Source organism: Lutzomyia longipalpis, chromosome 2 (assembly GCF_024334085.1).
Source record: "Lutzomyia longipalpis isolate SR_M1_2022 chromosome 2, ASM2433408v1".
In the NCBI taxonomy this organism is placed as follows: Eukaryota; Metazoa; Arthropoda; class Insecta; order Diptera; family Psychodidae; genus Lutzomyia; species Lutzomyia longipalpis.
The window spans coordinates 36,956,442-37,839,092 of NC_074708.1; the positions used below are offsets into that span (position 1 = coordinate 36,956,442).

General features: G+C 34.7%; 44 protein-coding genes and 1 non-coding gene across 79 annotated transcripts; 25 read left to right on the top strand and 20 right to left on the bottom strand.

The window, feature by feature from the left end:
• The first annotated feature begins 2,586 nt into the window (after positions 1 to 2,586).
• On the top strand, positions 2,587 to 55,764 carry LOC129790544 (toll-like receptor Tollo). Its single transcript, XM_055828102.1, has 9 exons — positions 2,587 to 2,620; positions 10,486 to 11,884; positions 48,489 to 48,628; positions 50,599 to 50,789; positions 50,893 to 51,600; positions 52,419 to 52,721; positions 53,717 to 53,879; positions 54,261 to 54,386; positions 55,448 to 55,764. Exons 3-9 carry the CDS (start codon positions 48,490 to 48,492, stop codon positions 55,606 to 55,608), a joined length of 1,791 nt encoding a protein of 596 aa, XP_055684077.1. The 5' UTR covers positions 2,587 to 2,620; positions 10,486 to 11,884; position 48,489; the 3' UTR covers positions 55,609 to 55,764.
• A 42,734-nt stretch (positions 55,765 to 98,498) lies between these two features.
• On the bottom strand, positions 98,499 to 144,224 carry LOC129790529 (disintegrin and metalloproteinase domain-containing protein 10). Of its 3 annotated transcripts, none has more exons than XM_055828060.1 (13): positions 144,109 to 144,224; positions 142,735 to 143,164; positions 120,636 to 120,656; positions 110,097 to 110,290; positions 109,442 to 109,703; positions 107,241 to 107,590; positions 106,998 to 107,168; positions 105,724 to 105,884; positions 105,420 to 105,654; positions 104,589 to 105,353; positions 102,334 to 102,615; positions 100,525 to 100,729; positions 98,499 to 99,071 (listed from the first exon to the last, which is right to left on the bottom strand). In XM_055828060.1, exons 2-13 carry the CDS (start codon positions 142,793 to 142,795, stop codon positions 98,947 to 98,949), a joined length of 2,832 nt encoding a protein of 943 aa, XP_055684035.1. In that variant the 5' UTR covers positions 142,796 to 143,164; positions 144,109 to 144,224; the 3' UTR covers positions 98,499 to 98,946. The 3 variants fall into 3 exon arrangements, with proteins under 3 accessions (XP_055684035.1, XP_055684037.1, XP_055684038.1); XM_055828062.1 differs by having other exon boundaries at positions 100,566 to 100,729; positions 144,109 to 144,216; XM_055828063.1 differs by lacking the exons at positions 98,499 to 99,071; positions 100,525 to 100,729 and adding an exon at positions 101,677 to 102,154 and having other exon boundaries at positions 144,109 to 144,196.
• Positions 137,694 to 140,232, top strand: LOC129790577 (uncharacterized). Its single transcript, XM_055828141.1, has 2 exons — positions 137,694 to 138,103; positions 138,379 to 140,232. Exons 1-2 carry the CDS (start codon positions 138,083 to 138,085, stop codon positions 139,177 to 139,179), a joined length of 822 nt encoding a protein of 273 aa, XP_055684116.1. The 5' UTR covers positions 137,694 to 138,082; the 3' UTR covers positions 139,180 to 140,232.
• Positions 144,225 to 144,988: 764 nt separating the features above from the next.
• On the bottom strand, positions 144,989 to 204,041 carry LOC129790530 (centaurin-gamma-1A). Of its 2 annotated transcripts, none has more exons than XM_055828064.1 (9): positions 203,433 to 204,041; positions 154,651 to 154,883; positions 149,314 to 149,455; positions 149,071 to 149,205; positions 148,540 to 148,997; positions 147,779 to 148,457; positions 146,572 to 146,814; positions 146,026 to 146,504; positions 144,989 to 145,952 (listed from the first exon to the last, which is right to left on the bottom strand). In XM_055828064.1, exons 1-9 carry the CDS (start codon positions 203,602 to 203,604, stop codon positions 145,677 to 145,679), a joined length of 2,817 nt encoding a protein of 938 aa, XP_055684039.1. In that variant the 5' UTR covers positions 203,605 to 204,041; the 3' UTR covers positions 144,989 to 145,676. The 2 variants fall into 2 exon arrangements, with proteins under 2 accessions (XP_055684039.1, XP_055684040.1); XM_055828065.1 differs by lacking the exon at positions 203,433 to 204,041 and adding an exon at positions 165,932 to 166,842.
• A 1,621-nt stretch (positions 204,042 to 205,662) lies between these two features.
• LOC129791277 (uncharacterized protein DDB_G0284459-like) lies at positions 205,663 to 207,299 on the top strand. The gene is made up of 4 exons (XM_055829348.1): positions 205,663 to 205,795; positions 205,907 to 206,163; positions 206,417 to 206,929; positions 207,123 to 207,299. The coding sequence occupies exons 1-4, from the start codon at positions 205,663 to 205,665 to the stop codon at positions 207,297 to 207,299; spliced, it is 1,080 nt and encodes a 359-aa protein (XP_055685323.1).
• A 1,769-nt stretch (positions 207,300 to 209,068) lies between these two features.
• Positions 209,069 to 260,925, top strand: LOC129790546 (angiotensin-converting enzyme-like). The gene is made up of 7 exons (XM_055828104.1): positions 209,069 to 209,295; positions 209,353 to 209,937; positions 210,659 to 211,001; positions 251,093 to 251,233; positions 253,152 to 253,596; positions 258,577 to 258,703; positions 260,711 to 260,925. The coding sequence occupies exons 1-5, from the start codon at positions 209,076 to 209,078 to the stop codon at positions 253,474 to 253,476; spliced, it is 1,614 nt and encodes a 537-aa protein (XP_055684079.1). The 5' UTR covers positions 209,069 to 209,075; the 3' UTR covers positions 253,477 to 253,596; positions 258,577 to 258,703; positions 260,711 to 260,925.
• LOC129790555 (uncharacterized) lies at positions 213,439 to 215,628 on the bottom strand. Its single transcript, XM_055828114.1, has 2 exons — positions 215,453 to 215,628; positions 213,439 to 215,037 (listed from the first exon to the last, which is right to left on the bottom strand). The coding sequence occupies exons 1-2, from the start codon at positions 215,462 to 215,464 to the stop codon at positions 213,748 to 213,750; spliced, it is 1,302 nt and encodes a 433-aa protein (XP_055684089.1). The 5' UTR covers positions 215,465 to 215,628; the 3' UTR covers positions 213,439 to 213,747.
• Positions 229,204 to 233,196, bottom strand: LOC129790557 (skin secretory protein xP2-like). The gene is made up of 3 exons (XM_055828116.1): positions 233,053 to 233,196; positions 230,629 to 230,974; positions 229,204 to 230,522 (listed from the first exon to the last, which is right to left on the bottom strand). Exons 1-3 carry the CDS (start codon positions 233,062 to 233,064, stop codon positions 229,606 to 229,608), a joined length of 1,275 nt encoding a protein of 424 aa, XP_055684091.1. The 5' UTR covers positions 233,065 to 233,196; the 3' UTR covers positions 229,204 to 229,605.
• On the top strand, positions 257,333 to 262,313 carry LOC129791278 (uncharacterized). The gene is made up of 5 exons (XM_055829350.1): positions 257,333 to 257,466; positions 258,577 to 258,703; positions 260,711 to 260,931; positions 261,003 to 261,370; positions 261,664 to 262,313. The coding sequence occupies exons 1-5, from the start codon at positions 257,333 to 257,335 to the stop codon at positions 262,110 to 262,112; spliced, it is 1,299 nt and encodes a 432-aa protein (XP_055685325.1). The 3' UTR covers positions 262,113 to 262,313.
• A 95-nt stretch (positions 262,314 to 262,408) lies between these two features.
• LOC129790571 (epidermal growth factor-like protein) lies at positions 262,409 to 266,800 on the top strand. The gene is made up of 2 exons (XM_055828132.1): positions 262,409 to 262,824; positions 266,210 to 266,800. The coding sequence occupies exons 1-2, from the start codon at positions 262,460 to 262,462 to the stop codon at positions 266,772 to 266,774; spliced, it is 930 nt and encodes a 309-aa protein (XP_055684107.1). The 5' UTR covers positions 262,409 to 262,459; the 3' UTR covers positions 266,775 to 266,800.
• A 1,406-nt stretch (positions 266,801 to 268,206) lies between these two features.
• Positions 268,207 to 283,270, bottom strand: LOC129790526 (protein son of sevenless). Its single transcript, XM_055828056.1, has 14 exons — positions 282,962 to 283,270; positions 282,826 to 282,899; positions 282,693 to 282,738; positions 282,479 to 282,619; positions 282,247 to 282,411; positions 278,529 to 278,729; positions 277,993 to 278,453; positions 277,791 to 277,918; positions 275,384 to 275,948; positions 272,865 to 274,377; positions 271,851 to 272,233; positions 270,416 to 270,952; positions 269,150 to 269,214; positions 268,207 to 269,068 (listed from the first exon to the last, which is right to left on the bottom strand). The coding sequence occupies exons 1-14, from the start codon at positions 283,061 to 283,063 to the stop codon at positions 269,022 to 269,024; spliced, it is 4,428 nt and encodes a 1,475-aa protein (XP_055684031.1). The 5' UTR covers positions 283,064 to 283,270; the 3' UTR covers positions 268,207 to 269,021.
• An 88-nt stretch (positions 283,271 to 283,358) lies between these two features.
• Positions 283,359 to 287,751, top strand: LOC129790552 (probable dolichyl pyrophosphate Glc1Man9GlcNAc2 alpha-1,3-glucosyltransferase). Its single transcript, XM_055828111.1, has 5 exons — positions 283,359 to 283,535; positions 283,615 to 283,887; positions 283,963 to 284,332; positions 286,548 to 286,915; positions 287,025 to 287,751. The coding sequence occupies exons 1-5, from the start codon at positions 283,477 to 283,479 to the stop codon at positions 287,467 to 287,469; spliced, it is 1,515 nt and encodes a 504-aa protein (XP_055684086.1). The 5' UTR covers positions 283,359 to 283,476; the 3' UTR covers positions 287,470 to 287,751.
• A 1,709-nt stretch (positions 287,752 to 289,460) lies between these two features.
• On the bottom strand, positions 289,461 to 296,144 carry LOC129790543 (72 kDa type IV collagenase-like). Its single transcript, XM_055828101.1, has 10 exons — positions 295,806 to 296,144; positions 294,191 to 294,343; positions 293,931 to 294,055; positions 293,619 to 293,780; positions 292,728 to 292,858; positions 292,368 to 292,529; positions 291,969 to 292,222; positions 290,384 to 290,681; positions 290,112 to 290,225; positions 289,461 to 289,844 (listed from the first exon to the last, which is right to left on the bottom strand). Exons 1-10 carry the CDS (start codon positions 295,914 to 295,916, stop codon positions 289,534 to 289,536), a joined length of 1,821 nt encoding a protein of 606 aa, XP_055684076.1. The 5' UTR covers positions 295,917 to 296,144; the 3' UTR covers positions 289,461 to 289,533.
• A 743-nt stretch (positions 296,145 to 296,887) lies between these two features.
• On the top strand, positions 296,888 to 320,145 carry LOC129790558 (uncharacterized). The gene is made up of 7 exons (XM_055828117.1): positions 296,888 to 297,181; positions 310,044 to 310,722; positions 316,551 to 316,623; positions 317,243 to 317,401; positions 317,933 to 318,195; positions 318,296 to 318,388; positions 319,950 to 320,145. The coding sequence occupies exons 2-7, from the start codon at positions 310,153 to 310,155 to the stop codon at positions 320,049 to 320,051; spliced, it is 1,260 nt and encodes a 419-aa protein (XP_055684092.1). The 5' UTR covers positions 296,888 to 297,181; positions 310,044 to 310,152; the 3' UTR covers positions 320,052 to 320,145.
• A 106-nt stretch (positions 320,146 to 320,251) lies between these two features.
• Positions 320,252 to 356,309, top strand: LOC129790567 (uncharacterized). Its single transcript, XM_055828128.1, has 4 exons — positions 320,252 to 320,871; positions 341,514 to 341,551; positions 353,340 to 353,595; positions 354,392 to 356,309. Exons 1-4 carry the CDS (start codon positions 320,811 to 320,813, stop codon positions 355,099 to 355,101), a joined length of 1,065 nt encoding a protein of 354 aa, XP_055684103.1. The 5' UTR covers positions 320,252 to 320,810; the 3' UTR covers positions 355,102 to 356,309.
• Positions 356,310 to 356,679: 370 nt separating this feature from the next.
• On the top strand, positions 356,680 to 357,685 carry LOC129790575 (DNA repair protein RAD51 homolog 3-like). The gene has a single exon (XM_055828138.1). The coding sequence runs from the start codon at positions 356,744 to 356,746 to the stop codon at positions 357,584 to 357,586; it is 843 nt and encodes a 280-aa protein (XP_055684113.1). The 5' UTR covers positions 356,680 to 356,743; the 3' UTR covers positions 357,587 to 357,685.
• A 208-nt stretch (positions 357,686 to 357,893) lies between these two features.
• LOC129790580 (uncharacterized) lies at positions 357,894 to 377,696 on the bottom strand. Its single transcript, XM_055828143.1, has 4 exons — positions 377,459 to 377,696; positions 368,981 to 369,015; positions 362,015 to 362,204; positions 357,894 to 359,668 (listed from the first exon to the last, which is right to left on the bottom strand). The coding sequence occupies exons 1-4, from the start codon at positions 377,523 to 377,525 to the stop codon at positions 359,181 to 359,183; spliced, it is 780 nt and encodes a 259-aa protein (XP_055684118.1). The 5' UTR covers positions 377,526 to 377,696; the 3' UTR covers positions 357,894 to 359,180.
• A 7,794-nt stretch (positions 377,697 to 385,490) lies between these two features.
• LOC129790568 (lysosome-associated membrane glycoprotein 1-like) lies at positions 385,491 to 390,404 on the top strand. Its single transcript, XM_055828129.1, has 4 exons — positions 385,491 to 385,732; positions 386,315 to 386,689; positions 389,468 to 389,683; positions 389,754 to 390,404. The coding sequence occupies exons 1-4, from the start codon at positions 385,690 to 385,692 to the stop codon at positions 390,092 to 390,094; spliced, it is 975 nt and encodes a 324-aa protein (XP_055684104.1). The 5' UTR covers positions 385,491 to 385,689; the 3' UTR covers positions 390,095 to 390,404.
• Positions 390,405 to 391,904: 1,500 nt separating this feature from the next.
• LOC129790576 (basigin-like) lies at positions 391,905 to 441,821 on the top strand. Of its 2 annotated transcripts, none has more exons than XM_055828139.1 (7): positions 391,905 to 392,863; positions 419,590 to 419,704; positions 419,955 to 420,118; positions 420,804 to 420,914; positions 424,898 to 425,086; positions 426,551 to 426,686; positions 431,756 to 435,897. In XM_055828139.1, exons 1-7 carry the CDS (start codon positions 392,788 to 392,790, stop codon positions 431,802 to 431,804), a joined length of 840 nt encoding a protein of 279 aa, XP_055684114.1. In that variant the 5' UTR covers positions 391,905 to 392,787; the 3' UTR covers positions 431,805 to 435,897. The 2 variants fall into 2 exon arrangements, with proteins under 2 accessions (XP_055684114.1, XP_055684115.1); XM_055828140.1 differs by lacking the exon at positions 431,756 to 435,897 and adding an exon at positions 437,986 to 441,821 and having other exon boundaries at positions 391,907 to 392,863.
• On the top strand, positions 398,229 to 414,806 carry LOC129790565 (uncharacterized). 2 transcript variants are annotated; one of them, XM_055828125.1, is made up of 3 exons: positions 398,229 to 401,388; positions 401,692 to 406,196; positions 409,417 to 414,806. In XM_055828125.1, the coding sequence occupies exons 2-3, from the start codon at positions 406,097 to 406,099 to the stop codon at positions 410,484 to 410,486; spliced, it is 1,170 nt and encodes a 389-aa protein (XP_055684100.1). In that variant the 5' UTR covers positions 398,229 to 401,388; positions 401,692 to 406,096; the 3' UTR covers positions 410,487 to 414,806. The 2 variants fall into 2 exon arrangements, with proteins under 2 accessions (XP_055684100.1, XP_055684101.1); XM_055828126.1 differs by lacking the exon at positions 398,229 to 401,388 and having other exon boundaries at positions 401,643 to 406,196; positions 409,420 to 414,806.
• Positions 441,822 to 443,887: 2,066 nt separating the features above from the next.
• Positions 443,888 to 450,631, bottom strand: LOC129790591 (thioredoxin reductase 1, mitochondrial-like). 2 transcript variants are annotated; one of them, XM_055828156.1, is made up of 5 exons: positions 450,451 to 450,631; positions 448,979 to 449,324; positions 448,547 to 448,776; positions 445,569 to 446,328; positions 443,888 to 444,300 (listed from the first exon to the last, which is right to left on the bottom strand). In XM_055828156.1, exons 1-5 carry the CDS (start codon positions 450,464 to 450,466, stop codon positions 444,171 to 444,173), a joined length of 1,482 nt encoding a protein of 493 aa, XP_055684131.1. In that variant the 5' UTR covers positions 450,467 to 450,631; the 3' UTR covers positions 443,888 to 444,170. The 2 variants fall into 2 exon arrangements, with proteins under 2 accessions (XP_055684131.1, XP_055684130.1); XM_055828155.1 differs by lacking the exon at positions 450,451 to 450,631 and adding an exon at positions 449,812 to 449,927.
• On the top strand, positions 450,263 to 451,467 carry LOC129790592 (C-factor). Its single transcript, XM_055828158.1, has 2 exons — positions 450,263 to 450,391; positions 450,774 to 451,467. The coding sequence occupies exons 1-2, from the start codon at positions 450,263 to 450,265 to the stop codon at positions 451,389 to 451,391; spliced, it is 747 nt and encodes a 248-aa protein (XP_055684133.1). The 3' UTR covers positions 451,392 to 451,467.
• A 959-nt stretch (positions 451,468 to 452,426) lies between these two features.
• LOC129790593 (insulin receptor substrate 1-B) lies at positions 452,427 to 599,053 on the bottom strand. Of its 9 annotated transcripts, none has more exons than XM_055828163.1 (10): positions 597,882 to 599,053; positions 569,716 to 570,249; positions 479,669 to 479,975; positions 479,426 to 479,577; positions 475,706 to 475,843; positions 468,014 to 468,667; positions 463,732 to 464,026; positions 461,665 to 463,286; positions 460,605 to 461,196; positions 452,427 to 460,420 (listed from the first exon to the last, which is right to left on the bottom strand). In XM_055828163.1, the coding sequence occupies exons 2-10, from the start codon at positions 570,179 to 570,181 to the stop codon at positions 459,832 to 459,834; spliced, it is 4,815 nt and encodes a 1,604-aa protein (XP_055684138.1). In that variant the 5' UTR covers positions 570,182 to 570,249; positions 597,882 to 599,053; the 3' UTR covers positions 452,427 to 459,831. The 9 variants fall into 9 exon arrangements, with proteins under 9 accessions (XP_055684138.1, XP_055684135.1, XP_055684136.1 ...); XM_055828160.1 differs by lacking the exon at positions 475,706 to 475,843 and adding an exon at positions 477,688 to 477,864; XM_055828161.1 differs by lacking the exons at positions 475,706 to 475,843; positions 597,882 to 599,053 and adding exons at positions 477,688 to 477,864; positions 585,610 to 586,196.
• Positions 599,054 to 605,656: 6,603 nt separating this feature from the next.
• On the bottom strand, positions 605,657 to 612,858 carry LOC129790595 (protein argonaute-3). Its single transcript, XM_055828168.1, has 6 exons — positions 612,617 to 612,858; positions 612,196 to 612,541; positions 610,770 to 611,159; positions 608,092 to 609,481; positions 607,618 to 608,017; positions 605,657 to 606,209 (listed from the first exon to the last, which is right to left on the bottom strand). Exons 1-6 carry the CDS (start codon positions 612,758 to 612,760, stop codon positions 606,123 to 606,125), a joined length of 2,757 nt encoding a protein of 918 aa, XP_055684143.1. The 5' UTR covers positions 612,761 to 612,858; the 3' UTR covers positions 605,657 to 606,122.
• Positions 612,859 to 613,393: 535 nt separating this feature from the next.
• On the bottom strand, positions 613,394 to 687,423 carry LOC129790596 (cGMP-dependent protein kinase, isozyme 2 forms cD4/T1/T3A/T3B). 11 transcript variants are annotated; one of them, XM_055828173.1, is made up of 10 exons: positions 678,049 to 678,371; positions 677,922 to 677,983; positions 670,127 to 670,910; positions 642,897 to 643,063; positions 618,971 to 619,190; positions 615,620 to 616,006; positions 615,223 to 615,427; positions 614,953 to 615,155; positions 614,466 to 614,867; positions 613,394 to 613,716 (listed from the first exon to the last, which is right to left on the bottom strand). In XM_055828173.1, the coding sequence occupies exons 3-10, from the start codon at positions 670,855 to 670,857 to the stop codon at positions 613,551 to 613,553; spliced, it is 2,481 nt and encodes an 826-aa protein (XP_055684148.1). In that variant the 5' UTR covers positions 670,858 to 670,910; positions 677,922 to 677,983; positions 678,049 to 678,371; the 3' UTR covers positions 613,394 to 613,550. The 11 variants fall into 11 exon arrangements, with proteins under 11 accessions (XP_055684148.1, XP_055684147.1, XP_055684149.1 ...); XM_055828172.1 differs by lacking the exons at positions 677,922 to 677,983; positions 678,049 to 678,371 and adding an exon at positions 686,669 to 687,423; XM_055828174.1 differs by lacking the exon at positions 678,049 to 678,371 and having other exon boundaries at positions 677,922 to 677,996.
• Positions 638,527 to 640,462, top strand: LOC129790599 (probable cytochrome P450 6w1). Its single transcript, XM_055828181.1, has 3 exons — positions 638,527 to 638,875; positions 638,963 to 639,726; positions 639,791 to 640,462. Exons 1-3 carry the CDS (start codon positions 638,580 to 638,582, stop codon positions 640,213 to 640,215), a joined length of 1,485 nt encoding a protein of 494 aa, XP_055684156.1. The 5' UTR covers positions 638,527 to 638,579; the 3' UTR covers positions 640,216 to 640,462.
• Positions 646,304 to 648,806, top strand: LOC129790598 (tektin-3-like). The gene is made up of 4 exons (XM_055828180.1): positions 646,304 to 646,441; positions 646,692 to 647,411; positions 647,846 to 648,366; positions 648,436 to 648,806. Exons 1-4 carry the CDS (start codon positions 646,304 to 646,306, stop codon positions 648,662 to 648,664), a joined length of 1,608 nt encoding a protein of 535 aa, XP_055684155.1. The 3' UTR covers positions 648,665 to 648,806.
• Positions 687,424 to 689,628: 2,205 nt separating the features above from the next.
• On the top strand, positions 689,629 to 694,824 carry LOC129790600 (trypsin delta-like). Of its 2 annotated transcripts, none has more exons than XR_008750577.1 (2): positions 689,629 to 689,755; positions 694,112 to 694,824. XR_008750577.1 is itself a non-coding variant. In XM_055828182.1 (2 exons), the coding sequence occupies exons 1-2, from the start codon at positions 693,992 to 693,994 to the stop codon at positions 694,810 to 694,812; spliced, it is 753 nt and encodes a 250-aa protein (XP_055684157.1). In that variant the 5' UTR covers positions 693,965 to 693,991; the 3' UTR covers positions 694,813 to 694,824. The 2 variants fall into 2 exon arrangements, 1 of the variants encoding a protein (XP_055684157.1); XM_055828182.1 differs by lacking the exon at positions 689,629 to 689,755 and adding an exon at positions 693,965 to 694,043.
• A 2,267-nt stretch (positions 694,825 to 697,091) lies between these two features.
• Positions 697,092 to 697,164, top strand: Trnar-ucu (transfer RNA arginine (anticodon UCU)). The gene has a single exon. It is a non-coding gene; the product is annotated as a tRNA-Arg (tRNA).
• A 2,957-nt stretch (positions 697,165 to 700,121) lies between these two features.
• On the top strand, positions 700,122 to 745,450 carry LOC129790603 (homeobox protein ceh-37). 2 transcript variants are annotated; one of them, XM_055828184.1, is made up of 8 exons: positions 700,122 to 700,595; positions 720,510 to 720,633; positions 727,198 to 727,307; positions 727,404 to 727,505; positions 734,288 to 734,586; positions 734,942 to 735,097; positions 743,821 to 743,945; positions 744,232 to 745,450. In XM_055828184.1, the coding sequence occupies exons 2-8, from the start codon at positions 720,537 to 720,539 to the stop codon at positions 744,660 to 744,662; spliced, it is 1,320 nt and encodes a 439-aa protein (XP_055684159.1). In that variant the 5' UTR covers positions 700,122 to 700,595; positions 720,510 to 720,536; the 3' UTR covers positions 744,663 to 745,450. The 2 variants fall into 2 exon arrangements, with proteins under 2 accessions (XP_055684159.1, XP_055684160.1); XM_055828185.1 differs by having other exon boundaries at positions 727,216 to 727,307.
• Positions 745,434 to 756,420, bottom strand: LOC129790601 (chromosome transmission fidelity protein 18 homolog). The gene is made up of 4 exons (XM_055828183.1): positions 756,220 to 756,420; positions 754,171 to 756,152; positions 751,517 to 752,017; positions 745,434 to 745,667 (listed from the first exon to the last, which is right to left on the bottom strand). The coding sequence occupies exons 1-4, from the start codon at positions 756,296 to 756,298 to the stop codon at positions 745,506 to 745,508; spliced, it is 2,724 nt and encodes a 907-aa protein (XP_055684158.1). The 5' UTR covers positions 756,299 to 756,420; the 3' UTR covers positions 745,434 to 745,505.
• Positions 756,421 to 756,588: 168 nt separating this feature from the next.
• On the bottom strand, positions 756,589 to 785,472 carry LOC129790604 (frizzled-4-like). The gene is made up of 6 exons (XM_055828186.1): positions 784,848 to 785,472; positions 783,176 to 784,118; positions 766,114 to 766,310; positions 757,990 to 758,062; positions 757,662 to 757,915; positions 756,589 to 757,475 (listed from the first exon to the last, which is right to left on the bottom strand). The coding sequence occupies exons 2-6, from the start codon at positions 784,099 to 784,101 to the stop codon at positions 757,162 to 757,164; spliced, it is 1,764 nt and encodes a 587-aa protein (XP_055684161.1). The 5' UTR covers positions 784,102 to 784,118; positions 784,848 to 785,472; the 3' UTR covers positions 756,589 to 757,161.
• Positions 785,473 to 794,032: 8,560 nt separating this feature from the next.
• LOC129790606 (INO80 complex subunit C) lies at positions 794,033 to 795,075 on the top strand. Its single transcript, XM_055828191.1, has 2 exons — positions 794,033 to 794,265; positions 794,332 to 795,075. Exons 1-2 carry the CDS (start codon positions 794,124 to 794,126, stop codon positions 794,529 to 794,531), a joined length of 342 nt encoding a protein of 113 aa, XP_055684166.1. The 5' UTR covers positions 794,033 to 794,123; the 3' UTR covers positions 794,532 to 795,075.
• On the bottom strand, positions 795,076 to 801,265 carry LOC129790605 (nucleoside diphosphate phosphatase ENTPD5). Of its 4 annotated transcripts, none has more exons than XM_055828190.1 (7): positions 801,093 to 801,265; positions 800,370 to 800,490; positions 800,156 to 800,299; positions 799,997 to 800,076; positions 798,006 to 798,744; positions 796,596 to 796,759; positions 795,076 to 796,533 (listed from the first exon to the last, which is right to left on the bottom strand). In XM_055828190.1, exons 1-7 carry the CDS (start codon positions 801,120 to 801,122, stop codon positions 796,441 to 796,443), a joined length of 1,371 nt encoding a protein of 456 aa, XP_055684165.1. In that variant the 5' UTR covers positions 801,123 to 801,265; the 3' UTR covers positions 795,076 to 796,440. The 4 variants fall into 4 exon arrangements, with proteins under 4 accessions (XP_055684165.1, XP_055684164.1, XP_055684163.1 ...); XM_055828189.1 differs by lacking the exon at positions 801,093 to 801,265 and adding an exon at positions 800,598 to 800,962; XM_055828188.1 differs by having other exon boundaries at positions 795,076 to 796,759; positions 801,093 to 801,231.
• Positions 801,266 to 801,667: 402 nt separating this feature from the next.
• Positions 801,668 to 806,619, bottom strand: LOC129790607 (ADP,ATP carrier protein 2). Of its 2 annotated transcripts, none has more exons than XM_055828192.1 (5): positions 806,376 to 806,619; positions 804,255 to 804,424; positions 803,861 to 804,122; positions 802,515 to 802,749; positions 801,668 to 802,431 (listed from the first exon to the last, which is right to left on the bottom strand). In XM_055828192.1, the coding sequence occupies exons 2-5, from the start codon at positions 804,415 to 804,417 to the stop codon at positions 802,189 to 802,191; spliced, it is 903 nt and encodes a 300-aa protein (XP_055684167.1). In that variant the 5' UTR covers positions 804,418 to 804,424; positions 806,376 to 806,619; the 3' UTR covers positions 801,668 to 802,188. The 2 variants fall into 2 exon arrangements, with proteins under 2 accessions (XP_055684167.1, XP_055684168.1); XM_055828193.1 differs by having other exon boundaries at positions 804,487 to 806,508.
• Positions 806,620 to 808,587: 1,968 nt separating this feature from the next.
• LOC129790609 (uncharacterized) lies at positions 808,588 to 809,712 on the bottom strand. The gene is made up of 2 exons (XM_055828195.1): positions 809,638 to 809,712; positions 808,588 to 809,501 (listed from the first exon to the last, which is right to left on the bottom strand). Exon 2 carries the CDS (start codon positions 809,455 to 809,457, stop codon positions 808,699 to 808,701), a length of 759 nt encoding a protein of 252 aa, XP_055684170.1. The 5' UTR covers positions 809,458 to 809,501; positions 809,638 to 809,712; the 3' UTR covers positions 808,588 to 808,698.
• Positions 809,713 to 809,817: 105 nt separating this feature from the next.
• Positions 809,818 to 810,950, bottom strand: LOC129790608 (mannose-P-dolichol utilization defect 1 protein homolog). The gene is made up of 3 exons (XM_055828194.1): positions 810,750 to 810,950; positions 810,269 to 810,672; positions 809,818 to 810,184 (listed from the first exon to the last, which is right to left on the bottom strand). The coding sequence occupies exons 1-3, from the start codon at positions 810,835 to 810,837 to the stop codon at positions 809,903 to 809,905; spliced, it is 774 nt and encodes a 257-aa protein (XP_055684169.1). The 5' UTR covers positions 810,838 to 810,950; the 3' UTR covers positions 809,818 to 809,902.
• Positions 810,951 to 812,999: 2,049 nt separating this feature from the next.
• Positions 813,000 to 817,952, top strand: LOC129788328 (carbonic anhydrase-like). Its single transcript, XM_055824296.1, has 5 exons — positions 813,000 to 813,064; positions 815,492 to 815,855; positions 816,441 to 816,486; positions 816,578 to 816,851; positions 817,363 to 817,952. The coding sequence occupies exons 2-5, from the start codon at positions 815,505 to 815,507 to the stop codon at positions 817,826 to 817,828; spliced, it is 1,137 nt and encodes a 378-aa protein (XP_055680271.1). The 5' UTR covers positions 813,000 to 813,064; positions 815,492 to 815,504; the 3' UTR covers positions 817,829 to 817,952.
• Positions 817,953 to 819,354: 1,402 nt separating this feature from the next.
• LOC129788329 (carbonic anhydrase 2-like) lies at positions 819,355 to 821,497 on the top strand. The gene is made up of 5 exons (XM_055824297.1): positions 819,355 to 819,452; positions 819,772 to 819,975; positions 820,048 to 820,087; positions 820,155 to 820,431; positions 820,498 to 821,497. The coding sequence occupies exons 2-5, from the start codon at positions 819,781 to 819,783 to the stop codon at positions 820,961 to 820,963; spliced, it is 978 nt and encodes a 325-aa protein (XP_055680272.1). The 5' UTR covers positions 819,355 to 819,452; positions 819,772 to 819,780; the 3' UTR covers positions 820,964 to 821,497.
• A 539-nt stretch (positions 821,498 to 822,036) lies between these two features.
• On the top strand, positions 822,037 to 823,431 carry LOC129791448 (carbonic anhydrase 1-like). The gene is made up of 4 exons (XM_055829630.1): positions 822,037 to 822,306; positions 822,370 to 822,412; positions 822,478 to 822,757; positions 822,837 to 823,431. The coding sequence occupies exons 1-4, from the start codon at positions 822,136 to 822,138 to the stop codon at positions 823,303 to 823,305; spliced, it is 963 nt and encodes a 320-aa protein (XP_055685605.1). The 5' UTR covers positions 822,037 to 822,135; the 3' UTR covers positions 823,306 to 823,431.
• A 497-nt stretch (positions 823,432 to 823,928) lies between these two features.
• Positions 823,929 to 828,305, bottom strand: LOC129788333 (N(G),N(G)-dimethylarginine dimethylaminohydrolase 1). The gene is made up of 7 exons (XM_055824299.1): positions 828,084 to 828,305; positions 827,674 to 827,748; positions 827,467 to 827,611; positions 826,915 to 827,017; positions 826,644 to 826,741; positions 824,778 to 825,002; positions 823,929 to 824,698 (listed from the first exon to the last, which is right to left on the bottom strand). The coding sequence occupies exons 1-7, from the start codon at positions 828,119 to 828,121 to the stop codon at positions 824,573 to 824,575; spliced, it is 810 nt and encodes a 269-aa protein (XP_055680274.1). The 5' UTR covers positions 828,122 to 828,305; the 3' UTR covers positions 823,929 to 824,572.
• A 284-nt stretch (positions 828,306 to 828,589) lies between these two features.
• LOC129791467 (uncharacterized) lies at positions 828,590 to 836,844 on the top strand. Its single transcript, XM_055829663.1, has 8 exons — positions 828,590 to 828,752; positions 828,849 to 828,992; positions 829,068 to 829,202; positions 830,233 to 831,386; positions 832,244 to 832,313; positions 835,532 to 835,662; positions 835,751 to 836,382; positions 836,456 to 836,844. The coding sequence occupies exons 1-8, from the start codon at positions 828,743 to 828,745 to the stop codon at positions 836,490 to 836,492; spliced, it is 2,313 nt and encodes a 770-aa protein (XP_055685638.1). The 5' UTR covers positions 828,590 to 828,742; the 3' UTR covers positions 836,493 to 836,844.
• Positions 836,845 to 837,791: 947 nt separating this feature from the next.
• On the bottom strand, positions 837,792 to 859,971 carry LOC129791455 (uncharacterized). Of its 4 annotated transcripts, none has more exons than XM_055829642.1 (23): positions 858,502 to 859,971; positions 857,871 to 858,270; positions 857,526 to 857,596; positions 856,450 to 857,455; positions 855,611 to 855,711; positions 854,956 to 855,168; positions 854,686 to 854,887; positions 854,263 to 854,609; positions 854,042 to 854,195; positions 853,831 to 853,954; positions 850,844 to 851,948; positions 850,021 to 850,768; positions 848,984 to 849,198; positions 848,794 to 848,910; positions 845,980 to 847,022; positions 844,324 to 844,703; positions 842,809 to 843,140; positions 842,129 to 842,737; positions 841,822 to 842,061; positions 841,077 to 841,156; positions 840,875 to 840,966; positions 840,212 to 840,518; positions 837,792 to 840,097 (listed from the first exon to the last, which is right to left on the bottom strand). In XM_055829642.1, exons 1-22 carry the CDS (start codon positions 859,100 to 859,102, stop codon positions 840,245 to 840,247), a joined length of 8,454 nt encoding a protein of 2,817 aa, XP_055685617.1. In that variant the 5' UTR covers positions 859,103 to 859,971; the 3' UTR covers positions 837,792 to 840,097; positions 840,212 to 840,244. The 4 variants fall into 4 exon arrangements, with proteins under 4 accessions (XP_055685617.1, XP_055685616.1, XP_055685615.1 ...); XM_055829641.1 differs by having other exon boundaries at positions 844,324 to 844,715; XM_055829640.1 differs by having other exon boundaries at positions 848,689 to 848,910.
• A 3,309-nt stretch (positions 859,972 to 863,280) lies between these two features.
• On the top strand, positions 863,281 to 868,462 carry LOC129791456 (tubulin glycylase 3A-like). The gene is made up of 3 exons (XM_055829643.1): positions 863,281 to 864,828; positions 866,501 to 867,013; positions 867,067 to 868,462. The coding sequence occupies exons 1-3, from the start codon at positions 863,499 to 863,501 to the stop codon at positions 868,035 to 868,037; spliced, it is 2,814 nt and encodes a 937-aa protein (XP_055685618.1). The 5' UTR covers positions 863,281 to 863,498; the 3' UTR covers positions 868,038 to 868,462.
• Positions 868,463 to 869,358: 896 nt separating this feature from the next.
• On the bottom strand, positions 869,359 to 873,427 carry LOC129791457 (UPF0430 protein CG31712). Of its 2 annotated transcripts, XM_055829644.1 has the most exons (5): positions 873,220 to 873,427; positions 873,008 to 873,143; positions 872,726 to 872,926; positions 870,362 to 870,445; positions 869,359 to 870,234 (listed from the first exon to the last, which is right to left on the bottom strand). In XM_055829644.1, exons 1-5 carry the CDS (start codon positions 873,309 to 873,311, stop codon positions 870,067 to 870,069), a joined length of 681 nt encoding a protein of 226 aa, XP_055685619.1. In that variant the 5' UTR covers positions 873,312 to 873,427; the 3' UTR covers positions 869,359 to 870,066. The 2 variants fall into 2 exon arrangements, with proteins under 2 accessions (XP_055685619.1, XP_055685620.1); XM_055829645.1 differs by lacking the exons at positions 869,359 to 870,234; positions 870,362 to 870,445 and adding an exon at positions 871,090 to 871,483 and having other exon boundaries at positions 873,220 to 873,408.
• Between the last annotated feature and the right edge of the window lie 9,224 nt (positions 873,428 to 882,651).

Below are 882,651 nucleotides of genomic sequence, written 5' to 3' on the forward strand. Positions count from 1 at the left end.
GAAATTGGCACAAAAAAAAAACTTCTTAGGAGAGCATAAAATAAATTACAAATTATGTGAAAATTCCTAACAACATCGTAAGCTTTAATGATTTCGTTGACACCCAAAAGTGCTTGAAAAAATGGTAAAAATCCTTGCCAAAAGTTGGTAAAATAACCCAGAAATAGGGACATTCCAAAGAAGTGCCAAAGTGATAAAATTAATCTTCAAAAAGAATTGAAAAGTATTTTATAAAATTTTAATTTTTTAACTGGATTTTTAATTCCGAAAATGCTTAATTTTGGATAGTAAATTTTAATTTTTTGAGCTAAAACCAATACATGACGATGTCTTTATGCTCTTTGAACATTTTGAGAACACAAAAGAACATCTCCATGGATTCACAGGATCAGGAAGGACGAAAAACAAAAAAAAATATAAAAAACGGAGTTTTGGCCAAAAATGTCTTATTTAAGCCTAAAGAAACTCCCAAAAAATTATTTCACATCATTCCCCTCGCTAGATTTCTAATGGTCCTTAAAGGACTTTGCTGAAAAATTGCAAAATAGATTTCAATTGTTTCTTAAAACGTAAAAACTCGAGAATAGGTTCTGTAGAATACAAGAAAAAAAAATCATTTCCAAGAACGCAAGATCCTAATATTAATCTCCAAAAAACTTCGTAAAATATTTTATAAAACTCTAAAAAATTTTTAAATCTTTAAAATGATTTTTTGAACGGATTTTTAAATTACTTTGGTGAAAAATTGCAAAATAGGTTGCATGAATCATAAGAAACTAGAAAATCGTTTCTAAGAACGTATGATTCTAATATTAATCCAACAGAACACGAGAAACCAGAAAAAGGCAGTTAAGAAGTTTTTTTTTTTAAACTTTTCGTATTTTTAACATTCTGTAAAATGATTTTCCGTTTATTTATGTTTCGCGGAACACGAGAAACCAGAAATATCGACCCTAAAAGTTTTGCTAAACTACTTTAGGATTTTTTTTCCTTTTACAGAAACATTTTGTTGTGGCTCAGTCGTTGTGTGAGGTATGCCCTGCATACAAGGATGTAGACCATGTCTTGTTCTTCTGTAGTGTTGCCTGTGTCGGTCGAGATGATTTGTTACTGAAATGTGGTGGTTCTGTGTGTTCTAGAGATATTTGTGCGGTATCTCTCGAACAACGTTCGGTTGTTGCGTTGCGTGCAATTGATTGTTTTGTCCACGTTAATGAAATCAAAGTCTAAGTGATGTCCCTCTTATTTTTGGCCTCGTCGTTATTTGTTCACTCCCTTGTGTTTTTTTTTTCTGCTAGTGCACTTGGGGTAATGCACTAGCGGGCTAAGTAGCCATTGCGGCAATGCCTCGGTCCGAAATCAGCTCTACGAGCTGAGGACCTGAGGGGTGGAGGTGGGTTAAAAAAAAAAAAGAAACATTTTGTATTTTTTTTTCTCAAGAAACACGAGAAACCAGAAGGTTTTTCTCAGTTTCTCGTGTTCTGCGCAACCAAATTTTTATATAAATATTTTATTTATTCACGAAGCGTCGTGAATTTCCCTCCCACACTCACGTGTATTGAGCCCTTGATTTTTTTATTCATAGCAGGACGAAACTTTTCCAACTGACAATTTTATATACACCTCAACTAATCCTTGGGAAATTTTGCAAAATTTAACATTTCCTCATTGGATATTCATAGTTATTGCATGTTCAAAGGAAGCTCCGTTAGAAAGTTGGCAAAAGGAGTTTTTCAGCAGCTCCCGCTACTTCGTGTATTATCAAACATTTCCTTTAAATGCCATTGGGCACTTGAGCTGTACCAATGATATTTTCGTAACAGACTGAAGAGTAGAGAAGCATGAGGAGAGACGTTCGACATAAATTTGCATAAAAGACTGTGCGATTTCAAGGGGTTTCACACGTGATTGAGGACTTTGGTATGAAAAATAAAGGAAAACGCTTCAAGGGTTTTTTGTCAACCATACGCCGTGTCATTTTGCAGCTTAAATCCGCATGTGCCGCAGACTAATTGCGGCAGGAAAAGAGATCTCTTCCCTGAATCTCTTTTGGGGAAGAATGGTGCCCTTCTCATACTTTTTTTTGCTTGCTTTTGCCGCACGCAATGTCATAAAGAAGCGCACAAAACCTCTTATGGCACACCACAAGTAAAAAGGGGAAGCGAACATTTCCAATTTCCTTTTTTGGTGAATATTTATTAGTTTTTCGGCAAAATGCAAAAATAAATATTTACGACCGGCATGAAAAATCGAGAGCTGTTCCTCCAAGAGGGTGGTTGGTGTATGAGTAATGTTGTGCACCCAACAACAGGATTCTTATTGCCCTGCATAATTTCACAAAGATGTGTGGGCTTGTAAAATAATCTATTTGTTGCAATATTTGTATAATACTTCCAAGGAAAGCCACACAAGGAGATTACACACAGCTCTACACTGAAAAATATTGCGTTGAAGATAATTTCCCACAATATCCTTTAAGGGATGTAGGTCTCTTTCCTTTCTTGTCGCATTTTCTGTTTATTTTCTTTTCCCTTTTTGTTTTTCAAGGGATTTCCGGACACGTTGAGGCGCCTCCGATAGACACAATTCTTCCTCTCTCTCACAGCTAAAAGAAGTTGAGGTAAGTCACTATAAAACTAATTTAATTGCAATTGCGCTCTCATCCACAAATCCAATTCCGGTTGAAGTTTTAATGGCTTCAATTACAAAGTTTATTCCACCTATCAAAGTCATTAATAAGACAATTTTGTTTAAAATATCAATTTTGCCTCTACTAAAGGACATTTTTGGGGAGGCGAGTTGGATGGGAAAAGCTTTAGCACACATAGTAGCTAAATTGCCCTCTCTGCATTAAATATTCCTTTAAAGTGATTTTCATACAGGTAGAGTGTGTACCTGTGAGGGGACCGTGCGAATGTTAGTCAAGCCATTGATTAGAATGGTAATTAATGTGTAGATAGGGGAGTATGGGGCAAAATTGTAGGAATTTTCTTTGAAGAAAAAAACCTTTTTTGTTTGATTCTTTTTGAGGGATAATAATAATATTTTTTTCAAACTTTAAAATGCGATTTTAATAATTCTTTTCAAAGGAAAATAAGAACTTTTCAAATTCTAGGGAATTTCTTCTGTATATTGTGCGTAATATCCTTTTTGCGTTATATACTTTTGAACTTCATAGAGTGGGAAAACTTAATTTGAAAACAAATTAAAATTTATTTGAGATTTACGCAATCCAACAGATCTTTATAAGCTACATTAATCTCTCAAGCTTTGCTCTTTGTGAAAATTGATCAACTATTAGTTTGTTTTTAATTAAATTCAATTTTACAATATAGAGCCAATTTAATCCCTGAAAACGATTTAAAAAAAAAGAAAATTCCATGATTATTTTTTAAAATCAAAATTGAATAATTTAGTTAGGGCTTTTCTGTTGCCAGTCAGATGGAATAAATTATTGTGGATGGACGTGTAATAAATCAAAATCAATTTTACGAAGTCCTCCATCAATTTGGTCAAATTTCCTTTTTTTATTTCCGCATGTAGTTTGTGTATTTGTCAAACATTTCACTTTAGTTATATTTTGACTTTCATCCATAAAAAAATCACAGCTAAAAGGGACATAAATGGGGGTGGATTTACTACCAAACATTCGCGTAAAAATGTACGGCGTTTGGGTGTCTATAAATGTTTGTAGCAGTGTAATCCCACGGTGTGTTTTGGCGGCAAAAAGGCACCCTCCGCGGGGCGCGTGTTCTAATGAGAAAGACAGGCGCAGGGTAAAGAAGAGCCGTAGATATTCCGCTGTGATTTTTGAGGAATTCATCCGGATGTTGATTATTTTAATTAGGCACTTGAGCAATGGGTTATTATTCACAAAGTGCGATGGGACATGGGTGATAAGGGAATGAGGTAGGTAGTATACGAGAGAAAGGGGCAGAAGGGAGATTTTATCGCACCCCAGGAAGCACACACACACACACATGACGTCTGTGAGACGTAAAATAGGCCCATTCGCATGACGATGATGCCTTAAATATTGTCTCCTAAAACATGGTCATAAAGAAGGCCAAAAAAGGGGGTTTACCAGCATGAGGGGGAGGGGTCGTAGGAAAAAGGACTGGGAAATTATTCATAGAAATATTTATGGCCATTTATCGCCATGGTTAGTTTTAAATGCTCCAATAAATTATGCGAATTATTTACGGCAGGGTAAGGACAATTTGGCCCAAAATTCAATTTTCTCTGATTTCTCTCTCATTCTCTCGGGCATTCACCCCCACCCCCCTCCCTTGAGGCACACCCAGAAGTTCTCATAGACTTCCTGTCCAGGAGAGAAATTTACGTTTATCTCCATGGGGATACTTCCTGATGATATAAATTTTCTCTCTTTGACTTTAATTAAATGCACTTTCTCGGTTTTCAATTCCTCAATAAATAAATTTTCACTCTAAACTTTCTGCGTGATGTTTCGCCCATTAATTTATTATGTGAAAATTCCCAAATAGAACTATACTTTAGAAGTGATAAAATACAATGTTTTTGGAATTAGGAAAATATCATTTGGCTCCTAAATAGGGTTACCACCTCTAGGGATTTTACCCGGAGACGTGAAACGGTTTTAATTTTTTTTGCTTATATTTGGCAGTACAAAAAAAACTTTAAAAAATCCTAAATTGGAACAGATGCTGTAATTTAGGAATTTTCGTTTTTTTTTTTAGTTAAAGAAAAATCGTTTTAAGTCAAATCTGAATTTTTCTAAACCAGAATAAACCTAGTTTTTTTCAAACTGGGTTTAGGTTTTTAAGGTCAGTTCTAAGATTTTTATGCAAGCCTTTGTTGTAGACTAGACTTAAGTTTTTTAAGGTCAGGCTTTTAAGATTTCAAGGTTAGATCAGGCTAAGATGTTCACTGTTTAGGATATTTAAGATAAAGCTTTTAGGGTTTAAATGCTCTTAATCCTACCGAAGCACGACTTAGGAAACTTAAGCTCAGTTTAAAAAAAAAACTAGGTCTAGTTTAAAAGAAGTTAATATTTAACTTTAAAAAAACTGAGATTTGGCTTTATGGAAATTAGGCTTCGATTAAAAAACTTAAGCTCAGTTTATAAAACTGAAGCCTGATTTAAGTAAATAAAGCCTGACTTAAAAATAATTCAAATCAGTCCCTTATGCTAAAAAAGTTCGCAAAAAAAGCGACCTAGTTTTTAACATTATAAAAAAAATTTTAAAAAATTTTAAAGAAATAATTTTTAAATTAAGAATAATTATTGCCTATCGAGATATCAACGTAATTTTTTAGTATTACGGACATTTAATCTTCCACTTTCATTGGTAATTGAGACTAAAGAAGAGCAATTATTGGTTAATTCTAACTCAATTTTACTTCTCCACGTGGTGGAGCTTTAATGCAAAATTGACTTAACTAAACTCTATTTAATGTTTCCTATTTTTATCCTCAACACTTTGGTGTTAATTATTTTCCACTAAATCATACATTATAAAAGCCTCAAAATGAACAAAATTCCCCCAAAATCTCTGCCAATATGAGCAAAAAACCACGCAGCGTAATTTTGTGATAGTTCCATATCCTAGAGGCCCTAACAATTAATTCCGCGAATGAATTGAGATTTGCAATGCGTGTGCGTGTAGGTGGTGGGTGTCAATAAATTTTCCACAAATATAGAGTAGAAAATGTAGTTTTGTGGTGATGTGACGAGATTGCCGGAGTATAATTCGTCGTGCATGATGTGCACTTGACACTAAAAGTTAATTAAATAAACGATAAGCGCACCACAAACAATTTGGGCTGAAACTGAGCTCCGCCATTTGGTGGAGTTTTGCCTCAAATTGATGAATTGGGATGCACTGGCATATATAGTCTCAAATTGTTGCCCAAATGATCATCAATGATCCCTCGAGGAGGGTTAAACCCTTCCCGGTGTGTTACTTCATTGTCAATGTCCGGGAGAAGTCTCTGAATTATATTCTCTTTTTTTTGTCTTCTCCTTCCTTTTCCCAATTTATTGCTCCGTGTGTACGTCCACAACAAATGTCGGGAACAATGAATATTCAACACGGTCGCTTATTGACGAATATTTATATTGATAAATGATGGGACGGACAGATAAGGGCAAAAATGTTGGGAGGAAGAGCATGACGGAAAGAAATGCACTGTCGGACGTCTCTTCTTTTTTGCTATTTCCGATCAACGGTCTTCCTCCACACACTGCTTGCCCATTCACAGAAGTTGCCTCATTGATAATTCCACACTGAAAATACGCGCGTGCTCAAGAAGTAAAGAAGAAGAAAAAAACAATTATCCATGTTCATTGTACTGTCGAACATCTTGTGCAAAAGAACAATTAATGGGGCATTGATGTTCGGCGAATGCACTTTGTAATAATGTGAAGAACATTCATTGATTTCAAATGCAGAAGCAAGTTTTTTTTTTCAATAAGGAAAAGTTCTAGAGAAGTTTCTTTGACTGTTTTTTTTTTTAAAGAAGATCCAAAATCTTGAAAATATTCTAATTTTTACTTTTTCTTTAAAATTAGAAACTTAATAATTCAAGGGGTGTTTATCTGGCGAATATTTTGTTTTTTTTAGCGAATCATTAGAATTTCTTTGAAAATCTGAATATTTTATTTCACATGATTTTGTTCTGCTAAAAATCGAAGAACTCAAAACCAGGAAAAAATTGAAAAACGACTTAGAACTTTTCGGCTTGAATTTGCTCATTTTTTAGCTTTAATTCAATATTTTTCGTTTTGAATTTAGTCTTTTTCTTAAGACTTTAATTATTCTTTTTCTTTGCAAGTCTTGTTTCCCAATTTAAATCGTTTTAGGACTGAAAACTAAATATTTTTCAGCTTGTATTTAGTCTTTTTTATACTTGAAGAATGTACTACTTTTAGGCTTGATTTAAGTCTTTTTTTATGATTGAATTAAACATTTTTTAGGCTTAGACTAATATTTGTTTCCCTTAGATCATCCAAATATTAGAGAATAATCCGAAGATCTGAATAATTTCGTTCAGATAAATCCCCCTAGGAATAATTTGAAAATGAAGATTTTCTTATTTAAAAAAAATTCAATGATAAATCTCTGAAAAAAAACGACAATTTGAAAATTCCAGCGACATTCTGAATAATTAAAAAGATGGAAAAGTTCGAAAGTTTGATAGGATTTTTATTCTAAACGAATTAATATATCAAATAATCACAATTTTTTGTCTAAATAACTAATAGAGACAAATAAAAAAAATATTCAAAGGAATATTAATCATTTCCAGAACCACCCTTAGGTGTGGTTCAGCAATGGTGCAAAAAAAGAAGTATTACGTGAAGTTTTCCAACCTTTATTCCTTTCAGTTTGTGAGGTTTTTATGTGAATTTTCATTCCTGAATTGAATACACATATTTTCCCTTTCTCACTCGCAAATAGTTCGAAGGGAGCTCTAAATGTCAAAGACACTCAATGTTCCTTGAAGATTCCCACTGTGTGAGTTTCCAAATCCCACAGGATAATCTCTCAATCATCAAACATTTACTACACCCCATCGCAGGGATGGAGAGAGAGAGAGAAATCGATTGAAATGCTGCTTCACCCCAATTGCTGCGTGCAATGTGCAATGTACTAACTTGAAGACTTCTTTCGCATATAAATTTTTAATCCTACCCCACGGGAGGTCTTGTGTGAGTTATTTCGCAATTAAAATGCCAGACTTGTGCGTTGACAGAAAAAATATCACTTTGTAACTCTTGGCAAAAAAAAGAGAACTATATATGGCACTTTTGCCCCCATTTGGTTACATATGTATTTTTTGCGCGCCCCCATTGCGTCATTCAATGTGAAATTATGTTAATATACTTGCACGACGACAAGACATTAGATGCTCAATATGTCGTGCAGACAATATGGCAAAATGGGAATTTTCTACACGGTTGGAGTGACTGGAAGAGCTGGAAAATCACAGTGATTGCCATGGGAGGAATCACAAACCGCATCCTCGCTTTTTTTTTCTATTTTAAACTCACTTTTACCACGCTCTATATGAAATGTTTTGCTGCAATTTCCGTGCAAGACGTCCAAACTGGTGAATGTTGAAAGGCATTGTGTCCCGAAGATATGTAGCGGGGGGTGGAAGATTATGTTAGAATATTGCTTGTGCTTCTTCAAACACAGCAAAGTCGCATAGAAAGATGTTGGAAAAAAATGCGCATTCGCACCGTCATGACATCCAACTATTTTAATACAGAAAAAAAACTCCAAAAGAAAAGAGATGAGCTTTCTTCCTCACGCATTGTGTGGTGGTGCCATCGTATATGAAAAGGATTTGTCAGGATGCTTTCTGGGCGCGTGTGTTAACAAAAGAATGAAATGAGCAGAAAACTGGAAATTTAAGTTCTCCCCAGCAAACGGCTGATTTCCACCACAAAAGGCATCACAGAGGAAATCGCATTTTCAACTAAAGGGAAGGTAGATGATGTGCTCACAACGACATAAAAGAATCTTTTTTTTGCAATGACAAAAAATTCTCGCTGAATAGAAAATTTACATTTCCATCTATTTCATTTCAACACCAGATGCCTCCACCTTATCATTCTGCCCTCTTGCGGGAAAATTTTACTCATCGTAACGATTCTTCCTAAAAAATGTAAACTTTCCAAATTACATCATTCTGCGTCAGTGTTGTGACGAATTTTCTCATTATAATACTTCCTTATCAGAAAATTAAAGTCTAACGCGCGGATCACGACTTTCTACACGGGATAAATTAATTTGACGCCATGAAAGAAGTCCATAAAACTGTGTGTAGAAGAGGAAAGTAAGTCCCTTTTCCCAGGGAACTTTTAATTAATTTTCCCCTATACAGATAATTACTGAATAATTAATTGTTTCGTCTCTTTGGAGGAAAGGTTTTGCCAATTGGAACCTCCATGGTGGGACCTTCTCCCCTTATTTTATTGCCAAAATGAAAAATCAAGGCATTGTGTGAAAATACCACAATGTTGGGAAGAATAATTTATAATGCACGAGAATGTTGTGCGAGAGTGAAGCTTGTTGAAGGTGCAGGATATTAAAAAATGCCGCTGCATCCTCTACGTCGCTTGTAAATGAAGAGAAATTGCAACAGTTGTTGAAATTGCAAAAGAATTGCTTAAAAATTAATTACAAAAGGAAGGATTTTTAATATAAAAAAATATTTTTGATGAGAAAAACGCCAAAATGTGTTTTAGAATGAATTCCAGCAACGTTTTGATTCATTAATTTTGCTAAGAATAAATTTAAAAGTGAGAATTTTATTATCAAAAAAAATATTGTTGGTATCAGCATCCAAAGAGTACGGAATTTCTAGCGCTGTTTTGATTAAATATTTAAAAAAAAAAGTAGAAAAGATTTTCAATAAAAGGAGAATTCTAGTTTAACCCTTTCGCGTTTTTTGGGTCATACGCTGACCCAAACGTGAAACATTTTATTTTTCAAATATATTTGTTTTTCCAAGTTAAAAATACATAAAATTCATGCAAAAAAAGGTCAAAGAAGACGTTTTGACTGAGAAAAATTCTCTGAAAACATCCACAAAATATAAAATCGTGATAAAAGAGTGCATGTTTCAATGTTCTTATGTTTCACATTGAACGCGAAAGGATTAAAAAATTAAAAATAATAATTTGCAAAAAGCCCCCAAAATTAATAACCACGTTTTATGTGCTATTGATGATTTTTATTTGCTGGAAAAAGATGTGAAAATTCTCTAATAAAAAAAAGATGATTCCCAATTAACTGCATTCAAAATGTGCAACGAATTGAGATTTAAGAGGAACATTCTTTTATTTTTAATTGACTCCAACTACGAAAAAAAATGCTGTGTGCTTAATTATGTGGTAATTGCATGGAATTCACAACATTTATGAAGCTGTGGTTGCATTGAGCTTGCGAAAAAAATTTCGTTGAATTGAAAAGGATTAAATTTCGTGATTTTTTGTGGAATTTTCATTGAAATTTATCTTGTGAAATAATTCTAATTAATTGATTTGCAGAAAATTATTTGAGGTTTAATTTGAATTAAGAAGATAAATTCCTTATGCTTTAGCACGTATAGCATTGAAATTAATTCGATTTTGAAATAGTTTAATCGTTTTAAATTGAATTTTCTCGTTATCACATAGAGATGACCATATCACCCACACACATTTAATTTCATTGGGAAAATTGAAAGCAAACACGTCTTGCAATGCAAATTGAATGTCAGCCTTCAATGCAGGCAAAATTCCCACAAAGATGTTCTCGTGCTGTGGAACATTTTGCTTTTAGAGCATAAAACTATGTTGCGTACGTTATGTGATGACTGTTGCTGCGCTGAGAAAATCTTCAATGAGCCCTCTCTTTGTCCGCTCTCTCGCAGTGTTGTGCCGCTCTCAGTGTGCTCGCCTTCTTGGCTACATAGAAGCATTCACCAACTGTTCTGTTCAACTTCCAGCAGCAGTTCCACGCGAGACCCCTCGGTGAACGGATGGTGCGAGTGTTGCTGATGCTGATACATCCCTTGGCGCCCTTTCGAACGCAATACGACGACCTATAACCCCGTGTGTTCAGTTGCACATTTCCGCTTTTTTTGTGTGCCTGCTTCATCATCCCTTCGTGGCAGAATTTTTTATTGTAACGTGTGACCCATCCCCCGTGTAAGCGCGGGATTGAATTGCGAACGTCTCACAAACAGCAAAAATCTTGCGGATTTTTGTGAGACAGACGAGTGATTTCTGTGTCGCGAATTTCTTCTTCTTCCACTGTGTTTGCAAAAGGGGGGTTTTTTGTGGAGCAAAAAGTGGTTTAAACACAAGGAGGAGCGACTAGTTTGTCGTGCGGCTGAGGGACTTGGTGAGAGAGGTCAGGAGGGGTGGTGGCAAAGTGATGGAAGGCAGAAAGAAAAATTACAGAGTCTGTGTGTGCAAATTTTATTGAAGACTTGGTGACTTGACGACGGAAGTGATTATATGTGACTCTTCTTTCACCCACAGAGTTACAGACCCACCTCTTCCGCCCCGAAGTCTTACAACTGTTGTGTTAGGGTTGTGCTGTCTGTGGGAAAAATATTGTATAAAAAAGTAGGTGAACGGGGTTGATGTTCACAACATAAAAAAATATCCACCGCGAGTTTTCACTTTTCAATTTAAAACGACAAGACAGCACAGGGATAAAAAAAACATCCCTCTCCCCATTGGAGACATACATAACCATTTCAGGCTCCCCCTAAAAGTGAAATACAAGCACAAATGATGGGAAAATAAAAATGATTGCTGTACTTTAAATTATCCCCCGAGAGTGGATAATTTTTTCTTTCTCTGAATGAGTCAGTGAGAAGGGAGAAAAAATATCCGCAATAAATGAAAATATAGAAGGAGTGTATGAGCTCTAAGAAAAATCGTATGAAAAATATTACTGGAAAATACTTTGCCGGAGGAACAATATCTGCGGGAGTGTGAAGTGTAGTAATAAAAAAAGAACAGTGGAAATAGTTGAAATAACTCAAGTGTATCAGATTTTATTTCCTCTGCCATTTTCAAACTCGCCCAGTTTTCTTCATTTTGACGAAGACGCTGCCGGCTAAAGAAAACTTCCATCTAAACATTTTCTTCTCTTAAAAACAAGAAGAAATTCAAAAAATTTCCTGCAGTTGTGTAATTCCATATACATACATTTGTCTCCTCACCACAACATACCCCCCACGAAAAAAAAATACATTGAGTGCTAAGGGTGCAAAATAGTGTCTGATTGCGATAAAAAACAGTGAATAAAGCGAATAAGCGTGAAGAAAAAAATAATAATAAAACTCCAGGGAGTACTTCTGAATGGATAATTGCAGACAAAAGAGCCACTAGAGAGTAAGTTTTAGCCTGTTTTATATAATTTTCCTCTCTTCTATGCGAAATAATGCAAGAAAAAAACTCCCATTTCATTGACTTCTTTTTTGAGGCCAGCTTGCAAAGAGAAAATCCTTCAATGTCCTTTTCGCAAAGTCGTAATTACAATGAACAATTGCATTAAGTCAATTGCAGTCCCTTTTCTTCTCTATATATCGAGGAGACTTTTGCAGCACTATTGAATTCGCCATAGCAATTGATTACTCGTTGAAATTGAATTTTTCACTTCCCGCCCGTAAGAAATGGAAGGAAAGAAGGAGAATTTTCTCAATATAAATGCGGGGTTAGAGAGAGAAACTTTAATTCAATTGTGTGGAGAAAAGTTTCAAGAAATTCCAACGGCAGACTTGTATGAGATTTATGAAAATATTTTACAATATTGCGAAAAAGGATATCCTTATTTGAATTGGTATTGTAGGGATTGTAGGTTAAGAAAAGGTCATAACTATGTCAAGAGAAAATTTATCACAATTAAATTTATTCTTCTTTGGATTTCTTTAACGTCCTCTACTAAATAAAAGAAATTGAAAGGAGTTTATTCATTTTTGGAAATCTTCAGCAGAGCCTAAATCACAAATGCCACGCCCCCAATGTACCTCATTTGGCGTTTTATGCGTGAAGCATATGCATCATTGCTCAGATTGTTTTTAAATAATTTCCCCTTGATAAAAAAATATAATAATTGTCATTTAAATCAGACGAAGAAATATTCGTCATAGTTCGTTGCTTTTCCACACAACATTTTTTTTTACAACAATTCTGAAATTGTTTTATGCTGTAAGATCAAATAATAATAATTATGTGAAATGTTAATTTTTATAGCAACATAATTCGATATGGCTTTGTAAACACCGACAATTTTAATGGCAATTTAAAACGCTACATGAATGTGCAGATTTTTTTTTCTTCTAATTCCGCAATTTATCTTCTTCCACTATTAGTTTTAGTTCATCTTCAAGTTGATTTAAGAGCAATTACGTTGTTTCTTCGTGCCAATGATGAGTGAGAAACTATCGAAATGGGTTTAAAACGTGCATTACACTATTTTGCAAGTTGTTAACTCCCTTTCTCAGCATGTGTTTAAAGGTTAATCGATTGAGGAAGAATTTGGCAAGAAGTATTCGAAAGTTAAATTAACCCACCTGCCGTGTGTAATTGCATTTCCTTTCCTTACCTACAATGTTTTGCCAAAGGACATTGGAAAAAAAAAGAATGTTTCCTTCGCGTAGGACAAAGATTTTTGAATTGTGCCTTTCCGTTTCTCAACGATAAATCATATGAAAAATAAATTTTGAATGTTTTCCACCAGGAAAAAAATCGTCAGAAATAAATCATGGGCAGATTAAGGAAATATTTCGTGGTTGAAGGAATCTATTTTATCCATACGAAGAAGAATAAATCCAAAGGCGATTGGGCGTGTTTTTGGGCACACATACAGTGCTTCCTTCCGAACCCATGAAATTGCATACTTTAGTAGTTTTCCTCTGAATTTCGATACATATACATATAAGTATGTTGTGTGGTGGGCTATAAAGGAAAACATTTAACATATTACATTTACGATAAAATAATACAAAATAACCCAAAAACTGAGAGCAACAAATTCGCATAACTTTCCCGCAGCATAAAATGTGCTTTGGAAATAATTTGAGTTATTTTGTACTTTGGAAATTTATTGATTGAAAACTTTTTGTGGGATTTTTGTGAGTTAATTTTGTTGATGATCCCCACTGGACTAAGCTGTACGAAAAGAGTTGATTACAATGAAGAATTTCTGCTTACCCAGAATAGCTCCACACCACATAAAGAATATACAATTGTGCAAGGAAAATTGCAATAAACTTTTGGAATTTTCTCTCGAGGAATTTGTCAATATCATTCTGTGGGGGATTTTCTAAATCTTTCAACAAAGTAAAAGATGATAAATTGCATATTGAACTTTCGCCGGGAATAATTCCATGACCCAATAAATTCCTCCTATATTTTTGGAATGAAAATTGTGTCCACTCGTGCCAAAAACTAAATGGAAATTGAGGATTTTTAGAGATAAGTTTTAGAAATTTGGCGGGAAACATGGAAAAGATTCGTTTTTGCAAAAATCTTTTCAAAGTTTAATGTGATGTTTGGAGCCCTTATGTGTTCCTTATTCAACTCCAAAGACTCAGCATAGATAAAAGTTTTAGAATTTATGAGATGGTCCAATATTTTGTCTTAACTTTGGAACTTTTCAAACTCTTTTTTTTTGAATAATTTTGAATCAATAAATAAATGTAATATGTAGTAAAAATGGGATTGTCAAAAGGATTGCCAGATATTGACAGTTTAATGTGACATTTCGTCAAATTTACAGGATTCCTCAGGCAATAGATATAACAGAAATCGTTAGTTTACTTAATTATACAAATTCACATTTCATCTATGTCTCGTCAACCCCTAAAGCTAAAGTAGTTCAATTGAACTTCAGTTACATTCTTAATGCTTATGTTTCTATATGCAAATCATTTAATTATACTATTTGATGATCTTGACATGCAATGTTGTCTTTTCCATAATATTATTTCATTCAATAAGTTGCAGTTTCTGATAATTTCCTTCAAATCTGCATGACAATAGGCTATTGTCTCAATAAACTATGAAAGCCCAGAAGGTGGTTAAAGCATTGAAATGATTTTACCGAATAATCCAAATCACTTTGAGAAGATTTAATAACTTTGAATTAAATCATTCAAAGCCCAATATCCAGGTCAAAATGTCTTTTGAATAAATCTGGGAATGTAAGTTGAAGAGCTTCTTATCAGGCAACATCGACATACATACCCCTGAAGTCAATTAAAGCCATATTATTGTGACTCGATCAATTTCTCACGGGCGCGCTTTTTTTTCGGGAAAATTAGTTACACAATAAAATTGTTCTTTGATAAAGTGAGACGTTATATGTGGAGAAATGTGGTTTCGTATATAATTCGTTTCCTTTTTTTCTCTCTTACCTGCTTATTTGGCGCCTAATTGATATGTGACGGAATCTTCTGGTTCTGCCAGGAGGATAATCAAGATTAGATTAATGTGTTTCATTCTCACATACAACGCAAGAGCTACCAGTCCCATGTGCGGCGGATGGTTTGTACCGAGAGAGATGTTCACAGTGTACACATAAAAATTAACTGGATGGAATCAAGAAGAAAATCTCTTGCCATTCATACGGAAAAGGCGCGTAGGGAGGTGCGGCGGGGGGATATCGCGTTGGTATAAAAAAGAACAAAAAAAAGACGCTGAAGAATCAGAAGCGACGGAGAGGAGATAAAATGAACCGGATTAATGACACTGGGGTTCAAGTGATCAATTTTTTTCTCCATCCGAGGCTCACTATCTTGGCGCTTCGATATGTATAACACAGAAAAATTCACCCAATTTTAATACATTTTAAGCTTCCTCCCAATTGAGAGGCAAATCCACATTTTTTTCTGACGTTGGACAGGGCGAAAGATGATGATAAAAGAAGTTGAAGAGAGTGAAGGAATAACTTCTGTGGATTTTGATTTTGTACATCCTGTGAACCAATGTTTCATGGAAATTTTGAAACTGCGAAAGATTTCAAAAAGTTTTTTTTTAATTTCAATAAATTTTCTAATATTAAATCGTTAAAACGTTTTTTTATCAAATGATTAAGGGTTTAAAAATTTTTTAAAAGATTTTTATGTAAGTTTCATGAGAGACAGAACAGTTAAACGTTAGATTTTGATGAATGAGCATTAAATCGCATTACGTTAAAATCTTATAAAAATTTTTTAAACCCTGAATCATTTGATAAAAAAAAATGTTTTAGCGATTCAATTTTCCATAAATTAATTAAATAAAAAAAAACATTTTGAAATCTTAAATATTAAATATATTAAAGATATAATTCTAATAAGAATTTTTAGCAAATCTTTTTAATAGCACTTTATGCAAAAGGATGCCTAACATGAAGAAATTCTCATTATTCTATTTCATATAGACACAAAAATGAAAATTCAATGAAAATTTCCAATTGAAAGTAAATCCCTACCGTATCTATGCCCATCTGACGAGATTTGATTTTTTCCTCTTTCACAGTATATCGCATCATTGTCCCTTTTGCCTTCTGCAGAGGAATGTTATTATATATGAAATTCATTCGTTCACATTGGTTTGAAAAAAAAAAGGAATCTCTCCATGGGATTAAAGAAGTGAATGGCGAGCGTGACAGAAATTGTTCAAGTGCTACATTTTGTGAACGTGTCCATTTGCGGTGAATCCAGATTATGAATTCCCTTTTTCATTTTCCCAAAAACGAAACTCTCTTGAAATTCAATTTGATATGGGGACTACACCACACACAGTCAAACAAGGTGAAATTTTACGAAAACTGTAACGGAGTTGTGTCCTGATTACCTCAAATGGCAACATTCACAGCAGGGGCATGGAAGACCAAAAAGTACTACATATAACTCGGTAGCAAACCCCGAAGAATCAACATTGCGATGTGGGATTTTGAGAAGGTGATGGGGCGAAGTATAAGAGCTTGCGAGCAGATGTCCTTCCACGTGGGAATAACCATGCACACGTAACACGTACAAGCAAACCAAACCAAATAAAAAAGGACGGGGTTTTTGAATCGACATTTCCATCGAGTGAATGACTTGCGAGGCCCTCGGACTTCTTTTATGCTCACATTTTATTTTATTATAACATCCCCCTTGTATGTGCGCCAAAAAATTTATACAAGAGCATCACCGTGCTATGTATACACTACATTATGTATATTTATATATTTATAATGTAATTCTGTTTGAACAATTGATTAAGGGCTGCAATGGGGGAACACAACACGGAGATTCTTCAGAGAGGGAGATTTTCATAAAACGTTAAAAACAAGGGGTGAATGACGCACAGATTTGAGCACGGAAACAATGCAAACTTGCATTTTTGCGTCATATAAATCTTCACGTGTCTTCTCTCCTTTTTCCTGAACACGCGACTCCAAATCCCACGATATCCGTTATTTTCTCGAAAAACTAACGAAGCTTTTCCTCATTCCATGATGTTTTTTTTTGGTTTTATATAAATACGATAAATAAGTGAACGAATGGGAAATCTTTTTGATTTTTCTCTATTTTTATTAGTGTTAAAATTCGGAGATTCTTGACTCTTTCCTCAGGTCTTAGAGTATTGCATTCCCTGATAAAAAATCTATAAAAATATCTTAAAGTTTTTCTAGATTGAACATAAATTAATCCAATCATAATCCTTTGTTTTTCTTTAAATACATAAAGCTCAAAAATATCTTATTTTCTTCTTTGAAAGTTTCCTTAATAAAATAAATATTTTATATCAATTTCCACAAATCTATTGATCAATTGAAAAAGAAAAAAAATTAAATATTCATATCTTCTGGCAATGCTAAAATTCTTCTGGTGCTTTTCTTATAAATGCTACATACATACAAATACAATTGAATAAATCCAGAGCAAAGTCCCACCCACAAAAGCTCAACAGAAAAAGCTAAAAAATTATGAGAAACATTTTAGAGTTTCGTAATGGTGTCTCTTTTGTATATCTGCGGAATTTTAAGTCACATTTGCATCATGTTCCTCTTCAAATTTAACTTGCAATTGCAATAGTTGTATTACGTATCAAAATCCACTGGATTTTTCTTCTTTCCACCGCACATAGGGAAAAAGTTTTTGATAAAGTTGCACAATGGGGGAAAAACTTGCATATATGTTGGGAGGGAAATAGATACTTATTTACATTCATGTTTATCTTTCGAGTCTTGTAACTTTTAAATCTCTTTTGAGACGATAAGATAAGTTTAGTGGAATTTTATACAATGTAGATTATAGTTTTATATTAGTATAAAATATGTATACTCACAGTGTACTCCTTGTGTAAATTCAATTATATTCTACACGTAATTAATTGACAATGTGCAGAGGTAATTTTCCGGGGTGGTTTTTCCCCAAAATAAGAGGGCTCTATGTGTACAGAACACATATATTTGATACAGGGGAATATGAGTATGTAAATATTGTTTGAGATGTGGAATTTTGTCGTTGAAGAAAGTTCTTTTTGTCGTTGAAATTGTGAGAGACAATGTTGGAGAAAATTCGGTGGTTTGAATTTTCTTTCTGGGCTATGGCTGAGAGTGAAAGAAGCCAACCACCCTCCTCAATCTTTATTGCCACTAAAAGTTATCATTTATATTCAAATGTTATACATTGCCAACAGGAAAAGTTTTCCTTTTTCCTGGGCATTTTCACACAGAGAAAGAGAAAAGCACTGCCATGGCTACACGTCCCAAAATGATGTTGGCCAGATAGGCAGGGTGGTGGTGGGGGGAGTTGGCTTGTTTAGAAGGAAAAAGATGAAGAAAATCGCTGTCGACCAGAGTATTATAATTCTAGAATTAATTTAACATCATAACACTCTCCTCTACTTTTGCCTTTTCTGCCTTTTGGTTGAGGTTCCACCTTGGAGAGCCACCCATAGTACACAATTCCCATCGCATGGTACATCTCATCCAACGACAAAAATACATTTCAATGGAGCCATTCCCTTTTCTCTTCTCTTTGTTGGATAAAATGGAAATTTTCCCGCCAGTTGCCGATAAGGGATGCAAATTTCGTGCCTTTGTGATTTTAATTCGCTCAACTTTCTCTCTTTCACACACACTTATTATTATTATTATTATTTGCACAGTGAATAAAAAGGGAAACTTCACCGCGAAAAAGGGGATGAATCTTCAACGGAAAAGTATATAAAATGCACGAGGAGCTCTGAAAGTTTTGAGATTTTTTTTTGCTCATTTCCTCTGTTTAGAGAATTAAAAAAAGTTTTTTTTAAATCGTTTATAACCAAAAGATATTGAAATAATGGGAGGAATTCACTACTCACTCCGTCGGGTTTAAATTTTTAAGTCGGTTTATAAGTCGATCTTAAGGTTTAAAGTCAGTTTTTTTAAGTCTGACTTTAAATTTTTAAAATAAATAAAATAAAATAGTTCTTTAATCAGGGGACAACTCAGGAAAATCCAAGGCCCGACTTAAAAAATTATGTGTAAGATTTTCTGATTAAAGAACTATTTTATTTTATTTTATTTATTTTTTTATTTTATTAATTTAATTTAATTTTACTTTATCTAAAAATTTTTAAATCAGACTTTAAAAAAACTGACTTAAAACTTTAAGATCGACTTAAAATTTAAGACCCGACTGAGTAATGAATTCTTCCCAATAATAAAAAAAAATTCGCGCAGCAGGAAGGATGTTTAAGTTTCTTAACGCTTTGAAAATTATAGAATTTCAATATTTTCTTCAAAGATTAATTAGAAGAGTTTTTTCTTATGTTAAATTTTACATTAAAATGCCAAACCTTAGAAAAAAAAATACGTTAAACGTTAGAATGTTAGTTTTCAGATTCCAACCCCTATTTCAAACAAATAAAATCCATCCCTTAAAGAAGAGTATCAAATTTAATGGAGCACCATATGATATAAAATTCGATGGTATTCACATGATAATTTCTCTTTATTCTTCTCACTATCAAAATAGATTGCGGAAAGTGTAAAATGTGTTCTGTGTGGCTTTTTATTGTGTGTCGAAAAACGAATTGAGGGTTGGTGGAAGAAAAAAAAACTGCGTTGAGGGGTTAGTGGTGAAAATTAACGAAAATTTCTTTTACGATATTGCGGGGAGAGGAGAATTTTTTGAGAGGAAATTGCGCAATTGCACTACACACAATGTGTCTATATAACATCCACTCGTCCCTTTTTGGCTTTTTTCCTTCTGACTTGGGTGTAAAGGGACCAAATAAAAAACCACCCTTTCAGCGTCCTATCCCTCAAAATGTGTCCCTTTCAATTCTTATCGGTAGCACACACCAATATATGAGAGTCCAAACAGGATGGGAGCTAAATGCGACAAATAGGAAAATATTGTTTGGGAGACAATCGAGGGGTTAAGAGCTCACTCTATTTGCTCAAACACACATAGAGCGAATTATGCTGCATTTCCCAATACAAAGTCCCTCTATTAATGCTCCCTAAATAGTGGATTTTATTTATCTTGATTTTATTCCATGCATTTGATATTAAAATCCATAACACAGGGTTAATTACCCCCTCGTACAAAGAGAGAGAGAAAACTCGAATGCAATAAAATCTAAATTTAACAGTGGACGGTGTAAATGAAATAAAATTAATTTGGGAGTTTATTAATTAAGAGAATTCTCTGTCATTCTCTCGGAAACTTTCCACGACCCATTTCTTTGAAGAACTCCCTTAGGAAGTAATTTGAAGATGAGATTTTACTTTAGAGATGTGACTTTCATGTTCAGTCTGCAGAGCTATTGTTGTTATATTATTTAGGTTTAATGTACAGTGACATCCCGGAGTAAACATACGTCTTTATACAGGGGAAATTTTTTATGCAATATTTTCCATAAGAATTTTTGTAAATATTATGTTTGGATTAAAAATTCATTTTTGGATTTGACTCAAATTCTTAAGTATTTTTTTTAAGAGATTAAAGAAAAATATGTTTTTCATGCAATATTTATTTACAAAGTAATCCTATATCTTGTAAAAACATTAGAAATATATAGAAACTAATTGGGGTTAGAATGTTTTTCTAAAAAAAATCTAAATTCATTGAATGCACACTTTTCCAATAAAAAACGTTTCATTTTACGTTTATCCAATTTTGCAAAAAGAAAAATTATGCATTCATGTGACGGAATATTTTACATCACACGGGGTGAAGTAATTAAAAGGTGCGCAATGTAATTTAATAGAAAACACCGAGGAATTCTAATATAACTCTAGCGCGAGGAATTTTGTGTACGTGAATAGATGGAAAGAAGGGGTTGCTGAAAATGGCCAGAAAGAGATATTGGACAACTGGCTCGTCGTTCTTTTGTATTAAATTGCGTTTCATTCCGTATATGCAGGGATGAAAAATCCCTCAACTTCCACACAGAATGAATATGCTTTTTGATTTTGGGGTGAATTTTGCCATTTTTTACGTCCTCGCACATCTCTCCGCTCTGCTCTGTATATATGTATGTACTGTACATATTTACAGGGGTTTTCGGGGTTTACCCTTCAACTAACATACATCCCCTTATATCTGTGAAGCTGGAGGGCACCCCGGAATTCTTTTCCATCTCTCTCTCACTGTGTATACATTTTACGCGTAGATTTTTCGGTGTGTTATGTTGGGCCTCAGAGAAGTGGGATATGAGGAAAGAGGATTTATCATGACACCCAGGGAGAGTAAAATCAAAAGACAGGGAAAATATTTTCCATTTTCAGGGAATGGGGGAATAAATCTGGCACTTTATACAAGCATTTACCCCAAAAGTACTTGTTCATCAGACGCGTGTTGAATGATATTAAATAAATCCTTCTCCCGTTGAACCCTGAATCCATGATTTCACACGACACACACCACCCAAAAAAAGAGGGTGAGTACCAAAGCACCCAGCAAGGAAAAGAGCAAAAGGAAAAAAAACTGAGGGGGTGCACATGATATGAGGAATGATTTGAGATTTGTGCTTCGCAAAATGTCTTACATTATCGCATTTTTATGTGAGAGACAATAATCACAACGGGAGGTTCGCATGCGATATTTCTAATCGCACAACCACCCACAGATCAACAGTCATCATTTTGTCACTTATCCAACCATACCACCAACCACGCAGAATAAGAAGAAGCAAAAAAAACCTACATAGCACGTATAGCTTTTCCCTCGTCGCCTCCGCCCCATACTAACCAAATCGATGGACCATTTTTTTCCCAGGCCATCAACGAAGGGAAAACACCCCCCTCCGGGAAAGTTTTGCGTCAATGGATGAAAAGTCTGATGAAAGATGTTTTTTTTTCCTCATCCTTCGGAATGTCCTGAGCGCACAAAAATAACATTATCGATTAATTAGTGAAGTGGCGACGGGAGTTTTTCGCACCGAGAGGGAAGTTTTATTTCTTAATTTTGCGAAAGAATTTTTAAGAAAAAAAATTAATGTATTTTTCTCACGGTAAATTCTTCTTTAAACTATTTTGGCAAATAGCAGGAGATGTTGAAAAGTTCGTGCACAGAAAAGTAATTTTCCTACAAAGAATTTTCACAATCTTCCCAAATAAATCTTCAACAAAGTTAATTTCAGCTTATGTGCGGGAAAGTAGTTTTTAAACACCTTGGAGTTTGTTTAAAAATTAAAATTACTAAAAGGAGGTTATTCGTTTTTATATAAGATCAAAGCTTCAATCGTGGAAATAGGGACACGCTTTAGTTTGTAGAGAAACTAATAAATCGAAATGAATTAGAAAGAAATCTTCAAAAGAAACTTTCAATTTTCCAGTGAAATTAGCTGGAGAAAACGTTAAGAATTTGCCAAAAAATACGAATAATGACGTCACTGTTGCTCTTTTTTTGATAAAATATTGTAAAAAAAACAAATAATCGAAGTTAAAAAGCTTTCACAGTAAAATAATACGCAATATTTCCCTTTACTTCTTCAAAAAGTTCTAAAAATAAATTCTTTTCTAATATTTTATTCAGTAGCCTTACAACAACAAAAAAAGCCTTGTCATTAATTTAATCTGAAAAGTGTATTACTGATGGGATTCCCATAGAGAGGGAGAGCTTTAGTTGTGTCGCTCTGTGAACTTTTGGGATGAGCTTGAACGAGAGAAAGGTTCATGATCTTTCCACCCCAAAAAGTTTCATGAAAATATATTCCATCCCCCATCGCCGCCCCCAAAAATATTCTATTCAAAACATACACTCTCTGTACTTTCATGATGTATGTTGTGGGTACAGAAAAAAAAACATTTTATTACACTTCTGCCACACTAATGTATAAATTGATTAAATAACTTCGATACATTTTGCGAGTGTTTCAGTTGGGCTTTTTTTCCCCCAAACTCTCTCTCTGGCTCACTCATAGAACATCCCCGTAGCATTTGGCATAAATAACTTTGCACTCCCTGTACATGATTCATATTCATTGGGGGCTGTTTTCATCTGCTGCTCCCCCCATATGGATGGTATATACGTACTCTTTGCTAGCAGCAACCCTCCAGCTTCCACCGTACACTCTTTATTCCCACAATTTCCCCGCATTCATGGTCGTATATATTGTGATGGCTTGGGGCAAAAATTCTCACCGATGGCAACGAGTGTCAAGTTGAGGGGGAACTTTTCGCCATTTAACCACGTAATTCCAACCCCCCAAACCTCATTCGCTCAGCTGTGTGGAGCTTGCCTATATAAATCCCCACATATGTGTGCATTTTGTGCTTAGGATGGAGCTTTCTCCAAACCAGGGGGCTTGCTTCGGAAAAAGCTCTCTCCTTGTGCCCACCCTCACCCCCACGGGAATGCGATGGGGTGGGGAAATATCCCAAACAGCAGTTTTCAACTTTTCCAATATTACAATCCATTAGAACATGACACATAAATGGAAGTTTCCGCTGGAAATTATCCCTCACTATACACTGAAAGAGATGTACCACAAACTACACGCTCGATGGCATATATAGGTAGTGTTACGTATAGTGTGTACAATTAATTTACGTAAGAGACACAACCATCCATCTACTGTGAAATTCAAGATAGTTTCATTCGAAAGCTTTTAAGCTTTTTCATTTTCTTTTCTGCAAAAATTTCAAATAATAAAATTAGGAAAAGCTCATTAAAAGCTCCTGATTAGACCAAGATGTTTCATCTAATTAAGAATATTTCTTTTAATTCAATAAAATATCTTCTAAAAATTGTATTTTCTGTGTCCGGAATATCTTGGAATCCCTCAGTAAGCACCCACTTTTCTATTATGTTTTTGGTTAAATTTTAACCCGACCAGTTCGCATAAATAATTTCTTAGTCATTAAGAAAGTTTTATACATAAAATGTGAAAATGCGGGGATGGTGGTGGTGTTTGAGTTTTGGCCATACATGGTATAACCTTCAGAAACTAATGCTGTCTCAATTTACAGTATGTGCCCCATAATTTCTGACAAATGCTTCATAACTTTTGAATATTTTTTGAAAACTTTCACATAGTGTGGAAAAAAACAAGAAGTTGATGGATTTTTTTGTGCAATTATGAACTTTTCTAATAAAAAAACTTAATTCATCCGTCATATTCTACAAGTGCTGGATTCATTAAAATTTCTTTCATTTTTCCTCATTTTTTGTCAACTACAGAAAAATGTTGATTTTGCATAGATTTCACGCAATGTGCTGTTAAATGCAGACAAGTTGATTAATTTTTAATGAATTCAGCAAAAATTAAAATTAAAAATTATGAATGGGAGCTTTCAGAAAAGTTTAGGTTTTTGAAAAAAATCCATCAACTCTTTTTTTTTCTATTCTGCAAAATGCAATTCCAAAGAAATGCCCAACTTAGTGAGCTTTCCAAAGTTAATGGGGACATATAACTGTATTATCCCGAAAAAGCTTAGTGTGTGTGAGAGGACTTATCCCAAAAGCTTACACACGTGCTGAAACCATGAGACTATCATCCATTAAGATGCACAAAGATTTACAGGAATACTTTTCCCATTAAAAATGGAATACCAAGTTCCCTAAAGAATGGGAATTCAGTTTAGAGTCTCCCAGCACTATCCTGTGTGTGTGTGAAGTTGAGAAAGCATAAATTGCGCATCAAGGGAATCCCCATGAAATTTATTAATGCTACACTAAAATTTTCTATTAAATTTTAATACAGGGCACATGCACATTGAATTAATGCTACAAAATTATTCATAAGTATTTTCATTAATATAATTCATCTTGTTCTTTCATCCATCCTCTTTCACGGTGACTACCATGGGTGAGGTTAGTGGGAGTGGTAGGCTTTTGAGGATTCCCTGACCTTCCATCGTGTTGTTTATGTTCATCTTTGTGCCCCAATTAAAAGTCATCCTTTTACGGGAGAATGAGGGTGGTAGGGGGTGTATCTGAGTGCGGCTCGGAAGTGTTGGTTGGAAAACAAAGAGCTTTCGGAGGCGTACATACAGCAAAAGAGATGCTTTATGAATAATTTTATTTGTTTGGCCGAAAGTTTGTCCACGTGAGTGAATCAATTCTGTGGTTTTGTGGTTCCTTGTTAACCACCTTTTTTTAACTTTAGTTTTACATTATTTCATCCTTTTGTTCAACTTTGTAAATAGATATTTTTGTTGTTGAAAAATCACAAAAGGAAAAAAATATGAATTAATTTTTTTTTGAAGGGAAAGTTGTGAAAGGAGCTTATTTGTTTATGTTTAGAAAAGCTTCTCATTCAAGGAAACAATCGGGCCATCCTTAAGGGAATCAAAAAATAGAAATATTCTCAAGGAAATTTTCAATTTTCCACAGGAATGAGTTGAAAAATTTCTAGCAAAGATTCTATGTAATTAGTTTTCCTTGATTTTGATTTAATTCACAATTAAGATGAAAAACCCTTAAATTTTAATTTACATAAAATAGAAATTAGCGAATAATAAACCCTCTTTACGGAATTAGTTTAGAATAAAAAGGGGTACTAGGGGATAATTAAAATTTGGGCAACATATGTAGTCAAGTGTGGGTGGAAACTATATATATTCTGATCCACCCCAGGTTATTATTAAAATAAAAGGTACAAATTTAAGGTACAAAAGTTAATTCAAACAGATTATGTATTATAGTATTTTACCAAAGTGAGTTTACAGTTGAAAAGGTCATTTACTCGTAGGAAAATTCAGAATTATATACAATTTTAATACATCCATTTCCTCTTGCTGTCCGAGGATTTAAAGTACAACATTGTTGTGAGAAGTTTTGGAGAGGATTTCAATTTTCAAGTAGATTCCGACTAGACAGTGATTGAGCAGAGGAAGTATGGAATGGAAAAGCTGCGAGAAGGGGTGGGTGGGGGAGGAACAAAACCAACAGTTGCAGTTAGTTTCCACCATCAATTAGGGTGAGTGTGTTTTGGCGAGGAAAATGAGTGAAATGTGAAAATTATTGTTTTTGATACAAAATCCACCCCCAATGGTGTTATACACGACCAAAATCATCCAACATACAAACCCAGAGAGAGAGAGAGAGAACAATAAAATGCAAGACAACCTAGACGAGTTTCCAAATGCAACCCATCCACCCCCCGCGCATCCGTGGGGGTGAGGTGGGAAGTTTCAAGACTTTTCGATGGAAAACTTTTCAGTATGTTTAATTGAGGAAGAGTCATACGTCGTACATGGAAACTTTTCCCACACACATATTGAACATTGGGTAACCCTTTTTGTTGCGGGGGGAGATATATGTATTTACAAATCCGAAAAACATAGAGCAGGTGGGGGGCTCGAAAATTTCCCTATAAACCCCACTCGCTCAAATTCTAAACTGCACGCCATCCATTAGATTATCCAATTATGATTTCGATATGTTTCCCAAATGGTATCACATATTTCAATGTGGATCAATTTTATCATCAATTCGAGAAATGGAATTGTTTCACTTTTTTTTCCTCATTCTTCCCTTCATCTTCCTCCCATTTTTTTCCATTCCCATTCACCCACATTTTTCCCGGCACATGAAAATTCCTCGACAGTCGCGTCGTCGTGGAAATAAGAAATTTAACCTCGTATTAGATCACTAAACGAGAATTCCTCGGGCCCAGGGATATGTATATCGAGGGGGTGTGGATAAAAAGGCGAGGAAGGAGTGAAAAGAAAATGTTTCACATTGGTGGAAAATCGTGTATTAAAATAAATCGTCTCGTCGGGGGAACAACACAATTCTATCTTAGAGATGGTGCGCTGAGGTAGATTTTTTTTTGAAAAAACGCACCGACATTTTCACAAAAATTGGGTTGATCAGCTGAATTCTAAATTACGTCATATACCCTACAATACTACGCTTCGAAAAGATTTACATTTAAAGGTGGGAAAATTTCTGGGAAATTTTTGAAAAGAAAGAAAAGAATTTGCAAGAATAAATCGTTTAGAAAGTATTTGGATCGTCAGTTAGAACTTTTTTTTTTGGTTTAAAGAATTTATTTCAAACAGTTTAAATCCAATAAATTAGTCATTTAATAACCTGAGGAAGGACTGAAAATTCTACAGGCCAAAAAAATAATTCTAAGCGAAAATCCAAGTTTTTTCACAACTTTTCCACAATTTCCTCAATACAGAGCTTTTATCGCACGGTTGCCCCATCAATTTTCCAATCTCTAAAATCTTTTCTTTCCCCAAAAACTTTCCTCCGAAAAAAAATCTCATAAATTGCATGTGAATAATTAAAGTATATTACGCAGGATTCTATTTACAGGAATTTTCTCCGAAAAATTCTTACATAGTATTTCACTTAAATTGCAACAACTACCCCAGGCGAATAAATTACACGTCGTGATTTATTGCAGTGAATTTTTTCGCTTAACTTTCTGAAATATTTAGCACCCCTAGCACTATTCACAGAACCATGAAAGAACTTCTTTTAGTTTTCCCAACACCATCGGCTAGATGTGCGCTCTTACCCTCATTTTTCCTCATTCTCTCTCTCCGCCAATGTACCATCATCTCCCATGGGATGGCGGGGGTGAAGAAATCCTGAAATTCCTCCACTCATCTCCATGACTCTTCACACTCTGTTTGAATCATGATGGGTTGGTGGTGATTCCCGTGAGGGATTGATTTCGCATTTAGCTCCCCAACAATTCGCTGTTCGGGCAACAGCTATCATTTGACTTCCACACATGGATTTATCACGCACGTGGCTAAATCTGTGAGGTAGGAAAAAAAATTAGAGCAAGACGCTGGAGGACTATGGGCAAAAGGAGCCGCCATATGAGGGGAAGAGAGAAAAAAGATGAAATTAATCCAATAAATTCACAAGGCACCACCCTAATTTATGTCCTGTGCGCACACGGTATTTCCAAAGAGAGAAGATCTGACTTCTGCTTGCGTGAGAGATTGATTTTCCATCTTGGCACGGTGGGAAAGTAATATCCCCTGAGAGATGGAACAAAGAAAATTATCACGCTTTGTTCTTCCACTTCACAGCCCACATTATCCTCAAGTACACACTTGAATACTTTGAAAATTTGGGTCTCCACAGCTTCGCACCCGCTCCTGCCCACCCTGAGCAAGAGGCAGCCTTGTGGTGGATGACTACTCAAATGGACAAATGGTAACCAAATGCACAGAATGGGACAACCATGTACATCATATCGTTATGCTCGGGAGAGGAGAAGACCTAATAATGTCTAACTGGTGTGTACATTATATCTCATTCAGCAACATCCTAAACACGGAACAGGGCAGAGAGGGGGGGGGGAGGAAATGGGAAAATGGTACAGAGTAGAGAGAACGAGTATATCCTTATACAATTTCATCTTTGTGCACAAATCATTTCAATTTTCAAATAATCCATGCGAAAACTATTTAAAACTTTTCACACAAGAATTCCATTTAATTTTATTATATAGACGATGATATATTTTGGCACTGAATTTGGCATTATATTCGATTTTTAGTGCAAACAGGAAACTTCTCTATCTTTGTTGAATTTTTATTCTTTAAAAAAAGAATAAAGTTTAGTAAATATTTTGCAACAACTAACAAGTCAAATTAGAAGTCATAAAAAAGGATTTTTTTTTGTAGAATTCAGTCTTATTTTCTTGTGAATTCTTGCTAAAAAATTATAATTTCTGGGAATTCTTTTGTATATAATTTGTAGTATATTACAGAATTACTTCAACATCAACAAAAGTATCTGTGAGATGGAAAGAAAAAAGCTCTTCTTCATTCTCTTTCAGAGTACACACATCTTTTTACTCGCAAAAGATGTGAGTTTTAAATTTTTCTTCTATTTCAAACTCAATTTGACTCGGTGAACTCCTTGAAACTTGGCAAATAGCCGGAAATAATCTCACCCACAGCTCCATCTCTCACTTCCAGAGAGGTGTGGAAATTGCTAAAGTGATTTGGAAACACTGTGAAGAGTACCGCTGAGCATCCGCTATGAGTACCAAAGCATCTACTCCCCCGCACATGAGAAATTGATCCCTAAGGGGGGGTTTGGTTGAAGTATCAAATGGTATATAAGGAGAGGAGCCAATTAGATAATTTTGCAATTAGAGGGATGACTTTAATTTTAGAGTATCTCTCTCCTGTGTCGGTGGGGCCCTTTGGGTGAATGGAATCGACCTTTCATTTCTGCCAAATAGATTTCTGCTTTTAGTGGGTTGTTGTAAGGAATAGGAGCTTTAAATTGGATTTAATTACACACCGTGTCTGGTTGGACTCTCTCCTTCATTTTGCCCACACCCCACCCGGTTGAAGCTGGAAAGCCAAATGATCTAATAGGTGCTTGTCAAATTGGTGGGTTCATGGTTCTGAAATCTCATCCATCTAATTGTGTGGAGGAAATCCCCACCGAGCTTGAAGGCTGATTTGGTGAATAGATTGAGATGATTATGACCTTTTTTTTGCCTTGTTTGATATGGTGGGAGGGCTTCTCTTTCAAAACATACTGCAAAGGAAAATATGGGCACTCCGAGTGCGGCTTCTAACCACACAGCATCCGTTTTTTTCTTCTTCATCCACAAATTGAGCTCATTCTCGTTTGGAAGTTGGTGGAAATGCGCGCCCATCATCTCCCCAATGCCTTTGGCTTCTATCAATCTAATAGGACTCGACGACGAGAGTCTGGTGGTGCTGAGAAGTGAAACCAACATTTTATTGATCACTCCGTTGAAGCACTTTTTATCCCTTATTTCACGTCACTTCGCATGAAAAGTGTGGTGCAAAAGTTAGTCTTTTTTTATTTTTTAATTTCTTGTAAACTTTCAAGGGAAATGAGGAAACCTCTGAACTTGTTTGTTCAAATTGAAAGTTTTTTTTATTTTTTCTTCCCAAGAGCATAATTTAATATATAGTTTTGCATGTTGCATTTGGTAGTCTCTCACTTAAAGACTTTGTATTTTCCGGTGGCAAGAAAAGTATATATTAATAAAACATTAAAAAAAAGGAGTCTATTCATTTTCCTTCTTGTCATAGAATTTTACAAACTTTGTGAAAACATACTGATTGATTTTAAGAGTTTATACATAAAATCATGCTTTTTTGCTTGACTACCTTGTACCGAAACATCATGATGAACTCAGAGTGGTGAGAGTTTTAACAAAACATCACACACGCACGTAGCAATTTCCTGCACACAAGAATTGCTTAAGCATAAGAGACAGAGCGGAAGGAGAGGAAGATGGGAATGGGTTGGGATTTTCGGGTGTTCGGCAAACAGTGGAAACATAATAAAAATAATACAATAAGAATAAAACGAAATAATTGAAGTCTCGCTTCAGGTTTTTTTTTTGCTGTATGTTGAAAAAAATTACACGCTTCAGAGATCTAGAAAATCCGTCCCCACCGAAAAATTCTCTGTTCGAGAACTCTTTGGGGGCGCACACTCTCACAAAATTGTAATCTCATTCGCTTCGAATTTCCTTGCGCCTTAGTGGTTGCATTTTGTAAGGCTGACACAATTCGCGGAATTTTCTCCCAAAACGACCTCGAAAAGCTAAGGAAGAGAGATGAGGATTCGTTTGCCCTAGATAGGAAGTTGAGCATCCCCCCAAAAGAGAAGCCTCATTCATATACTGTAGCACCGCAACAACTGATAGGATTTATACGGAGTGTAGCATAGATTTTAATGCAGCAACAAATTCAATGAGATATTGAGTAATTTTTGCCCTTAGGGATTTTCCGCTCCCGCACGGAATTTTCCTCTTTTACCAGAACACACAGTGAGAAAGTGGAGAGATATAGTTCCCCAGCAGCTATGGGGCGGAGGGGACTTTCATTATTATCAGATTCAGCGACACAGAAATCCAATTTCACTGTGAGAGTCTTCCTCATTAGTGCAAATAATGGGGGACAGCTAAGGATTAACTATCTACACTACCACCATAGAATCCACAAAACCCCCAAAATCTTATTCACATTCCTGACTCTCTTTTCATCAACCATGTCAAAATTCCTTCCAAAAATATTTGTTTCTCTCCTCGAAATTGGGTTCTCACACCCCCCATACCCCATCTCATATATAGCTGCTATATAGTGAAACGACAATAACAGGTCATTATGGAAACTTTCTTTATGTACTATAATGTATAATACATAAATGTAAGACCCCCAAAATATCCTCGGGGTTTTAGTGCTGTCTCTCTTGTACGGAAAAACATTCTTTTCTTTCATGGCATGGAAATTAATTTGCTAAATGGCTCAACGATTTTATTGATTTTTAAATTCAACCTCTGAAAAAAAAATACCCAATGCTACTTTTATAAGGAAAACTCTTTAATGTTAAAAGGAATTCAGTTTGTGGTGCGGAGTTCATTGCAAAGTTCATTCGGTTCATTGGATGATTGAGTGAAATTGAGCCAGTGCTATTACACTTTGACTAGACCACTGGAGATTAATGAGGCTGCACAGGGAATGCAAATTGAGATCATTTACCAAAGCTATATTACTCCTGTGAGGTATTCCTGTAAAAGGGTTAAAACTGCAGGAATTTTTGAAGAATAAATGAGAGACACGTGGGAATTACACTAATGTTTCGATAAAGAACATTTTATTTTGTCTTTTTTAACCCTCAGACAGTCTATTGGTTTTTTCTCGTCGAAATCAGTAGTACATCAGATTTATTTAAACGTGAAAAATTCAGTAAAACTTTTGGCATAAAGTTGAGGGCAAAAATTCAAATATGGGCCATTAACCCTTTTACAGCATTGTAATCATTAATTTCACAACATAACAATTTTGCATCACTACTTAAACCAATTTTACACCACAAAAGATAAAATTCACGCAATCTATATCTAATAATTAGTTTGAAAATATTATGTATCGATGTGGGCACAACATAGCATGTACACACGTACATTACACTTCACTTTAATGCATATCCCATGTTTTGTAAATTAGGCCAACAATTTTGGGAAATTTGTTAATTCGGTGCGCGATAAATCCTTTATTTCGAGCACGTTTGTGAATTTCACAATTTTCCCGGGAAATTCAAAAAATAATCTAATTCAATTTTGGCATTATGTATTATTTTTATAATTCTTTTAGACATTATGGGATGAACTTGAAGGATTTTCTGGGTTCTTGGCCGAGACGTGAAAGGCACTTTGAAGTGCCTTCCGCGTGAAGAGTCTGTGAGAGATGCTTTTCTATGGTAGTGTTGCATGGTAAATTCGAGTGAAATACAAGAAATGCTTGGTTGCAGCTCTCCCTGCTGTGAATGTCTATGTTGATTAAATTTCATGGATTTTGGAATAAAATGGTTTTCTCGTTTGAGTTGCGAATAAACCATTGTATATGCTCTTTCTATGTTGCATATCCTTTCTTTTATAAAAGAGAAAAAAAAGAAATAAAAGAGAGGAAGAATTTCCTTTTTGCGCAAATTTTCTTCTCATGAGTTTTCTTGATGTATTTTTTGCATTTTGAATACAAAAGATGCTTCCTCTTTGACTCGTGGCTTTTTTTTGGTTTTCTTCTATGCAATCTCGGGGTATTTTATGAGGTCACAGTGTATGTATGGGGGGGATCCATTTGCACATTTGAGTGGTTTGTGCATCAAACACCCTATGAAGGGTTAAAAATACCACCCAATTATTTAAATTAACCCCCCACTGAGAGTCATATAGTTACATAAATGTGTGTGTGTGGGGGGTGGATGAATGGGCGGGAGGTAAAAGCAGAGTATAATTGTATGTATTTACATGGAGATGCAAATATATGGCTAGATGTATGCAAATATTTAGATAGTGTCTCTTCACAAAACGACAACACACAGAATGGGGTTCTCTCGTTAGTTATACTTTTTCATACATTCGCTATTTGATCTTTCAGATGAAACTCTCTATTTTCCAGGGGACTTGAGAAAACATTTACTCCCACCCATCCCTCTGAAAACCTTCTTTCACGTTGAGAAATCCCTCCCTTTCCCCCAGGGCTCTCTCTCTCAGGAGCTATAGGTTCCTCCTGTGCTGCTTTACCTAGCTTTTATATGTTACCTACTATTAATTTCTCATATTTACACAACAATCTCTTGCACCCCTTAACCAAATCAACTTACGTTGTTGTATGTTCAATTTCAAACCGAGACGTAAACTTCTTTATTTTATGTTTTTTTAGCTTTTGCACTTGATCTCCTCCTCTTCAAGACCCCCATCCTCTCGTAACTCAACTGTATCAACAGACAATTAAAAATCATCCACATACCACCATCACTAATTGATTGTAATTGTTTCCCATCAGCTGCTAACTTTTATTTCCACACAACTAGCCAAGATGTAAAGAATCTTCTCGTTTTCTTTTTTTTTACTCTTCTCTTCTTTTCTGGGCAGTTTCCCGTAAACAAATACCGCGTGTCGGTATGCCTTTCATCTCGCACAATGATTAAATGCATCGAGGAGCTTTCTGTTCAATTTTGAGAGCATTTCCCGCGATTATTTGAATAGTCCTCCCAATGAAAATTAGCATTTGAAATTTCTGTATTTGTTGGTCAATTTGATGGGGAATAATATTGATTGCAAGGATATAGTTTGTGCACAGTTGGTGATTTTGTCTTCCTAAATACATTCATTACATTGTACTTCTATACATAATACAAACCAGTGGCGTAGTCAGGGAGGATGTTTTGGTGTTTAAATGTTCTAAAAGCTCAAGGGATCCAAGTATTTATTCACAGGTTAAAATAAATTATTTTTATTCTGAAAATTAAATGAAAAACAAAGTGAATTTTCAGATAAAAAGGAAAAGAGAACGAAAATCGTTAGAAAAGAATTTATCAAACTTTATAAGAAAGAAAAATGTTAAGATAGATTGTTAGCAAAGTATTTTCAAGCGTTAGAAATGAACCGCCAATCGTTAGAATAAATATTGAACATCGAACGTTAAAAGAGACACGTCAAACGTTTAAATTGTCCAAATTATACGTCAAAAGCAGCTGATTCAAATATAACAGCCGTTCGAACAGACGTTAATTTTGATTTAATAATCTTAATTTGCATAAATTTTGAACTCTCTGCCCTTATTATTTCTTCTTTTTTTTAGAATATCTCCTTGAATTGATTTTAAGTTCTCCGCCCCTGATAGTAGTCACGAACCTATTATGCTTAATATCATGCTTAAATATTGGTTAATATTTGTTGGAGAATTATGTTAAACACTCATAAATTATTTTAGTTTTAAGTATCTACTTTTACTAATATTTAATCTCAAAGAGTTTACCAACCTTTAACGAAATTTACCAAGAATTGTATATACTTGTTATTCATAGAGATTTAATTTGAGCAATTTTACGAGGTTAATAGCATAATCCATTGTATTCCTGGAACATCCCAAAGCTCCCAAAATCCACCCCTCTGCAAGTATTTCATTGTAATTTACTACAATAATTCCCCCTTAATATACAAAATCCGCATGTTTTGAAAATTCAAAAAATAAAATGCACAAATATTGTGAATGTTTGGCGAAAATGCTTTCACGAGAGATTCTCAAGCTTGTTCTCCAAGCCACCAAATTTCAATACATCCCAATAAAATTTAATGTAGAATCCCTGTCAACATTGGCATGGAATTCTCATTATAATTCCACCCCCCATTTGGATGCTGCTGCATATACCCAACATTAAACTCCTCCCAATAATGTGCTCCTAGTTGAGGAGGGAGGCCATCTCAATTGCACACACTGTGGCAAAAGCACTTCTTGGCATTGCAATAAATTAGAGAATGTCTCACACATTTAATGCCACTGTGTCATAATATGTTTTCATCAGTTTTAAATGAAATTCTCATGACCAATATTTACCACTAAAATTCCTCTGTCTCACAGCACCACGCATCGTTCATTCCCGTCCCATATGATTGTTTTTTTTTTTTCAAATTGCAAATTCAAACCGTCCCCCGCCAAAAAATGCACACTCTGGCAGAAAATATGGGGGGACTTGGTCTGAAAAAATAAATGAAAAGAGAAGAATTGAAATTGAGGGATCGATTGGATTGTGGAATTGCAGCAAAAATCGGCGAGTGTGCTATGAGGAAAAAATGCGGGAGAGAATTATGGGCGCAATCGGAAGCGTTCTGGTCTAGTGGGTCTTACTCAAAGCTTCCGGATGGGATATCTCTGGGGCACATGGTAATGCTAGAGTGTTGCCATCCTAATAATTTGTGTGTATTTATTGTTTGTATTTTTGTTGTTCTTTTCTTTTTGTGCTCATTCCACGGTCAGACGAGGGGAAGAAATTTAAATTTTTTCTTTTTATATTTTTTGCTTTGTTTCTATACAAAATCTCCTCCGGGGGGTAAAACGTCTTAGAGAAAACCATATAGGATGGTTGGTATATAATCTATATAATAAATTTCAAATAGAAGATTTCCTCTTTGCGCCCCTTTTGGGCTTCTTGTGTTGTAGCATAAATACTTGGGTGTGCGATAAAAATCACGGTTGGAAATCACTCTTCATTCATTACTTTTTGGTGTTTTGTGCTTTGTGTGAGGGGTCAAAACGAGCGCGTGTTTTTAAGTCATCCCAAAAAGAAAACAGCGCCAGGGTATAAAAAAAGGGAAAATAAAGAAGTTGAGTCCCCTCATTGAAACGCAAATCACGATTTGCGTTTTAACACAATTAACATTTCAAGATTGATGCCCTTATACTCACTCAATTGAGGGGGGGTCTCGTTCGTTGGAGCCATGAGGCTCATTTTCTCCCGTATTGTACCTTCTTTTATTCATTGCTACACTGGCTCTGTCTTTCCTCCTATGTTGCGGACTCTTCTTCGCTCACTATGCTAGCACACTGTCCAATGAATAATTCAACCCGAGTACTACTTCCCCGCATTTGCCACAAGAATTGCTCGATGTATTGTGTGCGGGAGCTCCATATTTGTGTATTTGCCCATCCTCGGGCTTTTTCAATTTTCTAAAGACTCACCCAAACTTCTGTGTGCGGGATGAGGTAGCACACGGCAGTTGATTTGGAAGCTAGAGAGCAAATACACACGAGCATGTAAAATCCTCCCATGTGAGTGATTCCTTCATATTCACCCGAAAGCTTGACCTCTTGAACTGCGAACAAGGAAGCGTCAAACACCCAGGACACAGATGTCATCCACACCACACTATGCCAAAGGGGCCATTTATTCTGTGGTGGGCGGTAGGAAGTTGACCTACCACCGGAGGAAGACTAAAGAATCAATTGCCAAATCAACAAATTCTCAAATGGCACACGATTAGTTTCTACGGATGGATACCCAACCCCATACAGCCTCCGTTCTGCCACCCCCACAAAAGTCCCCAGAGAAAATCCTTTACACTCCCCACAATTTCGGCTCGAACAGCGAATGCGGAGAGCTTTTCCATTAAAGCATATTGATTTTTAATTTTCAACCCCGTGCAGTTTGCACCCATGTGTAAAGCTTTGATTAATTTGCATTGTAGTTTTGACCCAATTTAGCGCTACGTGTGTAGATCTGGGGTTTATTTTGAAAAGGATTGAGGTGGAATTCGTTGCTACAATATGATCGATTGAGAACACATCGAAATATTAATACATACACTACATTTTCAGCGCAGATAATTAGGCTTTTAGGCTCTGTTCATTTGGGGCTCAAATTGTTTCTAAAGCCCATCGAAAATTTCTAATTAGAACTCAAAAATATCTAATGTTGCCGAAACAGTAGTTGTCGGTATTTGAATTCTGTTTTTTTTTTTACGTATTATGAATGGCAAAATATCTAAAACAGACGCTACTTATATCTAAAAGGAGACGCGATATTTATCTAAAAAAGGACTCAAAAAGCAGAAGAACAGAATTTAAAAAAAATATATATATAATTTTTTTTTCTTTTAATCCAATTATCTGAATATTCCTAAAACGTATTCTAAATTGCCTAAATTGAGATTTATACAGAATTCGGTTTTTTTTTCAACTTCAAAAACTATTCGTCAAAATTATTATTTTCAAAAAATTAAAGGAAATTTGAAAAGCAAAAGCTTCAGTCTACTTAAAGGGTGAAATTCATACCAACTTAACTTTCTTATAGTTTTCTGAAGATTCATTAACTTTTTTGAAGAATACCTTAAGTTTTCATAAGTTTTCTTAAGGTTCCTTTAAAACAAAAGTTAAGAGTTCTTAGGAAAAATTTAATATTTTTACGTTTTCTTAAGCGAAATTTAAGATTTCTTGAGTAAATCGAACTAATTGCATATTTTTTATGATGTTTCGAATTTCGATGCCTAAAGGCGATCAGAAAAAATCATCGAAAATTGTTCTTTTAGCCCGATTTAGGTTGACTGAAAAAATCTTATGTTTCGCTTAAGAAAACTTAAAAATCTTAAATTTATCTTGGAAGCTCTTAAGTTTTTTTTAAAGAATCTTAAGAAATCTTATGAAAACTTCAAGCATTCAAGAAGAATCTTTAGAAAATTTAAGTCTGTCTGAGTAATGAATTTCACCCCCAGATAGAACCACAGGTAAAAGAATCAATTCTAGAAAGATTTTCCATATTTAGAATTGTCTTTCCTGATTTAGAACTTCGTGTTTTATTCCCATTGATTATGTACTTTATTGCTGAAAAAAATTTGCATATTTACATGAATGTCTTGTTGTTAAGGAAATTGAGTTCAAATATTTATTTATCAACGTCATTTGGTAGTCAAGTAAAATTTCAGTTAGACAATAAAGCCCTCTGAGAAGGAGAGTCATAGTTCATGGCAAGGACCTCCTTAGAGATTTCTCTCACACTCTCATATTTTCCAATTAAATTCATTGTTGGATGAGCATAAAATTGCGCAGGGAAGTGTTGTCCACTGCAGAGAATGTTGTACATTGACTGGAATTGATTGATGCTCCATCTCTATTTGCTGAGATTGGGGTGTGTGGGGGGCTATGTCTATTTCTATGATGGGAGAGGGGATGACGTATAGGGAGAATAAAGGGCTGTATGTTGGAATTTCGTGCAGAAGTGAGTGTCGATTTAACCCCGAAAACGTTCATCTCCCTCCATGACACCCTATTCATTAGCAAATTTACACACGCCACCGGTTTGAGCTGAAATTGGGGAGCCTGAAGAGCACACGCCACATTCATCAATTTATTTTGTCATATACACAAAACTGGGTTATTGGCGCTGTGACGAAGGGAGCGGGGGAACACCCTTTTCTGTGCCGCAGCGGCGCATACCTGCGAATCACGGAGCAAATATCGCAATTTCCATGCCATTGCTACAGCGAGATATAAATGCTCCTTTGACGCACAATGTTTCCTCCACGAGCAATGCTACTGCTGGAAGCTGTCGGTAATGAGATTATTGAGGTGGGTGGTTGAGTAGCGGTGTCGCCACGTTCATTGGGCAAAGCGTGGGTGACAAAGAGTTGCGGGAGGGGGGGTGTTTAGTTCGATCCCTTTTTGCAATATGGCTGTATATGAGGGTGCTCTTTGACATGAGGATGGTCTCTGAGCGAGAGGGCTTCATCGCATGTACGACGTGCCATCAATGAGTTCAGCTGACACATCTCCCTTCGGGGATTTTAATCCATGTGCGGCGCGTCCTTTTCACAAAGAACGACCCACCCCCAAAGCGCTCCACATACCATCCGGATTAAAGTCCTCACACTCCTTATAATCTGGTTGTGAAAATGACATTCGAGGAGATGACCAAGATCGCACCAAAAACCCAACCACCGTCCATTGAGGCCAACATGATGACGCTAATAGAGTCCAGCAGAGATGCATCTTCATGCACTTCGTGACTCTCGAGTTAAATGGAGGGCTTTGGTAGAGAGCGGAAATGCATTGGTCGGAGTTTTTTTATTCTACTTGCTCCAAAAACTGCTGCGGCCATTCTTCTCCCACAGCCATCGTATTAATTCCCCTCAATGGAATCGAGAGTGTGTAATCAAATGGAATAGCACCCGAGTCAATTTCCATCTCTAAACTACTTTTTTCTTCTTCCTCCTTCTCTTTTCCCTTCAACATCTCTCAATTCAACATCATGAAGAAGTTGAAGGGATTAGAAAGAAAGAAAGATGAAAAAAATACTCTTCAGAGTCACGATATTGGATCATCTTTCTTTTGTTCACAATGCAATCTCACGTTACGCGGCGCTCTCGAAACTATATAACTTTCTAGGTACACATATAGAAATTCCACTGCCGGATACATTTTCGGAGCATATGGATGGGAAATTAATACGTCAGTTGTCTCGTAGGGCTTGCAGAGCATGGAAATATTTTGTTAGACGATCTAGAATTTGTTGAAAAGAAGAACTAACTCGAATGTAGGGGAAGATAGTTTAAATCAGACCATTTGCTCTTGAGCAATATTCAATTAAAAAGGCTCTAATTTAAATATACTTTTTATTAATTAAATACCAACGTTTTTCCAATAATTTCTTAACGAATTTCTTATTAGAAAAAAATTGAGGTAGATTCTGATAAAAATCTTTTCTTTTCTTTTGGATGTTTATAAATCGTTCTATTGGTTCTATTGTAGTTCTAGATAAAAAAACAAAGAATTTGCAGTTCAGAAAAATTATCAGAAAGACCTCTGAAGTGGCCTGGAAAAGTAATTTTCCTTCAAAAATCCGACTGTCAAAGTCTTATAAGATTTTTCCCAGAATACCAAAAATCTTATAACTAATGAATTGTAAGAAAACAAAAGATTTATATCGGAATCTACCCCAATATTTGAAATAATATTTCAAAGGTTCGCTATGAGACATCTACCTTTGAACCTATATAATTAAAGCACATTGAAAATGTATAGGGGAGACCGGGGTTAAAAAAGTCACTTAAGGGTTTAGAAAAAGCTCAAAATAACATATTTTCCAAATAGATAAAGCGAAATGTATAGCTCATTTCTTTAGGAAATTTACTGCTCTACAACTCTTTCTCAGATCATTTTGTTCTATCTAGCTAGGAAGTATGATATTTTAGGCTTTTTCCAAACCTCTAAGTGACTTTATTAGCCCCGCCCTCCCCTAATTACATAAATTTTTACACGAAATGGTAGAGCATGAAATTTTCTATCTGCACCAACATTTCCCATCTTGGGGTCCCCCAATAAATTCATCATATTGTGACAGAACTGATGACTCGATATTATATTCGAAGGATTTAATTGAAAGTCCCGAGAGTGCAAAAAGTCGTCTCAGTCGTGCTGAGAATTTTAATGAAGTTGGTTTGAGGAATTGTGGAAGGATTCAGCTGTGAAAAGTGGTAATGCCTTTAAAATTTCTGCAATGACGAAGAGTCAGGAAAAGTGTTCGAATAGCGTTGAATTTTCTTGGAGTGGGGCAGAGTGGTAAACATTCCCAGGAAGATGATGTGCATACAAGAAGAAAAACCAAAAAAGGCAGGAGGTACATATACACAGCATAAGATGAAAGATCGACATGTGTCTAAACAAATCACTTGAAGTCAGATCCCATATTCCGTGTGTGTGTTGACGCTCTTTCAGCTTTCCCGCGATTTGGTGGGAAAAAAGGGAAAAATGCTTTCGTTGGGAATTCTTTGTTGATTCACCTCCACGTAGTTTTTGTTGTTTTCTTTCTCCCCTTGGCTTCTTTTTTTGTTGCTCGTGCTGTGCTTTGCTCCACAAGCCCACAGAAATCAACTCACGCGCGTACCATGGCTCAACGAACCATCAATGTACCTTTTTCCGATCGGGCGAGAAGAGAATGCAAAAATGAATGCCTCACCTCTGCACACCAGCCAGCAAGAGAGTGATACATGTGCCCCAGAGCGAATGAAGAGGAGAAAAAAATCAGCAGGTGTTTCCTTATGGATCTGAACAACAAGTTTCGCGCTCTCATGGCAAAAATAAAAATCATCCGTGCTGAGGGCAATCAGTGCACAAAACGAACGACAGAACCCCAGTTCCTGCACTTAATGATGCATTAAATTGTCAAGAATCCATTCCAGTGTGCACACACCACTCCATTCCAATATGCGCAACAATATGCCGCGGGAGTCAGGTGGATGGAACAAAAAAGGTTGGGCAGAGTACCACCCTCTAACAATGGCCCATGTGTGTGGGGGTGCTTTGGCAAATTCCACCAGAAAAGCAACCATTTCCATAAATATGCCGTCAGTGTTTTATCGACATGACATTGAGCGTTATGGGAGAGAAAAGGCTTAAACATAAATTCAAACCATATCCTAGATTTTTTTTGAAAAGCACTTTCATGAAATCTTTATTTCTTCACGATTCAGAAAAATCAATTCACAATATTTCTCAACATTTTTTGTGTGGAAATTCAGAGATTCGAAATTCTCAATTCTTTCTATTCAATTTTGAAGGAAATAAGAAAAATCTATGCAATGCTTTAAAACAAATTGACAAAGGAATATTCAGGTTAAAGATGTGGTTTTCGTATACCTGCTTTGAAAATAATTAATTTGTGTTAATTTATCTCATTGTTTTGCAAGAAAAATTAAAGAAGAATTCTTAGAAAATGTCTATAAAGGAATCTATGCAATTTAGGATTTTTCTGTTATACCTTTGAAAAATTATAAACAAGAAAAAAAGTAATAAAAAATTCAATTGTTTTCCTGTTACTTAGGTACTTTTAAGTATAATAAGAAAACAATTGATTTTTTTTCCTTGTTTATATATTTTTTAAATGTATAACAGAAAAATCCTAAATTGTATAAATTCCTTTATAGATATTTTCTGAGAATTCTTCTTTAATTTTTCTTGCAAAATAATGAGTTTTTAACACAAATTTTCTTTAGGTACTTTTAATAAAATTAAACTTATTATTAGGTTTATTTTATTAAAAGTACCTAAACCTAATAATAAATAATAATTCTTTTTACTTTTTACTTAACGAAAACTGGAAAGGTCCTGAGCATTTTTCGATCCTCTTTATCATTTTTTTTTAAATAAGTATTTGATTTGATAATTAAAAATTATAAAATATAAATGTACATAGACTCCTTTTTGCAATGAGACTATAAAAATAAACTCTTTTCTTTTTAATATTCTATGACTAAAATGCTAAATTTCAAAAATTATACCAATTTATGCGAATATTGCAAATAGCATAAAATTATGCGATATATTTTTTTGAAAAACATAAATATTTTTACTTCCTCTACAAATGCAAATATTTTTAGAAAATATTCGCAAATAGCGGAGAGGATAAATATAAAATTATCATCCTTTTCCCCTGAGTGAGGTGTGTGTAATACCAGCTAAATCATTGGTTTGAAAAATAAGTCGTCATCAGTGGGAATTTGTCGATGACTTGGCGATAATTCCGACACATGAGATAAAGGCAAATCTTTGTGGGATCAACTGTGAAAATCATCATCAACCTGCAGCATATATTTGGGGAAAATATGATGCTGCCACGCTACATATAATATGTGTTCCACCACCACTGCTGTGAGGCATTAAGAGAGACACAAGTGTGGTTTCAGTGCCAAAAGGATGGGGGGCGTGGGAACTGTGAATCCTTTCCCATTTCATCCGCATAAGACATTATATCAGTCAGCGACCGCGGAGATTTATTATTTTTCACATTATAATCATTTTTTCTTTTACGGCATGACTCCCCATCGTATCATAGAGAACCCCGAGGTTTCCACATCTGGCCATGCGGAAGGAATAAAGAAGAAAAAAAACGAGGATGATGCTGCGGGGTTTGGGAAAAGTGGTTAGAGGAAAAATGTGTGGTGGAGCCCTCTAGCACTACATTAATTTTTTACTCGTTCATCGCACTTCTCTCGCTCGCACTGCTTTGTCCCATCTCGCCAGTCCGCTCGGTACCGAGGGGATGTTCTGACGGCATTTAAGTTACTTATGCCCAGAGAATCTGGTGCACCAGCAGAGAAGTAACATTGTGGTGCGCTGCTTTGGGTAAATTGTACGATGATGTATGAAATACATACACCACCATCCTCCTCGTCTGGCCTTCTTGCTTTTCTCTCGATGGTGCATTTAGCACCATTTCCCACCGAGTCTCCTGGCGCTCCTTTCAGTCATGGCGTCTCTCACAGAATTAAAACATAGGCCTGTTGTGGGAAAATTAGTTTATGTGTTTCGGCTGGTGGAGGAAGCAGGCACATAATGATGGCTATAGCGATAGAGCTTAAGAAAATAATTACAATGTTGTTTGCTTGTCATGAAGAATTCTTCTCACAGGACTAACATTTCCCTCCTATGTTGCAGACATATTGGGTATGGAAGGTGGATGGGATGGATTGTACGTGGATATCGGCTTTCAGATGTTGTGTCCAAAAGAAACAACATTTTGTTTACTTTCCTGTATGTGTAAAGCTATTCTTTCGGCTAATTTGTTGTCAACAACACAAATTTTACACCATCCCAAACATTCTCTGACTGGGGGAAGGGAATGGGGAACAGTAGCGCTTTTTACTTTTCACTCAGAATCCTGAGCCAAGGGTAGTCCTTGGGGCGGCAAAAAAATTATTATTTGCTTTCTTTGAACTATATTATTAATTTATTTTCTTTGTGAAATATTAAAATTTTGAAGATTTTTCGTTAAAACTGAAAATTCTTAAAAGACAGAATTACCCAACGTTAGAATTTCAAAGTTGAAAAATAACAATTCGTTAGAAATTTAACAATTGGGCAGTAATTGAATGAAATTTAAGATTAGAGCTGCTAAAAAAAATAATCACAGCTAATTAGCACGGCTTAGGACTCTCCTCCACAGAGTCCTTGACACAAGAAGGAAAAGCTTTTGGCAAAAGCTCCTGCTGCTTAGGAAGTCTGAGAAAGTTCCTTTGGGATTTCTCATGAGATTTTTCAAATTACATTAGTCACGAGGCATCAAAGAAAATTCCGCTGTGTGGGAGTGTCTTTTATCGGGGTTTTCCTCCAGTGAAGACATCATGGTGTGTGTACACCCTCAATGCCCTCTTGTGTGACCTCGAAACGGACGCACTTTATGTTGGGGAGTTAATGCTTGAGAAATCGAAAGGAGCGATTTGGTCCTTTTACTGCGTGTGACCGGTCACTTGTAAATTTTGTCTGAGATGGGAAAATGATGGGGATTTTATGACAATTTCGGCAGAACCATTTTCCTATACATACATATATATTTGTATAAATGGGGGGTGGATGCTGCTCAGCTGCGTGGTTTGATTCGGACAAAGTTGTGGCGGAAAAAGTACTTTCGTGCTTCCATAACGACTAATTGATGGCCCTTCAATTCGACCGGAAGCATCCAATCTCTAATTCTCAATTTCCCACCATACTGGGGGTTGATTTTTCCCTCGACCTTTCGCACTTTCCTCCCAGGGATTATCCTTTTTTGTGCACGCTCTCACACCGACTCAAGATGAAGATGGGGGAAAGAATCAAAAGGAGGAGGATGGGTAGGATGGGGAGCAAGAGAAAAAAAGCCAAAAGAGGAGGAACTTTTCGAAGACAGAAACTTCTTGTTGAGATTTACAACACGCTAAAGGAGTTCTTGGGGGTTTGTCGTGCATTTTGTTGGAACACACAGCCCCTGTGTGTGGGTCCCCCGCAAAACTCTGTCTGAATACAAAATTAGATGAGGTAATTTATGGTAAATTTTATATGCTATTACTTATCAGAATTATTTGAAAATCTCGTGCCACGAGTCACAAAAGCCAAAAAGAGTGGAATAAACATGTTTTATACTTTCAAATTAATACGCCGGCATTATATCAAGAACAATTCATACAAAATATGTGGAATCACAAGTGGAAGGTTCTTTTTTTTCGTCTTCTTCCTTTCGCCTCGCAACTTCTCATTTCAACCAAATAGTCTACTGTAGTGTGTGGTGAGATTTGGCGATTTAAAGGGGATTTAAAGGGGGTTTCTTATCAGGAAAATTCTCCAAAATTCGCCATGTAATTATTATTGGAAAATCAATTATTTGTCAAGAATAATTCTTTTAGTTTAATTAATTATTTACCCCAAAAGTTTAGAGAAAAAAAAGTTATTTCAGGAAGTGTGAGGAATAAAAGGGAATTAACCCCAGCTGACGGTATGGAAGAAGAAGAAGGGAAAAAAAGAGGCACATAAACTCCACTTGAGAATGCAGATTTGTGTAATGTCTTTCTTTTCCCCCCACATCCACCACGGCACATTTCATAAATGATGGAGCGTGGAAAAATGATGAAAAACCTCTTGAGATTTTGTTGGTTTTTTTTTGCAGGCAACCCACCCCCTTCAACACCACGCAAGCCAACGTCATCATGGCTTTGGGCTCGTGGTGTATTAATAAACGATGATATGGCTTTTAATTTTAACTATCGAAGCATTTAATTAGTGCTTCGTGGCACCAAAAAACTAATATGAAACCCTCTTGTTTTATGGGAGTTTTCATGGTAAAAGCAGCATGGCAGGGCAGTGGTAAAAAAAAAGAAGTGGAGCGAGCCTGTAGAGCGTTGTGAGGGAATTTCATTAAAATCTCATAGTATTGGATGGTAAACAATTAAAAGACACGTCGTTTGTCATCCGAAAGAGATTAACACGCTGGACTTAGATGAAGCCACATGATTGCCCGTTGAGCCGTAAATCTTCTCACAATTTTCTGATGATGAAGACAAAAATTTTCTTCGACACACCATTTCGATGTGCTCGTGTCCCAAAATGGACACACGGGCAGACGGGAGGCTATGTGGCTGTGAGATGGGAGAGAAAATTAAATGGTGTAGTGGAGGTGAAAGAGAAGAATTTGTGAGGTCAGGACGTGCACTTCATTAAAAAAAAATAACCAAGTGGTGGAGTAATGATAAAATACCAATGAGAGGGGACACATAAAATTGCGACCTATCTATTTCCCATAAAATTCACCCCCCAACATTATCCCGCAACCCCCCCTCATACCCTCCTACAAGAGATAGAACAATGCGGGGATATCAGTGTGTTTTCCATTGATGTCGAAAAATCTCAGGCACAGCTATTTTATCAGGATCAATCATTCTTTCAAAACATTTTGACAATATAATGGAAAGAACTTTTCTTTTCTTTTTTGGGAAAATTCAAAATGTGAAGGGGGAACAATCGCTTGGGGCGAATTTTTGATTTTCTGTCAATGAACCCTATTAAAATTCTGCAAAGCGGGATGAAAGAATTTTCCTATATATAGAAAGGGTTTTGTTTGAAAGCTCTCGTAATTGGAGAACATCTTTTGCCTTTCGAAAGTATTAAATTGTTTTTTATTGTTCTTTAATGTTCTAAAATTAAAATATTAATTTGAACATTTTACTATTGATTCTGGCAGAATTAATTGAGCCACAGCAAGATTTTCCATTACTAAGTGGTTTTGAAACTGCCAAAAATATTAAATTAACTGTCAAAAGTTAAAAAATTGCATTATCGATTAGCTTTTAGTCAGATTTCATTGAAAATTAATTAATTTATCATGTTAATCGTGCGTTGTGTGAATTATTATTTAATTTCTAACGTGATACCAATTATTCTCTGAAATTTGATTAACACCTCTACTATTTGAAGTTCCAATTTCATTCACATTTTTCATTTAATTTAAGTGGCAAGTCAATTAAGAGAGAACCCCTTTTTAGTCAATAAATTACCATCGATAAGTTCCAACTAAAAAAATATAATAAAATCTGTATACGTCACATATTTTCCAATTAATGACCAAATCAAATTAGAATTTTTACAGCAGCAACCATAAATAACACCCAAGATTAATATATTCCACTCTTAATAAAAATGTCAAATGACATAAAAAATTGTAATTTAGAATGGTTAACGAAGTTGAGGAAATTTTTTCTTGTGCTTCACTTCCTTTTTTCTTGAGATTTTGACATTATGATTTAATATAACGCGGAGTCTTTGCATAATGTGCTAAAATATGCAATCGTTGCACAACTTTCTTGTTATAAAAGTAACGTTTAATTTAATCTTTCTCAGAGCTTACCATAAAATCATGAAAAATTAACGAGGTGACATGGAGTCACGAGAACTTTTGCATGATACGGCAACAATCTATATACGAAAGTTACTTTACAAAATTCATATGAAACCCACCTGTTTACCCAATATACCGTCAAGGTGGTTGAAAATGCCAAGAAGGGATTTATTCATTTCAGTTTTGGGTTATGAGTTCATCCGAAGAAATAATCAGAAAAAAAAGATTCCAAAATCTCTAAAGAAACTTTCCATCAAAATCAGCATCACAAATTAGGTTAATTTTACTCAAAAACGTATAAAATGACGTCACTTTTGTGATTTTTGTATCTTTTAACGCATTGAGCATTCCTGCTTGATTTTATTTATTTTTTCCTTCAAGGGATTTTCAATAAAAATTCTCTAAATGTTTATCAATAATTTTAATAAAATTTCTAAATAAATTCTTTCATTTAACTTTAGGGGAGGGCGGGGTTAATTAAGTCACTTAAGGGTTCGGAAAAAGCTTAAAATATCATATTTCCTAGCTAGATAGAACAAAATGATCTGAGAAAGAGTTATAGAGCAGTAAATTTCCTAAAGAAATGAGCTATACATTTCGCTTTATCTATTTGGGAAATATGATATTTTGAGCTTTTTCTAAACCCTTAAGTGACTTTTTTAACCCCGCTCTCCCCTACACCTAAAAACATTGTGTCTGGAGTATCTTGGGGGGAAGGAGAAAAGTAAATTTTCCTTTTCTATCCGCCCTTCAGGGAATCAATCCATTTTGCATTCAATTTTCATAACCCTTTATTCCGACAAAGAAAGCTCAATGTATTTTAAGGATTCTTTCATTGTGAAATTGTTGTTCAAATAGTAAAGCAATAACTTTTTTTTTTTCAATTGGGAGAATAAATATTTTTCATTCATTTGCAATTCTATTAATTTGCTTCAAAGATTTTTTTTATAAAAGAAAAAAATCAGATCAATTTCAATTTAAGAGAAGGTTCAAGAAGTTCTTGAGAAAAGGAGTAAATGTGATAAGAAAGCTGTCCAGCACTGTATGTACCATACGCTCCTCGTAATCTATAAAATTGTAAAATTTGATAAAAACATTCTCTTGTGTCGTCTCCCGTGGAAGGTTCCCAAAAGCTTAAAATGCACTAAAACGAATTTATCACCCTTTGTGTGCGACAAACGAGAATGTAAGTGAAAATGGTGATAGCGTATAGGGCTTTTCGGCGAGATGGGAGCTTTCCTATATATGTATGTATGTATATAGCACGAAATCCGATAAGGCGTCGCCCCCACGGAGTCGCGTGTATGTGGTGAAATTTAAATACAAATGCGCCATCGAAAGTATTGCTCGTTTTTGCAAAATGTGTGGGGGTGGTGGGTGAGAAACAAACTTAAATTGCACATTTGATCATTTCCTCCGCACAATTGGGTGATTTGCTTGCAACTCTATTGGTTTAGAGATAAAAAGACTTATAATGGAAAATGGGTGATATTTTACGTCTTTTTGTAGGACAAAAATTTCTGTCGCAGAAAAAGCTTATTTTTGCTGACTTTGCGATTGAAATTTCTCTTGCAATGCGGGGGTGGATATGCATTAATTGAAGATTTTCAATTCTCTCATCTCTCTTGCAGAATGCCATTAACCCAATTACTCGTCGTTGGAGTTTTGCTGACATTCAGCATTGCTTCGGGGAAGCAGCCCCTAAAATGCCCATCAGAATGTGCCTGCAGCTTGGATTTCAAAGGACGCCATCAGACCGTTTGCACCAGAGGTAAGCCCAAAGAGTCCTTTTGTTTGTAGTGCATCCACCTCTTGACGTGCCTCTTCTCTGGTTCACCAACGAGGGGTTTTTACGCACCTCCAATTACCTTCCGTTCCAATGGAATTTTTGTTCTTGTTATTCTCTCCATTTAGAATTCTTTGACAAAGCTGAAAGCTTTTTGTCTCTGCGTGGGAGAAAAAAAGCGCGTAGGAGAGATTTCTGTTTTGGAAATTCTGAGAATCTTAGCTTTGTTGCCAAAAAAAAAGAGAGGAAATTAACTGCGGAGTTAATCTAGCACGAAAATTCAGTAGAAATCAGCATAATATTAAATTGCAAGATATGGATGAATAATGATAAGAAAATGAATGTTTGGATGAGATGGGGAATTTAAATATTTTGATTGAAGATAGAGAAGCACAAAATTTGATATGCAGAGCGATTTGAGCACGCGACAGCAGTTTTTCAAAAGATAAATCGAGCGCAGTCTTCATAAAATATTACATTTCTTCGCAGGTTTACTAGAAATCCAAGCAAAGAGAAGAAAATTGGTTGATTTTATCTAACAGACTTTTGATGAAGTATGCAATTTTGATGCCTTTCTCACAGCCCTAAAATTCTCTCTGTAATAATTCTACCTAAAAGGAAAAGCTTTTGTGCTTTTTAAGAAGGAAGATGAAATGCTGGGAAATTATTTACAAGACGTGTTTAGGAATTATAAAGAAGGAATATAAAATTTATTTGCATATTAATTTTAGGAATTTAAATTCAAACAGAAAGTTGTTTGATGTCCTTTAAAGAGATTCAGTTAAATTACCTAAAATATGTTTATTTTCCTTAAAAAAATTAACAAGCATTTCATAATTATTTTTTAATCATTTTGTATGTAATTTGATTCTTTTTCAATTTTAAGAAAGAAAATTCTCACAAAACTTCCATAAATACTGCCACTCAACTCTTAGAGAAATATCCTTTCAATTACAACGCTTCCGCACATCGTTTCTTAACTTTTATGAGAGATTGTTGATTACAATATTTTCACTACTTGAGAAGAAACTTTTGCTTTTGCTTAAGACAAAACTTTCCTTGCATCGTGTGTCTTCAGAGCTTTTGTACAAGGCTTTGTATATCGCGAATGCTTTATCCTCTTAAGGCATAAACTAAAGTTCATGTGGCTTTAGTTCTGGGGGGGGAGTTTTTGTTTAAATTATAGTAAAATATTAATTTATGGGGCTTTGTGGGTTTTATCAAAGAACATTTTCTGAGATAAAACCCATTAATCATCATGCGGATTGTCGCCTTGTGTGTTAATTTCCTATAAAAACGATGTAGTTCTTTCTCGGAGATTGAACGACATTTTCTAAAGGGAAATTGAAGAAAGTTTTAAGATCAAGTTTTAGGTAAATCTCAAGATTGAATGAAGTAATAAAGTTTGAAAAGATTTAATTAAAGATTGAGAAGCTTTCAATTTAATTTTTAATTTTCTTATGAGTTTAAAATTTTCCAAAAGCTCTGCTAGAAAAATCATCAAAATTAATAGTTAAAACGGAATTAAAATGGTCAAGATTTTAAGAGGGACGAAGAGAGAAAAATGCAGCAAGTAAACGGTGAGAAAGTTTGAATATTTCATGAGTGCAGGAAAAGCTCTCGATCTCTTGCTAAGTACATTCCCGCCCTATATATCCAATTAGGAATATCAAATCAGTCCCCAAATCCTTAAAGATATCAGTGTGGGTTCTACCTCACTTGTGTGCTCGGTGAAGCAATAAAAATCAAGTTGAACACCCCTCGTTCGGACGAACCATTCCTTTTTGGGCACATTTGCAAATGAAGGGGCGGAAATGGGGTATATATACATATCCCATAAATGCTAGAGGGGTGCGAGGGGATGAAATGGGTGGGAAAGACCTCAATTTTCACACCTTATCAATTTCCACACTCACCATCCTGTGGTTTTGGTATCATTTCTTGGGTGAAATCAGGTGGAATGACTGGGTTTCCTGTGACGTCAATCGACAATGACACTCAGGTGATTGTCATTCAAGGCCCAAGGAATCACATTAGCATCGGTCCCATCTTTGAGAAGTTCCACTACCTCGAGGTGTTCCGTGTGACGGATTCCAATGTTCCAGCCATCGGACAACACACCTTCTGGGGTCTTATCCATCTCAAGGTTTGTTGAGTGATTTCCCAAAAGACTCTCCACTCTTTCCTCCCTTCCTTTAATCGGAAGCATCACGTCCGGGATTTTTTTTTTTGCTTTTCTTTCTCTTTAGGTAGTTGATCTCAGTCGGAATAATATTACATTGATACGGGAGGATAACTTCCGGGGGCAGGACAATCTACTCGAGTTAGATTTGTCAGGGAATAAATTAATACGAATACCCAGTGCTACCTTTTCCCACCTATCTGACTTACGAAATCTCAGCTTAGCGGATAATTTTCTCGTTGAGCTTATGCCGAGACAATTTTTAAATCTTGCTAATCTCAAGCATCTCGATCTGAGTGGTAATCCTATTGTGGACTTGAAACCAGAAGTCTTTCGGGATATCCAGAAATTGAAGACATTCCGCTGTCGACGGTGTCAACTGGAGAAGGTCAACCCAATGCTCTATTCATATCTACGGATGCTCAATGTGCTGGATTTGGGGGATAATCATTTTCGCTACTTGGATAAGGAAGAATTTCAGCACCTAAAGCTCCTGCATACACTTCGTTTCGATGGGAATCAACTATCGGTTATTGTGGACTTCCTCTTCTCTATGCAGCGCAATCTTCAGGTCTTGGACATGGCACACAATCGTATTGTAAAGGTGGCAGGAAGTGCTTTTGAGAATCTCGTCAATCTCACGCATTTGGATCTGTCGTACAACAAATTAATGAGCTTGGATATGAGTAGTGTGAAACCATTAGTTTCACTCCAAGTGCTGAATATCAGTGGGAATAAACAATTGGATCTCGATGAGAGCAAATATGCATTTGAGGTGAGAAATTTTATTAATTTATTTCGGTAATTCTTTATTTTTTTTTTAATTGAAATAATTAAGTTAAAAAATAAGGAATTTAATATTTTCTTTTGCCACGAGGGAGATCCAATTTGGATTTAAATAATGGAAAATTGAGAAATTTAAAGATTTAAACACCGAATTGAGTATTTTTTGTTGTTGTTTATTAATTTTAATTAATTATTCTTTATTCTGTTCTTTTTTTTAACTTTCTGGAGCTTTCAGAGAAAAGCTTTCTTTCTTTACATTAATAAGAAAACAATTTATTTAAAGCTTTCTCTTAATTTATTAAATTTTTATTTTAGAAACTTGTCTTGATTTTCTTTTAGTTTTGAAGTTTTTCTAAAATACTCAAAACTTATAAAAAATTTGAAAAAAAAACATTTTCACCTAATTTTAATATTAAAAACAAAACAAATTATCTCGCAATTTTGGGAAGCTTTTGCCAAACTCATTTCAACTTTGAAACATTTCCTTATAATAACTATGACTAAACACTGCTGTTTTAAAATCCCCTTGAAAGCTCTCGAAACTTTTGAAATATTAATATGAATTTACATAGAAAACTATATACAATGTTGATGCATTGAGGAGAGCTTTCATCCTTTTTGGATATTTCATTGCACCCCACATTGCTCGGATATTGGGGATTTCCCAACGTGATGGGGAGGGAGTATGCAATGGATAGTGTCCATTATGTAGTGATATTGTCAAGTTAATATTTAATTTAACCTTTACATTTTGACCTGTTAAATTGTAATTATTTCACAAAGAAGCTTTCATTCCTCTCCCCGAAGGAGCTGAAGACTTTGACAACACTGTCTGTAGCTGACATGGTGTCTCTCCCATCAAATCTCCTTGCCACCTTCCCTAACCTGAGAGAGCTAAACATTTCGGGGAATCATCTTCGGGATGAGAATTTGCAAATGTTAGTGCCGGCAAAGCATTTGGAACTTCTTGATTTGTCGCGAAATCAAATCAATGGGATTGATATGCGCATCGTGAGTCTCCTCACCGAGATTCAAGATGTCAATCTCGCCAACAATCCCATCATTTGCGATCGATGCCACATGGGAGCTCTCATTGATAGAGCTCACACGGTAAGATTCTTTTTTATTTTTTTCCTCTTTTGGTTTTGTTACTTTACTGTGCCTCCTTGCGCCTCTGTCGCCACCTTCTCATGTCCTCTATTCCACGCGGTGTGATGAAGTTTAGAGAGAGAGAGAGAGGCTCATGAAAAAATTATTTACAAGTCCCATTTCATGTTGAACGTGAAGAGCTGGCGGGATGTACGGGGGAAAGATGGTCAATAAAATACGCGCACATTGGTGGATAAAGTGGCACAAAAAGAGAGATTTTTCTTGGAATTTTCTTCGTGAAAATTTACGTTTCTTTTTGCTGTTTAAAAATTTAAAATCTTCCTTTTTTTGAACTGACAATTTTCTCAAATAATTTAAACAATAAAATATCAACAAAGAAATGAGAATTTTAATAATTAATCAGTTGGGGTTAACAAGAAATTACTTCCGGCAATAAATTATTAAACCATTGAACCCTCATTAAATAATATATATTCTAATTAAATTCTATCTAAATGCGGATGCAGAATGACTTAATTAACGTATTCAAGTCATTAAAAAGATTTTATTGCTCTTTTTAGCATTTTTTTGTAAGAAAAAATTTCCATTTTGCAAACATGAAATAATAAAAATAATTTGCCACTTTTACCTTCATGGCGTGTTTACTCGGAAGTACCTTTCTTCACCTGGTGCTCCTCCACCATGAAGGGGAGGTGGGAGGACTTTAAAAAAAACCAGGTGGAACTTTACTGCATTTTTACGATTAATTTGAACGAGAGAAAAGTTTATGAATATGTCATAATTTAATTTGTAAAATGAAACTTGCGACAGTGTCACTAAACAACCATCCTGTCGCTCTTCACTGTGTGGTGGTCACGGTGGGTGGTTTAACGGGGGTGGCGGATGACTAAGGAGGTGGTGGCTTGAGGGTGAAATTGAGAAATTATTTACAGCAGGGAATCCTTGTCTTTCCTTCACTTTTTTTTACCTACTTGTTTAATACAACCATTTTACAGCTCAAGTGGAGCAAACTTCCCAGTTGTTACCTCCCCGAGAGCTACAGGGGCACACAAATTTCCAACATTGATGGCGGTGGACTCGACTTTTGTGTGTCTCTGGACGATGAAGAGGATGAGGATACCAATGCCGCAAGCACGTCTCGGAACATCCTCAGTCAAGGTATGTATACACCAAACAAGAATTTTGCAACCATAAAGGGTGGGTGGGTTTGCTATAGGGGATGAGGGGAGGAAGAACCCATAAAACCCGAAGGACGTTTTGGGTGAGAGTATAGAGTGAAATTTGTACATAACACGCCCTCTGGTCGTGTGTGGGGGCATAGAGAGAACATTAATTAGCTGGGGTGTTGAATAAATTAATTAATTAATCACGACTTAATTAAGAATATACATTGCTTGAGTTCCAACAGTGTTCTCCTGGCAGTAAGTGTGTGTGTGGGCGCCTCCCCAAATGGGCATCTCATCCGATGGCCAAGCACTATGGCCACATGCCCCACATGCTCACTCTTTGTGCTCACCACGCCACTTCTTTTCCCCACAGGCAGCCTCAATATTTTAGCCCTAATGGCGGGATTACTGTTCATCATCCTCGCGGTTCTCATTCTTGGCATCGTCGTGTGCTACTCCCGGCACAGAGCACGCTACTACACTCACGAGGACAAGCGAGGTGGGTACCCCCAACATTTTATTCATCATTAACTATTGCATTAGCATGCGGCAACAAATATATTACCTCTCAGTGGTCTCTCTGGGTCACCACAGGAGAGAGATTCTGCCGCTTCAAATTGTTCTAATCAAATTAACCGCAAGAGATGGAAATTTTCAAACCACAAAGGGGTCTATTCATTTTGCAGCTGTTCATGGAATAATTGAAAGCAATAATTCAAGAAAAAACCAAAAATATATTTGAGAAAACTTAAAGGAGCTTTTCTTTGAAAAATATTTCAACGAATACTTCAATTTTTTAATTTTTATAATTCTAGTTCTTTTGCTTCATGAAATAAGTACAAAAATAAATTTTAAAGACATTAATGATTTTCCGGATTTTTCTTCGGTTAAAAGGGGGCTCTCAACCCTTAGTGAGTGGAAAATTGTCTTGTTTTTGTAGGAAATGTTTGTAAATAAATTCCTTCTCTCTGTAGCAACTGAAGAAGGCTCCAAACGGAGCCCAAAGCTCTGCAAAACGTGAGTTTTTCTGGGTGAGAACCCCCATTTAACCGACGAAAAACCTGGAAAATCATTATTGTTTTTACACGTCGGAAAATCAAAGGTCCAAAGGTCCACGCAGAATGAAAAAAAATGGTATAAAACAAAAAGCAATATTCTTAAATTTGGTACCATTTTAAAGCCCATTTAATGCTATTTTAACTCACATAACTTTCTACATTTAAAGTTTTATCAGTTTTAAGTAATAGCAGATTGAAAAATGCCTTAGAAGGTCCGAATTGGGCCACGTTCCCCTAATTATATATGTTTGCTATATATGTATATTATTTTTAACCAGACAGAGAAGCAATATTCAATTTCAATTTGAATAGGCACACGGCAAATGGAATTTCTCCTGAAATTAATAAGCATAAATTAATTATTCAAGCACAAGCGTGCTTAATTAGTATATAAGGAGAAGCAAAAGAAGTCTCATATACTAATTTAATTCATCCCAATTTCCGGGGATTTATGCAAGCTCTATATCTCTCTCTTCCCATTTTTTGCTGCACGTGTATGTAGATCTGGGTGCTACGGAGAAGACCATCGATCCACCGGCTACAATCACAAGCAATGAGATTAACTTCAAATTCCCCATTGATGATCACGTGTGCATCACGGACGAATTGTGCCTGCCACCACCGCCACCACCACCCACAAAGCAAGCCCCAGTAATGGGATGAGAAGACCCCCAAGCCGGACATTCTGGCGATGGGCAGGAAAGATCCGGATAAAAGTGGACTTTTGCGGTGAGTTTTTGACGAAGGATGAAAACGTTGCGTGGTCAGCACGAAAAGTAAGCAAAAAAGAAAAGAATTCACGTGATATGTAGGTTCTAAGAGGAAGTATTTTTCATGGGCATTATTCCCACGTGGAAAATTGTCATATACTCATTGGAGAATTTTACTGCGGAAGCAATTCTCACGGAATTTCGTCAAGAGGGCTTCTTTTTTTTTGGACGTGGTATGTGTCGCATAGCTTTTAAAGGGGTGTGGGAGCTTTCAATTGGATTTTGTCTACACATAGTTGCCACACACATAGAATATACAATTTGATTCAACTCAAAAAAGGTGGGAAAAAATCCTCAACAATGACGCAATCGTGGGAGAAAAGAATTTTCAGTGATTTAGTGCATTTGTCACTCAACGATGGTACCTTGCAGTTGTGCAATGGGGGTGGGTTTTGTGTATATGTACATATATGCACAACATACACAAACATATCTCTGATTTAGGATTTATTTTAAATCAATTGCACGAGTGTATTTTAACAAGTTTCAAAGCGAGAGAATTTCTGCAAGAGCTACAAAATGCGTGTATTTGCGGTTGTAGCAATAATTTGTTTTATATGGACGTGTATTTATTTATTTTTTCTCTCTCTCTCTCTAGAGGAAAGAATTGGTATTTATTTTAAAACTCAATTAGAATGTGACGGGTTTTCCAACAAACCACACACGAGATTTTTTCTTATTCATTCTATTTGGGATGATTTTGAATACTTATTTGCGACAAAAAAATCAAAAATTCACGTACTTGTCAATTTTTAATATAAATTTCAAATTTCTAACGTTTAATGTTTGTTTTTTGAACGTCTGATATTTTATAAACTGTTTGAAATTCAATAGAAACTTCAAACGTTTGACAATCAATAAAGACTTCAAAAGTTTGACATTCAAAAGAAACTTCAAACGTTTGACATTCAATAGAAAATTCAAACGTTTGACATTCAAAAAAAAAAATTTAAACGTTTGACATTCAAAAGAAACTTCAAACGTTTGACATTCAATAGAAAATTCAAACGTTTGACATTCAAAAGAAACTTCAAACGTTTGACATTCAAAAGAAACTTCAAACGTTTGACATTCAATGAAGACTTCAAACCTTTGAAAATCAATAGAAACTTCAAACTTTTGACATTCAATGAAGACTTCAAACTTTTGAAATTCAATAGAAACTTCAAACGTTTGACATTCAATAGACACTTTAAACGTATGGCATTCAATAGAAGTTTTAGACGTTGACGATCAATACAAACTTTAATCATTTGACATTTAATAAAGACTTCAAACGTTTGACATTGAATGAAGACTTCAAATGTTTTAAGTTTTTATCTAACCTGTGACATATTCTCAAGTCAAATGATTTTAAAGGATTAATTATCCTTAAAGTAATGTTTGAAAATTTAAATGTTTGATTTTTTTTCAATTTCTAACAAGTCATATAAATAATACGATTAATAATAAAACAACCTACTCCATATTTTTTATTCGTTTTACTACAAATCATCAAAAATATTTTTTTTTACATTTCTTCTTCTTTTGATTTTTGCAATAACAATTCTTCAATTATTGATATTTAATTCCAATCAATTCCAATTGATCTATAACAAGCCACTGCTGTTTGTTAGAACTTTGCGACAAAAGCACCATTAATTCCGCAAAATGCCTGAAGGTAATATTTTATCTTACCAATGGTGTGGACTTTCCGTACATACAAAAGCATAATCATCGCGATAACTTCCACCCACATCCGTCCCTGTGAGAGAAGGGCTAATGGGGGATGGAGGAAGGAAAAAAATTGAGAGAACTTCATGAACGTAAAAGAGAGATTTAGATGGAATTCACAGAGAAAATTGATCACAATAGTTTAAAAAGCTCTGAGCGCAATTTAATTGATTTCTTCCATCTAATGGGGTACTCCGTGGTAATTGCTTCCCTTCAATTTCTTTCAAAGCTTTTCTCTAACCAAAGTCTCCATGCTGTACGTACAGTACAGTATGCTCTTTATGTTTCAAATACTCTGGAGGGAATAATGCCCGCGTGCATTTTCTATGTATAATATTAGATTGTAAGTCAAATGAAATTTATGAGACTCTATTTACTTTATATATATACCTTCATCACCACACACATTACATATAATTTAGGATAGGTAGTTTTTTTTTTTTTTGACAACACTGCAATTATCTTAATTGTAATAATTTTCTACGATGGAATATGTTTTTTTTTATGTAGCGCCGTGTTTCAGTTCACATCTTCTCTACAAATAATGACCGAGTGTTCTTGTAATTAATATTTTGGAGTCTTTATTCGTGTCTTTCTCTGGTTTTGAAGCTCCCCTTTTTGGAAATGAAAAAAAAAACCAGAAGGTGAATGATGTGTATTTTCTCTGTTTTCTGAGTCAATTTGAGGTGCACACCTTGAGGACATGAAGAAGGAAAAAGGCATATAGGTATTGTATAGAATAGAAGAGAGAATGCGAGAGAACGTTGAAGCGCCGTGGAGAATGATTTAATGAGTAGAGCGTGGCCGAGAAGAGGGACTCACATAGAATGCTTAGAATGCATAACCCACTATCACATACTTTTATTCTTATTGACTCAACATCACCGATAGAGTTTATTAAAGTGAGAAAGAAAAACGTTAAGTGGTACAAGGAAAAGAGGAAAATGAGAGAAAAATTCTTTCCCCAGGTGTATAATATCAAAAGCTAAACATATAAAGAAATATCTTTTTTAGTAATAAGTGTATAGAGAAAGAGAAAAGAAATGGGAGCATTTTAGAAAGAATAAAAAAAAATTATGAAGGAGAAAAAAAAAGGAAGAAGTTAAGAATGAAAAAAAAATTACGAGGGATCTGACCTGAAAATTGCTGTACAGCGGCAATGAAGAATAAAAAAGTCAAATAATAGAGCAAAGTGGACACAAAAAAAGTGAAGTGAAGACATAAAAGGAAGATGAACAAGAAATGAGATAATGATGATAAAATATGTATTGTAGAATGAAGAGAGATTCAATTTTGAAGAATGAAAAATTATTGTTAATTGTTTGGTGCCTTTTTCAAAAAAAAAAAAAAAATGAAGAAAGATCCACGATGACTCGCGCGAGTTGGGAAATGTTCAAACCACATTCACAAATTGCTCTCCATTCCTGGAAGGAATGAAGAATGAAAAGAAGAGAAGAAGTCACAAATAGGGGTGCAAAAGCTCACCCCACAATTGGGAGAAAATTCTTTTCCCATGCACCATTTCCCACCACAAAACCCCAAGCAGAAATCTCCCCCCCCCCCCTTCACTCACCCCCTCACAAAAGAACAAAAAAAAACAGAGAAACTTCATTCATAAAAATCATTAAGAAAAAAATGAAGAAATGATAGCGGAAAAAATAATTATTAAAATTAATTCAAATAGTAAATAATGAAACACGAAAGGACTCGATAAAAAATTTAAATGGAAGCATTCTCATTCAAACACGAATCATCCCAAAATCACACAATGTGTATATCTTGTGTAGGTTAAGGAAGAAGCTGAAATGGCGAAGAAGATGATAAGAAAATATTTAAATTAGAATAAGGGATGTTAAAAGATTTTAATTTTTAATAACACCAAGAACCGTGTGCTGGTACTCACTCACACAATTCCCAATTGTGCAAGATTCTTGCAGAGAACCATACCACATTTACATTTTATCCCCCTTCCGCCCCCGCAATCCCCATTAACGTACAAACTCTCAGTTTTCCACCCACTTGGCATGAAAAAAAAACATTGTCTGCACTATAAGGGTGTGTCGGAGTTTTTTTTATTCTTAAATTTTTGGTGATTTTTTTTTAAAGAAATTAATTCACTTCTTTTTTTAAATAAATTATCAGTTCAATATTACAGATCCGTGCCGAAAATAATGCAAAGATTTTTGGAGAAAAAATTATTGAATTCAATTTTACTTTTTGTCTTTTATTTATTCTTATTCTGACATTTCTTTCTTGGATAGCATTAAATTCAGAAAAATCATTTTTTGTAAATTGAAGAAACAAAAATAAAATCTAATTCGGCGTACAAGTTAAATAAGAAAAATCACTAAAATTAATTAAATTATTTTCCCTCTCACTTTTAAATCGATTTTTCATTTGTTTTGGGTGTTCTGTCAACAAAAAAAAAAGATGATTTTCCTAGACTATTCTACGACCTTAATAATAAAGCAACTAAAGGAAATAACCCTTTCAAGTCCATTGGTTACTATTGGGAGATATTTTCATGTGATTTTTCTCCGTTAAAACGTCTTCTTTGGTCTTCTCTAAACTTTAAAATGTATCAAATTTGAGTCTTATTTTACCCAAACGGTCCTTAAAGGGTTAATGCAATCTGAAAGAAACGAAAAATTATACAAAAATCATAAAGAGACTTTTCATAAACCCATTCGGATTAATTTTTGCACGGATCAGTAAATTTAATTAATTTTTTTAAGTATGATAACATTATTTTATTTAATTCTCAGAATTTTTTAAAATAAATAATTTATTTTTCAAAGAGAGAATTTATTTAATTCCGGAAATCTTCAAAGCTTTTCTTAAATAATTATTATCTTTCCGCGGTATATTTCTATATAATTTCAACGGGAGATGTTTAAAAAAAATAAAAGAGAGTAATGAAAACATTGAATTTTTTTAGAGTCATATAAAACGCAGCTAAAAAAAAACGGACACACCCCCACCCACATTGCACCGTTCACTGTAACTTTTTTTTAATGCGATAAATACCATGTTTATTTAAATTTAAACAGATTAAGTGGGAGTCCTTCTGCTGGGCAGCACGTGAGATTAAAATTTCCCACTGAGAATGTTTTTTCCCTCCACCCTCCTAACCTAGATTATATGCATACATATAAAAAATAAATAAATAAAAAAACAGAAGCACGAGAGGGTGGAAAATTGTATTAAGTAAAGAAGGAAAATGTGGAGGAGGAGTGGAAAAAATTAAGTGTGCCGAAGAGAAGCGTAACTGTTAAGAATTACATTATACATAAATTTTATGTTTTTGAGATGTGGCAGATATAATGGAGTGTTTTTCTAGGTGACAAACCATGAGATTATAGGTACTTTGCTGTATATGGAATTTAAGTCCTAATAAAGAATATATAGCGATAAAAAAGAAGAAAAGCATCACGCAGTTTTTTCTTTTTTTTTCTCCAATTTTAATTTCACTTTTAACGACTTTCCTTCCGCCTCCGTGTGCACGCAAAATTTATTAACCTCGAGAGGTGAATTTATCTCTCATCCCCAAACATGACTTTACTTCCTTTTTTCCTTTACTTACTCTTCCTTTTTTTATTTTTTTTTCTTGTGGGGAGATGGGTGTACTTGTAGGTACCTTCTGCTTTATTCATTCATTAGAAGGAGGGGGAAAACCCGGTTGACCAGAGATAGTACAAATTACCTACATACAGCACTGGGTAAGTAAGTTCAATAAAATATTTAATTTTACCTATATATGTTGTTATGTTGTCCTGAAAGATCTTTTTTCAATGAAAAAAAAATTGTAAAAATAGAATTAAAGCTTCTAATTATTTAACAAGAATGTAGACAATTTTCTACAAAATTACATATTTCTTTACACCTTGCGTAAAAAAATATTTTATAAGTATTATATGTATTACTTCTTAATCTTATTAAAAAAAATCGTCGCAATGTAAATTCTCTTCTAAATCCTTCGTTAAGGATTTTACTTCCTTTTTTTATCAAACTTTATAACTAACATAGCTGATCCCTTTACTGTGCTATATCCCATTCATAAAAGCTTCAATATGCATATTTCAATATTCAGAGAAAAGCTTAGAGATCCTCTAAGAAATTCCACAAAAGATTCCCTATTTAAATTTTCAATTTTTAAGCGTGATATAGAGGAATTCTTTTTGCGGAAAAAATGTCCTTTCAAAAGCTCTTCCTTCACACCTTTTTGAGCTTTTCACGTGAGGAATAGAAAAGGAAAACTTGGAGAGAATTACCTGGTAGGCTTTTTGACAAATTGTGCACCGTTTAGAAGGCCTCCACAGCACACACAAAAATGCCCTGGATGTCTTTTTTAATCGTTCTAAAGTGAGAAGAGGTGCTAAAAAAAGCCATCACATCGCATATAGCAAAAATGCCCGAGGAAGGAAGCAATATCTCATGGATTTCGGAAATTCCTCAGCGTTTGTCCGCCGGGTTTTTGACATGGTATTTACCGGGAGGACATAGCGTGGAAAGTTATGTGGTGTAGAGGACGAGGGGCAACAACTCTATATTTCACGGCATTTTTCCCTTTTTTATGTAGCGCCTTTCTCTCTTCATATATAACTTCTTCCTCAAGCCAGCAGAGCCTTAATGGCAAAAGGGTGTAGGTTTAGGAGGAAGAGGTGGTACACACTCGGCAATTTTCACGATGAAATGATGAATTTTTTACTCAAGGGTAATGCATATGCGAAAAAAAAAGAAGAGGAAAGGATGGGATGCCTGGTTTGGCCACTCTCTGCTGCTAAACAGATGCTGTGTGTTGTGTAGACCCAACCATGTCTCCGAGGCGTTAGCAATGAGGGTGTGTGTGCAGATATTGCCATCAACACCACACTTGTGAGCATCACAAAATGCCAATATTTGCACCCATGATTCGCCAATAATGTTCCCCAACGTACAACCCCCGTCCTTCCCTCCCACGACCCTCTCCCACCACGGGCAGGCAGGCACACAGAGCTTCCTCCCTGTGGCCATATCAGTGCCATTATCATCGTCTCCGTCTCCCATCTCACAGCACCCGCAGAGCACATACAACATACAACATATTTTGAGTCAGTAAATGCTCGCACATAATCACATTACCGCAGTCACGCATTTATCGGCAGATCAAGCAGATGCCTAAACAAATCCATTTGCATTATTATGTATATTTATAAAACAGCCTATCACTTTGCGCAACCCAACAACGCCACACACTGCGTGTGGTTCTCTTTGGTATATCTTCAATGGCAATTTTTGGTTGTGAAAGACAATCAACGGAGGTACATTATTGCTCCATTCATTGGACACACACACCGTCTAATTTGGGATTCTTTGGAGTGACTGCGAGGAAATCCCTTTTCCTCTTCTTTCTTACTTCTTGTTTTCTTTTGGTGTTTTGTCCATTATGGAGAAGACCACCATGTGCTATATAGGCAGCGGGAAGTAATCAAGACATATAATCAATGTAATCAAGTGAATCAAGCTCATCATTTTGCTTTATCTGATGCACTTCTATGTAGAGAATTAATTTAAAGAAAATTCTATAGGTTATACATAGGAGAAACTGGGATAATTCGGTGAATTTTTGGGAGATAATTTTTCCTGAGTTTCATGGAAATATTTGAGATTTCCCATGAGAACTATCTTATAGGAAATTTTCCGGGCTACAACTTTGTCTCAGACGATTTCTCTCTATCTCAACAGGAAAATGCATGTTCAGCCCATTTTCCAAACCCTTGTACTTTCACCGTTTTGCCCCAACCCTGGGGTAAAATAGTGAATTGCTTTTTTTGTTCGCTAATCTTAATTTAATGAAATTATTTTAGCAAGGCACTATAATATCTAATGAGAATGAGAGATTTGTGTACCAATTAAAACTTTCTTTTAATAAAAAAAATACAAAAAATTAAAAAAACGTTAAATTTAAGAAATTACCTTTTTTATTTTTTTTTAGTTTATAAAAATTGGTAATAGTAAGTGGTTAAACATTCCAAAATGTATATAATAGTTATACTAATTAGGGAAAATTATTCTTTCAAAAATTTAAAAAGTTATTTTAAAAAAAACACCAAATTCACCATTTTGCCCCAAGCGGTACTTTTTACTATCAGTGTTTTACGGGAAAACTCGGAAAATTTTTTCGGAAAATTCAGATTAGATTGGTTTTTAGCAATAGTTACTCTTTCTAAAAATGCATTTGGATCAAAAAAATTGCTGAGAATTTCGTCAAAACTTAATTTTTAGTTGAGAGGTCAGAGTAACTTTGAGGTTCGAAAAATTTGTTTTTCAAATAAAAGCCAAAATATTGGATCAATTATTATGAAACTTTCTAGGTTTAGGCAGGGGTATAAAGTGCAACTACTGACAAAATTAGACAGATTAGCTCTCACTGCTTCTTGAGTTATTAATTTTTATTTTTTTTTTCAAATTCACCATTTCACCCCAGTTACCCCTACATATTTTATTTATTTTTAGACAAAAAAAATGGCAAAAATTGGTACGTGATAATTACAATAAATCTTATTTGAATTAAAATTAAATAACGAAATCAACGATCTAGCCAAGCTTTCCGGGGAAAAAAAAGCTTTCATCAAGAATCATTTTCCATGCTTTAAAGCTTACAAAATAAAACCTTAAAATTCCCCAATATAGGTTAGCAAAGGAAGCACAGAAGCTTGACTAATATTTAAACCAAAAAAAAAATGTAAAAATGCCAATCTCTATTTCCTTTCTCTGCTTTTCCCGCTTTTCCTGTGTTTTGCGTCAACAACGACACATTTTGAGTGTCAACTAAACAGCATTTATCTCCCAACTCCTTTTGTCCACACTTTGTCCGTCATACTTTTCTATTCTTTTTTTTTCGGGGAGTGGAAATTCTTTTCCTCCTCGCACACCAAAACGTTCTAAACTGAGCAAAAGTTGAATGAGGGATGAACCAAAAAAAGAGAGTATAGAGTGGGGGCGTACATGTGGAGTGCAGTGACGGGGGAAATGGGGAGTGGAAATGGCATTTTCCCAAAGATTTATCCATGCGAAGGAGCATGAAAAGAAATTCCATGGCGTGGATATAGCTATGATCTAAGTGAATTTGTCCTTCATCCATTTAATACTCAAAACGATGAGACTTTTGCTGCGCTCTTCCCCCGCCCCCCCCCCCTCAATGAAAAGGGATCACCGGGAGAAATGTTGTTCTGCTGTTGCATTCAGAGGAGGGAAGAAAGAAAAGCACAAAAAAAATGTGGAATAAAGAAAATAGAAGAAGAAGCTCTCGGTGCGCATTTGCAATTTGTACTGCGAATTGCATTGAAAATGAGGTTGATTTGGTATAAATTGAATAAAAAAAAACGCCCGAGTCCCGAAGAATTTGCAAAAGAAAATTTTATTTATATAAAACTGGGACTTTGGCAACAAAAATTGTCCTTTTTTAGGGCACGTGTCAGTAGTGATAGCACAAGTCAATACATTTCAAATGTACCAGTACACAAAACCAATGGGAAATGCCCAGAGAGCGAAAGGAAAATCCCCAAAAGGTCTGCCTAAAGAGTAAAATAATTTTCCATTGAGAATTTACTGGTGTGTGGATGCGGTAGACGGTGCATTTCCCCGAATCCTGGAGTTGCTATGTATGTACTTTTAGGTACTACACCAACATACATATATTTCCCATTTCGAGTGCTCAATAAATTAAGTGATGAATCGGCCGAAAGGGTAATTTTTCAGCATTTTCATCACACAAACACACAGCTGAATTGCATGAACCACAATCAGCAACATTTTCTCAATGAATTATTTCCTGTTCCCGTGCGTGTATGGGTATTGAAAAAATATTATTATTTACCTCCCTCTCCATAACATTTAGTACCTATATTGTTTATTTAGGCTCCATTTTTTGTCATGAGATGTTATTGTTAATTGAGACATGGGATTTTTACACCCACACACCCCCAATTACCATCCCTCATAGAACAAAATTCCTCCCCATTATTGCAGTGGAAAATATGTATAAATAAAAAAACCAAAAGCAATGTATTTTGTTGCCTCGGGAAGAGTTTATTTGTTTTTTTTTATTGTATATTGATACCTACATAGAATTCCATTTCGACTATTCATTGATTGATTGAAATAATTGAAATTTTATGTCCACTTTGTGTGTTTTAATTTATTTTATTGCCCTATAATAATGATTGAGTTAAAATATATTTAAAAAATTGGCTAGTTGAGAGAAAAACAGAGAGAATATTCCCAAATCGCGCGCCCCGAATTCGTGCAAATATTGAGCAATATCTCTAAAATTTGTACTCCCCCCGGAGGAAATCATGTTTCACGTAGAACTAATAAAGATTCAAGGATGGGGGGTGGTTTTTGTGGAGATAATTTATATGAAGTACATACACATACACTCCATTGGGAGTCATGTTTTGCGGGCGGGGGAGTAAATGTGAAGGAATAAAAGTCAATAATTGGGTCATTTTCACCGTAGCACGCTCAATTATGAACTTTTATTGGCTTTTTTTTTACAAAAAGAAAGATAAATTTCACTGAAAGGAACACTTTATTGGAATCACCAGTTAAAAGGACTCTGATTTAATGTAAATTATCATATTATTACGATCATTTCCACTGTGAAATGTTAGATTAATTCAGGTTAAAGTTTAAAAGCTTGAAAGCTTTCTTTAACACTTCTTAAGATATCTTTTAGAATTTCGTGAGAAGGGTTTTCTGGAGATCAAGTAATCAGTTTTAGAAATGTCGTAAGAATTGTTACAAGATAAATAAATTTTTACAAGCCTCAACTTTTTTCTATCCAAAAATCTCTTTCATAGATGAATGAATATTGAATTTTCTTTAAAATGTTTTCAGTGCAATTTTCAAATTTATCTTCCAATAAAACAGAGCTTTTTTTTCAGTTAGAATATCACATTGAATCGTAAACTTTCCGTGGGTGGGAGGAAACGATCAAAAACCTACAAAATAAGAGAATGAGAGAGATTCTCTATATTGGGGGTAGGTTTTGTGGAAATGTGTCATGTGAGTTAGTAACAGAGAGATTGGGAAATGAAATTGATACATATTGTGCAGACTTTACCCGTGGGTGTGTGTGTGACCCCAAATTTGTGCAGGTGATACACGAAACTCTGCAAAATGTTATCCAATATATGTTACCCTAGAATTATCTCAAATGTACGCCCTGTTATTTGGTGCTGCTGGCAAAAACTTTTTGCTAACCCACCCACCCTTTTTTGGGAAAAGCTCCCTCCTCGATATAATTCGACCTAAAGTGACTTTGAAACTCAATTGACAAACTCCCCGCAATTGCCGGGGTATTCATCAATTCCTGTGACGATTGAATTAAATGGTCACAATGACAATTCCTCACACCCTCTCTTGCTCTGTTGTATGAGTGACAAATGGTCATTGTAAATTAATTCGCCGCCCCCTCACAAAACCGAGAATTGTTTTCCTGAGAAGAAACATTGCAAAATATAATTTTACTAAAATTCAAGAATGTATATAGATGATGGAAGTACATGTATATATTGTGAGAGAGGTGGAAGGAGTAATACACAACAGAGAGGGAGCCAGAATTTAAGCCACATAAATCACCGTGTGCCACCTTAATTGGCAAATCTTTGTCAACTAATTAATTTATGTGAAACATTGCTCAATTAGCACCTCTACCGCCTCCACTATCTGAATTCACAATAATGCTCCAACTATGAAGTTGTTTCACATTTAAATTAGTTAATAGTAGGTTTCTTAGCTTATAGAGCTTTCCACGGAATAATTATTATATACATACCTCTCTCTCTCCTCAAGAAGCTTTTTTCCCTTCAGCCTACACAAAAGCTCTGTGTAGGCTCTGTTTGTGTCTAATCAAGAGATAATTGAATTTAATGCTATTGGAAGTAATAGTATAGTGTTGATGGAATTTATATGTAGGTATGTAGAATAATTTAGGGTTTAGATAATACACATAGTAATTTACCTCAAAGATAAGAAGCTTTCAGGGAGCTTTTCAATACACATTTAATTCGGGAAATGCTTCAAAATTGAATTTTCATTTTTAACACTTGGAGGACACGAATTTTTAACTTGAAAACTTTGAGCTTAATTTTCTATTATAAAGTAAACGTTTTTCCAAATTTTCTTTTGACGAACTTTCTCGTCTACACGTAGATGTAGAATTTATCAAGATAAGTTGGATATGATTTTAATCTATGACGGTTTAACCCTTTCACGTCCACGTAAAACATTGAACCATTGAATCATGAACTCTTCTTATCACGATATTTATTCTGTGGATGCTTTCAGAGGACGTTTCTAGATCAAAACGTCTCCTCCGGCCTCTTTTACATGAATTTGATGCATTTATAGCTAGGAAAAGCAATTAAATTCATAAAAATTTAGAAAAATAAAATGTTTCATGTTTGGATCAGCGTGTGACCCAATGAACGCGAAAGGGTTTAAAAAGGCAAGTTGGCAGCGATTACCAGTTTTATCCTTCAAGTGTAAAAAATAAATTAAGTTATAGAACAAAATCTTCTTTTTCCTTCATCAAATGATTTTTTTTCTATTAGGAACTTTTCTTTAAATTTTCATAGCAACGCTGACCATCCATGAATCTATTGCGACTTATCCAATGCTGGACTGCGAATAAATTAACTTTATGTAAATATAAAATAAAATGATGCTGCATTTTTCAGTTGAGAAAAATAAGCAACAGACACTCCTCTATAAACATTGCGACTTGGTGCTAAATCACTCGGACGTTGTAACTCTTCTTCATCTCGGGGATTTTTTTCCCTTTGCTCCTTGGCATGGAATAAAAGATAAATTGACTAAAGAAAAACAAAGTTAGAGCAAAAAAAAGAGTCGAGATAAAACTTATTGTGGAGATAAGCTAAAATAAACAACAATCTGCATGAAGAAAAGTTCCACAGAGGGGCACGAAGAGTAGTATTTAAATATTATTACAACAAAGTCAAGCCACGCGGTGAATTCTTTGAAGAGGGTTTTTTTTTTGTTAAGTTCTATAATGAGAATAGAGGTTGTAGGTGAGTTGGGGTTGGAAGATGAATAGCCAAAGGAGAGGATTTCCTTGAAACACCAACGAATCCTTTTTCCGCAGTATCACCCACACACGCGATGTTAAATAGAGGGTTGACCTGGGGTGCTCATTTCACCAGGTGAGGGTGGAAAATTATATTTAAACATTTATTTTCCAAAAAAAAAATTATTTACCGTCGTGCAAATTTATGTAAATTAATTAAAAAATTAAAAGTAAATAATGCACACGTTTCGGGGAAAAAAGGGAAATGGCAACAAAATGAATATTTTCCCAATCAACGAAATATGAGGGGGTAATTATCGTAAATTCAGCTGAAAATGGGGAAAATCCCTAAAATCAATTTCCCACCACACAAAAAGTCTTTCCGGGAAATCTCTGACAAATATGAACGCGTGTGGGGGAGGAGGGTTAATTTTAATCATTCAAAAAGGAGATTATTTTCGTGTTTAAATAAATTTCTCAAATGCGGACGGAAGTAAACGGCGCAATTCCTCGTCGCGAACTTGAAATTGCAACAATCTTCTTGGCCCTGTAGCCTCGTGTATCCAGCATTGGTCCACAAATTGCCAACATTCCAAGACGAAGAAGGGTATTGGGAGTCATTTTCATTGAGAAATAAAATTCAATATCTCTTCTCCATGGTATATAGACATTCTTCACATTCTCAACCCGAATTTTCTTATTTGAAATTTCAAGAATTCCTCCCGACAATAGTGAGAGAATAAATGCATTTTTAGCATTTTTACGGGGAATTTTATGTTTTGAAATACAAATAATTTTACTTTTTGATTATTCTCATTAAATTGTTCTAATTTTTTTTTATTGTTATTCCTCACCCCGAGAATTCTTTATAAATTGCTCCATTTCACCCGCACATTCTTCAACCATTTTATGGAGTTTTATTAAAAAAATATTATTGAAAATTTGAAATTCTTTTTTAAAATAAATTTCACCCAAAAAAGAACAACTTGCATATTTGCATAAAGTTTTTACTAAATATATTATTAATAATAACTCTGTATTATGATTACGCGTTCAAATATTATTATTCGGGTCTTTTTGTTTATTTTAAAAACATTATCCCTTCCATATGTGTGCGGCGGATCCGTTTGGTGTAAGCTTATGGTTCTAATGAGCATTTAATTAAATGCTGGATTGAAACAAAAAGTATATAATGCAGAAAATATGCACAGTATTATGGCAAAATTTAATATATTGATTTTAAATTGGGAATATTTGCCACGCGAACGGCATTTTCGGGGGGGGGGGGGGGGGTAACAAAAATGCTTAAATTAAAATATTGTATATTCCCAATAAACAAGTGAATTTTAATTACAATCATAATTAATTCGAGCTCGTACAGAGACAACTGGCACGTTTTCTGTGACATCCGCCAAAATTACAGAGCGCACACACACCACCACCCGTCATGACTTTAAAATGTTAATTAGAGAATGCTATTTAACAGTGGAGAGACCTACATTTTGGTGAGGGTTCTGGTGTATACACCTACTTTTTGAGAAAGACCAGAAGAGAATTTCATTTATTCTTCGTTAACTTCTTGTGAAGCATGCATATTTTGCACCTTCTCACGAGGTAAGAGTCTGTTCGTGAAGTGTGCGATGACAGTTGGAAGAAATTTTAAAGAATTTCTGAGAATTTCTGTGGTTTAATTATGCAAAATTGGCAAATATTTGATTAAAAATTGAATGATAATTGCATTAACAAAATGAGGGGTAAATATTGATCAATATTTGATCAAAAACCATTAATAAACCAAATAAATAAATGGGATTTTTTTTTAAAAAAAACGATTTTTGATTGTTTCTTGACGTGGTTAATTTTGTCCATTGATTGTAAGAAAATAATGTCATGTAGGTTTTTTTGAGTCTTATGTGTTCTTTTATATTGTTGTAGGCCCTGAGGAAGGACTAAAATAGTCCGAAACGTTGGCCAGAAATAAATATTAATTAGCCGAGAAGAAGACCGAAAATCCGTTTTTTAAAAAAATCCCATTCATCACCCACGGTCGTCCCTTTACAAATCAAATAAATAAATTGCAATTTCAGTTTATTTTCCAAAAATATTTTGTGATGATTTTTTGTCCTTTATACAAGTCTCCAAAATACTTAATTTTAATTTTAATTAAAATAAGTGTCTTAGTCTAATATTTGAGCTGAAAACAAAAATTCTTTTTATTCTCATTAGCGATCTGCTGAGAGCACTCAAAAGAAGTTTGACTAAAAAAATAGCTTATGAAGAAACTACGCCCCTATTCCTACTTATTTAAAATATAATTAATTTTTAATAGGTATAAAAAAAAACAATTTCTCTAATTTCTGAAACTTCTTAAAGACGATTTTTTATTTAATTTTTTATGAAAAATAATTGACGGCAAGCTTATGTCTTTTATGTTTTCAATAAAATTTCTCCCGATTTTGCTACCTCATAGGTTTAATGTCACGTACCTCAATAAGGACTTTCGAATCAGAGTTAAATTAAGTAAAACACAAATTTTCACAACAGTTCTGAAAGGAGAATAAAAAAGACATTTTCAGTCATTCTTTCAATGAATTATTTATTATTTTCTAAACAACCTGACACACTCTTGTCAGTTAGACTGTTGGAAAGGAAAATATGTATATAACTAGAAGATTATTCTGATCTTGGCGCGGGAAAACTTTGCATAAAGAGAAACGAAAGGTCTTGAAAAGTCCACAAAAGTGCTGAGAGAAACTTTATAACCTACACATCAATTTTCACTTAATATTTGATCAATTGGTCCAACGCTCCTCTACAAAAGAAATCTTCATTCTCTTGCTTTTAAACACTTTCAACACACAACTTTTCCTGCTAAATAAATTTTCCTTTTTTCTTCATGGTTTATTCGGGAAAACACTTTGTAAGTGATTGCACTAATTTTCTCAAAACACTCACCACACACAGAGATTCTTCAGCCAAAGTGTGAAGTGCAAGGAGTTGATGAGGAAAAAAAAACTTTCACTCTGGCTCTTATAAATTAAATTATATACTTTTAATTTCTTTGAAATTCTCCTCAAGTCATGGCTATGTACACACACAGAAGATTTGCTGTGTGTTGCTAATAAACTCCACACTGTGAGAAGAACTTTCAACCCGAACTTCGCAAGCTTTCACGCCATTCACGTGAATAATTAGAAGCCGGAAAATCGCCAAAAACTGTTGAGGATAAATTGAGTGTGTTTAAACTTCGCCAAAATCAATTGAGGTGCGGGGGCATGGGGGAGTGTTGGGAAAGGCAAGCTTCCATGAAATTTTCTTCTGACACTTTTATCGTTTGGTTTGGGCAAACAGTGAAAAATTCTCCCTTTAGCACTTTCGCGCAAAAAAATTGATTGTTAAACACGATAATACAGTACGACAGCACTCAATTTTTCAAGTGAGTAAGAAAAGTCCTAAATGCAAATTTTCACCACCCCTCCTACCCCCAATTCGCGTGCGATTCCCCCCCATTCTTGCTCTTTTGGACGAAAAGAAACTTTCATTTGGACCCTCAATTGAACTTCAATTTTTCATTTCAACTCCCGTCATTTTTCACATTTTTACCGAACATTTTGGCGATGAAAAGCTCCCCCCACCACCTCCCCAATGGCAGACGAGGGTGAGGTGGAGGGAATGAGAGGAAGTTTGATAGAAAGGAAATCCTGTCGCATGGGACAACATTTCAAATTATGAATTGACACTCCCCGAGTGGAATTCGACTTTGCTCTTTTGCAATTTAAGGAGCTTAAGATCAAATTTCTGCAGTCGCAGAAGGACACTCTTGGGATGAGAAACTAACCGAGTATCTCTCACTGCTGCCAGGTTGATAGGGATATGTGATATGTAGTCTATATGTTGTTGGTAGTTTGAAAATCTTCATGATATGGGATATATATCTTTCTATGCTACAAATTTTTGCATGTTCTGCTTTGCATTCTTTCCTTTTTTTATTCCTGATACTTCATATTGTTAAAGCGAGAGCTTTTGAAAGCTCCGTAATACTTGTGCAAATCCACCTGAATACTATTCAGTTGAGAGAATTAAATTCATTTGTGCAGAAGAGGAGTAAAAATGCGAATAAATTTCTTTCTATTCAAAGACTAAAAGGAATTTCTTATTGTCAATTTAACCCAATTTTACACCTAAGCCCTGCCTTGTGATAGAATTTAATCCAATTGAATAATAATTGAAAATTAATAGGAAGATTTAAAATTTAAACTAAAATCTCTCTGATTAGTTGATAAAAACGCAAGAAAAGCATTCTTTTTGCTACCTTTTCTCATCTCCTTTATCCCAACGTAATTCACCTTAAGGATAGAGCTTTCAGTGTAAGAATAATTTGAACAGAGGATAAAGATAATAATTAAAATCTATTATCAATTAAAATTAAGCAAGATTAAATTTTAGAGAATTCTCCCTTGGCTCACCCGCAAGGGCTTTCATACACCGAAATCCTTTAGCTTTGTGCTTCAACAAAATGCGAATGTTGTGCAAGTTTGTAGCTCATGAGGAGTGTGAAATATACGAGGCAAATATTCTCCTTAAAAGGCACACAAAATATATATGCGGAGTTTGCGAAACAAGAGCGGTTGTGAATCATTTTAATAATGAAGAAAATATAATTTAATTTCCCTTCAAGTTGCTTTTTTTGGGAGGCTAACTTTTTCAATATATTCTCCACCCCCATTCGCATCATAAACTTTTTATCTTGTAACAGTGTTCATTTTTTTCGCAGCATAGGTAGTTCCCCCAAAGTATGTAGGTATATAGTTCCACATATTGGAAAGGAAAGGAAAAAAATCGAAATTTAAATTGCGCACCGAGTTAGTTTGTGATTAAATTAAATTTTCTTCTTATCCGTTTTTTTTTTGGCAAAGATGTATATTTGCAAACTTGTGTTGAGGGAAATTCATGGGAAAATCCATCTATTGTTTCACAAAAGCTCAAAAGTGGAATGAAAAGAAGAAAAAGCCAATATATTCCATATGGAAAATCTTCACAACATAGTGCATTGCTTGATTTTTCAATTCTCTGGGAATTGGGAATTTTTCTTCTTTGGAGAGCAAAAAATTGGTAGAATACATATCGTGAAAATGTTGTTGCTTCTCCCGGAGAAATGTCCTCAAAAAAGCTTCCAACGAAATTGAAGCTACTCTATGTGTACAACAAGAGACTCAAGCTCATGACTGCAGCGATTGGCACGTGAGAGAGTCTCTGTTGAGTGAATAAAGGAGCTTTTGGTGCGGAAAAGAAGAAAAGAAATCACTCCATTTAGTATTTCGTCGGCAGGGTGGAGGGGAGAGAAAATCAAGTTCAGGGAGAGAAGAAGATTTTATCTCTTCTCAAAAAAAATCTATCAACAGAATCAACATCAAAGACAGAGTCAATATTCTCGGTACATGCTGGCGCCGGGCAACACGACGATGTAGGTGGAGGACTTTGGGGGAGCTTTTGTGAAGCTTTTATAAATGGCACAACCCCTCCCACCAGCATAGCCCACCTTTCGGGGTACGGGGAAGACTTTTCATGGGAATCAATTAAGAGGGATTCCTCTCCTCTAATGAATCTCTCTCCCCAACATGCTGCTTATCGATGAAATCTCCACAAGGAGTGATTTCTCAATTTAGTTCTTCTACTACTACTTGGCTTTCTTCATCCATGCTGATGCCAACAATTCCTTCTCCACACTGAGTCTTTACCAAGCAATTACGATCGAGTGTTTTGGGAAAGAGAAAGAAATGCATTTTTTCTTCTACTATTCATGAGAAAATTCATCACTCTCAGTGCTGAAACTTCTTTTCGTGTTCAGAGAAAGGTCTGTGTGTTTATTGGAATTTGTTGCAGGTGTTGTTTTATTAAAGCTTCCTCCTGTGAGGACACCCATATACAAGGAAAAGTTAATTAGACTAGAATTTCAATATGCAGCTTCAATTGAATTGAATAAAAAAGGAGAAAATTTCATAAAATATTGATTTTCCTTTTTTAATAAATTTTTTCTGAGACTTGTTTAAAATTGTATTGGCTTTAGATAAGAATGGAATATTACATATTGATTGTTTAGAATTTTATCACTTGTGATATATAGCCGGGACAGTCAGGGTAGTTTGAGTATGTTTAAAAGGTAAAAAAAAAATCTTAGCCTAATAGAATTCTGAAACGTTAAAATTTAAATATTGAGAAAAAAATTTCAAACGTTAGAATAAACTTCAAACGTTAGAATAAACTACGGTTAGAATTTGCATAAACGAACTATCATAAGAATGCAATAAAACGCTCTTTATAAAAAGAAAAATATTTTTTTTTATATCTCTTTGAATAAATTTCTGATAACTACTCCCATTAAATTTATCTCAACAAAAATCAACTAATAATTAATTAACTAATCAACTAACCAATTTATTTTCAATGTTTTCAAATAATTGAACGTTAGAATAGTCGTTAAAGTTTAAGGATTAATATGCAAATTAGATGTTTGGCAATTTTAGTATTAGCAGTAAAATATTTATACAGAAATATATAACATTTTATGTCTTTTTAAAACTCCGAAGAGTCTTCCAATGAACTAATAAAAATGCTGAATTTATTTTCTATTTTTTGTAAAATTCTATTTCATCATTCTAAAAGATTTTTTATTATTTTTCGAATCTCTCCTTTGAAATAAAGTGTTAAAAAAAAGAAAATACCTTTAAAAAAGTCTCCCAGCTAAATTAACTTTCCCTCAGGGAGAGAAAGGGGTGTGTAGTGTATGTAGCACACAAAAGGGTAGATCGGTGCGATAAGACATGAGGGTTGCATTTCAATGAAAAGTCGTGCAAAAAAAGACTCACGCCTCTTGGCACGTTTTATTGCAATTGCCGGGTTGAGGGAAAAAAATCTTCATTAGCCCTTTAATTACAATATTTATGAAGTCTTAATTGTTCTGTTGTTTTAACTTTACTCCAGTTCATGGCACGGAGTTTCGAAATAAATTGAAGGGATGGGAGAAAGTGTCTCGACACCTCGCATGGAGTTTGCGAATTGAATAAGAGAATCATTTTAATATCTTCATCTATTCATGTTAGTTTTGAGGGCGGAGGGATGTTGGTGGAAATTTCTCAAACTACATAAGCAGCAGCATTTCCCGGACAGACATCCCCGAGACTTTGGGGAGTATACAATTTAATTTCCATGGCTTTTAGTGCAGCACGAGAACTTGTGCAAGAACCATGTCATCCTCGGGAAAATCTCTCTGTGGCGAATAGACGGCGCAGGTGGAATCAAGTGGCATCTGCTATGGACTTTATTATGCAAAATCCTCCCACCTTATGGTTTTCGAGAGGGAATTGCACCAGGAGGGAGTAGTAGGGATGGGTTTTATTCATCTATATAGAACTACCTGGAAGTTGGAGCAAATGGGAAGAAGAAGAAGTAGAAGGAAAAAAGACAACAAAACAGCCTGACGCTGCTTCTAACAGCGTAAATTATTTTATGCAGCAAAAAAAATTATACCCCAAAATACCATGAAGATTACTTGTTGGCAATCTTCCCGCTAATGCATCATTCTTGCCCTAAATACCTTCCCACCCATTGTCCACTCTTGCCCCATGTACATACATAGCTATGTGCGAGAGAATTCTCGTGAAAATCCTTCTATTTCGATTGATAAATTGTTCAATAAAAAATGGAATTTTTTTCATATGAATTCTGCTGAAAACAAGTCGAGAAAAAAAAAGAGTTTGGTGAGGTGAAATTGGCGGTGCGAGGGTTAGTTGTGGGTTTCAGTGCATAAATTCACATGGTTTTCCAATCAACATTTCTCTTCCAATGAACGCGGGGAATTTTAGAGCTTTTCCCCCGCGAGGAAAGAAAACTAATTCCCATTTTTAGTTTTACAGTTTAATAACAATATTTTCTAATCAACAAAATTGGAGGAGAGTTGCGCGTGGAAAAACCCGCAACAAATATACGAAGCATTGAGGAAAGTCGTTCGGTTTTGGAGATAAATAAGTGGAAAGATAAACTAGAAGTCCTTTTACGTGAAAAATAAATACAATGGTGGCGTAAAAATATATTTCTTGACTTGTTCTATGCTTGGAAAATTTTATTTGTTAACTTTGAATGCATCAAAATTGCATGAAAGATTTTTATTTTCACAAAAATCTATTAGAATCAATTTTAGGAAGAATTTAAGAGCTGTTCTATGCAAAATTTGAAGAATTATCGGTTCAGAATTAAATTTTCTAGACGATTTTGAAATCAATCTTTGTGAAAGTTCAAAGAAAAAAAATCTTGAAAAAATCTAAGTTAATAAAATTTTTTCAAATGTTTTAGGCAGTTGTAAAGACGATTGTTAAGGAATTTAACATTTTCCAACCCCTTACCTTTTTGCAAACTCCTCGCACATTCGTTTAAAAAACTGATAATTCAGGAAAATGTTTAAAAAAAAAAGAGAGAGAATTTAATTTCATATTAAAATAGATGACATATTTTGTCTGGCTATGCGGTAATTTAATCGCACATATTAAATATATTATCCAATATTTTTAATTTAATCTTCAACCCTATAAATTTTGTAGGTAACATGAGATTGTTTTAATTTAACAAAAAAAAGCTCACGTGTGCAATCTCGTGCGGATAGCCAGGAGAAAAATGTTCGTTATATATTTTTTTTATCTTTTGAAATTTTCTATCGATTTTTTTCAACCTCTTTGCCTTTGGGAATTGTTTTTTTTTGGAGTAGATCTATGTATATAAATTTTTCATTTGGTTTTGGTTATTTTGCTTTGATAGACAATGGTGTGATAAATTGTTCATCTGGCTGTTGTTGTTTTAGAAGAAGAATGAATGAATGTTATTGTAGAGTGAGAGAAAAAAATCAACCAAAAAAAATTGAAAGAATAAAAAAAAGAACTTTTTGACCTAAATATGATTCAATAATTTCATTAATTTCTTTCCAAAATATTATTTGAAGAATTTCTTATTTTTTTTTTTAAAGTTTTTCGAACTATTACTTCTTCTGATTAAAGTTTACATAAATAGAGTGATTTTCATTGAATTTTAGTCTTTTATTTTAAATTTAAATTATATTTTTAGCACCTCCCCAGAGGAGTTGATCATGCGTTTAAAAATACATTAATTTTATTGAGCAAATAGTACTTAATCCCTTGATAAATCCACAATAAAATATTCCATTTGTAGTGGATAATACGTACTTGCTAAAAATAAAACTCCCTCCTCTACATATTGTTAGGCCATTTGGAATAAAAACAAAAAAAAAAAGCTTCGCGTATCTGGATGAAAAAAAATTAAAGCAGATCAAAAGCATTATTTTTTATATGCCTGAGGGTAATTTTAACAAATTGAAAGGATTAAAAAGCATTCGTGCGAATTTAAATTCAAATACAGTCATGTCCTTTTTTTCTCTTCCTCTCCCTCTTTCCTTATTTTAATTATGTGGCAAAAAATTTCAGATGGAGTGAGGTAATTCCCTTTTTTTTGGCTGATCTTTCTGTATGTGTAGTTGCTTTTGGGGGAAAACTGCTTTTGCTATTGCAGTGAGAGAGAGGAAAATCCACCGCCAGAGTACATTTGAATATTTCTTTTTTTTTTTCTTGCAATTCCGGAAGGCAGATTACTTCACTAACTTTTTTTTTCCTATAAAAAGCCTCTTCTCTACTAATAGAGTTAGCATGCATTACACTCTCTCTGTGAGGAAGTTTTTTTTTTACATTAAACCTCCTCCAAATGTTGTGAGGAATAAATAAAAAAAAGAACTTCAAAAGGAAAAAAAATGCAAATATTGCACATCAAAATTTAAATTATTATGCTCCCTATTTGGCGATTCACCAATTCCCCATCAATTCTACAATTTCCGTCCCATAAAAGGACGGAGGGGGGTCGTTTTATGTAAATAATGACGTTTGATGTGAAAATAATCGCCTCATTGATGGTTTTTCCCATGAAACTTCATTAAAGCTTTTTGTCTTTTAGAGAAAGTTGTGGAAATTTATTATATAGATTAGAAAAAAGGAGATTGAGGTGCAAATGAGTTACGCAATGTTGCAGGAGAAGCTCAAAAAATTGCATTTCCTCTTTAAAATTGAGGGAAAACTCGTAATTATGAGGAAAAGTTACTGTAGAGAAGGAAATTTCCTATATATAAAACTATTCTATTTAGAAATTTTACGTAATTTTCCAGGGAAAAGAAGCTTTAGAAATAAATTTATAAATTGCAACAGAATTTAATTGAACTTGTTCTACCTGTAAAATTTTATAAACTCAGCTATTTGGAAAGGAGTTTATTCATTTCTGTATGGGGTAATACGAATTTATAAAAATTTAATTTTTAACGACTTTTTCGCGTCTCTTCAGAGGAAACAATTTAATAAATTTAATATCTATTAAGAAATAAAATTAAAAACTATATAATGAAAATAATTATTTAAATGCAGACAGAGCATTAGGGGAACATGGCCCAATTCAGACCTCCAAACGTCTGTTTTTAGTGGAAGAAAAATGGTATTAAATAAAAATTGATATTCCTTAATTTGAGGTGATTGTAAAATTCATTTCTCCTTCATCTTAGTTTTGGTTTTTTTTATGGCCAAAGTTATAGTCAAAGTTTTTTTTTTAATGTCCTTAATATTAAAGTAAAAGTTGTTAAAAAAAATAGACTGAAAGGTACAAATTGGGCCATGTTCCCCTACGTACATACATAAATATTCTCAGCTAATGGCCAAGGCTATATAAATGGAGGAGCCACCACCGTGCATTGGGCATGCTAATGATGATGGCGAGAGACTTGGACATCCGGTCCAAGATTTCATCTCTCATTCCTCTTTGGCGGCCACACCAAATGCCGACAAGATGGGAAAACAATGCTCCCCACAGTAACCGCCACCATGCGAGTGGAGTAAAACGATCGATGGGTAAAAGTTTTGTTTGAAAACTTGACCACCATTGTGCTTGAAAATTTGTACCCCATAATGAGGGCTGACAGGGCAAAAATAGTTTGATTTTATGGTGTGATGTGTGAGGAAATTAGTTTCCCTAAAAAAGGATCTTCTTCAGCTGATTTTCCACATGAATACGCATATCGCTTCGAAATATTATCTATTGAAAAGCAATATAGATAGATGCGAAGATAGTTTTTGGCACACAAATTTTCCATCATTGATTTATGACTTTGAGAAAAGTGCTTAACCATCTCACTGGGAAAATTCTTCTTGCATTGTGATTTATGGGAAATGCATATTTTTGAGTAAATCCCGAATGTCTCCAAGGGGTTGAGAAATAAACATGAAGCATCTTTTTCGGGGGGGGGAGGCTAATACATTGAATGTGCTCTCCCGATTTTCCTTTCTCTCCCTGTTTTGTATATACAAAAGAGAGCCTTCATTTGCAAAATCCCATTTTAGCAATTTGGGATTAATTCAATTCATTGAGCTCCAGAAATAGCAACTCCTGGTTTGTCTACAAACAAACCAAACACAAGTCTTGTTCGCCTATAAAAGACCGAGGCTATATAGAAAACATACTAATTAAAATACTCCAATAAGTAAGTAATTTATTTAGCAATATGTATGTGCATCTTTATGGGCTTTTCCCAGAAGCAACATCAACTAATCCATACAACACTGGTTATTGTATATAATTTTGCAAAACAATACCAGTACTACACCACCCCCACCCCCATTGTTATGCATCTTCTGCAGACATTTGAATATTTATGAGATTTTTCATAATTTCCCAGTATTATTCATGAGCTTTTTTGCATTTAATTATGTAAGAAAAAACAAATATTTTGCAAGAAACTATTAAATGCAAATTAAAATTCCATTTAACTAAAGTCCCACGAGGAAAATGATCTCTACTGTCTGTCTGTTGTATGGTGAATTTCGAGGAAGAGAGGCTTTGTGGAAATTCAATAGATTACAATTTGTATGTTTCAACCAAAACTTAACTTGTCTTCTGTACTGAGATTTTACATTGTGAAAGTTTATGCAAGAAAGTTGTGGGGGCGGTGGAAAAGTAATTGATTCAGGTGAAGGATTGTCTTGAGGAAAAGGGCTTCCACAAAGTGATGTGGTAGAGAGCAACCTGTATGGTAAAGACTGTCCTTTCCATTAGGCAGACATTTCTCATTCACACCCCCGTAAATAAATGGAGGGTTTTCCCCTCTTGTCCCAAAGGGGGTTCTTTGAAGAGTTTGACGGCACTTTTAGCCACACTCCATGTCAAAACTAAATTGCAAGAAACTTTCAAAAGCAATGCTGACAAATCCGAATTGCCCTACGCCTTGTGCAAAACTATTATATGAAATGCCAAGAAGGATTTTACAAGCAGAGGATCCTTCTGGGAGCATTACACTTCCCTCCGAAAAAAAAAGAAAAATTTATAGGACTTTTGGGGTGAATTTCCTTATTTTCTTCTCTGAATTTTGATTTTATTAATTTAATTTTTTGTTCAAAGCAATTTAATTTTTTTAATCAAATTTCTCTTCTTTGAGTTAAAGAATGAAAGATTCTTCAAAGATTTTTTTTGTTAAAAAAAAGAAATTTCCTAAAAGAAAGACTTGGTGAAAAACTTTTTAGAGAACTCTCAACCCCAAAAAAGCTCATTTGAATAAATTATTATTTTTTTCACAAGAAAAAGAAGTGGTTTTAGTAATGCTGAATTCAAAGGAATTCAGGTCAAAGCAAAGCCAGAAAAGAGAATTATCCTAAAACGGGGAACAATGAACTCCTTAAGAATTTAATCCAGCAAATGCAGAGATAAAGGAAAATGTACAAAATAAAATTTTATTATTATATTTGTTCGAAATTCACTTTGAGAAATTCCAAAATATTAAATGAAAAAGTTTTTTATTAAATTCCTTATTCTATTTTAATGGAATTTCCATTTATGCCACTTTAATTGTCTTCTCCTATAAATTGCGTTGTCTCCTTGCAAGATGGAATGAATTAAAGATTTTTTATTAATTAATTTTAAGAATTTTCCTCTTCTAAAAAAAGATTTCTTTTTAAGAAGCAACAATTAACACAAATTATATAATTTTCCTGGCTAAATCTTCACTGTGTTCTTGAATGAGATTGCAATCATTAGCTCTCATGGAATTTTTCTTTTGAAAATCCTCTCAGCAGCAATATCATCCGCACATTATTCCCAAGAAAATGTCCATTTAACATTTAAAAAAAATGTAAGTAAAATATTCTTTGTTGCTCTTTATTCTTTCTGCTACATGTCGCATAAAAAAAACAGACGAATAAAAGAATCTCTGTAAGAGTTTCCGAGAATTTTAACAAAAAAAAACTGAACAGAACACATCGAAAAAAAAAGAAAATCCTTGGAAAATTTCGTTTCCGAGTACACTTGAGAGGACGGATTTAACATTGAAGAGACAAAAAAAAAGAAGCAGAGAGTGTAAGAAAATTCTCACGATTAAAAGGAAATTGCAAAGAATGGAGAGGAAGTGAAAAATATTTCACTAAATATACTCATTCTCCATTTCCTTAACGCGCTCGCGTCTTCAAAACTAATTCAAATTTAAAGTGTTATTTTGGAGGAAAAATCGTAAATCACATGGATGGTGTGGATGGGTTGAGTGGGGGACCAGAGGATGAAAGAAAGAAAAAAAAAAAAAACAAGAAATGCTGGGAACGATGGGAAAAGAGTTCCAATAAGGAATAAAAAGGGGTTTTCACACACAACTGATACCCAAAGCAATTGGCGAGTGGGGGTGAGGGATGAAATGCCTTTCGTTCGAGGATCCTTTTCGTCTCTCTATACCATTATTAAAATGTCGATTGGAATCCCTCGTCACTCGTCACATATCTCTTTTCTCCACATATAGCTGAAGAAGCATCATTCCCATTGGGAGAGCATTGGGAAAGTAAATAAATGTTATCTCTCTGTCTCAAGTGCGCGCGCTATCTCCGGGGGTGTATCGATGACAAATCTAAATATTGCGATATAATGAGGCGTGAAGTGTGAAGAACTCAACTCAATTTTATCGTGAAAAATGAGATGAATCTCTTCCACGTTCCTCATCTCAAGAACCTTCCCTCCTCCATCAACGAATGATTTATAATATTAGATTATTGCTTTCTTTTGTCATCAAACTGTAAATCAACATTGCAGCTAAAGGAGATGCGCGCAATGTTGTAGGCAAAAGTCTTCATCTTCAATGATGGCTTTGCACAAAATATCATCATGTTGACACACTCACGAAGGCAAGAGAGAAGGATTTACCGAACATGTTAAGCATCTTGGCAATCGTACAGCGCAGCAGGAGGAAAATTCAATGACAGGATAATTGGATTGACTTAATGTTGAAAAAAAAAATTCAATATTTGCATTTTTATCATGCTGATCATACCACACGCAATTCCAACTTTTATGCTTCTGTCAGCAATATGTAACAAAAAAAATATATTTTATAAATTATGCCCTTGTCAAAAAAAGCACACGTGGACATTTTAATGTAACGTTGGGGGTGGGAAACTTTTACCAAATAACCGCCAGGATGAGGGATTTTTCAACCTGATGTAGAGGTCACATAGGTCAAATTAATCGCCAATTACTTTATTTTAATAACTCTTTGTTTGGGAAATTAAATTGATAAAATTGTCCCGATTTTTCCTTCATATAAGTAATTTACCAAAACAGAAACGAATAAACTCCTTTTTCAAATCATTCCCCAAAATGAGTCTTATTAATAAAGATAAAATTCCAGAGAACATTTACAAATTCTCGCTATTTAATTTCACCTTCACCCACAAAAAATCCTCTTTTTTCCACCCCCATGCGCCCTTCTACACCCAACTTAAGTACGCTAAAAAGAAATAAAGAAAAAAGCTTCCGCATAATTTCACGTAAGTACGGAGTGTTTTCTGTGTGAAAAAAAATCGCTGCTGTAAAGTATTTGTGCCGTGCATAATTAACGAAAATCGCGAAATGGTGTAGGCCATCACCTAATTAATTGAAGCTACACATGCTCTGTGTCGCATTAATTAAATTTAATAGAATTAAATGAGGAAGGCCACATGGCTCTTAAGTATACATACCTACCCGCTACGAGTAATTGATTTTGGTATTTTGCTACACACATCAACCTTTCTCACAGCGCGACCTACAAACTAACGCAAATGCATGAAAGTACATAGAAGGATATTGTGGGAATTTTCAATGGGATAATTAATTAACCTCAAAAATATAGGAAGAAAATTCAAAAATATTTCTCAATGAAGCGAATAATTGCAAAAATTCGTAACAGGAAGGAGTTTATTCGTTTTTTTGGTTTAAAAATTATTTTCTTAGCTATTTAATTTAAGTCTTTGAGATATCTGGCGAATCTTTCAAGATTTTTGGCAAATCTTAACGAATCATCCGAATTTTGGTGAATTATCCGATTCTTTGGCGACTAATCCGAATTTTGTTGAATCATTCGAATCTTTAGCGAATAATCAGAAGATCAGATGATTTTCGTTCAGATAAAAACCCTTTGGGTTTTCCCCACAGGAAGCAGGTAAACTCCTTTCACGAAAGCTTCTAAAATTTATTTTAATAAATTGGAAAATTTTGGAAACTTTACGCAGCACCCGGGGGAGTTTATCTGAATGAAAATCTTCGAATTTTCGGATTATTCTTCAAAAATATCAAAGGATTCGTCAGATAACACCCCTATGGAAAACCCCTAATACGAGGAGTCTATTAGGACGCACGTAATTTTGTAGAGGATCAAATAAGGAGTAAAATATCGCCAAAGAGATTTAACATTTAACACTGGAAGAAGAATTGAGTTTTCCATTTATTCCTGGGGCTGTATTCTCTAAGTGTGAAAAACTCTCGTGATAAACTCCCGAAGGCGTTTTGCGGGGAAAAAGTGAGGAAAACTTCACGTAACCGTGATCATCTAATAACAATAATGCATCCGTGATAAACTCCCGTAAGATTTTCTCGGTTCTCACATTTCTTTTAAAGCGCTAAAGCTTTCAGGAGTTTAACACGAAAGTTTTTCACTCTTAGAGAATTCATACCCTGGTTAAAAAAAATCCCCTACTGACGAAGACCGGATCAATAAAAAATAATAAACACCCACGTCAGAATTTAAAATAATTAACACTGAAATCAGTTGGGAAAAGCTGGCAGAAATTCTTAATTTTTTCATTGATTATTCTTTTACTTATTTGCCCCTTTTTTGGTAGAAGATCTTCAAAGAAGATTCACTTTTTTCTGAATATTTTTCATAATTCTTTTATAATAATGAAAAAAAAATCACAAATGGGTGTTGTGGGTGGAATATATTCCGGGAGAAATGGGAAACCCAAATATATAGTTCCTGTCTTATTGCATTTGAATGAGGTGCTTGTTCTTCCCCACAGGAAATGCAAGTGAAAACTTATGATAAGGAAATTTCCTTATGGTGGGAAATACGAGAGAGGAGAGAGAGAGTATGGGAAAGACATGAAAGTGACATGGTTCATATGAAAATACCATTAAATCCACTCTCATGACAACATCCCTGCACCAGTAACCACCATCCCCATTGGAAAGGCAGGAAAGAAAGTTAAAAGGAAATACCGACTTACGAGTGACTTTTCTAATTAAAAATCTGACTCATTTCATTTTTGAAAAGCAGAAAAATCAAAAAATATAATTTCTTTGAATTAAATACAGAAAAAAGGGCCCCTGATGAAGCATAAATGTAGACAAGATGTGCGAAAAAATTGCGAGCTTCACCACCATGAAAATACTCTGTATGTACACAAAATTCAACATAATCTAATGAATAATGCAAATTTAATCGAAACACCTAAATAGATAAATCATAGTTTTGTCGCTTATACCCATAGCTTAGGAGTTTTGATTAAAGTGGAATTTGGATTTAATTTTGGATTTAGTCATGAAATGCAATTTCATGCTACAAATTCAGACAGATTTGTCTATGGCATAAAAATACATTTAATTGCTTCCGATTATATTTTTCAATTATTATCATTTTTTGAATAAATAATAATTAATAGAAAAGAAATATATTTGGGAAAATTGATTAAAAATGACATAAATTAATTTTATTATTGAATATTTCATAATTATATTATTACATTTGAATGTTCATATGAGTGCCAATTAGTTTTTCATACTGTTTAGGTTTATATACATACATATTTTGCCTATGTTATATGCATCGTGTATAGTAGAGTATATTATGATGGTACATCATGCGGAATTTAATTCAATTCCCATATCGATTGTCGGCGTGGGGAAATTGAATTTTTGCACAATGTGGCGGGTGTTGCTGCATTAATAATATTTGAAAATGTTGGTAGAATGCATTTACGGAAGATCCTTCTGCATAAATGACTTCCAAGGAGTACCATTCGGATGCACAAAAGTGCCAACAACTTTAATAATATCACTGGCACGTGTTTCAAATATGAATAATGAACCAATGGCGGTGTTAAGTCATCTCCATCAGTTATTGTCTGCGGGTTTTTCATATTTCAAAACTTCAAAAAAAAATTGAGATCTTGAAGCTATTTTTTAAAAATCTTCAAAATGCAGAAGGATGAAGAATTTAAATTAAAAAGCTTCTCAAAGTCTAGCAAGAGTTTAATTTCATTTACGTTTAACCGATTTTAACAAATCAAAAAATATTTAAAAGCTTCTCTCTCCTTCTCTTTAAAGCTTTCAGAGTGATTAAAATTGGCTATGAGACTGATTCTTGACAGATTTTCAAGTAGATTCTTTAAAGAAAGAATAAGTAGAAGTTTTAGAAAGAACATTAATGAAACTTTCAATAAAAAAATCTTAAAAAAATATACTCAAAGGAATATAATTTTCGAGATAGAAAATTTCTTTCAAATACCTTTGCAAATCCTTTTGAGAACAGACTGTAATTTATTAATTCAAATCGGTAAATTGTTTGAATTATCCTTGATTTATGGAGATAATTAGCATGTTTGGAGATAACTTTATTTGTTAATTGACCAGCAAACATATTAAACCCATTTATTAAAACCATATTAAAATTCCACTAATTAAAATAATCAAGAAAATAATTAATTAATTAAATTTTAGAACATTTTTTTTAATTCTTTACGAAGGTTTTTTGGTGCCTTAAATAACTTTCCAACTCGAAAGGATTTCGATCATTAAATTCATATATTTTAATAGTTCAAAAATCATAAAATAACGTATCAGTATTAATGTTTTAATTACCTATTTGCATTCGGTGTGACAAAGTATAAAAAATTCGCATTAATCCCTGTACAAAATGTAACTAACAAATTGAACTGCAGCACGTGTTAACCAGGTGAAAGCCTCATCAAAGGGACCGCAGGACATATTTTTTATCTCTATAAATTCCACAGTAGGGATGTTCACCTAATTACGGTACACCTGGTGCACGTATGTAGGTATGTATGAATTAATTAAATTAATAATAATTTAATTAATTCCACCCCCCACGTGAATTAAAATTCACAGAGTTCATCCCCAAATGGTGACACTCCTAAATGAAAATTTTTGCTGATTTTATGCTAAAAGGAGACTTTATGTACCTACTACGCGTACTTAAGCCTAAATGACCTCCTGTGTACTTTAGGTCATGTCCTTCCCCGGAAGAAAAAAAATCTCTCGCGTCTCTCTCATGATAGGCCATCATTATTGAATATTACACCCGCATTTCCCCAAGTAAAATTCACTTTTATGCTATCGTCATACCTCCCCTGGGGGGAATTTTCCAGCGTGTTTCACGTTGTTGTTGCAAAAAGAGGAAAAATTTCAAACCAAAGCTAAAGATTTCTTTTTTATTTTCCACTAAGCGGGAAAAGGAAGGAATAAATACGAAAAAAGGAGGAAGAAAAAAATAAAAGGAATTGTATTTCGTGTTTTGAGTCCCGTGTGGCTCAACCCAGGTACGAAGTTCGCATTTCACGTAAAGAAATTACGTGAAGAAGAGTCCCATGTGGGGGCCATTGACAAGCATTTTGCAATGCGGGCAGGGAAGGAAAAGTCCTGATGGGAGGTGGAGAAGAAGTAGTACAAAGTGTCCTGCTGAAAAATCTATCCCACAGCGAGGAGATTTTATCTCCCATAGGGTGGTTTCCTCCCTTTCGTGTCAGGACATCTCCCGTGAGTGGCAATAATCAGACAGGAAGCAATAAACCCCCAAACTCTTGAGGTGGATGTGCCAAGACCTCATGATACGGAAGGGTGGGGGATAGAAGAGAGGGCATTGGGCAGCTTCTTGAAGCAATGAGAGGTCAAATCTACACCCCAGGAGGTAATTTGCTTGACACCCAAGATAATTTGGAGTGTGCCTAAATTATTTATTCTATGAACAAAATTCTTTTTATTTCCCATTAATTTGTTTTGTAAAGTTTTTTTTTAATTCATTTAATTTATTTGTTTTTCTTTTTGATAAATTTCCTCTTTCAATGTATTTATGTTATTTAAATCAGACATTTGAGTATAACTTTCTTTACAAAAAAAATTGATTAACCCTTTCGCGTTTTTATGAAACACAGAATCATGGAAATATTCGATATTTGCTTCCGAATATTTATTTTGTTTGAGCTCTCAGAAAACATTTCTTAGCCTAAATATTTTCTATGCCCTCTTGACCTTTTCTAGAAGTATACTACTTAACGTTTTTTTAACATAGAAAAGCAAGGGGCTTTGTATGAATGAAAATATTCGGATGATTCACCAAGGAAATCAAAATATTCAACAGACGAATATTTCTTTTTTTTTTAGTCTTAAATTGAGATTAAGTAGCAAATGCTTAAAGAGTACTAAATTGTAGCCAAAGAAGTGAAATTCAATTTAGTACTTAATAGGCTTAAATTTAGTACTTTTATCCCATTGTATTCAATATACTTTTTCAGCTAGAATTTACATTTTTTTGGCTAGAGTATGTTTTCGGCTTGAATTTATTACTAATCTTAAGAAGTAAATTCAATTATTAAAAGTACTAAATTCTAGCTAAAAATATGTATATAGTAAAATTCTAGCTGAAAAAGTTGTGAATTCAATCGGAAAAAAGTACTAAATTAAGGGCGAATAAGTACTAATTTCAATCCTGAAAAGTACTTTAAAAAAAAACAGTAAATTTAAACTGAGAAAGAAGTAAATTATTCGCTAATCTTTGGATTATTCGCCAAAACAGTCAAAATATTCGGCAGATAAATACCCCTTGTAGAAAAGTCAGCGCAAGTTTTAAAATATAAAACATCCCATAAGCTATAGAAATTAATTTATCCAAATTAATTTACTGAATTGAACCTTTTAAAATTTTTTTGTTCAATAAATTAAATAACATTTAATATAAATTATATTTCAACCCCCTCAAAAGGATCAATCAGCTCAATAAAATTTATTTAGCAAATAGAAAATTTGATTTTAATTAATTACATCACCGGAAGTAATTAACATTGAATGTATTTTTCTCTCAATTAAAGAATAAACATTTGAAAATATTTTCCTTCAATCAATTTCCATTTATTTGAAGGTAATATGTAGATTTTTTTTCTCCAACAAGAATCAATCATACGGTTGGAAAAAAAGCCTTTCAGATGAGATTTTTTCAAAAAAAAAACAAAAAAAAATCATGAAAAGCAATTTGTTAGTTTTGAATAGCAGAATTGGCGAGTTTTGATGATTTTGATTACACGATCAAACACACTCGCGTAGTGATTTGTTAAGAGTGGCACGAGGGAGGCAGTTTTGGGGGTAAAAACCACCAAAGTTCATTAATATTTCTGCAAAACCCGCAGTTCATAAAATTTCTCCATCTCTGTTGGAGGCAGGAGAGCACCTCCCCCCTCTCGTTGCCTCCACCCCCATCTCCTATTCAAAAAAAAAATCAGCCCCGAGTGTTTTCCACGTGTGCCCGAAAGTTTTTACTCGAAAAAAAAAATTTAAGTAATGTGCGGGAAAAATTTTTGATCTACAGAAGTGCCTCAAATTCCACCCATCCCGCCCCTAAAGAAAAACTCTCGACGACTAAATAAACCATGTTGGAAAATATGCTTTTTTCCTCGTGAAATATTATCGACGAAATTCCCAAAGTTTTATCCCAATAAACCTTCTCAATGACTCTCAAGCCACCAATTGACAGACTCATTTTTTTCTTTTAAAAAAATCTCTCTCTTTGGGGATTCTTTTGCCTTCAATTTGGCAAGAGAGATTCCACCAGCAGAGCTTTATCAGTGAGAAAGGCGATGAGGGCAATTTTGATGATGATTTTTTTTCCATCAAAAATTTGAATATAAAATCTCTTTTTCCTCTGTAGGGAAAAATTGACAGATTTGTTTGAGCTTGAACCTTTTTAATGGTGCTCTTGCACGCATTTTGTGAAAGCAAAAATAAATGACTATAATTAATGGTGATGATTGGCAACAACAAAAAATCGTCACAATTTTTTTTCATCCTCCTCATTTCAATCCACAACGCATATGAATAATCCAATTATGCAATCACAAAGCGGAAAATGCACATAGTTTTGCACTTTGCCTATTTTGTACTGGATCTTTTTTTTTTATTCAAATAAATTTTATTTAACTCTCTCACGGGGCGAATAATTGGTGCAATATTAGGTTGATGAATAATGTATCGCAATGTGAAATAATTTACAAATTTCTGAATGAAAATTCATGGAATTATAATGCAACGTTAGGTGTGTGCGGGGGTGGTGTTTGCAAAAGGAAATTCGTAAGCTGATTAATTTGCATTTCAATTGAAGACTGATTCGCCGCAAGTTGTTTTCTTTTAAACAACACATTCCGCACGAGGATGAAGATCACGGGAAGTTTGTCTTTTAATTAAGAGAGAAATAATTGGAACTGAATGTGCAAGATAATAGTGAAGATTTTCATGAAAATATTAAGTTTTTTTGCCTCTAAATTCACCAACAAAGAGTGCTTATATGGATAAGAATATTCGGATTTTCATATTCGAATTATTAGTCAATATCCGGATGATTTGTTTAAGAAATCAAAATATTCAGCAGAAGAACACTTTTTGGTTTTTAGTCCTGAATATAGATCAAATTGAAGAGCAAAAGCCTAAAACAAGGGTTGTTTATCTGCCGAATATTTTGATTATTTTGGCGAATAATCACAATATTTCTGAAGATCTGAATAAATATTCTTATTTTCAGGTAGAATTTAGTACTTCTTCAGCTTGAATTTACTACTTTCTCGATTAGAATTTTTTTTATGTACTTTTTCGGCTTAAAATTAATACTTTTCCTATTGAAATCTGAACTTATACAGTTAGAATTTACTATATTTACGGCTAGAATTTAGTATCTTTTCGATTAGAATTTAGCACCTACTTTTAATTATTGAATTTTCAAAAGGACTAAATTCTAGCAGAAGCAATAGTAAATTCAAGCCGAAAAAGAACTAAATTTTATCCAAAAACATATATAATATATAATAATAATTGGTTTATTCACATTCCATTTTTTTGATTACACATTTTCCCTATACATTTTTAATCTACAAATTCAATTTGCGATGTATGATGTAAGAGTGGGCGCGTAGATCATCTCTGGAATGGATACGCCGCACCGGAGTCTGTAGTGTAGACTGTGTTGGCTGCGGGGGGGATGTAGATTATCCCGTCTGCGGCAGAGGTCCGGCAACTGGAGGAGGATTTCACAACTTAGATGCAGTCCGCTGACAATCGATCTTTTATAGCCACCGGGAGACAGTTCAGGGCACTCGATCACTATAGTTGCATCTTTCGCCAGATAGATGGTGCTGCAGTTATGCTCCGCCTCAAAGTAACTCAAACGTGCGTTGGAGCAGGAAAGGATGAACTGTGGAATGGAATGGAGGATAGGAAGCACGGGCCATGAACGGCGAAAAAACCGCAGGGGGATTCGAACCCTCTACTCCGGGGAGGTATGACCAAGAGTCATGCTTAAACCCTCTCGGCCACATTGTAAATTTTAGCTGAAAAGGCCTGTAAGATTTAAGCCTGTAAGTACTAAAATGTGTTTTACTTCTTCGACTAGAATTTAGTACTTTTTAGGCTTTTGATCCTCAGTCTACCGATTTAAGAATAAAAAATAATCCGAATATTTTTATTCAGATAAACACCCTTTGGCCTAAGAAATACTAAATTCAAGCCGTAAAAGTACTAAATTTAAGTCAAAAATATTTCTTGGAATTTTTATTCTAAAGACGATCAGATTAAGGAACAAAAGCCTTATAAATACTAAATTCAATCCAGAGAAAGTTATTCGACTTTAACCCTCAAAAAGTTCAGATTGAACAGCAAAAGTCTTAAAAGCACTAAATTCAAGTCTAAAATGTACTAAATTATAATAAAAAAAAAACTTCGTTTTTCCGCTTTTGACCTGATTTTTTATGAAAATATTCAGATTATTTACCAACGAGGTAAATTGTCGCTTCGCTCCAATTTACCTCGCCCCGCTTCGCGGGGATTTGTTGCGCTTCGCGCAAATTTCAGAGAGAAAATAAATTATGATGGTTTAAAGGCAGATTTGGGCCACTTATCGATCCCAAAAGAAAAAATTTGCAAAGAGAAGAAATCATTTTCATACAACATATCGGGCGCGAAATTCAAAAATTTGCAAAAAATGCATGACTTTTATATGGGGGCTACCTGAAGGGGGGCTTTGGGGGGAAAATGAATACGGCCATTCGAAAGCGCCTGATATAAGGAGTCTCTGTACCAAATTTCATCACGATCGGTCAAACGGTGTAGATTTGTATAGCTGTACAGACACGAAATCCTTTCTTTATTATATAGAAGATGGAGAGCTCTCATCAAACCCAAAGAAAAAAATTTGCAAAGAGAAGAAATCATTTTCATACAACATTTCAGGCGCCAAATTCAAAAATTTGCAAAAAATACATGACTTTTATATGGTGGCTACCTGAAGGGGGGCTTTGGGGGGAAAATGAATACGGCCATTCGAAAACGCCTGATATAAGGAGTCTCTGTACCAAATTTCATCACGATCGGTCAAACGGTGTAGATTTGTATAGCTGTACAGACACGAAATCCTTTCTTTATTATATAGATATTTAGACCATTTACCAATATTCAGATGATTCACCAAAAAAAATCAAAATATTCGGTAGATAAACTCCCCTTGTTAAACAATTAAATTTTTTATTTAATTTTTTTTAAAAAATTATCAAAATATTATTTTATGCTAAAGATCCATTACCTATTTAATAAAATAAAAATTTGTAGACAGCGAATTATTCTTCTTTTAATAGAATAAAAGAAACGCTTCAGTGAACGCGCCATGGTAATTACTTAAAAGCCCCCTCTTATTGCATTTTTACGAGATTTTTTTTTGATGTTTTTGTAAATTCTTCCCAAACCATATGGATGGGAAAATAAAAATCAAAAACTCAATCTAATTTTAATGGCCAAAGAGGATTTTTTTTGCTCATTTTAAAAATAATTATTAATTGTTTTTCAAATTAGGAAGAAATTCCGTGATTTGTGCTAACAGCACGCGAACGCCACGTGTTGGAGTTTTCCTCTCACATCCCACCAATTGGCGGGAATTATTTAAAGTATTCTCTGCACAGTGAGAGAAACGTGCGAGGTAATAACAAAATATCACTTATTGCTTTACTAATAATTGCATGTCGATTAAATTATTTTATTATTTTACAAATAGCATTGAGTGGCGGAGAGAGAGAGAGAGTAGAATCCAATTGAGGACGTTTCAGGAAGTGTGGGTGAGGTGAAAAATTCAATTAAAAGGCACGAAGAGGGCAATTTTCAGCCAATTGGTCGTTCCGAATGGCGCGGAAAAGGGGCCATAAAAATGATTTGCAAGAGAAATTGCGGGGCAAAAGGTGCGAGAAAGGCTCGTAAAAGACTTTTTCATAGGCCACCAAAAGAGCACAACGTCGTAGCTCCCATTTTTTTCTGCTACAGAGAAGATTGCTCACAGAATAGGCAATCTCTGCTATATACAAACGAAGCTCTAACTTTCCCCAACTTCACTATACAAAGTCAATGAAACTCCCCCGCAGTTGCACGCAATTGACAATGCAACTACAATAAAAGAATTTTTGTTTCTTTAAAAATTCTTTTATTTCTCAATCACTTTTTTTTTACACATTCCCTCTTCATTTGATTTCCATCCACTTTCACATCCCAAATTAATCATTATATCGTTTGTTCTCTCATTTAATCAGCAGAATTCTCAATCACAAATAACACATTAAATTGTTTTTTATTATCTAATTTTTATTTTCTTCATTATTTCACTAAAATTTCTTTATATAATTTTCTTGTCTCTTCAATCAAAAATATCAGGAGAAAACATTTTTTCTTTTCATTCAGTTTTCTCTCCTCTTCTTCGTCATCCGTCGCATCATTGTGTGGGGGTGGTGGTGGGTCTTTTGCACATGGTGGAATCTCCTCTGTCGTCTTAATTTCCCATCAAATGAAAAGCAACAAAATTTCCAGAGAAACTTTTTCATCACGAAAAATCATTCACTTTATACCCACACAAATATATGTTATTTTAGCACGCGGAGGTGGAAAATTAAGTAAACAGCAACAAAATAATTATGCTGCTCATACTTTTTTTTCGTGTGAGCGGTTTTCCATGGAAATTCTCCACAACACTTTTGTGAAAATGTTTTCTTTGTGTCAACAAAAACGTACCAAGACTTTTTGATATTGCGCAAGTTGTTGGAAATTCATTTAAATTAAATTAATTTAAATGTTTGCAAATCAATTGATTGATTTGTTAGGAAAATTCTTCTTTTATTTTTTACGGACAATGCCCATATTGACTTCTAAATAATTTTGACAAATTTCAATTTTTCATTTTAAGTATTTCCTGTGAATTTTAGTTAAAAGAAAATTGCCTGAATTTTTTAAGAAAATTTTATCGATCAAACGAAAGAATAAAATTGATTAATTCACGCAGAAAATATCAATAAAGGTGTCTATTCATCATTATCTCAGGAGTTCCTTTGATTCTTTGCAAGATTACGCATAATATCGATTAATAAACTCCTTTTATTCTTGAAAACAATTAGATTCAAAAGTTTGTTAGCACAGTGATGGCCATAATAATGGAAACGTAATTTTTCTGAATTAAAGTCATTTTTAGGAACATTTTTTCAAGGATTCTTGAAGTATTTTCAAGAGGATTCTTCACGGATTTTTGAAAAAGCTTTTCAAAAGTAATTTTAAAATTTTTTGAACGTTTTTTCAAAGAATTCTGTAAAGAATTATGAGCTATTTTAAAAATAAGATGGATTTAAGAATTCTTTCAAAGTTTCTAAATACTTATATAAAAAAATCCTAAGAGATTTTTGAGTGTTCTTCTAGAAGTCATAAAAATTTTTTTTATAGCGGTTTACTAAAGAAATCTTTAAAGATTTCTCATAATTAATTATTTTTTTAATTCCTCACAAGATTTCTGAACGTTTTCCAAGAGGATTTTCTTCAAGGACTTTTGAAAAAACTTTTTAAAACAATTTAAAAACAATTTTGAACTAGAAAAGTCATAAAAGCTGTTTTTTTTATAACGGTTTCCTAAAGAATTCTTTAAAGGTTTTTGAAATTAATTATTTCTAAATTCCTCACAAGATTTCAGAACTTTTCCCAAGAGGATTCTTCACAGACTTTTGAAAAATATTTTTTGAATTTTTTTTAAAGAATTCTGTATAGAATTATGAGCCTTTTTAAAGATTCTGTATTGATTTTGAAAAATATTCTTTACAGATTTTTGAGTGTTCTAGAAAAGTCATAAAAGTTGTTTTTTTATAGCGGTTTCCTTAAGAATTCTTTAAAGGTTTTTTGAACTAATTTTTTTAAAAAATCTTTTCAAGTTTTTGAACTTTTCCCAAGAGAATAGCTCACACATTCTTATAATAGTTTCTTCCAAAGAATTTTCTTTGGATTTCTTTCGGATCAGCTTTCTAGAACTGAGACAAAGCTATTTCTAATAGAAAAATCGTTAGAATTATATTTTTCCTGAATTCTATAATAAGGCTCCTGTAGGTTTTAGGCGCCGATTTTATTTGCGAAATTAAAGATTTTTTTCAAAAGAAATTTTATCTTTTTTTTTTAGCATTTAACTCATTTAATGAAAGTCTTTTAAAAATACCTGAAAGGCATTGTCAGTGTTGATATTAAATTGCGCAAAATTCCACCATTCATTCCCACCGTGTTGTTGTGTAGCTTTGAAATGAAAATTGTTTTCTTGGAATTAAATTCTATATACACTCACACACAATTCTGTGAGACGAATTATTTGCCTTTTTTCAACTTCTTCAAACCCCATCAGTTGTCTTCCCCGTTTTTATACAATTTTACACTTTACATACACTTGAAACAATTATTGGTCATTTTCTTCTCCTTCAGCATCTCCGTAACTTGTCTTTCTCATTCTTTCTTGTTTTTATACACAACACATTCCTCTAGATTGAAAGTTTCTTCTTTTTTTTCAATTTTCTTTTCTTTTTTTTTGTTTAATTTTATCTCTGTCGCGAGAAAGATTCTAAAATAAATCTTATTTACAGACTTTTCTTACTTTTCTTTTCTAAATTTATTTCTTCTTTTAGAATTCTAAGAATGTTTTATATATATTTTTTATCTCTCTTTTTTTTCTTAGTTTTTTCAATATCGTAAAATATTTCTTGTTTCATGAGAAAATCATGCATTTCTTCTTCCTATTATTTGTCACTAGAACCATTCTTGTTTTTTGCCCCCATTCTAACCCTCTTCAATCACTGCAAAACCCCTTTCTGAAGAAAATGCAATCGCGATGTTTTTTCTCTTTCTATTTACAACCCCCGTTTTTTTTTTTCTTTAAGTGTTAATATATATTTTTTAAGGGAAGTTACCTAGATTCTATCAAATGTAATCTCTTTTTTTTTCTTTTATACAACGTCTATTTATACCGTCTTCTTTTTTTTTCTCAGTAAATATTTTTTCAGTGGAAGAAGTTTGAGAAGAAAATCGGAGAAGTTTCTTCTTGATTTTCTCTTTTAAATTCTCCGTAAAAGAAACTTTAATGTTTTAATTTTCTTCTCCTAATTTAAATGCTTTGTAGACTATATAATGCAAAGAGGTCCATAATTTTTGGAGAGAATCGTTAAGAATTTCTTTCAAGAGTAACATTGTCACATTTATCATTTTTCTTTGCATTTTTTATAGAGTTCACTTATTTTAATATTTTTTTCTTCATTATATCTCAATAAATTGTAAAAATCAATTTTTTTCGATTAATATTCATTAAAATGTAAATATTTTTTTCTTAATTATTACCACGAGATAAATTCCTTATTACAAATTATTTATTTAAAAAAAAATAATATAAATCTTTCAATAAAAGAGGAGGGGAATGAGACATTCACTCAGACTTGTACATTTTTTTTTATTTAAAAAGGTTTTTTTTCTGTTTATTTAATTCGTTCCTAAACAGAACTTAATTATTATTCTTACGACTTGTTAACGTATCAAAATTATTATAATAAATCTAAAACAGTTAAAAATTCTTTTAGTTTTTCCTATTAAAAAAAATCATAGCTTAAAAGTAATTTCGAAGTTTTTCGTTTGTTCTAAATGTTTGTCTTAAAAAAAAATTCAAAAGAAAAATGATGGAAAAATTTATAAAAATCTATTTATTTTTAAAAAATACAGAAAATAATTTTTTTTAATCTCCGGATAAGAGTACGTCCTGTTTATTTGAGGGAATAAAATGAATATAAAATGCTTTGGAGTTATCGATTTATTAGAAAAGAAAATGTGCTAAAATTCTTAAAGTTAGAGCGATTAATTTGAATTAAATGGTAAAAAATTGAATAAACAAAAATGGAAAAAAATGGTAAACCTGTGAAATAATTAGTTTTAGTAGAGAAATTGAAGTAAAAAGATTTAGTAAAGATTTTGATGGAGAATATAGAAAGTAAATTCACGTGATTTCTGTTTTAAACTTCCTCCATTTAATTAATTTTCTTCACTTCTTCGTTCTAACTTCACTTTAGCACATTCTTTCTCTTCGTCTTTCTAACGTTTGAGATTTATGAGAATGTTTTTTTTTAAATATAGTCATCTCCTTGATGATGGAAATAGTGAATTTTTTTTAAATTTCAGTTTACAGTCATTTTGTTTTAAATTTTAATCATCTTCTACTAAAATATATTTTTGGAACATTAGTTTTTTCTTCTTTTAAATTTTCTTGTTCTTAATAATCTCTCCATTGTGTTTTTTTTTTTGTTCGTGAAACCAGATGAATTTCGTACAAGATTTTCTTTTTAATAATTTATTCATCAAACCCCATTAATTGCAAAATTTTGTTGCAGTGTGTGTGTGGAATTTTGGGATTTTCTCTCATTTTTTTTAATTTGAATTTTCGAATGAATTTGGCAGTTTAATGACTTTTGGCAGTTAAATGCACATTCATTTTGCACACACATACATAATCCCCCCGAAAAAGCTTTTTCATGATTTAAAAAAAATTTCATAATATTTTAAAATCATTTATCCTGCACATAAAATACGAAATGTTCAAAAGAGAGAGAGAGGGAGAAAGAGAGAATTTAAACAATTAAATGCAGCATTGAAAGGCTATGGAGTGTCGATTTCTTTTCTCCAAAGAAAAATAAAAAAAATAGAACAAGTTGCAACGGAGAAAAGGAAATGAAAAGTTTTTCTTGCACATTCTCCATGTAAAAAAAAATGTTGGATTTTCCGGGGAATTTACTTGTAATTCTCCCAGCGAACAGAACTTTTTTTTCCTTCATTTTCCAAGAATATTTTCCTCCCTGAACTTTGTACGATAATTTGTAAAGAACGTCACGAGAGTAAAGTTGTATTATGTATAGTATTTTCAATTGCTCTGTGAAAGGAGCTTTTAACAAGCTTTTCAACACCAACATCCTGCGTGAAATGAACAAGAAATTCTTTGGGGATTCTTTTGTACATAAACAATTAAATAAAGTGAAAAGTCCACTTAAAACTTTTTTTTTTAAATAGAACCTTAAAGTCTCCCTCAGTGAAGCTTAAAATTGCTGAAAAATTTTTAAATTATTCCCCTTCTCTCTCTCTCTCCTTTTTCCTCTTGAATATTTTATTCTTTTAAAATGAAAAAAAAAAATGTTTTGTGAGATCTTTTATGGAATTCTCATTTGCAAGAGAAAAAAATTGCAAAAAATCATTCCAGATGGATTTTTTTTATATTGTGAAAATGACGCGCGCAAAAAGCAAGACTTACCCATCATTTTCCATTCTCTGTGTGACATTTTACAAATTTTAATCAATTAATTAATAATTTTTGTTTGTATCACTCCCTAAAAACTAAACTCAATCACCCACAACGGACAAACGAGACGAGTAATAGCAAAATACAGAAATATAATAATCTCCTGGCGAAATAAAGCTGATGATGTCGTCTGGTCAGACTTTAGTGTTTGGGTGACGAATTGGCATTTCATATGCATGCCGCGGATCAGGCGGAAATGCCTCCGAGTACACTTCCGGATGATTGGCGCGACTATAGTTCGGTGCTGGTGGAGCGGTGGCTGCAAATTTTATTTTATTTTCTTTAATTATTTTTTTTTCAAATTATTTTACTTTACATTCATTGAAAATTATTAAATTTTAATAAAATAGAATTACTTTGTTAATTTCTATTTGAAAAAAAAAGTTTAATTTAGAGATAAAAAAAATTCTAGTTAAACCAATATGTTAATAATTTACTAACAACAAAATTATAAATAAAAAAGAAAAATATGTTCTCTAAGCCTTAGGCACTTGTTTTTGCAAAAAAAAAAACTAAATAATATGTTTAAAAAAAAAGTTTTAAACAAAGCTTCTCTCGAGGGAATTTAAAACTTTTCTACTATGGAAAAAAATGACAATTAAAAATGCAAAAGAAAAATATTTGCATAAGAATTAAGGAAAATTCTTTCGAGGGAGATGTTCTTGAGTAAGAAGACTCTGAGAATTTTATTTTTTGCTTGCCACTGAATTAAGATTTAATTGTAGAAGAACTTGAGGATTTTTTTTGCGATTTTTTGCCTAAATAAATATTTATTTGTTAAATGAAAATTAAGGAAATTTTAGCAGAAAGTTCTGACAAGAAATTCTCAAAGAAGCGATAGAAAAACCATTTGAAGATAAATATGAAAGAACTTAAAGAAAACGGATATTAGATGTTCGGAAAACTTTTGAAATAAAATAATATTTGAATTTGGCGCGCACTCGAAGTGGTGAATTCGAGTGGTGAAAATAGAGAATGTGGGGTAAAAGGAAAGATTTGGCGGCAAAAAAGACAGATCGAATTTAGAAGGCAAGATGTACGGATGCAAACGTGCTTGCTCCGTAATAAACATTAGAGTAATCCAGTTATCTGTCACTATTTTTAATTTATTCAAAATTTAATTTTAGTTTTATTGAGAAGGTTTATTAAATTAATTTATCTATTCAAGTTATTATATTATTGTAAATCCTTCAGCATAAAAAGACAAATAAATTAACTTTTTCTTGTACAACAGGAAGCCATTATTCTTCAACTTATCGGCAATGCCGTTAATTTTAAAATCGCATTAAAAAGTCAATTTCTTCAGATAATTAAATCAATGATATTTCTCAAGATCACATCTTCCCCACTTTTTCCACAAAGGAGTAAAATATTTAAAACAAAAATTAAAAAAAAAGAACTTCCGGAACTAAAAAGTCACTTCACAGAAATCATGCGAATGGTGGCAATGAAAAGGACAACATTGCGGACATGACATAGTGCAAAAAGAAAAAAAAATAATCAGGGAGAGGGTAAAACAGGAAGCTAAATTAGCAGCACAACAAAAATTGACAGACAAAATTGGACAAGAAGCATCAACAAAATGAAATCTAAAAAAAGAAAATGCAGCGGAAATGGACGAGACAAAAAGATGGGGAATTTAGTGGCAAAGACACCATTCCCGCTGCTGCTGCTGTCAAGGTTTCACGAGCGCACTGGCTTGTAGAACACACCTTTCGGGGGATAGTACTGCTGTCCCCTTCCCTCACCATACCCATGAGCTGGTGCACGTGATCCACTTGGCCCACGACCCGATGATGGCGGTCGTCTCGGTGCTGGCTGAACGCCACTCCGATTCATCCCGCCTGAGCGTCCTCGTGAGCGTTCACGATGTTGCGGTGGTATGCTCCTTGAAGCACCGCCACTGTGATGATGGCGCTGGAGGAGAAGGAGCAACAAATTACATACAAAAAGGACTTTTTTTGTTGAAAGAATTCAAATGTCCTCGTGAGTGCCTAAATCAGATAATCTGGTTCTATAGGCTGTTTTGGGAGTTCTAAACAAAGGACTTTTAAGCTTTCTTTTAAGGACTTACAGTCGATCTTACAATGCTATAGTACTCTAGTTTGAATAACCTTTGCACCGAAGCCACGCCTTCGAATAGAACGTTATGTAATAATGAATAAGAAAGAGAATATGAGGATGAAGCAATGTTCACTAGTTAGTCAGGCTTAAATTTTAAGTCAGTTTTTTAAGTCGGGCTTAAAATTATAAGTCAGTTTTTAAGTTAGGTTTAAAATTTTAAGTCGGTCCTGAAATTTTAAGGAAGTTTTTTAAGTCGGTCCTAAAATTTTAAGTCTTAAAATTTTAAGTCAGTTTTTTAACTAGAGTTTAAAATTTAAAGTCTGTCCTAAAATTTTAAGTCATTTTTTTAAATCAGTCCTTAAATTTAAAGTCTGTCCTAAAATTTTAAGTCAGTTTTTTAAGTCGGTCTTTAATTTTAAAGTCGGTCTTTAATTTTAAGTCGGTCCTACAATTTTGAGTCAGTTTTTTAAGTTCGGTTTAAAATTTTAGGTCGGTCCTAAAATTTTAAGTCAATCTTATAATTTTGAGTCATTTTTGTAAGTCGGGTTTATAATTTTCAGTACGATTTTTAAGTTGAGCTTTAAATTTTTGGTTCGTCTTAAAATTTTGAGTTATTTTTTTAGGTAAGACTTAAAATTTTAATTTTTCAATAAATGCTAATTTTGATATCCGGAGATTGTCTGATGCACTTTATAGAGCTCTAATTGACTGATCAAAACGGTTTAAGTATTTTCATTGGCTAACCGTTTTATGAGGCAAAAAACTTCGGTGCAAATTTCATTTTAACAGAGCAAATCTTTCATCTTCATTCATGGACAAGTTTAACGATGAGTTTAACAGAAAATCGTGTTAATTATGATCTTCAGTGGTTTTGTTAGTCATGAGGTTCTAACACAATTCTAACTCTACTAACTATTTCACATTAGATTTCATCCTAATTTCAATTTTAGTGGACAAAGGTATAACACAGAAGACGTTTATCTTGAGAAACTATATAGAAGCCTTGACGAAACTTTTCTAAATCTAACAAAGAATATAATTTCTGAAAATAAGAAAACTTACTTAATATTTTGAATAAAATCAAATGCACAAGATATTTGTTTTTTTTTTTAAGTAAATTCATGCATGAATAAAATTGTGATTTTATGATGATGAAGATTGTCCAGAATTTTTCTTTGGCATTTTTTTCTTTTTTTTTTTTAAATCTTCTTTTATTCACATAAGAAGATTTCCCGGTCTATGGGCGGGATATTCATATTCATAGAAGATCATTTGAGACTGAAATTAAATATTAAATTCATTGTTTTGGCGTGATGGTGTGTTATTTGTAAATTAATCGTATACTTCGGAACTTAAACTGTCAATTAGATTATGTAATATACAAAAGAAGGAAGACCTTAGATCTACCCTTAAAAATGAAATGAAAAGAATAAATAAATAAAAGATCATTTACTCACCATTCGCCTAAGCGTGTTCATTGGTCCACGCAGAGTATCACTAATCCTCCTTGCTGGTGGCTTCTTAGGGTTAGAACTTGGCGTATGTACGGCACAGCATTTAATGAACATCCCCATGAAGATTATAAAGCCAATGCCAATGAGGATGACAGCGTACCAGTTGTCCGTAATCCACTGTGCCACCGTAAACAAAGTCTCTTTGTTGAATAAGAGATTTTTCAGTCTCACCAATGGACCCTCGGCATCCACGGCGCGACATCGGAGAAACACGTCGCAGTATCCCTGAGAATGGGGAAAAGTGGTTGAACAATTAATCAACCAACTCTCACCCTGATGTGACCTCATTTTTTTTCCTTCTATTTTTTTTAAACTTTTTTTTTTTAACTTTCACCCCAGTCGGGGGTAGAGCTAATTAATTTATAACTCCCTCTATGCTCCTCCACTTAGCCTATACGAAGGATACGAAGGAAGTTGGAACAATTTAGACGTAACAACAACAACAACTGGATGGAGAGACCTCCCTCCCCCCAAAAAGCCCACCGCGTGTGCCTTTTGCAAGAGAGACGCAAATTATTGTTGTTGTGTAATTTGAGGAATGATTTTATAACTTTGAAACAAAAAAGAAAGTTTATAACGCGAAGAAACAAAGAGAACATACATACCTACCCTCTTGAGACTATTTAGAATTTTTCTTTAAAGACATTTCAGACAAAATGGGAGAAAGAAAAAAAAGTTTAAAACTTTTCAAGTGTGTTGTGTATTGCCCACACCACCCCCATGTGAAGTCTTTAAAAATGACCTCATTCGTTATATTTTGCACATAAATTCCCCTCCCACCCCTTAGAAGACTACAGAGGGGGTGTAGAACTTTTTAAGTGTTTTATACTTTGGAATATGAGCGAACTATTGGCCTAAATATCATGTCAATAAATCAAATAAGAGAGAAGGAAATTCACTCAATTATTATGAAGTTTTGTTATTTAAATATGAATTAAGGGTTAAGGAACTGTTAGTTTACAATTTATTTCTTGTAAGAAAGGATTCCTAAAAGTAATAATAAATTCCTAATAGTATAAAAAAGTATCTTTCACATTTATTTTTCTCTGTGTAATTTCAACTTTCTTCTTCTTTTAATTCAAAAGTTAACCCGTTAAACCTTTTAAATCCGTATGATCTACGGGTCTAAATAGGTTTTAAATGTACACAGAAGCTGTGCTTCTTTGAAGAAAGAATCACAGCTAAAAAGGAACATTTTATTATCACCACTAGGATTTTCACCCGGAGACTTCGGATTTCGGTGTATGATCCCTGGGCTGCGGGTTTAGGATGAATTTCACCGGGTCATACGTTTTTAATTTTTTTTTGCTTTAATTTTCGGCAGTATCAGAAAACTAAAAAATCGAAAATGAAGACTCTGTAATTTAGAAAGTTTCGATTTTTTTAGCTAAAGGAAAATTGTCTTAAGTCAGCTCTGAGTTTTTCAAAACCAGAATAAACTTTTTTAGACTAAACTACAGTTTTTTTTTTTCAAACTAGGTTTAAGTTTTAAAAGTCAGTCCTAAAGTCTTAAAGCAAGGCGTTTGCTGAAGACTATGTAGACTTATGCTTTTTTAAGGTTAGGCTTTTAAGGTTTCAAGGTTAGATCAGGCTAAACTGAGGCTAATTGCGTCTTAAAAGTCTGATCTAAAGGAACTAAGGTTCGGCTTAAAAGAAAATAGGCCTGGCTTAATAAACGGCTTAACTTTGTTTCTTAAGTGAGACTAAGTTTTTAAGTCAAACTTGAATTTTTTTAAGGTCTTATACAATTTATCTTACAATTCCCTAAAACGAAGGTTTTAATAGTTAAAACAGGCTAGATCTAGAATGGTACATCAGCATGACATAGGAGACTTAAGCTCAGTTTAAAAAAAAATAGGATTTAGTTTAATAGAAAGACCTCGATTAAAAAACTGAAGTTCACCTTATAAAACTGAAACCTGGTTAAGTAAATAATGTCTGGTCTAGAAAAAAAAACTCAAGCTGAGTTGTATAAAAAATTTCTTGCCTATCGAGAGATCGACGTCATTTCTAAAATTACGGACATTTAAAAATTTAGGGGGGTGTAGGTAAAAGCTCCGGGTCATAAATCTTTCAAACGCAAGACATATTCTTTTTAGCAACCACAACCTCGCAACCAATTGCTTATGAGTTGCATGAGATTATCGCTACAACCAAACATTAAATTGCACGCAACTAAATTGAATTTGCGGACTCACCTGAAAATTATCACATGGGGATCCAGGACGCAGATTGATCCCTCCCGCGGGGAGACCAATAAGGTGGGCAAATTCACTGGTACTACGACACGTGGTGGTATCATTGCCATTCTGGCACGCCAACTCACACAGCTTCCTCTTGTCAATGTTGGGAATGATGGAGGACGTGAGGAAGCACTCAGTCATGTTCCACAGCAAACAAATGGAGCCCGAACATTCCCCGGCAATGCACAATTGAGTCCCATTGTTGCATTTTGTCTTATCATCACGCGGCTTCGGTTCGGGGCATTCGGGTGTTGTGCCATTGCACGTGGAACTCCACGAGCATTCAGTCTCCCCGCGGCATTTAACACCCAAATGTGCCGGCACGAAGCTACACGTCTCACTCTGACAGCACGGCCCCTGGCTCGGGCTACACTGTGTCCTTGCCCGGCGTGTACATCCACGCGCCGTGGCATTCATACTCAAATCACGCTCCCCAATTTGTCGTGGGTAGCAACAGCGATCCTGGCATTCTTCATCGTTAAACCCACAATCGCACTCTTCGCCACTCTCGACAATTTTATTGCCACAGAAGGCACCTTCGCTGGCCAGGAAGCAATTTCGCTTCTTTGTATCCTCAATGGCATCGAGAACATTGGAGATATTGCGTATGGAACACGTGGAGAATTTACTATTATTCGGACGATCACCACTTGTGGCACTCGCGAACATTATGTAGTTCCCATGGAGGCCCCCTGGACGGCATTCCTGAGGGTAATCATGCTATTTCGAAGGCAGCAAAAATTAACATTTCAATCTTCTTATTTATCTAACCCCAAAGAAACTTACCGGTGAACCAAAATTATGCCCAATCTCATGGGCTAGCGTCAATTGGGACACTTTTGGCGGTACCCTACTGTTGTAATTCACAAAAGTAATAATACCCGTATTGAGGGATCTCTTTGTGCTCTGATACAATCCCCCAACGGTCTCCGTGTACGTCTTGTACTTCTCACAGATTCCACCAGAAGCCCCCGATGCAGATGCAACCCATGCCAGCCCCAAAGTTCCTCCCGTAAAGTCCCTATTTTATGCCAAAAAAAAAATGATTTTTTATTTCAGAAAACATTTTTTTTTAATCCTAAATCTGTACCTGTATGTGAAAACATAAGCCAAGCAAAAGTCCTCGTGATTTCCAAGTGAATGAATATTGAGGAAGTTGGATACATCGATGTTTTCCATGCAGAATGGATTAGATTCGCCATTGTAGGCCTCACTGCAGGCGGAATCATCGTCGATTTTTATCCTTTGAACCTACAATTTTTTTTTATTTAAGTACAAAAATTGCACACCGATTAAAAAAGAAAATGGCGGAATTCACTACTCAGTCAGGCTTAAAATTTTAATTTGGTTTTTAAGTCAGTCTTAAGGTTTTAAGTGAATTTTTTTTAAGTCTTCTGATTAAAGAACATGAATTTGATTTAAATCTTAAATTCCATTGAATAGAAAGAGAAATTTTAATTTGTTATTTTATTGTTTTTTTTTTAAATTTTATTTATTGTTTTATTTTATTTATTTTATGCATTCTGTTTATTTAATTTTTTATATTTTTTATTATATGTAATTCTTTGTATTTTATTGTATTTTTTGTATTTTTTTATTTTATTGATTTTTTTTATTCAATTTCATTTGATTTAATTTTTTTATTAATTAGTTGTATTTTATTGTCTTTTGGTTGTATTTTATTGTATTTTTTGTATTTTATTTTATTTTTTTTATTTAATTATTTTATTTTTTATTTAATTTTTTTATTTTATTTATTTTTTATTTTATTTGATTCATTGCAACGCGACAATTTTCACGAGTTTTCTTGTATGATTATTCCAAATTCTAAGAATTTTTTGGAACCCCAAAAAACAAAAATAAATAAATAAAATAAAAAGAAAAATAAAATAAAAATAAATAAATAAAATAAGATACAAAAAAAAATAAAATAAAAATATTACAATGAAGGTAAATAAGTCATAGACTTATTTTTTTTTATAAATTTCTTACTCTATTCAATGCAATTTAAGATTTATTTTTTTATCAAATTCAAGTTCTTTAATCAGAAAATTTTACATATTTTCCAGGATAACTCAGGAAAATCTAAGCCCCTCTTAAAAATTTTAAACCGACTTAAAAATTTTAAACCGACTTAAAAATTTTAAAACCGACTTAAAAATTTTAAGTCAGACTTAAAAAATTGACTCAAAACCTTAAGATCGACTTAAAAATAGAATTAAAATTTTCGCCAGATTTTCCTTCTTTAAAATTTTAAGTCTTACTCAGTAATGAATTCCTCCCTTAATCTCCATAAAATAGTTCTTTTTTTTAAACCCCCCTACCCTGTAGGTCTTTGGTCTATAAAATAGTTCTAAAACTCACTTCAAAGCGAATATTTCGATGCTCAACTCTCCCATCGAATTTTGTATTCCTGTAAATGTAATTTACGGCAGTAACATGATGAGCAATCAGCGAGAGGATCTCTTCTCTTGTCTTCTCGTCAATTTCGTGCTTTCTCCCACGATCGTGCTTTATTTTGGGATTCAGGGCACGCTGATAAGCAAAAACAAATAAATAAATAAAATTAAAAACAATCCAACAAATTTTCTTTTCATTTTTCCTCACATCTGCAATTCCCTCACGGATATGGCGCCAAATGAGAGGATCTGTTTGAATGTACAACGAGCAGGTATTGCGATTCTCCTCCTTTGGCCTCGTTGCACGCCTCACACGTTCATGCGCCTCCTCATGGTGATTTTCCTCACTCCTGGCATCCCCATTTGGTCGCCAATTCGCTTCCTTGGAGTACTTTTGATGCGGCGGCCATTGGAAATCCTCATCCTTGGCCTTTATGGGCACACCGGGGTTCTCCTTCACAGCAGCGGGCTTCTCTTCGGGCTCCTCAACAGCGGAATTTTGTATACTATCCATCCAACTTGATATCTCATCAGTTATGCCACAGCCACCACCATGACCTAGGTCAACCATAAGACAATTAATCATTTCTCTGCAGCGGGAGGGGGGGGGGCTTTCTCTTAACACATTCTTTTTCCGTGGAGGGGATGTGATAATTAATGCGGAAAAAGTCTCTCTGGTGGGCACTTTTCATCTCGAAATCATTCGCTCATCTGAATAATTTCATTTGGGAATAATATTGGGTTGAAATGAGATCATAAATCATACAAGGAGTGAAACTCTAGTGAGAGACCTACAGTGGAGCTGAAAACCTTCCAGATTGAAGATTTTTTTTAAAGATTAATCTCAACAAAGGGGTAGATTCTAATACAAATATTTTCTTTTCTTTTTTTAAAAATTCGTCAGTAATAAGATTTTTGATATTTAGGGAAAAATCTTATAAGATTTTAAAATTTTATTTCTTTTCTTAATTAGGATTTAAAAAAAAAAACTTTTTCAGGACTCTTTTAAGTTCTTTCTGATTATTTTCTGGAGCAACTCATTCTTTGTTTTTCTTTTATAGAACGACACTAGAACGATTTAAAAACACCATCTGTCAAAATCTTAAAACTTTTAATTTGTTAGAAAAGAAATGAAAAGATTTTTATCAGGGACGTATTCTAAAGTAAATCTTGAAATTTCATTTTAAATTAATGCGATACAAATTTCAAGATTTTCAGAAATTAACCTCAAAATACGGGTTAGGTCTTTGAATACTTTGAAAGTGAATTCTCCGTTCTTTTTTTGTAGAAATTTAAAAAAATTATTAAATTAATTTAATTAATAATTAATAAAATTAACATAACTTCTGTTAAAATCTTTTTCTTTACAATTTTACCATTTCAAAGATTCATGAAAATTTTAATGATATTCCATAAATATTTCTTGAAAAATAAATCTTTTGTTCTGAAATGTCAAAATCTTGCAATAGTTTTAAAGTTAATAAAATTCATCTAAAAAATCATTGAAAATTGTTTATTTGGAAACTTTTTGTTAAATTTTTTTTTATATTAACTGTAATAAAAAAAATTAAATTTATTATGAAAAATTGTAAGTAGATACTCTTCAGTATTTTGATTCTTTTATTTCCGCACCATCTCAAAATGTAAAAAAAAAAGATCAGACAGTCAAAACTTTTGCTCTGCTAAATCTACTATTATCTTTTATTTAAAAACAAATTAATCTCATCTTTTATCTAGAAAAATTATGCATAAAAAATGATCAACTCTGGTGTAAAATTGGAATTTCTATATTTCACAAGAAGGAGCAACGGAGCATCCACTTTGGAAAATTCCCCGTAAGAAGGTATAAAGCAAAAGTCAAATCATCATTTTCTCATGTGCTAGAATTACTTTGTCTGCTTCTGGATGACGTCTCCTTCATCCCCTTTTGTGGATGAAGAAACTCCAGTCGGTGTGAATACAGGGTGTTAGGGATAAATATAAAAAATTCTGAAGAGATATTCCCTCCTTTTGCTCTCACCCATGAGGGTGGAATTATTCGGGGGCGGACAGGAATTCACATTTCATAAATCAATTCTTCTCCTGACCCCTCACGTTGTATTCACATGAATATTTTTCAATGTGCTACGCAGAGAGCATTTAAGGAGGGATTCACACCAAAATATTTTTAAGGTGGATTATTGCAATCTCCCTCATCCCCTTTGTTGTCTTTTTTTTTTGTCTTGTCTATTGGAAAAAAAGAAATCACCTCAATCGAAATCTCATCCGTACACAATAACACCCAAGAAAATATTGAATTATGCATGATGTTTGACGACGAGAAAATATATAGAAAAAAATAAAATAGCTCTAATATGAGGGAGGAACTTTAAGAGGTTGAAGGGGAGATCAAGTCTTTCCCACACTTACCTTGTCTAACATCCTCGTATGGATCCGAAACATGGCTCTCTTTGTAAATCACAGAATGAAATCCAGACTCGTCTGTATGAGTTTTATTTGGAAAATAGTGCTTTGCATTCTCCACAAAATACGATTCACGCCCAGTTACTATTCGACCCTCGAAAACACCATCAATTACCGAGCCGAATACATGACTTTTTGGTACATTTAGCAATTCACCCTGATAGATGTGCGATGTATCTACTGCAACTGGACCATCTGAACCGTCAATCTGGAAATTGAGCAGAGAGAGAGACGAGAAAAAATTTAAAAACGTTGATTGATTGATTGACCGAAGGTTTCACATCCTTGACACATTTGTTCTACTTTTTTAGAACTTGAAAAAAAAATCCCTGTGGATCCTGTGGATTGTGTCTCAGATAATTTAGATTCTACAAACGTTTTAGACCGTTCATTTCGGCCATTTTGAAATTTACTTTTTTAATACAATTTCCTCAATATCTCAGCTTCTGTAGGAGATATCTAACTGAATTTTTCGTTATTTTTTACACAATTCATCCCTCCATTTGTGTGCAATAATAAATCATCTCACCACAATTTACCGACAAAAAACAACAACAAAAAAAAAGAAGAAAAAAAAAGAAAATTTATATCATAAACTTACCACTAAATTATCACTGAATGTGGTCACATCTCTCTTGAGTCTCATGTGAAAATTTTCCCCGTGGGCGTCAAATCTCAGATACACGTAGGGATCTTTGGTGACAGATCGTTTTGCACGATTGTGACTCGCATGGACATGCTTTGTATCATAACTCAGTGTCTCATAATGCGATATGTATTCATTAAGGCGTCTTCCTGCGAAAAGAAAAGAAAAAGAACCACTCATAAAATTCATGCGTGATTAGAGAACTAAAATGATGTTCTTTTTGATGAGGAACTCGCAAATGGCATTGACATTCTATTTTATTGATATTATTCTTTTTCAAAAAATTTTCTTAAATGTCTAACCCTCCTCTTCGGTGGATGTCTCTTGGTGCCATTTAACATATTCTCTTCACAATATTCTCCATCTGGTATCACACTACGCACAAAAAAATTGGAAAAGGAGGAGCTTTTTTTACGTAATTCAATGGAAAGCTTTCAAAAGTCGAAAAAGAGGATATTCTAGAAAAATATATAAGGAAGATAAAACAAGCTTTTCTACGAAAAATATAGCAATTTCCCTATTTTCCTGTCTCCACTCAAACCCAAAAATACCCACGAATGGTATTCAGATCAAATGGTAGAGACACAATTGCGAGGAAAAAGAAACAGAATTTTTGCCTTGAAGAATTCCAAGAAGTAGTGAAGCAGCTCCAAGAAATTGGTATAATATAGCGAAAGATGTTATCCTTTTTTTATTTTTTTTCCCTCTGCTTTCCTTATCATCCCTCGCTTGACGTCCTCCAGCTGAAATATTCATATCAGGCAACAAAAGAAAATCCACATACACACCACCAAAAGAAAAGAAGATTTATTGATCACCACAAGAGAGACTTTTCGCATTGAGGGTTGGTGGATAATCCGCCCCCCATTCCACTGGGGGATGCAACGCGACAATTATTTCAACAATATATTTTGGCAGTCAACAGCGCAACATTCTCCCTTCTTTTTCCCCATTGCCAACACAACACCCACATAAGCACGTCCTTCTGTGACTTTAGCTCATCGTTCTGATAAAGTTCTTCCTTTTATTTATTTCTCTCAATGTTATTTGCATAGTATAATGACAAATGTCGGGTAATTTCATTACTATTGTGCTCCTTAACTTTGATTTATTTTGGTCATATTTTACGTGATATACATACATACATATGAACATATATTATGTCTCTTCTTTTGGTTATTATGTATAGTATGTAATGATAATAATAAAAGGGAAATTCATATGTAGTTGCAATCACAGAGTTATTTCAATATAAATCTTTCAGAGAATTTGTTGCAATTTGTTCTTATTTTCTTAAGCAGACAGATAGGTTTTTTTAAATCCTCTTTTAAATTAACCGAAATGTCGCTGAAAACAGTGCCAATCGAGCTTTTTCAAAGGGGGCTTCAAGCCTTAAAATTTTGGGCTAAAAAGGAAACATATTTTTCATTTAAAACATATTCAAACTGGGATATCTAATTACTCACTGAGGGAATTCTTTCCCTCCTAGATAAGACTTGATCCCTGAATCCTTTCTTCTCGTCCCTATTTCTGTAATAAACATAATCCTTCTATTAGTTTTTAAAAATCATAAAAATGTGTTTTCTAACCTCTATTCTTATTCTGCCTCTCGGCAATGTTTCCCTTGTAATTTGCCTAGTTTCTCCGCTTATTTTTCCTGGAATATAAATTCTACTTATTTCTTTTCTAAATCTTCTTATTTCTGACCTACTTACTTCAATATTTACGTCCCAAACTAATAAAATGTGAAAAGGAAAATTTTCTCTACTTGCTCAAACGTGACTAATCTTCTTCTTACTTTTTCTCACCTACTACTCTAAAGTTACTACCTTTTAACATAAATTTAAATCTTCAATACAATGAGGATCGTTTCATTGATTATCTTTAAAAATAAAAATGAAAACTTTCAGCTTTTAATTTGAAGTTAGACTTCTTCTTGATCTAGAAGAATTCATTCTTACAATTTTTCTTTTTTTAGAAACTACAGAACTTTAGATTTGTTAACAATGTCTAAGTACCCTCGTTCATCCCTGCAATGCACATAAAATACTCTATAATTGACATTGCTCCTCTCTTAGCATTCTCTTCTTACATTACTTGTCTCATCATTATAATTATGCTGCGGGAATTGTACACATAATGCTGATGAGCATCACATAAACTTATCTTCTAGACAACAACTCCGTGTCCAGATGCATTTAATTGTTGTCACTTTCATAAACCATTTTAATCCCCCCCACACACACCGTATGTTTCTAATTGCTACAATTGCTCCACATCACGGCCCTTGAAATTGTTACACATTCAATTTAAAGAAGTAAAATGCTCAAAGCTCTTTCAGTTTTCATGATGTTCTAAACTCGTCTTTTTTTCTTTTTAAACTCTCACTCTCTTCACAAAATCTCAGATTTTCCCTTTTTATTTCGGAATACTTGTGGTTTTTATCTACACAGCCTCTATCTCTTTTTTTCCTCATCCCACGTCCAACATAATGAGGCGAATGCTGATGATGTTCTCGAGGACTATTAAAAATGTTTAAAATTTTCCGAGACAACTTTTTAAAGGGGGCGAGATTGGGGGGTTGAAATGTGCGCAACAAAGGACATCATCCACACATAAACCTCCTTGTCGTTCCCTTTTGTCTCGACAGCTTGAAAATTTTGTGACTTTCACATAAATCCACTTTAACTTTTCCACCACCATCAGCTCTTCATTTTCGTGCCAGGCTTCAATCTTATATTCCACTCCGCCTCTTTGGGCTGCTGCTTGAAAATTTTTATCTTTCATCCCCCCATCACCCTGTTTTTATCCATCACACACAGGGTGGAGAAAGTATTTTTCTGCGGCATACAGAGTAACTTTTTCTCTCTCTCTTGTTTTCAAGGAAATCTCATATACTACAATATGTGGGAGAGGAGGAAGGGGATGGGATGGTTTGGTAAGTTGTCTGTGCATGAACAAAAATAAAAACTGCAAAGATAAATATTAAATATAGCATGGATGGAACAGTATAAAGCGAAAGAACGGTAAGTAAAACTTACGGGCTGTGATTCTTTCTTTGTCAGTGAAATGTGAAATTGACGGAAAATTGAGGATGGGCAAATTTTGAGGAAGGCTTTCTCGCGCACCGAATCACAGCCAACGCTCAGAAATTTTGTGAAAAGCCTTAATCGTGGGCGTTGGCTGTGATTCGGTACGCGAGAAAGCCTTCCTCAAAATTTGCCCATCCTCAATTTTCCGTCAATTTCACATTTCACTGACAAAGAAAGAATCACAGCCCGTAAGTTTTACTTACCGTTCTTTCGCTTTATACTGTTCCATCCATGCTATATTTAATATTTATCTTTGCAGTTTTTATATATTTATCTTTGTATTTTTATATGTATATACAATGTATATATCTATGCATTTATATATATTTTATTTAATTTTATATGTGTATATATAAAACGCCCCGCTTCGCGGGGCGTTGGACTTATGCAACTCAAGATATGACATGTAAACTTTAAAATGCGATATCTCCGGAACGGCTACATAGATTTTCTTCATTTTTGGTATGGTGATAGATATTATAGTCAACTATAACATATCAAAATATGAAGCAAATCTATAAAGCGGTGCTCGAGATATTCATCGAAAACTCATCGAAAATTTTGTTTTTGATTTTAGCGCCACTTGCGGTCATTTTTTGAACTTGTGATGTTCCGAGCAGTTGTAGGGCTTGTTAAAATCTTTCATTTGAGCCTAAGTTGATCAAAATCGGTCAAGCCGTTCTCAAGTTATGACCGATTTTCGATGAAAAATTGTGACGGCCATATTTGCTAAACGGCTTGACCGATTTTCGAAAATGAGCTATCGCTGGAAAGGTCTTGATGGCCTCTACAACATATCAAAATTTCAGCCCTCTAGCTATAATAGGGACTGAGATATAGCAAAAACAAAATCTAGGGGTTATTCAAAATGGCGGACGGGGGGGTGGGGGGTTGGATTTGACTTCATAATCGGATGTCCTCCACCCAATATATGAACTTTGCCGTTGACCGCAAGTCTCTATCTATCACCGTTCTCTTGTAATTTAGCGAAAGGTTCCGGCCGGCCGGACGGACGGCCGGCCGGACGGCCGGAAAGATTTTTGGCGCATACGTTTTTTGGAATGTAGGGACCCTAATTCGTGCTTATCCCAAGTTTGAGCCCGATCTGACGACTTTGCATTTTTGAGTGTACACAGAAGCTGTGCTTCTTTGAAGAAAGAATCACAGCTAAAATATCAACATGTTTAACACGAATATTCTGCAAAGTGAAGGAATATCACGTATCCGTGTAGCCTTCGTCATCACTTCTATATGCTTGGAAATTATGTACATTTTTCCTTTCTTTTTTGTTACACAGTGTAAAAGAGCAATAGGTTCGCAACTTTATACAATAGCTTAAAAATCCCTTCATCGCTGAATACAAAGAAGCTTTTAATTTTAACAATAAATGAAAGGTTTTCCTGAAGGAAAATAAAGAATTAAAAAATAAATAAATAGACGTGTTGTAATTTTATAGAGATTCTTTGCGTAAAAAAAATGATTTTTAAAAGAATATTTCCTATACTTCTACTACACATTAGATAAATCAAAACGTCGCTGTAATTCAGAAGTTGTTTTGTTTTTTCTTCAAATTTCCTAATTTTCTTAAAATATTTTAAAGAATCTTCTAAATAAATTTTAATAAAATTATCCTTTAAAATTGAGAAAGATAAAATAATAAAATATAACCTGTTCATGTTTTCTTTTCTTTGCGTGTTGATTTATAAGATGAATTTAAGAGAGAGAGAGTATACACTAAATGACGTGGGAATGTATAGTACCTTCTTATATAGATAGAATCCACCGCAGAATAAACTGAGAAAGTCAAGAGAAGCTAAAAAAGTTTTTTTTTCTCCTCTCCCTTTTTAGAAGGTTAGCAAGCTTGAAAGTAAAATTTTTCTGCTATATGCAAATAAGAACAAGGACTAAAGATGAGAGGATTAAGGGATGTTCTCTCTCTTTTTTTTTCGTATGTTTGTGGAAGATCTGTGTGGGTGGGTGTGACTTGACGAATTTCCCACCATCATGTGGAAAAATGGAGGCAGAAAGTGAAAAAAAAAACGGAGGAAGAGATGAAAAAAAGGAGGGTTGATTTGTAACAATATATTGAATAAAAACGGATGTTCAATAAAGGAGAAGTGCGACAGTTCTCAAGATCATTCGGGTGCGGGTGTCAATTTTCTAACCCCTCTCGGTGTGACTAGTCAATTGAACAAATTTAGAAGGGTGTTATTTGGGGTTCTTTCTTGTTGTGTAAAAGCCTGTATGTATGTATTTCTCTCCGTAACATCCCCTTTCATTTCCAAAAATTGCTCAAACGCTTGATGCGACATACTTCAAATCTAATCGAATTCATGTTGCAAAGACTCCCCAAACCACCATCCCTCCCACCACCCTTCTTCGTTTTTTTTATGCGAGCAATACACAACAACAAAATCCACCCTTCAATCGGGTTGTGGCATGCTTTCCCACAATCGCAACACAAAGTATCTACCTACCTATTCCCTTTCGTTCTACAGTCAGTATATAAAGTAAGAAAGTGATGTTAAAGGGGGAGAAGAGGTGGATGCGGAGTATCCTTTCTATTTTATACATACACATGTTTGTATGTAGGAGGAAGTGCGAGAAAATAAGCTCAAATGATGGGAGTTGATCTCAAGCAGAAGCACACAGACACACACAGCTCTTTTCCTACCACCTCCGCAACGAGTAAATCTTTCTATACCTCCAAATGACCCCAATAAGCCAAAAAGGGATAATTGCGGAAAGCGGGATCCAACAGAGTGGAGCACTCAACACCCCCTGATAAAGGAGGAATTCCTCCACACACACATAGAGGGAGATAGACACAGAGAGCAAACGATAGAAGAAGCTAACTCATCCCCATATAGTAAAGAACGATATTTTAATGTAATTAATGGGGCATGTAATTCAACCCTTGGCGATGGTGTACAGACATGAAGGAGACACACTCTCTCCCTCACCCCCCGCGCCAGTGGCAAAAGGGTGAAAATAATGATGATGGGAACAAAGAATAAAACCCATCGAACCATCTACCTTATGGAGACTGATACACTCTGTGTGTCTGCTCTGTGCAATGCACCCTTCATTGACAGTTTTCACTTGAAAAGGAAATCCCATGGGGTGAATTAACAAAAGCTCTGTGTGCTTTTTGTCTCTATATAGCAACATATACATATGTATGTACATAATATATATATATATATATATATATATATAGTGTTTAATTTTAAGCATCTGACAATGTGTTTAGTTGAATTTTCTCAAACAGAGGAAAACTTTTGATAAGCTCTTTTGGTTTGTATTTGCCATTTTGTGGTGGATATAATTGAAAAATCTCATGTTCAATCTCACAGCAGGTTGTTCACCGCATTGAAAATCAATGAATCAATGTTGTTAACTACATAAGTACACATAGAGCAATGGGGTTACTTTGCTACATTTATTTTCTTATGTATCTTTGTAGAAGTTTCTTGAACTTCTCAAATAATTTAACATATTCTTATGCAAATAAAAATTAGAACTTTATTGCAAATTCTAACAAAATAAACTTTCAATAAAAAGTATCTTCAATATTTTCAATTAGTCTGATATTCTCCAACTTGTAGTCTTCTGGTAAATTATATTTTTTACAGTTCCCCCACCATTTAGAGAAGAAACAAGAAAATGCAGCTGCACCTCAAGGTGCTACCAATAAACAGATGAAAAGTTCTTTTTCTTCACAAAGCAGCAAAAAACGCCAGTTCATTCACATTTACAGCAGCAGGTGTCCAGAAGCCATCGTTTTTATTCTTCATCTCCCTTTTTGTTTAATTATCAAAAAACCTACATATATAGATCCAAATAAGCCACACTTTGGAGCAACATCTTCACCCATTGTAACATACTCTCTTCCTCCACTGAAGCATAACATCGCGAAATGACTTTTTTTTTCCTATACATCGCAAACATAAAAGACGAATGTCGCAAAGAGAATGATTAATTCCTATGAAGGTACATGAGAGAGTGAGCAAAAAGCCAAAAAGATCCATTGTTAATTCACTTAAATGAAATATTGTGGCAATTTGGAATGTCTTGATAATTGAAAATATATATTTTAAGTCCATGAAAGATGACAGACTAAGATGGAAAATGGGAGGAGGGTTCTTTTCAATTAAGATTGAGAATTTGATGACAGAGAATTTGTGTGATCTTCTCCTCAAAATGAAGTATTATATAGAGAATTTTGGAATACTTTCTCTCAAGTTAAGAAAAAAAAAGGTACAACAAAGAAATTCTTGGGCGAAATTCTCAATAGCCATGCTTCTCTTGTGACTTTGGAGGGGATTTTCAGAGCTTCAAATATACATATAAATAAATTGAGAGGGTAGGTATGGAGCAAAGGGATTCTGTGTGTTGTTTATTTCCTTTTGAAGTTTCTTTGCTAAAATAGGCTAAAAGGTACTCTTTTGCTCTCTCTCCCTTTGTGTACGCGCTGCAACCTTGAATGTTGAACCGAATTGAAGCTTATTGCTATGAAATGTAAATTAAATTAATTCCCATATATTTTTCCAATTTATTTTATTATTCTTCTGCTATATAGCTACCTTCCTTTTCATTTCTTTTTTATATATTTTATTACAATGTAAAAATTCCAAGAAAAAGTAATTGATTTTTAGCAATTTTCTATGACATCAAAGTACTGATATTTGCATAGCAAGTACAACATGAGTATTGAATTGTGATGCTTACGCATTTATGTTGTTTGAATTACATACATATGTTGCAGATAGGTATGTAAACATTCATGTGAAATACAAACTCAGGAATACTTGAATTCAACATGCATTGCATTGAAATTTCGGTCATTGCTTGGAAGATATTCTCTCTGTGAGAGGAAAACTCTTCAGATTTAATCAGAGAATCCCCAAATAAAATCATTCCTTGAATTCATCAAAGCTCCTCTTGAGAATCCTGAAGGATATATCTAAGCAGTAAGAATGTAGTTAGAAGCTTTCTTCCTTATATTGTTTGGTACCTAATTAAATAAACAGTTACTATACCCATATTATAGAGTAGAAGAAATGCAAGAAGGAAGAAAGAAAAGTATAGAAAAAGCACTAAAACATCCGGAATATATTTACAGGAAACTCTATCAACATCTAAAAATGGAAAGATTAATTGATTTGCAAAGAGGAGTAACAAAAAAAGCACACGAGAAAAGCTCGTCCAACAAAAAGCTCCAGGAAGAAAAAAAAAAGCATTTGAAAGCAATTTTAATGTATAAAGTTCAATTGAAAATTTTTCTCTGTAAAAATCCATTACTCTTCATTCTATTTTTCCTTTTTATTTAATCCCACATATACATACATATAAATTCATTGACCTCACTTTACTGATGAAAAATACCCCCTTGAGCTCACACAGTGTTGTTGCTATTGAATCTTTGGAAAATTTATCCTCTTTGACCTTTTGCAAATATCACACAAAATCAATTAACTCCCCTCTCCCAACATAATTTTCCATCAAAATATTTAATTTTCTTCTCACCCTCATCAATTTAGCAAATATTCATTAAATAAACTCTGAATGAGTTTTTTCTGGGAAATTTTCAACTCTAATTCCAATTTTAATATCACACACATACACCCAAAATTCATTATCTATTTACTCTTTGATTTTTTTTCTCGCGTGAAATTGAATAAATATTTACCTTTCAGTCAAAACCCTAAATATGAAACCTCATTAAATCAACACTTTATGTAATGAAATCTACTGCAAATAATGTTAAAAAAAAGTCGCAAAAAATTTTCAAATTAAAATAAAACAGAAAAGTTTTGTAGGTAAATGCTGCAAATTGTTCAACGAAAAAAAAACTTCCTTCCGTTTCAATTACAAAATGCAGTAAATTATGCAAATTATATTTAACTCTTTGCATTAATATAAATTGTTTCTTTTTGTGTAGCTAATAATTCTACCTCACATAATAATCATAAAACCGCACGACAAAAAATTATTTTATTATTTAGAATAGATTTTCTGTTTAGATAGGTAATTGTAGGTATTTATTTCTAAAAATATCGCAAGCTTTTTTCCAAGGAAATAGTTCTTATTTTCCCCCTCAATTGGCTGGAATAATGATAATGACCACGTAATACCTACTATAAATAATAATCAATGACTATTCTCTTCTTTTTTTTTCAATAAACAAACCACCCCCTTTCAGTTTATTTTTATCCTCTTCACAAACTTTTCAAAGGAGGTTTACTTTTTTCCCCAATTGATTCATCGACCAATATCCGAAAGGGTTGAAGAGGAGAAATGAAATGAAGGAGTTTATTTGTAAAGTTCAGCACAATGAAAATATGTTTCCAAATAACCCCCCATCGTATTCAATAGCAGTCAAGCCATGCTTGTAAGGAGTAAAGTAAATAAATAGCGATTAAATTTGGATGATCATAAAAAAAACTTTCTCTATTCGCCATTATGAAAGTGAAAGGGGTGGCTGTTTGTTTGTTTATATCGAATAATTTGCATAATATGGTAAGAAAATAAATTTTAACTGTTGTATAGCTTATCTGAAAATCATGAATGTTGGAGGAAATTTTAGGGGGATCCTCGAGCCTTTTAGGAACTTGCTTTTCGCTGAAGGATCTTTCATCACATCTTGTTTTTCTTTCATTTAAACATCATCCTTTTGAATTCAAGCTCCTGTGTAGGGGGTTGTTTGATTTTAAAGGAAACCTTGATAAAAGCTCCAGGGTTTCTTATTGTACATAGAATGTTTCTCTTCCTCTCCTCTACGCAATAAGATATTCTTACAAGACGATGATATCTCTGTATGCTAACAGACAAATGAAATATCTTTCTCTTATATTTTTCCTCAAGATCTTTTCATTTCAATTTTTTTTTTCTAACAAGATATATCCCCAAAAAATCATCAAATATTAAGGAAGGAAAAAAACACTCATGAGGAATAAAAGAAATACGCTAAAGCTCCAGACTATATACATACTTTTGTAGGTACCTACATACATTTTTCTATTTAAATAAGAATAAATGTCTGGGGTATATAGCAAAATTTCTCTTGGCAGTGAATGAAAATTCTCTTTCTTTGATGTTGTGTCTGAATTTTCTATGTTGTTTTGTGAGACAAAATTTCCCCCCAGAAACCATCTTTCTTTTCAATGAAGATGAGCTTTTGAATTCTATATATCCTTGACTGTCTGAGGAAAGATATTGATAGAGATATATAGTGATTTGTCACAGGAGAGGCATCCTTTTACACACGAAAAAAAAAAACGAGGAAGAATGATGAATTCAATGCAAGATGCTCTCTTTAAGATTTTCACAGGGGAAAATGTCCCTCATTGATGGACGAGACATCATTTATGAAGAAATAGTACTTATATACAACACTTACCTCCAATCTCTCTTCCGTGGCCTGAAAAGACACAGAAAAAAAGGAATATTAGTACAAAGAAGATATTTTTGAATAAAAAGACGAAAGAACATTTGTGAGAGATCAAAAAGTCTCAAAGGATACTTCAGAAAGATATTTATTTTCCAAGAAAAAAATTATAAAATTCCCTTTGCATCACATTGTGACAATAACAATAGTTCAGAGAATACTCCTTTCCCCCCCAAAATTGATCAATATTCTTCATTTAAACCCATCACATGGTCTCTACAATATAATTTATTATCCTTCTTATTCCCATATGGATGACAATTTGCTAATACAATGGATCTTTGAGTTAATCAAATAATTAATTATACTACCTTAATTATTAACCCCTTTTCCCCCTAACAAATAGCACTCTCATTTGTGAACTCAAACAGACGCTACACAACATAATATTTCAATGAGATTCTCTCAAGCGTGCAAATATGAATCATATATTGAATAAATCTATAATTATATAGGTACATACTCCAAAGGTGATAACAACAACTTGACAGGGACTGATCACAAATAGCTGTTTGTATCTTCAAGATGATTTACCTATTTTCACTAACTCTACTTGCCCTTTAGTAGTGCTATGTACATTTGATTATATATGAAATGTATGCTTAGAGAATGAGAGAGTATCTCCAGGTGAGAGGTTCCCAACATAAATTTCCCTCCTTTTACCCAACCCATATTTGATTTTCCCACAAGTATACCACTTTAGCAGGAATTTTCACCCTTTGTCTCCATAATTTCTCTACCCTTTGTTGAGGGATACCACACACATATATACATACATAGCACCCCTCTTCCTGTATGTTTATAAATAATTCAATACACCACACACAAGTGCTCCGAATTCAATTGGTTATTATTAAATATAATTATAAATGCATTTAAAATTTCATTTAACCTTCCCTTCCCTCCACCCCAAAATGTCAATGAAACTCCATTTCCTCCCTCCAAACTCCTTCCTTCTACCCAATTACCTCGCTAAATATAAAATACCCCACGTGCAAGAAATTTTGGTGAAGGAGAAAATTGTGAAATTTCACAAGGGCAGGATCTTAATGCATAAATTCATAACAATTTAATTCAATTTCACCACCACCTCCCGCATTAATCCGCGACTTTGTGTAATAAAGTAGCTCCAGTGTAAAGTGGTGGGTACCATTGTAAGTCAATAAAGTTGAGCAAACGGGCAGCAATTAAATACATTGTCTTAAGCCTTGTTGTATACATATAGTTCATGTCTTATCATCTGGGAAAATTAATTCCTTTGCATTAATAGCTGAATCTACTGTGTAGGGAGATTAATGTTATATTTAGTATCAGAACAAATTGTTGTAACTTTCATTCCACGTGAATTGTTTAAACAAAATTTAAAGCTCAATTCTCTATTGAATATTTACGTCGTTCACAAAATAATTTTCTCTTGTAAAAATTATTTATTTTATGAGAAAAAAACATTCACTGTACCACCCTGTATTTTACAAATAAAAATCAATTGAAATAATATGCAATTTGTTTATCACACACGTTTAAAATAAATTCATAAATGCGCTGTAATTAATTTCAATATTTCTCACAAATAAATTTTCAAAAAATAATTTGTTTGGATAATTAAAATTTAATAAATTATTTTTCAAATTATATAAATTAATTTATATATTGTTGATTGATGTATTTAAAATAATTTGATAAATCTATATTACTAATCAAAGAAAGTTTATCAAATACAAATTATTTATCTTTCATTGAATAAAGATCAACAGTAAATTGCTGCATTTTTTTAATGACTGATAAATGTTGTTTTCAGAAGCTGCGAAAATATTGTTATATTGAATGATTTCTGTAGCTCTGAATTGTTTGTTTTAAAAATTAAATTAAAGCTCAAATTAGTCATTAAAGAATATATTAGTCATTGTTAAGTCATTGACTAAAAATAGCTTTAAAAACTCTCATGTAATTATTTAATGGAAAGTTTCTTTGAAATAAGATAAGATTAAGGAACTAGAACTTTACTGGATATCAAAAAACATATTATATGTTGCTGAAACTACTTTAACTTATATATATATTGAACTCATACATTATGGTGAGAGTGTCTAATCAATCAAAATTGATGCAATAAATGTTATATACCGCCCATGAGACATATAGCATAAAAATATCCAAATAAACATTTTCTGAATAAATTCATTTTTCTCTAGTATTTTATGAAAGCTCTCTCTCTCTTCTATCATAAAAGTAGAATTTATACTTCTCCATGTATTATGATTCCTAAAAATATACTTTCAACGTGAAAATGATTGTTCTGTCGTTCATACAAAAGGAGGTAATATAAAAAAATGTTTTCGTGGTATAATATCCAATATAAAGTGAGCGTGATAGCTATTTAATACATGGAGAAGCCGGAAATGTTATGCTGAGAAATATATCGCTGGCAATCACTATAAAACTCGCTTTGTGAGAAGAGGTGAAGACGAATTAACACGATTATTTAAGTTGAAATGTAAGTCAAGGTTACTTTTATAGGCTCGCGCATGTATTGAGGCATCTATAACGTGCATTCATCAAGTGTATGTATGAAAATATATAATTATTTATAAATGGATGAGAAATAAAACATATTTACTTCAATGTTTTCTCATCAATTTCACGATTTCGGGTTGAAAAATCTTTAAAGTTTCTTTTTCTCTTAACTTTAGCCATGTATAACTCTCCGTCACAGGACTAGGAGGCATTTAATTCATAATGTGGGAAAGTTTTGGACATTTTCACTACATACTTTTGTGATAATAATCCTCATTGTGGTGACAACATGAAATTCACATTAATTTTGACTTTTGCTTTACAAATTATGTAGATAAATTTCATTCATATTGTCCTTTCACCAGCATTTAGTAAAATGTTATAATTTTAAGTACATTCATAGCTATGCTACATATGTATAGTTAAGTTCAGTTACCTTTTTGTTAAAAATGTTTTTTTTTCGAGTGTAAGCACATCCCTCACATTCATTGCAATTTGCACAAACATACCCAAAATAAATTTTAGCATAATGTTGTGAATAACTATGGCAAATATTTCAACACGATAATTTCCCATTATTTTGTACCTCACCAAACTAAATAAGAGATGTGAATTTTGTGTGGCAAAAGGGGGCATATAAATCCCATTATTTGGAACAACTAATGGTGCATGTAATTTTCAGTAGAATATATTGTTAAATCAACTGCAAAACAGTTAATGGTTTGATTTTCGGGGTAAATGTTGGGAATCTCTCGCAACTTTTCACATTGAAATCCATTTTACTTAAATTCACCACAAACTCTCACCACACGTTATATAAGTATTAATCCTCCCCATTAATGGCTCCCCCCCAATCCTCCTATTTCTCATGAAAAATCAATAATCTCTTCACACTTTCCTACTTATACAAAGAGGTAATTACGTTTAATTCATATAGTAAAATCAAACTGTGATAAATTTATTCTAAATTATAAATCATTTCAATGGAAGTTGAATCATTAAAATTTATGAAAAAGTGCATCAATGATTGAGAGAGATGTATACCTCATCATAATTTATGTAGAGCATGGCATGAGTTATAAAGTGTGGGTGTATTATTGTTAACAAAATTGTTTATTAACACTTTTCAGTCAATCACAGACACACAGATAAAAATATTTCTTTTATTTTAAATTTTTAATATATTTTTTTAGAGAATTTTCAAGAGAGAAAAATCCACACTGACCCACTTCTTCCCACTCATGACTTTTCTTTCGAAATCATTCAATGTAAAATGCCAAAAGTTTAACTAATTTTCCCACAAATTGTCATTTAATTTATAATATTTTACACTTTTCGAGCTTTTGCATGCAAAGCTGTTTAAAATTGCCGCCAAATGTGGATAAGGCTATTATATGTAGGGTAGCAGTGGGTCAATTAATGGAGGTTATTCTTAAATAAAGTATCTAAAAGAAATCTACTTAAAATGATAATTTCTTATTAAAAAACCTTTATTAAAACAAAATTCTTCAATGTGATTAAAATAAAATAGAATTTTTAGACTAATTTCCCAAAGAAGTTCTAACCCCATTCTCCCCTATATACACAGTAGATGGAAGTTATTTAATGGCACAAAAGTTGGGGAATTGCATTGGTCAGCCATATGGTGCACATGAGGAGAAAATACCACCCACACACAGCAACGATAATGTCACACAAATTTCCCTTTTCCTCCAAGTTTTGTAATTGAAATCATTCATTTGCGTGCAACAGCGGCATACAACACATGCCCCAAGAGGAAGTTAAATATGACGCGAGTGATTTTCAATTTGACTTTATTCCATGTGTGAGGTCTTCGTACTCACAATTGAGAGTTTTTTTTGTTATTAGACGATCGTGTGTGTTGATGAAAGTCAATTGAGGGAAAAAGGGTTCTTGACGCAAAAAAGGGCATTTTCTCGACCTTCGTTGACCCTTTTTTTGCTATCGTTGAAGGCTAGGAGCATTATACAATGACTCAATGGATCAATCTGTTGGGTTGAAAAGGAGGAAAAGTTGAGTTTTTTTTTTGGGAAATTCCCAGAGAGAACGAGAGAGCGTGTCACGAAGAAAGGTTACAAAAGGTGAGTGGGAAATACGACAGAGATATGCTTGGAAAATACAATTAATCACCTTTCTCTTCTACATCACAATTTTCAATATATTTTCCACGTATTTTCCATTCACACAAGTTGTGGACAATAAAGTTCCTCTATATAGCAAAATGACTAAAAAATTCAATTGACTCCAACCGTATATATAAACCCTTTTATGACCACACTTCTATCACCCATTTTACCATTTTGTGGATTCATTCCATTCAGACTCACGCTCTCTCTCTTTCTCACTCTCTTTACAACACAACTCAAACCATTTCCCATCTAGGGAGGGAAAATCCATAAAAATTCAACATTTACAGAATACCAATTACAGAATTTAATACTGACAATTCAAATAGTCACTATAGGTATGTAATAATACTGAATGAAACACGAGGGGCATGGTTTGATGATGTATAAATTGAAGTTTGGGAAAGTTTTTTTTTGTTTTTTAATATGTAATAGTTATATATGTTAGCAAAGTTCTCTAAAGGCGGCTTTTTATTCATTTTTCTTTCAGATCCAATGAACATATAATTCACCATCAATTGCGTTAAATACATTAAGGTCTTTTTTTTTTTGAAGTTGAAGAAATCGAACAATAATGTGTTGAAATTTCACTTAAAGTATTCCATTGAAAGTCCAATTGGGAAAATTAATTTTAATTTCAATAAGAAATCGTCGTAATTTTTTTTTTCTTTACTGAAAGAATTTAAGTATATTTAAAAACGATGAATTAACATGCAAAGAAAAGTACAAGCATAGTTTGTAACAATCGCTCTATTTAACCCTAAAAACTAGGGTTCGAATCTCACGAATTTCCTTTCAATCTTTAATAAAAATTTAAATATTTTGGCAGAAAATTCAATTTCATTTATAACGTGTTTTGTTGTCAAACAGACTGTTACATTTTCTTGCTCTTTTTGTTTGTACCATCATCATACATACATATGTATATGATTCACGACATTTCAATTATTATTTCCTTTTCTCGCGAAAATTGCATGAATCTCAATGTTTGGTGGAAAAAAAAGAAAAAGTAATTTTACGATATCCGTCTCAGTTCGTGAACTTCTATAATGAATCAAAATCTGACAAATTTACAGTAATATCACATTTTTTGCCAGCCAAATGAAAAATACGATGGAAGTGAGACTGAAATTTTCATTCTGACTCATATTTTAATGGCAGTGCAATAACATTTCAAATTTCTCCACAACGACGATATTATATAGCGTGCGCCCCAAACCAAAAATTTCATTGCAAAAGCCCCCAGACTCGTTCAACGACACATACCCGCCAATTTAAACTACATATAACTGCATGACTCTTCGTATTCGCGAATGATGATACATCATCCACACATAAAAAAAAAGTTCCCCACAGAGGAAATAATCACTGTGCTGCTATTGACCCCTCAGTATCATTATAGCATAAAAATAAATATATTTTTCTTTTCAACCGAACGAGCGTTAAATAATAAGTGCAGACGACTGAAAAAAATGTATCTCTAGTGAGCAATTCCAAAGCGCCCCCAAAACGACATACAAGAATGTCAAGTGGGTGGAAAACAAGAAAGATTTTACAGCTTTCGCCATATAAACAATTTATGGACATCCCATGCACTGTATTTTACTACATTTTCCTTCTATATAGCCACATATATATGTGGGAAATTCACTACCGAGACACATTTTCTTCCCACACTGCCTATTCACTGGCTGATGGTGGAAAATATCCATCTTGGCGGAAATCAATTTTATTTCTTCAGGGCTCCATATCAAACCGCCATCCTCTCCTCCCGTCTCCCCTAACCCCTCAAGGTGACCTAACTCACAAAATCGACATTTTCACCATCACCGCACCGGAGAAAATGTAGCACACATTTTTCACATTCTTCACCACACAATTTTCTCCGTGAAAAACTCCCTACAGCAGAATGTATACATACATAAAACATTACAGAGTGATGAGAGAATTTTTGAATGAAATTTCATTGCATTTTGGCAGCATTGAAGAATTTTTTGGGAAATATACTTTTGGAGATGAAAAATGAAAAAAAGCAGAATTATTATTGTTATATTGGAATTTTGACACCCCAAGACACAAGCTTTAAAACTTCACGTCTAGATTAGTACCTATATAGTAATTTTAGGGGGAAGGAATGTGTTTAAAAAATATATAATAAAAAGTAAACAAAGAAAAAAGAGTTGAAAAGAAAAATTTATTCAATTTTTTTTGTTGTATTCGAATTAGCAGCTCTGACAATTTATTTGACATTTTATTCAAACATTTGACGTCTCATTTCTAACGATTTACTTTTACTCTAAAATTGATAGACGAATGTGGCCCAATTCCAACCTCCAAAGGTCCGCGTAGAATGAGAAAAAAAAATAGTATAAAGCAAAAAGCAAAATTCTTAAATTTGGTACCGTTTTAAAGCTCATTTAATGCTCTTTTAACTCCCATAACTTTCTACATTTAAAGTTTAATCAGTTTAAAGTAAAAGCGGATTAAAAAAGGTCTTAAAAGGTCCGAATTGGGCCACGTTCCCCTATATTTTATCTTTATTTTTTTTTTAGATTTATCATAATGGTTTAACTTTCTTCTAACGTTAACGTTTATTTCTAACGTTTGAAAGTCCTTCTTTGTAATTTTTTCCTAATAGTTTTAGACCAGAAAAAAAATATTATTGATCTTTAAAGTAAAACATGAACTGCTTGAAATTTTAACGTCTTTACACAACCAATAATTCTACAAGTTTATATAAAAAAATCAAAACATTTTCCCCGTAAATTAAAAACTCTTTCAGTTTCACACAGAATTAAAAATCAAGCACCCTTTTGCAACACCCTGTGGGAAAGTTTTGTAAAAAATAATCCTGTGTAGTGATGAGAGTTAACATTTAAGGCATGAGTGAATTTTACTACTAACATGACATACAGAATCTATAAAAAACGCTAAACAGGAGAGAAAGTTTTCTTTTATTTTGCTCTAAAAAAAGGAACATCTTGCTGCATTATATACCTACCTACATAAAGCTTTAAAAGATGCGAATATCAGTAATTCATAAATACAAAAAAAAAACCCGAAGAAATGAGATGAAAATGCACGAATGAGAGAGATGTTTGAATGAGGAGCAACTTTCTTTTTCAAACTATCTCTTCTTAAACATCCAAAAGGTCAGCAATAATATTGCAGTGTAATCACAGTTGAAGCAAAATACTCTTCTTACTTTTTTGCTCACACATCTCTCAATAAACGTTCATTAAGCCATCTCTATAGAGAGATTTTCTGCCAAAGTATAATTTCCTGCCTTAAGAGAAGTTGCTCCAAAAGACATTTACGGAAATTCCTTATCAAGCATATCATTCACGTCTAATTCATTCACTGCAGGCCCAGTTGCAATTAAAAGTACTATGCTGGATTTATAAACATCACACATATGTGTTGTCCGCTCTCCCCCATTCATGCTTGATTTTTATTAACCTTGACGTCGTCGTTAGTTAGCGTGGAACAAGTGAGAAATATCATTGAACTCTCGCGTTTAGTTTTTTCATTTGTTATTTTTTTTTGCTTCCTATACAATATGATGCGAATTCAAAAGCTGCGCGAAGAGACAAAACAGTGTGGAATAAAAAAAACCATAACGTGATGGAAAAAAAAATGAAATATAGTAATGAAATCCCAATGCCAACCAGAAATCGCACAACTTTCATATAAATAGCAAAGTCGCATTGTTTAGTGTTTGATCAACTTTTTGCACTAATCACCAAAATAAATTTTATAAAAAAGTTCAATAGTTTTTTTTCTCTCACACTAAAATTGAATTCAAGTATAATATTTTTCATGTTGCTAAATAAAATCCATTTTGAGATCAATGTGGGAAGTATGCGAATGAAAATCAAGAGCTTTTGGATAAATCCACAAAAAAATGTAAAAAGCAGAGAAGCCAGCAAATTGTTAGAATTAATTTAGCCAAGTTTTGTGATGTTTGGCACGAAAGCTTTGGTGGGAAAAGCTTCTAAATGACACCCACCCTCCTCATGAAAGAAACTTTGTTACAAAATACCCCCCCAAAAAAGGAAAAGCTGTGAGAGACTTTACAGACAAACACAAAATTAGTACAATGTGAATTACTTTGGCCAATTTTCGCTCTTTTATTATCCAAATAATGGCGTCATCTCCGAGCCAAGAGCATCGCCTGCAGAGAATCTTCTCTGCAAGAGAAACATCTCCTATCTTCTATCCTAAATTTCTGCATATATAAGTAGTATATATAGATAGTAGAAGAAACAATCAGAAAATTGAGCAAAATATACTACAAAACACAAATATACACAAAACAATTTAGAGACAATTCGTAAATTAAGCCAAAATCTCAATCTCATCTCCTTTGCAACCAAACTCGACGACACAGCCAATCTTGTTCTTAAGGAGTATTCTGTGCTGTGTGAAAATTTATTACCATTGTTTGTCTCTCGTTCCCCTTATTTTCATTCGCTTCTTGTGACAGAAAATTCTCCAAAAACATCTCATAAAACACGCGCACAATCTTTAAGGTATTATAAATCACTGAAGCCAGAGCAATTTTCCACGACAAAATTACTTAAAATTAACTTCAAAATATTTATATAATTTTTTTGTATTCTTTTGGGATGAAAATTGAGAAATCTCTCAAGCTCAAGGAAAGTTTTGTCAATTTAACTTTTAACTCTCAAACACTTTGTTAATTTTCCTCTCTAAACTGTCAACATTTTGGTTTTTCACTGCCATTCACCCCAACTGAGCTTTTCTTCACAACATTCCGAGGGGGTGACTTTGCAATGTGATTTACTTACATCACCAAACTTCTTGAATGTAATTGGATATATAAACCAAAACTTTCAAAACTATTGATTTTCCTTTAATTTCAAAGGAATAATTTATAAATTTATTGTTGTATTAATTAAAAGTTTATGTAAAGAGAGATTTTGCATTATCTTTCATTTTGTTTTCTTTAAATTGAAAGATAATTCCCCAAAAAATTTTGTCAGAACTTTCGTTGCAACCAATATTATATATTTTTCTTTCCTTAAACTTTCCACCCCCTCTGTTTGTCCACAGAGAAGAAGTATATCCCATCCAATCTACCAAATCAAAGCTATCAGATGATGAAGCACAAAATTGAAGATCAAATATTGATTTAATCTTTCACTTTGGCACTCATATTTCATTTCTATTTAACTATATATAAGTACATTGTGGAGCTTTTCCCTCCTTTTACCCCCGAATGTGAATTGATTGAGTTTGGTGACACTAAATTGTAAGTTTTCCAAAGAAAGTTATTGAAACTTTGATGGTGAGGTGTGTGTATACTTTGTGAGATGTGCTGCAGAAGTTCTGCCAAAGTTAACCACTTCAAAAGAAGATTTAACTTTTGACTTTATCTTCTTGTTTAAAATGATGATTAAGCTCTACTTGAATTTTTGGTCAATTACTCAGAGTAAAAAAATATAGATTTTTGCTGTGAAAGCTTCATTTTCAAGAACTCATTAGCACTTGAAAATAATAATTTCCTTCACATTCAGACTCTTGAAATTTCTCTAAAAATATATTTTCTGGGTGTGCAGAAATACCAAAAAAAAATTATTTTTCTTTGCAACACAAAAAAAAAACATATTCTCAACGACTCGTTAAACGAAATGAATTGTATTCCCCTTAATTGCTTAACTGTGTAACCTATATTTGCGCTTTTTTCCACCCTCTTTTGCACTACACCCCACCCTCCGCAGAGTGGGCAACCCACAGTGGAGTAATTGACACGAAAACCCTCCGCGAATTGCTTTTTATGGAGGAATTTTTCTAATCCACTTAATGTGTGTTTGTGGTTATAAAAACTTACAACAGAGAGTCTTCTTAGGTATATTATATATTGTTCTGTTCTGTCGCTACTACAATATTTTCCTCATGGAAGAATCCCATATATATAAATTCTAAAATTAAAATGAATTGGTGGGTAACATAAAAGAAAATTAACAAAGAGATGCTTTTAAAAATTCTACAGGTTGTGTACTTATTTGCAAAAGAGACATAAACAAAGTTTTATTGAGTGATTTTCAAATTCAAAATTTTTTGTGATTCACGGAAGAACCATTAAGAAATTTAATTAGTTAAAAAATGTTTGACATTGAAAGACAATTTATCTGATTTTTTTTTATTCTTTCGAAGATTATATTGCTAATTAGAAAACCATACAGAATCTAACATTTCATTGTTTAAAATGCTAATTCTTGCAAAAAAAAAAAATATCCCAGACAATTCATGCTCATTTTCCGGGAAAATGTCATTCTCTTTGTGTTTTCCATCTGAGCGAAAAAAAAACGTTTCGTCGTATTAAACGAAGAGGGAAAAAAGTTTAAAGAGGTTAAATCACTTTGATGCATGTGTCAGGAAAAATAATTTATGTACCATTCCTTTTTAAATTAATTGCTTTAATTAAGCATATAAAGTATTGCAGATTATTTTTCTTTTAGAGAACAAAATATATATTCAAAATAAATAATTAACTTTTTCATAGAAATTTGTAAAAAAAAATTGGTTTAATTTCTGCAACAGAAACATTACGTAAATTATACTTTTTCACATTTAGCACACACACACCCAGTCTTTGCAAAACCCCCCCATTTGCAATGTGTCGAAGTTTCATCCAGGGGAATTACAGCAAAGTAAAAGAAGAAGAAGAAAAAAAGCAATAACCCAACACGAGGCGAATTAAAAAGAAAAACAGTCGAATTATTGCCACAATTTGGCCTACATTTGGAGCATTCTTTTTTTATTTATAAAATGCATGCACTTTGTCTGAGAAGTTTTTCTTCACTTCTGCTCATGACGATGGTGAAAAAAATTTTGTACAGACGCTTTGAGTCATTTATGTATAAACGAGAAAGGAATATATAATTATAAATGCATACATAATATGGAAATGAGCCGCATGAAAATGCCTTTAACACTGAAAAACAGTTTTAGTAATACATAAATTTGACATAAGACGACTGGTGGTTGAGTTGAATGACCCAGAAAAAAAAGAGAAGCAAATCACACTTAAACTCTTCGTATAGTCTACCCGATAGAAGCTTCTCTCTCATCACCCAAAAATATCTTACTTTTAGACACAAAAATTCATCTCATGGATAAACTTGACTGGAAATATTTATTTTTAATAAAATATTTTAATTTTTTGTTGAACATAAAAATGAATAAACTCCTTTTTTCCCAATCTCTATCCAATAAAGCATTAAAATTGAGATTTTTCCACCCCCAATGCGACTATATGATCAAAGCCAGGGGCGTAGTCAGAAAGAAATTTTGGGTGGAGTTATTTTAAGTTAAGTTTGGGATTGAAAATTACATGCATGACCTAAGTTTTTCATGTATGACATTCATTTTTAGATGCATAACCTAAATTTTTTATGCATGCCATTGATTTTGTCCAGAAAGCATCATCCCACGGATGTCTAATCCGGTTTTTTGGGTAAAGAAAATCATGATAAGTAGCATTGATGAGATATTTTGCAAATTTGAATTTTTTGGTCAATCTGTTCTCAAGTCAATTTGGCTCGAGGAGGGAGTTTTGATCCCCAAAACTTCCCCTGGATACGCCACTGATCAAAGCCTTAAGTAATATTCTTAAAAGCTTTTCTTAGAATATCTAAACTTTCAGTATGCGTTTTATCTTTCACACAGATAATGCCTCAAGAGCTGAAGAGGAAAATTCTTCTGCCAGATTTAATATATTTTTGGCACAGAATTCACAGCTCTTTCAATTAACATGATACAGATTGCTTCTTCACAGCTTCTTCTTCATTCATCCCTAATATTCCACATGAAGAGGATTCATTAATAAGTTAGAAGCAAATGGCGAAAATTCTAATTGATTAAAATGATGAAGAGGGTTTTGTGCGTGAATTAATGATTATTGAGAATGGACGGGGATGATTCTCTTCAATGCTAGCATCATCCCCTTAAGTGGCATTCATTAAATATTGGTGATAATATTTGGTGTGCTATATATGACCGTATATGTAGTGTTATTGTTTAGTATATACCCAACGCAGATTCATTTAGGAGAGAGAGAGAGAGAGAGAGAGAGAGAGAGAGATCAAGAGGACGAAACTGTCAAAGTGAACTCTTGTTGTCTGCTGATTTGGAAGGTAAAATGCCTAATCAGTTAAGTGGCTTCCCTAAAATCTATTTGGCATCACAGGAAGAATTGGCAGAAGAGAGGGAAAATTGGATAAATACTCACAACTACAGACCGAAGTTAGTCGAGTTGAAGTCGCGACTAGTGACTAGTCGATGGATTTTCTTGAGTCGTCGTCGTTGATCAATTTTGTCGACTAGTCGTAAGTCGTCGTAGTCGATCTCAAGTCGACTCAAAGTCGACTAGTGCTCAAAAAATAATAATAATTTGATCATTTTTAGTTTTTCAATTTATGAAAAACCTCAAAATTTCTTATGATTTAAAAATACAATTTACCTCTAAAAAAACTTTTTTATAATAAGTTAATTTTAAGCGCAAAGTGCACTTTGAAGAGAAAATTTTTTTTTTTCTTTTCAACTTATTTTATAAAAAGTTAATGCCAAACGCGTAACAGTTGACGAAGAAACAATCTTTCTTAAAATCCTTTTCTAACAAAGAAACGTTACAACTTCTGTAAAATATTTGAACTGGAGTTTCACTCTAAATGTGTTAAAATAATATTTAATTGAGCGCTAGTTATTCAAGGTAGTTAGAAATACAGCAATCAAAATTCAATATTATTTTAATTATTTTTAGTACAACTCCGATTCTTTATAATTAACACAAGTTCATCTTTTTAAAGTAAATGTTTCGCAATACAATTAGACTGATTTCTGCAATCTTAAGAAATTCAAGGTGAAATTCACTAAAAGTAAATCTGTCATAAAAAACTCAATTCTAACTCAAATAACTTTTTTTGTATCTAAAAACCTTGCGACTGACTTTAAAAAACCTAAATCTTACGTAAAAATGCTGACCTTAAAAATTCAATCCTATGTAGCTTATGAAACTAATAATTTTGATTAAAAACTAAAATAATACTGACTTTAAAAACTTAAACCTGACTCAGGGAATTTCACCCTAATTAATGGATTTTTAGTCAATTTTCATAATTCAGCTTTTTGGCCAGTTTAATTCTAGCTATGTATGTAAAGACCTTACTATGGGTAAAGGGGTAATACCTTTAAGGATTAACCTCTTATGAATAATAAGGAATCCAGTGGGTGGAACAAAGAAATAAAAATTAACTAGCCAGAATTGGACATTTTCACAAACAAGGTGTATAGCGAAAACGTCCCATTGGTCCTTGGTTCTTAAGGGGTTAAATAACTCTGGGTAAAATGCACTACTCAGTCGGGCTTAAAAATTTAAATCGGTTTTTGAGTCGGTTTTAAGGTTTTAAGTCAGGTCTTATTATAACCAGGATTTTGTCTGCCGACAAAATCCAGAATATCTTATTATAACCAGGATTTTGTCTGCCGACAAAATCCAGAATATCTTATTATAACCAGGATTTTGTCTGCCGACACAATCCAGAATATCTTATTATAACCAGGATTTTGTCTGCCGACACAATCCAGAATATCTTATTATAACCAGGATTTTGTCTGCCGACAAAATCCAGAATATCTTATTATAACCAGGATTTTGTCTGCCGACAAAATCCAGAATATCTTATTATAACCAGGATTTTGTCTGCCGACAAAATCCAGAATATCTTAATATAACCAGGATTTTGTCTGCCGACAAAATCCAGAATATCTTATTATAACCAGGATTTTGTCTGCCGACAAAATCCAGAATATCTTATTATAACCAGGATTTTGTCTGCCGACAAAATCCAGAATATCTTATTATTTTTATTCTTTTTTTTTTTAATTATGCGAAATTTGATTGTTTCATCGAATAATTCTTCCCATACAAAATTTGGTACTCCTTAATTTGGCTAAAAGCATATTAAATAAATATTATGATCATACTCATTCTTTCAGAAATATATTTTTTATTAAAAGCTTCCTTATGAGCTTCATTGTAACTCTCTTCGGAGTTTTGTGCAAATTTAAGAAAAACCTATTTCTAGAGCTTTCAGAGCTTCATTATGCCATTCTCTAGGGTAAAAAAAAATAGAATCCAAAAAAAGCTCCTGAACATTCCAAAAAAAATGTGATAAAAAAAAACAAATTAAACATTTAAATTAATTGAAAATTCTTAATACTGCCTCAAAAGTATTGAATTTTTCGCAAAATAAGAAAATTCTTGCCGTGAAATGAGCTCACAATAGACCTCTTGATACACTCAAAGAAGTATATATTGACTACTTTAGAACACAAAAATAATGTTTAAAATGAAACTGATGGCCCCTACAACATATCAAAATTTCAGCCCTCTAGCTATAATAGCGGCTGAGATATAGCGAAAACAAAATTTTGAGGTTATTCAAAATGGCGGACAGGGGGGTGGGGGGGTGGATTTGACCTCATAATCGGATGTCTTCCGGTCGATATTTAAACTTTGCCGTTTACCGCAAGTCTCTATCTATCACCGTTCTCTTGCAATTTAGCGTTAGGTTCCGGCCGGCCGGACGGACGGACGGCCGGAAAATTTTTTTTTGGCGCATACGTTTTTTGGAATGTGGGGACACTAATTCGTGCTCATCCCAAGTTTGAGCCCGATCTGACGACTTTCGATTTTGCTCGGTACACAAAAGCTGTGTCTGAAAGAAACACAGCTAAAATATTTAATTATAAACTTTATGCTCTGTATAAAAAATTTTGTGTAATTTTCCTCTATAAGTCGACTAAGTCGTTGAGTCGTCGTCGACTTATGCTCGACTGACTAACTCGACTTAGTCGTCGAAGTCGATGCAAACTTTGCATCAAGTCGTCGTCGACGAAAAGTCCATCGACTTCGGTCTCTACTCACAACAGTCTGATCAGCAGCAAAGGAAATGGTAGGTATATGAGGGAGTTTTGTATCTCGCTTTTAGGTCAACAGTATTCAGTGTACTTTTTGGAATTGACAAACATCGAGATTTGTCAATTGAGAGGTCCATCCGTACTTTGAATCTGATTTAATCCAATTCCAAAATGGTCAATTTTGCTTTAAGAACATTCCCAGAGGGAGAATTGATCGCAATAAATTCAATTACAATGTTTGAATTGAGAAAAGTTCGTTATTTTAAAGTTTTTTTTTTTACAAAAAAAGCAAATATAATTTTTGCTTCAAAATTGACTTGAAAATCGCCCCAAAAATCCTCGATTGTCCAAAATTATTTAACCTTCCTTTCATTTAACCTTTGGATGATCGATAATTCTAACCTCAAAACTTTGACCTTAATTTTCTCTCATGAAGAAAATGTTTTTCGTGTTTTTCCAAGCTTTCTTTTGACAAACTTGAAGAACTTTGACAAACTTAAATTTTCCTAAACGCAATTGCAAAATTTATCGCAAAATATTAGATTTAAATTCTCAAACGATTTTAAAACATCGAATTGGCCACAGCGGCCAACAAAATCTTCCAATGGTTAAACATAGAACCTAATATTTATTTTTAAACAACTACAACTGCTTAATGTCATAACACCTGATGAAAGGGAGATTCAATCACCCAAAACGTCACCAACATAGGTAATAGAGGAAGAGTTTCAATCCCACTGTGAACAATACTTCTTCTGAGAAACATATTCTCATGATTTTCATGCTTTTAGTTTGTAGTCCTAATTTTTTCCAGACCCTAGTCTCATGGCTAATGGGTGGAGGGAATGTGCGAGCTAAATGTCCTAGGCTATGCGGGTATGTGTTAGCAACCTTCGTATGCACGCTCCGGTATGAGTCAGTCTATTGCTGAGTTTCGTTGGGAGCGCATGTGGGGCATTTAGTTGGCTACGCCCTACCGCTCAAATAAAATCTCTAGGTAGTCCAACTTAATTGGACTACATATCAGAAGTGCGATAAGATCCCTAAAGAATCGCAGAAGTAGAACTGCGATAAATACGCGAGTGAAAGTGAAAAAGTTGTGAAAAAAAGTGTGAAAAGCGGCACGATCGATGAGGATCGGCGGAGCGACGCAAGATGGCGGACGGCGGAATTCTCGGAAAGAGAATTTCTTTCTCATCGAGCAGCGAGATTCCGGCAAGAGGAAGCCATCAAGGGCCCCAAAAAGGGAAACTGTGAGTAGAAATGGGGGGTGTTCCGCCCCTGGGGCACGCGGAAGAGACCATCGCCGAAGAAAAAGTGGCAGATGGGGTGCCCATGAGTAAGAAAGAGAAAATAAATGGAAAAAAAAGAGAATTAAATACATGCGCATTTTCTTCATTTTCTTATGAAAAACTCTATATATGTGTATATATATGTAAATGTTGCAACAAAATCTACCCCTGGGGTGTATGAGTGTGTGTGTGTACATGAGAGATCTCTCCGACACGAATTATTTCCGATTGTTTTCGATGACGTCACGTCAAACAGAAATTTCGAGAATTTATGACAAAGTGACAAGTAGTTGCGCGGAATTTCTTATTTCTGGCAATTTTATCAGCAAAATATCGTGTGAAAATCAAGGAGAATTCCTAAAGGTAAACAAAAAGGGCGATAAAAGCCGCGAAATACGTGAATTCTATCCCAATTTGGGTCATTTGCAGTGGATACTGTGTGCAGTGCAGGGCAACTGGTGAAGACACATTGTGTGAAGAAGACGAATTTTTGGGTTTTATGCAAGAAAAAGGAACCAAAGTGAGTACAAGAAGGTAATCCATGTGTGAAAGAGGATGACTAAGTGCAGAAGGAACGTGGAATAGAGCCGCAAGGGGTGATAAACAAGCACAAAAAAGGACAACATGTTTTGAGGTTATGTTGTTATTGTTTCTTTTTTTGAGCAAAAATGACCGGATTTGCGAGCATTTGTCCATATTATTTCTGCGAATAACCTCACATTAGTCATCCTTGAGCACCGGGGGTGCGAGATGTACCATTTTATGTACTAAATATTGTTGTTTTGGGGTTTTCAGACAACAATGACTACTCCTCCGACTCAACGTCCGCGGCTGACAGCGGTCGAAATGGAGGCACTCATTCCGGCCTTTGATCCTGGGCAGAAAAATGGGTTGCTCGCGGGAGAATGGCTACGAAAGGTGGATGATGCAAGAATGCTCTTCGATATGGATGCTCAACAGTCGTTGGTAGCTGCCGTATTTCGGCTTAAAGGTGCTGCGAAGGACTGGTACGAGGGAAATCAAGGAGCTATCAGATCATACGCGGAATTTAAGAAGGAACTTCTTTTAAATTTTCCGGAGAAACTCTCGAGCGTCCAAATTCACCATGAACTGAGGATGAGAAAGCGAAAGAAAGAGGAATCAGTGGAGGAGTATTTTCACTCGGTGGTGAAGCAGGCCCGGAGGATTAACCTACGGGATGATGATATCCGGGAATACCTCATCGAAGGAATTCCAAATGTGATGGTTAAAGGACTGTTGTTGTCTGCTCCGGCTGGAAAACTTCCAGACTTTCTTAGCTACATGAAAAAGGTGGATAAAATTGTGACAAAGGATCGTGAGGAATCGAGTCCCTCAAGCAGCAATAGTTCATCGGAGGATAGAAAGTATCATCCGGACAAGATGGTGAACAAAAAGAAAGAGACAGAAGATAGCTCTAGTGAGGCATCCCAAGGGGAAGAGACACACGAAGTGAACGTGGCGAAGGACAAGAAAGAGGGGGAGACAAAAACTGGAGCACAGAAGAGTGGAAAACGCCGATGTTTTGCGTGCGGTTCGGAGGATCATCTAGTCAAGCAGTGTCCCCGTAAGGAGTAATGTGATTATGAAGTTAACCATTGACCATAGTGAGGTCTCGTGAAGGTTGTATGTCCAAGTAGGGGGAGATATTTTGATGTAGATGATTTTGAAAACGCACTGATGATGGAAATTAATGAAATCTTTTGGAAAAATTTCATGTGAATCAGGGGGAGCTGACTGTGGTCGCAGCCCGAAGGAAGAAGAAGGAAGATGTTGGGGAAACTTTTTTTTTGAAATAAAGTATTTGAAGTATTGACATCTTCTGAGCTCGATGGGTCGTGTCATTAGACTTTAGGTCTGTGGTTGTGTGTCCCCTTGTGTTATCTCATGAAGGCCCTGAATTAAAGAATCGAAATGAATTAAAATTCTCGGGGGGTTGGCTCTTGTGAGGGGGGTGTCGCTATCTTGGCACAAGCATTTTCCTTGGGAAGGTACTTGGAGTCACAGTAGCGGGGAATTATTCTTCTAATCGAGCTTGCTGCGTTGGTGGTGGGTTGGATAAAAGAAGATAATTCCGTGTTCAATGGCATTTACGGTGAATGTCGTTGGTGCTGGCAATTATGCCGTGTTTTCCACATAATTGTGGGAAAGGTCCTGTGTCATACCATCCGTGGGTGGAGATTCACTGACCTTGGATCAGTAAATCTGATCATTTGGCAATCTTGCCGTGTCGACCGCGCTGTGGTACGGTCGGGTCGATTTATTCGACTGTGGATCAGTCAATCTGGTCGTGTAAGGACAGCCGAGCTGATGTGGGGAAAGAACGAATTACGGGTGAGGTGGCGTGTTCCAAAACTGTGGACTCACTACGCTCATCGGTGACAAGGGACGTCACCACATCAGTATGGCCGAATGTAGTCCTAATTTTTTCCAGACCCTAGTCTCATGGCTAATGGGTGGAGGGAATGTGCGAGCTAAATGTCCTAGGCTATGCGGGTATGTGTTAGCAACCTTCGTATGCACGCTCCGGTATGAGTCAGTCTATTGCTGAGTTTCGTTGGGAGCGCATGTGGGGCATTTAGTTGGCTACGCCCTACCGCTCAAATAAAATCTCTAGGTAGTCCAACTTAATTGGACTACAAGTTGGAATTACATTATTTTTCTCTCTCTTTTTAATAATAATTCGCCGCAGATGACTCATGATTGTGGCTTGCCGCCACCGATATGTTTTTTCTTCTTTCTCGTTTTAAATTGCATTGAATATGTGTATGTTTCCATGCAAAGAACGTGATGTCTTCTCACCACAACAGGTAGTAAGAAAAAAAAAATCAAAACCTGTGTGTTTTTGTGTCGAGGACAAAAAAATCAAGAAAATCAGCAAAAGAATCTCACAGAAATTGTAGTTTCTTTGCAAAAAAAAACTCCCACTAATATGTAGAAATTTCCCTTTTTAAGAGATTCTTATCGTTAGAAAAAATCGCTGAACAATGAAGGTTACAAATTGCAAAGAAAAACTTCTTCTTAATTTTCAATGCGTGTGGCTATTGTTGATTTTTTTCGGTGTGTATTTGTTGTGCTTGAAGGAAACGCATTTTTGATCATGAAAAAGAAGGTTTTTATATGAAAAAATTAACTATTCCACTTATAAAATTCATAGCAAGGAAAAATCGAAAGCCCCCAAAAAACACGAAAATGTAAGAAAATTTGTAAAGAATCTTTAATTTTTTTTTGCTACAACAAACAGCACAACATCCTGAAATTAAATGCAATTATCTACAGTTGAGTGCGCAAAATATAGTGCATATTGCGCAATTTTTTGTCTGTTCATTTCGGTTGAAAATATCATGCATTTACATAAATTTCCATAATGTCTCTATATACCTTTATGTATTATTTTTTCGTTTGTTTTGACGCATTTTTATCAATTACAAGCCATGAAATTGCACTGTGTAAAAATTTGTAACATTTTTCCCTTCCTCCATTCGTTCAATTCTTTTTTTTTCCCACCTTGGCACAGCAATTTCCCATTCAATTGCTCTCGTACATAAAGACAAACCGCGCACACAGGTGATTGTATAATACCTCACAGAGATACCCCCAGTATTACCTCTATTTCTTTTTATCAGAGACGACTTTTTGTTTTATTGATCATTTTAAGATTATCTTGTGTGTGAATTTTCCATTCATTCAGCTCCGTGTTTTTTTCTTTCTTTACCTCGTCATGAGTACGCGTATCAGTGACACAATATTAGACATTTTATACAACCCATAATGTGACATTTTATGATAAAAATTTCTTACGCACAATTCATATCAAGGAAGATTCTTCATTGTTTTTTATAGCATTTAGGTAGTCTTTTATTTTAAGACACAAACATATAGAAGGACATGGGGCAAAAAATTAGTTTTTTTGGGAGAAAAATTTTCCTAATTTCCCTGAAAATATTTGAGATTAAAAAATGACGACTATCTTATAGGAAATTTTACAGGCTACAACTTCTACGGGAAAACCCGGAAAATTTAGACTAGGTACGTGTTCAGCAATAGTTACTCTATATAAAAATGCATTTGAATCAAAAAAATTACAAATAAATACGCCAAAATACAAGGGGATGGTATAACCACATTTTCTGTGAAGAAAAGTCACTTTTTGTTGAACAAAATGTATGAGGAATTCTCGAATCTCGATCAATCTCGACCGATTCCCGAGAAACACTTTAATTTTTTTTTATATTAATAAGTTATTTCGATAATGAGATAGGGATCAATCAAAAGCTAATTAAATGTACTTTCGATTGCAAGTGGAATTGTGGAATTTGATCCCTTCCTCTGATCGGAAGAACCTGCTGCTTCACGAAAAGTACTGATTTCTCGGGGTTGGGCATCTCCCTGCCAAAATACGATATTGAAATGAAAGGTCAAAGTAACTTTGAAATTTGAAAAATTTGTTTTTTAAATAAATCCCAAAATATTAGATCAATTATTATAAAACTTAATAGGCTTAGTTAGAGTTATAAAACCTTTTGACTAAATTAGAACAGTTACGAAATAATATTTACTGAGATATTGGAGATGTCTTTCTAACTTTTTGCCCCAGTTACACCTATTCTTCTCATATTAAAGTAATTCACGTTATTAAAAATTGAAGATTTGCGTAAGAAGAACAATTTTTTGAGGGTAGAAAATTAGATAAAATCAGGAAATTAGAGCAACTATGTGATAAGGCAATGAGGGGCAAAGCGTTGGAGAGCATTGCTGCAAATGCTTCTTCGTGTGACATTTCGGAGAATATTAAGTATCCTTCCTCAGGCATTAAAACCATCAAGCATGGACACAATTATCCCTGAAACTTTGCGGAAATTAAATGAAAAGATCATTCCGTGTTTACTTCTCATTAGAAAAATTCTCATAATTTTTATAATTTAAATTTTTAACGAACTAGAAAGGTTTGTTCTTCCCCCGAACCTTGGGGCATGCCTGTATGAGACACGCGACGCTCATGATGGCAACACCACACAAGGTAGGAATATAATTGAATTTTCTCCCTTTCTCACGCACAACACCCCCCATTTCCACCCCCAAAACAAGAGAAATTGTATGTAATGCCCAGAGAATGATTAGCGCACGACTTACCATTTGCTATGAATGGAACAATCAACAGGAGAAATATTAATCCACATTTCAGTGTCATCATGAAGTGAAAAAAAAAATGCTGCTGCTAATCCTTGGACGCTTCGTCTCGGTGAATGGTGTGAAAATTAAAATTCCTAACTAAACAATACACTGACCACGAAAATTTCATGAAAAAGAAACTTATGGGTTCTCTCTTCTTCACTTTTTGGCGTTGCACACACAATTTCAGTGGGCCATCACCATTTTCTTTGAGATTTCTCTTTCACTAATCACATCACAACGAACCATCATCATTTACTTTCCTTTAGGGCGCTCGCTTGCTGTAGTTCTCTGGCACTTGTTGTTTTTTTTTCTTCTGTCTCACACACTAAACTTAAGCATCCACCACCTCCGGAGATTCTCTTGCATCCTTATGGCAGGCTATGGGCAGCTGAGGAGAGAATTTGTTTTGTTTTTTTAAAAGACTTTTAAATCAAAACAGATTTTTTAAATGAAAAATGTGTTTGTGGGGGCTGGGAGGATTTCTTTGTCTGACAAAAAGGGGGTTGATTTGGTGTGTTTGGGGGAGACTTTGATGGCGCATGTCACCACCATTCCGGACGTTCGACGAGGTTGCAAAACAACTTTTTCGGCTGGCCCTCCCGTGAATTGTTGCGCCTTCCCTGCTGCACACACACTGACTGTTGCTGCGCTCCTGACACCCTCCCTGGACGTCTGGGCGTCTTTTCTTCTGGCCACCACCGTGCCAAAACAATGTTGTTATCAGCTGTTTGGTGTTTTGTAAACACATCCCCATCACCCGAAGAATTGTCAGAGGATAAACAAGGGACATGTCGCTGGAGAATCTGGAGGTCATTATCCAGGACATCACGGTTGTTGGGACATAGAAAAACATAAAGAAATCCTTCCAAGGACGGGAAATCTTCCCAAAAACTCCAAATTCCCCAAAATTAGAGCAAAGAAGGGCAGAAAGACCCCCTGGGGCGTAAAAGAAGCCCCCAAACAATGAGAAAAGTTCCCATTTTTCCCACTTTCTCCACAGAAGTGACCAACAAAACTCTTCCAGGTTTCCACGCAAAATTCTTCCCAGCTTCCACAAATTCTTAAAGCTCAATTTCTCCCTAAAAGATCGCCTTCAGAAAACCTCCCTCCCTCTCATTTCCTCCCAAATAAATCCAAGAAAATTGCAATTTATTTTGCAATCAGCCAACATAATTCGCGAGTGTGTGTGTGAGGAACAAAATGTCGTTTTGACTGTATGCGTGTGTATTGATTGCGAGAAAACATTCCCCAAAAAAGAAATTCCTCCTTTTTAGCCCTTTTCCCCACAAACACACCATCCACAAAATGCACAAAACACTCGCAAGAACTCACTGCAATGGCCGTTGGTGCAAAATGTCCATTTTTGTGGGTTATTTTGTGAAAAGTCTTTGCGAGAAAAACACATCCACTCCGGGGCACAAATGAGAAAAAACTGACATTGTTGACACGAATACTTCCAGGGATTTTCCAGTGGAAGTGTCAATGCCACTTGGAGAACAGCGCCCTCTATGGAAGATATTTTTGGAGAAACTTTTTTTTCTTACGTTAGAATTTTATGAAATGCGTGAAATTGCGAAGACTTTTTACCAGGAAAATAATTCTTAACAGTTCTAAACGTCTTACCTGAGTGTCTGGTGGGTGTAATAGAAGAGATTCTTGAAGAGAAAACACGTAAGTCAATCTTATTTCTTCAATATTTCCTTGGGAATAACGTCGTAGACGTCGTATAACAATAATTAAGATTCTTTCGATTTCAGTTTTAATTTTATTATTTAGTCAATTAATTAAAAATAAATCGGTAATAATTTTCTTGTAATCCACACTAGAAAAGCTCAAAGAATTAATTTTTAGATAAAAAAATCATTTGAAAGCATAAAAGCATAAAATCGCGATTAAAAATGTTTCATGTTTTATGTTTCATGAGTTTTTAAAGGAAGCTTTCGTGGAAAAAAGCTGCGGCTGCTTTGATTTTTCTGTTGTTTTCTTGCTATTTTTTGACGCTTTTCCCGCTTTCCCGGTTTGTATTTATGCGCTTCCGGTGACCTAGCAGCGTGTCCTGTTCCTTTAAATCGTAAAAATCCTTATTTTGTAGAAAAAATCAACAGAAATTTGATAAAAATTGCGATGAAAAACAAGAGGTGAGTGAAACAAAATGAAAAAGGAGTTTACCCGTCTTTGTATGAGAAAACTTTGTAAAATTAAAAAAAAAATGTTTTAATTTGTCTCATTTTATATATTTTATAATAATATAAATACTACAGCACATTCACATTAGAATAAATTATCGAGTATACATTCTATATACACAGGGTGTAAATTAAGGAATTAAGAGAAAAAAAGGGAATTAAGTTTCTGGGAAAGCGCATTTTAAGGATATTTTCTGGTTTTCTTTTTTCCTAAATTTTCTAGCAATACTTTTTGTTTATTTCTTTGCATAAATGGTCGGGTTTCGCTACTTTTGCTTGTTGCTAATTTCCTCAAAGAATGATTAATCTTACATCTTTTGCTTCCTAATTCTAACGTTCATTTAACGGCTAATTTTACATCCTTTTTTTTAATCTTGCATTCAAACATTTATTATTATGTGGTTGATATAGGGGCTCCCAGCGGTGGTCAAGATGGGGGTAGTTTTCTTCTTCTAACGAATTACAGCAATAAAACTGGGACGAATGAGTTCTAAAAGATTTAAGGAATTTACTGGAATTTTAAGTAGTCTCTATTAGAAGTTGGTTGTAGTCCTGCCACCACCGCTTTAGGAGCATCCTGTGTCACTATGTATAAAATATAGAGGGTTCGGGGAAACAAGAAGGGCATCCACTGCAAAGTATCGGCAGACGGGTGCGAAAGGGAGTGATCACAAAGGTAGTAGAGCCTCATATTTGAAGGACTCTGTGGTGTCTCTAAATAACGCTCGAAGGGAGCTTCTCGTATGCCGGACCAAATGTCTCCCGACGCCTTGAGAGCGTTCCTCCCGAAGGTACAACCGTGTCCGGGCATCCGAGTCCCACCAGCAGCTCCACGAGAGCTGTGGTAGCCTCCAAGGAGTATTGATGGTGATGCTGCTGCACACCGCTGCTGTTTGCCTTAACAGACGTTGCAGCCACAGCCAGGGCTTCACGGGCATGCGTTAAGCACGATCGTCCATCCTGATCGATTTGCTTTATGTTGGCATTGTACTGTTCAAAGCAAAAAATAAAATCAATTAAAGTTCATTTAAAGGAACAAATCCTTATTATACAGGCTACTCACCCAAATAAGAAGCTGCACAATGGCGAGATTTCCAACGCCACATGCCACATGGAGCGGTGTCCGGAGATCTCTGGCATTGATTGGTGCATTCACCTGCTCGGGTGTTGCATGAGCCAGCAAAAGAATGATATTCCGCATGTCTGGCCGGAAGATAGCCTCAGTGAGCTGTTGCGCCACATGCCCAGCTTGCGGGGGTGCCGGAAGGAATTCCTTCCCCTCATACTTGCTCCTAATCCAAGCTTCCTTCTCCTCACGCGAAGACCCCGAGGTAGGTTTTACGCGGCCTCGCGGTACATTTGCCTCCCATACGGAATTAGCGAGGGAATTGCCAACAGCCAGCATCACACTGAGATGCCCCGGAGGCCACTCATCGAGTCCCAGGGAACGAACTTTGCTGATATGCGATCCAAGATTTCGATGAACACCTGAGCATTCAATGCACATCACAATACCCAAGTTGAGACTCGCCCATTCGGGATCTATCAAAAAGAAAGAAGCGTTTGATTGAGTTTCAAGAAGATGCGGAAGAAGGGAGGTTCCTCTTACTGGGTGCATCACAATCAACGCAGTGACTATTTCCAGGAACCCGATTTCGCACAAGTTGCATTGAGGCCATATCCGTGCTGCTATTCTGCTGCTTTGACTTGGTTGACTCATTGCCCTGCAGTGTCTTGAAGATTTCCTGCTCAATGGCTGTCACCCATTCATCGCGCTCCTCGGAGTTGGCTGCCTCAAAATGCCACTGCTTATTCCCAAGTGAAACAATGTAGAATTCAAAGCCATCGGAATCTGTTTTTAGGAGAAAATCAAAGACTTTTAAAATTGACTTCATTGGTGAAAACAGGCGTCGTTACGTCAGATCTCTGTCATTTACGGGATAAGAAGTTTCCAAAGTAAAGACTTTTAAAAATTAAGCTTCTAGGAATAGGCTTGTTATAAAAAAAACTAACAAGGCGTCGTTACGGCTGATCTCTGTTGTTTACGAGAGTAAATTCAAGCCCAAAAGTGTAGTCACTTCGGTCAATTCTTAAAAATAGGCTTCCTAAAATTAACCAAATCATTCTCTAGATATTGGCTTTTCAAAAAATATCTTCACAAGGCGTCATTACGGCTGATCTCTGTCGTTTACGGGATAGGAAACTCAAATGTTATAAACTGAATCTTCTAAATAAAGCTTCCAAAGTGAAGGCTTCTAAAACAAGCCTTACAAAAGCTATCGCTTAGAAATTGGTTTCTCTGAAAAATCCTACAAGGCGTCATTACGTCAGATCTCTGTTGTTTACGAGAGTAAAGACAAGCCCAAAAGTCTAGTCAATTATCAAAACGGACGGCCGGCCGGAAAGATTTTTGGCGCATACGTTTTTTGGAATGTGGGGACCCTAATTCGTGGTCATCCTAAGTTTGAGCCTGATCTGACAACTTTGGATTTTAGAGTGTACACAGAAGCTGTGCTTCTTTGAAGAAAGAATCACAGCTAAAATGGGCTTCTTCTTCTTAAAAGTAATCAAGTTATTCTCTATTAGCTTCTCAAAAAACATCCTCACAAGGCGTCATTACGCCTGATCTCTGCTGTTTACTAGAGTAAAGACAAATTTAACATTTTTTTAATCTACAAAAGCAGGGCCATAAAAGAATACTTTTAAAAATTAGTCAAATCATTCTCTAGACTTTGGCTTCTTAAAAGCCTTGTTAGGCGTCATTACGCCAGATCAGGACATTTTCTTTACTTGAGAATAGAAAGAGGAAAACTCACCGTCGTACTCATTATTCTTCACACCACTACTCTTCATGCGTCGATGTCGCTTCTTAACATTCGGCGTTTGAGCCTCTTTGGCGCTATCGCTGTTGATGAAGGTTTGCGAATTGCTATTGCTCAGTGCAATGCCCTCATCACCGCTCGTCTGAGAATTACTCTTCCCAGGCTCCCTAAGTGTGTCGTATGCTGTGAGAAGAACCTTCTCCTTCTTCTCTTTGGCCAATGATAGTCCCCCTAGGCCCTCGGTGAGTCCATTTGCGTGCGCCTTTATTGCCGTTAGGGCACTATTGGTAATGATGGATTTGGAGCCTCTGGGTTTCTGTCCGGGTACCTTAACTGTTACCAGTTGCAGTTGAATCTCTTTCCCGTGAACGTCGTCCATGTAATCATGCAGCGATGGGTGGTAGGTTAGTCGGCCATCATCGCACAGCGTCACGTACTTCTTCTTCCACTCCTTATTTAGGGATTTACTGCTACGCTTGTAGAGGTAGCCTTGTTTCAGTGGGATTGCCCTCCCACTTCCCAATTCACCGCCATTCTTCAATTTTTCATCACTCTTCTTCGACGATGGTATGAAGAGATTTGAGCGGCGTCTACTCTTCCTACTTGTTGTGGGTGTGGATGTTGGTGTTGGGAGTTCCTTCGGGGTAGCATCCTTAGCCACAGCAGTGCCAACCTGTTAAAAGATTCAAATTATTTTAAATATAAAGGTGCTTTGAATAAACCACTTTAGGAAGAAAATAAGAAATTAAACAAACCTGATGGAAGTTATCGAGATCCCGCGTAATTGCTTGTGGTGCAAATTTGGTGATGTTGTTGTTTTCTGCTGTAATTGCAACGAGAGCCTGCTGTGAGGATCCATGTGAGATCGTACCCCATTTCCCGTGATCCGCCACAGCGCCATGAGCTACCAAATCTGCACTAATGCGAATCGGGATGTGATGGCTTGATGCTGAAAGGGTGTGATGTCGGTGGGGTAGGGTGAGGTTGCCGTGTGAGGCTGAAATGTGACTTGGTGAGGCCGAACTTAGGGTTGCATTGCTAGCTGGACTCCCGGATGAGGTGGTGAAGCCATTTGTGGGGCTCCCAACACCCCCATGGTAGCTGGCTACACCCAAACGTGTCCCCTGGGGGGTTGTTGGCCTCGAATTGGTTGGTGTGATTGAATGTGGGGGTTGTGGTCCACCCAATCTATGCTGTACGATCTTCTGGCATGCTGTTAAGAAGAAGAAGAAGGAATTTGAGGATCAAACTCTCGCAATTTTTTTTTAAATAAGGAATTTCCTTACCATCGTGAAAGACACGCTCCACATTGAGACCATATGTTGCACATGTTTCATAGTAGGAACACCACTTTAGGTCACTCGCCAATTTCCTGGCACGAACATCATCAATCACACGGGGATTCCTCTCACTGATTGCATCTGCAATAAGTAATAAAAATTCCTGTTTAGCTCTAAAGAACTCGATGACCGCGTTCTGCCAAATAAGGCAGGTAAAAGGTACTCTCCTCACGCAAGAAAAAATCTTACCTTGAGTCCCAACGAGAATTATGGGTATCTCTGAGCTATTCCTGAAGTGGGACATCTTTGTGAAGTAGTTGTACACTGCATTGAAGCTTGCCTCATTCTCCAGGCTGAACACAAAGATTACAGCATCCACCCACGCTGCAAACTGCAACCAAAAGTGCAACGAGAGAGAGAGAGAAAGATCAATTAATGGGTTTTTTTTGCACGATTCCACCTTGATTCTATTCCCTCATTTGGGAAGACAATGGAAATCTCTCTTTCTTTCTCTCAACCAATATCCACATTGGAAAAGCTTTAATTGCCCCCGAATGCGGTGAAACTCTCCGTGCAGAGTTGATCGAATGTTGATAAAGACTTTTATTGGGTCAACAAAACAGAATTTAGTAATAAAAAAATTGATCCAACACGAGCTTTCCAAACAGCATCAGCAAATCTAACTAAAGGGGAATGTAATTTCATTTTTTTGCTGTACTTTTTTGTGAATCTTCTGTACAAATTTCTGCAAAGCTTGCGCGCAATCATAAACTCTTCTCGGAGGGAAAAAATTGCACATAAGTAGAACCACTAGGCAACAATTTTTTCCACGTTCTTAAACACCAAATGGGTTTTTCTGGGAGAAATGTATGAGGGGGTGGCTGTGCGGGGAGGTGAGTGTGTAAACAAGAGACACCCCTTTGTCCTCATTTCATCTTTTTTTTTGTACCCTCATGCCCACATCTCGGCAACTTTCCTCAAAATAAACAACCCTGTGGCGCTCTTCTCAATAATTCAACGGAAAATGCATTGCTTTCCCCGTTTTCCCAGCTTTCCCGGAGCTGTATGTGGGGAGTTGTGGTTAAAAGAAGATTTCACGCGAAGAAAATTACTTAGAAAGCTTTGAAAGCTTTTTTAGAACTATGTATGTACAGTACATATATAGGAAAGGAAGAAATATTTAAAGGATTTAAAGAGATGATGAAAAAGCTCTTGAAAAGTTAAAGACATCGTTGAATATTATCGATATTATTTATTTCTTTTAAGTTAAAAAGGATTTTCTCTTCTTTTTTATTCATAATATTTCTTCTGATGATTTATAATTATATATTTTTTATATTGAACGAAAAAAGGATTTTCTAATGAATCTTTTTATTATTTTTTTTATTTGATATTTTATCGATTCTTTCTTGACGTTTCTTTTTTAAATTAAATCATTTTCCGACTTTTCCTTGGTAAAATAATCTCACTGAAAGTTTCGAAATTTTCAATAAACTTTTCAACCCTTAAAGCAGCCCTTACAACTAGCCGAACCCTTAGAGCTAACTGTGTAGCCACACTGCCAGAAGGAAATAGAGAAAATTTCTCTCGTTGAATTTCCTCCTCGTGTACATTTCAAACATTGTTCATGTGGTAGCTTTTCTTCTTTTTCCCCGCATTCAACATGAGAATTAAATCGAGAAAATGTTGAGAGAATGTACATATCACTGTGTCTACCCTTCTTCACATCAGGGACAAATTTACAAAAGTAGCAAATTGCATTTGATTCCCTCCATCGTCACCGGGGGCTGTGACTTAATTTTTCCCAATTGCTTCCTTATTCCCTTTTCACCCTTCTTGTTTGTAATTTTTTCGAGAGAAATTGTCCTTTGATTTTTTTTTCTCCTTCTTGTACATCAAGAGATTTAGAAGATGAGAGGAAAACGAAAGAATATGAAAAAAAGCAAAGAAAAGCAAAATTCATGTTGAGAAAATCTGGAAGGGATGAAATCACTTTTTTTCTGGGGATTTTCCCTCTTGCATAAAAAATGTAATATAATTGCTTTCCCTTGTCGTGTTGTAAAGTGCTCGTGGTGCTCGTCATCCCCATCAGCAGAGGCAGCAGCAACAAACATCCTCTCTTGGCATTGCGCCTCTATATCGATTTTTCTCTATTGTTTCAATGAGGGATTCATGGGATTTCTGTGCATTTCATATTCAACACTTTTCCTCAACCAAGAGAATATTATTTGCATAATAGCATAGGGGTTGGTTGGTTGGTGGTAGTGGTTCAAAAGAAAACACATTGGGGTTGAAATCCTCCTGCAGATCTATTTAATTACGACCCGGCGAAATATCATATTTATTGCTAAAGCTTAAGAGAAGTTCGCGTTCGTTGTGTGAATGCGTTTGATGTAATTTTTCTTTAATAAATCGTTCAATTGGAGCTTTTAGAGCTTTCTTTGTTGTAAAAACTCTAGCACTGACCTTAGTTCTGTTACTTTTGCGTACCCCTCTGTTTACTTCAAGAAAATTCAATGAGATTCATGTCAATATTGAAGAATGATTCTTATATTGAAGGAATCTGAAAGAGATGTGTGACTCACACAAACCAGCATCTTGAGCATCATTCTTGTTCTTTTTGCGCGGCATATTTTGCTGATCACCAAAGTGGTTTGTAGCAGAGATTGTTTGAGCAATTTACACTCTTAAAGCGAGAGTGATTGTTTCAAGAATTTGTACGTCTATTTGGAGTTAATTTTCAATGTTTCGCATGGCAAAGAAAAGCAATTCTCACATTTTTATCAACGTCAAATAAGTAGGTAAATATTTGCCAATCATCTCACTGGTTAATCTACACGCTATAAGAGTTTAAATCTTCTACGCAAAAAGTCTGTCCCCTAAATACAGATTATTTGGGGATTTTAAATACCCCTAGTTGAGAGAAGAAGAATTTATTGGGTACAGTACAACCCTCCTATATAAGAGAACCCCTAAATTGTGATTTATGATGAGAGGGAGTCAATCACCCTTTGCAAATCCAACATTTTCCACTGCTTGAGAGAGGGGGTGTTAAAGTGCATCGCCCTGAAGCATTTTTGAAGAGCTTTGTATGAATTTCTCAGGGGTTATGCCTTCCCTTCTCATACAAGATGTGAGCTTATCTTTATGATTTTGGGCATTAAGGGGATGATGGTGGGTGTATAAGGAAAATTTTCAATGGATCTCCCCCACAAAATCTTGTATGTATATCGATTTATGATGTGAAAATGTTGGAATTATATCCCATTTTCACAAATAAAATGGAAAATTGGGTCTTTTTGGCACACATCATTTCATCAAAATATGCGATTGGGAAGGAAATGTATTGAGGGGGAGATGATACGGTGTGGTAATAAATTAATATTGAGAGATCATCGAAACTTTATTATGTAGGTTTATATGGAGAATAAAGTTTCATCCTCCAATAAATTCATCCCAAAACTATTCTCATAATTTGCCCTTGAGAACACTACTGCCATACAAAAACTTTTCTCTCAACATGCCAAAAAGAGAGACCTTCGAAGAAAATTAATTGCTGCAGACATATGAAAAGTTCATTAAAACTTTTCTCACCCTTTAAATAACTATACCTATAAGGACTAGGGGGTGTAGTTGGAAAGGAAAATTGAGTAAAAAAGAAACGTTTATTTAACGTTTGATGATTCATATTGTAGAAGGCCGACGTGTGACTTAGATTGATTAAAAATGGGGAATTTTTGAAATTCTCCTTCCGGTGAGCGTTGATTTGTTTTGATTCAGCGATTAAAACATTCGAATTGCCAGAATTAAATAAAAATCTATCCTCCACAGCCACTGAGGATGACACGCAGAGTGTCGAAAGCTCTGGCAATTTGAATGTATTAATTGCTGAATCAAAAAAAAAAAAACAAATCGACGCTCACCGGAGGAAGAATTTCAAAAATTCTCCATTTTTTTTCTCAATTTTCTCAAGTTTGATTATTCTTTTCTTACGTTTGACATTCATCTTAACGTTTAATATTTCTTTTCTTACGTTTGGCAATATTTTTAACGTCTGATGCTTCTTTTCTTTGACATTTTCTTTACAACCTTGAAATTCTTTTCTTACGTTTGGGATTTTTTTGTTTTTAACTCGTATTTTTCATATTTTTACAAATAATTTTTAGCTAGAAAATATATATTTTTCTAAGCTCTAAAGAAAAATCTAAACTGCCTGGCTACGTCCCTGCTTCAAGACTTCTTTCCCCCAAAAGATTTTCCGTATGAAAAATAGTTTTCTCCCCTTTATTTCTTTCTCTTGTAGGCGGAGGGGGCTGTTCCATTAATTGAGGTGAAATCTTAATTTGTTTTTAATGAAAGTCACAGCGAGGAAATTGCCAGTTTCACACAAAATGAATTTATTGCTTTCCTACTTCTGGTTTTTCTGACCCTCTCCATTTCTTCCATCAAGAAGAAATTCAGGTGAAAAAGTTACTTTAAATGGGAAAGGATTTTTCTTTTCATTGCTGTTCGATTTGTTTTTCTTATGTATTTTTGCTTTCATGACTTTCGATTTTTTTGTCGTACCATCTTCTTGTCATTAACTCCGTTCTGTCATCCATGAATTTATACTGTTCGTACCATTGAGATACTTTTTTTTCTTGGACTAACTAAAAATAGTGGGAAAGTGTAGTTTTTGCTCACATTTCCCTTCCACAAAATTCCATTCAATATTTATGAGAATCATTCACAAATGGCCCAAAAGGATGAACATTGACTAAATCCTAACTATTGTGCGCAGAGTTTTCTCTCCTTCCTTCAGCTTGGATCCTTTCCTATTTTATTTCCCAACATTTTCACATTTCTATGCTACAGGAGCTTTTTTTGCCATATCCAAAAGGTCTCCGGTGTGGTACTTTGGGGGGTTTTCCTTATTATTATGTTACAATATTATGAAAATTATTATATAAGAAGTAAAGAGATGGTGGAGGGTTTATCGAAAACGTGAGATTATTAGGAGAAAGTGGTGACCTCATAGTATGTGTGATGCCATAAATAGTTGATTAAGAGAAATATTTCTGAATCCTGATTGTACTTCAAACAACCTTCGTGAAAGTCAAAAATCCAATTTGAGGGTTTTCTTCTCATTTATTCTCTACTTCACTTAACTAATCTTTTCCCGTGTTTTTGATGATACTCCGTGTGAGTTGAATAAATAATAAAATAGGGAAAATAATTTCACCCCCAAACAAGCTCTCTGTGGTGCTTCATTTCGCGGAACTACAAACAGCCCCTGCTCTCTCTCAAACCCAACACGCGAGGGTTGGGAATGAAGGTGTTTTTTGAAAAGTTTTCTATGAGGAATGTAATTTAGCCACTGCGCTGGATGTTGATAGAATGCCCTTCCGCGCGATGAGGGGTTTGGGAGGCGACAAATGTAAGGGGGGCAATAGCTCACTTTTAAACAAGTATTTCGTGACGCCAGTCGACGCCACGCTCGATGGCGTCACTGTGGCGCCAAAAGTTGACGTGTTTCCGTCAAAAGAGACCCTCCTCCCCCACCCTTCTAGACATTAACGTGAGTCATGCATTTCCTTTTATTTTTACCTGCATTTCAGGTGGTCCACCTTCATCGCGTATGAGCAACAAATAGCTCTGATTGTCAATGAAGACTTCCTTCTTGAAGCGCCCACCTTCCGGTGATTCTTCCTGCATGTACGATCCCGTGAGGTAGCGATGAACAAGGGCGGATTTCCCGGAGCTAAGTGATCCAACGATACCAAGTCGTAAATCCGGCACCGATCTCGAAATTGTCCATTCTTGGCTGTTGACGAAGGAATCTGCAATAGGAGGTAAAGTAAAATTCACAATTGAATGCTATTCTTGTTCAAAAATTATTTATTATTCATAAACAGAGTTGAATGAAAATTTAGAAAATTCAGATTAGTGATTCATTTCCTAGGATTTTCCTTGAAAGAATTGCAAAATTTTCTTTAGGGAAAAGAATCAAGGAAGATTCTTATAAAAGTCTCTGTTATGACACAAGAAATCAAAAAAGGAAGATCCCCTAAAGAAAATTAAAAAGTATTCATTTCAAGAATGGTTTTAAATTTCAATTATTTTGCATGTAATGCGATACTAAAAACATAAAATGTTTTATGCAAAAAAATATACCTTTATCAGACTATCTCAATCTCTATGGAATTATTCTTCTATCTCATACAATTCAACTTGAATTTAAATGAGAAATCAATGCTTGAACTTCACTGAGGAGTTGCAATTTCATATTTCACATAATATTTATTGTCTCTCTTGCACTCCATGTAAGGATTCTTCTCGTCTTTTACTTCCAAGAGGTTGAGCAGACGAACTCGTTATACGTCTTTTTACATGTCAATCAAAATGCGATTCTCTCCTCTCATCATGGCCTCGTTTTATATGTTCTTCCTCTTGCTATATATCGCGAAAAATTATATACATAACGTACGTAACGTAAGACTATTAATTTGTGAATTATAAAGGGGTTAAAGAGAAGAAGAGAGAATTCGCGGGGCGAATCAGAGAGACATTAAGTCAATTGAAAGGCGTTGTTGCAGAATTGTCGTGAATTTGCGAATACGGTACCATACCCAAGGAGAGAAATCGCTTGAAAATAGGGAAAATTTTCGAAAATCCGTCGGCAGGGATAGGGCGAGAATTGGTCAAAATTTCGACGCCTTGACGAAAATGGGGAATAAAAATCCCAATTTTTCTGTCGAAAGTTCGTCGAAAGCATCTTCCCTATTTCTGCCCAATTGAGAAGCTGATGTCGAAACGTGGCCGACCATATTTCGACGGACCGTCGAAATAGGGCAGAAATAGGGAAAATTTTCGAAAGCATGTCGACATGTACTGCCTTGATTTCCTCATTATTCTTCTCTTTCTCTCCAATGATATTCAATTCAAACAACATATTTTTTCTGCTCTTTTCACACATCACATGATTATATTGGGGCCTCCATGGCGTTATTTTACATGACAACAATAAAATGCCAAGACAAAATGGAACACGATATTAATAAATATTAATATTTTTATATTGCGACTTATCCAGACGCTTGGTCTTTGGAAAACCATGCCACACCCTTTTCCCGACGGGAATATTTGCCATAGGCGATAAAATGCCATTGCATTTCACAAATTTAATTTTTAATTATATTTTAATTGCACATAAAAAATGAAATTTTCCAAAACCTTGTTGAAAGTATTTTTAAAATTTCTTTACACATCCTGAAACATGTTGGTCAACTTATTTTGGATGCAAAAGTATCAGATAATTAATAAATCGAATTTAATTTTAGCAAGTAAATTTTTGATTTGCCGCGCACGAATAAGTACGCCATTGAGCTCATTAACCTCTAAACCTTAAAGTCCATCTGTTGACAAAATATGAAATCAAAAATTTGGAGAAGGGCAGAAATTGGGAAGAAATAGGGCAAAAATTGGGAAGATTGTCGAAAGCATGTCGAATATTAGTCGACAAGCGGCCTAATTTTTTTCCCAATATTAAAGGAAATGGAGGAAGGAAAAATTTCGACAGACTGTCGACACCCAATTCCCTATTGGGAAGAGGGTCGAAACTTTTTCGAAATATTTTCCACTTGGGCTGCCCAATTTTTTTACTTAAAAATAAGGCAGAAATTGGGCTGATTGATAGGGAAATATCCCGAATATATTTCGAAAGATGATTTCCTTCCAAAATAGGGCAGCTACTTTCGACATATTTTGGAAATTATTTCGAAATAGGGCAGCATTTGGGAAAGTAGTTCTCGTTGGGATATGGATGAAGAAGATAAAAAAAATAAAAGAAGACCAACCGCAAATTGATATTCAAAACCTCCCCTGAAGGGTTCTCTTCTCTTCTTTTCCTCGAAGCCTTTAAAGGCTGTTGCGCACCGATTGACAATCTCCAGTTAATCAAGGTGCGTATTCAATACCCCATATATACCTCATTGTCACCATCAAGACCCTTTTTGTGTCTTTGGGATCTTCGGGAAGTTCTCCGTGTTTTTTTTTGTTGTTCTTCTCCCAACATTCTGTCAAGCCACTACGCGCTATTCACGTCCCTTTTGACATAGTAAGAAGCATAAATTCCCAATGGAGGACACACCAAACATCCTGTCGCACCCTTTGCCATCCATTCTTCATCAACACTACGCACGATTATTGTCTCGGATTTCAAGTTTAATGTAAACATCATTTACAAGACACCATTTGGTGTGTGCGAGAGTGGATCAAAAAAAAAGTACGAAATTTTGGGGAGATTGAATGCCAAAATATTTTATTTTTTCGACATACATGGCGAATCAAGGATTTTGCACCATATAATCAATTTTTTCTCCTTCTCTCTCAATGAAGAAATATAATAAAATTAGGCAGTGGAGTGAGGTCATTGATGTTGCATAAAATGCGTAAAAAATTTCCCAAAAATGTCTGTGGAAGAATTTTGAGAAATTTATTATATTTTAGAGTTTTTTTGAAAGCAAAAGAGCACAAAGGGGCGTACAACTTGGCAGAATATGTCCATTTTCTTCATATTTTACGAGAATTATTCGGAATATTAAGAAAAAAATCTTCAGAAAAATGTAAATAGATAAAATATTTGACTACCAGGCGCCTCCATCGAATATTTTCTTAGATTTTACCGGTTTTATTCGAAAAGGAAATTTCCCTGTTACGTTACTTCTTCTTTTCACAAAACCACCATCATCTAATAACGATAAATTCACACCATTGTGTGAGGTAAACCACAAAACTCTCGAATTAATGAGAAACTCTCTTGAAAAATTATTTTGAAATAACTCTGTACACATCAATCGATCGATAGATGCCAATTTGAACGCGAAGAAAATTGATTTTTTACACACAAAATTGATCATGAAGATTGAGAAACGTGCAAAGTGAGAAAAATGTCTTCCTCACAACAAAACGTTGGTGGAATTCATCTAACCTTGTCAGAAAAATTGGTCAAAGTGTCCAAACAAAAAAAAAATGTAAAGAAGAAAAGACTCCAGAAGAACTCATTGAGATGAAAAATTTCATGTTTGAGGCCCTCTAATGAGAAACGAATTTAAATGAACGCATCACTCGGGAGTTGAAAGAAAAATTACCATTTGTGTTATTCTCATGTCTTGTTTACAAGCCAAAAAAAAAAAGAAGAAGATTGAGTAATTTTTAATTTCCACCAATTTGGGGAACTTCTTTTCACTTTTGTGTGTGTCCTTCTAATGACAAATGCTTCGTGTTTCAACCCCTTCTTCTTGTCGTCAATTACCATCGTATTTTGCTTTGGAGAGTAAAGAAGCGAAGAAAAACTTGCCGGAGCTGTTTCCGGGCTTAATTACTCTCCGTCTTCCTTCGGGGTGCTCCATCTTACTCCTTGTTAATCAAAATCATGTTATACCTTCCACGGATAGATGTGAAAGTCAACCCCATTTTGGACGTGGCGAAATGATAAATCACATGCAAATTGCCACAACCAAACACATACTATATACGCATAAAAGTCTTCAATTTATATGCTCGCATGTCACGAAATGCATTGCAACTGATTGATGAGGTATTGCGCAAGAAAAAAAGGATATTCTGAATGCATTGAAAAAATCCCCGAAAGGGATTCGTGAGAATTCTCAGGAGGAACATCAAACAATGCACAACGCATTTCAACTCTCATACTTGACCTCAGAGATCGTTATGCAAATTTGTAATTGCTAATTTGCTGGATGAGATCATTTGGAAGAAGGCAATGCTCGATTCTTACAAGGGGTCAAATTGCCAGGCTAAGCTGTTAAAACGGTTCATTGAAGTGGGTTTAATTAGTGAACAATCTCACGTATTTATGTTCATTTATGCTCAATGCTGAGATGCCATTGAAGAACATCTTGTAGTAATTTTTTTTTGGATATCATTCAAAGTATTCTCGAAAAGGAAAACAATTCTTTGATAAATATTTTGCAAAATCATTTTTAACAGAATATTTATTCCAAAAGAAGAATCAATTTATTTTTCTCTGAGTGTAGTTGCCTACACAATTAAGTCTCATTCAATTCAAAATATTTAACATTGAGCTATATATTATTTTTTTCCTCACAATTCTCCTATTCTTCCACGACAAATTTCCTCGTCAACAAAACACGTTTTATTCTTCCGTGGAAGTTCATGAAATGTGACCCCCTCTAATTGAGATTTACACCTACAACGGCCACAAACTTCCACATATATATTTTCTTGTCGTTTAGTGTTCGCATCGGAGCACATCGCAATTGGACGTATGTATAAGATTTTTTTAAGGTGCACACAAATACTGAGATTTTCATTTCCAAGACATTGAGGGAGCGAATTTATGTCTGACCTAACATAAATTGACCTCCGCCCCCGTACATACATATATATATAGGTATGCATTAGAGAGCAGGGAACGTGCTATTTGTGCAAAAGAAGGGAAGTTAAGAGCCATATAGTATAGCATTAATTAAGGGACCTCACGTGCTTGACTCGATGCCACGGTGGTTGAAGCCAATAATTGATGCAACACACACTCGCATATATATTTTGTTATTTTTTTCCGCAAAGGTAATGTAAGTTTATAGGTAGGTAGGTGGATGTAATTGTCCTTTCGTGTGTGAGGTAATTTTGTCAACAAGGGTGGCAACATTCGAGCACAAAATTGCTGAATTACAGAAAGAACAACGCTGCTAGTTGTCTGGCTGAGCACACGCCAAAGAGGCTAAGAAAGTGATTTTTCTTGTTAGAAAAAGTTACTTTATGGATACTTTTAATGAAAAAAGAACTTTGAGTTCTTCCCTATTAGTGGGAAAAGGTGTTTGTTCTAGGAAAGATTCTCAATTTACTCTAAACTAATAATTAAAAAAAAGCCTTTTTATTCCTATTTAAAAAATAATGCAAACCCGATTTTTTCACGCTCATAATCACATTAAACTAAATTTAAATTTCAATAATTTGTCTCTTAAACCGAAACTGACTTGAAAATCCTTCTATGAAAGAGCAAGAATCCTCACCAAAAAAAAGGGATCATAACATAAAAAATTCATGAGGAATCAGAGCAATAAATAAAACCCTCCCCTGATCAAAAAAAAACTCAGCCTTTACTATCTTTCTGCACAAAGATGCGTTAAATTGCGAAATATTTGCATAAATTTGTGTACACAGGAACGTGTTAATGTGTCCACATTCATGTCCTCGGCAATAGTATTACCCGAAAAAAAAAAAAGGAATGGGTCTTATATGGGTGATAAATGAAAATCTGGTTCACATTCATCTATTGCGCGTAACAATATATATTATAGTTTTATAATTCGATATGGTTTAGCCCCCTTTCGAAAACATCCTCGCGCATCCATAATTTGCGCATCTTTCAGCCAACAATATTAATTTCAATTTTATTTGCGGCTATTATTGTGGACAATGAATGGACACTGGAAGGATATCTATGTCCACTCTTTTTTTTTTCATCCAGCTCATGTGAGTTTTATATCGTATTTTTCGGGGTTGAACTCTTTCTCATTGGGTAATTTGAAGGACCCTTTCGTCCTTGTTAGGGGCTCTTTAAATCTCCTTCGCATCAGACAATAATCAACGCAGGACGACACAAACCGGGAGGATTGCACGGCGTAAAAAAGGACGAATGAACTCAATTTGCATATTTGAAAGAGATTCCTCGAGTGCCAAATTGTTTCACTGTGTTTCGCGCAGTGGGGTACCTACCATTAGATCAAGAACCAAGAAGGATGCTCAGGGGTGGGCAACTTTTATACCAAAAAGGGCGCGATGTCCTTCTTAAATAGAATTTTTCTTACATGAGAGAAGAGCAATGATATATTTAATTTATTTCATTAATTTCTTGATATTTTGGTGACTTTAAAAGGAAGAATTTTAAAAGAAAAATTTTGAAATTTTTCAATAAATCTTTCGATAAGAATTCCAGCAAATTTTTCATTTTCTTTTCAAAAAGATATTTTATATTTTGCCCTAAATCTTTGGCAATACTGTGTAGGTCCTAGAAGGCCCCTGGATAGTCGCCATGAGCCTCTGTGTCTTGGTCTTTTTCGCATTTTGCCCCTTGAAAGCATGCCTATATTGCTAATTTTTTCCCCTCCTCATATCGACATTGTTATTGTCCATTGTTGGCCTTCCTTCAGAGGCAGATCCACACACAATACCTTCTTCTCCCAGAGACTGGTTTTTTGATACATCTTGTCCTCTCTTCCATATATGTATTCTCACATAATACATAAAATTGCATAAATATCACTCATTTCTGCAAGACTTGCAATTCGTGAATTGAGAGACATTTTTCAGGGTGGGATTCCAATGGGACATTTCCGAGAATTGACCCTCTTCCTTCCACTCTCTCGTGGCGCCCGTTTTGGTCACTACTTCAGGACGTAAAGGACGTGCTACCCTGTACAGTACATATTTTTCATTTCTTGATATTGATACCTCGCTACAGGACATTCTGTCAACTTTTATGTTCATTTGAACATGCGAGGTATCCTTTTGTTAAAGACCTCCTCTTAAATCTCTCTCTCGTCCCGTTTTCCCTTCTCCTGGCATTCTTCTTCACTCTGCCATCTTACATACGTAGCGTACAATTTATGCGCGGGCCTTGTACATTTGCAGAAAATTTATTAAAACGACCATCTTCCGCTTTTTGCCGTCTCTTCAACTTTCGCTCCGACAAAACACTCGTCATTTATGACTGTATATTTTTCATAAATTGCCGTGGAACAATAAATTTTATATTTTACATTTTACCAACTTCTTTTGCATCATCAACATTTGGTCATAGATAGACTTGAGTGAGAGAGGAAAAAGGAAAAGAATTTCTTTCATTGTATTGTTTCATTTCCTCATGAGCAGAGTTCATTTGCAATTTTTTTTCTTTTAATTTCATTTAAACTAAACACGTTTTAGTGCTAAAATAGAGACGCTGTACAGTGCAAATCATACCCAATTTCACCTTTCTAACGTAAAAACAACTCAATCTCTTCACCTTCCTCATTTACCACAAGAAAGGTAGAGAAGAAGTAAAATAATAATAAAAAAAGCTCGTGGGCGTTGATGTTGGTTTCTTCGGGGGATTTGCACACAGATATATATAAAATGGGAAAAGGAAAAACCATTTGGCAGCTATGAGTGACGAAAACAACCAAAATGTGACCCCTTCACGCACACACAAGGTCTTTTTTACGAGAGGTACGTACTATTGGTTACGCAAGGGACCATTTGATGCGGAACATAAAAATTATTAGTGACGGTCAGCTGATTTTGCACATCAAAACACCCCATGTTCCCATTATAGAGTAAGATACCTACCTATATTACATAGGTACGACGACAGATGATCGCTTTGCCAACATCATGTTCTGGAGCATAAGAAAAATCACTCAAGAACACCACAGTTGGTGGGGAAACATCAACGCGTGTTGCCAGAATTAAACATACAAGTTGTAATTACCAAAGCGATAGGAATCAGCCAAAACATTTGGACATAATATTTTGCTAATAAGCGTGGGCGGTTGGGTGATTTTATTAATCATTTGTGTATACTTTGGTGAGAAGTAGCTGAATCATTCATTTTTCAATTGCAAATTAAATTTTGATTTTTTTTCTCTCATGCTGAAACTTGTCAATGAGGAGTTATTAAATTTGAAATTAATTTCGGCAGTATATCAAAGAAAAAAACCAGGATGTTATTCAAATTTTGTGACGATCATTTTTTTGTGATCTCTGGATCTTAATAAATTTTTTTGTGCACAAGATTCAGCCATTAGTTGATGAGAGAACGCCTATTAATGGAATTTTCTTTGTGATTCAAGATGGAGACGCCTGGTACTACCAGGCGCCTCCATAAAATTACAAAATTTGCAAAACGAGTTTTTATTTATTTTCTGCTCATTAATTTGGCATTTAATTAATGGGAAAATGGTCAAGTAATTGCATTGACCTGGAAATTGAGATGGAGACGCCTGGTGCTACTCGGCGCCTCCATTTTCACTCAAAATAAACCCAAAATCTTAACCAAATTACAAAATTTTCATCAACCTCTGTGAAACAATGAATTTTTAAAAGTTTTTTCCTCTTTTCGAAAGTCTCAACAACAAAAATCTTCACCCAAAAAATATTACACAACCTTTTAGCCCACAAACATTAAAAAAATATGAAAATCCACCGTGCATGACTCTTCATTTTGCATTTTTCATTAACACAAAATTTATTAAAAGTAAACATTTGCTGCACTTTCTATTTTTTTTTTCAAATGTTCATTTATGAAAGATTATAGCCTAGAGCTCTTATATAGATGAAGGACTTTGCTTTTATTACTTACACACCCCCTCTATTTGACGAAAAATGATTAATAACTCGGAGCGTTGTCGCATAAATCAATCTTCATATAATATTTCAAAAGTTAATACGAGAAATGTTTCGGAATTTCTATTAATTTATGAATAATTCGTTTATCAATTATATTGAGAGCATCGAAAGAAAATTAATGAAAGTAATGAAATGAATATTTAATAAATACTTATTGGAAGAAAAATTCGGGCTTAAGGCCAATTGGATGGATTAAGGGCAAGAAGATTAAAAACGATGCTCTAGATTTTTTTTTTTTCAAAATAATTTCCTACAAGAGAAATAAATATCATCCCTGTACTTATGGCTCTATATATGAGGAAAATTCGAGGACATGAAGTTGGCATTATCCTTTCGTGCAGAAACTTTTTGGCACGCATCCAAAAACTCCCACAGATAGAGCACAACAAAACCAAATATTGCCTCTTTCTTTTATCGATAAAAACCGGAGAAAAGTGTTTGACGTCAAGTGAATTGCAAGATGTTGTCCATAGAAAGGAGGTTTTCGTGCACAAAATCTGAGGGCATTTGCAATAAAAAATAGAAAATCTCTTAAGTAAAAAAAAATATTCTGCACGTTTTTGCATTTTCAATGTTTGTGTAAAATGTACTTTTCACCTAAAAAACCGCAATGAAAGTTCAGCTGGAAAGCTTTTTACTCTAAAATATTCTCACCCTGTCCGAAATTTATGTTCTGTGGCTGTGTAGAGAGGGATTTATTAATTCACTGCATCATTCATTCTTACCATTCTTGCACACATTGTACAAAGCATAATTTTGAATTCATGTTGATTTCACACAGACAATTCACATACAAATAATATAGTAGTTTTGTATTCCACATTGGTATTTGCAACAAAGCTTTTTGGGGCTACCCATTTTCCGATTTTCATATGTATTCAAGCAGTGAGAGAGAGGAAGTGATTTTGGTGACACAATTTCTCAATTATAATCCTATTGTGTTTTCGGGGCAGAATTTGTTACCATTCTGGGGCAGAATTTGGTTACACATATTTGGTAATGGTGTTTACTTAACAGTGAATGAGACGTTTATGTGGAATTGTAAATTTTGTAATACACCCAAAAGTGTCAATTACAATTCGATATTATCGTAACACTGTTAAGGAGTGAACTCTCTCTGAGACATTTCCGGTAATTGCTTCGACACACACAAAATTTTATGTATGCGTATGAGGAGAAGACACGAGCTCCATAAGGGGGTATTCACTTGACCCTTTTACTCCATTGTAAATGTTTTGCAATGCAAATTTGATGCACCTGTGAGCTTTATGGCTATTTTACTAACTTATTAATTCATATTTTACGTTTATTCTTTACTAAAATATTTTTTATTTAAAAAAAATAAAGAATTCAGAATGAAAACAAGAAAGATGACGTCATTTATTGTATTTTTGAGTAAATCTTTACTGGTCTTCCACAGCTGTGTGCTTCAGTTAAATCTATCAAGTATCTTTTAGAAGCCGGCAGAAATGGGTTAATGATGAAAAGACTTTACAAATTTTTAACGCAAATTACTCTTGTTTACGCTTTTTAGCACTTGGAGGATTGAAGTTTCTAACCTCAAAAGTTTGAGCTTCATTTTCTCTCATGAAAAAATATTTTTCGAAGTTTTTTTTCGACGATCTTGAAGTAATTAAACTTCCCTATACACAGATTATGTAAAATTTATCACAAAATGTTAAATAAATTTTGATTCTGTGGCAATCGGAAAAAAGACGAATTGACCACTTTGGCCAGCAGCAAAATCCTCCAAGTGTTAATGAATATTTCGAGCTTTAGTTCAGAATGATTTTTCTTATAAAATGCTCAATTTTAAAATAAAAATCATTCAAACATTTAGTACAAAGTGAGTAAATGCATTAAAAAACGATACAAAAAGTATGGTGAAACACCCTAATGGTCTTGTCGTGTGTATCATCTTGTGGTTGGAGGTAGGAGAGTGTGAGAGATAGGAGAACACCAGAAATGGTCACGGCGGCTCTATTTTGGGTCATTGCTCCTCCATTGCTTCGGTTAAACCATACACAAAAATATCTATCTACCTTTAGTACACACATTGTTGGGCTCATAAGCATTTTAACTCATTCTATTCATTGTTTCCCTCCGTATCTCAATATCAATATCTTTTTCTCTCTACTCGAAAGTCTCTCCTTCTCCGCGGCGTGTTATTCACCCGCAAGAAGTATTTGAATTTATCGACTTCTGGGGGCTCTATGGGAGTGGGGGGCGCTTCATACCATCTGTGGCAAAGATATGAAAGTCCTCAACAATCGGTGGGAAAATTTATCTTTCTCACTCTCGATTTCTCTGCCAATTGTTATCATCAAAACTGAACACTAAAGTGCAATTAAGATGCAATTTTCAGTGAGATGAATGGCGTTGCTCCCTTCCGAAAATTTCTCACATAAATCGAAAAGTTTTTTTTGCTATATATTAAGATGATTAATATGCATACCAGACTTTCGCTTTTCACGTTCAGACGCCACCAAGGATTTTGTCCTCTTCACACGTAGGGACCTCCGACGGATTGATCGAAGAAAAGTTTCGGGCATTCGGGAGAAGCGTGGAGTGGCTTCCGGGGCCTTCCTTTCGGGAAGGAAGAAGTTCTTCACAGCCAACATCTTAAATGTGGTTTTTTGCTTTATGTGAACACAGCGCGCACACAAGAAGAGAGGAAATTTATTCAACAAGTCACAACACCAACAAGAACTTTATCATGCCCCAAAAGAGATTAAATACAAAACTCGAGTTATTTCTTCTCCCTTTGAGCACTGTTGTGCACAAACATCGTCTAAAGTGTATAAACTCGTGATAAGATAGTCATCGAGAAAGTGTTGATTGTCCAACCACACGATTTTCCAGGGACCGGGGTTTTTTTTTATTTAGCGGTTCTAAGCTTAGGTCGTCTGTTGTGTTGATGATTCCTTCACAGAGTGATGACAATATTATGTATTTTTAGATAATTGCACACACTAAACTTCGCAGAATTTCTTCACAGCAATTTTCTTTTTTTTTACCGCACTTTCGCTTTCGGCGCGAAGAAAGAGGAAATCCGCAAAAAAAAATCGAGACTTCTCTGAATCAGATGATTAAATCACAACGTGTGAGAGTCTCTTTAACACTTTAGCATAAAAAAAATCCACGTCTTTTCAGTGTGGGTGGGTGGGTTGATGTTTCACGCTGAATTTCCCAAATCACCCATCATCGACTGATGCGATGGATAAATCAGAGCATTGATTTCACCACCAGAGAGAGGAGAGTTCCAATCCAAATCAATTGCACCCACGAAATGTCCATCAGTCGCTGTGTATTCCCGCCATCGACGAAAGCGGTTCTTCACTGACTGACTGTCGTAACACAACTGCCGGAGCTTCGCGCGCGCGGTACCCCGGAGAGGTTCCCAACATGCTGCACAAGAAAATCCAAACCAAGTGGTTACCGCACAATCTCTCTCTCACTCTCACCTTCTGGTATACGGTCTTTTAGCTGCCGTGCCTGCCTTAGTCCTCGACGACGAAGAGCCCAAACATACTCATTTTCTTGGCAGCATATCATGGCGCAGTACATGCGGCTTTTCCACTCAATGCCAAAACTCCTCGTCTTATGCTTGAGCATGAAACTTTTCGAAACTTTCGGATGCAGTTAAGCATCTTTACAGTACATAACTAGGAGAGATTGATTGCTAACGAGGAAGTGTTCTCATAAATCTTCAAGAAAGTGCTGCCGCGAGAAAACTTATTAATATAAATTCCTTTTTGGGTGAATGTATAAAGTTCAAAAGAGGAACTTTATAATAATTTAAAATTATATATAAATTCCAAATTATATATAATGAGCTTTGTGAGGAAATGCATTTCTGCTTGTTTAATTCATTCCTTTGATGTAATTTTGATGGCTTTGCTTACTTCAGAGGGAATTTTCATTTTGAACTGATTTTTTTGGATTGTCAGTGGAAATTTTTAATTTATTAAAGACTGAACTTTTTTCATCTGTTTGAATTTAGTACTTTTAAGGCTAGAATTGAATTTTTTGAGGCTATAATTTAGTAACTTTCGAGGCTTGAATTAAATACTTTTAAGACTTGAATTAAATACTCTCGAGGCTTGAATTTGAATACTTTCGAGGCTTGAATTGAATACTGTCGAGGCTTGAATTAAATACTTTCGAGGCTTGAATTGAATACTTTCGAGGCTTGAACTGAATACTTTCGAGACTTGAATTGAATACTTTCAAGACTTGAATTGAATACTTTCGAGGCTTGAATTGAATACTTTCGAGGCTTGAATTGACTACTTTCAAGGCTTGAATTTAGTACTTTCAAGACTTGAATTGAATACTTTCGAGGCTTGAATTGAATACTTTCGAGGCTTGAATTTAGTACTTTCGAGGCTTGAGTTGAATACTTTCGAGGCTTGAATTGAATACTTTCGAGGCTTGAATTTAGTACATTTTATTATAGAATTTAGTAACTTTTAGGCTTGAATTGAATGTTTTTGAGACTAAAATTTAGTATTTTTGCTCCTTAACTCCTCAATTTAAACATTATCTTAATAAACGTTCAAAAAACGTTTTAGGTTCTAAAATCTCTCATTTCAAATGAAAGCAATGAAATTCATTTCATTTCATTTAAATTTTCAATGGTAAACTAAAACCCATATATACACAAGAACATTCTCAAAGCAATGGCAAAGCGCATGAATTACACATTGAATGCAGGAAGACATAGAATTAGCCGAAAAAAAGAGAAGAAAAGAAAAAGAATATTTCACCAAAAGGTATTCCACCGTTCAACTTCACCACACTCAAGTGAATTTTCATTCTATTTGTACAGTCTTATGAATTTTAAAATATATCCACGAAATTTCTGCCGACTCATACCAAATTGTAGGTAATATAAAGCTTTTGGTAAAATGTACTTGCAGCAGGAGGGCTTCAAAATGGATTAACTTTGGTAATACCATTCAGAACTTTTCCCCAGTAGTTTTGTCCTATTATTAGTTTTGGATTTTATTGGTAAAAATTCATTGCTCAGTACGCCAAAAACTTCCACCTACACGGCAATTAAAGAAGGAAAAAAAGAGAGAATGAAAAAAAAACTTTCGATAAAGGGCTAAACCACCTTCGTACGAAGCAAAACTCGTCTCTGTGGGGGGAATTTAATTAATTTGTGTATAGTTCTCGCTTCTGATTTTCTTATGCCATTCACGGTGACATAGTGATTGAATTCCCGTGGGAGGAAAAACTTTTGCGTGGCAAGTGGCAAAGCATTGATCCGTTTGCGCTGTACGCTTCATCAACGTCTCTGCTGTGCCAGACACACACCGTTGTGGCAGTACATTAGTCTTGAGACGTGCAACAAGGTGCAAGTGGGTTTAATCAACTTTTCTCCCTCTCTCGCGAATGGCACTGATTTAAAACTCTCAAAATACACAATCAATTAAAATTCGTGTCATGCCACTTTTATTTTCTGAGACACTTCTTTTTTTCTGTTAACCCTCTACATGGGCCATTGGCCATCAATTCCTGCTTCTTTTTTGTCTCTCTTTTGCTGCACCATCTGCAAACATTAAAGATTTATTTTGGAAAATCTCCAAGTATTCAATATTTTATTGCCTATCCACTGCGCAAATAAATCTCTCCTCATACACTGTCTCCAGAGGGCAAAAAAAAGACTTTCATTAAAGAGAAATTAAGTGTATTGTGTACATAAATGTTTGGGTTACATACGTGTATTTTAATCACACGAAGTGCCCTCGAAGGGTTAACCGCACTTGAAGATTCTCAAGAACCCTGCAGCATATAATAACCCCCCAAACCCACTTCACAAATAATAATAAAAGAAATTCAATATTCTTTCCTTTCTGTGTGTATGTCATTCCATTCTCAATATCATCGTCTTTTGATTGCGGAAGGAAATTAAAATGTAGTCAATGAAACATTTTTCGGGGGTTGTATTCATAAAAAAAAACTTCATTTCATACGTAGCACCAACAATGACTTTTTGGGTCCCATTCAGTTGGCAAAAAAGGATCACTTTTCCCATTTCTTGACTCCTCAACTGCCATCTCCTCTCAATGGAGTTCGTACAGGAAGAAAAGAAACTTTATTTCGTCATCTTGTGCGTCTTTTTTTGATATGGAGGCACACACAGAAGATCATTTTAATGTACAATTGTGCGGTTGGTGGTTTTATATGAGACGCACAGCATACAGTTTTTGGTTATTCAACAACATGTACGACAGTCACAAGTTCTCTAAGGAAGTGGATCCTTTTTCATGTTCTTTTTTTTCCTCATCTTCGGCCTTTTACCGTGAAATTCAATCCATTTTGGTTTTTTTAAACAAACGATGGCAAACAAAATGAATAGAAGGAAGTAAAGGCTAAAAAATTGTATATCATTTCTGCACGTGCAATTTTTTTCATTTAAATTTAACTATACCTTTTACCCTTTTTGCGACATTAAATGTATACAGAATTATAAGAGTTTTGTACTAAAATTGCTTGAAAAAAAATTAGTTCCAGACTGGACTCGAACTTAAGAAAAAATAGATAGGTATAGGGTAAAATTCACAAGTCAGACAGACTCGACAGACTTAAAATTCCTTAAGAAATATATAAGTTTTCTTATGACTCTTAAAGTTTTCTTATAACTCTTTAAGTTTTCTTAAGAATTTCTTAAGGTTTTATTGGATTTTTATTAAAATTCCTAAATAAAAAAATTCAGATTTTTAAGTTTTCTTAAAGGAAACTTACGAATTCTTAAGTAAATTGAGCGAAATGCATATTTTTATGATTTTTACGAACTTTGATGCCCGAATGTGATCATAAAAAAAACTTCGTAAAATTCGCTTTTTGCCCGATTCAGCCTGACCGTAGAAATCTTAAGTTTCCCTTGAGAAAGCTTAAAAAAATTTTAATTTTTCTTAGGAAATCTTTAGATTTTTCTTAATGAATCTTAAGTAATATGAAAAATTAGGATCTTCTTAAGAAAAATAAGAAACCCTTAAAAAAACTGAAGTCTTTTTTAAAAAATTTAAGTCTGTCTGACTAGTGAATTTCACCCATAACGTTGGCGTTTTAACTGATTGCACCAAAAACATGTTAAATTTTATAAGAATCATTTATATTTTTTAGACTTTTATTCAAGAATTTTATTGAATTACAAGAAACAATCTTCTCTCTTTAAGCTTCTGAACAACTTAAGAGAGGAGAGAGAGTTTTCGCTTTAACCCTTTCGCATTCTTTGGGACATATCTAGACTCAAGCGTGAAACATTTTAATTTTCCAAATACATACTTATAAACTTAATTATTTTTCAAAGTTAGAAAATGTATGGAATTCATGCAGTAGAGGCCGATTTAGACGTTTCTCCTGTTTCAAGGGCACATTTCTATGTTAAAGGGTTAACAGACATTTTATGTTAGGTTTTACATAGAACTTTAATACGATTTTAGCTGTGTTTCTTTCAGACACAGCTTTTTCGTTTTATTCTAAATTGGAAAATCCACATAGAACTTGCTCAATTCACATAGCAAAGAATTTAAATTCTTCTAGACAATTTTATGTTATGTACTCAGGTGAACTACATATTTACTGAATGTTTTGAGTTTGCATAAAAATCCACATGAAATGCGTACACATACATACATTTGATACTAAATAAACTCGTGGTTTCTCGCTTTAGCAGCGAAAGGTATAGAAAAAAACGCGAATAAACACAAGAAAGGTGATTGAAAAAAAAACTATCTATTTGAACACTTTATCGTCTCTTTGAATATTTATTTCTTATACTTCTCTCAAGTATTTTGTCTGTGTGCGCCAATCTATGCAAATATTTTGCACAATAATTCGCTTTTGAAGAACATTTTTGATGACTTTGCTGAAAAAGAAGGGGGTTTAGTTGAGAGTGAGAGGGTTTTTAGCAACAATGGTCTTGTTGTGCGAAATTGTGCGCCTTTGCATTTAATTCTATTTCAATTCATTAGGGAATTTTTAGATGGACATACGCTCATGAAATGACCTCATGCTGGGCTGGACATCATTAATGCTGATGTGGCATATTTCGGACAAAATAGAGAAGTCAATTTTGCCGGGAGTACAAATTGATTTACCCTGTTCAGGGATATTTTACCGTGTTCGCCTTGTGGGTGAACCCGAGAGGTCTGAGTAGTGTGTGTGCAAAAATTACAAGAGGGATTTTTGTCCTAAATTAATCACCCTCAACACCCCATAGAGGAGAGACTCCTCAATGGAACTGAACAATCAATCATTCGGTTGTGCGCCTAACTCCATCGGTGTTTGACTTTATGGTTTGCAATTAATGGATATAAAAATCCCTCCTGCTGACTTTTTCCAACACGTGCTTGCATGTGGCGAAAAATCTCCTATTTCACAGACACACCAGAAAATGTTATTTGTCAATGAAGGAAGAGACCAAAGAAGTGAGAGAGCGGTGAAATATGGCTTAATCATTGATCTTTTTTTGCACGTTTTTGCGTAATTCCATTTTCTCTGCATTTTTTTCGCAACTCTGCCATTTTTAAAGTTGCAATTTTCTTACCTCGTCTCATAGAGGTGAACAGACTCTAATGGAGGTTTTTTTTGTGTGCAAGGCTTGATTAAGAATTTTACTGCAAGCATAAGCATAAAAGAGTAAATGAGTGATGCAATTTATTTGTCAAAGCATTGTTATTAAAATAAATTCATGTAATTTCTTTTCTTTGCAAAAATTCTGTGTCAAATTGATTACAAAATTATCCAAAGATATATTTTATTTTTATTTTAATTCAATTTCTTTGCCATTTCCAGATGAGAAAATCTTCTAATGAAATTCTCATGATTTATGAAATTTTCTTCTTTGCTTTGTAAGAAAGGGGTAGAAGTTTGCATCACCCTTCGATTGACAAAAAAAGGGTTAATATGTGATTTTTATCTGTCGCTTATTCCAATCATGTGGAATTAATTGCATTTTCGATACTGGTGGGACACAATGCACAATTCCTTAAGTTGTAGGTACCCCAATGCCTCTCCTTTGCCTGCATCCTTTTGCGCCCTCGAAAGCAATCGAGTATGAAATTGTAACTCTTTCACTCTTGGACTAATTTGTAATTTATGCTTTTCTCGTGGTATAATTGCGACACGGGATATCTTTCATGATTAATTGATTGCAGCATAAAGATGGAGAGAAAGGAAGAAAGGGAGAGAGAAAGAGAAAGATTTTTGTTAAGTTTGTTTAAATGAAAATTAAAATATGTATAAAAAAAAGCAGAATTCTCTCTTTTTTCACACGTTTTATTTCCCCAAATTGCCGACGTTTTATTCAAGATAGAATTTTCCTTAGGGCCTATTTAAGAAACTTAAAAAGAAAAGAAAACCGTTTTTTTCTTAAAATTTCCAACAGTCCAGGAAAAGTCTAAATCTTTTACAATTATTTATAGACTCAGAAAGAGCTCCAAACAGTTTAGAAAGTTTTAATTTTCTTAAGGCAGCAAAGGATTAAAATTTACAGGATATGGAAAGAGAATTTAGTTGTAGCGTAGGCCAGAGCGTCCTAATCTCTGCAGGATTGAAGCATTCTGAAAAAAATCAGCAAAGAATTTTTCAGTTTTCTCCTAGCTTGAAAATTTCATGAAAATTACAACTTTTCCATTTCCCAGTGAAAATATTATATATCTCATTGCTATCTATGTGCCACAACTATATATAAAAATTAAACATATTCCAATATTGTGCGACAGATGCAATTTTACGTTCACTTTTTTTTACACCGCGTGACATTTTACTTCGCTGTGTTAAACTTCTTATCTTTTCACCATATAAACGGACGTTTTGTGACAGACAGTGTGGCTTTTTAGATGGGCAAAAATGGCACACAGCTCCGACTTTTCTGCATGCAATACCAACCAACCATGGCGTGTGCACTTTTACCCTCTCCGAAAAAAGGGTTAAAAAAGCAAAAATTACGTAATGCTATTTTTAGACGGAGAATTTATGGAAAATTGATGACATTTTTCCGGATAATTTCCCACCACAAGTCCCAGTGAGATCAATGCTATTTTTGTAATGGATTTTGCAGAAGCAAATTGAGTGCAAATTCACTTAAAAAAAAAGAAGGCTAAATATAGAATTTAAATTTAAAGGCTATTTAATTAATTTAATCAACCCCTGGGCAAGCAGATGCATGCATAATTTTCATTTAGGCTCCGCGCGTCAATTTTTCTGTGACGTCTGCCGCGTGCACTCATTTTTGCAATTTTTACACAATTACATCACAATGCAAAAATTCAATTACTATTCATAATTGCAATTGCATGTGTGCAAAAATTCCAATTGGTGAATGGGCAGTGAAAGAAGAAGCATATAAGTATAAAACGACCGGAGAAAAAGTCGTTTTATCTGTTACAAAAAGAAAGAAAAATAAAATAAAGGAAGCAAGAGGAGGGACGTCTTTTTAGATACTGGGTACCCATCAAGGAAGTCTGTTATTTAATGAAGAGGAAAACTTGCACAATATCCTTTGCATAATTTAAAGGAACAATGTGACAAACTCTGTAATTTGCAAGAGATTAGATGAAGGAGTTTTCTGTGCAGATTTCTCCATGAATGGGATGCTGAGTGTAGACGATATTTTGAGCTAGATGATTCGCTATCCCAGGGAGAGATCCTCTCCCGATTCTTTCTCACCACGTGAGATCATTTTCCATTGAAAACTTGAAAAATCAAACACACGAGTCCACAATTATATTAGTCAGAATTGTGTCAAAATGCGTGGGTGTTACACCAATTGTATATGACTTTCTGAATGAATTTTGAGTCGTATGATTTGCATACAGCATAGTATGAACGCTGCATATATTTATAGCTTTTCACGGCAATGACTCATCACGTCACGTTGCGCTCTTCCCCCAAAAATATGTATAAGCAAGTGCCTCTGTGGAAAATCGATAGTGCCCATTCAAGTTAGATAATAACCCTCATGTTGCTGCAACAAAAAAAGAAAATCGGGGGTTCCACCATACATACAAAAGTTCTGTGTTGAATGGGAGGGTGAAAAGTCACCCTCTCTATGCTAGATAGAAGACATTTTCCGAGGGATAGAATTTTAACGGCATCCCTGCACGCGTGAAATTAAATCCTAAACAACCCCATCTCGACTTTATTATCGGTCCACTGAGAATGCAGTGCAACCCCTCGCGCGTATATCGGCATGAAATCAGCGCCAGTGCAGGCGTACACATTATTGCTTCCATCATTTACCATTCTGCACGTGAAATGGGCCAAAATGAGGGTGGAACAACCCTCCGTGAGGGGTTTATCAATCACATGTGGTGGCTTCTCCGTCAAATACAATTGAATATTCAATTTTCCCGACACCTCTCACTCTCTTCCCTCACTCTGCCTGTCTCTCTAATGGATGCGCTTTGAAGCTCTCATGTTGACTATTTTGTTCAGAAAAGGTCTCACTTTGCATAGAAACCGATAAAATGTTACCATCCAGAGGATTTTCATGCTTCAGTCAATTATTTAGAGATTATTTTCTCAATAGATGGCATTGTAAGTGTTCGGAAAACTTATGAAATAAAATAATATTTGAATTTGGCGCGCACTCGAAGTGGTGAATTTGAGTGGTGAAAATATAGAATGTGGGGAAAAAAGGAACGATTTGGCGGAAAAAATGACAGATCGGATTTGGAAGTCAAGGTGAAAGGATGCAAACGTGCTTGCTCCGTAAAAAAGTTTTATTTATCGCATAAATGTTCGCGAAATTTACCAAATTATACGCGATAAATTACACTTTATTACGGAGTAATCACGTTTGCATCCGTTCACCTTGCCTTCCAAATCCGATCTATCATTTTGGCCGCCAAATCGTTCCTTTTTTCCCCACATTTTATATTCTCACCACTCAAATTCACCACTTCGAGTATGCGCCAAATTCAAATATTATTTTATTTCATAATTTTTTCGAATAGTAAGCATGTGATTTAGATGTGATAGAGCGGTAAATTCAATCTTTTTATTTTTTTAGATTAAAACTCCCAAATAGGCAATTCCACCCTCAATTTCCTGCACCCTCTGTAGCCTCTGGGTGGAATGTGAAGCTCTTTATTGATTAAAATGACATTTTGCAAAATGAATATTCCGTCACATGTTGCCATCCATGGAAGACATGCAAGATTAGGTGCGAGGGTGTCTAATTAGTTTTGCATCGAGCGCTATGGCTTCCACTTAAGTGCGCGCGTTCTCTTCCCTCTTCTCTGCTATCTCTCTCTGGGTGTTATAAAGTATATGGGCTATAATATCATAATTCAGGGTGTCATGGTACAAAAATTGCACACAAGGATAAGAGTCCTAGTGCTCTCCAAGATACAGCCCCCTTTTGTCCCTTATTCAATTGAAACCAACAATTATAAATCATGAGGAGAATTTTGAGGAAGGAGCTGTGCTGTCATAATTTCCAACAATGGCACAGCAGGAGTTGAGAAAAATTATTGGCTTCAGGGATCAAAGGACATTAAAAATATAAGAAGGATGCGGAGAATCATGCAAAATCACGATGAAAAGCGGATTAAATGTGAAATGTTTTTCACCCAGGAATTTCTCCATGATTCCTCGTTAATTGGTCTCATCTTTGCATTATTTTTTCCCTTTAATTTATTAACCCCCAATGCACATTTTGCTGCAATATGGAAGTTAGGGGTTGCCAGGATAAGCCCCCGGTCTGCAATATTTATTCCGTTGCCCATAAAATAAATAAACCATCTTTGAATGTTCCTTTTTTTCCATCAACTTCAACACCTTTTCCCTCATTATTGCCACCTTTTTTTTTTACTAAAGCGCCGAAAGTCTCTTTAATGCGCCAAACTTCTTGTTCCATTCCCATCTCTCAGTTAATCTCTCATGTGTCTGATATTGCAGGAAATCTCTTCATTATCCATGTGCAATCGCATGTAAAATGTAGTGTACCTTTTCTTCATGTTTATTCAGCACATTGTTGCCAAATGTGTAAACTTTAAACATTTATCTTGCATTCAAACACAGAATCTTTAGTGCTAATCCGCGGTTGTTGCAAAGGGAAGAACTTTTTACCATTTTTTTATTCATACTTTGAGACTGTGAGATAAAAGCTAAAGAATCCTTTTTGAGATTCGCGCAAAAAGATTCTTTTTCTTAAAAATATTCTTGTTTTTATAAGAAATTTTCCTTGGATTCTTTATCTTTTTTGAAGGAGCATCTGAGTTATTAGTTGCAGCAACATTGTAAGTCTCAAAAAGTATGTTTCTCATTGAATATTTGAGCACGAAGATGAGAGCTAAAATGAGAGCATCGCAGGACCTTCAATTTCCGTTCCTTTTGGGAATGTTCAAGGATATAAAATTGGTTCAGGGAGCGAAACACATGATTTTAATGATGCTCTTGCCTCACTGAATTTGGTGCAACATGGTGAATTCCCCTTTGCAATATGAAATGGAATTAGCTATAGAAAATCCGTTGGTATGGCACATGCTTTCGCAGGGATCCTTTTCTTCGTCAATGTGCCTTTACCCTCCTTGTTCCCATTGTATGTCTCTCCGTCGTCTTTTGAGTCCGCATGTCTCTTCCCCCCGCCTTGAGATTCAACCGAGTTTGTATTTTTTTTTGTAGGTCGCTTTTGCAGTGATTTCCAATGTGGATCGCGCAAATTTTCATCAAACAGAGGGTGCACGCAGACAAGCATGAAGATTTTTCGGTGGTGGCTGCAGCATGTAAGATTGAGGAGTGTTGGACAGACTTCTTTTCCAGGTATATGAGGTGAGATTTTTTTTTGGGAAATGGAGGGATTCAATCTTTGCACGATGAAGGTCCTTTTTGGCAAGAGTGAGAAGGATTCCGAAGGGACAATTCTTATGTACTTATACGGGCAAAATCTGCACATTGTTGCTACGAAAAGTGTCGTGCACATAGATTATGTATGTGCTACATAGTTTGATACACCCCAAAAAATTCATTGGAAGGTGAGACGGGGAGGGTACAAAATTCAATTTGCTTTATTTTGTCCTTCTTCCCCAATTCTCATGTTATTTGCTCTCCTTTCCTTAAGACTCTCTCAAAAAAAAATGAAACAGTTTTCTTATTTATGTAGTGTGCAGAAAAATGATGGATGTAAGGAGATTTTCAAATAGAAAAATCCTTTTTCCTCTAAATCTAGGAATATATCTGTGGGACACGCTCTGTTTCTTTGACAGAAATTACTTTAAAAATGAAACTTCTCTACCTTTGTTAATAATTTAACCCTCTGTAGGCCAAGGAGGAGGAGTTTACAGATCGATATTACTATTTTCTCCTAAGAATACATTTTTAATTTATTTAATACTTAACACTATCAATGCCTAAAAAGTAAAAACAGAGCTTGCTTGGAATATTCCTGGAAAATTGCTTTCTCGAAAATTCAATAAAAAACATTCTCTAAAAAATCACTAAAACTCCTTTAAAATTTAAAATTTTGTAGAAAAATAGACAAAAAAAACTTCTAAAAAATATCAAAACGCTATAAAACATCATTTAGTCGCATTAATTGATTTAATTTGCGAGAAAAAAAACCTTTTGGGTCGGTCAAGTACCCCCTAGCCAAGCGTGTGAGTGCTTCACTCTTAGCCGACAGAGGGTTAAAAAAATCCAATGCCAACAACTTTGCAGTCAAAATCTTGCTGTAATTTTTTTTTACTTCACCTCAACCTTAATTTTTTCCTTCCTCACATGCCTCAAATTAAACTTTTGTCCTGCATTTTCTTCCTTCAAAAGATTCACAACAGAAATAACAAACCGTGAAGGGAAGTCCTCGGAAGTATAGAGGCAACAAAAAAACCTCATATAATTTCCGATAAAATGTAGGAAAGAAGGAAGGAAAAAAGTCACCAAGGAAAATTAAGGACAAGAAAAAAGCAGTTGCATTTTTTCCACATTGCAGTGTCTCTTGTTCTTCTTCGTGACTTCGACCCAACCACACACAATCATCCCTTAATTTAATGTGATAGTGAATGGGTCATAAAGTATGATAAAATACGATGTTGCTACCGAGACAAACCCACCTCATTTCTATTTTAATTTACAAACTCGCATTTCAAGCAAATTGAAATATGTTTACATGATATTTCACTCTCAATATTTATTCGACATGCTTTTTTTTTTTCAAAGCAACAAGAGCACTTTGAACCCCGGGAAATGATGTGTTGTAGTATAGCCAGCCTAGCCCTTAGTCATTGAAAAATAATCAACAAACAATTTCCCATGATGGTGGGGAGGATTTACCTTTAATGATACGAGATATATGAATAATTAGTGGTCTTCCTCAGGTGTGTTAAATGGAACTTCTTCTTGTACCTTTAACGATACGGAACGATAAGAGATTAGTGACTGAATCTTCTTCTGTCTTGGGAGGCTTCTTTGTGTACCTGTGAATTATACAGCATGGATTAGTAAGATATCCTCCGGATTGAAGGCGCGACTTCGTTGTCCGGCTGTTCACAGGCCCAGTAGCACTTAAACACGTGGATTTTACTTTCTCTCAAATATCTCCTTTATTCACTACCCCAACTTCCCACAAATTCTCATATATATTTTTCACACTCTCCTTATTTATTTCCTCCACCTTTATTTACGAATTTCTTTACTTTTCTTAACAAATATTTTATTTTAAAATTTTCAAATCATTCCCACGACTCACTAAGATAGCGGTGATACCAAAAGTGCCCTTGATAATTTTATACTTCAATTTTCTACACGGAGCTCGGCTCAATCTCGGGCTATATAGATTTCGCCGACTTGCCATAATTCAATGTTCAAATTCAACTGTAATTCATTCTAATTCTCAACAATGGCAAATGGGATTTTTTTTCAATTTGATTTACTATCATTTGAAAAAAAAAAATGTAGAGAAAATAATTAATAGAAAAATATTCATTGCATAGAAACTACATTAATTGGCTTATTTTGTTAAAATTGATTTTTTTTCCTAAAGAAAAAGTGGAAATTGTCCATCGATATGCCTTTCATATAGATTGAAGTTTCTATTTACCCTCAATTTATTTATTGCTCAATTTTGCTTTAAACTCTCCATGAAAAAAAAACTCTTCAAATGTTTTTTTTTATTGAAAACTTTCCTACTTCCTCTCAAAACCTTTGATGTCTCTATCTTTAACAGAATGAACGGAAGTGACCAATCTTCCTTCTTTTGTCTATGCAATTGTCTTTTGTGTGACAATAAAAAAATCAATGTATTGATTTCTTTTGAAGAATTTATAGAAGCTTTCTTTCAATTTGAGGGGAAAGCTTGCAATTCTACGAAAGGTAAACTCGCGCGGAGGATTTCGTGAAGGATTTGTGGGGTTGTTTTCTTTGAATTCACCATTTTTTTCCAACTAAAGGTATATAAATTTTTGATAAAACGCCAGGTGAGGGGTCTTGCACGAGAATGTGAAAATTTCATGTGTGTGGTTTCCTTATAAAAATGAGATTAATAGAGATAGAAATGGTGGAGGGTCGACCAGGAACAAAAAAAAAGAGAGAAGAGAAGAAAGTCGGGGTAAGGAAATAGAGTAGAAATTGCATGTCAAGAAAAATTTATTCTATGAATATCATAAAAATTCCTTCTTCAATAATGAAAATGGGTGTTGAGGGAATTGTAAAGAGGCGTGACATGTTTTGCCACATCGTTTATACAATTTTGTCACCCTTCTATGGGTCTCACTGTTAGAGCCTTGACGGCCTAGCTCATCCCATCTCACTCCAATTCGCCAGTTAAACATGTGAAATCCTCGGTTTGGTCGTCTCATGTAGGCTTGACATTGAAAAGAAATTTCCACGCGGCGAGGAAAGAAAAAAAAACTTACATGTACACAGCCTATAAGGTACCTCCTAAGGGACCACTTACTACTAGGGTGTAAGAGCGAGGACTAAGGGATTAGATGGAATTACGTAACCATTCTTAGGCATGTCAAATTTATATAAAATATTATGCAATAATTGTCGCAATGAGATAAATGTATTTATTGGGTTGCCGCTCTGCATGCAATGCGCTACAAAGTTTTACCTTCGTCTTAAGCTATATGCAAGAGAGCATTTAACACAATTGTATGAATGTGAATTAATGTCTTCTAGATGCAAAACAGGGATTTTCTCTCATTCTCCTTTTTTTTATCCCTTTCTTCCCTCTCTAACCTTCCATGCAACTCGCGCGTAGAGACCTTTTAATAAAAATAATATTAAATCATTTTTTCCCATGAAAAGGGCGCAACAGGATCACACTTGCACCACAATATTTACACACTAATTCATATAGAATTTCCAACTCACATGATAATTATTATTCACCTAGACACCATACACATAGATCAAATATTATGATTAAAATAGACACACTCTCGCGACTGTGAGATTACGGTGGGATTAAAAGTGATTAAGAGTGTGCTTTATTCAATATGAAAAGCACTTTAGTTAAATATCCTCACAGAGAGTTGAGTGAGAGCTTTCAGCGAGCTTTCTAGCCTCATTGAATTTCCTTCCTTCTTGTTTAAGAATTTTATTTAATATTTTTCTTAAATGCAACGTACGATGAAAATTAAATAGGATTTGCAACAAAAAAAATTCTCTTGGTGGTTTTTTGTTTCAAAGGATATTTAAAAAATTTCTGAATACCTATGTATGTATATAAAACTTTTGAAAATGCAAAACACTTTCACAGAAATAATTGAATTAAATGTTTTTTGATAATCCTTTCCGTATATTCCTCTAAAATTGAATACTGTAGCAAGAAAAAAAAACTCTGTTTAATGAAGAAGACAAGCAAGGGGCGTTTATCTGGCAAATATTTGGAAATATTCTTACCGAATATTTCAGAATAATCTGAATATTTATTATTATTTTTAATAATTTCATAAAAATAATATAAATTAATTTGAAGAAGAAATTTTAGAACTACTTCTATGAAATTTCATGAATTTTAATTGAGAATTGAGGTATTTTTTATTCCCAATTAAACAGAGCTTTTTCTTACATAACTTTAAATATTTCCTACAAAATACGAATAATTTTTAATCAGATACTCACCCCTTGGAGACAAACAACCACGCATAGAAGAGAGTCAAAAACAATTAATGCAAGAGCTTGCGATGAATTTTAATCTTCTAGCAAACTCCATGAAGACATCAGTAAACAAAGGATTTTCAACTTTTTATTCCATTTTCTCATTTTATTTAAGAAGCACTGAGAAGAAAAACAACAAGAGAATTTTCTTGTGAGATCCCTTTGCCACTTTTTCTCTGATAAATTGTGTCTATACGTACACCTTTCCTTCGTCACAGCCCCCGACAGAGGCTCTGGGGCAAAAAGCGAGTTGTTTAAATGTGAATTGAGAATCACAACAATGTTAAACAAATAGATAGAGGTACAGGTAAAGGAGAGAAAAGTAGATGTCTCGGCGAAATTTCGTTGAATGAATTTGAGAAAGGAGAAAATGTGCCACGATGGCAGGACATTGATATGGGCTAATTATTCTAACATGAGAGGTAACACAACAAAACCTATATAAAATGAGAAGAAGGACAATAATGAGGGGGAAATTTCCTTTTGCAAGAGCTACTCTGCAATTTAAATTAATGCATTTGACTCCTCTTCATCAACTTTCTTCTTTGGGAATTTCTTTGACGAGGGTATATTATATTATTTTTCAAGTCTCTCTCTCGGTATTTCAATTATGCACCAAAATGGGGTTTGTATTTTAATTTCTTCTTTTTTTTACCACTCTCTCTCTCTCGTACTTCCTGTGACCTAAAACTTTTGCTCACTTTCCACACAGCAATTGCTTGACTTTTGTTCCCTTTTTTTTGCATAAAGTTCTTCCCTTTTGGTGGAAGGGAAAAATTAGTGTGATTAAAATTATGCCAGAGAGGCTCTGGAAGGGATGAAAGAAACTCTTTTACCAGCCCACAACTCAAATATTTACCGAGTGTTTGTGACAAGGCAAATTTTGAGGAAAATTTCCACACAAGAGCAATGAACTTTTCACTTTGTAGGCAAAATTCAAGAGAGATGTATTTGGAAACTTTTGAACTCTGTTTCACCTTCTTCCGGTGTGCTGCCTTTCCGTCACAGCATGATGGTGTTACCTTATTTGTAGGTAGTTCTGCAAGACTTACCCCCTACACGAAGCAGGTTTTTGTTAAACTGGAATATTCTCCAAGAACCATCCCTTAAAGATAAAGTTTTGTCATGAAGATCTCTCCTCTTACCTGGAAAGAGAAAAGATAGAGAGGTGTGTGAATATTTAATTGGGCGAAAGGAAACTTTCTTCCTGTCATTGTTTCATTAAGAACTTCTTAAGGAAATCATTCATTGATTTCTAATTTATTTTAAAACAAATCCCTTTATCATTTTATTCTTTCCATGAATTTATAGAACTAGAAAATCTCTTTTCGATCAATTTATATTTTTAGCCTCCCATAAAAGGTTTCTTGCAAAATTCTCTATTCTGTTTTCCATTCGAAGAACCATATCTCGTGCTGAAAAGCAATTGATATAAATTATATTGGGGATGTGTGAAAGGAATAAATTTATCTTCTCTACTACTATTCAATTCAGTTTTGTGGTGAAGAAAAACATCTTTCGATGGTCAATTTGGTTTCTCCTTGGAACAATTTGTGGACAAATACACAAGGCCCTCCAGCGTCTTGAGGAGCACACGAGAGAGAGGAGAAAAAAGAGCTGTCAAGACATTGAGAAACATTTTATGTGGTTTGATGCCATCTGTTTGAGCACCCAAAATGACCCACATTTATTTTGTGAATTTAAGTGCGTACAACCTTATTTGTCTCATCGCAATCATCCATTTCTCCATTTTCAACCCCATCTTTTAGGAAGTTTTTTTTCTCCTTTCTTACTTCTTACATGACAATGGGGGCAATGATGGCGAGACCGCAAAAGAATTCCTTGAAAATTGCACAAACACACATGTTCTTCTCTATCACGGATGGGTTTATTGACCTCTTCTATCCACCCCTACACATGGCGAGTTCTTTGAAGAAAAATTCCCGAGAACATCGAAAAAGGTCTCCCTTTGGGATTTTTCTTTTTTGGGAAATTGGCGACATTTAGATACCATTCGATTTGCCACACCCCCGCGTAGGAAACTAAAATCATGTTCCAGGACTTTGTTCTTCATCCACTCTCATTCTGCCCATAGCCGTACGAGTGGACGGGGGAAAAGAATAATCGTGAACAAACAATACAATTCCCTGATTGTTTTTCCACCCCACACTCCCGGCAATTTGAAAGGGAGGATATTTTGGAGCCACACAGCGAGTTCATTCGGAAATATTTCGTCGATTAATTGAATTGCCCATAAAGTCTGGGTATTGACTCTCTCACAAAATTCCCTCGATATACTTTGTTCTACAAACTCTATAATCTCACACCCTTGTAGATGATAATCCCAAAGGGGTGTTTATCTGGGGAATATTTGGAAATTATTCCGAATATTTGAGCATTGAAGTGAAGAATCTCTAAAATTCTGCTAAATGCGACGAGCTATTACAGACTTGAAGAACTAAAGATCTAAAGACCATATTAAATGATCGCAAAATGATTAAATACTCTTCTTAAAAAATATTTATTTAAAACAGAATTCTTTTTCTTTTGAATTTCATCATTTTATTCTTCAAGCTTGGGATATTAATTTAGCTTCTTTTGCTGCAAATTTTGAAGACTTAAATACTTCGTAGATTTATTGTGATTTCAGTTAAAATTTATTTAAATTTTCTATATTAATTCCGGATAAATGAATATTTTTCATTCACTTAAACACCCCTTGTGAGATTTATCCACTTGCAAAGGGCGAGTAATGGTGGCTGGGAAAATAAAACTGCGGGGGAAGTGAAAAGATTCATCATATATAGTGCAAGTTGAATCATATGTTCAAATATTTGCTAAACTGTAGAGAGGATACCAATTGAAAATATCGATCAGCCTAGCACACACCCCCATCAAAACCCAATTAGAGAGTAGATTATTTTTGGAAATCGCGGAAATTCACAGAGTGAACCACTCCTTTGCCACCCCCACACAAGTGCACAGTTGCTAAAAGCTCCGGAAAATTGTTTGCAACAAGACAGGGAAATGCTTTCAATTCGTGAATTGATAATTTACAATTCTGATTGGGGCAAATGAGAGAAGAGTTTGAAGAACTATTAAATAAAGAAATAAATTATTTTAATCAAGATAGAAGTTTCAACAGAGAAATATTCCTTCAAACTCTTCTCAAACGAAAGAAATCTCTCAGCTGCATAAATCCCCAACAATTTCCCTCAAATGTAGAAGAAACCACACAAACACTGATTGTTTTCTGGCTTTAAAATTGCACGGGCGCGAAAGGAAAATCAATAATGAAAATGGCAAAAAAATGCTTTTCTTCACTCTAGTGTGCATTGACCCATGAAATGGTATTAGAAATTTTTATAAGCCATCTGCATGCTGCTACCTTTTGCGTCTTGTTAAGAGTTGAGGAAAAATTGCGAAAAGCATGCATTTATATGTTTATTGCATCTCCGTTCGCGATATAAATCAATTTTCCACGTGTATTCATCTTGAAAATTCACCACGAATTTCCCAAGAAATCACTCGTGAGGATTTATTGGATGACTTTTCACTCCTGTGCTTGTGTGCCTGCAAAGAAGCTTCACAAGACGAAATCACCCCCCCCCCCCCATTCGAAAGGAGAAAAAACCTCTTTAGGAAAATATATTTTTCAATCTTCAACTTCAACATCTCTTATCATTTTTCTCTTTTCTCCCCTGACGCATGATATCATCTTAACTTAATTTTATTTTCCCTCAAAGTGCTTCCAATATTGCTTTTTTTTCTGTGTGGAAATTCACTGCATTTTCTCCTTGTTCTTCAATAAATTGAATTTAACATTGGGGAACATTTGCAACAAAATCCTTGATGAATGTACGAAGATTTGCAACAATGAAATCTTTTTTTCTTCTTCTACTTTCTTATCCTTTTTTTTGCAAAATTGATGAGGATGACATGACAGAGTTTTGCTACATTTTTACCCCCAGGACATATTTTTTTGTCGTCCTCTTCATATGCTTTTTGACATGTGAAGCCAGAAATTGATATATTTTGATCAATTTCTCACAACAATCCTGTCAATGAAACCTCCTTCTGTATCCCTCTCGGGGCAATACAGCAGCGGACAGAATCTCCAGAAGATTTAATTTATTTTTTTTATATCACATTGTAAATATACGAGAAACATTTTCCCAGGTATATATTGACGTAATAAATTACCCCAACGTTACTTTTATAATTTTCACGAGACTGAGTCAACAATTTCTCGGATTTTCAGTGCATGAAAAAAAATCTAATAAAGATAATTTCATTTTTCCTCACTTGAATTTTCCGCTTTGGGTGTGTGCTTTGAGAGCTTTTGTGAGCTTTCACGAGCATTGATTGTATATAAAAGTCTCCAAAAATTGTCTTTGCTAAGCTGTGAGTACATATCACGTTTGGAGACTTTTAAATCTTGATTTTTCTTGATTTATTTTCAAATGTGCGAAACCGTTAAAGTCTCCAAAGCATTTCCCCTTCTTTTGGAGACTTGTTCGACTTGTTCACAATTTTTCGCATTTTTGAGAGAAAGAAAGCAATAAACAGCCTGAGAAAAAATGATAGAGGGTGGATATTTTCACGCTCCCAAATCTCATTGAATTTTCCAACATAAATTTTTGAGGAAGATCCTCAAATGTGAGTAAACTCCCCAAGATAAAAAAAATGAAAGGGGATGATTCTATGATGGTTTAAGATTGATGGATTAGATTAATTTCTTTTATACACCACGAAAATTGAATTATTCCCCAATTTATTGTCTCAAGTGAGAAAATGTGTTTTCCATTATAGAATAGCGGTGGAGATAAAAGCAAAATGTGCGATAAATCTACTTTGATATCATTCCCATGCAACCATTCTCTTTCACATACGCCAATTTTCCATCCACCCTCACAGATAATTGCACAACTGAGAAGCTTTTGACACTGTGAAAGCTCCTGAATTCCCTTTTATTCCCATTTGAAAAGAGAACAAAAAGCACAAGAGGAAAATTTTCCATGAAATGGTAAAAAAAAGTAAATTAGAATTGGTTCAGAATGTCCATCTCTCGTTCTCAAGAGAAATATATTCAATGAAAATTATTTTCAACATTTCCATGTCAAACGAGAAGCAAGGGAAAATTGCTGTCGCGCTGAAGACACAAAAAACCAACCTCAATGCATCTCCAATTGCGAAGATTCATCATTCTGTCAGGGATGTCCAACCGTGTTGACCTTTCAATCCTTTTTTTCGCAAATTTATTTGAATAGAAAATTGGCCATTGAAAAGTTTTTCTTTCACGAAGTTTTTCTATTGAGAAAACTTTTCTCTATTGGTGGGGCGAGAAGAAAAATGTTTGAGGGAAATTGGAGTGAGGGGTAGGGAAAAACTTCAAATCCGGAAGAACCTATATATTTGGCAATCTTGTTAAAATTTTTGAATGGAAAATGTGAGGAGAAAATTCAAAAGCCTAAGAGATTGAATTTTCTTTAAGGCGTTATTTTTGATTTATCGATGGGAAAAAGGTAACTTTTTGAGAAAGTTTTGAATGAATTTTATTCTCATTATCCGCTATAGAATTTTTCTCGCCAGAGGGCTTTATTGTACAACATCTATGCCATCTAGTGGGAAGAATTGATTAACGTTTTTTTCACCTTCTATTTTTCAACATAAAACGTACAAAATAAACTCCAATAAAGGAGCATAAAATTTATAGAGATATCAAGTCCAGTCGACGAAAATGTAAATCACAATGAATGTCCGGGTTCGGCGGGATTTTTTTCGTAGCATCAACAAAGGGTGAGAAGACGTATAAAACCGCAGAATATCAAATGGGATTAGTGGATAAAGAGGATGAAGTGGATATTTGAGAATATGCTGGAAGGAGTGAAGAATGAAATCAAAAAAGGAGAAAATAGCATTTTCATAGTCGTATGTGTGTAATAATTCAATTTTTTTATCATGCAACCTTTTTTGCTTCACTTCCACGTTTTTTCTTTATTTCTTTTTAACTCTCGCTGTATCCCCAGCACATTTTCCATGCATTTTTCCATCTTGCAAGCTATAGCTGGGGCAAATGCGCTCATTTTTTTGTCATCATCATACAGGATGTTGAACATTGGAGCTACAAATCCACGAACATTCTCTTTTTTTCACGCTCTCTCCCTCTCATTCATGCTTCCTAACATGTGCTAGATTTTGGGGTTGATTTTTTGCACTTTAGCAAACTGTGAGGGTGTAAAAAAACTTCATGATTAATTTGCATTCACCACGAAATGCTTTCACAGAGTGACACACACAAAAGGGAAGCAAGACAGGGTTTCCTCGATGCGGAAACTACTTACTTTAGAGAGTTATAATTTAATATGAATTTCAATGCAATCATCTTCTTTGAAATGTGCCTCAAAGGGAAACTGTGCAGGAGATACTCTGAGGTATCGCAACACACACCACAAACTTTGTCCAAAGAGGAAATTATATTTTGAAGAAAATTCCGAAGGTTTTCTTCAATAATTGAGATTTCACCATGAGAATCTCCATTGTTTTCCACAAATTTCCAAACTCGAGACGAAATGAAAATCAATTCAGTGGTGTGGCAAAATTTATCCTTGGGCTGTGTTTTTTGGGTGAGATTGGCGGAAAATGTGTGCCACTGTGGCATATTTTTTGTCTCTCTAACGTTGCGAAAAAATGTTTGCACAGTGTTTGGGTGAAGTTTGAAAATCACAATGAATTGTTTATGTGAATGGGGCAGAATATAAATTTTAAATGTACATCCACAAAGTCCCCGGAGGCCAATTTTCACGCCAAAACTTATTGGAAATATTTCAATAATTGCTTTTTAATGTAATGTAGTAGATTTATTTCAAGTGCACATGTTGCGTCACTAGATGGCGGTAGTTTGTTAAAGTTCTTATGTTATTTTTACAGCAAATGATTTACAGCAAAAGATAAGAAAAAAAATATTTCTTATTAATTTTCTTTATTTTTTTTTGTAGAAATTAAATAAATAAGATGTCTAAAAAAAAGATTTCAGAAGAAAATTTAAATTGATTCATCAGAAAATGTTATAATTAGATTAAAATGAGGGGTGTGTCTTGGATAATTCAAAAGAAAATGATGGCAAAATAATCTTATTTCTTTTCCTAAAAAAAACGACAAATTTCAGATAGAAATCCATGCCAAAAGAGAAAAGAAAGAGCAAAAGAATTATTTATAGAACCTTCCGTGTGGTGTCGAGAAAAAAATCCAACCAAAGGGAATTGTAATGCGATTAACCCCAGAGATTCCGTGTGTGTGCCTTTCTTCTTCAGAGTTCAGGGTAAGTTCTAAAGGCGAACCCGTCATACGAAATAAAAAATGGGTAATTGTAATATGATGAGAATATTACCACGCGTCACGAGTTATCATAATAACACGATGTATATGTCTCTTTGTCTCCCTTTTTCACGTGTTAAAGATCTTCTTTGCGTGTTTACCGCGTCCGCCCCTTTGGCACACTTCTTCATATTATATTTTCTTGTCATTTCTCTTTGGCATTGCGATAACCTTTTGCGAGATTTTCTTTACGTTTCTTCCTTTTTTTCTATTCTTTGCTAAGAAAAAAAAATAACAACAAAATCTCTCCATATCACAAAGCGGAGAGAGCAATTTCCTGAAGTCACATGTTATATGTACATATGTATGTAGAATAGATACATAAGGGGCCAATTTTGTGAGAGCGTTAGTCTGGAGTGATTTTCGATTTCCGGCCCTTTCGATAGCTAATCTCGCACCAATGCTATTTTGACTGTATCAAGTGTAATTTATACGTTTGGTGCATTTCAAAGTTTGCCATTTCACATTCCCCGTCTTTTCGCTATATGGATTCCCCTTCAATGCTTTCACGCTGGGGGAATGCATGATTTTCCATTTTCACCTCCCCCAAGAGAGCCAATATTGATGAATTTTGTCTCGATATCCCCCGAAAATCTCCCCCTGAATTCTGATGCTTGTCACTTCTCTTTCGCTTTTTGGGATTCACCCTTTTAGCAGCACAGGACTTGTGTTTCTCGCTCGTAGTAGTGGGTGTGAGGGAGGTTTTTCCCATGGGGTGGCTTGTGGTTGATGAATGACGATTCAATCGAAGATGAATTACATCGATCAGACATCCACAAACTTTACCCCACGGGCTCAAAATGCCCCGAGAATAATCTTTTTAGTTTGGTGGTAAAGTGATGGAAATTTGCAACTGTCGAGGATGCTAAATGTTTGTTAATTTAAATTCTGATCACATCCTGCCATCTATTGGGAAAATTAGTCTTAGGCTACGGGGCAGATGTTTGATGATGAGGTTAATATGTTGAAAATTGTGGAGATTGGGGCTAAAAAGGTCAATCAAATATTCAGGAAAAACTTAAAATAATATATTTCATGTCTGAGAAAAAATCCTAGAGTAAGAATTTTCCTTTAAGAATGCCTTATTAGATTTAACTCTGTGTCATTGGGAAATATGATATTTTGAGCTTCTCCCTGGCCCTTAATTGACTTTTTTAACCTCCGCTCTCATTTTGTAATTTTAAGGGATTGAAAGGGTTAAAACGTATCTAATTTAAAATTCATAATTTAAATTCAAAACTCATGATAAGTAATTTAATAATTTATATACCTGATTTCTGGAAAATTCTTCTGTGTGCGTGTGTTTGTGCAAAAATGCGTTGAAAAGGTGAATTATTGTAGCATTTTGAGAGCAACCAGGTTAGCAATAATAAACAAGAAGTATTTTGTCAACAGAAATTTAATAATAAAAGCAAAGAAGAAACATTAATAATGAATGAACACCCAGAGGAATGGAGAAATAATCTTCCACGTGACTTTATCATGTAATTTACGAGCAGCTAGAAGTCTAATTAGATTCATCAATATTTGATTTAGTCACTTCTTCCTAGAGCTTCACTCATCTGATGTGAGTTTTACTCCCAACTTCACATTATAATCTCCGAAGGTATTAATTATTCAAGAGTGATTAAGTGAAATCTTGCAATAAGAGCCGCACTGTGTAGTGAAAGAAATTGGAAATTTATCCCTCTCATTGAAGCTATATAGCGATGAATTTCCCCCAAAAATTGCGGATTTTCTTCTCAATTGTTTGCAAGTCACGCAGACTTGTAGTCAAGTGTTGGGAAAAGTGGAAAAAAGTCCTCCGGAGGGGATCAACCCATGAATTTTCCTTCGTAAGTTCTTTCACCTTCTTTCCCAGCTTACATATATATAGGAGTGCGTCTGTATGTATATATTGAATGACTGTAGCATCGTGATATCTCGAAATGTGAACTTTGTGACGTCTCTAAAACTCGAAGCTCTACTAAATCCCACACGGAGCTATATAGCTCTTCTTCGCCTCCGCACCAAAATTCACTCACTTACAATAATTATTGGATTATCTCACAGAAGCGACCTTAATGCCAATGGCTCTTGAGATGATTCTCGCACACTGCCAGAGTGTAGAGGAAAATTTTAGCCCATAGAGAGGCTCAAAAGCGACACATTTAAGGCAAGAAAAATTGCTCACATTTGACCTTCGTAAGAGGTATAAATCCACATAGTTTGTGGCGAAGGTTAAATTGATTTTCTCATTCCACATTGGCCCTTACTATATACAAAATTGGATGATTCTTCCGGTATATGGTAGCACTCATAAATTCCAATAATTCACTTACATTTGCATAATCAATGGATTTGCAAAATATTTAGCGAACAATTTCCCAAACAAACTCCCCTGAAAATTTCATCCAAATTCGATATTTCGCCGTAATACGATTATATTTTGCAAGCAGGTTTAACTGATAGCTATCATATTTAGTTGTTATCCTGATGAATTAAAGTTTTCGATTTAATTTAAAAGTTTTAGTCTCAAGGAAAATAAAAATTTTGTCTTTTTTTTTTAAATATTATTTCTCATTAAAATATTTGCATTAATTAATTTATAAGTTTTGTAAGTTTTCATTTTCTCAAAATTTATGCAAATTTATTAAATCCAAAAATGATAATTTTCTGTGTTTCTTATTTCATTTTCCCTTCAGCATTCGCAACATATTTTCCTGGCATTGAAAATTACATAATACCTACATAGCGCAAATAAAAGTCCAATATTAATTAAACTTTTATTTCCAACTGAATTATTTAATTTAAAAAAATCTCCATATAAACAAAAAATCAAATTAAGAATTTTCAATTCCGAAAAACATTGTTTTCCCATCAATTTTTTTTATTTAAAATGAAAATTCTCCATTTTAGGGGCTTTTCATTGTTGTGAGGGTGGAAAATAAACTTTTTCTCATTGAAAAATTCGTGAAATATAAATCATTGAATAATTTAATTATTCATCCAACAGGATAAATTACCTTCATTGACATGTGAATAGTATATGGAGAGAGACCAATTTGATTGGTGAAATATTGACGTGGAAAACTCTTCAAGTGTGATTAACATCAATTTCAGAGCCTTTTCAGCGTTACATATTGAATTATGTGCTGTGAAAAATCAATTTGGGGTTAAATCCTTCTTGACTGTAAATCAATTGCGTGAAATTCTTTTATTTTCCATGGGATAGGCATGAAAAATGAGGGGTTGAGGGAGGGGGAATCCCAACGCGATAAGGGTTGACGTTAATTCAAAAATTCTCAATGAAAATTCTATTGGAGAGGTTGAAGTATTTTGCGGATATTCTCTTTTAATATGTATCATTGTATATTGTGTCAATCAATTGGGGTCAATATGGGGCGTATTTGTACCCAACTTTGATCCCATTTTTTTTCTATTTATTCACCGTGGTCTTCAAATAACACAGCGAGGCCGCAAATTTATTCAATCAATAATTTCACGTTGAAAACTTCAAGTGATGATTCATCAAACCATAATAAACCGTCCACTCTGCTGTGTGGCTTGAAGATACCATATTCGATATTTCTGGGATTAATATTGAGAGCTGATTTAGTAGTGCTCTGTGGTGGTGAAGTGATAAGATGAATAGGGAATTATTATCCATTCTAATGCAATTCTCCCGATCAATTGCACAACCCTCCCAATCCAAAAACCCACCCCAATTTCCCTGTAATTATGTCTGATCATGCATTCATATATTCGCAAAAGGAATTGGAGATGGGGATGAGAGGGAATGATGGGAATTTGAATTTCTATGACCTCTTTCCCATCTATCTCTTGTATTTTGTACCATCATCTATTTTAGTCAAAATGTCGATAATGGATGTGAATTAATGTCCATTAAATAAATTATATATTCCCCACATAGGGTGCCCGTATTATTCCACGTGGATAAGTAGTTCTATGTTTTTGCCTCTCAGCATTGAACGATGCTTACAAACTCACGGGAAAAGGGGTTTCCTTTTGTCTTCCAGGTATCCGCCTTCAACTTTCACTCAAACTTTTGAAGAAATATTTGGATAGGCTTTCCTTCCACTAAAATATATAGCTTGTTTGGATAGTAAAGTGAACATTACGATGGGCACTATAACTATGTATTATTTTTAATTAAAATTTAAATATTTATCTTGGAAAGAATTTATGAAGAATAAATTATTAAAATTTATCACAGATACTATAAAGAAAAGTTTGAAATTAAATCAAAACGTCGCTGTTATGCAAAAACCATCAAATGGCAGCTTTATTTAAAATACTTGACAGTTTGATACTCATTTAAATTTTAATGTTTTGATTGTGAAAAAGTAATTTAATTTCTCTTTGATCATACTATTATGTTCTTAATTATTTAAAACAAACCCATAAATGTAACTAAAAATCCACATAAATTGGCAAAATTTTCACCACGTGAGAGGATTAATTTCATACATATACATATATGATTGTGAGAGAATTTAAATTGAATACGATGCAAAACGTGTTGGGTGCGAGTGAACGTTAAATTTGGTAATCCATCGAAAATCCACACAATTACTCATCTTTCAAAGCTTTCAAGTCTCCCGAAATTTTCACTCCCAAAAACCACCTTCACTCACCCACAACATATAGAGGAATTATATACGAGAGACATTGAGTGATGAAATGGAGAAATTACCCTATTAAGAACCATCTCCATCAACATGGTGTAATGGTAAAAGGCGCGAAGGAATTATTTTGAAAATTCACTTTTCATTGCGTTGTGCTAACAAAGAAGCTCATCAACATGTACTGGCTTGTATATAATACAAACTTTGGTCGTAATAGATGGGAAAACATGGTGTGATGACAAATAAGTCAACTTCTAATTTACATAACTCATAATATAAATAATTTTAAAAGGCTCTCATGGTAGCCACAAATGGTGTCTGTTTGCAAATAAATTCTCTTCTACTATGCCCCACAAGAATCATTACAGTGCCAAAAAGAGCGAGCTTAAATGACAAATTCGTCACACCAACAACACTATATATATATTTCACGTCAGCATTGCTATATGTACAGTAGGTACATTCATATATAATTCAAATAACGCGAGGGAACTCCATAAAATTAATTTTTCATTTGCAACTAGAATTTTATTTTTACTCCACCATTTCCCATTGCAAATGATATAGCACTAATGATTTTTTTTCTTCATCATTTTCTCACTTTGATCATCATAATATCATTGTTCTGTTACCATTTTTCGCTGCATAGTTCATGTTTTTTTTGCATATCTCAAGCTCATCGCACTTATTAACCCATTATGCGATGAGACAAGAAGAGTAAACGTGATGGAATTTGCGCATTCTTATCTTCTACTTGCGCGCGGCTTCTCTTTGTCCCCGTCCCGCGTGCAAGACCCTCCAAAAAGAAGGTATTTGTGATTAGAAATGAGGAAGATGAGGCACGCAAAATTCATCAAGTTCTTCACATTCCCCATGAGCATAATATATATTAAAAAAATCCACACTACTGCTGAAACCTTTGACGAGTGGAATAGCAATTGTATGAAAAAAAGCCGTTTGTTTTCGTCTTAATCTCCTCATTTCTTCAATTGCACGCACACTTTTTTTTGTCTGTAATAACAATAAAATAGCATCAAGGTAGAGCATTCATATATACACAGTCTGCCTTCAATTTAAACGTGAGTTTTTGTATAGAACGAGTGATTAATTCGAGGGGGTAATCATGAGCAGATGTTGAATGACTTTTTACAATTTTTTTCTGTTTCTGAAAAAGTACTAAAGGAGCAGATATTTCAATAATCTAATTCAAATTTCAAAGTTTTTAGACAAAGATATATGATTAGTTTTTCCGCCAATTCAATTACCCAATAGGTGGCGCCCCAATCATTAGGTCCTCTATTAAAGAAATTATCCAGAAGATCCAAGCTAAATGAATTTTCTAATAATTCTTTTAAAGTTAAACCCTCAAGAATGAAATGACAAACCCCTTGTGATTTAATACAATTAATAATACAACTCTGGAATACAATAAAAAACACCCTTCCCTTGTTGATCTCGCTCTCTCTATGTGTGTATTATGTATTTTGTGTGCCCAGAGAGACATGGAAAAATTCACATAGTTGATCATTATTTTACACAAGGAATAATCATTGCATTTCTATCACAGAAAGATTCTTACAACTTTATTCCTCATACGTGCACGTTGAATAATTTAGCAAAAACATAGAGCACGAGTTTGTGAAGAAATTTGCCTCTTTTACGAGCACCTACACACGGTGGAGAGCCTATGCTAGGAATGTGAAAACAGGGTAAAATTCAATTTCCTCCGCGACACTCGGGAAACAAGATCGTTTCACGGAAGAAAATAAGAAAATTGGGGTGAGGGGGGTTGGCAAAAAAAACGTTCAAGCTAAGAAGTGAGAAAAGTGGTGAGACAAATTAAAGGGAGAAAAGTTTTTCAATATAATTCCGCCAATTTGCTTCGCATGCCAAAATTAGATTTCCACCCATTTCCACACATTTCGAGGATTGCTCCTCACCACCTCCCGCACCCAAAATACAACATTGTGGTCAAATTGAGAAAGTTTTGCAGTGCAAAGATCTCCACAAAGGGCGATGAGAATTGTGCAGCATATATTTTAAAAGTTTCTTGATTGATTGACTTTTATTGTCAATTTTGGGTGACACAGTGGCAGTGAAGTAACATTTTACTGCATCAATTTTGAGCCACAAGAGTATTTCCTCAAGATAAGAACAAGTGTGGCAAATAAACTCCATTAGTGAGTCAGCATAATTTCATGTGAGAGAATACGCAAATTTTGAGGTGTCATGTCTTCTGTTTGAAGTAAAGGTTGAACTAGAAGAAATAACCGTCTTTTTGTAAGAAAATGCCGTAGTTAAGGAGAAAAAATCTCAATAGATATTGCCTCAATTATGTAAAATTAATGATTAATCACAAATGATTTTAGAATAGAAGTTTTGAAGTAAATTACATCGATAAATAAGGAATAATGATTAAGGAAAGACTAGCCAAGTAAGGCTAAGAAAGAATTTAAACAGACTTGTTTTAAAGCAGCGACATCTAGTAGCATATTTTCAATGAGATAATTCACGGAGAATTCATTACATTAATATGAAATCATTTCTATTTTAAAACAAATAAAATAAAACCATCAGAGAAAATCAATAAATCAGACATTTCATTTGCCACAACCTCTTGTGGCAAATACGATGTGAATATGCCCGACTATATACATATATAGCAAGTGTGGAGAAGTGTTAAGGAATGAAGGGAATGCTATATGAAAATATTTATATATTCCAAGTGATATTCATGGCCATTAGAATATTCCTCAGCAGGCTCTCTCGCTTGACTCTCTAAAATGTGATGCAATAAATTTTTTAATTGAAAGAATTTGGCTTCTTCACACTTGACTTAATAATGCGCAAACGAGACATACGTATACACATAAAAAACAACTTAAGCTCTGTTTATTTACATTTAGCAGCAAAAATATGAGTCAAGACGAGAATGAAAAAAAAAAATGATCAAACTGTAGGGAAAACCAGGGTATACGTGGAAGAGAAAATCTAATTGGAAAATTGCTGACCTGAATTTTTCCAACAATCCCTCCGTAATTCCTCCCTCATTTATCTTCAGTGGCACCTCTTCTTCTTCATTTTTTTTCACTGTGTGCCAAGCCTATATATAAAATGAGAAAATGTGGGTCTTGGGGATGAGAAAAATGTCAGACATTCTTTGTTTTCTCTCTTGCATGATTTGTTGTTTAGCATGCAAATTCATGCGGCGATGTGAAAGGAGAGTCATCCCTCAAGGCAACCCTGCCCCCGCCCCTCAGTTATTGAAATATTTATAATGCAGCGATAATAATCTTCAATTTTCTTTACAATTCTACTCCATTTATTGTATAAAGTTGAAAATTTCATTTTCCTCACATTTAATTTGGGGAGCTTTTATTTCCAATTTTCCTCCAATCTACCCCAAATCCACACCCCATACAATGGCTCTTTTTGCCTTTCCTTCGACCTTAATTGACTCTTTCTCTCGCATATTTTCCATTGGATTGTTGGGAAAATTTTATGAGAGATTTTTCATTTCCTTAACTTCCTCAATGAATTTATTAATCAAATTATTTGCGCGCCATTGGATTTGTTTGACAAATGAAATACGTTTATTTTTAGCAAAAGATTCTGGGCTTTCTTCTTGGGTTCTAAGCATTCAAATGGTGGGGATTATTTAACCCAATTTGTCCAATTTTGGAAAATAACAAAAGAAATTTCGTAACAATTTACCGAATTTGGAGAACAAACGAAAGAATTTATTTTCCTAAAGAATTTATCAATAAAACTTCCTGTTGAGAAAGAAAAAGAAAAGAAAATCCTCCGTTTAAACAATAAGATCATCAGTGCAAAACTATATTCTCTTTGACAAAGAACAATTCATTATTCTTTGAAATAATTTATCATTATTCTTTGAGTTTTTTTAAGTCATGTTCATGATTGAATTCTTCATTTGGGCAGAACATTATTTGCAGCAAAATCCCCAACATTTTATGCATTCACTGCACACAATTTCGTTTGTCATTTCCAAGTGTAGTATACCCTTTCCGTTTTCTCATGTCTCTCGAGACACTAAAAGCGGAAGACAGCCGACAAAGTTTGCTCCAACCAGACAATAATAATAATTTATTTTTCCCTCCACAGCGGAGTTTTTCCGTGCTGGAAAATAGTTACAAATTTTATGGGGAGGAGTATGAGGAGACAGCAGTTGAAGTTCTTTTTTTAGGGGGGTGTGGGGGGCTATACCTTTCATGGCATCGTAAGAAAATTCCGAGCAATCGTAAGAAGACGATGAAGTCAGCACAAGTACTTATTTCTTACTCTCCTTTTGCCCAGGAACTCTTTTAGGGATTCACTCCTCCATTTAGGAATGCAGCAGTGCCAAATTGTCTAATTCCTATTCGCGTGGGAATTGCTATTCCTTTAGCGCCATGAACGAATGAAAATAGCATGAAGAAGCAACTTTTTTTCCACCACCAATAGGACACGTATAATTTGCTTGTGCATTTTTTACCAACATCATAAATTTATCTGTTGCTCAAATTCACTACACTTTTACACGCTTCGTTTGTCTTTTATTGCTCCACGTTGCCTTCCGTGAGTGGTGTGTCAGCATAAAAATACTTCCTCGCCACATATCCTTTTTATGCGCCAAACCCATTTGGTTTGGGTGGTGGTGGTGAAGGGATAAAATTTTTAAGGAAAAGAATAAAATTAACTTTGAAAGACCAGTTGAGACAGTTGCTATCCTCTTTTATTTTATTTTTTTTACCTGGACACGTATGCAAATATAATATGCGGGACTATTTATTAAAATGATTCACTCGGTGAGGAGAACAATATGAAAATTTACAGAAAAGGTAAATATTCTTGGAAATGTTGAAAGAAGCCAAAGAAGAGTCATGTGCAATTTGTGTCCAGAGTTGAAGGATTTTTTTGAGAATAGTTTTCAGTTTTTGTGCTGCAGCAAAATCAATCATTAGTTTTTAATTATAAAAAATATACTTAATGACAAAAATTAGTCAAAGCGTCGCTGGAAAGAGTAATAAAATAAAATCAGAGATTAAAATAATCTTTGATAAAATAATAAATTTCATAATGTTTCCTATGTTTTTCGGTTTTATAAGAGACCTTCTTCAGGCCTTCTCATAATATACTAACTGTTTGATTATTTTGAATAATTTTAAAAGATTTTTTTCTTTGCAAAATTATCTTTTTTCTTAAAAATTCTTTTAAAACGAAAACCAATATTAAAATAAATTCACAAATTAATTGAAAACAAAATAAACCATCGGATCATCCAATCATTAATCTTTAATCTCTCTCTAAAGCAACTCAGTCTAGAGACTGATGGTGACATTCTATATCTCATTGCATGTGGTGTGGAAAAGACACAAAGCATAAGAAAAAAAGAACACCACAGAAACATCAGGTGAAATTAAATTGTGTAATGTTGTTTTGGGAAATATGTACATCTGCGAGAGAGTTCCAATTCCCGCAGTAAGCGGAAATTCCCCCCAAAGCCATATGAGAATAATAGAATTTCACTTTCTTCGGCGACGTCTACCCAGCAGAAGGCTCGCTCCCACACTCTGCACTGAAAGTGACACGAAAATTCATCTCAATTTGCGACAAAATTCTCATTTTCTTTTTCACTGCAAAAATCATCTCGATGTGAAGAATCAAAAAGGCAAACAAACTCCCAGAGGTTGATAGGAAAATATTTGAAAGCAATTCACACGAGTTTTTGTGCAAATATTTGACTAGAAAACCAACTTAATTTGTCATTGACGACGCGTCTTTATCAGAGGCGTTATGGGGTACATACACAGCACACACAAAATAGAAAATAAGCTCCCGCCTTATCAATTTCTGCACAATTTGCAAGGTGGAATAAAAAGACATCAACCACCACACAGGTAAATATAAATCAAACGTGACAACTTTGCCATTTTTACGAGCCAGCAAAAACACCTCTATCTACCTTTATTATTTTCATTTAATATTTTAACGATCGAATCCACCTCTTTTCCATGCCTCCCGTTCTTCCCCTCCTAATGGAGCTCACGAGACCCCATCCGTGTGTGGGTGTCTCTCTGCAAAAAACCCATGAATTTTGTATCAACTCTCTAACCATTTTTATCTAAATTTATTGATTTTTCTTTCCCTGAAAATTTGCTTAAAAAAACCACAAAATTAGTCACAGATAATGTTGGTTACACACAATTTTTAAAAGAGGTTTGTGGAACATTTATCACAAGCTTGGAATAACTTTATGAGTTCAGAAGCTCTTCAATAAAATAAATTATCTATTTTTTCGTATGATTCTCAGTCAATGTATTGTGCGAACAGATGTCACAATATCGCATTTCATTCCATTTTATAGCGCTAAAGTCGCTAAATCTGTTTTCACATGGTTTTCAGGCAAAGAAATTCTTTCCAGTATGAGAAGGAGTTGATGAGTTTTATTTAGAAGAAATAATAATTAATATTTAAAGTCGTAGCAGAAAGGGGTGAAAACAAAAAAAAATACATTTCCTTAACTTTAAGAACCCTTAACCCTTTAACGTCCAACGTGAAACATAAAAACATTGAAACATGCGCTCTTTTATCGCGATTTTTATTCTATGAATTTTTTAGAGGATTTTTCTCACTCAGAACGTCTTCTTTGACCCCTTATTCGTGAATTTGATGCATTTGTAACATGGAAGAACAATTACATTCATAAATAATTGAAAAAATAAAATGTTTCACGTTTGGGTCAGCGTATGACCCAAAAAACCTTAAAGGGTTAAAATGGGAATAAAAAGAACGACTCAGAAGTGAAGTTTTAAAAAGATTGAACAAAAAAAAAATACTTTTAGAATTTTTGAATTCGGGTTATCGGCTTTGGATGAATTCTAACGTTCGACATTACTTTTGTATCGTCTGACGTTTATTTATTATTTTTCATTACATTTCTTGTTCAGCGTTTGACCTTTCTTTTCTAACTTTACACGTTTCATTTCTATCGTTTAAAGTTTCTTTTCGCCAAAACTCAGAAATGAAATAATTTCAAAATGATTTACGAAGAAACGTCAAACGTTAGATTTGCGCCAACTGTCAAAAGCTATTAATTTGAAATGGAAGAACCGTTTATAATTGATTTAAAGACCAAATGTCAATCTTCTCACTGACCGTTTTTTATTCTCTTTTTTATTATCCTTTAAAAATAATTTTATAATTTTTTAAGAAGTCCCCTTGGGTAGATTTCTAACTACGCTCTACTCCAAGATTTTTTGTGCCTCCTTGTGACACTTTTGCACGGCATGTACGTACCGTATGGATTCCAGGAGAAAGACAGAACGGAAAGAAAGAGCAAAAGGGACTCTTCAACGCGAACAAGGTCCAAATAGGATAAGAAAAAAACCTCCCAGAGTTTTTTTTCCACCGAAAACACTCATGCTGTTGAGTTTTCTCACTTCTTCGCTCACTTATATGATTATGTTGGAGGAACGAAAAAAAAATGATTGCGCCTCATAACTATATTTGAGTGGATGTTAAACATATTTGTGGGTTGATCTTTGGGTGAGCTCTGTGTGTGAAGACATCGTGTCTGTTGGCAGCGATGACGATGTTTTTTGCTGGTTCTCCAACCAAACCATCCGCGGGAATTACTCAAAATAGCAACGTACGTCATTGTTGCTTCTTGCACGCGGCGCGGAGAACCGAAAAAAGCATCGCGTACACCCATGTTTTTGTTTATAAAATGCTGAATTTTATTGGTTGGACGAAAATTGAATAAACGCCACAATTGATATTGTAAACAACCGTCTTCTCGAAAGAGAAGAAAAAAATTCATTGAGAAGATTGATTTAGTTTATTTATTGTACGTTTTTTTCACACCCAAGAAGAATGAGTTTAATGGGTTGTTTTGGGTCGTTATGAGCGGGTGGATGGGATTCTTTAAACAAGAGGGTTTGAGGGGTCCCATGAGGATCTCTGTGCTGTGCACAAACCAGACAAGGAACCCCCGAAAAAATCTACTTTATCATTCTGAGTTTCTTTCTTTTACTTCTTCTGCCCTTTGTTGGGTATACCTAAAATGTTTTCTTTCTTCCACGAGATGAATATTTTCTTCTGTTGTGGCCTCTTCATTTTGTGTGGAGGTAAGGAACTGTGAGTAGAGATATTGTAGGTCCTTTTGTTACAGTGAAAGGATCTTCTAATAAATTCACAATCTAACACACTCTTGCGCGCATTCTTCTCCCAAAACGTTCACCGTTTCAAATGCAAAGTGGTTGTGTTCACGGGAGGGACAGTGTACGTATAACAACAGATATATAGAAAATAGGTAAATATAGGGGGTGGAAAACGCAGCAGAGGAAGAACCCCTGAAAGCATCAATTTATGTTGAGTGTGTTGTATGTACCTGGGCTGAATGTATTCAGGTGTATTTAATATTTCATTTGTATGGGGGCGATGGATTGCGCGTCGGCTGTTTTTAGAGGTGCTCAATTCACAGAGGGCTCAATATATGAAGGGCAAACACACTGAGAGGAAGGTGTTTAGGGTTGAGGGTGTGTATGTATGTATTAGAGGCCTCCTTGAGCATAGATAGCATATCCTAACTCGCATGTTGTGTACCAAAAAAAAACCCGATGAGGGGAATAAGTAAAGCGGAATAACAAACAAACCATTTTCATGTTGAACCTTTTTATATGGCTCAGCTCTCCCATATGGAATTTAATTGTTATTCCCTGCTTAAACTTTAAACAAACCCTCCCCCGCATTTGACTTCCAGTAGTACCATGCGTGGGGATTTTATGACATTAAACTCCTCACTTTTTTCCCGTTTTTTTTTCTTGTGCAACACCGGAAAATGCGATAATTGCAAATTTCTGGGACAAAGATGCGTTGCAGCATGAATATTATTCATTTTTCATACATTAAAATTAATGAAGAACTTTAACAAGAAGTATTTTTTTAAACGAGAAGTCTTTGAAATAACTCTACATCAACTCTACATTTCTCCTGATAAGATAAATCATTTTATTTATGGAGCATACATTTGATATAGAAGACTGGTACAAAACCCCAGGAAATGAGAGCTAAAATTATGTTTGAAGAAATTAAATTTATAAGAGAAATCGAATAGAAGGTTAATAGAATTTCTTCCAATTCTATTTTTAAAACAGAAAAATATTATGAGATGACGTGATTATGTATATAAAGTTTGATAAACAAATAAAATGTAATTAATTTTTTATCGGTGGGATTTAAAGTATTTATATAAAAAATGTGATGATGCCACGATTAATTCGCGATATGCTCTCATTTAATTAATTTTTTTGAGATTTGAAATTTTATTCTTATCTATTTTTACAAAATTAAAGAGCAAAAATTTAGATTTTTTATAAAATAGTAATTTATTCCATAAGGTCGAATTTCAAACATTTTTTAGGGTATTTTTTTTTTAATTTTCATGAAAAAAAAGAAAGAAAAAGCCTCAAAATTAAATAAATTCATTCACAACATTCCTAAAAATTTGCATTCATCAAAATTAAGACTAAAAATAAGCTAAAATACCCTAGAACTCCTTCAAGGTCAGAACGAATTCGAGATCAGCTGCAGCAACAACAATAATGCACTCTTGAATGGACTACGCCTCATAGAAAAATGAATTTACAGCATTGCCTCAGTGTGAGGCTCTTTGAATTGATTTTCTTTTAATTTAATAAAATGGGAGCAAAAAAAATGAAGCAACTACTGCTGCAACAAAGATTTTGCTCTTAGAAGTAGAGAATCGTGCGCTCCAGAAAGGCGTGGAGGAGGCGACCGGGGCACCGGAAAAGTGGGTCGCGAACTCACCTTCAATGCAAACGACGTGGTCACGAATTTGCTGTGCTATCTGCTGATCCTGGATGAGCTCAATTAGGTCGTAGATAGCATAGATGGATGGATGGACACTCTCGAAGCGCTGAATTTCCTGCCTAATGGCCAGGGAATTGGTGAGAAATGACTGCAGTGGCCGGGAGTTCATTCTGCACTGCCCTCGAACTCTTTTTTTTTTATTAACACTTCAACTTCTTCTTCTTTTCTTTTAACACTTTGAAAACTTCCCCCAGAAAAACATACCAAATGGGAGTTTAATTGAGCATCAAGCACAAACTCAAGCACTTCCGAATCATTTTTGCATTTCCGGGAGCCCGGAAGTATGTGTGTGGGTAGTGAGATGTGCAAACACAGGGCGATTTTGGTAAAAGCTGAGTATGTGTGACCTCAAAAAGAAAAACGTAATCACATCAAAATTCACGACAGACGCTTCACAATTTGGGGTTCTCGTCACGGGGTAGTTGGCACAAATTGCACTCCATCGCTTTTCGACGCGACGTCGCCACAAACAATTTAATTAAACTTTTCCCGAGGGACACGATGCGAACGAGGTTTTGATTTTTAGTTCGACTAAAAATAAGTGACAACGTAGATGGAGATAGTGTTTGCTCAGCGATGAGCGCAAGAACGCGAGAAATCGCCAACATTCGCGCCGAAAGCTTTGAATTTGAACTTATAGCTGAGTTATTGTGTGCTTTTGATCGTTTGCGTTTGAATTTGAATTGCATTTAACGGTAAAAGCTCAGGGGCTAATAACTGTCGAAACTTAAAGCACCTTAGAACCCTTAGAATATCTAGTGAAATAAGTTGGTTTTTGTTTATTTTTATGCTATGATTTATTTGTTGTTTGATAATTTTTTAATAAAAAATTTAAAAATGTTTATTGTTTTTCATTTAGTTTTTACAGTTTATACTTTAAAGTCTCTAGAACCGTTAAAAACCTAAAAAAAATATTTAAATGAAGCAATGATTTTTTTTAAATATGCTTAGAAATTGATTCTTTTTTATTCTTTTATGTTTTTATTTTATTGAAATTAATTTATTTCACTTTAATTATCTAAAAGTTAAAACTACAAAACATATTAGTAAGCAAAAAATAATATTTATGCATTTTTTAAATCATGTTTCGTACTACGAACAATTTTAGTAAGATATGTACAGTAAAGTCTTACTGCGAGGTCTTACTGTAATGTAAATGAATTTGGGGAAAAAATGAATAAATGATAATTAATTTAAAGAATTTCATGCAAGATTATTAAATAAAATGAATATTACTATTTAATTCGTTATATGTCTGCATTGAATTTAAATGATTCATTGAGATTTAAAAGGACAAAATTTAATCTTTAAATCTTTATCTACAAAATTGATCCATAAATGAAACATTTTATAAATCATAAATCAGTTTAAACAGGAGATTTTATCTGCAATCTCCTTTGGGTCCTTCAGTGACCTCCCCTTGGCTTCTTAAGCGTTAAATTTTGAGCTATGATGCCCTTTTCAAACTAAACTATTCAATGTAATCTTCAATACAAAATTAAAGCACTTTCCCTTTAATTTGGCAATAGTATTTCAATGTTGCCGAAAAAAGAGCATAGAATATGCAAATTTTCGTGAAACTTCCATTACATAACGAACCCTCATTGGCTTTTGCAAAAAAAAAATAGATAATTTCGCGCCTCAATGCTGGTGCAGAATAAAAGAAAAAAAAATGTTGAGATGGAGAACTTTTGTGAGACAAAGTCTAAAAGATGATTTCAATGGGCCCCGCGTTGGCTTCTTTTGTCGCATAATCACGCTAATTGTGCTGCAGTACCAGGGCGAGTGCAACTACTGAAATTTGCGGCAAAAGTGACCTTCCTCCAATCTCAAGATTGCACAATATATGTATTATCTTCTAACGGCTCTGGAAAAACTCCAAACAGACAATATTCTCGCGGGGCTTGTGGGAAAACATTGAAAAGGCCTGAATGGGAGAATCTGACTGAGAATGAATTTCCACCACACGCGTGGTCTTTTTGAGTGTTTCTAATCACCCCGACATTCCCAAGTTGTTGGTGTATTCGTGGAAATTTGTTTGTACCTTTTTCCATATATGATATAGGTAGACAATAAATGATAAGTTTTTGTGGGTATGTTGCCGTTTGTTCTTGCATGAGGAGTCAGAGTGAGATGGCGAATTAACATAAATATATAATGTATATGCATGGAAAAGGAGTTAACAATTGCTACCCGCATTTGTGCTGCAAAAAGTACCTACTGCTGGGAAATTCGTCGTCAGTACGTGCTGGTGATCCGTGACCGACGGACAGTTAAATCCTCGATAGTTCCTGACCCGCGTGAGTGACTTGTGGGTTGTGCAGTGAATAGAAGTGAAGTGAGAATGAGGGGATTTATCAGTGCAGGTGCAGTGATTTTTTTCGTGCTTCTTTGTGACCCAATTACCACAGTGGGTGAACCAACACCCAAACCACAGTTGGATTTACCACCCCTGCCACCGGGAACGAGTACAACAGAACAACCACAACCCCCACCTGTCCCAGCTCCTGCAGGTGATCCCACCATCTTACCAAATAGCTATGCTGGAGAACCCGATGAGGAGGGTAGATCGTCACGAGACTACGACAGCGATCGTAGTCAGAGATACGGTCCACCCTATGAAAGTGATGATGCATACTACCGCGATCGAAATCGATATGGCGATCGGGTAAGTGATTAGCACGCGATCCTCAGTTGAAGGACGATCATCATTCATTCATTCGCATATTTTATTTAATTAACAATTTCTCAGCTGAATTTTTCTTATTCAGCTGCCATTCAAAAAAAAAAAGATGAAGATGATCTATCCGAAGAAATTCATTAATGATCACATTAATTACCGCATGAAAAGATCTGCGATCTGTGATCATCAGTTGGCAATTTATTTTTCATTAAAATATTATTAATTTGATTTTTCTCAGCCCTACGATGAAAATTACGACACACCTGTAAAGTACAGCAAGGATGATGATCGTTACTATAACTATCGCGGTCAGGGAGGATATCCAGGAGCAGGGCCGTACAATAATGATGATGAACGTTACTACAACAGTCGGGGACGCTATCCAAACCCTAATCCCTACAGCAATGACGACGATCGTTACTACAAAACAAATCCATACAATGATGATCGCTATAGGGATGATCGCTACAATGACGATCGCTACAGAGATGATCGCTACAGAGACGATCGTTACAGGGATGATCGTTATAGGGATGATCGTTACCGAGATGATCGCTACAGAGATGATCGCTACGGAAACGACGGCTACAACCGGTACGATGATCCTGAGCGAAAGTACCAAGCTGCCAATGATCGTCTAAGTCGCTATTTGGCTGAAATTGATCAAAAAAGCTCCGATGAGTGCTTCCACAATGTTGCAGCGCAGTGGAACTTCGAGACAAACGTCAATGAGGCGTCGCAATTGGAAGCAGTAAGTTTGTGTCGCACACGTATGACATTGACATGAAAAATTGCAAATTGAGAGTTCATTGTTTGTACAACCCCACCCTATGTGTGATCTGTGGGAGCCATTGTGTGTCTGCGTGCACAAGAATAAAACAATGTCTTATGCGTTTTCAGATATTTCTCATATTTTATTTAAAAAAAAATATTACTTTCTGTAGCTCACCGCCCAGCAGCGCTATTCTGAATTTCAACGTGCCATTTGGGACAGGATGCGATTTGTGGATAGAAGTACAATTTTCGATGATCACCTCTATCGTCAAGTCAATCTTATGAGTATCATTGGGGCTAGTGCTCTGCCACCAGATCAACTTGATCGGGTAATGAAGAATTTTTAGCTGCGATCATTTATTTTTTGGTGATCATGCAGTTTTTATGATCATTTAATTTTTTTCGAGATCATTTAAAATATTTTTTGATCATTTAATTTGAGATCATTTTAAATTCTTAAATGATCATTTAATATTTTGGATGATCATATGGAATGGATCACTAATTATTACAAAAAAATTCTTTTAAATAATTTGTGATCATTCAAATTTTTAATTTTTTTTTAGCAATAATTTAAAATTTTTCGCGATATTCTTTTATATTTTTGTGATCTTCTAATAAGTATTTCTTTTTTTTATAAAAAGAAAAATATAATTTTATAAATATCAAAGATCATGAAAGTTTAGCGATCATAAAAGTTGACCACTGCATGAATTTGGACAAGTTTTCAAAAATAAAGAAAACTCAAGAATTTTTCTAATCAGAATCAATCTTTTTAATAAAAAGAAATAATAAAATCAATATAAATTTATTTATTTTTGGTGTTGTAGGATTAATCCTACCGTCCGTTGGCTGACGCAATCGGAAGGATTAATCCTACAACACCAAAAACATTTAATTCCGTCAGAATCAACTTAAGTAAATTTATTTACACAATAAAGAAAAATATTTTTCCGAAATTTAAGACAAAAAAAAGAAAAAGGATAAGCTACATATCCACGAAGGGAGAATAAAAGATGGCGACGGGAGGAAACATTCAAAGCGTCATGCTCAATGAAATAATGCACATGCTCAATGAAATTGCTACCAAAAATGAAGAATACTTCAAGGCACTTAATATAAGACTAGAGCTTAAAGAACTTAAGGCCAAGGTTGTTGCCTTTTTGATAAATTCATTGAGGCGGAGAAGTTCCCGATCTCTTTTGGAGGATCTTGAGGAATTCGAAACAAAAATGAAAGAGTCTTCGAGGTTAATTATTAAAGCTGCCATCAGAAAGGTCGTGAAGAAGGGTTATAAGGGATGTATCATGGTGGTCATACACCCCCATGTCCAACAGGAACTAAATTTTAAGAGTGTCCAAGAAAAGGGAGACTTGTCGAAATACGAGGTAGTGAAATATACTATTAAACACGCCGAGGTGACTCAGCAGGAGGCTGCGAAGGAGAGCGCAGGAGGATCGGATTTACCAAAAAAAGAATTACGCGAAAAAGACGGGAAGAAGAGGAAGTGAACGAGAGTAATCCAATTATCTCTCTCAGCTCAAAAATTTCAATAATTTTTGTGGCGATCTCATAGGGTTTTTTCTCACAAAAGTTTTTAATATAAATATTTATAATAATAAATGAAAAGATCATTATTTTGCATGATCAAAAGTATGATCTCTAAGTGATCTTCATTACAAATATTTATTAAATGAATAATGATCATGATCTTTAGTGTCTTAAATTCATCCAGTGGAAATAAAGTAATATTTAAATTCTCGCGATCGCGATCTTTTCTTTAGTAATTTCTCTTCTTTTCATGGATCTTTTGAATTTATCAAATTCAGTTATATTTTTTCTTGCAAAAATTTCACTTTTCGGCAAAACATTAACCAGTCACGGAATAATTGGTTGATTTTGATAAACCTGAAAGTTTTGGAAAGAAAATTAATGTTAACTTTCATTAAAGTCCAAAATCAAAAAATCCATCAACTATTTATCTATTTTTATCCAATTCCATGAATTTAAAAGAATTATTTTTTTTAAACTTGAACGCTTTTCAAAGTAAAATAGCTTGCATGTTTGATTTTTATTAATAAATTTTTTTTATTTAATTTTAGTACAATCGCTTGATTAATGATATGTTGGTGATCTACAACGGGGCATCAATTTGCGCGTATGAGCAACCCTTCCACTGTGGATTACGCCTTCAGCCTGAATTGAAAGAAATAATGGCCAAGAGTAGAGACTGGGATGAATTGACGTGGACATGGCTTGAATGGCGACGAAAATCCGGGAGAATAATGCGAGAACTCTTTGAGCAGCTCGTTGATCTCACAAATGAAGCTGCCAGATACAACAGTAGGGATTTTTCCTTCTCAGAAAATGAACTTTTTTAATAAAATGTCTTCATTGCAGACTTTACGAATGGAGAGGACTACTGGAGTTTCCCATTTGAATCTCCATCCTTTAGGGGTGAAATGGAGCAAGTGTGGAATGAAGTTCTTCCTCTTTACGAAATGATTCATGCCTACACGAGGAGGAAGCTGAGGGAATTCTATGGGCCAGATAAGATTAACAGGAATGCTCCAATTCCTGACCATGTGCTGGGCAATATGTACGGGCAGAGTTGGTCTAATATTTTGGATGTTATTATCCCCTATCCTGGACGGAGTTTCCTCGAAGTGACCCCTGCAATGAATGCTCAGGGATACACTCCCCTCGTGATGTTCCAACTTGCAGAGGAGTTCTTTGTCTCACTCAACATGACGCCCCTTCCGCCACAATTCTGGATTAATTCCCTCCTTGAGGAGCCTCCAGATCGGCCGGTGCTGTGTCAACCATCAGCTTGGGATTTCTGCAATGGACAAGACTACAGGATAAAAATGTGCACGACTGTCACGCACAAGGACTTGATCACGGCTCATCATGAAATGGCGCACATTCAGTATTTCTACAACTACAGGCATTTGCCGAAAGTTTTCCGCGATGGAGCTAATCCAGGTAAACGCAAAGCAAAGAAAAAATCTCGTAAAAAAAAGCTCAAAGCTCTTTTTATTTGTTTTTTTCTTTGTACTAAAGACCCAGTTTATGTGTTGAATCATATTTTCTCACTTTCAAATGAGCTACCAACCTTTTTTTCTCGCCGCTTGATCATCTCAAACAGCTTTTGGGTGTAATGAACTGACTGTAAGATCCATAAAAGCCACATTTGAGATATGATCGGTTTTTTTTCCTGATACATTTTCTTATCTGACGATCTTCAAATCATTATTCAATTTATCGCGGAAATGATTTAGACTTTCATTGCGCAATGAGATAATTTACACCTCAGCCTATTTGAGGCACATTTGCTGCTGTAACAACTTTTTGTTGTTGTTGAAACTATTTTAAAGAAAAAATAGAAGTAACAAATATTTTAAAAAGTTCGGGAAAAATTATTGAAATTATTATGCGTAGAAATAATTTCTTTTTTTTCTCTCTTGGAATAACGATTAACCGCATTGATGGTGTTTGGTTCAAGAACTTCCCTAGTGATCTCCATCTAAGAGAATCAACGCAATATATGTGGAAGTAGGCTTACAGCCAAAGCCACCCAATTAGAGGCTACAAAACGCCTTTACCGGTCGCTGCACTTCCATGCGCCAAATGAGGCGCACAGACATAGCAAATGAGAGTGAAAGTTTACCATAATATTGCGTGCGTTTCTCGTGTCTTTTTGAAGGTTTCCACGAGGCGGTGGGAGATGCAATTGGTCTATCGGTATCCACACCACGGCATCTCCAAACACTGGGCTTGGTGCACAAATCCGTCGATGACACAGCGCATGACATTAACTTCCTCTTTGCCCTGGCAATGGACAAAGTGGTCTTCCTGCCCTTCGCCTTGGCCCTCGAAGCGTGGCGGTATGATATTTTCAGCAAGAAAATCTCCAAGGAGCAGTACAATTGTCACTGGTGGCTTCTCCGGGAGCAGTATGGTGGCATTAAACCACCTGTGCTGCGATCTGAATTGGATTTTGATCCAGGTTCCAAGTATCACGTCCCAGCAAACATTCCGTATTCCAGGTGAGTCTATTTTCTTTTTTATTTAATTATTTTTCATATGATCCACATAAGTGATCTTTTGGAAAAACAAAGATCACGATCCTTTTAGAAAAATTGTCAAAAAATTTAATTAATTTTCATTTAATTATTTCTCTAATGTGATCTTCGCTTATCTTGTAAAGAACGATCGCGATCTTTTCACAAAGAAAATTGTCAAATTTACCGGTTAACTGTTACGAATATTTTAGCCATTCTTTAGCGATCTTTTAAGATCAACACTCACCGTTATTAAAATTTTACAAAATGCTTAACAAGATCTGTTGTCAAGATTCAACATCAACTTCCGGCTTTAGAGAATTTTTACCGGAAATTTATATAAATGCAAGGCGATCTCTTAATTGATCGAGGATGATCTTCAAGTATAAAATTTTCTTCGGTTGGGAATTATTCTTTGTGCTATGAAAAAAATCAAATTAGTTAGATTTTTATGAGATCTTTAATTGATCCTCTAGCTAATAAGGACAAAATGTGATCTTAAAATTCAATCTTCAGCCGATCCTTTCCTTCAAGGTTCATGCAAAATGTGATCTTCAAATGATCCTCCCACTAAAGACTAATACAAAAGCCGATCTTCAAACTCAAGTGATCCTTTCACTCAAAATGCGATCATTAGTCGATCCACCTTCCCTTCAAGGGCAATGTAAATTATGATCCTCCCACTAAAAATAACCACAAAATGCGATTTCTACTTTGCCAGAGATAACAAATGAGAAAAAGTAATCTTACACTGAATTAGTTGCACTCCCTCTGCGATCTTTGGTGCAACAGGTATGCACAACCAGCTGATTTTTCAGTGCTTCGGTCAAGGCTCATTCCTTCGCTGACCAGGCAGTGTGCAAAGAAATTGAGAAAACAACCCGCAACAGAGAGCCATGTACTGCCAATCTCTTGTGCAATATGACTTTGTTTGGCGCTGAGAAATGAGCAAAAATATGATTTTTTTTCGCAACATAATCTCCCCATTATGAGGAAATCCCACCTGAGTGGTGCACGGCGCTAAGATGATCAATTTGGTGAGAAATTATCCCAAATCCACCGAGACGTTTTGTTACGTAGGTTTAAGGAGAAAAAAAATAATATTAAAGTGCAATCCTTTAAGACGGAAATTGGCTCGATCACCTTTTTTTGTTGATTGCAATTAAATGTGAAATAGCCAATAGCACGATCGGGGGAAAAAAGCACAAGAGGGGCAATTAATTAAAAGGTGTGCAGAGTGTGGTTTGAAGTCAATTTGGCGATGGTTTGTTGATGTGGTGTGAGCTCAATGGGAATTTCTTAATGTCTTTCAATCATTATATTATGTTATGCCGTGTATGGTGAATTGATGGATATAAATTCCACTCAGTTGGAAATAACAATATGCAAATATATTGGAAGAAAAAAGAAATAATTCATCTTTTGCTGTTGAATTTTTTGGTTTAAATTCTTTCACTTTTGTAAAGTCAAACGAGAGTGATCGAGAGTGATCGTACAGATTGCTCGCGATCTTCAACCAATCAATATACTCTCTCACAAAGTCAATGAAGAAAGTACAAAAGCATAAAATATTCTCATAAATAGATGAAGGGATTATGCAATATAAAATTCTCTTCACACTCTCTCACATGGAGGGACGACACCCAGTTTCAACAGCTAATTGCATGCCGATTGCACAATTACTGCAATTGCGATCGCGATCATTCATGTGAACATGAACTTATGCGGCGAAATGATGTGTCTTCCCTCACACGCGGTGATCACTGGAGCGCGTGGTTTTTATGTGTGCGGGATTCGCAAAATGGCACACAAAAGCCCATCGCGGCGTCTCATTTTAAATATGCGGTTACGTGAAATTTTAGAAATTCAACCCATTCGCTCGATCGCGAGAGAGAGACCTCATGCAACGAGGAAGTGTTTGTGTTGCACTTTTATTTTCTTTTTTGAAATGAAAAGGAGAGAAAGATATCTACATAAAAGCACATTCAACGTCCAACGTTGCAACGACGACGCTGCTGGTATTACGAAACGGGGCAATCACAAAATACAATCATTTTTCATCATTTTAAAATAATAAAAAAATTATATGTTGCTGCACTTAATTCTTGGATAGATTAATTGCAATTTGCAATGCATTGTGATTCAAAAAATTTGATTAATAGTTGGTTAGGTGCTCAAGTCCCTTTATGGAATGATTTTTGAGCAATAGATGGCACGACAATCTACGTATAAAAATTAAAAATGCTCATAGATGTCGTTAGTTTTCAAATAAGAATTTTTAAATGTATAAATCTCCTCTTCGTGAACAAAGAATCAATTTTCCTGAAGAATTCTTTCTAGAATTGCTAGAAAATAAAATCTCGAAGCAGTCGCCATCTATTGTTAAAACTCCACCAGCCATTTTGGCAAATGAAAAGCATAGTTTTTTTTTGGTATTTTCAGCGTCTTGTTTTATTACAAAAAACAAAATACTATTTTATAGTAACTATTATACAAAAAAACAGTTTTACAAATTATTTTTCTTTACACAAAAAAGTGGACTTGTTTCTTCGCTTTTGCAGCACACAGTCGATGGTTGTACGCGAAATTCGAACGAAAGATGGTCTCGATGATCAATTAAATAGGTACTGAGGTGTGGAGAGGCGATGTATGCGAAGGCAGGGGAGGTATGTGGGGGTGGGGGGTTGATGAAGAAGACAAGTTGACAAAATCACAATTGTTTGATAGCGCCTTAATGGTGCGATCCGAAGTCATGGTGTCCATGTTCTTGATGTTCATAGCCACCGGACAGACCGTGATCCTCGAAACCTTGATGATCACCGCCAAAGTCTCCACCATGTCCTCCGAGGTCCCCACCGTGACCTCCGAAATCACCACCGTGCCCACCGAGATCTCCACCGTGTCCTCCGAAGTCGAGGGTGTGGTCTGAGAGGTGGGAAGACAGTCCATGACCACCATCTTCGTGGTGATGATGATGCTCCTCATGGTGCACGGGCACATGGATCTTCACGGGGTAGGGCACATGCTTGGTGTGCACAACAGGGACGTGCTTTTCAATGTGCACGGGCACGGGGCGCTCAACGGGCACCTTGACGGGGTAGGGCACGGTCTTCTCAACTGGGTAGGGGATGTGCTTCTCAACTGGGTAAGGATGGGGCACGGGTACCTTAACATGAACTGGCACAGGCTTCTCAATGTGAACGGGGACTGGTCGGTCAACGGGCACATGAACTGGGTATGGGACCTTCTTCACAACTGGATATGGGACAGGCTTCTCAACGTGCACAGGCACGGGCTTGGGCACATGAACAGGCACTGGGCGATCAACGTGCACCTTCACGGGCACATGGATGATCTTCTCAACTGGGTAGGGCTTGGGGACGTGCACGGGCACCTTGACGGGGTAGTGGACCTTCTTCTCAACTGGGTATGGAGCTGGCACGGGCACCTTGACTGGAACATGGACCTTCTTCTCCACAGGGTATGGCTGTGGCACGAAGACCTTCACAGGCACTGGGCGATCAACGTGCACATGAACTGGGTATGGGACCTTCTTCTCCACTGGGTAGGGTTGGGGCACCTTGTATGGTACTTTGACGATTTCCTTGACTGGGTAGTGGACCACCTTCTCCACTGGGTAGGGATGGGGAACAGGAACCTTCACTGGCACTGGCACATGCTTCTCCACTGGTACGGGGATGTGCTTGGTGACGGGATATGGGACGGGGACCTTCTTCACCACTGTGATGGTCTTCTCGTGATGATGATGGGATTCATGGCCACCGAAATCGTGGCCACCGTCGCTGTAGCCACCAAAGTCGTGGCCACCATCGAAGCCGCCGTGGCTACCGAAATCACCGCCAAAGTCATGGGATCCATAGCCAGACCCAAAGCCATGCAGACCGCGCTTGTCCTGCTTCTTCTCAGCAGCACTCTCTGCAGGCTTGCTGTCCGCCTCCGTCACCTTCTTTGCATCCTCGGCATGGGCCAAGAGCACCAGGGCACAGAGACACGCGATACCCTATTTTGTTGAATTGAACAACAAAATGGAGAAGAAGAAAAAAAGAAAACAAGCAATTAGAACAAAAGACTTCAACGCACGCATAAGCGACGAACACTTCCTCGCGAAATTTATTCTTCCGATCACACAATATGAATTTTTAAAAGCTCTCCACCACAAAAGGCCATTCACACTTTATTATTTTCCTTTCTTTTTTTTCGCACACTCCAAAATACAAAAAACACGGGATAATCTTTTACTCTCTCTCGAAGTAAATTAATTAATAAAAATGTAATTCACTCAATGGGCAAAACACAACATCTCCCTTTCACTCGCGTCCTGATTTTTTTTCTGTAGGTACTTTGTTCACAAATAAGCGCGAAAAAATCCACAATCCTAATTTTGAATTTAAGAAAAAAAAAAAGGAAAAACTCACCAAAAGTCTCATAGTAGGAGAATTAATCCGTTTTGTGTGCCGTGTGTGAAACCAGCAAGTTCACTGATGGTGCCTCAATGGATGTCTTCGACTTTTATACGACGGTGGGCAAACCATGAGCAGCTCAGTTCCACTCCAAGCAACACACACCACTTTCCCCAATTCTCTCACCACACACATTTCCCTCTTCTGTTTGAATATTAGACACTGATCGACATCAATCATTCGGGGCTGCCCCTTCTTAAAGGCTATGTGTATGTATGCTACTTTATGCTGTTTTAGCCTTCATCGAGACAATTGGGCAAATTTCTGGATGTCCCTTTGGGGAAAACTTTCTTGTAATTTGTGCACAAAAAGCCATTTCTTTGGCGTTTTCGTGCAAAAAAAAGAGAACTCACTGCAAAATCCATAAAGTGCCACATTGCACAATATCCCTTGTCTTAATTAACACCTGTTGTTTAGACAATGTGCTGCTATAACATATATACCTACATAAACTCATTAATTTCCTCGCATTTATGCCTCACTTGCACTGGCTTGACAAAAATCCCCGCCAAATGGGGCTAATGCAAAAATTTTGGGCAAAAAAAAAACTTTTTAAGAATAATTTTTAATTTTGAGGAAAAATAAAATTTCAATTAAATTTTAATCAAAATAAATCAATAAAAAATCAATAAATTTTTCTAGGAAATAAAATATGAAAATTTGGTGATTATTTTCACTGTTTTATGAGATTTATTAATTAAAAATTTCCAGAGTTTAAATTACGCTTCATTCAATTTTAATTTGTAGGCATTAAAATTGAAAACGGCTCTGTGAGATGGTGTAAAAGGAGTTTATTCACTGTTGTTTAGTTCATCTTTCTTGTTTATGTAATAATTCTTTTAAAAGTGGAATAATGAAAAAATCCTTTACGTTCAATTTTTAATTGTGTTTTTAAATTAAATTATTTATTAATAAACATTTTATTTATTTATTTATTTATTTATTTGAAATTATATATTATGAAAATTTAATTTAATAATACAAAATTATTTAGAAGATTTTTTCTTAAAATGATTTTTCAGTGCTTGAGGAATTTCTTTGAAGTGGGCGGTTGATTTTGTCAAAAGTTTTTTTCTTTTCTTTCCTTTCTTTCTTGAAAGTTGTTGTAAGATTTTGACAGTTAAGCTTTTTAAATATTTTTTTTATTGTTCTTTAAGAAAAAAAAACAAAAAATTTGCTTCCCTAGAAAACTTTCAGAAAGGTCTTTAAAGATTTCTAGAATAGTTTTTTTTTTCATTTACTATACGATTAAAGGGAGAAACAAACTGTCCAAATATTGAAAATATTTTTCAGTAAATACCACAAATCTTGCAATTCCCTTATTTCAAGAAATGAATAAAAAAGATTTGTAAGAGAATCGACTTTAAGCTCTCAAGATCTTTTAAGAATAATTTTAAAAGGAACCTCTCATTACCAAAATGGAAGATTCTTTTATTCCTTTCACAAAATATTCTTTCACTTCAAGTTTTATCACAAAGATATAATTTTTTGATGCCTTCTTTTGTAGAAGAAAAAATACATAAATAAAACATAGATTTAGTTTTTTCGTGCTGAAATATCTAAATTCCATCTAGATAATGGCATTGAATGAATTTTGCAGATTTTCTCCACATGCGCACAAGAGAGGGTCAACAGACAAATTTCATATTTGAGACATCTAAAGCAATTATTTTTGGTTATATTACAAAACTACATAACTTTACAAAGAAAAAATTAAATCTTCTCCATATGAGTGAGTATACCTTTTAAAATTTTTATTCCTCAATGCCTCAATTATGAAGACATTGCCCCGCATTGTCCAATTGGAAAGTGCATAAAAAATGATTGAATGACTTTTGAGAGCAATTTTTGGTGGATTAAATCCACAACTGAAAAAAATCTTCCTTTTGGAGCATGTGTGGCTCATTAACAATTTAATGTGTCCATAGCATGAAGACATATTTTGTGGCAATGTTTTTTCGTGTGTGAAATGTGCAAAAAAAAAGTAAATAGCGGAAATAGACGTGTGGATAGCCCGTGTTCACATGAAGATGATTCACTCTTTCTGTCTAACAAGACACCTCTCTATATGCTAATACACACCTCACCGCATCTGTTTTTATTCCCATTATGCCATTGGACTTGTCTCTCGTGCATATATAGCATCAAAATGCACCGCCATTGATGAGAAAAAATTATCCTACAATTGCTATATATGTTTGTATGTAATTTGCAGACACTCACACTCCACATTTCCATATTAAATATGCGATTAATAGCGGCATTTGTCTTATCAAATTGCCCTGCAAGGTGGGAAAAATGTAGTGGGAAGAAGAATTGTTGAATGATGCTCAAAGAAGTGGGAGGAATAGCAAAAAAACAACATCAAAATATTTATTGCAAAGTGAAAGAAAAATTATGTGCAGACGAAGATTAATAATAATATAAAGTAATATTAAAAGAAAAATCGTGCAAGACGTTCTTCGCGGTGTTGTGACTTTTCTTTGCATAACAGCGCGCGTTGAATGAAAACGAAAAAATCCACATTAAAAAAAAATAGTGAAAAAAGAGGCTTTTCCTGAATTAGGAAATTCATCATGATGGTACACATTTTTGTGATTCATTCAATACTCAAGCATGGATTGCCATTATATTTTCCATCACACCGCCAGTTGCAGTCACTTTAACTTCATTAAAAGTCTCTATTAGACAGCATTGTTACCGCTTGTGCTTTTCTTAATTATATTAAATATCTCTTATGTAACCGTCAAATGCAATAAAATTTCATATTTTATCCACCAACCAATATTATGCTGCGAAAACAGGGACAATCGCGGAAAATGCTTCGTTTCTAGGTTTTTTTGAAAATTATTTTTAAATTAAATAAAATCTAAAAGAATAATTAAAGAAATGGAGAAAGGGGTTTTTGTGAAATTATAATAAGAAGATTCCTTAAGAAATAGTTAAGGGAGACTGGGGTCATTTTGCATCATTTTCAGTGTAGAAAAAAAAAGGGAAAAAATCTTGAAACATCACCCGAAATGTTCAGTCAATTCAGAATTTCCATTAAAAAGAAAAAGAAAACAAAAATATTTCTTGGCTAAGAACTAGATTATAGCAATTAAAAAACATAGTACGTAAAAGAAATGTCAAACGTTAGAAAAAACGCTAAACTTTAAAAAAAACTTTGAAAGCCAAAAAAAAAACAAGTGTATAAACATGAGTCTAACAATAGAAGAAAAAACTACAAATTTAAGAAAAGAAATGTCAAACGTTAGAAAAAATAAGCTTTACATCTTTAAAAATTAGGCAAGTGTTTGAAAAAAATAACCAAATTCTAGAAATGAAACGTTACACATTTTAAAGTTAACTTCAAACATTAGAAAAAACATCAAACATCAGAAAAGAATTTTCAAATGTTAGAGAAAAAATTTCTAACGTTAGATTTTTTACAAACAAACTGCTAAAAACTTCGAATTTGAATACAACAACTTTAATATAGTTTTTAGAAATCTCTTAGTTTGTTCTTAATACATCTTTAGCGTTCTTTAAATTACTAAAAAAAAAAAGCAAGAATTTGTTAACTAAAATCATTTCCATGACTTTTCTAACTCTCTGGACCAATAGAATGGTTTTTAAAGGTCTCAATATTTCTCTAAAAGAAAATAATTTTGCCCCATCTTCCCCTAAAATAGTTCCAACTACAAATTCTCACACAAACCCTGTTTAAAAATTTATATATTATTTACAACGTGGGGAGTGTATTTTGCAAGATTGTACGCCATGGTGGTGCTTCAAAAGTGTGTGCAACACAATATTGTAGTTATTTCAAATAATGTATATAATTTACCGAACTAACCGTGAAGACAGACAATTAAGCGATCTTCGGCTGATAGGAAAAAGAACTTCAATGACATTTCAATGAGAAAACCCTTTTTTTATTGAGAAATGCATTTTATTTTTATTTAATTCTTTTCTCTAAATTTCTCCCCCTGAAGCGCGCAATAAAGTGGGTGGTTCCGATAGAAAAAAAAAGTTGCAGCATAACACCACGCAAATGCCACAAAATGCAAGCACAAAAAATAATATTTAGAGGACATGGGGCAAAAAATGAAACACATTTCTTGCGCACACGGTAAATGGTAAAAAAAAATACAACAATATAAAAAGAGTTTCATTTCTGGGGTGATGCAACATCAATTTTTTTTCTTTTACTTCGCCAAATCCCCTTTCGTCTCAGTTGAATAACAAAATTATGTTCATCTTAATCGCTTACAAGATGAGATGAATTTATAATTTAGATCATATTTCTGTCGATCAACGCTTTGAGCATCATCCGGCACAAGGTGAAAAAAAAAGCAACAAGAGAGGAACTAATTGGACCTCAATGGGAAGCTTATGAGGCATGTGAAGCATTTCCCCGTGGAGGCGCCAGGTAAAAGCTTACGTGCTGCTTGTGCTTTTTCCTCAATACCGTCGTGAATGTTGTGCGTAAGAGAATTTAGCTTCTTCTTAGTCGATCTTCTATATAAGGGCTTAAAAAGGTGCAAAGTAAGTGACGCGTGGCATTAAATGTTTTGAGAAAATCTCAACGCGATTCTCTCTGCTTAATTATTATGCTTTTTATTACAGCATTAATGCTAGGCCGAAGAAGTTGGTGGATTAGTACACAAATTAATCTCATTTTAATATTTTTAAAAAATATGTTTTTGCGGCTTTCTCCTAAATAGAGACCTGACTACATTATGTACAAAAAGTCGTGCATTATATGCATGTATATGGCGCATAACATTATGAGATAGTGCCAAAAGAAGTGGACAGATTTACGACAACTCACGTGTGTTCAGTCGCGATGGAATAGTAAACACAAAATGATGGCTATAATCGTTATAATTTATTCAAAAGAGACCCCAATTATGGAAGAATTCGAACCAAGAAACGGAAGTGGCGCATTTTTTCGCTCAATATTTCAAAGCTGAAAGAGCAAGAGAGAATTATTATGTAATATACTTCCAGTTTGTTCCTCACACACTCCTCATCAAAAATGGAAAATTGTAAAAATTTGTTTGAAAGAAAATGCGCAAAAGAAATGAAAGAAGTGTGAAACATAAGAATCGCATATAACATACTTACAAATCAAATAGAATTTGCAGAAAAATTATGAATTGGTAATAAATTTTCATTACAAACTTGATGGTATTGTGTACATAATTAACAGACCATATCGACTATTAATTGTTCATGTGAGATTTTATACCCTCACAGTACCCACCACAAAAAAGTCTCTCATCTCCGCAGTAGCTCTCTGTGTGTAAGAAAGAAACTTTTTGAGATTTTAACTGAGATTCCTTCGCGAAAGGTTGAATCTGCAGCTTCTTCTCTTTGTTTTTTTTTTTCTTTTGGTTAAACCGAAACTTGTAATTTCTTTCACTTCACTTAAAGGCCAATATTGTGACGACATTTTGGCAAACGATTAATGTTCATGCGCACGTAATATTACTCCATAATCGCAAAATGTGTTTTAAAGATGTTTAATGCTTGTAAATACATTTCAAACACACTTCCTGGCATTTGTGCAACAAAAAAGCGAATTATTTAAGCAAGAAAAAAATAATACTTTGCGTTATTAAGTAAAACATTAGACATATAAAGTGATTTTGGGGAGATATAACATGTTAACATGTAATTCCAAAGGTATAACCATCTAACGTGCTAGCAGATAAATCAAGTAACATCAAAAAGTCCGGCAGAAATGCTTGATAAAAACACGATAATTACTAGGGAAATGTGCCCAATTCGAACCTCCAAAAGTCTGCGCAAAATCAGAAAAAACTGAAAGCAATATTCTTAAATTTGGTACCATTTATTTTAATGCTTTTTTTAACTCCCATAACTTTCTAAATTTAAAGTTCTATCAATTTTAAGTAATAGTGTATTGAAAAAGGCCTTAAGGGGTTCCGATTGGGCCACGTTCCCTTATAAAAAGTATTTTGAATTTGAAGAAGTGTTTCTCTTATGAGTTTTTGAATTAATTTTATATTTTGAAAAACGGAAAAGAAAAGATAGTTTAAAGTGGATTAGGAGATGCATTTCAAGGAAGGATAAACACCTTTAAAGTTCAAACTTTTCTAATTTTCCTATTGAACTCTAAAAAAACTAATTATTCCTAAGCTAAAAATTTTTGCTCTGAAGCGAAAAATTAGCTCAAAAGTTTCTTATAAAATTATAATAATTTTATTTTGATTAAACATTCAATGAAATTATTCTCATTTTATTAATAATAAAAATTAGCCCTCCAGCTTATCGAAGCTGGATTACATAACAATTTTCCCGCGCAATTTTCGTGCTTTATTGGGTGAAAATTCCTCTGAAAAAAATAGATAAAATTACCAATTTATTTATAAGTTGCTTCACTGTACTAAAAAAAATGTACAAATGCAAGCAATAAAGATTTGGCGATAACAGGCTGTTGCAAGTTTTTACGCGCGGTAGAAGTTCCAATTAGACGCCTAATATTTTTTGGCGGAATACCTTTATTCAATGACCCATCGGTGTGTAAAGAAAATTGTATATAAATGTAGGTAATGTTAGCTCTTGAAAATGAGGTAAATGCGGGGAAGGTGCTAATAAAATAATAGACCAAGGCGTGCGTTCATAGCTCCCACCCCTGCTATATGGGTTAGGTGAAGCCCAGCTGAAGCTCTGTGAACACCTGTTGAGGTGTTAAGTATTTTCCGTCATTTGTTGAACACACCACGGGGCAATGTTAGGTGATATAGATGTACAACACACAATATTTCCATTTAATTGAGACCACATCGACATGGACACCGTGTGTGACACAGCGTGCATTAATTTTGCCTCCTGGCGCCAACGCATTTGGCAAAGCTCCTCAAAGAAATCGTGCAAAACTCCGCGATATAGATCCATTTTTTTTTCTTTATTAATTCAGAGAAAATTTACATCACGTTGGCTCTATACCTTTCCATCATTTTGAGACGCAGCACTTTTGCTTTCTTTTTGGCACTCACAATGCCCTACTTGCCACACATTGCTAATGGAATGCATTGAATTTTGCATTGATACTGATGATGCAAGAAAATCAGCAATAAAAATCACAAAACTTCCCAATAAGAGAGTGAAATGCATCTTCAACATCCATTGAGATGTACGATGGAGATTGCACCATCAGACACTAAAAATCTCTTACCGGAGAATTCACCGGAAAATTCACCACGCATTTTTCACTTTATGCTCCGTCGCGAAGAATCTCCTCACATAAGATGCATGCATAAGGTGGGCAATAAATGACCATACTTTTTTTTTTGCACTCTCCGCATCTCCAGAGCTAATATCAATTAATTAGCATTTCATGCCGGCATTGCAAGTCACATTGTGTGCATGTTGTGCAATTAAACTTTTTTTTTTCGCCATGTCCATTCACTTTGTGCGGGAAATGCTCTCTCTCACGAGTGAGAGAGGAGTTTCCACCCCTCCGTCAAGGAAGTGCATCAAGCCGTAGCTGAGCTATTTCCTCCCTGGCTAAACTATCATTTTTCGGAGCTAAACTTGAAAAACTATAAGTTTAAGAGAGAAATCTACACGAGAAAGATACAGAAAAGAGATCAGATAAATCGTTAAACGTGTTGTCAGAGTTGAAATGTTTTTGCGGGGAATTTTCATAGATAAAAGATGAAAGTTCACTTTAGTTTCTTTTTATAAAATTTTGTATTAAAAGAAATTTATTTTTTTAAAAATGACAATGCTTTTATTTATGCTTCAGATAGTTTCACAAGGCAATACACAGAGAAAATTTAAACAAAAAATAAAGAAATTACTTTCGGTTGCGGAAAAATATTTTTTTACGATTTTACCCCGGAAAAATTTCTTGAATAACCAGAAATTAAGGATTTTTGAAGACTTTAATTTAGCTGACTCTGGTTAATAAATTTACGAAAATCTCCCGGCTTTGGAATAATACATTCCACACTTTTTCAAGAATGAAGATTTTTTGTAAAACGGTCAAGCCGTTATTTTTTGGCAACCATTTTCTGCCAATGAACATTTTTTTCAAATCTTTAAAAAGTGTTTAATCCATTCACCGTCTTACGGGGCTATCACACTTAAGCTCCAAGTGCTTGAGCATCATAATCTCTATGTGAGTACGAGAGAGACAACAATGCTGTTTTTTCTCGTTTTGTCACATGTAAAATCTTAAGCATCAAGCGCTTAGAGCTTAACTGTGATAACTCCCTTACATATTGTTCGATTTTGATAAAATCAGTTTCAAAGATGGAAATAAATTACCTTATACTAAAAGATCATTTGTTAAAATCGGCACACTCTCGGCTTGGTTAAAAGATTGAAAGAGTTAAATGAAAATTTACAAAACTTTATGAAAGTTATGTAATTTTGTAATTGGCAAATATTTTCTGACTCTTTTCTGTGACTCCATGTGGAAAATAAGAACTCTCTTTTTGTAATCTATTATTTTATTTTAATCCCGATTAATTTCTCAAATTACTTTCTCGGGTAAATTCCTTTATGAAATCCTCTAAAAACTTTTCGATTTTTTCTATCTCTCACTTAATCTTTAATCTACAATTTTGCCGGGATTTCAACTCAGCTAATGTTTATGGTTTGTTGCATAATGTAACATGAGCATGGCTAGTTGAGGAGCGAAAAAGTGAAACAACGCAGATAAGTCGATGGACATGGAGCTTGCAAAGAACTTAATTGAGAGGAAAACTCCAAATTGGAGGCAAGGTCGAAATGTTCAATGATTTATGGGCGATTGTATAACAAGTGGGCTCCCCAATTTCTCATGTTAGGAAATGAGACAAAGTACCTAAAAAATCCAAATTTGAAGGCATTAAAAAAATTTCTTTTTTTTTTCAACACCTTCTCTAAACCAATAAGGTCAGTGACCAAGTTGAGAGTTTTCTTTCTAATGTTTATGTGCAGTTGAGGCGCCAGTGGAGGGAAGATTTAACCACTGAGCGATATTCTTTAACCTTCTTTTGGTTTTTTGCAAAGAAAATAAATTGGGGCATTCGCTGAGGGAACTGCGTGGGGGGAAGTTTGTTCTTAAATAAAGAGTCAGGTACAACAAGGAGGTAAATGTTAATTTGCAATTAGCAAACAAGAGACTCAAAGAGATTATAAATCTCGCAACATATAATTTGCTCAATTTTTTTTTCATCACCACACTCCGGAGACTTTTGGAAGGAATTAGTCCAAAATGTTTGTTGCATAATGGTGCGCTGTGCCACTAATATTCCACGGCTCTTTCAGTTGACTTCTGTGCACGCTATTGAGCACCTATTATTACTTTATGGTACCACACCGCGAAGAAATGTTGATGGATGATGACAACCGTAGTTATTTGCTTTTGAAGGCATTTTGTGACCAAAGATTATTAAATAATCACTTCTCTCCCATTCGTGAGGCGAGTGTCTCTATATGTATGTATATATATATGAATTGAATTTGGAGCAAGTGATGCATGAAAAGTGACGATCACCAATTTAATGTGCGGATGGAATTGCTCTTTTACGCAACCCCCGTCTCCAACATATACCTTTTATTTCATGCAATCAAGAGATGTTACAATAAAAACTAAAAAAAAAGAAATCAAATCACCTGCCATACATCCTCTCCAATTAAGGTAGTGTTTGTACGATTTTTTCCCCACTGAGTCGTTCATCTCAATCGCATTTTTCACAAAATCAACATTTAATTGAGTTGATTGGAAAAGGAGTAAAAAAAAGCACGCCCAAAAGAGATATCAAAAAGAGATCTCTCGCCATGATTGAATCGATCTCGATTTTAGGATTTGTTGTACATACATTGCAAAATGATTCAACAAGAAGTTGTGACGATAAATCGTGAGGTTCACTTAACAGTTGATTTTATGTATGATTTGGTACAAAAATAGCTCATAGAAAAATCTCTGTGATTGTTAAAGAATTGAGAAGAAAAAAAAATAACAAACAATTTTATGCAATTCAACCTTGTCAGTGAGCTTTTTAACCCGACCACTCACTGTTGCACCTAATTTTCTTTCTTGTCTGTCTATGAAAGAAAAAGTTCGCGGATTTTGTGCTTTTTTCCACCAACTCCGTGGGAATTTCTTTTGTAGTCTCACAGGTGTTGTTGAGTTTTGGTATGAAGAAAAAATAGCGCCGACAAGTAGAGGAATATTTTATTGTTGTCTTCAAAATGGAAAAAAAATTAGGATGAGGGTTTTCGTGAAATATTCATGAATGAAATTTTACTTTTTATTTCGTATATTTTTTATAAATTGTTCTTTGGAGTTTTTATTTGAAGGAGTATAGTTATTTTTGGGACTATATATCACGATATAAAAGGCAGTTAGATTCAAAATCTAATATTTGACATAATTTTTTAAGTGTTTGACGTTTGTTTTCAACGTTAAATATTTTGTAAAGAATGTTTTTTTGCCAATTTTCATGTTAGAAACCACAATTGTGCTAAAATGAATAATCTCCTTTCTAATTTTCTATTATTTCACAAATTTAAGGATTGGAAAATTTCTCTATGGAAAATGAGAAGAAAATTTATTCTTTAACGATTTTTATCGTACTTTCTGCAAATTTTGTTTAAATTAAAATTGGTAAAGCTTTCCAAAAAGCTCACAAACTTTAAAAGAAAAACTAGTTGAGCTTCCTTTAAAAATACATGCTGCTGCTATGTAATATGTTAACAAGTTAATCAATTTTATTGACGCAATAAATTCAATTTCCTCAACATTGTTGCACCTGTTCGTTAACAGCAAAAATTATAACATTCAGTGTGATTCGTGTGATTTTCCCTAATTGCTCTCAATTGGAAAATGATGAATTTCCACGAGTAATCACAAAAATGTAACAATCCTACATGAAGAGATACACAGAAGAGGTTAATTGCGACCAATATGAGAAATTCTTCTTTGCAAATTTACCGGAGGATGTTGTGTAAGAAATTTTTAAAGTGTCCATAAAATCAATTCTTTAGCAATCACCTAACTTCTCTCAATTGTTTTTAAATTCAACACCTGTGCAGTGAAAATTAAGAAAAAAAAGATGTCTCGCCAGAGAAGAGATTTACTTCAAATTATCGAATTGATTTTTCCATTTGAGTCCATTTGGTGTAGTGGAATGTGCTGGGCAAGAACCATTGTAATTGATTTTCGCAATTGGGCAAAGGAGCTTTTCTCTATAGCATTCTTTTGATGGGAAAATTGCTAATCAAAGTCATATTGCGGGAGAGGGAATTACAAATTGAGAATGATGGCTAAATTTAAGTGTTGTGGAGGTTTCCTCACCTGTGATGGTCGGTGAGAAGACCTCAATGCCCAACGCTGCGACGTTGGTGTCTCTCAAACAAACTTCTCACAATAAAATGCTCAACAACCTGGTAAAATCCGAGGAATTATGCGGTGATGTTGCAAAAAAGCCATAATATACCTACATACATAACATACTTTCCTGCATATCCAATTGAATTAGCGCGCTTTTCATAAAGCTCCGCGCGACTTTATTAGTATCTTTCAACAAAAAAAAAGCTCAACATTTTACGATTATTTGGCGCCATTTTTTGCGCCCACATTTCAAATGAAAATGAATCACCCCACAAAAATTCATAAAAGTAAATCATATTTTTGCATAATTATATGCGCGAAATCTCCCCAAGTTTTGTGGCTTATTTACCGCGATAAATTTGCTTGCAACTTTGTTGTGTGCATTACTTTAGAGTCAGCCACTGTGTGAGCATTTTGTGGTGCAGGAGAAGAAAAAAATGAAACGCTAACAACGTTAAATATTGTAACATCTTATGACAGGTAAAGAGACAAACAAGTCATTTTATTGTGCTTCCACTTCATTATGGGTTAAAGCGAAGAGAGAAAAAAAGTGGATTTGCACATATTTATGCTGTAACATGTTATATTCACTTAAATAGGCAAACGTCTCTGTTTGGCATACATTTTGCATGGAAGATACTGAGGGGTTTGCAACTTGATGGCATTTTGCGGGAAATGCAAAAAAGTTCTTTAAATGAATTTTATTTACTTTTCTCATTTTTTTTGTTTTATATGAAATTGATTTGAAATTGATTTGAAAGAATCAGAGGAATTTATAGAAATTTTTCTTACGAATTTTTTTATTTATTGGAAAATATTAAGTTCCTCTTGTTTTAGCACCCCGAGAGCCCCCATATTATTTTTCTGCTTGAGAAAACTAATGAAATTAAAAGAGTTTTAAACATTTTCTTTTAGGAATAATTCCTAATTTTCATATGAATGTTTAATTTAAAGATCCAAAAGGTAAACTTGATATTTCAAACATTTTCCATACATTGTGCGTAATGTCCTTTAAACAAATGTAATAAAAAATTCAAAAGAAATCAACATTTATGTCGATGTAATTCCTAATGTTGGTTCAAACATTTCATTCTTTAACTAAAATACTAAATTATTAAGATTAAAACATAATTTATGCAAAATTCTGCAAGAGAAAAGTTGCAGAAGAAATTGAAAAATATCCAGAAATATTTTCATTGTTGGTTTAATTGTGGAAAATCTTTAACAAAGCTCACAAAGCTTAAATATCCTTCTAAATTACTATTAATATTGAGAGCTTTCTCTATATTTTATGCGCAAAATCTTTAAAAGAATTTTTTAAAAATCCTTTGAATGCTGTAAATTGCTTTTTGACTCAAGATGTTTCTCCATATATTCTGCTATAACGTCCTTTTTTTTATAAAAAAAACCAAAAGCAATCGAAAGAAAATATCTAAATATTAGTCTAAGCTCTTTAAAGCTTTCAATCATTCTCTCAATGATCTAAATTCATTAAAACTTTAATAAATGCCGCTCTTTGTACATAACGTCCTTTTTAATAAAAAAATTAAAATATCGAGGATTAGATCCAAATGAATCGTATCTTCATAATCTTTAAACAATCTTTAAATATATTTTTTTCCAAATTAATTTTCTAAAGCTTTCAAGTTACCCACTAATGCGCAACAAAAGCTTTGTGTTGTTAACCCCTTCGGTGGGCATTCTTTTGTGGTAAAGAGGTGCGAGGAAGAAAGTGATCTGCAAAAATTCCACATTCCACGGAATGTGTGATAAAATGATCAAGCTTAAGCTAAAAATTCCTCATCATGAAATCAACTTTAGATGGCTTTTGAGCCAAATGATGGTTTGAAGAAATAAGCGCGCGCTAGCATTGACAAATCGATAAAAAGCGAAACTTTACCAATAAAGTCAGAGCATTGCGTTGCGCCACTTCCTTTCCTTATAAATTAGTCGAGATAGGTAGATACATACAATATAGGATGGAGCGTACGACATACACCTGACTCGTCCACAACCATACACAACTAAAAGCAGCATCGAGCGAATGATTCACATTAGATGTTTTTTAGCTCACACACGGGGCCAATATAATTGCATATCGGGTACGCGCGCCGTGCACCTTGAGACACAAGAAGAGGAAATCTCACGGAGTGTAAGGCTTTCGCAATGCTCCCTCCTCTTGTGATTGCTTGCAAACACAAATGGGATGTGAACTAGAATTTTGCAACAATATGCTCTCTGTGTGTTGTTGTTGTATTTTAATGAGGTTACCATCCAAGGTGGTTTGGGCCATGCACTGCACTCCACTAATTCTCCTCAAATAAAGGGTTCCAAATGAGGGAAAAATGAATGAGAAAATTAATCATTTCATTCTTTCAACTTTTATTTCATTTTACATCTCTTTTTTTTTTCATACAAAAAAAAACTATATAGGTACACAAATATATAAATTATACACAAAGGTAGCGGAGGGTTTCAGAGGGGGGACGAGATAGAGGTCAAATTTAGGCATAGGATCAGGAAGCAAAGATCGCAATTTATATATATAATTCTTTCTTAAGAGAGAGTGTGAGAGAAAATGAAAGAGAATTGGTGGTTAATGCGTAGCAAAAGAAGAAGGTTTTATGTCTCTTTCACATCTCATTGTGGCAATCTTAGGGGCTATAATGGGACGAGAAGGGGGTTGGTTTTGTTTGTTGTTTTTTTTTGGGGAATTTTGGTTGCCGCTGCATCCCCCTGGAAGGTGAAGCCAGGAGCGTGCACCTTCTTAGTGGTGGTAGGAGTATTCTCCACCCAAACCGCTGAAGCTCGTGTAGCTACCATCATGGTAATCCTGGTGGAGATCGTGATGGTGCACATCTTGGTGGAGATCGTGATGATGGACATCATGGACATGATGGACATCTGTGTGCACGTGCACGGGGACCTTTACGGGGACTGGGACGGGTTTCTCATGGATCACGGGGACGTGCTTCTCATGGATCACAGGTACGGGACGATCGACGGGCACCTTAACGGGGTAGGGCACGTGCTTCTCAACTGGGTATGGGATGTGCTTCTCCACAGCATAGGGCTGGGGAACGGGCACCTTCACGGGCACAGGGACGTGCTTCTCGTGCACAACGGGCACGGGACGATCGACGGGAACATGGACTGGGTAGGGAGCGGGTTTCTCCACAATGTATGGAACGGGTTTCTCAACGTGCACTGGGTAGGGTTGGGGTACGTGCACGGGGTATGGACGATCAACGGGCACCTTCACGGGGACGGGAACTTTACGTTCAACTGGGTATGGAGCTGGCACAGGAACCTCAACTTTCACAGGCACTGGGACATGACGCAAAACTTCATAGGGTTGGGGTACGGGAACTTTCACGGGGTATGGGATGTGCTTCTCCACGGGGTAGGGTTGTGGAACGAGAACCTTGACGGGGTATGGGCGATCGACGGGCACATGAACTGGGTATGGGACCTTCTTCTCCACTGGGTAGGGTTGGGGCACATGAACGGGCACCTTGACGTACTCCTTAACGTGCACGGGGACATGCTTGACGACCTCATAGGGTTGTGGCACGGGAACCTTCACGGGCACTGGGACGTGCTTCTCGTGGACAACTGGAACGTGCTTCTCAACAACATGTGGCACTGGGACACCCTTAACGAGTGTTACGGTCTTGGTAACATCTGGTCAAAGGAAAAAGAAAAATAAGAGAATTTTGCGTTAGAAATTCTCCCCTAAATCGATTTAAAAAAAAAACAGATTTTAGGAATCATTAAGGGTTCAATTTACCTGTGTGTCCTCCCAGAAGGAAGCTGTTGTGTCCACCACTGTATCCACTGTGACCCAGGGAATAACCACTGTGTCCCAGAGAGTATCCTCCATAGCCACCATGAGAGTATCCCCCATGGGAGTATCCACCACCGTGAGAGAAGCCACCGTGGTAGGCTCCACCCAATCCGTGACCACTGCCAATGTAGCCCAAATCGAGCCCATTAATTCCATACCCATACCCCAAATTGAGAAGACCACGCTTGTCGAGCTTCTTCTCAAGGGGTTCAGCCTTCTTTGTCGCCTTCTTTTCCTCTGTCTCTCCGGCGCGAACCGTCGACACCAGGAGAAGGGCGCAAATACAATACTACGGAAAATAGGATTTATTTTATTTAATTTTCAATTTTTTTAATTGAGAATTGATTTTTGAGAAATTAAGAATTTTTAAGGTTTAACTGGGTTTTTTTATTTGTGTGCTGATAGTTTACAAGTTCGTTGATTTAGATCAGAAAAGAAGAAGAAAGGATGTAGAAGAAACTTGTAAAGGATACTTTTCTTCTAAAAGATTCCAAAACATTCCTTCACAAAGTTCTAAAAGATTCAAAAATTAGGTCTCATATTAAGGTAAATTAAATAAATTTGAATAAACTTTTTGCAAAAAACGATTATTCTTCAAATTCGGAACAAAATTCGTAAATCTGATTAAGTTTAAACTTGTAAAACTCTTGAACCTAAAGAACTACAATTCACGTTTTTAGATATTTAAATTATGTAGGATATTGGGCCTAATTCAGCGACCAAGAAACCCTTGAAATTCACTTGAAATCTTGAAATTTCAGTACAAAATTCAAAGATTTCAAGGGTTTCTTGGTCGCTGAATAAGGCCCATTATTGCTTTAAAATAATTAAAAAATCTGCATAATTTCCCCTTGAATTTTAAAATGAAAATTATCACAAAAATAAACATGATGAAAGTATTAAATTAATATTTAATCACGAAATAAATCATGCCTTAAATACACTTGAAGTGATTTTTTATAAGTTACTAACCAAAGGAAAATTAAGTTTTTGATTAATTTTTTTAAAATAATCTTTCTGTTTTCTAAAATTTTAATTTATGAATATTTATACAAAAAATCCCGATTTATCAGAAGAATTTAATCTCCGTTCAGCAGGTTTTATAAAATTCGGGCTGTAATTTTTGGCTTAATTTCAAAGCCTCGACACGATAGACCTTTTATCTTCAATAAAAATTTATTTAATTTAACCTAAAACAAAAATCAGGAACAATTTAAATTATTTTTTATAGCTCTATTAAACCTTTACTAAAGCTTTGGCCATAAAAACTAAACGATAGAAATTGTCTTGAATTAATTTAATGATCACTTATTTTATGACTTTAGTTTAATCGAGCAAAAACTTTATCTCAATTTATTTTTTAAAGAATTCATCTATATTTTCTTAAGATTCTTTTGAATTCATTTCTTTAAATAATCAAACTATGACACAACTTTACCGAGAAAAGAGAGATTTTTCACAGGAAAAGAAAATCCCAAATTTTTAAGAAAATAATTCGAAAAGTTTTTGGGCTCAATTAATGCTCGCATTCCAAGGGGTTTGATCGCAAAAAAAAATCAAAATTCACGTCCCAAGTTAACAATAAAAAATTTCACTTGTTGTCAATATTGTCACGCATCGTGTCGCATTGATCATTCGCGCGCGCATTTTGTTATCGCACGGTGAAAGAAGTCACATGGCGGGAATAAAAGTGAATTTATTGAAAATAAAAGAATGAAGAAAGAAGTGTTTGTGAGAAATGTGCACGCGGGGGTGGACGCGAAAAAAAAGTAAAACAATGACCGGAATTTAATGGGAAGTGTTGAGGAATCGTGAAGAACTTCATGAATTTTAATTCACTCTTTATCGCCAAATTCACTCTCGGTTATGTGAAAGAAAAATAAACAACGAAAAAGAAGAAGAATTCTTATGATCGCGCCATGAATGCATAAATCCATATGATTCATTTTAATTTTTCTCCCATTTAGCGCCTTTTTACATCGGCATTTGCATTAAACACATGAGGGGGGTTTCACTTTCATTTGAACGACAAGAAGAGATAAACCTTCTTTTAACAGCATGTTTTAAATCCCATGCAGGTAATTTATGTCCCACAGAGCTATTAATTAGATGCCGTATCATTTTAGTGAGGAAAGGTTTTCTTCACGTATCTTTCTTTCTCTCCTCTCTTTACAAAAACGCGGAAAACATCGCCACACTTGTGTTGTTATATATTAATGCATCGATCCCGCAGATCGCGATCGCGCGTTCCGAAAAAAAATTGCAAAGATGCAAGTAAAAAAAAAAAGTCGAAAAAATCAGCACACAAATGTTAATCCTCAGTTGCTCCCTCGAAGTGGTTGTTGATGATGTAAAAGAACTACTCACTATTGTTTTCATTGTACTACTCGCGTGCAAAAGAACAATGATGGAAAAGGCGACTGGACGATTCCAGACGATATACTGGATGCTGAGATTGGCGCACCAGCCGCTTTTATACCACCAATGAGTTCACTTTCATTTCGCGCGCGCGGATCCGCAGACTTGGCGCTCGCGTCCCCCGCCGTGGACGCCGATGACGCCGAAGATGAAGTTTGGGGGGAAACTTTAAGAGTCAAAAGAAAAACTACTACTGCCATATGGATTTTCCAATATACACACAAAAAAGCTCTTTGAAGAAGCCAAAGAAGTGCTGCACGAGAGGATCGCGGTGATCGCGATCGTGCCAATCCAGGAAATTCTCTTTCCTTCACAACAATAAACTATTAAAGAACAATTTCACGCTCATGGCATTCAAAAGTAACGAACACAGAGAAGGATATGGAGCGACAGATTATTGGTTTGCGCAGAGAAATCCATGAGATTGCCTTATTTTGGCCAAGTTTCATTCCAATAAAACTCTTTGCTCAATGGAGATTTTTTGACCTTCTCGCGTGCATTTTTTCCCTCCGGAGTGTGTTAAGAGAAAAAAAGAACGGACAGCTGGTTAAAAATAGTCAAAACATTATTTGGCAATGACTCAATTATACAGTGGGAGACTTTATTTAGTGAGACTGCAGGGTTAATAAGATTTTTTGCATTGATGTAAAGTGCCTAAGAATTTGCTCAGCTTGTATTTTAAGATAGATTCAAGGGGCCTAATTAAATATTTATGTTAGTTGAAGAAAAAAAATCATGTTCTGAAGAAGAAATAATTCAGAAACTACAAGAAAAAAAATCAGAAATTTAAGAAATTCCGCACTGAAGAACAAATTCAGCAGCTACAGAATCAATTCAATACCTGCAAAATTTATTAAGAAAGTAAAGAACTAAATTCAGCAACTTTTAAGAAAATATTTAAAACTGAAAAATAAGAAATAGAAAAGCAATTCAGCAATTTATGAAAATATTCAGAAATTGGAGAAACAATTTTTCAAACTAAAGAAATAAATCATAAATTGAAGAATAAGTCAGCAAATAAGGAAATAATTCAAAATCAGTTTAATTTGTGAAGTTTTGCTGAATTTGTAAAATTAGTCGTTGATTTTTTATTTATTTTTTTCATTTATGATGAAACTCATAATTATTTAAAATTCAGCACAGGAAAAACAGGAGCTTAATTGAACAAAAATCATACCCTGACTATACAGCAACTCAGAATTAATTCCGTATTAATTCTTTCTTAATTATTCTCCTAACAAAGCACTTAGAATTAATTCAGCAATTAATGCAAAATCAACTTAGTTTTGTCAGCTTTGTAAAATTTTATAAACTTTTGCTGAATTGTTTTTTTATTCTAAATTCTTGTTTCAATTTTAAATTTTTTTAAAGAATTTATGCTGAATTGCCTGTAACTTTTCCTACCTTTATTAATTTTTACTTGGATGAAAGATTTTTTTTCACAAAAAAAATGAAAGGTTTTACAAACAATTTTTACTTATTAAAAAATTGAGAGAACTAGGAAAAAATAGTTTAAGGTATTTAGAACACTAATTAATATTTTTCAACACCGCAAGAAAATTCTTAAAAAATTATTCTTGTGGTTTATGAATTTTTATTTAATATTTTCTTTTCATTCAAGAGAAGAATTAAAATATTTTTGATCTCTTTTCCTGTTGTATTCTATATTTTGTAGTCACAAAATGAATGAGCTCCTTTTTTCTAAATTATTTCTAAGTGAATAAAATCCTTTTCCTATTTGAATTAAAAATGAAATTTCAATCTAATTGCATTTTCTTTGCAAATACATTTCTTCTGAACAACCCTATAATATTTCTTGTGCTCACTTAATTCCCGAAGAACTTACCAGCAACCAATTTGACTTCACCTTCGCTACATTGCGAGCAGTAGCAAAAGCCATCGCCATAGCATAAATTGCACCAAAAAGTGTTGGGAGACGCGTGTTGCTGGTGAAGAGTAGCAATTTCAGCGTCCTCCACTTTATGTGAAAATGCAATGAATGTGGAAAAATCTTCCACTATACCGTGGAAAGTCTCTTGTGCATCTCTTTATGCGTCATTCAATGGCAATTAGTACGTCCATCAAGTGAGGTGCCTTCGTTTTTTTTTTCTTTACTCCTTTTTTTGTTGGAATTCCACAGAGTCATTCCAAACTCACCAAAGATACTCATTCTTTCCTCAATGAAATGAATCAAAAAATCTCTTGCAAGACACATGCAATTCGCATGGAAGACCATAAAGTGGTCCCTCATCATCAGAGATGGTGAAGGAGAAGAAATCAAGATGAGAAAAAATCTGCATTTTACAAGAAACATTTGAGTAATAATTAACTGCAATTCCTCGGCGATTTTTTGCGATCTTGAGACAATGGGGGGAGTCTCAATGGGCTAAACAATGATCTGGTGCATTTGTGTGTCAAATTGTTTGTTCATTTTTTTTTTGTTTTTGAGGAGCGTGAAAAATATTTCTTGTAAAATACTCGGCTCCACCTCCGCGTAAAAGAAAAATGAGATTTTTTTCTCATAAATTCATTCCAATTTTGGTGGTAATATTGCAGGGCAAATCTGCGGCAGTGAAGTCGTCGTGACTTTGTGAAAAATGTGCCTGCACGAGGGGGGAAACACATTAAGTTCAACACTGTATTTGTCTTATTGATCAATATGCAAATTAGGGGCAGATTTTGAGGTCACAACACTTTGAATGCCTTCTAGGAGAGCACCGAAAAGTTAATTCAAAAAGCGACACATTGCATAGCTTAGAAGCATGGCAGCATCTAGTAAATATATCCTCTCATCGCTGAATTTGTTGCAAAATAAAATAGCAGAAAAAAACGAGAGAAAAGAACTAATTAAAAATATACTCTGTGTCTTTGACTAAATCCGCGCGCATATAAGCTCCAAAAAAAAGCTCTAACTCTGCTTTTGATTTATGTACATTTGTGGACTATTTCTTCGCGTTCTTGACTCCGTTTTTTACCTCTTCTTTTTCTCATATTGCAATCTTGTCCATTTTCCCATGCAACATACCTATATAATTTAAAGTAGGTAGATAGATGGAAAGAGCTGTGATCAATCAATTTCCTCACTGCGTTTGTCATCTTTGGGGCTGGTTTAAGACGTGGTGCGACTTTTCCGGTTTGTCACACACACAAGAGCTTAATAAATGAGGGGATTTTGCAAGAAAATTATCAATTGAGAATTTCTCGATGACCGCTCGATTTGTAATTGCGCGCGGTACTTTCATTTTCTCTCTTCCACCAGCAAAGCACCAAAATGTATGACAAGATCGTTTTCCGTTTGTCACGTCATACATTCTTGAGATTTTATTGACACACGCACAGTTTTTTTTTCTTGTTGAGAATGTACCAAGAAATTGAGATCAAGTCAGAGGATTTTTCTCTCTGAGAATTTTAATGATGGCAGAAGACGATGAAGACGCTAATAGACTCAATGATTTTTTAAGATCGAAAGAATTTTTTTGTAGACTTTTAAATAAAATATTAAATTTGAAATTAAATTTTGGACGGAAAGTTTATTTTAATTATCATTCGAAATTGAACGTCTAACGTTAGAAAAAAAAAAATGTCAAATGTCTGAAAAAAATACCCTTAAAATTAAAAAAAAAAATACCAAAATTTCAAAATAAATTTTAAATGATAGAAAAGTTCGTTAAACGGTAGAAAGAAATACATAATAAATATTAAGATCAAACGTTAGAACTTTTCGGATGGTTAAAAAATTATTAAAATCTTCTAATTTAAATGTAAATTGGCGCTAATTTGGTTAAATAATCAAAATAATCTTAATTTGAGATTCGAAAGGAAAGTAGAATTTCAGCGTCTGGTTAATTTTTAAGCTTTCCTTTCTCTAGATTGAAGATTTTAATATTCTTTCATTAAAATAATCTAGAACATAAGACAATTCGCAAATTTAAATTGGTTTTATCAAAAAATCTAGCCTGAGAAGATAAGAAATTTACCGAGATGTCGCTGGAAAATAAAGAACAAAGACGAAGATTTTTCTTTTACTTCTAAGCAGAAGATCTCCTTAAGACTTTTAAGAGAAATAAATTATTTTGAATTCTAGAACTTCTCTGCCAAAAATTCTTCCTCAATAGAATCTTAAAATTTAATATTTCCCCTGAAATTGATGACAAAATTCAAAAGAAAAGAATAATCTTGCACAGAGTCAATGAGACAGAGAAGTCACGACGAGATATCTCTTTGGGGATTCTGTCTAAAAAATTTCGCAATGTGCGCATTTCTCGTGCGGATTGGCGTCCCCCCCCCCCTCCCGTGCGATGATCGCGACTGACTTTTAATGCGGCAAAGACGATTTCTGGTGGATTTTGGACACGATCTCCACAAAATGTCAGTGAAAATATGCTCCCATATAGCTTATCTCTCTCTCACACTCTTATTCTCCTCTTCCTTTTACCTTACCACCCCCGCGGGAATACATATAATGGTTAAGGAATATATGATGTGTAATTCGCGCAATAAAGCACACCTTTTCTGCAATAGGCCGCATCGTGGTAACAAGTTGACTCTCTTTGCGCGTGATCTGTACGTTACGTGATGATGAAGATCACAGATAGTGTCTTTTATTGTCCACACCACAGCCTACAGCAGCAATCGTGTGGTATATTGTGAGGCATGGAAAGCTCCCGCTCTGTAAGATGATGATGATGGCAACTAAATGCACCATTTGAAAGAGCAAGAGAGAGAGAAAGAGATGGGAGCGAAAGAAATGTATAAAGTAAATCTCCAATGGTCATTGCATAATGCGGATTGCCTCTTGAAGTGTTAAAAATCATTTGATTGGGAGATTGAAAAGCGCTCAAGAAATGCATTAATTACCACCTCATTCCCCGCCTTGTTTGTACACCTCACACATTATATATGTATGTATGTGGGGTCAGGCGCATTTCTCTCTTATCACCTGTTTTCCTCCTCTCAGGTGGAAAAGAAAAAAAAAATGTTTGTAATATATTGTAAAGCTCACCAAAAAAAAAAACTAATTTTATATGAATTTATAAAAGAGAAAAAAATGAATGCAAATTAAGTCACAAACACATAATACTAGCATTTGACATATCTCCTCATAGAGCTGGTTTTTGTTGTTGTTACATAAAATTGGATGATTTCAATTAGGAATTTCTTATGTATGTCATTTCATCACATAAATTACATTGTTAAATACGCATTTTATAAAGGTAGAAGCGAAAAAAACGGATAATGTCGATGAAAATAATTACAAGTGTCGTGAAAAGTCATTTATAAGAAAGTTGTTTATATGTTGCTCCATATGCAAAGCACTGCACAATCTGTGGGTAGGCCTCTCTTGTGTGGCAGTTAGGAAAGATCTCTTTCATTTTTTTTATACATTTGTTGCTGTTTGTCGAAGGAATGCAGCAAAATGGGATTGTAAATGGTGGAAGTCGTGTCGTTCTTTCACCATTAAAATTACTTAATTTCCTTAAACATTGCAATGCGCTGGGTTATTAAAACAAGCAAAAATTAAATTAATGTTTCAACTTTTTTTTCTCTAAGAGAATCTTCCGAAGAAAGTTTTCTTGTTGCAAAAATGTTGTACTAAATGATTAAAAACAATTTGCCACTAGATGTCGTTAGCAATAGGCTAAGACCCCTGGCGGATTTATTTTTAAGAGTCTTTTAGAATTTTTTTAAAATAGTTTTAGGATTGTTGATCTTCATTCATTTTATTTTTATTTTTATTTCTATCTTAAATTCTTTTTTATTTATTTGTATTGTTTCAAAGTTCATTTTCTGAATTAAAGATTAAACAAACTCTTTAAAACTCTTTAAAAAAATAGAAACTTTACACAGAAGCTCGTCAAACCCAAAACCTCCCAAAAAAACATAAAATTCAAGCCAAAAAGCTAACAAAGGGCACCATTTAGACCTACTAGCGACGTTTTGATTTTATTAATTTCTTAAGACCTTGTTAGATCTCAATATGTTTGTACATATTGACAGAGCAATGGAAAAAGATAGTTATTTTCCCCAAGAGCTAGAGGCCGTGTTGAATGGAGAAAAAGTCAATCAAAAAATATAGATCGATTACGGAAGGCGATTATTAAGTGATCACTTATTGGATGATGGACATTGATTGCTTTGGTGCGACATGGGGGATTAAATTGTGTGATAATCTCCCATCAGTGTGTGAGATAGGTGAACCACTTAAATTTTTAGGTGAACACCATCTAACCATATTGAGTTTCTTTGAGTACCTTTGCGATCTGCTCCAAGAAGGTCGTTTGCAAGATTGTGGTGTGCAAGAAAAGAAGAAAAAAAGATCCTTCGTTCCCACCGTATATGATCATTCGTTGCCGCTCTAATTGCACAATTAATAACGCATTATTGGGAATATAAAATTATGCTAATGGATGTTTTGACGACGACACACCGTATAGCAGCAATAGCAGCGTGTATGAATCACAAAATATCATTTGAAAAATGAAAGTGGAAATGGACGCGCATTGCTGCAATAATAAATTTCGCATAGACATGACCGTACTCACTTATTTGCCATTGTCGATGCATATGGACGCATAGAATCACGGTATTTTGATCTTCTCCCCGAGCGTGATTGATTGCATTTTGTATGTGCGGGGAGAAGCTCCATTTTATGTAACAACAACAACTGGGTGTGCAGAGTGTACGCCGTGAATTCATCATTTGAGGAAATTGGTAGCTAAACGTGTGATGTCATCAGCTTCGAGATTCTCAAACGTTAATTCTCCCATTTATCGCAATTTAATTGATCATCAATGTTGTGTGCTGGCTAACTTGCGGGGAAATTATGCTGCACACACAACATGTTTGCAAGAAGAGAGATGTTTTCCATATGGACCACGCAGTAGTACAAATGCGGGACTATATGCAAGAAAGCCTATCTATATGTAAAAGCTCCTCGCGTTATATGGCTTCTTTTTCCACTTAAATATGTAAACATTCGCACGGGTCAACTAGATGTCAGCCAACGCGCAGATGTTTTGCTTAAGAAAATTCTCTTTTGAGAAAGTAATGTTTTGTACATAACTAATGGGTTGAGGGGATAGATACCTGTGTACAGGTAGCGCGAATTATGCAAGAGCTCACCTCATTCATTTACCTGAAAACTAAAGTCTAAAATGACCTAATAAAATAATAAGATTTTACTATTATGAATATTATTTTTAAATGCCTTGAAAAACTTGTTTTTTTTCTAATATGTATGTATATAGCAAAACATAACTAAGGATGTACCTTAACGTTAAGCTTATTCTAAAAATTATTTTTTTAGAACAAGACTTTTAAGAGATAATAAGAGGGAGTCAATTGAGCTACACCCCCTACTGCAAAAATTAAAGTTAAAGAGAAATGTTTTTTTTGCAAATTAAAAGATATCAATTTCTATGATTCTTTTTGTATATATTTAAAAATATTTAAGAGATTCATAATTAAATTTTGTAAAATATCGGATGCGGGGTGTAGCTTGATGAACCTCAAAAGTCCCCAAAGAAATTTTCAGGAGTATTTTTTTCTTTCGCTCTTCTTTACACAAAAGCCATAATAAAATGTTTGTGTTAATTATTTAACATTTAGTCATGAGTTTTTTTCTGCATGAAATTCCTGCATTTTCAACATTCCTAATTGCTTTAAAATTGATTATCACGTCTGAAAATTGGTATTTATCGTCCAATTTCACGGTTGAATAGTTTTCTTTTCGCACGTTGTGCACAAATTCCCCTCGATATATTGAATCATTTAATTCTAATGTAGGATCAAATTAAAATCCCATCAGCAACATATAAGACACACATAAATACGCACAAATACGATTGATTTTATAACATCCTCCGCACTAAATGATGAACCAATTTCCATGACATAATAGTGCTGCTATTTGATAAGATGGAATGTTGTGTGTATCATACTCTATGCTATACCAAACAACCATCCCAAATTATTGCTTTCACCATTTCCCGGGCACATAATAATCTTCTTTTGAAAATGATGAATAAGAAGTGGAGGCAAAGGAAAAAAAAAGCAAAGAAGAAGTAAAACATCCAGCTGTGAGATCGCAAGCCAATCTCTTGGGGTTTTTATTTTGACTGGAATGAAGATCATGTGCGGCATAAAGATTGTCGATCACTTTGCGTGAGAAAAGGTGATCTACGGTGGTCCGCTATGGTGAATTAATCTAATATTGAAGTGTGTGTGGAGTAGCATAAAATTGCCAATTGTGCAATTTCACAGGTATTTTTGACGCCACGGATGAGATCTCAATTCTTGATTGATCACTCGACAAGTGAGGATCACGCGCGCGCAGGGGGGAATTTCTCTGGCGTGGACCCAGAAAGAGAAAGGTCACGTCTTTGGAGGTTCAGTGGGGCGATGGGTTGAAGAATTAAGAAGGAAGAAAAGACGATAAATAAAAAAAAACGCTCCATATGTGGAGTTACCTAATTTTTTGAAAGATCATGTTGTTAATTTTTTTTATTGTGATCTTATTACTTAATTTGTGGTTTTAATAGTATGTAGATCACTCGTATGGTACCTTCTCTCAGTGTGTCAATTTCACTCTCTGCTGCGGGGAGGCTTATTTTTGCCAACAAACACTAAATGAGGGGGAGAAAGGGGGGCAGAAGTGGATTTTTAGATGAGAGAGAGATCGCGCTGCACGAGGAACATATCAGACACCTGTGCTCATATGGCGATCGTGCGGAGAAGTAGCAATAAGAGGAAAATTGATCATCATAAGCGATTGGATAATATGAGATAATTCCATTACATAAAGATCAACGTTGTTTGAATTGCACGAATGCATTAAAAATGACGACGCATCGAATGACATCAAATTCATTCCCAACTGAACGACTGAACTAATATCATTCATTATACTGACCAATTTCAGACCTAAACACTCAATCAATGGGCTTCTCTTTTTTTTTCTTATGGCTTCTCCGTCATACTACATATTATATTGGTTACCTATATATCTTCTCATTCATTCAATTTTCTTTTTTTTTATGTAATTGGACACCTTGAAATTTTCCCCGCACAATCACTGCGAGTACATTTATTAGTTTAAACCTTCAATTGGATGGTTGTTGCACAATCAACCAGACAGACAAAGATACACCACACAACTTCTTCTGCAAGTTTTGCTCTTTCTGCATCTTCAACCGTGGCCAATTGTGGCCCTCATCTCCCCGTGAAAAATTCTTTATCCACTTCTTACGTTAACCTCTCTCTCTCTCTCTTCTTTCCGCGATCTTTTTTTCTTATTTTTCATCTTATTTCATTTTTGAAAAAGAGAAAAAAATTCACCTTATTAATTTATTATGCTTCTGCCATATGATGCAATAATAATGTACCTTCAATACACGTGTTTTACTCGCACCTTCCCAACCACCGTTGTTCTTTCCTCTCTGTGCGCAAGAAATCCCGCGCGCAGATTTTACCTCCTCTATTGTAGACACTCCACTCAACACACCATAATATACAAGAAATTGTAACAATATTTTTCTTCTTTCGGCAAAGAAAAAGATGAAAAAAAAAACGAAAATTCCCACCGAGATTACAGATAATTGCACCGGTGCGGGTGGATTATTTAATATTTTGGGAAATATTGTTACATTTCGTTCCGTTTCATTACCATTCAATTGAAATTTTTGTATATCTTTTCGCGATTGAAATGTGTACGACTCCCACAAAAAAATCCGCAAAGCCACAATAAGTCATACAATAAGTACATAAGACTCATAATAATAGTAATATAAAGGGGAGCAATATATGCGCCAATGCATCAATCTCTTTCAATTTCTGCATGGCATTTCTTGCAGTCTCTCAACATTGTTGCAATTTAGCGTCTCCCTGGGAGTCAATTTGTGCTTTGAGGCACACTGAAAACAAATCAAGGGGAAAAGTGCAATTCATTTTCAACACTGCCACCGCACCATTATGTTGGGATTGTTAATGCTGATATATATGACGTTTGTTTTAATGGGAATTAAATAGACTACCCAAGATAGCAATTATTTTGTAGGAGGGAGTCTTCGTTTTTCAGCTGATATATCGGGTAACCCGGTTAACGCGGTTAACCGATATATCGGTGTAAACTGAAATGTCAAAGGCTTTTGGTCATTATTGTCTGAGCGTTCGAGTGAATCACATGTTAAAGTCTGAGCTGAAATAAATGAGTTTTTTCTACTGAAATATAAAAGTGGCGACGACGATAAAAGTGTGTATAGATAATCTGTACAAAAGTGCATAAAAGGAGTATAGAATGTCGGCGTTGATAGGCTCCATTGAGCCATATTTGCCGGGGCAAAATTTCGTACATTGGCGAAATCGTATGAATCATCTAATGGCCGCCAATCGCATTGATGACGAAGCAAGAAAGCAATCGCTGCTCATCACCCTGATGGGCACTGTTTGCTATGAGAAGTTGGTAGCACTTCTTTCCCCGGACAAGCCGGATGCAAAGACGTACAAGGACATTATGGATACTTTGGAGGCACATTTCAAAGAGACAAACAATGTGATTTCGGAGAGATGTCAATTTTTTATGAGAACTCGCCATGAAGGAGAAATGATTGACGATTACATCATTGAGCTTAAGCACATGGCAGAGTCTTGCAATTTTGGAAGCTTTCTCCAAGAAGCTCTGCGTGACCGATTGGTGAGTGGTATCAACGACCAGCAAATTCAGGCGAAGTTGATCATCCAGGCGGATTTGACGTGGGAGAGTGCAAAAAACATATGCATCGCGGAATTTCGCACTCGGAAGAACGTTCGTGACATGCAATCGGCAATCGGGAAAGTCAATGTGGCCGACTCAAAAAGCTCGCAGCAGCGGAAGTGGAAGAGAGGACCAAAGCAGCGTCAGGAATCGCAAGCAGAGGGAAATGCGACAGCTTGTGGCCGCTGTGGTATGATGCACGACAAGAATGAGTGTAGAGCAATCAACAGTACGTGCCGTCTCTGCGGGAAGAAGGGCCACTGGGCCGCTGTGTGCCGATCGATCTCAGAGCTGGGAGAGATAAGTATTTTTGGATACCATCACAGTCTTCAGCTAGCATCATCATCAGAGGCAACTTCTAACCCCAAATTTACTAACCCCATGTTCATTTGTCTTAGGTTGAATGGCACACCTGTCAACTTTGAGGTGGACACGGGAGCTGCGTGTACAGTGATGGCGCATGGTATGTACGAAAAACTATTTCCAAGTAGACCACTGGCGCCCTCTGATGTTCAACTAAGACAAGTTGATGGTAATGCTGTAATTGTGAGGGGAAGAGTGCCGATTAATTTGGGAAACAATCATCTTTTTCTTTATATAATCGATTCAAAATCAAACGCTGCTCCATTGTTGGGTCGGGACTGGATGGATGTATTGTTTCCGGGATGGCAAGAAAGAATTCTAGAGTCACGGGCAATTCTCGAGTTGGGACAAAATCATAAAATTCAAGTTGATCAAAATCAAGTTATTGCGGAAATTCAGAAGAGTTTCCCCAATATTTGCAATTTTGCGGATAATAATCCGATTAAAACGTTTCAAGCTCAAATCACTTTGAAAAACAATGCAACGCCTGTTTTTGTTAAGTCAAGGGTTCTCCCCTTTAAACTGCGGGAAAAAGTCGAGCATGAATTGGAGCGATTGTGCCAAGAAGAAATTCTCGAAAAAGTCCAACATAGTAATTGGGCAAGCCCTATTGTTGTCGTGGCTAAGGGGGAAGGTATTCGCATGTGCGTGGACTTTAAGGTCACTGTGAATAAATTTGTAGAGAGAGAGCATTATCCGCTACCGGAGATCGATGATTTGTTGGCAAAATTGTGCCATGGGAAAGTTTTTTGCGCCGTAGATCTTAAAGGGGCGTACCAGCAAATCGCGGTAGATGAACGTTCACGGGAGTACTTGACAATCAGTACTCACAGGGGTCTTTTTAGGTATAAACGGCTCCCATTCGGTATTTCCTCGGCTCCTAGCATTTTTCAATGCATAATTGATCAAATTCTGATGGGAATTGAGGGAGTACTCGTGTATCTGGACGATATTTTGATTTTTGGCGAGACAGAACATGAAGTTAAAGATACCCTTTTCAAAGTATTGGGGAAGCTGAATGATTTCAATGTCAAAATTAACACTGAGAAGAGTGTGTTTTTTGTAAAGGAACTAAAATTCCTGGGGCATGTTATTTCGGAGCAGGGTCTTAGACCGAATCCGGACAAACTACATGCGGTAGAAAATGCCCCACAGCCTAAAACACTCAAGCAGCTCCAAGCTTTTTTGGGATTGATTAATTACTACGGTAAATTCATTCCGAATCTTGCCACCCATTTGAGGCCACTATACGATCTGTTGACGAAAGAAAATCATACGGGACAAAAGTTGAATTGGGAACCGATACATTCAGAATGTTTTAAGATGTGCAAGGGATTGCTTAAGAGCAATACCATCTTAACGCATTTTGATCCCAAACTACCTTTGATTGTGGCAGTAGATGCGTCACCGGATGGATTGGGGGCAGTGCTTTCTCACGTATACGAAAATGGGGATGAGAGACCAATTTATTTTGCCTCGCGAAGCCTTAATGATGCAGAGTACAACTACTCTCAGCTAGATAAAGAAGCCGCGGCTGTGATTTTTGGGATCAGGAAATTTTATAAATTCCTGTACGGCAATCAATTTACCGTTTATACTGATCATAGGCCTCTAATATCCGTCTTTGATGCAAGGAAAAATGGGGGGACTCTACTTTCACCGCGTATGATGCGCTGGCAGGCGTTGATATCGTCAATGGATTGCGAACTCAAATACAGACCGGGTAAATCACAAGGGAATTGTGATGGGTTTTCAAGACTCCCAGTAGACGATAGTACGGACGGGTGTTTAGATTTTCATTGGCTCGGGTTCGATGAGATTAATGAGTTGACATCGCTGCATGAGGTGGGGAGTCCAGTTAATTTTGCAATAGTTCAGCAGGCCTCTCGAAATGATCGTGAGATCGCACGAATCAGGGAAATGATTATAAAGGGTTGGCCGGAAAATCCCACTCAACTTCCAGAGTCGCTAAAATATTATTGGAAGTTCAGAAATGCGTTGTCAACGGAAGACGGGTGCGTATATTACGGCTATAGGCTGGTGATTCCGCGAAAATTGAGAAGGAAAATTCTATACATTCTGCACGAAACTCATGTTGGAGTTGTGAGAATGAAAATGGTGGCGCGATCGCTGGTCTGGTGGAAAGGTATAGATGGGGAAATCGAGAAATTCGTGAAAACTTGCGAAGCTTGTAGCGTAATGGGGAAGTCTAACGCGGAAAAGACGGTACCTTGGAAAAAGTCGACGGAACCTTTTGAAAGAATTCATCTCGATTTTTTCCACTATGCAGGGAAACAGGTGTTGATTGTAATTGATAGTTACAGTAAGTGGGTAGAGATGTTCATGATGAAGAACACTACCGCGAATGATGTACAAGAAGCATTGGATCAGATTTTCATGCGCATGGGGACACCTAAAAAACTTGTGTCAGATAACGGTCCTCCGTTCAACTCGAGACAATTTGTTGAATATTGCCAACAGAAAAATATTGAAGTCCTAAAGAGTCCCCCATACCACCCACAAAGCAATGGATTGTGCGAGCGCGCGGTACAAACCATGAAAACAATCCTTCGGAAAGAGATGGTTGAACAAAATTTTGCAGCACACAAACTACCCGAAATATTGCGGAAAATAATGACGGGATACAACCATGCACCAACCACTGCTACACAGCTCTCACCGGCGGAATTAATGTTTAATTTTGTGCCAAACACAAAGACTAACATTATTAATCCCCATTTCAAGATTTCGAGTAAGGTTAGGAGTAGCTTAACTGATAATAAGAAAAAGCTTGTAACACCTGATCTGCCGAAGCCAAAATATAACAAAAATCAAGCGGTGTATTACAGAGTAGTAGGGAATAGTTTTGCTAAATGGGTACCTGCAAAGATTGTGGAAATTTTGAGCTCCGTGCGATACACGGTAGCAGTTGAAAATTCATTGCTGCAGGCCCATCAAGATCAACTTAAATTGAGGGAGGAGAGGGTTGTTAGACCCTCAATTACATTTAAAGAATCAAGAGAAAGTGATAGGGCTGAAAGTGATGCTTCGGATTCAGATTCATGGCAATCTGCTTCCGAGGGTCAGTCAAGCCCAGAAAGTGGTAATTCAAGCTCTTCAAGAAGAATTCCACGAAGATCACAAAGAGTTCGCCGTCCACCTCGAAGACTGACATACAGTTTCTTTTGATGTACTTATTTCTTTCAGAACATGGGAGACCAATAATGTTAGTGATAAGTTGAGAAACAGAATGAATTAATGTGAAGGCAGATCTTATAAAAAAAAGGAGTAATGATATATCGGGTAACCCGGTTAACGCGGTTAACCGATATATCGGTGTAAACTGAAATGTCAAAGGCTTTTGGTCATTATTGTCTGAGCGTTCGAGTGAATCACATGTTAAAGTCTGAGCTGAAATAAATGAGTTTTTTCTACTGAAATATAAAATCAGCCTTTCGGCATTTCATTGTATTATTAAATATTTGAATTATTTGTACTTTTAAAATCCATTCTGGGTGTCAAAAAGAAGATCTATTTTAGCTTCGAGTATTTAAACATAATTGTCTTTCTCCAATTGCTAATTCGTAACATGAATAAGAATCACAAGAATACGAAAAACCTGGGCATGAATTCTCTAAGAGTGAAAAACTCTCGTGATAAACTCCTGAAGGCTTTAGCGCTTTAAAAGAAATGTGAAAACCCGGAAAATCTAAAATCAAGCTCATGTAAAGTTTCCCTCACTTTTCCCCGCAAAAAGACTTCGGGAGTTTATCACAAGAGTTTTTCACTCTTAGAGAATACAGCCCCTGGAGAGAAAGCATATCAAGGATGTTTATGATAGTCATATGAATTATTAGAATATAAAGAATAAGAATCATGTAAGAACTTTTATGATGTGATTTTCCCATACTTATCATGTTAAATTTTATTTTATGCTGGGCGGTACAACTCAACTGATCTTCTCTAACCTCTCTAATCAAACTCTGGTTATTGTAATCACCATCAAACAAATGAAATTTATTCTTTAAAAAAAAACTTACAAAGAAGTTCTAAAAAATATTTTTTAGAACAGAAAAAAATCCTTCCTTGAGGTAAAATTTAATAAATAATAAACTAAATTCTATGAAAATCATTACAATGTTAATAATTTTTCAACTTAATATATACTAAATATCCCACAATTTGTTTAATCTCTTTTATTGATCAAAAACATGCACTTCAAAATGCTTTTATGTGCATAGTTCAGCGGTATCTCTCTCTTTCGAAATGCATATTAAAATTCCTCTGACTTTTTACTCTACATAGATTGGTACAAAAAAAAAACACTCTAATTTAAAATGATTATCCAATGCTGGAAGGTAGATATTCAAAGAAAAAAAAAAGTGTGGCATTTCTCAGGCAAAAGCAATCTTCTTGGCGGATCACTTATTTGCATTTAGCCTGTGAAAAATCTTTCGCCGTTGAGCTATATCTCGCGCAGAGCGATTGCCCGCGTGCGATAGAAAGGAGATCACTTGATCTTACATAAATATGTGGTAAAATGTTGTTTCCAAAATATGACAAAGACTTGAATTTTTTATAATATTGCATAATCGTGTATGTGGCTGCAGTGGTAGCTGCAAAATCTCCACGATGGAGACAAAGCGAGTGAGAAGATGGTGGAACAATTGAAGAGGATCTCAATTCAGCTGCAAATGGGCGCCTTGACATTTTCAACATATACCGCACAAAAGATCACATAAAGCCACTAATTTGCTAACTTTTTCATCCATTTTGTGCGCGTATTGTCTTACCAAGACACATTGCGGACTCACTGAAAATTCTTTCAAGAAGTTCACACCTTTCACTCCTTCATCATTCACCTCCAATTGTTGCGCAGACATTTTTTCTTTTGTATTTCCCATATCTTGTGCCTTCTTTTGGGGCAATCGAGTCTTATTTCGACTTGATTGTTTTTTTTTCTTGGTAGGTAGGTAGCTCAAATAAAAGCTCCATATAATGTAATCGAGCAAAAGCCTGCAGAGCTTCCGTCAAAAAATCCCCCGTCTCGTTGGAATTTTTGTAAAAGCACCACAGAAGAAAATTTGAATTGTATATCAGACAATCGGTCGTTTAATCAGTGATCTGGGGAGCGAGATTGCATCACATGGCCAAATGGTTGGTATTTTGTTTGAGAATGCATGCGGGGTATTCAAATAAAATAGATTTCGCCGTCAGACATTTCCACCACAACAGGGGCCACAAATGCATGCGGAGACGCGAGGGCGGGTCCGTTAATTGAGAAAATATTATAAGGAAGGGAAAGGAGGAACAACAGCTGAGAAGTGATCTCTCTCTCGTCTTTCTGCTGTATATGTTTTAATAAATTTTCCTTCAATTCACCACCCATTTATCACTTTCCCGCACAGACACAGAATGCTGCAAGTGCAATAAATAGCACACTCAGGAACTTTTTAAGACTTTACTGGATTGTAAATGGGTGGAAAATTAAGAGAAATTCGTCGTATGCTGGCTTTTCATGTTTCACGGAATCACGGGGATTTATTAAAATTAAACTAAGAGCCTGATATAGTTTTTATGTTTTGGATAAACAAATTACAAATTTAAGGAATCTTCATTGAAATATTTTTGAGAATAAAAAATTGTATGATCTTTTTAAATAAAAACAAGGAGATCGCAAGATTTTCACGTATGATCGCACGATTTTCGAGTTAACTCAGAAGATATCGAGTTAGGATCTTAAGTTTTACTGAAAAAGATTGCATTACATTCAATATTACATTCAATCAATAACGATCGCAAGTTTGAGAAATTTTTATTGAAAAATAATTTGATAATACAGAAACGTACGATCTCTAAAAAAATCTCAAGATCGTATAATTCTTAAATAGAATCATAAGCATTTAAAGTTAGAAAGATTTTGAACTAAAGATCAAATGGTTTTTGGATAAGATCGAAATTCTAATGATTAAAACTTTAAAAAATTTCATTTAGAATCGTAATAATTCAGGATTAAATTCTGAAAACTTCAAGTAAGATCCCACAGTTTTTTTTTTTAAGTAAGACTTTAAAGTTATTGAGCAGAATTCCAACGTTTTTGCGTAGATCAAGAATCGTTTTTGGGGTAGATCGTAAAATTTTAAAAAAGGATCGCAATATTTTTTTGTAAGATCATAAGGTTTTTTTTGCATAGGATCGTGAGATTTTTTTTCACACGATCGTACGGTTTTTAAGTCAAATCACAAAGTTTAATGAAAGAACCTTATTTTTCTCTAAAATCGCTAACTAAAACTAAAAGTCTTAAACATTATCAATCCACAAAATTACATAATTTGTATGATCTTGCATAATTTACTCTTCTTTTTTTTCATTTTTATAAAATCTAATTAAAATTAGAACTGATAGGAGAAAAGTAATAAATTTTACAGAAAAGATCTCTGCGTAGAGCTACGAGAAATTTTGCTTTTCATTTTCCTAATTACTTTAGCCTAAAGTCTCGCACAGCGATATCATCGGTTAATTCGCATTGCAACCTCCTCTTAAATCCTCTACTAAAACGTCTCTCAGGCATAGACTATATATAATACATAAATAGTCGCGCTGAGTAATAAAAGAAGCCCATTAGCTGGCACTAAAGCGGGTTGAACCGCCTCTTTGTTCACTTTTTGAAAAAGCATCCGCGCACCATGAGATTTGTATGCGGAAAGCTCACCCGAAAGTGAACTAGTTTTAGGCTATATAATATTGGTGATCTGGTGATCATTTATATTTACCATATTATTTCCGCATAGTTCAACAAATATGATTCAATCGCCAATTTGCCGCAAACATTTAATTTCTCTCTCTCTCTCTTATCCTCTGATTATTTTTTTGCAGATACTTTGTGGGAATTATTTTACAGTTTCAACTACATAGAGCCATGTGTCTTGCCTCGCGACAATTTGACCCAAGTGATCCTGAGAAGCCACTCCACAAATGTGATATCTATCGTCATCCACAGGCGGGAAATCTCCTCAAGTGAGTTAGCCCATTATTTTATGTTTGTTTTTTCACCATCAACAAAACCATTGGTTGACTAATTAGGCGGGACTTTTCTTACACATATCGCACTCAGGAGAGTATTTTCTCAAGGGATTTCTCACAGTTATATGTACCTATGTACATTTGAGACAACCACGTACAATGGGAGCAAAGAAGGTGGCACTTTATGGGCGCTATGTACAAAACACAAACTCAGATTAGAGTTGAACAGTTTTCAAGATTGGGATCATTTAAAAAAGAGTTGTAGAAAAAAAAGTTTTGATAATTTGAAACTAATTTACAATTTTTCTAATCATTTTTGATTAATTTTTAAAGGAGTTTATGCATTTTCTAAAGGGAAAAGTCCTTATTCTAAGGTTGAGAAATTGGGAATTTTTTGAAATTCTCCTTCCGGTGAGCGTCGATTTGTGAATGAGCATTTCTCTCCTCTCTTGTTGTTGAATTAATTTTTTAAAAAATCGTCTATTGTAAGACTTATAAGTTCCATGCCTTCAGCATCCTCAAGTTGTATAATTAGCATGCCCTCACATTTCTCACTTATGACGTGATTCACACAGCAATAATTCAATAGTTTTGTACCACTGAGTATGACATGCAGAGTGTCGAAAGCTCTGGCAATTCGAATGTTTTAATTGCTCATTCACAAATCGACGCTCACCGGAAGGAGAATTTCAAAAAAATCCCAATTTCTCAATCTAAATAACACGTCGGCCTACCACAATATCGTTCGATTTTCAAGGTTCCCATAAAGCAATTTTTTCTTGTTATTTAGTCCATTTATAAGATTCAAGTCGATTTAGACTATCGGAAAATTATAAAATAGAAAAAAATACTGATTTTCAAAGTGATGAAAATCGACCAATTTTTCCCAAGTTTGATGCAAAAAATCGACTATATAGGAATTAATTGGACGAATCAAAAAAATATGTCTTGAAAGGTTGATCCTTTAGCTTTATACTGGCGAAGAAAGCATCCAAAAATATTAACTAGAAGTATCCTTAAAAAATCATTTCCGTTTTGGGTCAGGGTATGACCCAAAAAACGTTAAAGGGTTAACAGACGGAGCATTATTGCTAATGCTCGAAGATTTTGCACAACTTCATGCAATAAAAAAAGAAAAAAATCAGAATAATGACGTCTTTGTTACAATTTTTAGATATAACTTTGTTATATCTTTTCCAACTAAATCAGTTGAATTGATCCTTACTTGGAAATTAAAAGTTTCTTTGGTGATTTCGTATTCTTTATTAATTCTTTACTGCAAGATTGCTCATATCGCGATTATTTCCTCAAATAAGGACTTTCCTCATAGAGAAACGAATAAACTCCTTTAGAATCTTTATCTAGAAAAAAAAAAACAAATAATTCTCCTCTCAACTCTGATCTCATTCAAATTGCGAGATTACACAATACTACTCTAGATCTATTCAAATCACTCATAAAGCACCTGGCGGGTATATTCAAAATCTCACCTCTCCTTGTCTTCATTATGTATATAGATAGGTAGCATTGGTACCATTATGTGCACGAGGGGGGAAAATTGGGAAATTTACTAATTAAACAGAACTCGAGCAAATAATGTAGTTTAAACATAAGTTTTTTTCTCTTTTTATGGGTTACAAAGATGTTTTGTTTTGTGGTATGCATGAGTTGCAGCATAATTATGCTTAAATAGTCTCTTTAAATTGTCTTGTGTGCGCGTAATTTCAATTACAATTCGCAGCAATGTGGGGTGGAATTTATGCGAAAAATGTCGGAAGCTATGTGCTGGTGCTGAACAAAAGCCTATTGAAGGGTATTGCACAATGGTGTGAGGTGTTGGGTGAGCAGAAGAGATTCATTAAAATCAGGGATTTATTATCACTTTTTCTTCTCATCTTAATTACGTATACAGAGATTTAATGTCAAAGGGAGCTTCTAAGCCATGGCGAGAAGTTCTTCAGGAGACTTTGGGTGAGGGACGGTTGGATGGATCAGCTTTGCGGGAATTTTTCAAACCACTCGAAGAATGGCTGCGGCAGGAGAATTTGCGGAATCAGGAATTTGTTGGATGGATGTATGATGGGGATTACTGCAAGCATAGCATAGAGACGGCCAATCTTCAGGTCATTGGAGGCTTTTACAACACCGCCATGAATCTCCGTTTCACTCTAAGCGTGATCATTTTAACGCCCCTCGTGGGAATCCTTGGCATTCAACGACTTCTTCTGCTCATTTAAAGCCTGCACAAAACACTCATCAAACAGTTTGTTCCACATTTCATCCGTGGCCATGATCGCACAACGAAGAGCCAGAGATTACACCCAAATTTTATTTATAAAATATTCTGCATTAATGAGGTAAGAAGAATCGTGCGCGCGAATTAGAAATGCCCCGTTTTGTCATCAAAAACCATTTAAGAAAAAAAAATTAAAGAAGGAAATAATACGAATTCAGTGACCTTTCAATCGGTGTGCGAGATAAGAGCCAAGAAAAAGATCACGTTAATATTTATTCAAGAAGCACATCAATGCATATTAAATTCAGGATTCAAGGAATTCTACTACTCTATATCGTAAAAATAACCCCACGATGTTTTACAAATACCATCGTGGCACCAGAATAAATTTAATTTATTTAATTTAGTGATGAGATTTTATGCAAATCATTCAGCTCGTGCTAAACTTCCTCACCAAAAGATCACAAATTTTTGCAATAAATGATTAAATAAATTATAAGTTAATTTGTGTGGAAAAATTTACGAAGAAGATGTACTCCAGATAAAATAAGATCAAGGATTAATATTGGTTGAATTTAATCGGAAATGAAATGATAAATTAATGTGGATCGTTGTTGTTATGCAATTTGGTGATCTTCATTCAGCGATCTCATCTAAAATGCAGAGATTTGATCTTTTGTGATCATACATTGGGACAGGAATGGAAATCTCGCGATCTTGCGATCTTTGTGTGTGAAAAAGTGATCGAAATTTTTTATTTATTTAAAAACTTCATTAAAATATTTTTTTTTAAATGAATAAAAAAATATTATTTACAACAACAGATCAATAAAAACTTGAAAATAAATGATCAGAGAAAAAAAACTATTTAAATTTCTTGCGATTGATGTTTTTTTTTTCGAAGGAAAAGACCAATAGAAAGATGTTGAGAATGATCAGAAAAAATCTTTTTAAAAGTAAAAGAGATCTCTGTGATCTTGTATTAATAAAGAAAACTAAGATCGATTTTCTTTAAAAGATCGTTACTAATTTTCAAAAAAAAAGATTAAATATTATTCTTGATTTCTTGATTCAAAAATTAAAACAAGAATAATCAAGATCTTAAATTCTTAACTTTTCTTAATTTTATTCCATTAAAAGTAAATAAAAGATTTAAAATATAATAACATTTTTCTACAATCTTAAGCAAGCATAAATTTCCAACAAAAAAAACTCCAAAATTAACGCAAACAAACCATAAATTGCACAATATAACTTAATAATAAAATCAACGCATTTAAAATTCATTACCCAAACAAACATTTCAGTGAAGAAATTAAATTTCAGTAATTTTTTTCCGTGAAACAATTAAAAAATATTCATTTTCATAATTTCTATTTGTTCTCTCTTTTAAATTTCTTTCAAAAATGTTTTTTTTTCCCTACAAATTCTTCCAAAAATTCCTTTTTTTGGTCATAATCTTAATTTCTTCCTCAAAAAAAAAAAAGACAAACAACAAATTTTTGGCGGGAAAACGCTCAATGGATCTTCACGCCAAAAAAATGTATAATAGCATGGGAAGTAATATTAAAAGTAAATTAATTTCTCACACGAAAGTGAATTTATTCCCGTGAATTATGCTCCGGCCCCCACAGCGTGAAGAAACGATGCAATTGTGGGGAGCATGGTGAGAAAAATTTCGCTTTTTTATGTCTCTAAAAATGCTTGAAAATTGTGGGAGTTTACCTTTGCGGCCACCTGCATTTGATGACTTTTGCAGTGTCGCGCGAGTCAATGAAAAATATTGCAATTTAATCTTTCTTTTACTTTAGTTACCTCCACACTTTTTATTGTCTTGTTGATGTGCTTTTAAGTTAATATAATAAGAATAAAATAAAGAAAAAAATAGAAGAAATTCCATTGCCCCTGATTGTCGCGTGAGGTCACAACCCTGTTGTCCTTCTCAAGTCGTTTTGTTACATACAAAGTAAAAAAAAAAAAGAAAAGCTTCGCAGAAATAAAAGCTCAACGATGTTCTGCGAGAAACATCGAAACGTTTATTTAATTTAATCTTTCTCTGTATATTGTTTATGTATTTTTCTGTAATTTAAACAAGATATTATATTATGTACAATTATACGAATGAATTGGAGAAATAAATAAAATTTACTCCAGAGTAGAGGTGAATTCGTAATGGAAGGAGAGTGAGTAAATAAAGAGATGAAAAGAGGAAAAAATCAATTTCAATGCAATCCTCGGCGCGTTGATTTCATTAACGAGACGTATATTTTGTGATTTTCTCGTATCATTTCAGTATGTATGTAATGTGACTTTATTGAACTCTCTTCAAGTGAATTGCACTTCCAAACACTTTCATTTGCACCAATTTAGCTCAATGCTGGAATTACTCTTTCCCACCCACACCAAATTACAAGCAGACTAAATGAGGATTTATTTGGTCAAGATTCCGCATTTTATTTTGTTGATTTTCTGCGTTTATTCTTCGTGGAATTTCTTCAAGGAATTTGACTTCCAATGAAGCAGAAAAGTGGAAAGGAAGAGAGGAACTGAATTTGAAAGAATTTAAAGGGAATTTTTGAAAGTTCAAATGATTTTTTAAGCGTTAAAATAGCTAAAATAGCATTGGCTAAAATTGATACGAAATTACTAAAAATATTTTTACTTAAAGCTTTGTTAGATTTATTTTAATTTAAAAATTAATTAATTGAAAGTCAATTTTTTAAACTCTATTGATTTTTTAAGACTTCAAAGTCAAATTATCCGACCTTAAGCTCATTTGTCATTTAAATAAAACTTAATATTCTTCAATAAATGAATCAACCTACGCATCTTATCAAATCAAGTATCAAATGGATCAAATGGATTTATTCTTAAGGCCTTTCTGCTATATCAGATGAAATACTTTCGAAAAATGATCTCCAAATAAACTTTTCAGATAAAGTAATTTAGGCCAAGGGGTTTGTGGAAATTTCTTCTTTTTTTCTCTCTCATTTTAATGCACCCACACTAAAAGTTCTGACATCCAGCAAGGCTAGTTGTGCGCAGCATGAACGAATGCATATATAGGAAAAGAGCTGAAATGTATAATCTTTATGTACAATGATCTCGTGAATGACACGAGAGATTGAATGAGTCAATGGGATTAATTTGATTGTGTTGTGCGACACATAAAATTGTATAATTTGCTGTTTGGTTGGAAGGTACTTGACTGGTCGTCAATTTCATGATCATACGTCGTTGGGTTTGTTTGCTGCACTTCCAAAAGGACGCGGGGAGTGCAATTGAAAGTTCCCCTCCGGGTTTTGTGCCCACTTAGAATGATCTTACTCGAAATTATTCTATCTCGGCAGTTGTGTTCTGAACGCTCAGCGAGAAGGATCGTTCTTTCCCATTTGCGAGTGTTTGTTAAAAAGAAACATTAATCACAGCATAAAAGAAGGAGATTTGTCGGTCATTTATGAAATCCAACAAGACAGTACATACATAATTTAATTGCGCAAGGAAGCAGGAAGGTATAACGTAAACGCCCCGGCGTCCGTGTGTGTGGCCCCCTTGGGGTACAACAGATCACGAGGAGAAAAAAAAAGCAAAAGAGAAGTGAACGAGATCCCTACGCGATGTGGCTCTCTGGATGAGCGGAAGTGTCTAGTTGACAAATTTATGTTTCATGCAGCCCATAATCCCCTATAATTGGATAATGTCAATGTGAAGAAATACTGCGTGTGAAGTGGGTTTCGAAAGACAAGCAAGAGTGGTAAAACGGAGAGTGATCACCATGTCCATCGTGCATTTGTGAAAATTTAAAGAGAGTGCAAATCTCGCCTTAACGCGCGCGATTTTTTTTTGTGTGTACATAAATGATGATCTATCGGGGTGTTCTTGTGCCAATCGCTGTCGCTCTCCTTGGACACTTTGTGACGAATGGTGATGAGGGGCTTTCCACGACAACACACAGAAATGTTCTCGATCACGTATGCTACCGCGAAGAGAAGTGAGTTCATCAAACATTAAAATAATATTTCTTTCTCTTTCTTCCATATTTGGAGAGCTTTTGAATGTAGGTACATAATTTATGTAGGTACATAATGCACGTATGTATCTGATCTTACATTGTCAACCATGAGGTGATCAAAAGAGTTTCAAAAAGATTTACAAGAAAATCAGTTATGTAGTCTGATGAATTAGTACAAAAATCGAATGAAATTGAAGGATTTTATTTTCAATGAAAATTCGCCTTTTCCCAAAAAAAAAACAAAATAAAGGACATTATGCACAATGCATTGAGAATATTCAACTTAGAGGTAGATTCTGATAAAAATCTTTTCTTTTCCTTTTTAACAACTTACGGATTAAAGATTTTGATAGATGGAATTTTTAAATCGTTCTATTGTCATTCTAAAAAAAACAAAGAATTTTTATTCATGGAAAATAGTCAGAAAGATCTCTGAAGAGGCCTAGAAAAATAATTTTCCTTAAAAAATCCGATTCAATATATAAATAAAATGTGAAAGATTTTTCCCAGAATACCAAAAATCTTACAAATTACGTATTGTGAGGAAAGAAAAGAAAAGATTTGTATCAGAATCTACCCAATAATTTTTTATTTTGTTTTACAATTTTAGGGAATGTTTGTGGACAAAATTAAATAAATAATCGCTATAATTTTTTCATAGACTGGAAAAAAATTAAGGAATAATTCAGTGGGTCTAATGTAAAATTATTTTTAATATTTATTAAATATTTTTCTCAGAGTCTTCCTCAAGGCAGACAATTTTTTTAAGATTCCAATTAGGGCTTTAAAACAAATTTAAATAATAAAAAAAATCTTGATTTTTTAGTAATTATTTCCCTCATATTGTACATATAGAATCCTTTAATGTATGTCAATGTGTCAATGGAGACGCCTAGTAATTACCAGGCGCGTCCATCTCTGGCTTTTTTAATTTTCTAAACAAAGCAGAATTAGATTTTCCCACAAAGAAAGTAGTTTAACTTCATTTTCCTTTAGAAACTCCGAACCAAAATATTTTTCTTTGCATTTTCTTCGTTTTTAACAATTTAATTTAAAAAAATCCTCTCCCATCATTCTCCTTCTTCGCAGCTTCACCGAACTTGAGGAGCGACGTGTGACGCAGCCTGTGCGAATTCGATCTCATGTGTGGTGCCTTGAATTCCCACCAAGATGTGCGCACTACCGCACAGAAATGAAGGAGATCATCAAATGGCAGGTAATATTATTGTTCGTGATCATCAAGTTCTACATTTTTTTTCACCTTCTTTTTGCCTCTTCCTCCCGTATGACCGCAATCCGATATTGCGACGATATGGAAGCGTTTTCTTCTTTGCAATTTCTCGCGTAACAATCTCACCGTGGCAACAACAACTTTTACTTTTCATCCCGGCATTTGGTTTCTTTGCAAACTACTACACTACATTTTGAATAACACATTGAGATCATTGAGAGAAATTCTCTTTCTCTCGCGAGAAGGAATTGCGGGCAAAATACGGGCTGAAAAAAAGCGAGGGTGTTAATTTGCAAATTTCGCACCCAATTGAGAAAATTTGCTTTATAAAACGCGCCGTGGGTGTTTCTGTGTCCAGACAACCAAATCATTCATCATGCCGGCAAATGGGGCTTTGTTGTTTGGAGCAATAAGGAAGATTTTATTTTCTTCTTTCAATTTTAAAAGGGGCTTTGATTATTTTTTTTCTTAAGATTTTCCTGAAACATTTTTTGTGGTAAGAAGTAGGATAAAATTATTGAAAAAAGAAGCGATAAAAAGCGATGAAAAAAGAACTTTAAAGACTTTCTGGGAAGATTTGCGAATTATTCAATTATAATTAAACAAAAACTTCTTTAGCCGAGTTCTTTAGGATGATTTTAAAAAGTAGAAAAATACTATAAAATACTTAGAAATTTTCGTCTAATTTCCGCCTAAGCTTTTTTTTTAAACTTAAGTCCTTCCAAATCAATTCTAGATTTAAGTGTTTTAGGCTTGGCTTAAGTTTTTCAAGCCTAACTTGACCGAATTGTTTTCATAAATCTTAGACTCAAATTTTCTAAATGAAGTTTTGGATTTCAAAACTAGGTCTATACTTTTTTCAAGATCAAGCTTATTTTTTTTAACTTTTATTTGTTTTATTTTTTCTTTATTCTAGGTTTAAGTTTTCCTAAATCAGGCTTTAGGTTTTTAAGCTAGGCTTAAGTTTCTTTAAGACTTCTTTTTATAGGATTTTAAGATTAGGCTAGTTCTGATTAAATATGACCATTAAAAAACCATAAAAATTAACCTTAAAAAAACTTAAGTCCGGTTCAAAAAGAACTAAAGCTTGACTTAAGAAACTCTAAGCCGAACTTAATTGTGATTTTATTTAATTTTATTTTCTTATTAGATATATGTAGGTTAAAGATTTGATTTTATTGGTTTGTTCAGTATTTATTCGCATTGAAATCCATAAGTGAAAACTTTAATTTTATAGGAAAAATCCTACAGTTTATGGTACAATCCAATAATTAATTCACACAACAACTTCTAAAGAACAAATTCTTCAAAAAAATACCTCAAATCAATAAAGAAATATTTTTCACAAACAATTTTAATAAAAAGAAATCAACCTATTTCAGTAGGTAGGTAAATTAATTCAGTAGTGAGCACCCCCTTATGGTTTTGAGCAGCAGCATTGAGCCGAGTCTCCGGGGCGACATTTGAGAGCCAGTTAGTCTGCGGGGCATTACACAATCAAGAGTATTTTATATTTTGGAATCTCTGGGCAATGACTTAATCCATTTATTAAATGCCCCAGCATCTCTACCGGAACAAAAGTGAAAGCATTTTGAGAAAAATAAACTATATACGATCACCGAGGCAGACTCTTTGGAATATATTCTTTTCAGTGATCCTCATGAGTGATTCAGGTCTAAAATGGGCATGTAGATGAAGGTGCGAAAGGGAGATGAGAATAAATACAGAATATTGGCAAATATTTATCGAATTAAAATTGTCACGAATGTTGGGAAGGGAGAAAATATTTTATGTTGCAATATCGGTGGGATCTTCCCATAGCAAACGGAAGCAAAAAGACTCGACTATTTTTTGCATAACATCTCTCACTCTCTTCATTCGTGTCTGACTTGAGATGGAATTTATCTCGTGGTCGATGCGGCTCGTCAATTTCTCACGTAATTAGAAATTGTAATTTTCTCACCACACCGATCGTCTCCAATTTGTGCACAGAACGTCACGAAGACACGGCTCGTGGAGCACTGTTGCGATGGCTACGAAGAGGTCACCGAGGCCAATGAGATCATTTGCAAGCCCATCTGTCCCGATGGCTGCCGGCGGGGGTTTTGTCATCAACCTGGGATGTGTGTTTGCAATCCCGGATGCCAAAATGGGGGTTACTGCGACAGCAAGAAGGGGGAATGTCGCTGCCAGGAGGGATGGAGTGGAGAAGGGTAAAGAGAAAGGAATTCTTTAAATTCCTCACACTCCTGATAAGCAACTAATTTATTTTTTTTCGTTGCAGCTGCGAAGTTTCTTCAACGGGAACCTCACCTGTGTCCCAAATTACCCCAACAACACCCCTTAAACTCCTTCCAGTCACAGAAATAATTCCCAAAAGTACACCATCGACCATTGAGGAGCTAAATTCAACCCTTGTAGACCTCGCTGATAACATTGATAAGCTAAAACAGCAGCTAAATACAACACAGACAACACAGAGCGATATAGCCCTGTTGGAACTACACACAACACTTCCGGATATTGTTATAGCGCACCAGGAAGTTGTCCCAGCTGAGGATCATCTTGTTGAAATGGGAACAGGCTCTGAGATTCTAGTTCTTAGCAATTGGGACTTGAATGGAACGCTCATCAAGAATGCCAGCGATGCAGGTAAGAAAGAAAAACAAACTTGAGAAGTCTACGAAACTGTTTTGTTGCTAGAGGCTTCCGGTGTTCGTTTCAGCCACTGAAGAAGAGCCACTATTGGGCTCGAAAGCTTTGGCATAAATTGCTGCTTTTCCTTGGGTGAGCGGGAATTTTCCTCTGACGAACACCGGAAGCCTCTAGCAACATAATCAATACGTCAGAAAAAGAAAGAAAAAAAAAAAAAAAATAAATAAAAATTAAAAAAAATCTACGAAACTCATCAGAACATTAATCTCTTTTTTTTAATTTCAAATTAGGAGCGAGTGAAAATGGCAATGAGAGCAGTACCATTGCCCTCCTGGCCACAAGCGTCTTCCTATCCGTTGTCCTGCTCCTTCTCTTCGTCGTCCTTCTCTACTGGAAGCGCAAACTCGAAGCCCATCATGCGAGACGTTCTAGTACCGACAGCAATGCAAGTATTCAGGGAAAGGACACCCTAAGTGGGAAGATTGTAAACAAACCCCTTCCGGAGATTCCCTTCACGGACATAAATAAAAGCAAAACGTCGCCTCATCGAAAGAGCGTCCAATTCGTCGAGAGTCCCATCCTGCACTACAAAGACTCCGCAGCAGAGCAACCAAAGGACGCTACTCCTACGTACAGCTACCCATCTACAGCCTCACAATCATCCACACAATCAACGAGGGAACATTTGTATGATGAAATTAAATATCCCATCTTCACAAGTGACGTCATACACGTTTGATAAGCATTTTCGTGCATTTCTCAGAAAAAAAAAATCTCCTTTTGGTGTTTAATCCCTCCATGTTGATTTTTTCCACATTCTCAGAAAAAAATGTTCTTTTTGATTAAAGTAAAAAAAAAGAAGCCAGAATAAATCCCGAGAAAATTGCAAATGACTCTTATTTCTCTCTGGTATGAAGCAAAGAAGCGATAAGGCTTTGGAAGGAAATCGCGGAGCGAACTTGGAGATTAGAGGAAACCACGACGAGATTGACCCACAATTCTTCCGCTTTAACTTTCAGCGTCTCTCAGTTCTTCATTGGATTTCGGTGTGAAGAGAAGTGAAAAAGAAATACGAAAGAAAAAACGATGAAAATTCTCTACTTTGTTGTTTCTTTGGCATTTTTGTGTGTGGTTTTGGGCCATCCACAGGTGGGTGTGAAGACGCACCAGGTGCCAATTAATCCTTTCGCCAATTTGGTCCTAAATTCAACAAACAGTACAAATGGACCACCACTGGCTACTACTACCAATACAACATCCCTGTACCCTCAGCTACCACAACTACCCCACCAACTACCCCAATTCCCCCCGCAGCAACTCCCACAAGCACCGCTGCAACCACCACAGACGAATGTTTCAGACAATTGGCGCAATACTCTCACTAGAACCCAAATGTTCCTCAACAAGACGCGCTCGGAGATGTCTCGAGGAATTTGCTACCAAGAAGTGCCGTAAGTAAAGCATAATAAATGGGAAAAATTTGAGTTTTTAAGTAGAAAAGGTTTTATAGAAACTTTTGATGGATTTTTTGTGTAGTTAGCAGTGAAAAATCTCTTCGAAATTCTATCTAGAAGAGATTGTGGTCATATAAAACAAGGGATGTTTATCTGGGGAATTTTTTGGCTTTTCAAGCGAATCATTCGAATATTTCTAAAGATCTAATTATTTGATTTTACATGAATATGTTTTACTTAAAACCGAACAAATCAAAACCGTAAAAAATCCATAAACGTATTTAGGAATTTTTGGTATGAATTTAATCGTTAGGTATTGGGATTCAATTTACTACTTTTTAGCATAAATTTACTACTTTTCGGTTTGAATTTAGTCCTTTTTTAGGCTTAATTGGTTTTTTTTAAAGTTTTGTTCCTCAATCTGTGCTGTTTTGGGACTGAAACCCAAATATTTATCGGTTTGTATTTATTCTGTTTTTTTGGGTTTAACTTATCTTCGGCTTGAATTTACTATTTTTCGGATTGGTTTAAGTATTTTTATCCTTGAATTTTCTTGGCGAATCATGCGGATAAATCCGTCCAGATAAACCCTCCTTGCTGATTTATAATTAAAATTGTTTAAACTCATTTTTTTTCAAACATTTAATATCTATCTATCACGTTCATCAAGCTTAAAATATTTTTACGAATTCTATTTCAAATTGTTATTTAAAATTTTTAAGAACTAGAGTTTAAGTTTCCTTTACAGTGGGACCCCAGTACAACGACCACTTGGTTGAGCTACTCTCGCGCATTGAAAATAATGAGTGTGAAGAGTACATCCGAGTGGTCGTTGTACTGGGGTCCCACTGTATTCTACTCTACGATCTACCTTTTCAACGTCAATTTTCTTTAATAATTTCACAAATAAAACAATTTGGTTTCCTTAAATGAAAATTCTTCTTTCAAAAGCTGTCTTACTATACGAATTATCTGTATTTTATTATCCAAATAAAAATCTAAACTGGGACTTTTCTGTTGGAGAAAAATTCAAAGACTTGCTGTCTTTAAAAAAATCAATCAGATCCCTCAAATTGTAATAAAACCATTTCAAATTTTAATTAAAAAAATTGCATAAAATACTGTAAAAGATTTCAAAGAAAAAGAAACATTTTCACAATTTCCATAATTATTTTTCAATTTTCCTTTCATACCTTGCAAAATTATCATAATATTCCTCACTCAAACTGATATTTAATTTTTTAATTTATGAAAAAAAAATGCAATTTTAGTATGGAATTCAATTTTTCACGCCTCTGATTAATTTCCCTTCTCAATGTCGTTTTTCTTGCGATAATTTGTTGCCTGTTTTTGACATAATTATTCGTCGCAATTCTTTCAACAACAACAAATATGCCCCCTGCAACGGCAATATAATTACGATAAAGACATCTTGGGACAGACCACAAGGCGGCAGATCGTCGCAACTCTTTACATAGTTTGGTTTCCTTATGCAAACAGGCAGTGTTGGGCAAAAGAAAGAAAGAAAAAAAATAATCGTGACCTCGAAATTGCGTGATGATAAAATTTAACTTGAAAAAAAATTGTATTATGTTTATTTTTGCCGTCTAGAGAGCATGACAATTGGGTCAGGAGGCCCCAAAAGAGTTTTGCAGAGTAGCAATAATCTCATGCAGAGCACACATTCCTCATTGAAAATAAGAGTGACGGGGCGTCGTGCTATCGAAATGTGATAAATGAGTGATTTAGGCAATTTTTCCCCATCATGACAAAACTATTACAAAATCTTTATGATATTTTTATGAAAATATCTCATTGCGAAACGAATCATTTTCACTTGAAAGCAGCCAAAAAACCGCACAGATGTTTAATTGAAATAAATTGCTTATTAGCGTCGATAAAATTACAAAAAAAGATCTCCTTGCAATTTTTTTTCTTTCTCTCTCAACTCGATCGAGATTCTTCATTGAGATTTCTCCTTTAATCTATTTTATTAACCCGACAGATTGTGGCACAAAAGCTCCGCGCCTGTTTTAAATGAATTTCATTCACACCGCCTCGATGAGAGTTTCTTTTAATCCATCCACCCATAATCGCATTCACATCAATTTTATGATATTCAAGAGACTTTTGGAATAAATACTTTGCGTTGAATTTAAAATAAAAGACGAACATATTGAAAGAGCTTTTTTGGGGGGCTTTTGTGGGCACTTCTTTCGCAATTCTTTGGCATTTTCTCAGCGCATTGATTTGAAAAGAATTAATTGATCTTTTTTTGGTTTTGAAATCTCTTTTTGAAATATTTAGAATGCATTTTTTTTGGTGGTCTTAAAAGGGAAGTCCTTCGGAGATTTGGATTCTTTATCATTTATGTAAATTCTATTCATTGAGGAATCAGAGAAGGGGCTAAGACACGTATGGAAATAGATCCAAAATGTTGAAAGTTTTTATCTTGATGGAAATTATTTAAAAATTAATTCTAAAGGATTTTTTTGCTTAATTCTAGAAAAGTTTCTATCAAGAAAAACTTTTTTTCTTATTATTAATTTCTTTTTTTTATTTTGTTTTTTTTTTTTCAAATAATTTTTTAATTAATAAGAATTAGTTATTCAAAATTTATTTAATTATAAAAAAAAAACTTTTTAGATTTTTCTCAGATCCTATCATTTCCAAAATTAAGGAATAGGGTAACCCTTTCGGGTTTTTTGAGTCATACGTAGACCCAAACGTGAAACAATTTTTTTTCCATTTTTTAAAAAATGAATTTAATTGTTTTTCAACGTTAAAAATGCATCAAATTAACGCAAAAAAAAACTAAAGAAGACGTTCTGCCTTAGAAAAGTCGTCTTAAACCATCCACAGAACAAATATCGTGATAAAAACAGCACATATTTCAATGTTTCACGTGGACGCAAAATTATTTATTTATTCAAAGTAAATTGAGAAGAAACTGTTAAAGTTTCTTCTATAATTTTGGACAGTTTCTTTATCCATTTTTAATAAATTTTTATTTGAAAAATATGTCATAAAAAATTCTTTAAAAGAAAAAAATAAAAAGACAATAATGGGCCTTATTCAGCGACCAAGAAACCCTTGAAATTTTGGAAATTTGTACTGAAATTTCAAGATTTAAAGCGAATTTCAAGGGTTTCTTGGTCGCTGAATAAGGCCCAATATCTAGTATTGATAGCCCCCTGAAAGCACCTATTCTAAACTTTTTAATCTCAATGGCATCAAGGCTGGATGCTTCCACGTTTGAGCATTCAGCTAAAGTGCGCTACGTGTCAAAAGTCAAGATCTCGTATCTATCACCTCCTTATCTCTTTATTCTTCATCTCTTGTATGTACGATTAACGCGTGATCTGCCTTCTTTCTTATACAGCACTGCAACACTCGTGGCTAATCCACGCGGCAACATACCCACTGGCAATGGATCAAACCCCTCCCTGAGTCGCGTTCAAGTCTGCTGCACGGGCTATGAGAAGAATCCCCACAATTGGCGCCTCTGCGATCCCATCTGCCACACACCATGCCTCAATGGGCTATGCGTTGCCCCCGATACATGTGCCTGCTACCCTGACTATGCTGTTGATCTCGATGGGAAGTGCATCCCCGTGTGCCCCATTGGATGCAGCAACGGACAATGCCAGCCCGATCGAAGCTGCAAATGCAACAAGGGCTTCATCCTCGATCCCTCTGGAAAGTTCTGCATTGAGGGCGTTCAATGCGACAGTCCCTGCCTAAATGGATACTGTACGGGCTACAACAAGTGCACCTGCCACGCTGGCTACCTTCCACACCCCACAAATCCCTACATGTGTATGCCACACTGCCCTGCTGGCTGCCCCAATGGCGTTTGTTCTGGACCAAGCTTCTGCATTTGCAATTCGGGCTACGTTAAGGATAGAAGCGTCAAGGGGAGTCAAGCTTGCGTACGTCGTATTTAAATGTAATTCTCCAGAGAAAATTTCAACTAGGGGAGACCGGGGTAAAAATAGTCAATTTGCGTAAATCCTTATCTGCAGGATTCCCCAAGGTCAAGAAAATTTCCTCAATAGGTTATTCTTATAGGAAATTTCCTGGCCTACAACTTTGTCTCAGACCACTTTTCTCTATCTCCACGGGAAATATGAGTTTTCGAGCTTTTCCTAAACCCTTCCGCTTCTGACTTTTTTTAAACGCGGCGGGTAAATATAGTCACCAGATGGCTAAATAAAGTCGGTCGAATTTTCCGGCATTTCCAATGATTTTCCACCTGAGAGATTGATAGTAGTTGATAGCTAAACTTCTCACCTTTTGATCCGCGACAAGGAATTTCACTTTTATACGCACTAAAACAGAGAATTTTGCGATTTTCTCAATCACGTCATTTTGCAACAAATGGATGGAAAATATGCCAAAAATTTCGATCTCCCATATGATTTACATGGGATGACTAGATCTACCCCAAGGGGTATGTTTTGATTCAAAAAATTGTAGAGAAAAATCATTAAAAGTTATTGAAGAATACACCTTGGCAACATTTTCTGCACTAATCCAGCTAGTGAGAAAAATTATCAGATGGGAAAACTGCTGAAGGAAATGTTCGGAAAACGCGTTTTTCTCAATACGCAAAAGTTTGGGAAATGGGCCAAAAATCTATTTTCATTTTTAACTCCTAAAGTACTGATCGGATAACCTCCAAATTACTGTCAAAAATTATAGGTTGATAGGGCTTTGTACCCTAATTTTTTCCGATTTTTCCGATTTATATTTTGGGAGAAATTGGCATTTGAAAATTCCAAAATGACTATTTTTACCCCGGTCTCCCCTACATATTTTCTTTTCAAAGCTCAATGTTGGCTTTGAAATAACCATCACTACGTTAGAATTCTTTGAAAAATTCTTGCATTGAAATTCGCTAATTAGATTCCCAGTTATGAGCATGATTAAGGGAAAGGTTGAAGCTTTTTAATTTTTGATTTAATTGAATAATTTTCCGACATGAAACTGTCAAAAAAGGAAATCCTTTATTATGTAGAATCGAGACTAAAATTTAATTTAAATTCCGTTTAAACTGCAAAAAAATAATTAAAATCACGAAGCTAATACTTAACCTTTGGAGGATTTTGCTGGCCAAAGTGGCCAATTCGACTTTTTTCAATCGCCATGGCGTCGCACCTAAGATGGCGTCGCATCCAAGATGGCGTCCGATCCAAGATAGCGAAAAGTGATTTTCTTACCATTCAATTAATAGTCTTTAAATGTGGCCAAATACCGGAAAACCAAGCTCTCAATAAACACCCCCCTTGTTCCCAACTGAAGTTCCTTCGCTGTGCAAAATCCTAAATTCCGGCTACAAATTTTAAAAAATAATTGAAGCTTAAAAAACAATCCCAGTTTGTTTTTTTTTCCATTATATTTTGTCTCTGTCAACTATAATACATTTTACAACAAATTTACTTCTTTTTTTTTTTACTGCGAATGTTCTTTTTTGCAAGAATTTTCACTTCGCACAATTTACAATTAATTATATATAATATACTCATCATGTTTATAATCTCTCTACAAATACATTGACAATAAAATGCACATTTTTTCTCAAATTCTCACTTTTTTCTTTTATTTATTTTTTTAGTGTATCCTCTATTTATTTATTTTTTTTTAGATACTTGGCATTTTTTTTATCAAATCTTTAACATTTTTTGTTTAATTACTTTTTGCTGCAACTTTTTTTCTTGTGAGATTTAACAGCGGGATTTCCCAAGATTTTCATTTTAATGAAAATAAAAAAAATCCCTGATTAACATTTTTCACGAAATGTTTCATTAAATGCATTTTACTATCTTTACCCACATTCCCCTTTTCACAATCATTCTACAATCCTAAATCTCTCTAAAATCTTCTTTTTTTTTACAAACACTTTATCTGTGCTAAATTCCCATTCATGTCCCCTCCCCATTAAAATTTTCACTAATCAATCACATAGTAATCCCTTAAAAACTTTCTATACAATTTTAAACTCTTCATGATGATCGTGGAGGGAATTTATTTAATTTCAAACTCCACTTTTCATCATAAATTGGTCTTTCTTCTGTAAAATTTTTCTTTTTCTTTTGAATCATTTCACGATTCTTCTGACTTTTCCTCTTTTTTTTTCGTGAAAAAAAAATGAAAATTCTGTGCGAATTTTTTATTCGGCACAAATTATTCTTTTAGTCAAATGTTGTTCCAGGATATGAAAACATCGTTTGACGATCCGCTGAGGAATTTTTTGGGAGAAAATCTCATTTAAGAAAAAAACAATTCAAATATTAAAGAAAAAAAATAGTTAAGGACTTACCGGAACTTGGTGGTTTAGGCTTCGGAGGTAATTTTGGTATCGCCGTATGAGGTGAAATGATTGAGCTGCAGAAAAATAAAAATAAAATATTTCTATCAACAAAAAGGGAGTAAAAAAGGAGATTTAACTTTCAGAAATTCTTCAATTTTATTAGGTTCAGGTCTGTAATCTAATTAAGGATATTTTTGCAATTTTAATTCAATTTAAGCAAACCTGAGGAAGTAGACATGCGTCCGCGAAATGTCATATTAATTGTCAAAAATATAGAAATTCTCAACATAAAGAATTCTTCAATATAATGGTAACTTGTGATACAATTTCTTATTTTTTTTGTTTGAAAGGTTTTGAAGTCAGCTGTGACATATCGAAAAAAGGAAAAAATAAATTGTCGCCATTTTCGAAAAATTCGAGTTCGAATTTTTCGTTTAATTTTTGATTTTAGCACCTCTCGTGGTCATTTCTCGAAGTTGCAATGTTATAGACATTTGTAGGGTTTCACGAAACCTTTACTTTGCGGTTGATTTGATCAAATTCCGACTTGTAATTCGAGTTATGACAAGTTAACTTTGGAAGGCTATATCTCCTAAACGGATCTACCGAATTTTATATTTTTTTTGTTCGAAAGGTATTATTGTCAGCCATAACATATGTTCTAGACATTTGTAGGGTTTTACGAAACCTTTCATTTGAGCTTGAGTTGATCAAAATTGGACTTCTCAAAGATGGAACTCAATATTTTCAAAATTACGACATATTTTTTTTTTATTTTTTTTTTTAGTAAATAAATGTTATAGTAGGCTATAAATATATCAAAAAAATGAAACAAATAGATTATGGCGTTTTCGAGATATTCATCGAAAACTTATCGAAAATTTTGATTTTGATTTTAGACCCTTTAGTAGTCACTTTTAAAACTTCCGATGTTCTAGAGAGCAGTAGAATTTGTTGAGATATTTTATTTGAGCCCGAGCTCATCAAAATCGGTCAAGCCGTTTTCGAGTTATGGTCGATTTTCGATGAAAAATTGTGGCGGCCATATTGACTAAACGGCTTGACCGATTTTCGAAAATGAGGTATCGTTGGAAAGGTATTGATGTTCCCTACAACATACCAAAATTTTAGATTTTTAACTATATAAGGGGTTGAGATATACTGAAAACAAAGTTTAAAGGTGTTTAAAAATGGCCAGAAAAAAACTTGTGCTAATTCCAAGTTTGAGCCCGATCTGACAACTTTTGAAACACAGTTTAAGAAAAATGGTCTTACCTTGCACTCTTTATTGACCCCCCAACGGCACCTTCCACAGCTGGTGGCGATGGAAGCCCTGAACTCTGTGTCTTCCCATGGCTGCGATCAAGCGCTGAATTGCGCCGCATCATGATGGTACTCGTGTGTGGCAGCATTAGATGATGCTTGGGCGTTGTCTCCACTGAAGACGTGGAATCACCACGTTCAAAATTATTGTACAGCGATCCCATTTGCTCCTGTTGCTGCTGCTGCTGCCCACGTGCTGCTGCAAGATGATGCCGCGGCGGCAATGGGGGTGGACTCAAGTCACGTGGTGGTAGCTGCGGTGCATCCGGAGCCTGCTTAACCTGCGCACTCTGAGCCCCCTCAAGTGGCTCACGACGTCTAATACGCGGTGGTAGCGGGGGTGGAACGTGATTGAATGTCAGAGTATTCGGGACATTGACATGCGGTGAAATGGGCAAAGGACCCACTTCTGTAGCCACCACTACGTCCGCCGTTGAATGAACCTTCGGACTACCCGGCAACTGTTGCCCTTCAGCTTCTGAATTTGTTCTGCAGAAATTCCACGAAAACAAAACAATTCGAAATAAATCTTTTTTTTTTTAGTTATTAATCTCAAACTTTGAGCCAATAAACCTCCTGCCAGCTGCAAAATAAATCACCGCATTCACGTACAAAATTCTCACACAGCACATTCATGCCAATGTCAATTGCTCTTAAAAGTCTCTCAAAACAAACCCAAATTGACCTCGGAAGTTGCATTGAACGATCAGATCTCACACTGATTGATTTTTTTCAATTTAGAGACACATTCTTAACTTTTTCAGACCTCAATTAGGCGTTAGTTTAAGGAAAAATTATTAATACTTCGTCTTAATTTATTGTGCAGCAATCAAAATATAGTGTTTTGAGAAACTAATCAATATGCTATATTATTAATATTTTCTTCTCTCTCTCTCTCTCCCCACACACAAATTCACAACTTCCAACTACAGATGAAAGTAGAGAGATTAATAATATTGGAAGAAAAATGGTCAATAAGCACTCACAGATACTTATCAATATCTACATAAATAAATTTAATCTTCTTGCAAATTATATGGCATTTAAAAGTAGTTTTATAATCCGTATTATCGATTACTCAACGTGCATAATATGCCATTATTATTTTTCTTGTTGTATTTTTATGAATATTTAATAAAGATCACCGCATAATAAAGATAGATTAGTTCCGAAATAATCTTCATTCATGCAATAATAATTCAATTCATTTACATTTAAATTATTTAATCAATCGATGCATTTTCTCCCCATAATAATATTGATCTTTAACCAATTATTTCTGAAGAAATTTTATTATTTTTTTCATTCAATTTTCACTCAATAAATTCCCAATAAAATTGTCAACAAAATACTAAAAGAAAGCCATTTTAAAGAAAAAACGACTCACGTGATGCTTGTGGTGCTACTGCGAACACAGTTGCGGACAATTGTAGTGGTAGAAGCCCCCTGGAAGGGTGTCCGGAAGCTCTCTTGCTCCCCAACACTCCTGTGCATGACCCCAATACGATCACTCCTTGGACTCAGCGTTGGCGCGTCCCCATCTTCCCGGAAAGCCGGAAGAATTTTGGGACTAACAACGGGTGAACTTCTCGTTGGTAGAGTGTTGCAGTTGACCGTTGCATCCAAACTCCGTGGACTGAGGATGGGCTTAACTGTGTCAATGACGATATTATTGCAGCTCGCCATTGAGATAATACTGTTTGACCTCTTTGGCAACTCGGGCACACCCGAAGATGGCACATTTGTCCCGGCAACACTTGTGACGCTCATCTTTAATGAATTTTTCAAATTAGGCGTCTTTAAATTTAAAAGATTCCTTAATTGTCTTAAAAAAGAAAGTTCAACACAAAAGTGTCCCCTTTGCTGACTACTGCGCCATAACACGAAAGACACATAATTGCATCAAGAGGGCGTTGTATTCCGCAAATGGGGCGCTTTAGACGCCATTTATTGATTTTTAACACTTGGAGGATCGAGGTTTCTAACCTCAAAAGTTTGACCTTCATTTTCTCTCAAAAGAAAATATTTTTACAAGTTTTCTTTCCACGATCTTGAACTTTTCTTTACACAGATGCAGAAATTACCACGATATGTTTAATAGATTTGATTCTGTGACGGTTTAAAAAATGTCGAAATGGCCACGGTGGCCAGCAAAATCCTCCAAGGGTTAAAGAAAAATCATAAATTTATTTTAAAAATGGTCTACACAAAAGCGTCCCCTTTACTGACTACAGCGCCATAGCACGAAATATAAAGAATTGCACCAAGAGGGCGTTGTAATCTGCAAAAGGGACGCTTTAGACGCCATTTCTTCATTTTTAACGAAATTTCTTTTGATTCAAGACGTTTCTTTGGGTAATTTGGACACTTTAAAAAAATAAGTAATTAAAAGCAAACAAACCTGATCAGTTAGGTCAATGCTAGAGGACGTTGGTAGCATACTCAGGGACGTCGATGGCTGTGAGACATTCATGAGGCTACTGTGATGTGCCCCAGAGAGATTCACATTGGCAAACACCGTGAATTCCTGGGAAACTTGAGAGATACTGCTTGTGGGTGACCAATCACCTTCACTACTCATCGTGAGACTCTTATGGCTGTACGGCAGAGAGCCCGGGAGTGAGATCAAGCTCATTGAGCTTCCGCTATTATTGTGCCTCCGTGGCTTTATACCCGGTGACTTAAGCGTCAACTCGGGCCAGCGTCGTGGAAACTTTGGGGCTTGCTTGCAGCCACGTGGTTCAATTCGTAAGCTCTCATTGTACAGGTAGTTGCTGATATCGGTGTCATTTTTCCCCTCAAACGGATCCAGTGTCTCCAAGAAGCGCCTTATCTTGGGGTCTGTCTTCAGGCAGTACGGTTGATTCTGATACTGCTGAATTTCCCCCGTGATCTCGGCAACTTTTCGCCTCTTTGAGAAATTAATGAGTTCCGTATTGGGCAATAGATCGGGATTACCTTCCTCAATGTGAAGGATATTGGTCAAGTACATGCCAAAGAAGGGAACGCACGGGGGATTAATTGAGCGCAATTTTTCTTGATATTTCCTGAAGTGATCCTTATTGAGCTCCCTACATTCCTCCAGGCATTTCTTGTACCTCTCCGGAATGACTTGATACGTCAACTTGAGCCGATATACCGATGCACTCCCCATGGCTGACACCACAGATAGCACCCCGTTGAAGTTATTTAACTCTAGTAGCACCATCATCACCTCAATTGCCCGTGTTACCATTGCCACGCGCTCCTCAAAGTTTTCCGACTCAATTATTGACTTTTCCAACCATCTTGTGAAATTTGTCGTGTGCTTAATGATCTTTAGGAGATTTGGACTTGTTAACTCCTTATCCCGCTTCGTCCACACGGACCCCACAAGCTCTGATGGCTTGACATTCTTGTAGAATTCAAATTCAAGCAATGTCAGCTGCCGCGCAAGCTCCAACGGGTGCAACGTGAGAAGATTAAATTCATTCTCCGGCACTTGGAGATGGTACTCAATGGCCGGAGGACTATGACTGAAGGTGATCTGTTTGTGATTCTCCTCCTGCTCATTCTTCCGGTGAACAATCTTAAAGAACGGATCAACCCATTTACGCATTGATTTATCATTGACTGTCATGAGGAAGGCCAGGAGATTTTCCAGCAATTCCACATCCCGTTCAAAATCATAAAAATGATGATCAACCCAATGCCGAAGAACATTCAACACGCGAAATTGCACTGGTTGCATAAATTCCTTCTTGTAGCGCTTGTAATCTTCCCTTTGGGAGCATTTGTGCAATTTATCTGTATCTGTTGCCTCACCGGTACCACTTCCGGTACCTAAACCACTACCATCGTACACAATACTTGGATCAGGAATGTTAAAGCGCTGAATGAGCAATGTCAGCAGTTCCCGTGGTGAGCAAAAGGATCTTTAAGACAAAGCAATAAGAGATTTTCCCAATCAAAATTCTTCCCAAAAAAAGCCCTAAAAAATGGGGCCGTGTTATTTGAGTAAGTGTCATTTGAGTAACTTCAAAAATTCGTGTCGTTTGAGTAACTAAGGATCATAAAGGATTAAGCAGGTATGGCTATTTTCATGCGTGTCTTTTGAATAACTTTCGATTCTTAGAGTGCGTTAAGATAATCTTAATATTTAAACCAAATTCTAGAGCAGCGCGGCCTGCTGCGTGCCCGTCCAGTTTGAAATCTATGAGCGATCTATCAAATTTTTCCTTGACATTTTGTGATGACTTCCAGCATATTTTTTCGTTGACATTTTGGAATTTTCCAGTGACCACCACTGGAAAGTTCGAACTGTCAAATTGCGCCAATTTATTTGAACTTATTGAGACCGTTTGTAATTATTCTAACATAGTGTTAGAATAATCGCGCACTTTATAAATTAAATTCTAGAGCAGCGCGACCTGCCGCGTGCCCGTTCACTTTGGAATCTCTGAGCGATCTGACAAGTTTTTATCATTGACACAAAGTCATGATTTCCAGTCTATTTTTCCTTTGACATTTTGGAATTTTCCAGTGACCACCACTAGAAAGTTCGAACTGTCAAATTGCGCCAATTTATTTGAACTTATTGAGACCGTTTGTAATTATTCTAACATAGAGTGTCTTTTGGTTAACTCCTCGGAGCAGGTAGATTCCTCATAAACAACTGTGCGGTTTTCATAGCAAAAGAATTTTTATGGATGTTCCTGGGTTTGATTCTTTTTAGTTTGGTTGATTCGGAAGTGAGGTTATGTATGTTAGTTTTAGTTAGAGCGGTTAGAGCCATGAAAATTGGCACAAATGTTCTTTAGATAATTCTAAATAGATTGGTCGACGGATTTTTTTTTTACCTTCATCTATGACCCTTAGTTATTCAAACTACACTTACTCAAATAACACGGCCCCAAAAAAGAATTTGGCGCAAAAACAAACCTGTAGGTTGTGAGGAAGGTGCGAACAAACTTGAGATCAGCATAAATGTGGTAGGTTAGTCTCTCAATAAGTTTGCACAGTGTTGCCCCCTTAATCAGGGGCACCCCCGTTGATTCCCGCTCCTCCAGCACAATATTATTCGGGCTATCGGGCACGGCAAACTTATAAATCTCCTGACTAGGTAACTTAAGTGGATGCTTCTTCTCAATATCCAACAAAATACTATCGAGGATACGATCCAGCATTGGCTTTGTGTTCACCATTATCAAATCCGCCATCCAATCATTCTTGTGCTGCGTACTCTTCGCCATCAGCACCACTGCCTGCTGGACACGCGGCGAAATCTCAAATGCATGCTTCAACTCATCCGTATCCTGCCTATCAATCACTTCGACTTTTCGCATAAAAAATCTCTCTTTCATGCGAAAATCATAACTCTGTGTCGCCCCCACGGACACCGTTTGTCGCCGCGTATTCGCCTTGCACAGCACAAACAGCCCATCAAACAGGTAAACCTTCCTTTCGGTGATTCTCTTTCCCGAACCAAATTTCGCCAGAGTATCCTCTGCAAATGCCCGCGAAAAAATTCCCTCCCGTTAATTAGTCACACAGAAAACATTTCCGGATGATTTTTTTATTAGTCATTCATTCAGTGACACATCACGAAAAAAAACTTTCAATCCCTCATTTGTTGTGTGATTTATTGGGTGTGCAGATTTGTAATAAAGAAGCTCAAAAAAACCCCAAAAGCTAATTAATTATTAGCCTCTGCAAAAGCCCACAGAAATATCAATAAGGAAGATATTTTTCCTCACCTAATAAGCTTCATTTTTCGTTTGAATTTATTGTAAATTTTTTCATCTTCTTTGAATCGTCTTCTTCAACACTCACTCACACGTTTCTTTCACTCTTAATAGTAATTTATATTCCATTTTATTGGTTTGAATTTGATTGAGAGTTTTGTGTGCAACTGAGAGCCAAAGCGGCTAAATGAATAAATTATACAAAATTATGGAATAAAATAATTAAAATAATATATTTTGGGGTACAAAGGGTACAAAAGTCCAAAAAAGGAACATTTTGCCTATTTTTGAGGGTAATTGTTTCTTTTTCTTAGTAGGGAGCTTTCAGGGCTATATAACGCGGAGGCATATTAACGGTTGAGAGACAATTACTCTCTAACTTCAAGACAAATAAAATTTTGAACTGAAAATCGATTATTGTTTCAAGTTTTAACTGAATATTCAATTCATTTTTGATTTTGATTTAAAAATTATTAAAAACAAAAAAAAAGAAAGCTAATTTATTGATGTAGAAATATGTATGAAAAACAAATTGAATTTCCCAAAGAATTTTGACCTGAAGAAAGCAGCGAGCGTAATCAGAAAACTCTTGAATAGGATGTTTAAAGGAAAATATTTCTTTTTCTAATAAAAGAATGCTAAAAATGGATGAAAAAAGACAACTTAGGAGATGAAATAAATGGTAAAGGAACCATAATAAAGGATATTGCATTAATTTTGATAGTTTGTCAAATTTCTAAAGTTTGACAGTTCTTTTGTAACTTTAAATTCTTTTTTTTTTGACATTTACTATTTCCAGACGTTTGATATCCTACCAAAAACTTTAACTCTAAAAAAATTCTAAAGTTTGTTATTTAATGTTTTAAAATTCCTTTAATTTTTTCCCTGTAATTTTGGTCTGAAAATGATTCATTTTAAGGCTTTAAATTTGCATTAAAATGGCCTTTTATACACCCAAATATCCTTCTCCACAAAGGACAAATTAATTCATGAAAGTTAGGACCATTTCTGCAAAATTTTCAAGAGGTGTTTATCTGGCGAATCTTTTGGCATTTCAAGCGAATAATTCGAATATTTCCGAAGATTTTTATATTTGACTTCACAAAGAACATTTTTTGCTAAAAATCGAACAACTCAAAGCTGGAAAAAATCCAAAAACGTATTTAGGACTTTTTGGTTTAAATTAAATCTTTTTTGAGGTTAAATTTTTTACTTTTTAGCATAAATTTACTACTTTTCGGTTTGAATTTAGTACTTTTTTAGGCTTTTGGTTTTTTTTAAAAGTTTTGTTCCTCAATCTGTGCTGTTTTGGGACTGAAACCCAAATATTTATCGGCTTGTATTTATTCTTTTTTTTTAGCTGTGATTCTTTCTTTTTGGGGTGGAATTTACTGCTTTTTGGTTTGATTTAAGTCTTTTTATGCTTGGATTTATCATTTTTAGGCTTAGACGAATAATCTGAACGAGCATCCGAATAATCTGAATATTTCCGAAGATCCGAATAATTTCGTCCTGATAAACCCTCCTTGAAGATTTTCTTACAAAATAAAGGACAAAAGGGACAAACAAAACATAAAATTTTTTAATAAAATTCTCTTTCTTACCTCTTATAAATTCATTGCAGCACTGCCCAACATCTTTATCCCAATGCTCAACTGTAGTGTGGAGCTCTCTTGTCTTCTCAAAGGCAATCTGTCGCCTCTGTCGGCTGTGCATCCTCACCATTGACTCCCTGACAAAGAAATAAAACATCCCAAATAAGCCACAAAATCCACAAGAAAAAATCCTTTTCTCAGCTTCACTTACTTTGGCAATGTGGACACAATATACTGCAGTTGGCATTGGAGCGGCTTCAGGAGTCCCTGAACCTGCTCAAAGCTCTCCTGATCATCGCGCGCTGGACTCTTCTCCATGAGAATCTTAATGTAGTCTAAATACAAAAATGCATGCCAAATGGGTCCCAAAAGTAGTTTTGGTAGGTAAAATTTCACCGCCTCCCGGAAACCATGCCCGGCGGCCATTAAGGAGTTGGATTCAGGACGTGCCAGGAGGTTCGCCAGGGCTTCCCGTGACTGTGGTGAGGTAACTTCACGTGCATACTTGGCATACACATCAAATTCCGCCGCTTCGGCCAATTCCTCGAAGCAACTCCCAACGCACGGTGGTGTGTGCTCCTGTGACATCTCAATCACATCCTCAAGGGACCCCAGGAGGGTCACCGTAACCTCGTAGATGTCGATTATATTGGAAAATATTGCATCTAGTTCCTGAATTTAAAAAAAATCAATTCGCGATGTTTAGCGAACGTTTAATTCTCAAAACCTTTCGCTGGAAGCCCTTACCTTGGAATCATTAACGATTTTGACTAGTTCCTCGCGAAAGACACGGATTATCATGTGCAAATCGCGCTGATATTGTTTCTCGTCGTGAATTAACTCCTTAACAACTTCCTCATACGACAAACTTATCCGTGGTGTGGGTGGCAGAGGACTCGGGGCTGCAGATCCCGATCCATCGCCCTGATAGAACATATCCATGAGCACCTAAAAGAATTCCACCCCCGGGGGCCACATTAGTCTCTCTCGCGCTCTCTCTCTCTCACTTTCTCACGTCATAATCATCACAAAAATAGAGAGAAAACACATTTCTCCCTGACCACAGAGATTAGGGTTACCACCCCTCACATTACATTCTGGCCCGGAGATTTTACCTACCCCCCTCTAAATTTTTAAATGTCCGTAATATTAAAAATTCCGTCGATCTTTCGATAGGCAATACAATTATTTTTATATAATTAAAAAAATATTTAGATATTTTTTATTTAAAAAAAAATTAAGTCGGTTTTTGTTTGTACGTTTCGTTTTTTTCGCTAACTCTTAGCATAAAGGATCAGCTTGATTTTTTAAGCCAGGCTTAAGTTTACTTAAACCAGGCGTCAGTTTTAATCTTAAGCTTCTTAATCGAGGTCATGCTGAGGTAGTGTTAAGTGCATTCAAGACCTAGCCTGTGTTTAGATTGGTAAATTGTTCTAGCCTGTGTTTAACTATTAAAACTTGTTAAACAATTATAGGGCAAATTGTGTAAAGCCTCAAAAATGCTAGTTTGACTTAAAAATTTAAGCCTGACTTAAGAAACAAAGGTAAGCCGTTTATTAGGACAGGTCTTTTTTCTTAAGCCAAACCTTAGTTCTTTTAGGTCAGACTTTTAAGACGTATTAGGACTCAGTTCAGTTCAACATGATCCAACGTTGAAACCTTAAAAGTCTGACCTTAAAAAAAACTTAAATCTAGTCTACACCAATAGCCTTGCTTAAAACTCTTAGAACTGAGTTTAAAAACTTAAACCTAGTTTGAAAAAAAAAACTGTAGTCTAGCTTAAAGAAGTTTATTCTGGTTTAGAAAAACTGAGATCTGCCTTAAGACAACTTCCCTTTAGTTAAAGAAAATCTAAAATTCCTAAATAACAGAGTCTTTTCAATTTCCGATTTTTAGTTTTCTGGTACTGCCGAATATAAAAGCAAAAAAAAAATAAAACCGGAGAAATTCATCCTAAACCCGCAACCCGGAGATCATACCCCGAAACCCAAAGTCTCCGGGTGAACCCCTAGAGGTGGTAATCCTAACAGAGATTGCAGCAGCAGCAGAGAATCTCCTGCAGCGAATCATTTATGGCCAGAGAGGACAGACAAAGTTTTTTTTTCAAATATATTTACATTGGATTTTTGAAAAGAGATTAATTTTATTAATTAATAATATATTTTCTAAAACACGGCAAAAGCAGAAACTTCCTTTTTTCTTGTTCATTTTCTTTTCTCTTTCTACAAAACTCTATTATGGCAAAAGAAAATGACAATGCAAAGGAAAAATGCATGAAAAGCGACAAATGAAGGGACAAACGGTGAGCATGCTTGCAAAAGAAAATGTTAGTTTATGATAAAAAAAAAGAAAACCTAAAGAAGGAAACTTAAAAGCCAAGAAGAAGGACCAAAAAGGGATCACATGTGGAAAAGAAAAAAAATCCTCAAACATCTAATGAATTTTCTTTTGCGGAATTTAAGGAAAAATGTTAATGAAAATAAAAGAATAATAATAAAAAAACAAGAAAAGGTATTTTTGGTATTTTTTTCTTAATAAAAAAGAATCGTTTTTCCACCTACCACCTGTTTGTGAGTTTTATTTTTGATTTTTGTGGTAATTTTGAGTTTGTTTTTTGATTTTTTTTGATAAATAAGAGGACAGCATGAAAAACATAATGATTTTTGCAACATATATCGTATACAAATAAATATATTTACTTTATATCATTTTTTTTTATTCTTAAAACCAACTTAAAATTAGTAATAAATTAATTTTATAAAAGTCAAAATGTGTATAATGTGAGAATGTGAGACACGTAATAAAAAGCAGTTCTAGTTCGTTTAAAAAAATTTCTCTCTTCTCAATTTTCCTTAAGAAGGATTCACTTTTCAGTTACAGGATTGTCCGTCAAAGGTGTTCCAAAAAATTTATTTTATGTGGTAAAGGAATTTATTAAATCCACGGTGAAATTAACTAGTATAAGGCTGGCTTAAAATTCTAAGTTAGTTTAAAATTTTAAGAAATTTTTTTTAAGTCGGACTTATAATTTTTATTTTTCAATGAAATTCTGACTTAAAGTTTTATGACCGATTACAAAAAACTGACCCGAAATTTTCAGACCGAATTAAAAATGAATTTAAAATTTTAAGTCCGAGTTCAAAACCGATTTAAACCGTTAGGACCGACTTAAAATTTTAAGACAGACTTAAAATCTTAAGCCCGACTTTCTAGTGAATTTCACCGCATATCTTTGAAGAATCAACATGGTGAAAATTAAAAAAAAAAACTTCAAATTTTACTAAAAAAAATGCAAAGAATGACGTCACAAATGTTTTTTTTTCTCTTTCAGTTCTTAAAACATCGAAGCTTACGCTTTATCAATGATTTTGTGATAAAGTGTATGGCTCCACTAATTAAAAGTTACGTCATTTTCTGCATTTTTCCCAACGTTTTTAATCAATATTTCCCAGATAATTGTAATGGAATTTTTTTATTTTATTTTATTTTTTCAATTTATTTTAATTTATTTTTATATATATTTTTTTAATTTTAAGTCAGACTTGAAAAAACTGACTTAAAACTTTAAGATCGACTTAAAAACCGACTTAAAATTTTAAGCCCGACTGAGTAGTGAATTCTGCTCACGATTTATGTTTTACCTGTTTGTTTTATTTTCGATTCTCTACAAGAAAGCTTGTGATCTGAATTTTTTCTTCTAACTAGAGTTAGCTTCTATACTGGATTGAAACGTTTAAAATAGATTTAGAAAACTTTCTTCTTTAGGTTTACTTGTTTGTAAAAATTGTAAAAGTTTGCAAAATCTTTTAATGATTTAGGGATAAAGTTTTGAGAGGTTCTATCCCAATTTATTCTGTTTAGAATCATTTATTTTTTGATTTTAATCAAGGATTCCGTAAAGGTTATTCAATTTTTAAATTAAATACACTAATTTCATTAATTCTTTTGTTAATTTTTCAGAAAGATTTCTTTCATTTTATTTAAAAAGAAAGTTAAAATAGATTGAAGGAAAAGGCATCAAAATTAGTCTTTTAATCTGAAGAAGTAAGAAATCTTCCCCGAAATGTCATTAAACAATAAAAAAAAACATTTTCCATTATAAATTCCAAAAAATTAAATAAATTATGCTACGAACACCAGTAACATGATCACCCTGTGCGTGAATCCTCGCAGGAATGACGAAGGCAGAGAGTAAAAAATGAAGCTGCGAAAATGAGGATGAAACAGAGAGTGATACCCAAGATCTCAAAAGAAGCATCTTGTGTGTGGTCTAAAAGAGAGATTTGTGACTAATCCTGGTGATCTGAGTCTTCCTCAAAAGCTACGGCCGAAAAGCACTTGAAAGACCCCATTTGAGAGCCCCTTTCTAGATGTTTTCTTTACTTTTTTTTATTACTAATTTTAACTGGTCTGTCTGTGAGTTGTTTTTTATGTGGTGGGGATAGGTGGGGTAGTGAGGACTCACCTTATCTGCACACATGGCAATCTCAATATCCTCACGGGATATCTCGATGTGCTTGATGTTCTTCACGTAGTTCCCGGCCAGCTTGAGAATATCGGCTGAGATGTACTCCAGCACGGCCACAAGGAAGACGCACACGGAGATGTCAATCTTGTACTGCAGCACTTCCTACAGAGAAACATTTGCGCGCGTGAGTTGTTTCCGGAAAGACTTTCCGGGAGTTGGGTAAACTTACTTTCTGCAGCATTGAATGGACCTTGTCCACGGGGAGGACTGATTTCTTCTTCTTTGACTTATCTAACGTCTCGAAGGCCTCCGTGAGGGCCCACTTGTCAATTGGGGTGGGGAATGTCTTGCCGATCCTATCCTCAATGTCCTGCAAAAGATGGGAAAAAGGAGATTTTTTCTCAGATTTTAGTGACTCCTCCCTCTTTTACGTCGTGCCTCACCTGGATCGTGTGCGGGGGTGGCTTCGCGCACAGCATCGCCAGCAGCCTAGAGTACAAAAGCCCCGTGTTTATTGGGTTGTTTTGGTGCACAGAGAGCCCCAAATGGGGCACAAAAACACTCAAAAAAACTCACCTCAAACAAAGGCTCTCGACGTAGAACAAGGCCTCGTCCTGAGCTGTCATATTGGGATGCACTTGTTCCAGCACCTGCAGTGACAAACCCACATAAATACCCATTCTACACGATGCCTGGACAGGCAGGGACTCACCTTCCGCAGGGAATTCACGAAAACACCTTTCCATTTCATGGCATTTTCGAATTTTTCAAAATTATAATCACTGCCGTCACTTTCGTGTTGAGCTGAAAACATTGTGGGAGGCAGCGCCTTTAGCACGTCACAAACACCTTAAGCACGTTCTTTGGGACGCAGAGATGACTTCTTCGGGGTAATTTGCACGCTCACATGGTGGAAAATTGTGAAAACTCACGGGAAAACTTTTAGAAAAAATTGATACCTGGAAGGAAACATTTTTCACGCACACCAACAACAAAACTTACACACCTAACCCTAATTTCTATGTATTTGTTTTCCCAACCAAAACTGTTCCCAATTTTTCCCATTCGTAAACTATTCGGGAGCTTTCGCTTCACGTTCGGGTGTTTATGAGTTTCTTAACCTCAAAAAAATCAACCCCTTTCGCGGAATCTTTTGATCTCCGGGAGAATTTCTTGCAATTTAACCGGGTAATTGTTAATTAATTTAACAAGAGACTAAGAAAAAAGATGCTGTGGACACTATTTGCTCTGGTATCATGTATAAAACTCCTCTTCATCCCTGCATAGTGAGTAAATTGGGATAATTCTGATATCAACGTCAGCAATTCCGGTAAAAATATTATTTGTGGATTTATTTTTATGCAGCCGGTCGACGGATTTTGAGGTTCACCGAAATTGGCTGGCAATAACACACAGTCTCCCACTTAGTGAGTGGTACACGGATGACACGAGCGAATGGACATTGGATTATCCACCATTCTTTGCCTATTTTGAGTGGATTCTCTCCCACTTTGCGAAGCTTTTCGATGAGAAGATGTTGATTGTGAAGAATCTGGGGTACTCCTCCGATGCCACGGTGTTCTTCCAGAGAATCTCAGTTATTGCCACAGATGCTGTACTCTTGCTAGGCGTTAAATCGTTGAGTATTGTCCCAAAAGAAAAATATTTAAGATTCTTTCTAGAAATTAATTTTGAATAATTTCCTCCCTAAAGCTGCCTCCAGGGAGTGAAAGACTGGTCAGGGAAGCAAAAGAACATCGTGGCTGTTCTTCTAACTTTCAACGCGGGACTTTTAATGGTTGATCATATACATTTTCAGTACAATGGGATTCTCTTTGGGCTTCTTCTCCTCAGCATTGGAGCAATAATTGAGGAAAACTTCCCAAAGGCTGCACTTTTCTTCTCAATCCTCCTGAATATGAAGCACATCTTCATCTACATTGCCCCCGTGTACATTGTCTACCTCTTCAGGCATCACTGCATGCAACGAGGGAACTTCCTGAAGCACCTCGCACAGTTGGCTGGAATTGTTGGTGTTACAACATTCATCTCCTTTGGCCCCTTCTACGCTCAACTCCCACAGGTGAGGCCACGAATATCAATCAAGCGTGTCACGCTTTCCCCCATAGCACACAAATTGACCCAATTAATTGCATTTCAACTGGATATTGGGTTTGTGAGCTGCGATATAATGTTTTATTTATTTATATTTGGCCCTTCCTGTGTTTTTGGGGTCGATTTGCATGAAAAATTTAACCAAAATGTGGAGCGTTTGATGGCATTTCGCTGTCGCGCTGTCTTCCGCGATGTGCATTCAATTTGCTGAAGCGGAACACGATTCATTTGCATAGTAGAGATTATACCTACAACACAGCATAGGTATCTTTTTGCTGTGTGGCAGTTGCACCAAAATTGCCTCATTCACATTTTAAATGCACCCACAGATCATTCACACCCTTACTTTACCTTCTTTTCTGTCTTTTGTGAAGGGAAAAGGGTTAAAGGGCAAAGTTTTCTCGTTGTGGATATTGTCAGAAATCAATGCTGTGGAAAAGGAAGTCAATCAAAACGCGTCCAGTTATAAGAGTTGGTATACCACAACGCGGATGGGTCAGTCTATGCGTTGTAATTTAATTTCTGAGTAGTATTAGTAGACAAAGTTGATTTTTATGTAAAATTCAGCAATTTGAAAGACAAAAATGCTCATATCTCAAGTTCTATAACACCTATAGAAATTTCGTGGCTAGTTATGGAAAGCTATTGAAATAAGCTATAATCTGACATATAATATGATACTTTTCAAACAGTTTTTTGTACTTTTTGACCTCAAGGAATGGCTTAAGGGATTTTAAATGTTCTAGAAAGTTGTAGAGAATTGCAAAGCCTTTAATTTGATACCAAGTTGAGCAAAATCGGTCAAGCAGTTAAGGAGATATGACTCTTAGAACTTTTCAAATTCAAGAATTTTTCAAATGCTCATATCTTCTAAACGGCGACATAGATTTTCTTCATTTTTGGACTGATGAAAGATATTGAGTCAGGCTACAAGATATAAAAATTTAAAAGAAATCTATAACAGATGTTGGGAGATATTGCCCCTTAAAGTTAGGCAATTTTTGTTTTTGATTTTAGTGCCTCTTGCGGCTATTTCTGAAACTTGAAATGTTCTAGACAGTTGTAGGGCTTCTTGAAACCTTTCATTTGAACCTAAGTTGGTCAAAATCGGTCAAGCCGTTCTCGAGTTATATCGAAAAAACACTTTTTGCTTTAGGCCGCCATATTTGCTAAACGGCTTGACCGATTTTCAAGTATGAATTATCGATGGAAACGTCTCACTGAGCTCTACAACATACTGAAATTTCAGACCTCTTGCTACAAGGGAACTGCTTGACAGTAGTTCAAAATGGCAAACAGCGGCCATCTTGGATTTTGAAAATGTGAAAAAATAAAATTTTACACCCACATTTCTATAGAAAACTTCAAATCGGAAGTCTCTATCTGTTACCGTTCTTGAGCTATAAGCCAAAGTTTGGGTCACCGGACGGCAGGCCGGCCGGATCAAAAATTTTCCACCACCATTTTCGTAATGTGGGATGTCTAAAACGTGCTCATACCAAGTTTGAGCCCGATCTGAGGTGGTCGGTTTTTCCGACGATTACAATACTGCCACGATTGTGGTATACCAACTAATTCAGGCAAAAGACAAAAAGTTCCTTTTGTCAAAGGGGTCAAAGGAAATGCTTTGAATGTTAAAAAAAAAATTAAATGATTTGAAAATGATTTCCATCTTGTACTGATGGAAATCAAATTCTAAACTAAAGCTTAAATAAATTAATTTACTAAATATCCTTAACTATTAAGGACCCGTACAAAAAAATTTCCTCCAACTCCAAAAAATGAAATATTCGTCATTTCTTCTGCCCCAATTATTTCACAATGATTTTTATTTGAAAAAAATCCAACCAATTATCCTTTAAAAATCATTGGCCATTGGGTAGGGAAATGTCCTATTGAACTAAAAAAAATCCTCTCCAACCATGAAATGCAAGAGAAAACTCATTTCAATTTTTCGGTGATGCGGAAGGAACAGTGTAGTGGGTGGAAAAAAATTGGCCAATTATTTTCCTCAATGATTGGGGGTGCTGCTGCACACAATCTCCGTCTGTAAAGGGGGTTTGGAGAGGAGGAGTTAATTAAAATCCAGGAAGGATCACCCCCGTGTGTGTGCTGAAAGAATTGATAGGGAAGGTGGAATAATTGGAACTATTTTTTTGAATTTTTTTTGGCAATTTTTTTAGGTTCTGTCGCGTCTCTTTCCCTTCAAGCGGGGCCTCTCCCACGCATATTGGGCCCCCAATTTCTGGGCAATGTACAATTTCGCGGATAAATGCCTGGCTGTTGGGTTGAAAATTAAAACAGAAGGCTCCTCAACGTCTAGTGGGCTCGTTCAGACATTCCAGCATGTGGCACTACCGTCCATTACGCCGCTGACCACATTCATTCTCACGGCGCTTTTCACCGCCCCTTGTGCCGCGAGGGTGCTCCTGCAGAGGGATGGGAAGTGGCAGGATTTCGTCCGCGGCGTCATCCTGTGTGCACTAACATCATTCATGTTCGGTTGGCATGTCCACGAGAAAGCAATCCTCATGGCAATAATTCCACTCAGGTAGCTTGGTAGTTCGCACAGATTGTTCTCTCTCTCTGTGCCAATGCTATATGGATGGCAAATTGATAGATTTTTCACCCTTCCCCCCTCCTCCCCTTTGTCATTGCAGCCTCCTGTCCGTCCACACAGCACTCGATGCCAAATATTTGATTCTGATGACAATCACAGGTCTGTTCTCTCTCATGCCACTCCTCTATCCACCCGAACTCACCCCGGTCACTGTGACACTCTGCCTCGTGTACGTATGCCTCACCCTCTGGAGCCTCACATGGTTGCACCCGAGCATTGGATTCGCCGCAATTGAGAAAGTCTACTGCAGTGGTTTCGTGGCATTGTTCCTCTACAATTACATCTTCCACTTCCTCCTGAAGATTGACGGGAAATTACCATTCCTCCCACTCCTCCTTACCAGCATCTATTGCGCTCTGGGTGTCACGACGCTCTGGCTTTGCTACTACTGGCACTTCATGCGGGGCAGTCATCAAGGGAGGGGTACCACCACCCCAGCCCCACAACCACCCACTAAGCCAAAGAAGAAACTTAAGAGTAAATAATGTGCGCATCCAAAAAAGCTCTAGCTCTCTTCATTCCACCATTAACCCTTCGAAATGGGATTTATATCGAGTTATGCATCTTTCTCTGTGAGATGCAAGAAAAAAGCCATCAGGCACAACATTTAGACGCCTGGCTGAGAGAAGAAAATATTGCAGTGAGCGCAAAAGGATGGGATTTGCAACACTTCAAGAGACAAAAGGAGCTTTTCCTTAAAAGAGGATTTTGTACAAATTAATGAGATTTTTTTTGTAAAATAAAAATTAAATTCTTATTAATCTCGATTTTTCTCTTTATTTTCCCCTCGATTTTCTCTTGGCAGTGAATCCCGCTTCATGGCAAATCCATTTAATTAGCTAAGAAAATTAAGGGAGCACAGTTATACTAACTTTAGTATTAAGTTTGAGGTACCACTCAATAGTGTTTCTCCGTGAAAAGACGCACGGAATATTAATTAAAATTAATTTTCTATTAGAAATTCATCGGAAAGTTTTGATGGGAATGCAAGAAAATTAACTTTTCTCAATGATTCCTTTAGCAAATTAATTTTTAAGGGAGTTAAACGTTACAATAAGGTACGTTCTACATCGAAAAAAAGGTCAAACAAAAGAACAGATAGTCAAAGTAGCGTAAAACTTTTTTTTTTGAATATCTTCCCTTGTATTTGAGATACCGAAAATCCCGTAGTAGATTCAGAGGACAAAAGGCCAAAAGGTAATATTCCTGATGTATTTTCAAAATGGCCGCCATCTTTTTTTTTCCTATATGGCATTTTTTAGCCTCATATATTTATTATTGTTTAGTAGATTTCTTTTTCACTCAATCAATTAATTGAAAGACATTTTTTGACTCAGAGGTGATAGAAGAACCTGGCGGCCATCTTGAAAATTGTCAAAATTGGAATAAAAACCCATCGTTAGTTTTCAAGATGGCCGCCATGTTATTTCGCAACCTTCAGACAGGGAATCAGTCAATAAATGCGCCCAAATCAAATATGTACTGATTTTATGAAGAAAAATCTACTAAACAATAGAGAGGGCCCAGGGAGCAGTGGATAGAACACTCGAGTTGTGTCCATAGAGTCTCTGGTTCGAATACAGACGGTACCGCCCGTAAAAGGGATAGGATGTTTGTATCTCGATAGGCAAACATCGTACTGTGCTCGCCGAGAAGGCATGCTGTATTCACGCTGGGTGTCCACAGCTGTGGGTATGTCTCTCTCAGGCACACGGAAGCGAACGCCGAAAAACAGAGATGAAAATGCCCCTGCCTGGCTAACGTTGTAGTGGTACACGTTGGTCAGATTGTTGGATTGAGAGAAAGAGATGATGCACTCTCATCCACAAAAACAATGGCCCTCTTGCATCAAATACGGAGAACGAAAGTAACACCTAGATGACTTTCCAATCTGTACACAAATCCAGTTTCACAAATGATAACCCTCTGAGCGCTCTTTGTTGATTCTGTGATAGGGTGAATGGAAACATTTGCCTACCCTTTGGCGATCGATTCCGATCAATGAGGAAAGAAATTGCCGCGAGCTGTCGTTCGGCTTGGGCAATATCGATCTTCAATATATATCAGATAATGATGATAAAAGAACCGAGGACCCTTCCACAATAGACCTTTCAGGTCGCAGTGGGATGAAAGCGACTATACGCATTCGCCTCAAATAAAAATCTGAATACTAAACAATACTAAATATGAGGCTGAAAACGCCATTTTGAAAAATAAATAATAAATTAATTGAATTAGAAGGACAATGTTAAAATATTTTTTTGCTTTATGCAAAAGAGATAATGGAGATTGAGGGGATTTAATAAATGATTCTATAGTTCGGAATTTACAATAATCTTCACATTAGTAAGTAAATTCAAATACAATTTGCCATGCTGTGTACAAATTGAGCATCAATTCCTGGGGAGATCTAATGCATGAGGAGACATCTTTGATGATGTTGAATTGATATGAGAGAGAGAGGTGCACAAGACAATTTCCAGATGAATTAATTTATTCAACATTAAATTAATTGATTAGTTTATTGTGGTTGTCCTTAGGTTATTTGTCTACCAGGGATAAGCTATTGTTTCCATCCTCAAGGCATCGTGGTTTGATTGTGTGTGGCAATGCAGGAGGGAATCAATTCTCTTTGGGTATCCAATTTCAGGTCGAATCCAGAAGTTATTGTACAACCAAACTTGATCACCGCGAAAGAAAATACTCTGACCATTTTCAAGTGTTGTGGCTGCATCCAAATTGTCGGAAATTCCATGCCAGCGAGCAATACTTTTGGGATATCCGGGATCTAGGGTAGATGTGTCCTCGTTGTACCGCCAAAAAATATCCCCAGAGAACAAATAAGTTCGCCCGTTTTTACCTGAAAAATAAAGAAAATTTAATTTGGAAAAAATTCTCCCTTCAAATATTTGTGAGAAAAATTAAATCATAAAATGGATTATTTTATGAGGAACTTCGTGTGCCTCATGTGGAGCTTGTGGGTGGATTTATGGGGGAATTTAAAGGGAGAAATGGAGCTCAAGGGATTCATTTTTAATTCACCCCAAACTGTGTGGAAAGGGATGAATGATGCGGGAATTTTAAATATTCTCACATGAATTGCTGAAGGAGAGAATACTTCGCTTACCCCAAACTAGAGCAGCATCGATTGAGGTAACTTGAGAGTCAATCCCATAATCCGTTAAAAGTCTCGGACTTCCATCGACAAAGTGACTACCATTGTAGAGCCAATATTGATTTCCTGTGTGTGGACAAAGGGATTTCTTGGTGAGGCTTTCTCCTCTTTAGTCAAGCAGTTATAAGTGATCCACATATATGTAATTGTGCCACCCACCCCCTCTGCCTGCCAAAAGGGAGGTGGGTTGGTGCGGGAGTTCTTGGAATGGATAGAGAATTTACCTGAGAAGAGAACAATGTGCCCATCGGTATGTCTCTCATAGGCAGCATCAATATGCAGGGATGGGGTGCCTTGGGTGGGAAATACCTCAGCCACGTCGACAGGATATCCCGGCAGGATGTGAAATCTATTTGTGAGACGCCACAGAAATCTGCCACGGAATATGAATATTTCACCACGTAGCAGTGAGACAGCGTCGAAATTACCTTCGCACAGATTGGGCGGCGGCGGTAACTCCCGCACCAATGTTCCAGCCGCCCTCTCACTCGTCATTAGGGATGCTGTCGTACTGAATCGTGTCTATGTGGTACAGAAGGAAAATTAATATCAAAATTGCCACTTTTGTAGCAGAAATTGCAATTTGTACGATGTTGTGTGTATGTGGGTGAAAAGATATTCATTCAAATAAATGTAAAATTTTCCATACCACCCATTGCATTTTGAAACAATCAAAATACCTTTTATAACCAATTAATTCTATTAACTATATATTTTACATACATTACATACACCTACATATTTCTGTGGGAACTCCACAACGTATATAAAAGCTCTTTTGTGTGAACCATCGATGATGGTACACCGCTTATTTATTTTCATGGTGCGTAAATTAAAATATTCCGCACATTGAGTATTTATTAGTAAATCATGAGTGGAAAATTTTAATTATTTGCCTAAATTAGAAATAATTTGGGGGTAGGATTCAATGTGATTTTTGGTATACCTAAATTGAAATATTCGACATTATAAACATTTCTCATTAGTCAGAATGCGTTTTATTGCCTTTGCTAATAACGAAATAAATAATTTCGGCAATTTTGTCCCCTTTTTGCCCACTATTTGTATATTTAAAATCAATATAGCAAATATTTCAATAAAATGACCGTAAATTGAATATTTGGCATGATATTTATGCAATAAAAATATAAACATGTTGACAAAATGTAAAAAGAAATAATTAACGTTTTTGGGAAAATTTAATTTCGAATTAAAAAATTGTTTATTTTTATTATTATTATTTTTTGTATTTGAAACTTCCCTTTGGTACATATCGATCAGGCTCATCGACGAACCTGCGGGTGCGGGATGACCCAAAAATCCATTCAGATTTGCTCTAAAATCAACAGGGGAGCCAGAAAATGTGAAAAACTGATTTCAGTCAAAAATATGCCTAAACTTCAAGGCAAAAATTGAAAATTCTTATTTTTTGTATTTGAAACTTCCCTTTGGTACATATCGATCAGGCTCATCTACGAACCTGCGGGTACGGGATGACCCAAAAATCCATTCAGATTTGCTCTAAAATCAACAGGGGAGCCAGAAAATGCGAAAAACTAACAAATTGGAACATTCCCCTTCGAATTGGAACATTTTTCTGACCAAAAAGGAATATTTTTCTGATCAAAACATGGAACCCTGAATTTTTCAAGGAATTAACATTAAAATTAAGAATATTTAGAATCAAAATTGATTTATATTTATTGGAATAAAAGAAAATAGAAAGCACATTCAGCATGTTCTTTTCAAATTAAAAAAAATCCTTTTAGTCATTTTAATCCTCTTTCAAAAATAAACAAAAAAACTCACCTTGTGCTGTTCTACAGTTTCGTAGTCTCCGTGAAATGAAAAATAATTTTCTGGTAGTGTGGTAGGCCTCTCTTCACGTTCAACACTAATCGATTCAGTTGTGAACGATGCGTTTTCCCTATCATTCGAATCGATCACGGGGGATGTATCCGGGATGATTGTTGTCTCATACGTGGATGTTGGGATTATATCCGTGGTTGTGAATGATGGTGGAGTTTGTGCCATCTCGTCATCACCCGGTAGGTGTACTCTAACTGAAATTTATTCACACAATCGCGGGGAGAGAGATGGTGGAAATTCAATTAATACCGGGAGAATAAAATTGTACTGCATGCGGGGGGAGAAAACTTTTTTTGGGGGTTGAAAAAAAGTCTATATAATTGTAGAAGAACATTTTACCGTAGAGATTATACATGGCGAGGATATCGTCAAAATCGAGGGTGATTGGGGTGCTGTGGGTGGGCCTATAGTAGGGGAACATGATTGAATTGTAAATGGGAGAATGTCCCAATCCGAGTGAGTGACCCAATTCATGGACGGCCACAGAGAGAAAGTTGATTTCTGTGAGATAAAAAAAAAGGATTACATTGGCATTTTCCTTTACACAGGCTCGTTGCCGGAGAACGATGCGAAAATGTGACAACGATCAATTGTGTTGTCGGTGAAAATGTCCCATGTTGAATGAAGGGGGAGGGATATTTCCATTTTCAACCACCATCCGCATTGGTTGAGGAGATAAACTAATTGAGGGTATTTTACCTCCATTTGTGATATTTTCGCTTCTTGTCCAATTTTCATCGCTGTCGAAGTGAATGTCACCACCATATGAGCCCATTTCGTATGGATAGAAAGCATGTGCTAGAATGTAGCCAGGTCCATCGAAGGGATAGCTTTGAGTCGCATTCCATGGGAAGGGATAAAAGGAGAGATTGATAAAATATTCCCAACACTCCCCTATAATGGATGTGTGTGTTGTCCTCCCACTACCATCCCTTAAACCCTCATCATATATAGATGAGATGGAGAAGCCCCTGAAGGGAAAATATCCATCGATGCTGCATCATTGCTATCTATACTTCCACCCAAAGTCCATTATTCAATTTTGAGGGACCATTTGCACGCATAAATTGCATTTTCATAAAGTGATTTTCAATTTTAAATTAATTATTCAAAAACCAATTAAATCAAAGCTCCATCGGGAAGCATTAAAAAGCTCCCTCGTTTATTTTATGTTCCCTGAAATTCCTTTAAAAAATATCTTTTAAGCATAGAAACTTTGTTGACTTGATTGTGTGTAAAATGTACTTCCGCTATGCTTTACACATAAAAAAAAGAGAGAGAATTCTTTTCATGCATAAGCAGGTAGTATTATACCTTTCAAATGCAGTAGAGGAGATTGAATATTCTCAAGAGAATTTCCTAGAACGTTCGTTGGGTGAATATATGGTAATCAATTGAGAAGCTCTCTTTGTGCTCCTTCATGTCATATTTGATAACATTTGCAAGGACTCAATTCCTCTTTGAAATGTCCCTCCCTCCCCAAGTTATTTTGCTATGGAGTACTGCATCGGATATTTCTCCCTTGAGGAAGTCCCCACAATATCCTGCTCCCATCCCACCCACCCACATAGAAGACCAATTTCATTTTACCTGTCGCCGTGGTAGTAGGTGCCAAAACCAACCACAATATCAGCAGATGGATCGAAAACTTGAATAAAGTTCAAATTGGCATACTGACCCCAAAGCTCAAAAGCTCTCCCCATATCCTCCGTCACTTCCTTCTCATCGAGTTTTGCTGACCAATTTGCAATGCTGCTTATGATACCAAAAACCGAGAAAGAGAAAGAAGAAAAAAAAAAAGAATATTCTCTCATGTTCTCCCGGGGTCGATCAATATAGGTAGCGCGTGCAAATTCCCAAAGATCCATTATTTGCTAATTTTCTTCCCTCCCACATTCTTACAAATACGTAATTTGTCTCTTCTGCCACCCACGTCCTCCGACAACAAAACGCTTCCGTCTCCATCCACTGCGGGTGTTGCTTCCACCATCTAAATCCCGTACACCACATCTTGGCGATGTCATTAACTATCATTAAAGTGATATTAGAGGAGGAAAAATTCATTCTCATGGCGCTTTCTTGTGGGGAAGGGGGTTGGGGGGAGTGTAGAGCGGGAAACGGAAATCCTGACGAAGAGAAAGAATGGAAATTTTTGCTCATACTTTGAGCGTTTTATCATCAACAGCACCCGTTTGGGGGATTCCACCATATTTCTGGAGCATCTTAATGGCATCAATCACAGCATCTTCACTGTAGAGAGCTTCCGAATCCGATGGATTTGCATCTAAATAGCCAAATCGCCTCATAAACGCAAACTGTTGACGAGGAAGGAAGAAAGAAGAGAAAAAAACATATAAAGATGATGGAAAAAATATTGTTTAATAATTTTCCTCACAACCCATAAACACCTTGCCCAACACTCTAGGGGAGGATGTCTACGCAAATTATTATATTTTTTCTCTCCTTACAAAGGGAAATTTCTATATTAGGGAGTCACGTAGTAGGTATTCCTAAGTGGATGCAGAGCTACAAAAATCAGCAAGGATAAATGTTAAAGATAAGAGATAAAGGGTAAAATTCACAAGTCAAACAGTCTTAAGTTTCTTAAATTTTTCTCAAGATTCTTTAAGTTTTCTTAAGAATGTCTTAAGTCTTCTTATGTTTCTTTAAGAAAAAACTTAAAATTTCTCAGGAAAAATTAAAGATTATTAAGTTTTCTTAAGGTAAACTTAATATTTCTTAAGTCGAGCAAATTGCATTTTTTTATGATATTTACGAATTTCTATGTCTAAAAGCAATCAGAAAAAATCATCGAAAAATGCGCATTTAGCCCGATTAAGATATCTTAAGTTTCGCTTAAGAAAACTCAAAAATCTTAAATGTTTCTTAGAAAATCACAAGTTTTTTCATAAATAATCTTAAGAAATATTATGAATACTTAAGGCATTCTTCAGAAAACTTAATGAATCTTAAGAAAACTTAAGTTTTTCTTAAGGAGTCTTAAGTCTGTCTGATTAGTGAATTTCACCCAAAGTTGGAAAGAGAATTAAAGTTTGAATTGAAGAGTTATATGCAAGTTATATGAAGAGGTCTCAAGATATAAATAATTTTTTTCACATTATTGTATGTCGCAGTGCCAAAGAATCAAGAAAAATGTGACCATTTTTCGGAAAAGCGATGGAAAAACTTGTAATTTAATGATTTTCCAAAAACTAAGAATATTCTTAAGGGTCTGAGTTTTACTCTAGAGCTTCATTAGTTCTCCTCTTTAAAATAGAAAATTCATAGATTTCCATGCGTTTTCCCGGAATATGATTAAAAATTTAAAAAAAAACAATAAAATAAAAATAATTTTAAAATGAAATCATAAACTTCTTGATTGCAAATTCATTTATGAACAAATGATTTTCCGACGTGTAGAGACAATAATAATTTTCTTGGTTTTTCGACAAAGAAAATGTTTGTAAACAAATTCCTTCTCTCTGTAGCCACTGAAGAAGGCTCCAAATGTAGCCGAAAGCTCTGGAAAACGTAATTTTTTCTGGCCCCATTTAACCGACGAAAAACCCGGAAAATTATTATTATTCATTTAAGAACTTCCTTAAAAACTTTCCAATAACTCGAATAATTCTAATTTTAATTAATTAACATAAATAATCTATTTTAATAGTATCCTCTATCTATGTTTCTTGCAACTCTGCAAGGGAAGTGCGAGGAAGACGGTGGGAGAGAGATATAAATTGTGCTAGACCGAGGGACGGGCGTGAAATTCAATACCATTTCGGGTGATGGGGGCTTCGCCGGTGGGATTGGTGCTCCATATCCAACTGATCTCATGCTACCGACCGACCACACGATGGTGTAGGCCACCACAAGTCTTATGGACATTTTTATGCCTTTTCCCAATATGTACTCCACCCTTCTCCCCTTGAAAAGGCGCACTTATGTGTTCCAATATCACACAAATCAACCTATTAGATGGCTAATTTTCACTTTTATCTTATACGTAGGGGCTTGATGAGGGTTGGTTTGAGACGTTTGAGATAAAGAGAGCAAGGGGAAGCCCTGAATGGGGTTTGATTCTACACACAGAGACTTCGGACGGGGAACTAAATTCAGTTGTGATCGTTTGAGGGTTTTTGCCACTTTGTCGCTTTAGCATATTTAAGATTTTCTTATCATTTATAGACGACGTCTTAATGCTATGAGAGAGCATATACATACATACAATTGAGAGCGCGGTCATGATTTATTGTCGGTTTTTAGCTATCTCGGCTGTGTGTACATCGTGACGTTTTCTTGATCTTCTATGTATTATATGCGGCGAATGCTCGGGGCACGTCACATTTATATGGCTGATAGTGGTGCTGCCTGGAATGGACATTTTCATTACGGGCTTGCGAAAATTCCCCCACAGGAGGAATAAACGGAGAAACTTTTGTCTGTGCCGGTGCTCCACCCCCGCGCGTGAACTTTCCCCATTTATTGCGATATCGGGGCAAAGTTTCTTCAAAGGTTGAGGTGTGCAAGAAGTTTTATTTTTTTTTTGGTACAATTAACAAACACCTTTCCACATCTGCTCTCTGTGTGAACTCTCTGGTGGATCTTCAGCAGCAAGTTATAGTGCTTTTCACCTGGAGAGATCGTACCGGTACGTATGAGGTGTTTCTGAGGGGCCGCCGCAAAAAAAACCACCGTGTACTTACCTGGTGTAGTGTGCAGCAGAGGAATAAGATCTCGCACACAGTTGTTGTTGATCCGAATAGCGTACGATCGTCTGGCGGAGCTGTTCGAAAAGAGCGATTCAACGTCGTTCCACCAGGTAAATCAACAGGTCAATTTACCGTTCTGCCGCAGTATTAGTTGAGTCGTGGTCTCAAGAAGGTGATACTCTCTTTCCGGCAACGTCTTACCTGATCCCATCCTGTGGCACCTATATAGTGTAGCAAAAACCCACCATTGTTTTGCTCGAGTTTTTCTTTTCAACCGCAGTTCCGCAGTGGAAATTTTTTTACTACCTACATATTGTGTTGCTTTTTTGGTGGATTTTCTGTGTGGCCGACAGCACCCAAAAAAAAAACCACCAAAGTTTGATAACATTTTAATTACTTTCTCCGGAGATTACGTGAATTTCGCTCCACACCAGGCATTTGGTGAGTCAAAAAAACACAACCATTACATAGGAGAGGGTACCTACAAAAAAAAGAACGTGGAAACGAGATAAGAAACTCTCTACATATAGAGCGAAATGTTTTACGTGGATAAAAAGTGGTGGAAAAAAGTGTACAATTAGTTGCAATTATTACACCTATTTGTGAATTTTCTCCGCATCATTTTTTTTGAATGTTTTTTAGAGGTGGTTTCAGTTGGTATACATACATATCTTACGTGTTGTGTGAAGAAAAATCCTCCATCATTCATAATTGCACCTTTTTGCCCTTTTTCTCTACCTCCCATGGCCATCCATTCACTCGCATCTTCGTCTAAGCTTCAACCATCTTCCTGTGGTTCAGCATGGAAGAAGTTAATTTTCTTGCACTATGTAACATTCAAGTGTAAAATTGCAGTTTGTTGGACTGGCTAAAGGGAAGCTAGAAGAAGGTCTGAAAAAAAGAAAATCACAGCTAAAAAGGTGCAAGAGAAGCAATTTACTCGAAGAAGAAGAAAAAAAAGTGGGTACTTTTTAGTTCTTATCCGCATCTTTGAGCAATCCTGCAAAGAGTTTTCAACAAAGAAAAATCCTTTGTAAAAAAAATCAAAGGTCGGCATGTTGCTGTACTTTTACTTATGTGACATTTCGCTTTTTTATTGATTAACTACATAAAACTTATTGCTCAACTTGTGCTCCATTTCCGTTTAATTTCTGATTCACGTCAATCAATAAAAATGATTGTCGAATTTGCTCCTCAATGCAATGCCTTCAATCGAGAATTGCCGCAAATTTCGGCAGAAAAATGACTCATAATTTGCCTAATATTTGACGAAATATTTGCTTGAATTTGAAGTCAGAATTCAATACATTCAAGAAGTTTTTATTCTTAATTTTTTGAGAAATAAAAAAAAAGAATTTCTTGTAAAATTCAGCTTTTAAAAAATATGTACATCACAATGGAGGCGCCTGGTATTGAATTGAAGGAACTTTCCAAGGGGTGTTTATCTGACGAATATTTTGGTTATTGTACCGAATCAACCGAATATTTACGAACATTTTGAATATTTTAATTCTAGTAAACATCGCTTGCTAAAACTCACAAAAAAGTTAGCCCTTTACGGCTTGAGTTTACTATACTATTTAGGCTTTAATTTTAGTCCTTTTTAGGCTTTAATTAAAAACTTTTTAACATTTTTGAGATTGAACACTATGCTTTTTTACGGTTGAATACTAAATAGAATTTTTCGGTTTTAATTTAACACGTTTCAGGTTGATTATACTACTTTTCAGCTTCAATTGATTTCTTTTCGTCCTTTCTAGGCTTGAAAATCTTTAGGTTGTATTTTGGTCATTTTTAGCCTTGAATTTAACACGCCTCGGGTTGAATTTACTATTTTCGGCTTGATTTTAATCCTGTTTTAGGTTTGTATTAAATATTTTTCAGGCTGATGCTCCTCAATCTTAGCCGTTTTAAGACTAAAAAAAAATATTTTAATTTCCTTGGTGAATTATAATGAATACGAATATTAACGAATAATCAGAATATTGGCGAAGATCCCAATAATTTCATTCAGATAATCACCCCTTGGAACTTTCTTATAAGACTCGCTTATTTAGAATCCATGGAAGCTGCATAAAGGTAATCTAAATAGCCCTAAAATCTTTCTTGGTCATTCTTAAACATTCCACTTTGGCAAATTTTCTCACAGAGACATGTTAATGGTTTTAGCTCATATCGCTCTTTAATCTCTTCGTGCTGCATATCTTCTCCTCTAAAATATTGAAACATTCTTTTGATGCAAGTTTTATAGCATCAAATTGTTCCCATTCCCATCCCGTACAAGTCTCCACACTCCCATTTTCATACCACACTGGGTTTCTTTTATTGCTGAAAAATTCTCAAGTTCCCCCCGAAAAGTTCTTGGTGAAACTCGCGCGCGGTATATGCTCATAATATGTTAATTGGACTTGTGAAGGTTTCATCATCGCTGTTTTCCAGCTCGTCATACTTTTTTTTTGTTCTTTTCTCATACCTTCATCTTCACTCCATCGGCACCCATCATCTTTTATCCCCGCATGTTTAATTGACGAAAAGCACACCAGAGAATCGGCACTTGAGTACCATCGTGGTGCTTAAATACCTCTCTAAAATGCTACTTGATGTTGTTTAACCACCACACTAATTTTTTTCTTTTTCTTCTTCTCTGAAGACATCTTGTGGGACCCCAAAAGGGGCGACCCAGCAGCTAAAAGAAATGCACCATGCGAGTGTAATTAGTTGTCCATTTATTCCACCATAATACAACACCATTGCTTTTAATGTACCGTGCATGAAATTTTAATAACAGTAAATTATATTTTCTTCTCTTCTTCAGTTTTTTTTCTCTTTGCTCCACCAAACGGATAAATTCTCCACTTTTCTTGAAAGCATCCAAAAGTAACTTCTTCTTGTTTTTTCTTACACTTTTTCTCCCCCCATGTTGGTATTGTACGCGTACAATGTGGATGATGGGCTATTTGCCCCATGGGGGTACATTGAGTTACATGAAGAATTGCTGCGTGAATTGCAGCGTGAAGATGAGTTGCGGGGAAAAATGTTCTAAGAAAATTTATGAACTTAAAATTTATAAAATGAGTTGTTCTAGAAGTTCAAGGAGGAAGGTACTGTACGTGCCAGGAGGCAATGAAGTTGAATTAAGGATCTTTTGCTCACTACAGTGGAGGCGCCAGGTAGAACCAGGCGTCTCCATTGCAAAACCCTCTACAAATTTTATTCTGATCCACAAAACGTCTCAATCTAAATCTAATTCCCAAATTTAGAGCTCTAGAACGACGACATTTTCACTTTCCCATCGTATGTCTTTAATCCCGCGCACCTTACTCAGGTAGATCAGGTGCAAGCAAAGAACTTTCGTAAAGAAGAAGAATAAAAAAAATGGTTTGAATTTATTTTCCAACCTTATCACTAAAACAAATCAATCGAATTTATTATTCTGAAAATACAATTCTTTCAAGCTCTGGGGGAATGATCCGAAAGCTTTATGAGCCGCAGTGTTCCCCCAAAAGAGCTGATCCAATGATGCGGTGCCAAAGAGAAGATCATAAACTACGCGGGAATGGAAAAGAAGTCAATGGGAGATCGTGTTGATTAGCGTTTGAGCCGAAGACGATGAAGGAAAAATCTCTCAAAGTGGTCATTCCAGTTGGAGAAGAGAACGCGTTCAAAAGTCTTTGTTTGATGGATCATATAAGACAATGAGTGCGCGATGTAAGATACGCAAAGAGGGAGAAAAAAAACGATTATCACGTAATCAAAGAAAAACCCGGAATAGGTGAATAGCGCGATAGAGGAATTGTATTAAATCAGAGCATTGAAATCTCACTGTTTGAAATTAATTCATATATGATGGGAGAAAGATCATTGTTGGATCTTATAGCGATGGTGCGAAAGAAACCTTCTCCATGAACAAACATGGGGCGATGGTGGAGGGCAAAAAAACAACGAAGAAGTTGAACTACCACAGAGATATGAGAGAGAATTGAATGTTGGCCGAGTCAGTGATCCATCAAGGAAGAGCAGCTGCAGTTTGATCTCCATCCAATCACATGGAATGATCATGCCGACAATTGTTGCATCTTCTGGCCATTGTCGATGCTGCGTTGTTGTTATGTTGTGTGGCGAAGAGTGAGGCTAAAAGAGAGATGGGTGATGAAAATGTGTGTTGGCAAAAGGAGAAGCGGAGGAATTGGGAAAAGAAGCTGAAATTGACTTTTTCATGCAACCAGGTACAAACATTACACTTGAAAAGTCTCTCAGGTCGACATCTGAGCTTCTCATCTTTGGCGGTATTTCAACTTTTTTTTTCTTTTACTTCGCATCTTCACCTCTCCCTTTGCCCATCTTTTTCGGTGTTTTTTTTCTTCTTCTTCTTTAACTTACCTCCGCCACCCAGCAGAGGCAATGGAAGATGACGCACAATAATTTTTCTTGAATAACAACATAAAATTTGTTGGATAATGTGAACGAGAGGACGATGTTTTTTTTTCAAAAGCAGAGCGAGTTCTGAAAAAAAAATGGTGAGGGGGAAAAAAGGTACATTTTGGGAGAAGAGAGAAGATGGGAAAAAATCACCTCGAGAATTTCAATGTCCAAAATTATATGGTTGAGGAAAATTGTTCCCATTTCTTGAATCAATTCCCTTTATGCTCGCGTAAGGGTATGCTGGGATTGTTTTTGAGTACCTACCTACCTACATATTGTGCCGAAGGGGATATTTTCGAGACACAAGGTGTACACTGAATGCGTTGAACCGTTGAGCTACCACGAGAGACACTTTCACACTCAGACCCACTCGGTTGTTTTTTATGGAAATTGTAGGGCCATCGATTCTTGGAACTGTTAATAAGAAAAAATCTTTACAAGAAAGACGGAGAAAATATACAAGAAGTTTTAAATAATTAAGTGATTTGCCTAATTGAATGATGTTTTCAAGGTATATATGTGGGGAACAGGTTCTCTTCGTCGTATGCAATGATGAAGAATTTTCAAGTTCTCTCTCTGTGGATTTTTATTTGAATTCCATGGAAAGGAGTTTTTTTCTTCTTGAGAAAATTACCTCCAAATGTGTACAGGTGATTTGTCAACTGATTGAATGTAGATAAAGGTGAAATATTGTTCCTCAATGGCTTTTCTTTAATCGAAATTTTGGGAAAATTTCCTCAGAATTGATTACTTCTCCCATTCCCAATCACAAGAAAATATTTATTAAGATAAGAATTCTGCATTTAAGAATACAAATTAAGACATCTAGAATTTCTTAATTTAAATAAAATGAATTTCAATGCATTTCTCAGTTTATTTATTTTAAAATATTCCCCACAAGACGTCTTATCCGTGACTATATGGTGTGCATTAAATGACCTAGATTCTTGAACTTCGGTCAGCATAAAAAGTCTTCATAAAATATCCAAACATATTGTCTAACATTAAATTTCTTTCATATATATCGTGAATTTTATATGAGTCTCTGGACACACAAAACATCCATTCATAAATCACCGTTCATAATGACTTTTCTCGCTTTTAAAACATTGGTAAATCACTCTGTAGAACACGATTTTGCAATGTGCTTCACATTTATATTTCTCTCTCTATTAATATTTTCATATATATGTGATGTTTCAATCGTTTTCTTTTTTCTCTTTTGAGAACAAACCCAAAGTTGGTGAGATATTTTAGTTAATATCAAAGGCAAGGCACGTGTTTGGAGATAAATGAAAAAAAATCGTTTCTATTCGCCGCACACGGTGTATGCAAATGATAAAGATTTGGGTAAATAATTTAGATAAGGAAGTAAAATCATTAATAAAGTTGAAAGAGATTTTTTTTCTGAAAAAAAAGCAAATGAGTGAATCAAAGAATAAATTGTGCGGAGAACAATTAAAATATTCTTATAAAGACCATTAGAATTTTTTCCATATAAAATATTCATAGGCGGATGTTTAAAAAATGTTTGTGACGTTCTTAAAATATCTCAGACAATTTATTCTCGAGGATCTTATTTTTTTTTTGCTTTTTCTTCAAAAATATTTTACCATTTATTTTTACTTTCTTCTTGTAGTCTATTGCCTAACTTACGACCGTTTCTTCTGCATCAAAATTTTTATCTTCCCCCTTATGGGCATTCTTGTTAAAACTGTTAAAAGTTCAAATAAAAATACAAAAACTGCTCTAAATTGCTCTTCATTGGAAAGATGACAGCATAATTGCATACATTTCCTCATGTCCAACCCCTCTTTGAGTATTTTTTGCAAGACGTGTGCGAATGATGCGTGAGACTCTTGCATGCCTGTTAGGGCAGGAAGGACACAAATTCTCGAAGGGAAAAGGTGGAATTTTGGCATATTGAGAGTGAGAAATAGAACACGTAATAATATAAAGGTATTTTGATGGTATTTTACACACATAACAATAGAGGGGTGAGGGTCACACAGGGGTTGTGGACCGCACAGTTTTAATTTCCGGTTCGAATTTTCACCACGAACAGGAGTATGTTTGTCCCACGGTTTTGTAATTAAATTGCTCTAAAAGGCTCTCACCTCTATATTGATTTCCTCATCTATGTGGGTGTTTGTTGAGAACAGAAGAACGTTACATTTTGTTGTACAATGTATGAATATTTTTGTTCTAATTTTTCTTTGATGAATTTCGTGTGTAAATTTAGCGAATATACCGCCATAGGTTGGCTGTAGCAAGATAATAATTAGTAAAATAAATATAATTAGAGCGTCAGTGGCGCCTACAAATTCCAAATGGTTTAGCTTTTGATACAACTATAAAGCGACTCCAAACAATGTGACTCTTTTTTGCTATGTTTAATGTTTTTTTTCTCAAAAGATTATTTTACATACATACATACCTATAAGTATGTAGATACTTACTTTGTACAGCAATGTGAAGTACATGACTAATTATTTCTGCACGGGATTTATACTTTTCTTTTTAATGAAAGCAACGTGCTTTTTTCCACTGTTATCTCATGTTTGCTTTCTGGACTTAGCCAGGCGGGAGTGCCAATGGCAGAGGCATGGGCAGAGGTATTCAGGTGCAGTATGGTATGGCTTTTTTGGCATGGGATCCTAAACTTGTTGTAGGAGACGCGATGTAATTAAAAACATGAGTTAGAGAACAGTAAGGGAATTTAATAGCGAGTACCTTACCTTGTAAACGTGCTTTGCCACCTTGTCTAAATTGCACAATTAACTTTTAGCATAGACGGCACTTTGGTTCAACCTCTCCTTTTCTTATAAGATTGTATATTTCCCATTGCACAGAGCCAAAGAAGAAATTACACGGGAAGGTCGAAAGGTATGGCTCTTCGGAACTCTCCTCTACAACATACAGCTGAAGATTTATGCGGTAGTGATGCTTTGGTATTTTCGCAGAACCATGAGAAATTCCCTCGTCTGTGCGTACCTTCGAAAGGGACAATATATAGATCCTTTCTCCCCATCTACCAAATGCCATGCGTTGTAGCACAGGAAGAGCTATGAAATAAAATTCGCCAAATGTCCCACAAAAAAACGAGAGAGAGAGAGAGAGATTATCGACCCTCAAAGCGATGGGAATGCATTTTATTGCGTTTTTCATGATGCTCATGCGATTAAAAAAAAACTGTCGTGGGAATTTTCATGTGAATTTTTAATAAGTGAATGAGGGAGTTTCATTTGAAATCTACCTGTCACATGCACAAGAACATTAACAGAGGTGACCATATGCCATTAATCTCATTTACATATTTGTTTTAATTTCCAAGGATATTCTGCTTAAAATTTTAATTTTTTGTTCCCTTTTTTTGTGAAGTTTCTCTTTTATGTTGACTCTTATTACTCGCAAAAATAACTAAAGGGTTGTGTTTGCTATAAAAGTATTTTTTAGGATTATTTTTAGTGAAAATTTTGCTGCAGAGATGGTGGCATTAGAATGACTTAAATTTGTTTATGAAATAAATCAAATCGTCGTTGGAAAGATAATTTTTCTTTCTAGAAACTTTTAATGAAATCTTCACAGCATAAGGCAATTTTTTGGTCAAGTATTTGAAAGAAATAATCATGAAAACTAAGAAAAATTCAATTGAAAAAATAAATCATGCCAAGTGGATGACAGAAATAGATTAAAAAATTCTTTTCTCATTGTCAGTAGATTCAAGCATTACGCAGATTGCGAAAAAACAAACTAATACACTTTGTGCACTAATTTAATAAGCCCCTGAATTGATCCCTGAAGCATTTCCTGGCTTTTCCTTTTCATTCTTCTTACTCTCATTCATTAAAACATTCTCTGTTTTTCGCAATTTTCTCGCTATCGCATACCATCACCTCCCTCTAGGTATTAACCAACCACTCGATGTAGTAAATGATTTGATATCTTATAAATGGGAGCTCTCAACCATCTATGGGTTAGTGCAAATAGACATTTTCTTCATCAACCTTAATTTGTGTGCAGACTTTTTACAACATGCTCACAACTTCTTATGTTGGCAGCACCATACAACTCTCTGTGAGATGAATTACACCTGCTCATAATGCACTTGTCGCAATTTTATTTATCTTTATTTTTTTCTCCGCTCCAAGCACTTTATTGCTGAATTTCATCACAGAGATCTCATTAAAAAATACCTACCATGTTGCTGGAGGAATGTTTGGTTGATTAAAAATATATTTTTAATGTTTTTTTTGTGAAACATTTATGGTTGGTTGGAGCACGAGCATTGTTTATAGATGATGCTGTGTGTGGTCCCGCATGAAATTTCGGAGGGTGAAATTTACGTTAAGATTGCAGCTTTAAGTGGAAAGCCAGAAGGGTTTTATGTTTGCGCCATCATTTTCCTTCCACCATCAGATCCCTGCCATGTCCGTGGGAGGTATTAAAATTTGCCTATGCAGGACCTTTTGGCTGCTGAATTTATTGGCATATCTGACGAGGATATGTAGATGGGGGGCTCTGTAGGGGAAATATATGTATGTGCCGAGTTGATAATTCAATATGAGGTGAAATTTGCAAACGATGTCAATGGATGTGTTGGAGAGGGGGAAGGAATGAATTAACATACGAGAGAGCTTGATGATCATTTTGTTGAGCGTACATGAGGAATTCACCTGGAAGGTATATTTTCTACTACACCACACCGAAATTGTCATAGAGAGTATCCCTCTTGGGGTGTCTATGATGAAAGTACCATACATAATGCGATTTTCTTTGATAAATAATCACATAATTGAATTTAAAACATTCCTTCACTTTATAATTCACTTTTATATACCCCCCGCCCAAATGTCTTTTAATCCAAACACAATCTCAAAATTGTCTCTGTCGCCTCAATCAACCCCTATCTCTCACATTATATTTTCCTCTTCATCGTTAACGACCTCCATTAACGGAAATTCCGCGTGGAAAATACCTTCTATCTCCGCCACATCTCCGCCATTCTCTAACACTATAATCTACAATGCCGATAAATCCGTAATATGAATGAAATTTGTATTTTTGGAGATTATGTCGCCTAATTACTGATTTATTTTATAGTCTCCCACCCACCCCATTAGGAGATAACTATTTGTCTGATTCATGCGCATTAGAGCAATTAAATAGCGCCGTAGATGAGCCGGGGGTGTGAGGGATTAATCTTGGGATTTATTTGCAATCACATTCAGGCCCCGATACTCGCGTGTGCGGAATTATAAAATCAATTTCGGAATTAAATGAGAAAAAAAACCAATTTGGGAGTACCTCTACGCAAATTAATGGGTCTTACTTTATCAAAAGAAATAAAATACACTGCTGTAATTTAGTATTGGATCAAGAGCAATTAACATGATATTTATGTGGTGCAGAATATTCTGTCTCTGGTGGATACTTCCCTTGAAAATTCCAATCTGGATCACAGCGTGATATTTGTGTGCAAAAAAAGAGCAAAAAATCACCGCAATGATTGTAAAGTTTTATTGAACGAATTTATCGCTGAATTATCGCGATTTGTTGCATTCGACTTTCTTATAATGATTTTTACGGCACATGAGGGTTATTTTTATGTTTGTTTCTTTGGAATGTGAAAATTGGGGTTAAATTGCAGTGAAATTGAGAATAAATTGAGTCAAATTGAGTTCAGAATAATAAATTTAACGAATAAGGCGCCAGTTTCCGCTTAAAAAATCCTCCGAGTTGACGTGGATTCGAACCAGAGATAGTTATAACCAAAGGGATGTAATCAGAATCTCTCGGCTATTAAAGGTTCATTTTTTCCATAAAATTATGCTTTTTTATGAATTAAAATAATTTTAAAATCTCTTAAATCTACATAGAATTCTTTGTCGATAAAAAGGATGTTTATGACATGGTTATTTACTTAAATGACCGTTTGTTATTGCAATCAATCACAAAATGATGTTGTGTGGATAAATTTTATGTTTTTCATCACATTCAAAAATTTATTGGCTATATTATGCCCTCGGAATAATGTTTGTAAACTTTTGCCACACACTGTCAAATGATATGGGGGGACCTCAAATGCGTATATAAAATGCAACGTTTTGCGAGAGAAGGTGAAATTTTATTATATGAGAAAGATCAAAACCTTAAATAATAATAAAAAGGGAGAGAGAGAGGATGGAAGATGTTTCATTATAAATGTGCAATACCTGTTTGAACCCAAAAGGTGATGAAGAATTTTTATGATTTTGAACGACTTGATGCAGGGAAATGTTATATGTTGACTGGTGAATCATTAAAATGTTGGTAAGCAGAAATATACTGTTTGACGATGGAAATGGGTTTTCTGTGCAAGAAGGAAAAGAAGAGAAAAAAAGTATAGAAATGAAAGTTGCACGATGATGATTGATGACGGAATCGTTTAGTAGATTGCAACTAGTCGATTGGTTAAGCATGTAATGTACATATGTATGTATGCATAGTGGAAGGTGAGAGAATGCACATGGTGAGACTCTTTGGGGGTACCTACATATACACATTAATTGGATCTTGATTAAAGTTAGAGCCGGCGATTTCAATTTAACCTTTTTCGCATTGCAACAAAATTTATGTGAGTTGGTGCGCATGGTGCAAAAGCATCCGAAGGTGCAGCCATGCACCACCAAGAAGATTTAATATCTCCTTTACACACGGCCCCAACTTATCGGGGGACTTTTTGAAATTTGTTTCGATGCATTTAATTGGAAAAGTCTCCTCTCAAATTGTGATTTTCTCTTCGTTTTTCAATTTCTTTCTCTCTCTCTGTGTACGGAGGTATGTTGTAGGTGTTGCGGCTTATGCGCCCCATTGGGAGCAATAAAATGAGCCCAATATAATACTCAATTGGACACTTTTGGCTTAGAGGCGAGATTGTGGGCAATTAAATAAAATGAATTTTTGCGCCAGGTTGTATGTCCCACCATGTTTTCACACTGTGAGCAACACCACGCACCTTATCTTATCGCACAGGTGAATGTGATTTAATCACTCACACAAATTCTCTATATGACAACAACACCATGAATTCCCAACACGAGAGAAATTGACGTTGCACTCACGACCATGTGACTATGGAGGGATTTTATATATACATTTTGTAGATACCTACTTATACACATAATTTTTTTTCTTCTCCTCCATCTAATGCCTTCCAACTCACCTAGGCGTGTGTTGCCCAGTCTATGCACGCAAAAAAATAGACGAATTGCGTGTCTATTTCGCATTTAATATCATTTGCTGTATTACATTCCATGTCTCGCAATTTGTTGTCACTCTTTTACATTGTTGTGTCACATTTTGTAGGTGGCACAGGGAGAGGGGGCGGGAGGCAATTTAATTATACATTTCCCCCATTGCACGCTGTGTGAAAAGGAAAAGCGAAAGAACAACTTCTTCTCTTTGCTTGTTTAGTGAATTAATCTCCTCTAAATGATTTTGAAAAGAAATAGAAAGTGCACAAAATCGCTCAACTAAAGGGTGATACGGCATCAATGGAGCTTTCTGAAGAATTCAATGAATAGGGATTTTTTTACACATATAGTAGATATACCCAAGTAGCAATATTTTTCTCCCTGAAATTATTTGATAATTATTTGTATTTTTAAATATCCTTTTTTTCTCCATAAAATATTAAGGGGTTGTTGTAGAGCTTTTCTGCTCATAAAAATCTCTTTAAAACATCAACTTTTAACCATTTCCTTGTCTTGTCAGATAGTCGGTTTAAAAGACATTTTCCGAGCAATAGAAAACCACTGAAAGCTCAAAAAATAAGCCCTCTGCAACATTGGAGCTTTCTGAACTTTAGAAGAATTTCCTTAATGTCTCATTAATCTATTAAAAGCTCTTCCTTTGTTTAATTTAATAATTTGTTCAATTTCTCAACAAGAACAAACTAAAAGCTCACCCTTTGCGAATTTATAGCCGCGCGATGGTGTCTTCTGCAATTTTCATGTCATAAACTTTTCTCTTTTGTAAACTTTAATTAAATACATGTTAAAATATGCAAAGAACTTGTTACATAATCAATTTTCCTAAATAGTACTAAAAGTCGTGCAAAAAGCAATTTATTTCGCGTGTTAGTCAGTTTGTCAGATGATGCTTTTGGTGCTACTTGGGTACATCGCAGACACACCTCATCCCACCAAGGGGGACGAATGCAAAAGTTTTCAATGGAAAGTTATATCGTTGCCTTTTTCCATCCTCCCTTCACATTGTTTTCATCCTTAAGACTTCCGTTAAATAGTTTTAAAAGAAAATTCACAAAAGTAAGCATTAGTTGAAGCGTGGGTAATTCACTTTCATTCGGAGAAGAAGCAGAAAAACACTTTCAAAGGAATTAAACTCCATTTGACCGTTAAACTACTAAACTGATTGAACTTCTCATGGGAAATTCTCTCAATGGGAAATGAGTTTATTTTTTTTTGCTTAATGAGTTTATGGAGGTTTATGAATTGCGCAGGTATTGTTCTAAATATTTTATGCAATTTTCCTCAAGTGGAGGTCATTGCGAAAGTAGCATTTTTTTCTGAGAAAACCTCTTCAGCGTGCTAATTGCAAACAGCACTGAGTGGAATATAATTTATTTTGCGGAATGAGAATCTTGCAGAGTGAAAATTGATGGAAATATTGTGCAAAAATGGGAGCCTTGATCTTGACTATGTACAAAGAGATTTCACTGCGGTGTGGTAGAAGAAAGTTCTCCAACCATTTGGAGGATTTTATAAAATTTAGAAAGTACATTTTACTGTGAAATTTTTAGCAAAATATCGTGGGAATGATTTTACTTTCATTCGCAAAAATCATTTATCACAATTTTTTTCATTCATGTCTCTTGCAGGCGCAGCAATTTCGTGTCGCTTTGGTGTTGTCTATGGGGAGGAATTAAATGGAAATGAATTGCTGACTGCCAGCCAGTACCTACAAGTGTGCTGAATTGTGTGACAAAAATGCCCGCCAGGGATCATCCGTTCAATCAATCTCGCCGCCCACTGCTGGAACGATGCCATCCACAGCCACAAATGCTCCCAAAGCCCGAACGAAAGATCTACAATGGTTTCGATGATTTCAACTCCATTCCCCGCATCCATGCGGCGGAATTCACGGTGGAGAGTGGTTATCCGTATGGGGAGAGGCACTGCAGTCAAGACTCCACGGCGACTGAGTATGAGCCTCGTGGTCTGATCAGGCAACAGCAGCAGCCACCAGCAGACACGGTCTATGGGCAAACCACATTGCCTACCCAGAGGAATGGTGGTGGTGATGGTTGCAATTTCGATGACTACGCGTGGCGTCCGTTGCCCCGGACACCCAGTCCCGCAAGACCACGACGTCTCCTGCGGGCAACATCTTCTCAACGTCGACCACCCGTCCATGTCTTCGGCAGTGCGGTCAACTCCCTTCAGCATTCGTGCTGCCAGCAAGATTGCACACCTGTGATATCCAAATACTCCAACTCCAATTGCTGCAGTAGCAACGACACGAGCACCTCATCCACTGGACTTCCATTTGCCTTTCAGGTGAGATTTTCTCTTCCATAACACTTTTTTTTCCTTCTCATTCCCTCCACCTTGTGACGATGTTCTTCCACCGAGAAAGCATATCCAGTTCACTGAATTTAACTTGATTGAATTGTAGGTACATATGGAATCCACAGACCAAGAAAACCACCATGTTGTACATTTCTGATTATGTATGCTTGCTATATACAATGCGTTATGCTATATAGCACACTTCTTCTCTCTCAATTCTTGCCCAGTTCTTGAGAATTTAGAAAATAGAGCCATTTAAGATTATTTATTCAATTACTCAGAACATCATGCTGAACGTTACATTCAGTTTATTTCGAAGCAATGAAAGGGCAGCAAAGTGAGAAGAAGAATATTCAAAATTAATTCTTTATGTAAAAAAATCCTTTTTGAAGAATCTTATAGGGGAGCAAATGGTCATAATTATGAATTAAATAATCAATTTAAAATCAAAACAAGATAGAGTTGTATAAAAAATGATTAATCTTATCAGAAATTAATCTGGGACAAGTACTTACATCTTTAATTTAATTAAAAACACGACAAGTGCTCTCTTTTCTTCAATGAATAATGAGAACGGCTTGACGGTATTCCCTTTCCGCACCAACATAAACTATGTTGAACTTTTGAACACCTGAATGTCCTATTTCTTTTGAAAGGTGATCTCCCATTGAAAATGGAAACGTCTGCAATTCATCGGGGGACTATGAAAGTGAGAGATTACTAAAAGAATTATCTCCTTGTGAATGTTGAGATGTGTTGTATTAAATGATCCAAAGGCACTTTAACTTAATTGCGTGTAAGAGATGCGAAGATCTAATTACATGAATCTATTTCTCTTCGTATAAGACACTTAGAGTCTCTCTACTAACAGTAGGTTATCATCTCAACCACTTCTCTCTGCTATAGAGTTGATTATTTCACTCTCACCCCACACACATAACATAGCAATGCAAGTCCTCAGCATAAATACTAAAAAGGAAGGCAAAGAGAGAGAGAGAGAGATTGTGATGGAATGAAATGCTAGAGTCACGTAGAGACCATGAATAAATCTTCCATTAATAAACGAAATATTTATCTCTCAATCGAACCTCTCACAACCCCGATTTACACAACATCTCATTGAGAGGCACGCAGAAGTGGCATAAACCACAAATACCTCCGCATATTGGAATTCAATCACGGAGCAATATTATATATGTGATAAGATTGGTATGTTTTTTACTCTTTTCTCACTCTCAAGAGCTTTTTTTTGGGATGAAATAAAAATAATGGGCAAGGTTGAATATATCAAAATGTTTATAGCCGGTGAAGCAGCATCCAATTTAATCTTATGATATATATTTTGGGGATTTTTAGTTGCATGGAGGGATTTGCTTAAAGTTGTCAACTCGACACAAATGTTCTGTATTGTCGAAAATTTAGCTCCTCCATCCTGAGTGGGCCAAACTGATGATGCTGCGGCTAATTCTCCGTATTGTGTCACATGATATATGCGTATGCATTTACCATTCAAATCCTTTATTTGTGAATTTTTTCCTCTGCACGAGATACAACATCATTCGCATTTTATCGATGTGAAGCTTTGCAGCAGCAAAAAAAACATATTCCAATATCCGAAAAAAGGATTTAATTTCCACATTCGAACTATAATCTCCTGAAATTTATCCAACCATTTTTTTTCGGTTGTTTTTTATGCTACTGATGACGTTTTATTTTATGTGATAGTTTTGATGCATCAGATACCTGCAAATGGCTATCTGAAACACGTCAGAATTGATTGATTAATCGAAGAAAAAATAAACTTTACATGGTTTCAAATGCGTTTCCTTTTAGATCAACTGGCAAGGAAACGTACTTCTCAATACTAACGATACAGGTTCGAATCTAGGTCGTGGAAACTTCATTTTTTTTCTTAAAGAAAATATCATTAGAAATTAATTTGATGCATTTGAAAACTAACTTTTTACTAATCTCTTCGAAACTAAAAACATTTTTGAATTTCTATAGCTAATTTGTGACCCTTCAATGGATATATTTTTCTATCCATTCACATTTTGTCACAGAAAAGCACTTCACATTCATTCACACCTCTATCAAATGAATAACTTTTTTTTCATGCTGCTTTTTGCAAGACTTGACATTTAAAATATGTAAAATGCCAACATTTGGAGTCTTTTATGACACCCAAAAATTGCTCTCAATTAACTGAATTGACTTTCCGGGTTGATTGAGTTTTCGAATTTCATTCCCCAAAATTGCGGGTTATTTCGCATATATGCATGTATAGGTTATGCTGTGGAGATGGAGGCTTTCCAATATCACAAACAATGCCCAGTTATTATATTTCTGTAATTACGGTGTGCTCACTGGCTGAATACATTCGTTTTTTTTTCTCAACTGTTCAGCATAAACCAATTTTCATGGCGGCTCGCTTTGAAAAAGGAAAGTTTGATGAAAATTATCAACTGCGGGTAAATATTTTGTGTTTATTTCTCTGTGTACAAAACTGCCCGTGCTAAATTAGAGACTTAATGCTTCTTCAGTTCAATGTGAAAGTCATTTGCAAAATAATTTAATTTTGAATGAAAAAATTCTCAAAGAATAATTTAGGGATATTTTGCAACCAAACGAATTGATTTTTTTTTAAATTATCTAGTTATTCAATAAAAAGTTAATATAGGGCCCCTTGGGGGTCTGATATATATTTTTTGCCCTCCACGTATCTATTTAATTGCCCAATAAAAAAATTATCTCTCAGAAAATCCAAATGGTTTTATGATTTGAGCATCGTTGAGTGATGAGATTACAAAAAAAAATCTCTCCTATTAGTAATCTTATCGCGGAGAATCTTTATGATCCAATTTGCACCAAAAGCTCAATCAATTTTGTGAAAATTTAATTTTCATCCACAAGTATTATTTCGTATTAAATGAACTTTAATTTCACGCGCTCTTCAACAATTATTCGACTTTCTTGTAAAACTTTCTTGCATCAGCAACTAATTTTAATAATAATTTCATGTTATCCCATGGAAGTTCTCGCTGGAAAGAAAATTTTGAGTTAGTATATATAATTAGGGAATCTTTCCTTGGTGCGAGGAGTCTCCGTGGTACTGTTGTGTGGATGAAGAGGAACTCTGTTAAAGTTTGATAGCTTATTTTTTTCACCCTTCCTCAGCGGAAGTTCTTCATCCTTTTCCAATTTTCTCTCTCGCGGCATTTTCATGAATTTTCTTGTACAAGGAGCACTTTGTTGCGGCAATTGCATTGAAGTTGGAAAAGTTTGTTGTTCACTTCACGCCTTGTGCATAAGAATCTTATGCGCTCTTGAGAGGTGGTGCATGTTTTTCCGAAAACGAAAGAGAAGAAAAACCGAACTATATGGGACAAAGTGGGATTTGCAAAATTCTTACACAGAGAGCTTTCACGCAAAAACCCGGAACGATGCATGCAATCGATTGGGAGCTTTTAGTTGCGTTTCATAGAACATAATTGCTTATTTTATTAAACCAACACCGCGGGAAACACGTGTTTAGAGTGATGTTCATTGGGTTGTGTAGTAATAGCATACGCGAGGGAATATTTTAATATTACATTTATAGTCATTATTTTATTAATTAATTGAATAGATTTTATTTAATACAATGATTAATGAATTTAAAGGGATTCCAATGCTCTCTCAAACGTAAACACACTCCGTATACGTATACTCTTGGGCTCACAGCATATATTGGGAAGCTCCTCATTTAGTGAAAGCCATTAATATGAAAATCCTATTAACTCAATGACCTCAACATGAATATTTCATTTCTGTTTTTGCATTAACCTCTCACATACTCTCTCTCTCTCTCCTTAAATTCACTCTGTGGTGCAACCTCTACGCAGTAAATTGAATCAAAATTAATGGAATTACTATGCTTTGGTAAATTAGTTGAGAGGAAAAAATCGTCATGTTTTTTTTCTTCTTTTTTTTTTAACATGATGTTCATGTAATTTATCCCAAAATAATATGCTTCCATCGAAATTTTACATGAGAAAAAAGCATCATAAAAAACATCTCTTCGAGTAAAAGTTGAGCTTTTTCGGTGTGGGAAAGTGACAAAGTTTCGTTTATGATGGGGCGAAAATGCAATAAAATCGGGGCTTTTATTGCCATTTAGAGTTGATGCAAAAGGAAGTGACAAGAAGTGCGGCAGACCACCAAAGATGCTCTCATGTGAGAGCTACAATATAGACGGAGTGATGGAAAAACCACATCAATTTTCATTTAAGTTCAACGATGGAGGGAATATTTTATATAATTACCACTGGTAAACGTGGTACGATCTCTTGAATGCACAGAGAGGGTTGAAAATCACAAAAGGGGTGAAATACTTTATCAAATAGTTTTTCCTTCCATACATTGCTGCAAAAAGTTCATTTTGACTTGCACAGAAAGTGCCACAGCGTCATACCTTAAAGGTTTTTGTGTATACAGAGAGAAAAGTTTGAGGGTGAAGAAAGTTATTTGAAGAATCAAGCAAGTTGAATTTGCAAAACAGACAATATTCACTGAGAAAACAATAAAAGCTTCTCAGAAGTCTTCTCGGCACTTTCACCGCCACCACCACAGTATGAACTTTTAGTGTGCTTTAATTGCATTCCTATTACGCGTTTAGGGCTTCCTTTTGGCACCGCTTCCCGGAAAACACAAAACCTACTGTAAGATATGTACATTAACAAAGAGAATTTGTTGGAATAATATAACTATGTTTATTCTTGAGTAGGAGTGTTTGTGACAAAATTGCATTCATTGCAGGATTTATCTCATCCCACAAAATGGCGAGTTATTTCTAAGAAGAAGGGGGGAATTTAAAAAAAAATGTGGATGAAAATGTTGCATTCAAAGCTGCAAAAAATGAATGAAAAACAATGTTTTATGTATAAAGTTACGGTGGAGAAAATAATAGCAACAGGAGCTTTCCGTAGAGATTATCAAAGCTTCTTTTCCGTATTATCTCTGCTGCTTTGGATCATAGAATTTGTAAAGCTCTTGAAAGCTCTCTTCATCCTGCTTTTCTAAAATTGTATAATTCCAAACATATTATTTGTCATAAATTCATTTTCTTTATGATTCTGGACATTTCTTTTTTTTTTTAATTTCTCCGTGTATGAGGTGAAAAGTTGAAAGTTGATGGGACAGCAGACACTGAGTAATAAACAAAAAAAATCTCATTTTATGGCAAAAGCACATGAAAGAATAAAAAAGCACCAGAGAGCTTTTTTTTGCACAGCTTCTTCCACATGACTTGTCCGCTAGAAAATGTGATGGTAAAAAAAACTCGCGACAATCACTCACAACAAATTAAGTTTATTCATGTGGCAGGGACAATAAGCCACACATGAAGCCACGTAAATTTGAGATTCATAGAAAAACCACAATGACATTCTTAATCCATGATTTAATTTACAAAAGAAGGCAAAAAAACAGAAGTATTACATTGCGCATTGCACAAGAACGCGATCTTGACTTATTTTTCTTTTATAAATTTTTAATAAAAAATGTAAAAAATGTTAAGAAAAAGCTTAAGAGGAAATTTATGTAGTGCAGCATAAAATCATAAAATGGGTTAGCATAAATGACATTTTTTTCTTTCACATGGTGGCAAAATAAATTTCCAGAAACATTTGAGATGCTATGTATGTGCGAAAGCTCAGCAGTGTAGCCCAAAAGCTCTCTCTCCCGTGAAAACTGATCCCCAGAAGACCACCTTTTCCATTTCCTCGTCTCTCTCTCGTCGTATTATGCTAACAAAATGTTCTCTGTTTTCATTGCAGACACACCAACACCATCCGAGACTGAGTGACAACCTTGCAAAAGGTGGTGTCAAGGAGAGAAAATCGAAATCGAGTGAGTTTTAATTTACATTCACACATAGCAGGGGTGGGGGGTGGGAAATTGGTTTGAAAATTGACACGGCAATTGATCGAAGGGGGTGTGTGGGTGGATGGTGATACCCGAGGTTTGTATGTTGGATTCTCATAGCTTTAATGATGGGTGTTTGATGGGTATTCAATGGCAATTTTGTGAGGACTCTGTGAGCTTTTCCCTCCGCATCTCATCGACATTTCTCCCTGAAATTCAATCCACAAGAACAAGTAAAATGAGATGGATTTGTGCGGGGGAATTGATCCTAAAAGAACTTCCCACACACACACATTAGAATATGAAGAGTGGAGAAAACCACGATCTAGCGCTATTTTTCCCCTCGTTCGTATGTCTTTCTCTTGAGTGTAAGGTGGAATTTTTATCGATAGAGGGAAAATATTTGCTTTCCATCTATTAACTTGTTTACCTCCACTCAAAGATGACACGCTGATGGGGCGGAGGTGTGGAAGGAGACGAGACGACAAGAGGCCCCACAATACTTGGAAGAAATGTTGAAGAATCTCCCTTTTTTTTTTTAGGAATATTTGCCATGTAATGTTGACACTATCATTCATGCATGTTTGTTTATAATTTAATGCAGATCGGTGTAACAAGGTGAATAACAATAAAGACGCCGTACCGTCCATTAAGTGTGTCGTCGTTGGTGATGGCGCCGTGGGGAAGACCAATTTGATTATTTCGTACCTGGAGAATCGATTTGTCCCAGAGCACAATCCCACAGCTTCGGACATCTACAACGGTAAGGAATCTTCCTCTCACAGAATAAATATTTATTAACTTGCGCTCCATTTCTTGCAAGAAAGCTAAAATGAGAACAGATGTGGTCTATTTTTTTTTTTGCCTTCATTCATCCCCAAAATGCTCCATTTCTGCAGACATCAAGATCTTAGAAATTTGAGATATTTTCTTCACAGAAGAGCTTTTTGTTAAGTTCACAGACTCTTTAAAAAGACAAGAAGGGTGTTAAGAATAGAAAAAGGTTTGGGAAGATAATGGCCATTTGGTTCATTTTATTCCTTTTTATTTAACATCAAAAGATCTCCACCCCCGTGAAATGTCTTAAATTTCTCTTCTCACTTTTTTTCTTAACATCATTTCTTGTAGAATATTGTCTCTATGAATTTCTTTTTGCTAGCCATGTCCATTTTCATTTTTCCGACAACTCCTCAGGGCGACTTTTCACATTTTCCCATTAAATTTCCGTTTTCAATGCTTGTGGTGCAGAAAAAAGGAGAATTTCTCGAATTTCACGTCTCTTTCTTTCTTTCAGTGGATGTCCAAGTGGATGATGCACCGGTGAGAGTAACAATCTGTGACACCCCCGGTCAGGATAATCTCGATGTCCTGCGGGAGCTGTCCTACCCGGATACCAATATCTTCCTTCTCTGCTTCTCGGTCGTACACCCCGAGACATTTCATTCGGTGAAGACAAAGTGGCTGCCACGCTTGTCGCAGTACCAGGATGCAAGAGTCGTGTTGATTGGGACACATGCTGACCTCCGCAGCGACCGCAGTACAATTATCCGATTGCAGGTAAATGTTGCTCTTGCCACGACAGAGGGGGGAGACTTGACGTGATTCTCTCCATGATTGCTAATGAACATAAAATTCATTTTTACCTTTGCACACACAGTGTCAAGGTGAGAAACCAGTTTCACTGACGGACGCATGGGATTTTGCTAGATCCATTGGAGCCAAATACATTGAATCATCGTCTCGTACAAAGGTTAGTGAATGAAGAGAAATGAAATTCAACAAAATAGATACATTGTGAATCATGGGGCGGCTTAATTCCTCCTCACTCTGTGCTCCATGATTTTCCAATTTCCTGCCTTATGGAGAAATCGCTAAGGGGATTTTTCTATGTTATATAAAAGTACAAGAAGAAATTGAAAGAGAGATTACAGATGAATGAATTTTCGACAGCTTCAAAAATTTCAACACAGATGCTTCACTTTGGGATTTTTATAAGCGGCTCTTGTCTTATTTCCGGACTGAATTTCTTTAGCTTTTTTTTCTTCTCTTCAAAAATTATTCGAAAATTATGCTTTCAATTTATGATTAAGTAACAAATTGAGCTGTAATAATCTTTCATGCGCACATTAATGACGGCAGATTAGCTTTTAAAGACTTTCCGTTGCAGCAAAAGCTTTAAAAAATTCTTTAAGCTCAAAAAAAACTTTTTTTAGAGCTTTTCAAAATGTTTTTAGGAGATTAAAAAAAATCATCAATACATTCTATTCCAAAGAATTCGCGAAACAATTTATGGGATTGCGTTGAAAGAATTTATGAGACTTTAAAGAATTCCGAAACAATTTATGAGATTCGATAAAGAATAATTTATGTGACTTTGAAGGTTTCCCCAAAGCAATTTATTGTATTAGTCTACAAAACAATTCAAGGGTTCTTTAGGGCTTCAAAAATGCGTTTACAACAATTTTCCAAACCACAAAAGCCACACGAAGAAATATTTTATTACATCATGTAATTTATGTAATTAATTGCAATTAAGACGTATTTTTCTATGCCTCAAAGAAGCTTAATTTCCGAACTGCTTCAGTGAAGATTTTCCAATTTATTTACTTGATTAATATAATTTAATTCAATTAAATCAAGCATTATTGCTCTTTTCTCAAAATTTGCATAAGTCGAAGTGCTAAAAATTCAAAAATTATATAGGGCGGAGTGGGGATTTATTTATTTTTTAAAGCTATAGCTATTTTAATTTTTACAGCGACGTTTTGATAAATTTCTTTTTTTTTTAATCTTTATAGTCCTTATTTTACAAGTATTTCTTTTCATAATTTTTTAATTTAATAAATTAACTAAAAAATTAGTAAAACACTCCCGTTTTTCCTTATTTTCTTCTAACTCTGAAGAATCCAGGAAGATTTATAAAATTTATAAAAAAAAAAAGAATCTCTCAAGACGTGCCTCAAGTTCTTAGAACTGAGTAAGTGAAATTTACCAAATGGATTGGTTTATATTTTATTTATTAAAATCAAACGTGAAGACACAGCTGAATGTCCCGCATTGCCGTCATCTTGCTGCAAAAGATGTGAATGAAAATATTTTCCTTTGAGTAATTTTGGGGTGAACTTTATTAATTTTTCACGGTGGCTTTTCCTGAAATATTCACTGAAATATCTTCTTGTTGCCCCACGAGGAGGGTGAAAAAGTTTGAGTATATCCTTAAAAATTCATTGATAAAACGCGATGAGGGAGGAAAATTGTTCTTCCAAAAGTAAAAAAAAGGTGACTAATTGATAAAAAAATTCCTCTTCCAGGACAAGGTGAAGGAGGTCTTTGACACGGCAATTTGGGATGCATTAACAGCCCAGAGGACCGAACCGAAGCCACTTTGGAGGAAAATGCTGTGCTTGGCGTAGGGTGTGCACTGTGCAGCATTATAGATTTAAGGATCTGCATATAGGATTTACTTTTACAATTTTCGGATAAAGCCTAATAAATCAACTAAGAGAATCTGCAAAGTTTCAAACTGGCCTTATGCTTACCACTAGCACTGTGTTGTGGAGCTTTCTCGGTGGATTCTCTTCCTGCTCCTTCAGGCAATTCATGAATCATTTACACGCGGCAGCAATAAAAGGGAAATCTTGCGATGGCTACTTACCAGTAAGATTCTTCTTCGTACTTTTTTTTCCACCTGTGGGGGGCATTGCAGGGGCTGGAAAAATTACCCTCCTGAGGGTTGATAAGCGCACGCGTGGGCAGGGGAAAGGCCGTGTGAGATTTCCCCTCGAGAGGAAAACGTGTTTATGAAAGAGCACCAAGTATTCGTGGTGAATTCAGTGAAGGAAGTGAGCCTGATACCGACACAGTGGACAAAATTTTTGAGGCAAATTTTTAAGTCGGAAGTCATGGTTGGAACGCACCGCGTGTGTGGATTGGGAATTGATGAGAGTACACACTGAAAGGGAAAACAAGACTGGAAGTGGTAGAAAAGCGCGCCAAAAATCCCTTCGCAGAGAGAAAGCTCGACGGAACATTTTGCTGGGTAATTGTGGATGAGAGGAAAAACATAGAAACGGGAATTTTCTCGTTGTGTTTACACAAGCCGGGGTTGTTGTTTGAATTGGAATATAGATAAAAAAGTAAACAGGAAGTGCCACAAGAGTTGGGTGCCCGCAATGAATTTGCCACTGTGCATCCTCCTCCTGCTCCATTGGTCACAGGTCCGTGGAATTCCAGGTAGGTGATATGCCAAATGTATGTATGTGGCTTGTAATTCTCCCTGCCTTACCTTACATGTTGGGGAGGAGGGGGCACTCAAGGCGATTACATGTGCCTCACAAAGTCGCAACTGAAGTCCCTTAAAAAGTCCCATATTGAGTGGATGTGGGTTGATATCTCGCCACTCCATCAGCAACATGTGGACGTGTGGTGGTGGGAGAAAGAAGTCTTTATGAGGAAATCTCAAATGAAATATGACATTCCTGGTGCTTTTTCCACATCCCCACCACCACCACCCAATGTTTATTCACCCAGAAGACCCACAAGCAAGCAAGCAAAAAAAAAGCCACAGAAAGCTCTTCCCAAATGGACTCCTCGTGGGGGCCTGACTAAGCATATGGCCCACACAAAAAAAGCGACACTATAGAGGATATAAAACACTCGGAAATCCATCATTGTTGAAGCTCTTTTTGGCATTTTTTGCTCCACCAATTTTTGCGCACTCCCTACGCTACAAAATAAGTATAAAAAGCTCACCGGTTGCAAAGTATTCGCGAGCATGGACAAACCACCCCCACACACACATTAAATCCCTATTCTTACCTTCTCACAGCTCTCTTGCAAATTGAACTGCTAAATGTTGCAACATAGCATGAGAAAATTAATGGGGAAAGTCAGAAAAAGTTTATTCCTTTCGAGCTTATTAGGTTGTTACGCCAATTTTCCGTGTTTGGGTTTTTTTATTTTATATTTTTCTTGTCGCAAAGATGCAATCGGCTTTTAAATACAAAATTCAGAATTAAACTCTTGACTCACAGGCTAAAAGTTATATGAAAGTTTTAATGGAAACTACATGCATATTTGTTGGAAAAGCTGGAAAAGTATTCACTTGGAATTATAGGTTGGTTTCTAGATAAGACTTCTTCTAATTTAATCCTTCTGGCTAAATGAACTGTACTCTGTGGGGAATATGAGAATGTTTCTCTTATGAAAGAAAAATAATTAAACTTTAATTTTAAAAAGAAGTTTATTCGTTTTTTTGTATGGGAAAATCATTCATTAGAGAAAATAAAATCGGGATATGCTTAATTTCATAGAGAAGAGATTAAAACGGCCGGAACATTTATTTGGCGCATACGTTTTTTGGAATGTGGTGACCCTAATTCGTGCTCATCCCAAGTTTGAGCCCGATTGCATTTTAGGTGGTAGACAGAAGCTGTGCTATTCTTTTCTTCGAAAGAATCACAGCTAAAAATGAATAAAATATTACCAGACTTTTCCTCTTTTTCACCGAAATCAGCTAGGAAAAGTAGTGACTAAACTCCTTTGTTAAAAATACAATTAATGACGTCACATATTGCATTTTTTCTCTTTTTTATTTAATCCATAAATAAAAAAATTTTGTTATCTAAAAGATTTATTCTGTATTTTGGAAAAACGATTTGATATTTTAAAAATTTTTAAAATTAATAAAAAAAAATATTAATATAGAAATAATTGTGAAAAAATAAAGAATTCTTGCAAATAAAAATACAAAAAATATTTTATTGAAACTTATGGCTTTAAGAGAACAATTTTTGCACGGGAACCATGCAGAGAATAATTAAAAAGTATAAAAGAAAAAGAACAATTTCATTTTATTTTTATTATTTCCCGAGCAATAGCTGAAAAAGCTGGAAAATTCTCTCTCTCTTTTTCACTTTTTTATTCGTTTATATGGTATATGTATGTATATTGTTTTTTTTTTAGAATGTTAATTGTTAATATCTCCGTGTCGACGTGCAGTCGAGTGGGTTTTGTATTTTCAAATATAGAAATTGCCAAAGTGTTTTATGCATGAAAATTTTCCCATCGTGAAAGAAATGTGTTTTGTGTATTTTCCAAGCCCACACCAAATAATGCAAAAAGAGATTGAATATTCGGGGAAAATTTCATATTATTTCTTCGTTTTTTTTTCGCAGAGAGTGCGGAAAAAGACATGCTCACAAAGTAATAAAATGCAAATTTGATTCATGTTTTTGCACAAATTTCTCATCTCTACCACCCCCTCGTGACGCCCCCAACTCCTCGCAATATTTTCGTATTCTATTGTCCTGGAGCCTTTTCTTTCTCATTTCTGCCGCAAGAATGCTCCTCTTGTGCCGACGGTCCGGGGGTTTTTTTTGGGTATAATTTAATTTCAATTGGAAAATGTGCATTGTGTTGAGAATCGAAAATAAACTTTTTTGTCTCTCTTGCGGGGGTGGATAGGCTTTTTCACAAGCCACCTACATAGATACGTTTTGTATGGTGTATTTTGTACGTCTCTTTGAGGGTTGATGGGGATGGCAGTATTGCCATTAAAATCATCTTCAGAGGCAAAAGTTTAAATTGGACATTTTAGGACAAAATTTATTTGGCAATTGAATTCTCGGTGTGTGTGCGTTTATTTTGATAGAAAACTTACCCAGAGACACCAAAGCAGAGAGACAGAGAATTTATTATGGTTGTCACTAGAATCTAGGGAAATTCACTGGAAAATTTCAGAATATTGCAAGTGGTGCAGGGGGAGGGCAACTCTCTATGGTAGCATTTAAATCATCTGCGGGAGCTTTTATCCTCAAAAAAGGAGGTCGAGTGATTTACTAACACTCCCCGGGGCATACCGCACTTGATTTTCCTCTTTTATGTGTGACAACATATCGGGAATTTGTTACTCTTCTTCATGCACAATTCTCAGCTGGGTATGTTGCAAAAATGCCACTAAATTGCAAAAATGTTGGACTAAATTATGTACTCGAAAGAAAAAAGCTTCCTTGCATTAATTTTATTTATTAAACTTTTCAAATTGAAGGAGAGAAAGAATTCGATTGCTGAGAGTGATGGAGGCGCCTGGTAGTTAAGATTGTTCAACTGAAATTCTTATTTTCAACATACAATTTTTTTTTGAGTACAACATTTTTCTTGCAGAAACATCCAGAAGTATGTCATCACCCAACAGTACAACACAGCTCTTTAGTCAAATTCATCCTATGGGAAGCTCAATCATTTTTCATCATTATATTCGTTATATTCTCACAGAAAATACCCCCTGCAAAGGAAATTCAGTGCACTTTTGTCAACATTTTGACAATTTTTCTCGCTCTTCTCGTCCAACGTTCCACTTTTGCGCTCCATTTTTCCCTGGGATGTTGTCTTTTCCAGCATCCTGTACATTTAATATAAATATATAGGTAGATGTATGTAAGCATGCTTTCCTTTTGGCATCACATTGCGAGCAACACTTTTGGGATACTTTTGCAAGTGGTAGAGAGAATCCATCTCTTCGGAAGATTATTGGTTCTTGTGAAGTGGATAATAAATTCCATTTTCACACCCTCCTTGACCAACACGAGGGTTTCGGCGTCAGAGGGGAAACTTTGAAACTTTTCCCCGGGAGTTTTCGGGGTATGTGTGCTCTCTTATGCATCCTCTACCCCGAGGGGGACGGATGGAAATTTTTGTTTTAAATCTTTTGAGACTTTTGATGCCTTCACACGTCTTTTTCGAGTGGCCCTCTCCCTCCCAAATAAGGGTAGCTCCTCTCGAGGAAATTCAATGCCTTCAATACTGGTGATGCGTGCTGGGGAGGAGGGATTTTTTGAGGGTGGAAAACAAGACTCACAAAAAAAGGCTTATCTCGCAAGTGAGCAAGTAAAGAATAAACAACGTCTTCAGCAATTTTTTTCCAGAGCCAAGGAAATCTTTTTATTTATTTTTTTATTACTTCACAAGGAAACTTTAAATTAAATTTTTATTAATGGCGAATGTTGATTTTTTTTAGAGAGAGAGAAGCTAATTATATTTTTAATTCAATTCGAAACATCTTTCTGTGATTTATTTATTCTTGACTTTTTTTTCCTTTTAGAGAGAGAGAGGAAATATCAAAGAGAAATGAGCAAATCAATTTATTTTTCCATTTTAATTTTCTTTAATTGAAAATTATATAAATAGCAAATTATACATAACGAAGAGCAATGAAGAGATATTTGTTTCTTTTGATACTAATGAAAAAAAATTCTTTGAATTTACCTTGCTCAATTTTTTTTTAATTCATTTTAGCGATTCATTTGTTGGAGATTTAATTTAATATTCTATATTTTATCTTCTTAAAAAAGGCAACCCCCAAAAGGTGTCAGCTGCAAAAGTATTTGAAATATCTCAAATGAATAAGATAAAATTCCTTTTTTTTTGCTGCGAAATCTTTATATCGAAAACATCCCCGCAAAACCTTTTCTTATTTACAGAATATTCAATGAATGGATAAAGAATTTAAATAAAATTCTTCTTGGGGCCCCATTCACAAGAGACGAAGAAAAAAGTTATGAGGAATATTTATTAGGAATTTTTGGAGAATAGAAAATGATCGTCGGTCGTTCCCTTTTTTTTCTCCTTTTGCAATTCCGTATGTGGAAATTGGAATGCATTCTTGTGTGAAATGTTTGGAAAATTCCAATGAAAGAGAGCCCATCGTGTTCCCTCTTGAAATTCGAACATTATCACCCTCTCAGGGGTGAAAGCATTAGGTCCTCTTTCTTCCATCTCTTCCCCCATGTATCCCCGGAGCTCTAGGGCTGGGCCAAATGCCCCGGACCATCGAATAGGGGATGTTGGTGAAACCCCCAAATAGTCGGAACGGAGAGAGAGGAATCATAAAGCTTTCAGTGTGGTACTCTTGGGAGCTAAAGTGAAGGCTTATCCACCCACAATTCGCTGTAATGTTAAAATGTTGTCTGTGCTTTCTTCCTTGGTGTGTAATGCGGGAATGGGAGGTGGTGTCCTCGCCCTGGCGTCCCTCTTTTTGGATTTTTCCCGTCGGATTACCGTGAAATACCGACACAAGTCAACGTTGAATTGTGAAAAATATCCATGAGCTTTTTTCTCCTTTCATCCATCTTTGGCTACGCAGTAGGAAAAATTCTCCATCCACTGGGGACGACAGAATAATCGCTCTGAGTGGCAACAATAATGTCATGTGGATGATGTGTTGCTGATATTTCATTCCTTCCCTCCCTCCCCACATCCCAGTGGCATCACAGAAGTTGTTGTGAAATGCTGAAAAATTGCGCGAAACTCCATGATGTTTAATTTCTTCCATAACTCCCACTTTGCACCCTTATTTCTTAGACCCACCCACCTTGTCAAAAGGAAAGGAAAAAAAAAGCAAAAGAAGTGCTATAGTTGAGGAAGATACGAAGGTGAGATGTGTCTCAGTCAATTCACAGGAACGTGATCCCACTTCATGGACATAAAGTAATGTTTTTACAACCCCCATCCGGAGTGTCGACCACCGGGGGGATTACACGAAATATCCCATGGGGCAGACAAATGGTCATTTTATGGGCACTCCTTTTCTCTATTTATCGTCACACTCATGTTATCACATACTTCATGAAAATTTCACATCACTTAATAAAAATTAATCTTTCTCTCTCTCTCTCTCTTGACTCAATTGGAGATGAGTTAAATGCCATGTGGGAATAGTTAAGGGTTGACCAGAAGGTTTGAAAAGCTTTTAATGGCTATATGGATCCGGAAGGAATCCAACAGCCGTACAATTTAAAGTGCAGAAGAAGAAGAAGAAAAGCTTTTATACTATCTGAGGAAAAAATGAGCTTTTCAAGAAGCTTTTTTTCGATTTTTTTTATAAATTTAAAATTATCCTAAATACTTGACCATTAATGAATAATTTTATCATGAGAAGAAACCAATAAAAAGAATAGAGAACAAAGAATACGAAGAAATTTTTTTTATACCGAATTTAGTACTCTTTGGCTTGAATAAAGAATTTCTTAAACTTTAATTTAGTACATTTAATTAGGATTAAATTTAGTTCTTTTCCAACCTTTTTTGGTCAATCTGAGCCTTTTAGAACTGAAACCGAATAACTTTTTCTTCAGCTTAAAAATATAGTACCTAATTATTAGGCTTGAATTTAGAACTTTAAAAGCCTTTATATATTTAGATCTTTTAAAAATCAAATTTAGTACTTTTGAGGTCTTTGTCCCTCAATCTGTTTAGAACTGAGAATCTAGTAACATTTTTTAACTTAAATTTAGTACTTTTGGGCTTAAATTTAGTTCTTTTGGGCTGGAGTTTAGTACTTTTTCAGCTTGAATTTAGTACTTACTGTAAGCTTGAATTTAAAGCTTTCAGACGTATTTTCTCATCAATCTGAGACTGTTTAGAACTGAAAATTGAATAACTTTATGTATTCTGCTTGAATTTAGTACTTATTGAGCTTGAATTTAGAACTACTGAAGATTGAATTTAGTACTTTTCAAGCTCTGGTCCTTAATCGGAACCTTCTGATGAGGACTAAAATCCAAGAGCAGTTTTCTGTCGAATTTTTGAATATTTTCAAAGATCCGAATATTTTCATTCCGTTAAAACGTCCATTGTAAATTATCTTCTCTATCACTATTCGTGGTTGATAGAAATTCAATTTTCTTCAGCGACTTTTGTCCTCTAAAATTTCCTTTTAAAATTAAATTCTTGACGAAATTGAGCGCCTCTCGAAAGCTCTCACTTTCTCACTGGTTGTTCGCAATGGCCTTACACTGTGTATGCAAAGCTCGCGTGTTCCTTCTCGCATAGCTCCATCCCTCCCCACGAGCAAACATATTAGAAGGGATGGTTGGTGTGGTAAATTTGCATATATCACTCTTAAAAATACTCTGGTGGAATAAAAATCTAGCTACAGTACTTCAGTCAAAATAGCCTCATTTGGCTGAAGTAATTAGCCAAAAGAGCTAGAGACTCCAGCGACATGGTTCAAAAGGCTGAAGTAATTAGCCAAAAGAGCTAGAGTACTCCAGCGACATGGTTCAAAAGGCTGAAGTAATTAGCCAAAAGAGCTAGAGTACTCCAGCTATATGGTTCAAAAGGCTGAAGTAATTAGCCAAAAGAGCTGGAGTACTCCAGCTATATGGTTCAAAAGGCTGAAGTAATTAGCCAAAAGAGCTGGAGTACTCCAGCGACATGGTTCAAAAGGCTGAAGTAATTAGCCAAAAGAGCTAGAGAACTCCAGCGATATGGTTCAAAAGGCTGAAGTAATCAGCCAAAAGAGCTGGAGTACTCCAGCGACATGGTTCAAAAGGCTGAAGTAATTAGCCAAAAGAGCTAGAGTACTCCAGCGATATGGTTCAAAAGGCTGAAGTAATCAGCCAAAAGAGCTGGAGTACTCCAGCGACATGGTTCAAAAGGCTGAAGTAATCAGCCAAAAGAGCTAGAGTACTTCAGCGACATGGTACAAAAGGCTGAAATAATTAGCTAACAGAGCTGGAGTACTCCAGCTATATGGTTCAAAAGGCTGAAGTAATTAGCCAAAAGAGCTAGAGTACTTCAGCGACATGGTACAAAAGGCTGAAGTAATCAGCCAAAAGAGCTGGAGTACTCCAGCGACATGGTTCAAAGGCTGAAGTAATTGGCTAAAAGAGCTGGAGTACTCCAGCTATATGGTTCAAAAGGCTGAAGTAATCAGCCAAAAGAGCTAGAGTACTTCAGCGACATGGTACAAAAGGCTGAAATAATTAGCCAAAAGAGCTGGAGTACTCCAGCGACATGGTTCAAAAGGCTGAAGTAATCAGCCAAAAGAGCTGGAGTACTCCAGCGACATGGTTCAAAAGGCTGAAGTAATTAGCCAAAAGAGCTGGAGTACTCCAGCGACATGGTTCAAAAGGCTGAAGTAATCAGCCAAAAGAGCTGGAGTACTCCAGCGACATGGTTCAAAGGCTGAAGTAATTGGCTAAAAGAGCTGGAGTACTCCAGCTATATGGTTCAAAAGGCTGAAGTAATCAGCCAAAAGAGCTAGAGTACTTCAGCGACATGGTACAAAAGGCTGAAATAATTAGCTAACAGAGCTGGAGTACTCCAGCTATATGGTTCAAAAGGCTGAAGTAATTAGCCAAAAGAGCTAGAGTACTTCAGCTATATGGTTCAAAAGGCTGAAATAATTAGCTAACAGAGCTGGAGTACTCCAGCTATATGGTTCAAAAGGCTGAAGTAATCAGCCAAAAGTGCTGGAGTACTCCAGCGACATGGTTCAAAAGGCTGAAGTAATCAGCCAAAAGTGCTGGAGTACTCCAGCGACATGGTTCAAAAGGCTGAAGTAATTAGCCAAAAGAGCTAGAGTACTCCAGCGACATGGTTCAAAAGGCTGAAGTAATCAAAAGTACTTCAGCGAAAGGGTGAACTATTTCTTCCACCAGATTACTTCAGCCGAAGAGTTCTTCCACCAGTGTACTTCAGTGAAAGTTTTCATTCACTAAAACACTTCAGTGGAAGATTTCCTTCGCCAAAGTAATTCAGCGAGATTTTTTCAATCAAACTAAACACTTCGGTGGAACTTTTCTTCCACCACAAAACTTAAGTACAAGATTTATTCCACCAAAGTACTCCAGCTATATGGTTCAAAAGGCTGAAGTAATTAGCCAAAAGAGCTAGAGTACTCCAGCGACATGGTAAGGCTGAAGTAATCAGCCAAAAGAGCTGGAGTACTCCAGCGACATGGTTCAAAGAGTGAAGTAATTAGCCATAAGAGCTAGAGTACTCCAGCTATATGGTTCAAAAGGCTAAAGTAATTAGCCAAAAGAGCTGGAGTACTCCAGCGATATGGTTCAAAAGGCTGAAGTAATCAGCCAAAAGAGCTGGAGTACTCCAGCGACATGGTTCAAAAGGCTGAAGTAATCAGCCAAAAGTGCTGGAGTACTCCAGCGACATGGTTCAAAAGGCTGAAGTAATTAGCCAAAAGAGCTGGAGTACTCCAGCTATATGGTTCAAAAGGCTGAAGTAATTAGCCAAAAGAGCTGGAGTACTCCAGCGACATGGTTCAAAAGGCTGAAGTAATTAGCCAAAAGAGCTGGAGTACTCCAGCGACATGGTTCAAAAGGCTGAAGTAATTAGCCAAAAGAGCTAGAGTACTCCAGCTATATGGTTCAAAAGGCTGAAGTAATTAGCCAAAAGAGCTAGAGTACTCCAGCGACATGGTACAAAAGGCTGAAGTAATCAGCCAAAAGAGCTGGAGTACTCCAGCGACATGGTTCAAAAGGCTGAAGTAATTAGCCAAAAGAGCTAGAGTACTTCAGCGACATGGTACAAAAGGCTGAAGTAATCAAAAGTACTTCAGCGAAAGGGTGAACTATTTCTTCCACCAGATTACTTCAGTCGAAGAGTTCTTCCACCAGAGTACTTCAGTGAAAGTTTCCATTCACCAAAACACTTCAGTGGAAGATTTCTTTCGCCAAAGTAATTCAACGAGATATTTTCAATTATACTAAATACTTCGGTGGAACTTTTCTTCCACCACAAAACTTAAGTACAAGATTTATTCCACCAAAGTACTCCAGCTATATGGTTCAAAAGGCTGAAGTAATCAGCCAAAAGAGCTAGAGTACTCCAGCGACTTGGTACAAAAGGCTGAAGTAATCAGCCGAAAGAGCTGGAGTACTTCAGCGACATGGTTCAAAAGGCTGAAATAATTAGCTAACAGAGCTGGAGTACTCCAGCGACATGGTTCAAAAGGCTAAAGTAATTAGCCAAAAGAGCTGGAGTACTCCAGCGACATGGTTCAAAAGGCTGAAGTAATCAGCCAAAAGAGCTGGAGTACTCCAGCGACATGGTACAAAAGGCTGAAGTAATCAGCCAAAAGAGCTGGAGTACTCCAGCGACATGGTTCAAAGGCTGAAGTAATTAGCTAAAAGAGCTGGAGTACTCCAGCTTATGGTTCAAAAGGCTGAAGTAATCAGCCAAAAGAGCTAGAGTACTTCAGCGACATGGTACAAAAGGCTGAAGTAATCAAAAGTACTTCAGCGAAAGGGTGAACTATTTCTTCCACCAGATTACTTCAGTCGAAGAGTTCTTCCACCAGAGTACTTCAGTGAAAGTTTCCATTCACCAAAACACTTCAGTGGAAGATTTCCTTCGCCAAAGTAATTCAACGAGATATTTTCAATCAAACTAAATACTTCGGTGGAACTTTTCTTCCACCACAAAACTTAAGTACAAGATTTATTCCACCAAAGTACTCCAGCTATATGGTTTAAAAGGCTGAAGTAATTAGCCAAAAGAGCTAGAGTACTCCAGCTATATGGTTCAAAAGGCTGAAGTAATTAGCCAAAAGAGCTGGAGTACTCCAGCGACATGGTTCAAAAGGCTGAAATAATTAGCTAACAGAGCTGGAGTACTCCAGCTATATGGTTCAAAAGGCTGAAGTAATTAGCCAAAAGAGCTAGAGTACTCCAGCTATATGGTTCAAAAGGCTGAAGTAATCAAAAGTACTTCAGCGAAAGGGTGAACTATTTCTTCCACCAGATTACTTCAGCCGAAGAGTTCTTCCACCAGAGTACTTCAGTGAAAGTTTCCATTCACCAAAACACTTCAGTGGAAGATTTCCTTCGCCAAAGTAATTCAACGAGATATTTTCAATCAAACTAAATACTTCGGTGGAACTTTTCTTCCACCACAAAACTTAAGTACAAGATTTATTCCACCAAAGTACTCCAGCTATATGGTTCAAAAGGCTGAAGTAATTAGCCAAAAGAGCTAGAGTACTCCAGCTATATGGTTCAAAAGGCTGAAGTAATAAGCCAAAAGAGCTAGAGTACTCCAGCGACATGGTACAAAAGGCTGAAGTAATCAGCCGAAAGAGCTGGAGTACTCCAGCGACATGGTTCAAAAGGCTGAAATAATTAGCTAACAGAGCTGGAGTACTCCAGCTATATGGTTCAAAAGGCTGAAGTAATTAGCCAAAAGAGCTAGAGTACTCCAGCTATATGGTTCAAAAGGCTGAAGTAATCAGCCAAAAGAGCTAGAGTACTCCAGCTATATGGTTCAAAATGCTAAAGTAATCAGCCAAAAGAGCTGGAGTACTCCAGCTCTGTTAGCTAATTATTTCAGCCTTTTGAACCATGTCGCTGGAGTACTCCAGCTCTTTTAGCTAATTACTTCAGCATTTTGAACCATATAGCTGGAGTACTCTAGCTCTTTTGGCTGATTACTTCAGCCTTTTGTACCATGTCGCTGGAGTACTCTAGCTCTTTTGGCTGATTACTTCAGCATTTTGAACCATGTCGCTGGAGTACTCTAGCACTTTTGGCTGATTACTTCAGCCTTTTGAACCATGTCGCTGGAGTCTCTAGCTCTTTTGGCTAATTACTTCAGCCAAATGAGGCTATTTTGACTGAAGTACTTAAGCGGGTTATTTATTCCGCCTGAGTGTTTTTAAGACACTGAAGTACTCTGGTGGAAGAAATATTTCGCTGAAGTACTTTGGTGGAAGAAATTGTTCGCTGAAGTACTCTGCGTTGATACCACTAGCTCTACTGAAGTACTTTGGTGGAAGAAACAGTTCGCTGAAGTACTTTGGTGGAAGAAAGCCTAAAGCGTTATGACGTGTGTCTATATAGAATTCAGATAATGCTTCTTCCATATAAATCTTTGTGTTACAATATCTGATTAAGGAATGAATTAAATAATTAATTTTTATTTTTATTTTAATGAGCATTTAGAGACGAAGGCGGGAAACTATGTTTCGAACGAAGAATTTTTCATTTTAAACCAAGTTAAATTAAGAAAAATAAATTTTTCTTATATTTGTATAATTTGGCGCATAGAAAAATCTCCCCCCTCCTCCGCTGGTTGCACAATCACCCACAATTTTTCTTTAGGATAATCTGCATTCATTAACGCTAATGTCTGTGAAATTTTCTGTCCCATTGAGTACTTAAGTTCGCTAAAATCGCGAATTAACTTTTGCCATTTTGATCAAAGGATTTATATTGACCAAAAATAAAAAAAAATTCTCCTACTACCCTTTTGCACAACTTTTTGTGCATAAAATATATGCATTTAATCCATTTTTGATTTGGAATATCATTTTAGAAGTTTTTAATAAAAACTCGTGTTCTAGCATATTTTAAAGATGGTTATATCGGTTTTTCTACTATAGTTTTGAGCAAAGGTTTCGAGCTGTCCCAGGCTGTAGTTGAACTTGAACGGTCAGTCGTATGTGGCATTTCTCGACTTGGTTAATATGACCAATTATATTGGTCAAAATATGAGTTGAGTATAAGAGAACTTGGAGAGTAAAAGAGAAATATGTGGAGTATGAGAGATGGTTTTAATGGCACAAAATAAGAGAGAATATGCGATGATTGATTAAATGAGAGTAACTATGAGATGGTATAGCAATTTATTGCTATTAATGAGTATTTGTTTGAGAGAAATATATTGCAAATGAGCTGGTTGCATTTGATAGTGGTGCATGAATATCCCCATGTTCTTTAACGTAATGTTATATGGACATGGGGATTTTTTTTGCTTTTTCTTTAAGATTATTGCTATTGATGGATGTCTTTAAGAAAAGCAAAGAAAGAGAAATGGTTTTATCAAGAGGTGTCGTGTATGGCTATACTACTTTTAGTAGCTATTCAAGAGGGCAATCAAAAGGACGTTATATTTCATTGATTTGGAATATTGATGTTCATGTTGATTTCAGATTTTGCATCTGTCAACCTCATTGATACAGAAAGCTTATAAACTAAAAGATTTGTATAGATATAGAGTAAAAATAATACACGATTTTAGATTAACTATAAAGCTACTTGTACGTAGCTTTATTTATCTAAAGAAGTATTATATAGAGCTATACTACTTTTAGTAGCTATTCAAGAGGGCAATCAAAAGAACGTCATATTTCATTGATTTGGAATTGATGTTCATGTTGATTTCAGATTTTGCAATCTGTCAACCTCATTGATACAAAAAGCTTATAAACTAAAAGATTTGTATAGATAATAGAGTAAAAATAATACACGATTTTAGATTAACTATAAAGCTACTTGTATGTAGCTTTATTTATCTAGAGAAGTATTATATAGACTCTATGGTTGATGGTAAACGGCTTTCGAAAATAGGGTGCCAAATGTGCAAATCGGCTGCCATACCGTGATGCACAAAAGGCATATCCCTATCTCGACATTTTTTCCCAAGTATAATAAATCATGTAAGAGAGATACATGATAAAAAGCTAAGTAAGATTATGTTGTGGTTGTTGTTTATGAGATGGTATAGCAATTTATTGCTATTAATGAATATTTGTTTGAAAGAATATATTGCACAAATAAAATAGATATAAATCTAAATACATGATAAAAAGCTAAAAATGTTTTTTTTTATTTTTTTGAAAATTTATTGGCTCCAATGGCAAAATTTTTCAAAAAAGAAATTGGCTCCAGTGGCAAAAATTTTTAAAAAGTAGCTATAATTGACGTGTATCATATAGCACCTATGCTGTGTTGCTATTACATATAGCTCTACAATACACGTCCAGTACAGTTACTATTCTAAATTTTACCATTGAAATAAATAATTCTGTTAAAACAATTGACCAGTTAATTTTCGTACTCCAGCTCTTTCGGATGATTACTTCAGCCAAATGAGGCTATTTTGACTGAAGTGCTCCAGCTCTTTTGGCTGATTACTTCAGCCTTTTTATCATGTCGCTGAAGTACTCCAGCTCTTTCGGCTGATTACTTCAGCCAAATGAGGCTATTTTGAAGAAATATTCCACTGGAGTACTCTGGTGGAAGAAATAGTCCACTGGAGTACTCTGGTGGAAGAAATAGTCCACTGAAGTGATTTGGTGGAAGAAATATTCCACTGGAGTACTCTGGTGGAAGAAATATTTCACTGAAGTACTCTGGTGGAAGAAATATTCCACTGGAGTACTCTGGTGGAAGAAATAGTCCACTGAAGTAATTTGGTAGAAGAAATATTCCACTGGAGTACTCTGGTGGAAGAAATATTCCACTGAAGTACTCTGGTGGAAGAAATATTCCACTGGAGTACTCTGGTGGAAGAAATATTCCACTGAAGTACTCTGGTGGAAGAAATAGTCCACTGAAGTGATTTGGTGGAAGAAATATTCCACTGGAGTACTCTGGTGGAAGAAATATTCCACTGGAGTACTCTGGTGGAAGAAATATTCCACTGAAGTACTCTGGTGGAAGAAATAGTCCACTGAAGTGATTTGGTGGAAGAAATATTCCACTGGAGTACTCTGGTGGAAGAAATATTTCACTGAAGTACTCTGGTGGAAGAAATATTCCACTGGAGTACTCTGGTGGAAGAAATATTCCACTGAAGTACTCTGGTGGAAGAAATAGTCCACTGAAGTAATTTGGTAGAAGAAATATTCCACTGGAGTACTCTGGTGGAAGAAATATTCCACTGAAGTACTCTGGTGGAAGAAATATTCCACTGGAGTACTCTGGTGGAAGAAATATTCCACTGAAGTACTCTGGTGGAAGAAATAGTCCACTGAAGTGATTTGGTGGAAGAAATATTCCACTGGAGTACTCTGGTGGAAGAAATATTCCACTGGAGTACTCTGGTGGAAGAAATATTCCACTGAAGTACTCTGGTGGAAGAAATAGTCCACTGAAGTGATTTGGTGGAAGAAATATTCCACTGGAGTACTCTGGTGGAAGAAATATTCCACTGAAGTACTCTGGTGGAAGAAATATTCCACTGGAGTACTCTGGTGGAAGAAATAGTCCACTGAAGTACTTTGGTGGAAGAAATAGTCCGCTGAAGTACTTTGGTGGAAGAAATAGTCCACTGAAGTACTTTGGTGGAAGAAATAGTCCGCTGAAGTACTTTGGTGGAAGAAATAGTCCGCTGAAGTACTTTGGTGGAAGAAATAGTGCTCTGAAGCACTTCAGTCAATTAAAATTTGACTGAAGTACTCTGGTGGAAGCTTTTGGCTGAAGTACTTCAGCGTTTTTTCATATATTTTAGCTAGAGTATTTTTAACAGTGTATGTGTGTTTTCTGGCCAATTTCGACGTTGTTTTATAACAATATATACCATCACACTAATATAATTTCCCAAACCCCCTTTTGCACACCCTGTGAAGCCCCTTTTAGCACTATTCGAGACACGTTTTGCTTCTGCATACACACCCATTATGTATGTGTTAGCCCCCCCATCCGAAAAGCTTCAGCGAGGGACAATTTACAACCCCTATACACACGGCTGTGGTGTGCGGAGGAATCCGGAAAAAGGGGAGATTTTCACCCGCTGAATAGCATGGCTATTTATTGTTGTTTTACAACACCATGAAAATTTTTCTCTCCCAACACTATTCGACCAAAAAAAACGGGACTCTTTTCCCTAAAATGCAGTGCAATTGTCTCGTGGCAGCACGAATGGCTTTTTGGGGGGTGGGTTAGGGGGGATGGTGAAAAAACGAATAGTTTGAGGGGTATACACAATGGCAATTTTCGCTTTGTTCCTACCCATTGGGGAGATAATGACCGAGTGAGTAGCACAAAAATGCATACATGTTGGAAGGAGAAAATATAGGCGGAAGGAGGTGCATTGCAATCCGGATGTATAAATTGCATCAAATGGATGTGTTGAAAAGAGAGAGAGAAAGCAAAAAAAAAAAACGAGGGCAATCAGCCATTGCAGAATTTATGTTATTTATTGGAAAGGACAAAGAGATGGAAAATTGGAAATAATTGCCTATGATTCCTTTGAAATATTTTTCCAATTAAAATGCAATGATCATTTTTGTTTTAATAATGTAAAAATGTAAAGTCCTTTATGTCCTTTTAATTGACCACAAATTGATAGGAAGTTCCTAAGTACGATAAGAGACTTGTCTGAAAACGGAAAAAGAATTAAAAACTCCTCCTACATAAAACTTTCAATCATTCCGGAAAATTAAATCCTCAATGAAAATACTCTCAATTTCATTGATTTCCGCTCTAAATCTAAACCCCAAACATGTGGCAATTTATTGTTTCTGTGGGCTTTTTGAGTCCCTTTGATTTTGTAAAGCACAAAATACCCCATATCATGTCGCCACCACCCACCGGATGGTTTTCAATTTTGTGCACAAAGGCTGCAACTCTTGTGGGGTCAGCAGAGAGGTGCAATTACCAGAAATTTCCTAACATATAACCTTTCCCCCCACAAACAATCAATGCTGAAGTTACGGCCCCTATTTTAGCAACTGTCGATCACACTAATTGACTATGTGCTACTGCCCACCGTTGTAGGGATGAAACCTACCTATTTTCGGGGTCAGACGTTAGAGAAACTTTTACACACACCCACCCACAATGGGAGAGAATTAATGGAACAAATTACACGCATTGAATCAGAAAAGACCTCTCACAATATATAGGATCTACCAGCTTGAGCTTTATCATTAAATTCATGATTATTGCAACATCCATGGGAGGTGTTTGAATGTGTTGTTTTCCAATGAAATATTGAGCTACATTTTCATCCCTTCTCCACAGCAGGAAATATACTTCTACAAATAGCATTGAGGATTTAGGATGAGAAAGCTTTCCCTCTGTTAGAGACTTCTCCCAGAGAACACACACCCAGAGGCAAATTTTCCACTTTGAATATAATTTTGAGGGAATGAGAACGTAATCACAACTAATTCGGTATTAGGAAAATTTTGGCATAAATTGTAAAGTATATATTTTAGTGAAATTTAACTTTATTGCTTAAGATGTTCTCAAATACATCTATTTTGTGTTTAAAGTTTATGTATTTTGAGCACGTGCTATGTTTGTATAAGTTAACATAAATTTTATTTTTATTTTGATGCAAGCTTTGAGTGCTCAAAAATGGTATAAAAACTAATCAATTCAGTTAAAGGAAGAGTTTTAAATTTCTTCCACGGAATTTTACGAATTTTTGTGGAATCCGGGGAATCCACGTTAAGATCAATTTAAGAAAACATCAAATTAATTATTTTTCCGACAAACTTTTGCAATTATTTTAATTAATTTAATTTTACTGATTTTACAGGTAAATCAATAAATTAATTAAAATTAAACACAAGTTTGTTTCTACAATGAAACCTTCTACACCAATCCTGACACCAATGAATCATTTATCTTAAACCTCGCTCTATTGCACCACAAAAGTATACTCTTCACGTTGATTTTGATCCTCCCGCAAATCTCATCTGTAACTTTGGCTGTTATTTCATCGCGCGCGCGAGTTTGACTAACACCCCCACACCCCACTCCACCCCTTTGGAAAGCAATTCACAATTTAATAATAATTCTCCTGCACACACAGTGGGGTGCATGAGTATTGAAACGTTTTCGGAATTCCCATGAGATTCCTCTAACCAAGAGCTTGAGGAATTATTTCGAGAATGCTTTTCAAAATGTTATTTCAACAGATGAAGAGTTAGAGGAGATCTTATGGTGGAAGGTAAATACCGACTTTGCAGGTGTTTCCTCAGGGCATTTTTCATCCTGTACACACATCTTAAAGAGAGAAGTGCAATTTTACGGTATAGAGTCCTCTTTTGAATATTGTTCCTGTGAATTTTCATCTTCAACAAAATGTTCTTTGATGAGAGAAATTAATTATTATTCCCAGAATATTCTTTCTAATTAATTAAGCATGTCTTTATTATTTTTTCTTCATAAGAAATCTCGTTTATGTGAAGTTTCTTTGCTGAAAGTTATTCTTAGCTAAAAGAGTAAAGTATTCAAACTAATTTACGCCATTCAATGCAAATTTTTTGCAATTAAAACACTCACAAGAATTGAAGGAAGCTTTCACCATAAGAAAAAAAAAGCTCCATTCAATAAATCACCCCCAAAAATTCCCCATAGTGTTAATTCAGCCTCTTCTAAATTGCTCTCTTTGCCACAATTAATTCTTACAAACATTCCTCTCCGTGTATAATTATTTTAATGGGCAATTTGTGGTTTTAGCGAAAGCTCTCTATGACGATGTATGGCTGTAAAAATGAAATGCTCGCTATAGCGCAGTATTATTTCCCTTAATCACGCACATTTGAGGGGTATAGTTAATAATTATTTTCCCAGCGTGACTTTTCGCTCATAAATCCTCTATTTTTCCATTCATCCGTGCACAATGTTATTTTTTTGCATAATAAACTTCCATTTTTTTTTACCCATTGTTCGCGACTCTCTGCAAGGGACTTGGAATATATCCTTTTAGTTGTGGTTTTATTGATAATATTTTATGCAAATATAGTGTGTGTTAGAGCTGTGTGTACGTGATTGGGGCTGAGAGCTTTAATCAGCAATCAAATGATTGCACAAACTTCCACGCGAATACCATGGACTCAATTGCAATGACAAACATTCCGCGTACACAGAGGATGTTCAAATAGTATTAATGAATGTGTTCATGAAATGCAAAAGTTTCAACTTTGACCTACGGGCTATTGCCAATTGCATTGCATTCTATATGCGGGGGATGCAGTGCATTTGATGAGGCACTTTTTAGCAAAAGCAACCATCAATTTTATAGAGAGAATAAAATTTTATCGGATGTTCAAATGGAAAATCTGGATAAAAAGCTTTTCCGGAGCTTTTTCTTGCTGAATTTATTCGGATAAATTTTACGGGGGTACACCTTATTATTTCAAATTATTTTTGGCAAATTAATTAATCAAATTTATCCAATGACTTTCCTTTTGCATTAATCAGTGTGTTTGACTTTGTAATTGAATTTAATTTGTTTGATTAATGTTTGGACCTTGTGGGGGTGGTGCGGGCGTTCTGTTGACGGCACAATCACGCCGCCAAAATCCCTAATTCGTGATAAACAAGGTCGCTTTATCCACGCAATCTTTCGAATAATCATTCCTCATTCCCCCGCCCAAAGGGAAAGAATTTATGATGCGTGCACCCTCTGAAGCAAGAGGATAGGTCTCTGTGTTTATTTCCCAAAGCTTAATGAACTTTTTTTGTATTTTTTTCTCATGCCCTTCACCTTCGATAAATACAAGAAAGCATAGAACCCCATGGGGAGCTTTTTAGAACCGACAAAGGTGAGAAAAGAAGAGGGTGGTGCGGAGCAAAAAAAAATACTTTTGTGAGTTAAGGAAAAGTTTGATGAGATCTGATTGATTTGAGGAGTGTTTTTTTTTCTTGGTGAAAATCTTTTAAGGCCGTCTGGAAAGTTTCTTTTTCTGTTTTTCATTCAGAAGAATGTCTATTGAAATTCAATGAGAAAATCATTCAAAGAGTCAATGAAAATTCAACAACTTTTTTATACATTAAGGGAAGATTTTATTGGGATATTTCTTAAAGTTTTCTCCTATTTTTTGTATTTTTTATTTCGCAATATTTTCTTCTTTTATTTAGCAACAACAACATAATCAAAAAAAGAGCTTTCGGAGCTTTTGTGTTTTATTTTTATATATAAAAAGGGATTTCTTTGTGTATTTTCTTTTAATGTATTTTCTGAAAATTAATCTCTCTCTCTTCAGCTCCGTTTATCTGTGCACAAATAGGGGTTTTTTTCCACAGAGCTAATGGCTCGGTCCTCTTGGAGGAGGAATTAAATTTCTTAGCTGTGGGGGATGGAAAAAAATACCCCTAATTGTCATCAAGCTTGTGTTTACTTACCCTCAATTTCATCGATGATTAGCAAATTCTCAAATAACCCTGACTGAGATGACTGGGAATTGCCCGGGAATGCTTTTGCTGTGTTTGTGCAACGACGGAGTCCATTAGCGTGTCCATTACACATAAAAGCTGTCCTGCCCAATTTAATGATGGTGGAGCCACAAAATTTAGATATGGGGGTGGTTTGATGTTATTTCACCAAAGTGAAATACAATTTGTATGGGAATGGGAAATTGAACTTTTAGAAAATACACACGAATAGTCTAAATTATCGAGAAGAAATCAAAGAGCTTTCAATGGAGACGCCTGGTAGCTGAAGTTTCAGAGAATTTTCTTCTCTTTATACATTTCTATGCTAAAGTTCTATTTCAGGTAATCAAGATATATATTATTTTATGCAGAAATTAGATATCTTTCGAAAATTGGAAAGTTCCCATTTCTAATTTAAAAAAAAAAAATATTGAATTCGAAAGTAAACGAGATATTGAATTGAAATAAATTTTAGGGGGGTGTATATGTTCTCCCATCGTGTGCTTGCTGTATATATTGAAAATATTTATTTACTTTCAGCATGTTCAGGTTTATTTGCATAATTAGCTGTAGTGCAATTAAATTCAATATTTTGATTTGATTGGAGTTTTCCAGTAAAATCAACAAAATGATTAAAAGCTTTGCATTTAAACTGTACAAAACTTCTCTCATACACACAACATAATTTTGATGGATATAATCTAACACTAAAGCACCCTCTGGGGGTTATCTAAATTACTTCAAACTCACCCCCGTGTGATGGAAGAGAAAAAAAATTCAAAGTATCATGAGTTTTCTATTTGAAAAGCTCTCACAAAAGAAGAAAATGCCCCATCGCGTGCTTTGGGGGTATTTTTTTCGAGTTCTTGCGGCTTCAATCTATTAACTTTCACTTCATTGAAAATGTGCTGAAATGGTTTTGGGGCGAAACTTCCTCTCTTCATATGCAAATTGAATGAGAAGTCGGGTGTCCTCTTCTTCCCAGCGACTCACTTCCGCCGCCACCACACGGTGAACTAATTACCCCAAATGACCCCATTTTGGGGCTCATTTGCCGTGCATGTACCCCCACCCCCGTTGTGGCTCCCACTTCAAAGCTTTTCCTCGTAGAATTATTTATGGAAGTAGTTGATGGGGGACAGGCCTAAAAATGATCGACTCTGACTTTTTCCTTCTTTACAGGAGCCGCCACTGCTGAGGCACGCGATCACAAGGATAATGTGAGTATTCCTAAATACGATGCTTTTTCACATTTATTATCTTCACAATGAGCTTCTGGCGTGCCTCGCAATTTATCCATCCCCCCATTTGCGAAGAAAAGCTTTCTAATGGGAAGTACGATGGATTCCAATAAATATCCATCACGCCGTGTGAGACCAAATAGATAATTTTTCTTTGCAAATTTTCCTAAAATTTAAATAACTAAAAGCTTTCAGAGTGGATAAATTAAAGGATAATTGGGGGAGAATTTGTCGTGAATTGGGAAATGGTGGAGTATTAATTAATTGAGCCATATAATAAAATGACTAAACCTATAAATCAAAATGGATCAAATTTCATCAGAAATTAATGCAGAATGATAAATCAATTTAATAAATTAGTTATTATGGTTGTTAGGTCACACTAATTTGGCTTTTAGTCACATTAATTATTCAAATTGTATTGCTAATCGATATGATTTTAGTATCAGCTCAGATTTTAGCGTTAGTTCCGTGTTATCACCTTCATCGAATATTATATTAAAAAATATATTTTAAGCGTTGGAGAGCAGGTATAATCCAGATTTTCCCAGCAATTTTTTTTAAATTCTACAAATTCTAATTTCAATGTTGTTTAGAAAAACCAATTAAAAAAAAAATCTTGAAATTTCGCACAGAAAGTTCTAAGTCTCTCTTCGACCGAATTCACTTGAATTTAAGAAAAAATAATTTTTTAAACAATAATTTTAGGCACTTCAAGTAAAATGGGTAAATTTAGTTTCTTAAACTAGACTATATCTTCTAATTTACGAACTTTTAAAACTTTAATTTCGATTGCTCTATTATCCATCAAGAAAATCAAAGGGAAGAAGATAGAATTTATAATTTTCTCACAAATATACAAATTATGGGCCTAATTCAACCCTTGAAATCTTTGAATTTTGTACTGAAATTTCAAGATTTCAAGCGAATTTCAAGAGTTTCTTGGTCGCTGAATAAGGCCCTATATTCAAGATTTTCAATTAAACTCAACTATATAGTACACATGCTATATATGTAATTAGATTTATAAAGTAAATTCCAACGAAATTCTCCTTTATTTAGCTTTTACAATGCAAATAAGGAAATTAATTTGGAATTCCGCAATTAATGTAATGCGAATATATTGATTTTCCCTCACTCAAAAGCTCTCATGGTGAACCAAATGCATTCGACCGTAAGGGTCTTAAAGTGCATGGAGGAATTTCTAAAGGAATGTCGAATGGAGAGGGGGCGATGTACACATAGAACGGAAAATTCTATATAGAATGTGGGGGAGTGCCTTTGAGCAAATCACCCCCAGCAAGAGCTTTCTCTGTGGTAAAGAAAAGTCAGCCGAGAGGGTGGTAAAAAACGTTGGGATTTGCGATGGGGGGAAATGGGGTATGTGTGGGGAGAAAAATATTGAAATAGGATATTGTTGCTGACTGACAAAGGAAATCGATTGGGTGTGTGTGTGAAGAGTGGGTGAAGAAAAGGAGTAGAGTCCATGAATGCGAAATCACACCAATTACTCCTGGTCGGAAGCACCATAAACGTGCGGAACATGCTTGACTCACAGCAAAGTACCCACTCATTGCCTTTCAGCTCCTTGTGAGCTTTTTTGTTCTCCTCCTTTTGGGATTTATTGAAGAAGGAAGCTACAGATTAAGTTACAAACAGTCAATCTGTCACAGGGATTCATCTGGTCCTTATTTGATTTCATCATTCCACTCCATTGGCCATTGAGACTCTCCTCCACCCAAAGAGGAGGGGAGGAGGATGCGAACTCAATGTCGAGGGGTGGCTTTATTAAATTTCTTTGTGGCCTCCTGTCGTGGAGATTTCCCAGATCTTTTTTTCTTTCTTCCTCTCTCTCTCTCCGCATCTCAAAGGAATCTTTCAGCATGTTGAATTCCCTCAGATTAGGGTTCCTCCAATATGGCTTTGAGTGAGAGAATATTAAATACTGGGCGTGTGAAAATCCTTCTTCAAGATATATTCGTATGTAAATCTCGCTTCTTCCCCATCACCTTTGCTTTACGGATTTAGTCCATCCCCAAAATTTCACCCTAATCTTACCGATTTCATGGTGAGAAAAAAAAAACTTTTCACAGACTTTGGAGCAAAATTCTCATTTCTTGCATTATTTATTCAATCTCATTGATCCTTACCGTGGTCACAAAAACAACTCAAATATTCATCCCCCTCATGAAAGAGAGAGCGGGAGGGAAAGAAGCAAATTAAATATCACCCCATTATTAATATGATAGAGAAAATGCCAGTCAATTTAGAGAGAAGAGAAAATCCCTTGTGTCGCAACAATAAGCTCATGTTGGGAGCAAATTGCTGGCAATTATTCACCTCATTTCATTCTCGCCCCATTTGCAAAGGAATATAGAAGAAGATTTCTTTTTTTGGGGGGGAAGTAGAATATTGTACCCCATGGAGGGGAAGAATTGCTCTCCGGATGATATTCTTGTGTTCTTTAATATCCCGTGAAATTGTGTGTTAATCAATATTGACACAAAAGCGTGTCAAATTGAACTTTTGCTCTTCGTCAGGAGAATTCCATTTTGGCTGTGATTTTTTTTGCACTGTTTTGTGTGAAATATAGATTAGCAGCAATTTATGGTAGAAAATGGGATTTTTTTGTGTGTGCAAATTGTCAGGAAAACTTTAGAAAAATAGAACTTTTCAGCAGCATAAAGCATAAACTTTTCCATACATATGACATTAATGGGATTAAAGATTTCAATAAGTTTGTGTAGAAGATATGGATCAATTCCAAGATATTTCTCATAAAATAAATGCTAAATTGATTCTATAATAGTATGTTATGAAAGCTCCACTTTCCGTAAAGCTTCAAAAGTCAAAATTAATAATGCATTTTGTGTGTTGAAAATCAAATGGGGAAAGTTTTCAAATCAAAAGGATATTATGGCATTTGTCGAGTAAAAACATTAAAATGTAAATTTAAATTATTTCTCTATAAATTCTCCATGTTTTGCATGCTTATGTTCATGGAATTATATGATAGTTCTCTATGCAATGGAATAAAGGAGATTATGGAAACAAGTATAGTGCAGGAAAATCCAAGAAACGCTCTTTGATAAATAATTCTTAAAAAAAAAACTCCTTTAATTAATAGAAATTCATTGAAAAGCTTTTTAAATTGAGCTTTTATTCTAAGAGAATTTTAAGTTCTTTTTAAGATTCTTTTTATCCCGTTCATTATTTTATTTGCCAAAAACGGATTAATTAATCGATTTTGGCCTAATCTATCAATTTTTCGGAAAGGGAATAAATTTTCCTTTCAATCAATTCTGCAGAATACTTATCAAAAACTTCCACAGAATTCCCGCCCTAAGAAGTTGAAGCGAATTCCCAAACCTTATCAAACTTTCCAGAGTAATTGGCCACATGTACAACACATAGAAAATTGAACGAACATGTTGCAAAGTCATTGCCTTTATCACATGGAAACGACTTTATTTCATCTTCAATATATTCTTAGAATCTAATAATAATAAGAAAGGCGCACAAAATGAAGTAATGACAACGTATGAACCATTCCCCTTTTTGCCAATATTGCTATACAACACCCCCACTCCCCATGTCTTTGTTCACCCCGCTATAGGAGCTTTTTGGACGATGTGGTAGAGGGTGAACAAAGGTGAAAGTTTCCGTCGATTTTATGGCTGGTTTATTGAGCAACGAACGCAACAATAAATGGGATTTGCGTGTGAGAATCATGGTTCTATGCTCAGCACCAATATTGGGTGTGTGTACACGACGAACAAAAGAGGATATCTGCAATATGAATTTCTATTTCACCAAATATGTAACTACTTTATTAACTTAAAGCTCCACCGATACCCTTGTGCGAAAGCTCTGCTTTCTTCTCTCCATATATAGCGTATGGATTTTGTGCCTATTGGTAAGAGTTTTACTTAAACAAGGATTTTGAATTTAAAACTAAATATCTTTAGTGAGAATAAAATTACTTCTGGTAGTCGTAAATATAAATCTTCAATCTCCATGATTAAAAATCAAGAAAAAAAACTTTTGAGTGATTTTGTAAATTCAGCATAAAATTAATATTTTTTTCTTATTTCAACATAAATTTTCGAAGAAAGCGCTTTTTCTCTCAGCATGAAATGAAGCACCTCAATTTTTCTTTTCCTCCGTGAGAAGAAAATTCAATTGACATATTCCAGGTGACTTTTACTCACAACCCACCCCTCATCATCAAGGGAGAGATGGGTGAAATTCAAAACGAGGTGTTCCAGAGATGTGGGGGCTGATTCATTATCTCGTGCGAGTGCGAAAGAAAAGACAATCTCACCCCCTATTCCATGTAAAAGTTGTCAGACAATGTGCACGAAAGATAATGACGATGATGAGAATGGGTTGGAAGAAATGAAACAATTTGCGTGCTCTCATCGTCACGAAGATACGAGAAATTTTTCCTTCAACGATCCATGGGAATTGAGCTTTTGGGAGTCGGAGGTGGGGTAGTGTGGAACGGTGCGATCCACCCCCCACCTCCAGAATGAGAAAATCGATATTCATGCAAAATTCCTGAAATGTGGATTCAATGTTGGTTAATTGTCAGTGTGATTGGCATTGCACCACGCAATTGAGGTGAAGCCCATACAATATAGTTTGGGGAGCTGAATTGACTCATCTTGAACCGCAATGAGTCTGTAAACTGTCTAATGTTTTGGTCATGATTGACAAATAAAGACCACTTCCCGAAATGTATTCAACATTAATTGAGGCCTAAATGAGCATGTGAGAACAATGCACATGATATTTCAAGAGATTGTTATGCAATGAATGAGGAGGGGGGTGGGGGTTTGCATAACAAAAGCTCCCCTGAAAGCTCCCGCGCTAAGGAGAGTAGAGAGATATAGAATTGAAATTCTTTATGAGATTCTAAAGCACTCAAAACAAGCCCCACCTCCGTCTGGAATGTTAAAATTGAATCATGAGCGCAATATTGGGGAAGTTTTCGCGGGGGAAATGCACTTTAAGTACTTTCCTAGATGCTCTTTTTTTTAACATCACCACCCATCTACATCACTTCATATTCATAAATTCGGTCACAAAGCAACATGGAGTGAGAAACATTAAAATTTATTCACATAAATTTCCGTTACGTTTAAATAATATAAAAGTCACACCATATATAGTGTTGTGGGTGAACCTCAATCCACATTTTTTTTTTAGATAGGTAACCTTTTTCCCTTCGTCCTGGTGAGATGTAATTAAAGAGATAACACACTAAACTCCCTTATCAATTAAAAAAATATTTAAATTCTTTGGGATTTTTCATGCCATTTCGAGGGCACGAAGGGTAGTTTAGCAGCAACAAAAAAAAGTTTGTAATTTATTCAACTCACACGTTAGTATAAACTTTTTATTGAATCACCCGAGTGTAAGTTGATTAGTGCAAGTGTGCAGGATTAAAGTATTTAAAAAGCATTGTTCTGATGCAAGAATGTGGTAAATTTATGTATAACAATGTTGTTGCGAATAATTCTCATTTGTTGAACATATTGTTGCACCATTCACTGCATCTGAATACCGTGAAAGAAAAGCTTACAATAAGGCAACATAACTTGCTAAAAAGATGCTTTCAATCCTTTCAAGGAACTTTAAAAACAAAATTATTAAAGGAACTTACGTTGAAAAGTAAAAGAATGGGTAAGAAATTAAATAAAGCAATATTTTCATGTCAAAAAACAATTTTTTTAAGGAAAAAACTCCTGCAAAAATCACAAAACACAGAGAGAGATACACCCGATAAATAATACAAAATAATTCATTCAATTCAAGTACACTACAACCCCGTAAATTCACCCACCTTGGCAGTCATGAAATTTCTTCTCTCAGTGAACAAATCAATTTTTAATAAGCACCCGCACCCGAATTGGTTGCAAACAAAACTTCCTCAATGGTTTTTCCTCCTCCAATGGTTTCCGATTAAAATTCCACGAGATTGCAAAATTCACCAAAATTAGTTCCTTTAAAATTTCGCCCAATACCCAGAAGTGGGAAAATGTAAATCAAAATGCTTTTTTATGCGAATAAATTTATACATTTTACATTGTATTAGAGTTTGGAGATTTCTCGGAGTTTCTAGGAACTTCCCTAAAGAGATGGATTGCTACTTAAAAATTCGCTCGTGTATTAAATTATTTCCATAGAAAAAAATCCATCTCCTAGGGGAGATGTAAATTAATATAATATAGGTAGCGAGAGTAAGGGATTTTTTTTACAGCTGAATGGGAAAAATGAAAAAATGGGTTAGGAATTAAATTATGCAAATTGTGGGAGATTTTTAATTTTCTCTTCCCATGGCAAATTTGAAATGTAACAGAATATCCGGAGACATACAATGTTGATGGAGCTGAACAAAGAAATTCCAACGTGGGGGTGTGTATGGAAGGGGTGGGTGGTGGTTAGTCATCCTGCAAAAAACCACAACAATTGCTTCAGTAATTGACCATTCTATGGTGTGTACGCCAGTCTACGTTGAGAAGGAGTCATTAAATAATTTCCATTGTAGCATTGGGAGTTGAAGTTGTATGCGGGGGTGGTTCCTGGGCAGCTTGGGAAGGGGTGAGAGATAAACAAAAATGGTTCTATATATTTAAATTAGTCCCCATACTTCCATGTAAGAGGATGGGGCATGAACAAATTTCATCATAATGCACACACACCCTGGGTGAAATATGAATCTCTGCTTGGCATTGCTGGCATCGCAAAGCCACAGGAGTCATATGAGGATGTCTCCTCTGTGGCTTCCACGGTGGGAGATGAAGAAGGTGAAGGGAGAAAAAAACGATGGAACGCCGGACAGGAAGGGATTCAGCATTTTGCAAATTGTCCGAGGTTGTGTATGTGACGATGACACGAGACTTCACAGAATTAGCTCCCCAAACCTCCATTGCTTTGTTGGTTTCCTTCGTCCCCTCTGCATCAAATTATCCCGTCTGCAGGACGCGCAGCTTCAGAGCTTCCACACATAGTCCACATAGTACTTTTAGTGTTTTGCATTTCCTCTGCTGCTGGAAATAATTTCCAAGTACTCTTGAGCCAATTTACACAGCTCGCATGAAGGGAGATTTTCTGTGAAAAAAAATCCTGCAAAAAGTTGGAATTGCACCCACTCTGTACCCCCCTAAAAAATGGGTTTGTTTCGTATGAGGGAAAATCCAGTAAAAGGATGGAAAATGTTTAGGGTTTTTGCATTGAAAAGGAATTTTACATCGGCTTAGAGTCATTAACAGCGATATGAAAACAAAATATGTTTTAATACCTGACCTATGTCCCTTTCTACCTTTGATGTCAGCCTTCCGAGAGCTTTAAAAATTTTTTTAATCCACGAAAGTTTTGTTATTATGAAAAAGCTCGTGCTAAGAGAGCTTTCCCCGGATGTAAAGCAGATTTTACAGTGATCACATTTACACAATTTTATCCCTATTCACCCAGTTTTATTCCTTTTTACCCTATTTAGCTCCTATTCACCCCATTTCACAGAGAATTATATTTATTCCACAACCTATAATTCTATTTTACCTGCAAAAATGTCTGGGGTACGTTCTGAATGAATTTACAGAAACAGAATATTTCGTTGGAAAATATCCATACAATATGCAAGTGATTGTGAGTAAATTTAGCGCTTTCCGAGAGCCAGTGGGGAGGTCAAACAGTTGAGAACTTTGAACTTTAATTTATGCAAAATGCAATAGAATAATTGATGGTGTTAATTTCGTAGAATTTCCCATAGGATTGATTTTACAATTAAAAGCCAAATTGCCTGGGAATATCCTTTGCCATAGTCCAACGTGCCACCCTGTATGTAGCGTCAGGAAGTCATCGTATTTGCTGGATGAGTTAATTAGTACGAGGTGAAAATTATGTTGGGAACTTGATCAAGAGGAATGTTCAGAGGAATCAATTTCTGGTGGCACACAGAACTCCATTTGTCGCTCTCACTTAATTCCAAACGGAAATGGCCACATTACGGTCAAATTGAATTGGGTAGAGCTACAAACCAGGATATGTGCTCAATCATTCATAGTGTATTGACTGGGGCATCCACGGACCTATCACAATTTTCATCTCCAAAATGCAATCCATTCCTCTTCCTGGAAAATTTCCCCATACACAGCACGGGGTGCACGCAGTTCTGCACGAAGATGGTGTGAGGGATGATTCTATGTAGGGAATGGGGGTCAAGTCATTTCGGGTACGAGCCTTGGTGGACGAGGAGGATTTCCAATTGAGAGAACTTCATTATGCCCGTCTTCATTCCTCGCCCATTCACGTGCGCCCATGCGAAGTTGGGGCTTTCAATAAATTGGATCCCATTGTGGAAGTTTAGCGAAAGCTTCACCCCAAACCACCCACCCCCATACATACCAAAAGCTCTCTCTCTCTTATCCAAGTCTTAGTCCATGTAATAGAAATGCGATAAAGTCCCTCGAGGATGTGACTCGCCTCCGGAAGTGACTCGGCGAATGGATTTTTATCCAAAAAAGAAAAAAAAAAGTTCTGCGATGTTACTCCCAACAGCTGCGTGGCCCACAAGGGACAGTTTATAAATATTTTTTCGGAACTTCTTTCCAACACGACAAAACCCCCGTGAAACTACTTTTTATTATCATGCTAAATTTCCTGTCCAAAACATAAATCCGCATGTAAGAATGGAATACTTTTGAGGATTGGGCAGGAGGTGGTTTTCCTCCAAAAATGGCGCCACATCTTGGAAGGAATCTCCTTCCAATTTCTTCCTAACATTTAGAGCATTTTGCAGTGTGTCCCACATATATTTCGGGTTACACATTTTCTTTATTCTTGTTTACAATGCATGTGCTTTTAAATTGAAATATCTGTGATAAAACTTTGCAAATTTATTGCGAAGCTTTTGGAACTTTTACTGAAGTGAATGACGGTTATGTTTTTTTTTTAATTCTTTTTCTCTACATCCTCTATTTTGAGCTTTAAAAAATTGATCAATGTCCTTTAAACCAAATCCTTAAAATAGAAAAGAAATGGATAAAATAAAGGAAATTATTTTTAGACATCTCATCCCTTGTTGAAGATGTTTAATGCTCCTCCAAATTAATCAATCATTCACCTCCTTCTCTTTCTCTTTGAGAAATTTCCCTCTTTCCTTGCGAGGATTCTTCGGCGTCTGCTCCCAGAAGTGTTTGATACGGTGATGAACCTGAAGGTGAGGATTGTTTAACTTTCGACACTGCCTGTCAGAAGTTTTTTATTTGTGGAGCAATTGGCGCGGGTGGGGTGAAAGATAAAGCTTCATTGGAAAATCTCAACGACAAACATCGTTGGGTGTACTTTGGGGATTCTTTTTTTTCTCCTTCTTTGTGGGGTTTGTGCTCCGGTCTCTATGCCGGAAGTTTTTACCTTCCACATGGTACAAAAATTGTAATTCTTCTGCTCTTTTAGATATTGCAAATGGGTGTGGGTTGAGCAAATGAACGCATATATACGTAGTTTCTTTTTCTTTCATTTTTCAACTCTTCGTTTATTTTTTTCCTTCCCCCTTTATGGTCCCTTTTTGTCCTTCCTGTATAAGCTTAAAATAACCGAATGCTTGAGTTGAAAAACTCTACTTGGGGATTTTCAATTGAAATCCATCTTTGTGCTTTTGGAGCTTTCGGAGCTTTGCAATATCTACATTTATTTCCAACTCTAAACATCGTGTAATGGGGGAGGGTGTTATTCCACGCTCCAGTTGATGGAAAAATACTCGACATCCACTTTTCTGCTGTACAAAAATACATTGCTCAACTGACCCATTCGAGCGCTACGGGGGTGTTGGGGGCAAAAATAACCAAAAGAACGACGAAAATGTCGCTGAAAAACATTATTGCTGTAAATGTACTGCGAAAACTCATTAAAAATTGGGACACTCTCCCCTCAATTTGCAACCCCCCGAAATACTACTGGTGCAAATTGACTTGAATACTTCCCGGAAAACCGCAGAAAAAGGTCAAACACACACATTTGTAGGAATGGAAGAAAAACAATTTTCCTAATGCGCCATAACCCTCGTCGACATATTTAATAATGTGAGATAAATTTGTTGTATTTGGCCAAAAGTATTTTAGCAGTACATGTTCATTCGGTTTGAAAATGCCATTAAGTCACCAATTATACGGAATAAATGGATCGCACCAAAAGCATCCACTCCTGCTCCCCTTTTACGCGGCCCAATGCTCTCTCTTTTCCTATTCCTTCCCCCCTAAAATTGTACATTTGCCCCCACATTTCAAAAGTCTGGTGGGGATGGGAAGAATTTTGCCAACATCGCGTAGTATTTGTTACTCGTGTTGTTATTGTAATTGAAATAAATTAAATTGATGGAGCCCTCCTTCGCATGAAACGAAGACCAAATTCGTGGAGGGCTAAAAGGTCGCCCCACAGCGTGCGCCTTAAACACACCCCAGCCACATTAATCTTCGTCAATGCTAGAGTTTCCTTGAGAATTGATGAAATAAATCTTTCCACCATACTTTATCCCTTCTTTTGCGAGTGGGGGGGTGAAGGAATGATTATTGTTTAATTGAATATTTCTGATGACATTGAGAAATTTACGAAGTAACATCACAGCAATTGTGGGGCTTCTTGGGAGCAACAATAAAAGACGAGGAAATTCCCATGGGAAAGTCTCACAGAGATTCGTCGTTTATTACATTTGAAAGCTTTGTGAGCTTTTCGATGAAATAAATTCACAGAAATTTCCTGAAAAGTAATTGAGCTTTGTGAACTTTTCAATTACATATAAAATAATTGTAGGTATTTTGTTTATTTGTTTTTGAAAAAAAAAATATTTAGTATAAAAATGAATTCTGTTGAATTTGAAGAAAAAAATGTTTTTCTTCTTCAATCAGAATAAAATCACAAAAATTCATTGAAATTTGTTTTGGAAAAGAATCAGAGGTTTTTTTTTCTTAAACCAGACAATCCAATTATTTTTATTGATTTCTTTTCTGCATTGTTCTCGGCGGAAATTGTAAGAAAATATTATTTTATCAATAAATAAAAGAGGAAACTATCGTCAACTTGATTGTTTGAACGACAATTGATTGAAGAAAGTCCAAATGCATCGATTCATATTGAATTTCAAAGTAAATATTTGAAAGCTCTCTGACTTTATCTTTGAGTTTAATCAGAGAGAAAAGAAATAAATCCACCGCAATGGAATGAGCAAATAAAATTAAAACTAAAACTAAAAGCCACAAAAATGAAGATTTCCCTTTATTCTGTGGTCAATCATAACTCTCTTTTCTTGGAAAAAATATTTTCACCTGTTTCTGTAGAGACTTGTGGAATATTTCTTTTTTATTGTGAAAAGCTTGCAAAATATACATAATTCTAAAAATATCTTTGGCAATGAACAGAAATTCTCTTCGTAGCTTACAGTGTCACGTTTCTCTTGCCATATATTTTCAATTCTTCTTCCTGCTCACCCAAAAAAGGGGGGTTGGTGATGGGCTGTGTTTGTGGGAGGGTGAATGGTTTAGTTAGAAGAGAAGGGAAGGTGCGAATGAAAGCTTGAAAGCTCAAGGCGGAAAATTAAGCTTGAAAATGCTGTAAAGAGACCGTGAAGGTGAAAAACACAAAGTCGGCAATTAAAGTTGATATTTCAGGTGCAAAAGAAATCATATTTTGATGGAGTTTTAAGCTTGTCTCCCCCTTTAATTTCACACCCTCATTGCCTTTTTCTCTTCCTCCCCCTCCATTGTAGGTGGATGAAGCATCAAATATGGAGGAGAATTTCATCGCCCTCGTCCCGGATCAATCCACGGTGGATGTGGTGAATGATGAAATGCGAAGTAATGAGATTTCCATCAATCCAATCGCAACATTAGTGTTCCAGTCTGAGTATCCAGAAGCCCTCGAAGGGGGTGATTATATCAGAAATGTATCGAAATCCACCCCAAGAGGCACCACAACCACCATCAAGACACCCAAATCCCTCACAACAAGTCAAGAAGCAGAAGGTAAATTCTCTGCCTTTTCTTTCCACCACCTCCACCCTTTTTTTTTTCTTCTTTTATGCTCAAGACTCACTTCTTCACAACATAAGAACCTAATTGCACAGTCACGCTACACTTACGCGATTATCCACCACACTGGAGTTCAAATGCTACATAGCAATGGCCTGCAATTGAGTTCAAAAGCATTCTACTCCCTCTACCCCCAACGACTGATATGAGGGTGAATTGGAATTTTTCTTTCAAACACTTTGCTATAGGTGAATGTGTTGAGAAGAATTCCTTTTCTTCACCAAACTATTACTTTAGCCACAAAATGTACTTCTCGAAGAAATTTTCACGAAGAAAAATGTTAAAAATTTGAATATTCTTGAGAAATTCTTAAAGAAATTGAAATCATTTTTATTTAATAATTTTTGGTATGAAAAAAAATTGCAGAGAATCTTTTCAATTTTTTTAAAACCTAAATTCTTTCTCTAAAAAAATGTAAAAAAAATCAATTTAAATTAGGAGCTTAATAAAGTATTAATTTAAAGGTATTTTCTGCTTATTTATGATAAATATTTTCTCCCTATCTCTTTATTTGTTAAATAAATCTCAAAAGCTTATTATGTTATGGCAAATTGGAATAACACCCGTGGGAGTTGATCCCATAAATTGACCTACCCTCTAATTTGGCATAAATTGTGGTTGGGCCAAAAGCAGCCCTAATATAATGTTGTGTAGTGAGCTTTCCTCCAGGGACCTTCTCCCAAATGTTTCTCTGTGTGATTATGCCAAAAATTTCCTCCTGTACACACAGGCTCATGGTCAGCTGTGGACAGGGTTGCGAGCAAAGGTCGTGGTTGGGGTAGCATAGCCAAGCAACAGCAATACCACTCAAGGGGGCATCGCGCCAAGAAGCACAGACATCATCATCATCATCGTGATAACCGCGATTTCGCGCGTAATCGACTTTTGGCTAAGAAATCCCGCTCAGAGGGGAAGTTGGACTACTTCGAGAGCAATGGGAATCAATTTAGGGATCCTTTCAATCGCCACAACGACAAATGGACAAACTTTGTGCGCCTCCAGAATGAGCTGCAGCAGGAGCAGGATCTACCGCCGTACATGAAGAAAATCAATCGTCGCACAAAACAGCTTCGATTCCTCATGGAGGGTACAGTTCCACCGCGACGTGCTCGAATCCCGCCCCATCGTCACCTTGTGAATGATAAATTCTTCAAGGAGAATGTCTTTGAAGATCAACGATCGAAGAAGTTCCCATCGCGGAAAGCTCCCGAGATCACAAGAAATTCCCTGGGAAATTCTTTTCCTGGCGAGGAATCCGACGAGGATGTGGGGCAGGAGCCTTCAGCAGTGGTGAAAACAGCCACAAGAGCGGGTAATTTTATCTACCATCGTATCCCATCTGCAAAACCCAGCTCAGGTCCAACATTTGGGCGAGTAATCCGGAAGCAGGGACTCCCCTTTGTTGCCATTACAGATAGGCGGGCAAAAGTTCACACATAAAGTATCATCCCTCTCTATATAGCAGCAACACAGACTATATATACATATATATTGCATTATATAAAAAAATCTAGTGTGTAGACTCCAAGGCCTTATATTTGAGACAGAAAAAAAAGATGATTGAGTAGGAAAAAATGTAGATCTATCATCCCAATTGAGACGTAACATATCTCTCCCATAAATTTCTTCTGTAGATAATGTCACCAGGTATATTTACAAGTTAAGATTCTATAGCAGGGTGTGGGGCTATTTGCGTCACTTTTTTTTTTCTTAAGTAGATGGTTTTTAAATAGAAAATTTTCTGCCTTAAAACTTTCTCTCTCAATAGAATTTTCTCTCTCAACTGGAAAAGTGAGCTTTTCCTGAACTTTTCTTGAGCTCAATTTCAAATTGCAAAAATAAGTGATTTAAATAGCCCCATTTACCCATAAAAAATATATATAAAAGGTTCTAAGGACACATTATCAGGGATGTGCCGATTTCTAGAGGTGCTACATTATATATTTCAAAAGCTGCTGCAGAATTTTCTTTGAAAAACTATATAAAAAATATTTTATGATTTTAGAAAAAAAAATAATTTGCACACAAGACTGCGCATAATCACAAAAATTAAACAGTTTAGATTTATTGATTTTTATTTTTACCTTTTTGCGTCCGCCATAGACTTCATTAGTGGATGTCTTTAATGAGAAAATCAATCCCATTTATGCGTAAACTTTCTAAATTTACAATTCACAAAGTTGAGATGGCAAAAATGTAGAAAATTATTGTTAATAGAGAAAATAAGATAAATTAAGTTAGTAAAAATGAAAATAGAGTAGCTTTTAGGCTTCCATTGAGTATAAGTTAAATTCGTAAGAAATGTTATTTACTTGACAGAATCATTATAAATTATGTTATGTTAAAAGGAAAACTGTTTGACGATGTTTGAAATTAATTCAGTGAGGAATGAAAAAAAACTCTTTATTTTTTTGCTTTGTTAATTTACTAAATTCTTTAATAAAAATTATCTTATAAGAAAAACTCTAAAAGCTCGTAGTAAACCTTTGTTTTGAATTAAAACGTTAATCATTTAATTGAGAAAAAGTTTAAAAAATACAAAAAATAAGAGTTTGTAATTTTCTCAACAAGATTGAATACAACGCATGTTAATTTATTATATTTCAACTGTATAACCACACGTTAGCAAATAAAAAGGAGAAAACAAACAATTAGGGGAGAGCGGGGTTAAAAAAGTCACTTAAGGGTTTAGAAAAAGCTCAATATATCATATTATCCAAACAGATAAAGCGTAATGTATAGCTCAATTCTTTAGGATATTTCTTGCCCTACAACTCTTTCTCAGATCATTTTGTTCTATCTAGGTAGGAAATATGATATTTTAAGCTTTTTCCAAACCCTTAAGTGACTTTATTAACCCCGCTCTCCCCTATATTTATTTTTTCCCTCTTCTAAGTTTTGAAACTTCAGCAAGTCCAGGAACGTCGCAATTCATTTATCCGCGCGATCCGCGCCATCCCATCCCATAACCTAACTTTTTCTTTTCGCGCTCAATTTTGACATTTGCTGTTTTAACGTAATGATCGCAGTTGATTTGTGCTCAGTGAAAATTTTTCAATTTTTCCCAGTGTTTTAGGAAGAAATGGAAGCTTCCGGTAGTACAGTAAATGATATTGTGTGGGAATTTTTCGGAGAATCAGTTTGGGATAGCCTCTGCAAGGATAATGGAGCAAAACTAAAAAGCTACAGAGGAATTTTCTTCTACATCCGCGAATTGGACTTTGCAACGGAATTTGGTGTCCTTCCGGGGTATTTAACGGAAATCTGTGGGGTGGCGTTTTCCGGTAGAACGCAACTATGTGTAAAATTGTGCATAAATGTCTGCATTCCTGCTGCCCTGCATGGGTTAGATGGGGAATCTCTGTACATTGATAGTAGACAGAAGTTTCATCCCAGGATGATTGAGCACCTTGTTGCATCCACTAATACGGTGATGAAGAAGCAATTTGTGAGGATTAATTTCAAATTAACGGCTGAAGAGGTGCGCAGGAGGATGCATTATATGGATATTATCAGTGAGAAGGAATTCCTGACCATGCTGGGAACTCTGAAGGATTACCTGAAACAGCATCCGAGGATTCGTCTTGTTGTCATTGATTCCTTGATTGCATTCTTCCACAACTACGCAGGACGCAGCATTCAACGGGTTAAGCACCTCCTTGAGATCCTCTTTCGCCTTGACGCCATTGCAGCGGAATGTGATGTGGCAATGGTAATTGTCAATGATATGACCACAAAGATTGCACCCGATGGACGATCATCGAAGGTCATACCAGCCCTCGGGACGTACTTTGCCAATAAAATTCCCTTCATCCTCCAACTCTCTCCAACATTGAATGGAAAATATATGGCATTGCTGCAGAAAAACTATAAAAATTCCGGGAAGAGCATTTGCTATGATTTTTGCCGCCCAAATGAGAATTGAAAGGGAACTAATTTAATTATTGGAATATTCTGTGACAAATTGAATTTATTTATGAATTAAAAAACTTTGAGAATAAAGAAAATTTTCATTCGAAAAAAAGCTTTTTTTTATATTTTAAAGAAATCCAAAATTTTCATTCAACAAAAAATTCTTATAAATAGTTAAACCTTTTCAATCAAAGAAAATATTGATGGAAAATTCTCAATTTGAACTTCCACCCCCACACATGTCCAATCCAATTTTTTTAGGCACTCGCTCTGCAAAAAAAAATGTGTGATGAGGTTTTGTTGGAAAATGAAACAACACGTGAAAATCAATACAAATTTACTATTCATTTATTTTCAGAGCAGAGTTTTTTTTCTGCTACCATTCTACAATGTGGTGTGTTTTATACATTTTTAACGCCATTACACGGAAGGACAGAACTCTTGGTAAGTTTATGTTGTGTTTCTATTTTTAATGCATCATATGGCTTTTGGCCAATGAATGAGGGAAAAAATGTTTTTCTTTTTTTTTTAATGAACTGAAAATCAACTTCAATGGGAGAAAAAGTTGAATGAGTTGAGTAAAAATTAAATTCAACAACAGATTTTTTTATTCTAGAGACGTTGAACTGAAAATTTTGCTTTTAAATACAATTTGAACTCTTTTAGCTATGATTTAATGCTAAAAGGAAATAATAGATAGAGAAATTAATTTAAAGAAAAAGTGCCCGAAGAAGAAGATAAAATTCTCCGAAACATCACAACAGTTAATAAATCAATAGAGCTTATGCTTCAATCAAACAATAATTCTCAATTAAAATTATATGACATGATAATTTTCAATTAAATATTTGATAACATTTGATATTAATCTATGTATTTTAATTAATACAAATAATGAAATTTATTTGCCTTTTATTAACTCAATTATTACTCTGTTAAAAACTTCAATCAAATTAATTATTAATTAAAAAAAAAAGAAGCAACTGACCATACTCATTTTAATGAAGTTTATATTGTCAGGGCTCATGAACACTTTCATTTTTCTCATTAAATATTTGTCAATAAAATAAATTGCCGTAATAATGAATTTATTGTTAATAAAATATTTTTGATGATGAATAAAATATTCGATAATTTGCAATTTTATTTTTTAATAGCAATTTATAATCATACAAAATCCGTACAATTGATTTTGTTTGTTCATTTTATTTTTAAGAGCTTTTTAGACAAATTGAAAAAAAGAGAATTTATTATTTTTATTAAATTTTAATAATATCCAGGCGTAAAATTAAAAATATCAAATCCCGATTAAAAGAGATTACAATTATACAAAAAAAATCATGAATAAAGAGCTTTAAAAGCTTATTAAAAATTGTTTTTAAAATAAAAATCCTTGGAAGCGTAAAAAATTCAATTTATTTATTGAATAATTTTTTGAACAAATAAATTCTTATGTCCTTTTCTCCCGGAAAAGCCTGTAAAAGTTCCTCGAGCTAAAACTTTCAGGGGCAAAATCAAAAACTTTTTTTTTCCTTTTTTCCTGCCTTCAGTACACACAGAGAGTTTTATTTGAAAAGAAAGGAAAAAAGACTACCCCCATTCAACCCTTACGACGACACTTCACTCTTTGGGGGTGGCGATTTGTGCGCAATTCCTTCGCGTGGTCGTGGGTCAGTGATTGCGACAAAGGGCAGAGCATGACCCTCCCCTTGGTGACTAATGTTGCCATCAGATGTGACACGATGGTAGCGGAAGTGATCAATTCGGCTGCTGGTCAAATTCATGCGGCTCTCCTGCGAATCGGGGGTTGTTTTTGTACACGGTGCATCGGTATTCATTGGGGGAATAATGTTGGGATTGTGAGTCTCCTGATCGAAGAACATCTCCTCGAATTGAAGCTCCTTCTTGCGCTTCCGCCACCATCTCCGTTCCTCACGCGCCACCTTCTTCCGCATCTCATCCAACTCCTTTAGTCGGGCTTTTTTCCGCTTCCGCTGCCGTCGGTGCTCCAAATGCCGATGATGGTGATGCTTCCGCGAATGACGCGACGGCACCTTCCGTGGATGGGCATCGACAAAGGGTGCTGTTCCACCATCTGCAACACATACAGGATAAATTGTTATGTACAATGTCCCATTGACCTGTTTTCTTCTCTTCCAAGATTTTTTTTTTTTGTTTGTCCCCTCGCTGAAGACTTAGAAAGTCATCCGGAGGAAACATCCTCATCGTTCTATACAAGTTGAAATATCATCAATGCCAGTTTTATTTCTTCTTCAATCCCCCCCTCACCCCTTGGAAGAATTTATGCACGCGCTGGCATTATTCTTTCAAAGATGTTACGAGAGGAAACGGAGTTTTTTTTCCGCTGAGCTTTCAAATAACAGAGTTGTGCCAACTCCTTAAAGAAAGAAGATTAGGAATGGAATTCTTTCTTTTTTTTTTTTTGCTGGATTTGCGAAAAGATTTAAGACTATGTAGGAATATTTTATATCTGTATGTATGTATAGTAAAAAAGCTTTTACTCAATATTATTTTGATTGATTTAATTATATTCAATTTGAAAAGAAGCTTTTATATAATCATTGATGTTAATGAGATTTTAGAAAAGCAAAATAAAAGATTTTTATTTGTTGTTTAAAGGAAAATTTTCTTTTTCTTTTTTTTCAGGAAAATGCAGAAAAATTCATATGAATGAGCTTTTGGTAAAATTGCAATTTTCCATGGAATTTTCGGGAAAATCAAATTATTAATCCCTTTACGCTTTTCAACCTTATTAGAAGAATAATTTTCCAATTTTTGCTTTAAAAATAATTAATGTTAAATAAGAAATTAATATTTGATTAAAAGCTGTGTTTAAATTACTCCAACACGTGGGGGCGGTTTATAAAAAATTCCTGAAGCTCAACAATCCTCAAAATTACCTTCCTCTGTATCCTGATGGGATAATGAATGACAAATATTTTATCGTATTTGTCGAGGGGGCGGCGTGTAGAAGAAGGAAAGGATGAGAAGCGCTGAGAAGTCTATTAAATTGCTTTTCCACGATTGCTTTTCGATGGAATTCTTGCAAAGTATCGCAAAAATTGATTTACAATCTCAACTCCCTCTCAATCCCTGACAACGGTGAAATTTTTGCAAGGAAAATCTTGTGGAAATGTTAATGGCTTTTCTCCTTCCAGTCAAGAGCTTTTTTGAGAGGAGCGTAGTGCATTAAAATTGTGTGTTGAGACAAATGAGAAAAGTCTCTTTTTCCTCCCGAAATATTGGCAATTTTATCTGTTTTTATCAATCTTCCCGGTGATGGCAATATATCACTCTTCCGGCCTCCCCCACGTGGAGGTGGTAGATGGTGGTTTTTCTTTTTGAGCACACACAAGAAAAGCGAGAAGAAGTCAAACTGTTAAAGTTGTATTGACACGAAAATGGAAGCAGGAGCAGGAGGAAGGAAGGCGGAATAACATGAGTTCTTTATTATATAGATTTTTGTTCGTCGTCCTCCACGAAAGGGAAATCAATACTCGCAGTTGTAATTCACGAAAGACATGATAAAGTTTTAATGATTCCGTCTTCCGTCATTATTCTTCTCTCCATTTTGTGTGGAATCAAACACACGCAGGAGGAGTTTGGGTGTGCTTCGTCTGTCGAAGGGAAAATGCCGCGTGGAAAAGTTATCTAAATTTATTATCTTCCAATGAACGAAGAATATGTAATGCGCCGAGGTGAGGGTCTCTCACTAAATGGAAGGAAATTAACTTAAGTCATTATTGAGAGCAAAGAGCAATGCGACAATTTCCAATGAAATACATTTATATATAGAGTTATGTAGGTAGATATATACGAGAAGATGTGCTTGAAACGGAATTTTCAAGTGAATTCCAAGTTAAATTAGATAGTTAATTGAAATTTGACAAATCTCCTTCTAATTTTCTGATAGAAATAACATTGCAAATAAACTTCTACATTCAATTCAATTGCAAAGGAATTTCACGCTAAAAGTGTAATGAAATTTAAGCTTTTACCCCTTAATTAGATGCAATTAAGAAGTAGTTTTAACACACATTAAGTCAGAGAAGAAAAGCTCGAAGGAACTTAAAGAAAAAACTTTAGCTTAAAAGTTAAAATTTCCTCTATTTTAATTATTTCTTTCAAATTAACGTTATAACTTAAATTACTTCAACTTCCGGGAAAGTTCATCGCAGGTAATGACACTGACTTTGCAAAAAAAATAATGATAGAAAGCTCACACAAAGAAAAAGCTCCTTTCACAAGCTCCCTCCGTCATTCATTTATATTGTGAAAATTGAAAAATATCATTTCGTGACCCGCCTAGGGCTACAATTACATCGATGATGAGGCAAGCAGATGCTATATTACCTCCTTCCGTACAATATTGCCCCATTATCCCCAACTCTCAGATTGCTTATGGATAATAATTTCTCACCTGAGTCCTCTGAGGTGGTAGCAAAGTGGGTGTGTAGTAGCTCCTCGGTGGAGTGTGGTACATTGATTGGCTCCATGATAATCTCATTGTCGATATCAGTGGCCTCGTAGAGTGGAATCGATCTTGGTTCTGAGTCCTCCACAATACGACCCAGTTGCAGTACCCCTCTGTGTCGATGATGTCGTCGTCTCTGCCAAATGAGATAAAATGTCTCAGAAATCAAAGAAGGGGGTGGCTTTTATACGAATTTTCACACCACCACAACCCCCTCAATTGCGAAGGAGTCTTCTTGTATCCATGGAAGATTTATGTAGCTCCCGCCACGCGTATAAAGGTCGCATTGGAAGGGGCTTTTTTGGTGGCATAAAACACGCGAAGAATAATTCATTTATCAAACATCATAAACTTCTTTGTGTTATTTAGTAAGGTGTGGGGGATAATAATCCTTAGCCGCTCATTACGCATTTATGGGCCGCCCAGGAACATAAATTAGACAGAGTTATTTTCGGGGGTACATCGGGGGATCATTCCTTTCCGGGGTATGGTAGTCACGTTCGCGCAGGGAACACACAAAATTGGGATATCTCGAGGCAAATTAGACACACACACACAGAAAATGATGGAAGAGAGATAAATCATAACGAGGAGCTCAACCAGTAAATAGAATGATTTGGGTACAGAGTCTCCTTTAGTCAGTATACACACATAAAGCTCTCGACAGGATAACTAAAATCCTTATTTAAGGTCTTGTGCTTTCACTTTGAGAATAAATTGTCTGTCTGTTTGGTTTCTAAACATTATGATAATTTAGTGTAAGAGTCATTAAAATAAATTTAGCATAGAAATATCTTGTTTTAAATTCAATTTACCAAAGCTTCGACACTTTGTACATCTTCATCAAAAGCTAATGAAGTTCCGGGAAGAAGCAAAAATTCTTAAGGATTCTTTTCATTGCTCTTGCCCAACAATTTACCTTATATAGCTCATTTCGGACCAGAAATGTGCCACAGCATTCATCTTCTCTTCTAGGTAACCCAAAAATAATCTAAAGCTTGCAGACAAACAAAATGAATAATTACTTTCGCAAAGATACCAATTTTCCAAAAAGTTCACCATATACATCACTGGGGAATAATTTATAGAGAAAGCAGAGATAGAGAGAGGTCCAGTCTTGCATCGGTGACAGACGGATAAATGAACAGACATCTGGATGGATGTTTTGTGAAGTTCATCCAAATAACTCTTCAGGAAACTTTTGGGAAATTCTCTGGAAATCTGTGAATGCAACAAAATTGCAGTGAGGAGAGAAACCCAATCAGGGAAACTTCCATTTTCGGCTCTTCGTTGTGTCAGGAAATGAACATCTTGCTGGTGACATCCTGCGGAAAATCAATTTGTTCGCCTTTAATTTGGAAATCACATAAATGGTGGGGAAAATCCCATGAAACTTTACACCCCATTTGCCATCCAATAAAACTTTACAATAAAAACCCTTAAGAGAGATGATTGAAATTTACTGGGGTTGTTCATTTTCAAACATAAAATGAGAATGCATGCCAAAAAGCTCCCCCCTTCCCAAACTCTTTGCAATGGAATCTGCCAAAAATCTGTGGGTGGGCGGATATCGCCCAAAACTTGAATTTTGTGACTGTTTCCGTGGCCTTTCCGGGGACCCATAAAATCTTGTTATGCATTTCCAAATGGCCTCTTCGTGCTTCCATTGTACACACACACGATGGAGAAGACTTTTAGGAAATCTTTATCTTCATGTCTCGTACATGCTTTGCTTACATCTTGGCACACAGAGCTTTTCTCTTTATCAGAAAATTTATTCTATATAAGAAAAAATAAAAAAAATTTCTTAAAATGTTGAATAAACATTTAATTGCTATATATAGTACTATTTCCGGTTGCTGTGTATATAGTAATTTGCCGGAAGCATAGCGGGAGGACGTATTGAGACTTTCCACGTGCGAATTCACAATGTCAGAACCACAATAGCGCATGTTGAACAATCAGTGGGATTTTGTTGGAAATTTCGGTGTCTGTCGGCGGCTGCAGCAACTTTCCCAATTAATGCTTTCCATCCCCACCCTGCGGGGGTGGTGGCGCAATTTATGTCGGCAATTCTTCGCCATGCCACATCTGCTTAAACATGGTGTCGTCCGTGCGAAGAAATCGCCCTCGCACGTTCCATTCTTCACAACCCCAAAACCACCCCCTCAACATTGTGGAGATAAAAACACTTGTTACCACACTCTGGTGTGGTGCAGCTAATTGGAGTGCCTCACTTCGTCTTGTACGTCGTCTCCTGTGGGCTACACAGACACATCCACCCTCTCGCACAAGCACCCCCACGAGCACCCAGAACATCCCCCATTTTCCCACTCAATATGGGACAGGAATCTGCAACGGAGACGAGACATCCTGTGGGTTGGAACATTCTTCACTCAACAAAAGGTTGATTCTTTAATAAAAGGAATTTCGGTGTGTGAAGAACAAGATATAAAATAACTTCAAGTCCAGAAGCATCCACCACACTGTATTAAAGTCTTTCTTCTTTTGTGTAAATTCATGGGTTTTATGTTTTAATTTGAGTACCTTGCCTCAAGGATTTAATTACTCTCTCTCTCTCAGTCTATTTTATTTAATTTTCTTAAATAAACTCCCAGCTAATAAATTTAATTCTTCAGCAATGTGGGAAAGATAAAAATTTATGGTGCAGCTTTAACCCTCACTGATGATCAATTTTATTATTTACAACCAATTTTTGAGACTTTTCCTTATTGCTTTTTGATCTATGACCGCCTCCCGACCACACTCCATCTAAATATTATAGCCAAAAAGTCTTTGTATGTCCTGCAAATCCTCTTTCTTCTTGCTAGTTGGTGGGGGGAATTTTTCCATTAGACTATGAAAAGAAAGCTCCACAGCCTAAAAGTTGATGGTCGGAGAATTTTATAGTAGGGCATAAAATTTATATGAATATTCTTTACCCCCAATCCATCTTATTTTCTTCCCCAAAACCCCCGAGACAAAGATATGCAGAGGCCACTAAAGACGCTGTCTGGAGGATCTTCTTAGTGGGGCAGGGGGTTGTTTCGTGTATATATGTTGGGTGAAAGTGGGCCACCACACGTCTAAGAGACCAATTTTCTTTTCAAGCATCGTGTGGCCACAAATAGAGCAGCAGACCAGCGGGGGCCCGCTTATGGCTTAGCTATTAAATGAGGTGGAAAATGCACGTGATTATCTCATGGTGGACGGTGATGGATTGTGCCGAGACTTCCAACTTTATTACACACTTCCTGTGTCTTACAGGGATGAGCCGAGGGGGTGATCTATGGGTGTCGGAGGAAATTGCTTGTGAGAATATGCTTCTATGTGTGTGCGCTGCCGGAAAAGACATGCGAAGCGATTTATACGATGAAAAGTGATTCATATTGGAGATTTTCCAAAAAGGGAAAACAACTCAATTCAGAGCAAAAAGCCATACATCCGCTTTTTTGAATTTTATCTTGACTTTCTCATGGATTTACACGCATTTTACTTCCCAAATCTCCCACATCATAGTGCGCAAAATAATTCTAAAGCGATTCCCAACCATACAAGCATGAAAATCACACATCAGTGTCCTTTTGTGATTGAGGAAAATCGAGGGTGGAAAATGAAATTTCAAAAGGGAATGTTTGAGGGACTATATGATCCAATATGATGGTGTTGTTGTTTGCAGAGATAAGAGATTGGCCATGGTTAATCCTCTGCCCCAGAAAACAATCATTTGCAACATCCAAAGGTAAAATATTCTCTCTCTTGTCCTACGACGTATTTTCCTTCACAAGGATTTTGGTCCTTGTTGTGTGTTGCCTTCACCACCATCGCCCATGCAAAAGGAGCCACAAATAATGTTTGCTACCTGTGAGTGGATAAGGCGCCCTCTCAACAACCTGATCGCCCCAAGGGGTGGGTGGGTGTGGGAAGCAGCAAAAGAGATGAATCTATCGTCTCGTGTTAGACCCTATTTTAATATTTGATACCCTCCTGTCGTCTTCTCGGCATTGTCTTATTTGTCGACATATCTTGTTGGGATGTGTATATGCAGGGAATGGCTTTCCAATGAATAAGACACGATGAGAGGCCAATTTGTGTCAGACCATGGGAGATAAGTTCATTTGCATGCAGAGAACCCCACATCAGTGTGACGTACCAGTGCGAGGCAGTTTTTGCACTACATACAGCAGGGGGTTTGCAAATGGCAAAAAAATTATAAAGATTTTTCTTCTGTTTCTTTTATAATGATAAATTAACCGATTTTATACGATAGCAAAATGAATGATTACTTAAGAACGTTAAATTCAAATGTTTATAACGTTCAAACACCCTAAACGCCCTAAACATTCAGGCTAATACAGATTTTTCTCTAAAAATTTAAAATAAATTACTTCCAGGCAAAAAATTGCTTGAAGAAATTTCAAAATAATAATTTTCTAACGTTCTTAAATAAATTTCAAAATTTAAAAAAAATATCAAAAGTTACAAATAAAATTATAAATACTTCTGTGTAATTATTTGTTTTAAAAAATTGTTATCAAAGAAATTTAACATTTAGAAATTGCAAACCCCTTGAAAATTCGTTAAAGCTCTGACAAAAAAAAACGTTGTCTTCTATGCCTTTCACGGAGGGCGATAATCGATTTTCCCGGGGGACGTTTATCGCAATAAATTGGTGGTTAATTGTGTGCAAGGGCTGTATCCTCGAAAATTGATTGGGTGTGAAAGATCCCAAAGGGTGGATTAAGCAAACAATATTCGTGAATATGCGCCATTCTCCTTTCTTTATGTCCTCTTTTATGTCGCCCCCATGGACCTCCCTTCGTAGCATCTACGTTGGAATCAACCTCCTTAAAATCGTTTTAATTAAAATTCAACCTAAATATATGCCTCTTCGGCTCTTTTCATATGGCTGCAGCTGCAAGATTTTGGCTTTCTGATATAAAAAAAAACTGACAGAGAAAAAAACAGGAGAAAAACTTTTTTCTATAAAGCATATAAAATGTGCTTTAGCATGAAAACCATATCAGGAAGAAGAGTCTCATATATAATGCATATCTTTTCAAGGGAAAAGATGTTAAATTTATGATGATGCCATAGAATATATGTCTCATGGGGATTTTCCAATCACGTCTGATCTATCCATGGTGTAAAAGGCAATTCTATCGCATGTAGTTTAGAAGGGAATTTAATTCCCAACTTGATGCATTAGCTAAATTGGACAGAATTCTCCACACTCCCGCTAAATTTGATTACAACACACATACAACCTATATCATCTGAAAGTCTGGTGGAGTTTCTGCTGCTGGAGCAACCGACAAGGCGCGTCGCAATGTTCCTTATTCAGTAAAGATGTGACCTGAGACTGATTGAATACACATTCCAGCACCAAGTACTACATACATACTACACATAAGTATATGATACAGCTGCTACCACCCTTTGCTGGGATAAATTGATCCATTTTACGGCATTTGACGACAAATTGAATTTATTGTATGGCGATAAGGAGTAATTTATCGATTCCACTCGGGGCTCAATGCAGGATGATTTTTTTTTTGGCAAGGAGATTTGCCAATGATACCCAAAAGAAAGAGGCTTTATTTTCAAGCTCAAGTACTTTGACTCCCTTTTCTCAATACTGATGGATGCATAGACAATTTTGATTCATTCCGGAATAAACTCCGCGTAAAGCCCATGGAAGCTTTTTGGTGGCAGATGGTAAAAGCACACAAAATTCATTTTGTGGGGATTTTTGAGTGAAAATCCCTCGAAACGAGTGGTTGAACTTCAATCTCGAGTGCCTTTTCAATTTAAACCGAGCGCGAATTTTCAGTGAATTCAATATATGGCGAGATTTATTTCAAATTAAATGATAGATAATTAACTAATTTGAACTGATTTAATTTCTCTTCATTTTAGAACAATTAGATTGTATGAATTTGCATTGATTTTAATTGATATTCACGTGAAAATTTATTGTAAATCATAGAGGGGAAAGTTTTGTTAGAACTCACTAATTATAATTTTTTTTTAAATTTAATAATAATTAATTTTAAAAAATCCGTTGGTTGTGCAAAGGAATTACCTTTAAATTACAAAGAATAATAGCGACAAACCCTAATAAAAGAGGAATAAATTAAAATAAACTATTATTAAGGACGATAAAATATATCACAGAAGAAGATAAGGATTGAAAATTGAGAAAATTGTACGAGACAACTCTCCAAAATGTTCCCTACTTCCATTGATCCTTGTTAAATCCTTTTTCCTCATTACATCTCCGACTCCTTCCACCTCCGTGACATTTTGAACTCTCGAGGCACCATCGATTGAGCCTTTGGTAATCTTCACGTGGTGCGGTGGGGCCGGAAGTGAGAGATTTCGACCATTTCGGAGGTATTTCACGTTAAGGCTTGAAAATTTAATGGGAATTGGCAATTTATGATGGAAACTTCTTCCTTTAGCCTCGTTCACGATGTTTTTTTTTTTTTTACTTTTTGTTATTTGGCCTCTTACCACCGAGGAAAAGTACTGAAAAGACGAGACTTTTCCATTTTATTTTACTCGGAAAGGAAACATTTCATGTTCAAAAAGATGCAATCTTCACACAGACTTTTCATTCTGAGGCGAGACTGGTGCAGAACTCTTCAAATTTCTTTAAATGTGGCACTTAGGGATGTGGAAGAAATAAGAATATGATGGCCTCTCAGTTGAGGAAAATAATAAATCAAGAAAAAAAGTGGATACCTACCCTGTATATTGGACGTGGTAAGAAACAAGGGTTGTTTATTTTAAAATATAGAAATTCTGCCAAATTTATTGCATTTGCCAAAAGCCTCGTTATACAACGTGTTATGGGGGTGTGGGGGTGGTTGAATGGGGAAATATTTTATGGGAATGAAAGATACTCACATTTGTTCGGTGCTGAACCACAGTGTCGGGGTAATCTGCAATGAAAGAGATAGAAATGGGGAATGTAAAGCATTTTTACGGGGATTTTTTTCAACTCTGTGTTGATAAAAAAAAACAACCCCCACCCACCACCGTGAAAACTCTCGCAAATATTCAGTGCAATCCAACAGAATTTTTTTTCCTCGTGAAATGGGTGAAAATTGTGAAAAATTGAGCATGTTGCCCCCAAAATGACTAATGGAATTAGCAGGTCATTTAGCTATGAGAACGGGGGGAGGGCGAGTTGTATGTGCGGGGTGTGGGTGGATATCAAAATTGTACCAAGCCACTACCATGAATAAATACTCAACAACCATCCTGGATAGCGAGTGTTTGCTCTGGAATACGTAATCACCCTATACAAACTTCCTGATTTAATGAATATTTATTTAGCGCAATTTTTGTGTGTTGTATTTTCTCCTTCGCCACAAAACTTTTGAACTTTTGTTATCCATTATTTTATGTCGCTGTCTATCTACCCAATTATGTCTTGTTTATCAATTAATGGTGAGTGGTATGTGCACAAGACAATGTAATAATAAATACGTATATTGTACCTAATAGTAAATCAATTAGTTGGTGGAAATTGATAAAATGAAATGTTGGGAAAATTGGATAAATTGTTCATTAATTTACCGTTCAAGTGAAAATGCTAAATTGTCAGTTTAATTTAACTGCAAATTAGAGAGCTAAAACCTCATCAAGTAGATTGGCAATTTAGAGGTGTTAATGGGAATTTCAAGTATACAACGAACTCTCAATGGAAAAATTAATTGGAGGATTTTTTTTTCCAATTAATTCTCAATATTTTTGTTTTCTTTAATTTAAAAATAAACCTTTGTTATGTACGTATGTAGTACATATTTAATAAAACATAAGAATTTATATTCCAAAAGAAAAGAGAAAAGATTTCATATACATATTTGTCACTTCCGGAATTTTCAAGCTTGATGATAATGAAAATCCTTTTTGGCTTGTCTTGAATATTTAATATAATAATCGTCTTGCTGTGTTTCCGTTTTTTTGAGTTTATCCAAAAACGAGGTTACTCCTTTTGTACTTTCTGAATTTAGAATTAAACAAAAATATTTACTTAAAATGTTTCCAAAGTCTTTGTTTTATTCATTTTTTTCATTTTAATTTTGAACTCATAACTCTTTTATAAGTTCACCTCGTTCACCTTCCGTATTTGACTTCCAACTAACCAAAGAAGACTTTCCAATTTAAACCTTTTTCTTCCTTATTTTTACACTTCCTTCATTTTTGGTTTGTTTACTTAAAAGATAATAATTCAGCATCGTATAAAACCTCTTGCTGTGCAAGGAGATTTAGTGAATGAAATTTTCCTTAACTTCCCCCTCATAGAACTCTCTTTTAGTTTTCTTTTGCGCATTTTCTTCACAGTCTGTGTGCAAGAATAATGCGAAGAGTAAGTTATTCAAACACCAAGAAAAATATTTATCGATTTTCATGGGGTTTGCATGCAAATCTGCTCGTGGAATTTCCGCTATGGAAGGCACACAGGCGAGAGCTAAAAAAAAAAGACCAAACAATTTTCATTGTGAAACTATGGAGAATATACCCCAAAGGGTTTCTCTCTCCCTTACAAACTTTCACACTTTCCAATCTGAATGGGTGCGGGAATGGGGTAGTGGATGGCATAACGCGCGGTGAGGCCGATTGGAGAATTCCAAACAACTTAACCCCCTTGAACGATATTGTGTTGTGTAAGTAGTTACACGGCAATAAAACTTATTGATTGCCCCGATTTTACACACATATATAGCAACTTCAGGTCGTGACGAGGAATAGAAGGTGAGAGGACGGAAGTTGTCCACGCAGAGTAGGTAGATAGGTAGGTATATAAATACCAAACTATATGTGAGCTTTTGCAATGCTTGACAAGGACTTTTGCCTCAGTAAGGATGCATGCATAAGGGTAGAGCTTTGCACTGTGCGCACACAAAGAGAAGCTTGACAGGTAGAGATTTACAAGGTGGAAAATCATGAGGTACACTAGCTTCCGATCGATTCTATTTACCCACCATCACCCACACACGTACACTATGCCCACCCATCCCCTCAGGCATTCACTTCAATTCAATCACAGCGAACTGATCTTTACGAAGAAAATCCTACCGCAACCCCATCAACTTGTGGCTCCAACAGTACTCGGCATCTGCTGCTTTTTCACCCTTCGCACTTAATTGATTAATCCTTCGGATGGTAGTGTGATGTCTTGGCGTCCCCATCAATCCATTTCTCTTAGGATACTTGGCCATCCCCTCTCTCCCTCCCCCTACTAAATCCACAAATGCGGGGACACAGATTGAACAGCTAAAGTGAAAATTAATTACATCTCATTTGAATGTATAGAAGTCATCTCAATTATTGCTCATACTGCGGAATATTGTGTTCAATCTACGTGATTATCAATTAGTATAATAACACGAATATATACCTATAGAGTATCCCCTCAAACCACCCCCTATCCTGTGTACCCGCTCTTCCCCGAAAAAGCTCTCGGAAAGCCTCAGACAAATTAATTATATGGAAAATCCGATTGGTCCACGATGAAATGCTTATAAAAGGAAAATTCATTTAATTGGCAACGTGACCCAATTAGGGGGGAACTTTTCTGCCTTCCATGCCAAGTTTTCCTAACGGTGGACCTCGCGCGAGTTATTTTTATCACGTTCCAAAAGTAAAGCGGGCAATATAGATGCACCCTTAGACCAAATAAAGTTCATTTTGAACTCAATATAAAATCTGTCATCGGACCAAATTCACCGTGAAATCCTGAATATTTTATTGAAAATGAAAAAAAAAGAAATTGAGTTGAAAAAAAAAGAGATGATTATTTTATAGATGAAGGAGGGATTTTGAAGAAATCTTTATCTAACATTTAAAAGTTTTCTCGTATTTTTTGTTCTTTTTTTTTTAAATCTTTAACGGTTTTTTACGTAAGTTTCTACAATAATAATTTTTCGGATTTTTCGTCGGTTACAAAGGGGGTTCTCATCCAAAAAAACTTACGTTTTCCAGAGCTTTTGGCTCCGTTAGGAGCCTTCTTCAGTGGTCAAGCATGGGGAAATTTTCCCTATCTCTATTAATTCATGTTAGTCTAAGGTAAAAGAATCTCTTCTGCAGCATCTCAACTCTACATGTGGGCGAGGATTATATAGGTACATAATTGTAGTGCAACAGCTGAAAGAGCATGTTCTATATCATCATGAAAGTGAGCTTAAAGCACGTTGGAGGTGCTACTCAGTCAATTGTATCACCTTTATTGTCTGCTGCAACAACGCAATCACATTTCCCACCCCCTCACGTTGTATATTTAGAGAAAGTGGGTGGATGTGTGGGTGGGTAAACAGATGAGGCACATGGTGCGAAATGGACATTCGATGTCCACATAATTACACCATAGATATATTTGAGTTATTCGTCAAAATGTCCTGTGTGCCTCTCTCTGATGGTGGAGTATTTAATTAATTATGTATTATTATCCAGGAGGCACAAAACATAAACTCTAATTACAAAATCTACGATTCTATGTACCTATTCTCTCTCTCTTTCTCTTCTAATCTAATTCCATCCATCCGCAATGTATCAAATTATATACTGATGGGCACCATTGGTGTTCGCACCAAAAATCACATTAGCCCAATTGAATATTATGGTGGGTTGACCAGGACAATGTCCTTTCTCACACCCCAATTTTCATGTTAATTAAATCAAAATGAAAATACATCATCCCAACACATCAATTATCATAAAGCGAGGATGGAATGTTGTGCAAGGAACTCATTTCACAAGTGAAACCACTCCAATTTCATTGCAATGGTCCCACCCGGGGAAACACACCAACGAAGGACTTTCATCCGTGAAAAGCTCCCGGGAATATTTTTGTTCATAGTGCGCTTGAATTCCCCACAGGAGACTGACCACGTATATAGAGCGGAGAGAGCGAATGCACAATTCTCTAATAATTGAGCCAACTGTTTGGCACTTTCAGAGGAGTTGGGGATTGGAGGTCGAGGTGTGGTACTACACGACACAAAGAGTGCTGACACTGCCCTCCAACCGACATAAATTTATACAGCAATTTGCATTTGAATTTGATACACTTTTAGACTCTTTAACTGCGTATGGGGGTTGAAGGTAAGGTATGATAGTTTGTCAGAGACTTATAGCAAGTCACAATTGAGAGCCATGTAAATGAGCATAATAAACCACGCTTAACACCCACTAATGATCTCTATGAAAGTGGAAGGAAGTTGATTAGAATAGAGGAAATATTGAGCTTTTGATATTTACAATGAGCTTTCATCAGAAGATCTTTTAATTTGAATTATTCAATTAATTTTTCTTCTAATTTTCGCGAAATTTAACTTCAAAATTGTCTAAAAAAATCAATTTTCAATTAAAATTCTTGAATTTTTCTAAAAAAGTCTCTAAATAATTTTCTTTAATCAAATCTATATTTGAATTTAAGGGAAAGAAGAGCTTTTTGTGCCATTTTTATGCACTCACAGCAAACAAAGAAAATTTTCTAAAACCCGGCAAATATGGGTTACTTAAAAATTATTATTCTTTTTTTTCTTAGAAATTATAAATAATTCAGACGTTTTATCGACAAGTTTTGAAGATGAATAAAATGCATTCAGAATCCCTCAATGATGAATAGTTTATTTATTTTCACTGCATAAGGAAAATGATTTCAATTTTTGAACTTTTGTGGGAAAATCTCAAGAAATGTTTGAAATTTTTCCTAAATAAATTCCCATGATATTCTTATAGTAGAAGCAATTGGAGGAATACCAATGTGGAGTTATTCTCATAAATCCCTTGAAATTCCAGCATCAAACATGAGAAAAATTCACTGAGAGCGATCAAAAATACTTCGCTTTCACCAGAATCCGCACTTTTATATTCTCTCATGGGGTATGGTTGAATGGATGAGGAATTGTTGTTGCACAAAGAAAATGAAACAACAATGAAGGGAGCCTTTTCCATGAAGTTTTCCAACCTCAAACCCCACTACACTGTACTATTTCAAACTATTTGTGTTTTTTAGTTGTGAAGGAGTCCTTCAGAGTAGAACCTTTGTGTATGTGTGTGGGGGTAGTACACCCTCATGGGGACCACAAAAGGACTCAACTTTCATTCATCAAATTGTGTAAACATGGAATTGTTGAGAAATCCCACTCAGGGATCCTTCTTGTTGATACCACATGGCGCGTAATCAGGAAAATCATGGACTTTTCTTGAATTCCTTGGCAAAAATAACTCCCACAAAAGGGATGGTTGGGTTGTGAAGTAAATTATGCCCCAATGATAAATGAAGCTACAAGGAGAAATTCTCATTTGCAACCATCCCCGCATCATCGTTCTCATTGAGTTTCTATGAGAACCTTTCATTCGTCAGTCTCACAGGGATATAGAGCTTTTCGTACATAAAGAAAAGGAATAGAAGGATCAACTTGCTGCAGTCTGTTGCAATTTCCTTGCACAGAGAACGTGATTCACCCCCTAAAACAGGACGTTTTCATTTTTTTTTTGTTAGTTCATACCCTACAAGGAAAATTATTTCATTTTGTGCACCATATTTCATATTTTACAGGATATTTTCTTTTCTTATTTCCTTCCACGAACGTACAGTAGAACTTCCATGGTGTTTTACACTCGAAAAAAGAATAGAAAAGAAGTTGCAGATGTCAATAAGATTTTTCCGAGAACATTCCATAGCAGATATATAGCAATTTCAATGCACTCACCAGCAACAAAATACCACGAAAGCTCTTTGAAAGCTCTTTGTTCTTACATTTAAAATGAAGAGTCAGTGTCATTTTGCAAGTCTTCGTATAATTAACAATTTTAACAATTGAAGAAAATAGAGTGTGATTGTAGAAATTACAGCGAGAAAGAGAGAAAATCCACAATAAAAATTTCTTAGAATTTCTTAGAGTTTCAAATATATTCTTCCATTTAATTGCAATTAAATTGCATCTTGATGGAGCTCAGCAATGCTCAGCAAAATATAGCTGTTGCAAAAAAGAAAATTCAAACCGTTATTGCGCAGAGAATTGATAAATTGGAAAATAAATGAGGGTCTCAAAGAATGCAGAAACGTAGAATATTAAATTTCCTTTTGATCATCTGTTCACGTCATTCAAAGTAAACAAATATAAATGGGGAAAAATATAAGGAAAAAAATCCCAAGACAAGATTGATTCACTATGAGAAGGAGTTTTCTTCATTTTCCTTGTTTTTCCAGCTCTGCCAGGGAGTTTATCATAAATCCCAGACGCGCCATTGAGGGAAACTGGGCTGTGGGGAAGTCGTACAAAATCGATTTCAATTAATCTCACCCAACGCGGTACAAATTACATTCATCTCCGTGAGAACTTCTTCCGAATGAATCAATATAACGATACAAGTGAGGCTCTCCTCATACTAGGGGATGAAACATTGGGAAGGTGGTGTACTCGTTTACAAAAAGAGCTACAAGTTTTAGCTTTAAAAAAAAGCATTTTCTGATTAATTAAATACTTTTCTCTTGGGAAAAAATTATTTCTTTTATTTATTTAAATTTATTTTAAAACTTTGTGGTGCAATTTTGTAAAAAATGAGCCGTTTCACTGTAATTTCAATTAAAACAACAATTCCCCTTCTTTTTTTTGTATAAGTTATTCATCAATGCAAATCTCTTGCAAACATTGCTTATTATTTTCTACAAAAAAAAAACTTTTCATAAAAAATAACATCTGTGGGTGTTTTAAAAATCTCCCAATTATTTTGTTTAATTTTGCGTGTTTGCAAAGAAAGAAAAAACACCTTTTGAAAGTTTCTGAAAAGCCAAGAAAAAAAAGAAACAAACTTCTTGTCTTTTATATATTATTCTTTCAAGGTAAACGAAGGTAACTGTGTGGGTGTTTGAGTGAAAGACATCAAGTTTGAAAATCCCCACGGTGAAAGGAAGTTTTCATTGGTGCAAGAAAGTTTGCCAAAAGTCTAGACACTCGAGAGAATATCATAAGACAAAGTCCTATTCGGAAGATGAAAAGCCTTTGAGGCTGATATTTGCATATCCTCAGCTTGCCGCATGTGTAGTTTCATGGGTGGAGAGGAGGTGGTGCCATAAATTCTCAGCACGTTTTTTGAAACTATAGCAATTCCCACCGATGAGAGATGTGACGGTTGATGGAGTTAAAAAGAGCTCCGAGTGCTATTTACAGCCTTTTTCACACATTCCCCACACTACCCTATATGGAATATCTCTCTTTCTGCACTTTCCTTTTATTGTACGGACTTGCATGGCATAAATCTCGCTTCAGGTGTGACTACCCCCCAAAAAAAAGGAAGAAGAGGATGATCTTCTTTTATCACTCATCCGAGAAAGAATATTATGAGCTTTTTATTTCCTGCCCCTTGGGGTATTTCTTTTCTCATACAGCAAACCTTAAGTCTTTCCATGCAATTTATTGATTTCCCTTCTTCGCATTTTTTTCCCTTTCCCTTGAGAAGATTATTTAAAACAAAAGTATGGAAAATCTTTAAAAAGTCTCTACAACATATCTATTTTTTCTTGATCAAAAACAGACATTACAACGAGGAAGGATTCTTTTAATCTGCCGTGTTTGATTAAAAAACTTTTCGCACCTTTTAGTTCACGAGGGATTGGGCAATTTTGTAATATACTTCCAATGAATCCTGAAAGTTTATGGGATTCAATGAAATGAATACAAAGAAACATCAAGCTAGGGGGAGGACAGGGGTGAGCTTGTGAAATGAAAACAGAGAGAGCTGCAAGTAATTATTTACAGTATGATGCAGGAAATCCTCCTTCGGCAGATTGAAAGGAAAACTTTCACATTGAAGGTTTTCCTTGATTTTCCTCACTTTTCAACTGAATTCTCCTCTCTTAAGAGATAAACTAAAGTTTTTGGGGGCTGCTTCCTCATTAAAACACAATCTGTTTGATTTTCTAAAGATAGCACAACTGAAAGCGAGATGCCTCATAGATCACAAAATTCCCAACCCACTCCCCAACAGCAGAAAATGTATGGAAAGAAAATTCGCATGGGGGACACAAAACCACAAACAAGCAGAATGTATTTTCTCTCTCTTGCAGAAACTTGAATTTATAATTTACCCTCCATTGTTTAACTTTTCTATGTTAGCATTGAAGCTCGCTCGTGGAAAAGCGCGGGATTCTCAACCCCATGGAGGATTTGTGGATAAATTTAATTTTCACATCAAGTCCGGTCAGAAGTTTAGCCAGCCCCGCCCCCCCCCCCATTTCCCTCTAGAGGAGGATGTGGAATTTGCGGTGGAGATGCAAATACAAATAAATCAAATAATCTCATGATGCTACGTATTTTCCACCGTGCGGAATCTCATTGTTATTGGACTTTAAACATTAAACAACATTACCTTGTCCACAGATAAAATCCACCACTATGGCGAGAATAAAGACAATCTCAGGTAGTTTCTCCCTCATCCTGCTTCCTCTATTTTCACACGCAGCAGTGTTGGAGTTAGCACAAAAATCACATAAAGTCAGATGGACACACAGGCTCACATTGCAAACTTTCACGTGCTGCCCGCTCCAAAGTCTTTGCGAGAGAAAATAAGTCTCTGGAGGACGTCCGATGTGGATGACTTCTGAATATTTACTGACTCCTACAGGCTAGAGTTCTCTTATCAGAACATCGAATATTCTTACTGTGAAATTTTTCACCCCTTCTGTGCCACCCCACTGAAATATTTCGGGGGAAATCTCCCCTCAAAGTTGGTGAGTTTGCGCCCGCAAAAGCTTTCCAGGAAACTTTCCCCCTCAATTTCACCCCCAAAGCCCCCAATTCAATAGATTTGTACATATCATGGCAATTTTCTTTCCCTCACAAATTGCATATCCAACACACCACATTAATGGAAATATCATTTTACAAACTCGTGTGTATTTTTTTTGACCTATCACCTGCAGCTGCAAAAAACGCATGCAATTTTATACATAACATCAGTTTGGTCCATTTTCATATATTAATTTTAGACCACGAGAGAAAATTCAATTAGCAGCTGTCACTAGTTAGTCCTTTACACATGAAATAAAAATTTAATGTTGCAAAATAGATTGATATATTTATTGGAAAATGTTGTTAACTTTTTTTTGGGCAAAACAAAAAATTGAATTTTGAAATTTCAAAGAATTTGTTTTATTTATGAAAATGTCCAAATTGGAATATTCGTTTTATTTAATAATATTTTATGCTGTTAATTTTTAATTGCATTCATTCCAACATTTAAAATATATACACAAAATTTGGGTAAAAACCACAAAATAAATTTGAAGCTTTTCTCTACATAAAATTAAAGCTTTAATTTTAATGATTTTTTAGTAGGGGAACGTGGCCCAATTCGGATCTCTTAAGGCCTTTTTCAATCCGCTATTACTTAAAACTGATAAAACTTTAAATGTAGAAAGTTATGGGAGTTAAAAGAGCATTAAATGGGCTTTAAAATGGTACTAATTGCTTTTCATTTTATACAATTTTTTCTCATTTTGCGTGGACCTTTGGAGGTTGGAATTGGGCCACGTTCCCCTACCTAAACTTCTGAATGATAACACGATAATTATTTTAATTTGAATCCCCATCGAATGTGTTGAAATAGCACAGGTTTTGACTAATGCCATTTTCAATCAATTCAATTAATTTCTGCCATCAGTGCAATGATATTATCTCTCTGCTCAAATACAAATCAGCATACATACATATATCGCATTTCGGAAAATTTAATGAGAATTTCCATTCGCATATTGCGGGTAAAAATAATGCGAACCCATATTCCGTGCGCCGTATTGAGAAAATGGAAATGTATTCAAAAAGAAATCTGGCAAAATAGGAGGATGTGGAAGAGGAATTGTAGAAAAGGAAAATAAATTAAATTTTCCCTTCTTTGATTTTTTTTTCGTGGAAAAAAATTTACTCTCTCTCTCGTCATCTTTTGATACCTTTTCATCAATATTATGTACACCTTTCCATCCCGCAGATGGTGCACGATGAAGCGAACCTACCGCAGATTATATTCACGAGGAAAGCGCGGAAATACAACAAAGAGTTTTCCTTCTTAAAGGAAAATCCTCCTTTTTATTTAACTTTGTGATTTTGCTATTTGAAAATTAAATTTTTAATGGAATACGATAGTTTTCCCTTCAAGTCTCCATCCGTCCTCATCATGTTCTTGTCACATATTTCCTCATTTTTCCATCGCAAACGTGCGAGCAGTCCTTGAGGGATTGCTGAAAATTGCAGTTTCACGTTGCGATTACTATCACACCCACCCCCACTCCCTCGGCACAGGATGATCCACATTCTTTCTACACCATCCTTATCCCCAAAATGCTTCTTGAAACGTGATTTGATTTTAATGCTTTTCCCTATACCATGCAGTTGCTTTCCTCATTTCTCCGGGGAAATTGTTCTTCTTTTGCGACTCTAAAAAAAAAGGAATCGCACCCCCACCCACACACCCCTTAGCTTCATCTCAACGGATCTTTTCGCAGTTGATGTGTGCATCCTTTTTTGTTATCGCACGTATGAGTTTTCTTTATAAAGTTGTATGATTTTTCAATCACTCCTCTCAACATAAAAGCTTTCACGAACTTTCTTACTTTCTTCGTACTTTTTCTTCTTTCGCGTTTATTTTTAAAAACATTTTGGAAGTTACTTGGAAATTAATTTTCCTGTGTCCTATAGAAGACGATTCTTTCTATAAATAAAATAAAAATCACAGCTAAAAGGAAGTATATAATTTTGTCAGTGGAGACGCCTGATTTTCTTTTTCATTTGAGGAATTTTTTTTTGTAAATTACACAAATTAATTTTGAGAAAACTTTTCCACAAAATGAATTTAACAAAAGGGATTAGGAAGAAAAGTTTCAGGATAAGGGTGACCCAATCAATATTTAAACACAATCAGATAACATGAATATTCATTGATAAGAAAAAAAGCTCGTTGATTTTTCTAATTCAAAAAAAGAGGAAAAGTTTGATTTGATTTTTCTTTCCTCCCTCTCCACCCACCCTTTACAAACCCTCTTTGAGAATGTTGAGAAGGGGATCTTGTATAGAACTTCCGGGGAGAAAATTTTCTTGTACAAAAGTCATTAATTATGGATAATTCAGGGGAGAGAATTGGCTAAATTTAGGCAAGGGGACAATCTCGCAAAGTTTAATGCCAATCAGCGACATGAGGAATGAATTGAAAATCCCCAAATTGGGACAAGTTAATAAAATCTCCCCAAGAGTAATTCAAAAAGGGAAAGTTTTCTTCCTTCATTAAACATTTATCCCCCCCCGTACATTGTTTGTCGCGCAAGTGTTTAAGGAACACGACATTGAAAATTTATCCTTGTTAAATTTTACCCGGAAAATCGTACAGAGAGGAGGGGTGAGGTGTGCAGAAAACATGGTCGTTAAATGATGCGGGATGGGGAGAGGGAAACCCTCAAAATTGATACTTGTTCGAAAAAGGTATGAGAGGAGCGAAAACATAATCTCTCCATTCTGCAATTAATCATTAATTTCCTTCTTATAGCCATCTTTTGCACACTTTTCCCCCTAGATTGGTGGGAAAAATGGTTTTCTTTTTAAGGTAATTGAAGTGGAGGAGAAAAAATTAATTACTCCATGGGGAAGAGGATGTTATATCAGGGTTTTATCGGTATACTTATAGCAACAAAGTACCTTGTGTATGAAATCAACAAGGGGATTGTTTATTCAATCTGAAGAAAAACTTTTTTTTTCAATTTTCTGATTTATCTGTAATAAATAATTCTTCTTAAACCAACAGAATTTTAAATGTTTTAAATAATTCTTAAGCAAGGTAAAAGTCTCTACAAAACTACCCCAATTCTCAGTATTCTCTAAAAATAACTTTAAAAAAATATCCTCCCGTGTGACTTCATTAGAAATTGTGAAGAATTCCCCAAAGAGTCCCAGAAAATTCCATGGAGTTTCTAGTACAATTTATCTCTCTGTAAACTACCACCCACACACCCTTGTCACCCCTTTTAGAATCACACTCAAAAAATATTCTTCAAAGTGATTGAGATTTTCGTATTTTCGTTTTCTTTTCCTCGTACGCCGTGATTCCTGTTTGAAATTCTATGAGGATGCTAGTACTCGTTTTCTCGAGATATATCGTGAATTGTGTGAAAATTGAGGGTTGGTGGAGTGTCACGAAAAAAACGTGGAGAAGGAAAAAATTGAAAAGAGAAACATGGGTGAAAAGAGTTTGACAAAATGAAAATCGCATTCAAATTCTCACCCCTTTTTTCCCATCTCCACACACAGAAAAAGACTTTTTCTTCCTAAAAATATATTTAATACGATCACGGAGCTTTTAACTACATACTTCCTTATGTACAATATTAGGTGATGGTGTGTACGTACAATTATTCTATGCCACCCATTCTTGCTCTGCAACACCCTTTCACGACGCCATCCTTGTGAGGACATCCTGCAGAAGGAGGCTTGCAAAGGAGATAAAGTGCAAAGATGGTGAAGATCCCACCCTAAATGGCTTGGTCGTAAAAATTCCACCCTCACACCCACATTCATCTGTCTTTTTGGGAGAAGGGGTGGACACGGAGAGGGGGTCATTCTTTCCCAAATTGGAAAATTGACCACACAGAGAATTCTGATGGGGCTAAATTTTCTTTTATACTCCCAATTTGGCATTTATGAATGGAACACGGGGGCGGAGGGGTTGTGGATGTGAGTGAAATTGAAAAAGAAAGAGGAAAATTATATGATTGAGTTTTCCCATTGCACGTACCATAGCGCAATTTACTCATATATGTGTGTGAGAATGGGGAGCTTTGCCCTATAAAACACCTGACACACACTCCACAACTCTAAAATACCCCATATCATGTTGGGGGTGGAGGAATTCCACATGTGAGATACGTAACGTACATATAGAAATATTGTCTTTGAGAGTATATTATTTTACAGCTCAGTGATTCTATAAATTTTCTAAAGAGCAAAATCCACTCAAGAAATGGAGCAAAATATTATTGAGAGGGTTTCACAAGTGGCTTCCTGGATGTATAGCATATGTGAAGAAAAATTGCAAAACGTCCCTCATATGATATACAATTTATATGATGGGAAAAATGGGAGAAAACTTTGTAATTTCATTTATTGAATTTCCATTTTAAAAAATATTTTTATTGTTAAAATTATTCTCATAAATCTTTTTGTGAAATTGTCTTTAAATTATTCATTGACCAATTTAGAAATGTTGCCAAATAATAATTACCTATATAGAAACATCTATAAAATACGCAAGAAAATCAATATAGAGGTGCTTAGATCTACCCGGCGTCTCCACTATCTTATTTTACTTGATTTCTTTTAGCTCATTTTTTACCTGGATATACTCGGAGATTTTTTGAACTTTTGTGATCAAATCTGACTTTGATACATTGAAAATCAGTTTATTATTTTTTGTTGATCCGGTCTTCGTCAGTAGAGGCTTTTCTTTTTAACCAGGAGTTAAAAGGAAAACTCAATTCTTCTTCCAGAGCTTTCGGCTCCCTCCGAGCTTTTCTCAATGACTGTGGTGAGAATTTTCTTTTCATTGATATTTTCCGAGAAAATTTTTTACGATATTTATATGAAAATTAATTTCCCAAAAGATCTAATCAAGCTTAAAAAGCTCAAAAACTTCAACAGAATCCTTTTATGTGTGGAGAAGTTCCTTTTGAAAAAAATCCCATATAATACATTTTCTTTCTATATTTCCTTTCAATACGAGAAAAGCGTGAAAAGTGGGTGGAAATTGTCGTCGTTCCACTTAAAATAAAATACTGATGACTCAAGAATGTGGGAATCATGTCGAGAAGCTGCATCATTCGACATTTCCCGCCCCCTCATAATCTTTTGGTGTAGCCATGAGGCAGTATGGGCGGACATGAGGATGGCAAAGAAGCAGAAGAAGCTTCTTGGGGAAAAGAGAGAAAAGTGTCGAAGAAAAGGGGATGTTTTAAATAAAAAGTGAAATGAAAGTGCTCAGTAAGCATTCAGTTTGGTCATCATTATTCCTACATATAGTATGTAATGCTATGTGCGGTGAAATGCGACAAAGGGGATGTTCCTGACACGAAGAATTCTCTCTTTTGAATTGTATTGAGGAATGGGTTGAAGTGGGTGGAAGAAGGGGGTATTTTTTTACATTGCGTGACTTTCTGCCACCGCACAGAAAGAAAAAAATTCGGGTGGGATTTGTCGGAAGAAGGAGCTGCGACTCTAAAATGCAAAATATCAAGATAAAGCTCTCAAACTGGGCTCACAGACTTTTCCTTCTACCACAGCATAGCACATGTGCTTCTTTGGGACCTTTTTTTTGTGGGTGGCAGAGAGACTTTTTGATTCCATTCAGAATCACATTCCCCGCACCCTCCATATAGTGGGAAGCAACCACCCTCCTTTCTCCCCCAACCCCAGGAAAAAGCTCCCATTGCGTATTATGTATAAAAAAAAAGAGGAGGATGAATGCGAGAAAGTTTTCATGTTTGAATGCGGCATTTGTGTGATGTTTACAACTTTTCACAAGTTTATTCGGATAACCCCCAAGCCCCCTCCCCCCATTCTCATGCGGTGAGCTTACCACAATAAAATTTTCACATAACTCTAGTATAGATATTTAGGTACATACAGCAGAGGTATACGCGCTGAAAAGCTTGTTGGGATATAATTTCTCACGTTAAGTCGTATTATTGCGCTTGTGAGATTTTCATCCGGAGAGACCATCCCCTCCCTCACTCCCATCCACCCCCATCGTTTTGTGCATAATGAATGAAGCCCTCATCGTGCCAGGCTAAATATTATTATACCAACAATTCCCATAAATGTGCCACAATTTTCTCAAGATCTCTCCATTCTGCTATTTCTCACACAGGCAAAAAGCTCGCTCCGACGTACATTCTTCAATTCAAACTTTTCATTCTTGGCGAAAGCTTTATGTATTATAATTGTGAACAAACTTCCGCGGAAATTCATGTCAAAAATTCAACAATGTGCTAATCCGTACAAAAATTCTTCTCTCAACAGCAAACATCTACATAATATTTTACATAATTAACATCCTAAGGAAGCACCTACTTACTTTCATAAATTAATTGCATTTTATTGTTATTCTCATGCACACAAGTTAAGTGCATAAGATCTTACCCTTGAATAAATCTTGTAGCGCTTTCTAGAGAGAAAATTTAATTAATTTAAAATGAATCATCAGACAAACTAAATATTAGCCAATGAAAAAGGAGAATAGAATGTCGTCAAAATAATGCTTTCAATCAATAAATTGAAATTTGAGTGGCAAATTCGTGCGGCATTTGTGGCACAAAACCACGTGAAGATTGAAAGATCAAATTAGGGCTCCGCACACAAATGGAAATAAACCCTCTCTGTGCTCAAGTGAATTAAATTGTAAAGGAACGTGAAATGTGTGGAGAAATTTGATAAATTAAATAAAAAAGAAATAAGGCAGACTCTTGAAGAAAGAAAAGAAAAAGAGGATCATCCAAATTGCTTCGTTAATGAAGAATTTGGCTCTTTGAATTCTTTTCTTCTGCATCCATTTTATGTGAGAAGAAAGAATGATGCAGTTGTGTAATTGGAAAGAAAGCATTCAGCAAAGTACCCCAGCACTGAAAGCTCAGGAATGAATGTGTGTGAAAAAATGTGCTGACTTGCTTTTATTTCTTACGCTGCTGCAATTTTCTTTTCTATCACACATCTCCCGAAACTCAATGCAATTTTAGCACAATGAAAAATCTTTAATTGGATACTTCATGAAGTCAATTTGGGGATTTTCTTTTTACTCCTCGCATTGCTGGAAGGAAATTGTTAACAATTCTCTTTTTGCTGTGCTTTCAGCATTTTTCTGTGTATTTTAAATTGTTTAATTGACAGAATTTTACTTTAAAATAAAACAGATTTTTTTGGATTCATTATTTTTTAACAAAATTTTACATTAATCATAAAATTAAATTATGTTGTAGAGGATAAATGCAACTCTCCAACTGAAAATAAAAAGTTTCTTTGAACACTGAAGCTTTCTTGAATTTGCAAAATCATTAAACAGTCAAAAATCATTATTTTCAAAGGATCAAAATTCCTAAAAATCACTAAAACATGTTTTTCTTACAAATATCTTAACGAACCGAATTCAAATTCAAATCACTTTGTCGCTCATTTAACACTTTAGCATTGTGGAGATTATTTTTTGCAACAATTTTCTTATTTTCTCATGAATTTTCCCATCTTGCTCAATCCCTAAGACTTTCCTACGAAATTCATAAAATTCCTAAAATTCACAAGAAGAATTTTCATTAAAATTTTCCTAATTTCCCTAAAGTCGCAAAAGCGCTGAAAAAGTCGCTCAGTTTTAAAGTGTTAAAAAAATTCCATCAAATTGACAGTAAGTGTTAACCAAATGTCAGATTGCTAAGATTTTTGCTCACAAAGAATAAATTTTTCTGGGAGAATTTTCTGTGAAAATCCATCTGCAAAAACATCGTGTTTGTGAAGTAAAAGACATCCCGTGTATTTCTTGAAGTAATTCCCATTGTGATAGACATCCGCCCAGACAGGATGGCATACAGAAAGATTGCAATTTTGCTGCTTGTCTTTGTTGGTGAGTACCATCAAGTTGGGAAGGGAAATTTTCGAGATTTTTCCTCGCCACGAGCAGGAGGGGTCACGGCCTGATAAGAGGGCACAGACAGAGCTGTGAGAAAGCTCCGGGAATACCGTATTCTGGGTCATGTTGATCAGCACGTCGGCATTTTATTGATTTTTCCACCGCTAATGTCGTCGGGGCAGGAGAGAAAGAAGAAAATGGAGAATGCAAAATGCAGAAGGAAAAAAAAACCCAAATTACGACGCAAATTCCTAAACCACGAGTCATTTTTGTCGGTACTCCGTCAGCTGCCAAGGTCCCGCAGCCACCCAATTACGGGGATTTTTTTATAGCCTGCCAGAGACACAAAAAGACGGGGGGAGGGAACTACCGTCATGGCTGATAAGCGAAGAATGTTGTTCCCGGCGCAAAAGTCTCCGGATCTCTTCCGGGAATATCTTCTTCTCAATTTCATTAGTCTGGCAATTTTTTTGTTTATTCTTTGGAGCTCAAATTAGCCAAATGTTTTAATTTCTGAGATAGCACTGGAATTAAATTTCACTGATAAAGCTTTTCTAATTCTTTTTTTTTTTGCAGCTGCTCAGCAAATTCATGGAGCGGACTCAAAAGCAGACACCCCCGTGGATCCTCCTACAAGCAGTACCGTGCAACCCCCGCCGGAAACAACGACTGATAAGACATCTACAACCACAACAACCACGGAGCCCACAACAAGCACGGAATCCACAACAACCACGACAACCACCACAACGCCTCCAACAACTACCACCACCACCACCACGGAGGCCCCAACAACAACCTCCACAGCCGCTCCACCAGCCCCCACACCCAAGCCGGGACCCCTGCCTAAGCCGGATATGGGAAAATGGCACTACAGGAACTCCACGACCAATCAAACCTGCATCATCGTTCAGATGGCTGTGCAGCTCAATGTCACCTATGCCCTTAAAGGTAAGTTCTAGCCTAAGATTTTTATTTTAACCCTTTCAGGTCCATTGGGTCGTACGCTGACCCAACAGCTCGATTTTAAAAATGTTTCATTTTCTAGTTATTTATTTTTTTTAATATTGAGTCTAAATTAGTACAAGACTATGTCTTTACAATCCCTGATCATTTTATGACCACAAAAGGACATAAAAAAATATTTTTATTGGTTTGCCCAATATTTACACGGATTTCTAACCTAAAATATTCACATAAATTCAATACAATTTTGATTTTCTGTCCCATTCACTCCTATTGAATGTAATGGTAAAAATGTTAGGTTAGAAATCTGGATGAATATTGGACAACCCAATAGTTCAATCAATTCGCTAGATAAGTCGCGGACATTGAAGGGTTAATACGAATAACTTCTTTTATTTTCCCATTTTTATTCCCAATTATTTTCTCAGAATAGTTTCACAAAAAGAATGTTTTAAGAAATTCAATTTATTACTCAAGTTCTGCCTTTTAGTTGTGATTCTTTTTTTCGCCTTTCCCCGTTTTATTCACTAAAGTAGTCTTCAAATCATTAAAAATATATTTCTTTGGTTGAAATTAAATGTATATAAAGCGGTTTTTTGATGAGTCAGACTCGCTACAAGTTTTGTATTTCTCACACAGCGAATTCATAGAGGGAATATCACATGATTTTGCTCTCTCTCTCTCTATTCATCACTCACAGAGCATTCCAATTCATTCCGATTACAGCATTAACAAAACAATTTCTTTCTTCAGAAAGAAAATCAAGTAAAATGAACCATCCCGCAGTGATGATAAGGGATGGTGGTGCCGAGTCACACGACGGGAAGAATTGGATGAATAAGAAAGCAAAAATAAAAAATAAAATAACCCGCATATTTGCGAGACTTATGATTGAAAATATCTCTCTCCCCTCGCGGCTCATGCGCCAGCGATAATACTGCATGAATAAATTGCATTTTTGCGCAAAGTTTTAATAAGAAAGTCTCTCTGTCACAAGGGAGCTACTTAAGCAATTTAATGCACTTTTCTTATCACTTATCGCTCGTACCCAAACCAACAATCACTGTCAAGTACGAAAGTCAACGGAAAGAACAAAGAAAAATGTCTTTATTGCGCATTTTTATTATGTTTAAGTTGTGATTTTTTAACGTTTTAAGGAGGGTTAAAATTGAGGTCTAATGTAGCATTTTTAATGGAGTTTTAAGGGAAAAAATAGTGTCTATAAATTACTTTTTTTTACACACAACTTCAAAAAAAAAGTAAATACTTGAGAATTATTATCAAGTTACTTTATGAGTTTTATTGTCTAAAAGGGGAGAATATCTGAAAAAAAATTAGAAGTTGTTTAATAAATTTATTTGAGAATTTTTGCGAGGCTTACAGGGGAGTAAAAATTATGAATTATTAATTATTGTTTTTTGGCGAATTTATTCAAAATCTGATGCAACAGTCAAGGGCATAGCTAGAAATGTGTTTAAGGGTTGCAGCTTTTGATAGTTTGGCATTTTTTGACATTTCTTAGTGATTTTTAAATTTTTTGTTTAATATTTTTTTACGTTTGTCATTCATCCTAACGTTTATCATTCATTCAAACATTTGACCTTTTATTGTTTCTTTTTTACAGTTTGACGTTCATTTTATTGATAAACTGTCTTTTTCAGCCATTGTTTTATCTTTATTCGTATGATTTGACGTTTATTAGCGTCTGACATTTCTTTGTTAACGTTTATCGTTCATTTTAGCGCTTAATGATTTTTTTTAACCTTTATCATTTCTCTTCTAAAGCTTACTCTAACAAGTGAACTATCTTTCCTATTGATTGACGTATCTTTTAACGTTTGACGTTAAATACGTCAGGTCGTTACTTTTTAATTTTTTTGTTATATTTTATCGTAGAAATAATTATTTTTGACCTTTAAAGAGAAACCGTAAAAGCTTTAAAAGTTTTTAGAGTGTTAAACCATAAACTTTTCCCCTCTAACTACGGAACTAGGAAATATTCGTTTTTCGTTTAGTTTTGTTTAAAGAACATTTTGAATGTTTTCAAAATATTTTTTTTAGTGTTTTACATTTTTTTTTTTCAAATAATCTGGAGCAAATTTATTAATTTTCTACGAAAGAAAATTAAAAACTTAACTTATTTTCTTTGCAATAGTTTGCCCTTTTTTGGAAGCTTTAAGACTTCATATAAATGCCCCTTTTTTGCCTCATTGCGAAGAATTATCTTTGAATGTCCTCTGGAGTGTATCCAACACATTTTCTCGTGTTTCAATACTTTTCCAAGGAAACTATCGAGTTGATTTGTTTTTCTTCTTAAACAAGAAAAAAATTGAATTACTTCCAAGAATGTTGAGAAATTTCCATTCAATTGATCTTGAAAGTCTTGAAAAGAACAAACTATACGTACAAGTTTTTTATTTTTAAGTGAGAAAAATCGATTTTGACTGAACAAGAGGTGAGGTGTTTGGGTGTGAGAAGCAATTTCAATTATTCAATTAACTCTCTCTCACTCGTGTTTGCTATTTTAAATACTACCTAAAGGTACCTTACAAAGCTAAAAAATCAATAAAAGAGGATTTTTTTCTGTTTTTCTTTTTGTTGAATAAAAAATATGGAAAATAGAGCCTTAAGCTGATTCTAAAATTGTCTCTCAAGTCATATAAGATTAGATCTGGTGGAGAGATGATCAATTTTGCAAGCTATTCATGCTCCCCGTGAGTCATGTTTGAAGGTGAAATTCATTCTCTCTCTCTCTCGTTCCAGACAACACTTTGAAGACTATTTTGTACAATTTGCCGGCAAATGATACAACTGTGGCCTCTGGATTTTGCGATGGTGAGAAAAATGTCCTCCAGCTTGTGTGGAAGAAATCCAGCTGGGTCAGCCTTACGTTCACCTCCAATAGTACAGTGAAGGAATACAAATTGAATGAGCTTCGATTTGATCTCAATGCATCGGACATTTTCCCAGATGCTCAAGGTAAACAAGATCAAACTTTTTTTTTGGCTTTTTTTTTATCAACTTTCGCCTTTCTAATAATTCTTTGCAGCTAATCAAACGCTGACATTGGTGCACAAGAAGAGTGAATTCACAACACCCATCACGATGTCCTACCACTGCACTCGTGCCCAGACGCTGAATCTCACATCGGCCGATGCCACCGAAGTCACCGTCCTGGGTCAGGCTCTTGTGTCTCGCCTCCAGCTCGAGGCATTCCACACACGCGATTCAGATTCCTTCTCAACCGCCAAAGATTGCGATGCCATCGACACACCGGACATTGTACCCATTGCCGTGGGATGTGCCCTAGCTGGGCTCGTAGTTATTGTCCTCATTGCCTACCTCGTGGGGCGACGTAGGGCTCAGGCTCGTGGATATTTGAGCATGTAAAGGAGCGTCGTGTCACGCAAGAGAGAGAGAGAGTGGAAGCTGGATTAGTCGCCCGTCATACCCTTCAAATAATATTTCATCCTCAATTGCTGGATTTTACGTTTTTCTTTCTTTTTTTTCGTCTTGAATATAACGCGAAAAGGCGTGTTTTTTCCGTCAATTTTAACAATAATAAAAAATCCCCGATTTAAATGAAAATGAGTAAATTTAGTACATATTTACCACAAAAGAGTTTAAAATAAAAATGATTGGATGCTGTAGGTGTAGATTTTTTAAAAGGAGTCAATAAAATTGGTTGGATTTACTGAGAGAGAGAGAGTAATTTTTAAGTATTTTTCATTTTGTTTTTGGGTAGTTTCTTGTTCCGGAAGTGATGCTGACGTATGAGATAAATATTAAATGGATGATTTGACGTACACCCTGTAGCTATGCCAAGGAAACCCTAAGATTCTAAGAAAACGAATCCCTCAATTTGCTGACAATCCGGACGTTAAAAAAATTAATTACTTACGTTTTAATCTTCAGCTTCAACCTATTCAGCGGTCTTTAAATTCTTCCTTATTCTTGACAAGAAAGATATAGTTTATTTTCCATTTGATGGAGAGTCTACAAAGACGCTGGAGAGATCATCCGGGAGCACTACATCTTCCGGCTTGCTTTTGTGACGCCTACAGGATATTTAAATCAATTTTTCAAAGAAGAAATTAGTTGATTTGCACAAAAAATATAAAAATAAGATACTTACGAGGCTATTGAGTGATTTTAGCTTGAATTTGTTTGGAAATAATTAATTCTTCAAGCTTAACCTCTAGGCCGCCAAGCGGGGTCGTTGAACGACCCCAGCCCTATATTTCGTGCTATAACTTAATAAATATAAAAGATACCATTCCCATCTTTTGGAAATAAGTTCTTTGGTTATCTGAGGAGGTTGTGTAAAAATTTCAGCGCAATCCGTCCACCACAAGAAAAGTTATTAAGGAAAATGTAGAAGAAGGGAATTCAAAAATTGGTGTAACGGCCATGCTGCGGAAAATTTCTTAGAATGAAGTTAGTCACATCATAAATGATATGGTTGAAGGGGGTTGAAGGGTTGTGTTTACTTTCTCACTTTACCTTCTCAGTGTCAAAATTATCGCGAATAAGTAACATAAACAACATAAAACATAATTAGAAGCATATAAGTGTGCAAAACAATAAAGAATATTCGAGAAATATTGTCATTTATCAGGGTGCGGGAAGTGAGGGGAATGTGGGGAAATGGTGAAAAAAATAGCAGTTGCAGTCAACTTCGTGGCAAATTTCTCAAGAAGAAATTGTGAAAAATGAGTGAAAAATGTTTTTCCCTAATATCTTCTTCTGCGTGTTTCCGGGTGGCGAATTTGTGATGCAAGGGGCAAGAGGACTATATAAGGAGTCTAAAGGTAGTGACCCGACAGTTCCCGGTTTTATAGTTTATGAGAAAATCGACTTCCTTCTTGGGGTCGTTCAACGACCCCACCTTGGCGCTCTAAGGAAGCTCCAAGGTCTTGGCGGCCAGCAGGTTAAATCACGTGAGAAGTTTTGTGATGAATCAGCCATCTTTTGGACTGCGTTGAATTTGGCGCCCTAAGTAGTTCCAGAAGCCACCACTACTGCTTCCCTCACATTGTCAGTTTTTCGCGATTTTCTCGCGTTTTCCGCCAATTTTTCCTGGGAAATTCTGCGGAAAATTGAAAATATAAATAATCAATTTAAATTTAAAGTTTTCGGCGGGCAAAGGCATTGGGAACGAGCATGGGAGAAACATGCCATGAAACGTCCATGATACACTGACCGGGAAAGCAGCGCCAAAAGGTCATAAAGTGAATCAAAAATCGCGACGTGAGCGCCGCACACGACGAAAGGTGGAAAGAAAAAAAGTCTTATCAGAAAGAATTTTATTTTTTTGTAAAAAAGGTGCGAAAGTGAAAATTCCCAGGCGCTAAATGCATCCATTTCGGTACAATTAGTGCTCGTGTGTCCACTGTGTCCGGCTGGCTTTGCAAGTTTCCGCGCGAGAGACAAGAGAAAAATGATTGTCTCGTGATCCCCGAAAAAGGCAGTCGAAAAATTCGCCATTTTGTGTTCTTGTTTTTTTTAAAATAATCACACAGTTTATTCGGGTTTTTCGTTGGTTCGCCGCTTCTTTTTTTCCACCTCCGTTCATCACCCTCATTTCACACACCGTACTTGTGCCCGCCCCAGCATTTGTCATACCCACCCTCAATCCGGGAACGCACAGCAAAGGGAAAAAGCGACGTGTGTCACCCTCTAGTTCCATCATTCTCACTGACTGGCCCCCACTTTCCGGGACGACACGCGGGGCTGTTACCGTGGTGTTTGTGTTATTGTGTGGATGTACCCCGTGGGACACATTGGACGACGACTACTCTGAGACAACAGCAGCCCCCGTGTTGTTTTGCCAAGGCCACACAGGGCGGCCCGCCAGGTGAGAACGAAAAAAACGACGTCGACGTCAAAGTTGGGAGGAGAGTCACGTCGCGGACGACAACCCCTTCCCATCCCGGACTACACGCTCGCGGAAGGGATAACTAACCGGATTCAGTGGTAGCCGATAAATACCCCGTGGGCCCCAATCAGACGGCGCCGCTCCCTTCCCCCCACGGACACGAGACTCTGCATGACCACGATATAAAATTGGGTCAATAATCAAGATGGAGCACCACAAACTGATTCCATTTCTGCGATATTCACTGGCACTTTTGCTATTTTTAGCGATTTCGGCACAAGGTATGTACTATTCATTTATTACTATCATCCCGCGAGCTTCCTCCTCCTCAGCCTTGCTTCCTTCCCTTCCCCATTCCCCCGTTTCTTTCTCTTCTCCTCCACATCCCGCAAAGCACGTGCGTTCCTTTCCACCAAAATCCATTCCTTCAGAAGAAATCTTTTTCTTGTATCGCGAAGGATAAACACTCTGTCTTGTGTCCGGGCAGCGTGTACTGCACATTTTCCGGAACTTTTACTCAGTCAGGATGTGTGAGTGAGTGGGTGGAGGTGTGTGTGTGTGTGTTGTCCCTGTTGTAGGTGACATCCTTATCACCAATTACTCTCTCTCAGTGTTGTTACGTAATTCTCGTTGGCATTGAATGCACCAGCGCGTGTCATTCGTCTCAGGGCCTCACCCCACATCCTCCCCCACCCCCCTTCCTTAGTTCATCGTTGGGCAAAAGCAGCCCCCCCCCCGCTTTTGTGGCCCCGCGCGGTGTGAGATTGACAATCATTCCAGGGTCGTGGCAAGCAAAAAAAAAAACCACTCCCAAGAGCCATCTACTAAACTACCTGCCACACGGCTCCTAAAAGCCACCCACCTCATTGTCTCCCCAATAAATTCTTCTTATCAACCAATCTCCGGCAACAACTACTGGGTACACACATAACTTCATTAGCTGTACAAACTCATATAGGCCAGAGATTAGGGTGCAATTCATCATTTTCCCACGAGAGATCCGTCTTGTTTTTTTTTCTTATCACAAATGCGCTCTTAAAAAAAAGCTGGGATGTTTGTCTCAGAGATAAGAATATTTTAATTTTTTTCTCTAGGTTCCTTAGAAGTAGTTAAAGGTGAGAGAATGTACTGTAAAATGGGGTAAATTGGAGCAATTTTTTTAGTTTAACCCTTTAACGTCCAACGTGAAACATAAAAACATTGAAACATGCGCTTTTTTATCGCGATTTTTATTCTATGAATTTTTTAGAGAACTTTTCTCACTCAGAACGTCTTCTTTGACCCCTTATGCGTGAATTTGATGCATTTGTAACATGGAAAAACAATTACATTCATAAATAAAAATAATTGAAAAAATAAAATGTTTCACGTTTTGGGTCAGCGTATGACCCAAAAAACCTTAAAGGGTTAACCTTCCGTATGCACTGAGGGGTAGGTGACCGACCCCAGAGCGATATTTTTCCATTAATTCCGCCTTAATCATAAAAAAAACTATTTAAAATTTATTCTTAAATGGTTTTAGGAGTCTATTAAAGCTCATTTAACAGAAAGAATTTGCTTTTTTTGCGAAAAATTCTATGAGGTTGGTTACCTATCCCATAGAAATGCGCATAAGTGTTTTGGTCACAGTATACGGAGTGTTAAAAATACTCAACTTAAGAAGTTATACTGATTATTACTAATTTAGGGTAATTTCGAGTCTACAACGATGAAGGAAATAAAATATAATGAATTAGATTAATAGACTGTTTAGTTACACTCCCTTGAAATCACCCCTTTCTGGTATCATGAAATACTCTTAATTATCTTTGAAATTCATCAAAGAAAAATTATTGTCTCTTATTCCGTTTTTTTTTTAGCCTTCTCTTCTTATTTTTGTCTCAATGACTAATGAAATCATAGATCGTATAATTTTTTTTTAATAGTTTTGAAAGAATGCATTTCACTATACAATTTCCGAGGAATGAAGTAATTATTTCTCACAGAGAGTCGTTGAAAATGTAAATTGAAAAGATAAAGATTGTTTGTGATTGAAGGTCACATTCCGTTGTGCAAATTCCAAAGTAAAACCTTAACTGACTGCGATAGTGATCTACTCTTTCAATATTAATTTCTTAATTGTTAAGAGCTTTAAATGGTTGAAGAGCTCTTTTGACCGGAAACTTCCAAGCATTTCATTGATAAATTAGCTGATTCATTTATCTTATTAACTTCATTTTATTCTTGGAAGAAAATGATTTAATTACTAACATTTAATTCTCTTTCTAACTAAAATTTGAAGGGTGTCTGTGCTGTCTACAAATTTTGGATTATTTTAGAAGCTTTTTGAATTCTTTTTTGTATTGATTATTAAGTCGAATATCTTCCTAAATCCCTAAATATTCCCTGTTCCTACAAAAAATTCTGCGGTGAATTAGGGCATATTTAGTAGAATTTTTAAATCTATAGAGAAATAGAATATTTTAATTTCCTATCGAATATTTTACAGGTAAATTTTAAATAAAACTTCAAGCCTTTTTATGGTTTCAATTTAAAGAAATAGACATTGATTTTTTATTTGCTATAAATTCATGAATTTTCAGACAAAAAAGAATTTATAAAGAAGCTAAAGAAATGATAATTCAGAATTTAATAGATTAAAATTGAATTATTTGAATAATTTTCTTAAATCAATTATACAAGTTCTCTCTTAGTCAGGTGCATGGATGACAAATTTATGGTTTAACAATATTCTACCTACGTACAGCTCTCCAAGTATCTTAAATTAACTTATGAGATTCGTCATGAACATTAATTCTGTCATGTATATAATTTTCTGTGGGGAAATACTCTATAATTACTTATCAAGTAGAATTAGTAGAGTTTCTTAATAATTTGTAAGAAATCTGTGATAAAAGGGAAAAATTCTTTCTTTAGAATTTATCATTCTATTAGTAATTTTGCTAAAATTTTAAAAATAATATAAATCAAGTTTCTTAACAACAACAAAGAAAAACTTCCAACAATGACGTGGTGTGTCAGTTTAATTTACAACGTGTCTCTCTATACAAAAGTTCCCGGAAAGACGTGTTAATTTGCTTTTTCTTTTTCATGAGCTTCTCTTGGTTTCTCTTGAGCAATTTTGTCTATTTGGTGGGTGCGTGTAATTAACTTGCAATTGAGTTTTAAGGTTCACGAGCTGTTTATACAGATACACCACACTATGTGGCGGCTGTCCATCCATCCTGACAACAAGGGGTACAACGTCAAAATACTCTCTAAATGCGCGTTTCATATCTCTCTCTCTCTATCTCTTTCTCTACATACAAAAATTCATATTGATGCTTATTCGATCGTGTTTGCTGATGGATCATCTTTCACGCGATAGTGGTGTGGCCAGCCTGACGATATAATATTGTTCTATGCGGGTGTTCTCCTCCATTGTTATACTATGTGGATTGAGGAGGGAGCCATGTGAGAATTTTCTGCTGAATAGCGTGTGACTCACAACAACCATTTGGGTGTGATGGTGGAAATATTTTTTTTTGTTCAATGAATTTTGTGGGCTTTTCGGATGAGATGAGGAGAGAAACAATTAGAGGGATTAAGCTTTGGATTGGCATTTGCCCCTTCTCTCTCTCTCTCTCTCTCTCTATCTGGTGTATGTACGAATATATTTAATTTTAAAAATAGTTGTTCAAAAATAGTTTTTGATTCTCCTGCAAATGAAACAATACGAATGAAGAAGCCAGAGAGAGTGAGGCTTTTTAACTCTCTCTCTCTTTATTCCTTCGTTAAATACTCTAAAATCTATGTGGCTACTGTACTATTATGTGTTGTGTATCTTATATGTATATAGGTAAACGTCAGGTACGTACACAGAGCTTTTTGGGGGGAGATGGGAAAAGTTTTAAAATCTCTCCAGCAGGATGAAGGTGAACCAGCTGCTGTGATGGAAGGTGTGAGGTTATTTGCAAAATCTCTCTTGTACTCTTCTCCACATATAGGATGGGCTGTGGGTGGGTGGTAGAAGGGTTTATGCTTCAACTCTTTGGGATTTCGATTGGTGATTTGTTAGGGTATTTTACTGGGATGACTTCCCTTTTATAGATTGTCTCCCATCCTCGTATATACATATGTAGTACATAAAACCATTGAATTGGGAAGATTCCACAAAACAATTGTGCAAATGTAATTGTTTCACTCGTCATTCCACGCCATCGTCTTTTTGTTTCATGCATTTTCATATTTATTCCCAAATTGTTTTGCACGAGAATACTCTCTCTCTCTCTTTCTGTCTGTGTCTCAAAAGGTATTTTATGTGACATTATTTACAATTTGGTGGAGGCAGAATTTTGTTGCAACAACAAAAGTCATCTCAAAAGTGCAGACATACTTTTCTTCTTGGCTTTTCCAAGTCATGAACAACGCTAACAAAAACAACCTCCTCCCCTTAACACCCCCCGCAATTGCTCTTGCTGCTGTTTTGTTTCTCTCTCTCTCATTCTCTTTTCGCTGTATTTGGGGAATTAAATTGAAAAGGAGATTCAATTTACATGCGGCATTTTAAAATAGATATTGCCACATGAATGTGGATACATCTCCTCTCCGCAACTATTTCTGGTATTCTCGTATATAGTTGGGTGGTTTGTATCACTCCTTGTTAAATGCCTCTGTCTGTCGGAAGTTGGGGAAGAGATCGCAGAAAAGTGTACACCAGGGTGCTTAACTTTTGTTTCTAGGGTTGATGCGAATACATTTTCCTTACTTTTCTTTACTTTTGCTCCTCAATTATGGAAATTTAAAAGAATAAATTGTTTTAACAAAAGTAGCACAACATTAACTTTTCAAATTAGGTCGCTTTGTTTGCAAACTTTTTTTTTAGCATAAGGGATCGGCTTAAGTTTTTTTTAAACCAGGCCCCAGATTTATAACATGAGCTTAAGTTTTATAATCGAGGTCTTTCTATTAAGCTAAATCTCAGTTTTTTTAAGTTAAATATCAAGTTCTTTTAAACTAGACCGACTAGATCTAATTTTTTTAAACTGAGCTTAAGTTTCTTAAATCATGCTGAGATAGGGTTAATTGTACTCTAGACCTAACCAGTTTGAAATATAAAAACCTTAAAAGCTTCATCTTAAACAATTGTAAGGAAAATTGTATAAAACCTCAAAAAAGGCAAATTTAACTTAAAAAAAAACCTCAACCTGACTTAAGAAACAAAGTTAAGCCGTTTATTAAGCCAGGCATTTTTTTTTTAACCAAACCTTAGTTCCTTTAGGTCAGACTTTTAAGAAGCATTTAGGTTTAGTTTAGCCTGATCTAACCTTAATATCTTAAAAGCCTGACCTTAAAAAAATTTTCAGTCAGGTATTGGTTAGCGTCACGTCGGTTGTACTCTTTCCTAATTAATTAAGTAATAAAGTAATTCAAGTCTACAACAAAAGCCTTGCTTAAAATCTTAGGACTGACTTTAAAAAATTAAACATGGTTTAAAGAAAGCTGTAGTCTAATTTTAAGAAGTTTATTTTGGTTTAGAAAAAATCAGATCAGACTTAAGACGATTTTGATTGATCTAAAAAAATGAAAATTCCTAAATTACATAGTCTATTAAAACCGCGTGACCCGGAGAAATTACTCCTAAACCCGTAATAAACGATAAAAATTATTTTCCGCTTTCAAACTTATTTTGTTTTAGTTAGATAATTTTGTTGGTACGTGTAGAGAGAGAGCATTGAACAATTAAAATTGTGTTATTTCGATGGTTGATGGTGTAAATAGTTTTGTGTTGTCGTTCTCATTGGTTGTGGAAGTCACTTCTTCTTGTTTGTTACTCCTTCATCCCCTGATGCGCCTCTTCTCCGGTCAAATCTATATGTATATTTTCTGCTTGACTCTTTGGGTGTTGTTTCACATTCAAGATGATGATGGGCAGGTTGCCAGGGAACATGGCATACACATAAAATTCATACCCATTGGTCAAATTACTATTTTGCACACAAGCATCGCAATTGAAATTGAATTTGCTGCTTTTGCAATGAAAATAGAGAGAATGGAAAAATTTTTCACGAGAATGGCAAAATTTAATTTTGTACTTTGAAGAATGTCCTGACAACTTTTCGGGGATGCTCTTTTGAATAAACTATTTTTTTTTTGTGTTTGTGTGGAAATATTGATGGTTTCTGCAGATGCATTCGATATAGGGGAAGATTGATTGATAATCTCCCCCAGATACTTTGGAGATTTTTTTTCTTTAGGGGAAAATTTTTATTGGAAAAATTATGAGAATTATTTAATTGCAGAAAATTTATTTTTGAACATTTTAGAATAAATAATTCTCTAATTTATTGTAAAGTTCTAGTCCTATGAAAATAAAATCAAGGATTAGTTCTAGATTCCTCTATAGGCTGTTTAAAAATTTCTTTAACGATTTAAATGAATTTATTATGTACGTGAAAAAAGGAAAATTTAGTGAAATAAACCCCTTGATTTTAGCTGTGATTTTTTGTGTGTTATTGCATTAGCAATCGATTAAAACTATTTTCACATTAGCATCCGCGTTTTTTTCTCTCGCCACCTCCTCCTCCTCCTCCATTCAATGGGTCTGTAATAAGCACAAACTAAACACCACATAAAATAACATATATATGTAGCTGTGAGGTGTGTGGAGAGTTAGAATGAGGAGGAGGTATTAGATGAAGTGAGAGAGAGAAAAAAAGTGAACTACATAATTTTCTTCCTTTCAGTTTGTTCTTGTTGAATATTTCACAAATATCTCCAATGTTTACCTTCATCGAAATCTCTCCTTCACTCAAAAATATAAGGTATGGGTGGTTTGGGTGCTGCTGCTTCTTCTGCTGTGCTATATAGGAAATGTGAGGCGAGAGTTGATTCTTCTTTTTTTTTTCTTCATGGCACCTCTCTCGTAAAGAAAATAAGAAAAGATACGAGAGATGTGTGAAGAAAAATTGAAGGAGTAAATTGTGAAGAGAGAAGTAAAGAAGAAAAAAAAAACGAAGCAATTTAAAGAGTTACCAGACACTGAACACGCGGTGTCAATTAGAAGGAGGGGAAGTTTTTAGCACAAAAAGACCATTGATATATACATGTAATGTATGTAAAAATAAATATTAAAATAACTTTTTCTCATACAACAACAAAAAGCCGTATGAAAAAAAAAGTTCAATTTGAACATTTTTTTTCTCTCTCCACTTTAGCTCGGGTATAAAAAGATTGCGAGCTATTGTAATCGATGACGTAAAAGAGATTTATAATAAAATTTTCATTCTAGAATAGTGATTTCTTTTGGTGCATAACCAGAAATTACTGGTCAAACTGACTTTCACTGCTTTGAGAAATTTTTACTTTTTCTTTTTTTTTCATAAACAAACTCAAAAGCTATTTTATTCACCAACCAAATGACGACAAAACCTCTTTTACACCGCTGGGCTCTTTCTCATTTTAGCATCATCATTTAGCCAGGGAAATTTTCTATTAAGTTTTTAGAGTAAAAGATAATCAATGATTTGACCTCTATTGGAGAGGGTGTTTTTTTCTCTTCAAAACATCTTGTGAATTCTAGGAACAACTATTCCACAAAATCTTGATCTTAATCTAAATCTCTTTGTAACTTCATTTGAGAGAAAATTCTAAAAGGAGACATAATTTTTTTTCCCATCAAGAAGTTTATTCTACATATATGACAGGAAATTCGATAAAAATTCATTTGAAAATCTCATTTTTATACAAAGAATAGAAAATGTTCACATCCTTGAATGTTTTCACAAATGTATAAGAATTATAAATAGGAAAAATTGAGAGCACATTTCTCCAAGGGTATAATGTATTGATATATAAATATAGGTCTCGATATATGTATAAAATTCACATCCTTCCTCGCGAAAAGCGATTCCCCTGTGTCCGTTATATAAAAAGGGTTTTTTCTGTTGCCTGTGGATGGAATGGGAGAGAAAATCTTTGACAATTTGATTGAAACTCCTTCCGGATGAATTTCGCATGAATTTTCTCCTTCATCTGACTCTGAGGTGTGTGTGTGTGTGTGTGAGTTTTGTGGAGAGGATAAAAGAATGTTGCGTGTCAATTGAATATCCTCTTTTGCATTTTTCACCACACACACCCCTCTATCCTCACAGGCCAAGGGGAGGGTGGATTTTTTTGCTACTCTCCCACAACAAGGTGTAAATATCTCATGAAGAATCATTGGAATTTTTTTTTCTTCAACAATTTTGTGTCACTTTCGTGTGAATATTGCATTAACTTTAAATACAGTATACATATTAGAGTACACACCATGATGTTATGGTGTATTTTTGGAGGTTATTTTCATTGAAAATTGTTAGTAAAAAACATGTTAATGTAATTAAAAACTATTTAATGTACTATATTACATAACATTACAGCACACGAAAAGGACTTTCAACTTGAAAAACGTTTTTTTTTTAGTGACTTTTCGCGTTTATTCTAATTATGTTATAGTTTATAAATATATTTTAGAAAGGAGAAAATAATTTACAGTTTAAAGACTTTAATCGAGCAAATTATAAAAGGATTTAATATGTTTTGTGATATACTATATATTTTTCGAAGGGGTTATAAATGTGTTTGCCAAAAAATTTTTGGCGCTTCGTTATACCTCATTTAATTTCAAAACTAACTGTGGGAAAATGTAATCTATTTCCCAACCGAGTGAAAGTGACCTTTTTTGTGCATAATCAACTAAAAGTTTTTCAATTTAATTAATTTATTTTTAGATAATTTAATGTTTTAATAAAATATTGTACAATATAAATTGAATTCCCAACAGTTGGTAGATGTAGATTTTGTAGATTTGCTGACGTCCTCCAAGTAGTGCTGGGGATCACTGAGCCTCTAAGGCCCTTCGTATCCCTCAAGGCGGTATGACACCCCCTTGACTGTTACTTGGATTAGTGGGTTTGGGTGGGCATCTTTATGGAGTCATTATCATACAACCATAAATCAATCCAAAAACTTCCAGAAAGCTAGGAGAGTGTCTACCTTAAGTTCGGCAACACTTCCCAGATTCAATCAATTCCCAGATAATTTAATGTTTTAATAAAATATTGTACAATATAAATTGAATTCCCAACAGTTGGTAATATGAAAGAATTTTATGTAGGCACATAAATTCTTTACTATCACGAAAAAAATTGCAGATTCATCCCTTAATTTTTTCGTTGTTGTTACTCTTTTATGCACAAAAAAATATAGATTGTGGGGTTGCAAGAATTCTTCTTAAAGCATTAAGAACATGAGAATTTTCCTTTGTGCAAAATTTCCAAGGCATTCAGAGGAGTCAAGGAGTCTCTCTCCATCTCACTCGTTGTTTTCTCTTTTAACTCAATATTTATCCCCTCAAAGTCGTTGTACTTAAAATTACTCTTTCTCTCCAAGTTATTTTTTTTGCCTTTTTCTCCGGGTGTCTGGCTAAATATTTTCTCTTTTGTGAATTTTCTCTCTCTTTTGGTGTTCTTCTGTGAGTTATATATGTGTCAGCATTTGTTGGAATATTGTTTTTTTTTTTCTTCATTGCTTTCTCACAGCTACGACCCCCATATCGTCTCCCCGCGTGACCCCCATACAAGACGCGGCGCAAAGAGAGAGAGAGAGAGAGAGAGAGAGAGAGTGAAAAAAAATGAGGGTGAAATATCATGTCTCCTCTAAATATGGGTGTCAACATGAAAATCTTATTGTTGGGCTGCTGTTGTTAAGCAACTCACACAATTGTGATAATAAAATTGTGTACCATGTGTAATTCCAGAAGAAAAGACGCGCGCGGGGGAGACGACGATGGGAGTGAGGAGAAAAAAAAGTCATACACTCTTTCGGATAAGAAAATTGTATATGACGTGGAATGGGGCACGAAAAAAAAATAATAAAACGAGTACAGCTAAAAGGGGGTAACCAGGGAGGGGAGGGGAAGGCACAGATGGAGTACTATACAAGAGCCTTTAGCACTAGAATTGAAATATAAATTACTAAAAGTCTATCTTATCGCAGAGGATTGCTATGAGAGGCACTTGACTTACAAAATATAATTCACTCTGATAACAATATATAACAATCTGACTTTTTTTTATCATTTTTTCCTTTGCCTTCAAGCTATACAATTTAGCCAACCATGCACACACATGAAGATGACAAAATTGTAATTTATCTCTCATTTATGACTGACGGATTCCATTCTAAAAGGAATTTCGTACTAGTTTCATACAACAATTATATCTTAATATTAATAAATAGCAAAATGGTGGTTGTAAAGAAAATCTCTTCGTCGTGTGCAACAAATTCTAAGAGAAAATTTGTGCAAAATTTAATGTGCAAGACAATAAAATTAATATGCAGAATGATTTTGAATAGAAGACAAGGATGAGGGGTTGCCTTGGGCGGGATTATGCACGCGAAATGAATATAAAATCTCCCTCTTCGACATGTGAAAAGAGCAAGAGATTTATTTAACGCAAAAAGGCAAAATATGGGAGGTATTGGGTGGATATGTAATGTGTTGTGGTAAAGGAGAAAAATTGATATTGCAGCACATGAAGTATAATCTACTTTTCAAACCCCCAATGCCATTCAGCAATAATATTTTCTGTTGCTATATACAATTGTATAGTGTTGGTAATAAAAAAAAATATACTACTTGAACATCTCAAATCATCAAAAAATTGCGAATGAGTGCAAAATTCATGTATGGGTATAAAAAAAAATTTGCTAAAAGCGCAGAGAGAAAAGAATGAAGGATTTTGCCACACTCTGGCAAAAATTGATTTATTTTGACGATTCTGTGTTTAATTGCTAATTGGTTTTTCTTTCCCAAATCAACAATGATTCGCTTTGCATATACATATTTAATTTTTATTACATATTATGTTTTCTGTGTGAAAAGGAAAATTATTTTGAAAATAAAATGATTTGTTGGCAACATTTTCCCCAAATTCAATTTAAGTTTATTGTGAGCAATTTGCTTTGCCATTGCTTTTCTTTTATTAATAGTAAGACATTGTGGAATGTTTTGTGTAGCATTCAATAGATGGCGAAACCGATATTTTACAAAATAGCCTCATTTTCATGCGTTTAAAAACTTTATTTTCCTTCTAAGAAATATGAAAAGTTTGCAAAATTTTCAAATTTATCTCTTGTTGGAAAATCCCCAAACATTCCGTATTTCTTCTCTAAATAATGATAATGACCAACTGACTCATTAAGCAATTTTATATGCGAAAAAGTATGTATATTCAGCAGTATTTAAACAGTGAAGGAACACATATTTGCACATGATTGACCATTTCCTATTGTCAAATATAATAAAAACCCATGTTTGAGGAAAATATTTGGAAAATGTATGCAAAGATTACAAGAAAAAATTCCAGAAAATTTCCATAAGAGGAGACCAAAGTATCACAGAGAGAAATATTTTTCATTGAGAGAGAATTTGAAACATTTTATGGGGTTTATCTTATAGGGTGAATTGACAGGCTTGTAAAATTCTATAAATTCATACTACATATATGGAAGAAAATTGAGGTTTATTTTTTTTTAATCAAACCTGATTTCCTAGAATTTTTTCTTTGGAATTTTCAAGAAGTTTTCTTTCAAAATTGGGCTTTATTCAGCGACCCTTGAAACCCTTGAAATTCGCTTGAAATCTTTAAATTTTAGTACAAAATTCAAAGACTTTAAGGGTTTCTTGGTCACTGAATAAGGCTCATTGTCTAGAAAAGTCAATTTTTTAACCAAAAATTCTTGAAAATTGATTGTAAGATGGTTTAAAACTTTTCTTATAAACAATCATTTTCACTTTTATTAAAATGAAAAGTTGTTATGCTTCAAAGGACATTGAAGCTCAAAAAAATTTATTTTTGACTTTAAGATTTTTTGCGTCTAGAAAATTTTTATTTTTACATTGAATTTTAAGCAGAAATTATATATTTTATGTGTTCGTTATTTGAAACATTCTATTGAAGCTTTTTTTTTGTAGTGTTTTCTCCCTCACCAATGGTAAATGCCCTGAAATAACCTTTTTATCGTTCTCAAAGCGAGAATTTAGGGGGTAGTCGATTGGTTTTTTATATACATACAACACTGACTAAGAGAATGATGAGTGACTATTTTTTTTGTTGATCAATGCACATTTGCACATTTAGGAGAATGAGAGAGACGTATAGTGGGTGAAAGATTATGATGTGAAACCCTGAAATATGATGATGAATAAATAGTGCGAGGGTGGACGAAAAGATGATGCAAAAAAGCGAAAAAAAAAGAGATTAGAGATTTTTTTGGGCGGGGGTGGAAGGTAATTGACGAGATGAACTTTTCATACAAAATATATTCTACTCTTGGCGCAGACATTGCCCTCTGAATGAGTGTCTAATATGCTGCCTAGTTTTTTTTTTACCCTTGATGATCTCTCTCACTCACAGTCACTATGTACATAAAATTGGAATGACCTGAGTGATGGCGAATGGGGGTGGCAGGAGGAGTGTGAAGGGGGCTGGAAGGAAAAAAAATTAATGTGGTGTGACTGCTGCGGTCCGCTGACCATGTTGTGAGATATGGGGGTTTGATAAGAAAATGAGCCAATATATAGAAATCTCTGCGCAACTATTCATAGCACAGAGAGAACGATTTTTCGTCTTGTTGACCATTTTGGGTAACTATATACTGTATATGTTACATTTATGTATGTAATGTAGACTTTTAGGGGGAGGGTGGAAAAATATTTATTCATGGTACACGGTTTGAAAATTATTATTTATTTATACCTTAATATTTTGCTTAATGATCTTCTCAGACGATTACGTGTTGACACTGTGTTGTGGAATTTTCTCTTTGGGGCATTTTTTATCAAGATTTTTCCGTGTGGAAAATTTATTTATTTATTTTTTTTTATAAAATGCAACGGAAACTTGGGGTTATTGAGGCGAATTTTTCTCTATTTTTGACCCTTCGCAAACAGATGTTTCTGAAATAATCTTAAAATCACATGGAGTTGGAACAATTTTTATAAATTTACTTTATGACAAATGTCTTCTTATTTATTTCCTCTTGAGTGCATTTGAATTCTCAAAAATAGAACACAAAGAAATGTAGCATCTATGCCTTGAAAAATGCTAAAATGGCATTAATTCTTCAATGCACAGAGAAGAGAATACAAAAAAAATCATGAATAAAGAAAGTTATTTTGAGGCTCTCCTCTGCCCTAAATTGTATTAAGGATTAGATGGGATATAGTCTTAGATATTTTGGTAAAGGATATTCCTCCTGTATTTATGTATATTGATACCACCCACCCAACATAATATACATAAAATGTTGCATTAAAGGTGTGAGACAATGTACAATGTGTGAACTCTTCCTCTCTCTGACATGCAGCAAAAGGAGGATATAAAACAAATAATCTGTACTCAACGGTCTACATTGGGCCACCGTATGTAAATGTGGGTCAACCTTTTTCAATAACCTGCACTGTATCGATAAGTGAATCCATACAGTGGATGAAAGATGGTGAATTAATTGAAAAATATAGCAATTTCATTGGGAGGCATCATGTGAAGGATGAAAATTCCTATGTACTCACCGAATCTGATATTGAAGGTATTGCACATTGTACAGAAAAAAACAAATGTTTTATTAAAAAAAAAATGATGATGATAAGTTCTTCAATGTTTAAAAGCTTTTTATGTTTTATATCATAATGATATAATTATTTATTTCAACTTGTTGCTCAAGAGAAAATATTTTTTTCTGGTTAAGACAATTAAAAAAAAAGAATAATTTTCACGTTAAAATTGGACCTTTTAAACATGTTGATGTTGCATCAACAACAACTTTTCAATATTATTTTCCCATAAAATCATATTTTCATTTTAAAGGATAATTTATGTTGGTTTATGTACAGTTCATACAATAAATACATTTAGAATAAAGCTGATATAGAACTTTTCCTGTGCCCAGGCGAGCTTTTCCTCTTTCTCACGCATAAAATAATAACTGAGAAGAGAAAAAAATGATGTTTATAATATAAATTCTCCATTAATGCACTTTTATGGTAGTACCAGACGGTAAAGATATGCTTACCATCGTCTGAAAGACATAGAAGAGAAAAAAGAAAAAAAATCTGTCGTGGAAGCATCAGAAGAATTTTTTTATACATATTAGGTAGGATAGTTAAATTATTCTAGACTGCAACAATGTTTAAAAAAAAAAAAGTTGCATGTGAAGAAAAATTATGAATAAGTTGAGGAATTTATTTTACAAATTCCCTCTCTTTCTTTCATATTTTATCTATTCGATTTTATCGTTTTTTTTTCTATCTGAAAAAGTAAAAAAGAAAGAAAGAAAAAAAGGTATGTTGTAGCGCCTTTGTAGTTAAGAATGCAATGAATCTTAAATGCATTTTTAATCATGTTTACGTATGGGTTAGACCGGATGTGGGAGAAAATAAACTTTCAATTTTTAATTATCTTTTAACAACAACTTCATCGGACGCCAGACATTGGTATTCTCTCCAAACACTCTTATATGGTGCTAAGAGGAAGGAAGAAGCAAAAAATAATTTTCTCATATACACAGCCGAGGCATGTAAAGGGGAAAATGTTTATCTATGCAAATTTAATGGAGAAAATCCTCTGATGTTTAGTTAATTAATTAGATGTGGTTGCTCTATGGCTGAAAAGGGTTATTAATGGGATGAAGCTTCTTATAGGAAATTTTCTTTCACGAAAGGATTTAATTTTTAATTCTTTTCTAAAAAATCTTTACTAATATAAAAACTTTTTTGTTTAAATTGGCGTAAATTTTTCATGCATGAAAGATGAAAAGAAAACACAAACGGAAGGGCTTCCGTAACTGTATTAAAACTATATAAGAATGAGTCACATGTAGTGTTTACTTAATAATGTCAGAATTTTGTATGAGAAAATCCAGAGAGGAAGAGAATTTTCTCAAGAATTTTCGCAAGTTGAAGGGAAAATCTTCGATGGTTGGGTAAGAAGGTGCGAGGATACTTTAGATAGTCGGTGATAAGAGATGTTAAGAAATATGTATATACATAGAAAGGAAATTTGCAAACTCAGGAAAATGGGGTTGTGTGCACAAAAAGAAAACTGTGGGAAATTGCTGGAAAATACACATAAAATATAAATATATATAAAAAGGAGATTATAACGAGAATAATAACCTTGTCTCACATTAAAAAAAAATCTATAGGTAAAAATGAAAAATTTCATTCCAATTTAATCTCAATCTTTAATTTGCAATTAAAACCATGTCACGAGCACTCCAATGCACTCAGCAGATAGACAAGCAAACAAAAAAAAGAATTAAATGATTTTTTTAAAGCACATATGTGAAGAGGAAAAAAGAAAGATCCGCGAACTGAAGGGGGGTTGAAAAATAAAATGAATAATGCAAATTTTCTAACTGAGAGACACATTGAGAATATTTATCACATTATCACATTTATTACCAAGTTTTCTCTGCTTAACGATAATCCTGCATTAGTCCCGGGGAGAACATGTCGTCAGCACTGACACATACTCTCTTTCTTTCTTCTTTCCTTTCCATCACAACCCATTATTTATTTTCGTCCTTAAGACCATCTATTAATAATTTTCAGACGAGGGACAAATTCATTCATCCTTTTCTCAAGATTTTCTTCACCCCTCCCCCTTTCTTCACTCATCAAAAACCCACCCGCGTGACTTTCTCTTTTCACATCGTGTGTGTGTCTACGGTGTCCTCGTGCAGCGGAAGTTGATGGATTAAACGAAGGGGGGAAACTTCAATGACAAATCATTTCCATTCGATTTAGAATTTTGTGAGACAAAAAAATTATATAACCCCAAAATTGGGTTTAAATTGGAAAAGAAATTATCTTCGGAAACAAGAAAGATTTTTTTTTCGTGAAAAAAGGAAAGTTTAAAAGGAAGTTTAAGGGGGAAGAAAAGTTACAGGAATGAAAGTATAATGCATAGGGATTTACAGGACTAAAGGGATTCGCGGGATTCAAGAAGAAATATCTGTGAGATTTATAGGGTTTTTTTTTTAAATTCGCGAAGAGATTCTTCGTTTGAAAAGAAAAATAAATAGAAATTAAATTCTATATTTTTTCTAGACTGAAAAACACATGATAACATAACAATGTAAATTAATAAGGAACAGTGTTGGAATATTTACTTAATTCCAACTTTATTTACATAGTACAGAAACTTCTATTTGTACTAAATTTACCTAATTTAATTCTCATACAAGTTCACATGAAAAGGATACTCACTTACTAACAAATTAAGAGTCTATTGTTCACTTGAAATAAAGATAATGCCGGTGCTAATCTATTTGGATGCACCTGGTTAGGCTTGTTGCAATGTATTAATGGCTTTGTGAATGGAGAAGGAAAGAAAAAAAAAGAGCGAGAACTAACAAAATTTATTATCTTACACTGTTGGTAAGCGAGCGAACCAGCACGTGTGTTGGAGAGAGGAAAATGCAAAAGTTTCAAGTGGGTAGAAAATTAGAGGGAAAGTTCTATGCTAGTTTTGGTGAAAGCACAACATAACATTGTGTGGAATAATATGCGGAGTTGTCTGTGTATATATATTTTAAAACTTAATGGTTAAAATTTAACAATAACTAATTGATGTTTCTCTCTTCTCTCTCTCCTCTCTTTCTTTCTTTATTATTTTTTTCTTTTGGAATTTCTTGTTTTTTTTTTTGGGAAAATTTTCTTTTCTTTGGGGGAAAAATTTTGTGAAAAAAAAACTCTGTGCGTTGATGGTAAAATACAACCATCTGGGATGGATTGGTTTGGGTCAAGAAGATGGTGAGAATGTAATTCAGGCAACATTGGGGGTGAGTCAGGCACAACCATGGCACGAAGGGAAGTACCAGTGCAATACACTTCATCCGAATTATCACTATTTGCGAGTCGTGGTGAATAGTGGTGGTGGTGGCGGTGGTATGGGTGGAAAGTGGGAGGATTTGCATAGACATCGTCAGCGGGAGAAGCATGGGAAGGCAAGGACAACGTCGACGACGACGATGGCCGCCGAGATTGATGTCGTGGCGTCGCAATTGACGTCGTCGAGGCCGGCAACGACGACACAAGAGCTGGACACTGAGGATGGTACCACCAGTGAAACTAGTAATGATGATGTCGACAGTCAAATTGACGCCGGCACGAGTACGACTGGGAATGGGATGGATGCCGAAGATGCGGATGAACGTGAAGAGGAGAAAGTAGTGGTGGAGGCGGATGATGGTGAAGATGGTGCAGAAGAGGAGGCCGATTTGGAGGAGATTGTGGAGAGAGTGAATAATGGCGACGACGGAGTAGACGATGATTTAGTGGTTGATATTGAGGATGATGGGGGAAATGGGAGGAAAATTGAGATGGAAAATGTTCATGTCAATGAATTAGGTGAGGATATATGGGGGGTATCTACTGCTGTGAGTGAGACAACACACCGCAATCTCATACCCATTGCGATACTCGATGTGGTTGAGGAAGTTATTGAGAAATTATCGATGACATCATCCACGGCTCGTGCCATCACTCACGGAAGTGAGAGTGATGTCAGAGGATACAGCGGGAAGGTGATGACGATGACGACGACAAGAGTGGATTCAAATCGTGTGGAAAATACTTCTGGGAAGAAGGCACAATGGGGCAGCACACGTGGGATGGAGCCCACTGTGGTGGGCATCATTGCTGAAAAAGATAAACAACTGGAGAAAATTGTCAAGAGCAAGGGTGAGAGATTAATCATCATCAAAAGAACATCTTACACACAGGGTGGTCTTATTTTTCGTCAAGGAAAAAAAATCAATTTTTTCTCTAAAAATTGTGGGTCAAAAAAAAAGAGAATTCTTCCCATAAAGCGTTAAATAGGAAAATAAAAAAAAATCTTTAATTCTCTCTTTGATGAAAGAGAAGAAAATTCCAACTGTTGGTTTGACTAAAAAAAATCTTTGAATTTCCTCTGCAATATATTTTGCCATTTTATTCGGGAAAATTTAATCATACAATTGACGAGACCTGCAAGAGGGACACCCTGTGTGAAAGTTTTCTCCAAAATATACAAATAGTTGAGCTTGAAAAAAAAATCTACATATGTATGGTGTCTTCCCAGAAAAAAAATCATCTACAGCAAAAAAGATTGGAAAAGAGAATCATAAATATGGGCAAAAAGTTGGAAATCACATAAAACCCCCATCTCGTCTTCCTTCCTCCCCTCAAAGCTTTTCTTCTTTTTTTTTTCTTCTTCCAGCATCGCTCATGTTTTTTGATTGAAATTGTTTATTTTCATGAATTTAGTGCATTTTTTTGATTAATTGTTCCGCATTAAAAAATAATATTTATAGCATAGCTGTGCTATTTATATAAACTATCTTACAAACAAAATGTTATTTTTATAAAATAGTCTTTTGTACATATTTATAAGCAGCAATCTTCCTTACTATTATTACAATAGTTTCATACTTTGTTAACAACTCTGCTATCGAATGAATTTTGTTAGTCAATTTATTCTAATTCCCTTTTTGTGTTTTTTTTTATTAGAATTAATTGGTTTGTCTGAAAAGTTTCCTCTTCTCATAGTCAATTTGTCTCGTCACTTTGAAATATCTATTGCTTGCGGGGCTCTTCTTGATGTTGTGTAGCATTCCCAACATCATTGTGTGACCTCTCTCGATTGATTTTAATTGATTGGAGCGATGGGGAGACACAAAAAGTCGACTCATTTCACTTGAGCAGCACCCACCACCCCCTACCCACCGCTATGTGTTTCTTCCTCCTTTTTAAAAGCAACATCGATAGTCATTGAGAAGAATGAAGACAAAACTTCTGTGTGCGTGTATTTATATGCTATGTGTGGATGTTTGCTGGGAGTTGATAAAAAATTAAAAATTATAAACTCTTTGTTAAAAAAAAATCTGAATTTTTCTTTGTCAAAAGAATTAATTTAATTTTTTAACCTAAATTGATCTATTAATAATTTTAATTTTATAAATAAAAAAATTGCCTCACCCTGTGCTCCTCTCTCGCTATATATAATACGGCAAATATGTCCTCCATCCATTGTACTTACTAAAATCAATCAATCAGTATAGGTAATTAATTGATAAATGTTCTAAATATATTAATAAAAAGACCAATAAGGCGCGCAATATGAATGGGGGTCTATTTGAGGGGGTGGCATGGGGGTTGTGTGCAAGGCGCACACGGGCGGGGGTAACTGACCAAAGAGGGATAAAAGTAGAGAAAAAAGCTCGAAAATAAATTAATGTTTGTAGTTCACTGAATTCCTCCGTGTCTAGTTGTTTGCCTTCCACTGGTTTTACTATACCTATATATATTGAAGGAATGTCGGAGCATCGACACAAATTCCACATCATAAACTTGAAGCAGTTTTACTTTTAATTTATGGATTTTTTTCCACTTCTCCCCTTACCATTCTTTTATTCTTTTTCATTATTTTAACACAAACACGTTCATCGGAGTTAATAGAACAGCTGAAAGCTTCTTCTTTTTTTTTCGTATTTCCATTGAATTTATCGATGGGTAATCTAGAGTGGAAATGGATACCTACATTTTATATATGTAGGTAACAACCTATAAAATCATTTGGAAAATAGAGAACGGCTGCTGTGAGGGAAAGTGATTTTTTGTACATATGCGGACTTCCCGTGTGACGCCCTGCAAAAGGAATATTGTCGGCTATTGCCTCATTTTTCCGATTTTTCCTTCTCTCTCTCTCTCGCACTGTCTCTCTCTGTGTGTGAATTGCAAAATTGACGGAGAATCATTGGGGAAATGCTAAAGTGCTACAATCGATGGCTCTTGCAGCATTCATTGAAACATTTAGTTTGTGAGTTGGAGGAGGGAGTGAGGTATATATCCTACCCTACATAGTGCGAGTGTTTTAAATTGCAAAACAAAACCTTGAAGATCTACAAGTGTTCTAATTTGCAAGAATTATTTGTTGAATATAAAAGTGATTGGACTTCTTGATGAGATTCACGCCGCTGTCATTGTATTTAATTTTGATCTACTTTATGCTGTTTTTTTTATTGAAAGAAAATATTTCAGAAAATTTATTAAACTTCTTTCTAAGAGTTAAGACGTATAAACTTCTTTTCTTGATGTTAATTTTTTAATGCAAAAAAAAAATTAATTCACTATGAAAAGCGTCTCAGTAGGATAGCCACACATTGTGAAAAATATTAAAGAATTATAACTTTTATAATAGAGTTTTTCTTTTCAGTGCCAACGCGTCATGAAGAAAAAAATGGATTTTTTCATTTATATTCATCAAAATTTTAAATGATTTTTTTTTCGCTTGAAAAATCAAATCTTTTTCTCTATAAAACAATTAATTCATTAAACATTGAATGAAGACAAACAACTATAAATTGAAATATTTAATAAAGTAATTAACAATATACCTAAAACTTTGTTAAGAAAGGAAAATTTTCTTTTGAGAGAAAGAAAATAGAATTTCAAAAAGAAATCTGACAGGACATATCGGGGATTATGTATAATGTAAAAGTTTTCCTTTTTCTTTTTGTCTGTCAAAAATTTCCAACACATGACTCATATGTATTGTACATAAGTTGTTGACAAGATCTCAAATTTCTCCTCGACTATACTACATACAACCCCTTTTCTTAGGGGGGATGGCGTGCCGAAAAGTTCAGCACCCAATGTCTTAAGTGGTCGAAGAGCCCCAACGATTGTATGTGAGGGAGCAAGAAATGTGGATGATTTTCTCTTTGAGGAGGATGTATCGACGAGAAGGGGGGATGTTTTGGGTAAATATTGTACTACTATATACATACATGTGTCTGTGTACATAGTTTTGGCCAAAAAGATGTGGCTAAACGAGAAGAATAGAATGGAGAGGGAGTGTGGAGTGGGTGAGATTGAATTGAATTCACAAGATTAAATTGATGAGAAAAAGTTAATGTGTGACCATCAATTGGGGGTAAATCGCCTTGCCCGATGAAATAGAATTTGCTTACATTTAGGTCATTAAGTTTGCAATATCCATCAAAAAAGTAGAGGAGGGGTGGGAAAGAAGGGATTGATTTTTGCTTTTATTGATTTTGTTGAAAGCTTTTTGGTATTCTTATTACTAATGTTTGCTCCAAGGTTTGATTTAATTTCAATTAAAATTAATTAAATAATTAATGTAGTCATCATCAATTGGCAATGCGTCCACCGCTGTCTCAGTACTGACTACCGAAGCTCTAGCGCAAGAGCTAGAGCGTTCTTTTCTATTTCTCTCCAAACAAAAAGCATTTTCTTTGAAAGTTTTCTTTGAAAATTCTTGCCAGAAGGATTGAAAAAAAAACCTTTCAAGGTAGAACGGCCATTTCAGGTTTCTTTGCCAAAAGAGAAAAAAAAATGGCATGTATTGTGAGGAGTTTGCTTCATTTCTCCTTTCTTACCTATATACCTCCATTTCCTTAATTTTGCGCAACAATATAAAAAGGAAAAAAGAAAGAGTGAAAGGCCATTCATCGCAAAAATAAATTATAACACGAAATTTATGTTTTACGCATCATTATTATGTATTTTGCCAATTAATATAAACCATTATGTATGTAGGTATATATGCTGTATATCCAAAATGGAAAGAAAGAAGTCAAGGACTTTGTAATGGGAACTTATAGAAGAATTTGATGAAGAAGAAGAAGAAAAAAAAGTTATAAGTGATGAAAGGATGAAAGTATATTTATTAATTGTGGGTGTGTGTATGTGGTTAGAGGATAATATGTTTGATATGTGGATGAAGGCAACTTTCACCTAAATATTCCACTAACTATACTATACATATAATGCTATATATGTATGCTATTTTATGTAGGTATTTAGAAGCGTCTATTTTTCGTGTGCCATCCACATAATTATAATTTTGCGGAGTAAGGGAAGTTCCAATGGCCAAACCTGTGAATCACTCTCGCACATTAATTTATCCACTGAAATTTGTTGTGTGATGTGTGTTGCTCATAGGGGGTTGTTTCGAGTTATATACATAGCATGGTGGTAATGTAGTTGAGTGAGAGTGAGAGTTTATTTCATACAAACCAGGCAGTTGGAATCACCCAACCTCAACTAAAAACCCCCATCCTCTTCTTTCTCCCACAGTAAGCACCCACAAAATAGCATTATGGGGGTGTATTTTGTATTAAAAAAAAAAGAAATGAGAAGTAAAAAGAGAGACAGGTGGGTGCGTGCTAACTTCGTGACGCGATTAAATAAATTTAATTTACTTTTAGTTTTTCGAGGATATGTTTGAACTTTGTGTGGTGTGGCACTTTTAATGACAACGTGTCCAATTAATATAGATTATCCATGTGCTTAGGCATATATTCTTCATACATAAATATAGAATGTGGGTGGGAAATTCCATTGACCATAGTTCGATGATGTCCTTGATGCTCTATCCTGTATTCATATACATATATATTCCATCCACTATATATACAACAGATTTTATTGCTTTCTCATTCAAAGGCAAGGCAATATGGCATTATTTCTCACGCGTCGCCTTAAAATGCAATTGCCGAAAGCATGTGGTGTAGCCGGGGGGGGAGGGGGTAAGAGGGGCAAGAGGGGGAGTTGAAGGGAGATCTCATAAAAAAAATCTTCGTGAGTCATGTGAGGCGAATGCTAAAATGGTCTGCATGGAATTTCGTCAGAAATGGAATGTTTTATGATTTATCATATGCGTGGATACATTAGTAAGGCATTAGATTAATGTTTGACCTAAATAAAATATAAAGAATTTGTTTTATATGTACTTGTGTGTTTAATAAAAGATTATTTCTTTTTGCGATTAAAAAGAATTTAGAGCGCAAACGAAAAGAATTTGCATTAAAAAGAATTTTATTCGTCCCGGGATTTGAACCTGCTGCAATAAATAAAGGAGTCAGAAAGCTTTATCAATCAGCTCTATTTAACATGCTAAAAGAGACACAATGTGAATGCTAAAGATGTATTTAATAAACTGTTTTTGTTTAGTTTATTAATAAATTTAAAAGAAAAAAAAATTATAGTAAACATATACAAGAGAGTGAAGACTTAAAATTAATTGACGAAGAAATTAATTATAGTGCTTCCGACGAGTGTTTTCATCACTCACCATCTTCTCATCATATACATGCATAAACTAACAATATGTGAAAGAGATGGAGAGAAAAGAAAGTAAAAAAATATATTAAAAAGAAGGAGTAAAGTGATGAATAAAAGGGAAATTTTATTGACTTTTTTTTAAACTATTTTATAATCGTTAAAGTTCATTTTATGATAATTATTATTTGTTACTTTAGAACGACGATGGAGGGAAAAGTCTAGTAAGAATGTGACAAAGAAAATCCAAAAGGGGCGTACATATAGTACATAGAGGAGAGATTTTTTTTGTCAGATTAATTTTCAAATATATACTCTTCAGGGCGTTGTGCCAGGAGGATGATGTTTGATTTTTGCTCAATTTAAAAATATGGATCGCAGACAGAGAAAAGCGAATGTGCTTAAAATGAAGTCGACTTTATTATATACCTACTATAGATAGTACATTGTATACATATATATTTGTATATATTTCTGGGGCTTTGTGCTTTAGAGATGAGAAGGAAGAGCAGCTAATGTGTCTGTAATGGTTGAAAATATATTTTTATTGTGGAAAATTTTGCACTTTGTCTATTCTCTCGTCTTTTTTTTTCTCATTCATGCGGGGAGTATAAGAATATCTTTAGCGGTGAAAAAGAAAGGAAAGCCATAGTATTTCACTTTCAAAAGGGTTTTTTAATAGGAATTCTTATTGGCAATAAGGCATTGTATTTGAAAGGTGTCCAAGGAGGTTCTCTCTGGAAAAAATTTCTAAGAAAATCCTTCATCGATAAGAAAATTCTTCTTCGTGAAAAACTAACAGTTTATAAGATTTGTCTTTAACCACTTTTTTTTCTCCATTCTTCGTGTTTTTTTCTTGTGTCTTAATATTGTTGATTGGAAAAGTATGTTCCTTGTGAGACGGACTCTCCCTTTAATATACACCACCCAGTTTTTTTTTCACAATTTTCCTTCTCTATGTGTTTTTTCGTAGTATTTTTCCATTCAACCATTGCGGTGTAGGGGTCTTTCATCAATTATAATCATAATTGCATTTTCGCTGTATATTTCACTCGAACCCATACCTACATATAGTACAATTTTCTTATCGAATTTGCCATATAAAACAGAAAGGCAATTTGGACCCAACATTGAGAGAGAGAGCGGAGAAAGACATTATAATTTCATTCAACTCTTGTGGTTTTTGTGGGAAATCAATATTTTTTCCACATGGCAAAAATTTCATTCTCGAAGAAAGAAATTTTTAAAATATAACTATTGTGGTAGGTTTTACTGCTAAAATATTAGGGGAGAGCGGGGTTAAAAAAGTCACTTAAGGGTTTAGAAAAAGCTCAAAATATCATATTTCCCAAACAGATAAAGCGAAATGTATAACTCATTTCTTTAGGAAATTTACTGCCCTACAACTCTTTCTCAGAACATTTTGTTCTATCTAGGTAGGAAATATGATATTTTAGGCTTTTTCTAAACCCTTAAGTGACTTTATTAGCCCCGCCCTCCCCTATTTTGCATAAATATTAATAGTTTGGACTGTATGCTGGTATAGTGTGAAGGAAAATATGTACAGTATGTATGAGGAAATAAACATAACATTTTATGCGCGAAACAACCTATCTAATGTTTTTTCAGCAGGACATTAGTTTGCTTTTGGCATGAACAAGGTTTAAAAAAAACCCCTAGGGGGTCTTTTTTAATCCATGTTCTAGATATTTTTTAGCTGGATAAAAAATTCAGTTTTAATCATTTTTTTTAAAAGCTTCTCTAAAGCTCAGAATGAGAAATCCCTTTTTTTTGCTTTTGCAAAATTCTCATTTATTTTCTAAATATAATTTTTTTTTAATTATTTAACTTCATTTGGAACACAGAAGTTCTTTGAAATATCCAATACAGATGAGTATTAATCATCTTCAGGTTCTCTCTCTACTACACATTGGATGTTCATTTTATGTACACGTACAGGGAGAATATAGCAACAAAATGATGTTGCATCAATTTAACTACATAGACAAATATGTTGCAATTCATACAAAATGAATGCATTTTAACCTCGCCGCCAAAACAACCGCACAAACGGATCGATTTTCCACTCAATTGCACCCAATATTTCTGAAGAAAAGTGCGTGTCAATGTGATATTCTCATGCGAATGCAATATAAATTTATACAAAATGTAACTTTATATCAAACTCAATTGCATCGCGGTATTGACCTGATTGTCTTGAATTGATTGCTTTTTTTTTCATTTGATTCTTATTCGTTTGAAAAACATACAACTCACGGTGACGACAAACACACCATATAATTAGTGAGTAGTTAGATCAATTCTGTGGAATTATCGTTTTGTGGCACTGAGAAACAAACCACTGATGAATTAAGAGGAGAAATGTTACGTTAGCTTGAAAAGTTCGTTAACCTTCTTCTATGAGAGAAATCACCAATGGAACTATTTACAAAAGGACTTCATGCACTGGCCATGAAAAAACTTCCTCTGTCGCAGAACAATTTTGCTCCATTTCATCTTGTAGAGAATAAGAAAAAATAGAAAAATCCTGAGAGAAACTCCCCAATATTCACTGGGATCACAGAGAAAAATGTAATTAAAGATTGCCAAAAAATGCGAAACAATATGTAGCCATTTGCAGTTTTTGTTCCTCTAAAAAAATGTTTCAAATCTCTTTCGTAGACTTGTCGCGCAATTCCGCGGAGAGTTTTCCTTTTTCAAATAAATAATAAAACAATTATTACAAGAAACTTGACATTTTTATTGATTATGCAAAATGTCTGTGTGGATGTCGAAATAACGTCCGGCCCTGAAAAACATAAAAAGAAGAAGAAGAAGATTATGCAAAATTAATTTAAAAAGATGAAAACCTACGCGGAAAATGCGCGACAAGTCTACAAAAGAGTTTTGAAACATATTTTAGAGGGACAAAAACTGCAAATGGCGACAAAATGTTTCGCATTTTTTTTGCAATTTTTATTTGCATTTTTCTATGTTATCCCAATGGATATTGGGGAGTTTCTTTCGCGATTTTTCATTGTTCTTTTATTCTCTTTAAGATGGAATTGGTTAAAATTATTCTGCGATAGAGGAAGTTTTTACATGGCCAGTGCATGAACTCCTTTTAATAGCAGTGATATTTTCATTGGTTCCAGCACAAGAAAAATGCATCACGAACTTTTCCTACCACCCACATAAATTGTGGGATAGAAGCAAAAATAAAGAAAGAAAAAAACGTAGGAAGATGTAGTAGGAGAAGTTGAATCAGTGAATAAGAGAGGCAAACACAGAGAGAGAGAGAATGGTGTGATTCTTTTTCCATTGAGACTCCATAAAAATCATTATAGACATCCCACAATGTTTCTTTTTTCCTCGTATTGTTTCTTTCTCTCTCTTTTCTCTTATGTAAAAAAATATACATATTATAAATTTTTTATGGCTTTCGGTGTGAAATATTATGTAGTTGAATTTTTCTTCTCTTTGCGAATTATTATTAAATTTAGTTTTAAAAAAAATGTGTGGCTGTGTTTTACTTATATTGTTAGTTTCTTTGTTTTTGGACTCCTTCAGATAAGCTCGCTCACGAAGACTTTTACCTACCTCCTCTAAAGGGCAATGACATTTAGTACTTTCAATATGCTAAAATTTATTATAGGCAATTTTATTTCTCGTTGTATTTTTTTTATAGCCAAACAACAATTCCTTTTTCCTTTCCTCACAACATTACAAGAAAAAAAAGAACAAAAATGTAACCAATATTCCTCTAAAAGTAGTTTGTATTTTTTAAATTAAATATTTAATATTTTTATTTTTCTAACGAAGTAATTGTTTTTTCTCTTGACTCTCCTCTTTCAGGTGATCTAGTTCCAAATTACGATCATAAAGAAGCTAAATTAAAAGTATTTGAAATAAAACAACCACTGGTACTATTCTGCAATGTAACAGAGCCAGGAGACCACGAAATTCATTGGTAAGTGTGGTGAAATATTTTCTATCTCTCTAGTTCTTTTTTTTTTTTTTTATTCAACCAATTCCACGAGAAAAAAGCAATCTGAGAGCTTTTTTTTTCTGCAAAATGCGTTTTCCTATATATTTGAGAGAGAACTCAATATGTGTTGTGGTTCTTTCATTAAAGCCGCTTTCACATTGTTTTTATTTTTTTTCCTTCCTCCCCTTTTTGCGTAAATCCCTCCAACAACGTGCAAAAACCGATTTTTTAGGTCGAGAAATGGCACCAGTGTGGATAAAGTGGCGGAGTTAAAGGGCAGACACACGATACTTAAGTCTGAATATAAACTCGTGATTGATCGAGCCCAGGAATCCGATGCTGGATTGTATACGTGTAGCCTCCCGCGAGGACAAAGTAAAGATATAAATGTAGTCGGTAAGTATTAAATTATATCATTCACTATGTAATGGAAAAGGAACGTGAGGGGGGGGGGGTGAGTTGGGGGTGAGATTTAATATATATAAAAAAGACAATGGGGGTTGCAAATGGCCAATTCTCTTTCCCCCAAAAAAAAACATCAATACTCTACTAATTGGACACCTCACACTGAGTTGAAATTGAGTGGAAATTAAGGGGAAAAGGGGTAGTTTGCAATTAATTTACCTACACGATTTTTTTTTAAATTTATTTACCACCCTATCAATGTCGTTGAATTGGATTAACTAAAAAACTTTTTTCACGTGAAAAATATTCGTAATTTTCATTCATAAATCATGTTTGATGAGATAAAATTGACAATTTATTTTGGGATAAAAAAAATTTAAATATTCACAATAATCCATTTCAAAAATAAAATGAAAATAAAACAAAATGTTGAATTGGTAGCTTTTTTTATTAGATTCATTCATTAACAATTGCTAGCCCCTAGAAAATTTAATTTGAAAGTGAAATTTTGATACATATGTATACATAGGATTCAATATTTCGACAATTTCATGGAAAAAAAATTTAATTCTCCGTAATTCCCGCCCTATTGTTGTCGTTCTTTCACCTCACCCTCAATTGATAAAAGAAACGTCCATTTATTAATTAATTAAAAAACAAAAATCTTTCTTTCTAGCAAATGTCGCTGTTAAATTACCATCTAATATGGCTGTAGTTGAAGGAGAAAGATTAGCAATTCAATGTATAGTCGTTGGAACGGATCCAATAATTAATTGGACAATTCTCGGTGAGTTGTGGGTACAAATACGTTTGTGTGTGTGTGTTTTTGGTTTTTGTGTATGTTTTAGAAATTTGAAAATTTAATTTAATTTTAATTAATCTATGTCATTCATCCCTATAACACCAGTGTTAATTGTTTTGCTCTCATTAGCATAATTTATCATTCCCGAACATACTACTATGCTAAAATCATCTTCAATGTATTACGTTTATTTCTTGTAAGAATGCACATGTCAAGGCAAAATAATTTATGGTTTATAATTGTAATTTGTAAAATATTCTTGGTGAATGATAAGAATTTATATGAAAAACCTGTAAATGGGGGGATTTTTTTTGTTGCTTTATTCTGGGTTTTCCATTAAACCTCTTTAACTCATTTCTGTTGTGATTTATTAGTTGATAATAGGGTATGTATTATCTATTTGAATGTCTGAATAAGTTGTTTGAGTAAATACAGAGAGAGAAAGAGAATAAATAGGACTTATTATTCACTTACCAGATTAGCAATAAAAAAAATTATTTTATTAAGTCTTTACCTCGTACTCGTTTTTTCTCTCTTCTCTTTATTTTTTTTATTTTTTTTAGAAAATGTATGAACAATAAAACTATGAGTCATCGAAATTATATTAGTTTATTTCTCGTTGTACTATCTCTGTAAAGCATAAAAAGCTCTGACATATAAAAGTGGTAATTTAATGTTAGAGCTTCAAATCCAAGTATAATTTTCTCGTATATTTTACGCAATAAAGTGACAATAAATTCATATCATTTTTGTGTACTCAAACACGTGCAATTGCAGGTGAATAAAATTATTCTTTTGACAGGAATCATTCAGAATGACTCAAAACTTTATTTATTTTTTCATAATAATCATATCCTTTTCTAGCTATGCTTTGGAATTTTTTATTAACAAATTTAACTTAAAAAAAAGTTATTTAGAAAATGAATATTTCGTAATTTATAACTACTACTATCTGGCGAATATTTTGGTTTTTTTTTAAGCGAATCATTAGAATATTTCTGAAAATCTGAATATTTGACTTCGCATAAACCTTGTTTTTTTGCTAAAAACCGAACAACTCTAAACCGAAAAAAAATATCTAAAAACGTATTTAGGACTTTTTGGTTTTACATTTAGTCGTTTTTTGGGTTCATTTTACTATACTTTTTAACATAAATTTACTACTTTTCGGTTTGAATTTAATCCTTTTTAAGCATTAATGATTTTTTTTAAAAAGTTTTGTTCCTCAATCTGTGCTGTTTTGAGACTGAAAACCAAATCGAGGGCTACATTGTAATAAAGGCCTAGTCGGTTCGGATTCCATACAAAGTTAGCCAACTTAGCCGTTTTTACAATGTATTTATTTATTTATTATTATTTATTTAATTAATGAAGGGGGTGCCATCATTGCTGATGATTCCCCTGATTTTACAATTTAACCCTCGAAATATTAATTGACTTGAGTTTATTCTTTTTTTTTGGGTTGAATTTACTATTTTTTGGCCTGAAATTAGAACTCTTCGACATAAATTTAATACTTTTCGGTTTGATTTAGGTGTTTTTATGCTTGAATTTAGCATGTTTAGGCCTAGATTCATATTTGAATTTCCTTGGCGAATCACCGGAATATTAGCAAATAATCCGAATATTTCTGAAGATCCGAATAATTTTGTCCATGTGTTAATCCCTTTTGATGAAGTATTTCGTAATAAATCGTCATCCACAATATTTCATGTAAAATCATACAAATAGTATATGATTAAGTAGAGAAAAAAATGAATGAAAAAGAAGAGCAGCAGCAGCAGTTAAATCCCATTTCTCTTACTCATTCACTCAGTGAAGAAAATTAGAGAATTTTAACTCAATCATTCTTGCAGTAAAATGTGAAGTTGAAAAATTGCTCAAATTTCCTCATTGCAAAATTTTCTAAGTACGTAGCTTCTTTCACCCTCATCTTGCATCCCCCCACATAGAAAGGAAGTGGATGAAGAAAATAGTTTTCTAAGTATAAGGGATAACTCACTTTTTTCTTCTTTTTCAATGAAAGTTTTTCTTGTACATGTGGTAAAAGACAAAAAAAAACCACGATGAGACACCAACCATATTTTTTTTGTAAAAATAATAAATCATGCAGTTAATAGCTTTAAAAAAATCAGATAAACTATCATGAAATTTATTAGTCTGTCTGCTTTATAAATCCACCTACCTACATACATTTCAGTATTATGTGGCAAATTAAGCGTGAATTTATGGAAATATGTTGTGTTTTTTAGTAGGGAGGTAGTATGTCTACCTCTGCCACCCTTTTCACAGGAAAAAGAACTCCTCCCATTGTTAATGATTATTTTGGGGGCAAAAAAGTACAAATTAATGTATATTTTACGGGGATTTTAAATTGTCTCGTGTTTCCATTTAAATTTATCATTCTTTTTTGCATTGGAACATGCATTTCCACGTAGAGAAAAATGAATTTTTTTCCCCTTTAAATGTGAACTTTGAACAACGTACAGAACAGACAACATTTTACGACAATTTTCGTGGATAGGTAATCAATGAAGTGGAGAGAAGAAGAATTTGGGTCACACACTAAAGAGAAGGAGCGAGACTCGATATATAATCTATTGCAAAAAAAATGGGGTTTATGTTGTACATATAGTAAGAAAAAAAGAAAGAGAGAGAAGAAACCATTTGTGTGACCTTTAATTGATTCTCTTTACTATTTTTTTTATGCCAAACAATTTTTGGATAATTTTTCTTTCTTTCTTGATAAAATACTTAGAATTTTAAGAGAAGAAATTCTCTCTTTGTACTTTTGCCTAAGCTAATCAATTTGTGGATTATTTTCACGAGCTTTCGTGTTGCTATATTTTTTTCCAAATGTTTCCACACTCTGATAAGCTTTTGATAGCGTGATAGATAGAACGTCAAGTATGACTGTCTTTGCGTATGATACGATGTTATTAAATGAGACAGAGACGATTAATTTTCTCGTCTGTATGATTTTTTTGTGGAGAAATTGCTTTTTATTGTTGCAACGAGAAAAAAAATTTTGGGGTATTCACAAGAGGAATGTATTTAATTTGTAAGTTGAGTAAGATTATGCAAATCCTAATAGTTTCCATCCACTAGAATTTATAGGTTATTAGAACATCTGATGATTCATTTTTAATCCTTTAGGCGCACCAACGCTCACTTTTCTAAACAAAAAATTGATGATTTTTCACGAATTTTCCTGAACAAGATTCTTTACAAATTCTAGCTGGGTGTGACTTTTTAGATTCTATAGTTATCCTATAGATTCACATTCATCATGGAAAATGGGATATCTTGTAAAAAGGATACGTTTTTCCCGCAATTACCTAACCTCCACACTTTTTTGACTGACTCTTTTATCCGGGAGTTTTTGTAGTAAAGTCCGGTAGTGAAATTGTGGAAAATTGTGAAAATTTTGAATAGGTTTTTTCCGGGAGTTAAATATCTTGAGAACGGCAAGTCAAAAAAAAGCTCTACAAAAATATTTCTTTGATTTAGGAAACGAATCCTCTTTGACTATGTAAAAACATTTGCAAAATTACAAAGGGATCTAGGGGCGAGAAGTAATGGGTTAATATCTACTATACCAGCTCTTTTTTACGCTTTTCACAGTGAATTCCCCTCTTAAAGCGAATATTAAACTCAACGAAGAAATTCTCTATTTTAATTAAATTTTCTTTTCTCATCTGCATGTCATTTTTATTTTTATTTCTTTGCATTTATTCACTCACTATATATGCAAGAATAAATTGTTCTAATTTTTTGTGATTGTGAATGTAGAAGAGAGAGAGAGAGAGAGAGAGAAAAAACATTAAGGACTGTTGCATTTTATTGCATAAATTCTTTTTTTTATTTAACTCTTCATTCTTTCTCTCAAAGCCAGATGACAATATTATTTCTACCGAGAGCTATTGAATGCATTTTTTTACTCAATGTTACTCTCTTATTTTCTGCAGATAATTTAACGTCATCTGAAGGTGTAATATCATATTTACCAGATGAGAAAAATGTTAAAGATGCAATTTTAGTGATTGAGAGTGCCCGACTCACGGATCGTGGGAATTATTCATGTGAAGCAAATAACCTTGCGACGGAACATCGCATTACAAAGCCCGCGGTGGCTGTAACGTATGTGCGAGTAAAAGGTAAATATTTGTTTATAAAAGTCCATCTCTTTCCCTCTAAAAGGATATTTTTTTTTCCATGGAGTAAAATTTTTACTGTTAAATGTGTTTCTTCTTCTTCTACCGGAAGAAGGATTTGGGAGGGAAGGATGGGATTTAATGTCTCATCACACAGCCAAAAGAACAAGAAAAAATGTACGGGTAAGCTGACCAAGCTTACGAGAGCTGTGTTTCTTTCAGTGTACCAATTTTGTGAGAGCAAACTAGAACGCGAATTTGTTTAAATACATGCAAAATCGGGAAAAGTTGAAAAGTCATCCCCCAAGAAATCTTTAAAATGCCATATCTCGGGAACGGCTCCATAGATTTTCGAGTTTGAGCTATCGTTGGAAAGGTCTTAACCTCAACTATAACATATTAAAATATGAAGTAAATCGATAATGGCATTTTCGAAATATTCGAGTTCGAAATTTTCGAAAATTTTGATTTTGACTTTAGCGCCTCTCGCGGTCATTTTTCGAAGTTGCAATGTTCTAGACATTTGTAGGGCTTCACGAAACCTTTCATTTGCACTTGAGTTGATCAAAATCGGACTTGTAGAACCCGAGATATGACATGCCAACTTTGGAAGGCTATATCTCGAGAACGGCTACATAGACTTTCTTCATTTTAGGCATGGAGCTAGATAATATGGTCAACTATAACATATCAAAAAATGAAGCAAATCGATAATGGCGTTTTCGAGATATTCACCGAAAACTCATCGAAAATTTTGTTTTTGATTTTTGGCCCTCTTGCGGTCACTTTTGGAACTTTGGATGTTCTAGAAAGTTGTAGGGTTTGTTGAGATCTTTCATTTGACCCCGAGTTGATCAAAATCGGTCAAGCCGTTTTCGAGTTATGGTCGATTTTCGATGAAAAATTGTGGCGGCTATATTGACTAAACGGCTTGACCGATTTTCGAAAATGAGGCATCGTTGGAAAGCTCTTGATGGCCCCTACAACATATCAAAATTTCAGCCCTCTAGCTATAATAGGGGCTGAGATATAGCGAAAACAAAATTTTGAAGTTATTCAAAATGGCGGACGGGGGGGTGGGGGGGTGGATTTGACCTCATAATCGGATTTCTTCAGGTCGATATTTAAACTTTGCCGTTTACCGCAAGTCTCTATCTATCACCGTTCTCTTGCAATTTAAGTTTATAATCCGGCCGGCCGGACGGACGGCCGGCCGGAAAAAATTTTTTTTTTGGCGCATACGTTTTTTGGAATGTGGGGACCCTAATTCGTGCTCATACCAAGTTTGAGCCCGATCTGACGACTTTCGATTTTGCTCGGTACACAAAAGCTGTGTCTGAAAGAAACACAGCTAAAATGAGACATAAAGTTTTCAACAGCCAACGATATATAATACTCCTTTGAATTTGGAGGAGAATTTCTAATTAAAATCTACATTTTTAATGTATCAAATGAATAATTTTTCAGGTAAACTCGCCGCACTTTGGCCCTTCCTAGGAATTTGTGCTGAAGTATTCATTCTCTGTGCCATAATTTTAGTCTACGAAAAACGACGAAATAAGGCAGATCCCGATGAGAGTGATACAGATCAGAGTCCTGAACAGTGAGTACAACAAGTTTCTTTTTTTCTCTTTCTTTTACTATTTTTTTCTTCATTTTGTCGTTTCTCTATTTAATTTTCTTTTAAATGTAAATAAAAAAAATCTTGTTCGTTTGTGGTGCTTTTACTATGTATAGTGGGGAGTGCGGGGGAACGAATAATCGTAACAATAAAGGTTGGGAAATGTTCATTTTGTGCACTGAAATTCACCACAAATTTTTACAGTGATGGCAGAGAAAAAAAAAGTGAGAAAAAAAAAGATGGAAAATGTGCTGAAAAGTTAGAAAATTGGGTCGGAATTGTATGAAAGATAAAGCTATACAAAATAATATACCACTAAAAATGCCATAAAGATATAAAAATCTTTTGAATTAAAAGACAAAACTTTACTAAACTTATTCGTCTTTTTTCGCTATATATATATTGCTCAAAAGTTCAAAAGCTCCATTATATGGCACCCATAGTCTCCGCGAATGATTATTTCAAACTATTCTTTTATAACTTTATCAACGCAATTTTCTAAATTTTCTCCCACCCCAAAACTCCGTGAATGTGGGGGAAGGGGGTGTTTTCCACTGATTAGCCATTACTTTTGAACTTTCATACTTTCTGCTTTCTTTCCTTAAAATTTATATTTCCCTTTTTACCCCATTCTCTTCGTCTGGCTCCTCCACCTCACTCACAACCTTTCCCTATCCCCTTATCGATTGCCATTTGGGGTGAGGGTGGCACTACGGAGGTAGACGTTAAAATATAACAATGCATTTCTCTCATGCCAAGCTTTAAATGGACATTTGAGGACAATGGAACTTTGAGCTTTTATTCTCTTTTTTGGTTTAAAAAAAAATCTTTGCAGGATATTTTTCAATATTTCCCCTTTGCTTACCTTTTTATTTCTTAAGAAAATTCTGATTAAATAGAGCTGATAGAATTTTCCTATTTATGTCCTGGAAAGTTTTGCCATGATGAGAAGATAAAAAGAATGAGTTTTTGTGAAAGCTTCAATTTTCGCGTCAGGAAATTAAAAAAAAAAAAAATAAATAAGCCAATGAAAATAATTGAGAAGCAATGTCAAAAACAGAGGAAATATCTATTTAGTTTGATGGGAATTTTAAATGAAAGAAAATAGAGAAAGTTTCATTTATTGATTTTCTTTTAATTGGAATTAATTTTCCAAAAAAAAAGGATTAAAAGGTGGAGTCGGTTTGTCAAGCTTTTCAGCGACGTTTTGGTATTCTTATTACCTGTTTTAATTTTGAAGGAAAATTTATAAGAACTTTTTTGAGCTTTCAAATGATATTTTGAATTTCTTTAGAGAGTTTTTTTTTGTTGTAAGTTTTTAGCAACGTTCGGGTTCTTTTTTTACTTTCTGTATTAGTAAAGGTTTTTTATGGAATATTCCAACGACATTTAGGATCCCGAGGATCCCTTTTCCTTCCCTATAATGCAAAGAATTTCGTTAGAAAGCTTTTCGGAGCTTAGTAGGGACGTCTTATTTTTCTTTATTATTTTTATGTATAAAGAATTTAAATGAGAAGCTTCCTGGAGAATTCTAGTGACATTTTGGTCCTCTTTACTTTTTTTTTCAAGTGCAAAGAATTTTTATAAAAAGCTTTTTGAAGCTTTCTAGCGACCTTTCGGTATTTCGTCAGACTCAAGGAATTAATAAGAATCCTTCATACTTTTAGCTATATTTCAGTTATAAATTTATTTATTCAATTAAAATTTTGATACATTTCAGAAAATTTTCCATTCCATTGTCTAATCTCTATTTATCCGGAAAACTTAATTTCATTTATTTCTTTACGTTATTTTTCAATTATCTATTATATAAGAGATATTTTTCATTAAAATCCTTTTGTTTGATTTTTTTAATTGTATTTTTCTTTCTTAAATAAGCTCACAGATTTCTCTTTGCTATTTTGTTATTGTGTTTGTGTCCACTCTTTTCTCTGTGTCTGATTAAATGGAAAATGTATTGTGATCACGTTCGAAAATTCTCAACGTTATAGCTTCTACTGAAAGTGTTTCTTTTGAACTTTCACAACCAACATTTATTTATGATACAAATTTCTCTTTCCTGGGTTGGGATACTTATTTAAAAGTATCCCTTTAACTCTTCTTCTTATCTCAATGCGTTCGTTTTTTGCTCTTTAAGAGTGAAATCAAAAGATTCTTCTTCTTGGATAATAAATGAGAGAATTAAGGAAAATTTGCATGTTAATAAAAAAAAATGGAAAGTTTTGTAGGAAGAATGAAAGGAAAAAAAATTAAAAGAAAAAGAAAAAGAGCAACCGCTATGGTAACCGCTAAACAAGCAATTTGAGCAAGTAATTTCGTGGTGGATGAGTGCAAGAATTAATATTTCCCAACAGGTGTACAAGTGCTAGAGGGGGGGGGCAGAGGTAGAGGGTGTTGTGTTTAATTGTTTAATGCGCCCATTCCCTACCCCTTCCGAAGTGGGTGCAGGCAAGCTTTGGTTGGATGCAAGAAGAGTTGCAAACTAAAGGATTTGCCGTGTGGCAAAAGGGGATGAAGACGAAGGAAAGCCAAAAAAGATTGGGGTTTGAGGGGAGTTTTGTGTGTAAATATAGTTGTATTTGTTGGAAGTGCTTCGTTTGAAAAGAAAACTTTTACACTCTTCGTGGTGTCTGATGAATGGGAGTCACGTGCCTAAAATGTATTTGGATTGCTCCTTTAGCTCCTCTTATACTTCTTTTACTTCCACCACATACACATATACATAACAACAACAAAGTATAAAGGAGATGCGCGAAAGGTGAAAGAAAGCCTCAGGTGGAGGAGGAACTAAAGGGAAAAAAATAAATAAATGCGAGGAATGCATTCGTTAAGGTTCTCTAAGAGAGAGAGAGATACAAAGAAAATGCGATGAAAGATACACGCATGAATTTATCTTTTTTTTTTCTTTTCTCTGAGGTGGGAACAAGTACGTACTACTGAAGATTTTCTATGAGATTGAGAATATCAAATTTGTAGGAATAAAATTCACAAAATTCGTAACAAAGATTGCAGAAATGTTGTAACCAAAAGAACAAGAAGTTACCTTTTGTGAATAAAGGAATATTTCCACAGCAGTGTTGCATTTAAAATTCAATTGAGAGATGCCTCAACATTGAAAAAAAAAAAAAGAAAAGCCTTTCGCAAGAAGAAAATATGTTGGTGTGTTCTTCCTTCGGTGGGGAGTAAAAGAAAAAAGAATGAAAGACTTTCACACTGCGTCTTTAATTTGTTCCATTCTCACATACAAACTCCATACAGCAATGTCACGTTCTTTTCACAATTTATTTCTTTACTTTATTGGTTTTTTTTTCGCTTTCCCCATGGTTTTTCCTTTTCATTTTTCACCATTTTTTTTCCACTGACTCATTCCCAATCCACAGGGTTAATCACAAGAAGTGTTATAAGAGAAGTTTTTCGTTTTTTTGATTGATGATTTAAAAAATAACGAAATTGCAAACATTTTTTTTTAAAGAGGGTTTTGGAATATTTTTGGAAGGAACTTTTCTTTATTTTTTTTTGCATAAGTTTTGGGTCATCAATCAATTTTTAGATCAAATTGAAGATTTTTCATGCTCTTTTATCATAAAAGTTGTCTAAAGAATTTTAATTAATTTTTTTTAATTTTTTGTCAGTATGAATTGATTAAACTAATGAAATGGTCATTATTACAAACTATTTCACTATTTCACTACCTATTCAAACTAATACATCGTGGGCAGAATTGATTATTATTATTATTATTATTTTTTTCAAATTAATTGAGACCAAAATTTGTAAATATTTGTTAATTTTCCGGAAATACCAAAGAATTTAATGGTTGTTATATTTTAATAGATTATGTAGTTAATAATCAGTAAAAAAAACAAAACTTTAGTATGAGATCAATTTCTGTCAGATTAATAAATTTTCACATTATCAAACGCCATAAAAGAGCTTAAAACCCTCATACAAGGACGTCCAAAACTCTTTTTTTATTATAAAAGAAAAAAAATCGAAGAAAAATTTTTACCCTGAATACCAATTCTATTTTATTTCTATTTTTGAAGATTAGTTTTTTTTTACGCTTAAATACGCGTTAATACCAAAATAACCTTTTATTATGAATCAAGCACGTTTGCATCCGTATACTTTGCCTTCTAAATCCGATCTGTCATTTTTGCCGCCAAATCGTTCGTTTTTCCCCACGTTCTCTATTTTCCCCACTCGAATTCACCATTTTCGAGTGCGCGCCAAATTCAAATATATATTTTTATTTTATAAGTTTCTCGAACAATCATAAAATTAAAAGAAGTATTTTACGCTGAATATGGCCCTCAAATAGGACAATAAATTTTCCTACAAAACAGTAATGAGGTATGAAGGTAAAAATTGTAAAAAGGTCCCGTAAGTTTTATTAAAATCCTGCAAATAGAATTTTATTCGAAGAAAATTCCCTCATTTATTAAGTCTTGAAAGTGAATAGAGAAGAAAATCAGAATAAGAATAAATTAAACATAATAAAATAATGAGAAAAATATCGAAGAAAAATTGAATAAATTCATGATACAATTTCTCTGGATAACCCCTCTTGGAAACCCCCTTTAACCCATATTTCTAAAAAAGAATAAAATAAAAGGTGGCAAAGCAAGTGGATATATAAACTCTGTGGAGGATTCTTTCTCTCTCTCTCACACACACACACATTACATTTCCATCTTCTTAATGCATTTGCATAATAATTTTTCATTTTCTATTGACTGTCAGTTTTATCTACTTTTTTTTACCCTTCGTTTCATCCCTTATCGTTTTGTTTGACATGACATTGAATTTTTTTTCTTTTTATCCACCCACCCACCTACCTTCTCCACCCCCATATTATACGTACATCTTTTCACCAATAAGGCAAAAAATATGTGTTTCACATCTCTTTAATTTTTCTTTATTTCTTCGTAATTTTTTATGATTTTTTTTGTACAACAATTTGTGTGCTAATTGTTTGTTTTTTTTTTTATTTCAAAATTTATTTCATCCCAAAATTTTTCATTTTTACCTGTTTTTTTTTTTACTTGCAGAAAACTCGATCCGCATGGTAAAGAGTCAGATGTGAGACAGAGAAAGTAAAAAGAAAAAAAAGAACATTATCATTAAAACAAAAACAAAAAACAATGCATATTGCGTGAAAAAAAAAGTACATACACACATATTAAAGTTGAGTTTAAAAAAAATGCGAATTAGGTTGGGTGAGGAAAAATAAAGACGATGAGAGATGATAAAGAAAGAAAAAACATGAAAATCAGTAGAAGAAATAAAATGTAAAAAAGTAGATTTACATTGGACGGATCATCAATGATCGGACAAACAAAAAGTTAAAAAAAAGAAACTTTAAAAGAAATTTACCAAAAAAAATTGGATTTAACGATTAAAGCGATTAAAAAGAAAATCTTCTATTAAAAATCTTTTCTCCAAAATAAGGACAATTAAGAAGAAAAAGTATAAAAACGTAAAAATAAATCTAAAGATCGTGAATTAAACAAATATATATTAGCCACGAAACATCAAGAAAATAAAAAAAAGTAAATAAAATGAAAACTTTCGTGTAAAAAAAATAATTCCTAAAACTAATAAATTTGCCTTTTCATTTTCTCGTTTATTTTACTTTTAAATATTTCTGTGTTTTCTTTTTTTTTTCTTTTTAGTATGTAAGTCATTTAAAAAGAAAAAAAAAGATCTATATAATAAAAAAAACTTTAAAAAATCATTGATGCAGTGAAGTTAAAAAAAAATTCACCAGAGCGCTTTGTAAGAATTTTATTAATATTTTTTTATAGTATACACGCGCCTGATTATCTATTAACTATATTATATAAATAAATAACTCTATTGATATATAATCTATATAAATACCTAATATATATATTGCAAAAAAAAACTCCTAATCTTGTTGAATATTACTTGTTTTTCATACACAATGCAAAGAAGAAAAAAAATTTAAGAAAATCGACATAAAAACTCTTCACAATTTTTTTGGGTCAATTTTTTTTTATTTCATAACTCTTTTTGTATTATACAATTTTAAAAATAAATATATTAATATATAGAGAGAAAAATTAAATATATTTATCCATCGTAAATGAAGATAAAAAAAACGTAGAAGAAACAAAAAGTTTAACATTAAAATTAAATTAAAGTTTAATGAACAAAAAAAATCGTTGAAAATGACGCGAAATTACTAACAATTGAATTAAATACTTTTTTTTTGTTTGTCATAAGAATATGTTATCAGGCGATTAATTTGAGAAATTTTATTTTCTAATTAAATTTGCAAAACGTTGATTGGCCTTTGGGATGAGGTATGCGTGCGTGGGCGTTCAATGGGGGTGGGGTGGAGCAGGGGAGGGAGTTTAAAGAGCGCATTTAACATAAACCTGTGAGGATATTTTGTATAAATTTTGTTTGCAGAGATTAATTTTGAAAGTAGGGCAGGTAATTGATTGGACAATTAGATGAGCTTTTGCAAGAGCTTTGATGAAAATTTGCCATAATACCTAATCAATGATCTGCATTGAACATTGATGTGTTTTAATTGATTATCTCCCGTCACTTCTTGTTGCCCGTTAATGGCTCTGCTAAAGACAATGAAAATTACATTTATAGAGAAAATAATTTTTAAGCAGCGATTCTTTTTTGATCAGAAAATTTGGCTTTTTAGTGAGGTGAATGTTCCATCTTGATCAGGATGAGTGGTTGAAGAATCATTTGCAACGGCTTAGTTGGAATCTTGTTTAGCGTTTGATGATATTTCTTTTGAAAGCATTTAAGCAACCTAATTTTGTTTGAATTCTATAGGAAATATAGAGAAATTCTGACCAGCTAATTAAATTAATAGATCCTTAAAAGTTCAGACCAGGTTTTTCAGGTAATTAAGGCTTTGCCTTAGAGGCCAAAAAAATGATTTCCCAGACGTGAAAAATACAAAAAATAAAATTATTAAACGTTTAAAAAATCATCAAACGTTAGAAAAAAAGTCGGTCATTGAAGAAAGAAACGTCAAGCAATGTTCTTCCGTTAAACAATTCTAGGAGAGAAAAAGCCTCAATCGGTAGAAAAAGATCATCAAACGTTCAAAATGAAACAAGAAAAGTTAGAGAAGTAACATCTAACGTTAGGAAAAACGAAATTAAATCGTTAGAAAAGCACAAAGAAAAAAATATCAAATGAAACATAATAAAATGATTTTTGAATGAATCTTTCTGGCTGAGGCTTTGATTTCACGAATAAATTAAGAGAAATTTTCGTGAGGAAAGTGTTGCATTTTAATCAGGAAAATATTCCATTTTGATCAGGAAAACGTTTTGAAGCTGATTTTGATCATTGAAGCTTATTCTGTCTAAATTGCAGTCAAATAGGGAAGAAAGACGTGGATTTTATGCTTGCCAGCATAAGACTTTTATGTTTTCCATCTTGACATCATCAAAACTATGTTTTCTGTACCATTCGGCAGCAAATCTCCGATTGAATAAGCTTCAAGACTCTTTTTAATCATTTAGAACATATTTTCCTGGCTAAAAGACTAATTTACTGAGAAAAAATAATTATTCCATAACTTTGCTGCCACGATCGTCTCGCCCAAAGTTAAAATAATAAAGAACTATAGGGTTGGTATTGCTGAAATTTTCAATGAAGAAGTTGCAAAGTTAAAAACAAAAGTCCTACAAGAAGGGAATAAAGTTTGGGAAGTTTCTTACCTAAAATTGGAACTCTTTCCGTTTTTGATTTTTAACAGAAGCTCTTTTCGTTAAATTTCACACAAATTGGCCATTGTACTTAAAGCACAACAAGAATGAAAAATTAAAAAAATATATATCACAGGTGGGACGTCAGAAGAAGGGAATGAGAAAGAATATAAAAAAAAGACATAATTAATTTATTAAAAGAAAAGAAATTGAGTTTGGGCTCGACCAAGAAAACCTAAAACCGAATTGCTTAATCAACTTTGCAAATATTAATTACAAATAAAAATTTTCATTATGTACATAAAATACATAAAAGTAGGTAACATAATAGTGATTTAAAAAAACAAAAAATTAAATTTTAAAAGAGAAGGAAAGTATCTCTAATATTAAAAAAAAAGAAAAATTTTAGGTATTGTTGATAATGTAATTTTGAATAGCTATTAATTAATTGATTAAATTGAGAAAACAATGAGCTAATAGAAGTAACTTTTCACATCCTTTTTTTTCTCTTTACTTTATTGGTTTTTTTTTTATATTCTTGTAGCAGATCTTTAAACATTTTTTAAAAATAAAATTATTCATCAAGTGAACTCTTCTTCAACATTATACATAATTGATCTTTTACGTGTTGCCCCCAGAAGTACTTACTTTGTATTGTTTTGTACTTAAAACCCCTTTGAAAGACGCAAGAAATAGCATGAAAACTTGTAAAAGAAATCGAAGAATTGATCAAATAACAATTGAATCAATTCTTAATTCTAAATCACAAAAATTTCATCTAAATTCCAGGAAATTACTTTGAAAAACAAAAATATTCAAACTTAGGCCTTTTAAAGAAAATTCTAAAATTTAATAATAAAAAAAATCTTAGATTCCTCATGCTATATATTATGTCTTTTGTGGACTAAAATTACAGATCCTCATCAAACTTTGCCATAATTTTAATTTCTCAAAATAGAGGTTGATTTTGTAAATAAAAATCTTTTTTTTGTGTAATAGTAAGAGAAAAATGAAGAGTTCACTGCGTAAGAAATGTTCTAAAATTTGTGTTAGATATTTCTTCGAAAGAATCGATAGAGGTTAACAATATTAGAAATTGAAAATTTAAATTTTTTATATAGTTTTCATATTTTTCAAATAATTTGTAGATTTTTTTCTTTGGTTTTTTTTTCCATTTGTAATAGTTTAACGAAAAAATCTCTAGTCTAATGACGTAGAAACTTAAAAACAAGTGAAAATATAAACGTAGATTCTAGAGAGAAAGATTAAACAAAAACAAGTTTCAAAAAAAAGGCAAAAAATTCAACAAAATCTTCAGGAAGTTTTTTTCTTTTAAAAAAATTATTTTCTCTGATTTATTCAACGTAGAAAATCGTAGAGCTGGAAATTAGATAAAGCAGAGAAGAAAAAAAATAACCAATGTTACAACAAAAAATGTTCTTTTTTGTATTATATTGAAAAATAATTACATCTTACCATTATTTTCTTCTTTTATTTTTTTATTTGATGGTGGACAGAGAAGACCAAGAAGAGGAAAAAATCATTCAAAGAGCTTTTTTTTAAAAAAAAGAATTTCTTTATTTTGACTCTAAGAATTGATTTTTGTTGGTTCTTCGTCATCCAACGTTTTCGTTTTGTTTTGTTTTTTAGTTTTTTTTTTTTGTTGTTCTTTTGCGCTGTTGCTGCGAAATTGCGCGGGATATTCCTGCAGAGAATACACAGATACATACAATCACGGACGAGCTTTTCTGGATTTATGCAATTTTGTTGTTTATTTTGTGGTGATTTATTTTCATCGTCGTCGACATTTTACATTGTTGGGCATGACACAAAACCCACGATGATGGTTCAGTTTAAGCGGTTCAGGCACAAAAGGAAGGCACTCACACACACACCCAGACATGCATGAGGAGCCTGCGGTGGGCTGTGGATGGGGTAGATCTTTAGGGCAACTGAAATTCAGAGATTCAAAGGGCCCCAAATTCGTCAAAAAAAACTTTGTAGGGAATTGTCAGATCAATGAAAAGGAAGCTGAGTGTTTTGTTTCACTGATTTTTACTCATTTTTAATGAATTTTGAGGGAAGAAAATGCAGGTGCTAGAAGAAGTATTAATTAGTACCTATGTTACATACCTATACCTATATTCTTTAAATTCTTTAAATTCCTTAGAAACTGTTCTTTGAAAATTAAAGGTACTTACACTGAAAAAAATTAAATTGGGGTTAAAACGATGCGAGGAAGTTCTGCAAAGGGTTTAGAATGATATTTTTTTTATATTCTATTTTTATATATTCCAAATTTCTCTTTAAACATTGGGTGAAATTCACTAGTCAGTCAGACTAAAGATTCCTTAAAAAAAGACCTAAGTTCTCTTAAGGTCTTTTGTTTTCTTAAGAATATCTTAAGTTTTCATAAGATTTCTTGAGATTCCTTAAGAAAAATCTTTAGAACTCCTAAGAAAAATTTAAAATTTTTAAACTTTCTCAAGTGAAACTTAAGATATCTTCGGTAAAGCTGAATGGAGCTAAATGCGAATTTTACAAAGTTATTTTTTATGATTGAATTCGGGCATCAAAATTCGAAAAATCATAAAAATATGCATTTCGCTCGATTTACTTAAGAATTCCTAAGTTTCCTTTAAGAAAACTTAAGAATCTTAATTTTTTTAAAAGAATTTTAAGGAAATTCTTAAGAAAACTTAAATCTTTCATAAGGAATTTTAAGTCTGTCGAGTCTGTCTGACTAGTGAATTTTACCCATTAATAGAATAGAAAATGCATGATTTTTAGCTTGACAAAAAATTAACTTTTATTGATAAGTAGAATTTGTTCACTGATGAGCTTTAGAATTATGCTTTAACGGGGAAAGCTCTTTTGTGAGTTTTAAACCCAAAAAGAAAGTCCTGAAATGTTTGTTCCTGTATGCGTGGGAAGTCCCTAAAAAATCCTTATTGCATGGTAAGTTAAAGTGAAAGTTTCAAATCTCTGAATGAAGACTTTAAACCCTAAAATTCTCTCTAATCGGAGACTGCAAAAGAAAATTCATAAAAAAAATATCTTAAAGCTTCTTTTGCAAATTAAACTTTTTCTTCTAAAGTGGAAAGAAATGGATTTTATTCGGCAAATTATTTGCATGTTTTCCGTCTTGTAGATTGTCTTGAATTCAATATCAATTGTTTTTGTGGTAAATATTTAATTTCTTAAATATTTTTCTTGTTCTTAATTTTCATAATTATATTGTGAATAGTTGAATTAGAAAAGGATATAACTCTAAAATTGTTCTAAAGCACATTTCCAAATGATTTAGAACTTTTTTCTCCTCATTCCTACTTATATAAAATGTTCAGAGAATCATGAGCTTTAAAGCTTAAGACTAAAAGAAAGAAGAAAATTCTAATATCCTTTTTTTTCATCTCAACATTTTGAAATTCAAAATTTTCCCACAAAATTATCCAATAAAAATTTCCACTTTTGTTTCAATTTCTATTTCAAGCAAAAAAAATTCTCTATAACTATTTTTTTAACCAAGAAAGTTAACTAATTCTCCAAAAAAAATATTTCTCTTTCAGGAAGAAAAAGAGGATGATTTCTAAAAATTATGACTGAATGTGTGGCTTGAATGGTTAGGCAGAAAAAAAAATTTTAATTAAACAAAAAATTAAAAAAGAAGAAAGTAACGAAAGTGAGTGGAAGGAACAAGAAGAAGGTGCAAATAGATGGGAAAAGTGTGTTAAATCGCCCACCAAGAGACAATTGTTATATACATAGTGTGTGGATCAGGAGACACATTGAGTGGTCAAAAGAAAAAAAAACATTAAAGTTAAAAACAGAAAATAAATTAAGTCTTAAAGTTTTTCCCCATTAAACTGGGGAAGGAATCACGTGATAATTTATGTGGGGAAAGAAGAGGAAAAAAAAAGGAGCAGGAAATCCTTCATTTTCACCAACGCGGATAGTTTTTTTGAGAGGATTTTCACGCCACGAGCTTGTGCGCAAAGAAGGCGGATGGATGGACACGACGACGATCACGAAGAAATGGGATAAAAGAAAATGAATAAAATGCTTTAATTTCGAGATTTAGGTGGATGAAAAAATTGCGGAAAATCACTCAGAAATAAAATTAAAAAAAAAGGGAAATAACAAAGAAAAAAAACCGTTACGTTTAAATATAGGAGTAACTATATAAGAAAACAAAATGGCGCAGAAAGTTTCTAAATATGGCGTATCGGAGCTTTTGATTTAACTCTCTCACAGAGAATTTTGGAAAAATATTTTATTTTAAAAGAAATTTTGAATTTATTTTGAAGGATATTTTGAAACTGTTCAGAAAATATATTTTTTTAATCTCTAATTTAAAAAAGAAATATTAAATTGATTTCTTTTTTTTTTAATATCCTTTAAAGCTCTGATAGCTTAGCTTAGAAACTCATAACTAATTTTAACAAAAAAAAATTAAGCATTGCAAGATCAAAAGAAAACCATTAATTACAACACAAAAACAAAAAAAAAACAATATTAAGGAAGGAGAACTAAGCATTGAAGGAGGTAAGAAAAAATATTTAAATTCGTCTCTAGAACCTAAAGAAACAGTGACGCAGAAAAATCCCTTCGCTATGAAATATAACTATAGTTAAATATGAAAAGATAAAAATGTAAAGCAAAAAAATATAAATATTAATAAATATATTAAGCATAAGTATAGTTTATATTTTTGCTTATTGAACGATACCTAACTTATAAATAAATAAAAAATAATGGATTAAATAAAATTAACTTAGAGACAGAGTTGTAAATAATGAAAATAAAAAAATATGAGAATATATGAAAAATAAATAAAATGATTTCTTAAATGAAATTACGGACATAATGAAAAATAAATTCTAGAATTAACTATTGAGAAAATAAGTAGAAAATAAATTTATTAGGATGAATGAGGGTAAAAAAAAAACAAATTTTACTTTATTTTTTCTTCTAATTGAAACAAAGAGTTGGGACAAAATTATTCTTATACGAATTGAAAGGGAGAAAGAAAAAGAAACAAAAATAAAAGGTGAAAGGTCAAACAAGGTGAATGAGAAGAAAATGTGGATTTTAGGTCTTGTAAAATTAATATATTACAAAATCTAATTAAAATTATATAGTTTCTGCGATTAGGAAAAATTGAAAATTCTATCATTTAAAAATGAAAAATTGACATAAAATAAATTTTAAATATTTTCTTTTAGATAAACAATTTGAATATTGTAATTAAAACTTAAATGAATTAAAAGAAAGGCAGATTGAAAGTAAAAAAAAAAAACGTATAGAGAAAGAAAAAAAAACAATCTCTTATTGAAAAAAAAAGAATAGAAATTATGGTATTAAATTTAAACAAAAAAAAACATATTTTAGATGCGCCTTTATTAATTGCGTAAATTTAAGGGTTAATATTATTAAATTATTACAAATAAATAAATGAAGAATTACATTAAAAAAAAGAAGAGAAAAAACCGTGTAATCATTAATTAAAAGAAAATCATCACAGAAATACCAGAAAAAATCACTTTTTAAACTAAAAAAAAAAACAACCACACACATTAACACATTATGTAATTATTAAAGAAGAAGAAAAAAGATTAACCGTGTTCGCTTTAGTGTTAAAAAAAAAAACGGGAGATAAAATTAATAAAATTTATTATTAAACACAAAATAATCATGAACTAATGTCGCGTCATACCATTGAAAATATCCTTAAAAACAAACCAAAACTTCAGAGTAAAAAATCACAACAAATCATTTAAAAAACATGCCATAAACACTTTAAAAAACTTAAGGACAAAACATTTGTAGGAAAAACAAACCTATTTCTCTTCACTTAAAAAAGAAAATTTCATTGTAAAGATAAAAAAAGGAAAAAAGGTTAAATTTAAAGAAAAGAAAAATTTTAACGTGTTCATAGCCTTTCGTATTGCAATAAGTACTAAAAAAAATCAAGTAAAACATGAAGAAAATCTTAAAGATAAAATAACAAGTAAACTTTAATTGCCATTTAACTCATCCATAAATCCAAACAAACAAACAAACCATTATTAAACAGAAAATAAAAAGAAATCAATGAAAAAATCCCCCAACAGAGTAAATAGAAATCTATACCAAATAACTTTTACTATTAAAAAAAAAACAAGAAGAAGAAGAATGATAAAAACTACAAGCTTTCTAATTCGTTATGATTTTTTGTTACTTAAATGTATAAAAAAAAATGATGAAAGAAATATTAAATGAAAGAATAAAAGGTCTAATAATAAGGTAAAATCTAATGAAAAAAAAAAAACGTATTTAAAATTTGAAAACTAAGAAAAAAAATCTTTGCACTTCCTCTTTAACATTATATTTAACAAAAAAAATGAAAGAAAAAAAACAAGAAAAACTATTATTAAAGAATGAAAAAAAAAATGAAGAAAAAAACTAACATTAAAAAAATATTATAAAGGGTATATTAAATTTAAAAAAAAAATAAAATAAAGAAATTTAACGTAAAGGCATTTTAGGAGCACTGAATTGTAATAAAAAAAAATTATGAGAAAATGTGGGTGTAAGAGAATGGATAGAAATTCAAAATATTTCGCATTAATTCCCCTCACGAAGGAAAATAAAAAGAAAAAAAAACTAAACCAAACACCACCCCCGATCCCGCTGAGAGGAAACAAAAAAATATTAAAATGAAATAAAATATAGAAGATAATGAATTTTCATTATCGTGTAACACATTATGAAAAAGAAAATTCACTCCCATGAATTAAAAAAAAAAGAAAAAATTTATAAGGATAGGAAAATGAAGAAGAAAATCATGAAAAGAAATCTGTCTCTTTGAGAAAAAAAATTGTTATTTATCTTTCTTTGACAATTGAAAAGAAAAATAGAATTATTTCTTCTATTTTTTCTCTTCCTAATTTTCATTTTATTTCAGTCTGTTATTTGTTGTGTAGAAAATGAAAAAATCTATTAAAAGATAAATTAAAAAAAAAAAATTTCTGAAGAAGATGCGGTTTCTAGTATAAAGAATAATGCTAAAATAGAATGAAAGAACAGATCAATAGAACAATCTCACACACACAGAAAAAAATCTCAATGTGCAGAATTTTTCAATCAAGAAACTTTCTTTCAGTGCAAAAAGAACTTTATAGCAAACTTTTGAATTTTATTCTTTTCCTTTTAATTTAAAACACAAATAAAAATCGCCAGAAAAACTTTCACATTGAATTCTATCTTTCGGACCTAATCATAATAAATTATTGAATTTTAAACAACAACAAAAAAAACCAAAAAAAAATATAATTACCATTTATTGAAGGAGGATGAACTATTGATTAGATATTGTTATTCTGTATAATGTTTGACCAATAAAACAGTTGATGAATTGACACAACGGGCTTCTTCCTCTTCTTCTTTCCTTTTTTTAGCTTTATATTTAGTTGAAATCTCCTTTAAAATAATTTTAAAGGAGATTTCAACTAAACTTTAACGATTTTATTTTATTGAATTTAGAAGATTCTAAATCAATTTTTTAGGCATCGTAATATGCGGAGTTTCCGTAAAAAAACCTCTAAAAGGTAAATATGTCAATGTTTTTTTACATGTCTCATCCTAAATTGGAAAGGTAACAATTAAACAGTGATGTAGTAAGAAAATTCAGACAGACCTAGTTTAGCTTTAGAGATAAAAAAAAATATTTTTCTACCTAAAAATTACATGAATATTGTAAAAAATGAATTTTCAAACATTAAAAAATTAAGTGTTATAAAAGAAATGTCAAATATTATAATTAACCTTTGGAATGCGGAGGCCTTGGTAGTTACGTAGAATGCGAAGGTGGGGTCGTTGAACGACCCCAAAAAGAAGGCCAATTTTCTCCCAAACTATACAACCTGGAGTTGTCGGGTTAGTGCCTATAGATTCCTTATATAGTCCTCTTGCCCCCTGCACCACAAATTCGCCACCCGGAAACACACACAAGAAGATATTAGGGAAAAACATTTTTCACACTTTCTTCGTGAGAAATTTGCCATGAAGTTGACCGCAACCACTATTTTTTTCACTATTTCCCCACATTCCCCTCACTTCCCGCACCGTAATAAATGGCAATATTTCTAGAAAATTCTTTATTCTTTTCAACATTTATGTGATTCTGACTATGTTTTATGTTGTTTATGTTACTTATTCGCGATAATTCTGACACTGAGATGGTAAAGTGAGAAAGTAAACACAACCCTTCAACCCCCTTCAACCATATGATTTATGATGTGACTAACTTCATTCTAAGAAATTTTCCGCAGCATGGCCGTTACACCAATTTTTGAATTCCCTTCTTCTACATTTTCCTTAATAACTTTTCTTGTTGTGGACGGATTAAGCTGAAATTTTTACACAACCTCCTCAGATAACCAAAGAACTTATTTCCAAAAGATGGAAATGGTATCCTTTTTATTTACGGAGATATAACACGAAATATAGCGCTGGGGTCGTTCAACGACCCCGCTCCGCATTCCAAGGGTTAACAACAAAATTTAATAGAGAAATGTCTAACGTTGACAGTAAAAGTCTTTTAGCTCTTACGGAGCTTTTCAAAGTAAAATTTGCAAACTGAAGAGCTTTTCTTCATAAATTCAAACTGTACACATAACTCAATCTCATGGCCTACTCTGTGCTGATATTTCCGATTCTTCATGAAGGATCTTCTTCAGGCTCTTTAGGACTTTAATTCATTCAATTTATCTTATTCCGTCCAGATGGTCAATTAACCAGAATTTCTGCTTTTCTTCTTCAATTTTTTATCTATAGAATATTTCTAATTGAATAAAAATCTCTCAAAGTGTTACTGATACTCTCTGACCTTTCTGATCTAATCTTCCCCCCCCCTACCTTTTATTTTATAAAATAAAATTCATAAAAAACTAATTGAATGATAAAAAACGAAAATTTCTTTACGAATTCTTCGTCAATTTTTAGGACATAAAATGTTTCTTCTTTACGTAATATTCTCATTTTGTGAGATTTCCCTTCAATTGAATACTTTTCCGTCTTTGCGCAATAACCACGTCGCCATAAAACGCGCCAAAGCGCCTCCCGACAACACGCTGAAGGATGACGCGAAGAAGGGAGGAATGAAAAAAGTTCTCATCAATTGGAAATCCATCAAAGAAAATGGAGATTGCCTCAATAAAATGCCGCTTGTGAGCCTTTTCCTGGCGGGCGTTAAATTGGAACATCCTATCGTGGGTGGGTGATGCATTGTAAGACTTTAGGGGGTGGGTGTGTGTGAGGGGTTAATGTAGGTCATATCGGGCCAATTTCTCATTCATTCTCTGCCTGAAATTCTGACTAAAAATCTGCAAAAATTCACATTTTGGCTGCTTTCTTTTCACCATTCGCTCAAAGGTCACAAAAGGGGTTAAAAAATTCACAGAAAAAAAAAAATAAAAGAAAAAAGTCAAATTTCTTCGGTGTACTAACACATCACAAAATCAACACGTGTATTTTGTATTTCCTTCTTCCTAAAATTCTATTTATAAAAAAATTGAAGAAATTCTATCAAGAAGCCTTCCAATTAACAATGATGAGACACATTTAGAAGATTTTGTTTTGCTGCTCACTCTGGGCGATGATTTTGACAATTAAAACAAAGAAACTTTGCCACTTCTGGCGTGTGATTTCATGTGAGTAAATTCGCGCTTCATTGGCCCTCATCTCCCCTACAGCATGAGGCGTGGGGGGCAATTTAACTGCAACACGATGCTGGTGTTGGATCAACCCCTGAGCGTTTTGTAATGTTGAGCCGTGTGAATTCTTCTGCAGTTGTCGGATGAATACCAACAGTATTCATCAATATCTTCATCGTGAGACCGCATCTGGTTAAGGGGGGAGAAGGGAAAAAGTTTGTTTATTGCTTTGTTAGTAAACTGCCAGTCAAATATAATCTTAAAAGGGCAGTGATGAGAAAGTAATTTGTAAAATTTTCGTCAAATGCCTGAATTTTGATAAAATATCACTGCATATGAAACCTTTTTCTTATATTTTTTTAATCAAATTTTAACTAAAGATTCGATTTTGATAAAGCTCTTTTCTTTCCTTTTCTAACAACTTAAAAGTTGTTGTAAGATTTTGTCAGTTTAAGGTCTCTTTTGAGAGTTAGTGAAATTCAATGTTTTTATTTTTCTTGGGTTTTTTCTTAAACATGGTTTTCCGATGTTGGTTACATTTGAAGCCTAATTTTTGAAGAGTATAAAAATCACTTTCGGCCATCTTGTGATTTTGCAACTTTTTCAAAGAACTGCCCTGAAACACAAAGGTAGGTTTTTCTCAGGATCTACTGGATGGATTTAGATGGGATAAAAAGCAATTGAAAGTAGAAGCATTAGCGAAGAATGTACCGGAACAGATTATTGAATTTCAACTCAGAAGTTGAGAAAAGTCAATAAGAATATTTGTATACTTTTCTCAGCTGCTGTGTCGAAATTCAAAATTCTGTTCCGGTACATTCTCTACTAATACTTCCTCTTTCATTTGCTTTTTACCCCATCGAAATCCATCAAGTAGATCCTGAGAAAAACCTACTTTTGTGTTTTGAGGAAAATCTCAAGATGGCCGAAAGTGATTTTCTTACACTTCAATAATTAAGCTATAAATGTAACTAACATCGGAAAACTATGTTTAAGAAAAACCACAAGAAAAATGAAATCATTAAAAATGTGTAAATTCCAACAATTTGCCCAAGAGAACCCCCTTAAGTTTACAAAATCCTTTTCTTGTTAATTAATAAAGGAAAAACAAAATATTTTTTTGTTACAGAAAACAGTTAAAAATATTTTTAAAAATGCTTTAAAAGTAATTTTGAAATTTTTCTTTTAAAAAAAAACCCGATAAAAGAAAGAAATAAAATGTGCAAAATCTTTTAAGATTTTTCACAGAATACCAAAAATTTTATAATTGACGAATTGTAAGAAAAGAAAATATTATATTCCTAAATCTTGAAAGAAAATAATATTTCATCCGTTTTTTTAAATTAATTTTTCAGCAAAACATTCAAGCAAGATTCTTGTAAAATTTGACAGAAATTTCACAAAATTACTTTGCACAAAGATTCTACAAAAGAAAGAAAGGAAGAAAATAAACTTACTTGACAGCAGCTGCAAATCCCTGAATAACTTCTCCTGCAACGGGACCCACATAGTGCAACCCCAGAACCTTTTGATCCCCCTCACGCAGGGCGACGCTCTTGAGGTAGCAATACCGGACACTCTTTTGCGGTACAAAGAACTCCGTTGGTTTGTAGTAAGCATGAAAAACTTCCACATTTTCCTCTCCAAACTCCTTCACAGCCGCCTCCTCACTCATCCCAACACATCCGTACTCAAGTGGGGTGAATACTGTTGTTGCCACATCCCTGTAATCCATCAAATCCTGCCCATTGCCAATGACTCTGCGTGCCAGGAGACGTCCAGCAAGAATGGCCACAGGTGTCAGCTCAGGTCTTCCATCAATAACATCCCCCACCGCGTAGATTCCATCAACATTCGTCTCTTCGCGCTCATTCACCGGGATCTTCTTGTTCTCCTCATTCACTTTAACTCCCGCATTCTCCAAGCGTAGATCATCCGTCAGAGCTGTACGGCCAATGGCAAAGAGCACAGTGTCGTACACATCACTCCCTTCGGCTCCCTCATTGCTGCGATACTTCACAAGGTAGCGCCCATCGCTTGTCTTCTCGACGGACGTCGGGATGGTTTTGAAGAGGAAATTAATGCCCTTCTCGATCATTGCACTCGACACAATATCCGCCATTTGCTGATCAAATCCACGCAGAACAATTGAGCGTACCATCACGGTGGCATCGTACCCAAAGCCCTTCAGGAAACCAGCGCATTCCAAGCCAATGTCTGTGAGGACAAAGACATTTTTTTTTGAATCATTTTTTTTAAGCAATTTTCGTGCTAAACAAATTAATTTTCTTTTGAGATCTTGAGAAAAAAATGGGAGACTCGGGTGGAGTTAATTAATTTCCTAAAAAAAAGTTTCAGTGTAAAAAATCCTGAGAAAGTTTCATTAGGATTTTTTTAGAACGTTTTGGAGAAGCTAAAGAAATTATTCTTTAAAAATCATATTAAAAAAAACTTATTTTCCACAATTTATTATTTTTTAATTGTAAAAATTTTTAAATAAAATATTTCTTTGATTTTTTTTAAATTTCATTTTTTTAATAAAAAAAATAATTTGAGACGATTTTGAGTTGATTTATTGGCTTCATATAAGAAAACAAATAAGAAATTAATTTTTTTTAAAGACTTCCAATCAAGGGGTGTTTATCAGAATGAAAATATTCGAAAGATTCGCCAATGAAATCAAAATATTCAACAGATGAACATTTCTTTTTTTTAGTCTTAAAGCCTTTTAAGCCTAAAGAGTACTAAATTCTAGCCAAAGTGAAATTTAATTTAGCATTTTGTAGACTTAAATTTAGTACTTTTTCCCATTTTATTTAGTAAACTTTTTTAGCTAGAATTGACTGTGATTTTGTGTAGAATTTAGTATGTTTTCCGATAAAATTTAGTATTTTTAACTATTGAATTTAGTACTTTTTCGGCTTGAATTTATTAATTTGGCTAGATTTTAGTATTTTTTGAAAATCCAATCTTAAGAAGTAAATTCAATAATTAAAAGTACTAAATTCTAGACGAAAACATACTAAACTCTAGCAAAAAAATATAGTAAATTCTAACTCAAAAAAAGTTCTGAATTCATTTGAAAAAAAAAAAAAAAACTAAATTTAAATTATAAACCAAATAAGTAGGTACTAAAAAGGCGAATGAATACTAAATTCAATCCCGGAAAGTACTCAAAAAGCATTCAATTCAAACCGAGAAAAAAGTAAATTCAAGCTAAAGAAGTATCTACTAATTTCTAGATGAAAATGAGAATATTCAGATCTCTGGAAATAACACCCCTTTGTTTTGAATTTATTAATTCAAAATTCCCTTCAAAATTTATCTTTTGATAAAAATCTAATTTTAAAATTAATATACAAACATTTTTTAATAAGAAAAATCATTTGTTCGGTGACATTTCGTATTTTTCTTGACACCCTTCATCAGGTTAAAAAAAAATTAACTTTCAAGAATAATTAGTTTTTATGACAAAAAAAAATGTAATTCGGTTTTCAGCCTCAAAAATTCTTATATTGAGTAAAATCTTGGGAAGTACTAAATTAAAGTTAAAGAATAAAGTAACTAAATATAAGCTTTTAAAAGTACTAAATTGAAAGTTCTAAAAATTCATATGTTTAAGTGCTGAATTAGAGGAGGAATTAAAGGATAATTTTTTACACTTTCTGTACCACTAAATTTAAGCCTAAAAATACTAAATTCAACCTGAAAAAAAATTATTCGGATTTTAGCTTTAAGAAATCTCCGATTGAGGATTAAGAACTAATTAAGTACTAAATTGAAACCGCGTAAAATACTATTCAGATGATTCACCGAAAATATCAAAATATTCGTTTTTTTTTCATAAAAGTTCCATCAAATAGCCACGAAAACATTATTTCTACGATTACAAAGCACTCTCACAGAGTGAATGAGAAAGATTAATGAAATATCAATCATATCAGTCTTGCCTTTTGATAAGCATTAATAATCATCATGACTTAAGGCCACAACATTATTGCCTCTCAATCTGCCCCTCAAAGACCTCTCAATAGCTGCTCAAGTGTGTCAATTTTTACGATAAACTTCTTATCTTTAACTCTTTTCTCTCTTTTTCTTTGTTTGTTAAATTCTTTGCGCAATATTCTGTTAAAATTTCAAAGGAAAAATTCTCTAAAGAAATATTTTTGTAGGATGCGGGTTTAAAAGAAACGAAATCTTTTCCCAAAGCTTTCGGCGTTTAACCACGCCTTCCTCAGTGGTCATTTTGTCAATTATTTGAACCCTTGTCAACAATCTTCTTTGCTTCTCTTGGCATTTTACACCAGCAGGGAATTTTCACTAGATTTTTCTCAATTTTTCCTTTCTTTTCCTTCTCTGTGAAGCCAATGCACAGTAACCAATGAAAAAGTAAAAACCAAAGAAAAGCAAAAAATAAAAAAAGAGGAAAACTTACAGCCAGCTCCAACGACGAGGGTCTTTCCTGGGGGCGTGGGCATACTGAAGATGTCATCGCTTGTGATGCCGTACTCAATGGCACCCGGAATGTCTGGATAGCGTGGACGTCCGCCCACAGCAATCACGATATGTTTAGCATTGAGCACCCTCTCTGTGCCATTCTTCATCACAGCAACAACATTATGAGGATCCTTGAAGTATCCCAATCCATTCACATACTCCACTTTCCTAGAAAAGATACAAACAGAGAGAGAGAGAGAGAAAGGTGATTATTCCGTTTTGAATTCCAATGATTTGCAACAATGTTCTCTTCTCGCGATAAGACGTCACAAATTGACGATTCATGCTCGTGAATGACGCAAGCATCGCGTGTGCTCTATTTTTGGGTGGGAGAGAGGGAGGAGAGAGAGAGAGAGGAAGAAGAACTCACTTGTCACGGAGATCCACTCTTGTGACCCAATTCACGGATTTAATGTGATTCTGCACGGCTTCCGTAACAGCTGACCATTTGATGGCCACCTCTTCAGGGTTAACTGTCCACCCGTAGGCTTGAGCATCGTGAATTCCTTCCCCGAGAAGGGATGCCTGATGCATTAGCTTCTTCGGGATGCAACCAACATTCACGCACGTCCCACCAAGGCCCCATTTCGTGCCACGCGGTGATGGCGTGACGAAATCCAACACAGCAACTTTAGCACCCAATCCAACGGCTTCCTTGGCACATGCCAAACCTCCTGATCCTCCTCCAATCACCACCAGATCGTAGTCGAACGTTCCTGCAAATACCAAACAATCATTTTTTCATTGAAAATCATCATTTTTCTCTTTGAATGAACAAGGTCAAGGTTAATTATCGGAGCTTCTAGAAGTACATTCATTTTATTATTAGATAGCGTGTCAAAAGGCCTGTCCAAGGGGGGAAGAATGATAAGAATCTCTCTCCCAGCCCAGCCTGCCCCCAGAAAGTTCCGGAACTTACTTTGGGCAGCATCATGACATTGTTGATTCCGGGAGAGGCAATATTGTGAAATTGCCCCTGAAGAGAGGTACAAAAGTATGCCGGGAATGTACCAAAACATCTCAGGAGGTGTACAAGATCCTCCTCAATGGGAAACTATTCATTTCAAACTTCCGGGAATTGCAGAAAAGCGAGAAAATCTCAAAACTTCCGGAGAAATATTCTTTGCAAAAAAATAAGAAAATTCATCCACGCGGGGATGCTGCGGAAAATGCAAATCACGCAGGAAATGACTCTCTACTTACGGCTGGAAAAATGACGGATGAAGGTACATTGCCGGCAGGAAGAGGAGATATTCTTGATAACCGGGCGAAGGATTTTCACAAAAATCATCCTCGCTCAACTTTTCTGCGTATTTTTTTGCTTTTATTTCTCCCCTTAAGCGATCGCAGCGCCCCACCTGACAGTTTGTGTGGTGCTTGCCTTCAACCCGGCATCCGAAACGCAGTTTTTGGTGGAAAAACGTCCCAAATTCGCGGAATTCCCCATTGATTTGCACTGTAATCAGCACCTGGAGGAAATTCCCTTCAACCTCGTTTGCTTTAAATAAGCAGGAACCACGATAAGAGTTCAGTTTGTGCGTGAAGCGTGAGAGAAGTGTTGCTGTTTGTGTGTTGCTGCCCAACCAAATCAAGGCCACCGTAGATTCTAATCAATTTTTTTTCGGTGTGAAAATCATCAGTGAGGGAAATTGCAATGAATTCAATACTAATAACAGGATGCAATAGAGGATTGGGATTGGGTTTAGTGCGATGTTTGGTGCAGAATCCAAAGGAAATGCCCAAATATCTCCTGACCACAGTGAGGGATGCAACAAAAGCCGAAGTGAGTCACTTTTTTCACTTTCTTTGTGGAATTTCCAACATTTCCCTGCATTTACTTACCATTAATTGGTGCCATTTCACTTTAATTTCCTCTTTGTACAATCACTGGGGTGGAAAATGCAAAGAAAACTCGGGGAAATACTTGAAAAACTCAAGAGAAGTCACACAGCACAAGAACAATTTATCTTGAGATTGCAATGAGATGTGTCGCTGCGATCGCTATGGAGGTTCTCATATACACAAAAATTTCATCCCCTCCAAAAAAGCCGCCATTGTTTCGCCATCTGACGGAATTTTCGGGAAAGTTCCAATTGGCGCGAGAATTTTCTTATTGGAGGGAATTGGCGGGAAAATCATCACAATTTACATTTCCTTCTTTTCAGGAACTTCAAAAACTCGCTAAGGAGCACCCAAATATCCACATCCTGGAGGTTGATTTGACAAACTACGACACCTACGAGGGATTGGTGAAGAAAGTCGAGGACATTGTGAAGGAAGATGGACTCAATGTGCTCTTAAACAATGCAGGATACGGTCCAAAATCCACCAGGCTGCCACATACGAAGCACCAGGATCTCGTGGAATGTTTCAACATTAATTCCGTGGTTCCTGTTATGCTAACAAAAGCCCTGTTGCCCCTTCTCCAGAGAGCAGCTGCTGCACGACCCGATGCTCCCATTGGACCCGAGAAAGCCTGCGTGGTTAACATGACATCGCTCCTGGGCTCAATCACAGAGAATACGCACGGAGGCTTGTATGCTTATCGCATGTCCAAGGCGGCACTCAACATAGCCACTAAATCCATGAGTGTGGATTTACAAGGTGACAAGATTATGGCTATTTCTCTCCATCCTGGATGGGTTCGGACCGACTTGGGTGGCTCGAAAGCGCCCCTTGATGTGGAGACGAGTGTTTCAGGGATGATTAACGTCATCCGGGGGCTCACAGCTGAGCAAAATGGGAAATTCTTGCAATACAATGGGAAGGAGCTTGCTTGGTAGAAGAGGAGAATCCTTTTGCAATTAATTTGTATTTTTTGTGAGATTTATTTGGGAAATAAAAGCATTAACATGAAAATTATTTGTTTTTTATCCTTATAAAAGAAAAACAAATTCTTTGCCGCCATTTTGTAGCGAATGTCGCCATATTGAAGCTTCCAATATGGCGTCTCTTTAACACTTGGAAAATCGAGATTTCTAACCTCAAAAGTTGGATCTTCATTTTCTTTTAACACTTAGAGGACTTTACTTTTTAATTCAAATCCTTAAATCATCACAGAATAAAATCTATTGGACTTATCTCGATGAATTTAGCATCTATGTGTAGGGAATTTTAATTACTTTCATACAGCAGAAAGAAAATCCAGAGAAAAGTCTTTTATTTGGAAGATAATTGAGGTCAAAGTCAGAATCCAACGTGGAGGATAAAATTGGTACCAATTACCAGTCAAAATCTCATACATTTTAGCATTGTTTTGAGGTTATGTACCCCCATATTTCCCAAATAAAGTACTCTTGTTCACCTTTCCCCGGTAAAAATCACTAATGTGGACTAATTTATTGCCGGAAATGACTAAATAGTGATTTGAAGAATCAAAGTTTGTGATGATTTGGGCGCAATAAAAAATAAGCAAAACTGCAGCTAAAAAAGTCGTTTGAATTGGTAATTTTACATCGATTCTATGCAATTTTTTTTCAGTGACGATTTTCTCAATTAAATATTAAAAAAAAATAGGTGCATGAATGCTTGAAGGAGATCAAGAATTAGTGAAACTTTCGATCCTAGTTCAATAAACTGATTAATAATTAATTATTGAACATATTTTATCAGTTATCTATTAAATGTTGGGTCCTCCAAGTGTTTAAAAAGTCCCATCTTTGCCGCCATTTTGTAGCGAATGTCGTCATATTAAAGCTTCTAATATGGCGTCTCCTTAATCAAAACGAAAATCGCAGAAATTGCAAAGGAATAAAAAAAAGACTTTTAATTTCTATAAGGTGATATATTTATAGTTTTCTTTTAAAATTAACTTTACATTTTTTTTTACTTATTATCATTCAATTTAATTAATTTTAGAAAACTTACAAGCTAATGTTCTTTTTTTCTCTTTTTTTTCTTTCTTTTAAACCTTAAATATATATAGATTTTTTATTTTCAATATAATAATATTTTGCTCACTCACGCTACATTTTTTTTCTTTTAACTTACGACGAACAAAAAAATGTTTTCATTAAAATAGTTTATTAGGAAAACATAAAATAATAAAATAAATATAAATGGCATTACTGTTAAAAATAAACAAAAAAAAAGTAACTACAATTCTGCGCGAATTCCTTAAAAATTTCTCATCTAAATTGTTTGTTTAAATTCTTAAATAAAATCTTTGTGGAATTAATTTTTCACTCTTTTACGTAAAGTCGTGTTTTTTTTTCTCTTTTAGTCAATCTTCTTAAATCAGTTTCAGATTTTTTTTCTTATGAGGAATCAAAATGAAATAAATACAACAATTGAAAGTTAATGATTAAACCACTAAAGTTTTTTTTTTCTTCTTCCTTGCTTAATAAATATAAATGAAAATCAAAAAGAATCCCCCGGAAAATTCTCAACGAGGAAGTTCTTTTGCTGCATTTTCATTTTTTCCCGGCATTTACTGTACCAAATTTTTGCATTTTAGCATTTTTTTTTATACATTCTAAAAGTAATATAATAATTTATGTGGATTTCTTTTTATCATAAATACAGTTTAATTTAAGATTAAATGTTATCAACCTAAAATATTCATCGATAATCATGTATAATTGGCTATCTAAGTAGAAATCTAATTTAAACTACATTTTATAGTTTTTTTTCAATTCTTTTTAATTCTTTTTTTTGGGAGTTTTTCAAACTTTTTTTTCCATTTTTCTTTTAACTTAATTTACTACCTTTTTTTTACTGTCTACATGCTCTCTTAATTTAGTCGTAAAAAATCTGCCACTCCATGGAGTTTTTATTCTTTATTTATTTTTTTTTAATAGTATAATAATTTTGAAAAGTTTTACATTATTTTTTTTCTTTTACTCCAATTTTTTTGAGGAATTTTGAAAAAGAAAAAACTTCACAAAATCATTTTTTTTTCTCACTACGTTTAGGAGTATCATATAATATAATGTTTTTTTATAGTTATTTCTCTTTAGTAAAATAATTTTATTGTATATTTAAAAAATGTTTTTATGTATACTTTTTTCTTTTCCTAAATCTACATCTTAGATGATTTATTTCTTTTTCAAAATAATTTTTATCGTGTTTTTCTTTTACTATTCTTTAGCATTATTTTTATTCTTCTTTTTTAGGTAAAACTTTCAATGTGTGTGTATAGTGATTTTTTTTGTTTATTTTATAATTCTTATAAAATATAAAGAACACATAATTTCCACATATTTTTTATCTCTTGTTTTCTCCTTTTAGTTTCTTTTTCTTCTTCATTAAATATTCATCTTAAATCATTTTTCTTTCTCTATTTATTCATTTTTTTTTCTTTAGCTATTTGGTTTTAACTTTTTTTTCTTGTCTCTGTGTTTTCAGTGGCTATGTTTAGATTTATAAGTAATTATATGTAGATATAATAGGAAATTGATGGATTATTTACACCACAAAATATATATTAACTTTCTCACTCTTGCAACGAACAAATTTAACTTTTTTTTTTCATTTCAGTTTTCTTTTTATTTTGCTTTGAGTGAAGAATTTAATACACTGGAGATTTTTTTCTTCTTTATATTTTCAACTGGTTGCTCTTAAACTATTTCCACGAAAGATCAAAAATATATATTTTTCTGTTTCTATTTCTAATTTTTTTTTTCATTCCAATATGAAGATTTTTCTTTAATGATTTATTATCTTGTTTTATTTTTAAAAAATACAGGTTCATTTTTTTTCTTTTCATTTAGGTTCTTGCGTAAAGGTAATATTTTTCACGGCTAATTCCTCTTGTTTAGTTTATATAGTAACTTAAATTCCATCAATTCCATTATTTACGGCAATTTTTTTTAAACAGTTTTTCTCTTCTATCGTCCAACACAGAAAAAAATAAAGGTTTCTTGCAGCAAAATAAATATTTCTTTTATTTCGTTTAGAAAACTTCTTTTTTTTTTGCTCTGTCAATAAAACGTTCAATTTTTATTTCTTCTTACATTTCAATAAGCTGTCCCCTGGACAAAGGCATTTGAGCTTGGCAATTAGAACGTAAATTAAAGGAAAAGTTTCTTTTATTGATTTTGAAGAAAAAGAAAGTCTGACAAAGGGCCTTAATTCAGCGACTTAAATTTGTTTGAAATCTTTAAATTTCAGTAAAAGAAAATCAAAGATTCAGGAGTTTCTTGATCACTGAATTAAGGCTCAAAATTTGACAATTTTTCAAGTCTTGAAGAAGATGGAAAGCTACAAGAGCGTAGCCTAAAATCTAATCAAAGAGAACGTTTAAAATTCTTTAATTTCAATATTTCTTCTTTGTAATTTTTGACCTTAAAATGATTTCATTTGACCTCTAAAGAAAATCTAACTCTTTGAAATATTGCCGCCACTGTGAAAAATTAGTGAAGGAACAAAAATAAACGAAGGACTAATTGCCATTCCCATGTCCTTTGACCTTTTGCACTGAACCTTTTTTTATTTGAAAACCAATACTTCTTTTTTCTGTTTATGACTTCTTGTAACCATTTTTTTTAAACTTTATTTTGCTCTCCCTCACTTGTTTCCTTTTTAATTATATAAAATTGGCAGTTCAATGTTATACAATATATTTCGATATCTGTAGCACCATGCAGCGAAAAAATATTTTTTCTATTCTTATATTTTCTTCTTCATTTTTTTTGTTTCATTTAAATAGGTATATAAATCGATTTTTTCAAAGTATTTTTCAGAAGTTAAAAAAAAACGTATTTTTCTTATAAATAGGAGGTTTCTCTAAAGGAAAAAAAAATTGCAAGTATTGTGAATAAATAAATCTTTGGGAGGAAAAGAATGAAGACAAAATTGGTGTGAGAAAGGCAAATTATTTTGGAAATGAGAATGTTTTTTTTCTTTATAAATAAAAATAATATTTGGATTGAGATATAAATAAACTCCTCTCTCTCTCCTAAAAAATCTTCATATTTTAATGTAACCTTGTCTATGTACTTAAATGTAAAAAAAAAGAAGTCTACAAGGATTGTATATATAATTCAACTACATACCTATCATGTAATGTAGTTTAGTAAACTAAAACAACAATGAACGTTTGACGTGGTGTTTTACTCAAAAATAAAATCTTCATTTTTATGCCTTTTTTATGTCCCTTAAGAAGTATTTTTCTTTAATATATTTCTCTCTCTCTTTTTGTTGTAAAGTAGTGAATATTGTTTGAACACATTTTATGTTTCATTTTCTGCTCTTGTTTTCGTCCTTTGAAAAAATGTATGTTATATGTTTTCTTCTATGTTCTATATTTACACAAAAATCTAATTAAAAATTTTTCATATACGACTCATTTTTTTTTACAATGCATTCTAGCATTTTACCTTTAATCCTATACAGCATGATTTTCATCTAAAGTTTAATTTCTTTATTTTTTTTACTTCATGTAAATTAAATTTTCTATTTCCAAAATAGAAAATTAGTAAGATTTTTTTTCAGTGTATTGTATACACTTTTTTTTGTTGCTTTTTCTCTCCTTAATTTACCTTCTATATTAAACTACGTTTTGTTTTAACCTTTAAAAGTGATTTCCTTAAATATTTTTCTAAATATTTTCATTTATTTCAGTAACATTATGATTTTTTATTTAAATTTAATTTTTCATGCAAATTCTCTCACTCTTTTTCTATGAAATAAATTTTCTTTTAGGTTTTTTTACAGGGCAATGCAAAAGAATTTACAGTGGGAAGATTAAATATTAATTTATTTTTAAAAAATTGATTTGAAGTAAAAGATTTTTTCCTTATTCATTAATAAGATTTTCATCTTGAATTAAGGACATTTTTTAAATTCCTTTATAGAATTAATTTAAAAGAAAAATAGAAAATATTCCAATTCTTTTTTTGAAGAAAAGTAAAACATTTTGAGAGAAATTCTATAAAACAAAAAAATAAGTAATAGAGAGCAAGAACAAACAAAACATAATATGAAAAATAATCATAATTTGCAACTAAACAACCTAAAACTAATACAAAAAATAATAATGAACGGTGGGTAAAAAATGTTCCGTAATTAACTTAAAAATAATAATAAACAAACAAACAAAAAGAACCTGCGTAATTTTTGAAAAATCATGGGATGAAAATTTCCCAAATAATTGATTTTTCTTCGTTGTTTCTTTAGGAATCATTCAAAAGAAAATAAAATAAGAATGCAGACTTTCATTAAAACAGAAAATTAAATCTAATAATTCTATTATAAAAATATAATATCTTCCCACGAAGAATTTCCAATTAATTCAAAAATGAAAATTTTACAAAAATGCTCAACAATGAAGACTTTATAAATAAAGGAAAGATCTAATATAAAAAAAAACTGAATTGTCTACATAATTTTGGATATTTTATTTACATTTCTTAAAAAATATTCTTTTAATGTAATTCCTCTTGCCCTATGTTCTATGATTACTTAATTGTGATTATGACTAAACCTCTTTTATTCATCTCTCCCCATTTTTCTTGTTATTTAATGTTCATATTTTAATTAATTTAATCAAATCGAATTAGTCTCTTTGTTAATAGCCACTTTATCGAACACTTTGAATTGTAATTAATTGGTTGGAAATTTTTTTCTTCATTCTCTTTAACCCCTCACCTCCGCCCTTCATGCAATCCTCAAACTATTTCATGCTATACCTCAAGCAATTTTCTTTCATATAAATTAAATCTATTACACCATTGGATTTTTTTATGTGACTCTTTTTTTTAATAAATTATTTAATTCATTTTGCTTATTTTTGCGCACTTTCTGTTTCCTATTTTTTTCTCTTGCATTTTTCTGTTACATTTAATCAGTCAATTTGCTTTGTTGCTTTCTTGCTCAATAAATCAATTTTAATTTTCTTTTTCTCCTTAACTTTTAGTCTTCTTTTGCAAACACTTTTGAAATTTATTTTCGGCAGATTTTTTTTTCAATAAAATTTCACTTTGGAAGAAATTAAAAAGAAGAATAAATGTATTTGTATAGTTTAACTATAGTAATGTGAGGAATTTGAGATATGCTATTGTATGCTTTAGGATCTAGATGGCGTGCACGTGAATTACTTCTATTTCTTCATTTCTTTGTGTTTTAGAGATTAGAGAAAATGCTCATGATGCTTGATATTTTGAAAGAGAATTCTCTTTGATGATTTTTATCCAAAAAATGTCTTTTTTTTTTTCATTTCCTTCCGGTTATTTTCTTCCAAGATAAATGATAATTTTTTAACTCTCAAAAATTGCAGCAAGAATAGATGAGAAAGGTTTGTAAGTAAAATAAACATTAATGCATTGGCTACATTAACCTCCTTCAAATCATTGCGTTTTCCCCGCTCTAAAGTCAATTGTGATATCTATATTCAATCAATTAATTTATTTTAAGTGTTAGAAAGAAAATCATGCTAATGAATGTAAATCTTAATTCTTTTTACTTAAAAAATACTTTAAATTTCAATAAAATAATTATACAATTAGATTACAATTTTTAATGATTTTTAAAGCATCGAAAGAAATTTTAAAGCTATAGCTGAAGTTTGATATTTTTCCGTGTTTTTCCCTCCGATTTTATTCAATTTTATGCTACTCTTTATTACATACATTTTCCCTACATTCCCACATAAAAAAAAAACACATTCAAAACCTTCTGGCAAAATTATTTTACCTTAAAAACCTATGCAACAGAAAAAAATCTAATAAATTGGTATACAAAAATGGAGGGGAGAAGAAATGTTTAAGAGCAAAAGATTAATGGATTTTTCTCATTTTCACCTTTAAGTGCTCTCTAAATATTTCTATGTCGTCCAAAATATTTTCTTTTTCTTTGTATGCCATCTAATGTGAACCATTCTTGCTCTATATTTCCGCATCCTACACCGCATTGTGATAAAGCAATTCAATTGAGGAAAAAAGAATTATTTTACTAAATTCCATGCGTGGAGTTTTTTCTTTTATCTTTTTCTATTTAACCTTAGAAAATTCATCTATATACGTAAATAGCAGTCTTGTGAGTAAGGAATCCACAAATGCTGTTATCGCTTTCTGTCAATTTGAAAATTTGGATTTTATTTTTCAGGGGAAAATGTCAAGTTTTAATTTGAAAAAAATATCGATAAATATTTTTAGATCTTTCAGTATGTTTTTGACGTTTCTCAAGTCTCGTTAGTTGGACATTGTGTATGTGTTCTTAACGTCTGTCAACTTCTGTCAAATTTCTGACATTTATCAACATCTGTCAAATTTCTGACATTTATTAACTTGTCAAATTTTAACTGAAATTTATCTCTGCAATATCTAAAATTTTCTATTTGTTTTTTTCTTTCAATTCCCTGACACATTTTCACAAATTACCATTGAAATAAAAATTTATTCGCATGACGTTACGTTTGACGTGTCTCAGAACTGTTAAAATCTTAATATTTCTGTGCTTGTTCTCATTTTCTTTTTGAATATTTCTTTAATAACGACAATCAGCAATTTATTGGATTTGGATGCATTTTTTGTACAAAAAAGGGGAAAAAATGAACAAATTGTTGGATTTTTTATATAGGAAAGACGGCGGGAAATTATATATAGGTTTTTCCTCATTATAAGGGATTATTTCCTCATAATTGTAGGTGTATAGTGGGTGTGTGTATTTGTGTGTGTGTAAAATAAAGAAGAAACACAAAAAATAACAATTTATGTAAAAAAAAAACAAAGAGTGAATAATAAATATTAATGTAAATATATTTAATAAAAAAATGGATATAGGAATTGAGTCTTGTCATTTAACCATTTTCGTTTTTTTCCTTAATTTTTTTTGACCTCTTTTAACCTTTATTATGCTATTTTTCATCTATTTTTGCATTTTTATATTTTTATGAGCAATGCTGATTAGCTCACTAAAATAGGAAAGTCTACAAAATAGTTTTTCTTTTTCTCACAGAGATTTTCAAACATCTCTCACTCTTTTGCTCTAAAATCTATTGGAGTGGATAGTAGATTTTTGTTTGTTTGTTTAAAACTCATCTATATTAGTAAGGTAGTAATTTTCCTTTGGATTTATTCTTAGTTTATCATTTTAACTTATTTTCTTTTCTTTTTTTAAACTTTTTTTTTGTGGCAGTTTTCGTGTTTTTGAGATATTTCTTTTTTATTCTTTAAATAATATTCTTTTTTCTCCATTTATTTAGTTTTTTTTTGAGGAATTATGCGCGACAGAGTATGTTGTATATATATTTATGTTTTTAGCAATGCTGTGTGTCCTACCTTATTAATTTGGTGTAGTGGCCTTGGGATTTTCACATTTGGTGAAATCAATTTGAGCATAGTTGAAGGCGACAGTCGGCACTTGGGTGGCACCCGTGGGGGCAGCATTGGGGCTGGGACTGGCCGAGGAGTCACCCGAAAGGGAGGCATTTTTCGATGAGGCGCTCGATGATGATAGATCAGCTGCCTCTTGCCGCGCTAGTGGCGCCACACCGGCAGCGCCTGCGCTGCATGGTGGCAAATCTAGGCTGGCATAGTGAAGTTCCCGCTCAGACGTGACGGAAGGTGGGCGGGATGTTTGTTCCGTGGCAGAATCCGGACGTGATGTGGACTCCGTGAAGGATTGTGGGCGCATAAGGGTGGCACTGGAGGGACTTTTGCTGCCGCAAAGTGTGCTCGAGGATGACGATGAGCCGCACAGCGTTGAGGCGGATGAGGAAGACGAAATTGGTGGCACGTGGTCACTATTTGCCGAATTGGGGCGATTGAGACTCAAACTCGAGATTTTTGACGTTATTTTGTCACTATTGACCGAATTTGGTCTCGATGCTACGCGTAGAGAGTCAAAAGAGCCATCAGACTCTTTGCCATACCTTAAACAGGGGGAAATATATTTTTTAAAAAAGTTACGTGTGTGTCTTGGGTAAAGACCTCAAGTGTCTTTGCTATTGCTTTCAACGCCAAATCGGCGCAAGAATGAACTAATCTTCAACTTAATACTACAAATAGTTACACAATGCTATTTTTTTTAAAGAAGAGAATGAAAGAAAAACTCACCAGAATGGACGCTTCAGCGATGATGGATTCGTCGTACGGGGGCTAACAACTTTATCCTCTCGCGATGCCTCCTCTTCCGCCGAGGCGATGGGAATAAAACCCTCAAAGGTATTCAGTGAGAGCTCACTGGAATTCTTATTGACCGGCGTAACTCTCTTTGGTGGTACCCTCTCCACCGTGGTGGCAGCTGGTCTCATTAGGACATAGTCTCCAGCCACATCCTCAGCACTATTCCTCAGCGGTGATACCGATGGGGTAATTTTACGTACACCCACAGGGGTACAGTTAACATAGTCCGGCACCTCAATGGAGAGCCGACGAATCTTTGTTTGCTGCGCCACTGAGTCAACGTATCGATTCTCCTCAGCTGAACACTTTCGGATTCCCTTGGATGAGCACTCATCCGATGAGATACCCTCCATGGGGACAGGGGTGGTTGGTGTGGCTACACCACTACTCCCATGCGATGCTTCCTCCTCTGCCAGCATCACTGTGCCACTTGATCCATCTACGAGACATTTTCGTGGCTCTGTGTGTTGGAATGGTTTCATTGGGCTACTTGGGCTAAAGGGGAAGATTGCGGCATTTGATCCTACAGAGAGAGAAATAAAATAAAAATCTATTTCTTAAAAAAAACGTTAATTATCTTTCCGGAACAATTGATATGTGTCCGGAATGTATTATAAGTGCCTGGAAGTTCAGCAGGATGACTGTCAATTGCATCAGGAAGTTTCTAAGGGATCTTAGGAACTTCCTTTTCATCACCCGGCTGATCCTTGTGTCATCTTTTGGGCCAAAATCTGAGTCTATAAAAGTACTTCATGAAATTGCAAAGAGAACTTCCTAAATGGCCAGATTTTGATCCCTAAATGAATCAAGGATCAGCCGGGGGTTGAAAAGTGGGTTCCTAGGAACCCTTAGAAACTTCCTGATGCAATTGGCAGTCATCTTGCTGAACTTCCAGGCACTTATGGTACTTTCCGGGCATACATCATACCGTTCCGGGAAGGAAAAGTATATTAAAAAAATCTAAAAAACTTCAAGTTGCTTTTTTAATTACCTGTTGGTGTCACAATGCCACTATCCTTTGATTCAGATCGATGAGCTGGTGGTTGCGTTGCAACAGTCGTATTTAGTGGCAAAAACGACTGCTGCGGCTCACCCTTCCCCGTTAGAGAACTCCTTCCGGAATACATTGGCTGCTTCCCTTGAATTGCAATTGGCATTGAGGTCATCCTTGGGGTATTTGACTCCTTTTTCCCACTCCCATTGCGCCTGGCATTCTGGAAGCTCATGTTAATGTACTCATCCGATGCTGGTTTCTCCGGAATTGTGTTATTATTGACTGTCTTGGAATTCTTCGTGGACCACGACATCTCAATGTAACCTTCCGGAGCGCTGGACATTCGTGGCATATCCACATCCATTTTCTCATGAATCCCCTCAACGGGACTCATATTAAGGTAGTCATCAGATGTTGTGGAGGCTTTTGGGGAGGTGGCCAAGGTGGAACTACTCGGTACTGGACGTCCTCCCAAAACAGGTGACATCTCCACGTTATTGTTATTCTTCACCAATGACCTGAGAGGAACCGTCCGGGGGGACATGTAGGACTTTACGGGGGAACTTGAGAGACTTGGGCTCTTTGACATAGCCACAGGTCTCATTTCAACGTACCCATCTGTACTATCCGTTCGTGCGTAGGCAGTCTCATGGGGGAAATTGCAGGATTCTGATGATTGAGATGAGGGTACGGGCATTGGCATTGTTGACGTGGGTGTATCTTCATCGCCCCGCGAGAAGTCAATCTCCATGAAATCATCCATTAGTTCGGGATTTGCCCGTTTGTCCAGCATTGGGGCACTCGAGGATTTCTTCCCACTCTTTGTGGATCCATTGTTATTGGCCAGATTTGTCTGAACAATGGTCGATTGGGTATGCGTCATACCACCCTTGTACTGCTCCGAACGCGGAACTTTGGCACGTGAACCCAGCGAGAAGGCCCTAGCCCGCAGACTGGAGTTGTCTGTATTGAGAAGATCAATACGGAATTTGCGCTTATTGTGCTCCATTCGACTCCCCACGGAATACGCCCTTATTGGACGATCTCTCAGCACGGAATTATCCTCTTCATCGGGTGTGAAGCGCGCAAAGACCTTCTCAAGGGGGTAGTCAGCAAAACGCGTATCAGTTGATGGTGTACCCGATGTGATGCTGGAACTCGATGCTGCTGAACTCATCCCACTCATTGTGTGGTGCCGATGCGATGGATCCATATCCACGTACTGATCATGTTGCGATCCATCAACACCCTCCTCGGCAAGGCTCGAGGCACGACTATGCACCCCTGAGCTCCCTGTATAGACGCCACGACCAAAGTCAACGCCCGGCGACATGGGTAGGTAGCCCGAAGAGCCCGTTGGGTCTCCTGGGCTACTCCCACACGGACTGTACATCTCAATGTAGCTACTACGACCCTCAACGGATCCCACAGGTGGTGCTGGACTACCCTTTCGATGGGCTTGCGTCTGGGTAATTGGTAGCGACAGGGAGGTTCCATTTTGCGTGATACCCTTCTCGCCAAATCTATGATTTCTGTCATACATTGAATGTAGCTTCTTGTCGCTGTTCCAGTAGTCATCGGAGTTCTCCTCAAGAATCGCTGACTCCTGTGACATGCCACTGGAGGAGCGATTAAAAAGGGAATGTTTATCATTCATTTTTCTTTGAGAATTTTATTCAAAAAAGCAAAATTTTAAGAGTAAAAATGAATCTTTGAGTAAAAAAAAACTCTGAATTCACTGGGATTTGAACTGGGGGACATTCATGTGTGAGACTAGAACTCTACCAATTGTGCTATTTATCTGTCATTTTGGAATTTGGTACCATTTACCCAATGAGCTTAGTTCATTGTTTTTTCTTACAATTTGAATGTTTTTCAAAGTTAGAAATGAATAAAATTTAAAAAAAAAAGAAGAAAAAGACGTTTTCCTAAAAGCTTTAAGAAATTTTTTTAGAGTATCTAAATTGACGCGAAAGGGTTAAAATTAAATACTTTCATTTCAAGACAAAAATAAAATAAATAAAAGAAAATTCAGGAAGAAAATATTATTAAAAAAAAACTCACCCCATATACCTCTGGAACTGATGACAATATTCATCTGGTGTGAGCGAATGCCCAAAACCATCAGTCTCATCGATGCTGAGCGATGATCCGTCGCTCTCGGAACAAGCCCCAGACGGACTCAGCGGGCAGGAGTTCACTGGCGGGCTGTTGCTGTGTCGATTGTACATGGAGTGAGGTCGATTTGAGGGAATCGACCTCGGCGGTGGCATCGACGTGTTATTTTGTTGGCTACTCTCGCTGATGGCGCGATTTCGCGACGGGAGACTGTCGCAGCGCTCCCTCTTCATTGCTGAACCTTCACGAAAGAAAATTTCACAATGTGGAATGAGTGGAAAGTTAGACCACTTCAAACTTATATTAAAAAAATCAAGGATGAAGAAAGAAAGAAAAAAATATATATCTAAAGGATCGTTTGGGGGTGAAGGAAAGAAAGAAAGAAAAAAAGCTCCTTAAGAGGATGGGAATGAGTGTGGCAGGACGAAAATAAACCATTGCATTGGGGACTCATTTGAATAATGACAATGGAATTTTCATGGAGGTTCTTTTTCTGTGATAAATGAAAGTTACATGTTATATATAAAATATCGAAAGAAAGCTCTTAATTGAGGTCAGTTCACCACACACACACTCACACACATTTCACAGCCATTTATCATTCATGGAATTTTATATATTTTTTATGGATATTTTTGCACATAGCACGCAAAATAAGAAAAAAAAATGTTGAAAATCACTTCGTGAAAATATTCAGCCCAAGCACCATCCCCTTCACACGCAAATTAGTAATTTTTTATTAACAAATTTGATCACTTTTTGCCCTTGTAAGTTATTGGTGATCTAAAATTTTTTCTTTAGTTACAAAAAAACAAACAAATATTTTTGCTAAAGAATGAGAAAATGAAAAAAAAATATACAAAAGTTTGATTTATTTAATAAATCAACGAAATATAGAGATTTTCTGATGTTTTGGCCTAGAGGTTGGTCACTACTGAGACGGTGGAAGACGCAAGGAAAATAATAATTCTACATTTTCAAAGGAAAATAATTGGCAAAAGAACTACATTCTTTTCATGCTCTTAACTCTCCTGACAAAGCTCTTTTAGTAAAGAAACAAAAACTCTTTTTCATTCTAAGAGTTTTTCCATCCTAACTATCCCCACTCAAAGTTAACTGAACTGAAAGAGAAATAGAAGCTTCCGAGGCAAAAAAGTCCCTGAGAAAATTACTTACTCCCCCCCCCCTCTTCCAAAGGATGTGAAAATATAAAAATTAATAACTCAATTCGTTAAGGAAAAACTTCCGTGAATGAACTTTCTCACAAAGTGATGTGGTGAAAGAAAAAAAAAGAAGAAAAAGCTCCCCATATGTTTGTGCAGTTGAGTACCGAGATAATTCAGTTACAATTTCCTTCCCTTCGCGGATACACTTTTTTATTGCTTTCATTCTTTTTTTTTGTGTGTTTGCTCTTCTGGGACATCGTCACACAGAAAAGGAAAAGCGCGCGTGAAAGTTTATACACCCTGACCTCTCCTTTTTTTTATTACAACACATACTTCGTCCTTCCACCCTGCTGTGAGGGTGTGAGAGGGAACAACACAAGAAAGTCACTCGAGAATGATGGAGAAAGTCGGAATGAAAGAAAAAAAAAAAACGCATGGAATGAAAAAGTTCAATCTAACGAACGCAATAAAATCCGTAAGAAAAAGCTCACAGAGACGAGCACAGGGTGTGGCTATTGAAATGTTCATAGAATAAATTCTTTTTATAGAATTGGTTTTTTTTAAAATTATTTATCAATAATTTTTTTTTAATTTTAATAAAATCTTATTTAACATTTATAGCGTCCCTAACGCTGATTACCATGAGGGACGCTAAAATCCTCCATTATGCTTCACTTTAAAAATATTTCAATGTGTTTTATTCAGCCACACAGAAATCCTTGAAATCTTTGAATTTTGTGCTGAAATTTTAAGATTTCAAGCGAATTTCAAGGGTTTATTGGTCACTGAATAAGGCCCAATATTTAAAAAATAAACAAAAACCTTTAATGATGAAAATGCAAGAAATCTCTCCAATTATAATGGAAAAACAAAAGAATTTTCCTTCTTACTTACACCCTTCCCTTCCCCCCCCATTGTAATTCTCATTTTTGTTGCAGAAAGAACACTGATTGCTACTCATCAGAAGGCATAGCAACAAATATTCGAGCGTAAAAAAACCCAATGGATATATTAGGAAGTAATAGGACGAGTAAACAACAATAAGGTGAAACAAATTGTAAATAGGATGGTAAATAAATATATATATATATATATATATATATATATATGCAGTATTGAGAAGTAGAATTGGTAGAGCTATATATGTATAACGTCTAAGTAGGGGAAAAAAGCCAACGAGTAGTGTTGGTGCAAACAAAATTCAAGTGGTGTGGCTTTTCTTGCAAGACCCTTGAATTATTTATTGGAGCGCACACGAAATACCTGAAGTATCTTGTTGGTAGTCAAAGGGAGACAAACAAACTAAAATATTATGTATATATGTGGTGTAGAAATACATAATACATCAATATATATTGAGAATATGACGTTGGTGGTGAAAATATCGATTATAATGTTTTTCGGGGGCTTTTCAATTGAGAATCACTCGCTCTCTCTCGTCTCTTAGAAAATTCTGAAACAAAAGATAGGTCTTTATTTAACCCACATGTTTATGAATTATTTAATTCGCGGGAAAATTGTGAAATTATTTCCTCTTTGTATTATTTTACATGAAAGCTCATGAAGAGTTGAAAAGCTTCCTATAAAACTCATACATTTTTCTGATTAATAAAATTGAAAAATAAAGGATAGTTCGACAGCTATCCTTAAGTCAGATATTTAATATTTCTTTCATCTAAAAATAAATGGAAATTTTCCATTAATTTAGCTACATAAAGTGATGATGTTTATTTAACAAATATATACCCACAAAATAAGTTGATAGTTTTCCAGAAAATTTCAATTGCCATAATTTATCCCATTTTATGTGTTTATGTTATACATAGTGTGAGAGCTTTAGGGAAGAGAGAGAGAGGGTGGTGTGTTGTAAATGTTACATGGAGGAGACCTGTTGATACTGGTGCAGATTTAAAGGATTACAGAGAATTTACACATTTGCCCCCATTATATACCAAATAGAATTTAACAGTGTTTGTTGCAAAGAAAATAAGGAAAAACCAATTTAAATTCCTTAAACTCTTCTGGATAAATTAAATGTTATTTACATGAATTTGAATTTGCTTAATAAAATACCTTCTTAAGAAAAAGAAATCTTTTAAATTCCTTTAGAATACATTCTGTAGATTAAACCTTTCTCAAATTAAATACAAATTCTCTTTAAATAAGCTCAATTTGATCAAAATAAAATGGTAAAAAGAATAAATGCCCATGAGACTCTTTTCTCCACAAATAAGTCTGAAAATTAGGTAGGAATCATAGTGATTAAGAGAATCCTAAATCATTCACCATCAACACCATTTTGATGAGAAATAATTTCTCCATCTCTAATAAATCTCAAATAAATTGTAACGTGTCGCTCCTTGTGACAATTGAGTTTGTATCTATTAATGTTGGGGTGCGGGTGGCTCCTTTAATTATCATTTTGGAGCACACCAATTAGCTGAAGAATAGAACCCACAGCACACCCTCCTCGCAACATCAACCCACCAGCCAGCGCGCTTATTCATACTGTAGCTGGGGAATGTCGCAAGCGTGTACAACAGCATCAATTATGACGCGAAATGATACGCGAAAGGTGAGACATTTGTAATTAGTGTACATGTCAATGCAAATCAGTGAAGGTTTTTCTCTTCGCCATTTGCATATTGATGGCATATCCCATGGATATTATTCAGATCAAATATTTATGGGCACACCGTGTAACCACAAAATGGAAATGAACATGTTAATTGTTTCGCATGTACCATTAACACCTACGAGGTGGAGATGATTGGTCTTGCGGAGTTGGGATTAATTAATGTTGTTTCTTTTTTTTTGGGTTGGTATACAAATCAGTGTGGATGCAGAATAAAACCAAAAAATAAAAAAAAAAATAAAACAGAATCCCGGAATCATCCAACGAGGGGGCATTCAAGCACATTCGCACATACAGTTTCCGGTGAGGGGGAGGCATTCAAGAGGTATATTATGTGTTTTTTTTTTTTTTTTTGAGTGTAAAGAACAGAGAGAGAGTGAGAAAGAGGAGAGATACGTGGGGGTTGTTTTGGGAGGGAGATACGTACTCCTGGCCGAATTGCTATTTCTCGTACGACGCATAAGAAGGGGTGAACCACCGGAGAAGGAAGCCGAGGAAGTTCCTGGGAACTTTCCTGCACTCATCTTTCTCACAGGGGCCGCCGGAACACTACTCTTCGCCTCGCCATCGGCACTCGTGAGCGCTTGATCCTCAACAATACTCTCCATGGATGTTGTGGACATGTGATGGTGATGATGATGGAGATGATGGTGGACAATCGGTGGGAAATCACGCTGATGATCGCGATTGTTGTTCATCTCGGGGCAATTGCCAGGGCAGCCCGTGGGCGGGAGGTGGTTATTATTGAAATGCCCATCAGTGGTACCCACCACCCCAACGGGTGTGGCCCCATGTGGAATTCTATGCGAACAGTGGGAATTTGGTGCCCCATCCGTGGGGCATGTGCAATTGACAACGCGAACCTCTTGCCGCGGCACCGGCGCCACCACGATGGCCGTCTCCTCTGTGAGTGGGAGTGATCGTGTACGCTGATGCACTGGCTGAATGCCGGACCCAGTTTTCGATGATGATACAGATGCTGTGACAAGTGATGAGGACGGAGCGGCATTGCTGAGCACTGCCGCTGCACATGGAAGCGACAGTGCTCGCTGATGGCATGATGTGGACGCCGCAACCGCCACTGTGAATTAAAAGAGCGAACAATGTCGCGATTTTAGACACAACAAAACACACGCACACACAACAGTCCTGCCGACAAAATTAATTTGTTTTTCTTTTTCTTCTTAAGATCAATATACTATGTTAGCCGGAAAAAGAAACGGAATTTACAGAGCATCCGGGAGAAACCAAAAGAGAGAAAAAAAAATTAGATTAAACAGCAAAAATATTACATTGAGAACATTTTTGCAAAGTCGATGTGCAAAGTGTTCCAAAAAAAGGATTTCTTTTCATGGTAAAATCGTGCAGACGTTTAAGGATGTTTGTTACATATATATGACGACATTGGGTAGGGATGTGGGTAGCATAATCTTGGAATACTAAAAACATCTGTTGGCAGTTGTGGAGATTTATGAGAAAAAAAGGAATTTTGATTTATTGCAATTTTAATATTGATATTTTTATTTCGAAGAATTATCCTTTTTTTTCTGTATGTAATATTATTCAATTTACTTATTTTTTGATCCTTATTGTTATTGATTTATGTATCTAGGCTATGTAGCCCATAGGTTAAAGATTATTTTCAGTGTTGTTAAAGGGTTTCTCAATGTCTTCATAATTTTATGTATTTCTCTCTCATATTTTTTTAATACTTCTTTTATTTTAGAATGTTAGAAGTCATTCTTTTGCGACTAACTCTTTCCTTTAAAAAGAAAATAAATTAATAAGAATTTCCCAAATTTGAAACACTTTTGCACATAAATTTTGAAAAAATTCCATTAAAAATATTCGAAATTGCAAAAATTTGGAAAAAAAAGTGTCAAAATTTTGTATATAAAACCATCTTATCCATTATAAAGAAAAACATGGAGATAGAAAAATAATTAAAACAACCGCCTAAAAGCCAATTTTGTGAATGAAATGTGAGAAATTTTTAAATGGTTAAATGGTGAAAAAATTAAGATGAGTTTTCAGCTAAAGCCAATAAAATGCACCAATTTTTTTTTTTTAAAAAGTAGATAAAATGCATAAACGGCCAAAAATTTGCAAAAATAAGGCAAAAGGGACAGAACCTTTTTTCACAGCCACTTAAGAACTTGCTACTCTCACAGCTGAGATGTTATTAAATTAAAGGAAATGATTGAAAATGTTAATGAGAGATGGTAAAATGTATGAAGGTAGGTGAATGTTGTGTGATAAAAATTCCTCAAAAAGGAAATGTTTGTTTTTGAGATTTTTCTCTCTCTAAATTTTCCAAGAAAGGAGACTTTTCAGTATGTTCAGCATGTTGATATTCTTCCTAATACATATGCTTTGTACTACATGGCAATAAGCCCTTATACAATATTTTCTTCATACATGATTCTCTCTTTTGTATTCAACTGCTGTAATAGCAATATTTTTTAACACATAGGAAGAATTATTAGTTATTGAGGGTAGAAGATGTATGTAAATTGTACATAATAACATACATATCATGGTATCTTGACGTCAATCTTTGGCAATCTAAAAGGGGTTTAAGTAAGTTCTAAATTCTTTATTATATTTTTGTATGATGCCCAAAAGGGAATTTTTATTAAAATTATTCGTGGAACAATTGGGAAACGATTAATTTTGCAGATGATAAACAAGAATAAGAAATCGACAAAGAAACTTCCTTTAAATGTTCTGAAACGCGAGAACAATAAATAAAGAATTTGGTGATTTCTTAATGAGAAATTTTTCCATATATTAAACTAAACTCCCTTTAATTTGTAAGTATTTTTAGGAATAAATTCCAATCTCGCTTTCTAAATTTTCTTCTATCCTAAATATTCTAAAATGCAATTCCGTCAATTGAATTATATATTTTTTTAAAATAAATTTTATGACTGATGCTCCCCCAAAAGAGGGTCATTAAATCAGTTGTTTTTTTCCTACTCTCCCAAAGAGATTCTTTAGTTCTTATGTAACATTTGCATCCTGAAAAAAGGCATCTCGACCATAAAAATGTTAAAAAGCATCCACCCATAAAATTGTCAAATGCTTCTAATTAAATTTTTTTGAGAAATTTCCTTTTTAACACGCCTCTAAATGTCTTTTCTTTTTCCATTCCCAATTCCATCGTTCAAAAGTATATGTTTCCTTTTAAAATGCATCACAGAGAAAAAGAAGAATAAAAAATTAAAGTAAAAAGAGATCGTTGGGCTCATTAATGTTGATATGATACGGAAATACAATATTTCTAGCCCCCATTATGGTTTAAAGGGGAATAATTTAATTGCATTTTCTCATTCCACAATTCACCACCAACTTTACGCGCTGAATTCTTCCCATTCTTATGTTCATCTAATTCTTTTCTTTTTGTTGTTGTTATTTATTTATTAAACCACGCAGCAGCATTTGTCAAAAATACTGTGTTTTAATTAGGAGCTAAAATGTTCTTTTTTTATTTTTATTTATATAAAATGTATTAATATTTCTTTATTGTATTGTGGAAGAGGTCAATTGTGTGGTAATTCACATTTTATTGTTTCAACACTGAATGTTTTTTAAGAGCCATAAAATCCACAATCAATTAAAACGCATCAATTTGAGTTCTCTTTTTTCCTTTACTCTCTATATCTTCAATCTGTGCTTTATGTTTTTATTTTTGGAATGAGGCTACGGTGGATGTAGAATTTTTATGTAATTTTCTTTAAAGAATTTACACAAATCATAATAAAATTTTCATTTAGAAGTCTCTCAAAGCGGAGCAATACTGTATTAATCGTCGCATTTTAAATATTATAAATTTAATTTCTTTTAATAATTATGTTTCACAAATTAATTCTTTACAAAAAAAACATCATTCTGGGCATTAGAATTGGTTGGATGATTTTAATTAATTCGCGTGCACGAGAGAGGGAGGAAATGGTTGAAAATAGGGAACTTTTCCATGTATTTTCCTTATCTTAACGAATACATAAATTATACTGAAATACTATATTGCAAATACCGACGTAAATGCAATTGATATTTTATTTATTTATTTTTTTTGACGCAAAATATTGACGACGATGGTTTGTTCTCTTAAAAAATAAAAGCTTTTCTTTATGTAATAGAGTAAAAGAGGGAGAAAAAAAATCTAATCAATGCTTACGTCGTCTCCCAATCACCCACAACAATTGAAATCCATCTGTGAAAAGTCATAAATTTTGTACGAAAGAAAAACAATCACACCGTTAAGTGCGCAAACGATGGATTTTGAGTGCACAACTCTTGTGCAATTTGGCGGGAAAATGATAAGTTTTTCCCGCGAATGACATGAGGGTGGAAAAATTACTGAGATATATATTTTTTTTCTTCAATACCATTACATCCAGCAGCACTACTACACGTGTAGATGTTTTATTTATTTTGCCAAAGCGAACGCGTGGTGCGCAAGTGAATTATAAATCCCACTTCCAAGCAAATAATGCGAATGGTGGAAATTAATAAACCATTGTGGCGCCTCTTAGGTGTTTGTAAACAACAGCGTGTCAGTCCATGTGTCAGTCAATTTGTTCAACTCATAATTATATATTGTAGCATGGAGGCATTATAATATTTTTCTCCATATCCATTGGCAATTTTTTTCTCCTTCTTACTTCACGCTACAATCATTTTACTTAAGTACAATGTGGAAGAATCTTACACTCTGCTTTTTTTTTACATCTTCTTCCTCCTCCCTCATCCTTTTATCCACGAGTACTGCACACGAGAAATTACTTATTATTTGCTCAAACACATCAAATGGAAAATTATTAGTCAGATGATGGGAAAAGATGTGAAGTTGCACATGAGCACAGGGGGGAGGAGATGGAGGAAATTACATTCATATCTCATTGAGAAAAGTACAAGTATAGAAGAAGAAGAGGGAGAAAAAAAACAATATCATGAATATTTTTCGCGATAACAATCAGAGTTGAGATTAATCGTAAAGATAGGAGATAAATCTCTTCATCAATTGAAAGGTTCTTTTTTTTTCATTAACAAATTGAATGAGGTGATTTAATTCACGCGGATAATTCCTTCATTTAATATCACAGTCAGTCCATTAAGTAATTAGGAATATATTTTTCTTAAAAGTGTCTCCCACAACAACCTTCTCTTCCTAAATTTGTGCAAAAGAACTGTTTTTCTTTTTCAACTCTGTCACGTATTTGAGATGAATAAAATCAATTCGCGTGGTGATTTCAAGGAGGAAAATCCCATTTAAACACCCAATTCTCACGCACTGGGTAACTCCACGTGGAAACAATCCTGGAAAAGTGTGTTTGTTTGGCATCAAGAAGCACGCAGACTGCTTGGGGGAGAGATGGTGAAAAAATGGCTACGTTGGTGGAAGAAATGTCAGGGCTAAATCATGAGGAGGGGGTGTACATTCACGCAAATGCATCAACAATGTCAGGGTCTTTCTATGTACACAAACACACTGCGCCCCCACATCAACCTCCCCCCACCCCCTCCCATTTGGCACACATTTTCCTCGTCAACCACGCAAGAATTGTGAAAAGTGCAAAAAGAGAAAAATAGAATGGAAAACTTTGCATTAAAATTTATGATGATGCTTCTAACTTTTCCAACTTTTTAATTACTAATGTCAACTCCCCCCTTCATGACTGAATATGCAGTTTTTCTCCCCTTTTCACTAACTGTTTTGTTTTTATTTTTCCCCGGCATTTTTCCCTTTAAGAGATGGACAAAAAATTAAATTTTTCCTTTATGTTTAAATAGGAAATTGATACTTGTTGTATTTTTCCATTAATTATCTTATTTTTGTGATTACTTCCGTTTATTTTTTGTCCAACTCACCATATAGCTCGGAAAATTAATTTCTCTTCTCTCATACTGATCAATTTTTCCATCCACCATCATTTGTCGTGTGTTGGTTACATTCTGTGTTGATTATCAAGTTGATAAAATAAACGTTCACACCATGTATTGTTGCAAAAAAAAATCCAATGAGTATAAAAAACATTGACCAAATCGCGAGAAGTGAGAAAGATTATCAAAACTTCCGTTGGTTTGTTGTAAGTTCAAGGAAAAATCGTGCCACACCACTGCCTCATGGGAAAATTTTAAAGCAAAAATTCCCCGCGCAAAACTGCTCTCAATATTCAAGGCATGTGAAAGAAAAGAGGCCCCTCCGTTCGTTCTTTACAGAATATAAGAAGAAAAGGCATAAACTGATAAGGAGAGGTCATTAAAAGTGCAATTCGAAAATTTATGCAGAGAAAACGAAGAGAGAGAGGAGAAATTCCCCATGCAAAAGCATTAGAGATTATGGTGTGAATAAATCATTATCGATTGCAAAATGCTCGATTTTCCTTTTTGCTTATGCACCACAGTCTACTAATGAATTGGTTAGAAGAGGTATAGGTAGTGTTAAAGTTCAATATGTATATGTTGCAAAATATCTTATCCTACATAATATATTTTACGAAGAAAAGTCGCTTTTGCTGGTTTTCTATAGGTGTCTGTAGTACAGCTTTGAATTTTCCTCATGAAAGGAGATATTTTGATAGAATTTGTTGTTAATTTCAAGGTTAATTTACTTTGCTTTTTATTGTTAAACACATTAATTTAAAATTAGTTTTCAAAGAAATTCGCATTTTAAGAAAATTTTGATAAACTATCCTAAATGTCGATTTAAAATAAAATTCGTTTAACCCTAAAAATTTGACTTTAAGATTTCTTTAATGAATTCTTTTTTGTTTATCATATTTTTTTTCTTGGTAAATATCCTTTCATCACTCTTTAGTGAAACAGACTGTTTCGTACAGTGTTAACACTCCTCTACAATTATTCCCTGCCAAGAGCAACAAAACCCCGATAACGATTCCATTTTTGCATGAAGGTTTTCTCACCATAAAAACAATTTTTTTCTTCTTTCTTTAGCATATATAGGTATACCTTTTCTATGTAGCAACAGAGACTTGTATTGGCTCAATTAAATTCTAATGCTAGTGTTTTATATTTTGTCAGCATTCTTGTTTTCTCTCGCTCTCTCTCTTTTGCTATAACCTTTAGAATAAAAAAGAAAGAGAAAAAAAGTCCACCAAACACTCTAATTTTCAATATTACATGTTCATTGATGAAATAAAATGAGACGCTATAAAACTATAATTATCCTTAATTGCTTTTTACGACTTAACACATGACAAGTCATGAGAAGTAGCGCCCCGATGTATTATATATATTAGGCTTCTCTATATACTGATACAAATTGAGAAATCTTCGCATTCCCCGTTTGTCATTCATCTTCGCGGAAATCAACGTGCATGCCTTCAATTTGGCGCCATAAATCAACACACTGTGTAAGGGCAATCTTCGTGAGACAGTGCGGTGTTAACAAGCAGCAGAGTGTATGTATATAACATTCCTTAAATAAACAGTAATGTTTATTAATTGGAACAGTATATATTGTGGTGGGATGGAAGAGAAGATGAAGCACAAAATCTTTATACTATAAAACTAAACAAAACAATATTATGTACTAAAATAGAGGTTAAATGCAAAAAAATAAGTAGATAGAAAGGAATTTTGTAGATCTATTCTAATTAGAATGATTTGAACATTTTTTTCTCTAGAAATTTTTGTCCAAAAGTTATTTAGAATGTGTTAATGAAGCAATAAAAAATTATTTTGTGAAAATTGAATGAAACGCTACGAAGAAGAAGAATCATCAGCTAAAATACTATTTTTGGTCAATGATTTTTTTGACCTAGATTGTATTACAGTGCTGTAGAATATATATTTAAATATCTTAACGTTCGACTATTAGGTTTTGTTTCAATCAAACGTTAAGAATCAAAATTTATCAATTAACATTTTTTAAAAGCCTGGAAAATTGTTTAAATTTTTTTTTCTCTTTGGCTATAGCTAAATTTTCAACAACTTTTCTCAAAAATTTTCTCAAGAAACGTGTGAGGAAACGAGAGGAGGGAGATTTGCAACATAATATTGTGAATGATTAATAAAACAAATTAGAGTCTTATATGTTAGTTAATACATAAGGAAAAGTAAAGGGGTGCTAAGAGAGCAAAATTGATGGTACCTGACACCGAATGACGCCTTTGCGCCATTATAGGGCGCAATGGGGCCGTTGAGGGATACTGCGGATTGTAAGTAGTTCTTGTTATGGCAGGAGTAGTTGTTGAGATGATAGTAGAGCAATTAGAAGTGGTTGACATGACTGTAAGAAAGCGGCAATGGTTTTCGTTCGTATTATATTACCTTTCTCATCTCTTCTATCAACGTTATAATTCGCAAGGAAACTTTTACACACACAAGTTGGTAATTTAGAGGAAGACAAAAAAAACGAAGGAGTTTTAAAGCATAACTAAATATAAAAGGGATTTACTAAATTAAATAAATAATTTGAGATAATTTATCTAAAGAAAACAACAACAAAAAATGAAAATTATCTCTACAAATTGAATTGTGAGAAGAATAAAAATAAAACTAAACAAATATCGCAAAAATTATCCTCTTAAGAGGATTTTCAGATATCAGATGAGAGCTTTTGCCACGTTTACTCATTGATTTCTTCTTAACCAACAACGCTATAAAAGTCTTAATCCAAACTAGCATATGTACGAGTGGAGGGAAAGAAAAAAAAAGCGACCACCTGATGCCAAAACATGAGAATCATTTAACTAGCCAAAAACGAAAATTGGAAAAGTTTTTTCATGATATAGAGAATAATTTATTTCTTTCATATGTTCTCCCTGCATGGAAACACACACTCATATATAAAGAAATAAATTAATCCAGCTTTCTTGTAAACTTTCCGCCCTCCTGAATTTCCCGCCCCCTCACACCAAAAAGACTTATTTATCAGATTAATAAATTCTTCCATATATAGCATGTGAAAGGGGATGATGGAGTTTCATCCATTTCTATACTTATTTATTCACGCGTAAGCAATTCTGCACACAAATTCACAACGAAGATAAATAAAATGAAAATTTCATCGTTGAGTATTTAAATAGTATAGTCGTCGAATGATATTTTTTTTAATTTATTCTCATGTCACCCACTAGATAGCGCTGCTATCGCTCAGATGATGAATAATTATTCTTTATTCACCACATAAACATTTCGTTCAAAATGATTTAGTAAAAACAATAAAAATAACAAAAACAAATTTCGCAAAAACACAATTTTAATTAAAAATAATTTGTTTTTTTTTTAAAGATAAAAATGAAACAAAAATTAAATCACTTGGATTTTTATGAAAATATCTGCAGAGTAGAAAAAGCAGCATGCAACACACTCTTGTGGGTTTTGAAAGCATTGTAATCAATATATGTATGTATTGGCCCAAAAAACATCATGCTTCTCCCAACAAACTTTAATAAACAAAACAAGAATGAAAACGAGAAATCTTTTTTTCCCACAATTTTGAAAATTTTATATATTCATAGAACCTTTGAGTTAACTGTTTAATCCCTTATAAAAGTAGCTTTAGCTTCATAGCCCAATATGTTTAGCACAGTGTTTTAGAATGAAGAGTTTTCTGCATGACCTGCCCTCTAATTATTTTTCTTTAAATCAAATTAAGTAAATTTAATTAAAATTCATTCCTATATTTATTAAGGGTGCCAGCAGTCAAGCAGAAAACTTTGAATGATTTTGTGAATTAATTGTATGAAATTTTTTATTTTTACAATGCAGCTATTTGAAGGAAGTAATCATCAATGCTTCGAGAAATCATTCTTAAATTACAAGCTCTAATTTTTTTTCTTTAAAATTACAATTTAGGTCATATTTTTTTGTATCAATTGAGCAAATAGCTGAATTATAAAATAGCACCATTTTTGGCACAAAGGCAAAAGAATTTTTGATGTGAATGAAATGAATTTGTGATGATGATGATTAAATCAACATTCGCCTCAAATATGTATCCAATTAGACAAAAAAATAAGGAGTCATAATGCAACCAATTGGCAAAAGACATATTATATAGTAAAATATAAGGAAATTTTGATTAAAATTGTAAATAAATTTTGATATAAATTTTTCATTTTGGCGTACCATCATGTTGACTTAGGATCATGTCCTCCTCGTGACTACAGGTCAGAGGATTCTTTTCTGGACTGCCTCCATCACATGAAAAAGTATCCTGGTGTGCACTTTTGAAATTCGGGGCCTGAACAACTGTGCAAGCTGAACTACATGTACTAAACGTTGATGTATTTGCTGGTGGACTCTCTGGAAATTTCACCAAAGAATTTTTTTTCTCGTATTTTCTCATCATGTGTTTTTCAACATTTAGTACATTATACTTAACTAAATTTTTTTGCTCATTTTTTTTTACTATATTTTGCTTATTTATTTACGTACAATACATCTAGTTTGATTTTTAAAAGTATAGTAATTGACTCAAGGGCAGTGCGCTGTATAAAGCCTACATCCAGATATTTTGCTGTTTAAATTAGAATTCTAAAGAGGAAATGGTTTAGAAGGAATCTTGAAATTGATTTTGACGAATTTGTTTTAATCAGCGCCATCTCACGGTGTAACTCTTTATCCACCACATTGCCATACTATACATTCAAAATCAATGCTCATATTAAACCTAACCTTTTTTTTCCATTTAAATTAATTAATTCCAATTGAAAAGATTTTCTCTGCAATCGATGAGAAAAATATAATTTTGAAAGACAAGCAGAAAATTCTAAATGCCAAAAAATCCTCAATTTGTTGAACCATTTCAATTGAAATGCAATGAAAACGAAATGAACCTATTCTATCAAAGAAAATTTACAAGAAATATTCTCAAAAAACTATTTTCTTCTAAATAGACTAATAAAAAAAAAGTTATGCCAAAAGGGCCGAAATGCATAAAAAAAAATAAAGAAAAGTAAGAGATTGAATAAGAAATGCATTCACAAATAAATTAAACATAAATCTCTTGTAATGAATTCAAAAATAAATCGTGAAGAAAATGAGAAAAGTTATTTTGCAATGTGAACATAACGTGAAAATGATAATAAAATTCAAATAAAAAAAATGATTTATTGCATTTCTGATTAATTTTAATCACACTTATTGTAAATTTATTATATTAAGACACATATAGGAATCTAGCTACTTTATCGTTTAAGAGGGTACTCAAGATGAAAAGGGTGAATTTGTAATTAAATATCTAATTAAAAAAAAACTACACCTTATTTACTTTTATGAATGCAGGATTTTTTTTTAATAATAATAATATTTCAAGAAATTATCTAATGTCAAAATTTCTACTTGAGTTATTATGCAATTAATTAATTAAACGCATGACATAACACTATAATCTACTTACTAAAAAAACCACAACATTGAATATTTAAAAAATTATTATTATTATGGTAGGAGAACAGAAATAAATATACAAAATATGTGCAAAAGAAGAATATTTCTAAAAAAAAAAAACTATAAAGCAATTTTTTGAAATTATCACTAAATTATGTACAAATTTTATTTGAAAAGGGAGTTGAACTTCACGAATGTTCCTTAATAATGATAAAAAAGAATTTTGATAATTAGAAGGACAAATAGAGGATTGTTTTTTAAATGATTTGATTCTGGGAATGTATCTCACTTTATTACTAACTCGATGAAATTTAAACAAGGGTGCGAGATTGTATATAATGTAGGTCGTTTGGGGGTGGAGAGCAAAAATTCAATGGGGGGATGTTTTGTCTTTTCCAAACAGGGTGGGCGGTTACACAGAGAGCATGTGGGGTTGGAGGTGAATGTGAATAAAGAGGGGGTTTGCTTGACTTACCGCCTGATGGTGAAAAATTCATGGGCTTCTGGCCGACGTGCGTTTGACGTCGCATTGCCATTGAAATGGGTTTTGATGCCTCATTTGCCGATGATGATCGTGGCCTTACAGGGCCCATGTAGTCATCCCTGCTCTTACAATTGGCAGATGCACTACAAAAACAAATAAAGTCATCAGATTTGATGATTTTTGTTGTCTTTCCAAAGAAATTTATTCATTTTCTAAAGCACTTTGTGCACTCACCTGATTATAGTCTGGTGCATATTTTCCGCAATAAAGGGATCCTGTGTCTCCATCCACAATTCACCGGCGCCAATTGCACTATGCCGCCCGACTTCCATGTAGAAGAAGCACTGGGTATTCCCACAACGACGTATCGTCGTGAGGAGGAACTCAACGCTACCCAATCTATGGTCTCCACCCGTTGTTGTAGCAGATCCCACACGTACCAGCGTTAAGGATTTTTCCGTGAGGCACAAGTGGTAGTTCCCAATAATTCCTTTATCCTCAGCCAGGCCTTTGCGCTGAACTTGAACCGACCACGTGTGCTCTGTTTAGGGGGTGGTAGAAGAAAAGAAAAAAATTACATTATTGCTCTCGCCCATCTTCTTCTATCGATCCGACATTTGACGCCAACTTTAGGCCAACCAAAAGTCCTCTTTTGGGCCACTCGCTATATACCCAAAAGTGGATGGCGAACGAGAGAACCCTTGAGGAGAAAAAAAATCCCTCAAAGACTCTTAAGGGTGGTAAGATATTTTCTTTTTTTTTGGGAATGGGTGTGCCAGAGCTTTATCTTTAATGTGTGATAAAGATCCACACTTTCAATCTCTACCCTCCCACCTCCTTTCCCCTATTTACCCATCATCCTCTCCCCCAGCATCAGTAAATTGACTTAATTTGCTAAATGATAATTTTTATTGATGGGAATAAAGAGATTATTTAAATTTTCCACCAAAGACAAGAACAAACAACAAAATAATTCCCTGAATTATGGAACATTTTCACAGCACTTCAGCTAAAGGCGACAGAAAATAGAATGAAAAAAATACACCCCGCATAGCAAAATCTCTTTCCCTTCTTTCTTGTATTTTTGTGTGCGTTCTAATATGAAGGAAAACAATGAAATCATTACTTTTTATTTAACTCCACCACCAACCACATCAATGGGAGTTATGCGTGTTTATTTGCGTAAGAGTCCTTGGGAATAAAATAAATTCCACGAATTTTTTTTCTTCAATTTTTACGATCAAATTTATTTGTTTTGCCCAAGAAGAGAAAAAAATCAATGACTTTGTGCTTTAAGAAGCTTTTGAATTTTCATGAAAACTCCGAGATTTTTGTTAAAGTTCTTGAATAATTTTCCTTTCTTGAATCTCGAATTTCCCGAGCTTAACTATCAAATAATTCCCAAAAGTTATGTCACCCAATCACTACTAGTTTATATCTTTCTTTGCTTCATTTCCGACCAAGAAAAAAAATAATAAAAACGATATTTTTTCTTCCTTTTCATTTGCAAATCATCCCCGAAAAAATTCTTGAAATGATGTGGAGAAAATTGAGTGACATGGCACAAAGTTATATATCCAACCGAAAATGGCCAACAATATCAATTTATTTGGCCTTCTCGACAATCTCGAGACTTGGATGTTTCTCTCCCATCCATACTCTTTGAATTGCGAATAAATCGTCCCCGGGTGTGCGAGGATGGAAATGATATCTGGCTTTATGCTAAAATATTCTTCCTAACCTAGCCTAAGAAAATTCAATTACGTAATCCACAAGACAGTCGGCATCTCACAATTTTTTTGCGCCTTCCTCTCTATACCAATTTTGACCTTCTTATCACATTCACCATACACACCACACATACACATCATTCCACAAGCCAGACACTCTTTATCTCCTTCTAAAACTTTTCCTTTACTAAATAAAATCCCACCGCGTCCTCTCTGCCTCTCTCAAGCCACCCACATAAAAAGGAAAGGGGGCGGAAATGGGGGATGAAACCATGTTAGACATCTCCAGAAATTTGTTTTCCCCACCGTAGAAGAGCCTTCCCCCCTTGACACACGCACTACTAAATTCATAATTTAAATCCCTAAGTAAATAACCAAAGTACCAGCTAGAGACAATTCAGTGAAAATGGAAATTGAAGATTAGATTTTTTTTCCTTCTTTCTTCTGTACTCTTTCTCTCTTAAGAATTGCTTCGAGGTCTGTTCGACGTAAAGGAAGCGTCTGTAGCTCGTAAGATGAAATGTCATTGATAAGAATGTCGATGCTGCGAAGGAAGAAAACTCGAAGAAATTCTCAAGCTTCCTTTTTTGCGAAGGATAAAATCAATGAAAATAGTTTGGAGACCCCGGGTAGATCACATGATTCTTTCTTTATTCCATTCACTGTGTACACCCTCATTTTGTGGAAACATTCTAATTTATGCGCAATTGGAGCACGAGTGGGACAAGAAGTCTTCTTACAGACTCGCCAATCACTGAGAAAAATACTTGAGATTTTGTTTTAAAAGTTCGATAAATCCTTTTATCAAGGAAAAGTTTAAGGTTTTACGAAGAAAGAAAGCTTTAAAAATCGTTTAACCTGTTGGATTAAACTCTGTACTAAATTTAGTTTAAGTTTCTTAATTTAGGCCTAAGTTATTTTTTTTGGCTAATCCTAAGTTGTTTCAACTAGGTCTAATAATTTTAATTTAGGCCTCAGGTTTTAAGACTAGGTCTAATGTTTTTAGGTTTGGTCTAAGAAATTTCAATCTTAGCTAGATTTCTACATAGTTACTTCATCTTGTCCTTAGGTTTTCAGAATAATTATATTTTCTAAACCAGATCAACGCTATTTTATTTTCTTTACTTAAGTCTTATTTTTTATGTTAGTCTTAAGTTATTTTAACCGTAATTTTTTTTTTCAATGTAAAACTTTTAAAGCTTTTAGGATCTTAAGGTTCCTATTGAATTCAAGAGTGTGGGAAGAAAATGTAATAATTTCAAGTCAAATATTTTTTCTTAGTGTATTGCCTTTCAGTCAAGACAAAAACGGTGTTCCGGTGCAAATGGGCTGACTCTCCAGCCTGGTGATAAGATTGAGAAAAAATTATACTTTTAAATTTATGGAACTAATACTACATCTTGGTTGACTTTTTTTTTGCATAAAATCGATTTTCTATTAATGCAAAAGGTCATATCAGCGTGTGAAAAGTTTGATAATATGAAGAAGATAAATTTGGCAAAGAATCTCGGTGGGAGAAACTTTTTTTTCTCCCGAGAGATCCTTGACACTTTTCTTCCTTAAGTTATTAAGAAAGTGGAAAGTCATTAGAAGGATTCTTTTAACCTTTTTTTATCTTTAAATTCCATTTTGAAGCTTTTCTTCCTTTATGGATTTATGGCAAAATGAATTTTTGAAAGTATTTTCTTAATAAGGTAGAAAGTTGTTCTCGTTAAGACATTGCTTGATCGCCCGAAAAAAAAATGTATAAAATGTGGTCAGAGTGTGATGAAAAACATTGGCGAGACAGGAGAGCAAGCACACACAACATGTGAGACAGACAAATAAAAGATACCGGAGAATGCTGTAAGTGTGCATATTTTGCAGTTGGATGTTTATCTTTGAATCTCCCCATCGTTAAGGCCATTAGATGCGAGAGACAGCTGATATGCAAAGAACATTGCGTATTGAATGGAATCTCAAAAATTCGTCTTCTCTTTTTATATACATATGTATGTAGGTATGTATACCTACTGTATTGAATGACGTATATATATATGGAAAAAACCCACAGAGGGATTAGTATAAAATAAGATTTCTTCTTTTTGATTAAAATATGCTCAAAGAATTAGCCAAGAGCAAGACGTTGATCTTTCTATAAAAGAGGAAGAAACACCAAGAACGGGATGAGGCTGTAAATTCTCCGCGATGGTAAGATTGGAAATGAATTTGCAAATCAGCAACGATTAAAGTCGAGATTTCCTGTTGATATCGTGTGAAATTTATGTAATTGTTCCCATATTGACGTCAGAGTTTTTTCTCTTAAATATTTTATGTGAATGGGATTTGTGTTTGTTTTTCAAATTATTTACTTTTTTTTTCTTAATGTGAATGAACTAGAAATGCATTTTTGGCATTCCAAAAAAATGTTAATTTAAAATTCTCTTCAATTATACCTTGCACGGTTATCCCAGCGCCATCTTTTAGAAGAAAAAAAATTCTCTGGACTATAAAATTTCCTACTCAATGCTATTTGGTTTCATTCAAAATTTAGGATCTTTTCTAATTAATAATTTTGACTATTTCTTTTATCATCTAAATGCAGGTAATTGTCCATGAAAAAAAAATAGTTTGTTTCATAAGTAAACAATTCTCGTACAGAGATCTATCTAGAAAATTCAACGAGTGAGTCTTGTGTGCGCAAATAACTAACGAGAAAAACAACAAGCTGATTTAGAGGAGTGAGTAATTCGCATTTCTAGTGAATTCCGGATCATATTTGCAATGAGGGCACGAATATAGCGCCAATGATGATTTCAGCATCACTCCTATGTACTTGTTGTGAGGGAGGCACACACAGACACTCACTATATATGTTTTTGCTAGAATTGATAAAAACAGTGACAAAGCATTTATTTTGGAGAAGAAAATAACATTTTTCTTTAAAAAAAAAATGAAGAGGAAAAAAATAATTACAATCTGTGACTGAAAAATTATTCCTCATTTAACTGTGGATGTCGTGTGTCTTCAAAACAACGCCCACAATTTGTTCTTCCCGCAAGAATTTTACTCACATGAAAGAAAAAATAAATAAAATAGAAAATGTACGGAAATTCATTTAATTTATTAGCTTTTAGTTTCCTGGTTAATATAATTTATTTAAAGATGGTTCATCAAAGTTCTATAAAATATTTTTTTTCTAAATTAATTCAATCTCCTATGACCAGAGGATATTATCTGGTATAGATGGTTGAAGGAGAAGAGAGATTGAAAGAGTTGTTTGCCATACGTATGCTGCCCCGTATGATTGGCAAACTCCATAAAATCCTACACACAAAACTACGGTGGGGGCTTACTCAAGCGATAAATAGGTATTATGACGATAATAATTTTCAAGAGAGATAGGAAATGAATGGAATTCCTTGCAGTCTGACTTCATACATTACTTCTTCATACATACACGCGCTTAAGAGAGACATTTAATAATAAAATGCGAACTGTGAGGAAGTCTTGTGAAGCGTCTTGGTCTTTTTTTCCTCTTTATTCCCTTTATCATCTCTCTCTTTCTCTCTCTTTACTCCTTTGCAATTCATCCGCACATGAGCAAAATTATATTCAATTCCCTCCTCACCAAACCACAGAGCAATGGTGTGTTGCCAATTGCTCGAAAATTGGATATCTATGGAGAAAACGTAAAATTTTAAGGATACTTCTTTGCATTTTAAATTTCCTTCTTATTTGTCTTTTTCATGTTAAAATATTCCTTTTATGAAAATTTTATGATTTATTTTGCGAATTTAATATTATTCTTTTGATGAATTAATTAAAAACTAAAGCTTTGTGGTTTTGTAGATTGTTCATCTTCTTGGTAATCGCAAATATTTTTAAAGCTTGTAAGCTTTTTTTATAGCTTGGAAGCTTTTCTCACCTTCTTGAGAAAAAAAAACTATTTGCGCGAATTGTTTACAATAAAATTTACATCACAGACAATTTCCGGAAAATGACAAACACAACGAAAATTTGCGATGAGGGAAAACAAATTTTTTTGGCAAATTCTCAAGAAGTTTTCTGCATGAGAATAAAATACGTTGGTGAATGATCTCTAAATTTCTAATCAAACTATAAATAAATTTGAAAGAAAAATCATAAGAATAATTCTTTTATTAAATTCTCCAATGAAGCTCGCCTGTGTCATCAAGCAACAATGCAATAGAGAATGACGATGGAAAATTCTTTTTGCATTTGCTATCAAACAATTCTTTGGAAAATTGCGTAAAAAGGGGTAATTTTATTCAATTCATTTTCTCTCTTTTTCAACACTTTTGCAAATTGCAATAACACTCTCAAAATCACTCACAGAGCGATAATGTAAAATGTTGTTTACAATTGCCAATGCGAATGCAAATGGAATTATATGCAGATAATCTAATTGCATAGTATTGAATGCAATTAGGTGAATGGAAAATACTAATTTTCCATCCATCCTGCACCATTTTTTTCCATTTATCTTTTAGTATGTATTTTACATTGGAGAGAATGTGTGGGTGGAGGGTCTTTCGCACTTTGCATAAATCATATTTCTCGCGTTCATTTTACAGCCTGCAATGAGCAATATTTCTGTCACACGATATTTAAAAAGAAAATTCTCGTTAAAATGATTTTTATTTGTATATTTATAAATAAAGAATAGTTTTCCACGAAAAAGATCATTTTAAACTCTTTATTACTTTATTTTGCACAATAGCTATATATGGGCAATAAAAGAGTTTTAAGAAATCATTTTAAATTATTCACCGTGTTTCAGGGATTTTTTGAAAAATATTTTTTCCTGGAAAAGAAAAACGTTTTCAGAGACATAAAATGCCTTTCATTATTTGGACTAATAAATATTGCAAGGAAAATATCCCACAACATACCTACATACATAGTTTTAAAAAAAATCGTGGGGAGAAGGGGGTGAAACTTGACTGCAATAATACGGAAATGTTTAACGTTCAAAAATGTGTGCAATTGAAATAAATAACCGCCTGAGCGAAATGGTTTGTAAATGCCGCCCGGTCTTTTTCGAATATATATAGACAACATTAATAAAAATGCCATTAAATTGATAAAGTTCCTGGGAATTTCTCATGGCCGTGGAATCCCACGAAAAATGCATTGCGACGCGATAGGCGCCACATTGGAGGCAAAAGCAGTGCATAACAGCAATTCTCTCCCCTCCCTCCCCCCGTTCCACCCTCCACCCAACATTATACATACGTTATGCATTCGCGGTGTGTTAGTCGCCACACGGAGGAAACTCCTTCGGAACCCACCATGTGGACGCCCACATTGCACTTTACCAGGGTGAGAGCAATTTTTGCCGTGGTTGCACGCAATCAATATTACAAGGAAGCTATAACAACAAATTTTCGCGTTCTCAACTTACCACAAAAAAAAACGTGTGGGTGGGTGGGGTGAAAGGAAGAAAAAAAAAAGAAGTTCTTTTTGAAATTTTTTGAAAAAGAAAAACGTCTCAACGGAGTAAATTAGTTCATGGAAATAAGGAATTTCCCCAAAGGAGAGAAGAATTAGCACATCATGTCCCAAGTGGAAGAGAAATGATGAACATTTTCAGCAGATGAGACGCGTGTATCGATGGAGGAAGAGATCTTTCACACTGTTGCTCCATCGGGGGCTTCTCACTCCTGCCATCTTCTTCTACTAATCATTAATCCAAGGCACGAGCTTCTCCTACACACCACATCCTCCCATACCCCCTTCCCGCAATGTCTGTTGCCGTTCAATTCAATCCATCGCAAACAGAAGATAAAATTGATGATGGACACAGCAGTTGTCAACATTTATCATCATTCACATCAACAGACGATTGCAACAATGTCGCGCACGCTTCTAATTTTACAGCAGACATCCCACAATTTCTCATACAACATAACTCTCTCTCAGCATAGCATACTCAACAAAACGTGAAGAGTCCGATTTTCCGCAGATTAGAATTCAGGAAAAATAATAAATAAAATTGTGAAAAAAACATTCCAAGACAGGACAAATAAATAATTCTTTTGGGTGAAAGACAAATTGAGAGAATTTTGCAACATTTGCACATTTTACCTACATGCAGTTTTTTTTTGCATTTTTTCATGCACCCACCTTATGTTTGCAAATTCTTCTGTGTTTATATTTTGATGTCTCCAATTTAGAGCCAAAAAGGTCAAAAAACTGATGAATTTGCTTTTAAGAATGAAAATAATTTCAAGAATTTCGTCTCAAAGGGTAGAAATTTAAATTTTTTTTAAAGAAAAAGAGCTTTCGGAGGGAATACTAAAGCTTTTTCTTTGTCAGATCCTGAAAAGTTCCAAAGAATTTTTTTTGGCTTCAACACAATAAAGCTTCTTAAATTAATTTTGTACCTAAGTTAGGTATATTTTTCACCCACTCTGAAGGAAAGAATGTGTACAAAAATAGCACATTGCATCGTCAAATGCTCATTGCAATAGCAAAAAAAAATGCAATGAGATACGGTGGGTTTTCCCGCCATTGACGCAACATTGTGCCATTCTTTTTTTCAACAAATTAATTTATTGGTGTCAATGATTTGCGAGTTCGAGAAATATTTGTGGCAACACGAAAAAAAAGAAGAAAAAAAAGCCAAGAGGCCTTTTGTGTGATCACGAGAGGAAAAACAAATTGAAGCAAGAAAAAAGTGCAATTTGCGCCAATACAGCATTAATAATATCGTCAAATGTGTGGTATTGACGTCAAGTGTTAATGCGAGAAGGTGCAATATTCACATTAAAATACTGTTTACACCCCAGATTAAAATGATTACATCGAGTCACAGCACTTTTCCCGGCAAGCATTATAATATTTCATGTTCTTGCACATTTTTTTGTTGCCTTCTATAAATAATTCATTATTTGAAGTTTTGCGGGAGAGGATGTGACGAAACACGAGTAAAGAAGTTGAGCGCTTATTTATTTTGTATGTGACATTGTTTAATAAATATAAACTTAATACGCAAAGTTTCATATTTTTTGCTATATATTTGATAAGAAAGTTCAACTAAAGCTTATTTATAGAGCTTTCAATATTTTCTTTGAAAGCTTTTCTAACGTTTTTCAAGAGATTCAAATATTCTAAATGAGTAAGCTTGACAGCAATTAACTTGACAGCAGTTAACTTGACAGCACTTGATTTGACAGCATCAAGTTAAACAGCAAAATTTTCACCGTCCTTGAAAATTTTCCATTCCTAAATCATGAGAAGCACATTACACACAGTAGAATAATAAAGGAGAGAAGAAAATAATAAATTAGGTCTTATGCAATGTGTTTTGTTTTGGTGCCTATGAATATCCCGCGCATGAATGTTGATGGAATTTTCCAAATGTGTCTCTCAATTACTATCTTCCATGTCACACTCTGATATATAATATTTGAGAAAAACAAGAAAACACATAATTTTTCTTCCTTCGCATTCTCATTAATATTTCCACGCATCACAAATAAAAAATTTTCCCCTGTGAGAAAATTTTTAAAAACTAAAAAAAAAATGTTTTGGAAATTTTATATTGACTTTTGGGTCCTTTCTCGGGGTGTTGAGTGTGGCACTAAAAAAAATTACGTGACATAATAAAAAGAAACTTACATATAGCAAAAGAACGGACCCAAACACCGAAACTTTGATGACAACTTGGGAATTTTGCCAAGTGTGAGTTTAATGAAAAAAAAAAAGAGAAACGACAAACACCGTCGAATTGTTGGACGAGCGTTCCATGCACTTCACCATACTTCGTCGTCTGTTCTTTTGGTTATTTACATTTTACGCGGAAGTCCAAAATAAGTTCGATGACCGGCCACAGACGAGTTGAAGGAAAAAAAAACGAAACGAGAGCCAGAAGAAATTGAAGTAACACTTACAGAAAATACACCAAATGTTGCTTCTTTTTTTTCTGTGTAGGTACGTAACCTGAGTTTAAGGAAAGTACAGCGCGTGAAGGTATATAGCTTGAAATAATTTTCACATACGGACCACCCTGGAGATAAAAATCAGAAAGGCTGGAAATGCGCAATATGAGATTTTGAATTTAGTTATTTGCTAGAAGATTTGAATTTGAAACATAACGGTAGGAATAATTGTCAAATTTAGCTGTCAAATACACAATACTGTCAAATCTAGCTGTCAAAATTAAAATTCGGTTCTTCAGAAGAAAAAAAGCTGTTTATTATTCAATTTAAATGATGCCAGTGAGCACAAATTATTTCTCTCTTCATCCATTAGAGAAAATAAATTAAGTATTCATCAAAATTCAATTCAATCATACATTTATAGCATATTAGATTAAGCATGCAAATTAAGCAACATTTTATAAACCAAAACATTTCTTTAATTGCAATTTCTCTCAGCTGCACGATAAATCCCATCGGCGTGTCTCTTTAGCCAAAGAAACATATAGAAAAAAAGCTCTACTCGCCAGCAGTAGCATCTGAAAACTTCATTATTCATCAAGTGTTTGTTTATTTATGCCCTATATCTTATTCACGTGTCTGTCAATCAAGAAATCAAACACACCGAGTGTGCTCTTGTTTGGAAAATGCACGAGAGAGCAAGAAAAATTACACAAACAATTGGTACACACACAGAGACCTAATTTGCCTTTTGGCTTCATCTTATTCTCTTCCCGCGCTAAGAGCTTCCTTCATCTTAATGATGTTGCCATACTATTTATGATTTATCAACCACAAAAAAAAGGAGAACACCTTGAGACATTCCACATCATTTCAACCACACCCTCATCTAATAAGCCTTAATGTATAATGTAATTCAATATGTTTGTCTGAAAAAAAAAAATAATATGAGGTTGATGGAAAAAATGTTAGAGCAAATATTTGATTAATTCCAGTTCTAGTTCTTCTGGAATTTACTTTAATTTGATGTTTATTTTAATTTGTGATAATTTCATGTTTGACAGCTCTAAATTTGACAGGAGTTAGTTTGACAGAATCTAAATTTGACAGCAATGTTAGAAATTGTCAAAAGAATGAAAAGAGTATAAAAAAAAATTTATAAACATTTTAAATTAATTTAATTTGCAAGCATTTATTATAACATTTCAGGGTTAACATCTTCACAAAGTCCCATTGAGGATTTTTTCTTTCTCTCTCTTTCTTGAAACACGTGAGAACCCATGGGACGCGTCATGAGAACTGTCAAAGTCGTCTTGTTTGTGTTGTTTTTTTTTTGTCTTCCCTGAAGAAAGGCATGAGCAGAACAAGAATGAAGTACACCCATCGCGCCAATTCTCCACGCTCCCATACACATTTTGTAATAAAAATAGTCATAATAAAAATGTACATACGGCGGGGCTGAATATAGTTAGCTAGCTATATAGCGTCTAGATAAATTAAGAAGAAGAGAATGAGCGGGAAAAATGTGGCGCGAACTTCTTGCCGCCTAACAATGTTTTTCTCCACTCTGACTTCCCTCCACCTCTTAAAATTCTACGCTATGGTCTGCCTATTCCGGTGGTTACAATCGTAAATTTCAAATTGAGACGAAACTTATCTAACTCCTAAGTGCGTGTAAAAAATTTTTTCTTCATGCTGCTTGTCGTCGATAAATTCGCAAAGTTCGCAAAGCGGAAGGAATTTGAAGAGGAACATTTTGAGATTAGATTCAAGACATTTCTTTTTTTCCATTGAATTTTTTTTTATAATTATGATAAATAATTCTGAACATTATTTTTTTTAAAAAAAATGTGAATTTTAGCACACAAATCTCGTAGGAAAAAAAATTAAATTCGTTCATTCTTTGAAATTCATTCATAAAATTTTACACAGCACTGTCAGAAACAAAAAAAAGCATCTCGTATAATCTCTCGTCCACTGCTAGCTCTTCAACGAAATACATTTATAATGTTCTACGGGGTGCAGCTGTATTGCCAGAGTTTTATGCATATTTTGATATTTTCAATCTTTCCCACACCACCCTAAAGTCAAGTCTTTTTAATCTCTCTTTATGCGCTTTTTTTTAACCCACATGGAGTTCAATGGATTTTCTCTGCGTGGAACCGACGGACACCCATTATTGGAACTTTCCATTGCCCCCAATTCACATTGAGAATTTCACACCATTTTGGGAGATTGAATTTTTAACTAAAAGGTATCGTGTAACAAAAAAAAAAACGAAATATCAATGCATCTGGTGAAGGAAAAATTCATGGAAAATGTGAAAGAAAATTCCAATCATTTCCCGGTGAAAAAGTTCAAAGACTTCGCATAAAGTTAAATGAAGAAAAATAAACTTGAACTTCTCGTAAAACTTTTCACAAATTGTAGAGAAAAAAAAGGTCAAGAAGTGAGGCAATAAAAGTAGAAAGAAAAAACCGTGAAAAAATCTTAAATTGTAAAACGATGAATAAGTAATTTTTGCACGGAAGTAATAATTTTTTTTCATTTAATTTTCAGAACCACGCACTAAACTTTCATATCAATTTACGAATAAATTGAGCACCTCATCCATAAGTTAAGTCTCTTTTCCTTTTGGCATTGTTACACATCTCTGATTTTTGCACATTTCAAGTGTACTGAACCCAAACATTTTCCATTGCGAAGAACACCGACAACAACACTTCTCATGGCGCCCATACGAAACCATCCGCAAGAATCTTCTTTTTCATTCTTAGTTTTATTCTGCAAAACACCAACAGCACACTGGAATCACCTTTGCATTCTCTGCATTGATTACACCCAGGACTGATTTCCCGTTTACCGCATAACTCTGTCTACCAATTTGTATAAGAGATGGGCAGGTAAATCGTTGAATTGTCTACAAATTAATGATAAAAAACCACCAAAAAAGAATCCAAAGTATAAGATTTATGTTAATGTTTCAGAAAAAACATTTAAATGCAGAATTAAAGGATTAAAAAAAAAAACATTTAAAAGACTTTTCCATATAGAAAAAAATGTATTATAAGAGAAGAAAATAAGCACGAAAACCCAACCCTTTATGAGCAGAAAAAGAAGCATAAAAGGTAAAGAATAAGATGAATGTTGTTGTGAATACACAACAAACATATATAGAGACAAGAAAATGCTACGATGGGGTAAACACTGGTATTATAATGATTCCTCAACTGTTGTATATTTCCCGCCACAATTCGCTAGACCAAATCAAATATTCGCTTCTCACCCACCCCGCCGTTATCGCCCGCTTGGCTAATTGCGGCGTCGGGGAATCATCAACGGCACATGCAAAAATGTTTCGCTTTACTTCATTTCCCTGCTCTTAACCTCCTCCCCCAGCGCTATACTTTGTTGTTGCCCATACTCTCTTAAATTGCTTGCTCCCACCCCCCTCTCCCACCGCCCCCCGCCTTGTATTGAGGATATACGAAGGTTTAAAAAAAGAGGGGACTGCGGTAAATTATAGACTATATATAGCAACAATGTTGCATTCACGTGGGTTACGGTGCAATTGGGGGAAGGTGGTAGAACGTACATGCATACATATAAATATGTGTATATGCAGCATATACGATGTTGAAGAATTGAATCAATTTGCCGCGACACTTTGGAGTTATGCAGCATTGAAAGGATAATTGAGGGGTTTATGGTTGGCGATTAAACCAAACCGTGCGCGTCTGTATGTCACATCCTTGGTGGGGTCTCATTAAACTTTGTGACAAGATTTTCCAGCTGCAAAATGAATTATTCAATTTGAGAACTCCTATATATGTATAACCCTTTCCTTCGTTGTTTATACATAAGTATTTTCCTCTTGATCTCCTTTCGTGGGGGCAAAAGAGGAGGCAGAGAGATATAACACAACAATAATGAGATAATAAAAACAGAGGGAAAACAGGAAATTCATTACATTATGACCGGAGAGAGATATAAGATGAAAGAGGTCATAATCTCATATTCCTCACACGAAATTTCAAAACAAGGCGGAAAAATAATAATATTGTAAATAAACGAGACATCTAAGACTTAGTTATTTGACCATTTAATGCCACTTGGTCACACACGCGCGATTCTTTCCGCTCGCTGAATGAACAATTCTATTTTTTTTAATCACATTTTTTTTTTTACAAAAATCTCTGGATATATTTCTCTCTCCCTCTCTCTCTTTGGTAATTATGGTTCTCTCAATGGGATAGTTGTGATATATAATATTTTATGTGCATGAAAAACATAGATTTTCGACCAATTTTATCCATTAAAATTAATTAATGGCATGTTGAGGGCATTTTACCATTGACTATGCATAGTTATAGTCAATGAAATATTTTAATTTAATAGATGGCGCTATCTATTATTTTTGTGGTTATCTGTACAACCCTCCCTCTAAATTAAATACCTACATACATAATTTTTCCTATAGGTAAAAAAATACATGAAGCCAATATAAATCTCCAATCAACACTTTACTGACTTATATTACTTACATACATTTTATATATTTTATGAGAAGATCAAAATCATTTGACATTTCCACTCTTCATCTGCCTCTTTTCGTGGGCAAAAAGAACAAACAAAATGTGAAGCATTTCGCTGCCACTTTCCCTCGACCCTCATCAATTTTCTCATGTGTACGGTACATACCTCATTTTGCCACAAATTCAAAAGCAAAGAGAGTGAACAATTTCTGCTGGTCGATGATGGTAACGTGACTTTTGTAATTTTCATCCGGGATTTATTATTTCCATAATTTTGATTAAATGAACAACAAAGCATACAAATCATAAATACACACAGAGGAGTTTATACGACGCGGAGACTGTATAGCAGAAAATCGTGGGATAAGTACTTCCTTATTTATTGCACTCTACCCACCAAACACACCAAGTAAAAGTAAATATAGCAAAAATATACTATATACATATAATATAAAAATACAAGAAGAAAAAAATCACCGATTCACCTCATTTCACTAGAATAATAAGAAAAGATTGTGGTGGTTAAAAAAGGGCAAGAAGCGTACTTGGGAGATGTATAAAAATAAGTTGTGGTGCTTCCAATAAAACAAAAACACACACAAGAAGCACCCAGGCACGAAGGCAAATATATATATAGCGAGAAAAAATATCACAGAGAAATCCGAGAAAATTATCTGTAGGTACGCAAAGAAAAACCCTGCGAGAAAGGAGAAATTCTATCCATTGAGGAAAAATTTTTATATCTCAATGTTTTTATTATGAATACTTTTGTTTTTCATTCCTTGCTTTTCCATTCTTACTACCTATCAACATTATTTTCCTTCGGTTATTTCATACCCGCAGAGACAAGAGGATGTAAAGAAAAACTTTGCGGTGGCAATATCTCATTCACACAATAATCACCTAAAAATAAGATTAAAAAATGTACGAGATGACAGAAGACAAGCATTAGAAACCATAAAAATTGTCACATAAAAAGCATTTAATGATTCTCATCTAACAATTTTCTTCTCTAAAGAACATCCTTCTCTTCTTCAGCAATTGTTGCTCTTTTCGCTTAATGAAATACAATATGGCGCGGAGAGAGGGAAGATATGTTGTTCAAATGGTTAGATAGAGTTGCAAATTTTGCAGAAGGATTCACTTAGTGAGCTTCACTGTAAGTACTGCGGCGCCATCTATCGTGCAAGATTTTGGTTATTCGAAAAATCTTATAATCTTACTAATATGTATAGAAACAACGATGTTTTTAATTTAAATGTAAAATAAATCAAATTATTTCATATTCAGGAGTAAGAAATTATTGGTATCAACCACAGTCTCCTTAATCTTCAATCTATACTGTAACTCCTACTCAGCCGTGGTGAGCATCTCCTTATTTTCCTCCCAGCGGATTTATTATTTTAATTTATGGCACCTATAAATTCCCAATGAATTTATTAAGTCGTTAAACGGATTTAACCATCCTTTAGTGGTTTTGGTTTGTCTCTCAATAAAGTCAATGTCCAGGCGTTTGCGACACACACACAAAAAACTCTGGCCAGAGCAACACCCCGTGACATTTTACGCCACGAAGAAAAAAAAACACGCGGGGTCAAGGAAAATCCACCCAAAATCATTTTTATTCATCGCACCACCTAATTCAGGATACACAAGAGACCGTGCTTGTGAACAAGATTAATTTCACGGTATTGTGTGAATAAGAAATCAATATTAATAATATATTTTCATCAATTAGCAATTTATTATGGTGTGCTAAAAGAGGTGGATGCACAACATTCCCGGAAAAAAATAAACATTCGCGCTATGGCTTCTTTTTCATTTTTTTTTCATCTTTTTTTTAAAGTTTGTATAAAAATCAATAAATAACTCTTTGTACGCAATAAATCATCCACCGACGAAATACCCCAAAATTGGAGTGAGTCACATAGTTGAAATTAGTTTTAAAAAAAAGTATAATGGAGTATAAAATAAAAGGAAGAAGAATGGGTATAGAACGATGACCAGAGTGTGAAGTAGAAAAAGAATTATACTGCAATATTCATTGACCTCCACATTTTCAAGATCATTGTCCACACTCTCGCAACAAGAAAAAAAATAAAATTGAGATCATTGAAATTGGAAAATTCCGCATTATTCTGGTAAAAAAAAATAAGGTAGAGGGCGCTTCATTACTGAGAAAAGACGCCTCGCATAGAATATTTTTCAATATATAATAATTCTGAGAAGAAGTAGGTTTTTTTAATGGTTATTTTGTTATTTTAAATGACTATAAAGAAATATGCTTCTCCGTGTGTGGTGTTTATTGCTACGGAATGATCTTTGCGCAAATGTTTAGAACAAATCGTAAAAAAACAACTAATTTTTTATTACATATTTTCAACTTCTGCCTCCGCTCTTCCCCTTCGTGGCGCCTACAATTTAGAAGCAGATGTCAACGGCATTTTGGGCTAAATACAGTGTGTTCCAATCATACAGCAATGATTTTTCTTGTTTGAATTTAGAATTATTAAATTCTAAATTTAATTTAGAACCTATAACCAAATTTCTTCTAATTCAAATCTTCTCTTAAACTTAATATAAAAAAAGAAAGTCTTTTAAGTTTTGGCAAATAAATTCTTCTTAGACAGCTAATCCCATCTTTATGAAATTCCGTATAAAATTAGAATTAGAATTTTCTACTTTTACCCACTGAAAAAGACAGATAACAAGTTCTAATGTTTTAAAAAATGTATTCTTCCTCCCTAATATAGCTCCCATACAAATTCGCTATTTATTGCAGAGAAATTAGAATATTTCGTTTACTAAACAGATAGATTGCAGATTATATTGTACTATGGGACTTGGAAAAGCTCAAAATATCATATTGTTGTCAGCCAAGAAAAAATGTTATAAAGAAATGAGCTTTACAGTATTTCGCTTTATCTGTTTGGGAAATATGATATTTTGCGCTTTTTTTTTTTCAAACCCTTTAGTGACTTTTTTACTCCGCTCTTCCCTAATGGGTTACTATACCTATCCTCTACCTCTTCCCAATAATAAAGAAAACTAAACTAGAGGGCTCAGGTTAAGCTAGTGTTATTAATAATTAATAAATTAACTACTAAATCTAATTTATCACAAATTAATTTAAAAAAAAAAACAATTAGGATTAGAAATAAATTAGCTCTTGGGTCACATTGCATTCAAAATGGGACACATTGTAAATTTTCGGAAGGCAAAGTCCTAATAAAAGTTTCACATCTCCGCATCGCACGAAAATGACGTATATCTCCCTCATTTCTAATCAAAAACTATGTCGTACACTTCTTTTTTTTAGTGCAATCGTTCCACTTTGTGTAACTATAATAAAAAAGGAAATTAACAGTGTGGGCTTACAAAATATATAGTTCCTTCTCTCCTAATGAAATGTTTACTGCTCTACTAATATATATGTACATACATAATACAAGTAGTGTTGTATATAGTTTGCAAGATAAGCTTTTGGGTGTTACACTGCAAAAGTTTATTTGGCAGTGGTTTCATTGACAATCGTAAATTTGTAGTGTATATATTGCGTGCCTGTGGCCAAATTAGAGGGAATTTTGAGGCAATCGTTGTTCCCCATATAGTTAGATAAGACAACCCGCCACAAATAGAGTGAGTGTGAATGGGATGTTTCATTATTATGATGGTCACTATGTGGAGCATTATTGAATTAAGTTACAAATACTCACGCGCGATTTTTTAATTAATTTAACGCTTCGTTTTCTTTTTCCTCCTCTCCCCTTTGCCTTTTCCCCACGCAAATTGCCCCCGCCGTTTATATAGCCTTCACACTAAACACGAACTTTAGATTAAACTTAAATAAAAATATATACATAATTTTTTTTTCTTTCTCTCCCCGCATATAAAACTTTATAATGTTTGAGAGAATAAAGTATCTCTACTACGCTATAATTTGTACAGTGAAATAATTTCAAATATGCGAATGGTCCCATTTAGATCATATTTTTCCATCATCTGCATTTTTCCACACAACACCAACCAAAAAAAAACTACATCAGAACTACACGAAAAACCTTTTTATAGGTGATACCAACTACTTTTTAGGATGTCAAGGTATTATTTTTCAACCTCATGGCCTCTTTATTTCTCCCATAAAGTACTCTCAAGTTGTGGCAAAAAAAAATCTTTCTCCCACTATTGTTTCAAAAAACTTTTTAGGGGGTTTTTTGTGCATTATTAAAATTCAACATGAGTGTGTGTGTGTGGAAAAAATATATAGTAATTTTTGTAATTATTTTTCTTCGTGTTTAAAAACAATTTGGAATAAATTTTGTATAAATAAAATTAAATAAATCTCATATACCCCAAAGAACGTCAAAGTGAACCATCAGAGAGCTGGGTTACAAAAGCAAAACTATATACACTAAAAACATCTATTTTCATCTCCTCTCACAAACCCACTCCAACTATACAAGGTTAAAGATGTTCTTCAATTCAAAACTTCCTTTCCATACAAGTTGAATGTGTGTTAAAATGGAACAATTGAGGGGGTTGTGAGGGGAGAAAATTTGCATGCAATTTCTGCTGAAATTGTAAATACAATGTTTCTATGTCGGAGCTTAACTTAATAAATTACCAACAGCGAAACATCTAATTTCTCAAGACATATTCCTCTCACCAACATTTCCCTTCCTATGCTGTCTCTCTCAGCCAACCCTCATTTTGCTTCTTTTTTTTGCATACAGACAGCATAACTCCATGGGTAGTTTTTTACTCCATCTCCCTCCAACATCCCCCATTTCTTGGCGAACAAAAAAAAATCTATTATAGAAATTCAAATGAGAGAACTTTGAGCGTCCTTTAGTTAGGTACTTTTGGCATGGTGTATTAGGCAAAAAAGCCCCAACTATTTAATACTCATTTGTCAAAAAATAATAACCGCCCATAAATTAGAACGACACTGAGCAACGTGACAAGATAAATGTGTGTTTGTATTAAATTTTAGTGATGCCATTTATAAAATTGAAAACACGCTCAAAAGTGGCCTCCCCGAGTAAACAGCACGCGATATCATCTCGCCAAAGAGACCAAATTACTTGCACATATGTAAATATTGTCTAGGGATTGGAAAATGCTTTTTGAGTGTCGATTTTGATGGAGGCAACAACAGTATATATAGCAGGCAATATGGAACTAAAAAAATCCACCATAGAAGCAAACATTGGGCTTGAGAAGAGTCTAAAGCATCAGCAAATAGATTAATCAGATATAAAATATATGGGGTAAACATCTAACTTAAAAAAAATATAGAGCTATGCATGAATTGGCGCGAAGAAATTCTAGAGAAAATGTTTTACTAAAACTACTAAAAGAAATTCTTTTTTTTTCTCAGATTAAACACCTAAATCCCCTTCCCACTACACCATTAATAAAAATAATTTATTTCTAAATTAATTTCACATTAAAGCATAAAAAATTACGCCAAAATTTACTTTAAAAAAAAGGTTAAAACTAATTTTGACGCAAATTTACCTTATTGTGACTCAGAAAAAGACTAATTTAGACTCAAGTCCCTTTTTGCGACTCAATTTTTAACTTATTTGTACTACAAAATATCTAATTTATCCGCGAGTTTTAACTTTAGGCGACGTTTAAAAAAATGTAAGACGGGAATATTTTAAATGAATAGAATCTCATTAGTGAAATATTAAGCTAAAAGAAAAAAAGAAAGTCTTTTTGTTTGTTTGTGATAAGCGATCTCCTCCGAAATGGCTGGGTCGAACGCGATGAAATTCGGTAAGGAGTTAGAGCAAAATTGCACGGATTTATTCTCACACTTTGCTTCTTTCCTCCAAACAAATGCCATTGACTTGGGACAGTTCTCCCCTCCAAAAAAAAAGAATGAACACAGAAATATATTCTTATTCCTCTGTATGCGCCCGGCCATCGAATGAAATTCCACAAGCTGCACCATACCCAAAGCCAGGGTCCCCATTTGTGGCAATAAAAATTCTCTGGGAATGCTCCGGGGCAGTGGAGACGCCGGGTGATGGTGCGTTTTGCGCGTGATTTCAATTATGCTTTAGGCGCGCGGGGAGTTGTTTGTCCCCGCATGTGAACACAAAACCACGAGAAGAGAGAGAAAGAGCGCACAGTCGGAGCCAAATTGTTTACAAAACAGCCGTAATTGGATATGTGACTCTCGGTACAATGATCATCTGACTCATTTTCGCAGTTTTGCCTCATTGTTGCGTCAGCCATCCAAAAGCTTATATCTATATATAATACTCCACATATATTACATTGACACTTTACGCGGTGAATGACAGTTTCACACCGATTTGGCCAGCAGTGCGGGGAATTAACAAGAAACTCACAGTGAAAAAAAAGGAACGAGAATTCGCCACCCAGATGAAAATTCACGACCTCTTTTTTATACCCAGAAGCGTCATCATCACGTGAAGTTGTTGCTACAATACACACAAATTGGCAGGTAAATTGAGGACGTGTGGGACAAGAGCCCAAAAAATATGCGGGGGTGGTTTCGCGCACGAGAGAGTCAATTTAAAGTATGGCATTACGCACACCGTATGGCGTATTTAACTGCACCATTTACGTCTCACACTTGGGGGCAGACAGCGCAGAGAGGCACTCCAATTCCAGCATCTCATTAGCAGTCAATTATTTTTGAATTACTTTTTATTACTAAAAATCTCACCACATAAGCCTTTGGGTAAATATATTAACCAACAGTAGCCAAAATGACTCACTTATTGTGCAAAAACGAGTAGTTTGTACTTTTATGGAGCTTTTCTTTATGAGAGAGAGAGAGAGAGAGCTTTAATAGTGAAATACTTTTAAAGAGAGAGAAACTAAAAGAGGACTCATACAGCTGAGAGGTTTTAGTACCACTTGAATTGCTTCTAAGAGTGGTTTTTAATTATGTAAATAATTGTTTAATATTTAAATATTGAAATAAACTTCTATAGTAAAAAAAAAAGCTTTAAAAACAAGACCGGATGAAGGTTTGTTCAAGGTTTTAGTAGGGTAGATTTTACCTACCCCCCCTCCCCGCCTTAAATTTTTAAATGTCCGTAATAATAAAAATTATGTCGATCTCTCAATAGGCAATGAAATTTATTTTTATATAATTTTTTTAGAATCTTTTTTTTTATTTAAAAAAAATTTAATCGGGTTTCGTTTAGAAGTTTCGCTTTTTTCGTGAACTGTTTTTAGCTTTAAGTAAATTGTGAAACACCTCAAAAACAATTAAAATGTAAGTTTGAATTAAGAACTTAAGCCTGACTTAATAAACTAAGTTTTAAACGTTTATTAAGCCAGGCCTATTTTTTAAGCCAAACCTTAGTTCCTTTAGGTCAGACTTTTAAGACGAATTCGGCCTCAGTTCAGCCAGATCTAACCTTGAAACCTTAAAAGTTTGACCTTAAAAAAAAAAGAAGTCTAGACTAATTTAAGTCTGACTATAAAAACTTAAACCTAGTTTACGGGAAACTGTAGGCTAACTTAAAGAAGTTTATTCTGGTATAGAAAAACTCAGATCTGATTTAAGAAGATTTTCCTTAAGCTAAAAAAAAAGAATAAAATAAAGAGCCAAAAAATACAAAGAAATTCTTAAATTAATTTAAACTATTTTATAATTTCCATAAAAATCCTAAAAGTTCTCCGGAAAATTGCACAAACTGCCCATTAAGGGTGAGTTTCCTCAATTAAGACTCTCTCTCTCTAAGGCAAATCCTCATTGAATGTGTGTAGCAGTAAGTTTGAACATTTCTCTGGCACTTAATTTGATACTTTGGCACGTTTTGAGTGTATCAACAAGTACGTCTTTTCAATCTCAAGTGAATTTCCTTTTTGCAAAAACTACCCCCATTCGCATATATAGTATAGTTTCCCAGTTAGATAGGACGAAGGGCCTCCCCTGGTACACATCCCTTTTCGGAAACTAACTTGAAGTGACTTGAAGTTTCTCAAGTGTGAGAGAGTCTTTGAAGGGGAGTCCCGATGCAAGAAACTTTCTGGGACAACACCCTCGAGTACTTCCACCCCCATTTCGTGATTTTGGTGGTTGATGTACTTATTTGTGTGTCATATTAAAATGTTTTGTGGTTTATTTTTGTCTCTGTGTATCTCTGGGAATTTTGTTATTTTTCACCTCCCAAGCATTTTGTGCAAGACTTGTCGAGAATTCCATTGAAAATCTCTCATATATATGTATATCCAACTAACTTGGGGGCCGTTACTGTGGAGCCATTTTATGGTTATAAAGCAAAAAGGCAAGAAGAAAAAAAAATAACACATAGCACCCAACACTGTGGAGTGTCTGGGAAGAGAGTGAGAGAAGAGTGAATGAGAGATGAGTGAAGCAACAAAGCGGAGGAGTGTATTGGAGCACACACTCTGCATGGATGGATGGAAATGAATGAATGAATTTGCTTTCCGACTTGCAGACCGTATTTCATTCATGATGGCGCTTATGAGCTCTCTCGCTCTCACTTTACGTTTACTTCGGGGCACCGTATATATCATGAGAGCCCATACGAATTCCACACAAGAGTAGTAGGTGGGATACATATATATTGGATGTGTGTTTTCATAGTAAAAAGCTTATGCCACGGTGCTCCTATTCTGTCTCCTGGTCATTCATTCATTTCCAAACTCAACAACATTGATTACTGGTGCGCCACGATGTGGATTTAATAGGAAGAACAATAATAATAATAACCTTATAATAAAAGAAGCATCAACGATTTATCTCGCCAAGTTTTTTTTTTGCAGAAGCAGCATCCACACACATACACCTCCCGCGCATTTCCGCCTTATGCACAAAAACCTCCATATATAAGCAATTCATTCAAACCACCTACAAATGCTACAAATTCACTCATTAACTGTGGCGCGCCAAACCTTCGCGTCTGGTTTTGCAATATGATTAAGCATGAGTACATGTGAGACAGAAAAAAAAGCTCACAAGCTCGGTTGGTTCCTATATAGGAGGAAATAGAGGTGCAATCCACATACTAAACAGGCCAACAAACCATCATCGAATAATTTAATTAATTAAAATATCGGTGAGAGATCGAGAAATGGTGGAATTTGCATACAATTCAAACTCAAAACCAACGAACTCTCTTGTGAGTTTATTGATTTCATTTCACCCCACTTTCCGCAACTACCCGCACACACCATCATTTAAACCTTTTTTTTTCGCGCAACAATTCGCGATATTTTGGCGCGAAAACACATGCGGAGTAAATTCATCAATATTTATTTGTTATTTAATACAAAGTAAACGCACACCGTAAGAAATGCGAACTTTTTAATACTTCACACAGTTTGTATGGAGCCCCCCGGTACAGTGTTAATTAAATTACATCAAACAAATCCTAGATAAATACCCGGGATTAGTATAAAGCTTTTAGCGCCTTTGGAATAATCTTATACTTCGTATTAGCTAACCAATATTCATCCTTCAAGTACATGATACCGCGCGGTATTGTTCTATGTGAATTTAAATTCTTTTCTTAGTTATTTTTAAAGTAATTCTATCAGTAAAAAGTTTCCAGGGCTATATTTTCTAAGAGTGAAAAACTCTCGTGATAAACTCCCGAAGGCTTTTTGCAGGGAGTTTTTTCCCGGTTTTTACGCGTATTTTAAAGCGCTAAAGCCTTCAGGAGTTTATCACGGGAGTTTTTCACTCTTACAGAATTCATGCCCAGGTGATTTGCAAAACGTTAAAGGGAAAATTTGAAAAGAAAGTTCACCAAAATGACTGCCAAAAAAACGGCTTAACCGAAATTCCAAAATCGGTTATCCACAGTCGGAATAAAACTCACTTGAATATACCTTAAAAATGTACAATTTTTCGGTTACACAGAAACTCTTTTATGACAGTGTATATTCTTCTTCTACAGGGAGAAAAAAATCTATGCTAGAAACATATAGATAGAGAAGTGAATGTCATATATTGTGTCACAAGTTTTTGAGAACAAACAAAAAAAAACAACATTTTACCTTTAAGACATGGAGACACAATTCTAAAATAAAATCATTTAAAACTCGTGATGCTTCTCAGGAAAACACGAAAAAAAATCCCAACCAAAGTGTCGAATATTTATCTCTTTGTGAAAATATTTTGAAATATTTTCCAATGTTTGTCACACACCATCTAATGCCACCCTCCTTGAGAGGAAAAACTGTTTTTTTTTTCGGGTAAATATTGTGTCCTATATTTTCCGCACGACATTTTCTCACACACAGGGCAATTTTCGTCATTAGCACTAAGCTCTGGTACTCAGACAACCAATATATGTGTATATATAGTATTTCAAAAATAGAATTATTAAACTTTCAACTTACAGTCTCGGCACACCCAGGTCTTTTATATTGGAGGGCAATTAGATTAATTGAAAAAGGTGGTGTTATCTTACCTGAAAAGACAAAAAGCATAAATCAATTAATTGATATTTTTGCTATATATATGAGAAATAATGATTGTGTTGTGAGAGAGAAAAAATTCTCATCAACTTATTGTTGTCTTGCAGTGGAAGGTTGCAGGCGAGCAAAACACCCATAAAGTAAGAAAGTAATAAAAAAAAATAAAGAGAACTTTAGAGTGTTGTGTTTGTATATATTTTGTACCATCGAGAAACAATATATAATTAAGAAGTATATGATTTTGTTGTTGAAAGAAGTAAACAATTTTGTTATTAGATAAAGGTCACGTGTAAATTGAGATGATTCTGTGTCAAGAACTCAGCAACATCTTGTACATAAGTATTTTAAGAGAGTTTCCAAGCATATTTTTTTCTCTTGCTATATAAGTACATAGCACAAAGACAAATATATATAAAACAAAATCGTTTTCATTTTATTTCTTCTCTAACTTTTCAGCTGTGAAAGTTTTTATTTTGCTAAATATTCAGAATTTCTTTTTGTTAACATTTGACATTAATGTAATGACATTTATTTAATTTTTCTGTCATTTTTGACGTTTCTAATTTCTCCGTTAGGTGCACTAATTTGAAATGCATTAGAAACGTTTTAAATACAGTTGAAGCATGCAGCGAAGCGTTGGTAGCATCTGCTCAGTACAGCCTTTCCTTCTTCATAGTGCGAATTCTTCGTGAGATTTTCAACGAATGACTTTGGCGAGACAGTTGAGTATGTTGAATTATTATTGACGACAGTTGACTCACCGCGCAGAGTATTTGAGTGTCCATTTGATCTAACGAAAGATCATGCCTTTTAGTGTTTGTATGTATGTTACAAGTTAAAATGGGTCTCTCGCAGTCCGTGTTGTTTTCACAGAAACCACCCCCCGTTCGCCCCTCCGCAGCACATACTGCAAAATAACCCATTTGAAAATCACGCCATGGCATTCATGAAGTGTGCGACTTGCAAATTCCACAATAAAGTGAGAAATGCTAAATATCGAGGCACATACACCCAGTAGATCTCTCATACTCCTCTTTATAACCCTATCTCTATCTCTAACACGACCACAGAGGCACCCTTTTTTTCTTGTGAGGAGCTCGCGGGGAATTCTTTATTTTCACATCGTCTCCGCGCCTTGCCTTAGTCGCGACGCGGGAAAATTCTCTTGCATCTGACACGTCTTGTCACACGGAGTAACGCCTCTCATGACAAATTTAGATATCAAAATGGCTTTTATCATCATCGTCATCATTACATTGCAGAATATTCACCTCTGCTATATTTTTCAATCCAATCATTTCCCCATTTAAATCAAAACTATTTATTGATGATGGTTAATAACTGTTATGAATTTAAAAACATCAAATTATTGGCGCTGTTTCTGTGCAATCCAGCGATGATTTACTTTTTCCTTAAATTCCTTTTATTTCACTCCTTTTCAATCCCAACTCCTTCCACAATTGCCCCCCAAACCCCAAAAATAGCTCAAAAGAATATCTATTGTGAAAATAGAACGACTTTTTTTCCTTCTAAAATATCACCAGACAATTCTCCTGCCCTGCTTACACCTCAACCGTTTCATCTGACCCAGTATATGGGTCTAAAACTCTTGAATTTAAATATATTTTCGACATATTGTTCTTCCTTAAATAAAGGCAAGTTATTTTTACACAAAGAGACTTCAGTTAGAAGGGAATTTGTGTCGTCACATTTATGAACATTACGAAATTCAAACTCAACTCAATGTGGAAGACTCCTCTAAATTCATCTTCCAACACCGCAATTAGCAAATTTCATTGATGACTGACCGTCGGAATTATCGATGTTTGTTTTCTAACTTTTTTTTTCTTTAGCATAAAACTGTCTCACATTTCACAAAGTAGAGAGAGGTCAATGGAAGGATCTCTTTTTTGCCGTCTAAACAGCCACAAAATCTTTGCCAAAAAATATTGCATTAAATGTATAAAGATTTATTGGGGAGAAATAAATAAAGACATTTCAGTGTTAGAAGCTGAAAAAAGATTTATTATATTAGCAATGTATCAATGAATCGTCTATTTTGCTCAATTATTACAATTGCTTAAAATTTATTTATTTATATGTATATAAAATAAAGCACGTGAAATCACATTTAATCATTAAAGTACCATTTTAGATGAAGATAAAATTAGAGGCGACACATTCTCTCACAGAAATCTTGGAACCGTGACATGAAGGCAAAATTGAAAGCGACCATCTAGAACGAACTTTTTGGCACCACAAAGTTAGAAAATGCAACTTAATACGCTTAATATTGTCTCCTCTTTTACTCCTACTCTTTCATGTGCGCACTCAAATACTCTGTCTTGATATTAGGTGGTACGAAAGTACGGCTTCTTCTTTTATTTTCTATGTAAACTCTTGTGGAGGAAAAGGTAAAAGGCACAGGCGCCTAATGTTGAGTTATTCCTAATTGTAGTGACAGGTGGCGCGTGTGCTAGAGAAGGGGACGCTTACAAAATGGCGACTTTTACACGAATTCTTCTAGGGCATATTTTGAGTGCAAAAAAGAATAACTAATGGAATAAACTTCATTAAAAAAGTCTTACAAATTATATTATTGCGATTAACCCTGCGATCGTAAAAAAACAACTTCCTAAGCACAAAAGTGAGAAACTTTTTGTGATGTTATCATTTTATTGCCTCCTGTGATAGTGTTCAGCATGATTATGCATATTTATGGATGTTTAAATACATAATTCGTCGCTGAAATGCTATAACACTCTCACACTCAAGTACGCATGGAATTAAAGTTATCGGTCAATAGCACCAAGAATTTTCGTGGGTCTCCACACATTTTGCACATTATCCGTGCACACCGTCGTTTTTTTTATGAGTTCTCCGTGATCAAAAACTACTGCCGAATAGCACGAATGAAGTATTTGTGGAAGTGATAAAAATACATAATATTAAAATTGTTATAAGAAAATGAATGGATAAGCTTTGTGTGGCAAAAATTCGCATCAAATTAGCAGAGTGAATTTCTTTGCCTCTGTAAGTTGTAAATAATTGAGATACATTTTTATTTAAAGACGACGACTGAGGGGCAAAAAAAAACCACCACAAGACTTTTTGAGTAAATATATATCTAAAGAAAAAAAAGGCAAAGAAATATATTTGCTATTTGGTCGTCTTATCAGGCAGGTTATGCTCATTTTGACTTTATTTATGTAAATTCTCCCATAGCGAATATATTATTTTCCTACATGAGCCGGCTTTTGCCGACACACCACGTGAATCTCCCGTCGCTTCTATTTTTTTTTCATCATCACAAATATTTTTACACACATTTCCACATAGAGATTATTCTATTCTTATATTCCCCTGCCTCAAGATATATAAAAGACCCACACTCGAAAAAAAATTAGCGCGCGCGATGATGAGGGAGGAGGGAGTTAATAATGAGAAGAAAAACATTCTCTATAATAATTGATTTATCAAGACATTTCGAAGGTCAGAATTTTTTTTTTTTTTGATAGACATTCGAGATGTTTTCTCATTGATTTTTTTCTCTTTAGTTCTCTCTGCTGTGTGCTTTCTTTTATATAAAAGGTATTGATAAAAAAAAATGATGGCTCGCAAGGCGGAGAGCAACGATATTTAAGAATTCATTCATTGGGAAATTTGGGGGCGGATTTATTAGTTTTTTTTTAACCTTGTAAACTGAATTTCAAAAATAGTTTCATAAAATGTATTGTAACTTGTAACCTTTTCAGTATTGTATAGGAATAATAAAATTACTAAAATATATTTCACCGCAAGAGGGCCTGATTATAGTGGCGACATCTAGTGAGAGTTCAAAATATTCAGAAATTATTACAAAATGTAACAAAAAAAATCCATGCGATATCCAATAAAGATTTCTCACAATTAGAATTCCAAAATTTTTCATGTTACACAATTAAGATTATTTTCTATAAGGCAAAAAGAATATAATATGAAAAAACATACACTGAGAATTTTATGTAAAAAATTTTGTATTACAATTTAGAACATGTCACGAAAATAAAAGAATTACAATTCGTGCGTGTTGCTTGTCAAGTGGGTGGGTGGTTATACACAAAATGTGCATGCTACAGTTGTTGAAATTCCCTAATCACAAGAATTAAAATAGAAAATTAATGTAAAACAGTCAACGATAGGGGAATATAATTGGGGTTTAAAGGGCTCGCGCGTTGTTTATGTGTTCTGTTTTTTTTTTTCAGTCCATGGAACTGCATGAAGGTACCAATTAATGATTACGAGAGACAGTACTTTTGACAAATTAAAAATTATTATTTCACTCTATTTAGGTCGCAGGCAATGATGAATATTTTCATGTGATATAAAATACATTTATATTTTCAGTTTGGAGAAAAAGAGGTCGAGAACTATAAAGTTGTGTTAAATCGATTAGTGTTTCATCATTTTATTCTCAATGTGTGTGCAATTTTCGCATTTTATTCGCCCTCCTCGTCATATACTGTGCGTGCTATTTAAATGTTATTTGCCTTCTTTTATTTCGTTGATTCTCATATAAAATCATTTCAATGCCAATGCGTGGTTAGTTCTTATGTTTTTTCTGGTTTCTCAATGAAGAAGTTTTATTTATATACAATTTATCATTATATCGCAAGAAAAATGTCATTGATAAACAATTTTTGTTTTGAAAGGATTCTTGTTAAATATAAAGTATTGATTTGAATTTTTCGTTTTCAATTTTTTTTAAAATTTTATTAGAAATTCTTTGTCCAAATGGGGATGTTTCTGTCAAAAATCTTTTCTTTTCTTGCAACATGAAAGTTTCTTAAAGATTCTAAAAGATCTTTCAAGAAAGATAAGCCATAGCTATCAAAATTTTACAATATTTGTTACGGAATACCAAAAATCTAATAGATTTCGAATTGAAAGAAAAGAAAAGATTTTTTGACAGAATCGATCCCAAAAATTAGGAGATTTTTTCATTTTTTCTTTAGATAGAGTTTTCTTTAGATTTTTTTTCCAGGTTGATTATGTATAATTGAACTTTAATCAAATAATTATTTTTTTAAAACCATTTTATGATCATTATTGCAATAAATCAACATATTTTTAAATATCTGACAAATAGTTTGTCAAAATTCAACCATATTTCGCTTGCGAATAACTTCGCTATGTTGAGATTTAGCATAATAAATAATCAAGTGTGATAGAGAAAGAAACATTAATGGATACATCGCAAATGGTGAAAGACGGTTAAGAAAAAATAAAGGAGGAAATATGTCTTTCGCAACTTTCAAGTCGATTGGTCTCTGTGTTGCGAATTAAAAATAACCATTTTATGTGACATGTTATTTTTAAAAGCGTCTCGTCATAACATGTGACGCATTTGGGGTGTTGTGCATTGATATTTTGTGTGAAATGCAGATAAAAGGACACCTTCTCTAGTTAGACGAAGCAACAGACGGTGTCAGAGGCGCTGTGCTTTAAATGAAGTGGTTGTCGCCTTTTATTGACTTGCGCTGAAATGATCCACATAGAATGGGATTCAATTTAGAAAATTCATCATTTTCTGGCGCCTTCTGGGGGTATTTTCTTCTTCACAAACAAACATTATGCTTTGTATATTTTTAGCATAAATAATTCCTCTTGTGTGAAACCATATTGAGACAAAAGAAGCAACATTTTTGAAGAGCGAGAGAAGGAGGGAGGGGGGAGGTATCAAAGTGGATTAAATAAATAAATAATTGTATAGAGAAGGGGTTAAGAAATATTATATACTTTTGAAATGTCTTAAATAAAGAAAAATTAGTTACTAAATAGTGCTACAATTTCCCAAATCATTTACTTAATAGATCAATTGGTTAAAGCACGTTAATTCCGTACAAATTGTTCCACCCAGCGAAGGTTGTGGGTTCAAATCTCGAGGATGATCAGCTTTAATTGAATTTTTTCTCCTTAATTTTCTCTCTCTCTCTTTCTGTTAAAAAGATTCCTAATGTTGAAAAGACCACAAATTCGTCTTCCTTCCTGCTATGTGCTGCTTAATGATTTATCAGTCAAATCACAAAAAAGGGGTGAATAAAACACGCAAAATGTTTCACCAAAAAGACATGGAATTATTTCATGGTGCTACCTTCCTCACTCGCTATCTTAATTTAATTTTCAATTCAGCTATAACACCGGGAAATTATGAAATATAGTGGTCTTTTTGTTCTACTGCAGCACACACAAAAAATCATGAAAAGTCTCTCTTGAGTGTTCAACGGAATAGCAAAATACCACGGTCAAAGTGAAATATTGTCGTGAAACATGCTATACAATTTTGTTCCTCCTCTATGAGCTCGCCGTCGTTCTTGTGTGTCTTTTGCTAAAAAAAAGGACAATTAATATGAGGAAGAACCTGTATATGTATGAAAAACTATCAGTCTTTATGGAATGAATTTAGGGCGACTGGGGAAAGCCCACGCTACCAAGGGATGAGGGAGAGAAAAGTTAAAAAGCAAGTGATATAGAAAACAAATTAACTTGTTGACACATTGCCTCTCGTTTCTTTTTTTTTCCTTTCATTCGAAGCTTTGCCACCTAAGCAACCAAAACAGGAGGTAGAGTAAAGGTAATAAAAGGCCAACACCTAGAAAATTTTTTTCCAAGAATTATTTATGCGATTTTGGGGGAGATATCCCTTTGCACAGAGACAACATGATACAAAACAAAAATAGCACCATAAAAGAAAATCCAACATAATAGCTTTGAATATTTTCAAGTTATGGAAATCTTCTTCCATCTCTCTTACTCTCCGTCTATATTTAGAACATATATAAGTAATCCATGTTGCAAAAAAAAAAATCGCCGGCAGATGAAAACACACACCATGGGTTGATTGTTTTGCCGCACGAGGAATGAAAAACATTTCTTGGTATGTATTTTTGGTGTGTGTTCCAAGTTTTAGAGAAGAATTATGCAAATAGTACAATTTCCTTATTTACATTATATTGGTCCGCGAGACGAACCACCACAAATACATAAAAAAAAGCTCCAAAAAGCCACCACAAATTTGCTTAGAAAAAAAAACCGCCTTAGAGACAAAGAATTAGAGCCAGTGTTCAAGCAGAAAAAATTGCGTTGAGAAGCATAAAAGAGACAGAGAGAAGCTGTGAGAGAAAAATACGGACATTTGTGCTACATATCAATTCATGCCCAGCCCACACTAAAAAAAATGTTATATTTAGGGGAGAGCGGGGTTAAAAAAGTCACTTAAGGGTTTAGAAAAAGCTCAAAATATCATATTTCCCAAACAGATAAAGCGAAATGTATTGTCCAATTCTTTAGGATATTTCTTGCCCTACAACTCTTTCTAAGATCATTTTGTTCTATCTAGATAGGAAATATGATATTTTAAGCCTTTTCCAAACCCTTAAGTGACTTTATTAGCCCCGCTCTCCCCTACTAGTTTTATATTTTGTGCAAAATAAACTAAAAATATCCCTCACATACATATCATTTATACTTTTCTCATTTTCCGGTCTCTTCTGTAGAGCAATGTAGAGAGATAGTTTGCGCGAGCAACTTAAATGTCTCCCGCGCACTACACAAATATATATAATTTGTTTAAAATTGAACACGGAGGAAGATCCAAATGGCCAATTAATGGAAATTCACATCGTGATCGCTATTTCCTTCCTCTTCCACTATGAAAACATTTAAAATTAAATACCAAGAAGCCCTCAGTCAGAGATCGCAATATTTCCATAAAACTGAAACTCAAACTCAAAATCTGTCTAATTTTCTAACCAAAGCTTAAGAGGAAGAACCTGAATTATTTTTCTTTTAAAGAGAAACAAAAGACGTTAATAAAAAAAAGAAAATTAACTAATTTGTAGGATGTGACTAATCCATAAATTTAAACTAACTCTATTGCTTCTACTCGAATATATTAGGAGCCTTCACTTTTTGTTTGTGCGAGTGTGTAGTTAAGTACAAATCAAAAAATATATCCAATCTTATGATTTTAGTTGTTTTATGCTTCAATAAGAATGAAATTCTTACCAAAAATATTCTTTTAGAAGAATAAAGTATTACCTAGATTTTTAAAATTATTAAACCATCTCTTAAGTAAAACAAAAATGTAAAAGACGAAAATGATTCATTATGATAAGAATTTCATGCTAAATTATTATTGAAGAAGCATAAAATCGTGAAAAACATAAGATTTTGTTCAAGAAAATAAGAAGACGGATTTTTGGTTGGTTTTGGGTTATTTTTTTTTGACTGTATGAGTCCTTCCTCAGGGTATCAAATTAATTAACATTAACAAAAACAATTCACTACATTCACAACGCTTGCTCTTCATCTCTTCATCGTTAGTGTCCAATCTGTATTTGATTGTACTTGATTTAAATTAAACTTAATTATTTTCTTGAATAATTATTTACGGTCTATTAATTTAATTTTTACACAACCTCACAAACAAAGAGTGAAGACCCCTATTGACTAGGAAGCCTCACAGCCAAAATATCTCCGAATTATTAGGTAGGTACCAGCACCCATAACAAAGGCCATTGCGGTGATAAATGTTAAATTAATTGAATAATAAAATAGACTATTTTACGACTATTGAAATATTTTCTCTAAAACTTTTCAAACATTACAATTTGGTCCATTAAGCGGTGTGTAAATAAAATGTGATTTACAGCTTTGGATTAAATGCCCGAGAGGAAATAAAATTGGTAAACATATCAATATTGTCCAATTAGTTTCTGTATTTAAGCAGTTGTTTTGCTTTATGTGTGGCGCGCGGGTTTGCACTGAAAGCCCCGTCGAAATCTGTCGCAAGACTCTTCGTCTGCCACTTGCAACAATTTCCGGCAATAAAATTGTCTTGTATTAGATGTGCTCTGTGTGTAAGAAAATCTCTCCCATCTGCACTAATATGCATTTTATTCATTTGTCCTGTCTCGTAGTCTCGTTGTATGGTGTCACATCGAGTTATTCATCATTAATTTTAATTTCTTCCCACTCTCTTTGGGGGATTCTCAGATGGGAACATTTTATGATGTGCTGAGTACAATATCGCTATGGCTAAACAGATTTTAAATGAATGCACAACACGCGTCTTTCCCTCCAAAAGTAAAAACTCAATGATCTCTCTCTCTACACCCATTCTATATAAAATCAATTGACAAATGGGGCATTTCTTTCAATATCTCCCCTCTCCGCTCCTCCCCAGAACACACCATCACTGTAACGAATAAATTGAGACGAAGACACAGAGAGGAAAATTTCCACAAAACTTTTTATTACTCTATTTACACTGGATTTCAAATTGTCACAACAGCACAAGATTAATGTTACACACAAAACATGCGAGTGAGCACAATACGAGTGAAAGAGAAACTTTTCCTCTCTGGTTGAGATGTGTGATGATTTTCGAATTATCTCAATTTAAGATTTAAACATTATATTGTGTTGACTTCTTCCAGGAAGTGGTGGATATAATAAAAAGAAAACAATTCCAGGTATATTGCTATTGTGACTACGGGAGCAAAAGCTCACCTTACGTCTGTGGGAAATTTTCTTTGTAACTGTGAAACTTAAGAACACTAAAAATTCTTTTTTTAGTGACAAAAAATAGAAAGATGATTGAATACTTAAATTCAGTCTAAATACAATTTTTTCTTAAAATTTCCGAGTATTTAGTATCCCTGCTGATTCTTAATATATAATAAAAATTTGTTAAACATTCAGCTTGGGATATTTTTGAATAAATTATCCATAAATTTGTTGACTTGTAGGTGGATTCTGGGAATTTTTCTCCCACCGAATCTCCAACAAATCATTGGGAATTCGAAGAAAATTTCATTAACATTTCACACATTCAATGAAAAACTGTTTTCTCGTGCATAATGTGTATGTTTCACAATAAAGCCTTACAAATCTGACAACAAGAATGAGAACATCAAGTTCTTGCGAGAATACGGGAGCAATGCTATGTATTTTAATCCACACTGACTAATTGAAATGAATTGAACGGAGAAGAAAACTAATTTGCCCATCTGCAATTCTTTTGCACATACACCCATACTCAATCAAAATACGAATTAACTGCGCGCGTATTTCGAAGGTGAGAAATTTCTTCAAGATTGTGAAGAAGCATCTCATATTAATTAGTGATTGTGCAAAAACAAAACAAATGTAATAATTCCAACCACCATTTAACTATACATATATCGCACTTTTGTTCATCTCAAATGTGCGGTAATGTTGGATTTTATTCTATGCAACAAAGTTTGTGAGAAAAATTGTGGTGGGTTTTTGTTTACAGAAGCCAGTGCAAAATAATAAAAAAAAAAGAAGAAGCTGGTTAGAGGCAGTGTTGGGTTCGAGCATGTTGCATGTGCCAGAACTATGCCAATGTGAATTTTTTGTAAACAATCTCATGGGTGTTGTTGGTTTTGTGGCAAAGGAAAAACGGTCTTCAAAAATGTGCTAAATCTAGGCCTAGAAGTAATAAATTCAACCCGAAAAAGTACTAGAATCAAGTATTTAAATTAAGCCCCAAAAGAACTAAATTCAAGCCTAAACTGAGTTCAAGCTAAATTTTTTTCGGTTTTTAATCCTGAAAATACTCAGATTGTAGAGCAAAGGCCAGAATTCAAGCCGAATAAAGCTAGTTATATTCCGATTTTCGAAAACATTCGAATAATTTGCCAATTGGCCTCATTCAACAATCAAGAAATTCTTGAAATCTTTGAATTTTGTACGGAAAATTCGTCACAGAACTCAAAAAATTCAGCAGATCTACTTAGAACCTAATTCAAAGTTCCCCTTTCAACAACACACACGGCAAAAACGGAAAATTAGAGACACAGACCTTGACAGTGCAAGCTTTGCTATAATAATTTGCATCTGCTTCGGTTATTTCTCACCGGATTTTATCAACATCTCCCAGTTACAATAAACACCACTCCCACCCACAAGCAATTGTTGCAACACACTAAAAAGCCTCACACCTCCCCCCACCCACCCAACTATAGGTAGCACACAGAACACTGTATAAATTGTAGAGAGTTATATTATGTAGGTAATACCAAAAATACATCCCCTCACCATATAGCAAATTTTAATATTTACATAGTTGCAAACACTTTGCAACAAAAAGCACACAAAATGCATACAAAATGCACAGAAAAAATGCATCAACTACACTTACAAAGCGTGCAATGAGTGCAAAAGATGTTTGCACAGAAATACTACATATAGAGCAAACATACATAACTATCGCGCTTCTATTGAGAAGATCGCGAGAGCTTTTTTTCCCAGACCATCTCTCGCACTGTCAGCCCTCGTGTATGGTGTCACAAAAAGGCAATTAATGTCATACAACTTGCACATGTCGATCATTGAGATTACCTGGATTTATGAGAAGTGGTAAAACACAAGTAAATAAAATTACCTTTTCAGCTCTCTTGTTTGTAATTTTTTCTTTCTTTCTGCACACACAACTTTTCTTCCAAATGCATTTCCGTCTTCTTTTATTGCTATTAAGGGATGGTCACGTTATTTTGGAAACTCGGGGACTTTCAAGAGCGATTTTCAAGCCAATTTTTAAACCAAAAATTCGAAATTTGCTTGCACTCTTGTTAAATGGCCAAATACTAATAAGAATTCAGTATTTTTGATTTAGAAAATAAATTTTTGTGCTCAAAAAATTTATTTGAAATTCTCACATTTTGGCCATTTTGTTCCTGTAGAGTTTCCAAAATAACGTGACCATCCCTTACATTGAATACTTATCTGTGGGAAAATGTAGTGCACAGGGTACTATTGAAGGTGTTTTGTGTACTTAAGATTCTTTATCAATTGTATAGTGCAAACAGGTGATAAAGAATTCTTCCAACTTGTTCAATAAGATTTCTATCAATTCATTCTCCAAAAAACAAAGTAAAGAATTTCTTCCACATGTTGCATTGAAATCTTTTCCAAATAAGATTTTTCTTTAAATGATTCTACTATTTGTTCTTTAAGCGGAGGATCGTTTATTTAATTGTTAAAATTAGAGCAAAATAGCGGAGAATTTCTTTTGCTCCTTTTAGAAACATACCTACAGAAAACAAATTGGTCTACTTTTAGCACCCTCTCTTAACTTGAAGCTAATTGATGCAATTTAACATAAAGCTATCATTTAACGCGTGCAATCCATCACTGTCCATCATGTACTACCCAGAACAAAGTAATTCTTGGTATAATATACTTAAATGATGTTGAGGATACAATGTTGTAAAATGATTGTGCAAGAAATACATCAGACAGAAGAAGACTAAAAGATCAGCATAAAAAAAAACAGAAATTCCTTCACACAAGACTCTCAGTGAGCTTATAATGACTTGCCAAACAATATTATACATATTGCATTTGAGACAGAGAAAGAGACAGAAAGAAAGGGTGAGAGAGAAAGAGAGATCAACCATTATTTTGAGGAAAATGAGTATTGAAAACTCCTCAAGGGAAATTGATTATTTGGTTTATAAATACGTATATTTTCCCGCGCTTACACGTGCTCAGTGTGCAAGACCAGGAAGTCACTTTAAATGAAGAAAAAAAACACCTTCTGACAATTAACATACTTATTGCACACTTGAATAAGTAACTAAACAAATAAACAATATGTAAATTGCACAAAATGCAACACATCAGCAAACGAAGAGTTCAAGAAATACAATTGGATTTGTCTTACAATGTTGTCTGACGCATCTCATCCAATTCAAATAAATTATTTTAAGGCAAAAAGCAGTTGAAAGAGCATTTTCAACCTTCATTTTGTACATTTTTTTTTTCTCTCACTGCGTGGTACATTGTAAACGTTTAAGTTGTCAACTATTGTCAACAATATAACATGTTTGCAATGTCTTCATTGTTTATTTAACAATTTATGTTAATTGATTTAAAATATATAATATAATATGTATTAAAGAACGCAAGAACATATAGTGTCCGGAATTCCCTCCTTGGTTACGCCACTAATTTAACGAACTCCTAACGACAGCTCTACAATCCTAAATTCAATTTTTAAAGGTTCACTGGCCTAATTAACACTAAACACATTTTCCAAATCCCCCTTCTTGCCATCACTTCACCATAAATATTCAAATAGGCTACATCTTGTAGTTCTTGGGGATAAAATACAAAGTTAGACGAGATATGGGAATTATTGAAATTATATATATTGCATGTATACATATTTAAACATTTTGCTTTTAGTTGGGATCCCGGACTCCTTATTAATATTCTCAGCACTCACCACAGGAAATTTGCCCTTCCTGCCACCATCTCACACGCTTTTCCTCTTCACTATTTTTCACCCCTTTTGCGGGGGAGATGGGGGAGTAGTTGCATAGAGAAGTTGCAAATTTAATTAGCAACATACAATGTTGCACACGCCCAAAAGAATCTCCACTACGAGAGTAGGTATATACTCTTCAAACGAGAAGAAAATTTGCACACATAAGGTTGAGGGAAAGATGTTTAAAAATAAGTGGAGAGTAAAGTAAGGTAAAAAAGCATTGAGAGGCACATTGCTGTGAAAACCACGCTAAAAATGATCTTCAACTATTCGTATATTTACTTTTAATTTACCAACGGTGATGGAAGAATAAATTACAATCTTACAGATTAATTATTAATTTGCAAACATCTCGTTCCCGCTCACCTGTTATCCTTCATAATATTACTTATATTTTTCTATTTGAACGAATAAGTTGGAGAAGAAGAAGAAAAAAAAACAACCACAACTTAATTCACCTATAATAATAATATTGCAATGATGGTAAACAAAACGTATTATGAAGAACGAAAAAAAAGTGAGACGTTAATGAGATTTTGAATTGAGAGATTCACAACTTTGATTATGATTGCATGTGACTTGGGAAATGAATATGTAAATATAAATCACAATTAGTGCCATGAGTTACACATTTAAGGCCAATTGTATATAAATACATTATAGAGAGAGAATTTAATTCTCTTTTATAAGAATCATATTGCGTGATAAAATTGTTTCTCTTATAGCAATAAATTTGTTCGTTTTTTTTTCGTAAATAAACTCTTCAGCGGAAGCCACAAGAAAATAATTCTTCTGTGGTTTATTTGTATCAATTTTTAATTAATTTAAAAGGAAGAGAATTAATTTTACGATATTTTTTTAAATAAGTAAAGAAAAAAGCTCTCCTGCTAGAATGAAGAGAATTTTTAAGAAATTCCGATTAATTTTGATAGAAAGATACAAAAGGATCGTCTATGAGTGTCTTCTGTGATTATTCAAGTAAATCAACAATAAATCGATTACCAAATCAACATTAAAAACTCACTCATTCTTTTCAAAGCATATTGCCCCTTTATATTACCCATAAAAAAAACCCTCGCGCGTTCAAAAACCTCAAAATTGTGGTTTTATTTTGATCACAAAGCAAGGGGGACATGGAAAGCTACACACACAGCTAAAAGGTGAAGAAAAACGCGCAAGAAGACGTGAAGATTGAGGAAAAAAGCGAGCAATTTGACTGTTTTATTGAGTCGCTGCTTCAATGAGTTATTTATGCTTGTAGAGACACAAAAATATCACCTGCTTCCGTCACACCTGGAGATTTTTCCATCCCTCCTTCTATCCCCCTGACCATCTTCTTGCCCCTGAAGGTACACACACACACTGTGCAATTACACAAAAGAGGGACCCAGGGCGACCATCCGAGGCAATAACACTCTCAATGAAAAAAAAAGTACAGCAGACACGAAACAACAAACCTCCCCTTTAAATCACTCTTTTACATCTTTGTCATTTAACCGCAGATTCTTTGCAAAGCAGCAGCAGCAATATGTGTTCACTCTGCAGGAGGATCTCATAAATATTTCAGCAAATCAATTACGAGGAAGACGAAGGAAGCGACATGACTTTGTATTCAATTTTTATGAAGGTGCATCTTCACTTTCTTCACTCTTTCCACCCATCCACCCACCCCTGCATATGTACAATCCAACCAAGCCCAGCAGGGCTCACACGTCAAGTCAAATAAATGGATTATAAAGCAAAAGTGACGGCATATTTGCATTGCATTCAATGTGGTTTCCCCACACACCTCCTCTTCCTCCTCCTTTTACCACCAACCATAAAAAGAACTTCTTTGTGACAAAAAAAAAGTCGTGCAAACATAAAAAAAATCCTCTGCGAAAAGAAATATAATACACACAAGATATTCACCTGCCATGGTGTACAAAAAAATAGCCTCCATGTGTGTGCAGGAAAAATGTAGGTACATAAACACCGTATAGGTGAAATAAGAGATTTTCATGCAACAATGTTGTTTGGACGAAATAAAATAAATTGCAAAGCAAACATTCATTCATGTAGACGACAATTCTTTCCATTACAATTTTACTTCATTTGCATATTAACTTGAGGTTTTCTTGTTGTATTTACAATTATAAACAATCCCCCCCCTCTCTCTCTCCTGGATTTACTTGATGACATTTAAGGTAAATACCAAATGTGATTACTGCCCATAATATGCTTATAGAAGGCGAGGTGGAGGGTGGTAGTGTAATGGGTTCCGCATCAAATATTTGTCAAGAAGAATATTTTAAAATTGAAAAAAATATGAATGATGTTTGGGAAAGAATTATGAATTTATGCAAATAATTTTCATACACACTATACTCCTTCACAATGTCTTCATACAATGTTGATTGATTTATGCTAAGAGACTTACAATGTTTAGAATAATGTGGATTGTCGTTGTGACTACAAACTCATACTAACAATGTTTAAGATTTATTTTAGTTTTTATTCGTGAAGATTTTTCTTTTTTTTTTCAAAAACAATTTTAAAAAAATTCTTTTAGAACTTTTATATTTTACAATTAGTTGAAAAATAATTTAAAAAAAAAACGTAAAGAAACATACAAGACCATAACAAAAATATAAATAATAAATAATCCCGGAAATTTCAAACATAAGTTTGCATTAGAACTTCTTGGTAAACTTGAGTAAATTAATTGTATCGCAGTACTTATTGCATTTTGCACGTCATTTCTGTAATATAGTTCCCCACTTTATATGAATAGGAAAGACTTTTCACCGCCTAAAGTATGTACATTTTCTGCGCCCACACGGAGCAATAAACAGTCATTATAAGCTCACAGCAAGAGCCACTGTGTAGACACTTGAAAAAACCCCAACTGTGTTGTTGTGGCCAGGAGACGTGAAGACATCTCGCTGAGGACTTTACCTTGATCTTTTACACCACAATCAACATTCACAAAAGACAAATAAAAATCTACTAAATTGAATCAGATTTTTTTGCTCATTGCTTTTGAAGGGATAATAAATCATTTAAAACTTTTTTTTTCAAATTAATTTAAAGAAATTCTCTATACAAAAAAAAAGATTGGAGATGAAAATGAAGAAAATGTGCGCTGCAGTTCGTGTATTGAAAGCAATTTATGCGGTGATTTTTGCGAAGAGACACAACAAACACTTGAGACGCCATTTGAATCTCTATTGCTTTTGTCCATTAAATTCTTCCTGTTTCACAGCCATTTATAGAGCTCAGAGTTGCATATAAATTAGATTTTTGATAAATTGAAATGATGGTTATTTTCTTTTTTATTTTCTTAAGCTTTTGGCTCTATATTTGAGTCCTTCATCAGGATCATTAGTGTTTTGTGGGGAAAATTCTTCAAATTATATATATTTGATTTTTTTTATTTTAAAGAGTCATGTGCAAGTTACATGGAAAAAGATTAAAAGACTAATGTTGACGGAGATTTATCTTATTGAGACTCAGAAAAAGACTAATCTTGACTCAATTCCCTTATTTCGACTCAAATTTTCCCTTATTTAGACTCAGCTTTTGTCTAGTATAGACTTAATTTTTAACTAATGTAGACTCAACATTTACCTTATGGTGACTCAATTTTTAACTTATTTGTACTCAAAATATCTAATGCAGTTGCGAGTTTTAACAGAATCACAGGTAATAGTAAGACAGAGAATATTTTAAATGAACAGAATCTTATTTGTGGAATATTGATCTATAAAAGAAAGTCATTTTGTTTATTTGTGATAACGTCGCCTTAAGTTAAAACTTGCGGCTACATTAGATATTTTGTAGTACAGTTAAATTAAAAATTGAGTCACCATAAGGTAAATGCAGAGTCTACATTAGTTAAAAATTGAGTCTTCACTACGCAAAAGCTGAGTCTAAATAAGGGAAAATTTGAGTCACGATAAGGGAGTTGAGTCTTCATAACGCTTTTTCTGAGTCACGATTAGATGGAGCCCATTTCCCGGAAAAACGCAGGAAAGTTATCAAAATTTTCATTAAAAGCTTCAAACTTATTTAAATTATTATTTAGACTATTATTAAAAATTAAATAACCGACTAATTCTCAACTCTACATTGTCGCCAATGGAAAGAGAAGAAAACGCATCGTTCTTCATCTCCCACTTTTATTGTGCAAAACACATCAAGAGTGGTGTGTGTGAATACGGGGAGGAATGCTATTTTGGCGGGAGACGGCGACTTTTGCGGATGGAAAAGTAATTGGATTCCTTATGGCAGTCCCAATGCATTGCAGCCAGCAGCAGACAAATAAGCCAACAAAAAGATCTCTCTCTTGTGGTTTGCAACCTTCACAGATTATATTCAAAATGTACTTCTCATCGCGTCCGTCTCCGTGTTTGGGTTTTCTTTTTTTTCTCCCCACATCCCAACCAAACAAACAAACTGCCTTGTGGTACTCCATCTTTACTTGTCTCTATGGTATGGCTATATACTCTCCCCTTGACACGGTGAAATTACAACCACGCGGCAATTGACTCCACACTATACTGGCATTTGGATAGCCTTGTGACGTGATATCTTACACACGTAATTGCTTGTTATTGTCTACTCGCATTTTGCATCGTCATTTTATAGCACATTACACAAGATGCAGTTAAGGAATTAAAACTTTATTAATGTTAGTCGCGCATTTTATACATCACACAGAATAATGTGTCTCGTCTACCACATCGCGTGAACTACTCAAATGCATGTGGCTCACTTTTTTTCTACTTCTTTGCAAAAGTTTATTCTTCTTTTACTTTACTTTTGCCACCGCGCGCGTCTCACCATCAATAGAAGCGCAACACTTTATTATTGTCTGCACATGACTTCTATAAAATATCTTCTTTCACCCTATATTGTATAATGGCTCTCAGAGGAGCTTTTTTAGCTGTGATTCTTTCGAAGAAAAGAATAGCACAGCTTCTGTGTACCACCTAAAATGCAAAGTCGTCAGATCGGGCTCAAACTTGGGATGAGCACGAATTAGGGTCCCCACATTCCAAAAAACGTATGTCAAAAAATTTTTTTTCCGGCCGTCCGTCCGTCCGTCCGTCCGTCCGTCCGGCCGGAGTTTGACGCTTAATTACAAGAGAACGGTAATAGATAGAGACTTGCGGTCAAAGGCAAAGTTTGTATATCGGCCTGATGTCGTCTGATGGTGAAGTCAAATCCACCCCTCCACCCCTCTGACCACCATTTTGGAACACCCCTAAATTTTGTTTTCGCTATATCTCCGCCGCTATTACAGCTAAAAATCTGAAATTTTGATATGTGGTAGGGGCAATTAAGACCTTTCCAACGATACCTCATTTTCGAAAATCGGTCAAGCCGTTTAGTCAATATGGCCGTCACAATTTTTCATCGAAAATCGACCATAACTCGAAAACGGCTTGACCGATTTTGATCAACTCGGGCTCAAATGAAAGCTCTTAACAAACCCTACAACTCTTTAGAACATCCGAAGTTTCAAAAATGACCGCTAGGGGGCCAAAAATCAAAAACAAAATTTTCGATGAGTTTTCGATGAATATCTCGCAAACTACACGATGCATTTTCTTCAAATTTTTATATGTTATAGCTGGCTATATTATCTAGCTCCATGCCAAAAATGAAGAAAATCTATGTCGCCGTTCTCGAGATATAGCCTTCCAAATTTAGCATGTCATATCTCGGGTTCTACAAGCCCGATTTTAATCAACTCAAGCGCAAATAAAAGGTTTTGTGAAGCCCTACAAATGTCTAGAACATTGCAATTTCGAGGAATGACCGCAAGAGGCGCTAAAGTCAATATTTTGCATATCCAAAATTTTTAAGTTTAAATATCTCAAAAACTGCACTATGCATTTCGTTAAAATTTGAGTATGTTATAGCTGAGGTCAAGACCTTTCCAACGATAGGTCATTTAAGAAAATCTATGGAGCCGTTCAGGAGATATTAGGGTTTTAATATTTTATTTAATTAATACGCTAACTATCCGGCGCCCCGCGAAGCGGGGCGCCTTATATATTAAGATATATAAATATAAATGTAAAGTAAAATATAACGGTAAAATATAAATATATATAGTTGTATGTTTAATTAGTACGCTAACTATTTGGCGCCCCGCGAAGCGGGGCGCCTTATATATAAGGTATATAAATATAAATGTAAATGCAAAGTAAAATATAACGGTAAAATATATATAGCAGTATAGTATAGATTAATCAGAAAAGGGAATGTACTGGTAAGTTTCACTTACGGGCTATGATTCTTCCTTCAGAGGTCAGTCTAAGTATGATATTTGATATAAGTTTGGTGGTGCAAACTCTGGGGAAGGATGACTCGCGCCACGAATCACAGCCAATGCGCGAGTTAGCCTTCCCTCAGAGTTTGCACCACCAAACTTATATCAAATATCATACTTAGCCTGACCTCTGAAGGAAGAATCATAGCCCGTAAGTGAAACTTACCAGTACATTCCCTTTTCTGATTAATCCATACTCTACAGCTATCTATTAGACTTTGCATTTACATATATTTAACTTGGCCTCTGAAGGAAGAATCACAGCCCGTAAGTGAAACTTACCATGTACATTTTATTTTGCAAAATATCAACAATTTTTTGTTGATTTTCCCTATTAAAAAAAAAAGAAGGAAATCCTCTGTATATAATTACAATTTTCTCACACAACCCCACGGCAGCTTATGAGGGCAATATTGAGAAAAAAAAACAGAGGCCTCGACAGCAAAAAAAAAAAGATAAATAAAACAATTAAATTAATAGTGAGACAAGTGGTGGGATTGAGTGATGAAAAAAAAAAGAAAACTTTACTACAAGTGATTAAGTCAGGGCGCGACAGAGTCGAAAATTGCCGACAATAGCAATTAATAATGATATCCCACCAGGCGTCTCCACTGCCAATAGAGGCGTCTGGTTGAGAGATTCTTTTTTTTTTCACCATCGTCATCATACAACACTTTTCCTCTTCTCTCGCACACACCCTCCTCCCCCACAAACATCATACTGAATTTTCTATCACCATGCAGAAACCAATTAAATTTCCACGAGACTCACTGTCTGTCCCAAAGCCCGTGCACACTTTATTCATTTTCTCGACGAGCTTTCTGCTATTTATTATGAGAATGGCACGATTTTCAATAAAAATATGTTTTTCACACTTGCCACACCCCCCACACCACCACCCCCCTCACAAGCTAACACTACATATAATTCTCGCTTCAATGCTTGCACACTTTTCTAATGAAAATTTGCACACACACACACACTGGCAAACAACAAAAGTCCTTGTCGGAGGATTATAATATTAAATTTTCCATTTTATTATTATTTATCTGTGAGAGAGATGTTGAGAGAGTCATACAATTAAAGTTCTTTAGCATTGAAATATGCAATTTGTTATTCTTAGAAATTAGAGAGTTTTTTTTAATAATTTAATTAGATTGTGAGATAATTTTTGAAGGAGTTTATTCATTTTGGAGATAGAATAATTGTTGAAATAAAAAGTTCTCATGTTTCAATGTTTCTTTTTTGTTTCTTGCGAACGCAAAAGAAATAATTGAGAAATGATTGTGTTTCACACCTAAAAATCTGAAACATTTCTACATTTTGTTTCATACTGCTCCATGAAACATATGAGAAATGTTGCAGAATATTGCCGACGAATACTTTACCTTAAAAAAGAAAAATTTCATTATTTAAAAAAAAAAAAGCTTTCAGTTAATGTTCTTAAAATTGCTTAAGGAATATTTGTTTAAATTTTCTTAGCTGCATGAAACATTGAAACATGCGCGATCTTTTTATCACTAGATTTATTCTTTATGGATTCTTTAAGAGAACATTTCTAATTCAGAACATTTTTCTTAGGTCTAATTTACATCAATTCAACGTATTTCAATCTTGGAAAATAATTAAATGCATTGAAATTCGAGAAAATAGAATGTTTCACGTTTGGGTTAACCCTTTCACGTTTTTTGGGTCATACGCTGACCCAAATGTGAAACATTTTATTTTTTCAATTATTTATGAATGTAATTGTTTCTCCATGTTACAAATGCATCAAATTCACGCATAAGGGGCCAAAGAAGACGTTCTGAGAGAGAAAAGTCCTCTAAAAAAATTCATAGAATAAAAATCGCGATAAAAGAGCGCATGTTTTAATGTTTTTATGTTTCACGTTGGACGTTAAAACGTATGACCCTAAGAACGCGAGAGGGTTAAAAAAATGAGGCAAGATATTTGTAGAATCCCCATCTACTGGTGCTATCAAAAATGAAACATTGCTCTGATTTTTTTTCTTTCTCTTCCACGAGGCACCTTCACACATAGCCCCCAGACGCGCCTATGTGAAAATCAGAGAATTATCGCTGAAAATCAAAACAAAACTATTCGTTCACACAGAGAATGTGAGGCTTAGCGGCAAAAAGGAGAGAAAGAGAAACTTATAAGAAGAACACAACCCATAAATATTCGACCCACACAAATTTCCATTAAAATCAAATCCATGCCCGATAATTTAGCCAACATCTTGCACAATTCCCGCGCGCCGCACAAATTGACAATTTTCTCAAGATAAGGATGATGTGACAACAGCTTTCATTATATGTATACATATCTATATTGGCCACCTGGTACACATGCATACATATAATCACAACTATATACATATGTACCACTATATGCAATTAATGAGTATCAAAATGAATTTACCTAAAATGCATTTGATGTTTTTTTCATCGTGTCCAGATCAGTGTGGCTTTGGTGTTGCATTAAAATAACGAAAGGTACATATTTTGCCATTCAGGTTTGACAACATAGGTATGTATAAAGCAAAAAAAACTATATATGGATAACCCAATAATTTCTCGACCTCTTTTTTTCTCTCTCTCTTTTACCTTTTTGCATTGGATGCGGTATAAAAATTGAGATATACAGCGTGGTTATGCATTTCTCTCTCTTATGCTTTTTTTGCCAGCCACTTAGCATTCCTACTTGTACACACATATGCTGCAGCCGGTGCAACAATGTTGCATTTCGGTCTCTGTGTAATCAAAAGACTCATCATGAGAGCACACGTATGGAATTGATAAAGCAATATTGCAACGAGAGAATGAATGCAAAAAAAACGTGAAATGTGGTATAAAATTAAGGGGCATAAAGTTAGTAAATAATTTCCTCAATCTGCTACCCTTTTGGCTCTTGGCCGTAGGTCATGTGAGTACACCATGATTGTAAGATGGGTATCACAGTTTTAAATCTGCTGATGCAAACTGAGAACAAAAAACTTGAGATATATGAAGACAAAGTCACATGGCATTGAACTCAAATAATTCATGGAAAATTCAGTGTAGAAACGTTAAAGAGTTATGTAGGATGGGAACATAATAGGCTGAATTTTAGAATTTTGGCTTCCATCTTGAAAATTTAGGAAATTATTCAAATCAATGATAAATAAGAAGCTCTTTTCAGCTTTCCAGCGACGTTTTGGCCGATAAAAAATTGACAAATATTAAGCTTGAATAAAGCAAAATTAACAAGTAATTATTTTCAAACCTTCAGCATTACGTTTGATCCTTCAAACTATCAACCGCCATCTTGAATTCTAACTCAAAAATCCCATTTCCGCAATATCTCACTTTCTGTGACCACTATTACAAATGAGACAACCCAAAAATCGCGGATTTAGTTGCCCCACACTGTTGTTTATGCACAAAGTGAGAGAAAGATAAGGAGGATATTTTAGAGAGACCGAAGAGACAAGAATGCAACGGGCGAGTAAAGGGGCAAAAATGCCATGGAGGAATTTCGAAACGGGACACAATAAATCTCTGCACGAACACAAAATGAATTTATATGTAAAGAATGTACTCCATGTTATACACTTTTTGTTAGCTTCAAGAAAAGAAAAAAAAGCACAGCCAAAGGGAACTTCAAAAGGCAAAACACCAAAAGAAAAACAGCCCCAAAGACAAAATAAGATTAAGAAGCAATGGGAGAAGAGAATAAAAAAGAAGAGTCACCGATCGCCATGAGACAAAACCAAATGAAGAATAAGAAGAAGAAAGAAAAAAACAAGAAGAGAGGAGTCGACGATGATGTATTTGGTTCTTTTTCGCTTGCATTAAGTGCACACAAAATGTTTATGTACCCCTCTTCATGGTTTGGTATAAAGATGGTTCAACAGAGGACACAATGTGCGCGAGAGAGCATCCGCATGGCAGAGAGAGAGGAAGATTTTGAAGAAGTGGCGGCAATGGTGGAATTTCGCGCGCAAAATTTCAAACGTGGACAGAATAAAGTAAAGAAAAAAAAAGAAATCATGCGACAGGCAACGGAATGAAAACTAAAAGACAAGGAGGCACAACATATATATATACAGCATACCCCACAGAGCATAATGCCAACATACAATGTTGCAGAAAAGAGATTCATAATGTGATATAAGAAATTGTAAGAGAACACCGCGATGGAGATTCATCTTCGTTCACTTTGCAAAACACTCAGAGAAACAATGTAGCTACGGCGCAAGCATCCAGAAAAATTTCCCACAAAAATATCCCAAAAATATTCTTTCAAAATATATTTCTACAACATACATAGAGGGCATGGCGATGGTATATTCCCTCATGAAATATACAATAATATGTCAAAGAATTATCATAACTTTGTAATCAGATTTTCGGGGTATCAACCATTCAGAAATAAATGCGATATCCACTTTACGTCTTGAAATTTAATGAATAATCTCAAAATGCGGGTCCTTAATGCAATTTTATTAATTAAATGATTTAAAATTGACGATTTTTAGGGTAAAATAATAAAATTGCAAAATATTGATCAAAACCTAAACTAAACCCTTTTAGAAGGGTCCTGACATTGTTTTATGCCAATAAATGTCCAGGATTATAAAGAAAATAAGATTATTTGTAATGATATTTTTCCACGTGCTTCATATGGGCTAAATAGGGAACCATTGCAAACATTATTCTCGTAGGCTTACGTAAAATAGATAGCTATTGCAAAGACTAAAAACTGAAAATACGCTGTTTTCGAGACTTTAAATAATATGAATTTCCTGCAAACAAAATGAATTCATATATTTTACTGTGCGTCTGGAAAGTTTAGGAGTTTTTTTGCAAAACATTTGGGTATTTCCAATATTAACATATGCATTGATGCCCAAGTGCTGCTCGAATTGCTACCTGGAGCATAATCTTTTAGTTTTCCCTACTAAGCCTTTCGGCAGTACAATACCATAAAACCAATTTATTACCTGCAATTGTCTCAACTAAAGGAAAATACTTACAGTAATATTTGTGTTAAAATTTTTACCTATATTCATACCTAAGATTAAGATTGAAAATTACGTTTAAGATGTTATTTAGTAGGTGCGGTAAAACATATTTTTTTCTCTCTTGAACGTACTTAAATATCGATTGAGTGGTTTTTATTTTAAAGATAATTTATTTTCTGACTAAAAAATGAATAACTATGATTTTTGGTTTGAACGATCACAAAAAATATAATTAGTAATTAAAGAGAGCATTGATAAAATGAAATTAAAAACGCGAAAAATTTAATAAAGTATCTTCGGATAATTTTTAATTATTTAAATTAATGTAAAAGCATATTTTAATTCAAAAATATAAAAATATTTTTTTCTAATATTTTTATTTTAAACTCATTTGGCATTGATCTCCCGGAGAATCATTGATCTTGTGAGTGAGAAGCATCGCTGTGACGTCATGCACTTCTTAGGATCGCTGTGGCCGTGTGGTGACCGCGTAGTGGCCGTCCACGTGGTTCGCGCACCGCTTGCGGATATATATTTGTTTCACTTTTCTATCCTTGTCTCCCTAATGCGTTTTGGGTCTGTCACCAAGTAATCTTCTCTAATGTGTAAGAAGAGTATAGGAATATGACGTTTATGTGCCTCTCTTTCACACAAAAATATCTCAACATAACTAGCGCCGCGGTGGTGGCTCAAAAAATTATTTTGGGAAATTTCCCAAAGTAGGAGCCACAGGGCGGCCACGAACCAAAAAAAAGGGGACCCCCTGTGACTATACATTTGTGGCTGATTAAAAAAAAATTTTTTTCTTTATATTTTAGATAAAATGATATTTATCAGTTGTTATCAACATACTAAAGATGCCCAGATATTTTATTTTCAAGAAAAAGCTAAAAAACTGCTAATATTCCACATAAATTGTAAACGTCTCGTCCCCGCTGTGGCTGCTCTGGGACCCTCTCGTGGCCGTTTTTACAAAAATGTTTAATTCTCTTAAAATTCTATACTTTTCCGATTGATATCGATTTTTAAGTAATCTCTATTTGAAATTATAAAGTTTCTGTTACATTAAATTGGTGTTAAATACGTGAAATACGATTTTCAAGATTCATTGAATTCTGCATGGTCACAATTTGCAACCATTCGTATGTAAATAATTAGAAGAGATAGAAGTTAGATAGAAGGGACAAATTATCAAGAAACTGAGGATGAATTATTTTAGGAGAGAAATTCATGAATTTTTCTATTTACAGTAGAATCTCACAGTGAAGCATTAATTCTTGCAAATAAACACTTAAAAAAAACTCCTATAAAATATCTAAATATTTTTATTCTATTTCCTTTGAAAAATTAAAAATAATTTCTGAAAGAATTGCTTAAATATCACAGTGAGACTAATTTGTAAGTTTTTATCCAACTTCTTAAAATAGCTCAATGTGAGCTGAAAGCTTTGGAGGAAATTTGTTTTTCCTGTCTGTCATTTATCGCTCAATTAGAGGGAAACACATTCCTTGTATAAATTCTAAAAGGGAAATTTTTATTGAAAATTTTGTTTCTTTTTTTAAGGCCCCAAAATATCCCTTCTTATGCTCAATTTTCTTCTAAGCTTCTGAGCTTTTTTTTAAAAAAGGAAAAATTAATCAATATTCATGGTGCCGTAAAACTGATCCAGAATAGTAATCTTTCTGTTTAGCAAGTGTTCGCGAAATTTCCTCCGATCTGTCATTTTGCCGCCAAATCATGTGGGGAAAAAGTTCCCCACATCCTCTATTTTCACCACTCGAATTCACCACTTTGATTGCGCGCCAAATTCAAATATTATTTTATTTCGCAAGTTTTTCGAACAGACAGCAAAATTTTTCTTGAGTGTATCTCATCGTGGAGATAAATTTACAGAGAGCAATTCAACTTTCTCATAATACAAATGGAAGCTCACCGTGTCATCCTTTCCGCCCCCGCGTGAATTGTTCACAATTTATCGTGCTGAATGTATCCCATATATAAGAAATCTCTATCGATGCAAATCATATTTCCCTCCGTTGTTACTTCTTCGTCTCTGCGTGCAAAATAATTTCACAGCGCAGAATACATATAGAATCAATGTACGAGGAGGAGGACGGGCTGAAGAGATTTTAAAATGTACTGTGCATAGTTTTTTGAAACACAGCGGCAGGAGAAAATTTATTGGATCGACAATCACGATATGTACACCGCGGAGAGGGGTATTGGCAAAGAGAAATTATACATGCACAATATATAATTTCTGGGATGAAAGACTATGTGTGTACATACGTGAAGGAGAAGAAAAAAAAAGAAAGATTTGTAAAGGTAAGGGAAAGGAAAAAGCACGGCGTGTGAGACAGAGAAATTATCGTGCGGGCCCCCAATGGGGCAGAAGGAGGAAGAAGTTTTACAGAAAGAAAAAAAAATGCATCCACGGAACGAAAAACCTTTCGAAAGTCATAAACATGCAAGAAATGCATCCATTCCCGCGCAATTTCCACCATGCTTTATCACATGGTTTTGTATGTATTTAAATAAATACCTATATATGTTGGGTATATAGCAAAAAAATGGTTTTATGTACATATATAAAATGCCCCGATATGGTTTTTTTTTGCACTTCTTGTACTCTTCACCTTTTGGGTGAGAGACCACCAGCGACACAGACATTTGGTCGGCGTGTAGTCATTAGCATTGCCCGCTTTTTTTGCGAGAGCTTTTCTCCCGCAATTTCTCTCGCACACCGAAACACCATCAGAGCCAGCAGCAGTGTGCCGGCCAAAACCAGGCGCCTCCACCTGCCGCAGCTCTTTGACTTTCCTGTTCAATGATTGAACTCAAAGTTTGTAAAACCACGACAAAACCCTATTTTTTTATAACTCCCTTTCACCTAATTTTAAATCATCCCATTAAACGTTTGATTTCTTTTAGTTATTAATGCGTTTGAATTTAAAAAAAGAAAATATGATTAAGAGTATACCTCATTTGTGTGAGAAATGTTGAAAATTTCAGAATAGCCCCCTTACCGGTATGCGCCACTGCAAGACATCAATAAATCGCAGCAGATGGTTCAACTTACCTAAAATGAGAAAAAGAAAAATGATTAAGTTTTTTTTATGAAAAAAAATCCTTCTAACTTTCAAGCAGATTGTAAGGCAATTAAAAAAAATTATTAGCAGATTGGGGAGGTAAAATATTGGTGTGAAGAATGAGATTCCTAGCATGCATTCGTCGTGTTAACAAGTTGAGGAATGTTAAATCTAAATGGTGTTTTGTTCTCTTCTCACAGCGAGGAAAAGAATATATCCAAACCATTATAGAGTTATCACGCTTGATTAGTTTTCTTCATCTCATTGGGGAATGTTTGCGCGATGGCTGAGAACGTGATGGAGCGACAGGTGCGGACTAGTGGAGCTTTAAATTCCATACCGCAATAAAGATTCGAATATCAGTGTTGCCTTTTAGCATTAACAGAGAAAATACTTGGAATATTTTTGTGTGAAAGAGAGAATGAATGAGTGAGAGATTTGTGTGAGAAGTCTCAAAATTTATGATTTATTCGATGATGGTTTCTTGTCATCTGATCATATTGTATCAATGACCATCGTATATAGGTGTGATTTAATAAATTACAGTAGAGTCCCGCAATATAACCTTACATCGTAAAGAATTTTTATTTGATGAAATTTTCTTATTAACTTAACTTTTAATTTGTCGTTCAAACTATTAAGATTTCTTTGTTATCTCATTGCTGCATTCTTGGGAGCTTTGGAAGCTTTTGGAAGCTTTTCCTCAAAATGCGTTTATTGAAAAATAAATGGCAATTAAGGTGTTTATTATTTTCACAAAAAAATAAACATTTTAAAAGTCATAAAACAGTCTGAAAAAAATCTTTGCGTGCCTGGAATTCACTATACACAACCAATTCAACAACTATCCTCTCACTTCAAGGAAGACAATTTAATATTTCGCAAAAATACCAACATTTTATTGCAGCAAAACACTTCTTCTCTGAAGGTGCTTAAAGGTTGCCACTAAAAATTGCTCGCAAGGTCACAAATTGTTTTTCCACAAGATTAATTGTAAACTCTATTGGCAATTCGCATATTTTCCCTCCATTTCTTGTGCTGCTTTTTGTGCGCCAATAACAATAATAAGAATGAATGGAATGTCGGTTGTGTTGCCATCTCTTTTACACTACATACAGAGAGCTTTGTGGTCTTTTTTTTTAATTGTTTTTAGAGCCAAAGCCATCATTGAAGTCTCTTTGGATGCTTGTACTTGTTCTCCGCGCGAAGAACTCACGCGCGAGCGGAAGGAGATGGGGCGAGATCAGGCATACATCGGCAACATGAGGACGTGCGCGTTGTAAAATTTGCTGTGTGCTGTACAGAGAGATGAAGAACGAAAACAAACATTCGATAGCTGACCAGTTCTCTTCATCATAAATACAAAAGTCCATGGAGTTGATGGTGTTAGTTTTCAAGAGATTGTTAGTATGTGGCATTTCTGTGCTCACCAAACAGCAGAATGTGAGGGGGGACACAACGGGAGGAGGGACGAAAAAGAACAAGAAAAGTGAGAGAAGGAAACGTGAAGATCATCGATCGAAACGGTTGAGCTTCTCGATGGGAACCCACCGATGATATTACACCGCATTTTATATATGTACATATATACCTACTCTGAGATTCTCGCGCGCTTTTAGACCCCAAGCCAACTTCTTCTTCATACTGCTGAAGAAGTGAAAAACATCGAGGCCGCAAAGGTGAGCGCGGAAGAAGGTGGAAAAGTGACTCCAAAAGCAATTTTACACACAGAACCCCATCCATGGGAACCTTATTTGAGAGCTTTGTGATATTGTTTGTGTTATTTTTCATCGCTCATGGAATGTGTTTATCTGTGTGACTTCTTTCGCGCCTTTCACCCTGCGCCACGATGCTCTTTCCTCATCATACTAAACTGTTTGTTGTATGCATAAAATATGCAAATGACGAAAAACACGCAAAAATGTCACATAATCATTTGCATTCCATATTATTCTGTATTCCCTTTCTAGAATATTCTGTAATATCTATTTAAAAAAGCTTCCATACATATATAGGAAAGCTTTTCTGGCAGATTACATAATTTTGCAGGAACGTAGACAAAATCCATTCTAGAAAATGTTTAAAATAATTTATATTTTTAACATTGATAATTGATTACAAATATTTGACACTTCCAATGATTGACATTTTTATAGCGTTTGACGTTATTTTGACGTACCTGACCTAACGATTGACGTTTGTTTTAAAGATTAGATAGTTTCTAACGTTTCTAAAGTTTAAAATTGATTCTGACATTTGACTTTGTTCTTCCGTTTGACATTCTTTCTAACATTTTATTATTTTTCTGTTCTAACGTTTGACATTCATTTAGTTCATTGATTCAAGAAGAAAATGATGAAAAAAAATCCAATCCTCCATGCGAGTAAATTCATTCAAAAGTCTTTGCGCGCACGCTTAGAAGGAATGTCAATTATTTCTTAAAACGTTTCGATACATTTGAGAAGATAATTTTGGAATTTGCATAGTTTTATCGAATGATTTATTAGTGGAACTGTAAAAGACATCTTGATGGATTTTTTTCAACAATCCAAACAAACTTCTGCTGTACATGCCACTCTCGTCATCAAAGCACATTCCAATGGCCCCCAAGAAGAAAGTACCCGCAAGAGAGAGAAAAAATTTGCGAAATCGCCAACAATAAACTTTCGTGGCCGCATTTTGTGAATTTGATGTGAAAAAAAAGAAAGAAATGAAAAGAATTTCACGTTAGAAAGTCTTTAATGTTATTCCATCAATGCCTGTGAGAATTTTTTCCTATATAGCAAGAAATTCAGGAATAGAACAAAAAAAAATTTAAAATTTCTTCAAGCACGTGGAAAACTGGCGAGCTTTTTGCACCTCTTTTGCGAATGACTCAGTAATCCCACCCACAACCGAAAACCTCCCGTGAACTGTGCCATCGTCCCCCTCCTGCTACTACCTGTACCACCTTTCGGCAAAATATCACAAGACATTCCGCATGTTTTACAGAGTATACCACCCGATGATGTCACACACTAGAACGGTTTCTCCTCTCCAATATATTCTTTACAGTGTGGAATTTTATAAACGCAAAGAAAACAACAGACAATTTATTGTGAGATTTTATGTGAGTCACCCACACATTCTATGTGGACAACATGAAAAATCACAAAAACGGAATATCACAAAACTCTTTTTGCCCATGTTTGTTATGTTCCAATTAAACTTTTCATTTTCTTTTGATCTCATTGTTTGAAATCATATTTGGTCAAATGAATTGTATAATATTCCACCCAACTGTTTGACCACACAGATACCTAACAGACAGCAGTGTTCTAATTTATTCACAACTTTATGCCAATTTATGACCACTAAGCTGAATGTTGCAGAATTGCGTTTCTTTTAATTAAACTCCCATTATTGCTTGATATGTAATGATGATTTAAGCAAGTTTTCGAAGCTTTTGAGCTTTTGATTATTACTCGACTTTCATCAGGTGCGTCAAGAGTACTAAAAGACTGCCTAAGTCAGTAGAAAAGAATTTAACAATTTATTTGAGTGATAAAACTGGTGGCCCTTTGTTCTATCCGATGATAGAACTCAGACTTTTAGTTAGAAGTTTTAGTTTAAAGAATTTAATTAAAAAACAAACATTTCAGTCAATTCCAGTCGTTCGTAAAAAGTTTTTTTTATTCAAAATTAAACCAATTTTTAATGTGATTTAAATTCAAAATATTTAATGTTCCGAAGAAGGACTCAAATTGTCCGACATGTAGAATTTTTTAAATAATATTTTTGAAATCAAAAAATTCTAACTGAAAATTTAAGTTTCCTCACGATAGAATTTAGCAAATTTAATTCTCCTTTTTTTTCACCGATAAATCAAGAATTAATTATTTTTCTTCAAGTAAAAAAAAATATTTTTTCATCACTTGATTCCATTTAAATCTCCGCATAGAACAGGTTCACATTATAAATCCTTGAAACATTCTCCTCCATATCTTCGTGTTTTGCTGATATATACCTCCGCGCGAGACTTGAGAGGTGCAAGAGAACATTGCAATGGAGATGAAGAATGTTTCAAAGGGGAAAATGAGACCAAAACATCGATAAACAAGAGAATTCCATCCATTTTAGAATGATACAGAAAAACATAAAGGACGCCCGAGAATCTCCAATGGTAAAAATAATGTGTGTGCAGCAACAGAAAGAGACCCATTGGGTAAGATAGATCCGCGTATGAGACCATTGAACAGAGATCCGCAGCAATTAAATATGTAGAAAAAAAAACAACACAACACAAAGCAAGAATCCAAAGCAGATTGAGCAACTTTGGTACAGCACGTTGAATTTGCCATATGAGAGGTATATATGGGAGAAGCATGGTGGAAAAATTTATAATGCTATGTGAGACGCCCTTGAATCATTAACTTTCCCATTCCCGTCGTCTCGCATAAACACCCAAAGAGCGCAACAATGTTGCACACAACATCTCTTCTCTCGCAACATTGGATTTTATATTTGCCCTGGAAATTGTCTCCATTGCACTGTTCTAAGGTTCTCACATTCCTCATACTTCTTCACAAGAAAATTATCCTCATTCCCCCGTGCGATCGACTTCTTCTTTTTCTCTCTCTCTCTCTCTATATATACACTACCCGTCAAAAATTTCCACGGCAAACAAAAATGGCTTATTTTTGAAGACAAATTTCACAATTCAACATAAGGATATTACACAAAAAGAACCACGTGACGGATCAGGGTGAAATTATTTTTATAAGTTAGAGGGCATGATTAGCTACTATTTGAATCCGAGTTTGTTTAAATCGGTCAACGATAGACTGAGATATAGTCAAAAGTATATTTTTTCACTATTGTACACTAGAATGACTGCCACGACCGAACCGCTTGACCGATTTTCAAAAATTTATCATATTTGGAAAGGGGATTAAATTACCTTTCTAACGACAAACTATTCATCAAAATCGGTACACTAGTGGCCGAGATGCAAGGAGTTAAAGTCAAAATTTGTGAAATCGTGAAAAAAAAACGCTTTTACCTAGCTTTACCAAAATGACTGCCAAAAATGAACGGGTTGACAGATTTTCAAAAATTTAACAGTTTTGGAAAGGTGAGAAATGTACCTTTCCATAACTGTTCAATTTTTGAAAATTGGATTACCACAACCGGAGATATAGCCACTTGAAATTTGTCTTCAAAAATACGCTATTTTTGCTTTCCCGGAAACTTTTGACGGGTAGTGTACATATCATGTATATATCATTCCACCACCATCACTGGCCCTTACTTGCGGTGTACCCAAACACCATTCACCTGCAAAGAGAGTCTCCATATACAAGCTGGGATGGCAAATGTGCGATCCCAATGACGCGAAAAGCATTGAACTACCCCCCCTTGCTATACCAGGTGCTCTGGAAGACTTTTTTTCTTCAACAGTGTGGTGGATTTTGCTTCTTTTCCTTTCATTTTTTTTGACTTCTTTCTCTCCCCCTTTCCCGTGGAGCTCATTCTCCTGGCGCGACTTGGAATTCTCACATGGAATCACCGCGAGCGTCGCGTCCAAAAGTTCATTGTAACCTTTTACCTGGTGCGCGATGCAAAAATGAGGAATGTGCTTTCCCAACTCTCCGCACCGGAGATGGAACATAACAAACAACCAATGGTGGATCACCCAATGAAATTCCACACAGGTATTAAATTGCTCGGGATGTGGTTATCTCTCTTTTGCTCTTGGGCGCAATTTTTTTGTTGTTGTTATTCCATCTTCTTGTGCACAAAACCCCCAAAGAACCCGCCAAAGCTTCAGAATTCGCGCGAAAAACGATGACCGCGATTATGGGGAAGAGGGAATGTGGCGCAATGATGAAAATGAGAAGGAACACAAATGCGAAATTGACTAAACAGAAAAGGAACTCTCTCATGCTGAAAGGAAGCAAAAGAAGAGCGCCAAAAAAACCGGCAGAATACAGGTAAGATTGCCGAATGGAAGGTAATTTGTAAAGAAATACCTTTTAAACATTTTGGGAGGTGTTGCTTTTTTCTGCAATGCTTTTTATTGCCATAAATTTATATCTAAATATGTACTTATTTTACGAAAGGATTGATACATTTTTTTTTTTTTTTAAATATTTTCCCTTTTAAAGGCAATTTTAATTTGCAAAGAAAAAAAGTCAAATGAGACGTCGAGAAGAGGTGAAAAAATCGCCCAATTATCTTCATTTTGTCACAAGAATGATTAAATAAGTTACATTATTAAATTCTTCGAAATAAAACTCAAAATTTTAATTAATAAATCAGAATTTAATGCCACAAATGGAAACCAAAGTTCAGCAATGCAACCACATCTTCGAGGAACTCATTAAAAAGACAAAAATAAGCAAGTATCAAAAATTCCAACCACATGACTCGGACGGAAGAGACCATAAGGGCATGATTGTGGAGTTCAGAAGAAGAAGAAAAAAAAGACATCTTGTGCAGAATTCACCTCTCTTTCACATGGGGCCCCATAAATTGCTCACGGTGTCAGCTTTCAAACCCTCAAGGCGCGCAATGTGAACAACAAAATTACAAAGCTTCGTGCCGAGGATCCGGTGCACTTAATCTCTGTGAGATTCAACCACTCCAGGATTGGATGCACTTAAATTTAATCCATTTTGCGGCTTAATCATGTGTTAAAACAAATGGCGCTGTATGTGATTAATTATTCACTTCTCACGCAGTCAAAACTAATGAGGCCAATTAACCTCGAAAAAGAGAAGATGGAGCAGCACACAGAGATTCCGCGCGCCACGACTAAACAAAAATAAAATCTCCTTCCCCCAAAAAAGGAAAAACATTAAGAATGGCCCCAAGAAGAGCATGAAAGAAGAACATTAACCTCCATGAGTGAGGCCATGATTAAAGGAGTTCGCTGATTCTTCATGTGGGGTAAATAAAAAGAAATCTTTTCCTTCTTTTCGGCATTCTTGCCACGCTGGAGGCTCATTTTGGCGTCTTACAATGCACCTTATATTTGGCAAGATTTTAGCAGTGGGTCTCTCATATGATTTTTATTTTAAAATTAAATTTTAAAATGATTTTAAATCCTTGAATCCTTTACGAAATCCTTCTTCTTAATGTTCTCTACAATAAACTATCTTTTAAACCATTTTAAATACCCACAGAAAGAGACCTTTAAAATCCAGCTGATCGCGCTGAAGTTGTAATAAAAATCATTTTGTGAATATTATGACTGCGAGTAAGATGAATAAGTCCGTGATTCTCATGAGTGTGAGATTTTGTATTTTCTTCCCACCAAAAATGTTGATACAGAGCAAACAAGACCGTGTATGTGTGTATGTATGTTGTTTTTCAACATCAAATTATAATCCAATACAAAATAACATTTTTCTCGGAGAACTTCTCTCTATATAGTAGACCTATGTATGTAATGAAATTGAACTCTGGATGCCACTCATGAAATTTTCACACCAAATTGTGTGTGGAGGGGGGAATGTTTAATTTTTGAGGATTGTTTTTAAAAATAAAAATTTTTGATTTGGTTTGTGTAATTCAAAACCTATCTCCTTTGTCTTGCAGTGGCGATTTGTGGCTGTTTTTGCCATTCAATCTCTCCATTTTATTTTTCCTACTTCTTCGAATTATTCTTTTATTTTTCTTACTGTGAATTTTCAACACATTTTGTATATATTAGGTACATATTTGTATTTTCTTTATTAATACGAAATAGAATTGTTAGTGTGAGGTTTTTTTTAAAAAAAAAAAATATAACTGATTGTTTATAAATGTATTTTGCATACAAATGGTGAAGTATCACGAAAATTTTGATGACTGTAGGTGCTTTAAAAAAGAGACAAATAGCAAAAGTTTTTTTAGCTCCTGGTGAATGGTCAATCACACTGTGTGGGTTAGGCACGTGGAGACTTTACCACATATGAGGATGTAAGAAATTAATCAAAGAAAAAAAATTCAATTACAAAAGTAAATTTGTTTATTCATTTTTAAAGCTTTTTTCCTCGCTCAATGAATGAGAGAACTATTGAATATTGAGAGACTTTCAAAAGGATTTTTAAACAAAATAATTTCAATTTTCACTAATTATGTAAATAGACTTAAAGAAGTATATTCACCACAGTGCTTACAACAAAGAGCCCTTTTACTTAATTATTGTGCTAATTTCCTAGCTATATTTTACACAGAAATGAGGGAGAAAGAACCAAATAAGCAACACAAAATAATCCCAAACAAAACGACAACAAAAACACCGGAAAATTGATAATGTGACTGAGACATGGAAAGTTAAGAAAGGTTGACCATAAATTGAAAAGTGTCTCTATTTTCCCTTTTTAAATGACTTCAAAGTAGGTATACTTTTCCGCTTAAAAGGGCTCCCTTGGCTCCCGCATGAATAAGGGTTGTGTGCTGCTCCACAAACACGCTATATATAAAGGTGAAAATTGAAAAGCTCCATAAGAGCAACAAATTAAGAAGCGTCACGTGAAATTTTCTCATTTCCCACACTTTTAGCTCTCTGACCTTTTTACATCCAACACTATATAAGATGAAAGAGTAGACAATTCAGCGCTATGGCGCTTTTTTCTTCCTCTCATATTATATATGCCTAAATTAACCTTTCTATTCGGGAGAAGAGGAAGTCTCTTCGAGCTTATGAAGTTTCACAAATCCACGTTGCAAAATATACATTTTCAAGAGTCTCTCTCTCTCTCTCTCATCTACAATCTTAAAGCACCAAATTCACAGTAATGTATAGTATTTCTTCTTCTTCTTTTTTCTCTAAATGAATTTTTAGCGCATGTACCAACTTTTTCACCTTAGTCATTGCCTTTTAGTGTATTGGTTTGGGTTTTTTTGGCGTACAAAAGTTTGTTGCAAAAAAAAATTCGCGCGAAACTTTCGCAAAAATATTACAACGATGAATAGCACGTTTAGGTGTTTTGTATTTAAATCCACACATATGCTATGTATGTATGTTATATTGGAAGTATAATGTAATAAGGTAACAACAATTCGACGCACATCTTATGAACCGAAAAAGAAATGCTTCAATATTTTATTTTTAATGGCTCAGCGATTGACGATCGATCGTGGTACCGCTGATTTTTGGCCTCTTCTCACATCCTTCGTGTACCTACTGCTAAACATCAAGCTCTGTTGACTTGCTTCTTTTGCACTCGCGCTCTTACATTGCAAATTTATTTGCAATAAATTCACACGAGAGTGGCTTTTATTCGGTAAATCATTCCGGAAGTATGAGTACCGTCATATGAAGAAAAATCTTTTTAGTATGAAATTTTATTATGTATAGAAAATTATCCTTGCTTAAGGATGAAAATCTCTACTTAGTCCAGCTTAAGTTTATTAAATCAGGCTTATTTAAGTTCTAAGTTATTTATTCTAGGCCTAGACCTTTTTTTTTAAAATTAGGTTTAACTTGTTAGGCTAGACCTAGTTTCTTAAGCCAAGCTTTAGATTTTTTTAAGCCAGTCATCAATTTTTTAGTCAGGCCTAACTAGGTCTAAGTTTTAAAAACTAGGCTTAAGTTCTTTAAGTTAGGTCTAAGTTTTTTATGCTACATCTAGTTTATAAAGCCAAGTTTCATTTTTTAAGTAAGTCTTTTTTTAATCCGGTTTAACTAGGTCTAAGTTTTAAAATCTACCCTTAAACTTTTTTAAGGTCAGACTTTTTTGGTTTTATGGTTAGGTTAGACTAAGAATCCGGGCTGAATGCAATTTTTAATGATTTTACCAATTTAGACATACAAAGACACTTAGGCCCATATTTTGATCGTTTTTAGGCATCTAAACTCGTAAAAACTATATAGTATATATCGAGGGCTAAATAATAAAAGGTCGTAAGTCCATACGGCGCCCGTATGGACTTACGACTTTTTATTATTTAGCCCTCGATATATAGTTTCTTTTAGAAACCCTAAGCCTAACCTATGAAACAAACTAACTTAATTTTTTAAAGTACCTTATCACGTGTCAGCAAAAACTGACAAAAACTGGAGCAGAAGTAAGGTCAGAAGTTAATCAATTTGTCTATATTTTGCACTATTACTTTTTAACCTGTTGATATTTTCTCATAAATTTACTTTTTAGTCCTCTCTCGGTCGCCTCTGCTTTTTTTTTTCATTTTCCCAGCTCTCCATTTATAATGTTCGAGAGCAGTCTCCGTGTGGCGCGGAGAAGTTAATGTGGAGCTTATGCGGGGGGCATAGGAGGCAAGTTGGCGAAAAAAAAGTATGCAAAGGCATGTGAATACAAAACTTTTTTGGGGGAGGAGAAGCACCAAGCAAAATATATCTTTGAGCAACAATGTTGCGACTTTTGTTGTGCTATAACTAGCTCAAGATGCTATTTTCGGCATCTTCACAATTCCATCATCTCATGTGGTTGAATCTCCTTCTCTCCTTTCCTCCTGGCGCACACACGTCCACTTCTCTTTCTTTTTTTTTCTTACTCAGGCGCGTCTCAATTAATTATTTGAAAAATGTACAATCTTTCTTTTTTTTTGCTCCCTCTGTGGTGGTTCTCTATATACTCTTTTGTGGCTGTCTTGTGCGTATTTTTAAAGTGCCTTTCGCGGTAAATATTCACTCTGTTTGTTGTGGATTGTCTTCTTCTTTTTTTTCCTCCTTGCCTTCTTGCCCCTCAGCTCTTTTGGCTTTCTTGTGCGATTTTTGGCGGGATTCTCCTCGCCATGGGAATGATGTTAGCAAATTTTTTTGCTTGAAAAAAAAAAAAACTTAAAATGAAGCTTCTTTTGAAAGGAGCTTTCGTTGATGGTGCGCCATTGAGAAGGCATGAAATGGTGATGGAGAAAAATGGGTGAAAGAATGTTCTGTTATTCCGCGAATCAAGATCTATTGGTGGGGTCTTTTTTTTTGCACGAAAGAATTTGTGTGCTAATTTCTCCATTTTGAATATTTTCAGAAGGTGGGAAGAGAGAAAATCGTGTTGCGAAGTAGAGATTTTAGAGTGATTTGCAAAATTAAGAATAATGAGTAATTTTTTCTTCTTCCTTCTTTTTTCTTAGAGTTGAGGAGAGAATTGGTGAGTTGTCCATTGTTTTTTTGCTTGGTTATTGTAGATCTAAGAAATCAAACAGGAGGACTTATCTGAAATCTTTTAATTGAAAAAATTTTAAAAGATTTTTTTAAATAAAGTTTTTTTGCACGAGACTTTTTGCAAGAATTTAGCCAAAGATGCTTCTTTTCGGAATTTCAGCACAAAATGAAAAATTGGCCAAAATAAGAGCCCACCGCGTGACATCGCTTTGAATGTGATATGTTATTTTGTAAATAATCAACGTAGAAGTCTTTGTTGTCTCGTTGTGGGCAAAATTTTGCTTCAAACGTTGATGACAATTTGTGGATGAGACGCAAAAAGAGAATTTTTTCCCCGTCTCTCTGCCTGATGAACTAATCAAATTGTTTGTGAGACACAATGGCACTATCCTAAGCCTAAAATATATTTAATAAATGTGACAATATAACATCAAATCAATATGCTAATTTGTATGGTCGCATAAGACCATCTTCCACGCGGCATCTTTTGCATAATACTTTGTAATATATTTTGAAAGGAAAATCTCACTAAAAAATATTTAAGTGTTTCTACTTTGTATTTCTTTCGTGTTCATTGAGAATTAATTTTCGAGAATTCACGTGTAAATTGTCATAATACAACTCCATGAACTTTATGTGGCGATAATCCACGAGCAGAGTCAATTCAGGTTGTATGAAAACAAGAAGTGTTGGACGCGAAGAATTTGAACGGTGTAAGATTGAATTTCATTGAGAAAATTTTTCCTTTGCAACGCTAAGACAGATATAAATTTCAAATCAACACACTAAATCATTGATCAGCCAACGATCGTGCAGAATTATTACAATATATATAATATTTTGTACATTTGACACCACAAGATCCGCTTTCATTATCAATTTTCAAACCGACACGAAGACATTTCTCTGTGCTTCTTTTTTTTCTCTTCTTATTTTGCTTCTTCTTTGCAAAATAAACTTGCTTGTTTTGCGTCTCCAACGCTGTTTTCATTTTAATATTTCATTCATAAAATACAAATTTATAAATATGTGTGGTAGATTCTTTGGCATTATACATACCTACCTACATACATATATTCTCTTTCTCTATCTTTCCTAAAACCAAGTTCAGAGCTCTATTTTTACCCACGCTCTCCATACTTCTCATAGACCCCAGCACACATGTATGCAATAAGCTATTTATCCGTGATTTAATATCTGTGATTAAGTGAGGTATATTTTTATGCAAAATTCACTTTTTTCTTACTTCAAATTAAATTTAAAATACAAATAAAATTTTATTTTGTTCTTTTTTGAGCTTTTCAAAGCTTTTATTGCATATTAATAAGATCCAGTTGTTATATATGTTTATTGAATTTCACATTTTGCATTTTTTTAACTCCTCCTCTTGCACCAAACCAATTAAATTGTAATTTTATTATTACATTTATTATGCCGCTTTTATCACACAACACATACACCATTAATTTTATATATCAATCCCCTCATTGAGCTTTCACATTCGTCGCAGGAAAAAATGCGTTTTTGGTTGCTTTTAAAAAATATTACTTTCTGTGAAATATAAATTTCTTTTTCTTGAATTTATTTTTATTACACCCAAGGGGTGGATGATTGATAAATTTAAATGGACTGAGGATCGTTAAAAAATTATGATTTTTAATTGAAAACTCTCTGAACTGTCGATGGCTTCAGTTGTCTTTATTCTTAATTCATGACTATATCGCTGGATTACGGTGGAGACGCCGGGTTGTACTATACGCTTGAATTTTTTGGAGAAACTTTTAACTAAAGTTTTGAAGAGTTTAAAATTTATCATACGACACAAGTTAAACCAGGCGCCTCCATCTCGAAAATATATTTTTTTAAAGAATTCATTAAAAGAGATTAATTATCAAGAAAAAAAAACTTCTCAATTAATATTTTAATTTCTTAATAATTAATAATAATAAAAATATTCTTGTTGCCATGTCCCAAGAATAAAAAAAAACAACAAAAGGCCAACAAGGGAATAATAACTTAATTAAATGATGAGTGGGAGGTGCGAATCAATAACTTTCTTGGTGGGTTCGCTACCAAAAAAAAGTATGAGGATTTGTCTAAGAAAATCCCCATAAATTGGAGCATATTGAGAGGAAAACAATTTGTGAACAGAGTGTGGAAATGTTGATGAAAAGAATGTGGAATAATGTGGTGTCTCTTTTCTTTTTTTTTTCTTTGTTGTTGCCTTTCGCCAAAAACGCGCTTCACCTTTCTCTCCCTTCTCAAATTACCTTTTTTTTTGCTTGTGCACAAAAAAGCCCCCGCCCGTAATAAGAAATGGCAACACAATGGGGCGTAAAGAGAAATCCCTCAGAACTCACATCTTGGCCTCTTCTTGTACATGTGAAAGTCTCTCAAGACAGGACAGGTGGATGAGGTGTAAAAGGAGAAGTAGCGAGAAATCACTTATCTCAAGGTCATGCTCACCCACCTACTCATCGAAGATTTTCCTCTTCATGTCACGGAGAGCCTGACAGACTTGCAAAAAAAAAACGCGCCTGGCTTCTTAGCGTGTGCCCGTAGAAAACATTCTTAGCAAACGATTAAGAAGTAGCCTGAATTTATTATCGCATTTTTTTCTTCTTTCCTCTGATCACGAATGACGAGAAAAAAAAACACCGAAACGACAACCCGGCAAGACAAAATATGATCAGCTCAAGAAATCTTTGAGAAGGAGAAAAAAACCAACTGAGTGAATTCGCACGTCCCAGACATTTCTGATTAGGTGATGGAAAATGCTTTGCTTCCACCATTCTGACACTCCTTCTGTGTGAATTCAATATCCTCGGTGAGAGATTAAGTTTTCTCTGTTTTTTTTTGCACTCAAGAACGCACATGGGCACGTAGAGGATATCATTGAATCTGTCGATAAGATAAAAATATGAAAAATACGGAGCCGCGATGGTGAAGAGATTTTGCAGGAATGTCCAACCCGCAAAAAGAAACGATACGATTAGGAAATCCGCGACTCAAAGTTCACGACAGAGATATAAACTGTCGCCTTTGGTGCTTTTTGAACATCATTTCTGCCGGAATATGCTTCGCAATCTCAAGAAGTAATCACATTTACTGATAATTTTCAACTCTCTGTGTGAGTTTTTCTTAAGTCAGAGAAAACCTTGTTCAGTAAATCATCAAAAAATATCAAAAAAGAGATTTTTAAATGTTAAAAAAAAACATGTCAAACGTTAGAAAAAAAAGATCTGACATTTACAATGAAACGTTAAGTAATAGAAAAAAAATTATTGACGTTTAGACGGTAAAGATGTCAAACGTTAGAAAATATTTTTTAAACTTCAAATGGCTAATTAATAAACAACAATGTTTCAAGAGAAACATCAGAAACACTACATGTTTCACGTTGAACATTTGACGTTGAATGAACCATCAAACAATAGAAAAGAACTGATTGACTTTCAGAAAGAAAAGTAAAGAAATGTCAAACGTTAGAAAATATTTTTTAAACGCCAAATGCTTGACAGTAAATTACAGTGTTACAAATGAAACGTTTGATATTAGACACGAAACGTTGGAAAAAAAAACTAACGTAGTAGTTGAAACGTCAGGAACACTTGATGTTTGACAAAGAACGTTTGACGTTAGAAGTCTGGAAAAGAATCTTTTCAAACTTTCTTCCTTTCTTACATTTCTTCTAAACTGTTGAATAAATTGATTTTCAAAATACAATCCTATGAACGTCATTTTAGATTATACCTTCCTAAATTCGCATAATGAACCACCTGTTTAAAGCAATCGTCTCCCTCTCAAATTTGCCATCAACGTTGAAAAAGCTTTTGAATTTTGAATTTAAAATTACAAAAATCGCATTATGTGACAAATAAATATTCCGGGTCTAATTGGATTTTCAAGTGTTGTTATGTTATATGTTTCTTCTTTTCTTTATCAAAATCCTCTCAATGGTTTCGCAGTGTCTGCATTTTTGATGTGCCGCTCCTATTGTCGCGCCAGCCACCTTTCGAGACGCCTCACGAGTGTGGTGCATAATAAAATGTGAATCAATATGACAAATAGACCACGGGAGCGTGAAAAAATATGTTCAGAAAAATAAAATATGGTTTTCCTATTTGAAAAGAAATCTATTTTGCACTACTTCTCACAATTTGGTGCGAAATTGCACATTAGACCCCGAAAGGCCAAACATTCCGATCACTAAAGCAAGTGGAAAGCTTCTGAAGGTTCTCTCTCACTCTATGTATCTGTATGTGAATGTCCGAAGCGAAAACTATGTTATAATGACCTATTTTCACTTACAATATTTTCTCACATTTATAGTCACGACCGCTAGAAAGGTGACAAAACGGACGCAGTGGAAAATTTACACAAAACATTAAATTGAGTTGATAAAAGAAATCTCGACGTTAAACTCTTTTTTTTTTTCATTTTCTATCACCATCGTTCAAATATTAACCGTAAGTTTATGTCAAATAATGAACTGCTGTCAAATTTTTGACAGATGTCAAATACCTGACGGGTGTCTAATTTGTTTTTAAACTTTCTTTTTGAGTGTAACGATAAAAAAGAATTTACAAAAAAAAAGTCACAAATTTGATATTTTTGTTCTAACCTTGAGAGATTTCTATCAAATAAAATGTTTTAAAAATCATTTTCTTAACCCTTTTTTCTCATTCTTACACTACCAGGCAGTCTGTGCGAGAAAAGGCACGAAGGAAAAGCAGAAAAAGAGAGAAAAAATGATCCACATTCACATTGTGTTGTATCAAAAGTAACTTTTCTATGATTAGATTAGGAGACACGACACAAAAACTTAAACAAATAAACAAACAAAAATGTGGCGCCCAGCTTCTATATAAATAAAATTTTAAATGTGTAGTGGCGGTGCAATTTATGTAATCACCTTTTTCGCACCACACATAATCTCTTTTCGGCCCAACAAAAAAATCCACATAGGCAGGCATTTTCGCAAAGTAACTGAGAGAGAGGACTCACAGCTACTTGGCACCATACACCAAAATCTGCCTTGTGCTGTCTTTAAGCTTCTGCAGACTGCAAAAATTTCCTGCATAGGAGAGCATCTCTTTCTCTCTCCTAAAAGCGCGGTGTGTATGTCAAAATAGCCATAAAAAAGTATGGTATGCTTCTGTTGGTGCAAAAAAAATTCTTGCAGACAAAACAATTTTATTATCTCACACAGACTCTCCCTGTGCGAATCTCTTAAGTGCAGACAAGATGAAGAAGAAAAAAACAACATTAAATAACATGATGTGTTTTTACCCATGTTTCTCACTTTAAACAACACAAAATGATGAGCATATTTTTTTCGTACATACATATTTTTATATTTAATAACCATAAATAACCAGCACAAGATATGGGGAGTCAAATGCCATAACTTTGCCGTATTAACGATGATTTAATTAAAGACGCATGCATATGCAAGTGATCGTAAAATTCAGAGCTAAAAGGAGAACACCTCCGAAAGGATTCGAGATTACCTTTTTGAATGATACATTAGCTTTCTTCTCTTGCAGCATATGCGTGAGAAAATACGCAATTTTAGCCAAAGATTGGATGTTGATTTGTCTCTTTGCAATTCTAAAGGGGAATATTTTATTAACCATAAACGTTTCTGGAGTGGGTTTATTAATTTATGTGGAATTGCATTCCTCGCGTTACCTATACATACATACATAGGTATGTAAGTATAACGTTATCAGGCCTAAGGGTTTCTATAGGAATTGATTACCCAAAGGCTATAAATTAGTTGGAATTTATCTTTTAAAATTTTCATTAATACGTCTTCTTGAGTGATTCTTAGTCAGATTGCTTGAAAATTTCATTCAAAAAATTGAAAATTTCAATTATAAAAAAATGAAAAGTTGAAAGTTTGACTGTTTTTGCTTTACACAAATAAACCTTTCTAAAAGAAGCTGAAAATTCTAACTTCACCAACTTCTAGGTCAGAAATATCTAGTTTTAAGATATTTTTGAAACTACTGAACTTATCAGTTAACTAAAGTCGTTAAAATGTCATAGGATCTTGTCATTAAATACGAGACAGGGTTGCTCAACTGACAAAAAGCCAGCTAGCTGATAGATTTCCAACTAGCTTAAAATTCAACTAAACTAAGCAAAATAATTCCATCTGTCTTGACTTGAACCATCACCTAGTGAAGCTAGCTAGTAGAACTGTTAGTCAACAAGTGATTTTTCAACATGAGAAATATTTTGCAAATTTTTTTCATTCATATTTGAACCACATTCAATCGAGAGACCTTCTGCAAATCTCCGATGAAAGGCACAAAATACCTTAAGAAAAACAAAAAAAATCTAAGCTTTAAGAAAAAAATCTGTCAATCAACTTCTTATAATTCAAATATGTATACACCATCGAGGGCAATTGATCAAAGCAAAATGTTGTCTCCCAATGAGTAATTATGCAAATTGTAATGGTACATTCCAGAGTAAAATCATTCAATTAATAAAAGTAGATCAGTACGCACCACAAGTACGCCTGTTTTTACATAATAGCTAATTGTAATTTGCAAGAGAGTCTCTCTAATAGGAACAAAATAGTAAACAAATATAAAACGACAAATTCCTCACATATTTTTTCTATGAATCCATCGGCAAAGTCTTGTTTTATAATTATAGCTTCGAGGCTCGAATTTCCCTCACATTTGATCGTTCGCTCTTTGGTGGTTGAGTTTTGTATTTCTCTATCTCACTCTCCTCAATATTATGCTATATGGATACAAAACGAACAAAATACTTTAAGCTCATACTGCTATTGATATTAGTAAACAATTTAATAGCGAGGTGCAATTTCAAACCACACACGTTGCTATATAAATTGCCCATTTTTATACATATAAACGCAGAAATATGTATATGGAGCTCGAAAAATTGGGGAGATTTTCGCCTCATACTTAATAAATCAAGTTGTTATATTGCTTTTTAAATGATTTCAATTGCCATTTTGTCATTATCCACTGATTTGTTTGCTCAATTTCATCATTTTGTACTGTAGATTCCCATTTTGTCTGTGTGTTTGTACTGCATCAGTCTTCAAAATGGTCTCGGGGTGAAATCAAAACAATTCAAGGCTTCAATCTCTACGCCCTAATTAATTTTAGCCTGTGCGACAAAAAAGTCTTCCCATGTAGACCATCATCAATTGGTGCTAATTGGAAGTTTTTTTTTTTTTTTTTGATTTGTCATCCTACACTTCTTTGCTGCGAATACATCCGCTGAAATAGGCTACTTAAGATGCCTTTTGTGAGTAAAGCTATGTGAGACCTTCACTGCTTCCTTTCGTGTAAAACAGTGGTGCAGTGGTTAGGAGTCTCTCCTGCGGACGATACGTCCTCGAGTTCGAATCCTACTGTGATTCATATTTTTTTCCTTCTCAAAATACTTCTCAATCTACCCTAAATCAATACTTGTATCAAATAATGTTTACATTGAACACAGCTGGTTAAAATAGCTTACTCATACCCCTGAGATAGCGCCCAGAGTGGCGATTACAGTCCCAAAAATCTCTCGTGATTCACCATCACATGAGAGATTGTTCTTGATTTTTTTTTCTACTCTACTCCCAATTACGCGATGACTTAACCCACCACTATTTTTTCACCCGCGCAATGAATAATTTAAATTAAACACAAATTTCTCATTTAAACCAGAGACATACAATCATTCTGACGGCCAAATTTTGAAGGTAATAAACGCCACCACGCGTGTACACTTCTGCATACAAAACTGTATGTTAGTTTTTGTGACTATGGTGCTTTTTTCTGAAACTCATTCTGGGTGCTCTTTTCCTGCACCCACCACCGCAATATATACGTATTTTGTTATGAGGCCAAACACCTCCTCTGGGAAGTGAAGAAACACACTCTTTATACACCCAAAAAAAAATGAGGCATGACACACGCGATTCTGGGAAGCTCTTTTCAATTGCCAAAAAAACCCCCCAACTCTTCATTTCCCATCACACATGTTTTTGACCAAAACAATATACCTACCTACCAAAAAAAAAAAATTCAAACGCGTCAGCACGACATAAAAAAATAATATTCATATTAAAACAAAGTATTATGTAAAAGGTCTTCTCCAATATAAATAATATATTTCATTTCGATTAATATGGAACATGAAAAAAATAAAAAATTCCACCAATGACATTTATTTGGTATAGGTATGTTGTATTAAAAAAATCTCCCATGCGCCGTTTGGGAAAGATGATGACACGGTACAAAAAGACTTACACGTGTTTGACGTAAAAAAGAGGAGAAAAAAAAATAAAATCGAGGTGTGAGAGAATGTTTACACATGCCATGGGTATTGACCAAAGATGCCACCTTCTCTGTACCCATGACAATGTACCCGTAAATTGTTTATGGTGCGGGACTAGCTGAGAATTTTTATGCGTGCGTGCCTCTTAGAATTGCCATTAAAAGCCCACAACCTCTAGGTCCTATATGTGCTCTTCTTTCTTTTCCTCTCTCTCTCATTTTCCACGAAAAAATTCTGAATGCTGCAAAATTTATCGCGCCTTTTGCTTCTTCTCCCAAAAAACCCAACAACACAATGACCTCCAATTAGGAATCAAGGTCACATGCGACGCATCATCAAAAGACATAGAGAATGTATAACAAAGATAATCGCGACATTATCAGATTTCCTCCGTGGACAATGTGCCACAAATTGGGTGTGAGGAAGCCACCGCGCCAAAAAAAAAACCAACAAGAGCATATTAAACATTATGCTTTATAAATTCAAAAGATGTGTCTCTCTCTCCATATTATTGGGGTTGTGCTATTCGCAAAAAAAACCAAACGTCCAAGAAGATTCTTTTATTAAAGCTAAACGAGTCTTGGAAGAAAACTCAGTTGATTTAGCTAACGAATTTTAGGCACTACAATGAAGAATTTAATTTCTTTCTTTTTTTAAACTGTTAAAAATATTTCAGTTTTTTTAACTGAAAATTTCGCTCTCGATCTTCCACCTATTTACTTTGGTCAAAAATTTCGTTATTTGGTGGATATTTAACCATTTTATTCAGTGAGAGTATTTTGACTTATTTATTTGGTAAATGATATTTAACCATTTTTTTCATCGATTTTGACCAATTCAAATGACTAAAACACTCACGCACAATACGTTTTAATTGAATTATCTTATCAATTTAAGTGAAGTTCATCGGTCGTTTTGATCAATTCAAATGGTTGAAACATTCCGGCTATGTGAATTAACTGAATTATTAAGTCAATTTCACTAAAGTATTTCAGTCATTTCGACCAATTCAAATGATTGAAGCGGTCTTGTAATGTTATTTAATTGAATTATTTAGTCAATTTTACTAAAGCATTTTAGTCATTTTGACCAAATTAAATGGTGGAAGCATTTCCGAGAATAAAATTTAACTAATTCATTGATCATTGATCAACTTCAGTCAATTTATCCTAATGAATCAGTTATAAGTACTGAAATAATTTGGCTAAAATGCCATATGACAGATTACTTTGGTCATTTAGACCATTTTTTTTCTAAGAGTGAATGCGAATTAATTTTCTATTATTGTAATCATTCCCATTATTTCACATAACGACTGCTTTCCTGCAAGACCTAAAGCAGTCTTAATAAACAAATCGCAGAAATATTAAAAATTCAACAAACGATGAAAAATTGAATTTTCCACAAAATTCCCAGCTCTCCTTGGCCCTTATCTTCGTAAACTATTGAGACATTTATTATGATTTTTCGTGTTATTTGAAATACAAATTACTGTGTGTCGTTGGAGAGAAGAAGGCCCTTTTGTCCAAAAAGTGCAAATTGGGTGATAAATGTTTCAAGAGATTGCGGTGTGTAAATTTATTGCGCGACTTCCTTTTCATTTATAAACGCCATAAGTAATCCCCATAAAGCAAGCTAAAGAGGAGAAGTTTTAGTCACTATAACTTTTTAACACTCTTTGCCCCCGCGACAACACTATATTATCTCGCCCAATGTACATATGTATGTATATATGGTGTACATGAATTGTAATCAAAATACAAAAGATATTCAAACGTTTTGCCGTTTTGTCGACGAACTCTGCCGGATGTGGATTGTTATTGCGTCGAAAATATTTATGTGTACAAATTGTCAAGTTTTCATGTGAGTGCGCGCAATTCTCTCCCATACAGCTATATCCATTTTATTTATTAATTCATAAATACAATAATATTTTATAATATATACTACGAAAAATAATTAGAATCTCTAAAAAAAAGAGTTAGAAGGTGAAGAGAGAAAATAAACTAAATTCACAAAAGGAAGTAATTTAAAAATTAATTTCAATAAAATATATTTTCCCTATTTAGTATATTTCCATTTTTTTAATAACTCTTCAATATAATTATTATTTAGAAGTAAGTTAAAAAAAAAACACCACATAGTGGAAGAAAAAAAACTCACACAGAAATCACATTTTGTACAATTCCACATGGTCGTAGTGCTGTGAGAGAGCGTATTTTATACACATGTACGGGCAATTTTGTGAATGAAATTCCTTTCTCGAATGGCGCGGAGAAAGAGTAAAAACACAGCATAAAACAAAAATAAATAAAAATAAAGTGAAAACCAATTACACACACGGACACACAAGCCCGCACTATTGAGAGATTGCTTTTTTTTGCTACATAGGGCGGTGGAGATATATCAACGCTCTTACATACATATGTAACATCCGCCTATTGAAGCATACTATATGTATGTTATATATGAAGTTGGAAAAAAATGTGTTACACAAAACGGAACAAATAATTTAATGATTCGTAATTTCTAATTAGATTTCATGTTTTTGATTGACGGGAAATTGATGTTATTTTCTTGTTCTGGATGTCCCCCTCCCCCCCTTCAACCGCCGCATAAACATCACATAAAATCTTCCTCATCTACCTTGAGCTACAAAACAGCGTGTGACGTTATTTTGTCTGATGAGCAACACAACAATAACATAGAAAAAAGAATCACAATTAATTGTCATTGCAGAAAAAAAAACAGCCAAAACGCAGTCCCATCTAAATCTCACACAACGCTAATGAACAGGCAATTTGACATTTTAGCTGTGTTTCTTTCAGACACAGCTTTTGTGTACCGAGCAAAATCGAAAGTCGTCAGATCGGGCTCAAACTTGGGATGAGCACGAATTAGGGTCCCCACATTCCAAAAAACGTATGCGCCAAAAAAATTTTTCCGGCCGGCCGGCCGGCCGGCCGGCCGTCCGTCCGTCCGTCCGGAACCTTTTGCTAAATTACAAGAGAACGGTAATAGATAGAGACTTGCGGTAAACGGCAAAGTTTAAAAGTCGACTGGAAGACATCCAATTATGATGTCAAATTTTACCCCCCACCCCCGCGTCCGCCATTTTGGATAACCTCAAAATTTTGTTTTCGCTATATCTCAGCCCCTGTAATAGCTAAAAATCTGAAATTTTTATATGTTGTAGGGGACATCAAGAGCTTTCCAACGATACCTCATTTTCGAAAATCGGCCAAGCCGTTTAGTCAATATGGCCGCCACAATTTTTCATCTAAAATCGACCATAACTCGAAAACGGCTTGACCGATTTTGATCAACCCGGGCTCAAATGAAAGCTCTCAACAAACCCTACAACTCTCTAGAACATACGAAGTTTCAAAAATGGCCGCTAGGGGGCCAAAAATCGAAAACAAAATTTTCGATGAGTTTTCGATGAATATCTCGAAAACGACGACATAAATTTTTTTCATTTTTTGATATGTTATAGCTAACTATATTATCTAGATCCATGCCAAAAATGAAGAAAATCTATGGATCCGTTCTCGAGATATAGCCTTCCAAAGTTGGCATGTCATATCTCGAGTTCTACAAGTCCGATCTTGATCAACTTAAGTGCAAATGAAAGGTTTCGAGAAACCCTACAAATGTCTAGAACATTGCAACTTCGAAAAATGACCGCAAGAGGCGCTAAAGTCAAAAACAAAATTTTCGAAAATTTCGAACTCGAATTTTTCGAAAATGGCGACATAAATTTTTTTCATTTTTCGATATGTTATAGCTGACTTCGAGACCTTTCAAACAAAAAAAAATTTATGAAAATCTATGGATCCGTTCTCGAGATATGGCCTTCCAAACATTTCTTAGGGTATGACTTTTCTACTTTTCCCAACTTTGCGCGTATATTTAAATTAATTCGCGTTCTAGTTTGCTTTCACAAAATTGGTACACTGAAAGAAACACAGCTCTCGTAAGCTTGGTCAGCTTACCTGTACATTTTTTCTTCTTCTAAATTTAACAAAAAAGGTGTAAGAAAAATACAAGTCGCAACTTTGGATGGAAAACAAATAAATTAACTTCGAAGGTTGCCCTTTCATCACTTTATCTCTTCAATTTACTTTAAATATATACATAGTGTGGTGGAAGAGCTTTAAAGATTCATTTCATGCGATTAAATGTTTTCATTCATTCAATAAAATAATCAAGGTTATGAATGCTGGTCATTACGTGGTTGTGACTACGTCACAAAGTCTGAATACTTTTATTATTTTCTGAATAAATCATTGAAAATTATAAATACCTACAAATAGAAAGAGTTTTTTCGCAATATGATAATAAGATTAATTTTTATTTATTTTATTTCTATTATTCCTTCATTTTTTCGGGTCAATTTGATGTATTTTCCACAACTTAACCCCTTCGGGTTTATATGAAACAAAGAAATATCGAAATATTTAATTTTTTCATCACGAAAAGCTCTCAGAAAATATTTCTCAGTCAATTAAAATAAATTAAATTCAGTCAATCTAACGTTTCAATTTTGAGTCACCGTATGACTCAATAGACGCAAAAGGGTTAACATGAAAAATTCCCAAGTGTTTGAAAAACAATCTCCCTCCACTAAAATGCAAAATTCCAATGAGAAATAGCAAAATCCCACGACAAATTTCGTCTGATTTCACCAGGAAATTCCGCATGGAACGCACCAAGTATTTATCTGTGGAATTTTCGTTTAAAACAATTTGCAAAAAAAATGAAAAATTCTCCAACAACAACAAAAATTGATAAAAGAAAAATTATACGATTAAATATCAAAGTATTACCGAAGTTATATATAAATATACATATTTTTCTTCGCGCAAATGAACTTCAACCGCACACTCAATTGCGTTCAATTTGTTGACTATTGTTTCGCATTCCGACAAATTGATTTTACGATGGCGACGGGAAGAATGAAAAAAAAAGTGCTGGAAAAACAATTAAATAAATAAGGGAGAAAAATGTTGTTAGCGCCGCTTATATGAATTCACGTTAGTGCCGAGACTTGGTGATTATAGAACAATAGCGTAAGACGTTTTGAAATCACGTATTTGATTCGCCATATGACTAAATATCGCTCATTTGGATAAAATTTACACTACACTAAAGCAATTTTTGTACGTCAATGGTGGGCGCACACTTCTTGCGTCATAGATAAAATTCTCTCTTTTGCCTTAATGCCTCCTCGTCGTATGAATTGTTGTGGGGTAAATGCGACGCAATGCGAGGAGGATAATTTTCGCAGCATCCAGCATTGCTTAGCTTAGAAGATATGTACGTACATATGGTGTGGGTGGGAGACAATGACACACCACTCATCACACAATTGGGGGTGTTTGAATTAAAGAGCCACACAGACGCTGCAGAAAAATGAGAAAGAAAAAAAAAATGTCGTCTGATTTTCATCACAATCATCATGATCATAAGCATTTTGTTGGTTTGTCGTAATCAACCAGTGTGTACACACAACACACCACACGACGTGAATTCCATCGCACACAGTACAGTGTGTAGATTTCCGATGGAAACATGTGACTCTCACACTCCACGGGCAACGCAGAGGAACAAAAAAAATTCCCCAAGTTATATACAATGTAATTTCTTGTGTACGCTATATATCTCCTCTCTTATCAACGAAAAGCACAAAAGTATCAAAAAGTATAGAGATATAGACGCAATTTGAGTGCGTAAATATGATTACCAACATTTTTGCAGTGTGTACATAAATTTTCTTCTTCAATACAGTAGAGCCCCCCATATATATAGGCATACAATGTCGCGCACAAGGCGCACAGAACGGCGCCACAATTACACTCCAACCATTATCTTATTATTCTGTCACCTTATCGTAAATATTATTTGTTATTTTTCCGTACACTTGCCTTCCTCATCAAGACCACCTCATCGGTATTTGAAGTGACAAAAGAGTCTGTTGCAAAACATTTTCATTTATACCTTCCAATCCTGTAAACATCAATTTCTTCTTCGTCACCCTCCCACACTTTCACATCTCTCACAATAATTTCTTCCCATTGAGTGCCCAAGAAGCAGCACGTGTGCTCTAGAACAGCTAAAAAAAAAAAGATCACACAGAAAAAAATAAATCACAACGCAGCTAATACATTGAAATGTCGCAATGCAGCCACAATATTTTGCCAAGAATGATTTTTTCAAGGGGTGATTATCTGCATATAAAATTATTCGGATCATTCTTTAAAATTCGTATAATCCACCAAAGAAATCAAAATATTTGATTTTACTTTTAAACTGGCCAAGATTGAGAAACTGAAAAATATTTAATTCAAACCTAAAAAGGATTAAAATTAAGCCGAAAAAAGTAAATTCAACCCCAAAGTGTGCTTAATTCAAGCCTAAAAATGACTAAATCACAGCCTAAAGGTTTTCAGCCCCAAAAAGGCAGAGATTGAAGAACTAAAACTTAGAAAATATTTTTTTTAAATTCAAGCCTTACTCAATTGAAGCTGAAAAGTAGTAAATTCAACATGAAACATGTTAAATTCACACCTAAAAGTATTATTTGGTTTTCAATCTCAGAAAGCTTAAAACAGTGTTTAATGAAGGCCTAAAAAGGACTAAAATTAGACTCTAAATAAAAGTAAATTCTAGTAGAAAATTAAATTAGAATTAAAATATTCAAATCTTCGTAAATATTCGGCTGATTCGCCATAATAACCAAAATATTTGTCAGATTAACACCCCTTGGATTTTGTTAAGGAATTTCTCACTCAACAGCGCTCAAGAGAACTTTGAATATACTACATAGAAGGTAAAACCTTCATCCTGTTAGCCCTGAGAATGAAGTAAATTCTAGTCCTTTAATTCAGGCGCGTAGACAGAAAATTTTCAAGGGGATACATTTTCTTTTTCTCCTTAATTCTAAGCCTTAATAAATCTTGATTCAGTCTTATTGATGAAACAATTAGACAAACTTCAAAAAAATATTTTTGTCCCTTAACACCCCTTTTGAATAAAATTCTCACGACGCTTCTTCCTTTGAAGGTTCTACTGCGTAATCACACTGTAATTCCATTTTTCACTACTTCTACAAAGTTCCTACTTTCAAAAAAAAAAACGAAATGGGCCCCACAAGCAAAAGAGGCCACACAAGTGTGCAAAAAAAATCTATTGCGAAAAAAATTCGCAATTTCTTTTGCATACAATTTAAGAGTTTTTCTTCCGAGAGAAGAGCGTCCAATATACAATCACACACACATACTCCTTTTACACATTTCTTGTAAGCATTTCAATGATTATTGGCTTCTCTCATGAGGGCCACCTCAATAATTCTTCGCTTTTCTAACTTTCTTGCTGCTATACATATGTGAGGTTTTGATGGGGGGGGAGGTTTGTAAGCAATACTTTTGAATGAGGCTGTTTTAAGTGCGGAAGAAAGGTCAGGGATAATGGTGAACCTTGAGGTTTGGAGAAATTTGAGATGAGAATGGCATGATAGGATGGAATTATGTGTCACACACGTTTTCCCATTTTATTCTTCACCTCATCTCTCTCTGTGAATAAGGACTCCCCCTCAGCAGTGTTGAATTTTCAGTGAAAATTAAAGAAATTCGGGGAAATTATTTTACCTTCTTCAGCCCTTTCACAGACATTTCATATAATTATTATTCTTTTTAATATAAAATCTTTGCATCAATAAATACTACTTCTCAGCCTTTTTCTTTCACCTACCTCCACCCCATCATCGTCACATCATCACTCAATATTGAATAAATATTCAAAGATTTTGCACGGGCAAAAAAGCTCTCTCTACTAAAAAACAATTTTTGCCGAAACTTTCTTTCACGAAGCGAAAGTTTAGAGAGAGAATTTGGCAAGACAAAAATTGGCTAAATTGGTATTCAAAATTTATGTTTATTTTTCTCTTTATCACAAGTATTTTTTTTTTGTTTATCAACTCTCTCAAAGGATTAATAGTTCCAGACGTATATTTGTTCAAAAAAAAAAGTGGAGATTATGAGTTAATGTTGTTTTCTTCTTATCTGTAGTAAAACTCAATGCAATGTAATGGGGCTTTTTTGTAGGAGTTTTGTGCTTTTTTTGGAGGGAAATTTGATGTGAAAAATATTTTTGCGTACGATATTGAGGAGAAAAAATTGTCTTTCACATCACGAACATTTTTTTTTCTCTCCTAAAGTCCTTTTGAGAATTCTTTTCTGCCCACGAAACATCCCTGTTTGCCTCTTTAGTGCACACGCCTCTCAATCCATCCTCCCCTGCACATTAACTCAAATTTCATTGACGCAATTTTCCTATATATGAGCTCCACTTCTAGTACTTGTTTTCCCAATATATGCCAGCAGCCCCCTCATCGTCACCCACTCACTCCTTACAGCAATCATTAAGGCATGGAAAATGGTACCCAACCACCACCCATTGAAGTATATCAGAATTCTTTGTGGGTGGGTTTTGGCGAAATGGAATATATTTTTAGAAATTAATACAATCTATTTGTGATGTCTAATTTTAGACGCATAGTTCTTTTATGCTCTTCCTCCTTATCGCAATTTTATTTTCTTCCTCCACAGAGACACCGACTCACTTTTTTTTCACTTTATTCTTCTTCAAACGGCCTATCTTGCCCCAGTGGTGGGTCTCTTCGTGTGCTATTTACACACACTGAAATTAATTAGATGAAATTTTATAAACAAATAGACACAAAAGCCCGACATTTTGCACACAAAATTGCGTATTAAAGATTTTCCTTCAGTATACTTTATGTCATTTCAACGTTACATATCTTTTTCCCTCTCTTTAAAGGTCCTGATGAATGTCTCCTTCAGTATAATCGAATTTGAAATGATGAAACGTACAATTTTCATTGCAAAAATCACCCGAAATTGTTAAATTTTATCATTCTAGCAGACAATCTATCGCGAAAACTCCTATCAAAGCTGAGAGCATAAAAAAGCGACAAAACAGTAATGAGACAAAGAGATATTCAAACTGATGACTACTACACCCCCTCAATAAAACATGTCTGGAAATTTATTTTATCCCATCGTATGCGCCACACTTCAAAAGCACAACGTGACCAATACATAATATATTTTTTTTGTCTATCAAAGAAATATTTTATTAATTGGAAATTCTTTGAAAATATTTTTCAAGTAGTTTTCTGTTTTTTTTTCTTGGAAAAAAATCATAAATAGATTGAGGAATAAACAAATAGCAAAGGAGAATTTTTATTTAATTGAAAGCTGCATAGTTGGAAGCTTTTCCTCACCATCTTCCATAAAGCTAATAAAAAGAGTGTTGTGTGTCTGTGAATTTCAATGGCTATTGCAGAGCAAAAGATAAATTTTCATGTCACCTCAAATAAATATGGAAAATAGAGAAAGAGTGTGATGAAATGTAACCTTCCTACTTATTGCATAATTCTCCGTATGCATTGCGGAGTTTTGTTGGTCTCTCTTTTCTTCTCATATCATTTATTAACAAGTTTTTCAAATAAACACGAAGAGTCAATTTTGAAAGTTCCCCTCTCTACAATACAAGAAATACTTTTTTATAAGCTTAAAAGTGCTTCGAAAAAATTCATTTAATTAAAAATATTTTAAATTCCTGATGCAATTTAATTTTATATATCATTTAACGCCTTTCTTATCTCGGTATGAAATGCACATGAGTTGCCCTAAACTAATTTTCTAATGTCATAAGAAGCATCTTCTGCAGCAGGAAAAATATAAAATGAAGAATTATTCAAAACATAATTCCACTGCTAAATAATTTTGAGATAATTCAGAAATTAAACCCGAAAATTCCATCTTTCTTACATTACATTTTGAGGCAAAATATTGCAGTAAAAACCATATAAAGTTCAGATGAGTTTAGCTTTCATGGATGGACAAAAAAATATATAAGAATAATGCCAAGAAAAATGCAAAGGAAAATCTTTTGTCTATCTTAACGACATGATCTCCCATTTGGTCAGGAGACAATCTTTCCCTACACTTTATATATATAAAAGCAAAAGCTCTCTCACTCTCGGTGTGTCCCCAACCACCCGTAAAAGTTACCCCAGGGGGTGGTGGTGGTGTGTAGAGTCACCACCAACCCCAAAAAGTGGAGTACTTTTACTTTATTATCATCGCTGTCGTTGTCATCAACTTGCACTGCGGCAACAAATTTATAATAGTATGTGTCCCTCATTCTCCCCAAACATCGAAATGTATGGGAAAACATAGATTATATTGTGCTGTGTACCCTAGCTTTTTAAGTGCACATAATCCTTCTATCCCTTTCCCCACAAAACTATACACCAACTCCTATGTAGACGTGCAGTGAATTAGCAAATGTCAGAGAGAGAAAAGATAGTTTGTTAAGGTTAAAAAGAGCTTTCATCGGAGAAGCAAAAAAAATGAATTTAAAATTAAATTAATTTCTTATAAGAAAGGATATAAAATATTAACAAATTCTTTAAAAAATCACATGAAAAAAAATTAATTAAAATAACATTTATTTAAATATGTAAATCAAAACGTCGCTGAAATAGAAAGATAGAAAATTTTAATGAATTTTTGACTTATTGAGAGTTTTCTTTAAAAAAAAAAACAGTTGCAAAAAAAATTTAAAACAAAAGAGATTTTTTAATTAAATCAAAACGTCACTGGAATATATAAACACGTGCAATATTTTTCTGTGATTTTCTAGTGACGTTTTGATTTAATAAAAAATCTCTTTTGTTTTTAATTTTCTTTGCAACCGATTTATTTTTGAAGAAAACGATCAAGAGGTCTAAAAATTCACTAAAATTTTCTATATTTGCATGCAATATTAAGCTGTGATTTTTATTTATTAACTTTATTTTTAATATTCAAACAAAGCTTTCAAAAGCTCACACAACATGTTTCTGCGGTTCTCTGCTAGAATCTCTTATAAAAATAATCCCTAAAAGTACTTTAAAGAATTCCTTGAAAAAAAAGGGTTAAAAATGTCTTTTACAATACGATAAAAGCTAACTAAACCACCCCGTATGAGTCCTCTCTCCGCCCCACAAGTGGAGTGGGTAAGAGTTAAAGGCGAAGGGTGCAAATAAGAATGAGCACACACTCACATATATTTTCTCAAGAGTGTGGTACAATGTGACGAAGAAAAGCTTGGCACCGAGTACCCGGCGTCCGCTCCAGGAAAGGGCACACACCACCACCACGTCGTTTGGGGCAGCAAGTTGTGTTGTGAGGAATGTTTTGGTTGGAAGGATGTTAGCTGTGCCCATAAATTTCTGCACAAGTAAATTTAACTCGTTCTGTGCCTCCTTCATTGCATTCATACATTGCACAATAATGCAAAAATCGCTCATAAATATATCTCTTCGAGAATGGGCGAAAGAAAAGGGCTGGCTCGTTTTGAAGCCAAATAAAGTTAAGAAGAAAAAATAAAACAAAACATTGAACAAGCAAAAATGCGGACCTTAAGGGATGCTGTGTGAAAAGGGTAATTCATATAGAGGATATTTACTGTGGAAATTATTACTGTGAAGGATATTATTTTAAAACATCGCAACATTTCACTTGTTATTATTATTGGCGCAGTCTCTGCAACAAACTCAATGGAATTGCCTCATACCATCCCTTTGAAAATAGAAACGAATAAAAAATGAGAATTTGTCCCCTCATTGAATGCAGAACTATATAGAGAAATCTAGACATTTTTGCTCTTTATCCTTTAAAAGCGCCCACAGGAAAAATATTACTTCTCTTCAAGTTTCTCTATATTTATTCGCATTTCCCTCCCCACCAATACCACACCTTCTCTACAAATCTCCGCCAAAAATTATATACATACAACGAAAGGAATTTTATTGCCATTTTTGAGGCAATAAAATTTTGGGACTTTTCGCATTTTGCCTGCAAGAGTCATTAAGTAGAGTTACAATTATTAATTGTGGAGTAATTTCGCCAAAGAAGAATTTATTGCACAACGCATTGCCAAAAATAGCTAATTTGCACTAAACTTTCTGTAACATCATTTCTTTCTTTTCTCTCACTCTCTTTTCATTAGATGAATGAGGCAATTAAATGTTCCGCAATTGTATGAGGCTTCAAAGAAAAAAAATAGATTGCATTCTATTTTTAGAATGAAAGAATATTTTTGGTTCTACCTTAACCGTTGCCATTGAGGCAAAATAAGAAAAATCCAATAGATGGCGCTTACGTGGAGTGAAATAGAAAATAGATGGCGCCCTTTTAAAAATAAAATTTGAGTAATATTTTAAATTCTTTAAGTAAATTTTCTTTATTTACGAAAAAAAAAACAAATTCAGTAAACATCTTGTCTGTTATATATATTGAGATGGAGTAGCCGTGATAAATACACATGACTCCATCAGATTCGCATTGCTGATGACAACAAGCACACCATGAATGATGATGTTCAACATATATTTCGTCTCCATCATAATTCAATTATTTTTTTCCACTCTTCATTCCAACAATTTCAATTCTTCGCTTTTTTTGGCAACATGATTTATACCTCTCCGTGGATTTAGACAGATTTCCCTTTTGGATTCTTCTCACACCTTGCCAAAAAAATGTAGAATTCTCTTTTTTTTCTATATGCTATTTGTTCCTACAAATCCACAACTCTTCCACGCGACGTACAGAAAGGAGGAGAAAAAACCTCAAATTTACGCACATTTTAATGGAAAAATAATTGACGTATTTTTCGCGTATTTCCCCCCTCTTCGCGTACTTCCCTTCATCATGTCTCTTTTTTTTTCTTGGTGGTTATAACATCCACCATCAAACCTTAAAATCATTTTATCTTCCCGCAGCCTTCAGGCACGTGTGCCCATGTGAGCATAAGCGAATCACTTTGACCGAGAAAAATAATAACAGTATGAAAGAGAGAAATTCATCATCATATACCGGAGAACCGGGAGCCAAATTTTTGCTTATTTTTTTTTTTTTACATATAAAATATATTCCTCATCTCTCTTTTTTTCCCAGCACTATATGCGTAAAATTGCTTAGCTGTGGTGACACAAAACAATGACAATGTGGGTTGAAAATTGAAAATTATCGCACGTGAGGTAGGTTTGGTTATTTTTTTTTGGTGGCGCTTTGTGAACGAAGAGGTGCAAATTAACTCAATTTCAATTTCATTCCATTAAAAACCTTTTCCGGGGAAAATCCATAATTGTTTTTACTCGAAAAGAAACTACCATCACGTGAGAATTTCATTCAGTTTGTGCCACATACAAACCCCTACCGAAAAAACGGGTGAATGGTAGTAGATTTAATTGATATTTCATGCTCCCATCATGGATTATTCACACTTTCACGTTATCCACCCTTCGTGGTGGAATACTACAGAAGGACTTTACGGGTCACCCCATACTTTATCTCTACCCCCTTTGCCCCCATGGGAGAGCCATCTATAAATAGAAATTATCCATATAGGGCATTTCATCGAATATTTATGCACGATATGAGTTTAAATAGTTCATACATAAAATGGGAATTAAAAACGTTACAAAACTACAAAAAAAGGATAATCATTTTGGAAAACAAAATAATTATCCAGTTAGAAATGAAATTATTTATGATTTTTGTTCGATAAATAATTTTCAATATGGCTACCATTGAGCGTCCTTTTCTGTACCATTTTATTGCTCGCAGCGCCACTGGCGGAAGCATCAGAAAATCTGTTATATTTCCCAAGAAAATAGCTATTTCATGAATTTTCCCAGGAAATATCCTTTCTAAAAGAATTCTTTCACATTCATGGAGGAACTAAAAGGCAATGTCGGTGACCTCTTCAAAGGCTACCACACATACTACATATATACGTATAGTATAGGTAATATATGGAAATTGGTTGTGAACATTTGACACAATTTCCCCAAATTACTCACCCAACTAAATACACGTGAGTTTCCACCACGGCCTATACTAATATTTAATTTTCCCTTCCCGTATATTATGTCGATTGAGGTTCACATGCCCATTTTGACGATGGATATTTAAACTTGAAGAAATATTTCATTTGAGGGGGCATAAATTAAAATTAAATGACACACGCTTCTTGTTCAATGATTAAAACCTTCCTTTCGCTTTCCAATATTAGATAAATATCGGTGTATATATAGGTAATATTATTCCTCTGTTTTCCCATAAAGGTTATAGGTATGTGTACATATGTATATCCCTTTCTCCTAACCCCTGCGGGAGAAATGAGCACGTTTCGTGAAGACCCATAGCAGCAAAAAGGGTCCAAAATGCGTGTGTGGAGTGGAATGGCAGGAAGAGCCAAAAAGGTGGAAGGGGACCCCTTTGGTGCTTCCGGAACAATTTAATACATATTTTATTGATAGAAGCATATTCTCCATCCTCACCCACCGATAAATACAAAACAATATTATGTAGATAGATATAAAAAAAAGCCCCAGCGATGAGTTGGAAACACAGCGCAACATTAAATGGATTTGTAGTACGTGAGTGTGTAACGTAAGTTTTAATAGTAAGTTGTAAATTGAGTGAATGAATGAGGCAGCAACAAAACAATCACAAAATTTGCCTCGTTGTTTTTTTTTTGCCTTATGCTGTACAACCATCTCACGCCGTACAACTCTCTTCAAGTGACTTTTTTTTCAAAGCGGGGGGAAAAGGAGAAAAAAAAAAAGAAAAACGAAAATGATTTAGCGGTCTTGGACCTTTTTTTGCTCCTCCGTACTTCTTCTCTTCTATTCCTGATTCTTATTCTCGCGCGCGCTTCATCGTTGTAAAGTTTTTCTCTCACGCCCCATATGTATCCATGCCACTAACTCTACACATACTACATATGTATATAAGAAGCCCCCGGGACCATTGACATTTGGGTACACAGGAATTTTCATGAGAGTTGATTAATCATCACATTTTCGGATTGTCATATAAAAATATATCTCTTTTCTATCTATAGAAAAGATTCTCAATCCCGTTTCTTTCCCGCCTTTTGCAGAGGCACAACGCAAAAAAAAGGCAAAGAAGCGAATGAAGCAAATAAGTGGGACCCCATCGACGCAAATCAAATCAAATAATATAAAAATTTTTATACTTCAAAACACAAATACATGCCCATTTGAGCGATTGATGGGGAGTAACAACCATCGAAAGGTACCTACTACAGAAAAAAAAACCTTCACCTGAGTAAGAATTTTGTTTACATACAGCGGCAAAACAACGAGAAAGCTTCCAATCGCGTTGTTTTTCTTCACATTCTTGTTTGTTCAATGGAATTTGGCCTTTTTTTTATGCCAATACATTTATTATTATTTTTTATTGGACACTCTCTCCCGCAGAAAAAAAAACTACCCACCTTAATGCCCAAATATTATTAGTTGGTGTTCCACTTCGTGGCCAACACCAAGTATTGTAATCGTCGGATTTTCCGACCACCTCAGATCGGGCTCAAACTTGGTATGAGCACGTTTCAGACAACCCACATTCCAAAAATGGTGGTGGAAAATTTTTGATCCGGCCGGCCTGCCGGCCGGCCGGCCGGCCGGCCGGCCGGTCGCCCAAACTTTGCCTTATAGCTCGAGAACGGTAACAGATAGAGACTTCAGGTTTGAAGTTTTCTATAGAAATGTAGGTGTAAAATTTCATATTTTTACATTTTTAAAATCCAAGATGGCCGCCGTCCGCCATTTTAAAACACCGTCAACCAGTTCCCTTATAGCTAGAGGTCTGAAATTTTAGTATGATGTAGAGCTCAGTGAGACGTTTTCATCAATAATTCATACTTGAAAATCGGTCAAGCCGTTTAGCAAATATGGCGGCTCAAAGCAAAAAGTGTTTTTTCGATATAACTCGAGAACGGCTTGACCGATTTTGACCATCTTGGTATCAAATGAAAGGTATTGAGAAGCCCTACAACTGTCTAGAACATTCCAAGTTTCAAAAATATCCGCAAGAGGCGCTAAAATCAAAAACAAAAATTGCATAACTTTAAGGGGCTATATCTCCGAATTGCCATCATCGATTTCCTTTAAATTTTGATATGTTGTAGCCTGACTCAATATCTTTCATCAGTCCGAAAATGAAGAAATTCTATGTCGCCGTTTAGAAGATATAGCCATTTGAAAAATTCTTACATTTGAAAAGTTCTAAGAGCCATATCTCTTGAACCGCTTGTCCGATTTTGCTCAATTTGGTATCAAATTAAAGGTTTTGCAATTATCTACAACTTTCTAAAACATCAGAAACCTCTAAAGCCATTCCTTGAGGACGAAAAATGCGAAAAACTCTTTTTGTGAATCAAAAATCCGCCATTTTGTGTTCTAGAGGTGACCTTGAAAATCATTGAGATATATGTCAAATTATAGCTTATTTCAAGATCTTTCCAAAACTAGTCACGAAATTTCTGTAGGTTTTATAGAACTAGAGATATGTCTATTTTTATGCATCAAATTGCTGAATTTCACAAAAAAATTCAACTTTGCCTAATAGTTACTGCTCAAAAATCAATTTTAACGCATATATAAACTTTTCCACATTGTGGGACACCAACTCTTATAACTGGACGCGTTATGATTGACTTTACGATGGATACTCAAATTCTGTGTTTTTTTTTTTTGGTTGAATATGAAATCTCACCGGGTGATATTGTTGGGAATATAATAAAGCACAGCCCCTCCTAACCAAGGGGTGTTTATCTGAACGAAAATCTTGGAATTATTCTTCATGATTTGGAATATTTGTTTAAGAAGATTCAAATTATTCGTCAAGAAGTTTCAGACTATTTTTCAAGAAGAATCGAACTATTCATCGAGATTCGGATTATTCGTTAAGAAGTTTCAGATTATTCGTCAAAATTCTGATTTTTCTTTAAAAAGATTCGAAGTTTTTGTCAAGATTCAGATTATTTTTCAACAGTCTGATTATTCGTCAAGACTCGGATAAATCGCTAAAATATTCCAAATATTCGCCAGATAAACACCCCTTGTTCCTAAAAAAACCTGGCAAAGTTTCATTGCTAATATACAATTGATTTGATGATTTTTCAGCAAAAATTCTCCAGGTTTGTTCAAAAAGTTTCCTTTTTGAGATTTTTCTCTCAAGTATTAAATATTTAATTTAATATTTAATTTTAATTTATCTTTCTTTCATTACATGAACACTAAAAAAAAGAAAAAAATTCTTATCTTCCCAAGCTTATGCTAAATCTAAAAATTATGCAACTTTTTGCACAATTGCCCACAAAACTTTTAGTGTCACCACGTGTGCTTAATAACACGTATTGAATTTATTCTTTCCACTTTCTTCTTGCGAAATTCCGTGGCCCATCAAATACCTACATATAAAAAAAGAGTTGAATAAGGAAACATAAAAAGCCCCACTAAATGGCAAAAAAGACTTTTGTGAAATCTCTCTACAATTTTCCTTGTGATTGTTAAAAAGAACTGCACTACTTTCATCTTTTTTTCCCCCCATCTCTACACATTTATTGGTCCATTGTGAGGAAATGACGAAATTGGAGCACTTTACCTTAATTAGGCAGTACACCTTTTTCCTTTTTTTCTTTTACCCCACAAAAAATGTCTTGATTAAAAATAAAATTCTGTTGTGTGTGACAAATTTTGGTCCCACGGAATTTATGCTCTGCGACGTTGTAATTTATAAATTCCCGCCCAGAAATTATTGAAAAAAGGTAAAGGAAAAAAAAACGAGATAATTAAGACGATGACAAATTAATCACCCAAGAGGTATAACGTTTAAATTTATGCTACTGCATGAAAAGAAAATATTTACAGAGCATCCCAAAGAAGAGATTTTTGTCCAGAATCTCCCTTTCTCTGTCTTGTGAGCATAATAATACGGAAAAAGGCGGGATGGTTCTTTTTTTTTCTCCTTTTCTTCATGGCATCTTCTCATCCTCTTCCTCCTCCTCCTCAAAAGGGAGGGATGGAGTTAAGTGTTTGATATAGCAATAAAATGTCGTTTAGCATTTACGACTCTCGTCGTCTTTTTTATGTGTTTGTATCACTTAAAACTTACTTCCTTATGCATATAAATGTCAATTTTATCCAGTGAAAGACGCGTGTCACCCAAAATTGCCAAGTAAATGGATGACACACAAGTGCTACAAGTGTAATGATATCGTGCAAAAAAACCGCAAAGGAGATGAAGAAAAAATCCACCCCCTCAACACTTTGAAATTGTTATTCATTCGAAATGTAAAATAGGGACGACAGGCACGTGGTAGTCAAAAATTAAAAGCGAGTGAAAGAGTAAAGTTTTTTGTATGGAAGGGTCGCGCACGTTGCCGGAAAGGTTAAAATGTTTCCCTCCACCTACAGCCCTTTCCTCAGAGCTTCCGCTTGAATTTTGCCCAACTTTCACATCGTTTCTTTTTTAATCTTTTAGTCCCTTTGAAGGGGTTCTTTTTTGCAAGGAAAGTCAAGGGGATGTAATAAATAATTAACAAAAAAAAAAGATTTTGCTTTTAAAACTCACCAAAATTGGGCCTCGGTGGATCACCTGCTGAATCATCACCGCGCTGCAGTGATAGCAAATTCCTCAGCCACATATTGAGATCTTGTTCTGCATCGAAGACAATGCAGAAGCAATCATCCTTGGTGTAGAGGGCCACAACCCATTTATGCTTCGTATCCGTACGCCTGTTGATATTGAAGCACGTACGCAGGACAATTGTCCTTTTGGGATGACCAAAATTTGTTTTAAACTTCTTCTCACTGTCATAGTATTCAAGTCGTGCTGAACGTTCCTTCGTGTCACTGTACAGCACAAAATATTTCTTCTTCATCGTCTTGAGCTTACGGTAGTAGCCCTGAAGGACGATGCCGGCATTTGCCTTTGGATCATTTGTCTGTGAGGCCGTCATTGCTGATGTGGATGATAGTGCACTGGCCGCAGTCGACGCGACAAGCGTCGACATTCGGTTCTGAAATGACGTGGACATCGCGGCGGTAAGTTTCCGCCACGGTGGCCCATGAGAACTTGTCGGTACAAAAGCGGTCGTGGCTACCACTGTAAAGGAAGAGAAAGGGAAAAGGTTTCTTTGAGAATGAGAGAGAATAAATTAATTAATTTAAGATGGAGGCGCCTGGTTACTACCCGGCGTCTCCATTGCAATGAAATTAAATAAAATTGCAACGTATTGTTTTAGCCCTTTTATTCATTTCAATTTATTAGAATAAATAAACTGGATGTAGAGTGGATGTTTGCTACTATTACGCCATTATATCGTACTACGTCAGTTTTTATTATCAATTCCATACGACACAACTACGGCAGCAATAAAGTTCATAAACGCTAAATTCTCATGTATACAGCTGTTTTCACTTGCCAAAATGCTTCCTCTCTCGGTCAATATTTGATTGGAAAACAATATCAAAGAACCACAAAAGCTCACCATTTAGCGAAAACAAATATCCATGCCAAAAAATTCATCCCCACTTGCCAAAATTTTCGTCAATCAATCAATCCATCTTTGTACTCATAAAAAGCTTCCTTTCCATGGAGCTTTCACGTACTTTTGTGAAAAGAATATTTAAAACGAATTTTACAAAGAAAAAAAAATCACCTTCACGAGAGAATTTTCAATCAAATTGGAAGGAAGAAAATCCAGCAGCCTCAGCAAAGTCATGTGAAATCGCAAAGCAAAGGGGAATTATTATATGGCCTGCACCACTATTACTTATTCATGAGCAAAATATTCCGGCAGTTTGCGACGAGAGGAGCTTCTCTTTATCTCACAGTCCGCGAAGATTGCTCACACTCATACATTCTCGTCATTTCCCAATCGAATTTCTTACGCAAATAATAAAAATTCTGTCCAAAAACCAATTCCACCATAAATATTCAATGATTTTGACCAAAACAAGTTTTCTTTTCTTAAACATTTCTCCCTCTCTCTCTGTCTTCCTCTCACATTCCAATATCAATGGAATTTTCATCCTCACACACACACATTGGGAGATTTTCCTCCTTCCCTGCGGAAAATATGCTCTTTTATTGGTCCTCATCCAAAAAATTGGATATTGATGATCATTCCGAGGAAGGGATTCTTATGCAATTTGTCCCACTTTGCCTTCCCGTCCATTTTGCTCATCCTGCCAAAGTCCTTCGTGTGTTACATGGAGTGAATGCAAAAGTACATTATGCTTTTTGGGGCAAAATCATCCCTCTGCAGTAAAGTACACGCCCTACAAGGAGAATGCAGACACATCGTCTCTCACAGAAATTCACAAGCTTAGAGCGAAACTTTTATATAGAGAGGGCATCACCACACATCACATGATCACGAAGATTTATTCAATTTTGTTCCATGATCAACATAATTATGGCGATAGCCACATATCGTGCCCCATCGGCTGCTTATTTGCAAAATTAATCCATTTATCAAGTTTTCAGTAGGATTTTTTTATGATCTTGCCCAGACTCATTTTAACCTCATCGGGCGAATTAATATTATATGAATGACCACCATTCTCTTCTCGCGCCCAAAAATAAGAAAAAAAAATATCTCAACATTCGAACAATCTCTCATCACTTCATTTAATAACACGATGGCGTTTTTTTTTCTTGCAAAACAATAAATTTTATAGTTGCACTATCGCACAAATTAAATTATTTATTTGTTTACATTTAACAGAAGTCAAATGTCACACACGCAACACTGAACTGATATTTTTCATTCTCTCGCCTTTATTTTCTCACTCTTTAATTTAACTCTTTTTATTTAATAACTCCGCAGAAGTGCTTTAGTTTTTTTCACAACAATTATTTTATAGAATTTATTGCCATTTTGCACATTTCCGCATTTTTAGACTAAATTGTAGCAGATTGTAGAGAACTTACAGTCTTTTCCATTTTTAAAAATAAAGTTTATTGGTCGCTTTTCATGAAAATTTATGAGAAAAAATAATTTAAAAAAAAATTATTTTATAATTCTTTTTGTTTAACCCTTTCGCGTTTTTTGGGTCATGTGTAGATCCAAACGTGAAACATTTAATTTTCCCAAAGGAGTTTATCTGAACCAAATTATTCGGATCTTCTGAAATATTCGCATGATTCGCCATGAAAATTGAAATGTTAAATTCAAGCATAAAAAGACTTAAATCAAACCGAAAAGTTCTAAATTCAAGCCGAGGTGTTCTAAATTCAAGTAAAAAAATAGTAAATTCCACCCAAAAAAAAGACTAAATTCAAGCCGACCGATATTTGGTTTTCAGTTCCAAAATAGCACAGATTAAGGAACAAAACTTTTAAGAAACATCATTAAAGCCTAAAAGAGGACTAAATTCAAACCGAAAAGTAGTAAATTGATGCTAAAAAGTAGTAAAGTTTACCAAAAAAAAAAAAGACTAAATTCAAACCAAAAAGCTCTAAATACGTTTTTGGATTTTTATCGGTTTTGAGTTTTGCGGTTTTTATTAAAAGATGTTCATGTGAAGTCAAATATTCAGATCCGATGACACATTCCTTAAATTTTCCATGCTTCAATGTTTTTATGTTTCACTTTAGACGCGAAAGGGTTAAAAATCTTTTAAAATAATAATAATTTTTAAAAATCAAAAATATCTTATAAATTTTGACGTCGATCCTTCAAGTTTGGAATTTGAATTAATTCTACATGATATCCTTGGCTTGCGCTATGACTTTCAATATATATTCCGTGAATTCAACACTCATAAACCCCCCACAACTAATTAATTCATTCGAAAAAAAATCATTTTATTTTTTCATTCTTTTCCACTGAAAAATCCATCTAAAAAAAACCCCTGCGTGAAAATAATTTGTAGATAAATATAGTAGATATTCAAATTCCCAGACAACGTTTTTTTCCTCCTCCAATATTATGTACCTATATAAAAAAAATCTTATGCTGTTCACTATGCGAAAAGAAAGATTTGCCGGTTGACCTTTTCAAGTCAAAATATCTTTCGTGGAAGGCTGGTTAGCTCAAAGTGTGTGCTTCAGAGAAGTTTTTCAGATGAATAAGAAAAAAAAATGTCTTGTCTCTCTTTCACACGAGATTGTGCCGAATATTTATTTATTGCTTGTATATCAGAAAAAAATATCCCAAACACATCTTTCTTTTTTTTGCCGCAGTCCCTCCGCATTTCGTGAGTATTTTTGCCAAAGATTGAAGGAGAAAAAAAAATCTCCATCTCATGGACAAACATTTTGGGTTGTGCTCCCCCCTTCTCTATATTTTTGTGCATTTTTCATTGGAAGTGCGATGAAAACACTTTACGAGGAGAAGCTCTGTGAGAGCTGCAGAAAAAAATCGATCAGGACAAAAAGTGTGGGCCCCCCCAGAAGCTGTTTGAGATTTTTCTCCGATGAAAACACCGACCAAGAGCCACTAATAAAAAAAAATACAAGTGCAAAAATTTTTCGTCGTAGTTTCAATTGCCTTGACTGGGTGGATTGCGGGCCGAGAAGAGCACAGGGGGGATCAAAATAAAGAGTGATTAGTGTTCAAAAACATTGTGTGCTAAATCGCACACAAAAAGATCCACGAGGTACACTCAGAGAAACAATCGCATGGTGCAAAAAGAAGAAACAAACTGAGAGACAAATTCAACGATGGGAGAGGAGGTAGAACGCGGGAAAAGTCAAAGACTCGAGGGAAAAACATTCAAACAAAACATTCATCAGCTAAACAATTTTACAAGAGATGTGCAAAAAAAAGTTACACAATTTTTCTTCTTCATCTTCCGCCACAAACTTCCAAAAAATCATCCACCATTCCACCAATCCCGCGTCAGATGGTCAGCTTGATTTTGAAGGCAATAAGAGAAAAAAATCTTTCTTTCTATTTTTATGCTCATTCTTCCACATTAGGGTCTCTGTGTATGTCTTTTGTGGGCCAAAAATAAAATTCGCAATCTCTTATGTTGCCGTGTGTATGAGCGAGACGGTGAGGAAGTATGAAAATAATTGCGCGCAGAAAAAAAGAGAAGAAGCCAATTTTAATTCAACTTGCAATTCTTCATAATATTCCTTCCCCGTGTCGTCTTGTTGGATCTTTTGCCGAAAAGTCTCTCTTACGCAAAACTTTACGCTTAAAAAAGGCATAAAAAGCAGTGAACCAGTAAATTTCTACCTTTCATCTCTCATTCATTTTCCCACACTGGGTGTTCGCGAAAGAGCACCAACAACAACAACAAAAAAATCTCTTCTGCACATGTTAAATTAATGAATGAGGAACAAGTTGGTGAAAAAGAGATTTTTTTGCACACTCTTCTCCAAAATAAAAGCTCCACGAATTGAATGAAAAAAAAAGCTTCTACCCCCCTCTCCTCATTGACCGAAAGAAAGAAAATTTGCTAAAATTTTCAAGAAAAACATACCTACTAATTAGATTAAGCATGTAAATAAAATGTCGGAGAAAAAATGTGCTTAAATTGCGTCAATTGGAGCTTTTTTTTTGCACAAACTATATGAGATTTTTGTGACATTACTCACACTGTGATTTGTGAAATATATATTAAAAAATATATAGTTTCTTCTTATACCTCCTTGAAAACTAATTAAACAACGTTCGAGGGTTAATTAAAACAAATATTTTTTGAGATTTATTTTGTGAGTCTTCATAACAAAATAGTTTTTTTTGTATTTATTGCAGTTAGTTCTAAATAAAGATTTTGCAACTTGACTTTTTTTTTCATATTCAGTCAAAGTTTTAAGTATTTATTTACAAAGGAGTTTACTCATCTTTGTATGGAAAAACTTTTTCATTGCAGGAAATAATTTAGAAAAGCAAAATCTTGTAATAAAATAAAATAATTCAGCATAGAAACTTCCCATTTTCCTTTCAAATCAGCTGAGAAAAGCCGATAAAAAATGTGTCTAAAAATGTAAGAAATGACGTCATCATTGTTATTTCTGGGCGGAATTTACAACTTAGTCGGGCTTAAAATTTTAGTTCGGTTTTTAAGTTGGTTAAAAGCTTTTGAGTCAGTTTTTTTGAGTCTGGCTTAAAATTTTTAAATCAGGCTTGGATTTAAATAAAATAAAATAAAATAAAACAAAATAAAATAATGAAGTCCTAGACTTAACTTTAATAAATTTCTTGCTCTCATTTAATGAAATTTAAGATTTGTTTTTAATCAAATTCAAGGTCTTTAATCAGAAAATCTTACATATTTTCCAGGACAACTCAGGAAAATTCAACCCCTCCTTAAAATTGTTAAGTCAGACTTAAAAAAACTAACTTAAAACTTTAAGACCGACTTAAAAACCGACTTAACAATTCTTGCATTTCGAGCCAATTTAGTCCCAATTGTGACGTCATTTTTCTTAACTTTTTAACCCGTTCTAGGATTACATTTAGAAGGGTTAATATAACGCGCAACCTCTAAGCAAACTGACTGTATTTCTTCATCGTGTTATTTGTTTATCGTCTTTTCCCCTTCGCCACATGATTGATGGAAAAAACTGCATTTATCTAGCTCCGTTTAGATTGCGTTTTACAATCAATTTTCAATTAATGGTGTGTTGTGCATCCTCGTTTATTGGAATAATTATGCAATTGTAGGTATAATGTCTTCAATGTAATAAATATTACCCCCTTTTTCCGTACAAACACCGCGCGCGCACCGAGGAATTAACACGTGACGTAGTTTGTCGCGGTATAGAGAATTTTATTGCTCCCGAAGCCACACACTTGGTATGGTAGCAAGGTCAAAAATTCCATGTGACATTGAACCCTTTCCGCGGTGAAACAATTTGAGCTTCTCTTTTTTTTATCACCACCCAACCTAAGACTTCTAAACAAAATCAACACAACAATTGCCTCTTAATTTACCTCCAAGCTCAACCATCTACAAGCTCAATTTTTTTTTATTATACATATGTACATTCTACGTTCTCTCAGCTTGCAGACGCGTCTAGGAGAGTGAACATTTTAGTGCCCACCAACGTTGAAATCAACGTGCAAATTTTTCCACCAAATATTTGTCCGCACACCGTGAATACCATGAAAAATTACGCACACGACTACGCACCGCGAGACTTTTATCTTATACTAAATTCAAAGCAAAAAGTATACGAAGAAAAAAAAACGCGAGACACGATAGGAGGAAAAAAGAAAAATATCGTCTCAAAGTGCGTCTCAAGAGTGAGTGTGATGGCTTAGAATAAATTTTCTGATAAAAATAGATAAAATGCGTAGTTTTTCTCAGAAACGAATTTGTATATATCGACCAAGATCATCTCAATCAAAAAAATCCCCTCCCTGGTGCTGATTTACCCACATTTTCTTTTTGGTATTGAATTGCAAGAGATTTATTCTAAAAAGAATTTTCTTTTTGTGTTTTATGAAAAAAAAATATAGAACAAGAACTTTTACAGCAAAAGGCTACAAGTTGGCATTAAGCATTTTCGCCCATTATGCCCGTTTCTCTATGTTTTTGATTAATATAGTCAAAACACTAAAGTTTGGCGCTAAAAAACGCCCAACATTTTTTTATTCTCTTTTCGTTTTTTTTTTTCTCTCGTCAATATAAACTTGTCAAGAGTTTTTATTTCCCCGGAATCAACCGAAAATACTTGATAGAATTGGATCGCAGACACTTTTATGTCGATCACTCTGTGAATCTAACGATCATGCTGCGACCTCGAGATTGAGATATATCTTCATTTTCAAATGTTTAATTTTTGCTTCTCTTTCTCTAGTTCATGGGCATTTAAAGAGAGGAATTTTTATTTAAATTATCCACCATTAGGGGCTTCTTAATGACGCAAACTAATTTCAATCTACACAGAAATATCCAAAAAAAAGGAGATCTGCAAAAAATAGGGGTAGATTTGAAGCACCCTGTATAGCATGGAATTTTCTCTGAGTACACAAAATCACATTCAATCGGTTAATTGGGCAGAAAATCTCAAGGAAAAAGACGACGAACTGTGTGTTATGGGTATATAGGAAAAAGCTCCGAATGTTGAAGCATTTTGTGGAGCACTTTTTCGTCTCGGTCGAAAGAAAACTGAAATCGTGCGAGGAGAGAAGGAAGCAATGCTCGACAGAGACACAAAATTCGCCACGAATGTCGCGATCATGATAACATCAACTTTTATTCGGGTGTTGCTGACTGAAAGTTGGTTGACTTTCAGTCACTTTGATCGTGTTATTGTTTATGCTTTATTAACGTCCCGCTTTGCGGGGAAGAAAGGCCATTTTTTTATGCCAACCATCTCAACACAAAAAAACTCATCTTATCGACCACAAATAAGCCATAGATTGTTGGTACGATTTTTTTCTGTGTGCCTTTTTTAAGTATCTTTGGCGAGAAAATAAATCCTTGGTAGGGGATAGTTTGGAAAATTGCTTCATCCTTGAAAAATCTCCTTTTGGAAGAATATTGGATTGAGAGAGAAGTTGGTCACATGAAACTTTGCCCAGCACTTTATTAATTTTCCACGATGAAAAGTGACACGAAAGAATGAGGAATGGATTGTGAGAGACCAGCCAAAAAATCGATTTCCCTTATCTATATATTATTAATTCCGAGAAAACACTATATAGTATGAGAAAATCGTCTCAAATTCCGCCATGTATATATCCTTGAAAAAGAGCTTCAACACATTTTTGTCACGTGTCACAACTCGCCCCCCGAAAAAGAGTGGCATTTTCTATGAGTTGGCGCAAAAGGGTGTGAATTCGTGTGAGCCTCTCATCCTACCTCTCTCTCTCTCACCCCACTATCCCTATATGTATAGTGGCAAAAGTTCTGCACGGAAGCTCTTGAACTAACAAAAGCACACACCACTCTGCTGCTGCAGACTAAACATGAAAACTAACACGAAACCCAGGAGTGGAAGATAGATAGAAAAGCCATTTTTCTCATCTCCTACTTTTTCACGTTGGGGATGCATGCAGGAGGATTTTTTGGAGAGGATAGTTTGGAGTTTACCAACAGTTGCCGCACTAATTGATTCCTCTTGCTCCCCTTCAGTCAGTTTCCCCATTTAGAATTGCTTTCATTAGTTGCAATTAAGCTTTTCTCGATTGAGTTTTGTAAATTCAATTTCAATTTATGAACTTTTTTTTAATAGTAGCTGCTGTAGTAGTTTTGCCCCTAAAAGGGGCGAGAAATTCTCTTTAAAAAAAGGAGCAGTTGATGACTCTCTACAAAACCCCATTGAAAGTTTCCTAGAGCTCTCAAAACAGGATGAATTGAGAGCAATTTAAAGTATCCATCAAATTTCTGAAAAATCTCATCAGAAAATTAATTTGCAAAGTTTCTCTAATTGGTTATTATTTTAAAATTATGTTTATCCATTTTTTCATTTATTTTGGGTTACAAAATCTAAATACGGTAATTGTAAAATAGGTTAGCTTAACCACTTAAGAAAAAATCTATAAATCTATATTTCAAAAAGCATGAATGAAAATGTGAATGAATTACAAAGTTTTCTCAACTTAATTTGTAATCTTAAAAGCATTTTTCTTCTTCAATAAAGTCTCTCCAGTATGTATAGTATGTATCAAACCCACATCTCATATCAATAAATATTTTTATATAGAAGCTCGAGTTCAAATGGCATCTGTACAGCAGTGATAACCTTGAAAAATTTTGTAGATAATACAATGCTTTCTTGTTTATTCATGATCTCTCACTAAAAGCTTGGATTGACTACTTAATTAAAAAAAAAAAAGAAAAGAAAAGAAAACCTATGATAAAAGTTTGATAAGCTTAATCTTACGAATTTTAATCCAACTATGGCGTAAGCCGGGGTTTTCTTTAATCAATTTTATCGGCATACAATTCAAATAAAGTAGGTAGGTAGTCTAAAAGTCTAGGCTAACTGGCGACTAGCTTTAATTAAATCTTCTAAAGACCGCTGGAATCCTATTTTAAAATTCAATTGACATTGAAAAATTCTTTCTAATCACTTTTAGATAGTTATTCTAATTTTTAAGATTTTTACATCTACAAAGGATTAAAGAAAAATCTTTAACTTTCGAGAGCTTTCAGTATGCTATCTGTTATTTCTCTACAGATTTTCACATGATTTTAGTTGCCCCATTGATTCCATTCACCGCATTTCAATCCAAATAAATAATATTGAAATTTTTACAATATATTTTCCAACTTTTCGCCACATTCTCTGCATTTGGCACAAACAACTTATGCATTTACACACATGGAAAAGCTCTGGAAAAGCCCTTTTTATGTACCTACATAACGTACCTACATATTGTGGGTGAATGAGACAAAGTAATACAATTAGAGAGTCCAATGGATGAGGTGAAGCCGTAACAAAATGCTCAAAATGATACTAATTTACCCTTGTAGAAGGCGCCAAACACAATAAAAACAAGCACAAGAGTGATAAAATTTTCCAGGTTATTTAGATGACCCCATTTTCTTGGTGTTTGGGGCCACACATTGAATAACACACTGGGAAAACAAGAGCAAAAAAAAATTGTGTCGAAATTGGGCGCGCGAGAGAGTTAATGTTTTGATGTGGGGGGAAAAAGGGCCCGCAATTGCGTCTCAAAAAGCACTCCACAAGCCCCCGCCAATCTTTTCTCACCCAGTGCTTTTCCATCGTACATTTCGCACACACCACGCAACAACGAAACACCTGAGAGAGATGTTTAGGTTTGGGAGGTAAGAAAGAAAAAAAATTTGCACACACGTCTCAAGGACTCCACACACATTAGGAGGATGACCACGGACAAGCTGTGTGTGCTGGGAGAGAAACGCAAAGAGACCAGACAAAGAAGGTAAAGAAGCAGCAAAAAAAAAACACTCAAATAAATTTATGTATGTATAAGGTTAGGAATCTCGATGGATGTTTTAAAAATAGACAATGTCTTTACACAAATAAGATGAAGACTATAGCAAAAAAAAACCCCGAATCATCAATAGAACGTATACACAATTTTAAGAGCCACAAGCCGGGTTAATTTTTAGTGGCTCCCTTGTTTGAAAATATTATTTATTTATTTTTAATTTAATGGATTGAAAAGAAAGATTTAGAAGTCGGAGTTTATGAAGTTTTAAATTACTGAAGCATATCAACGACTGCTGTATTCGAATTTCAATTTGTTGTAGTTGTCACGTTTGACATTTCTCTTCTCACGTTGGATATTTTTTCTTCAAATCTTTGAAACCCATTCTAAAGCTTAAGGATTTTCTATAACTATAACCTTTGATATTCTTTCTTCACATTTGACATTTCCTTTTTTAAATGTTTGACATTTTAACTTAAATTGACAATATTTTGCTAACGTTGGATGTTTATTTTCCAATTTTTCACGAATATTTTGTAATATTTGTCGTATTTTCTCTAAACTTCGACATTTCTCCAATGTTTAATTTATTCTAACGTTTGTAGTTTATTTTATGGTTTGACATTGCTGTTGTAGCGTTCGATATCTTATCTTTTTAAAATTTGACATTTTGTTTCTAACGTTTGATTTCCTTTTGGGGTCTATTTAATGTTCAGCTTTTTCCTATTGATATTTTACGTTCAGTCTTTGATATTTCAAACTTCTTGTATTCTAAAATGTGTCATTCATTTTTAACCATTTGACATTTCTTTCCCAATATTTGACGTTTCTTTTTGAACGTTCTTATTTAACCTTATGTAATTTTCTACTTAACTATAGGTACTTCTTGTGTAATAACAGAATATTCCTAAACGTTTAACATTTCTTGTTGTAACCCTTAGAATTCCTCACACTCAAATGAGACACTTCCGCCGTCGTATCTGCGATCAACTTAAGGCTCTGTGTACCATTTAAAATTAATTCTTACATAGAAAATAAAATATATCACCTTTGATTTGTGTTGCAAATGAAAATGGGATCCAGGTGAAGAAGATACACGGAGGTTTCTTTTTCTCCTTTATTCACTTCACCTTCCTTTTGTCTCACTTTCTTGTCTTCTTTTTGTTTGTGTGTGTGTGATTTAGCCAAACAAAAAGATAAATAATTGTTTAATTTTAGTATTGAGCACACATTTTCACTAAAAGGGGCAAAAACATCACTCTAACTCTACGGTCACAGAATTGCGCCACTTTTGGGTTTTTCTTTATATTTTTCTCTCTCTATGATTATTTCTTACACTCTTAGCAATTTGATGTTTACACACACTGCCCTTATTTTCTTTTTAATGTAAAACAAAACCACCCTCTCTTGTATCAATCAAACAGTTTGACTTCACTCAATTACACTGCTTGACCTCAAAGGGAAAAGATATCTTTTTTATTTTCCTTATTATTTCATTTGGGTGGTTCTCGGAGAGAGAGAGGAAAAAATTCAATAAGAGTGCTTTTTTTTGAATCAGAATAACAAATTTCAATGAAACACACATAAATTAGTTTGTTCGTTTTTTCTCTCCTTCTTTTGCCTTTTTCCATCCACAATTTTTCTCCCTCTCACATTCGACAGGCATAAATATATATAACACGAAAAAAAGGCAAAAGAAAAAATATTTATAGGTTTTTCGTGTGTTGTACGTTAATAAAATAAACACGAAAAAATTATGAATTTTTCTTCAAAGCGCGTCGGTTTCTCCTTTTTTCGCCTTCACCCCGCACAACGCGCAAAAGAACTTCTTTTCTTTTTTTTTCCTCCTCACACAATGCACAAAAATCGCGGAAAATTATTTTTGGAGGGAATTTTTCCACACACACACACTTGTTTTCCACCCCCAACACTCACTTCTTCTCTTTCCTTTTCACTTTTATTTATAAATTGTAAAAGTAAATTGTTTGATAATTTTGAGCGAAAGATCTTCTCAAATTTTTGGAGTGTGATAAAAAAATTTGTTCACATGGGTAGTACTGGTAAAAATCCACCCTCAATTGCTAAGGGTTTTTGCACTAAGCGCACGATTTTTGTTCAACCCTCCGTAATGGTGGCACGTGTTGCATTAAAATACACGCTTCCCTGTTTTTCTTTCTTTGCAAATAACTCCACTTGCAAAAGATTACAGAAAAATCCTTATGTTGCAAAACATTCGGATTATATAGAAGTTAACTTGGGCTAGCAATCGACTGATTTTGCCCCATTTAAACTTGAAAACATTTCAAAGCACAGCGGATCTTTCTGCTACCAATCGGTGGATTGTTTAGCATTTTTTTAGGTGATTTTTCTTTTGATTGTACACACCGGGACAATTTAAAGGCGCGTAGATTGAATGAGAAAAAAAAATGTTGGAATTGGCAGTAGATTTTTTTCTTTCGTAAATACGGTAGGGCTCCGTATTATGAACACACCGCACTCTCGGCTAGAGAAGTTAAACAACAATACAAAAACTTTTGCGTCGTAAGAAATAGCACTCGCAATTATTATGTATTGCCACTGAGACGATCGGTAACTGACTGAGCGGTACTACCACATCATTGACTCGGTCGACTTGGCCCCAAGATAGAATGAATATATACATATGTCCGCCACATACATATCAAAAACCATTAGATGGCGCGCAGTAATATGCGGCAAGTTTGGGAGTGTGAGAAGGACGGGAAAATGAAATTATTTGCGTGTATTTGATGTTTAATTCTCTTTTTTTTCTCTCCTTTACCTCCCTATCTCCCTCCCACAGCCAGCTAATGCGTACACCCCATCTCTCTCACACTTTGCGACTTATTTATTCCTCTTCCTCTTTTTCGTATTCCGACTCCACACACTATACTCAACACACAACATTCCTTTTTTTTTTGTAACCACGTAGAGAGCCCCAAACAACGTACATACACACCGGAATCCACGCATCAAAACAACCACGTCGCTACACTATAGGTAGCACTACTACATCGCTATATACAGCACACTACCAAATGGAATGTACATAGTCACACTACCTCAAAAGCTATAGGGCACGTGTGTACAACACTGTAGCGTTGTTCAACGATCCCTCGCGCGTACAAAATAATTACAATGTTTTCTATAAGAGGCTCTACTGTATTTTGTGTGCTTCTTGCGCGAGAACAGCAACCTCTTCTCACACAAAACTACATTACATCGTAGTATTGAAGAAAGCAACATTAACCACGAGAATTATTTTTATACAATCATCAAAATACAATACAGTATCGACGGGAAAAAAATCAGTAGTAAACAAAACCCACACACAGACGTGCAAGAGAGTCCGGGGAAAAACACTGAAAAACATGTTTCAAATAACACCATCAAGGCTCTCTTGCGGGCCTTTCTCGTGTCCTCAGCACTTTTTTTTTATCACTACCCATGCAACCTTTGGTCGCAATTCTGCGGTGGTTGATTTTGCGTGCAGTTTTTTTTTCATTCTTCACTGTCCGTAACCACTTGGCGCCTCCACTGGCTCTACCTCGCGAATTATGTGGTCCAAATTGTCTTTTAACGATGTGACGAGATGTTGTATTTCATTTCATTGCGAAATAGGTCTACACACAAAAAATTCACAACTTCCTCCACGGCTGACTATAAAATTTTTTCTATTACAACGATACATAAGTGCAAGAAAAAAAAACTAGAAATGAAAAACGAACTCATTAAGTTTCAAATGATTTTTGCTTAGAACTTAATTATCCGCGTATTATTTTTCTATTTTTTATTTCAAAACTATCTTATTCTTGAAGCGAGACATTTTATTTTCCCTTCTTTAATCCTTAATTTTTCTTTTTCTTTACGAGCTAATTCAAACTAAACATTTTTGAAATATTTATGGTTTGATTTTGACCAGTGCTAATTTTTTTTTATAAATTCTTATTGGAGAATTTTTAGGATAACTTTCGAAAAATTATTTTCCATTCATCAGGTATTTGAAACAATTTTTTAATAAAAAATTCCATAAACAATTAGGGTTTAATTTTTACCAGTACTAAAAATTCTTTGAAAACTCTTCAAATATGATTTAAGACAGAATTTATGAATTTTGTAATCCCTTCATCGGATATTTGAAAGAATTTTGTAATAAATGTAATTTTCTTTGATTTTGGGGTTTAATTTTTACCTATGATCAGATTTCTTCGAAGCCTTCAAATAAAATTTTAAAGAGATAATTCGAGAATTTTGCAGCTTTTTGATCAGGTACTTCAAGTTTTTTTTTATTAATAAAACTGATCCTTTAAGGATTCAATTTTTATTAGTGATAAATTTTCTTCCAAAATACTTTAAATAGGATTTTTTTTAAACTTAAATTAATTATTTCAATTAAAGCAAAGTTATTCAAAGTCAGAGCTGTTTTTCTTAGATTCATTAATTCGCCACAAGTGTTATCCTGGATCTTATTTTTTACGAGTGTGCAGCTGCAAAACTTAGAATCCCATCTGGAAAGTATCTCATATTCTCAGTGAATTTTTAATATATGTCCCCCATTTGACGTCGATGGCGACAATAGCGGACAACAAGGTGGAAACATTCGTGTACGTGCCTCAACGGGAGTCTCCAGAAGGAGATGAGGAGAGCCTTGGATGGCTGGACGAAGAAAAAAAAAGTCGGACATAAATGAAACTTTGGCATGAAATCGACAGACCCTGCAAAACTGCAAATTTTAGCTTCAGAATTTTCTCGTTTTTTTTTCTTTCTTGAGAAGATCTCGCCCCTATCGGTATTACCACCCCCCTCCCCCGCAAGCGACTCTCACACATGGCAGAAGGCAAACAAATGACATGCCGAAAGGATGAGGGGGATTTCATTAGAAAACTTCACGACTACGTGTCTCGAATTTAAGGAATCCCACACTGAAAATTTTCTTCGAGAAAAATTCACACAATTCGCCTCCAACACATAAGTTTCACCCCATCTTTCGTACCATCTTGCGGTTGTATATATTGAGACGATGGGTGGCTGGAGGAGTAAGAAGAAGAAAAAAAGTGCAGAGAAGACTGTGAACCCCTCCTTATTACTTAATCCACCCCCACAAATTCCAATGGACGACCCAAAAAAAAAGCTCGAAAAAAGGGTCTCGTCGGAGTATTAAAATCCAATAAATAAAATGCAATATTAAGTGAAATTGATATACCAACGACACTAAATAATGTTACGTAATTCGGGAGAAAATGTGAGGCGCAGTTGGGTGGTGGGAAAAATTTGGCGCAAAACCATCATGTACCGTATGGGTGGGTGAATTTTCTTCCTACGGGGTTTTCCTAGACTTTCCCTCATACAATTTACAAACAGGAACACAAATTTTAGGCTTCATAACCTTTGGATTTTTCTAACGTTTTTTTTTTCTAACGAAAAGAGAAGATAGAAAATGTTTAGCTGTGCGATATTTTCATGGGATAGACAAATAATAAGTTTGAAAAAAAAACATGAGAGGGATGAAAAGTCTGTGGGTGGCGTCGAATGGAAAATCCTTGAATTCTTTCCACCCACACCAATTTGTTGGGGGGGTAGAGAATTATTTTTGATACGTAATAAAATCTACTTACAGACGCCACACAACTCCTTTTTCTCGTCCACGTCTCCCGCTTTTTGCGTCGTGCGCTCTTTAAATGCGTTTTATTCCACTAAAAAGCTCAGAATTTTCACCTAAAACAGTTTTTCTTTCCAAAATTTTCCTTCACAAAAAAATCAATGAGATTTTTTTTTCAAATTAAAGATTAAAAAAGAAAAATTCACAAGGCTAGAGTTTTCCGAATTTGTTTCATATTTTTCACATTTATATTTTGCAAAGAGAAAATATGGCTCTTGAGTGTTTTCACATGAAACGCATTAAAAGCTTCCAACACTTTTTGGGCGAGAGAAAAGCGTGGGCTTTTTCTTCTTTTGCTCCACTCACAGTTTCAACACGGAAAATTCACAATTTGGAGTCGATTTCACTGTCGGACACTTTGAAAACAATTCTGGGGTAATTTTTCACAAATTATTTCAATATTTTTTCCCTTTATACACAATTCACTGCAATGAGGGAGCAGAGTGCACAGAGAAAAACGTTCGACGCCTTCGAGGAGCTTTTCTCGTAGAACGGCATGGAAATCACATTGGGGCTCACAACAAAAACATCGTACCCCATAATGGTGACGCGCCTCACATTTCGGGCGTTGCGATTTGTTGTGATATGCGCGATAGCGCTTTTCGCCTCCCCCGCCCTAGAAATTTTACCCCAAAACCGCGCATGAGCACACCATACCGACCGTATATACACTATTGTGACGCTTCATTCCCAAATATGTGTGATGGAGTGGGGGGGAAAAAGCTCAACCACCCCCCTTCCCCTCAACTCACCCTAAAATCCCTGCCACCCCCCCCCCCAACGTCTCACCCTCATGACGCTATCGTCTTGTTTTGACTATGGATTCGCGTCGTCACACCGAAAGCTTCCCCCGCAACGTACACCGACACTCCAATACTACGTGTAGATGTATTTGTAATACGGGACTCGTACCACCCTCACCATCCCCAAAACCATCCCGACAATCCTGCATCAAGTCCCAGTGTCGCCCACCCCGAGTGAGCTTTCACGAGCACCCCCTCGACGCTCCCTGCAGCTTTCACAGAGAAAATGTAGTGTGGAGTGGATGTCGATACGACAAGGAGGCGGCTGTTGTGGCAAAATGAACTTTTACACTATAATTATATACACACACACTTGTACTACGTCGTCTACGGCCACTACTACGGCACAATCCACCTCCCTGAAATTCCTACCCCTTCTCCTATAGACATATCGTAAACCATTATACATATAGAAAAAGCTCTCGTACAATTTTCGTCCAATTTTTAGTGGGAAATGAATATGAAAGAAGAAAAATTAGCAATAAAACCGAAACCAAGGAGTATCGTGTCGTAAAATACATACAAACACCCAAGTATTTTATACACCGAATAATTAAAGAAAAAACAAGAGGGAGGTACTCAAAAATATCTTAAAATTTTATTGTTAATAAAATTAAAAATGAAAAAAGAAACATATTTTCACTACGCTCGGCAATTGAACAGATAGTAAATTTCATTTACACCCCTGTGTAGAGCTTTGGTAATTAGTTGTTGTACTAGGACAATATGTAATGAAGAAATTAGAGCTTAAGGGCGTTATTTTAGCTCTTATTTAAAGCTTATTGAAATTTTTTTTCAGTATTTATTTTCGAAACTAACATGATTTTCATTGCTTAAAAAAGCTCTCGAATAAGGCCTTAAAGGTAGAGGAAGAAAGAGGAATAAAGGGCCTTATTCAGCAACCAAGACACCCTTGAAATTCAAAGATTTCAAGGGTTTCTTGGTCGCTGAATTAGGTCCAAAATTAAGAATTATTTTAGCTTTTTTCAGAACGCTTCTTTAAGTTATTCCCATTTTATAACCTCAAAACAAGAAGGAAAAATGGAGACTTATGAGTCGGAGTTTGATCTTCAGAGGAGATTCAGGAGGAAAATTCTTCACGAAGCAACAACATGAAAATCCACCGAAGCTTCCGAAACTTGTGAGTCGGAACTTGGTTTAAAGACCCTTCCTTCAGCTTTAAAAATCAATGTTTTTCCAGAAGAAAAAAAAACTTTTCGTCTTAATTAAAACTACATTAAAAAGTAGGTGATTCAAATGTGATAATTTTGCCACTTTTTTTCCACATAAAACACTACCAGCTTTAGGTAGTTTAAAACTTCTTAATGTCACCCATCTCCGGTTTTGGGAATTTATTTAAATTAACAAAATCACAATAATAAAACATCAAAAGTCAACCGAATCTCTAAAATCAAATTATTCAGAGCAATAAATCATGTCATTTTATGTTTTATAAATTTTAAACGATTTTGGTTACAGGTAATTTTTTTTTCTTGGTGAAGAACCCTTGAACTTTCAAAAAACCCATGGAATGTGTTGAAGATTAAAAAATTATATAACTAAAAGGAATTATTCAAAATATATGTTGAGGAAAATAAGCATAATCATGCAAAAAGCGTGGAAAATTAAATGAACAAAATTGTTTGAATAAAAAAAATATTTATCTAAAGTGCAGCCATTGTGAAAATCCCCGGGGAAATTTGTGTGGTATAAAGGATATATGTACGTATGCAAGGGTTGGAAAATGATGAGATACGAGCACAAGGGGGGGCCCACCAGGACCAAGGGGGGAGAGGGGTGGTTGGTTCAAAAGTTTGGTGCACAGTGTTAGAAGTCTGGTGGAGTGATAAATTCAATTTTGATTATTGAATGCATCTCAAATGTAGACACGCTCCCCCCGCGGCTTCTGGCGCTCTTTTTTGGCAATGGATCCCAATCGTATTCCCTCCAATTTTCCCAACACACAGACACGCAAACACACATACACGTCTCCCAACACTGTGTATCCCTCCGTTCCGATGGGGGGCTTTTCCCCCGTGTATAGCCCCCCATTGGGAAAATTGAGGAGGGCGAGAAAGAGATGCGAGAGACCTACTAATACACCTCCATTGTCCCCAATTATTTTCACAAACTCATATCTCGTAGTCTCTCTCTCTCTCTTACTCTTCTTTACCCAAAAGCCCCCCGTTTTTTCATCAGCATTTTCTTCCTCCCATCATCATCATCATTTCACTCCGTTCATCGTGAGAGAGATAGAGGAGAAGGTGCCCATTTTGGTATTTGACTGTGGTGGTTAGAACGTGCATGCGCGCCTATGAGAATCTTTCTCGAAATAAAAAAAAAACAGTGGAGTATATATAAACATCACACATATATATAACACCCATGCATTAGTAAATACTACATTGAGCTACCACACTCTCTACCGCTTTACGTCTTGCTGTTCCCTCGCCCTAAATTCCCCACGACGGCGAGTGGTCGCATTCCAGGTCAATGAAAACTAGGGTTGATCAATAATAATGTAATTGCGTAGTGTTATTAAATAACATACCACATACACAGCCACATGCTCGTGCGCCTAAATTACTCGCAAAAGGTGCAAAAAAAGTGGCTATCAATTGACATTTTTTACACCTTGTCTTGCCTGATTGATAGGTAGCACGTTTTCCTGGGTTTTGCACACACGGACACAACCGCATTGTTGTAATGAAAGTTACCCACCCACCCTTCTCTCCCACACACGATATGTCACCCACACCACTCCTTGGACTCTTTTCTCACGCGACCCCATGCAGTTTGCAATTAGTTTTATGTCACCACACAGTTAATAATATTAAAGGCTTTTTCACACCTACAATATGTTAGGTTACATAGGTTAGGTACTATACCCATTTTGCGTGAAAAGCTCTAAAGCCTTTGAGAAAGCTTTCCCCTAAATCAGGACAGTCTTGAATAATTTATTTATTAAATATTTTGAAAAGTATGTTTTTAATCAAAACGTTTTTTAATTGGATTTTCTATAGGTCAAATCAGGTAAAATCATAGGTATAATCAAATCAAAACATCTTGGTTTTTAGTATATTTCCAAATAAAAATCCCTTATTTCATTGAAAGAACTAGAAAAGCTTAATGATTTTTTTTGTTAGCTTTCAAAATTAGGCAGGTAGGTACTGATGAAGATAATAAAAGAGAGTCGAAAGTTATAAGAAACTAAATTTATTTTATAAATGTTTTATTTATATATATTTTTATCTGGTTTAGGAGCTGCATATTTTTAAGAAAAATTTCCGTAATTAAACTTAATTCGATTTAAATCAATTAATCAAATTAAATTACTCTCATACATCTTTTATTTTATTTTCTAAATCTCTTTATTTTACTTTCTAAACTTTATTTTTATAAAATCTATTTCTTTTAGGCAGCGTTCTATTTTTCTAAAATCTTTACCTAATATAATTGAAATATTAACTTAGAGCTTTCTACTAAGCCAACTAACTACAAAAATGTTTAAAAATATTTCTTTTTATTTCACAAACATTTTTTTTTTAATATTTCCTAAATTTTCTTTCAACTTTTCTTGGAAAAAAAACCTTCAAGTGTTATGATTTTCACGTGGGTACATAAAATTCCCGCATTTTTTATTTCTTGCGCTATCGCAGAGTTCTCAGAAAAGCTATCTTTTACATATAGCTTGGACGTTATCAGTGTGATTGTGAGGAAAATTTACGATTTCATTGAAATTTTCAATGACAAAAAAAACGCAAAACAACAAAATCGCCGCACTATCAATCGCCCTCCCGTATCACTCAAAAATACATATTTCTGTGACACTCTCAGGTTATACATGTAGTCCAAAAAAAAACCCACGAAGCAGGAAAAGGAATTTTGACAGGAAGAAAAGTGATTTGGCGAATGACGTCAACTTTTCCCGGAGGAATATACTATGCTGGCCCGTGAAATTCCTTCTGTTCTGAGCTGATAATAGTAGAATAGAGCGAAAAAACACGCGCACTCGGGAAATATCAAAATGCCAGAGAAGTACAGAACTTTTTTTTTGCAATGTATGATATACAAAAAATGCGCCATTGATTGTGTGGAACTTCTGTGGCGCTTTTCCTGAAAGAGTTTGAGCGAAAAAAAAACTCTTTCTCTCCTTTCTACAACCGGAAGTAAAAGATAAAAGCTCAACCTCCTCCCGTACACAGAGAGAGAGGGAGAACAGTTGGGCGGTAAAAGCCCCCAGAGTGTGGAAAAAGTCAGGCGGAAAGTAGAGAATATTTTCCAAATGTTGTCTCTTTTCCCGTCCACTTTTTTTTCTACCGTGGACCTCCCCATCTCTGTCCGTCTCCGGAGGATTCTCCACATAATAGTATACCTCCGTACTACACTAGAGAATTTTCCCATTAATATCTCATGAGAGTCAAAGCAAGTCGTTGGATACATTTCGGGGGAAAAAAATGGATATGAAACATAGAAAAATTGGCAATGAGCTTTTTTCTTCTTTTTGCAGCAATTGAAGGAAACTAACACTACAACTTGGGGATGATTCGCAAAGTAGAGCTAGATAGACCTAGAAAACTTACAGAGTAAAATACGTCTTGGTTAAGGATCTCATTGTGCTAAACTTTCAGAAACTTTTAAAGTTCTCCTTTTCATTGAAATTATTAGAAGCTTTTCAGCATGAGAAGATCCCTCATTCAATTAATTTCTCAACAATTCAAATAATATGTAGGTATATAGTTAACTAAACTATATATACATGAAAAGATTTGTATTGAAGCTCTAACATTTCGTCATACATGATAATCTTGTGCTCATTTCTCAGAAGTATTTTTCACAAACACAGACCGGAAATAGAATTGACAATTTCACTCTCGATATACGTAAGCAAAGGCGGAAAGTGAAAAAAAAGGTACGACAGGTGAATGAGATAATCTTTCGGCAGAAGCAGAAAATTCATCAAATATTTATCGAACATACACACATATTTTTGGGCGTTTGCGGGTGGTGGGAACAATTGTGGCAGCAGCAGCAAAAAAAAATGTGGAACAGGAAGTGTCAGACGAGTGATATTTTTAGGACATACAGCAGACGCAATTTTGTGTTAAAGAGCGCGAGAGTGAACCCTGAAAAATCTTCAATTGAAAGGACGAGCAATTTGTACGCATTTTCATGCCATTTTCACACCCATTTTCAAATAAAATTCTTCTCGCACAGCAATTCGGAGCATTTCCTCTCCATTTGTGTGCAAAAGAGCATCCGCAAGAATTTTGCTGCAGCAACGCGTCCCCAGAGAGTGAGAGAGGCGATGCCAGACCCCGCGAGACAGACGCAGTAAATTGACGTTCCATTTGCGTCGACGTCTCTACTCTACACAACACTACACTACAACAAGCCATGTCTCTCGGTTTTGCCACCGAAAGTAGGTTGGGTTGATTCATAAGCAAAACAAAAACAGAGAGTGAGAGAGGAAAAATATGTGTATGATGAAATGCTTTTGAGAGTGCAATGAAAACAATCAGCAACACAGCGATAAATGCATTTATAGCATATAGCATACAAGTGGAGGACTTTGGCTCTATGCTCTCTCTCTCTAATCTATATAGCATACCGCACGAGGAAAAGCTCAGCATTATAAAATGGATTTTTTCTGCAGAAGTAGACGACGTAGGTAGACGCTAGAAATGAATTGAACCATCGAGGACGAGGTGAAAAATTACGACGCCATTTATTGAACTTTTGCGAGTTTGTAAATTTTCTCCCAAAGCTCTCTCTCCCAACTCTTCGACTATGTATGTACATAACATCCTATACATATTTTTCAAACATACTCTCTCTCACCAATTTTAATCTCTCTCTCTCTGTTTACTACATCGTTTTTTTTTTCATTATACAAGAAGAGAAAAACAACACCATTTGTATTTGTATGCACGTAACATACCTACATGAATGTGTTGTGTGAAAATGCATTTTTAAGTGCGCAATTGAAAATTGTTACAAGTGCATGAGGTTAGATATTTCTGCATTTATTTTCAAACCGCATCAACCATTCTACGCTATGTACAATTATTTATTTTGATTGTAACATTTTTTTCAATTTATCCCCATATTTCCCTTTTGATTAATCCTGAACCTATTTCGGATTTATCTTTATCCCATTAATAATAAGATTTATGCATTCAAAAAGACCTCACAGTACATTCTGACCCGGAGATTTTACCTACTCCCCCCCTTTAATTTTTATTTATATTAAAACTTAAAAAAGAAATATTTTTATATAATTTTTTTATTTAAAAAAAATTTATATCAGTTTTTGTTTATAAGTTTCGCTTTTTTTGCGAACTTTTTTATAGCATAAAGTAAATTGTGAAACACCTCAAAAAATGTAAGTTTGACTTTAAAAAAATTTAGGCCTGACTTAAGAAAATGTTAAGCCGTTTATTAAGCCAGGCCTATTTTTTTAAGCTGAACCTTAGTTCCTTTGGGTCAAGCCTTTAAGACGGATTAGACGTCAGTTCAAACTGATCTAACCTTGAAACATTAATAGCCTGACCTTAAGAAAATTTAAGTCTAGTCTACAACAATGGTCTTGCTTAAAAATCTTGGGACTGAGCATAAAAACTTAAATCTAGTTTGAAAAAAAAACTGTAGGCTAACTTAAAGGAGTTTATTTTGGTTTAGAAAAACTAAGATCTGACTTGAGACGATTTTCCTTTAGCTAAAAAAGTCGAAATTTTCTAAATTACAGAGTCTAAAATTAAAGCAAAAAAAATTAAAATCGTGTGACCCGGAGAAATTTATCCCGGGTTTCACCCGAAGTCTCCGGGTGAAACTCATAGAGGTAGTAAGTCTAAGACCTCTGATTGGTAAATAAATTCGGGAAAAATATAATATTTACATTGAATATCACTCAAAGAATAGAGCTTAATTTAAAACAAAGTATAAATCCCACCTCTAAGTCAGGTATAATCAATCATTTTCAACAAAATGAAACAACAATAAAATTTTCCAACATAAAAATCTCCAATAAAATTTTTCCAAGGAAATTCACATGCTTGAGGAAAAGTTTTGTGTTTTGACAACAACAATTGCAAAATATGTGAAGTGAAAAATATGTTTGATGAGTAGAAGGGAGGAGGTTATTGTTCAAATGAAAAAAAAAAAAGAAAACACAAAAAAAGAATATATAAAAAATATAAATTTCCAAGAGAAAGAAATTCCATTGAAACTGAGAGTATGATGGGATTCTCTCACTCTGCTGTATTGGCTTGTTACGAGACAAGAGCTCTTTACTCCAAGCCAAAGGTGTGAGGGGGTATCGTAAAATGGGATTAACAAGCTCTACATTCACAAAAAAAATCCATCGCGGACCATTTCCCGTTTAAACTGAAAGAAGTGACACAATTTTCACATGAAATCGATATGTTTTCATGCTGTTCTGCCCATTTTTTTCTGCTTCGCCCCCGGAAATTGTGGGAAAAATTGATTGCAACTCGTGTGGGATTTTTCACGCTAAACCCCCACCCCATCCAACTGGTTTACATTGAAGTGGAAAATACTCCACTATACTGTGTTGGAGACTCCACTTCAGGATGAATTAATCAAAAATCATTGACACTGACATCGCAAGTGCAAAAAGAACGCACAAATTGGATTAAAATTCATTCGGGGGAAAAAACATTTCTCAAAAGTCCTCAGAAATTAAAACAAAAAACAAACTGATAAAACACCTTGCGCATTTATTGCGGGAGTTCCCGATGAATTTTCTATCAAATTCCCATAAATTCTATATAATAAACCTTGTATATGTAGCCGATAAGTGGAGGATTGTGTAAAAAGCAAATAAACACACTGAAGAAATCTCTAAGCCCCCCTTATAGCCACCTGCTTGAATAGATTCCTATACATTATATCAAAGATGTTAAGAATTTCAGTATATTATATTACCTACATTTCTTATCAATTCCACCTGTGTTGGTTATAATTCTCTGTGTCTCCCATATAGATTAGCTAAGAATTTTCAAGCCTATAATTTTATATTGCAGTAAAACTTTCATTTTCTTTTAGAAAAAAAGTTGTATCTTACATGTTTTACAGAGAGGTAGACATTTAGCATAACGAAAAGGACGCTAAACTTCCATTTTTTAACCCCAGGTTCGAGTACAGACAGTTGCATTTCCTTTACTGTTTTTTCTTGATCGAAATATCATGAAAAATCCACAATGAATCTCTTTCAATAAATTATTTATTATGTGAAAAGCCAAAGGTCACCAAAGAATAATTAATGATTATTATATGTAGGAATAAACATTTTTTCGGTAAAAAAAAATAAGAGAGGACGAACAATTAAAAAAAATCATTTTTAGACGATGGAATGACAAATACCAAAAGAACAATCATTAGAGGAAATTAATTAGGAAGTACCTGTAGCCAGGAAGTCCATAAGGACGGTAAAATGATAATGATTAATAATAAATTTGTTTGTAATTTAATTAATCATAGCCGAGATGAAAAAATGTTTTTTTTTTCATATTAAAAAATATTTTAGGCTCAAGAAAATCCTTAAAGCTTTGCAATTGACCTTTAAAAAGCTATATACCTATCTTTTTATATTGATTTACAGGTAATGTTACCTGAGAAAATATTCAGTAAATCAATTAAAAATAATTTAATTCAAAAAGAAAAACTTCCCAAATCATAATTTTTCCCTCTAACTATGCATAGGAACTTTGTAAAAAAATATAAAAGAAAAACATCTCACAGTCGTTATAAAAAATTTATGCTTTTGCCCATAAAACTTCATCTATGAACTTTCCTCCCCGCTCACCCACAGAGAGGAGTTTTGTTGCACAGCTAGAGTGCAATTGTGGGTGAAGAATTGTTAAAAATTCACAATTTGCCAACACCCCGTCAAGAAATGTTTCTTATTTTTGCTTTATTAACGTTCTGTTTTGACGTGCAGTACATGATTTCCATGTACATATGAGAAGCTCGCGTCTTGTCCTTCTTTATTCTGCTAAAAAGACACCCAAGAACAACACACATGTCAACCAAAATGGAAGGGAAAGGGAGCAAAAGAACAAATCCACCATCGTCTTGGTCTAAGCGCATGAAATTCTCAAGGGATAGACGGGGAAAATAGAACAAAACCCGAATGCCTTTCGAGACGGCGGGAAAAAAGAGGGTGACGACCTGTGAGCACAGACCCATTGCCGGAGACTGACTGGGAGAGAAGGGACTGTGTATAATATTCCTTTCCAGCCAGACAACAACAACAAAAAAGCAAAGGGTCGATCGCAAACGCACACAACTTCCTCCACACAAACACCCCTTTTATATTTTTTTTCTTTCTATTATTTTTCCACAACAAAACCCCCCAGACATGGACTATCTTCCGGGGACCTTGGGACGCGTCATTACGACAACGCAAAAATCAAATGCGCCATTATGTGGAAAAAATATCTTCAAGTACTTCATGCAGAACTTTTTCAAAACATAAATTAGAGAAAGTACCTATACACGACTATATGGTATTGTGAAGGCCGAATGTGGTAGGTGTACGTACAAAACAATAAACAGCTGATCATAATGTTGATTATCTACCACACATAAATCGCATATTTTGACGAAGAATTCCCTAATAGAGCTATTGTTTTTTTTTCTATACATAATATAGGTACATAAATATGTAGTTGTGATTGTATGAAATTGGAATTTATATGAAATATTTTGAAATGAAGTATTAAGCACAACATAAAATAATTGTTTTTTTTTTGCTGGGATTCTCATTGGAGGAAAATTATTGGAGATTAATGAATGATCTCTTTATCTAGAAAAATTTGTAAGTTGCAAGAGAAAATTACTGATTTTAACCATTCTAACCCATTTCTATTAGTTTTGCATTTATTGAGTGCTTGGAAAAATATTTTTTAAGGATATTTAATCAAGATTTTATCCATTAGACAATCAAAAAATTTTCTTTGATGACCTTTAGAGAAGAAAAAAATAATTTTCAGTAAAATCGGATAGATTCGATTAAAGAAACAGTTTTAGAACATTTTGGCTGAAAATTGGTTTTTTTTAAGCAATTTTAAAGACTGATTTCGCAAGAATTTCAAAGAATTCTTAAAGACATGTGAGTTAAGTTAGGTCTTTTCTTACAATTCGTCGGTTATAAGATTTTTGGTATTCTGAGAAAAATCTTATAAAATTTTAACATTTTCTTTATTATTTTAATCGTCTTTTTAAAGAACAATTTCTTTGTCGGAGCCTGTTAAAGATCATTCTGACCAGGCCATGTACGCGACTCAATTTTTGTATGGAATTCTTTGGTAAAAAATGAAGTTGGACTGCGTTTTTTTAATGACAGTATCAATCTCAAATCCGTTTGTACCATTAAATTCTACAACTAATAACCTACAAATTGATAGATTCTCAGCGTGCGATCAGAATTCTAAATGTCAAAAAATTAAAATTTTATTTCCAAAGGCGAAAAATTCACATACAAAAAGTGAGCCATTTTTGCTCTTCAACTTCAAAACAAAGTAGACCGTGTACAGGGCCTGATTCTGACTAATTTATGGAACAACACTCTTTGTTATTCGTTTATAGAACGATTTAAAAAACTATAACAGTCAAAATCTTATTGTAAAATACCTGACAATGAGATACCAATTCGAGGGCTGCATTGTAAAACCGGCTAAGTCGGTGTGAGCTCCGAACCGACTTAGCCGGTTTTACAATGCAGCCCTCGAATTGTCATAGCCAGGTACTACGATTCAGACTTATGGGGTGGGTCGGTCCGTACGACTCCATGGCCCACGAGCAACTGAGCCAACCGTACTACGGTGGTTGGGAGAGAGAGTCACCTTTAGACTCCCGCCAACCCCACACACATAAGTCAATCTGTCCTATACCATGACAGTTAGTACCAGCGGTACTACATTATTATTTTTTTCAATGTATCTTGATTCACTTTTCCCTAGTCTCCCGTATACTTGGATAAGGAAAGAAGAGAAACAAAAAAAACTAGAGAAAAATGTAGTTTTTTTGGTCGTAGACAGTCAATTAAAACGCTCGTCTTAACGCTTTCAGCAACGTTTCGGTTTATTTAAAACCATCATCAGGCACAAAAATAAAATAACATAGTGAAATAAATCTGGGTAAAAACTTTCATAAAGCGCATTGAAATACAAAAAATAAGAAAAAAACTTTTTTGTTCCAACTTTTATTTAATTCGATTGATTTTTTTCATTCAAAGCAACAATTTTTTATGATTAATGAGGGTCAATAAATTCAATTGCATACAATAGCTGTGACAGTTTCATGCAGATGTGTGCATCACAGTGAGAATCCCAGCTTAATTTGGAAGAAGAAGGGAAAACGAAGGAGGGATTTTTTTCTTGATCTGATTTGTGCGACTCACCGTAAAATCTTCCAAGAGTTGTGGGGTTCTTGTGTGCTTCCGCCACTCTTCTTGTTGTTCCTTCACCTCGTTGTCGACGATGGAGGTTTCTGAGGTTGGCCTTTGGTCGTTTTTTTTTCGCTTCTCTCCCTTCGTTGTGGCTTCTCTGTTTTGTCCACTTCTTCACGAATTCTTCCTGGCTGCGTGCATTCGCCAGCAGAGCAGTTCATTGAACATGTGTGTGCGACTGGGCGAAGCGCACGATGGGGGTAAGAGAAGGCGCGCGCGATTGACGGAGTCCAGGCCCAACACACAGCTCCCAGACACGCCACCCGGACAATAGCCCCAGACGGCGGAAATGGCGCGCACTGCCTTTTGGATCTTCCGCCGCGCGTCTTCTTCGCTTTTTCTGGATCAAAACAAAACGCACGCACAATCCAGGGACGGTTCAGGGGGTACCTCCTTCCTAGCCGAATTGGGTTTTTTTCCCAGACGCGGGATTTTTCTTTTTCGAATATTCTTCTTTTGGAAATACTTACCCCACGCAGAAGGAAAACTTTCTCAGGGATTTTCTTTTATGTTTCTTTTTCTTACTTCCCAAATGCGGACATGTTTACAAATAATGCTCCCAAAACATGGTGCTGCTGTGGCTGCCACATCCGAATTTGCTCTGACATATCCACCAGCAGCAGAAAACGGGGCTAAAAACACCACTTTGGAGGTATTTTTGCACAAAAAGACCACCACGGGGGCTCTCTTTCACACCACAGTGTCACTTTGGGGTGCTTTTCTTTGGGGTTTTCGCGCTTTTTCCTGCACAAATCACAGTGTTTTGCTTTTCCACGAAGAAAAAGGCGTGCTCACTCAAAACAAAACAACGACGCAAATGGCCACACAACTCTCGCTTCTCCACAATGTTGTGACTCTCTCTGCATCTCTATGCTCACGCTCTCTCTCGCTCTCTCCCAAATCTTCACACCACGCCAATGATTTTTCACTCAACTTTTTTCACACCCTGTTGCAGCTTATCGCACGAAAACTCCACGGAATTTCACCAGCAGGACTTCACAGGCACCTTCTGAGGTAGTTTTCCAAACATTTTTCTTGCAATTTCCATCAATTTTCAATGCCTTTTCATGCGCTCCACGGAGAATTCTTTCCCATAGCAAACTCGCGAGAGTGCAAGATGTGATAATCCATTGAGTAAGGCCAAATTCCTTCATTGAGATTTGTGAATCAAAAAATCGCCAATACTGCTATGAGTGAAAAAATCACGAAGAATCTTCAAGCAATCCAATTAAATTATTACTTGTAATTAATAAACAATATAATTAATCTCATTTTCATTATTTATTTATCAGTATTCCATACAATTCATTTTGCTTTGCAAATGAAGATTTTTCAGTGAAAAACAATAGCTGTGACTGAGGAATACATCCTGCAATACGGAGCTCTCCCTCTCATGCGCAAGACAATGCGCAGTGAGAGAGAATTCTCGCGCCATTTTCCTAGTCTCTCTCCCGCGCGGTGCTCAAAACAAAACCCACACACATACGCGGGGAAATAACACGCAATTTTCCATTTTGGGGCCATGGTTTTTCACGAATTTTCCAACATGTTCAACGCATTTTCCCACCCAAATATTTTTCTTTCACCCAAAAATCTGTAAGAAAACGCTCAAGCATTGAAATTGGTAAGAGATTTTTATTTTTTTGCTCTCTTTCAAATTGGAAAATTTTCTAAAAGAATTTGAAAGCTTTTTTGAAGATTTTTCTGATAAGAAAATGCCCTGGATTTTATAGAATTTTGTAATAGTTCGAGAATTAAATAAATTCATTTTTATTCTGTATTAAAAATGTTTAACCTGCTGGCCGCCAAGACCTTGGAGCTTCCTTAGAGCGCCAAGGTGGGGTCGTTGAACGACCCCAAGAAGGAAGTCGATTTTCTCATAAACTATAAAACCGGGAACTGTCGGGTCACTACCTTTAGACTCCTTATATAGTCCTCTTGCCCCTTGCATCACAAATTCGCCACCCGGAAACACGCAGAAGAAGATATTAGGGAAAAACATTTTTCACTCATTTTTCACACTTTCTTCGTGAGAAATTTGCCACGAAGTTGACCGCAACTGCTATTTTTTTTCACTACTTCCCCACATTCCCCTCACTTCCCGCACCGTGATAAATGGCAATATTTCTCGAATATTCCTTATTGTTTTGCACATTTATATGCTTCTAATTATGTTTTATGTTGTTTATGTTACTTATTCGCGATAATTCTGACACTGAGATGGTAAAGTGAGAAAGTAAACACAACCCTTCAACCCCCTTCAACCATATGATTTATGATGTGACTAACTTCATTCTAAGAAATTTTCCGCAGCATGGCCGTTACACAAATTTTTGAATTCCCTTCTTCTACATTTTCCTTAATAACTTTTCTTGTGGTGGACGGATTGAGCTGAAATTTTTACACAACCTCCTCAGATAACCAAAGAACTTATTTCCAAAAGATGGGAATGGTATCTTTTATATTTATTAAGTTATAGCACGAAATATAGGGCTGGGGTCGTTCAACGACCCCGCTTGGCGGCCTAGAGGTTAAAAATGCAGTTTTTTATAGTTTTAGCATAAAAAATATGGCTGATTGTAAACTTTAAAGCCACCATCTTTGTTTCTTTAGTTCCTAACCTTTTTCCTTTAATTTCCACTAAATTGCGAGATGTAATTTTACTCAAATCAATCATTTCTACATCCAATTTAAGAAATATAAAGAAGTTTTCTTGAAAATTCTTTTAAAAAAATGTGTTTTATTAAAGAAAATTCTCTCAAATATTTTGCCCTACTAAAGAATTTTTCCACTGTAACGGAAAAAAAAATTTTCTGCAACCCCCAACTTGTCACCACCCCTTTCTTTTTTTTTTTGGAGGGGTGAATTGTTGCGAAAAATATTAACCAGCTCCTCCACCCACGCAGAACGCGTCAGAATTCCGCGTGTCACATCAACAAATTAACGGGAATTTATGCGAGTGTCGCGGGCGGGAAGATTCAACGAGGGGGGGGGAGGATCGTGACAAATTCTCCGAATTTTCTTCTTTTTCAAACCTCCCATTGGGGGTGGCAAAATTCCGTGTGATAGGGAAGGCACCCATCGCGCAACGGAGATGCTTCGACCTTGCTTTCGGTCACATTTTGTACCCCAAACCCACGCTTCCCGGGGGGTGGGCGAGGGTGCACATCTGTGGGCAATGCGGGGGTGGGTTTTTATGTGTTTCGAATAAATTTCACGCGGGAAAATGAGATATATATTCACAAATACATCCCCAACATCAAACTTTTTCCTTTTATTTTATCATCCCACGCGCGTGAAAAAGGCCGCGTGAGGCGCCTGAAACGCGAGATAAAGGAGGAAAAATGTCAAAATCTTAAAATGTCAAAAATTGCATAATTTTAGGCGAAAAACGATAGCAGCGTGGATGATTTTATTTTATTTTTCTTCATGTACCAACGCGAAGGGAAAAAAAAGGTTTGGCCTACAGAGAGCAGGGGTTGAAGGTGAGAGAAAAAATATATAACAGCAAGGTATATAAAAGAGGTGGGAAGAGGGTGTCGAAAAGCCGAAATGCGGAAATGGCAGAGACATAAGCTTGAAAAATTGCTGGCTATTAGCCACTTTTGTAATATTGCTGAGAGTGGAAAACTTTCTATTTTCCACCCACACTGTTCTCTCATGTTCTAAATTCTAGAATTTTTTTTATAGACCAGAAAAGAACATTTTTCTTTTGATTGAATTAAACTGTTAAAATAAAAAGAAATTATTAGCAAATGTACGTTATTTTTTTTTGAACCCTATAAATTATTGAAAAACGTGGATAAATCCCATCATAACGGGCTGTCTAGCCATCTTATTCTGAGAAATCAACTGCGTAGAAAGAAAATATTGTAGGAGGAGAAATGGAAGAGTTGGGGAACGTCTCGAAGGGATTTCTTCTCAGGAAAATGTCTGGTTTTCATGAGAAGTGATTTTTCCCATCTTTTATTTATTTAATAGAATGAATTTTAAATGAAAAATTTCTCACATAATATGGTATTTATCAGAAAAAAAAAATATTTTTTTTGTGACTCGAATTGGCCACCGTTCCCAGCAAAGTCCTCAAAGAGTTAACAAAACATATTTTTAGGCTGTATATTTTGCCTGAAGAAAAGTGAAATCCAACCCCTCAAAACGTCACAATGTAATAAATCTAACGTATTTTCATTGTTTTAAAATCCCAGAAGATATCTTTAATTAGGGATTCTTTCTTGGAGAGAATCTCAAAGAAGTTTCTGAGACTTAGGGGTAGATTCTGGAAAAAATATTTCATATTCTTTTCTTACAATTTGCGAGTTATAAAATCTTATAAGATTTTGCTTTTTTTTCCTTCTTTAATCGCGGTTTCGAAGGAAAATTATTTTTCCATGGCTTTTTAAATGACTTGTTTGACTGTTTTCTAGAACAACAAATTCTTTGTGTTTTTTAGAACGACAATAGAACGATTTTAAAATCATCAAATGTCAAAATCTTACAACTTTTAAATTAAAAGAAAAGAAAAGATTTTTATCAGAATCTACTTTTTAATTAATGTTCTTTACAAAGTAAAATCAAAAATTTTACTCTTCTTCCCGTTTTTATAATGTAATAATTTCCCCTTAATTTCCACAAGAACAACACCCCTTGATATTCTTTTACAACAACGAATAAAAAATCCCTCTCATTTAATTTTCTTCTTTTTTGTGGAATATTTTTCCATTTGGAAAAATATAGAAATTTTCTCTTAAAGGAAAAAAAATCACGCCCATAATTCGTGGAAAATTCGATGGAAAAACAACGCCTCCAATTGACCTCAATTAATGAAAAATTCAGCACCGCCCGGGGGTCGTATAAATCCCCATAAATATAGCAAAAGTAACAGAAAAAAACTCCGTCACACGCTGAATTATTTCATTTTAATTTACTACAGGCAGTGGAGGCGCCTAGTGGCCAAACCTTTAATGGCCCTGCAGGCCCTTGGGGAGTAGCAACCACCCCCTCACCTGCCCACCCACCCTGCTTTGGCTTCATTTGCCATGTCATAGAGACACACATTTTACAACTCTGCGCTGACTGACGACCCGATTTATCCGTTACTACGTCGTAGAATTCCCGCCGTGAGCTTTTACATGAAAGGGTGCGGGCGGGGGTGGGTGGGTGGTTGGGTGAGGTGAGTAGGTGTTTGCTGTCGAATGGCGTCCTAGCCTCGGGGTTGCACAGACACATACACAAACAAAAATGGGAGAAAGCCACCCTCAACATTTGTCTCTGTGCGCCTGTGTTACCACCCCCTGGCCACCCACCCAACACACCCCCCCCCCCGCTTTTCTCCATCAAAAGCTGCATAAAAGCTCGAAAGAGAGGAAGAAAGTAAACTTCAGGCGTTTGTTCTCTTTCCTCCCCAAATAGACGAATATGCTATGTACTATGTACATAGCAAAGCTTGCGCCCACATTGCATCCCCTCCCCCCGCCCCCCCAAAAAAAGAGACGCGCGGGAAAATTCAGGAGGGAAAATTCAATAAAAGAGCTTACATTCCACACGTTCCACAATCATTTTGCGCGTCTATTTTACAACGAATGAGATGGCATGAGAAGAATATTTTTCTCTCACTCTGGGATTTTGTGTGGCGTGAAATGATTGTTTGTAGTTGTGCGGGAAAATTTGAATTTTAACGACCTTTTTTTTTGCTTTTCCAAAAATGCCATTTTCTTGTTTTTCCGCCAATTTTTGGATACAAAACACGTTTTTGGGACTCCCTGGGCACTTATGGGTGCTCCCGCGCCACCGGGGAGCCGCTCTATGCGGAATTTGGGGCCCGCAAAAATTTTGACGGTTGGGGATTTTACACGACTCTCGTTTCCTGGAAATGGATTTTCGCGAACCTTTGGAATTTTTGATGCCAAAAATTCAAAAGCTTTTTCCTGGTCATGAAAAACTCAATTTCGCTGGGAAATTCGATAGAAAACGCGAGAAAATTGCGAAAAACTCATTGTGTGAGGGAGACAGTATTAGTAACGTGGACCGTTTCATTTTATCTTCAACAAAATGTAACAAAAAGGGCGCCAAATTCAAAAAGTAGGCAAAAAACATGAAATTTGTATGGGGGCGCTACGAAAGGGGGCTCCGGGGGGAAAATGAATGCTGTTGGTGAAAACCTCCTGGTATCAGTAGTCTCTGTACCCAATTTCATCTCAATCGGACCAACGGTGTAGAAATGCAAAGCTGTACAGAAGAAGAAGATGGGAGATTCATCTTTGTCTCGAAAGACGCGCATTCGCGAGATTTTCTACTCCACAATCCATCATCCACCCACCCACCCCCTCTGTGATCAAAGATACAGCTTCCACACAGATACACATACACCTGATTTATGTGTGGAAACCACCCACTGACCCCACCGGAAGTTCTCAATTTTGTCGCGGACTATCTGCAATTCCGGTGGAGAGCGGTGTACTATATGTATATGTGTGGAAACGTGTGTAGAATATGAATGAATGAAAATTTGAAAATTCAACCCCCCCCACCCCTGAATAATTTTTCATCCCCCTCTTGAAAAAAAAAATCTCCGGGAGAAAATCTTCATGATTTATGGGAATTTAGAGAGAGAGGATAAAATAAAATCGATATTCTGCACACATACACAGCTTCCCGCGTAATTATCCTGAACATTTAATCTCTACACTCCACACAAGATAGTTTTTATTCTTTTCCATTTCATTGGAAAAAGAAAAGGGAAGAAGAGGATTTTATTGGGACGTGCTTTATTTTCTGCAGACGTGATTAGATCTAAACATTCGAGGGTGGTGAGCCACAAATCCACAAATTTTCCTCTTTAGCTTCACCACGAAAGAGCTTTTCATCCCCACACTTTGGGGGTGCAAAAGTCAGGCTTATTATGTGGGCCATAATACTTACTTTGCAGAGGAAATACGAGGAAATCTCTTCAAGGAGTTGGCGGAGAGAGAAAAAAAAATCAGGAGAATGGAAAAGTTAACCCAGTTTAGCTAATAAATATTTGCGCAATTTACTGCGTGTTGATTTGAGGGTAAAATGTGTACCAAAAGAAGCTGCAACAATACAGTACATGGTGATAAAACTAGAAGCAGACTTAAGGGGAATCTCTTGGGAAAATTGTTGGAATTTACACATTTTAAATGTTGAAATTTTTGGGGTTATTAAAGACTTATTATTGAAGAATAATAAAATCACTTTTCAAATAACTGCCCTAAAACACAAAGGTAGGTTTTTCTCAGAATCTACCAGATGGATTTAGATGGGGTAAAAAGCAATTGAAAGTAGAAGCAATAGCGGAGAATGTACCGGAACAGATTCTTGAATTTCAATTCAGAAGTTGAGAAAAGTCAATAAGAATATTTGTCTACTTTTCTTAGCTGCTGTGTCGAAATTCAAAAATCTTTTCCGGTACATTCTCCACTAATGCTTCCTCTTTCATTTGTTTTTTACCCCATAAATATCCATCCAGTAGATCCTGAGGAAAACATACCTTTGTGTTTTGAGGAAAATCTCAAGATGGCGTCGCACCTAAGATGGCGGAAAGTGATTTTCTTACTATTCAATAATAAGTCTTCAAATATGGCCAACACTTGAAAATTGGGTTTAAGAAAAATTCCAAGAAAAAAAGTTTCCTTCACAATTCACATAAAACCATTTCTATTTTAACAAAAAATCACAAAACTGAGAAAGAATAAAGAAAACAACATTAATTTCATTGTAAATAATCTTTTTTATTAAGATTAATTATATAAAAAATATTATTTGAACATTTCTCTTCATAAATTGGAATTTGCACATTTAACAACTTCAAGTTTTGTTATTTTGTACTACAGTCTTTGGGAAATACTTCATTTTTTTTATTAAACAAAAACAGAATTAAGATTTCAAATTGAACATCTTCGTCAAGAAATTTAAAAAAAAAGAAAGAAAAGTTTTTATATTCAGTCCAAAAATTCATTCAATTTTGCATTTCAATTCAAATTTTATTTTAAAGAAATATAAAAAATTCAATTTTGCTTTGTGATTGAAAAGAAAAAGCTGTGTCTGAGAGAAAAACAGCTAAATCCACAAAGCTTTTATTTCATGAATGAGATTAAAATTAATAAAGAAAAGATGAAAAAAAAATAATGAAGTTGTGAACACATCTCACAGATTGAGTTTCTTCTTGGCACGAATTTAGAGATAAAATAGTTTGTCCTGAAGCTCCTTGGCTGGTTCCTTCTTCACGTGCTCCCCAACTAGGTAAGCCAACTTATGGGCGTACTGTAAAAAAAACAAAGGAGATTTCCTTTTAGCTCATTTTATTACTTTTATTCTAATTTTTCTTTTAAATATTTAATCTTTGGGAGAGAAATGTTATTAATGAGTGAAATTCACTAGCCAGAAAGTATTAAGATATCTTAATTTTTTTTAAAAAAGACATACGATTACCTTAACTTCTTAAACGAAACTTAGAATTTCCTAAGTTTTCTAAACGAAAGTTAAGAGTTCTTAAAATTCTTTTTTAAGATTTTAAAGATTTCTTTAAAATTTCTTTAGATTTATTAAGTTTCCTTAAGAGAAACTTGAAATTTCTTAAGTTAGGCTTAATCAGGTTTATCAGGAAAAATTTTTGAAAATATCCATTTAATTTGATTTAGCCTGACTTCAGAATCCTTAACTGTCGCTTAAAAAAAACTTAAGAAAATAAAAATCTTAAATTTTGCTTAAGAAAACTTGAAGAAGTTTGTAAGATAATTTAAAAAATCTAAATCAAACTTCTTAAGATCTTAAGAGCTGTCTGACTAGTTAATTTCACCCAATGTTCACTCTAAGATAACCCTTTCACATCTATTCGGGTCCATTTGTTAACCCAAATGCGAAAAAGTGTAATTTCCCTAATTTAAATTGATGAATTCACGTAAAAGTGGCCAAAGACAGAATTTGTTAATTAGATTTTTTCTAGAATTATTAAAGTTTGAAAAAGTTTTAAAAAAAATTCAATTTATCCTGAAAAGGAGTTTATTCAGGCTAGTATGAAAGATGATCCTCTATCGTAGAACAATTTTAACCCATCTCATCTTGTAGGGGAACATAAAAAATAGAAGAATCGCGAGAGAAACTCCCCAATATCCACTGGGATCACATCGAAAAGTGCAGTGAAAGTACAGTCCGGGAAAACATAACCTCAATTTGGGAACAACATTTAAATGAATAGGAGGAACTCCATTGTGTTCGACCAGCGTGGCATCGGGACCTCTTGAGCTTCTTTATAACCTTCCCAACCTTTCCTGCCTACCCGGATGAAGATTTGAATGATTTTTGCTTCACTTCTGTCTTTCCGGACTTCCCGTCGTTGAGTCGCACTCCAAGAAGAAAAAAAAAACTCAACGACGGAAAGTCCGGAAAGACAGAAGTGAAGCAAAAATCATTCAAATCTTCATCCGGGTAGGCAGGAAAGGTTGGGAAGGTCGATCTTCAAAATTTTGATAAAAATTAAATGTTTCAATGTTTCATGCGCTCGTGAAACATAGAAATGTGACATTTCGTTGACTTTTTGTTTCCTTCTTCAGGTCTACAATTTATTTTTTATTAAAAAAAAATAAAGAAAACCTCAAAAAAGTAATATTTTCCCTTCCTCAGTTTATTGCCCTCAAAAAAAAATAGAACTTCTTAAGAAAAAACAACTCACCTGACAACAGGCTGGTACACGAATTGTTCCTGGCCAATTGTAGTACATAAAGGTGAGTTTGTAGGCCAATTGCTGCACCACATCGGGCTTAAGATTGGCTGAATCGTACACCACAATGTAGTGCGACGGCGTCACGGTGCCCTGACGCACATTCTGCGAAATGAGGAAGAAGTCCATCATGTAGCGTCGTGTGACTGAATGATCCACAACTGTGCCCGGAGCTGGATTATCAATCTTCCCACCACTTTGACGGAAGAAGCGCGTATTGATTCTCTTCTGTGTCACCACATACGTCAATTTTGGTTCCCCATTGGCCGGATAGAGACTCTTTGCGGCCTCAATGAGCTGCGGGACCTCGAAATTCTCACACAGTGGTAGCTGCCCATCGCCAATGCCATCACTGGAAGGGAAATAGGAGGTATTGAATTGAATAGGAAAATTCTCTTTGGGAAATGAAGGAGAATTCTCTCTTACCGGAAGATAACAATTCGTTCCGGGAGACATCCATTACCCTGCCGGTAGGCAATGAGAGCCTCCTTAATGGCTAACCCAAGACTCCTGCTCACCTCCTCACGAATATTCTGTATGATTGCCGTACTGTACCAACGGGTAAATGTTGAATTGGACGATGCCACAAATCCCGTCACTGATGCCGATCTCTGTGCTGGATCGTGATAAGCATCAACCCCACAAATCATCGTTCCTCCCATTGGGATATTAATACTCCACAATGTTCCACCAACTTTGCAATTCATCTGCAGCAGGATTTTCATGACAATTGAACGCACCTTTGACTCATTACTCTGCCCCAGTGTACGCGCCATAATAACCTGCGATGGCACTGGGTTCTGATAGCAACAAACCTTCTTCACGGCTGCATACAAATCTCCCCGTTGTGTGGGGAAAATTGTCACAACAATCGACAACCCTGGCGTTGAGGTAATCACCTGATTAATTTGCTTGATAAATTCCTGATTTGTGTCTGAACGCAAAACAACATGTTGCGGATTCTTCATCGTCATCCCCAATTGGGGGGCATTGCGTTGAACGTGATTCATGAAGGTAATTGCCTCATTTTTATTCCTCTCTACGTACACAATGGCCCACGTGTTGAATGGGATGGTGGTCAGGACGTGCTTACTTGTGGCATCACGAGAAAAATCCGCCTGAATTCCCGCCTTTGCTGTATACTCATTGAATGAGACCTGCTGCACCCCAAGTTCACGAGATTCCAAATTTATCACATCCGGCGCCAATTCCAAACCCCAATCCTCAAGAACTTTCCTCGCTGCTGCACACTCCCGGACATTAGCGAGGAACTTCCTCAGCCCATCAACACGATGGTGCGGTGATACCGTGACGTATGGAGCAAGATCTCTCTTGAGATTCGTATTATTCATCTGTTCATCCGTCAACCCTGTCATGTAGCAAAGCTCCGGAATGAGGCACGTAATCCGCTCCTGCTTCTTCTCCGACCCAGACACGCGAACTTGCTTGAAACTCAGCAGAAGTGGCTGCTCGAGATCCCTTATTGTTATATTGTAATTCCTCCTGTAGTACTCAACGTAGCTAATCTCCTCTTCGCCACGTTTAAACTTCCCCCTTGGATTGAGGGTGAAATCAACCTCATCAATTCTGTACGTTTCATTATTGTACCGCGTCAGGACAATCTTCCCAATGAGAGCCTCCTTGACCTTCTTGTGGAAATCCGCTTTGTAGCGTTGATAGATGTCTGTCATGAACTCATGAATGGTCATCGTTGAGAGACGTCGATGGGAAACATCGAGATTCAGCATCAAACCACCCTCAAATGTATCAACAGCCGTCACGTATCCCGGCCAAATTTCCAATTTATGCTGCGGAACTACAAACAAACAAACAAACAAACCAATATACAAACAAACAGTTTAAACAAAGAAAAAACTCTCAATAAAAAGTAATCAAGGGGTGTTTATCTGTCGAATATTTTGATTTATTTTATCGAATCATTCAAAACTTGACGAATAATCCGAAACTTGACGAATATAACCTCAATTTTCTTGATGAATATTTCGAATTTTCACAACTGATCCGAATCATGAGCGAATAATCAAATTCTCTTCGAATAATCATAATTTTTGTAATAATCCGAATCTAATTGACGAATGATCCGAATCTCGACGAATATTCCGAATTTTCTTGATGAATTGTTGAAATTTCAAAAAAAAACTGTAAAATAAATCTAAGTAATCTAAATCTTGACGAATAATCTAAATCTTAACGAATAATCCAAAACTTAACGAATAGCAAGAATTTTGAATATTCCGAATTTAATTGACGAGTAGTCCGAATCTCGACAAATAATGAATCTTGACGAATAATCTGATCATTAATAGGTTAAGTGGATTTCAAAGTGACGTCTGGATCGGAAAAAAAATTTAAAAAGGATATTGAAGAATAATCAGAATCTCGACGAATAATCTGGATTTTCTGGACGAATAGTTCGAATTTTGACGAATAATCAAAAACTCAACGAACATTGTGAATTTTACCTAATAATCCGAAACTTATTGACTAATAATTTGAATATTAACGAGTAATCTAAAACACAACGAATAGCAAGAATTTTGAATATTCCGAATCTAATTGAGAAATAATCCGAATTTTGACGAAAAACTTTGAACTTTACCGAATAATCCAAATTTTCTTGACGAATAGTTCAAATTTCGAAAATAATCTAAAATAAATTTAAGTACAATCTAAATCTTGAAGAATAATCTGAATCTAAAAAAAGAATAAGCTGAATTTTAACAAATAATCCAAAAATCAAAGAAAACTCTGAATTTGACCAAATCATCCGAATAAAATCTTAATCTTGACGAATTATCCGAATCTCCACGAATAATCACAATTTTCATGATTCATTGTTAGAAGAATGAAAATAATTTGATTTTTGGCGAATAATCAAAAACTCAACGAATATTCCGAATCTAATTGAGGACTTATCCGAATCTCGACGAAAAAACTGAACTTTACCGAATAATCGAAATTTTCTTGTCAAATAATCCGAATTTTAGCAACTACTCTGAATCTTAACAAAGAATAATTCGAATCTGATGATTTTCATTCACAGATAAACACCCCTTTGAAAGAAATCTTTTTTTTTTCCTTACCAATCTTTGCCTTTGTTGGATCAAATTGCTTCCTCTTGTGCCGCACAAACTTCAGCTCTCGCATGATTTTGTTGAAGAGATTATTGAGGAAGGGCGCCAATTCCTCCTCGGGCTTAACTTTAATCAATTTCATCGTCACTTTGATGGTGTCCTGTGTTGCGGCGAGTTTTGTGTGCATCACCTTGACAGGATCCAATTTACGCGGCAGGTAAACGTTGAAGCCACTAAAGACAAAAACAGAACCAATCTCTGCCTGTAGTTGCCCAATGATCTTCACGCGCAAATGAATACTGTCAACGAGTGGCTCAAAATACACACTATATTCATAGATACGTTTATCTGACATCCATTCAAGTGGAAGGTAGTTTGACAGAGCTGTCACCGTCACTCCTAAATTGTGAAAGAAAAACATGAAAAGTTTTTTACAAATTGTATGAAACATCACTGTTGAGCAGGTTAACATTTGCTCACTTGCATGACAGTGGCGTAGTTAGAAAATCACTTAAGAGGGTATTTTTCTGTTAAACATTAATTAGCAGTTTCTTACGAATTATTTATAAAACGTCTGACGTTTTTTTTTCTTTTCTAAAGTTTTTTGTTATGAGCTTTGACGTTTTCTTGCGTTTGACGTTTCTATTTAACCTTGACGCTTATTTTATCACTCGTAAAACGACAGAAAAATGAAACGTCTTACGTAAGAAATGAAATGTTCAGCATTAGAAGAAAAACGTCAAACGTAAGTAAAAGAATGTCAAATGTAAGAAAAGAAACGTCAAATGCAAGTAAAAATACGTCAAATGCCAAGAAAAGTAACTTCAACATGGCGTTATGTTACTTTTCTTGCATTTAGCATTCTTTTACTTACGTTTGATATTCCTTTACTTGCGTTTGACGTTTATTTTTTTTAAAATATCTTACATTTCTTTGATTTTAGCTTAAGCGTAAGATCGTCGCTAAAGGGTTAACATTCGCTCTAAAATAAAACCCTTTTCTTTTTAGAATAAGAAAAAAAAATGTTTTTAAGCTCTCCCCATTCTCCCCTAACGTTTGTCTTAAAACTTTGAAGGCATAGTAGGCGCATGAAAAAAAAAAAACAAAAATCATTACGATTTAACCTTGCAACAAATTCTAGGAATTGCTTAGAGCTGGCAATTCCGAGAAATCAATCAGCTACACTCCGGATATTTTATTCAATTTGACGCAAAACCATCAAAACTGATAATAAAACCGGTTTTTTAGTGAAATAATAAACCAAACTCAGCTGGCTTAGCTGATAAAATCTTTAGAGAGGATCGTAGTGTGCGTTGGAAAATCCAGACTCAAAAAAAAAAACAATCGCCATCTTGAAAATTCATGATTTTTCATGTTAAAATGCAAGGAAAGGAAAATTTCTAGAGAAAATTCGAGAATTGGGGGGCCCACGTACCTTTTGTACCGCGATAGAGCACCGGCTCCTGGGGCTCTGTGGTCTTGGCCTGCTCGAGGAGAGCTACTGTGTCCATTTTCTTTGTAACTTCCTCCACGGATGAGGGTGCCTTGTCCTTGTGGTACTGCCGGGCAACACTGAGACTCGCCTCCATGGCCCTGCGAAGCATATCCCCGCGCCCCTGACCGCGTGGGGTCTCCGCAGTGGTTTCCGGGGCATCCTGCTTGCTGATCAATTGTGTTGAGAGATGCCTCTCAAGGGCCATTTGCATCTTTCTCCCACGTCCCTGCGAGGAGCTATTTAAAGATTCCTCCCCGGAATCCTTGCTTGTCTTCTGCTCCTTCGACTACATAGGGGAAAAGATTGCAAATTATTGTGAAATTCAGGGAATTTTCTCTCACGACGGCTGAGCATTTCTCACCCCATCCGATTGTCCGCGTGTTTGATCACCCTGTTCGCCGGATTGGATGCCACTCTCCGTACTCTTCTCACCGCTGACTTCTGTTGTCGCCGCGGAGCGCCCCATATTGCGCAGCAGCTCCATTTGCCACCCACGTCCGCTCATTTTCACACAATTTTCGCAGCTTTTTTTAGACAAAGAAAAATTTTCACGCGAAATCAGCAAAAAAATCTTCTTTGTTTGTCGGAATTTTCGAGACTGATTCGGCTAGACTTCGTGAAAGTGTCGTGAAGAAAAACAACTCTTGTAGCCAACTTCACTCCACAAGGAAATAAGATTCAAGCGATTCAAGTATTTTAACGGAAAATATGGATTTTTCAACTTCTCAAAATCGCTCAAAATGCTCAAAATTGTAAAAAAAATATTTTTGGAGTTAAATAAAATTAATAAAATAAGTATTGGCAATCATATCTTTGAGGTTTTAGCCGTTAAAACATACCGCTTGTATTTAAATAAGAAAAATTAAATATCTTTTGGGGAAGAAAATAAAATGAAAAGTGTTAAGCTTTTAAAATTAATTTTGATTTAGATTAAATCAAAATTGACCAAGAAAACTTGGAATTTTTGCTATTTTCCTCAATTTTTCAATGAAAAATCCAAGCAGCCATCTTTCTTGATTTTTTTTTAATACTTCAATGCCTTCAATGGCTTCCAAAGCTTCGTATAAAACATAAGCACAGCCATCTTGAATCCTACAAAGGGGAAAACAAAGTAAAATGGAAAGTAAAAAGAAAAACCTTTTGCTGTATTATGAAAATTTAATTCATTTTTAACACTATGAATGTACACAAATTACAACGAGCAAAAGATAGTGAAACAGACAAGTTGGGGGGGGGGAGGGCTGTGGCGCCCGCAAAACGCGGTTAAATTGTCTAATGCAGCTAGGGGAGCTCTGCTAGAAGTCATTGTCCCAGCCAGTGAGGTCGTCCGGCGGTGGTCCGTCCGGATCAGGTGGATACACGTCGAAGTTCGTGGTGTCCGTGATGCTCTTCACTTCCGGTCGGATTGGGGGTGTCAGTGTGCGGCTACGCAGACCCTCCCAGTAAAATCCGTCGAACCACCTTGATGGAGAGAAGAGAATTTTATTAATTTCACAGGAAAAAACAAAAAAATCTACGAAATGTATGAAAAAATCACAGCTAAAAAGGCTAAAAATCATGAAAATAGCCGCCATTTTCAAACAAACGGCCGCCATTTTTTTTTTCAGTTGCCATAGAATTAAAACCTATTTAACGTTTCGTGATAAATTTTACATCTGTTTATAGGAAAGTTTCAATACTTCAATATCGTCGAAAGAAAGCTTGGAGAAATATTTCCTTTTAAGAGAAAATCAAGGTCAAAGTTTTGAGGTTAGAAACCACGATCCTCCAAGTGCTAAACAAGCATCCGCCATATTGAAAATTAAAGAATGTTCTGATCAGATCCAAAGATTCTGACGATTCTGCCAAGTTCTAAATGCAACTAATTGACGCAATTGACGTAATTGACTCTCAAACACCTCGAGAACGCGAAATAAATTACAAAAAATTAACATTCCTCTCGTATTTAGCACTAATTTAGAGATGAAAAAAATCATAAAAAGAGATGAATGATAATTTTCATAATTAGGAAAAGTATTAGCATCGTCTTCGGTTCGAGCAATTAAATACGCATTATCGGTTATGCAACTGATTTTACGATCACCGGATGAATTAAGTTTAATCTTTCAATTTATCACGTATTGCGGTGATCGTCATTAAGATCATTATTTGTAATATTTTTTTCTCTCCACGAAATTGTGAAAAATGAATAAATAAAATGAAAAACTAACTTGTGCTTCTGGATCTCACTAATTCCTCCCCGTTGGTAGCCAAGTCGTTCAGCTGGATTATCCCGACAGAGCTTCTTGATCAATGCACTGGCATTCCGTGTGATATTGCGCGGGAATTCAATTGCATCGATCCCCTTGAGGATGATATTGTACGTCCGCATTGGGTCGGAGCCTGTGAAGGGCGGTGTCCCGGTGAGGAGTTCAAACATAAGGACGCCAAGGGACCAGTAGTCAGCACTGATGTCATGCCCACGATTGAGGATCACTTCCGGTGCCACGTACTCCGGTGTGCCGCAGAAAGTCCACGTTTTCCGGCCACTCTGCAATTTCTTCGCAAAGCCAAAGTCCACCAATTTCACGTATCCCTGAACGTCCAGCAGGAGATTCTCTGGCTTGAGATCTCTGTTCAAGTTGGAAGATTTTTTTTTTATTAAAAGTTCTTCGTCTTCTTCTTAAAAAAGAAGAAAAACCTGGATGATCGACAAACCTGTAGATAATGTTCCGGGAATGAAGATAGTCAAAGGCTTCAACGACACAGGCTGTGTAAAAGCGTGTTGTGGCGTCATCAAAGTGTCCCCTATCCCGCAGGATTGTCCACAATTCACCACCCAGGCAGCTCTCCATCAGCATGTACAGATACTTGCGATCTTTAAATGTCTTGAAGAGCTTCACGATAAAGTCCGAATTGGCCTGAATGATCAAGCAAAAAATAATTATTTTTCCTGCTAAAAATGATCTTTAAGCAATGATCTTTTACCTCAACCATGATCTCTTTTTCCGACATGATATGCTGCTGTTGGCGCGTCTCAACGATCTGTGCCTTCTTCATTTGCTTAAGGGCATACGATCGCGACTGATCACCATTCACCTGAACAAGTTCCACTCGTCCAAAACCCCCAACTCCGAGGGTTGCGATCACACGTAAATCCGTCAATTTTATATCACGGAATTCTTCATTAATTCTGCAAGAAAAATTAAACATTTTTCTAAGAAAAATTCTTTTAAATGAATTTTTCAAGATAAAGATTTTTGTTCCTTTCAAAAAATAATTTTACCAGAAAGCCTCCATAGTTTTTGAGAGCATAGCAAAGGTTAAAGATTAAAGAAAATCACTGAGAAAATATTTTTAAAAAAATTAAATGATTTTTCTTTACCTTTCTCGCTCAATTGTCCCTTCATCGTCGTATCTGTGGCGTATTTCTTCCAAATTAGAAATGAGCTGATTGAAGGTCTCGCGATCGATCACAAGGCACGTCACCCCGTCTGAGGAGTCGCAAATGATATTTGCAGTACGGAGATCATCACCATGGAGGGCTTTCTCGCCAAAGAAGTCCCCTTTGCCGAGTAAACGGATAAACTTCTCCTCCTGGCTGTCCGGCTGGCGAATTGTGACACGCACCTGACCCTTGGAAATGATGAAGAAGGTATCCCCACGGGCACCTTGGCGTACAATGTAGTCACCTTTCTGGTAGTACGTCTCCTCCAGCACATCCGAGATCTTGATCAACGTATCCTCGGGCAAATTCTTGAAGATCGGCACACTGTGGGAACCAAAAAAAATCATTTAACATCTCTCTTTCTCTCTTCTAAATGGACTTCCTAATTGAATATTCTGCCATGAGCATTTTAGCTTTTAAAAAAAAAAGCCATTGACGTCTTAACGCAGCATCTTTGCTGAATCTTTCGCGATCCTCGAGAGAGAGAGAGAGCGATCGAGACTTGCGTGGATTTTATTCAAAGGGTGAAAGTGTTGGTTGTTAAAATGTTGCGATAGGAAGACACTCCTCCACTTTATGCGGTGATCTTCTCTATTATGCATAATTACCAATGTCAAGCTCGATCGCGTGAGCTTTCCCCCACATTACTTTCCCTTTCACCCACCACGATCGACAAGCAGCACTTTTTAGGTATTTCGTTATTCATGAGATTGCCGATCGTGTGTCATAATAAACGGTCAAGTGGAAAATGATCTTCAACGTATGATCTTCATGCGATCGCGTGTGATCGCACCTAGATAAACAGATGCGAGCTTTTAAAGGGCAAACAACCAATTCATTTGAATTTATTTATAAAATACATCAAATAAAAGAAGAGTTCCCAAGATCGATCTGGAGAATCTCTCTCTCGCGATCTTCTAAGAATTTAATTTGCAAGTTGCCATTTAACTTTTATCGCCTCTGCGATCGCGCAGGAAATAATAATTTCTCAATTTAAGCTCCTCTTCTTTGGCGACCTCATAACATTTTTGCTGTGTGATGCCTCACACACATCTCCATCACAAGCAACTATTTGATCTCCACCAGACGCGTCCTGCCTCTCCACATACACTCAATTTTAATGATCACATGTGCGACACACTCCATCAAACTACAGCCCAATACGAGAGAGTCATCGTCGTCACAGAGCCTTTTAGCCAGCAGACAGTGTGTTGCAAAGTGAAGAAAATTCATTGCTTCACACTTTCGAGTTCAATGGTCCATGAATCTCACTCTCAACGATCTTCTCGTGTCTTGGGCAGTTTGTTTCATTTTTTTTCCAACCTCCCCATTGCATCTCGTGCTAATAAAATAATTCTTTTGTATGGAAATTTCGTTGAAATAAAAAAAAATAGCAGAGTGTATGTAATTTTAGGAGAATTGAAAAGATAAAAGCCCCCACGGAGTTTCCCCACAGAAGCTCCGCAATATTATGAAATAATTAAAGGTAAAAAAAGCTCTCCGATTGATCTATTTCAGGAACTCTTAAAAATGAAAATTTTTGCAAAAATGTGACCTCCGGATGTGAAAAGATGGTGAAATTGGAAATCAATTTTTATTGCTATTTTTTATGAATTTCTGCTCAATTTAATATTTTACTGCACAGATGATCGTTGCCCATGGTGGAATTGAAGCACATTAATATTTTGCATCTTCTAATAGCCAACTAGTGCCTATGCCTACATTATAAAATCTTTATGGGTTTTCTGCTCTTCTTTTTTCCCCTCATTTTCTACAAAAGCTAAAATGACTTAATTTTCCATTTTAATTTCAAAGAGATAAACTCCGGAGAAAATCTCTTTTCTCCGGAAATTTGAGATAAATAAAAATAGGTTAAGAAAATAATTTAAAATAATTACAGCTTTTTAAATTGGTAGCTATATATTTTAATAAGATGTTATTGCTAATTATTAGTAATATTTTTCTAATAATTTATTCTTGGGAGGGAAAAGAAAATTTTCTGCTTTTTTTTCCTTTTCATTACCATTTTTACGTTTTTAACGTATGACGTTTAATTTTCTCACTTTTGACATTTTTCCTATCGTTTGACGTTTATTTTACAATTTGAAATGTCAATGCTTGACGTTCCTTCACTTTTATGTTTTTTTTTAAAGATTTGATTTGAAGTGATTTTTGAATGTTTAAAAAAAATATGACAAGTGTTAGGAAAGAATGAAACGTTAGAAAAGAAACGTCACAAACAATAAATAAGGAATGTCAAATGTTAGATTGATGAACATTCAAACGTTGGAATGAACGTCAAAAATTACAGAATGAACGTCAATCTTAAAAAAAAAGAAACATAAAAAGTATAGTGAAGGAACATCAAACGTTGACATTTCAAATGATAAAATAAACGTCAAACGATAGGAAAAATGTCAAAAGTAAGAAAATGAAACGTCATATGTTTTTTAAAACGGCATGTAAAATAAACTACTTAGTTGATTTATTTTTTCTTTTACAGGAAATAAAAATTTTTGATGAATTCCACAAACAAAAAACATTTTTTATGAAAATTTAGTAAAAAAGACATGACAATTAAATTTGTTTTCCTCTGTTGGACACGATAAAAGTGTTGTCTTCACAAAATATATATTTGTTTTTTAGGCAAAAAAAATCTCCAAAAAATCTTCATTAAATTTTCATGCAAAGATGTTGAAGATGGAGGCTAAATAACTCACTGTATGAATGTATTTTTTCTTTCTCCCACGTTTCACCACAAACACTTAATAAATTACTTTATTAATCGGAAGAGATCAAGAAAGAGATCTTACGGAGAAAAACCAAAAATATAAAATTCAAAAGAAGCTCTTTACCACAAATATTTACTCAGAGCCACCAAATTGGCATCAACGACGTGGCTCTTCAGCTATTTCTGGTGATTAATAAAAATAATAAATCCACCCCGATGATGAATTTTTTCGCATTGTGGCCACTTAAAATTCAAGGATATGACCTTCTAGGTGTGAAATATTGAATCAGAAAGTTTAAGCTGTTAGTTCAATTGGTGGTACAAACATTTATGTCGCATATAATGCAAGAAATGCTTCGTCGTTTGGACATTGAGTTTGCGCGCGCACGTGAAGGTTGAGTGTTGAGGAAAGCACGTCTTGAGGCGGAGTATTGAGTAATAAAAAAAAAACTATTTGAGCTTAAATTGTTGCAATAGAGCTCCACTTGTTCAAATTACCAACGATAAGAAATTTTTAGTGGTGTTTTTGTGAGGAGGGAAGGTTGTTGGTGGCTTACCTTTTGAGGAAATCTGTGTATTCTGTTTGGCGAATGAGGCCAGTCCTCATCATAATTGTCTGGAAACATTGTCTCTCTATTGCCCATAGTTTGCAATCATTCACGGCGGTTATTGTGGCTGTCCGTTGGCAATTGTAGAGAATTGCAAGTTCACCAAGTACTTTTGCTCCTGAAAGTGTTGATAGATATTTTCCCTCGCGTGATACCTCAATACGTCCCTCTGCAAAGAATTAAGAAAACAAGCACAAACATGGAAATTAATTAAAAGGTTTCAAACTCCAAATCTCTACTTGTTTGTTCAAAAATTTGAGGTCAGTTTTTCTTATTTCTTTTACCTCTGCAATCAAAGAGTTTCTCATTTAAGTTTCTCTGATTTTGGAGATTTATTTTTGAGTTATTTTAAAATACCGTAGAAGGTCCTTTGTGATGTCTACAAAGGACTATAAAAAGTTCTCACGATATATTACATTCTTAGAATTAATTTAAGTGAATGCTATCAAAGGTCAAATGCTTTAAGCAAAAACCAGCAAAGTAAGTCATCTTGTCCATCAATTAAGCTCTCTTAAAGCTCTCTTGTGTGAGACAAAAGTCAGGAAATCTCATTCAACGAATCTCAAGGTTTTTCTTCCATCATTCCGCGAAGGAATTTCAAGAATTCTCACTCACCCAGTCTCAACGAAAAACCACGAAACGGATCTCTGTGGGACAATTTGCAATGGCATGGAAAATCGCATCGTCGTGAATTGTTCTGTTGGCATTTCCACAAAGCTAAAAGACAAAACTTCCACCACAGTGTGGCCAATTAGATGAGGAGGAAGTTAATAAATCCAAATACCCTCGCGCAATTATCTTAGCGGTATTGACATTTTTGCTGGGAGAAGACAAACTTTTCCCATTTTTCCTTTACGCAAAAAACCTCCACTTACACCATGAATTATTTATACAATCAGTGATTTGTGTCGCGATGGAAGATCACAAACTTCTCTTTTTTCATCTTCTTCTTCTTCTCCCATCACATCTTCTCGCTCATAATCTTGATATCGCGCCATGAAGATTGTGCATAGAGTGTGGAAGTAGTTCGTTGGATTATGCACAATAATGTGTGAGTTATCTTGCTTGGGAAAATGAAGTGAAGAAAAAGAAATCGCGGTGACACAGAGAGAAGAAGCATGACTTCTTTTTTTATCATCTTCTTCTTCGCGATGCTGCACTCTTCCTCTCCCCTTTTTCACGTCACCGCGTCCCGTCCAATATGTCGATCGCAAATTAAAGTGAATTCACCTGTCGGAAATTGATATAAATTCACATGACATTTATTTCTTCTTTTCTCGTGTCTTTTAATAAACCATCAAGTTCTTGCCCCGGTGAGTGGCGATCGTTGGGGATTTTTCAGCAGCACAGCAGCTGTGAAATCTTGTCTTGATATCTCGACGAATGTATCATTTTATTAATTAAGCTCCTTGAGACACGCGAGTTCGTGAGAACTTTTTACTTTAACATTGAAAATTGGTTGAAATATTAAAAAAAATGTTTTTAAATCAAAACTAATTAGAGTTAGGATACTATTGGATGGAGCTGAGTGAAATATATGCTTCATGGTCTCAAATGCTTATGCTTCATTGAATATTTTATGCTAAATTGAATTTTTTAATATATTAGGAATATTCAAAGTTATGTAGTTTGAAAAATAACGACGTCCTTGCTCTGAAGATTACGATTATGTAGCTCTTGCAGTAATAAAGTCGTACAATCCAGCGACGTTCTGCTTTATTTCAACCACTTATTGACTCTCTTAATTAATTAAAAGTTTCAAAGCTCTTTAATAATTAAGTGTTTCAAAGAAAAAGCTCTTAATTTCACATTGCCTCTCTCATGTCTAATTTAATACAAAAAATATAAGTTGATAGAGGTTTCATCAATTGAAAATGTTTGGAAAATTACTTTCATTTCCAAAAACATGTTTTCAAAATTAAATTTCTACCTTTCCACATGAAATTATCACCTTCTTGCATTCGCTTTAAAATGCAATTGCATTTTTTTCTTTCGAAACTTCATTGACTCTCTAAACACTCTTGTTTTTGCCTTCACACCAATTTGCTCCCATTATAATCCCACTAATCAGTAAAAAGAAAATAACAATTGGTTAGCTATCTTTAGTGCCATACTCTTCACTCAGAAATTTTCACTCAACACGTGAAATAATCAAGCTGGAACGTTTTTCATGAAAGTAAAAGAATACTAATCTTTGGCTGATCTTCCCTGTCGTTGAGCAAAATCATTAAGACGGGTGAAAAGTGTTACAAACTTCTGTTTTAGCACTCATTTCATACCATTTGACGCTTCGTCGTGTGCTTGAGTCGTTTGAGATCCAAGTAAAAGTGAAAATCATCGCGCTACGACTCATTTAATGTGCCTGACCCCAAAAAAGAAAAGTTCTCATCGTGTGAAATTTTTTAGCACCACACTAAACACCACTAAACATAAACAAAACTCTTCTCCTTTTAGCAATTTTATCAGCCCATTCTGGGTTAATTTTGTATTGATTTAAATTAAATTAGACAGAAACAAAGAGCAATGTGGGTGGAGAAAATTACTTCCAAAATGAGGTATTCTTGATGCAAACATTGAAGGTAAAAAAAACAACATTTGCGCATCTTTTGGAATTGAAAGCATGAAGACAATGCTGTGGAAGAATTGTAATCTTACGCACGTTTTAAATTCTGCAAGACTTAACTGTGCTCATCTCTCAATTTAAAGCAATTTCTCTTTACTCTTTTTGTTGTTATACAATTTAAATAATTATCAAAGAACAGTGCGTGGAAGCATTTTGCAACAAGTACCAGTAAAATAAATTATTGTTTTTTAACGGAAACAATTAAACTAAATTCAGTTACGAATCTTCTTCTGTTTTTTTTTCTCCGCGTGTGTCTTTCCTCAGCAGTTGGTGTTTTTTTTTGGGTATAAAGGCCACCACGAATAGCCCAGAAAACGCCGTGAAAAAAATTATGAAATATGCATAAAGTGCAGGATATTAGAAGGCAAAAGCAGGGATATGGAGTTACGGTTAAAAAGAAATCGAGTAAATTATTTGTATTCATAGAAATGATCTTCAAAATGATTCGAAGCAATAAATCACAGCTATACCGGCAAGAAGATTCATTTCTTCTTTGTAAGAAAAATTTGTAATTCAGATTAAATATGTCTTGTTAACCTGTTTGAAGCAACATTCGAAGATAATTGGGTGTTTTTGCTCATTTCTGTGAGTACTGGTGAGGTACTTTTGTTTGAAATTCTTTTTCAAAATTTAAATTCGCCAAAAAGAAAAGTTCTTGAGGCATGAATAAATGTTAAACGTTATATGTATACAGTGTGTTCCATTAGCAGAGCAAACAAGGAGCTTTAAATTTATTAATGTTAATTTCTCTAAAGTTTTCTGAACATGTTCTTAATTTATTTTAAATTAAAAAAGAGTAATAATTGATGAGATTAAATTCAATGGAGACGCCTGGAAGTTTCGTCAACTTACGGCAAATTCCTTTATTCGGATCTTCGGAAATATTCTCAAAAAAGAATCAAAATAATTGGCAGATAAATATTATTTTTTCTAGTCATTAAAGACACAGATTAAGGAGCAAAATCTTTCAAAAAAATAAATTCAAGCTTAAAAAAATATTGAATTAAAGCCAAAAAAAGTTATTCGAATTTTAGTCCCAAAGAAGCTGTTTAGGAGAAAAGGAACTCGAAAGGTTCTTAATTTAAGTCTAGAAAGCAATAAATTTAAAGTTTTCTTAATTCAAGATTGAAGAATACTAAATTCAAACAAAAAATTTTATACTGGTTCTACTAGTAGGTACTAAAAAATAAAAAAAAAGGTTCAGATTGAAGACAATAAGCTTTAAAAAGTTTTGCATCAAAGCCTAAGCAGTACTAAATTCAACAAATATAAAATTCAATTCTAGAAAATAATAAATTAAGACCTAATATACTTTTTTAAATCTGAAAGTGCTAAAATTCAACCCGAAATAAAGTTTTCCAGATTTTCAGTTTTAAAAAAGTTTCAAAATGATAAAAAAATGTATTAAAAAGCTCTTATAAGAATCAAGTTTTTAGATGAATGAAATAAGGATTTACCAATCTTCTGATGATTCGCCAAATTAAATCAAAATATTCGGCAGATAAACACCCCTCGGTTTTTAACATTTTTTTGATAACTTTGCGATGTTACTAACTTTTGTTTATTACTTAATTAAATTTTCTTCTTTAAATGTTTATTTATTTCCTAGCAAGTTTTTCCTTCTTTTTTTCTATTTTAGAAATGAAAAAAAAAAGCAATAAACCTCTTGAATTTATGTAACATTGTGCGCAATGGTTTAGTTTTATTGCGATGAGCATAGAAGAACAAAACAAGTTATTATGCAAATAAGTCAAATTATATTGTCGTGCTCTGTGAATGCAACACACTGCACTATTTGCCCTTTTTTCCATGCTTTGCTTAGCGTCAAATGAGTGTGAATTAACCCCGCGCGAAAGAAAGAAGAAATTAAACCACAAAAGCCACAATTGAGACATTTTCTACACACACTTTAGAGCGAGCAGAAAATTGCCACAGGAAATATGGAAAATTTCGCTCTAAATAGGAAAGCCGAGAAATTGCAATTGATGCTACATATAACTACAACATAAAAAAAGCCAATAAAGAATCTTCCGTAGTTATGTGTGCAAAATCATTTCGCAAAGTCATCAAGCAACAAAAGACATTGTTCTTCAATGGCATAAGAAAAACTTCATGCGGAAAACAGCTACGAGATATTAAATATGAATTAAGATTTAAGTCTTTTTTTTATCACTTGCATAGCCATAGATTTATTAGGTAGATTTGCCATCGCATTGGTTTCTTGTAAATCACTTTGCGCGGTGTTGTGGCTTTCAAAATAAGGAAAACTTTCTCAGAGCGTTGGCAAAAGAAATTCAGAAGACGATTGTTGGTTTGAGTTGGTTGTGCAACTTGCGTGAGATTTTTTGCCGATTACATTTTTGATGATGTTAGGAGAATTCTTTTATTTTTGAGGTGTAATGTTAGCCTTTTATCACTTTACGACATATAATTTCCATCAGGTATTATAGACTTCCTTCCGTTTCTTTCTCTCTCTCGCAAAGAAAGTAATTTGCAAAGAAGAGATTTCGCCATGATATCCCTAATCTTAAGATACAAAAGAAAGAAGAAAAAATATATAGCCAAGTCTGAGGAAATTGTAAAATTTTAACGAGACGCGTCAGAGAGAAGAAGATCGAAAACTTTTAATGAAGTTGGATGTGAAACTAATTGGGTTTTATGTAATTTTTCCACATGAGTTGCGCAGACTTCTTTATAGCACGGAGATGAATTTTTTTTTGCCAGCAAAAACAGATTGGATCGCGTCTGTCTCCATCATATATATAGAAGTCTTGCAGTGAGATTTTTATAGTCTCAACTTTATTAAAGAAAAAAGAAAAAAAAATTGAAAAGACTGTACCAAAGGTATGAAAGAAGAGATGAAATCAGGAGGTGTGCAGATGGGTGAGGTCAATGCCAAATGAACCCATGAAGGCATCTGCAAGACTATAGGTAATTCAAGAGATTTTTCCTCAAATATTTGAGCTGCATCCAACAGTATCCTCTTTCACCCAAATCCCTGCGCGTGGTGAAAGTCACAAGAGAAGATTCTCAAGGTGATAACACTTCGTGATCACGCTACAAGGTTCAAATTCTTCAAGTAAATCATCCCACATAGAAGAAAAAACACATTTCTCTTTTTTGTGGGTGTTTAAAAAAGAAATCCATATCAATGGCAAAATTTCACTTCAATGCTCAAGTCAATTATCACATTGTACATGAAATTTTTTCAATGTTAAATACAAGAAATCCCTCAAAGCGTGACATTTTTCATTTCTTCGCATCTTAACACCTCCCCTGGGGCTCTCGCACAGAGAAGAATACAGAAAAGTCGAGGCTGAAGATCAATGAATTGCTTCATTTTTTTTTCAAACCTCTTCTTCACCACTTCACGCAGCATCTTTCAATCACAATTCCCCACGATTCATTGCATTCCATAAATCATAAATACTGTGCCTTACTCTGGGGGGAGATTGGATCAATGTTTTTCTCATGCTAAAAGAATTTTTTTTTATTATTACAATCTCTTGGTTTTTTTTTGCATCATCGTACCCGGCAAATTAATTGCAAATTGCCAATGGAAGTTGGTTTTATCTGCAGAAGAAGAATTTATCTTCTCTGAGGTGATTTATTCAAGAAGATTGGAAATGGCCAAAACAACATCTTCGCATTTGTCGACTCTATTTGCAATCGTCTTCACAAGTACCAATTGAGTCGCACAGGACTTAGATAAATGATGTAAAGTTTAATGAATTTTACATAGAAATTTTTTAAGGAAATTTATGGCTTTCAATGGCAAATTGAATTTTTTTTTCCAACTAAACTAAACGTTAGAAAAATAAAAACTCTGCACGAAAAAATCCTCAAGATCGAGAATAAAAAAACCATCTTAATCTTCAATCTGTTTAATTGCAATTCATCTGCATTTCAACTCTGTGCAGCACGAGAAATTGTAATTCACAGCGAGACACCTCAATGTCGTTGCAATTAACTCTAAAAGGGTGAAGAAAAGAAATTACAAGAATACCATAAAGAGTCTCGTCTCAGTGCAAATGCACATGACTTAAAATTTCTCTTTGAGACATTTTCGGAAAAAAAAACATTCATAGGAAAAATATTTAGAGAAAAAGTGAATCATGGGATTTGCAATAATTTTCTTCATGTGCAACATTTCTTGCAATGTTGGTTTGAGAAATTATTGCCTCTGGGAGATTTCCTCAAAACTCTGTCAACCGTCTTTTTCAACGTATACTAAATTGCTAACTGTTGGGAAGTTGGGCAAAATGTGTGGCAATTTGTTTGCATTTTGCACGCAATTATCACAAAGAAATCCCCATGAGAATTACAGAAATTTTCAAGCAGCACGGGGGCTGAAATTGCGCGTGACGGAAAGGTGCGAGAAAGGGAAGAGACAATCCAACAAAAAAAACCATCTTTAAGTTTTCTTCACGAATTATTTCTTTAAAATTATTTTCTTTGTTTACCAAACCACCATCTCATTTTGCGGCATTTTCATTTAGCTTGGCGAAAGAATAAAACAACAAAAAAAGTTATAAAGTGAGGAAAAACCTCGCCTCACCTCATTGACTTCTTGAGAGACTTCTGCGCTGACTCAGAAGTGATTCCAAAAATAAAATGTGACCAAAACTGTGGTTTTGGTGCAAAAAAATGTCAAGGTGGCAGAACAATGCGAAATTTAAGAAATATCAACACTTTTCTGACCGAAAAACGTGGGTGTTCCAAAAGACTTCAATTCTCGCGTGAAAAACAAACCTCGAGAGAAAGTTGGGAAGATTGCATTCAAAGTTGTAGAAGAAATTTTAAAAAAATCATTGCAATGGTACTTTTTCTCGCCGCCTTATCCAATTGTCAATTGATTCGTTTAATCTTTTCCCATTTAAAATTGTTTATTCTTTCATTCCCGGCTATTTATCGTGCATTATTTCTTGACCCACATTCAATTGATGGAAACACCGACGCTTAATTTTATTTTTTTTTCTTCTTCAAGAGTGCTAAAAGAGATATGAATGAGCCAATTGAATTTTAAATAGAGAGGTCACGAAAGCACCCAAAATATTCTCAATGATGCCATTTGAATAAGGAAATTCCCCAAATAGGCATTGTCAATGATTTTTTTTGGGTTCTTCAGCTCAATTTTGTGTTTAAAAAATAAAATTTATTTCCTTTAAAATTATTTTAGATTTTAAGGATAGAATTTATGAGATTTACAGGAATAATTTAAAAGAATAATAAGTTTTAGTTATAAATTAAAAGAAAATCTACAGTGAAAAGCTCATTTCATGCTTAACAACCTACATAATATAAAAGCTCGAGCAATGAACAAATTGGGGAATGCACTCGAAATAATTTATCTCTATTTACCCTATTTATCACATTTCCGATTGTAATTCTATGTTGTTTTTTTTCTTGCTTCTATCGTCACACACTGTGTCACACAACACTGTATGGAAGGAAATTGTAAAATATAAAGTGCCTACAATATTTATTCTTGATGGAATTGATAAGAGAGCGAATGTATTGGAAAATTGTGCGAGCGTGCGCGAGAAAGAAAAAGGAAAATTAACCATCCAAAAGAATGTCCATTAGCAACTATATATAGCATTTAATGCCAATGGCATTCAATTGCATGTTGTGCTCGATAAAAATTATTTTATAAAGTAGCTATACTTTTAGCACAATTAAGATAAACCAGCTAATACCTTGACTAATACTACATACTTAATTTCCTGTGCCTTTTATTGCATATTTATTCCCATTAAAGTTGATTTAAAATATAAATACAACAATATTAATTTTCCACATGGTTAAAATATTAATTTAAAAAGGAATGAAAAAAGTGATAAATTCGTCATTTCCTCGCGCGCACGATCTTCATTTCCCACGTAAAGAGTCAATTAATTGCAGCTAAAACGCATCAAATGGTAAAAATTTCCTTTGAGCAATTTATCAAGAGGTGAAATTAACATAATTCAACAATTTCCAACCAATAACTTTTCTTGTCTTCATCACCCGCAAAAACAATATGTAATTCCCAATCTTCGTGTCGATCAAATAAATTTTAGCATTAGGAGAAATCATTCGACTGAATAATTTATTATTTTCACCTCGACTCTTCCATTTTTTTCCTCTCATGGCTTTTTTATTTCTTTTAAAGTTAAGCTAATTCCTCACCCTATGTGTGTCTGAAAGTGAAATTAATATGCAACACAAACGCTAAACACTGCGGGGTGATTGGAATACTTTATTAAACTTGGCGTTTAGAGAGGGAACGAAAATCATGGCGAAAAATTGCTTATTATCATTGGACAATCAATTCAAATAAATCATAAAATAGAAGAGCGTCCAAAGTGATTGATTAGCATTTAAACTGCTCAAGCATAAATTTCGGGTTGTTTTTTTCACTAGCCTCACTACGTTTTAATTAAAAGCTCATATTGTGAAAAGTTTTTGGCGATTCCCCCCATATAAATTAGCTTTTGACAAATTCCCCCCAAAAACAGGAAGTAGCATTTTGTGAGATGGATGATTGCAGAGAGATAGCAAAATTTTGATTTATTTCCTTTTCATAAATTAGTTTTTTTATACGTGGGAAATTGGTTTTGTGGGTCTCAACTTTAGGGCTATTAAATTTCTAAATTGATTTGCAATTCTTCTCCAAAGAAAAAGAAATGCTAATGGCTTTAAAATTTTCCTACATGTGATTTTTTTTTGCTAAATGCAAGATGATTTGAATTTAAAGATTTTGCTATTGATTATACAGGTGGATCTCGCAGTAGAGCCAAAGGAGGAAATTTTCTTGTCTTGAAATAATTTTTAGATTTCATATAAACTCCTACAAATGCTATGATAGGTAATGAATTAAACATTTCAGCGCAAAACCCACTCAAAATAATTCAAAAGCAATAAACATTCTTCAATACTCAACAATTCATAATTTCCACCGAAGTATTTACAATAAATTCACCCCATTTAGCAACGAGTTTGAAAAATCTTCCTCCTCCTCGTCTTGCATTTAATAAATAAAAAATATCCCATTTAAGCGCGCACCTTTTATGAATGAACTGTGAAAGAGTTGCGCATTCCCGTGGAGAAAATCTAATGTAATACGAGAAGAAAACCGGTAAGGAATGCTGCTGGCAAAAGACGCTCTTGCACGGGGAAAAAAGCTCTACAGGAAGTAACAATGTGCGAAATAGACGTGTCGAAAAGATTTCAAGAATCATTTGCCATCGACAATTTGTTGCACAGAGTGACAGTGAAAGTTAAACATTTTGTGTGCGCGGAGGTGAAAAAAAAAAGAACGAGGAAAGATTGTGATTAATTCACGATTAATTAAATTCATTGGAGAGCAAAAATGAAATTGATTCACTGCAGATGTGGATAAAATAAAACTTCAGCTTCAATCTTCAATGGGGCGCGGGAAAAAAGAGCGAGAAAAAGTGCGCGAAAAGTGGAAAAAATTGCAACGGAGTGGTGATGAAGAAAAAGTTTTTGGTTTGAAAGCAAAAATGCAATTTAATTTAGTTCAATGACCAAGTGCAATTGAGTTTTAGATAATAATATTAATTTAGTCAGGGGCATTAAAAGGTCTTTCATATATTTATTTTTAATTGACCACGAATCATGCAAGATAGAGATGGGTGTTGGCTCTCTTGTGCAGGTTAAAATGTCTTGACGATTGAGAAATTCAACCATTTAAAAAACTCTCTTTTAGATCATTGAGCAAAACTCTTTGCACACCGAAACAATACCTATATATAATGCACCACACTCAATTTTCCCTCACATTGGATCTCTTATGGTGTGGTGGGAATGCCAAAGAACATACACGCCGCACCAAAAGCACGTGAAAGAACTTAATAGAAAAATGTTATGGAGAAATATACACCGATCACGCCAACTCAGGCCAATTAATAATATTTTCTTTTGTTGCAACAAACTGAAAAAGATATTTTATTATTTTTTTTTTAGTACTGCAGTGAAAATAGAAATATATTTAATTCATTGCAGCAACTATACTATTAATTATCAAAGGCAATATGAAAGAGAAAAAACTCGGTGAGATATTAGTTAATCATAAATTTCTCATACAATAATAAATAATATAATAAATTTAATAATGTGAAATCAGATGGATTTTGTGTGCGATCCACTTCTTCAAAATATCGTGACTTGTTTCTCATATTGTTTCACAACATTGCTATGTCAATTAGTGAACAAATAGAAGATCGCAATGGAATGCACCATTGCTTCTTGCTTCACCTGATATTATGTGTTTCGATTCAAAGAGCGAGATATCGCCACCAATATGAGGAAGATTTTTCCTTCACGGTGCATCTATAATCAAGTGCATTTGGTAAGTAATCAATGGAGTCAATTTATTCTTATTGCTCAAAGTTATGTAAAATGTAATTTAGTAATAGTTTCTCAACTATTGTGTGCTAAAAAGCACATAAACCGGCAAATGCTTTGCTGGTTAGACAAATTGTTTTTCCACATTAATTTTAAAGAGAATTTCCCTAATGTTTCCTCTAGAAAACAAATAGTTAAGGGGTGAATAAATGCCCTAAAGTTCCCAAAAATACACTATATATACTTTTTTTTTTTACCTTTGGTGGACTCTGTAGGATGATCAGCCACGGGATCGAGATCCTTACTGCTGACTAAATTGCCCGTTCTCCTTTTCCTCGCATACGTGTGCACGGGGACAATGAGCCTTGGGCGTGGAATACTAAATGGATCTTCCTGATTCTGCTGTTCCTGCACTTTGGGAACTTCCTCCATGAGTGGAGGACTCTTCCGAAGCGGTAGAAGGGGCCTCGATCGTCTCCCTCCAAGGGAAATTGTATTAAATTTTGACGCTAGAGATGATGAGGATGAGGATTCACTTTCACTCTTCGATGACTTCCCGCCATTCTTGGACAGGGGATTGCTGAGGGTGCGTTCAATGGTTTTGGGTATGGGATTAATTCGTACACTCTTAGCCCGAATAATTCCGAGAAAGCCCCTCTTGGCGGGCTTTTCAACTTCAACTTTCTCCTCTTTCTTCGGGGGCATTTCTGAGTGCTTCCACGTATTTTCGGGTGAGTTCTTCCCCCTGAAGTCGATCACCTCGTAATCATGGTAGGTATCACAGCTGCCATTGGCCTTAGGTAGTTCCGGATGTTTGGGGGCGGTGGCCTTCTTGCTGCGGCGCCGGAAGATGTCTTTAATATCGAGAGTACCACAGAAAGGTAGGTGCTGTGCTGGTGGGCACACAGCTGGGGCTCTTTTCAGTTTTTCATTCTTCCGGGCGTTCACGTCGAAATTCATGTAGAACGTATCACTGCTGTCTTGCGAATCTCTATCCTCGCTCGTTGTGTGCCCATTGGAAGAGCCCTCGCTTCCGCCGGAGAAGTGCCTAGCAATGGGCAGTGGTGGTGGCTTATCCAGAACAACATCCTCCCATTCGGGGTAGCGTCGATTTTTCCGACGCAACGTTGACGGACGATAGCCGTTGAGTTCACGAATTGTCCTCGTAATGTTGGCATCTTTCGCTTCGAGAGCTTTAATCTGCTCCAGGGTCATCTGATATTTGCCAAGCGATGAGATTCCATCGGCACACTCACTCTTGGGCGGTTGGCATGAGCGATTGACCTTGCGGATGGTCTCTTGCGTGTGCAACCAATTTGCCTCATACAGCGCACCCATTGCATTACTCCGCTCCAGCGACAGGCTCACGTCCACCGCCTTTCCCGGATAGTGCCGGATTTTCCCATCGCGGCCACTCTTGAAATTTCCCTCCACAATCACCATTTTCTCGTGTCAGCCAAGCGCAATCCTCTCACTGATCACCATCATCGAATCTCGCTGCTAGCCTAGAAATCGCACACATGCTAATCATCACCGATTACCCCATTCTCATCCCATATCCCCCATCCCGCGCAATTATGCCCGCCCAGATGAAACTCACAAAGAGAACACACCGAAAAAAAAAAACATCTCAACATAATTTCTTCTTACGGTTCTATGTCTAAATTTATCTGTGCGAGCATTGGTGTGAATGAAAAATCAATGCCCTGCTTCATTCTACATATGAGATGCTTTCAAGCTCTTCCACTGCCTGACTGACTGAGCCGTCTAATCTCCTCCTTGTTTACTTGACATATGGAGATCACATGTCGAAATCCGAATATAGGGTGGAGAGAATAACAAAGAGAAGCTTATCGCGGACGTTCTTTCGTCAATTGCAAAATCATGTGTGGAATTATTTTGCTCCAAATCTTCCTGCATTCTGTGCATCATCAAATATGTAGTCTATGCTCATAAACTCTCTATGCTGTGGCTACACTCATAGGCAACATACATTGTTGCTGAGGGGTTGTCATTCCTTGCCATTATGTTCATTTTCTTTACTATATAGAGAGAAAGCTTTTTTGAGCTTTTTTACTCTACATATTGCAAGAGATTCACATATAACTTTTAGGATTTTATATAAAAATTACTTTGAAAAAAGGATTAAATATTTAATTTTAGTATTTTTTACATGAAAAAAAAATATATTTGCAATCTTTTGTGCCCTTGAAAAAAGCTCCATAAATAAATTAAGCCAAAGTTTCCAAAGCTAGCAAGTGGAGTACTTCATTCACTTTATTTGCATGTCTATACTTTCAATTTTGTGTCACTCCTCTGGCGACTAAACTACACGTTATCTTGTATTCTGGGTGCCAATTAATACCTTTTTTTTACTTTCAAATTTCCACCAACAATCTTTCAGCACCTGGCGCTTGCCAAAGGTACAACGTATAAATTCCCCTTAATTGATGAGCCCCTTCCTTTTTCTTCACACAACATCGTGCCAATGGGATTCTGTGTCGTGAGTCAGAAGGCGACTTGACTCCGCGAGTGTCTTAAAGATTGGACGACTAACAAGAAAACCGGCTCGCGGTCTAGAGCAAAAGGCGAGAGAGCAAAAAAAAAGAGCAAAAAGAACATGCAAATGTAATTCTTCACAGTGTGACGCAATGCCTCGAATCCGCTTCCCGGAGGAATTGGAAATTCTTGCGCGTGGGGTCATCACTCAAGTTTCCTCCGCCATTTAATGCGTCCAACTAACTGAGATTTTCTCCATGGTCGTCGAGGCTTTTTTTTTCTCTTCCCATTTCTCTAAGACAGAATGAAAAAAAAAAACAGAAACCGAAATTGGGACATGCCGTATAGCGATAAAGCGGATTTTTCCCCTTCCTCCATGGACAATTTTCTTCACAACACTCTTCTGCAAAAACCGTTTGCAAATATTTCTTTTCTTTTGCATAAATGCGCCAAAGGAGTTTTTTTTTGTTGCACAACCACGCGTTCTTTCTCAAAAAGCACAATTGTCAACGATCTCCCCCCTAGTATATGCTGGAGGTATAAAGTGCACACCTAGGTGTGCTAAATATTCCGATCACCTTCTAACTTGTGCGCGCGAGAGTGATTTCTCAGGTGTGTAATTTGCAAATAAACCAGCAACAGGCGCACAATTTTAAATGAGACACGGAAAGAGCATAAAAAAAGGTCTCTCTGTTGGTGATTTCTTCATTAAATATGTGCACAATACACAAACAAGCTGTGTGTGAGTGATATTAAATTGAGAAAAGGGAAGGTCATTTCGGTAAACATTTTTTATTCTCTCTTATTCTTTAAACTTTTCGCGTTGTGTGCAAAAATTGTGAACTTTGCTGCAAAAAAAATGTACCTATTATGCGTCCAGGGGAGAATAAAATTGCAAATAGAGGCACTCCTTATGGAAGAAGAGGTAACCAGGTGATGCAAAAACAAAAAAATTAGAGAAGAATTGTAATTTCTGCAATTTCCTGTCTTGCACGGAGTTTAAGAGAGAAGAAAAATTAGCCAAGTGAGTGATTTTGATTCGGAAATATACTATATATGTATATAATAAAATTGTGTAAATTGAGGGAGCTTTCGAATATGGAATAACCGTCTGTGCCGGAAGAGCGCAATCAGCACAAAGTTTTTGTGCAAAAATTTAACGGTAGGAGACCTTAAAAATTATAACCAAAAACATTCATTTATTGCTAATTTATAGAAGAGCTGCAAAATAATTTGAAAAGATTATATTTTTTTTTATGTTCGGAATCTTTAATTTTTTTTCTAAAAGTTCTTGAGCTTTTTGCAAAAAGAAAAATTTTCTGTGGATTCTTTAAGATTTTATGTAACTTAGAACGTTTTTTTTTTAACTTTTTTTTTTATTAAAAAAAAACCATAGAGAAACCAACGAAACCGAAGATCGAATTTTTATATGTTCACGAAACGTGTTGTGATTCTGATTCTGATTCTCATGTAATTTGCTTTAAAATACCATCTAAATTATTAACTTAATATTTTAGAATTTTATCAAAGTTTCACATAAAAATGTTTTTCTTATAAAATATTCTAGCTTGAATATTAATTTTTAGGCTCTTTGCAGCTCACGAAACACGCTGTGATTCTGATTCTTATTAAACTCACAAAGTATGTTTTGACTCTGATTTCCAACAAAACTTGTTTTAGAACATTCTTCAAACATTTTTTTTAATAAATCTCTTAATAATACCTACTTAAATTGTCTGACAAAAATTCTAAAATTAAATAAAAACTCTAATTACTCAATATCAAAAAAATTCTTACAATTTTTTCCACCTCATGAAACATCTCTTCTCAAAAAAAAATCAAAAATCTCTTTGTTACGTTTATTGAAGGAATTTTTTAAAGATTTTTTTGCTCGCAAAATCTTTGCTTCTTTGTTATTCCACGCTTTTCTTGAGCAAACTTCAACATTTGCAATGGAATACCACGAATACCCTCATTATTATGGACCTCTATAACAAAGAGAAAACGTTGTGAGCATCTCAAAAGCATCACAATTTGGACGTATCAATGATATTTTCGTACCGTTCGCCATCATTTTATTTGATCTCTTGTGCAAATAGTTGGGCGCAAGAAGAAAAAAATTTGTGAGAGAACCATTGGTTCAAAAATCATTAATAATACATGATTGTGACATTTCCTTGTCTCTTGGCGCGCGAGAGAACCTTACACAGCACCGAGTCATGGGAGTATCGAAAGAATCCACTAATATGTGTGAATGCTAAAGTTGTTGGAGCAAAATATATAGTAATAATTCCACAACGCCCATTAATATTTTTCTTTAACGGACATCAAAAGAGATATTGGCAATAGGATTTTGGTTGAATAAGAGATTGACTCAGAAAGATTGGCAGCGCAAATCTCATAGAATGAAGCATAAAGGTATGACGAAGAGGGTCATTGGAGTTTCGCAATAATGACCCCCTTGTGCGCGTGTTTGGGGTATAAGAAGAGAATTAAATTATTTCATACACAAGAGCCGCACCACACGAATTGTCTCTGCAAAAGGAAAATTTCCTGTTCCACCAGAGATTTCTGCTGTTGTGTATTTTTGCCTTCTTGCAGATCACCAAAAAGTATGTATGTACCGCAGCACAAGAAGCAAATGGAAAGGTCACATTTGTACACTCACTTCACGTAACTCTGGCTCACTGAATAAAAGCAACACAAAACTTGCCTCAAAAAGTCTTGCTTGCGCGATCTTTTTTTTTTCCACTTGTGATTTTATTTCTTATTTATTTTTTTTCTTTTAATATTATTAACTCGGCATAAGTTGAATTAAATCACTTTCACGTGCAATTTACACTTTTTTCTCTTCTTTTCTCTCGTAGCGTTTCGATGACTTTACCTATATATCTCTTTTTATTCTCCTATTTTCTTAATCCATTGACAAGGGTATTAAATTTCTGTGTGTGACACAATTTTCTCCGCAAGATGCTCCAAGAAAAAAAAAGTTAAAATTTCTTGCTTCTCTCCCTCAGAAAATCATTTTCTTCACACAAAAATTTCAAGGAATTTCCATTGTCCACACACACGGATTTTGTCCACCAGCCACACTTTGTATGTAGGAAAAGTCACCGATTAAAGCTCTCGCGCTACCGACGAAGCTACAACAGCGACTGATCGCATGTACAATCTCCCAAGCATTGGGTACCCACCACCACATCGTCTACCAGGCCCCACAACTTTGCACATTTTACCCACAGACGTACATATAGTTTCTCCACATGGTGTATGGATGTATGTTTAACGCTTTAAGCAAAATCTTTCAGACATCTCACAGCTGAGCTGTCTTAGTGTTGGAGATCTTCTCCGGGGGGTCAGTAGCTTGTATGTGCACTTTCCTTGAGATTTCCTCAAGAGGTTATCAAGTTCACCCATAGATTTTGAGTGGCTGATAAGGAGGGAAGAACTCATCGTAAATGAGGTTTAGCTTTGAAATTCCTCTCTTAGTGATTCATAATTTTTTTTTTACTCAGGTAGAGGAAATCCATCGTCAAGGGGTTTCTTTAAGCATAGTTGAATGATAATTAGAATAATATATATATTTTAAAAGCCATGGTTTACCGTATTTTTGCCGAATTAGACACAAGTAATTATAAAAAAAGCTTTGAAAATCAGAAAATCTTTAAAATAGTTTTTTTAATTTTAATTTTTTTCCAAAGTTTTCGGCACTAACTATTGTAGAATTTTATTAGACATAATATCTTGCAACTTTTTTTTACTAATCAATTTTTATGTTTAAAGAATTATTAACAGCTAGCAGATAGAATTACCTTAGTGTGCTTTCTTTTGGTTTGAATGTTTGTGTAAAATTAGAATAAATACTGATTTTGACACAGAAACTGTTCAAAATTAGAAGTTTCTAAAATTTCCAAAATGTCCCTTAAAGGATGAAATTTACTAGTTAGACAGAGTTAAAATTTTTAAAGAAATACTTGAGCTTTCTTAAGATTCTTTAAGTTTTCTTAAGATTAGGTATATCAATTTCTTTAAGAATGTCTTAAGTTTTCATTAGATTTCTTAAGATTCCTTACGAAACACTTAAGATTTCTTAAGAAAAATTTAAGATTTATAAGAAATCCTAATTTTTGCTGAAGTAAACTTATACATCTTAAATTTTTGATAAGAAATCTTAAGTTTTTCATAAGGAATCTTAAGATATATAAAGTTTCTTCATAAGGAATCTTAAGAAATCTAATGAAAACACATTCTTAAAGAAATTGATATAATCTTAAGAAAACTTAAAGAATCTTAAGAAATATTATGAAAATCTAATAAATTTTTATGAAAATCTAAAGAATCTTAAGAAAGAAAACCTAAATCTTTCTTAATAAATTTTAAGTCTGTCTAACTATGTAGTGAATTTCATCTAAAATTTCTTAGTTTGTTGATTGAAAAACTGTAAAATTAAAATAAATTATAAGATTTCTTAAGACCCCTTGATTGCCCAAATGCATTCTTGGGAGTTTTAAAAAAAATTCCTCAAGTAATTCTAAATTCTTCTTTTAGAGCCAATGTTTTAGAAGAAGGTGATAAATTTATCCAATCAATCAGTAGTTAGAGCTTGTGGGTCCACCACACATGCCTTAACCTGTATAGCAGAGAAAAAATAAACTTTTCCTCATGCAGTGTGCAACTGGAAAGAAAATATGTGCCTATATACATATAAAAAGAGTGGGTGGAGGAGGTTTTAGTGTCTCTCTCTTTGTTTCATACAAGCATAAAAAATTTTTGCTTGTAGCTTATGAGCTAATATCGCGTACAATGTCTTTCTTCTCATTCATGCAATTTTGTGGTATATACGAGGAAAATTTATTACTATTATTCCAACATATCTTGCCAATGGGTTGTATAAGAAGAAATTTGCGCGCGCGGGTACATCGACAATGAGGCTTGTGCGAAAATTTATTGAAAGATAATTTTTGCAAAGAGAGAGAGAATTTTAGATGAATTGCCAGTTGATTGCCACATCGTGTACCAAGACCATATAAGAATGTCTCTCTGCATGGTATAAGAAAATGTAGGTGAGAGGTATATCACCACCCGGGAGTGACGACAATAGACAACCAAATTAAATGCCATGAAATGCCATTTGCCCCGATAAGATAGAAAAATATTTCCCATTCACATTACGACTAACAAAAAACTTTTTTTATTTGAGTTCCTCGCCCTAATAGAGCATCCACAATGCAACCACGAGCATTCCAATGAAATCTTATTTTGTTTTCCGCGGGAGGAGGAAGGAAGATAATTTCCAGAAGCACTTGTAGAAGCCACAAAATAGCGCAGAAAATAATGTTTTGTGATGGAGAAAATGATCGTGCGCCTTGCGCTTCTTGTTTATTGATCATCTTGTTGATTTTTCCTGCCATTCTCTTCCGCTCGATCGTGATAAATTGCTTTGTGAATAAATATATAATTCAGCATTTTCACCCATTTTTTTCAATTCAGCGAAAATATCATGCCGTAGAAAGGTCAGAAAATCATTATAATATAGCACACTGATCATGCGGAATCCATTGATTTGCAAACAAAGACCGAAAATGGCAAAAATATTGAATTTTTTTCTCTGGGTCATTGCAAAAAAAAAATTAGAATGGATCTCTTTTTTTCTGCAGTTCTCATCATCTCCTTGACTTTCTTGAGAAGCTCTTTTAAAGTTTCCTGCTGTTGCAAAAAAATCCCAACTTTTTGGGCCGCGCAGTCTCTGCGTGATTAAGCAATATAAAATGAACTGTCGCTCTCTAAGAAAACATCTCATGCAGTACGAGGGGGGAAGTGATGGTCTTATGACTCAAGAAAAACCCAACATTTAAGTACAACAGAAGAGTCACTTGAGAAATTAGCACAATTTCGGGTCAATTGGATCACAAATTGTGATTCACAATGCGCCACACTGCTGGATAAATAAGCTACCTATTTAAAAAGCTGTAGACATTAAAAATTTATGGAAAAAACTGAATTTTCCAATAAACTTCTCATCATCAGTTGAGAATTATTCATTGTGGAGATCACAAGATCTTTTTTATTGTTGTGAGAAAAATTATGGGAATACCAGAATTTCTTATTTTTCTATCAATTTTCGGTCTTTTGTGGTTTGAAAGAAAGAAGAAGAGCTTCTACAAAAGCCACGGTATTTCCTATATATCTGGATGGCCTATCATTGGATGTGTTAATTCTTTGTCAGGGGACTTCAATAGTTGGTTATATAGTTTGTGCAAAAAGCATCAAGAAGATCCCATTATTGCTATAAATATTCTGCAAAACAACTTCTTAGTCATACAGGACGCGGAATTGATTAGGAAAATTCTTGTTGCAGATTTTCATTTATTTTGCGAAAGGTAAGAATTTTCTTTCAATTTATTTCGATGTTTTAAATAAGAAAAAAAACTGCAAAGTTAAAAAGAATAATTCGAATTTCCTTTCAGGACATTCACACTAAGCTCAGAAATAGACCCTTTGGTGTCTTTTTCCCTGCCATTTACCAAGTATGTCGATTGGAAAAAACTTCGACGACACATTGGTCCCGTTTTTGCATCTATAAAATATAAAAACTATCTCCCCTTGATGGAGGAAACAGCTAGAATTTTAGAAGAAAAATTAGCAAAGGAAATTTCACACGAAACCCCGCAAGAGTACGAAATAGCTGATATTTTTGGACGATACCTCACTGATTCATTCTCATCTTGTCTTTTTGGTGTCAATACAAGAAGTTTGCATAATGAGTATTCACCTGTGTTGGAATTCGTCAAGAAAGCAAGTAATTTCGACACAAAAAGATCTTTCGGAATGTTTTTTGCTGCCTTAATGCCTAAAACTGCCAAATTTTTCGGCATCACAATCACACTTAGAGATGCAAATGAAATGATGATAAACTATGTGAAACGATTAATGCAAAATCGAAGGGATTGTGGAGAGATTAGAAATGATCTAATTGATATGTTTACCAACGCACAAGAAGATGAACCGGATTATTTTAATGAAGAAGTTGTCATGTCGCAGATTTTAGTTATAATTATTGCTGGATATGAATCTTGTACTTCTTTCTTTAATTTTGCCCTCTATGAATTGGCAAGAAATGCAGAAATTCAGCAAAAGCTCATAAAAGCCATCGAGGATCACATTGAGCTTTATGGTGAAATTACTTGTGAGAATATTAATGATATTGAATACCTCGATGCGGTCATCAAAGGTAAGTTTAAAGGAATAATTTCATTTAAATTGATTATAAAGATTTAAATTATTTCTTTCAACAGAAACAATGCGACTTTATCCACCTCTTGGAATTATAGATCGTTGCTATAGGCCAAATAATTTTGAGCCCTACTCCTTGGAACCATTCAGCTCATTGAAAATCCCACCAAATACAAAAATCGTCATTCCATCTTTTTCTACCCAAAGAAACCCAAAAATATTCCCAAATCCCGACAAATTTAATCCTGATCGTTTTGGTGAAAATTCAAAAATTGATCCCAACTTCTATTTTCCCTTCAGCCAGGGACCTAAAGCTTGTCCCGGAGGACGTTTTGCGATGTACGAAATAAAATTAGGTCTCGTGGCAGTTTTTAAAAATTACACAGTTGAATTTTGTGAGAAAACTTTTGAAAAAATGGAGCTTAAATCCAAATCTTTGGTTATAAAAACGAAGAAACCCCTTTGGCTGAAGTTTAAAAAGCTTTAGACATAAGAATGGTTGAAGAAAATAACTAAATAATATTTTAAAGGGTTTGTGGAACATCAAAGATTAATCATGGAAACAGAAATAATAAAGAATTACGGGAGCTTTATAATAAAAGCTTTTAAAGTAGGTAGATAAAAGGTTTCCCAATTAAATATAAAAGTGAATGAACCATGGGAATACCTTTATTGTAATGGAAATAAAATGAAATTCAGCTAAATAAATACAGACGTTAACCTATACCAAAAAAGATGTATTTTCATCTGAAAGTAGTTTGATTGAATTCTATACAATCCCCGCCATGACGATAATGACATAAATCATTCACTTTTCCCGTGTATTCCGCATAAATTACATGGCTTTTTTTGGAAAGTGAACGTCATTTTGTGAATTAAGCGTCAAAGAAGTGAAAAAATGGACAAAAAGGGAAGTCATGAAGAATGCAAAGAAGCTTGTTACATCACCACATGAGCAACAATCCAATTTACTTCTTGGACACCGATTTTTTGTCCCTCATTGCAAATTGTTTTTGGCATGAGGCGCGACAAAATCGAGGGGCTTCCTTCCTTTTTTTGTTAAATTAACATTCCAAAATTGTGCCAAACAAGGTAGACAAGAGACTTGAGAAAGCTCTCGGATGTTTGTGGGCTTTTTCTTTTCAACATAGGTATACATATAAAAGAAAACTTCTCCTGGCTAAAACACGCGATTGTGATCAAGTCGTCAAAGTGAAGGAGAAGAATGGGCAAAGTGACTGCAAATCACTCTCACCAGTCCTCACTAAAATCGCGCACAAGACCAGCATGGTATATGGATTTTTGCAGCATTTGCAATACGGCAAAACTATCAAATATTTCACACAAAATAACATTGCGAACTTTCGAGTGAATCACGGAAGAAATATTGCCTCTCTCACCCCTAAACATAATGTATGTAGCTACTGCAACCCGCGCATGCATTTCCAATGAATTTCTTTGACAATGCCACTCGAAGGAGAGAATTTTATTAGTGAAAATTTAACATTTGCACGCACATCAACTTTCGCACCGAAAGCGAGGAATGTCAACGAGATAAATAAAATGGAAAACCTGAAGAGACGCTTTCCTTCCACGCCGTCAAAAATGCAAATTTCATTTTCATCTTGCATTCATGGATGTTTTTCCTCTTTCACTCTCACCTAAAGCAGCTGAAGCCCACCTGTGTGATCAGCTTTTTGTGATCAAGCGCTGGTGTCACAGCATATTTATATACGAAAGGAGTGAGAAGTGCTTGGCAAGATTTGCACCTTTTCTGTGTCACGAAAACATGTTTTTCATGTTGCATCAAAAATCCAAATCAAACGGAAGGAAAGTGAAATTGTCGAGGGGACTACACAGGTACATAAGTTGCCTGCCAGGCTTCTTTTCGAGGAGTTTCACTCTCAAAGAAATTTTTCGCAAGATTACTCCGTGGGATGGATGTTAAATTTACTTTTAATAACTTCCCATGAGGGCTTTCTTTAATAATTTTATTGGCAAAAGAAATGTTGTTCAAATTAGACGTTTTAGGAATATTTCAAAGGACTTTATGCGGTGAAATTCTTCAATAAATTGAAGTTTAAATTGAACAACTTAAAGCACTTCATTGAAAGAAAATATGGAAAATTTTTGATTAAAAAAATATTATTAATTTATATATCTTTCAATTACACGTAGTTCAATTTATACCATAGATAATCACTCAAAAACAGAGAGTTTTAATGTTTTAATAATCAGGTGAAATTTCTAAAAATAAAGTAAACTTACATTTTGATAGTGATCAAAAATTGAAAATAACGCCAAATTGTTATTATCTAACGCTTTAATCTTTTTACCTCAAAAATGCCTCAAAGCTTAATGAAAGTTTGTACATAATGTGCTCTGTACTTTCTACAGAGTGGAATCACTTAGATATGCTCTGTCAAAAAAATTAACTATGCTGCATAAAACATCAAAATGAACACCGTTTAAATGATAAAACACGGATTTAATTTGTAAAATGCTAATTTGGGTGGAATTTCCTCAATATGCAAAATCTTGATATGTTACAGTCCCCCTGGCAATGCACTTTTGCTCTCAATTGCCAAGTGAATACTAAGTGAGTGAAAATTGACAAGCTATTTGCGAAAAAGGTCACACTTTCAGCAACATTTCACATATATCCCCCTAACGACATCTTTGCAAATTGATCTGCTTTCAGAGACGATGAGCATTAGTTTTTTTCTTCTTTCAATTTATTAAAGCATAAATGCAAATTTTTCGATAAGATTTGAAGAAAGTTTGTTGGAAGATGTTTCGTGAAAAATACAAATTTCAGAGCAATTTTGTATCTAATTGCCATGTTTTCTCTTTCAATCGAAGCATTAAATCCGTTGCAATCGAATGATTTTTGGATTTTATTTACATTCCAAAGCTCTCTCTGTACTGTATTACCTACACGAGAGAGCTTTGAGAGCTTTTATTTTGTTTCTTTCATGTTTTTGCTTCACAGTGGTGCTGCGTGAAGCTTTATCTATACTATGTATAAAAGACATTTTGCATAAGCAAAGGAGCTTTCGAGTCTCTTAACTTAAGAGATTAATAGTTGTTTTTTCTCAAATTTTTGAACATTTTGTTTTCATTTCAAAGGAATTATAAATAAATAGAAGAAAAGACAAATCAGCTTACCTTCCATAACATACACGATACTGCCCACATCTCCCTCCTTGATGATTAAACTTCCTGCCGCATATTGCACGGGGTACATACAGTCCACGATCTCCTTTATTTGGATCATTTCCAGATTCTTCATGAAGTCATTGTCCAGAATGGCGGATTTTATGAGCTCGCGTGATCTGTAAAAAAAAATTCAAACAGTTAGACGCTTTTTTTCTTGAGCCATCCATTAGTGTCTTTGGTGGATTATGAGACAGCAAAACGCGGACATAATTTATCGCTGATTCGCACGTGTCGAGTTATTTGCATTTTGGGGTAAGGGAGAAAATAATAATGGCGAGATTGGCGGGATAATTTATTTGGCTTTTGTGCGATTTATTTCACACCACGACAGACGATTTACTCTCCCACACCACCTCTTTGGACAATGTGATTGATATGCTGCTCGAGTTGTTTGGCCCGGCGATCGCGTGCTTTTGCGGGCGCGAAAGATCAATTAAATCCCATATTCTGTGTGAGAAATCTCTCTCTTTCTCGCGCAGATATCGCGAATGTTGGTGTTCCCTAATTAATTATTGCCATATCTGAATTATTGCAAAGAGAGCGATGACACTCCCTGGTGAGAGATGATGATCGTCAGGAGCAATAGATGGGGAAAGTCATTGCACGAACTTTAAATGAGATCGCGATCGTTGCAAAAAAAAATTAAGATTCCTGAGAATATTTCTTTTACAGAAAAAAAATTCCCTTCTTCCCATTTAGACCCTAAGAAAACGAGGAATTGAAGAGCTTATTACGTATAGAAAATCTCTTCGGTTTGATGATGTTTCTCCAGCTTCGGGACGATTTATTGCCCAACGATCAACTCGGGGATCTCTCAATGAAATGCTTAAATGCCATTAATCTGTGTTGTCGCTGTCTCTTTCATTTACTGCCGACAACACATAACGCTATACAGACTGTCTATAATTATTACAACATCCTACATTGACTTCTTATTTACCATTTTGCGCACTCTCCCCGTATTGTGACCAACAGATCACCGCAAAAGATGACAATGTTACGATCACCGCGAGGTAAAAGGTAATTCTGCCGTGAATTTATTGCTTTTCTCAACTCATCTCCTCGTCAAAATGAAATGTCTCTGCAGCATTGAAAGATTATGCTGCCATCACGCAAGAACCTTATTTAGCAACATCCATTTAATAAGGGAAAAGAACTCGTTAAAAATAAAGCTAATGACTCCTGTTGATTTGAAACTCAAATATTTTTTTTTCTAATTAGCACTCAAATGATTAATTAGAACTTATTAAGCTTAAAAGCAAATGAAAAAAAGAAAATTGGTGCAATAATGCAAGGAATGATCGTTGTAATCTCTAAAGGAAACTACCACAAAAGGGTGCACAAACACAAAAGTTTTATTTTTCTTACTGGTGGGCCTTTGGGATCTTCACCAAATCCCCTTCGCCGCCAGAGAAGGCAGAAAGTGGTTCAGCACTGATGGCAGTCCTCTTGATGCGTGGCTCAAAGAGGGAGATAACACGCGTGGACTCAACGCCGGCACTCCAGCAATCGTACGCCCCCTCCGAACGGCGACTCTCAATAATTTTCTGCGTAAGGGGGCGCACAACTTGGCGGAATATATCAATTTCATTCTGCAACTTCATAATTTCATCCTCCTTGCTGTGCACCCCATCCTGACACTGTGCCAACTGCCGCGTTAGTCGCATCACGGATGCATTGAGATCACCAATTGCACGATCACGATCAGCAATCTCCTCCCTCAGGCGCCTTATCACATCGTCACTCAACTCCGAGGAACTTTTCACCACGCAGCACCCATTTTTGTCACCCGTACGCCCCCGTAGATGCTCATTTTCGCGCTTCAGGATACGCACGTCGCGCTCCAAAATGGCCAATTGGTCATTCTTGTCGCGCAAATTCTCATAAAGTACCCGCAATTCACACCGCAGCGAGAGCACCGTATCCTCCAGGGATTGCCTCTCACCTTTCAGCAAAGTCATATCACACCTTTCCATCTTGAGAGTCCCTTTTATTCCTTCTTTTCTTTCTTTCTTTCTTCTTTTTCTTCTTTTTCTACCCACACTTCCTTTACAACTTCACTTTGCACGACATTTCATTCCATCCATTGGGGAGCAGCCGTCGTTGAATGGAGGAAGCGTTGTGCTAAAAGCCCAGCATTTTAATGCAAAATTAGTCTTTAACTCTCTCACTCACTTTTATGTTGTTTTTCTTTTTGTCAATCTTTCTCAAGATTTATTCTTAAAGGTTCTTGTTGTGAAAATAAAATCATGTTTAAAAAAAAATTGTGAGAGAAACTAATAAATTGCAGAGATTGTGCAGAGATTGATCTTTGAATTTTAATTTGTGGTAATTAAGGAATGTTTAAGTGGTCATTATTTCAGTCTTTAAGTTTAAGAATAAAAAGAAGCGTAGTATAGATAAAATCTAAATGGAGTTTTTTGGTGTTCTGAGAGGAAAGTATATATAGGGTGTGTCAGAATGAACGCAGTTTTTTTGGGTTGAAGAGTATAAAATTTCAACGTAAAAACGTCTTTTTATACAAAACAAAAATTATTGCCAGAAAGAAGTCTTTCTTTTTGCATTATTGGTAAGATTAACAGCAGCGCATAAATGAGCTTACAATAAATGTTGAATAAATTGAATAACAACATTAAATTAATCGTGCCCACGAAATTGCAATCAATCATGCAATAAAGCGACATAATTTATTTAAATTTTTTGATATTGAAAATTAATTCGCAGCCGTTTTTTTCTGCTCATTTTGCTCAATGAATTTAATTTTTGTAAATTCCTCAACATGAAATTGTGTGTCACGAAGCTATATAGCAAAAAGGATTGGCGGCAAAATCAATAGCGTGCTAAGTGGAAGGAAAATCCACAAAGTGTCCTATTTATCACCTAATTTGAAATTGTGTGTGAAGAATTTTGCGTGCTACAAGTTTAATCGATAGATTCACCTTTTGGCATTGTCGTGGCAACTGCAAAACAGCGCCAGTCATCGAACAGAAACGCATTCCATCACATCGCAATTCCTCTATAAATTTTCTCTGCTACTCATACAAGAAGTTGTGCAGCAGCAGCACTGAGTGATTGAGTGGAAAATTTTGTGGTGAAAGTGAAATGCTGTGTTGGAAATATGATGATAATCTCCTCAATAAGATGTACCCCTACCCATTTACCCCGGATCACACGTCCAGTGCTTCCAAAATGAGTTCAAGCATCCCACTTGTGAGGCTTTTGTGAAAAAATTTCCCTTTTAAAGAAGAAATTCATCAATTTTAATGAATTTTACGAAATTGAAGCTTTTTTCATGGAGTTTCTCTCTTTTATTTAATAAATAAAATTCAGTGCTTTTGAAGCTTTAGAAAGTGACGATGAAGTGGCAGGCGAGCTCCTTTCTGGAGAATCGTATTTTCGATTGTCGCCTTGTGAAGGATAATTTGATCAATAGTCAATGGAGTACGTTGGCGACACGACAGCGATGCAGCTTTAGGGCTTTTCAGGAAACCTACGTAAATCGCAGCTTTTGCGCTAAGCTTTTTCTCATCATCTCATTCAATTCATTTTTCAACTAAAAAAATCATTAGCTTTGTTCTTTTAAAATAATATAGTTTTTAATCCTAAATAAATTCATATTAATCATGCTCTCCATTGCATCCGTCACTTCATCTTCAGCCAAAAGCTTAACAATTTCAGTAGAAGGAGCTTTTAAATTATTTTCTTTGGTTAAAAATTATTTTTTCTGATATTTGCATTTCACAGCCATGGAGTTCAGCTAATGGTCCAGATCAGAGGAATGAAAGTGGAGTCCCTCCTAAGGTGGGCAGCTACTACCAAACCCCACGTCCTCACCCATGGCGCCCAACAATGGGATATGAAACAATCGAATTGGCCCCAATTGCTGAACATCCCTTAACAAATCAACTCGTCCACCCCAACTACATCCCACAATCTCTAACCTCTGAACCGCTTTCCTTCCCAAATCTCATCACGGGATATGAAAAGAATCCCCAACATGCAGCACGATCAGCTCTCTACACACGCTACACCCCATCTGAGTGGATAAACTCCTGCATAACCACCTACGCCGATGCTGATGTAAATCGTCATCAATCTGAACGTCTACGCAGTGAAGCTATTCGTCTCATGAGGGAGACAGATGAAAAGACGAGTCAAGGGCAGAGGGAGGCTGGTCGAAGGATCGGTGAAAGGATCACCGATGTCACCTTCTGGCGCAATGAACTCAACACAGAACTTGAGAAATTAATCGCCGAATCAGCCATTTTGGCGGAAACGAAGAAATCCGTTGAGAAGGCCCTTCAAGACACTGAACCACCACTAAATGTCGCCCAGGAGTGCCTGTACCATCGCGAGGGGAGAATTGCCATTGAGAAGGTGCACGATCATGTGGAGAAGAGCCTCTTGGTGGAGATTGACAACTTGCGCAATTCACAGGAGAAGCTAAAAGCCCTCCATGACAAAGTATGTTAATCTTGCATTTTAGTGACACTGACTAATGGGCGGACTCTCGCGATGCAATCTATGCAAAATGGGTGTAATTTGTACATACAAATGGTTAAGTTTAGTCATTGGGATTTTATGGTGAATTCGTGATTGAGAAAACCTTCTTGGGGGTAATAATTCCCCACCGAGTCCACATAAAATTACTATTTAATCCAAACTGAGAGTGGGGGCAACCGGCAGAGTGGGAAGATTAATTTGATTAATAACATTTTGCAGAAGTTGAAAATCATAAAAATTTAGAGGTTTTTCAATAAAACAACTTATCTCATTGATCAGTCTTCTGTGGAATTGTGAGTCAATGCTAAAGCTCTTGGGGCAGAAAAAACTTTGCAGCTTTGATCTTTATTTTCTTCTATAGAATAATTTTTAATTTTAATTTGTATCTTTCAAAGATTTGCAAACAACTCTCGGATTGTCGTGCAGCACAATTTGCTCTAGAAGATGATATTGCACACAAGGAATCAACCCTTGGCATTGACACGGTCTGCCATCAGCTGAACAATTCAAGCCGTGGCATCAACTACTACGGAGGCATTGAGAAGTACGACCCAACGGTTAGTACGGCTGAAACATGGTCATCTGCCAGTAGCCACAGGATCAATCGATCCCAAATGGAACGTGGCAAATCTTCGCAACTTCGTAGCGATGCAGAAGCAATGATGAATGCTGTTGCAACAGCCGTATGGGATTGTTGGAGTAACTCCAATAATTCCCTCAATAAGAGAGCTTCGGAGATGATGGAGGCAAAGAATCGTGTCCAGTTGCACCTGCACAAAACACAGCAGGAAATCTTTGACATTGAAAAGAATATTGAGCTACTCCGGAAGGCCGTGCAGGACAAAGCGAACCCACTAAAAGTTGCTCAGACGCGTCTTGAGGCAAGAAGCCACCGAAATGGTCTTGAAATGTGCAAGTAAGTCAAATTTTAATTTAATAAATATTTTTTTGATTCAATAAATTAATTGAAATTCAAAATTCAAAGGGACATGGCTCACGTACGGCTGGTGCAGGAAGTGTGCGAAATTCAAGATTCCGTTTCGAATCTCCATCGCAAATTGCAAGATGCCGAAACGCAGCATCAGCAGTTGCTGAAGACACGTGCACACCTCGAAAATGACTTGAAGAACAAAACTAATGCCTTATTCATTGATCGTGAAAAATGCATGGGAATCCGTCGATCTTTTCCGGTTCACAACCTTATAAAGTACTAGTGGAGATGAGACAATGACCCATCAATCGATTCTGCACACAAATAAAAAAAAACCCGCACTCTTAACAAGATATAGAATGCAAAAGAATGCCGCACCAAGTTTCTTTTTTTCCAAGTTAAATAATAAAAATTCCACCAAACAATTTGCGGTGAATTTTTCATTTGTAAAGTTGCGATAAACCTCATTTTGGGGACCTTCTTTTTGTCCACTTGTACCTCATTTTTATAGCTCAATTCTTGTCACTGTAAATCTACCGCATATTGGGGGGATTTCACCGATAAAAGAAGTTGAGGGAAATGCCAAAGGGGCCATCATGTGTGTTGGGGGACTCTTTTGATGTCCATAAAAGCACACAGAGAGTGCCCAAATGTGGCCACCAGCAGCTTCATGCGACAAAATGTCAAGACTTTGCCAGAAGCTGAGGAACTCAAGCCACCTCACCTTCCATCAAAATTATGCTGTGGTTGTAAATTACATAGTATAGAAGTCTAATAAAAAAAAATGAGCGCATTGCAATAAAATTGTAGCAATAAAATAGGAATGATTTAAAATTAGGAGCTAAATTGATGCAAAATTATGCTATGATTTGGAATTAATTAAAGGGCAATGCCAACATTAAAATACATAACATGGTGGGCTCTATAAAAGTAAAATTTATTAGTGAGAATTTGCATTAAAGAATGAACGGGAAAACTATTCAACATTGCTTCTCTTTGCTTGTGACCAGGCGCCTCCATTTAATTACATACAAGAAAAATCTTTATATCAAAATGATTGCTGCAAATTTATTTTACTACATCACGATTAATTTTCATTAATTACACCGAGAAGTGGTCGTAAATAAAGGCAGAGCAATGTAAAAAAATATTCGCTTTTAGTTGCGAAAATCTCGCGGGGAATAATTGAAATGGACGCGCATGTAAAAGGAGTCCGATGCCGTTGACTCCATCACTCATTTTGGATTCGCAAAATGTGCAATTTAAATGAGATTTCGCCCATAATTGTGAATGCAAGAAACATCAATGCTAATTGAGGGGAAGACGAGCATTTATATGTATGAAATGTATGTATATTTAAGGAGAGATCATCAATTCTTGGCGCACATGATGAAGACGCAAGAGAGAAATACGAATGTGGATTTTTTTTTACTTGCTCTGTACCGTGAAAAATTCCCCTAAATTGCATCTGACAGTCAAATTGGTATTCACACGGCTAAAATACCCAACTGTATCGTAAAGAGATCAATTTTCATATATCAAAACATAATTGCAACCACAGAGAACATAGCCCAACCACCCATAAATTTATTACACATACAATATGAGAAAAAAATGTACATAGTTGCATGAGATTATACAGCTGAATGAGAAAACTGCGTGAAATCAAATTGAGATATTGTCGTTAAAATAAATTATAATTGCTGCTATTATTAATAACACGTCGGCATATTTTGTACACATCAAACACACATAATGTGAGGAAAAGCTCTGACTGTCGCACAGGTAAGAAAATTTCTTTTTTTTAGTGTATGTAAAGTAATAAATTTTTATTTCATCTCATTTTTGCGCCTCTCTTCACACTGAATAATATTTTACATCCCCCTTGAGGTTCTCACAAAATGGGAAGACGATCGTGTTCTTAATAGCCAACATCATCATAAAATAATTTAATGTCATTATTAAATTATTTTTCTTGGACGCAAAATTTCACGCATGTTCGCTTATTTTTTTTTGCTTCATTTTAACTCCCTTGTCGACATTTAATAATGCGTGATTTTATTTATTCATGTTAAAATCAACTTGTTGGCAATTTTTTTTTAAATTTCTTTACATTTTTTCTTGCTTCATTTCTGTGGAATATAGGGGAGAGCTGGGTAGAAAATTCAGAAATTGTATATACTTTGAACTTTTACAAACTTTTAACGACTTTTAATACCCCGTTCTCCCCTTTATGTTTATAATAAAAATGAAATGATTTTCCGATTGCGTCATGTCGATCATATGTTGCAAATTGGCGAATGAAAAATAATCAATTGAGGGTAAAAATGAATGAAAATACGGGAAAAGTTGGATTAACAATGATAGAAAAAAATTCAATTTATTTGCAGGATATTTCTGAATTCTTTCGAATAATTTGATGAGCTTTTCCTCACACGTAGGGGCATTTGTTCGCATAAAAATAAAACGATAATTCGTGACAGGATTAATTGTTAACTAACAACAATATGTGCTGAATTTATCTCACACCCCAGATTATACATTAAATGTGAGAGAAGATTGAAGAGAAAGAAAAAAAAATTCCATGATGGTAATTGTATGGTAATTTCCGAGGGGATTTTCACTCAGAGCTTATACGATGGAATATTAAGGGGTATATATACGCTTTAATATTGAAAAGATGTTATCCCCAGCATCGTCGTCCCGCTTGTACAAGAATCAATTTGCACAAATTTAAATTGGCAACAACAATCACTACCTCAAGATCGTGTTGAGTGTTTTATCTATCAATGAGATCTTCCAGAATTGACGGGAACGTGGGCTCTCCCATGGAGATCACAAGGAAATTTGCATTACAGCAAGCTCGCAAAAAGGGCTCAACAATTAGGCCCTTCCTCTCATCTCTACCTCCCATTCGTTTTCTTCCTCGCGAGAAGATTCCTCCAAAAATTGCCCAAAAGGAATTTTTTTTTGTTAAAAAACTCTTCCTTAAAACCCCTCATAACATCGCGAGAGAATGTAATTTTGTAAAAGATGATCTATACAATTTAGTTTAACGTCGCAATCAAAGTCAGAGATCACGCACATTCCTTTCAGAGAACTTGCTGCAAATGACCTGAGCGACGAGAGGGAATTCATCGTGCGACAATTTTACGTGATTTTCCCGCATGTCACAAAAAGTGATCATTAAAAATAGTTTAACACACTCATCAAATTAGATCTCCCCAACACACGATGGTATATTCTTAGCATCACACGCTCGCGCGACACCAAACATACCTTCCGGTCATAGTTAAGTTTAAATTTTCTTCACATCATGCCTCGTCTTTCGCGAATTGTCCATCTCCTCGGGCAAAGGAGATTAACCCCTTATCTCTTTTAGCAACAATGTTATAAAGCAATTTCGTTTGAAAATGATAATGAGGCAGATGAAAGAGGCCTCAAACTCGTAAATCTAACAAAATAAATCTACATAATAAATCCGCGCATAGGCACTTAAGATAAGACAGATTATAAATCAAACGCACATTTAATTAACGAATTGAAAAAAATACAAATAAAATGGAGACTTCCTGCTTGAAACAAAACACTATTGTAGTACGTGAAGTATTTAGCTAAACGCAAACATCTTGCGAAGTACAATTATTTTTTTTTTAATTTCATTCGTATGAAAAAAGCAGATCAACTTGTAATTAAAGCTTTGCAAGAAATGTATAGGCTTCAGTAACATTTTAAATGTAATATCACTGCTAATTAGTAATCTAAAATAGACTGCTTAATTGCTATGCTGGTTGACTCTAAAATGTGCGTAAGATTTAACCAAAATCCGCAATTTATTCTTAATTTTATTGAAGAATAAAATTGTTGAACAAAATATAAATTCAAAATTAAAATTTTGTATTCAGAAGTGAAAACAAAAATAATTTGCATAAATTCAAATGTTCAAGTTAAATTTAGAACTAAGGGTGAAATTTACTAGTCAGACAGATTTAAGTTTTCATAAGAAAAATTAAGTTTTCTCAAGAATGTCTTAAGTTTTTTGAGATTTCTTAAAATTCCTTTAAAAAAAACCTAAAATTTCTTAGGAAAAATTTAAGATTTAAATGTACATTTTTGTATGATTTTTTTCTGATCACCTTCAGGCATCGAAATTTTAAAAAAAATCATTTAAAAAATATGCATTTCAAACGATTTACTTAAGAAATTTTAAGTTTCTCTGTTTCTCTTAAGAAAACTTTTAGGATCTTAAATTTTTCCTAAGAAATTTAAAAATTTTTCGAATCTTAAGAAAATTTAAATCTTTCTTAAGAAATCTTTAGTCTATCTGTTTTATGAATTTCACCCTAAATCTATCTTTTTAGAGACTGATGAGTCCTTGATTAAATATTTTTTAGTTATCCTGATGAAGAAGAAATAAAACCTCCAAATTATTTAGATTATTAATTATTTAATCTTCTTCATTTAAATAAATTATAATTTCAAAAAAGTTTTTTTTTAAATAAACGATACAACGGACACATTTGGGTTAAAAAAAAACACAGAACATGAAATTAAATTCCTTCATTTTCAATCTTCAAAGCTTAGTCTATACGTTTAATTACTTAATCCATATAAACTTTCTAGATTAAATGCAAAATTTATGGACTCTTCTTGTAAAAAAAAAATCTCAATTTTCGCTCGTCATTTTATATTCTGTACATTTCTGCCACAAAGTATTAAAAATTTGCAATAAAATGCCATCAAAATGAATATTAAAATGGTGGAGAAATGGGGATACGGGGAAACAAATCAAGAAGTAATAACTTGTATAGACTAATGAGAAATGATAGTTATCACTATCTACTGTGTGATTCCCGTTTACGCACATAAATCCTCAGCTCATGGGTTGCGTAAAAGAAGTTCTGCGGGTGTGCAATAAATTACGCTAAAATCTCTCAGGGAATCCACAAGAGATTATCTCATATAAGATGTGAGAATTTATATGAATTGCAATTTCTAGACCATGTCATGATAAATTGTTTCGTTTGAGCTTCTGCTGCAGAATTTCGTGCAGCACACCAGATCTGATGGTTTGTTGTGTTTCATCGATTTGCAATCAATTTATGATCTGTTTTTTCTTTAAATCTTATTTTAAAATAAATTCAATGAAAATTGAAGGAGGATTTTATTCCGAGACTCAGTACACATAAGAAAGAGAGAGAGAGGGAGAAAGAGCTTTTAATGGCTTCAAGAGTGGGTTCGATCTTTTTTATTGAACGTAGGTTGATTTTGAATTCAAATGCATTTTGCCATTTGTTTATAGGAGTCAAACCATCGCTTATGGAATTTAATTGCCTCTCACGAGACGAAATCATTCAGCAAATTTTATGTACATACAATCATTCTCTTACAAGAAAATCCATTTGCTTGTCATTCAAACATCAAAAAAAATTTGCATTAGGCACAACGTGATTGAATTGCTTGCGAATTGAGCAAGATCAAAAAAAGAAAAAAAAAATAGAAAATAAACTAAAACTCCTTTCGCGATCATCGCACGCAGAGCAGCGAAATGTCTTTTAAAGAGAGATCACTACTGTAATGGAGAATTAGCTTCGATGCAGATCATTGTATTAGATCTCATTGGCACCTGTCACGAGTATTTCCTCGCAACTTTTCAATATATTTTACACCAACATTCATGCAGTCTGTGGGGAATTTTCTCGCGCGCGTCCGATCATCGTATAGATCGCGAGTTTGATGATCGGGCAGACGCAGAGTTTATTTCCAAAGTCACAACAAAAAGTCATGTTGAGAAATAATTGAGAGAAGTCATTTGATGTTGATCTCAATTGAATTGAAGTGATTATGCTTTGGGGAGCTTAATGTTTTTGGCCTCGATCGCTGAATGTTTCTTTTTTTCTTTTAAATTAACTTTTGGACATAAAACGATCCAGTCCACGTTCTTTGCGTTCCGCACTTCTTTCACAAACTGGCGCGCAAGCTAATTTGTTCCTTCGCCAAATAACTCCATTTTAAACTTCTCTTGATGAGTTAATTCCTTCTTGTTGAAAGCAAAAAACCACACTGCTAGCGGCTACCAAATCAAGCGCACAGAGACGCTACAAAAATGAGCTTTTTTTTCTCAAAAAAAAATCTCTAAATAAGAGAAAAAGCTCCACATAGTCCAACCTTCATTGTATGTAGTCGCGCATTTTATTCTGCACACATGTTTATGAAAAAAAATTTGCAGCAATGTCATTTGAATAATATATAGCCGAGTCAAGATCATTATCGTTTTGCCTAACTTTTTTTTCTCCATGTAGTATTTTTTTATGCTGTTAACTTTCGTGTGTGGAAATATCAATTATTTGCCGTTTGTTTTCCATGCTACCTATCGTGCATATACCTATATTTTCCTAACGATGGGCTTCGAACATTTTCCCATCATTATACGTTTCTCGTTTTTCTTTAATAAAAAAATACTTTGAGAAAATTTCTCATGAAAAAATCCCTAAAAAAATTATTTTCTTTGAGCATCTAAATTTATGAACGTGTCAAAAAAAAACTCAAAGTGAGGATAAATTTCTCCTCCAAGGAAAAAGCACCCATGAGAACCTTCGGAGTCACTTCTTTTTTTTTTTTTTTTTTTAAATATCACCTTGGTGTACAGCTTTATAGCATTTTTGTAGCACTTTGCCTAATTTTTCTTTTCATTCCTTTTTCTTTAAAATTTCTCTGCACAATCTGGGCAAAGGAATAATCACACTCTCTACTCTGAATGAACAAGAACCAACTCGGCACACAAGAATTTAATGCATCAGTTGCAGTAAAATATTCCTGAGGGGGGAACAATAAGAAGAATAAACGAAAAGCTCAGTTGCAAGATCACGAGTAAGTAATTTAGTTTTTTTTTTCTCATTCACTCTGTTTTACGTGGAAAAACCAAAGTTGGGGGACGTTTTCCCCGCACTGACGGTACAATTTTCTTAAGCCCACCCCCCGTGTTGGGTGGAAAATGGCACTTGTCACACAATTGTAGCAGTTGATAAATTTGCAATCAAATTAATGTCTTTTCCCGCACGGAAAGTGGTCAATTTTTGCGCGGTATTATAATTAAATGTTTGCGTTGCAGAGACTGGCGTAGAACTGTGCTGTGCTTTTCAGACAAGTGGAATTATGTCAAACAGCACTGCTGCACGATCTTGGCCTCGGCTCTGTATGCGTGCGCCAAGCCTGTATGTATTCACATAAACACTCCATTGCGAATTTATATTGCAAAAAAAAATGTTCTCTCCAAGCACGATCACCAACAATACCCAACCATACACACCTATGCTCCCGCACGATCACCTGTTCTCTTCCCCACGTTAGAATTCGCCGTGAAAATTCGTCCCTTTTGCAGAGAATTTTCTTCTCAAATTAAGATCCCAAAAAATTCAGAGATCAACGTACTTGTCTTTTTTCTTCAATGAACCTCTCCTCAAGCCATTGACATGTGGTCTTGACGTGGTTTTTGCACGACGCTCTCTTTTTTTTCGACTCTCTGTACCTCCTCACAAGCTCACCAAAGTCTTGGTTAATTTTTTTTCTTCATCTTTTTACCTCTTGACACACAGCAATTGTATTCAAAATAACTTTTCCTTCTTCAAACATGCTTAACTCGCGCGCAAGATTCTTGTTGTGTACTTCTTTTTAAACGTGAAGAATTCGCGCAGGCATTTTCGGTGCAAAAGGGCTAACAATTGCAGCTTAAAAAGTTTTATTCTTGTTTAGGGAATATTTTTAAAATAATGTAAAAAAATTAATGAATATAATGGAATCACGAAAATCACGTATAAAAGCATAGTTTTTTCCATCAAAATTTTTTTTTTAATGAAAAGGAGACCAGGAACATAGCTAGGTGTGTTTCTTTTTGATGTTTAAACACCTCATAAAAAATTAGGAATTTCAGATTTTTCTTTAGAACCTAAAGTTTAGATGACAAAACAATTAACTTTAATGCTAAAAACGGCAAATAAATTCGGAAAAGAAATTTTAAAACTTTTATAAAATATATTATGCGTTAGATAAGCAACAGCCAACTTTTAAAACGTCAAAACTTAGAGAAGGAACGTTAAAATTAAAAGAAAAATAACGGCAAAAGTTAAAAAAAACTTCAAACGTTAGAAAATTATTACGAAATTTTTGAAACCTCAAACGTTAAAAAAAACGTCAAACTTTAAAACTTATGTCAAACGTTAGAAAAGAAACGACAAAAAATAAAAAAGAAACTTTAAAAGTCACACTATGTAACAAAACTTCAAACATGGAAAAAATGTCTGACGTTTAAACGAATGTCAAAGGTCAGAAAGAACAATAAATAAATCGTATAACCTTAAAAAAAAACTAACATCAAACGTTAGAAGAGAAATGTCAAACATTTGTTTAAAAAAAATGTTGTCGTTTTTTTTTTAATTCATAAGGTTTACAAATTTAAAAAAAAAATTAAAAATACGAAATTCTTAGAATAGATTTTTCACTACGCCGCTAAAAGAGATTTAAATGAAAATAAATGACTTTTTTATTAATTAATTAACAACCCCTTTAGTAATGCGGTGTGGACTCTACCAAAATTTTGATAGTCACATTTAAGAAGTTCTCTATACGGTGGTAATTTACAAATTATAATTATGTACTCTCCTTTGATGGACACTCATGAGATTATTTCAGAGTTGAAAGGACGCCGAGGCGTGAGAATTAAAAGCAATAATTAATGTCAAAGAAATATAATCTGCGAGGAATCAGCAAGAGGTGTGAAAAGTTTATGATATCTCACATTTTTTTGCAATTACATTTATCCATAGTTGGTGACATGGTGCGATGAAAAATGGCAAAAATGGAGTATTGAGTGAAATTAGTCTTATTATTTGACATGTTATATGACATTAATCCATTCAATTAATCTGTGACCACAGAAGTCGCCATCATGTACACGCATCTCCGTCCCACGTCTTGTGCATTTGGGATCAAAATGCAGCCAAATTGCAAAAGAAAAATAAATAAAATTTACTTTTATTAATGATATGATTGAGTGGTCAACATCGCGATGAACTTAGCCTGATCGAGAGGCAATTATTTGCTACTGAAAATCACCGTGAGGTGTTTTGATAGATGAGGTGAAATTTTTGCACATTTGCCACAAATTTCTTTCTTATTTTTAAACAGCCACAAGAGATGTTTATAAATCAGATTTCAGTGCAAAGCCCATCAATCATGCTGCAAAAATTATTCTTGAGCACCGTCATTTGACGCGCAACATGATGAGGCGCATTTTTTGACACACGGAGGGAAGTTATATCTTGAGGAAAAGACGAAGAAGAAAAAAAAATGAGATAAAGAAAAGACATGAAATGAAAAGAAGTTGTTAAAAATTCCATCAAATGGAACGGAATGAAGGATGACGAATGATGGCAATAAGACGATCGAGAAAATAATGAAGCATTTTTTTTCTCTCTCTGGGTACTTCAATGCCAATTCAAGATATTCGCGAGAGCTTTTCTCAAAATTCCACCCTGCAATTATATATGTTACATCTGTATGTATATAGCAAAAGCCACGTCTCAGGGGTATCTCTCTCACTCTCTCTTGGGCAACTGAACCCACCACGGTTCGCAGCCATATTTCTGCGTAAATGAGCAATGCACATGAATTGCATAATTTAGCATTATCGTGATTCATAGGAGTTTGTAATGAGATCGCTGAATAAATTGACTTCTCTTTCTCTTTTATTACCATTCATGGGTTTCATTTTCTACTACTACATACTTTTTTTTCTTGCACCTCCCCAGCATCACTGTCAATCATTTACCGACGCGCAACGCGAAGGGATGTTAATCAAGATTCTGCTGTGTGAAACGTAAAGGTGCAAAGAAACGATTGCGAAAGATATAAAAATTAGTCAGCAAGCAATTTAAAAAAAAAAGAGTTTTGTTAATAAAATTACGTTGTGATTTTTAACAAAAAAAAATGATTAAACTGATCACAAAAGCTGCTGCACCTAAAGTAAATTTCACGGAGACGCATTGAATTTCACATTGGGCAGAAACCCATAAAAATGCATTGCAAAAATTGCATTGATCAAGATGAGAGAAAGCTACGTGTTGTGATATCAATTTCTTTTTTGCATTTTATATCCATCCGCTGCTTCTTTTTTTGCAACCTCAAGCCACAAATGAATGGGCTTGATTGAGTACGATATATACAGTACACAACAAACATTCATCACATTGCAAAATGCATTCTATCGGGTTGATGTTGGTTGTCATTAAATGTGGCAATGCAAGTCAAACATTTCCCTCCATGTGATCTTAATTGAATTTATTAGCCTGTTAATTACCTCCCAATGCACCAAGCATATTAATTAACGATCAAAATTAACATATACACACATATGCCATTTCTTGCAGTTTCTTTTTTCCTTTAATTCTGTCTAAATCCCCAGAAACAGACATTATTTCTGATGTCATCATCCGGGGGTATTAATTTGCAATGGAGAAAATAATTCTGCGAAACGCAAATCGCGTGAGATTTTACCCGATTAATTGCGTCTGATTTTTCCGCAACTTCGACGTGTCCGGAATACAAAATTAGTTTTTATTTCTTTCAAAAATTTCCACGAGAATTTAGGGCAGAGTTCTAATTAATTTATGTGCTCGTATACATGGCCACAATTCAATGCTATTTCCCGCATATTTTTAATGGTAGGTACCAAAAAAGGGAGGATTTAACGAAAATTTGCAAATTTCAGTGGAGGCGCCGGGTAGTTGTCTCCACTGTAATTTCATCTCTTCTCACACACACACCTCTCTCTCTCTCCCTGGACAAAATTAAGCCCATAAATTATGTCTTGTATCGCAGTGACAATAACATATAAATTCACACCGAAAAAATTTAAAATTAAACATTATGGCAACATGAATCAATTTTAATTATAGAGATTTCATTTTTAATTGCGCACGATTGTTGGTGACACGCAAAAGTTCAACTCACACAGATGCATAATAATAAAAAGTCAATTTCAATTTGGTATACCACCACCGCGTGACCCAGAGACTTGCCCAGAGAGGCACGCACCAAAAATCAAATAATTTTCACTTTCAATTAACTATAAATGATTTATCTACAGTCACGTGCAAGATGTAAGGTCAGTGACCTCTCACCCAAAAAAAAAAACATACATAACACTGACTTCTGGTCATAGGCACGATGTTGACCGTGAATTTGACACGATGTGCAAAGATGAAAAGTATAGAAAATTATGAGTTGCAAATGGGCAATCATTTCATCACTCTTCCATATCTTTTTTTCCGCACGTTCGTGTCACGCATGGGATTTTTTTCTCTCTTTGATTCTGCACAATATTAACAATGGGCAAAGTGCCAAGTGAGGTGACCAACCGCGCTAATGTCTCTGATGTGGTTTTCCCACTTTGAGGATTTTTTTTATTAAGAAAACGAGGAAAGTGTGAAATATTGAGGAGTGTGTTAGTCTCTTCATTCGAATTGCAATTTACAGTAGCTGCCCTATACAACGAACTCGCATATTTTTTCAACTCTTTACTATTTATAATTAGTTTAATATCTAAACAAATTACTAATTTAAATGATTTTTCTTTTAAACAAATTAGTAGATTAAAGAGGAAAAAAAATAACAAGAAATTGTCCCACAGCGTTGAAGCAGCATGGAAAACTTCATTGGCAGTCCATCAAAGAAATGAAAATCCCGCAGAAAATTTACCAATAAATCACTCATTGGGCTTACTCAATAAAATTCGCCACGGAGAGACGTTTTTTTTGTTGTTGTTGCAAAGTTGTTCTTCATTTTAAAAATTCCATCCACACATTGTGCTGGCATCTATTAGGAGCTGGCGTTGAATAACGTGCAATAAAACGCGAACGCGGGAGAGTGCGCGATAAAATTATACCGTGAAATACAAACAACCTCTTATGAGAAGTTTTTAAATGCCCACCAACAATAAATAATTACATTGTCGATTTTCTGTATTGCATATAAACGTGATTTATTACATGATCTATTACCGTTTATGCTTCACTGTTGGACATTTTTTTCGCCATCTCTCTCGCCGTTTTTTTTAAACGTATATTCTCCAAGGGGTGTTTATCTGAATGAAAATATTTGGATGATTCTCTAAAGAAATCAAAAAATTCAACAGACGAATATTTCTTTTTTTCTTTAGTCTTAAATTGGTAGGAGCAAAATTCTAAAGAGTACTAAATTCTAGTCAAAGAAATGAAATTCAATTTAGTACTTTATATGCTTAAATTTAGTAGGTACTTTTAAGTATTGAATTTTGTACTTTTTCTTAAGAAGTGAATTAATTCTAAATTGCTAAATTCTAGTCGAACATATACTATATTCTAACTGAAAAAGTTCTAAATTTAAGCCGAATAAGTACTAAAATTCAAGCCGAAAAAGTACTAAATTTTATCTGAAATTGAGAATATTTAGATCTTTGGAAATTTTGTGATTATTCCTTCGGATTATTCGCCAAAACAGTCAAAATATTCAGCAGACAAACACCCCTTGATATTCTCCCTCCAACTAAAATACTTTATAATTTAATTTCAATAGTGTGTGACCTAGTGGAATGGTGTGTGTTTGATTTATAAATAAAATTTCAACAAGTAAAAAAAAACTAATAGTAGTTGTAGATACATAATAGTGTATGCAGAGAGTGTGAATTAGAATGTTGATATCGCGGGGGATATCGCAAATATGTAAATTTTTGCTGCTATATGTAGGTATTTAATTTAAAATATCCATTGTCTCACACACTGCATGCGCCATGCTAATTCACCTCGCAATAGATGGACAATTTAATTAAACCACTTTTTGAAGAGATAGAGCTTGACTTTTTCAGAGCTTTTCAAAACGCAACTCGCGCGGCACATGCTGGTGCACTTTGTTGGGTGGCATAGATATATAAATAAAAAAAACATTGGCTCCATGTGACGCACATTAGAAATTAATTACAATCCACCACGGAGATAATTAGTTGTTGCAACTTTTGCGATTAAAACTCCCTGACGTGTCGTTTGTGAGGAAATGAACTTTTCAATTATTACTCTATAAATTATGCTATCAAATTAATATTAGTTTCTCATAAGAAAACTTCTGTGGGGATTTCATGACATCCACAGAAGCATTAAATGACTTCTTTATGATGCTGCAGCATGTAGAAAAAAAAACATCCACACACAGGTAGCATTTATATATAACTTTTTTTTCATTCAAACGGACACCTATGGGAATTTTAATTTATTAATATGAAATCGATCACTTCATTCATAACGATCGCGATTGCATATCCACTTATTAAACATTCATTTTCATCGTAATCTCACACTTGTATCTCAACCAATTAATCACTTATTAATATTATAAGATAGATATGCAGCACCCTCTCTTCTCCCTGCGCTCGTGCACTTCAAATGTCAATTAGTAATTCAATACTTTAAAGCGCAACAATTTAGGAATTTGCAGATGATTTTTTTCGAGATGGAGGGAGACCTCTTTCCCGTCCCCTGATTTTATTTATAGGTATTTATTAGCATCAAGATGCAAATTAAAAGAATATTAAGAAGAAAAAAAAAACAAGATTTACGATGAAAAAAATGCGAGGAAAAATGTCTGCATAATGAAATTGCATATCTCACGCATAAATTACGTTATATAGTATGAATAAATAATAATTAATGGTAGTGGATCGCATGTGACATTAATGCCTTTCAGTAAGTCAAAACTGCGCAATTGATTTCCTCCAAGAAGTCACTCAGCACCAAAGCTATCTATATCTACCACCTCTCAGCAGAAGCGCGGTGCGACACATACAGTATTAATTTGAGAACTTTATATGTTACTTTTTTTTCTTTAAAGAATATGCACTGCCTTACACAAATATCTGATCATTTATTTGCTAATTCAAGAAGATTAAATTAATTGAATTAATAAATTGATTCATTAATCTTTCTTATTTTTCATCCCTTTTTTAAATTCTTTTTTATTTAAATTTCTTTTAATTTAAAAAATTAGTGCAATAGATCGATGCTTAAAAAATCTCTTGCTAATAAAATCTCATTTGAAAATACCCCAAAAATAATTAAGCCCATGTATCACAACACAGAATCTAATAAATTAAACAAAAATTCATTAAGAAAAAATTCTCAACGAAAAGAAATTCCCATTTCAAAGTAATTTATTAGCAGAAGCCCATGCAATTCTTCACGTGAGTGTGTGCAAAAGTGCGATATATATTCGAAAATAGAGGATTTATGGGAAAAATCATAAACATCGCGATGATTAATACGATTTGCGTGCATAAAGTTAATTGTAGCACCAGTGAAGTAGAGTCCATTCATTTACATTTTACCACACATACAAGAGATCACCTGTCAATGCAGCATGCATCCCTCTCCATGGAGCCCAACAAACATAATATCAGAGCATAATGTTGAATGTTAAACACGAGTTGCATTGCCATGTTCTCCCTGGGTTTAATAGGAGTTTTCTCGGCCCTCATTCGATCATTCATCATCGCGAAGGTATGATTCATGACTTCAGGTTGCAGCATCCTCCTAATGGACATCATTGCGCGCTTGCACCTCTCGCACACACAAAGAATTTCCCGGAAAGATCACAAGGAATTTTCCCGAAATACACTGAAGAGGATTTCCTTTGCTTATGGCAAAAATCTTTACTCATTGAATTAAATCGCAGCGCGGTGCGCTTTTGAGGGATTTACGATCACGCAAGTTGGACACACGATAAATTCTTCCCCACCCACAAACATTGATATTTTAACCTCCCAGAAGAGTAAAATATTATGTGCAAATGGGGCTTTTTCTACACCCAGAGCACCGCCTCAATCTCCAATGATTTCTGGGCACAGCCATTTAATATGGCACCCACGGTGCAACGTTTAATTGCACTAAATTCCCCCCACCCCCCTCATCTATATTAAGTCATATTTTATTCATCTTCCATTTTCAAAGGATACACTATCTACATATACATAGATTATTTTATGTATTAAGAAAATTTAAATTTTAAATTGGTCAATTAATCCAGGAGATTTCGTGAAAACAATGGCTAATGAATAAATTATAGCTAAAAATATATCTAATTTATTCTTTTAGTTATCTAAAAGATTTGATCTTTGAGCATAGAAGAAATTAATTTTCGATTCACATAAAGCGAAAAAATTAGGGAAGAAGTCTTTTGTAATTTTTTGCTAAATATTTGACACTATTTTGCAATATTCTGTTAAAATGTTTCTTCTTCTTCTATTTCTTCTCCATTTTAAATTTTTGCGGCTCTTGGATTCACTTCGGATCCATATAGCCTAGAAAATGTTTAATTTAAAAAAAACTTGTAAAATATTTTAAAAAATTTTTTTAAATACAAAATTTTACATTAAAAAGACTTTAAAATATTGTGGCAATAATTAGACAATAAATTACAACAAAATAAAATTTAATTGACCTTTACAAATAACTAAATATCGATGAAGATAAAAATGCGGAATATTCTGCAATATTTTTTTTTTTATTTAATAAAGAAAAATCTTACTCATAACCACAAATATGGAGGCGTAATGAAGTGCCTGCCAATGAAGTCTACCAGGTGGTTTTAGGTCGATAGGAGAGGCTCATTGAGGAACTTTCTCATCCCATTAATTTCCCGGTCATCTCCACATAGCTCTTGGGTGCGCGCACGTTATGTGTCGAAAAGGCAAATGCAAGTGCACTGAAAGTGCATTAACCAATTACAGAGATAGATCATGCTGCGATCATGCTGTATATCCGGTATAATGAGCATAGATCAAAGTGATTTAATTAAATGTGTGCAGGTGTGTTTTATGTACGGCGGAGCGCAGGGCAAAAAAAAAGAGGCGACAACGCCGAGTGAAAATGCCGATTTGATGCAATTTCTATGCGCGGTGGTGGTGCATTTTAGAATGGGCTGTGCATCCAACCTCGCGCGCGGTGGAAATTGTCGATTAATGAGACGATTCCTATCGTAAAATTAGTCATTAAATTCACTCCTCTCAGTGGATCTGTGGGAGGTAAAATGCTTGGGCGCGACCGAAGATTAAGCGTATCAGGAGCTTTTTTCAATTTATCAACATTTTGCTCAACATTTGCGCGTGGGCTCTCCACATTTGATGGTTGTTTGCATTTAGAAGGAAAATATTGTTTAAGTATTTCAGTGGAGTTTCATAAAGCTGCGGATTCTTGGTATTCTAGCAAAATTTTTGCACCAGCATTTTCACCAACTTTATTTGTGATTTATCGGTTTTACTAAAAGAAATAAAAAAAAAAACTCGCGAAGATTTTCAACGGACACCGCGCAAAAGTTGATATTTTCTCAGGCAATTCTTTGATTTATTGCCACAATCAATATAATAAATATTTCCTTCGCAGTTTGCGATGAAAAACTGGTATCAATGCGTAGAAATACATATATGAGTGTGTGTATATAAGTAGAGATAAACAAAATATATATCAAAGGAGGGGAAAGATAAAAGTCCAGCTCGGGTGTGCGGAATGTTTATTAAATGAACAAACTAAAGCAATTGCGCGATTTAGTGACAAAGAATGCGATGAAATGGCAAAATGGACGTGAAGAAATCAACACCATATCGTGAGATTATTTTGCATTTAGACATTCAAACATTATTATAATTGGACTTACATGTCCAAATGAGAGAAATCCTTTTTACAATTTCCTCAATCAATCACGCACTTTCGCGCATTTTGCTGTGAATTAAATCCTCCACGATGGCAGCTTAATGAGGTTATCACCCAACCGCGACATTCTGTGACATCCGATTGCATATGAATTACAATATAATACATACCCCTCCCCCTGTCCCCCCTCCTTCATTGATAAACTCAAATGGATTGGCTGTCGATATTATTGCCATTTTTTTTTATTCTTTCGCAAGTCCCAACCATGACCTATATTTGATAAGAATAAAACCACCACCAAGCTGCGGTTCTCCCGCACTTTATCAGCTTTTTTTTTGCATAGAAGAACCACAGAGATTGATAAAAAAAAAGTATTGTGTGGCTGTTTTTTTTTGCTTTATACAGTGAATTAATCATTCTCCATTGGTGCTTTTCTATGTTAACCTTTTTTCTCAGTTTTCTTGTTTGTCCACAATAAAAGATTCGCTGACGCATTCCAAGGGAAGTCATTGAGAATTAAATGTTATTGCAGAAAATCTCGTGATTTTGCACACCCAGATAAAAAAAATGAGGTTTCCTCGAAGTAGAAAACGCATCTGCTGCTTCCCAATGACAGGATTGTTGTGCAATGTATTTTATTAAGTAGTTTGTGTTAACCCTTGGAGGATTTTGCTGGACAAAGTGGCCAATTCCTCTTTTTTCAAGCGTCACAGAATTAAAATTTACTTAATATTTCGTGATAAATTCTACATCTTTATGTAGGGAAGTTCCATTTCTTCAAGTTCGCTTAAAGAAAACTTGGAAGAACATTTTCTTTTGAGAGAAAAATAAGGTCGATCCTCTAAGTGTTAAAAATTATTACTGATTTATGTAATATACTCGTATTTAGCCAGAAATCTAACGTTCCTTTTCTAACGATTGATTTTTTTAGCCCCTTCAATGGAATTACGAATTTAATAAATTTAATTTTAATTTATAAGAATTTTTCAATTAGCTTTATTACAAAATATTCATTTTTTTTACGTACAAGACAAGAAGCCAAATGGTGTCATCGACATCATCGATGAATGGCCAAACAAGAGACCGAAAGACACGAATGGATCATTTATCAAAGCATATTTCCACGTACACCTCAACATAAATTATTCATCAAAGTTATTGAATTGAATTTCAACAAACGATCAACGATTGCAGAAAAATGCATCAATGTTACAGCATAGCATAGCATAGCCAACAACGTGAATTTCTGTTTGATAGTTCATCTAATATCTTTATAACTTTGAGGTAGAAAAAAAAGAGTAGAAAAGATTAATTTTTATGTGGAATTTATGTATCATAACATATTAAAAATTCTTCGAGATTTGTCTTTAAACAGCCCATATTTCACCTGAGAAATTTTTCTCAATCAAAAATTGTGTAAGAAAATCTAATTTTCAAATATTTTTCAGCAATTTTCCTTCTTGCAATAGAGGTGTGAACCTCATTAGTAGGCATACCATTTTTATGCGGCATGATCGTGTTTGTTCAAGTGCAGAGATCATCGCAGTGAAAACACCTTTTGTGCAATTGTATGGTCCACACCCACTTGGTGTAATCACGTGCACGAACGAGGGCGTTGAAAGGGAAAAGCTGGGTGATTCAATGGCATTCAGTTCCGAGAAAAATATCAAGGAAATGCGGTAAGAGTGTATTGCATGCAAACCTCTCTCACTGTCTATTAAAGAGACCCCCAATGAATAGTTGCTAAACATTGTGTTTTATGCGCATATTTATGCAAAAACATTGATAAATGCAGATATGAGGGATCCACCCTGTGTGTTAAACACACAACATACGGTTCTTCTTTTAAATTCTTCCCGTGCGCATCCTCAAGTTTTTCTTTTTTTTTTCAACTGGTGTGGAAAGAGATCCGTGAGAAACTCAATAATTCAATTAAAAGTATCCACGCAAAGGCTTTGAAAGAGTGTGTGACAGAGAGAAAGAGAGGAAGGGAGGCTTTAGAGGAGAAACATATATGTAGGTATCTAGAAACCGGCTAAGACGGAAACTGCTTGAATTTTCTTTTTTATTGCACCTTTGGCACACAGCGTGCATTCTCTTAAATCCATTTTAATTTATTTACCCATTGACGAACTTTTCCGCTCTCTCTCTCTCTCACTACCTGGCTTTTGCTGAATCAAAAGCCATAAGAAAAAGGAGAATTCAATAATAAACTTATCCATCCTCGTATACTTCCTTCCCATATTGGGAATATCATTAAAGCGAATTATTGTGACGAATGTTTATGCAAAAGTTAATTCAAATGAACCTCTCATAGTATAACGCTTATTTACCTCTACATGGAGGTGATGTTAATTAATTTACAAGACAATGATAGACGGGAATGGTTTTATTAAATTTTCAATAAATGATTTTTATCACGTGCCTGCGTCGGCGTATCAAACACGCTTTTAATGATATATTCCATCTCTTTTCTGACTCACAAAATGGGTTATAAATAGCAATATAAAATGTACTTGTGGTGCGAAAAATGCTTTTTCAATTTATACCCAGTCTGTTTTTTTTTCACAAGCTAATAACCACTCTTAAGTGTTTAAAGGGGTTCTTTTTTTTATTTTAAAAACACAAAATTGTATTTTTTTTGGCAATAAAATGTTTAATGTTTTTCCTTCAATGGAAGTCAATTAATTAATTTATGATCAATGATTCAAGTTGATACTTTACACACAATGCTTAAAAAAACATTGAAATTGAATATTTTTTTTAACTCTTCTTTTTTTTAAAATGAATTTATTGGTTCTTATATGGGTTATTTGAGAAAACAACGTGGACATGTATAATATTGATCACAAATATTAAAAATAAGAATAGGAATTCCCCAAAAAGACTTCTCATTTACCACTGGGATCAGCTGAGAAAATCTGGTTAGCAATTGATACAAAAATGCAAATAATGACGTTACTATTTTGTTTTTCAATCGTTTAATCTTTGCTGATTTTTTTAAATTTATTTCAGTTGAAAATGAGAAGTATTTAAGGCGATTTTTTAAAATTCTCTTTTCTTTATCAAAGTATTACAAAATCACGCATACACCGGTTGTTTTCACAACTAAAAATTTTTCCGTATAAAAATAAATAAACTCCTTTTCAATATCTATTTTGTTTTTAAAAAACCCAAGTAAATTAAATGGAAATTAATGTAAAAAAATGAAAATGCGGAAATTTGTCTCAGTTCTGTTTTTCTCTTTTTGTGACGTTTCGTTTTCTGAAATAATCTTCCTCAGGACATCAATCCTTATACATATTTAAAAATATATTTTAATATTTTAACCAAGATTTTAGCATTTTACTCTTAAATAAATCAAAGTAAAAAAAAATGGTTTATTATTATTCAATTCAAATTTCCTTTCTTCTTACTTATTTAGTAATTTAATAATTCAGCTGTGTAATTAACCCCTTTGATTGAGATATTGAGATTAAAACCGCAATATCTTTCGCATGGTGTCAATGAATTTTGGCAGAGTTTTATCCATAAAGTAGTCAAAGTTTATTGAGGTTCTCGAAATTAATAAACATCCAAAAAGTATTAATGTGGCCTAATCTCCGTGCTATATCGGAAATTCTTTTCCGCCTTTCACCCTCAAAATAAGCAAAAATCAGATAAATTCCACCGTCTGGTGGCCTAAAAATAAAAATTCTTTACTTGTTGTATTTTGTGCTTTTTTTCCCCTCATTTCCTAATCGGACTTTAGTTTATTATATATAGAGGAGGGAGGAATACAAGAGAGAAAGAACAAGAGTATGAGCAAAAAAAACTAAATACACCGGTAGATCAACCGATTTACGGAAAGTCTATAAAATTTTATGAAACTCCAATTCATCGCACACGCAAAGCAGATCAAAGATATTCCACCTTGTTGAATGTTGAACATGACTTTGTTGCGGAGATATTTTTAAGGGAACTCGTGTTTTTTTCTTCTCCTTCAACATACTCCATCTCCTTGCAATGAAATGTAAGTACAAGACTTCGATTGCACTGATAACCTCCCTGCAACTGTCGGGAGGAAAATTCCGCGATCTGATAGCGAATTTATTGCATAATCGCCGCCGCCAAAAAAAAAGCCGCAGCAATAACTTTATGTACGTTCTTCACTGTTTACCCATTTGATTACTTAAGCTGCCGCAAGTCTATAAATTTTGGGATTTGGTGAAAAAGTCTGTTTAATTTTCACCTTCCAACAATAGCATAAATAAGAAGCAAAATAAGTTCTCACCTAACTTATAAAGAAACTGGCCAACATTTAACCCTGAAAGTTCGCGCAAATTCTGCAGCGTCATCGAAAAATCTCCTCGCGAGTTGTTGTTTATTGTTACAAATTTTGCCAAATTGGCTTGTCTAATCAAAGCCAATTTTCACATGCGCAAAATGATTATTTCTTTTCTCCTTTCCTATTTATAGTATATAGACGAAAATCCACACTGCAAACACTTCCCGAATGCACAGATTTGTGTAAATAAACATGTGAAATATATAGCATATGGAGAGATTCGTATTTTGCTTAAAATTATAAATAAATTTACATTAAAGCGACAGCTTAGAGGAATAAGATGTTGATAGATCTATTGGTACTCATCAAAAGTGGTGGGATATTTGTATACGCTTATTATGAGAATTTTCGCATGAAAAGCCTGCAAAATATTTTGCAAATATATAACTTCTTGATAATCTGAGTATGTTTAGGAAATTTTACGGAGAAATGTTTCAATATTATGTTTAAATTGCAGCCTTAAACTTGCAGCCATTCAAAAAATATTTTTCATTACTCCTGAAGAATATCCTTTTCTTACATGATCCTTCTTTAGGATCTCCACGACAATAACACGATTAAAAGAAATGAATTTTGATGAAAATCGGGAAAATATTAATATTTGTCTGTGTGGGTGAAATATTGGTTTGTTGCTCCGAAAAAAATTGATAAATTCACAGATAAGACAAAGAAAAAAAGATCATTCACTCACCTCTCTTCCTTGTCGTATTTAGGAAAGGTGACTTTGAGCAGCTCCAGCACAGAACTTTCACTCTGTGGCTCAGCGGAGATCCCCTGAGCCCTCTGCCGCTGAACGGCACCATTGCTATGGGTGCCAGCCTTGCGGGAGCGACTAAAGGGGAAGACACTCTGGAATTTGTCCAGTTGACTCTTCAACTCGGCAATCTCCTCATCCTTCCGCCTCAGGCACTCCTCGAGCTCCCTCACTCTGGTTTCCCGTTCAACAACAGCCTGCAGGAGCTCCCGCTCCTTGGGCCCCAGACTGTGCTCCTCATTGATGTACAGAGCACTAATGTGGTCCGTTATGAGACTTCCCGGCGGTGGTGCCTTGAGGAGATTCGGCTCCGATGCCAGGAAGCAGTTGTTGATGTAGTATGGTGGCTGATCCGTGGGTGCAGTTGAAGCAGATACAGCATGTGCTGAATTGTTGTTCCCATAGTCAGTCGATGGCACTGTGCTATTTGGTTCCTGCATCCTTAACTTAAGCTTATCGTGTGTATTGGCACTATCCGGAGGCACCGTGTGGTTATTCCGCGGAATCGATGAAGCGTAACTGACGACAGTGTCGTTGGGAGCACCAGTTGAATGGTTAATTGGACGCACGTCTAGTGCGGTTGCGCCACCGCACAGAACTGTCTGCGTTTCCTCGTCTACGGCTGGCCGCTTTGATGCGAAGCACAGCCCGTCAAAACAGACACGCATCCAAGCGATTTTTGCACTTTTTTGGCACAGCAACACAATTATTTTGGCAACACCTGAAATTAGATTGAAATAAACACAGAAAAAATGAGCATTAAAACTCCATGTCTTTTGCTTTTATTGCATGGCATTATATGCAAATGCAACCTATCAAGGGGGGCAGAATCTTTGTTAATGGTGTACGCATAATTAAGAAGTTTTAACTTTTCATTGAGAGAACTTCTCCTTCAAAATACAGAAAAGTTCAAAATCAGATTTTAGATGGAGGCGCCGGGTATAAGGAAATGACTTAGGAACTCAAGAAGAACTCTAGAGGAAAACTGAATAAACCAGGCGCCTCCATGTCAAAGAGATCTTCAAAGTATCTCAGCCTAGACCTACATTGTAGGCAAATGTTCGCTCCCATAGCAAAGCAAAAAAAAATCACGTGAAAAGTATGAAAATTATCACAAAGAAAACGACTACTCGTGATCTCTCGTGCGCAAGTGCCACAGAATAATCATATCTTGTTGTACTCTCGACGAATTACAAATTTGTTTCTCTCCAGAAGAGCCCCCAAAAGTAAAAATAGACAGCGGGTTGTGAAACAATAAAGAAATTAACAATTTTATGGGTGTCGTGTGACACACTATCGCGTGAATATTATGAGAAGTTAATGTTTGAAAGTAAGAGCTGAATTTCCCTCCATGCTTCTCTTCTTTCTTGCATTAATGCTTTTGCAAATTTAATTGAGAAGCTGCCAATTATTTTTGTGCACAGATACCGCATGTAGGTATAGGGTGGTCAATGTAGAGAAAGAAAATTACAGGGTGTCGAAGAGTTGACAAGAGAAATGCGAAGGGATTTTTTTTTATTCGGAAGGTATAAAGTAATTGGCAAATTGCAATTAAGAAAAAGGTGATTGGATTCACTGATGGTGTCAACTCTTCAACTTTACTGCAGGTGATCACCAGCATAATATATACCCTCAAATTATCACACTATAAAAGAAATATGTGAACGTGGCACGTCACTTTACGATCTCATTTACTTGAGAAAATTGTCAGAAATTGCTTTAAATTAATCTACTATAAAGAATGAACAAAAATTAAATGAAATGTCTCCGAAATTAAGGTTTTGAATTAATTAATTAATTTAGTCCCAAAGTATTTCTCTGAGTGTACGTAAATCAACAAAAGGAGTATGCAGGCAGAACTTAAAGATCATCAAAAAGACAAGTGATGGATAAAACATGGAAGGCATTCAATTTAACCTCTCTCTCGGAGAACAATTAGTGAATAAATATTTATGCAAAAGTGCTCCTGCCTCGTGTACGAGCTCCATCATGATCCACCTCAATCCTCGCGAATGCGCCGCATAAGAGTAAAAGAAGCAACAATAAAAAAGAATGGACAATCACTCGCCCTGCGGAGGATCTTCTATAACTTTGTTGCTTTTGTGATTTTATTTATAATTCAAAAAAGAGCAAAAAGAGAGAATTTACTGACAGTGAAATATATCACAGTAAAATCACCTCCAACTCTTTCTTCTTCTGCTGCATTGGTTGGTGTGTGCAGCACAAAAGAAGGTGCAATAGAAATGATATGCGCGCTGTGGCGGGAGAACAGTTAAAGCATGCGCCACAACATTAATTCTCATGTTGTCAGTGTGTGTTACAGGTGGTGTTCGATTATCGCTTTACACGGGGCGCTCAATGCAACATTAATCATGGGCCTTCCAGTGACATTAATCGGCTGCTGGTTTGTACAATGCACCCATAATCTCAATTGTACCTTTTAATTTATACGAAAAATTGTTCTCTTTCTCCTATTGTATCACCCATCGCACGCACTTTATTGCCTCTCCTCACCCACCTACGCTACATATGTACATATGTGCCACCTTTTATGCATTCAATTAACCCAATAAAACATTTCGAATGACACCTTCGAGGTATTCCGAGGTTTCACACAGCATGGAATTTCGCACCAAAGAGGAATTTTTCATTGTGCACCCCAGAGGTTAAATTGGGCCATGGATTATATCGCACCATGATAAAAACTCACCACAATGCAAATAAAAAATTAAATTGTGTTTAAAAGGATTGGAATTTTTATGTGAATTTTTTAAAAAGAAAAAATCCACAAAAATTGGGTTTTTTATGCAATGAATGGGATACTTAGCAAGTACAGAAGTTACAGAAGCGATAGTCAGATATCAATTCAAAGGATTGTTAAATAAAAATTTAAAAAAAATGAATTAATAACACCCTAAAAAAGGTTTAAAATACGAATTTTACTAATCAAGATTTATGGAGATAAATATTCAAATGTAAGAGCTTTTGGGAACTTTTCGTGCAAATTTAATATTTGACAGTTTGACAGATTACTGTTTGACATTTCATGTCTAACGATTCACATTATTCTAACAAAATATTGGTTTTTATACAAAAGTTTAAAGCCTTTTAGCGTTAAGGTTTTGTTAATTTACTTTTTTTCTAACGTTTGACGTTTATAGCAGTCTACTCTTTTTCCTGACACATCTGACATTTGTTTCTTTTAAAGTTTGACATTTATTCTAACGTTTGACGTTCTTTTCTATGATTACAAACCAACTATTTAAAATTCTTCATGTAATCTTTAGTTTGAAAATAATTTCTTTTAACTTCTTAAAATGAATCAGAACCCATTGAAGTTTTAGGATGTTTTTTAGTCAGTCATACACCACTTCTCCTGGCTACGCTACTGTATTCATTATCTCAGTTTAAAATTAAAGATTAACGTGATAAAATTTTATTTTATGAGATCTCGAAAAAATTCTTCTCAATCTCAAAGAACGAATTTTAACGAATACAGCAAGATAGCAACTTAATCAAATTCTTTCAATAACCATCTGGACTTTTAATGAAAAAAAAATTCTAATGACTTGGAAGTACAATCTTAATGTAGAGAAATATTATTTCTTCCAACATACACATCATTCTAGTCAGCAAATTGTCTACTCAGCATTTACTAAAGAGTTAGTAAAACATGATAAGGCAATGGTAAATATTTACCGAAAAAAAAGTCTGCTAACTGGTATTTCTGCCGGTTAACAAAAAGCAATACGCCCAAGTGATTATCGCGGCTTAGATGGAGATATGATCTTCTCCTGAGAACTATTTGTTCTTCTCAGAAAGGTGATTGAATGATTAATGCCACACATATGGAGGAGTTAATTGTGCTAATAAAGAATTTCTCTTCTCCCCCACATTCTGCCCTGTCTGCGTATCACATCGCGACCCAATTTACTCATATAATAATCATATTTTTGTGGTGGAAAGGGGGGTTTTCCAGTAGCACAGTCGTGATTCTTGTTTTTTTTTCCTCCTTACAATTCCACTCAATTAATATCTCACAAGATTTGTTTCTTTATTTTTTTCTTCTTGTTCTTCATTGTGATATGTGTAATATTGATGGTATCACGACATGTTGAGTGGAGTATTGGAGGAGAGATATCTCGCAGACACAGTGCTATGTGTACATACATATAATGATCAGTTTGATTTTATTTATAGCTCCCTCTCCTCATTTTGCTTTTGAGAGAGTCCAATAAAACCTTCAATCATGCCAATTGATGTGTGATTGTTTTCATTGAATGTTTATTTGCTGTCGCTTAGGCTTGAGTATAAGAAGAGTTAACAAAAAAAAACTCCAATCATCAGCGGAGACTTGGGGAGATAATCATGTGAGGAGTCAGTGCAAGAGATGCATCAATGTTACATAGAATAGCATACTTCGTGCAGTTGGGAAGGTTCTTTTGAAATTCGCAATGAAAATTGCAACATATGCACATTTTAAAATTTCCTCACACCCAAATGCGAGAAGAGGAGAAAAAAAACATAAAGACGCATTGGCTCTTGAGCGACGTGTGCAATAAAATGCCAAGAATCTCCTTCTCCGTGTGATCATTCCTGTGGAATACAAATTAATCTTTTGATAGGCAATTAACATCTCGCTCTCTCTCTCTCTCTCTGTCTTTAAATTCTTTTGCAATTCACCTATTCCATAAAACTATTTAGAAATCCCCCTATGATATTCTATATAAACATATTTGTCTCGTTTGTTTTTCTCGTTTAAACTTACTTGCATTTATAACTGTCTACAAAGGCATAAATTCCCATTGGGTAAAGTAATCTTCCATTTTATTGAAAATTGTCAATTTAATGTTCTTACGCGAGAGGTACTCTTCCCTCTCTTTTTAAATTGAATTGTTTTGAAGCTTTCTTTGAAGCTTTTCACAATTCCTTCAAATAATCTTGCATAGCGCATGAATAGTTCTCTATCTAATGGAGAAGATGATCACTACGAGATATATACCAGATATTCCTTCAACATCAATAACAAACTCTTAAGCCAAAAAGCAATTGAAGTGCGTATAGATTTAAATTGAAATTTGGAGAGCAAAGAGAAGCGTCCGTTAAATAAAATAAATTCCCATGTGGACGACTTCAATTAAGATTTCTGTCAATTGAAGTGAATTATACGTATTGCCTCTGCACAAGAGCCACTCTCTTGCTCAAATGAAAAATTCACCCTCAAGATAGTGAAAAATTATTACTAGCAAAATGCAAATTTAGAGGCAAATCATCACACACACACAACATTTTCTCTACGAGCACCGCGTGAAGTCGATTCGCCTGCAAATGAACTTTAATTGATTCGTCGAGCCGCGCGTGATATCCATCTTCCTTTTTTTTCTTTCATTTTGCTAGTTGATACCAGATATATTTATTGGAATGCCACGATAAATAAAGCAACATGGCAATAAATGGAGATGAATGGTGGTGGATGCTGCACACTCTGTATAAAATGATATTCTCCTATTCATTTTAATTGAAAGCCACCGAAGAAGATATAATGAAAATCTAAAGCTTTTAAGAGCTTATTTTTGCTGAAAATCCTGAATTCTTAACCCAGATTTGGTCATTAAAGGAAATTCAATTAAAGGAACAGTTTTAAAGGTTTTTGCAATAAATTTCATTGAAATTTTAATTTTCTTTGCGGGAATTTCAAAATAATTGTGCATATCTGGGGGGTTAAGAAAATTCGGAATCCTCAAGAAATCGAAAAATGTTTAGAAAGCCTCTCAAATTCATTGAAATTCTCATCAAAGAACATCCTTTTCAAGCTTCTGGCTACATAGCAAATCTCTTAAAAAGCTCAGAAGCTCATAAAAGTTTTCTGAGATTGAGATCCACTACAGATTGTTGAGTGAAAAATCACAAATTCTCTGATTAAAACTTCTTTTTTTTTCTTTCCCAATGAAAACTACATCGACGCGAAGCAGCTAAGCGATAGGACAAACAAGCTAAAAGATAGGATTGAACCACAATCCAATAAAGTAGATCAATAAAAATTTACGAGCAATCAGATAGGGAGACAACATCTAAATGTACTTTATCTCGCACTTCAATTGATACACACTGTGCGCAATAATTCAAAATCGATTCAATACAGCAACAATTTCATTCAATTTATAAATTTATGTGTGATCTCCAATAGATTTATTCCGGAGAGCATCTTGTTGGCAATTTTGCTTCAAAATCTTCGCGTTGAGCGCGTGAAAAAAATGGAGATAAACAAGAAAATTTTGTTGACCAAAACAACGGAAAATTTTTATATAAATTCCCCTTCTCATTCTGTTTAAGACATGGCAAATGCACACAGAGAGTTTTAGGAGAGGCGAAAATTTTGTATTTTGACGGTCGTGTAGAAGAAAATGGATCAAGATCGTGTCAATCTTGATGGTGGCACATTATAAACGCCTGCACAACCAACAATTTCGGGAAACAATTAAACCACCAGGCGCCTCCACTTGCGCACAATATATATTTTCACATTTGTGGTCTCCCACTTTTTTAATGTGCTTTACTTTACATTACCATCGCATTATGAAGAGTTTTTATTGATCTCCAAAGTGATTGGGAATTTTTGGAAAGAAAAAAAAAACTGTAAAAGTTGTGCGCGTTTTTTCCAAGAAAAATATCTTTTTTTTTAAATAAAAAAAAATTATATCTCGTGAAAGTCGTTCAGATGATTGGGTTTATGCTGTTGGAAGCTAATAAATTCTTTCTTTGAATAAATTATCTATGGTGTTGTCAGTTGATTTGATATAGGAAAGAGGTCACAGAGCTTTAGGCCTTTAATTCTATCTGCTCTTTGCGGGTATGTTGGCTCGGGTATACCGATAAGTGTGTGCAGATTAGGGGGGTAACACTACGCACAGCATAAGCACAATCAGAAAACAACGAAAAAAAACCCCACGAAATAAATATTAATCGATGTTGTGGAATAAAATGCAGCTGAGATATCACAAGATATCGTGTAGTGTTGAAGCAAACGAGATGATAATTAAAATTATAATGAAAATCAACATGTTAATTGAATTCACATGACAGACACACTCAAAAAAACTACACCACGGCACACAATCCACTCGCTTTTCCTTCTCCACACACGCAATTTTCCTCCCATCTTGGGAACTTTGTCAACCACACTGTTTAACAGAGTTTCTTATTTAACTAAAAGCTCAAACATTCAGTGAAAATTTGGGATGTTTTCCTTCCGATTTCTTTGAGTGTTCTATAAAAAATAAATCTATTTGGAAGTTTTTCTTTTAGTTACAAAAAAAAGAAACTTCTATTCTTGGTATTCTTGCCACATTTCGTGAGAACTTTATTTGTAGCCACCACGGGTGTAAATTATCACTTATTTCACGTTGATTTAACTGGAAAATATCTGGTTGTTTTCTATTTACTTTTGGCACCATTTTTTTGTCACGCGAGTTCGATTTTTTTTCTAGATCGCGAGATTTTTCTTTCGGCCATTGTGGTTTACTTGCGCGAACAAGAAAACTCTTCGTATAGCTGCTGATGGTTGGTTCTTTTGGCGGGAAAACACGCACAAACCCCCTTTCCTTTGCAAACAAACGCACACACATACGAAAAGCTCCCGGCGAAAGCTCAATGAATTCAGGGGGATGAATGGATCTGGTGGTGAGTAAAATCCAAGAGCGGGAGATTTCTTTTAAACAGTGGCAATAATTACCTCTCGTATTGAACGAGTTGGGTGTTGTTTAGCGTTGTACAGCGTAAAACGTACTGAAATATCTGAAATATTGTTGTGTTGTTTTATTGTATGGTTTTAAATTCACAAAAGCCCGACAAACACTCACATAAGACCCGCTCATATCATTTAGAGCCGTTCGACTTTTTAGCACACCGAAGCGGCCCATTGGGTGACTCGCGGGCAACAAATTGATCGTGCAATTGTACGATTGACAGTCACATTCTAGATCGCACTGCGACTAGGCAATTGCTAAACTTCTTCTCCTCCATCCATTCGTTTGCGTTTTGAATGGGAATTCCATCATATACACAAATGCGAAAAAAATAAGGGGAGGGAGTCGCCTCCAATTGCCGATCTCGCGCCATCGACACTATAAAATATATAGTACCCATTTAAAATTCATATTAACTACACCCAGATAGCCACACGACTCTGCGATGTTGCCAACGGAATCCCACATGCAAGCCACACTGAGTTGAGCTGCAGGAGAGACCTCGGAGCCGCATGCAAAAGCTCCACCGGACTCGCGAGTGATTGGTGGAAAATACTTTGTCACATTTATTGCAATTTGTTGCACCCAAATGCCCCATTCGCGCTGTTTGCTTCTGAAGAAGAAAACGGCACCAAGAACACCCAATTTGCGTGTGCAACATCATTCAACACTATGTTGCACTCATATTCCGCTCGCACAGCACGCACAATTTTTTTTTGGAAGCCCCTCAAAAAATGCAAAAATTATATTTTATTAAAACATCTCATGCAACAATGGCGCTCATTTCTGTCTGCACCCAACATACCAATTAAGTTCTTTCATCTCTGTCATGCAAATTCATCATTTTTTTGTTGTTGTTGTTGCAGCAAATATGCAACTGACTATTTATTTACGCGGAATAAACCGGAATGCATTTTTCTGCAATTGTGTATCCCCTTCCCCCTTTTATTAACCAAAAAATTGCATCACCGAGCTTTGGATCAATTTTAAACTGCATTTTTTAAAGGAGTTTAGTCATAACTGTGTGGGAAAATTCCTCATTCGAGGAAGCAAGAGATAGAGGGTAACAAAGAAGAAATCGTCAGAGAGAATTTCCATATTTTTCATTGAGATTAGCTGAGAAAATTCCACGAAGATTTTCTCAAAAAATGGAAAGAATGACGTCATCGTTGTATATTTTGCACTTGAAGCATTTACGCTGATGTTTCAACGACGATTTTTGAGAAAGGATCTTTATGCTTCATACATTAACCCTTGCATGAAGCATAAAGATCCTTTCTCAATAAATCATTGATGAAACATAAGCGTAAATGTTTCAAGTGCAAAAAAATATAACCCTTTCGCGTTCTTTGGGTCATACGTTAACCAAAACATGAAACATTCTATTATCCTGATTTTAATTAATTTAAATGTTTATCCAAATTAAAACTGAATTAAAGTTACTGAAGCTTCTAAAGAATAAATATCCTTCTAAAAAGACAGCATGTTTCAATGTTTCTATGTTTCATATGGACGCGAAAGGGTTAAACTGGTTAAAATATGAAACATTAAATTTTCCTGACATCATTCTTTGCGTTTTTAGGGATTTCATTGCCAGATTTTTCCAGCTTATCTTTGTCAGATATTCCTCTACAATATTTACCGTGTTTAGAACAGGGGGTAGACAAAGCCCTTTTTTACCCGAACACAGCAAATAATGGCGGACGGTTTGCAAAGAAGTTAAAGGAAGAAAATGACGTCATTTTATTTCCAAAAAGTGCATCAAAATTTTTAAAATCAGTTTTAGTGCATTAATCTTCGTGAGACACCCCTCAAAAGCTATCAATCGATAGAATATTAAATTATCTATCCAGTGGTGGTGGATTTTTTCAGATTGAAGCATTTTCCTGGGTGTCTCAGCGAGTGAGCAGTGAATTCCTATGGAAATAGAGTCTTTGTCTACCCCCTGGTTTAGAATGATCCCTCGAATAAGGAGTTTTCTCATACGACAATGAATTATCTCCTTTCACTGCAGAAGAATGTGGGGATAAATTAAATTTTTTGCATAGATAAGAAAACTTTCGCGCTTTTAAGAAATTTCTTTAGCAACTTTTTCAACCCCAAACTTTCAATTAAATATATTTTTTTTAAATTGGTATTTATATATAATTTATTACGCGTATTTTATTCTCTGAAGCATAAAATACTTTCGATGGGAAACCTGCTGCGAAGAAATTCAAATACACGATCGAGATGCAATTGTCGTCGCGAAGGGCTGCCGCCACGATCACCACGTAGTCACACGAATGCATAGCCTGAGGGGCCTCTTGGGCGTACTTTTTTGCCATCCCAAGGGTACACGCGGGTATGTCATTTGACCGCCACACAGGCGCTATCAATTATCACCCATTTCTGAGCACTGCTTTTGGGTGGAATTTACATGAAAAGTACGCACGATGCAAGAAATTCGGCATCAACCGCTGCGTCACATTGAGCAATCGCGTTTTTCGAGGAAATTCTTTTTGCCCATTTTGGGCAATTTGACAAAATTTTTATTGTTAATCATGTTCAAGAGGATAATTGCTGAGCCAAAAAGCAGTGCGGAGAGAGGGGCGAATTGACGGGTGATTCGATAATTTGCTCGTGTCAAATAATTACTGTCACAATGGAGGTTCAAAACAATTTCTTACTGAAGCACACAGAGTGCCAAAGAAGTACTCAAAGATGCTGCCAAGTTGCAATAAAAAGAGACTATGCATTGTCCACAAGAGATGCGCGCGAATTTGTGAAAGTTGAATATAGCCGGGGAGGTTTAATTTTATCATGAGTCGTGTGTAGGTGGAATATGTAGTACATGCGGATTTATTTTAAAAGATGCAGCAAGTTGGAATTTCGCACCATCGCGCATCATTTCCATTTTAATTACTCCTCCTGAATGCAACCACTAAAACGACTAAAACACTTCTTAATTCATCCGTGTGTTTCTATGATTAAACTATCACACAAACTATAAGCTTAATATCCTATGTAAATGATCATGTCGCATATTAGTGATGATATGCAATACTCTTCATAATTTTCCTTCAACATTGAACAAGTGGAGAAAACTTCTCCCCGCATAAAGATAATCGCGCTTACGTAGAGAATTTATGCTGCTTACTTTTTTTTTACTTCTTCGCTTGAGCAATATTAAATTCACAATAATTCCTTATCACCCTCGTGATCTTTCTCTCCACCAGAAGATCATTTTGGAGTCTTCTCTCACAGTCCGTTCGGAGACTTCCCCCGGGGCAAGATCACTCTGCGTTTCTTTAGCTTTATTTTCTCAGAGAGAGAATTCCATCCATTATTGCAATATTTCTTTCCATAAAAAGTAACGAATATAAAGATAAATACCACCACCTGAGAATATCTTCTCCCAACTCATCATTTAGCTAAAGTATTCTCATATTTATTCCTATATAGGTAGGTATATTTTGTAACCATATCGTATGGCAGGTGATTGGAATTACGGTTATAATAATTTAAGTTCTATGCAGTAGTGGCTCTGAAATATTAAATAAATTGACTCATATTTTGTACGCATTATTTCTAAATTAGATATCGCCACTATCGCTTTGTAAATTGAAGTGGAAGTTGATGGTGGAATGTAACAAATAAATAAAATTGAAAACCATTTATATAGATACTTTTCCTGCAACGCAGTTGCACAATAAAAATAATATTTCTGCAAGAAAACCTCAAAATTTGCACATATTTTAATTCAATGTGACATGTTTTATGCAAATAAGTCAGCCCTTCATGTTAAAATGCTCGACAAAGCGGAATTTTCGTTTTTTTTTTTTTTCAGATGGCAAAAGGAGGGCATTTTATCTATTAAATTGCAATTCTCCCATCTAATTCCTTTGGCAGTCGTGCGTTTGGCCACACCTTCACTGCCACTTCACAAATGATCGCACTTGCATTTTATGGACGAATATTTGTGCTATTTTGCTTGCATTTTAAAACTATGCAAGTGCACCACATATCTCTCTCTTCGAATATTCACACACAATCTCCACTCTGTGCGGCAATATTGAGAAGAATTTTTCTCAGTCGCGCGAGAATCGCCACCAACTTTTGTAACCAAATAGAGTTGAAAGTTTTCTAGATTCTAAGACTGAACGTTTTTCTTTACAGAAAGAAGAAAAATGGAAAAGTTTCAAATGCAAAAATAAGAATTTTCACTTTTTGCCTTGAAGTTTAGGCTGAATTTTTGTCTAAAATCAGTTTTTCGCATTTTCTGGCTCTCCTGTTGATTTTAGAGCAAATCTGAATGGATTTTTGGGTCATCCCGTACCCGCAGGTTCGTCGATGAGCCTGATCGATATGTCCCAAAGGGAAGTTTCAAATACAAAAATTTAGAATTTTCACTTTTTGCCTTGAAGTTTAGGCATATTTTTGACTGAAATCAGTTTTTCTCATTTTCTGGCTCTCCTGTTGATTTTAGAGCAAATCTGAATGGATTTTTGGGTCATCCCGTACCCGTAGGTTCGTCGATGAGCCTGATCGATATGTCCCAAAGGGGAGTTTCAAATACAAAAAATAAGAATTTTCAATTTTTCCTTGAAGTTTAGGCTGAATTTTTGGCTAAAATCAGTTTTTCTCATTTTCTGGCTCTCCTGTTGATTTTAGAGCAAATCTGAATGGATTTTTGGGTCATCCCGTACCCGCAAGTTCGTCGATGAGCCTGATCGATATGTCCCAAAGGGGAGTTTCAAATACAAAAAATAAGAATTTTCAATTTTTTCCTTGAAGTTTAGGCTGAATTTTTGGCTAAAATCAGTTTTTCTCATTTTCTGGCTCTCCTGTTGATTTTAGAGCAAATCTGAATGGATTTTTGGGTCATCCCGTACCCGCAGGTTCGTCGATGAGCCTGATCGATATGTCCCAAAGGGGAGTTTCAAATACAAAAAATAAGAATTTTCAATTTTTGCCTTGAAGTTTAGGCTGAATTTTTGGCTAAAATCAGTTTTTCTCATTTTCTGGCTCTCCTGTTGATTTTAGAGCAAATCTGAATGGATTTTTGGGTCATCCCGTACCCGCTGGTTCGTCGATGAGCCTGATCGATATGTACCAAAGGGAAGTTTCGAATGAAAAAAAATTGAATTGAGAGATGAAAAACAAACTAGTGACGTCATTGTTTGCATTTTTAGCGAATATTTTTTGATTTTTCCCAGTTGATACTTGAGGAAAAATGGAAGTTTCTTTAACCAATTCTGAATAATTTTTTTTCGATCTCGTGAAAAGATTTGCGCCCCTCCCAATTATTTCCTCGAATGAAAAGCTTTTCCCATAGAATGTGAAGAAGGTCCTTTTAAATGAATCTAAAATAAATTCTCCTCATTAATCTTTTTCTTTTAAAATTAATTCTACAAGTTTTTCATCTTTGTGGTTACATTTCTAACGTGCTATAGAAATAAATTTTATAAATTCCTAGGCAACACATTCCTCAATTAAATACAAATAATTAGCGTTATTCTCATTTGATATATATGTGGTGAAATATACATTAATTCCCCATTCGCCTCGAGTAATTCAAGTGTGTTCCAACTAAATCCAGACTTGAGCCTTTCATTGGCTTTTCTGATCTGCATTTACAAAATTTTTGACGGGAAAATCTTGCGAATTGAAATAAATTTCCACGCGGTAAATTGTGACAATTTAATCCAATTTTGCTTGCGAAATATACATATACTCATGGAAAAGATTCTCTCTCTCGCTCTCTTGAGCCTTTACTTGTACGCTCTATTAGGGGGCTTTAATGATCGAGCTTCCCTCATAGAAGAAACATTCTCACATCGGCCTCCCATTTAATACATGTCGTTAAAAATTATTAAAAGCACAAAAAACAGGCTAAACGATGCAAAAAAGTGTGCTTTTTATGGGCAAAGAATATACAATCTCTGCGTATGCCCCCATGCTGGGACATTTACGCGAATGATGTTGCTGAGAGTGGCGAGTGTTAAATACGTTGACAATACTTTAAAAAAAAAAAAAACATCTCATCCACACATGTGGCTCACTCGTCCACATGATCACCGTTGAAGATCATTTTCTTTTATGACAAACCCATTAGAAGGATTCCTTCTAGTCTATTAGTGTGGCTCCAACTTGCTCGTCGCGATCTTTTAGCAAAATATTGATTTTTTTTTCATCTTAAACACTCTCAACGTTCCTCAAAGCAGCTTTACAACAAAACTTATTTGCAATCAATTGAGCAAATCACTCCATCTTAAGCTAATAAACAAGATCACCTGGCTGATAGCATGTGGCTTTCGTAGAAGGTTACCTGTGTACGTATATTATTGGAATTATATGAGAAAATTTAATAGAGCAATTTTCACCTGATCTTCGTCATTTCATTGTGGAATAATTTTATATTCTCGAAATAAAATTCATAAAAGCCATCGTGACGCGATCATCATGCAATCAGGTGATTTTGTGGTTACACAAAATCACCACCAAACCATCATGAGGTTTACCAGGTGAAAAAAAATGTGACAAAACAAGTTGGATATATTTTTTCAAGCTCAACTTTTGGTGCTTTTTCACATTTTGCGATGACGCACAAAAGTTTTATTATTAATCCCATTAAAATTGCTTGACAACAGAGATTTATTTCAAAGAATCTCTACTATTTTTTTTTCTTTACTTTGATCTACATTTAAGACACTCAAAAGACATCAAAAAAACCTTCTCATTAACTTTTGCTCATCTCAGCCGGAGATTTTAGTGTCAAAAACTCATAAAATTGTATCTATTTTTAGACAATTGAATAAAACAATTTTTATGGTTGTGGTTTTTCACGTCTTATTGCTTATTTATCTTTCTATCATACATAGCAATTAACTTGAGAAAAATTATGTATATAAATATTTAGAGTCCCTGACAGTTTATCAATAAATTCAAACCTTATAGTGTTCAAACTGTTTTATTTGGCAGCCAAAAGACCTTTTAGGGAAGGTACTAAAAAATCTTGTTTAAGTAAAGTCTTAATTAGCTATAATTAGTAGAAGCTACAGGGTTTGGATTAAATTATGTACTGAAATCACTGAAATCAAGGTTCGAAAACTTTTTCGAGAGAACTAAAATTTACTTTTTTCTTCATTTTTAGAGGACATTTACAAGTTAAAATAAATAAGGTGAGTTTTAACATAAAAATTCTAAATATAAAATCAATTCTAAATTCACGATCGTTGCGATAAAATCTTGACGTCTTCAATTTCTATTTATCAAGCAGTAAATATAGTTTCAATGAACTCATGCATTTCCCTTAAATGTTTTTCCCATATTTATTCACAAGACGAGACAAACAATTAGTCAACATAAATATTATATCAAAAATTGGACAAACAATTATGAAATTCGAGGTAGAATTCAACTTCCATGGGAAAATTCTCAATTTTCATTGGAAATTTCTTTTTTTTTCCAACAACACGGGCTACGAAAGAATGTGCTTCTTCAATGAAAGAAATGCGATATGTTTTTGTGAAAAATGATCGTGTCACAAACAATTTTTTTTCCTACGCTATCAATTCTCTTGGTGAGGAGAATTTTCTTGTGGTTTCTTCGCGAGCTAGCTAAAATGTCGGTTTGAATAAACAAACAAAAGAGTTTTTTGAGATCTTCTCGATCTCTCCTCAAGAAAAAACTAAAAATAGTTTGTCCAAACAGGCTCCTATTGAGATGGTGTCGCCCACATTTTGCAACAACAATAAATTCACGAAATTGTGAGCAAAATTACCCATTGAATGAGAGAGAGATTGTTTTTCACATAGAAGAAGAAGATCATTTTGTGACTTTTGTGGTCCACTGCAAAGGTTCAAGATTTTCCCTTGATCGTCCTCGATGCGGTATGATTTATCAATGAGATCGCGTAAAAATACAACAGTGACAAGTTAAAAATAGACTCAAATACAACTCTGAACTTGGATAAGTGCGGTATTTTTATTCAATTCAATGATGGTTCGTATATATAGCTACATACATATGTATACATTTACGTTGATTGGATGTATCGGTAGTAGCTATATACATATAGGCTTATTTTCAGTGTGTTGTTTGGCATGTAAAAGAGAAATAAAAAAAACCGAACTCTCCACACTACCGAAACTCTCAAATACTCCCTCAGAGAACCATTGTGTCATGACAATTGGAATAAAGAATGAAGATGTACAAAAAAAACGATCATGGCGAAAAGTTCTTCCAAGTCTGATGGCGTAGAAGAGGCATTCTTGGAGAGCAGTGAGAGTGAATACGAAAAAAAAGCTCAAATTATCGCCAATAAAGAGTCAAGTAGCGTCTCAAAGTACGAGAGGTCATCTGCATAAGTGATCTCAAGTGATCGCAAGTGCAGTTGCATTCAATAGGCGATCGTGCGATCATCTACAGTCCCCTTTCGGTTTGTATTCCGTCTGGTATGCTTAACTTGCTACAAGAATGGTAATTTTCTACCAATGACGTCATTCACGTGATCATCATTTCGGTATCCGCGATCACACCGTGGATGACCTTTCAATTTTATTCTACAACATAGAAGACTTGCGGAAAGACACTGTGTGCTGTTGTGATCTTCTTCCAAAGGTAATCTCACAGAAGATCGTGCGGAGATCGCGATCATTCAGCGGGTATATATTTTAAATTAATTTTCAAATAAAATACATAAAGTACATAGAGATCAACATAGAATGAGGGGAAAATTGGCAATAATTACATGATTATCGATGTATTATGACACTCCTTTTTGTAAATTACACTCAAGCTACTGGCGGAGAAAACGCAGAGATCGCGTCAAATATGGCCAAAGTGATTGCGGTATGCTGGAAAACGATCACGTATTTTTCCTTCTTTTTTTTCTTCTCCACTTGCCAATCACCTTCCTCTTCTTCTTTTTTATTTATCACAAGAAACTTTTCCTTCGTCTGATAACTCTCACTGATAAAATTCTATACGTCACTCATACACCATTGCGCACCCACACATACCCCACACTTTCCACTACAATCTACACAAGTAACTTTATAAATGTTCCTCTTCGTGTCTCTGTCTCGACCACGATCTTCTCTGTCTTCCCTTTTTTTTCCTCAATTCCTCACAATCAATTTTTTCGTTAAAAATTCACCACAAAAGCACGTTTAGTGTGACCCGAAATTCACGTGTAGACTACGTGAAAATTGGCAGGGTAGCAACAGAGGAAGGTACGTGGAAAATGAATGAAAAAAAAGCACGAAATCCACGATGCGATTTAAAGCACGGACTAGTAGGTACTAGCAAGTCTGCCTATCACACGATATGGAGGAGAATAAAATTGTCTATGGCGTGGAATTGGCCGCCACGTCTCCGTCCTCTTAGACCTCCTCTCTGGCCAGCCATGAGCAGCTCACAACACACATCCAAGCTAACTTTTTTCCCGTCCACAGATACTTTCCTACCCAAGAGACTGGTTTCACTTACAACACCAATTACCCCGACTTATTCCCTCTCTCATTCATTCCAATATCTTCAGTATGGATTGTCTTTGGTTGTGAATCTCAAGCTCACAGAGCGGTAGTATTGGCCTGGCCAGAGTAGTAGTTGAGAGGATCACACATATATGAAACACATGCTCCCACTTTTTGGCCATATGTTTTTGCTACTTGTTCGTTGTCAGAAGCTATGATCATCAAGAAAACTTCCACGATCACTCCCTGAACACCCTGTAACCAACACATTGATCACATTCACAGACCTAAGTACAGAGGCGAACTCTACCTCTCTCAAATATATATTCCCAAATCCCCAAAGAGCTCAACAAACATTATGAAAAAAAATTCCATCGTCCAAAGTCTCTGAATCGAGTGGATCAAGAGCGATCCTCCCAAATCTCCCCTCGCATCTTGTACTTTTTAACCCACTTTTTCAATCTATTCTCGGAAGATCATAAATTTTCTAAATGAAAATTCATGAGAGCTGGAGAAGCTCCAGCATTTTTTATTTTCATCTCAATGTCTATTTTGTGTAGCCTAATTGATAAATTAACATTCACGAATGCGCAAAAATTGTTTTTGCAGAAAAATTGAGCACACACAGTCTTATCTTGGCTTTGCGACAAAAATAGCCAAGTGCAATTTATGGCTCGCTGAATGTGTGCTATCTAAGCTTAATACATTTGCAGATAGCTGCTAATCAAATTAAAATAAAGAAAACAATCATTTTGATAAGATTGCGTATGTTTGTATATAGCTACGTACATTTTCAGTGTAATGCCAAGTGTGTGGAAAATTGTCTTGATGTGATTTATTAGTATAGGAAGAGGCACTAAGGAAGTAGCCATGAAATTGAGAGAGAGGAAGGAAACAAATATTGATTCAAAGAGAGATAAAGAAATTTGCAGTGGAGACGCCGGGTAATTAATTCAGGACATTAATTTCCCTCAATGATTCTCATCTTCTAAGAATATTTTAAATTGTTTCCTTTGAAAAAAAAAGATTTTTTTTTGAAAATCATTGAAAATAAAAAAAAATTCCAATTTGTAAATTATCCTGAATTAGAACTCTAGAAAACTTTCTCTGTGCGTCTGGAAAGTTTTGCAAACTAATTGCCAAAATTGTGGGTGGAAGAAAATTATAATGATATCATGGAATATTACAACAAATGGTATATAAAAGGAGCATTAATGATGTAATGCATAAATAATTTAATTCAATAATTTAAACTACGTCGCGAAAGGTCTTTCACTTTCTTCACCCAAAATCACCCTTTTGCGTCACCTTTTATCACATCATAGCGCATCCCTTTGGGGTACGGGGGTGTACCTTTGATCTCATCTTCAAATGAATTATTACCTTTATACAAAAACCCATTTAATGGCATTAATTCAGAGGCAAAGATTGCTCTTGTCTGCATTTTTAAAAGATATTTCATTGGCAGGAGAAAAGTGAAAATTATCCTCACGATGACGCAAATAATTATATTTTATTTGTATGAGCGATAAAAGGGTGCTGAGAGGGGGGTGGGAAGGATAAAATTGTATATGATATCAGATATCAATGTAAATTTCATTTTATGTGACTCGCCAACCCCTTCTGCAGATCAAAATATCCCCCAAAAAGGAGATATTTATTATTCAATGCGGCAGTTGTGCTCGCTCAAAATACACGCCATCATCTTCATCCTATATATTCCTTTCATGTTCACCTCCGTTTGCCATCCACTATGGCATTGGGAGAGATGATGGCACAATACAAAATGCAAAAGATAAGGGGAAAATGCTGATTTCGGAGCCAAAAGTGAGAAAGACCCCCCCTTCATCCGAGAAAGGATGTCACATTTTGATCCAATAACATCGCACTTTATTCTATTTGCTCAACTTTTCCTCCAATTTGCATAAATACATTAATAATTCAGGCAAAAGCCATACATATCCTTAGATATTTTATTTCATCACTTGCACAGGAACGCCTTTATGCCTCGCACCAAAAGTATCTACCTGCTGTGTGAGGACTTGGATATAGTTTACGAGAAAGATTAAAAAAGGATTAAATAAAGCCCAGGTGAGATTTTAAATTGTCCTGCCCTGTATTTTCTAAGCTGACTTTTTGACCTTTTAAACCCTAAACTTTGCTCGTTGCGAGAGAAATAAAAAGAAAATTGTATATTTTGTTGAAATTGATTGAAGAATATTTGCAGACAAATTTCATCATTTGTCAGTCAAGGGGGGTGGCAAGAAAAGAGGAATACTAAAAGAACCACAAAAACCCCCTCATATGGATTGTGTGTATGGAAATTTAACCACTTTACGAGATAATAAATCAAAATCAATGTAAGTATCCATTTATTTTTTCTCCTTCATTTTTCCAACCATTTTTCCAAGAGTCATCCTTTTTCTCCCACCATCCTCTCGACAAGGACGAATGCTGACGTCTTTTTTTTTATTTCTTTTTCTCGGTATGCAAGAAAAAAAAAAAGGATGGCTTTCGGAGAAATTCTTTTTGCTTTGAAAATTCTTGTCATCATTCAAATTTTTTCAAAGGGTTTCCCCAGATTTTCTCCTTCGATTGAAAGAAATGAAATTCTCTTTTTATTCTGAATTGGAAATCTTCAGTTTTTTGCAAACTAATGATGATGAGAAGGAGAATATTGAATGAATTTCTTGATGAATGTGCAAAGAAAATTATCTTGAATGTTTGCAAAATAAACATAAAAGATTTTTCTTTAATTTTTACAAACATTTTTAATGATTTTATTAGACTAATAGGCTTCTAAAAAATTATTTAATAGAAATTTTGCAATGAAAAAGAAACTTTATCTTTTGCAATATTCTAAAATAATTTGCCAACATTTCGGCGCTTGAGATTAAAATTTTAAATTAAATTCTTTTTCTATTTACAAACATTTTTAAGAGTCCACAGATCTATTTTCAATTTACAATATATGGAAAAAGAATAATAAAGAAAAAATAATGAAAAAAAACTCTTCCAAAATTGAAAAGAAATCTTTGATCAAATAGAATGATTCTAAAAGGAAAGGGAAGTGCTGCTACAAATTGCATAATTAAAGTGAATTCCATTACATGCTAATCACATAAAAAACAACAAAAGATAAAAAAGCATATTTGACGATGATGAGCATGATTATTATCTAACAATGTGATGAAATCTCTGATTTCATTCCCCTCGCGCAATCTTTTGGGATTGTTTTCAATCCTCTCTCTTCATGGATTTGAGAATTGGTTGAAGTGTGACAAATTGAGTTATGGCTCCTGGCACCCTCAATCTCAATGACACCACTCACTCAATGCGTACGAGAGGGTCCCCCGATTGATCATGGATATATACCCAACAACAGCAACAACAACAAAAAAAAAGAGTGAGAATTTGATGAGGGCGACATAAATAAATGTAAATGGAACAAACAAATAGAAAACAAGGTTCAAATGCTACCGAAATATCATTCTAGCCAATTGACATTCTGGGGTGTTTGGTACAGAGAGATTATCCACTGTTGGTGCGAAATTCTATTTGGTTTTGCAATCATGCCTGATTGATGTGTTGATTAGGATGCTTTATTGAATTTCACAACAATGATTTTCACTCCTACTGTTGTGCTGTACAAAAATCCATCCGCGTGGTGGAAAAATGTTTGGGTTAGTTAATATACAATTTTCTTTATTTCCGCCTTCTCGCATCTCTCGGAGGTTTCTTCCTTTTACACCACCCGCAAGAGAAAATCTGGCGCAAATTTTCCCTTCGCATGTGCGTCTGCTTTTCGTTCTTAATTCAATTTCTCCGTACCACCACCGCATGATTATTCTACCGAGGAAAATTTTCTCCTTTTTTGCAATTAATCATAATCACGACGGATAATGGATCAAAAATGATAGCAAACACGCAATTAATAAAGGACGAGAGATGAGTGGGTGGATGCTGCGCATAAATTGAATATCAAATGAGGAATATAGAATTATTTTATAGCATAAAGAAATATAAGATTCTTCTGGAGAAACACAACAAGAAAATCAATTGATATCTGCCCGGAAAATGCTTCTGGAGCATAAAATAAATATCAGTCCATATATTCAACAAAAAAAAATTCCTCCTGCCTCATCATGATTTTCCCTACATCATCCCAATTCATTTCTCTCTCTCTCGTGCGCGCAATATCATTATGAAATTACTCCCGCAAGCTGCGAGAATATAGAGATGCTCTTTCCCATTGAAAATCGCATAAAAGGATGGGGGTGCGAGATCAAAGAAACAATTTTTATTCGCTTTTATTCTATCATATAACGATCCCTAATTGCGTTAAGCCATAATTCTAACGGGCGCTCTCCATTATTAATTCATGAAATTTTAAAAGAACTTTATTCAATTTTTGCACAATTTCACCCCGAAGCATTCTTTTTGGTACGTTATCGGGACAAAAGAGCGCGCACGGAAAATGCGAGAGAAAAAGTAGCCCATAAAACCACATACAAGTCCTTTTTTTCTCTGCTCACCCCTCACCTCCCCCCGTGTGAGGGTGGAAAGTTGCTCATAAGCTGTAATTTGCGAATTATTTGCTCAACTCAGTTATTGGCATCATAAAAAATTCTTCGCATTTTATCGTTAAGGCGTGAATTGAGTGGAATTAAGGGAAACCCACATTGAATTGGAATGTGATGGGTTTTATGCTCACATTCCCTCATTTGGAGGGAAAGTGAGCAATTTCATGCTGAAATTTGTGGAAATTATTCAAGGTGTTATTAATAAATCTACTCATTTTGCTAATGTCTCTTCTACGACGGAAGATTTATCTCTCAATGTTCCTCCAAAAGGGGAAGGTAAGCTCACTATTTTGTAGATAAACTTGTAAATTATTAACAACAACCAAAAGGCTCGTGGATAGTTCCTTGAATAAAATACTCAATAGATGGCAGCACTAGAAGTTTATGTACCTCTAGTGGGAAATTTTAAAATAATATTTATTTTCATCAAATTAATAAAGAAAAAAAGCTTTAAAATGGGGACTTTTTGCCCCTTTTCTGTGTGGCGTTGGAAAACTAAAGGGAGGGTGCACCACATATTTTCCATTTGGAAGGCTACACGAGGCATTTCCTTGGAGAACACAACCCCATACAGCAGAAAGATGGGAAATGGGGAATGAAAGTGGCTGCCGAGAGAGAGAGGTAAGAAGCCCATAAACCATCTCCCAAAAACATAAACCAATTTCCAAGAGGGCGGAATGAAAATCCCAGCCACTAGCGATTCAGGATAATTTACATCAATTCAACCCCTTTCAACCACCCACCGCCCAACCTGAATTATATCGCACCACCAGCCGCTCTCACCCGGAGGCTGTAATGCTTATTATGCAATAAAATATCGTGATGTATGGCGGATGGATGCCGTACAAGTAGTTATTTTGCATATTACATTACAAGTAGAAACATGAAAATTTATTTTCCTGCACACCCTGAGAAAATCATCCCACAAAACACACATATACTACACCCTTAACCACGTGAGAGGAAAGGATGGTTGAATTACGATTTATTTGGGATATTTTTCCTTCTCCAAGACGAATTCTTTTTGCCAGCGAAACATTTTTCTTTCGTGCAAAAAAATTTCTTTGGTAGAGTAAAGGGGTGAAGATCAAGGGATGATTTTTTGAATAGAAAATATTCGAATTTTGTAGTTAGAAAAATTTCTTTTCCATTAGAATAAAAGAGGTTTTAAATAACAATGGTTTTACTCACCCCCAACCGCTGCATCGTGGATTAGAAGGCTCCATCGTTGGTGAGAGTGCTACCACCCGGATGGCAGATTAGCTGAAATATTAATCGAAATAAGACATTAGCTAGTATTTCTAGCCAATTTTAACCTATTTCTGTCATTTTTATTTATTTAAAAAAATTACTGAAATGAATTTTATGAAAATTTGTGGAAATCACATTCAATCTAAAGAAAATTTGGACATTAACTTTTTTCTAATTGATCAAAGAGATTCTAGGAATGGACAAAAATGAGTTAATAAAAAGGATGTTTAAAAAAAATAAAAGAAAGATCAATGATCCTTGTGAGTTTTGAGGGATAAAAGGTAGACAAAGGGTCTTTATCTTATTTCCTGATGAGTGATTTTCCATTGTCAAATTAAACTGAAAAAATAAATCGTGAGATTTAGCATGAAAAAAATCTATTTTTAGTTTATTTTTAAAATATTTTATCAGCAAATCATGAACATTCCATCTCACAAGTTAAATCACAAAACAAGGTTTCAGAGATAACAAATTTTTACATCTTAATTTGACAATAGTTGTTAATTGCTTGTTAAAGTGATACAGAATGTAGAAGATCACTGATAACATTGCAATTTAACAAAACAAAGACAAGAAGTATAAAACATGATTTCTAATTAATCAAAGTACCTACTGTGGAATGATAGGCGATGGTAGATAGTCATTTTCGTAGAATTCTTGATAAGAAATTGGTATAAAATTGTCCCCAAAGCAAAGCTCCGAATGCATTCCTTTTTCGGATTGTTTGCGGTGACAATTTTACTCGAGAAAAGTGAAGAAAATATGTGGAAAAACTTGGTGTTAATTTATCTTTTAACTTCCGTTTTTGGGAACTGTGAGATAAACTTAATAGTTTAGTTCTACTAAAAGGTGTTTAAGTGGGTTTTTTTTTGTATATTCTAGCTGAAAATCTTCCAACTGTTAAGGATGGTCCCAAGATAGCAGAACCTGGACAATTCCCTCATCATGCCGTCATTATTCCCGCTGAATTCCCAGATTTTATGCTTTGTCAAGGATTTGTGATTAGTGATAGATTGATAGTTACAACAGCTGAATGCCTTGACAATCGTACCCCAAACAATACAGCTGTTGTTTTGGGTGTTCATGACTGGAGAATTGGTGGTACACGTTATGATCTATCCCATGTTTCTAGAAATCGCTTTTGGATTAAGGAATATCGTTCCCAAGATACTGGGATCGTTCAAACTATCAAACCAATCACTTTTACCAAATTTATCCAACCAATAATCTCTTCACCAATGGCATTTAATCAACCCGTCGGACGTATTGCAAGAGTCACGGGCTTTCATTTGGATTCACTTGCACGCTCTACTCCAACCTACTTAAAGTACATTGATGTACAAGTATGGAGTCTTCGCGAATGTCGCCAAAGAATCGTACCTTGGCTCCTTGGAGAATTTGTTCATAGTGCGAATGCCTGTGCAGCAGCTTTGACAGGACAAGGATTATCTAGAACTGATATAGGTTCAGCAATGGTGTTTGAAAATAAAGCCATTGCAATGGGTGTCTTTGCAACTTCGGCTATTGGTGAAGGAGCTCCCGACGTCTATGAAAGATCTTGGCCCCGCATAATACGAAACTAATAATTGCTGTATTTTTTCAACAGAAATTGAACAAAATATATTGAAATATTATTATCGCATTTTCGTGTTTTTTTTAAGAAAATTGTATAGATTAAATTTTCATTCCGGAGGCGTCCAGATTCAGTCTTTTCCTGATACCTTACAAAAGAGAATTTTTCCTAACAAAGATTCTGATAAAAATCTTTTCTTTTCTTACAATTCGAGTTACAATATTTGTGAAAATCCAAGATAAATCTTATATGATTTTGAGATTTAATCTTTTTAATCACGTTTTTGAAGCAAAAAATAATTCCAGTCCTCTTCAGAGATCTTTCTGACTATTTTCCTGAACAACAAAATATTTGTTTTTCTTCACTATATCGATAAGAGAACGATTTATAAACACCCATCTGTCAAAATCTTACAACAACTTTTTTCAGTTGTTAGAAAAGAAATGAAAAGATTTTTATCAGAATCTACCCCAAACATTTCCTTTTTTTTCACAAAACTCCTGACAGTGGAAATCAATTCTGACAATTTTTATTAACCTTGAGTTTTCCAATTTCCTCCCTTTCTTTACCCCCCAATCAGATATAAATTAATTTGTTCTAAATGAACTTCTTGTAGCGATAAAAAGATATTCATTTTTACACATATTTTCTTGATAAGAATTTCGTATAAAATTGCTGCAAAATTAGTGTTGTAGAAGTACTTTGTTTTCGGTTGTTCGTGGTGCAAGTTCCGTTGAAGAAAAGTAAAGAAAATTATGTGGAGACCGTTATGGATTTTTGTCGTGTTAGCCGTTAGTGGAAAGTGTAAGATGTCATTAGAATTCTATTAGAATAATGTGGAATATAAGCTCAGATTTGTTCATTGTACAATATTTTTTTAAGCTTAGCTTTTCTTTGTAGACTTTGAGTGTATAAAAATGATATAAAATGTTTTCTTTTACACAAAAAAAGAGAATAGATTCAGTTAAGGGAAGAGTTTAACAACTTCTTGAGACAAATTTCAAGAATATTGGGTAAGAATTGTCTAGAAAATCAATTTTGAACTAAAAATCTTGATTTTTTTCCTTTAACTGAATTAATTCAATTTTTTTAAAAATAAAAATCATTTTATGCACTCAAGGTGTCAACAAAATTTGGATGTTATAAAAAAATGAGAGTTTGGTATTTTAGACGTGCACCTTGTTTCTGCTGATGGTCCTAATATTGCGAAACCTGGACAATTTCCTTATTACGCCATTATCTCAGATGAAAACTTTCGTGCTACAATATGTGGAGGTTTCGTGATAAACAATCGTTGGGTGGTTTCTGGAGGAGTATTCTGCAGTAGCTTTGGAGCTCTCCCAATTATACACAGTAGAGGCATAATATTGGGTGTTCATGATATGAGGGTTGATGGCACTAGATATGCTGTTTCCAAAGTTATTGAAAACCGCAATGCTGTTGTTGATTCAATAATACACTGCAGCCTCTTTCAAACTGCTGAAACAATTATCTTCACTGATTACGTACAACCCATAGCTCTTGCTAGTGGAATACCAGTTAGGGTTACTGCAACAGTTTCTGGTATGCACTTGGATATTTTTGGAAGGCATAGCGCTAGCTATTTAAGATACATAGAAGTGGTACCAATACACAACTTTGAATGCCGTGAAAAACTCATTAATGCATCTATGGGACAATTTCTTGGCCCACATCATATTTGTGCTACCACTGCTATTGGTCAGGGACGTCAGGGACTCTCGCACATGGACGAAGGTTCACCAATGGTGTATCAAAATGAAGTTATTGGAATTGGAGCTTGGCATACTGCCTTTGTCGGCGAAGGAGCCCCCGACATATATGAGAGAATGACAGAAAGTCTTCGAAATTGGATTTTGAATCATACAAATGAAAATTGATTTTATAAATATTATGAAAAATAAATACAATAATCCCCTTGGCATCTTTATGAAGAAAAATTCACTCTTGCGAAAAATCTTCTTTCCCAGAAAACTTCCTAAACTCTTATCGTTGCAGAAACTCCCATCAAATAAATCTCATCTTCAGCAATTTATCTGTAATGTACCAACAAAATCTTCCTGATTGCCCCCAAAGCCCAAGAGAAACTTTTTTTTTATTAAAAAAAAAACTTGGTGGTACGATGAAGAATGTTTGAAGCGCGCGAATAATTTCCGCGCCAAAAGTATAAGTTGTGGGGTATTAGGCGCAAAAGACAAGGTGATGCAATATTGTAAACGCAGCTGCGCAGACCGCCAGCTTGTATTGGACATTGAATCAAGATGGAAGGTAGTCCCTTTGGCGCAGAGGATAGCGCGTTGGACTTCTAATCCAAAGGTCGCGGGTTCGATCCCCGCAAGGGATGAGCAATTTTTCTTTTTTTACACAACATTACACACACATATTGATTTGTTCGATTTAATTAAATTGTAATTTCTACTATTTAATGCAAAATAATGTGGAAATTTATGCGAGAAAAATTAATTTTAATTGCTTAAGCCAAGGGGTCAACAACTTATGTGAAATGCAATATTTTTCTCAAATAATTTTATATTGTTTTATGCTTCATTGCTTGGATTTTGATAAAAAAAATTATGCAATATTGCATCACTTGTCTCATTTTCTTAAGGAAGATTCCCCGGAAGATTTCTTTTGGTACACAGACAACAAGAGAATGAAGAAAAAAAAATTGACGTTATAAAAATAACGAGAAGAATTTTTCTACCCCGTTTTAGGAGCATAAAATGGATAAATGCAGGTAATTCGGGGAATTGGTGGTATCATAAAATCATCCCCAACTTGACATTGTTGCCATAACTTTCCACGCACGATGTAGCATAAAGCATCAAGGGGGTGGTGCGCACAAGGGAAAGGCACACAGTGTGTATCAGAGAGAAAAGTTACCCTCCCGTTGTACGCGACTCTTTGGGGTGGAAGCAACAACAAATAAATCATCCCTTAATTTTGGATGAATGCAAACGTAGCCACGCCTTTGCTTCTAAAGTGTTTTACTTAGTTACCATCCTTTTGGCTCAATTTCTCTTTCTCTTTCACATCATGCCATTATTTCTCATTTTATTTTTCTTCCCGTCCGGACACTCGAGATATTCTGTACCCCCCTAGCCCCATTCCCTAGCCCCCACATAAGGCATTTTCCTCCCTCAAACGATGCGAAGCAGTGGTGAAGAAGTATTCATCATCCAGGGGGTTTAGAACTTGAAAAATCATTTTTTTTAATTTAAAAAATAAAAATTATTTTACAAAAATCTTCAAGGGGCTAATCATTTAGAAATGTTAAGCCCTTTTATTGTCAAGTTGAATTGAATTAGTTTTTTTTAATAAAGATAGCGTAGGAGGTTAGGATGAATAAAAAAAAATTGAATTTTAAAACTTCGCGAAAAATGTATGAAACATGCATGAAACTTTCTTTCCATCCGCCATTTTGAGAAACCCAAAAATTTTATTTTCGATATATATCTCAGTTTCTATAATAGCTAGAAGTCTGAAAATATGATAAATTGTAGGAGACACAAATACTTTTCACAAAACAACTCATAATCGAAAATCGGTCAAGCCGTTTAGCCAACATAGCCGCCACGATTTTTTTTAATAGAAAATCAACCATAACTCGTAAATGGCTCGATTGATTTCGTTCAAATTGAACTCAAATGATAGATCTCAAGAAACTCTACATCTTTAAGGAACATCGTAAGTTCCGAAAGTGCCCACTAGGGGGCCTAAAATCAAAGCCAAACTTTTCGATTATATTTTAATGAATATCTTGGTTAAAAATTCGAAAATCTTTGGAACCGTTATGATTTACTATACATTCCCCAAAAACGTACATAGGTATTAGAAAAAAGCTTGGTTACCTATTTACTTGTACATTTTAACATTGAATATTACCAAATTTTACCCACTTTAGCACTTCTTTGAACATTATTAAAATAAAAGAAATAATAAAAGAAAATTGAAACATTTTGTGCTTCACCCCTTGCTTTTTGGGAAAGCGCTTCAAGGCGAAACACGGACTTCCAACCCCTTTCTCTCTCTGTGGATAGAGACCGGGGCTGGCAGATGGATATCTAATATAAATGATAAGGTTTCTCCTAGATTTACTTGGCGCAAAATCCCCCATACTTCCAACCCAACGTATACACCGCACCGCATCCAAAAAGGAGGAGAGAATGATTGGATTTAGCCCGGAGTTGGTGGATTTGTGTGGGATTATATGCGAAATGTACAACGATGGGGCGTTATGTGTATGTGTTGAGCAATTGGAGAAAATGGGGAATGAAATATTGAGGAAATGGAGCCAGCCAACGATATAAATGACCTAAATGGGGAGTAATTTATTTGAGCACACTCTTGAGGGAGAGAAAAGCTCATGTCCGTTTCTTTTTCTTCTTCACCACACCACCCCCTCCTGCTCACTTCAGCGCTACATCATGTCTCGAGGTTGCACACCCGCGGGGAGAAAGAAAAATCCTCCCTCTAAGGTCCTTGGCGGAAGGATTTTTTTCCATATTTCTTTTGCAAAGATTTTCTCAAGATTTTCCAATGAGATTTAAATTGAATTTAAAGAAAAATCTTTATGAAGGAATCTATCGAGGAAAACTATATATAGGTTATCGATCATCAACTAATAAAAGAAAATCTAAGCAAAGAGAGAGAAAGAAGAAATATTCTCAATTTAGTTGTTTTTGATATGTTTAAAAATATATATATTTAACTATATACGTGCTCATGACGCAAAAGCTCTGTCCATTGAGAATATTTCGGTGTGTTCGTTCACATCCCCACCCCTCTGCATGGTATATTCTTGTACATACAGCCAGAGAGTGTTTTAACACAATTGCGCGACATCTTAAATTGCCGTAATGAAATCAAATTTCAAAATTGAACCAAGCAATTCCATATTAAAACACCATATACAAATACCAATAAATTATGTTGCTATGGGGCGGTGCTAAGAAAATGTGCTTTCACACTCTTTCCCAACTACCTATCTCTCTCTCGCAGCTATATATAGTTGTGTGCTTTTAGCTAAAGCTCAGAGATAGGTGCACGTTTGCGTTGGAAGAGCTGAGAACATCAACGCGGGCATTTTGAATGATTCCCCCCTAGCAAAAAAGAAGAACATACAAGACAATGTCAATCAAACTTGAGTAGTTGGAGAGAAGGAGAAAGATGCTAAAGTGGGCGGAGCTTTTAATGCAATCTGCAGTGGAATGAGGGAGATAGAGGGAATTCCTCTCAGCTTCTGCCTTGGCCTGGACCACAAAAATCTCCCGTACAGCGAAGTTCAAATATAAAATCAACACATTCGTCGGTATGGCTTTCAGTACAATAAATTCCCTCTGAGTGATCGTGCGGTATGATTTTGTGACATTCCGTGTGTCTCCTATGTGTGGCCAATTTATTCGTCAAAATGTGGTGAATGTGTCGCGCAGAAAAGATCATCAAAAATAAATTTAAAAAACATTTTTTAGAGACTCCAGAAAAAAACTTTAAAAATAAATTCAGTGATGTTCTCGTGAGAATCTCGAGAAAAGAAACTGAAAAAAAAGGTCCAATCTGTGATATTTGTGAAGGTAGCTGTGAGACTTTCTAACAAATCAGCACTATCCAACATCCTCGAAGAAGTAGAGAAAAAATCTTTTAAAATTACTTCAAAGATTTTTTAAAAAAATCCAATAATTCTCATTCGTAAAATCTCCACATCAACCCCCTAAAGAAGGTGCGGGGCGTAAAACCCGCTAAAAGAAAATCATCATTTTCTCCGACGGGAATAAGGTAAAAGAAAAATCATTCTCACAAAAATAAAATATAAATCAAAACATGGGTCAAAACCACGGAAAAATGGCTGCAATTTATCCATCCCCCATTGTGGGAGTTTTTTTTGCAGGAGGGACTAGAAGGGGCGAAGGGGAGAAGACACACATGTGAATTTTCAGTCGATAGAGCATTTCAATTAAAATTTGTTAAATGACCGCAGCACCAAATGCACTTAATTACTTAATTATTCAAATGCATTTTAATTGATCATTTTTGGGTTTTTCATTTCCTCATTTTACCTCTCCTCCTCCCACCCACATATACTCAATTACATACGGGGTGGAGTGCAAAATAAAATGGAAAACTGTGTTGTGTGGGTGGCCAAAAGGGTGGTATTGAGGGAAGGAGGGCAAGGGGTGGAATTTATGTGATTTTCATATTTGTGAAAATATCACAACTGCCCAATTTCCTCCGAATATGAATTTATCCCATTTTCCTACACCAATAATTCACTCAATTTTCCTCTATAATTCACTACCACGTAATTTTAGGGCTTAAGCGAAAAACGATTTTACCTCCATCAATTTAGCAAAAGCCCCCAAAAGGGTAATCAGTGTAAAATTTATAAATACATTTTTTCAAAACTTTTTTTTTAATTATTAAAAATTGAACAATAAATTGATTTTTTTGGAAACAAATAATTGTTAATTTTCTAAAAATAATTAATCTCATGCTAGCTTAAGATTAAATTTGCAGCATTATTAAATTAATAATTGATTTGAGTCAAAATTAAAGCGCTAAATCACCAGGCGTCACCATCTTAACCCATTAATTTTATTGATTAGTTCTCTAAGCTAAAAATATTATTTTTTATTAATTTTCTGGTCGGGTGTGACATATTAGACTCTATAGGTATTCTAGATTCTCAGTTAATGATGCAAAAGGAGAAATCTTCAAAATAGAATATGGTTTAACCAGTAATTTCATAACCTTTCAGCATTATTGGATAGTTTTTCCTCCGGAAGTATTGTTGGTAATTTTCGGTAGTAAAACTTATTTATTAAAATTTCTTCAATTAAATTTTATTTTGTAATTTTTCAGCTCTCAGAATGTGTAAAAAGAATAGAGAAAATACAAGAAAAATACGATCTATGACAACGTAAAAAAAAGATTTCAACATTATAAGCAGATTTAGAAGCTAAAATGAATGGTTTTTAACCTTTAAAAGAACATTTAAAGTTTCTTTGTTGCCATATTCTCATTATTTTTTTTATTTCTGACAAAACAGTCCATAATATTCGATTAAAGAAAGAAAATTGCCTAAAATTTGGCTTTTCTTGATTATTCTGAAATCAGACTTTGCGAAAATTAAAAAGAAAATCCTGAGCATATGAGTTGATACATTGATTAATTAATAGTTAAACTTCGGGGGGTATGAAGTACTTTTCATTCTCATTTCTGGCTTAGTTAATTTTAAATTTAAAAAATATGGAGGCGCCGGGTAAGACAAAACCTTCCCTTCCCTCAAGAATTAAAAGTAATTCTGTGCAGAATAAAAGACAGAATTCAACTTAATTAATACATATTCCGCACTTAATAAATATTGTCGCAAATAAGTGGTAAAATATACATAAATAGTTGAAGTACGAATTGAATGCAAAGAGGCAACACACACGTATGGGGGGAATTGTCCGCCCACGAATGTGCACTTGATACTTGCAATGTAATACGAATAATGTGGCCGCAATGAGATGTGCAATGAAAGTGCTGGGCGAGATGGAAATGATGGGGCATCCAGCTGGTGTCGCACCATGATTTAAATATCAATTGAGGAGCCAAAATTAAATAATTGGCCATTTGATATAGGTTAACCGAGTTCTGGTCAGACATGGCGGGGTGAGCCAGTTCCGTGCCAGCTACACTGCAAAGTGCATTGCTGGGTGCGCGCGGGGATTGCATTGCAAGGTCGTCTCTGCAATTCGATTGGACGATTTATGATCATTTTGCTCATCCTGACAATCTTTTCTGCGTCCGGCTCATTTAAATTATATATTCTCTCTGTGCGCGTGTGGTTAGTCTGCTACATAATGTACACACATGTTAGTTGAACGGGGAGCCCTACAAGAAAACCTCACAGCCGATGAAGGCTGTATATATGAAGGAAAATTGCCCACGAGCTTTCTTCCGTCCACGCGCTCATCTTTGATGAAGATGGCATCACCATGTATGAGATGACATAGTAAATCGTCCAGTGTACTTCAAGTCAATTGCTAGTTGAGATACTTTTCAATTCATGCCTTTAGTGATGGAACATTTACACAAAAGGCAAACCATTACATTCCATATAGATAAATTCAATTGGCATGAAGAATCTCTCTGATGATGGATTTTGTTTCTTTCAAGAAAAAGGAAAGCTCAAAGTCTTAAGCTAATTTTGTTATTTTCTCAATTCTTTCATTGCCTTTACATTCCTCACACAGGATAAGTACAGGAGTCAAATGAATCGGAAAATTCAACCGAATCCCATCATGTTGCGGGAGGAGAGAAATCAGCTAATTGAATGGCTGAGCCACTTAATTACTTGCAAAATAGATTTAAAGGACAATGGTAGGGAATAAAAGAAGAGTCCTCTGTGATCGTGTCAAGAGTTGACAAAACGGAACGTCACCCTCATTTACAGGCCATCGGCAACCCCCTTTTCATTCTCGGGGTGTAATTGAGTTGAAATTACACAATGAACTACCCAAAAACATTCAGCTTAGATTGCACATGTCATTTATATGTTTGAGGATTATAAATCCCCTATTTCCCAGAAATCCTCCCTCATCATCATGTTCTCCATCCCCTTTTACATTCAGAGCACCATTCTTGAGCAAAATATTTATTTAAGGATCAAGAGAAAATCATTTGAGAAGGAAAATAAATAAATATAGTTTGTCTTCCTTATCATCTTCCTTATTCATCAAAAGATTTTCTTTTAATTCACCACGAGACTATTCGCGTTGTGAATGAGGAAGAAGAAAAAAAACCTCTAGCGACATTCTATGAAATGAAACAAGCAAGAACAATTTAATAAAAAGCACTCAATTGATGATAATCAAATTTAAATATAAAATTGCGTTGGCTCCGAGGCAAAACAATAAAATGAGAGAAATAATATTTAATAAATTCCCTCCTATATGTGCCACTATTAGCTGCGTGTAACATTGTCGCAGAGGCGGCACTTGAGGCCATCACTGCGCGCGGGGTCTCACAAAGCCCCATAGCAAAGTGGATCACACTCCTCATGCCAAATTAATACTTGTTAATGGTCATTAGACTAATATTCTACTTTACACAACACTGTGTGCATTTACTTTAGATTGAATACAAGCGATATTTGCAGAATTTGCCTGAATTGCAAATGCCATCAGCAAATTGTGCGGAATGATGCTAATTTTGCGAGATGCTGCCCATGTGAAATTTAAGAAGAGATTTCTCTATCTTCTTACGATTTTTTGTTATATCTCTAACACCTGATGAAAGGGTAAATGGAGTTTTCGAAATTTTAAAGGTTCTTATGCACAGTACTTATTAAAACAGAATAATTAAATTTTATTCGAAATTCCTTCAATTCTTGTGTCTATTCCAAAAAGTTTTGAATGAAATATTTTTTTGGAATTTTTTCAGAAAAAAAAAATATAAAATTTCTCCTTGTGATCTTGAGCTGTCTTTTGAGGAGCCATAATTCAGAATCATAGCCTATCAAAATATTTTAGAGCAAAATTCCTTAAAAAAATGACAATAATGTTTGTCAATATTTTAATTTAACAATTAGAGGATCAAGCCTCCTAACCTAAAAGTTTAACCTTTATTTTCTCTCAAAAGAAAATATTTTATCCAAGATTTTATCCAAGTTTTTTTTCGACGATATTGAAGTAATAAAACTTCTCTATACACAGATGTAGAATTTATAACGAAATGTTAAATATGTTTTATTTCTGTGGCGATTGAAAAAAAAGTCGAATTAGCCACTTTGGTCAGCAAAATCCTCTAAGGGTTAATTATGTACTAATATTAAGAAAATATAAGAGGAATTCTTTTATTTGTTAATGTGTAGAAATTAAAATTTATTTAAGGAAAAACTTCATTCAAAAATGTCGTTTGTGTGTAAAAGTTTTTCCCAAATATTTTCCCAAAATATTTATTATACAAATTTCCAGCAGCAGCAGCAACATCATACATCTCGTAATGTACAAATTTGTGTAAAATCACAGAGTGAGGGATATTTCGCAAATGTGCAAAATTATATGTAAATTTCTTGGTGTTGGTACCAAAAGTGGCTAATAAATTTCGTGTAATTAAGCATCAACCCGCCTTTCGTGTCTCTCGGAATAAATTACCCTTCTTCTCCTTTTGCACATTACATTTAAAATACGTGTGCTGTTTTTGGGGTGTACCGAGAGTGAGAGGCACACACTCTCTCTCTCTGGGTAAAATGTTCATTTGCTAAAATGCATTTGATACCATTAATTTTGCACGATTTATAACACACACTAACACGCTGCTGTGTGTATTATATCTCTGTGCTAAATTCCCAAAGTACGTTTTCACTTTACTCCCGGGAAGTTTCCGGGAAATGGGGCAGGAGGAGGGTGGTGGTGGTACACACACAACCCACTTTTAAACTTCCTTTTTGGAAAATACATCTCTCTATATACAATTTAGATATGTTCTATTTATGAGAGACAAAACTCAGCATGAGCATGCAAAACTCTTCCTGCCATCCACCCATTCCCCCCCTGAATACGAGGACAGGGAGGCGGGGCCGAAGAGAATAATTGCCACAATCATATAATTGCTTTTGATAATTAATTATCAATTTCAGGATGTTCATTTGCACATCAACACCTGCGTCCTACCATGCTATAAATTTCAATTTACCATTGTTCTGCACACCACCACCCGCAACATCCGTGCGCGCGAGTTTATTTTTTATTCCTCAAAATGGAATTGAAGATATAAATCACAAAACTTGGACGATAATGAAAGAGATAATCGTAAAAAAAAAGTACTCCAACGCTCTTCGCGTACTTTTCTGCGTCCTTTTTGTGGGTACCACCATAGCTCTCAAGAGGATTGCTATATTAATTCACTTCGCCCATTTGTTTTGTCCACTTTTGCACCATTCACAAATGATCCCCAGTATACAATAAAGAGAGGGAAAAAATATATATGAGTGGGTGCTACTTCAAAACACTTTTATATTAACTCCATTCTCTCCTTTCCCGTGAAATTTTGCACATTTGGTGTCCTTTTGTTGTTTTGGAATGCATTGTAATGCTCTATCAAATTTTCTAATCAAATTTCTATTATTTTAATTCATTTCTCAATTAGTTGGTATACCACAATCGTGGCATACCAAGTATTGTAATCGTCGGAAAAACCGACCACCTCAGATCGGGCTCAAACTTGGTATGAGCACGTTTTAGACATCCCACATTACGAAAATGGTGGTGGAAAATTTTTGATCCGGCCGGCCTGCCGTCCTGCCGTCCTGCCGGCCTGCCGTCCGGGACTCTAAACTTAGCCTTATATCTTCTGAACGGTGAGAGATAGAAACTTCCGGTTTGAAGTTTTCTATAGAAATGTGGGTGTAAATTTTTATTTTTTCGCATTTTCAAAATCCATGATGGCCGCCGTCCGCCATTTTGAACTACCGTCAACCACTTCCATTACAGCTAGAGATCTGAAATTTTAGTATTTTGTAGTGCTCAGTGAGACGTTTTCATCGATAACTCATACTTGAAAATCGGTTAAGCGGTTTAGCAAATATGGCGACCTAAAGCAAAAAGTGTTTTTTCGATATATCTCAAGAACGGCTTGACGGATTTTAACCATCTTGGTATCAAATGAAAGGTATTGAGAAGCCCTACAACTGTCTAGAACATTCCAAGTTCCAAAAACATCCGCAAGAGGCGCTAAAATCAAAAACAAAAATTGCCTAACTTTAAGAGGCAATATCTCCGAATCCCCATCATCGATTTCCTTTAAATTTTGATATGTTGTAGCCTGACTCAATATCTTTCACCAGTCCGAAAATGAAGAAAATCTATGTCGCCGTTTAGAAGATATGGCCATTTAAAAAATTCTTGCATTTGAAAAGTTCTAAGAGCCATATCTCTTGAACCGCTTGTCTGATTTTGCTCAATTTGGTATCAAATTAAAGGTTTTGCAATTATCTACAACTTTTTAGAACATCAGAAACCTCTAGAACCATTCCTTCAGGACGAAAAAGGCGAAAAACTCTTTTTGTGAAACAAAAATCCGCCATTTTGTGTTCTAGAGGTGACATTGAAAATCATTGAGATATATGCCAAATTATAGCTTATTTCAATACCTTTCCATAACTAGTCAAGAAATTTCTGTAGGTCTTATAGAACCAGAGATATGACCATTTTTATGCCTCAAATTGATGAATTTTACCGAAAATCATTTCTTCATGCTTTTTAATACATTTGATTAATAACATTATGAAACATTAAAAAAAACTTTTTCTAACGTAGAATAATTAGTCTTCATAAGCGTAGTTTGTAATTTTGTAATTTTTTACATCGCATACTTTTATAGTATTTTTTTAAGTGAATCGCAGTAGCAACGATTTTTTTTCATTGTCAAAGCAAAAAACATTGAAAAATAGTCAGCTGAAAAATTGCGAAAAAGCGTGAAAAAGCAGTGAATAAGTGAGAAAAGAAGTAAAACTCAGTGCATTATAATGGAGGGATGCAGGAAAGAGAAATCAGGACAAGGAGGACTGCCAGCTAAAAGCCATTTTCGTCAAAGAAAAAAGGTAAGTTTTTCTAAAATGAAAATGTATCGCGAATTCTTAGACATGATTGTAAATCAAATTTTCTTTCAAATAAAGTGATTTTATTAAAAGATTTTACACTAATTCAGTGATATTTTAATAGGAAATCATATAAAGAAATAATTTTTTTGATTATTTTTTATGATATTTGGGCAAAAGAATAAAGAAAAGTACTAAATATTTTGTGTTGCACAAAGTGGACAAAATTCACAAAGTAACTTCCATGAAATTCCATAAAATTCAGCCAATATTAGTTAGTTTATCTCTTTTTAACAATTTCCCGGCTTTTCTTCATAGTGTTTTATGTAAATGTTCTTAGAAAAAAAAATGAAAAAGCACTTTTCTAAAACTTCTTCTTCTTTTTAATTTTTAGCAGGTCAGGATGTCACGTCGACATCCACACAGCCCCTTTTCTGAAACAAAATTTTATCCTTTTCTTCTTCTTTAATTTAATCCTTTTCTTCTTCTTTAATTTAAAAGTTCTCAGTGAAAATGTTAATAAACATGGATAATAAAGGACTCAATCCATTCCATCTTGGTTAATTTGAAGGTTGGAAAACAACCGAATTTTTGTGAAAACTTTTTTTTTAATACGAGGTAAATTGTCGCTTCGCTCCAATATACCGCACCCTGCATCGCAGGGATTTATTGCGCTTAATTCACTCGTTAAATAATCACCTGATATCAGTAGCCTCTGTACCAAATTTAATCGCGATCGGTTCACCAGTGTAGAAATGCGGAGATATACGGACGCGATGTTCTTTAATTTATTATATAGATTTTTTTTTCTAATTTCTTTTAGAACAATTGGAAATTTTTTTAAGACAATTGGGAAAAATGTTTATGATATTTTTGAATTACATTATATCGTTTAATAACTTAATATCGACGTGCTGCATCTATTATCTTTCTGAAATTAAAAATGGTCTTTTTTTTATTTCACGCTAAGGTCTTTAGGTTTATTGCCCTATGAAAGACGGCCGTAACAATTAAATATTCTATTCTAATTAGGAAAAAGTCTATTGATGCACAAAAATGATTAAAAATATAATAAAAACATGTCATTTAATTGTGTGTTAGTTTTATATTTTTTGGAATTTCTACCTATTCTGTGAATTAAATTGTGAAAATTGCCCACTTTTTGTCAGAAACCGTGATTAAATAAAATTTGATCATTTGCGACATTTTTTTTCATTTATTTGTCCCAAAAATGCCAATTTTTTCTGTAATTTTCAGGGCGAAAATGATCGTTGTGGTGCCAGGATTTTAGGAGCAGCATATTATTTGTGTTGCGCCCTAAAAACTGAAGACTTCCCGATCGTCTCGTGGTCGGGAAGTTCCCCTTGTGGGATCATAAATCAAAAAAATCAAAAAATCAAACATACACAAACAATAAAACATTCAAACAAATCTAAATACACACATACAAAAGCACATTTACAAAATAAAAACAAATATACAAAAATATATTTAAAAAAATTAAAACAACCACGTATTATAAAACCTCTAAAATTGTATGGAGGTGGATTTAAAAAGAAAAAAGTACATGTATTTCAAAATAAAAAATACTTTGACAAATTAGGTATTGTAAAACCAAAAATATTAATGAGAGGATCTTTCTACCAAGATAATTTAGCACTTTTTGGTCCTATTTCGAACAATAAACAATGTACGGCAAATGCCATAACAGCAATAATTGCGTCACATTTGTATGAAATAAAAAATTGGAATGAAAAACTTATAAATGATATACTAATCGAAGGAGACAAACTTTATAATACAAATATTTATAAAACGAAAGAAGGTTTACTGAATGCTGAGGATATTATAGACAAAGACGACAAAAACATTTTTCTGTTTGGAAAGAAAATTACCCTAAATTGTATAACATCATGTTACGAAGAATTGCAGGGAGAATTTTATGGAAAATTTGAATATAAATCTTTTGAATATTCACTCAAATACTTTTTTAAGCATTTCACATATGGTGTAATTACATGTTCTAATTTAAGTGTAGCAATATTTAAACAAGACAATTTTTTTTATATATACGACAGTCATTCAAGAGGTGAATTTGGTCAAATTGTATATGAAAAAGGTAGAGCTGTCCTTTGTGGATATATGAATATTGATCATATATATAAAATTTTGAAATACAATTTCTTTCATGGTAATGAAAATTATAGTGGTGAAAAATGGTTCACAATCACTCCTTTTGAAATATCAGAAAATGATATTGAAAAGGAAAGTGAAAAGAGTGAACAATTTGACACCACAATGTCAAATACAAACATAATTAATTCAATAAACGATACTTCTAACACACTAAGCTCAACAAAAGTTGTAAGTCAAACAGAACATTCAATGAGTAAATATATTTTGAAAAGGAAAAGAGAGCAACATAAAGTTTATATTAAAAAAGTACATGAAATTGAACGAACAGACCCAATTAAAAAAGAAAAAGACAATGTAAGAAGAAAGATAGAGCGAAAAATTGAACGAATGGATCCGAATAAAAAAGAACAAGACAACAAAAAACGAACTGAAAGACGTAAAATAGAAGAGTTAGATCTAAATAAAAAAGATAAAAATAATATGAAGAGAAAGGAAAGACACAAAATTAAACGAAGGGACCCAATTAAAAAAGAAGAAGAAAATGAAAAACGAACTAAAAGACGAAAAATAGAAGAATTAGATCTAATGAAAAAACTAAAAAATAATAACAACAGAAAAGTGAGACGCAAAAATGAACGAAAAGACCCAGTTAAGAAAGAAGAAGATAACTATAAAAGAACTAAAAGACGTAAAATAGAAGAATTAGATCCAATGAAAAAACTAAAAAATAATAACAACAGAAAAGTGAGACGCAAAAATGAACGAAAAGACCCAGTTAAGAAAGAAGAAGATAACTATAAACGAACTAAAAGACGTAAAATAGAAGAATTAAATCCAACAAAAAAATTAAAAAATAATAACAAAAGAAAAGAAAGACACAAAATTGAAAGATCAGATAAAAATAAAAGAGATATTGAAAATGAAAAACGTAGAAATAGACACAAAAAAGAAAGAATTGACCCAAAGAAAAGGGCAAAAGAAAATCTAGCAAGAAAAATAAGACTTAAACTAGAACGTAAGCGAGCTAAAATGAAGAGTATTATAAAAATATTAAGATATAAAAAATCTATGAACAAGAAAACAAATATATTTGAAGATTTTAAATCAATTAAGGATAAACGTTTGATAACATTTTACAGAAGAAATATAAACACAAAAAGATTGAAAGAAAAATACAAGAAAATTCGAGAAATAAAGGATAAAAATAATGTAACTGATAATCCGCCTAAAAGCAAAGAAACATATGAAAAATTGATTATGCAATTTAGAAAGAATAAAACAAAATCTCTTGAAAAAATTATTAAGAAGCCTCTAAAGAAAAAGCTAAGTAAATATATGAAACATAAAATCATTCAAATTAAAGACAAAAGCAAAACTATATTAGAATTTTTCAATGTAACACGAAAAAAAGTTCCAAATTATGTTTGCGCATCTTGTGAAGGACTATTTTTTAAACATTCAGTTCAACTTTTGAAGATTGAAAAATGTAAATATCACGATAAGAATTATTTGGATGAAATAAGTAAAATATCTGATTATTGCTGTACAACATGTTATAATTCTCTTAACAGAAACAAACTGCCCACATTGGCAACCAAAAATGGACTTAAGTTTCCTGAAATTCCAGAATGTCTATTAGAATTGAATGAACTTGAAGAGAGAATGTGTTCACCAATTATCCCTTTTATGACAATTCGCGAATTGAAACATTATCTTTTGAATGCACAGAAAAGTTTGAAAGGGAGCACTGTTCATATTCCTGTAGAAGTCAATGAAATGCTGCAAGTTCTACCTCGAACGTTTGATAATATGCAAACCGTTCAGGTAAAACTACTAAGGCATTTAAAATATAAAAATCACTACATGTTTCAAACTGTTAGACCCCCATATATTATAAGAGCTATGAAATATTTGGTAACAACACCTTTGTACAAAGAAAAAAATATTACACTAGATGAAAAATATGTAAATCTTAATGAAAATGTTGATGAAATTAATTTTATTGTAGACCCCAAAGATAATGAAGTTGATATATATGAAGCCGAAACACAAAAAATATTTAATATATATGACGCCGAAACACAAAAAATATTTAATGTATATGATCTTGAGACACAAAAACTACATGATGTATATGATAAAATAACACAAAAAATTATTAATATTTATGATATGGAAACCCAAAAAATTGAAAATGATAATGTTATTAAAAATACAACTGATTTAACACATCTTACAAATGAATTATTAAATAATAATAATAATCCAACTGTAGAACAAAATGAAAATGACTTGAAAAATATTTTGGAAGAAACTATTCTTAAAGATACAAATATATTAAAATTTTGGCAATTAGCTAATAAACAATTCCCTACAAATGTAATGCAAGATCTCCTTTATATAAATGCAGGAGAATTGCAACGGCAACAAAGAACTTATGTAAAGAAATTTTCAAAAGATTGTAAAAACGTACAAATACTGTTTTTGAAGCCAAAGAATCCAAATGGCATTGGACATTATGTAACAACTTTACATGAAAATGGCACTATACACGTATACGACTCTCTATATTTACAAAAACTCGATCAAGATTGTATCAATTTTCTAAATGATATATACCCAGAATCACTTATAGATGGCAAATTGCAAATTAAATTTGAGAAAACATTTCAACAAAACGATAGCTTATCATGTGGAGTACATGCAATAGCTAATTCTGTAACCCTTCTCTATGATCTTAATCCAAGCCATATATCATACAATGTAAAAGAAATGAGAAAACATTTGTACAATATGCTCTGTTCTCAAAAAATCGCAATGTTCCCTGTTAATTTAGAAAAACAAAATGATGTACTTATGAAAGATATTTTAATGCATAATTCACAAATTAAAACACAACCTAAAAACTACTGAAGATGATAGAGAAAAAATACTAGAAAATTGTTATCTTACAGATAAACATATATATGATTTTTGGAATCAAGCAAATGATCAATTTAAAAATAATGTAATGCAAGATATTTTGTTTATAGATGCTGAATCTCTTAAACAACAACAAGAGTATATACAAAAATTCCCTAAAGATTTTAGAAATGTTCAAATACTATTTTTGAAACCAAAATACGAAAATGAAATTGGTCACTATGTTACGACCCTACACGAAAATGGCATAATATATGTATATGATTCCCTATTTTTGCAAAGACTTGATCAAGATTGCATAGCGTTTTTGAAAACTATATATCCAGAATCAATTGAAAATGATCAAATTGAACTTAAGTTTGAAAAGACTTTTCAACAAAATGATACTTTATCATGCGGTGTACATGCAATCGCTAATTCCGTAACCCTTCTTCATAATCTAAATCCAAGCAATATATCGTATAATGTTAAAGAAATGCGAAAACACTTGTATAACATGCTTAATTCAAAAACTATAACGATGTTTCCTATTGATTTGCAAAAAGAAACAGAAACTAAATCTCAAGATATTATTACAAGTAAAGTAACGAAAAATAATATTCCAGTAAAACAAGAAAATCCTGAAGAAGTACCGGATGAATTTGATCTTATAAATGAAGATATAATGATTCTTAATTTGACCGATATTGAAATAAAACAAGCTCAAATTCAAATGATGGCCCCTGGCATGAACAAACGTCCTGTTTATTCACGTACAGAAAAAAATTTGGAAGAATTGTCATTTATAAAAATTTATGGAGGTCATAAGATAGAAAATCAAAGTATTTCATATTCAAACCGCATTAAAGCTGAATGTAGAAATAGAGATAGAAGATGCGCAGATCCAACTAAAGTTCTTTATTCAGCTAATGAAAAAATGCAAAGATCCATTTTTAGTGCAGTAAATGTTTGTTTGAGAAAAAGTAAGAATGTCGAAAATATGACAGCAAATGATGCACTTACTGATGGATATTTGGATAAACTTAGAGAACATGATGATGGTTATAATTTCCTAAAAACAATTAATCTTACACCTGCTTATTGGGCATGGAAAAAGAATCTCCTTCTCCAAATGATAAAACAACTAGGGAAACCTACATTGTTTTTGACACTAACCATATCAGAAACGCGTTGTCCAGAACTCATTCAAGAACTTGCTAGACTCCAAGGAATGGATCTATCTCTTGAAGAAAGTATGTTCTTGAGTGAAGACATGAAAACACGTCTAGTTCGTGATGATCCCAGTAACTTGCGCACGATATTTTGATGAAAAATGTAAAAATATTATAAAAATGCTGCAAATTAATCCAGCAAGAGAAAAGAATAGAATAGGTCCCTTTGGTAAACATTATGTAGTTGATTACTTTGTAAGAACAGAATTCCAAATGCGAGGAAGTGCCCATCAACATATTTTGTTGTGGCTAAATGATTTCCCACAAATTGATGAAAGTAATCCTGAATCTTTTGAAGAAGCAATTAAAATAATTGATCAAATAATTACTTGCGAATATAAAGACCCCGAAATTTTGCCATATATTAGAAGACAAATGCACATACATTGTAGTACGTGCTATAAAAAGAAGAAAGATAAATGTAGATTTAATTATCCAATTCCACCCCTTGATAAAACTGAAATACTTTTGCCAATACCAAAAGAAGAAAAAACTGAAAAGATGAAAGAAAATTATCAAAAAATTGCAAATCTAACAGCATATTTTTCACATAAACATGAAGAAATGAGTTTCCCAGATATTTTGAAAAAACTTAAAATGACTAGAGAAGAATATATAATGGCTTTGAGATCTAATATTAAACGTTCACGCATGTTTCTTAAACGTTCAAGTAAAGAAGTAAATATAAATGCCTACAATGAAACCCTAATAATGTGTATAGAATCAAATATGGATATACAATTTGTTGTAGAAATTTTTGCTCTAGCTAAATATGTTGCTGATTATGTATCAAAAGCTGAAGCAGGAGTATCAAAAATGTTGAAAGAAATTAATGATGATACTAAAAAGCAAGGAAATGTAACATTGAGAGAAAAAATGTGCAAAATGTGTAATGGTATATGTAATTGTAAATTTATGTCAGCACAAGAAGCTGCTATGTCATGTCTATGTATGCCTATGTCAAGATGTAGTAGATCAAATGTTGTAATTAATACTAGACCAATTAATGAACGGGTCAGAATTTTGAAACCGAATGCACAACTAAAAAAATTGGATAAAAATTCCAAAAATATATTTGCTGAAAGTATTTTTGATAAATATAGTAAGCGAGATAATGAGTTGGAAAATGTAACACTCATTGAATACGCAGCAGATTATTATATGAAAAAGAAAACACGATGAAGAAGAAAACGATGATGATGTTACAGAATATGGTATGAGAAAAAAATCAAAAATTGTAATGTACAAGGGATATAAAGAATTTCAAGATCCCAATAATTATTATCGAGAACAAGTTTTGCTATTTTTACCATGGCGAAATGAAAAAGAAGAAATTGAAGATTGTGACTGTAGAATTAAGTATATGAGCAATAGACAAACCATAAATGCTGTAAGAAAGAAATTTTGTTACTTTAACGATGATGGTGTATTGACACAAATTATAAGAGATAGAGAAAATGAAAATGATGATGATCATGTCCCAGAAAGAGATAATCCTGTGGATTCTGATCAAGAAATTGATATGTTTCCCGATGAAAAAGGTGGTACCACTAGCAATAAAAAGGGATATCAATATGTTTGCCCAGAAAGAATTCAAAAAGAAGATATTTGTAAAAATTTGCAACAACTAAATGTTAAACAACGTGAAATAGTAATGTATATTTACCAATGTATAAGAACTGGCAATTTACCACTAAGGATTTTCCTCTCCGGTTCAGCTGGTGTTGGAAAATCCAAAGTGATCAATTGCCTATATCAACTCATAACACAGTACTATGATAATTTGCCAGGTAGTAACCCTGAATCTATAAAAGTACTTCTAACTGCCCCTTCAGGAAAAGCAGCATTTTTGATCAATGGTATGACAATACATACTGCCTTTGCAATTAATAATACAAAATGCACAGACTCTTTGTCGCCTGATGCAGCCAATACAATTCGATCAAAATTGAAAGATGTAAAAGTACTAATTGTAGATGAGATATCTATGGTAGGTTCAAATATAAATTCTAAAATGGATAATAGAATGAGACAAATATGTGGCGTAAATGAAAGTTATGGCGGAAAATCTGTCATATTTGTAGGAGATTTGAAACAATTGAAACCTGTAAAGGATAAATACGTTTTTGAGAAAAATCTATTGCATACCGATGCTGAATTTGTTGATTATGAAGAACGAAATGTACTATGGGAAGAATTTAAGTATTATGAATTGACTGAAATTATGCGTCAAAAAGATGATTTGTCATTTACTGTAGCACTAAATAATTTGGCTAACGGTACAATGACAGAAGACGACATAAAACTAATTCAATCAAGACAAGTTGAAAATGATGATAAAGTACCCTTAGAAGCTATAAGGCTATTTTATTATCGAAAACATGTCCGAAGCTACAATAATAATAAAATTGAAAATTTCCCTGGTGACCCTCACTTATCAGTAGCTAAAGATAAAGTATTAGAATCAAATACCACAGATAAAAAGGCTAAAGAAGATATACTAGCCAAAGTTGCAATTCAAGACCCAGAAAAAACTGGTGGATGTATGTATGAATTGAAATTGAAAATCGGTATAAAGTATATGGTTATTAATAATATAGATGTTGAAGATGGACTAGTTAATGGTGCAACTGGTACTCTTCGACATATAACTTTCAATCCAACCGATAATTCAGTTCACACTGTTTGGCTAGAATTTCCAGAAGATAGAGTAGGAAGAAAATTGAAATGTCAAGCTCGCTTTCAGAGCTACCTCACAAAAAATAGTCTTCCAAACAATCTTGTTCCAATTGAAAGACAAGTAATAACATTTGATTTTTCAGAAAAATCAAAAACTGTTATGATTGCTAGAAAACAATTGCCACTAATACCAGGTGAGGCCGTAACTATACATAAAAGTCAAGGGCAGACATATAATTCAATTTGTATTGACTTTACAAAAGGAGAGCTGCTAAATATTAATCTAATTTATGTTGCATTTAGCAGAGTTGTATCACTATTAGGTTTGTTTATAATTGGCAAATTTAAAGTACCAAAGGCCCAAGGTGAAGATCACCCAATACAGAGAGAAATGAAAAGATTGAAAAATGAAAAATTACTCATAATTCCTATGCAAAAGATTCTATGTGAAAATAAGATAAATTTAAAATTTGTTATCAAAATATTGTATCTCTAAACAAACATTTTAATGATGTACAATGTGATATTTGGTACAAAAACTTTGATATAATTGTACTCTCAGAAACAAAAACTATAAAAGATATTGATGTACCAATTTTGGAAAATTATAAAATTATCTATAGATGTGATAATGAGATTCAAAAAATTGGAGGACTACTCTGTTATGTAAAGAATGATTGTAAAATTGAAATTAAAATCAAATCTGAACAACTTTACTCAAATAGAGAAAAAGTTTTCAGTGTCACCCTATTCCTAATTGAAATCAATAATAATTTGTCAATAATTACTGGATATAAATCACCACAAACTCCATTTGCAAAGTTTAAGAATTCATTTGAGAATTTGTACTCTCAAGTTGCAAATCAGTCTGAGGTGATAATAATGGGTGATTTTAATTTTAATGCTTATGAAGGAAAGGAAGACAAGAATTTTGTAAAACTAATGAAAGAATATAATTTAAGCAATCAGTTGGATCCCAAAGGATCAACAACAAAATGTGACAATCAATTGGATGTAATTTTTGCAAATATTGTAAATCCTATTGTCACAGGAATTTATGAAAGTTACTTTTAAATTGTATGAAAATTGTAACAGCCATAAAAAGCTGCACCAAATATACAACCAGTGAAAGGACTTTTCCACCGTTTTGTCCTGGAGGTTGGTAGCCAACGCTAAGACGGCGGTGGACGCATGAGAATCTAATAAATGAATTAATAAAAATTATTCTGTATTTTATTGTTCTCCGCTTTTGGCATTTTGAATTTCACTAAACTTAAAAAAAACTCAACCGTGCAACTTTTAATACCACTCACAAAAGAAATGACAACGCATAAACTGACCCCTCCACGTTGTGGTATACCAACTCTAATAACTGGACGCGTTATGATTGACTTCTCTTTTCAGTACCTACTATAATAAAATAATTCAATATCTTTAGATAGGCCTAAATCGTCTGCGCTTTTTATGTCGTCTTACTTATAGGATAAAAACCTTCTTATTTATATTATTTGAAGAAAAAAAAGACTTTAGCATAATACTGGTGTGATTAGAACCCACAATCTTTAAATTAAAACAAATTTCTTTCAGGGCCGTAGTCAGGAAGAGTTTTTGGGTGTTCAAATACCTTAAAAGTTCAGACGGTTTAGGTTTTTCTTTAAAATTCGAAAGATATTCTTTTCAGTTTAAAAAAATTATTAAAAAAGTCTAAAAGGAATTATCAAATTTTAAATGATCGAAAAAAAACGTCAATCATTAAAATAGAAACGTTAAAATATTAAAACGTCAAAGGTTAGTAAAGAATTATCTATCGGTAGAGAAATAAACTTCAGTCAAAGAAGGAAATATCAAATATAAGAAAATTAACGTCGAATGTTAGAAAAGAAAATCAAACGTCAAAAAGAAACTCAAATGTCAGGAAAAAACGACAAACTTGAGAAAAGAAATGTCAAACGTTAGAATTTGAATAAAGCTTTGGTTTAGTATTCTCTCTTCATAAACCTCGTACTAGTTCATTGATCTATGTTTAGCGTCCTTCCATTTAAAAACTAACCAAAAAAGTAATCCTTAGAATAGTTTTCTCTCTTACGCTCTTGTTCTCTTTGAAAGTTGGTAGACCAAAAATTCTAACCTCAAACTTTAATCTCAATTTTCTCTTAAAAGAAAAACGTTTTTCCAAAAGTTTTCTCTCGACAAACTTCAATAAATAGAACTTCTCTACTAATATAGAATTTATCACAATAAGTTAGATAAACTTAATTCTGGAACGATTCAAAAAATCAATTTGTCAGTGACTGCCACTTTTGTCCTCCAGATGTTAAATCAATTTTATTAACATTTCGCACACAAAGTTTCTTCTTCATCAGGTGCATGAAACATATCAAAGAAAATCAACTAAATACATTCCCTTAATCAACTTTATCATCAACAATATAGAACTACGCGTCACTTAATTAGCCCAGATGCAATTCATTGTTGAAAATATCTCGGGCGCCGTAATTTAAGTAGAGGTCGTGTATAATTCAAAAATAAAGTGCCCGCACGTTAAAATTGCATCTTGCAAGTGGTTCCATGTCATTTTATTTGCAAATTTCCATTTAAAAGGAGGGAAATTGCACGAATTAAGATTATTTCACAAATGAAATGATTCAATTTCATTGGATAATATACGATGCCGGGGGAAGATACCACCGCATATACACCCAAGTGAACAAAATACATCCGCATAATGCAAAAATTCTCCGCAATATAAACCCAACAACTCTGCGGCATGGCAAATTTCCTTGCAAGATGGTGCGCAGAGATATATTGCATGATGGTGAAAAAAAATGAAGAAGAAGAGGAGAGAATATAAAATAATCTTATGTGGTAAAAGCCTCAAATATAGTGCCAAAATTTCATCAAGATAAAATTGAATCAAATAATGCTGGCGAATTTGAATGTTGCCAAAACCCGAGTTGAAGGGGGATGAAATACTCGCCCGAGAATGGAGTTAATTGAGTCAACTGATTTTATTGTGCATGAGCCTCCTCTCTCTCTCTCGCTCTGATATAACATCCGTCATCATTTAAAACAATTGCTTTACAGAATTTGATTGTGCCAATTGAAATCGCACATGGACATGCCACGGAATCACATTTCAGCGTATATTTATATCAGCGCATGGATCATGTATTGCATTTGATGGCGAGAGATACAAAAAAAAATAACTCACTGAATGGTTCTAAAGGTTCTAAAAGACTAGAAAATTTACAAAAAAAAACTTTATTGGATAAATCAGAATTTCTATTTATTGTCTTCTTGTTAAAAGACTCCCTGGAGCACCCCATTGTCGCTCTATCCCATTCAATGCTAGCCCAGCGCTAATTTAATCAAATTTTTAAATTTTGAATTATATTTCCTAAGCTTCAACGGAATATCAAGCTAAAGCAGCCAATAATAGAGGAAATTATTAAATGAAATAAATACAACCCTTCGTGCTTCTACTTAATAAACACACATATGAGTGCCTAAGTTCAAATTAATTTCATGCCCGAGCCTCAATCGTAGATGTAATAATTTATCATATTGCGTTTTACATTGCTATAAAAGTTAAATAAATTTTAGTTGATTGAAATTAATTAATATTCATTTAATTTGATCACAACACACAACACAATGCCTTGAGACCAGCATCATTTATGCGCACTCATAACTACATGGAGAGCACATCCCTCCTAGGTTTCTTTTTCTCTTATATAAGCAAACCCAAAATGCGACACTTTGATGCTGGAGAGATCATCCGACACATCCATCAAATTGGAGAAGCTAAAAAGAATACTTTTTCATGCTGATGGAATTTTATACAGAGAATCTCTCGCTCCGACCAACATAATTCTCCCCCCTATCGCCCTCTATTGTGAATTTGTATTTTAAAATGTGTGATATATGTTGCACACATAGATGCAATTTATGTATAAATTAACATTAATTGAATTTGATGCCGTCAAGAGCCTATAAACAAATGATGTCATCAACTTAATTTAACACTCACTAACTCAATATACAGAAAGCCTGGGCAATGATGGGAGAAACCCAGCAAAATGATATATCGAAAATACACCATGAAAATTTTATTTAGGACACTAACGAGGTTTTCTTTTTTCTTCTTGTTTCTTGCAGTTGGGACCCGCAGCAGCGGGACGAGGAATGTTCTGCTATCATTGTCCACCTGCATTGCATCCCACAGGACCGCATCCACCACGACTACCAGCCCTGGACTACCCTTTTGCACCAACACATCCTTGTAAGAAGAATTCTAAATTCTTTTTCTTAAAAAAAATAACTTTGAGTTTAAATTTATTCTTTTGATGAATAATTTCCCGATTAAACTGACCGTTGACAGCTACATCATCCACAGATCACGCACCCCATGTTCAAAAATCCCTGTCATTTAGGGATGGACTATATAGTCTCTCAAGGGGTGCGCCTGCAGGTGCTTTCAAGAGAAACGTATTATGTAGAATGCCCTGAAAGGCATCCCCAAACAGGGATTATAAATAATTAGCTTAGAACGATTTGGGAATTGTTTTGCTTTCCTCCCGCTTGACCATGGCGCACCCCATGGCATATATAGCACCCACACACACACCCCATTTTGCCAACAAAAGGGAGAAGGGTGATGCCACCCAGACAGATTGGGCCGAGAATATCCTTTTTGCATCGCAAATATCCTCATGAATAACACACAGTAATTGCCGGTGATGAGCTTATGAATGTGATGCAGCACCATTCCCAGCATCATGTTAATTATTTTCTGTAATTTTCTCCACATAAGTCATATAATTAAATTGGATTAACTTTCCCCGCGGTAGTCTAGCTCCCATATGGGTCTATCATGCTGGTGCGTGATGTTTTTCTTTTTTTACTTTTCTCGCAATTTTTTGCGTGGAAATTCTCAAGTTTTTTTTTGTTATTCAAAGGGGAAAGCTTTCCCAGCAGAAACCCCTTAGAAAGGGGTTGAAGGGGTTTGCTCTGCTTTATACTGTTACTGACTTACTTATGCACGAGAAATCCCCAACGGAGAATTAACATTTGGGCACAACACACAGATATAATTTGCAATCAAAGTAAAATGAGGTGAAATCATGGGCAAAATCCTCGTGGAGAACACACAAAAGCGGATCATCGTGGTCGGATGGAAAAAGTGGAAAATTAATTTCCTATTGGTGCTGAATAAAGCATCAGGATATACCCTCACACTTCCTCAACTCCATGGGTTATTCCTCTATTTTGGCTGGTGGTTTCCGTGGTGCGCAATGCCATCAAAATTTCATGATGCAAATGTTTGTGCTATTATTAAAACGAAAAGCTAATGACCACCGCGGATTTTGTGGGGTGGAAAGATTTAGTTCGGTGGATTTTGACCAAGCCACCCACACTCCCCATGAGCAGTGGTGGGGTGGCAACGAAAACCAATTCTTGAATACTAATTCATTAATGAGCCCTAATTAATCTGCCCGTATTCCTATCATTCCGTGTTGCGCGTACACAGAATAATGTGAAAATTTTCATATCCACCAAATTGCCCCCTTTTATATTCATATTTCGACATTACTCAGCTTTGACTGCTGAGTTATGTACCTATGTATGATTTTAATCTAAATTAAATATAGATTAATTATTTCTTTAAAAGAATTTAGAATATTCTTTAACAATTTTCGCATTTGATCGGTTTCAATTTAATCTTCCCCTAAAAGGATATTATGTACAGCATGAGAAAAAAATATGTATTGAAAGGAGTTTAGTTACTGATGTATGGGAAAATTCTTCATTCGAAAAAAAATCGGAACATAGTTAATGAACTAAGAATTAAAAATCGTTTAAGGGTCTTTTCATTTTCCATTGAATTCAGGTGAGAAATACCGGCTAAAAAACGTAAATAATGACGTCACAATAGTGATTTTTGGCTCTTTCAATGCATGAAACATAAAGAATCCTTGTTAAAAATTATTATTGAAAAATACACAATAATGACGTAATTCTTTACATTTTTGTATCAATTTTAAACCAGATTTTGCAAGCTAATTCCTGGATTAAATTGGAAAATATATTTAATGTTTTTTTTTTAGTTATTTTTTATTCTTTAAAAGAAAATTGAAGATTTTTCTTTATACATAAAAAATGAATGAACTAACTTTAAAACAAGTTAAAAGGATTTTAGTTATTATGATACTAATACTGAGATTAAAATTCTTCTCATGCAGTTATTTTTTTTTGCAAAATGTTTTCTATATATTGGTAAAATTCCTGAGAGTTTTTCATATATAATGCATAATGTCCTTTACAGAGGTTCCCTATGGTGATACATTGATGTACGAATTTCAACCAACAATTTGTCATGGATTGTCCTTGATGTTTGTCCTGTGTGCACCATAAGTGAATAAGTCCGAGAGAGGGAAGAGGATTAGAGAGTCTTGCTCTGAAATAATTAGATTCTCTGTAGGTGGATTTGAGTGAGGTTTGAGTGGGACTTTCACCTCCTCAATTTGTCGATTGAGGGTGATTCGCAAATTGGACGATAGGATTATTAAGTTTCTACCCATGGCAGAGACCGAGAGTCCCTCTGCCCAAGGACTCAACACACCGCACCATCATGTCCGGTCAATCAATAAATTGGCTCCCAATGTCTTAGTAGCACCCTCACAGTATCCAAGAGGAAATTCCTCTCGCACTCGGACACCGTCCAAGGGATTGTGTTGGTGGTGAAAAGGTGTTTACCCGGGGTGTGATGCTGTTGGGTTTTGTAATCCGTAAATGTGTAGCCCAATCGGACACTGACGGTGTCTTCGAGATGTTGGAGTGAAATAATAACAAGATAATCCACCCTCTAACTGCATTAATATCTCACTATGTGATGTTTCATCAGCTTTGGGATTTTATCTAACATTTATATCATTCCTCACTCTGCACAGTATCCCACAACACCCTTCCACAGACTTGCTAATTGAATTTCTAACTATCTATGGAGTTGATGAAAGGGTTTAAGGATTAGTTAGTACTTTTCTAAAGGAGATTAAATGAAGAATAGTGGTAAGATTATCCTTAAAGTAAGTTTTTTGGGCCTTCATTTTAATAGTTTTCCCACCTCGAGGCAATATTTTTAAAAAATTCAAAAATAAAGAAAAAGAATGATTTTTAATTTATAAAAAATTTTAATTTGGCATCCAAATATATCCATATGTAGGTACGTTGTTTATCGTTTTTATCGACACGGTGGCTTTATACATTTTCCATGAGGACTACCACTCAACATTAATTAATGCTCCAAGAGTTTTATATACAAACCCATCCTCCCGCGGGATATAAAATCTAAATTTTCCACCAAATTCTATTTAACTTGTGTGCAAATAAATTCAGCACAAAATAATATTTTCCACCGCTTTCACCCAGACCAAACTGCACGCGTGGACCTGACGATGTTTACATTTACTCTCACACACAAAAAAATGTAGATAAATTATTAATTTTTTGTCCAACTCTGTCAAGTGGAAAAAAATCGCATACATATGCATTTGAATTGCAACACATTGATGCTCGGCGTGTAACATATCCGGATGGGAATGATAGATGGGGATAAAGTAGGTATAGTACACGACGGTGTAGGTGGGTGAAAATAGAAGAGAAGCGGGGTAGGAAAAAAAAACTGGGGGAGTAAACTTTACAGCAATCATCAAAGTGAAAATATGAAATGTAAATTTTATTAAAATTATTTTTGTTGGTAATTTGATTTTTCTTGGAAGCTCTCACGATATCAATCTCATTCGTCGACCCACCGCACACCTCTCGTAGCTCACTAAAAATGTTATTTTCCCAGTTGCATGTTATGTATATAAAATCTATTTTCAATGCACGCGTGCAAATGCAGAATCTCATCCATCTATCCCGAGCCAGAGAGTGAGTGCCATCATATGAAACACACCCAATTTGCATGGCAAAAAGAATTACATTGAGTGTACTCATTGATGCTCATGCTATCATGCCTGCATTCGGCATCAACATCATGACAAAAATTGCATCAATTGCTAATTGCCAGGGGGAGAGATATGGCGAGAGAAATTCAATGAACACCTCCAGAAAAAAGATTTCATTACATTGCACTAGCTGTGAGACATCGTGCTGCGGTGAGGGCAGAAGGGGGGAGGCGGGACATTAGTTGGATTATAACGTGATGAAGAATTGATTTTATTGCTCAATGGGCAATTGTTTTATTTCTGAGAATTCCATCGATCAATGTGCCATCAATATCGATTCAATTAAATGCAAATCAATGCACACACAATTCTTCCAAAAAGGATAGACTTGTGGATTCCGATCAGTTTATATATAATGGTTGTATGCTACATAGTGATGTATTATGATGTGAGTGGGATAAACCATAATACAATTTCTCTTTTGAGGTTTTGAGAAGAGTACTAGAGTTGCTCAATATTCTAGATTAAAGATTATTATACTTTGCTTCTTAGAAACTTGTTTGGGATTAATTTTTAAAATCTTTTAAGTTTCTTTGTTCTTTTAAATGCTATAGATCCCAGTAAACAAATTTTGCCAATAAGTGATCAATTATTGAGTAATAAGAATTGACCAGAAATTGATCAATAATTGACCAATAATTGACCAATCGAATGACTGGCTTAATTGATTTATCAATTATTGATCAATCATTCATCAATCTGATTGATTCAATCATGATTGAGTATTGGTTGGCTCAATCATTTGTTTACTAGGAAGGAGTTTAGTCACTTTTGTGTGAGAAAATATTCTATTTGTGGGAACTATAAGGATAGGGGAAAGTGACCAAATTCGGACCTCTTAAGACCTTTTTTTTTTCAATCCGCTATTACTTAAAACTGATAAAACTTTAATTGTAGAAAGTTATGGGAGTAAAAAGTGCATTAAAAGGGCTTTAAAGTGGTACCAAATTTAAGATAATTGATTTTTATTTTGTACAATTTTTTCTCATTTGCATGGACTTTTGGAGGTCCGAATTGGGCCACGTTCCCGACGTTCCCCTACAGTTAATCCTGTAGTGGAGGATCAAAAAGGAATTTAAAAAATCGCTCAAAAAGTCTTTCAATTTTCACTTAAAGATCAGTTAGAAAAAACTGACAGAGATTTGTTTGAAAATTCACACAATGACGTCACTATTGTGCTTTTTTGTCTCTTTAAATACGTGAGATATTCGCGTTGATACTTCGCTGATAATTTTTAACGATGTACAACAATTTCTTAACAATTCAACGAGCATTAAAAAAACCAAAAAAAAGACATTAGTGACGTCATGCTTCTCATTTTTTATACAAATCTTTGCTGACTTTCCACACCTTGTGGTACACGTGGTAAACGAGAAGTCTTTTGCAATTTTTTATTCTGTTTTAGTTCTCCTAAAGAATCCCGATTACCTCCTTAACGGATAAATTTCTCCATTTAAAATGAATAGACTCCTTTTATTTTTGTAAAAAAAAAAAGTTTCAAAGAAAACTGTCCATTTTTTGCCAATAATCTCACAAATCTATCGTGAAAACTATAGAAAAAAATCTCTTGGTGCAACTCTGTATGGAGTACAATGCAAATTCAATGCGCCAGACACAAAATGTAATTCACCAAGAGAGAGGTGAAATTCCTGGAAAATGCTGCAAGGCTTCGGGGACACAAATTGGTGCCCACGAACTAAATTATATAATTTGAAGGAGTGTGAGGGGGCCCTCCACCCTAATTGAATTGTCGAATTGACATCATTTGCCACATTTGCCCATCATTCGAAAATCCATCTAATTGAGTTTCCCTCTTCTGAAAATTTGTGTGCGGAGGAGACTATCGCCTCTAATTCACTTACAAAAGCGCATGTGGAAACACACATTATGCCAATTCTCAATTTATCCCGTCTCTCTAAGTGTTCCTATTGAACCAATTTTCATCATACGTACAGACGCGGGTTCTTCGAGAGATTTTCCTTTTTGTGTGCCTCTCTTGTGTTCTTTGGGAAATTCCCCGGAGAATTAAGAAGTATCAAATTTCAAGAAAACAACCCTCAATGCATGCGTCAAATGCCATCGACGTGGAAGAAGGATGCAGCAGTATATGTGTGTAAAATCATAGATCAATTTGATTAAGAACAACCATGTTTAAGGGGTGAAAATATAGAACATTTTCCTCCATCTTAAGCTTTGATATTAAAATATTAATAACTTCAGCTCACCTGGGAGAAGCAAAACTTTTATTTTCCACCCAAAAAGAAACCTTGATAATTGATCATTTGAATAAAACGCCAACCAATCCCTTAAATAAAATCTATCGGGGTAGATTTTTGATTCTGTTTTGGCGACGAGGAAAAAGTCGATTGATCGTTTTCTCCTCTTTCCTAGAAAATTGTGTGGCGAGTTTGGAATTGAATTTAAAAGTTATCAGTGAGTAATTTTATTGGGAGAAACATTTCCAACCCCCCATGAATGTCTTTTTGTTGGCATCATTCTGCATTTGGGGGGGGGGGGGGTGTGAGTGGGTGGAAATTCACAAATTGCCTCACCATGAACGAAATTATCGTCAGGAGTGCAACGAAATGTCTTTTACTCTGTAACCAGAGCAAATTCACTTTGAGACTTCCACACAGTTATACTGGGGCCTTCAAATTGATCCCTCTGACTTTACGAAAGAGAACGAGACTATCGAATCAAGTTGTGGACTTTATGGTGGTTACCTTACAATAAGGGGGCTCTTGGCAGAAATTCTCAATACAAAGTTGAACTGATTAGATATTAATAATTAATAAATTAATCTTAAGAATAATTTTCTTATGCAATAAAAATTTTAGGCAAAATTCTCTTTCCAGACACAAGCTATTCCTATCATCCTGCAATCCACGATGAGACCTTCGTCCGGCGGAAGCAGAGACGCAATCGAACGACTTTTACGCTACAGCAGGTAAAATATTTCCTAAGAAAATTCCTCCCAAACTCCCCTTTTTCATTGTTTTGTTGCATTAATAAATAAAATCTCACCGCACACTTTCTTCCGCAGTTGGAGGAACTTGAGACGGCATTCGCCCAAACTCACTACCCCGATGTCTTCACCCGAGAAGACTTAGCAATGAAGATCAACTTAACCGAAGCTCGAGTTCAGGTATGAATAAAATGAAAAAAAAAGAAAAGAGGGCAGCCAAGTTCAAGAGGTTGTGAGTGCGCAAGAATCCAAAGAGCAGAATGGTGAAATATGTCATGTGATTAATCCCATCATGGTCTGTCAATAACAGAATTTGCCACATTAGCTCACAAGATAATCTAATCAATTTAACCAAGATAAAATTCCAATACGAAAACTTTGGGAGCTGCCAATACGGTCACGTAATACGTTTTTGCCATTGATGACAAAATGTAATAAATGCGGGAATGAAGGAGGAGAGGAGGAAGGAAGGAAAAAAACTTTTAGCACCATATGGGGAGACCCACATAATTGCAAGATTAGATGATTTTTCCATCTTATCGTATTTCAACGAAATGTCATTAATAAGATTTCAGCGGCAACGAACTTAATTTCTCCTCTTCCTTCTTCTATCCATATTCAATCGATAATTTTAAGGCAATACCAAGATATTTACACTCGTGCCTTGGCATAAGATAGTCTAGGATGTACTGCTCTCGCGTATTGAAAATAATGAGTGTGAAGAGTATATCCTAAACTATCTTATGCCAAGGCACGACTGTATGTTGAAGGAATTTTTTTTTGTTTGTTCTTTTGCAATTCTTCTAAGAACTTCATTAGGACCTTCTCTCTGACAAAAAATAACGATAAAAATTATACATATTTAGGGTGAAAGATAAAAAAATTGTTAAAAAATCATATTCTTTTTTCCCTTTGCTAAATTTAAAAAGGAGTTTATTCGCTGATGTATGGATAAATCCCTTTTTCTGGGATGAATCTTAACACAGTTAATGTTGTAGAGTATATCAAGAAAATTTAAAAAAAAAATCACCTGAGAAACTTCACATTTTCCTCTAGTTTCAGCTGGGAAAAATCACCAATTTTTTTCCCAAAAATGTAAAGAATGACGTCACTATTGTATTTTGTGTCTTTCAAAGTCTGAAACACGAAGAATACTTTTCAACTAATAAAAAACATCGAAGCATTAGCTTAAACATTTCTTGCAGTGAAAGAAACAAAGAAAAGCACATTCATGACGTCATTCTTCTCGTTTTTTTGGCAAATTTTTATCTTTCTCTTTTAACGAATGAATAATAAAGAATTCTGGTCAAAAATTATCGACGAAGCATCAGCATGAAAGTTTCATGCATTAAAATAGACAAAATTCACACAAAGGTGACGTCATTCTTTACATTTTGAAGAAAATAATTTTCGACTTTTTATAATTTATCTGAAAGGAAAATGAAGAGTTATTTTTTGGCGATTTCTAATTTTCTTTTGCTCCTCTACATAACTACATATATTCAGATTGTGCCCTCCAATAGGATTTTTCCATACATCAGTGATTAAACTCCTTTTTGAAAAAAAATATTCACATTTCACCATCAACAAGATCAAGATTCAAGAAAAAAGAAGTATAAAAAAAAAATACTATGAGAATATTAAAATTCAATTACACTTCATTCCTTCCTCCCACTCCCCCTCCTCCTCATGGAGTTGAAGAGTGAAATTTGGTGGAAACAGAAGCAAAATGTAAAAGTCTTGCGCGGAGAAGTTTGTTTGATTTGCCCGAAGCATGTCACGTATTATGAAATATTAACAGCAAACAATATTCCAAGCATCACACATTCATTGTTGGCAAATAGAAATCCACCCCCACATATATTTGCCCCGGGAGTGTGGCTGTTTTTCTCGTTTGGGGCCTCCCCCGCATCAGTGCACCGGGGAGCGCATTATTGTGTGGAAAGTTTCTCCGCACATGTTACGAAAGGCAAATGACTTTCATTTCATTTTGAAGTCTCATTACATCCCCACACCCTCATGACGCGTTATGAAACCCATTCTTGTCGGGGGGGGGGGGGTAGGTGGGGGGGGTTTCTTTGGGTGCATCGTCTCTTTGTAAATGTTGCAGAGAAATGCAATTCCCACATTGCTGTGAGAAGGAACAAAATAAATATATTTAGGGGGAGCTTTGTCACTCACAGAATATGCATAAGTGGAAGAGAGGGTAGAAAGAGAGACAGAGTGAGAGAGAGAGCGTCTAAATGAGGAAAATTGTTTGACGCCATCTTCAACCACTCTTTTATCCTCAACCCCACACGAGGAGCTTTGCAGTGCGCCTGCGAAGAGTGGAAATGCAAATTGGATGTTGTTCCGTGGTTTTTGCAATTTACACCCAATTTTGCAGCTAAAATGTTGCAATTTTAATAGTCCTCAACATGGAGAGCCACTCCTACCTCCCCTATGCCATTAAACAAATACAGTATACCCTTTCAACCCCACTATACCCTTTTTTTAATATTCCCTATTAATAAAGAATTTTTATTTTCATTTGAATGAAATTTCGCACAATATAGCAACAATTATTTCAACAACATTCTGCAACAATTCAAAGTGGACTCTTTGGTAGATTTTCATTTAAAGATACGATTTTTTCTTTGCAAAAAAATAAAAGAAGTAATTTTTGCAATTTTTCTCTTTGATATTTTGAGTACAATTCCCCCTAAGAGAAGCACAAGTAGGTATATAGCACGCCTAATTATTCAACAAACACATGGTTCAATGAGGGAGGAAATTGTGAGTATTGTAGTGTGTAAATATAATTACAAAACAATCGGTTTGATATGAAAAGAAGGGTCTCATTCTCAAGTGGAAATCATATTTAGGGGACAAGAAAAAATGTATGGTGCGCACCCCCTGAGGGGCACAGAGAGCTGACGGAAATGTCAGGAGAAGGTATTTAGCAGCAATTAAAATTCAAGTGAGAAAAGTTTGTAATTCTAATTGGGATGAAATTTTGGAATTTAGATTTTAGAACAGAATTCTCAAGACTTCTCTCAATCTTGCAAAATATGCAAAATTATATAAATTCTATTATTTCCACCCTTTCTACTCGGTTTGGTTAAATTCCATATTTATCTATTTTGAATTAAAATCATGATTATTGAGAAAATTCGCTTCTTGTATTTATTTTCTAAAAACAATAATTTCATCCTTGCGGGAATAAACGCCGTCGTAGAACAATGGAGTAGATGTTGACGAAGAATCAACATCACACCCGAATGAATTTGGAGCAAATATTTAAATTGTGGGCTATTATCTCGACAATATATTTGATCATATGCGATCTCATGAGAAATTATTTCATAACAGATTAAATTGATTTTCCATTCCATCCCGCCTGCCCTTGGGCGGTGAGAAATCATACCACTTGAGAGAGAGAGAGACAGTCAAGGAGACAAAGAACATTCCAATGGTGGTGAGAGGGGAGGAAAGAAAATTCAATAAGAAGGAAAATCGTTTGGGAAAGTCAACTTCAATTTCTCGTACACATTGTGTTTCCTCTCAAATGTTTGGGAAGCTTTTGCGCGTATCAGGATAAACCATTTGAGATTGTTGCCGCCCATGAATTTTCTCCACCATCACACCCAAAAACAACATGCAACGAGGGGGTTTCTTGTCTTGATTGCTTTATGGGGTTCCTGCACGAGGAGAAATCTTCTTCATGGTGACTGAAGAAGAAGAAAACATTCCGGAGGGGTTGTGCAGAGAAAAAAACAATTTTCCCTTCTCTTAGATTCCTTTCCTAACGAAAAGAAGAAAAAAAAACGAGGGGATGATGATTTCGAGGGATTCACAACCACACTACATAAGTGAAGGTGTCAGATTACAAAGTGGGTGGCCACTTAAATTTCATTCCACCATGATTCGCCTTGGTTTATCTCATCTAACAGAAAAACCTTCTTTCCCTTTTTTTCTGTTGAAGGAAAATTTTCTGGCTGCCGAGATCATGCATTAACAATTTATTCGGAAAATGTTATTAAATATTCAGAGACTAATTTGATAAAATTCTATTAGGCAAGTACTTCTGTAGGGGGGATGAGGGAGGATTTTCATTTATATTTCTACCCCTCAACCTCCCTTATCTACCGCCAAAAATTCGCTATGATAAAATTTTCAAACTTAATCAAACTAGAGTTGAAAATTTTGATTTTTTTTAGGTTTTTAAAAATTAAATTCAAAACAGATAGAAAACTCAAATGAAAGAGAAAATACAAAGATTCAGTCTATAAGAAAAAGAAGAAGCATCAACATCATCCACAATCAATTTTATTACAAGTGAAAACTTCCACAAACCATCGACTTTTCATTTCAAAAATGTTCACATTCAATTTTGCTTAAGAGGAGGAAATAATATAGTTAGAGGTATCATGAAACCCCTTCGCAAGCGTATCACATTTCCACCCCCACCCACCTCAACCCATTTCATGTGAGAGATTTTTCGTATTCAGTGAAGCACGTGACCCAAAACTGACAAATTCAATTTCAACTTTTCAACTTCTCCGGACTTTTCTCTACACACCCTTGACTCAACATTGCTGATATAAAAAAAACCTGCCAAGTATCAAATATCAAAAAAAAATTATTATTACATTTAAAATGTTCTCCATTTCAATTTTGATGTCCGCATGGATTCCACTAACTAATCCCAAAAGCTATTAGTTAACAACGCGCGGGGTGGTTGGATGTTGGAAAATTCTTTTATATAAGTGGAAGTTCACTTTTCCATTCGAGTTATTATTTTTTTTTCTTTCATTCCGCCCTGTCTGTGGTACAAAATTCAATAAGCGCACCATTGGAAAATTATATACTTGTAGCAGGATAAAGAAAATTCTCAGGGAAAATTCAGACAATCTACTACTCCCCAAAAAATATTACACCACCACACAATTCTCTTTCACTCTCACCACAAATTCAATTTATAAAGAACCATCAAGTTTGGGTTTTTTTTTGTCTTTTCTCCTCCTCCGCCTTTGCTTTTTGGCACACAGAGATAGCTCTGGGGCAATTTATTACGGAGAATGATATGAGAGTGATGGAAAATGTTGGACATATTTCATATCTAATGTGACAGACTGTATGCGACAAATTGAATTTTTTTCCACACACTGTAAAAGAAATAAAATAAGTTGTGACCTCTTAAGGGTTGGGGGTGGGTGGAAAATGAGAAGATAGTGGTCACATTTGGTGCTAATAGAAGAATTTATTGTGACAAAGTGACACTAATAGCTCAAAATGGAAGACCCCACAGAACGGTAATGCATTTGATAAGAGATATTCATTACGAATATTGTATATTTTATTCTATTCTTAAGGGGGGTCTCTTAGGAAAACTGTTGGAATTGACACAATTTTATTATTTTAATTTTTCTTGGGGTTTTTCTTAAATTTGGTTTTCTGATGATGATTACATTTGAAGCCTAATTTTTGAAGAGTTTTAAAATCACTTTCGGCCATCTTGTAATTTTGCAACTTTTTCAAAGAACTGCCCTAAAACACAAAGGTAGGTTTTTCTTAGAATCTACTGGATGGATTTAGATGGAATAAAAAGAAATGGAAAGTAGAAGCAGTAGCAGAGAATGTACCGGAACAGATTCTTGAATTTCAACTCAGAAGTTGAGAAAAGTCAATAATATTTGTCTACTTTTCTCAGCTGCTGTGTCGAAATTCAAAATTCTGTTGCGGAACAATTTCCGCTAATGCTTCCTCTTTCATTTGCTTTTTACCTCATCAAAATCCATGTAGTAGATCCTGAGATCAACCTACCTTTGTGTTTTGAGACAGTATCGTGGAAAATAAAAAAAATGGCGTTGTACCTAAGATGGCGGAAAGTGTTTTTCTTACTTTTTAAAAATAAGTCTTTAAATGTAGTCAAAATCGAAAAACCAAGTTTAAGAGAAACCCCAAGAAAGATAAAAAACATTTAATTACACCAGCTCTCAAGAGAGACCCCCTTAATTGAACGAATATTCTTTTATATAAAAAAAGGAATTTTTGTATCAAGTTAAAAATAAATTATCAACCCACAATATGCACAAAAAAGCTATACGAGAGTTACAAGAAAAGGGGTGAGAGTCAACAAATTCGTTGAGGTTCATCGTTAACAAATTGATACAGTTCATGGGGTGGAAGAGAATGAAGCAAAAAAGAAGAATAGAGGGTGAGGGTGTTGGTGAAGTGGGTGCGAGGAAAATCTTTGTGAACAGATGGGCCTAACACAGCAAATCGCCTCTCTTCTACCACACTCTCTTGGTGGTTTTACATTGCGGCATTTTAAGCAGAACATTAAACACCCCAACCCCTGCTGGTGCTCTTCATGCTCTTCATTGCTAAAGGAATTACATCCAGGAGATGATTACATAATAACTAATTTTACATTATTTGGCTTTCTGCCACACCGAATGTACAAATTGGAACGAAGTTTAGGGGTGGGGGTGAAGAATTCACATTGTTGTAGCAAAACAACTAAATAACAATGAGTGTGTGTTATGTGAGCATCCCCTGGGGGTATGTGCTTCTGAATAATGAGCTTAATATTTGTTTGTGGATAAATTGGTATGAAACTAATTCTCTCTGATTTGCCAGGCATTTGTCGCGCGAGGATTTCAATTCAAAATTTTCACGACATCTTCATCTTTGCAAGTTTCAGCTCCCATATAACACATTTCTATGCAAATTTATCCACTCAAGTGAATAAAATAGCCTCTGGCTTAATGAAAAATTATCTCTTTATCCGCATTTCATGTAGCTCCCGCTTTTTAATGAAATTTCCCCCCTCATGCACTCCATCTGCTTTTGGAATTTAACAAAATTACACCCAAGATGAGAAATTATCAAACAATTCAATAAAATTATCTCATTTTTCTCTCTTCTTCATTTTCGTTCTTTCCTCTGTGACAACACACAAAATCAACCACCCAAAGGTTTGGTTTCAAAATCGCCGAGCAAAGTGGCGAAAGGCAGAACGTTTGAAAGAGGAACAGCGAAAGCGTGAGAATAGTGGGGAGGCTCCAATTCTACCGGATAAGATTGAAAGTAGCCGAGATTCTTCACCTGATATTACGGGGGATGCTGATGATGATCGACGAAGCTCCAGCGTCCCCCCAATGAGCCCTCGAATGGATTCCGAAACGGAGAGACCGCTCTCTTCATCCCATCTCACGCAATCGCTATCTCAATCGGGATCAGGTGGTAGTCCCGGGTCACCTTCTCCCGGTTTAAGGTGAGAATTTGCTTAGAATTTAAAAAATCCTAATTCCTAAGCCAATTGCACGAGAGTCTATGTAACTACCAGGAGCTATATTCTCTAAAAATGAAAAATTCTCGTGATAAACTCCCGAAGGCTTTTTGCAGGGAAAAAATGAGGAAAACTTCACGTGAGCATGATCCTCCAAGAAAAATAATGCTTCCGTGATAAAGTCCCGTAAGATTTTCCCGGTTATCACGTTTCTTTTAAAGCGCTAAAGCCTTCAGGAGTTTATCACGGGATTTTTTCACTCTTAGAGAATCCAAGCCCAGGCGTCCCCATTGCAACACAAAGAAGATAAAATAAAAAAAAATTCCCTTTATCATTTCAGTCGAATGTCTCAACATTCAGCTGCTAGTCCAACAACATCACAAGCATCAGACTCCCCAATTGAAGTGGGTGGACCGATTTCCTTGACAACAACTCGCTCAGCGGCCCTCACAACACCCTCATTCGGCAATAGCATCTTCACCAGTTTCACTGACACGTAAGTTTGCATGCTGTCGTGCTGTTCTTAAAAGCCCCCTCCCCCCTCCCCCGGAATCCACACAAGAAGCCCAGACACGATAAATCTCAGGCCAAGAGACACGTGTCATCAATAGAAGTAATCCGAAAATTTTCAATGTTGTGTAACACAAACACCCATTCAATGAGGAGATCGGCAAAATGCCCAGTAATTGTCCATAAGAGCTTCCACACAACTCTCATGGTCATTCCACTACCGTAGGGTGGTGCGATGGAGTCTCTGAGAGAGACGCAGGAAATGGTAATGTTTCCTAAATTGTATCCATTTTCGGTCCTTTTCAACTCACACCCCCTCAATGAAGGGAAATCTTGAGCAGAATAAGGGGGAAAATGACATTATTCAGCTTGTCTTATAGTGTTTTGATAGCATTACATGGCTACTGTATTGCATTACGGACCAAAATGATAATGTTCTCGAGGATTTTTGCTCCTAAATTGTGTGGGTGGTGCCCACAAAGTGAACGCCGCACGTAATAGCTAAAACTGCAATTTGTCCAAACGTCGTTGAGTGGAATTTTTCACGTCAAAGAAAATATCGATTGAATTAAATGCAAATCGCGTTTGATTTTATCAAAATCAGACAACCATAACGTCAATGCATCGTGTTTCTGGATGTTTTTTTTTTCCATTATTTTTCATTCTCTTCTGAGGAGAAGCTTTAGATGAAAATGAATGGGTTGATGTACAAGACGTAAAATTCATTGAAAACTTTTGCAATAAATTTGACAAATTTTTTTCTTAAATATAAAAAAATTGAAATATTTCCTAAAAACTCTAATAAAATCAAACAAGAGGGGGTTTATCTGCCAAATATTTCGATTTTTTGGCGAATCAATTAGATCTTGAATAAAAAATGAATCATCACTAATAATTCTATTGACAAATATTCAGAATCTGAGCAAATTGTCCGAATCTTGACGAAGAATTTAAATCTTGACGAATAATTCAAATAATCTGAATCATTGTTAATAATCCATATCTAGAAACATTATCCAAATCTTGACGAAGAATCCGAATTTTGACGAAGAATTTAAATTTTAATGAATGCGTTTAATAATGATAAATATTCCGAATCTTTGCAAATAGTCCGAATCTTGACGAAGAATTTAAATCTTGACGAAGAATTTAAATCTTGACGAATAATTCAAATAATCTTGACAAATAATCTGAGTCATTTTTAATAATCCATATCTTTAAACATTATCCAAATCTTGACGAAGAATCCGAATTTTGACGAAGAATTTAAATTTTGACGAATGGTTATAAATATTCCGAATCTTTGCAAATCGTCTGAATCTTGACGAATAAGCCGAATCTTGACAAATATTCGAAATATTATCAAAAATCCAAATATTTTCATACAAATAAATACCCCTTGAATTGAACCCTTTTAATGTTATTAATTTCCGGAAGCTGAATGCTTTAAAATAAATTAAAAGTATAGCGGCTTTGTCCGGTAAAAGCTTTTAAAATGATTTTGTCTTTTTTCAAGCTCTTCTCTTTACCACAACGCTAGGAAAAAAATCCTCCCAATGGACAAAAAAAAAGAAGGAAAAATCTGCGGGGGTTTTGTGATTTTTTCCCCACACAACTGCGCTACAACCCCTCCTTGTAAAATTCAATGTGTCCAAAATATAAAGAAGTAAAATTATAGACATTAATATGATAGGAGAAAGTAATCCTTATTGATTTCTGGTTAATGTGAGATTTAATATTTTTCCTATGGGGTGGGCCATGCGCGTTGTTTTTCTCAGCATAATCCATTAAAAATGCGCGCGCGAGGGGGGTTGGTTTGAAAAAAAAATCTCTCTCAACAAAATGCTATTACCGAGAACCCCGGGAAAATGACAGAATTTTTAATTCTCTTCCCCCTTCTATATATGGATGAGAATATAGAGAATCACAGCTAAAAGAGAAAGACCGGAAGGAAGAAAAGTACCAAAGATTTTTCCTTTTTTTCCACCCTTATGAAAATTACTTTTATACATAAAATAAATTATTGAGGAGGGCTATTTCCAAGTCAATACTGTTTTGGTGATTAACATCTGAATTATATTTTTGGAGTGTTTAACACACTGTCAAATCACCCTTTGTTATCTCTCTTCATTCATTCCTTTTGCATCCCCCGCACGCATTGAATCAAATATATATATGGTGATTTATTGTGTGGAAAGTAACCCGGAAACGGAAACAGTATGCAGTTGAGAGAATAAAATTCAGGGAAATCATTTAGATGAGAATCCTTCGAGGGAAAAATTATTATCAATCTGATAACTCAGTCATGATGAACTCTTAATTGTGGGAGAAAATTCAATGGGAAATTAGACAGAAATTTCCAGAGTTTCCATAAAGAATATTCTGAAGGAAAATTCCAAGAAAAAACGCGAAAATTCATCGAATTATTTTACAAGAAACTCCCAAAAAAATTTCTTCTATATAACCCCTAAATTTCGAGGAAATCAATAAAATATAACGTAGCGTACTTTCTTCAAAATGCCTCCGGGACTACCACCATCTACCACACAACTTGCACAGCACACACAGAGAATTTAATAAGCTGTAAAAGCACCAAATTCAATAAAATTTCAATTTCATGATCATGAAGATCCTCAATCAATTTTATTGCTAAAGAAAGCCTCCGAGAAAGCTTGCAAAAGCATGAGTTAAATTGTATTTGCAACAGGAAGCCAAATTCATTTTTCACTTATTTTATTACCTACCACGTTCAGGCCTCCTCCCGCGAGTCACCCTGAGAAACCACCAGAGAAGCTTTTCCTCTCCTACTCTGTGCTTTTGCATATATTTTTCGTTATACTAATAAAAGCGAAAAAGCCCAAAGATTGGGTTTATGTTGTGAATTTTTTTTACGAAATTCACTGAAATTTTTATTTTGTGGCAAAAAGGAAAATTTTTGCGATAATAATAAAGAAAAATGAAGAAATTGTCGCTTGAAGCAGAACGCTTCCATCTTAATTACAAAATCAACACATTGCAGAGTGAATAAAATTAATTTTATAATTTTCGTAATAAAGTCACTTTTCATTGGTTAATCTTTTTGTAAGTTTTGCAAGTTGAAATGTGCAAAGACGCGGGGGTGTAATGAGAACTTTCTCACATGCTTGTACGTACCACACCTTGGTGAATTTAGTCAAATTTTCCGCACTGAACTATAATGAAGAAATTTAATAATCTCTCCCTTGTGTGAATATTTTGCCACGAAAGCCATGTGCAAGTTTGTGAAACTTCCAACTAATGCAGCATCACATGAGTCGTCTGTGGTGGATCTGCCGTATTGTCATCCCGTGATGCCTCAACTTTGTGTTAAATTATGCGGCAATTAATTATTTAATTAACTAATTTCTCATCTCCATTTACATGCCATACTTCTCCCCTCCCTCTCATATTCTTCCGCAAAGTTAAATAAAAAATTTACAACATAGAATCTTCCTTTTGGTAATGAGAGAAGAATTTAATTTATTTTTCGTAAGGAGAATAAGGAGTAAGAAAAAAAAATGTGAAGTAGAATAGAAAATGAGTAGGAAGAAATTAATATTTAAAAATAAAACATTTTTTCTTCTTTTTTCTTCCTCTTTTTCCTGAGAAGTTGGAACTCCAAGACAAAATTATAATATAATTGATTTTCTTCCTTTTTTTCCTCCCTGAAGGCACTCGCGGTCACCCCCTTCGCGATGGGAGATTATAATAAGTTAATGTATTATAAAGTTTATTTGAGCTCTACAGTCTACACAACATAGTCTAAAGGGCACAAAATGAACATTGGATTATATACATTGGTTCTGTCCAGTGGAAAATGGGGTTTTCCTCCGCCAATCTTCTCAATGTGATATCTTTTCACTTATTTAATAAGAAAAAAAAACCCTTTGGGGAGGGGAGATACAAAAAAAAAAGTTCAAGCTTATCCATTTTGCAAATTGTTCCGAGAATGAGGTAATTATCCACCATGCCAAGGATCACGCGCAGGAGGGTGGGATGAAGATGAAATGTCTGACAAAGAGGATGGGGGGATAAGAAGAACAAGAAAAAAATGAAGAAAAGACAGAAATGTGAAAAGAAAGGGTCAATTACTTTAAAAGATTACGCAAAAATAGACAGAGATATACTCAGTGAGGTACTTTTCCACTCCGCCATGTTAAATTATTTATTGAATTTCCAAGAAAAGACAGATTTTCTCCTCTACGAATCCACCCAAAATGCATTAAGATTCGGGAGACATGAAATAAAAAATCATGCATTATGCAAGGAGATTTAGCAGAAGATTTAAAAATATATCTTTATGTCTCCTCTTTTTGGCCTTCTTACCATCCCTCTTTTGTATCCACATAAAATGAAAAGGTTCAGTAAAAATAATTTCAAAAAAATTATTTTTTAACAGAATAAACTAAAAAAGAATTCTTTTATGCAAGAAAAAATTCCTCTGCGGTAGAGGAATATTTTGTGGCACGATTAATTGCTACAAATGAATTAGTTGAATAAACATTCTCCTCTCGGAGATACCCAATTCACTTTATGAATTTTAATTGGAGTTAATCAAATAAATTTCCATATAGTCTGTATTATGTTTGCGTGCCCCCCCACCACCCTTCACATTCTGCAATAACTTTTTTTTCTTTCTCGCACGATCGTTATACATTCAATTTGATCTCAATTGATTTCCCTCCGTTAACCCTCATTCGCACTGAAAAATTCGAATAACATTCTACCCAAGAAAGGTTTCCATGATTCCCTCCAACAAATTGATTTTCCACCCCTTCTTTTGCAGAGGGGGGGGGCTTCCAATCTCTTTTGGCGCAAACACCCGGGTGCGTGCCAAGGGAAATTTTGTTTTCTCTCGTCAAAATTCCAACCCCTTTGATCATATTTAATTAATCTGCTAATTATTGAATTAGATTCTGCCAAAGTCGAGGTAAAATGAAGTTATAAGCCACCTGCGTGTCTTTTTTGCGTCTCCCCCGTACCATCCTCCCCTTCTCATCTTACGTGAAAAATTTATTATTTACGTCTCGCATGTGTCGCGAAAACACAATAAATCCCCGCGTGTGAGCAAATTTGCGTGGAAGGTAGTCCCTGCTTTTGCCTCTCAAATATTCACGAAAGAACCAAGATAATGCCATTAAATTTTCCAAAAACCATCGAAATTTTCTCTATTAGGACGCTCCTCCTTTTACACAATTCACGAAATTATTGCTTTAATAAATAATGAGAAATGTTTCGCTCTATGGAAACAATTTTGGGAAAATTTTCTTATACGTATTACCCTACAAGAAGAAAATGAGGGATTTTAGATGCGAGAAATTGCTTAATTTCGTTATATTTTATAGCATTTTGGGTTCTCTTTTAACGATACATTTCGAGGAATTGAAGATTTTTTTTTATTTCATAAAGGACTTTATTCATTTTAAAATTATCAATGTGTAAAAAATCCCACGAGAAGGCAATTCTTTTAAAATATTTTCTATTCTTTTCTTACAGTTTTAGGAAGTTAGTAAGATTTTTTAAATATTCTATGAGAAATAATTTTAAATGCTTTGACAGGTATTTCTCTCTTTAATCGTATCGAAAAATAAAAGAAAATTCTAACTGAAAATTTGAAAAAAAAATCATCTCAAAGATTTGTAAGACAGCAATTTTTTATTTTACTTTAAAAATACAACACGGAAAATTTAATTTTTAATTCAGGGAGAAATTTAAATCTGGCATATAGAATTTAATAGCCTGGACCCAGAGCGATAGTCTCTGACTCTAAATGTCTCTGGATCAAATCTCGGGATTGCTGACTCAAAAATCTTTTCTTTCTGTTAAATTTTTTTCTTATTTTATTTAAAATTAAAATAAAAAAAAAAGATTTTTCACAGAATTAATCCCAAAATTACATTTAGATAAATAAAAAAAGTCAGCAATCCCGAGATTCGATCCATAAACATTGATGGTCAAAAACTATTGCTTTCTGTCTGAACTAATTAATTTTTTTATGCCGAATTTTTATTTTTCTCTGAATTAATAATTAAATTTGAATCATAGTATTTACCAGAGAAGATTCTTCAGAAGAAAAATAAATATTTTCACTTATAACGGAAAATTCTAGCTTGGAAAATTCATAAAATAAAATTTATCATGACTACATATTGCACATCTAGTGTGCAAATATGAGAGTATTGAGTGGCAGTTTGAGGGGAGACTAAATGGGGGGTTTGTTGACTGTGTTGGGTGGCTTTTCCTTGTGTAACGAACACACATTTTGGGATGCTGCTCAAAACGACAAAATTGAATTTGAAGCATTGACGGGGGCCAAGAGCGAGAGGACGATACGGGAAAATGCTTTTGGGTGAAAAGCGAGGAAATTCTCATCTTGTTTTGATTGCGTTTAATTTGTTTGTGCACAAATCTTCCACATACAGCTGGATTGCGAGGTAGGAATTTAATTAAACACACCCCGGGTAGCTTAATAGATTTTCTAATTGAAATATCAACACACAGAGAAAAAAAAGGATTTTCAAGTTTTTTTTTCTTCCTTTTTCTTTCATTTCTTTTTCTGGTGCTTTTTCTCACTCAACGGTGTGTGTGTGTTGTACACGGTAAAGGAAAGTATTTTCCACCATTTTCCCCACTTTTGCACGTATAGCAACTCTCTGCACCTTTGCACATCGTTTCAGGACATTCCACAAATATCCTTGGGGTGGTGGCTTGAGAGCCATTGAGCGCGCGCATCCACTTGACCAATCAGAATGGGAGGAATTTAATTACAGCACCAAATAATTCCATCATCAGAATCCCCACAGACTTGTTCTGGATTTTTTCCTCTCTCTCTTTCTTCCTCCGCCACATCTCCTGACCACCACACTGTGAGGATCCACAAGGATATCCTCTCTTTGGTATGAAGTCTATATAGGAATTGTAATGAGAGAAATATCCAAGAGAAATCTCATTTTGTCCACAACTACGCGAGGCAATGAGGCAAATAAGCATTTAGAGGACAAACCACACCGTTTCACTATAGCCAAAATAACGTTTAATGACTTCCAGGAGCCACAGGAGGCAGCCCTCCCTAGGCCAAAAGTTTCTCTTTTTTATTGCATCTCACCCAATTTAACTCTCGCGCGTTTATTTTTCTTTTTTTTTAAATAGTAACACACTGATAATAATGCGGAACCACCACCCAAATATATCGCACTCACAGCAATTGTTTGCAACTTCCTGCCAACATTGAGACCCTCGGGATTGAGGACCTCTTTTTATTAGGGGTGCGTTGCGCGTGTGTTTTTTTGCGTGCCCACAAGGCAAACACTCAAAATAATCGTGAAATGACGTATGGAATTGCTTGTGAATCGAGGGATGGAATAAAGTATTTAAATAACAATGCACGAGGGTGCAACAAAGTCATTAGAATTGATGAAGATCATCATAGGGCAGCGATGAAGTACATTATACTACAAGAAGTCTCTCACAGTATATGTACCAGCACCAAGGGGTGTTTATCTGCCGAGTATTGTGAATTTTTTGGCAAATCATGCGGAGATTGGTGAATAAATCCAAATATTTCCGAATATCCGAATACTTTTATTCAGATTAAAGCTTCTCGCTTAGAAGCAAATTAGTTTTTTCTGGTTTAAGGTTAGTACTTTTAAGGTTTAGATTTACTACTTTTTAGGCTTTTCTTTCTTAATAATCTGAACATTTTAGGGTCTAAAATCGAATACTTTTTTTTTAGGCTTTTTAGTATTATTAGGCTTAAAATTACTACCTTTTAGGCTTTAGCTTTTCTTTCTTAATATGAACAGTTTTGGGACTAAAACCGAATAGATCTTCTCAGGTTTTAGTATTTTTAAGTTTTCTTTTTTTTATTAGTCTGAATCATTTAAGGACTAAAACCTAATTACTTTTTTCAGGATTTACTACTTTTTAAGCTATTTTTTTAATCTATATCTTTAAGGACTAAAACCTAATTATTTTTTTCAGGTTTTAGTATTCTTTAAGTTTTTTTCTGTCCTAATCTCACAATTTTAGGGATTAAAACTGAATAAATCTTTTCGGGTTTTAGTATTTCTAAGTTTTTTTTTTTAACCTGAATCTTTTAAAGACTAAAACCGAATATATTTTAGGCTTTAATTTAGTATTATTAGGCTTAGACTTACTACCTTTTAGGCTTAACTTTACTATTTTTTTATTAGCTTTTTAATCTAAACCTTTTAGAATTAATGAATATTTAGATTTTTTAGCGAATAATCCGAATATTTTCCTTCATATAAACACTCCTTGATCGGTACAAAAGGAAAAATTCAACAATTAATAATTTTTTTATGGAGTAACTTTTAGATCAGTGGCTAAGGCGCTTTCTTTCCAAGACGGCAATTGCAAGTTTGAGTCTGAAGCTTGTTTCTTTTTCCTCATGAATTTGGACTTAATTCTCCCTAAAAGTGTCTTTAAACTTTATTTTTTTTGTTTCAAAATATTACTTTGGGAATTATTCTACAGATCGTAGAATATTTAAGGGACTTAAGTATTATTTTAGGGGTCATAAATTTTTTTTTGGGGTATCAGAATAACTTTATGGACTATTTAAAATAATAATATAATAAAAATTGACTTACCAATTTATAGAAAATCGAAACGTCTTATGGGCTTTTCACAATTTAAATAATTCACAAAAAATCCTTTTTGTTCTTGCAGAAACGGCGGCTTTCGCCCAGTGCTGGACAATGGGACCCCTCGTGCGACTCCACCACTTTTCCTGCCCCCGCATTTGGCATCATTGAGTTCTCAATTTGCTCCTCCACTCTTTCCGGCACTCAAAGGTACGTCTCACCCTTCAATCAATCACATCGTGCGATTGATTTTCACCACGACAACATCCTAATTGAATTTCCCGAGGCATGGAGCGCGTCATAAATCTCCATGATCCCATTATGTGTGTACTGTACACCTACCGTGGCATTAAAAAAATGAATATAAATTAAATTTGCGCTGAAGAAAATCCCAAAAGGGCCTCAGGTGCAACATCCAGGAGCACCTCAATCACGGGAATTGATTGAAAATTGCAACACTCACCTGGGATTTTTTCTTTTTTTCTTTCTCTTGCAGCATTCCCGGGACTTTGTTCATGTTGCCCCATCAAAGCACCCAATATTCCATCGTCCACTGTGGCCTCCTCGGGCGTCTCCTCGCCAGCTGCTTCTCTGTCATCGGTAATCACCACATCATGCCCATCGCTGCCAGATCCACGTTCCAGTTCAGTTGCGGAGCTACGTCGAAAAGCGCAGGAACATTCAGCGGCACTTCTGCAATCCCTCCATGCTGCAGCAGCAGCTGGATTGGCTTTCCCTGGCCTCCATTTGCCACCATTGTCCCTTCACAGTGCTCTCCATAGCCGGAAAAGTGAGCTACTTGCTGATTTACCCAGTATTGGGAATAATAACAACAACGACACCCCAATGGCCCCAACGACACCCCTTCATCCACCAAATGGGGCCCTCCCGGCTGCTGCAACGTCTGAAAAGTCATCGGGAGATTGAAATGAAGGCAAATACTTTCGAGGAAAATTCCCGGAAAAATTCTCGAATAAACTGAAAGGGAAAGATTAGTCAGAGAACCAAAGTATTAGGGATTTTCTTCTCATCTTTTATCAAATCTTTTTTCTTTACTGTAAATAAAATTAATTAAAAATTTATGTTCAATAAAGCGGATAAAATAGTAAAGAGAAAATTAGTTAGGTTTACTACATACCTGAATTTCTTGCAATCATTCCAAAATGTTCCATGAGATCCAAAGATTTCCTTTTTATTTTTCAAAGGAAATAATATAGAGAGAAAATGAGAAGAGAAGAAAAATCAATAAATAATCGTGTAAAAAATTGTGTTGAAAAACTTTGAATTCATTGAATAATGTAAAATTGTCTTTAATGCGAAAATTAAAAGGAAGATTTTGTAAATAAAATATCGATTAGTTGTGGTTGAAACTCTTTTTTCCCAAGTTATAATTAAGTTTTTTTTTTTTTATTTCTCTAAACTTAAAAGAAAAAAGTTTCAATCTCAACTTGAATGAAAGATTAAAAAAAAAGAAGATAATTCTCTAATTAATAAATAATTTTCCAAATATTAATAGTAAATTAGGAAGGTAAAACATAATAGATTTTAGGGATTATTTAGAATTATTATATTACATTACAATTAAAACACGTATATACTGTGCCAATTTATTCTTAGACGGTTAGAAAGTAAAGATAATATTAATAAAATAAAAAAAAATCTGTAGGGAAAAAGAAACAAATGAGAAAAATAAAAAGCGACTGTGCAGAAATAAATTTATATTATTTGATATTTTTTTGCATTAAATAAAGAATTATTGCGCTGATCATCTCAGATGAGATCGGAAAGGGTTATATCCTTGCGGACTGCATTGTTGTAGCCCTCCTTGAAGCGATACCAAATGGGACTCTTAACGATACCATCGCTGCCACCCTCCTTAATGGACAGAGGAGCCTTTCTCGTCACAACACGCCCGAAAAAATCCTTCACGACCTATTTTCGGCAAAATTTAATTCACGCAACGCCAAATAGAGCGAAAAAAATTAGAAGAAAATAATTTTAAAAATTAATAAATTGTGTCAAATAGTTGCGAAAATCTCCCTTCTGTCTGATTCCTTGAAGAATCTTAAATTAATATTTAAAAAAAAAAAGATGTTTTTTGCTTCTAACACAAAGTTAAAAGACAATAGAGAAGAATATTAAATTAACTTTCGATTTGGATGAAATGCGAGTTAGGGGTGGAAATTTTTGCAATTTTTGTCTTGCAATTCACAATGGACTCCAACCTTCCACTCTCCGGGCCGTAATGAAGGTGGATTGGATTGAATTTCTTCATTTTCTCCTTTTCACACAACTTTCACCCTCCCACACAATCTCATCTTTTGCTCATTCACACTGAGCACGATGGAACGTTTTCACGGAAATTTAGTTTTCTCACTCACGATCTCTTTTGTACTCCGATTGAATTTTGAACATGATTTTCCTTCGCTTTTCTTCTATTCTCTGTTTTTCTAATTCTAACTTGAAAAAAATTAGAAATAGAATATTTCTCGTAAGGGTCACTGTATGACCCAATGGAAGCGAAAGGGTTAACCTTATTTATTTTATCAAGAAAATTAAAAAAAAAAGTGATTTTAGAATTGTCTAAGAAATCTTTGAACAAACTTTAATGGTTCAAAGATAAAAAAAATGGGCAAGTTGTGTTAAGAATCCCAATCATCTTATGAGGAATCCTTCAGTTAAGTGTTGAGGCCTGTAAAAGTGGCAAAAGGAAGAGAAATCCTACGGAGGGAGGGAGATGGCGCGGCAAGAGATGACTACCGGAAGGAAACTGAATTGCTTAGTTACGCTGTTTTCTGGTCTTTCTCGCACGATTCCGCAAAAATTGGCAAGTGGAATGGGAGAGGGAAGTGAGGAAACTCTCCCCCTTCCCACCCGTCCATACAGACACAAGAAGAAGAATAAAATGGGGAAGTGGACAGCGAAGCATTTTATGGTTTATATTCTATAAAATGAGTTTTAAAACACGTTAAGAAAAAAAAAGAACTGTTAAGAAAATGAAAAAGCGGAAGCCCTGCACTTGATTTATGGCTCTCTCGCGAAAAGCCGGAAAAAGGAATGGAATATCCCACAAAAATCCAGGAAATTCCATTAAAGGTCACGTAAGTAAGAAAAATTTTCGTTGAGAAAGGAAAAAAAGTGAAAATTTACCAATCCATTTATCAAGATCAATAATCTCATTTAGCAATTTAATCCACATCGATGGGATTCTCCATCCCATGGGTCGTCCTGTGCTAAAATAAAATTATATATAACACACTGAAAATGTACTTTCTTCCATTATCCCGTTGGATTCAAACAAGAAGAGTGAGAGAGAAAAACCCTCGCGCGCGTATTATCCCAATGAAATTCCCCATTTTCATCCTAATGCACAATAATCGCAAGTTATCACCACCATTTTTGCCTCGAGAGGATTTCAGCGCCCTTATTTTGAGGCTCCGTACAGCACAACAAGGGGAAGGTATGTAGGCGAAGATTGTGGGATTTACGGTAGATCTCAATTAAAGGTTCTGATTGAATTTTATGGGTTTAATATTGATATGAGATTTCTTTTTGCTTTCACTTTGTTCTCGTGGCTTTGCACGAATTTATTTTACAATTTCCTGGCTTTCTTGCTACCTATAACCTTCGTATGGAAGTTATGATATACTGGCAAAATTTTTTTTCAGGTTTTGGATGGATTATTGAATGGATTTTCTTCTTTTATTTACATAATTTTTAAATTTTAATTAATGCATCCTTATTGGAAAATCTTAAATCGGTAGTGTAAGCGGTAGAGCTGCATCAATGCAACTGAAAAATCGTAAGTTCAAATCCCGAATTCTTTTTTTTTTTTTACAAGATTTGGTTTCTTTTTTTCTTATGACTTTTTATTTATTTCCTTATTTTAAAAATTTCTTACGCAGTAAACAATTTTAGCTAATAATTGATTAATTATTGAGCTCAATATTGAGTCAATGTAGATCCGCACAGTTGGTAAACTAATGATCAATCAGTCTGTAAATTTTGCTTTTTATAAAATTAGAAAATAAGAAAGTTAAAAATCAAAACAAGGACTAAATCTGACAAAAAACATGTAATTGACCAAAGATTGTACAAAAATTGTACAATTGACCGATGATTGACTGATAATTGTCTGGAAATTACTTGTTTGCGTGATCGATGATTGAGAATAAATTGATAAAAATGTTGAAGAACAATATTTGGTCAATTGCTGATCAATCCATAATCAATATTGACTTAATATTGATTGATTAATAATTGAGCATAAATTGACCAACTGATTGAACAATAATTGCTGAATCTATGATCAATACCGCATTGATGATCAATTATTGAGCAATCAGAATTGACTTGAGATTGAACAATAATTGTCCAATGTTTGATCAATCTATTGATTGGCTCAATTAATTTATCAATCCTTGACCAATTTGATTGGTTCAATCATGATTTAAAATTTGTTGGCTAAATCATTTGTTTACTGAGTATTCTTGACCTCACAGAACGACTAATTAAAAGTAAATTAAGAGTTTTCCTTTAAACCTTCATCAGGTAAGTAAATTATTTCTTGTTCCTTCAAATAAATCCCTCTAAAATGCGTTCAAATTTCTTCACCAAAGCATCACTTAACTTTTATTCACCCCTCAAAACATATTTTCCTTCTATTCTTTCCCCCCTCTTTGTGCACATAAAATTGCAAAGGGATGACCATGATTGTGTCCATTGAGGAAAGTGGCCAGATAATGATCCTTAAATTGTCCGTGAGAGACATAAATTGTATTTTATTAGAAAGGAGACAAACACACATCTCGCTCTCTTCTGTACTTTGCGAATAAAAGAGAAGAAAGAAAAATTATTTCTGGTGTCTTTTGAATTTTTTCCCCACCACCCATCGATTCGATCGAATATTATAGCTTCCGGTTGAGTAACCGGAATCGACACTTTTCATTTTATATGATGTGTCTATGAATAAATTCTTAGCTTGCACGCCTTCCTGAATGTTTCACTTGAGAGATTTTTGCGAGAGAGAAAAAGAAGGAAAAAAAATATATATAAAAAAGTTCCTTTTTCCCATGCGAGGATTTTGCATTGATATTTCAGTATGGAGGAAATGATGGTATAGAAGGATCTTTCGCGCATGCAAAATCAGGTGACCAATAAATTAAAAGAGGCTTAAAAGGTAAAAATCATTAATAAATCACCCGCTGCGGGGGTTTTGCAAATAAAATCGCCATACGGACACCAAAATGTTCCTTTTTGGCGGGTAAAACAGGAAATAAAAATATTATTTTTTCCTCGTATCACTCAACTGGATAAAATATGTATAAAATGGGGAAATAGCCGAGGTTTTTTTGTTGTTGGTTAAAGCTTCATCTCATGCCTATATATACTTCCCCCCTCTGACCACAAATTTCCATCCAACTCAATTCCCATTCTATTGATGTTCTCTTTTACTTTTTTTTTTGTTGTTGCTGTTATTTCCTACCCTCTCGCAATAATATTTGATATATAGCGACTATTTAATATTTATTTAGAATTAATAATTTTCCAACTACCACGGAATTCAATCGTACCGAAACCCCGCACACGGAAAAATATTCTTCCTGCAGGAGATTGAATGGAAAATCAACTGCATACACGTGTTTCAAGGATAATCTCAAAGTTTTGAGAATTTAATGATTAGAGTTGCTGCTTTATTTAGAAAATCCTTCAATAAAATACAAATAATTATGAAAAAGATAATAGGAGAAAACTCACAAAGTCCGGCTTAAGATTCCTAGGTCAGGTCAAAGTTTTCTTTATTAGGATTTTTGTTAAGTTATTTAGCTAGGCTTCAGCTGATTTTTTTTTAGTTTTAACTTTAATTCTCCTAAATCTTCTTTAAGGTTTTTATCTAGGCTCAAATTTTTAAAGTTCATCTTTAGCTTTTTCTAGGTCAGGTTTTTAGGTTTCAAAGTTAGACTAGGCTGAACAAGAGGCTGAATCGGTAACTAATTCTTAGCTTAAGATTTAGGACACCTAGCCTTCAGAAAAAGTTAGGCTTTGCTTGAAAACCTAAAGCGTGATTGGTAAAAACTTAAACCTGATTTAAGGAAATGAACTATAAATACAACTTAATTGCGATTTCTACTTCTTCAAAATAATTTCTCTACATGTCTTTTTGAATGACATTTCGGAGATTATAATCTCCTTCTTCAGGTCAGACTTGCAACAGAAAATAATTTTTTTTCTTCCAGAATATTTGCTAAGAAATCTTTTATTTTATAGGGTTTTTCGCGTAATTATTGAGACGTTTTGAGGACATGGATTTCCCCCTTCCTCAGGTCAACAAGAACATTTTAGAACAAGAACCTCACAGTACATGAAATTCTTACATTTTATATTCCTAAAACTTCCAGAACTACTTCGCGAATCGGTTGTGGCTACAAAACGAACCCACCAGGGTGGGAGAAAGTATTGTTAAAAAAAAAATTGAAAATTGACTTTTTAACTCCAACCCATCCCATCCTCCAATATCCTGACATTGTGAATAAATTACATTCTTCACATATTTCATCCACTCAAATATTCACTCTGATGATGCAAATCTAAAATTACAAAGTTCTCCTTCTTTATCAACGAAATAATATTCACAAAGTCTACATCGAGTCCATGCGGAAAAATTTGGTATAAGGCGTTTTATTTTATGAGTAACCATTTCAATATTATTCCAATGATGATAAAATATATTGAGAAGCGATAGATTTGAATTTCAATTCACCGTCAGAAGGGAAAATTATACGTGGAAAATTGAAAACAAACTAAATTTTCTTATTCTTCGCGTTCTTCCTCTCACAAGCGGATGGGGGCGAGCCTTTACCATGAGAATGTTGCTCCTTCAATTGCGGAGACAATACAGAGGAAAGTTTTGGGAAAGAACAGGAAGGGGATACCAAGTTTCAGTTTTTTATGTCTTCTGATTCTTAATTATTTAATTTTTTTGTATAAAGCTTTGATTTTCTTAAAAAAAAAAAGGATTTTCTAATCATTTGTTGAAAGTCTTGAAGGAGTTTTGTAAAAATTAATAAATTATTGATTTGTCTAGAAAGGAATTAAGAAATTACTTCATTCTAGTTGTTTTTAATAATAAAAAAAAATTATACAAAAACAAACATTTAAAAAACGTCAAAGAGTGAAAAGAAAATGTCAAACGTTAAAAATTAATTGTCAAACATTAGAGAAGAGTCGTTGAAGGTTCGTAAAAAAACAACAAATCTTTGAAAAGAAACGTCAAACGTTATAAATTAAAAAAACATGTCAAATGTCTGTTTCTTTAATTTTTAACGTTTGAGGTTTCTTTTCAATTTTTTTTTCTTCCTCCCGAACATTCAATGCTTTTTATAACCTTTGGAAATTCCTTTTTTATTTTTTTTACTTCAATTTTTCCCCTCGATATGCTAGTGATGATAGTTTTCAACCCCTTTTTACAGGGAGACAAAAAGAAGAGAAAAGAAAAAGTAAAATGCAGAGAAAACTTTTTGTATCACTTTTCCATCCCCATTCTCTCATGACTCCATGACGTGTGCAACAAAATCAATTTCGACAACTGTTCAATGCATTGAATTTTCCACGTAACACCCCCTCATCCACCCACAATCAATTTCCCCACCAATATTGATGGAATTATTAGAATAGATTGTCTCCCCCGTTGAATCACACACAGTGAGGGAGATTTTCGCTCAACTTTCTTCATTCTTTTGCAAAAATTGAAAATGGAATTGAGAAAAATCTTCCAAACTCACCATTTCCTTGTATTTGGAAACTTTCTCAACTTTCCGCGGTTGAAGGCACTGCAGATGATTTGGCATTTGGGGCTTCTTCTTCACGATGATTTCCCCAAGTTTTGGCTTGGCTCGTCGCATATTCTCCAAATCCACTTCACGCGCAATGAGCTGACGTGTCCAGTAGCTCAGGGGGCTATCATCGGTGGAACCCCTGAAGATGCTGAGGAGCTCAATGTCTGGCTCCATTTGGTACTTGAACGTCCCATCGGCGCCCTTTATCTGCATAAACTTCACCCCAAGATCTGCCATCACTTCAACGGCATGCTGAAGGTCAGAACGATCCTTCGGCGTGAGCAAATGCAGCGAAACTGAACGAATGTTAGGACTGAGAATTCGTCGGATAAGCGGAAGAGCATCCATTAGCATCACAAATCCATCACCAATACCCCTCACATTGTTACCAAGTCCCTTCCTCATGGCAATCATCAGCATTCGATGGGTTTGAAGTTTCTGCGAAGCCTGCAGTAAGAATCAAAGAGATATACTAAAACATCGCTGGAATGACGCAAAAAGTCGCGTTTTATTGAGGAAAAATTGCCCAAATGTGGTGTCATTTGGAACTTTTTCCCAACAGCGACCTAAATAATCTCTGCGAGAGAGAATCACATCTCCCCACCCTGAAGCAGTGGCCGAGGAATCCAATTTTGCTGGAGCTTTTCAAATCTCATTCACCATACGAGGAAATTCCCTTAAACAGCGTGAACACACAATCACGATGGGAATCTCATGTGTGACAGTCTCAATTAAAAATTCCGTTTAATTTCCTGACCTGCGTCAAGCCCATCCTCCCTGGGGACTTTCCACCCACGCCCCCAGGCTCTCGGCAATTTGGTTTTTCACTTCAATATCTCATCAAGTGACACACAAGAGGATACCTCATGTTGGAGAATTCTCCATCCGTTGCTTTTCTCCACGTTGTTTCAATATTGTATTTAACAGGAGATTTTTTTGGATATAATTTAATTATTTTTAGGCGCGATTTGATAGTTTTGCAAACTATTAAAATTATTTATTTAAATTAAAACGGAGACTTTTAATGAAAAATCAATTTAGAAAATTTTATTTATATAAATTGAGCATTGATTGATCAATAATTGATAAAAACTATTGAGTCAATAAATTGATTGAGCAATTACTGATCGAAAATTGAACAATCCGAAGTCAAATCTGTATGTTCAATAATTGATTCACTTTTCAGACCAACATAGACACAATATTGATACTATCAATGAGTCAATTTTAACTCAATCGATACTGATCGTGAATTGATCAACTATTGACCAAATATTGTCCTCCTTTTTTTTTAAATTAATCATTTGATAACTTTAACTCAAACATTGAATCAATTTTAACTCAAACATTGAATCAATTTAAACACAAACAACATTGAATCAATTTTAACTCAATCAACATTGAATCAATTTTAAATGAAACAACATTGAATCAATTTAAACTCAAACAACATTGAATCAATTTTAAATCAATCAACTCTGAATAAATTTTAACTCAAACATTGAATCAATTTATATCAAACATTGAATTCGTTTTAAATGAAACAACATTGAATCAATTTAAACTCAATCAACTTTGAATCAATTTATATCAAACATTGAATCATTTTAAACCCAATCAATATTGAATCAACTTTAACTCAATCAATATTGAATCAGTTTTAACTCATTCGACATTGAATCAATTTTAACTCATTCAACATTGAATAAATTTTAGCTCAGTCAACATTGAATCAATTTTATCTCGACAAATATTGATCAACTTTTGACCAAATATTTTTCTCCAAATCTTTTTATCAATCACTCAATCTAATAATACTCAAGTAATAACCAATCAATATTGAGACAATTTTAATTCAATCAGTATTGATCATAGATTGATCAACTATGCAATTAGTGTTCAGTTTATCGGTGCTAATAAAAATAAAATAAATTTTGCTTCTTAGTAATGAAATATACAATTTTTATTATTTATTATTAATTGAACAGAAATCCATGCGCAGCTTTAATTCTTTTTAATTGACTATTCATTGAGCAATAATTGTGTATCAATATGATTGATCAATTGTTGTCAGACGGATTACCAATTGGGCAAAAATTGTCTACCTATCAATCTATTTGATCTACTATTGCTCACTTATTGTCAGATGGATTACTAATTAAGCAATTATCTATCAATCTAATTGATCAACATTTGACCAACTATGCGAAGAGCTACATTGATTCAATATTGAGCTCAATAATTGATTAATAATTGGCTAAATTTGGGGATTTTATAGTTTTTCTAGTAATTCAATTCCAACACTAATCTACAGAATTTTCATTTAAAGCTATAAAACGACCATTCAGCCGAAGCTTTTGGCTTTCTTCGCATTCAAAATGCATCCAAGTGAGTCAACTGAAGGAGGGAAAAAACATTCTCTAAATGATTTTATAAATTATGCAATCTTCATTAGCTGCTAGTGCGATAACACAAAGTCTCAATGCTGCATGGAAGGTTCCTCACAAAAGGACCCACTTATTAATCCCTTTCATTGCATTTCATCTCCCTTCTAGCAAAGGAAAAAAAAACAGGAAAAGAAAGGAGTTATTGTCACTCACCTCGAATCCTTTAGATGGGAAGGAAATGTTGGCACGCTGGAGGGTGGCGAGGAGGTTGTGCCACATGGCGAATGTGTAGGGGAGGTACGGGTAGATGGTGTAGTTTTGCAGCTGATTAATCATTCGCTGCAGGAGGTCCGAGAAGACGAACCAATCCGTCACTTCGGCTGTATTGAGCATGGTAACATCGGAAATCTTCTGCAGGGGATAATTCTCAAAGACACCCTGTGTTAGGCGCTCGTAGTCCCCTCCGGATTGGACAATGCTCACAATGGTGTCCAGCTTCGATGGTCGCCGATGGGCCACTTCTGTGGGATTCTCCTCAAAGACAGGCGGCTTCTGTCGCTGCGTCTGGAAGATACTGGCCCAGATGGCAAAGAGCCCCTTGTGCTGATCCTTCTGCCCGATATTCCCACGGAGAACATCGCTGAGCATCAGGGGCTTCTTTGTGGCGCTAAAAAATTGAATCATTGAGATGCACGAGCGAATATCATTGCCCGTTTTCTCACACAACGACAGCAATGCCCCAAAATCCGTCTTTACACCCTCCTGGCTGGCAATTGTGAGCAATCTCTCAGCCAATCTTTCACTATTTAGTGGCGGGAAAGTCACCACGAGTGCCATTTGACGGAGCTGACGCAACGATGGGGTGTAGATGTCATTGCAAATGCAAATTATTGGCCTTTTGAGGACATTCTTGGACACTTTGGCACCTTTCTTCCCCTTCTGTGCGGGAGCCATGGCGTCCGAGGCGAATCGAATGAGAAGCTCAATAGAAGCTGCCGGAGCTCCGTCAATTTCATCGAAAACCAGGCAATTGGGACGATTTTCCTTCTCCAGCAGAGATTTCATTTGTGTCCCATCCTCGAGGACTTGTCTGAATGCTTCCGGAGTCCTCTCATCGGATGCATTAACTTCCCTCACGGAATACCCCGCATGGTGAGCTATAACGTGCGCCAGGGTGGTCTTCCCGAGTCCCGGAGCACCCGAAAGTAAGGCAATTTTCTGCAGAGGCCTCCCAAGGGCATCCCTGTCCGTGAGGAGATTATTCCTTGTCCGGAAAGACTTCTTCCACCCACCATTGCTCTCAAATCTCCCTGTTTGCTTATTGAATGTATTCAGGGGCTTTCCAGGAGCTGCCTTCACCTCCACATCACGATTAAAGACAACTTTATCCCACATTTTGAGCCACTGCAGAAGGCATCGGTTGGTTGTCTCATCCGATAGGAGATCTCTATACCGTCTAGGGCGATATTTCTCCACCCAGAGATCTCGCTGAACTCCAGGAATAACTTCTTCAGCAACTTCCGAGGGTTTCTCCTCAGTACTGCTGCGACGGAGGATAATTTCTCGAGCTTCATCCCATATTTGTGTCTTTGCATCCCCTAAAAGGGAATCCAATGGCCTCCCTTGAGCCCCCACTTCCTCCAATGCCTTCTCCATAAATTCCTCATTGTGTGTTCGGACATAAATGCGCTCCCCATCGCTACGGGAAAGCGCCTGGAAGGGATAATTGGGCAGGAGGTAGGAGAGATTTTGCATCTTGAAGCGATGTAGTTGCTCCAGACGCGTCAAATTGCTCCCCTTACAATTGGCCATATCGTGAGTTAGTTTACGTGCAGTGAGAATTTGCTCAATCATCCGGGTGTCTCTGTCTTCCTCGCGTTTCTGCTTCTTCTGCTGCTGCCGCATCTGCCAACCGGGACTGAATAAGTTCTCCCCGTACAGGTCAAGGCGACGCTTTCTTGCACCAGGATTCGCTGGGATTTCCTCATTTTCCATCAACGTACTCCTATTGGCTAGAGGTGTTGAAGCATTGGGCAGGGAAACACTCTCATCAAAGAGTCTGCGATTTATACTATCAATCCGGGAGATTTGCGACAATGCCGGGCTATCTGGAAAGATTTCCTGTGTCCTCCGCTGCGGTGGTTGAGTATTTGGAACATTTTCCACAGCTGCTGGAGGTGGATTTTCTGGATAATCTGCAGAAAAGGAAGTTTTTTAATTTTGTCCGGAAGATCTGATTTAACCTCAAAAAATTTAACTCACCCAAATCGTCATCCATCATTTCCAACTCATCCCCGTACATCATCTCATACTCTTCCTCTGCAGTTGGATATTGATCCATTTTGCTTTTTTAACACTAATTACTCAATTTTCAATTAATAAAACAAGAGAATGAATGGAAAATCACTCCGGAGCAAGAAAAAGGGAAACAAGGAGATTTTTGGCGCAATGTTAACCCAAAACAAAACACACAGCGCCATCTATGGAACATTTAATCTCAGCTGTCTCATTTGCAAATACGATACGTGCTGACAAATGTACGATTTTTTAAAAAGTAACGACCTGCAGAATGGGAAAAATCGGCAAAATCCAAAGAAGAAAAATGAGAAAATCCCTCAATAAAATGAATTATTGACTATTAATTATCTTTTATTAATCAGATATTAATATAATATCACAATTAAATACATTACTTAATGTAACATACAATGGCACTATTAAATTGAAGTCATTTATGCGGAAAATACAATAAAACAGCAATTTCTCCTTATTGCTAAAATATTCTCTCTCAGCGCCTAAATCTACGGCCTATTGTTAACAAATAAATACATCTAGGCCCTCAATGAGCTCTAGGGTAGACTAAAAGCTATCTAAGTACATTTTGCAGTCCTTTTTGTTCACTGTGAGTACATTTTGGATGGCTTTTTGCAGCTTCCGAACAGTGCTTGGATGCATTTTGGCGGTGGATGCTAACTAGAAGCTAATTTATATACAGGAACCTATTTCTTAAGTACGTTCAAGCGCTACTGAGCAGGATTCAGCTCAGATGTCCAAATAAATTATTTAATGACTGTAAAATTGACTCTGGTGTCCTCCTTCGTGGCAATTTGCAGAGCTTCCGGGGATGCTCTTCATCAATGCCCCGGGAGACTCCATGGGGGCGGTATCACAAGAAGAGCAGTCACACGGTGGACCGGGGGTGAATCAGAAGACTGTCTCATTGCCAGTTAGGCTGCGTGTCTGTGACACAGAAGTCTTGTACATCCGCTGATGCTTCCGGAGGGCGTGCGATGGGTACTTCCGTGGATGCCGAGGTAGACTCCCGGTCATCGAGGACACCATCGAGTTCTGCGGGCAGACAATTTGATAGGATGCAGCTGGATAGATGGGCTGAGCTGCTGGGAATTTCTGTGGTGTCTGCTTGCACTTCTTCCCAAAGCGATTCTTCCACATTGTCACAGCACGTGGCCCCAATGCCCATGCAGATGCCAAGACACCCAAAAGGAGTTCCATAAAAGCTGCAAAAGACATTTTATTTTATTAATTTTGTAAATATAAAAGATTTGAGCCAAAAAGCATTTGAAAATGAGTTTTGATTAAAAAAATTAACGATTTTTTAACGTTTCTTTAAATTCTAAATTAATTTCTTTTGTGTTAAGAAAAGACTAAAAATTAGTCAATTTAGAAGAGAAATTCAGGCCAACCTTTCATCATGAATGGCCACATGGGTGCCTTGATGGCCGCTGCGGGCTCCATTGATGGTTGCACATTGAGCCAGAGGTCCCGATTGGCAAATTCGTAGAAAACAGCAATCATGAGGAGCCCACTGGGGATGCAGTAGACAAAGAGGAATCTCCCCATGCCGTCCATGTGCTCCGGCATTGGGCGCAACGGCGGGATTTCTGGCTTTCGTCGCCTCATGAGGTACCCCACGAAGAGGTTTACGGAGCCAGAGCACCTGCAAAAGTGGGTGGATCATTAAAAAAACTCACAATTTATATAGGTCACGGAGGTAGGAGCAAAGCTACTCACCAGCAGCAGAACAATGGCATAGCCACGAGGAGACGCAGCGCCCGGTCCGATTGATTGCCAACGTAGCAAGCACCTGCAAGAATGAGAAAGACCATCATGTTACAAAAATTAAATACTTTTAGATGCGAGAAAAAGGGCCGCTCGTTAATCGTCGTCACAGTTGCACAAGCAATTGATCAATTAATTCGATTCAGTGTGATCGCGCGTATTTCTTCGAAGTCATCACACCATGTGTTGAGAACAAATGAGCCAAAGAAGGAAATCTTCCGTCTAGCCACAAAGTTTAAATCAAATAAATTTATTTTAGATTTAGATTTAGAAAAAAAAAGAAAAGAAATGAAAAGCATCGTGAGAGGGAATTAAACAAACAAATCAAGTGAAACGTATCATGATCATTTTTTTCCTTATAAGATCAAGACGATCAGCAATGTCATCAATTGGAAGAAAAATTGGGAAGAATGTTGTCAAAAAGTAATCAATTTTATTTTTTTTTTACTGAGAAAATTATGCTTTTCCTCAAAATAAAAAAATATTTTTGAAGAAAGTTAAATTGAAAAATATTCCGTGTAATTTAATTAACCCTTCATACGCCGAGAAGAAGGGTACGTGACCGACACTAGAACAATATATTTCTAGTTATTGAATCTTAATTTTGAGAGTTATAGAACCAATCTTTTAGAAATATAATTTATTCGATTTTGATTATCTAAAAAATATTATTTTTATTACCTAACAAAAACTTAAAAATTAGAAAAAAAAAGTAAAAATTAGAATTCAAAAATTGGTGTAACGGTCAAATGTTTGCTCCTTTTGTTTGATTTATAAGGATTTTCCCGATTTTCTTCTAATTATACATCCCTTAATTTACGTTTAATTGATCAATTTGAATGCCTAAAAATTAGAAAGATGAATTTCGAACTGCCAAAATACGAATATTCTTTAAAAAATCCACTTCTTCATAGTTATTCAGAAAAGCTCTTTGAAATTCTATGCAAAATCATCCTTTGAAAATCACTAAAAAGCCATTTAAAAATTATTTTTTCTTAGTAGTGAAATAAACAAAGACTTCTTAAAATATTCCAAGAAATCAATAAAGCCTCATTTGAAGTCCCAAATTCACTTAACCCCGATATTTCAAGAAATTCTTTGAAATTTTAGAGAAGTCTGATATGAAAGTAGTCAATTTTCAACCCTATTTTTGCAATTTGGCCTAAGAAGCTCTTAAACTTTTCCTTTAACATTCGGAGGACGAAATTGGTAATCACTGCCAATTTGACTTTTTGAAATCGCCATATAGATTAAAATCTATCCAACATATCTTGAAAAAACTTCAATATGTATTAAAAATTCGTCAAAAGAAAATCAAGAAAAACGTTTTCTTTATAATAGAAAATTAAGCTTAAAGTTTGAGGTTAGAAATTTTTGTCTTGAAACTCTTGAAAACTTTTTGTGCAATTTTTATGCACTCAAAATCATCAAAGAAGACTTTAATTTAATTTGCGGAAAAAAACCCTGAGGTCGATTACTGACCCCTCACAGCCTTGCACGTGAGTGTTTGCTCATAGCACACAGAGGGTTAAATCTTTCTTCATTTATTCATTAAAGGAAAATTCTTCATAGCAAAGAATTTTTTCTGTATTTTGTTTTAAATTTTCTTCAGCATGACCTACAATAATGAAGCGAGATTTAGGTCTTATTTGTTTTGTTCTTTTGTATTTTTTTTTTCTTTTTCAAGTGGAAGTTACATTGACAATCAGCAGATAAGACTATCGGGAGCAATATAAATTGCCAACATACCCACTGAAGCTCCCTCAAAGTGGCCATTTCAGCCCCCTCTTTCCCCCCTGACTTTCGAGAGCTTTATCGCCGCAGAGTTTTTTTTTCGGGTGAAGCAATCACCTCACAATATATTTGCTGAATATTTACCAAAATCTAATCTTCTCTTGACAATTTTTTTTGTCAGCCCAATAATTCTTCAATTGATTTCCTTTATCGCGTGAGTTTTTCCACCACACACAAATATACAATTTTGCGCCATTTCTCATTTCAATCAACGATCGTATCAAATGGCATTGTCACCGTGTGAATGATTGACGATTGATATTGGACAAAAGCGACGTGGTTAATGCTTATTGCTAGACGTACAGAAAAAAAAAACACCTCTATGTACATATGTATATAGGTATGATTATTTAGCATTAGTGTGACTTCTGTGGAGAAAAAAAATTCCGCAAAAAAAAAGAGATTTTTGGGTTTGGCAAAGTGAAAAGTTTTGTGGCTCTCGCACGTATTTGTTTTTGAATTTATTGGCACACACACGCGCTTTTGGTTGTTATTTTATAATTTAAATTTTTAATCACCCAAATGATTTGTTTTGATGGGCTTGTGGACAAATTTGAGTGGTCATTTGGCGGCACCATCAAAGGTATGTCGCCCCCAAAACTACCCGAGATCTCCTTTTACTAAAATTCAATTTATTAGCGTTATTTATGATTTGATATAAAGAGTGATAGAAAAGTTTCGTGTTACAGGTGTTACACCTTTTTTTTCACAAGCTCTTATGGCTTGTTTTTGTCGCACCTTCACGTGTGCAATTTGAAACTCTTGTGCGAAGGAATTTCCTTTTGAAAACTGCTGTGCTACAAGGAAATAAATCTCAATGAAGAGGATTTTTTTCTTCTTTTCCAAAAATAAAATTTAAATTAATGGGAAGTGAAAGAAAAATAAATTTAGGTCAGGATGTTATAGGTAACAAAGGCTCCATTCATGTTTTCTCTTGATTTGTTAAATGAAATTGATATGTCTCTCTTTTCGAGGAAAAAAAGAAGCCGTCGAGGGGAAATGTTGTAAGAATTGGAGTGACAGCCATTGATTGAATAGCTTTCCTCCGTGTGGGAAAGAAAAACACGCGCGCCTGGCAATAATTTTTGATAAATTAAACTTTTCCATCCATCTACTACTTCACAAATTGATAATTTCCTACCCAATTATTACCTCTTTCTTGCCCATTCTTCTCCAAAAATTGCGATATTACTTCAAGCGCGCGCGCGCTAAAAAAAATGTGATAAGAACATGCAATAAATAATTTGATCTCGGTGGTAGCAACAGCAAAAGAGTAGCCCCCGAATTGGCAATGTGTGTAGAATATTTAATCAATATAAGGAAGGTATACTTAATCATTGATTGCCTTTTCTCACCTCTGAAGAGCGAAAAGCATGAAAATTTGAGCAGAATTTTTAATAAATTATCCAATTAATGATAAAAGAATCAATTATTCAGGGAAGTAGTTAGAAATTTATTCAAATTTGTATTTTTAAAATCTTTTAAATATAAATAAAACCAAGCTTAATAAAGATTAAAAGTACTTAATTTCATTGACTGCTGTTGCATTAAAATTAGCAAGTTTCGACATCTTGTGTTATCCATTTTATCAATTCTAACGTTTAACGATTTCTTTCAAATGTTTAACACTTTTTTTTAGTAACGTTTCACATTTCTTTTCCTATATTTGACGTATTTTTACGTTTAATGTTTCCTTTCTAACTTTAATATTTATTTCAAAGGCTTTTAACGTTTATTTTCTGACATTTAATCTTTCTTTCTGACGTTGAAGTTTCTTTTCTAACGTAAGACGTTTTTTTCGAAATATGGCTCTTTTCAAACATTTGACGTTTCTTTTTTTACGTTTATGGTTTCCTTTATAGCTTTAATATTTATTTTAGAGGTTTTTAACGTTTATTTTCTGACATTTAATGTTTCTTTTCTAACTTTGAAGTTCCTTTTCTAACGTTAGACGTTACTTTTCGAAATGTGGCTCTTTTTAAACGTTTGACGTTTCTTTACAAAATATCTATTTTATCCTTAAACTTTCTATTCTACAGACGTATCCATAATTAGCAATAAATTATCCAATTAATAATTAACTACTTTTAGTCTTTATTTTAGTCATTAGGAGCGCCTTCATTACAACAAAAATTTATTGATAATAATTCTATCCATTTGAACGTATTTAATTTAACTTCCTCCTTTTTGCATTATTCCTTATAGTTGTGAATAGCATGCATAATTATGCGATTAAGCAATTATGTGGTGAAAAGGGCGAAAATTGTGTGAAAGATGCAAACAGTGTGAGATTGCACGCGGGACATGCAGAATGGGGGGCTGATTTAGCAGAAAGGCAGGTAATAAAAAAGATAATGAGAAATATTAAAAGCAAATTAACAATTAATTTATCTTGTATTCAATTCCCATTGCATATTCTTCATGCGATATTTTATATGTTATTTTCAATGTTTTTATTGCTTGGGATAATTTTTTTTTCATATTAATTGTGAATGAAATGAAAATAAAATTATGAATATTCATTGCAACGATCTTGTAGTTTGAAATTAAGACTGCATTACATCAGCAAACAATAAAGTCCATTTAAAATTTCTCAGCTGTACTTCTTTTTGCCCTTCATGGAGATCTCTATTTTTTTTTGCTTTTCTTCCATTGAACTAATCTGTTTAATTATTATGCACAAGTTGAAGAAACTTTGCTGAGAATTTTCTTTTACAAGAATTTTTAGAGATAAACTTATAGAAATATTTCAGAGAGATCGTGCATTAATGCATGGCTCTTTATCAATGCTTCTTCGTTGCTTTTTGTACTCTTTAGTGATCGTTTTATCTCTAAACAAGAAGGGATTTTGCTTGAGAATAATCTCACAGACGAAAATGACTCGTGCCCCAGAGAATTCCAAATGAAATTCCTCACACCTCAAGAACCCGCGCATAACATGAAGGCCCCAGCCAATACACGAGAAGACGGTGAAATTTCACTTGTCACGAGTGATTAAGGCAAGAAATTCTCCAAGAATGGGGCAGACAACAAAAGAATATCACGAAGAAGAACCCTCGTGGAGACCATGGGAGAATGAGAAAAGCAAATAAAAGGGCGTGGAATGCGTGAAAAATGCACTTCCTCTAATTTTGTATAATTTTTAGTGTGCAATTTTTCGAGATGTTGACATTCCACGACACATATTAAAAATATAAAATACCCACTCAGGTGAGGAATTCCCTCTTCATCGTGTACAAAATAAAATCATCTCGAGACAGGGCTCTGAGAATCACTCTAGTTGAGAAGAACGAAGAAGTTTTTCCCTTTTATTTCTTCTTTCTCGTATCAACATCAACCTCCTGCCTGAGTTTTTACTCTTGTACGACGTATTTACTTCTCTTTTCTTTTCTTTTTTTTTCGGCGAGGTGAAATGTCGAGTGGATCTTGGGCCGCCAACAAATCTCGTGGACGTCACTCATTCATCCACTTTTGGTGTACCCCGGATGACGATGGAAAAACAGCAAAGAAGAATAAAAGATCGCACCACGTGAGATGAAGGCGCGCGATGGAGTTGAGAAGTTGAGAGGTTTGTGTGAAAGAATTCTTTCTCCTTTTGAAACCCTTTGAGTACCCTAAACAAGCGCAATTTAACTTGCGAGAGATTTTCCTTTAAATGAATCCATAATCATTTCAATTCACAACGTTACATATTTGTGAGCTTTCGATGAGCTTTTCAGCAAAATGAAAATATTTATTTAATTCTGCTTGTTTGCCTTGAATTTTAGTCTTGATTTATTATTTTCTTTTATTCTGTAAATGATGCTCAAAAAAGATTTTTTTTCTCTGCAAACCAATTAAGATTTTCATTTTCTTCATATGAGATAATTAAGATTTTCATGGGCTCTGCGAATTGCTTGCAAATGATCCGTACGAGTCTGTGAATTGCAAAATTCCCCTTTAACATAATCCGCGTGCACCACACACAATGCGCGCATAAAGTAAAACAGTCAAAGAGAGAGGAGAAATAGGAGCAGAAAATTGGCAGAAATGCATGTGGATGGAAATTGTCGTAAAAGCCCCATGCGGAGAGTTATTTTATATGCAAACCTTCGAGGCACATTTGCAAGAACATTGCGCGTCGTTTCGCTTAATTGGAATTTCGCATTAAAAAACATTGGTGCAGAGTTGTGATGTTTGAAATAATCACTAAAAGCAACCATTTCGAACACTTTCAACCTGCAAATGGGATTGTTCGGCGATGGTGAAGAATTTTGCCTCACTTGTGCAATTGCATTTTAAATTCGACAAGAGATCTCTTGGTTTAAAGATTAAAAGGGGAATGAATCTGTGGAGGATTCGGTGGATTCTATTCTCAATTTGGAATATTTTTTTGTCAATTCAAAGTTTTTGCGATATTTTGCAGAATTAGAGGTTAAAATTATTGCTTTTAATGAATTAAAGATTTTCTCTTTAAGAAAAGAACAACTTTATAAGGAAAATTCCGAATAAATAGCACAATTTTAAGACAGATATAAGCCCCTTACTAAAAAATTTGCATAACCGTCCCCTGTGTTGCATCCTGTCGGACATTTTTTACTGCAAAATTTATGCCCATTTTATGGCTTTGCAATACCATTGAAACATTTTTTCATCGATTGTCCTCAAAATGGATTCCAAGGAGGTACAAAGCTGCGTGGTTGTAGGTACCTCTGTGCGAACTCTGTGAGCGGTTTCTTTCAATTCATTCTCAAGACAAGAAAAAAAATATAGTGCAATAATCTCTTTTCCTTTCCACCCCAAAATCACACCAACAAGTAGCTAAAGAAATAAAAGAGAGACGCGCAAGCACTAAAGAGGTGAGAAAACTTTACAAAACGACAAAGAGAATTATGGGTAAGGTGAAAAGAGGAATTTACTTTTGGGGGCTAACACAGTGAAATATCTCTAAAGTAGCCGCGAGGTACAAAAATCCCAATCTCCTCGCTCTCTTGTGTGCTACCTCCATACATTCTTTATGTGCGTAAACAGAGAAAAAAAAGGAGGAGGAGGTGAAAAAAAAAACTTACAAGTGAATTTGTGATAATCTCTAATTCATTTTCTACCCGTTTTTTTTTAACCAAATGTTTAATCATTTGTCCTCGCACTCCCGAAAAAAGGTGAATATTTGAACGTACATATATATGTAGTATACCTATCTTGTTTTCTCTCCTCATCACTTCTTCATCTCCCCAATGGCTTTAATCAAAATATAAACACTCCTCGTACACACTTTCTTTGCTTCAACCCAACAATTGTCGGGAAACATTAAAAGCGTTGCTTTGAAAGACGAGATAAATCATAAATAATCTCATGTCTCGGAAGTGAGCAAAATGTAACGAGAATCTTTATCGGACACATGGAAGTATTTTCAGAAAAGCTCAAACACAACAGCGAAAGGAACTTTCGTGCTGTAGAGAGCTGAGAATCAATGTGATGGGAAAGAAATTCTAGATTAAAGATTAAGGATTAATTTTGAAAAGAAAACTTTTCAAATTTATACAAAATTTCGTTTCTAATTAACATTTTTGTATTGTTATTTTTATGAAGTGAAATTCTCAACGTTAGAAATTAGAGGCTGTTAAGCCGAATGAAAATATTTGTAACCTTTGAAATATTCAGATGATTCGCCAAAGGGAATAAAAGAATTTGGAAAATAAACAAATCTTTCTTTTTAGTCATACAAAAACACAAAGTCTAAAAATTGAAGCCCCAAAAAGTACTAAATTGAAACGTAAATAGTACTAAATTCAATCCTAAAAAGTTTAAAAAATTCTTCAATTTTTACTCTCAAAAAGCTCTCAGATTGAGGAGGAAAAGCCTGAAATAAGTACTTATTTCTGAGCTTGACAAGTACTAAATTCAAATCTAAAAAGTACTAAATTCAAAACGAAAAAAATGCTCAAGTTTTAATCCCAAAAAGCTCTCAGACTGAGAAGAAAAAGCAAAAAAATAACTACCTACATAATTCTTAGCCTATAAAGTACTAAATTCAAATCTAAAATTTAATTCAAACCTAAAAAAATAATTCGATTTTTAACATTATGTATCTAAAGAAAAATATTCGAATTATTCACCAATTTTCGAATTTCAAGAATTTCTTCTGAAATTTCAAAGATTTTTTGGTCGCTTAATGCGATCCGTTAGATAGTAATTGTTCAAGAATTTTATAAGAAAATCAAATCAATGATCAATTTTTTGCGCTCCATGTTCTTTCATCTATAATCATTTCTACTTTGTATATTGAGATTCCAATCAACTTACCCAACAATTCATCAGCATCCACATATCTCGATACAAGAACAGCAACAGTTTGAAGTGCTGGCACGCCCCAAGCTGTTAGTTGAGTCAATGATGAATAAGAATCAGTCCTAAACTTTAGCTGTCCAGGGCGTTCAGTCAGGTTCTCCATACGGGTCCTTCGAACTGCTAAATGCCAGTAGAAGCACAAAATTGCCCACCTGATGAAAAAAAGAATTGAAGGCATTCAATTAAACATTCTTCAGTGCCACAGAGAGAGAGAGAAATAAACATTTTCTCTGTGGTGTGGAACTATTTAAATCCTCTCCAATACACAGAACCCATGGGAGAGTAATAAATTAGCAGTTGGAAGAAAAATTCGTTTGATGTCTCTTAATTGGTTTGTGTGGAAAAATCATTCAACTCGCGTGGCATAAAAATTGTAAAATAAACATTCACGTTGGCGGGTATATTTTAAATCGTTTATACCCAAAAAAACACGGCAGGGAGATAAATTGAGGTGAAAATGATTAGGATTTACTTGCAATTCACCAAGGGTGGTCTTTTATCATTTAGCTCGCTCCCCCGTCTCTTCCCTATGCTTTTGCTTGAATTTATCTGACGGTTTAGCACTCTCTCTAAACTATCGCACAGGCAGCACACCAGCTGCTCTGTGGGTTAACAGATTACACACAACTCCATGGATTTGTTAGGAAAAATGAGAGGTGCTGGACTTGAATCTAATTTTACAGACACTTCCAATCCCAACATATCCATTTGGACGACTGTTTATTTTGAAAATTGTGTGTAGACGCAATTTTACACATTGCTTTCAGTTACTCATCATGTTTTCCATCCACACCGTACATACCCTGGTTGTGAGATATAAAGACCGCGCAATGCATGTGGCAACGGAGTTTGATAAAACGGATAAAACTTATATATTTTTCTCTTGATGAAGGAGGAGAAAAAAGAAGGAAATTGTGGATGGAAAGCCGCATGATTATTTAATTTGTTTCCTCCAACGATTTTATCGCTTTTCACGCAGACATTTTATTTCCCTCCCCGTCAAATAAATAAATCCTGACACCACAGTTTCCGTCTTGGATCCCTCTCCCTCGCTCTTCTCACGTATCATTTGCTCAATTCACATTTCACTCCCCAAATTAAAAACTAATATAAATAATTTTTTTTCTGTTACCCACAAAGTCTCGCTCAATCACCTCACTGGGAGTTCTTAATTTTTTTTTTCTTCCTAAAAAGACGATAATTAATGTTGAGTTGGATGGGAGAATTTGTTTTGAAAATGGAGGAGGAAAAGAAAAACTGTTTACAATCTTTCCACAGCATCCAAATTTTTCGTCCAAGAGCAAAAATAAATAATTTCCAAAAGAGTGTTGAAGCTTTGGAAAATTTCAATTTTTGGGGGGGGGGATTTTCATGAAAAATTTTACCTTCCTTTATTTCATGCAAACCCACAAAAAAATTTTTCAAATAAAATTAATTAATCCTCAATCTCTGATCTATGTTACCATGCAAATCTACACCATTTAAAAGAAGGATCGTATTAAAGTAATTTAATTAAATTCTTTCGAAATTTTCCTTGAATTTCATCAATCTTGGCAATTCCTAAGAAGCAAAGAAAATTCCTCAAATATTTATTTGCTCACAGAGAGTAATTTTCCTCCCCGCAGTTTTATGTGAGAACCATTCTTGTGCATTTCTGGTGGTCGCACCGAGAAGAAAATCAAGCGATGTTGGATTAAATTTACTCAACACCCAAACATTTGAGTACACACAACACAGAGCCAACAAATGGGCGAAGGAGGAGGATGTTGAAGGAGAATGTGAACGAGTACAAAAAAAAAAGCAGAAAAGAAGAAAAAACTAACAGTGGGACCACAAGCAAATAAACAGTCAATTTGAGTGAAAAATTTATGAATTTTATTTTTAACCAGGGAGCCCATCAAGAAGCCACCAAAAGCAACCAAAAGAGCAACAGCAGCAAGCTTCTCGTATGGATAAGACAACACACACAGTGCGAGGCCTCCGGAAAGAAAAATAAAGAGCAAGGCAAGAGGGGCAGACAGGTGTGAATGTGTGTATTTAGTGTGGTTAAAAAATAAATATTGAGAAATGTAAATTGGAAATAATGTCACATTATTTGAACATATTCAATGTACACACATACGAATTGTTCGATGGGGGCTCAATGGAGGAGTCTCCGTAGAAGATGCTAAATGCGGATGAAGAAAGGCCGCGAGGAGGAGATATAACAATAAAAGTCAGCAGCAAATTATAAATAATATAATGCAGAATAACAATAAAATACACCACTTTATGATTATCACCCAAAAGAAATATCAATAATCATGAGAAAATCATGTGATTCCAGTAAGTATATATTGTGAGCTTCTCTTATGGAATTCTCCTTTGCCACAGACACTGCTGAGAGATTTTTTTCTTTACCAATTTAAATTAAGATATGATTGATGGTGCGTCTTCCTTACACAATCTCAACGCCCGTTAACGCAACAATTCTCAAACACTCATTAATTTTAAAAGTTCTTTTTCTTTCTCATTTCGATTTTACAGCATCTCCCCCCTTTTTCCAGTATTTCTTTTTTTATTCACTTTACGTACAGACAAGCAATATTTGAAGCAAATAAACTAACACACAACAGTTGAGGTAATACCAAATAATTAATTGGAATGAAATTTTCAAAAGGAAACGAAAAATTTCAACAAGAATCTTTTCTTTCATAAGAGTACCAGGTGAGTTATTTTCCTTAAGGTTTATTAGATAAAAATATTTAGAGAGAATCCATCCTATTCTGCAACCAAGAAATCTTTGAAATTTCAAGAAAAACAATTTTTTAATATAAAAGACGTTGAAAATGATTTTAAAAAAAAACGATTTGACATTTCTTGACATTCATTTGACATTTATCGATGATAATATTTAACATTTGACTATTTTTTCATACATGTGATCTTTTTTCTAACATCTGAGCTTTCTTTAACGTCTGACAGTCTGTCGCTACATTCAACTACGAACTTCAATTCTTAACGTTTGACTGAATTTTCAATTTTGACGATTTTGTTTTAACGTTTAATACTCCTTTCTCAACTTTAACAATTTTCTTTTTTAAAGTTTGAACATTTGAAGTTGGTACGTTTATTGCTTCTTTTGTTATATTAAAAAAAATATCCTAACGCTTGTCGATTCTTTTCAAACGTCTGACTTTATTTTTTCTAACGCTTGACGTTCCCTTCACAATTTTAACGATTCTTTTTTTAATGCTTGACTTTTCATTCCCTTTGACATTTTTTTTAAACATTTTGAAGTTCTAACATTTAAATTTTTTCCTAACGCTTGTTAATCTTTTCTAACATTTGATTTTTTGCAACGTTTGACCCGTTTGACGTTCTAATTCTAACGTTTTATATGTCCTTTCTTTGGATGTTTCTTTTAAATATTTATCGTTAAATTCCCTTTTTTAATTTATTTTTATGTAATTTTTATCAAGGGATGTTTAGACACAGAAACACCCTCCCTGACCACCCCCTTCGAGGATAAAATGAAAATTTCAATGGATTGCAAAATTTCATGGAATACATGACCCCCAATTCGTGTGGTGATCATTACCAACAATTTATTGGTGATCTCGTGGAGTTGTTAAGAAAGAAAAAAAACGCGGAGAAAAATTTCCAAGACACGATTTTGAGTGTGACTAATAAATTTAGTAATTTATTATAAATATTGCTGAGGGTCAAACATGGACAGACGCGAGAGAGAGCAAAGAGTCTTGTGTGAGAGAATCGATTAGGAAAATACATTATGAGGCTGATTTTATGTAACTCGCTGAGAGAATCATTAAAAAAGAGTGGCCAAGTGTTGGGAAGAAAAAAAAAAGATCTTGCCCATGATGGAAAAATCAATAACCTCTTGATTGTTAATGAAGCTCCTCATCTCTCCGTCTGTTTGAAAAGAAAGAAAACGGTTGTTGAGACGTCTCTGCGATGAAGATGGGTGATCTTGTGGTGTATTTGTGAGAGCAACATGAAGATGGGATTATCCCTCAGTCAGCCAGTTAATAACTAACTTATGATCAGAAACTATTCATCAAGCGCAATGTGTTTGTTTCACATTCTTTGCTGTACTTTAACCACTGGAGAATGAAAAATATTTCAAAATTCTTGCCCCTTCTGGCTAAACGAGCCATTGGCTGGGATGTATGGTATACAAAAAGGAGAGATAAATCAGTAAAAATTGTCTGCCAACGAGGAAAATATATTATTGCAAATTGTTGACAACGCAGGTCGCCAGTGTGAGATTTCTTCTTCTTCAAGAGCAATTACTCTCCATGACAAATTTACAAGCTCCCCAGCCGCACTTCGTCAATCTTTTCTCCGTTTGCGCACCCAACCCATCATGGTGGAAGATCATCTTCTTGGCAATATCGTGGTGTTTGATCAACTCCCTAGGTTCTTGCGAGTTGTCTGTTTTTTTTCCACCTCATACTCCTTCTTAACTACATGTCAAATTCACTCGGTAAAGGTCAGCAAGCAAGTCAGCAAGAGAGAGAGCCAGAGGAATGATTTACGAAGATTTTATTTTAAAAGCATTCTGTGAGAATTATATTTCTGACACATGATTTCTCTGTCTTTCCATGAAGTGGAAATGATTTTTTGAAATTTAATCTTTTTCCCCATCAGTGATCTTCAGCTGATCTCCTTCTGCTCTCTGTGCCTTCCTTTACTTATTTGGCATTTTATGACAACTAAAGCAACTTTTTTTTCCTTACACATGGGGCTTTTTTTATTGCAGCCCCCTCACAAAATTACTGGGAATTCAGTCTGCGTGATCTTGTGAGAAAGATCATCTTGCTGTGCGAACAAATGGTGATCGTCCGTGGGTAAAATGTGGTCATTTTATGGTTCAATACTGGGTCTCTCCGAAAATATCAAATTAATGGAGGGAAATATATACTACAGAGAAAATCATCGCATCTGCTTAAATTTAGGGGCTGATAAGTAATTTATTAGAATGCTTAATATTTCTGTTATTCTGTGTAACTAAAAACAGGAGCGTAGCCAGAAGTTTATTCAAGAAGAAGTTTGTGGATTTTTTAAAAACATTTTGAAGGCGTTAAAAATCGATTAAAAAACGTCTTGACATTTCTTTATAAATATTTGACATTTCTCAATGTAACTTTTAACGTTTGACAGTCTTTTTTTTACATTTGACATTTCTTTTCTGAATTGACGTTTAGCTTTTAACGTCTGGCATTTTTTTCTCAACGTCTCATTTTTCTTTTCTTACGTTGGATATTTTTCTTTCAAATATTTGTCGTTTTTTTTTCTTCTAACGTTTAATTTCTTTTATTGTCATAGAAGAGAATTTATTTACCCCTTGCTTGTAATAAATTTAATCTCTATAAGCACTAGGATGATCTTGTAGCCATGAAATATGCAACAAATTCTATTTCACTCGATCATGCCCTTTTTTGCGCCTTGTTCGCGCGCCTTCACATTGTATACCATCAAGTACCACGGCCCCCCCTGACTCCCCTTATGAAGCTTGTTATGGTTACATGAAAGTACACTCCATTCTGGGGCATGGAAGAGGCATGAAGAATAAGCATTGGGAGCTTCTTGTGTAGGCTCACATCTTTCTTGGTATACACACAACTTCCATAACCCATCTCTGCTTGGCATCAACAAGAGGCGATGCGAGAACTCTCGTTAAATATAGGCTGTCGGACACACAACGGGCAAACCGCGTGTGCGGCGGGGCAGAGGGGTGTGTGTAGGGTATAAGAAAATAAATGACTGTTGTTCGCATGAGAAATGCTGAATATAAATTTTTATCATTATAAATCTTGTATTTTTCATTCGATCAATTTCCAAGCTTCGTTCGTACCCTTTCTTGGGGCTCCAGCACACAGCATCAACTCTCTTTGGTGCGCCAAACCTCCTTCTTGTAATTCGGACCATGGCGCACATGACCATCCATGAGGAGCGTGCATTGTGGCAATATTTTATATATAGCTACGAGCATCAACAAGTTACGCCCATTTCGAATAATCGACTTTTGTTGTGCATTTTCCCTTCCACTTTACATTTTATTTATTTTTCTCGCTTTTCGTGTTTTTTTTTCTCTCACTCCTTTTTACCTCCTCATACCTCCGCATCTCTTGTATTTAGGAGGAATGTGTGTATGCTGATGATGGTGCATCGCCATCATCATCTTGTTTTCAGCATTAAGAGGATGTCAAGACTTTTTTTTTAACAACCTCCGCAGAGAACCTTCACTGCCTGCATATACCTCCTTCAAGAAAGTATTTGCTTTTTACAGCTTCACCCCTTAGCACCTCGCGCCCACTGCAAAATTACAAATTCACACACAAACACAGCCTATGATCTCTCATGCTGTGAGAATGTACCATAGCGAAGTTAGTTTTCTTTTCTTTCATTTTCTTTACCTACCCACTTATTCTCAATCGAGCAAAACCGCCCTAAATGGATAATTAATAATCACAATGTCAGCACAGAGTGGCCACGCAACAGACCAAAAGATAAACAAGATGGGACCCCGCGTGTGAGGAATGAGAAAACAATAGAGTGTGGTGGAGCTTGATCACCATCATTTTGATGTAGGCACAATAAAATAAACTAAAACCTCGAGGATTTCTGTATGCGAAACCCGTTGGGCTTTGGGCATTGTTTTTGCGTGAAATTCTGGGAGGTTGAGGAGCTGTGGAGGCGCCAGGTACCCGGCGTCTCCACTGTTTCTAATACAATTTTCATGAAATTTTAAAAAAAATTTCCCAAAATTTTACAGATATTAAAATAAATTGAAAAGAAAATGAGATTGAGGAGCTGTGGAGACGCCAGGTCATACCCGGCGTCTCCACTGTCTCTAAATACAATAAATTTCAAGAAATCTTTAGAAAACTTTTCCAAAATTAACAAATATTGAAAAAAAAGAATTTAAAGAGCTGTGGAGGTGCCAGGTCATACCAGGCGTCTCCACTGTTTTTTATTAATTCAAGAAATCTCCAATGACTTTCCCAAAATTAAAAGAATATTAAAAAAAAAATTAAAGAAAAATAAGTTTGTGGTGACGCCAGTTTCTACCAGGCGTCTCCACTGTCTCTAAATACAATAAACTTCATTAAATCTTCACAAAACTTTTAGAAAATGAAACAAATATGAAAAAAAAAGAATTTGAGGAGCTGTGGAGGCGCCAGGTCATACCAGGCGTCTCCACTGTCAATAATATTTCGAGAAATCTTAAAAAGACTTTTCAAAAATTAAAATATCTCACGAAAAATATATCTGAAAGATATCGAAAAATCTTATTTAATAAATTTCTTAATTAATTATATGCTTTTATTAACGAAAACATTCTCGAACTTGGACAAAATTCTTCATTAAAAATAAATCACTCTCTACCTACTCTTGAAATGTTTATTTTCATCTCTCATAGACATCTTCAACACCATGACAAATGACTCTCAATATGTATTTTTTGGGAATATGATAATTGATGTGAAATATTTACTCAATCACCCCCTTGTTGGATTGAGAACAATTTTTCAATTTTCTATCCTTGAGTGTGAAAAAAATCCCTCAACTATGAAATAAATTTAACAAGTCACGAAAATGATTTGCCTGTTGAGCTCCACCAACTTCTTTTTTTTTGTTCCTCCACCATAGAAGTCTTGTGTGAGGCTATAAAAGAGAGAATTTTACCTTTTCGTGTTTTCTTTATTGCAACGTGTTTCTTTTGAGTAAAAAGAAGAAGAAAAAAAAAGTAATACAACGTCTTGAAGCCCTTGTTTAGCACTCACACCGGCACCAAATGTTCAAATACACAACATCCCATCGTGAATAATGATCTTTCTCGTTTGGAGAAGGGAAGCAAGAGGAAAAAGACTGCGGGAAGAATTGCTTGGTGTATAAGCCAAAAGGTCTTCGGGATCGAGGAGCAGAGAGAGAATGAAGAAGGAGAAAACAACGACATGTATTTTATAACAAGATTCCATTTGGTTCGATGTTGTATGTAAAATGCAACAAGGGTATAAAAGCCTCCAGAGAATTATTTTTCTTTTCAAAACCACACGTTTCCTTTTAGCTCTTCGACTTCTTCTCTTTTTTTTTAGCAGCACCTCGGGACCTTTTTTTTCCTTACTCTTGTAAACTCAATTTACTGACTCCTATAAACCGTCACCTTTTCCAACGTTTTTTTGCGCAATTGGTTGTCCATCGAACATGCAGCCGCAATGCTTTTGAATTTGTTTATTGGCGATCGCAAAGAATTTAATGGGGATTTCGTTAAGAAAATTTATTTTCTAAACCTTCCTAAGAGAGGCCCCATAAATCATTTTCTTTACGATGAGAGAGAGAGACGAGTTTAAATTGAAAACTAAATTATAATAAATAATTTTCCTGACAAGGAAAATTAAAATGTTAAGCTTTTTTCTGCAGAAAATTGATGCTTATTCAATTTTCATTGAATATCCGGTTAGAATACACCAAAAAAGAACTCACAACATGCAATTCCAATTGGATTGCAAAAAGAATAAAACCCAAGAAATGGACAGAATGGAGGAAAAGCTGAAAAATCAATAAATTTCAGTCTCAAGAAACGGATCTCCCGGTGGAGAGAATATAATTTGAATTTCGATGCTCTGAATGTCGAATGGATGCCATAAATGAAGTACAAGAGATGGGCTGAGAAAGAGAAATCACGGATTGTATGCGGGTATATCCTAAGTAAACAATACCTTGACCAACGTCTCCGCGGCGAAGATTGGTGGTTTTCGTGGCTGAGGCAAGATGCTGATCACCAGTGAGAAATAAATGTATGGAAATTTATGAGTCTGTCTATTTTATTTTCTCGTTTCTCCCTTTGGGCCATTGTTTGGATGATGATCACCTTCCAATCGATATAAAAGATACACATTGATATTCCAACCATTCTTCCCCATTCTCTCCACATTTTCCAATCTTCTTATTTCATTGTTGAGGTTGTGCGGGGAGCAAAATGGAATAAGAGATAAGATTGTTGAGTGAAATCGCCATGATTCGTGAGGAATAAGAAGAAATAAAGAAAGAAAAAAGAAGAGCTTTTTGAACCATTGAGATTGTCTTTCAAACCAGCGCGCGGTCCAGCAAGTTCATGGTGTGAATATACAAGGAGTGATGTTGAATCACTTTTTGGTTAGAGAAATGTAAATTGTATAGATGCCCCCTTGCCTGCCTAAGAAGAAGACGTGTGTGTTAAGAAGATAATTGAATAAATACCCAAAAAGTGCACCTACTTTTAAAAAGAAACTCACGCAACACAACCACTTCCTCCGCGAGGATTTTTTTCTCTTTAACAAATTATCAATCTTCACGAAGAAGAAAACTCAAGAGTCTAGCAAATACCACAACAAATTTCTTGGACAAATCACCTTTTGATGATTATTTACGTTGACTGTTTGAGAGAGAATGGACCACCTTGAGAAATCAAATAGAGAAAAGAAGAGATATGAAGGAGATGTGAAAGATGTGATTAGGAATGCCTCATAAATTATTTTTCTTTTCCCCACATAAGGATTTTTTCTCATCTCTAAATTTCCCCCTTATAACTGTTTAATCCACATGTCACCTGTCGCCGTGTGGCAATTTATATAAATTGCAATAAAATATGGAGAAGAAAAATTAATCGTTTTTCTTTATCTTCACGAATGGATAATTTTTCGCCATCATTGACAGTTACATTAATATTTTATACTGGTTTCAAGAGAGCACAAAAAAGACATGGTAAGAGTTTTAATTAAAACAACAAATTAATTTTCTTGTTCGTTTAAATTGAAATAATTTCTTCAAACCGGTAGTTATCTATTTATCATCAAATAATTTTTTTAATAAATTTAAATCTTTGATTAGTTTTATAAAAATGAAAATAAATTTTTAACACTAAAAATATGAAAAGTAATCCCTCATATGATAATTTTAAATGGTATAAATATTTTAAAGATATTGCGGTTTTTGTGGTACAAAAGACATTAACCCTGAGACTTAGAAGATCAAAGGAAAAATTAAAGAAAAAAAATGTTGCAAAAGACCTAAGAGAGGTATAAAAGAAATCTCAAGCTAAAAGTACTTCTTCCACTGTGAATTGCATCTTTGAGATTTTTCTCCGAAAAAAAATGTGATTGTGTAAATAAAATAATAGTGTTTTGTTGGAATTGTAACAATAAAACACCCCATTAGGGAAGGTCTTAAAAGCCTCTCGCAAGATCAGCAGCAACGCCTGAATTTCTTGGGAACGTAATCTTGTGGTTCCTTCTTTGGCGACGAGTCTTCCCTTCTTCGTTTGCCAGCACAGCTGAAGATATCAGAGCCAATTGATCTTGTTACCCATCTCACTGTGGCTTCTGCGGGACACAACATACATATGTTGCAATTCCTTCATGTTGCCCATTGTTTCACACACAAACACCGCATATTCACGCATATGGGATTCGCAAAGAGAGCACAGAGAGAAGAAAAAGGTTCGGTATGCAACAAGTTTGAAAAATATTTATACCATCATCGGGAGTTATTGGTGGAACAATCGAATGGTGGTGAAGACGCCGTAAAAAAAATGAGAAAATAAAATTAATCTACTACAGCACACATGTGAAAATAATAATGCAATTTTAAGTACATGACGAAGAGGGAGATCACCCAAAATAGGAAGAGAGACGGAGAGGAAATCCAAAAAGGAATTGAAGAAGAAATTGCATGAGATCAACCATGAAGACCATCTTGGTTAGTTCTTCGTTTTTTTTCTTCTTCTCCTTTTGCCCCATACTCTCAGGGCAGAAAGTTGGGTATTACATACACGTAAAAGGAAAAGGCAGAAAAGAGGAAATAATTCAAAATCTCAAATGTGCACCTCAGACACAACACATCGCATTTAAAAGAACACCACAAAATCTCCAGACTCTTTTATCCACCCAACATGCAACCACAATGTGATTTCACCTCCGTCTGGGGATTTTCTTCTTATTGCACGGAGTAATATATCGCAAAACGCCGAGACTGCAATCTCCCAAATGATGTATATAGTTACTTAAATGCAGAAACACCTTCAGGGGGCTTTTCATTTCATCGCATTTTTCACATCCAATTCGGCCAATTCTGTCTTGCATAAAATGCTCTTGGTTAATTTTTTTTTAAATATTTTACCAAGATGGCTGAGGCGAGGAAATTGGTACTCTTGTATACGATACGGTAGCACAGGTAATATTCAATTGAGAACCTGAACCTCTTTGCTTTTTGCTCGTTATTACCGTGTAAAAGAAAATTAGCATTGTTTATGAATGAGATAGTTTGTCGCCTTTTCTGCAAAAATAATTCTCACCGAGATGGCGCTAGTTGGCAAAACTTTTTTTCTTAAAATTGATCTTTTGTGTAATTTTCCAAATATTTATATTTTATCTTGAAAATTACCAACCCTTTTTCACTATAAAAAAAAATAAATTTACGAGAAACTCCAACAAGCTGAGTCACGATGATATTTTTTCCGCGAAATAGAAGCGAAATCTTGAGAAAAATGGCCCCAGAAGTCGGTAAAAATTGCAGATAATATAAATCAAGGTGTCATTATTGTCTTCTGCTGCGTATTTCGGTCTTCGCTTCAACGGACCTCCTCTATTTACATATAAAACGTCTCCCCGAAAAAAGGAAACAAGAAAAATTATATCAAAAACATTCCAAAAACACTAACAAGAAGAATTTTGGAGCAACAAAAAAGAGCCTTTTTTCTTCTTTTTAAATCCTCGATGGGGTATTTTTTTACTGCTCCCATTTCGAAATTCCCTCCGAGAACGAGACAAGTCAATGAAGTTTGGAGAAAAAAAAATTGGGATGGAAATTGTATTTAAATTTTGTAGATCATTATTGAGTGGAGAGGGCCCACTCTTAACGCATTCACAGGCTGTACACATTGAGGAGATTGTTAAATAAAAACAACGAGATGGAGAAAGATGAGAAGAAGGAAAAATACGAAGACAATTTAACTACCTAACAAGATCATTATCTTTGGAGGCAAAAACCCATCAAGACCATAATAGGAATCTCCCAGATCAGCCACCAATACACACAAATGTAACATTTCCATTCACCTCCAACCCCGTACCGTAGTTCCCAATGCTTCGATCATTAATATCCCATCCTCATTCCCCAGCAGAGAACTCCTCTCCATACAAGTCACTAATTTGAATACATGGCGACTCTCTTGGCGACTTGTTGTTTGTGTGATAAAAAACACGATACACCTTTTTTCCTTCTTTAGCAAAAGAGGAGGGAATGAAATAAAAATTTCTCTCCAATAAACTTTTCAGCCAGTGGCCTCTTGGAAAGATCATAGAGGTGTGCCCCTAAAATATTTGATGAATTCGATTTTTTTTTATCTTTTTACAAAATCAATTAGAAAGCTTACATTTCTGCCATTTTACACATTGAAGCTGACATGCATTGATTATTGCGATGGACGCTGTTTCAGTTATTTATTTATTTGTGAAAATTTCGTAGCGCCATCTATCGCAAGAGTAATCACAAAAATTTACTATCTATTCATACTCAATGCTATTTTGCTTAAATAAATCTTTTACTTAAAGAAAAATCCTAAAATTGAAAAATAGATCTTTAAAATTAATTTCACATCTTATGAGCACACCTCTACCTCCATCGTCTGCGTGCTTTCCTGCCATATTCGTATGTGGACGCTGTATGTATAAAAAGATAGAAAATACATCCAATGATAGGTGGAAAGGTTATCTTTTATATTCACCGTCTTGTCTTGTTACACACAGAATTAATTAATCATAAATTCTGCTAATTGTGCATGTTTCTCAGGAAATCGCACGTAAGACTTCACAAGAAAAAAATCTCCACTTAACCACCTTCACTCCAAAATTGACGAGCTCTCATATTTGCCAAAAAAAGCCAGCAGTAGTCCCCTCGCACCAAAATATTTTCATCACATTATAAACTTCGTGCTGATGATTTAAATATTCTCTTATTTTTTTCCCCATTCAAGAGTGGAAACTAAATTCACAAATTCTTTTTCTCTTTCTTCATTTAAGCCCCCAAAAGACTTCTCCATAACCAAAAGGAAAAAAATATATAAAATAAATTATCTTCTAACTTGCGCACAGACACCCCCTAAATCACTCATTTAAATGAGACCAAAGACTTTTCTTTGAGAAATATAAATTTAAAGAAAAAAATCCGGATCTATTTTAAACAGCATTCGCTCATCACTATTCACCACTCAAATATCACAACAATATAATTTATATTATTATAAAATGCTAAATGGGAAGATATAAGAGTATACATAAAAAAAACAGAGAAAAAGAATGTTCACAATAAAAGAGAGAGACTGCGATATGACGATTTAATGTACAAGGTGTTTTTTGATAAAAGAGGCAACACACTTCAGGAACGACACACGAGATATCATGAGGCGTGTAGTGTCGTTAGTTGCTTAATTTTCAAATTATTTCCCTCTTATTCATTGACACACAATTCCATCCCGAGGGGACAGCAGCATCTCATTAAAAGCAGGAAGGAAAGGCACTAGCATGGAACGGAGGAATATAGACTACAGAAAAAAAACTATAAACAAGATCATTTTAAACGGAAGTTAGTCATTAAAAGTTTTGAGAAAATTTTTTATAATAAATAAAAGTCACATGTGCTGTGATATTAATTAAATTCCTACATAGTTTTGTAGTTGTCTTAATTTACAATTAATTTGGGTTTTTATTGGTGGTTTAATCAGCAAATAAAAACGTCTTTTGACAATTTTATTATTGAATTTATTAAAAGAAAAACGTTGATTATGGGATCGATTCTGATAAAAATCTTTTATTTTCTAACAACTTATTTTGTAAGATTTTGACAGTTGATGTTTTTAAATTTTTCTATAAAAGAAAAACAATTTGTTGTTCCAGAAAACAATCAAAAATGCTTTTAAAGAGTCTTTAAAAAAAAGTAATTTTCCTCCAAAAACACGATTAAGAAAGAGAAATAAAATGTCAAAATCTTTTAAGATTTTTCCCAGAATACCAAAAATCTTATAACTGACGAATTGTAAGAAAAGAAATGATTTTTATCAGAATATACCCCTGTAATAAAAATTCTCAGACAAAACTTTCAATAATAATTGAATTGAAAAGAAAATTCAAAAAGTTATTAGCCCCCTGATTATTATGTTAATACATATTTCACCTCCTACGTTTCCTTCCTCAAATTAACTCTTTTTTATCGCACTATATTTGCATTAACGCCAAAAATATGAGAGGGGGAGACATTCAAATGAGAAGTCAAAATTCCATAGCGCCTTAATACATATCATTTCTTTTTATCAAAAGAAACGCAGAAAAAAAAACAACTTTTAATGATTGTCACGACAGAAGAGATGCTTCTTTGCCGTATCTGGTTGGTTGTTTATTGAAATAATTCAATAAAATGTGCCAAAATAAATGTTAAATTTTATCAAATTGGTCTCCTCTCGTGTTGCGTGTTTTCTTTCTTATTTTTTGAGCGTTTTTTTTTTTTTTTGTTTGAAAGAGAATGAGAAGGAAGATCAAACAGGCGCCAAAATGCGATTACCCACGTCACTAACGCGAAGATTGGTTTGAGGATGTCTTTTTAATTAATTCATCAATTCAGATGATTGTGAATTAAACAGTGCACACCTTGCATGCGATTAGCACGCAAAAAAAAGCTTCACGAGATAAACATTTTGGCATGAAGAAAAGCCCCGAAAAAACGCGCGTTTCACAAATTTTTTCAGCTGGTGTGGCAGCTTAAGAATTAACGCGCGCGAGTTAAACGCTTCTTTTTGGCCTTTATCTCTAAAGCACATGAAATAGAGATTATTGGGTGAGAAATGAGATGAGCAGGCAGAAAAAAAAATTCTGTGTGAAGGTGAAAATGGGATAAAATATTCATTATGCAGGTGGAAAAAAAAATCTCCAACTTAATCATGCAACACTGTGACGATCGTTTTTTTTTTGCGATCAAAATGCCCTTCAGCTTATCAATTTGATTTTATGAATTTTCTTCAAGTTAAAATATAAATTAAAACGTATAAGATTGTGGATAAATTGTAAGGTGGATTCGTTGCCTCGATATGGCTTCCTCTGGTGTTTATAGGAGACGTATGTAGGTACTGTAGCTTGTCTTCTCTCTATAGCCATTATCATATCCTCAATGGTTCACACAATCTTCTTAGGCGCCCCCCAATCGCACCGTCCCTCCCCATTTGCTGTATGCGCATGAAGCTCACAGCCACAGAAAGCATGTTCCGTATTATGTGCAAGAGCTGGATGGAAATGGGGCTTTTGTGAAGTTAGTAATTATCGTTTGCTATATAGCATATGGTTGCAATAAAACACTCACTACATCTACCAACAAGATCCCCGCATGATGTACGCGAGTCTTGTTTGCTTATTTGATGTGCGTGGACTTGGCGCATGTTCGCACTCAATGATCGCAGAATTTGCACACATTGCGGTGACGCTACGAAGAGCCAAAGGGGGGTGAGCAATGTGTAGATTATAAAGAAAAAAAAACACCCAACGACTTACTTAAATAAATAAATGAATCCTCATGTGAGAAAATTATTTTTCATTCAAACCAGAATTTCATTTTATTGCCCCCAAAAATATTGCAACACAACTTCTGCGTTAGAAAACTAAAGAATCTCCTTTGTAAATTCTCCAGAAAATTTCGAGGAAAATTCAGAAGAAGAAGAAAAAATTCCTCCCCCAAAAAATGTGTTCCAATTTGCACATAAATCTTCCTAATTTGCCAATAAGAACTGTTAGCAAATCCATATGGTTGCCCATATGTGGACACAGCTTATTAGCATCCACATGAAGAATGTCTTGGAAATTTCATAAATAAACTTTGACGAAATTGATTTGTTATACCCCGCAAAATATTTACGATTTTAAGTGAGAATTTCTTTGGCAAATTTCCCTCATTGTTGGGAATATAATAATAATTTGGAGAAGGTTTATTTTCTCATTTGGAAATACAAATAAATTCTATTTTCAACATTTTATGGTTTCAAAGTAATATTTGAAGAGCTTTTCATGCCCTGAGATTCAAATGAAAATTCATTGTATTTTCTTTATTGAATATCTCATAAGATTTAATTTTAAACTGCGGAGAATTTAATTTTAATTGTTTGAACTGTTTATGTTCCAGGGGCGTATTCAGAAATATATTCAAAGAATCCTCAAATTGGTTTAGAAGAACGTCTCAGGAGTTAAAAGTTTATGATAATTTGAGATCATAAAACCAAAAAAAAAACTGCTTTTGCATTCGACTTAGAAGATTTTAATAATTGGCCAGAAGAGATATTTTCTGGACTTATTTTCCTTGCGCCAATATTGCGTAAAGAAAATGGAATTCAAAATTTTATTCTTACGGTTTTCTCGCTTTTCTTCAATTTCTTGTGAAAATTATTTTATAAATATTTAATATTTCTTTTCTAAAGTTCAGTAGGTATTATATTTTCTAAAGTTTGACATAACTTTTTTGGCATTAATTCGAATTTTTAACGTTACTATTTTTACGTTAAGCAATTTTTGCAACATTTGACATTTCTTTACTAACGTAGGAAGTCCTTTTTTTTTAAAATATTTTAAGGTTTCTTTTATGTTTGACAACTTATTTCAAATGTTTAAGGTTTCTTTTAAAGGTTTAACGTCCTTTTCCTAACATTTAACGTTTCCTTGAAGAATTAAATTTTCTTCAATTATTTTCAAGCAATTTAAAGCCTGGAAAGAAATTACTTTCTTATTGCATTTAATATCTTTAAGATGGGATTTAGCCCCCCAAAAACTCTCTAGAACTTTAAGAATGAAAGTCAAGAACTCCCAAGAACTTTGTAAAAGAATAATATAATTTTGAATTTTTTAGTCAGTTTTATATTTAGATCTTTTCAAGATCAAATTGAAGAAGAAATTTATCTAAATTTCTTTGTAATTAAATAAAGAAAATAAATCTTTTTACTCACCAAACTCCAGCTGCCATGCCGAAATAGTAGCGAAGAAGGAAGGTGCCTGCACATGGGGCATTAGAGAGTCCATCGGTGAGCAGGAGAGACACTCCTGGAAGTTGAGGATCATACCCACAGGCTGTTGGGTTGCGTTTCGCCAGCCAGCGCACACTCCAGCCAACGGCCACAAGTAAATGGCACGTGACGAGTGGCATGAAGATCTTGTCCCATTTAGTGTCCGTAAAGATGAGGCATAGTGTGGCAACAATGGCCGTCAGGAGTGCTGCTACACTCCAGGCTGTTACCCACACCTCTGCAAGATGCTTCTCCTGGGCATCGAACATAATATCTGCCTCACAGAGTGGAGCACATCTTCCACTGCGATTGAGCCTGGCATAGAGATGCGACTTGACAAGATCCTGGCAATTGGAGACGTGTGATTTGATTTTGGACGTTGGTGGGGGGAGACCATCACTTGGTTCTCCTGGTCCTTCCATGCACATGTGCTCGTGGTTGTTCTCCTCGGGGAATCGGCTGCACTCCAAGGCGCTGGGCCAGGGAAAGCCAAAACCCTGCAGGACGGGCAGGCATCGAGCTCGGGTTGTCTCGCATAGACCACGACAGGGTCCAATTGGGACGGGAACTTTGGGTGTGCACATCGGCACGTAGGCGGCACAGAGGAAGAAGTGAAGTTGTGCACTGCAACCATACTGGATGAGCGGCGAGAACGTCTGCAGGGTGAAATCCACGTCCGTCTGGACTTCGTGCCCCACCAAATTGGGCATTGAGGTCTCATTGTAGCCAATTCCGCGGCACAATTCAATTCGAATGGGTTCACATGTGCGCATCGAGATATCTGGATTGGCATGTGCGGCACATGCCAGGGAAATTAGCAGCACAAGAAGGCAACTCCTCATTAGCATCCGCGTGCTATGTGTCACCATTGTGTGTGAGTTCTTTACTGGAACAAGTAGCACCAACGAAAAGAATATATAAAAAAAAGAATCTTTCCAGACTGTCCAATGTTTAACTTCCTGGCACACAAGAATTTCCTATCGGATCATGTCGATCTCACAGAGATTGTTTATGTGGGATTTGTGGGAATTGCACTCTGCGGGGATTTGTTTAAGATTTTCCCTCCCAAAAGTTGTTATTTTTAGAATTTTAACATTCATGCATTTGAAGAATATAATTCGCACAACGATTTTCTCTCAAAATGTTTATGATGCAAGAATGTGAGATTGATTCCTTTCAAACACACGCACACACCTCTTGAGAAATCTTTCTCTCTCTGTCTATTAATTTCTCTAAATTTCTCCAGAAATTCTGAATCATCACAAAAACTCGTGTCTTTAATTTTTCTGTCTTTTCTTCTGTGCTTGTTTAATAATTTAAATGAAAGAAGAAAAAAAAACTGAAGAAGCTTAAGACGAATCTCTCTCAGTGTTGAGATGAACTTTTAGTGCTTCTAATTGTTATTTATAAATAATGCCCGAACGTGTATTATGTATTTAACTGCTCATTATATTTAGCATTCATTGAGGAATTTTTACACATGTTTCATCTCCTCATGTATTCATTCTTCACCCGAAAAGAAAAAAATTCTCCCCTCATTCAAACTTTGTTGTGTGTTTTTAACATTTTTCCTTCTTTTGCCTCTTTGACTAAAACACCATCATATACAACATACTTTCCGTCTGGTGCGGAGGACTGATGATCTCGCGTACTCTTCCCCTCTGTTTGCAATAACGTAACTTCCAGTAGGGAAGAAAGAACCACGCACTCGCCTAATCCTCAGCTATACATATGTTTTCATGTCATAAATAACAAAATGAATAAATATTTGGTATGTGGAAGATCTTCTTCGTTTTCGTATCAAGTCCAAAGACGAAAGATGGATGGATTTTTTGAAACATTCAATAAACTCCGCGCATTGAATACACACAGTTTTTTCTCAAACAACCAAATAATATCTTTTGGCTACGAGTCCATTATCACGCTTTTCACCTCACTGAAAAGGTGTTTGGTTGGAGAGAACTTTACTCTCGCTCTTATTTTTTTTTAATCAACATCGAAAAATCACTCAAGATAGACGAAAGCACAAAAATCATCGATAAGTCCTTATCGGAAGGATTAAGGAAACCTTCAGCTTAGCTCTCTTAATGCTGCTCTAACGAATGTGATTACGAGCACGGAAAAACAACCTGGAGATCATCCAGAGTGTTGGATAAACACCAAAAATTATCAAGTTTGAAGAAAATTCAGCGAGTTTTTCAAAACGCGTCCACAACCGCTGAACGTTCTGAACACACTGTGTGCGATAATAATAAATAAAATGTGAATAAGCTCCATACGATCGTGGCACGAATGCTTTAAAAAAGAGGAATGGAATCTCAACAAGTTAACCAACACATTGGTACATATTTTCAAACTCATGCTCAAAAGACGAAACGTGCACGGAGGAAAGATGAGGAGAAATGAGGGCTGTTCAGTAAGTTTTTGACTTGAAAAATCATTTCTTTTTAGCACAAAGAAATGTTTTAAAACCAAATAGTTTAATACATAAGTTTATGGATAAAAGAAATTATTTTGATAGTTTTTTATTCGTTAAAAACGCAAAAGAAAATTACAAACTTCTATCAACCTTTTACAAATTATTTATAACAGAGAATGAATTTATGAGGAAAAATCATTATTTTTAGTACAAAAATGTAATAAAAATCGATGTAGGTTAATGCACAAGTTTGTATATCATGGATTAAATAAATTATTATTGTTTTCTGTAGCTAAAACACTATAAGAAAAGATTACAAAATTTTATCAACCTTTTTACAAATTATTTATGACAAGGGACGATTTTTTAGAGAATTTATAAAACCTAATAATTAAATCGAGACGTTGGAAAAATAATTTTTAAATAACTTGAATAAGTTTTAAATTTCCAACGACGTTCTGATTTATTTATTTGAGTTTCATAAATTCCCCAAAATTCATTTTTGCCAAAAATATTTTGTAAAAAGCTTTCAAATTTTTTTTTGTGAATTTTCTGAACAGTCTTTTTTCTTCATACCCATACAATGCATTTCAGGTTTAATACGACTACAAGAGAGACCATTTGAGTTTTCTTTACTCTTTTCCAACATCTTCAGCTTCTTTCCTCTGCTTCTGCTCATATTCTTCACATCTGCCATAGGCTAAGCACCCATACACAGAGGGACTCTGCTGGAGAAATCCACTCTCGACTAACATCGTCAACGAGAGACTCTTTAGCAGAATCGCCTTCCAAGACCACCGTCTGCTGTGCCCCTCGCGCGCGGGGAGGTGCAACACGCAGAAGATGTTGAGGGAGAAACAAGAAGAATTCAAAGAGCACACAGTGCTGAACAGACGACCACAAGAAGACTTTCCGAAGAAAACCATCTCGACGATTTACAACACCAGAAGGTTAGAGCCCGGGCGAGTGAGGGCACAAAAAAAGCAAAACTTCTCAATAAGGCATAAACCTCCAGCCATATAGCATGATCCGGATTCTTTAGCATCTCATAAAAGACGTCTTCTCACTCCATTGGATGGCACTGTGGGTGGAATAAAAATCAATTTAATTGAATATTTATATACAAAACATCTTCCTTCGCAAATGACATGGATGATGGCATTTTATCTTCTCATCCATCGAATATTATAAGCGGTTTATCGTTCTAGAAAATCAGTTATGGCTTATAAATGGGTTCTTTGGTCTTTTTCTGAGCGAGAAGGCACGCAAAAAAAAAACATTTTAGAGTTTTAAGAAAACTCTTTATAAATTTTTTTATGTAGAATTAAAATCTTAATTTTAAGAGGATAAAACAATTTTATTTCCTCAAAAATCGAATAGATTCTGTTAAAGGAAGAGTTTCTGATTTTTTGTGCTCAATTTCAATATTTTTGGTTGAGAAATGAATTTTTTTTAGATAATTTAGAAGTCAGATTTCTAAAAAATATGAAAAAAAAATTCTTGGAATTTTGAAAAAAATCTTTTTCTAAATTTTTTAGTTTTTCTAAATGCACAAAGCTGGTCTTTTTGTGCAGGATCGTGCTAAAATCCTTGTCTGCCCATTTGCAGTGACCCTCAGAAGTATGACAATTGACTAAGGATGAGAATCAGGAGGAGAAGAGAACTGACGAAGCTTCTCCTCCCTCAAAAGGCATCACTGAAAAAGCCAAAAAAAGAGATTGAAAGAGAAAGAGCCAAGAAAACAAGGCAGAAAGGAAGCAAAAAGTCCATTTGCAGTGTAACCCCGAAGGGAAAGATGAGAATTCCTTGTTTGTGTCAAAGATCAGGGATAAACAGGTAGGCAAAAAAGAGAATGTCCCTCTTCTTTGTTCATTGGTGAAATCAATTTTCCAGGAATTATTATTTTTAAGATGCCCCCGAGGGCAACAGGTTGTGTACATGTAGCATTGGCTATGCTCTATTTTCTCGCGCGCCTTTTCGCACTTTCTCCCTTTCCATGGCCAAAATGAGGGATTTGCAAGCAAAAACATGAGCGCCATGCTCTTAAATGTTAATCTCTCGTGGAGAAGATCGTTTTGTAAATTTTATCGTGGATGATGGACCTCAAGAAGTTGAATTGAGACTCTGCGCATAAAACATCCATCTCGCGCGAGAAGAATATTTGTGAAGAGATCGTAACAAATATACAAGGTGTCCCGGTTGAGATGTTTATTAAATTTATTCTTCATATTAAAAAACTAATTCTCAACTAAACATTTTTTTAAAATAAGTTTTCATATTAGATTACCATTTTAGTTATGAATTTAAAAGAATTTAATTAACGAATTCTTAAATAAAAACGTTGCAAAAGCAATTTTTTGTATGCATACATGTAAATAGTGGATTTTTCTTAAAGATTTTCTAAAAATTTATGTAAATTTTTGAATTTGCTATAATAAGAAGTTGATAAGGGCTAGATGAAGCTCAAATTCTTATTTAGAATTTTCTGATTTAAAGAATTTTATTAAAAATGGAAATTTCCCAGAATTTAAGTCTTTCTTCAGGGTGAATTAAATAAATTGAATTCTTTATTAAAACCACGTCAATGAAAAAAATTATTTGTAGCCAATCTGTGCAGATTGATTAATTTATCTCTAATTTAATTCATTGAATACCTTGAAGAATAACTCGAATTATCCGAATGTTCGATTTTAAATGAAATAAAGTTTTAACCATAAAATATCCTCCCTGGAAATTTTAATTTAATTTGAAATCATCTCAGAATAATCTCGAATAAATTAAAAAAAAAAAATTTAACAATTTTTTTCAATGATGAACATCCAAACCAGAACAAGGTGTGATAGAAAAGTAAAGTATATGGGAGAAGAATGAGAGAAACTTCAATCAGCAAGAAGAGTCTGCTGCCCATAGAATGAGAATCTCAGCGAGATTATTTCACACATAAAATCGTGAACGGTTTCTTGTTCATTTTTCCTTTTCAATCTCTGGGGCGCTTCCACAGGGAAGATTATGGCTTGTGGATGTGAGTGAGTAATGATGGAGAATTCTTATTATTGGGGGCCAAATACAGCATTGGCAACAGACGACGCGGGAACATTGGGAAGATGATGGGGCAGAGAAGAAAGAGGAGAACGCATGCATGAGGAGATGGAATTTAAACGAGCCGCGAAGATGATTCAAATCTCGCGTTTGCCCTCCTAAAAAATCTTCTTTTTTTTTTCTTCTTGAATAACAAACCTCGCTTGCGCCACACACTGTGAGGCCCAGATATCCACGAGAGATGATGTCTTCCCTCCCTTTTTTACCTTTAAGCTTGAGACAAGAAGAATTTCCCGCATATTTCCTTCTTCTTATCACAAAATGCTCAATTTTCTGCTTTCACAGTGTTTTTGGCATCACAACAGCGCATGGACGGCGCGATATCGCGTGTTCTTCGTCGCATCTTCCCTCGCGGTGTGTGTGCCGGTTCTTTACCTTCAATTCTCACCCACTTATCTTATCACAATTCCAAACACCGCGCGTCGTATTTTCTTTATTTTGCGTTCTCTCCACGCCATGGCAGACAACAGAGCAAAGTTCGCGCGGGTAGTCGCGAATGGGAATTCGCCGATGTGGTGGTTGTGTGGCCTCAACCAGATTAAATGATCATGCTAATGAGGGGCAGAAAAATTGATGAATTCGAGAAAGAGGAAGAGATACATTTTTAACTTGTTGGATGCTGTGAGAAAATTATCTTATATCCCGCTACTGAATTCTCTCACCCAAGTTATTCCTCTTTTTCTTTCTTCCTCTTTGCCATATGAATGTATCGACATTTTCAATTAACTCACGGTCAGTGCTCCTCAAACAGTTTGTTCTTTGTAAATATATTAACGGACGATGTTCTTTAGGAAGAAATTAGCCTTAAAAACATACAGTGTTGAGAAAAATAATAGGACCACTGATATTATTTTAAAAGTACCCTTGACTTCAATCGTCAATATCTCAATCTGTGGCTGGCCGCTTTTATAAAGTAGCATAAATTCTGAAAGCTACATTCATCCCCTTTCCAACGGTGGTAGATTTTTGAAAATCGGTTCATCCGTCTAATTTTTATAGAGGATTGAACCGAAAGTGGCATTTTCGGTATGGGTTTACATAAACGACTGTCAAAAATCAGCCCCTTAACTGATTTTCAAAAATCTACCACCGTTGGAAAGGGTATGAATGTAGCTTTCAGAATCTACGCTACTTTTTAAAATCTGTCGGCCACAGACTGAGATATTGACGATTGAAGTCAATGGTACTTTTAAAATAATAATGGTGGTCCTATTATTTTTTCTGACACTCTTACAGTACACGGTGAGCCAATTGCTGTGTTTAATTGAAAATGATTTTGAAAGAATATTTTCTTTCCCTTCCTAAGGATGTTTTTTAAGAAATCTTTTATGCCTAAAGTCCCATTAAACGGATGTAAGAATTTCCCCCTGATATTTTTTACTAATGGAGGGCTTTTGGGATAGACCAACATGAGAGCCTTTTTATACAAAAAACTCTTCTGTATAAATTTTTAATAACTCATTGCCCTAAAATTTCCCCAATATAGACATTTGAGAATCAGTGGATAGAACGAGGGCCCTGGAGGAAGGAATCAACTACGGATGGCGGAGTATTTTACAAGACAAGCAATCCCAAAGTCAAAATAATGTGGTGTGGAGGAAAAAAATGGTTTGAAAACGAGACTCTCTCGGAGCGTTTCCACACAGCATATCAACACTGGGAACAAGATTGAGGAGATGAACATATTTTCAATCTCATTTAAATACATCACCCATGAGGCAGAATCTCTTCTCATTTATTTTTCTTTGCTCTTTTTCTTTCTTCTGCTGGACAAGCAAACACCGGGGATCTTGTCTGCCTTTCTCACCACATCAAGGCTCCACCTCATTTTCATATGTAGCATGAGTTTGGACTCTTTCTCATTGAACATCATCATCATAAAGTAGAATTTGCATTTCATAAGGTGCTTGTTTCGTTCTCATCTTAAGATGGGATACACGAGATGGTCTAGCACTGTGCCAAAGGGGACACACATGGGGCAAAAAAAAGAGGGAGTGTCATCGAAATTGGAGAAAAGAAGAACGTCACACATAATTAACAATGAAGCACACCAGATTGGGATGAAGAGAAGAATGGGGCAGATGCCATGAGGAGCACACACAAAAAATAAGAATGAAGAAAAAAGGAAGTAAAAGAACCCAAACAATCACCTGAATCTCCCACAAGGAGTCTCCTGCGTGAGTTATTTATTTCAACGAGCTTTTTCGCTCACCACGCAACATCACCGTATGCTTGTTCCCTGTGGATTGTTAGTGATTCTGGTATGCATTTTCCATTTCATTCGCCCTATCTTTTATAACCATACATATACCACACTTTGTTCGCCGACAGCAACATTTTTCGTTTCTCCCGCCAGCAAACAACCTGAAAAACGGACAACAGATTAAATTTATTGTAATTAGATACGCAAATAAGATTGTCTGTTGTTGGGAAATAAATATACAATTCAGGAGAGAGAGAGAAAAAAAGAATGAGGCACAACAGATGAAGAAGAAAAAAAGGAAAACAAGCTATTCTTCTAAATTGAATTTCTTCGAATATAAGAATAAAACTCCGCATGGCCTTCGGACCACGATGGTTCGCATGGGAAGAATCTCCCTATTATTGTTCAATTCTTTCCCCCAACTTTTCTTCCTCCCGTTTAACTCCGCTGCCTGTGGTCCTTAAGCAAATATTTTATATACATATATAGCTTCTTTATGTTGTGCGCGATGGTCTATTTCGTAGAAATGTTCTTTTATGCAACGATGCAAAGATAATTAAAATTTCTAACTATAATAATTACCCAGTAAAATAATGATTGAGTCAACAAATGCTCAATCATTATTGAATCAATCAGACTGATTAAATATTGCACAATCTCATCACAATACTGATTGATCATCTATGCGAACCTACATTGACTCAATATTGATATTTTCAATGAATTAATCAATTGTTGATCATGGAATGAATAACTTTGACTAAAGATTTTTTGTTCAATTTTTTATCAATCAACATTGAGTCAATTTTAACTCAATCACTATTTGTTCTACTATTGAACAAATATTGTTTTTCAGAATGTTAATCAATTTATGCTCGATCATCGGTCAATTACACCATTTTCGAGAAATCGTTGGTCAATTATATAATCTTTGTCAGATGTTAGTAATACTTTTGTTTTTTTTTTTAATTGTTAAAGATTTTTAAGCTATTTTTTAGGATTTTTTCAATAAAAATTTATATTCTTATCACTTTGTTTTATTTAAGAAGCAATATTTTTTTAGGATTGAAATGAACAATTATTGTCAATCAATCAGATTGACTACTAATTGAGCTATAGTTGACTATCAATCTGTTTGATCAATAGTTGACCGAATATCAATCTTTAGATCAATAATTTATTAATTATTGGCAAAATTAGCTTACTGGTAATTATTAATTAAAGAAATATAAATAAATGAATGAGAAATAAATCAAGTAAAATAAATAATGTTAAATAAAAATAAAATCAACTCAATCACCCCTCTCTGTGCTTTCGCGGGCTTTCTCCTTGTAAGATTTATGGAAGTATTTATTTAATTCTCGTGACTCTTTTGTAGTGATTGCTCGTGATTCGTGATAAATTAATCCCCACTCTGGTTGGACAAGCATTTCGCACCTTTTGACCTCCAATTTTGTAAGAAAATAAATAGAGAAAGACTAGCAAGTGAAAAAAGAAGATATTTTTCTGTTTGTTTTCGTGATCAATTCGTTCTACTAAATTAGATCAACATGTGATAAATGGCATGTGATTTTTTCGGGCACGGCAAAAAAAAAGACCAACCACACGTGATAATTTATTAAAAGATAAACGTTCCCGATTAGACGGAAATTTAAATAAGAAAACACAAAAACCATTCAAGGCACAACAGCAGAGTCAAATGCGAGGGAGCGCCTCGAAAAGAGAAGATTTTTGGGTTGAAATTGGAAAAACTCAGCGCCAAATTAGGTTTTTTTTTTCTCTCTACTTCTTCAGCTTACAGATTATTAGAATTTGGAGCTAAAAAGAGAGAGACGAAGAAAAATGATTAAAGAAAAAGAATCAACAGAGCTTTTGTTCAGCTTAACATTTGGTTCATCAATTTGTGATTTAAGATTATCGCGAGGTTGGGATTTCTTTATCGCTCCAAAATATCTACCTGCAGCAAACACCCCCCTCCCCTCTCCCACCATATCTCCCGCATAGATTTAGGCACACGGAATGACAAGATTTATTTGATAGCAGAGCTAAAGAATCGATAAAATATTTAAATGAGCTTTTGTTGTGTGTTGCTCCTCAAACTAAAATAACATAAATTTCCATGCCGAGACTCACCTTCTTTCACACAAAAAATAGCCATTTCGATGGCATTTGCATTAAAATTAATACTATTTTGCCCTCGAAGCATCTTCCAACATTGGGCATCCTGCCGCGATTTATTTATATTAATTATTTCCCATTAAAAAAACGCCTTTTTTGGGAAGTTCAACATATACAAAATTCTACGCAACAAAATATTTTACTAAATGGTTAATTAATTATTTTTCTTTTTCCGCTGAAAGATCATTTTGGAAAAGGCAAAATGAATTGTAAAAAATTATTTATTTTTCTTAAGGAGGAATTTTTAATGATTAAATTATTCTGGGAGGTCTTAGCAGGGAGATTTTGGAGAATATTCTGATTGTTAATCTTGTTTTATTTTTAATGTGAAATGGACAGTAAAGCTGGTAAAGCTCTACAGTGGAGACGCCGTGTGCACCTCCAATAATTAATTAATTAGGAATTAATTAAGAAATTTTGTCCAAAAAGCAAAGAAAGTGAAATTTTAGCAAATAAATCATGAAAAATGATTGATTTTAAAAGAATTTTTTATTAATATTTTGTTTGTGAGCTTTATTCGATTTCTTTTTTATAAAATTCATAAAATTACTAAAATTAAATTGAGAGCTGTATGTTTGCTTAAAAACCAGGCGCCTCCATCTCAATTCCTGCTAAAGTTGAAGCATTTAGTACCAGGCGCCTCCACATTAACTTACAGCTAATAAAAGCTCAAAGCTTAAGAGTTTTTGTTAAATAATTATCTCGATTTTCTCATTATATCTTTAATTTAATTTATTTTAAGCAACAGGTACTTATCACCAGGCGTCTCCATCAGTATAATTATGAGAGAGAGAGAGAGAAAGAGACGAGAATTATGTATGTTTTTTGCTACAAAAGCTCTTTGTATTTAAAAATGTTTCTTTTGTGTTTCTTTAAACACATGAAACATTACTATTCATGAAATATTGTGCGTAAAAATGTTTCAAAATAAAAACAAACCAGCGAATTCTCTCAAATTTTCGTGAAAATCGTGAAAATTAAGCTAGAAAACCATGCAGGAACCATCTCAACCTAAATTCAAAAGATCCTCAATGATGCCCAGCAGTGTTGGGAGCAAGAAACGAATGTGGAAATCACTGAAACAAATACTTACAAGTGAAAGAAATCTTCAGTGGAAGAAGGATGCTGTGACTTGTGAGTTTTTCCCCGGGATGGGAAAATCCGGATGAATCTTTAAAATGTTTTTTTGTTTCATTGTAGACTCCTCCATCAATCCCCCGCCGTCTTTTAAGCCTGTCAAGAAGTATTCAGACATCTCTGGGCTCATTGCACTGTACACAGATCCCCAGACAAAGCTACACTACCACAATTCTGAGGAATTCTCCACTGTTCGGAGTCTCCCGTCTGATCTCACATCAGGTTATCTCGCTCTCCGTGGTGCCACCAGCATTGTGGGCTAAAAAACACTTTAAAAAAATAAGATTTTGTAGTTTTTAATTTATTTTGTAAGAGAATTTTTATTAAAAAAAATGATTTGGCGGTGAGAGGAGGTTGGAAGTGAAAATTTGTTACGCATAAGGACAAATGATGAACTTAAAGACTTTTACAAGAAACCGCTCATAACAGCTGAAAATGCCCTAGAAATTACTGAACCTTAACCTGATAGGGCCAAGAGTGAGAGGTAAGCCCAGAGAAAGGAATCTACACAGGAGGTTGACAAGGAATCATAAAGGATGGAGAGTTCTGGGGAAGAAGGCAGAGTCCTTTATTGACCCTTTAATCTTCAAGGACTGAAAGGATTAGGAAGGATGAAAAGCCGAAAAGATTTAAGTTGGGATTATTTGCCAAAAATGTATTTTTTGATCTCAAAGGAACCCCCAAAAATTATTTTTAGTCCAATCATGTAGGATTGTGTGCGCTCCTCAAATGTATAATTCCGGTAGGGAACTAGAATCAAGCCACAAAAGGAGAACAATTATTTAATAAAAAAAAAGATTAAAAATGTATTTTTTTTTAGTTTTTCTTTATTCACATTGCAACAATATACAAATCAACATGGACGTGTGCAAAAATCACGAAAGCCCTTCTCTTGAGACGTCTGGATTTTTATAGTTAGGAGCTATAAGATTCTTCTGCAAAAGAATAATAATCCTTCCATGGCAAAAGTCATTTCAGTCAGATACTTAAGATTTGTTTAAAAAGATCGTCTTCCCTGTTTTTTTCTTCTTCAAAGCTTCATTTAAATGATTTTAGGCAATATTTTAATATTTTGCGAGTTTGAGGAGTTTGCAGGACAATACGGAAGGATTTTGTGCTGCTTACAAAAAAGCTTTAATTAATCTTCTATTTAAAAATTTGTCTTTTTCAGTAATCGCCTCTCAAGAAACTTTTCCTAACAATAAATTACATCAAGGTGTTGGTTTACAGAAATCCCCAAAAAATCCCATCACCCAGTTTTTTTCTTCACCATCACCCTGTGTAGCCACAAAACTTGGTCACAAAACTCCCGGAAAATGTTCCCAACAATATAATTCCCTGACTACAAACATTTACACTTTTCCATGATTTTTTTTTTATCTTTTCTCTCTTTTTTTTTCTTTCTAAAACATTTAGTAAAAACAAGTTTAATTCGTATAGAGGTGAGTGTCTTTATAGGTGAGTTTAGTTCCATCTGATTATCTTTTTTTTCTTTTTAATTGTAATTAATAAATTGTATCTTCTCCTGCTTCGTCTACTTCCTTTCTTCGTATTTCTAACATACAAAATTTGTTTGTTTTTTAGTTATTCCCTAACACTTATTTCCTTTTATTTATTTATTTAATCTTTGTGTTGTTTCTTCTTCATTTTTTTTTAGTGCGGATCACACAAAATGGAAAATTTATTTCTATAATAATAATTTCAATATTAAAAAAAAAACAATTATTTCAAAATCTTTTTTCTTCATAAAATTCTCATCTAAAGGGAATGTTTATTATAAAAACAATTTCATTGTAAAAAAAACTAATTTTTGATAACAAAAAAATCTGGCAATACTTCTGGGCCAATTGGTAAAAAACAAAACAAAAAAAAATAATAATAAATATTCCCCGCGATTTTAGGACATTTCTTTTAGGGGGATGATTCAACGCATAAGGCACTCGCTTGTCAGAATGGGACTCATTCTGAAATTCTAACTCTACTGTCCTTTCTATTCCAACTCTATAAATCGCTAAATTTCGTTTGTTTGTTTGTTTTTTTTTTAGTCTTTAAAGCCCTTTGAGTTTTCTTTTGTTTTCTCTTTTGATATGAAAGCACAAAAAATAGCCCAATTCATGAACTATTTTTTAGTTTTGTTTATTTATTTTTAATCCCTGGGAATTATTTCTTCACTCACTGCTTCTGTTGTGTCATCCGCTTTGATAGGATATTGTAGGCACAACCGAGTGCCCACGAGATTTCGTGGTTGTCGATTCTTTTATATAGCTAAAAGGACAAAAAAGTGAATAAGAGAATTTTTTTCTTAAATTATTTTGAGCAATTTTTACCTTAATTTGCGCTTGAGGTTTCAACCCATAGCCATCCTGAAGAAGGATAGCGATGAATGTTAAATCCAGACACATAAAAGGTTGGTCTGTATTGGGAATAGCACACACTTCCCTTGCTTTGGTGTAGAAATCACCCACTTTTATCTCACCCCCTAGCGTTGGATCTATATACAATGGAAGGAATGAAAAATATTTATGGTTAAAAACAACTTTTATAGACTAATTAAAATAAAATTGTTGCTTTGTAGTTAATTTAAAAAAATCTAGACAAACATTGACCCCTATTAAATATTCAAAATAGTGGCGTAGTCAGAGGTGGGAAACTATTTAGAAAATAAACTTTAAATGTTAGAAAAAAAATAATCTTTTGAAAAGGAACTTCAAACTTAAAAAAAAAAAACGTGAAACGTTTGAAAAGAAAGGTTAAATTTCAAAATGAAACGACAAATTTCGACAAGAAACGCCAAAGTTAAGAAGAGAAACTTCAAAGACTACAAAAGAATGTTTAAACGTTAGGAAGAACAACATCAAGCACAAGAGAAGCGAAGTCAGGCGTTATAAAGTGAACGTAAAATGAAATAAAATAAATGTCAAACATTAGAACGATAAATTTAGAAAAAAAATTAATAATCAAATGCTGTAATAAACATCAAACGTAAGAATAAACGTCAAACAATAAAGCTGTCATATAAAATATTAGAAAAGATACGTTGAATGTTAAAAAAAAAGAAACTTTGAACGTTAGAAAAAAAAACATTAAGAATTAGAAATTAAACGTCAATCCGCAAAAAAAGCTTTGATCATGAAAATTTCTGTTTGACATTTCTGTCAAATGTTAGAATTACGTCAAAAACTGCTTATTCGAAGACAAGAGCCGTTAAAATAATTTAGAAATCTCAATTTTAATAAATCTCATCTTCTGAGACAATTTTTTTAAATCTTTTCTTCAACGTTCTTTGTATTAGAAAATTCTTTAAACACCCTTTTGATCAGACTTCTAACTACACTCCTGATACAACGCGCATAAAACACTTTACTACTCTTTAAAAAAAAATACAAAAAAAAACAAATAAATTTTGATCTTTAAGCGTTGTTTTTCATTCAACAAAACATAAAAATCTGTCACTAATTGAGCATAAAATGTTAAAAATTACAAATTCTATTCTCAAACAAAATTTAATCCCTATCACTTTTCAATTTGTGGGCAGCTTATCTCCCACCACATGCCTGATAAAGTAGCGCTGAATGTCGCATAAATAATAAATGAAAAAAAATGATGAAATATGAAGCAAATCAAGGTATTTTCCGACAGTCATTGGTACGATTAGGAGGTTCTCATCAATTAAATACAAAAAAAAAGTCAAGCACGATGACATGGCAAGAAGAAAAGAGAAAGGATTGATAACTCACCAACAAGCCCAGATTCAATGGCACGCTCAAAGTAATAGCTGAAGGCGGCAATTTGATGCTGCTTCAGCGTAACAGGCTTAGGCCTCACGAGCGGTACAACCTTACTCCTTACATTATCCACACACGCCTCAAAGTCCACTTCCGGATTCTCAGCTGTGGACTTCTTGTTATCCCTGCCACTTATGAGGAACTCTCTGTTTGAATAGCGAAAGAGTTTTGTCTTCACAATGGGATTCACGCATTCACTGTCAATTGCAGTCTGATTCTCCGGCAGACCATTCGTGAAGACAGCATGACGAACTGCGTGAAGCCCCAGCCCTAGGTAGCTGTGCGTAAAGACCTTCACATGATCCCCCGTTGTGGGAACTTCGTGAATGAATCCATCGTAGATGTTTTGCGTGAGATCCTTCGGGGCAAAGGTCACCTGTGTACTACCACCACCGAGATCAAGCGCCGCCACCGTGTTCTTCCCATTGAGTCGCCCCAGGAGGAAGTTTACGGTGAACCACGAGAAGATACCCTCATCTACACCCTCCATAATCTCCACGGCATTCTCCTCAATGAGAAATCCCGATTTCCGGAAAACTCCCCGCACTGCCTTCAGCAATCCATCGGCTTTGGTGGGATCCAGCAGTCTCAGTCCAGCTGTTGCCTTCAGCACAACGGGAGTTTTGCCCCAGTACGCATTGGGAATGACATTCTTTGCCTCCTGAAGGAGTTTTTCAATTTGCTGTGCCCCCTTTAAGGAGAATTTTTCAATTATTTTTACTTTATTTTCTAATTTTATTAATTTATTTTTATCCTTTTAGTATACAATCAGTATGGGTTACTACCCCTTATTAGATTCTAAACCGGAGATCTATCTCTCGATAGGCAATGAATTTTTTTTTATATATTTTTTTATTCATAATGTTTATTTATTATTTAAAAAATTTAAATCGGTTTTTATTTGTAAGTTTCGTTTTTTTTTCGCGAACTCTTTTAGCACAAGAGACCGGCTTGAGGTTTTTAAGCTAGGCTCAAGTTTACTTAAACCAGGCTTAAACCAGACATGTAAGTTCGACTTAAAAACTTAAACCTGACTAAAAAGACAAAGTTAAGCTGTTTATTAAGCAATAGGCCTTTTTTATAAGCCAAACCTTAATATCTTTAGGTTAAACTTTTAAGACGAATTAAATTCAGTTCAACTTGATCTAATCTTGAAACTTTAAAAGATTGACCATAAGAAAACTTAAATCTAGGTCTTGCTTTAAAATCTTAAGACTGAATTTAAAAACCTTTTAGTTTGAAAAAAACTATAGTCTAGCTTAAAGAAGTTTATTCTTTAAAAAAAACTTAAATCTAGTCTACAACGAAGGTCTTGCTTAAAAATCTTAGGACTCACTTTAAAAACTTAAATCTTGAAAAGAACTATGGTCTAGCTTAACACTTGGAGGATCGAGGTTTCTAACCTCAAAAGTTTGACCTTCATTTTCTCTTTAAAGAAAATGTTTTTCCAGGTTGTCTTTCGACAATCTTGAAGTAATGGAACTTCCCTACACATTGATGTAGAAATTATAATGAAATTTTTAAGAGATTTTATTCTATGATGATTTAAAAAATGTCAAATTGGCCACTATGACCAGAAAAATCCTTCAAGAGTTAAAGAAGTTTATTCTTTAAGCTAGAAGCAGTTTTTAGCAGTCAGGTATTGGTTAGCATCACATCGGATGTACTCTCTATGTTCATTATTTTTTTAAAAACTTTTTTACAAAGAATTTCTGCAAAATCATTAAAATTTTCTCTTGAGCGCCACTGATAACGTTCAACTTTGCTCTCTTATCTCCCCCCTGCTTATCAAGTTTAGTTAGTCTTGAGAAGGCTCAAAGCGAAATTGCTTCTTTGAATTCTCTCTTCAACCCTTTACCCTGGCTTTGAAGCATCAAAAGGGCAATTTTGGGGTGATTCAGTGCCAGTGGGTAATTAGTGGGTGGTACAAGAAGAAAACTTACCTCATTTGGTTTGTCTGCAAAGGCCGATAAGCCGGGTTTTAGTTGTTTAAATAACTCATTATCTAACACTAATCTGCCGTCTGTGTGTAAAGGCAAAATGATTTGTTATCTTCGTGGCATTGGGATGTTAATTGTATGTGGCTGATGAGATGGGCTTACCGAGGTACCCCCTGTGGAATTCATAGGCCAGCACACGACTACCCGTGGAGCCAGCATCCAGGATCACAGCGTACTGCTTCTCCTGATAGCCCAGCTGAACGGCAATGCCATCGATGATGGGATGGAAGGAGTCTGTGTACATACCTTAAGAATTTTCTCTGCATGTTAGTTGTTGGGTTAAACTTAAATGGGGGGGGGGGAAGGGTGTCCTTACCGAGGAAGAAGATGAGTATGATGACACAGAGCAGGAGACAGATGAAGGAGAATTGCAGATCATTTTGTTGCTTGCTGGCCTTCCTGCGTGGCATTGGCCTCTCATTCTCAGCCCCCGTCAGCTAAAAAAACAATCAAAGCACATGAATTAGCCGACTTTTCATCACTCCTGGAATTCCTGATGACGTGAAAATCTGGAGGGAAACGTGGCAAAGGAACTTGTCCACACCTCCTCAAGCAATGTATATTTGTAGTCCTCCGGCATCCTGTCCACAAAACACCCAATTTGTACTAAATTACATGCAATCAATCACAGTGGCTTCGTTGATTTCTTTGGTTGAGATTCTACGGGCACATTGGAGCCACATCCTTTCCCGGAAAAACTTTTCCTTCGTGAAGATTTTTTTTTTGACACAATCGGCCAACTTATCGACATCTCATCGACACCGTGGTGCACAACACAAAAAAAAACAAGAAAAATAAATACCCGGCCTTGTGGCAATTGAGGAAGCCAAAAATAATACAATTAGAAGGGCAATTGTGATGTAATTCTTTTGTGAATCAATAAAAAATCAATCAATTGCACACGCCGATGAATTTCTCTCAAAGAAACTCCTTCACTTTCTCACGGAAAATTGCGCAAAACCATGAAAACATCTCCCGCACTCTATGTTTTTTCAAAGTTTTTTGATTATTTTTTAAAAGATAATTTTTATAAATTTACCTTTCGTCGTCGAACACTCTCGGACGGCATTTCTACAGCACACGCACCGTGATTGTCGCGAAAGAATTAATAAAAACAAGCACACACGACGAGGGCAAAAGTGCAAATGAGAAGACAAAAATGAAACTCAATAAAAATAAACAAAATAACAGACTGTCCCATAAGTGCCCTCACTACTTTTCCAAAGAATTTCCCTTTTTGTGAAGGAATTTTTCTATGTGCAAATCTGGAACATCCTCTACATGGCGCCAAAATTCAAACTACAAAAATTTCAAGATTTCTTTGCGATTTTCTTGAATTTTCCGCGGAAAATTGATTTTCTCAGACCCAAGAAATGACCCCTCGGAAAAAATATAGTTGAAAAAAATCCAATCTATAAGAAAAATCTTGAAAACCTTGCAAAAACGGATGCCGACATCTTTTCCCTCGGCTCACAGTCCGCCGTTTTGATGAGACATCACGGTTAAGGTACGCCATCTTGCGGTTTTTGTGATTCTCCAGCAGAACTCACATATGGGCTTGGTTTACCTCTATTGCAAAAAATTCATTAAAAACAAATTAAAAAAAAAACCTAATTAACTTTCTTTCATCAATTTATTTATCTCCACTGTTCCATTGAAATTAAAGTATTTTATGTCTCTCAACTCCTTCCTACACTGCTGCGAGGGCAAACAAAGTCCGTGTACACACAATTGGGTGAAATGATAACTTTGATTCCTATAAGTTCTTAAAGCCAAAAAAAAGGAGAATTCTACATTATCCGAGAACACTTAAACTTGCATGGTTTGTTTTTTCATTAGTTATGTGGTTTATTGGCTACAATTTCACTTGATTCTGGAATTTCTTTAACTCCGTCTTTTGTCCGCAGAAAGACAAAAACCCACATTATTTTTTTTCTTTTAATTTCTTAATACTTTATCATTTGCCATTTTTGCTTCTATTGTTGCTTTTATTTATCCGGGGAACTCCAATGACTTAGCACGTGTTGCGGATTTTTATAATTTCTGTGTGTTTTTTCTTTAGTAATTTATTGGAATTCGGTGTACTTTTTTAACTCCGTAGCTTTATTGGCGGTTGATAAATAAAATAATTTAATTTACAAGAATTTCTTAATTTCATCGTACAACACAAGTACGAAAGCACCGCCTGTGCCACGGAGAACGTTGGAGAAGGCGCCCTTGAAGAAGGCACTGCTACCTTCTTGTTTGGCAATTGTCGACCAGCAGTGAAGTGTGTTCTTGTAGACAATCTCGGTCTTCTTGCGTCCAGACTGCATCATCATACGACGACGTACAGTATCGAATGGATACGACACAATACCAGCAACTGTTGTGACAACCTGTATGGAGAAAGTACAATTTTAAATGTAAATTGCAAATGAAAAAGAAAGAATTGAGGGGATGGGAAAGTAGAAAAATTTACCTGAGCAATAGCCCAGTTGATGTAGATGGGTGTTTTCTTGGGATCAGGCAACATTCCACGGGCAGTATCGTAGAAGCCGAAATAAGCGGCACGGTAGATGATGATACCCTGGACAGATACACCGAATCCACGGTACAGCCCAACAATACCGTCAGCCTTGAAGATCTTTGCCAAGCAATTGCCCAGACCGGAGAATTCACGCTCAGCACCGCTCTTACCAATATCAGCAGCCAAGCTGTATTTATCGGAAAATCAAATTAGATAACAATTTTTTTCCGGAAGCCCTTATTTCTTTTTTTAAGAGACCAATTAGAAGGGTGAGCTTCTTCCGGAAGATCTTATTCTGTTAAGGGATTGATTCTGGGAGGGTAAGCTCTTTCCGAAAGCTTTTGTTCCGGAACGTCTTATTCTTTTAAGGGTTTAATTGGGAGGGTGTGCTCTTTCCGGAAGGTCCTATTTTTTTAAGATATTGATTCCGTGAGGGTGAGCTCTTTCTGAAAGCTTCTTATGTGGAACTTTTGTTCCGGAAGGTCTTATTCTTTAAAGGGTTTAATTGGATGGGTGTGCTTTTTCCGGAAGGTCTTATTCTTTTGAGGGTTTAATTAGAAGGGTGAGCTCCTTCCGGAAGGTCTTATTCTTTTAAGGGATTGATTAGAAGGGTTAGCTTCTTCCGGAAGCTTCATTTCCGAAATTATTGTTCCGGAAGGTCTTATTCTTTTAAGGGTGGTTTAATTGGGAGGGTGTGCTATTTCCGGAAGGTCCCTTTTTTAAGGGATTAAGAGGGTGAGCTTCTTCCGGAAGTTTCTTTTCCGGAATTTTTTAAACAACTTTCGCGTCTTCAGAGAAAGAGGAAATTTTTTTTAAAAGATTTTTCCATCTTATTCAGTGATATAGAGTGTTCAGTTTTTAATCAGTTCAGACAAAATTGCTTAAACCTTAGTTTTTAATGCAAATATATGAGTATTTTTAAAACACGTGTACGCAAAATCATGGGGAATTCATCCCACACGCAAATATATTTTTTATTCATTAGAGAGATAAGTTTCAAGTCAATTAAAAGCCAGTCAGTGACCGTCCACGTGCTTTTAGTGCACTCTGACCTCTCGTTGCCTTCCGCGGGTGCGTCACTTGGTATTTTCTTATCACAAAATAATGACCCTGAATTCCGGGTAATGCGGGGGATCTGCTCACAATTCATTTTCTCATTTGTTTCATTTAAAAAGTAAAATTACAATAAGCAGATTCGTGAATGACTCACTTGCAATAGCAGTGGAACGTTAATAAAGGAAGACGAGCAAAGGAGAAATTTGCAAATTCAGCAGAAGACGAAAAAAAATGAAACTCACCGGGTACGGGCGAAATCGAGAGGATACACAAAGCAAAGGGATGTGGCACCAGCCATACCACCGGAGGCCAGATTGCCGACGAAGTAGCGCCAGAATTGCGTGTGCTTGTCAACACCGCCCAAGAAGACCTGCTTGTACTTGTCCTTGAAGGCGAAGTTGAGGGCCTGGGTTGGGAAATAACGGATCACATTGGCAAAGTTGCCACGCCAGTAGGCAAGAACACCCTGTTCGCGTGGAATTCGCACGAAGCAGTCAACCATACCTGAAAAAAAAAAAATTCCGTCAAAAAAATCTTTCCGGACAGACACCTTGCGCACTGAGAATGTGGTTATGTAATCACACCCTGACCTCGAAATTCTCATAAATTCCACAAACTGCAAAAAGGAAAACTTACCCTTATACCGCTGCTCAGGGGCGATTTGTTTAGAGATGTGCTGCACCTGAAGCAGGAGCTTCACACGCTCAATGGGGGCGACTGCAGTCTTGGACACCGCCGCGGAGATACCTCCGGCGGCGAAATCCTTCAGAAAAGCAACGGGGTCTGTGATTCCGGGCATGTTTTCGCTGTAAAACAATTAATCAACTATTAATGAACAATTTTCACATATTTTCACGCAATTTATTACACTTTTTACGGGGTAAAATGCGAATTTTCCACAGAGCGAACTTTTCCACGCGCAACTAAGATGGCGACCGAAGAGAAAGAGAACGTCACCGAAGGAGGTTAGGGTGAAGAGGGCGGAAAAAGTGTGAGGTTATGATTTCTTCCAAGAAAAATTCCAAAGAAAAAAAAATGGATTTTTTGCGGGGGATGTAAGAAAAATCCCGCGATTTTATCCTCATGAGCCACAAAACAAAACAGAACATCCTTCAGGACAAAACTATCGTGAATGTCTCGAACTTTCATATAACATTTTACTTAATTTGAAAAATAAGTAATTTCAAATTTCTCAATGAATTCAATTGAAAATAATTGTTTGGTTGCTTTTTTAGTACAGTGGACCATTCTTTTTTTTTTTGGAAAATATCCAAGGAAATCACGTGTTGCATAATTTCCCCCAAAATATTATATAATTTTCAGCAGACGCTGCAAAATGTTGAGTAATCATGGTTTTAGAGAAAGAAACAAAAAAAAAGTGGCCATTTATAAATAAACCGGGCCACGAAAAATTATCTTGACGTCATTTTCACGTGGTCTATGGGAAAAACTTTTGAAGAGAATAAAAAGTCGTTAATTGATTACGATGCGATGGATGAGTGCGAAAATAATTGATTTTGACCTTCGTCATTGTCTCCCCAAGAGCAGGAAGACAATGTTGTGCATGCGGGGAATGATCCCGCGGAGCATGCACTTGTTAATTGGATTTGGGGACAAATCTAAAAATGGATCTCCCTTTCGGGTTTTCTTGCGAAATCAAACACAACACATCACACACTGTGGTGTGATGAGCTAACTTAGACTTGGCCTAATTTGCATTCGGGTTGCTTTTAATCTTAACTTCGTGAGATCTGTAGCAAACAGATGCATGATTATAGACAGAGAGGCTGTGATCTCCATGTTTGCCAACGGATCACAGCTGATCTTGGATAATGCATCACGTTTAAAAAAATTAAAATCCTACTATTTTTGCTCTAAGAATGATTAAAATCCTTTAAAGATGGCGATTGTTTTTATCTTGAAAAATCAAAGATGGCGATCATGTTTATCTTTAAGATTTCTAACTTCAATGACATGAAGACCTGTTCTTGAGGATTATTATACAACATAATCAGAATTGATCTAAAAAAACAATTCTAATTTATAATTCTATATCAATTTGATCTAATCGGAAAAATTTTAGAACATTTCACGATCTTATGAGATTTTTGAGATTTCATTTTTGCAAAGGTAACCGTTAGGTATTGATGAAGAAGCTCAAAATGGTTCCAAGGGTACTAAGAAAATAATTGAAATTACGTAACGAAACGTCTACGCGGCGTCTTCTTGCATAAATAGTGAACATTTTCCGCACAATTTCCCATTCTATTGAAAAAGTATTAAAAAGAAAAGCTTAGAAGAATTAGAACCGGAATTATCTCCTAGAGAATAATTCCCAAATCACATGTGACCGATTTTCTCCGTTTATTGTAGAACACTTTACGTAATTTTCACATAGCCTCCGTCTCGCTCACTCAACACACAAAACTCTTCATGTTCTTCTTCCCCCTAGGTCAGGTTACATAACTTTTATGAGAAAATTTTCCAACAAATTTCAGCACAATTTTTTCTTTAAATTTTTTTCCGGGAACGGTATCCGGAAAAAACGTCCCGTGGGATTTCACATGCAAATCACCGCGAATGAGGTCGATTAATGCAATTTTTTTGCCACGAGACCTTGAGATGATCGATAATTCTATTTTTTTTTCTTCACACTTTTTCGCTCAAGGGGCTCGTCCAAGGCACATTCGCGTTAAGTTTGCAGCGGACGCGGGCGAATAAGTGAAAAAAAGAAGTTAAATTGGTGCAATAACTGACCTTTTCTGTGGTGGAGCCTGTGTGTCCTGAAACGGTGTCTCAAATCGCCTATGAGGGGATGATTAACTTTAGGGCGGAGCGCCTTCTCGTGGGGTCGCGTATTGACTAAACGACCGAGATATGGTGAGTGAAGAACTAAGAATTTTCACCCGTCTCTGCTACTCATTTTATTCTCTCTCGGTATTCTCGCATGGGCTTCGGCTATGTAGCGCCATCCCATTTATGCTCATTGATCCCCCCATACAGATTGTACTTTTCGTGTCGGCCTCCTGACGTCACATGACACCTCCAAGGCGCATGTCCAGAGAGAATTTCACTCTCATCTCAATGTAAATTGATTTAACCCATTTTCATTCCAATTGCTGAAAATAAAATAAAAAATAAATTCTCAGAGAAAGAAAAGAAAGAACGATCGTTTAACCCTTTAAGGTTTTTTGGGTCATACGCTGACCCAAACGTGAAACATTTTATTTTTTCAATTATTTATGAATGTAATTGTTTTTCCATGTTACAAATGCATCAATTTCACGCATAAGGGGTCAAAGAAGACGTTCTGAGTGAGAAAAGTCCTCTAAAAAAATTCATAGAATAAAAATCGCGATAAAAGAGCGCATGTTTCAATGTTTTTATGTTTCACGTTGGACGTTAAAGGGTTAAAAAAAACGATCTTAGGAATTTGATCTTTGAGATCTTTTGAATTGGGAATTTTTTGTGTAATTTTTTTTTGCAATGATCGTTTTTTTTTTTTAAGATTAAAAGGATAAAATGCGATTCCTATAAAAAATTTATTTAGATAAGAAAACGATCTTAACTGAAACACAAAGGTAGGTTTTTCTCAGGATCTACTGGATGAATTTTGATGGGGTAAAAAGCAAATGAAAGAGGAAGGACTAATGCAGACTTTACTGGAACAGAATTTTGAATTTCCATTCTGAGACTGAGAAAAATCAAAAACTGTCAAAAAAACGTCACATTAAAAAAAAACATTTTCCACTTTCCTCAGCCTCAGAATGGAAATTCAAAATTCTGTTCCAGTAAAGTCTGCATTGGTATTTTCTCTTTCATTTGCTTTTTACCCCATCAAAATCCATCCAGTAGATCCTGAGAAAAACTTTCTTTAGTATTTTGAGGAAAATCACAAAATGGCGTCGCACCTAAGATGGCGTAAAGTTATTTTCTTACAGCTAAATTTTTAGTCTTCAATTAACCAAAACGATCTTAGGAATTAATTTTTGAGAACTTTGAATATTTAATTAACCTATTTCTACTTAAAATAAATTAAATACTTTTAATTTATAACAGAAATGGGTTAAATAAAAATGAGAGGATCGCGAGAGAGGATCATGTTGGGCTCGTTGCGCCATCTGAGACACGATCGCGATGTCACTTCCGATAGTGAAGTTAGCCGATTGTATGCTGTCGCGACTAATACCATATGAGAAATCCAAGTTCAATGATCATGGACTTGCGCGCCATTTGACCTGAATTTCCTTTTCTATGGAGACAGTAAAGTAAAAAAAAAAAAAAAACTGGCTACCATTTTCATTGTCACACCTTATCGTACGCTATGAGATAATTTCCAGCGTGTGCGTTACGTGAACACACCGCAGTATGATCGTGGGGGGAACGCGCGCATGGTGACAAGAATCTCGCGTCTTTGAGTCGTCAATCTCTTATTCTTACGCTGCAAGGCACTGACCCGCATACACAGAATAATTTTGAAAGGGGGCCACATGGAATAGTTGCACGAGGATGCTCTCTATCTCCTCTACTTGACAATGAATTATAAAAATTCTCCCATACGCGTCACCCATCTTGGCGTAAAGCCAAAAAAATTACGAGATCGTGAGGCGTAGAGTCTCTGCTATAATAAACACATTTTAAGGCCGCCTTGAGAATAATTCTGTTACGGTTAGAGAATATATTAAAAATGTTAACTAATAATGGTACAAACGGTACAAAATAACAATGAATTTGGCGACTAAAATAGATTCTCAATTATTAATAAAAATTCGTGCGATCTGTGCTAAATTGCAACGGATTTTTTCATAAATTCTAATACAAAAAAATGTGATTAAGATTTTTTTCAAAACAGTTTGAAAGAAAATCTTTGAAACAAAAAAAATTAAATTTTAAGGACTTTCTGTACTTACATCATGTATAGCATCCTCTTACAGTTGAATAAAAAAATTAGAAAAAATTATCTTAATGTGTTTTATTTTATAAAATTTTATTAAATTATTCATTACAATACATTACGTTAAGGTATAAAAAGGAATTTTTTGAAGGACCTTTTTGGCAACAAAATGAGTGCATTTTAAACTCATTCATCAGATTCATAGTCTGGGTCTTCAGTTTTGGGAGCTTTTCCTCTCTTTCCGAACATTTTCTGATGCAGAAAATTGAGAATTTCCATTTGGGTATCAACTAAATTTTCTGGAGGGATTTTCTGAAATAATTTATCCATCATCAGGAAAAATCCCGCATTTGCAGCACTTATTGTTGGCGATTGAATTGGAATTTCTCTTTGGCCCGCAGCAGCAGCAACATGAGAAGGTGAAGCAAAAATCTCGCCATTTGTCCCAATAGGATCTTCCTCCTCCTCCTCCTCCAGATCTCTGCTCTCTCTGCTTTTGCTGGGAGACACCTCAACATGTGATGGCTGTTCAATTGGATGCTCTTCCCCTCCGGATGAATCACTCATAATTTCCATAAAGTCACTGAGTTGGGTAACATTCTGCCTGGCTCGGGGTATCCTCTGTGGTCCATTGTCGTTGGGATATCTATTGCGGGGGCAGATGAAGTCTTTGATGAAATGCATCTTCTTGAAGTGATTCCATCGTGTGCTGTCTTCCGGATAGCCCAACCGTCGATTCCGCTTCACTTCCCGGACAAAGCGTTCCCGCAGGCTTTTCCATCGTGCCTTGCACTTCATCACGGGGGCATTAAGTAGGTTTGAAATGTCCTCCCACGCTTGATCCTTTACTTTGTAGTTATTGTAATCCTCATTGGTCTTGTCGTACAAACTCTGACGCTTCTGAATTTCACGAATTAATTTTTCATCAAACATTTTCTCTTCCATTGCGTCTCAGTAGGCCACTTGCGCTTTTTTGTTTTGACGTTTTTCTTATGTCATTTTAATACGTGAAAATGTCACGAAATCAGTCCCGCCGGTTAATTGATCCATAAAAAATTTAAGAATCAAACAAGATTTCTTTTTAAAAATTAAAAACAAATCTTCATGGTCATAATTTTAACTTACGTAAGCCAGCAATGTCCTTGAATCTCATAATGTTAACAAGATAATTCCATGATAAAAATATATATAAACTGCAAAGTTAAATATAGCATAGATGGAACAGTATAAAGGGAATGTACGGTAAGTAAAACTTAGGGGCTGTGATTCTTTCTTTGTCAGTGAAATATGCAAAAAAAAATGTAGTTTGTCTTAGCTGTGTGATAATGTATATATTTCTATTTATATACATTTTGCCTTTTCCAACATTATTATTACTTTTTACTGCAATTTAATCTACTTTCTTGCTCCTGGGTTTCGGTTTAGCCACTTGTGCGGACTTTTCAGTCTTTGTCTTTTTGCCTTTTTTAGCTTTAGCATAGTAAATGAGTTGAAATACAATTATTCCGTTTGCAAGTGAAGACACTGCATACGTGAGAATCATCATAGGATCCCCTGTTTCCTTGTACGACGTAAAAATGCGTGCCAATGCACCGAAGAACAACATATAGCAGGTCATTGGGGATAGTTGTCCGGTGCTTTGGTTGCGGTAGTTTGTTACTGCTTGAAGCATCTGCAGCAACCGCCAAAAAAAAATGATGGAAACATTGCAGATTATTACATAACAACATTATGTGCAAGAGAAAGAAGGATTTACCTTTCCAATAAAAATTACAGGCACATTACATGCCTGCATTGACCAAAGGACATGGAGTGGTGTGATGCCACCCATGAGGACATAGAGGACACCGAGGTAACCAATGAGAAATGCGCCGGCTCTCCCTTTGGCGCCACCAAAGTAGAATACAAGGGCTGCAATAGCGGCTGTCTGAATGGCAAGGAATGCACCATCACCCCATGCACTAAAGGGGAATCCTTTTACATAATTGTACGAGATGTGGGCTGTGATGGCGCAAATCTCAACAAGGACGCTGGCTATGCTGATACCCTCACCGCTGCGATTTTTTACAATCTTCAAAATCTGCGGCACCTTCACCAGCATCGAGCCGGCAACTATACCTAATCCTAGGCATTTACTAAGCAAACTTGTGAAACAATTTACTGATAAATTTGGGAAAAAAAGAAAAACATGACATGATAAAATGATGCAGAAAGTAATAAAATATTTTTATGCTCACCATCGAAAAAGTCATATTCGAGGAAATATTTATCGTAGCATTGCTCACTAACGAGGTAGAGACTAATTGTTCTTAATAAATCTGTCATTTTCAACTTAATTTTACTATAGGAAAATCACGGAAAAATATAGGGGAAAAACTGGAAGGTTCGGTCCACGTATATTTTGTTGACGTTCTTCTTATGTCGCGGTATTGCGTGTCATGCCCACGAAGAAGAAGAAAATAAAAGAAGAAGAAGAAGAACTGTTTGGTTGTTTTTTGTAATTTTCTCGCATTTTCCGAGGTTTTTCTCACCCGTATGTATATTTTTCTAGCTCCAGGAAGCATTGTGCGTCAAATAATGTCAAGGAAAATGGTGAAGAATTCCATTTTCATATAATTTTAAAAATAAATAAAATTCCGCCAAAAATAGTCTACTTTCAGATGCAAAACATCCATACATTGGCAACATTCCATGGATTTTTCATACGAGAATATTTTAAATATCCACCTTTTGTAACGGAAAAACACTAATCATATTTTAAGATTTTCATTTTCTGTTTTCAATGAAAAGATTAAAAATAGAAAACTTCTCTCATATTGTTAAAATTATAGATAAAAAATATGTTTAAGATTTATAATCTTAAACTTTAAAGGATTCTTAGATTTTTTAAGGGACTAATTTTATACAAAACATTGTTGAAAAAATAAGAAATATTTTTTTTCACCCTACACATCAGTTTAGAAAAATTAGGCATGATTTTGGGCCCTATTCTGCAAACAAGAAATATTTGAAATTTCAAGGACTTCTTGGTCGCTGAATACGGATTTTTAACCCTCCGTATACTATGAGGGGTAGGTGACCGACCCCAGAGCTATATTTCCAATTATTGCGCCTTAATTCTTAGAGATATAGAATCAAGCTTTCGAAAATAAGTTCTTTGGATATCTGAAAAGATTGTGTATAAATCTGAGGTCAGTCCGACCACCAGTAAAAAAAAAGTTATTAACAAAAATGTAAGAAGAGGGAATTCAAAAAGTGGTGTAACGGTCAAATTTATTCCTTTTTCTCTTCTCTTTAACATTCTTTGTCTCTTTCTAGAAGATTTTAACCCTAAAAATCATTGCAAAAAATCATCAAAAATCCATTTCTTTATTTTGTGTTCTAAAATGGACAAAAGACTTCTTAGGGAGTACCAAGGAGACTATTAAAGCTCATTTGATCGAAAGAATTTGCTTTTTATCGTTCACCTACCCCATTGTGTGCGCGTAAGTGTCTTGGTCACAGTATACGGAGGGTTAATCAATTTTTTAAGTTTTTTTTATTCTAATCTGACTATGATTTGGTCTGTTTATTAACGAGTTTTTTACACATGAAATAATTCAAAATCAATGAATTTGAATCCATCTCTTGATTTAAGTACATCCTTATCGAGGCTTCTGTCCAGGAAAATTCCAAACTCGTGATTTCAATTCTTTCCTCAATTTCATTATTGATTGATGCCCACTTAAGAACTGCGCGTACGCCCACTTATCGACACGCGAAATTTTATAATCCAAGATAGGATTAAGAGTGCATGACAGAATTGTCTCTCCAAGCCTTATCGTGATACATAATAAAAAAAAATGCCCGAAAGACGGTGCCTCCCTTTATCTTGGCGGTTCAGAAGAACCCCAAATATTGAGAGATTACAATGAAAGATTGCGCAGAGATCTCATGACCACTCTTGTACGACGACAGGTAAATGTAGAAGATTATATCGATTCTTAGATATCCGGTGGATATTATATTTTTTTATACAAACGTAGATACTTATGTAGTAAAATTGCAGGTATTTAAGAAGAAGAGTTTGACTCATCAGTTAGTTAAACATATTATTAAAATTTATTCAATAGCACTTCCATTAATTGCATGAGGCATTAAGATCATTGACTTTGCAAAATCAAGGTTTAAGAACTCAAATAAAATTATGTTTTTATGATTTTCAAGAAATCAGGAACATGAATCATGTCTTATGCTTAGGATTATACATAGTGCCAAAGTGTGGACACATGATAGCGATTAATCTGCAAATTTACAGTAAAATTACCATTCGCGTGTCGTTCTAAAATACCTATCCCATTGTTTCTACCATAAGACAGTCGCATATACCACACTTTTTCGCAAGAATATTACCTGCTTTTCTTGGCGAATGGTGGGAGAACATCGGCGCTATACCAAATGGAAAAAAAAGTTAAATAAATATGCCTCACAGGCTTCGAAGAATATTCAATTCTCAGTGGTTATTCAGCCGATGCAGGGCGGTTCTTGAGGTTTATTTGTGAAAGACAGCTGTGTAAGTGTTTTGTAAATAATCATCATTAAATTCATTTAATTAGGAAGAAGAATTTCCTACTTCCGAAATTTTTTTCTGTGACTACTAAAAGCGGCTGGAAGAATGTGTGATCATAAATTTTTTTCTGTGCTAAAACGTGTTGCGTTCTTAATCAGTCGTTGTGAGAGGTCATGTCGCCAAAAAAAATTAAGAGTTATTTACAATTAATAAATTTTAGCAGATAATGTGTGAAAAACAACGACAATTATTGTCAGAATTATATACTTAACTCCCTCGAAAAACCCATCGATCAAATGTGATATACAATTACCATCTTTGAATCATACAAAAAAGTGTGGGAGGGATTATCAGTTTTCTTCACCAATTAATATTTTAGGAGCACCAAAAGTGCCATCGATGGTCATTCCAGTTTAAAACGTTGCTCGTGACAGAGAATAAGATTTTTGGAGCAACAATTGCGTGCTATTTCACTATATACATTGTAGTTTGAAAGTGAAAACATAGAGTGATTAATTACATAAAACATACCTTTAATACAACCTTATAATACATATAGAAAAAATAATACAAAATTCGCATTAGGAATATAAAAGAAAAAAATTCTTGCAAGAATTTCTTTTACCTGTACGCACGTTTGTAATGAGGTGATTTTATGATTTGATAGTATTGTGTGCACGGAGAATATTTTTATATTATGTTCACTCAACTGACAAATTGTTATTCATACACTTCAGAAGCTTCAGAAGGTTTTTTTTAAAATAAATTCTTACTACCAACTTACTCATCCACGTTCTCCAGCAGAGAACTCTATTAAAGAGTTGGTGCATAATTTTATTAATGAGCTCAAGATCTCCTTGGATCTATATCTTAATTTACTCAACTGTCTGATTTCTCTCTCCCCTCTCTTTTCTTATTTTAAAAGATGAAGATTTTTTGAATTAAAATAAAATAAGGTTATAAGGGGCTAGTTAACAATTTTTATTACGATGATTTTATTGATTTTTTAGAAGCTATGAATTTTTATTGTGATTTGATTAACCCTCTGTATGCCATGGAGGGGTAGTTGACTCACCCTTGAGCTCTTTTTTAGAGTTATAAAACCAATCTTTTAGAAATATTTTCCTCACTTTTTCATGAAGATCTTGGGATAATTTCAGGTCGATTGAACTGCCACAGAAAAAGTTATAAACAATGATATAAAAAAACAAAGCAATTCAAAACTTTGCATAATGGTCAAACTTGTATTTTTTTTTTAATTTTTCATGAACGTTTCCCGTGAAAATGTCCACAATTTATGTTACGCTGATCACTTTTAATGCCTAAAAAGTAGAAACAAGAATTTTTTTCTCTAAAAAAAAAGGTATAAACTCTTACATACTGGCTCAGAAAATCTCTCGAACATCTGAACATTTGAGACGCGAATTTTAATTGATTTGATACCCTTTCTCAGGGCATCAAATCAATTAATATTAACCGCGTCAGAAAAAAAATTCACTACACTCTCCTTCTCCTTATCGCCAATCTGTACAATAGTACAGATTGGCCACTAGCGATGAGAAGAAGGAGAACGAGCGTTATGAATGTAGTGAATTGTTTTTGTGATGCGGTTAATATTAATTGATTTGATGTCCTGAGGAAGGATTCATACAGTCCGAAACATTGGCAGTAAAATAAAAAAAATAATGACCCTAAAATAAGACTGAAAATCTGTTTTCTTATTTTCTTAAATTATTTACGGTGGATTACATCATCTTTGAATATAATTTCATTTGATTTGACAAAGCTGAATTAACAAAAAAATTCTATGGTCAGTCACGTACTCTTTCATAGCGTTCATAAGGTTAACAAAAATTTATCCAAAAAATTCGAATAAATCAATGTAAAGTTATTTGCTTAAATTAATTAATCATTATTCATTAGTAAATTTTGTAACAACTAGCCCTGCCCTGTCTTCCCCTATTAATTTGTAACAATTCTTTCTTTGTTATGCCTAAATTTTTTTTTTTGGAATTTTCCCCTCTATTTATTTAATAAAAAATTTCGATTATAATCCACTAATTGCGCTAATTGATACATTTTTTTCTCATTACGAGTTTATCCAACTGTGGGAATTTCACGATTATTATCTAATTGCTTCTGTTTAACTTTACATAATACGGAGCTCTGCAAGAAGTAAAATTGCTTATGCATAAAAAATTCCTTCTTCCCAAAAAACGAAGTAAAAGAAAAGAATTATTATTGTCAATTCCACTCATCTTGTGATTGTGGGGGGATTAACAAAAATGTTATGATGTTATGATTATGTTTGATATGGCAGCAAGCAATAAATACTGTAGTTAATGATTAATTTATAGCGCTGTGTTGAAAGAAAAAAAAATGAAGAATTCCCACGAGATCTCTTATCAATGAAATTGTTCTTTTGATTAGAGCGCAACGCACGATGAAGTGGATCTTCTTCGTAGTCATCGCTTGCGTAGCGAGTATCTTGGCGCAAGATGTGGTGGAATCCCCACCGGAGGACACGGAGGATCTTGAAAGGGATGAGAGTCATGGCTTGAGAGGTGGCTTCCAGAAGCCCTACCACACATGGGGGGTTAATCATCGAGAAAATGAAAAGTACTTTGATTATCTCTTCGGGAAGAGCCTCAAAGCAGCTATAACTAGTCCAGTTTTCACTACACGTCAGGGTCCTAATAAGATCCCATCCGGTGGTAAGCAATCAGCCACACTAACAGGAGCCAGTGCAGCCAGCGATGCTCCCGAAAGAACGACAAAATCATACAATCCAAGAGTAAGTCTTTTCTTCATTTTGTTCAAGAATTCACATTTTTTCGGCTGCGCATCTCACGTGATTCGCTTTTGCTGGCAAAATTATAAATTCAGCTATTTAGCATAAGAAAGCCGTAATGTTGCATTAATTCATCGTTTAAATCACACAGATTTAATTTTCTTGCTCAAACTACGTCTCAAATTGATTTCTTTTTCATCACTAATTGAGCTTAATATCTTTGGGTTTTTTTTCGTCACCTGACTCACATAATTTATATTTGCATGTTTCTCAATTCTTTCACCGAAAAAAAAATTATTAGAATCTTCTTCATAGAACATAAATTCGCCCCAAACAGACGTCACAAATTCCCAAAGCAAAAACTCTTGGTTTCAATAGCATTCATATGGAGACTTTTAAATATTTATTAATTTCCGTATTTTCTTTATCTATATAAAAAAACATTTTCTACATACATATTTCCGCGACATTCAAGCTTATATGTTCATTTTTTGTTCTTTTCTTTCATGCACGTGCTTGGTGTACTGTCCTACATGCCAGACCATTAATCGAGTTGTTAAAAAACTATATTTACTTGGACTTTTGCAGGCTGGGGAAGACAATAACTATGGGTACAGGCCAGATAGTGAATACCGTGAGTTTTTCTTTCTCTCTAATTATTTATTTAAAAGCTCATTAAAAAGATTTCTTTTCTTCTAATTTTTTTTTTTATTTTACATTTAAAGCCCCCGATAATTGGCAAGAAAAGTGGCCTGAATGCGGAGGTGGTCGACAGAGTCCTGTTAACTTAGCCCTGCCGTCATGTGAAAAGGACTATGGGCCACCTTTTCAGTCGATCTTCTTCAAGAAGCACCCTCAGACTACGATAATCCGCAATTTAGGACACACCGTGCAGTACTCATTTTCCTACGCAGGAACCCCACCCATTCTCACGGGCGCCTTCCTGGACACGGAGTACCTCTTTGCCCAACTTCATTTTCACTTTGGCTCCAACGACTAGTAAGTCCAACGGCTTAACCTAAAACACGCGCCTTAAAAATTATGTCGGGAAATGCAATATATTGCGAATTATATTTCTTGTGGGAGTTCCGCGTGATTTATCGATGGCTTGCGGCTCACACACACATGTCTTTGCGGGGCTGCGAATGAATGTAAGAGGGGCAACAATGGAAACTCAAGTGAGCCCCAATATGCTTAAAATGCATGCGCAATTCACCTGTGCAAGAAGCCAAACCTTGTCCTCCGCTCACGGACATGACTTTGAAATGAGAAGCCTCGCGGGCATTTTTCTGGTTTTTCCGCAATCATTTGAAATTTAAAAGATTTATTTATTATTTATTTAAATAACTCTTAACGGATGTAACGACTCAATGGGATTTTTAACGGACTAAATTCAAATAAAAAAGCTCTTCTTATCAAAGTAATTTCCCATATCGCGATAACACGAGAGCTTTTTCCCATAGATAAAGCTTCTAAGAGCTTTCTGTTTTATAATTTATTTTTCTTACAGCACGGGATCGGAACATTCAATAAATTCCGTAACATACCCAATGGAGATGCACTTGGTGTTTTATAATTCAATTTATAATGACACACAAGAAGCCAGTAATCACCCAGATGGTCTCCTAGTTCTTGGTTTTGTCTATCAAGTCCTAGAAAGCACACCTAATCAGAGATTTGCCCTCTACGTGAGCGACGTTCCCACCGATGGGACGGAGATTACAATTGAGAATCCCCGTGGCCATCGACTCTTTGACTTTGTTGGCTCAATGGATTTCCACTATGCCACCTACGAGGGAAGCCTAACCACCCCGCCTTGCTCCGAAGCCGTCACGTGGATCGTCTCGACGCGCCCTAAGCAAATAAGTCGGCATGATTTGGAAGTTTTTAGGTCACTACAGGGTGTCGAGGGTCCCATGGCGGACAACAATCGGCCACTACAGAGTTTAAATGGACGAACGTGCGTCTACCACTGATTACCTTTACTTTTTACTAAACATAATTAATTAAATGTAACATATAGCATTAAGAGAGCAACCCCCACCCGAATGTATCTCAAAGTTTTGTATAATGACTGAAAATAAATAAAAAATAATAAAATTGTTTTTTAATTATTTTTCTAACGATGATCTTGCATTTATATAACGTGGGAAATTGTCTGTATTTTAGCTCTTCAGACTTATCGGCTGATGCGCTATCAAAGAGGCTAAGTCATAAATTGTAGAACAATAAAATTTAATAAAAAAAGTGGAAATAGAGAAATGATTTTATTACATACTTCAATTGCAAAATGAATTAAATAAATCTAATGCTTCAGTAATTTTTATTTAAAAAGAATATTTGAAGAATTTTTAATAAATTTTATATCAGCGGATATAACCACTCATACGATTAGAAATGATTCTTAAAGACACAAGACACAGAGCTAAGAGTTAAAAAGTAAAGCTTCCGGCACAAAATTTATATGAAAAAAATAAAAGGGGTTTTCTGATGTTGCAAAAACGTTAGAAAAAGAATGCCTTATGAAAGGAAAAGATGTTTGACTTTAGGAAAAAAAACGTCAAACGTAGAAAAGAAATGACAAACAAAAAAGAAGCGTTTAGCGTTATAAAAGAAAAGTCAAACGTTGTGAAAATGAACGTCAAACGTAAGAATTATACAAAAGACTTGCTTAAAGCTGCTAATTCGAATACAATAGCCGTTCAAACGTTCATATTATCTGATGGTAATCTCAATCTTCTTAAAGATCGATTCTTCAGTCCTTTTAAATTTATTTTAAGCGTCCTTTAAATTTTAAAAATAAATCTCATCTAAAACTGTTAAAAACAGCCTTTTCAATACATTTCTAACTGCGACGTTGGTAGTTTACCTACCTAAGTTTATAGATTTTCTAGACCTAAAAGTCTGCCTTAAAGTTCAGTGTCATTGTGCATGGAAAAATTCCAACGTCTGGCTAAACTTCTTATCAGAAAGCTCAGAAAGAATAGATCACTGACATGGGTTCCGAATTATTTCGAAGAGGAATTTTCCCAGCGGCAGATATAATGCAAAAGACATTATTAGCACTGACAGAAAAAAAACCAAAGACGTGTATAATGCAATAATTATACTTTAGACAAGGTTAATAATGTACGAATTGTACCCCAATGCAGTAAAATGAATATCTGATCAAAAGGCATGTTTCTCTTTTGAGATCATTTACCCCTTAGTAACGAATTTGTGTCAATATTTGTCTGATTAAGAGCTAGACGCCGGATTTCTTGATGATTTTTTCCACGAAAGGCAATTTAAAGGAATCCCACAAAAAATCCACACGACATCTTATCTGCCCAGGGGGTCTCTTCACGCCGCAATTACTAAATCGCTCTTGTATAAAATAATAATTATAAAATTTCACCAATTTGCGGCTAATTCCCCCAGTTTGATAAGGCTCCAAATGAAAGTGGGGGAGGTTTTGTGATCTTTGGCAGTAGGTATATAAAGGGATTTATTCTTTGTGGAAGATGTCACAGCCAAGTGGTCAGATCGATGTGTTTGATCTAAGAGCTTTCGCTGCTTAAGCTATTGTGTGGTTCAGAACAAAATCAAAGGGAAGTTGAGGTGAGTGAACAATAACTGGTGATGCTGGTTGACAATTTCAGTGTCTTTTGAGTGAATAAATTTAAAAAATAAAATTGCTTTTTGCATTGAAAAAAAAATCATTTTGTAGCGAAATGATAAAAATTTGCATTAAACGCATGCACTTCCATAAATCTTATTTTATGCCAGACAGTTTGCACTTTGTTGTCATTGTAGCTTAATTCAAGAATTTTTGGAGTCTATTTTTTTAGAAAAAATATCACGGTCAAGCCCACAGAATGGCTATATAAAGGTATTTAAGTAAAGGGCCCTAAAGGAAAATTCTTATTTATTCTGAAAGGTTCAAAAAATGAAGACATTCATTTACGCTTTTCTGGTTATTACAACCATTACGGGACTTCATGCAGAAGATCAGGAAAATGATCTTCAACTGCTAGGAGGAGCTGACGAGGAGAAGGACTATGAGATTCTTCTGGAGAGATTAGGAAAAACTTTCTTTGGTTTCCCCAGGCCAGTCTCTTCTTTACCATCAATCAATCCCAGTGTGAGTAAATTCAACTAAATTCAATTTAAAGGTGATCAGAGCTTAAAATTAATTTCTTTGGTATAATTTTAGAGTGATGTCCACTATGGCTATGAAGAGGATAGTCAATATCGTAAGTCCTTAAAAAGAATTTAATTTTATCCTTAAAAATTAAAATGAATTAAATATCTGAATTTTAGCCCCTCAACGTTGGGCACAAGCTTGGCCAACTTGCGGTGGAGTTAGACAGAGCCCGATCAACATTGATCTAAACTCGTGTAAAAAGGACCTAGCTCTTTTCCCTCTGAAGTTCAACAACTTCGAAGCACGCCCTATTTCTACGACTGTTACCAATGTGGGCCATTCCGTGCAATATTCATTCAACTTTAAAACTCCCCCAACAGTTACTCGAGGAATCCTTAATCTTAAACAATACATTTTTGCTCAGCTTCATTTTCACTTTGGCAAGACAGATAAGTAAGTTTTGCTTTTAAAGGAAAATCTTCTGTTTCTTTTAAATTCTGAATTCTTTATGATTCTTAGTGTGGGATCTGAGCACACGATCAATTCTAAACCAGCTGCTCTTGAGATGCATTTAGTCTTCTACAAATCAAACTACGGGAGCGTTGAACATGCTGCTCAATTCTCAGACGGTTTAGTCGTCGTGGCTGCCTTGTTCAACCCTTCAGACGACGTACCTGATAAACTTTATACGGAATACCTGAGTCAAGTTAAAGTGCCAACGCAGACTATCACGGTGCAGAATGCCAAAGGAACACGCCTTATTGACTTCATTGGAAGCCTAAACACGAAATTTGTTCGCTACGAGGGTAGTTTGACTACTCCTGGATGCTCAGAAGCTGTTACGTGGTATATCTCGCCAAGCGTTAAGGAAATAAGTCGCGGCGATTTGGAGGCATTTAGAGCTCTTATTGGGGATGAAGGACCAATGGGTGGTAACTTCCGTCCAACGCAACCACTCAACGGACGCAAATGTTACGTTATATAAACTCCAGAGGAATTGCAGACTTTGAGTGAAATTCATTAGTCAGATAATCTAATGATACTTTAAGATTTCTTAAGTTTTCTTGAGAAAAAGTTCAGATTTCTTAAGTCAGGATGAATCGGGCTAAAAGGATATTTTTGAAGATTTTTCTTGATCATTTTCGAACTTCGCAATTTGTGAAAATCTTTCGAAAAATAAGCATTTAGCCTGACTTCAAAATTGAAGAAAAAGAAATCTCTAAAAACCTTTAAAAAAATCTTAAGAACTCTTAACTTTCACTTGGAAAACTTAAGAAATTCTAAGCTTCGTTTAAGAAAATTAAAGTAATCTAATGTGTTTTTAAGAAATTTTAAGACTTTCTAACTAGTGAATTTCACCCTTTATCAAATCAGTATTTTAAACGATAAATAAGAGCTTGTAACAAATCTTGCCAATTTAGTTTGTAAATATTTTCAAATGGCTGTGCTTTGCATTATTTTGCCAATATTCTTATTCAAAGGAATTTCGATAATATTAAAGAGAGCAATTAAAAAAAAACAATGTCTTTCAATTTTTTTTAACTTAATCACAACTTATTCACAAAATTTTATTGAAGAAAATCCCCAAAGTCTCATGAAGAAAATTCTTTAATAAAATTTTTATTGTTGGCATCTGCTAAAAATATAATAAATCTACCACGTCCCACCTAGTGCCGGAAAAATCCTCTTTGGCTTAATTGACGTCAGTCTTAAGATGGTTTAAACACGAGTTCTGCGCAGTTCAGCAGCATTCCTCAGTAAATATTATTCCATAATATTTTATCTTTGAAATTTTTGAAATATTTACTTATTTTCTTTCAAATTCGCATGATCTCTAAACTATTTCTTTTGTGCCAGAAAAGTAAATATCAATTGAAATTTTTGTCACACACCTGCCTAAACTAATTAACTAATTTTAAATTTACCCAGTTTGCAATTTTTTTTTCTAAATTTAAAACTGATGATGCAAAGCATGGGGGTGTCTCATGACTCCACTCACGTGCTTTCCAGCTTCATCAGTGTGGATTCAAGCTGCTTAAAAGGATTGTACATTCCCACAGTATTCATAGTGTCTCATCTGAAGTGGTCAGAATCAGTTTATCTCCAAAGCTTGATTATCTGAAGCGCCAGTGAGCCAGTTCTTCAGCTTCTTTCAAAATGGGAAAATTAATCTCTGCTATTTTCCTGCTAAATGCGATCTTTGTGATCGCTTTGGCATTAACCGAAGAGGAGGAGTATCAGATGTTGGTTCAACAAATGGCAACTGAAGGTGCTGATGTTCCTCAGGATGTCGTTGAAACTGCCTCCTTAGCTGCTGCCGAACATCCAGTAAATTTTTAACTAAATTTCTAACTTTGCGGTCAAATCTATGAATAATTTTCTAAATTTCAGACTGAAGAAGTAACCTACGGCTACGATGAAGACAGCCAATACCGTAAGTTTCCACAAGTTGCAATTTCAAACAACATTCCCTTAAAATCCTACTTCAACTCTTTACAGCTCCCTACCTCTGGAGTGAAAAGTGGCCAACATGCAAAGGATTGAGACAGAGCCCTATTAATTTGACTCCTGCAACATGCAAACTCGATTACTCTCGCCATCCATTGAAACTCAACCGTTTCTACACTGTCCCAACCACCACGACCATCACGAATCTCGGACATACAGTTCAGTTCTCCTTCACTTTTGGCAAATACGGACCAACTGTTACCCGAGGAATCCTCAACAAGAAGACCTACTTGTTCGCCCAAGCTCATTTCCACTTTGGCAGGACTGATGAGTAAGTTTAACAGCCTAACCACTCTAACTTTAGTTCGTACGCCCTTTCTCCGAACTCTAAACTATTTTGCTTCTTATAGTATTGGATCTGAGCATACCATCGATTCAAAATCAGCCTCACTTGAGCAACATTTGGTCTTCTACAAGGCTGAATATGGAGACGTCATGACGGCTTCTGAGCACTCTGATGGTCTTATTGTTGTTGCCACCCTCTTCCAAGCCACTGACAATGTTGCTAACAAAATCTACACGGAGAATTTGGGACAAGTTCTTCAACCCGGAGATTCATTCACTCTCAACGGAGCTAAGGGATACAGTCTTCTTAACTTTATTGAAACTCAAAATGTCAAGCATATCCGCTACTCTGGCAGCTTAACTACACCACCATGCTCTGAGTCTGTAACATGGTACATCTCCACTTCAGTCCGACCTATCAGCCATGCCGATTTGGCTGCATTCCGTGCTCTATTCGGTGAACATGGAGAACCAATGGCTGGGGATACTCGTCCAACTCAATTAACCAACGGACGCGTCTGCTACATGCGCTAAGAACTTTAATAAAAACGTCTTTCCTTCGTTTATTCAAAATTTCCTTTTTCATCTAAATTCTTCTTTTAAACTTTTTTTTTTGTAAATTTTTACTGATTAAATAAAAACGTTTCTTTTTGTCATTAACATTTCTTCTTCTTTCTTGGAATTTTGAGATCATTTCTTGGATTAATTTCCAACGTCTCTGTTCTCAATTTCGTCTCAAAAAAAAAAGTCGAAAAGCAGCCTAATCTGGTTTTCTAAGTAAGTCAATAATTTGGGATAAGACGAATGAGGTCAGCCGACATTAAAACATCTGCACACGTGAACCTATATTGGCCTTCATCGTTGTGTCTTAGGCGCCGGCCCAATTGAGTACTAAATTAAATATTTTGCAGATATTTTTGAATTTTCTCATGCTAAATATTCAAATAATCCGTACGTATTACCTTTATTGTTTAATCAGTTTGTTAAACTGATAACTTTTTCGCTTATTCAAGTTACAAAGTCTGTAAAAAAATTGAAGTTTATTCAGTTGCGAAGAAGTCTTTCTTAGGGTAATTTAAATAATCTTCTAATTATTTTATATTTATTTCTCAATCCTTTTGTTGATTTGGGAAATGAAGACAAAATTAAAAGACTGATTTATTTTACTGGAATCCAATTGCTTTTAATATCAGCTTCTCAAACTGGGCTCACAAAAATGCTCACATATAAGACAGATATATATAGTTTACTTTCTTACGCAAGAAATGAAAAATTAAAAAATAAATTGGTCAAAAATAAATTAAGAAAACTTTTTTTTTATAAATATTTTCACAAAAATATATTATTAAACATTTATTATGAATGTATTTATCGAAAAATAAAACTTGTATAATATGACTGGAATTGGAACCTGAAGTAATAGTCTATATAGTTAGTTCTTTAGCATAGTTTTCTTTTTAGTAAGTTTGTGGCTTTTTTTTCCTTAAAATGCATCAACATTAGAAAACAATTTTGAACAAGAAACTCACTATTAGGGTGTTTCCGCTAAAAATTTGTACGATTTTTATTATTCACTTTTCCTCACAGAGATTCTTTTTCTTTTTTTTTAGGTTCTTAAAGAGAAAATTAAGCGAGGAGATTTTTTTTCTTTGTTTAGCACACATTGAAATTGTTAATACATTCAGTTTTGTTTTGTTAAATAAGAACGAAGAGATGAAGAGAGGGCAGTGTGGCAAAAATTCTTATCCATTCTCCGCGCCAATGGAATGAATATACTTTCTTCTGCATGAGATTGCTTTTTTTATAAATTGCGAATATACTTTGTCCGTCGTACCAAGAGGCTGCAGGACGTGAGACCTGTTGAAAATTTCCCTAATTCTGAAATATTCAAAACTTGTCGGGGAATGTCGATTTTTTCACTGAGAATCTACAATGAAAAACGAAACGTTTTTTTTTCAAAATCTCCTTAAGAAACTTTTCATTTTTTTTAAAAGTTATTCTCTCACCTGGTGAGAAACGGGTATCTCCTCAATTGATCTGTGTATGAGAGTTCCATTGATAAAGAGAACATTTGCAGCTTTCTCCTCGGACAGCGTCAATGTTTGATACGTAAAACTTGCTTCGCGCTCAATTCTCTTGAGAATCTCCTGAGATTCTTTTGTATTGCAGACAACCAACAAATCGGGAGCACCCATTGATATATAATACTTCAAATGATGATGTTCAGTTACCTAGAATCCACATCAAAAATATTTCTATATTTTCCGCTTCAAAGTTGCAATGATTTGCGAAAGAAAACTCAAAGAAGAATTAACTTAAAAACTAATAAGAGGAAGGAGCAGAAGAAAGCTTTCAGAAGCTAGAATTCTCACTAGGAATGCCTTATATTCTAACAATTTTTTTTAAGTTTAAAAGTTTACTAATTTTTGTGCAAAGATTTATCCCAATTAGTCAGTTGTTGTGCCATTTAAGCTAGGTGAGTAGAGACAGAGAGAGTTTAAGCCTAAATTAGCAATACTTGTGGGGAAATTCACTGCTAAGTCCGACTTAGTCCGTTTCTTAAAGTAAGTTTAAGTTTTTAAACAAAGCCAGGCTTAAATTTTGTTTAAAAGGTCAGGCTGTTAAAGTCTAAGTTATTTAAGCCAAGTCTAAGATGTTTAGGATAGTCTTAAGTCTTTTTTTTTTTTAAAGCTAGGTCTAATTTTAGACAGATTTAAGGTTTTTATGGTCAAGCCACTAAATCTTAAAGGTTAGATCAGTATGAATGAAGACTGAGACCATATTTGTTTTATTTATTTTACCAAGTTCAATGCCTAAGACGTTCAAATGAAAAAAATATATTCAGGTTCAATCAGATTCAATCTGATCTAACCTTTAAGATTAGATTTAGGGTGAAATTTACAAGTTAGACAGACTTAAGTTTTCTTTAAAAAGTCTCAAGTTTTTTTTTTAATGTTTTAAGTTTTCATAAAAATGTTTCAAGTTTTCATAAAATTCAAAATAAATTGCCCTTAAGAAAACGTAAGAATCTTAAATGTTTCTTAGGAAATCTTAAGTTTTTTATTAAGTAATTTTATGAAAACTTAAGTTTTTTTTAAAGGAATTTAAGGTCTGTCTGACCTTGAAAATAATTTTGGGTATTTTTACGAATTTCGATACCCAAAGACGGCTAGATCCTTATTTCGATCATCTCTTGACATCAAGTTTGGTAAAAACAGGAAAAGCATTTAAACTTTAAAGCTTTGAACCTTTAAAACCTGATCTTAAAAAAAAAAAACGTAAATCTAACCTAAGAAATTTGAGAATAACTTACACATCTTAGACCTAGTCTAAAAATCTAGTTCAGGCCTCAAATTTTTTAGGCTAGCTAAAAAATACCTAGATCTAGCCTAGCTCTAAATTTTTAAATCTAGTTTAAAGCCTGGCTCTAAAAACGTTAAACCGGACTTATGTAGTAAATTTCTCCCACTCTGCTGTGTGTAGCGCATAGAAATTGTGATAAACTCTATGTACAGTGTGTGTAAGAATTTTTTTTAAGGAATTTCTTTTTTTAACGATAAATTCATTATTAAACGTCAACAAAATAAATTTTCTCTTTAGTTTATAAACCTGAATAATTCCTTCGACTAAGTCCAAAGTTAATACTTTTGAAGGACTACTTATGTCTTCTACCTAAAGATTTATCAAATACAAGGTGTAAGTTGTGTTAAAAAAGAGAAGTTGTGTTGATCATTTAAGGCTGCATTGTAATATTTTACTTTGGATGGTGATTGAATGAGGATTAAATTGAAGGATTTAGAAAAAAAAAAGTGATTTTCTGTGAGAGTTGATCAATAGGAAAATCATGAGGAAACTTGTAGGCGTTTACTTACTTTAATGGGAACACATGGGTATTCAGGAAATGCCGCAGCAACAGCCTTTGCTCCTGCTTCATTTGTCCACTGAGACAAGCCGACAAAGAATTCTCTTCCTGAAGGAAAATTCAATTAAAAAAAGTCTTAAGAAAATCTCCAAAAAAAGGAAGATCATTCATTTTTCCCCACAGTCTCTATTTTCACCATTCGAATTCACCACTTCAAGTGCGCGCCAAATTCAAATATTATTTTATTTCATACATTTTCCGAACAATTAATAAATTCTTACCCGTGAAAAGAACATCACCACCATCGAGCTTTGCATTCTCATCCGCAATCTCTACAATTGGCAAATCCAATTCCTTCTTTATCACCGCTCTAATGCTTCCAACCTTGAAAGAAAAGCGATGCAAAGTTATTTTTTATTAAAACTCTGCGTAAAATTTATTCATATTTATGAGTTTCCGCGATGATTCAATTTATAAAGCATTCTATTGATGCCAAAATAACTGACTTTTTCTCACCCAATTTTCTAATAAAATTCTCTTTTGTCTGATTAGATTTTTTATGTTATCTCAATTGGGATTGTAAAGGAGAATAAATCGAATTCTGAGAAATGTTTTTCTTGTGATTTTAATTCTGTGCGAAATCAGCCAGAGGTCAATAAATACATAAATTTATACTCAGCTGATTGGGAAACTCATTAAAATTTAAATCCTTGTGAGGAATCATCTCTGGTCAAGGACATCCTGCAGAGTTTTTTTTGGCAAAATCTCAAATTCTTGAAAGCTTTGAATCCTTGCCAAGTCCTTAAATTTATTAAGGAAATTATCATACTCACTTCCTGCGCTCGTCTGGGATCACCTGGCCTTGTAATCAATGCAATTCCATTGCAGATGATTGCTGTGTCCTCCACAAAGGCGCATTCCGGGAGATTCTCATCCGGCGGAAGCTCAATGACGTCCAATCCCTGCTCCCGAAGTAAACTGAAAGAGACAAAGAGGATGTTAATGAAGGAAAATCAATCAAGTTGAGTGGATATGCTCACTTTACGTAGGCCTCGTGCTGCCTCTTTGCCTCCTCCAGATCAATTTCTCCGCGTGTTCTCAGACTCAGCGGGATTCTGCAAAGAAGCGAGAATAAGAGAGAGGAATCAATTGATATAATTCTCTCTCAAAGCACCACTCCCAGTTCGCTATCTATCCAGCGAGATCTAGTCAATTGATCTTAATTATCAGTCCGGTGAGATTTTTTATGACCACCACTGTGTCCAGTGGGGCGAGAGCGTTTGATTATTATGCTAATTTTATGCAAATACCGACATCATGGTTATTTTTGAACACTAGCTCTTGGTCCCACCTCCCACAGGAACTCCGCTAACCCCCAGAAGAGCTTCCTCCACGTCCGGAAAGGTATGAAAATGAGAGAAAACTCTTTTAATTTGGGTGGAAAATTTACCTGCAAACAATTGCGTGAGTATATTTTGTTGATGCCATGGATGTGCGGCCTTTTATTCACTCTGTCAAGTTCGTCGTCTTTTTCTGTTGGTCTTCTTGTTAATCTGGAGAAGCACACAGTAACTTCCGGTGGCAGTTTTCGCGATGAAATAAAAAAATTAAATTGTGCAAAATCTTTATTGACAAAATTGAGTACCCGTATGCAGAGGCGAACTCAGGGTTTGATTATGGGGGGAGCTCAATTTGGCGCCCTAAATGAATAGTTCCAAAAGCCACCACTGGGATTTTTGGTATTACATTTTGTTGAAGAGAAAATGAGACAGTGCACATCACTGATACTGTCTCATTTCCACGGAATGTTTTTCATGATTTTCTCGCGAAACGAATTTTTCCCGGAAAAATAAATATTTTAAAATACATATAAAATTTTAAATCACCCCCTGAGTTCGTCACTGCTCTCGCGCAAGACATGCTTCGCGCTCTGAGCGCCATAATTCTAACCAGCGGTGAAACACAAAACAACTTTATCGTGTGAATTTTCACAAAATAAAGTGTGCTCGTTGGAAAATTGCAATTTTCACTGTGAAAACTCGCAGTTTTCTGTGCAAAATCCATTGCAAATTGTAGACAAGTGCCCAAAGAACGCGCAGAAGAGCAAAAATGGGAGATCGTAAGTTTATTCATTGAGATTTTTCACGTGCATCTTATGCGGGGCTCGGTGGCGTCACATTTGCCAATTTTTTTTTGTGCTTGCTTGCTTTTCCAGAGTACGGAAACTACGGTAATTTCACTCCTGGACAGTTTTCTGTTCCACCACCGGGCTATGGGTCAGGTGGTGGTGGTTCTGCACCACCCAGCTCAGGGGGCAATTGGGGTGGACCGCAGCAAAACTACGGTGGTGGAAATCAAGGTTGGCGGCGTTCCGGGAACTTTTCCGGAAAAGCATTTTGGGGAATTTCTATAAACATTTTTTTTGTCTTTGCAGGAAACCACTACGGCGGATCAGGGGGTGATGATGATTACTATGAGAATGAAGGTAATTTTTCAGGCGGAAAGAATGGCGGGGGCGGAGGTGGTGGCTATCAGAATCGTGGCCGTGGAGGAGATTATGGAGGAAATCGTAAGTTTCTTTAATTTTTCCTGCAATTTTTTATTTGCCTAAAATTGTATTGTGAGGATCTATGAGAGGTTCTAGCATGTGACCTTGACAATAAATAAATAGATAGAGATAGGGGGCTGTGTTATTTAAGTAAGTGCAATTTGAGTAACTTCAAAAATTCGTGTCTTTTGAGTAACATTCCATTTTAGCTTAACCTATCAGAAGGACCATTGGACATTGGACCAGTAGTTACTGTTTCCACAAAAAGTTGGGCAAGCTCCCTTCCGAACGAACTATTCGAGCATGGGATTCCAAAATCAATGCAACACATGGAATAACAAAAGTTACACTCCGTGCTCTGAAAATGAAGATTGAGGAAGAAAAACCTAGTGGAAAAGCACAGGTTTTTGGAGCCTTGCTCATGGACGAAATGACATTCTTGACAGTTGGAACTTCAGGGGAAGAAAAGTACAAACTTACACAGAAAATCCTTATATCTTTGTCCAGTGTGGATATCAAAATTATCTCATTCACGTTTTTTTAATGGACCAACATCGAAAATAGAACTTCTGCTTACCATCGGAACTCCATAGACAACACTCAGATGGGTTAAGCCAAAATCGAATGTTACTCAAAAGACACGCATAAAAATAGCCATATACCTGGCTAATCCCTTATGATCCTTAGTTACTGAAATGACACACAAATAACACGGCCCCTAGAGATGGGTTCTCGCTGTGCTGGGCTAGGGATTTACAACCCCTTCCCAATGCAAATTGTAATTAAGGAATCAGTGTTAAAGGCTCAAAATCTCTTTATGGGATGATATACCAAAGGTTATCCAATTTAAACTAAATAATATAAAAAGAAGAAATCACACAGCGCTATGTTTTAATTTTTCCATTAAGAATTATGCTAAGAAAAGATAAATTCGTGAATTTATTGGTGAATTGTTGAAGTTGCGGTACCCAGATGTCCACTAGCCCAGTTCAGTGATCCATAAGCTGACACATTAGATACTTATTCGGGGTATAATGTGACATCTTTGTAGTTCCTTGGAATGGAGGTTGGGGAGAATGGATGAATCCATCATGGAGGGATTGGATGGCTCCACAACCACCCAAAATACCCAAAATGTCATCAAGAATAAATCAAGAATCAACCCTAAAATCCGACTCGGAAATTTTCAAGGCAAATGAAGATTTAAAATTTGCCACGTGGAATGTAAGTGATCTCAGTAGAGAAGGATCTCACGGGGAATGCCTCAGAGAATTGCAATCCCACTACGTGGACATTGCAGCCCTGCAGAATATTAAGTTCGAAGGTAGCGGAGTACGTAGGCGGAGAAAGGCAGATCTCTTTCACAGTGGTAATGCGCGAAAGGAATTAGGGGCAGGTTTTCTCGTTGGTTACCTCCTTGTGGACAAAGTTACGGACTTTATTCCACTCACAGAGCGAATTTGTTACATTCGTTTGGACAGAGAAGAGTACAGTATGTCAATGATTTCCGTAATTGCTCCCACTGAAGATGCCACTGAGGGAGATAAGAAGAAATTCTATGAGCATCTCTCGAGATTCTTTGACATTCTTCCCAAGGAGGATTTCAAGCTTATCTTGGGGGATTTTGATGCTAAAGTGGGGAAAGAAGATGGAGAGCATCAGTCCGTTGTTGGGAAGCATAGTTTGCACGATGAATGCAATGAAAATGGGCAACTTCTTGTGAATTTTGCCAAAAGTCATAATCTCATCATTAGCAGTACCTTCTTCCCACACAAAAATGTCCACAAGATCACCTGCAAACCCACTGATATGCACACAGGTGGTCAAACAGATCACGTGCTCGTTTCGCATGAACACAGCAAAACAATTCTCGATGTGAGAGCATGGAGGGGAACAGATTTTGCATCAGATCATTTCCCCGTAACACTTCTCATTAGGGAAAAGGTCTTTTTGGACAAGATGGACAATGAAAGAAGGCAGCGCAAGGAGAAATTGGGTGTTAGATTAACATCAAAACCCTGGGTTGATGATGAATGCGCCGCACAATTCATTGCAAAGGATAATTTCATTAAAAATCATCGGAAAACTAAATGTGAATGGGACGAGGAGAAGTACAGGGAGATTCGGACTAAAACACAAAAGCTAATAAGGCGGAAGAAAAGGGTGCTTCAGAAGGAGGAATTTGAATTTGAGATGTTGAAGCAGGTGAGAAAAGAAGTTCGGTTGGAAGATTTTTATTAGATTCTTTTGAAAGTTGTTTTTAATAAAAGAAAAGAATAATATTAAGACATAGCGCTGTGTGAATTTATTTAAAAAAAAAATGAATTAGAAAGTCTAAAAATGTCTGGAGCGTAGCTGGAAAACCCAAAAAGAACCTTAAATTGGATTAGGAAATTTGAGATTATTAAATTATTAACGTTTGACACTCCTTCGTTTACATTTGACGTTTCTCTGTCAACTTTTGACATTCATCCGTTATCGTTTGACGTTTTTCTGTTAACGATTGACATTACTCTGCTATCGTTTTATGCTTAACTGCTGCTAACGTTTTACTTCGTTTGAAGTTCCTCTACTAACTTTTGTCATTCTTCTCTTTTCTCTTTTTTTACTGTTTAATTTTTCATTTCTTGGAGCTAATTTTGTTTGAAACGTTAATTTGTTTTAAAGGAATTTTACATTTTTAATTTTTATAAAGTTTTATTTCAAGCATGAAAATATTTCTGTTGACTTTTGATATGAACTGCCTAACTTTTGAAATGTTCTGACGAGACTGTTAAATAACTTTAAGAACAAGACGGTATGGTACTAGTCCTGGCCTTATTATAGTAAAGAAATGAAAATAATTTAGAAGAGAATTTTGAAGATTTTTGACCCCTTCATCAGGCATGTAATAGTATTATGCACAATTATGAATATGTTTAAATTTAAAATAAAAAAAATTCTTTTTCTCGTTTTAATTCGTATCGTTTTTTTTTTTTAATTTATTTCCCTTTAAAAAAGGATTTTTTCAAAGTTCAAAATATTGAAAAAAATTTAATTTTTTTTTAAATTCTTTTTTTTAGGGGACTTTGGCGTCGATCGCCGCCGAGGTGGCGGTGGCGGCGGAGGCAGCGGTGGCGGTGGAAATTTCGGGTAAGCTTTTTATAAATTTATTCCTTTTTTCATTCCACATTTGCAAGTTAAATTATTACAAAAAAAAAAGAAATTGAGTATATATTTTGGTAAAATGAAGAAAGAACACAAAACAATTTAAAAAAATTAAAAGAAAACCAATGATAAACATGGTCAACAATTGAGTGTCGTCTTGACTTTTTGAAAGCAAATCACCGTTTTAGGCCATTCAAGAAATCTTCTGCGTATTTTTTGGTCTTACTGACTTCTTGGAAAATTTTTCGAAATTGCGAGTTTGTGGTTTTTATCTAAGAAAAGAATTTTTAAAAATAAAACTCTTCAAATATTTTGGTACGTTTGTGGTAAGTTTTGTAAATATTCAAAGGTTTTCCAAAAACTCAAAAAAAGGTAAACAATTTTTCCCAAAGTTTTGGTTTTACTTTATTTTTTTAAAATTAAATTACTGAATGGCCCGTTTAAAAAAAAATGAAAAGCGTCTACCTACAAAAAGTAATATTTTTAAGGTTTTTTACAAAGTTTCGTAAAATCTACGAGTTAAAAAAATTATTACCTATATAATATGCAAACTGGTTCGCGTAAAAATGAAAATTTTGTTTAATAAAAAAAAACTGTTGGTGTTCTAATTCTACTTCACCAAAAGAATATTTAAAAGTATTTTTATATAATATTTATATTTTATTATTTCTCATTATTCTGTGTCTCCTTTTTTTATACTCTAACGTAATAATTTATATATATAAACTTCAGCGTTTTTTGAGTGGTTTTAAAGAAGGTTTTTCGCACGTCTCTCTCTCTATCATTGGGTGTGTTGTGGACATGAACTCTGGATTTCATCCATTGACTGTGACTTTTTCAATCAAAAAAGAAAATGTTTTTCTTTTCAAAATTTAAAAGAGAAAATTAATTTTTTTTAAAACTTAAATTGAAAATTTTAATTTTCTCTTTTTTTTTCTTGAGAGGAGGAAATTTATTTTTTGAAAAGTCCTCTCGTGGTTGGAAATCACACACAAAAAAAAAATAAAGAAAAAAAGAGAGAAAAAAGCCAAAAGAAGATCAAAAGATAATGAGATGGCAAAAAAAAAGAAATACGCGCACACACCCAGAATCACAATGATAGTAACATATGGTTTCATTAGCAGCAGTGGTGTCAACAAAGCTGGTTATAATAAAGGTAAACACTGAACACAAAATTGTTCGGTGATCAATTTTAATAATAAATGGTTTATAAGAGTTTAATTACAATATATTATTTATATATAATTTATCTTATAATATCCTTTAATTTCCCTTCTTCTCTACAACATCCTTCCTAGTTTTATTTTAATAATTTTTTTTTGTTGTAACCTCTTGAGAATGGAAGTTTTATTTAAAGGAGAGAAAAAATCACATTTTTCCTTTTTAATTTTTTTTTAAATATTTTTTTTCTCCTTCAAAAAAATTACATCTAATAAATAAAAGAAACAAAGTTTTGATCTTTGAGATCTTATAACTCTGCAAGCAATATTTTGTGTTTTTGACTCTGGGACGTTAATTCGCAGGTTTTTTTTTTATATCAAAGGTTTCTATGGTTTTACACAGAGATGGTGCTATAAGATCTATGTAACCAGAATTGCCTGAGATTTTTTTTTTTACAAATTTCACAAAGGGTGAATTTACTAGTCAGACAGACTTGAGATTCCTTAAGAAAGACATAAGTTTACTAAAGAATCTTTAATTTTTCTTTAGATTCTTTAAGTTTTCCTAAGATTCTTAAGGTTTTCTTGAGACTTTTAAAGTTTTCTTAAGACTCTTTAAAGTTTCCTTAAGATTCCTTAAAAAAACTTAAGATTTCTTAGAAAAAATTTATGGTTTCTTAAGTAAATAAAGATTTTTACAAATTTCTATGCCTGAAGACTATCAAAAAAATCTTCATTTAGCTCAATTCAGTCTGACTTCAAAATTGCTTTCGAAGATAATTCTTAAAATTTTACTTAAAAAAAAAATCTAAAACTCTTCTAAATGAACTATTTTGTAGAAAATTTAATGTTCTTAAATGTCCAATAAACATGTCAATTGGTTCAATGGATAAAGCAATCAGCTCGTATATAAAAGATCCCTGGTTCGAGTACACGAATTTACAAAATTTATTACAACAAAATATTTTTTTTTTTACTTTATGTTTTAAATTTAAATTAAAAACTTTTTATTAAAGTAAAGTAAATTATTCTTTATTGAAATTTTAAGATTAAGCACCATCTCTCTGTAATCACAAAGAATTTTAGGAGATCTTGGGGCCACTTGTAACAGTTTTCATTGATTTTCTTCTCCTAATACAAGTCGCCCCATTTTCTCTTATATCTTTTTCTGATCTCCCTCTGTGTGATCGATTTAAAAGGATTAAATGATAGTTTTTATTAAAAATAAATGGGTATTTTAAGTGATATTTTCTTGGAAGATTACACAAATGCTTTTATTGTTTGTCTGCGTTAAAAAAAATATTTAGAAAAACAATTCAAAAGAAATTTAATTCAACGAGTAATCTTCAAAGAAAAATTAAGAAATAAAATAATAAGAAATGAAAGGTAATTTTAAAGGTATGAAATGAATAAATTTTTGTGCTAATATTCGTCCTTTTGGTGTATAATTTAAGTTAAGTGTGTCTTATCGCTATAAATGCAGTGTTAAAAGAAACTATTATTGGGTTTAAAACTTCAGTAAAACAAGTCTCAAATTGTGTTGTTTTTTATAATATGATAAAAATTGAATGAATGACTTTTAAGGAGTGATTAAGGAGTGTGTATGACTTGAGGGTTTTCCTAATCGTCCCACAAAAAAATATTTTTAATGGAAAATTACAACAAATCTTCGATTTTAACTGTTTTTTTGGTGCTCGAATAAATTTGATTAATATTTTTTGTAAAGGTAATTCATCTATTCAGACTATTCCCGTCCTCACATCGTAGATCAGTAAATGATCAAAATGAAAAAAAAAAGGATAAAAATAATTTAAGAAAATAAGAGAGTAACATCTTCTTTTTTTGCAAGATATAAGCAAAAGATTCCTCTCCAAGGTTTTACAAAGATGAAGGAAATGAAATGAACAAAGACTTTTTTTTAAAAAGAAAAAGATCACGATAGATTTTTAAATTAATAGAAATAACTTTTAGTTTTAAAGAGATAAAAAAAAGAAAAATTGAGATAAAGAGTGAAAAAAAAACTAAAATTGTGCAATTTAACAGGAGGTGGTGGTGACAATCGTGGTGATTCCAACATGATCACCCAGGAGGATACAATCTTTGTATCGGGAATGGATACATCTGTGACTGAGCAGGAGATTATGAATCACTTTGGAGCCATTGGGGTCATTAAGGTGAGATTTTCTTTTCCTTTCAAATGGGGCGTTTTAGTTTGAATAAAGAAGAAAAAAATTCTTGTGTTTTGGGTTGTGGCCTCTGCAGAAGGACAAAAAGACAATGAAGCCGAAGATTTGGGTGTACAAGGATAAGCAAACGGGTGAATCCAAGGGTGAAGCCACTGTGACGTATGACGATGCAAATGCAGCTAAATCAGCAATTTCCTGGTTCGATGGAGGCGATTTCAATGGGTCAACAATTAAGGTTTCCCTCGCACAGAGGCCAGGGAATAATTGGCAAGCTCGTGGAGGTGGCCGCGGCGGTGGTCGTGGTGGTTTTGGCGGAGGACGTGGAGGTCATGGCGGTGGTGGCGGCGGCGGTGGCGGTCCCAGGGAGTTTGGCAGCCGTGGTGGTGGAAGTGATCAAGAATCACGCGGAGGACCCCCACGTGGTGGTGGCGGAAGTGGCGGTGGCAGTGGTGGTGGCAACAACATGCTGCAAGATCGCGAGGGCGATTGGATTTGCAGTGGATGCAGCAATAAGAACTTTGCGTGGCGCAATGCATGCAATCGGTGCAAGGCACCGAAGGATGATGGTGGAAATGGTGGGCCAGGTGGGGATGGAGGCTTTCGTGGGAATCGTGGACCCCCTGGAGGAGATCGTGGTGATCGTGGCTTCGGTGGGGGCAACATGGGTGGAGGATTCGGTGGCCGAGGCCGTGGATCAATGCGTGGCGGGTAAGTTTAAAATTTTTTTCTTCGTGACAGAAAACAGAGTTTAATGAGAATTCTTCTTCCTGATCGTTCGCAGTGATCGCGGCGGTAGAGACAGACCGAGACCATACTAAAGTGTGTAGAGAAGAAGAAGCAGCACGCATTTAGATATTTATGGACATTCACTACACAACAACAACAACAAAAATTGAAGAAAATAATTTTAAGGAGTTTTTATTTTAATGCTACTAAAGATTTAATTGCCATGTAGAGGAGAGAAAGAGAGTAGTGAAATGGTAATTTTAAAATACAAAAAAAAAGAAAGAATTAATTAGCATATAAGTACCTAATTACTATGTATTTTTTTTTAAATCTCCTTTTGTTGCGTTTTAGATTTTAGTTCAAAAAAAAAAGAAAAATTGCAAAAAATTCTGTCACATCAAATAAAGAAAAATAAAAAATAAAGAGTTCTAATTCTATGCGAAATACATGTTTTTTTCTTCAAGCACAGTTATATTGGCTATTGTATCCTTTTGATTTCATGCTGAACTTCCTTTTGCACTTAAGGGGGTCTCTTGGGAAAGCTGTTAGAATAGACACATTATTAATTTTGTCATTTTTCTTTGTTTTTTTTTCTTAAACTTGTTTCTCCGATGTTGGTTACATTTGTAGCCTAATTATAGAAGTGTAAAAAAATCACTTTTTGCCATCTTGGGTGCGACGCCATCTTGTGATTTTCCTCAAAACACAAAGGTAGGTTTTTCTCAAGATCTACTGGATGGATTTTAATGGGCTAAAAAGCAAATGAAAGAGGAAATACCCATTCAGACTCTGTTGGAACAGAATTTTAAATTTCCATTTTTGGGCTGAGAGAAAAGTGGGAAAACGTCAAAAAATCGTGAACAAAACTCAAATTTTTCCATTTTTCCCAGCCCCAAAATGGAAATTCAAAATTCTGTTCCAACAAAATCTGCATTGATATTTCCTCTTCCACTTGTTTTTTACCTCATCAAAATCCATCCAGTAGATCCTGAGAAAAACCTACTTTTATGTTTTGAGACAGTATCGTAGAAAATCACAAGATGGCGTTGCGCAAAGTGATGGCGGAAAGTGATTTTCTTATTCTTCAAAAATAAATCTTTAAATGTGGCCAACACTCGAAATCCAAGTTTAAGAAAAACCCCAAGAGAAATAAAAACATTTAATTTCACCAGCTCTCAATAGAGACCCCCCCTTAATATTGAATATTTTTACTAAATTAAATATTAGATTTTTTTGAAAAATTTTCCAGTTGATGAAATGGATAACTTGTAGATTTTTCCCCTTCAAGGAGGTTGGCTAATGCTGGTAGTCTAGTCACAACAGAGGTTTCCAAGTGAATGTGATGTGATCAACGAGCAATAATAATAAATTTCTCACCAATAAAACGAGTCTTTTTTTTCTCAATAAATTTGATTTATTTTCTTATTTTAACATTTGATCAGTGTAACGGGGGTAACATTAAAGGTATTTGAACCAAAAATTTGCTTATAAGAAAATAAGAGAAAAAGTGTAAGGTAGGTACATATATACAATCATATGCATGTATTACATCTATATTGATTTTTTATTTAATTAAAAAAAATTGATTTTCTTTTTCCTGGATTCTGATGTAGTAATTAATAGATAAATTACTTATATCTGTCCCTTACGAATGTAACTTTTTTTTAAATATTTTTTTAAAAAATATTTCATACTACTGTGGTGAACAAATAGAACGATATAAAGGAGTTCATGCAGCGGTCATGTAAAAACTTCCTCTACCGCAAAACAATTTTGGTCCATTTAATCTAGTAGGGAATAAGAAATAAATATAAAAATCGAGAAGGAGCTCCCCAATATTCAGTGGGATCACATAAAAAATGCCAAAAAAATGTCCCTCGAGAAGATGTTTCAAAACTTTTTTGTAGACTTGTCGCGCATTTTCCTTGGAGGTTTTTCTTTTCAGTTGATATTGGGGAGTTTCTTTCAGGATTTTTCTATTTTTCTTATTTTCAAGAAGAAATGGGTCAAAATTGTTCTGCGATAGAGGAAGTTTTTACATGGCCCGTGCAAGACCTCTTTTGAATATTTAATTAAATAAAAAAGACCGATTATGAGAGGACCCAAAAACACCTTTTTGGGATGAAAATGTATAAAGAATTGCGCATAATAATATGAATAATTCTGCATTATGTTTTTCTTGTCAATGTGAATTTTTATTCATGTTCGTAATACTTTTTATACCATTGTTTTGTGTTCATTTTCCATTTATTTTTTTCAATCAAAATATTAAAAAGAAAACTCGAAAAGGATTTTTTTTTAGTACTCTGTGTGATTTTTAATATTAATTTATTTCTTATTATATTCTTTACTAAACGTCTACCTAAACGTTTTTCTTTTCATTCTTCCTCGAGCATATTTTATTTATTATTTCTTTACCTAATGGTGCGTAAAAGCAAAAACACATTAAGTTTTGCGTATATAATATTGTAATACAGAGAATTTATTTTACATTTGAAATTTTTTCTGCTGTTTTTTTTTTGTTTAAAAAATCTCAACTTGAAAAAAAAATGTTTAGTTTAGAAAAGGGTATATAGGTTATAGATAGTAAAATTTAAAGAGGAATATTCATGAGAAAAATGCAGCAGAAGAAATTTTATAAGATAGTTAGGTATGTAGGTAGGGGAGGGCGGGGCTAATAAAGTCACTTAAGGGTTTGGAAAAAGCCTAAAATATCATATTTCCTAGCTAGATAGAACAAAATGGTCTGAGAAAGAGTTGTAGGGCGGTAAATTTCCTAAAGAAATAAGCTATACATTTTGCTTTATCTATTTGGGAAATATGATATTTTAAGCTTTTTCTAAACCCTTAAGTGACTTTTTTAACCCCGCTCTCCCCTATATAATTTGATAGTTGGCAGTAAGAAAAGAAAATAGAGTTTCAACAATAAAATATTGATTAGGTATTTTTTTCTTAATGTTCAATTTATACATATAATGCATATATCTGTATTCATTTAAATGTGTTTTGTCAGTCTCCAATCAACAAGACATACACGTTTCTGCAGTTTATTAATTAATTTTTTATCGATTAATCATTGATGATTTTCGTACATTTTTTTCTTCATTTTTTTTTGTTTCTCAAAGTGCGATTTTTAAATTTATTTTCGTTGCTATTTCTTTAATTTGCTTAGTACCTAAACTCTTCTTTTTTTTCAACGACATATATTTCGCCATCGAAATAGATAAATATTAAAATATTTTTTTTTTAGATTGTCTTTTTGTATTTATCCTATTTTTTCCGACAAATTGCTTTATAACATTATTGACATCCAAATGAGGAAAAATTGAAATTCACGCGTAATTTTATCACAGTGAAAATTATAGGTATATAGAGACGTGTTTATGCAACAGGTAAAGTGTGAAGTACAACGTAATTAAAAGCTTTTTATTTATAATTATAACATTAGCCTAAATCAGTGCGGATGTTATGTATGTATGTATGTATATAATATGAAAACTTTCAATGTATAGTATAACGAGGAATTACTAATTTCGTATAATATTCCAACGAGATTTGAAAAATATTTTAATAATAAGTATATATAGGTATATATATCCAAACAGAAATTGTTTTTCTTTTAATTGCATTTAGAGTTTCTTTTTTTCTTGTTATATTCATCATTCCGAGTAATTCAGAGTGGATCACATCGTGATCTCTGAAAAATATATTTTTTTATACTTTAATTGAAATATTTTAATATTTTTAATATTAACATAATTTAATGATTTCCGCATTCAAATTGTCTTTTATTAATCTAAAATTAACTTACCTCATCACTCTGCTATGTTGGGTAACTTATTGTTTAATCACTAACAATATCACTGGGTGAAACACGGTGTCGATCTTTGAGGGAGCTTTTTTGATTTTCATGCAGATGAATAAGACGCTTCTGCCTACCAATGACTTTAAATGCTTGTGGGCGATTCTTTACTAGATGACTCGTAGTTGGGGAACTTAGAAGTGGTGCAGTTATTTGTGCTGTATCAAAATTATCATTATTATCCTCATTGCAACTATCTGTGTGTGAGTTTTGGTAATCTTTCTTCTTTATTGATTGCTCCAATCTCTTGAGAAATCTGAAAATATTTATTTTTTATATATAACGAATGAATTGTTTTAAAAATAAATGAAATAAATCTTTAAAAGAAATAATTAAAAAGAAAAAGGAAATTATTCCCTAGGGGATACCGGGGTTAAAAAAGTCACTTAAGGGTTTGGAAAAAGCTCAAAATACCTATCATATTTCCTAAATGGATAAAGCGAAATGTTTAGCTCATTTCTTTTGGAAATTTACTGCCGTACAACTCTTTCTCAGATCATTTTGTTCTATCTAGCTAGGAAATATGATATTTTAGGCTTTTTCCAAACCCTTAAGTGACTTTATTAGATTAGATTAGATTAGATTAGATTAGCCCCGGTCTCCCCTACATACCTTATTTGATTCCCAATAGCCCGAAGTTTGTTAACTTTTTTTGAAATATTACATTGTAAATATTGCGCTCCTCTCCTTGATTCATCTAAGTGCTGTTTATTATTTGTTTTGAAGAAAATATTACAAAAAAAGGAAGAAATTATTAGAAAAGATTTTTTTTTTCATTTATAAGAATCAATTATAATATTTTTCTTTTACTCACTTCTTCATCATCTTTTTGTAATTCTTTAACATAAGATTCAGGGAATATAATACACGGAGCATTTGTTGAAGATGATGAAACTATTTGAAAATATATTAAGAATTAAAATATTAGTAATGAGAATGAACGAGAAAAAAAAACATGAGGTCGATTCTGATTAAAGTCTTTCCATTTCTTTTCTAACAACTTAAAAGATGTTGAAAGATTTTAACAGATGAGTGTTTTATAAATCGTTCTATTGTTGTTCTCGTTGTTCTTATGTAAGTAAAATAAATAATTTGTTATTTCATAAAACAGTCAGAAATATCTTAACCCCTTAAGGATCGTAAGGAATCTAGCAGGGGAAAGTGACGTGAAAATAATTTTTGGGAGTTTCTTTAGACTCAAATAAAATATTTGGACAAAACTCCGATATTTTAAGTTTCGGTTTTTCGTTCTTCCTGGCTCTGTGAGTCCTTGGGACCATAAAGACATCGTCCTGCATTGGTTTTAGCTCAAAAAATAAAAATTAACTATCCGAAATTAAGTATTTGAAAAATCAAGCTATGGGACGAAAGCGTTCCATTGATCGTTGGGGTTAAATGAAACGTGGAAAAGGAATTCTCCTTGTAAACCAGAATTAAAGAAAGAAATAAAATGACAAAATCTTATAAGATTTTTCCCAGGATACCAAAAATCTTATAAATGACGAATTGTAAGAAAAGAAAAGATTTTTATCAGAATCAACCCCCATATTTGTATTTACTTTTATTTTTTTGTGATACTTCCATTGGAGATAGGAGACTTTCTGATGACGAAGAACTACTTGCTACAGGTGGTCGATGGAGAGGTCTACGTTTGGGGCTTTTGCGACTTGTACCAATGAGACTGTGATGGTGGTATTTTGAATTCTGTAAAGTATGTTGTTGCTGTGCTGCTGTTTGCGCAGTATCCTTATTTGGTATCTCTAAATGTGATGAGCATTTATTTGGTGACTGATTATGTCCTAAATTGATTAAAACAAATGTATTAAATTCGAAGAATTTATAGCTTTAATTAATGAATTAACAAACCTCTAAATGAAGACTTTCGCTCCCTTTTCTTTCCTGTATTTTTTCTGTGACTTATTGCCGATACTAAATTCCCTTTCCCATCGGACGATGGAAAGTCATAGAGGCCATCTGAATCTGTAAATAGCAATTGTTGGTCCTTTTTACCATAGAAAAGCGGTGAGAATCTCCCCATTCCTATTGTTTTCTCACTAAGGGGACTCTCAGAACGCGACGATACAGGTGATAATGCCTTTTCAGCACCCATATCACTCTGAATAACAATCGACGGTAGACGGAGTTGTGCCATTGCAATTGGCTCCTCAAGGATACTCTTTCCCGTCTCAACTAGTTCTTTGTTGAGAAAGAGTTCCAATTCTTTGGCGCTCTTAATTTCACCATCGTCAATTTTTTCATCAATATGATCTGTTCCAATTCCTTCGTCATTTGACTCAAGAACAGCTTCATCACTCAATGTTTCTGAATCGGAGCGATTTCTCATTCGGCTGTGATTACCTCCACCACCAGATGTTACCGATGCACTCGTTGTGATGGACTGGGATGTCTTAAGGGAGCTTCCTTGACGACGATTACTATGTATTGATGCTACATTTAAACCAGAATTCGAGGAGCCTAAATAAAATAATTAATTCGAACCTATTTTTTTTTTCTAAAATTCCTTGCAAAAGAATATTCTTCCTCACCATTTCCTGGTTCCTCATTTTCACCTGGGCACAGTGGATTATTGGAATTACATCTGCTAGGACCAGGACTTGCCATACTGGAGTATCCAGATGAGCTGAGATTACCTTCTGAGGTTGTCCTATCACCGCGTGTAACAATGGAAAATGGACTTAAGTAGCACATCCCTGTAGATCCTGGAACACACAAATGCGCATTTGCTTGTACATTCCCCGGAGCTGGTGATAAATTATCAAAATCCGATTCAACTTCGCTAAAATTTGATGTAATTGTTATTAATGGTGGCGTGAAGGGTAAATCCAATGATGTTGGCTTCTCCCATTGCTTTAGAAATCTGTAATCAATTAATTAAGTTAATTTAATGTAACAATTTTAGAAATTCTACAGGAACAAAAAATTGCCAAAATATGAGAATTTCAAATAATTTTTCACAAAGAAAATATTGAATTCTAATATTGGTCATTTAATGAGATTTTAAGATTTTTATTTATTTTTTATTTCAAACTATAGTTTCCAAAGTTTGCACTCTCGTTAAATGGCCGGGATGAAATTCACCAGCCAGCCATGCTTTAGATTTCTTAAGAATTACTTAAGAATTTTAAAGATTACTTAAGATTCTTTAATTTTTCTTACAAATATCTTAAGTTTTCTTAAGATTCCTTGAGAAAAATTTAAGATTCTTCAGTTTCTTAAAGGGAAACTAAAGATTTCTTAATTGTAATTCGAGCAAAATGGATATTTTTGATGATTTTTACGTATTTTGATGTCCGAAAGCAACCAGAAAAAATCATCGAAAAATTTGCATTTAACCCAATCCCAATTCAATTTGATTGAAGAAATCTTAAGTTTTGCTTAAGAAAACTTAAAAATCTTTAATTTTTCTTTTGAGATCTTAAGTTTTTTCTTAAGGAATCTTATTAAAACTTAAGACATTTTTAAAAAAAAATTAAAGAATCTTAAGAAATGTTAAGTCTTTCTCAAAAAAACTTAAATCAGTATTTTCAATTTTGAAAATAATTTTTTTTGCTCAAAAAAATTGTTTGTTATCTGGCGAATATTTTTTTAAGGCTAATTATGTAAAATATTTCCTATGATCTGACTAGAACTTAGTACCTTTTGTGGTTAAATTTACTACTTTTCGGCTTGAACTTAGCACTTTTTGGGCTTACATTAAGTAGAATCTTTTGTTAGGTACTCAATTTTTGCCTTTTAGGATTGAAACCCGAATAATATTTTTTGGCTTAAATTTAGTGTTTTTTAAGCTTGAATTTAGTAATTTTTACGCATCAATTTACTACTTTTGTGCTTGATTTTAGTCTTTTTCATTCTAAGTTTGAATTAATATTTATTTTAAGATTTTTGCTCCTCAGTCTGAGTTATTTCAGGATTAGAAATTAATATTTTGATTTCTTTGGCGAATAATACGAATAATTTTATTCAGATAAACACCCCTTGCCATTGACCATCCCTTATTTTATTTTAATTCAAATTCTCAATAATAAAAATCCTTTTTATACCTTTTCTGTTGATGCTTATTGGGAAAGAGAAAATTCGTCTCTCCTACACTTGCCCTCTGTGGTGGTGGAGATCCGGGAAAAAGTTGCATAGGTGGTGTTGTTTTCGTTGGGCTCGGCGTTTCAATTGTTAATGTTGGAATTATTAGTTCCCGCGGTCGAATTGGTGATAATTTTACATCAGTCTGTTCCTCTGGAGTAGGTGGGTCGATATCAATTGAAATTGACATTGCCGGAACACGCATTTGGAATTTACTGCGTCTCATTGAATGCGACGGCAGTGGCTCTGAAGTTGGTGTATCCAATGAAAAATTCTCAACTTCCGAATCCGTTGCGCGTGCATTATCAGCATGGAGTGCAACACACACGCGTTGTGAGAGATTCTGAAATAATTTCTAAACGTAGAAAAGAAATATTTTTTCCCAAAAAAAAAGAAAAGAAAGAGAGAGAGAATGTGAAAGAGAAAGAAAAGTGTTAATTATGAAGGAAGAATTTAAGGAAACCCAGTAAACAAATTTTGCCAATAATTGATCAATTATTGAGCTCAATATTGAATCAATGTAGATCCGCACAATCAGTCAACTATTGATCAATCAGATTGGTATACAATTATCGTTCAATTTGCAATCAATCTGATTGATCAATAATTGGACAATCATATTGATAATAAATTATTGCTCAATTAATGGTCAATATGATTGATTGTCAATAAGGCGATGCTTCCGTAGGTGTTAAACCGAACTGAAACATTCGTTATTTTCAATGAATTTTACTTTTTTTATCTGACAAAAATTATGTATTGTTTTGACGATTTTTCGTAAAATTTGTAATTACCTGGAGGAGGACCGAAACGAGCTTTCCAAGAAAAAATGGAAGACCAGAAAAATCGTTTGAAGCATGCAATGAGAGCAATAAGTATAAGAAAATGTGGAAACTTGAGGGAATGTCAAGCGAGATGCTATTAATGGCGGCAAAGTGTAATCTTAAAAAGGAAGGAAAGCCAGATATGGCGAAAGTAATAGATGAAATGATGAAGGATGATGGGCGTGCAACGGAAATCTTGAAATTTAAGTCTGCCCATCAGCCTCTCTCCGCCGATGAGGCAATGTCCCTCTTCATCGAGGCCAGGATGCCCCATTTTCAATACGAAATTATCCGGAGGAAGGCATTAGAGAAGGAATGCATGGTTCACTGAAGAAATACTGATAATTACTCAGAAATTGCATGATTGACCGATAATTTAGCATAAATTGATAAAAATTTCAAAGAACAATTTTTGTTCAATATTTGATCAATCCATGATCAATAATTGATAGAGTTAAAATTGACTAAATATTTATTGATCAATAATTGAGCATAAATTGACCAACTGATTGATATAACATTGAACAACAATATTTGGTGAATAGTTGATCAATCCATGATCAATAATTGATTGAGGTAAAGTTGATTCAATATTGAGTGTCAATATTGAGTCAATGTATGTAGGTCCACAAAGATGATCAATTATTGAGCAATCAGAATTGACCTGAGATTGATCAATCAATTGACCAATTCTTGATCAATCATTTATCAATATAATTGAGCGTTGGTTGGCTCAATCATTTGTTTACTGGAAGTATTCACGTAGTCATAGAAAGCAGATTGTGCGTAACTTACATCAATCTTATTACTATCTTCATCACTGAAAGATAGTGGATCTTCATTTGGGCTGGGACTTCGTGTCCTCTGTGGCCTTGGCATTATTGGTGTTAGAGCCGGCGAAGGCATTGGCGTTGGCAATTCACGAATAGGCGATAAACATTTATTTATAGCACCATTACCGCCTGATGGGATCTCAAGCAATATACTCGGTGGATGCAGTAAGTTTGAACTTGGAACATTCTTATGAGCACTAAGAGGATCCAGTACAGGCACTTCAATGGTACTCTGACGATAAAATACCGGGGAATCCGGAGCCCCGCTAGAGAAGCTAATTGGTGTATGCATTGATGATGTAGATGAATCATCATCCCCAGGGGCATCATCCTGTGGACTGGATGCCGTAGGTGTTGTTGACGGTGAGATAACACACGATGGCGGAAGATTTGCAGCTGCACTTGATGAGGCGAAATTTTTAAACATGGCAAGAATCGAATCGGCACTGGATACTTTCGATTTAATCCGTTTATTGGACCTACCAATGTCGGTTAGGGCCAAATCTGAGCTCGACAGGGAATCACTGCCCTGATTCGACGACGTACTATGTGGGGATCGTATTTCATTAATACATGGCGACGGTGGTACGGAACTTGCACGTAATGGTATATCAACAGGTAGACTCAATCCACTTCCGTTATTTAGTACCCCAACTTCCATATCAGATCCTGAACTAATTTCAGCTGATACCTTACTGAGTAGTCGGGCAAAAGTTACTTTCTTCTCCAACTTTGGATCACATATGGGACGTATGGCTAGAGTAGATGCTGAAAGAGAATTTTCCGTAAATGTTGTTTCCTTCACATCACTTTCTCCATCCGCCGCCAATGGTTTTAGGTGATTATCAGGCAAATGGACAAGTTCATCGAGACTCAATTTTTGTCTTTGCTCAATTTGTAAAGCTGGTGCAGGAGATATGAGATGCTGAAGAATTTGCTTCTTTTCTGCTGCATTTTTCCTTGTTGGTGTTGAATTATTACGTTTTTTCCTCGGAGATGGTGTTCCTGAAGAATAAATTAAAATAAAATATAATTTCAAAATGAAAAAATATAAAAATTTATCAATGTAACATTAATAGTTAATAAAGCTTTTTTAGAGCATTCAAAGCATTCAGTCTTTGGAATTATTATTAACATGCCGCCCATAGATATATCAGGTGTGGAAATTTAAAAAATAAAACTGTTGCGCATTTATTGAATTGCAAAATATAATTTGAGAGAAAGAAGTTCAAAAAAAAAGAACAACGAAAAATTGTCCATCAGCAGCCACTCTAAATTATTTTTTACACAGACAGATGTAGAGAACGATAAAAAATAAAACTTTTTATTTCTTTTATGTGAGAAATTAATTGAATTTTGCCTTTTTCTAATAGTAAGATTTTCTATTTCTAATTTTTCATGTGCTGCTTGTTACTTATAAATTAATTTTGTAAGTACTTTGCAAATTAGAAAAAAAATGATATGCATACTTACATTTTATTAGGTAAGTATCAATATTTTTATAATATAAATTTAGTAAGGTAGACTTGATTAAAACATTTTATTTTATAATTCAAGAAATTAAAACAGATAAATTAAATTATGGGGTATATTCTGATTAAAATCTTTTCTGATGTTTTTAAATCGTTCTAGAAAAGAAAAACATAAAATTGTTCAGGAAAATAGTCAGAAAGATCTCTGAAGAAGCCTAGAAAAGTAATTTTCCTTCAAAAATTCAAGGGGTGTTTATCTGGCGAATATTTTGATTTTTTGGCGCATCATCTGAAGATTGGCAAATCCTCTTATCTCAATCATTTAAAAAACTCTTTTATTTCTTCTTTTTAGGCTTGAAATTAATAGTTTTTTTTTTTCATTTTGAACCTTTTAGGACTGAAAATCGAAAATACTTTTTTCGGACTTAATTTAGTACTTTTTAAGGTTGAATTTAGTACTGCTTAGGTTTCAATGAAGAACTTTTTAAAGCTTTTGTCTTCAATCTGAACCTCTTTAGAACTGAAGATTCGATTTTTTTACGCTTGAATTTAGTCCTTTTCAGACTTAAATTAAGTATACCTTTTAAAGCTTTTTCTCTTCAATTTTAACTTCTTTAGGACTAAAATGCGAATTTTAGTTTTTGATCTCTAATCTATATCTTTTATGACTAAAAAATAATTATATTTATCTGCCGAATATTTTGTTTCCTTTTTGCGATTCATTCATTATATTTTCGAAGATCCGAATTATTTGCTTTCAGATAAATTACCCCTTGCAAAAATCGGATTAAAGATAGAAATAAAATGTAAAGAATTTTTTCCAGAATACAAAAAATCTTATAACTGACGAATTGTAAGGAAAGAAAAGAAAATATTTATAACAGAATTTACCCCTTTATTTTAAAGTTTTTTTTTTGCGTGAAATAAATTAGTTTAAAAAAAAGTATAAGGGTATGCATATTTTCAGTGCATGTGAAAGTGGTGCAGTGCAGACACAACACCGACAAAAAGGGTGGATTGAAAGAGGAACAAATAGTTAATAGATTGTGTTAGACATTTACTCAAGTAACTGAACAGCAGTTTTGATTTATGGACAAAGAGTTGGAAAAGTTTAGAATATAGTTTATATAGAGAGGAAGATGAAAAGTTCTACTTCAAATTATTTTGTTTAATCTTGTGCAAATCTCTGTCTGTCTTACGTCGAGGAGGGGGCCGCAAGAGATCATCAAGTGAAAACGTGCGAGCGGTTGCCCCTCCGCTTGGTTGGGGGCTGCTAAGGCTCAAAATGGATGGTTTTCTTATACCCAGACGACCGAAGATGGATCTGGGGACACCTGGTGTATTCGTTGTTTGTGGAATTGATGTTGTAAACTGGAGTTGTTCTCTCAAAGATGTATGATGAGAATGCAGAGAACCAATTGCTGTAAAATATACAATTTTTTTAACCAATTAAATTAATTATTTAATCAATTATTCATTTAGTATGAAACTCACGTCTACTACGGTCTGCCTCTTCTGCTAATAATTTTTCAATTTTTTCAGGAAAATGCCTTTTGGCACACCATACGAGTCCGATAATTCCAAGTACCACAAAAACCGTCATTAATCCCAACCAAAATGGTTCTTGAAGCATTCTCTCAGAGAGCGGCTTATACGGAATGTGAATCATTTTTCTTTCACACCTTTGTCCCTCCCACCATGCATGGCACCTGTTATTACAAATAAATTTAAACAAAAAATAATTATTTTGGAATTTTATCCACTCCCAGTAAACAAATTTTGCCAATAATTGATCAATTGTTGAGCTCAATATTGAATCAATTTAGGTCCACATAGTTGGTCAACTATTGGTCAATCAGATTGAAACACAATTATCGTTGATTAATAAAAATAATACAGTCATATCTCGTTTTATCAAGTCTTGATAAAACGGGGTATAACTGTAAAATAATAATAAAATTGACTCAATATTGATTGATCAATTGTTGAGCATAAATTGATTGAAAAAAAATTGAAGAACAATATTTGTTCAATAGTTGGTCAATCCATGATTAATAATTGATTGAGGTATAGTTGACTCAATATTGTTAGTGTCAATATTAAGTCAATTAAGTCTGCATACATGATCAATTATTGAGCAATCAGAATTGACCTGAGATTGACCATAAATAATTCATTTGATTGACTTTTTCAATTGATTTATCAATTATTGATCAATCGATGACCAATCAATATTGATTGAGCTTTCATTGACTCAATCATTTGTTTACTGGGTAAGCATAAATTGACCAACAGATTGATAAAAAATTGAATAACAATATTTGGTCAATCTATGATCAATAATTGATAGAGTCAATGTAGGTTCACATAGATGATGAATTATTGAGCAATCAGAATTGACTTGAGATTGAGCAATCATTTGACCAATAATTGATCAATCTGATTGATTCAATCATAATTGAGCATTTATTGGCTTGATTATTTGTTTACTGGAGTTCTTTAATGAATTTTTATTTTTAATTGCAACTCACCGGCAAAAGAATCCGCTGTTCTTCTCAAAACAATCCCCACGCCCTTGGCATGGATTATCCGCACAAGGTTTCTGTTTATGATCGCATGTCTCCCCACGGTATCCAGGTAAGCAATTGCACCGATAATTGTTCGATGTAAGTTCACAATGGCCAAAGATACAAGGATCAAAATCGCATATTGTAAGACCACAGAATCTCCCAGAGTAGTGTCCTTTGCATTGGCATTGCTTAACATTGCCATTTGTAATGCATTTCCCACCGAATTTGCATGGATTCGGCATGCAAGATTCCACCCATGTTTCCCTTGATGCCAGCTTTGGTTTGTAATTTGTGTCTGAATGGATTTTAACACTTGCATTCAGTGGAACACCTTCAATGCCCATCTTCGTACGTTGCCGTATGTGAATGGTATTGAGGTAGGAAGTTATAAAAATTGGCGTATAGCCTTGCTGAAATTTCGTGGGCGGTACATCTTGTGTACTCGCGTGGATTGGGCAAAGTATCCAAACTGTTCCATTGCTATCGGCATAATTATCGTAGATTTCCAATGCAGACCCCCCTGTGCACCCTCGACTATCACTAATGAGGACACCGTGTAATTCCAATGTTATCACTTCGCCCAATTGGACAATTAAATGCTGCAAGAAGTCCACATCTGGTGGCATTGGAAGTGGATAATTTAGTTGTACGAGAACACCACTTGATGCATTCAGTAAATTCACAGTACGCTCCTCTAGTACAGGGTGACCTAAAAAAATAAATTTTATTTGAATTAAAAATAAATTTATTAAAAATCACTAATTAACAACCCCCTGAAACTTACCTATTACTTTGTAAGTAGCTCTAAATCCACGCCCAAGGGGACGAGCCCCACTCCTGAGGATAACTTTGAGCTTCTCAAAAGCACTGAGGAATACACCATCATTGAGCACATGTGGAGATGAGAATGGATGTAATTCTCCATCACCGAGATCAATTGTAACCGAAGCATCATCAATTATGTTGAAATCAGTAAATTCCAGCCATATTTTTTTACCAATGGGTGCCTGTAGGACGAAAGTACATTCAAGTTGATCCAAGAGAAAATGTGGATGGTTTGGACTCATAAATACACCCTCTTTGGATGTTAGAGTCTGCTCGGGGCATCCAGTTATATCAATTGCTGTCCACGTTGCGGAAAATCCCATTCCAGCTATCGAGTAATCGCTGTGAAATCGCAAAAGAGCCTGATTTTTGCTGGAGACAAAGTCAAAGCGTGACATATTGCTCTCATAGCTGCCACACCAGCGTACATATGAGGAAAATGATGGAAAATTGTCCACAATTGTGTGTTCATTCTCTTGAAATAACGTACGTTTGTTTCGCTCATGTAGTCTTAATCGAATAAATCGATTTGTGGTTGCAAGTAATTTTATGTGTGCCATCAAACTCTGTTCGGCACTCTCAACAGACCTCTTCCGTTGACGCCACTCATTGAACATCCCCGTGAGCATGGCAATGGGAATTTTCTCAGTTCCCGGATCCATCAGAATACTTTCTTCTTCACCATTTTCAACACTCACATAATCATACAGACACTTCTCCTGTGCCTCAATGTCAATTCGCTGAAATTGCACAACTATTCGCGTATGCTCAGGACTGACTAATTTAATGTAGTAATCAGTATTCGGTGGGTAGGATTTAGGATAGCCAGGAGAGACAAGACGTCCTTCTGTACCAGTTATAGTCTCATTACGAATTCTCACTACATCCGGTCTATTTGGTATTCTCTTGCAAATATATCCACCTAGAGATGTACATTTCTGTGCAGACCAATACAGTCCAGATGGAAGCATAGGTGTTGGTGACATTTGCCACTGCAGTCCTAAACATTGCCGTCCATTCGCATCTTTTTTACCTTCAAAAGTTGCCTGTCCAGGTAACCAATCCTAAAAAGTAAAGGAAAATACGTTAAAAAATTCTTTTTTTTTTTTTTAAATATCTTAGGTTTTATTCAGACTGTCTTGATTTCTTAAGGGTTTTTCAAGTTTTTTCTTAAGAAAAATTTAAGATTTCTGAAATTTCCCTAAGCAAAACTTAAAATTTCATAAATTTTCTTAAGCTAAAGTTAAGAGTTCTTAAGAATTTTTGAGATTTCCTTATATATTTTTTTTTTTAATTTCTAAAGATTACTTCTGTTTCCTTAAGAAAAACTCAGGATTTTTGAAGTTTTCTTTAACGAAAATTAAGATTTTTTAAGTCAGATTGAATCAAATTAAATGCATTATTTTCAATCACCGAAGATGATCAGGAAAAATCATTGAAAAATATGCAATTTAGGCCGATTCAGCTTCCTTTGGAAATGTCAACCTTCGTTCAAGAATACTTAAAAAATCTTGAGTTTTTCTTAAGGAAACTTAAAAAAATCTGAATAAATTAATAAATGTACTGGTAAGCTGACCAAGCTTACGGGAGCTGTGTTTCTTTCAGTGTACCAATTTTGTGAGAGCAAACTAGAACGCAAATTAATTTAAATACGCGCAAAGTCGGGAAAAGTTGAAAAGTCATACCCTAAGAAATGTTTGGAAGGCCATATCTCGAGAACGGATCCATAGATTTTCATGAATTTTTTTTTGTTTTAAAGGTCTCGAAGTCAGCTATAACATATCGAAAAATGAAAAAAAATTATGTCGCCATTTTCGAAAAATTCGAGTTCGAAATTTTCGAAAACTTTGTTTACGATTTTAGCGCCTCTTGCGGTCATTTTTCGAAGTTGCAATGTTCTAGACATTTGTAGGGTTTCACGAAACCTTTCATTTGCGCTTGAGTTGATCAAGATCGGACTTGTAGAACCCGAGATATGACATGCCTACTTTGGAAGGCTATATCTCGAGAACGGATCCATAGATTTTCTTCATTTTTGGCATGAAGCAAGATAATATGGTCAGCTACAACATATGAAAAAATGAAAAAAATTTATGTCGTCGTTTTCGAGATATTCATCGAAAACTCATCAAAAATTTTGTTTTTGATTTTTGGCCCTCTAGCGGTCACTTTTGAAACTTCTGATGTTCTAGAGAGTTGTAGGGTTTGTTGAGATCTTTCATTTGACCCCGGGTTGATCAAAATCGGTCAAGCCGTTTTCGAGTTATGGTCGATTTTTGATGAAAAATTGTGGCGGCCATATTGACTAAACGGTTTGACCGATTTTCAAAAATGAGATATCGTTGGAAAGCACTTGATGGGCCCTACAACATATAAAAATTTCAGCCCTCTAGCTATAATAGGGGCTGAGATATAACGAAAACAAAATTTTGAGGTTATCCAAAATGGCGGACGGAGGGGTGGGGGGGTGGATTTGACTTCGTAATCGGATTTCTTCAGGTCGATATTTAAACTTTGCCGTTTACCGCAAGTCTCTATCTATCACCGTTCTCTTGCAATTTAGCGTTGTACTACGGCCGGACGGACGGACGGCCGGACGGCCGGAAAAATTTTTTTTTGGCGCATACGTTTTTTGGAATGTGGGGACCCTAATTCGTGCTCATCCCAAGTTTGAGCCCGATCTGACGACTTTCGATTTTGCTCGGTACACAAAAGCTGTGTCTGAAAGAAACACAGCTAAAATCTTTACGAATCCTAAAAACTCTTAAATTTCACTTAAACCTGATTCAGCCTGACTTAAGAAAACTTAAATTTTCGCTTAAGAAAACTTAAGAAATTCTTCAGAAAAATTTTAAAGTCTTAAGAAATCTGAAGTATTGCTTAAGAAAACTTAAAGCTAACTTAAAACTGTCTGACAAGTTAATTTCATCCAATATTGCTACTCACTTGAAAAGTTATGTTAGAACCGTCAGACCACACAAAATTGCCATTCTTTGTTAATTCAGCACCTAACCAGTAAACTGCACGCGGAGAATAATCCATCTCATTTCTAATACTCGATGTTATAAATCTGAAAATATTTTTTATTTTCCTTTAAATGTCTGAAAAACTATTTACGTGAATTTTAAGAAAGTGAGTTTCAACAACTCTTTTGTACCTTTGTTCATCTACATTCGCAACAGATGCTATTTGTGCTCCAATACTGCGGCATACTTGTTGCGCTGTCCACCAATCTACTTCGGGAAATGACACAAATAAGTAGCATGATTTGTTGTAGGCTCTCTGTCGATCATCTCCACATTCGGAAGTTACTAAAATAAAAAAAGTAAAATATAAAGTAATAATTAACCAGAGCTTTAACGATTTTTGCACACTTACCACTTTCCGTATAAACTTTTGCTTTGTAACCATTAAAGTGGTGAGAATAGTCAGATGAGAAATGCAATGCCAGGCTGGAACCTTTTGTAACATAGCGCAATAATTTTAATTTTGAACTCCAATCACCACATAATTTATGCGGAATTGAAGCCTCATCATTCGGTTTGTTAAAAAGAATTTTATGTGAATATATTTTTGATTTATCACTTTGTTGGAATTTCACGTCACTCCTTTTTGCGAATGACGTAATAACTTTATGAAAAAATGCCGAATTGATTACGCCATCAGTTTGTGGTGGTAGCAAGTCTATATTTGGTTCCAATATTTCCAATTTATCATAGCTACAGCTGCAAATACAAGAATTTATCAGTTTATTTCATTAAAATGTTTTTTGTCTTTATTTTTTTGGAATTGTAATCTTACTTTGGCTCATCTTCAAGAACTAATTCTTCAAAATCAATTATAATCCTATGCGTAGATGGTGCAATGATTAACGTGTAGCAGTTGACATTATCTGGGTATGGATGAGGAAATCCCGGACTCCATACATTGATTTTTGGATGTTCAATTGTAAGTTGGATTGATTTATTGCAATCATTTCGCCACTGTGCATCTAATACGGGGTCTAGAAAGCAGGGCAAAAATGTATTTTTTTTTTAAATTGCAAATTGAAACTCATTAAAGAAATCTTACCATCTACCATGGGACGTTCGCAGACAAAGTAATTTTCTGCTTCACAATCACGATCATTCCACATAAAGGAGTTAACTAATGGAGCTTGATTTGGTTGATTACCAGGTGGGAGGCGAAAGAGACGTCGAATTTCAACACAATCCTGACTACTTAGTCCATCATCGTTCGGTTGGCGATTGTACTCCTTATACTTTGACCAACCAGGGAACCAATCTATAATATGTATAAGACAAAAATGCTTTAGAACAGTCTAATCTTTTGAAAAATGACGAAGTAATTCTCTAATTTATTTTGCTAATACGGCAAAAAAAATATTAGACCACTAGTCAGACAGACTTGAGTTTTCTTAAGAAAGACTTAAGTTTTCATAAGATTTCTTAAGAAAAAAAAAACTTATGATCTCCTTAGAAAAAATTTAAGATTCTTATTTTCTTAAGACAAAACTTAAGATTTCTTTAGTCAGGCTGAATTGGACAAATGTCCAAATCTTAAGTTCCCCTAAGAAAACTTTAGAATCTTAAATTTATTCTAAGAAATTTTAAATTTTTGTTTATGGAATCTCAAGAAAATTTAAATCTTTCTTAAGAATCCTTAAGTCTTTCTGACTAGTGAATTTCACGCACTATTGTTAAAATTAAAATGAAATAAACATTACTTGTGTATGAAAAAGGAAATGCATCACTCCAATGAAAATCACCCTCGAAATTCTTATCGGATGCTCCAATCCAGTATGCAAGGTGATCACTGTAACTTGGACTGAAATAAATTTAAGAAAAAAATGTAATTAATTTTGAATTTATAACGAATTTTAACGTTAGAAAACTTTCTTGGTAATTTAGCTTAGGTGGATCAAAAGTTAATGCACGTGTTTGATTGTCTATCTATATATCTTTTGACTGACTTGAAATATCTTAATAATATCTAAAAAATTCTGAGAGATAGACCCAAAAATGTGAGAAGGAATTTTTAAGATTTTCACATTTTATAGTCTAGCTGCCATAATTTTTGAGATATCAACTTCAAATTGGAAGCAAATGAAAATTTTTGAGTTTTTCAACATTTTATTTTTTAACGTAGGTGTCACCAGTTGGGACCACCGAATTATGAGTATGAATGTGGGACAGAGTAATGTTTTGAGTGAAGTTTTAGGGAACGCGCGCATCTTGGAAGTGTTAGAGAAAAAAGGAGGATTTTCTTGTAATAAAAAGCAAAAAGGACTTGATGAGATAATGAGAAGTAGTAAGAGGTGGACAAACACTGAAGTGAGTGTGAAGGCGACATTCTGTCACGAAAATTGAACGTGAAGGGAAACAGCGTGCATCAACGTAACCTCACAAAGCAGCATCCGGAAGGAGTCGACACACGCGATGCCGGAGGAGAATATCTCTTAAGTGTTCTGTTTATCTGCTTGAGGTGAGTACAAAGTCAAGATATAGACGATTAAACCCATGCATTAACTTTTGACCCACCTGGTAAAAGAATCCCAAAACTCACCTATTTATGATGAGTTTATCAATAATTTTTTGTTCTTGTTCCGATTTAATGGAGACTAAATGTCCACCGAGGTGGTTACATTCACTTTCAGCCGCTGCCCATGATAGTGGTTTCCCTTCAATGACACTTATGCAAAATTGCTGATAGGCTATCCAGCCAAAGGCACATTGTGAAACGACAGATTCAATATTTTGAGCACTATACTCCACTTGAAGGGACGGATAGTGTGCAATTTCACTATCATCGATTAATGGTGACGGTGGTGTTCCTCTCACGAATTCCGCTGAATACTTTCTAACTGCTACGACAATTGAATTATCACTGGAGATTAATGTAATCTTTCTGCTTTGACTGAATTCATTGTAGCAGTAAGTCCACCTTCTATCTGCTACTCTATCATACACCTGCACCTGAAGACCATTACTATCAACACCATCATTGCAGAGAGTATTTGCAGAATCATTCGTATTGAAATATTTCTTTCTTGTGCTCAAATTTATAAATTCACGTTTTGTATATTCACTCGTATTGTGGGCATTTGTTGTAAGCATTAAGTTAATTTTGTATCCGTATGGTAGGTGAATTTTGAAGTAGCATTCCAATAAGCCGGCGGGTTGAAGGAAGAATGTCTGATTCTTCTGAGTGAGTGTTACATTGTAGCAATAATCAACAATTTTGTACTCAAATGCAAAGGATGGACGATTAATTATGCGAACTGATGTATTTGAGAGATTAGTGAAGTAGTAGCTGCGTTCGCTATGTTGGAGCTCTTCGAGTTTCCCACAGAGACGTCGATGTCCTGTAAACTTCAAGAATCCCCCCTCGGAGCATGGCACATTGAGTCGTGTAACATGCACCAAAAGGCCAGAATGTGTTTGAGTTGTTGCCTTAGCTTTCAAAGCTACTTCAGAGACAGACGGAAAAAATACAGCACAGTCCAAGTGCTGGGTCGGCATGGATGTAGAATCAAAAGTTCCACTGAAGTGCTTTAAGAAGAGTTTGCAATCTAAAAAAAAATTTTTAAAGATTTATTAAAATGAAAATAAAACTACTTTAAAGTAATTAATTTTACTTGCCTTTCTGTACGTTCATTGAATATTCCAGTTCAAATACAAATTCATGCAATTCAGTTGTTCGATAAGAAATCCTGTAAAAAAGATAAATTTCTTGTGAAACTCTGGTTGATTTAATTTTATTGAAAACCACACATAAATTGAGAAAATGGAACTCAACGTTTACTTTATGTTTCTTTGCCACATTTCTTGAAAACTTCTACTTGAGATAACTATATCTAGCATTTTTACAACATAACTTTACATTAGTCGATATGTATACGAATTGAATTTTTCTCTTAAATACAGAGATATTGCGCTGAGAAAGTTTCGAGTTGAACTATATAATTTTTTTTTCTTTGAACCTACCGAAAGGAAACGTGTCTAGCCTCAGTGTCAGCATCAATATTTGGACTCCATCCAATTGAATATGTTTCATGGTCATGCACAGAACTTCGTGACCAAGAATTTTCGACACAGTTGTATGTATGTTGGTCACTATTTGTATTTTCCTCCTTCCGAGAATCTTCACGATAATGTCGATTCCACGACTGTGCTAAAGGTGTAATCCAATCAAGAAATTCTTTTTTTCCCCGGTTTCGATCCATGGAAGACTTAGGTACTGCTCCTTTCTGTGACTGTTGCCACTGATGTTGTCCTGTGTATGATTTATCATGATTTTGCGTTTCGATAAATCTCCCCCCAGGACTTCCATCGATTAAGGATTCCACAAAAAAATCACGTACAGAGGACATTGACGTTAATATAACTGAAATATAAAATATATAGCAAGAAGAAAAATTCAGTAATTTTTCTCGTTTAAAAAATATGATTTAATTTGCATAATTTTAAATATTGAATACAAAAAAAATTGTCTGATTTTAATAATCTTTTTTTTTGTTAAAATAAGCGCAATATTTTCCTTCAAAAAATTAAATTAAAAATTTTTAAATTTTTATTTTTGAAAATTAATTAAATTGGAAATTTTTGAAATCTATACCTTTATAGAGAAGATGCTTCACCACACCGTGTGTTGTATCAAAAACGTCATGAATGACGTCAAATTGCAGAGATGGAGGTTGCAAAGTTGATTTAATGAATGATACCTCCTCTGTCATCTCACCATTTAAATTCAACCTTATAATCGTATCTGTTGGTCTAAGATATAAAATTGAACGCTCACTACAGGGGGAAAGCACATTTTTTGAATCTCTATTACTGCTGCCGAAAAAGCTGCCATTCTCTGATGGAGCTTTCACTGGATCCTGTGTTGTGGTGGCAATAAAATGCCCATTATCATTATTTTTTAATTTATGCACATAGTTATCACTAATGTCCAGTATCTCATCAAATGATGAATTCTTTATTATTTCCCTCACATCATCACCATATTCGGTGCGATCTTTCGTGAGCAGAAGCGTTGGGATATCTTCCGACACACCACCACCATCGCTATGACCTTCATGTACCATTGATAATCCACCTGGTGGTCCAGGAGATCTTCCTGGTGCTGGGTCACCACTTACAGGACCACACAACACACCCAAAAGTCTATACACAATGCTAAAGACAAGCAATCGTCTCATGATTGCACAACACATTCATATAAAACAAATCAATTCTAATAGAATATTATATGTTGCACATGTTTTGTTCTATTTTATCATTTCTGCATTCATTTCTTTTACATTCTTCTTCCAATAAATTCACCAAAAATGTCCACGTGTTGCTATTTCCATTTTCTTCACACACAAATTAGAACGATTCTGTCTGCTTAAACACATTATGTAAGAAGTAAACCTAATTTTATATACATAAGTATGTATATTATGTACCTACATTGTATATAAATAAAATGTGAAAGTGGTGTAAGTTGTATTATGTGTTGCTTAAAATATAGAATTAAATTATATAAGAGCACATTTTTAATATAAATAATTAGACCTTTTGCGAGGACTATAAGATAGGTAAAATATAAAACAAATTATTACATATTTTGCGCAAATTAAAATTAAATGTTTGAAAAATATGCAAACGCCTTCGTATAAGTATTAAGAATAAGTTATTAGAAAAGTTTTTCCGCATCTTTCAATTTATTTTTCACACTAAAATTAGCAAAAAAAAATGAAAATATTTCTTTTCCTTCATAAATTAAGCACAAAAAATTAATCGACGTATATTTTATGTGGTGAGTGGAAAAAATCAATAAATTTCAGAATGTGAAATTTCTTCTTTCACTCCCTCAAACATTCAATTTAGCAAGCTAAATATTATCTAAAACTCCTCTTTTTTTTATCCACAATTTGTCTGCAAAACTTTAAATTTGGAATGTTATTGTATATAAAAAGGTAAGAAAAAAAACTATGTTGAACTTTACGAACAAAACGTATAAATTTTCACATGGAAAAAAGAAGAAGAAACCATTGTTATGTAGAAGAAAAACTCCTTAAATGTCTTTTTCATTGTAACTTATTTCACAATTAAACATTTTCTAATAATATGATTGCCTCAAATATTAATACGAAGAACTTCAATTTTGAAAAAAAAGAACATTTTTTATATATTTTTCTTTTCTCTATATTCTACAAATCGCGATATACGTACATTCATTTTACGCAGTGACTTCACGAAGACTGAAGGAGTACAATTCCAGCAAGCAAAATTGAAGAGTGTGAACACATAAAGGGGGTGAATAAACCATGAAAAGCACGAAAGCTCTATGTAATCGACTCCATTCGTTCAAGCTCGGACTGTAGTGAAGGATTTCCAGTGTATTTTCCAATTTTCCAGCTTTCCCCTATGTATACATGGCAGCTTTCAAAGATTTGTTAAGCATAACGAAACTTTAACTTCAGGTAGGTTTGATACATTTGTTTCCTTGCAATACCTATAGAATATATAACACTAACAGACTCAACAGGTTGATTCTTTTTATTTTTTTTTATGATTTAAAATTAGCAATAAAGCTCAGATAAAATCCATTTTCTTTAGACCAATTAATCAATGCAAAATGATTTTGGATAAAAATACTTTGGGATTTAACCTTTGGAATGCGGAGGCCTTGGAGGTTACGTAGAATGCGAAGGTGGGGTCGTTGAGCGACCCCAAAAAGAAGGCCAATTTTCTCCCAAACTATACAACCTGGAGTTGTCGGGTTAGTGCCTATAGATTCCTTATATAGTCCTCTTGCACCCTGCACCACAAATTTTCCACCACAAAACACGTAGAAGAAGATATTTGGGAAAAACATTTTTCACTCATTTTTCACAATTTCTTTTTGAGAAATTTGCCAAGAAACTGCAATTTTTTTTTCACTCTTCCCCACATTCCCCTCACTTCCCGCAACGTGATAAATGGCAATATTTCTCGAATATTCTTTATTGTTTTGCACATTTACATGCTTCTAATTATGTTTTATGTTGCTTATGCTCTAAAAAATTTTCCGCAGCATGACCGTTACACCAATTTTTGAATTCCCTTCTTCTACATTTTCCTTAATAACTTTTCTTGTGGTGGTCGGATTGAGCTGAAATTTTTACACAACCTCCTCAGATAACCAAAGAACTTATTTCCAAAAGATGGGAATGGTATCTTTTATATTTATGGAGATATAACACGAAATATAGCGCTGGGGTCGTTCAACGACCCCGCTCCGCATTCCAAGGGTTAAGAAAAGAGCTAAAATGCGTTTTAAGATAATTTTATTCAGAACTACATAAAGGTTTATACATAAGTTTTGCGAGTTCTGAAGTCCCCATTTTGAGGTCCAGAAATGTCTGAGACAGCTTTTTCCAAATATCAAGAATAATGTATCGTTGGAAAGATAATTTAAAATATTTTCAAAATCTGTTAAAATTTTAATTTTCTTAAATTATTATTTTTTCATTATTTTCTAAGACCTTTATTTTAAACAATTCTTGTCGATGTGCATTGAGTTTTCTTTTTCCCAACATAATTTTTCCGTCAAATTTTGATGCACAAATCAGTTATTTAGGTAGGTATCTATGAAGCTTTCCAATAGCAAAAGATTTTTTTTTGAAAATTTCTAATAAAAATAAATTAAAAAATATATATTTTGAAAATAAGAAAGTCTCAGACATTTCTGGACCTCAAAATGGAGACTTCAGAACCTGCAAAACTTCTGCATCAACCTAAAAATTTAACTATTACATAAATATATGTATGTACATATTTATGTATATATAACTAAACCAAACATTTTCTTAATGCTTCATTCTAAATGAGTTTATAGTAACAAATCTGCATTAGCGTGTTGTTGACTGTTCAAGTGCAGCAAAGAATGCAAAAGTATTTAGCCCAGTTCTTGCACAGAAAATTAACACGCAAAAATCTAATTATTATTCTCTCTTTAATGTTTTACAAGGATCTACTAAAAGGAATTTAGGTGAATTTAAATTTTCCTTTTTATTATTGCAAAATTCCACTGAAAGATTTCGCAGCTATTGCAATTAATCCCGCAAAGATTTATTAATTTCGGGAATTTATGAGAATTTAAGGTAGAAAAGGAAAATACAAAAACGAGCATAAATTCATTCAAATCAATAACGGAGAAAGCCTAAAATGCAATCTACCCCCTTTAATGGGAAAAGTTGTGCACGCGGCGCAATTTGAGAGCACGACGAGGAAGTTCGATGAAAATTGAGATTGCAGGAAGTTCCTTGACTCTCTCTCTCTCACTCTCTCTAAATGGCAATGTTGTGTGGATGTTTATTTGGTAAAGCCCCAACGAAACTCAACAAAAAGGAGTTCAATGTACGACTAGGACGACTAGAGAAAATTGCACCTTCTTTGGGAGGTGACTTCTCACGACTATGCCAAGAAGTCCTTCTGAAAAATCCCTGATATTGCAATTGAACTATCTACATTTTTCTAAAATGAATTAAAGGCGGGATGTTCGGTCAAAAATTAAGTTCAAATTCTTTTTGTTTATTTTGTCAAAAATTAAGTTCAAATTCTTTTTGTTTATTGTCAAATTTTTGGATGAATATATGTCCCTCTTCAAGGCCTACAACAAAGTCTAAAGTAAAATAATTGGAACATAAATTATAATAATTTTAAAAATAATTAATGAATACCTAATAATAATTTTTACGAGAATGTTAAATAAAAAGAAATTATCTAAGTCTTATCAAGCTTATTATCAAAAAAGAATTTATTAGTTTATTTTTAAGAACGAGAACAAAAAGAAAAATTTGTACGAAAATGAAAAATTATATCTTTGGTAAAATGAGATAAATTCTCTTGCAACGACTTTTCTTTTAATGTTGAATAATTCCTTTCCGGGAAAATATGTTATAAGTACCCCAAATTTAATTCTCATTCCTCTTTTTTTTCAATTTGGGAAGAGTTTTTTCTCCATAAATTTCTCTTCATTTATTATATAACTCTGTGAACTCTTAAGAATTTTTGAAAATATTTAATAAAATAAACATTTTATTAATAAAAAAAATTCTTATTCATCCTATATGAATTTAATTCTTTTCTATTTATCCTATATTCCATAAATGTTTTTACCTTTATCCCGATAATTGCAAAATTGCACGAAAAGGTCATTTCTCAAAGAAAAAATGCCGAAAAAGGAAGAAAATCAATTTCTTCTTTTTTTTTAAGGAAAATTCATATTTTAAGCTGGGAGATTTGGCTACATGGAGCCACGTATTGAAATGAATATTTTTGTAGGGGTGGTGTGACTCCTACGGGGTTCGTTCATGTGGCCACGACGGGATGGAGACGTTGGGAAGGTGTGTGGGGAGGGTATGGCTGCGCCTCCCGAAGGTGGCACGCGCACAAAAATAGCGCGAAAGTAGGTTGAATTCCGTTTAGGTGCACCTTCGAGGTATTTCTGGGCTTCCGGGTGGAGACGGAAGGAAATTCATTTTGCAAAGCGCACGCGAAACCAGGTGGTGTGCCTGGCGAGGAGCAAGAGAGAACAGTTTGCCGTGACGAGCGGAAGCGTTGGGATGACGAGCGCGCGCGATGAGTGATCCAAAGACGCCCTCGAGGCGTGAAATATTCCCCCGGACGACCCGGAAGCCAGATACATCGCGAAGTTTTACACCAAAAATCCCATCAATTCGTGTAATTAAATCCCACAATGTGGCAAAACGCCGCCCCGAGAGCCCATTGGAGTCATCATCGGACGATGGGGAGGAAGAAGTTCCCCTGAGGAGGCGGAAGGAACTCCCAGCTGGACTTTTCTGTACGGGATTCTCCGATTCCACATGCCAGTGCAATAATCTCGAAACACTCCCTGTGCGCACAAAACTCCCTGGTGAGTCACGACGATGTATCTCCACGGAGAGACTCAATGAGCTGCGAAAGCGTGCCCAGGAAGCCCAGAGAAATCATCGTGTCTTCACAATTCGCGGGTGCTTCTACACCGTACGTAAGGCACTCCTGCAGCGTGGTTGGGTGGAGAAACTCGATGTTCATCGACGTGCTTCTATGCCGTGCAACATAACAATTGAAGATATGCTCCATCAGCTTCCATCACGTCGTGCTGGTGAATCCCGCAGGCAATATCTCATCAAATGTGAGAGGAATATCTTGTCGAGATTCCTCGAATATACACCAGTGGATTTCCTTTGGACTGCCCGCAAGGAAAAAGCAGATTGGATCGATATGGCACGCAATCCTGCTCTTTTGATCAATAAATTCCACAAAGTTCCCTTCACCACAAAGGAGGGTCTCTGCTCAAGCCTTCGGGATTTTCACTGGTTCTACGAGGATGGCATTGCCGAGACATACTACCCAAGGTGCTTCAATGTATGGAATCCCGATGAGTTGAATGATTTTATCGATGATTTCCGCCTCACGGGCTGCATGGGGCTACTCAAGTGGCTTGCTCAGACCTACAGGGAGCAGGGTCTACCAGCTGTAGCCTCATCCACGGGTACTGTCCCCATAACATGTGTTCACTTTGCCGTAAAACGTTGTCGGGAATTTGTGGACTTTTGCCAACATCGCGACATTGATTGCCCGGATGAGAATTTAAAAATTTGGGAACACGACTGGGATGTCTTTCTCACGCATCACTACCTCGTGACACATGAGAATGCCAAGCTTCTGGACACCGAAGGTGATCCAGTTGATTCCTACATTTCACTCGTGGAGAAACTCCTCAGGGATGTTGAGCATTTCTGGCCACAATATGGGGCAGATGGGTTTCGGAATATTTGGATTGTTAAGCCAGGCAATCGTTGTCGTGGTCGTGGAATTCTCCTCATGAATAACATTAAAAAAATCATCTCACTCGTGAATCCTCCGACAATCACTAAGACACGCTACGTTGTACAGAAGTACATGGGTAAGTCTTTGCCATCATTTTGGTATCCTTGGACTACAATAAAATCCCAATCGAGAGCGCAACCCCTTCATTTCCCTTTTTTTTTTTATTTTACTTGATAGACCCTCAAAAGAGCATTAAAACTTTCTTTTTTAGCATATTCCGTGAAACGATGTGGTTTTGAACTAAATTCCAAGGAGGAAAAAAATCGAGAAGCAATAAATCCCTCCTTTAGCCTATTTTAGTATCTCCTGACAATTGGCCGTATTTAAAATAAAATAAAAATCCTCCTCATTGATTTTCCTCGATGTGCCAACTCTGAAAAATCCCTCCTTGTCTAGCGGACGAGCGCTAATTCATTTTGGCCAGGATACGGCGGGGCGTGGGGGTGGTATCGTGTTGCGTGCAAATTTATAAATGATCCAGCTTTCCCACCACCTCGTTTAGCGCACCGTATCGGTAAATTCATACAACATCGCTGACCTAGTTTTTCCTAAAAACCATCACGGCTTTTCCAGTAAAGTTCCGGATCAGCTGTTTCTCATAGTTCACCCCTCACCCCAGCCGAATATTGAATTTCACACCCCCTTCCGTGCATCTATTTTTGTCTTCCAGCCAAGAAGCACAACAATAGATCAACAATAGTGGATGAGGGCGGGAGCTATGTGGGGGGATGTGCCAGCAAAAGGGGAATTTTCTGAGACAAATTAACTACCAAATAGGGTTACTATATCACATTACATTCTGACCCAAAGAATATTTATGTTTTGTTTTTTTTTTCGCGAACTTTATTAACATAAGGAATGGGCTTGAGTTTTTAAAGCCTGGCCTAAGTTTGCACTATACTTTAGTTTTAATCTTAAGTTTTTTTTTTAACAAAGTCATGCTGAGGTAGTGTTAAGTACATTCTAGACCTAGCCTGTTTTAAACTATATTAAAACTATAAAAGCTTTATCATAAACAATTGTTAGGTAAATTGTGTAAGATTTTAAAAAAAAATGTAAGTTTGACTTAAGAACTTAAGCCTGAATTAAGAATCAAAGTTAAGCCGTTTATTAAGCTAGGCCTATTTTCTTAAGCCGAAGTTTAGTTCCTTTAGGTCAGACTTTAAGGATGCATTCAGATTCAATTTAGCCTGATCTTACCTTGAAACCTTAAAAGCCTGACCTTAATTCTAGTCTACAACAAAGGTCTGGCTTAACAATCTTAGGACTGACTTTAAAAACTAAAACCTAGCTTAAAGAAAACTGTTGTCTAGCTTAAGGAAGTTTATTCTGGTTTAGAAAAACTCAGATCTGACTTAAGACGACTTTCCTTTAGCTAAAAAATTGGAAACCTTTTAAATTACAGAGTCTATTTCAATTTCTCATTTTTTAAATTTTCTGATTCTGCCGAAAATCTTAAATCTGCAGCTCGTAGATCATACCCTAGAGATGGTAACCCTATTACCAAAATAGAAAATTATCTTCTGCAAGATGACTATTATGATATGACTATATACTATTTTTTTTAGGAGATTGTACATAAAAATTTAGCCAGATATCACCCCATGAAGGGTAGTTATTTAGGAATAGGGATAAAAATGAAGTAAAGCTACAATAAATGAAGGGAATTGGGGGACGACAAATAAAAGAAAGAAACGTAAAGAAAAAATTATGTATATTATGTAGTAAGATTCACCGTGAAATTTCAGAACGACCCCTAACCATCCACAACACAAAATTCGACATCAGGCAGTGGTTTCTCATTACCAGTGTTCAACCCCTTGTGATTTGGATGTACAAGGAGAGTTACCTGCGTTTCAGCTCTCAGGAGTACAATCTTCTCAACTACCACGAATCCGTGCACCTCACAAATCACGCAATACAGAAGAAGTACGTCAATGGGCATCGTGATGAGAGACTTCCGCAGGAGAATATGTGGGATTGCCACACATTCCAAGCCTATTTGCGAATGATTGGGAAACTCGAATTGTGGGAGGAGAGAATCTATCCGGGAATGCAGAGGGCCATCATTGGATCAATGCTGGCATCGCAGGACAATATGGATCGCAGACCCAATACATTTGAACTATTTGGAGCGGATTTTATGGTCTCCGAAGATTTCTATCCATGGCTCATTGAGATAAATTCCTCCCCAGATTTAGGATCAACAACTAGTGTCACAGCACGATTGTGCCCGCAGTGCTTGGAAGATACGGTCAAAGGTGAGATTTTTTTATTCAAAAATTCAGAATTTGCTGAATTTTCTTCCTTCTAGTGATCATCGATCGAAGAAATGATGCAAAAGCTGATACTGGAGCATTTGAACTAATCTACCGCCAAACAATCCCACCAGCACCTGCCTATATGGGTTTGAATCTCTTCCTAAAGGGTCAACAACTCCTCACTAAAGGAACCTCCTCGAGACGCCAACCAGAGTCATCGAAACTTCGTGAAGATTTGCGAATCATCCCTCGTCCCATTCGTACACCAAATCCCCAACCAGCAGCCAATTCTGGGATTGTTACCACTCAGGGACCCTTTATTATGGATCTAATGGATTGTCTCAATCTTAAACCCCATCAGCAGGTAGCGCCGAAAACAAGAAAAACATCCCCATCGGCAATCCTAAAGAAAACTTCCAAGACCAGCCGTGGCACTCAATCATCCAGTACGCGAGTTAACAGCAACCGGAAGGCACCACAAGCTGAACAAAAACCACCCAAAATTGACTCTCAACGTCGTCATGCAAGCTGTGGCCCACGCATTGTGGTTGTGCAGGAAGAACAACCCCCTACGGACAACACGAAGGGAACCCCGAAAGAAATTGCCTGCATTGGAAATCGCTATTGCCCCGAAAAATTGGAATCAACCTCCACTCCTACATCTTCACGACCACCAATCCAGGAGAGTACCATCTTCAAGTCAAAGAGCGCCAGCAATATCTTCACCAAACTCAAAAGCACCTCCTCAGTGAATCAAAAGTTATTAAGCGGTGGGAATCTCTCACCATACCGCAATCTGACGAAATCCTCGACGCTGGGAAAGCGCGATGATGATAACTACTGCTCCCACTTCTTTGCCGTGGGACTCAGCTTACGCGCCTGGCGAGCCAAATACAACAAAATCTTCAATTCACAGAAGGAAAACCTACCGACGCCACTTATAAAGAGCTGCAGTCCCAAACCCCATGGAAGTAACCATCCCAAAGTCATACCACAAGTTCCGGATTTGAAAGTTCAGGAGTAAAAGAGACATTCCTGGCCACTCGTATATGGCGCATAGAGACGCATTTAATTTTTTTTAAAAGTTTTATCAAATCTCATATTAGAATTATCATGCCAATATGTTATATTTTGTCGCAATTTGATAAATCGATGCAGAAGTCTCTCAATCTTCTTCAATATCGCAACATAAACACCCACAATTTCGCTCCTCGCTGTAGTAAATACACTACCCGCCAAAAGTTTCCAAACAAGCAAACATGGCGTATTTAGGACACGAATTTTTAACCTCAAAGACCTCAAACCTTGAGCTTAATTTTCTATTGTAAAGAAAACATTTTTTTCCGGATTTTCTTTTGACGAACTTGTAAAATGAAGTGGCCTACACAATGTGTCGGAAAAGCAGAACAAGAGATATGGCTCTTAGAACTTTTTGAATTCAAGAAAGATGTAGAATTTATCAAATTGAATAGACTTAAATCTGTGACGGTTTAAAAAAAATCGATTTGGCAGCAATTACCAATTTTGTCCTCCATTGTTAAGGAACATTTCAAGGGGCTATCTCTCCGTCTGTGGTTAACCGATTTTCAAAAATTTATTAGTTTTGGAAAGATACATTTCTCACCTTTCCAAAACTGGTAAATTTTTGAAAATCAGCCAACCCGTTATTTCTTGGCAGCCATTTTGGTAAAGCTAGGTAAAAGCGTTTTTTTTTTCACTATTTCACTTTTGACTTTGACCTCTTGCATCTCGGTCGATAGCGTACCGATTTTGACAAATAGACCATCGTTGGAAAGGTAATTTAATTCTCTTTTGAAAAATGCAAATGGCGTCGCAATATTTAAATTTTTTGCAATCTTCTTTTGCACTTTTCTATGTGAGGCCAGTGGAAATTGAGGAGTTTTTCTCTCGATTTGTCAATATTTCTTGTATTTCTTTGTCAAATATTCATCCGGATTTCTAACCTAACATTTTTTATACCATTATATTTAATGGGGATGAATGAGACAGAAAATCAAAATTATCCTGAATTTATGTGAATATCTTAGGTTAGAAATCCGTGTAAATATTGGACAAAATTAAATGAGAAACTTTTACCATGGAATGCCGGTAAACTCCTATGTCTTAAAAAATTCGCCATTTTTGCTTGCTCGGAAATTTTTGGCGGGTAGTGTATACCATGTACTTCCGTGAGCATAAATTCTGCAATTCTCACTGGAATAACATTTCACGGCACGGTGGTTAGCAATTCCACACCAAACAACATACAACACCCGCGAAAATTGAGGGTGGTGAACCAACCAGTACGATGGGGGAAGAAGGGGAAGAATATATAAAATAATTGGTCAATTTACTTCAAGAATTTATTGTATTTTTCTGTGGTAGATCGCTATATATGTGGGTATATATATACGATAGAGGAGAATCTAATATATATATTTGAAAATTTAATCTTGAATTTTTTTTAATTGTATATAGGTAGTTAATTAATTAATTAAAAAAATGCCACTGCCAGTAGCAGCTAATTCTTCGCTCTATCGTGATTAAAAAAAAAATCATGCATTTTTTTTGTCCAAAATTGTCTCTGAATTGTTACTATTAGTAGATTTATTTATTTATTCTTTTTTTTTTCATTCAAAATCACTACTAACGGAGGAAGGGAAATACTTTTGGCGCTCTCTTTCTCACTATACACAATTTAGGGAGATGTGGGGAAAGTGGATAAGAAGATTTGTATTCTTTACTTTGAGAATATTTAAAATCTCCATTTTTTTTTCTTTCAACAAAACATTAAAATTGTGTATAGTTAATTAAAAAAAATAAACTGATGCAAATTTTGCATAATAAAATTAAAAGAAAAAAAATTGCTCGCACTCAACGAGATCGCTTTACAATTTAAATGTAAATAGATATTAGAGAAAGAAAAATAGAGAAAGAATAAAAGACGGAGAGGGTGGGGGAAAAAGGGGAACATTTAGTTACTTATTGCTGATGGGAAAATTGATGAGGAATCGGTAAGATTGGTTTTTTTTATCGCCCAAATGACGACAGTTTCACGAGACACCGGGTTTGAGTGAAAATGATAATTTTGGTCTTGAATTATTTTTGCCCAAAATCATTTTCTGCTCTTCCTTTGCTCGTTTCTCCTGCTCTTTGCGCATCCGTTGCCGTTCTTCGTGCATTTTTCTCTGTTCTTCAATAATCGCTAGTCGATCTTCAGCCTGCACAGATGTGCAATGAAATGCAAATATAAAAAAATTCCCATGTTACCATCATAGTCAAAAAAAAATTAATTGTTAAAAAATTGTGAACTAATAAAGTTTATTTTAATAAAAATTCATCACTTACGAGTTTCTTCTGTGCTTCCTCAATTTTTCGATTATTTTCCGCTAAGATGTTTTCCAGTTCCTCACGTTTTTTCCTCTCATCCTCCTACAAATGATAACAAAAACGATTAGCCCATTTCGCACAAAGACAAATCTCTGCTTACCTAAAAGAAAATTCGACACAACTTTCTTCACGTTCTTTTTTTTTCTGTGTTTCCACGCACATTTTCTGCATCTTCATTGGCATTAATCAATATTTAATATTCTTTTAATTTTGCTTTTTCTTTTAAATTTAAATTCCTCTTTTTTTCGGGAAGAAAATGTGCGGGTAAAAATTCTAAAGGCCTTGTTTGTTCCAACGAAATCTTTTTAAAGTTTTTTTTTAAAGTTACTTTTCAACTCGAATTTCCCGCAAAGTTTGAAACAAGTCCTTCAAAATGTTTTTCTTTAGAGATTTTTTTTTGTCACAAAAATGCATAAATCGAAATTATAAATATATAATATTTGTTTTAATAAATAAAATTATGATTTATAATACCTGAGCCGCTGATACAGAAATAAAATTGGGATCCTCTTCTGCATAATGACTTTATCGGATTCTTTTCTATATTTTTTTTTGTGTGTTGATTGAAAAATGTCTCTCTTTATCCAATTTCTTTTTTTTTTCTTTTAAATTTACCAAAAGATTGTTTTTTTTCTTCTGGTCTCTTTTTTTTTGCACTTCCAGTAGAAATTTTTGTGTAATTATTATTTTATTTTCTTTGCACCTCACGCAGGGGAATGAATTTTGAGAGATTTCTCTCGAAATTTTCAATGTCTTTAAAGTATTTCATTTTTTTTTTTGAAAAATAGAGACAGATTCATTTATTTAAGAGTTTATTCCACAAGGAGTTCAACAGAAATTTATTCAATTCATTTTTACGAATAAATTAGTGTCGAATCCACAATTTTCTTTTCAATTGTCACACTTTTCTGTCTCTTTGAGAAGTAATTTCATTGAGATTTGTGTGTTTGGAGTTTTGCTGCTTCTCGACTGAATTTGCAATTTTCGCGAATATTTCAGAGTAGGTAAAATTCTGTTTTTTTTTTTTAATTTGTGAATTTTAAAGGCATTTTTATATAGCACTGCAAGTTCTCTAAAAATCTGAAAATATGAAATAAGAAATTTACATGCATTCGATCCACATTCACGCACCAAATTGTGAGCAAACATGCCTGCTGTCGGCTTCATAAATTAAAGACTAATTATTGAAGAGTAAGAAAATCACTTTTCGCTATATTATTCACAGAACTATCCTAAAACACAAAAGTAGGTTTTTCTCAGGATCTCCTGGATGGATTTTGACGGGGTTAAAAGCAAATGAAAGAAGAAATGCCCATGCAGATTTTGGTGGAACAGAATTTTGATTTTCCATTCTGGGGCTGAGAAAAGTAGAAAAAATATCCCAAAAAAACCTCACAATAAAAAAATTTTTTTTTCTCATTTTTCTCAGCCCCAGAATGGAAATTCAAAATTCTGTTCCACCAAAATCTGCATTGGCATTTACTCTTTCATTTGCTTTTTACCCCATCAAAATCCATCCAGTAGATCCTGAGAAAAACCTACTTTTGTGTTTTAACGTAGTTTTGTGAAAAGGTCGGAAAATTACAAACAAGATGGCGTCGCATCCAAAATGGCGAAAAGAGATTTTCATACAATACTTCTTGAATATTAGACTTCAAATGTGATCAACAACGGAAAACCAAGTTTAAGAAAAACTCCAAGAAAAAAAAAACATTAAAAATGTATCAATTCTAAATGAGCTGGAAAATTGCCATTTTTTTTTTAAATTTAATAAAAAGGAATACAAAAGAATTTCTTTTACAATTTATTTTCAACGAAAAAAAAAACAAAAATGAAATGTTGGATGGAGCCGACGAATTGTTTGACAAAGAAATGAGGAATTTCAGCATTCTCTCTCTCTCTATTTTTTGATAAAAATACTAATGGACGTAATTTAGATAAAAACACCCGACTTTGACCACATTCATGGCTTAAAGCGAAAGAAACTCAACAATCAGGAATAAGAAATAGAAAAAAAGCATAACAACATACACAGCTTATTTATTTTTCTTGGAAAAATGAAAAATGCTTAAGCATCCAATTGACCATCATCCACTCTCCCCTCAGGCATACGCGCGCAGTCCACCCACCAGTCTCTATATGGGAGAATAGTCTTTTTGGAAAATAGGGTTGGGCATAGTGATGTCTCTGGGTGTTTTTTTTTTTTTGGGGGAAGGAAGACCTCCAGAGAAACTACCCTGACCCCAAATGTTGCATAAGCCATGGGGTTAGAGTAGATGTGAAGGATTTAAAGAAAAGGGGGCCCCTTTGCGGGCAACTTACCTCTCGTTTCCGCTCTTCTTCGCGAGCCTTCTCCCTTCGTTTCTCCAGCTCTAGCATCATCTCTCGCTCCATTTCTTTCTTGGCTGCCTCTACGCGCCTCGTGACTTCTTGCTCAATTTCATCCTTCCTCTTCTCCAGCTCCTCCTCAACGCGTTTCTTCACAAGAAGCTCTATCCTCTTGGCAGCCTCTTCCTCAATCACCTGTGCCAAACATAAAACACATTTCATCCCATTAGCATCCTGCCATCCTTCTTTCCGGACAACAAAAACAAACAAACTCACCCTCTGCTCTGCATCTTTCTGTCGCCGCTGGCGTTCCATTTCCGCCAGCCGATCAATCTCCTTGCTGCGTTTCCGGTGACTCTTGTGGGATGTCATTTCACTACTACTGTCGGAGGAAACAGACAGAGAACGCTTCCTGCCCAGCGTCCATTTTCTTGTATAAAAATTCTGAGCAAAACACCAAATTGATGCGAAAAAAAAAACAAACTCACCTTGACTTGGAGCTTTCCCGTGATTTACTGTGTTTCCTGTGTTTACTACTCTTCCGTCGGTGCTTTGGTGATCTACTCCGGGATCTGCCCATCTTTTTTGGTAAGATTTTCTATAAGAATTTCACAGAAAATTGTGAAAAAACAATTGAAAAACACGAAAAATTTCTTGACAATGTTTTTTAGATGACAGCACCCAATGACATATGACAGTTAAACAGTGAAAAATGTCATGTTCCACAAAATGTTTCATGTGGCTTCTAAGCCTGTCTGGTCCAAATAATAAAATTTGAACTTTAACGAACTTTTTTTGCATTTCAACAAAATTCGTGATTTTCTTTGTTTTTTTTCCCAAATTTTTGGGCACAAAATACAATTTTGGGGTTTCTGGGGCACTTAAGGGTGCTGCTGCGCTCCCGGGGAGCCACTGTGTGTGGAATTTGGGGCTGGCGGAAATTTTGACGGTTGGGATTACAAATTCGAAATGACGGTTGCGGATTTGAATGTATGAGAGAGACGGATAGCGGTGAAATGCAACCGTCTCATTTTCTCTTGAGCAAACAGTGCCAAGAATAGCAGTGGAAGCTTTTGTAAATGGCGCCAAATTCAAAAAGCAGCGGAAAATGCATAAAATTCGCGATTTTCGCGGATTTTTGTGAAATTTTCTTCTAAAATTAAAGTTTTAAGACGAGGAGAAGTTGAAATAAAAATATAGGGCTGTATGTCTTATTAACTGTTAAAGAAAATTCATTAAATAAAATCAATGGATTATAATAATATTAAATATAAAATTTCATTAAGTGTCTAAATGCAAAATTGGTAAATAATGCTTCCACGCTACATCCCCCGCGCTATATACATATATACGGGGAAAGCTTTCTGCGAGTGTGCGCCTTAACTTTTTCTCGCAGAAAGCTCCTCAAATATGTTTCCATTTTCTGCGTCCGTTGTTTCTTCACGAGTTTTCTATGTAATTTATTTTTTAGCACAAGGATTGACGTCCTTGTTTTTCCCAATTAAGTTGCTATAGGTGTTCTTGCTAAATGAAATGTTTTGTTCTTTCATTTACAACAAAAAAATAGTTATTTCCGGTTATTACTTTATTAATAATTCGTGAGTTGTCTGGTTTTGCCACAAAGTACGGACATATGTGTGATTTATGATGTGGGAATATTACGAATTTTGCATTGCAAAAATATGTTGATTTTTTTATATTGAGAAATGTTGTTTGTCATTGAAGTTTTTTCCTCTGTTCGTATGAAAACTAATTTTTCCGCTGTGACATTTTATTAATTTATTGTTCCCTTTTATTTAGAACGATTTAATGAAGGCAGGGAAAAAAGTTTTATAATTTCTTGGAATTAAAGAATTTGGTATTTAGAGCTTTCCTAAAAAGCTCATTCTCTTCAAGTACTGAAAAAAAATTAATTTAATAAAAAATGCTTTTTTATAGTTTAAAATATTGTCAGGATTGCTCATTTTCCTCATTTTCCCAGGATTAGCCCTAATTCTAAATAGCCCCATTATTTTAAATTTAAATATTATGTTCAATTCCAACCGCTATTAGTTCAAATCAGCTTAATCAATCTATTTTGGCCACAAATGTAAAATCAAAATCGGCCATTATTTCACTCACTATCATTGTGCCCAACAGGACACGTAGATATGCTGAATATAATCGGACTAGTGGTTATGCTACGTCTATTAATGCACAATCGCCCAGGTACTGCCAATACATTGTCCCAAATTATTGTATTCTGCGCTAAATGCTACCTCGAGCACAATGCCTATTCCCCTCTAACACTGCTCGATATTAATTTATTCTGAATTATCAGGAGCAAGTCCATTTCACAATGCTTTCTCTTCCTTTTAGCTCACTTTCCGCATGATATCAGCAACTTGTTACATCGCAACATCCCACAAAATCCCCTCAATATCTTCCAGCATATTATGCACCTGAATTAGGCAATATAGTGTATCAGTCCTCTAAGATAACTTCCATGTTTATTCGACAAACCATGGCAGCTTGAGTCAGATCACCGTCCAAATGAATTTAAGCCCTGACTCCCAAAGTTTGACAATATTTCCATGCATATGAGTATATCGGATTAACCCTTTTCTCGTGCACACAGACAATGCAACTGGCACATCGTGCAATTAGATACATAGATTAATTATATTTCACTGTCAAGACCAACTGGAAATGTATACAAGTTATGCACTTTATGTTGTAGCCAAACATAAATTCCGTCATTGAATGATCGTCACAAAATACAAAGCCAGATTTTGCCCTCCATTCTACCGCATCAAAAAGCCCTCAATAGACGAGATGATTGGTCGATAGAATGCCTATCGCAAGCCACCAACATATTTATGAATGCCTTTACTGCCTATGCTGATGAGACAATGAAATTACACTCAAGTGATTTATAGCAGCTCACTCTATGCTTTTCCACCTTTTTCCTTTTTATGCTATAACATACATAGGCGAAAGTAGGTATTTCTCTTTTTATACATTTTGCCCACAAAACATTGATTTGTTTTATTGAGTATGAGGACATTTTTCGGCGAGCTTTTCATGCCACCACACATTACAATAATGTTGACAGCGACGGGCTTGAATATTTCCAAAGATTTCCATGAAATTTATGAGAATTGGCAATTCAAAAGTCATAAATTCTTTCCAAAGGGGATGTTTTTATGCTCACATTTTTTTTCCAACTTCATTGTGTACGAAATTATAAAAAAAAATTACGTTACGCACAGATTGTGTGAAAAATATTCAGTCCATTTGGAGAGAAAGCTTTTAAATTTTGCTTTGCATAAGCTCCGAGAAAAAAAGTTTCAGTAAAATGAATAAAGAATGTTCTCATCTTTATAATATTAAGCTACATAATGATATTTCTATTGAAGCTACTTATTGTAGCTTTTAGCAAATTATCGCAACATTAGAAGGATTCATCTCTTTTATGTTTAATCCTCTCTGGAAATTTTCGTGATTTGGCAATGAATTAATAAGAAAAAAAGAAACCCTACACGGGGGTGTGTAGAAAGCAAAATCAGGGGGATAATTTGAAATTCCAACGAAACCCACACACATTTTGCCGGAAGAAGTCATGTAAACTTTAATTAACAGGAGATGAAATTTGAACACCACCGTCGGAGAAAGTCTGGGTGCGACATTAAATCTCTTTGTCACAAATTGTATATAGTATACGCCATGCCGAGAAATTGTTTTTCTTATCTTATTAGTTTCGGGGTGCTGAGGGAGAGGGCTATATTGCCCCTGGGTTGTGTGGCAAATGAGCAACATTTTGGGGGCTAGAATGTGTGTGTATAGGTGTATAATTTGCAAATGCCCCAGCAGTGGACAATCATCGGTCAGGCGAACTGGTGGATGGTAATAGGAGGAGAATGTCACTTCCAGGAAGTATTCCAACCCAATGGTCCACCGAAAGCTATTCTCGCTTTCCAGGCCGTATGGTAGCAAATGAAGGGTGGGATCAGAATACACAGGGGGCGATTAACTAATTTTTCTTTTGAACTATTTCTCTCATTTCTCCATCTAGTCTGATTTTTTATTAAAAGAAATTTTTCTGTGATTGTGAAAAATATGTACATAGATATATAAAAGCTTTAAACGAGCTTTGGCACATTACAGCTGAAAGCTTCTGCATTTTAACTCTCTGAAGAGCATAATTGGCCAACCATTAGCTCTGTCTTTCTGTGATTTTCTTTTAAAAGATAATATGATTTCTCTAAAGCTCTCGTAATATTTTTTGTAGATTTTCCTCGAACGATTTCCCGCGAAGGAGAAAAATAATTTCCTATTCTATTAAAAAAATATATTTAAAAGGATTTTTGTTCTTTTTTCCACAATAATAAAAGCTTTTAAACATAAATATGTTCATATACAAATAACGAAATTTTGATGAGCTTTTTGATCTAAATTCTTTAAAGAACAAAAAAGAAAGAATTTTCCTTCCTTTTCTATAAAAAAAAATTCAGATTTTTTTTCCACAATAATAAAAGCTCTTAAACAAATGTTAATGTATAACGAAACTTTGACGAGCTTTTTGATTTTAAATTGAATTCTTAAAAGGAAAGAATTGAAAGAATTTTCTTCTATTAACAGTAAAGCAAAAAGATTCTTAATGGGCAGCCTTTTGGAATAAGTAACTGATGGAGGGAAAAGCACTAGTGGGCATCTATCATTCTTGTGTTTCACATGGGACAATTGAATTTCCTCCATATGCGGCAGACAGAATTATTCGCACATATTCCCCAAGTTTGTTCTGAAAAACACATATAAGCAAGAATAATGGTATAATAGGGGAAATATGTCACTCTTGGTCAACCTTTTCACTTCACACATTGCCTGCCACGTGTATTGCCCAGGTAAGTGGATAAAATTCTGAGTGGGTACCACATAATTACATACCCAGAAGAATATCCCCGAGAGGTGAGCTTTGTATCAATTAGCATCCTCGTTTTTTTCTCTCTCTCTTTGTTCCCACACAATCCTATTATGCAATGCTGGATGAATGAAAAACAGAGTTTTTTTTTCAGGTCACATGAACGTTAATCCTGATAATAAATGAAGCTTTAAGCGGAGAGTTGTGTGTGCGCTATTAATAGTCCATCCATGGTAAGCGGAAATTAGACCACTTTTGAATTATAGTGCAATTTTCCCATCACAGGTGATTTCCTCACGGTGCCCACGCTACAGGCACTTCAACCTCGTGCTGCAACAGCGGGAAATGTTGATCTCCTCTTGCCGCTACAGCCGGAGCTTTTGGCGAATTTAGGTAAAATATAATTTCGTTTGATTATATGCTCAAAACATTCCATTTATTCAAAAGCTCGCTGTGTGTTGTGCACTATAGCAAAGATTGGAATTTTACAATGCATTTTGAATTGATTTATGAATTAATTTGCAGAACGCAGAGAAATGCCAACACTGAGAGAGGAAATTCAATTAAGAGAACAACCAAAAGTTGCCTTGCAGCGTGACGATATACCTTATATTGGTAATGAAAATCCAACCTGGCGATTGAAATTTATGTAAATGGAAAATGTGAATGTCAATGTTTTGTGATTATCCGGAAGTTTATTCTGGAAAGCAATGAGTGCGGAATATTTGTGAGAAGGAATGAAAGTCTCTGAAAATCAGACTAATCCTGTAATATTGGAAATATTTTACTTTCCTCTCTGAGATAAATCTCTCGTTTAAATTCTTTCAAAATGTTTTTATTTTTAAAGTAAGTATTTTATATTGCCGTATAAGAGATAGGCAGAGCATTGAAAAGTTCCATGCAAAGAAATTCAATGAATTTTTAAATTAATTCAAGAAATGCTTTCTAAAACTAATCCACAGATTTATGGAATTAAAAAGTTTTTTTTTTGATTATATTTCTTTGAATCAATAAATTGGAAAATGTAGGTAAATACATATTTATGTAGATTATACATAAAATTCTTCAGATGAAAGACAAAAATATATTTTTCTGACTCACATTTAGTTTAAAAATAACTCGAATCAAATGAACAAAATTAATTAATTAATTTTTCCAAAATAATAAATCTCATTGTATAGTTAATTAATTTTTATCTCTAATGAGAGATCCACTGTCAATTGATAGCTCAATTTTATAAAATTAATTCCACTACATTTTCTTCCAAAAGATTTACATACATATAATATACTTAAATTATTACTGACACGAGCGCTTTTAAATCAATAAATTCGCACGAGTTAGCTGTTACACGACAAAAAGCTCCTCATGGAAAGGCACCCACCTCCCCTCTCTAATTTTGTCACACAATTTGAGCTTTACACGGATAATTAATTATAAGAAGCTGTTGTTCAATTAAGTCCTCGTGTAATCAAATGAATTGTCACAGTGATGCTGTATAAGGAGAAAGCGATGTTGGACTGTGAAAGATGTTTCAATATATAGAAAATTTTATGGAGAACGAGATGTATTATTTGCCAGCAAATCCTCATCAAGTGAAAATGGAAAATTTCCGCCCGGAAGTGCATCTGATGGGTGGGAACCTTCATTGCGAATGTTCAGAGTGAAGATTGCATGACTTCACCTCATTTGGTATCTAAGCCACGAATGAGGTTAGCTCCTTATTCATCTCTACGCGCGGTATAAGAGATCACCCACTTGATTATTTGTCTAGCTTATACTCTTCGCCGTTAGGAATTTATAATGCTTACAGTGATGTACTCTAAGCATAGAAAGTATATAACAGTTTTCACACCAAAGTCTCTGTTTTAAGGAAACTTTCATTACATATTGAAGGAAATATTTGACTTGAATATTAAATGAATATTTTTGTCATTTTTGTGATTTATCTATGCAAAACCACACCCCCCCCCAGTTAAGCTTACTTTCTTACCACAAACATACATTGTATGTAGTGTGTAGGAGATGTATGGTTGAATTAAAATTCAATGCACTGTGCTCTTATTTTAATTTTTGCATTAACTTTGGTCTTGAAAGACCTCCAGATTTGTCGTTAAAATTATTGCTCAAAAGCTCTGCAGAGCTTTCACTTTATTTATTTTTAATTAAATATCTCTAGATTAATTTCTTGAGCTTTAATGCGAATTTGCAGAGCTTTCGCTTGAAAATCTGTGAAAGCTCCTTCACATCAGTTAAAAACTGCTTTTTACCCATCTTCCCTTAGAATTAAATGTATAAATTCATTCTTTTGCTGCAGAAAAAAAATTATCAAAAGAATCACTTAATGCAAAAAAATCAAAATTAAATCGAGTTTAAGTTCTAAAGTCTGCAGAGAGGCATATTATGCTGTTGCACAAGCCTTCCACACTGTGAAGCGTGTTGCTTTTACCAAAATTGTCATTTAAGGGTGGTTTTTCTTTTAAGAGAGAGAGAGTGAGAAGTATGCGAAAATAAACCACTAAAGTCAAGAGCATCTCCGTATGGGGTGGATTTCAGTCGACTCCATGGACAGCAGGGAAAAAAGCAGCAGCAAAATACTTTTTTTTTCCTCTCACACCATCCACCCCCAACACACGAAAAGCACCACCCACCCTCTTGGGAGAACCCGGCACTGTGTGGGCCTATTTTCTGGCGGGGGTGGTGGGTAATAATAGCCTTTATTTATGACTCGCCCGTGTGTAATGCATGTTTGTGTTCGAGTGTAGATTTCCCCACAAAGTCGCTCCGGTTCCGAGGAATAGTGGACGGAAGCCGTTGGTACCAAACCATCCGAATACCGGAAGCAACCTCAATTATGCATTTCATTCGCATATTGACATCCCGCGGCTGTTTTATTCATTTGCAATAAATTTTCGCACTAACATGCTTTTTAGACACGCCCAAGGCCAAAATTGCTTTAATGTTTTTACCATGAATAATTATAATTAACATTTTTTTTTAGTTTGTAGAGCTTTTTAAAATGAGAGCTTTTTGTTAGCTTTAAAATCTTTATTTTACCCTAAATTTAAAGATTCATAAAGAGATTGAAAAGATAAACAAAGCCATAAATCTAACATTGTTAAGTCGAATTGTTCAATTTATTTAATCTAAACAAGCAATAATTCATTCATTCCCCAATTTTCACAAAGCTTTTAATTTTCTTCCAACATCTGCACGTATGCAGAGAGCTTTTTCTGTGTAGTGTTGATAAAAATTCAAGTAAATCAAATTTTCAAAATCTCAAAATTGCAACGAGAAGTGCAAACAAGGTCGACGGCACCTACCACAGTGGTGGCGGAGAAATTCATTCTTCAGCTTCATAATAATAAACACAACATGAGCATAAATTTTATCCCAGCATACACCGAATAAACGAGTAAGCTCCACATGCTGAGAATGGCAAAAGTTTGGGGGTGAGGAGAAAGCACGATTGGCATAAAGAGAATATTCGACACATGTAGCAAAAAAGCTCTGTGCTGCAGAAAAAAAGACACAAAGACAAAAATGTTGATATTTTCACAAGAATTGAGGCAAAACCACCCACATACCTCCAGGGGTAAGAGCAGTGATCCTTTTTTTTCGTCAAGGAATTTTTTATCCGTTTTGTCCACACACAGTCTCATGAATAATTTTCAAAACGTCCCGAGGAATGTTTGCAAAAAAAAGAGCTCCTGACCAATTAAATTCTGCGCGACGAGTCTCTGTAGCACCAAAATATGCCTTATCCTGCGCAGATTCATTAATAATACCTTGTCGTGCTTGATTTTTTTTCTTCTTTTCTTTTGAGTATGGAAGGATATATTGTGTACAAAAATCGATCCCATCGTGAGTGTGTGGGGTAAAAAAAGAGAAATTTCTTCAAATATAAATTGAAATACCCCTGATTGTGACACCAAAAGGAGGCGCGCAGACTGGTGGAGGTAGAAAGGACGAGAAGTTTTTTCTTCTTTCTTATTCGTTTCAATGGAAAAAGGTGGTTTCTGTGTCATATCATAAAAGATTCACATAAATTGCTGCAAACCGTCATTGTATCGTACATTTACCCCACTCATTAGATTACATACGAACGTGGAATATGTTGTTGCGAAAGAATCGCGGCAAAAGTTAAGGAACACGCTTTACCTTTGTACAAAAAAAACCTCCCTGGAAAGGAGTTTGAGAACAAATTATTTGAGTTGGGCAACAAATTGGTACTGTGGGAGAGTTTAAAAACTTCATCTATTGAAATACTTGTTGAAAAGTATTGTGGAACAAATCAAACTAAAACCCAAATGGATTGTTGAAGTTTCCACCATGAGAAAATCCAGCAAAGTCGAAAACCTCATTCACATTCCCATCCCACACTGCGTGAGAGAGTTTTCATGGAATAATTCAGGGAGAGGAGCACGTGAGAGGACCACCAAAGAAGGGACAAAATGTTTAATTGTTCTCACATATTCTGAAAGCTCGTTTGATCTTTAATCAAACTTTCGAGGTAACTTTTATATGTACACACACACTACTAAGCTCCTCTTGTATGTGCTTTTGGGCTTTCAAGTAAAATAAATCACTCCCCGAAGTTGAAAGTTTCAAAATCTGTCGACAATCTTAGTTGGGAAATTAGAGTTGAAATTAAACAAGATATTTCGAGGAAATTTAATTCATTACTATATATGTACATTTTATAAAGTTTAATTACTTTCTAATTAGCTAAAGTTTTAAGAACTTTTTTGTAGAAGAAAATAAACATGAACAAAATTTTTTAAATTGAGAGGAAAATAAGTATTTCTTCAGTTAAAATTCTTGAAGTTCTTTGCGAAATTTCAATTAAGTTTATTTCTTAATTACATTTCTTTATAATTATTCCAAAATTAAATATTTTAGTAAAATTAATTGAAGGTAAACTACAGATAGTTTGTCAGGAAAGCTCCTCATTTCGATTTAACTTTAAATTAATGTAAATAAATGCAATGAGCAAACATTTACAGAATTAAGAAGAAAA

Excerpts from the sequence above, each read along its gene's own strand:
- LOC129790558 (XM_055828117.1), top strand. The coding sequence starts at position 310,153 with ATGCCCGCCAGGGATCATCCGTTCAATCAATCTCGCCGCCCACTGCTG. Across the intron at positions 318,196-318,295 it reads GTACAATTATCCGATTGCAG|TGTCAAGGTGAGAAACCAGT; the intron begins GTAAATGTTGCT and ends TTGCACACACAG. Across the intron at positions 318,389-319,949 it reads AATCATCGTCTCGTACAAAG|GACAAGGTGAAGGAGGTCTT; the intron begins GTTAGTGAATGA and ends TTCCTCTTCCAG.
- LOC129790526 (XM_055828056.1), bottom strand. The coding sequence starts at position 283,063 with ATGTTTTCAGCTCAACACGAAAGTGACGGCAGTGATTATAATTTTGAA. Across the intron at positions 282,739-282,825 it reads GTCGAGAGCCTTTGTTTGAG|GCTGCTGGCGATGCTGTGCG; the intron begins GTGAGTTTTTTT and ends TTTGTACTCTAG. Across the intron at positions 270,953-271,850 it reads AGTAGCACCACAAGCATCAC|AACAAATTCAGAAGCTGAAG; the intron begins GTGAGTCGTTTT and ends GAATTTCTGCAG.
- LOC129790546 (XM_055828104.1), top strand. The coding sequence starts at position 209,076 with ATGTTGGTGATCTACAACGGGGCATCAATTTGCGCGTATGAGCAACCC. Across the intron at positions 209,296-209,352 it reads TGAAGCTGCCAGATACAACA|ACTTTACGAATGGAGAGGAC; the intron begins GTAGGGATTTTT and ends TCTTCATTGCAG. Across the intron at positions 209,938-210,658 it reads CCGCGATGGAGCTAATCCAG|GTTTCCACGAGGCGGTGGGA; the intron begins GTAAACGCAAAG and ends GTCTTTTTGAAG.
- LOC129790592 (XM_055828158.1), top strand. The coding sequence starts at position 450,263 with ATGAATTCAATACTAATAACAGGATGCAATAGAGGATTGGGATTGGGT. Across the intron at positions 450,392-450,773 it reads GGGATGCAACAAAAGCCGAA|GAACTTCAAAAACTCGCTAA; the intron begins GTGAGTCACTTT and ends CCTTCTTTTCAG.
- LOC129791456 (XM_055829643.1), top strand. The coding sequence starts at position 863,499 with ATGAGTGATCCAAAGACGCCCTCGAGGCGTGAAATATTCCCCCGGACG. Across the intron at positions 864,829-866,500 it reads CGTTGTACAGAAGTACATGG|AACGACCCCTAACCATCCAC; the intron begins GTAAGTCTTTGC and ends GTGAAATTTCAG. Across the intron at positions 867,014-867,066 it reads CTTGGAAGATACGGTCAAAG|TGATCATCGATCGAAGAAAT; the intron begins GTGAGATTTTTT and ends TCTTCCTTCTAG.
- LOC129790609 (XM_055828195.1), bottom strand. The coding sequence starts at position 809,457 with ATGGAAGAGAAAATGTTTGATGAAAAATTAATTCGTGAAATTCAGAAG.
- LOC129790591 (XM_055828155.1), bottom strand. The coding sequence starts at position 449,899 with ATGATTTTTGTGAAAATCCTTCGCCCGGTTATCAAGAATATCTCCTCT. Across the intron at positions 446,329-448,546 it reads CCTCGTCGTTGGAGCTGGCT|ACATTGGCTTGGAATGCGCT; the intron begins GTAAGTTTTCCT and ends TTGTCCTCACAG. Across the intron at positions 444,301-445,568 it reads GGATTTGCAGCTGCTGTCAA|ATGCGGTCTCACGATGAAGA; the intron begins GTAAGTTTATTT and ends CCCCTTAACCAG.
- LOC129790605 (XM_055828187.1), bottom strand. The coding sequence starts at position 800,633 with ATGCCGGAGGACTACAAATATACATTGCTTGAGGAG. Across the intron at positions 800,300-800,369 it reads CATACTCATCTTCTTCCTCG|GTATGTACACAGACTCCTTC; the intron begins GTAAGGACACCC and ends AAAATTCTTAAG. Across the intron at positions 796,760-798,005 it reads CATTGAATCTGGGCTTGTTG|ATCCAACGCTAGGGGGTGAG; the intron begins GTGAGTTATCAA and ends CATTGTATATAG.
- LOC129788329 (XM_055824297.1), top strand. The coding sequence starts at position 819,781 with ATGAAGACATTCATTTACGCTTTTCTGGTTATTACAACCATTACGGGA. Across the intron at positions 820,088-820,154 it reads TGAAGAGGATAGTCAATATC|CCCCTCAACGTTGGGCACAA; the intron begins GTAAGTCCTTAA and ends TCTGAATTTTAG. Across the intron at positions 820,432-820,497 it reads CACTTTGGCAAGACAGATAA|TGTGGGATCTGAGCACACGA; the intron begins GTAAGTTTTGCT and ends TATGATTCTTAG.
- LOC129791457 (XM_055829644.1), bottom strand. The coding sequence starts at position 873,311 with ATGGGCAGATCCCGGAGTAGATCACCAAAGCACCGACGGAAGAGTAGT. Across the intron at positions 870,446-872,725 it reads AAGAAGAGCGGAAACGAGAG|GAGGATGAGAGGAAAAAACG; the intron begins GTAAGTTGCCCG and ends TATCATTTGTAG. Across the intron at positions 870,235-870,361 it reads AGGAAGCACAGAAGAAACTC|GCTGAAGATCGACTAGCGAT; the intron begins GTAAGTGATGAA and ends ACATCTGTGCAG.
- LOC129791277 (XM_055829348.1), top strand. The coding sequence starts at position 205,663 with ATGGAAAAGGAGTTAACAATTGCTACCCGCATTTGTGCTGCAAAAAGT. Across the intron at positions 205,796-205,906 it reads CTCGATAGTTCCTGACCCGC|TGGGTGAACCAACACCCAAA; the intron begins GTGAGTGACTTG and ends CAATTACCACAG. Across the intron at positions 206,930-207,122 it reads AGGCGTCGCAATTGGAAGCA|CTCACCGCCCAGCAGCGCTA; the intron begins GTAAGTTTGTGT and ends TACTTTCTGTAG.
- LOC129790595 (XM_055828168.1), bottom strand. The coding sequence starts at position 612,760 with ATGAGCGGACGTGGGTGGCAAATGGAGCTGCTGCGCAATATGGGGCGC. Across the intron at positions 611,160-612,195 it reads GCTCTATCGCGGTACAAAAG|GAGTGACGGTGACAGCTCTG; the intron begins GTACGTGGGCCC and ends TTCACAATTTAG. Across the intron at positions 608,018-608,091 it reads GAACGAATTGTTATCTTCCG|TGATGGCATTGGCGATGGGC; the intron begins GTAAGAGAGAAT and ends TTTCCCTTCCAG.
- LOC129790608 (XM_055828194.1), bottom strand. The coding sequence starts at position 810,837 with ATGACAGATTTATTAAGAACAATTAGTCTCTACCTCGTTAGTGAGCAA. Across the intron at positions 810,673-810,749 it reads CGAATATGACTTTTTCGATG|TAAATTGTTTCACAAGTTTG; the intron begins GTGAGCATAAAA and ends CAAATTTATCAG. Across the intron at positions 810,185-810,268 it reads CTGTAATTTTTATTGGAAAG|ATGCTTCAAGCAGTAACAAA; the intron begins GTAAATCCTTCT and ends CGGTTGCTGCAG.
- LOC129790598 (XM_055828180.1), top strand. The coding sequence starts at position 646,304 with ATGAAGTGGCAGGCGAGCTCCTTTCTGGAGAATCGTATTTTCGATTGT. Across the intron at positions 647,412-647,845 it reads TAAAAGCCCTCCATGACAAA|ATTTGCAAACAACTCTCGGA; the intron begins GTATGTTAATCT and ends TATCTTTCAAAG. Across the intron at positions 648,367-648,435 it reads AATGGTCTTGAAATGTGCAA|GGACATGGCTCACGTACGGC; the intron begins GTAAGTCAAATT and ends CAAAATTCAAAG.
- LOC129790543 (XM_055828101.1), bottom strand. The coding sequence starts at position 295,916 with ATGTCCATAAGACTTGTGGTGGCCTACACCATCGTGTGGTCGGTCGGT. Across the intron at positions 293,781-293,930 it reads AAGAGACAAATTACGTATTT|CATTGCAAATTGGTCAGCAA; the intron begins GTAAGAATGTGG and ends TATCATAAGCAG. Across the intron at positions 290,226-290,383 it reads GCACATTGTTCTCTTCTCAG|GAAATCAATATTGGCTCTAC; the intron begins GTAAATTCTCTA and ends GTCCACACACAG.
- LOC129791455 (XM_055829638.1), bottom strand. The coding sequence starts at position 859,102 with ATGTGTTGTGCAATCATGAGACGATTGCTTGTCTTTAGCATTGTGTAT. Across the intron at positions 841,157-841,821 it reads AGTATCACAAAAAAATAAAA|TTTCATCATCTTCAACAAAT; the intron begins GTAAATACAAAT and ends ATTTTCAAATAG. Across the intron at positions 840,967-841,076 it reads TACAAAAAGATGATGAAGAA|CACTTAGATGAATCAAGGAG; the intron begins GTGAGTAAAAGA and ends AATAATAAACAG.
- LOC129791467 (XM_055829663.1), top strand. Across the intron at positions 829,203-830,232 it reads AGGAGATTATGGAGGAAATC|TTCCTTGGAATGGAGGTTGG; the intron begins GTAAGTTTCTTT and ends ACATCTTTGTAG. Across the intron at positions 835,663-835,750 it reads GAGCCATTGGGGTCATTAAG|AAGGACAAAAAGACAATGAA; the intron begins GTGAGATTTTCT and ends TGGCCTCTGCAG.
- LOC129790568 (XM_055828129.1), top strand. The coding sequence starts at position 385,690 with ATGGCATACAGAAAGATTGCAATTTTGCTGCTTGTCTTTGTTG. Across the intron at positions 385,733-386,314 it reads TTTGCTGCTTGTCTTTGTTG|CTGCTCAGCAAATTCATGGA; the intron begins GTGAGTACCATC and ends TTTTTTTTGCAG. Across the intron at positions 389,684-389,753 it reads CATTTTCCCAGATGCTCAAG|CTAATCAAACGCTGACATTG; the intron begins GTAAACAAGATC and ends AATTCTTTGCAG.
- LOC129790565 (XM_055828125.1), top strand. The coding sequence starts at position 406,097 with ATGAAAGATGGTGAATTAATTGAAAAATATAGCAATTTCATTGGGAGG. Across the intron at positions 406,197-409,416 it reads CACCGAATCTGATATTGAAG|AAGATGGTGAGAATGTAATT; the intron begins GTATTGCACATT and ends GTTTGGGTCAAG.
- LOC129790604 (XM_055828186.1), bottom strand. The coding sequence starts at position 784,101 with ATGGTGACACATAGCACGCGGATGCTAATGAGGAGTTGCCTTCTTGTG. Across the intron at positions 758,063-766,113 it reads GGATGCTGATGAATTGTTGG|GTGCTTGCTACGTTGGCAAT; the intron begins GTAAGTTGATTG and ends TCATTCTTGCAG. Across the intron at positions 757,476-757,661 it reads GTGGCCATTCATGATGAAAG|CTTTTATGGAACTCCTTTTG; the intron begins GTTGGCCTGAAT and ends TGTCTTTTGCAG.
- LOC129790601 (XM_055828183.1), bottom strand. The coding sequence starts at position 756,298 with ATGGATCAATATCCAACTGCAGAGGAAGAGTATGAGATGATGTACGGG. Across the intron at positions 756,153-756,219 it reads AATGATGGATGACGATTTGG|ATTATCCAGAAAATCCACCT; the intron begins GTGAGTTAAATT and ends CCTTTTCTGCAG. Across the intron at positions 745,668-751,516 it reads TTTCCAAATACAAGGAAATG|GTCGTGAAGGATTTTTTCGG; the intron begins GTGAGTTTGGAA and ends TGCCGAAAATAG.
- LOC129790577 (XM_055828141.1), top strand. The coding sequence starts at position 138,083 with ATGCAAGAAAAAGGAACCAAA. Across the intron at positions 138,104-138,378 it reads TGCAAGAAAAAGGAACCAAA|ACAACAATGACTACTCCTCC; the intron begins GTGAGTACAAGA and ends TGGGGTTTTCAG.
- LOC129791448 (XM_055829630.1), top strand. The coding sequence starts at position 822,136 with ATGGGAAAATTAATCTCTGCTATTTTCCTGCTAAATGCGATCTTTGTG. Across the intron at positions 822,307-822,369 it reads TAGCTGCTGCCGAACATCCA|ACTGAAGAAGTAACCTACGG; the intron begins GTAAATTTTTAA and ends TCTAAATTTCAG. Across the intron at positions 822,413-822,477 it reads CGATGAAGACAGCCAATACC|CTCCCTACCTCTGGAGTGAA; the intron begins GTAAGTTTCCAC and ends AACTCTTTACAG.
- LOC129790606 (XM_055828191.1), top strand. The coding sequence starts at position 794,124 with ATGCAGGAACCATCTCAACCTAAATTCAAAAGATCCTCAATGATGCCC. Across the intron at positions 794,266-794,331 it reads GAAGAAGGATGCTGTGACTT|ACTCCTCCATCAATCCCCCG; the intron begins GTGAGTTTTTCC and ends GTTTCATTGTAG.
- LOC129788328 (XM_055824296.1), top strand. The coding sequence starts at position 815,505 with ATGAAGTGGATCTTCTTCGTAGTCATCGCTTGCGTAGCGAGTATCTTG. Across the intron at positions 816,487-816,577 it reads CAGGCCAGATAGTGAATACC|CCCCCGATAATTGGCAAGAA; the intron begins GTGAGTTTTTCT and ends TTACATTTAAAG. Across the intron at positions 816,852-817,362 it reads CACTTTGGCTCCAACGACTA|CACGGGATCGGAACATTCAA; the intron begins GTAAGTCCAACG and ends TTTTTCTTACAG.
- LOC129790603 (XM_055828184.1), top strand. The coding sequence starts at position 720,537 with ATGTTCTGCTATCATTGTCCACCTGCATTGCATCCCACAGGACCGCAT. Across the intron at positions 727,506-734,287 it reads TAACCGAAGCTCGAGTTCAG|GTTTGGTTTCAAAATCGCCG; the intron begins GTATGAATAAAA and ends AACCACCCAAAG. Across the intron at positions 735,098-743,820 it reads TTCACCAGTTTCACTGACAC|AAACGGCGGCTTTCGCCCAG; the intron begins GTAAGTTTGCAT and ends TTGTTCTTGCAG.
- LOC129790580 (XM_055828143.1), bottom strand. The coding sequence starts at position 377,525 with ATGAGGGAGAAACTACCTGAGATTGTCTTTATTCTCGCCATAGTGGTG. Across the intron at positions 369,016-377,458 it reads GGATTTTATCTGTGGACAAG|ATTACCCCGACACTGTGGTT; the intron begins GTAATGTTGTTT and ends CTTTCATTGCAG. Across the intron at positions 359,669-362,014 it reads TACCACCTCAGAGGACTCAG|ATGGTGGAACAGCACCCTTT; the intron begins GTGAGAAATTAT and ends TATGTGTTGCAG.
- LOC129790575 (XM_055828138.1), top strand. The coding sequence starts at position 356,744 with ATGGAAGCTTCCGGTAGTACAGTAAATGATATTGTGTGGGAATTTTTC.
- LOC129790552 (XM_055828111.1), top strand. The coding sequence starts at position 283,477 with ATGCTGTGGACACTATTTGCTCTGGTATCATGTATAAAACTCCTCTTC. Across the intron at positions 284,333-286,547 it reads TCTACGCTCAACTCCCACAG|GTTCTGTCGCGTCTCTTTCC; the intron begins GTGAGGCCACGA and ends CAATTTTTTTAG. Across the intron at positions 286,916-287,024 it reads ATGGCAATAATTCCACTCAG|CCTCCTGTCCGTCCACACAG; the intron begins GTAGCTTGGTAG and ends TTGTCATTGCAG.
- LOC129790529 (XM_055828060.1), bottom strand. The coding sequence starts at position 142,795 with ATGATGACACTGAAATGTGGATTAATATTTCTCCTGTTGATTGTTCCA. Across the intron at positions 102,616-104,588 it reads CCCCATGTGATAATTTTCAG|GGATACTGCGACGTGTTTCT; the intron begins GTGAGTCCGCAA and ends CCCCATTCTCAG. Across the intron at positions 99,072-100,524 it reads GCAGTACTATCCCCCGAAAG|CCACCGCTCCACCAGCACCG; the intron begins GTGTGTTCTACA and ends TAAAATTTGCAG.
- LOC129790567 (XM_055828128.1), top strand. The coding sequence starts at position 320,811 with ATGAATTTGCCACTGTGCATCCTCCTCCTGCTCCATTGGTCACAGGTC. Across the intron at positions 341,552-353,339 it reads CACGCGATCACAAGGATAAT|GTGGATGAAGCATCAAATAT; the intron begins GTGAGTATTCCT and ends CCTCCATTGTAG. Across the intron at positions 353,596-354,391 it reads AACAAGTCAAGAAGCAGAAG|GCTCATGGTCAGCTGTGGAC; the intron begins GTAAATTCTCTG and ends CTGTACACACAG.
- LOC129790530 (XM_055828064.1), bottom strand. The coding sequence starts at position 203,604 with ATGAACTCCCGGCCACTGCAGTCATTTCTCACCAATTCCCTGGCCATT. Across the intron at positions 149,456-154,650 it reads GTGGACCACCTGAAATGCAG|TTTGCAGCGTGGGTGGATGC; the intron begins GTAAAAATAAAA and ends TTTTGGTTGCAG. Across the intron at positions 146,505-146,571 it reads CGTTGATTGTGATGCACCCA|ATCCCGAATGGGCGAGTCTC; the intron begins GTAAGAGGAACC and ends TCTTTTTGATAG.
- LOC129791278 (XM_055829350.1), top strand. The coding sequence starts at position 257,333 with ATGATGATCTATCGGGGTGTTCTTGTGCCAATCGCTGTCGCTCTCCTT. Across the intron at positions 260,932-261,002 it reads GAGGGATGGAGTGGAGAAGG|CTGCGAAGTTTCTTCAACGG; the intron begins GTAAAGAGAAAG and ends TTTTCGTTGCAG. Across the intron at positions 261,371-261,663 it reads CAAGAATGCCAGCGATGCAG|GAGCGAGTGAAAATGGCAAT; the intron begins GTAAGAAAGAAA and ends ATTTCAAATTAG.
- LOC129790571 (XM_055828132.1), top strand. The coding sequence starts at position 262,460 with ATGAAAATTCTCTACTTTGTTGTTTCTTTGGCATTTTTGTGTGTGGTT. Across the intron at positions 262,825-266,209 it reads ATTTGCTACCAAGAAGTGCC|CACTGCAACACTCGTGGCTA; the intron begins GTAAGTAAAGCA and ends TTTCTTATACAG.
- LOC129788333 (XM_055824299.1), bottom strand. The coding sequence starts at position 828,121 with ATGGCATCAACAAAATATACTCACGCAATTGTTTGCAG. Across the intron at positions 827,612-827,673 it reads CAGCACGAGGCCTACGTAAA|TTTACTTCGGGAGCAGGGAT; the intron begins GTGAGCATATCC and ends TGTCTCTTTCAG. Across the intron at positions 825,003-826,643 it reads ACCCATGTGTTCCCATTAAA|GTAACTGAACATCATCATTT; the intron begins GTAAGTAAACGC and ends TGTGGATTCTAG.
- LOC129790557 (XM_055828116.1), bottom strand. Across the intron at positions 230,523-230,628 it reads CCTTCTGGGAGGACACACAG|ATGTTACCAAGACCGTAACA; the intron begins GTAAATTGAACC and ends TCCTTTGACCAG.
- LOC129790607 (XM_055828192.1), bottom strand. The coding sequence starts at position 804,417 with ATGCCCGGAATCACAGACCCCGTTGCTTTTCTGAAGGATTTCGCCGCC. Across the intron at positions 804,123-804,254 it reads CCCTGAGCAGCGGTATAAGG|GTATGGTTGACTGCTTCGTG; the intron begins GTAAGTTTTCCT and ends TTTTTTTTTCAG. Across the intron at positions 802,750-803,860 it reads CTCGATTTCGCCCGTACCCG|CTTGGCTGCTGATATTGGTA; the intron begins GTGAGTTTCATT and ends CGATAAATACAG.
- LOC129790599 (XM_055828181.1), top strand. The coding sequence starts at position 638,580 with ATGGGAATACCAGAATTTCTTATTTTTCTATCAATTTTCGGTCTTTTG. Across the intron at positions 638,876-638,962 it reads TTTCATTTATTTTGCGAAAG|GACATTCACACTAAGCTCAG; the intron begins GTAAGAATTTTC and ends ATTTCCTTTCAG. Across the intron at positions 639,727-639,790 it reads CCTCGATGCGGTCATCAAAG|AAACAATGCGACTTTATCCA; the intron begins GTAAGTTTAAAG and ends TTCTTTCAACAG.
- LOC129790600 (XM_055828182.1), top strand. The coding sequence starts at position 693,992 with ATGTGGAAAAACTTGGTGTTAATTTATCTTTTAACTTCCGTTTTTGGG. Across the intron at positions 694,044-694,111 it reads AACTTCCGTTTTTGGGAACT|CTGAAAATCTTCCAACTGTT; the intron begins GTGAGATAAACT and ends TGTATATTCTAG.
- LOC129790593 (XM_055828160.1), bottom strand. The coding sequence starts at position 570,181 with ATGTCCACGTCATTTCAGAACCGAATGTCGACGCTTGTCGCGTCGACT. Across the intron at positions 468,668-477,687 it reads GATCCTAAGTCAACATGATG|TGGCGGTTGCGGCGTCCACA; the intron begins GTACGCCAAAAT and ends TTTAATTCACAG. Across the intron at positions 460,421-460,604 it reads TCGCTGAAGCGTCCATTCTG|GTATGGCAAAGAGTCTGATG; the intron begins GTGAGTTTTTCT and ends CCCCTGTTTAAG.
- LOC129790544 (XM_055828102.1), top strand. The coding sequence starts at position 48,490 with ATGCCATTAACCCAATTACTCGTCGTTGGAGTTTTGCTGACATTCAGC. Across the intron at positions 48,629-50,598 it reads TCAGACCGTTTGCACCAGAG|GTGGAATGACTGGGTTTCCT; the intron begins GTAAGCCCAAAG and ends GGGTGAAATCAG. Across the intron at positions 50,790-50,892 it reads GGGGTCTTATCCATCTCAAG|GTAGTTGATCTCAGTCGGAA; the intron begins GTTTGTTGAGTG and ends CTTTCTCTTTAG.
- LOC129790576 (XM_055828139.1), top strand. The coding sequence starts at position 392,788 with ATGGAGCACCACAAACTGATTCCATTTCTGCGATATTCACTGGCACTT. Across the intron at positions 420,119-420,803 it reads TAAAGATATAAATGTAGTCG|CAAATGTCGCTGTTAAATTA; the intron begins GTAAGTATTAAA and ends CTTTCTTTCTAG. Across the intron at positions 426,687-431,755 it reads ACAGATCAGAGTCCTGAACA|AAAACTCGATCCGCATGGTA; the intron begins GTGAGTACAACA and ends TTTTACTTGCAG.
- LOC129790596 (XM_055828170.1), bottom strand. The coding sequence starts at position 631,439 with ATGGTGATTGTGGAGGGAAATTTCAAGAGTGGCCGCGATGGGAAAATC. Across the intron at positions 614,868-614,952 it reads TCCCGGAACATTATCTACAG|AGATCTCAAGCCAGAGAATC; the intron begins GTTTGTCGATCA and ends CAACTTGAACAG. Across the intron at positions 613,717-614,465 it reads AGTGAGATCCAGAAGCACAA|GTGGTTCGACGGATTTTACT; the intron begins GTTAGTTTTTCA and ends CTCTCCATCAAG.